Source organism: Schistocerca gregaria, chromosome 1, assembly GCF_023897955.1.
Source record: "Schistocerca gregaria isolate iqSchGreg1 chromosome 1, iqSchGreg1.2, whole genome shotgun sequence".
Classification (NCBI taxonomy): domain Eukaryota; kingdom Metazoa; phylum Arthropoda; class Insecta; order Orthoptera; family Acrididae; genus Schistocerca; species Schistocerca gregaria.
The window spans coordinates 38,563,510-39,716,942 of record NC_064920.1 but is presented as its reverse complement, the minus strand read 5'-3'; positions in this window follow the sequence as shown (position 1 = coordinate 39,716,942).

Below are 1,153,433 nucleotides of genomic sequence, written 5' to 3'. Positions count from 1 at the left end.
AGGAAAGTGCGCATGGTGACTGTTGTATTCAATCCCGATGCAATTTCTGTGTTATATCAACACTCTGATAGTCCACAAATTAGGGAAAGCCTCTAGATGTGCATCGGAATTTACTACTGGTCTTCCAGGGAACGATCAAAGCGTAGACTGTTAGAGACATTACTCCCATGGTTGAAAGTGCGCATGGTGACTGTTGTATTCAATCCCGATGTATTTTCTGTGTTTCATCAACACTCTGATAGTCCACAGATTACAGAATGCCGCCAGATGTGCATCGGAAACTACTACTGGTCTTCCAGTTAACGATTAAAGCGTAGACTGTTTCAGGGTTACTCCCATGGAGGAAAGTGCGCATGGTGTCTGTTGTATTCAATCCCAATGAAATTTCTTAGTTTAATCAACACTCTGATACTCCACAGATTGCAGAATTTCACCAGATGTGCATCGGAAACTACTACTGGTCTTCCAGGGAACGATCAAAGCGTAGACTGTTTGAAACATTACTCCCATGGAGGAAAGTGCGCATGGTGACTGTTGTATTTTATCCCGATGAAATTTCTGTGTTTCATCAACACTCTGATACTCCACAGATTACAGAATGCCTCCAGATGTGCATCGGATGTTACTACTGGTCTTCCAGGGAACGATCAAAGCGTAAACTCTTTGAGACATTACTCCCATGGAGGAAAGTGCGCATGGTGACTGTTGTATTCAATCCCGATGCAATTTCTGTGTTTCACCAACACTCTGATAGTCCACAGATTACAGAATGCCGCCAGATGTGCATCGGAAACTACTACTGGTCTTCCAGGAAACGATCAAAGCGTAGACTGTTTGAGACATTGCTTTTATGGAGGAATGTGCCCATGGTGACTGTTGTATTCAATCCCGATGCAATTTCTGTGTTTCATCAACACTCTGATAGTCCTGAGATTACAGAATGCCTCCAGATGTGCATCGGAAGTTACTACTGGTGTTCCAGGGAACGATCAAATCGTAGACTGTTTGAGACATACCTCCCGTGGAGGAAAGTGCGCATGGTGACTGTTGTAATCAATCCCGATGCAATTTCTCTGTTTCATGAATAGTCTGATAATCCACAGATTACAGAATGGCACCAGATGTGCATCGGAAACTACTACTGGTCTTCCAGGGAATGATCAAAGCGTAGACTGTTGGAGACATTACTCCTATGAAGGAAAGTGCGAATGCTGACTGATGTATTCAATCATGATGCAATTTCTGTGTTTCATCAACACTCTGATAGTCCACAGATTACAGAATGCCTCCAGATGTGCATCGATAACTACTACTGGTCTTCCAGGTTATGATCAAAGCGTAGACTGTTAGAGACATTACTCCCATGGAGGAAAGTGCGCATTTTGACTGTTGTATTCAATCCCGATGCATTTTCTGTGTTTCATCAACACTCTGATAGTCCACAGATTACAGAATGCCGCCAGATGTGCATCGGAAACTACTACTGGTCTGCCAGGGAACGATTAAAGCGTAATCTGATCAGGGTTACTCCCATGGAGGAAAGTGCGCATGGTGACTGTTGTATTCAATCCCGATGAAATTTCTTAGTTTCATCAACTCTCTGATACTCCACAGATTGCAGAATTTCACCAGATGTGCATCCGAAACTACTACTGGTCTTCCAGGGAACGATCAAAGCGTAGACTGTTTGAAACATTACTCCCATGGAGGAAAGTGCGCATGGTGACTGTTGTATTCAATCCCGATGAAATTTCTGTGTTTCATCAACACTCTGATTGTCCACAGATTACAGAAAGCCTCCAGACGTGTATCGGAAACTACTACTGGTCTTCCAGGGAACGATCAAAGCGTAGACTGTTTGAGACATTACTTTTATGGAGGAATGTGCGCATGGTGACTGTTGTATTCAATCCCGATGCAATTTCTGTGTTTCATAAACACTCTGATAGTCCACAGATTACAGAATGCCTCCAGATGTGCATCGGAAACTACTACTGGTCTTCCAGGGAACGATCAGAGCGTAAACTCTTTGAGACATTACTCCCATGGAGGAAAGTGCGCATGGTGACTGTTGTATTCAATCCCGATGCAATTTCTGTGTTTTATCAACACTCTGATAGTCCACAAATTAGGGAACGCCTCTAGATGTGCATCGGAATCTACTACTGGTCTTCCAGGAAACGATCAAAGCGTAGACTGTTAGAGACATTACTCCCATGGTTGAAAGTGCGCATGGTGACTGTTGTATTCAATTCCGATTAAATTTCTGTGTTCCATCAACACTCTGATAGTCCACAGATTACAGAATGCCGCCAGATGTGCATCGGAAACTACTACTGGTCTTCCAGGAAACGATCAAAGCGTAGACTGTTAGAGACATTACTCCCATGGTTGAAAGTGCGCATGGTGACTGTTGTATTCAATTCCGATTAAATTTCTGTGTTCCATCAACACTCTGATAGTCCACAGATTACAGAATGCCACCAGACGTGCATCGGAAACTACTACTGGTCTTCCAGGAACGATCAAAGCGTAGACTGTTTGAGACATTGCTCCCGTGGAGGAAAGTGCGCATGGTGACAGTTGTATTCAATCCCGATGCAATTTCTGTTTTTAATCAACACTCTGATACGCCACAGATTACAGAATGCCACCAGATGTGCATCGGAAACTACTACTGGTCTTCCAGGGGACGATCAATGCGTAGACTGTTTGAGACATTACTCCCGTGGAGGAAAGTGCGCATGGTGACTGTTGTATTCAATCCCGATACATTTTCTGTGTTTCATCAACACTCTGATAGTCCACAGATTAGAGAATGCCACCAGATGTGCATCGGAAACTACTACTGGTCTTCCAGGGAACGATCAAAGCGTAGACTGTTTCAGACCTTACTCCCATGGAGGAAAGTGCGGATGGTGACTGTTGTATTTAATCCCGATGCAATTTCTGTGTTTCATCAACACTCTGATAGTCCACAGATTACAGAATGCCACCACATGTGCATCGGAAACTACTACTGGTCTTCCAGGGAACGATCGAAGCTTAGACTGATTGAGACATTACTCCCATTTAGGAAACTGCTCATGGAGACTGTTGTATTCAATCCAGATGCAATTTCTGTGTTTCATCAACATTCTGATAGTCCACAGATTACAGAAAGCATCCAGATGTGCATCGGAAACTAGTACTGGTCTTTAAGGGAACGATGAAAGCGTAAGCTGTTAGATACATTACTCCCATGGAGGAATGTGCGCATGGTGACTTTTGTATTCATTCCCGATGCAATTTCTGTGTTTTATCTACACTCTGATAGTCCACAGATGACAGAATGCCTCCAAATGTTCATCGGAAACTACTACTGGTCTTCCAGGGAACGATCAAATCGTAAACTCTTTGAGACATTACTCCCATGGAGGAAAGTGCACATGGTGACTGTTGTATTCAATCCCGAGGCAATTTCTGTGTTTCATCAACACTCTGATAGTCCACAGATTAAAGAATACCACCAGATGTGCATCGGAAACTACTACTGGTCTTCCAGGGAACGATCAAAGCGTATAGTGTTTGAGACATTTCTTTTATGGAGGAAAGTGCGCATGGTGACTGTTGTATACAATCCCGACGCAATTTCTGTGTTTCACCAACACTCTGATAGTCCACACATTACAGAATGCCTCCAGATGTGCCTCGGAAACTACTACTGGTCTTCCAGGGAACGATCAAAGCGTAGACTGTTTGACACATTACTCCCATTTAGGAAACTGCTTATGGAGACTGTTGTATTCAATCCCGATGCAATTTCTGTGTTTCATCAACATTCTGATAGTCTACAGATTACAGAAAGCATCCAGATGTGCATCGGAAACTACTACTGGTCTTCCAGGGAACGATCAAAGCGTAAGCTGTTAGAGACATTACTCCCATGGAGGAATGTGCGCATGGTGACTTTTGTATACATTCCCGATGCAATTTCTGTGTTTTATCTACACTCTGATAGTCAACAGATTACAGAATGCCTCCAGATGTGCAACGGCAACTACTACTGGTCTTCCAGGGAACGATCAAAGAGTAGACTGTTTGAGACATTAGTCCCATGGAGGAAAGTGCGCATGGTGACTTGTGACTGTTGTATTCAATCCCGATACAATTAATGTGTTTCATCAACACTCTGATAGTCCACAGATTACAGAAAGCCTCCAGATGTGCATCGGAAACTACTACTGGTCTTCCAGGGAACGATCAAATCGTAAACTCTTTGAGACATTACTCCCATGGAGGAAAGTGCACATGGTGACTGTTGTATTTAATCCCGATGCAATTTCTATTTTTAATCAACACTCTGATACGCCACAGATTACAGAATGCCACCAGATGTGCATCGGAAACTACTACTGGTCTTCCAGGGGACGATCAATGCGTAGACTGTTTGAGACATTACTCCCGTGGAGGAAAGTGCGCATGGTGACTGTTGTATTCAATTCCGATTCAATTTCTGTGTTTCATCAACACTCTGATTGTCCACAGATTACAGAATGCCACCAGATGTGCATCGGAAACTACTACTGGTCTTCCAGTTACCGATCAAAGCGTAGACTGTTTGAGACATTACTCCCGTGGAGGAAAGTGCGCATGTTGACTGTTGTATTCAATCCCGATGCAATATCTGTGTTTCATCAACACTCTGATAGTCCAAAGATTACAGAATGCCTCCAGATGTTCATCGGAAACTACTGCTGGTCTTCCAGGGAACGATCAAAGCGTAGACTGTTTGAGACATTACTCCCAAGAAGGAAAGTGCGCATGGTGACTGTTGTATTCAATCGCGATGCAATTTCTGTATTTCATCAACACTCTCATAGTCCACAGATTACAGAATGCCTCCAGATGTACATCGGAAACCACTACTGGTCTTACAGGGAACGATCAAAGCGTAGACTCTTTGAGACATTACTCCCATGGAGGAAAGTGCGCATGGTGACTGTTGTATTCAATCCCGATGCAATTTCTGTGTTTCAACAACACTCTGATAGTCCACAAATTAAAGAAAGCCTCCAGATGTGCATCGGAAACTACTACTGGTCTTCCAGGGAACGATCAAAGCGTAGACTGTTAGAGACATTACTCCCATGGAGGAAAGTGCGCATGGTGACTGTTGTATTCAATCCCTATGCAATTTCTGTGTTTCATCAACACTCTGATAGTCTACAGATTACAGAATGCCACCAGATGTCCATCGGAAACCACTACTGGACTTTCAGGGAACGATCAAATCGTAGACTATTTGAGACATTACTCCCGTGGAGGGAAGTGCGCATGGTGACTGTTGTATTCAATCCCGATGCAATTTCTTAGTTTCATCAACACTCTCATACTCCACAGATTACAGAATGCCTCCAGATGTGCATCGGAAACTACTACTGGTCTTCCAGGGAACGATCAAATCGTAGACTGTTTGAGACATTACTCCCATGGAGGAAAGTGCGCATGGTGACTGGTTTATTCAATCCCGATGCAAATTCTATGTTTCATCAACACTCTGATAGTCTACAGATAACAGAAAGCCTCCAGATGTGCATCGGAAACTTCTACTGGTCTTCCGGGGAACGATCAAAGCGTAGACTGTTTGAGACATTACTCCCGTGGAGGAAAGTGCGCATGGTGAGTGTTGTATTCAATCCCGATGCAATTTCTGTGTTTCATCTACACTCTGATAGTCCACAGATTACAGAATGCCTCCAGATGTGCATCGGAAACCACTACTGGTCTTCCAGGGATCGATCAAAGCGTAGACTGTTTGAGACATTACTCCCATTCAGGAAAGTGCGCATGGTGACTGTTGTATTCAATCCCGATGCAATCTCTGTGTTTCGTCAACACTCTGAGAGTCCACAGATTACAGAATGCCACCAGATGTGCATCGGAAACTTCTACTGGTCTTCCAGGGAACGATCAAAGCGTAGACTGTTAGAGACATTACTCCGATGGAGGAAAGTGCGCATGGTGACTGTTGTAATCAATCCCGATGCAATTTCTGTGTTTCATCAACACTCTGATAGTCTACAGATTACAGAATGCCACCAGATGTCTATCGGAAACTACTACTGGTCTTCCAGGGACGATCAAAGCGTAGACTGTTTGAGACATTACTCCCGTGGAGGAAAGTGCGCATGGTGACTGTTGTATTCAATCCCGATGCAATTTCTTAGTTTCATCAACACTCTGATATTCCACAGATTACAGAAAGCCTCCAGATGTGCATCGGAAACTACTACTGGTCTTCCAGGCAACGATCAAATCGTAGACTGTTTGAGACATTACTTTTATGGAGGAATGTGCGCATGGTGACTGTTGTATACAATCCCGATGCAATTTCTGTGTTTCATCAACACTCTGATAGTCAACAGATTACAGAATGCCTCCAGATGTGCAACGGAAACTACTACTGGTCTTCCAGGGAACGATCAAAGAGTAGACTGTTTGAGACATTACTCCCATGGAGGAAAGTGCGCATGGTGACTTGTGACTGTTGTATTCAATACCGATACAATTTCTGTGTTTCATCAACACTCTGATAGTCCACAGATTACAGAAAGCCTCCAGATGTGCATCGGAAACTACTTCTGGTATTCCGGAGAACGATCAAAGCGTAGACTGTTTGAGACATTACTTTTATGGAGGAATGTGCGCATGGCGACTGTTGTATTCAATCCCGATGCAATTTCTGTGTTTCATCAACACTCTGATAGTCCACAGATTACAGAATGCCTCCAGATGTGCATCGGAAACTACTACTGGTCTTCCAGGAACGATCAAAGCGTAGACTGTTTGAGACATTACTACCGTGGAGGAAAGTGCGCATGGTGACTGTTGTATTCAATATCGATGCAATTTCTGGGTTTCATCAACACTCTAATCGTCCACAGTTTACAGAATGCCGCCTGATGTGCATCGGAAACTACTACTGGTCTTCCAGGGAACGATCAAAGCGTAGACTGTTTCAGAATTACTCCCATGGAGGAAAGTGCGCGTGGTGACTGTTGTATTCAATACCGATGCAATTTCTGTGTTTCATCAACACTCTGTTGTCCACAGATTACAGAATGCCACCAGATGTGCATCGGAAACTACTACTGGTCTTCCAGGGAACGATCAAAGCGTAGACTGTTTGAGACATTTCTTTTATGGAGGAAAGTGCGCATGGTGACTGTTGTATTCAATCCCGATGCAATTTCTGTGTATCACCAACACTCTGATAGTCCACAGATTACAGAATGCCTCCAGATGTGCATCGAAAACTACTACTGGTCTTCCAGGGAACGATCAAAGCGTAGACTCTTTGACACATTACTCCCATGTAGGAAACTGTTCATGGAGGCTGTTGTATTCAATCCCGATGCAATTTCTGTGTTTCATCAACATTCCGATAGTCCACAGATTACAGAATGCCACCAGATGTGCATCGGAAACTATTACTTTTCTTCCAGGGAACGATCAAATCGTAGACTGTTTGAGACATACCTCCCGTGGAGGAAAGTGCGCATGGTGACTGTTGTAATCAATCCCGATGCAATTTCTCTGTTTCATGAATAGTCTGATAATCCACAGATTACAGAATGGCACCAGATGTGCATCGGAAACTACTACTGGTCTTCCAGGGAATGATCAAAGCGTAGACTGTTGGAGACATTTCTCCTATGGAGGAAAGTGCGCATGGTGACTGATGTATTCAATCCCGATGCAATTTCTGTGTTTCATCAACACTCTGATAGTCCACAGATTACAGAATGCCTCCAGATGTGCATCGATAACTACTATTGGTCTTCCAGGTTATGATCAAAGCGTAGACCGTTAGAGACATTACTCCCGTGGAGGAAAGTGCGCATGGTGACTGTTGTATTCAATTCCGATTAAATTTCTGTGTTTCATCAACACTCTGATAGTCCACAGATTACAGAATGCCTCCAGATGTGCCTCGGTAACTACTAGTGGTCTTCCAGGGAACGATCAAAGCAATGACTGTTTGAGACATTACTCCCATGGAGGAAAGTGAGCATGGTGAATGTTGTATTCAATCCCGATGCAATTTCTGTGTTTCATCAACACTCAGATAGTCCACAAATTAGGGAAAGCCTCCAGATGTGCATCGGAACCTCTTACTGGTCTTCCTGGGAACGATCAAAGAGTAGACTGTTAGAGACATTACTCCCATGGAGGAAAGTGCGCATTGTGACTGTTGTATTCAATCCCGATGCAATTTCTGTGTTTCATCAACACTCTGATAGTCCACAGATTACAGAATGCCGCCAGATGTGCATCGGAAACTACTACTGGTCTTCCAGGGAACGATTAAAGCGTAATCTGTTTCAGGGTTACTCCCATGGAGGAAAGTGCGCATGGTGACTGTTGTATTCAATCCCGATGAAATTTCTGTGTTTCATCAACACTCTGATTGTCCACAGATTACAGAAAGCCTCCAGACGTGTATCGGAAACTACTACTGGTCTTCCAGGGAACGATCAAAGCGTAGACTGTTTGACACATTACTTTTATGGAGGAATGTGCGCATGGTGACTGTTGTATTCAATCCCGATGCAATTTCTGTGTTTCATAAACACTCTGATAGTCCACAGATTACAGAATGCCTCCAGATGTGCATCGGAAACTACTACTGGTCTTCCAGGGAACGATCAGATCGTAAACTCTTTGAGACATTACTCCCATGGAGGAAAGTGCGCATGGTGACTGTTGTATTCAATCCCGATGCAATTTCTGTGTTATATCAACACTCTGATAGTCCACAAATTAGGGAAAGCCTCTAGATGTGCATCGGAATTTACTACTGGTCTTCCAGGGAACGATCAAAGCGTAGACTGTTAGAGACATTACTCCCATGGTTGAAAGTGCGCATGGTGACTGTTGTATTCAATCCCGATGTATTTTCTGTGTTTCATCAACACTCTGATAGTCCACAGATTACAGAATGCCGCCAGATGTGCATCGGAAACTACTACTGGTCTTCCAGTTAACGATTAAAGCGTAGACTGTTTCAGGGTTACTCCCATGGAGGAAAGTGCGCATGGTGTCTGTTGTATTCAATCCCAATGAAATTTCTTAGTTTAATCAACACTCTGATACTCCACAGATTGCAGAATTTCACCAGATGTGCATCGGAAACTACTACTGGTCTTCCAGGGAACGATCAAAGCGTAGACTGTTTGAAACATTACTCCCATGGAGGAAAGTGCGCATGGTGACTGTTGTATTTTATCCCGATGAAATTTCTGTGTTTCATCAACACTCTGATACTCCACAGATTACAGAATGCCTCCAGATGTGCATCGGATGTTACTACTGGTCTTCCAGGGAACGATCAAAGCGTAAACTCTTTGAGACATTACTCCCATGGAGGAAAGTGCGCATGGTGACTGTTGTATTCAATCCCGATGCAATTTCTGTGTTTCACCAACACTCTGATAGTCCACAGATTACAGAATGCCGCCAGATGTGCATCGGAAACTACTACTGGTCTTCCAGGAAACGATCAAAGCGTAGACTGTTTGAGACATTGCTTTTATGGAGGAATGTGCCCATGGTGACTGTTGTATTCAATCCCGATGCAATTTCTGTGTTTCATCAACACTCTGATAGTCCTGAGATTACAGAATGCCTCCAGATGTGCATCGGAAGTTACTACTGGTGTTCCAGGGAACGATCAAATCGTAGACTGTTTGAGACATACCTCCCGTGGAGGAAAGTGCGCATGGTGACTGTTGTAATCAATCCCGATGCAATTTCTCTGTTTCATGAATAGTCTGATAATCCACAGATTACAGAATGGCACCAGATGTGCATCGGAAACTACTACTGGTCTTCCAGGGAATGATCAAAGCGTAGACTGTTGGAGACATTACTCCTATGAAGGAAAGTGCGAATGCTGACTGATGTATTCAATCATGATGCAATTTCTGTGTTTCATCAACACTCTGATAGTACACAGATTACAGAATGCCTCCAGATGTGCATCGATAAATACTACTGGTCTTCCAGGTTATGATCAAAGCGTAGACTGTTAGAGACATTACTCCCATGGAGGAAAGTGCGCATTTTGACTGTTGTATTCAATCCCGATGCATTTTCTGTGTTTCATCAACACTCTGATAGTCCACAGATTACAGAATGCCGCCAGATGTGCATCGGAAACTACTACTGGTCTGCCAGGGAACGATTAAAGCGTAATCTGATCAGGGTTACTCCCATGGAGGAAAGTGCGCATGGTGACTGTTGTATTCAATCCCGATGAAATTTCTTAGTTTCATCAACTCTCTGATACTCCACAGATTGCAGAATTTCACCAGATGTGCATCCGAAACTACTACTGGTCTTCCAGGGAACGATCAAAGCGTAGACTGTTTGAAACATTACTCCCATGGAGGAAAGTGCGCATGGTGACTGTTGTATTCAATCCCGATGAAATTTCTGTGTTTCATCAACACTCTGATTGTCCACAGATTACAGAAAGCCTCCAGACGTGTATCGGAAACTACTACTGGTCTTCCAGGGAACGATCAAAGCGTAGACTGTTTGAGACATTACTTTTATGGAGGAATGTGCGCATGGTGACTGTTGTATTCAATCCCGATGCAATTTCTGTGTTTCATAAACACTCTGATAGTCCACAGATTACAGAATGCCTCCAGATGTGCATCGGAAACTACTACTGGTCTTCCAGGGAACGATCAGAGCGTAAACTCTTTGAGACATTACTCCCATGGAGGAAAGTGCGCATGGTGACTGTTGTATTCAATCCCGATGCAATTTCTGTGTTTTATCAACACTCTGATAGTCCACAAATTAGGGAACGCCTCTAGATGTGCATCGGAATCTACTACTGGTCTTCCAGGAAACGATCAAAGCGTAGACTGTTAGAGACATTACTCCCATGGTTGAAAGTGCGCATGGTGACTGTTGTATTCAATTCCGATTAAATTTCTGTGTTCCATCAACACTCTGATAGTCCACAGATTACAGAATGCCGCCAGATGTGCATCGGAAACTACTACTGGTCTTCCAGGGAACGATTAAAGCGTAGACTGTTTCAGGGTTTCTCCCATGGAGGAAAGTTCTCATGGTGTCTGTTGTATTCAATCCCAATGAAATTTCTTAGTTTAATCAACACTCTGATACTCCACAGATTGCAGAATTTCACCAGATGTGCATCGGAAACTACTACTGGTCTTCCAGGGAACGATCAAAGCGTAGACTGTTTGAAACATTACTCCCATGGGGGAAAGTGCGCATGGTGACTGTTGTATTCAATCCCGATGAAATTTCTGTGTTTCATCAACACTCTGATAGTCCACAGATTACAGGAAGCCTCCAGATGTGCATCGGAAACTACTACTGGTCTTCCAGGGAAAGATCAAAGCGTAGACTGTTTGGGACATTACTTTTATGGAGGAATGTGCGCATGGTGACTGTTGTATTCAATCCCGATGCAATTTCTGTGTTTCATCAACACTCTGATAGTCCACAGATTACAGAATGCCTCCAGATGTGCATCGGAAGTTACTACTGGTGTTCCAGGGAACGATCAAATCGTAGACTGTTTGAGACATACCTCCCGTGGAGGAAAGTGCGCATGGGGACAGTTGTAATCAGTCCCGATGCAATTTCTCTGTTTCATGAATAGTCTGATAATCCACAGATTACAGAATGGCACCAGATGTGCATCGGAAACTACTACTGGTCTTCCAGGGAATGATCAAAGCGTAGACTGTTGGAGACATTACTCCTATGAAGGAAAGTGCGCATGCTGACTGATGTATTCAATCCCGATGCAATTTCTGTGTTTCATCAACACTCTGATAGTCCACAGATTACAGAATGCCTCCAGATGTGCATCGATAACTACTACTGGTCTTCCAGGTTATGATCAAAGCGTAGACTGTTAGAGACATTACTCCCATGGAGGAAAGTGCGCATGGTGACTGTTGTATTCAATTCCGATTAAATTTCTGTGTTTCATCAACACTCTGGTAGTCCACAGATTACATAATGCCGCCAGATGTGCATCGAAAACTACTACTGGTCTTCCAGGGAACGATTAAAGCGTAGACTGTTTCAGGGTTACTCCCATGGAGGAAAGTGCGCATGGTAACTGTTGTATTCAATCCCGGTGAAATTTCTTAGTTTAATCAACACTCTGATACTCCACAGATTGCAGAATTTCACCAGATGTGCACCGGAAACTACTACTGGTCTTCCAGGGAACGATTAAAGCGTAGACTGTTTGAAACATTACTCCTATGGAGGAAAGTGCGCATGGTGACTGTTGTATTCAATCCCGATGAAATTTCTGTGTTTCATCAACACTCTGATTGTCCACAGATTACAGAAAGCCTCCAGACGTGCATCGGAAACTACTACTGGTCTTCCAGGGAACGATCAAAGCGTAGACTGTTTGAGACATTACTCCCATGGAGGAAAGTGCGCATGGTGACTTGTGACTGTTGTATTCAATACCGATACAATTTCTGTGTTTCATCAACACTCTGATAGTCCACAGATTACAGAATGCCACCAGATGTGCATCGGAAACTTCTACTGGTCTTCCAGGGAACGATCAAAGCGTAGACTGTTAGAGACATTACTCCGATGGAGGAAAGTGCGCATGGTGACTGTTGTAATCAATCCCGATGCAATTTCTGTGTTTCATCAACACTCTGATAGTCTACAGATTACAGAATGCCACCAGATGTGCATCGGAAACTTCTACTGGTCTTCCAGGGAACGATCAAAGCGTAGACTGTTAGAGACATTACTCCGATGGAGGAAAGTGCGCATGGTGACTGTTGTAATCAATCCCGATGCAATTTCTGTGTTTCATCAACACTCTGATAGTCTACAGATTACAGAATGCCACCAGATGTCTATCGGAAACTACTACTGGTCTTCCAGGGACGATCAAAGCGTAGACTGTTTGAGACATTACTCCCGTGGAGGAAAGTGCGCATGGTGACTGTTGTATTCAATCCCGATGCAATTTCTTAGTTTCATCAACACTCTGATATTCCACAGATTACAGAAAGCCTCCAGATGTGCATCGGAAACTACTACTGGTCTTCCAGCAACGATCAAAGCGTAGACTGTTTGAGACATTACTTTTATGGAGGAATGTGCGCATGGTGACTGTTGTATTCAATCCCGATGCAATTTCTGTGTTTCATCAACACTCTGATAGTCAACAGGTTACAGAATGCCTCCAGATGTGCAACGGAAACTACTACTGGTCTTCCAGGGAACGATCAAAGAGTAGACTGTTTGAGACATTACTCCCATGGAGGAAAGTGCGCATGGTGACTTGTGACTGTTGTATTCAATACCGATACAATTTCTGTGTTTCATCAACACTCTGATAGTCCACAGATTACAGAAAGCCTCCAGATGTGCATCGGAAACTACTTCTGGTCTTCCAGAGAACGATCAAAGCGTAGACTGTTTGAGACATTACTTTTATGGAGGAATGTGCGCATGGCGACTGTTGTATTCAATCCCGATGCAATTTCTGTGTTTCATCAACACTCTGATAGTCCATAGATTACAGAATGCCTCCAGATGTGCATCGGAAACTACTACTGGTCTTCCAGGAACGATCAAAGCGTAGACTGTTTGAGACATTACTACCGTGGAGGAAAGTGCGCATGGTGACTGTTGTATTCAATATCGATGCAATTTCTGGGTTTCATCAACACTCTAATAGTCCACAGTTTACAGAATGCCGCCTGATGTGCATCGGAAACTACTACTGGTCTTCCAGGGAACGATCAAAGCGTAGACTGTTTCAGAATTACTCCCATGGAGGAAAGTGCGCGTGGTGACTGTTGTATTCAATACCGATGCAATTTCTGTGTTTCATCAACACTCTGATAGTCCACAGATTACAGAATGCCACCAGTTGTGCATCGGAAACTACTACTGGTCTTCCAGGGAACGATCAAATCGTAGACTGTTTGAGACATTTCTTTTATGGAGGAAAGTGCGCATGGTGACTGTTGTATTCAATCCCGATGCAATTTCTGTGTATCACCAACACTCTGATAGTCCACAGATTACAGAATGCCTCCAGATGTGCATCGGTAACTACTAGTGGTCTTCCAGGGAACGATCAAAGCATAGACTGTTTGAGACATTACTCCCATGGAGGAAAGTGAGCATGGTGAATGTTGTATTCAATCCCGATGCAATTTCTGTGTTTCATCAACACTCAGATAGTCCACAAATTAGGGAAAGCCTCCAGATGTGCATCGGAACCTCTTACTGGTCTTCCTGGGAACGATCAAAGAGTAGACTGTTAGAGACATTACTCCCATGGAGGAAAGTGCGCATTGTGACTGTTGTATTCAATCCCGATGCAATTTCTGTGTTTCATCAACACTCTGATAGTCCACAGATTACAGAATGCCGCCAGATGTGCATCGGAAACTACTACTGGTCTTCCAGGGAACGATTAAAGCGTAATCTGTTTCAGGGTTACTCCCATGGAGGAAAGTGCGCATGGTGACTGTTGTATTCAATCCCGATGAAATTTCTGTGTTTCATCAACACTCTGATTGTCCACAGATTACAGAAAGCCTCCAGACGTGTATCGGAAACTACTACTGGTCTTCCAGGGAACGATCAAAGCGTAGACTGTTTGACACATTACTTTTATGGAGGAATGTGCGCATGGTGACTGTTGTATTCAATCCCGATGCAATTTCTGTGTTTCATAAACACTCTGATAGTCCACAGATTACAGAATGCCTCCAGATGTGCATCGGAAACTACTACTGGTCTTCCAGGGAACGATCAGATCGTAAACTCTTTGAGACATTACTCCCATGGAGGAAAGTGCGCATGGTGACTGTTGTATTCAATCCCGATGCAATTTCTGTGTTTTATCAACACTCTGATAGTCCACAAATTAGGGAAAGCCTCTAGATGTGCATCGGAATTTACTACTGGTCTTCCAGGGAACGATCAAAGCGTAGACTGTTAGAGACATTACTCCCATGGTTGAAAGTGCGCATGGTGACTGTTGTATTCAATCCCGATGTATTTTCTGTGTTTCATCAACACTCTGATAGTCCACAGATTACAGAATGCCGCCAGATGTGCATCGGAAACTACTACTGGTCTTCCAGTTAACGATTAAAGCGTAGACTGTTTCAGGGTTACTCCCATGGAGGAAAGTGCGCATGGTGTCTGTTGTATTCAATCCCAATGAAATTTCTTAGTTTAATCAACACTCTGATACTCCACAGATTGCAGAATTTCACCAGATGTGCATCGGAAACTACTACTGGTCTTCCAGGGAACGATCAAAGCGTAGACTGTTTGAAACATTACTCCCATGGGGGAAAGTGCGCATGGTGACTGTTGTATTTTATCCCGATGAAATTTCTGCGTTTCATCAACACTCTGATAGTCCACAGATTACAGAATGCCTCCAGATGTGCATCGGATGTTACTACTGGTCTTCCAGGGAACGATCAAAGCGTAAACTCTTTGAGACATTACTCCCATGGAGGAAAGTGCGCATGGTGACTGTTGTATTCAATCCCGATGCAATTTCTGTGTTTCACCAACACTCTGATAGTCCACAGATTACAGAATGCCGCCAGATGTGCATCGGAAACTACTACTGGTCTTCCAGGAAACGATCAAAGCGTAGACTGTTTGAGACATTGCTTTTATGGAGGAATGTGCCCATGGTGACTGTTGTATTCAATCCCGATGCAATTTCTGTGTTTCATCAACACTCTGATAGTCCTGAGATTACAGAATGCCTCCAGATGTGCATCGGAAGTTACTACTGGTGTTCCAGGGAACGATCAAATCGTAGACTGTTTGAGACATACCTCCCGTGGAGGAAAGTGCGCATGGTGACTGTTGTAATCAATCCCGATGCAATTTCTCTGTTTCATGAATAGTCTGATAATCCACAGATTACAGAATGGCACCAGATGTGCATCGGAAACTACTACTGGTCTTCCAGGGAATGATCAAAGCGTAGACTGTTGGAGACATTACTCCTATGAAGGAAAGTGCGAATGCTGACTGATGTATTCAATCATGATGCAATTTCTGTGTTTCATCAACACTCTGATAGTCCACAGATTACAGAATGCCTCCAGATGTGCATCGATAACTACTACTGGTCTTCCAGGTTATGATCAAAGCGTAGACTGTTAGAGACATTACTCCCATGGAGGAAAGTGCGCATTTTGACTGTTGTATTCAATCCCGATGCATTTTCTGTGTTTCATCAACACTCTGATAGTCCACAGATTACAGAATGCCGCCAGATGTGCATCGGAAACTACTACTGGTCTTCCAGGGAACGATTAAAGCATAATCTGATCAGGGTTACTCCCATGGAGGAAAGTGCGCATGGTGACTGTTGTATTCAATCCCGATGAAATTTCTTAGTTTCATCAACTCTCTGATACTCCACAGATTGCAGAATTTCACCAGATGTGCATCCGAAACTACTACTGGTCTTCCAGGGAACGATCAAAGCGTAGACTGTTTGAGACATTACTCCCATGGAGGAAAGTGCGCATGGTGACTTGTGACTGTTGTATTCAATACCGATACAATTTCTGTGTTTCATCAACACTCTGATAGTCCACAGATTACAGAATGCCACCAGATGTGCATCGGAAACTTCTACTGGTCTTCCAGGGAACGATCAAAGCGTAGACTGTTAGAGACATTACTCCGATGGAGGAAAGTGCGCATGGTGACTGTTGTAATCAATCCCGATGCAATTTCTGTGTTTCATCAACACTCTGATAGTCTACAGATTACAGAATGCCACCAGATGTGCATCGGAAACTTCTACTGGTCTTCCAGGGAACGATCAAAGCGTAGACTGTTAGAGACATTACTCCGATGGAGGAAAGTGCGCATGGTGACTGTTGTAATCAATCCCGATGCAATTTCTGTGTTTCATCAACACTCTGATAGTCTACAGATTACAGAATGCCACCAGATGTCTATCGGAAACTACTACTGGTCTTCCAGGGACGATCAAAGCGTAGACTGTTTGAGACATTACTCCCGTGGAGGAAAGTGCGCATGGTGACTGTTGTATTCAATCCCGATGCAATTTCTTAGTTTCATCAACACTCTGATATTCCACAGATTACAGAAAGCCTCCAGATGTGCATCGGAAACTACTACTGGTCTTCCAGCAACGATCAAAGCGTAGACTGTTTGAGACATTACTTTTATGGAGGAATGTGCGCATGGTGACTGTTGTATTCAATCCCGATGCAATTTCTGTGTTTCATCAACACTCTGATAGTCAACAGGTTACAGAATGCCTCCAGATGTGCAACGGAAACTACTACTGGTCTTCCAGGGAACGATCAAAGAGTAGACTGTTTGAGACATTACTCCCATGGAGGAAAGTGCGCATGGTGACTTGTGACTGTTGTATTCAATACCGATACAATTTCTGTGTTTCATCAACACTCTGATAGTCCACAGATTACAGAAAGCCTCCAGATGTGCATCGGAAACTACTTCTGGTCTTCCAGAGAACGATCAAAGCGTAGACTGTTTGAGACATTACTTTTATGGAGGAATGTGCGCATGGCGACTGTTGTATTCAATCCCGATGCAATTTCTGTGTTTCATCAACACTCTGATAGTCCATAGATTACAGAATGCCTCCAGATGTGCATCGGAAACTACTACTGGTCTTCCAGGAACGATCAAAGCGTAGACTGTTTGAGACATTACTACCGTGGAGGAAAGTGCGCATGGTGACTGTTGTATTCAATATCGATGCAATTTCTGGGTTTCATCAACACTCTAATAGTCCACAGTTTACAGAATGCCGCCTGATGTGCATCGGAAACTACTACTGGTCTTCCAGGGAACGATCAAAGCGTAGACTGTTTCAGAATTACTCCCATGGAGGAAAGTGCGCGTGGTGACTGTTGTATTCAATACCGATGCAATTTCTGTGTTTCATCAACACTCTGATAGTCCACAGATTACAGAATGCCACCAGTTGTGCATCGGAAACTACTACTGGTCTTCCAGGGAACGATCAAATCGTAGACTGTTTGAGACATTTCTTTTATGGAGGAAAGTGCGCATGGTGACTGTTGTATTCAATCCCGATGCAATTTCTGTGTATCACCAACACTCTGATAGTCCACAGATTACAGAATGCCTCCAGATGTGCATCGGTAACTACTAGTGGTCTTCCAGGGAACGATCAAAGCATAGACTGTTTGAGACATTACTCCCATGGAGGAAAGTGAGCATGGTGAATGTTGTATTCAATCCCGATGCAATTTCTGTGTTTCATCAACACTCAGATAGTCCACAAATTAGGGAAAGCCTCCAGATGTGCATCGGAACCTCTTACTGGTCTTCCTGGGAACGATCAAAGAGTAGACTGTTAGAGACATTACTCCCATGGAGGAAAGTGCGCATTGTGACTGTTGTATTCAATCCCGATGCAATTTCTGTGTTTCATCAACACTCTGATAGTCCACAGATTACAGAATGCCGCCAGATGTGCATCGGAAACTACTACTGGTCTTCCAGGGAACGATTAAAGCGTAATCTGTTTCAGGGTTACTCCCATGGAGGAAAGTGCGCATGGTGACTGTTGTATTCAATCCCGATGAAATTTCTGTGTTTCATCAACACTCTGATTGTCCACAGATTACAGAAAGCCTCCAGACGTGTATCGGAAACTACTACTGGTCTTCCAGGGAACGATCAAAGCGTAGACTGTTTGACACATTACTTTTATGGAGGAATGTGCGCATGGTGACTGTTGTATTCAATCCCGATGCAATTTCTGTGTTTCATAAACACTCTGATAGTCCACAGATTACAGAATGCCTCCAGATGTGCATCGGAAACTACTACTGGTCTTCCAGGGAACGATCAGATCGTAAACTCTTTGAGACATTACTCCCATGGAGGAAAGTGCGCATGGTGACTGTTGTATTCAATCCCGATGCAATTTCTGTGTTTTATCAACACTCTGATAGTCCACAAATTAGGGAAAGCCTCTAGATGTGCATCGGAATTTACTACTGGTCTTCCAGGGAACGATCAAAGCGTAGACTGTTAGAGACATTACTCCCATGGTTGAAAGTGCGCATGGTGACTGTTGTATTCAATCCCGATGTATTTTCTGTGTTTCATCAACACTCTGATAGTCCACAGATTACAGAATGCCGCCAGATGTGCATCGGAAACTACTACTGGTCTTCCAGTTAACGATTAAAGCGTAGACTGTTTCAGGGTTACTCCCATGGAGGAAAGTGCGCATGGTGTCTGTTGTATTCAATCCCAATGAAATTTCTTAGTTTAATCAACACTCTGATACTCCACAGATTGCAGAATTTCACCAGATGTGCATCGGAAACTACTACTGGTCTTCCAGGGAACGATCAAAGCGTAGACTGTTTGAAACATTACTCCCATGGGGGAAAGTGCGCATGGTGACTGTTGTATTTTATCCCGATGAAATTTCTGCGTTTCATCAACACTCTGATAGTCCACAGATTACAGAATGCCTCCAGATGTGCATCGGATGTTACTACTGGTCTTCCAGGGAACGATCAAAGCGTAAACTCTTTGAGACATTACTCCCATGGAGGAAAGTGCGCATGGTGACTGTTGTATTCAATCCCGATGCAATTTCTGTGTTTCACCAACACTCTGATAGTCCACAGATTACAGAATGCCGCCAGATGTGCATCGGAAACTACTACTGGTCTTCCAGGAAACGATCAAAGCGTAGACTGTTTGAGACATTGCTTTTATGGAGGAATGTGCCCATGGTGACTGTTGTATTCAATCCCGATGCAATTTCTGTGTTTCATCAACACTCTGATAGTCCTGAGATTACAGAATGCCTCCAGATGTGCATCGGAAGTTACTACTGGTGTTCCAGGGAACGATCAAATCGTAGACTGTTTGAGACATACCTCCCGTGGAGGAAAGTGCGCATGGTGACTGTTGTAATCAATCCCGATGCAATTTCTCTGTTTCATGAATAGTCTGATAATCCACAGATTACAGAATGGCACCAGATGTGCATCGGAAACTACTACTGGTCTTCCAGGGAATGATCAAAGCGTAGACTGTTGGAGACATTACTCCTATGAAGGAAAGTGCGAATGCTGACTGATGTATTCAATCATGATGCAATTTCTGTGTTTCATCAACACTCTGATAGTCCACAGATTACAGAATGCCTCCAGATGTGCATCGATAACTACTACTGGTCTTCCAGGTTATGATCAAAGCGTAGACTGTTAGAGACATTACTCCCATGGAGGAAAGTGCGCATTTTGACTGTTGTATTCAATCCCGATGCATTTTCTGTGTTTCATCAACACTCTGATAGTCCACAGATTACAGAATGCCGCCAGATGTGCATCGGAAACTACTACTGGTCTTCCAGGGAACGATTAAAGCATAATCTGATCAGGGTTACTCCCATGGAGGAAAGTGCGCATGGTGACTGTTGTATTCAATCCCGATGAAATTTCTTAGTTTCATCAACTCTCTGATACTCCACAGATTGCAGAATTTCACCAGATGTGCATCCGAAACTACTACTGGTCTTCCAGGGAACGATCAAAGCGTAGACTGTTTGAAACATTACTCCCATGGAGGAAAGTGCGCATGGTGACTGTTGTATTCAATCCCGATGAAATTTCTGCGTTTCATCAACACTCTGATTGTCCACAGATTACAGAAAGCCTCCAGACGTGTATCGGAAACTACTACTGGTCTTCCAGGGAACGATCAAAGCGTAGACTGTTTGAGACATTACTTTTATGGAGGAATGTGCGCATGGTGACTGTTGTATTCAATCCCGATGCAATTTCTGTGTTTCATAAACACTCTGATAGTCCACAGATTACAGAATGCCTCCAGATGTGCATCGGAAACTACTACTGGTCTTCCAGCGGACAATCAGAGCGTAAACTCTTTGAGACATTACTCCCATGGAGGAAAGTGCGCATGGTGACTGTTGTATTCAATCCCGATGCAATTTCTGTGTTTTATCAACACTCTGATAGTCCACAAATTAGGGAAAGCCTCTAGATGTGCATCGGAATCTACTACTGGTCTTCCAGGAAACGATCAAAGCGTAGACTGTTAGAGACATTACTCCCATGGTTGAAAGTGCGCATGGTGACTGTTGTATTCAATCCCGATGCATTTTCTGTGTTCCATCAACACTCTGATAGTCCACAGATTACAGAATGCCGCCAGATGTGCATCGGAAACTACTACTGGTCTTCCAGGGAACGATTAAAGCGTAGACTGTTTCAGGGTTACTCCCATGGAGGAAAGTTCTCATGGTGTCTGTTGTATTCAATCCCAATGAAATTTCTTAGTTTAATCAACACTCTGATACTCCACAGATTGCAGAATTTCACCAGATGTGCATCGGAAACTACTACTGGTCTTCCAGGGAACGATCAAAGCGTAGACTGTTTGAAACATTACTCCCATGGGGGAAAGTGCGCATGGTGACTGTTGTATTCAATCCCGATGAAATTTCTGTGTTTCATCAACACTCTGATAGTCCACAGATTACAGGAAGCCTCCAGATGTGCATCGGAAACTACTACTGGTCTTCCAGGGAAAGATCAAAGCGTAGACTGTTTGGGACATTACTTTTATGGAGGAATGTGCGCATGGTGACTGTTGTATTCAATCCCGATGCAATTTCTGTGTTTCATCAACACTCTGATAGTCCACAGATTACAGAATGCCTCCAGATGTGCATCGGAAGTTACTACTGGTGTTCCAGGGAACGATCAAATCGTAGACTGTTTGAGACATACCTCCCGTGGAGGAAAGTGCGCATGGGGACAGTTGTAATCAATCCCGATGCAATTTCTCTGTTTCATGAATAGTCTGATAATCCACAGATTACAGAATGGCACCAGATGTGCATCGGAAACTACTACTGGTCTTCCAGGGAATGATCAAAGCGTAGACTGTTGGAGACATTACTCCTATGAAGGAAAGTGCGCATGCTGACTGATGTATTCAATCCCGATGCAATTTCTGTGTTTCATCAACACTCTGATAGTCCACAGATTACAGAATGCCTCCAGATGTGCATCGATAACTACTACTGGTCTTCCAGGTTATGATCAAAGCGTAGACTGTTAGAGACATTACTCCCATGGAGGAAAGTGCGCATGGTGACTGTTGTATTCAATTCCGATTAAATTTCTGTGTTTCATCAACACTCTGGTAGTCCACAGATTACATAATGCCGCCAGATGTGGATCGGAAACTACTACTGGTCTTCCAGGGAACGATCAAAGCGTAGACTGTTTGAGACATTACTTTTATGGAGGAATGTGCGCATGGTGACTGTTGTATTCAATCCCGATGCAATTTCTGTGTTTCATCAACACTCTGATTGTCCACAGATTACAGAAAGCCTCCAGACGTGCATCGGAAACTACTACTGGTCTTCCAGGGAACGATCAAAGCGTAGACTGTTTGAGACATTACTCCCATTCAGGAAAGTGCGCATGGTGACTGTTGTATTCAATCCCGATGCAATCTCTGTGTTTCGTCAACACTCTGAGAGTCCACAGATTACAGAATGCCACCAGATGTGCATCGGAAACTTCTACTGGTCTTCCAGGGAACGATCAAAGCGTAGACTGTTAGAGACATTACTCCGATGGAGGAAAGTGCGCATGGTGACTGTTGTAATCAATCCCGATGCAATTTCTGTGTTTCATCAACACTCTGATAGTCTACAGATTACAGAATGCCACCAGATGTCTATCGGAAACTACTACTGGTCTTCCAGGGACGATCAAAGCGTAGACTGTTTGAGACATTACTCCCGTGGAGGAAAATGCGCATGGTGACTGTTGTATTCAATCAAGATGCAATTTCTTAGTTTCATCAACACTCTGATATTCCACAGATTACAGAAAGCCTCCAGATGTGCATCGGAAACTACTACTGGTCTTCCAGGCAACGATCAAAGCGTAGACTGTTTGAGACATTACTTTTATGGAGGAATGTGCGCATGGTGACTGTTGTATTCAATCCCGATGCAATTTCTGTGTTTCATCAACACTCTGATAGTCAACAGATTACAGAATGCCTCCAGATGTGCAACGGAAACTACTACTGGTCTTCCAGGGAACGATCAAAGAGTAGACTGTTTGAGACATTACTCCCATGGAGGAAAGTGCGCATGGTGACTTGTGACTGTTGTATTCAATACCGATACAATTTCTGTGTTTCATCAACACTCTGATAGTCCACAGATTACAGAAAGCCTCCAGATGTGCATCGGAAACTACTTCTGGTCTTCCAGAGAACGATCAAAGCGTAGACTGTTTGAGACATTACTTTTATGGAGGAATGTGCGCATGGCGACTGTTGTATTCAATCCCGATGCAATTTCTGTGTTTCATCAACACTCTGATAGTCCACAGATTACAGAATGCCTCCAGATGTGCATCGGAAACTACTACTGGTCTTCCAGGAACGATCAAAGCGTAGACTGTTTGAGACATTACTACCGTGGAGGAAAGTGCGCATGGTGACTGTTGTATTCAATATCGATGCAATTTCTGGGTTTCATCAACACTATAATAGTCCACAGTTTACAGAATGCCGCCTGATGTGCATCGGAAACTACTACTGGTCTTCCAGGGAACGATCAAAGCGTAGACTGTTTCAGAATTACTCCCATGGAGGAAAGTGCGCGTGGTGACTGTTGTATTCAATACCGATGCAATTTCTGTGGTTCATCAACACTCTGATAGTCCACAGATTACAGAATGCCTCCAGATGTGCATCGGAAACTACTACTGGTCTTCCAGGGAACGATCAAAGCGTAGACTCTTTGACACATTACTCCCATGTAGGAAACTGTTCATGGAGGCTGTTGTATTCAATCCCGATGCAATTTCTGTGTTTCATCAACATTCCGATAGTCCACAGATTACAGAATGCCACCAGATGTGCATCGGAAACTACTACTTTTCTTCCAGGGAACGATCAAATCGTAGACTCTTTGAGACACACCTCCCGTGGAGGAAAGTGCGCATGGTGACTGTTGTAATCAATCCCGATGCAATTTCTCTGTTTCATGAATAGTCTGATAATCCACAGATTACAGAATGGCACCAGATGTGCATCGGAAACTACTACTGGTCTTCCAGGGAATGATCAAAGCGTAGACTGTTGGAGACATTTCTCCTATGGAGGAAAGTGCGCATGGTGACTGATGTATTCAATCCCGATGCAATTTCTGTGTTTCATCAACACTCTGATAGTCCACAGATTACAGAATGCCTCCAGATGTGCATCGATAACTACTACTGGTCTTCCAGGTTATGATCAAAGCGTAGACCGTTAGAGACATTACTCCCGTGGAGGAAAGTGCGCATTGTGACTGTTGTATTCAATTCCGATTAAATTTCTGTGTTTCATCAACACTATGATAGTCCACAGATTACAGAATGCCTCCAGATGTGCATCGGTAACTACTACTGGTCTTCCAGGGAACGATCAAAGCATAGACTGTTTGAGACATTACTCCCATGGAGGAAAGTGCGCATGGTGAATGTTGTATTCAATCCCGATGCAATTTCTGTGTTTCATCAACACTCAGATAGTCCACAAATTAGGGAAAGCCTCCAGATGTGCATCGGAAACTACTACTGGTCTTCCTGGGAACGATCTAAGAGTAGACTGTTAGAGACATTACTCCCATGGAGGAAAGTGCGCATCGTGGCTGTTGTATTCAATCCCGATGAAATTTCTGTGTTTCATCAACACTCTGAATGTCCACAGATTACAGAAAGCCTCCAGACGTGTATCGGAAACTACTACTGGTCTTCCAGGGAACGATCAAGGCGTAGACTGTTTGAGACATTACTTTTATGGAGGAATGTGCGAATGGTGACTGTTGTATTCAATCCCGATGCAATTTCTGTGTTTCATAAACACTCTGATAGTCCACAGATTACAGAATGCCTCCAGATGTGCATCGGAAACTACTACTGGTCTTCCAGGGAACGATCAGAGCGTAAACTCTTTGAGACATTACTCCCATGGAGGAAAGTGCGCATGGTGACTGTTGTATTCAATCCCGATGCAATTTCTGTGTTTTATCAACACTCTGATAGTCCACAAATTAGGGAAAGCCTCTAGATGTGCATCGGAATTTACTACTGGTCTTCCAGGGAACGATCAAAGCGTAGACTGTTAGAGACATTACTCCCATGGTTGAAAGTGCGCATGGTGACTGTTGTATTCAATCCCGATGCATTTTCTGTGTTTCATCAACACTCTGATAGTCCACAGATTACTGAATGCCGCCAGATGTGCATCGGAAACTACTACTGGTCTTCCAGGGATCGATTAAAGCGTAGACTGTTTCAGGGTTACTCCCATGGAGGAAAGTGCGCATGGTGTCTGTTGTATTCAATCCCAATGAAATTTCTTAGTTTAATCAAAACTCTGATACTCCACAGATTGCAGAATTTCACCAGATGTGCATCGGAAACTACTACTGGTCTTCCAGGGAACGATCAAAGCGTAGACTGTTTGAAACATTACTCCCATGGAGGAAAGTGCGCATGGTGACTGTTGTATTCAATCCCGATGAAATTTCTGTGTTTCATCAACACTCTGAAGGTCCACAGATTACAGGAAGCCTCCAGATGTGCATCGGAAACTACTACTGGTCTTCCAGGGAACGATCAAAGCGTAGACTGTTTGGGACATTACTTTTATGGAGGAATGTGCGTATGGTGACTGTTGTATTCAATCCCGATGCAATTTCTGTGTTTCATCAACACTCTGATAGTCCACAGATTACAGAATGCCTCCAGATGTGCATCGGAAGTTACTACTGGTGTTCCAGGGAACGATCAAAGCGTAAACTCTTTGAGACATTACTCCCATGGAGGAAAGTGCGCATGGTGACTGTTGTATTCAATCCCGATGCAATTTCTGTGTTTCACCAACACTCTGATAGTCCACAGATTACAGAATGCCGCCAGATGTGCATCGGAAACTACTACTGGTCTTCCAGGAAACGATCAAAGCGTAGACTGTTTGAGACATTGCTTATATGGAGGAATGTGCGCATGGTGACTGTTGTATTCAATCCCGATGCAATTTCTGTGTTTCATCAACACTCTGATAGTCCTGAGATTACAGAATGCCTCCATATGTGCATCGGAAGTTACTACTGGTGTTCCAGGGAACGATCAAATCGTAGACTGTTTGAGACATACCTCCCGTGGAGGAAAGTGCGCATGGTGACTGTTGTAATCAATCCCGATGCAATTTCTCTGTTTCATAAATAGTCTGATAATCCACAGATTACAGAATGGCACCAGATGTGCATCGGAAACTACTACTGGTCTTCCAGGGAATGATCAAAGCTTAGACTGTTGGAGACATTTCTCCTATGGAGGAGAGTGCGCATGGTGACTGATGTATTCAATCCCGATGCAATTTCTGTGTTTCATCAACACTCTGATAGTCCACAGATTGCAGAATGCCTCCAGATGTGCATCGATAACTACTATTGGTCTTCCAGGTTATGATCAAAGCGTAGACCGTTAGAGACATTACTCCCGTGGAGGAAAGTGCGCATGGTGACTGTTGTATTCAATTCCGATTAAATTTCTGTGTTTCATCAACACTCTGATAGTCCACAGATTACAGAATGCCTCCAGATGTGCATCGGTAACTACTACTGGTCTTCCAGGGAACGATTAAAGCGTAATCTGTTTCAGGGTTACTCCCATGGAGGAAAGTGCGCATGGTGACTGTTGTATTCAATCCCGATGAAATTTCTTAGTTTCATCAACTCTCTGATACTCCACAGATTGCAGAATTTCACCAGATGTGCATCCGAAACTACTACTGGTCTTCCAGGGATCGATCAAAGCGTAGACTGTTTGAAACATTACTTTTATGGAGGTATGTGCGCATGGTGACTGTTGTATTCAATCCCGATGCAATTTCTGTGTTTCATAAACACTCTGATAGTCCACAGATTACAGAAAGCCTCCAGACGTGTATCGGAAACTACTACTGGTCTTCCAGGGAACGATCAAAGCGTAGACTGTTTGACACATTACTTTTATGGAGGTATGTGCGCATGGTGACTGTTGTATTCAATCCCGATGCAATTTCTGTGTTTCATAAACACTCTGATAGTCCACAGATTACAGAATGCCTCCAGATGTGCATCGGAAACTACTACTGGTCTTCCAGGGAACGATCAGAGCGTAAACTCCTTGAGACATTACTCCCATGGAGGAAAGTGCACATGGTGACTGTTGTATTCAATCCCGATGCAATTTCTGTGTTTTATCAACACTCTGATAGTCCACAAATTAGGGAAAGCCTCTAGATGTGCATCGGAATTTACTACTGGTCTTCCAGGGAACGATCAAAGCGTAGACTGTTAGAGACATTACTCCCATGGTTGAAAGTGCGCATGGTGACTGTTGTATTCAATCCCGATGTATTTTCTGTGTTTCATCAACACTCTGATAGTCCACAGATTACAGAATGCCGCCAGATGTGCATCGGAAACTACTACTGGTCTTCCAGTTAACGATTAAAGCGTAGACTGTTTCAGGGTTACCCATATGGAGGAAAGTGCGCATGGTGTCTGTTGTATTCAATCCCAATGAAATTTCTTAGTTTAATCAACACTCTGATACTCCACAGATTGCAGAACTTCACCAGATGTGCATCGGAAACTACTACTGGTCTTCCAGGGAACGATCAAAGCGTAGACTGTTTAAAACATTACTCCCATGGAGGAAAGTGCGCATGGTGACTGTTGTATTTTATCCCGATGAAATTTCTGTGTTTCATCAACACTCTGATAGTCCACAGATTACAGAATGCCTCCAGATGTGCATCGGATGTTACTACTGGTCTTCCAGGGAACGATCAAAGCGTAAACTCTTTGAGACATTACTCCCATGGAGGAAAGTGCGCATGGTGACTGTTGTATTCAATCCCGATGCAATTTCTGTGTTTCATCAACACTCTGATAGTCCTGAGATTACAGAATGCCTCCAGATGTGCATCGGAAGTTACTACTGGTGTTCCAGGGAACGATCAAATCGTAGACTGTTTGAGACATACCTCCCGTGGAGGAAAGTGCGCATGGTGACTGTTGTAATCAATCCCGATGCAATTTCTCTGTTTCATGAATAGTCTGATAATCCACAGATTACAGAATGGCACCAGATGTGCATCGGAAACTACTACTGGTCTTCCAGGGAATGATCAAATCGTAGACTGTTGGAGACATTACTCCTATGAAGGAAAGTGCGAATGCTGACTGATGTATTCAATCATGATGCAATTTCTGTGTTTCATCAACACTCTGATAGTCCACAGATTACAGAATGCCTCCAGATGTGCATCGATAACTACTACTGGTCTTCCAGGTTATGATCAAAGCGTAGACTGTTAGAGACATTACTCCCATGGAGGAAAGTGCGCATTTTGACTGTTGTATTCAATCCCGATGCATTTTCTGTGTTTCATTAACACTCTGATAGTCCACAGATTACAGAATGCCGCCAGATGTGCATCGGAAACTACTACTGGTCTTCCAGGGAACGATTAAAGCGTAATCTGATCAGGGTTACTCCCATGGAGGAAAGTGCGCATGGTGACTGTTGTATTCAATCCCGATGAAATTTCTTAGTTTCATCAACTCTCTGATACTCCACAGATTGCAGAATTTCACCAGATGTGCATCCGAAACTACTACTGGTCTTCCAGGGAACGATCAAAGCGTAGACTGTTTGAAACATTACTCCCATGGAGGAAAGTGCGCATGGTGACTGTTGTATTCAATCCCGATGAAATTTCTGTGTTTCATCAACACTCTGATTGTCCACAGATTACAGAAAGCCTCCAGACGTGTATCGGAAACTACTACTGGTCTTCCAGGGAACGATCAAAGCGTAGACTGTTTGAGACATTACTTTTATGGAGGAATGTGCGCATGGTGACTGTTGTATTCAATCCCGATGCAATTTCTGTGTTTCATAAACACTCTGATAGTCCACAGATTACAGAATGCCGCCAGATGTGCATCGGAAACTACTACTGGTCTTCCAGGGAACGATCATAGCGTAAACTCTTTGAGACATTACTCCCATGGAGGAAAGTGCGCATGGTGACTGTTGTATTCAATCCCGATGCAATTTCTGTGTTTTATCAACACTCTGATAGTCCACAAATTAGGGAAAGCCTCCAGATGTGCACCGGAAACCAGTACTGGTCTTCCAGGGAACGATCAAAGCGTAGACTGTTTGAGACATTACTCAAATGGAAGAAAGTGCGCATGATGACAGTTGTATTAAATCCCGATGCAATTTCTGTGTTTCATCAACACTCTGATAGTCCACATATTACGGAAAGCCTCCAGATATGCATCGGAAACTACTCCTGGTCTTCCAGGCAACGATCAAAGCGTAGATTGTTAGAGACATTACTCCCATGGAGGAAACTGCGCATGGTGACTGTTGTATTCAATCCCGATGCAATTTCTGTGTTTCATCAACACTCTGATAGTCCACAGATTACAGAATGCCACCAGATGTGCATCGGAAACTACTACTGGTCTTCCAGTGAACGATCAAAGCGTAGACTGTTTGAAACATTACTCCCATGGGGGAAAGTGCGCATGGTGACTGTTGTATTCAATCCCGATGAAATTTCTGTGTTTCATCAACACTCTGATAGTCCACAGATTACAGGAAGCCTCCAGATGTGCATCGGAAACTACTACTGGTCTTCCAGGGAAAGATCAAAGCGTAGACTGTTTGGGACATTACTTTTATGGAGGAATGTGTGCATGGTGACTGTTGTATTCAATCCCGATGCAATTTCTGTGTTTCATCAACACTCTGATAGTCCACAGATTACAGAATGCCTCCAGATGTGCATCGGAAGTTACTACTGGTGTTCCAGGGAACGATCAAATCGTAGACTGTTTGAGACATACCTCCCGTGGAGGAAAGTGCGCATGGGGACAGTTGTAATCAATCCCGATGCAATTTCTCTGTTTCATGAATAGTCTGATAATCCACAGATTACAGAATGGCACCAGATGTGCATCGGAAACTACTACTGGTCTTCCAGGGAATGATCAAAGCGTAGACTGTTGGAGACATTACTCCTATGAAGGAAAGTGCGCATGCTGACTGATGTATTCAATCCCGATGCAATTTCTGTGTTTCATCAACACTCTGATAGTCCACAGATTACAGAATGCCTCCAGATGTGCATCGATAACTACTACTGGTCTTCCAGGTTATGATCAAAGCGTAGACTGTTAGAGACATTACTCCCATGGAGGAAAGTGCGCATGGTGACTGTTGTATTCAATTCCGATTAAATTTCAGTGTTTCATCAACACTCTGGTAGTCCACAGATTACATAATGCCGCCAGATGTGCATCGAAAACTACTACTGGTCTTCCAGGGAACGATTAAAGCGTAGACTGTTTCAGGGTTACTCCCATGGAGGAAAGTGCGCATGGTAACTGTTGTATTCAATCCCGGTGAAATTTCTTAGTTTAATCAACACTCTGATACTCCACAGATTGCAGAATTTCACCAGATGTGCACCGGAAACTACTACTGGTCTTCCAGGGAACGATTAAAGCGTAGACTGTTTGAAACATTACTCCTATGGAGGAAAGTGCGCATGGTGACTGTTGTATTCAATCCCGATGAAATTTCTGTGTTTCATCAACACTCTGATTGTCCACAGATTACAGAAAGCCTCCAGACGTGCATCGGAAACTACTACTGGTCTTCCAGGGAACGATCAAAGCGTAGACTGTTTGAGACATTACTCCCATTCAGGAAAGTGCGCATGGTGACTGTTGTATTCAATCCCGATGCAATCTCTGTGTTTCGTCAACACTCTGAGAGTCCACAGATTACAGAATGCCACCAGATGTGCATCGGAAACTTCTACTGGTCTTCCAGGGAACGATCAAAGCGTAGACTGTTTGAGACATACCTCCCGTGGAGGAAAGTGCGCATGGTGACTGTTGTAATCAATCCCGATGCAATTTCTCTGTTTCATGAATAGTCTGATAATCCACAGATTACAGAATGGCACCAGATGTGCATCGGAAACTACTACTGGTCTTCCAGAGAATGATCAAAGCGTAGACTGTTGGAGACATTACTCCTATGGAGGAAAGTGCGCATGGTGACTGTTGTATTCAATCCCGATGCAATTTCTGTGTTTCATCAACACTCTGATAGTCCACAGATTACAGAATGCCTAGAGATGTGCATTGGAAACTACTACTGGTCTTCCAGGGAACGATCAATTCGTTGACTGTTTTAGACATTACTCCCGAGGAGGAAAGTGCGCATGGTGACTGTTGTATTCAATCCCGATTCAATTTCTGTGTTTCATCAACACTCTGATAGTCCACAGATTACAGGATGCCTCCAGATGTTCATCGGAAACTACTACTTGTCTTCCAGGGAACGATCAAAGCGTAGAGTGTTTGATACATTACTCCCGTGGAGGAAAGTGCGCATGGTTACTTTTGTATGCAATCCCGATGGAATTTCTGTGTTTCATCAACACTCTGATATTCCACAAATTACAAAAGGCCTCCAGATGTGCATCGGAAACTACTACTGGTCTTCCAGTGAACGATCAAAGCGTAGACTGTTAGAGACATTACTCCCATGGAGGAAAGTGCGCATGGTGACTGTTGTATTCAATCCCGATGCCATTTCTGTGTTTCATCAACACTCTGATAGTCCACAGATTACAGAATGACACCAGATGTGCATCGGAAACTACTACTGGTGTTCCGGGGAACGATCTAGGCGTACACTGTTTGAGACATTACTCCCGTTGAGGAAAGTGCGCATGGTGACTGTTGTAATCCATTCCGATTCAATTTCTGTGTTTCATCAACACTCTGATAGACCACAGATTACAGAATGCCTCCAGATGTGCATCGGAATCTACTACTGGTCTTCCAGGGAACGATCAAAGCGTAGACTGTTAGAGACATTACTCGCATGGAGGAAAGTGCGAATGGTGACTGTTGTATTCAATCCCGATGCAATTTCTGTGTTTCATCAACACTCTGATAGTCCACAGATTACAGAATGCCTCCAGATGTGCATCGGTAACTACTACTGGTCTTCCAGGGAACGATCAAATCGTAGACTGTTTGAGACATACCTCCCGTGGAGGAAAGTGCGCATGGTGACTGTTGTAATCAATCCCGATGCAATTTCTCTGTTTCATAAATAGTCTGATAATCCACAGATTACAGAATGGCACCAGATGTGCATCGGAAACTACTACTGGTCTTCCAGGGAATGATCAAAGCGTAGACTGTTGGAGACATTACTCCTATGGAGGAAAGTGCGCATGGTGACTGATGTATTCAATCCCGATGCAATTTCTGTGTTTCATCAACACTCTGATAGTCCACAGATTACAGAATGCCTCCAGATGTGCATCGATAACTACTACTGGTCTTCCAGGTTATGATCAAAGCGTAGACCGTTAGAGACATTACTCCCGTGGAGGAAAGTGCGCATGGTGACTGTTGTATTCAATTCCGATTAAATTTCTGTGTTTCATCAACACTCTGATAGTCCACAGATTACAGAATGCCTCCAGATGTGCATTGGTAACTACTACTGGTCTTCCAGGGAACGATCAAAGCATAGACTGTTTGAGACATTACTCCCATGAAGGAAAGTGCGCATGGTGAATGTTGTATTCAATCCCGATGCAATTTCTGTGTTTCATCAACACTCAGATAGTCCACAAATTAGGGAAAGCCTCCAGATGTGCATGGGAAACTACTACTGGTCTTCCAGGGAACGATCAGAGCGTAAACTCCTTGAGACATTACTCCCATGGAGGAAAGTGCGCATGGTGACTGTTGTATTCAATCCCGATGCAATTTCTGTGTTTTATCAACACTCTGATAGTCCACAAATTAGGGAAAGCCTCCAGATGTGCATCGGAATCTACTACTGGTCTTCCAGGGAACGATCAAAGCGTAGACTGTTAGAGACATTACTCCCATGGAGGAAAGTGCGCATGGTGACTGTTGTATTCAATCCCGATGCAATTTCTGTGTTTCATAAACACTCTGATAGTCCACAGATTACAGAATGCCTCCAGATGTGCATCGGAAACTACTACTGGTCTTCCAGGGCACGATCAGAGCGTAAACTCTTTGAGACATTACTCCCATGGAGGAAAGTGCGCATGGTGACTGTTGTATTCAATCCCGATGAAATTTCTGTGTTTCATCAACACTCTTATAGTCCACAGATTACAGGAAGCCTCCAGATGTGCATCGGAAACTACTACTGGTCTTCCAGGGAACGATCAAACGTAGACTGTTTGGGACATTACTTTTATGGAGGAGTGTGCGCATGGTGACTGTTGTATTCAATCCCGATGCAATTTCTGTGTTTCATCAACACTCTGATAGTCCACAGATTACAGAATGCCACCAGATGTGCATCGGAAACTACTACTGGTGTTCCGGGGAACGATCTAAGCGTAGACTGTTTGAGACATTACTCCCGTTGAGGAAAGTGCGCATGGTGACTGTTGTATTCAATCCCGATTCAATTTCTGTGTTTCATCAACACTCAGATAGACCACAGATTACAGAATGCCTCCAGATGTGCATCGTAATCTACTACTGGTCTTCCAGGGAACGATCAAAGCGTAGACTGTTAGAGACATTACTTCCATGGAGGAAAGTGCGCATGGTGACTGTTGTATTCAATCCCGATGAAATATCTGTCTTTCATCAACACTCTTATAGTCCACAGATTACAGGAAGCCTCCAGATGTGCATCGGAAACTACTACTGGTCTTCCAGGGAACGATCAAACGTAGACTGTTTCGGACATTACATTTATGGAGGAGTGTGCGCATGGTGACTGTTGTATTCAATCCCGATGCAATTTCTGTGTTTCATCAACACTCTGATAGTCCACAGATTACAGAATGCCACCAGATGTGCATCGGAAACTACTACTGGTGTTCCGGGGAACGATCTAAGCGTAGACTGTTTGAGACATTACTCCCGTTGAGGAAAGTGCGCATGGTGACTGTTGTATTCAATCCCGATTCAATTTCTGTGTTTCATCAACACTCAGATAGACCACAGATTACAGAATGCCTCCAGATGTGCATCGTAATCTACTACTGGTCTTCCAGGGAATGATCAAAGCGTAGACTGTTGGAGACATTACTCCTATGGAGGAAAGTGCGCATGGTGACTGATGTATTCAATCCCGATGCAGTTTCTGTGTTTCATCAACACTCTGATAGTCCACAGATTACAGAATGCCTCCAGATGTGCATCGATAACTACTACTGGTCTTCCAGGTTATGATCAAAGCGTAGACCGTTAGAGACATTACTCCCGTGGAGGAAAGTGCGCATGGTGACTGTTGTATTCAATTCCGATCAAATTTCTGTGTTTCATCAACACTCTGATAGACCACAGATTACAGAATGCCTCCAGATGTGCATCGGTAACTACTACTGGTCTTCCAAGGAACGATCAAAGCATAGACTGTTTGAAACATTACTCCCATGGAGGTAAGTGCGCATGGTGACTGTTGTATTCAATCCCGATGAAATGTCTGTGTTTCATCAACACTCTGATTGTCCACAGATTACAGAAAGCCTCCAGACGCGTATCGGAAACTACTACTGGTCTTCCAGGGAACGATCAAAGCGTAGACTGTTTGAGACATTACTTTTATGGAGGAATGTGCGCATGGTGACTGTTGTATTCAATCCCGATGCAATTTCTGTGTTTCATAAACACTCTGATAGTCCACAGATTACAGAATGCCTCCAGATGTGCATCGGAAACTACTACTGGTCTTCCAGGGAACGATCAGAGCGTAAACTCTTTGAGACATTACTCCCATGGAGGAAAGTGCGCATGGTGACTGTTGTATTCAATCCCGATGCAATTTCTGTGTTTTATCAACACTCTGATAGTCCACAAATTAGGGAGAGCCTCCAGATGTGCATCGGAATCTACTACTGGTCTTCCAGGGAACGATCAAAGCGTAGACTGTTTGAGACATTACTTTTATGGAGGAATGTGCGCTTGGTGACTGTTGTATTAAATCCCGATGCAATTTCTGTGTTTCATCAACACTCTGATAGTCCACAGATTACAGGATGCCACCAGATGTTCATCGAAAACTACTACTGGTCTTCCAGGGAACGATCAAAGCGTAGACTGTTTGATACATTACTCCCATGGAGGAAAGTGCGCATGGTGACTTTTGTATTCAATCCCGATGCAATTTCTGTGTTTCATCAACACTCTGATGTTCCACAAATTACGAAAAGCCTCTAGATGTGCATCGGAAACTACTACTGGTCTTCCAGGGAACGATCAAAGCGTAGACTGTTAGAGACATTACTCCCATGGAGGAAAGTGCGCATGGTGACTGTTGTATTCAATCCCGATGCAATTTCTGTGTTTCATCAACACTCTGATAGTCCACAGATTACAGAATGCCACCAGATGTGCATCGGAAACTACTACTGGTGTTCCGGGGAACGATCTAAGCGTAGACTGTTTGAGACATTACTCCCGTTGAGGGAAGTGCGCATGGTGACTGTTGTATTCAATCCCGATGCAATTTCTGTGTTTCATCAACACTCTGATAGTCCACAGATTACAGAATGACACCAGATGTGCATCGGAAACCACTACTGGTCTTCCAGGGAACGATCAAAGCGTAGACTGGTTGAGAATTACTCCCATGGGGGAAAGTTCGAATGGTGACTGTTGTATTCAATCCCGATGCAATTTCTGGGTTTTATCAACACTCTGATACTCCACAGATTACAGAATGCCTCCAGATGTTCATCGGAAACTACTACTGGTCTTCAAGGGAACGATCAAAGCGTAGACTGTTTGAGACATTACTCCCATGGAAGAAACTGCGCATGGTGACTGTTGTATTCAATCCCGATGCAATTTTTGTGTTTCATCAACACTCTGATAGTCCACAGATTACAGATTCCCTCCAGATGTGCACCGGAAACCACTACTGGTCTTCCAGGGAACGAATAAAGCGTAGAGTGTTTGAGACATTACTCCCATGAAGGGAAGTGAGCATGGTGGCTGTTGTATTCAATCCCGATGCAATTTCTGTGTTTCATCAACACTCTGATAGTCCACAGATTACAGAATGCCTCCAGATGTGCATCGGAAACCACTACTGGTCTTCCAGGGAACGATCAACGCGTAGACTATTTGGGACATTACTCCCATGGACGAAAGTGCGCATGATGACAGTTGTATTAAATCCCGATGCAATTTCTGTGTTTCATCAACACTCTGATAGTCCACAAATTACGGAAAGCCTCCAGATATGCATCGGAAACTACTACTGGTCTTCCAGGGAACGATCAAAGCGTAGATTGTTAGAAACATTACTCCCATGGAGGAAAGTGCGCATGGTGACTGTTGTATTCAATCCCGATGCAATTTCTGTGTTTCATCAACACTCTGATAGTCCACAGATTACAGAATGCCACCAGATGTGCATCGGAAACTACTACTGGTCTTCCAGTGAACGATCAAAGCGTAGACTGTTTGAGACATTACTCCCATGGAGGAAAGTGCGCATGGTGACTGTTGTATTCAATCCCGATGCAATTTCTGTGTTTCATCAACACTCAGATAGACCACAGATTACAGAATGCCTCCAGATGTGCATCGGAATCTACTACTGGTCTTCCAGGGAACGATCAAAGCGTAGACTGTTAGAGACATTACTTCCATGGAGGAAAGTGCGCATGGTGACTGTTGTATTCAATCCCGATGAAATATCTGTCTTTCATCAACACTCTTATAGTCCACAGATTACAGGAAGCCTCCAGATGTGCATCGGAAACTACTACTGGTCTTCCAGGGAACGATCAAACGTAGACTGTTTGGGACATTACTTTTATGGAGGAGTGTGCGCATGGTGACTGTTGTATTCAATCCCGATGCAATTTCTGTGTTTCATCAACACTCTGATAGTCCACAGATTACAGAATGCCACCAGATGTGCATCGGAAACTACTACTGGTGTTCCGGGGAACGATCTAAGCGTAGACTGTTTGAGACATTACTCCCGTTGAGGAAAGTGCGCATGGTGACTGTTGTATTCAATCCCGATTCAATTTCTGTGTTTCATCAACACTCAGATAGACCACAGATTACAGAATGCCTCCAGATGTGCATCGTAATCTACTACTGGTCTTCCAGGGAACGATCAAAGCGTAGACTGTTAGAGACATTACTTCCATGGAGGAAAGTGCGCATGGTGACTGTTGTATTCAATCCCGATGAAATATCTGTCTTTCATCAACACTCTTATAGTCCACAGATTACAGGAAGCCTCCAGATGTGCATCGGAAACTACTACTGGTCTTCCAGGGAACGATCAAACGTAGACTGTTTCGGACATTACTTTTATGGAGGAGTGTGCGCATGGTGACTGTTGTATTCAATCCCGATGCAATTTCTGTGTTTCATCAACACTCTGATAGTCCACAGATTACAGAATGCCACCAGATGTGCATCGGAAACTACTACTGGTGTTCCGGGGAACGATCTAAGCGTAGACTGTTTGAGACATTACTCCCGTTGAGGAAAGTGCGCATGGTGACTGTTGTATTCAATCCCGATTCAATTTCTGTGTTTCATCAACACTCAGATAGACCACAGATTACAGAATGCCTCCAGATGTGCATCGTAATCTACTACTGGTCTTCCAGGGAATGATCAAAGCGTAGACTGTTGGAGACATTACTCCTATGGAGGAAAGTGCGCATGGTGACTGATGTATTCAATCCCGATGCAGTTTCTGTGTTTCATCAACACTCTGATAGTCCACAGATTACAGAATGCCTCCAGATGTGCATCGATAACTACTACTGGTCTTCCAGGTTATGATCAAAGCGTAGACCGTTAGAGACATTACTCCCGTGGAGGAAAGTGCGCATGGTGACTGTTGTATTCAATTCCGATCAAATTTCTGTGTTTCATCAACACTCTGATAGACCACAGATTACAGAATGCCTCCAGATGTGCATCGGTAACTACTACTGGTCTTCCAAGGAACGATCAAAGCATAGACTGTTTGAAACATTACTCCCATGGAGGTAAGTGCGCATGGTGACTGTTGTATTCAATCCCGATGAAATGTCTGTGTTTCATCAACACTCTGATTGTCCACAGATTACAGAAAGCCTCCAGACGCGTATCGGAAACTACTACTGGTCTTCCAGGGAACGATCAAAGCGTAGACTGTTTGAGACATTACTTTTATGGAGGAATGTGCGCATGGTGACTGTTGTATTCAATCCCGATGCAATTTCTGTGTTTCATAAACACTCTGATAGTCCACAGATTACAGAATGCCTCCAGATGTGCATCGGAAACTACTACTGGTCTTCCAGGGAACGATCAGAGCGTAAACTCTTTGAGACATTACTCCCATGGAGGAAAGTGCGCATGGTGACTGTTGTATTCAATCCCGATGCAATTTCTGTGTTTTATCAACACTCTGATAGTCCACAAATTAGGGAAAGCCTCCAGATGTGCATCGGAATCTACTACTGGTCTTCCAGGGAACGATCAAAGCGTAGACTGTTTGAGACATTACTTTTATGGAGGAATGTGCGCTTGGTGACTGTTGTATTAAATCCCGATGCAATTTCTGTGTTTCATCAACACTCTGATAGTCCACAGATTACAGGATGCCACCAGATGTTCATCGAAAACTACTACTGGTCTTCCAGGGAACGATCAAAGCGTAGACTGTTTGATACATTACTCCCATGGAGGAAAGTGCGCATGGTGACTTTTGTATTCAATCCCGATGCAATTTCTGTGTTTCATCAACACTCTGATGTTCCACAAATTACGAAAAGCCTCTAGATGTGCATCGGAAACTACTACTGGTCTTCCAGGGAACGATCAAAGCGTAGACTGTTAGAGACATTACTCCCATGGAGGAAAGTGCGCATGGTGACTGTTGTATTCAATCCCGATGCAATTTCTGTGTTTCATCAACACTCTGATAGTCCACAGATTACAGAATGCCACCAGATGTGCATCGGAAACTACTACTGGTGTTCCGGGGAACGATCTAAGCGTAGACTGTTTGAGACATTACTCCCGTTGAGGGAAGTGCGCATGGTGACTGTTGTATTCAATCCCGATGCAATTTCTGTGTTTCATCAACACTCTGATAGTCCACAGATTACAGAATGACACCAGATGTGCATCGGAAACCACTACTGGTCTTCCAGGGAACGATCAAAGCGTAGACTGGTTGAGAATTACTCCCATGGGGGAAAGTTCGAATGGTGACTGTTGTATTCAATCCCGATGCAATTTCTGGGTTTTATCAACACTCTGATACTCCACAGATTACAGAATGCCTCCAGATGTTCATCGGAAACTACTACTGGTCTTCAAGGGAACGATCAAAGCGTAGACTGTTTGAGACATTACTCCCATGGAAGAAACTGCGCATGGTGACTGTTGTATTCAATCCCGATGCAATTTTTGTGTTTCATCAACACTCTGATAGTCCACAGATTACAGATTCCCTCCAGATGTGCACCGGAAACCACTACTGGTCTTCCAGGGAACGAATAAAGCGTAGAGTGTTTGAGACATTACTCCCATGAAGGGAAGTGAGCATGGTGGCTGTTGTATTCAATCCCGATGCAATTTCTGTGTTTCATCAACACTCTGATAGTCCACAGATTACAGAATGCCTCCAGATGTGCATCGGAAACCACTACTGGTCTTCCAGGGAACGATCAACGCGTAGACTATTTGGGACATTACTCCCATGGACGAAAGTGCGCATGATGACAGTTGTATTAAATCCCGATGCAATTTCTGTGTTTCATCAACACTCTGATAGTCCACAAATTACGGAAAGCCTCCAGATATGCATCGGAAACTACTACTGGTCTTCCAGGGAACGATCAAAGCGTAGATTGTTAGAAACATTACTCCCATGGAGGAAAGTGCGCATGGTGACTGTTGTATTCAATCCCGATGCAATTTCTGTGTTTCATCAACACTCTGATAGTCCACAGATTACAGAATGCCACCAGATGTGCATCGGAAACTACTACTGGTCTTCCAGTGAACGATCAAAGCGTAGACTGTTTGAGACATTACTCCCATGGAGGAAAGTGCGCATGGTGACTGTTGTATTCAATCCCGATGCAATTTCTGTGTTTCATCAAGACTCTGATAGTCAACAGATTACAGAATGACTCCAGATGTGCATCGGAATCTACTACTGGTCTTCCAGGGAACGATCAAAGAGTAGACTGTTTGAGACATTACTCCCATGGCGGAAAGTGCGCATGGAGACTGTTGTATTCAATCCCGATGCAATTCTTGTGCTTGATCAACACTCTGATAGCCCACAGTTTACGAAAAGCCTCCAGATGTGCATCGGAAAGTGCTACTGGTCTTCCTGGGAACGATCAAAGCGTAGACTGTTAGAGACATTACTCCCATGGAGGATTGTGCGCATGGTGACTGTTGTATTCAATCCCGATGCAATTTCTGTGTTTCATCAACACTCTGATAGTCCACAGATTACAGAATGCCACCAGATGTGCATCGGAAACTACTACTGGTCTTCCAGGGAACGATCAAAGCGTAGGCTGTTAGAGATATTACTCCCATGGAGGAAAGTGCGCATGGTGACTGTTGTATTCAATCCCGATGCAATTTCTGTGTTTCATCAACACTCTGATAGTCCACACATTACAGAATGCCTCCAGATGTGCATCGGAAACCACTACTGGTCTTCCAGGGAACGATCAACGCGTAGACTATTTGGGACATTACTACCATGGACGAAAGTGCGCATGATGACAGTTGTATTAAATCCCGATGCAATTTCTGTGTTTCATCAACACTCTGATAGTCCACAAATTACGGAAAGCCTCCAGATTTGCATCGGAAACTACTACTGGTCTTCCAGGGAACGATCAAAGCGTAGATCGTTAGAAACATTACTCCCATGGAGGAAAGTGCGCATGGTGACTGTTGTATTCAATCCCGATGCAATTTCTGTGTTTCATCAACACTCTGATAGTCAACAGATTACAGAATGACTCCAGATGTGCATCGTAAACTACTACTGGTCTTCCAGGGAACGATCAAAGAGTAGACTGTTTGAGACATTACTCCCATGGAGGAAAGTGCGCATGGAGACTGTTGTATTCAATCCCGATGCAATTCTTGTGCTTGATCAACACTCTGATAGCCCACAGTTTACGGAAAGCCTCCAGATGTGCATCGGAAAGTGCTACTGGTCTTCCTGGGAACGATCAAAGCGTAGACTGTTAGAGATATTACTCCCATGGAGGATTGTGCGCATGGAGACTGTTGTATTCAATCCCGATGCAATTTCTGTGTTTCATCAACACTCTGATAGCCCACAGATTACAGAAAGCATCCAGATGTGCATCGGAAACTACTACTTGTCTTCCAGGGAACGATCAAAGCGTAGACTCTTAGAGACATTACCCCCATGGAGGAAAGTACTCATGGTGAATGTTGTATTCAATCCCGATGCAATTCCTGTGTTTCATCAACACTCTGATAGTGTACAGATTACAGAATGCCTAGAGATGTGCATTGGAAACTACTACTGGTCTTCCAGGGAACGATCAAATCGTTGACTGTTTGAGACATTACTCCCATGGAAGAAAGTGCGCATGGTGACTGTTGTATTCAATCCCGATGCAATTTTTGTGTTTCATCAACACTCTGATAGTCCACAGATTACAGATTGCCTCCAGATGTGCACCGGAAACCACTACTGGTCTTCCAGGGAACGATCAAAGCGTAGACTGTTTGAGACATTACTCAAATGGAAGAAAGTGCGCATGATGACAGTTGTATTAAATCCCGATGCAATTTCTGTGTTTCATCAACACTCTGATAGTGCACATATTACGGAAAGCCTCCAGATATGCATCGGAAACTACTACTGGTCTTCCAGGGAACGATCAAAGCGTAGATTGTTAGAGACATTACTCCCATGGAGGAAAGTGCGCATGGTGACTGTTGTATTCAATCCCGATGCAATTTCTGTATTTCATCAACACTCTGATAGTCCACAGATTACAGAATGCCACCAGATGTGCATCGGAAACTACTACTGGTCTTCCAGTGAACGATCAAAGCGTAGACTGTTTGAGACATTACTCCCATGGAGGAAAGTGCGCATGGTGACTGTTGTATTCAATCCCGATGCAATTTCTGTGTTTTATCAACACTCTGATAGTCAACAGATTACAGAATGCCTCCAGATGTGCATCGGTAACTACTACTGGTCTTCCAGGGAACAATCAACGCGTATACTATTTGGGACATTACTCCCATGGAGGAAAGTGCGCATGGTGACTGTTGTATTCAATCCCGATGCAATTTCTGTGTTTCATCAACACTCTGATAGTCCACAGATTACAGAATGCCGCCAGATGTGCATCGAAAACTACTACTGGTCTTCCAGGGAACGATTAAAGCGTAATCTGTTTCAGGGTTACTCCCATGGAGGAAAGTGCACATGGTGACTGTTGTATTCAATCCCGATGAAATTTCTTAGTTTCATCAACTCTCTGATACTCCACAGATTGCAGAATTTCACCAGATGTGCATCCGAAACTACTACTGGTCTTCCAGGGAACGATCAAAGCGTAGACTGTTTGAAACATTACTCTCATGGAGGTAAGTGCGCATGGTGACTGTTGTATTCAATCCCGATGAAATGTCTGTGTTTCATCAACACTCTGATTGTCCACAGATTACAGAAAGCCTCCAGACGCGTATCGGAAACTACTACTGGTCTTCCAGGGAACGATCAAAGCGTAGACTGTTTGAGACATTACTTTTATGGAGGAATGTGCGCATGGTGACTGTTGTATTCAATCCCGATGCAATTTCTGTGTTTCATAAACACTCTGATAGTCCACAGATTACAGAATGCCTCCAGATGTGCATCGGAAACTACTACTGGTCTTCCAGGGAACGATCAGAGCGTAAACTCTTTGAGACATTACTCCCATGGAGGAAAGTGCGCATGGTGACTGTTGTATTCAATCCCGATGCAATTTCTGTGTTTTATCAACACTCTGATAGTCCACAAATTAGGGAAAGCCTCCAGATGTGCATCGGAATCTACTACTGGTCTTCCAGGGAACGATAAAAGCGTAGACTGTTTGAGACATTACTTTTATGGAGGAATGTGCGCATGGTGACTGTTGTATTAAATCCCGATGCAATTTCTGTGTTTCATCAACACTCTGATAGTCCACAGATTACAGGATGCCACCAGATGTTCATCGAAAACTACTACTGGTCTTCCAGGGAACGATAAAAGCGTAGACTGTTTGAGACATTACTTTTATGGAGGAATGTGCGCATGGTGATTGTTGTATTAAATCCCGATGCAATTTCTGTGTTTCATCAACACTCTGATAGTCCACAGATTACAGAATGCCACCAGATGCGCATCGGAAACTACTACTGGTGTTCCGGGGAACGATCTAAGCGTAGACTGTTTGAGACATTACTCCCGTTGAGGGAAGTGCGCATGGTGACTGTTGTATTCAATCCCGATGCAATTTCTGTGTTTCATTAACACTCTGATAGTCCACAGATTACAGAATGACACCAGATGTGCATCGGAAACCACTACTGGTCTTCCAGGGAACGATCAAAGCGTAGACTGGTTGAGAATTACTCCCATGGGGGAAAGTTCGAATGGTGACTGTTGTATTCAATCCCGATGCAATTTCTGTGTTTTATCAACACTCTGATACTCCACAGTTTACAGAATGCCTCCAGATGTTCATCGGAAACTACTACTGGTCTTCAAGGGAACGATCAAAGCGTAGACTGTTTGAGACATTACTCCCATGGAAGAAACTGCGCATGGTGACTGTTGTATTCAATCCCGATGCAATTTTTGTGTTTCATCAACACTCTGATAGTCCACAGATTACAGATTCCCTCCAGATGTGCACCGGAAACCACTACTGGTCTTCAAGGGAACGAATAAAGCGTAGAGTGTTTGAGACATTACTCCCATGAAGGGAAGTGAGCATGGTGGCTGTTGTATTCAATCCCGATGCAATTTCTGTGTTTCATCAACACTCTGATAGTCCACAGATTACAGAATGCCTCCAGATGTGCATCGGAAACCACTACTGGTCTTCCAGGGAACGATCAACGCGTAGACTATTTGGGACATTACTCCCATGGACGAAAGTGCGCATGATGACAGTTGTATTAAATCCCGATGCAATTTCTGTGTTTCATCAACACTCTGATAGTCCACAAATTACGGAAAGCCTCCAGATATGCATCGGAAACTACTACTGGTCTTCCAGGGAACGATCAAAGCGTAGATTGTTAGAAACATTACTCCCATGGAGGAAAGTGCGCATGGTGACTGTTGTATTCAATCCCGATGCAATTTCTGTGTTTCATCAACACTCTGATAGTCCACAGATTACAGAATGCCACCAGATGTGCATCGGAAACTACTACTGGTCTTCCAGTGAACGATCAAAGCGTAGACTGTTTGAGACATTACTCCCATGGAGGAAAGTGCGCATGGTGACTGTTGTATTCAATCCCGATGCAATTTCTGTGTTTCATCAACACTCTGATAGTCAACAGATTACAGAATGACTCCAGATGTGCATCGGAATCTACTACTGGTCTTCCAGGGAACGATCAAAGAGTAGACTGTTTGAGACATTACTCCCATGGCGGAAAGTGCGCATGGAGACTGTTGTATTCAATCCCAATGCAATTCTTGTGCTTGATCAACACTCTGATATCCCACAGTTTACGGAAAGCCTCCAGATGTGCATCGGAAAGTGCTACTGGTCTTCCTGGGAACGATCAAAGCGTAGACTGTTAGAGACATTACTCCCATGGAGGATTGTGCGCATGGTGACTGTTGTATTCAATCCCGATGCAATTTCTGTGTTTCATCAACACTCTGATAGTCCACAGATTACAGAATGCCACCAGATGTGCATCGGAAACTACTACTGGTCTTCCAGGGAACGATCAAAGCGTAGGCTGTTAGAGATATTACTCCCATGGAGGAAAGTGCGCATGGTGACTGTTGTATTCAATCCCGATGCAATTTCTGTGTTTCATCAACACTCTGATAGCCCACACATTACAGAATGCCTCCAGATGTGCATCGGAAACCACTACTGGTCTTCCAGGGAACGATCAACGCGTAGACTATTTTGGACATTACTACCATGGACGAAAGTGCGCATGATGACAGTTGTATTAAATCCCGATGCAATTTCTGTGTTTCATCAACACTCTGATAGTCCACAAATTACGGAAAGCCTCCAGATATGCATCGGAAACTACTACTGGTCTTCCAGGGAACGATCAAAGCGTAGATTGTTAGAAACATTACTCCCATGGAGGAAAGTGCGCATGGTGACTGTTGTATTCAATCCCGATGCAATTTCTGTGTTTTATCAACACTCTGATAGTCAACAGATTACAGAATGACTCCAGATGTTCATCGGAAACTACTACTGGTCTTCCAGGGAACGATCAAAGAGTAGACTGTTTGAGACATTACTCCCATGGAGGAAAGTGCGCATGGAGACTGTTGTATTCAATCCCGATGCAATTCTTGTGCTTGATCAACACTCTGATAGTCAACAGATTACAGAATGACTCCAGATGTGCATCGGAATCTACTACTGGTCTTCCAGGGAACGATCAAAGAGTAGACTGTTTGAGACATTACTCCCATGGCGGAAAGTGCGCATGGAGACTGTTGTATTCAATCCCGATGCAATTCTTGTGCTTGATCAACACTCTGATAGCCCACAGTTTACGGAAAGCCTTCAGATGTGCATCGGAAAGCGCTACTGGTCTTCCTGGGAACGATCAAAGCGTAGACTGTTAGAGACATTACTCCCATGGAGGATTGTGCGCATGGTGACTGTTGTATTCAATCCCGATGCAATTTCTGTGTTTCATCAACACTCTGATAGTCCACAGATTACAGAATGCCACCAGATGTGCATCGGAAACTACTACTGGTCTTCCAGGGAACGATCAAAGCGTAGGCTGTTAGAGATATTACTCCCATGGAGGAAAGTGCGCATGGTGACTGTTGTATTCAATCCCGATGCAATTTCTGTGTTTCATCAACACTCTGATAGTCCACACATTACAGAATGCCTCCAGATGTGCATCGGAAACCACTACTGGTCTTCCAGGGAACGATCAACGCGTAGACTATTTGGGACATTACTACCATGGACGAAAGTGCGCATGATGACAGTTGTATTAAATCCCGATGCAATTTCTGTGTTTCATCAACACTCTGATAGTCCACAAATTACGGAAAGCCTCCAGATATGCATCGGAAACTACTACTGGTCTTCCAGGGAACGATCAAAGCGTAGATTGTTAGAAACATTACTCAATGGAGGAAAGTGCGCATGGTGACTGTTGTATTCAATCCCGATGCAATTTCTGTGTTTCATCAACACTCTGATAGACAACAGATTACAGAATGACTCCAGATGTGCATCGTAAACTACTACTGGTCTTCCAGGGAACGATCAAAGAGTAGACTGTTTGAGACATTACTCCCATGGAGGAAAGTGCGCATGGAGACTGTTGTATTCAATCCCGATGCAATTCTTGTGCTTGATCAACACTCTGATAGCCCACAGTTTACGGAAAGCCTCCAGATGTGCATCGGAAAGTGCTACTGGTCTTCCTGGGAACGATCAAAGCGTAGACTGTTAGAGACATTACTCCCATGGAGGATTGTGCGCATGGAGACTGTTGTATTCAATCCCGATGCAATTTCTGTGTTTCATCAACACTCTGATAGCCCACAGATTACAGAAAGCATCCAGATGTGCATCGGAAACTACTACTGGTCTTCCAGGGAACGATCAAAGCGTAGACTCTTAGAGACATTACCCCCATGGAGGAAAGTACTCATGGTGAATGTTGTATTCAATCCCGATGCAATTCCTGTGTTTCATCAACACTCTGATAGTGTACAGATTACAGAATGCCTAGAGATGTGCATTGGAAACTACTACTGGTCTTCCAGGGAACGATCAAATCGTTGACTGTTTGAGACATTACTCCCATGGAAGAATGTGCGCATGGTGACTGTTGTATTCAATCCCGATGCAAATTTGGTGTTTCATCAAAACTCTGATAGTCCACAGATTACAGAATTACACCAGATGTGCATCGCATACTACTACTGGTGTTCCAGGGAACGATCTAAGCGTAGACTGTTTGAGACATTACTCCCGTTGAGGAAAGTGCGCATGGTGACTGTTGTATTCAATCCCGATGCAACTTCTGTGCTTCATCAACACTCTGATAGTCCACAGATTACAGAATGACACCAGATGTGCATCGGAAACTACTACTGGTCTTCCAGGGAACGATCAAAGCGTAGACTGGTTGAGAATTACTCCCATTCTGGAAAGTTCGTATGGTGACTGTTGTATTCAATCCCGATGCAATTTCTGTGTTTTATCAACACTCTGATACTCCACAGATTACAGAATGCCTCCATATGTTCATCGGAAACTACTACTGGTCTTCAAGGGGACGATCAGAGCGTAGACTGTTTGAGACATTACTCAAATGGAAGAAAGTGCGCATGGTGACTGTTGTATTCAATCCCGATGCAATTTTTGTGTTTCATCAACACTCTGATAGTCCACAGATTACAGATTGCCTCCAGATGTGCACCGGAAACCACTACTGGTCTTCCAGGGAACGATCAAAGCGTAGACTGTTTGAGACATTACTCAAATGGAAGAAAGTGCGCATGATGACAGTTGTATTAAATCCCGATGCAATTTCTGTGTTTCATCAACACTCTGATAGTCCACATATTACGGAAAGCCTCCAGATATGCATCGGAAACTACTACTGGTCTTCCAGGGAACGATCAAAGCGTAGATTGTTAGAGACATTACTCCCATGGAGGAAAGTGCGCATGGTGACTGTTGTATTCAATCCCGATGCAATTTCTGTGTTTCATCAACACTCTGATAGTCCACAGATTACAGAATGCCACCAGATGTGCATCGGAAACTACTACTGGTCTTCCAGTGAACGATCAAAGCGTAGACTGTTTGAGACATTACTCCCATGGAGGAAAGTGCGCATGGTGACTGTTGTATTCAATCCCGATGCAATTTCTGTGTTTTATCAACACTCTGATAGTCAACAGATTACAGAATGCCTCCAGATGTGCATCGGTAACTACTACTGGTCTTCCAGGGAACAATCAACGCGTATACTATTTGGGACATTACTCCCATGGAGGAAAGTGCGCATGGTGACTGTTGTATTCAATCCCGATGCAATTTCTGTGTTTCATCAACACTCTGATAGTCCACAGATTACAGAATGCCGCCAGATGTGCATCGAAAACTACTACTGGTCTTCCAGGGAACGATTAAAGCGTAATCTGTTTCAGGGTTACTCCCATGGAGGAAAGTGCACATGGTGACTGTTGTATTCAATCCCGATGAAATTTCTTAGTTTCATCAACTCTCTGATACTCCACAGATTGCAGAATTTCACCAGATGTCAATCCGAAACTACTACTGGTCTTCCAGGGAACGATCAAAGCGTAGACTGTTTGAAACATTACTCTCATGGAGGTAAGTGCGCATGGTGACTGTTGTATTCAATCCCGATGAAATGTCTGTGTTTCATCAACACTCTGATTGTCCACAGATTACAGAAAGCCTCCAGACGCGTATCGGAAACTACTACTGGTCTTCCAGGGAACGATCAAAGCGTAGACTGTTTGAGACATTACTTTTATGGAGGAATGTGCGCATGGTGACTGTTGTATTCAATCCCGATGCAATTTCTGTGTTTCATAAACACTCTGATAGTCCACAGATTACAGAATGCCTCCAGATGTGCATCGGAAACTACTACTGGTCTTCCAGGGAACGATCAGAGCGTAAACTCTTTGAGACATTACTCCCATGGAGGAAAGTGCGCATGGTGACTGTTGTATTCAATCCCGATGCAATTTCTGTGTTTTATCAACACTCTGATAGTCCACAAATTAGGGAAAGCCTCCAGATGTGCATCGGAATCTACTACTGGTCTTCCAGGGAACGATCAAAGCGTAGACTGTTTGAGACATTACTTTTATGGAGGAATGTGCGCATGGTGACTGTTGTATTAAATCCCGATCCAATTTCTGTGTTTCATCAACACTCTGATAGTCCACAGATTACAGGTTGCCACCAGATGTTCATCGAAAACTACTACTGGTCTTCCAGGGAACGATCAAAGCGTAGACTGTTTGATACATTACTCCCATGGAGGAAAGTGCGCATGGTGACTTTTGTATTCAATCCCGATGCAATTTCTGTGTTTCATCAACACTCTGATGTTCCACAAATTACGAAAAGCCTCTAGATGTGCATCGGAAACTACTACTGGTCTTCCAGGGAACGATCAAAGCGTAGACTGTTAGAGACATTACTCCCATGGAGGAAAGTGCATATGGTGACTGTTGTATTCAATCCCGATGCAATTTCTGTGTTTCATCAACACTCTGATAGTCCACAGATTACAGAATGCCACCAGATGCGCATCGGAAACTACTACTGGTGTTCCGGGGAACGATCTAAGCGTAGACTGTTTGAGACATTACTCCCGTTGAGGGAAGTGCGCATGGTGACTTTTGTATTCAATCCCGATGCAATTTCTGTGTTTCATCAACACTCTGATAGTCCACAGATTACAGAATGACACCAGATGTGCATCGGAAACCACTACTGGTCTTCCAGGGAACGATCAAAGCGTAGACTGGTTGAGAATTACTCCCATGGGGGAAAGGTCGAATGGTGACTGTTGTATTCAATCCCGATGCAATTTCTGTGTTTTATCAACACTCTGATATTCCACAGATTACAGAATGCCTCCAGATGTTCATCGGAAACTACTACTGGTCTTCAAGGGAACGATCAAAGCGTAGACTGTTTGAGACATTACTCCCATGGAACAAACTGCGCATGGTGACTGTTGTATTCAATCCCGATGCAATTTTTGTGTTTCATCAACACTCTGATAGTCCACAGATTACAGATTCCCTCCAGATGTGCACCGGAAACCACTACTGGTCTTCCAGGGAACGAATAAAGCGTAGAGTGTTTGAGACATTACTCCCATGAAGGGAAGTGAGCATGGTGGCTGTTGTATTCAATCCCGATGCAATTTCTGTGTTTCATCAACACTCTGATAGTCCACAGATTACAGAATGCCTCCAGATGTGCATCGGAAACCACTACTGGTCTTCCAGGGAACGATCAACGCGTAGACTATTTGGGACATTACTCCCATGGACGAAAGTGCGCATGATGACAGTTGTATTAAATCCCGATGCAATTTCTGTGTTTCATCAACACTCTGATAGTCCACAAATTACGGAAAGCCTCCAGATATGCATCGGGAACTACTACTGGTCTTCCAGGGAACGATCAAAGCGTAGATTGTTAGAAACATTACTCCTATGGAGGAAAGTGCGCATGGTGACTGTTGTATTCAATCCCGATGCAATTTCTGTGTTTCATCAACACTCTGATAGTCCACAGATTACAGAATGCCACCAGATGTGCATCGGAAACTACTACTGGTCTTCCAGTGAACGATCAAAGCGTAGACTGTTTGAGACATTACTCCCATGGAGGAAAGTGCGCATGGTGACTGTTGTATTCAATCCCGATGCAATTTCTGTGTTTCATCAACACTCTGATAGTCAACAGATTACAGAATGACTCCAGATGTGCATCGGAATCTACTACTGGTCTTCCAGGGAACGATCAAAGAGTAGACTGTTTGAGACATTACTCCCATGGCGGAAAGTGCGCATGGAGACTGTTGTATTCAATCCCGATGCAATTCTTGTGCTTGAACAACACTCTGATAGCCCACAGTTTACGGAAAGCCTCCAAATGTGCTTCGGAAAGTGCTACTGGTCTTCCTGGGAACGATCAAAGCGTAGACTGTTAGAGACATTACTCCCATGGAGGATTGTGCGCATGGTGACTGTTGTATACAATCCCGATGCAATTTCTGTGTTTCATCAACACTCGGATAGTCCACAGATTACAGAATGCCACCAGATGTGCATCGGAAACTACTACTGGTCTTCCAGGGAACGATCAAAGCGTAGGCTGTTAGAGATATTACTCCCATGGAGGAAAGTGCGCATGGTGACTGTTGTATTCAATCCCGATGCAATTTCTGTGTTTCATCAACACTCTGATAGCCCACATATTACAGAATGCCTCCAGATGTGCATCGGAAACCACTACTGGTCTTCCAGGGAACGATCAACGCGTAGACTATTTTGGACATTACTACCATGGACGAAAGTGCGCATGATGACAGTTGTATTAAATCCCGATGCAATTTCTGTGTTTCATCAACACTCTGATAGTCCACAAATTACGGAAAGCCTCCAGATATGCATCGGAAACTACTACTGGTCTTCCAGGGAACGATCAAAGCGTAGATTGTTAGAAACATTACTCCCATGGAGGAAAGTGCGCATGGTGACTGTTGTATTCAATCCCGATGCAATTTCTGTGTTTCATCAACACTCTGATAGTCAACAGATTACAGAATGACTCCAGATGTGCATCGGAAACTACTACTGGTCTTCCAGGGAACGATCAAAGAGTAGACTGTTTGAGACATTACTCCCATGGAGGAAAGTGCGCATGGAGACTGTTGTATTCAATCCCGATGCAATTCTTGTGCTTGATCAACACTCTGATAGCCCACAGTTTACGGAAAGCCTCCAGATGTGCATCGGAAAGTGCTACTGGTCTTCCTGGGAACGATCAAAGCGTAGACTGTTAGAGACATTACTCCCATGGAGGATTGTGCGCATGGAGACTGTTGTATTCAATCCCGATGCAATTTCTGTGTTTCATCAACACTCTGATAGCCCACAGATTACAGAAAGCATCCAGATGTGCATCGGAAACTACTACTGGTCTTCCAGGGAACGATCAAAGCGTAGACTCTTAGAGACATTACCCCCATGGAGGAAAGTACTCATGGTGAATGTTGTATTCAATCCCGATGCAATTTCTGTGTTTCATCAACACTCTGATAGTGTACAGATTACAGAATGCCTAGAGATGTGCATTGGAAACTACTACTGGTCTTCCAGGGAACGATCAAATCGTTGACTGTTTGAGACATTACTCCCATGGAAGAAAGTGCGCATGGTGACTGTTGTATTCAATCCCGATGCAAATTTGGTGTTTCATCAAAACTCTGATAGTCCACAGATTACAGAATTACACCAGATGTGCATCGCAAACTACTACTGGTGTTCCAGGGAACGATCTAAGCGTAGACTGTTTGAGACATTACTCCCGTTGAGGAAAGTGCGCATGGTGACTGTTGTATTCAATCCCGATGCAATTTCTCTGCTTCATCAACACTCTGATAGTCCACAGATTACAGAATGACACCAGATGTGCATCGGAAACTACTACTGGTCTTCCAGGGAACGATCAAAGCGTAGACTGGTTGAGAATTACTCCCATTTGGGAAAGTTCGTATGGTGACTGTTGTATTCAATCCCGATGCAATTTCTGTGTTTTATCAACACTCTGATACTCCACAGATTACAGAATGCCTCCATATGTTCATCGGAAACTACTACTGGTCTTCAAGGGGACGATCAGAGCGTAGACTGTTTGAGACATTACTCAAATGGAAGAAAGTGCGCATGGTGACTGTTGTATTCAATCCCGATGCAATTTTTGTGTTTCATCAACACTCTGATAGTCCACAGATTACAGATTGCCTCCAGATGTGCACCGGAAACCAGTACTGGTCTTCCAGGGAACGATCAAAGCGTAGACTGTTTGAGACATTACTCAAATGGAAGAAAGTGCGCATGATGACAGTTGTATTAAATCCCGATGCAATTTCTGTGTTTCATCAACACTCTGATAGTCCACATATTACGGAAAGCCTCCAGATATGCATCGGAAACTACTCCTGGTCTTCCAGGCAACGATCAAAGCGTAGATTGTTAGAGACATTACTCCCATGGAGGAAACTGCGCATGGTGACTGTTGTATTCAATCCCGATGCAATTTCTGTGTTTCATCAACACTCTGATAGTCCACAGATTACAGAATGCCACCAGATGTGCATCGGAAACTACTACTGGTCTTCCAGTGAACGATCAAAGCGTAGACTGTTTGAGACATTACTCCCATGGAGGAAAGTGCGCATGGTGACTGTTGTATTCAATCCCGATGCAATTTCTGTGTTTTATCAACACTCTGATAGTCAACAGATTACAGAATGACTCCAGATGTGCATCGGAAACTACTACTGGTCTTCCAGGGAACGATCAACGCGTATACTATTTGGGACATTACTCCCATGGAGGAAAGTGCGCATGGTGACTGTTGTATTCAATCCCGATGCAATTTCTGTGTTTCATCAACACTCTGATAGTCCACAGATTACAGAATGCCTCCAGATGTGCATCGGTAACTACTACTGGTCTTCCAGGGAACGATCAAAGCATAGACTGTATGAGACATTACTCCCATGGAGGAAAGTGCGCATGGTGAATGATGTATTCAATCCCGTTGCAAATACTGTGTTTCATCAACACTCTGATAGTCCACAGATTACAGAATGCCTCCAGATGTGCATCGGTAACTACTACTGGTCTTCCAGGGAACAATCAACGCGTATACTATTTGGGACATTACTCCCATGGAGGAAAGTGCGCATGGTGACTGTTGTATTCAATCCCGATGCAATTTCTGTGTTTCATCAACACTCTGATAGTCCACAGATTACAGAATGCCTAGAGATGTGCATTGGAAACTACTTCAGGTCTTCCAGGGAACGATCAAATCGTTGACTGTTTGAGACATTACTCCCATGGAAGAAAGTGCGCATGGTGACTGTTGTATTCAATCCCGATGCAATTTTGGTGTATCATCAAAACTCTGATAGTCCACAGATTACAGAATTACACCAGATGTGCATCGCAAACTACTACTGGTGTTCCGGGGAACGATCAAAGCGTAGACTGTTTGAGACATTAATCCCATGGAAGAAAGTGCGCATGGTGACTGTTGTATTCAATCACGATGCAATTTCTGTGTTTCATCAACACTCTGATAGTCAACAGATTACAGAATGACTCCAGATGTGCATCGGAAACTACTACTGGTCTTCCAGGGAACGATCAAAGAGTAGACAGTTTGAGACATTACTCCCATGGAGGAAAGTGCGCATGGAGACTGTTGTATTCAATCCCGATGCAATTCTTGTGCTTGATCAACACTCTGATAGCCCACAGTTTACGGAAAGCCTCCAGATGTGCATCGGAAAGTGCTACTGGTCTTCCTGGGAACGATCAAAGCGTAGACTGTTAGAGACATTACTCCCATGGAGGATTGTGCGCATGGAGACTGTTGTATTCAATCCCGATGCAATTTCTGTGTTTCATCAACACTCTGATAGCCCACAGATTACAGAACGCATCCAGATGTGCATCGGAAACTACTACTGGTCTTCCAGGGAACGATCAAAGCGTAGACTCTTAGAGACATTACCCCCATGGAGGAAAGTACTCATGGTGAATGTTGTATTCAATCCCGATGCAATTTCTGTGTTTCATCAACACTCTGATAGTGTACAGATTACAGAATGCCTAGAGATGTGCATTGGAAACTACTACTGGTCTTCCAGGGAACGATCAAATCGTTGACTGTTTGAGACATTACTCCCATGGAAGAAAGTGCGCATGGTGACTGTTGTATTCAATCCCGATGCAAATTTGGTGTTTCATCAAAACTCTGATAGTCCACAGATTACAGAATTACACCAGATGTGCATCGCAAACTACTACTGGTGTTCCAGGGAACGATCTAAGCGTAGACTGTTTGAGACATTACCCCCGTTGAGGAAAGTGCGCATGGTGACTGTTGTATTCAATCCCGATGCAATTTCTGTGCTTCATCAACACTCTGATAGTCCACAGATTACAGAATGACACCAGATGTTCATCGGAAACTACTACTGGTCTTCAAGGGGACGATCAGAGCGTAGACTGTTTGAGACATTACTCAAATGGAAGAAAGTGCGCATGGTGACTGTTGTATTCAATCCCGATGCAATTTTTGTGTTTCATCAACACTCTGATAGTCCACAGATTACAGATTGCCTCCAGATGTGCACCGGAAACCACTACTGGTCTTCCAGGGAACGATCAAAGCGTAGACTGTTTGAGACATTACTCAAATGGAAGAAAGTGCGCATGATGACAGTTGTATTAAATCCCGATGCAATTTCTGTGTTTCATCAACACTCTGATAGTCAACAGATTACAGAATGACTCCAGATGTGCATCGGAAACTACTAGTGGTCTTCCAGGGAACGATCAAAGCGTAGACTGGTTGAGAATTACTCCCATTGGGGAAAGTTCGTATGGTGACTGTTGTATTCAATCCCGATGCAATTTCTGTGTTTTATCAACACTCTGATACTCCACAGATTACAGAATGCCTCCAGATGTGCATCGGAAACTACTACTGGTCTTCCAGGGAACGATCAAAGCGTAGACTGTTCGAGACATTACTTTTATGGAGGAAAGTGCGCATGGTGACTGTTGTATTCAATCCCGATGCAATTTTGGTGTATCATCAAAACTCTGATAGTCCACAGATTACAGAATTACACCAGATGTGCATCGCAAACTACTACTGGTGTTCCGGGGAACGATCAAAGCGTAGACTGTTTGAGACATTACTCCCATGGAAGAAAGTGCGCATGGTGACTGTTGTATTCAATCACGATGCAATTTCTGTGTTTCATCAACACTCTGATAGTCAACAGATTACAGAATGACTCCAGATGTGCATCGGAAACTATTACTGGTCTTCCAGGGAACGATCAAAGAGTAGACTGTTTGAGACATTACTCCCATGGAGGAAAGTGCGCATGGAGACTGTTGTATTCAATCCCGATGCAATTCTTGTGCTTGATCAACACTCTGATAGCCCACAGTTTACGGAAAGCCTCCAGATGTGCATCGGAAAGTGCTACTGGTCTTCCTGGGAACGATCAAAGCGTAGACTGTTAGAGACATTACTCCCATGGAGGATTGTGCGCATGGAGACTGTTGTATTCAATCCCGATGCAATTTCTGTGTTTCATCAACACTCTGATAGCCCACAGATTACAGAAAGCATCCAGATGTGCATCGGAAACTACTACTGGTCTTCCAGGGAACGATCAAAGCGTAGACTCTTAGAGACATTACCCCCATGGAGGAAAGTACTCATGGTGAATGTTGTATTCAATCCCGATGCAATTTCTGTGTTTCATCAACACTCTGATAGTGTACAGATTACAGAATGCCTAGAGATGTGCATTGGAAACTACTACTGGTCTTCCAGGGAACGATCAAATCGTTGACTGTTTGAGACATTACTCCCATGGAAGAAAGTGCGCATGGTGACTGTTGTATTCAATCCCAATGCAAATTTGGTGTTTCATCAAAACTCTGATAGTCCACAGATTACAGAATTACACCAGATGTGCATCGCAAACTACTACTGGTGTTCCAGGGAACGATCTAAGCGTAGACTGTTTGAGACATTACCCCCGTTGAGGAAAGTGCGCATGGTGACTGTTGTATTCAATCCCGATGCAATTTCTGTGCTTCATCAACACTCTAATAGTCCACAGATTACAGAATGACACCAGATGTGCATCGGAAACTACTACTGGTCTTCCAGGGAACGATCAAAGCGTAGACTGGTTGAGAATTACTCCCATTGGGGAAAGTTCGTATGGTGACTGTTGTATTCAATCCCGATGCAATTTCTGTGTTTTATCAACACTCTGATACTCCACAGATTACAGAATGCCTCCATATGTTCATCGGAAACTACTACTGGTCTTCAAGGGGACGATCAGAGCGTAGACTGTTTGAGACATTACTCAAATGGAAGAAAGTGCGCATGGTGACTGTTGTATTCAATCCCGATGCAGTTTTTGAGTTTCATCAACACTCTGATAGTCCACAGATTACAGATTGCCTCCAGATGTGCACCGGAAACCACTACTGGTCTTCCAGGGAACGATCAAAGCGTAGACTGTTTCAGACATTACTCAAATGGAAGAAAGTGCGCATGATGACAGTTGTATTAAATCCCGATGCAATTTCTGTGTTTCATCAACACTCTGATAGTCCACATATTACGGAAAGCCTCCAGATATGCATCGGAAACTACTACTGGTCTTCCAGGGAACGATCAAAGCGTAGATTGTTAGAGACATTACTCCCATGGAGGAAAGTGCGCATGGTGACCGTTGTATTCAATCCCGATGCAATTTCTGTGTTTCATCAACACTCTGATAGTCCACAGATTACAGAATGCCACCAGATGTGCATCGGAAACTACTACTGGTCTTCCAGTGAGCGATCAAAGCGTAGACTGTTTGAGACATTACTCCCATGGAGGAAAGTGCGCATGGTGACTGTTGTATTCAATCCCGATGCAATTTCTGTGTTTTATCAACACTCTGATAGTCAACAGATTACAGAATGACTCCAGATGTGCATCGGAAACTACTACTGGTCTTCCAGGGAATGATCAAAGACTAGACTGTTTGAGACATTACTCCCATGGAGGAAAGTGCGCATGGTGACTGTTGTATTCAATCCCGATGCAATTTCTGTGTTTCATCAACACTCTGATAGTCCACAGTTTACAGAATGCCTCCAGATGTGCATCGGTAACTACTACTGGTCTTCCAGGGAACGATCAACGCGTATACTATTTGGGACATTACTCCCATGGAGGAAAGTGCGCATGGTGACTGTTGTATTCAATCCCGATGCAATTTCTGTGTTTCATCAACACTCTGATAGTCCACAGATTACAGAATGCCTCCAGATGTGCATCGGTAACTACTACTGGTCTTCCAGGGAACGATCAAAGCATAGACTGTATGAGACATTACTCCCATGGAGGAAAGTGCGCATGGTGAATGATGTATTCAATCCCGTTGCAAATACTGTGTTTCATCTACACTCTGATAGTCCACAGATTACAGAATGCCTCCAGATGTGCATCGGTAACTACTACTGGTCTTCCAGGGAACAATCAACGCGTATACTATTTGGGACATTACTCCCATGGAGGAAAGTGCGCATGGTGACTGTTGTATTCAATCCCGATGCAATTTCTGTGTTTCATCAACACTCTGATAGTCCACAGATTACAGAATGCCTAGAGATGTGCATTGGAAACTACTACAGGTCTTCCAGGGAACGATCAAATCGTTGACTGTTTGAGACATTACTCCCATGGAAGAAAGTGCGCATGGTGACTGTTGTATTCAATCCCGATGCAATTTTGGTGTTTCATCAAAACTCTGATACTCCACAGATTACAGAATTACACCAGATGTGCATCGGAAACAACTACTGGTCTTCCAGGGAACGATCAAAGCGTAGGCTGTTAGAGATATTACTCCCATGGAGGAAAGTGCGCATGGTGACTGTTGTATTCAATCCCGATGCAATTTCTGTGTTTCATCAACACTCTGATAGTCCACACATTACAGAATGCCTCCAGATGTGCATCGGAAACCACTACTGGTCTTCCAGGGAACGATCAACGCGTAGACTATTTGGGACATTACTACCATGGACGAAAGTGCGCATGATGACAGTTGTATTAAATCCCGATGCAATTTCTGTGTTTCATCAACACTCTGATAGTCCACAAATTACGGAAAGCCTCCAGATATGCATCGGAAACTACTACTGGTCTTCCAGGGAACGATCAAAGCGTAGATTGTTAGAAACTTTACTCCCATGGAGGAAAGTGCGCATGGTGACTGTTGTATTCAATCCCGATGCAATTTCTGTGTTTCATCAACACTCTGATAGTCAACAGATTACAGAATGACTCCAGATGTGCATCGGAAACTACTACTGGTCTTCCAGGGAACGATCAAAGAGTAGACTGTTTGAGACATTACTCCCATGGAGGAAAGTGCGCATGGAGACTGTTGTATTCAATCCCGATGCAATTCTTGTGCTTGATCAACACTCTGTTAGCCCACAGTTTACGGAAAGCCTCCAGATGTGCATCGGAAAGTGCTACTGGTCTTCCTGGGAACGATCAAAGCGTAGACTGTTAGAGACATTACTCCCATGGAGGATTGTGCGCATGGAGACTGTTGTATTCAATCCCGATGCAATTTCTGTGTTTCATCAACACTCTGATAGCCCACAGATTACAGAAAGCATCCAGATGTGCATCGGAAACTACTACTGGTCTTCCAGGGAACGATCAAAGCGAAGACTCTTAGAGACATTACCCCCATGGAGGAAAGTACTCATGGTGAATGTTGTATTCAATCCCGATGCAATTTCTGTGTTTCATCAACACTCTGATAGTGTACAGATTACAGAATGCCTAGAGATGTGCATTGGAAACTACTACTGGTCTTCCAGGGAACGATCCAATCGTTGACTGTTTGAGACATTACTCCCATGGAAGAAAGTGCGCATGGTGACTGTTGTATTCAATCCCGATGCAAATTTGGTGTTTCATCAAAACTCTGATAGTCCACAGATTACAGAATTACACCAGATGTGCATCGCAAACTACTACTGATGTTCCAGGGAACGATCTAAGCGTAGACTGTTTGAGACATTACCCCCGTTGAGGAAAGTGCGCATGGTGACTGTTGTATTCAATCCCGATGCAATTTCTGTGCTTCATCAACACTCTGATAGTCCACAGATTACAGAATGACACCAGATGTGCATCGGAAACTACTACTGGTCTTCCAGGGAACGATCAAAGCGTAGACTGGTTGAGAATTACTCCCATTGGGGAAAGTTCGTATGGTGACTGTTGTATTCAATCCCGATGCAATTTCTGTGTTTTATCAACACTCTGATACTCCACAGATTACAGAATGCCTCCATATGTTCATCGGAAACTACTACTGGTCTTCAAGGGGACGATCAGAGCGTAGACTGTTTGAGACATTACTCAAATGGAAGAAAGTGCGCATGGTGACTGTTGTATTCAATCCCGATGCAATTTTTGTGTTTCATCAACACTCTGATAGTCCACAGATTACAGATTGCCTCCAGATGTGCACCGGAAACCACTACTGGTCTTCCAGGGAACGATCAAAGCGTAGACTGTTTGAGACATTACTCAAATGGAAGAAAGTGCGCATGATGACAGTTGTATTAAATCCCGATGCAATTTCTGTGTTTCATCAACACTCTGATAGTCCACATATTACGGAAAGCCTCCAGATATGCATCGGAAACTACTACTGGTCTTCCAGGGAACGATCAAAGCGTAGATTGTTAGAGACATTACTCCCATGGAGGAAAGTGCGCATGGTGACTGTTGTATTCAATCCCGATGCAATTTCTGTGTTTCATCAACACTCTGATAGTCCACAGATTACAGAATGCCACCAGATGTGCATCGGAAACTACTACTGGTCTTCCAGTGAGCGATCAAAGCGTAGACTGTTTGAGACATTACTCCCATGGAGGAAAGTGCGCATGGTGACTGTTGTATTCAATCCCGATGCAATTTCTGTGTTTTATCAACACTCTGATAGTCAACAGATTACAGAATGACTCCAGATGTGCATCGGAAACTACTACTGGTCTTCCAGGGAATGATCAAAGACTAGACTGTTTGAGACATTACTCCCATGGAGGAAAGTGCGCATGGTGACTGTTGTATTCAATCCCGATGCAATTTCTGTGTTTCATCAACACTCTGATAGTCCACAGTTTACAGAATGCCTCCAGATGTGCATCGGTAACTACTACTGGTCTCCCAGGGAACGATCAACGCGTATACTATTTGGGACATTACTCCCATGGATGAAAGTGCACATGGTGACTGTTGTATTCAATCCCGATGCAATTTCTGTGTTTCATCAACACTCTGATAGTCCACAGATTACAGAATGCCTCCAGATGTGCATCGGTAACTACTACTGGTCTTCCAGGGAACGATCAAAGCATAGACTGTATGAGACATTACTCCCATGGAGGAAAGTGCGCATGGTGAATGATGTATTCAATCCCGTTGCAAATACTGTGTTTCATCTACACTCTGATAGTCCACAGATTACAGAATGCCTCCAGATGTGCATCGGTAACTACTACTGGTCTTCCAGGGAACAATCAACGCGTATACTATTTGGGACATTACTCCCATGGAGGAAAGTGCGCATGGTGACTGTTGTATTCAATCCCGATGCAATTTCTGTGTTTCATCAACACTCTGATAGTCCACAGATTACAGAATGCCTAGAGATGTGCATTGGAAACTACTACAGGTCTTCCAGGGAACTATCAAATCGTTGACTGTTTGAGACATTACTCCCATGGAAGAAAGTGCGCATGGTGACTGTTGTATTCAATCCCGATGCAATTTTGGTGTATCATCAAAACTCTGATAGTCCACAGACTACAGAATTACACCAGATGTGCATCGCAAACTACTACTGGTGTTCCGGGGAACGATCAAAGCGTAGACTGTTTGAGACATTACTCCCATGGAAGAAAGTGCGCATGGTGACTGTTGTATTCAATCCCGATGCAATTTTGGTGTTTCATCAAAACTCTGATACTCCACAGATTACAGAATTACACCAGATGTGCATCGGAAACAACTACTGGTCTTCCAGGGAACGATCAAAGCGTAGGCTGTTAGAGATATTACTCCCATGGAGGAAAGTGCGCATGGTGACTGTTGTATTCAATCCCGATGCAATTTCTGTGTTTCATCAACACTCTGATAGTCCACACATTACAGAATGCCTCCAGATGTGCATCGGAAACCACTACTGGTCTTCCAGGGAACGATCAACGCGTAGACTATTTGGGACATTACTACCATGGACGAAAGTGCGCATGATGACAGTTGTATTAAATCCCGATGCAATTTCTGTGTTTCATCAACACTCTGATAGTCCACAAATTACGGAAAGCCTCCAGATATGCATCGGAAACTACTACTGGTCTTCCAGGGAACGATCAAAGCGTAGATTGTTAGAAACTTTACTCCCATGGAGGAAAGTGCGCATGGTGACTGTTGTATTCAATCCCGATGCAATTTCTGTGTTTCATCAACACTCTGATAGTCAACAGATTACAGAATGACTCCAGATGTGCATCGGAAACTACTACTGGTCTTCCAGGGAACGATCAAAGAGTAGACTGTTTGAGACATTACTCCCATGGAGGAAAGTGCGCATGGAGACTGTTGTATTCAATCCCGATGCAATTCTTGTGCTTGATCAACACTCTGATAGCCCACAGTTTACGGAAAGCCTCCAGATGTGCATCGGAAAGTGCTACTGGTCTTCCTGGGAACGATCAAAGCGTAGACTGTTAGAGACATTACTCCCATGGAGGATTGTGCGCATGGAGACTGTTGTATTCAATCCCGATGCAATTTCTGTGTTTCATCAACACTCTGATAGCCCACAGATTACAGAAAGCATCCAGATGTGCATCGGAAACTACTACTGGTCTTCCAGGGAACGATCAAAGCGAAGACTCTTAGAGACATTACCCCCATGGAGGAAAGTACTCATGGTGAATGTTGTATTCAATCCCGATGCAATTTCTGTGTTTCATCAACACTCTGATAGTGTACAGATTACAGAATGCCTAGAGATGTGCATTGGAAACTACTACTGGTCTTCCAGGGAACGATCCAATCGTTGACTGTTTGAGACATTACTCCCATGGAAGAAAGTGCGCATGGTGACTGTTGCATTCAATCCCGATGCAAATTTGGTGTTTCATCAAAACTCTGATAGTCCACAGATTACAGAATTACACGAGATGTGCATCGCAAACTACTACTGATGTTCCAGGGAACGATCTAAGCGTAGACTGTTTGAGACATTACCCCCGTTGAGGAAAGTGCGCATGGTGACTGTTGTATTCAATCCCGATGCAATTTCTGTGCTTCATCAACACTCTGATAGTCCACAGATTACAGAATGACACCAGATGTGCATCGGAAACTACTACTGGTCTTCCAGGGAACGATCAAAGCGTAGACTGGTTGAGAATTACTCCCATTGGGGAAAGTTCGTATGGTGACTGTTGTATTCAATCCCGATGCAATTTCTGTGTTTTATCAACACTCTGATACTCCACAGATTACAGAATGCCTCCATATGTTCATCGGAAACTACTACTGGTCTTCAAGGGGACGATCAGAGCGTAGACTGTTTGAGACATTACTCAAATGGAAGAAAGTGCGCATGGTGACTGTTGTATTCAATCCCGATGCAATTTTTGTGTTTCATCAACACTCTGATAGTCCACAGATTACAGATTGCCTCCAGATGTGCACCGGAAACCACTACTGGTCTTCCAGGGAACGATCAAAGCGTAGACTGTTTGAGACATTACTCAAATGGAAGAAAGTGCGCATGATGACAGTTGTATTAAATCCCGATGCATCTTCTGTGTTTCATCAACACTCTGATAGTCCACATATTACGGAAAGCCTCCAGATATGCATCGGAAACTACTACTGGTCTTCCAGGGTACGATCAAAGCGTAGATTGTTAGAGACATTACTCCCATGGAGGAAAGTGCGCATGGTGACTGTTGTATTCAATCCCGATGCAATTTCTGTGTTTCATCAACACTCTGATAGTCCACAGATTACAGAATGCCACCAGATGTGCATCGGAAACTACTACTGGTCTTCCAGTGAACGATCAAAGCGTAGACTCTTTGAGACATTACTCCCATGGAGGAAAGTGCGCATGGTGACTGTTGTATTCAATCCCGATGCAATTTCTGTGTTTCATCAACACTCTGATAGTCAACAGATTACAGAATGACTCCAGATGAGCATCGGAAACTACTACTGGTCTTCCAGGGAATGATCAAAGACTAGACTGTTTGAGACATTACTCCCATGGAGGAAAGTGCGCATGGTGACTGTTGTATTCAATCCCGATGCAATTTCTGTGTTTCATCAACACTCTGATAGTCCACAGATTACAGAATGCCTCCAGATGTGCATCGGTAACTACTACTGGTCTTCCAGGGAACGATCAACGCGTATACTATTTGGGACATTACTCCCATGGAGGAAAGTGCGCATGGTGACTGTTGTATTCAATCGCGATGCAATTTCTGTGTTTCATCAACACTCTGATAGTCCACAGATTACAGAATGCCTCCAGATGTGCATCGGTAACTACTACTGGTCTTCCAGGGAACGATCAAAGCATAGACTGTATGAGACATTACTCCCATGGAGGAAAGTGCGCATGGTGAATGATGTATTCAATCCCGTTGCAAATACTGTGTTTCATCAACACTCTGATAGTCCACAGATTACAGAATGCCTCCAGATGTGCATCGGTAACTACTACTGGTCTTCCAGGGAACAATCAACGCGTATACTATTTGGGACATTACTCCCATGGAGGAAAGTGCGCATGGTGACTGTTGTATTCAATCCCGATGCAATTTCTGTGTTTCATCAACACTCTGATAGTCCACAGATTACAGAATGCCTAGAGATGTGCATTGGAAACTACTACTGGTCTTCCAGGGAACGATCAAATCGTTGACTGTTTGAGACATTACTCCCATGGAAGAAAGTGCGCATGGTGACTGTTGTATTCAATCCCGATGCAATTTTGGTGTATCATCAAAACTCTGATAGTCCACAGATTACAGAATTACACCAGATGTGCATCGCAAACTACTACTGGTGTTCCGGGGAACGATCAAAGCGTAGACTGTTTGAGACATTACTCCCATGGAAGAAAGTGCGCATGGTGACTGTTGTATTCAATCCCGATGCAATTTCTGTGTTTCATCAACACTCTGTTAGTCCACAGATTACAGAATGCCTCCAGATGTGCATCGGTAACTACTACTGGTCTTCCAGGGAACGATCAAAGCATAGACTGTATGAGACATTACTCCCATGGAGGAAAGTGCGCATGGTGAATGTTGTATTCAATCCCGTTGCAATTTCTGTGTTTCATCAACACTCTGATAGTGTACAGATTACAGAATGCCTAGAGATGTGCATTGGAAACTACTACTGGTCTTCCAGGGAACGATCAAATCGTTGACTGTTTGAGACATTACTCCCATGGAATAAAGTGCGCATGGTGACAGTTGTATTCAATCCCGATGCAATTTTGGTGTTTCATCAAAACTCTGATAGTCCACAGATTACAGAATTACACCAGATGTGCATCGAAAACTACTACTGGTGTTCCAGCGAACGATCTAAAAGTAGACTGTTTGAGACATTACTCCCGTTGAGGAAAGTGCGCATGGTGACTGTTGTATTCAATCCCGATGAAATTTCTGTGTTTCATCAACACTCTGATAGTCCACAGATTACGGAATGACACCAGATGTGCATCGGAAACTACTACTGGTCTTCCAGGGAACGATCAAAGCGTAGACTGGTTGAGAATTACTCCCATGGAGGAAAGTGCGTATGGTGACTGTTGTATTCAATCCCGATGCAATTTCTGTGTTTTATCAACACTCTGCTACTCCACAGATTACAGAATGCCTCCAGATGTTCATCGGAAACTACTACTGGTCTTCAAGGGAACGATCAAAGCGTAGACTGTTTGAGATATTACTCAAATGGAAGATTGTGGGCATGGTGACTGTTGTATTCAATCCCGATGCAATTTTTGTGTTTCATCAACACTCTGATAGTCCACAGATTACAGATTGCCTCCAGATGTGCACCGGAAACCACTACTGGTCTTCTAGGGAACGATCAAAGCGTAGAGTGTTTGAGACATTACTCCCATGAAGGGAAGTGAGCATGGTGGCTGTTGTATTCAATCCCGATGCAATTTCTGTGTTTCATCAACACTCTGATAGTCCACAGATTACAGAATGCCTCCAGATGTGCATCGGAAACCACTACTGGTCTTCCAGGGAACGCTCAACGCGTAGACTATTTGGGACATTACTCCCATGGACCAAAGTGCGCATGATGACAGTTGTATTAAATCCCGATGCAATTTCTGTGTTTTATCAACACTCTGATAGTCCACAAATTACGGAAAGCCTCCAGATATGCATCGGAAACTACTACTGGTCTTCCAGGGAACGATCAAAGCGTAGATTGTTAGAGACATTACTCCCATGGTTGTAAGTGCGCATGGTGACTGTTGTATTCAATCCCATTGCAATTTCTGTGTTTCATCAACACTCTGATAGTCCACAGATTACAGAATGCCACCAGATGTGCATCGGAAACTACTACTGGTCTTCCAGTGAACGATCAAAGTGTAGACTGTTTGAGACATTACTCCCATGGAGGAAAGTGCGCATGGTGACTGTTGTATTCAATCCCGATGCAATTTCTGTGTTTCATCAACACTCTGATAGTCAACAGATCACAGAATGGCTCCAGATGTGCATCGGTAACTACTACTGGTCTTCCAGGGAACGATCAAAGAGTAGACTGTTTGAGACATTACTCCCATGGAGTAAAGTGCGCATGGTGACTGTTGTATTCAATCCCGATGCAATTTCTGTGTTTCATCAACACTCTGATAGTCCACAGATTACAGAATGCCTCCAGATGTGCATCGGTAACTACTACTGGTCTTCCAGGGAACGATCAACGCGTATACTATTTGGGACATTACTCCCATGGAGGAAAGTGCGCATGGTGACTGTTGTATTCAATCCCGATGCAATTTCTGTGTTTCATCAACACTCTGATAGTCCACAGATTACAGAATGCCTAGAGATGTGCATTGGAAACTACTAATGGTCTTCCAGGGTACGATCAAATCGTTGACTGTTTGAGACATTACTCCCATGGAAGAAAGTGCGCATGGTGACTGTTGTATTCAATCCCGATGCAATTTTGGTGTTTCATCAAAACTCTGATACTCCACAGATTACAGAATTACACCAGATGTGCATCGCAAACTACTACTGGTGTTCCAGGGAACGATCAAAGCGTAGACTGTTTGAGACATTACTCCCCTGGAGGAAAGTGCGCATGGTGACTGTTGTATTCAATCCCGATGCAATTTCTGTGTTTCATCAACACTCTGATAGTCCACAGATTACAGAATGACACCAGATGTGCATCGGAAACTACTACTGGTCTTCCAGGGAACGATCAACGCGTATACTATTTGGGACATTACTCCCATGGAGGAAAGTGCGCATGGTGACTGTTGTATTCAATCCCGATGCAATTTCTGTGTTTCATCAACACTCTGTTAGTCCACAGATTACAGAATGCCTCCAGATGTGCATCGGTAACTACTACTGGTCTTCCAGGGAACGATCAAAGCATAGACTGTATGAGACATTACTCCCATGGAGGAAAGTGCGCATGGTGAATGTTGTATTCAATCCCGTTGCAATTACTGTGTTTCATCAACACTCTGATAGTCCACAAAGTAGGGAAAGCCTCCAAATGTGCATCGGAAACTACTACTGGTCTTCCAGGGAACGATCAAAGCGTAAACTGTTAGAGACATTACTCCCATGGAGGAAAGTGCGCATTGTGACTGTTGTATTCAATCCCGATGCAATTTCTGTGTTTCATTAACACTCTGATAGTCCACAGATTACAGAATGCCGCCAGATGTGCATCGGAAACTACTACTGGTCTTCCAGGGAACGATTAAAGCGTAGTCTCTTTCAGGGTTACTCCCATGGAGGAAAGTGCGCATGGTGACGGTTGTATTCAATCCCGATGAAATTTCTTAGTTTCATCAACACTCTGATACTCCACAGATTACAGAATTTCACCAGATATGCATCGGAAACTACTACTGGTCTTCCAGCGGCTATCAAAGCGTAGACTGTTTGAAACATTACTCCCATGGAGGAAAGTGCGCATGGTGACTGTTGTGTTCAATCCCGATGCAATTTCTGTGTTTCATCAACACTCTGATAGTCCACAGATTACATAAAGCATCCAGATGTGCATCGGAAACTACTACTGGTCTTCCAGGGAACGATCAAAGCGTAGGCTGTTAGAGACATTACTCCAATGGTAGGAAAGTGCGCATGGTGATTGTTGTATTCAATCCCGATGCAATATCTTTGTTTCATCAACACTCTGATAGTCTACAGATTACAGAATGCCACCAGATGTGCATCGGAAACTACTACTGGTCTTCCAGGGAACGATCAAAGCGTAGACTGTTTGAGACATTACTCCCATGGAGGAAACTGCGCATGGAGACTGTTGTATTCAATCCCGATGCAATTTCTGTGTTTCATCAACACACTGATAGTCCACAGATTACAGAAAGCATCCAGATGTGCATCGGAAACTACTACTGGTCTTCCAGGGAACGATCAAAGCGTAGACTCTTAGAGACATTACCCCCATTGAGGAAAGTACTCATGGTGAATGTTGTATTCAATCCCGATGCAATTTCTGTGTTTCATCAACACTCTGATATTCCACAAATTACGAAAAGCCTCCAGATGTGCATCGGAAACTACTACTGGTCTTCCAGGGAACGATCAAAGCGTAGACTGTTAGAGACATTACTCCCATGGAGGAAAGTGCGCATGGTGACTGTTGTATTCAATCCCGATGCAATTTCTGTGTTTCATCAACACTCTGATAGTCAACAGATTAGAGAATGACTCCAGATGTGCATCGGTAACTACTACTGGTCTTCCAGGGAACGATCAAAGAGTAGACTGTTTGAGACATTACTCCCATGGAGGAAAGTGCGCATGGTGACTGTTGTATTCTATCCCGATGCAATTTCTGTGTTTCATCAACACTCTGATAGTTCACAGATTACAGAATGCCTCCAGATGTGCATCGGTAACTACTACTGGTCTTCCAGGGAACGATCAAAGCATAGACTGTATGAGACATTACTCCCATGGAGGAAAGTGCGCATGGTGAATGATGTATTCAATCCCGTTGCAATTTCTGTGTTTCATCAACACTCTGATAGTCCACAGATTACAGAATGACTCCAGATGTGCATCGGTAACTACTACTGGTCTTCCAGGGAACGATCAACGCGTATACTATTTGGGACATTACTCCCATGGAGGAAAGTGCGCATGGTGACTGTTGTATTCAATCCCGATGCAATTTCTGTGTTTCATCAACACTCTGATAGTCCACAGATTACAGAATGCCTAGAGATGTGCATTGGAAACTACTACTGGTCTTCCAGGGAACGATCAAATCGTTGACTGTTTGAGACATTACTCCCATGGAAGAAAGTGCGCATGGTGACTGTTGTATTAAATCCCGATGCAATTTTGGTGTTTCATCAAAACTCTGCTAGTCCACAGATTACAGAATTACACCAGATGTGCATCGCAAACTACTACTGGTGTTCCGGGGAACGATCAAAGCGTAGACTGTTTGAGACATTACTCCCATTTAAGAAAGTGCGCATGGTGACTGTTGTATTCAATCCCGATGCAATTTTGGTGTTTCATCAAAACTCTGATACTACACAGATTACAGAATTACACCAGATGTGCATCGCAAACTACTACTGGTGTTCCGGGGAACGATCAAAGCGTAGACTGTTTGAGACATTACTCCCCTGGAGGAAAGTGCGCATGGTGACAGTTGTATTCAATCCCGATGCAATTTCTGTGTTTCATCAACACTCTGATAGTCCACAGATTACAGAATGACACCAGATGTGCATCGGAAACTACTACTGGTCTTCCAGGGAACGATCAACGCGTATACTATTTCGGACATTACTCCCATGGAGGAAAGTGCGCATGGTGACTGTTGTATTCAATCCCGATGCAATTTCTGTGTTTCATCAACACTCTGTTAGTCCACAGATTACAGAATGCCTCTAGATGTGCATCGGTAACTACTACTGGTCTTCCAGGGAACGATCAAAGCATAGACTGTATGAGACATTACTCCCATGGAGGAAAGTGCGCATGGTGAATGTTGTATTCAATCCCGTTGCAATTTCTGTGTTTCATCAACACTCTGATAGTCCACAAATTAGGGAAAGCCTCCAAATGTGCATCGGAAACTACTACTGGTCTTCCAGGGGACTATCAAAGCGTAGACTGTTTGAAACATTACTCCCATGGAGGAAAGTGCGCATGGTGACTGTTGTGTTCAATCCCGATGCAATTTCTGTGTTTCATCAACACTCTGATAGTCCACAGATTACAGGAAGCCTCCAGACATGCATCGGAAACTACTACTGGTCTTCCAGGGAACGATCAAAGCGTAGACTGTTTGAGACATTACTTTTATGGAGGAACGTGCGCATGGTGACTGTTGTATTCAATCCCGATGCAATTTCTGTGTTTCATCAACACTCTGATAGTCCACAGATTACAGAATGCCTCCAGATGTGCATCGGAAATTACTACTGGTCTTCCAGGGAACGATCAAAGCGTAAACTCTTTGAGACATTACTCCCATGGATAAACTGCGCATGGTGACTGTTGTATTCAATCCCGATGCAATTTCTGTGTTTCACCAACACTCTGATAGTCCATAGATTACAGAATGCCTCCAGATGTGCATCGGAAACTACTACTGGTCTTCCAGGGAACGATCAAAGCGTAGACTGTTAGATACATTTCTCCCATGAAGGAAACTGCTCATGGAGACTGTTGTATTCAATCCCGATGCAATTTCTGTGTTTCATCAACACTCTGATAGTCCACAGATTACAGAAAGCATCCAGATGTGCATCGGAAACTACTACTGGTCTTCCAGGGAACGATCAAAGCGTAGGCTGTTAGAGACATTACTCCCATGGAGGAAAGTGCGCATGGTGATTGTTGTATTCAATCCCGATGCAATATCTTTGTTTCATCAACACTCTGATAGTCTACAGATTACAGAATGCCACCAGATGTGCATCGGAAACTACTACTGGTCTTCCAGGGAACGATTAAAGCGTAGACTGTTTGAGACATCACTCCAATGGAGGAAACTGCGCATGGAGACTGTTGTATTCAATCCCGATGCAATTTCTGTGTTTCATCAACACTCTGATAGTCCAAAGATTACAGAAAGCATCCAGATGTGCATCGGAAACTACTACTGGTCTTCCAGGGAACGATCAAAGCGTAGACTCTTAGAGACATTACCCCCATGGAGGAAAGTACTCATGGTGAATGTTGTATTCAATCCCGATGCAATTTCTCTGTTTCATCAATACTATGATAGTCCACAGATTACAGAATGCCTCCAGATGTTCATCGGAAACTACTACTGGTCTTCCAGGGAACGATCAAAGCATAGACTGTTTGAGACATTACTCCCGTGGAGGAAAGTGCGCATGGTGACTTTTGTATTCAATCCCGATGCAATTTCTGTGTTTCATCAACACTCTGATATTCCACAAATTACGAAAAGCCTCCAGATGTGCATCGGAAACTACTACTGGTCTTCCAGGGAACGATAAAAGCGTAGACTGTTTGAGACATTACTCCCATGGAGGAAAGTGCGCATGGTGACTGTTGTATTCAATCCCGATGCAATTTCTGTGTTTCATCAACACTCTGATAATCCACAGATTACAGAATGCCACCAGATGTGCATCGGAAACTACTACTGGTGTTCCGGGGAACGATCTAAGCGTAGACTGTTTGAGACATTACTCCGTGGAGGAAAGTGCGCATGGTGACTGTTGTATTCAATCCTGATGCAATTTTTGTGTTTCATCAACACTCTGATAGTCCACAGATTACAGATTGCCTCCAGATGTGCACCGGAAACCAATACTGGTCTTCTAGGGAACGATCAAAGCGTAGAGTGTTTGAGACATTACTCCCATGAAGGGAAGTGAGCATGGTGGCTGTTGTATTCAATCCCGATGCAATTTCTGTGTTTCATCAACACTCTGATAGTCCACAGATTACAGAATGCCTCCAGATGTGCATCGGAAACCACTACTGGTCTTCCAGGGAACGCTCAACGTGTAGACTATTTGGGACATTATTCCCATGGACGAAAGTGCGCATGATGACTGTTGTATTAAATCCCGATGCAATTTCTGTGTTTCATCAACACTCTGATAGTCCACAAATTACGGAAAGCCTCCAGATATGCATCGGAAACTACTACTGGTCTTCCAGGGAACGATCAAAGCGTAGATTGTTAGAGACATTACTCCCATGGAGGAAAGTGCGCATGGTGACTGTTGTATTCAATCCCGATGCAATTTCTGTGTTTCATCAACACTCTGATAGTCCACAGATTACAGAATGCCACCAGATGTGCATCGGAAACTACTACTGGTCTTCCAGTGAACGATCAAAGCGTAGACTGTTTGAGACATTACTCCCATGGAGGAAGGTGCGCATGGTGACTGTTGTATTCAATCCCGATGCAATTTCTGTGTTTCATCAACACTCTGATAGTCAACAGATTACAGAATGACTCCAGATGTGCATCGGAAACTACTACTGGTCTTCCAGGGAACAATCAAAGAGTAGACTGTTTGAGACATTACTCCCATGGAGGAAAGTGCGCATGGTGACTGTTGTATTCAATCCCGATGCAATTTCTGTGTTTCATCAACGCTCTGATAGTCCACAGATTACAGAATGCCTCCAGATGTGCATCGGTAACTACTACTGGTCTTCCAGGGAACGATCAACGCGTATACTATTTGGGACATTACTCCCATGGAGGAAAGTGCGCATGGTGACTGTTGTATTCAATCCCGATGCAATTTCTGTGTTTCATCAACACTCTGATAGTCCACAGATTACAGAATGCCTCCAGATGTGCATCGGTAACTACTACTGGTCTTCCAGGGAACGATCAAAGCATAGACTGTATGAGACATTACTCCCATGGAGGAAAGTGCGCATGGTGAATGATGTATCCAATCCCGTTGCAATGTCTGTGTTTCATCAACACTCTGATAGTCCACAGATTACAGAATGCCTCCAGATGTGCATCGGTAACTACTACTGGTCTTCCAGGGAACGATCAACGCGTATACTATTTGGGACAATCCTCCCATGGCGGAAAGTGCGCATGGTGACTGTTGTATTCAATCCCAATGCAATTTCTGTGTTTCATCAACACTCTGTTAGTCCACAGATTACAGAATGCCTAGAGATGTGCATTGGAAACTACTAATGGTCTTCCAGGGAACGATCAAATCGTTGACTGTTTGAGACATTACTCCCATGGAAGAAAGTGCGCATGGTGACTGTTGTATTCAATCCCGATGCAATTTTGGTGTTTCATCAAAACTCTGATAGTCCACAGATTACAGAATTACACCAGATGTGCATCGCAAACTACTACTGGTGTTCCGGGGAACGATGAAAGCGTAGACTGTTTGAGACATTACTCCCATGGAAGAAAGTGCGCATGGTGACTGTTGTATTCAATCCCTATGCAATTTTGGTGTTTCATCAAAACTCTGATACTCCACAGATTACAGAATTACACCAGATGTGCATCGCAAACTACTACTGGTGTTCCAGGGAACGATCAAAGCGTAGACTGTTTGAGACATTACTCCCCTGGAGGAAAGTGCGCATGGTGACTGTTGTATTCAATCCCGATGCAATTTCTGTGTTTCATCAACACTCTGATAGTCCACAGATTACAGAATGACACCAGATGTGCATCGGAAACTACTACTGGTCTTCCAGGGAACGATCAACGCGTATACTATTTGGGACATTACTCCCATGGAGGAAAGTGCGCATGGTGACTGTTGTATTCAATCCCGATGCAATTTCTGTGTTTCATCAACACTCTGTTAGTCTACAGATTACAGAATGCCTCCAGATGTGCGTCGGTAACTACTACTGGTCTTCCAAGGAACGATCAAAGCATAGACTGTATGAGACATTACTCCCATGGAGGAAAGTGCGCATGGTGAATGTTGTATTCAATCCCGTTGCAATTTCTGTGTTTCATCAACACTCCGATAGTCAACAGATTACAGAATGCCGCCAGATGTGCATCGGAAACTACTACTGGTCTTCCAGGGAACGATCAAAGCATAGACTGTTTGAGAATTACTCTCATGGAGGAAAGTCCGCATGGTGACTGTTGTATTCAATCCCGATGAAATTTCTTAGTTTCATCAAAACTCTGATACTCCACAGATTGCAGAATTTCACCAGATGTGCATCGGAAACTACTACTGGTCTTCCAGGGGCTATCAAAGCGTAGACTGTTTGAAACATTACTCCCATGGAGGAAAGTGCGCATGGTGACTGTTGTGTTCAATCCCGATGCAATTTCTGTGTTTCATCAACACTCTGATAGTCCACAGATTACAGAATTACACCAGATGTGCATCGCAAACTACTACTGGTGTTCCGGGAAACGATCAAAGCGTAGACTGTTTGAGACATTACTCCCATGGAAGAAAGTGCGCATGGTAACTGTTGTATTCAATCCCGATGCAATTTTGGTGTTTCATCAAAACTCTGATACTCCACAGATTACAGAATTACACCAGATGTGCATCGCAAACTACTACTGGTGTTCCGGGGAACGATCAAAGCGTAGACTGTTTGAGACATTACTCCCCTGGAGGAAAGTGCGCATGGTGACTGTTGTATTCAATCCCGATGCAATTTCTGTGTTTCATCAACACTCTGATAGTCCACAGATTACAGAATGACACCAGATGTGCATCGGAAACTACTACTGGTCTTCCAGGGAACGATCAACGCGTATACTATTTGGGACATTACTCCCATGGAGGAAAGTGCGCATGGTGACTGTTGTATTCAATCCCGATGCAATTTCTGTGTTTCATCAACACTCTGTTAGTCCACAGATTACAGAATGCCTCTAGATGTGCATCGGTAACTACTACTGGTCTTCCAGGGAACGATCAAAGCATACACTGTATGAGACATTACTCCCATGGAGGAAAGTGCGCATGGTGAATGTTGTATTCAATCCCGTTGCAATTTCTGTGTTTCATCAACACTCTGATAGTCCACAAATTAGGGAAAGCCTCCAAATGTGCATCGGAAACTACTACTGGTCTTCCAGGGAACGATCAAAGCGTAAACTGTTAGAGACATTACTCCCATGGAGGAAAGTGCGCATTGTGACTGTTGTATTCAATCCCGATGCATTATCTGTGTTTCATCAACACTCTGATAGTCCACAGATTACAGAATGCCGCCAGATGTGCATCGGAAACTACTACTGGTCTTCCAGGGAACGATTAAAGCGTAGTCTGTTTCAGGGTTACTCCCATGGAGGAAAGTGCGCATGGTGACTGTTGTATTCAATCCCGATGAAATTTCTTAGTTTCATCAACACTCTGATACTCCACAGATTGCAGAATTTCACCAGATGTGCATCGGAAACTACTACTGGTCTTCCAGGGGACTATCAAAGCGTAGAATGTTTGAAACATTACTCCCATGGAGGAAAGTGCGCATGGTGACTGTTGTGTTCAATCCCGATGCAATTTCTGTGTTTCATCAACACTCTGATAGTCCACAGATTACAGGAAGCCTCCAGACATGCATCAGAAACTACTACTGGTCTTCCAGGGAACGATCAAAGCGTAGACTGTTTGAGACATTACTTTTATGGAGGAATGTGCGCATGGTGACTGTTGTATTCAATCCCGATGCAATTTCTGTGTTTCATCAACACTCTGATAGTCCACAGATTACAGAATGCCTCCAGATGTGCATCGGAAATTACTACTGGTCTTCCAGGGAACGATCAAAGCGTAAACTCTTTGAGACATTACTCCCATGGATAAACTGCGCATGGTGACTGTTGTATTCAATCCCGATGCAATTTCTGTGTTTCACCAACATTCTGATAGTCCACAGATTACAGAATGCCTCCAGATGTGCATCGGAAACTACTACTGGTCTTCCAGGGAACGATCAAAGCGTAGACTGTTAGATACATTTCTCCCATGAAGGAAACTGCTCATGGAGACTGTTGTATTCAATCCCGATGCAATTTCTGTGTTTCATCAACACTCTGATAGTCCACAAATTACAGAAAGCATCCAGATGTGCATCGGAAACTACTACTGGTCTTCCAGGGAACGATCAAAGCGTAGGCTGTTAGAGACATTACTCCCATGTAGGAAAGTGCGCATGGTGATTGTTGTATTCAATCCCGATGCAATATCTTTGTTTCATCAACACTCTGATAGTCTACAGATTACAGAATGCCACCAGAAACGTGGATCGGAAACTACTACTGGTCTTCCAGGGAACGATCAAAGCGTAGACTGTTTGAGACATTACTCCAAGGGAGGAAACTGCGCATGGAGACTGTTGCATTCAATCCCGATGCAATTTCTGTGTTTCATCAACACTCTGATAGTCCACAGATTACAGAGAGCATCCAGATGTGCATCGGAAACTACTACTGGTCTTCCAGGGAACGATCAAAGCGTAGACTCTTAGAGACATTACCCCCATGGAGGAAAGTACTCATGGTGAATGTTGTATTCAATCTCGATGCAATTTCTGTGTTTCATCAACACTCTGATAGTCCACAGATTACAGAATGCCTCCAGATGTTCATCGGAAACTACTACTGGTCTTCCAGGGAACGATCAAAGCGTAGACTGTTTGAGACATTACTCCAATGGAAGAAAGTGCGCATGGTGACTGTTGTATTCAATCCCGATGCAATTTTTGTGTTTCATCAACACTCTGATAGTCCACAGATTCCAGATTGCCTCCAGATGTGCTCCGGAAACCACTACTGGTCTTCCAGGGAACGATCAAAGCGTAGACTGTTTGAGACATTACTCCCATGGAGGAAAGTGCGCATGGTGACTGTTGTATTCAATCCCGATGCAATTTCTGTGTTTCATCAACACTCTGATAGTCCACAGATTACAGAATGCCTCCAGATGTGCATCGGAAACTACTACTGGTCTTCCAGGGAAAGATCAAAGAGTAGACTGCTTGAGACATTACTCCCATGGAGGAAAGTGCGCATGGAGACTGTTGTATTCAATCCCGATGCAATTTCTGTGTTTCATCAACACTCTGATAGTGTACAGATTACAGATTGCCTAGAGATGTGCATTGGATACTACTACTGGTCTTCCAGGGAACGATCAAATCGTTGACTGTTTGAGACATTACTCCCATGGAAGAAAGTGCGCATGGTTACTGTTGTATTCAATCCCGATGCAATTTCTGTGTTTCATCAACACTCTGATAGTCCACAGATTACAGAGAGCATCCAGATGTGCATCGGAAACTACTACTGGTCTTCCAGGGAACGATCAAAGCGTAGACTCTTAGAGACATTACCCCCATGGAGGAAAGTACTCATGGTGAATGTTGTATTCAATCTCGATGCAATTTCTGTGTTTCATCAACACTCTGATAGTCCACAGATTACAGAATGCCTCCAGATGTTCATCGGAAACTACTACTGCTCTTCCAGGGAACGATCAAAGCGGAGACTGGTTGAGAATTACTCCCATGGGGGAAAGTAGGCATGGTGACTGTTGTATTCAATCCCGATGCAATTTCTGTGTTTCATCAACACTCTGATAGTCCACAGATTACAGAATGCCTCCAGATGTGCATCGGAAACCACTACTGGTCTTCCAGGGAACGATCAACGCGTATAGTATTTGGGACATTACTCCCATGAACGAAAATGCGCATGGTGACTGTTGTATTCAATCCCGATGCAATTTCTGTGTTTCATCAACACTCTGATAGTCCACAGATTACAGAATGACACCAGATGTGCATCGGAAACTACTACTGGTCTTCCAGGGAACGATCAACGCGTATACTATTTGGGACATTACTCCCATGGAGGAAAGTGCGCATGGTGACTGTTGTATTCAATCCCGATGCAATTTCTGTGTTTCATCAACACTCTGTTAGTCCACAGATAACAGAATGCCTCTAGATGTGCATCGGTAACTACTACTGGTCTTCCAGGGAACGATCAAAGCATAGACCGTATGAGACATTACTCCCATGGAGGAAAGTGCGCGTGGTGAATGTTGTATTCAATCCCGTTGCAATTTCTGTGTTTCATCAACACTCTGGTAGTCCACAAATTAGGGAAAGCCTCCAAATGTGCATCGGAAACTACTACTGGTCTTCCAGGGAACGATCAAAGCGTAAACTGTTAGAGACATTACTCCCATGGAGGAAAGTGCGCATTGTGAATGTTGTATTCAATCCCGATGCATTATCTGTGTTTAATCAACACTCTGATAGTCCACAGATTACAGAATGCCGCCAGATGTGCATCGGAAACTACTACTGGTCTTCCAGGGAACGATTAAAGCGTAGTCTGTTTCAGGGTTACTCCCATGGAGGAAAGTGCGCATGGTGACTGTTGTATTCAATCCCGATGAAATTTCTTAGTTTCATCAACACTCTGATACTCCACAGATTGCAGAATTTCACCAGATGTTCATCGGAAACTACTACTGGTCTTCCAGGGGACTATCAAAGCGTAGACTGTTTGAAACATTACTCCCATGGAGGAAAGTGCGCATGGTGACTGTTGTGTTCAATCCCGATGCAATTTCTGTGTTTCATCAACACTCTGATAGTCCACAGATTACAGAATGCCTCCAGATGTGCATCGGAAACTACTACTGGTCTTCCAGGGAACGATCAAAGCGTAGACTGTTTGAGACATTACTTTTATGGAGGAATGTGCGCATGGTGACTGTTGTATTCAATCCCGATGCAATTTCTGTGTTTCATCAACACTCTGATAGTCCACAGATTACAGAATGCCTCCAGATGTGCATCGGAAATTACTACTGGTCTTCCAGGGAACGATCAAAGCGTAAACTCTTTGAGACATTACTCCCATGGATAAACTGCGCATGGTGACTGTTGTATTCAATCCCGATGCAATTTCTGTGTCTCACCAACACTCTGATAGTCCACAGATTACAGAATGCCTCCAGATGTGCATCGGAAACTACTACTGGTCTTCCAGGGAGCGATCAAAGCGTAGACTGTTAGATACATTTCTCCCATGAAGGAAACTGCTCATGGAGACTGTTGTATTCAATCCCGATGCTATTTCTGTGTTTCATCAACACTCTGATAGTCCACAGATTACAGAAAGCATCCAGATGTGCATCGGAAACTACTACTGGTCTTCCAGGGAACGATCAAAGCGTAGACTGTTTGAGACATTACTCCAATGGAGGAAACTGCGCATGGAGACTGTTGTATTCAATCCCGATGCAATTTCTGTGTTTCATCAACACTCTGATAGTCCACAGATTACAGAAAGCATCCAGATGTGCATCGGAAACTACTACTGGTCTTCCAGGGAACGATCAAAGCGTAGACTCTTAGAGACATTACCCCCATGGAGGAAAGTACTCATGGTGAATGTTGTATTCAATCCCGATGCAATTTCTGTGTTTCATCAACACTCTGATAGTCCACAGATTACAGAATGCCTCCAGATGTTCATCGGAAACTACTACTGGTCTTCCAGGGAACGATCAAAGCGTAGACTGTTTGAGACATTACTCCCGTGGAGGAAAGTGCGCATGGTGACTGTTGTATTCAATCCCGATGCAATTTCTTTGTTTCATCAACACTCTGATAATCCACAGATTACAGAATGCCACCAGATGTGCATCGGAAACTACTACTGGTGTTCCGGGGAACGATCAAAGCGTAGACTGGTTGAGAATTACTCCCATGGGGGAAAGTTCGCATGGTGACTGTTGTATTCAATCCCGATGCAATTTCTGGGTTTTATCAACACTCTGATACTCCACAGATTACAGAATGCATCCAGATGTTCATCGGAAACTACTACTGGTCTTCAAAGGAACGATCAAAGCGTAGACTGTTTGAGACATTACTCCCATGGAAGAAAGTACGCATGGTGACTGTTGTATTCAATCCCGATGCAATTTTTGTGTTTCATCAACACTCTGATAGTCCACAGATTCCAGATTGCCTCCAGATGTGCACCGGAAACCACTACTGGTCTTCCAGGGAACGATCAAAGCGTAGACTGTTTGAGACATTACTCCCATGGAGGAAAGTGCGCATGGTGACTGTTGTATTCAATCCCGATGCAATTTCTGTGTTTCATCAACACTCTGATAGTCCACAGATTACAGAATGCCTCCAGATGTGCATCGGAAACTACTACTGGTCTTCCAGGGAACGATCAAAGAGTAGACTGTTTGAGACATTACTCCCATGGAGGAAAGTGCGCATGGAGACTGTTGTATTCAATCCCGATGCAATTTCTGTGTTTCATCAACACTCTGATAGTGTACAGATTACAGAATGCCTAGAGATGTGCATTGGAAACTACTACTGGTCTTCCAGGGAACGATCAAATCGTTGACTGTTTGAGACATTACTCCCATGGAAGAAAGTGCGCATGGTTACTGTTGTATTCAATCCCGATGCAATTTCTGTGTTTCATCAACACTCTGGTAGTCCACAGATTACAGAATGACACCAGATGTGCATCGGAAACTACTACTGGTATTCCAGGGAACGATCAAAGCGGAGACTGGTTGAGAATTACTCCCATGGGGGAAAGTACGCATGGTGACTGTTGTATTCAATCCCGATGCAATTTCTTTGTTTCATCAACACTCTGATAGTCCACAGATTACAGAATGCTTCCAGATGTGCATCGGAAACCACTACTGGTCCTCCAGGGAACGATCAACGCGTATAGTATTTGGGACATTACTCCCATGGACGAAAGTGCGCATGGTGACTGTTGTATTCAATCCCGATGCAATTTCTGTGTTTCATCAACACTCTGATAGTCCACAGATTACAGAATGCCTCCAGATGTGCATCGGAAACTACTACTGGTCTTCCAGGGAACGATCAGAGCGTAAACTCTTAGGACATTACTTCCATGGAGGAAAATGCGCATGGTGACTGTTGTATTCAATCCCGATGCTATTTCTGTGTTTCATCAACACTCTGATAGTCCACAAATTAGGGAAAGCCTCCAGATGTGCAACGGAATCTACTACTAGTCTTCCAGGGAACGATCAAAGCGTAGACTGTTAGAGACATTACTCCCATGGAGGAAAGTGCGCATGGTGACTGTTGTATTCAATCCCGATGAAATTTCTTGGTTTCATCAATACTCTGATACTCCACAGATTGCAGAATTTCACCAGATGTGCATCGGAAACTTCTACTGGTCTTCCAGGGGACGATCAAATCGTAGACTGTTTGAAACATTACTCCCATATAGGAAAGTGCGCATGGTGACTGTTGTGTTCAATCCCGATGCAATTTCTGTGATTCATCAACACTCTGATAGTCCACAGATTACAGGAAGCCTCCAGACGTGCATCGGAAACTACTACTGGTCTTCCAGGGAACGATCAAAGCGTAGACTGTTTGAGACATTACTTTTATGGAGGAATGTGCGCATGGTGACTGTTGTATTCAATCCCGATGCATTTTCTGTGTTTCATCAACACTCTGATAGTCCACAGATTACAGAATGCCACCAGATGTGCATCAGAAACTACTACTGGTCTTCCAGGGAACGATCAAAGCGTAGACTGTTTCAGACATTACTCCCATGGAGGAAAGTGCGGATGGTGACTGTTGTATTCAACCCCGATGCAATTTCTGTGTTTCATCAACACTCTGATAGTCCACAGACTGCAGAATGCTTTCAGATGTGCATGGGAAACCACTACTGGTCTTCCAGGGAACGATCAAAGCGTAGACTGTTTGAGACATTACTCCCATGGAGGAAAATGCGCATGGTGACTGTTGTATTCAATCCCAATGCAATATCTGTGTTTCATCAACACTCTGATATTCCACAAATTACGAAAAGCCTCCAGATGTGCATCGGAAACTACTACTGGTCTTCCAGGGAACGATCAAAGCGTCGACTGTTAGAGACATTACTCCCATGGAGGAAAGTGCGCATGGTGACTGTTGTATTCAATCCCGATGCAATTTCTGTGTTTCATCAACACTCTGATAGTCCACAGATTACAGAATGCCACCAGATGTGCATCGGAAACTACTACTGGTGTTCCGGGGAACGATCTAAGCGTAGACTGTTTGAGACATTACTCCCGTGGAAGAAAGTGCGCATGGTGACTGTTGTATTCAATCCCGATGCAGTTTCTGTGTTTCATCAACACTCTGATACTCCACAGATTACAGAAAGCATCCAGATGTGCATCGGAAACTACTACTGGTCTTCCAGGGAACGATCAAAGCGTAGGCTCTTAGAGACATTACTCCCATGGAGGAAAGTGCGCATGGTGATTGTTGTATTCAATCCCGATGCAATATCTTTGTTTCATCAACACTCTGATAGTCTACAGATTACAGAATGCCACCAGATGTGCATCGGAAACTACTACTGGTCTTCCAGGGAACGATCAAAGCGTAGACTTTTTGAGACATTACTCCCGTGGAGGAAAGTGCGCATGGTGACTTTTGTATTCAATCCCGATGCAATTTCTGTGTTTCATCAACACTGTGATATTCCACAAATTACGAAAAGCCTCCAGATGTGCATCGGAAACTACTACTGGTCTTCCAGGGAACGATCAAAGCGTAGACTGTTAGAGACATTACTCCCATGGAGGAAAGTGCGCATGGTGACTGTTGTATTCAATCCCGATGCAATTTCTTTGTTTCATCAACACTCTGATAATCCACAGATTACAGAATGCCACCAGATGTGCATCGGAAACTACTACTGGTGTTCCGGGGAACGATCAAAGCGTAGACTGGTTGAGAATTACTCCCGTGGAAGAAAGTGCGCATGGTGACTGTTGTATTCAATCCCGATGCAGTTTCTGTGTTTCATCAACACTCTGATAGTCCACAGATTACAGAATGCCTCCAGATGTGCATCGGAAACCACTACTGGTCTTCCAGGGAACGATCAACGCGTATAGTATTTGGGACATTACTCCCATGAACGAAAATGCGCATGGTGACTGTTGTATTCAATCCCGATGCAATTTCTGTGTTTCATCAACACTCTGATAGTCCACAGATTACAGAATGACACCAGATGTGCATCGGAAACTACTACTGGTCTTCCAGGGAACGATCAACGCGTATACTATTTGGGACATTACTCCCATGGAGGAAAGTGCGCATGGTGACTGTTGTATTCAATCCCGATGCTATTTCTGTGTTTCATCAACACTCTGATAGTCCACAGATTACAGAAAGCATCCAGATGTGCATCGGAAACTACTACTGGTCTTCCAGGGAACGATCAAAGCGTAGACTGTTTGAGACATTACTCCAATGGAGGAAACTGCGCATGGAGACTGTTGTATTCAATCCCGATGCAATTTCTGTGTTTCATCAACACTCTGATAGTCCACAGATTACAGAAAGCATCCAGATGTGCATCGGAAACTACTACTGGTCTTCCAGGGAACGATCAAAGCGTAGACTCTTAGAGACATTACCCCCATGGAGGAAAGTACTCATGGTGAATGTTGTATTCAATCCCGATGCAATTTCTGTGTTTCATCAACACTCTGATAGTCCACAGATTACAGAATGCCTCCAGATGTTCATCGGAAACTACTACTGGTCTTCCAGGGAACGATCAAAGCGTAGACTGTTTGAGACATTACTCCCGTGGAGGAAAGTGCGCATGGTGACTGTTGTATTCAATCCCGATGCAATTTCTTTGTTTCATCAACACTCTGATAATCCACAGATTACAGAATGCCACCAGATGTGCATCGGAAACTACTACTGGTGTTCCGGGGAACGATCAAAGCGTAGACTGGTTGAGAATTACTCCCATGGGGGAAAGTTCGCATGGTGACTGTTGTATTCAATCCCGATGCAATTTCTGGGTTTTATCAACACTCTGATACTCCACAGATTACAGAATGCATCCAGATGTTCATCGGAAACTACTACTGGTCTTCAAAGGAACGATCAAAGCGTAGACTGTTTGAGACATTACTCCCATGGAAGAAAGTACGCATGGTGACTGTTGTATTCAATCCCGATGCAATTTTTGTGTTTCATCAACACTCTGATAGTCCACAGATTCCAGATTGCCTCCAGATGTGCACCGGAAACCACTACTGGTCTTCCAGGGAACGATCAAAGCGTAGACTGTTTGAGACATTACTCCCATGGAGGAAAGTGCGCATGGTGACTGTTGTATTCAATCCCGATGCAATTTCTGTGTTTCATCAACACTCTGATAGTCCACAGATTACAGAATGCCTCCAGATGTGCATCGGAAACTACTACTGGTCTTCCAGGGAACGATCAAAGAGTAGACTGTTTGAGACATTACTCCCATGGAGGAAAGTGCGCATGGAGACTGTTGTATTCAATCCCGATGCAATTTCTGTGTTTCATCAACACTCTGATAGTGTACAGATTACATAATGCCTAGAGATGTGCATTGGAAACTACTACTGGTCTTCCAGGGAACGATCAAATCGTTGACTGTTTGAGACATTACTCCCATGGAAGAAAGTGCGCATGGTTACTGTTGTATTCAATCCCGATGCAATTTCTGTGTTTCATCAACACTCTGGTAGTCCACAGATTACAGAATGACACCAGATGTGCATCGGAAACTACTACTGGTATTCCAGGGAACGATCAAAGCGGAGACTGGTTGAGAATTACTCCCATGGGGGAAAGTACGCATGGTGACTGTTGTATTCAATCCCGATGCAATTTCTTTGTTTCATCAACACTCTGATAGTCCACAGATTACAGAATGCTTCCAGATGTGCATCGGAAACCACTACTGGTCCTCCAGGGAACGATCAACGCGTATAGTATTTGGGACATTACTCCCATGGACGAAAGTGCGCATGGTGACTGTTGTATTCAATCCCGATGCAATTTCTGTGTTTCATCAACACTCTGATAGTCCACAGATTACAGAATGCCTCCAGATGTGCATCGGAAACTACTACTGGTCTTCCAGGGAACGATCAGAGCGTAAACTCTTAGGACATTACTTCCATGGAGGAAAATGCGCATGGTGACTGTTGTATTCAATCCCGATGCTATTTCTGTGTTTCATCAACACTCTGATAGTCCACAAATTAGGGAAAGCCTCCAGATGTGCAACGGAATCTACTACTAGTCTTCCAGGGAACGATCAAAGCGTAGACTGTTAGAGACATTACTCCCATGGAAGAAAGTGCGCATGGTGACTGTTGTATTCAATCCCGATGAAATTTCTTGGTTTCATCAATACTCTGATACTCCACAGATTGCAGAATTTCACCAGATGTGCATCGGAAACTTCTACTGGTCTTCCAGGGGACGATCAAATCGTAGACTGTTTGAAACATTACTCCCATATAGGAAAGTGCGCATGGTGACTGTTGTGTTCAATCCCGATGCAATTTCTGTGATTCATCAACACTCTGATAGTCCACAGATTACAGGAAGCCTCCAGACGTGCATCGGAAACTACTACTGGTCTTCCAGGGAACGATCAAAGCGTAGACTGTTTGAGACATTACTTTTATGGAGGAATGTGCGCATGGTGACTGTTGTATTCAATCCCGATGCATTTTCTGTGTTTCATCAACACTCTGATAGTCCACAGATTACAGAATGCCACCAGATGTGCATCAGAAACTACTACTGGTCTTCCAGGGAACGATCAAAGCGTAGACTGTTTCAGACATTACTCCCATGGAGGAAAGTGCGGATGGTGACTGTTGTATTCAACCCCGATGCAATTTCTGTGTTTCATCAACACTCTGATAGTCCACAGACTGCAGAATGCTTTCAGATGTGCATGGGAAACCACTACTGGTCTTCCAGGGAACGATCAAAGCGTAGACTGTTTGAGACATTACTCCCATGGAGGAAAATGCGCATGGTGACTGTTGTATTCAATCCCAATGCAATATCTGTGTTTCATCAACACTCTGATATTCCACAAATTACGAAAAGCCTCCAGATGTGCATCGGAAACTACTACTGGTCTTCCAGGGAACGATCAAAGCGTCGACTGTTAGAGACATTACTCCCATGGAGGAAAGTGCGCATGGTGACTGTTGTATTCAATCCCGATGCAATTTCTGTGTTTCATCAACACTCTGATAGTCCACAGATTACAGAATGCCACCAGATGTGCATCGGAAACTACTACTGGTGTTCCGGGGAACGATCTAAGCGTAGACTGTTTGAGACATTACTCCCGTGGAAGAAAGTGCGCATGGTGACTGTTGTATTCAATCCCGATGCAGTTTCTGTGTTTCATCAACACTCTGATACTCCACAGATTACAGAAAGCATCCAGATGTGCATCGGAAACTACTACTGGTCTTCCAGGGAACGATCAAAGCGTAGGCTCTTAGAGACATTACTCCCATGGAGGAAAGTGCGCATGGTGATTGTTGTATTCAATCCCGATGCAATATCTTTGTTTCATCAACACTCTGATAGTCTACAGATTACAGAATGCCACCAGATGTGCATCGGAAACTACTACTGGTCTTCCAGGGAACGATCAAAGCGTAGACTTTTTGAGACATTACTCCCGTGGAGGAAAGTGCGCATGGTGACTTTTGTATTCAATCCCGATGCAATTTCTGTGTTTCATCAACACTGTGATATTCCACAAATTACGAAAAGCCTCCAGATGTGCATCGGAAACTACTACTGGTCTTCCAGGGAACGATCAAAGCGTAGACTGTTAGAGACATTACTCCCATGGAGGAAAGTGCGCATGGTGACTGTTGTATTCAATCCCGATGCAATTTCTTTGTTTCATCAACACTCTGATAATCCACAGATTACAGAATGCCACCAGATGTGCATCGGAAACTACTACTGGTGTTCCGGGGAACGATCAAAGCGTAGACTGGTTGAGAATTACTCCCATGGGGGAAAGTTCGCATGGTGACTGTTGTATTCAATCCCGATGCAATTTCTGGGTTTTATCAACACTCTGATACTCCACAGATTACAGAATGCATCCAGATGTTCATCGGAAACTACTACTGGTCTTCAAAGGAACGATCAAAGCGTAGACTGTTTGAGACATTACTCCCATTTAAGAAAGTACGCATGGTGACTGTTGTATTCAATCCCTATGCAATTTTTGTGTTTCATCAACACTCTGATAGTCCACAGATTCCAGATTGCCTCCAGATGTGCACCGGAAACCACTACTGGTCTTCCAGGGAACGATCAAAGCGTAGACTGTTTGAGACATTACTCCCATGGAGGAAAGTGCGCATGGTGACTGTTGTATTCAATCCCGATGCAATTTCTGTGTTTCATCAACACTCTGATAGTCCACAGATTACAGAATGCCTCCAGATGTGCATCGGAAACTACTACTGGTCTTCCAGGGAACGATCAAAGAGTAGACTGTTTGAGACATTACTCCCATGGAGGAAAGTGCGCATGGAGACTGTTGTATTCAATCCCGATGCAATTTCTGTGTTTCATCAACACTCTGATAGTGTACAGATTACAGAATGCCTAGAGATGTGCATTGGAAACTACTACTGGTCTTCCAGGGAACGATCAAATCGTTGACTGTTTGAGACATTACTCCCATGGAAGAAAGTGCGCATGGTTACTGTTGTATTCAATCCCGATGCAATTTCTGTGTTTCATCAACACTCTGATAGTCCACAGATTACAGAATGACACCAGATGTGCATCGGAAACTACTACTGGTCTTCCAGGGAACGATCAAAGCGGAGACTGGTTGAGAATTACTCCCATGGGGGAAAGTACGCATGGTGACTGTTGTATTCAATCCCGATGCAATTTCTTTGTTTCATCAACACTCTGATAGTCCACAGATTACAGAATGCTTCCAGATGTGCATCGGAAACCACTACTGGTCTTCCAGGGAACGATCAACGCGTATAGTATTTGGGACATTACTCCCATGGACGAAAGTGCGCATGGTGACTGTTGTATTCAATCCCGATGCAATTTCTGTGTTTCATCAACACTCTGATAGTCCACAGATTACAGAATGCCTCCAGATGTGCATCGGAAACTACTACTGGTCTTCCAGGGAACGATCAGAGCGTAAACTCTTTGAGACATTACTTCCATGGAGGAAAATGCGCATGGTGACTGTTGTATTCAATCCCGATGCTATTTCTGTGTTTCATCAACACTCTGATAGTCCACAAATTAGGGAAAGCCTCCAGATGTGCAACGGAATCTACTACTAGTCTTCCAGGGAACGATCAAAGCGTAGACTGTTAGAGACATTACTCCCATGGAGGAAAGTGCGCATGGTGACTGTTGTATTCAATCCCGATGAAATTTCTTAGTTTCATCAATACTCTGATACTCCACAGATTGCAGAATTTCACCAGATGTGCATCGGAAACTTCTACTGGTCTTCCAGGGGACGATCAAATCGTAGACTGTTTGAAACATTACTCCCATATAGGAAAGTGCGCATGGTGACTGTTGTGTTCAATCCCGATGCAATTTCTGTGATTCATCAACACTCTGATAGTCCACAGATTACAGGAAGCCTCGTGACGTGCATCGGAAACTACTACTGGTCTTCCAGGGAACGATCAAAGCGTAGACTGTTTGAGACATTACTTTTATGGAGGAATGTGCGCATGGTGACTGTTGTATTCAATCCCGATGCATTTTCTGTGTTTCATCAACACTCTGATAGTCCACAGATTACAGAATGCCACCAGATGTGCATCAGAAACTACTACTGGTCTTCCAGGGAACGATCAAAGCGTAGACTGTTTCAGACATTACTCCCATGGAGGAAAGTGCGGATGGTGACTGTTGTATTCAACCCCGATGCAATTTCTGTGTTTCATCAACACTCTGATAGTCCACAGACTGCAGAATGCTTTCAGATGTGCATGGGAAACCACTACTGGTCTTCCAGGGAACGATCAAAGCGTAGACTGTTTGAGACATTACTCCCATGGAGGAGAATGCGCATGGTGACTGTTGTATTCAATCCCAATGCAATTTCTGTGTTTCATCAACACTCAGATATTCCACAAATTACGAAAAGCCTCCAGATGTGCATCGGAAACTACTACTGGTCTTCCAGGGAACGATCAAAGCGTCGACTGTTAGAGACATTACTCCCATGGAGGAAAGTGCGCATGGTGACTTTTGTATTCAATCCCGATGCAATTTCTGTGTTTCATCAACACTCTGATATTCCACAAATTACGAAAAGCCTCCAGATGTGCATCGGAAACTACTACTGGTCTTCCAGGGAACGATCAAAGCGTAGACTGTTAGAGACATTACTCCCATGGAGGAAAGTGCGCATGGTGACTGTTGTATTCAATCCCGATGCAATTTCTGTGTTTCACCAACACTCTGATAATCCACAGATTACAGAATGCCACCAGATGTGCATCGGAAACTACTACTGGTGTTCCGGGGAACGATCTAAGCGTAGACTGTTTGAGACATTACTCCCGTGGAGGAAAGTGCGCATGGTGACTGTTGTATTCAATCCCGATGCAATTTCTGTGTTTCATCAACACTCTCATAGTCCACAGATTACAGAATGACACCAGATGTGCATCGGAAACTACTACTGGTCTTCGAGGGAACGATCAAAGCGTAGACTGGTTGAGAATTACTCCCATTTGGGAAAGTTCGCATGGTGACTGTTGTATTCAATCCCGATGCAATTTCTGGGTTCTATCAACACTCTGATACTCCACAGATTACAGAATGCCTCCAGATGTTCATCGGAAACTACTACTGGTCTTCAAAGGAACGATCAAAGCGTAGACTGTTTGAGACATTACTCCCATGGAAGAAAGTGCGCATGGTGACTGTTGTATTCAATCCCGATGCAATTTCTGTGTTTCACCAACACTCTGATAATCCACAGATTACAGAATGCCACCAGATGTGCATCGGAAACTACTACTGGTGTTCCGGGGAAAGATCTAAGCGTAGACTGTTTGAGACATTACTCCCGTGGAGGAAAGTGCGCATGGTGACTGTTGTATTCAATCCCGATGCAATTTCTGTGTTTCATCAACACTCTGATAGTCCACAGATTACAGAATGACACCAGATGTGCATCGGAAACTACTACTGGTCTTCCAGGGAACGATCAAAGCGTAGACTGGTTGAGAATTACTCCCATGGGGGAAAGTTCGCATGGTGACTGTTGTATTCAATCCCGATGCAATTTCTGGGTTTTATCAACACTCTGATACTCCACAGATTACAGAATGCCTCCAGATGTTCATCGGAAACTACTACTGGTCTTCAAAGGAACGATCAAAGCGTAGACTCTTTGAGACATTACTCCCATGGAAGAAAGTGCGCATGGAGACTGTTGTATTCAATCCCGATGCAATTTCTGTGTTTCATCAACACTCTGATAGTGTACAGATTACAGAATGCCTAGAGATGTGCATTGGAAACTACTACTGGTCTTCCAGGGAACGATCAAATCGTTGACTGTTTGAGACATTACTCCCATGGAAGAAAGTGCGCATGGTTACTGTTGTATTCAATCCCGATGCAATTTCTGTGTTTCATCAACACTCTGATAGTCCACAGATTACAGAATGACACCAGATGTGCATCGGAAACTACTACTGGTCTTCCAGGGAACGATCAAAGCGGAGACTGGTTGAGAATTACTCCCATGGGGGAAAGTACGCATGGTGACTGTTGTATTCAATCCCGATGCAATTTCTTTGGTTCATCAACACTCTGATAGTCCACAGATTACAGAATGCCTCCAGATGTGCATCGGAAACCACTACTGGTCTTCCAGGGAACGATCAACGCGTATAGTATTTGGGACATTACTCCCATGGACGAAAGTGCGCATGGTGACTGTTGTATTCAATCCCGATGCAATTTGTGTGTTTCATCAACACTCTGATAGTCCACAGATTACAGAATGCCTCCAGATGTGCATCGGAAACTACTACTGGTCTTCCAGGGAACGATCAGAGCGTAAACTCTTTGAGACATTGCTTCCATGGAGGAAAATGCGCATGGTGACTGTTGTATTCAATCCCGATGCAATTTCTGTGATTTATCAACACTCTGATAGTCCACAGATTACAGGAAGCCTCCAGACGTGCATCGGAAACTACTACTGGTCTTCCAGGGAACGATCAAAGCGTAGACTGTTTGAGACATTACTTTTATGGAGGAATGTGCGCATGGTGACTGTTGTATTCAATCCCGATGCATTTTCTGTGTTTCATCAACACTCTGATAGTCCACAGATTACAGAATGCCACCAGATGTGCATCAGAAACTACTACTGGTCTTCCAGGTAACGATCAAAGCGTAGACTGTTTCAGACATTACTCCCATGGAGGAATGTGCGGATGGTGACTGTTGTATTCAACCCCGATGCAATTTCTGTGTTTCATCAACACTCTGATAGTCCACAGATTGCAGAATGCTTTCAGATGTGCATGGGAAACCACTACTGGTCTTCCAGGGAACGATCAAACCGTAGACTGTTTGAGACATTACTCCCATGGAGGAAAGTGCGCATGGTGACTGTTGTATTCAATCCCAATGCAATTTCTGTGTTTCATCAACACTCTGATATTCCACAAATTACGAAAAGCCTCCAGATGTGCATCGGAAACTACTACTGGTCTTCCAGGGAACGATCAAAGCGTCGACTGTTAGAGACATTACTCCCATGGAGGAAAGTGCGCATGGTGACTGTTGTATTCAATCCCGATGCAATTTCTGTGTTTCATCAACACTCTGATAGTCCACAGATTACAGAATGACACCAGATGGGCATCGGAAACTACTACTGGTCTTCCAGGGAACGATCAAAGCGTAGACTGGTTGAGAATTACTCCCATTGGGGAAAGTTCGCATGGTGACTGTTGTATTCAATCCCGATGCAATTTCTGTGTTTCACCAACACTCTGATAGTCCACAGAATACAGAAAGCATCCAGATGTGCATCGGAAACTGCTACTGGTGTTCCAGGGAACGTTGAAAGCGTAGACTCTTAGAGACATTACCCCCATGGAGGAAAGTACTCATGGTGAATGTTGTATTCAATCCCCATGTAATTTCTGTGTTTCATCAACACTCTGATAGTCCACAGATTACAGAATGCTTTCAGATATGCATCGGAAACCACTACTGGTCTTCCAGGGAACGATCAAAGCGTAGACTGTTTGAGACATTACTCCCATGGAGGAAAGTGCGCATGGTGACTGTTGTATTCAATGCCAATGCAATTTCTGTTTTTCATCAACACTCTGATATTCCACAAATTACGAAAAGCCTCCAGATGTGCATCGGACACTACTATTGGTCTTCCAGGGAACGATGAAACCGTAGACTGTTTTAGACATTACTCCCATGGAGGAAAGTGCGGATGGTGACTGTTGTATTCAATCCCAATGCAATTTCTGTGTTTCATCAACACTCTGATAGTCCACAGATTACAGAATGCCACCAGATGTGCATCGGAAACTACTACTGGTCTTCCAGGGAACGATCAAAGCGTAGACTGTTTGAGACTTACTTCCCGTGGAGGAAAGTGCGCATGGTGACTGTTGTATTCAATCCCGATGCAATTTCTGTGTTTCATCAACACTCAGATAGTCCAAAGATTACAGAATGCCTCCAGATGTTCATCGGAAACTACTACAAGTCTTCCAGGGAACGATCAAAGCGTAGACTGTTTGAGACATTACTACCATGGAGGAAAGTGCGCATGGTGACTGATATATTCAATCCCGATGCAATTTATGTGTTTCATCAACAGTCTGATAGTCCACAGATTACAGAATGCCACCAGATGTGCATCGGAAACTACTACTGGTCTTCCAGTGAACGATCAAAGCGTAGACTGTTTGAGACATTACTGCCATGGAGGAAAGTGCGCATGGTGACTGTTGTATTCAATCCCGATGCAATTTCTATGTTTCATCAACACTCTGATAGTCCACAGATTACAGAATACTTTCAGATGTGCATCGGAAACCACTACTGGTCTTCCAGGGAACGATCAAAGCGTAGACTGTTAGAGACATTACTCCCATGGAGGAAAGTGCGCATGGTGACTGTACTATTCAATCCCGATGCAATTTCTGTGTTTCATCAACACTCTGATAGTCCACAGATTACAGAATATCACCAGATGTGCATCGGAAACTACTACTGGTGTTCCGGGGAACGATCTAAGCGTAGTCTGTATGAGATATTACTCCCGTGGAGGAAAATGCGCATGGTGACTGTTGTATTCAATCCCGATGCAATTTCTGTGTTTCATCAACACTCTGATAGTCCACAGATTACAGAATGACACCAGATGTGCATCGGAAACCACTACTGGTCTTCCAGGGAACGATCAAAGCGTAGACTGGTTGAGAATTACTCCCATGTGGGAAAGTTCGCATGGTGACTGTTGTATTCAATCCCGATGCAATTTCTGTGTTTTATCAACACTCTGATACTCCACAGATTACAGAACGCCTCCAGATGTGCATCGGTAACTACTACTGGTCTTCAAGGGAACGATCAAAGCGTAGACTGTTTGAGACATTACTCCCATGGAAGAAAGTGCGCATGGTGACTGATGTATTCAATCCCGATGCAATTTTTGTGTTTCATCAACACTCTGATAGTCAACAGATTTTAGATTGCCTACAGATGTGCACCGGAAACCACTACTGGTCTTTCAGGGAACGATCAAAGCGTAGAGTGTTTGAGACATTACTCCCATGGGGGAAAGTTCGCATGGTGACTGTTGTATTCAATCCCGATGCAATTTCTGTGTTTCATCAACACTCTGATAGTCCACAGATTACAGAATGCCACCAGATGTGCATCGGAAACTACTACTGGTCTTCCAGGGAACGATCAAAGCGTAGGCTGTTAGAGATATTACTCCCATGTAGGTAACTGCGCATGGAGACTGTTGTATTCAATCCCGATGCAATTTCTGTGTTTCATCAACACTCTGATACTCCACAGGTTACAGAATGCCTCCAGATGTGCATCGGTAACTACTACTGGTGTTCAAGGGAACGATCAAAGCGTAGACTGTTTGAGACATTACTCCCATGGAAGAAAGTGCGCATGGTGACTGATGTATTCAATCCCGATGCAATTTTTGTGTTTCATCAACACTCTGATAGTCAACAGATTTCAGATTGCCTACAGATGTGCACCGGAAACCACTACTGGTCTTCCAGGGAACGATCAAAGCGTAGAGTGTTTGAGACATTACTCCCATGAAGGAAAGTGCGCATGGTGACTGTTGTATTCAATCCCGATGCAATTTCTGTGTTTCATCAACAATCTGATAGTCCATAGATTACAGAAAGCATCCAGATGTGCATCGGAAACTACTACTGGTCTTCCAGGGAACGATCAAAGCGTAGACTCTTAGAGACATTACTCCCATGGAGGAAAGTGCTCATGGTGACTGTTGTATTCAATCCCGATGCAATTTCTGTGTTTCATCAACACTCTGACAGTCTACAGATTACAGATGGCCACCAGATGTGCATCGGAAACTACTACTGGTCTTTCGGGGAACGATCAAAGCGTAGACTGTTTGAGACATTACTGGCGTGGAGGAATGTGCGCATGGTGACTGTTGTATTCAATCCCGATGCAATTTCTGTGTTTCATCAACAATCTGATAGTCCATAGATTACAGAAAGCCTCCAGATGTGCATCGGAAACTACTACTGGCCTTCCAGGGAACGATCAAAGCGTAGAGTGTTTGAGACATTACTCCCATGACGGAAAGTGAGCATGGTGAATGTTGTATACAATCCCGATGCAATTTCTGTGTTTCATCAACACTCTGATAGTCCACAGATTACAGTATGCCTCCAGATGTGCATCGGAAAGTACTACTGGTCTTCCAGGGAACGATCAAAGCGTAGACTGCTAGAGACATTACTCCCATGGAGGGAAGTGCGCATGGTGACTGTTGTATTCAATCCCGATGCCATATCTGTGTTTCATCAACACTCTGATAGTCCACAGATTACAGAAAGCATCCAGATGTGCATCTGTAACTACTACTGGTCTTCCAGGGAACGATCAAAGCGTAGGCTGTTAGAGTCATTACTCCCATGGAGGAAAGTGCGCATGGTGACTGTTGTATTCAATCCCGATGCAATTTCTGTGTTTCATCAACACTCTGACAGTCTAGAGATTACGGAATGCCACCAGATGTGCATCGGAAACTACTACTGGTCTTTCAGGGAACGATCAAAGCGTAGACTGTTTGAGACATTACTCCCATGGGGGAAAGTGCGCATGGTGACTGTTGTATTCAATCCCGATGCAATTTCTGTGTTTCATCAACACTCTGATAGTCCACAGATTACAGAATGCCACCAGATGTGCATCGGAAACTACTACTGCTCTTCCGGGGAACGATCAAAGAGTAGACGGTTTGGGACATTACTCCCGTGGAGGTAGTTGCGCATGGTGACTGTTGTATTCAATCCCGATGGAATTTCTGTGTTTCATCAACACTCTGATAGTCCACAGATTACAGCATGCCACCAGATGTGCATTGGAAACTACTACTGGTCTTCCGGGGAACGATCAAAGCGTAGAGTGTTTGAGACATTACTTCCATGAAGGAAAGTGAGCATGGTGACTGTTGTATTCAATCCCGATGCCATTTCTGTGTTTCATCAACACTCTGATAGTCCAAAGTTACAGAATGCCTCCAGATGTGCATCGGAAAGTACTACTGGGCTTCCAGGGAACGATCAAAGCGTAGACTGTTAGAGACACTACTCCCATGGAGGAAAGTGCGCATGGTGACTGTTGTATTCAATCCCGATGCAATGTCTGTGTTTCGTCAACACTCTGATAGTCCATAGATTACAGAATGCCTCCAGATGTGCATCGGAAACTACTACTGGTCTTCCAGGGTACGATCAAAGAGTAAACTGTTTGAGACATTACCCCCATGGAGGAAAGTGCGCATGGTGACTGTTGTATTCAATCCCGATGCAATTTCTGTGCTTCATCAACACTCTGATTGTCCACAGTTTACGGAAAGTCTCCAGATGTGCATCGGAAAGTACGACTGGTCTTACAGGGAACGATCAAATCGTAGACTGTTTGAGACATTAATCCCGTGGAGGAAAGTGCGCATGGTGACTTTGTATTCAATCCCGATGCAATTTCTGTGTTTCATCAACACTCTGACAGTCTACAGATTACAGAATGCTACCAGATGTGCATCGGAAACTACTACTGGTCTTTCAGGGAACGATCAAAGCGTAGACTGTTTGAGACATTACTCCCGTGAAGATAAGTGAGCATGGTGACTGTTGTATTCAATCCCGATGCAATTTCTGTGTTTCACAACACTCTGATAGTCCACAGATTACAGAATGCCTCCAGATGTTCATCGGAAACTATTACTGGTCTCCCAGGGAACGATCAAAGTGTAGACTGTTTGAGACATTACTGCCGTGGAGGAAAGTTCGCATGGTGACTGTTTTATTCTATCCCGATGAATTTTTTGTGTTTCATCAACACTCTGATGGTCAACAAATTACGGAAAGCCTCCAGATGAGCATCGGAAACTACTACTGGCCTTCCAGGGAACGATCGAAGCGTAGACTGATAGAGACATTACTCCCATGGGGGAAAGTGCGCATGGTGACTGTTGTATTCAATCCCGATGCAATTTCTGTGTTTCATCAACACTCTGATAGTCCGCAGATTACAGAATGCCACCAGATGTGCATCGGAAACTACTACTGGTCTTCCATTGAACGATCAAAGCGGAGACTGTTTGAGAATTAATCCTATTTAGGAAAGTTCGCATGGTGACCGTTGTATTCAATCCCGATGCAATTTCTGTGTTTCATCAACACTCTGATACTCCACAGATTACAGAATGCCTCCAGATGTGCATCGGAAACTACTACTGGTCTTCCAGGGAACGATCAAATCGTAGACTGATTGAGACATTACTCCCACTGAAGAAAGTGCGCATGGTGACTGTTGTATTCAATCCCGATGCAATTTCTGTGTTTCATCAACACTCTGATAGTCCACAGATTACAGAATGTCTCCAGATGTGCATCGGAAACTAGTATAGGGCTTCCAGGGAACGATCAAAGCGTAGAGTGTTTGAGACATTACTCCCATGAAGGAAAGTGAGCATGGTGAATGTTGTATTCAATCCCGATGCAATTTCTGTGTTTCATCAACACTCTGATAGTCCACAGATTACAGAATGCTTTCAGATGTGCATCGGAAACTACTACTGGTCTTCCAGGGAACGATCAAAGCGTAGGCTGTTAGAGACATTACTCCCATGGAGGAAAGTGCGCATGGTGACAGTTGTATTCAATCCCGATGCATTATCTTTGTTTCATCAACACTCTGATAGTCTACAGATTACAGAATACCATCAGATGTGCATCGGAAACTACCACTGGTCTTCCAGGGAACGATCAAAGCGTAGACTCTTAGAGACATTACCCCCATGAAGGAAAGTACTCATGGTGATTGTTGTATTCAATCCCGATGCAATTTCTGTGTTTCATCAACACTCTGATAGTGTACAGATTACAGAATTCCTAGAGATGTGCATCGGAAACTACTACTGGTCTTCCAGCGAACGATCAAGGCGTAGGCTGTTTGAGACATTACTCCCATGGAGGAAACTGCTCATGGAGACTGTTGTATTCAATCCCGATGCAATTTCTGTGGTTCATCAACACTCTGATAGTCCACAGATTACAGAAAGCATCCAGATGTGCATCGGAAACTACTACTGGTCTTCCAGGGAACGATCAAAGCGTAGGCTGTTAGAGACATTACTCCCATGGAGGAAAGTGCGCATGGTGATTGTTGTATTCAATCCCGATGCAATATCTTTGTTTTATCAACACTCTGATAGTCTACAGATTACAGAATGCCACCAGACGTGCATCGGAAACTACTACTGGTCTTCCAGGGAACGATCAAAGCGTAGACTGTTTGAGACATTACTCCCATGGAGGAAACTGCGCATGGAGACTGTTGTACTCAGTCCCGATGCAATTTCTGTGTTTCATCAACACTCTGATTGTCCACAGATTACAGAATGCTTTCAGATGTGCATCGGAAACCACTACTGGTCTTCCAGGGAACGATCAAAGCGTAGACTGTTTGAGACATTACTCCCATGGAGGAAAGTGCGCATGGTGACTGTTGTATTCAATGCCAATGCAATTTCTGTGTTTCATCAACACTCTGATATTCCACAAATTACAAAAAGCCTCCAGATGTGCATCGGAAAATACTACTGGTCTTCCAGGGAACGATCAAAGCGTAGACTGTTAGAGACATTACTCCCATAGAGGAAAGTGCGCATGTTGACTGTTGTATTCAATCCCGATGCAATTTCTGTGTTTCATCAACACTCTGATAGTCCACAGATTACAGAATGCCACCAGATGTGCATCGGAAACTACTACTGGTGTTCTGGGGAACGATCGAAGCGTAGACTGTTTGAGACATTACTCCCGTGGAAGAAAGTGCGCATGGTGACTGTTGTATTCAATCCCGATGCAATTTCTGTGTTTCATCAACTCTCTGATAGTCCACAGATTACAGAATGTCACCAGATGGGCATCGGAAACTACTACTGGTCTTCCAGGGAACGATCAAAGCGTAGACTGGTTGAGAATTACTCCCATGGGGGAAAGTTCGCATGGTGACTGTTGTATTCAATTCCGATGCAATTTCTGTGTTTTATCAACACTTTGATACTCCACAGATTACAGAATGCCTCCATATGTGCATCGGAAACTACTACTGGTCTTCAAGGGAACGATCAAAGAGTGGACTGTTTGAGACATTACTCCCATGGAAGAAATTGCGCATGGTGACTGTTGTATTCAATCCCGATGCAATTTCTGTGTTTCATCAACACTCTGATAGTCCACAGATTACAGAATGCCTCCAGATGTGCATCAGAAACCACTACTGGTCTTGCAGGGAACGAGCAACGCGTAGACTATTTGGGACATTACACGCATTGACGAAAGTGCGCATGATGACAGTTGTATTAAATCCCGATGCAATTTCTGTGTTTCTTCAAAACTCTGATAGTCCACAAATTACGGAAAGCCTACAGATATTCATCTGAAACTACTACTGGTCTTCCAGGGAACGATCAAAGCGTAGATTGTTAGAGACATTACTCCCATGGAGGAAAGTGCGCGTTGTGTCTGTTGTATTCAATCCCGATGCAATTTCTGTGTTTCATCAACAGTCTGATAGTCCACAGATTACAGAATGCCACCAGATGTGCATCGGAAACTACTACTGGTCTTCCAGTGAACGATCAAAGCGTAGACTGTTTGAGACATTACTGCCATGGAGGAAAGTGCGCATGGTGACTGTTGTATTCAATCCCGATGCAATTTCTATGTTTCATCAACACTCTGATAGTCCACAGATTACAGAATACTTTCAGATGTGCATCGGAAACCACTACTGGTCTTCCAGGGAACGATCAAAGCGTAGACTGTTTGAGACATTACTCCCATGGAGGAAAGTGCGCATGGTGACTGTTGTATTCAATCCCAATGCAATTTCTGTGTTTCATCAACACTCTGTTATTCCACAAATTACCAAAAGCCTCCAGATGTGCGTCGGAAACTACTACTGGTGTTCCGGGGAACGATCTAAGCGTAGTCTGTATGAGACATTACTCCCGTGGAGGAAAATGCGCATGGTGACTGTTGTATTCAATCCCGATGCAATTTCTGTGTTTCATCACCAGTCTGATAATCCACAGATTACAGAATGACACCAGATGTGCATCGGAAACCACTACTGGTCTTCCAGGGAACGATCAAAGCGTAGACTGGTTGAGAATTACTCCCATGGGGGAAAGTTCGCATGGTGACTGTTGTATTCAATCCCGATGCAATTTCTGTGTTTTATCAACACTCTGATACTCCACAGATTACAGAATGCCTCCAGATGTGCATCGGTAACTACTACTGGTCTTCAAGGGAACTATCAAAGCGTAGACTGTTTGAGACATTACTCCCATGGAAGAAAGTGCGCATGGTGACTGTTGTATTCAATCCCGATGCAATTTTTGTGTTTCATCAACACTCTGATAGTCAACAGATTTCAGATTGCCTACAGATGTGCACCGGAAACCACTACTGGTCTTCCAGGGAACGATCAAAGCGTAGAGTGTTTGAGACATTACTCCCATGAAGGGAAGTGAGCATCGTGACTGTTGTATTCAATCCCGATGCAATTTCTGTGTTTCATCAACACTCTGATAGTCCACAGATTACAGAATGCCTTCAGATGTGCATCGGAAACCACTACAGGTCTTCCAGGGAACGATTAAAGCGTAGTCTGTTTGAGACATTACTCCCATGGGGGAAAGTTCGCATGGGGACTGTTGTATTCAATCCCGATGCAATTTCTGTGTTTCATCAACACTCAGATAGTGAACAGATTACAGAATGTCACCAGATGTGCATCGGAAACTACTACTGGTCTTCCAGGGAACGATCAAAGCGTAGGCTGTTAGAGATATTACTCCCATGGAGGAAAGTGCGCATGGTGACTGTTGTATTCAATAACGATGCAATATCTTTGTTTCATCAACACTCTGATAGTCTACAGATTACAGAATGCCACCAGATGTGCATCGGAAACTACTACTGGTCTTCCATTGAACGATCAAAGCGTAGACTGTTTGAGACATTCCTCCCATGGAGGAAACTGAGCATGGAGACTGTTGTATTCAATCCCGATGCAAATTCTGTGTTTCATCAACACTCTGATAGTCCACAGATTACAGAAAGCATCCAGATGTGCATCGGAAAGTACTACTGGTCTTAAAGGGAACGATCAAGGCGTAGACTCTTAGAGACATTACCCCCTTGGAGGAAAGTACTCATGGTGAATGTTTCATTCAATCCCGATGCAATTTCTGTGTTTCATCAACACTCTGATAGTCCACAGATTACAGAATGCCACCAGATGTGCATCGGAAACTACTACTGGTGTTCCGGGAAACGATCAAAGCGTAGACTGTTTGAGACAATACTCCCGTGGACGAAAGTGCGCATGGTGACTGTTGTATTCAATCCCGATGTAATTTCTGTGTTTCATCAACACTCTGATAGTCAACAGATTACAGAATGACACCAGATGTGCATCGGAAACTACTACTTGTCTCCCAGGGAACGATCAAATCGTAAACTCTTTGAGACATTACTCCCATGGGGGAAAGTTCGCATGGTGACTGTTGTATTTAATCCCGATGCAATTTCTGTGTTTCATCAACACTCTGATAGTCCACTGATTACAGAATGCCTCCAGATGTGCATCGGAAACCACTACTGGTCTTCCAGGGAACGATCACCGCGTAGACTATTTGGGACATTACTCCCATGGACGAAAGTGCGCATGATGACATTTGTATTAAATCCCGATGCAATTTTTGTGTTTCATCAACACTCTGATAGTCCACAGATTACAGAATGCCACCAGATGTGCATCGGAAACTACTACTGGTCTTCCTGGGAACGATCAAAGCGTAGACTGTTAGAGACATTACTCCCATGGAGGATTGTGCGCATGGTGATTGTTGAATTCAATCCCGATGCAATTTCTGTGTTTCATCAACACTCTGATAGTCCACAGATTACAGAAAGCCTCCAGATGTGCATCGGAAACTACTACTGGCCTTCCAGGGAACGATCAAAGCGTAGAGTGTTTGAGACATTACTCCCATGACGGAAAGTGAGCATGGTGAATGTTGTATTCAATCCCGATGCAATTTCTGTGTTTCATCAACACTCTGATAGTCCACAGATTACAGTATGCCTCCAGATGTGCATCGGAAAGTACTACTGGTCTTCCAGGGAACGATCAAAGCGTAGACTGCTAGAGACATTACTCCCATGGAGGGAAGTGCGCATGGTGACTGTTGTATTCAATCCCGATGAAATATCTGTGTTTCATCAACACTCTGATAGTCCACAGATTACAGAAAGCATCCAGATGTGCATCTGTAACTACTACTGGTCTTCCAGGGAACGATCAAAGCGTAGGCTGTTAGAGTCATTACTCCCATGGAGGAAAGTGCGCATGGTGACTGTTGTATTCAATCCCGATGCAATTTCTGTGTTTCATCAACACTCTGACTGTCTACAGATTACGGAATGCCACCAGATGTGCATCGGAAACTGCTACTGGTCTTTCAGGGAACGATCAAAGCGTAGACTGTTTGAGACATTACTCCCATGGAGGAAAGTGCGCATGGTGACTGTTGTATTCAATCCCGATGCAATTTCTGTGTTTCATCAACACTCTGATAGTCCACAGATTACAGAATGCCACCAGATGTGCATCGGAAACTACTACTGCTCTTCCGGGGAACGATCAAAGAGTAGACGGTTTGGGACATTACTCCCGTGGAGGTAGTTGCGCATGGTGACTGTTGTATTCAATCCCGATGGAATTTCTGTGTTTCATCAACACTCTGATAGTCCACAGATTACAGCATGCCACCAGATGTGCATTGGAAACTACTACTGGTCTTCCGGGGAACGATCAAATCGGAAACTGTTTGAGAATTACTCCCATGGAGGAAAGTTCGCATGGTGACTGTTGTATTCAATCCCGATGCAATTTCTGTGTTTCATCAACACTCTGATTCTCCACAGATTACAGAATGCCTCCAGATGTGCATCGGAAACTACTACTGGTCTTAAAGGGAACGATCAAATCGTAGACTGTTTGAGACATTACTCCCATGGAAGAAAGTGCGCATGGTGACTGTTGTATTCAGTCCCGATGCAATTTCTGTGTTTCATCAACACTCGGATAGTCCACAGATTACAGAATGCCTCCAGATGTGCATCGGAAAGTACTATTGGTCTTCCAGGGAACGATCAAAGCGTAGACTGTTAGAGACATTACTCCCATTGAGGAAAGTGCGCATGGTGAATGCTGTATTCAATCCCGATGCAATTTCTGTGTTTCATCAACACTCTGATAGTCCTCAGATTACATAATGCCTCCAGATGTGCATCGGAAACTACTACTGGGCTTCCAGGGAACGATCAAAGCGTAGAGTGTTTGAGACATTACTTCTATGAAGGAAAGTGAGCATGGTGACTGTTGTATTCAATCCCGATGCCATTTCTGTGTTTCATCACCACTCTGATAGTCCACAGTTACAGAATGCCTCCAGATGTGCATCGGAAAGTACTACTGGGCTTCCAGGGAACGATCAAAGCGTAGACTGTTAGAGACATTACTCCCATGGAGGAAAGTGCGCATGGTGACTGTTGTATTCAATCCCGATGCAATGTGTGTGTTTCGTCAACACTCTGATAGTCCACAGATTACAGAATGCCTCCAGATGTGCATCGGAAACTACTACTTGTCTTCCAGGGTACGATCAAAGAGTAAACTGTTTGAGACATTACTCCCATGGAGGAAAGTGCGCATGGTGACTGTTGTATTCAATCCCGATGCAATTTCAGTGCTTCATCAACACTCTGATTGTCCACAGTTTACGGAAAGTCTCCAGATGTGCATCGGAAAGTACTACTGGTCTTACAGGGAACGATCAAATCGTAGACTGTTTGAGACATTAATCCCGTGGAGGAAAGTGCGCATGGTGACTGTTGTATTCAATCCCGATGCAATTTCTGTGTTTCATTAACAATCTGACAGTCTACGGATTACAGAATGCTACCAGATGTGCATCGGAAACTACTACTGGTCTTTCAGGTAACGATCAAAGCGTAGACTGTTTGAGACATTACTCCCGTGGAGGAAAGTGCGCATGGTGACTGTTGTATTCAATCCCGATGCAATTTCTGTGTTTCACAACACTCTGATAGTCCACAGATTACAGAATGCCTCCAGATGTTCATCGGAAACTACTACTGGTCTCCCAGGGAACGATCAAGGTGTAGACTGTTTGAGACATTACTGCCGTGGAGGAAAGTTCGCATGGTGACTGTTTTATTCTATCCCGATGCAATTTTTGTGTTTCATCAACACTCTGATGGTCCACAAATTACGGAAAGCCTCCAGATGAGCATCGGAAACTACTACTGGTCTTCCAGGGAACGATCGAAGCGTAGACTGATAGAGACATTACTCCCATGGGGGAAAGTGCGCATGGTGACTGTTGTATTCAATCCCGATGCAATTTCTGTATTTCATCAACACTCTGATAGTCCACAGATTACAGAATGCCACCAGATGTGCATCAGAAACTACTACTGGTCTTCCAGGGAACGATCAAAGCGGAGACTGTTTGAGAATTAATCCCATTTAGGAAAGTTCGCATGGTGACTGTTGTATTCAATCCCGATGCAATTTCTGTGTTTCATCAACACTCTGATAGTCCACAGATTACAGAATGTCTCCAGATGTGCATCGGAAACTACTATAGGGCTTCCAGGGAACGATCAAAGCGTAGAGTGTTTGAGACATTACTCCCATGAAGGAAAGTGAGCATGGTGAATGTTGTATTCAATCCCGATGCAATTTCTGTGTTTCATCAACACTCTGATAGTCCACAGATTACAGAATGTCTCCAGATGTGCATCGGAAACTACTATAGGGCTTCCAGGGAACGATCAAAGCGTAGAGTGTTTGAGACATTACTCCCATGAAGGAAAGTGAGCATGGTGAATGTTGTATTCAATCCCGATGCAATTTCTGTGTTTCATCAACACTCTGATCGTCCACAGATTACAGAATGCTTTCAGATGTGCATCGGAAACTACTACTGGTCTTCCAGGGAACGATCAAAGCGTAGGCTGTTAGAGACATTACTCCCATGGAGGAAAGTGCGCATGGTGACAGTTGTATTCAATCCCGATGCATTATCTTTGTTTCATCAACACTCTGATAGTCTACGGATTACAGAATGCCATCAGATGTGCATCGGAAACTACTACTGGTCTTCCAGGGAACGATCAAAGCGTAGACTCTTAGAGACATTACCCCCATGAAGGAAAGTACTCATGGTGATTGTTGTATACAATCCCGATGCAATTTCTGTGTTTCATCAACACTCTGATAGTGTACAGATTACAGAATTCCTAGAGATGTGCATTGGAAACTACTACTGGTCTTCCAGGGAACGATCAAATCGTTGACTGTTGGAGACATTACTCCCATGGAAGAAAGTGCGCATGGTGACTGTTGTATTCAATCCCGATGCAATTTTTGTGTTTCATCAACACTCTGATAGTCCACAGATTACAGAATGACACCAGATGTGCATCGGAAACTACTACTGGTCTTCCAGGGAACGATCAAAGCGTAGATTGTTAGAGACTTTACTCCCATGGAGGAAAGTGCGCATGGTGACTGTTGTATTTAATCCAGATGCATTTTCTGTGCTTCATCAACACTCAGATAGCCCACAGTTTACGGAAAGCCTCCAGATGTGCATCGGGAACTACTACTGGTCTTCCAGGGAACGATCAAAGCGTAGATTGTTAGAGACATTACTCCCATGGAGGAAAGTGCGCATGGAGACTGTTGTATTCAATCCCGATGCAATTTCTGTGCTTCATCAACACTCTGATAGCCCACAGTTTACGGAAAGCCTCCAGATGTGCATCGGAAAGTACTACTGGTCTTCCTGGGAACGATCAAAGCGTAGACTGTTAGAGACATTACTCCCATGAAGATAAGTGAGCATGGTGAATGTTGTATTCAATCCCGATGCAATTTCTGTGTTTCATCAACACTCTGATAGTCCACAGATTACAGAATGACACCAGATGTGCATCGGAAACTACTACTGGTCTTCCAGGGAACGATCAAAGCGTAGACTGGTTGAGAATTACTCCCATGGGGGAATGTTCGCATGGTGACTGTTGTATTCAATCCCGATGCAATTTCTGTGTTTCATCAACACTCTGATACTCCACAGATTACAGAATGCCTCCAGATGTGCATCGGAAACTACTACTGGTCTTCAAGGGAACGATCAAAGCGTAGACTGTTTGAGACATTACTCCCATGGAAGAAAGTGCGCATGGTGACTTTTGTATTCAATCCCAATGCAATTTTTGTGTTTCATCAACACTCTGATAGTCCAAAGATTACAGATTGCCTCCAGATGTGCACCGGAAACTACTACTGGCCTTCCAGGGAACGATCAAAGCGTAGAGTGTTTGAGACATTACTCCCATGAAGGGAAGTGAGCATGGTGACTGTTGTATTCAATCCCGATGCTATTTCTGTGTTTCATCAACACTCTGATAGTCCACAGATTACAGAATGCCTCCAGATGTGCAGCGGAAACCACTACTGGTCTTCCAGGGAACGATCAACGCGTAGACTATTTGGGACATTACTCCCATGGATGAAAGTGCGCATGATGACAGTTGTATTAAATCCTGATAAAATTTCTGTGTTTCATAAACACTCTGATAGTCCACAAATTACGGAAAGCCTCCAGATATGCATCGGAAACTACTACTGGTCTTCCAGGGAACGATCAAAGCGTAGATTGTTAGAGACTTTACTCCCATGGAGGAAAGTGCGCATGGTGACTGTTGTATTTAATCCAGATGCATTTTCTGTGCTTCATCAACACTCAGATAGCCAACAGTTTACGGAAAGCCTCCAGATGTGCATCGGGAACTACTACAGGTCTTCCAGGGAACGATCAAAGCGTAGATTGTTAGAGACATTACTCCCATGGAGGAAAGTGCGCATGGAGACTGTTGTATTCAATCCCGATGCAATTTCTGTGCTTCATCAACACTCTGATAGCCCACAGTTTACGGAAAGCCTCCAGATGTGCATCGGAAAGTACTACTGGTCTTCCTGGGAACGATCAAAGCGTAGACTGTTAGAGACATTACTCCCATGAAGATAAGTGAGCATGGTGAATGTTGTATTCAATCCCGATGCAATTTCTGTGTTTCATCAACACTCTGATAGTCCACAGATTACAGAATGCCTCCAGATGTGCATCGGGAACTACTACTGGTCTTCCAGGGAACGATCAAAGCGTAGATTGTTAGAGACATTACTCCCATGGAGGAAAGTGCGCATGGTGAATGCTGTACTCAATCCCGATGCAATTTCTGTGTTTCATCAACACTCGGATCGTCCACACATTACAGAATGCCTCCAGATGTGTATCGGAAACTACTATTGGTCTTCCAGGGAACGATCAAAGCGTAGAGTGTTTGAGACAATACTCCCATGAAGATAAGTGAGCATGGTGAATGTTGTATTCAATCCCGACGCAATTTCTGTGTTTCATCAACACTCTGATAGTCCACAGATTACAGAATGCTCCAGATGTGCATCGGAAAGTACTACTGGTCTTCCAGGGAACGATCAAAGCGTAGACTGTTAGAGACATTACTCCCATGGAAGAAAGTGCGCATGGTGAATGCTGTATTCAATCCCGATGCAATTTCTGTGTTTCATCAACACTCTGATAGTCCTCAGATTACAGAATGCCTCCAGATGTGCATCGGAAACTACTACTGGGCTTCCAGGGAACGATCAAAGCGTAGAGTGTTTGATACATTACTTCCATGAAGGAAACTGGGCATGGTGAATGTTGTATTCAATCCCGATGCAATTTCTGTGTTTCATCAACACTCTGATAGTCCACAGATTACAGAATGTCTCCAGATGTGCATCGGAAACTACTATAGGGCTTCCAGGGAACGATCAAAGCGTAGAGTGTTTGAGACATTACTCCCATGAAGGAAAGTGAGCATGGTGAATGTTGTATTCAATCCCGATGCAATTTCTGTGTTTCATCAACACTCTGATAGTCCACAGATTACAGAATGCTTTCAGATGTGCATCGGAAACTACTACTGGTCTTCCAGGGAACGATCAAAGCGTAGGCTGTTAGAGACATTACTCCCATGGAGGAAAGTGCGCATGGTGACTGTTGTATTCAATCCCGATGCATTATCTTTGTTTCATCAACACTCTGATAGTCTACAGATTACAGAATGCCATCAGATGTGCATCGGAAACTACTACTGGTCTTCCAGGGAACGATCAAAGCGTAGACTCTTAGAGACATTACCCCCATGAAGGAAAGTACTCATGGTGATTGTTGTATACAATCCCGATGCAATTTCTGTGTTTCATCAACACTCTGATAGTGTACAGATTGCAGAATTCCTAGAGATGTGCATTGGAAACTACTACTGGTCTTCCAGGGAACGATCAAATCGTTGACTGTTGGAGACATTACTCCCATGGAAGAAAGTGCGCATGGTGACTGTTGTATTCAATCCCGATGCAATTTTTGTGTTTCATCAACACTCTGATAGTCCACAGATTACAGAATGCCACCAGATGTGCATCGGAAGCTACTACTGGTGTTCCGGGGAACGATCTAAGCGTAGACAGTTTGAGACATTACTCCCGTGGAGGAAAGTGCGCATGGTGACTGTTGTATTCAATCCCGATGCAATTTCTGTGTTTTATCAACACTCTGATAGTCCACAGATTACAGAATGACACCAGATGTGCATCGGAAACTACTACTGGTCTTCTAGGGAACGATCAAAGCGTAGACTGGTTGAGAATTACTCCCATGGGGGAAAGTTCGCATGGTGACTGTTGTATTCAATCCCGATGCAATTTCTGTGTTTCATCAACACTCTGATACTCCACAGATTACAGAATGCCTCCAGATGTGCATCGGAAACTACTACTGGTCTTCAAGGGAACGATCAAAGCGTAGACTGTTTGAGACATTACTCCCATGGAAGAAAGTGCGCATGGTGACGGTTGTATTCAATCCCAATGCAATTTTTGTGTTTCATCAACACTCTGATAGTCCAAAGATTACAGATTGCCTCCAGATGTGCACCGGAAACTACTACTGGCCTTCCAGGGAACGATCAAAGCGTAGAGTGTTTGAGACATTACTCCCATGAAGGGAAGTGAGCATGGTGACTGTTGTATTCAATCCCGATGCTATTTCTGTGTTTCATCAACACTCTGATAGTCCACAGATTACAGAATGCCTCCAGATGTGCAGCGGAAACCACTACTGGTCTTCCAGGGAACGATCAACGCGTAGACTATTTGGGACATTACTCCCATGGATGAAAGTGCGCATGATGACAGTTGTATTAAATCCTGATAAAATTTCTGTGTTTCATCAACACTCTGATAGTCCACAAATTACGGAAAGCCTCCAGATATGCATCGGAAACTACTACTGGTCTTCCAGGGAACGATCAAAGCGTAGATTGTTAGAGACTTTACTCCCATGGAGGAAAGTGCGCATGGTGACTGTTGTATTTAATCCAGATGCATTTTCTGTGCTTCATCAACACTCAGATAGCCCACAGTTTACGGAAAGCCTCCAGATGTGCATCGGGAACTACTACAGGTCTTCCAGGGAACGATCAAAGCGTAGATTGTTAGAGACATTACTCCCATGGAGGAAAGTGCGCATGGAGACTGTTGTATTCAATCCCGATGCAATTTCTGTGCTTCATCAACACTCTGATAGCCCACAGTTTACGGAAAGCCTCCAGATGTGCATCGGAAAGTACTACTGGTCTTCCTGGGAACGATCAAAGCGTAGACTGTTAGAGACATTACTCCCATGAAGATAAGTGAGCATGGTGAATGTTGTATTCAATCCCGATGCAATTTCTGTGTTTCATCAACACTCTGATAGTCCACAGATTACAGAATGCCTCCAGATGTGCATCGGGAACTACTACTGGTCTTCCAGGGAACGATCAAAGCGTAGATTGTTAGAGACATTACTCCCATGGAGGAAAGTGCGCATGGTGAATGCTGTACTCAATCCCGATGCAATTTCTGTGTTTCATCAACACTCGGATAGTCCACACATTACAGAATGCCTCCAGATGTGTATCGGAAACTAATATTGGTCTTCCAGGGAACGATCAAAGCGTAGAGTGTTTGAGACAATACTCCCATGAAGATAAGTGAGCATGGTGAATGTTGTATTCAATCCCGACGCAATTTCTGTGTTTCATCAACACTCTGATAGTCCACAGATTACAGAATGCCTCCAGATGTGCATCGGAAAGTACTACTGGTCTTCCAGGGAACGATCAAAGCGTAGACTGTTAGAGACATTACTCCCATGGAAGAAAGTGCGCATGGTGAATGCTGTATTCAATCCCGATGCAATTTCTGTGTTTCATCAACACTCTGATAGTCCTCAGATTACAGAATGCCTCCAGATGTGCATCGGAAACTACTACTGGGCTTCCAGGGAACGATCAAAGCGTAGAGTGTTTGATACATTACTTCCATGAAGGAAACTGGGCATGGTGAATGTTGTATTCAATCCCGATGCAATTTCTGTGTGTCATCAACACTCTGATAGTCCACAGATTACAGAATGTCTCCAGATGTGCATCGGAAACTACTATAGGGCTTCCAGGGAACGATCAAAGCGTAGAGTGTTTGAGACATTACTCCCATGAAGGAAAGTGAGCATGGTGAATGTTGTATTCAATCCCGATGCAATTTCTGTGTTTCATCAACACTCTGATAGTCCACAGATTACAGAATGCTTTCAGATGTGCATCGGAAACTACTACTGGTCTTCCAGGGAACGATCAAAGCGTAGGCTGTTAGAGACATTACTCCCATGGAGGAAAGTGCGCATGGTGACTGTTGTATTCAATCCCGATGCATTATCTTTGTTTCATCAACACTCTGATAGTCTACAGATTACAGAATGCCATCAGATGTGCATCGGAAACTACTACTGGTCTTCCAGGGAACGATCAAAGCGTAGACTCTTAGAGACATTACCCCCATGAAGGAAAGTACTCATGGTGATTGTTGTATACAATCCCGATGCAATTTCTGTGTTTCATCAACACTCTGATAGTGTACAGATTACAGAATTCCTAGAGATGTGCATTGGAAACTACTACTGGTCTTCCAGGGAACGATCAAATCGTTGACTGTTGGAGTCATTACTCCCATGGAAGAAAGTGCGCATGGTGACTGTTGTATTCAATCCCGAAGCAATTTTTGTGTTTCATCAACACTCTGATAGTCCACAGATTACAGAATGCCACCAGATGTGCATCGGAAGCTACTACTGGTGTTCCGGGGAACGATCTAAGCGTAGACAGTTTGAGACATTACTCCCGTGGAGGAAAGTGCGCATGGTGACTGTTGTATTCAATCCCGATGCAATTTCTGTGTTTTATCAACACTCTGATAGTCCACAGATTACAGAATGACACCAGATGTGCATCGGAAACTACTACTGGTCTTCTAGGGAACGATCAAAGCGTAGACTGGTTGAGAATTACTCCCATGGGGGAAAGTTCGCATGGTGACTGTTGTATTCAATCCCGATGCAATTTCTGTGTTTCATCAACACTCTGATACTCCACAGATTACAGAATGCCTCCAGATGTGCATCGGAAACTACTACTGGTCTTCAAGGGAACGATCAAAGCGTAGAGTGTTTGAGACATTACTCCCATGGAAGAAAGTGCGCATGGTGACGGTTGTATTCAATCCCAATGCAATTTTTGTGTTTCATCAACACTCTGATAGTCCAAAGATTACAGATTGCCTCCAGATGTGCACCGGAAACTACTACTGGTCTTTCAGGGAACGATCAAAGCGTAGAGTGTTTGAGACATTACTCCTATGGAAGAAAGTGCGCATGGTGACGGTTGTATTCAATCCCAATGCAATTTTTGTGTTTCATCAACACTCTGATAGTCCACAGATTACAGAATGCCTCCAGATGTGCAGCGGAAACCACTACTGGTCTTCCAGGGAACGATCAACGCGTAGACTATTTGGGACATTACTCCCATGGATGAAAGTGCGCATGATGACAGTTGTATTAAATCCTGATAAAATTTCTGTGTTTCATCAACACTCTGATAGTCCACAAATTACGGAAAGCCTCCAGATATGCATCGGAAACTACTACTGGTCTTCCAGGGAACGATCAAAGCGTAGATTGTTAGAGACTTTACTCCCATGGAGGAAAGTGCGCATGGTGACTGTTGTATTTAATCCAGATGCATTTTCTGTGCTTCATCAACACTCAGATAGCCCACAGTTTACGGAAAGCCTCCAGATGTGCATCGGGAACTACTACAGGTCTTCCAGGGAACGATCAAAGCGTAGATTGTTAGAGACATTACTCCCATGGAGGAAAGTGCGCATGGAGACTGTTGTATTCAATCCCGATGCAATTTCTGTGCTTCATCAACACTCTGATAGCCCACAGTTTACGGAAAGCCTCCAGATGTGCATCGGAAAGTACTACTGGTCTTCCTGGGAACGATCAAAGCGTAGACTGTTAGAGACATTACTCCCATGAAGATAAGTGAGCATGGTGAATGTTGTATTCAATCCCGATGCAATTTCTGTGTTTCATCAACACTCTGATAGTCCACAGATTACAGAATGCCTCCAGATGTGCATCGGGAACTACTACTGGTCTTCCAGGGAACGATCAAAGCGTAGATTGTTAGAGACATTACTCCCATGGAGGAAAGTGCGCATGGTGAATGCTGTACTCAATCCCGATGCAATTTCTGTGTTTCATCAACACTCGGATAGTCCACACATTACAGAATGCCTCCAGATGTGTATCGGAAACTACTATTGGTCTTCCAGGGAACGATCAAAGCGTAGAGTGTTTGAGACAATACTCCCATGAAGATAAGTGAGCATGGTGAATGTTGTATTCAATCCCGACGCAATTTCTGTGTTTCATCAACACTCTGATAGTCCACAGATTACAGAATGCCTCCAGATGTGCATCGGAAAGTACTACTGGTCTTCCAGGGAACGATCAAAGCGTAGACTGTTAGAGACATTACTCCCATGGAAGAAAGTGCGCATGGTGAATGCTGTATTCAATCCCGATGCAATTTCTGTGTTTCATCAACACTCTGATAGTCCTCAGATTACAGAATGCCTCCAGATGTGCATCGGAAACTACTACTGGGCTTCCAGGGAACGATCAAAGCGTAGAGTGTTTGATACATTACTTCCATGAAGGAAACTGGGCATGGTGAATGTTGTATTCAATCCCGATGCAATTTCTGTGTTTCATCAACACTCTGATAGTCCACAGATTACAGAATGTCTCCAGATGTGCATCGGAAACTACTATAGGGCTTCCAGGGAACGATCAAAGCGTAGAGTGTTTGAGACATTACTCCCATGAAGGAAAGTGAGCATGGTGATGTTGTATTCAATCCCGATGCAATTTCTGTGTTTCATCAACACTCTGATAGTCCACAGATTACAGAATGCTTTCAGATGTGCATCGGAAACTACTACTGGTCTTCCAGGGAACGATCAAAGCGTAGGCTGTTAGAGACATTACTCCCATGAAGGAAAGTGCGCATGGTGACTGTTGTATTCAATCCCGATGCAATTTCTGTGTTTCATCAACACTCTGATAGTCTACAGATTACAGAATGCCATCAGATGTGCATCGGAAACTACTACTGGTCTTCCAGGGAACGATCAAAGCGTAGACTCTTAGAGACATTACCCCCATGAAGGAAAGTACTCATGGTGATTGTTGTATACAATCCCGATGCAATTTCTGTGTTTCATCAACACTCTGATAGTGTACAGATTACAGAATTCCTAGAGATGTGCATTGGAAACTACTACTGGTCTTCCAGGGAACGATCAAATCGTTGACTGTTGGAGACATTACTCCCATGGAAGAAAGTGCGCATGGTGACTGTTGTATTCAATCCCGAAGCAATTTTTGTGTTTCATCAACACTCTGATAGTCCACAGATTACAGAATGCCACCAGATGTGCATCGGAAGCTACTACTGGTGTTCCGGGGAACGATCTAAGCGTAGACAGTTTGAGACATTACTCCCGTGGAAGAAAGTGCGCATGGTGACTGTTGTATTCAATCCCGATGCAATTTCTGTGTTTTATCAACACTCTGATAGTCCACAGATTACAGAATGACACCAGATGTGCATCGGAAACTACTACTGGTCTTCTAGGGAACGATCAAAGCGTAGACTGGTTGAGAATTACTCCCATGGGGGAAAGTTCGCATGGTGACTGTTGTATTCAATCCCGATGCAATTTCTGTGTTTCATCAACACTCTGATACTCCACAGATTACAGAATGCCTCCAGATGTGCATCGGAAACTACTACTGGTCTTCAAGGGAACGATCAAAGCGTAGACTGTTTGAGACATTACTCCCATGGAAGAAAGTGCGCATGGTGACGGTTGTATTCAATCCCAATGCCATTTTTGTGTTTCATCAACACTCTGATAGTCCAAAGATTACAGATTGCCTCCAGATGTGCACCGGAAACTACTACTGGTCTTTCAGGGAACGATCAAAGCGTAGAGTGTTTGAGACATTACTCCCATGAAGGGAAGTGAGCATGGTGACTGTTGTATTCAATCCCGATGCTATTTCTGTGTTTCATCAACACTCTGATAGTCCACAGATTACAGAATGCCTCCAGATGTGCAGCGGAAACCACTACTGGTCTTCCAGGGAACGATCAACGCGTAGACTATTTGGGACATTACTCCCATGGACGAAAGTGCGCATGATGACAGTTGTATTAAATCCTGATGAAATTTCTGTGTTTCATCAACACTCTGATAGTCCACAAATTACGGAAAGCCTCCAGATATGCATCGGAAACTACTACTGGTCTTCCAGGGAACGATCAAAGCGTAGATTGTTAGAGACTTTACTCCCATGGAGGAAACTGCGCATGGTGACTGTTGTATTTAATCCAGATGCATTTTCTGTGCTTCATCAACACTCAGATAGCCCACAGTTTACGGAAAGCCTCCAGATGTGCATCGGGAACTACTACTGGTCTTCCAGGGAACGATCAAAGCGTAGATTGTTAGAGACATTACTCCCATGGAGGAAAGTGCGCATGGAGACTGTTGTATTCAATCCCGATGCAATTTCTGTGCTTCATCAACACTCTGATAGCCCACAGTTTACGGAAAGCCTCCAGATGTGCATCGGAAAGTACTACTGGTCTTCCTGGGAACGATCAAAGCGTAGACTGTTAGAGACATTACTCCCATGAAGATAAGTGAGCATGGTGAATGTTGTATTCAATCCCGATGCAATTTCTGTGTTTCATCAACACTCTGATGGTCCACAGATTACAGAATGACACCAGATGTGCATCGGAAACTACTACTGGTCTTCCAGGGAACGATCAAAGCGTAGACTGGTTGAGAATTACTCCCATGGGGGAAAGTTCGCATGGTGACTGTTGTATTCAATCCCGATGCAATTTCTGTGTTTCATCAACACTCTGATACTCCACAGATTACAGAATGCCTCCAGATGTGCATCGGAAACTACTACTGGTCTTCAAGGGAACGATCAAAGCGTAGACTGTTTGAGACATTACTCCCATGGAAGAAAGTGCGCATGGTGACGGTTGTATTCAATCCCAATGCAATTTTTGTGTTTCATCAACACTCTGATAGTCCAAAGATTACAGATTGCCTCCAGATGTGCACCGGAAACTACTACTGGTCTTCCAGGGAACGATCAAAGCGTAGAGTGTTTGAGACATTACTCCCATGAAGGGAAGTGAGCATGGTGACTGTTGTATTCAATCCCGATGCTATTTCTGTGTTTCATCAACACTCTGATAGTCCACAGATTACAGAATGCCTCCAGATGTGCAGCGGAAACCACTACTGGTCTTCCAGGGAACGATCAACGCGTAGACTATTTGGGACATTACTCCCATGGACGAAAGTGCGCATGATGACAGTTGTATTAAATCCTGATAAAATTTCTGTGTTTCATCAACACTCTGATAGTCCACAAATTACGGAAAGCCTCCAGATATGCATCGGAAACTACTACTGGTCTTCCAGGGAACGATCAAAGCGTAGATTGTTAGAGACTTTACTCCCATGGAGGAAAGTGCGCATGGTGACTGTTGTATTTAATCCAGATGCATTTTCTGTGCTTCATCAACACTCAGATAGCCCACAATTTACGGAAAGCCTCCAGATGTGCATCGGGAACTACTACTGGTCTTCCAGGGAACGATCAAAGCGTAGATTGTTAGAGACATTACTCCCATGGAGGAAAGTGCGCATGGAGACTGTTGTATTCAATCCCGATGCAATTTCTGTGCTTCATCAACACTCTGATAGCCCACAGTTTACGGAAAGCCTCCAGATGTGCATCGGAAAGTACTACTGGTCTTCCTGGGAACGATCAAAGCGTAGACTGTTAGAGACATTACTCCCATGAAGATAAGTGAGCATGGTGAATGTTGTATTCAATCCCGATGCAATTTCTGTGTTTCATCAACACTCTGATAGTCCACAGATTACAGAATGCCTCCAGATGTGCATCGGGAACTACTACTGGTCTTCCAGGGAACGATCAAAGCGTAGATTGTTAGAGACATTACTCCCATGGAGGAAAGTGCGCATGGTGAATGCTGTACTCAATCCCGATGCAATATCTGTCTTTCATCAACACTCGGATAGTCCACACATTACAGAATGCCTCCAGATGTGTATCGGAAACTACTATTGGTCTTTCAGGGAACGATCAAAGCGTAGAGTGTTTGGGACAATACTCCCATGAAGATAAGTGAGCATGGTGAATGTTGTATTCAATCCCGACGCAATTTCTGTGTTTCATCAACACTCTGATAATCCACAGATTACAGAATGCCTCCAGATGTGCATCGGAAAGTACTACTGGTCTTCCAGGGTACGATCAAAGCGTAGACTGTTAGAGACATTACTCCCATGGAAGAAAGTGCGCATGGTGAATGCTGTATTCAATCCCGATGCAATTTCTGTGTTTCATCAACACTCTGATAGTCCTCAGATTACAGAATGCCTCCAGATGTGCATCGGAAACTACTACTGGGCTTCCAGGGAACGATCAAAGCGTAGAGTGTTTGATACATTACTTCCATGAAGGAAAGTGGGCATGGTGACTGTTGTATTCAATCCCGATGCCATTTCTGTGTTTCATCAACACTCTGATACTCCACAGTTACAGAATGCCTCCAGATGTGCATCGGAAAGTACTACCGGGCTTCCAGGGAACGATCAAAGCGTAGACTGTTAGAGACATTACTCCCATGGAGGAAAGTGCGCATGGTGACTGTTGTATTCAATCCCGATGCAATGTCTGTGTTTCGTCAACACTCTGATAGTCCACAGATTACAGAATGCCTCCAGACGTGCATCGGAAACTACTACTGGACTTCCAGGGTACGATCAAAGAGTAAACTGTTTGAGACATTACTCCCATGGAGGAAAGTGCGCATGGTGACTGTTGTATTCAATGCCGATGCAATTTCTGTGCTTCATCAACACTCTGATTGTCCACAGTTTACGGAAAGTCTCCAGATGTGCATCGGAAAGTACTACTGGTTTTACAGGGAACGATCAAATCGTAGACTGTTTGAGACATTAATCCCGTGGAGGAAAGTGCGCATGGTGACTGTTGTATTCAATCCCGATGCAATTTCTGTGTTTCATCAACACTCTGACAGTCTACAGATTACAGAATGCCACCTGATGTGCATCGGAAACTACTACTGGTCTTTCAGGGAACGATCAAAGCGTAGACTGTTTGAGACATTACTCCCGTGGAGGAAAGTGCGCATGGTGACTGTTGTATTCAATCCCGATGCAATTTCTGTGTTTCATCAACACTCTGATAGTCCACAGATTACAGAATGTCTCCAGATGTGCATCGGAAACTACTATAGGGCTTCCAGGGAACGATCAAAGCGTAGAGTGTTTGATACATTACTTCCATGAAGGAAAGTGGGCATGGTGACTGTTGTATTCAATCCCGATGCCATTTCTGTGTTTCATCAACACTCTGATACTCCACAGTTACAGAATGCCTCCAGATGTGCATCGGAAAGTACTACCGGGCTTCCAGGGAACGATCAAAGCGTAGACTGTTAGAGACATTACTCCCATGGAGGAAAGTGCGCATGGTGACTGTTGTATTCAATCCCGATGCAATTTCTGTGTTTCATCAACACTCTGACAGTCTACAGATTACAGAATGCCACCTGATGTGCATCGGAAACTACTACTGGTCTTTCAGGGAACGATCAAAGCGTAGACTGTTTCAGACATTACTCCCGTGGAGGAAAGTGCGCATGGTGACTGTTGTATTCAATCCCGATGCAATTTCTGTGTTTCATCAACACTCTGATAGTCCACAGATTACAGAATGTCTCCAGATGTGCATCGGAAACTACTATAGGGCTTCCAGGGAACGATCAAAGCGTAGAGTGTTTGAGACATTACTCCCATGAAGGAAAGTGAGCATGGTGAATGTTGTATTCAATCCCGATGCAATTTCTGTGTTTCATCAACACTCTGGTACTCCACAGATTACAGAATGCCTCCAGATGTGCATCGGAAACTACTACTGGTCTTCAAGGGAACGATCAAAGCGTAGACTGTTTGAGACATTACTCCCATGGAAGAAAGTGCGCATGGTGACTGTTGTATTCAATCCCGATGCAATTTTTTGTGTTTCATCAACACTCTGATAGTCCAAAGATTACAGATTGCCTCCAGATGTGCACCGGAAACTACTACTGGTCTTAAAGGGAACGATCAAATGGTAGAGTGTTTGAGACATTACTCCCATGAAGGGAAGTGAGCATGGTGACTGTTGTATTCAATCCCGATGCAATTTCTGTGTTTCATCAACACTCTGATAGTCCACAGTTTACGGAAAGCCTCCAGATGTGCATCGGGAACTACTACTGGTCTTCCAGAGAACGATCAAAGCGTAGATTGTTAGAGACATTACTCCCATGGAGGAAAGTGCGCATGGAGACTGTTGTATTCAATCCCGATGCAATTTCTGTGCTTCATCAACACTCTGATAGCCCACAGTTCACGGAAAGCCTCCAGATGTGCATCGGAAAGTACTACTGGTCTTCCTGGGAACGATCAAAGCGTAGACTGTTAGAGACATTACTCCCATGGAAGAAAGTGCGCATGGTGACTGTTGTATTCAATCCCGATGCAATTTTTTGTGTTTCATCAACACTCTGATAGTCCACAGATTACAGAATGCTTTCAGATGTGCATCGGAAACCACTACTGGTCTTCCAGGGAACGATCAACGCGTAGACTATTTGGGACATTACTCCCATGGACGAAAGTGCGCATGATGACAGTTGTATTAAATCCTGATGAAATTTCTGTGTTTCATCAACACTCTGATAGTCCACAAATTACGGAAAGCCTCCAGATATGCATCGGAAACTACTACTGGTCTTCCAGGGAACGATCAAAGCGTAGATTGTTAGAGACATTGCTCCCATGGAGGAAAATGCGCATGGTGTCTGTTGTATTCAATCCAGATGCAATTTCTGTGCTTCATCAACACTCAGATAGCCCACAGTTTACGGAAAGCCTCCAGATGTGCATCGGGAACTACTACTGGTCTTCCAGAGAACGATCAAAGCGTAGATTGTTAGAGACATTACTCCCATGGAGGAAAGTGCGCATGGAGACTGTTGTATTCAATCCCGATGCAATTTCTGTGCTTCATCAACACTCTGATAGCCCACAGTTCACGGAAAGCCTCCAGATGTGCATCGGAAAGTACTACTGGTCTTCCTGGGAACGATCAAAGCGTAGACTGTTAGAGACATTACTCCCATGGAGGATTGTGCGCATGGTGACTGTTGAATTCAATCCCGATGCAATTTCTGTGTTTCATCAACACTCTGACAGTCTACAGTTTACAGATGGCCACCAGATGTGCATCGGAAACTACTACTGGTCTTTCAGAGAACGATCAAAGCGTAGACTGTTAGAGACATTACTGCCGTGGAGGAAAGTGCTCATGGTGACTGTTGTATTCAATCCCGATGCAATTTCTGTGTTTCATCAACACTCTGATAGTCCACAAATTACGGAAAGCCTCCAGATGTGCATCGGAAACTACTACTGGTCTTCCAGGGAACGATCAAAGCGGAGACTGTTTGAGAATTATTCTCATGGAGGAACGTCCGCATGGTGACTGTTGTATTCAATCCCGATGCAATTTCTGTGTTTCATCAACACTCTGATACTCCACAGATTACAGAATGCCTCCAGATGTGCATCGGAAACTACTACTGGTCTTCCAATGAACGATCAAATCGTATTCTGTTTGAGACATTACTCCCATGGAAGAAAGTGCGCATTGTGACTGTTGTATTCAATCCCGATGCAATTTCTGTGTTTCATCAACACTCTGATAGTCCACAGATTACAGAATGTCTCCAGATGTGCGTCGGAAATTACTACTGGTCTTCCAGGGAACGTTCAAAGCGTAGAGTGTTTGAGACATTACTCCCATTAAGGAAAGTGAGCATGGTGGATGTTGTATTCAATCCCGATGCAATTTCTGTGATTCATCAACACTCTGATAGTCCACTGATTACAGTATGCCTCCAGATGTGCATCGGAAAGTACTACTGGTCTTCCAGGGAACAATCAAAGCGTAGACTGTTTGAGACATTACTGCCGTCGAGGAAAGTGCGCATGGTGACTGTTGTATTCTATCCCCATGCAGTTTCTGTGCTTCATCAACACTCTGATAGCCCACAGTTTACGGAAAGCCTCCAGATGTGCATCGGAAAGTACTACTTTTCTTCCAGGGGACGATCAAAGCGTAGACTCTTAGAGACATTACTCCCATGGAGGGAAGTGCGCATGGTGACTGTTGTATTCAATCCCGATGCAATTTCTGTGTTTCATCAACACTCTGACAGTCTACAGATTACAGATGGCCACCAGATGTGATTCGGAAACTACTACTGGTCTTTCAGAGAACGATCAAAGCGTAGACTGTTAGAGACATTACTGCTGTGGAGGAAAGTGCTCATGGTGACTGTTGTATTCAATCCCGATGCAATTTCTGTGTTTCATCAACACTCTGATAGTCCACAGATTACAGAATGTCTCCAGATGTGCGTCGGAAATTACTACTGGTCTTCCAGGGAACGTTCAAAGCGTAGAGTGTTTGAGACATTACTCCCATTAAGGAAAGTGAGCATGGTGGATGTTGTATTCAATCCCGATGCAATTTCTGTGTTTCATCAACACTCTGATAGTCCACTGATTACAGTATGCCACCAGATGTGCATCGGAAACTACTACTGGTCTTCCAGGGAACGATCAAAGCGGAGACTGTTTGAGAATTATTCTCATGGAGGAACGTCCTCATGGTGACTGTTGTATTCAATCCCGATGCAATTTCTGTGTTTCATCAACACTCTGAGACTCCACAGATTACAGAATGCCTCCAGATGTGCATCGGAAACTACTACTGGTCTTCCAATGAACGATCAAATCGTAGGCTGTTTCAGACATTACTCCCATGGAAGAAAGTGCGCATGGTGACAGTTGTATTCAATCCCGATGCAATTTCTGTGTTTCATCAACACTCTGATAGTCCACAGTTTATGGAAAGCCTCCAGATGTGCATCGGAAAGCTCTACTGGTCTTCCAGGGAATGATCAAAGCTTAGACTGTTGAGACATTACTCCCATGGAGGTAAGTGCGCATGGTAACTGTTGTATTCAATCCCGATGCAATTTCTGTGTTTCATCAACACTCTGATAGTCCACAGATTACAGAATGCCTCCATATGTGCATCGGAAACTACTACTGGTCTTCCAGGGAACGATCAAAGCGTAGAGTGTTTGAGACATTACTCCCATGGAGGAAAGTGAGCATGGTGAATGTTGTATTCAATCCCGATGCAATTTCTGTGTTACATCAACACTCTGATAGTCCACAGATTACAGTATGCCTCCAGATGTGCATCGGAAAGTACTACTGGTCTTCCAGGGAACGATCAAAGCGTAGACTGCTAGAGACATTACTCCCATGGAGGGAAGTGCGCATGGTGACTGTTGCTTTCAATCCCGATGCCATATCTGTGTTTCATCAACACTCTGATAGTCCACAGATTACAGAAAGCTTCCAGATGTGCATCTGTAAGTACTACTGGTCTTCCAGGGAACGATCAAAGCGTAGGCTGTTAGAGTCATTACTCCCATGGAGGAAAGTGCGCATGGTGACTGTTGTATTCAATCCCGATGCAATTTCTGTGTTTCATCAACACTCTGACAGTCTACAGATTACAGAATGCCACCAGATGTGCATCGGAAACTACTAGTGGTCTTTCAGGGAACGATCAAAGCGTAGACTGTTTGAGACATTACTCCAATGGAGGAAAGTGCGCATGGTGACTGTTGTATTCAATCCCGATGCAATTTCTGTGTTTCATCAACACTCTGACAGTCTACAGATTACAGATGGCCACCAGATGTGATTCGGAAACTACTACTGGTCTTTCAGAGAACGATCAAAGCGTAGACTGTTAGAGACATTACTGCTGTGGAGGAAAGTGCTCATGGTGACTGTTGTATTCAATCCCGATGCAATTTCTGTGTTTCATCAACACTCTGATAGTCCACAGATTACAGAATGTCTCCAGATTGCGTCGGAAATTACTACTGGTCTTCCAGGGAACGTTCAAAGCGTAGAGTGTTTGAGACATTACTCCCATTAAGGAAAGTGAGCATGGTGGATGTTGTATTCAATCCCGATGCAATTTCTGTGTTTCATCAACACTCTGATAGTCCACTGATTACAGTATGCCACCAGATGTGCATCGGAAACTACTACTGGTCTTCCAATGAACGATCAAATCGTAGGCTGTTTGAGACATTACTCCCATGGAAGAAAGTGCGCATGGTGACAGTTGTATTCAATCCCGATGCAATTTCTGTGTCTCATCAACACTCTGATAGTCCACAGTTTATGGAAAGCCTCCAGATGTGCATCGGAAAGCTCTACTGGTCTTCCAGGGAACGATCAAAGCTTAGACTGTTAGAGACATTACTCCCATGGAGGTAAGTGCGCATGGTAACTGTTGTATTCAATCCCGATGCAATTTCTGTGTTTCATCAACACTCTGATAGTCCACAGATTACAGAATGCCTCCAGATGTTCATCGGAAACTACTACTGGTCTCCCAGGCAACGATCAAACGTAGACTGTTTGAGACATTACTGCGGTGGAGAAAAGTGCGCATGGTAACTGGTTTATTCAATCCCGAAGCAATTTCTGTGTTTCATCAACACTCTGATAGTCCACATATTACGAAAAGCCTCCAGATGTGCATCGGAAACTACTATTGGTCTTCTAGGGAACGATCAAAGTGTAGACTGTTAGAGATATTAATCCCATGGTGGAAGTGCGCATGGTGACTGTTTTATTCAATCCCGATGCAATTTCTGTGTTTCATCAACACTCTGATAGTCCACAGATTACAGAATGCCACCAGATGTGCATCGGAAACTACTACTGGTCTTCCGGGGAACGATCAAAGAGTAGACTGTTTGAGAATTACTCCCATGGAGGAAAGTTCGCATGGTGACTGTTGTATTCAAGCCCGATGCAATTTCTGTGTTTCATCAACACTCTGATACTCCACAGATTACAGAATGCCTCCAGATGTGCATCGGAAACTACTACTGGTCTTCCAATGAACGATCAAATCGTATTCTGTTTGAGACATTACTCCCATGGAAGAAAGTGCGCATGGTGACTGTTGTATTCAATCCCGATGCAATTTCTGTGTTTCATCAACACTCTGATAGTCCACAGATTACAGAATGTCTCCAGATGTGCGTCGGAAATTACTACTGGTCTTCCAGGGAACGTTCAAAGCGTAGAGTGTTTGAGACATTACTCCCATTAAGGAAAGTGAGCATGGTGGATGTTGTATTCAATCCCGGTGCAATTTCTGAGTTTCATCAACACTCTGATAGTCCACTGATTACAGTATGCCTCCAGATGTGCATCGGAAAGTACTACTGGTCTTCCAGGGAACAATCAAAGCGTAGACTGTTTGAGACATTACTGCCGTCGAGGAAAGTGCGCATGGTGACTGTTGTATTCTATCCCCATGAAGTTTCTGTGCTTCATCAACACTCAGATAGCCCACAGTTTACGGAAAGCCTCCAGATGTGCATCGGAAAGTACTACTTTTCTTCCAGGGGACGATCAAAGCGTAGACTCTTAGAGACATTACTCCCATGGAGGAAAGTGCGCATGGTGACTGTTGTATTCAATCCCGATGCAATTTCTGTGTTTCATCAACACTCTGACAGTCTACAGATTACAGATGGCCACCAGATGTGATTCGGAAACTACTACTGGTCTTTCAGAGAACGATCAAAGCGTAGACTGTTAGAGACATTACTGCTGTGGAGGAAAGTGCTCATGGTGACTGTTGTATTCTATCCCGATGCAATTTCTGTGTTTCATCAACACTCTGATAGTCCACAGATTACAGAATGTCTCCAGATGTGCGTCGGAAATTACTACTGGTCTTCCAGCGAACGTTCAAAGCGTAGAGTGTTTGAGACATTACTCCCATTAAGGAAAGTGAGCATGGTGGATGTTGTATTCAATCCCGATGCAATTTCTGTGTTTCATCAACACTCTGATAGTCCACTGATTACAGTATGCCACCAGATGTGCATCGGAAACTACTACTGGTCTTCCAGGGAACGATCAAAGCGGAGACTGTTTGAGAATTATTCTCATGGAGGAACGTCCTCATGGTGACTGTTGTATTCAATCCCGATGCAATTTCTGTGTTTCATCAACACTCTGAGACTCCACAGATTACAGAATGCCTCCGGATGTGCATCGGAAACTACTACTGGTCTTCCAATGAACGATCAAATCGTAGGCTGTTTGAGACATTACTCCCATGGAAGAAAGTGCGCATGGTGACAGTTGTATTCAATCCCGATGCAATTTCTGTGTTTCATCAACACTCTGATAGTCCACAGTTTATGGAAAGCCTCCATATGTGCATCGGAAAGCTCTACTGGTCTTCCAGGGAACGATCAAAGCTTAGACTGTTAGAGACATTACTCCCATGGAGGTAAGTGCGCATGGTAACTGTTGTATTCAATCCCGATGCAATTTCTGTGTTTCATCAACACTCTGATAGTCCACAGATTACAGAATGCCTCCATATGTGCATCGGAAACTACTACTGGTCTTCCAGGGAACGATCAAAGCGTAGAGTGTTTGAAACATTACTCCCATGGAGGAAAGTGAGCATGGTGAATGTTGTATTCAATCCCGATGCAATTTCTGTGTTTCATCAACACTCTGATAGTCCACAGATTACAGTATGCCTCCAGATGTGCATCGGAAAGTACTACTGGTCTTCCAGGGAACGATCAAAGCGTAGACTGCTAGAGACATTACTCCCATGGAGGGAAGTGCGCATGGTGACTGTTGCTTTCAATCCCGATGCCATATCTGTGTTTCATCAACACTCTGATAGTCCACAGATTACAGAAAGCTTCCAGATGTGCATCTGTAAGTACTACTGGTCTTCCAGGGAACGATCAAAGCGTAGGCTGTTAGAGTCATTACTCCCATGGAGGAAAGTGCGCATGGTGACTGTTGTATTCAATCCCGATGCAATTTCTGTGTTTCATCAACACTCTCACAGTCTACAGATTACAGAATGCCACCAGATGTGCATCGGAAACTACTAGTGGTCTTTCAGGGAACGATCAAAGCGTAGACTGTTTGAGACATTACTCCAATGGAGGAAAGTGCGCATGGTGACTGTTGTATTCAATCCCGATGCAATTTCTGTGTTTCATCAACACTCTGATAGTCCACAGATTACAGAATGCCTCCAGATGTTCATCGGAAACTACTACTGGTCTCCCAGGCAACGATCAAACGTAGACTGTTTGAGACATTACTGCGGTGGAGAAAAGTGCGCATGGTAACTGGTTTATTCAATCCCGAAGCAATTTCTGTGTTTCATCAACACTCTGGTAGTCCACATATTACGAAAAGCCTCCAGATGTGCATCGGAAACTACTATTGGTCTTCTAGGGAACGATCAAAGTGTAGACTGTTAGAGATATTACTCCCATGGTGGAAGTGCGCATGGTGACTGTTTTATTCAATCCCGATGCAATTTCTGTGTTTCATCAACACTCTGATAGCCCACAGATTACAGAATGCCACCAGATGTGCATCGGAAACTACTACTGGTCTTCCGGGGAACGATCAAAGAGTAGACTGTTTGAGAATTACCCCCATGGAGGAAAGTTCGCATGGTGACTGTTGTATTCAATCCCGATGCAATTTCTGTGCTTCATCAACACTCAGATAGCCCACAGTTTACGGAAAGCCTCCAGATGTGCATCGGGAACTACTACTGGTCTTCCAGAGAACGATCAAAGCGTAGATTGTTAGAGACATTACTCCCATGGAGGAAAGTGCGCATGGAGACTGTTGTATTCAATCCCGATGCAATTTCTGTGCTTCATCAACACTCTGATAGCCCACAGTTCACGGAAAGCCTCCAGATGTGCATCGGAAAGTACTACTGGTCTTCCTGGGAACGACCAAAGCGTAGACTGTTAGAGACATTACTCCCATGGAGGATTGTGCGCATGGTGACTGTTGAATTCAATCCCGATGCAATTTCTGTGTTTCATCAACACTCTGACAGTCTACAGATTACAGATGGCCACCAGATGTGCATCGGAAACTACTACTGGTCTTTCAGAGAACGATCAAAGCGTAGACTGTTAGAGACATTACTGCCGTGGAGGAAAGTGCTCATGGTGACTGTTGTATTCAATCCCGATGCAATTTCTGTGTTTCATCAACACTCTGATAGTCCACAAATTACGGAAAGCCTCCAGATGTGCATCGGAAACTACTACTGGTCTTCCAGGGAACGATCAAAGCGGAGACTGTTTGAGAATTATTCTCATGGAGGAACGTCCGCATGGTGACTGTTGTATTCAATCCCGATGCAATTTCTGTGTTTCATCAACACTCTGATACTCCACAGATTACAGAATGCCTCCAGATGTGCATCGGAAACTACTACTGGTCTTCCAATGAACGATCAAATCGTATTCTGTTTGAGACATTACTCCCATGGAAGAAAGTGCGCATGGTGACTGTTGTATTCAATCCCGATGCAATTTCTGTGTTTCATCAACACTCTGAGAGTCCACAGATTACAGAATGTCTCCAGATGTGCGTCGGAAATTACTACTGGTCTTCCAGGGAACGTTCAAAGCGTAGAGTGTTTGAGACATTACTCCCATTAAGGAAAGTGAGCATGGTGGATGTTGTTTTCAATCCCGATGCAATTTCTGTGTTTCATCAACACTCTGATAGTCCACTGATTACAGTATGCCTCCAGATGTGCATCGGAATGTACTACTGGTCTTCCAGGGAACAATCAAAGCGTAGACTGTTTGAGACATTACTGCCGTCGAGGAAAGTGCGCATGGTGACTGTTGTATTCTATCCCCATGCAGTTTCTGTGCTTCATCAACACTCTGATAGCCCACAGTTTACGGAAAGCCTCCAGATGTGCATCGGAAAGTACTACTTTTCTTCCAGGGGACGATCAAAGCGTAGACTCTTAGAGACATTACTCCCATGGAGGAAAGTGCGCATGGTGACTGTTGTATTCAGTCCCGATGCAATTTCTGTGTTTCATCAACACTCTGACAGTCTACAGATTACAGATGGCCACCAGATGTGATTCGGAAACTACTACTGGTCTTTCAGAGAACGATCAAAGCGTAGACTGTTAGAGACATTACTGCTGTGGAGGAAAGTGCTCATGTAGACTGTTGTATTCAATCCCGATGCAATTTCTGTGTTTCATCAACACTCTGATAGTCCACAGATTACAGAATGTCTCCAGATGTGCGTCGGAAATTACTACTGGTCTTCCAGGGAACGTTCAAAGCGTAGAGTGTTTGAGACATTACTCCCATTAAGGAAAGTGAGCATGGTGGATGTTGTATTCAATCCCGATGCAATTTCTGTGTTTCATCAACACTCTGATAGTCCACTGATTACAGTATGCCACCAGATGTGCATCGGAAACTACTACTGGTCTTCCAGGGAACGATCAAAGCGGAGACTGTTTGAGAATTATTCTCATGGAGGAACGTCCTCATGGTGACTGTTGTATTCAATCCCGACGCAATTTCTGTGTTTCATCAACACTCTGAGACTCCACAGATTACAGAATGCCTCCAGATGTGCATCGGAAACTACTACTGGTCTTCCAATGAACGATCAAATCGTAGGCTGTTTGAGACATTACTCCCATGGAAGAAAGTGCGCATGGTGACAGTTGTATTCAATCCCGATGCAATTTCTGTGTTTCATCAACACTCTGATAGTCCACTGTTTATGGAAAGCCTCCAGATGTGCATCGGAAAGCTCTACTGGTCTTCCAGGGAACGATCAAAGCTTAGACTGTTAGAGACATTACTCCCACGGAGGTAAGTGCGCATGGTAACTGTTGTATTCAATCCCGATGCAATTTCTGTGTTTCATCAACACTCTGATAGTCCACAGATTACAGAATGCCTCCATATGTGCATCGGAAACTACTACTGGTCTTCCAGGGAACGATCAAAGCGTAGAGTGTTTGAGACATTACTCCCATGGAGGAAAGTAAGCATGGTGAATGTTGTATTCAATCCCGATGCAATTTCTGTGTTTCATCAACACTCTGATAGTCCACAGATTACAGTATGCCTCCAGATATGCATCGGAAAGTACTACTGGTCTTCCAGGGAACGATCAAAGCGTAGACTGCTAGAGACATTACTCCCATGGAGGGAAGTGCGCATGGTGACTGTTGCTTTCAATCCCGATGCCATATCTGTGTTTCATCAACACTCTGATAGTCCACAGATTACAGAAAGCTTCCAGATGTGCATCTGTAAGTACTACTGGTCTTCCAGGGAACGATCAAAGCGTAGGCTGTTAGAGTCATTACTCCCATGGAGGAAAGTGCGCATGGTGACTGTTGTATTCAATCCCGATGCAATTTCTGTGTTTCATCAACACTCTGACAGTCTACAGATTACAGAATGCCACCAGATGTGCATCGGAAACTACTAGTGGTCTTTCAGGGAACGATCAAAGCGTAGACTGTTTGAGACATTACTCCAATGGAGGAAAGTGCGCATGGTGACTGTTGTATTCAATCCCGATGCAATTTCTGTGTTTCATCAACACTCTGATAGTCCACAGATTACAGAATGCCTCCAGATGTTCATCGGAAACTACTACTGGTCTTCTAGGGAACGATCAAAGTGTAGACTGTTAGAGATATTACTCCCATGGTGGAAGTGCGCATGGTGACTGTTTTATTCAATCCCGATGCAATTTCTGTGTTTCATCAACACTCTGATAGTCCACAGATTACAGAATGCCACCAGATGTGCATCGGAAACTACTACTGGTCTTCCGGGGAACGATCAAAGAGTAGACTGTTTGAGAATTACTCCCATGGAGGAAAGTTCGCATGGTGACTGTTGTATTCAATCCCGATGCAATTTCTGTGTTTCATCAACACTCTGATAGTCCACAGATTACAGAATGTCTCCAGATGTGCATCGGAATCTACTATACGGCTTCCAGGGAACGATCAAAGCGTAGAGTGTTTGAGACATTACTCCCATGAAGGAAAGTGAGCATGGTGAATGTTGTATTCAATCCCGATGCAATTTCTGTGTTTCATCAACACTCTGATAGTCCACAGATTACAGAATGCTTTCAGATGTGCATCGGAAACTACTACTGGTCTTCCAGGGAACGATCAAACCGTAGGCTGTTAGAGACATTACTCCCATGGAGGAAAGTGCGCATGGTGACAGTTGTATTCAATCCCGATGCAATATCTTTGTTTCATCAACACTCTGATAGTCTACAGATTACAGAATGCCACCAGATGTGCATCGGAAACTACTACTGGTGTTCCGGGGAACGATCTATTCGTAGACAGTTTGAGACATTACTCCCGTGGAGGAAAGTGCGCATGGTGACTGTTGTATTCAATCCCGATGCAATTTCTGTGTTTCATCAACACTCTGATAGTCCACAGATTACAGAATGACACCAGATGTGCATCGGAAACTACTACTGGTCTTCCAGGGAACGATCAAATCGTAGACTGGTTGAGAATTACTCCCATGGGGGAAAGTTCGCTTGGTGACTGTTGTATTCCACCCCGATGCAATTTCTGTGTTTCATCAACACTCTGGTACTCCACAGATTACAGAATGCCTCCAGATGTGCATCGGAAACTACTACTGGTCTTCAAGGGAACGATCAAAGCGTAGACTGTTTGAGACATTACTCCCATGGAAGAAAGTGGGCATGGTGACTGTTGTATTCAATCCCGATGCAATTTTTTGTGTTTCATCAACACTCTGATAGTCCAAAGATTACAGATTGCCTCCAGATGTGCACCGGAAACTACTACTGGTCTTCCAGGGAACGATCAAATGGTAGAGTGTTTGAGACATTACTCCCATGAAGGGAAGTGAGCATTTTGACTGTTGTATTCAATCCCGATGCAATTTCTGTGTTTCATCAACACTCTGATAGTCCACAGATTACAGAATGCCTCCAGATGTGCATCGGAAACCACTACTGGTCTTCCAGGGAACGATCAACGGGTAGACTATTTGGGACATTACTCCCATGGACGAAAGTGCGCATGATGACAGTTGTATTAAATCCTGATGAAATTTCTGTGTTTCATCAACACTCTGATAGCCCACAGTTCACGGAAAGCCTCCAGATGTGCATCGGAAAGTACTACTGGTCTTCCTGGGAACGATCAAAGCGTAGACTGTTAGAGACATTACTCCCATGGAGGATTGTGCGCATGGTGACTGTTAAATTCAATCCCGATGCAATTTCTGTGTTTCATCAACACTCTGACAGTCTACAGATTACAGATGGCCACCAGATGTGCATCGGAAACTGCTACTGGTCTTTCAGAGAACGATCAAAGCGTAGACTGTTAGAGACATTACTGCCGTGGAGGAAAGTGCTCATGGTGACTGTTGTATTCAATCCCGATGCAATTTCTGTGTTTCATCAACACTCTGATAGTCCACAAATTACGGAAAGCCTCCAGATGTGCATCGGAAACTACTACTGGTCTTCCAGGGAACGATCAAAGCGGAGACTGTTTGAGAATTATTCTCATGGAGGAACGTCCGCATGGTGACTGTTGTATTCAATCCCGATGCAATTTCTGTGTTTCATCAACACTCTGATACTCCACAGATTACAGAATGCCTCCAGATGTGCATCGGAAACTACTACTGGTCTTCCAATGAACGATCAAATCGTATTCTGTTTGAGACATTACTCCCATGGAAGAAAGTGCGCATGGTGACTGTTGTATTCAATCCCGATGCAATTTCTGTGTTTCATCAACACTCTGATAGTCCACAGATTACAGAATGTCTCCAGATGTGCGTCGGAAATTACTACTGGTCTTCCAGGGAACGTTCAAAGCGTAGAGTGTTTGAGACATTACTCCCATTAAGGAAAGTGAGCATGGTGGATGTTGTATTCAATCCCGATGCAATTTCTGTGTTTCATCAACACTCTGATAGTCCACTGATTACAGTATGCCTCCAGATGTGCATCGGAAAGTACTACTGGTCTTCCAGGGAACAATCAAAGCGTAGACTGTTTGAGACACTACTGCCGTCGAGGAAAGTGCGCATGGTGACTGTTGTATTCTATCCCCATGCAGTTTCTGTGCTTCATCAACACTCTGATAGCCCACAGTTTACGGAAAGCCTCCAGATGTGCATCGGAAAGTACTACTGGTCTTCCAGGGGACGATCAAAGCGTAGACTCTTAGAGACATTACTCCCATGGAGGAAAGTGCGCATGGTGACTGTTGTATTCAATCCCGATGCAATTTCTGTGTTTCATCAACACTCTGACAGTCTACAGATTACAGATGGCCACCAGATGTGATTCGGAAACTACTACTGGTCTTTCAGAGGACGATCAAAGTGTAGACTGTTAGAGACATTACTGCCGTGGAGGAAAGTGCTCATGGTGACTGTTGTATTCAATCCCGATGCAATTTCTGTGTTTCATCAACACTCTGATAGTCCACAGTTTATGGAAAGCCTCCAGATGTGCATCGGAAAGCTCTACTGGTCTTCCAGGGAACGATCAAAGCTTAGACTGTTAGAGACATTACTCCCATGGAGGTAAGTGCGCATGGTAACTGTTGTATTCAATCCCGATGCAATTTCTGTGTTTCATCAACACTCTGATAGTCCACAGATTATAGAATGCCTCCATATGTGCATCGGAAACTACTACTGGTCTTCCAGGGAACGATCAAAGCGTAGAGTGTTTGAGACATTACTCCCATTAAGGAAAGTGAGCATGGTGGATGTTGTATTCAATCCCGATGCAATTTCTGTGTTTCATCAACACTCTGATAGTCCACTGATTACAGTATGCCTCCAGATGTGCATCGGAAAGTACTACTGGTCTTCCAGGGAACAATCAAAGCGTAGACTGTTTGAGACACTACTGCCGTCGAGGAAAGTGCGCATGGTGACTGTTGTATTCTATCCCCATGCAGTTTCTGTGCTTCATCAACACTCTGATAGCCCACAGTTTACGGAAAGCCTCCAGATGTGCATCGAAAAGTACTACTGGTCTTCCAGGGGACGATCAAAGCGTAGACTCTTAGAGACATTACTCCCATGGAGGAAAGTGCGCATGGTGACTGTTGTATTCAATCCCGATGCAATTTCTGTGTTTCATCAACACTCTGACAGTCTACAGATTACAGATGGCCACCAGATGTGATTCGGAAACTACTACTGGTCTTTCAGAGAACGATCAAAGCGTAGACTGTTAGAGACATTACTGCCGTGGAGGAAAGTGCTCATGGTGACTGTTGTATTCAATCCCGATGCAATTTCTGTGTTTCATCAACACTCTGATAGTCCACAGTTTATGGAAAGCCTCCAGATGTGCATCGGAAAGCTCTACTGGTCTTCCAGGGAACGATCAAAGCTTAGACTGTTAGAGACATTACTCCCATGGAGGTAAGTGCGCATGGTAACTGTTGTATTCAATCCCGATGCAATTTCTGTGTTTCATCAACACTCTGATAGTCCACAGATTATAGAATGCCTCCATATGTGCATCGGAAACTACTACTGGTCTTCCAGGGAACGATCAAAGCGTAGAGTGTTTGAGACATTACTCCCATGGAGGAAAGTGAGCATGGTGAATGTTGTATTCAATCCCGATGCAATTTCTGTGTTTCATCAACACTCTGATAGTCCACAGATTACAGTATGCCTCCAGATGTGCATCGGAAAGTACTACTGGTCTTCCAGGGAACGATCAAAGCGTAGACTGCTAGAGACATTACTCCCATGGAGGGAAGTGCGCATGGTGACTGTTGCATTCAATCCCGATGCAATTTCTGTGTTTCATCAACACTCTGATAGTCCACAAATTACGGAAAGCCTCCAGATGTGCATCTGAAACTACTACTGGCCTTCCAGGGATCGATCAAAGAGTAGACTGTTTGAGACATTACTCCCATGGAGGAAAGTGCGCATGGTGACTGTTGTATTCTATCCCCATGCAATTTCTGTGCTTCATCAACACTCTGATAGTCCACAGTTTACGGAAAGCCTCCAGATGTGCATCGGAAAGCTCTACTGGTCTTCCAGGGAACGATCAAAGCGTAGACTGTTAGAGACATTACTCCCATGGAGGGAAGTGCGCATGGTGACTGTTGCATTCAATCCCGATGCCATATCTGTGTTTCATCAACACTCTGATAGTCCACAGATTACAGAAAGCTTCCAGATGTGCATCTGTAAGTACTACTGGTCTTCCAGGGAACGATCAAAGCGTAGGCTGTTAGAGTCATTACTCCCATGGAGGAAAGTGCGCATGGTGACTGTTGTATTCAATCCCGATGCAATTTCTGTGTTTCATCAACACTCTGACAGTCTACAGATTACAGAATGCCACCAGATGTGCATCGGAAACTACTAGTGGTCTTTCAGGGAACGATCAAAGCGTAGACTGTTTGAGACATTACTCCAATGGAGGAAAGTGCGCATGGTGACTGTTGTATTCAATCCCGATGCAATTTCTGTGTTTCATCAACACTCTAATAGTCCACAGATTACAGAATGCCTCCAGATGTTCATCGGAAACTACTACTGGTCTCCCAGGCAACGATCAAACGTAGATTGTTTGAGACATTACTGCGGTGGAGAAAAGTGCGCATGGTAACTGGTTCATTAAATCCCGAAGCAATTTCTGTGTTTCATCAACACTCTGATAGTCCACATATTACGAAAAGCCTCCAGATGTGCATCGGAAACTACTATTGGTCTTCTAGGGAACGATCAAAGTGTAGACTGTTAGAGATATTACTCCCATGGAGGAAAGTTCGCATGGTGACTGTTGTATTCAATCCCGATGCAATTTCTGTGTTTCATCAACACTCTGATACTGCACACATTAGAGAATGCCTCCAGATGTGTATCGGAAACTACTACTGGTCTTCCAGGGAACGATCAAAGCGTAGAGTGTTTGAGACAATACTCCCATGAAGGAAAGTGAGCATGGTGAATGTTGTATTCAATCCCGATGCAATTTCAGTGTTTCATCAACACTCTGATACTCCACACATAAGAGAATGCCTCCAGATGTGTATCGGAAACTACTACTGGTCTTTCAGGGAACGATCAAAGCGTAGACTGTTTGAGACATTACTCCCGTGGAGGAAAGTGCACATGGTGACAGTTTTATTCAATACCGATGCAATTTCTGTGTTTCAAACCACTCTGAGAGTCCACAGATTACAGAATGCCTCCAGATGTTCATCGGAAACTACTACTGGTCTCCCAGGGAACGATCAAAGCGTAGAATGTTTGAGACATTACTGCCGTGGAGGAAAGTTCGCATGGTGACAGTTGTATTCTATCCCGATGCAATTTCAGTGTTTCATCAACACTCTGATAGTCCACAAATTACGGAAAGCCTCCAGATGAGCATCGGAAACTACTACTGGTCTTCCAGGGAACGATCGTAGCGTAGACTGATTGAGACATTACTCCCATGGAAGAAAGTGCGCATGGTGACTGTTGTATTCAAGCCCGATGTAATTTCTGTGTTTCACCAACACTCTGATAGTCCACAGATTACAGATTGCCTCCAGATGTGCATCGGAAACTACTACAGGGCTTCCAGGGAACGATCAAAGCGTAGAGTGTTTGAGACATTACTCCCATGAAGGAAAGTGAGCATGGTGATTGTTGTATTCAATCCCGATGCAATCTCTGTATTTCATCAACACTCTGATAGTCCACAGATTACAGTATGCCTCCAGATGTGCATCGGAAAGTACTACTGGTCTTCCAGGGAACGATCAAAGCGTAGACTGCTAGAGACATTACTCCCACGGAGGAAAGTGCGCATGGTGACTGTTGTATTCAATCCCGATGCAATATCTGTGTTTCATCAACACTCTGATAGTCCACAGATTACAGAAAGCATCCAGATGTGCATCTGTAACTACTACTGGTCTTCCAGGGAACGATCAAAGCATAGGCTGTTAGAGTCATTACGCCCATGGAGGGAAGTGCTCATGGTGACTGTTGTATTCAATCCCGATGCAATATCTGTGTTTCATCAACACTCCGATAGTCTACAGATTACAGAGTGCCACCAGATGTGCATTGTAAACTACAACTGGTCTTCCAGGGAACGATCAAAGCGTAGACTCTTAGAGACATTTCTCCCATGGAGGAAAGTGCGCATGATGAATGTTGTATTCAATCCCGAAGCAATTTCTGTGTTTCACCAACACTCTGATAGTCCACAGATTACAGAATGCCTCCAGATGTGCATCGGAAACTACTACTGGGCTTCCAGGGAACGATCAAAGCGTAGAGTGTTTGATACATTACTTCCATGAAGGAAAGTGAGATGGTGACTGTTGTATTCAATCCCGATGCAATTTCTGTGTTTCATCAACACTCTGATAGTCCACAGTTACAGAATGCCTCCAGATGTACATCGGAAAGTACTACTGGGCTTCCAGGGAACGATCATAGCGTAGACTGTTAGAGACATTACTCCCATGGAGGAAAGGGCGCATGGCGACTGTTGTATTCAATCCCGATGAAATTTCTGTGTTTCATCAACACTCTGATAGTCCACAGTTTACCGAAAGTCTCCAGATGTGCATCGGAAAGTACTACAGGTCTTACAGGGAACGATCAAAGCGTAGACTGTTTGAGACATTACTCCCGTGGAGGAAAGTGCCCATGGTAACTGTTGTATTCAATCCCGATGCAATTTCTGTGTTTCATCAACACTCTGACAGTCTACAGATTACAGAATGCCACCAGATGTGCATCGGAAACTACTACTGGTCTTTCAGGGAACGATCAAAGCGTAGACTGTTTGAGACATTACTCCCGTCGAGGAAAGTGCGCATGGTGACTGTTGTATTCAATCCCGATGCAATTTCTGTGTTTCACAAAACTCTGATAGTCTACAGATTACAGAATGCCTCCAGATGTTCATCGGAAACTACTACTGGTCTCCCAGGGAACGATCAAAGCCTAGACTGTTTGAGACATTACTGCTGTGGAGGAAAGTTCGCATGGTGACTGTTGTATTCTATCCCGATGCAATTTCTGTGTTTCATCAACACTCTGATTCTCCACAAATTACGGAAAGCCTCCAGATGAGCATCGGAAACTACTACTGGTCTTCCAGGGAACGATCGAAGCGTAGACTGTTAGAGACATTACTCCCATGGAGGAAAGTGCGCATGGTGACTCTTGTATACAATCCCGATGCAATTTCTGTGTTTCGTCAACACTCTGATTGTCCACAGATTACAGAATGCCACCAGACGTGCATCGGAAACTACTACTGGTCTTCCAGGGAACGATCAAAGCGGAGACTGTTTGAGAATTACTCCCATGGAGGAAAGTTCGCATGGTGACTGTTGTATTCAATCCCGATGCAATTTCTGTGTTTCATCAACACTCTGATACTCCACAGATTACAGAATGCCTCCAGATGTGCATCGGAAACTACTACTGGTCTTCCAGGGAACGATCAAATCGTAGACTGATTGAGACATTACTCCCATGGAAGAAAGTGCGCATGGTGACTGTTGTATTCAATCCCGATGCAATTTCTGTGTTTCATCAACACTCTGATAGTCCACAGATTACAGAACGCATCCATATGTGCATCGGAAACTACTATTGGTCTTCCAGGGAACGATCAAAGCGTAGACACTTAGAGACATTACTCGCATGGAGGAAAGTGCTCATGGTGACTGTTGTATTCAATCCCGATGCAATTTCTGTGTTTCATCAACACCCGGATAGTCCACACATTACAGAACGCCACCAGATGTGCATCGGAAACTACTACTGGTCTTCCAGGGAACGATCAAAGCGGAGACTGTCTGAGAATTACTCACATGGAGGAAAGTTCGCATGGTGACTGTTTATTCAATCCCGATGCAATTTCTGTGTTTCGTCAACACTCTGATTGTCCACAGATTACAGAATGCCACCAGACGTGCATCGGAAACTACTACTGGTCTTCCAGGGAACGATCAAAGCGGAGTCTGTTTGAGAATTACTCCCATGGAGTAAAGTTCGCATGGTGACTGTTGTATTCAATCCCGATGCAATTTCTGTGTTTCATCAACACTCTGATACTCCACAGATTACAGAATGCCTCCAGATGTGCATCGGAAACTACTACTGGTCTTCCAGGGAACGATCAAATCGTAGACTGATTGAGACATTACTCCCATGGAAGAAAGTGCGCATGGTGACTGTTGTATTCAATCCCGATGCAATTTCTGTGTTTCATCAACACTCTGATAGTCCACAGATTACAGAAAGCATCCATATGTGCATCGGAAACTACTATTGGTCTTCCAGGGAACGATCAAAGCGTAGACACTTAGACACATTACTCGCATGGAGGAAAGTGCTCATGGTGACTGTTGTATTCAATCCCGATGCAATTACTGTGTTTCATCAACACTCTGATAGTCCTCAGATTACAGAATGCCTCCAGATGTGCATTGGAAACTACTACTGGTCTTCCAGGGAACGATCAAATCGTAGACTGTTTGAGACATTACTCCCATGGAAGAAAGTGCGCATGGTGACTGTTGTATTCAATCCCGATGCAATTTCTGTGTTTCATCAACACTCGGATAGTCCACAGATTACAGAATGCCTCCAGATGTGCATCGGAAACTACTACTGGTCTTCCAGGGAACGATCAAAGCGGAGACTGTTTGAGAATTACTCCCATGGAGGAAAGTTCGCATGGTGACTGTTTATTCAATCCCGATGCAATTTCTGTGTTTCATCAACACTCTGATACTCCTTAGATTACAGAATGCCTCCAGATGTGCATTGGAAACTACTACTGGTCTTCCAGGGAACGATCAAATCGTAGACTGTTTGAGACATTACTCCCATGGAAGAAAGTGCGCATGGTGACTGTTGTATTCAATCCCGATGCAATTTCTGTGTTTCATCAACACTCGGATAGTCCACAGATTACAGAATGCCTCCAGATGTGCATCGGAAACTACTACTGGTCTTCCAGGGAACGATCAAAGCGTAGAGTGTTTGAGACATTACTCCCATGAAGGAAAGTGAGCATGGTGACTGTAGTATTCAATCCCGATGCAATTTCTGTGTTTCATCAACACTCTGATAGTCCACAGATTACAGAATGCCTCCAGATCTGCATCGGAAAGTACTACTGGTCTTCGAGGGAACGATCAAAGCGTAGACTGTTAGAGACATTACTCCCATGGAGGAAAGTGAGCATGGTGACTGTTGTATTCAATCCCGATGCAATTTCTGTGTTTCATCAACACTCTGATAGTCCTCAGATTACAGAATGCCTCCAGACGTGCATCGGAAAGTACTACTCGTCTTCCAGGGAACGATCAAAGCGTAGACTGTTAGAGACATTACTCCCATGGAGGAAACTGCGCATGGTGACTGCTGTATTCAATACCGATGCAATTTCTGTGTTTCATCAACACTCTGATAGTCCACAGATTACAGAATGCCTCCAGATGTGCATCGGAAACTACTACTCGTCTTCCAGGGAACGATCAAAGAGTAGACTTTTTGAGACATTACTGCCGTGGAGGAAAGTGCGCATGGTGACTGTTGTATTCAATCCCGATGCAACTTCTGTGTTTCATCAACACTCTGATAGTCCACAGATTACAGAATGGAACCAGATGTGCATCGGAAACTACTACTGGTCTTCCAGGAAAGGATCAAAGAGTAGACTTTTTGAGACATTACTGCCGTGGAGGAAAGTTAGCATGGTGACTGTTGTATTCAATCCCGATGCAATTTCTGTGTTTCATCAACACTCTGATAGTCTACAGATTACAGAGTGCCACCAGATGTGCATTGGAAACTACAACTGGTCTTCCAGGGAACGATCAAAGCGTAGACTCTTAGAGACATTACTCCCATGGAGGAAAGCGCGCATGGTGAATGTTGTATTCAATCAAGAAGCAATTTCTGTGTTTCACCAACACTCTGATAGTCCACAGATTACAGAATGCCTCCAGATGTGCATCGGAAACTACTACTGGGCTTCCAGGGAACGATCAAAGCGTAGAGTGTTTGATACATTACTTCCATGTAGGAAAGTGAGCATGGTGACTGTTGTATTCAATCCCGATGCAATTTCTGTGTTTCATCAACACTCTGATAGTCCACAGATTACAGAAAACATCCAGATGTGCATCTGTAACTACTACTGGTCTTCCAGGGAACGATCAAAGCGTAGGCTGTTAGAGTCATTACGCCCATGGAGGGAAGTGCGCATGGTGACTGTTGTATTCAATCCCGATGCAATATCTGTGTTTCATCAACACTCTGATAGTCTACAGATTGCAGAGTGCCACCAGATGTGCATTGGAAACTACAACTGGTCTTCCAGGGAACGATCAAAGCGTAGACTGTTAGAGACATTACTCCCATGGAGGAAAGTGCGCATGGTGACTGTTGTATTCAATCCCGATGCAATTTCTGTGTTTCATCAACACTCTGACACTCCACATATTACAGAATGCGTCCAGATGTGCATCGGAAACTACTACTGGTCTGCCAGGGAACGATCAAATCGTAGACTGTTTGAGACATTACTGCCGTGGAGGAAAGTGCGCATGGTGATTGTTGTATCAATCCCGATGCAATTTCTGTGTTTCATCAACACTCTGATAGTCCACAGATTACAGAATGCCTCCAGATGTGCATCGGAAAGTACTACTGGTCTTCCAGGTAACGATCAAAGCGTTGACTGTTAGAGACATTACTCCCATGGAGGAAAGTGCGCATGGTGACTGTTGTATTCTATCCCCATGCAATTTCTGTGCTTCATCAACACTCTGATAGTCATCAGTTTACGGAAAGCCTCCAGATGTGCATCGGAAAGCTCTACTGGTCTTCCAGGGAACGATCAAAGCGTAGACTGTTAGAGACATTACACCCATGGAGGTAAGTGCGCATGGTGACTGTTGTATTCAATCGGGATGCAATTTCTGTGTTTCATCATCACTCTGATAGTCCACAGATTACAGAATGCCTCCAGATGTGCATCGGAAACTACTACTGGTCTTCCAGGTAACGATCTAAGCGTAGAGTGTTTGAGACATTACTCCCATGAAGCAAAGTGAGCATGGCGACTGTTGTATTCAATCCCGATGCAATTTCTGTGTTTCATCAACACTCTGATAGTCCACAGATTACAGAATGCCTCCAGATGTGCATCGGAAAGTACTACTGGTCTTCCAGGGAACGATCAAAGCGCTGACTGTTAGAGACATTACTCCCATGGGGGAAAGTGCGCATGGTGACTGTTGTATTCAATCCGGATGCAATTTCTGTGTTTCATCAACACTCTGATAGTCCACAGATTACAGAATGCCACCAGATGTGCATCGGAAACTACTACTGGTCTTCCAGGGAACGATCAAAGCGTAGACTGTTTGAGACATTACTGCCATGGAGGAAAGTGCGCATGGTGACTGTTGTATTCAATCCCGATGCAATTTCTGTGTTTCATCAACACTCTGATAGTCCACAGATTACAGAATGCCTCCAGATGTGCATCGGAAAGCTCTACTGGTCTTCCAGGGAACGATCAAAGCGTAGACTGTTAGAGACATTACACCCATGGAGGTAAGTGCGCATGGTGACTGTTGTATTCAATCAGGATGCAATTTCTGTGTTTCATCATCACTCTGATAGTCCACAGATTACAGAATGCCTCCAGATGTGCATCGGAAACTACTACTGGTCTTCCAAGGAACGATCAAAGCGTAGAGTGTTTGAGACATTACTCCCATGGAGGAAAGTGCGCATGGTGACTGTTGTATTCAATCCCGATGCAATTTCTGTGTTTCATCAACACTCTGATAGTCCACAGATTACAGAATGCCTCCAGATGTGCATCGGAAAGTACTACTGGTCTTCCAGGGAACGATCAAAGCGTTGACTGTTAGAGACATTACTCCCATGGAGGAAAGTGCGCATGGTGACTGTTGTATTCAATCCCGATGCAATTTCTGTGTTTCTTCAACACTCTGATAGTCCACAGATTACAGAATGCCTCCAGATGTGCATCGGAAAGTACTACTGGTCTTCCAGGGAACGATCAAAACGTTGACTGTTAGAGACATTACTCCCATGGAGGAAAGTGCGCATGGTGACTGTTGTATTCAATCAGGATGCAATATCTGTGTTTCATCAACACTCTGATAGTCCACAGATTACAGAAAACATCCAGATGTGCATCGGAAAGTACTACTGGTCTTCCAGGGAACGATCAAAGCGTTGACTGTTAGAGACATTACTCCCATGGAGGAAAGTGCGCATGGTGACTGTTGTATTCAATCAGGATGCAATATCTGTGTTTCATCAACACTCTGATAGTCCACAGATTACAGAAAACATCCAGATGTGCATCTGTAACTACTACTGGTCTTCCAGGGAACGATCAAAGCGTAGGCTGTTAGAGTCATTACGCCCATGGAGGGAAGTGCGCATGGTGACTGTTGTATTCAATCCCGATGCAATATCTGTGTTTCATCAACACTCTGATATTCTACAGATTACAGAATGCCACCAGATGTGCATCGGAAACTACTACTGGTCTTCCAGGGAACGATCAAAGCGGTGACTGTTTGAATATTACTCCCATGGAGGAAAGTTCGCATGGTGACTGTTGTATTCAATCCCGATGCAATTTTTGTGTTTCATCAACGCTCTGATAGTCCACAGTTTACAGAATGCCTCCAGATGTGCATCGGAAACTACTACTGGTCTTCCAGGGAACGATCAAAGCGTAGACTGTTAGAGACATTACTCCCATGGAGGAAAGTGAGCATGGTGACTGTTGTATACTATCCCGATGCTATTTCTGTGTTTCATCAACACTCTGATAGTCCACAGATTACAGAATGCCTCCAGATGTGCATCGGAAACTACTACTGGTCTTCCATCGAACGATCAAAGCGTAAACTCTTTGAGACATTACTCCCATTGAGGGAAGTGCGCATGGTGACTGTTGTATTCAATCCCGATGCAATTTCTGTGTTTCATCAACACTCTGATACTCCACAGATTACAGAATGCGTCCAGATGTGCATCGGAAACTACTACTGGTCTTCCAGGGAACGATCAAATCGTAGACTGTTTGAGACATTACTGCCGTGGAGGAAAGTGCGCATGGTGACTGTTGTATTCAATCCCGATGCAATTTCTGTGTTTCATCAACACTCTGATAGTCCACAGATTGCAGAATGCTTCCAGATGTTCATCGGACACTACTACTGGTCTTCCAGGGAACGATCAAAGCGTAGACTGTTTGAGACATTACTGCCGTGGAGGAAAGTGCGCATGGTGACTGTTGTATTCAATCCCGATGCAATTTCTGTGTTTCATCAACACTCTGATAGTCCACAGATTACAGAATGCCTCCAGATGTGCATCGGAAACTACTACTGGTCTTCCAGGGAACGATCAAAGCGTTGACTGTTAGAGACATTACTCCCATGGAGGAAAGTGCGCATGGTGACTGTTGTATTCTATCCCCATGCAATTTCTGTGCTTTATCAACACTCTGATAGTCCACAGTTTACGGAAAGCCTCCAGATGTGCATCGGAAAGCTCTACTGGTCTTCCAGGGAACGATCAAAGCGTAGACTGTTAGAGACATTACTCCCATGGAGGTAAGTGCGCATGGTGACTGTTGTATTCAATCAGGATGCAATTTCTGTGTTTCATCATCACTCTGATAGTCCACAGATTCCAGAATGCCTCCAGATGTGCATCGGAAACTACTACTGGTCTTCCAGGGAGCGATCTAAGCGTAGAGTGTTTGAGACATTACTCCCATGAAGCAAAGTGAGCATGGCGACTGTTGTATTCAATCCCGATGCAATTTCTGTGTTTCATCAACACTCTGATAGTCCACAGATTACAGAATGCCTCCAGATGTGCATCGGAAAGTACTACTGGTCTTCCAGGGAACGATCAAAGCGTTGACTGTTAGAGACATTACTCCCATGGAGGAAAGTGCGCATGGTGACTGTTGTATTCAATCCCGATGCAATTTCTGTGTTTCATCAACACTCTGATAGTCCACAGATTACAGAATGCCTCCAGATGTGCATCGGAGAGTACTACTGGTCTTCCAGGGAGCGATCAAAGCGTTGACTGTTAGAGACATTACTCCCATGGAGGAAAGAGAGCATGGCGACTGTTGTATTCAATCCCGATGCAATTTCTGTGTTTCATCAACACTCTGATAGTCCACAGATTACAGAATGCCTCCAGATGAGCATCGGAAAGTACTACTGGTCTTCCAGGGAACGATCAAAGCGTAGACTGTTAGAGACATTACTCCCATGGAGGAAAGTGCGCATGGTGACTGTTGTATTCAATCCCGATGCAATTTCTGTGTTTCATCAACACTCTGATAGTCCACAGATTACAGAAAGCATCCATATGTACATCGGAAACTACTGCTGGTCTTCCAGGGAACGATAAAAGCGTAGACTCTTAGAGACATTACTCGCATGGAGAAAGTGCTCATGGTGACTGTTGTATTCAATCCCGATGCAATTTCTGTGTTTCATCAACACTCTGACAGTCTACAGATTGCAGAATGCCTCCAGATGAGCATCGGAAAGTACTACTGGTCTTCCAGGGAACGTTCAAAGCAGAGACTGTTTGAGAATTACTCCCATGGAGGAAAGTTTGCATGGTGACTGTTGTATTCAATCCCGATGCAATTTCTGTGTTTCATCAACACTCTGACAGTCTACAGATTACAGAATGCCACCAGATTTGCATCGGAAACTACTACTGGTCTTTCAGGGAACGATCAAAGCGTTGACTGTTTGAGACATTACTCCCGTGGAGGAAAGTGTGCATGGTGACTGTTGTATTCAATCCCGATGCAATATCTGTGTTTCATCAACACTCTGATAGTCTACAGATTACGGAATGCCACCAGATGTGCATCGGAAAGCTCTACTGGTCTTCCAGGGAACGATCAAAGCGTAGACTGTTTGAGACATTACTCCCGTGGAGGTAGTTGGGCATGGTGACTGTTATATTCAATGCCGATGCAATTTCTGTGCTTCATCAACACTCTGATAGTCCACAGATTACAGAATGCCTCCAGATGTGCATTGGAAACAGCTACTGGTCTTCCATCGAACGATCAAAGCGTAAACTCTTTGAGACATTACTGCCATTGAGGGAAGTGCGCATGGTGACGGTTGTATTCAATCCCGATGCAGTTTCTGTGTTTCATCAACACTCTGATAGTCCACAGATTACAGAATGCCTCCAGATGTGCATCGGAAACTTCTACTGGTCTTCCAGGGAACGATCAAACAGTAGACTGTTTGAGACATTACTCCCATGGAGGAAAGTGCGCATGGTGACTGTTGTATTCTATCCCTATGCAATATCTGTGCTTCATCAACACTCTGATAGTCCACAGTTTACGGAAAGCCTCCAGATGTGCATCGGAAAGCTCTACTGGTCTTCCAGGGAACGATCAAAGCGTAGACTGTTAGACACATTACTCCCATGGAGGTAAGTGCGCATGGTGACTGTTGTATTCAATCCCGATGCAATTTCTGTGTTTCATCAACACTCTGATAGTCCACAGATTACAGAATGCCTCCAGATGTGCATCGGAAACAACTACTGGTCTTCCAGGGAACGATCAAAGCGTAGAGTGTTTGAGACATTACTCCCATGAAGCAAAGTGAGCATGGCGAATGTTGTATTCAATCCCGATGCAATTTCTGTGTTTCATCAACACTCTGATAGTCCACAGATTTCAGAATGCCACCAGATGTGCATCGGAAACTACTACTGGTCTTCCAGGGAACGATCAAAGCGTAGACTGTTAGAGACATTACTCCCTTGGAGGAAAGTGCGCATGGTGACTGTTGTATTCAATCCCGATGCAATTTCTGTGTTTCATCAACACTCTGATAGTGCACAGATTACAGAATGCATCCAGAAGTGCTACGGAAACTACTACTGGTCTTCCAGGGAACGATCAAAGCGGAGACTGTTTGGGAATTACTCCCATGGAGGAAAGTTCGCATGGTGACTGTTGTATTCAATCCCGATGCAATTTCTGTGTTTCATCAACACTCTGATACTGCACAGATTACAGAATGCCTACAGATGTGCATCGGAAACTACTACTGGTCTTCCAGGGAACGATCAAATAGTAGACTGATTGAGACATTACTCCCATGGAAGAAAGTGTGCATGGTGACTGTTGTATTCAATCCCGATGCAAAATCTGTGTTTCATCAACGCTCTGATAGTCCACAAATTACAGAATGCCTCCAGATGTGCATCGGAAACTACTACTTGGCTTCCAGGGAACGATCAAAGCGTAGAGTGTTTGAGACATTGCTCCCATGAAGGTAAGTGAGCATGGTGAATGTTGTATTCAATCCCGATGCAATTTCTGTGTTTCATCAACACTCTGATAGTCCACGGATTACAGTATGCCTCCAGATGTGCATCGCAAAGTACTACTAGTCTTCCAGGGAACGATCAAAGCGTAGACTGCTAGAGACATTACTCCCATGGAGGAAAGTGCGCATGGTGACTGTTGTATTCAATCCCGATGCAATTTCTGTGTTTCATCAACACTCTGATAGTCCACAGATTACAGAAAGCATATAGATGTGCATCTGTAACTACTACTGGTCTTCCAGGGAACGATCAAAGCGTAGGCTGTTAGAGTTATTACTCCCATGGAGGGAAGTGCGCATGGTGACTGTTGTATTCAATCCCGATGCAATATCTGTGTTTCATCAACACTCTGATAGTCTACAGATTACAGAATGCCACCAGATGTGCATTGGAAACTACTACTGGTCTTCCAGGGAACGATCAAAGCGTAGATTGTTTGAGACATTACTCTCATGGAGGAAACTGCGCATGGAGACTGTTTTATTAAATACCGTTGCAATTTCTGTATTTCATCAACAATCTGATACTCCACAGATTACAGAAAGCATCCATATGTGCATTGGAAACTACTACCGGTCTTCCAGGGAACGATCAAAGCGTAGACTCTTAGAGACATTACTCGCATGGAGGAAAGTGCTCATGGTGACTGTTGTATTCAGTCCCGGTGCAATTTCTGTGTTTCATCAACACTCTGATAGTCCACAGATTACAGAATGCCACCAGATGTGCATCGGAAACTACTACTGGTCTTCCAGGGAACGATCAAAGCGGTGACTGTTTGAATATTACTCCCATGGAGGAAAGTTCGCATGGTGACTGTTGTATTCAATCCCGATGCAATTTTTGTGTTTCATCAACGCTCTGATAGTCCACAGATTACAGAATGCCTCCAGATGTGCATCGGAAACTACTACTGGTCTTCCAGGGAACGATCAAAGCGTAGACTGTTAGAGACATTACTCCCATGGAGGAAAGTGAGCATGGTGACTGTTGTATACTATCCCGATGCTATTTCGGTGTTTCATCAACACTCTGATAGTCCACATTACAGAATGCCTCCAGATGTGCATCGGAAACTACTACTGGTCTTCCATCGAACGATCAAAGCGTAAACTCTTTGAGACATTACTCCCATTGAGGGAAGTGCGCATGGTGACTGTTGTATTCAATCCCGATGCAATTTTTGTGTTTCATCAACACTCTGATACTCCACAGATTACAGAATGCGTCCAGATGTGCATCGGAAACTACTACTGGTCTTCCAGGGAACGATCAAATCGTAGACTGTTTGAGACATTACTACCGTGGAGGAAAGTGCGCATGGTGACTGTTGTATCCAATCCCGATGCAATTTCTGTGTTTCATCAACACTCTGATAGTCCACAGATTGCAGAATGCCTCCAGATGTTCATCGGAAACTACTACTGGTCTTCCAGGGAACGATCAAAGCGTAGACTGTTTGAGACATTACTGCCGTGGAGGAAAGTGCGCATGGTGACTGTTGTATTCAATCCCGATGCAATTTCTGTGTTTCATCAACACTCTGATAGTCCACAGATTACAGAATGCCTCCAGATGTGCATCGGAAACTACTACTGGTCTTCCAGGGAACGATCAAAGCGTTGACTGTTAGAGACATTACTCCCATGGAGGAAAGTGCGCATGGTGACTGTTGTATTCTATCCCCATGCAATTTCTGTGCTTCATCAACACTCTGATAGTCCACAGTTTACGGAAAGCCTCCAGATGTGCATCGGAAAGCTCTACTGGTCTTCCAGGGAACGATCAAAGCGTAGACTGTTAGAGACATTACTCCCATGGAGGTAAGTGCGCATGGTGACTGTTGTATTCAATCAGGATGCAATTTCTGTGTTTCATCATCACTCTGATAGTCCACAGATTCCAGAATGCCTCCAGATGTGCATCGGAAACTACTACTGGTCTTCCAGGGAGCGATCTAAGCGTAGAGTGTTTGAGACATTACTCCCATGAAGCAAAGTGAGCATGGCGACTGTTGTATTCAATCCCGATGCAATTTCTGTGTTTCATCAACACTCTGATAGTCCACAGATTACAGAATGCCTCCAGATGAGCATCGGAAAGTACTACTGGTCTTCCAGGGAACGATCAAAGCGTAGACTGTTAGAGACATTACTCCCATGGAGGAAAGTGCGCATGGTGACTGTTGTATTCAATCCCGATGCAATTTCTGTGTTTCATCAACACTCTGATAGTCCACAGATTACAGAAAGCATCCATATGTACATCGGAAACTACTGCTGGTCTTCCAGGGAACGATAAAAGCGTAGACTCTTAGAGACATTACTCGCATGGAGAAAGTGCTCATGGTGACTGTTGTATTCAATCCCGATGCAATTTCTGTGTTTCATCAACACTCTGACAGTCTACAGATTACAGAATGCCTCCAGATGAGCATCGGAAAGTACTACTGGTCTTCCAGGGAACGATCAAAGCGTTGACTGTTTGAGACATTACTCCCGTGGAGGAAAGTGCGCATGGTGACTGTTGTATTCAATCCCGATGCAATATCTGTGTTTCATCAACACTCTGATAGTCTACAGATTACGGAATGCCACCAGATGTGCATCGGAAAGCTCTACTGGTCTTCCAGGGAACGATCAAAGCGTAGACTGTTTGAGACATTACTCCCGTGGAGGTAGTTGCGCATGGTGACTGTTATATTCAATGCCGATGCAATTTCTGTGCTTCATCAACACTCTGATAGTCCACAGATTACAGAATGCCTCCAGATGTGCATTGGAAACAGCTATTGGTCTTCCATCGAACGATCAAAGCGTAAACTCTTTGAGACATTACTGCCATTGAGGGAAGTGCGCATGGTGACGGTTGTATTCAATCCCGATGCAGTTTCTGTGTTTCATCAACACTCTGATAGTCCACAGATTACAGAATGCCTCCAGATGTGCATCGGAAACTTCTACTGGTCTTCCAGGGAACGATCAAACAGTAGACTGTTTGAGACATTACTCCCATGGAGGAAAGTGCGCATGGTGACTGTTGTATTCTATCCCTATGCAATATCTGTGCTTCATCAACACTCTGATAGTCCACAGTTTACGGAAAGCCTCCAGATGTGCATCGGAAAGCTCTACTGGTCTTCCAGGGAACGATCAAAGCGTAGACTGTTAGACACATTACTCCCATGGAGGTAAGTGCGCATGGTGACTGTTGTATTCAATCCCGATGCAATTTCTGTGTTTCATCAACACTCTGATAGTCCACAGATTACAGAATGCCTCCAGATGTGCATCGGAAACAACTACTGGTCTTCCAGGGAACGATCAAAGCGTAGAGTGTTTGAGACATTACTCCTATGAAGCAAAGTGAGCATGGCGAATGTTGTATTCAATCCCGATGCAATTTCTGTGTTTCATCAACACTCTGATAGTCCACAGATTTCAGAATGCCACCAGATGTGCATCGGAAACTACTACTGGTCTTCCAGGGAACGATCAAAGCGTAGACTGTTAGAGACATTACTCCCTTGGAGGAAAGTGCGCATGGTGACTGTTGTATTCAATCCCGATGCAATTTCTGTGTTTCATCAACACTCTGATAGTGCACAGATTACAGAATGCATCCAGAAGTGCATCGGAAACTACTACTGGTCTTCCAGGGAACGATCAAAGCGGAGACTGTTTGGGAATTACTCCCATGGAGGAAAGTTCGCATGGTGACTGTTGTATTCAATCCCGATGCAATTTCTGTGTTTCATCAACACTCTGATACTGCACAGATTACAGAATGCCTACAGATGTGCATCGGAAACTACTACTGGTCTTCCAGGGAACGATCAAATAGTAGACTGATTGAGACATTACTCCCATGGAAGAAAGTGTGCATGGTGACTGTTGTATTCAATCCCGATGCAAAATCTGTGTTTCATCAACGCTCTGATAGTCCACAAATTACAGAATGCCTCCAGATGTGCATCGGAAACTACTACTTGGCATCCAGGGAACGATCAAAGCGTAGAGTGTTTGAGACATTGCTCCCATGAAGGTAAGTGAGCATGGTGAATGTTGTATTCAATCCCGATGCAATTTCTGTGTTTCATCAACACTCTGATAGTCCACGGATTACAGTATGCCTCCAGATGTGCATCGCAAAGTACTACTGGTCTTCCAGGGAACGATCAAAGCGTAGACTGCTAGAGACATTACTCCCATGGAGGAAAGTGCGCATGGTGACTGTTGTATTCAATCCCGATGCAATTTCTGTGTTTCATCAACACTCTGATAGTCCACAGATTACAGAAAGCATATAGATGTGCATCTGTAACTACTACTGGTCTTCCAGGGAACGATCAAAGCGTAGGCTGTTAGAGTTATTACTCCCATGGAGGGAAGTGCGCATGGTGACTGTTGTATTCAATCCCGATGCAATATCTGTGTTTCATCAACACTCTGATAGTCTACAGATTACAGAATGCCACCAGATGTGCATTGGAAACTACTACTGGTCTTCCAGGGAACGATCAAAGCGTAGACTGTTTGAGACATTACTCCCATGGAGGAAACTGCGCATGGAGACTGTTTTATTAAATACCGTTGCAATTTCTGTATTTCATCAACAATCTGATACTCCACAGATTACAGAAAGCGTCCATATGTGCATTGGAAACTACTACCGGTCTTCCAGGGAACGATCAAAGCGTAGACTCTTAGAGACATTACTCGCATGGAGGAAAGTGCTCATGGTGACTGTTGTATTCAGTCCCGGTGCAATTTCTGTGTTTCATCAACACTCTGATAGTCCACAGATTACAGAATGCCACCAGATGTGCATCGGAAACTACTACTGGTCTTCCAGGGAACGATCAAAGCGGTGACTGTTTGAATATTACTCCCATGGAGGAAAGTTCGCATGGTGACTGTTGTATTCAATCCCGATGCAATTTTTGTGTTTCATCAACGCTCTGATAGTCCACAGATTACAGAATGCCTCCAGATGTGCATCGGAAACTACTACTGGTCTTCCAGGGAACGATCAAAGCGTAGACTGTTAGAGACATTACTCCCATGGAGGAAAGTGAGCATGGTGACTGTTGTATACTATCCCGATGCTATTTCTGTGTTTCATCAACACTCTGATAGTCCACAGATTACAGAATGCCTCCAGATGTGCATCGGAAACTACTACTGGTCTTCCATCGAACGATCAAAGCGTAAACTCTTTGAGACATTACTCCCATTGAGGGAAGTGCGCATGGTGACTGTTGTATTCAATCCCGATGCAATTTCTGTGTTTCATTAACACCCTGATACTCCACAGATTACAGAATGCGTCCAGATGTGCATCTGTAACTACTACTGGTCTTCCAGGGAACGATCAAATCGTAGACTGTTTGAGACATTACTCCCATGGAAGAAAGTGCGCATGGTGACTGTTGTATTCAATCCCGATGCAATTTCTGTGTTTCATCAACACTCGGATAGTCCACAGATTACAGAATGCCTCCAGATGTTCATCGGAAACTACTACTGGTCTTCCAGGGAACGATCAAAGCGTAGACTGTTTGAGACATTACTGCCGTGGAGGAAAGTGCGCATGGTGTCTGTTGTATTCAATCCCGATGCAATGTCTGTGTTTCATCAACACTCTGATACTCCACAGATTACAGAATGCGTCCAGATGTGCATCGGAAACTACTACTGGTCTTCCAATGAACGATCAAATCGTAGACTGTTTGAGACATTACTCCCATAGTAGAAAGTGCGCATGGTGACTGTTGTATTCAATCCCGATGCAATTTCTGTGTTTCATCAACACTCTGATAGTCCACAGATTACAGAATGCCTCCAGATGTTCATCGGAAACTACTACTGGTCTTCCAGGGAACGATCAAAGCGTAGACTGTTTGATACATTACTGCCGTGGAGGAAAGTGCGCATGGTGACTGTTGCATTCAATCCCGATGCAATTTCTGTGTTTCATCAACAGTCTGATAGTCCACAGATTGCAGAATGCCTCCAGATGTGCATCGGAAAGTACTACTGGTCTTCCAGGGAACGATCAAAGCGTAGACTGTTAGAGACATTACTCCCATGGAGGAAAGTGCGCACGGTGGCTGTTGTATTCAACCCCGATGCAATTTCTGTGTTTCATCAACACTCTGATAGTCCACAGATTACAGAATGCCTCCAGATGTGCATCGAAAACTACTACTGGTCTTCCAGGGAACGATCAAAGAGTAGACTGTTTGAGACATTACTCCCATGGAGGAAAGTGCGCATGGTGACTGTTGTATTCTATCCCTATGCAATATCTGTGCTTCATCAACACTCTGATAGTCCACAGTTTACGGAAAGCCTCCAGATGTGCATCGGAAAGCTCTACTGGTCTTCCAGGGAACGATCAAAGCGTAGACTGTTAGAGACATTACTCCCATGGAGGTAAGTGCGCATGGTGACTGTTGTATTCAATCCCGATGCAATTTCTGTGTTTCATCAACACTCTGATAGTCCACAGATTACAGAATGCCTCCAGATGTGCATCGAAAACTACTACTGGTCTTCCAGGGAACGATCAAAGAGTAGACTGTTTGAGACATTAGTCCCATGGAGGAAAGTGCGCATGGTGACTGTTGTATTCAATCCGGATGCAATTTCTGTGTTTCATCAACACTCTGATAGTCCACAGATTACAGAATGCCTCCAGATGTGCACCGGAAACTACTACTGGTCTTCCAGGGAACGATCAAAGCGGAGACTGTTTGAGAATTACTCCCATGGAGGAACGTTCGCATGGTGACTGTTGTATTCAATCCCGATGCAATTTCTGTGTTTCATCAACACTCTGATACTGCACAGATTACACAATGCCTACAGATGTGCATCGGAAACTACTACTGGTCTTCCAGGGAACGATCAAATCGTAGACTGATTGAGACATTACTCCCATGGAAGAAAGTGCGCATGGTGACTGTTGTATTCAATCCCGATGCAATTTCTGTGTTTCATCAACACTCTGATAGTCCTCAAATTACAGAATGCCTCCAGATGTGCATCGGAAATTACTACTGGGCTTCCAGGGAACGATCAAAGCGTAGAGTGTTTGAGACATTGCTCCCACGAAGGTAAGTGAGCATGGCTAATGTTGTATTCAATCCCGATGCAATTTCTGTGTTTCATCAACACTCTGATAGTCCACAGATTACAGTATTCCTCCAGATGTGCATCGGAAAGTACTACTGGTCTTCCAGGGAACGATCAAAGCGTAGACTGCTAGTGACATTACTCCCATGGAGGAAAGTGCGCATGGTGACTGTTGTATTCAATCCCGATTCAATATATGTGTTTCATCAACACTCTGATAGTCCACAGATTACAGAAAGCATCCAGATGTGCATCTGTAACTACCACTGGTCTTCCAGGGAACGATCAAAGCGTAGGCTGTTAGAGTCATTACTCTCATGGAGGGAAGTGCGCATGGTGACTGTTGTATTCAATCCCTATGCAATTTCTGTGTTTCATTAACACTCTGATAGTCCACAGATTACAGAATGCCTCCAGATGTGCATCGGAAACTACTACTGGTCTTCCAGGGAACGATCAAAGCGGAGACTGTTTGAGAATTACTCCCATGGAGGAACGTTCGCATGGTGACTGTTGTATTCAATCCCGATGCAATTTCTGTGTTTCATCAACACTCTGATACTGCACAGATTACAGAATGCCTACAGATGTGCATCGGAAACTACTACTGGTCTTCCAGGGAACGATCAAATCGTAGACTGTTTGAGACATTACTCCCATGGGGGAAACTGCGCATGGAGACTGTTTTATTCAATACCGTTGCAATTTCTGTGTTTCTTCAACAATCTGATAGTCCACAGATTACAGAAAGCATCCATATGTGCATCGGAAACTACTACTGGTCTTCCAAGGAACGATCAAAGCGTAGACCCTTAGAGACATTACTCGCATGGAGGAAAGTGCTCATGGTGACTGTTATATTCAATCCCGATGCAATTTCTGTGTTTCATCAACACTCTGACAGTCTACAGATCACAGAATGCCACCAGATTTGCATCGGAAACTACTACTGGTCTTTCAGGGAACCATCAAAGCGTAGACTGTTTGAGACATTACTCCCGTGGAGGAAAGTGCGCATTGTGACTGTTGTATTCAATCCCGATGCAATACCTGTCTTTCATCAACACTCTGATAGTCTACAGATTACGGAATGCCACCAGATGTGCATCGGAAACTACTACTGGTCTTCCAGGGAACGATCAAAGCGTAGACTGTTTGAGACATTACTCTCGTGGAGGTAGTTGCGCATGGTGACTGTTGTATTCAATCCCGGTGCAATTTCTGTGTTTCATCAACACTCTGATAGTCCACAGATTACTGAATGCCACCAGATGTGCATCGGAAACTACTACCGGTCTTCCAGGGAACGATCAAAGCGGAGACTGTTTGAATATTACTCCCATGGAGGAAAGTTCGCATGGTGACTGTTGTATTCAATCCCGATGCAATTTCTGTGTTTCATCAACACTCTGATAGTCCACAGATTACAGAATGCCTCCAGATGTGTATCGGAAACTACTACTGGTCTTCCAGGGAACGATCAAATCGTAGACTGTTTGAGACATTACTCCCATGGAAGAAAGTGCGCATGGTGACTGTTGTATTCAATCCCGATGCAATTTCTGTGTTTCATCAACACTCGGATAGCCCACAGATTACAGAATGCCTCCAGATGTGCATCGAAAAGTACTACTGGTCTTCCAGGGAACGATCAAAGCGTAGACTGTTAGAGACATTTCTCCCATGGATGAAAGTGCACACGGTGGCTGTTGTATTCAATCCCGATGCAATTTCTGTGTTTCATCAACACTCTGATACTCCACAGATTACAGAATGCGTCCAGATGTGCATCGGAAACTACTACTGGTCTTCCAGGGAACGATCACATCGTAGACTGTTTGAGACATTACTCCCATGGAAGAAAGTGCGCATGGTGACTGTTGTATTCAATCCCGATGCAATTTCTCTGTTTCATCAACACTCGGATAGTCCACAGATTACAGAATGCCTCCAGATGTTCATCGGAAACTACTACTGGTCTTCCAGGGAATGATCAAAGCGTAGACTGTTTGAGACATTACTGCCGTGGAGGAAAGTGCGCATGGTGACTGTTGTATTCAATCCCGATGCAATGTCTGTGTTTCATCAACACTCTGATACTCCACACATTACAGAATGCGTCCAGATGTGCATCGGAAACTACTACTGGTCTTCCAATGAACGATCAAATCGTAGACTGTTTGAGACATTACTCCCATAGTAGAAAGTGCGCATGGTGACTGTTGTATTCAATCCCGATGCAATTTCTGTGTTTCATCAACACTCTGATAGTCCACAGATTACAGAATGCCTCCAGATGTTCATCGGAAACTACTACTGGTCTTCCAGGGAACGATCAAAGCGTAGACTGGTTGAGACATTACTGCCTTGGAGGAAAGTGCGCATGGTGACTGTTGTATTCAATCCCGATGCAATTTCTGTGTTTCATCAACACTCTGATAGTCCACAGATTACAGAATGCCTCCAGATGTGCATCGGAAAGTACTACTGGTCTTCCAGGAACGATCAAAGCGTAGACTGTTGGAGACATTACTCCCATGGAGGAAAGTGCGCACGGTGGCTGTTGTATTCAATCCCGATGCAATTTCTGTGTTTCATCAACACTCTGATAGTCCACAGATTACAGAATGCCTCCAGATGTGCATCGAAAACTACTACTGGTCTTCCAGGGAACGATCAAAGAGTAGACTGTTTGAGACATTACTCCCATGGAGGAAAGTGCGCATGGTGACTGTTGTATTCTATCCCCATGCAATATCTGTGCTTCATCAACACTCTGATAGTCCACAGTTTACGGGAAGCCTCCAGATGTGCATCGGAAAGCTCTACTGGTCTTCCAGGGAACGATCAAAGCGTAGACTTTTAGAGACATTACTCCCATGGAGGTAAGTGCTCATGGTGACTGTTGTATTCCATCCCGATGCAATTTCTGTGTCTCATCAACACTCTGATAGTCCACAGATTACAGAATGCCTCCAGATGTGCATCGGAAACTACTACTGGTCTTCCAGGGAACGATCAAAGCGTAGACTGTTTGAGACATTACTGCCTTGGAGGAAAGTGCGCATGGTGACTGTTGTATTCAATCCCGATGCAATGTCTGTGTTTCATCAACACTCTGATACTCCACACATTACAGAATGCGTCCAGATGTGCATCGGAAACTACTACTTGTCTTCCAATGAACGATCAAATCGTAGACTGTTTGAGACATTACTCCCATAGTAGAAAGTGCGCATGGTGACTGTTGTATTCAATCCCGATGCAATTTCTGTGTTTCATCAACACTCTGATAGTCCACAGATTACAGAATGCCTCCAGATGTTCATCGGAAACTACTACTGGTCTTCCAGGGAACGATCAAAGCGCAGACTGTTTGAGACATTACTGCCTTGGAGGAAAGTGCGCATGGTGACTGTTGTATTCAATCCCGATGCAATTTCCGTGTTTCATCAACACTCTGATAGTCCACAGATTACAGAATGCCTCCAGATGTGCATCGGAAAGTACTTCTGGTCTTCCAGGAACGATCAAAGCGTAGACTGTTGGAGACATTACTCCCATGGAGGAAAGTGCGCACGGTGGCTGTTGTATTCAATCCCGATGCAATTTCTGTGTTTCATCAACACTCTGATAGTCCACAGATTACAGAATGCCTCCAGATGTGCATCGAAAACTACTACTGGTCTTCCAGGGAACGATCAAAGAGTAGACTGTTTGAGACATTACTCCCATGGAGGAAAGTGCGCATGGTGACTGTTGTATTCTATCCCCATGCAATATCTGTGCTTCATCAACACTCTGATAGTCCACAGTTTACGGGAAGCCTCCAGATGTGCATCGGAAAGCTCTACTGGTCTTCCAGGGAACGATCAAAGCGGAGACTGTTTGAGAATTACTCCCATGGAGGAACGTTCGAATGGTGACTGTTGTATTCAATCCCGATGCAATTTCTGTGTTTCATCAACACTCTGATACTGCACAGATTTCAGAATGCCTACAGATGTGCATCGGAAACTACTACTGGTCTTCCAGGGAACGATCAAATCGTAGACTGATTGAGACATTACTCCCATGGAAGAAAGTGCGCATGGTGACTGTTGTATTCAATCCCGATGCAATTTCTGTGTTTCATCAACACTCTGATAGTCCACAAATTACAGAATGCCTCCAGATGTGCATCGGAAACTACTACTGGCCTTCCAGGGAACGATCAAAGCGTAGACTGTTTGAGACATTACTCCCGTGGAGGAAAGTGCGCATGGTTACTGTTGTATTCATTCCCGATGCAATACCTGTCTTTCAACAACACTCTGATAGTCTACAGATTACGGAATGCCACCAGATGTGCATCGGAAACTACTACTGGTCTTCCAGGGAACGGTCAAAGCGTAGCCTGTTTGAGACATTACTCTCGTGGAGGTAGTAGCGCATGGTGACTGTTGTATTCAATCCCGGTGCAATTTCTGTGTTTCATCAACACTCTGATAGTCCACAGATTACTGAATGCTACCAGATGTGCATCGGAAACTACTACCGGTCTTCCAGGGAACGATCAAAGCGGAGACTGTTTGAATATTACTCCCATGGAGGAAAGTTCGCATGGTGACTGTTGTATTCAATCCCGATGCAATTTCTGTGTTTCATCAACACTCTGATAGTCCACAGATTACAGAATGCCTCCAGATGTGTATCGGAAACTACTACTGGTCTTCCAGGGAACGATCAAATCGTAGACTGTTTGAGACATTACTCCCATGGATGAAAGTGCGCATGGTGACTGTTGTATTCAATCCCGATGCAATTTCTGTGTTTCATCAACACTCGGATAGTCTACAGATTACAGAATGCCTCCAGATGTGCATCGGAAAGTACTTCTGGTCTTCCAGGGAACGATCAAAGCGTAGACTGTTAGAGACATTACTCCCATGGAGGAAAGTGCGCATGGTGGCTGTTGTATTCAATCCCGATGCAATTTCTGTGTTTCATCAACACTCTGATAGTCCACAGATTACAGAATGCCTCCAGATGTGCATCGAAAACTACTACTGGTCTTCCAGGGAACGATCAAAGAGTAGACTGTTTGAGACATTACTCCCATGGAGGAAAGTGCGCATGGTGACTGTTGTATTCTATCCCCATGCAACTTCTGTGCTTCATCAACACTCTGATAGTCCACAGTTTACGGAAAGCCTCCAGATGTGCATCGGAAAGCTCTACTGGTCTTCCAGGGAACGATCAAAGCGTAGACTGTTAGAGACATTACTCCCATGGACGTAAGTGCGCATGGTGACTGTTGTATTCAATCCCGATGCAATTTCTGTGTTTCATCAACACTCTGATAGTCCACAGATTACAGAATGCCTCCAGATGTGCATCGGAAACTACTACTGGTCTTCCAGGGAACGATCAAATCGTAGAGTGTTTGAGACATTACCCCCACGAAGCAAAGTGAGCATGGCGACTGTTGTATTCAATCCCGATGCAATTTCTGTGTTTCATCAACACTCTGATAGTCCACAGATTACTGAATGCCTCCAGATGTGCATCGGAAAGTACTACTGGTCTTCCAGGGAACGATCAAAGCGTAGACTGTTAGAGACATTACTCCCATGGAGGAAAGTGCGCATGGTGACTGTTGTATTCAATCCCGATGCAATCTCTGTGTTTCATTAACACTCTGATAGTCCACAGATTACAGAATGCCTCCAGATGTGCATCGGAAACTACTACTGGTCTTCCAGGGAACAAATCAAAGCGGAGACTGTTTGAGAATTACTCCCATGGAGGAAAGTTCGCATGGTGTCTGTTGTATTCAATCCCGATGCAATTTCTGTGTTTCATCAACACTCTGATACTGCACAGATTACAGAATGCCTACAGATGTGCATCGGAAACTACTACTGGTCTTCCAGGGAACGATCAAATCGTAGACTGATTGAGACATTACTCCCATGGAAGAAAGTGCGCATGGTGACTGTTGTATTCAATCCCGATGCAATTTCTGTGTTTCATCAACACTCTGATAGTCCACAAATTACAGAATGCCTCCAGATGTGCATCGGAAACTACTACTGGCCTTCCAGGGAACGATCAAAGCGTAGACTGTTTGAGACATTACTCCCGTGGAGGAAAGTGCGCATGGTGACTGTTGTATTCAATCCCGATGCAATACCTGTCTTTCATCAACACACTGATAGTCTACAGATTACGGAATGCCACCAGATGTGCATCGGAAACTACTACTGGTCTTCCAGGGAACGGTCAAAGCGTAGACTGTTTGAGACATTACTCTCGTGGAGGTAGTTGCGCATGGTGACTGTTGTATTCAATCCCGGTGCAATTTCTGTGTTTCATCAACACTCTGATAGTCCACAGATTACTGAATGCCACCAGATGTGCATCGGAAACTACTACCGGTCTTCCAGGGAACGATCAAAGCGGAGACTGTTTGAATATTACTCCCATGGAGGAAAGTTCGCATGGTGACTGTTGTATTCAATCCCGATGCAATTTCTGTGTTTCATCAACACTCTGATAGTCCACAAATTACAGAATGCCTCCAGATGTGCATCGGAAACTACTACTGGCCTTCCAGGGAACGATCAAAGCGTAGACTGTTTGAGACATTACTCCCATGGAGGAAAGTGCGCATGGTGACTGTTGTATTCTATCCCCATGCAATTTCTGTGCTTCATCAACACTCTGATAGTCCACAGTTTACGGAAAGCCTCCAGATGTGCATCGGAAAGCTCTACTGGTCTTGCAGGGAACGATCAAAGCGTAGACTGTTAGAGACATTACTCCCATGGACGTAAGTGCGCATGGTGACTGTTGTATTCAATCCCGATGCAATTTCTGTGTTTCATCGACACTCTGATAGTCCACAGATTACAGAATGCCTCCAGATGTGCATCGGAAACTACTACTGGTCTTCCAGGGAACGATCAAAGCGTAGAGTGTTTGAGACATTACTCCCACGAAGCAAAGTGAGCATGGCGACTGTAGTATTCAATCCCGATGCAATTTCTGTGTTTCATCAACACTTTGATAGTCCACAGATTACAGAATGCCTCCAGATGTGCATCGGAAAGTACTACTGATCATCCAGGGAACGATCAAAGCGTAGACTGTTAGAGACATTACTCCCATGGAGGAAAGTGCGCATGGTGACTGTTGTATTCAATCCCGATGCAATCTCTGTGTATCATTAACACTCTGATAGTCCACAGATTACAGAATGCCTCCAGATGTGCATCGGAAACTACTACTGGTCTTCCAGGGAACAAATCAAAGCGGAGACTGTTTGAGAATTTTTCCCATGGAGGAAAGTTCGCATGGTGACTGTTGTATTCAATCCTGATGCAATTTCTGTGTTTCATCAACACTCTGATACTGCACAGATTACAGAATGCCTACAGATGTGCATCGGAAACTACTACTGGTCTTCCAGGGAACGATCAAATCGTAGACTGATTGAGACATTACTCCCATGGAAGTAAGTGCGCATGGTGACTGTTGTATTCAATCCCGATGCAATTTCTGTGTTTCATCAACACTCTGACAGTCTACAGATTACGGAATGCCACCAGATATGCATCGGAAACTACTACTGGTCTTCAAGGGAACGATCAAAGCGTAGACTGTTTGAGACATTACTCCCGTGGAGGTAGTTGCGCATGGTGACTGTTGTATTCAATCCCGGTGCAATTTCTGTGTTTCATCAACAATCTGATAGTCCACAGATTACTGAATGCCAACAGATGTGCATCGGAAACTACTACCGGTCTTCCAGGGAACGATCAAAGCGGAGACTGTTTGAATATTACTCCCATGGAGAAAAGTTCGAATGGTGACTGTTGTATTCAATCCCGATGCAATTTCTGAGTTTCATCAGCACTCGGATAGTCCACAGATTACAGAATGCCTCCAGATGTGCATCGGAAAGTACTACTGGTCTTCCAGGGAACGATCAAAGCGTAGACTGTTAGAGACATTACTCCCATGGAGGAAAGTGCGCATGGTGACTGTTGTATTCTATCCCGATGCAATTTCTGTGTTTCATCAACACTCTGATAGTCCACAGATTACAGAATGCCTCCAGATGTGCATCGGAAACTACTACTGGTCTTCCATCGAACGATCAAAGCGTAAACTCTTTGAGACATTACTCCCATTGAGGGAAGTGCGCATGGTGACTGTTGTATTCAATCCCGATGCAATTTCTGTATTTCATCAATACTCTGATAGTCCACAGATTACAGAATGCCTCCAGATGTTCATCGGAAACTACTACTGGTCTTCCAGGGAACGATCAAAGCGTAGACTGTTTGAGACATTACTGCCGTGGAGGAAAGTGCGCATGTTGACTGTTGTATTCAATCCCGATGCAATTTCTGTGTTTCATCAACACTCTGATAGTCCACAGTTTACAGTATGCCTCCTGATGTGCATCGGAAACTTCTACTGGTCTTCCATCGAACGATCAAAGCGTAAACTCTTTGAGACATTACTCCCATTGAGGGAAGTTCGCATGGTGACTGTTGTATTCAATCCCGATGCAATTTCTGTGTTTCATCAACACTCTGATACTCCACAGATTACAGAATGCGTCCAGATGTGCATCGGAAACTACTACTGGTCTTCCAATGAACGATCAAATCGTAGACTGTTTGAGACATTACTCCCTTAGTAGAAAGTGCGCATGGTGACTGTTGTATTCTATCCCGATGCAATTTCTGTGTTTCATCAACACTCTGATAGTCTACAGATTACAGAATGCCACCAGATGTGCATTGGGAACTACTACTGCTCTTCCAGGGAACGATCAAAGCGTAGACTGTTAGAGACATTACTCCCATGGAGGAAACTGCGCATGGAGACGGTTTATTCAATACCGTTGCAATTTCTGTGTTTCATCAACAATCTGATAGTCCACAGATTACAGAAAGCATCCATATGTGCATCGGAAACTACTACTGGTCTTTCAGGGAACGATCAAAGCGTAGACTGTTTGAGACATTACTCCCGTGTAGGAAAGTGCGCATGGTGACTGTTGTATTCAATCCCGATGCAATACCTGTCTTTCATCAACACTCTGATAGTCTACAGATTACGGAATGCCACCAGATGTGCATCGGAAACTACTACTGGTCTTCCAGGGAACGATCTAAGCGTAGACTGTTTGAGTTATTACTCCCATGGAGGAAAGTGCGCATGGTGACTGTTGTATTCAATCCCGATGCAATTTCTGTGTTTCATCAACACTCTGATAGTCCACAGATTACAGAATGCCTCCAGATGTGTATCGGAAACTACTACTGGTCTTCCAGGGAACGATCAAATCGTAGACTGTTTGAGACATTACTCCCATGGAAGAAAGTGCGCATGGTGACTGTTGTATTCAATCCCGATGCAATTTCTGTGTTTCATCAACACTCGGATAGTCCACAGATTACAGAATGCCTCCAGATGTGCATCGGAAAGTACTACTGGTCTTCCAGGGAACGATCAAAGCGTAGACTGTTAGAGACATTACTCCCATGCAGGAAAGTGCTCACGGTGGCTGTTGTATTCAATCCCGATGCAATTTCTGTGTTTCATCAACACTCTGATAGTCCACAGATTACAGAATGCCTCCATATGTGCATCGGAAACTACTACTGGTCTTCCCGGTAACGATCAAAACATAGAGTGTTTGAGACATTACTCCCATGAAGCAAAGTGAGCATGGCGACTGTTGTATTCAATCCCGATGCAATTTCTGTGTTTCATCAACACTCTGATAGTCCACAAATTACAGAATGCCTCCAGATGTGCATCGGAAAGTACTACTGGTCTTCCAGGGAACGATCAAAGCGTAGACTGTCAGAGACATTACTCCCATGGAGGAAAGTGCGCATGGTGACTGTTGTATTCAATCCCGATGCAATTTCTGTGTTTCATTAACACTCTGATAGTCCACAGATTACAGAATGCCTCCAGATGTGCATCGGAAACTACCACTGGTCTTCCAGGGAACGATCAAAGCGGAGACTGTTTGAGAATTACTCCCATGGAGGAAAGTTCGCATGGTGACTGTTGTATTCAATCCCGATGCAATTTCTGTGTTTCATCAACACTCTGATACTGCATAGCTTACGGAATGCCTACAGATGTGCATCGGAAACTACTACTGGTCTTCCAGGGAACGATCAAATCGTAGACTGATTGAGACATTACTCCCATGGAAGAAAGTGCGCATGGTGACTGTTGTATTCAATCCCGATGCAATTTCTGTGTTTCATCAACACTCTGACAGACTACAGATTACAGAATGCCACCAGATTTGCATCGGAAACTACTACTGGTCTTTCAGGGAACGATCAAAGCGTAGACTGTTTGAGACATTACTCCCGTGGAGGAAAGTGCGCATGGTGACTGTTGTATTCAATCCCGATGCAATATCTGTCTTTCATCAACACTCTGATAGTCTACAGATTACGGAGTGCCACCAGATGTGCATCGGAAACTACTACTGGTCTTCCAGGGAACGATCAAAGCGTAGACTGTTTGAGACATTACTCTCATGGAGGTAGTTGCGCATGGTGACTGTTGTATTCAATCCCGGTGCAATTTCTGTGTTTCATCAACACTCTGATACTCCACAGATTACAGAATGCGTCCAGATGTGCATCGGAAACTACTACTGGTCTTCCAGGGAACGATCAAATCGTAGACTGTTTGAGACATTACTCCCATGTGAGAAAGTGCGCATGGTGACTGTTGTATTCAATCCCGATGCACTTTCTGTGTTTCATCAACACTTTGATAGTCCACAGATTACAGAATGCCTCCAGATGTGCATCGGAAACTACTACTGGTCTTCCAGGGAACGATCAAAGCGTAGAGTGTTTGAGACATTACTCCCATGAAGCAAAGTGAGCATGGCGACTGTTGTATTCAATCACGATGCAATTTCTGTGTTTCATCAACACTCTGATAGTCCACAGATTACAGAATGCCTCCAGATGTGCATCGGAAAGTACTACTAGTCTTCCAGGGAACGATCAAAGCGTAGACTGTTAGAGACATTAGTCCCATGGAGAAATGTGCGCATGGTGACTGTTGTATTCAATCCCGAAGCAATTTCTGTGTTTCATCAACACTCTGATAGTCCACAGATTACAGAATGCCTCCAGATGTGCATCGGAAACTACTACTGGCCTTCCAGGGATCGATCAAAGAGTAGACTGTTTGAGACATTAATCCCATTTAGGAAAGTGCGCATGGTGACTGTTGTATTCTATCCCCATGCAATTTCAGTGCTTCATCAACACTCTGATAGTCCACAGTTTACGGAAAGCCTCCAGATGTGCATCGGAAAGCTCTACTGGTCTTCCAGGGAACGATCAAAGCGTAGACTGTTAGAGACATTACTCCCATGGAGGTAAGTGCGCATGGTGACTGTTGTATTCAATCCCGATGCAATTGCTGTGTTTCATCAACACTCTGATAGTCCACAGATTACAGAATGCCTCCAGAAGTGCATCGGAAACTACTACTGGTCTTCCAGGGAACGATCAAAGCGTAGAATGTTTGAGACATTACTCCCATGAAGCAAAGTGAGCATGGCGACCGTTGTATTCAATCCCGATGCAATTTCTGTGTTTCTTCAACTCTCTGATAGTACACAGATTACAGAATGCCTCCAGATGTTCATCGAAAACTACTACTGGTCTTCCAGGGAACGATCAAAGCGGAGACTGTTTGAGAATTACTCCCATGGAGGAAAGTTCGCATGGTGACTGTTGTATTCAATCCCGATGCAATTCCTGTGTTTCATCAACACTCTGATACTGCACAGATTACAGAATGCCTACAGATGTGCATCGGAAAGTACTACTGGTCTTCCAGGGAACGATCAAATCGTAGACTGATTGAGACATTACTCCCATGGAAGAAAGTGCGCATGGTGACTGTTGTATTCAATACCGATGCACTTTCTATGTTTCATCAACACTCTGATAGTCCACAGATTACAGAATGCCTCCAGATGTGCATCGGAAAGTACTACTGGTCTTCCAGGGAACGATCAAAGCGTAGACTGTTAGAGACATTACTCCCATGGAGGAAAGTGCGCATGGTGACTGTTGTATTCAATCCCGATGCAATTTCTGTGTTTCATTAACACTCTGATAGTCCACAGATTACAGAATGCCTCCAGATGTGCATCGAAAACTACTACTGGTCTTCCAGGGAACGATCAAAGCGGAGACTGTTTGAGAATTACTCCCATGGAGGAAAGTTCGCATGGGGACTGTTGTATTCAATCCCGATGCAATTTCTGTTTTTCATCAACACTCTGATACTGCACAGATTACAGAATGCCTACAGATGTGCATCGGAAACTACTACTGGTCTTCCAGGGAACGATCAAATCGTAGACTGATTGAGACATTACTCCCATGGAAGAAAGTGCGCATGGTGACTGTTGTATTCAATCCCGATGCAATTTCTGTGTTTCATCAACACTCTGACAGACTACAGATTACAGAATGCCACCAGATTTGCATCGGAAACTACTACTGGTCTTTCAGGGAACGATCAACGCGTAGACTGTTTGAGACATTACTCCCGTGGAGGAAAGTGCGCATGGTGACTGTTGTATTCAATCCCGATGCAATATCTGTCTTTCATCAACACTCTGATAGTCTACAGATTACGGAATGCCACCAGATGTGCATCGGAAACTACTACTGGTCTTCCAGGGAACGATCAAAGCGTAGACTGTTTGAGACATTACTCCCATGGAGGTAGTTGCGCATGGTGACTGTTGTATTCAATCCCGGTGCAATTTCTGTGTTTCATCAACACTCTGATAGTCCACAGATTACTGAATGCCACCAGATGTGCATCGGAAACTACTACCGGTCTTCCAGGGAACGATCAAAGCGGAGACTGTTTGAATATTACTCCCATGGAGGAAAGTTCGCATGGTGACTGTTGTATTCAATCCCGATGCAATTTCTGTGTTTCATCAACACTCTGATAGTCCACAGATTACAGAATGCCTCCAGATGTGTATCGGAAACTACTACTGGGCTTCCAGGGAACGATCAAATCGTAGACTGTTTGAGACATTACTCCCATGGAAGAAAGTGCGCATGGTGACTGTTGTATTCAATCCCGATGCAATTTTTGAGTTTCATCAACACTCGGATAGTCCACAGATTACAGAATGCCTCCAGATGTGCATCGGAAAGTACTACTGGTCTTCCAGGGAACGATCAAAGCGTAGACTGTTAGAGACATTACTCCCATGGAGGAAAGTGCGCATGGTGACTGTTGTATTCTATCCCGATGCAATTTCTGTGTTTCATTAACACTCTGATAGTCCACAGATTACAGAATGCATCCAGATGTGCATCGGAAACTACTACTGGTATTCCATCGAACGATCAAAGCGTAAACTCTTTGAGACATTACTCCCATTGAGGGAAGTGCGCATGGTGACTGTTGTATTCAATCCCGATGCAATTTCTGTGTTTCATCAACACTCTGATACTCCACAGATTACAGAATGCGTCCAGATGTGCATCGGAAACTACTACTGGTCTTCCAGGGAACGATCAAATCGTAGACTGTTTGAGACATTACTCCATGGAAGAAAGTGCGCTTGGTGACTGTTGTATTCAATCCCGATGCAATTTCTGTGTTTCATCAACACTCTGATAGTCCACAGATTACAGAATGCCTCCACATGTGCATCGGTAACCACTACTGGTGTTCCAGGGAACGATCAAAGCGTACACTGTTTGAGACGTTACTCCCATCGACGAACGTGCGCATGGTGACAGTTGTATTCAATCACGATGCTATTTCTGTGTTTCATCAACAATCTGATAGTCCACAAATTATGGAAAGCCTCCAGATGTGCATCGGAAGCTACTACTGGTCTACCAGGGAACGATCAAAGCATAGACTGTTTGAGACATTACTGCCGTGGAGGAAAGTGCGCATGGTGACAGTTGTATTCAATCCCGATGCAATTTCTGTGTTTCATCAACACTCTGATAGTCCACAGATTACAGTATGCCTCCTGATGTGCATCGGATACTACTACTGGTCTTCCATCGAACGATCAAAGCGTAAACTCTTTGAGACATTACTCCCATTGAGGGAAGTTCGCATGGTGACTGTTGTATTCAATCCCGATGCAATTTCTGTGTTTCATCAACACTCTGATACTCCACAGATTACAGAATGCCTCCAGATGTGCATCGGAAACTACTACTGGTCTTCCAATGAACGATCAAATCGTAGACTGTTTGAGACATTACTCCCTTAGTAGAAAGTGCGCATGCTGACTGTTGTATTCAATCCCGATGCAATTTCTGTGTTTCATCAACACCCTGATAGTCCACCGATTACAGAATGCCTCCAGATGTGCATCGGAAAGTACTACTGGTCTTCCAGGGAACGATCAAATCGTAGACTGATTGAGACATTACTCCCATGGAAGAAAGTGCGCATGGTGACTGTTGTATTCAATCCCGATGCACTTTCTGTGTTTCATCAACACTCTGATAGTCCACAGATTACAGAATGCCTCCAGATGTGCATCGGAAACTACTACTGGTCTTCCAGGGAACGATCAAAGCGTAGAGTGTTTGAGACATTACTCCCATGAAGCAAAGTGAGCATGGCGACTGTTGTATTCAATCCCGATGCAATTTCTGTGTTTCATCAACACTCTGATAGTCCACAGATTACAGAATGCCTCCAGATGTGCATCGGAAAGTACTACGGGTCTTCCAGGGAACGATCAAAGCGTAGACTGTTAGAGACATTACTCCCATAAAGGAAAGTGCGCATGGTGACTGTTGTATTCAATCCCGATGCAATTTCTGTGTTTCATCAACACTCTGATAGTCCACAGATTACAGAATGCCTCCAGATGTGCATCGGAACTACTACTGGCCTTCCAGGGATCGATCAAAGAGTAGACTGTTTGAGACATTACTCCCATGGAGGAAAGTGCGCATGGTGACGGTTGTATTCAATCCTGATGCAATTTCTGTGCTTCATCAACACTCTGATAGTCCACAGTTTACGTAAAGCCTCCAGATGTGCATCGGAAAGCTCTACTGTTCTTCCAGGGAGCGATCAAAGCGTAGACTGTTAGAGACATTACTCCCATGGAGGTAAGTGCGCATGGTGACTGTTGTATTCAATCCCGATGCAATTTCTGTGTTTCATCAACACTCTGATAGTCCACAGATTACAGAATGCCTCCAGAAGTGCATCGGAAACTACAACTGGTCTTCCAGGGAACGATCAAAGCGTAGAATGTTTGAGACATTACTCCCATGAAGCAAAGTGATCATGGCGACTGTTGTATTCAATCCCGATGCAATTTTCTGTGTTTCATCAACACTCTGATAGTCCACAGATTACAGAATGCCTCCAGATGTGCATCGGAAAGTACTACTGGTCTTCCAGGGAACGATCAAAGCGTAGACTGTTAGAGAATTACTCCCATGGAGGAAAGTTCGCATGGTGACTGTTGTATTCAATCCCGATGCAATTCCTGTGTTTCATCAACACTCTGATACTGCACAGATTACAGAATGCCTCCAGATGTGCATCGGAAAGTACTACTGGTCTTCCAGGGAACGATCAAATCGTAGACTGATTGAGACATTACTCCCATGGAAGATAGTGCGCATGGTGGCTGTTGTATTCAATCCCGATGCACTTTCTGTGTTTCATCAACACTCTGATAGTCCACAGATTACAGAATGCCTCCAGATGTGCATCGGAAAGTACTACTGGTCTTCCAGGGAACGATCAAAGCGTAGACTGTTAGAGACATTACTCCCATGGAGGAAAGTGCGCATGGTGACTGTTGTATTCAATCCCGATGCAATTTCTGTGTTTCTTCAACTCTCTGACAGTACACAGATTACAGAATGCCTCCAGATGTGAATCGGAAACTACTACTGGTCTTCCAGGGAACGATCAAAGCGGAGACTGTTTGAGAATTACTCCCATGGAGGAAAGTTCGCATGGTGACTGTTGTATTCAATCCCGATGCAATTCCTGTGTTTCATCAACACTCTGATACTGCACAGATTACAGAATGCCTACAGATGTGCATCGGAAAGTACTACTGGTCTTCCAGGGAACGATCAAATCGTAGACTGATTGAGACATTACTCCTATGGAAGAAAGTGCGCATGGTGACTGTTGTATTCAATACCGATGCACTTTCTGTGTTTCATCAACACTCTGATAGTCCACAGATTACAGAATGCCTCCAGATGTGCATCGGAAAGTACTACTGGTCTTCCAGGGAACGATCAAAGCGTAGACTGTTAGAGACATTACTCCCATGGAGGAAAGTGCGCATGGTGACTGTTGTATTCAATCCCGATGCAATTTCTGTGTTTCATTAACACTCTGATAGTCCACAGATTACAGAATGCCTCCAGATGTGCATCGAAAATTACTACTGGTCTTCCAGGGTACGATCAAGGCGGAGACTGTTTGAGAATTACTCCCATGGAGGAAAGTTCGCATGGGGACTGTTGTATTCAATCCCGATGCAATTTCTGTTTTTCATCAACACTCTGATACTGCACAGATTACAGAATGCCTACAGATGTGCATCGGAAACTACTACTGGTCTTCCAGGGAACGATCAAATCGTAGACTGATTGAGACATTACTCCCATGGAAGAAAGTGCGCACGGTGACTGTTGTATTCAATCCCGATGCAATTTCTGTGTTTCATCAACACTCTGACAGACTACAGATTACAGAATGCCACCAGATTTGCATCGGAAACTACTACTGGTCTTTCAGGGAACGATCAAAGCGTAGACTGTTTGAGACATTACTCCCGTGGAGGAAAGTGCGCATGGTTACTGTTGTATTCAATCCCGATGCAATATCTGTCTGTCATCAACACTCTGATAGTCTACAGATTACGGAATGCCACCAGATGTGCATCGGAAACTACTACTGGTCTTCCAGGGAACGATCAAAGCGTAGACTGTTTGAGACATTACTCCCATGGAGGTAGTTGCGCATGGTGACTGTTGTATTCAATCCCGGTGCAATTTCTGTGTTTCATCAACACTGTGATAGTCCACAGATTACTGAATGCCACCAGATGTGCATCGGAAACTACTACCGGTCTTCCAGGGAACGATCAAAGCGGAGACTGTTTGAATATTACTCCCATGGAGGAAAGTTCGCATGGTGACTGTTGTATTCAATCCCGATGCAATTTCTCTGTTTCATCAACACTCTGATAGTCCACAGATTACAGAATGCCTCCAGATGTGTATCGGAAACTACTACTGGGCTTCCAGGGAACGATCAAATCGTAGACTGTTTGAGACATTACTCCCATGGAAGAAAGTGCGCATGGTGACTGTTGTATTCAATCCCGATGCAATTTTTGAGTTTCATCAACACTGGGATAGTCCACAGATTACAGAATGCCTCCAGATGTGCATCGGAAAGTACTACTGGTCTTCCAGGGAACGATCAAAGCGTAGACTGTTAGGGACATTACTCCCATGGAGGAAAGTGCGCATGGTGACTGTTGTATTCTATCCCGATGCAATTTCTGTGTTTCATCAACACTCTGATAGTCCACAGATTACAGAATGCCTCCAGATGTGCATCGGAAACTACTACTGGTATTCCATCGAACGATCAAAGCGTAAACTCTTTGAGACATTACTCCCATTGAGGGAAGTGCGCATGGTGACTGTTGTATTCAATCCCGATGCAATTTCTGTGTTTCATCAACACTCTGATACTCCACAGATTACAGAATGCGTCCAGATGTGCATCGGAAACTACTACTGGTCTTCCAGGGAACGATCAAATCGTAGACTGTTTGAGACATTACTCCCATGGAAGAAAGTGCGCTTGGTGACTGTTGTATTCAATCCCGATGCAATTTCTGTGTTTCATCAACACTCTGATAGTCCACAGATTACAGAATGACTCCACATGTGCATCGGTAACCACTACTGGTGTTCCAGGGAACGATCAAAGCGTACACTGTTTGAGACGTTACTCCCATCGACGAAAGTACGCATGGTGACAGTTGTATTCAATCACGATGCTATTTCTGTGTTTCATCAACAATCTGATAGTCCACAAATTATGGAAAGCCTCCAGATGTGCATCGGAAACTACTACTGGTCTACCAGGGAACGATCAAAGCATAGACTGTTTGAGACATTACTGCCGTGGAGGAATGTGCGCATGGTGACAGTTGTATTCAATCCCGATGCAATTTCTGTGTTTCATCAACACTCTGATAGTCCACAGATTACAGTATGCCTCCTGATGTGCATCGGATAGTACTACTGGTCTTACATCGAACGATCAAAGCGTAAACTGTTTGAGACATTATTCCCATTGAGGGAAGTTCGCATGGTGACTGTTGTATTCAATCCCGATGCAATTTCTGTGTTTCATCAACACTCTGATACTCCACAGATTACAGAATGCCTCCAGATGTGCATCGGAAACTACTACTGGTCTTCCAATGAACGATCAAATCGTAGACTGTTTGAGACATTATTCCCTTAGTAGAAAGTGCGCATGCTGACTGTTGTATTCAATTCCGATGCAATTTCTGTGTTTCATCAACACCCTGATAGTCCACCGATTACAGAATGCCTCCAGATGTGCATCGGAAAGTACTACTGGTCTTCCAGGGAACGATCAAATCGTAGACTGATTGAGACATTACTCCCATGGAAGAAAGTGCGCATGGTGACTGTTGTATTCAATCCCGATGCACTTTCTGTGTTTCATCAACACTCTGATAGTCCACAGATTACAGAATGCCTCCAGATGTGCATCGGAAACTACTACTGGTCTTCCAGGGAACGATCAAAGCGTAGAGTGTTTGAGACATTACTATCATGAAGCAAAGTGAGCATGGCGACTGTTGTATTCAATCCCGATGCAATTTCTGTGTTTCATCAACACTCTGATAGTCCACAGATTACAGAATGCCTCCAGATGTGCATCGGAAAGTACTACTGGTCTTCCAGGGAACGATCAAAGCGTAGACTGTTAGAGACATTACTCCCATGGAGGAAAGTGCGCATGGTGACTGTTGTATTCAATCCCGATGCAATTTCTGTGTTTCATCAACACTCTGATAGTCCACAGATTACAGAATGCCTCCAGATGTGCATCGGAAACTACTACTGGCCTTCCAGGGATCTATCAAAGCGTAGACTGTTAGAGACATTACTCCCATGGAGGAAAGTGCGCATGGTGACTGTTGTATTCAATCCCGATGCAATTTCTGTGTTTCATTAACACTCTGATAGTCCACAGATTACAGAATGCCTCCAGATGTGCATCGAAAACTACTACTGGTCTTCCAGGGAACGATCAAAGCGGAGACTGTTTGAGAATTACTCCCATGGAGGAAAGTTCGCATGGGGACTGTTGTATTCAATCCCGATGCAATTTCTGTTTTTCATCAACACTCTGATACTGCACAGATTACAGAATGCCTACAGATGTGCATCGGAAACTACTACTGGTCTTCCAGGGAACGATCAAAGCGTAGATTGTTCGAGACATAACTCCCATGGAGGTAGTTGCGCATGGTGACTGTTGTATTCAATCCCGGTGCAATTTCTGTGTTTCATCAACACTCTGATAGTCCACAGATTACTGAATGCCACCAGATGTGCATCGGAAACTACTACCGGTCTTCCAGGGAACGATCAAAGCGGAGACTGTTTGAATATTACTCCCATGGAGGAAAGTTCGCATGGTGACTGTTGTATTCAATCCCGATGCAATTTCTGTGTTTCATCAACACTCTGATAGTCCACAGATTACAGAATGCCTCCAGATGTGCATCGGAAACTACTACTGGTATTCCATCGAACGATCAAAGCGTAAACTCTTTGAGACATTACTCCCATTGAGGGAAGTGCGCATGGTGACTGTTGTATTCAATCCCGATGCAATTTCTGTGTTTCATCAACACTCTGATACTCCACAGATTACAGAATGCGTCCAGATGTGCATCGGAAACTACTACTGGTCTTCCAGGGAACGATCAAATCGTAGACTGTTTGAGACATTACTCCCATGGAAGAAAGTGCGCTTGGTGACTGTTGTATTCAATCCCGATGCAATTTCTGTGTTTCATCAACACTCTGATAGTCCACAGATTACAGAATGCCTCCACATGTGCATCGGTAACCACTACTGGTGTTCCAGGGAACGATCAAAGCGTACACTGTTTGAGACGTTACTCCCATCGACGAAAGTGCGCATGGTGACAGTTGTATTCAATCACGATGCTATTTCTGTGTTTCATCAACAATCTGATAGTCCACAAATTATGGAAAGCCTCCAGATGTGCAACGGAAACTACTACTGGTCTACCAGGGAACGATCAAAGCATAGACTGTTTGAGACATTACTGCCGTGGAGGAAAGTGCGCATGGTGACAGTTGTATTCAATCCCGATGCAATTTCTGTGTTTCATCAACACTCTGATAGTCCACAGATTACAGTATGCCTCCTGATGTGCATCGGATACTACTACTGGTCTTACATCGAACGATCAAAGCGTAAACTCTTTGAGACATTATTCCCATTGAGGGAAGTTCGCATGGTGACTGTTGTATTCAATCCCGATGCAATTTCTGTGTTTCATCAACACTCTGATACTCCACAGATTACAGAATGCCTCCAGATGTGCATCGGAAACTACTACTGGTCTTCCAATGAACGATCAAATCGTAGACTGTTTGAGACATTACTCCCTTACTAGAAAGTGCGCATGCTGACTGTTGTATTCAATTCCGATGCAATTTCTGTGTTTCATCAACACCCTGATAGTCCACCGATTACAGAATGCCTCCAGATGTGCATCGGAAAGTACAACTGGTCTTCCAGGGAACGATCAAATCGTAGACTGATTGAGACATTACTCCCATGGAAGAAAGTGCGCATGGTGACTGTTGTATTCAATCCCGATGCACTTTCTGTGTTTCATCAACAATCTGATAGTCCACAGATTACAGAATGCCTCCAGATGTGCATCGGAAACTACTACTGGTCTTCCAGGGAACGATCAAAGCGTAGAGTGTTTGAGACATTACTATCATGAAGCAAAGTGAGCATGGCGACTGTTGTATTCAATCCCGATACAATTTCTGTGTTTCATCAACACTCTGATAGTCCACAGATTACAGAATGCCTCCAGATGTGCATCGGAAAGTACTACTGGTCTTCCAGGGAACGATCAAAGCGTAGACTGTTAGAGACATTACTCCCATGGAGGAAAGTGCGCATGGTGACTGTTGTATTCAATCCCGATGCAATTTCTGTGTTTCATCAACACTCTGATAGTCCACAGATTACAGAATGCCTCCAGATGTGCATCGGAAACTACTACTGGCCTTCCAGGGATCGATCAAAGAGTAGACTGTTTGAGACATTACTCCCATGGAGGAAAGTGCGCATGGTGACGGTTGTATTCAATCCTGATGCAATTTCTGTGCTTCATCAACACTCTGATAGTCCACAGATTACAGAATGCCTCCAGATGTGAATCGGAAACTGCTACCGGTCTTCCAGGGAACGATCAAAGCGGAGACTGTTTGAATATTACTCCCATGGAGGAAAGTTCGCATGGTGACTGTTGTATTCAATCCCGATGCAATTTCTGTGTTTCATCAACACTCTGATAGTCCACAGATTACAGAATGCCTCCAGATGTGTATCGGAAACTACTACTGGGCTTCCAGGGAACGATCAAATCGTAGACTGTTTGAGACATTACTCCCATGGAAGAAAGTGCGCATGGTGACTGTTGTATTCAATCCCGATGCAATTTTTGAGTTTCATCAACACTCGGATAGTCCACAGATTACAGAATGCCTCCAGATGTGCATCGGAAAGTACTACTGGTCTTCCAGGGAACGATCAAAGCGTAGACTGTTAGGGACATTACTCCCATGGAGGAAAGTGCGCATGGTGACTGTTGTATTCTATCCCGATGCAATTTCTGTGTTTCATCAACACTCTGATAGTCCACAGATTACAGAATGCCTCCAGATGTGCATCGGAATCTACTACTGGTATTCCATCGAACGATCAAAGCGTAAACTCTTTGAGACATTACTCCCATTGAGGGAAGTGCGCATGGTGACTGTTGTATTCAATCCCGATGCAATTTCTGTGTTTCATCAACACTCTGATACTCCACAGATTACAGAATGCGTCCAGATGTGCATCGGAAACTACTACTGGTCTTCCAGGGAACGATCAAATCGTAGACTGTTTGAGACATTACTCCCATGGAAGAAAGTGCGCTTGGTGACTGTTGTATTCAATCCCGATGCAATTTCTGTGTTTCATCAACACTCTGATAGTCCACAGATTACAGAATGCCTCCACATGTGCATCGGTAACCACTACTGGTGTTCCAGGGAACGATCAAAGCGTACACTGTTTGAGACGTTACTCCCATCGACGAAAGTGCGCATGGTGACAGTTGTATTCAATCACGATGCTATTTCTGTGTTTCATCAACAATCTGATAGTCCACAAATTATGGAAAGCCTCCAGATGTGCATCGGAAACTAATACTGGTCTACCAGGGAACGATCAAAGCATAGACTGTTTGAGACAATACTGCCGTGGAGGAAAGTGCGCATGGTGACAGTTGTATTCAATCCCGATGCAATTTCTGTGTTTCATCAACACTCTGATAGTCCACAGATTACAGTATGCCTCCTGATGTGCATCGGATACTACTACTGGTCTTACATCGAACGATCAAAGCGTAAACTCTTTGAGACATTATTCCCATTGAGGGAAGTTCGCATGGTGACTGTTGTATTCAATCCCGATGCAATTTCTGTGTTTCATCAACACTCTGATAGTCCACAGATTACTGAATGCCACCAGATGTGCATCGGAAACTACTACCGGTCTTCCAGGGAACGATCAAAGCGGAGACTGTTTGAATATTACTCCCATGGAGGAAAGTTCGCATGGTGACTGTTGTATTCAATCCCGATGCAATTTCTGTGTTTCATCAACACTCTGATAGTCCACAGATTACAGAATGCCTCCAGATGTGTATCGGAAACTACTACTGGGCTTCCAGGGAACGATCAAATCGTAGACTGTTTGAGACATTACTCCCATGGAAGAAAGTGCGCATGGTGACTGTTGTATTCAATCCCGATGCAATTTTTGAGTTTCATCAACACTCGGATAGTCCACAGATTACAGAATGCCTCCAGATGTGCATCGGAAAGTACTACTGGTCTTCCAGGGAACGATCAAAGCGTAGACTGTTAGGGACATTACTCCCATGGAGGGAAGTGCGCATGGTGACTGTTGTATTCTATCCCGATGCAATTTCTGTGTTTCATCAACACTCTGATAGTCCACAGATTACAGAATGCCTCCAGATGTGCATCGGAATCTACTACTGGTATTCCATCGAACGATCAAAGCGTAAACTCTTTGAGACATTACTCCCATTGAGGGAAGTGCGCATGGTGACTGTTGTATTCAATCCCGATGCAATTTCTGTGTTTCATCAACACTCTGATACTCCACAGATTACAGAATGCGTCCAGATGTGCATCGGAAACTACTACTGGTCTTCCAGGGAACGATCAAATCGTAGACTGTTTGAGACATTACTCCCATGGAAGAAAGTGCGCTTGGTGACTGTTGTATTCAATCCCGATGCAATTTCTGTGTTTCATCAACACTCTGATAGTCCACAGATTACAGAATGCCTCCAGATGTGCATCGGAAAGTACTACTGGTCTTCCAGGGAACGATCAAAGCGTAGACTGTTAGAGACATTACTCCCATGGAGGAAAGTGCGCATGGTGACTGTTGTATTCAATCCCGATGCAATTTCTGTGTTTCATCAACACTCTGATAGTCCACAGATTACAGAATGCCTCCAGATGTGCATCGGAAACTACTACTGGTCTTACATCGAACGATCAAAGCGTAAACTCTTTGAGACATTATTCCCATTGAGGGAAGTTCGCATGGTGACTGTTGTATTCAATCCCGATGCAATTTCTGTGTTTCATCAACACTCTGATACTCCACAGATTACAGAATGCCTCCAGATGTGCAACGGAAACTACTACTGGTCTTCCAATGAACGATCAAATCGTAGACTGTTTGAGACATTACTCCCTTAGTAGAAAGTGCGCATGCTGACTGTTGTATTCAATTCCGATGCAATTTCTGTGTTTCATCAACACCCTGATAGTCCACCGATTACAGAGTGCCTCCAGATGTGCATCGGAAACTACTACTGGTCTTCCAGGGAACGATCAAATCGTAGACTGATTGAGACATTACTCCCATGGAAGAAAGTGCGCATGGTGACTGTTGTATTCAATCCCTATGCACTTTCTGTGTTTCATCAACACTCTGATAGTCCACAGATTACAGAATGCCTCCAGATGTGCATCGGAAACTACTACTGGTCTTCCAGGGAACGATCAAAGCGTAGAGTGTTTGAGACATTACTATCATGAAGCAAAGTGAGCATGGCGACTGTTGTATTCAATCCCGATGCAATTTCTGTGTTTCATCAACACTCTGATAGTCCACAGATTACAGAATGCCTCCAGATGTGCATCGGAAAGTACTACTGGTCTTCCAGGGAACGATCAAAGCGTAGACTGTTAGAGACATTACTCCCATGGAGGAAAGTGCGCATGGTGACTGTTGTATTCAATCCCGATGCAATTTCTGTGTTTCATCAACACTCTGATAGTCCACAGATTACAGAATGCCTCCAGATGTGCATCGGAAACTACTACTGGCCTTCCAGGGATCGATCAAAGAGTAGACTGTTTGAGACATTTCTCCCATGGAGGAAAGTGCGCATGGTGACGGTTGTATTCAATCCTGATGCAATTTCTGTGCTTCATCAACACTCTGATAGTCCACAGATTACAGAATGCCTCCAGATGTGAATCGGAAACTACTACTGGTCTTCCAGGGAACGATCAAAGCGTAGAGTGTTTAAGACATTACTCCCATGAAGCAAAGTGAGCATGGCGACTGTTGTATCCAATCCCGATGCAATTTCTGTGTTTCATCAACACTCTGATAGTCCACAGATTACAGAATGCCTCCTGATGTGCATCGGAAAGTACTACTGGACTTCCAGGGAACGATCAAAGCGTAGACTGTTAGAGACATTACTCCCATGGAGGAAAGTGCGCATGGTGACTGTTGTATTCAATCCCGATGCAATTTCTGTGTTTCATCAACACTCTGATAGTCCACAGATTACAGAATGCCTCCAGATGTGCATCGGAAACTACTACTGGTCTTCCAGGGAACGATCAAAGCGGAGACTGTTTGAGAATTACTCCCATGGAGGAAAGTTCGCATGGTGACTGTTGTATTCAATCCCGATGCAATTCCTGTGTTTCATCAACACTCTGATACTGCACAGATTACAGAATGCCTAAAGATGTGCATCGGAAACTACTACTGGTCTTCCAGCGAACGATCAAATCGTAGACTGATTGAGACATTACTCCCATGGAAGAAAGTGCGCATGGTGACTGTTGTATTCAATCCCGATGCAATTTCTGTGTTTCATCAACACTCTGATAGTCAACAAATTACAGAATGACACCAGATGTGCATCGGAAACTACTACAGGGCTTCCAGGGAACGATCAAAGCGTAGAGGGTTTGAGACATTGCTCCCATGAAGGTAAGTGAGCATGGTGAATGTTGTATTCAATCCCGATGCAATTTCTGTGTTTCATCAAAACTCTGATAGTCCACAGATTACAGTATGCCTCCAGATGTGCATCGGAAAGTACTACTGGTCTTCCAGGGAACGATCAAAGCGTAGACTGCTAGAGACATTACTCCCATGGAGGAAAGTGCGCCTGGTGACTGTTGTATTCAATCCCGATTCAATATATGTGTTTCATCAACACTCTGATAGTCCACAGATTACAGAAAGCATCCAGATGTGCATCTGTAACTACTACTGGTCTTCCAGGGAACGATCAAAGCGTAGGCTGTTAGAGTCATTACTCCCATGGAGGAAAGTGCGCCTGGTGACTGTTGTATTCAATCCCGATTCAATATATGTGTTTCATCAACACTCTGATAGTCCACAGATTACAGAAAGCATCCATATGTGCATCGGTAACTACTACTGGTCTTCCAGGGAACGATCAAAGCGTAGACTCTTAGAGACATTACTCGCATGGAGGAAAGTGCTCTTGGTGACTGTTGTATTCAATCCCGGTGCAATTTCTGTGTTTCATCAACACTCTGATAGTCCACAGATTACAGTATGCCTCCTGATGTGCATCGGATACTACTACTGGTCTTCCATCGAACGATCAAAGCGTAAACTCTTTGAGACATTATTCCCATTGAGGGAAGTTCGCATGGTAACTGTTGTATTCAATCCCGATGCAATTTCTGTGTTTCATCAACACTCTGATACTCCACAGATTACAGAATGCGTCCAGATGTGTATCGGAAACTACTACTGGTCTTCCAGGGAACGATCAAAGCGTAGAGTGTTTAAGACATTACTCCCATGAAGCAAAGTGAGCATGGCGACTGTTGTATTCAATCCCGATGCAATTTCTGTGTTTCATCAACACTCTGATAGTCCACAGATTACAGAATGCCTCCAGATGTGCATCCGAAAGTACTACTGGTCTTCCAGGGAACGATCAAAGCGTAGACTGTTAGAGACATTACTCCCATGGATGAAAGTGCGCATGGTGACTGTTGTATTCAATCCCGATGCAATTTCTGTGTTTCATCAACACTCTGATAGTCCACAGATTACAGAATGCCTCCAGATGTGCATCGGAAACTACTACTGGCCTTCCAGGGATCGATCAAAGAGTAGACTGTTTGAGACATTACTCCCATGGAGGAAAGTGCGCATGGTGACTGTTGTATTCTATCCCCATGCAATTTCTGTGCTTCATCAACACTCTGATAGTCCACAGTTTACGGAAAGCCTCCAGATGTGCATCGGAAAGCTCTACTGGTCTTCCAGGGAACGATCAAAGCGTAGACTGTTAGAGACATTACTCCCATGGAGGTAAGTGCGCATGGTGACTGTTGAATTCAATCCCGATGCAATTTCTGTGTTTCATCAACACTCTGATAGTCCACAGATTACAGAATGCCTCCAGAAGTGCATCGGAAACTACTACTGGTCTTCCAGGGAACGATCAAAGCGTAGAATGTTTGAGACATTACTCCCATGAAGCACAGTGAGCATGGCGACTGTTGTATTCAATCCCGATGCAATTTCTGTGTTTCATCAACACTCTGATAGTCCACAGATTACAGAATGCCTCCAGATGTGCATCGGAAAGTACTACTGGTCTTCCAGGGAACGATCAAAGCGTAGACTGTTAGAGACATTACTCCCATGGAGGAAAGTGCGCATGGTGACTGTTGTATTCAATCCCGATGCAATTTCTGAGCTTCATCAACACTCGGATAGTCCATAGATTGCAGAATGCCTCCAGATGTGCATCGGAAAGTACTACTGGTCTTCCAGGGAACGATCAAAGCGTAGACTGTTAGAGACATTACTCCCATGGAGGAAAGTGCGCATGGTGACTGTCGTATTCTATCCCGATGCTATTTCTGTGTTTCATCAACACTCTGATTGTCCACAGATTACAGTATGCCTCCTGATGTGCATCGGATACTACTACGGGTCTTCCATCGAACGATCAAAGCGTAAACTCTTTGAGACATTACTCCCATTGAGGGAAGTTCGCATGGTGACTGTTGTATTCAATCCCGATGCAATTTCTGTGTTTCATCAACACTCTGATACTCCACAGATTACAGAATGCGACCAGATGTGCATCGGAAACTACTACTGGTCTTCCATCGAACGATGAAGGCGTAAACTCTTTGAGACATTACTCCCATTGAGGGAAGTTAGCATGGTGACTGTTGTATTCAATCCCGATGCAATATCTGTTTTTCATCAACACTCTGATACTGCACAGATTACAGAATGCCTACTGATGTGCATCGGAAACTACTACTGGTCTTCCAATGAACGATCAAATCGTAGACTGTTTGAGACATTACTCCCTTAGTAGAAAGTGCGCATGCTGACTGTTGTATTCAATACCGATGCACTTTCTGTGTTTCATCAACACTCTGATAGTCCACAGATTACAGAATGCCTCCAGATGTGCATCGGAAAGTACTACTGGTCTTCCAGGGAACGATCAAAGCGTAGACTGTTAGAGACATTACTCCCATGGAGGAAAGTGCGCATGGTGACTGTTGTATTCAATCCCGATGCAAATTCTGTGTTTCATCAACACTCTGATAGTCCACAGATTACAGAATGCCTCCAGATGTGAATCGGAAACTACTACTGGCCTTCCAGGGATCGATCAAAGAGTAGACTGTTAGAGACATTACTCCCATGGAGGAAAGTGCGCATGGTGACTGTTGTATTCTATCCCCATGCAATTTCTGTGCTACATCAACACTCTGATAGTCCACAGTTTACGGAAAGCCTCCAGATGTGCATCGGAAAGCTCTACTGGTCTTCCAGGGAACGATCAAAGCGTAGACTGTTAGAGACATTACTCCCATGGAGGTAAGTGCGCATGGTGACTGTTGTATTCAATCCCGATGCAATTTCTGTGTTTCATTAACACTCTGATAGTCCACAGATTACAGAATGCCTCAGAAGTGCATCGGAAACTACTACTGGTCTTCCAGGGAACGATCAAAGCGTAGAATGTTTGAGACATTACTCCCATGAAGCAAAGTGAGCATGGCGACTGTTGTATTCAATCCCGATGCAATTTCTGTGTTTCATCAACACTCTGATAGTCCACAGATTACAGAATGCCTCCAGATGTGCATCGGAAACTACTAATGGTCTTCCAGGGAACGATCAAAGCGTAGAGTGTTTGAGACATTACTCCCATGAAGCAAAGTGAGCATGGCGACTGTTGTATTCAATCCCGATGCAATTTCTGTGTTTCATCAACACTCTGATAGTCCACAGATTACAGAATGCCTCCAGATGTGCATCGGAAAGTACTACTGGTCTTCCAGGGAACGATCAAAGCGTAGACTGTTAGAGACATTACTCCCATGGAGGAAAGTGCGCATGGTGACTGTTGTACTCAATCCCGATGCAATTTCTGTGTTTCATCAACACTCTGATAGTCCACAGATTACAGAATGCCTCCAGATGTGCATCGGAAACTACTACTGGTCTTCCAGGGAACGATTAAAGCGGAGACCGTTTGAGAGTTACTCCCATGGAGCAAAGTTCGCATGGTGGCTGTTGTATTCAATCCCGATGCAATTTCTATGTTTCATCAACACTCTGATACTGCACAGATTACAGAATGCCTACAGATGTGCTTCGGAAACTACTACTGGTCTTCCAGGGAACGATCAAATCGTAGACTGATTGAGACATTACTCCCATGGAAGAAAGTGTGCATGGTGACTGTTGTATTCAATCCCGATGCAATTTCTGTGTTTCATCAACACTCTGATAGTCCACAAATTACAGAATGCCTCCAGATGTGCATCGGAAACTACAACTGGGCTTCCAGGGAACGATCAAAGCGTAGAGTGTTTGAGACATTGCTCCCATGAAGGTAAGTGAGCATGGTGAATGTTGTATTCAATCCCGATGCAATTTCTGTGTTTCATCAACACTCTGATAGTCCACAGATTACAGTATGCCTCCAGATAAGCATCGGAAAGTACTACTGGTCTTCCAGGGAACGATCAAAGCGTAGACTGCTAGAGACATTACTCCCATGGAGGAAAGTGCGCCTGGTGACTGTTGTATTCAATCCCGATTCAATATATGTGTTTCATCAACACTCTGATAGTCCACAGATAACAGAAAGCATCCAGATGTGCATCTGTAACTACTACTGGTCTTCCAGGGAACGATCAAAGCGTAGGCTGTTAGAGTCATTACTCCCATGGAGGGAAGTGCGCATGGTGACTGTTGTATTCAATCCCGATGCAATATCTGTGTTTCATCAACATTCTGATAGTCTACAGATTACAGAATGGACCAGATGTGCATTGGAAACTACTACTGGTCTTCCAGGGAACGATCAAAGCGTAGACTGTTTGAGACATTACTCCCATGGAGGAAACTGCGCATGGAGACTGTTTTATTCAATACCGTTGCAATTTCTGTGTTTCATCAACAATCTGATAGTCCACAGATTACAGAAAGCATCCATATGTTCATTGGAAACTACTACTGGTCTTCCAGGGAACGATCAAAGCGTAGACTCTTAGAGACATTACTCGCATGGAGGAAAGTGCTCATGGTGACTGTTGTATTCAATCCCGGTGCAATTTCTGTGTTTCATCAACACTCTGATAGTCTACAGATTACAGAATGCCACCAGATGTGCATCGGAAACTACTACTGGTCTTCCAGGGAACGATCAAAGCGTAGACTGTTTGAGACATTACTCCCGTGGAGGAAAGCGCGCATGGTGACTGTTGTATTCAATCCCGATGCAATATCTGTCTTTCATCAACACTCTGATAGTCTACAGATTACGGAATGCCACCAGATGTGCATCGGAAACTACTACTGGTCTTCCAGGGAACGATCAAAGCGTAGACTGTTTGAGACATTACTCCCATGGATGAAAGTGCGCATGGTGACTGTTGTATTCAATCCCGGTGCAATTTCTGTGTTTCATCAACACTCTGATAGTCTACAGATTACTGAATGCCACCAGATGTGCATCGGAAACTACTACCGGTCTTCCAGGGAACGATCAAAGCGGAGACTGTTTGAATATTACTCCCATGGAGGAAAGTGCGCATGGTGACTGTTGTATTCTATCCCGATGCAATTTCTGTGTTTCATCAACACTCTGATAGTCCACAGATTACAGAATGCCTCCAGATGTTCATCGGAAACTACTACTGGTCTTCCATCGAACGATCAAAGCGTAAACTCTTTGAGACATTACTCCAATTAAGGGAAGTGCGCATGGTGACTGTTGTATTCAATCCCGATGTAGTTTCTGTGTTTCATCAACACTCTGATACTCCACAGATTACAGAATGCGTCCAGATGTGCAGCGGAAACTACTATTGGTCTTCCAGGGAACGATCAAATCGTAGACTGTTTGAGACATTACTCCCATGGAAGAAAGTGGGCTTGGTGACTGTTGTATTCAATCCCGATGCAATTTCTGTGTTTCATCAACACTCTGATAGTCCACAGATTACAGAATGCCTCCAGATGTTCATCGGAAACTACTACTGGTCTTCCAGGGAACGATCAAAGCGTAGACTGTTTGAGACATTACTGCCGTGGAGGAAAGTGCGCATGGTGAGTGTTGTATTCAATCCCGATGCAATTTCTGTGTTTCATCAACACTCTGATAGTCCACAGATTACAGTATGCCTCCTGATGTGCATCGGAAACTACTACTGGTCTTCCATCGAACGATCAAAGCGTAAACTCTTTGAGACATTACTCCCATTGAGGGAAGTTCGCATGGTGACTGTTGTATTCAATCCCGATGCAATTTCTGTGTTTCATCAACACTCTGATACTCCACAGATTACAGAATGCGTCCAGATGTGCATCGGAAACTACTACTGGTCTTCCAGGGAACGATCAAATCGTAGACTGTTTGAGACATTACTCCCTTAGTAGAAAGTGCGCATGCTGACTGTTGTATTCGATCCCGATGCAATTTCTGTGTTTCATCAACACTCTGATAGTCCACAGATTACAGAATGCCTCCAGATGTGCATCGGAAAGTACCACTGGTCTTCCAGGGAACGATCAAAGCGTAGAATGTTAGAGACATTACTCCCATGCTGGAAAGTGCGCATGGTGACTGTTGTATTCAATCCCGATGCAATTTCTGTGTTTCTTCAACACTCTGATAGTCCACAGATTACAGAATGCCTCCAGATGTGCATCGGAAAGTACCACTGATCTTCCAGGGAACGATCAAAGCGTAGAATGTTTGAGACATTACTCCCATGAAGCAAAGTGAGCATGGCGACTGTTGTATTCAATCCCGATGCAATTTCTGTGTTTCATCAACACTCTGACAGTCTACAGATTACAGAATGCCTCCAGATGTGCATCGGAAAGTACTACTGGTCTTCCAGGGAACGATCAAAGCGTAGAATGTTTGAGACATTACTCCCATGAAGCAAAGTGAGCATGGCGACTGTTGTATTCAATCCCGATGCAATTTCTGTGTTTCATCAACACTCTGATAGTCCACAGATTACGGAATGCCTCCTGATGTGCATCGGAAACTACTAATGGTCTTCCAGGGAACGATCAAAGCGTAGAGTGTTTGAGACATTACTCCCATGAAGCAAAGTGAGCATGGCGACTGTTGTATTCAATCCCGATGCAATTTCTGTGTTTCATCAACACTCTGATAGTCCACAGATTACAGAATGCCTCCAGATGTGCATCGGAAAGTACTACTGGTCTTCCAGGGAACGATCAAAGCGTAGACTGTTAGAGACATTACTCCCATGGAGGAAAGTGCGCATGGTGACTGTTGTACTCAATCCCGATGCAATTTCTGTGTTTCATCAACACTCTGATAGTCCACAGATTACAGAATGCCTCCAGATGTGCATCGGAAACTACTACTGGTCTTCCAGGGAACGATTAAAGCGGAGACTGTTTGAGAGTTTCTCCCATGGAGCAAAGTTCGCATGGTGACTGTTGTATTCAATCCCGATGCAATTTCTATGTTTCATCAACACTCTGATACTGCACAGATTACAGAATGCCTACAGATGTGCATCGGAAACTACTACTGGTCTTCCAGGGAACGATCAAATCGTAGACTGATTGAGACATTACTCCCATGGAAGAAAGTGTGCATGGTGACTGTTGTATTCAATCCCGATGCAATTTCTGTGTTTCATCAACACTCTGATAGTCCACAAATTACAGAATGCCTCCAGATGTGCATCGGAAACTACAACTGGGCTTCCAGGGAACGATCAAAGCATAGAGTGTTTGAGACATTGCTCCCATGAAGGTAAGTGAGCATGGTGAATGTTGTATTCAATCCCGATGCAATTTCTGTGTTTCATCAACACTCTGATAGTCCACAGATTACAGTATGCCTCCAGATGTGCATCGGAAAGTACTACTGGTCTTCCAGGGAACGATCAAAGCGTAGACTGCTAGAGACATTACTCCCATGGAGGAAAGTGCGCCTGGTGACTGTTGTATTCAATCCCGATTCAATATATGTGTGTCATCAACACTCTGATAGTCCACAGATAACAGAAAGCATCCAGATGTGCATCTGTAACTACTACTGGTCTTCCAGGGAACGATCAAAGCGTAGGCTGTTAGAGTCATTACTCCCATGGAGGGAAGTGCGCATGGTGACTGTTGTATTCAATCCCGATGCAATATCTGTGTTTCATCAACATTCTGATAGTCTACAGATTACAGAATGGACCAGATGTGCATTGGAAACTACTACTGGTCTTCAAGGGAACGATCAAAGCGTAGACTGTTTGAGACATTACTCCCATGGAGGAAACTGCGCATGGAGACTGTTTTATTCAATACCGTTGCAATTTCTGTGTTTCATCAACAATCTGATAGTCCACAGATTACAGAAAGCATCCATATGTTCATTGGAAACTACTACTGGTCTTCCAGGGAACGATCAAAGCGTAGACTCTTAGAGACATTACTCGCATGGAGGAAAGTGCTCATGGTGACTGTTGTATTCAATCCCGGTGCAATTTCTGTGTTTCATCAACACTCTGATAGTCTACAGATTACAGAATGCCACCAGATGTGCATCGGAAACTACTACTGGTCTTCCAGGGAACGATCAAAGCGTAGACTGTTTGAGACATTACTCCCGTGGAGGAAAGTGCGCATGGTGACTGTTGTATTCAATCCCGATGCAATATCTGTCTTTCATCAACACTCTGATAGTCTACAGATTACGGAATGCCACCAGATGTGCATCGGAAACTACTACTGGTCTTCCAGGGAACGATCAAAGCGTAGACTGTTTGAGACATTACTCCCATGGATGAAAGTGCGCATGATGACTGTTGTATTCAATCCCGGTGCAATTTCTGTGTTTCATCAACACTCTGATAGTCTACAGATTACTGAATGCCACCAGATGTGCATCGGAAACTACTACCGGTCTTCCAGGGAACGATCAAAGCGGAGACTGTTTGAATATTACTCCCATGGAGGAAAGTGCGCATGGTGACTGTTGTATTCTATCCCGATGCAATTTCTGTGTTTCATCAACACTCTGATAGTCCACAGATTACAGAATGCCTCCAGATGTGCATCGGAAACTACTACTGGTCTTCCATCGAACGATCAAAGCGTAAACTCTTTGAGACATTACTCCAATTAAGGGAAGTGCGCATGGTGACTGTTGTATTCAATCCCGATGTAGTTTCTGTGTTTCATCAACACTCTGATACTCCACAGATTACAGAATGCGTCCAGATGTGCAGCGGAAACTACTATTGGTCTTCCAGGGAACGATCAAATCGTAGACTGTTTGAGACATTACTCCCATGGAAGAAAGTGGGCTTGGTGACTGTTGTATTCAATCCCGATGCAATTTCTGTGTTTCATCAACACTCTGATAGTCCACAGATTACAGAATGCCTCCAGATGTTCATCGGAAACTACTACTGGTCTTCCAGGGAACGATCAAAGCGTAGACTGTTTGAGACATTACTGCCGTGGAGGAAAGTGCGCATGGTGAGTGTTGTATTCAATCCCGATGCAATTTCTGTGTTTCATCAACACTCTGATAGTCCACAGATTACAGTATGCCTCCTGATGTGCATCGGAAACTACTACTGGTCTTCCATCGAACGATCAAACCGTAAACTCTTTGAGACATTACTCCCATTGAGGGAAGTTCGCATGGTGACTGTTGTATTCAATCCCGATGCAATTTCTGTGTTTCATCAACACTCTGATACTCCACAGATTACAGAATGCGTCCAGATGTGCATCGGAAACTACTACTGGTCTTCCAGGGAACGATCAAATCGTAGACTGTTTGAGACATTACTCCCTTAGTAGAAAGTGCGCATGCTGACTGTTGTATTCGATCCCGATGCAATTTCTGTGTTTCATCAACACTCTGATAGTCCACAGATTACAGAATGCCTCCAGATGTGCATCGGAAAGTACCACTGGTCTTCCAGGGAACGATCAAAGCGTAGAATGTTAGAGACATTACTCCCATGCTGGAAAGTGCGCATGGTGACTGTTGTATTCAATCCCGATGCAATTTCTGTGTTTCTTCAACACTCTGATAGTCCACAGATTACAGAATGCCTCCAGATGTGCATCGGAAAGTACCACTGATCTTCCAGGGAACGATCAAAGCGTAGAATGTTTGAGACATTACTCCCATGAAGCAAAGTGAGCATGGCGACTGTTGTATTCAATCCCGATGCAATTTCTGTGTTTCATCAACACTCTGACAGTCTACAGATTACAGAATGCCTCCAGATGTGCATCGGAAAGTACTACTGGTCTTCCAGGGAACGATCAAAGCGTAGACTGTTAGAGACATTACTCCCATGGAGGAAAGTGAGCATGGTGACTGTTGTATTCAATCCCGATGCAATTTCTGTGTTTCAACAACACTCTGATGGTCCACAGATTACAGAATGCCTCCAGATGTGCATCTGAAACTACTACTGGTCTTCCAGGGAACGATCAAAGCGGAGACTGTTTGAGAATTACTCCCATGGAGGAAAGTACGCATGGTGACTGTTGTATTCAATCCCGATGCAATTTCTGTGTTTCATCAACACTCTGATACTGCACAGATTACAGAATGCCTACAGATGTGCATCGGAAACTACTACTGGTCTTCCAGGGAACGATCAAATCGTAGACTGATTGAGACATTACTCCCATGGAAGAAAGTGCGCATGGTGACTGTTGTATTCAATCCCGATGCAATTTCTGTGTTTCATCAACACTCTGATAGTCCACAAATTACAGAATGCCTCCAGATGTGCATCGGAAACTACTACTGGGCTTCCAGGGAACGATCAAAGCGTAGAATGTTTGAGACATTACTCCCATGAAGCAAAGTGAGCATGGCGACTGTTGTATTCAATCCCGATGCAATTTCTGTGTTTTATCAACACTCTGACAGTCCACAGATTACAGAATGCCTCCAGATGTGCATCGGAAAGTACTACTGGTCTTCCAGGGAACGATCAAAGCGTAGACTGTTAGAGACATTACTCCCATGGAGGAAAGTGCGCATGGTGACTGTTGTATTCAATCCCGATGCAATTTCTGTGTTTCTTCAACTCTCTGATATTCCACAGATTACAGAATGACTCCAGATGTGCATCGGAAACTACTACTGGTCTTCCAGGGAACGATCAAAGCGGAGACTGTTTGAGAATTACTCCCATGGAGGAAAGTTCGCATGGTGACTGTTGTATTCAATCCCGATGCAATTCCTGTGTTTCATCAACACTCTGATACTGCACAGATTACAGGATGCCTACAGATGTGCATCGGAAACTACTACTGGTCTTCCATCGAACGATCAAAGCGTAAACTCTTTGAGACATTACTCCCATTAAGGGAAGTGCGCATGGTGACTGTTGTATTCAATCCCGATGCAATTTCTGTGCTTCATCAACGCTCTGATAGTCCACAGTGTACGGAAAACCTCCAGATGTGCATCGGAATGCTCTACTGGTCTTCCAGGGAACGATCAAATCGTAGACTGTTAGAGACATTACTCCCATGGAGATAAGTGCGCATGGCTACTGTTGTATTCAATCCCGATGCAATTTCTGTGTTTCATCAACACTCTGATAGTCCACAGATTACAGAATGCCTCCAGAAGTGCATCGGAACCTTCTACTGGTCTTCCAGGGAACGATCAAAGCGTAGAATGTTTGAGACATTACTCCCATGAAGCAAAGTGAGCATGGCGACTGTTGTATTCAATCCCGATGCAATTTCTGTGTTTCATCAACACTCTGATAGTCCACAGATTACAGAATGCCTCCAGATGTTCATCGGAAACTACTACTGGTCTTCCAGGGAACGATCAAAGCGTAGACTGTTTGAGACATTACTGCCGTGGAGGAAAGTGCGCATGGTGACTGTTGTATTCAATCCCGATGCAATTTCTGTGTTTCATCAACACTCTGATAGTCCACAGATTACAGTATGCCTCCTGATGTGCATCGGAAACTGCTACTGGTCTTCCATCGAACGATCAAAGCGTAAACTCTTTGAGACATTACTCCCATTGAGGGAAGTTCGCATGGTGACTGTTGTATTCAATCCCGATGCAATTTCTGTGTTTCATCAACACTCTGATAGTCCACAGATTACAGAATGCCTCCAGATGTGCATCGGAAAGTACTACTGGTCTTCCAGGGAACGATCAAAGCGTAGACTGTTAGAGACATTACTCCCATGGATGAAAGTGCGCATGGTGACTGTAGTATTCAATCCCGATGCAATTTCTGTGTTTCATCAACACTCTGATAGTCCACAGATTACAGAATGCCTCCAGATGTGCATCGGAAACTACTACTGGCCTTCCAGGGATCGATCAAAGAGTAGACTGTTTGAGACATTACTCCCATGGAGGAAAGTGCGCATGGTGACTGTTGTATTCTATCCCCATGCAATTTCTGTGCTTCATCAACACTCTGATGGTCCACAGATTACAGAATGCCTCCAGAAGTGCATCGGAAACTACTACTGGTCTTCCAGGGAACGATCAAAGCGTAGAATGTTTGAGACATTACTCCCATGAAGCAAAGTGAGCATGGCGACTGTTGTATTCAATCCCGATGCAATTTCTGTGTTTCATCAACACTCTGATAGTCCACAGATTACAGAATGCCTACAGATGTGCATCGGAAAGTACTACTGGTCCTCCAGGGAACGATCAAAGCGTAGACTGTTAGAGACATTACTCCCATGGAGGAAAGTGCGCATGGTGACTGTTGTATTCAATCCCGATGCAATTTCTGTGTTTCTTCACCTCTCTGATAGTCCACAGATTACAGAATGCCTCCAGATGTGCATCGGAAACTACTACTGGTCTTCCAGGGAACGATCAAAGCGTAGACTCTTAGAGACATTACTCGCATGGAGGAAAGTGCTCATGGTGACTGTTGTATTCAATCCCGGTGCAATTTCTGTGTTTCATCAACACTCTGATAGTCTACAGATTACAGAATGCCACCAGATGTGCATCGGAAACTACTACTGGTCTTCCAGGGAACGATCAAAGCGTAGACTGTTTGAGACATTACTCCCGTGGAGGAAAGTGCGCATGGTGACTGTTGTATTCAATCCCGATGCAATATCTGTCTTTCATCAACACTCTGATAGTCTACAGATTACGGAATGCCACCAGATGTGCATCGGAAACTACTACTGGTCTTCCAGGGAACGATCAAAGCGTAGACTGTTTGAGACATTACTCCCATGGATGAAAGTGCGCATGGTGACTGTTGTATTCAATCCCGGTGCAATTTCTGTGTTTCATCAACACTCTGATAGTCTACAGATTACTGAATGCCACCAGATGTGCATCGGAAACTACTACCGGTCTTCCAGGGAACGATCAAAGCGGAGACTGTTTGAATATTACTCCCATGGAGGAAAGTGCGCATGGTGACTGTTGTATTCTATCCCGATGCAATTTCTGTGTTTCATCAACACTCTGATAGTCCACAGATTACAGAATGCCTCCAGATGTGCATCGGAAACTACTACTGGTCTTCCATCGAACGATCAAAGCGTAAACTCTTTGAGACATTACTCCAATTAAGGGAAGTGCGCATGGTGACTGTTGTATTCAATCCCGATGTAGTTTCTGTGTTTCATCAACACTCTGATACTCCACAGATTACAGAATGCGTCCAGATGTGCAGCGGAAACTACAATTGGTCTTCCAGGGAACGATCAAATCGTAGACTGTTTGAGACATTACTCCCATGGAAGAAAGTGGGCTTTGTGACTGTTGTATTCAATCCCGATGCAATTTCTGTGTTTCATCAACACTCTGATAGTCCACAGATTACAGAATGCCTCCAGATGTTCATCGGAAACTACTACTGGTCTTCCAGGGAACGATCAAAGCGTAGACTGTTTGAGACATTACTGCCGTGGAGGAAAGTGCGCATGGTGAGTGTTGTATTCAATCCCGATGCAATTTCTGTGTTTCATCAACACTCTGATAGTCCACAGATTACAGTATGCCTCCTGATGTGCATCGGAAACTACTACTGGTCTTCCATCGAACGATCAAAGCGTAAACTCTTTGAGACATTACTCCCATTGAGGGAAGTTCGCATGGTGACTGTTGTATTCAATCCCGATGCAATTTCTGTGTTTCATCAACACTCTGATACTCCACAGATTACAGAATGCGTCCAGATGTGCATCGGAAACTACTACTGGTCTTCCAGGGAACGATCAAATCGTAGACTGTTTGAGACATTACTCCCTTAGTAGAAAGTGCGCATGCTGACTGTTGTATTCGATCCCGATGCAATTTCTGTGTTTCATCAACACTCTGATAGTCCACAGATTACAGAATGCCTCCAGATGTGCATCGGAAAGTACCACTGGTCTTCCAGGGAACGATCAAAGCGTAGAATGTTAGAGACATTACTCCCATGCTGGAAAGTGCGCATGGTGACTGTTGTATTCAATCCCGATGCAATTTCTGTGTTTCTTCAACACTCTGATAGTCCACAGATTACAGAATGCCTCCAGATGTGCATCGGAAAGTACCACTGATCTTCCAGGGAACGATCAAAGCGTAGAATGTTTGAGACATTACTCCCATGAAGCAAAGTGAGCATGGCGACTGTTGTATTCAATCCCGATGCAATTTCTGTGTTTCATCAACACTCTGACAGTCTACAGATTACAGAATGCCTCCAGATGTGCATCGGAAAGTACTACTGGTCTTCCAGGGAACGATCAAAGCGTAGACTGTTAGAGACAATACTCCCATGGAGGAAAGTGAGCATGGTGACTGTTGTATTCAATCCCGATGCAATTTCTGTGTTTCAACAACACTCTGATGGTCCACAGATTACAGAATGCCTCCAGATGTGCATCTGAAACTACTACTGGTCTTCCAGGGAACGATCAAAGCGGAGACTGTTTGAGAATTACTCCCATGGAGGAAAGTACGCATGGTGACTGTTGTATTCAATCCCGATGCAATTTCTGTGTTTCATCAACACTCTGATACTGCACAGATTACAGAATGCCTACAGATGTGCATCGGAAACTACTACTGGTCTTCCAGGGAACGATCAAATCGTAGACTGATTGAGACATTACTCCCATGGAAGAAAGTGCGCATGGTGACTGTTGTATTCAATCCCGATGCAATTTCTGTGTTTCATCAACACTCTGATAGTCCACAAATTACAGAATGCCTCCAGATGTGCATTGGAAACTACTACTGGGCTTCCAGGGAACGATCAAAGCGTAGAATGTTTGAGACATTACTCCCATGAAGCAAAGTGAGCATGGCGACTGTTGTATTCAATCCCGATGCAATTTCTGTGTTTCATCAACACTCTGACAGTCCACAGATTACAGAATGCCTCCAGATGTGCATCGGAAAGTACTACTGGTCTTCCAGGGAACGATCAAAGCGTAGACTGTTAGAGACATTACTCCCATGGAGGAAAGTGCGCATGGTGACTGTTGTATTCAATCCCGATGCAATTTCTGTGTTTCTTCAACTCTCTGATATTCCACAGATTACAGAATGACTCCAGATGTGCATCGGAAACTACTACTGGTCTTCCAGGGAACGATCAAAGCGGAGACTGTTTGAGAATTACTCCCATGGAGGAAAGTTCGCATGGTGACTGTTGTATTCAATCCCGATGCAATTCCTGTGTTTCATCAACACTCTGATACTGCACAGATTACAGGATGCCTACAGATGTGCATCGGAAACTACTACTGGTCTTCCATCGAACGATCAAAGCGTAAACTCTTTGAGACATTACTCCCATTAAGGGAAGTGCGCATGGTGACTGTTGTATTCAATCCCGATGCAATTTCTGTGCTTCATCAACGCTCTGATAGTCCACAGTGTACGGAAAACCTCCAGATGTGCATCGGAATGCTCTACTGGTCTTCCAGGGAACGATCAAATCGTAGACTGTTAGAGACATTACTCCCATGGAGATAAGTGCGCATGGCTACTGTTGTATTCAATCCCGATGCAATTTCTGTGTTTCATCAACACTCTGATAGTCCACAGATTACAGAATGCCTCCAGAAGTGCATCGGAACCTTCTACTGGTCTTCCAGGGAACGATCAAAGCGTAGAATGTTTGAGACATTACTCCCATGAAGCAAAGTGAGCATGGCGACTGTTGTATTCAATCCCGATGCAATTTCTGTGTTTCATCAACACTCTGATAGTCCACAGATTACAGAATGCCTCCAGATGTTCATCGGAAACTACTACTGGTCTTAGAGGGAACGATCAAAGCGTAGTCTGTTTGAGACATTACTGCCGTGGAGAAAAGTGCGCATGGTGACTGTTGTATTCAATCCCGATGCAATTTCTGTGTTTCATCAACACTCTGATAGTCCACAGATTACAGTATGCCTCCTGATGTGCATCGGAAACTGCTACTGGTCTTCCATCGAACGATCAAAGCGTAAACTCTTTGAGACATTACTCCCATTGAGGGAAGTTCGCATGGTGACTGTTGTATTCAATCCCGATGCAATTTCTGTGTTTCATCAACACTCTGATACTCCACAGATTACAGAATGCGTCCAGATGTGCATCGGAAACTACTACTGGTCTTCCAATGAACGATCAAATCGTAGACTGTTTGAGACATTACTCCCTTAGTAGAAAGTGCGCATGCTGACTGTTGTATTCAATCCCGATGCAATTTCTGTGTTTCATCAACACTCTGATAGTCCACAGATTACAGAATGCCTCCAGATGTGCATCGGAAAGTACTACTGGTCTTCCAGGGAACGATCAAAGCGTAGACTGTTAGAGACATTACTCCCATGGATGAAAGTGCGCATGGTGACTGTAGTATTCAATCCCGATGCAATTTCTGTGTTTCATCAACACTCTGATAGTCCACAGATTACAGAATGCCTCCAGATGTGCATCGGAAACTACTACTGGCCTTCCAGGGATCGATCAAAGAGTAGACTGTTTGAGACATTACTCCCATGGAGGAAAGTGCGCATGGTGACTGTTGTATTCTATCCCCATGCAATTTCTGTGCTTCATCAACACTCTGATGGTCCACAGATTACAGAATGCCTCCAGAAGTGCATCGGAAACTACTACTGGTCTTCCAGGGAACGATCAAAGCGTAGAATGTTTGAGACATTACTCCCATGAAGCAAAGTGAGCATGGCGACTGTTGTATTCAATCCCGATGCAATTTCTGTGTTTCATCAACACTCTGATAGTCCACAGATTACAGAATGCCTACAGATGTGCATCGGAAAGTACTACTGGTCCTCCAGGGAACGATCAAAGCGTAGACTGTTAGAGACATTACTCCCATGGAGGAAAGTGCGCATGGTGACTATTGTATTCAATCCCGATGCAATTTCTGTGTTTCTTCACCTCTCTGATAGTCCACAGATTACAGAATGCCTCCAGATGTGCATCGGAAACTACTACTGGTCTTCCAGGGAACGATCAAAGCGGAGACTGTTTGAGAATTACTCCGATGGAGGAAAGTTCGCATGGTGACTGTTGTATTCAATCCCGATGCAATTCCTGTGTTTCATCAACACTCCGATACTGCACAGATTACAGAATGCCTACAGATGTGCATCGGAAACTACTACTGGTCTTCCAGGGAACGATCAAATCGTAGACTGATTGAGACATTACTCCCATGGAAGAAAGTGCGCATGGTGACTGTTGTATTCAATCCCGAGGCACTTTCTGTGTTTCATCAACACTCTGATAGTCCACAGATTACAGAATGCCTCCAGATGTGCATCGGAAACTGCTACTGGTCTTCCAGGGAACGATCAAAGCGTAGACTGTTTGAGACATTACTCCCATGAAGCAAAGTGAGCATGGCGACTGTTGTATTCAATCCCGATGCAATTTCTGTGTTTCATCAACACTCTGATAGTCCACAGATTACAGAATGCCTCCAGATGTGCATCGGAAAGTACTACTGGTCTTCCAGGGAACGATCAAAGCGTAGACTGTTAGAGACATTACTCCCATGGAGGAAAGTGCGCATGGTGACTGTTGTATTCAATCCCGATGCAATTTCTGTGTTTCATCAACACTCTGATAGTCCACAGATTACAGAATGCCTCCAGATGTGCATCGGAAACTACTACTGGTCTTCCAGGGAACGATCAAAGCGGAGACTGTTTGAGAATTACTCCCATGGACGAAAGTTCGCATGGTGACTGTTGTATTCAATCCCGATGCAATTTCTGTGTTTCATCAACTCTCTGATACTGCACAGATTACAGAATGCCTACAGATGTGCATCGGAATCTACTACTGGTTTTCCAGGGAACGATCAAATCGTAGACTGATTGAGACATTACTCCCATGGAAGAAAGTGCGCATGGTGACTGTTGTATTCAATCCCGATGCAATTTCTGTGTTTCATCAACACTCTGATAGTCCACAAATTACAGAATGCCTCCAGATGTGCATCGGAAACTACTACTGGTCTTCCAGAGAACGATCAAAGCGTAGAGTGTTTGAGACATTGCTCCCATGAAGGTAAGTGAGCATGGTGAATGTTGTATTCAATCCCGATGCAATTTCTGTGTTTCATCAACACTCTGATAGTCCACAGATTACAGTATGCCTCCAGATGTGCATCGGAAAGTACTACTGGTCTTCCAGGGAACGATCAAAGCGTAGACTGCTAGAGGCATTACTCCCATGGAGGAAAGTGCGCCTGGTGACTGTTGTATTCAATCCCGATTCAATATATGTGTTTCTTCAACACTCTGATAGTCCACAGATTACAGAAAGCATCCAGATGTGCTTCTGTAACTACTACTGGTCTTCCAGGGAACGATCAAAGCGTAGGCTGTTAGAGTCATTACTCCCATGGAGGGAAGTGCGCATGGTGACTGTTGTATTCAATCCAGATGCAATATCTGTGTTTGATCAACACTCTGATGGTCTACAGATTACAGAATGGGAATAGATGTGCATTGGAAACCACTACTGGTCTTCCAGGGAACGATCAAAGCGTAGACTGTTTGAGACATTACTCCCATGGAGGAAACTGCGCATGGAGACTGTTTTATTCAATACCGTTGCAATTTCTGTGTTTCATCAACAATCTGATAGTCCACAGTTTACAGAAAGCATCCATATGTGCTTCGGAAACTACTACTGGTCTTCCAGGGAACGATCAAAGCGTAGACTCTTAGAGACATTACTCGCATGGAGGAAAGTGCTCATGGTGACTGTTGTATTCAATACCGGTGCAATTTCTGTGTTTCATCAACACTGTGATAGTCCACAGATTACAGAATGCCACCAGATTTGCATCGGAAACTACTACTGGTCTTCCAGGGAACGATCAAAGCGTAGACTGTTTGAGACATTACTCCCGTGGAGGAAAGTGCGCATGCTGACTGTTGTATTCAATCCCGATGCAATATCTGTCTTTCATCTACACTCTGATAGTCTACAGATTACGGAATGCCACCAGATGTGCATCGGAAAGTACTACTGGTCTTCCAGGGAACGATCAAAGCGTAGACTATTTGAGACATTACTCCCATGGAGGTAGTTGCGCATGGTGACTGTTGTATTCAATCCCGGTGCAATTTCTGTGTTTCATCAACTATCTGATAGTCCACAGGTTACTGAATGCCACCAGATGTGCATCGGAAACTACTACCGGTCTTCCAGGGAACGATCAAAGCGGAGACTGTTTGAATATTACTCCCATGGAGGAAAGTTCGCATGGTGACTGTTGTATTCAATCCCCATGCAATTTCTGTGTTTCATCAACACTCTGATAGTCCACAGATTACAGAATGCCTCCAGATGTGTATCGGAAACTACTACTGGGCTTCCAGGGAACGATCAAATCGTAGACTGTTTGAGACATTACTCCCATGGAAGAAAGTGCGCATGGTGACTGTTGTATTCAATCCCGATGCAATTTCTGAGTTTCATCAACACTCGGATAGTCCACAGATTACAGAATGCCTCCAGATGTGCATCGGAAAGTACTACTGGTCTTCCAGGGAACGATCAAAGCGTAGACTGTTAGAGACATTACTCCCATGGAGGAAAGTGCGCATGGTGACTGTTGTATTCTATCCCGTTGCAATTTCTGTGTTTCATCAACACTCTGATAGTCCACAGATTACAGAATGCCTCCAGATGTGCATCGGAAACTACTACTGGTCTTCCATCGAACGATCAAAGCGTAAACTCTTTGAGACATTACTCCCATTGAGGGAAGTGCGCATGGTGACTGTTGTATTCAATCCCGATGCAATTTCTGTGTTTCATCAACACTCTGATACTCCACAGATTACAGAATGCGTCCAGATGTGCATCGGAAACTACTACTGGTCTTCCAGGGAACGATCAAATCGTAGACTGTTTGAGACATTACTCCCATGGAAGAAAGTGCGCTTGGTGACTGTTGTATTCAATCCCGATGCAATTTCTGTGTTTCATCAACACTCTGATAGTCCACAGATTACAGAATGCTTCCAGATGTTCATCGGAAACTACTACTGGTCTTCCAGGGACCGATCAAAGCGTAGACTGTTTGAGACATTACTGCCGTGGAGGAAAGTGCGCATGGTGACTGTTGTATTCAATCCCGATGCAATTTCTGTGTTTCATCAACACTCTGATGGTCCACAGATTACAGTATGCCTCCTGATGTGCATCGGAAACTACTACTGGTCTTCCATCGAACGATCAAAGCGTAAACTCTTTGAGACATTACTCCCATTGAGGGAAGTTCGCATGGTGACTGTTGTATTCAATCCCGATGCAATTTCTGTGTTTCATCAACACTCTGATACTCCACAGATTACAGAATGCGTCCAGATGTGCATCGGAAACTACTACTGGTCTTCCAGGGAACGATCAAATCGTAGACTGTTTGAGACATTACTCCCTTAGTAGAAAGTGCGCATGCTGATTGTTGTATTCAATTACGATGCAATTTCTGTGTTTCATCAACACTCTGATAGTCCACAGATTACAGAATGCCTCCAGATGTGCATCGGAAAGTACCACTGGTCTTCCAGGGAACGATCAAAGCGTAGACTGTTAGAGACATTACTCCCATGGAGGAAAGTGCGCATGGTGACTGTTGTATTCAATCCCGATGCACTTTCTGTGTTTCATCAACACTCTGATAGTCGGCAGATTACAGAATGCCTCCAGATGTGCATCGGAAACTACTACTGGCCTTCCAGGGATCGATCAAAGAGTAGAATGTTTGAGACATCACTCCCATGGAGGAAAGTGCGCATGGTGACTGTTGTATTCTATCCCCATGCAATTTCTGTGCTTCATCAACACTCTGATAGTCCACAGTTTACGGAAAGCCTCCAGATGTGCATCGGAAAGCTCTACTAGACATCCAGAGAACGATCAAAGCGTAGACTGTTAGAGACATTACTCCCATGGAGGTAAGTGCGCATGGTGACTGTTGTATTTAATCCTGATGCAATTTCTGTGTTTCATCAACACTCTGATAGTCCACAGATTACAGAATGCCTCCAGAAGTGCATCGGAAACTACTACTGGTCTTCCAGGGAACGATCAAAGCGTAGAATGTTTGAGACATTACTCCCATGAAGCAAAGTGAGCATGGCGACTGTTGTATTCAATCCCGATGCAATATCTGTGTTTCATCAACACTCTGATAGTCCACAGATTACAGAATGCCTCCAGATGTGCATCGGAAAGTACTACTGGTCTTCCAGGGAACGATCAAAGCGTAGACTGTTAGAGACATTACTCCCATGGAGGAAAGTGCGCATGGTGACTGTTGTATTCAATCCCGATGCAATTTCTGTATTTCTTCAACTCTCTGATAGTCCACAGATTACAGAATGCCTCCAGATGTGCATCGGAAACTACTACTGGTCTTCCAGGGAACGATCAAAGCGGAGACTGTTTGAGAATTACTCCCATGGAGGAAAGTTCGCATGGTGACTGTTGTATTCAATCCCGATGCAATTCCTGTGTTTCATCAACACTCTGATACTGCACAGATTACAGAATGCCTACAGATGTGCATCGGAATCTACTACTGGTCTTCCAGGGAACGATCAAATCGTAGACTGATTGAGACATTACTCCCATGGAAGAAAGTGCGCATGGTGACTGTTGTATTCAATCCCGATGCAATTTCTGTGTTTCATCAACACTCTGATAGTCCACAAATTACAGAATGCCTCCAGATGTGCATCGGAAACTACTACTGGTCTTCCAGGGAACGATCAAAGCGTAGAGTATTTGAGACATTGCTCCCATGAAGGTAAGTGAGCATGGTGAATGTTGTATTCAATCCCGATGCAATTTCTGTGTTTCATCAACACTCTGATAGTCCACAGATAACAGTATGCCTCCAGATGTGCATCGGAAAGTACTACTGGTCTTCCAGGGAACGATCAAAGCGTAGACTGCTAGAGGCATTACTCCCATGGAGGAAAGTGCGCCTGGTGACTGTTGTATTCAATCCCGATTCAATATATGTGTTTCTTCAACACTCTGATAGTCCACAGATTACAGAAAGCATCCAGATGTGCTTCTGTAACTAGTACTGGTCTTCCAGGGAACGATCAAAGCGTAGGCTGTTAGAGTCATTACTCCCATGGAGGGAAGTGCGCATGGTGACTGTTGTATTCAATCCCGATGCAATATCTGTGTTTCATCAACACTCTGATGGTCTACAGATTACAGAATGGGAATAGATGTGCATTGGAAACCACTACTGGTCTTCCAGGGAACGATCAAAGCGTAGACTGTTTGAGACATTACTCCCATGGAGGAAACTGCGCATGGAGACTGTTTTATTCAATACCGTTGCAATTTCTGTGTTTCATCAACAATCTGATAGTCCACAGTTTACAGAAAGCATCCATATGTGCTTCGGAAACTACTACTGGTCTTCCAGGGAACGATCAAAGCGTAGACTCTTAGAGACATTACTCGCATGGAGGAAAGTGCTCATGGTGACTGTTGTATTCAATACCGGTGCAATTTCTGTCTTTCATCTACACTCTGATAGTCTACAGATTACGGAATGCCACCAGATGTGCATCGGAAAGTACTACTGGTCTTCCAGGGAACGATCAAAGCGTAGACTATTTGAGACATTACTCCCATGGAGGAAAGTGCGCATGGTGACTGTTGTATTCAATCCCGATGCAATTTCTGTATTTCTTCAACTCTCTGATAGTCCACAGATTACAGAATGCCTCCAGATGTGCATCGGAAACTACTACTGGTCTTCCAGGGAACGATCAAAGCGGAGACTGTTTGAGAATTACTCCCATGGACGAAAGTTCGCATGGTGACTGTTGTATTCAATCCCGATGCAATTTCTGTGTTTCATCAACTCTCTGATACTGCACAGATTACAGAATGCCTACAGATGTGCATCGGAATCTACTACTGGTCTTCCAGGGAACGATCAAATCGTAGACTGATTGAGACATTACTCCCATGGAAGAAAGTGCGCATGGTGACTGTTGTATTCAATCCCGATGCAATTTCTGTGTTTCATCAACACTCTGATAGTCCACAAATTACAGAATGCCTCCAGATGTGCATCGGAAACTACTACTGGTCTTCCAGGGAACGATCAAGGCGTAGAGTGTTTGAGACATTGCTCCCATGAAGGTAAGTGAGCATGGTGAATGTTGTATTCAATCCCGATGCAATTTCTGTGTTTCATCAACACTCTGATAGTCCACAGATTACAGTATGCCTCCAGATGTGCATCGGAAAGTACTACTGGTCTTCCAGGGAACGATCAAAGCGTAGACTGCTAGAGGCATTACTCCCATGGAGGAAAGTGCGCCTGGTGACTGTTGTATTCAATCCCGATTCAATATATGTGTTTCTTCAACACTCTGATAGTCCACAGATTACAGAAAGCATCCAGATGTGCTTCTGTAACTACTACTGGTCTTCCAGGAAACGATCAAAGCGTAGGCTGTTAGAGTCATTACTCCCATGGAGGGAAGTGCGCATGGTGACTGTTGTATTCAATCCCGATGCAATATCTGTGTTTCATCAACACTCTGATGGTCTACAGATTACAGAATGGGAATAGATGTGCATTGGAAACCACTACTGGTCTTCCAGGGAACGATCAAAGCGTAGACTGTTTGAGACATTACTCCCATGGAGGAAACTGCGCATGGAGACTGTTTTATTCAATACCGTTGCAATTTCTGTGTTTCATCAACAATCTGATAGTCCACAGTTTACAGAAAGCATCCATATGTGCTTCGGAAACTACTACTGGTCTTCCAGGGAACAATCAAAGCGTAGACTCTTAGAGACATTACTCGCATGGAGGAAAGTGCTCATGGTGACTGTTGTATTCAATACCGGTGCAATTTCTGTGTTTCATCAACACTGTGATAGTCCACAGATTACAGAATGCCACCAGATTTGCATCGGAAACTACTACTGGTCTTCCAGGGAACGATCAAAGCGTAGACTGTTTGAGACATTACTCCCGTGGAGGAAAGTGCGCATGGTGACTGTTGTATTCAATCCCGATGCAATATCTGTCTTTCATCTACACTCTGATAGTCTACAGATTACGGAATGCCACCAGATGTGCATCGGAAAGTACTACTGGTCTTCCAGGGAACGATCAAAGCGTAGACTATTTGAGACATTACTCCCATGGAGGTAGTTGCGCATGGTGACTGTTGTATTCAATCCCGGTGCAATTTCTGTGTTTCATTAACACTCTGATAGTCCACAGGTTACTGAATGCCACCAGATGTGCATCGGAAACTACTACCGGTCTTCCAGGGAACGATCAAAGCGGAGACTGTTTGAATATTACTCCCATGGAGGAAAGTTCGCATGGTGACTGTTGTATTCAATCCCGATGCAATTTCTGTGTTTCATCAACACTCTGATAGTCCACAGATTACAGAATGCCTCCAGATGTGTATCGGAAACTACTACTGGGCTTCCAGGGAACGATCAAATCGTAGACTGTTTGAGACATTACTCCCATGGAAGAAAGTGCGCATGGTGACTGTTGTATTCAATCCCGATGCAATTTCTGAGTTTCATCAACACTCGGATAGTCCACAGATTACAGAATGCCTCCAGATGTGCATCGGAAAGTACTACTGGTCTTCCAGGGAACGATCAAAGCGTAGACTGTTAGAGACATTACTCCCATGGAGGAAAGTGCGCATGGTGACTGTTGTATTCTATCCCGATGCAATTTCTGTGTTTCATCAACACTCTGATAGTCCACAGATTACAGAATGCCTCCAGATGTGCATCGGAAACTACTACTGGTCTTCCATCGAACGATCAAAGCGTAAACTCTTTGAGACATTACTCCCATTGAGGGAAGTGCGCATGGTGACTGTTGTATTCAATCCCGATGCAATTTCTGTGTTTCATCAACACTCTGATACTCCACAGATTACAGAATGCGTCCAGATGTGCATCGGAAACTACTACTGGTCTTCCAGGGAACGATCAAATCGTAGACTGTTTGAGACATTACTCCCATGGAAGAAAGTGCGCTTGGTGACTGTTGTATTCAATCCCGATGCAATTTCTGTGTTTCATCAACACTCTGATAGTCCACAGATTACAGAATTCTTCCAGATGTTCATCGGAAACTACTACTGGTCTTCCAGGGACCGATCAAAGCGTACACTGTTTGAGACATTACTGCCGTGGAGGAAAGTGCGCATGGTGACTGTTGTATTCAATCCCGATGCAATTTCTGTGTTTCATCAACACTCTGATAGTCCACAAATTACAGAATGCCTCCAGATGTGCATCGGAAACTACTACTGGTCTTCCAGGGAACGATCAAAGCGGAGACTGTTTGAGAATTACTCCCATGGACGAAAGTTCGCATGGTGACTGTTGTATTCAATCCCGATGCAATTTCTGTGTTTCATCAACTCTCTGATACTGCACAGATTACAGAATGCCTACAGATGTGCATCGGAATCTACTACTGGTCTTCCAGGGAACGATCAAATCGTAGACTGATTGAGACATTACTCCCATGGAAGAAAGTGCGCATGGTGACTGTTGTATTCAATCCCGATGCAATTTCTGTGTTTCATCAACACTCTGATAGTCCACAAATTACAGAATGCCTCCAGATGTGCATCGGAAACTACTACTGGTCTTCCAGGGAACGATCAAAGCGTAGAGTGTTTGAGACATTGCTCCCATGAAGGTAAGTGAGCATGGTGAATGTTGTATTCAATCCCGATGCAATTTCTGTGTTTCATCAACACTCTGATAGTCCACAGATTACAGTATGCCTCCAGATGTGCATCGGAAAGTACTACTGGTCTTCCAGGGAACGATCAAAGCGTAGACTGCTAGAGGCATTACTCCCATGGAGGAAAGTGCGCCTGGTGACTGTTGTATTCAATCCCGATTCAATATATGTGTTTCTTTAACACTCTGATAGTCCACAGATTACAGAAAGCATCCAGATGTGCTTCTGTAACTACTACTGGTCTTCCAGGAAACGATCAAAGCGTAGGCTGTTAGAGTCATTACTCCCATGGAGGGAAGTGCGCATGGTGACTGTTGTATTCAATCCCGATGCAATATCTGTGTTTCATCAACACTCTGATGGTCTACAGATTACAGAATGGGAATAGATGTGCATTGGAAACCACTACTGGTCTTCCAGGGAACGATCAAAGCGTAGACTGCTTGAGACATTACTCCCATGGAGGAAACTGCGCATGGAGACTGTTTTATTCAATACCGTTGCAATTTCTGTGTTTCATCAACAATCTGATAGTCCACAGTTTACAGAAAGCATCCATATGTGCTTCGGAAACTACTACTGGTCTTCCAGGGAACGATCAAAGCGTAGACTCTTAGAGACATTACTCGCATGGAGGAAAGTGCTCATGGTGACTGTTGTATTCAATACCGGTGCAATTTCTGTGTTTCATCAACACTGTGATAGTCCACAGATTACAGAATGCCACCAGATTTGCATCGGAAACTACTACTGGTCTTCCAGGGAACGATCAAAGCGTAGACTGTTTGAGACATTACTCCCGTGGAGGAAAGTGCGCATGGTGACTGTTGTATTCAATCCCGATGCAATATCTGTCTTTCATCTACACTCTGATAGTCTACAGATTACGGAATGCCACCAGATGTGCATCGGAAAGTACTACTGGTCTTCCAGGGAACGATCAAAGCGTAGACTATTTGAGACATTACTCCCATGGAGGTAGTTGCGCATGGTGACTGTTGTATTCAATCCCGGTGCAATTTCTGTGTTTCATCAACACTCTGATAGTCCACAGGTTACTGAATGCCACCAGATGTGCATCGGAAACTACTACCGGTCTTCCAGGGAACGATCAAAGCGGAGACTGTTTGAATATTACTCCCATGGAGGAAAGTTCGCATGGTGACTGTTGTATTCAATCCCGATGCAATTTCTGTGTTTCATCAACACTCTGATAGTCCACAGATTACAGAATGCCTCCAGATGTCTATCGGAAACTACTACTGGGCTTCCAGGGAACGATCAAATCGTAGACTGTTTGAGACATTACTCCCATGGAAGAAAGTGCGCATGGTGACTGTTGTATTCAATCCCGATGCAATTTCTGAGTTTCATCAACACTCGGATAGTCCACAGATTACAGAATGCCTCCAGATGTGCATCGGAAAGTACTACTGGTCTTCCAGGGAACGATCAAAGCGTAGACTGTTAGAGACATTACTCCCATGGAGGAAAGTGCGCATGGTGACTGTTGTATTCTATCCCGATGCAATTTCTGTGTTTCATCAACACTCTGATAGTCCACAGATTACAGAATGCCTCCAGATGTGCATCGGAAACTACTACTGGTCTTCCATCGAACGATCAAAGCGTAAACTCTTTGAGACATTACTCCCATTGAGGGAAGTGCGCATGGTGACTGTTGTATTCAGTCCCGATGCAATTTCTGTGTTTCATCAACACTCTGATACTCCACAGATTACAGAATGCGTCCAGATGTGCATCGGAAACTACTACTGGTCTTCCAGGGAACGATCAAATCGTAGACTGTTTGAGACATTACTCCCATGGAAGAAAGTGCGCTTGGTGACTGTTGTATTCAATCCCGATGCAATTTCTGTGTTTCATCAACACTCTGATAGTCCACAGATTACAGAATTCTTCCAGATGTTCTTCGGAAACTACTACTGGTCTTCCAGGGACCGATCAAAGCGTACACTGTTTGAGACATTACTGCCGTGGAGGAAAGTGCGCATGGTGACTGTTGTATTCAATCCCGATGCAATTTCTGTGTTTCATCAACACTCTGATGGTCCACAGATTACAGTATGCCTCCTGATGTGCATCGGAAACTACTACTGGTCTTCCATCGAACGATCAAAGCGTAAACTCTTTGAGATATTACTCCCATTGAGGGAAGTTCGCATGGTGACTGTTGTATTCAATCCCGTTGCAATTTCTGTGTTTCATGAACACTCTGATACTCCACAGATTACAGAATGCGTCCAGATGTGCATCGGAAACTACTACTGGTCTTCCAGGGAACGATCAAATCGTAGACTGTTTGAGACATTACTCCCTTAGTAGAAAGTGCGCATGCTGACTGTTGTATTCAATCCCGATGCAATTTCTGTGTTTCATCAACACTCTGATAGTCTACAGATTACAGAATGCCTCCAGATGTGCATCGGAAAGTACCACTGGTCTTCCAGGGAACGATCAAAGCGTAGACTGTTAGAGACATTACTCCCATGGAGGAAAGTGCGCATGGTGACTGTTGTATTCAATCCCGATGCAATTTCTGTGTTTCATCAACACTCTGATAGTCGGCAGATTACAGAATGCCTCCAGATGTGCATCGGAAACTACTACTGGCCTTCCAGGGATCGATCAAAGAGTAGAATGTTTGAGACATCACTCCCATGGAGGAAAGTCCGCATGGTGACTGTTGTATTCTATCCCCATGCAATCTCTGTGCTTCATCAACACTCTGATAGTCCACAGTTTACGGAAAGCCTCCAGATGTGCATCGGAAAGCTCTACTAGACATCCAGAGAACGATCAAAGCGTAGACTGTTAGAGACATTACTCCCATGGAGGTAAGTGCGCATGGTGACTGTTGTATTTAATCCTGATGCAATTTCTGTGTTTCATCAACACTCTGATAGTCCACAGATTACAGAATGCCTCCAGAAGTGCATCGGAAACTTCTACTGGTCTTCCAGGGAACGATCAAAGCGTAGAATGTTTGAGACATTACTCCCATGAAGCAAAGTGAGCATGGCGACTGTTGTATTCAATCCCGATGCAATTTCTGTGTTTCATCAACACTCTGATAGTCCACAGATTACAGAATGCCTCCAGATGTGCATCGGAAAGTACTACTGGTCTTCCAGCGAACGATCAAAGCGTAGACTGTTAGAGACATTACTCCCATGGAGGAAAGTGCGCATGGTGACTGTTGTATTCAATCCCAATGCAATTTCTGTATTTCTTCAACTCTCTGATAGTCCACAGATTACAGAATGCCTCCAGATGTGCATCGGAAACTACTACTGGTCTTCCAGGGAACGATCAAAGCGGAGACTGTTTGAGAATTACTCCCATGGAGGAAAGTTCGCATGGTGACTGTTGTATTCAATCCCGATGCAATTCCTGTGTTTCATCAACACTCTGATACTGCACAGATTACAGAATGCCTACAGATGTGCATCGGAAACTACTACTGGTCTTCCAGGGAACGATCAAATCGTAGACTGATTGAGACATTACTCCCATGGAAGAAAGTGCGCATGGTGACTGTTGTATTCAATACCGATGCACTTTCTGTGTTTCATCAACACTCTGATAGTCCACAGATTACAGAATGCCTCCAGATGTGCATCGGAAACTACTACTGGTCTTCCAGGGAACGATCAAAGCGTAGAGTGTTTGAGACATTTCTCCCATGAAGCAAAGTGAGCATGGCGACTGTCGTATTCAATCCCGATGCAATTTCTGTGTTTCATCAACACTCTGATAGTCCACAGATTACAGAATGACTCCAGATATGCATCGGAAAGTACTACTGGTCTTCCAGGGAACGATCAAAGCGTAGACTGTTAGAGATATTACTCCCATGGAGGAAAGTGCGCATGGTGACTGTTGTATTCAATCCCGATGCAATTTCTGTATTCCATCAACACTCTGATAGTCCACACATTACAGAATGCCTCCAGATGTGCATCGGAAACTACTACTGGTCTTCCAGGGAACGATCAAATCGGAGACTGTTTGAGAATTACTCCCATGGAGGAAAGTTCGCATGGTGACTGTTGTATTCAATCCCTATGCAATTTCTGTGTTTCATCAACACTCTGATACTGCACAGATTTAGAATGCCTACAGATGTGCATCGGAAACTACTACTGGTCTTCCAGGGAAAGATCAAATCGTAGACTGATTGAGACATTACTCCCATGGAAGAAAGTGCGCATGGTGACTGTTAAATTCAATCCCGATTCAATTTCTGTGTTTCATCAACACTCTGATAGTCCACAAATTACAGAATGCCTCCAGATGTGCATCGGAAACTACTACTGGGCTTCCAGGGAACGATCAAAGCGTAGAGTGTTTGAGACATTGCTCCCATGAAGGTAAGTGAGCATGGTGAATGTTGTGTTCAATCCCGATGCAATTTCTGTGTTTCATCATCACTCTGATAGTCCACAGATTACAGTATGCCTCCAGATGTGCATCGGAAAGTACTACTGGTCTTCCAGGGAACGATCAAAGCGTAGACTGCTAGAGACATTACTCCCATGGAGGAAAGTTCGCCTGGTGACTGTTGTATTCAATCCCGATTCAATATATGTGTTTCATCAACACTCTGATAGTCCACAGATTACAAAAAGCATCCAGATGTGCATCTGTAACTACTACTGGTCTTCCAGGGAACGATCAAAGCGTAGACTGTTAGAGTCATTACTCCCATGGAGGGAAGTGCGCATGGTGACTGTTGTATTCAATCCCGATGCAATATCTGTGTTTCATCAACACTCTGATAGTCTACAGATTACAGAATGGGACCAGATGTGCATCGGAAGCTACTACTGGTCTTCCAGGGAACGATCAAAGCGGAGACTGTTTGAATATTACTCCCATGGAGGAAAGTTCGCATGGTGACTGTTGTATTCAATCCCGATGCAATTTCTGTGTTTCATCAACACTCTGATACTCCACAGATTACAGAATGCCTCCTGATGTGCATCGGAAACTACTACTGGTCTTCCAGGGAACGATCAAATCGTAGACTGTTAGAGACATTACTCCCGTGGAGGAAAGTGCGCATGGTGACTGTTGTATTCTATCCCGATGCAATTTCTGTGTTTCATCAACACTCTGATAGTCCACAGATTACAGAATGCCTCCAGATGTGCATCGGAATCTACTACTGGTCTTCCAGGCAACGATCAAAGCGTAGACAGTTTGAGACATTACTGCCGTGGAGGAAAGTGCGCATGGTGACTGTTGTATTCAATCCCGATGCAATTTCTGTGTTTCATCAACACTCTGATAGTCCACAGATTACAGAATGCTTTCAGATGTGCATCCGAAACTACTACTGGTCTTCCAGGGAACGATCAAAGCGTAGACTGTTAGAGACATTACTCCCATGGAAGAAAGTGCGCATGGTGACTGTTGTATTCAATCCCGATGCAATTTCTGTGTTTCATCAACACTCTGATAGTCCACAGATTACAGAATGCCTCCAGATGTGCATCGGAAACTACTACTGGTCTTCCAGGGAACGATCAAAGCGGAGACTGTTTGAGAATTAATCCCATGGAGGAAAGTTCGCATGGTGACTGTTGTATTCAATCCCGATGCAATTCCTGTGTTTCATCAACTCTCTGATACTGCACAGATTACAGAATGCCTACAGATGTGCATCGGAATCTACTACTGGTCTTCCAGGGAACGATCAAATCGTAGACTGATTGAGACATTACTCCCATGGAAGAAAGTGCGCATGGTGACTGTTGTATTCAATCCCGATGCAATTTCTGTGTTTCATCAACACTCTGATAGTCCACAAATTACAGAATGCCTCCAGATGTGCATCGGAAACTACTACTGGTCTTCCAGGGAACGATCAAAGCGTAGAGTGTTTGAGACATTGCTCCCATGAAGGTAAGTGAGCATGGTGAATGTTTTATTCAATCCCGATGCAATTTCTGTGTTTCATCAACACTCTGATAGTCCACAGATTACAGTATGCCTCCAGATGTGCATCGGAAAGTACTACTGGTATTCCAGGGAACGATCAAAGCGTAGACTGCTAGAGACATTACTCCCATGGAGGAAAGTGCGCCTTGTGACTGTTGTATTCAATCCCGATTCAATATATGTGTTTCATCAACAATCTGATAGTCCACAGATTACAGAAAGCATCCAGATGTGCTTCTGTAACTACTACTGGTCTTCCAGGGAACGATCAAAGCGTAGGCTGTTAGAGTCATTACTCCCATGGAGGGAAGTGCGCATGGTGACTGTTGTATTCAATCCCGATGCAATATCTGTGTTTCATCAACACTCTGATGGTCTACAGATTACAGAATGGGAATAGATGTGCATTGGAAACTACTACTGGTCTTCCAGGGAACGATCAAAGCGTAGACTGTTTGAGACATTACTCCCATGGAGGAAACTGCGCATGGAGACTGTTTTATTCAATACCGTTGCAATTTCTGTGTTTCATCAACAATCTGATAGTCCACAGTTTACAGAAAGCATCCATATGTGCATCGGAAACTACTACTGGTCTTCCAGGGAACGATCAAAGCGTAGACTCTTAGAGACATTACTCGCATGGAGGAAAGTGCTCATGGTGACTGTTGTATTCAATACCGGTGCAATTTCTGTGTTTCATCAACACTGTGATAGTCCACAGATTACAGAATGCCACCAGATGTGCATCGGAAACTACTACTGGTCTTCCAGGGAACGATCAAAGCGTAGACAGTTTGAGACATTACTCCCATGGAGGAAAGTGCGCATGGTGACTGTTGTATTCATTCCCGATGCAATTTCTGTATTCCATCAACACTCTGATAGTCCACAGATTACAGAATGCCTTTAGATGTGCATCGGAAAATACTACTGGTCTTCCAGGGAACGATCAAAGCGGAGACTGTTTGAGAATTACTCCCATGGAGGAAAGTTCGCATGGTGACTGTTGTATTCAATCCCGATGCAATTTCTGTGTTTCATCAACACTCTGATACTGCACAGATTTAGAATGCCTACAGATGTGCATCGGAAACTACTACTGGTCTTCCAGGGAACGATCAAATCGTAGACTGATTGAGACATTACTCCCATGGAAGAAAGTGCGCATGGTGACTGTTGAATTCAATCCCGATTCAATTTCTGTGTTTCATCAACACTCTGATAGTCCACAAATTACAGAATGCCTCCAGATGTGCATCGGAAACTACTACTGGGCTTCCAGGGAACGATCAAAGCGTAGAGTGTTTGAGACATTGCTCCCATGAAGGTAAGTGAGCATGGTGAATGTTGTGTTCAATCCCGATGCAATTTCTGTGTTTCATCATCACTCTGATAGTCCACAGATTACAGTATGCCTCCAGATGTGCATCGGAAAGTACTACTGGTCTTCCAGGGAACGATCAAAGCGTAGACTGCTAGAGACATTACTCCCATGGAGGAAAGTTCGCCTGGTGACTGTTGTATTCAATCCCGATTCAATATATGTGTTTCATCAACACTCTGATAGTCCACAGATTACAAAAAGCATCCAGATGTGCATCTGTAACTACTACTGGTCTTCCAGGGAACGATCAAAGCGTAGACTGTTAGAGTCATTACTCCCATGGAGGGAAGTGCGCATGGTGACTGTTGTATTCAATCCCGATGCAATATCTGTGTTTCATCAACACTCTGATAGTCTACAGATTACAGAATGGGACCAGATGTGCATCGGAAGCTACTACTGGTCTTCCAGGGAACGATCAAAGCGGAGACTGTTTGAATATTACTCCCATGGAGGAAAGTTCGCATGGTGACTGTTGTATTCAATCCCGATGCAATTTCTGTGTTTCATCAACACTCTGATAGTCCACAGATTACAGAATGCCTCCAGATGTGCATCGGAAACTACTACTGGTCTTCCAGGTAACGATCAAATCGTAGACTGTTAGAGACATTACTCCCGTGGAGGAAAGTGCGCATGGTGACTGTTGTATTCTATCCCGATGCAATTTCTGTGTTTCATCAACACTCTGATAGTCCACAGATTACAGAATGCCTCCAGATGTGCATCGGAAACTACTACTGGTCTTCCATCGAACGATCAAAGCGTAAACTCTTTGAGACATACTCCCATTGAGGGAAGTGCGCATGGTGACTGTTGTATTCAATCCCGATGCAATTTCTGTGTTTCATCAACACTCTGATACTCCACAGATTACAGAATGCCTCCAGATGTGCATCGGAAACTACTACTGGTCTTCCAGGGAACGATCAAATCGTAGACTGTTAGAGACATTACTCCCGTGGAGGAAAGTGCGCATGGTGACTGTTGTATTCTATCCCGATGCAATTTCTGTGTTTCATCAACACTCGGATAGTCCACAAATTACAGAATGCCTCCAGATGTTCATCGGAATCTACTACTGGTCTTCCAGGCAACGATCAAAGCGTAGACAGTTTGAGACATTACTGCCGTGGAGGAAAGTGCGCATGGTGACTGTTGTATTCAATCCCGATGCAATTTCTGTGTTTCATCAACACTCTGATAGTCCACAGATTACAGAATGCTTTCAGATGTGCATCCGAAACTACTACTGGTCTTCCAGGGAACGATCAAATCGTAGACTGTTAGAGACATTACTCCCATGGAGGAAAGTGCGCATGGTGACTGTTGTATTCAATCCCGATGCAATTTCTGTGTTTCATCAACACTCTGATAGTCCACAGATTACAGAATGCCTCCAGATGTGCATCGGAAACTACTACTGGTCTTCCAGGGAACGATCAAAGCGGAGACTGATTGAGAATTACTCCCATGGAGGAAAGTTCGCATGGTGACTGTTGTATTCAATCCCGATGCAATTTCTGTGTTTCATCAACACTCTGATAGTCCACAAATTACAGAATGCCTCCAGATGTGCATCGGAAACTACTACTGGTCTTCCAGGGAACGATCAAAGCGTAGAGTGTTTGAGACATTGCTCCCATGAAGGTAAGTGTGCATGGTGAATGTTGTATTCAATCCCGATGCAATTTCTGTGTTTCATCAACACTCTGATAGTCCACAAATTACAGTATGCCTCCAGATGTGCATCGGAAACTACTACTGGTCTTCCAGGGAACGATCAAAGCGTAGACTGCTAGAGACATTACTCCCATGGAGGAAAGTGCGCCTGGTGACTGTTGTATTCAATCCCGATTCAATATATGTGTTTCATCAACAATCTGATATTCCACAGATTACAGAAAGCATCCAGATGTGCTTCTTTAACTACTACTGGTCTTCCAGGGAACGATCAAAGCGTAGGCTGTTAGAGTCATTACTCCCATGGAGGGAAGTGCGCATGGTGACTGTTGTATTCAATCCCGATGCAATATCTGTGTTTCATCAACACTCTGATGGTCTACAGATTACAGAATGGGAATAGATGTGCATTGGAAACTACTACTGGTCTTCCAGGGAACGATCAAAGCGTAGACTGTTTGAGACATTACTCCCATGGAGGAAACTGCGCATGGAGACTGTTTTATTCAATACCGTTGCAATTTCTGTGTTTCATCAACAATCTGATAGTCCACAGTTTACAGAAAGCATCCATATGTGCATCGGAAACTACTACTGGTCTTCCAGGGAACGATCAAAGCGTAGACTCTTAGAGACATTACTCGCATGGAGGAAAGTGCTCATGGTGACTGTTGTATTCAATACCGGTGCAATTTCTGTGTTTCATCAACACTGTGATAGTCCACAGATTACAGAATGCCACCAGATGTGCATCGGAAACTACTACTGGTCTTCCAGGGAACGATCAAAGCGTAGACAGTTTGAGACATTACTCCCGTGGAGGAAAGTGCGCATGGTGACTGTTGTATTCAATCCCGATGCAATATCTGTCTTTCATCTACACTCTGATAGTCTACAGATTACGGAATGCAACCAGATGTGCATCGGAAACTACTACTGGTCTTCCAGGGAACGATCATAGCGTAGACTGTTTGAGACATTACTCCCATGGAGGTAGTTGCGCATGGTGACTGTTGTATTCAATCCCGGTTCAATTTCTGTGTTTCATCAACACTCTGATAGTCCACAGGTTACTGAATGCCACCAGATGTGCATCGGAAACTACTACTGGTCTTCCAGGGAACGATCAAAGCGGAGACTGTTTGAATATTACTCCCATGGAGGAAAGTTCGCATGGTGACTGTTGTATTCAATCCCGATGCAATTTCTGTGTTTCATCAACACTCTGATAGTCCACAGATTACAGAATGCCTCCAGATGTGTATCGGAAACTACTACTGGGCTTCCAGGGAACGATCAAATCGTAGACTGTTTGAGACATTACTCCCATGGAAGAAAGTGCGCATGGTGACTGTTGTATTCAATCCCGATGCAATTTCTAAGTTTCATCAACACTCGGATAGTCCACAGATTACAGAATGCCTCCAGATGTGCATCGGAAAGTACTACTGGTCTTCCAGGGAACGATCAAAGCGTAGACTGTTAGAGACATTACTCCCATGGAGGAAAGTGCGCATGGTGACTGTTGTATTCTATCCCGATGCAATTTCTGTGTTTCATCAACACTCTGATAGTCCACAGATTACAGAATGCCTCCAGATGTGCATCGGAAACTACTACTGGTCTTCCAGGGAACGATCAAAGCGGAGACTGTTTGAGAATTAATCCCATGGAGGAAAGTTCGCATGGTGACTGTTGTATTCAATCCCGATGCAATTCCTGTGTTTCATCAACTCTCTGATACTGCACAGATTACAGAATGCCTACAGATGTGCATCGGAATCTACTACTGGTCTTCCAGGGAACGATCAAATCGTAGACTGATTGAGACATTACTCCCATGGAAGAAAGTGCGCATGGTGACTGTTGTATTCAATCCCGATGCAATTTCTGTGTTTCATCAACACTCTGATAGTCCACAAATTACAGAATGCCTCCAGATGTGCATCGGAAACTACTACTGGTCTTCCAGGGAACGATCAAAGCGTAGAGTGTTTGAGACATTGCTCCCATGAAGGTAAGTGAGCATGGTGAATGTTTTATTCAATCCCGATGCAATTTCTGTGTTTCATCAACACTCTGATAGTCCACAGATTACAGTATGCCTCCAGATGTGCATCGGAAAGTACTACTGGTATTCCAGGGAACGATCAAAGCGTAGACTGCTAGAGACATTACTCCCATGGAGGAAAGTGCGCCTTGTGACTGTTGTATTCAATCCCGATTCAATATATGTGTTTCATCAACAATCTGATAGTCCACAGATTACAGAAAGCATCCAGATGTGCTTCTGTAACTACTACTGGTCTTCCAGGGAACGATCAAAGCGTAGGCTGTTAGAGTCATTACTCCCATGGAGGGAAGTGCGCATGGTGACTGTTGTATTCAATCCCGATGCAATATCTGTGTTTCATCAACACTCTGATGGTCTACAGATTACAGAATGGGAATAGATGTGCATTGGAAACTACTACTGGTCTTCCAGGGAACGATCAAAGCGTAGACTGTTTGAGACATTACTCCCATGGAGGAAACTGCGCATGGAGACTGTTTTATTCAATACCGTTGCAATTTCTGTGTTTCATCAACAATCTGATAGTCCACAGTTTACAGAAAGCATCCATATGTGCATCGGAAACTACTACTGGTCTTCCAGGGAACGATCAAAGCGTAGACTCTTAGAGACATTACTCGCATGGAGGAAAGTGCTCATGGTGACTGTTGTATTCAATACCGGTGCAATTTCTGTGTTTCATCAACACTGTGATAGTCCACAGATTACAGAATGCCACCAGATGTGCATCGGAAACTACTACTGGTCTTCCAGGGAACGATCAAAGCGTAGACAGTTTGAGACATTACTCCCATGGAGGAAAGTGCGCATGGTGACTGTTGTATTCATTCCCGATGCAATTTCTGTATTCCATCAACACTCTGATAGTCCACAGATTACAGAATGCCTTTAGATGTGCATCGGAAAATACTACTGGTCTTCCAGGGAACGATCAAAGCGGAGACTGTTTGAGAATTACTCCCATGGAGGAAAGTTCGCATGGTGACTGTTGTATTCAATCCCGATGCAATTTCTGTGTTTCATCAACACTCTGATACTGCACAGATTTAGAATGCCTACAGATGTGCATCGGAAACTACTACTGGTCTTCCAGGGAACGATCAAATCGTAGACTGATTGAGACATTACTCCCATGGAAGAAAGTGCGCATGGTGACTGTTGAATTCAATCCCGATTCAATTTCTGTGTTTCATCAACACTCTGATAGTCCACAAATTACAGAATGCCTCCAGATGTGCATCGGAAACTACTACTGGGCTTCCAGGGAACGATCAAAGCGTAGAGTGTTTGAGACATTGCTCCCATGAAGGTAAGTGAGCATGGTGAATGTTGTGTTCAATCCCGATGCAATTTCTGTGTTTCATCATCACTCTGATAGTCCACAGATTACAGTATGCCTCCAGATGTGCATCGGAAAGTACTACTGGTCTTCCAGGGAACGATCAAAGCGTAGACTGCTAGAGACATTACTCCCATGGAGGAAAGTTCGCCTGGTGACTGTTGTATTCAATCCCGATTCAATATATGTGTTTCATCAACACTCTGATAGTCCACAGATTACAAAAAGCATCCAGATGTGCATCTGTAACTACTACTGGTCTTCCAGGGAACGATCAAAGCGTAGACTGTTAGAGTCATTACTCCCATGGAGGGAAGTGCGCATGGTGACTGTTGTATTCAATCCCGATGCAATATCTGTGTTTCATCAACACTCTGATAGTCTACAGATTACAGAATGGGACCAGATGTGCATCGGAAGCTACTACTGGTCTTCCAGGGAACGATCAAAGCGGAGACTGTTTGAATATTACTCCCATGGAGGAAAGTTCGCATGGTGACTGTTGTATTCAATCCCGATGCAATTTCTGTGTTTCATCAACACTCTGATAGTCCACAGATTACAGAATGCCTCCAGATGTGCATCGGAAACTACTACTGGTCTTCCAGGTAACGATCAAATCGTAGACTGTTAGAGACATTACTCCCGTGGAGGAAAGTGCGCATGATGACTGTTGTATTCTATCCCGATGCAATTTCTGTGTTTCATCAACACTCTGATAGTCCACAGATTACAGAATGCCTCCAGATGTGCATCGGAAACTACTACTGGTCTTCCATCGAACGATCAAAGCGTAAACTCTTTGAGACATACTCCCATTGAGGGAAGTGCGCATGGTGACTGTTGTATTCAATCCCGATGCAATTTCTGTGTTTCATCAACACTCTGATACTCCACAGATTACAGAATGCCTACAGATGTGCATCGGAAACTACTACTGGTCTTCCAGGGAACGATCAAATCGTAGACTGTTAGAGACATTACTCCCGTGGAGGAAAGTGCGCATGGTGACTGTTGTATTCTATCCCGATGCAATTTCTGTGTTTCATCAACACTCGGATAGTCCACAAATTACAGAATGCCTCCAGATGTTCATCGGAATCTACTACTGGTCTTCCAGGCAACGATCAAAGCGTAGACAGTTTGAGACATTACTGCTGTGGAGGAAAGTGCGCATGGTGACTGTTGTATTCAATCCCGATGCAATTTCTGTGTTTCATCAACACTCTGATAGTCCACAGATTACAGAATGCTTTCAGATGTGCATCCGAAACTACTACTGGTCTTCCAGGGAACGATCAAAGCGTAGACTGTTAGAGACATTACTCCCATGGAGGAAAGTGCGCATGGTGACTGTTGTATTCAATCCCGATGCAATTTCTGTGTTTCATCAACACTCTGATAGTCCACAGATTACAGAATGCCTCCAGATGTGCATCGGAAACTACTACTGGTCTTCCAGGGAACGATCAAAGCGGAGACTGATTGAGAATTACTCCCATGGAGGAAAGTTCGCATGGTGACTGTTGTATTCAATCCCGATGCAATTTCTGTGTTTCATCAACACTCTGATAGTCCACAAATTACAGAATGCCTCCAGATGTGCATCGGAAACTACTACTGGTCTTCCAGGGAACGATCAAAGCGTAGAGTGTTTGAGACATTGCTCCCATGAAGGTAAGTGTGCATGGTGAATGTTGTATTCAATCCCGATGCAATTTCTGTGTTTCATCAACACTCTGATAGTCCACAAATTACAGTATGCCTCCAGATGTGCATCGGAAACTACTACTGGTCTTCCAGGGAACGATCAAAGCGTAGACTGCTAGAGACATTACTCCCATGGAGGAAAGTGCGCCTGGTGACTGTTGTATTCAATCCCGATTCAATATATGTGTTTCATCAACAATCTGATATTCCACAGATTACAGAAAGCATCCAGATGTGCTTCTTTAACTACTACTGGTCTTCCAGGGAACGATCAAAGCGTAGGCTGTTAGAGTCATTACTCCCATGGAGGGAAGTGCGCATGGTGACTGTTGTATTCAATCCCGATGCAATATCTGTGTTTCATCAACACTCTGATGGTCTACAGATTACAGAATGGGAATAGATGTGCATTGGAAACTACTACTGGTCTTCCAGGGAACGATCAAAGCGTAGACTGTTTGAGACATTACTCCCATGGAGGAAACTGCGCATGGAGACTGTTTTATTCAATACCGTTGCAATTTCTGTGTTTCATCAACAATCTGATAGTCCACAGTTTACAGAAAGCATCCATATGTGCATCGGAAACTACTACTGGTCTTCCAGGGATTGATCAAAGCGTAGACTCTTAGAGACATTACTCGCATGGAGGAAAGTGCTCATGGTGACTGTTGTATTCAATACCGGTGCAATTTCTGTGTTTCATCAACACTGTGATAGTCCACAGATTACAGAATGCCACCAGATGTGCATCGGAAACTACTACTGGTCTTCCAGGGAACGATCAAAGCGTAGACAGTTTGAGACATTACTCCCGTGGAGGAAAGTGCGCATGCTGACTGTTGTATTCAATCCCGATGCAATATCTGTCTTTCATCTACACTCTGATAGTCTACAGATTACGGAATGCAACCAGATGTGCATCGGAAACTACTACTGGTCTTCCAGGGAACGATCATAGCGTAGACTGTTTGAGACATTACTCCCATGGAGGTAGTTGCGCATGGTGACTGTTGTATTCAATCCCGGTTCAATTTCTGTGTTTCATCAACACTCTGATAGTCCACAGGTTACTGAATGCCACCAGATGTGCATCGGAAACTACTACTGGTCTTCCAGGGAACGATCAAAGCGGAGACTGTTTGAATATTACTCCCATGGAGGAAAGTTCGCATGGTGACTGTTGTATTCAATCCCGATGCAATTTCTGTGTTTCATCAACACTCTGATAGTCCACAGATTACAGAATGCCTCCAGATGTGTATCGGAAACTACTACTGGGCTTCCAGGGAACGATCAAATCGTAGACTGTTTGAGACATTACTCCCATGGAAGAAAGTGCGCATGGTGACTGTTGTATTCAATCCCGATGCAATTTCTAAGTTTCATCAACACTCGGATAGTCCACAGATTACAGAATGCCTCCAGATGTGCATCGGAAAGTACTACTGGTCTTCCAGGGAACGATCAAAGCGTAGACTGTTAGAGACATTACTCCCATGGAGGAAAGTGCGCATGGTGACTGTTGTATTCTATCCCGATGCAATTTCTGTGTTTCATCAACACTCTGATAGTCCACAGATTACAGAATGCCTCCAGATGTGCATCGGAAACTACTACTGGTCTTCCATCGAACGATCAAAGCGTAAACTCTTTGAGACATTACTCCCATTGAGGGAAGTGCGCATGGTGACTGTTGTATTCAATCCCGATGCAATTTCTGTGTTTCATCAACACTCTGATACTCCACATATTACAGAATGCGTCCAGATGTGCATCGGAAACTACTACTGGTCTTCCAGGGAACGATCAAATCGTAGACTGTTTGTGACATTACTCCCATGGAAGAAAGAGCGCTTGGTGACTGTTGTATTCAATCCCGATGCAATTTCTGTGTTTCATCAACACTCTGATAGTCCACAGATTACAGAATGCCTCCAGATGTTCATCGGAAACTACTACTGGTCTTCCAGGGACCTTTCAAAGCGTAGACTGTTTGAGACATTACTGCCGTGGAGGAAAGTGCGCATGGTGACTGTTGTATTCAATCCCGATGCAATTTCTGTGTTTCATCAACACTCTGATAGTCCACAGATTACAGTATGCCTCCTGATGTGCATCGGAAACTACTACTGGTCTTGCATCGAACGATCAAAGCGTAAACTCTTTGAGACATTACTCCCATTGAGGGAAGTTCGCATGGTGACTGTTGTATTCAATCCCGATGCAATTTCTGTGTTTCATCAACACTCTGATACTCCACAGATTACAGAATGCGTCCAGATGTGCATCGGAAACTACTACTGGTCTTCCAGGGACCGATCAAATCGTAGACTGTTTGAGACATTACTCCCTTAGTAGAAAGTGCGCATGCTGACTGTTGTATTCAATCCCGATGCAATTTCTGTGTTTCATCAACACTCTGATAGTCCACAGATTACAGAATGCCTCCAGATGTGCATCGGAAAGTACCACTGGTCTTCCAGGGAACGATCAAAGCGTAGACTGTTAGAGACATTACTCCCATGGAGGAAAGTGCGCATGGTGACTGTTGTATTCAATCCCGATGCAATTTCTGTGTTTCATCAACACTCTGATAGTCGGCAGATTACAGAATGCCTCCAGATGTGCATCGGAAACTACTACTGGCCTTCCAGGGATCGATCAAAGAGTAGAATGTTTGAGACATCACTCTCATGGAGGAAAGTGCGCATGGTGACTGTTGTATTCTATCCCCATGCAATTTCTGTGCTTCATCAACACTCTGATAGTCCACAGTTTACGGAAAGCCTCCAGATGTGCATCGGAAAGCTCTACTGGTCATCCAGGGAACGATCAAAGCGTAGACTGTTAGAGACATTACTCCCATGGAGGTAAGTGCGCATGGTGACTGTTGTATTTAGTCCTGATGCAATTTCTGTGTTTCATCAACACTCTGATAGTCCACAGATTACAGAATGCCTCCAGAAGTGCATCGGAAACTACTACTGGTCTTCCAGGGAACGATCAAAGCGTAGAATGTTTGAGACATTACTCCCATGAAGCAAAGTGAGCATGGCGACTGTTGTATTCAATCCCGATGCAATTTCTGAGTTTCATCAACACTCTGATAGTCCACAGATTACAGAATGCCTCCAGATGTGCATCGGAAAGTACTACTGGCCTTCCAGGGAACGATCAAATTGTAGACTGTTAGAGACATTACTCCCATGGAGGAAAGTGCGCATGGTGACTGTTGTATTCAATCCCGATGCAATTTCTGTATTTCTTCAACTCTCTGATAGTCCACAGATTACAGAATGCCTCCAGATGTGCATCGGAAACTACTACTGGTCTTCCAGGGAACGATCAAAGCGGAGACTGTTTGAGAATTACTCCCATGGAGGAAAGTTCGCATGGTGAGTGTTGTATTCAATCCCGATGCAATTCCTGTGTTTCATCAACACTCTGATACTGCACAGATTACAGAATGCCTACAGATGTGCATCGGAAACTACTACTGGTCTTCCAGGGAACGATCAAATCGTAGACTGATTGAGACATTACTCCCATGGAAGAAAGTGCGCATGGTGACTGTTGTATTCAATCCCGATGCACTTTCTGTGTTTCATCAACACTCTGATAGTCCACAGATTACAGAATGCCTCCAGATGTGCATCGGAAACTACTACTGGTCTTCCAGGGAACGATCAAAGCGTAGAGTGTTTGAGACATTACTCCCATGAAGCAAAGTGAGCATGGCGACTGTTGTATTCAATCCCGATGCAATTTCTGTGTTTCATCAACACTCTGATAGTCCACAGATTACAGAATGACTCCAGATGTGCATCGGAAAGTACTACTGGTCTTCCAGGGAACGATCAAAGCGTAGACTGTTAGAAACATTACTCCCATGGAGGAAAGTGCGCATGGTGACTGTTGTATTCAATCCCGATGCAATTTCTGTATTCCATCAACACTCTGATAGTCCACAGATTACAGAATGCCTCCAGATGTGCATCGGAAACTACTACTGGTCTTCCAGGGAACGATCAAAGCGGAGACTGTTTGAGAATTACTCCCATGGAGGAAAGTTCGCATGGTGACTGTTGTATTCAATCCCGATGCAATTTCTGTGTTTCATCAACACTCTGATACTGCACAGATTACAGAATGCCTACAGATGTGCATCGGAAACTACTACTGGTCTTCCAGGGAACGATCAAATCGTAGACTGATTGAGACATTACTCCCATGGAAGAAAGTGCGCATGGTGACTGTTGAAATCAATCCCGATTCAATTTCTGTGTTTCATCAACACTCTGATAGTCCACAAATTACAGAATGCCTCCAGATGTGCATCGGAAACTACTACTGGGCTTCCAGTTAACGATCAAAGCGTAGAGTGTTTGAGACATTGCTCCCATGAAGGTAAGTGAGCATGGTGAATGTTGTATTCAATCCCGATGCAATTTCTGTGTTTCATCAACACTCTGATAGTCCACAGATTACAGTATGCCTCCAGATGTGCATCGGAAAGTACTACTGGTCTTCCAGGGAACGATCAAAGCGTAGACTGCTAGAGACATTACTCCCATGGAGGAAAGTGCGCCTGGTGACTGTTGTATTCAATCGCGATTCAATATATGTGTTTCATCAACACTCTGATAGTCCACAGATTACAGAAAGCATCCAGATGTGCATCGGAAACTACTACTGGTCTTCCAGGGAACGATCAAAACGTAGGCTGTTAGAGTCATTACTCCCATGGGGGGAAGTGCGCATGGTGACTGTTGTATTCAATCCCGATGCAATATCTGTGTTTCATCAACACTCTGATAGTCTACAGATTACAGAATGGGACCAGATGTGCATCGGAAACTACTGATGGTCTTCCAGGGAACGATCAAAGCGGAGACTGTTTGAATATTACTCCCATGGAGGAAAGTTCGCATGGTGACTGTTGTATTCAATCCCGATGCAATTTCTGTGTTTCATCAACACTCTGATAGTCCACAGATTACAGAATGCCTCCAGATGTGCATCGGAAACTACTACTGGTCTTCCAGGGAACGATCAAATCGTAGACTGTTAGAGACATTACTCCCGTGGAGGAAAGTGCGCATGGTGACTGTTGTATTCTATCCCGATGCAATATCTATGTTTCATCAACACTCTGATAGTCCACAGATTACAGAATGCCTCCAGATGTGCATCGGAAACTACTACTGGTCTTCCATCGAACGATCAAAGCGTAAACTCTTTGAGACATACTCCCATTGAGGGAAGTGCGCATGGTGACTGTTGTATTCAATCCCGATGCAATTTCTGTGTTTCATCAACACTCTGATACTCCACAGATTACAGAATGCGTCCAGATGTGCATCGGAAACTACTACTGGTCTTCCCGGGAACGATCAAATCGTAGACTGTTTGAGACATTACTCCCATGGAAAAAAGTGCGCATGGTGACTGTTGTATTCAATCCCGATGCAATTTCTGTGTTTCATCAACGCTCGGATAGTCCACAAATTACAGAATGCCTCCAGATGTTCATCGAAATCTACTACTGGTCTTCCAGGGAACGATCAAAGCGTAGACAGTTTGAGACATTACTGCCGTGGAGGAAAGTGCGCATGGTGACTGTTGTATTCAATCCCGATGCAATTTCTGTGTTTCATCAACACTCTGATAGTCCACAGATTACAGCATGCCTCCAGATATGCATCGGAAACTACTACTGGTCTTCCATCGAACGATCAAAGCGTAAACTCCTTGAGACATTACTCCTATTGAGGGAAGTTCGCATGGTGACTGTTGTATTCAATCGCGATGCAATTTCTGTGTTTCATCAACACTCTGATACTCCACAGATTATAGAATGCGTCCAGATGTGCATCGGAAACTACTACTGGTCTTCCAATGAACGATCAAATCGTAGACTGTTTGAGACATTACTCCCGTGGAGGAAAGTGCGCATGGTGACTGTTGTATTCAATCCCGATGCAATTTCTGTGTTTCATCAACACTCTGATAGTCCACAGATTACAGAATGCCTCCAGATGTTCATCGGAAACTACTACTGGTCTTCCAGGGAACGATCAAAGCGTAGACTGTTTGAGACATTACTGCCGTTGAGGAAAGTGCGCATGGTGACTGTTGTATTCAATCCCGATGCAATTTCTGTGTTTCATCAACACTCTGATAGTCCACAGATTACAGAATGCCTCCAGATGTGCATCGGAAAGTACTACTGGTCTTCCAGGGAACGATCAAAGCGTAGACTGTTTGAGACATTACTGCCGTGGAGGAAAGTGCGCATGGTGGCTGTTGTATTCAATCCCGATGCAATTTCTGTGTTTCATCAACACTCTGATAGTCCACAGATTACAGTATGCCTCCTGATGTGCATCGGAAACTACTACTGGTCTTCCATCGAACGATCAAAGCGTAAACTCTTTGAGACATTACTCCCATGGAAGAAAGTGCGCATGGTGACTGTTGTATTCAATCCCGATGCACTTTCTGTGTTTCATCAACACTCTGATAGTCCACAGATTACAGAATGCCTCCAGATATGCATCGGAAACTACTACTGGTCTTCCAGGGAACGATCAAAGCGTAGAGTGTTTGAGACATTACTCCCATGAAGCAAAGTGAGCATGGCGACTGTTGTATTCAATCCCGATGCAATTTCTGTGTTTCATCAACACTCTGATAGTCCACAGATTACAGAATGCCTCCAGATGTGCATCGGAAAGTACTACTGGTCTTCCAGGGAACGATCAAAGCGTAGACTGTTAGAGACATTACTCCCATGGATGAAAGTGCGCATGGTGACTGTTGTATTCAATCCCGATGCAATTTCTGTGTTTCTTCAACTCTCTGATAGTCCACTGATTACAGAATGCCTCCAGATGTGCATCGGAAACTACTACTGGTCTTCCAGGGAACGATCAAAGCGGAGACTGTTTGAGAATTACTCCCATGGAGGAAAGTTCGCATGGTGACTGTTGTATTCAATCCCGATGCAATTCCTGTGTTTCATCAACACTCTGATACTGCACAGATTACAGAATGCCTACAGATGTGCATCGGAAACTACTACTGGTCTTCCAGGGAACGACCAAATCGTAGACTGATAGAGACATTACTCCCATGGAAGAAAGTGCGCATGGTGACAGTTGTATTCAATCCCGATGCACTTTCTGTGTTTCATCAACACTCTGATAGTCCACAGATTACAGTATGCCTCCAGATGTGCATCGGAAACTACTACTGGTTTTCCAGGGAACGATCAGAGCGTAGAGTGTTTGAGACATTACTCCCATGAAGCAAAGTGAGCATGGCGACTGTTGTATTCAATCCCGATGCAATTTCTGTGTTTCATCAACACTCTGATAGTCCACAGATTACAGAATGACTCCAGATGTGCATCGGAAAGTACTACTGGTCTTCCAGGGAACGATCAAAGCGTAGACTGTTAGAGACATTACTCCCATGGAGGAAAGTGCGCATGGTGACTGTTGTATTCAATCCCGATGCAATTTCTGTGTTTCATCAACACTCTGATAGTCCACAGATTACAGAATGCCTCCAGATGTGCATCGGTAACTACTACTGGTCTTCCAGGGAACGATCAAAGCATAGACTGTATGAGACATTACTCCCATGGAGGAAAGTGCGCATGGTGAATGATGTATTCAATCCCGTTGCAAATACTGTGTTTCATCTACACTCTGATAGTCCACAGATTACAGAATGCCTCCAGATGTGCATCGGTAACTACTACTGGTCTTCCAGGGAACAATCAACGCGTATACTATTTGGGACATTACTCCCATGGAGGAAAGTGCGCATGGTGACTGTTGTATTCAATCCCGATGCAATTTCTGTGTTTCATCAACACTCTGATAGTCCACAGATTACAGAATCCAACCAGACGTGCATCGGAAACTACTACCGGTCTTCCAGGAACGATCAAAGCGTAGGCTGTTAGAGTCATTACTCCCATGGAGGGAAGTGCGCATGGTGACTGTTGTATTCAATCCCGATGCAATATCTGTGTTTCATCAACACTCTGATGGTCTACAGATTACAGAATGGGAATAGATGTGCATTGGAAACTACTACTGGTCTTCCAGGGAACGATCAAAGCGTAGACTGTTTGAGACATTACTCCCATGGAGGAAAGTTCGCATGGTGACTGTTGTATTCAATCCCGATGCAATTTCTGTGTTTCATCAACACTCTGATAGTCCACAGATTACAGAATGCCTCCAGATGTGTATCGGAAACTACTACTGGGCTTCCAGGGAACGATCAAATCGTAGACTGTTTGAGACATTACTCCCATGGAAGAAAGTGCGCATGGTGACTGTTGTATTCAATCCCGATGCAATTTCTAAGTTTCATCAACACTCGGATAGTCCACAGATTACAGAATGCCTCCAGATGTGCATCGGAAAGTACTACTGGTCTTGCAGGGAACGATCAAAGCGTAGACTGTTAGAGACATTACTCCCATGGAGGAAAGTGCGCATGGTGACTGTTGTATTCTATCCCGATGCAATTTCTGTGTTTCATCAACACTCTGATAGTCCACAGATTACAGAATGCCTCCAGATGTGCATCGGAAACTACTACTGGTCTTCCATCGAACGATCAAAGCGTAAACTCTTTGAGACATTACTCCCATTGAGGGAAGTGCGCATGGTGACTGTTGTATTCAATCCCGATGCAATTTCTGTGTTTCATCAACACTCTGATACTCCACATATTACAGAATGCGTCCAGATGTGCATCGGAAACTACTACTGGTCTTCCAGGGAACGATCAAATCGTAGACTGTTTGAGACATTACTCCCATGGAAGAAAGAGCGCTTGGTGACTGTTGTATTCAATCCCGATGCAATTTCTGTGTTTCATCAACACTCTGATAGTCCACAGATTACAGAATGCCTCCAGATGTTCATCGGAAACTACTACTGGTCTTCCAGGGACCTTTCAAAGCGTAGACTGTTTGAGACATTACTGCCGTGGAGGAAAGTGCGCATGGTGACTGTTGTATTCAATCCCGATGCAATTTCTGTGTTTCATCAACACTCTGATAGTCCACAGATTACAGTATGCCTCCAGATGTGCATCGGAAAGTACCACTGGTCTTCCAGGGAACGATCAAAGCGTAGACTGTTAGAGACATTACTCCCATGGAGGAAAGTGCGCATGGTGACTGTTGTATTCAATCCCGATGCAATTTCTGTGTTTCATCAACACTCTGATACTCCACAGATTACAGAATGCGTCCAGATGTGCATCGGAAACTACTACTGGTCTTCCAGGGAACGATCAAATCGTAGACTGTTTGAGACATTACTCCCTTAGTAGAAAGTGCGCATGCTGACTGTTGTATTCAATCCCGATGCAATTTCTGTGTTTCATCAACACTCTGATAGTCCACAGATTACAGAATGCCTCCAGATGTGCATCGGAAAGTACCACTGGTCTTCCAGGGAACGATCAAAGCGTAGACTGTTAGAGACATTACTCCCATGGAGGAAAGTGCGCATGGTGACTGTTGTATTCAATCCCGATGCAATTTCTGTGTTTCATCAACACTCTGATAGTCGGCAGATTACAGAATGCCTCCAGATGTGCATCGGAAACTACTACTGGCCTTCCAGGGATCGATCAAAGAGTAGAATGTTTGAGACATCACTCCCATGGAGGAAAGTGCGCATGGTGACTGTTGTATTCTATCCCAATGCAATTTCTGTGCTTCATCAACACTCTGATAGTCCACAGTTTACGGAAAGCCTCCAGATGTGCATCGGAAAGCTCTACTGGTCATCCAGGGAACGATCAAAGCGTAGACTGTTAGAGACATTACTCCCATGGAGGTAAGTGCGCATGGTGACTGTTGTATTTAGTCCTGATGCAATTTCTGTGTTTCATCAACACTCTGATAGTCCACAGATTACAGAATGCCTCCAGAAGTGCATCGGAAACTACTACTGGTCTTCCAGGGAACGATCAAAGCGTAGAATGTTTGAGACATTACTCCCATGAAGCAAAGTGGGCGTGGCGACTGTTGTATTCAATCCCGATGCAATTTCTGTGTTTCATCAACACTCTGATAGTCCACAGATTACAGAGTGCCTCCAGATGTGCATCGGAAAGTACTACTGGCCTTCCAGGGAACGATCAAATTGTAGACTGTTAGAGACATTACTCCCATGGAGGAAAGTGCGCATGGTGACTGTTGTATTCAATCCCGATGCAATTTCTGTATTTCTTCAACTCTCTGATAGTCCACAGATTACAGAATGCCTCCAGATGTGCATCGGAAACTACTACTGGTCTTCCAGGGAACGATCAAAGCGGAGACTCTTTGAGAATTACTCCCATGGAGGAAAGTTCGCATGGTGAGTGTTGTATTCAATCCCGATGCAATTCCTGTGTTTCATCAACACTCTGATACCGCACAGATTACAGAATGCCTACAGATGTGCATCGGAAACTACTACTGGTCTTCCAGGGAACGATCAAATCGTAGACTGATTGAGACATTACTCCCATGGAAGAAAGTGCGCATGGTGACTGTTGTATTCAATCCCGATGCACTTTCTGTGTTTCATCAACACTCTGATAGTCCACAGATTACAGAATGCCTCCAGATGTGCATCGGAAACTACTACTGGTCTTCCAGGGAACGATCAAAGCGTAGAGTGTTTGAGACATTACTCCCATGAAGCAAAGTGAGCATGGCGACTGTTGTATTCAATCCCGATGCAATTTCTGTGTTTCATCAACACTCTGATAGTCCACAGATTACAGAATGACTCCAGATGTGCATCGGAAAGTACTACTGGTCTTCCAGGGAACGATCAAAGCGTAGACTGTTAGAAACATTACTCCCATGGAGGAAAGTGCGCATGGTGACTGTTGTATTCAATCCCGATGCAATTTCTGTATTCCATCAACACTCTGATAGTCCACAGATTACAGAATGCCTCCAGATGTGCATCGGAAACTACTACTGGTCTTCCAGGGAACGATCAAAGCGGAGACTGTTTGAGAATTACTCCCATGGAGGAAAGTTCGCATGGTGACTGTTGTATTCAATCCCGATGCAATTTCTGTGTTTCATCAACACTCTGATACTGCACAGATTACAGAATGCCTACAGATGTGCATCGGAAACTACTACTGGTCTTCCAGGGAACGATCAAATCGTAGACTGATTGAGACATTACTCCCATGGAAGAAAGTGCGCATGGTGACTGTTGAAATCAATCCCGATTCAATTTCTGTGTTTCATCAACACTCTGATAGTCCACAAATTACAGAATGCCTCCAGATGTGCATCGGAAACTACTACTGGGCTTCCAGGGAACGATCAAAGCGTAGAGTGTTTGAGACATTGCTCCCATGAAGGTAAGTGAGCATGGTGAATGTTGTATTCAATCCCGATGCAATTTCTGTGTTTCATCAACACTCTGATAGTCCACAGATTACAGTATGCCTCCAGATGTGCATCGGAAAGTACTACTGGTCTTCCAGGGAACGATCAAAGCGTAGACTGCTAGAGACATTACTCCCATGGAGGAAAGTGCGCCTGGTGACTGTTGTATTCAATCGCGATTCAATATATGTGTTTCATCAACACTCTGATAGTCCACAGATTACAGAAAGCTCCAGATGTGCATCGGAAACTACTACTGGTCTTCCAGGGAACGATCAAAACGTAGGCTGTTAGAGTCATTACTCCCATGGAGGGAAGTGCGCATGGTGACTGTTGTATTCAATCCCGATGCAATATCTGTGTTTCATCAACACTCTGATAGTCTACAGATTACAGAATGGGACCAGATGTGCATCGGAAACTACTGATGGTCTTCCAGGGAACGATCAAAGCGGAGACTGTTTGAATATTACTCCCATGGAGGAAAGTTCGCATGGTGACTGTTGTATTCAATCCCGATGCAATTTCTGTGTTTCATCAACACTCTGATTGTCCACAGATTACAGAATGCCTCCAGATGTGCATCGGAAACTACTACTGGTCTTCCAGGGAACGATCAAATCGTAGACTGTTAGAGACATTACTCCCGTGGAGGAAAGTGCGCATGGTGACTGTTGTATTCTATCCCGATGCAATATCTGTGTTTCATCAACACTCTGATAGTCCACAGATTACAGAATGCCTCCAGATGTGCATCGGAAACTACTACTGGTCTTCCATCGAACGATCAAAGCGTAAACTCTTTGAGACATACTCCCATTGAGGGAAGTGCGCATGGTGACTGTTGTATTCAATCCCGATGCAATTTCTGTGTTTCATCAAAACTCTGATACTCCACAGATTACAGAATGCGTCCAGATGTGCATCGGAAACTACTACTGGTCTTCCCGGGAACGATCAAATCGTAGACTGTTTGAGACATTACTCCCATGGAAAAAAGTGCGCATGGTGACTGTTGTATTCAATCCCGATGCAATTTCTGTGTTTCATCAACGCTCGGATAGTCCACAAATTACAGAATGCCTCCAGATGTTCATCGAAATCTACTACTGGTCTTCCAGGGAACGATCAAAGCGTAGACAGTTTGAGACATTACTGCCGTGGAGGAAAGTGCGCATGGTGACTGTTGTATTCAATCCCGATTCAATTTCTGTGTTTCATCAACACTCTGATAGTCCACAGATTACAGCATGCCTCCAGATGTGCATCGGAAACTACTACTGGTCTTCCATCGAACGATCAAAGCGTAAACTCCTTGAGACATTACTCCTATTGAGGGAAGTTCGCATGGTGACTGTTGTATTCAATCCCGATGCAATTTCTGTGTTTCATCAACACTCTGATACTCCACAGATTATAGAATGCGTCCATATGTGCATCGGAAACTACTACTGGTCTTCCAATGAACGATCAAATCGTAGACTGTTTGAGACATTACTCCCGTGGAGGAAAGTGCGCATGGTGACTGTTGTATTCAATCCCGATGCAATTTCTGTGTTTCATCAACACTCTGATAGTCCACAGATTACAGAATGCCTCCAGATGTTCATCGGAAACTACTACTGGTCTTCCAGGGAACGATCAAAGCGTAGACTGTTTGAGACATTACTGCCGTGGAGGAAAGTGCGCATGGTGACTGTTGTATTCAATCCCGATGCAATTTCTGTGTTTCATCAACACTCTGATAGTCCACAGATTACAGAATGCCTCCAGATGTGCATCGGAAAGTACTACTGGTCTTCCAGGGAACGATCAAAGCGTAGACTGTTTGAGACATTACTGCCGTGGAGGAAAGTGCGCATGGTGGCTGTTGTATTCAATCCCGATGCAATATCTTTGTTTCATCAACACTCTGATAGTCTACAGATTACAGAATGCCACCAGATGTGCATCGGAAACTACTACTGGTCTTCCATCGAACGATCAAAGCGTAAACTCTTTGAGACATTACTCCCATGGAAGAAAGTGCGCATGGTGACTGTTGTATTCAATCCCGATGCACTTTCTGTGTTTCATCAACACTCTGATAGTCCACAGATTACAGAATGCCTCCAGATATGCATCGGAAACTACTACTGGTCTTCCAGGGAACGATCAAAGCGTAGAGTGTTTGAGACATTACTCCCATGAAGCAAAGTGAGCATGGCGACTGTTGTATTCAATCCCGATGCAATTTCTGTGTTTCATCAACACTCTGATAGTCCACAGATTACAGAATGCCTCCAGATGTGCATCGGAAAGTACTACTGGTCTTCCAGGGAACGATCAAAACGTAGACTGTTAGAGACATTACTCCCATGGAGGAAAGTGCGCATGGTGACTGTTGTATTCAATCCCGATGCAATTTCTGTGTTTCTTCAACTCTCTGATAGTCCACAGATTACAGAATGCCTCCAGATGTGCATCGGAAACTACTACTGGTCTTCCAGGGAACGATCAAAGCGGAGACTGTTTGAGAATTACTCCCATGGAGGAAAGTTCGCATGGTGACTGTTGTATTCAATCCCGATGCAATTCCTGTGTTTCATCAACACTCTGATACTGCACAGATTACAGAATGCCTACAGATGTGCATCGGAAACTACTACTGGTCTTCCAGGGAACGACCAAATCGTAGACTGATAGAGACATTACTCCCATGGAAGAAAGTGCGCATGGTGACAGTTGTATTAAATCCCGATGCAATTTCTGTGTTTCATCAACACTCTGATAGTCCACATATTACGGAAAGCCTCCAGATATGCATCGGAAACTACTACTGGTCTTCCAGGGTACGATCAAAGCGTAGATTGTTAGAGACATTACTCCCATGGAGGAAAGTGCGCATGGTGACTGTTGTATTCAATCCCGATGCAATTTCTGTGTTTCATCAACACTCTGATAGTCCACAGATTACAGAATGCCACCAGATGTGCATCGGAAACTACTACTGGTCTTCCAGTGAACGATCAAAGCGTAGACTGTTTGAGACATTACTCCCATGGAGGAAAGTGCGCATTGTGACTGTTGTATTCAATCCCGATGCAATTTCTGTGTTTCATCAACACTCTGATAGTCAACAGATTACAGAATGACTCCAGATGTGCATCGGAAACTACTACTGGTCTTCCAGGGAATGATCAAAGACTAGACTGTTTGAGACATTACTCCCATGGAGGAAAGTGCGCATGGTGACTGTTGTATTCAATCCCGATGCAATTTCTGTGTTTCATCAACACTCTGATAGTCCACAGATTACAGAATGCCTCCAGATGTGCATCGGTAACTACTACTGGTCTTCCAGGGAACGATCAACGCGTATACTATTTGGGACATTACTCCCATGGAGGAAAGTGCGCATGGTGACTGTTGTATTCAATCCCGATGCAATTTCTGTGTTTCATCAACACTCTGATAGTCCACAGATTACAGAATGCCTCCAGATGTGCATCGGTAACTACTACTGGTCTTCCAGGGAACGATCAAAGCATAGACTGTATGAGACATTACTCCCATGGAGGAAAGTGCGCATGGTGAATGATGTATTCAATCCCGTTGCAAATACTGTGTTTCATCAACACTCTGATAGTCCACAGTTTACAGATTGCCTCCATATGTGCATCGGTAACTACTACTGGTCTTCCAGGGAACAATCAACGCGTATACTATTTGGGACATTACTCCCATGGAGGAAAGTGCGCATGGTGACTGTTGTATTCAATCCCGATGCAATTTCTGTGTTTCATCAACACTCTGATAGTCCACAGATTACAGAATGCCTAGAGATGTGCATTGGAAACTACTACTGGTCTTCCAGGGAACGATCAAATCGTTGACTGTTTGAGACATTACTCCCATGGAAGAAAGTGCGCATGGTGACTGTTGTATTCAATCCCGATGCAATTTTGGTGTATCATCAAAACTCTGATAGTCCACAGATTACAGAATTACACCAGATGTGCATCGCAAACTACTACTGGTGTTCCGGGGAACGATCAAAGCGTAGACTGTTTGAGACATTACTCCCATGGAAGAAAGTGCGCATGGTGACTGTTGTATTCAATCCCGATGCAATTTTGGTGTTTCATCAAAACTCTGATACTCCACAGATTACAGAATTACACCAGATGTGCATCGCAAACTACTACTGGTGTTCCGGGGAACGTTCAAAGCGTAGACTGTTTGAGACATTACTCCCCTGGAGGAAAGTGCGCATGGTGAATGATGTATTCAATCCCGTTGCAATTTCTGTGTTTCATCAACACTCTGATAGTCCACAGATTACAGAATGACTCCAGATGTGCATCGGTAACTACTACTGGTCTTCCAGGGAACGATCAACGCGTATACTATTTGGGACATTACTCCCATGGAGGAAAGATCGCATGGTGACTGTTGTATTCAATCCCGATGCAATTTCTGTGTTTCATCAACACTCTGATAGTCCACAGATTACAGAATGCCTAGAGATGTGCATTGGAAACTACTACTGGTCTTCCAGGGAACGATCAAATCGTTGACTGTTTGAGACATTACTCCCATGGAAGAAAGTGCGCATGGCGACTGTTGTATTAAATCCCGATGCAATTTTGGTGTTTCATCAAAACTCTGCTAGTCCACAGATTACAGAATTACACCAGATGTGCATCGCAAACTACTACTGGTGTTCCGGGGAACGATCAAAGCGTAGACTGTTTGAGACATTACTCCCATTTAAGAAAGTGCGCATGGTGACTGTTGTATTCAATCCCGATGCAATTTTGGTGTTTCATCAAAACTCTGATACTACACAGATTACAGAATTACACCAGATGTGCATCGCAAACTACTACTGGTGTTCCGGGGAACGATCAAAGCGTAGACTGTTTGAGACATTACTCCCCTGGAGGAAAGTGCGCATGGTGACAGTTGTATTCAATCCCGATGCAATTTCTGTGTTTCATCAACACTCTGATAGTCCACAGATTACAGAATGACACCAGATGTGCATCGGAAACTACTACTGGTCTTCCAGGGAACGATCAACGCGTATACTATTTCGGACATTACTCCCATGGAGGAAAGTGCGCATGGTGACTGTTGTATTCAATCCCGATGCAATTTCTGTGTTTCATCAACACTCTGTTAGTCCACAGATTACAGAATGGACTCTAGATGTGCATCGGAAACTACTACTGGTCTTCCAGGGAACGATCAAAGCATAGACTGTATGAGACATTACTCCCATGGAGGAAAGTGCGCATGGTGAATGTTGTATTCAATCCCGTTGCAATTTCTGTGTTTCATCAACACTCTGATAGTCCACAAATTAGGGAAAGCCTCCAAACGTGCATCGGAAACTACTACTGGTCTTCCAGGGGACTATCAAAGCGTAGACTGTTTGAAACATTACTCCCATGGAGGAAAGTGCGCATGGTGACTGTTGTGTTCAATCCCGATGCAATTTCTGTGTTTCATCAACACTCTGATAGTCCACAGATTACAGGAAGCCTCCAGACATGCATCGGAAACTACTACTGGTCTTCCAGGGAACGATCAAAGCGTAGACTGTTTGAGACATTACTTTTATGGAGGAACGTGCGCATGGTGACTGTTGTATTCAATCCCGATGCAATTTCTGTGTTTCATCAACACTCTGATAGTCCACAGATTACAGAATGCCTCCAGATGTGCATCGGAAATTACTACTGGTCTTCCAGGGAACGATCAAAGCGTAAACTCTTTGAGACATTACTCCCATGGATAAACTGCGCATGGTGACTGTTGTATTCAATCCCGATGCAATTTCTGTGTTTCACCAACACTCTGATAGTCCATAGATTACAGAATGCCTCCAGATGTGCATCGGAAACTACTACTGGTCTTCCAGGGAACGATCAAAGCGTAGACTGTTAGATACATTTCTCCCATGAAGGAAACTGCTCATGGAGACTGTTGTATTCAATCCCGATGCAATTTCTGTGTTTCATCAACACTCTGATAGTCCACAGATTACAGAAAGCATCCAGATGTGCATCGGAAACTACTACTGGTCTTCCAGGGAACGATCAAAGCGTAGGCTGTTAGAGACATTACTCCCATGGAGGAAAGTGCGCATGGTGATTGTTGTATTCAATCCCGATGCAATATCTTTGTTTCATCAACACTCTGATAGTCTACAGATTACAGAATGCCACCAGATGTGCATCGGAAACTACTACTGGTCTTCCAGGGAACGATTAAAGCGTAGACTGTTTCAGACATCACTCCAATGGAGGAAACTGCGCATGGAGACTGTTGTATTCAATCCCGATGCAATTTCTGTGTTTCATCAACACTCTGATAGTCCAAAGATTACAGAAAGCATCCAGATGTGCATCGGAAACTACTACTGGTCTTCCAGGGAACGATCAAAGCGTAGCCTCTTAGAGACATTACCCCCATGGAGGAAAGTACTCATGGTGAATGTTGTTTTCAATCCCGATGCAATTTCTGTGTTTCATCAACACTCTGATAGTCCACAGATTACAGAATGCCTCCAGATGTTCATCGGAAACTACTACTGGTCTTCCAGGGAACGATCAAAGCATAGACTGTTTGAGACATTACTCCCGTGGAGGAAAGTGCGCATGGTGACTTTTGTATTCAATCCCGATGCAATTTCTGTGTTTCATCAACACTCTGATATTCCACAAATTACGAAAAGCCTCCAGATGTGCATCGGAAACTACTACTGGTCTTCCAGGGAACGATAAAAGCGTAGACTGTTAGAGACATTACTCCCATGGAGGAAAGTGCGCATGGTGACTGTTGTATTCAATCCCGATGCAATTTCTGTGTTTCATCAACACTCTGATAATCCACAGATTACAGAATGCCACCAGATGTGCATCGGAAACTACTACTGGTGTTCCGGGGAACGATCTAAGCGTAGACTGTTTGAGACATTACTCCGTGGAGGAAAGTGCGCATGGTGACTGTTGTATTCAATCCCGATGCAATTTTTGTGTTTCATCAACACTCTGATAGTCCACAGATTACAGATTGCCTCCAGATGTGCACCGGAAACCACTACTGGTCTTCTAGGGAACGATCAAAGCGTAGAGTGTTTGAGACATTACTCCCATGAAGGGAAGTGAGCATGGTGGCTGTTGTATTCAATCCCGATGCAATTTCTGTGTTTCATCAACACTCTGATAGTCCACAGATTACAGAATGCCTCCAGATGTGCATCGGAAACCACTACTGGTCTTCCAGGGAACGCTCAACGTGTAGACTATTTGGGACATTATTCCCATGGACGAAAGTGCGCATGATGACAGTTGTATTAAATCCCGAAGCAATTTCTGTGTTTCATCAACACTCTGATAGTCCACAAATTACGGAAAGCCTCCAGATATGCATCGGAAACTACTACTGGTCTTCCAGGGAACGATCAAAGCGTAGATTGTTAGAGACATTACTCCCATGGAGGAAAGTGCGCATGGTGACTGTTGTATTCAATCCCGATGCAATTTCTGTGTGTCATCAACACTCTGATAGTCCACAGATTACAGAATGCCACCAGATGTGCATCGGAAACTACTACTGGTCTTCCAGTGAACGATCAAAGCGTAGACTGTTTGAGACATTACTCCCATGGAGGAAAGTGCGCATGGTGACTGTTGTATTCAATCCCGATGCAATTTCTGTGTTTCATCAACACTCTGATAGTCAACAGATTACAGAATGACTCCAGATGTGCATCGGAAACTACTACTGGTCTTCCAGGGAACAATCAAAGAGTAGACTGTTTGAGACATTACTCCCATGGAGGAAAGTGCGCATGGTGACTGTTGTATTCAATCCCGATGCAATTTCTGTGTTTCATCAACACTCTGATAGTCCACAGATTACAGAATGCCTCCAGATGTGCATCGGTAACTACTACTGGTCTTCCAGGGAACGATCAACGCATATACTATTTGGGACATTACTCCCATGGAGGAAAGTGCGCATGGTGACTGTTGTATTCAATCCCGATGCAATTTCTGTGTTTCATCAACACTCTGATAGTCCACAGATTACAGAATGCCTCCAGATGTGCATCGGTAACTACTACTGGTCTTCCAGGGAACGATCAAAGCATAGACTGTATGAGACATTACTCCCATGGAGGAAAGTGCGCATGGTGAATGATGTATTCAATCCCGTTGCAATTTCTGTGTTTCATCAACACTCTGATAGTCCACAGATTACAGAATGCCTCCAGATGTGCATCGGTAACTACTACTGGTCTTCCAGGGAACGATCAACGCGTATACTATTTGGGACAATCCTCCCATGGCGGAAAGTGCGCATGGTGACTGTTGTATTCAATCCCGATGCAATTTCTGTGTTTCATCAACACTCTGTTAGTCCACAGATTACAGAATGCCTAGAGATGTGCATTGGAAACTACTAATGGTCTTCCAGGGAACGATCAAATCGTTGACTGTTTGAGACATTACTCCCATGGAAGAAAGTGCGCATGGTGACTGTTGTATTCAATCCCGATGCAATTTTGGTGTTTCATCAAAACTCTGATAGTCCACAGATTACAGAATTACACCAGATGTGCATCGCAAACTACTACTGGTGTTCCGGGGAACGATCAAAGCGTAGACTGTTTGAGACATTACTCCCATGGAAGAAAGTGCGCATGGTGACTGTTGTATTCAATCCCGATGCAATTTCTGTGTTTCATCAACACTCTGATAGTCCACAGATTACAGAATGACACCAGATGTGCATCGGATACTACCACTGGTCTTCCAGGGAACGATCAACGCGTATACTATTTGGGACATTACTCCCATGGAGGAAAGTGCGCATGGTGACTGTTGTATTCAATCCCGATGCAATTTCTGTGTTTCATCAACACTCTGTTAGTCTACAGATTACAGAATGCCTCCAGATGTGCGTCGGTAACTACTACTTGTCTTCCAGGGAACGATCAAAGCATAGACTGTATGAGACATTACTCCCATGGAGGAAAGTGCGCATGGTGAATGTTGTATTCAATCCCGTTGCAATTTCTGTGTTTCATCAACACTCTGATAGTCCGCAATGTAGGGAAAGCTTCCAAATGTGCATCGGAAACTACTACTGGTCTTCCAGGGAACGATCGAAGCGTTAACTGTTAGAGACATTACTCCCATGGAGGCAAGTGCGCATTGTGACTGTTGTATTCAATCCCGATGCATTTTCTGTGTTTCATCAACACTCTGATAGTCCACAGATTACAGAATGCCGCCAGATGTGCATCGGAAACTACTACTGGTCTTCCAGGGAACGATTAAAGCGTAGTCTCTTTCAGGGTTACTCCCATGGAGGAAAGTGCGCATGGTGACTGTTGTATTCAATCCCGATGAAATTTCTTAGTTTCATCAACACTCTGATACTCCACAGATTGCAGAATTTCACTAGATGTGCATCGGAAACTACTACTGGTCTTCCAGGGGCTATCAAAGCGTAGACTGTTTGAAACATTACTCCCATGGAGGAAAGTGCGCATGGTGACTGTTGTGTTCAATCCCGATGCAATTTCTGTGTTTCATCAACACTCTGATAGTCCACAGATTACATAAAGCATCCAGATGTGCATCGGAAACTACTACTGGTCTTCCAGGGAACGATCAAAGCGTAGGCTGTTAGAGACATTACTCCAATGGTAGGAAAGTGCGCATGGTGATTGTTGTATTCAATCCCGATGCAATATCTTTGTTTCATTAACACTCTGATAGTCTACAGATTACAGAATGCCACCAGATGTGCATCGGAAACTACTACTGGTCTTCCAGGGAACGATCAAAGCGTAGACTGTTTGAGACATTACTCCCATGGAGGAAACTGCGCATGGAGACTGTTGTAATCAATCCCGATGCAATTTCTGTGTTTCATCAACACTCTGATAGTCCACAGATTACAGAAAGCATCCAGATGTGCATCGGAAACTACTACTGGTATTCCAGGGAACGATCAAAGCGTAGACTCTTAGAGACATTACCCCCATTGAGGAATGTACTCATGGTGAATGTTGTATTCAATCCCGATGCAATTTCTGTGTTTCATCAACACTCTGATAGTCCACAGATTACAGAATGCCTCCAGATGTTCATCGGAAACTACTACTGGTCTTCCAGGGAACGATCAAAGCGTAGACTGTTTGAGACATTACTCCCGTGGAGGAAAGTGCGCATGGTGACTTTTGTATTCAATCCCGATGCAATATCTGTGTTTCATCAACACTCTGATATTCCACAAATTACGAAAAGCCTCCAGATGTGCATCGGAAAGTACTACTGGTCTTCCAGGGAACGATCAAAGCATAGACTGTATGAGACATTACTCCCATGGAGGAAAGTGCGCATGGTGAATGATGTATTCAATCCCGTTGCAATTTCTGTGTTTCATCAACACTCTGATAGTCCACAGATTACAGAATACCTCCAGATGTGCATCGGAAACTACTACTGGTCTTCCAGGGAACGATCAACGCGTATACTATTTGGGACATTACTCCCATGGAGGAAAGTGCGCATGGTGACTGTTGTATTCAATCCCGATGCAATTTCTGTGTTTCATCAACACTCTGATAGTCCACAGATTACAGAATGCCTAGAGATATGCATTGGAAACTACTAATGGTCTTCCAGGGAACGATCAAATCGTTGACTGTTTGAGACATTACTCCCATGGAAGAAAGTGCGCATGGTGACTGTTGTATTCAATCCCGATGCAATTTTGGTGTTTCATCAACACTCTGTTAGTCCACAGATTACAGAATGCCTCCAGATGTGCATCGGTAACTACTACTGGTCTTCCAGGGAACGATCAAAGCATAGACTGTATGAGACATTACTCCCATGGAGGAAAGTGCGCATGGTGAATGTTGTATTCAATCCCGTTGCAATTACTGTGTTTCATCAACACTCTGATAGTCCACAAAGTAGGGAAAGCCTCCAAATGTGCATCGGAAACTACTACTGGTCTTCCAGGGAACGATCAAAGCGTAAACTGTTAGAGACATTACTCCCATGGAGGAAAGTGCGCATTGTGACTGTTGTATTCAATCCCGATGCATTTTCTGTGTTTCATCAACACTCTGATAGTCCACAGATTACAGAATGCCGCCAGATGTGCATCGGAAACTACTACTGGTCTTCCAGGGAACGATTAAAGCGTAGTCTCTTTCAGGGTTACTCCCATGGAGGAAAGTGCGCATGGTGACTGTTGTATTCAATCCCGATGAAATTTCTTAGTTTCATCAACACTCTGATACTCCACAGATTACAGAATTTCACCAGATATGCATCGGAAACTACTACTGGTCTTCCAGCGGCTATCAAAGCGTAGACTGTTTGAAACATTACTCCCATGGAGGAAAGTGCGCATGGTGACTGTTGTGTTCAATCCCGATGCAATTTCTGTGTTTCATCAACACTCTGATAGTCCACAGATTACATAAAGCATCCAGATGTGCATCGGAAACTACTACTGGTCTTCCAGGGAACGATCAAAGCGTAGGCTGTTAGAGACATTACTCCAATGGTAGGAAAGTGCGCATGGTGATTGTTGTATTCAATCCCGATGCAATATCTTTGTTTCATCAACACTCTGATAGTCTACAGATTACAGAATGCCACCAGATGTGCATCGGAAACTACTACTGGTCTTCCAGGGAACGATCAAAGCGTAGACTGTTTGAGACATTACTCCCATGGAGGAAACTGCGCATGGAGACTGTTGTATTCAATCCCGATGCAATTTCTGTGTTTCATCAACACACTGATAGTCCACAGATTACAGAAAGCATCCAGATGTGCATCGGAAACTACTACTGGTCTTCCAGGGAACGATCAAAGCGTAGACTCTTAGAGACATTACCCCCATTGAGGAAAGTACTCATGGTGAATGTTGTATTCAATCCCGATGCAATTTCTGTGTTTCATCAACACTCTGATAGTCCACAGATTACAGAATGCCTCCAGATATACATCGGAAACTACTACTGGTCTTCCAGGGAACGAACAAAGCGTAGACTGTTTGAGACATTACTCCCGTGGAGGAAAGTGCGCATGGTGACCTTTGTATTCAATCCCGATGCAATTTCTGTGTTTCATCAACACTCTGATATTCCACAAATTACGAAAAGCCTCCAGATGTGCATCGGAAACTACTACTGGTCTTCCAGGGAACGATCAAAGCGTAGACTGTTAGAGACATTACTCCCATGGAGGAAAGTGCGCATGGTGACTGTTGTATTCAATCCCGATGCAATTTCTGTGTTTCATCAACACTCTGATAGTCAACAGATTAGAGAATGACTCCAGATGTGCATCGGTAACTACTACTGGTCTTCCAGGGAACGATCAAAGAGTAGACTGTTTGAGACATTACTCCCATGGAGGAAAGTGCGCATGGTGACTGTTGTATTCTATCCCGATGCAATTTCTGTGTTTCATCAACACTCTGATAGTTCACAGATTACAGAATGCCTCCAGATGTGCATCGGTAACTACTACTGGTTTTCCAGGGAACGAACAAAGCATAGACTGTATGAGACATTACTCCCATGGAGGAAAGTGCGCATGGTGAATGATGTATTCAATCCCGTTGCAATTTCTGTGTTTCATCAACACTCTGATAGTCCACAGATTACAGAATGACTCCAGATGTGCATCGGTAACTACTACTGGTCTTCCAGGGAACGATCAACGCGTATACTATTTGGGACATTACTCCCATGGAGGAAAGTGCGCATGGTGACTGTTGTATTAAATCCCGATGCAATTTCTGTGTTTCATCAACACTCTGATAGTCCACAGATTACAGAATGCCTAGAGATGTGCATTGGAAACTACTACTGGTCTTCCAGGGAACGATCAAATCGTTGACTGTTTGAGACATTACTCCCATGGAAGAAAGTGCGCATGGTGACTGTTGTATTAAATCCCGATGCAATTTTGGTGTTTCATCAAAACTCTGCTAGTCCACAGATTACAGAATTACACCAGATGTGCATCGCAAACTACTACTGGTGTTCCGGGGAACGATCAAAGCGTAGACTGTTTGAGACATTACTCCCATTTAAGAAAGTGCGCATGGTGACTGTTGTATTCAATCCCGATGCAATTTTGGTGTTTCATCAAAACTCTGATACTACACAGATTACAGAATTACACCAGATGTGCATCGCAAACTACTACTGGTGTTCCGGGGAACGATCAAAGCGTAGACTGTTTGAGACATTACTCCCCTGGAGGAAAGTGCGCATGGTGACAGTTGTATTCAATCCCGATGCAATTTCTGTGTTTCATCAACACTCTGATAGTCCACAGATTACAGAATGACACCAGATGTGCATCGGAAACTACTACTGGTCTTCCAGGGAACGATCAACGCGTATACTATTTCGGACATTACTCCCATGGAGGAAAGTGCGCATGGTGACTGTTGTATTCAATCCCGATGCAATTTCTGTGTTTCATCAACACTCTGTTAGTCCACAGATTACAGAATGGACTCTAGATGTGCATCGGAAACTACTACTGGTCTTCCAGGGAACGATCAAAGCATAGACTGTATGAGACATTACTCCCATGGAGGAAAGTGCGCATGGTGAATGTTGTATTCAATCCCGTTGCAATATCTGTGTTTCATCAACACTCTGATAGTCCACAAATTAGGGAAAGCCTCCAAATGTGCATCGGAAACTACTACTGGTCTTCCAGGGGACTATCAAAGCGTAGACTGTTTGAAACATTACTCCCATGGAGGAAAGTGCGCATGGTGACTGTTGTGTTCAATCTCGATGCAATTTCTGTGTTTCATCAACACTCTGATAGTCCAAAGATTACAGAAAGCATCCAGATGTGCATCGGAAACTACTACTGGTCTTCCAGGGAACGATCAAAGCGTAGCCTCTTAGAGACATTACCCCCATGGAGGAAAGTACTCATGGTGAATGTTGTATTCAATCCCGATGCAATTTCTGTGTTTCATCAACACTCTGATAGTCCACAGATTACAGAATGCCTCCAGATGTTCATCGGAAACTACTACTGGTCTTCCAGGGAACGATCAAAGCATAGACTGTTTGAGACATTACTCCCGTGGAGGAAAGTGCGCATGGTGACTTTTGTATTCAATCCCGATGCAATTTCTGTGTTTCATCAACACTCTGATATTCCACAAATTACGAAAAGCCTCCAGATGTGCATCGGAAACTACTACTGGTCTTCCAGGGAACGATAAAAGCGTAGACTGTTAGAGACATTACTCCCATGGAGGAAAGTGCGCATGGTGACTGTTGTATTCAATCCCGATGCAATTTCTGTGTTTCATCAACACTCTGATAATCCACAGATTACAGAATGCCACCAGATGTGCATCGGAAACTACTACTGGTGTTCCGGGGAACGATCTAAGCGTAGACTGTTTGAGACATTACTCCGTGGAGGAAAGTGCGCATGGTGACTGTTGTATTCAATCCCGATGCAATTTTTGTGTTTCATCAACACTCTGATAGTCCACAGATTACAGATTGCCTCCAGATGTGCACCGGAAACCACTACTGGTCTTCTAGGGAACGATCAAAGCGTAGAGTGTTTGAGACATTACTCCCATGAAGGGAAGTGAGCATGGTGGCTGTTGTATTCAATCCCGATGCAATTTCTGTGTTTCATCAACACTCTGATAGTCCACAGATTACAGAATGCCTCCAGATGTGCATCGGAAACCACTACTGGTCTTCCAGGGAACGCTCAACGTGTAGACTATTTGGGACATTATTCCCATGGACGAAAGTGCGCATGATGACAGTTGTATTAAATCCCGAAGCAATTTCTGTGTTTCATCAACACTCTGATAGTCCACAAATTACGGAAAGCCTCCAGATATGCATCGGAAACTACTACTGGTCTTCCAGGGAACGATCAAAGCGTAGATTGTTAGAGACATTACTCCCATGGAGGAAAGTGCGCATGGTGACTGTTGTATTCAATCCCGATGCAATTTCTGTGTGTCATCAACACTCTGATAGTCCACAGATTACAGAATGCCACCAGATGTGCATCGGAAACTACTACTGGTCTTCCAGTGAACGATCAAAGCGTAGACTGTTTGAGACATTACTCCCATGGAGGAAAGTGCGCATGGTGACTGTTGTATTCAATCCCGATGCAATTTCTGTGTTTCATCAACACTCTGATAGTCAACAGATTACAGAATGACTCCAGATGTGCATCGGAAACTACTACTGGTCTTCCAGGGAACAATCAAAGAGTAGACTGTTTGAGACATTACTCCCATGGAGGAAAGTGCGCATGGTGACTGTTGTATTCAATCCCGATGCAATTTCTGTGTTTCATCAACACTCTGATAGTCCACAGATTACAGAATGCCTCCAGATGTGCATCGGTAACTACTACTGGTCTTCCAGGGAACGATCAACGCATATACTATTTGGGACATTACTCCCATTGAGGAAAGTGCGCATGGTGACTGTTGTATTCAATCCCGATGCAATTTCTGTGTTTCATCAACACTCTGATAGTCCACAGATTACAGAATGCCTCCAGATGTGCATCGGTAACTACTACTGGTCTTCCAGGGAACGATCAAAGCATAGACTGTATGAGACATTACTCCCATGGAGGAAAGTGCGCATGGTGAATGATGTATTCAATCCCGTTGCAATTTCTGTGTTTCATCAACACTCTGATAGTCCACAGATTACAGAATGCCTCCAGATGTGCATCGGTAACTACTACTGGTCTTCCAGGGAACGATCAACGCGTATACTATTTGGGACAATCCTCCCATGGCGGAAAGTGCGCATGGTGACTGTTGTATTCAATCCCGATGCAATTTCTGTGTTTCATCAACACTCTGTTAGTCCACAGATTACAGAATGCCTAGAGATGTGCCTTGGAAACTACTAATGGTCTTCCAGGGAACGATCAAATCGTTGACTGTTTGAGACATTACTCCCATGGAAGAAAGTGCGCATGGTGACTGTTGTATTCAATCCCGATGCAATTTTGGTGTTTCATCAAAACTCTGATAGTCCACAGATTACAGAATTACACCAGATGTGCATCGCAAACTACTACTGGTGTTCCGGGGAACGATCAAAGCGTAGACTGTTTGAGACATTACTCCCATGGAAGAAAGTGCGCATGGTGACTGTTGTATTCAATCCCGATGCAATTTCTGTGTTTCATCAACACTCTGATAGTCCACAGATTACAGAATGACACCAGATGTGCATCGGATACTACCACTGGTCTTCCAGGGAACGATCAACGCGTATACTATTTGGGACATTACTCCCATGGAGGAAAGTGCGCATGGTGACTGTTGTATTCAATCCCGATGCAATTTCTGTGTTTCATCAACACTCTGTTAGTCTACAGATTACAGAATGCCTCCAGATGTGCGTCGGTAACTACTACTTGTCTTCCAGGGAACGATCAAAGCATAGACTGTATGAGACATTACTCCCATGGAAGAAAGTGCGCATGGTGAATGTTGTATTCAATCCCGTTGCAATTTCTGTGTTTCATCAACACTCTGATAGTCCGCAATGTAGGGAAAGCTTCCAAATGTGCATCGGAAACTACTACTGGTCTTCCAGGGAACGATCAAAGCGTTAACTGTTAGAGACATTACTCCCATGGAGGCAAGTGCGCATTGTGACTGTTGTATTCAATCCCGATGCATTTTCTGTGTTTCATCAACACTCTGATAGTCCACAGATTACAGAATGCCGCCAGATGTGCATCGGAAACTACTACTGGTCTTCCAGGGAACGATTAAAGCGTAGTCTCTTTCAGGGTTACTCCCATGGAGGAAAGTGCGCATGGTGACTGTTGTATTCAATCCCGATGAAATTTCTTAGTTTCATCAACACTCTGATACTCCACAGATTGCAGAATTTCACTAGATGTGCATCGGAAACTACTACTGGTCTTCCAGGGGCTATCAAAGCGTAGACTGTTTGAAACATTACTCCCATGGAGGAAAGTGCGCATGGTGACTGTTGTGTTCAATCCCGATGCAATTTCTGTGTTTCATCAACACTCTGATAGTCCACAGATTACATAAAGCATCCAGATGTGCATCGGAAACTACTACTGGTCTTCCAGGGAACGATCAAAGCGTAGGCTGTTAGAGACATTACTCCAATGGTAGGAAAGTGCGCATGGTGATTGTTGTATTCAATCCCGATGCAATATCTTTGTTTCATCAACACTCTGATAGTCTACAGATTACAGAATGCCACCAGATGTGCATCGGAAACTACTACTGGTCTTCCAGGGAACGATCAAAGCGTAGACTGTTTGAGACATTACTCCCATGGAGGAAACTGCGCATGGAGACTGTTGTAATCAATCCCGATGCAATTTCTGTGTTTCATCAACACTCTGATAGTCCACAGATTACAGAAAGCATCCAGATGTGCATCGGAAACTACTACTGGTATTCCAGGGAACGATCAAAGCGTAGACTCTTAGAGACATTACCCCCATTGAGGAATGTACTCATGGTGAATGTTGTATTCAATCCCGATGCAATTTCTGTGTTTCATCAACACTCTGATAGTCCACAGATTACAGAATGCCTCCAGATGTTCATCGGAAACTACTACTGGTCTTCCAGGGAACGATCAAAGCGTAGACTGTTTGAGACATTACTCCCGTGGAGGAAAGTGCGCATGGTGACTTTTGTATTCAATCCCGATGCAATATCTGTGTTTCATCAACACTCTGATATTCCACAAATTACGAAAAGCCTCCAGATGTGCATCGGAAAGTACTACTGGTCTTCCAGGGAACGATCAAAGCATAGACTGTATGAGACATTACTCCCATGGAGGAAAGTGCGCATGGTGAATGATGTATTCAATCCCGTTGCAATTTCTGTGTTTCATCAACACTCTGATAGTCCACAGATTACAGAATACCTCCAGATGTGCATCGGAAACTACTACTGGTCTTCCAGGGAACGATCAACGCGTATACTATTTGGGACATTACTCCCATGGAGGAAAGTGCGCATGGTGACTGTTGTATTCAATCCCGATGCAATTTCTGTGTTTCATCAACACTCTGATAGTCCACAGATTACAGAATGCCTAGAGATATGCATTGGAAACTACTAATGGTCTTCCAGGGAACGATCAAATCGTTGACTGTTTGAGACATTACTCCCATGGAAGAAAGTGCGCATGGTGACTGTTGTATTCAATCCCGATGCAATTTTGGTGTTTCATCAACACTCTGTTAGTCCACAGATTACAGAATGCCTCCAGATGTGCATCGGTAACTACTACTGGTCTTCCAGGGAACGATCAAAGCATAGACTGTATGAGACATTACTCCCATGGAGGAAAGTGCGCATGGTGAATGTTGTATTCAATCCCGTTGCAATTACTGTGTTTCATCAACACTCTGATAGTCCACAAAGTAGGGAAAGCCTCCAAATGTGCATCGGAAACTACTACTGGTCTTCCAGGGAACGATCAAAGCGTAAACTGTTAGAGACATTACTCCCATGGAGGAAAGTGCGCATTGTGACTGTTGTATTCAATCCCGATGCATTTTCTGTGTTTCATCAACACTCTGATAGTCCACAGATTACAGAATGCCGCCAGATGTGCATCGGAAACTACTACTGGTCTTCCAGGGAACGATTAAAGCGTAGTCTCTTTCAGGGTTACTCCCATGGAGGAAAGTGCGCATGGTGACTGTTGTATTCAATCCCGATGAAATTTCTTAGTTTCATCAACACTCTGATACTCCACAGATTACAGAATTTCACCAGATATGCATCGGAAACTACTACTGGTCTTCCAGCGGCTATCAAAGCGTAGACTGTTTGAAACATTACTCCCATGGAGGAAAGTGCGCATGGTGACTGTTGTGTTCAATCCCGATGCAATTTCTGTGTTTCATCAACACTCTGATAGTCCACAGATTACATAAAGCATCCAGATGTGCATCGGAAACTACTACTGGTCTTCCAGGGAACGATCAAAGCGTAGGCTGTTAGAGACATTACTCCAATGGTAGGAAAGTGCGCATGGTGATTGTTGTATTCAATCCCGATGCAATATCTTTGTTTCATCAACACTCTGATAGTCTACAGATTACAGAATGCCACCAGATGTGCATCGGAAACTACTACTGGTCTTCCAGGGAACGATCAAAGCGTAGACTGTTTGAGACATTACTCCCATGGAGGAAACTGCGCATGGAGACTGTTGTATTCAATCCCGATGCAATTTCTGTGTTTCATCAACACACTGATAGTCCACAGATTACAGAAAGCATCCAGATGTGCATCGGAAACTACTACTGGTCTTCCAGGGAACGATCAAAGCGTAGACTCTTAGAGACATTACCCCCATTGAGGAAAGTACTCATGGTGAATGTTGTATTCAATCCCGATGCAATTTCTGTGTTTCATCAACACTCTGATAGTCCACAGATTACAGAATGCCTCCAGATATACATCGGAAACTACTACTGGTCTTCCAGGGAACGAACAAAGCGTAGACTGTTTGAGACATTACTCCCGTGGAGGAAAGTGCGCATGGTGACCATTGTATTCAATCCCGATGCAATTTCTGTGTTTCATCAACACTCTGATATTCCACAAATTACGAAAAGCCTCCAGATGTGCATCGGAAACTACTACTGGTCTTCCAGGGAACGATCAAAGCGTAGACTGTTAGAGACATTACTCCCATGGAGGAAAGTGCGCATGGTGACTGTTGTATTCAATCCCGATGCAATTTCTGTGTTTCATCAACACTCTGATAGTCAACAGATTAGAGAATGACTCCAGATGTGCATCGGTAACTACTACTGGTCTTCCAGGGAACGATCAAAGAGTAGACTGTTTGAGACATTACTCCCATGGAGGAAAGTGCGCATGGTGACTGTTGTATTCTATCCCGATGCAATTTCTGTGTTTCATCAACACTCTGATAGTTCACAGATTACAGAATGCCTCCAGATGTGCATCGGTAACTACTACTGGTTTTCCAGGGAACGAACAAAGCATAGACTGTATGAGACATTACTCCCATGGAGGAAAGTGCGCATGGTGAATGATGTATTCAATCCCGTTGCAATTTCTGTGTTTCATCAACACTCTGATAGTCCACAGATTACAGAATGACTCCAGATGTGCATCGGTAACTACTACTGGTCTTCCAGGGAACGATCAACGCGTATACTATTTGGGACATTACTCCCATGGAGGAAAGTGCGCATGGTGACTGTTGTATTAAATCCCGATGCAATTTCTGTGTTTCATCAACACTCTGATAGTCCACAGATTACAGAATGCCTAGAGATGTGCATTGGAAACTACTACTGGTCTTCCAGGGAACGATCAAATCGTTGACTGTTTGAGACATTACTCCCATGGAAGAAAGTGCGCATGGTGACTGTTGTATTAAATCCCGATGCAATTTTGGTGTTTCATCAAAACTCTGCTAGTCCACAGATTACAGAATTACACCAGATGTGCATCGCAAACTACTACTGGTGTTCCGGGGAACGATCAAAGCGTAGACTGTTTGAGACATTACTCCCATTTAAGAAAGTGCGCATGGTGACTGTTGTATTCAATCCCGATGCAATTTTGGTGTTTCATCAAAACTCTGATACTACACAGATTACAGAATTACACCAGATGTGCATCGCAAACTACTACTGGTGTTCCGGGGAACGATCAAAGCGTAGACTGTTTGAGACATTACTCCCCTGGAGGAAAGTGCACATGGTGACAGTTGTATTCAATCCCGATGCAATTTCTGTGTTTCATCAACACTCTGATAGTCCACAGATTACAGAATGACACCAGATGTGCATCGGAAACTACTACTGGTCTTCCAGGGAACGATCAACGCGTATACTATTTCGGACATTACTCCCATGGAGGAAAGTGCGCATGGTGACTGTTGTATTCAATCCCGATGCAATTTCTGTGTTTCATCAACACTCTGTTAGTCCACAGATTACAGAATGGACTCTAGATGTGCATCGGAAACTACTACTGGTCTTCCAGGGAACGATCAAAGCATAGACTGTATGAGACATTACTCCCATGGAGGAAAGTGCGCATGGTGAATGTTGTATTCAATCCCGTTGCAATATCTGTGTTTCATCAACACTCTGATAGTCCACAAATTAGGGAAAGCCTCCAAATGTGCATCGGAAACTACTACTGGTCTTCCAGGGGACTATCAAAGCGTAGACTGTTTGAAACATTACTCCCATGGAGGAAAGTGCGCATGGTGACTGTTGTGTTCAATCTCGATGCAATTTCTGTGTTTCATCAACACTCTGATAGTCCACAGATTACAGGAAGCCTCCAGACATGCATCGGAAACTACTACTGGTCTTCCAGGGAACGATCAAAGCGTAGACTGTTTGAGACATTACTTTTATGGAGGAACGTGCGCATGGTGACTGTTGTATTCAATCCCGATGCAATTTCTGTGTTTCATCAACACTCTGATAGTCCACAGATTACAGAATGCCTCCAGATGTGCATCGGAAATTACTACTGGTCTTCCAGGGAACGATCAAAGCGTAAACTCTTTGAGACATTACTCCCATGGATAAACTGCGCATGGTGACTGTTGTATTCAATCCCGATGCAATTTCTGTGTTTCACCAACACTCTGATAGTCCATAGATTACAGAATGCCTCCAGATGTGCATCGGAAACTACTACTGGTCTTCCAGGGAACGATCAAAGCGTAGACTGTTAGATACATTTCTCCCATGAAGGAAACTGCTCATGGAGACTGTTGTATTCAATCCCGATGCAATTTCTGTGTTTCATCAACACTCTGATAGTCCACAGATTACAGAAAGCATCCAGATGTGCATCGGAAACTACTACTGGTCTTCCAGGGAACGATCAAAGCGTAGGCTGTTAGAGACATTACTCCCATGGAGGAAAGTGCGCATGGTGATTGTTGTATTCAATCCCGATGCAATATCTTTGTTTCATCAACACTCTGATAGTCTACAGATTACAGAATGCCACCAGATGTGCATCGGAAACTACTACTGGTCTTCCAGGGAACGATTAAAGCGTAGACTGTTTGAGACATCACTCCAATGGAGGAAACTACGCATGGAGACTGTTGTATTCAATCCCGATGCAATTACTGTGTTTCATCAACACTCTGATAGTCCAAAGATTACAGAAAGCATCCAGATGTGCATCGGAAACTACTACTGGTCTTCCAGGGAACGATCAAAGCGTAGACTCTTAGAGACATTACCCCCATGGAGGAAAGTACTCATGGTGAATGTTGTATTCAATCCCGATGCAATTTCTGTGTTTCATCAACACTCTGATAGTCCACAGATTACAGAATGCCTCCAGATGTTCATCGGAAACTACTACTGGTCTTCCAGGGAACGATCAAAGCATAGACTGTTTGAGACATTACTCCCGTGGAGGAAAGTGCGCATGGTGACTTTTGTATTCAATCCCGATGCAATTTCTGTGTTTCATCAACACTCTGATATTCCACAAATTACGAAAAGCCTCCAGATGTGCATCGGAAACTACTACTGGTCTTCCAGGGAACGATAAAAGCGTAGACTGTTAGAGACATTACTCCCATGGAGGAAAGTGCGCATGGTGACTGTTGTATTCAATCCCGATGCAATTTCTGTGTTTCATCAACACTCTGATAATCCACAGATTACAGAATGCCACCAGATGTGCATCGGAAACTACTACTGGTGTTCCGGGGAACGATCTAAGCGTAGACTGTTTGAGACATTACTCCGTGGAGGAAAGTGCGCATGGTGACTGTTGTATTCAATCCCGATGCAATTTTTGTGTTTCATCAACACTCTGATAGTCCACAGATTACAGATTGCCTCCAGATGTGCACCGGAAACCACTACTGGTCTTCTAGGGAACGATCAAAGCGTAGAGTGTTTGAGACATTACTCCCATGAAGGGAAGTGAGCATGGTGGCTGTTGTATTCAATCCCGATGCAATTTCTGTGTTTCATCAACACTCTGATAGTCCACAGATTACAGAATGCCTCCAGATGTGCATCGGAAATTACTACTGGTCTTCCAGGGAACGATCAAAGCGTAAACTCTTTGAGACATTACTCCCATGGATAAACTGCGCATGGTGACTGTTGTATTCAATCCCGATGCAATTTCTGTGTTTCACCAACACTCTGATAGTCCATAGATTACAGAATGCCTCCAGATGTGCATCGGAAACTACTACTGGTCTTCCAGGGAACGATCAAAGCGTAGACTGTTAGATACATTTCTCCCATGAAGGAAACTGCTCATGGAGACTGTTGTATTCAATCCCGATGCAATTTCTGTGTTTCATCAACACTCTGATAGTCCACAGATTACAGAAAGCATCCAGATGTGCATCGGAAACTACTACTGGTCTTCCAGGGAACGATCAAAGCGTAGGCTGTTAGAGACATTACTCCCATGGAGGAAAGTGCGCATGGTGATTGTTGTATTCAATCCCGATGCAATATCTTTGTTTCATCAACACTCTGATAGTCTACAGATTACAGAATGCCACCAGATGTGCATCGGAAACTACTACTGGTCTTCCAGGGAACGATTAAAGCGTAGACTGTTTGAGACATCACTCCAATGGAGGAAACTACGCATGGAGACTGTTGTATTCAATCCCGATGCAATTACTGTGTTTCATCAACACTCTGATAGTCCAAAGATTACAGAAAGCATCCAGATGTGCATCGGAAACTACTACTGGTCTTCCAGGGAACGATCAAAGCGTAGACTCTTAGAGACATTACCCCCATGGAGGAAAGTACTCATGGTGAATGTTGTATTCAATCCCGATGCAATTTCTGTGTTTCATCAACACTCTGATAGTCCACAGATTACAGAATGCCTCCAGATGTTCATCGGAAACTACTACTGGTCTTCCAGGGAACGATCAAAGCATAGACTGTTTGAGACATTACTCCCGTGGAGGAAAGTGCGCATGGTGACTTTTGTATTCAATCCCGATGCAATTTCTGTGTTTCATCAACACTCTGATATTCCACAAATTACGAAAAGCCTCCAGATGTGCATCGGAAACTACTACTGGTCTTCCAGGGAACGATAAAAGCGTAGACTGTTAGAGACATTACTCCCATGGAGGAAAGTGCGCATGGTGACTGTTGTATTCAATCCCGATGCAATTTCTGTGTTTCATCAACACTCTGATAATCCACAGATTACAGAATGCCACCAGATGTGCATCGGAAACTACTACTGGTGTTCCGGGGAACGATCTAAGCGTAGACTGTTTGAGACATTACTCCGTGGAGGAAAGTGCGCATGGTGACTGTTGTATTCAATCCCGATGCAATTTTTGTGTTTCATCAACACTCTGATAGTCCACAGATTACAGATTGCCTCCAGATGTGCACCGGAAACCACTACTGGTCTTCTAGGGAACGATCAAAGCGTAGAGTGTTTGAGACATTACTCCCATGAAGGGAAGTGAGCATGGTGGCTGTTGTATTCAATCCCGATGCAATTTCTGTGTTTCATCAACACTCTGATAGTCCACAGATTACAGAATGCCTCCAGATGTGCATCGGAAACCACTACTGGTCTTCCAGGGAACGCTCAACGTGTAGACTATTTGGGACATTATTCCCATGGACGAAAGTGCGCATGATGACAGTTGTATTAAATCCCGATGCAATTTCTGTGTTTCATCAACACTCTGATAGTCCACAAATTACGGAAAGCCTCCAGATATGCATCGGAAACTACTACTGGTCTTCCAGGGAACGATCAAAGCGTAGATTGTTAGAGACATTACTCCCATGGAGGAAAGTGCGCATGGTGACTGTTGTATTCAATCCCGATGCAATTTCTGTGTTTCATCAACACTCTGATAGTCCACAGATTACAGAATGCCACCAGATGTGCATCGGAAACTACTACTGGTCTTCCAGTGAACGATCAAAGCGTAGACTGTTTGAGACATTACTCCCATGGAGGAAAGTGCGCATGGTGACTGTTGTATTCAATCCCGATGCAATTTCTGTGTTTCATCAACACTCTGATAGTCAACAGATTACAGAATGACTCCAGATGTGCATCGGAAACTACTACTGGTCTTCCAGGGAACAATCAAAGAGTAGACTGTTTGAGACATTACTCCCATGGAGGAAAGTGCGCATGGTGACTGTTGTATTCAATCCCGATGCAATTTCTGTGTTCATCAACACTCTGATAGTCCACAGATTACAGAATGCCTCCAGATGTGCATCGGTAACTACTACTGGTCTTCCAGGGAACGATCAACGCGTATACTATTTGGGACATTACTCCCATGGAGGAAAGTGCGCATGGTGACTGTTGTATTCAATCCCGATGCAATTTCTGTGTTTCATTAACACTCTGATAGTCCACAGATTACAGAATGCCTCCAGATGTGCATCGGTAACTACTACTGGTCTTCCAGGGAACGATCAAAGCATAGACTGTATGAGACATTACTCCCATGGAGGAAAGTGCGCATGGTGAATGATGTATTCAATCCCGTTGCAATTTCTGTGTTTCATCAACACTCTGATAGTCCACAGATTACAGAATGCCTCCAGATGTGCATCGGTAACTACTACTGGTCTTCCAGGGAACGATCAACGCGTATACTATTTGGGACAATCCTCCCATGGCGGAAAGTGCGCATGGTGACTGTTGTATTCAATCCCGATGCAATTTCTGTGTTTCATCAACACTCTGTTAGTCCACAGATTACAGAATGCCTAGAGATGTGCATTGGAAACTACTAATGGTCTTCCAGGGAACGATCAAATCGTTGACTGTTTGAGACATTACTCCCATGGAAGAAAGTGCGCATGGTGACTGTTGTATTCAATCCCGATGCAATTTTGGTGTTTCATCAAAACTCTGATAGTCCACAGATTACAGAATTACACCAGATGTGCATCGCAAACTACTACTGGTGTTCCGGGGAACGATCAAAGCGTAGACTGTTTGAGACATTACTCCCATGGAAGAAAGTGCGCATGGTGACTGTTGTATTCAATCCCGATGCAATTTCTGTGTTTCATCAACACTCTGATAGTCCACAGATTACAGAATGACACCAGATGTGCATCGGATACTACCACTGGTCTTCCAGGGAACGATCAACGCGTATACTATTTGGGACATTACTCCCATGGAGGAAAGTGCGCATGGTGACTGTTGTATTCAATCCCGATGCAATTTCTGTGTTTCATCAACACTCTGTTAGTCTACAGATTACAGAATGCCTCCAGATGTGCGTCGGTAACTACTACTTGTCTTCCAGGGAACGATCAAAGCATAGACTGTATGAGACATTACTCCCATGGAGGAAAGTGCGCATGGTGAATGTTGTATTCAATCCCGTTGCAATTTCTGTGTTTCATCAACACTCTGATAGTCCGCAATGTAGGGAAAGCTTCCAAATGTGCATCGGAAACTACTACTGGTCTTCCAGGGAACGATCAAAGCGTTAACTGTTAGAGACATTACTCCCATGGAGGCAAGTGCGCATTGTGACTGTTGTATTCAATCCCGATGCATTTTCTGTGTTTCATCAACACTCTGATAGTCCACAGATTACAGAATGCCGCCAGATGTGCATCGGAAACTACTACTGGTCTTCCAGGGAACGATTAAAGCGTAGTCTCTTTCAGGGTTACTCCCATGGAGGAAAGTGCGCATGGTGACTGTTGTATTCAATCCCGATGAAATTTCTTAGTTTCATCAACACTCTGAAACTCCACAGATTGCAGAATTTCACTAGATGTGCAACGGAAACTACTACTGGTCTTCCAGGGGCTATCAAAGCGTAGACTGTTTGAAACATTACTCCCATGGAGGAAAGTGCGCATGGTGACTGTTGTGTTCAATCCCGATGCAATTTCTGTGTTTCATCAACACTCTGATAGTCCACAGATTACATAAAGCATCCAGATGTGCATCGGAAACTACTACTGGTCTTCCAGGGAACGATCAAAGCGTAGGCTGTTAGAGACATTACTCCAATGGTAGGAAAGTGCGCATGGTGATTGTTGTATTCAATCCCGATGCAATATCTTTGTTTCATCAACACTCTGATAGTCTACAGATTACAGAATGCCACCAGATGTGCATCGGAAACTACTACTGGTCTTCCAGGGAACGATCAAAGCGTAGACTGTTTGAGACATTACTCCCATGGAGGAAACTGCGCATGGAGACTGTTGTAATCAATCCCGATGCAATTTCTGTGTTTCATCAACACTCTGATAGTCCACAGATTACAGAATGCCTCCAGATGTTCATCGGAAACTACTACTGGTCTTCCAGGGAACGATCAAAGCGTAGACTGTTTGAGACATTACTCCCGTGGAGGAAAGTGCGCATGGTGACTTTTGTATTCAATCCCGATGCAATATCTGTGTTTCATCAACACTCTGATATTCCACAAATTACGAAAAGCCTCCAGATGTGCATCGGAAAGTACTACTGGTCTTCCAGGGAACGATCAAAGCATAGACTGTATGAGACATTACTCCCATGGAGGAAAGTGCGCATGGTGAATGATGTATTCAATCCCGTTGCAATTTCTGTGTTTCATCAACACTCTGATAGTCCACAGATTACAGAATACCTCCAGATGTGCATCGGAAACTACTACTGGTCTTCCAGGGAACGATCAACGCGTATACTATTTGGGACATTACTCCCATGGAGGAAAGTGCGCATGGTGACTGTTGTATTCAATCCCGATGCAATTTCTGTGTTTCATCAACACTCTGATAGTCCACAGATTACAGAATGCCTAGAGATATGCATTGGAAACTACTAATGGTCTTCCAGGGAACGATCAAATCGTTGACTGTTTGAGACATTACTCCCATGGAAGAAAGTGCGCATGGTGACTGTTGTATTCAATCCCGATGCAATTTCTGTGTTTCATCAACACTCTGATAGTCCACAGATTACAGAATTACACCAGATGTGCATCGCAAACTACTACTGGTGTTCCGGGGAACGATGAAAGCGTAGACTGTTTGAGACATTACTCCCATGGAAGAAAGTGCGCATGGTGACTGTTGTATTCAATCCCTATGCAATTTTGGTGTTTCATCAAAACTCTGATACTCCACAGATTACAGAATTACACCAGATGTGCATCGCAAACTACTACTGGTGTTCCAGGGAACGATCAAAGCGTAGACTGTTTGAGACATTACTCCCCTGGAGGAAAGTGCGCATGGTGACTGTTGTATTCAATCCCGATGCAATTTCTGTGTTTCATCAACACTCTGATAGTCCACAGATTACAGAATGACACCAGATGTGCATCGGAAACTACTACTGGTCTTCCAGGGAACGATCAACGCGTATACTATTTGGGACATTACTCCCATGGAGGAAAGTGCGCATGGTGACTGTTGTATTCAATCCCGATGCAATTTCTGTGTTTCATCAACACTCTGTTAGTCTACAGATTACAGAATGCCTCCAGATGTGCGTCGGTAACTACTACTGGTCTTCCAAGGAACGATCAAAGCATAGACTGTATGAGACATTACTCCCATGGAGGAAAGTGCGCATGGTGAATGTTGTATTCAATCCCGTTGCAATTTCTGTGTTTCATCAACACTCTGATAGTCAACAGATTACAGAATGCCGCCAGATGTGCATCGGAAACTACTACTGGTCTTCCAGGGAACGATCAAAGCATAGACTGTTTGAGAATTACTCTCATGGAGGAAAGTCCGCATGGTGACTGTTGTATTCAATCCCGATGAAATTTCTTAGTTTCATCAAAACTCTGATACTCCACAGATTGCAGAATTTCACCAGATGTGCATCGGAAACTACTACTGGTCTTCCAGGGGCTATCAAAGCGTAGACTGTTTGAAACATTACTCCCATGGAGGAAAGTGCGCATGGTGACTGTTGTGTTCAATCCCGATGCAATTTCTGTGTTTCATCAACACTCTGATAGTCAACAGATTAGAGAATGACTCCAGATGTGCATCGGTAACTACTACTGGTCTTCCAGGGAACGATCAAAGAGTAGACTGTTTGAGACATTACTCCCATGGAAGAAAGTGCGCATGGTGACTGTTGTATTCAATCCCGATGCAATTTTGGTTTTTCATCAAAACTCTGATAGTCCACAGATTACAGAATTACACCAGATGTGCATCGCAAACTACTACTGGTGTTCCGGGAAACGATCAAAGCGTAGACTGTTTGAGACATTACTCCCATGGAAGAAAGTGCGAATGGTGACTGTTGTATTCAATCCCGATGCAATTTTGGTGTTTCATCAAAACTCTGATACTCCACAGATTACAGAATTACACCAGATGTGCATCGCAAACTACTACTGGTGTTCCGGGGAACGATCAAAGCGTAGACTGTTTGAGACATTACTCCCCTGGAGGAAAGTGCGCATGGTGACTGTTGTATTCAATCCCGATGCAATTTCTGTGTTTCATCAACACTCTGATAGTCCACAGATTACAGAATGACACCAGATGTGCATCGGAAACTACTACTGGTCTTCCAGGGAACGATCAACGCGTATACTATTTGGGACATTACTCCCATGGAGGAAAGTGCGCATGGTGACTGTTGTATTCAATCCCGATGCAATTTCTGTGTTTCATCAACACTCTGTTAGTCCACAGATTACAGAATGCCTCTAGATGTGCATCGGTAACTACTACTGGTCTTCCAGGGAACGATCAAAGCATACACTGTATGAGACATTACTCCCATGGAGGAAAGTGCGCATGGTGAATGTTGTATTCAATCCCGTTGCAATTTCTGTGTTTCATCAACACTCTGATAGTCCACAAATTAGGGAAAGCCTCCAAATGTGCATCGGAAACTACTACTGGTCTTCCAGGGAACGATCAAAGCGTAAACTGTTAGAGACATTACTCCCATGGAGGAAAGTGCGCATTGTGACTGTTGTATTCAATCCCGATGCATTATCTGTGTTTCATCAACACTCTGATAGTCCACAGATTACAGAGAGCATCCAGATGTGCATCGGAAACTACTACTGGTCTTCCAGGGAACGATCAAAGCGTAGACTCTTAGAGACATTACCCCCATGGAGGAAAGTACTCATGGTGAATGTTGTATTCAATCTCGATTCAATTTCTGTGTTTCATCAACACTCTGATAGTCCACAGATTACAGAATGCCTCCAGATGTTCATCGGAAACTACTACTGGTCTTCCAGGGAACGATCAAAGCGTAGACTGTTTGAGACATTACTCCCGTGGAGGAAAGTGCGCATGATGACTTTTGTATTCAATCCCGATGCAATTTCTGGGTTTTATCAACACTCTGATACTCCACAGATTACAGAATGCCTCCAGATGTTCATCGGAAACTACTACTGGTCTTCAAAGGAACGATCAAAACGTAGACTGTTTGAGACATTACTCCAATGGAAGAAAGTGCGCATGGTGACTGTTGTATTCAATCCCGATGCAATTTTTGTGTTTCATCAACACTCTGATAGTCCACAGATTCCAGATTGCCTCCAGATGTGCTCCGGAAACCACTACTGGTCTTCCAGGGAACGATCAAAGCGTAGACTGTTTGAGACATTACTCCCATGGAGGAAAGTGCGCATGGTGACTGTTGTATTCAATCCCGATGCAATTTCTGTGTTTCATCAACACTCTGATAGTCCACAGATTACAGAATGCCTCCAGATGTGCATCGGAAACTACTACTGGTCTTCCAGGGAAAGATCAAAGAGTAGACTGTTTGAGACATTACTCCCATGGAGGAAAGTGCGCATGGAGACTGTTGTATTCAATCCCGGTGCAATTTCTGTGTTTCATCAACACTCTGATAGTGTACAGATTACAGATTGCCTAGAGATGTGCATTGGATACTACTACTGGTCTTCCAGGGAACGATCAAATCGTTGACTGTTTGAGACATTACTCCCATGGAAGAAAGTGCGCATGGTTACTGTTGTATTCAATCCCGATGCAATTTCTGTGTTTCATCAACACTCTGATAGTCCACAGATTACAGAATGACACCAGATGTGCATCGGAAACTACTACTGGTCTTCCAGGGAACGATCAAAGCGGAGACTGGTTGAGAAATACTCCCATGGGGGAAAGTACGCATGGTGACTGTTGTATTCAATCCCGATGCAATTTCTGTGTTTCATCAACACTCTGATAGTCCACAGATTACAGAATGCCTCCAGATGTGCATCGGAAACCACTACTGGTCTTCCAGGGAACGATCAACGCGTATAGTATTTGGGACATTACTCCCATGGACGAAAATGCGCATGGTGACTGTTGTATTCAATCCCGATGCAATTTCTGTGTTTCATCAACACTCTGATAGTCCACAGATTACAGAATGACACCAGATGTGCATCGGAAACTACTACTGGTCTTCCAGGGAACGATCAACGCGTATACTATTTGGGACATTACTCCCATGGAGGAAAGTGCGCATGGTGACTGTTGTATTCAATCCCGATGCAATTTCTGTGTTTCATCAACACTCTGTTAGTCCACAGATAACAGAATGCCTCTAGATGTGCATCGGTAACTACTACTGGTCTTCCAGGGAACGATCAAAGCATAGACCGTATGAGACATTACTCCCATGGAGGAAAGTGCGCGTGGTGAGTGTTGTATTCAATCCCGTTGCAATTTCTGTGTTTCATCAACACTCTGATAGTCCACAAATTAGGGAAAGCCTCCAAATGTGCATCGGAAACTACTACTGGTCTTCCAGGGAACGATCAAAGCGTAAACTGTTAGAGACATTACTCCCATGGAGGAAAGTGCGCATTGTGACTGTTGTATTCAATCCCGATGCATTATCTGTGTTTAATCAACACTCTGATAGTCCACAGATTACAGAATGCCGCCAGATGTGCATCGGAAACTACTACTGGTCTTCCAGGGAACGATTAAAGCGTAGTCTGTTTCAGGGTTACTCCCATGGAGGAAAGTGCGCATGGTGACTGTTGTATTCAATCCCGATGAAATTTCTTAGTTTCATCAACACTCTGATACTCCACAGATTGCAGAATTTCACCAGATGTTCATCGGAAACTACTACTGGTCTTCCAGGGGACTATCAAAGCGTAGACTGTTTGAAACATTACTCCCATGGAGGAAAGTGCGCATGGTGACTGTTGTGTTCAATCCCGATGCAATTTCTGTGTTTCATCAACACTCTGATAGTCCACAGATTACAGAATGCCTCCAGATGTGCATCGGAAACTACTACTGGTCTTCCAGGGAACGATCAAAGCGTAGACTGTTTGAGACATTACTTTTATGGAGGAATGTACGCATGGTGACTGTTGTATTCAATCCCGATGCAATTTCTGTGTTTCATCAACACTCTGATAGTCCACAGATTACAGAATGCCTCCAGATGTGCATCGGAAATTACTACTGGTCTTCCAGGGAACGATCAAAGCGTAAACTCTTTGAGACATTACTCCCATGGATAAACTGCGCATGGTGACTGTTGTATTCAATCCCGATGCAATTTCTGTGTTTCACCAACACTCTGATAGTCCACAGATTACAGAATGCCTCCAGATGTGCATCGGAAACTACTACTGGTCTTCCAGGGAGCGATCAAAGCGTAGACTGTTAGATACATTTCTCCCATGAAGGAAACTGCTCATGGAGACTGTTGTATTCAATCCCGATGCTATGTCTGTGTTTCATCAACACTCTGATAGTCCACAGATTACAGAAAGCATCCAGATGTGCATCGGAAACTACTACTGGTCTTCCAGGGAACGATCAAAGCGTAGACTGTTTGAGACATTACTCCAATGGAGGAAACTGCGCATGGAGACTGTTGTATTCAATCCCGATGCAATTTCTGTGTTTCATCAACACTCTGATAGTCCACAGATTACAGAAAGCATCCAGATGTGCATCGGAAACTACTACTGGTCTTCCAGGGAACGATCAAAGCGTAGACTCTTAGAGACATTACCCCCATGGAGGAAAGTACTCATGGTGAATGTTGTATTCAATCCCGATGCAATATCTTTGTTTCATCAACACTCTGATAGTCCACAGATTACAGAATGCCTCCAGATGTTCATCGGAAACTACTACTGGTCTTCCAGGGAACGATCAAAGCGTAGACTGTTTGAGACATTACTCCCGTGGAGGAAAGTGCGTATGGTGACTTTTGTATTCAATCCCGATGCAATTTCTGTGTTTCATCAACACTCTGATATTCCACAAATTACGAAAAGCCTCCAGATGTGCATCGGAAACTACTACTGGTCTTCCAGGGAACGATCAAAGCGTAGACTGTTAGAGACATTACTCCCATGGAGGAAAGTGCGCATGGTGACTGTTGTATTCAATCCCGATGCAATTTCTTTGTTTCATCAACACTCTGATAATCCACAGATTACAGAATGCCACCAGATGTGCATCGGAAACTACTACTGGTGTTCCGGGGAACGATCAAAGCGTAGACTGGTTGAGAATTACTCCCATGGGGGAAAGTTCGCATGGTGACTGTTGTATTCAATCCCGATGCAATTTCTGGGTTTTATCAACACTCTGATACTCCACAGATTACAGAATGCATCCAGATGTTCATCGGAAACTACTACTGGTCTTCAAAGGAACGATCAAAGCGTAGACTGTTTGAGACATTACTCCCATGGAAGAAAGTACGCATGGTGACTGTTGTATTCAATCCCGATGCAATTTTTGTGTTTCATCAACACTCTGATAGTCCACAGATTCCAGATTGCCTCCAGATGTGCACCGGAAACCACTACTGGTCTTCCAGGGAACGATCAAAGCGTAGACTGTTTGAGACATTACTCCCATGGAGGAAAGTGCGCATGGTGACTGTTGTATTCAATCCCGATGCAATTTCTGTGTTTCATCAACACTCTGATAGTCCACAGATTACAGAATGCCTCCAGATGTGCATCGGAAACTACTACTGGTCTTCCAGGGAACGATCAAAGAGTAGACTGTTTGAGACATTACTCCCATGGCGGAAAGTGCGCATGGAGACTGTTGTATTCAATCCCGATGCAATTTCTGTGTTTCATCAACACTCTGATAGTGTACAGATTACAGAATGCCTAGAGATGTGCATTGGAAACTACTACTGGTCTTCCAGGGAACGATCAAATCGTTGACTGTTTGAGACATTACTCCCATGGAAGAAAGTGCGCATGGTTACTGTTGTATTCAATCCCGATGCAATTTCTGTGTTTCATCAACACTCTGATAGTCCACAGATTACAGAATGCCTCCAGATGTGCATCGGAAACTACTACTGGTCTTCCAGGGAACGATCAGAGCGTAAACTCTTAGGACATTACTTCCATGGAGGAAAATGCGCATGGTGACTGTTGTATTCAATCCCGATGCTATTTCTGTGTTTCATCAACACTCTGATAGTCCACAAATTAGGGAAAGCCTCCAGATGTGCAACGGAATCTACTACTAGTCTTCCAGGGAACGATCAAAGCGTAGACTGTTTGAGACATTACTCCCATGGATAAACTGCGCATGGTGACTGTTGTATTCAATCCCGATGCAATTTCTGTGTTTCACCAACACTCTGATAGTCCACAGATTACAGAATGCCTCCAGATGTGCATCGGAAACTACTACTGGTCTTCCAGGGAGCGATCAAAGCGTAGACTGTTAGATACATTTCTCCCATGAAGGAAACTGCTCATGGAGACTGTTGTATTCAATCCCGATGCTATTTCTGTGTTTCATCAACACTCTGATAGTCCACAGATTACAGAAAGCATCCAGATGTGCATCGGAAACTACTACTGGTCTTCCAGGGAACGATCAAAGCGTAGACTGTTTGAGACATTACTCCAATGGAGGAAACTGCGCATGGAGACTGTTGTATTCAATCCCGATGCAATTTCTGTGTTTCATCAACACTCTGATAGTCCACAGATTACAGAAAGCATCCAGATGTGCATCGGAAACTACTACTGGTCTTCCAGGGAACGATCAAAGCGTAGACTGTTAGAGACATTACTCCCGTGGAGGAAAGTGCGTATGGTGACTTTTGTATTCAATCCCGATGCAATTTCTGTGTTTCATCAACACTCTGATATTCCACAAATTACGAAAAGCCTCCAGATGTGCATCGGAAACTACTACTGGTCTTCCAGGGAACGATCAAAGCGTAGACTGTTAGAGACATTACTCCCATGGAGGAAAGTGCGCATGGTGACTGTTGTATTCAATCCCGATGCAATTTCTTTGTTTCATCAACACTCTGATAATCCACAGATTACAGAATGCCACCAGATGTGCATCGGAAACTACTACTGGTGTTCCGGGGAACGATCAAAGCGTAGACTGGTTGAGAATTACTCCCATGGGGGAAAGTTCGCATGGTGACTGTTGTATTCAATCCCGATGCAATTTCTGGGTTTTATCAACACTCTGATACTCCACAGATTACAGAATGCATCCAGATGTTCATCGGAAACTACTACTGGTCTTCAAAGGAACGATCAAAGCGTAGACTGTTTGAGACATTACTCCCATGGAGGAAAGTGCGCATGGTGACTGTTGTATTCAATCCCGATGAAATTTCTTGGTTTCATCAATACTCTGATACTCCACAGATTGCAGAATTTCACCAGATGTGCATCGGAAACTTCTACTGGTCTTCCAGGGGACGATCAAATCGTAGACTGTTTGAAACATTACTCCCATATAGGAAAGTGCGCATGGTGACTGTTGTGTTCAATCCCGATGCAATTTCTGTGATTCATCAACACTCTGATAGTCCACAGATTACAGGAAGCCTCCAGACGTGCATCGGAAACTACTACTGGTCTTCCAGGGAACGATCAAAGCGTAGACTGTTTGAGACATTACTTTTATGGAGGAATGTGCGCATGGTGACTGTTGTATTCAATCCCGATGCATTTTCTGTGTTTCATCAACACTCTGATAGTCCACAGATTACAGAATGCCACCAGATGTGCATCAGAAACTACTACTGGTCTTCCAGGGAACGATCAAAGCGTAGACTGTTTCAGACATTACTCCCATGGAGGAAAGTGCGGATGGTGACTGTTGTATTCAACCCCGATGCAATTTCTGTGTTTCATCAACACTCTGATAGTCCACAGACTGCAGAATGCTTTCAGATGTGCATGGGAAACCACTACTGGTCTTCCAGGGAACGATCAAAGCGTAGACTGTTTGAGACATTACTCCCATGGAGGAAAATGCGCATGGTGACTGTTGTATTCAATCCCAATGCAATTTCTGTGTTTCATCAACACTCTGATATTCCACAAATTACGAAAAGCCTCCAGATGTGCATCGGAAACTACTACTGGTCTTCCAGGGAACGATCAAAGCGTCGACTGTTAGAGACATTACTCCCATGGAGGAAAGTGCGCATGGTGACTGTTGTATTCAATCCCGATGCAATTTCTGTGTTTCATCAACACTCTGATAGTCCACAGATTACAGAATGCCACCAGATGTGCATCGGAAACTACTACTGGTGTTCCGGGGAACGATCTAAGCGTAGACTGTTTGAGACATTACTCCCGTGGAAGAAAGTGCGCATGGTGACTGTTGTATTCAATCCCGATGCAATTTCTGTGTTTCATCAACACTCTGATACTCCACAGATTACAGAAAGCATCCAGATGTGCATCGGAAACTACTACTGGTCTTCCAGGGAACGATCAAAGCGTAGGCTCTTAGAGACATTACTCCCATGGAGGAAAGTGCGCATGGTGATTGTTGTATTCAATCCCGATGCAATATCTTTGTTTCATCAACACTCTGATAGTCTACAGATTACAGAATGCCACCAGATGTGCATCGGAAACTACTACTGGTCTTCCAGGGAACGATCAAAGCGTAGACTGTTTGAGACATTACTCCCGTGGAGGAAAGTGCGCATGGTGACTTTTGTATTCAATCCCGATGCAATTTCTGTGTTTCATCAACACTCTGATATTCCACAAATTACGAAAAGCCTCCAGATGTGCATCGGAAACTACTACTGGTCTTCCAGGGAACGATCAAAGCGTAGACTGTTAGAGACATTACTCCCATGGAGGAAAGTGCGCATGGTGACTGTTGTATTCAATCCCGATGCAATTTCTTTGTTTCATCAACACTCTGATAATCCACAGATTACAGAATGCCACCAGATGTGCATCGGAAACTACTACTGGTGTTCCGGGGAACGATCAAAGCGTAGACTGGTTGAGAATTACTCCCATGGGGGAAAGTTCGCATGGTGACTGTTGTATTCAATCCCGATGCAATTTCTGGGTTTTATCAACACTCTGATACTCCACAGATTATAGAATGCATCCAGATGTTCATCGGAAACTACTACTGGTCTTCAAAGGAACGATCAAAGCGTAGACTGTTTGAGACATTACTCCCATGGAAGAAAGTACGCATGGTGACTGTTGTATTCAATCCCGATGCAATTTTTGTGTTTCATCAACACTCTGATAGTCCACAGATTCCAGATTGCCTCCAGATGTGCACCGGAAACCACTACTGGTCTTCCAGGGAACGATCAAAGCGTAGACTGTTTGAGACATTACTCCCATGGAGGAAAGTGCGCATGGTGACTGTTGTATTCAATCCCGATGCAATTGCTGTGTTTCATCAACACTCTGATAGTCCACAGATTACAGAATGCCTCCAGATGTGCATCGGAAACTACTACTGGTCTTCCAGGGAACGATCAAAGAGTAGACTGTTTGAGACATTACTCCCATGGAGGAAAGTGCGCATGGAGACTGTTGTATTCAATCCCGATGCAATTTCTGTGTTTCATCAACACTCTGATAGTGTACAGATTACAGAATGCCTAGAGATGTGCATTGGAAACTACTACTGGTCTTCCAGGGAACGATCAAATCGTTGACTGTTTGAGACATTACTCCCATGGAAGAAAGTGCGCATGGTTACTGTTGTATTCAATCCCGATGCAATTTCTGTGTTTCATCAACACTCTGATAGTCCACAGATTACAGAATGACACCAGATGTGCATCGGAAACTACTACTGGTCTTCCAGGGAACGATCAAAGCGGAGACTGGTTGAGAATTACTCCCATGGGGGAAAGTACGCATGGTGACTGTTGTATTCAATCCCGATGCAATTTCTTTGTTTCATCAACACTCTGATAGTCCACAGATTACAGAATGCTTCCAGATGTGCATCGGAAACCACTACTGGTCTTCCAGGGAACGATCAACTCGTATAGTATTTGGGACATTACTCCCATGGACGAAAGTGCGCATGGTGACTGTTGTATTCAATCCCGATGCAATTTCTGTGTTTCATCAACACTCTGATAGTCCACAGATTACAGAATGCCTCCAGATGTGCATCGGAAACTACTACTGGTCTTCCAGGGAACGATCAGAGCGTAAACTCTTTGAGACATTACTTCCATGGAGGAAAATGCGCATGGTGACTGTTGTATTCAATCCCGATGCTATTTCTGTGTTTCATCAACACTCTGATAGTCCACAAATTAGGGAAAGCCTCCAGATGTGCAACGGAATCTACTACTAGTCTTCCAGGGAACGATCAAAGCGTAGACTGTTAGAGACATTACTCCCATGGAGGAAAGTGCGCATGGTGACTGTTGTATTCAATCCCGATGAAATTTCTTAGTTTCATCAATACTCTGATACTCCACAGATTGCAGAATTTCACCAGATGTGCATCGGAAACTTCTACTGGTCTTCCAGGGGACGATCAAATCGTAGACTGTTTGAAACATTACTCCCATATAGGAAAGTGCGCATGGTGACTGTTGTGTTCAATCCCGATGCAATTTCTGTGATTCATCAACACTCTGATAGTCCACAGATTACAGGAAGCCTCCAGACGTGCATCGGAAACTACTACTGGTCTTCCAGGGAACGATCAAAGCGTAGACTGTTTGAGACATTACTTTTATGGAGGAATGTGCGCATGGTGACTGTTGTATTCAATCCCGATGCATTTTCTGTGTTTCATCAACACTCTGATAGTCCACAGATTACAGAATGCCACCAGATGTGCATCAGAAACTACTACTGGTCTTCCAGGGAACGATCAAGGCGTAGACTGTTTCAGACATTACTCCCATGGAGGAAAGTGCGGATGGTGACTGTTGTATTCAACCCCGATGCAATTTCTGTGTTTCATCAACACTCTGATAGTCCACAGACTGCAGAATGCTTTCAGATGTGCATGGGAAACCACTATTGGTCTTCCAGGGAACGATCAAAGCGTAGACTGTTTGAGACATTACTCCCATGGAGGAGAATGCGCATGGTGACTGTTGTATTCAATCCCAATGCAATTTCTGTGTTTCATCAACACTCTGATATTCCACAAATTACGAAAAGCCTCCAGATGTGCATCGGAAACTACTACTGGTCTTCCAGGGAACGATCAAAGCGTCGACTGTTAGAGACATTACTCCCATGGAGGAAAGTGCGCATGGTGACTGTTGTATTCAATCCCGATGCAATTTCTGTGTTTCATCAACACTCTGATAGTCCACAGATTACAGAATGCCACCAGATGTGCATCGGAAACTACTACTGGTGTTCCGGGGAACGATCTAAGCGTAGACTGTTTGAGACATTACTCCCGTGGAAGAAAGTGCGCATGGTGACTGTTGTATTCAATCCCGATGCAATTTCTGTGTTTCATCAACACTCTGATAGTCCACAGATTACAGAAAGCATCCAGATGTGCATCGGAAACTACTACTGGTCTTCCAGGGAACGATCAAAGCGTATGCTGTTAGAGACATTACTCCCATGGAGGAAAGTGCGCATTGTGATTGTTGTATTCAATCCCGATGCAATATCTTTGTTTCATCAACACTCTGATAGTCTACAGATTACAGAATGCCACCAGATATGCATCGGAAACTACTACTGGTCTTCCAGGGAACGATCAAAGCGTAGACTGTTTGAGACATTACTCCAATGGAGGAAACTGCGCGTGGAGACTGTTGTATTCAATCCCGATGCAATTTCTGTGTTTCATCAACACTCTGATAGTCCACAGATTACAGAAAGCATCCAGATGTGCATCGGAAACTACTACTGGTCTTCCAGGGAACGATCAAAGCGTAGACTCTTAGAGACATTACCCCCATGGAGGAAAGTACTCATGGTGAATGTTGTATTCAATCCCGATGCAATTTCTGTGTTTCATCAACACTCTGATAGTCCACAGATTACAGAATGCCTCCAGATGTTCATCGGAAACTACTACTGGTCTTCCAGGGAACGATCAAAGCGTAGACTGTTTGAGACATTACTCCCGTGGAGGAAAGTGCGCATGGTGACTTTTGTATTCAATCCCGATGCAATTTCTGTGTTTCATCAACACTCTGATATTCCACAAATTACGAAAAGCCTCCAGATGTGCATCGGAAACTACTACTGGTCTTCCAGGGAACGATCAAAGCGTAGACTGTTAGAGACATTACTCCCATGGAGGAAAGTGCGCATGGTGACTGTTGTATTCAATCCCGATGCAATTTCTGGGTTTTATCAACACTCTGATACTCCACAGATTACAGAATGCCTCCAGATGTTCATCGGAAACTACTACTGGTCTTCAAAGGAACGATCAAAGCGTAGACTGTTTGAGACATTACTCCCATGGAAGAAAGTACGCATGGTGACTGTTGTATTCAATCCCGATGCAATTTTTGTGTTTCATCAACACTCTGATAGTCCACAGATTCCAGATTGCCTCCAGATGTGCACCGGAAACCACTACTGGTCTTCCAGGGAACGATCAAAGCGTAGACTGTTTGAGACATTACTCCCATGGAGGAAAGTGCGCATGGTGACTGTTGTATTCAATCCCGATGCAATTTCTGTGTTTCATCAACACTCTGATAGTCCACAGATTACAGAATGCCTCCAGATGTGCATCGGAAACTACTACTGGTCTTCCAGGGAACGATCAAAGAGTAGACTGTTTGAGACATTACTCCCATGGCGGAAAGTGCGCATGGAGACTGTTGTATTCAATCCCGATGCAATTTCTGTGTTTCATCAACACTCTGATAGTGTACAGATTACAGAATGCCTAGAGATGTGCATTGGAAACTACTACTGGTCTTCCAGGGAACGATCAAATCGTTGACTGGTTGAGACATTACTCCCATGGAGGAAAGTGCGCATGGTTACTGTTGTATTCAATCCCGATGCAATTTCTGTGTTTCATCAACACTCTGATAGTCCACAGATTACAGAATGCCTCCAGATGTGCATCGGAAACTACTACTGGTCTTCCAGGGAACGATCAGAGCGTAAACTCTTAGGACATTACTTCCATGGAGGAAAATGCGCATGGTGACTGTTGTATTCAATCCCGATGCTATTTCTGTGTTTCATCAACACTCTGATAGTCCACAAATTAGGGAAAGCCTCCAGATGTGCAACGGAATCTACTACTAGTCTTCCAGGGAACGATCAAAGCGTAGACTGTTTGAGACATTACTCCCATGGATAAACTGCGCATGGTGACTGTTGTATTCAATCCCGATGCAATTTCTGTGTTTCACCAACACTCTGATAGTCCACAGATTACAGAATGCCTCCAGATGTGCATCGGAAACTACTACTGGTCTTCCAGGGAGCGATCAAAGCGTAGACTGTTAGATACATTTCTCCCATGAAGGAAACTGCTCATGGAGACTGTTGTATTCAATCCCGATGCTATTTCTGTGTTTCATCAACACTCTGATAGTCCACAGATTACAGAAAGCATCCAGATGTGCATCGGAAACTACTACTGGTCTTCCAGGGAACGATCAAAGCGTAGACTGTTTGAGACATTACTCCAATGGAGGAAACTGCGCATGGAGACTGTTGTATTCAATCCCGATGCAATTTCTGTGTTTCATCAACACTCTGATAGTCCACAGATTACAGAAAGCATCCAGATGTGCATCGGAAACTACTACTGGTCTTCCAGGGAACGATCAAAGCGTAGACTCTTAGAGACATTACCCCCATGGAGGAAAGTACTCATGGTGAATGTTGTATTCAATCCCGATGCAATATCTTTGTTTCATCAACACTCTGATAGTCCACAGATTACAGAATGCCTCCAGATGTTCATCGGAAACTACTACTGGTCTTCCAGGGAACGATCAAAGCGTAGACTGTTTGAGACATTACTCCCGTGGAGGAAAGTGCGTATGGTGACTTTTGTATTCAATCCCGATGCAATTTCTGTGTTTCATCAACACTCTGATATTCCACAAATTACGAAAAGCCTCCAGATGTGCATCGGAAACTACTACTGGTCTTCCAGGGAACGATCAAAGCGTAGACTGTTAGAGACATTACTCCCATGGAGGAAAGTGCGCATGGTGACTGTTGTATTCAATCCCGATGCAATTTCTTTGTTTCATCAACACTCTGATAATCCACAGATTACAGAATGCCACCAGATGTGCATCGGAAACTACTACTGGTGTTCCGGGGAACGATCAAAGCGTAGACTGGTTGAGAATTACTCCCATGGGGGAAAGTTCGCATGGTGACTGTTGTATTCAATCCCGATGCAATTTCTGGGTTTTATCAACACTCTGATACTCCACAGATTACAGAATGCATCCAGATGTTCATCGGAAACTACTACTGGTCTTCAAAGGAACGATCAAAGCGTAGACTGTTTGAGACATTACTCCCATGGAGGAAAGTGCGCATGGTGACTGTTGTATTCAATCCCGATGAAATTTCTTGGTTTCATCAATACTCTGATACTCCACAGATTGCAGAATTTCACCAGATGTGCATCGGAAACTTCTACTGGTCTTCCAGGGGACGATCAAATCGTAGACTGTTTGAAACATTACTCCCATATAGGAAAGTGCGCATGGTGACTGTTGTGTTCAATCCCGATGCAATTTCTGTGATTCATCAACACTCTGATAGTCCACAGATTACAGGAAGCCTCCAGACGTGCATCGGAAACTACTACTGGTCTTCCAGGGAACGATCAAAGCGTAGACTGTTTGAGACATTACTTTTATGGAGGAATGTGCGCATGGTGACTGTTGTATTCAATCCCGATGCATTTTCTGTGTTTCATCAACACTCTGATAGTCCACAGATTACAGAATGCCACCAGATGTGCATCAGAAACTACTACTGGTCTTCCAGGGAACGATCAAAGCGTAGACTGTTTCAGACATTACTCCCATGGAGGAAAGTGCGGATGGTGACTGTTGTATTCAACCCCGATGCAATTTCTGTGTTTCATCAACACTCTGATAGTCCACAGACTGCAGAATGCTTTCAGATGTGCATGGGAAACCACTACTGGTCTTCCAGGGAACGATCAAAGCGTAGACTGTTTGAGACATTACTCCCATGGAGGAAAATGCGCATGGTGACTGTTGTATTCAATCCCAATGCAATTTCTGTGTTTCATCAACACTCTGATATTCCACAAATTACGAAAAGCCTCCAGATGTGCATCGGAAACTACTACTGGTCTTCCAGGGAACGATCAAAGCGTCGACTGTTAGAGACATTACTCCCATGGAGGAAAGTGCGCATGGTGACTGTTGTATTCAATCCCGATGCAATTTCTGTGTTTCATCAACACTCTGATAGTCCACAGATTACAGAATGCCACCAGATGTGCATCGGAAACTACTACTGGTGTTCCGGGGAACGATCTAAGCGTAGACTGTTTGAGACATTACTCTCGTGGAAGAAAGTGCGCATGGTGACTGTTGTATTCAATCCCGATGCAATTTCTGTGTTTCATCAACACTCTGATACTCCACAGATTACAGAAAGCATCCAGATGTGCATCGGAAACTACTACTGGTCTTCCAGGGAACGATCAAAGCGTAGGCTCTTAGAGACATTACTCCCATGGAGGAAAGTGCGCATGGTGATTGTTGTATTCAATCCCGATGCAATATCTTTGTTTCATCAACACTCTGATAGTCTACAGATTACAGAATGCCACCAGATGTGCATCGGAAACTACTACTGGTCTTCCAGGGAACGATCAAAGCGTAGACTGTTTGAGACATTACTCCCGTGGAGGAAAGTGCGCATGGTGACTTTTGTATTCAATCCCGATGCAATTTCTGTGTTTCATCAACACTCTGATATTCCACAAATTACGAAAAGCCTCCAGATGTGCATCGGAAACTACTACTGGTCTTCCAGGGAACGATCAAAGCGTAGACTGTTAGAGACATTACTCCCATGGAGGAAAGTGCGCATGGTGACTGTTGTATTCAATCCCGATGCAATTTCTTTGTTTCATCAACACTCTGATAATCCACAGATTACAGAATGCCACCAGATGTGCATCGGAAACTACTACTGGTGTTCCGGGGAACGATCAAAGCGTAGACTGGTTGAGAATTACTCCCATGGGGGAAAGTTCGCATGGTGACTGTTGTATTCAATCCCGATGCAATTTCTGGGTTTTATCAACACTCTGATACTCCACAGATTATAGAATGCATCCAGATGTTCATCGGAAACTACTACTGGTCTTCAAAGGAACGATCAAAGCGTAGACTGTTTGAGACATTACTCCCATGGAAGAAAGTACGCATGGTGACTGTTGTATTCAATCCCGATGCAATTTTTGTGTTTCATCAACACTCTGATAGTCCACAGATTCCAGATTGCCTCCAGATGTGCACCGGAAACCACTACTGGTCTTCCAGGGAACGATCAAATCGTAGACTGTTTGAGACATTACTCCCATGGAGGAAAGTGCGCATGGTGACTGTTGTATTCAATCCCGATGCAATTGCTGTGTTTCATCAACACTCTGATAGTCCACAGATTACAGAATGCCTCCAGATGTGCATCGGAAACTACTACTGGTCTTCCAGGGAACGATCAAAGAGTAGACTGTTTGAGACATTACTCCCATGGAGGAAAGTGCGCATGGAGACTGTTGTATTCAATCCCGATGCAATTTCTGTGTTTCATCAACACTCTGATAGTGTACAGATTACAGAATGCCTAGAGATGTGCATTGGAAACTACTACTGGTCTTCCAGGGAACGATCAAATCGTTGACTGTTTGAGACATTACTCCCATGGAAGAAAGTGCGCATGGTTACTGTTGTATTCAATCCCGATGCAATTTCTGTGTTTCATCAACACTCTGATAGTCCACAGATTACAGAATGACACCAGATGTGCATCGGAAACTACTACTGGTCTTCCAGGGAACGATCAAAGCGGAGACTGGTTGAGAATTACTCCCATGGGGGAAAGTACGCATGGTGACTGTTGTATTCAATCCCGATGCAATTTCTTTGTTTCATCAACACTCTGATAGTCCACAGATTACAGAATGCTTCCAGATGTGCATCGGAAACCACTACTGGTCTTCCAGGGAACGATCAACGCGTATAGTATTTGGGACATTACTCCCATGGACGAAAGTGCGCATGGTGACTGTTGTATTCAATCCCGATGCAATTTCTGTGTTTCATCAACACTCTGATAGTCCACAGATTACAGAATGCCTCCAGATGTGCATCGGAAACTACTACTGGTCTTCCAGGGAACGATCAGAGCGTAAACTCTTTGAGACATTACTTCCATGGAGGAAAATGCGCATGGTGACTGTTGTATTCAATCCCGATGCTATTTCTGTGTTTCATCAACACTCTGATAGTCCACAAATTAGGGAAAGCCTCCAGATGTGCAACGGAATCTACTACTAGTCTTCCAGGGAACGATCAAAGCGTAGACTGTTAGAGACATTACTCCCATGGAGGAAAGTGCGCATGGTGACTGTTGTATTCAATCCCGATGAAATTTCTTAGTTTCATCAATACTCTGATACTCCACAGATTGCAGAATTTCACCAGATGTGCATCGGAAACTTCTACTGGTCTTCCAGGGGACGATCAAATCGTAGACTGTTTGAAACATTACTCCCATATAGGAAAGTGCGCATGGTGACTGTTGTGTTCAATCCCGATGCAATTTCTGTGATTCATCAACACTCTGATAGTCCACAGATTACAGGAAGCCTCCAGACGTGCATCGGAAACTACTACTGGTCTTCCAGGGAACGATCAAAGCGTAGACTGTTTGAGACATTACTTTTATGGAGGAATGTGCGCATGGTGACTGTTGTATTCAATTCCGATGCATTTTCTGTGTTTCATCAACACTCTGATAGTCCACAGATTACAGAATGCCACCAGATGTGCATCAGAAACTACTACTGGTCTTCCAGGGAACGATCAAAGCGTAGACTGTTTCAGACATTACTCCCATGGAGGAAAGTGCGGATGGTGACTGTTGTATTCAACCCCGATGCAATTTCTGTGTTTCATCAACACTCTGATAGTCCACAGACTGCAGAATGCTTTCAGATGTGCATGGGAAACCACTACTGGTCTTCCAGGGAACGATCAAAGCGTAGACTGTTTGAGACATTACTCCCATGGAGGAGAATGCGCATGGTGACTGTTGTATTCAATCCCAATGCAATTTCTGTGTTTCATCAACACTCTGATATTCCACAAATTACGAAAAGCCTCCAGATGTGCATCGGAAACTACTACTGGTCTTCCAGGGAACGATCAAAGCGTCGACTGTTAGAGACATTACTCCCATGGAGGAAAGTGCGCATGGTGACTGTTGTATTCAATCCCGATGCAATTTCTGTGTTTCATCAACACTCTGATAGTCCACAGATTACAGAATGCCACCAGATGTGCATCGGAAACTACTACTGGTGTTCCGGGGAACGATCTAAGCGTAGACTGTTTGAGACATTACTCCCGTGGAAGAAAGTGCGCATGGTGACTGTTGTATTCAATCCCGATGCAATTTCTGTGTTTCATCAACACTCTGATAGTCCACAGATTACAGAAAGCATCCAGATGTGCATCGGAAACTACTACTGGTCTTCCAGGGAACGATCAAAGCGTATGCTGTTAGAGACATTACTCCCATGGAGGAAAGTGCGCATTGTGATTGTTGTATTCAATCCCGATGCAATATCTTTGTTTCATCAACACTCTGATAGTCTACAGATTACAGAATGCCACCAGATATGCATCGGAAACTACTACTGGTCTTCCAGGGAACGATCAAAGCGTAGACTGTTTGAGACATTACTCCAATGGAGGAAACTGCGCGTGGAGACTGTTGTATTCAATCCCGATGCAATTTCTGTGTTTCATCAACACTCTGATAGTCCACAGATTACAGAAAGCATCCAGATGTGCATCGGAAACTACTACTGGTCTTCCAGGGAACGATCAAAGCGTAGACTCTTAGAGACATTACCCCCATGGAGGAAAGTACTCATGGTGAATGTTGTATTCAATCCCGATGCAATTTCTGTGTTTCATCAACACTCTGATAGTCCACAGATTACAGAATGCCTCCAGATGTTCATCGGAAACTACTACTGGTCTTCCAGGGAACGATCAAAGCGTAGACTGTTTGAGACATTACTCCCGTGGAGGAAAGTGCGCATGGTGACTTTTGTATTCAATCCCGATGCAATTTCTGTGTTTCATCAACACTCTGATATTCCACAAATTACGAAAAGCCTCCAGATCTGCATCGGAAACTACTACTGGTCTTCCAGGGAACGATCAAAGCGTAGACTGTTAGGGACATTACTCCCATGGAGGAAAGTGCGCATGGTGACTGTTGTATTCAATCCAGATGCAATTTCTGTGTTTCACCAACACTCTGATAATCCACAGATTACAGAATGCCACCAGATGTGCATCGGAAACTACTACTGGTGTTCCGGGGAACGATCTAAGCGTAGACTGTTTGAGACATTACTCCCGTGGAGGAAAGTGCGCATGGTGACTGTTGTATTCAATCCCGATGCAATTTCTGTGTTTCATCAACACTCTCATAGTCCACAGATTACAGAATGACACCAGATGTGCATCGGAAACTACTACTGGTCTTCCAGGGAACGATCAAAGCGTAGACTGGTTGAGAATTACTCCCATTTGGGAAAGTTCGCATGGTGACTGTTGTATTCAATCCCGATGCAATTTCTGGGTTCTATCAACACTCTGATACTCCACAGATTACAGAATGCCTCCAGATGTTCATCGGAAACTACTACTGGTCTTCAAAGGAACGATCAAAGCGTAGACTGTTTGAGACATTACTCCCATGGAAGAAAGTGCGCATGGTGACTGTTGTATTCAATCCCGATGCAATTTCTGTGTTTCACCAACACTCTGATAATCCACAGATTACAGAATGCCACCAGATGTGCATCGGAAACTACTACTGGTGTTCCGGGGAACGATCTAAGCGTAGACTGTTTGAGACATTACTCCCGTGGAGGAAAGTGCGCATGGTGACTGTTGTATTCAATCCCGATGCAATTTCTGTGTTTCATCAACACTCTGATAGTCCACAGATTACAGAATGACACCAGATGTGCATCGGAAACTACTACTGGTCTTCCAGGGAACGATCAAAGCGTAGACTGGTTGAGAATTACTCCCATGGGGGAAAGTTCGCATGGTGACTGTTGTATTCAATCCCGATGCAATTTCTGGGTTTTATCAACACTCTGATACTCCACAGATTACAGAATGCCTCCAGATGTTCATCGGAAACTACTACTGGTCTTCAAAGGAACGATCAAAGCGTAGACTCTTTGAGACATTACTCCCATGGAAGAAAGTGCGCATGGAGACTGTTGTATTCAATCCCGATGCAATTTCTGTGTTTCATCAACACTCTGATAGTGTACAGATTACAGAATGCCTAGAGATGTGCATTGGAAACTACTACTGGTCTTCCAGGGAACGATCAAATCGTTGACTGTTTGAGACATTACTCCCATGGAAGAAAGTGCGCATGGTTACTGTTGTATTCAATCCCGATGCAATTTCTGTGTTTCATCAACACTCTGATAGTCCACAGATTACAGAATGACACCAGATGTGCATCGGAAACTACTACTGGTCTTCCAGGGAACGATCAAAGCGGAGACTGGTTGAGAATTACTCCCATGGGGGAAAGTACGCATGGTGACTGTTGTATTCAATCCCGATGCAATTTCTTTGTTTCATCAACACTCTGATAGTCCACAGATTACAGAATGCCTCCAGATGTGCATCGGAAACCACTACTGGTCTTCCAGGGAACGATCAACGCGTATAGTATTTGGGACATTACTCCCATGGACGAAAGTGCGCATGGTGACTGTTGTATTCAATCCCGATGCAATTTGTGTGTTTCATCAACACTCTGATAGTCCACAGATTACAGAATGCCTCCAGATGTGCATCGGAAACTACTACTGGTCTTCCAGGGAACGATCAGAGCGTAAACTCTTTGAGACATTACTTCCATGGAGGAAAATGCGCATGGTGACTGTTGTATTCAATCCCGATGCAATTTCTGTGATTTATCAACACTCTGATAGTCCACAGATTACAGGAAGCCTCCAGACGTGCATCGGAAACTACTACTGGTCTTCCAGGGAACGATCAAAGCGTAGACTGTTTGAGACATTACTTTTATGGAGGAATGTGCGCATGGTGACTGTTGTATTCAATCCCGATGCATTTTCTGTGTTTCATCAACACTCTGATAGTCCACAGATTACAGAATGCCACCAGATGTGCATCAGAAACTACTACTGGTCTTCCAGGTAACGATCAAAGCGTAGACTGTTTCAGACATTACTCCCATGGAGGAATGTGCGGATGGTGACTGTTGTATTCAACCCCGATGCAATTTCTGTGTTTCATCAACACTCTGATAGTCCACAGATTGCAGAATGCTTGCAGATGTGCATGGGAAACCACTACTGGTCTTCCAGGGAACGATCAAACCGTAGACTGTTTGAGACATTACTCCCATGGAGGAAAGTGCGCATGGTGACTGTTGTATTCAATCCCAATGCAATTTCTGTGTTTCATCAACACTCTGATATTCCACAAATTACGAAAAGCCTCCAGATGTGCATCGGAAACTACTACTGGTCTTCCAGGGAACGATCAAAGCGTCGACTGTTAGAGACATTACTCCCATGGAGGAAAGTGCGCATGGTGACTGTTGTATTCAATCCCGATGCAATTTCTGTGTTTCATCAACACTCTGATAGTCCACAGATTACAGAATGACACCAGATGGGCATCGGAAACTACTACTGGTCTTCCAGGGAACGATCAAAGCGTAGACTGGTTGAGAATTACTCCCATTGGGGAAAGTTCGCATGGTGACTGTTGTATTCAATCCCGATGCAATTTCTGTGTTTCACCAACACTCTGATAGTCCATAGAATACAGAAAGCATCCAGATGTGCATCGGAAACTGCTACTGGTGTTCCAGGGAACGTTGAAAGCGTAGACTCTTAGAGACATTACCCCCATGGAGGAAAGTACTCATGGTGAATGTTGTATTCAATCCCCATGTAATTTCTGTGTTTCATCAACACTCTGATAGTCCACAGATTACAGAATGCTTTCAGATATGCATCGGAAACCACTACTGGTCTTCCAGGGAACGATCAAAGCGTAGACTGTTTGAGACTTACTTCCCGTGGAGGAAAGTGCGCATGGTGACTGTTGTATTCAATCCCGATGCAATTTCTGTGTTTCATCAACACTCAGATAGTCCAAAGATTACAGAATGCCTCCAGATGTTCATCGGAAACTACTACGAGTCTTCCAGGGAACGATCAAAGCGTAGACTGTTTGAGACATTACTACCATGGAGGAAAGTGCGCATGGTGACTGATATATTCAATCCCGATGCAATTTATGTGTTTCATCATCACTCTGATAGTCCACAGATTACAGAATGCCTCCAGATGTGCATCAGAAACCACTACTGGTCTTGCAGGGAACGAGCAACGCGTAGACTATTTAAGACATTACACGCATTGACGAAAGTGCGCATGATGACAGTTGTATTAAATCCCGATGCAATTTCTGTGTTTCATCAACACTCTGATAGTCCACAAATTACGGAAAACCTACAGATATTCATCTGAAACTACTACTGGTCTTCCAGGGAACGATCAAAGCGTAGATTGTTAGAGACATTACTCCCATGGAGGAAAGTGCGCGTTGTGACTGTTGTATTCAATCTCGATGCAATTTCTGTGTTTCATCAACAGTCTGATAGTCCACAGATTACAGAATGCCACCAGATGTGCATCGGAAACTACTACTGGTCTTCCAGTGAACGATCAAAGAGTAGACTGTTTGAGACATTACTGCCATGGAGGAAAGTGCGCATGGTGACTGTTGTATTCAATCCCGATGCAATTTCTGTGTTTCATCAACACTCTGATAGTCCACAGATTACAGAATATCACCAGATGTGCATCGGAAACTACTACTGGTGTTCCGGGGAACGATCTAAGCGTAGTCTGTATGAGACATTACTCCCGTGGAGGAAAATGCGCATGGTGACTGTTGTATTCAATCCCGATGCAATTTCTGTGTTTCATCAACACTCTGATAGTCCACAGATTACAGAATGACACCAGATGTGCATCGGAAACCACTACTGGTCTTCCAGGGAACGATCAAAGCGTAGACTGGTTGAGAATTACTCCCATGTGGGAAAGTTCGCATGGTGACTGTTGTATTCAATCCCGATGCAATTTCTGTGTTTTATCAACACTCTGATACTCCACAGATTACAGAACGCCTCCAGATGTGCATCGGTAACTACTACTGGTCTTCAAGGGAACGATCAAAGCGTAGACTGTTTGAGACATTACTCCCATGGAAGAAAGTGCGCATGGGGACTGATGTATTCAATCCCGATGCAATTTTTGTGTTTCATCAACACTCTGATAGTCAACAGATTTTAGATTGCCTACAGATGTGCACCGGAAACCACTACTGGTCTTTCAGGGAACGATCAAAGCGTAGAGTGTTTGAGACATTACTCCCATGGGGGAAAGTTCGCATGGTGACTGTTGTATTCAATCCCGATGCAATTTCTGTGTTTTATCAACACTCTGATAGTCCACAGATTACAGAATGCCACCAGATGTGCATCGGAAACTACTACTGGTCTTCCAGGGAACGATCAAAGCGTAGGCTGTTAGAGATATTACTCCCATGGAGGAAAGTGCGCATGGTGACTGTTGTATTCAATAACGATGCAATATCTTTGTTTCATCAACACTCTGATAGTCTACAGATTACAGAATGCCACCAGATGTGCATCGGAAACTACTACTGGTCTTCCAGGGAACGATCAAAGCGTAGACTGTTTGAGACATTACTCCCATGGAGGTAACTGCGCATGGAGACTGTTGTATTCAATCCCGATGCAATTTCTGTGTTTCATCAACACTCTGATACTCCACAGGTTACAGAATGCCTCCAGATGTGCATCGGTAACTACTACTGGTGTTCAAGCAAACGATCAAAGCGTAGACTGTTTGAGACATTACTCCCATGGAAGAAAGTGCGCATGGTGACTGATGTATTCAATCCCGATGCAATTTTTGTGTTTCATCAACACTCTGATAGTCAACAGAGTTCAGATTGCCTACAGATGTGCACCGGAAACCACTACTGGTCTTCCAGGGAACGATCAAAGCGTAGAGTGTTTGAGACATTACTCCCATGAAGGAACGTGCGCATGGTGACTGTTGTATTCAATCCCGATGCAATTTCTGTGTTTCATCAACAATCTGATAGTCCATAGATTACAGAAAGCATCCAGATGTGCATCGGAAACTACTACTGGTCTTCCAGGGAACGATCAAAGCGTAGACTCTTAGAGACATTACTCCCATGGAGGAAAGTGCTCATGGTGACTGTTGTATTCAATCCCGATGCAATTTCTGTGTTTCATCAACACTCTGACAGTCTACAGATTACAGATGGCCACCAGATGTGCATCGGAAACTACTACTGGTCTTTCGGGGAACGATCAAAGCGTAGACTGTTTGAGACATTACTGCCGTGGAGGAATGTGCGCACGGTGACTGTTGTATTCAATCCCGATGCAATTTCTGTGTTTCATCAACAATCTGATAGTCCATAGATTACAGAAAGCCTCCAGATGTGCATCGGAAACTACTACTGGCCTTCCAGGGAACGATCAAAGCGTAGAGTGTTTGAGACATTACTCCCATGACGGAAAGTGAGCATGGTGAATGTTGTATACAATCCCGATGCAATTTCTGTGTTTCATCAACACTCTGATAGTCCACAGATTACAGTATGAATCCAGATGTGCATCGGAAAGTACTACTGGTCTTCCAGGGAACGATCAAAGCGTAGACTGCTAGAGACATTACTCCCATGGAGGGAAGTGCGCATGGTGACTGTTGTATTCAATCCCGATGCCATATCTGTGTTTCATCAACACTCTGATAGTCCACAGATTACAGAAAGCATCCAGACGTGCATCTGTAACTACTACTGGTCTTCCAGGGAACGATCAAAGCGTAGGCTGTTAGAGTCATTACTCCCATGGAGGAAAGTGCGCATGGTGACTGTTGTATTCAATCACGATGCAATTTCTGTGTTTCATCAACACTCTGACAGTCTAGAGATTACGGAATGCCACCAGATGTGCATCGGAAACTACTACTGGTCTTTCAGGGAACGATCAAAGCGTAGACTGTTTGAGACATTACTCCCATGGGGGAAAGTGCGCATGGTGACTGTTGTATTCAATCCCGATGCAATTTCTGTGTTTCATCAACACTCTGATAGTCCACAGATTACAGAATGCCACCAGATGTGCATCGGAAACTACTACTGCTCTTCCGGGGAACGATCAAAGAGTAGACGGTTTGGGACATTACTCCCGTGGAGGTAGTTGCGCATGGTGACTGTTGTATTCAATCCCGATGGAATTTCTGTGTTTCATCAACACTCTGATAGTCCACAGATTACAGCATGCCACCAGATGTGCATTGGAAACTACTACTGGTCTTCCGGGGAACGATCAAAGCGTAGAGTGTTTGAGACATTACTTCCATGAAGGAAAGTGAGCATGGTGACTGTTGTATTCAATCCCGATGCCATTTCTGTGTTTCATCAACACTCTGATAGTCCAAAGTTACAGAATGCCTCCAGATGTGCATCGGAAAGTACTACTGGGCTTCCAGGGAACGATCAAAGCGTAGACTGTTAGAGACACTACTCCCATGGAGGAAAGTGCGCATGGTGACTGTTGTATTCAATCCCGATGCAATGTCTGTGTTTCGTCAACACTCTGATAGTCCATAGATTACAGAATGCCTCCAGATGTGCATCGGAAACTACTACTGGTCTTCCAGGGTACGATCAAAGAGTAAACTCTTTGAGACATTACCCCCATGGAGGAAAGTGCGCATGGTGACTGTTGTATTCAATCCCGATGCAATTTCTGTGCTTCATCAACACTCTGATTGTCCACAGTTTACGGAAAGTCTCCAGATGTGCATCGGAAAGTACGACTGGTCTTACAGGGAACGATCAAATCGTAGACTGTTTGAGACATTAATCCCGTGGAGGAAAGTGCGCATGGTGACTTTGTATTCAATCCCGATGCAATTTCTGTGTTTCATCAACACTCTGACAGTCTACAGATTACAGAATGCTACCAGATGTGCATCGGAAACTACTACTGGTCTTTCAGGGAACGATCAAAGCGTAGACTGTTTGAGACATTACTCCCGTGAAGATAAGTGAGCATGGTGACTGTTGTATTCAATCCCGATGCAATTTCTGTGTTTCACAACACTCTGATAGTCCACAGATTACAGAATGCCTCCAGATGTTCATCGGAAACTATTACTGGTCTCCCAGGGAACGATCAAAGTGTAGACTGTTTGAGACATTACTGCCGTGGAGGAAAGTTCGCATGGTGACTGTTTTATTCTATCCCGATGAAATTTTTGTGTTTCATCAACACTCTGATGGTCAACAAATTACGGAAAGCCTCCAGATGAGCATCGGAAACTACTACTGGCCTTCCAGGGAACGATCGAAGCGTAGACTGATAGAGACATTACTCCCATGGGGGAAAGTGCGCATGGTGACTGTTGTATTCAATCCCGATGCAATTTCTGTGTTTCATCAACACTCTGATAGTCCGCAGATTACAGAATGCCACCAGATGTGCATCGGAAACTACTACTGGTCTTCCAGGGAACGATCAAAGCGGAGACTGTTTGAGAATTAATCCTATTTAGGAAAGTTCGCATGGTGACCGTTGTATTCAATCCCGATGCAATTTCTGTGTTTCATCAACACTCTGATACTCCACAGATTACAGAATGCCTCCAGATGTGCATCGGAAACTACTACTGGTCTTCCAGGGAACGATCAAATCGTAGACTGATTGAGACATTACTCCCACTGAAGAAAGTGCGCATGGTGACTGTTGTATTCAATCCCGATGCAATTTCTGTGTTTCATCAACACTCTGATAGTACACAGATTACAGAATGTCTCCAGATGTGCATCGGAAACTACTATAGGGCTTCCAGGGAACGATCAAAGCGTAGAGTGTTTGAGACATTACTCCCATGAAGGAAAGTGAGCATGGTGAATGTTGTATTCAATCCCGATGCAATTTCTGTGTTTCATCAACACTCTGATAGTCCACAGATTACAGAATGCTTTCAGATGTGCATCGGAAACTACTACTGGTCTTCCAGGGAACGATCAAAGCGTAGGCTGTTAGAGACATTACTCCCATGGGGGAAAGTGCGCATGGTGACAGTTGTATTCAATCCCGATGCATTATCTTTGTTTCATCAACACTCTGATAGTCTACAGATTACAGAATGCCATCAGATGTGCATCGGAAACTACTACTGGTCTTCCAGGGAACGATCAAAGCGTAGACTCTTAGAGACATTACCCCCATGAAGGAAAGTACTCATGGTGATTGTTGTATTCAATCCCGATGCAATTTCTGTGTTTCATCAACACTCTGATAGTGTACAGATTACAGAATTCCTAGAGATGTGCATCGGAAACTACTACTGGTCTTCCAGGGAACGATCAAAGCGTAGGCTGTTTGAGACATTACTCCCATGGAGGAAACTGCTCATGGAGACTGTTGTATTCAATCCCGATGCAATTTCTGTGGTTCATCAACACTCTGATAGTCCACAGATTACAGAAAGCATCCAGATGTGCATCGGAAACTACTACTGGTCTTCCAGGGAACGATCAAAGCGTAGGCTGTTAGAGACATTACTCCCATGGAGGAAAGTGCGCATGGTGATTGTTGTATTCAATCCCGATGCAATTTCTGTGTTTCATCAACACTCTGATAGTCCACAGATTACAGAATGCCTCCAGATGTGCATCGGAAACCACTACTGGTCTTCCAGGGAACGATCAAAGCGTAGACTGTTTGAGACATTACTCCCATGGAGGAAAGTGCGCATGGTGACTGTTGTATTCAATGCCAATGCAATTTCTGTGTTTCATCAACACTCTGATATTCCACAAATTACAAAAAGCCTCCAGATGTGCATCGGAAAATACTACTGGTCTTCCAGGGAACGATCAAAGCGTAGACTGTTAGAGACATTACTCCCATAGAGGAAAGTGCGCATGTTGACTGTTGTATTCAATCCCGATGCAATTTCTGTGTTTCATCAACACTCTGATAGTCCACAGATTACAGAATGCCTCCAGATGTGCATCAGAAACCACTACTGGTCTTGCAGGGAACGAGCAACGCGTAGACTATTTGGGACATTACACGCATTGACGAAAGTGCGCATGATGACAGTTGTATTAAATCCCGATGCAATTTCTGTGTTTCATCAAAACTCTGATAGTCCACAAATTACGGAAAGCCTACAGATATTCATCTGAAACTACTACTGGTCTTCCAGGGAACGATCAAAGCGTAGATTGTTAGAGACATTACTCCCATGGAGGAAAGTGCAAGTTGTGTCTGTTGTATTCAATCCCGATGCAATTTCTGTGTTTCATCAACAGTCTGATAGTCCACAGATTACAGAATGCCACCAGATGTGCATCGGAAACTACTACTGGTCTTCCAGTGAACGATCAAAGCGTAGACTGTTTGAGACATTACTGCCATGGAGGAAAGTGCGCATGGTGACTGTTGTATTCAATCCCGATGCAATTTCTATGTTTCATCAACACTCTGATAGTCCACAGATTACAGAATACTTTCAGATGTGCATCGGAAACCACTACTGGTCTTCCAGGGAACGATCAAAGCGTAGACTGTTTGAGACATTACTCCCATGGAGGAAAGTGCGCATGGTGACTGTTGTATTCAATCCCAATGCAATTTCTGTGTTTCATCAACACTCTGTTATTCCACAAATTACCAAAAGCCTCCAGATGTGCGTCGGAAACTACTACTGGTGTTCCGGGGAACGATCTAAGCGTAGTCTGTATGAGACATTACTCCCGTGGAGGAAAATGCGCATGGTGACTGTTGTATTCAATCCCGATGCAATTTCTGTGTTTCATCACCAGTCTGATAGTCCACAGATTACAGAATGACACCAGATGTGCATCGGAAACCACTACTGGTCTTCCAGGGAACGATCAAAGCGTAGACTGGTTGAGAATTACTCCCATGGGGGAAAGTTCGCATGGTGACTGTTGTATTCAATCCCGATGCAATTTCTGTGTTTTATCAACACTCTGATACTCCACAGATTACAGAATGCCTCCAGATGTGCATCGGTAACTACTACTGGTCTTCAAGGGAACGATCAAAGCGTAGACTGTTTGAGACATTACTCCCATGGAAGAAAGTGCGCATGGTGACTGTTGTATTCAATCCCGATGCAATTTTTGTGTTTCATCAACACTCTGATAGTCAACAGATTTCAGATTGCCTACAGATGTGCACCGGAAACCACTACTGGTCTTCCAGGGAACGATCAAAGCGTAGAGTGTTTGAGACATTACTCCCATGAAGGGAAGTGAGCATCGTGACTGTTGTATTCAATCCCGATGCAATTTCTGTGTTTCATCAACACTCTGATAGTCCACAGATTACAGAATGCCTTCAGATGTGCATCGGAAACCACTACAGGTCTTCCAGGGAACGATTAAAGCGTAGTCTGTTTGAGACATTACTCCCATGGGGGAAAGTTCGCATGGGGACTGTTGTATTCAATCCCGATGCAATTTCTGTGTTTCATCAACACTCAGATAGTGAACAGATTACAGAATGCCACCAGATGTGCATCGGAAACTACTACTGGTCTTCCAGGGAACGATCAAAGCGTAGGCTGTTAGAGATATTACTCCCATGGAGGAAAGTGCGCATGGTGACTGTTGTATTCAATAACGATGCAATATCTTTGTTTCATCAACACTCTGATAGTCTACAGATTACAGAATGCCACCAGATGTGCATCGGAAACTACTACTGGTCTTCCATTGAACGATCAAAGCGTAGACTGTTTGAGACATTCCTCCCATGGAGGAAACTGCGCATGGAGAATGTTGTATTCAATCCCGATGCAAATTCTGTGTTTCATCAACACTCTGATAGTCCACAGATTACAGAAAGCATCCAGATGTGCATCGGAAAGTACTACTGGTCTTAAAGGGAACGATCAAAGCGTAGACTCTTAGAGACATTACCCCCTTGGAGGAAAGTACTCATGGTGAATGTTTCATTCAATCCCGATGCAATTTCTGTGTTTCATCAACACTCTGATAGTCCACAGATTACAGAATGCCACCAGATGTGCATCGGAAACTACTACTGGTCTTCCTGGGAACGATCAAAGCGTAGACTGTTAGAGACATTACTCCCATGGAGGATTGTGCGCATGGTGATTGTTGAATTCAATCCCGATGCAATTTCTGTGTTTCATCAACACTCTGATAGTCCACAGATTACAGAAAGCCTCCAGATGTGCATCGGAAACTACTACTGGCCTTCCAGGGAACGATCAAAGCGTAGAGTGTTTGAGACATTACTCCCATGACGGAAAGTGAGCATGGTGAATGTTGTATTCAATCCCGATGCAATTTCTGTGTTTCATCAACACTCTGATAGTCCACAGATTACAGTATGCCTCCAGATGTGCATCGGAAAGTACTACTGGTCTTCCAGGGAACGATCAAAGCGTAGACTGCTAGAGACATTACTCCCATGGAGGGAAGTGCGCATGGTGACTGTTGTATTCAATCCCGATGAAATATCTGTGTTTCATCAACACTCTGATAGTCCACAGATTACAGAAAGCATCCAGATGTGCATCTGTAACTACTACTGGTCTTCCAGGGAACGATCAAAGCGTAGGCTGTTAGAGTCATTACTCCCATGGAGGAAAGTGCGCATGGTGACTGTTGTATTCAATCCCGATGCAATTTCTGTGTTTCATCAACACTCTGACTGTCTACAGATTACGGAATGCCACCAGATGTGCATCGGAAACTGCTACTGGTCTTTCAGGGAACGATCAAAGCGTAGACTGTTTGAGACATTACTCCCATGGAGGAAAGTGCGCATGGTGACTGTTGTATTCAATCCCGATGCAATTTCTGTGTTTCATCAACACTCTGATAGTCCACAGATTACAGAATGCCACCAGATGTGCATCGGAAACTACTACTGCTCTTCCGGGGAACGATCAAAGAGTAGACGGTTTGGGACATTACTCCCGTGGAGGTAGTTGCGCATGGTGACTGTTGTATTCAATCCCGATGGAATTTCTGTGTTTCATCAACACTCTGATAGTCCACAGATTACAGCATGCCACCAGATGTGCATTGGAAACTACTACTGGTCTTCCGGGGAACGATCAAATCGGAAACTGTTTGAGAATTACTCCCATGGAGGAAAGTTCGCATGGTGACTGTTGTATTCAATCCCGATGCAATTTCTGTGTTTCATCAACACTCTGATTCTCCACAGATTACAGAATGCCTCCAGATGTGCATCGGAAACTACTACTGGTCTTAAAGGGAACGATCAAATCGTAGACTGTTTGAGACATTACTCCCATGGAAGAAAGTGCGCATGGTGACTGTTGTATTCAGTCCCGATGCATATTCTGTGTTTCATCAACACTCGGATAGTCCACAGATTACAGAATGCCTCCAGATGTGCATCGGAAAGTACTATTGGTCTTCCAGGGAACGATCAAAGCGTAGACTGTTAGAGACATTACTCCCATTGAGGAAAGTGCGCATGGTGAATGCTGTATTCAATCCCGATGCAATTTCTGTGTTTCATCAACACTCTGATGGTCCTCAGATTACAGAATGCCTCCAGATGTGCATCGGAAACTACTACTGGGCTTCCAGGGAACGATCAAAGCGTAGAGTGTTTGAGACATTACTTCTATGAAGGAAAGTGAGCATGGTGACTGTTGTATTCAATCCCGATGCCATTTCTGTGTTTCATCACCACTCTGATAGTCCACAGTTACAGAATGCCTCCAGATGTGCATCGGAAAGTACTACTGGGCTTCCAGGGAACGATCAAAGCGTAGACTGTTAGAGACATTACTCCCATGGAGGAAAGTGCGCATGGTGACTGTTGTATTCAATCCCGATGCAATGTGTGTGTTTCGTCAACACTCTGATAGTCCACAGATTACAGAATGCCTCCAGATGTGCATCGGAAACTACTACTTGTCTTCCAGGGTACGATCAAAGAGTAAACTGTTTGAGACATTACTCCCATGGAGGAAAGTGCGCATGGTGACTGTTGTATTCAATCCCGATGCAATTTCAGTGCTTCATCAACACTCTGATTGTCCACAGGTTACGGAAAGTCTCCAGATGTGCATCGGAAAGTACTACTGGTCTTACAGGGAACGATCAAATCGTAGACTGTTTGAGACATTAATCCCGTGGAGGAAAGTGCGCATGGTGACTGTTGTATTCAATCCCGATGCAATTTCTGTGTTTCATTAACACTCTGACAGTCTACGGATTACAGAATGCTACCAGATGTGCATCGGAAACTACTACTGGTCTTTCAGGTAACGATCAAAGCGTAGACTGTTTGAGACATTACTCCCGTGGAGGAAAGTGCGCATGGTGACTGTTGTATTCAATCCCGATGCAATTTCTGTGTTTCACAACACTCTGATAGTCCACAGATTACAGAATGCCTCCAGATGTTCATCGGAAACTACTACTGGTCTCCCAGGGAACGATCAAGGTGTAGACTGTTTGAGACATTACTGCCGTGGAGGAAAGTTCGCATGGTGACTGTTTTATTCTATCCCGATGCAATTTTTGTGTTTCATCAACACTCTGATGGTCCACAAATTACGGAAAGCCTCCAGATGAGCATCGGAAACTACTACTGGTCTTCCAGGGAACGATCAAAGCGTAGGCTGTTAGAGACATTACTCCCATGGAGGAAAGTGCGCATGGTGACAGTTGTATTCAATCCCGATGCATTATCTTTGTTTCATCAACACTCTGATAGTCTACGGATTACAGAATGCCATCAGATGTGCATCGGAAACTACTACTGGTCTTCCAGGGAACGATCAAAGCATAGACTCTTAGAGACATTACCCCCATGAAGGAAAGTACTCATGGTGATTGTTGTATACAATCCCGATGCAATTTCTGTGTTTCATCAACACTCTGATAGTGTACAGATTACAGAATTCCTAGAGATGTGCATTGGAAACTACTACTGGTCTTCCAGGGAACGATCAAATCGTTGACTGTTGGAGACATTACTCCCATGGAAGAAAGTGCGCATGGTGACTGTTGTATTCAATCCCTATGCAATTTTTGTGTTTCATCAACACTCTGATAGTCCACAGATTACAGAATGCCACCAGATGTGCATCGGAAACTACTACTGGTGTTCCGGGGAACGATCTAAGCGTAGACAGTTTGAGACATTACTCCCGTGGAGGAAAGTGCGCATGGTGACTGTTGTATTCAATCCCGATGCAATTTCTGTGTTTTATCAACACTCTGATAGTCCACAGATTACAGAATGACACCAGATGTGCATCGGAAACTACTACTGGTCTTCCAGGGAACGATCAAAGCGTAGACTGGTTGAGAATTACTCCCATGGGGGAAAGTTCGCATGGTGACTGTTGTATTCAATCCCGATGCAATTTCTGTGTTTCATCAACACTCTGATACTCCACAGATTACAGAATGCCTCCAGATGTGCATCGGAAACTACTACTGGTCTTCAAGGGAACGATCAAAGCGTAGACTGTTTGAGACATTACTCCCATGGAAGAAAGTGCGCATGGTGACGGTTGTATTCAATCCCAATGCAATTTTTGTGTTTCATCAACACTCTGATAGTCCAAAGATTACAGATTGCCTCCAGATGTGCACCGGAAACTACTACTGGTCTTCCAGGGAACGATCAAAGCGTAGAGTGTTTGAGACATTACTCCCATGAAGGGAAGTGAGCATGGTGACTGTTGTATTCAATCCCGATGCTATTTCTGTGTTTCATCAACACTCTGATAGTCCACAGATTACAGAATGCCTCCAGATGTGCAGCGGAAACGACTACTGGTCTTCCAGGGAACGATCAACGCGTAGACTATTTGGGACATTACTCCCATGGACGAAAGTGCGCATGATGACAGTTGTATTAAATCCTGATGAAATTTCTGTGTTTCATCAACACTCTGATAGTCCACAAATTACGGAAAGCCTCCAGATATGCATCGGAAACTACTACTGGTCTTCCAGGGAACGATCAAAGCGTAGATTGTTAGAGACTTTACTCCCATGGAGGAAAGTGCGCATGGTGACTGTTGTATTTAATCCAGATGCATTTTCTGTGCTTCATCAACACTCAGATAGCCCACAGTTTACGGAAAGCCTCCAGATGTGCATCGGGAACTACTACTGGTCTTCCAGGGAACGATCAAAGCGTAGATTGTTAGAGACATTACTCCCATGGAGGAAAGTGCGCATGGAGACTGTTGTATTCAATCCCGATGCAATTTCTGTGCTTCATCAACACTCTGATAGCCCACAGTTTACAGAATGCCTCCAGATGTGCAGCGGAAACCACTACTGGTCTTCCAGGGAACGATCAACGCGTAGACTATTTGGGACATTACTCCCATGGACGAAAGTGCGCATGATGACAGTTGTATTAAATCCTGATGAAATTTCTGTGTTTCATCAACACTCTGATAGTACACAGATTACAGAATGTCTCCAGATGTGCATCGGAAACTACTATAGGGCTTCCAGGGAACGATCAAAGCGTAGAGTGTTTGAGACATTACTCCCATGAAGGAAAGTGAGCATGGTGAATGTTGTATTAAATACCGATGCAATTTCTGTGTTTCATCAACACTCTGATAGTCCACAGATTACAGAATGCTTTCAGATGTGCATCGGAAACTACTACTGGTCTTCCAGGGAACGATCAAAGCGTAGGCTGTTAGAGACATTACTCCCATGGAGGAAAGTGCGCATGGTGACAGTTGTATTCAATCCCGATGCATTATCTTTGTTTCATCAACACTCTGATAGTCTACAGATTACAGAATGCCATCAGATGTGCATCGGAAACTACTACTGGTCTTCCAGGGAACGATCAAAGCGTAGACTCTTAGAGACATTACCCCCATGAAGGAAAGTACTCATGGTGATTGTTGTATACAATCCCGATGCAATTTCTGTGTTTCATCAACACTCTGATAGTGTACAGATTACAGAATTCCTAGAGATGTGCATTGGAAACTACTACTGGTCTTCCAGGGAACGATCAAATCGTTGACTGTTGGAGACATTACTCCCATGGAAGAAAGTGCGCATGGTGACTGTTGTATTCAATCCCGATGCAATTTTTGTGTTTCATCAACACTCTGATAGTCCACAGATTACAGAATGCCACCAGATGTGCATCGGAAGCTACTACTGGTGTTCCGGGGAACGATCTAAGCGTAGACAGTTTGAGACATTACTCCCGTGGAGGAAAGTGCGCATGGTGACTGTTGTATTCAATCCCGATGCAATTTCTGTGTTTTATCAACACTCTGATAGTCCACAGATTACAGAATGACACCAGATGTGCATCGGAAACTACTACTGGTCTTCTAGGGAACGATCAAAGCGTAGACTGGTTGAGAATTACTCCCATGGGGGAAAGTTCGCATGGTGACTGTTGTATTCAATCCCGATGCAATTTCTGTGTTTCATCAACACTCTGATACTCCACAGATTACAGAATGCCTCCAGATGTGCATCGGAAACTACTACTGGTCTTCAAGGGAACGATCAAAGCGTAGACTGTTTGAGACATTACTCCCATGGAAGAAAGTGCGCATGGTGACGGTTGTATTCAATCCCAATGCAATTTTTGTGTTTCATCAACACTCTGATAGTACAAAGATTACAGATTGCCTCCAGATGTGAACCGGAAACTACTACTGGTCTTTCAGGGAACGATCAAAGCGTAGAGTGTTTGAGACATTACTCCCATGAAGGGAAGTGAGCATGGTGACTGTTGTATTCAATCCCGATGCTATTTCTGTGTTTCATCAACACTCTGATAGTCCACAGATTACAGAATGCCTCCAGATGTGCAGCGGAAACCACTACTGGTCTTCCAGGGAACGATCAACGCGTAGACTATTTGGGACATTACTCCCATGGACGAAAGTGCGCATGATGACAGTTGTATTAAATCCTGATGAAATTTCTGTGTTTCATCAACACTCTGAAAGTCCACAAATTACGGAAAGCCTCCAGATATGCATCGGAAACTACTACTGGTCTTCCAGGGAACGATCAAAGCGTAGATTGTTAGAGACTTTACTCCCATGGAGGAAAGTGCGCATGGTGACTGTTGTATTTAATCCAGATGCATTTTCTGTGCTTCATCAACACTCAGATAGCCCACAGTTTACGGAAAGCCTCCAGATGTGCATCGGGAACTACTACTGGTCTTCCAGGGAACGATCAAAGCGTAGATTGTTAGAGACATTACTCCCATGGAGGAAAGTGCGCATGGAGACTGTTGTATTCAATCCCGATGCAATTTCTGTGCTTCATCAACACTCTGATAGCCCACAGTTTACGGAAAGCCTCCAGATGTGCATCGGAAAGTACTACTGGTCTTCCTGGGAACGATCAAAGCGTAGACTGTTAGAGACATTACTCCCATGAAGATAAGTGAGCATGGTGAATGTTGTATTCAATCCCGATGCAATTTCTGTGTTTCATCAACACTCTGATGGTCCACAGATTACAGAATGACACCAGATGTGCATCGGAAACTACTACTGGTCTTCCAGGGAACGATCAAAGCGTAGACTGGTTGAGAATTACTCAAATGGGGGAAAGTTCGCATGGTGACTGTTGTATTCAATCCCGATGCAATTTCTGTGTTTCATCAACACTCTGATGCTCCACAGATTACAGAATGCCTCCAGATGTGCATCGGAAACTACTACTGGTCTTCAAGGGAACGATCAAAGCGTAGACTGTTTGAGACATTACTCCCATGGAAGAAAGTGCGCATGGTGACGGTTGTATTCAATCCCAATGCAATTTTTGTGTTTCATCAACACTCTGATAGTCCAAAGATTACAGATTGCCTCCAGATGTGCACCGGAAACTACTACTGGTCTTCCAGGGAACGATCAAAGCGTAGAGTGTTTGAGACATTACTCCCATGAAGGGAAGTGAGCATGGTGACTGTTGTATTCAATCCCGATGCTATTTCTGTGTTTCATCAACACTCTGATAGTCCACAGATTACAGAATGCCTCCAGATGTGCAGCGGAAACCACTACTGGTCTTCCAGGGAACGATCAACGCGTAGACTATTTGGGACATTACTCCCATGGACGAAAGTGCGCATGATGACAGTTGTCTTAAATCCTGATAAAATTTCTGTGTTTCATCAACACTCTGATAGTCCACAAATTACGGAAAGCCTCCAGATATGCATCGGAAACTACTACTGGTCTTCCAGGGAACGATCAAAGCGTAGATTGTTAGAGACTTTACTCCCATGGAGGAAAGTGCGCATGGTGACTGTTGTATTTAATCCAGATGCATTTTCTGTGCTTCATCAACACTCAGATAGCCCACAATTTACGGAAAGCCTCCAGATGTGCATCGGGAACTACTACTGGTCTTCCAGGGAACGATCAAAGCGTAGATTGTTAGAGACATTACTCCCATGGAGGAAAGTGCGCATGGAGACTGTTGTATTCAATCCCGATGCAATTTCTGTGCTTCATCAACACTCTGATAGCCCACAGTTTACGGAAAGCCTCCAGATGTGCATCGGAAAGTACTACTGGTCTTCCTGGGAACGATCAAAGCGTAGACTGTTAGAGACATTACTCCCATGAAGATAAGTGAGCATGGTGAATGTTGTATTCAATCCCGATGCAATTTCTGTGTTTCATCAACACTCTGATAGTCCACAGATTACAGAATGCCTCCAGATGTGCATCGGGAACTACTACTGGTCTTCCAGGGAACGATCAAAGCGTAGATTGTTAGAGACATTACTCCCATGGAGGAAAGTGCGCATCTTGAATGCTGTACTCAATCCCGATGCAATTTCTGTGTTTCATCAACACTCGGATAGTCTACACATTACAGAATGCCTCCAGATGTGTATCGGAAACTACTATTGGTCTTTCAGGGAACGATCAAAGCGTAGAGTGTTTGAGACAATACTCCCATGAAGATAAGTGAGCATGGTGAATGTTGTATTCAATCCCGACGCAATTTCTGTGTTTCATCAACACTCTGATAATCCACAGATTACAGAATGCCTCCAGATGTGCATCGGAAAGTACTACTGGTCTTCCAGGGAACGATCAAAGCGTAGACTGTTAGAGACATTACTCCCATGGAAGAAAGTGCGCATGGTGAATGCTGTATTCAATCCCGATGCAATTTCTGTGTTTCATCAACACTCTGATAGTCCTCAGATTACAGAATGCCTCCAGATGTGCATCGGAAACTACTACTGGGCTTCCAGGGAACGATCAAAGCGTAGAGTGTTTGATACATTACTTCCATGAAGGAAAGTGGGCATGGTGACTGTTGTATTCAATCCCGATGCCATTTCTGTGTTTCATCAACACTCTGATACTCCACAGTTACAGAATGCCTCCAGATGTGCATCGGAAAGTACTACCGGGCTTCCAGGGAACGATCAAAGCGTAGACTGTTAGAGACATTACTCCCATGGAGGAAAGTGCGCATGGTGACTGTTGTATTCAATCCCGATGCAATGTCTGTGTTTCGTCAACACTCTGATAGTCCACAGATTACAGAATGCCTCCAGACGTGCATCGGAAACTACTACTGGACTTCCAGGGTACGATCAAAGAGTAAACTGTTTGAGACATTACTCCCATGGAGGAAAGTGCGCATGGTGACTGTTGTATTCAATGCCGATGCAATTTCTGTGCTTCATCAACACTCTGATTGTCCACAGTTTACGGAAAGTCTCCAGATGTGCATCGGAAAGTTCTACTGGTCTTACAGGGAACGATCAAATCGTAGACTGTTTGAGACATTAATCCCGTGGAGGAAAGTGCGCATGGTGACTGTTGTATTCAATCCCGATGCAATTTCTGTGTTTCATCAACACTCTGACAGTCTACAGATTACAGAATGCCACCTGATGTGCATCGGAAACTACTACTGGTCTTTCAGGGAACGATCAAAGCGTAGACTGTTTGAGACATTACTCCCGTGGAGGAAAGTGCGCATGGTGACTGTTGTATTCAATCCCGATGCAATTTCTGTGTTTCATCAACACTCTGATAGTCCACAGATTACAGAATGTCTCCAGATGTGCATCGGAAACTACTATAGGGCTTCCAGGGAACGATCAAAGCGTAGAGTGTTTGAGACATTACTCCCATGAAGGAAAGTGAGCATGGTGAATGTTGTATTCAATCCCGATGCAATTTCTGTGTTTCATCAACACTCTGATAGTCCACAGATCACAGAATGCTTTCAGATGTGCATCGGAAACTACTACTGGTCTTCCAGGGAACGATCAAAGCGTAGGCTGTTAGAGACATTACTCCCATGGAGGAAAGTGCGCATGGTGACAGTTGTATTCAATCCCGATGCAATATCTTTGTTTCATCAACACTCTGATACTCTACAGATTCCAGAATGCCACCAGATGTGCATCGGAAACTACTACTGGTGTTCCGGGGAACGATCTAAGCGTAGACAGTTTGAGACATTACTCCCGTGGAGGAAAGTGCGCATGGTGACTGTTGTATTCGATCCCGATGCAATTTCTGTGTTTCATCAACACTCTGATAGTCCACAGATTACAGAATGACACCAGATGTGCACCGGAAACTACTACTGGTCTTCCAGGGAACGATCAAAGCGTAGACTGGTTGAGAATTACTCCCATGGGGGAAAGTTCGCATGGAGACTGTTGTATTCCACCCCGATGCAATTTCTGTGTTTCATCAACACTCTGGTACTCCACAGATTACAGAATGCCTCCAGATGTGCATCGGAAACTACTACTGGTCTTCAAGGGAACGATCAAAGCGTAGACTGTTTGAGACATTACTCCCATGGAAGAAAGTGCGCATGGTGACTGTTGTATTCAATCCCGATGCAATTTTTTGTGTTTCATCAACACTCTGATAGTCCAAAGATTACAGATTGCCTCCAGATGTGCACCGGAAACTACTACTGGTCTTCCAGGGAACGATCAAATGGTAGAGTGTTTGAGACATTACTCCCATGAAGGGAAGTGAGCATGGTGACTGTTGTATTCAATCCCGATGCAATTTCTGTGTTTCATCAACACTCTGATAGTCCACAGATTACAGAATGCTTTCAGATGTGCATCGGAAACCACTACTGGTCTTCCAGGGAACGATCAACGCGTAGACTATTTGGGACATTACTCCCATGGACGAAAGTGCGCATGATGACAGTTGTATTAAATCCTGATGAAATTTCTGTGTTTCATCAACACTCTGATAGTCCACAAATTACGGAAAGCCTCCAGATATGCATCGGAAACTACTACTGGTCTTCCAGGGAACGATCAAAGCGTAGATTGTTAGAGACATTACTCCCATGGAGGAAAATGCGCATGGTGTCTGTTGTATTCAATCCAGATGCAATTTCTGTGCTTCATCAACACTCAGATAGCCCACAGTTTACGGAAAGCCTCCAGATGTGCATCGGGAACTACTACTGGTCTTCCAGAGAACGATCAAAGCGTAGATTGTTAGAGACATTACTCCCATGGAGGAAAGTGCGCATGGAGACTGTTGTATTCAATCCCGATGCAATTTCTGTGCTTCATCAACACTCTGATAGCCCACAGTTCACGGAAAGCCTCCAGATGTGCATCGGAAAGTACTACTGGTCTTCCTGGGAACGATCAAAGCGTAGACTGTTAGAGACATTACTCCCATGGAGGATTGTGCGCATGGTGACTGTTGAATTCAATCCCGATGCAATTTCTGTGTTTCATCAACACTCTGACAGTCTACAGTTTACAGATGGCCACCAGATGTGCATCGGAAACTACTACTGGTCTTTCAGAGAACGATCAAAGCGTAGACTGTTAGAGACATTACTGCCGTGGAGGAAAGTGCTCATGGTGACTGTTGTATTCAATCCCGATGCAATTTCTCTGTTTCATCAACACTCTGATAGTCCACAAATTACGGAAAGCCTCCAGATGTGCATCGGAAACTACTACTGGTCTTCCAGGGAACGATCAAAGCGGAGACTGTTTGAGAATTATTCTCATGGAGGAACGTCCGCATGGTGACTGTTGTATTCAATCCCGATGCAATTTCTGTGTTTCATCAACACTCTGATACTCCACAGATTACAGAATGCCTCCAGATGTGCATCGGAAACTACTACTGGTCTTCCAATGAACGATCAAATCGTATTCTGTTTGAGACATTACTCCCATGGAAGAAAGTGCGCATTGTGACTGTTGTATTCAATCCCGATGCAATTTCTGTGTTTCATCAACACTCTGATAGTCCACAGATTACAGAATGTCTCCAGATGTGCGTCGGAAATTACTACTTTTCTTCCAGGGGACGATCAAAGCGTAGACTCTTAGAGACATTACTCCCATTAAGGAAAGTGCGCATGGTGACTGTTGTATTCAATCCCGATGCAATTTCTGTGTTTCATCAACACTCTGATAGTCCACTGATTACAGTATGCCTCCAGATGTGCATCGGAAAGTACTACTGGTCTTCCAGGGAACAATCAAAGCGTAGACTGTTTGAAACATTACTGCCGTCGAGGAAAGTGCGCATGGAGACTGTTGTATTCTATCCCCATGCAGTTTCTGTGCTTCATCAACACTCTGATAGCCCACAGTTTACGGAAAGCCTCCAGATGTGCATCGGAAAGTACTACTTTTCTTCCAGGGGACGATCAAAGCGTAGACTCTTAGAGACATTACTCCCATGGAGGGAAGTGCGCATGTTGACTGTTGTATTCAATCCCGATGCAATTTCTGTGTTTCATCAACACTCTGACAGTCTACAGATTACAGATGGCCACCAGATGTGATTCGGAAACTACTACTGGTCTTTCAGAGAACGATCAAAGCGTAGACTGTTAGAGACATTACTCCCGTGGAGGAAAGTGCGCATGGTGACTGTTGTATTCAATCCCGATGCAATTTCTGTGTTTCATCAACACTCTGATAGTCCACAGATTACAGAATGACACCAGATGTGCATCGGAAACTACTACTGGTCTTCCAGGGAACGATCAAAGCGTAGACTGGTTGAGAATTACTCCCATGGGGGAAAGTTCGCATGGTGACTGTTGTATTCCACCCCGATGCAATTTCTGTGTTTCATCAACACTCTGGTACTCCACAGATTACAGAATGCCTCCAGATGTGCATCGGAAACTACTACTGGTCTTCAAGGGAACGATCAAAGCGTAGACTGTTTGAGACATTACTCCCATGGAAGAAAGTGCGCATGGTGACTGTTGTATTCAATCCCGATGCAATTTTTTGTGTTTCATCAACACTCTGATAGTCCAAAGATTACAGATTGCCTCCAGATGTGCACCGGAAACTACTACTGGTCTTCCAGGGAACGATCAAATGGTAGAGTGTTTGAGACATTACTCCCATGAAGGGAAGTGAGCATGGTGACTGTTGTATTCAATCCCGATGCAATTTCTGTGTTTCATCAACACTCTGATAGTCCACAGATTACAGAATGCTTTCAGATGTGCATCGGAAACCACTACTGGTCTTCCAGGGAACGATCAACGCGTAGACTATTTGGGACATTACTCCCATGGACGAAAGTGCGCATGATGACAGTTGTATTAAATCCTGATGAAATTTCTGTGTTTCATCAACACTCTGATAGTCCACAAATTACGGAAAGCCTCCAGATATGCATCGGAAACTACTACTGGTCTTCCAGGGAACGATCAAAGCGTAGATTGTTAGAGACATTACTCCCATGGAGGAAATGCGCATGGCGTCTGTTGTATTCAATCCAGATGCAATTTCTGTGCTTCATCAACACTCAGATAGCCCACAGTTTACGGAAAGCCTCCAGATGTGCATCGGGAACTACTACTGGTCTTCCAGAGAACGATCAAAGCGTAGATTGTTAGAGACATTACTCCCATGGAGGAAAGTGCGCATGGAGACTGTTGTATTCAATCCCGATGCAATTTCTGTGCTTCATCAACACTCTGATAGCCCACAGTTCACGGAAAGCCTCCAGATGTGCATCGGAAAGTACTACTGGTCTTCCTGGGAACGATCAAAGCGTAGACTTTTAGAGACATTACTCCCATGGAGGATTGTGCCCATGGTGACTGTTGAATTCAATCCCGATGCAATTTCTGTGTTTCATCAACACTCTGACAGTCTACAGTTTACAGATGGCCACCAGATGTGCATCGGAAACTACTACTGGTCTTTCAGAGAACGATCAAAGCGTAGACTGTTAGAGACATTACTGCCGTGGAGGAAAGTGCTCATGGTGACTGTTGTATTCAATCCCGATGCAATTTCTGTGTTTCATCAACACTCTGATAGTCCACAAATTACGGAAAGCCTCCAGATGTGCATCGGAAACTACTACTGGTCTTCCAGGGAACGATCAAAGCGGAGACTGTTTGAGAATTATTCTCATGGAGGAACGTCCGCATGGTGACTGTTGTATTCAATCCCGATGCAATTTCTGTGTTTCATCAACACTCTGATACTCCACAGATTACAGAATGCCTCCAGATGTGCATCGGAAACTACTACTGGTCTTCCAATGAACGATCAAATCGTATTCTGTTTGAGACATTACTCCCATGGAAGAAAGTGCGCATTGTGACTGTTGTATTCAATCCCGATGCAATTTCTGTGTTTCATCAACACTCTGATAGTCCACAGATTACAGAATGTCTCCAGATGTGCGTCGGAAATTACTACTGGTCTTCCAGGGAACGTTCAAAGCGTAGAGTGTTTGAGACATTACTCCCATTAAGGAAAGTGAGCATGGTGGATGTTGTATTCAATCCCGATGCAATTTCTGTGTTTCATCAACACTCTGATAGTCCACTGATTACAGTATGCCTCCAGATGTGCATCGGAAAGTACTACTGGTCTTCCAGGGAACAATCAAAGCGTAGACTGTTTGAGACATTACTGCCGTCGAGGAAAGTGCGCATGGTGACTGTTGTATTCTATCCCCATGCAGTTTCTGTGCTTCATCAACACTCTGATAGCCCACAGTTTACGGAAAGCCTCCAGATGTGCATCGGAAAGTACTACTTTTCTTCCAGGGGACGATCAAAGCGTAGACTCTTAGAGACATTACTCCCATGGAGGAAAGTGCGCATGGTGACTGTTGTATTCAATCCCGATGCAATTTCTGTGTTTCATCAACACTCTGACAGTCTACAGATTACAGATGGCCACCAGATGTGATTCGGAAACTACTACTGGTCTTTCAGAGAACGATCAAAGCGTAGACTGTTAGAGACATTACTGCTGTGGAGGAAAGTGCTCATGGTGACTGTTGTATTCAATCCCGATGCAATTTCTGTGTTTCATCAACACTCTGATAGTCCACAGATTACAGAATGTCTCCAGATGTGCGTCGGAAATTACTACTGGTCTTATAGGGAACGTTCAAAGCGTAGAGTGTTTCAGACATTACTCCCATTAAGGAAAGTGAGCATGGTGGATGTTGTATTCAATCCCGATGCAATTTCTGTGTTTCATCAACACTCTGATAGTCCACTGATTACAGTATGCCACCAGATGTGCATCGGAAACTACTACTGGTCTTCCAGGGAACGATCAAAGCGGAGACTGTTTGAGAATTATTCTCATGGAGGAACGTCCTCATGGTGACTGTTGTATTCAATCCCGATGCAATTTCTGTGTTTCATCAACACTCTGAGACTCCACAGATTACAGAATGCCTCCAGATGTGCATCGGAAACTACTACTGGTCTTCCAATGAACGATCAAATCGTAGGCTGTTTGAGACATTACTCCCATGGAAGAAAGTGCGCATGGTGACAGTTGTATTCAATCCCGATGCAATTTCTGTGTTTCATCAACACTCTGATAGTCCACAGTTTATGGAAAGCCTCCAGATGTGCATCGGAAAGCTCTACTGGTCTTCCAGGGAACGATCAAAGCTTAGACTGTTAGAGACATTACTCCCATGGAGGTAAGTGCGCATGGTAACTGTTGTATTCAATCCCGATGCAATTTCTGTGTTTCATCAACACTCTGATAGTCCACAGATTACAGAATGCCTCCAGATGTTCATCGGAAACTACTACTGGTCTCCCAGGCAACGATCAAACGTAGACTGTTTGAGACATTACTGCGGTGGAGAAAAGTGCGCATGGTAACTGGTTTATTCAATCCCGAAGCAATTTCTGTGTTTCATCAACACTCTGATAGTCCACATATTACGAAAAGCCTCCAGATGTGCATCGGAAACTACTATTTGTCTTCTAGGGAACGATCAAAGTGTAGACTGTTAGAGATATTACTCCCATGGTGGAAGTGCGCATGGTGACTGTTTTATTCAATCCCGATGCAATTTCTGTGTTTCATCAACACTCTGATAGTCCACAGATTACAGAATGCCACCAGATGTGCATCGGAAACTACTACTGGTCTTCCGGGGAACGATCAAAGAGTAGACTGTTTGAGAATTACTCCCATGGAGGAAAGTTCGCATGGTGACTGTTGTATTCAATCCCGATGCAATTTCTGTGTTTCATCAACACTCTGATACTCCACAGATTACAGAATGCCTCCAGATGTGCATCGGAAACTACTACTGGTCTTCCAATGAACGATCAAATCGTATTCTGTTTGAGACATTACTCCCATGGAAGAAAGTGCGCATGGTGACTGTTGTATTCAATCCCGATGCAATTTCTGTGTTTCATCAACACTCTGATAGTCCACAGATTACAGAATGTCTCCAGATGTGCGTCGGAAATTACTACTGGTCTTCCAGGGAACGTTCAAAGCGTAGAGTGTTTGAGACATTACTCCCATTAAGGAATGTGAGCATGGTGGATGTTGTATTCAATCCCGATGCAATTTCTGAGTTTCATCAACACTCTGATAGTCCACTGGTTACAGTATGCCTCCAGATGTGCATCGGAAAGTACTACTGGTCTTCCAGGGAACAATCAAAGCGTAGACTGTTTGAGACATTACTGCCGTCGAGGAAAGTGCGCATGGTGACTGTTGTATTCTATCCCCATGCAGTTTCTGTGCTTCATCAACACTCTGATAGCCCACAGTTTACGGAAAGCCTCCAGATGTGCATCGGAAAGTACTACTTTTCTTCCAGGGGACGATCAAAGCGTAGACTCTTAGAGACATTACTCCCATGGAGGAAAGTGCGCATGGTGACTGTTGTATTTATCCCGATGCAATTTCTGTGTTTCATCAACACTCTGACAGTCTACAGATTACAGATGGCCACCAGATGTGATTCGGAAACTACTACTGGTCTTTCAGAGAACGATCAAAGCGTAGACTGTTAGAGACATTACTGCTGTGGAGGAAAGTGCTCATGGTGACTGTTGTATTCTATCCCGATGCAATTTCTGTGTTTCATCAACACTCTGATAGTCCACAGATTACAGAATGTCTCCAGATGTGCGTCGGAAATTACTACTGGTCTTCCAGCGAACGTTCAAAGCGTAGAGTGTTTGAGACATTACTCCCATTAAGGAAAGTGAGCATGGTGGATGTTGTATTCAATCCCGATGCAATTTCTGTGTTTCATCAACACTCTGATAGTCCACTGATTACAGTATGCCACCAGATGTGCATCGGAAACTACTACTGGTCTTCCAGGGAACGATCAAAGCGGAGACTGTTTGAGAATTATTCTCATGGAGGAACGTCCTCATGGTGACTGTTGTATTCAATCCCGATGCAATTTCTGTGTTTCATCAACACTCTGAGACTCCACAGATTACAGAATGCCTCCAGATGTGCATCGGAAACTACTACTGGTCTTCCAATGAACGATCAAATCGTAGGCTGTTTGAGACATTACTCCCATGGAAGAGAGTGCGCATGGTGACAGTTGTATTCAATCCCGATGCAATTTCTGTGTTTCATCAACACTCTGATAGTCCACAGTTTATGGAAAGCCTCCAGATGTGCATCGGAAAGCTCTACTGGTCTTCCAGGGAACGATCAAAGCTTAGACTGTTAGAGACATTACTCCCATGGAGGTAAGTGCGCATGGTAACTGTTGTATTCAATCCCGATGCAATTTCTGTGTTTCATCAACACTCTGATAGTCCACAGATTACAGAATGCCTCCATATGTGCATCGGAAACTACTACTGGTCTTCCAGGGAACGATCAAAGCGTAGAGTGTTTGAGACATTACTCCCATGGAGGAAAGTGAGCATGGTGAATGTTGTATTCAATCCCGATGCAATTTCTGTGTTTCATCAACACTCTGATAGTCCACAGATTACAGTATGCCTCCAGATGTGCATCGGAAAGTACTACTGGTCTTCCAGGGAACGATCAAAGCGTAGACTGCTAGAGACATTACTCCCATGGAGGGAAGTGCGCATGGTGACTGTTGCTTTCAATCCCGATGCCATATCTGTGTTTCATCAACACTCTGATAGTCCACAGATTACAGAAAGCTTCCAGATGTGCATCTGTAAGTACTACTGGTCTTCCAGGGAACGATCAAAGCGTAGGCTGTTAGAGTCATTACTCCCATGGATGAAAGTGCGCATGGTGACTGTTGTATTCAATCCCGATGCAATTTCTGTGTTTCATCAACACTCTGACAGTCTACAGATTACAGAATGCCACCAGATGTGCATCGGAAACTACTAGTGGTCTTTCAGGGAACGATCAAAGCGTAGACTGTTTGAGACATTACTCCAATGGAGGAAAGTGCGCATGGTGACTGTTGTATTCAATCCCGATGCAATTTCTGTGTTTCATCAACACTCTGATAGTCCACAGATTACAGAATGCCTCCAGATGTTCATCGGAAACTACTACTGGTCTCCCAGGCAACGATCAAACGTAGACTGTTTAAGACATTACTGCAGTGGAGAAAAGTGCGCATGGTAACTGGTTTATTCAATCCCGAAGCAATTTCTGTGTTTCATCAACACTCTGATAGTCCACATATTACGAAAAGCCTCCAGATGTGCATCGGAAACTACTATTGGTCTTCTAGGGAACGATCAAAGTGTAGACTGTTAGAGATATTACTCCCATGGTGGAAGTGCGCATGGTGACTGTTTTATTCAATCCCGATGCAATTTCTGTGTTTCATCAACACTCTGATAGCCCACAGATTACAGAATGCCACCAGATGTGCATCGGAAACTACTACTGGTCTTCCGGGGAACGATCAAAGAGTAGACTGTTTGAGAATTACCCCCATGGAGGAAAGTTCGCATGGTGACTGTTGTATTCAATCCCGATGCAATTTCTGTGCTTCATCAACACTCAGATAGCCCACAGTTTACGGAAAGCCTCCAGATGTGCATCGGGAACTACTACTGGTCTTCCAGAGAACGATCAAAGCGTAGATTGTTAGAGACATTACTCCCATGGAGGAAAGTGCGCATGGAGACTGTTGTATTCAATCCCGATGCAATTTCTGTGCTTCATCAACACTCTGATAGCCCACAGTTCACGGAAAGCCTCCAGATGTGCATCGGAAAGTACTACTGGTCTTCCTGGGAACGATCAAAGCGTAGACTGTTAGAGACATTACTCCCATGGAGGATTGTGCGCATGGTGACTGTTGAATTCAATCCCGATGCAATTTCTGTGTTTCATCAACACTCTGACAGTCTACAGATTACAGATGGCCACCAGATGTGCATCGGAAACTACTACTGGTCTTTCAGAGAACGATCAAAGCGTAGACTGTTAGAGACATTACTGCCGTGGAGGAAAGTGCTCATGGTGACTGTTGTATTCAATCCCGATGCAATTTCTGTGTTTCATCAACACTCTGATAGTCCACAAATTACGGAAAGCCTCCAGATGTGCATCGGAAACTACTACTGGTCTTCCAGGGAACGATCAAAGCGGAGACTGTTTGAGAATTATTCTCATGGAGGAACGTCCGCATGGTGACTGTTGTATTCAATCCCGATGCAATTTCTGTGTTTCATCAACACTCTGATACTCCACAGATTACAGAATGCCTCCAGATGTGCATCGGAAACTACTACTGGTCTTCCAATGAACGATCAAATCGTATTCTGTTTGAGACATTACTCCCATGGAAGAAAGTGCGCATGGTGACTGTTGTATTCAATCCCGATGCAATTTCTGTGTTTCATCAACACTCTGAGAGTCCACAGATTACAGAATGTCTCCAGATGTGCGTCGGAAATTACTACTGGTCTTCCAGGGAGCGTTCAAAGCGTAGAGTGTTTGAGACATTACTCCCATTAAGGAAAGTGAGCATGGTGGATGTTGTATTCAATCCCGATGCAATTTCTGTGTTTCATCAACACTCTGATAGTCCACTGATTACAGTATGCCTCCAGATGTACATCGGAAAGTACTACTGGTCTTCCAGGGAACAATCAAAGCGTAGACTGTTTGAGACATTACTGCCGTCGAGGAAAGTGCGCATGGTGACTGTTGTATTCTATCCCCATGCAGTTTCTGTGCTTCATCAACACTCTGATAGCCCACAGTTTACGGAAAGCCTCCAGATGTGCATCGGAAAGTACTACTTTTCTTCCAGGGGACGATCAAAGCGTAGACTCTTAGAGACATTACTCCCATGGAGGAAAGTGCGCATGGTGACTGTTGTATTCAATCCCGATGCAATTTCTGTGTTTCATCAACACTCTGACAGTCTACAGATTACAGATGGCCACCAGATGTGATTCGGAAACTACTACTGGTCTTTCAGAGAACGATCAAAGCGTAGACTGTTAGAGACATTACTGCTGTGGAGGAAAGTGCTCATGGTGACTGTTGTATTCAATCCCGATGCAATTTCTGTGTTTCATCAACACTCTGATAGTCCACAGATTACAGAATGTCTCCAGATGTGCGTCGGAAATTACTACTGGTCTTCCAGGGAACGTTCAAAGCGTAGAGTGTTTGAGACATTACTCCCATTAAGGAAAGTGAGCATGGTGACTGTTGTATTCAATCCCGATGCAATTTCTGTGTTTCATCAACACTCTGATAGTCCACTGATTACAGTATGCCACCAGATGTGCATCGGAAACTACTACTGGTCTTCCAGGGAACGATGAAAGCGGAGACTGTTTGAGAATTATTCTCATGGAGGAACGTCCTCATGGTGACTGTTGTATTCAATCCCGATGCAATTTCTGTGTTTCATCAACACTCTGAAACTCCACAGATTACAGAATGCCTCCAGATGTGCATCGGAAACTACTACTGGTCTTCCAATGAACGATCAAATCGTAGGCTGTTTGAGACATTACTCCCATGGAGGAAAGTGCGCATGGTGACTGTTGTATTCTATCCCGATGCAATTTCTGTGTTTCATCAACACTCTGATAGTCCACAGTTTATGGAAAGCCTCCAGATGTGCATCGGAAAGCTCTACTGGTCTTCCAGGGAACGATCAAAGCTTAGACTGTTAGAGACATTACTCCCATGGAGGTAAGTGCGCATGGTAACTGTTGTATTCAATCCCGATGCAATTTCTGTGTTTCATCAACACTCTGATAGTCCACAGATTACAGAATGCCTCCAGATGTGCATCGGAAACTACTACTGGTCTTCCAGGGAACGATCAAAGCGTAGAGTGTTTGAGACATTACTCCCATGGAGGAAAGTGAGCATGGTGAATGTTGTATTCAATCCCGATGCAATTTCTGTGTTTCATCAACACTCTGATAGTCCACAGATTACAGTATGCCTCCAGATGTGCATCGGAAAGTACTACTGGTCTTCCAGGGAACGATCAAAGCGTAGACTGCTAGAGACATTACTCCCATGGAGGGAAGTGCGCATGGTGACTGTTGCTTTCAATCCCGATGCCATATCTGTGTTTCATCAACACTCTGATAGTCCACAGATTACAGAAAGCATCCAGATGTGCATCTGTAAGTACTACTGGTCTTCCAGGGAACGATCAAAGCGTAGGCTGTTAGAGTCATTACTCCCATGGAGGAAAGTGCGCATGGTGACTGTTGTATTCAATCCCGATGCAATTTCTGTGTTTCATCAACACTCTGACAGTCCACAGATTACAGAATGCCTCCATATGTGCATCGGAAACTACTACTGGTCTTCCAGGGAACGATCAAAGCGTAGAGTGTTTGAGACATTACTCCCATGGAGGAAAGTGAGCATGGTGAATGTTGTATTCAATCCCGATGCAATTTCTGTGTTTCATCAACACTTTGATAGTCCACAGATTACAGTATGCCTCCAGATGTGCATCGGAAAGTACTACTGGTCTTCCAGGGAACGATCAAAGCGTAGACTGCTAGAGACATTACTCCCATGGAGGGAAGTGCGCATGGTGACTGTTGCTTTCAATCCCGATGCCATATCTGTGTTTCATCAACACTCTGATAGTCCACAGATTACAGAAAGCTTCCAGATGTGCATCTGTAAGTACTACTGGTCTTCCAGGGAACGATCAAAGCGTAGGCTGTTAGAGTCATTACTCCCATGGAGGAAAGTGCGCATGGTGACTGTTGTATTCAATCCCGATGCAATTTCTGTGTTTCATCAACACTCTGACAGTCTACAGATTACAGAATGCCACCAGATGTGCATCGGAAACTACTAGTGGTCTTTCAGGGAACGATCAAAGCGTAGACTGTTTGAGACATTACTCCAATGGAGGAAAGTGCGCATGGTGACTGTTGTATTCAATCCCGATGCAATTTCTGTGTTTCATCAACACTCTGATAGTCCACAGATTACAGAATGCCTCCAGATGTTCATCGGAAACTACTACTGGTCTCCCAGGCAACGATCAAACGTAGACTGTTTGAGACATTACTGCGGTGGAGAAAAGTGCGCATGGTAACTGGTTTATTCAATCCCGAAGCAATTTCTGTGTTTCATCAACACTCTGATAGTCCACATATTACGAAAAGCCTCCAGATGTGCATCGGAAACTACTATTGGTCTTCTAGGGAACGATCAAAGTGTAGACTGTTAGAGATATTACTCCCATGGTGGAAGTGCGCATGGTGACTGTTTTATTCAATCCCGATGCAATTTCTGTGTTTCATCAACACTCTGATAGTCCACAGATTACAGAATGCCACCAGATGTGCATCGGAAACTACTACTGGTCTTCCGGGGAACGATCAAAGAGTAGACTGTTTGAGAATTACTCCCATGGAGGAAAGTTCGCATGGTGACTGTTGTATTCAATCCCGATGCAATTTCTGTGTTTCATCAACACTCTGATAGTCCACAGATTACAGAATGTCTCCAGATGTGCGTCGGAAATTACTACTGGTCTTCCAGGGAACGTTCAAAGCGTAGAGTGTTTGAGACATTACTCCCATTAAGGAAAGTGAGCATGGTGGATGTTGTATTCAATCCCGATGCAATTTCTGTGTTTCATCAACACTCTGATAGTCCACTGATTACAGTATGCCACCAGATGTGCATCGGAAACTACTACTGGTCTTCCAGGGAACGATCAAAGCGGAGACTGTTTGAGAATTATTCTCATGGAGGAACGTCCTCATGGTGACTGTTGTATTCAATCCCGATGCAATTTCTGTGTTTCATCAACACTCTGAGACTCCACAGATTACAGAATGCCTCCAGATGTGCATCGGAAACTACTACTGGTCTTCCAATGAACGATCAAATCGTAGGCTGTTTGAGACATTACTCCCATGGAAGAAAGTGCGCATGGTGACAGTTGTATTCAATCCCGATGCAATTTCTGTGTTTCATCAACACTCTGATAGTCCACAGTTTATGGAAAGCCTCCAGATGTGCATCGGAAAGCTCTACTGGTCTTCCAGGGAACGATCAAAGCTTAGACTGTTAGAGACATTACTCCCATGGAGGTAAGTGCGCATGGTAACTGTTGTATTCAATCCCGATGCAATTTCTGTGTTTCATCAACACTCTGATAGTCCACAGATTACAGAATGCCTCCATATGTGCATCGGAAACTACTATTGGTCTTCCAGGGAACGATCAAAGCGTAGAGTGTTTGAGACATTACTCCCATGGAGGAAAGTGAGCATGGTGAATGTTGAATTCAATCCCGATGCAATTTCTGTGTTTCATCAACACTCTGATAGTCCACAGATTACAGTATGCCTCCAGATGTGCATCGGAAAGTACTACTGGTCTTCCAGGGAACGATCAAAGCGTAGACTGCTAGAGACATTACTCCCATGGAGGGAAGTGCGCATGGTGACTGTTGCTTTCAATCCCGATGCCATATCTGTGTTTCATCAACACTCTGATAGTCCACAGATTACAGAAAGCTTCCAGATGTGCATCTGTAAGTACTACTGGTCTTCCAGGGAACGATCAAAGCGTAGGCTGTTAGAGTCATTACTCCCATGGAGGAAAGTGCGCATGGTGACTGTTGTATTCAATCCCGATGCAATTTCTGTGTTTCATCAACACTCTGACAGTCTACAGATTACAGAATGCCACCAGATGTGCATCGGAAACTACTAGTGGTCTTTCAGGGAACGATCAAAGCGTAGACTGTTTGAGACATTACTCCAATGGAGGAAAGTGCGCATGGTGACTGTTGTATTCAATCCCGATGCAATTTCTGTGTTTCATCAACACTCTGATAGTCCACAGATTACAGAATGCCTCCAGATGTTCATCGGAAACTACTACTGGTCTCCCAGGCAACGATCAAACGTAGACTGTTTGAGACATTACTGCGGTGGAGAAAAGTGCGCATGGTAACTGGTTTATTCAATCCCGAAGCAATTTCTGTGTTTCATCAACACTCTGATAGTCCACATATTACGAAAAGCCTCCAGATGTGCATCGGAAACTACTATTGGTCTTCTAGGGAACGATCAAAGTGTAGACTGTTAGAGATATTACTCCCATGGTGGAAGTGCGCATGGTGACTGTTTTATTCAATCCCGATGCAATTTCTGTGTTTCATCAACACTCTGATAGTCCACACATTACAGAATGCCACCAGATGTGCATCGGAAACTACTACTGGTCTTCCGGGGAACGATCAAAGAGTAGACTGTTTGAGAATTACTCCCATGGAGGAAAGTTCGCATGGTGACTGTTGTATTCAATCCCGATGCAATTTCTGTGTTTCATCAACACTCTGATAGTCCACAGATTACAGAATGTCTCCAGATGTGCGTCGGAAATTACTACTGGTCTTCCAGGGAACGTTCAAAGCGTAGAGTGTTTGAGACATTACTCCCATTAAGGAAAGTGAGCATGGTGGATGTTGTATTCAATCCCGATGCAATTTCTGTGTTTCATCAACACTCTGATAGTCCACTGATTACAGTATGCCACCAGATGTGCATCGGAAACTACTACTGGTCTTCCAGGGAACGATCAAAGCGGAGACTGTTTGAGAATTATTCTCATGGAGGAACGTCCTCATGGTGACTGTTGTATTCAATCCCGATGCAATTTCTGTGTTTCATCAACACTCTGAGACTCCACAGATTACAGAATGCCTCCAGATGTGCATCGGAAACTACTACTGGTCTTCCAATGAACGATCAAATCGTAGGCTGTTTGAGACATTACTCCCATGGAAGAAAGTGCGCATGGTGACAGTTGTATTCAATCCCGATGCAATTTCTGTGTTTCATCAACACTCTGATAGTCCACAGTTTATGGAAAGCCTCCAGATGTGCATCGGAAAGCTCTACTGGTCTTCCAGGGAACGATCAAAGCTTAGACTGTTAGAGACATTACTCCCATGGAGGTAAGTGCGCATGGTAACTGTTGTATTCAATCCCGATGCAATTTCTGTGTTTCATCAACACTCTGATAGTCCACAGATTACAGAATGCCTCCATATGTGCATCGGAAACTACTACTGGTCTTCCAGGGAACGATCAAAGCGTAGAGTGTTTGAGACATTACTCCCATGGAGGAAAGTGAGCATGGTGAATGTTGTATTCAATCCCGATGCAATTTCTGTGTTTCATCAACACTCTGATAGTCCACAGATTACAGTATGCCTCCAGATGTGCATCGGAAAGTACTACTGGTCTTCCAGGGAACGATCAAAGCGTAGACTGCTAGAGACATTACTCCCATGGAGGGAAGTGCGCATGGTGACTGTTGCTTTCAATCCCGATGCCATATCTGTGTTTCATCAACACTCTGATAGTCCACAGATTACAGAAAGCTTCCAGATGTGCATCTGTAAGTACTACTGGTCTTCCAGGGAACGATCAAAGCGTAGGCTGTTAGAGTCATTACTCCCATGGAGGAAAGTGCGCATGGTGACTGTTGTATTCAATCCCGATGCAATTTCTGTGTTTCATCAACACTCTGACAGTCTACAGATTACAGAATGCCACCAGATGTGCATCGGAAACTACTAGTGGTCTTTCAGGGAACGATCAAAGCGTAGACTGTTTGAGACATTACTCCAATGGAGGAAAGTGCGCATGGTGACTGTTGTATTCAATCCCGATGCAATTTCTGTGTTTCATCAACACTCTGATAGTCCACAGATTACAGAATGCCTCCAGATGTTCATCGGAAACTACTACTGGTCTCCCAGGCAACGATCAAACGTAGACTGTTTGAGACATTACTGCGGTGGAGAAAAGTGCGCATGGTAACTGGTTTATTCAATCCCGAAGCAATTTCTGTGTTTCATCAACACTCTGATAGTCCACATATTACGAAAAGCCTCCAGATGTGCATCGGAAACTACTATTGGTCTTCTAGGGAACGATCAAAGTGTAGACTGTTAGAGATATTACTCCCATGGTGGAAGTGCGCATGGTGAATGTTTTATTCAATCCCGATGCAATTTCTGTGTTTCATCAACACTCTGATAGTCCACAGATTACAGAATGCCACCAGATGTGCATCGGAAACTACTACTGGTCTTCCGGGGAACGATCAAAGAGTAGACTGTTTGAGAATTACTCCCATGGAGGAAAGTTCGCATGGTGACTGTTGTATTCAATCCCGATGCAATTTCTGTGTTTCATCAACACTCTGATAGTCCACAGATTACAGAATGTCTCCAGATGTGCATCGGAATCTACTATAGGGCTTCCAGGGAACGATCAAAGCGTAGAGTGTTTGAGACATTACTCCCATGAAGGAAAGTGAGCATGGTGAATGTTGTATTCAATCCCGATGCAATTTCTGTGTTTCATCAACACTCTGATAGTCCACAGATTACAGAATGCTTTCAGATGTTCATCGGAAACTACTACTGGTCTTCCAGGGAACGATCAAACCGTAGGCTGTTAGAGACATTACTCCCATGGAGGAAAGTGCGCATGGTGACAGTTGTATTCAATCCCGATGCAATATCTTTGTTTCATCAACACTCTGATAGTCTACAGATTACAGAATGCCACCAGATGTGCATCGGAAACTACTACTGGTGTTCCGGGGAACGATCTATGCGTAGACAGTTTGAGACATTACTCCCGTGGAGGAAAGTGCGCATGGTGACTGTTGTATTCAATCCCGATGCAATTTCTGTGTTTCATCAACACTCTGATAGTCCACAGATTACAGAATGACACCAGATGTGCATCGGAAACTACTACTGGTCTTCCAGGGATCGATCAAATCGTAGACTGGTTGAGAATTACTCCCATGGGGGAAAGTTCGCTTGGTGACTGTTGTATTCCACCCCGATGCAATTTCTGTGTTTCATCAACACTCTGGTACTCCACAGATTACAGAATGCCTCCAGATGTGCATCGGAAACTACTACTGGTCTTCAAGGGAACGATCAAAGCGTAGACTGTTTGAGACATTACTCCCATGGAAGAAAGTGGGCATGGTGACTGTTGTATTCAATCCCGATGCAATTTTTTGTGTTTCATCAACACTCTGATAGTCCAAAGATTACAGATTGCTTCCAGATGTGCACCGGAAACTACTACTGGTCTTCCAGGGAACGATCAAATGGTAGAGTGTTTGAGACATTACTCCCATGAAGGGAAGTGAGCATGGTGACTGTTGTATTCAATCCCGATGCAATTTCTGTGTTTCATCAACACTCTGATAGTCCACAGATTACAGAATGCCTCCAGATGTGCATCGGAAACCACTACTGGTCTTCCAGGGAACGATCAACGGGTAGACTATTTGGGACATTACTCCCATGGACGAAAGTGCGCATGATGACAGTTGTATTAAATCCTGATGAAATTTCTGTGTTTCATCAACACTCTGAAAGTCCACAAATTACGGAAAGCCTCCAGATATGCATCGGAAACTACTACTGGTCTTCCAGGGAACGATCAAAGCGTAGATTTTCAGAGACATTACTCCCATGGAGGAAAATGCGCATGGTGTCTGTTGTATTCAATCCAGATGCAATTTCTGTGCTTCATCAACACTCAGATAGCCCACAGTTTACGGAAAGCCTCCAGATGTGCATCGGGAACTACTACTGGTCTTCCAGAGAACGATCAAAGCGTAGATTGTTAGAGACATTACTCCCATGGAGGAAAGTGCGCATGGAGACTGTTGTATTCAATCCCGATGCAATTTCTGTGCTTCATCAACACTCTGATAGCCCACAGTTCACGGAAAGCCTCCAGATGTGCATCGGAAAGTACTACTGGTCTTTCTGGGAACGATCAAAGCGTAGACTGTTAGAGACATTACTCCCATGGAGGATTGTGCGCATGGTGACTGTTAAATTCAATCCCGATGCAATTTCTGTGTTTCATCAACACTCTGACAGTCTACAGATTACAGATGGCCACCAGATGTGCATCGGAAACTGCTACTGGTCTTTCAGAGAACGATCAAAGCGTAGACTGTTAGAGACATTACTGCCGTGGAGGAAAGTGCTCATGGTGACTGTTGTATTCAATCCCGATGCAATTTCTGTGTTTCATCAACACTCTGATAGTCCACAAATTACGGAAAGCCTCCAGATGTGCATCGGAAACTACTACTGGTCTTCCAGGGAACGATCAAAGCGGAGACTGTTTGAGAATTATTCTCATGGAGGAACGTCCGCATGGTGACTGTTGTATTCAATCCCGATGCAATTTCTGTGTTTCATCAACACTCTGATACTCCACAGATTACAGAATGCCTCCAGATGTGCATCGGAAACTACTACTGGTCTTCCAATGAACGATCAAATCGTATTCTGTTTGAGACATTACTCCCATGGAAGAAAGTGCGCATGGTGACTGTTGTATTCAATCCCGATGCAATTTCTGTGTTTCATCACCACTCTGATAGTCCACAGATTACAGAATGTCTCCAGATGTGCGTCGGAAATTACTACTGGTCTTCCAGGGAACGTTCAAAGCGTAGAGTGTTTGAGACATTACTCCCATTAAGGAAAGTGAGCATGGTGGATGTTGTATTCAATCCCGATGCAATTTCTGTGTTTCATCAACACTCTGATAGTCCACTGACTACAGTATGCCTCCAGATGTGCATCGGAAAGTACTACTGGTCTTCCAGGGAACAATCAAAGCGTAGACTGTTTGAGACACTACTGCCGTCGAGGAAAGTGCGCATGGTGACTGTTGTATTCTATCCCCATGCAGTTTCTGTGCTTCATCAACACTCTGATAGCCCACAGTTTACGGAAAGCCTCCAGATGTGCATCGGAAAGTACTACTGGTCTTCCAGGGGACGATCAAAGCGTAGACTCTTAGAGACATTACTCCCATGGAGGAAAGTGCGCATGGTGACTGTTGTATTCAATCCCGATGCAATTTCTGTGTTTCATCAACACTCTGACAGTCTACAGATTACAGATGGCCACCAGATGTGATTCGGAAACTACTACTGGTCTTTCAGAGAACGATCAAAGCGTAGACTGTTAGAGACATTACTGCCGTGGAGGAAAGTGCTCATGGTGACTGTTGTATTCAATCCCGATGCAATTTCTGTGTTTCATCAACACTCTGATAGTCCACAAATTACGGAAAGCCTCCAGATGTGCATCGGAAACTACTACTGGTCTTCCAGGGAACGATCAAAGCGGAGACTGTTTGAGAATTATTCTCATGGAGGAACGTCCGCATGGTGACTGTTGTATTCAATCCCGATGCAATTTCTGTGTTTCATCAACACTCTGAGACTCCACAGATTACAGAATGCCTCCAGATGTGCATCGGAAACTACTACTGGTCTTCCAATGAACGATCAAATCGTAGGCTGTTTGAGACATTACTCCCATGGAAGAAAGTGCGCATGGTGACTGTTGTATTCAATCCCGATGCAATTTCTGTGTTTCATCAACACTCTGATAGTCCACAGTTTATGGAAAGCCTCCAGATGTGCATCGGAAAGCTCTACTGGTCTTCCAGGGAACGATCAAAGCTTAGACTGTTAGAGACATTACTCCCATGGAGGTAAGTGCGCATGGTAACTGTTGTATTCAATCCCGATGCAATTTCTGTGTTTCATCAACACTCTGATAGCCCACAGATTATAGAATGCCTCCATATGTGCATCGGAAACTACTACTGGTCTTCCAGGGAACGATCAAAGCGTAGAGTGTTTGAGACATTACTCCCATGGAGGAAAGTGAGCATGGTGAATGTTGTATTCAATCCCGATGCAATTTCTGTGTTTCATCAACACTCTGATAGTCCACAGATTACAGTATGCCTCCAGATGTGCATCGGAAAGTACTACTGGTCTTCCAGGGAACGATCAAAGCGTAGACTGCTAGAGACATTACTCCCATGGAGGGAAGTGCGCATGGTGACTGTTGCATTCAATCCCGATGCAATTTCTGTGTTTCATCAACACTCTGATAGTCCACAAATTACGGAAAGCCTCCAGATGTGCATCGGAAACTACTACTGGCCTTCCAGGGATCGATCAAAGAGTAGACTGTTTGAGACATTACTCCCATGGAGGAAAGTGCGCATGGAGACTGTTGTATTCAATCCCGATGCAATTTCTGTGCTTCATCAACACTCTGATAGCCCACAGTTCACGGAAAGCCTCCAGATGTGCATCGGAAAGTACTACTGGTCTTCCTGGGAACGATCAAAGCGTAGACTGTTAGAGACATTACTCCCATGGAGGATTGTGCGCATGGTGACTGTTAAATTCAATCCCGATGCAATTTCTGTGTTTCATCAACACTCTGACAGTCTACAGATTACAGATGGCCACCAGATGTGCATCGGAAACTGCTACTGGTCTTTCAGAGAACGATCAAAGCGTAGACTGTTAGAGACATTACTGCCGTGGAGGAAAGTGCTCATGGTGACTGTTGTATTCAATCCCGATGCAATTTCTGTGTTTCATCAACACTCTGATAGTCCACAAATTACGGAAAGCCTCCAGATGTGCATCGGAAACTACTACTGGTCTTCCAGGGAACGATCAAAGCGGAGACTGTTTGAGAATTATTCTCATGGAGGAACGTCCGCATGGTGACTGTTGTATTCAATCCCGATGCAATTTCTGTGTTTCATCAACACTCTGATACTCCACAGATTACAGAATGCCTCCAGATGTGCATCGGAAACTACTACTGGTCTTCCAATGAACGATCAAATCGTATTCTGTTTGAGACATTACTCCCATGGAAGAAAGTGCGCATGGTGACTGTTGTATTCAATCCCGATGCAATTTCTGTGTTTCATCACCACTCTGATAGTCCACAGATTACAGAATGTCTCCAGATGTGCGTCGGAAATTACTACTGGTCTTCCAGGGAACGTTCAAAGCGTAGAGTGTTTGAGACATTACTCCCATTAAGGAAAGTGAGCATGGTGGATGTTGTATTCAATCCCGATGCAATTTCTGTGTTTCATCAACACTCTGATAGTCCACTGATTACAGTATGCCTCCAGATGTGCATCGGAAAGTACTACTGGTCTTCCAGGGAACAATCAAAGCGTAGACTGTTTGAGACACTACTGCCGTCGAGGAAAGTGCGCATGGTGACTGTTGTATTCTATCCCCATGCAGTTTCTGTGCTTCATCAACACTCTGATAGCCCACAGTTTACGGAAAGCCTCCAGATGTGCATCGGAAAGTACTACTGGTCTTCCAGGGGACGATCAAAGCGTAGACTCTTAGAGACATTACTCCCATGGAGGAAAGTGCGCATGGTGACTGTTGTATTCAATCCCGATGCAATTTCTGTGTTTCATCAACACTCTGACAGTCTACAGATTACAGATGGCCACCAGATGTGATTCGGAAACTACTACTGGTCTTTCAGAGAACGATCAAAGCGTAGACTGTTAGAGACATTACTGCCGTGGAGGAAAGTGCTCATGGTGACTGTTGTATTCAATCCCGATGCAATTTCTGTGTTTCATCAACACTCTGATAGTCCACAAATTACGGAAAGCCTCCAGATGTGCATCGGAAACTACTACTGGTCTTCCAGGGAACGATCAAAGCGGAGACTGTTTGAGAATTATTCTCATGGAGGAACGTCCGCATGGTGACTGTTGTATTCAATCCCGATGCAATTTCTGTGTTTCATCAACACTCTGAGACTCCACAGATTACAGAATGCCTCCAGATGTGCATCGGAAACTACTACTGGTCTTCCAATGAACGATCAAATCGTAGGCTGTTTGAGACATTACTCCCATGGAAGAAAGTGCGCATGGTGACTGTTGTATTCAATCCCGATGCAATTTCTGTGTTTCATCAACACTCTGATAGTCCACAGTTTATGGAAAGCCTCCAGATGTGCATCGGAAAGCTCTACTGGTCTTCCAGGGAACGATCAAAGCTTAGACTGTTAGAGACATTACTCCCATGGAGGTAAGTGCGCATGGTAACTGTTGTATTCAATCCCGATGCAATTTCTGTGTTTCATCAACACTCTGATAGCCCACAGATTATAGAATGCCTCCATATGTGCATCGGAAACTACTACTGGTCTTCCAGGGAACGATCAAAGCGTAGAGTGTTTGAGACATTACTCCCATGGAGGAAAGTGAGCATGGTGAATGTTGTATTCAATCCCGATGCAATTTCTGTGTTTCATCAACACTCTGATAGTCCACAGATTACAGTATGCCTCCAGATGTGCATCGGAAAGTACTACTGGTCTTCCAGGGAACGATCAAAGCGTAGACTGCTAGAGACATTACTCCCATGGAGGGAAGTGCGCATGGTGACTGTTGCATTCAATCCCGATGCAATTTCTGTGTTTCATCAACACTCTGATAGTCCACAAATTACGGAAAGCCTCCAGATGTGCATCGGAAACTACTACTGGCCTTCCAGGGATCGATCAAAGAGTAGACTGTTTGAGACATTACTCCCATGGAGGAAAGTGCGCATGGAGACTGTTGTATTCAATCCCGATGCAATTTCTGTGCTTCATCAACACTCTGATAGCCCACAGTTCACGGAAAGCCTCCAGATGTGCATCGGAAAGTACTACTGGTCTTCCTGGGAACGATCAAAGCGTAGACTGTTAGAGAGATTACTCCCATGGAGGATTGTGCGCATGGTGACTGTTAAATTCAATCCCGATGCAATTTCTGTGTTTCATCAACACTCTGACAGTCTACAGATTACAGATGGCCACCAGATGTGCATCGGAAACTGCTACTGGTCTTTCAGAGAACGATCAAAGCGTAGACTGTTAGAGACATTACTGCCGTGGAGGAAAGTGCTCATGGTGACTGTTGTATTCAATCCCGATGCAATTTCTGTGTTTCATCAACACTCTGATAGTCCACAAATTACGGAAAGCCTCCAGATGTGCATCGGAAACTACTACTGGTCTTCCAGGGAACGATCAAAGCGGAGACTGTTTGAGAATTATTCTCATGGAGGAACGTCCGCATGGTGACTGTTGTATTCAATCCCGATGCAATTTCTGTGTTTCATCAACACTCTGATACTCCACAGATTACAGAATGCCTCCAGATGTGCATCGGAAACTACTACTGGTCTTCCAATGAACGATCAAATCGTATTCTGTTTGAGACATTACTCCCATGGAAGAAAGTGCGCATGGTGACTGTTGTATTCAATCCCGATGCAATTTCTGTGTTTCATCACCACTCTGATAGTCCACAGATTACAGAATGTCTCCAGATGTGCGTCGGAAATTACTACTGGTCTTCCAGGGAACGTTCAAAGCGTAGAGTGTTTGAGACATTACTCCCATTAAGGAAAGTGAGCATGGTGGATGTTGTATTCAATCCCGATGCAATTTCTGTGTTTCATCAACACTCTGATAGTCCACTGATTACAGTATGCCTCCAGATGTGCATCGGAAAGTACTACTGGTCTTCCAGGGAACAATCAAAGCGTAGACTGTTTGAGACACTACTGCCGTCGAGGAAAGTGCGCATGGTGACTGTTGTATTCTATCCCCATGCAGTTTCTGTGCTTCATCAACACTCTGATAGCCCACAGTTTACGGAAAGCCTCCAGATGTGCATCGGAAAGTACTACTGGTCTTCCAGGGGACGATCAAAGCGTAGACTCTTAGAGACATTACTCCCATGGAGGAAAGTGCGCATGGTGACTGTTGTATTCAATCCCGATGCAATTTCTGTGTTTCATCAACACTCTGACAGTCTACAGATTACAGATGGCCACCAGATGTGATTCGGAAACTACTACTGGTCTTTCAGAGAACGATCAAAGCGTAGACTGTTAGAGACATTACTGCCGTGGAGGAAAGTGCTCATGGTGACTGTTGTATTCAATCCCGATGCAATTTCTGTGTTTCATCAACACTCTGATAGTCCACAAATTACGGAAAGCCTCCAGATGTGCATCGGAAACTACTACTGGTCTTCCAGGGAACGATCAAAGCGGAGACTGTTTGAGAATTATTCTCATGGAGGAACGTCCGCATGGTGACTGTTGTATTCAATCCCGATGCAATTTCTGTGTTTCATCAACACTCTGAGACTCCACAGATTACAGAATGCCTCCAGATGTGCATCGGAAACTACTACTGGTCTTCCAATGAACGATCAAATCGTAGGCTGATTGAGACATTACTCCCATGGAATAAAGTGCGCATGGTGACTGTTGTATTCAATCCCGATGCAATTTCTGTGTTTCATCAACACTCTGATAGTCCACAGTTTATGGAAAGCCTCCAGATGTGCATCGGAAAGCTCTACTGGTCTTCCAGGGAACGATCAAAGCTTAGACTGTTAGAGACATTACTCCCATGGAGGTAAGTGCGCATGGTAACTGTTGTATTCAATCCCGATGCAATTTCTGTGTTTCATCAACACTCTGATAGTCCACAGATTATAGAATGCCTCCATATGTGCATCGGAAACTACTACTGGTCTTCCAGGGAACGATCAAAGCGTAGAGTGTTTGAGACATTACTCCCATGGAGGAAAGTGAGCATGGTGAATGTTGTATTCAATCCCGATGCAATTTCTGTGTTTCATCAACACTCTGATAGTCCACAGATTACAGTATGCCTCCAGATGTGCATCGGAAAGTACTACTGGTCTTCCAGGGAACGATCAAAGCGTAGACTGCTAGAGACATTACTCCCATGGAGGGAAGTGCGCATGGTGACTGTTGCATTCAATCCCGATGCCATATCTGTGTTTCATCAACACTCTGATAGTCCACAGATTACAGAAAGCTTCCAGATGTGCATCTGTAAGTACTACTGGTCTTCCAGGGAACGATCAAAGCGTAGGCTGTTAGAGTAATTACTCCCATGGAGGAAAGTGCGCATGGTGACTGTTGTATTCAATCCCGATGCAATTTCTGTGTTTCATCAACACTCTGACAGTCTACAGATTACAGAATGCCACCAGATGTGCATCGGAAACTACTAGTGGTCTTTCAGGGAACGATCAAAGCGTAGACTGTTTGAGACATTACTCCAATGGAGGAAAGTGCGCATGGTGACTGTTGTATTCAATCCCGATGCAATTTCTGTGTTTCATCAACACTCTAATAGTCCACAGATTACAGAATGCCTCCAGATGTTCATCGGAAACTACTACTGGTCTCCCAGGCAACGATCAAACGTAGATTGTTTGAGACATTACTGCGGTGGAGAAAAGTGCGCATGGTAACTGGTTCATTAAATCCCGAAGCAATTTCTGTGTTTCATCAACACTCTGATAGTCCACATATTACGAAAAGCCTCCAGATGTGCATCGGAAACTACTATTGGTCTTCTAGGGAACGATCAAAGTGTAGACTGTTAGAGATATTACTCCCATGGTGGAAGTGCGCATGGTGACTGTTGTATTCAATCCCGTTGCAATTTCTGTGTTTCATCAACACTCTGATAGTCCACAGATTACAGAATGCCACCAGATGTGCATCGGAAACTACTACTGGTCTTCCGGGGAACGATCAAAGAGTAGACTGTTTGAGAATTACTCCCATGGAGGAAAGTTCGCATGGTGACTGTTGTATTCAATCCCGATGCAATTTCTGTGTTTCATCAACACTCTGATACTCCACACATTAGAGAATGCCTCCAGATGTGTATCGGAAACTACTACTGGTCTTCCAGGGAACGATCAAAGCGTAGAGTGTTTGAGACAATACTCCCATGAAGGAAAGTGAGCATGGTGAATGTTGTATTCAATCCCGATGCAATTTCTGTGTTTCATCAACACTCTGATACTCCACACATAAGAGAATGCCTCCAGATGTGTATCGGAAACTACTACTGGTCTTTCAGGGAACGATCAAAGCGTAGACTGTTTGAGACATTACTCCCGTGGAGGAAAGTGCACATGGTGACAGTTTTATTCAATCCCGATGCAATTTCTGTGTTTCAAACCACTCTGATAGTCCACAGATTACAGAATGCCTCCAGATGTTCATCGGAAACTACTACTGGTCTCCCAGGGAACGATCAAAGCGTAGAATGTTTGAGACATTACTGCCGTGGAGGAAAGTTCGCATGGTGACAGTTGTATTCTATCCCGATGCAATTTCAGTGTTTCATCAACACTCTGATAGTCCACAAATTACGGAAAGCCTCCAGATGAGCATCGGAAACTACTACTGGTCTTCCAGGGAACGATCGTAGCGTAGACTGATTGAGACATTACTCCCATGGAAGAAAGTGCGCATGGTGACTGTTGTATTCAAGCCCGATGTAATTTCTGTGTTTCACCAACACTCTGATAGTCCACAGATTACAGATTGCCTCCAGATGTGCATCGGAAACTACTACAGGGCTTCCAGGGAACGATCAAAGCGTAGAGTGTTTGAGACATTACTCCCATGAAGGAAAGTGAGCATGGTGATTGTTGTATTCAATCCCGATGCAATCTCTGTATTTCATCAACACTCTGATAGTCCACAGATTACAGTATGCCTCAAGATGTGCATCGGAAAGTACTACTGGTCTTCCAGGGAACGATCAAAGCGTAGACTGCTAGAGACATTACTCCCACGGAGGAAAGTGCGCATGGTGACTGTTGTATTCAATCCCGATGCAATATCTGTGTTTCATCAACACTCTGATAGTCCACAGATTACAGAAAGCATCCAGATGTGCATCTGTAACTACTACTGGTCTTCCAGGGAACGATCAAAGCATAGGCTGTTAGAGTCATTACGCCCATGGAGGGAAGTGCTCATGGTGACTGTTGTATTCAATCCCGATGCAATATCTGTGTTTCATCAACACTCCGATAGTCTACAGATTACAGAGTGCCACCAGATGTGCATTGTAAACTACAACTGGTCTTCCAGGGAACGATCAAAGCGTAGACTCTTAGAGACATTTCTCCCATGGAGGAAAGTGCGCATGATGAATGTTGTATTCAATCCCGAAGCAATTTCTGTGTTTCACCAACACTCTGATAGTCCACAGATTACAGAATGCCTCCAGATGTGCATCGGAAACTACTACTGGGCTTCCAGGGAACGATCAAAGCGTAGAGTGTTTGATACATTACTTCCATGAAGGAAAGTGAGCATGGTGACTGTTGTATTCAATCCCGATGCAATTTCTGTGTTTCATCAACACTCTGATAGTCCACAGTTACAGAATGCCTCCAGATGTACATCGGAAAGTACTACTGGGCTTCCAGGGAACGATCAAAGCGTAGACTGTTAGAGACATTACTCCCATGGAGGAAAGTGCGCATGGCGACTGTTGTATTCAATCCCGATGAAATTTCTGTGTTTCATCAACACTCTGATAGTCCACAGTTTACCGAAAGTCTCCAGATGTGCATCGGAAAGTACTACAGGTCTTACAGGGAACGATCAAAGCGTAGACTGTTTGAGACATTACTCCCGTGGAGGAAAGTGCCCATGGTAACTGTTGTATTCAATCCCGATGCAATTTCTGTGTTTCATCAACACTCTGACAGTCTACAGATTACAGAATGCCACCAGATGTGCATCGGAAACTACTACTGGTCTTTCAGGGAACGATCAAAGCGTAGACTGTTTGAGACATTACTCCCGTCGAGGAAAGTGCGCATGGTGACTGTTGTATTCAATCCCGATGCAATTTCTGTGTTTCACAAAACTCTGATAGTCTACAGATTACAGAATGCCTTTAGATGTTCATCGGAAACTACTACTGGTCTCCCAGGGAACGATCAAAGCCTAGACTGTTTGAGCCATTACTGCTGTGGAGGAAAGTTCGCATGGTGACTGTTGTATTCTATCCCGATGCAATTTCTGTGTTTCATCAACACTCTGATTCTCCACAAATTACGGAAAGCCTCCAGATGAGCATCGGAAACTACTACTGGTCTTCCAGGGAACGATCGAAGCGTAGACTGTTAGAGACATTACTCCCATGGAGGAAAGTGCGCATGGTGACTCTTGTATACAATCCCGATGCAATTTCTGTGTTTCGTCAACACTCTGATTGTCCACAGATTACAGAATGCCACCAGACGTGCATCGGAAACTACTACTGGTCTTCCAGGGAACGATCAAAGCGGAGACTGTTTGAGAATTACTCCCATGGAGGAAAGTTCGCATGGTGACTGTTGTATTCAATCCCGATGCAATTTCTGTGTTTCATCAACACTCTGATACTCCACAGATTACAGAATGCCTCCAGATGTGCATCGGAAACTACTACTGGTCTTCCAGGGAACGATCAAATCGTAGACTGATTGAGACATTACTCCCATGGAAGAAAGTGCGCATGGTGACTGTTGTATTCAATCCCGATGCAATTTCTGTGTTTCATCAACACTCTGATAGTCCACAGATTACAGAACGCATCCATATGTGCATCGGAAACTACTATTGGTCTTCCAGGGAACGATCAAAGCGTAGACACTTAGAGACATTACTCGCATGGAGGAAATTGCTCATGGTGACTGTTGTATTCAATCCCGATGCAATTTCTGTGTTTCATCAACACCCGGATAGTCCACACATTACAGAATGCCACCAGATGTGCATCGGAAACTACTACTGGTCTTCCAGGGAACGATCAAAGCGGAGACTGTCTGAGAATTACTCCCATGGAGGAAAGTTCGCATGGTGACTGTTTATTCAATCCCGATGCAATTTCTGTGTTTCGTCAACACTCTGATTGTCCACAGATTACAGAATGCCACCAGACGTGCATCGGAAACTACTACTGGTCTTCCAGGGAACGATCAAAGCGGAGTCTGTTTGAGAATTACTCCCATGGAGGAAAGTTCGCATGGTGACTGTTGTATTCAATCCCGATGCAATTTCTGTGTTTCATCAACACTCTGATACTCCACAGATTACAGAATGCCTCCAGATGTGCATCGGAAACTACTACTGGTCTTCCAGGGAACGATCAAATCGTAGACTGATTGAGACATTACTCCCATGGAAGAAAGTGCGCATGGTGACTGTTGTATTCAATCCCGATGCAATTTCTGTGTTTCATCAACACTCTGATAGTCCACAGATTACAGAAAGCATCCATATGTGCATCGGAAACTACTATTGGTCTTCCAGGGAACGATCAAAGCGTAGACACTTAGAGACATTACTCGCATGGAGGAAAGTGCTCATGGTGACTGTTGTATTCAATCCCGATGCAATTTCTGTGTTTCATCAACACTCGGATAGTCCACACATTACAGAATGCCACCAGATGTGCATCGGAAACTACTACTGGTCTTCCAGGGAACGATCAAAGCGGAGACTGTTTGAGAATTACTCCCATGGAGGAAAGTTCGCATGGTGACTGTTTATTCAATCCCGATGCAATTTCTGTGTTTCATCAACACTCTGATACTCCTTAGATTACAGAATGCCTCCAGATGTGCATTGGAAACTACTACTGGTCTTCCAGGGAACGATCAAATCGTAGACTGTTTGAGACATTACTCCCATGGAAGAAAGTGCGCATGGTGACTGTTGTATTCAATCCCGATGCAATTTCTGTGTTTCATCAACACTCGGATAGTCCACAGATTACAGAATGCCTCCAGATGTGCATCGGAAACTATTACTGGTCTTCCAGGGAACGATCAAAGCGTAGAGTGTTTGAGACATTACTCCCATGAAGGAAAGTGAGCATGGTGACTGTAGTATTCAATCCCGATGCAATTTCTGTGTTTCATCAACACTCTGATAGTCCACAGATTACAGAATGCCTCCAGATCTGCATCGGAAAGTACTACTGGTCTTCGAGGGAACGATCAAAGCGTAGACTGTTAGAGACATTACTCCCATGGAGGAAAGTGAGCATGGTGACTGTTGTATTCAATCCCGATGCAATTTCTGTGTTTCATCAACACTCTGATAGTCCTCAGATTACAGAATGCCTCCAGACGTGCATCGGAAAGTACTACTGGTCTTCCAGGGAACGATCAAATCGTAGACTGTTAGAGACATTACTCCCATGGAGGAAACTGCGCATGGTGACTGCTGTATTCAATACCGATGCAATTTCTGTGTTTCATCAACACTCTGATAGTCCACAGATTACAGAATGCCTCCAGATGTGCATCGGGAACTACTACTCGTCTTCCAGGGAACGATCAAAGAGTAGACTTTTTGAGACATTACTGCCGTGGAGGAAAGTGCGCATGGTGACTGTTGTATTCAATCCCGATGCAACTTCTGTGTTTCATCAACACTCTGATAGTCCACAGATTACAGAATGGAACCAGATGTGCATCGGAAACTACTACTGGTCTTCCAGGAAAGGATCAAAGAGTAGACTTTTTGAGACATTACTGCCGTGGAGGAAAGTGAGCATGGTGACTGTTGTATTCAATCCCGATGCAATTTCTGTGTTTCATCAACACTCTGATAGTCTACAGATTACAGAGTGCCACCAGATGTGCATTGGAAACTACAACTGGTCTTCCAGGGAACGATCAAAGCGTAGACTCTTAGAGACATTACTCCCATGGAGGAAAGCGCGCATGGTGAATGTTGTATTCAATGAAGAAGCAATTTCTGTGTTTCACCAACACTCTGATAGTCCACAGATTACAGAATGCCTCCAGATGTGCATCGGAAACTACTACTGGGCTTCCAGGGAACGATCAAAGCGTAGAGTGTTTGATACATTACTTCCATGTAGGAAAGTGAGCATGGTGACTGTTGTATTCAATCCCGATGCAATTTCTGTGTTTCATCAACACTCTGATAGTCCACAGATTACAGAAAACCTCCAGATGTGCATCTGTAACTACTACTGGTCTTCCAGGGAACGATCAAAGCGTAGGCTGTTAGAGTCATTACGCCCATGGAGGGAAGTGCGCATGGTGACTGTTGTATTCAATCCCGATGCAATATCTGTGTTTCATCAACACTCTGATAGTCTACAGATTGCAGAGTGCCACCAGATGTGCATTGGAAACTACAACTGGTCTTCCAGGGAACGATCAAAGCGTAGACTGTTAGAGACATTACTCCCATGGAGGAAAGTGCGCATGGTGACTGTTGTATTCAATCCCGATGCAATTTCTGTGTTTCATCAACACTCTGATACTCCACATATTACAGAATGCGTCCAGATGTGCATCGGAAACTACTACTGGTCTGCCAGGGAACGATCAAATCGTAGACTGTTTGAGACATTACTGCCGTGGAGGAAAGTGCGCATGGTGATTGTTGTATCAATCCCGATGCAATTTCTGTGTTTCATCAACACTCTGATAGTCCACAGATTACAGAATGCCTCCAGATGTGCATCGGAAAGTACTACTGGTCTTCCAGGTAACGATCAAAGCGTTGACTGTTAGAGACATTACTCCCATGGAGGAAAGTGCGCATGGTGACTGTTGTATTCTATCCCCATGCAATTTCTGTGCTTCATCAACACTCTGATAGTCATCAGTTTACGGAAAGCCTCCAGATGTGCATCGGAAAGCTCTACTGGTCTTCCAGGGAACGATCAAAGCGTAGACTGTTAGAGACATTACACCCATGGAGGTAAGTGCGCATGGTGACTGTTGTATTCAATCGGGATGCAATTTCTGTGTTTCATCATCACTCTGATAGTCCACAGATTACAGAATGCCTCCAGATGTGCATCGGAAACTACTACTGGTCTTCCAGGTAACGATCTAAGCGTAGAGTGTTTGAGACATTACTCCCATGAAGCAAAGTGAGCATGGCGACTGTTGTATTCAATCCCGATGCAATTTCTGTGTTTCATCAACACTCTGATAGTCCACAGATTACAGAATGCCTCCAGATGTGCATCGGAAAGTACTACTGGTCTTCCAGGGAACGATCAAAGCGCTGACTGTTAGAGACATTACTCCCATGGGGGAAAGTGCGCATGGTGACTGTTGTATTCAATCCGGATGCAATTTCTGTGTTTCATCAACACTCTGATAGTCCACAGATTACAGAATGCCACCAGATGTGCATCGGAAACTACTACTGGTCTTCCAGGGAACGATCAAAGCGTAGACTGTTTGAGACATTACTGCCATGGAGGAAAGTGCGCATGGTGACTGTTGTATTCAATCCCGATGCAATTTCTGTGTTTCATCAACACTCTGATAGTCCACAGATTACAGAATGCCTCCAGATGTGCATCGGAAAGCTCTACTGGTCTTCCAGGGAACGATCAAAGCGTAGACTGTTAGAGACATTACACCCATGGAGGTAAGTGCGCATGGTGACTGTTGTATTCAATCAGGATGCAATTTCTGTGTTTCATCATCACTCTGATAGTCCACAGATTACAGAATGCCTCCAGATGTGCATCGGAAACTACTACTGGTCTTCCAAGGAACGATCAAAGCGTAGAGTGTTTGAGACATTACTCCCATGGAGGAAAGTGCGCATGGTGACTGTTGTATTTAATCCCGATGCAATTTCTGTGTTTCATCAACACTCTGATAGTCCACAGATTACAGAATGCCTCCAGATGTGCATCGGAAAGTACTACTGGTCTTCCAGGGAACGATCAAAGCGTTGACTGTTAGAGACATTACTCCCATGGAGGAAAGTGCGCATGGTGACTGTTGTATTCAATCCCGATGCAATTTCTGTGTTTCTTCAACACTCTGATAGTCCACAGATTACAGAATGCCTCCAGATGTGCATCGGAAAGTACTACTGGTCTTCCAGGGAACGATCAAAACGTTGAGTTTTAGAGACATTACTCCCATGGAGGAAAGTGCGCATGGTGACTGTTGTATTCAATCCCGATGAAATTTCTGTGTTTCAACAACACTCTGATAGTCCACAGATTACAGAATGCCACCAGATGTGCATCGGAAAGTACTACTGGTCTTCCAGGGAACGATCAAAGCGTTGACTGTTAGAGACATTACTCCCATGGAGGAAAGTGCGCATGGTGACTGTTGTATTCAATCAGGATGCAATATCTGTGTTTCATCAACACTCTGATAGTCCACAGATTACAGAAAACATCCAGATGTGCATCTGTAACTACTACTGGTCTTCCAGGGAACGATCAAAGCGTTGAGTGTTAGAGACATTACTCCCATGGAGGAAAGTGCGCATGGTGACTGTTGTATTCAATCCCGATGAAATTTCTGTGTTTCAACAACACTCTGATAGTCCACAGATTACAGAATGCCTCCAGATGTGCATCGGAAGGTACTACTGGTCTTCCAGGGAACGATCAAAGCGTTGACTGTTAGAGACATTACTCCCATGGAGGAAAGTGCGCATGGTGACTGTTGTATTCAATCAGGATGCAATATCTGTGTTTCATCAACACTCTGATAGTCCACAGATTACAGAAAACATCCAGATGTGCATCTGTAACTACTACTGGTCTTCCAGGGAACGATCAAAGCGTAGGCTGTTAGAGTCATTACGCCCATGGAGGGAAGTGCGCATGGTGACTGTTGTATTCAATCCCGATGCAATATCTGTGTTTCATCAACACTCTGATAGTCTACAGATTACAGAGTGCCACCAGATGTGCATCGGAAACCACTACTGGTCTTCCAAGGAACGATCAAAGCGTAGAGTGTTTGAGACATTACTCCCATGGAGGAAAGTGCGCATGGTGACTGTTGTATTCAATCCCGATGCAATTTCTGTGTTTCATCAACACTCTGATACTCCACAGATTACAGAATGCGTCCAGATGTGCATCGGAAACTACTACTGGTCTTCCAGGGAACGATCAAATCGTAGACTGTTTGAGACATTACTGCCATGGAGGAAAGTGCGCATGGTGACTGTTGTATTCAATCCCGATGCAATTTCTGTGTTTCATCAACACTCTGATAGTCCACAGATTACAGAATGCCTCCAGATGTTCATCGGAAACTACTACTGGTCTTCCAGGGAACGATCAAAGCGTAGACTGTTTGAGACATTACTGCCGTGGAGGAAAGTGCGCATGGTGACTGTTGTATTCAATCCCGATGCAATTTCTGTGTTTCATCAACACTCTGATAGTCCACAGATTACAGAATGCCTCCAGATGTGCATCGGAAACTACTACTGGTCTTCCAGGGAACGATCAAAGCGTTGACTGTTAGAGACATTACTCCCATGGAGGAAAGTGCGCATGGTGACTGTTGTATTCTATCCCCATGCAATTTCTGTGCTTCATCAACACTCTGATAGTCCACAGTTTACGGAAAGCCTCCAAATGTGCATCGGAAAGCTCTACTGGTCTTTCAGGGAACGATCAAAGCGTAGACTGTTAGAGACATTACTCCCATGGAGGTAAGTGCGCATGGTGACTGTTGTATTCAATCAGGATGCAATTTCTGTGTTTCATCATCACTCTGATAGTCCACAGATTACAGAATGCCTCCAGATGTGCATCGGAAACTACTACTGGTCTTCCAGGGAGCGATCTAAGCGTAGAGTGTTTGAGACATTACTCCCATGAAGCAAAGTGAGCATGGCGACTGTTGTATTCAATCCCGATGCAATTTCTGTGTTTCATCAACACTCTGATAGTCCACAGATTACAGAATCCCTCCAGATGAGCATCGGAAAGTACTACTGGTCTTCCAGGGAACGATCAAAGCGTAGACTGTTAGAGACATTACTCCCATGGAGGAAAGTGCGCATGGTGACTGTTGTATTCAATCCCGATGCAATTTCTGTGTTTCATCAACACTCTGATAGTCCACAGAATTCAGAAAGCATCCATATGTACATCGGAAACTACTGCTGGTCTTCCAGGGAACGATAAAAGCGTAGACTCTTAGAGACATTACTCGCATGGAGAAAGTGCTCATGGTGACTGTTGTATTCAATCCCGATGCAATTTCTGTGTTTCATCAACACTCTGACAGTCTACAGATTACGGAATGCCACCAGATGTGCATCGGAAAGCTCTACTGGTCTTCCAGGGAACGATCAAAGCGTAGACTGTTTGAGACATTACTCCCGTGGAGGTAGTTGCGCATGGTGACTGTTATATTCAATGCCGATGCAATTTCTGTGCTTCATCAACACTCTGATAGTCCACAGATTACAGAATGCCTCCAGATGTGCATTGGAAACAGCTACTGGTCTTCCATCGAACGATCAAAGCGTAAACTCTTTGAGACATTACTGCCATTGAGGGAAGTGCGCATGGTGACGGTTGTATTCAATCCCGATGCAGTTTCTGTGTTTCATCAACACTCTGATAGTCCACAGATTACAGAATGCCTCCAGATGTGCATCGGAAACTTCTACTGGTCTTCCAGGGAACGATCAAACAGTAGACTGTTTGAGACATTACTCCCATGGAGGAAAGTGCGCATGGTGACTGTTGTATTCTATCCCTATGCAATATCTGTGCTTCATCAACACTCTGATAGTCCACAGTTTACGGAAAGCCTCCAGATGTGCATCGGAAAGCTCTACTGGTCTTCCAGGGAACGATCAAAGCGTAGACTGTTAGACACATTACTCCCATGGAGGTAAGTGCGCATGGTGACTGTTGTATTCAATCCCGATGCAATTTCTGTGTTTCATCAACACTCTGATAGTCCACAGATTACAGAATGCCTCCAGATGTGCATCGGAAACAACTACTGGTCTTCCAGGGAACGATCAAAGCGTAGAGTGTTTGAGACATTACTCCCATGAAGCAAAGTGAGCATGGCGAATGTTGTATTCAATCCCGATGCAATTTCTGTGTTTCATCAACACTCTGATAGTCCACAGATTTCAGAATGCCACCAGATGTGCATCGGAAACTACTACTGGTCTTCCAGGGAACGATCAAAGCGTAGACTGTTAGAGACATTACTCCCTTGGAGGAAAGTGCGCTTGGTGACTGTTGTATTCAATCCCGATGCAATTTCTGTGTTTCATCAACACTCTGATAGTGCACAGATTACAGAATGCATCCAGAAGTGCATCGGAAACTACTACTGGTCTTCCAGGGAACGATCAAAGCGGAGACTGTTTGGGAATTACTCCCATGGAGGAAAGTTCGCATGGTGACTGTTGTATTCAATCCCGATGCAATTTCTGTGTTTCATCAACACTCTGATACTGCACAGATTACAGAATGCCTACAGATGTGCATCGGAAACTACTACTGGTCTTCCAGGGAACGATCAAATAGTAGACTGATTGAGACATTACTCCCATGGAAGAAAGTGTGCATGGTGACTGTTGTATTCAATCCCGATGCAAAATCTGTGTTTCATCAACACTCTGATAGTCCACAAATTACAGAATGCCTCCAGATGTGCATCGGAAACTACTACTTGGCTTCCAGGGAACGATCAAAGCGTAGAGTGTTTGAGACATTGCTCCCATGAAGGTAAGTGAGCATGGTGAATGTTGTATTCAATCCCGATGCAATTTCTGTGTTTCATCAACACTCTGATAGTCCACGGATTACAGTATGCCTCCAGATGTGCATCGCAAAGTACTACTGGTCTTCCAGGGAACGATCAAAGCGTAGACTGCTAGAGACATTACTCCCATGGAGAAAAGTGCGCATTGTGACTGTTGTATTCAATCCCGATGCAATTTCTGTGTTTCATCAACACTCTGATAGTCCACAGATTACAGAAAGCATATAGATGTGCATCTGTAACTACTACTGGTCTTCCAGGGAACGATCAAAGCGTAGGCTGTTAGAGTTATTACTCCCATGGAGGGAAGTGCGCATGGTGACTGTTGTATTCAATCCCGATGCAATATCTGTGTTTCATCAACACTCTGATAGTCTACAGATTACAGAATGCCACCAGATGTGCATTGGAAACTACTACTGGTCTTCCAGGGAACGATCAAAGCGTAGACTGTTTGAGACATTACTCCCATGGATGAAACTGCGCATGGAGACTGTTTTATTAAATACCGTTGCAATTTCTGTATTTCATCAACAATCTGATACTCCACAGATTACAGAAAGCATCCATATGTGCATTGGAAACTACTACCGGTCTTCCAGGGAACGATCAAAGCGTAGACTCTTAGAGACATTACTCGCATGGAGGAAAGTGCTCATGGTGACTGTTGTATTCAGTCCCGGTGCAATTTCTGTGTTTCATCAACACTCTGATAGTCCACAGATTACAGAATGCCACCAGATGTGCATCGGAAACTACTACTGGTCTTCCAGGGAACGATCAAAGCGGTGACTGTTTGAATATTACTCCCATGGAGGAAAGTTCGCATGGTGACTGTTGTATTCAATCCCGATGCAATTTTTGTGTTTCATCAACGCTCTGATAGTCCACAGATTACAGAATGCCTCCAGATGTGCATCGGAAACTACTACTGGTCTTCCAGGGAACGATCAAAGCGTAGACTGTTAGAGACATTACTCCCATGGAGGAAAGTGAGCATGGTGACTGTTGTATACTATCCCGATGCTATTTCTGTGTTTCATCAACACTCTGATAGTCCACAGATTACAGAATGCCTCCAGATGTGCATCGGAAACTACTACTGGTCTTCCATCGAACGATCAAAGCGTAAACTCTTTGAGACATTACTCCCATTGAGGGAAGTGCGCATGGGGACTGTTGTATTCAATCCCGATGCAATTTCTGTGTTTTATTAACACCCTGATACTCCACAGATTACAGAATGCGTCCAGATGTGCATCTGTAACTACTACTGGTCTTCCAGGGAACGATCAAATCGTAGACTGTTTGAGACATTACTCCCATGGAAGAAAGTGCGCATGGTGACTGTTGTATTCAATCCCGATGCAATTTCTGTGTTTCATCAACACTCGGATAGTCCACAGATTACAGAATGCCTCCAGATGTTCATCGGAAACTACTACTGGTCTTCCAGGGAACGATCAAAGCGTAGACTGTTTGAGACATTACTGCCGTGGAGGAAAGTGCGCATGGTGTCTGTTGTATTCAATCCCGATGCAATGTCTGTGTTTCATCAACACTCTGATACTCCACAGATTACAGAATGCGTCCAGATGTGCATCGGAAACTACTACTGGTCTTCCAATGAACGATCAAATCGTAGACTGTTTGAGACATTACTCCCATAGTAGAAAGTGCGCATGGTGACTGTTGTATTCAATCCCGATGCAATTTCTGTGTTTCATCAACACTCTGATAGTCCACAGATTACAGAATGACTCCAGATGTTCATCGGAAACTACTACTGGTCTTCCAGGGAACGATCAAAGCGTAGACTGTTTGATACATTACTGCCGTGGAGGAAAGTGCGCATGGTGACTGTTGCATTCAATCCCGATGCAATTTCTGTGTTTCATCAACAGTCTGATAGTCCACAGATTACAGAATGCCTCCAGATGTGCATCGGAAAGTACTACTGGTCTTCCAGGGAACGATCAAAGCGTAGACTGTTAGAGACATTACTCCCATGGAGGAAAGTGCGCACGGTGGCTGTTGTATTCAACCCCGATGCAATTTCTGTGTTTCATCAACACTCTGATAGTCCACAGATTACAGAATGCCTCCAGATGTGCATCGAAAACTACTACTGGTCTTCCAGGGAACGATCAAAGAGTAGACTGTTTGAGACATTAGTCCCATGGAGGAAAGTGCGCATGGTGACTGTTGTATTCAATCCCGATGCAATTTCTGTGTTTCATTAACACTCTGATAGTCCACAGATTACAGAATGCCTCCAGATGTGCACCGGAAACTACTACTGGTCTTCCAGGGAACGATCAAAGCGGAGACTGTTTGAGAATTACTCCCATGGAGGAACGTTCGCATGGTGACTGTTGTATTCAATCCCGATGCAATTTCTGTGTTTCATCAACACTCTGATACTGCACAGATTACACAATGCCTACAGATGTGCATCGGAAACTACTACTGGTCTTCCAGGGAACGATCAAATCGTAGACTGATTGAGACATTACTCCCATGGAAGAAAGTGCGCATGGTGACTGTTGTATTCAATCCCGATGCAATTTCTGTGTTTCATCAACACTCTGATAGTCCTCAAATTACAGAATGCCTCCAGATGTGCATCGGAAATTACTACTGGGCTTCCAGGGAACGATCAAAGCGTAGAGTGTTTGAGACATTGCTCCCACGAAGGTAAGTGAGCATGGCTAATGTTGTATTCAATCCCGATGCAATTTCTGTGTTTCATCAACACTCTGATAGTCCACAGATTACAGTATTCCTCCAGATGTGCATCGGAAAGTACTACTGGTCTTCCAGGGAACGATCAAAGCGTAGACTGCTAGTGACATTACTCCCATGGAGGAAAGTGCGCATGGTGACTGTTGTATTCAATCCCGATTCAATATATGTGTTTCATCAACACTCTGATAGTCCACAGATTACAGAAAGCATCCAGATGTGCATCTGTAACTACCACTGGTCTTCCAGGGAACGATCAAAGCGTAGGCTGTTAGAGTCATTACTCTCATGGAGGGAAGTGCGCATGGTGACTGTTGTATTCAATCCCTATGCAATTTCTGTGTTTCATTAACACTCTGATAGTCCACAGATTACAGAATGCCTCCAGATGTTCATCGGAAACTACTACTGGTCTTCCAGGGAACGATCAAAGCGGAGACTGTTTGAGAATTACTCCCATGGAGGAACGTTCGCATGGTGACTGGTGTATTCAATCCCGATGCAATTTCTGTGTTTCATCAACACTCTGATACTGCACAGATTACAGAATGCCTACAGATGTGCATCGGAAACTACTACTGGTCTTCCAGGGAACGATCAAATCGTAGACTGATTGAGACATTACTCCCATGGAAGAAAGTGCGCATGGTGACTGTTGTATTCAATCCCGATGCAATATCTGTGTTTCATCAACACTCTGATAGTCTACAGATTACAGAATGCCACCAGATGTGCATTGGAAACTACTACTGGTCATCCAGGGAACGATCAAAGCGTAGACTGTTTGAGACATTACTCCCATGGAGGAAACTGCGCATGGAGACTGTTTTATTCAATACCGTTGCAATTTCTGTGTTTCATCAACAATCTGATAGTCCACAGATTACAGAAAGCATCCATATGTGCATCGGAAACTACTACTGGTCTTCCAAGGAACGATCAAAGCGTAGACCCTTAGAGACATTACTCGCATGGAGGAAAGTGCTCATGGTGACTGTTATATTCAATCCCGATGCAATTTCTGTGTTTCATCAACACTCTGACAGTCTACAGATCACAGAATGCCACCAGATTTGCATCGGAAACTACTACTGGTCTTTCAGGGAACCATCAAAGCGTAGACTGTTTGAGACATTACTCCCGTGGAGGAAAGTGCGCATTGTGACTGTTGTATTCAATCCCGATGCAATACCTGTCTTTCATCAACACTCTGATAGTCTACAGATTACGGAATGCCACCAGATGTGCATCGGAAACTACTACTGGTCTTCCAGGGAACGATCAAAGCGTAGACTGTTTGAGACATTACTCTCGTGGAGGTAGTTGCGCATGGTGACTGTTGTATTCAATCCCGGTGCAATTTCTGTGTTTCATCAACACTCTGATAGTCCACAGATTACTGAATGCCACCAGATGTGCATCGGAAACTACTACCGGTCTTCCAGGGAACGATCAAAGCGGAGACTGTTTGAATATTACTCCCATGGAGGAAAGTTCGCATGGTGACTGTTGTATTCAATCCCGATGCAATTTCTGTGTTTCATCAACACTCTGATAGTCCACAGATTACAGAATGCCTCCAGATGTGTATCGGAAACTACTACTGGTCTTCCAGGGAACGATCAAATCGTAGACTGTTTGAGACATTACTCCCATGGAAGAAAGTGCGCATGGTGACTGTTGTATTCAATCCCGATGCAATTCTGTGTTTCATCAACACTCGGATAGCCCACAGATTACAGAATGCCTCCAGATGTGCATCGAAAAGTACTACTGGTCTTCCAGGGAACGATCAAAGCGTAGACTGTTAGAGACATTTCTCCCATGGATGAAAGTGCACACGGTGGCTGTTGTATTCAATCCCGATGCAATTTCTGTGTTTCATCAACACTCTGATACTCCACAGATTACAGAATGCGTCCAGATGTGCATCGGAAACTACTACTGGTCTTCCAGGGAACGATCACATCGTAGACTGTTTGAGACATTACTCCCATGGAAGAAAGTGCGCATGGTGACTGTTGTATTCAATCCCGATGCAAATTCTCTGTTTCATCAACACTCGGATAGTCCACAGATTACAGAATGCCTCCAGATGTTCATCGGAAACTACTACTGGTCTTCCAGGGAATGATCAAAGCGTAGACTGTTTGAGACATTACTGCCGTGGAGGAAAGTGCGCATGGTGACTGTTGTATTCAATCCCGATGCAATGTCTGTGTTTCATCAACACTCTGATACTCCACACATTACAGAATGCGTCCAGATGTGCATCGGAAACTACTACTGGTCTTCCAATGAACGATCAAATCGTAGACTGTTTGAGACATTACTCCCATAGTAGAAAGTGCGCATGGTGACGGTTGTATTCAATCCCGATGCAATTTCTGTGTTTCATCAACACTCTGATAGTCCACAGATTACAGAATGCCTCCAGATGTTCATCGGAAACTACTACTGGTCTTCCAGGGAACGATCAAAGCGTAGACTGTTTGAGACATTACTGCCTTGGAGGAAAGTGCGCATGGTGACTGTTGTATTCAATCCCGATGCAATTTCTGTGTTTCATCTACACTCTGATAGTCCACAGATTACAGAATGCCTCCAGATGTGCATCGGAAAGTACTACTGGTCTTCCAGGAACGATCAAAGCGTAGACTGTTGGAGACATTACTCCCATGGAGGAAAGTGCGCACGGTGGCTGTTGTATTCAATCCCGATGCAATTTCTGTGTTTCATCAACACTCTGATAGTCCACAGATTACAGAATGCCTCCAGATGTGCATCGAAAACTACTACTGGTCTTCCAGGGAACGATCAAAGAGTAGACTGTTTGAGACATTACTCCCATGGAGGAAAGTGTGCATGGTGACTGTTGTATTCTATCCCCATGCAATATCTGTGCTTCATCAACACTCTGATAGTCCACAGTTTACGGGAAGCCTCCAGATGTGCATCGGAAAGCTCTACTGGTCTTCCAGGGAACGATCAAAGCGTAGACTTTTAGAGACATTACTCCCATGGAGGTAAGTGCTCATGGTGACTGTTGTATTCCATCCCGATGCAATTTCTGTGTCTCATCAACACTCTGATAGTCCACAGATTACAGAATGCCTCCAGATGTGCATCGGAAACTACTACTGGTCTTCCAGGGAACGATCAAAGCGTAGACTGTTTGAGACATTACTGCCTTGGAGGAAAGTGCGCATGGTGACTGTTGTATTCAATCCCGATGCAATGTCTGTGTTTCATCAACACTCTGATACTCCACACATTACAGAATGCGTCCAGATGTGCATCGGAAACTACTACTGGTCTTCCAATGAACGATCAAATCGTAGACTGTTTGAGACATTACTCCCATAGTAGAAAGTGCGCATGGTGACGGTTGTATTCAATCCCGATGCAATTTCTGTGTTTCATCAACACTCTGATAGTCCACAGATTACAGAATGCCTCCAGATGTTCATCGGAAACTACTACTGGTCTTCCAGGGAACGATCAAAGCGTAGACTGTTTGAGACATTACTGCCTTGGAGGAAAGTGCGCATGGTGACTGTTGTATTCAATCCCGATGCAATTTCTGTGTTTCATCAACACTCTGATAGTCCACAGATTACAGAATGCCTCCAGATGTGCATCGGAAAGTACTACTGGTCTTCCAGGAACGATCAAAGCATAGACTGTTGGAGACATTACTCCCATGGAGGAAAGTGCGCACGGTGGCTGTTGTATTCAATCCCGATGCAATTTCTGTGTTTCATCAACACTCTGATAGTCCACAGATTACAGAATGCCTCCAGATGTGCATCGAAAACTACTACTGGTCTTCCAGGGAACGATCAAAGAGTAGACTGTTTGAGACATTACTCCCATGGAGGAAAGTGCGCATGGTGACTGTTGTATTCTATCCCCATGCAATATCTGTGCTTCATCAACACTCTGATAGTCCACAGTTTACGGGAAGCCTCCAGATGTGCATCGGAAAGCTCTACTGGTCTTCCAGGGAACGATCAAAGCGTAAACTTTTAGAGACATTACTCCCATGGAGGTAAGTGCTCATGGTGACTGTTGTATTCCATCCCGATGCAATTTCTGTGTCTCATCAACACTCTGATAGTCCACAGATTACAGAATGCCTCCAGATGTGCATCGGAAACTACTACTGGTCTTCCAGGGAACGATCAAAGCGTAGAGTGTTTGAGACATTACTCCCATGAAGCAAAGTGAGCTTGGCGACTGTTGTATTCAATCCCGATGCAATTTGTGTGTTTCATCAACACTCTGATACTCCACAGATTACAGAATGCCTCCAGATGTGCATCGGAAAGTACTACTGGTCTTCCAGGGAACGATCAAAGCGTAGACTGTTAGAGACGTTACTCCCATGGAGGAAAGTGCGCATGGTGACTGTTGTATTCAATCCCGATGCAATTTCTGTGTTTCATTAACACTCTGATAGTCCACAGATTACAGAATGCCTCCAGATGTGCATCGGAAACTACTACTGGTCTTCCAGGGAACGATCAAAGCGGAGACTGTTTGAGAATTACTCCCATGGAGGAACGTTCGCATGGTGACTGTTGTATTCAATCCCGATGCAATTTCTGTGTTTCATCAACACTCTGATACTGCACAGATTTCAGAATGCCTACAGATGTGCATCGGAAACTACTACTGGTCTTCCAGGGAACGATCAAATCGTAGACTGATTGAGACATTACTCCCATGGAAGAAAGTGCGCATGGTGACTGTTGTATTCAATCCCGATGCAATTTCTGTGTTTCATCAACACTCTGATAGTCCACAAATTACAGAATGCCTCCAGATGTGCATCGGAAACTACTACTGGCCTTCCAGGGAACGATCAAAGCGTAGACTGTTTGAGACATTACTCCCGTGGAGGAAAGTGCGCATGGTTACTGTTGTATTCATTCCCGATGCAATACCTGTCTTTCAACAACACTCTGATAGTCTACAGATTACGGAATGCCACCAGATGTGCATCGGAAACTACTACTGGTCTTCCAGGGAACGGTCAAAGCGTAGCCTGTTTGAGACATTACTCTCGTGGAGGTAGTAGCGCATGGTGACTGTTGTATTCAATCCCGGTGCAATTTCTGTGTTTCATCAACACTCTGATAGTCCACAGATTACTGAATGCCACCAGATGTGCATCGGAAACTACTACCGGTCTTCCAGGGAACGATCAAAGCGGAGACTGTTTGAATATTACTCCCATGGAGGAAAGTTCGCATGGTGACTGTTGTATTCAATCCCGATGCAATTTCTGTGTTTCATCAACACTCTGATAGTCCACAGATTACAGAATGCCTCCAGATGTGAATCGGAAACTACTACTGGTCTTCCAGGGAACGATCAAATCGTAGACTGTTTGAGACATTACTCCCATGGAAGAAAGTGCGCATGGTGACTGTTGTATTCAATCCCGATGCAATTTCTATGTTTCATCAACACTCGGATAGTCTACAGATTACAGAATGCCTCCAGATGTGCATCGGAAAGTACTTCTGGTCTTCCAGGGAACGATCAAAGCGTAGACTGTTAGAGACATTACTCCCATGGAGGAAAGTGCGCATGGTGGCTGTTGTATTCAATCCCGATGCAATTTCTGTGTTTCATCAACACTCTGATAGTCCACAGATTACAGAATGCCTCCAGATGTGCATCGAAAACTACTACTGGTCTTCCAGGGAACGATCAAAGTGTAGACTGTTTGAGACATTACTACCATGGAGGAAAGTGCGCATGGTGACTGTTGTATTCTATCCCCATGCAACTTCTGTGCTTCATCAACACTCTGATAGTCCACAGTTTACGGAAAGCATCCAGATGTGCATCGGAAAGCGCTACTGGTCTTCCAGGGAACGATCAAAGCGTAGACTGTTAGAGACATTACTCCCATGGACGTAAGTGCGCATGGTGACTGTTGTATTCAATCCCGATGCAATTTCTGTGTTTCATCAACACTCTGATAGTCCACAGATTACAGAATGCCTCCAGATGTGCATCGGAAACTACTACTGGTCTTCCAGGGAACGATCAAAGCGTAGAGTGTTTGAGACATTACTCCCACGAAGCAAAGTGAGCATGGCGACTGTTGTATTCAATCCCGATGCAATTTCTGTGTTTCATCAACACTCTGATAGTCCACAGATTACTGAATGCCTCCAGATGTGCATCGGAAAGTACTACTGGTCTTCCAGGGAACGATCAAAGCGTAGACTGTTAGAGACATTACTCCCATGGAGGAAAGTGCGCATGGTGACTGTTGTATTCAATCCCGATGCAATCTCTGTGTTTCATTAACACTCTGATAGTCCACAGATTACAGAATGCCTCCAGATGTGCATCGGAAACTACTACTGGTCTTCCAGGGAACAAATCAAAGCGGAGACTGTTTGAGAATTACTCCCATGGAGGAAAGTTCGCATGGTGACTGTTGTATTCAATCCCGATGCAATTTCTGTGTTTCATCAACACTCTGATACTGCACAGATTACAGAATGCCTACAGATGTGCATCGGAAACTACTACTGGTGTTCCAGGGAACGATCAAATCGTAGACTGATTGAGACATTACTCCCATGGAAGAAAGTGCGCATGGTGACTGTTGTATTCAATCCCGATGCAATTTCTGTGTTTCATCAACACTCTGATAGTCCACAAATTACAGAATGCCTCCAGATGTGCATCGGAAACTACTACTGGCCTTCCAGGGAACGATCAAAGCGTAGACTGTTTGAGACATTACTCCCGTGGAGGAAAGTGCGCATGGTGACTGTTGTATTCAATCCCGATGCAATACCTGTCTTTCATCAACACACTGATAGTCTACAGATTACGGAATGCCACCAGATGTGCATCGGAAACTACTACTGGTCTTCCAGGGAACGGTCAAAGCGTAGACTGTTTGAGACATTACTCTCGTGGAGGTAGTTGCGCATGGTGACTGTTGTATTCAATCCCGGTGCAATTTCTGTGTTTCATCAACACTCTGATAGTCCACAGATTACTGAATGCCACCAGATGTGCATCGGAAACTACTACCGGTCTTCCAGGGAACGATCAAAGCGGAGACTGTTTGAATATTACTCCCATGGAGGAAAGTTCGCATGGTGACTGTTGTATTCAATCCCGATGCAATTTCTGTGTTTCATCAACACTCTGATAGTCCACAAATTACAGAATGCCTCCAGATGTGCATCGGAAACTACTACTGGCCTTCCAGGGAACGATCAAAGCGTAGACTGTTTGAGACATTACTCCCATGGAGGAAAGTGCGCATGGTGACTGTTGTATTCTATCCCCATGCAATTTCTGTGCTTCATCAACACTCTGATAGTCCACAGTTTACGGAAAGCCTCCAGATGTGCATCGGAAAGCTCTACTGGTCTTGCAGGGAACGATCAAAGCGTAGACTGTTAGAGACATTACTCCCATGAACGTAAGTGCGCATGGTGACTGTTGTATTCAATCCCGATGCAATTTCTGTGTTTCATCAACACTCTGATAGTCCACAGATTACAGAATGCCTCCAGATGTGCATCGGAAACTACTACTGGTCTTCCAGGGAACGATCAAAGCGTAGAGTGTTTGAGACATTACTCCCACGAAGCAAAGTGAGCATGGCGACTGTTGTATTCAATCCCGATGCAATTTCTGTGTTTCATCAACACTTTGATAGTCCACAGATTACAGAATGCCTCCAGATGTGCATCGGAAAGTACTACTGGTCTTCCAGGGAACGATCAAAGCGTAGACTGTTAGAGACATTACTCCCATGGAGGAAAGTGCGCATGGTGACTGTTGTATTCAATCCCGATGCAATCTCTGTGTATCGTTTACACTCTGATAGTCCACAGATTACAGAATGCCTCCAGATGTGCATCGGAAACTACTACTGGTCTTCCAGGGAACAAATCAAAGCGGAGACTGTTTGAGAATTACTCCCATGGAGGAAAGTTCGCATGGTGACTGTTGTATTCAATCCCGATGCAATTTCTGTGTTTCATCAACACTCTGATACTGCACAGATTACAGAATGCCTACAGATGTGCATCGGAAACTACTACTGGTCTTCCAGGGAACGATCAAATCGTAGACTGATTGAGACATTACTCCCATGGAAGTAAGTGCGCATGGTGACTGTTGTATTCAATCCCGATGCAATTTCTGTGTTTCATCAACACTCTGACAGTCTACAGATTACGGAATGCCACCAGATATGCATCGGAAACTACTACTGGTCTTCCAGGGAACGATCAAAGCGTAGACTGTTTGAGACATTACTCCCGTGGAGGTAGTTGCGCATGGTGACTGTTGTATTCAATCCCGGTGCAATTTCTGTGTTTCATCAACAATCTGATAGTCCACAGATTACTGAATGCCAACAGATGTGCATCGGAAACTACTACCGGTCTTCCAGGGAACGATCAAAGCGGAGACTGTTAGAATATTACTCCCATGGAGAAAAGTTCGAATGGTGACTGTTGTATTCAATCCCGATGCAATTTCTGAGTTTCATCAGCACTCGGATAGTCCACAGATTACAGAATGCCTCCAGATGTGCATCGGAAAGTACTACTGGTCTTCCAGGGAACGATCAAAGCGTAGACTGTTAGAGACATTACTCCCATGGAGGAAAGTGCGCATGGTGACTGTTGTATTCTATCCCGATGCAATTTCTGTGTTTCATCAACACTCTGATAGTCCACAGATTACAGAATGCCTCCAGATGTGCATCGGAAACTACTACTGGTCTTCCATCGAACGATCAAAGCGTAAACTCTTTGAGACATTACTCCCATTGAGGGAAGTGCGCATGGTGACTGTTGTATTCAATCCCGATGCAATTTCTGTATTTCATCAATACTCTGATAGTCCACAGATTACAGAATGCCTCCAGATGTTCATCGGAAACTACTACTGGTCTTCCAGGGAACGATCAAAGCGTAGACTGTTTGAGACATTACTGCCGTGGAGGAAAGTGCGCATGTTGACTGTTGTATTCAATCCCGATGCAATTTCTGTGTTTCATCAACACTCTGATAGTCCACAGATTACAGGATGACTCCTGATGTGCATCGGAAACTACTACTGGTCTTCCATCGAACGATCAAAGCGTAAACTCTTTGAGACATTACTCCCATTGAGGGAAGTTCGCATGGTGACTGTTGTATTCAATCCCGATGCAATTTCTGTGTTTCATCAACACTCTGATACTCCACAGATTACAGAATGCGTCCAGATGTGCATCGGAAACTACTACTGGTCTTCCAATGAACGATCAAATCGTAGACTGTTTGAGACATTACTCCCTTAGTAGAAAGTGCGCATGGTGACTGTTGTATTCAATCCCGATGCAATTTCTGTGTTTCATCAACACTCTGATAGTCTACAGATTACAGAATGCCACCAGATGTGCATTGGGAACTACTACTGCTCTTCCAGGGAACGATCAAAGCGTAGACTGTTAGAGACATTACTCCCATGGAGGAAACTGCGCATGGAGACGGTTTATTCAATACCGTTGCAATTTCTGTGTTTCATCAACAATCTGATAGTCCACAGATTACAGAAAGCATCCATATGTGCATCGGAAACTACTACTGGTCTTTCAGGGAACGATCAAAGCGTAGACTGTTTGAGACATTACTCCCGTGTAGGAAAGTGCGCATGGTGACTGTTGTATTCAATCCCGATGCAATACCTGTCTTTCATCAACACTCTGATAGTCTACAGATTACGGAATGCCACCAGATGTGCATCGGAAACTACTACTGGTCTTCCAGGGAACGATCTAAGCGTAGACTGTTTGAGTTATTACTCCCATGGAGGAAAGTGCGCATGGTGATTGTTGTATTCAATCCCGATGCAATTTCTGTGTTTCATCAACACTCTGATAGTCCACAGATTACAGAATGCCTCCAGATGTGTATCGGAAACCACTACTGGTCTTCCAGGGAACGATCAAATCGTAGACTGTTTGAGACATTACTCCCATGGAAGAAAGTGCGCATGGTGACTGTTGTATTCAATCCCGATGCAATTTCTGTGTTTCATCAACACTCGGATAGTCCACAGATTACAGAATGCCTCCAGATGTGCATCGGAAGGTACTACTGGTCTTCCAGGGAACGATCAAAGCGTAGACTGTTAGAGACATTACTCCCATGGAGGAAAGTGCTCACGGTGGCTGTTGTATTCAATCCCGATGCAATTTCTGTGTTTCATCAACACTCTGATAGTCCACAGATTACAGAATGCCTCCATATGTGCATCGGAAACTACTACTGGTCTTCCCGGGAACGATCAAAACATAGAGTGTTTGAGACATTACTCCCATGAAGCAAAGTGAGCATGGCGACTGTTGTATTCAATCCCGATGCAATTTCTGTGTTTCATCAACACTCTGATAGTCCACAAATTACAGAATGCCTCCAGATGTGCATCGGAAAGTACTACTGGTCTTCCAGGGAACGATCAAAGCGTAGACTGTCAGAGACATTACTCCCATGGAGGAAAGTGCGCATGGTGACTGTTGTATTCAATCCCGATGCAATTTCTGTGTTTCATTAACACTCTGATAGTCCACAGATTACAGAATGCCTCCAGATGTGCATCGGAAACTACCACTGGTCTTCCAGGGAACGATCAAAGCGGAGACTGTTTGAGAATTACTCCCATGGAGGAAAGTTCGCATGGTGACTGTTGTATTCAATCCCGATGCAATTTCTGTGTTTCATCAACACTCTGATACTGCATAGCTTACGGAATGCCTACAGATGTGCATCGGAAACTACTACTGGTCTTCCAGGGAACGATCAAATCGTAGACTGATTGAGACATTACTCCCATGGAAGAAAGTGCGCATGGTGACTGTTGTATTCAATCCCGATGCAATTTCTGTGTTTCATCAACACTCTGACAGACTACAGATTACAGAATGCCACCAGATTTTCATCGGAAACTACTACTGGTCTTTCAGGGAACGATCAAAGCGTAGACTGTTTGAGACATTACTCCCGTGGAGGAAAGTGCGCATGGTGACTGTTGTATTCAATCCCGATGCAATATCTGTCTTTCATCAACACTCTGATAGTCTACAGATTACGGAGTGCCACCAGATGTGCATCGGAAACTACTACTGGTCTTCCAGGGAACGATCAAAGCGTAGACTGTTTGAGACATTACTCTCATGGAGGTAGTTGCGCATGGTGACTGTTGTATTCAATCCCGGTGCAATTTCTGTGTTTCATCAACACTCTGATAGTCCACAGATTACTGAATGCCACCAGATCTGCATCGGAAACTACTACCGGTCTTCCAGGGAACGATCAAAGCGGAGACTGTTTGAATATTTCTCCCATGGAGGAAAGTTCGCATGGTGACTGTTGTATACAATCCCGATGCAATTTCTGTGTTTCATCAACACTCTGATAGTCCACAGATTACAGAATGCCTCCAGATGTGTATCGGAAACTACTACTGGGCTTCCAGGGAACGATCAAATCGTAGACTGTTTGAGACATTACTCCCATGGAAGAAAGTGCGCATGGTGACTGTTGTATTCAATCCCGATGTAATTTTTGAGTTTCATCAACACTCGGATAGTCCACAGATTACAGAATGCCTCCAGATGTGCATCGGAAAGTACTACTGACCTTCCAGGGAACGATCAAAGAGTAGACTGTTAGAGACATTACTCCCATGGAGGAAAGTGCGCATGGTGACTGTTGTATTCTATCCCGATGCAATTTCTGTGTTTCATCAACACTATGATAGTCCACAGATTACAGAATGCCTAAAGATGTGCATCGGAAACTACTACTGGTCTTCCATCGAACGATCAAAGCGTAAACTCTTTGAGACATTACTCACATTGAGGGAAGTTCGCATGGTGACTGTTGTATTCAATCCCGATGCATTTTCTGTGTTTCATCAACACTCTGATACTCCACAGATTACAGAATGCGTCCAGATGTGCATCGGAAACTACTACTGGTCTTCCAGGGAACGATCAAATCGTAGACTGTTTGAGACATTACTCCCATGTGAGAAAGTGCGCTTGGTGACTGTTGTATTCAATCCCGATGCAATTTCTGTGTTTCAGCAACACTCTGATAGTCCACAGATTACAGAATGCCTCCACATGTGCATCGGTAACCACTACTGGTGTTCCAGGGAACGATCAAAGCGTACACTGTTTGAGACGTTACTCCCATCGACGAAAGAGCGCATGGTGACAGTTGTATTCTATCCCCATGCAATTTCTGTGTTTCATCAACACTCTGATACTCCACAGATTACAGAATGCGTCCAGATGTGCATCGGAAACTACTACTGGTCTTCCAATGAACGATCAAATCGTAGACTGTTTGAGACATTACTCCCTTAGTAGAAAGTGCGCATGCTGACTGTTGTATTCAATCCCGATGCATTTTCTGTGTTTCATCAACACCCTGATAGTCCACCGATTACAGAATGCCTCCAGATGTGCATCGGAAAGTACTACTGGTCTTCCAGGGAACGATCAAATCGTAGACTGATTGAGACATTACTCCCATGGAAGAAAGTGCGCATGGTGACTGTTGTATTCAATCCCGATGCACTTTCTGTGTTTCATCAACACTTTGATAGTCCACAGATTACAGAATGCCTCCAGATGTGCATCGGAAACTACTACTGGTCTTCCAGGGAACGATCAAAGCGTAGAGTGTTTGAGACATTACTCCCATGAAGCAAAGTGAGCATGGCGACTGTTGTATTCAATCACGATGCAATTTCTGTGTTTCATCAACACTCTGATAGTCCACAGATTACAGAATGCCTCCAGATGTGCATCGGAAAGTACTACTAGTTTTCCAGGGAACGATCAAAGCGTAGACTGTTAGAGACATTACTCCCATGGAGAAAAGTGCGCATGGTGACTGTTGTATTCAATCCCGATGCAATTTCTGTGTTTCATCAACACTCTGATAGTCCACAGATTACAGAATGCCTCCAGATGTGCATCGGAAACTACTACTGGCCTTCCAGGGATCGATCAAAGAGTAGACTGTTTGAGACATTACTCCCATTTAGGAAAGTGCGCATGGTGACTGTTGTATTCTATCCCCATGCAATTTCTGTGCTTCATCAACACTCTGATAGTCCACAGTTTACGGAAAGCCTCCAGATGTGCATCGGAAAGCTCTACTGGTCTTCCAGGGAACGATCAAAGCGTAGACTGTTAGAGACATTACTCCCATGGAGGTAAGTGCGCATGGTGACTGTTGTATTCAATCCCGATGCAATTGCTGTGTTTCATCAACACTCTGATAGTCCACAGATTACAGAATGCCTCCAGAAGTGCATCGGAAACTACTACTGGTCTTCCAGGGAACGATCAAAGCGTAGAATGTTTGAGACATTACTCCCATGAAGCAAAGTGAGCATGGCGACTGTTGTATTCAATCCCGATGCAATTTCTGTGTTTCATCAACACTCTGATAGTCCACAGATTACAGAATGCCTCCAGATGTGCATCGGAAAGTACTACTCGTCTTCCAGGGAACGATCAAAGCGTAGACTGTTAGAGACATTACTCCCATGGAGGAAAGTGCGCATGGTGACTGTTGTATTCAATCCCGATGCAATTTCTGTGTTTCTTCAACTCTCTGATAGTACACAGATTACAGAATGCCTCCAGATGTGCATCGAAACCTACTACTGGTCTTCCAGGGAACGATCAAAGCGGAGACTGTTTGAGAATTACTCCCATGGAGGAAAGTTCGCATGGTGACTGTTGTATTCAATCCCGATGCAATTCCTGTGTTTCATCAACACTCTGATACTGCACAGATTACAGAATGCCTACAGATGTGCATCGGAAAGTACTACTGGTCTTCCAGGGAACGATCAAATCGTAGACTGATTGAGACATTACTCCCATGGAAGAAAGTGCGCATGGTGACTGTTGTATTCAATACCGATGCACTTTCTATGTTTCATCAACACTCTGATAGTCCACAGATTACAGAATGCCTCCAGATGTGCATCGGAAAGTACTACTGGTCTTCCAGGGAACGATCAAAGCGTAGACTGTTAGAGACATTACTCCCATGGAGGAAAGTGCGCATGGTGACTGTTGTATTCAATCCCGATGCAATTTCTGTGTTTCATTAACACTCTGATAGTCCACAGATTACAGAATGCCTCCAGATGTGCATCGAAAACTACTACTGGTCTTCCAGGGAACGATCAAAGCGGAGACTGTTTGAGAATTACTCCCATGGAGGAAAGTTCGCATGGGGACTGTTGTATTCAATCCCGATGCAATTTCTGTTTTTCATCAACACTCTGATACTGCACAGATTAAAGAATGCCTACAGATGTGCATCGGAAACTACTACTGGTCTTCCAGGGAACGATCAAATCGTAGACTGATTGAGACATTACTCCCATGGAAGAAAGTGCGCATGGTGACTGTTGTATTCAATCCCGATGCAATTTCTGTGTTTCATCAACACTCTGACAGACTACAGATTACAGAATGCCACCAGATTTGCATCGGAAACTACTACTGGTCTTTCAGGGAACGATCAACGCGTAGACTGTTTGAGACATTACTCCCGTGGAGGAAAGTGCGCATGGTGACTGTTGTATTCAATCCCGATGCAATATCTGTCTTTCATCAACACTCTGATAGTCTACAGATTACGGAATGCCACCAGATGTGCATCGGAAACTACTACTGGTCTTCCAGGGAACGATCAAAGCGTAGACTGTTTGAGACATTACTCCCATGGAGGTAGTTGCGCATGGTGACTGTTGTATTCAATCCCGGTGCAATTTCTGTGTTTCATCAACACTCTGATAGTCCACAGATTACTGAATGCCACCAGATGTGCATCGGAAACTACTACCGGTCATCCAGGGAACGATCAAAGCGGAGACTGTTTGAATATTACTCCCATGGAGGAAAGTTCGCATGGTGACTGTTGTATTCAATCCCGATGCAATTTCTGTGTTTCATCAACACTCTGATAGTCCACAGATTACAGAATGCCTCCAGATGTGTATCGGAAACTACTACTGGGCTTCCAGGGAACGATCAAAGCGTAGACTGTTAGAGACATTACTCCCATGGAGGAAAGTGCGCATGGTGACTGTTGTATTCTATCCCGATGCAATTTCTGTGTTTCATTAACACTCTGATAGTCCACAGATTACAGAATGCATCCAGATGTGCATCGGAAACTACTACTGGTATTCCATCGAACGATCAAAGCGGAGACTGTTTGAGAATTACTCCCATGGAGGAAAGTTCGCATGGTGACTGTTGTATTCAATCCCGATGCAATTCCTGTGTTTCATCAACACTCTGATACTGCACAGATTACAGAATGCCTACAGATGTGCATCGGAAAGTACTACTGGTCTTCCAGGGAACGATCAAATCGTAGACTGATTGAGACATTACTCCCATGGAAGAAAGTGCGCATGGTGACTGTTGTATTCAATACCGATGCACTTTCTATGTTTCATCAACACTCTGATAGTCCACAGATTACAGAATGCCTCCAGATGTGCATCGGAAAGTACTACTGGTCTTCCAGGGAACGATCAAAGCGTAGACTGTTAGAGACATTACTCCCATGGAGGAAAGTGCGCATGGTGACTGTTGTATTCAATCCCGATGCAATTTCTGTGTTTCATTAACACTCTGATAGTCCACAGATTACAGAATGCCTCCAGATGTGCATCGAAAACTACTACTGGTCTTCCAGGGAACGATCAAAGCGGAGACTGTTTGAGAATTACTCCCATGGAGGAAAGTTCGCATGGGGACTGTTGTATTCAATCCCGATGCAATTTCTGTTTTTCATCAACACTCTGATACTGCACAGATTAAAGAATGCCTACAGATGTGCATCGGAAACTACTACTGGTCTTCCAGGGAACGATCAAATCGTAGACTGATTGAGACATTACTCCCATGGAAGAAAGTGCGCATGGTGACTGTTGTATTCAATCCCGATGCAATTTCTGTGTTTCATCAACACTCTGACAGACTACAGATTACAGAATGCCACCAGATTTGCATCGGAAACTACTACTGGTCTTTCAGGGAACGATCAACGCGTAGACTGTTTGAGACATTACTCCCGTGGAGGAAAGTGCGCATGGTGACTGTTGTATTCAATCCCGATGCAATATCTGTCTTTCATCAACACTCTGATAGTCTACAGATTACGGAATGCCACCAGATGTGCATCGGAAACTACTACTGGTCTTCCAGGGAACGATCAAAGCGTAGACTGTTTGAGACATTACTCCCATGGAGGTAGTTGCGCATGGTGACTGTTGTATTCAATCCCGGTGCAATTTCTGTGTTTCATCAACACTCTGATAGTCCACAGATTACTGAATGCCACCAGATGTGCATCGGAAACTACTACCGGTCATCCAGGGAACGATCAAAGCGGAGACTGTTTGAATATTACTCCCATGGAGGAAAGTTCGCATGGTGACTGTTGTATTCAATCCCGATGCAATTTCTGGGTTTCATCAACACTCTGATAGTCCACAGATTACAGAATGCCTCCAGATGTGTATCGGAAACTACTACTGGGCTTCCAGGGAACGATCAAATCGTAGACTGTTTGAGACATTACTCCCATGGAAGAAAGTGCGCATGGTGACTGTTGTATTCAATCCCGATGCAATTTTTGAGTTTCATCAACACTCGGATAGTCCACAGATTACAGAATGCCTCCAGATGTGCATCGGAAAGTACTACTGGTCTTCCAGGGAACGATCAAAGCGTAGACTGTTAGAGACATTACTCCCATGGAGGAAAGTGCGCATGGTGACTGTTGTATTCTATCCCGATGCAATTTCTGTGTTTCATTAACACTCTGATAGTCCACAGATTACAGAATGCATCCAGATGTGCATCGGAAACTACTACTGGTATTCCATCGAACGATCAAAGCGTAAACTCTTTGAGACATTACTCCCATTGAGGGAAGTGCGCATGGTGACTGTTGTATTCAATCCCGATGCAATTTCTGTGTTTCATCAACACTCTGATACTCCACAGATTACAGAATGCGTCCAGATGTGCATCGGAAACTACTACTGGTCTTCCAGGGAACGATCAAATCGTAGACTGTTTGAGACATTACTCCCATAAAGGAAAGTGCGCATGGTGACTGTTGTATTCAATCCCGATGCAATTTCTGTGTTTCATCAACACTCTGATAGTCCACAGATTACAGAATGCCTCCAGATGTGCATCGGAACTACTACTGGCCTTCCAGGGATCGATCAAAGAGTAGACTGTTTGAGACATTACTCCCATGGAGGAAAGTGCGCATGGTGACGGTTGTATTCAATCCTGATGCAATTTCTGTGCTTCATCAACACTCTGATAGTCCACAGTTTACGTAAAGCCTCCAGATGTGCATCGGAAAGCTCTACTGTTCTTCCAGGGAACGATCAAAGCGTAGACTGTTAGAGACATTACTCCCATGGAGGTAAGTGCGCATGGTGACTGTTGTATTCAATCCCGATGCAATTTCTGTGTTTCATCAACACTCTGATAGTCCACAGATTACAGAATGCCTCCAGAAGTGCATCGGAAACTACTACTGGTCTTCCAGGGAACGATCAAAGCGTAGAATGTTTGAGACATTACTCCCATGAAGCAAAGTGATCATGGCGACTGTTGTATTCAATCCCGATGCAATTTTCTGTGTTTCATCAACACTCTGATAGTCCACAGATTACAGAATGCCTCCAGATGTGCATCGGAAAGTACTACTGGTCTTCCAGGGAACGATCAAAGCGTAGACTGTTAGAGAATTACTCCCATGAAGGGAAGTGAGCATGGTGACTGTTGTATTCAATCCCGATGCAATTTCTGTGTTTCATCAACACTCTGATACTGCACAGATTACAGAATGCCTCCAGATGTGCATCGGAAAGTACTACTGGTCTTCCAGGGAACGATCAAATCGTAGACTGATTGAGACATTACTCCCATGGAAGATAGTGCGCATGGTGGCTGTTGTATTCAATCCCGATGCACTTTCTGTGTTTCATCAACACTCTGATAGTCCACAGATTACAGAATGCCTCCAGATGTGCATCGGAAACTACTACTGGTCTTCCAGGGAACGATCAAAGCGTAGAGTGTTTGAGACATTACTCCCATGAAGCAAAGTGGGCATGGCGACTGTTGTATCCAATCCCGATGCAATTTCTGTGTTTCATCAACACTCTGATAGTCCACAGATTACAGAATTCCTCCTGATGTGCATCGGAAAGTACTACTGGTCTTCCAGGGAACGATCAAAGCGTAGACTGTTAGAGACATTACTCCCATGGAGGAAAGTGCGAATGGTGACTGTTGTATTGAATCCCGATGCAATTTCTGTGTTTCATCAACACTCTGATAGTCCACAGATTACAGAATGCCTCCAGATGTGCATCGGAAACTACTACTGGTCTTCCAGGGAACGATCAAAGCGGAGACTGTTTGAGAATTACTCCCATGGAGGAAAGTTCGCATGGTGACTGTTGTATTCAATCCCGATGCAATTTCTGTGTTTCATCAACACTCTGATACTCCACAGATTACAGAATGCGTCCAGATGTGCATCGGAAACTACTACTGGTCTTCCAGGGAACGATCAAATCGTAGACTGTTTGAGACATTACTCCCATGGAAGAAAGTGCGCTTGGTGACTGTTGTATTCAATCCCGATGCAATTTCTGTGTTTCATCAACACTCTGATAGTCCACAGATTACAGAATGCCTCCACATGTGCATCGGTAACCACTACTGGTGTTCCAGGGAACGATCAAAACGTACACTGTTTGAGACATTACTCCCATGAAGCAAAGTGAGCATGGCGACTGTTGTATTCAATCCCGATGCAATTTCTGTGTTTCATCAACACTCTGATAGTCCACAGATTACAGAATGCCTCCAGATGTGCATCGGAAACTACTACTGGTCTTCCAGGGAACGATCAAAGCGTAGAATGTTTGAGACATTACTCCCATGAAGCAAAGTGAGCATGGCGACTGTTGTATTCAATCCCGATGCAATTTCTGTGTTTCATCAACACTCTGATAGTCCACAGATTACAGAATGCCTCCAGATGTGCATCGGAAAGTACTACTGGTCTTCCAGGGAACGATCAAAGCGTAGACTGTTAGAGACATTACTCCCATGGAGGAAAGTGCGCATGGTGACTGTTGTATTCAATCCCGATGCAATTTCTGTGTTTCTTCAACTCTCTGACAGTACACAGATTACAGAATGCCTCCAGATGTGAATCGGAAACTACTACTGGTCTTCCAGGGAACGATCAAAGCGGAGACTGTTTGAAAATTACTCCCATGGAGGAAAGTTCGCATGGTGACTGTTGTATTCAATCCCGATGCAATTCCTGTGTTTCATCAACACTCTGATACTGCACAGATTACAGAATGCCTACAGATGTGCATCGGAAAGTACTACTGGTCTTCCAGGGAACGATCAAATCGTAGACTGATTGAGACATTACTCCTATGGAAGAAAGTGCGCATGGTGACTGTTGTATTCAATACCGATGCCCTTTCTGTGTTTCATCAACACTCTGATAGTCCACAGATTACAGAATGCCTCCAGATGTGCATCGGAAAGTACTACTGGTCTTCCAGGGAACGATCAAAGCGTAGACTGTTAGAGACATTACTCCCATGGAGGAAAGTGCGCATGGTGACTGTTGTATTCAATCCCGATGCAATTTCTGTGTTTCATTAACACTCTGATAGTCCACAGATTACAGAATGCCTCCAGATGTGCATCGAAAACTACTACTGGTCTTCCAGGGAACGATCAAAGCGGAGACTGTTTGAGAATTACTCCCATGGAGGAAAGTTCGCATGGGGACTGTTGTATTCAATCCCGATGCAATTTCTGTTTTTCATCAACACTCTGATACTGCACAGATTACAGAATGCCTACAGATGTGCATCGGAAACTACTACTGGTCTTCCAGGGAACGATCAAATCGTAGACTGATTGAGACATTACTCCCATGGAAGAAAGTGCGCACGGTGACTGTTGTATTCAATCCCGATGCAATTTCTGTGTTTCATCAACACTCTGACAGACTACAGATTACAGAATGCCACCAGATTTGCATCGGAAACTACTACTGGTCTTTCAGGGAACGATCAAAGCGTAGACTGTTTGAGACATTACTCCCGTGGAGGAAAGTGCGCATGGTGACTGTTGTATTTAATCCCGATGCAATATCTGTCTGTCATCAACACTCTGATAGTCTACAGATTACGGAATGCCACCAGATGTGCATCGGAAACTACTACTGGTCTTCCAGGGAACGATCAAAGCGTAGACTGTTTGAGACATTACTCGCATGGAGGTAGTTGCGCATGGTGACTGTTGTATTCAATCCCGGTGCAATTTCTGTGTTTCATCAACACTCTGATAGTCCACAGATTACTGAATGCCACCAGATGTGCATCGGAAACTACTACCGGTCTTCCAGGGAACGATCAAAGCGGAGACTGTTTGAATATTACTCCCATGGAGGAAAGTTCGCATGGTGACTGTTGTATTCAATCCCGATGCAATTTCTCTGTTTCATCAACACTCTGATAGTCCACAGATTACAGAATGCCTCCAGATGTGTATCGGAAACTACTACTGGGCTTCCAGGGAACGATCAAATCGTAGACTATTTGAGACATTACTCCCATGGAAGAAAGTGCGCATGGTGACTGTTGTATTCAATCCCGATGCAATTTTTGAGTTTCATCAACACTGGGATAGTCCACAGATTACAGAATGCCTCCAGATGTGCATCGGAAAGTACTACTGGTCTTCCAGGGAACGATCAAAGCGTAGACTGTTAGGGACATTACTCCCAAGGAGGAAAGTGCGCATGGTGACTGTTGTATTCTATCCCGATGCAATTTCTGTGTTTCATCAACACTCTGATAGTCCACAGATTACAGAATGCCTCCAGATGTGCATCGGAAACTACTACTGGTATTCCATCGAACGATCAAAGCGTAAACTCTTTGAGACATTACTCCCATTGAGGGAAGTGCGCATGGTGACTGTTGTATTCAATCCCGATGCAATTTCTGTGTTTCATCAACACTCTGATACTCCACAGATTACAGAATGCGTCCAGATGTGCATCGGAAACTACTACTGGTCTTCCAGGGAACGATCAAATCGTAGACTGTTTGAGACATTACTCCCATGGAAGAAAGTGCGCTTGGTGACTGTTGTATTCAATCCCGATGCAATTTCTGTGTTTCATCAACACTCTGATAGTCCACAGATTACAGAATGACTCCACATGTGCATCGGTAACCACTACTGGTGTTCCAGGGAACGATCAAAGCTTACACTGTTTGAGACGTTACTCCCATCGACGAAAGTGCGCATGGTGACAGTTGTATTCAATCACGATGCTATTTCTGTGTTTCATCAACAATCTGATAGTCCACAAATTATGGAAAGCCTCCAGATGTGCATCGGAAACTACTACTGGTCTACCAGGGAACGATCAAAGCATAGACTGTTTGAGACATTACTGCCGTGGAGGAATGTGCGCATGGTGACAGTTGTATTCAATCCCGATGCAATTTCTGTGTTTCATCAACACTCTGATAGTCCACAGATTACAGTATGCCTCCTGATGTGCATCGGATACTACTACTGGTCTTACATCGAACGATCAAAGCGTAAACTCTTTGAGACATTATTCCCATTGAGGGAAGTTCGCATGGTGACTGTTGTATTCAATCCCGATGCAATTTCTGTGTTTCATCAACACTCTGATACTCCACAGATTACAGAATGCCTCCAGATGTGCATCGGAAACTACTACTGGTCTTCCAATGAACGATCAAATCGTAGACTCTTTGAGACATTATTCCCTTAGTAGAAAGTGCGCATGCTGACTGTTGTATTCAATTCCGATGCAATTTCTGTGTTTCATCAACACCCTGATAGTCCACCGATTACAGAATGCCTCCAGATGTGCATCGGAAAGTACTACTGGTCTTCCAGGGAACGATCAAATCGTAGACTGATTGAGACATTACTCCCATGGAAGAAAGTGCGCATGGTGACTGTTGTATTCAATCCCGATGCACTTTCTGTGTTTCATCAACACTCTGATAGTCCACAGATTACAGAATGCCTCCAGATGTGCATCGGAAACTACTACTGGTCTTCCAGAGAACGATCAAAGCGTAGAGTGTTTGAGACATTACTATCATGAAGCAAAGTGAGCATGGCGACTGTTGTATTCAATCCCGATGCAATTTCTGTGTTTCATCAACACTCTGATAGTCCACAGATTACAGAATGCCTCCAGATGTGCATCGGAAAGTACTACTGGTCTTCCAGGGAACGATCAAAGCGTAGACTGTTAGAGACATTACTCCCATGGAGGAAAGTGCGCATGGTGACTGTTGTATTCAATCCCGATGCAATTTCTGTGTTTCATCAACACTCTGATAGTCCACAGATTACAGAATGCCTCCAGATGTGCATCGGAAACTACTACTGGCCTTCCAGGGATCGATCAAAGCGTAGACTGTTAGAGACATTACTCCCATGGAGGAAAGTGCGCATGGTGACTGTTGTATTCAATCCCGATGCAATTTCTGTGTTTCATTAACACTCTGATAGTCCACAGATTACAGAATGCCTCCAGATGTGCATCGAAAACTACTACTGGTCTTCCAGGGAACGATCAAAGCGGAGACTGTTTGAGAATTACTCCCATGGAGGAAAGTTCGCATGGGGACTGTTGTATTCAATCCCGATGCAATTTCTGTTTTTCATCAACACTCTGATACTGCACAGATTACAGAATGCCTACAGATGTGCATCGGAAACTACTACTGGTCTTCCAGGGAACGATCAAAGCGTAGACTGTTCGAGACATTACTCCCATGGAGGTAGTTGCGCATGGTGACTGTTGTATTCAATCCCGGTGCAATTTCTGTGTTTCATCAACACTCTGATAGTCCACAGATTACTGAATGCCACCAGATGTGCATCGGAAACTACTACCGGTCTTCCAGGGAACGATCAAAGCGGAGACTGTTTGAATATTACTCCCATGGAGGAAAGTTCGCATGGTGACTGTTGTATTCAATCCCGATGCAATTTCTGTGTTTCATCAACACTCTGGTAGTCCACAGATTACAGAATGCCTCCAGATGTGCATCGGAAACTACTACTGGTATTCCATCGAACGATCAAAGCGTAAACTCTTTGAGACATTACTCCCATTGAGGGAAGTGCGCATGGTGACTGTTGTATTCAATCCCGATGCAATTTCTGTGTTTCATCAACACTCTGATACTCCACAGATTACAGAATGCGTCCAGATGTGCATCGGAAACTACTACTGGTCTTCCAGGGAACGATCAAATCGTAGACTGTTTGAGACATTACTCCCATGGAAGAAAGTGCGCTTGGTGACTGTTGTATTCAATCCCGATGCAATTTCTGTGTTTCATCAACACTCTGATAGTCCACAGATTACAGAATGCCTCCACATGTGCATCGGTAACCACTACTGGTGTTCCAGGGAACGATCAAAGCGTACACTGTTTGAGACGTTACTCCCATCGACGAAAGTGCGCATGGTGACAGTTGTATTCAATCACGATGCTATTTCTGTGTTTCATCAACACTCTGATACTCCACAGATTACAGAATGCCTCCAGATGTGCATCGGAAACTACTACTGGTCTTCCAATGAACGATCAAATCGTAGACTGTTTGAGACATTACTCCCTTAGTAGAAAGTGCGCATGCTGACTGTTGTATTCAATTCCGATGCAATTTCTGTGTTTCATCAACACCCTGATAGTCCACCGATTACAGAATGCCTCCAGATGTGCATCGGAAAGTACTACTGGTCTTCCAGGGAACGATCAAATCGTAGACTGATTGAGACATTACTCCCATGGAAGAAAGTGCGCATGGTGACTGTTGTATTCAATCCCGATGCACTTTCTGTGTTTCATCAACACTCTGATAGTCCACAGATTACAGAATGCCTCCAGATGTGCATCGGAAACTACTACTGGTCTTCCAGGGAACGATCAAAGCGTAGAGTGTTTGAGACATTACTATCATGAAGCAAAGTGAGCATGGCGACTGTTGTATTCAATCCCGATGCAATTTCTGTGTTTCATCAACACTCTGATAGTCCACAGATTACAGAATGCCTCCAGATGTGCATCGGAAAGTACTACTGGTCTTCCAGGGAACGATCAAAGCGTAGACTGTTAGAGACATTACTCCCATGGAGGAAAGTGCGCATGGTGACTGTTGTATTCAATCCCGATGCAATTTCTGTGTTTCATCAACACTCTGATAGTCCACAGATTACAGAATGCCTCCAGATGTGCATCGGAAACTACTACTGGCCTTCCAGGGATCGATCAAAGAGTAGACTGTTTGAGACATTACTCCCATGGAGGAAAGTGCGCATGGTGACGGTTGTATTCAATCCTGATGCAATTTCTGTGCTTCATCAACACTCTGATAGTCCACAGATTACAGAATGCCTCCAGATGTGAATCGGAAACTGCTACTGGTCTTCCAGGGAACGATCAAAGCGTAGAGTGTTTAAGACATTACTCCCATGAAGCAAAGTGAGCATTACGACTGTTGTATCCAATCCCGATGCAATTTCTGTGTTTCATCAACACTCTGATAGTCCACAGATTACAGAATGCCTCCTGATGTGCATCGGAAAGTACTACTGGTCTTCCAGGGAACGATCAAAGCGTAGACTGTTAGAGACATTACTCCCATGGAGGAAAGTGCGCATGGTGACTGTTGTATTCAATCCCGATGCAATTTCTGTGTTTCATCAACACTCTGATAGTCCACAGATTACTGAATGCCACCAGATGTGCATCGGAAACTACTACCGGTCTTCCAGGGAACGATCAAAGCGGAGACTGTTTGAATATTACTCCCATGGAGGAAAGTTCGCATGGTGACTGTTGTATTCAATCCCGATGCAATTTCTGTGTTTCATCAACACTCTGATAGTCCACAGATTACAGAATGCCTCCAGATGTGTATCGGAAACTACTACTGGGCTTCCAGGGAACGATCAAATCGTAGACTGTTTGAGACATTACTCCCATGGAAGAAAGTGCGCATGGTGACTGTTGTATTCAATCCCGATGCAATTTTTGAGTTTCATCAACACTCGGATAGTCCACAGATTACAGAATGCCTCCAGATGTGCATCGGAAAGTACTACTGGTCTTCCAGGGAACGATCAAAGCGTAGACTGTTAGAGACATTACTCCCATGGAGGAAAGTGCGCATGGTGACTGTTGTATTCTATCCCGATGCAATTTCTGTGTTTCATCAACACTCTGATAGTCCACAGATTACAGAATGCCTCCAGATGTGCATCGGAATCTACTACTGGTATTCCATCGAACGATCAAAGCGTAAACTCTTTGAGACATTACTCCCATTGAGGGAAGTGCGCATGGTGACTGTTGTATTCAATCCCGATGCAATTTCTGTGTTTCATCAACACTCTGATACTCCACAGATTACAGAATGCGTCCAGATGTGCATCGGAAACTACTACTGGTCTTCCAGGGAACGATCAAATCGTAGACTGTTTGAGACATTACTCCCATGGAAGAAAGTGCGCTTGGTGACTGTTGTATTCAATCCCGATGCAATTTCTGTGTTTCATCAACACTCTGATAGTCCACAGATTACAGAATGCCTCCACATGTGCATCGGTAACCACTACTGGTGTTCCAGGGAACGATCAAAGCGTACACTGTTTGAGACGTTACTCCCATCGACGAAAGTGCGCATGGTGACAGTTGTATTCAATCACGATGCTATTTCTGTGTTTCATCAACAATCTGATAGTCCACAAATTATGGAAAGCATCCAGATGTGCATCGGAAACTAATACTGGTCTACCAGGGAACGATCAAAGCATAGACTGTTTGAGACATTACTGCCGTGGAGGAAAGTGCGCATGGTGACAGTTGTATTCAATCCCGATGCAATTTCTGTGTTTCATCAACACTCTGATAGTCCACAGATTACAGTATGCCTCCTGATGTGCATCGGATACTACTACTGGTCTTACATCGAACGATCAAAGCGTAAACTCTTTGAGACATTATTCCCATTGAGGGAAGTTCGCATGGTGACTGTTGTATTCAATCCCGATGCAATTTCTGTGTTTCATCAACACTCTGATAGTCCACAGATTACTGAATGCCACCAGATGTGCATCGGAAACTACTACCGGTCTTCCAGGGAACGATCAAAGCGGAGACTGTTTGAATATTACTCCCATTGAGGGAAGTGCGCATGGTGACTGTTGTATTCAATCCCGATGCAATTTCTGTGTTTCATCAACACTCTGATACTCCACAGATTACAGAATGCGACCAGATGTGCATCGGAAACTACTACTGGTCTTCCAGGGAACGATCAAATCGTAGACTGTTTGAGACATTACTCCCATGGAAGAAAGTGCGCTTGGTGACTGTTGTATTCAATCCCGATGCTATTTCTGTGTTTCATCAACACTCTGATAGTCCACAGATTACAGAATGCCTCCAGATGTGCATCGGAAAGTACTACTGGTCTTCCAGGGAACGATCAAAGCGTAGACTGTTAGAGACATTACTCCCATGGAGGAAAGTGCGCATGGTGACTGTTGTATTCAATCCCGATGCAATTTCTGTGTTTCATCAACACTCTGATAGTACACAGATTACAGAATGCCTCCAGATGTGCATCGGAAACTACTACTGGTCTTACATCGAACGATCAAAGCGTAAACTCTTTGTGACATTATTCCCATTGAGGGAAGTTCGCATGGTGACTGTTGTATTCAATCCCGATGCAATTTCTGTGTTTCATCGACACTCTGATACTCCACAGATTACAGAATGCCTCCAGATGTGCATCGGAAACTACTACTGGTCTTCCAATGATCGATCAAATCGTAGACTGTTTGAGACATTACTCCCTTAGTAGAAGGTGCGCATGCTGACTGTTGTATTCAATTCCGATGCAATTTCTGTGTTTCATCAACACCCTGATAGTCCACCGATTACAGAGTGCCTCCAGATGTGCATCGGAAAGTACTACTGGTCTTCCAGGGAACGATCAAATCGTAGACTGATTGAGACATTACTCCCATGGAAGAAAGTGCGCATGGTGACTGTTGTATTCAATCCCTATGCACTTTCTGTGTTTCATCAACACTCTGATAGTCCACAGATTACAGAATGCCTCCAGATGTGCATCGGAAACTACTACTGGTCTTCCAGGGAACGATCAAAGCGTAGAGTGTTTGAGACATTACTATCATGAAGCAAAGTGAGCATGGCGACTGTTGTATTCAATCCCGATGCAATTTCTGTGTTTCATCAACACTCTGATAGTCCACAGATTACTGAATGCCTCCAGATGTGCATCGGAAAGTACTACTGGCCTCCCAGGGAACGATCAAAGCGTAGACTGTTAGAGACATTACTCCCATGGAGGAAAGTGCGCATGGTGACTGTTGTATTCAATCCCGATGCAATTTCTGTGTTTCATCAACACTCTGATAGTCCACAGATTACAGAATGCCTCCAGATGTGCATCGGAAACTACTACTGGCCTTCCAGGAATCGATCAAAGAGTAGACTGTTTGAGACATTTCTCCCATGGAGGAAAGTGCGCATGGTGACGGTTGTATTCAATCCTGATGCAATTTCTGTGCTTCATCAACACTCTGATAGTCCACAGATTACAGAATGCCTCCAGATGTGAATCGGAAACTACTACTGGTCTTCCAGGGAACGATCAAAGCGTAGAGTGTTTAAGACATTACTCCCATGAAGCAAAGTGAGCATGGCGACTGTTGTATCCAATCCCGATGCAATTTCTGTGTTTCATCAACACTCTGATAGTCCACAGATTACAGAATGCCTCCTGATGTGCATCGGAAAGTACTACTGGACTTCCAGGGAACGATCAAAGCGTAGACTGTTAGAGACATTACTCCCATGGAGGAAAGTGCTCATGGTGACTGTTGTATTCAATCCCGATGCAATTTCCGTGTTTCATCAACACTCTGATAGTCCACAGATTACAGAATGCCTCCAGATGTGCATCGGAAACTACTACTGGTCTTCCAGGGAACGATCAAAGCGGAGACTGTTTGAGAATTACTCCCATGGAGGAAAGTTCGCATGGTGACTGTTGTATTCAATCCCGATGCAATTCCTGTGTTTCATCAACACTCTGATACTGCACAGATTACAGAATGCCTAAAGATGTGCATCGGAAACTACTACTGGTCTTCCAGCGAACGATCAAATCGTAGACTGATTGAGACATTACTCCCATGGAAGAAAGTGCGCATGGTGACTGTTGTATTCAATCCCGATGCAATTTCTGTGTTTCATCAACACTCTGATAGTCAACAAATTACAGAATGACACCAGATGTGCATCGGAAACTACTACAGGGCTTCCAGGGAACGATCAAAGCGTAGAGGGTTTGAGACATTGCTCCCATGAAAGAAAGTGAGCATGGTGAATGTTGTATTCAATCCCGATGCAATTTCTGTGTTTCATCAAAACTCTGATAGTCCACAGATTACAGTATGCCTCCAGATGTGCATCGGAAAGTACTACTGGTCTTCCAGGGAACGATCAAAGCGTAGACTGCTAGAGACATTACTCCCATGGAGGAAAGTGCGCCTGGTGACTGTTGTATTCAATCCCGATTCAATATATGTGTTTCATCAACACTCTGATAGTCCACAGATTACAGAAAGCATCCAGATGTGCATCTGTAACTACTACTGGTCTTCCAGGGAACGATCAAAGCGTAGGCTGTTAGAGTCATTACTCCCATGGAGGGAAGTGCGCATGGTGACTGTTGTATTCAATTCCGATGCAATATCTGTGTTTCATCAACACTCTGATAGTCTAAAGATTACAGAATGGGACCAGATGTGCATTGGAAACTACTACTGGTCTTCCAGGGAACGATCAAAGCGTAGACTGTTTGAGACATTACTCCCATGGAGGAAACTGCGCATGGAGACTGTTTTATTCAATACCGTTGCAATTTCTGTGTTTCATCAACAATCTGATAGTCCACAGATTACAGAAAGCATCCATATGTGCATCGGTAACTACTACTGGTCTTCCAGGGAACGATCAAAGCGTAGACTCTTAGAGACATTACTCGCATGGAGGAAAGTGCTCTTGGTGACTGTTGTATTCAATCCCGGTGCAATTTCTGTGTTTCATCAACACTCTGATAGTCCACAGATTACAGTATGCCTCCTGATGTGCATCGGATACTACTACTGGTCTTCCATCGAACGATCAAAGCGTAAACTCTTTGAGACATTATTCCCATTGAGGGAAGTTCGCATGGTAACTGTTGTATTCAATCCCGATGCAATTTCTGTGTTTCATCAACACTCTGATACTCCACAGATTACAGAATGCGTCCAGATGTGTATCGGAAATTACTACTGGTCTTCCAGGGAACGATCAAAGCGTAGAGTGTTTAAGACATTACTCCCATGAAGCAAAGTGAGCATGGCGACTGTTGTATTCAATCCCGATGCAATTTCTGTGTTTCATCAACACTCTGATAGTCCACAGATTACAGAATGCCTCCAGATGTGCATCCGAAAGTACTACTGGTCTTCCAGGGAACGATCAAAGCGTAGACTGTTTGAGACATTACTCCCATGGATGAAAGTGCGCATGGTGACTGTTGTATTCAATCCCGATGCAATTTCTGTGTTTCATCAACACTCTGATAGTCCACAGATTACAGAATGCCTCCAGATGTGCATCGGAAACTACTACTGGCCTTCCAGGGATCGATCAAAGAGTAGACTGTTTGAGACATTACTCCCATGGAGGAAAGTGCGCATGGTGACTGTTGTATTCTATCCCCATGCAATTTCTGTGCTTCATCAACACTCTGATAGTCCACAGTTTACGGAAAGCCTCCAGATGTGCATCGGAAAGCTCTACTGGTCTTCCAGGGAACGATCAAAGCGTAGACTGTTAGAGACATTACTCCCATGGAGGAAAGTGCGCATGGTGACTGTCGTATTCTATCCCGATGCTATTTCTGTGTTTCATCAACACTCTGATTGTCCACAGATTACAGTATGCCTCCTGATGTGCATCGGATACTACTACTGGTCTTCCATCGAACGATCAAAGCGTAAACTCTTTGAGACAATACTCCCATTGAGGGAAGTTCGCATGGTGACTGTTGTATTCAATCCCGATGCAATTTCTGTGTTTCATCAACACTCTGATACTCCACAGATTACAGAATGCGACCAGATGTGCATCGGAAACTACTACTGGTCTTCCATCGAACGATCAAGGCGTAAACTCTTTGAGACATTACTCCCATTGAGGGAAGTTCGCATGGTGACTGTTGTATTCAATCCCGATGCAATATCTGTTTTTCATCAACACTCTGATACTGCACAGATTACAGAATGCCTACTGATGTGCATCGGAAACTACTACTGGTCTTCCAATGAACGATCAAATCGTAGACTGTTTGAGACATTACTCCCTTAGTAGAAAGTGCGCATGCTGACTGTTGTATTCAACACCGATGCACTTTCTGTGTTTCATCAACACTCTGATAGTCCACAGATTACAGAATGCCTCCAGATGTGCATCGGAAAGTACTACTGGTCTTCCAGGGAACGATCAAAGCGTAGACTGTTAGAGACATTACTCCCATGGAGGAATGTGCGCATGGTGACTGTTGTATTCAATCCCGATGCAAATTCTGTGTTTCATCAACACTCTGATAGTCCACAGATTACAGAATGCCTCCAGATGTGAATCGGAAACTACTACTGGCCTTCCAGGGATCGATCAAAGAGTAGACTGTTAGAGACATTACTCCCATGGAGGAAAGTGCGCATGGTGACTGTTGTATTCTATCCCCATGCAATTTCTGTGCTTCATCAACACTCTGATAGTCCACAGTTTACGGAAAGCCTCCAGATGTGCATCGGAAAGCTCTACTGGTCTTCCAGGGAACGATCAAAGCGTAGACTGTTAGAGACATTACTCCCATGGAGGTAAGTGCGCATGGTGACTGTTGTATTCAATCCCGATGCAATTTCTGTGTTTCATTAACACTCTGATAGTCCACAGATTACAGAATGCCTCAGAAGTGCATCGGAAACTACTACTGGTCTTCCAGGGAACGATCAAAGCGTAGAATGTTTGAGACATTACTCCCATGAAGCAAAGTGAGCATGGCGACTGTTGTATTCAATCCCGATGCAATTTCTGTGTTTCATCAACACTCTGATAGTCCACAGATTACAGAATGCCTCCAGATGTGCATCGGAAACTACTAATGGTCTTCCAGGGAACGATCAAATCGTAGACTGATTGAGACATTACTCCCATGGAAGAAAGTGTGCATGGTGACTGTTGTATTCAATCCCGATGCAATTTCTGTGTTTCATCAACACTCTGATAGTCCGCAAATTACAGAATGCCTCCAGATGTGCATCGGAAACTACAACTGGGCTTCCAGGGAACGATCAAAGCGTAGAGTGTTTGAGACATTGCTCCCATGAAGGTAAGTGAGCATGGTGAATGTTGTATTCAATCCCGATACAATTTCTGTGTTTCATCAACACTCTGATAGTCCACAGATTACAGTATGCCTCCAGATGTGCATCGGAAAGTACTACTGGTCTTCCAGGGAACGATCAAAGCGTAGACTGCTAGAGACATTACTCCCATGGAGGAAAGTGCGCCTGGTGACTGTTGTATTCAATCCCGATTCAATATATGTGTTTCATCAACACTCTGATAGTCCACAGATAACAGAAAGCATCCAGATGTGCATCTGTAACTACTACTGGTCTTCCAGGGAACGATCAAAGCGTAGGCTGTTAGAGTCATTACTCCCATGGAGGGAAGTGCGCATGGTGACTGTTGTATTCAATCCCGATGCAATATCTGTGTTTCATCAACATTCTGATAGTCTACAGATTACAGAATGGACCAGATGTGCATTGGAAACTACTACTGGTCTTCCAGGGAACGATCAAAGCGTAGACTGTTTGAGACATTACTCCCATGGAGGAAACTGCGCATGGAGACTGTTTTATTCAATACCGTTGCAATTTCTGTGTTTCATCAACAATCTGATAGTCCACAGATTACAGAAAGCATCCATATGTTCATTGGAAACTACTACTGGTCTTCCAGGGAACGATCAAAGCGTAGACTCTTAGAGACATTACTCGCATGGAGGAAAGTGCTCATGGTGACTGTTGTATTCAATCCCGGTGCAATTTCTGTGTTTCATCAACACTCTGATAGTCTACAGATTACAGAATGCCACCAGATGTGCATCGGAAACTACTACTGGTCTTCCAGGGAACGATCAAAGCGTAGACTGTTTGAGACATTACTCCCATGGAGGAAAGTGCGCATGGTGACTGTTGTATTCAATCCCGATGCAATATCTGTCTTTCATCAACACTCTGATAGTCTACAGATTACGGAATGCCACCAGATGTGCATCGGAAACTACTACTGGTCTTCCAGGGAACGATCAAAGCGTAGACTGTTTGAGACATTACTCCCATGAATGAAAGTGCGCATGGTGACTGTTGTATTCAATCCCGGTGCAATTTCTGTGTTTCATCAACACTCTGATAGTCTACAGATTACTGAATGCCACCAGATGTGCATCGGAAACTACTACCGGTCTTCCAGGGAACGATCAAAGCGGAGACTGTTTGAATATTACTCCCATGGAGGAAAGTGCGCATGGTGACTGTTGTATTCTATCCCGATGCAATTTCTGTGTTTCATCAACACTCTGATAGTCCACAGATTACAGAATGCCTCCAGATGTGCATCGGAAACTACTACTGGTCTTCCATCGAACGATCAAAGCGTAAAATCTTTGAGACATTACTCCAATTAAGGGAAGTGCGCATGGTGACTGTTGTATTCAATACCGATGTAGTTTCTGTGTTTCATCAACACTCTGATACTCCACAGATTACAGAATGCGTCCAGATGTGCAGCGGAAACTACTATTGGTCTTCCAGGGAACGATCAAATCGTAGACTGTTTGAGACATTACTCCCATGGAAGAAAGTGGGCTTGGTGACTGTTGTATTCAATCCCGATGCAATTTCTGTGTTTCATCAACACTCTGATAGTCCACAGATTACAGAATGCCTCCAGATGTTCATCGGAAACTACTACTGGTCTTCCAGGGTACGATCAAAGCGTAGACTGTTTGAGACATTACTGCCGTGGAGGAAAGTGCGCATGGTGAGTGTTGTATTCAATCCCGATGCAATTTCTGTGTTTCATCAACACTCTGATAGTCCACAGATTACAGTATGCCTCCTGATGTGCATCGGAAACTACTACTGGTCTTCCATCGAACGATCAAAGCGTAAACTCTTTGAGACATTACTCCCATTGAGGGAAGTTCGCATGGTGACTGTTGTATTCAATCCCGATGCAATTTCTGTGTTTCATCAACACTCTGATACTCCACAGATTACAGAATGCGTCCAGATGTGCATCGGAAACTACTACTGGTCTTCCAGGGAACGATCAAATCGTAGACTGTTTGAGACATTACTCCCTTAGTAGAAAGTGCGCATGCTGACTGTTGTATTCGATCCCGATGCAATTTCTGTGTTTCATCAACACTCTGATAGTCCACAGATTACAGAATGCCTCCAGATGTGCATCGGAAAGTACCACTGGTCTTCCAGGGAACGATCAAAGCGTAGAATGTTAGAGACATTACTCCCATGCTGGAAAGTGCGCATGGTGACTGTTGTATTCAATCCCGATGCAATTTCTGTGTTTCTTCAACACTCTGATAGTCCACAGATTACAGAATGCCTCCAGATGTGCATCGGAAAGTACCACTGGTCTTCCAGGGAACGATCAAAGCGTAGAATGTTAGAGACATTACTCCCATGCTGGAAAGTGCGCATGGTGACTGTTGTATTCAATCCCGATGCAATTTCTGTGTTTCTTCAACACTCTGATAGTCCACAGATTACAGAATGCCTCCAGAAGTGCATCGGAAACTACTACTGGTCTTCCAGGGAACGATCAAAGCGTAGAATGTTTGAGACATTACTCCCATGAAGCAAAGTGCGCATGCTGACTGTTGTATTCGATCCCGATGCAATTTCTGTGTTTCATCAACACTCTGATAGTCCACAGATTACAGAATGCCTCCAGATGTGCATCGGAAAGTACCACTGGCCTTCCAGGGATCGATGAAAGAGTAGACTGTTTGAGAAATTACTCCCATGGAGGAAAGTGCGCATGGTGACTGTTGTATTCTATCCCCATGCAATTTCTGTGCTTCATCAACACACTGATAGTCCACAGTTTACGGAAAGCCTCCAGATGTGCATCGGAAAGCTCTACTGGTCTTCCAGGGAACGATCAAAGTGTAGACTGTTAGAGACATTACTCCCATGGAGGTAAGTGCGCATGGTGACTGTTGTATTTAATCCCGATGCAATTTCCGTGTTTCATCAACACTCTGATAGTCCACAGATTACAGAATGCCTCCAGAAGTGAATCGGAAACTACTACTGGTCTTCCAGGGAACGATCAAAGCGTAGAATGTTTGAGACATTACTCCCATGAAGCAAAGTGAGCATGGCGACTGTTGTATTCAATCACGATGCAATTTCTGTGTTTCATCAACACTCTGACAGTCTACTGATTACAGAATGCCTCCAGATGTGCATCGGAAAGTACTACTGGTCTTCCAGGGAACGATCAAAGCGTAGACTGTTAGAGACATTACTCCCATGGAGGAAAGTGAGCATGGTGACTGTTGTATTCAATCCCGATGCAATTTCTGTGTTTCATCAACACTCTGATGGTCCACAGATTACAGAATGCCTCCAGATGTTCATCGGAAACTACTACTGGTCTTCCAGGGTACGATCAAAGCGTAGACTGTTTGAGACATTACTCCCATGGAGGAAAGTGCGCATGGTGACTGTTGTATTCAATCCCGATGCAATTTCTGTGTTTCTTCAACTCTCTGATATTCCACAGATTACAGAATGCCTCCAGATGTGCATCGGAAACTACTACTGGTCTTCCAGGGAACGATCAATGCGGAGACTGTTTGAGAATTACTCCCATGGAGGAAAGTTCGCATGGTGACTGTTGTATTCAATCCCGATGCAATTCCTGTGTTTCATCAACACTCTGATACTGCACAGATTACAGGATGCCTACAGATGTGCATCGGAAACTACTACTGGTCTTCCATCGAACGATCAAAGCGTAAACTCTTTGAGACATTACTCCCATTAAGGGAAGTGCGCATGGTGACTGTTGTATTCAATCCCGATGCAATTTCTGTGCTTCATCAACGCTCTGATAGTCCACAGTGTACGGAAAACCTCCAGATGTGCATCGGAATGCTCTACTGGTCTTCCAGGGAACGATCAAATCGTAGACTGTTAGAGACATTACTCCCATGGAGATAAGTGCGCATGGCTACTGTTGTATTCAATCCCGATGCAATTTCTGTGTTTCATCAACACTCTGATAGTCCACAGATTACAGAATGCCTCCAGAAGTGCATCGGAACCTTCTACTGGTCTTCCAGGGAACGATCAAAGCGTAGAATGTTTGAGACATTACTCCCATGAAGCAAAGTGAGCATGGCGACTGTTGTATTCAATCCCGATGCAATTTCTGTGTTTCATCAACACTCTGATAGTCCACAGATTACAGTCTGCCTCCTGATGTGCATCGGAAACTGCTACTGGTCTTCCATCGAACGATCAAAGCGTAAACTCTTTGAGACATTACTCCCATTGAGGGAAGTTCGCATGGTGACTGTTGTATTCAATCCCGATGCAATTTCTGTGTTTCATCAACACTCTGATACTCCACAGATTACAGAATGCGTCCAGATGTGCATCGGAAACTACTACTGGTCTTCCAATGAACGATCAAATCGTAGACTGTTTGAGACATTACTCCCTTAGTAGAAAGTGTGCATGCTGACTGTTGTATTCAATCCCGATGCAATTTCTGTGTTTCATCAACACTCTGATAGTCCACAGATTACAGAATGCCTCCAGATGTGCATCGGAAAGTACTACTGGTCTTCCAGGGAACGATCAAAGCGTAGACTGTTAGAGACATTACTCCCATGGATGAAAGTGCGCATGGTGACTGTTGTATTCAATCCCGATGCAATTTCTGTGTTTCATCAACACTCTGATAGTCCACAGATTACAGAATGCCTCCAGATGTGCATCGGAAACTACTACTGGCCTTCCAGGGATCGATCAAAGAGTAGACTGTTTGAGACATTACTCCCATGGAGGAAAGTGCGCATGGTGACTGTTGTATTCTATCCCCATGCAATTTCTGTGCTTCATCAACACTCTGATGGTCCACAGATTACAGAATGCCTCCAGAAGTGCATCGGAAACTACTACTGGTCTTCCAGGGAACGATCAAAGCGTAGAATGTTAGAGACATTACTCCCATGCTGGAAAGTGCGCATGGTGACTGTTGTATTCAATCCCGATGCAATTTCTGTGTTTCTTCAACACTCTGATAGTCCACAGATTACAGAATGCCTCCAGATGTGCATCGGAAAGTACCACTGGTCTTCCAGGGAACGATCAAAGCGTAGAATGTTAGAGACATTACTCCCATGCTGGAAAGTGCGCATGGTGACTGTTGTATTCAATCCCGATGCAATTTCTGTGTTTCTTCAACACTCTGATAGTCCACAGATTACAGAATGCCTCCAGAAGTGCATCGGAGACTACTACTGGTCTTCCAGGGAACGATCAAAGCGTAGAATGTTTGAGACATTACTCCCATGAAGCAAAGTGCGCATGCTGACTGTTGTATTCGATCCCGATGCAATTTCTGTGTTTTATCAACACTCTGATAGTCCACAGATTACAGAATGCCTCCAGATGTGCATCGGAAAGTACCACTGGCCTTCCAGGGATCGATGAAAGAGTAGACTGTTTGAGAAATTACTCCCATGGAGGAAAGTGCGCATGGTGACTGTTGTATTCTATCCCCATGCAATTTCTGTGCTTCATCAACACACTGATAGTCCACAGTTTACGGAAAGCCTCCAGATGTGCATCGGAAAGCTCTACTGGTCTTCCAGGGAAAGATCAAAGTGTAGACTGTTAGAGACATTACTCCCATGGAGGTAAGTGCGCATGGTGACTGTTGTATTTAATCCCGATGCAATTTCCGTGTTTCATCAACACTCTGATAGTCCACAGATTACAGAATGCCTCCAGAAGTGAATCGGAAACTACTACTGGTCTTCCAGGGAACGATCAAAGCGTAGAATGTTTGAGACATTACTCCCATGGAGGAAAGTGAGCATGGTGACTGTTGTATTCAATCCCGATGCAATTTCTGTGTTTCATCAACACTCTGATGGTCCACAGATTACAGAATGCCTCCAGATGTTCATCGGAAACTACTACTGGTCTTCCAGGGTACGATCAAAGCGTAGACTGTTTGAGACATTACTCCCATGGAGGAAAGTGCGCATGGTGACTGTTGTATTCAATCCCGATGCAATTTCTGTGTTTCTTCAACTCTCTGATATTCCACAGATTACAGAATGCCTCCAGATGTGCATCGGAAACTACTACTGGTCTTCCAGGGAACGATCAATGCGGAGACTGTTTGAGAATTACTCCCATGGAGGAAAGTTCGCATGGTGACTGTTGTATTCAATCCCGATGCAATTCCTGTGTTTCATCAACACTCTGATACTGCACAGATTACAGTCTGCCTCCTGATGTGCATCGGAAACTGCTACTGGTCTTCCATCGAACGATCAAAGCGTAAACTCTTTGAGACATTACTCCCATTGAGGGAAGTTCGCATGGTGGCTGTTGTATTCAATCCCGATGCAATTTCTGTGTTTCATCAACACTCTGATACTCCACAGATTACAGAATGCGTCCAGATGTGCATCGGAAACTACTACTGGTCTTCCAATGAACGATCAAATCGTAGACTGTTTGAGACATTACTCCCTTAGTAGAAAGTGCGCATGCTGACTGTTGTATTCAATCCCGATGCAATTTCTGTGTTTCATCAACACTCTGATAGTCCACAGATTACAGAATGCCTCCAGATGTGCATCGGAAAGTACTACTGGTCTTCCAGGGAACGATCAAAGCGTAGACTGTTAGAGACATTACTCCCATGGATGAAAGTGCGCATGGTGACTGTTGTATTCAATCCCGATGCAATTTCTGTGTTTCATCAACACTCTGATAGTCCACAGATTACAGAATGCCTCCAGATGTGCATCGGAAACTACTACTGGCCTTCCAGGGATCGATCAAAGAGTAGACTGTTTGAGACATTACTCCCATGGAGGAAAGTGCGCATGGTGACTGTTGTATTCTATCCCCATGCAATTTCTGTGCTTCATCAACACTCTGATGGTCCACAGATTACAGAATGCCTCCAGAAGTGCATCGGAAACTACTACTGGTCTTCCAGGGAACGATCAAAGCGTAGAATGTTTGAGACATTACTCCCATGAAGCAAAGTGAGCATGGCGACTGTTGTATTCAATCCCGATGCAATTTCTGTGTTTCATCAACACTCTGATAGTCCACAGATTACAGAATGCCTACAGATGTGCATCGGAAAGTACTACTGGTCCTCCAGGGAACGATCAAAGCGTAGACTGTTAGAGACATTACTCCCATGGAGGAAAGTGCGCATGGTGACTGTTGTATTCAATCCCGATGCAATTTCTGTGTTTCTTCACCTCTCTGATAGTCCACAGATTACAGAATGCCTCCAGATGTGCATCGGAAACTACTACTGGTCTTCCAGGGAACGATCAAAGCGGAGACTGTTTGAGAATTACTCCGATGGAGGAAAGTTCGCATGGTGACTGTTGTATTCAATCCCGATGCAATTCCTGTGTTTCATCAACACTCCGATACTGCACAGATTACAGAATGCCTACAGATGTGCATCGGAAACTACTACTGGTCTTCCAGGGAACGATCAAATCGTAGACTGATTGAGACATTACTCCCATGGAAGAAAGTGCGCATGGTGACTGTTGTATTCAATCCCGAGGCACTTTCTGTGTTTCATCAACACTCTGATAGTCCACAGATTACAGAATGCCTCCAGATGTGCATCGGAAACTGCTACTGGTCTTCCAGGGAACGATCAAAGCGTAGAGTGTTTGAGACATTACTCCCATGAAGCAAAGTGAGCATGGCGACTGTTGTATTCAATCCCGATGCAATTTCTGTGTTTCATCAACACTCTGATAGTCCACAGATTACAGAATGCCTCCAGATGTGCATCGGAAAGTACTACTGGTCTTCCAGGGAACGATCAAAGCGTAGACTGCTAGAGACATTACTCCCATGGAGGAAAGTGCGCCTGGTGACTGTTGTATTCAATCCCGATTCAATATATGTGTTTCATGAACACTCTGATAGTCCACAGATTACAGAAAGCATCCAGATGTGCTTCTGTAACTACTACTGGTCTTCCAGGGAACGATCAAAGCGGAGACTGTTTGAGAATTACTCCCATGCAGGAAAGTTCGCATGGTTACTGTTGTATTCAATCCCGATGCAATTCCTGTGTTTCATCAACACTCCGATACTGCACAGATTAGGGAATGCCTACAGATGTGCATCGGAAACTACTACTGGTCTTCCAGGGAACGATCAAATCGTAGACTGATTGAGACATTACTCCCATGGAAGAAAGTGCGCATGGTGACTGTTGTATTCAATCCCGAAGCACTTTCTGTGTTTCATCAACACTCTGATAGTCCACAGATTACAGAATGCCTCCAGATGTGCATCGGAAACTACTACTGGTCTTCCAGGGAACGATCAAAGCGTAGAGTGTTTGAGACATTACTCCCATGAAGCAAAGTGAGCATGGCGACTGTTGTATTCAATCCCGATGCAATTTCTGTGTTTCATCAACACTCTGATAGTCCACAGATTACAGAATGCCTCCAGATGTGCATCGGAAAGTACTACTGGTCTTCCAGGGAACGATCAAAGCGTAGACTGTTAGAGACATTACTCCCATGGAGGAAAGTGCGCATGGTGACTGTTGTATTCAATCCCGATGCAATTTCTGTGTTTCATCAACACTCTGATAGTCCACAGATTACAGAATGCCTCCAGATGTGCATCGGAAACTGCTACTGGTCTTCCAGGGAACTATCAAAGCGGAGACTGTTTGAGAATTACTCCCATGGACGAAAGTTCGCATGGTGACTGTTGTATTCAATCCCGATGCAATTTCTGTGTTTCATCAACTCTCTGATACTGCACAGATTACAGAATGCCTACAGATGTGCATCGGAATCTACTACTGGTCTTCCAGGGAACGATCAAATCGTAGACTGATTGAGACATTACTCCCATGGAAGAAAGTGCGCATGGTGACTGTTGTATTCAATCCCGATGCAATTTCTGTGTTTCATCAACACTCTGATAGTCCACAAATTACAGAATGCCTCCAGATGTGCATCGGAAACTACTACTGGTCTTCCAGGGAACGATCAAAGCGTAGAGTGTTTGAGACATTGCTCCCATGAAGGTAAGTGAGCATGGTGAATGTTGTATTCAATCCCGATGCAATTTCTGTGTTTCATCAACACTCTGATAGTCCACAGATTACAGTATGCCTCCAGATGTGCATCGGAAAGTACTACTGGTCTTCCAGGGAACGATCAAAGCGTAGACTGCTAGAGGCATTACTCCCATGGAGGAAAGTGCGCCTGGTGACTGTTGTATTCAATCCCGATTCAATATATGTGTTTCTTCAACACTCTGATAGTCCACAGATTACAGAAAGCATCCAGATGTGCTTCTGTAACTACTACTGGTCTTCCAGGGAACGATCAAAGCGTAGGCTGTTAGAGTCATTACTCCCATGGAGGGAAGTGCGCATGGTGACTGTTGTATTCAATCCCGATGCAATATCTGTGTTTGATCAACACTCTGATGGTCTACAGATTACAGAATGGGAATAGATGTGCATTGGAAACCACTACTGGTCTTCCAGGGAACGATGAAAGCGTAGACTATTTGAGACATTACTCCCATGGAGGAAACTGCGCATGGAGACTGTTTTATTCAATACCGTTGCAATTTCTGTGTTTCATCAACAATCTGATAGTCCACAGTTTACAGAAAGCATCCATATGTGCTTCGGAAACTACTACTGGTCTTCCAGGGAACGATCAAAGCGTAGACTCTTAGAGACATTACTCGCATGGAGGAAAGTGCTCATGGTGACTGATGTATTCAATACCGGTGCAATTTCTGTGTTTCATCAACACTGTGATAGTCCACAGATTACAGAATGCCACCAGATTTGCATCGGAAACTACTACTGGTCTTCCAGGGAACGATCAAAGCGTAGACTGTTTGAGACATTACTCCCGTGGAGGAAAGTGCGCATGGTGACTGTTGTATTCAATCCCGATGCAATATCTGTCTTTCATCTACACTCTGATAGTCTACAGATTACGGAATGCCACCAGATGTGCATCGGAAAGTACTACTGGTCTTCCAGGGAACGATCAAAGCGTAGACTATTTGAGACATTACTCCCATGGAGGTAGTTGCGCATGGTGACTGTTGTATTCAATCCCGGTCCAATTTCTGTGTTTCATCAACACTCTGATAGTCCACAGGTTACTGAATGCCACCAGATGTGCATCGGAAACTACTACAGGTCTTCCAGGGAACGATCAAATCGGAGACTGTTTGAATATTACTCCCATGGAGGAAAGTTCGCATGGTGACTGTTGTATTCAATCCCGATGCAATTTCTGTGTTTCATCAACACTCTGATAGTCCACAGATTACAGAATGAATCCAGATGTGTATCGGAAACTACTACTGGGCTTCCAGGGAACGATCAAATCGTAGACTGTTTGAGACATTACTCCCATGGAAGAAAGTGCGCATGGTGACTGTTGTATTCAATCCCGATGCAATTTCTGAGTTTCATCAACACTCGGATAGTCCACAGATTACAGAATGCCTCCAGATGTGCATCGGAAAGTACTACTGGTCTTCCAGGGAACGATCAAAGCGTAGACTGTTAGAGACATTACTCCCATGGAGGAAAGTGCGCATGGTGACTGTTGTATTCTATCCCGATGCAATTTCTGTGTTTCATCAACACTCTGATAGTCCACAGATTACAGAATGCCTCCAGATGTGCATCGGAAACTACTACTGGTCTTCCATCGAACGATCAAAGCGTAAACTCTTTGAGACATTACTCCCATTGAGGGAAGTGCGCATGGTGACTGTTGTATTCAATCCCGATGCAATTTCTGTGTTTCATCAACACTCTGATACTCCACAGATTACAGAATGCGTCCAGATGTGCATCGGAAACTACTACTGGTCTTCCAGGGAACGATCAAATCGTAGACTGTTTGAGACATTACTCCCATGGAAGAAAGTGCGCTTGGTGACTGTTGTATTCAATCCCGATGCAATTTCTGTGTTTCATCAACACTCTGATAGTCCACAGATTACAGAATGCTTCCAGATGTTCATCGGAAACTACTACTGGTCTTCCAGGACCGATCAAAGCGTAGACTGTTTGAGACATTACTGCCGTGGAGGAAAGTGCGCATGGTGACTGTTGTATTCAATCCCGATGCAATTTCTGTGTTTCATCAACACTCTGATAGTCCACAGATTACAGTATGCCTCCTGATGTGCATCGGAAACTACTACTGGTCTTCCATCGAACGATCAAAGCGTAAACTCTTTGAGACATTACTCCCATTGAGGGAAGTTCGCATGGTGACTGTTGTATTCAATCCCGATGCAATTTCTGTGTTTCATCAACACTCTGATACTCCACAGATTACAGAATGCGTCCAGATGTGCATCGGAAACTACTACTGGTCTTCCAGGGAACGATCAAATCGTAGACTCTTTGAGACATTACTCCCTTAGTAGAAAGTGCGCATGCTGACTGTTGTATTCAATCCCGATGCAATTTCTGTGTTTCATCAACACTCTGATAGTCCACAGATTACAGAATGCCTCCAGATGTGCATCGGAAAGTACCACTGGTCTTCCAGGGAACGATCAAAGCGTAGACTGTTAGAGACATTACTCCCATGGAGGAAAGTGCGGATGGTGACTGTTGTATTCAATCCCGATGCAATTTCTGTGTTTCATCAACACTCTGATAGTCGGCAGATTACAGAATGCCTCCAGATGTGCATCGGAAACTACTACTGGCCTTCCAGGGATCGATCAAAGAGTAGAATGTTTGAGACATCACTCCCATGGAGGAAAGTGCGCATGGTGACTGTTGTATTCTATCCCCATGCAATTTCTGTGCTTCATCAACACTCTGATAGTCCACAGTTTACGGAAAGCCTCCAGATGTGCATCGGAAAGCTCTACTAGACATCCAGAGAACGATCAAAGCGTAGACTGTTAGAGACATTACTCCCATGGAGGTAAGTGCGCATGGTGACTGTTGTATTTAATCCTGATGCAATTTCTGTGTTTCATCAACACTCTGATAGTCCACAGATTACAGAATGCCTCCAGAAGTGCATCGGAAACTACTACTGGTCTTCCAGGGAACGATCAAAGCGTAGAATGTTTGAGACATTACTCCCATGAAGCAAAGTGAGCATGGCGACTGTTGTATTCAATCCCGATGCAATATCTGTGTTTCATCAACACTCTGATAGTCCACAGATTACAGAATGCCTCCAGATGTGCATCGGAAAGTACTACTGGTCTTCCAGGGAACGATCAAAGCGTAGACTGTTAGAGACATTACTCCCATGGAGGAAAGTGCGCATGGTGACTGTTGTATTCAATCCCGATGCAATTTCTGTATTTCTTCAACTCTCTGATAGTCCACAGATTACAGAATGCCTCCAGATGTGCATCGGAAACTACTACTGGTCTTCCAGGGAACGATCAAAGCGGAGACTGTTTGAGAATTACTCCCATGGAGGAAAGTTCGCATGGTGACTGTTGTATTCAATCCCGATGCAATTCCTGTGTTTCATCAACACTCTGATACTGCACAGATTACAGAATGCCTACAGATGTGCATCGGAATCTACTACTGGTCTTCCAATGAACGATCAAATCGTAGACTGTTTGAGACATTACTCCCTTAGTAGAAAGTGCGCATGCTGACTGTTGTATTCAATCCCGATGCAATTTCTGTGTTTCATCAACACTCTGATAGTCCACAAATTACAGAATGCCTCCAGATGTGCATCGGAAACTACTACTGGTCTTCCAGGGAACGATCAAAGCGTAGAGTGTTTGAGACATTGCTCCCATGAAGGTAAGTGAGCATGGTGAATGTTGTATTCAATCCCGATGCAATTTCTGTGTTTCATCAACACTCTGATAGTCCACAGATTACAGTATGCCTCCAGATGTGCATCGGAAAGTACTACTGGTCTTCCAGGGAACGATCAAAGCGTAGACTGCTAGAGGCATTACTCCCATGGAGGAAAGTGCGCCTGGTGACTGTTGTATTCAATCCCGATTCAATATATGTGTTTCTTCAACACTCTGATAGTCCACAGATTACAGAAAGCATCCAGATGTGCTTCTGTAACTACTACTGGTCTTCCAGGGAACGATCAAAGCGTAGGCTGTTAGAGTCATTACTCCCATGGAGGGAAGTGCGCATGGTGACTGTTGTATTCAATCCCGATGCAATATCTGTGTTTCATCAACACTCTGATGGTCTACAGATTACAGAATGGGAATAGATGTGCATTGGAAACCACTACTGGTCTTCCAGGGAACGATCAAAGCGTAGACTGTTTGAGACATTACTCCCATGGAGGAAACTGCGCATGGAGACTGTTTTATTCAATACCGTTGCAATTTCTGTGTTTCATCAACAATCTGATAGTCCACAGTTTACAGAAAGCATCCATATGTGCTTCGGAAACTACTACTGGTCTTCCAGGGAACAATCAAAGCGTAGACTCTTAGAGACATTACTCGCATGGAGGAAAGTGCTCATGGTGACTGTTGTATTCAATACCGGTGCAATTTCTGTCTTTCATCTACACTCTGATAGTCTACAGATTACGGAATGCCACCAGATGTGCATCGGAAAGTACTACTGGTCTTCCAGGGAACGATCAAAGCGTAGACTATTTGAGACATTACTCCCATGGAGGAAAGTGCGCATGGTGACTGTTGTATTCAATCCCGATGCAATTTCTGTATTTCTTCAACTCTCTGATAGTCCACAGATTACAGAATGCCTCCAGATGTGCATCGGAAACTACTACTGGTCTTCCAGGGAACGATCAAAGCGGAGACTGTTTGAGAATTACTCCCATGGACGAAAGTTCGCATGGTGACTGTTGTATTCAATCCCGATGCAATTTCTGTGTTTCATCAACTCTCTGATACTGCACAGATTACAGAATGCCTACAGATGTGCATCGGAATCTACTACTGGTCTTCCAGGGAACGATCAAATCGTAGACTGATTGAGACATTACTCCCATGGAAGAAAGTGCGCATGGTGACTGTTGTATTCAATCCCGATGCAATTTCTGTGTTTCATCAACACTCTGATAGTCCACAAATTACAGAATGCCTCCAGATGTGCATCGGAAACTACTACTGGTCTTCCAGGGAACGATCAAAGCGTAGAGTGTTTGAGACATTGCTCCCATGAAGGTAAGTGAGCATGGTGAATGTTGTATTCAATCCCGACGCAATTTCTGTGTTTCATCAACACTCTGATAGTCCACAGATTACAGTATGCCTCCAGATGTGCATCGGAAAGTACTACTGGTCTTCCAGGGAACGATCAAAGCGTAGACTGCTAGAGGCATTACTCCCATGAAGGAAAGTGCGCCTGGTGACTGTTGTATTCAATCCCGATTCAATATATGTGTTTCTTCAACACTCTGATAGTCCACAGATTACAGAAAGCATCCAGATGTGCTTCTGTAACTACTACTGGTCTTCCAGGAAACGATCAAAGCGTAGGCTGTTAGAGTCATTACTCCCATGGAGGGAAGTGCGCATGGTGACTGTTGTATTCAATCCCGATGCAATATCTGTGTTTCATCAACACTCTGATGGTCTACAGATTACAGAATGGGAATAGATGTGCATTGGAAACCACTACTGGTCTTCCAGAGAACGATCAAAGCGTAGACTGTTTGAGACATTACTCCCATGGAGGAAACTGCGCATGGAGACTGTTTTATTCAATACCGTTGCAATTTCTGTGTTTCATCAACAATCTGATAGTCCACAGTTTACAGAAAGCATCCATATGTGCTTCGGAAACTACTACTGGTCTTCCAGGGAACGATCAAAGCGTAGACTCTTAGAGACATTACTCGCATGGAGGAAAGTGCTCATGGTGACTGTTGTATTCAATACCGGTGCAATTTCTGTGTTTCATCAACACTGTGATAGTCCACAGATTACAGAATGCCACCAGATTTGCATCGGAAACTACTACTGGTCTTCCAGGGAACGATCAAAGCGTAGACTGTTTGAGACATTACTCCCGTGGAGGAAAGTGCGCATGGTGACTGTTGTATTCAATCCCGATGCAATATCTGTCTTTCATCTACACTCTGATAGTCTACAGATTACGGAATGCCACCAGATGTGCATCGGAAAGTACTACTGGTCTTCCAGGGAACGATCAAAGCGTAGACTATTTGAGACATTACTCCCATGGAGGTAGTTGCGCATGGTGACTGTTGTATTCAATCCCGGTGCAATTTCTGTGTTTCATCAACACTCTGATAGTCCACAGATTACAGAATGTCTCCAGAAGTGCATCGGAACCTTCTACTGGTCTTCCAGGGAACGATCAAAGCGTAGAATGTTTGAGACATTACTCCCATGAAGCAAAGTGAGCATGGCGACTGTTGTATTCAATCCCGATGCAATTTCTGTGTTTCATCAACACTCTGATAGTCCACAGATTACAGAATGCCTCCAGATGTTCATCGGAAACTACTACTGGTCTTCCAGGGAACGATCAAAGCGTAGACTGTTTGAGACATTACTGCCGTGGAGGAAAGTGCGCATGGTGACTGTTGTATTCAATCTCGATGCAATTTCTGTGTTTCATCAACACTCTGATAGTCCACAGATTACAGTCTGCCTCCTGATGTGCATCGGAAACTGCTACTGGTCTTCCATCGAACGATCAAAGCGTAAACTCTTTGAGACATTACTCCCATTGAGGGAAGTTCGCATGGTGACTGTTGTATTCAATCCCGATGCAATTTCTGTGTTTCATCAACACTCTGATACTCCACAGATTACAGAATGCGTCCAGATGTGCATCGGAAACTACTACTGGTCTTCCAATGAACGATCAAATCGTAGACTGTTTGAGACATTACTCCCTTAGTAGAAAGTGCGCATGCTGACTGTTGTATTCAATCCCGATGCAATTTCTGTGTTTCATCAACACTCTGATAGTCCACAGATTACAGAATGCCTCCAGATGTGCATCGGAAAGTACTACTGGTCTTCCAGGGAACGATCAAAGCGTAGACTGTTAGAGACATTACTCCCATGGATGAAAGTGCGCATGGTGACTGTTGTATTCAATCCCGATGCAATTTCTGTGTTTCATCAACACTCTGATAGTCCACAGATTACAGAATGCCTCCAGATGTGCATCGGAAACTACTACTGGCCTTCCAGGGATCGATCAAAGAGTAGACTGTTTGAGACATTACTCCCATGGAGGAAAGTGCGCATGGTGACTGTTGTATTCTATCCCCATGCAATTTCTGTGCTTCATCAACACTCTGATGGTCCACAGATTACAGAATGCCTCCAGAAGTGCATCGGAAACTACTACTGGTCTTCCAGGGAACGATCAAAGCGTAGAATGTTTGAGACATTACTCCCATGAAGCAAAGTGAGCATGGCGACTGTTGTATTCAATCCCGATGCAATTTCTGTGTTTCATCAACACTCTGATAGTCCACAGATTACAGAATGCCTACAGATGTGCATCGGAAAGTACTACTGGTCCTCCAGGGAACGATCAAAGCGTAGACTGTTAGAGACATTACTCCCATGGAGGAAAGTGCGCATGGTGACTGTTGTATTCAATCCCGATGCAATTTCTGTGTTTCTTCACCTCTCTGATAGTCCACAGATTACAGAATGCCTCCAGATGTGCATCGGAAACTACTACTGGTTTTCCAGGGAACGATCAAAGCGGAGACTGTTTGAGAATTACTCCGATGGAGGAAAGTTCGCATGGTGACTGTTGTATTCAATCCCGATGCAATTCCTGTGTTTCATCAACACTCCGATACTGCACAGATTACAGAATGCCTACAGATGTGCATCGGAAACCACTACTGGTCTTCCAGGGAACGATCAAATCGTAGACTGATTGAGACATTACTCCCATGGAAGAAAGTGCGCATGGTGACTGTTGTATTCAATCCCGAGGCACTTTCTGTGTTTCATCAACACTCTGATAGTCCACAGATTACAGAATGCCTCCAGATGTGCATCGGAAACTGCTACTGGTCTTCCAGGGAACGATCCAAGCGTAGAGTGTTTGAGACATTACTCCCATGAAGCAAAGTGAGCATGGCGACTGTTGTATTCAATCCCGATGCAATTTCTGTGTTTCATCAACACTCTGATAGTCCACAGATTACAGAATGCTTCCAGATGTGCATCGGAAAGTACTACTGGTCTTCCAGGGAACGATCAAAGCGTAGACTGCTAGAGACATTACTCCCATGGAGGAAAGTGCGCCTGGTGACTGTTGTATTCAATCCCGATTCAATATATGTGTTTCATGAACACTCTGATAGTCCACAGATTACAGAAAGCATCCAGATGTGCTTCTGTAACTACTACTGGTCTTCCAGGGAACGATCAAAGCGGAGACTGTTTGAGAATTACTCCCATGCAGGAAAGTTCGCATGGTGACTGTTGTATTCAATCCCGATGCAATTCCTGTGTTTCATCAACACTCCGATACTGCACAGATTAGAGAATGCCTACAGATGTGCATCGGAAACTACTACTGGTCTTCCAGGGAACGATCAAATCGTAGACTGATTGAGACATTACTCCCATGGAAGAAAGTGCGCATGGTGACTGTTGTATTCAATCCCGAAGCACTTTCTGTGTTTCATCAACACTCTGATAGTCCACAGATTACAGAATGCCTCCAGATGTGCATCGGAAACTACTACTGGTCTTCCAGGGAACGATCAAAGCGTAGAGTGTTTGAGACATTACTCCCATGAAGCAAAGTGAGCATGTCGACTGTTGTATTCAATCCCGATGCAATTTCTGTGTTTCATCAACACTCTGATAGTCCACAGATTACAGAATGCCTCCAGATGTGCATCGGAAAGTACTACTGGTCTTCCAGGGAACGATCAAAGCGTAGACTGTTAGAGACATTACTCCCATGGAGGAAAGTGCGCATGGTGACTGTTGTATTCAATCCCGATGCAATTTCTGTGTTTCATCAACACTCTGATAGTCTACAGATTACAGAATGCCTCCAGATGTGCATCGGAAACTACTACTGGTCTTCCAGGGAACTATCAAAGCGGAGACTGTTTGAGAATTACTCCCATGGACGAAAGTTCGCATGGTGACTGTTGTATTCAATCCCGATGCAATTTCTGTGTTTCATCAACTCTCTGATACTGCACAGATTACAGAATGCCTACAGATGTGCATCGGAATCTACTACTGGTCTTCCAGGGAACGATCAAATCGTAGACTGATTGAGACATTACTCCCATGGAAGAAAGTGCGCATGGTGACTGTTGTATTCAATCCCGATGCAATTTCTGTGTTTCATCAACACTCTGATAGTCCACAAATTACAGAATGCCTCCAGATGTGCATCGGAAACTACTACTGGTCTTCCAGGGAACGATCAAAGCGTAGGCTGTTAGAGTCATTACTCCCATGGAGGGAAGTGCGCATGGTGACTGTTGTATTCAATCCCGATGCAATATCTGTGTTTGATCAACACTCTGATGGTCTACAGATTACAGAATGGGAATAGATGTGCATTGGAAACCACTACTGGTCTTCCAGGGAACGATCAAAGCGTAGACTATTTGAGACATTACTCCCATGGAGGAAACTGCGCATGGAGACTGTTTTATTCAATACCGTTGCAATTTCTGTGTTTCATCAACAATCTGATAGTCCACAGTTTACAGAAAGCATCCATATGTGCTTCGGAAACTACTACTGGTCTTCCAGGGAACGATCAAAGCGTAGACTCTTAGAGACATTACTCGCATGGAGGAAAATGCTCATGGTGACTGTTGTATTCAATACCGGTGCAATTTCTGTGTTTCATCAACACTGTGATAGTCCACAGATTACAGAATGCCACCAGATTTGCATCGGAAACTACTACTGGTCTTCCAGGGAACGATCAAAGCGTAGACTGTTTGAGACATTACTCCCGTGGAGGAAAGTGCGCATGGTGACTGTTGTATTCAATCCCGATGCAATATCTGTCTTTCATGTACACTCTGATAGTCTACAGATTACGGAATGCCACCAGATGTGCATCGGAAAGTACTACTGGTCTTCCAGGGAACGATCAAAGCGTAGACTATTTGAGACATTACTCCCATGGAGGTAGTTGCGCATGGTGACTGTTGTATTCAATCCCGGTCCAATTTCTGTGTTTCATCAACACTCTGATAGTCCACAGGTTACTGAATGCCACCAGATGTGCATCGGAAACTACTACAGGTCTTCCAGGGAACGATCAAAGCGGAGACTGTTTGAATATTACTCCCATGGAGGAAAGTTCGCATGGTGACTGTTGTATTCAATCCCGATGCAATTTCTGTGTTTCATCAACACTCTGATAGTCCACAGATTACAGAATGCCTCCAGATGTGTATCGGAAACTACTACTGGGCTTCCAGGGAACGATCAAATCGTAGACTGTTTGAGACATTACTCCCATGGAAGAAAGTGCGCATGGTGACTGTTGTATTCAATCCCGATGCAATTTCTGAGTTTCATCAACACTCGGATAGTCCACAGATTACAGAATGCCTCCAGATGTGCATCGGAAAGTACTACTGGTCTTCCAGGGAACGATCAAAGCGTAGACTGTTAGAGACATTACTCCCATGGAGGAAAGTGCGCATGGTGACTGTTGTATTCTATCCCGATGCAATTTCTGTGTTTCATCAACACTCTGATAGTCCACAGATTACAGAATGCCTCCAGATGTGCATCGGAAACTACTACTGGTCTTCCATCGAACGATCAAAGCGTAAACTCTTTGAGACATTACTCCCATTGAGGGAAGTGCGCATGGTGACTGTTGTATTCAATCCCGATGCAATTTCTGTGTTTCATCAACACTCTGATACTCCACAGATTACAGAATGCGTCCAGATGTGCATCGGAAACTACTACTGGTCTTCCAGGGAACGATCAAATCGTAGACTGTTTGAGACATTACTCCCATGGAAGAAAGTGCGCTTGGTGACTGTTGTATTCAATCCCGATGCAATTTCTGTGTTTCATCAACACTCTGATAGTCCACAGATTACAGAATGCTTCCAGATGTTCATCGGAAACTACTACTGGTCTTCCAGGGACCGATCAAAGCGTAGACTGTTTGAGACATTACTGCCGTGGAGGAAAGTGCGCATGGTGACTGTTGTATTCAATCCCGATGCAATTTCTGTGTTTCATCAACACTCTGATAGTCCACAGATTACAGTATGCCTCCTGATGTGCATCGGAAACTACTACTGGTCTTCCATCGAACGATCAAAGCGTAAACTCTTTGAGACATTACTCCCATTGAGGGAAGTTCGCATGGTGACTGTTGTATTCAATCCCGATGCAATTTCTGTGTTTCATCAACACTCTGATACTCCACAGATTACAGAATGCGTCCAGATGTGCATCGGAAACTACTACTGGTCTTCCAGGGAACGATCAAATCGTAGACTCTTTGAGACATTACTCCCTTAGTAGAAAGTGCGCATGCTGACTGTTGTATTCAATCCCGATGCAATTTCTGTGTTTCATCAACACTCTGATAGTCCACAGATTACAGAATGCCTCCAGATGTGCATCGGAAAGTACCACTGGTCTTCCAGGGAACGATCAAAGCGTAGACTGTTAGAAACATTACTCCCATGGAGGAAAGTGCGCATGGTGACTGTTGTATTCAATCCCGATGCAATTTCTGTGTTTCATCAACACTCTGATAGTCGGCAGATTACAGAATGCCTCCAGATGTGCATCGGAAACTACTACTGGCCTTCCAGGGATCGATCAAAGAGTAGAATGTTTGAGACATCACTCCCATGGAGGAAAGTGCGCATGGTGACTGTTGTATTCTATCCCCATGCAATTTCTGTGCTTCATCAACACTCTGATAGTCCACAGTTTACGGAAAGCCTCCAGATGTGCATCGGAAAGCTCTACTAGACATCCAGAGAACGATCAAAGCGTAGACTGTTAGAGACATTACTCCCATGGAGGTAAGTGCGCATGGTGACTGTTGTATTTAATCCTGATGCAATTTCTGTGTTTCATCAACACTCTGATAGTCCACAGATTACAGAATGCCTCCAGAAGTGCATCGGAAACTACTACTGGTCTTCCAGGGAACGATCAAAGCGTAGAATGTTTGAGACATTACTCCCATGAAGCAAAGTGAGCATGGCGACTGTTGTATTCAATCCCGATGCAATATCTGTGTTTCATCAACACTCTGATAGTCCACAGATTACAGAATGCCTCCAGATGTGCATCGGAAAGTACTACTGGTCTTCCAGGGAACGATCAAAGCGTAGACTGTTAGAGACATTACTCCCATGGAGGAAAGTGCGCATGGTGACTGTTGTATTCAATCCCGATGCAATTTCTGTATTTCTTCAACTCTCTGATAGTCCACAGATTACAGAATGCCTCCAGATGTGCATCGGAAACTACTACTGGTCTTCCAGGGAACGATCAAAGCGGAGACTGTTTGAGAATTACTCCCATGGAGGAAAGTTCGCATGGTGACTGTTGTATTCAATCCCGATGCAATTCCTGTGTTTCATCAACACTCTGATACTGCACAGATTACAGAATGCCTACAGATGTGCATCGGAATCTACTACTGGTCTTCCAGGGAACGATCAAATCGTAGACTGATTGAGACATTACTCCCATGGAAGAAAGTGCGCATGGTGACTGTTGTATTCAATCCCGATGCAATTTCTGTGTTTCATCAACACTCTGATAGTCCACAAATTACAGAATGCCTCCAGATGTGCATCGGAAACTACTACTGGTCTTCCAGGGAACGATCAAAGCGTAGAGTGTTTGAGACATTGCTCCCATGAAGGTAAGTGAGCATGGTGAATGTTGTATTCAATCCCGATGCAATTTCTGTGTTTCATCAACACTCTGATAGTCCACAGATTACAGTATGCCTCCAGATGTGCATCGGAAAGTACTACTGGTCTTCCAGGGAACGATCAAAGCGTAGACTGCTAGAGGCATTACTCCCATGGAGGAAAGTGCGCCTGGTGACTGTTGTATTCAATCCCGATTCAATATATGTGTTTCTTCAACACTCTGATAGTCCACAGATTACAGAAAGCATCCAGATGTGCTTCTGTAACTACTACTGGTCTTCCAGGGAACGATCAAAGCGTAGGCTGTTAGAGTCATTACTCCCATGGAGGGAAGTGCGCATGGTGACTGTTGTATTCAATCCCGATGCAATATCTGTGTTTCATCAACACTCTGATGGTCTACAGATTACAGAATGGGAATAGATGTGCATTGGAAACCACTACTGGTCTTCCAGGGAACGATCAAAGCGTAGACTGTTTGAGACATTACTCCCATGGAGGAAACTGCGCATGGAGACTGTTTTATTCAATACCGTTGCAATTTCTGTGTTTCATCAACAATCTGATAGTCCACAGTTTACAGAAAGCATCCATATGTGCTTCGGAAACTACTACTGGTCTTCCAGGGAACGATCAAAGCGTAGACTCTTAGAGACATTACTCGCATGGAGGAAAGTGCTCATGGTGACTGTTGTATTCAATACCGGTGCAATTTCTGTGTTTCATCAACACTGTGATAGTCCACAGATTACAGAATGCCACCAGATTTGCATCGGAAACTACTACTGGTCTTCCAGGGAACGATCAAAGCGTAGACTGTTTGAGACATTACTCCCGTGGAGGAAAGTGCGCATGGTGACTGTTGTATTCAATCCCGATGCAATATCTGTCTTTCATCTACACTCTGATAGTCTACAGATTACGGAAAGCCACCAGATGTGCATCGGAAAGTACTACTGGTCTTCCAGGGAACGATCAAAGCGTAGACTATTTGAGACATTACTCCCATGGAGGTAGTTGCGCATGGTGACTGTTGTATTCAATCCCGGTGCAATTTCTGTGTTTCATCAACACTCTGATAGTCCACAGGTTACTGAATGCCACCAGATGTGCATCGGAAACTACTACCGGTCTTCCAGGGAACGATCAAAGCGGAGACTGTTTGAATATTACTCCCATGGAGGAAAGTTCGCATGGTGACTGTTGTATTCAATCCCGATGCAATTTCTGTGTTTCATCAACACTCTGATAGTCCACAGATTACAGAATGCCTCCAGATGGGTATCGGAAACTACTACTGGGCTTCCAGGGAACGATCAAATCGTAGACTGTTTGAGACATTACTCCCATGGAAGAAAGTGCTCATGGTGACTCTTGTATTCAATCCCGATGCAATTTCTGAGTTTCATCAACACTCGGATAGTCCACAGATTACAGAATGCCTCCAGATGTGCATCGGAAAGTACTACTAGTCTTCCAGGGAACGATCAAAGCGTAGACTGTTAGAGACATTACTCCCATGGAGGAAAGTGCGCATGGTGACTGTTGTATTCTATCCCGATGCAATTTCTGTGTTTCATCAACACTCTGATAGTCCACAGATTACAGAATGCCTCCAGATGTGCATCGGAAACTACTACTGGTCTTCCATCGAACGATCAAAGCGTAAACTCTTTGAGACATTACTCCCATTGAGGGAAGTGCGCATGGTGACTGTTGTATTCAATCCCGATGCAATTTCTGTGTTTCATCAACACTCTGATACTCCACAGATTACAGAATGCGTCCAGATGTGCATCGGAAACTACTACTGGTCTTCCAGGGAACGATCAAATCGTAGACTGTTTGAGACATTACTCCCATGGAAGAAAGTGCGCTTGGTGACTGTTGTATTCAATCCCGATGCAATTTCTGTGTTTCATCAACACTCTGATAGTCCACAGATTACAGAATTCTTCCAGATGTTCATCGGAAACTACTACTGGTCTTCCAGGGACCGATCAAAGCGTACACTGTTTGAGACATTACTGCCGTGGAGGAAAGTGCGCATGGTGACTGTTGTATTCAATCCCGATGCAATTTCTGTGTTTCATCAACACTCTGATAGTCCACAGATTACAGTATGCCTCCTGATGTGCATCGGAAACTACTACTGGTCTTCCATCGAACGATCAAAGCGTAAACTCTTTGAGACATTACTCCCATTGAGGGAAGTTCGCATGGTGACTGTTGTATTCAATCCCGATGCAATTTCTGTGTTTCATCAACACTCTGATACTCCACAGATTACAGAATGCGTCCAGATGTGCATCGGAAACTACTACTGGTCTTCCAGGGAACGATCAAATCGTAGACTCTTTGAGACATTACTCCCTTAGTAGAAAGTGCGCATGCTGTCTGTTGTATTCAATCCCGATGCAATTTCTGTGTTTCATCAACACTCTGATAGTCCACAGATTACAGAATGCCTCCAGATGTGCATCGGAAAGTACCACTGGTCTTCCAGGGAACGATCAAAGCGTAGACTGTTAGAGACATTACTCCCATGGAGGAAAGTGCGCATGGTGACTGTTGTATTCAATCCCGATGCAATTTCTGTGTTTCTTCAACACTCTGATAGTCGGCAGATTACAGAATGCCTCCAGATGTGCATCGGAAACTACTACTGGCCTTCCAGGGATCGATCAAAGAGTAGAATGTTTGAGACATCACTCCCATGGAGGAAAGTGCGCATGGTGACTGTTGTATTCTATCCCCATGCAATCTCTGTGCTTCATCAACACTCTGATAGTCCACAGTTTACGGAAAGCCTCCAGATGTGCATCGGAAAGCTCTACTAGACATCCAGAGAACGATCAAAGCGTAGACTGTTAGAGACATTACTCCCATGGAGGAAAGTGCGCATGGTGACTGTTGTATTCAATCCCGACGCAATTTCTGTATTTCTTCAACTCTCTGATAGTCCACAGATTACAGAATGCCTCCAGATGTGCATCGGAAACTACTACTGGTCTTCCAGGGAACGATCAAAGCGGAGACTGTTTGAGAATTACTCCCATGGAGGAAAGTTCGCATGGTGACTGTTGTATTCAATCCCGATGCAATTCCTGTGTTTCATCAACACTCTGATACTGCACAGATTACAGAATGCCTACAGATGTGCATCGGAAACTACTACTGGTCTTCCAGGGAACGATCAAATCGTAGACTGATTGAGACATTACTCCCATGGAAGAAAGTGCGCATGGTGACTGTTGTATTCAATCCCGATGCACTTTCTGTGTTTCATCAACACTCTGATAGTCCACAGATTACAGAATGCCTCCAGATGTGCATCGGAAACTACTACTGGTCTTCCAGGGAACGATCAAAGCGTAGAGTGTTTGAGACATTTCTCCCATGAAGCAAAGTGAGCATGGCGACTGCTGTATTCAATCCCGATGCAATTTCTGTGCTTCATCAACACTCTGATAGTCCACAGATTACAGAATGACTCCAGATGTGCATCGGAAAGTACTACTGGTCTTCCAGGGAACGATCAAAGCGTAGACTGTTAGAGATATTACTCCCATGGAGGAAAGTGCGCATGATGACTGTTGTATTCAATCCCGATGCAATTTCTGTATTCCATCAACACTCTGATAGTCCACAGATTACAGAATGCCTCCAGATGTGCATCGGAAACTACTACTGGTCTTCCAGGGAACGATCAAATCGGAGACTGTTTGAGAATTACTCCCATGGAGGAAAGTTCGCATGGTGACTGTTGTATTCAATCCCTATGCAATTTCTGTGTTTCATCAACACTCTGATACTGCACAGATTTAGAATGCCTACAGATGTGCATCGGAAACTACTACTGGTCTTCCAGGGAACGATCAAATCGTAGACTGATTGAGACATTACTCCCATGGAAGAAAGTGCGCTTGGTGACTGTTAAATTCAATCCCGATTCAATTTCTGTGTTTCATCAACACTCTGATAGTCCACAGATTACAGAATGCCTCCAGATGTGCATCGGAAACTACTACTGGCCTTCCAGGGATCGATCAAAGCGTAGAGTGTTTGAGACATTGCTCCCATGAAGGTAAGTGAGCATGGTGAATGTTGTGTTCAATCCCGATGCAATTTCTGTGTTTCATCATCACTCTGATAGTCCACAGATTACAGTATGCCTCCAGATGTGCATCGGAAAGTACTACTGGTCTTCCAGGGAACGATCAAAGCGTAGACTGCTAGAGACATTACTCCCATGGAGGAAAGTTCGCCTGGTGACTGTTGTATTCAATCCCGATTCAATATAAGTGTTTCATCAACACTCTGATAGTCCACAGATTACAAAAAGCATCCAGATGTGCATCTGTAACTACTACTGGTCTTCCAGGGAACGATCAAAGCGTAGACTGTTAGAGTCATTACTCCCATGGAGGGAAGTGCGCAAGGTGACTGTTGTATTCAATCCCGATGCAATATCTGTGTTTCATCAACACTCTGATAGTCTACAGATTACAGAATGGGACCAGATGTGCATCGGAAGCTACTACTGGTCTTCCAGGGAACGATCAAAGCGGAGACTGTTTGAATATTACTCCCATGGAGGAAAGTTCGCATGGTGACTGTTGTATTCAATCCCGATGCAATTTCTGTGTTTCATCAACACTCTGATAGTCCACAGATTACAGAATGCCTCCAGATGTGCATCGGAAACTACTACTGGTCTTCCAGGGAACGATCAAATCGTAGACTGTTAGAGACATTACTCCCATGGAAGAAAGTGCGCATGGTGACTGTTGTATTCAATCCCGATGCACTTTCTGTGTTTCATCAACACTCTGATAGTCCACAGATTACAGAATGCCTCCAGATGTGCATCGGAAACTACTACTGGTCTTCCAGGGAACGATCAAAGCGTAGAGTGTTTGAGACATTTCTCCCATGAAGCAAAGTGAGCATGGCGACTGTTGTATTCAATCCCGATGCAATTTCTGTGTTTCATCAACACTCTGATAGTCCACAGATTACAGAATGACTCCAGATGTGCATCGGAAAGTACTACTGGTCTTCCAGGGAACGATCAAAGCGTAGACTGTTAGAGATATTACTCCCATGGAGGAAAGTGCGCATGGTGACTGTTGTATTCAATCCCGATGCAATTTCTGTATTCCATCAACACTCTGATAGTCCACAGATTACAGAATGCCTCCAGATGTGCATCGGAAACTACTACTGGTCTTCCAGGGAACGATCAAATCGTAGACTGATTGAGACATTTCTCCCATGGAAGAAAGTGCGCATGGTGACTGTTAAATTCAATCCCGATTCAATTTCTGTGTTTCATCAACACTCTGATAGTCCACAAATTACAGAATGCCTCCAGATGTGCATCGGAAACTACTACTGGGCTTCCAGGGAACGATCAAAGCGTAGAGTGTTTGAGACATTGCTCCCATGAAGGTAAGTGAGCATGGTGAATGTTGTGTTCAATCCCGATGCAATTTCTGTGTTTCATCATCACTCTGATAGTCCACAGATTACAGTATGCCTCCAGATGTGCATCGGAAGGTACTACTGGTCTTCCAGGGAACGATCAAAGCGTAGACTGCTAGAGACATTACTCCCATGGAGGAAAGTTCGCCTGGTGACTGTTGTATTCAATCCCGATTCAATATATGTGTTTCATCAACACTCTGATAGTCCACAGATTACAAAAAGCATCCAGATGTGCATCTGTAACTACTACTGGTCTTCCAGGGAACGATCAAAGCGTAGACTGTTAGAGTCATTACTCCCATGGAGGGAAGTGCGCATGGTGACTGTTGTATTCAATCCCGATGCAATATCTGTGTTTCATCAACACTCTGATAGTCTACAGATTACAGAATGGGACCAGATGTGCATCGGAAGCTACTACTGGTCTTCCAGGGAACGATCAAAGCGGAGACTGTTTGAATATTACTCCCATGGAGGAAAGTTCGCATGGTGACTGTTGTATTCAATCCCGATGCAATTTCTGTGTTTCATCAACACTCTGATAGTCCACAGATTACAGAATGCCTCCAGATGTGCATCGGAAACTACTACTGGTCTTCCAGGGAACGATCAAATCGTAGACTGTTAGAGACATTACTCCTGTGGAGGAAAGTGCGCATGGTGACTGTTGTATTCTATCCCGATGCAATTTCTGTGTTTCATCAACACTCTGATAGTCCACAGATTACAGAATGCCTCCAGATGTGCATCGGAATCTACTACTGGTCTTCCAGGCAACGATCAAAGCGTAGACAGTTTGAGACGTTACTGCCGTGGAGGAAAGTGCGCATGGTGACTGTTGTATTCAATCCCGATGCAATTTCTGTGTTTCATCAACACTCTGATAGTCCACAGATTACAGAATGCTTTCAGATGTGCATCCGAAACTACTACTGGTCTTCCAGGGAACGATCAAAGCGTAGACTGTTAGAGACATTACTCCCATGGAGGAAAGTGCGCATGGTGACTGTTGTATTCAATCCCGATGCAATTTCTGTGTTTCATCAACACTCTGATAGTCCACAGATTACAGAATGCCTCCAGATGTGCATCGGAAACTACTACTGGTCTTCCAGGGAACGATCAAAGCGGAGACTGTTTGAGAATTACTCCCATGGAGGAAAGTTCGCATGGTGACTGTTGTATTCAATCCCGATGCAATTCCTGTGTTTCATCAACTCTCTGATACTGCACAGATTACAGAATGCCTACAGATGTGCATCGGAATCTACTACTGGTCTTCCAGGTAACGATCAAATCGTAGACTGATTGAGACATTACTCCCATGGAAGAAAGTGCGCATGGTGACTGTTGTATTCAATCCCGATGCAATTTCTGTGTTTCATCAACACTCTGATAGTCCACAAATTACAGAATGCCTCCAGATGTGCATCGGAAACTACTACTGGTCTTCCAGGGAACGATCAAAGCGTAGAGTGTTTGAGACATTGCTCCCATGAAGGTAAGTGAGCGTGGTGAATGTTTTATTCAATCCCGATGCAATTTCTGTGTTTCATCAACACTCTGATAGTCCACAGATTACAGTATGCCTCCAGATGTGCATCGGAAAGTACTACTGGTATTCCAGGGAACGATCAAAGCGTAGACTGCTAGAGACATTACTCCCATGGAGGAAAGTGCGCCTTGTGACTGTTGTATTCAATCCCGATTCAATATATGTGTTTCATCAACAATCTGATAGTCCACAGATTACAGAAAGCATCCAGATATGCTTCTGTAACTACTACTGGTCTTCCAGGGAACGATCAAAGCGTAGGCTGTTAGAGTCATTACTCCCATGGAGGGAAGTGCGCATGGTGACTGTTGTATTCAATCCCGATGCAATATCTGTGTTTCATCAACACTCTGATGGTCTACAGATTACAGAATGGGAATAGATGTGCATTGGAAACTACTACTGGTCTTCCAGGGAACGATCAAAGCGTAGACTGTTTGAGACATTACTCCCATGGAGGAAACTGCGCATGGAGACTGTTTTATTCAATACCGTTGCAATTTCTGTGTTTCATCAACAATCTGATAGCCCACAGTTTACAGAAAGCATCCATATGTGCATCGGAAACTATTACTGGTCTTCCAGGGAACGATCAAAGCGTAGACTCTTAGAGACATTACTCGCATGGAGGAAAGTGCTCATGGTGACTGTTGTATTCAATACCGGTGCAATTTCTGTGTTTCATCAACACTGTGATAGTCCACAGATTACAGAATGCCACCAGATGTGCATCGGAAACTACTACTGGTCTTCCAGGGAACGATCAAAGCGTAGACAGTTTGAGACATTACTCCCATGGAGGAAAGTGCGCATGGTGACTGTTGTATTCAATCCCGATGCAATTTCTGTATTCCATCAACACTCTGATAGTCCACAGATTACAGAATGCCTCCAGATGTGCATCGGAAACTACTACTGGTCTTCCAGGGAACGATCAAAGCGGAGACTGTTTGAGAATTACTCCCATGGAGGAAAGTTCGCATGGTGACTGTTGTATTCAATCCCGATGCAATTTCTGTGTTTCATCAACACTCTGATACTGCACAGATTTAGAATGCCTACAGATGTGCATCGGAAACTACTACTGGTCTTCCAGGGAACGATCAAATCGTAGACTGATTGAGACATTACTCCCATGGAAGAAAGTGCGCATGGTGACTGTTGAATTCAATCCCGATTCAATTTCTGTGTTTCATCAACACTCTGATAGTCCACAAATTACAGAATGCCTCCAGATGTGCATCGGAAACTACTACTGGGCTTCCAGGGAACGATCAAAGCGTAGAGTGTTTGAGACATTGCTCCCATGAAGGTAAGTGAGCATGGTGAATGTTGTGTTCAATCCCGATGCAATTTCTGTGTTTCATCATCACTCTGATAGTCCACAGATTACAGTATGCCTCCAGATGTGCATCGGAAAGTACTACTGGTCTTCCAGGGAACGATCAAAGCGTAGACTGCTAGAGACATTACTCCCATGGAGGAAAGTTCGCCTGGTGACTGTTGTATTCAATCCCGATTCAATATATGTGTTTCATCAACACTCTGATAGTCCACAGATTACAAAAAGCATCCAGATGTGCATCTGTAACTACTACTGGTCTTCCAGGGAACGATCAAAGCGTAGACTGTTAGAGTCATTACTCCCATGGAGGGAAGTGCGCATGGTGACTGTTGTATTCAATCCCGATGCAATATCTGTGTTTCATCAACACTCTGATAGTCTACAGATTACAGAATGGGACCAGATGTGCATCGGAAGCTACTACTGGTCTTCCAGGGAACGATCAAAGCGGAGACTGTTTGAATATTACTCCCATGGAGGAAAGTTCGCATGGTGACTGTTGTATTCAATCCCGATGCAATTTCTGTGTTTCATCAACACTCTGATAGTCCACAGATTACAGAATGCCTCCAGATGTGCATCGGAAACTACTACTGGTCTTCCAGGGAACGATCAAATCGTAGACTGTTAGAGACATTACTCCCGTGGAGGAAAGTGCGCATGGTGACTGTTGTATTCTATCCCGATGCAATTTCTGTGTTTCATCAACACTCTGATAGTCCACAGATTACAGAATGCCTCCAGATGTGCATCGGAAACTACTACTGGTCTTCCATCGAACGATCAAAGCGTAAACTCTTTGAGACATACTCCCATTGAGGGAAGTGCGCATGGTGACTGTTGTATTCAATCCCGATGCAATTTCTGTGTTTCATCAACACTCTGATACTCCACAGATTACAGAATGCCTCCAGATGTGCATCGGAAACTACTACTGGTCTTCCAGGGAACGATCAAATCGTAGACTGTTAGAGACATTACTCCCGTGGAGGAAAGTGCGCATGGTGACTGTTGTATTCTATCCCGATGCAATTTCTGTGTTTCATCAACACTCGGATAGTCCACAAATTACAGAATGCCTCCAGATGTTCATCGGAATCTACTACTGGTCTTCCAGGCAACGATCAAAGCGTAGACAGTTTGAGACATTACTGCCGTGGAGGAAAGTGCGCATGGTGACTGTTGTATTCAATCCCGATGCAATTTCTGTGTTTCATCAACACTCTGATAGTCCACAGATTACAGAATGCTTTCAGATGTGCATCCGAAACTACTACTGGTCTTCCAGGGAACGATCAAAGCGTAGACTGTTAGAGACATTACTCCCATGGAGGAAAGTGCGCATGGTGACTGTTGTATTCAATCCCGATGCAATTTCTGTGTTTCATCAACACTCTGATAGTCCACAGATTACAGAATGCCTCCAGATGTGCATCGGAAACTACTACTGGTCTTCCAGGGAACGATCAAAGCGGAGACTGATTGAGAATTACTCCCATGGAGGAAAGTTCGCATGGTTACTGTTGTATTCAATCCCGATGCAATTTCTGTGTTTCATCAACTCTCTGATACTGCACAGATTACAGAATGCCTACAGATGTGCATCGGAATCTACTACTGGTCTTCCAGGGAACGATCAAATCGTAGACTGATTGAGACATTACTCCCATGGAAGAAAGTGCGCATGGTGACTGTTGTATTCAATCCCGATGCAATTTCTGTGTTTCATCAACACTCTGATAGTCCACAAATTACAGAATGCCTCCAGATGTGCATCGGAAACTACTACTGGTCTTCCAGGGAACGATCAAAGCGTAGAGTGTTTGAGACATTGCTCCCATGAAGGTAAGTGTGCATGGTGAATGTTGTATTCAATCCCGATGCAATTTCTGTGTTTCATCAACACTCTGATAGTCCACAGATTACAGTATGCCTCCAGATGTGCATCGGAAACTACTACTGGTCTTCCAGGGAACGATCAAAGCGTAGACTGCTAGAGACATTACTCCCATGGAGGAAAGTGCGCCTGGTGACTGTTGTATTCAATCCCGATTCAATATATGTGTTTCATCAACAATCTGATAGTCCACAGATTACAGAAAGCATCCAGATGTGCTTCTTTAACTACTACTGGTCTTCCAGGGAACGATCAAAGCGTAGGCTGTTAGAGTCATTACTCCCATGGAGGGAAGTGCGCATGGTGACTGTTGTATTCAATCCCGATGCAATATCTGTGTTTCATCAACACTCTGATGGTCTACAGATTACAGAATGGGAATAGATGTGCATTGGAAACTACTACTGGTCTTCCAGGGAACGATCAAAGCGTAGACTGTTTGAGACATTACTCCCATGGAGGAAACTGCGCATGGAGACTGTTTTATTCAATACCGTTGCAATTTCTGTGTTTCATCAACAATCTGATAGTCCACAGTTTACAGAAAGCATCCATATGTGCATCGGAAACTACTACTGGTCTTCCAGGGAACGATCAAAGCGTAGACTCTTAGAGACATTACTCGCATGGAGGAAAGTGCTCATGGTGACTGTTGTATTCAATACCGGTGCAATTTCTGTGTTTCATCAACACTGTGATAGTCCACAGATTACAGAATGCCACCAGATGTGCATCGGAAACTACTACTGGTCTTCCAGGGAACGATCAAAGCGTAGACAGTTTGAGACATTACTCCCGTGGAGGAAAGTGCGCATGGTGACTGTTGTATTCAATCCCGATGCAATATCTGTCTTTCATCTACACTCTGATAGTCTACAGATTACGGAATGCAACCAGATGTGCATCGGAAACTACTACTGGTCTTCCAGGGAACGATCATAGCGTAGACTGTTTGAGACATTACTCCCATGGAGGTAGTTGCGCATGGTGACTGTTGTATTCAATCCCGGTTCAATTTCTGTGTTTCATCAACACTCTGATAGTCCACAGGTTACTGAATGCCACCAGATGTGCATCGGAAACTACTACTGGTCTTCCAGGGAACGATCAAAGCGGAGACTGTTTGAATATTACTCCCATGGAGGAAAGTTCGCATGGTGACTGTTGTATTCAATCCCGATGCAATTTCTGTGTTTCATCAACACTCTGATAGTCCACAGATTACAGAATGCCTCCAGATGTGTATCGGAAACTACTACTGGGCTTCCAGGGAACGATCAAATCGTAGACTGTTTGAGACATTACTCCCATGGAAGAAAGTGCGCATGGTGACTGTTGTATTCAATCCCGATGCAATTTCTAAGTTTCATCAACACTCGGATAGTCCACAGATTACAGAATGCCTCCAGATGTGCATCGGAAAGTACTACTGGTCTTCCAGGGAACGATCAAAGCGTAGACTGTTAGAGACATTACTCCCATGGAGGAAAGTGCGCATGGTGACTGTTGTATTCTATCCCGATGCAATTTCTGTGTTTCATCAACACTCTGATAGTCCACAGATTACAGAATGCCTCCAGATGTGCATCGGAAACTACTACTGGTCTTCCATCGAACGATCAAAGCGTAAACTCTTTGAGACATTACTCCCATTGAGGGAAGTAAGCATGGTGACTGTTGTATTCAATCCCGATGCAATTTCTGTGTTTCATCAACACTCTGATACTCCACATATTACAGAATGCGTCCAGATGTGCATCGGAAACTACTACTGGTCTTCCAGGGAACGATCAAAGCGTAGACTGCTAGAGACATTACTCCCATGGAGGAAAGTTCGCCTGGTGACTGTTGTATTCAATCCCGATGCAATTTCTGTGTTTCATCAACACTCTGATAGTCCACAGATTACAGAATGCCTCCAGATGTTCATCGGAAACTACTACTGGTCTTCCAGGGACCTTTCAAAGCGTAGACTGTTTGAGACATTACTGCCGTGGAGGAAAGTGCGCATGGTGACTGTTGTATTCAATCCCGATGCAATGTCTGTGTTTCATCAACACTCTGATAGTCCACAGATTACAGTATGCCTCCTGATGTGCATCGGAAACTACTACTGGTCTTCCATCGAACGATCAAAGCGTAACCTCTTTGAGACATTACTCCCATTGAGGGAAGTTCGCATGGTGACTGTTGTATTCAATCCCGATGCAATTTCTGTGTTTCATCAACACTCTGATACTCCACAGATTACAGAATGCGTCCAGATGTGCATCGGAAACTACTACTGGTCTTCCAGGGAACGATCAAATCGTAGACTGTTTGAGACATTACTCCCTTAGTAGAAAGTGCGCATGCTGACTGTTGTATTCAATCCCGATGCAATTTCTGTGTTTCATCAACACTCTGATAGACCACAGATTACAGAATGCCTCCAGATGTGCATCGGAAAGTACCACTGGTCTTCCAGGGAACGATCAAAGCGTAGACTGTTAGAGACATTACTCCCATGGAGGAAAGTGCGCATGGTGACTGTTGTATTCAATCCCGAAGCAATTTCTGTGTTTCATCAACACTCTGATAGTCGGCAGATTACAGAATGCCTCCAGATGTGCATCGGAAACTACTACTGGCCTTCCAGGGATCGATCAAAGAGTAGAATGTTTGAGACATCACTCCCATGGAGGAAATTGCGCATGGTGACTGTTGTATTCTATCCCCATGCAATTTCTGTGCTTCATCAACACTCTGATAGTCCACAGTTTACGGAAAGCCTCCAGATGTGCATCGGAAAGCTCTACTGGTCATCCAGGGAACGATCAAAGCGTAGACTGTTAGAGACATTACTCCCATGGAGGTAAGTGCGCATGGTGACTGTTGTATTTAGTCCTGATGCAATTTCTGTGTTTCATCAACACTCTGATAGTCCACAGATTACAGAATGCCTCCAGAAGTGCATCGGAAACTACTACTGGTCTTCCAGGGAACGATCAAAGCGTAGAGTGTTTGAGACATTACTCCCATGGAGGAAAGTGCGCATGGTGACTGTTGTATTCAATCCCGATGCAATTTCTGTATTTCTTCAACTCTCTGATAGTCCACAGATTACAGAATGCCTCCAGATGTGCATCGGAAACTACTACTGGTCTTCCAGGGAACGATCAAAGCGGAGACTGTTTGAGAATTACTCCCATGGAGGAAAGTTCGCATGGTGACTGTTGTATTCAATCCCGATGCAATTCCTGTGTTTCATCAACACTCTGATACTGCACAGATTACAGAATGCCTACAGATGTGCATCGGAAACTACTACTGGTCTTCCAGGGAACGATCAAATCGTAGACTGATTGAGACATTACTCCCATGGAAGAAAGTGCGCATGGTGACTGTTGTATTCAATCCCGATGCACTTTCTGTGTTTCATCAACACTCTGATAGTCCACAGATTACAGAATGCCTCCAGATGTGCATCGGAAACTACTACTGGTCTTCCAGGGAACGATCAAAGCGTAGAGTGTTTGAGACATTACTCCCATGAAGCAAAGTGAGCATGGCGACTGTTGTATTCAATCCCGATGCAATTTCTGTGTTTCATCAACACTCTGATAGTCCACAGATTACAGAATGACTCCAGATGTGCATCGGAAAGTACTACTGGTCTTCCAGGGAACGATCAAAGCGTAGACTGTTAGAAACATTACTCCCATGGAGGAAAGTGCGCATGGTGACTGTTGTATTCAATCCCGATGCAATTTCTGTATTCCATCAACACTCTGATAGTCCACAGATTACAGAATGCCTCCAGATATGCATCGGAAACTACTACTGGTCTTCCAGGGAACGATCAAAGCGGAGACTGTTTGAGAATTACTCCCATGGAGGAAAGTTCGCATGGTGACTGTTGTATTTAATCCCGATGCAATTTCTGTGTTTCATCAACACTCTGATACTGCACAGATTACAGAATGCCTACAGATGTGCATCGGAAACTACTACTGGTCTTCCAGGGAACGATCAAATCGTAGACTGATTGAGACATTACTCCCATGGAAGAAAGTGCGCATGGTGACTGTTGAAATCAATCCCGATTCAATTTCTGTGTTTCATCAACACTCTGATAGTCCACAAATTACAGAATGCCTCCAGATGTGCATCGAAAACTACTACTGGGCTTCCAGGGAACGATCAAAGCGTAGATTGTTTGAGACATTGCTCCCATGAAGGTAAGTGAGCATGGTGAATGTTGTATTCAATCCCGATGCAATTTCTGTGTTTCATCAACACTCTGATAGTCCACAGATTACAGTATGCCTCCAGATGTGCATCGGAAAGTACTACGGGTCTTCCAGGGAACGATCAAAGCGTAGACTGCTAGAGACATTACTCCCATGGAGGAAAGTGCGCCTGGTGACTGTTGTATTCAATCGCGATTCAATATATGTGTTTCATCAACACTCTGATAGTCCACAGATTACAGAAAGCATCCAGATGTGCATCGGAAACTACTACTGGTCTTCCAGGGAACGATCAAAACGTAGGCTGTTAGAGTCATTACTCCCATGGAGGGAAGTGCGCATGGTGACTGTTGTATTCAATCCCGATGCAAAATCTGTGTTTCATCAACACTCTGATAGTCTACAGATTACAGAATGGGACCAGATGTGCATCGGAAACTACTGATGGTCTTCCAGGGAACGATCAAAGCGGAGACTGTTTGAATATTACTCCCATGGAGGAAAGTTCGCATGGTGACTGTTGTATTCAATCCCGATGCAATTTCTGTGTTTCATCAACACTCTGATAGTCCACAGATTACAGAATGCCTCCAGATGTGCATCGGAAACTACTACTGGTCTTCCAGGGAACGATCAAATCGTAGACTGTTAGAGACATTACTCCCGTGGAGGAAAGTGCGCATGGTGACTGTTGTATTCTATCCCGATGCAATATCTGTGTTTCATCAACACTCTGATAGTCCACAGATTACAGAATGCCTCCAGATGTGCATCGGAAACTACTACTGGTCTTCCATCGAACGATCAAAGCGTAAACTCTTTGAGACATACTCCCATTGAGGGAAGTGCGCATGGTGACTGTTGTATTCAATCCCGATGCAATTTCTGTGTTTCATCAACACTCTGATACTCCACAGATTACAGAATGCGTCCAGATGTGCATCGGAAACTACTACTGGTCTTCCCGGGAACGATCAAATCGTAGACTGTTTGAGACATTACTCCCATGGAAAAAAGTGCGCATGGTGACTGTTGTATTCAATCCCGATGCAATTTCTGTGTTTCATCAACGCTCGGATAGTCCACAAATTACAGAATGCCTCCAGATGTTCATCGAAATCTACTACTGGTCTTCCAGGGAACGATCAAAGCGTAGACAGTTTGAGACATTACTGCCGTGGAGGAAAGTGCGCATGGTGACTGTTGTATTCAATCCCGATGCAATTTCTGTGTTTCATCAACACTCTGATAGTCCACAGATTACAGCATGCCTCCAGATGTGCATCGGAAACTACTACTGGTCTTCCATCGAACGATCAAAGCGTAAACTCCTTGAGACATTACTCCTATTGAGGGAAGTTCGCATGGTGACTGTTGTATTCAATCGCGATGCAATTTCTGTGTTTCATCAACACTCTGATACTCCACAGATTATAGAATGCGTCCAGATGTGCATCGGAAACTACTACTGGTCTTCCAATGAACGATCAAATCGTAGACTGTTTGAGACATTACTCCCGTGGAGGAAAGTGCGCATGGTGACTGTTGTATTCAATCCCGATGCAATTTCTGTGTTTCATCAACACTCTGATAGTCCACAGATTACAGAATGCCTCCAGATGTTCATCGGAAACTACTACTGGTCTTCCAGGGAACGATCAAAGCGTAGACTGTTTGAGACATTACTGCCGTGGAGGAAAGTGCGCATGGTGACTGTTGTATTCAATCCCGATGCAATTTCTGTGTTTCATCAACACTCTGATAGTCCACAGATTACAGAATGCCTCCAGATGTGCATCGGAAAGTACTACTGGTCTTCCAGGGAACGATCAAAGCGTAGACTGTTTGAGACATTACTGCCGTGGAGGAAAGTGCGCATGGTGGCTGTTGTATTCAATCCCGATGCAATTTCTGTGTTTCATCAACACTCTGATAGTCCACAGATTACAGTATGCCTCCTGATGTGCATCGGAAACTACTACTGGTCTTCCATCGAACGATCAAAGCGTAAACTCTTTGAGACATTACTCCCATGGAAGAAAGTGCGCATGGTGACTGTTGTATTCAATCCCGATGCACTTTCTGTGTTTCATCAACACTCTGATAGTCCACAGATTACAGAATGCCTCCAGATATGCATCGGTAACTACTACTGGTCTTCCAGGGAACGATCAAAGCGTAGAGTGTTTGGGACATTACTCCCATGAAGCAAAGTGAGCATGGCGACTGTTGTATTCAATCCCGATGCAATTTCTGTGTTTCATCAACACTCTGATAGTCCACAGATTACAGAATGCCTCCAGATGTGCATCGGAAAGTACTACTGGTCTTCCAGGGAACGATCAAAGCGTAGACTGTTAGAGACATTACTCCCATGGAGGAAAGTGCGCATGGTGACTGTTGTATTCAATCCCGATGCAATTTCTGTGTTTCTTCAACTCTCTGATAGTCCACAGATTACAGAATGCCTCCAGATGTGCATCGGAAACTACTACTGGTCTTCCAGGGAACGATCAAAGCGGAGACTGTTTGAGAATTACTCCCATGGAGGAAAGTTCGCATGGCGACTGTTGTATTCAATCCCGATGCAATTCCTGTGTTTCATCAACACTCTGATACTGCACAGATTACAGAATGCCTACAGATGTGCATCGGAAACTACTACTGGTCTTCCAGGGAACGACCAAATCGTAGACTGATAGAGACATTACTCCCATGGAAGAAAGTGCGCATGGTGACAGTTGTATTCAATCCCGATGCACTTTCTGTGTTTCATCAACACTCTGATAGTCCACAGATTACAGAATGCCTCCAGATGTGCATCGGAAACTATTACTGGTTTTCCAGGGAACGATCAGAGCGTAGAGTGTTTGAGACATTACTCCCATGAAGCAAAGTGAGCATGGCGACTGTTGTATTCAATCCCGATGCAATTTCTGTGTTTCATCAACACTCTGATAGTCCACAGATTACAGAATGACTCCAGATGTGCATCGGAAAGTACTACTGGTCTTCCAGGGAACGATCAAAGCGTAGACTGTTAGAGACATTACTCCCATGGAGGAAAGTGCGCATGGTGACTGTTGTATTCAATCCCGATGCAATTTCTGTATTTCATCAACACTCTGATAGTCCACAGATTACAGAATGCCTCCAGATGTGCATCGGAAACTACTACTGGTCTTCCAGGGAACGATCAAAGCGGAGACTATTTGAGAATTACTCCCATGGAGGAAAGTTCGCATGGTGACTGTTGTATTCAATCCCGATGCAATTTCTGTGTTTCATCAACACTCTGATACTGCACAGATTACAGAATGCCTACAGATGTGCATCGGAAACTACTACTGGTCTTCCAGGGAACGATCAAATCGTAGACTGATTGAGACATTACTCCCATGAAAGAAAGTGCGCATGGTGACTGTTGTATTCAATCCCGATGCACTTTCTGTGTTTCATCAACACTCTGATAGTCCACAGATTACAGAATGCCTCCAGATATGCATCGGAAACTACTACTGGTCTTCCAGGGAACGATCAAAGCGTAGAGTGTTTGAGACATTACTCCCATGAAGCAAAGTGAGCATGGCGACTGTTGTATTCAATCCCGATGCAATTTCTGTGTTTCATCAACACTCTGATAGTCCACAGATTACAGAATGCCTCCAGATGTGCATCGGAAAGTACTACTGGTCTTCCAGGGAACGATCAAAGCGTAGACTGTTAGAGACATTACTCCCATGGAGGAAAGTGCGCATGGTGACTGTTGTATTCAATCCCGATGCAATTTCTGTGTTTCTTCAACTCTCTGATAGTCCACAGATTACAGAATGCCTCCAGATGTGCATCGGAAACTACTACTGGTCTTCCAGGGAACGATCAAAGCGGAGACTGTTTGAGAATTACTCCCATGGAGGAAAGTTCGCATGGTGACTGTTGTATTCAATCCCGATGCAATTCCTGTGTTTCATCAACACTCTGATACTGCACAGATTACAGAATGCCTACAGATGTGCATCGGAAACTACTACTGGTCTTCCAGGGAACGATCAAATCGTAGACTGATAGAGACATTACTCCCATGGAAGAAAGTGCGCATGGTGACAGTTGTATTCAATCCCGATGCACTTTCTGTGTTTCATCAACACTCTGATAGTCCACAGATTACAGAATGCCTCCAGATGTGCATCGGAAACTACTACTGGTTTTCCAGGGAACGATCAAAGCGTAGAGTGTTTGAGACATTACTCCCATGAAGCAAAGTGAGCATGGCGACTCTTGTATTCAATCCCGATGCAATTTCTGTGTTTCATCAACACTCTGATAGTCCACAGATTACAGAATGACTCCAGATGTGCATCGGAAAGTACTACTGGTCTTCCAGGGAACGATCAAAGCGTAGACTGCTAGAGACATTACTCCCATGGAGGAAAGTGCGTATGGTGACTGTTGTATTCAATCCCGATGCAATATCTGTGTTTCATCAACACTCTGATAGTCTACAGATTACAGAATGGGACCAGATGTGCATCGGAAACTACTACTGGTCTTCCAGGGAACGATCAAAGCGGAGACTGTTTGAATATTACTCCCATGGAGGAAAGTTCGCATGGTGACTGTTGTATTCAATCCCGATGCAATTTCTGTGTTTCATCAACACTCTGATAGTCCACAGATTACAGAATGCCTCCAGATGTGCATCGGAAACTACTACTGGTCTTCCAGGGAACGATCAAATCGTAGACTGTTAGAGACATTACTCCTGTGGAGGAAAGTGCGCATGGTGACTGTTGTATTCTATCCCGATGCAATTTCTGTGTTTCATCAACACTCTGATAGTCCACAGATTACAGAATGCTTCCAGATGTGCATCGGAAACTACTACTGGTCTTCCATCGAACGATCAAAGCGTAAACTCTTTGAGACATTACTCCCATTGAGGGAAGTGCGCATGGTGACTGTTGTATTCAATCCCGATGCAATTTCTGTGTTTCATCAACACTCTGATACTCCACAGATTACAGAATGCGTCCAGATGTGCATCGGAAACTACTACTGGTCTTCCAGGGAACGATCAATTCGTAGACTGTTTGAGACATTACTCCCATGGAAGAAAGTGCGCAGGGTGACTGTTGTATTCAATCCCGATGCAATTTCTGTGTTTCATCAACACTCTGATAGTCCACAGATTACAGAATGACTCCAGATGTGCATCGGAAAGTACTACTGGTCTTCCAGGGAACGATCAAAGCGTAGACTGTTAGAGACATTACTCCCATGGAGGAAAGTGCGCATGGTGACTGTTGTATTCAATCCCGATGCAATTTCTGTATTTCTTCAACACTCTGATAGTCCACAGATTACAGAATGCCTCCAGATGTGGATCGGAAACTACTACTGGTCTTCCAGGGAACGATCAAAGCGGAGACTGTTTGAGAATTACTCCCATGGAGGAAAGTTCGCATGGTGACTGTTGTATTCAATCCCGATGCAATTTCTGTGTTTCATCAACACTCTGATACTGCACAGATTACAGAATGCCTACAGATGTGCATCGGAAACTACTACTGGTCTTCCAGGGAACGATCAAATCGTAGACTGATTGAGACATTACTCCCATGGAAGAAAGTGCGCATGGTGACTGTTGTATTCAATCCCGATGCAGTTTCTGTGTTTCATCAACACTCTGATAGTCCACAGATTACAGAATGCCTCCAGATATGCATCGGAAACCACTACTGGTCTTCCAGGGAACGATCAAAGCGTAGACTGTTTGAGACATTACTCCCATGAAGCAAAGTGAGCATGGCGACTGTTGTATTCAATCCCGATGCAATTTCTGTGTTTCATCAACACTCTGATAGTCCACAGATTACAGAATGCCTCCAGATGTGCATCGGAAAGTACTACTGGTCTTCCAGGGAACGATCAAAGCGTAGACTGTTAGAGACATTACTCCCATGGAGGAAAGTGCGCATGGTGACTGTTGTATTCAATCCCGATGCAATTTCTGTGTTTCTTCAACTCTCTGATAGTCCACAGATTACAGAATGCCTCCAGATGTGCATCGGAAACTACTACTGGTCTTCCAGGGAACGATCAAAGCGGAGACTGTTTGAGAATTACTCCCATGGAGGAAAGTTCGCATGGTGACTGTTGTATTCAATCCCGATGCAATTCCTGTGTTTCATCAACACTCTGATACTGCACAGATTACAGAATGCCTACAGATGTGCATCGGAAACTACTACTGGTCTTCCAGGGAACGATCAAATCGTAGACTGATAGAGACATTACTCCCATGGAAGAAAGTGCGCATGGTGACAGTTGTATTCAATCCCGATGCACTTTCTGTGTTTCATCAACACTCTGATAGTCCACAGATTACAGAATGCCTCCAGATGTGCATCGGAAACTACTACTGGTTTTCCAGGGAACGATCAAAGCGTAGAGTGTTTGAGACATTAATCCCATGAAGCAAAGTGAGCATGGCGACTGTTGTATTCAATCCCGATGCAATTTCTGTGTTTCATCAACACTCTGATAGTCCACAGATTACAGAATGACTCCAGATGTGCATCGGAAAGTACTACTGGTCTTCCAGGGAACGATCAAAGCGTAGACTGTTAGAGACATTACTCCCATGGAGGAAAGTGCGCATGGTGACTGTTGTATTCAATCCCGATGCAATTTCTGTATTTCATCAACACTCTGATAGTCCACAGATTACAGAATGCCTCCAGATGTGCATCGGAAACTACTACTGGTCTTCCAGGGAACGATCAAAGCGGAGACTGTTTGAGAATTACTCCCATGGAGGAAAGTTCGCATGGTGACTGTTGTATTCAATCCCGATGCAATTTCTGTGTTTCATCAACACTCTGATACTTCACAGATTACAGAATGCCTACAGATGTGCATCGGAAACTACTACTGGTCTTCCAGGGAACGATCAAATCGTAGACTGATTGAGACATTACTCTCATGGAAGAAAGTGCGCATGGTGACTGTTGAATTCAATCCCGATTCAATTTCTGTCTTTCATCAACACTCTGATAGTCCACAAATTACAGAATGCCCCCAGATGTGCATCGGAAACTACTACTGGGCTTCCAGGGAACGATCAAAGCGTAGAGTGTTTGAGACATTGCTCCCATGAAGGTAAGTGAGCATGGTGAATGTTGTATTCAATCCCGATGCAATTTCTGTGTTTCATCAACACTCTGATAGACCACAGATTACAGTATGCCTCCAGATGTGCATCGGAAAATACTAGTGGACTTCCAGGGAACGATCAAACCGTAGACTGCTAGAGACATTACTCCCATGGAGGAAAGTGCGCCTGGTGACTGTTGTATTCAATCCCGATTCAATATATGTGTTTCATCAACACTCTGATAGTCCACAGATTACAGAAAGCATCCAGATGTGCATCTGTAACTACTACTGGTCTTCCATGGAACGATCAAAGCGTAGGCTGTTAGAGTCATTACTCCCATGGAGGGAAGTGCGCATGGTGACTGTTGTATTCAATCCCGATGCAATATCTGTGTTTCATCAACACTCTGATAGTCTACAGATTACAGAATGGGACCAGATGTGCATCGGAAACTACTACTGGTCTTCCCGGGAACGATCAAAGCGGAGACTGTTTGAATATTACTCCCATGGAGGAAAGTTCGCATGGTGACTGTTGTATTCAATCCCGATGCAATTTCTGTGTTTCATCAACACTCTGATAGTCCACAGATTACAGAATGCCTCCAGATGTGCATCGGAAACTACTACTGGTCTTCCATCGAACGATCAAAGCGTAAACTCTTTGAGACATTACTAGCATTGAGGGAAGTGCGCATGGTGACTGTTGTATTCAATCCCGATGCAATTTCTGTGTTTCATCAACACTCTGATACTCCACAGATTACAGAATGCGTCCAGATGTGCATCGGAAACTACTACTGGTCTTCCAGGGAACGATCAATTCGTAGACTGTTTGAGACATTACTCCCATGGAAGAAAGTGCGCATGGTGACTGTTGTATTCAATCCCGATGCAATTTCTGTGTTTCATCAACACTCGGATAGTCCACAAATTACAGAATGCCTCCAGATGTTCATCGGAATCTACTACTGGTCTTCCAGGGAACGATCAAAGCGTAGACAGTTTGAGACATTACTGCCGTGGAGGAAACTGCGCATGGTGACTGCTGTATTCAATCCCGATGCAATTTCTGTGTTTCATCAACACTCTGATAGTCCACAGATTACAGAATGCCTCCAGATGTGCATCGGAAAGTACTACTGGTCTTCCAGGGAACGATCAAAGCGTAGACTGTTTGAGACATTACTGCCGTGGAGGAAAGTGCGCATGGTGACTGTTGTATTCAATCCCGATGCAATTTCTGTGTTTCATCAACACTCTGATACTGCACAGATTACAGAATGCCTACAGATGTGCATCGGAAACTACTACTGGTCTTCCAGGGAACGATCAAATCGTAGACTGTTAGAGACATTACTCCCATGGAGGAAAGTGCGCATGGTGACTGTTGTATTCAATCCCGATGCAATTTCTATGTTTCTTCAACTCTCTGGTAGTCCACAGATTACAGAATGCCTCCAGATGTGCATCGGAAAGTACTACTGGTCTTCCAGGGAACGATCAAAGCGTAGACTGTTAGAGACATTACTCCCATGGAGGAAAGTGCGCATGGTGACTGTTGTATTCAATCCCGATGCAATTTCTGTGTTTCTTCAACTCTCTGATAGTCCACAGATTACAGAATGCCTCCAGATGTGCATCGGAAACTACTACTGGTCTTCCAGGGAACGATCAAAGCGGAGACTGTTTGAGAATTACTCCCATGGAGGAAAGTTCGCATGGTGACTGTTGTCTTCAGTCCCGATGCAATTCCTGTGTTTCATCAACACTCTGATACTGCACAGATTACAGAATGCCTACAGATGTGCATCGGAAACTACTACTGGTCTTCCAGGGAACGATCAAATCGTAGACTGATTGAGACATTACTCCCATGGAAGAAAGTGCGCATGGTGACTGTTGTATTCAATCCCGATGCACTTTCTGTGTTTCATCAACACTCTGATAGTCCACAGATTACAGAATGCCTCCAGATGTGCATCGGAAACTACTACTGGTCTTCCAGGGAACGATCAAAGCGTAGAGTGTTTGAGACATTACTCCCATGAAGCAAAGTGAGCATGGCGACTGTTGTATTCAATCCCGATGCAATTTCTGTGTTTCATCAACACTCTGATAGTCCACAGATTACAGAATGACTCCAGATGTGCATCGGAAAGTACTACTGGTCTTCCAGGGAACGATCAAAGCGTAGACTGTTAGAGACATCACTCCCATTGACGAAAGTGCGCATGGTGACTGTTGTATTCAATCCCGATGCAATTTCTGTATTTCATCAACACTCTGATAGTCCACAGATTACAGAACGCCTCCAGATGTGCATCGGAAACTACTACTGGTCTTCCAGGGAACGATCAAAGCGTAGACTGCTAGAGACATTACTCCCATGGAGGAAAGTGCGCCTGGTGACAGTTGTATTCAATCCCGATTCAATATATGTGTTTCATCAACACTCTGATAGTCCACAGATTACAGAAAGCATCCAGATGTGCATCTGTAACTACTACTGGTCTTCCAGGGAACGATCAAAGCGTAGGCTGTTAGAGTCATTACTCCCATGGAGGGAAGTGCGCATGGTGACTGTTGTATTCAATCCCGATGCAATATCTGTGTTTCATCAACACTCTGATAGTCTACAGATTACAGAATGGGACCAGATGTGCATCGGAAACTACTACTGGTCTTCCAGGGAACGATCAAAGCGGAGACTGTTTGAATATTACTCCCATGGAGGAAAGTTTGCATGGTGACTGTTGTATTCAATCCCGATGCAATTTCTGTGTTTCATCAACACTCTGATAGTCCACAGATTACAGAATGCCTCCAGATGTGCATCGGAAGCTACTACTGGTCTTCCAGGGAACGATCAAATCGTAGACTGTTAGAGACATTACTCCCGTGGAGGAAAGTGCGCATGGTGACTGTTGTATTCTATCCCGATGCAATTTCTGTGTTTCATCAACACTCTGATAGTCCACAGATTACAGAATGCCTCCAGATGTGCATCGGAAACTACTACTGGTCTTCCATCGAACGAACAAAGCGTAAATTTTTTGAGACATTACTCCCATTGAGGGAAGTGCGCATGGTGACTGTTGTATTCAATCCCGATGCAATTTCTGTGTTTCATCAACACTCTGATACTCCACAGATTACAGAATGCGTCCAGAAGTGCATCGGAAACTACTACTGGTCTTCCAGGGAACGATCAAATCGTAGACTGTTTGAGACATTACTCCCATGGAAGAAAGTGCGCATGGTGACTGTTGTATTCAATCCCGATGCAATTTCTGTGTTTCATCATCACTCGGATAGTCCACAAATTACAGAATGCCTCCAGATGTTCATCGGAATCTACTACTGGTCTTCCAGGGAACGATAAAAGCGTAGACAGTTTGAGACATTACTGCCGTGGAGGAAAGTGCGCATGGTGACTGTTGTATTCAATCCCGATGCAATTTCTGTGTTTCATCAACACTCTGATAGTCCACAGATTACAGCATGCCTCCAGATGTGCATCGGAAACTACTACTGGTCTTCCATCGAACGATCAAAGCGTAAACTCCTTGAGACATTACTCCCATTGAGGGAAGTTCGCATGGTGACTGTTGTATTCAATCGCGATGCACTTTCTGTGTTTCATCAACACTCTGATACTCCACAGATTATAGAATGCGTCCAGATGTGCATCGGAAACTACTACTCGTCTTCCAATGAACGATCAAATCGTAGACTGTTTGAGACATTACTCCCTTAGTAGAAAGTGCGCATGGTGACTGTTGTATTCAATCCCGATGCAATTTCTGTGTTTCATCAACACTCTGATAGTCCACAGATTACAGAATGCCTCCAGATGTGCATCGGAAACTACTACTGGCCTTCCAGGGATCGATCAAAGAGTAGACTGTTTGAGACATCACTCCAATGGAGGAAAGTGCGCATGGTGACTGTTGTATTCAATCCCGATGCAATTCCTGTGTTTCATCAACACTCTGATACTGCACAGATTACAGAATGCCTACAGATGTGCATCGGAAACTACTACTGGTCTTCCAGGGAACGATCAAATCGTAGACTGTTAGAGACATTATTCCCATGGAGGAAAGTGCGCATGGTGACTGTTGTATTCAATCCCGATGCAATTTCTATGTTTCTTCAACTCTCTGATAGTCCACAGATTACAGAATGCCTCCAGATGTGCATCGGAAAGTACTACTGGTCTTCCAGGGAACGATCAAAGCGTAGACTGTGAGAGACATTACTCCCATGGAGGAAAGTGCGCATGGTGACTGTTGTATTCAATCCCGATGCAATTTCTGTGTTTCTTCAACTCTCTGATAGTCCACAGATTAGAGAATGCCTCCAGATGTGCATCGGAAACTACTACTGGTCTTCCAGGGAACGATCAAAGCGGAGACGGTTTGAGAATTACTCCCATGGAGGAAAGTTCGCATGGTGACTGTTGTCTTCAATCCCGATGCAATTCCTGTGTTTCATCAACACTCTGATACTGCACAGATTACAGAATGCCTACAGATGTGCATCGGAAACTACTACTGGTCTTCCAGGGAACGATCAAATCGTAGACTGATTGAGACATTACTCCCATGGAAGAAAGTGCGCATGGTGACTGTTGTATTCAATCCCGATGCACTTTCTGTGTTTCATCAACACTCTGATAGTCCACAGATTACAGAATGCCTCCAGATGTGCATCGGAAACTACTACTGGTCTTCCAGGGAACGATCAAAGCGTAGAGTGTTTGAGACATTACTCCCATGAAGCAAAGTGAGCATGGCGACTGTTGTATTCAATCCCGATGCAATTTCTGTGTTTCATCAACACTCTGATAGTCCACAGATTACAGAATGACTCCAGATGTGCATCGGAAAGTACTACTGGTCTTCCAGGGAACGATCAAAGCGTAGACTGTTAGAGACATTACTCCCATGGAGGAAAGTGCGCATGGTGACTGTTGTATTCAATCCCGATGCAATTTCTGTATTTCATCAACACTCTGATAGTCCACAGATTACAGAATGCCTCCAGATGTGCATCGGAAACTACTACTGGTCTTCCAGGGAACGATCAAAGCGGGGACTGTTTGAGAATTACTCCCATGGAGGAAAGTTCACATGGTGACTGTTGTATTCAATCCCGATGCAATTTCTGTGTTTCATCAACACTCTGATACTGCACAGATTACAGAATGCCTACAGATGTGCATCGGAAACTACTACTGGTCTTCCAGGGAACGATCAAATCGTAGACTGATTGAGACATTACTCCCATGGAAGAAAGTGCGTATGGTGACTGTTGAATTCAATCCCGATTCAATTTCTGTGTTTCATCAACACTCTGATAGTCTACAGATTACAGAATGGGACCAGATGTGCATCGGAAACTACTACTGGTCTTCCAGGGAACGATCAAAGCGGAGACTGTTTGAATATTACTCCCATGGAGTAAAGTTTGCATGGTGACTGTTGTATTCAATCCCGATGCAATTTCTGTGTTTCATCAACACTCTGATAGTCCACAGATTACAGAATGCCTCCAGATGTGCATCAGAAACTACTACTGGTCTTCCAGGGAACGATCAAATCGTAGACTGTTAGAGACATTACTCCCGTGGAGGAAAGTGCGCATGGTGACTGTTGTATTCTATCCCGATGCAATTTCTGTGTTTCATCAACACTCTGATAGTCCACAGATTACAGAATGCCTCCAGATGTGCATCGGAAACTACTACTGGTCTTCCATCGAACGATCAAAGCGTAAATTTTTTTAGACATTACTCCCATTGAGGGAAGTGCGCATGGTGACTGTTGTATTCAATCCCGATGCAATTTCTGTGTTTCATCAACACTCTGATACTCCACAGATTACAGAATGCGTCCAGATGTGCATCGGAAACTACTACTGGTCTTCCAGGGAACGATCAAATCGTAGACTGTTTGAGACATTACTCCCATGGAAGAAAGTGCGCATTGTGACTGTTGTATTCAATCCCGATGCAATTTCTGTGTTTCATCAACACTCGGATAGTCCACAAATTACAGAATGCCTCCAGATGTTCATCGGAATCTACTACTGGTCTTCCAGGGAACGATAAAAGCGTAGACAGTTTGAGACATTACTGCCGTGGAGGAAAGTGCGCATGGTGACTGTTGTATTCAATCCCGATGCAATTTCTGTGTTTCATCAACACTCTGATAGTCCACAGATTACAGCATGCCTCCAGATGTGCATCGGAAACTACTACTGGTCTTCCATCGAACGATCAAAGCGTAAACTCCTTGAGACATTACTCCCATTGAGGGAAGTTCGCATGGTGACTGTTGTATTCAATCGCGATGCAATTTCTGTGTTTCATCAACACTCTGATACTCCACAGATTATAGAATGCGTCCAGATGTACATCGGAAACTACTACTGGTCTTCCAATGAACGATCAAATCGTAGACTGTTTGAGACATTACTCCCTTAGTAGAAAGTGCGCATGGTGACTGTTGTATTCAATCCCGATGCAATTTCTGTGTTTCATCAACACTCTGATAGTCCACAGTTTACAGAATGCCTCCAGATGTTCATCGGAAACTACTACTGGTCTTCCAGGGAACGATCAAAGCGTAGACTGTTTGAGACATTACTGCCGTGGAGGAAAGTGCGCATGGTGACTGTTGTATTCAATCCCGATGCAATTTCTGTGTTTCATCAACACTCTGATAGTCCACAGATTACAGAATGCCTCCAGATGTGCATCGGAAAGTACTACTGGTCTTCCAGGGAACGATCAAAGCGTAGACTGTTAGAGACATTACTCCCATGGAGGAAAGTGCGCATTGTGACTGTTGTATTCAATCCCGATGCAATTTCTGTGTTTCATCAACACTCTGATAGTCCACAGATTACAGAATGCCTCCAGATGTGCATCGGATACTACTACTGGTCTTCCAGGGAACGATCAAAGAGTAGACTGTTTGAGACATTACTCCCATGGAGGAAAGTGCGCATGGTGACTGTTGTATTCTATCCCCATGCAATTTCTGTGCTTCATCAACACTCTGATACTCCACAGTTTACGGAAAGCCTCTAGATGTTCATCGGAATGCTCTACTGGTCTTCCAGGGAACGATCAAAGCGTAGACTGTTAGAAACATTACTCCCATGGAGGAAACTGCGCATGGAGACTGTTTTATTCAATACCGTTGCAATTTCTGTGTTTCATCAACAATATGATAGTCCACAGATTACAGAAAGCATCCATATGTGCATCGGAAACTACTACTGGTCTTCCAGGGAACGATCAAAGCGTAGACTCTTAGAGATATTACTCGCATATAGGAAAGTGCTCATGGTGACTGTTGTATTCAATCCCGATGCAATTTCTGTGTTTCATCATCACTCTGACAGTGTACAGATTACAGAATGCCACCAGATTTGCATCGGAAACTACTACTGGTCTTTCAGGGAACGATCAAAGCGTAGACTGTTTGAGACATTACTCCCGTGGAGGAAAGTGCGCATTGTGACTGTTGTATTCAATCCCGATGCAATATCTGTGTTTCATCAACACTCTGATAGTCTACAGATTACGGAATGCCACCAGATGTGCATCGGAAACTACTACTGGTCTTCCAGGGAACGATCAAAGCGTAGACTGTTTGAGACATTACTCCTGTGGAGGTAGATGCGCATGGTGACTGTTGTATTCAATCCCGATGCAATTTCTGTGTTTCATCAACACTCTGATAGTCCACAGATTACAGAATGCCACCAGATGTGCATCGGAAACTACTACTGGTCTTCCAGGGGACGATCAAAGCGGAGACTGTATGAGAATTACCCCCATGGAAGAAAGTGCGCATGGTGAGTGTTGTATTCAATCCCGATGCAATTTCTGTGTTTCATCAACACTCGGATAGTCCACAAATTACAGAATGCCTCCAGATGTGCATCGGAAACTACTACTGGTCTTCCAGGGAACGATCAAAGCGTAGAGTGTTTGAGACATTGCTCCCATGAAGGAAAGTGAGCATGGTCATTGTTGTATTCAATCCCGATGCAATTTCTGTGTTTCATCAACACTCTGATAGTCCAAAGATTACAGAATGCCTCCAGATGTGCATCGGAAAGTACTATTGGTCTTCCAGGGAACGATCAAAGCGTAGACTGTTAGAGACATTACTCCCATGGAGGAAAGTGAGCATGGTGACTGTTGTATTCAATCCCGATGCAATTTCTGTGTTTCATCAACACTCTGATAGTCCCAAGTTACAGAATGCCTCCAGATGTGCATCGGAAAGTACTACTGGTCTTCCAGGGAACGATCAAAGCGTAGACTGTTAGAGACATTACTCCCATGGAGGAAACTGCGCATGGTGACTGCTGTATTCAATCCCGATGCAATTTCTGTGTTTCGTCACCACTCTGATAGTCCACAGATTACAGAATGCCTCCAGATGTGCATCGGAAACTACTACTCGTCTTCCAGGGAACGATCAAAGAGTAGACTTTTTGAGACATTACTCCCATGGAGGAAACTGCGCATGGTGACTGTTGTATTCAATCCCGATGCAATTTCTGTGTTTCATCAACACTCTGATAGTCCACAGATTACAGAATGCCACCAGATGTGCATCGGAAACTACTACTGGTCTTCCAGGGAACGATCAAAGCGGAGACTGTTTGAGCATTACTCCCATGGAGGAAAGTTCGCATGTTGACTGTTGTATTCAATCCCGATGCAATTTCTGTGTTTCATCAACACTCTGATACTCCTTAGATTACAGAATGCCTCCAGGTGTGCATCGGAAAGTACTACTGGTCTTACAGGGAACGATCAAAGAGAAGACTGTTTGAGACATTACTCCCATGGAAGAAAGTGCGCATGGTGACTGTTGTATTCAATCCCGATGCAATTTCTGTGTTTCATCAACACTTGGATAGTCCACAGATTACAGAATACCTCCAGATGTGCATCGGAAACTACTACTGGTCTTCCATCGAACGATCAAAGCGTAAACTCTTTGAGACATTACTCCCATTGAGGGATGTGCGCATGGTGACTGTTGTATTCAATCCCGATGCAATTTCTGTGTTTCATCAACACTCTGATACTCCACAGATTACAGAATGCGTCAAGATGTGCATCGGAAAGTACTACTGGTCTTCCAGGGAACGATCAAAGCGTAGACTGTTAGAGACATTACTCCCATGGAGGAAACTGCGCATGGTGAATGCTGTATTCAATCCCGATGCAATTTCTGTGTTTCATCAACACTCTGATAGTCCACAGATTACAGAATGCCTCCAGATGTGCATCGGAAACTACTACTCGTCTTCCAGGGAACGATCAAAGAGTAGACTTTTTGAGACATTACTCCCATGGAGGAAAGTGCGCATGGTGACTGTTGTATTCAATCCCGATGCAATTTCTGTGCTTCATCAACACTCTGATAGTCCAAAGTTTACGGAAAGTCTCCAGATGTGCATCAAAAAGTACTACTGGTCTTCCAGGGAACGATCAAATCGTAGACTGTTAGAGACATTACTCCCATGGAGGAAAGTGCGCATGGTGACTGTTGTATTCTATCCCGATGCAATTTCTGTGTTTCATCAACACTCTGATAGTCCACAGATTACAGAATGCCTCCAGATGTGGATCGGAAACTACTACTGGTCTTCCATCGAACGATCAAAGCGTAAACTCTTTGAGACATTACTCCCATGGAGGGAAGTGCGCATGGTGACTGTTGTATTCAATCCCGATGCAATTTCTGTGTTTCATCAACACTCTGATACTCCACAGATTACAGAATGCGTCAAGATGTGCATCTGTAACTACTACTGGTCTTCCAGGGAACGATCAAAGCGTAGACTGTTTGAGACATTACTCCCATGGAGGAAACTGCGCATGGAGACTGTTTTATTCAATACCGTTGCAATTTCTGTGTTTCATCAACAATATGATAGTCCACAGATTACAGAAAGCATCCATATGTGCATCGGAAACTACTACTGGTCTTCCAGGGAACGATCAAAGCGTAGACTCTTAGAGACATTACTCGCATGGAGGAAAGTCCTCATGGTGACTGTTGTATTCAATCCCGATGCAATTTCTGTGTTTCATCAACACTCTGACAGTCTACAGATTACAGAATGCCACCAGATTTGCATCGGAAACTACTACTGGTCTTTCAGGGAACGATCAAAGCGTAGACTGTTTGAGACATTACTCCCATGGAGGAAAGTGCGCATGGTGACTGTTGTATTGAATCCCGATGCAATATCTGTGTTTCATCAACACTCTGATTGTCTACAGATTACGGAATGCCACCAGATGTGCATCGGAAACTACTACTGGTCTTCCAGGGAACGATCAAAGCGTAGACTGTTTGAGACATTACTCCCGTGGAGGTAGATGCGCATGGTGACTGTTGTATTCAATCCCGATGCAATTTCTGTGTTTCATCAACACTCTGATAGTCCACAGATTACAGAATGCCACCAGATGTGCATCGGAAACTACTACTGGTCTTCCAGGGAACGATCAAAGCGGAGACTGTTTGAGAATTACTCCCATGGAGGAAAGTTCGCATGTTGACTGTTGTATTCAATCCCGATGCAATTTCTGTGTTTCATCAACACTCTGATACTCCTTAGATTACAGAATGCCTCCAGGTGTGCATCGGAAAGTACTACTGGTCTTACAGGGAACGATCAAAGAGAAGACTGTTTGAGACATTACTCCCATGGAAGAAAGTGCGCATGGTGACTGTTGTATTCAATCCCGATGCAATTTCTGTGTTTCATCAACACTTGGATAGTCCACAGATTACAGAATACCTCCAGATGTGCATCGGAAACTACTACTGGTCTTCCATCGAACGATCAAAGCGTAAACTCTTTGAGACATTACTCCCATTGAGGGATGTGCGCATGGTGACTGTTGTATTCAATCCCGATGCAATTTCTGTGTTTCATCAACACTCTGATACTCCACAGATTACAGAATGCGTCAAGATGTGCATCGGAAAGTACTACTGGTCTTCCAGGGAACGATCAAAGCGTAGACTGTTAGAGACATTACTCCCATGGAGGAAACTGCGCATGGTGAATGCTGTATTCAATCCCGATGCAATTTCTGTGTTTCATCAACACTCTGATAGTCCACAGATTACAGAATGCCTCCAGATGTGCATCGGAAACTACTACTCGTCTTCCAGGGAACGATCAAAGAGTAGACTTTTTGAGACATTACTCCCATTTAGGAAAGTGCGCATGGTGACTGTTGTATTCAATCCCGATGCAATTTCTGTGCTTCATCAACACTCTGATAGTCCAAAGTTTACGGAAAGTCTCAAGATGTGCATCAAAAAGTACTACTGGTCTTCCAGGGAACGATCAAATCGTAGACTGTTAGAGACATTACTCCCATGGAGGAAAGTGCGCATGGTGACTGTTGTATTCTATCCCGATGCAATTTCTGTGTTTCATCAACACTCTGATAGTCCACAGATTACAGAATGCCTCCAGATGTGGATCGGAAACTACTACTGGTCTTCCATCGAACGATCAAAGCGTAAACTCTTTGAGACATTACTCCCATTGAGGGAAGTGCGCATGGTGACTGTTGTATTCAATCCCGATGCAATTTCTGTGTTTCATCAACACTCTGATACTCCACAGATTACAGAATGCGTCAAGATGTGCATCTGTAACTACTACTGGTCTTCCAGGGAACGATCAAAGCGTAGACTGTTTGAGACATTACTCCCATGGAGGAAACTGCGCATGGAGTCTGTTTTATTCAATACCGTTGCAATTTCTGTGTTTCATCAACAATATGATAGTCCACAGGTTACTGAAAGCATCCATATGTGCATCGGAAACTACTACTGGTCTTCCAGGGAACGATCAAAGCGTAGACTCTTAGAGACATTACTCGCATGGAGGAAAGTGCTCATGGTGACTGTTGTATTCAATCCCGATGCAATTTCTGTGTTTCATCAACACTCTGACAGTCTACAGATTACAGAATGCCACCAGATTTGCATCGGAAACTACTACTGGTCTTTCAGGGAACGATCAAAGCGTAGACTGTTTGAGACATTACTCCCGTGGAGGAAAGTGCGCATGGTGACTGTTGTATTGAATCCCGATGCAATATCTGTGTTTCATCAACACTCTGATTGTCTACAGATTACGGAATGCCACCAGATGTGCATCGGAAACTACTACTGGTCTTCCAGGGAACGATCAAAGCGTAGACTGTTTGAGACATTACTCCCGTGGAGGTAGATGCGCATGGTGACTGTTGTATTCAATCCCGATGCAATTTCTGTGTTTCATCAACACTCTGATAGTCCACAGATTACAGAATGCCACCAGAAGTGCATCGGAAACTACTACTGGTCTTCCAGGGAACGATCAAAGCGGAGACTGTTTGAGAATTACTCCCATGGAGGAAAGTTCGCATGTTGACTGTTGTATTCAATCCCGATGCAATTTCTGTGTTTCATCAACACTCTGATACTCCTTAGATTACAGAATGACTCCAGGTGTGCATCGGAAAGTACTACTGGTCTTACAGGGAACGATCAAAGAGAAGACTGTTTGAGACATTACTCCCATGGAAGAAAGTGCGCATGGTGACTGTTGTATTCAATCCCGATGCAATTTCTGTGTTTCATCAACACTTGGAGAGTCCACAGATTACAGAATGCCTCCAGATGTGCATCGGAAACTACTACTGGTCTTCCAGGGAACGATCAAAGCGTAGAGTGTTTGAGACATTACTCCCATGAAGGATAGTGAGCATGGTGACTGTTGTATTCAATCCCGATGCAATTTCTGTGTTTCATCAACACTCTGATAGTCCACAGATTACAGAATGCCTCCAGATGTGCATCGGAAAGTACTACTGGTCTTCCAGGGAACGATCAAAGCGTAGACTGTTAGAGACATTACTCCCATGGAGGAAAGTGAGCATGGTGACTGTTGTATTCAATCCCCATGCAATTTCTGTGTTTCATCAACACTCTGATAGTCCATAGTTACAGAATGCCTCCAGATGTGCATCGGAAAGTACTACTGGTCTTCCAGGGAACGATCAAAGCGTAGACTGTTAGAGACATTACTCCCATGGAGGAAACTGCGCATGGTGACTGCTGTATTCAATCCCGATGCAATTTCTGTGTTTCATCAACACTCTGATAGTCCACAGATTACAGAATGCCTCCAGATGTGCATCGGAAACTACTACTCGTCTTCCAGAGAACGATCAAAGAGTAGACTTTTTGAGACACTACTCCCATGGAGGAAAGTGCTCATGGTGACTGTTGTATTCAATCCCGATGCAATTTCTGTGTTTCATCAACACTCAGATAGTCCACAGATTACAGAATGCCTCCAGATGTGCATCGGAAACTACTACTGGTCTTCCATCGAACGATCAAAGCGTAAACTCTTTGAGACATTACTCCCATTGAGGGAAGTGCGCATGGTGACTGTTGTAATCAATCCCGATGCAATTTCTGTGTTTCATCAACACTCTGATACTCCACAGATTACAGAATGCGTCAAGATGTGCATCGGAAACTACTACTGGTCTTCCAGGAGACGATCAAATCGTACACTGTTTGAGACATTACTCCCACGGAAGAAAGTGCGCATGGTGATTGTTGTATTCAATCCCGATGCAATTTCTGTGTTTCCTCAACACTCTGATATTCCACAGATTACAGAATGCCTCCAGATGTTCATCGGGAACTACTACTGGTCTTCCAGGGAACGATCAAAGCGTCCACTGTTTGAGACATTACTGCCGTGGAGGAAAGTGCGCATGGTGACTGTTGTATTCAATCCCGATGCAATTTCTGTGTTTCATCAACACTCTGATAGTCCACAGATTACAGTATGCCTCCAGATGTGCATCGGAAACTACTACTGGTCTTCCATCGAACGATCAAAGCGTAAACTCTTTGAGACATTACTCCCATTGAGGGAAGTTCGCATGGTGACTGTTGTATTCAATCCCGATGCTATATCTGTGTTTCATCAAAACTCTGATAGTCCACAGATTACAGAATGAATCCAGATGTGCATCGGAAACTACTACTCGTCTTCCAGGGAACGATCAAAGATTAGACTTTTTGAGACATTACTCCCATGGAGGAAAGTGCGCATGGTGACTGTTGTATTCTATCCCGATGCAATTTCTGTGTTTCATCAACACTCTGATAGTCCACAGATTACAGAATGCCTCCAGATGTGCATCGGAAACTACTACTGGTCTTCCATCGAACGATCAAAGCGTAAACTCTTTGAGACATTACTCCCATTGAGGGAAGTGCGCATGGTGACTGTTGTATTCAATCCCGATGCAATTTCTGTGTTTCATCAACACTCTGATAGTCCACAGATTACAGAATGCCTCCAGATGTGCATCGGAAAGTACTACTGGTCTTCCAGGGAACGATCAAAGCGTAGACTGTTAGAGACATTACTCCCATGGAGGAAAGTGCGCATTGTGACTGTTGTATTCAATCCCGATGCAATTTCTGTGTTTCATCAACACTCTGATAGTCCACAGATTACAGAATGCCTCCAGATGTGCATCGGATACTACTACTGGTCTTCCAGGGAACGATCAAAGAGTAGACTGTTTGAGACATTACTCCCATGGAGGAAAGTGCGCATGGTGACTGTTGTATTCTATCCCCATGCAATTTCTGTGCTTCATCAACACTCTGATAGTCCACACTTTACGGAAAGCCTCTAGATGTTCATCGGAATGCTCTACTGGTCTTCCAGGGAACGATCAAAGCGTAGACTGTTAGAGACATTACTCCCATGGAGGAAAGTGCGCATGGTGACTGTTGTATTCAATCCCGATGCAATATCTGTGTTTCATCAACACTCTGATAGTCTACAGATTACGGAATGCCACCAGATGTGCATCGGAAACTACTACTGGTCTTCCAGGGAACGATCAAAACGTAGACTGTTAGAGACATTACTCCCATGGGGGAAACTGCGCATGGTGACTGCTGTATTCAATCCCGATGCAATTTCTGTGTTTCGTCACCACTCTGATAGTCCACAGATTACAGAATGCCTCCAGATGTGCATCGGAAACTACTACTCGTCTTCCAGGGAACGATCAAAGGGTAGACTTTTTGAGACATTACTCCCATGGACGAAAGTGCGCATGGTGACTGTTGTATTCAATCCCGATGCAATTTCTGTGCTTCATCAACACTCTGATGTCCAAAGTTTACGGAAGGTCTCCAGATGTGCATCGGAAAGTACTACTGGTCTTCCAGGGAACGATCAAAGCGTAGACTGTTTGAGACATTACTCCCATGGAGGAAACTGCGCATGGAGACTGTTTTATTCAATACCGTTGCAATTTCTGTGTTTCATCAACAATATGATAGTCCACAGATTACAGAAAGCATCCATATGTGCATCGGAAACTACTACTGGTCTTCCAGGGAACGATCAAAGCGTAGACTGTTTGAGACATTACTCCTGTGGAGGTAGATGCGCATGGTGACTGTTGTATTCAATCCCGATGCAATTTCTGTGTTTCATCAACACTCTGATAGTCCACAGATTACAGAATGCCACCAGATGTGCATCGGAAACTACTACTGGTCTTCCAGGGGACGATCAAAGCGGAGACTGTTTGAGAATTACCCCCATTGAAGAAAGTGCGCATGGTGACTGTTGTATTCAATCCCGATGCAATTTCTGTGTTTCGTCACCACTCTGATAGTCCACAGATTACAGAATGCCTCCAGATGTGCATCGGAAACTACTACTCGTCTTCCAGGGAACGATCAAAGAGTAGACTCTTTGAGACATTACTCCCATGGAGGAAAGTGCGCATGGTGACTGTTGTATTCAATCCCGATGCAATTTCTGTGCTTCATCAACACTCTGATAGTCCAAAGTTTACGGAAAGTCTCCAGATGTGCATCGGAAAGTACTACTGGTCTTCCAGGGAACGATCAAAGCGGAGACTGTTTGAGAATTACTCTCATGGAGGAAAGTTCGCATGTTGACTGTTGTTTTCAATCCCGATGCAATTTCTGTGTTTCATCAACACTCCAATACTCCTTAGATTACAGAATGCCTCCAGGTGTGCATCGGAAACTACTACTGGTCTTACAGGGAACGATCAAAGAGAAGACTGTTCGAGACATTACTCCCATGGAAGAAAGTGCGCATGGTGACTGTTGTATTCAATCCCGATGCAATTTCTGTGTTTCATCAACACTCGGATGGTCCACAGATTACAGAATGCCTCCAGATGTGCATCGGAAACTACTACTGGTCTTCTAGGGAACGATCAAAGCGTAGAGTGTTTGAGACATTACCCCATGAAGGAAAGTGAGCATGGTGACTGTTGTATTCAATCCCGATGCAATTTCTGTGTTTCATCAACACTCTGATAGTCCACAGATTACAGAATGCCTCCAGATGTGCCTCGGAAAGTACTACTGGTCTTCCAGGGAACGATCAAAGCGTAGACTGTTAGAGACATTACTCCCATGGAGGAAAGTGAGCTTGGTGACTGTTGTATTCAATCCCGATGCAATTTCTGTGTTTCATCAACACTCTGATAGTCCATAGTTACAGAATGCCTCCAGATGTGCATCGGAAAGTACTACTGGTCTTCCAGGGAACGATCAAAACGTAGACTGTTAGAGACATTACTCCCATGGAGGAAACTGCGCATGGTGCCTGCTGTATTCAATCCCGATGCAATTTGTGTGTTTCATCACCACTCTGATAGTCCACAGATTACAGAATTCCTCCAGATGTGCATCGGAAACTACTACTCGTCTTCCATTGAACGATCAAAGAGTAGACTTTTTGAGACATTACTCCCATGGAGGAAAGTGCGCATGGTGACTGTTGTATTCAATCCCGATGCAATTTCTGTGTTTCATCAACACTCTGATAGTCCACAGATTACAGAATGCCTCCAGATGTGCATCGGAAAGTACTACTGGTCTTCCAGGGAACGATCAAATCGTAGACTGTTAGAGACATTACTCCCATGGAGGAAAGTGCGCATGGTGACTGTTGTATTCTATCCCGATGCAATTTCTGTGTTTCATCAACACTCTGATAGTCCACAGATTACAGAATGCCTCCAGATGTGCATCGGAAACTACTACTGGTCTTCCATCGAACGATCAAAGCGTAAACTCTTTGAGACATTACTCCCATTGAGGGAAGTGCGCATGGTGACTGTTGTATTCAGTCCCGATGCAATTTCTGTGTTTCATCAACACTCTGATACTCCACAGATTACAGAATGCGTCAAGATGTGCATCGGAAAGTACTACTGGTCTTCCAGGGAACGATCAAAGCGTAGACTGTTAGAGACATTACTCCCATGGAGGAAACTGCGCATGGTGAATGCTGTATTCAATCCCGATGCAATTTCTGTGTTTCATCAACACACTGATAGTCCACAGATTACAGAATGCCTCCAGATGTGCATCGGAAACTACTACTCGTCTTCCAGGGAACGATCAAAGAGTAGACTTTTTGAGACATTACTCCCATGGAGGAAAGTGCGCATGGTGACTGTTGTATTCAATCCCGATGCAATTTCTGTGCTTCATCAACACTCTGATAGTCCAAAGTTTACGGAAAGTCTCCAGATGTGCATCAAAAAGTACTACTGGTCTTCCAGGGAACGATCAAATCGTAGACTGTTAGAGACAATACTCCCATGGAGGAAAGTGCGCATGGTGACTGTTGTATTCTATCCCGATGCAATTTCTGAGTTTCATCAACACTCTGATAGTCCACAGATTACAGAATGCCTCCAGATGTGGATCGGAAACTACTACTGGTCTTCCATCGAACGATCAAAGCGTAAACTCTTTGAGACATTACTCCCATTGAGGGAAGTGCGCATGGTGACTGTTGTATTCAATCCCGATGCAATTTCTGTGTTTCATCAACACTCTGATACTCCACAGATTACAGAATGCGTCAAGATGTGCATCTGTAACTACTACTGGTCTTCCAGGGAACGATCAAAGCGTAGACTGTTTGAGACATTACTCCCATGGAGGAAACTGCGCATGGAGACTGTTTTATTCAATACCGTTGCAATTTCTGTGTTTCATCAACAATATGTTAGTCCACAGATTACAGAAAGCATCCATATGTGCATCGGAAACTACTACTGGTCTTCCAGGGAACGATCAAAGCGTAGACTGTTAGAGACATTACTCCCATGGAGGAAACTGCGCATGGTGAATGCTGTATTCAATCCCGATGCAATTTCTGTGTTTCATCAACACCCTGATAGTCACAGGTTACAGAATGCCTCCAGATGTTTATCGGAAACTACTACTGGTCTTCCAGGGAACGATCAAAGCGTAGACTATTTGAGACATTACTGCCGTGGAGGAAAGTTCGCATGGTGACTGTTGTATTGAATCCCGATGCAATTTCTGTGTTTCATCAACACTCTGATACTCCACAGATTACAGAATGCCTCCAGATGTGCATCGGAAAGTACTACTGGTCTTCCAGGGAACGATCAAAGCGTAGACTGTTAGAGTCATTACTCCCATGGAGGAAAGTGCGCATGGTGACTGTTGTATTCAATTCCGATGCAATTTCTGTGTTTCATCAACACTTTGATAGTCCACAGATTACAGAATGCCTCCAGATGTGCATCGGAAACTACTACTGGTCTTCCAGGGAACGATCAAAGCGTAGAGTGTTTGAGACATTACTCCCATGACGGAAAGTGAGCATGGCGGCTGTTGTATTCAATCCCGATGCAATTTCTGTGTTTCATCAACACTCTGATAGTCCACAGATTTCAGAATGCCTCCAGATGTGCATCGGAAACTACTACTGGTCTTCCAGGGAACGATCAAAGCGTAGACTGTTTGAGACATTACTCCCGTGGAGGTAGATGCGCATGGTGACTGTTGTATTCAATCCCGATGCAATTTCTGTGTTTCATCAACACTCTGATAGTCCACAGATTACAGAATGCCACCAGATGTGCATCGGAAACTACTACTGGTCTTCTAGGGAACGATCAAAGCGGAGACTGTTTGAGAATTACTCCCATGGAGGAAAGTTCGCATGTTGACTGTCGTATTCAATCCCGATGCAATTTCTGTGTTTCATCAACACTCTGATACTCCATAGATTACAGAATGCCTCCAGGTGTGCATCGGAAAGTACTACTGGTCTTACAGGGAACGATCAAAGAGAAGACTGTTTGAGACATTACTCCCATGGAAGAAAGTGCGCATGGTGACTGTTGTATTCAATCCCGATGCAATTTCTGTGTTTCATCAACACTTGGATAGTCCACAGATTACAGAATGCCTCCAGATGTGCATCGGAAACTACTACTGGTCTTCCAGGGAACGATCAAAGCGTAGAGCGTTTGAGACATTACTCCCATGAAGGAAAGTGAGCATGGTGACTGTTGTATTCAATCCCGATGCAATATCTGTGTTTCATCAACACTCTGATAGTCCACAGATTACAGAATGCCTCCAGATGTGCATCGGAAAGTACTACTGGTCTTCCAGGGAACGATCAAAGCGTAGACTGTTAGAGACATTACTCCCATGGAGGAAAGTGAGCATGGTGACTGTTGTATTCAATCCCCATGCAATTTCTGTGTTTCATCAACACTCTGATAGTCCATAGTTACAGAATGCCTCCAGATGTGCATCGGAAAGTACTACTGGTCTTCCAGGGAACGATCAAAGCGTAGACTGTTAGAGACATTACTCCCATGGAGGAAACTGCGCATGGTGACTGCTGTATTCAATCCCGATGCAATTTCTGTGTTTCATCAACACTCTGATAGTCCACAGATTACAGAATGCCTCCAGATGTGCATCGGAAACTACTACTGGTCTTCCAATGAACGATCAAATCGTAGACTGTTTGGGACATTACTCCCATAGTATAAAGTGCGCATGGTGACTGTTGTATTCAATCCCGATGCAATTTCTGTGTTTCATCAATACCCTGATAGTCACAGGTTACAGAATGCCTCCAGATGTTTATCGGAAACTACTACTGGTCTTCCAGGGAACGATCAAAGCGTAGACTATTTGAGACATTACTGCCGTGGAGGAAAGTTCGCATGGTGACTGTTGTATTGAATCCCGATGCAATTTCTGTGTTTCATCAACACTCTGATAGTCCACAGATTACAGAATGCCTCCAGATGTGCATCGGAAAGTACTACTGGTCTTCCAGGGAACGATCAAAGCGTAGACTGTTAGAGTCATTACTCCCATGAAGGAAAGTGCGCATGGTGACTGTTGTATTCAATTCCGATGCAATTTCTGTGTTTCATCAACACTCTGATAGTCCACAGATTACAGAATGCCTCCAGATGTGCATCGGAAACTACTACTGGTCTTCCAGGGAACGATCAAAGCGTAGAGTGTTTGAGACATTACTCCCATGACGGAAAGTGAGCATGGCGGCTGTTGTATTCAATCCCGATGCAATTTCTGTGTTTCATCAACACTCTGATAGTCCACAGATTACAGAATGCCTCCAGATGTGCATCGGAAAGTACTACTTTTCTTCCAGGGAACAATCAAAGCGTAGACTGTTAGAGACTTTACTCCCATGGAGGAAAGTGCGCATGGTGACTGTTGTATTCAATCCCGATGCAATTTCTGTGTTTCATCAACACTGTGATAGTCCACAAATTACGGAAAGCCTGCAGATGTGCATCAGAAACTACTACTGGTCTTCCAGGGAACAATCAAAGCGTAGACTGTTAGAGACATTACTCGCATGGAGGAAAGTGCGCATGGTGACTGTTGTATTCAATCCCTATGCAACTTCTGTGTTTCATCAACACTCTGATAGTCCTCAGATTACAGAATGCCTCCAGATGTGCATCGGAAACTACTACTGGTCTTCCAGGGAACGATCAAAGCGTAGACTGTTAGAGACATTACTCCCATGGAGGAAAGTGCGCATGGTGATTGTTGTATTCAATCCCGATGCAATTTCTGTGTTTCATCAACACTCTGATAGTCCTCAGATTACAGAATGCCTCCAGATGTGCATCGGAAACTACTATTGGTCTTCCAGGGAACGATCAAAGAGTAGACTGTTTGAGACATTACTCCCATAGAGGAAAGTGCGCATGGTGACTGTTGTATTCAATCCCCATGCAATTTCTGTGCTTCATCAACACTCTGAAAGTCCACAGTTTACGGAAAGCCTCCAGATGTGCATCGGAAAGCTCTACTGAACTTCCAGGGAACGATCAAAGCGTAGACGTTAGAGACATCACTCCCATGGAGGAAAGTGCGCATGGTGACTGTTGTATTCAATCCCGATGCAATTTCTGTGTTTCATCAACACTCTAATACTCCATAGATTACAGATTGCGTCCAGATGTGAATCGGAAACCACTACTGGTCTTCCTGGGAACGATCAAAGCGTAGACTGTTTGAGACATTACTCCCATGGAGGAAAGTGCACATGGTGACTGTTGTATTCAATCCCGATGCAATTTCTGTGTTTCATCAACACTCTGATAGTCCACAGATTACAGAAAGCCTCCAGATGTGAATCGGAAACTACTGCTGGTCTTCCATCGATGATCAAAGCGTTAACTCTTTGAGACATTACTCCCATTGAGGGAAGTGCGCATGGTGACTGTTGTATTCAACCCCGATGCTATTTCTGTGTTTCATCAAGACTCTGATAGTCCTCAGATTACAGAATGCTTTCAGATGTGAATCGGAAACTACTACTGGTCTTCCTGGGAACGATCAAAGCGTAGACTGTTTGAGACATTATTCCCATGAAGGAAAGTGCGAATGGAGACTGTTGTATTCAATCCCGATTCAATTTCTGTGTTTTATCAACACTCTGATAGTCCACGGATTACAGAATGCCACCAGACGTGCATCGGAAACTACTACTGGTCTTCCAGGAACGATCAAAGCGTAGACTGTTTGAGACATTACTCCCGTGGAGGAAAGTGCGCATGGTGACTGTTGTATTCAACCCCAATGCAATTTCTGTGTTTAATCAACACTCTGATACTCCACAGATTACAGAATGCCACCAGATGTGCATCGGAAACTAATACTGGTCTTCCAGGGAACCATCAAAGCGTAGACTCTTTGAGACATTACTCCCGTGGAAGAAAGTGCGCATGGTGACTGTTGTATTCAATTCAGATTCAATTTCTGTGTTTCATCAACACTCTGCTTGTCGACAGATTACAGAATGCCACCAGATGTGCATCGGAAACTGGTACTGGTCTTCCAGGGACCGATCAAAGCGTAGTCTGTTTGAGACATTACTCCCGTGGAGGAAAGTGCGCATGGTTACTGTTGTATTCATCCCTATGCAACTTCTGTGTTTCATCAACACTCTGATTGTCGACAGATTACAGAATGCCACCAGATGTGCATCGGAAACTGCTACTGGTCTTCCAGGGACCGATCAAAGCGTAGTCTGTTTGAGACATTACTCCCGTGGAGGAAAGTGCGCATGGTTACTGTTGTATTCATCCCTCTGCAACATCTGTGTTTCATCAACACTCTGATAGTCCACGGATTACAGAATGCCTCCAGATGTTCATAGGAAACTACTACTGGTCTTCCAGGGAACGATCAAAGCGTAGACTGTTTGAGACATTACTCCCGTGGAGGAAAGTGCGCATGGTGACTGTTGTATTCAATCCCGATGCAATTTCTGTGTTTCATCAACACTCTGAAAGTCCACAAATTACGGAAAGCCCCCAAATGTGCATCGGAAACTACTACTGGTCTTCCAGGGAACGATCAAAGTGTAGACCGTTAGAGACATTATTCCCATGGAGGAAAGTGCTCATGGTGACTGTTGTATTCAATCAAGATGCAATTTCTGTGTTTCATTAACACTCTGATAGTCCACAGATTACAGAATGCCACCAGTTGTGCATCGGAAACTACTACTGGTCTTCCGGGGAACGATCAAAGCGTAGACGGTTTGAGACATTACTCCCATGGAGGTAGTTGCGCATGGTGACTGTTGTATTCAATCCCGATGCAATATCTGTGGTTCATCACCACTCTGATAGTCCACAGATTACAGAATGCCACCAGATGTGCATCGGAAACTACTACTGGTCTTCCAGGGAACAATCAAAGCGTAGACTGTTTGAGACATTACTCCCATGGAGGAATGCGCGCATGGTGACTGTTGTATTCAATCATGATGCAATTTCTGTGTTTCATCAACACTCTGATAGTCCACAGATTACAGAATGCCTCCAGATGTGCATCGGAAACTACTACAGGTCTTCCAGGAAACGATCAAATCGTAGACTGTTTGAGACATTACTCCCATGGAAGAAAGTGCGCATGGTGACTGTTGTATTCAATCGAGAATCAATTTCTGTGTTTCATCAACACTCTGATAGTCCACAGATTAAAGAAAGCCTCCAGATGTGCATCGGAAACTACTACTGGTCTTCCAGGGAACGATCAAAGCGTAGAGTGTTTGAGACATTACTCCCATGAAGGAAAGTGAGCAAGGTGACTGTTGTATTCATTCCCGATGCAATTTCTGTGTTTCATCAACACTCTGATAGTCCACAGATTACAGAATGCCTCCAGATGTGCATCGGAAACCACTGCCGGTCTTCCAAGGAACGATCAAAGCGTAGACTGTTTCAGACATTACTCCCATGGACGAAAGTGCGCATGGTGACAGATGTATTCAATCCCGATGCAATTTCTGTGTTTCATCAACACTCTGATAGTGCACAAATTACGGAAAGCCTCCAGATGTGCATCGTAAACTACTACTGGTCTTCCAGGGAACGATCAAAGCGTAGACTGTTAGAGACATTACTCCCATGGAGGAAAGTGCGCATAGTGACTGTTGTATTCAATCATGATGCAATTTCTGTGTTTCATCAACACTCTGGTAGTCCACAGGTTACAGAATGCCTCCAGATGTGCATCGGAAACTACTACTGGTCTTCCAGGGAACGATCAAAGAGTAGACTGTTTGAGACATTACTCCCATGGTGGAAAGTGCGCATGGTGCCTGTTGTATTCTATCCCCATGCAATTTCTGTGCTTCATCAACACTCTGATAGTCCACAGTTTACGGAAAGCCACCAGACGTGCATCGGAAAGCTCTACTGGTCTCCCAGGGAACAATCAAAGCGTAGACTGTTAGAGACATAACTCCCATGGAGGTAAGTGCGCATGGTGACTGATGTATTCAATCCCGATGCAATTTCTGTGTTTCATCAACACTCTGATAGTCCACAGATTACAGAATGCCTCCAGATGTGCATCGGAAAGTACTACTTTTCTTCCAGGGAACAATCAAAGCGTAGACTGTTAGAGACTTTACTCCCATGGAGGAAAGTGCGCATGGTGACTGTTGTATTCAATCCCGATGCAATTTCTGTGTTTCATCAACACTGTGATAGTCCACAAATTACGGAAAGCCTGCAGATGTGCATCAGAAACTACTACTGGTCTTCCAGGGAACAATCCAAGCGTAGACTGTTAGAGACATTACTCGCATTGGAGGAAAGTGCGCATGGTGACTGTTGTATTCAATCCCTATGCAACTTCTGTGTTTCATCAACACTCTGATAGTCCTCAGATTACAGAATGCCTCCAGATGTGCATCGGAAACTACTACTGGTCTTCCAGGGAACGATCAAAGCGTAGACTGTTAGAGACATTACTCCCATGGAGGAAAGTGCGCATGGTGATTGTTGTATTCAATCCCGATGCAATTTCTGTGTTTCATCAACACTCTGATAGTCCTCAGATTACAGAATGCCTCCAGATGTGCATCGGAAACTACTATTGGTCTTCCAGGGAACGATCAAAGAGTAGACTGTTTGAGACATTACTCCCATAGAGGAAAGTGCGCATGGTGACTGTTGTATTCAATCCCCATGCAATTTCTGTGCTTCATCAACACTCTGAAAGTCCACAGTTTACGGAAAGCCTCCAGATGTGCATCGGAAAGCTCTACTGAACTTCCAGGGAACGATCAAAGCGTAGACGTTAGAGACATCACTCCCATGGAGGAAAGTGCGCATGGTGACTGTTGTATTCAATCCCGATGCAATTTCTGTGTTTCATCAACACTCTAATACTCCATAGATTACAGATTGCGTCCAGATGTGAATCGGAAACCACTACTGGTCTTCCTGGGAACGATCAAAGCGTAGACTCTTTGAGACATTACTCCCATGGAGGAAAGTGCACATGGTGACTGTTGTATTCAATCCCGATGCAATTTCTGTGTTTCATCAACACTCTGATAGTCCACAGATTACAGAAAGCCTCCAGATGTGAATCGGAAACTACTGCTGGTCTTCCATCGATGATCAAAGCGTAAACTCTTTGAGACATTACTCCCATTGAGGGAAGTGCGCATGGTGACTGTTGTATTCAACCCCGATGCTATTTCTGTGTTTCATCAAGACTCTGATAGTCCTCAGATTACAGAATGCTTTCAGATGTGAATCGGAAACTACTACTGGTCTTCCTGGGAACGATCAAAGCGTAGACTGTTTGAGACATTATTCCCATGAAGGAAAGTGCGAATGGAGACTGTTGTATTCAATCCCGATTCAATTTCTGTGTTTTATCAACACTCTGATAGTCCACGGATTACAGAATGCCACCAGACGTGCATCGGAAACTACTACTGGTCTTCCAGGAACGATCAAAGCGTAGACTGTTTGAGACATTACTCCCGTGGAGGAAAGTGCGCATGGTGACTGTTGTATTCAACCCCAATGCAATTTCTGTGTTTAATCAACACTCTGATACTCCACAGATTACAGAATGCCACCAGATGTGCATCGGAAACTAATACTGGTCTTCCAGGGAACCATCAAAGCGTAGACTCTTTGAGACATTACTCCCGTGGAAGAAAGTGCGCATGGTGACTGTTGTATTCAATTCAGATTCAATTTCTGTGTTTCATCAACACTCTGCTTGTCGACAGATTACAGAATGCCACCAGATGTGCATCGGAAACTGGTACTGGTCTTCCAGGGACCGATCAAAGCGTAGTCTGTTTGAGACATTACTCCCGTGGAGGAAAGTGCGCATGGTTACTGTTGTATTCATCCCTATGCAACTTCTGTGTTTCATCAACACTCTGATTGTCGACAGATTACAGAATGCCACCAGATGTGCATCGGAAACTGCTACTGGTCTTCTAGGGACCGATCAAAGCGTAGTCTGTTTGAGACATTACTCCCGTGGAGGAAAGTGCGCATGGTTACTGTTGTATTCATCCCTATGCAACTTCCGTGTTTCATCAACACTCTGATAGTCCACGGATTACAGAATGCCTCCAGATGTTCATAGGAAACTACTACTGGTCTTCCAGGGAACGATCAAAGCGTAGACTGTTTGAGACATTACTCCCGTGGAGGAAAGTGCGCATGGTGACTGTTGTATTCAATCCCGATGCAATTTCTGTGTTTCATCAACACTCTGAAAGTCCACAAATTACGGAAAGCCCCCAAATGTGCATCGGAAACTACTACTGGTCTTCCAGGGAACGATCAAAGTGTAGACCGTTAGAGACATTATTCCCATGGAGGAAAGTGCTCATGGTGACTGTTGTATTCAATCAAGATGCAATTTCTGTGTTTCATTAACACTCTGATAGTCCACAGATTACAGAATGCCACCAGTTGTGCATCGGAAACTACTACTGGTCTTCCGGGGAACGATCAAAGCGTAGACGGTTTGAGACATTACTCCCATGGAGGTAGTTGCGCATGGTGACTGTTGTATTCAATCCCGATGCAATTTCTGTGGTTCATTACCACTCTGATAGTCCACAGATTACAGAATGCCACCAGATGTGCATCGGAAACTACTACTGGTCTTCCAGGGAACAATCAAAGCGTAGACTGTTTGAGACATTACTCCCATGGAGGAATGCGCGCATGGTGACTGTTGTATTCAATCATGATGCAATTTCTGTGTTTCATCAACACTCTGATAGTCCACAGATTACAGAATGCCTCCAGATGTGCATCGGAAACTACTACAGGTCTTCCAGGAAACGATCAAATCGTAGACTGTTTGAGACATTACTCCCATGGAAGAAAGTGCGCATGGTGACTGTTGTATTCAATCGAGAATCAATTTCTGTGTTTCATCAACACTCTGATAGTCCACAGATTAAAGAAAGCCTCCAGATGTGCATCGGAAACTACTACTGGTCTTCCAGGGAACGATCAAAGCGTAGACTGTTAGAGACATTACTCCCATGGAGGAAAGTGCGCATAGTGACTGTTGTATTCAATCATGATGCAATTTCTGTGTTTCATCAACACTCTGGTAGTCCACAGGTTACAGAATGCCTCCAGATGTGCATCGGAAACTACTACTGGTCTTCCAGGGAACGATCAAAGAGTAGACTGTTTGAGACATTACTCCCATGGAGGAAAGTGCGCATGGTGCCTGTTGTATTCTATCCCCATGCAATTTCTGTGCTTCATCAACACTCTGATAGTCCACAGTTTACGGAAAGCCACCAGACGTGCATCGGAAAGCTCTACTGGTCTCCCAGGGAACAATCAAAGCGTAGACTGTTAGAGACATTACTCCCATGGAGGTAAGTGCGCATGGTGACTGATGTATTCAATCCCGATGCAATTTCTGTGTTTCATCAACACTCGGATAGTCCACAGATTACAGAATGCCTCCAGATGTGAATCGGAAACTACTACTGGTCTTCCAGGGAACGATCAATGCGTAGAGTGTTTGAGACATTACTCCCATGAAGGAAGGTGAGCATGGTGACTGTTGTATTCAATCCCGATGCAATTTCTGTGTTTCATCAACACTCTGATAGTCCACAGATTACAGAATGCCTCCAGATGTGTATCGGAAACTACTACTGGTCTTACAGGGAACGATCAAAGAGAAGACTGTTTGAGACATTACTCCCATGGAGGAAAGTGCGCATGGTGACTGTTGTATTCAATCCCGATGCAATTTCTGTGCTTCATCAACACTCGGATAGCCACAGATTACAGAATGCCTCCAGATGTTCATCGGAAACTACTACTGGTCTTCCAGGGAACGATCAAAGCGTAGACTGTTTGAGGCATTACTGCCGTGGAGGAAAGTGCACATGGTGACTGTTGTATTCAATCCCGAAGCAATTTCTGTGTTTCATCAACACTCTGATAGTCCACAGATTACAGAATGCCTCCAGATGTGCATCGGAAACTACTACTGGTCTTCCATCGAACGATCAAAGCGTAAACTCTTTGAGACATTACTCCCATTGAGGGAAGTGCGCATGGTGACTGTTGTATTCAATCCCGATGCAATTACTGTGTTTCATCAACACTCTGATACTCCACAGATTACAGAATGCGTCCAGATGTGCATCGGAAACTACTACTAGTCTTCCAGGGAACGATCAAATCGTAGACTGTTTGAGACATTACTCCCATGGAAGAAAGTGCGCATGGTGACTGTTGTATTCATTCCCGATGCTATTTCTCTGTTTCATCAACACTCTGATAGTCCACAGATTACAGATGGAATCCAGATGTTCATCGGAAACTACTACTGGTCTTCCAGGGAACGATCAAAGCGTAGACTGTTTGAGACATTACTCCCATAGAGGAAAGTGCGCATGGTGACTGTTGTATTCAATCCCGATGCAATTTCTGTGTTTCATCAACACTCTGATAGTCCACAGATTACAGAATGCCTCCAGATGTGCATCGGAGACTACTGCTGGTCTTCCATCGATGATCAAAGCGTAAACTCTTTGAGACATTACTCCCATTGAGGGAAGTGCGCATGGTGACTGTTGTATTCAACCCCGATGCAATTTCTGTGTCTCATCAACACTCTGATAGTCCTCAGATTACAGAATGCTTTCAGATGTGCATCGGAAACTACTACTGGTCTTCCTGGGAACGATCAAAGCGTAGACTGTTTGAGACATTATTCCCATGAAGGAAAGTGCGAATGGTGACTGTTGTATTCAATCCCGATTCAATTTCTGTGTTTCATCAACACTCTGATAGTCCACAGATTACAGAATGCCACCAGACGTGCATCGGAAACTACTACTGGTCTTCCAGGAACGATCATAGCGTAGACTCTTTGAGACATTACTCCCGTGGAGGAAAGTGCGCATTGTGACTGTTGTATTCAATCCCAATGCAATTTCTGTGTTTAATCAATACTCTGATACTCCACAGATTACAGAATGCCACCAGATGTGCATCGGAAACTAATACTGGTCTTCCAGGGAAAGATCAAAGCGTAGACTGTTTGAGACATTACTCCCGTGGAAGAAAGTGCGCATGGTGACTGTTGTATTTAATTCAGATTCAATTTCTGTGTTTCATCAACACTCTGATTGTCGACAGATTACAGAATGCCACCAGATGTGCATCGGAAACTACTACTGGTCTTCCGGGGAACGATCAAAGCGTAGACAGTTTGAGACATTACTCCCGTGGAGGTAGATGCGCATGGTGACTGTTGTATTCTATCCCGATGCAATTTCTGTGGTTCATCACCACTCTGATAGTCCACAGATTACAGAATGCCACCAGATGTGCATCGGAAACTACTACTGGTCTTCCAGGGAACGATCAAATCGTAGACTGTTAGAGACATTACTCCCATGGAGGAATGTGCGCATGGTGACTGTTGTATTCAATCATGATGCAATTTCTGTGTTTCATCAACACTCTGATAGTCCACAGATTACAGAATGCCTCCAGATGTGCATCGGAAACTACTACTGGACTTCCAGGAAACGATCAAATCGTAGACTGTTTGAGACAATACTCCCATGGAAGAAAGTGCGCATGGTGACTGTTGTATTCAATCCAGAATCAATTTCTGTGTTTCATCAACACTCTGATAGTCCACAGATTACAGAAAGCCTCCAGATGTGCATCGAAACTACTACTGGTCTTGCAGGGAACGATCAAATCGTAGAGTGTTTGAGACATTACTCCCATGAAGGAAAGTGAGCAAGGTGACTGTTGTATTCAATCCAGATGCAATTTCTGTGTTTCATCAACACTCTGATAGTCCACAGATTACAGAATGCCTCCAGATGTGCATCGGAAACCACTGCCGGTCTTCCAAGGAACGATCAAAGCGTAGACTGTTTCAGACATTACTCCAATGGACGAAAGTGCGCATGGTGACAGTTGTATTCAATCCCGATGCAATTTCTGTGTTTCATCAACACTCTGATAGTGCACAAATTACGGAAAGCCTCCAGATGTGCATCGGAAACTACTACTGGTCTTCCAGGGAACGATCAAAGCGTAGACTGTTAGAGACATTACTCCCATGGAGGAAAGTGCGCATGGTGACTGTTGTATTCAATCATGATGCAATTTCTGTGTTTCATCAACACTCTGATAGTCCACAGGTTACAGAATGCCTCCAGATGTGCATCGGAAACTACTACTGGTCTTCCAGGGAACGATCAAAGAGTAGACTGTTTGAGACATTACTCCCATGGAGGAAAGTGCGCATGGTGACTGTTGTATTCTATCCCCATGCAATTTCTGTGCTTCATCAACACTCTCATAGTCCACAGTTTACGGAAAGGCACCAGATGTGCATCGGAAAGCTCTACTGGTCTTCCAGGGAACGATCAAAGCGTAGACTGTTAGAGACATTACTCCCATGGAGGTAAGTGCTCATGGTGACTGTTGTATTCAATCCCGACGCAATTTCTGTGTTTCATCAACACTCTGATAGTCCACAGATTACAGAATGCCTCCAGATGTGCATCGGAAACTATTACTGGTCTTCCAGGGAACGATCAAAGCGTAGAGTGTTTGAGACATTACTCACATGAAGGAAAGTGAGCATGGTGACTGTTGTATTCAATCCCAATGCAATTTCTGTGTTTCATCAACACTCTGATAGTCCACAGATTACAGAATGCCTCCAGATGTGCATCGGAAACTACTACTGGTCTTACAGGGAACGATCAAAGAGAAGACTGTTTGAGACATTACTCCCATGGAGGAAAGTGCGCATGGTGACTGTTGTATTCAATCCCGATGCAATTTCTGTGCTTCATCAACACTCGGATAGTCCACAGTTTACGGAAAGCCTCCAGATGTGCATCGGAAAGTACTACTGGTCTTCCAGGGAACGATCAAAGCGTAGACTGTTAGAGATATTACTCCCATGGAGGAAAGTGCGCATGGTGACTTGTACTCAATCCCGATGCAATTGCTGTGTTTCATCAACACTCTGATAGTCCATAGACTACAGAATGCGTCCAGATGTGCATCGGAAACTACTACAGGTCTTCCAGGGAACGATCAAGTCGTAGACTGTTTGAGACATTACTCCCATGGAAGAAAGTGCGCATGGTGACTGTTGTATTCAATCCCGATGCAAATTCTGTGTTTCATCAACACTCTGATAGTCCACAGATTACAGAATGCCTCCAGATGTTCATCGGAAACTACTACTGGTCTTCCAGGGAACGATCAAAGCGTAGACTGTTTGAGACATTACTGCCGTGGAGGAAAGTGCGCATGGTGACTGTTGTATTCAATCCCGATGCAATTTTTGTGTTTCATCAACACTCTGATAGTCCACAGATTACAGAATGCCTCCAGATATGCATCGGAAACTACTACTGGTCTTCCATCGAACAATCAAAGCGTAAACTCTTTGAGACATTACTCCCATTGAGGGAAGTGCGCATGGTGACTGTTGTATTCAATCCCGATGCAATTTCTGTGTTTCATCAACACTCTGATACTCCACAGATTACAGAATGCGTCCAGATGTGCATCGGAAACTACTACTAGTCTCTCAGGGAACGATCAAATCGTAGACTGTTTGAGACATTACTCCCATGAAGGAAAGTGAGCAAGGTGACTGTTGTATTCAATCCCGATGCAATTTCTGTGTTTCATCAACACCCTGATAGTCCACAGATTACAGAATGCCTCCAGATGTTCATCGGAAACTACTACTGGTCTTCCAGGGAACGATCAAAGCGTAGACTGTTTGAGACATTACTGCCGTGGAGGAAAGTGCGCATGGTGACTGTTGTATTCAATCCCGATGCAATTTCTGTGTTTCATCAACACTCTGATAGTCCACAGATTACAGAAAGCCTCCAGATATGCATCGGAAACTACTACTGGTCTTCCATCGAACAATCAAAGCGTAAACTCTTTGAGACATTACTCCCATTGAGGGAAGTGCGCATGGTGACTGTTGTATTCAATCCCGATGCAATTTCTGTGTTTCATCAACACTCTGATACTCCACAGATTACAGAATGCGTCCAGATGTGCATCGGAAACTACTACTAGTCTCTCAGGGAACGATCAAATCGTAGACTGTTTGAGACATTACTCCCATGGAAGAAAGTGCGCATGGTGACTGTTGTATTCATTCCCGATGCAATTTCTGAGTTTCATCAACACTCTGATAGTCCACAGATTACAGATGGAATCCAGATGTTCATCGGAAACTACTACTGGTCTTCCAGGGAAAGATCAAAGCGTAGACTGTTTGAGACATTACTCCCATTGAGGTAAGTGCGCATGGTGACTGTTGTATTCAATCCCGAGGCAATTTCTGTGTTTCATCTACTCTCTGATAGTCCACAGATTACAGAATGCCACCAGACGTGCATCGGAAACTACTACTGGTCTTCCAGGAACGATCAAAGCGTAGACTGTTAGAGACATTACTCCCGTGGAGGAAAGTGCGCATGGTGACTGTTGAATTCAATCCCGATGCAATTTCTGTGTTTAATCAACACTCTGATACTCCACAGATTACAGAATGCCACCAGATGTGCATCGGAAACTACTACTGGTCTTCCAGGGAACGATCAAAGCGTAGACCGTTTGAGACATTACTCCCGTGGAGGAAAGTGCGCATGGTGACTGTTGTATTCAATTCCGATTCAATGTCTGTGTTTCATCAACACTCTGATTGTCCACAGATTGCAGAATGCCACCAGATGTGCATCGGAAACTACTACTGGTCTTCCAGGGACCGATCAAAGCGTAGACTGTTTGAGACATTACTCCCGTGGAGGAAAGTGCGCATGGTGACTCTTGTATTCATCCCTATGCAACTTCTGTGTTTCATCAACACTCTGATAGTCCACAGATTACAGAATGCGTCCAGATCTGCATCGTAAACTACTACTGGTCTTCCAGGGAACGATCAAATCGTAGACTGTTTGAGACATTACTCCCAAGGAAGAAAGTGCGCATGGTGACTGTTGTATTCAATCCCGATGCAAATTCTGTGTTTCATCAACACTCTGATAGTCCACAGATTACAGAATGCCTCCAGATGTTCATCGGAAACTACTAATGGTCTTCCAGGGAACGATCAAAGCGTAGACTGTTTGAGACATTACTCCCTTAGTAGAAAGTGCGCATGGTGACTGTTGTATTCAATCCCGATGCAATTTCTGTGTTTCATCAACACTCTGATAGTCCACAGATTACAGAATGCCTCCAGATGTGCATCGGAAACTACTACTGGTCTTCCATCGAACGATCAAACGTAAACTCTTTGAGACATTACTCTTATTGAGGGAAGTGCGCATGTTGACTGTTGTATTCAATCCCGATGCAATTTCTGTGTTTCATCAACAGTCTGATACTCCACAGATTACAGAATGCGTCCAGATGTGCATCGGAAACTACCACTGGTCTTCCAGGGAACGATCAAATCGTAGACTGTTTGAGACATTACTCCCATGGAAGAAAGTGCGCATGGTGACTGTTCTATTCATTATCGATGCAATTTCTGTGTTTCATCAACACTCTGATAGTCCACAGATTACAGATGGAATCCAGATGTTCATCGGAAACTAGTACTGGTCTTCCAGGGAACGATCAAAGCGTAGACTGTTTGAGACATTACTCCCATGGAGGAAAGTGCGCATAGTGACTGTTGTATTCAATCCCGATGCAATTTCTGTGTTTCATCAACACTCTGATAGTCCACAGATTACAGAATGCCTCCAGATGTGCATCGGAAACTACTGCTGGTCTTCCATCGATGATCAAAGCGTAAACTCTTTGAGACATTTCTCCCATTGAGGGAAGTACGCATGGTGACTGTTGTATTCAACCCCGATGCAATTTCTTTGTTTCATCAACACTCTGATAGTCCTCAGAATACATAATGCTTTCAGATGTGAATCGGAAACTACTACTGTTCTTCCTGGGAACGATCAAAGCGTAGACTGTTTCAGACATTTTTCCCATGAAGGAAAGTGCAAATGTTGACTGTTGTATTCAATCCCGAGGCAATTTCTGTGTTTCATCTACCCTCTGATAGTCCACAGATTACAGAATGCCACCAGACGTGCATCGGAAACTACTACTGGTCTTCCAGGAACGATCAAAGCGTAGACTGTTTGAGACATTACTCCCGTGCAGGAAAGTGCGCAAGGTGACTGTTGTATTCAATCCCGATGCAATTTCTGTGTTTCATCAACACTCTGATAGTCCACAAATTACGGAAAGCCTCCAGATGTGCATCGGAAACTACTACTGGTCTTCAAGGGAACGATCAAAGCGTAGACTGTTAGAGACATTATTCCCATGGAGGAAAGTGCACATGGTGACAGTTGTATTCAATCATGATGCAATTTCTAGTTTCATCAACACTCTGATAGTCCACAGATTACAGTATACCTCCAGATGTGCATCGGAAACTACGACTGGTCTTCCAGGGAACGATTAAAGCGTAGACTGTTTGAGAATTACTCCCATGGAGGAAAGTTCGCATGGTGACTGTTGTATTCAATCCCGATGCAATTTCTGTGTTTCATCAACACTCTGATTGTCCACAGATTACAGTATGCCACCAGATGTGCATCGGAAACTACTACTGGTCTTCCAGGGACCGATCAAAGCGTAGACTGTTTGAGACATTACTCCCGTGGAGGAAAGTGCGCATGGTGACTCTTGTATTCATCCCTATGCAACTTCTGTGTTTCATCAACACTCTGATAGTCCACAGATTACAGAATGCCACCAGATGTGCATCGGAAACTACTACTGGTCTTCCAGGGAATAATCAAATCGTAGACTGTTCGAGACATTACTCCCATGGAGGAAAGAGCGCATGGTGACTGTTGTATTCAATCCCGATGCAATTTCTGTGTTTCATCAACACTCTGATAGTCCACAAATTACGGAAAGCCTCCAGATGTGCATCGGAAACTACTACTGGTCTTCAAGGGAACGATCAAAGCGTAGACTGTTAGAGACATTATTCCCATGGAGGAAAGTGCGCATGGTGACAGTTGAATTCAATCATGATGCAATTTCTAGTTTCATCAACACTCTGATAGTCCACAGATTACAGTATACCTCCAGATGTGCATCGGAAACTACGACTGGTCTTCCAGGGAACGATTAAAGCGTAGACTGTTTGAGAATTACTCCCATGGAGGAAAGTTCGCATGGTGACTGTTGTATTCAATCCCGATGCAATTTCTGTGTTTCATCAACACTCTGATATTCCACAGATTACAGAATGCCTCCAGATGTGCATCGGAAACTACTACTGGTCTTCCATCGAACGATCAAAGCGTAAACTCTTTGAGACATTACTCCCATTGAGGGAAGTGCGCATGGTGACTGTTGTATTCAATCCCGATGCAATTACTGTGTTTCATCAACACTCTGATACTCCACAGATTACAGAATGCGTCCAGATGTGCATCGGAAACTTCTACTAGTCTTCCAGGGAACGATCAAATCGTAGACTGTTTGAGACATTACTCCCATGGAAGAAAGTGCGCATGGTGACTGTTGTATTCATTCCCGATGCTATTTCTCTGTTTCATCAACACTCTGATAGTCCACAGATTACAGATGGAATCCAGATGTTCATCGGAAACTACTACTGGTCTTCCAGGGAACGATCAAAGCGTAGACTGTTTGAGACATTACTCCCATGGAGGAAAGTGTCATGGTGACTGTTGTATTCAATCCCGATGCAATTTCTGTGTTTCATCAACACTCTGATAGTCCACAGATTACAGAATGCCTCCAGATGTGCATCGGAGACTACTGCTGGTCTTCCATCGATGATCAAAGCGTAAACTCTTTGAGACATTACTCCCATTGAGGGAAGTGCGCATGGTGACTGTTGTATTCATCCCTATGCAACTTCTGTGTTTCATCAACACTCTGATAGTCCACAGATTACAGAATGCCACCAGATGTGCATCGGAAACTACTACTGGTCTTCCAGGGAACGATCAAAGCGTAGACTGTTCGAGACATTACTCCCGTGGAGGAAAGTGCGCATGGTGACTGTTGTATTTAATCCCGATGCAATTGCTGTGTTTCATCAACACTCTTAAAGTCCACAAATTACTTAAAGGCTCCAGATGTGCATCGGAAACTACTACTGGTCTTCCAGGGAACGATCAAAGCGTAGACTGTTAGAGACATTATTTCCATGGAGGAAAGTGCGCATGGTGACTGTTGTATTCAATCATGATGCAATTTCTGTGTTTCATCAACACTCTGATAGTCCACAGATTACAGAATGCCACCAGATGTGGATCGGAAACTGTTACTGGTCTTCCGGGGAACGATCAAAGCGTAGACGGTTTGAGACATTACTCCCGTGGAGGTAGTTGCGCATGGTGCCTGTTGTATTCAATCCCGATGCAATTTCTGTGGTTCATCACCACTCTGATAGTCCACAGATTACAGAATGCCACCAGATGTGCATCGGAAAGTACTACTGGTCTTCCAGGGAACGATCAAAGCGTAGACTGTTAGAGAAATTACTCCCATGGAGGAATGTGCGCATGGTGACTGTTGTATTCAATCATGATGCAATTTCTGTGTTTCATCAACACTCTGATAGTCCACAGATTACAGAAAGCCTCCAGATGTCCATCGGAAACTACTACTGGTCTTCCAGGAAACGATCAAATAGTAGACTGTTTGAGACATTACTCCCATGGAAGAAAGTGCGCATGGTGACTGTTGTATTCAATCCAGAATCAATTTCTGTGTTTCATCAACACTCTGATAGTCCACAGATTACAGAATGCCTCCAGATGTGCTTCGGAAACTACTACTGGTCTTCCAGGGAACGATCAAAGCGTAGAGTGTTTGAGACATTACTCCCATGAAGGAAAGTGAGCAAGGTGACAGTTGTATTCAATCCCGATGCAATTTCTGTGTTTCATCAACACTCTGACTGTCGATAGATTACAGAATGCCACCAGATGTGCATCAGAAACTGCTACTGATCTTCCAGGGACCGATCAAAGCGTAGTCTGTTTGAGACATTACTCCCGTGGAGGAAAGTGCGCATGGTGACTGTTGTATTCATCCCTATGCAACTTCTGTGTTTCATCAACACTCTGATAGTCCACAGATTACAGAATGCCACCTGATGTGCATCGGAAACTACCACTGGTCTTCCAGGGAACGATCAAAGCGTAGACTGTTCGAGACATTACTCCCGTGGAGGAAAGTCCGCATGGTGACTGTTGTATTTAATCCCGATGCAATTGCTGTATTTCATCAACACTCTTAAAGTCCACAAATTACTTAAAGGCTCCAGATGTGCATCGGAAACTACTACTGGTCTTCCAGGGAACGATCAAAGCGTAGACTGTTAGAGACATTATTCCCATGGAGGAAAGTGCGCATGGTGACTGTTGTATTCAATCATGATGCAATTTCTGTGTTTCATCAACACTCTGATAGTCCACAGATTACAGAATGCGTCCAGATCTGCATCGTAAACTACTACTGGTCTTCCAGGGAACGATCAAATCGTAGACTGTTTGAGACATTACTCCCAAGGAAGAAAGTGCGCATGGTGACTGTTGTATTCAATCCCGATGCAAATTCTGTGTTTCATCAACACTCTGATAGTCCACAGATTACAGAATGCCTCCAGATGTTCATCGGAAACTACTAATGGTCTTCCAGGGAACGATCAAAGCGTAGACTGTTTGAGACAGTACTCCCTTAGTAGAAAGTGCGCATGGTGACTGTTGTATTCAATCCCGATGCAATTTCTGTGTTTCATCAACACTCTGATAGTCCACAGATTACAGAATGCCTCCAGATGTGCATCGGAAACTACTACTGGTCTTCCATCGAACGATCAAACGTAAACTCTTTGAGACATTACTCTTATTGAGGGAAGTGCGCATGGTGACTGTTGTATTCAATCCCGATGCAATTTCTGTGTTTCATCAACAGTCTGATACTCCACAGATTACAGAATGCGTCCAGATGTGCATCGGAAACTACCACTCGTCTTCCAGGGAACGATCAAATCGTAGACTGTTTGAGACATTACTCCCATGGAAGAAAGTGCGCATGGTGAATGTTCTATTCATTATCGATGCAATTTCTGTGTTTCATCAACACTCTGATAGTCCACAGATTACAGATGGAATCCAGATGTTCATTGGAAACTAGTACTGGTCTTAAAGGGAACGATCAAAGCGTAGACTGTTTGAGACATTACTCCCATGGAGGAAAGTGCGCATAGTGACTGATGTATTCAATCCCGATGCAATTTCTGTGTTTCATCAACACTCTGATAGTCCACAGATTACAGAAAGCCTCCAGATGTGCATCGGAAACTACTGCTGGTCTTCCATCGATGATCAAAGCGTAAACTCTTTGAGACATTTCTCCCATTGAGGGAAGTACGCATGGTGACTGTTGTATTCAACCCCGATGCAATTTCTTTGTTTCATCAACACTCTGATAGTCCTCAGAATACATAATGCTTTCAGATGTGAATCGGAAACTACTACTGTTCTTCCAGGGAACGATCAAAGCGTAGACTGTTTCAGACATTATTCCCATGAAGGAAAGTGCAAATGTTGACTGTTGTATTCAATCCCGAGGCAATTTCTGTGTTTCATCTACCCTCTGATAGTCCACAGATTACAGAATGCCACCAGACGTGCATCGGAAACTACTACTGGTCTTCCAGGAACGATCAAAGCGTAGACTGTTTGAGACATTACTCCCGTGCAGGAAAGTGCGCATGGTGACTGTTGTATTCAATCCCGATGCAATTTCTGTGTTTAATCAACACTCTGATACTCCACAGATTACAGAATGCCACCAGATGTGCATCGGCAACTACTACTGGTCTTCCAGGGAACGATCAAAGCGTAGCCTGTTTGAGACATTACTCCCGTGGAGGAAAGTGCGCATGGTGACTGTGGTATTCAATTCCGATTCAATTTCTGTGTTTCATCAACACTCTGATTGTCCACAGATTACAGAATGCCACCAGATGTGCATCGGAAACTACTACTGGTCTTCCAGGGACCGATCAAAGCGTAGACTGTTTGAGACATTACTCCCGTGGAGGAAAGTGCGCATGGTGACTCTTGTATTCATCCCTATGCAACTTCTGTGTTTCATCAACACTCTGATAGTCCACAGATTACAGACTGCCACCAGATGTGCATCGGAAACTACTACTGGTCTTCCAGGGAACGATCAAAGCGTAGACTGTTCGAGACATTACTCCCATGGAGGAAAGAGCGCATGGTGACTGTTGTATTCAATCCCGATGCAATTTCTGTGTTTCATCAACACTCTGATAGTCCACAAATTACGGAAAGCCTCCAGATGTGCATCGGAAACTACTACTGGTCTTCCAGGGAACGATCAAAGCGTAGACTGTTAGAGACATTATTCCCATGGAGGAAAGTGCGCATGGTGACAGTTGTATTCAATCATGATGCAATTTCTTGTTTCATCAACACTCTGATAGTCCACAGATTACAGTATACCTCCAGATGTGCATCGGAAACTACGACTGGTCTTCCAGGGAACGATTAAAGCGTAGACTGTTTGAGAATTACTCCCATGGAGGAAAGTTCGCATGGTGACTGTTGTATTCAATCCCGATGCAATTTCTGTGTTTCATCAACACTCTGATATTCCACAGATTACAGAATGCCGCCAGATGTGCATCGGAAACTACTACTGGTCTTCCATCGAACGATCAAAGCGTAAACTCTTTGAGACATTACTCCCATTGAGGGAAGTGCGCATGGTGACTGTTGTATTCAATCCCGATGCAATTACTGTGTTTCATCAACACTCTGATACTCCACAGATTACAGAATGCGTCCGGATGTGCATCGGAAACTTCTACTAGTCTTCCAGGGAACGATCAAATCGTAGACTGTTTGAGACATTACTCCCATGGAAGAAAGTGCGCATGGTGACTGTTGTATTCATTCCCGATGCTATTTCTCTGTTTCATCAACACTCTGATAGTCCACAGATTACAGATGGAATCCAGATGTTCATCGGAAACTACTACTGGTCTTCCAGGGAACGATCAAAGCGTAGACTGTTTGAGACATTACTCCCATGGAGGAAAGTGTCATGGTGACTGTTGTATTCAATCCCGATGCAATTTCTGTGTTTCATCAACACTCTGATAGTTCACAGATTGCAGAATGCCTCCAGATGTGCATCGGAAACTACTACTGGTCTTCCATCGAACGATCAAACGTAAACTCTTTGAGACATTACTCTTATTGAGGGAAGTGCGCATGGTGACTGTTGTATTCAATCCCGATGCAATTTCTGTGTTTCATCAACAGTCTGATACTCCACAGATTACAGAATGCGTCCAGATGTGCATCGGAAACTACCACTCGTCTTCCAGGGAACGATCAAATCGTAGACTGTTTGAGACATTACTCCCATGGAAGAAAGTGCGCATGGTGAATGTTCTATTCATTATCGATGCAATTTCTGTGTTTCATCAACACTCTGATAGTCCACAGATTACAGATGGAATCCAGATGTTCATTGGAAACTAGTACTGGTCTTAAAGGGAACGATCAAAGCGTAGACTGTTTGAGACATTACTCCCATGGAGGAAAGTGCGCATAGTGACTGATGTATTCAATCCCGATGCAATTTCTGTGTTTCATCAACACTCTGATAGTCCACAGATTACAGAAAGCCTCCAGATGTGCATCGGAAACTACTGCTGGTCTTCCATCGATGATCAAAGCGTAAACTCTTTGAGACATTTCTCCCATTGAGGGAAGTACGCATGGTGACTGTTGTATTCAACCCCGATGCAATTTCTTTGTTTCATCAACACTCTGATAGTCCTCAGAATACATAATGCTTTCAGATGTGAATCGGAAACTACTACTGTTCTTCCAGGGAACGATCAAAGCGTAGACTGTTTCAGACATTATTCCCATGAAGGAAAGTGCAAATGTTGACTGTTGTATTCAATCCCGAGGCAATTTCTGTGTTTCATCTACCCTCTGATAGTCCACAGATTACAGAATGCCACCAGACGTGCATCGGAAACTACTACTGGTCTTCCAGGAACGATCAAAGCGTAGACTGTTTGAGACATTACTCCCGTGCAGGAAAGTGCGCATGGTGACTGTTGTATTCAATCCCGATGCAATTTCTGTGTTTAATCAACACTCTGATACTCCACAGATTACAGAATGCCACCAGATGTGCATCGGCAACTACTACTGGTCTTCCAGGGAACGATCAAAGCGTAGCCTGTTTGAGACATTACTCCCGTGGAGGAAAGTGCGCATGGTGACTGTGGTATTCAATTCCGATTCAATTTCTGTGTTTCATCAACACTCTGATTGTCCACAGATTACAGAATGCCACCAGATGTGCATCGGAAACTACTACTGGTCTTCCAGGGACCGATCAAAGCGTAGACTGTTTGAGACATTACTCCCGTGGAGGAAAGTGCGCATGGTGACTCTTGTATTCATCCCTATGCAACTTCTGTGTTTCATCAACACTCTGATAGTCCACAGATTACAGACTGCCACCAGATGTGCATCGGAAACTACTACTGGTCTTCCAGGGAACGATCAAAGCGTAGACTGTTCGAGACATTACTCCCATGGAGGAAAGAGCGCATGGTGACTGTTGTATTCAATCCCGATGCAATTTCTGTGTTTCATCAACACTCTGATAGTCCACAAATTACGGAAAGCCTCCAGATGTGCATCGGAAACTACTACTGGTCTTCCAGGGAACGATCAAAGCGTAGACTGTTAGAGACATTATTCCCATGGAGGAAAGTGCGCATGGTGACAGTTGTATTCAATCATGATGCAATTTCTTGTTTCATCAACACTCTGATAGTCCACAGATTACAGTATACCTCCAGATGTGCATCGGAAACTACGACTGGTCTTCCAGGGAACGATTAAAGCGTAGACTGTTTGAGAATTACTCCCATGGAGGAAAGTTCGCATGGTGACTGTTGTATTCAATCCCGATGCAATTTCTGTGTTTCATCAACACTCTGATATTCCACAGATTACAGAATGCCGCCAGATGTGCATCGGAAACTACTACTGGTCTTCCATCGAACGATCAAAGCGTAAACTCTTTGAGACATTACTCCCATTGAGGGAAGTGCGCATGGTGACTGTTGTATTCAATCCCGATGCAATTACTGTGTTTCATCAACACTCTGATACTCCACAGATTACAGAATGCGTCCGGATGTGCATCGGAAACTTCTACTAGTCTTCCAGGGAACGATCAAATCGTAGACTGTTTGAGACATTACTCCCATGGAAGAAAGTGCGCATGGTGACTGTTGTATTCATTCCCGATGCTATTTCTCTGTTTCATCAACACTCTGATAGTCCACAGATTACAGATGGAATCCAGATGTTCATCGGAAACTACTACTGGTCTTCCAGGGAACGATCAAAGCGTAGACTGTTTGAGACATTACTCCCATGGAGGAAAGTGTCATGGTGACTGTTGTATTCAATCCCGATGCAATTTCTGTGTTTCATCAACACTCTGATAGTTCACAGATTGCAGAATGCCTCCAGATGTGCATCGGAGACTACTGCTGGTCTTCCATCGATGATCAAAGCGTAAACTCTTTGAGACATTACTCCCATTGAGGGAAGTGCGCATGGTGACTGTTGTATTCATCCCTATGCAACTTCTGTGTTTCATCAACACTCTGATAGTCCACAGATTACAGAATGCCACCAGATGTGCATCGGAAACTACTACTGGTCTTCCAGGGAACGATCAAAGCGTAGACTGTTCGAGACATTACTCCCGTGGAGGAAAGTGCGCATGGTGACTGTTGTATTTAATCCCGATGCAATTGCTGTGTTTCATCAACACTCTTAAAGTCCACAAATTACTTAAAGGCTCCAGATGTGCATCGGAAACTACTACTGGTCTTCCAGGGAACGATCAAAGCGTAGACTGTTAGAGACATTATTTCCATGGAGGAAAGTGCGCATGGTGACTGTTGTATTCAATCATGATGCAATTTCTGTGTTTCATCAACACTCTGATAGTCCACAGATTACAGAATGCCACCAGACGTGGATCGGAAACTACTACTGGTCTTCCGGGGAACGATCAAAGCGTAGACGGTTTGAGACATTACTCCCGTGGAGGTAGTTGCGCATGGTGCCTGTTGTATTCAATCCCGATGCAATTTCTGTGGTTCATCACCACTCTGATAGTCCACAGATTACACAATGCCACCAGATGTGCATCGGAAAGTACTACTGGTCTTCCAGGGAACGATCAAAGCGTAGACTGTTAGAGAAATTACTCCCATGGAGGAATGTGCGCATGGTGACTGTTGTATTCAATCATGATGCAATTTCTGTGTTTCATCAACACTCTGATAGTCCACAGATTACAGAAAGCCTCCAGATGTCCATCGGAAACTACTACTGGTCTTCCAGGAAACGATCAAATAGTAGACTGTTTGAGACATTACTCCCATGGAAGAAAGTGCGCATGGTGACTGTTGTATTCAATCCAGAATCAATTTCTGTGTTTCATCAACACTCTGATAGTCCACAGATTACAGAATGCCTCCAGATGTGCTTCGGAAACTACTACTGGTCTTCCAGGGAACGATCAAAGCGTAGAGTGTTTGAGACATTACTCCCATGAAGGAAAGTGAGCAAGGTGACAGTTGTATTCAATCCCGATGCAATTTCTGTGTTTCATCAACACTCTGACTGTCGATAGATTACAGAATGCCACCAGATGTGCATCAGAAACTGCTACTGGTCTTCCAGGGACCGATCAAAGCGTAGTCTGTTTGAGACATTACTCCCGTGGAGGAAAGTGCGCATGGTGACTGTTGTATTCATCCCTATGCAACTTCTGTGTTTCATCAACACTCTGATAGTCCACAGATTACAGAATGCCACCTGATGTGCATCGGAAACTACTACTGGTCTTCCAGGGAACGATCAAAGCGTAGACTGTTCGAGACATTACTCCCGTGGAGGAAAGTGCCCATGGTGACTGTTGTATTTAATCCCGATGCAATTGCTGTATTTCATCAACACTCTTAAAGTCCACAAATTACTTAAAGGCTCCAGATGTGCATCGGAAACTACTACTGGTCTTCCAGGGAACGATCAAAGCGTAGACTGTTAGAGACATTATTCCCATGGAGGAAAGTGCGCATGGTGACTGTTGTATTCAATCATGATGCAATTTCTGTGTTTCATCAACACTCTGATAGTCCACAGATTACAGAATGCCACCAGATGTGCATCGGAAACTACTACTGGTCTTCCGGGGAACGATCAAAGCGTAGACGGTTTGAGACATTACTCCCGTGGAGGTAGTTGCGCATGGTGACTGTTGTATTCAATCTCGATGCAATTTCTGTGGTTCATCACCACTCTGATAGTCCACACATTACAGAATGCCACCAGATGTGCATCGGAAACTACTAGTGGTCTTCCAGGGAACGATCAAAGCGTAGACTGTTAGAGACATTACTCCCATGGAGGAATGTGCGCATGGTGACTGTTGTATTCAATCATGATGCAATTTCTGTGTTTCATCAACACTCTGATAGTCCACAGATTACAGAATGCCTCCAGATGTGCATCGGAAACTACTACTGGTCTTCCAGGAAACGATCAAATCGTAGACTGTTTGAGACATTACTCCCATGGAAGAAAGTGCGCATGGTGACTGTTGTAGTCAATCCAGAATCAATTTCTGTGTTTCATCAACACTCTGATAGTCCACAGATTACAGAAAGCCTCCAGATGTGCATCGGAAACTACTACTGGGCTTCCAGGGAACGATCAAAGCGTAGAGTGTTTGAGACATTACTCCCATGAAGGAAAGTGAGCAAGGTGACTGTTGTATTCAATCCCGATGCAATTTCTGTGTTTCATCAACACTCTGATAGTCCACAGATTACAGAATGCCTCCAGATGTGCATCGGAAACCACTGCTGGTCATCCAAGGAACGATCAAAGCGTAGACTGCTTCAGACATTACTCCAATGGACGAAAGTGCGCATGGTGACTGTTGTATTCAATCCCGATGCAATTTCTGTGTTTCATCAACACTCTGATAGTGCACAAATTTCGGAAAGCCACCAGGTGTGCATCGGAAACTACTACTGGTCTTCCAGGGAACGATCAAAGCGTAGACTGTTAGAGACATTACTCCCATGGAGGAAAGTGCGCATGGTGACTGTTGTATTCAATCATGATGCAATTTCTGTGTTTCATCAACACTCTGATTGTCCACAGGTTACAGAATGCCTCCAGATGTGCATCGGAAACTACTACTGGTCTTCCAGGCAACGATCAAAGGGTAGACTGTTTGAGACATTACTCCCATGGAGGAAAGTGCGCATGGTGACTGTTGTATTCTATCCCCACGCAATTTCTGTGCTTCATCAACACTCTGATAGTCCACAGTTTACGGAAAAGCACCAGATGTGCATCGGAAAGCTCTACTGGTCTTCCAGGGAACGATCAAAGCGTAAACTGTTAGAGACATTACTCCCATGGAGGTAAGTGCTCATGGTGACTGTAGTATTCAATCCCGATGCAATTTCTGTGTTTCATCAACACTCTGATAGTCTACAGATTACAGAATGCCTCCAGATGTGCATCGGAAACTACTACTGGTCTTCCAGGGAACGATCAAAGCGTAGAGTGTTTGAGACATTACTCACATGAAGGAAAGTGCGCATGGTGACTGTTGTATTCAATTCAGATTCAATCTCTGTGTTTCATCAACACTCTGACTGTCGACAGATTACAGAATGCCACCAGATGTGCATCGGAAACTGCTACTGGTCTTCCAGGGACCGATCAAAGCGTAGTCTGTTTGAGACATTACTCCCGTGGAGGAAACTGCGCATGGTGACTGTTGTATTCATCCCTATGCAACTTCTGTGTTTCATCAACACTCTGATAGTCCACAGATTACAGAATGCCACCAGATGTGCATCGGAAACTACTACTGGTCTTCCAGGGAACGATCAAAGCGTAGACTGTTCGAGACATTACTCCCGTGGAGGAAAGTGCGCATGGTGACTGTTGTATTTAATCCGGATGCAATTGCTGTGTTTCATCAACACTCTTAAAGTCCACAAATTACTTAAAGGCTCCAGATGTGCATCGGAAACTACTACTGGTCTTCCAGGGAACGATCAAAGCGTAGACTGTTAGAGACATTATTCCCATGGAGGAAAGTGCGCATGGTGACTGTTGTATTCAATCATGATGCAATTTCGGTGTTTCATCAACACTCTGGTAGTCCACAGATTACAGAATGCCACCAGATGTGCATCGGAAACTACTACTGGTCTTCCGGGGAACGATCAAAGCGTAGACGGTTTGAGACATTACTCCCGTGGAGGTAGTTGCGCATGGTGACTGTTGTATTCAATCTCGATGCAATTTCTGTGGTTCATCACCACTCTGATAGTCCTCAGATTACAGAATGCCACCAGATGTGCATCGGAAACTACTACTGGTCTTCCAGGGAACGATCAAAGCGTAGACTGTTAGAGACATTACTCCCATGGAGGAATGTGCGCATGGTGACTGTTGTATTCAATCATGATGCAATTTCTGTGTTTCATCAACACTCTGATAGTCCACAGATTACAGAATGCCTCCAGATGTGCATCGGAAACTACTACTGGTCTTCCAGGAAACGATCAAATCGTAGACTGTTTGAGAAATTACTCCCATGGAAGAAAGTGCGCATGGTGACTGTTGTATTCAATCCAGAATCAATTTCTGTGTTTCATCAACACTCTGATAGTCCACAGATTACAGAATGCCACCAGATGTGCATCGGAAACTACTACTGGTCTTCCAGGGAACGATCAAAGCGTAGACTGTTCGAGACATTACTCCCGTGGAGGAAAGTGCGCATGGTGACTGTTGTATTTAATCCGGATGCAATTGCTGTGTTTCATCAACACTCTTAAAGTCCACAAATTACTTAAAGGCTCCAGATGTGCATCGGAAACTACTACTGGTCTTCCAGGGAACGATCAAAGCGTAGACTGTTAGAGACATTATTCCCATGGAGGAAAGTGCGCATGGTGACTGTTGTATTCAATCATGATGCAATTTCGGTGTTTCATCAACACTCTGATAGTCCACAGATTACAGAAAGCCTCCAGATGTGCATCGGAAACTACTACTGGGCTTTCAGGGAACGATCAAAGCGTAGAGTGTTTGAGACATTACTCCCATGAAGGAAAGTGAGCAAGGTGACTGTTGTATTCAATCCCGATGCAATTTCTGTGTTTCATCAACACTCTGATAGTCCACAGATTACAGAATGGCTCCAGATGTGCATCGGAAACCACTACCGGTCTTCCAAGGAACGATCAAAGCGTAGACTGTTTCCGACATTACTCCAATGGACGAAAGTGCGCATGGTGACAGTTGTATTCAATCCCGATGCAATTTCTATGTTTTATCAACACTCTGATAGTGCACAAATTACGGAAAGCCTCCAGGTGTGCATCGGAAACTACTACTGGTCTTCCAGGGAACGATCAAAACGTAGACTGTTAGAGTCATTACTCCCATGGAGGAATGTGCGCATGGTGACTGTTGTATTCAATCATGATGCAATTTCTGTGTTTCATCAACACTCTGATAGTCCACAGGTTACAGAATGCCTCCAGATGTGCATCGGAAACTACTACTGGTCTTCCAGGGAACGATCAAAGAGTAGACTGTTTGAGACATTACTCCCATGGAGGAAAGTGCGCATGGTGACTGTTGTATTCTATCCCCATGCAATTTCTGTGCTTCATCAACACTCTGATAGTCCACAGTTTACGGAAAGGCACCAGATGTGCATCGGAAAGCTCTACTGGTCTTCCAGGGAACGATCAAAGCGTAGACTGTTAGAGACATTACTCCCATGGAGGTAAGTGCTCATGGTGACTGTTGTATTCAATCCCGATGCAATTTCTGTGTTTCATCAACACTCTGATAGTCTACAGATTACAGAATGCCTCCAGATGTGCATCGGAAACTACTACTGGTCTTCCAGGGAACGATCAAAGCGTAGAGTGTTTGAGACATTACTCACATGAAGGAAAGTGCGCATGGTGACAGTTGTATTCAATTCAGATTCAATTTCTGTGTTTCATCAACACTCTGATTGTCGACAGATTACAGAATGCCACCAGATGTGCATCGGAAACTGCTACTGGTCTTCCAGGAACCGATCAAAGCGTAGTCTGTTTGAGACATTACTCCCGTGGAGGAAAGTGCGCATGGTGACTGTTGTATTTAATCCCGATGCAATTGCTGTGTTTCATCAACACTCTTAAAGTCCACAAATTACTTAAAGGCTCCAGATGTGCATCGGAAACTACTACTGGTCTTCCAGGGAACGATCAAAGCGTAGACTGTTAGAGACATTATTCCCATGGAGGAAAGTGCGCATGGTGACTGTTGTATTCAATCATGATGCAATTTCTGTGTTTCATCAACACTCTGATAGTCCGCAGATTACAGAATGCCACCAGATGTGCATCGGAAACTACTACTGGACTTCCGGGGAACGATCAAAGCGTAGACGGTTTGAGACATTACTCCCGTGGAGGTAGTTGCACATGGTGACTGTTGTATTCAATCTCGATGCAATTTCTGTGGTTCATCACCACTCTGATAGTCCACAGATTACAGAATGCCACCAGATGTGCATCGGAAACTACTACTGGTCTTCCAGGGAACGATCAAAGCGTAGACTGTTAGAGACATTACTCCCATGGAGGAATGTGCGCATGGTGACTGTTGTATTCAATCATGATGCAATTTCTGTGTTTCATCAACACTCTGATAGTCCACAGATTACAGAATGCCTCCAGATGTGCATCGGAAACTACTACTGGTCTTCCAGGAAACGATCAAATCGTAGACTGTTTGAGACATTACTCCCATGGAAGAAAGTGCGCATGGTGACTGTTGTATTCAATCCAGAATCAATTTCTGTGTTTCATCAACACTCTGATAGTCCACAGATTACAGAAAGCCTCCAGGTGTGCATCGGAAACTACTACTGGGCTTTCAGGGAACGATCAAAGCGTAGAGTGTTTGAGACATTACTCCCATGAAGGAAAGTGAGCAAGGTGACTGTTGTATTCAATCCCGATGCAATTTCTGTGTTTCATCAACACTCTGATAGTCCACAGATTACAGAATGGCTCCAGATGTGCATCGGAAACCACTACCGGTCTTCCAAGGAACGATCAAAGCGTAGACTGTTTCAGACAATACTCCAATGGACGAAAGTGCGCATGGTGACAGTTGTATTCAATCCCGATGCAATTTCTGTGTTTCATCAACACTCTGATAGTGCACAAATTACGGAAAGCCTCCAGGTGTGCATCGGAAACTACTACTGGTCTTCCAGGGAACGATCAAAACGTAGACTGTTAGAGACATTACTCCCATGAAGGAAAGTGAGCAAGGTGACTGTTGTATTCAGTCACGATGCAATTTCTGTGTTTCATCAACACTTTGATAGTGCACAAATTACGGAAAGCCTCCAGGTGTGCATCGGAAACTACTACTGGTCTTCCAGAGAACGATCAAAGTGTAGACTGTTAGAGACATTACTCCCATGGAGGAAAGTGCGCATGGTGACTGTTGTATTCAATCATGATGCAATTTCTGTGTTTCATCAACACTCTGATAGGCCACAGATTACAGAATGCCTCCAGATGTGCATCGGGAACTACTGCTGGTCTTCCATCGATGATCAAAGCGTAAACTCTTTGAGACATTACTCCCATTGAGGGAAGTGCGCATGGTGGCTGTTGTATTCAACCCCGATGCAATATCTGTGTTTCATCAACACTCTGATAGTCCTCAGATTACAGAATGCTTTCAGATGTGCATCGGAAACTACTACTGGTCTTCCTGGGAACTATTAAAGCGTAGACTGTTTGAGACATTACTCCCATGAAGGAAAGTGCGAATCGTGACTGTTGTATTCAATCCCGAGGCAATTTCTGTGTTTCATCTACACTCTGATAGTCCACAGATTACAGAATGCCACCAGACGTGCATCGGAAACTACTACTGGTCTTCCAGGAACGATCAAAGCGTAGACTGTTAGAGACATTACTCCCGTGGAGGAAAGTGCACATGGTGACTGTTGTATTCAATCCCGATGTAATTTCTGTGTTTAATCAACACTCTGATACTCCACAGATTACAGAATGCCACCAGATGTGCATCGGAAACTACTACTGGTCTTCCAGGGAACGATCAAAGCGTAGACTGTTTGAGACATTACTCCCGTGGAGGAAAGTGCGCATGGTGACTGTTGTATTTAATTCCGATTCAATGTCTGTGTTTCATCAACACTCTGATTGTCCACAGATTGCAGAATGCCACCAGATGTGCATCGGAAACTACTACTGGTCTTCCAGGGACCGATCAAATCGTAGACTGTGTGAGACATTACTCCCAAGGAAGAAAGTGCGCATGGTGACTGTTGAATTCAATCCCGATGCAAATTCTGTGTTTCATCAACACTCTGATAGTCCACAGATTACAGAATGTCTCCAGATGTTCATCGGAAACTACTGCTGGTCTTCCAGGGTACGATCAAAGCGTAGACTGTTTGAGACATTACTCCCAAGGAAGAAAGTGCGCATGGTGACTGTTGTATTTAATCCCGATGCAATTGCTGTGTTTCATCAACACTCTTAAAGACCACAAATTACTTAAAGGCTCCAGATGTGCATCGGAAACTACTACTGGTCTTCCAGGGAACGATCAAAGCGTAGACTGTTAGAGACATTATTTCCATGGAGGAAAGTGCGCATGGTGACTGTTGTATTCAATCATGATGGAATTTCTGTGTTTCATCAACACTCTGATAGTCCACAGATTACAGAATGCCACCAGATGTGCATCGGAAACTACTACTGGTCTTCCGGGGAACGATCAAAGCGTAGACGGTTTGAGACATTACTCCCGTGGAGGTAGTTGCGCATGGTGCCTGTTGTATTCAATCCCGATGCAATTTCTGTGTTTCATCAACACTCTGATAATCCACAGATTACAGAATGCGTCCAGATGTGCATCGGAAACTACTACTAGTCTTCCAGGGAACGATCAAATCGTAGACTGTTTGAGACATTACTCCCATGGAAGAAAGTGCGCATGGTGACTGTTCTATTCATTCCCGATGCTATTTCTCTGTTTCATCAACACTCTGATAGTCCACAGGTTACAGATGGAATCCAGATGTTCATCGGAAACTACTACTGGTCTTCCAGGGAACGATCAAAGCGTAGACTGTTTGAGACATTACTCCCATGGAGGAAAGTGTCATGGTGACTGTTGTATTCAATCCCGATGCAATTCCTGTGTTTCATCAACACTCTGATAGTCCACAGATTACAGAATGCCTCCAGATGTGCATCGGAGACTACTGCTGGTCTTCCATCGATGATCAAAGCGTAAACTCTTTGAGACATTACTCCCATTGAGGGAAGTGCGCATGGTGACTGTTGTATTCAACCCCGATGCAATTTCTGTGTTTCATCAACACTCTGATAGTCCTCAGATTACAGAATGCTTTCAGATGTGCATCGGAAACTACTACTGGTCTTCCTGGGAACGATCAAAGCGTAGACTCTTTGAGACATTATTCCCATGAAGGAAAGTGCGAATGGTGACTGTTGTATTCAATCCCGATTTAATTTCTGTGTTTCATCAACACTCTGATAGTCCACAGATTACAGAATGCCACCAGACGTGCATCGGAAACTACTACTGGTCCTCCAGGAACGATCATAGCGTAGACTGTTTGAGACATTACTCCCGTGGAGGAAAGTGCGCATGGTGACTGTTGTATTCAATCCCAATGCAATTTCTGTGTTTAATCAACACTCTGATACTCCACAGATTACAGAATGCCTCCAGATGTGCATCGGAAACTACTACTGGGCTTCCAGGGAACGATCAAAGCGTAGAGTGTTTGAGATATTACTCCCATGAAGGAAAGTGAGCAAGGTGACTGTTGTATTCAATCCCGATGCAATTTCTGTGTTTCATCAACACTCTGATAGTCCACAGATTACAGAATGCCACCAGATGTGCATCGGAAACTGCTACTGGTCTTCCAGGGACCGATCAAAGCGTAGTCTGTTTGAGACATTACTCCCGTGGAGGAAAGTGCGCATGGTGACTGTTGTATTCATCCCTATGCAACTTCTGTGTTTCATCAACACTCTGATAGTCCACAGATTACAGAATGCCACCAGATGTGCATCGTAAACTGCTACTGGTCTTCCAGGGAACGATCAAAGCGTAGACTGTTCGAGACATTACTCCCGTGGAGGAAAGTGCGCATGGTGACTGTTGTATTTAATCCCGATGCAATTGCTGTGTTTCATCAACACTCTTAAAGTCCACAAATTACTTAAAGGCTCCAGATGTGCATCGGAAGCTACTACTGGTCTTCCAGGGAACGATCAAAGCGTAGACTGTTGGAGACATTATTCCCATGGAGGAAAGTGCGCATGGTGACTGTTGTATTCAATCATGATGCAATTTCTGTGTTTCATCAACACTCTGATAGTCCACAGATTACAGAATGCCACCAGATGTGCATCGGAAACTACTACTGGTCTTCCGGGGAACGATCGAAGCGTAGACGGTTTGAGACATTACTCCCGTGGGGGTAGTTGCGCATGGTGTCTGTTGTATTCAATCTCGATGCAATTTCTGTGGTTCATCACCAATCTGATAGTCCACAGATTACAGAATGCCACCAGATGTGCATCGGAAGCTACTACTGGTCTTCCAGGGAACGATCAAAGCGTAGACTGTTAGAGACATTACTCCCATGGAGGAATGTGCGCATGGTGACTGTTGTATTCAATCATGATGCTATTTCTGTGTTTCATCAACACTCTGATAGTCCACAGATTACAGAATGCCTCCAGATGTGCATCGGAAACTACTACTGGGCTTCCAGGGAACGATCAAAGCGTAGAGTGTTTGAGATATTACTCCCATGAAGGAAAGTGAGCAAGGTGACTGTTGTATTCAATCCCGATGCAATTTCTGTGTTTCATCAACACTCTGATAGTCCACAGATTACAGAATGCCTCCAGATGTGCATCGGAAACCACTGCCGGTTTTCCAAGGAACGATCAAAGCGTAGACTGTTTCAGACATTACTCCAATGGACGAAAGTGCGCATGGTGACAGTTGTATTCAATCCCGATGCAATTTCTGTGTTTCATCAACACTCTGATAGTGCACAAATTACGGAAAGCCTCCAGGTGTGCATCGGAAACTACTACTGGTCTTCCAGGGAACGATCAAAGCGTAGACTGTTAGAGACATTACTCCCATGGAGGAAAGTGCGCATGGTGACTGTTGTATTCAATCATGATGCAATTTCTGTGTTTCATCAACACTCTGATAGTCCACAGGTTACAGAATGCCTCCAGATGAGCATCGGAAACTACTACTGGTCTTCCAGGGAACGATCAAAGAGTAGACTGTTTGAGACATTACTCCCATGGAAGAAAGTGCGCATGGTGACTGTTGTATTCTATCCCCATGCAATTTCTGTGCTTCATCAACACTCTGATAGTCCACAGTTTACGGAAAGGCACCAGATGTGCATCGGAAAGCTCTACTGGTCTTCCAGGGAACGATCAAAGCGTAGACTGTTAGAGACATTACTCCCATGGAGGTAAGTGCTCATGGTGACTGTTGTATTCAATCCCGATGCAATTTCTGTGTTTCATCAACACTCTGATAGTCTACAGATTACAGAATGCCTCCAGATGTGCATCGGAAACTACTACTGGTCTTCCAGGGAACGATCAAAGCGTAGAGTGTTTGAGACATTACTCACATGAAGGAAAGTGCGCATGGTGACTGTTGTATTCAATTCAGATTCAATTTCTGTGTTTCATCAACACTCTGATAGTCCACAGATTACAGAATGCCTCCAGATGTGCATCGGAAACCACTGCCGGTCTTCCAGGGAACGATCAAAGCGTAGACTGTTTCAAACATTACTCCAATGGACGAAAGTGCGCATGGTGACAGTTGTATTCAATCCCGATATAATTTCTGTGTTTCATCAACACTCTGATAGTCCACAGATTACAGAATGCCTCCAGATGTGCATCGGAAACTACTACTGGTCTTCCAGGAAACGATCAAATCGTAGACTGTTTGAGACATTACTCCCTTGGAAGAAAGTGCGCATGGTGACTGTTGTATTCAATCCAGAATCAATTTCTGTGTTTCATCAACTCTCTGATAGTCCACAGATTACAGAAAGCCTCCAGATGTGCATCGGAAACTACTACTGGGCTTCCAGGGAACGATCAAAGCGTAGAGTGTTTGAGACATTACTCCCATGAAGGAAAGTGAGCAAGGTGACTGTTGTATTCAATCCCGATGCAATTTCTGTGTTTCATCAACACTCTGATAGTCCACAGGTTACAGAAAAGCTCCAGATGTGCATCGGAAACCACTGCCGGTCTTCCAAGGAACGATCAAAGCGTAGACTGTTTCAGACATTACTCCAATGGACGAAAGTGAGCATGGTGACAGTTGTATTCAATCCCGATGCAATTTCTGTGTTTCATCAACACTCTGATAGTGCCCAAATTACGGAAAGCCTCCAGGTGTGCATCGGAAACTACTACTGGTCTTCCAGGGAACGATCAAAGCGTAGACTGTTCGAGACATTACTCCCGTGGAGGAAAGTGCGCATGGTGACTGTTGTATTTAATCCCGATGCAATTGCTGTGTTTCATCAACACTTTTAAAGTCCACAAATTACTTAAAGGCTGCAGATGTGCATCGGAAACTACTACTTTTCTTCCAGGGAACGATCAAAGCGTAGACTGTTGGAGACATTATTCCCATGGAGGAAAGTGCGCATGGTGACTGTTGTATTCAATCATGATGCAATTTCTGTGTTTCATCAACACTCTGATAGTCCACAGATTACAGAATGCCACCAGATGTGCATCGGAAACTACTACTGGTCTTCCGGGGAACGATCGAAGCGTAGACGGTTTGAGACATTACTCCCGTGGGGGTAGTTGCGCATGGTGACTGTTGTATTCAATCTCGATGCAATTTCTGTGGTTCATCACCAATCTGATAGTCCACAGATTACAGAATGCCACCAGATGTGCATCGGAAACTACTACTGGTCTTCCAGGGAACGATCAAAGCGTAGACTGTTAGAGACATTACTCCCATGGAGGAATGTGCGTATGGTGACTGTTGTATTCAATCATGATGCTATTTCTGTGTTTCATCAACACTCTGATAGTCCACAGATTACAGAATGCCTCCAGATGTGCATCGGAAACCACTGCCGGTTTTCCAAGGAACGATCAAAGCGTAGACTGTTTCAGACATTACTCCAATGGATGAAAGTGCGCATGGTGACAGTTGTATTCAATCCCGATGCAATTTCTGTGTTTCATCAACACTCTGATAGTGCACAAATTACGGAAAGCCTCCAGGTGTGCATCGGAAACTACTACTGGTATTCCAGGGAACGATCAAAGCGTAGACTGTTAGAGACATTACTCCCATGGAGGAAAGTGCGCATGGTGACTGTTGTATGCAATCATGATGCAATTTCTGTGTTTCATCAACACTCTGATAGTCCACAGGTTACAGAATGCCTCCAGATGAGCATCGGAAACTACTACTGGTCTTCCAGGGAACGATCAAAGAGTAGACTGTTTGAGACATTACTCCCATGGAGGAAAGTGCGCATGGTGACTGTTGTATTCTATCCCCATGCAATTTCTGTGCTTCATCAACACTCTGATAGTCCACAGTTTACGGAAAGGCACCAGATGTGCATCGGAAAGCTCTACTGGTCTTCCAGGGAACGATCAAAGCGTAGACTGTTAGAGACATTACTCCCATGGAGGTAAGTGCTCATGGTGACTGTTGTATTCAATCCCGATGCAATTTCTGTGTTTCATCAACACTCTGATAGTCTACAGATTACAGAATGCCTCCAGATGTGCATCGGAAACTACTACTGGTCTTCCAGGGAACGATCAAAGCGTAGAGTGTTTGAGACATTACTTACATGAAGGAAAGTGCGCATGGTGACTGTTGTATTCAATTCAGATTCAATTTCTGTGTTTCATCAACACTCTGATTGTCGACAGATTACAGAATGCCACCAGATGTGCATCGGAAACTACTACTGGTCTTCCAGGGAACGATTAAAGCGTAGACTGTTAGAGACATTATTCCCATGGAGGAAAGTGCGCATGGTGACTGTTGTATTCAATCATGATGCAATTTCTGTGTTTCATCAACACTCTGATAGTCCACAGATTACAGAATGCCACCAGATGTGCATCGGAAACTACTACTGGTCTTCCGGGGAACGTTCAAAGCGTAGACGGTTTGAGACATTACTCCCGTGGAGGTAGTTGCGCATGGTGACTGTTGTATTCAATCTCGATGCAATTTCTGTGGTTCATCACCACTCTGATAGTCCACAGATTACAGAATGCCACCAGATGTGCATCGGAAACCACTGCCGGTCTTGCAGGGAACGATCAAAGCGTAGACTGTTTCAAACATTACTGCAATGGACGAAAGTGCGCATGGTGACAGTTGTATTCAATCCCGATGCAATTTCTGTGTTTCATCAACACTCTGATAGTCCACAGATTACAGAATTCCTCCAGATGTGCATCGGAAAGTACTACTGGTCTTCCAGGAAACGATCAAATCGTAGACTGTTTGAGACATTACTCCCATGGAAGAAAGTGCGCATGGTGACTGTTGTATTCAATGCAGAATCAATTTCTGTGTTTCATCAACTCTCTGATAGTCCACAGATTACAGAAAGCCTCCAGATGTGCATCGGAAACTACTACTGGGCTTCCAGGGAACGATCAAAGCGTAGAGTGTTTGAGACATTACTCCCATGAAGGAAAGTGAGCAAGGTGACTGTTGTATTCAATCCCGATGCAATTTCTGTGTTTCATCAACACTCTGATAGTCCACAGGTTACAGAAAAGCTCCAGATGTGCATCGGAAACCACTGCCGGTCTTCCAAGGAACGATCAAAGCGTAGACTGTTTCAGACATTACTCCAATGAACGAAAGTGCGCATGGTGACAGTTGTATTCAATCCCGATGCAATTTCTGTGTTTCATCAAGACTCTGATAGTGCCCAAATTACGGAAAGCCTCCAGGTGTGCATCGGAAACTACTACTGGTCTTCCAGGGAACGCTCAAAGCGTAGACTGTTAGAGACATTACTCCCATGGAGGAATGTGCGCATGGTGACTGTTGTATTCAATCATGATGCAACTTCTGTGTTTCATCAACACTCTGATAGTCCACAGGTTACAGAATGCCTCCAGATGTGCATCGGAAACTACTACTGGTCTTCCAGGGAACGATCAAATATTAGACTGTTTGAGACATTACTCCCATGGAGGAAAGTGCGCATGGTGACTGTTGTATTCTATCCCCATGCAATTTCTGTGCTTTATCAACACTCTGATAGTCCACAGTTTACGGAAAGGCACCAGATGTGCATCGGAAAGCTCTACTGGTCTTCCAGGGAACGATCAAATCGTAGACTGCTAGAGACATTACTCCCATGGAGGTAAGTGCTCATGGTGACTGTTGTATTCAATCCCGATGCAATTTCTGTGTTTCATCAACACTCTGATAGTCTACAGATTACAGAATGCCTCCAGATGTGCATCGGAAACTACTACTGGTCTTCCAGGGAACGATCAAAGCGTAGAGTGTTTGAGACATTACTCACATGAAGGAAAGTGTGCATGGTGACTGTTGTATTCAATCATGATGCAATTTCTGTGTTTCATCAACACTCTGATAGTCCACAGGTTACAGAATGAATCCAGATGTGCATCGGACACTACTACTGGTCTTCCAGGGAACGATCAAAGAGTAGACTGTTTGAGACATTACTCCCATGGAGGAAAGTGCGCATGGTGACTGTTGTATTCTATCCCCATGCAATTTCTGTGCTTCATCAACACTCTGATAGTCCACAGTTTACGGAAATTCACCAGATGTGCATCGGAAAGCTCTACTGGTCTTCCAGGGAACGATCAAAGCGTAGACTGTTAGAGACATTACTCCCATGGAGGTAAGTGCTCATGGTGACTGTTGTATTCGATCCCGATGCAATTTCTGTGTTTCATCAACACTCTGATAGTCTACAGATTACAGAATGCCTGCAGATGTGCATCGGAAACTACTACTGGTCTTCCAGGGAACGATCAAAGCGTAGAGTGTTTGAGACATTACTCACATGAAGGAAAGTGCGCATGGTGACTGTTGTATTCAATTCAGATTCAATTTCTGTGTTTCATCAACACTCTGATTGTCGACAGATTACAGAATGCCACCAGATGTGCATCGGAAACTACTACTGGTCTTCCAGGGAACGATCAAAGCGTAGACTGCTAGAGACATTATTCCCATGGAGGAAAGTGCGCATGGTGACTGTTGTATTCAATCATGATGCAATTTCTGTGTTTCATCAACACTCTGATAGTCCACAGATTACAGAATGCCACCAGATGTGCATCGGAAACTACTACTGGTCTTCCGGGGAACGTTCAAAGCGTAGACGGTTTGAGACATTACTCCCGTGGAGGTAGTTGCGCATGGTGACTGTTGTATTCAATCTCGATGCAATTTCTGTGGTTCATCACCACTCTGATAGTCCACAGATTACAGAATGCCACCAGATGTGCATCGGAAACTACTATTGGTCTTCCAGGGAACGATCAAAGCGTAGACTGTTAGAGACATTACTCCCATTGAAGAAAGTGCGCATGGTGACTGTTGTATTCAATCCCGAAGCAATATCTTTGTTTCATCAACTCTCTGATAGTCTACAGATTACAGAATGCCACCAGATGTGCATCGGAAACCACTGCCGGTCTTCCAAGGAACGATCAAAGCGTAGACTGTTTCAGACATTACTCCAATGGACGAAAGTGCGCATGGTGACAGTTGTATTCAATCCCGATGCAATTTCTGTGTTTCATCAACACTCTGATAGTCCACAGATTACAGAATGCCTCCAGATGTGCATCGGAAACTACTACTGGTCTTCCAGGAAACGATCAAATCGTAGACTGTTTGAGACATTACTCAAATGGAAGAAAGTGCGGATGGTGACTGTTGTATTCAATCCAGAATCAATTTCTGTGTTTCATCAACACTCTGATAGTCCACAGATTACAGAAAGCCTCCAGATGTGCATCGGAAACTACTACTGGGCTTCCAGGGAACGATCAAAGCGTAGAGTGTTTGAGACATTAGTCCCATGAAGGAAAGTGAGCGAGGTGACTGTTGTATTCAATCCCGATGCAATTTCTGTGTTTCATCAACACTCTGATAGTCCACAGGTTACAGAAAGGCTCCAGATGTGCATCGGAAACCACTGCCGGTTTTCCAAGGAACGATCAAAGCGTAGACTGTTTCAGACATTACTCCAATGGACGAAAGTGCGCATGGTGACAGTTGTATTCAATCCCGATGCAATTTCTGTGTTTCATCAACACTCTGATAGTGCCCAAATTACGGAAAGCCTCCAGGTGTGCATCGGAAACTACTACTGGTCTTCCAGGGAACGATCAAAGCGTAGACTGTTAGAGACATTACTCCCATGGAGGAATGTGCGCATGGTGACTGTTGTATTCAATCATGATGCAATTTCTGTGTTTCATCAACACTCTGATAGTCCACAGGTTACAGAATGCCTCCAGATGTGCGTCGGAAACTACTACTGGTCTTCCAGGGAACGATCAAATATTAGACTGTTTGAGACATTACTCCAATGGAGGAAAGTGCGCATGGTGACTGTTGTATTCTATCCCCATGCAATTTCTGCGCTTCATTAACACTCTGATAGTCCACAGTTTACGGAAAGGCACCAGATGTGCATCGGAAAGCTCTACTGGTCTTCCAGGGAACGATCAAATCGTAGACTGTTAGAGACATTACTCCCATGGAGGTAAGTGCTCATGGTGACTGTTGTATTCAATCCCGATGCAATTTCTGTGTTTCATCAACACTCTGATAGTCTACAGATTACAGAATGCCTCCAGATGTGCATCGGAAACTACTACTGGTCTTCCAGGGAACGATCAAAGCGTAGAGTGTTTGAGACATTACTCACATGAAGGAAAGTGCGCATGGTGACTGTTGTATTCAATTCAGATTCAATTTCTGTGTTTCATCAACACTCTGATTGTCGACAGATTACAGAATGCCACCAGATGTGCATCGGAAACTGCTACTGGTCTTCCAGGGACCGATCAAAGCGTAGTCTGTTTGAGACATTACTCCCGTGGAGGAAAGTGCGCATGGTGACTGTTGTATTCATCCCTATGCAACTTCTGTGTTTCATCAACACTCTGATAGTCCACAGATTACAGAATGCCACCAGATGTGCATCGGAAACTACTACTGGTCTTCCAGGGAACGATCAAAGCGTAGACTGTTCGAGACATTACTCCCGTGGAGGAAAGTGCGCATGGTGACTGTTGTATTTGATCCCGATGCAATTGCTGTGTTTCATCAACACTCTTAAAGTCCACAAATTACTTAAAGGCTCCAGATGTGCATCGGAAACTACTACTGGTCTTCCAGGGAACGATCAAAGCGTAGACTGTTATAGACATTATTCCCATGGAGGAAAGTGCTCGTGGTGACTGTTGTATTCAATCATGATGCAATTTCTGTGTTTCATCAACACTCTGATAGTCCACAGATTACAGAATGCCACCAGATGTGCATCGGAAACTACTACTGGTCTTCCGGGGAACGATCAAAGCGTAGACGGTTTGAGACATTACTCCCGTGGAGGTAATTGCGCATGGTTACTGTTGTATTCAATCTCGATGCAATTTCTGTGGTACATCACAACTCTGATAGTCCACATATTACAGAATGCCACCAGATGTGCATCGGAAACTACTACTGGTCTTCCAGGGAACGATCAAAGCGTAGACTGTTAGAGACATTACTCCCATGGATGAATGTGCGCATGGTGACTGTTGTATTCAATCATGATGCAATTTCTGTGTTTCATCAACACTCTGATAGCCCACAGATTACAGAATGCCTCCAGATGTGCATCGGAAACTACTACTGGTCTTCCAGGAAACGATCAAATCGTAGACTGTTTGAGACATTACTCCCATGGAAGAAAGTGCGTATGGTGACGTATTCAATCCAGAATCAATTTCTGTGTTTCATCAACACTCTGATAGTCCACAGATTACAGAAAGCCTCCAGATGTGCATCGGAAACTACTACTGGGCTTCCAGGGAACGATCAAAGCGTAGAGTGTTTGAGACATTACTCCCATGAAGGAAAGTGAGCAAGGTGACTGTTGTATTCAATCCCGATGCAATTTCTGTGTTTCATCAACACTCTGATAGTCCACAGATTACAGAATGCCTCCAGATGTGCATCGGAAACCACTGCCGGTCTTCCAAGGAACGATCAAAGCGTAGACTATTTCAGACATTACTCCAATGGACGAAAGTGCGCATGGTGACAGTTGTATTCAATCCCGATGCAATTTCTGTGTTTCATCAACACTCTGATAGTGCACAAATTACGGAAAGCCTCCAGGTGTGCATCGGAAACTACTACCGGTCTTCCAGGGAACGATCAAAGCGTAGACTGTTAGAGACATTACTCCCATGGAGGAAAGTGCGCATGGTGACTGTTGTATTCAATCATGATGCAATTTCTGTGTTTCATCAACACTCTGATAGTCCACAGGTTACAGAATGCCTCCAGATGTGCATCGGAAACTACTACTGGTCTTCCAGGGAACGATCAAAGAGTAGACTGTTTGAGACATTACTCACATGGAGGAAAGTGCGCATGGTGACTGTTGTATTCTATCCCCATGCAATTTCTGTGCTTCATCAACACTCTGATAGTCCACAGTTTACGGAAAGGCACCAGATGTGCATCGGGAAGCTCTACTGGTCTTCCAGGGAACGATCGAAGCGTAGACTGTTAGAGACATTACTCCCATGGAGGTAAGTGCTCATGGTGACTGTTGTATTCAATCCCGATGCAATTTCTGTGTTTCATCAACACTCTGATAGTCTACAGATTACAGAATGCCTCCAGATGTGCATCGGAAACTACTACTGGTCTTCCAGGGAACGATCAAAGCGTAGAGTGTTTGAGACATTACTCACATGAAGGAAAGTGAGCATGGTGACTGTTGTATTCAATCCCGATGCAATTACTGTGTTTCATCAACACTCTGATAGTCCACAGATTACAGAATGCCTCCAGATGTGCATCGGAAACTACTACTGGTCTTACAGGGAACGATCAAAGAGAAGACTGTTTGAGACATTACTCCCATGGAGGAAAGTGCGCATGGTGACTGTTGTATTCAATCCCGATGCAATTTCTGTGCTTCATCAACACTCGGATAGTCCACAGTTTACGGAAAGCCTCCAGATGTGCATCGGAAACTACTACTGGTCTTCCAGGGAACGATCAAGTCGTAGACGATTTGAGACATTACTCCCATTTAAGAAAGTGCGCATGGTGACTGTTGTATTCAATCCCGATGCAAATTCTGTGTTTCATCAACACTCTGATAGTCCACAGATTACAGAATGCCTCCAGATGTTCATCGGAAACTACTACTGGTCTTCCAGGGAACGATCAAAGCGTAGACTGTTTGAGACATTACTGCCGTGGAGGAAAGTGCGCATGGTGACTGTTGTATTCAATCCCGATGCAATTTCTGTGTTTCATCAACACTCTGATAGTCCACAGATTACAGAATGCCTCCAGATATGCATCGGAAACTACTACTGGTCTTCCATCGAACAATCAAAGCGTAAACTCTTTGAGACATTACTCCCATTGAGGGAAGTGCGTATGGTGACTGTTGTATTCAATCCCGATGTAATTTCTGTGTTTCATCAACACTCTGATACTCCACAGATTACAGAATGCGTCCAGATGTGCATCGGAAACTACTACTATTCTTCCAGGGAACGATCAAATCGTAGACTGTTTGAGACATTACTCCCATGGAAGAAAGTGCGCATGGTGACTGTTGTATTCATTCCCGATGCAATTTCTGAGTTTCATCAACACTCTGATAGTCCACAGATTACAGATGGAATACAGATGTTCCTCGGAAACTACTACTGGTCTTCCAGGGAACGATCAAAGCGTAGACTGTTTGAGACATTACTCCCATGGAGGAAAGTGCGCATGGTGACTGTTGTATTCAATCCCGATGCAATTTCTGTGTTTCATCAACACTCTGATAGGCCACAGATTACAGAATGCCTCCAGATGTGCATCGGAAACTACTGCTGGTCTTCCATCGATGATCAAAGCGTAAACTCTTTGAGACATTACTCCCATTGAGGGAAGTGCGTATGGTGGCTGTTGTATTCAACCCCGATGCAATTTCTGTGTTTCATCAACACTCTGATAGTCCTCAGATTACAGAATGCTTTCAGATGTGCATCGGAAACTACTACTGGTCTTCCTGGGAACGATTAAAGCGTAGACTGTTTGAGACATTACTCCCATGAAGGAAAGTGCGAATGGTGACTGTTGTATTCAATCCCGAGGCAATTTCTGTGTTTCATCTACACTCTGATAGTCCACAGATTACAGAAAGCCACCAGACGTGCATCGGAAACTACTACTGGTCTTCCAGGAACGATCAAAGCGTAGACTGTTAGAGACATTACTCCCGTGGAGGAAAGTGCACATGGTGACTGTTGTATTCAATCCCGATGTAATTTCTGTGTTTAATCAACACTCTGATACTCCACAGATTACAGAATGCCACCAGATGTGCATCGGAAACTACTACTGGTCTTCCAGGGAAGGATCAAAGCGTAGACTGTTTGAGACATTACTCCCGTGGAGGAAAGTGCGCATGGTGACTGTTGTATTGAATTCCGATTCAATGTCTGTGTTTCATCAACACTCTGATTGTCCACAGATTGCAGAATGCCACCAGATGTGCATCGGAAACTACTACTGGTCTTCCAGGGACCGATCAAATCGTAGACTGTTTGAGACATTACTCCCAAGGAAGAAAGTGCGCATGGTGACTGTTGTATTCAATCCCGATGCAAATTCTGTGTTTCATCAACACTCTGATAGTCCACAGATTACAGAATGCCTCCAGATGTTCATCGGAAACTACTACTGGTCTTCCAGGGTACGATCAAAGCGTAGACTGTTTGAGACATTACTGCCGTGGAGGAAAGTGCGCATGGTGACTGTTGTATTCAATCCCGATGCAATTTCTGTGTTTCATCAACACTCTGATAGTCCACAGATTACAGAATGCCTCCAGATGTGCATCGGAAACTACTACTGGTCTTCCATCGAACGATCAAACGTAAACTCTTTGAGACATTACTCTTATTGAGGGAAGTGCGCATGGTGACTGTTGTATTCAATCCCGATGCAATTTCTGTGTTTCATCAACACTCTGATACTCCACAGATTACAGAATGCGTCCAGATGTGCATCGGAAACTACTACTGGTCTTCCAGGGAACGATCAAATCGTAGACTGTTTGAGACATTACTCCCATGGAAGAAAGTGCGCATGGTGACTGTTGTATTCATTCCCGATGCAATTCCTGTGTTTCATCAACACTCTGATAGTCCACAGATTACAGATGGAATCCAGATGTTCATCGGAAACTACTACTGGTCTTCCAGGGAACGATCAAAGCGTAGACTGTTTGAGACATTACTCCCATGGAGTGAAGTGCGCATAGTGACTGTTGTATTCAATCCCGATGCAATTTCTGTGTTTCATCAACACTCTGATAGTCCACAGATTACAGAATGCCTCCAGATGTGCATCGGAAACTACTGCTGGTCTTCCATCGATGATCAAAGCGTAAACTCTTTGAGACATTTCTCCCATTGAGGGAAGTACGCATGGTGACTGTTGTATTCAACCCCGATGCAATTTCTTTGTTTCATCAACAGTCTGATAGTCCACAGATTCCAGAATTCCTCCAGGTGTGCACCGCAACTACTACTGGTCTTCCAGGGAACGATGAAAGCGTAGACTGTTTGAGACATTACTCCCATGGTGGAAACTGCGCATGGTGACTCTTGTATTTAATCGCGATGCAATTTCTGTGATTCATCAATACTCTGATAGTCAACAGATTACAGAATGCCTCCAGATGTGCATCGGAAACTACTACTGGTCTTCCAGGGAGCGATCAAATGGTAGACTGTTTGAGACATTACTCCCATGGAGGAAAGTGCGCATGGTGACTGTTGTATTCAATTTCGATGCAATTTCTGTGTTTCATCAACACTCTGATAGTCAACAGATTACGGGAAGCCTCCAGATGTGGATCGGAAAGTACTACTGGTCTTCCAGGGAACGATCAAAGAGTAGACTGTTTGAGACATTACTCCCATGGAGGAAAGTGCGCATAGTGACTGTTGTATTCAATACCGATACAATTTCTGTGTTTCATCAGCACTCTGATAGTCAACAGATTACGGGAAGCCTCCAGATGTGGATCGGAAAGTACTACTGGTCTTCCAGGGAACGATCAAAGCGTAGACTGTTAGAGACATTACTCCCATGGAGGAAAGTGCGCATGGTGACTGTTGTATTCAATACCGATACAATTTCTGTGTTTCATCAGCACTCTGATAGTCCACAGATTACAGAATGCCTCCTGATGTGCATCGGAAACTACTACTGGTCTTCAAGGGAACGATCAAAGCGTAAACTCTTTGAGACATTACTCCAATGGAGGGAAGTGCGCATGGTGACTGTTGTATTCAATCCCGATGCAATTTCTGTGTTTCATCAACACTCCGATACTCCACAGAATACAGAATGCAACCAGATGTGCATCGGAAACTACTACTGGTCTTCCAGGGAACGATCAATGCGTAGACTGTTTGAGACATTACTCCCGTGGAGGAAAGTGCGCATGGTGACTGTTGTATTCAATTCCGATTCAATTTCTAAGTTTCATCAACACTCTGATAGTTCACAGATTACAGAATGCCACCAGATGATCATCGGAAACTACTGCTGGTCTTCCAGGGACTAATCGAAGCGTAGACTGTTTGAGACATTACTCCCATGGAGGAAAGTGCGCATGGTGACTGTTGTATTCAATCCCGATGCAATTTCTGTGTTTCATCAACACTCGGATAGTCCACAGATTACAGATTGCCACCAGATGTGCATCGGAAACTACTTCTGGCCTTCCAGGGAGCGATCAAAGAGTAGACTCTTTGATACATTACTCCCATGGAGGAAAGTGCGCATGGTGACTGTTGTATTCAATCCCGATGCAATTTCTATGTTTCATCACCACTCTGATAGTCCACGGATTACAGAATGCCTCCAGATGTGCATCGGAAAGTACTACTGGTCTTCCATCGAACGATCAAAGCGTAAACTCTTTGAGACATTACTCCCCATGAGGGAAGTGCGCATGGTGACTGTTGTATTCAATCCCAATGCAATTTCTGTGTTTCATCAACTCTCTGATAGTCCACAGATTACAGAATGCCTCCAGATGTGCATCGGAAACTACTACTGGTCCTCCATCGAACGATCAAAGCGTAAACTCTTTGAGACATTACTCCCTTTGAGGGAAGTGCGCATGGTGACTGTTGTATTCAATCCCAATGCAATTTCTGTGTTTCATCAACACTCTGATAGTCCACAGATTACAGAATGCTTTCAGATGTGCATCGGAAACTACTACTGGTCTACCAGGAACGATCAAAGCGTAGACTGTTTGAGACATTACTCCCATGGAGGAAAGTGCGCATGGTGACTGTTGCATTCAATTCCGATTCAATTTCTGTGTTTCATCAACTCTCTGATAGACCACAGATTACAGAATGCCAACAGATGTGCATCAGAAACTACTACTGGTCTTCCAGGGAATGATCAAAGCGTAGACTGTTTGAGACATTACTCCCTTTGAGGGAAGTGCGCATGGTGACTGTTGTATTCAATCCCAATGCAATTTCTGTGAGTCATCAACACTCTGATAGTCCACAGATTACAGAATGCTTTCAGATGTGCATCGGAAACTACTACTGGTCTACCAGGAACGATCAAAGCGTAGACTGTTTGAGACATTACTCCCATGCAGGAAAGTGCGCATGGTGACTGTTGCATTCAATTCCGATTCAATTTCTGTGTTTCATCAACTCTCTGATAGACCACAGATTACAGAATGCCAACAGATGTGCATCGGAAACTACTACTGGTCTTCAAGGGAATGATCAAAGCGTAGACAGTTTGAGACATTACTCCCATGGAGGAGAATGCGCATGGTGACTGTTGTATTCAATTCCGATTCAATTTCTGTGTTTCATCAACACTCTGAATGTACACAGATTACAGTATGCCACCAGATGTGAATCGGAAACTACTACTGGTATTCCAGGGACTGATGAAAGCGTAGACTGCTTGAGACATTACCTCCATGGGGGAAAGTGAGCATGGTGACTGTTGTATTCAATCCCGATGCAATTTCTGTGTTTCATCAACACTCTGATAGTCCACAGATTACAGAATGCCAACAAATGTGCATCGGAAACTACTGCTGGTCTTCCATCGATGATCAAAGCGTAAACTCTTTGAGACATTTCTCCCATTGAGGGAAGTACGCATGGTGACTGTTGTATTCAACCCCGATGCAATTTCTTTGTTTCATCAACAGTCTGATAGTCCACAGATTACAGAATTCCTCCAGGTGTGCACCGCAACTACTACTGGTCTTCCAGGGAACGATGAAAGCGTAGACTGTTTGAGACATTACTCCCATGGTGGAAACTGCGCATGGTGACTCTTGTATTTAATCGCGATGCAATTTCTGTGATTCATCAATACTCTGATAGTCAACAGATTACAGAATGCCTCCAGATGTGCATCGGAAACTACTACTGGTCTTCCAGGGAGCGATCAAATGGTAGACTGTTTGAGACATTACTCCCATGGAGGAAAGTGCGCATGGTGACTGTTGTATTCAATTTCGATGCAATTTCTGTGTTTCATCAACACTCTGATAGTCAACAGATTACGGGAAGCCTCCAGATGTGGATCGGAAAGTACTACTGGTCTTCCAGGGAACGATCAAAGAGTAGACTGTTTGAGACATTACTCCCATGGAGGAAAGTGCGCATAGTGACTGTTGTATTCAATACCGATACAATTTCTGTGTTTCATCAGCACTCTGATAGTCAACAGATTACGGGAAGCCTCCAGATGTGGATCGGAAAGTACTACTGGTCTTCCAGGGAACGATCAAAGCGTAGACTGTTAGAGACATTACTCCCATGGAGGAAAGTGCGCATGGTGACTGTTGTATTCAATACCGATACAATTTCTGTGTTTCATCAGCACTCTGATAGTCCACAGATTACAGAATGCCTCCTGATGTGCATCGGAAACTACTACTGGTCTTCAAGGGAACGATCAAAGCGTAAACTCTTTGAGACATTACTCCAATGGAGGGAAGTGCGCATGGTGACTGTTGTATTCAATCCCGATGCAATTTCTGTGTTTCATCAACACTCCGATACTCCACAGAATACAGAATGCAACCAGATGTGCATCGGAAACTACTACTGGTCTTCCAGGGAACGATCAATGCGTAGACTGTTTGAGACATTACTCCCGTGGAGGAAAGTGCGCATGGTGACTGTTGTATTCAATTCCGATTCAATTTCTAAGTTTCATCAACACTCTGATAGTTCACAGATTACAGAATGCCACCAGATGATCATCGGAAACTACTGCTGGTCTTCCAGGGACTAATCGAAGCGTAGACTGTTTGAGACATTACTCCCATGGAGGAAAGTGCGCATGGTGACTGTTGTATTCAATCCCGATGCAATTTCTGTGTTTCATCAACACTCGGATAGTCCACAGATTACAGATTGCCACCAGATGTGCATCGGAAACTACTTCTGGCCTTCCAGGGAGCGATCAAAGAGTAGACTCTTTGAGACATTACTCCCATGGAGGAAAGTGCGCATGGTGACTGTTGTATTCAATCCCGATGCAATTTCTATGTTTCATCACCACTCTGATAGTCCACGGATTACAGAATGCCTCCAGATGTGCATCGGAAAGTACTACTGGTCTTCCATCGAACGATCAAAGCGTAAACTCTTTGAGACATTACTCCCCATGAGGGAAGTGCGCATGGTGACTGTTGTATTCAATCCCAATGCAATTTCTGTGTTTCATCAACTCTCTGATAGTCCACAGATTACAGAATGCCTCCAGATGTGCATCGGAAACTACTACTGGTCCTCCATCGAACGATCAAAGCGTAAACTCTTTGAGACATTACTCCCTTTGAGGGAAGTGCGCATGGTGACTGTTGTATTCAATCCCAATGCAATTTCTGTGTTTCATCAACACTCTGATAGTCCACAGATTACAGAATGCTTTCAGATGTGCATCGGAAACTACTACTGGTCTACCAGGAACGATCAAAGCGTAGACTGTTTGAGACATTACTCCCATGGAGGAAAGTGCGCATGGTGACTGTTGCATTCAATTCCGATTCAATTTCTGTGTTTCATCAACTCTCTGATAGACCACAGATTACAGAATGCCAACAGATGTGCATCAGAAACTACTACTGGTCTTCCAGGGAATGATCAAAGCGTAGACTGTTTGAGACATTACTCCCTTTGAGGGAAGTGCGCATGGTGACTGTTGTATTCAATCCCAATGCAATTTCTGTGAGTCATCAACACTCTGATAGTCCACAGATTACAGAATGCTTTCAGATGTGCATCGGAAACTACTACTGGTCTACCAGGAACGATCAAAGCGTAGACTGTTTGAGACATTACTCCCATGCAGGAAAGTGCGCATGGTGACTGTTTCATTCAATTCCGATTCAATTTCTGTGTTTCATCAACTCTCTGATAGACCACAGATTACAGAATGCCAACAGATGTGCATCGGAAACTACTACTGGTCTTCAAGGGAATGATCAAAGCGTAGACAGTTTGAGACATTACTCCCATGGAGGAGAATGCGCATGGTGACTGTTGTATTCAATTCCGATTCAATTTCTGTGTTTCATCAACACTCTGAATGTACACAGATTACAGTATGCCACCAGATGTGAATCGGAAACTACTACTGGTTTTCCAGGGACTGATGAAAGCGTAGACTGCTTGAGACATTACCTCCATGGGGGAAAGTGAGCATGGTGACTGTTGTATTCAATCCCGATGCAATTTCTGTGTTTCATCAACACTCTGATAGTCCACAGATTACAGAATGCCAACAAATGTGCATCGGAAACTACTACTGGTCTTCCAGGGAACGATCAAAGCGTAGACTGTTTGAGACATTACTCCCACGGAGGAAAGTGCGCATGGTGACTGTTGCATTCAATTCCGATTCAATTTCTGTGTTTCATCAACTCTCTGATAGACCACAGATTACAGAATGCCAACAGATGTGCATCGGAAAGAACTACTGGTCTTCCAGGGAACGATCAAAGCGTAGACTGTTTCAGACATTACCCCCATGGAGGAAAGTGCGGATGGTGACTGTTGTATTCAATCCCGAAGCAATTTCTGTGTTTCATCAACATTCTGATTGTCCACAGATTACAGAATGCCACCAGATGTGCATCGGAAACTACTACTGGTCTTCCAGGGAACGATCAAAGCGTAGACTGTTTGAGACATTACTCCCATGGAGGAAACTGATCATGGAGACTGTTGTATTCAATCCCGATGCAATATCTGTATTTCATCAACACTCTGATAGTCCACAGATTACAGAAAGCATCCAGATGTGCATCGGTAACTACTAAAGGTCTTCCAGGGAACGATCAAAGCGTAGGCTGTTAGAGTCATTACTTCCGTGGAGGAAAGTGCGCATGGTGACTGTTGTATTGAATCCCGGTGCAATTTCTGAGTTTCATCAACACTCTGATAGTCCACAGATTACAGAATGCCACCAGATGTGCATCGGAAACTACTACTGGTCTTCCAGGGAACGATCAAAGCGTAGACTGTTTCAGACATTACCCCCATGGAGGAAAGTGCGGATGGTGACTGTTGTATTCAATCCCGAAGCAATTTCTGTGTTTCATCAACACTCTGATAGTCCACAAATTAAGGAAAGCCTCCAGATGTGCATCGGAAACTACTACTGGTCTTCCAGGGAACGATCAAAGCATAGACTGTTTGAGACATTATTCCCGTGGAGGAAAGTGCGCATGGTGACTGTTGTATTCAATTCCGATTCAATTTCTGTGTTTCATCAACACTCTGGTTGTACACAGATTACAGAATGCCACCAGATGTGCATCGGAAACTACTACTAGTCTTCCAGGGACCGATCAAAGCGTAGACTGTTTGAGACATTACTTCCGTGGAGGAAAGTGAGCATGCTGACTGTTGTATTCAATCCCGATGCAATTTCTGTGTTTCATCAACACTCTGATAGTCCACAGATTACAGAATGCCACCAGATGTGCATCGGAAACTACTACTGGTCTTCCAGGGAACGATCAAAGCGTAGACTGTTTGAGGCATTACTGCCATGGAGGAAAGTGCGCATGGTCACTGTTGTATTCAATTCCGATTCAATTCCTGTATTTCATCAACACTCTGATAGTCCACAGATTACAGAAAGCTTCCAGATGAGCATCTTTAACTACTACTGGTCTTCCAGGGAACGTTCAAAGCGTAGACTGTTTGAGACATTACTGCCATGGAGGAAACTGCTCATGGAGACTGTTGTATTCAATCCCGATGCAATATCTCTATTTCATCAACACTCTGATAGTCCACAGATTACAGAAAGCATCCAGATGTGCATCGGTAACTACTACTGGTCTTCCAGGGAACGATCAAAGCGTAGGCTGTTAGAGTCATTACTCCCATGGAGGAAAGTGCGCATGGTGACTGTTGTATTCAATTCCGATTCAATTTCTGTGTTTCATCAACACTCTGATTGTCCACAGATTACAGAATGCCACCAGATGTGCATCGGAAACTACTACTGGTCTTCCAGTGACCGATCAAATCGTAGACTGTTTGAGACATTACTTCCGTGGAGGAAAGTGCGTATGGTGACTGTTGTATTCAATCCCGATGCAATTTCTGTGTTTCATCAACACTCTGATAGTCCACAGATTATGGAATGCCACCAGATGTGTATCGGAAACTACTACTGGTCTTCCAGGGAACGATCAAAGCGTAGACTGTTAGAGACATTACTGCCATGGAGGGAAGTGCGCATGGTGACTGTCTGTGTTTCATCAACATTCTGATAGTCCACAGATTACAGAATGCCAGCAGATGTGCATCGGAAACTACTACTGCTCTTCCAGGAACGATCAAAGCGTAGACTGTTTGAGACATTACTCCCATGGAGGAAACTGCTCATGGAGATTGTTGTATTCAATCCCGATGCAATATCCGTATTTCATCAACACTTTGATAGTCCACAGATTACAGAAAGCATCCTGATGTGCATCGGAAACTAACACTGGTCTTCCAGGGAACGATCAAAGCGTAGACTGTTTGAGACATTACTAACATGGAGGAAAGTGCGGATGGTGATTGTTGTATTCAATCCCGATGCCAATTCTGTGTTTCATCAACACTCTGATAGTCCAGAGATTACAGAATGCCTCCTGATGTGGATCGGAAACTACTTTTGGTCTTCCAGGGAACGATCAAAGAGTAGACTCTTTAAGACATTACCCCCAATGAGGAAAGTGCGCATGGTGACTGTTGTATTCAATTCCGATTCAATTTCTGTGTTTCATCAACACGCGTAGACTGTTTGAGACATTACTCCCATGAAGGAAAGTGCGAATGGTGACTGTTGTATTCAATCCCGAGGCAATTTCTGTGTTTCATCTACACTCTGATAGTCCACAGATTACAGAGAGCCACCAGACGTGCATCGGAAACTACTACTGGTCTTCCAGGAACGATCAAAGCGTAGACTGTTAGAGACATTACTCCCGTGGAGGAAAGTGCACATGGTGACTGTTGTATTCAATCCCGATGTAATTTCTGTGTTTAATCAACACTCTGATACTCCACAGATTACAGAATGCCACCAGATGTGCATCGGAAACTACTACTGGTCTTCCAGGGAACGATCAAAGCGTAGACTGTTTGAGACATTACTCCCGTGGAGGAAAGTGCGCATGGTGACTGTTGTATTCAATTCCGATTCAATGTCTGTGTTTCATCAACACTCTGATTGTCCACAGATTGCAGAATGCCACCAGATGTGCATCGGAAACTACTACTGGTCTTCCAGGGACCGATCAAATCGTAGACTGTTTGAGACATTACTCCCAAGGAAGAAAGTGCGCATGGTGACTGTTGTATTCAATCCCGATGCAAATTCTGTGTTTCATCAACACTCTGATAGTCCACAGATTACTGAATGCCTCCAGATGTTCATCGGAAACTACTACTGGTCTTCCAGGGTACGATCAAAGCGTAGACTGTTTGAGACATTACTGCCGTGGAGGAAAGTGCGCATGGTGACTGTTGTATTCAATCCCGATGCAATTTCTGTGTTTCATCAACACTCTCATAGTCCACAGATTACAGAATGCCTCCACATGTGCATCGGAAACTACTACTGGTCTTCCATCGAACGATCAAACGTAAACTCTTTGAGACATTACTCTTATTGAGGGAAGTGCGCATGGTGACTGTTGTATTCAATCCCGATGCAATTTCTGTGTTTCATCAGCACTCTGATACTCCACAGATTACAGAATGCGTCCAGATGTGCATCGGAAACTACTACTGGTCTTCCAGGGAACGATCAAAGCGTAGACTGTTTGAGACATTACTAACATGGAGGAAAGTGCGGATGGTGATTGTTGTATTCAATCCCGATGCCAATTCTGTGTTTCATCAACACTCTGATAGTCCAGAGATTACAGAATGCCTCCTGATGTGGATCGGAAACTACTTCTGGTCTTCCAGGGAACGATCAAAGAGTAGACTCTTTAAGACATTACCCCCAATGAGGAAAGTGCGCATGGTGACTGTTGTATTCAATTCCGATTCAATTTCTGTGTTTCATCAACACGCGTAGACTGTTTGAGACATTACTCCCATGAAGGAAAGTGCGAATGGTGACTGTTGTATTCAATCCCGAGGCAATTTCTGTGTTTCATCTACACTCTGATAGTCCACAGATTACAGAGAGCCACCAGACGTGCATCGGAAACTACTACTGGTCTTCCAGGAACGATCAAAGCGTAGACTGTTAGAGACATTACTCCCGTGGAGGAAAGTGCACATGGTGACTGTTGTATTCAATCCCGATGTAATTTCTGTGTTTAATCAACACTCTGATACTCCACAGATTACAGAATGCCACCAGATGTGCATCGGAAACTACTACTGGTCTTCCAGGGAACGATCAAAGCGTAGACTGTTTGAGACATTACTCCCGTGGAGGAAAGTGCGCATGGTGACTGTTGTATTCAATTCCGATTCAATGTCTGTGTTTCATCAACACTCTGATTGTCCACAGATTGCAGAATGCCACCAGATGTGCATCGGAAACTACTACTGGTCTTCCAGGGACCGATCAAATCGTAGACTGTTTGAGACATTACTCCCAAGGAAGAAAGTGCGCATGGTGACTGTTGTATTCAATCCCGATGCAAATTCTGTGTTTCATCAACACTCTGATAGTCCACAGATTACAGAATGCCTCCAGATGTTCATCGGAAACTACTACTGGTCTTCCAGGGTACGATCAAAGCGTAGACTGTTTGAGACATTACTGCCGTGGAGGAAAGTGCGCATGGTGACTGTTGTATTCAATCCCGATGCAATTTCTGTGTTTCATCAACACTCTCATAGTCCACAGATTACAGAATGCCTCCACATGTGCATCGGAAACTACTACTGGTCTTCCATCGAACGATCAAACGTAAACTCTTTGAGACATTACTCTTATTGAGGGAAGTGCGCATGGTGACTGTTGTATTCAATCCCGATGCAATTTCTGTGTTTCATCAGCACTCTGATACTCCACAGATTACAGAATGCGTCCAGATGTGCATCGGAAACTACTACTGGTCTTCCAGGGAACGATCAAATCGTAGACTGTTTGAGACATTACTCCCATGGAAGAAAGTGCGCATGGTGACTGTTGTATTCATTCCCGATGCAATTTCTCTGTTTCATCAACACTCTGATAGTCCACAGATTACAGATGGAATCCAGAAGTTCATCGGAAACTACTACCGGTCTTCCAGGGAACGATCAAAGCGTAGACTGTTTGAGACATTACTCCCATGGAGGAAAGTGCGCATAGTGACTGTTGTATTCAATCCCGATGCAATTTCTGTGTTTCATCAATACTCGGATAGTCCACAGATTACAGAATGCCTCCAGATGTGCATCGGAAACTACTGCTGGTCTTCCATCGATGATCAAAGCGTAAACTCTTTGAGACATTTCTCCCATTGAGGGAAGTACGCATGGTGACTGTTGTATTCAACCCCGCTGCAATTTCTTTGTTTCATCAACAGTCTGATAGTCCACAGATTACAGAATGCCTCCAGGTGTGCATCGGAAACTAACACTGGTCTTCCAGGGAACGTTCAAAGCGTAGACTGTTTGAGAAATTACAAACATGGAGGAAAGTGCGGATGGTGACTGTTGTATTCAATTTCGATGCAATTTCTGTGTTTCATCAACACTCTGATAGTCAACAGATTACGGGAAGCCTCCAGATGTGCATCGGAAAGTACTACTGGTCTTCCAGGGAACGATTAAAGAGTAGACTGTTTGAGACATTACTCCCATGGAGGAAAGTGCGCATAGTGACTGTTGTATTCAATCCCGAAGCAATTTCTGTGTTTCATCAACACTCTGATAGTCCACAGATTACGGAAAGTCTCCAGATGTGCATCGGAAAATACTACTGGTCTTCCAGGGAACGATCAAAGCGTAGACTGTTAGAGACATTACTCCCATGGAGGAAAGTGCGCATGGTGACTGTTGTATTCAATACCGATACAATTTCTGTGGTTCATCAGCACTCTGATAGTCCACAGATTTCAGAATGCCTCCTGATGTGCATCGGAAACTACTACTGGTCTTCAAGGGAACGATCAAAGCGTAAACTCTTTGAGACATTACTCCAATGGAGGGAAGTGCGCATGGTGACTGTTGTATTCAATCCCGGTGCAATTTCTGTGTTTCATCAACACTCCGATACTCCACAGATTACAGAATGCAACCAGATGTGCATCGGAAACTACTTCTGGTCTTCCAGGGAACGATCAATGCGTAGACTGTTTGAGACATTACTCCCGTGGAGGAAAGTGCGGCTGGTGACTGTTGTATTCAATTCCGATTCAATTTCTAAGTTTCATCAACACTCTGATAGTTCACAGATTACAGAATGCCACCAGATGATCATCGGAAACTACTGCTGGTCATCCAGGGACTAATCGAAGCGTAGACTGTTTGAGACATTACTCCCATGGAGGAAAGTGCGCATGGTGACTGTTGTATTGAATCCCGATGCAATTTCTGTGTTTCATCAACACTCGGATAGTCCACAGATTACAGAGTGCCACCTGATGTGCATCGGAAACTAACACTGGTATTCCAGGGAACGTTCAAAGCGTAGACTGTTTGAGAAATTACTAACATGGAGGAAAGTGCGGATGGTGACTGTTGTATTCAATCCCGATGCAAGTTCCGTGTTTCATCAACACTCTGATAGTCCAGAGATTACAGAATGCCTCCAGATGTGCATCGGAAACGACTTCTGGCCTTCCAGGGAGCGATCAAAGAGTAGACTCTTTGAGACATTACTCCCATGGAGGAAAGTGCGCATGGTGACTGTTGTATTCAATCCCGATGCAATTTCTATGTTTCATCAACACTCTGATAGTCCACGGATTACAGAATGCCTCCAGATGTGCATCGGAAAGTACCACTGGTCTTCCATCGAACGATCAAAGCGTAAACTCTTTGAGACATTACTCCCCTTGAGGGAAGTGCGCATGGTGACTGTTGTATTCAATCCCAATGCAATTTCTGTGTTTCATCAACTCTCTGATAGTCCACAGATTACAGAATGCCTCCAGATGAGCATCGGAAACTACTACTGGTCTTCCATCGAACGATCAAAGCGTAAACTCTTTGAGACATTACTCCCTTTGAGGGAAGTGCGCATGGTGACTGTTGTATTCAATCCCAATGCAATTTCTGTGTTTCATCAACACTCTGATAGTCCACAGATTACAGATTGCTTTCAGATGTGCATCGGAAACTACTACTTGTCTACCAGGAACGATCAAAGCGTAGACTGTTTGAGACATTACTCTCATGGAGGAAAGTGCGCATGGTGACTGTTGCATTCAATTCCGATTCAATTTCTGTGTTTCATCAACTCTCTGATAGACCACAGATTACAGAATGCCAACAGATGTGCATCAGAAACTACTACTGGTCTTCCAGGGAATGATCAAAGCGTAGACTGTTTGAGACTTTACTCCCTTTGAGGGAAGTGCGCATGGTGACTGTTGTATTCAATCCCAATGCAATTTCTGTGAGTCATCAACACTCTGATAGTCCACAGATTACAGAATGCTTTCAGATGTGCATCGGAAACTACTACTGGTCTACCAGGAACGATCAAAGCGTAGACTGTTTGAGACATTACTCCCTTTGAGGGAAGTGCGCATGGTGACTGTTGTATTCAATCCCAATGCAATTTCTGTGATTCATCAATACTCTGATAGTCAACAGATTACAGAATGCCTCCAGATGTGCATCGGAAACTACTACTGGTCTTCCAGGGAGCGATCAAATGGTAGACTGTTTGAGACATTACTCCCATGGAGGAAAGTGCGCATGGTGACTGTTGTATTCAATTTCGATGCAATTTCTGTGTTTCATCAACACTCTGATAGTCAACAGATTACGGGAAGCCTCCAGATGTGCATCGGAAAGTACTACTGGTCTTCCAGGGAACGATCAAAGAGTAGACTGTTTGAGACATTACCTTCATGGAGGAAAGTGCGCATAGTGACTGTTGTATTCAATCCCGAAGCAATTTCTGTGTTTCATCAACACTCTGATAGTCCACAGATTACGGAAAGTCTCCAGATGTGCATCGGAAAGTACTACTGGCCTTCCAGGGAACGATCAAAGCGTAGACTGTTAGAGACATTACTCCCATGAAGGAAAGTGCGCATGGTGACTGTTGTAATCAATACCGATACAATTTCTGTGTTTCATCAGCACTCTGATAGTCCACAGATTTCAGAATGCCTCCTGATGTGCATCGGAAACTACTACTGGTCTTCAAGGGAACGATCAAAGCGTAAACTCTTTGAGACATTACTTCAATGGAGGGAAGTGCGCATGGTGACTGTTGTATTCAATCCCGATGCAATTTCTGTGTTTCATCAACACTCCGATACTCCACAGATTACAGAATGCAACCAGATGTGCATCGGAAACTACTACTGGTCTTCCAGGGAACGATCAATGCGTAGACTGTTTGAGACATTACTCCCGTGGAGGAAAGTGCGCATGGTGACTGTTGTATTCAATTCCGATTCAATTTCTAAGTTTCATCAACACTCTGATAGTTCACAGATTACAGAATGCCACCAGATGATCATCGGAAACTACTGCTGGTCTTCCAGGGACTAATCGAAGCGTAGACTGTTTGAGACATTACTCCCATGGAGGAAAGTGCGCATGGTGACTGTTGTATTGAATCCCGATGCAATTTCTGTGTTTCATCAACACTCGGATAGTCCACAGATTACAGAATGCCACCAGATGTGCATCGGAAACTAACACTGGTGTTCCAGGGAACGATCAAAGCGTAGACTGTTTGAGAAATTACTAACATGGAGGAAAGTGCGGATGGTGACTGTTGTATTCAATCCCGATGCAAGTTCCGTGTTTCATCAACACTCTGATAGTACAGAGATTACAGAATGCCTCCAGATGTGCATCGGAAACTACTTCTGGCCTTCCAGGGAGCGATCAAAGAGTAGACTCTTTGAGACATTACTCCCATGGAGGAAAGTGCGCATGGTGACTGTTGTATTCAATCCCGATGCAATTTCTATGTTTCATCAACACTCTGATAGTCCACGGATTACAGAATGCCTCCAGATGTGCATCGGAAAGTACTACTGGTCTTCCATCGAACGATCAAAGCGTAAACTCTTTGAGACATTACTCCCCTTGAGGGAAGTGCGCATGGTGACTGTTGTATTCAATCCCAATGCAATTTCTGTGTTTCCTCAACTCTCTGATAGTCCACAGATTACAGAATGCCTCCAGATGTGCATCGGAAACTACTACTGGTCTTCCATCGAACGATCAAAGCGTAAACTCTTTGAGACATTACTCCCTTTGAGGGAAGTGCGCATGGTGACTGTTGTATTCAATCCCAATGCAATTTCTGTGTTTCATCAACACTCTGATAGTCCACAGATTACTGAATGCTTTCAGATGTGCATCGGAAACTACTACTGGTCTACCAGGAACGATCAAAGCGTAGACTGTTTGAGACATTACTCCCATGGAGGAAAGTGCGCATGGTGACTGTTGCATTCAATTCCGATTCAATTTCTGTGTTTCATCAACTCTCTGATAGACCACAGATTACAGAATGCCAACAGATGTGCATCAGAAACTACTACTGGTCTTCCAGGGAATGATCAAAGCGTAGACTGTTTGAGACATTACTCCCTTTGAGGGAAGTGCGCATGGTGACTGTTGTATTCAATCCCAATGCAATTTCTGTGAGTCATCAACACTCTGATAGTCCACAGATTACAGAATGCTTTCAGATGTGCATCGGACACTACTACTGGTCTACCAGGAACGATCAAAGCGTAGACTGTTTGAGACATTACTCCCATGCAGGAAAGTGCGCATGGTGACTGTTGCATTCAATTCCGATTCAATTTCTGTGTTTCATCAACTCTCTGATAGACCACAGATTACAGAATGCCAACAGATGTGCATCGGAAACTACTACTGGTCTTCAAGGGAATGATCAAAGCGTAGACTGTTTGAGACATTACTCCTGTGGAGGAGAATGCGCATGGTGACTGTTGTATTCAATTCCGATTCAATTTCTGTGTTTCATCAACACTCTGATTGTACACAGATTACAGAATGCCACCAGATGTGAATCGGAAACTACTACTGGCTTTCCAGGGACTGATGAAAGCGTAGACTGCTTGAGACATTACCTCCATGTGGGAAAGTGAGCATGGTGACTGTTGTATTCAATCCCGATGCAATTTCTGTGTTTCATCAACACTCTGATAGTCCACAGATTACAGAATGCCACCAGATGTGCATCGGAAACTACTACTGGTCTTCCAGGGAACGATCATAGCGTAGACTGTTTCAGACATTACCCCCATGGAGGAAAGTGCGGATGGTGACTGTTGTATTCAATCCCGAAGCAATTTCTGTGTTTCATCAACATTCTGATTGTCCACAGATTACAGAAAGCATCCAGATGTGCATCGGTAACTACTAATGGTCTTCCAGGGAACGATCAAACCGTAGGCTGTTAGAGTCATTACTTCCGTGGAGGAAAGTGCGCATGGTGACTGTTGTATTGAATCCCGGTGCAATTTCTGAGTTTCATCAACACTCTGATAGTCCACAGATTACAGAATGCCACCAGATGTGCATCGGAAACTACTACTGGTCTTCCAGGGAACGATCAAAGCGTAGACTGTTTGAGACATTACTGCCATGGAGGGAAGTGCGCATGGTGACTGTTGTATTCAAATCTGATTCAATTCCTGTGTTTCATCAACAGTCTGATAGACCACAGATTACAGAATGCCACCAGATGTGCATCGGAAACTACTACTGGTCTTCCAGGGAACGATCAAAGCGTAGACTGTTTCAGACATTACCCCCATGGAGGAAAGTGCGGATGGTGACTGTTGTATTCAATCCCGAAGCAATTTCTGTGTTTCATCAACACTCTGATAGTCCACAAATTAAGGAAAGCCTCCAGATGTGCATCGGAAACTACTACTGGTCTTCCAGGGAACGATCAAAGCATAGACTGTTTGAGACATTATTCCCGTGGAGGAAAGTGCGCATGGTGACTGTTGTATTCAATTCCGATTCAATTTCTGTGTTTCATCAACACTCTGATTTTACACAGATTACAGAATGCCACCAGATGTGCATCGGAAACTTCTACTAGTCTTCCAGGGACCGATCAAAGCGTAGACTGTTTGAGACATTACTTCCGTGGAGGAACGTGAGCATGGTGACTGTTGTATTCAATCCCGATGCAATTTCTGTGTTTCATCAACACTCTGATAGTCCACAGATTACAGAATGCCACCAGATGTGCATCGGAAACTACTACTGGTCTTCCAGGGAACGATCAAAGCGTAGACTGTTTGAGACATTACTGCCATGGATGAAAGTGCGCATGGTCACTGTTGTATTCAATTCCGATTCAATTCCTGTATTTCATCATCACTCTGATAGTCCACAGATTACAGAAAGCTTCCAGATGAGCATCGGTAACTACTACTGGTCTTCCAGGGAACGTTCAAAGCGTAGAATGTTTGAGACATTACTGCCATGGAGGAAACTGCTCATGGAGACTGTTGTATTCAATCCCGATGCAATATCTGTATTTCATCAACACTCTGATAGTCCACAGATTACAGAAAGCATCCAGATGTGCATCGGTAACTACTGCTGGTCTTCCAGTGAACGATCAAAGCGTAGACTGTTTGAGACATTACTCCCGCGGAGGAAAGTGCGCATGGTGACTGTTGTATTCAATCCCGATGCAATTTCTGTGTTTAATCAACACTCTGATACTCCACAGATTACAGAGTGCCACCAGATGTGCATCGGAAACTACTACTAGTCTTCCAGGGACCGATCAAAGCATAGAATTTTTGAGACATTACTTCCGTGGAGGAAAGTGCGCATGGTGAGAAGTTGTATTCAATCCCGATGCAATTTCTGTGTTACATCAACACTCTGACAGTCCACAGAATACAGAATGCCTCCATATGTGCATCGGAAACTACTACTGGTCTTCCAGGGAACGATCAAAGCGTAGACTCTTTGAGACATTACTCCCAAGGAGGAAAGTGCGCATGGTGACTGTTGTATTCAATCCCGATGCAATTTCTGAGTTTCATCAACACTCTGATAGTCCACAGATTACAGAAAGAATCCAGATGTGCATCGGAACCTGCTTCTGGTCTTCCAGGGAACGATCAAAGCGTAGACTGTTTGAGACATTACTGCCATGGAGGAAAGTGCGCATGGTGACTGTTGTATTCAATTCCGATTCAATTTCTGTGTTTACTCAACACTCTGATAGACCACAGATTACAGAATGCCTCCAGATGTGTATCGGAAACTACTACTGGTCTTCCTGGGAACGATCAAAGCGTAGACTGTTTCAGACATTACCCCCATGGAGGAAAGTGCGGATGGTGACTGTTGTGTTCAATCCCGAAGCAATTTCTGTGTTTCATCAACATTCTGATAGTCCACAGATTAGAGAATGCCAGCAGATGTGCATCGGAAACTACTACTGCTCTTCCAGGAACGATCAAAGCGTAGACTGTTTGAGACATTACTCCCGCGGAGGAAAGTGCGCATGGTGACTGTTGTATTCAATCCCGATGCAATATCCGTATTTCATCAACACTTTGATAGTCCACAGATTACAGGAAGCATCCTGATGTGCATCGGAAACTAACACTGGTCTTCCAGGGAACGATCAAAGCGTAGACTGTTTGAGACATTACTAACATGGAGGAAAGTGCGGATGGTGATTGTTGTATTCAATCCCGATGCCAATTCTGTGTTTCATCAACACTCTGATAGTCCAGAGATTACAGAATGCCTCCTGATGTGGATCGGAAACTACTTCTGGTCTTCCAGGGAACGATCAAAGAGTAGACTCTTTGAGACATTACCCCCAATGAGGAAAGTGCGCATGGTGACTGTTGTATTCAATCCCGATGCAATTTCTGTGTTTCATCAACACTCTGATTGTCCACAGATTACAGAATGCCACCAGATGTGCATCGGAAACTACTACTGGTCTTCCAGTGACCTATCAAAGCGTAGACTGTTTGAGACATTACTTCCGTGGAGGAAAGTGCGCATGGTGACTGTTGTATTCAATCCCGATGCAATTTCTGTGTTTCATCAACATTCTGATAGTCCACAGATTATAGAATGCCACCAGATGTGCATCGGAAACTACTACTGGTCTTCCAGGGAACGATCAAAGCGTAGACTGTTAGAGACATTACTGCCATGGAGGGAAGTGCGCATGGTGACTGTTGTATTCAATTCCGCTTCAATTTCTGTGTTTAATCAACACTCTGATTGTCCACAGATTACAGAATGATACCAGATGTGCATCGGAAACTACTACTGGTCTTCCAGTGACCTATCAAAGCGTAGACTGTTTGAGACATTACTTCCGTGGAGGAAAGTGCGCATGGTGACTGTTGTATTCAATACCGAAGCAATTTCTGTGTTTCATCAACACTCAGATACTCCACAATTTACAGAAAGCATCCAGATGTGCATCGGAAACTACTATTGGTCTTCCAGGGAACGATCAATGCGTAGACTGTTTGAGACATTACTACCGTGGAGGAAAGTGCGCATGGTGACTGTTGTATTCAATTCCGATTCAATTTCTGTGATTCAACAACACACTGATTGTACACAGATTACAGAATGCCACCAGATGTGTATCGGAAACAACTACTGGTCTTCCAGGACCGATCAAAGCATAGACTGTTTGAGACATTACTTCCGTGGAGGAAAGTGAGCATGGTGACTGTTGTATTTAATCCCGATGCAATTTCTGTGTTTCATCAACACTCTGATAGTCCACAAATTACAGAATGCCACCAGATGTGCATAGGAAACTACTACTGGTCTTCCAGGGAACGATCAAAGCGTAGACTGTTTGAGACATTACTGCCATGGAGGAAAGTGCGCATGGTGACTGTTGTATTCAATTTCGATTCAATTTCTGTGTTTCCTCAACACTCTGATAGACCACAGATTACAGAATGCCACCAGATGTGCATCGGAAACTACTACTGGTCTTCCAGGGAACGATCAAAGAATAGACTGTTTCAGACATTACCCCCATGGAGGAAAGTGCGGATGGTGACTGTTGTATTCAATACCGAAGCAATTTCTGTGTTTCATCAACATTCCGATAGTCCACAGATTTCAGAATGCCACCAGATGTGCATCGGAAACTACTACTGGTCTTCCAGTGAACGATCAAATCGTAGACTGTTTGAGACATTACTCCCATGGAGGAAACTGCTCATGGAAACTGTTGTATTCAATCACGATGCAATATCTGTATTTCATCAACACTCTGATAGTCCACAGATTACAGAAAGCATCCAGATGTGCATCGGTAACTACTACTGGTCTTCCAGGGAACGATCAAAGCGTAGGCTGTTAGGGTCATTACTCCCATGGAGGAAAGTGCGCATGGTGACTGTTGTATTCAATCCCGATGCAATTTATGTGTTTCATCAACACTCGGATAGTCCACATATTACAGAATGCCTCCAGATGTGCATCGGAAACTAACACTGGCCTTCCAGGGAACGATCAAAGCGTAGACTGTTTGAGACATTACTAAAATGGAGGAAAGTGCGGATGGTGACTGTTGCATTCAATCCCGATGCAATTTCTGTGTTTCATCAACACTCTGATAGTCCAGAGATTACAGAATGCCTCCTGATGTGCATCGGAAACTACTTTTGGTCTTCCAGGGAACGATCAAATAATAGACTCTTTGAGACATTACTCCCATGGAGGAAAGTGCGCATGGTGACTGTTGTATTCAATCCCGATGCAATTTCTGTGCTTCATCAACACTCTGATAGTCCACAGTTTACGGAAAGCCTCCACATGTTCATCGGAAAGTACTACTGGTCGCCAGGGAACGATCAAAGCGTAGACAGTTAGAGACATTACTAAAATGGAGGAAAGTGCGCATGGTGAATGTTGTAATCAATCCCGATGCAATTTCTATGTTTCATCAACACTCTGATAGTCCACAGATTACAGAATGCCTCCAGATGTGCATCGGAAACTACTACTGGTCTTCCAGGGAACGATCAAAGCGTAGACTGTTTGAGACATTACTCCTGTGGAAGAAAGTGCGCATGGTGACTGTTGTATTCAATCCCGATGCAATTTCTGTGTTTCATCAACACTCTGATAGTCCACAGATTACAGAATGCCACCAGATGTGCATCGGAAACTACTACTAGTCTTCCAGGGACCGATCAAATCGTAGAATGTTTGAGACATTACTTCCGTGGAGGAAAGTGAGCATGGTAACTGTTGTATTCAATCCCGATGCAATTTCCGTGTTTCATCAACACTCTGATAGTCCACAGATCACAGAAAAACTCCAGATGTACATCGGAAACTAGTACTGGTCTTCCAGGGAACGATCAAAGCGTAGACTGTTAGAGACATACCTCCCGTGGGGGAAAGAGCGCATTTGGACTGTTGTATTCATTCCCGATGCAATTTCTGTGTTTCATCAACACTCTGATAGTCCACAGATTACAGAGTGTCATCAGATGTGCATCGGAAACTACTACTGGTCTTCCAGGGAACGATCAAAGCGTAGACTGTTAGGGACATTACTCCCATGGAGGAAAGTGAGCATGGTGACTGTTGTATTCAATCCCGATGTAATTTCTGTGTTTCATCAACACTCTGATAGTCCACAGATTACAGAATGCCACCAGATGTGCATCGGAAACTACTGCTGGTCTTTCAGGGAACGATCAAAGCGTAGATTGTTAGGGACATTACTCCCATGGAGAAAAGTGCGCATGGTGACTGTTGTATTCAATCCCGATGCAATTACTGTGTTTCATCAACACTCTGATAGTCTACACATTACAGAATGCCACCAGATGTGCATCACAAACTACTACTGGTCTTCCAGGGAACGATCAAAAGCGTAGATTGTTTGAGACATTACTCTCGTGGAGGAAAGTGCGCATGTTCACTGTTGTATTCAATCCCGATGCAATTTCTGTGCTTCTTCAACACTCTGATAGTCCACAGATTACAGAATGTTTCAAGATGTGCATCGGAAACTACTACTGGTCGTCCAGCTAACGATCAAAGGGTAGACTGTTAGAGACATTACTCCCATGGAGGAAAGTGCGCATGGTGACTGTTGTATTCAATCCCGATGCAATTTCTGTGCTTCATCAACACTCTGATAGTCCACAGATTACAGAATGTTTCAAGATGTGCATCGGAAACTACTACTGGTCTTCCAGCTAACGATCAAAGAGTAGACTGTTAGAGACATTACTCCCATATAGGAAAGTGCACATGGTGACTGTAGTATTCATTCCCGATGCAATTTCTTTGTTTCATCAACACTCTGATAGTCCACAGATGACGGAAAGCCTCCAGATGTGCATCGGAAACTACTACTGGTCTTCCAGGGAACGATCAAAGCGTAGACTGTTAGAGACATTACTCCCATGGAGGAAAGTGCGCATGGTGACTGTTGTATTCAATCCCGATGCAGTTTTTGTGTTTCATCAACCCTCTGATAGTCCACAGATTACAGAATGCCTCCAGATGTGCATCAGAAACTACTACTGGACTTCCAGGGATCGATCAAAGCGTAAACTCCTTGAGACAATACTCCCATGAAGGAAAGTGCGCATGGTGACTGTTGTATTCAAACCCGATGCATTTTCTGTGTTTCATCAACTCTGTGATAGTCCACAGATTACAGAATGAGACGAGATGTGCATCGGAAACTACTACTGGTCTTCCTGGGAGCGATCCAAGCGTAGACTGTTTCAGACATTACTCCCATGGAAGAAAGTGCGCATGGTGACTGTTGTATTCAATTTCGATGCAATTTCTGTGTTTCGCCAACACTCTGATAGTCCACGGATTACAGAATGCCTCCAGATGTGCATCGGAAACTACTACTGGTCTTCCAGGGAACGATCAAAGAGTAGACTGTTTGAGACATTACTCCCATGGAGGAAAGTGCGCATGGTGACTGTTGTATTCAATCCCATTGCATTTTCTGTGTTTCATCAACACTCTGATAGTCCACAGATTACAGAATGCCTCCAGATGTTCATCGGAAACTACTACTCGTCTTCCAGGGAACGATTAAAACGTAGACTGTTAGAGACATACCTCCCGTGGAGGAAAGTGCGCATGTTGTCTGTTGTATTCATTCCCGATGCAATTTCTTTGTTTCATCAACACTCTGATAGTCCACAGATGACGGAAAGCCTCCAGATGTGCATCGGAAACTACTACTGGTCTTCCAGGGAACGATCAAAGCGTAGACTGTTAGAGACATTACTCCCATGGAGGAAAGTGCGCATGGTGACTGTTGTATTCAATCCCGATGCATTTTCTGTGTTTCATCAACACTCTGATAGTCCACAGATTACAGAATGCCTCCAAATGTGCATCGGAAACTACTACTGGTGTTCCAGGGAACAATCAAAGCGTAGACTGTTTCAGACATTTCTCCCATGGAGGAAAGTGCGCATGGTGACGGTTGTATTCAATTTCGATGCAATTTCTGTGTTTCATCAACACTCCGATAGTCCACAGATTACAGAATGCCTCCAGATGTGCATCAGAAACTACTGCTGGACTTCCAGGGAACGATCAAAGCGTAAACTTCTTGAGACATTACTCCCATGAAGGAAAGTGCGCATGGTGACTGTTGTATTCAATCCCGATGCATTTTCTGTGTTTCATCAACACTCTGATAGACCACAGATTACAGAATGCCACGAGATGTGCATCGGAAACTACTACTGGCCTTCCTGGGAACGATCGAAGCGAAGACTGTTTCAGACATTACTCCCATGGAAGAAAGTGCGCATGGTGAATGTTGTATTCAATTTCGATCCAATTTCTGAGTTTCATCAACACTCTGATAGTCCACAGATTACAGAATGCCTCCAGATGTGCATCGGAAACTACTATGGTCTTCCAGGGAACGATCAAAGCGTAGACTGTTTCAGACATTACTCCCATGGAAAAAAGTGCGCATGGTGATTGTTGTCTTCAATTTCGATTCAGTTTTTGTGTTTCATCAACCCTCTGATAGTCCACAGGTTACAGAATGCCTCCAGATGTTCATCGGAAACTACTACTCGTCTTCCAGGGAACGATTAAAGCATAGACTGTTTGGGACATTACTCCCATGGAGGAAAGTGCGCATGGTGACTGTTGTATTCAATCCCGATGCAATTTCTGTGTATCATCAACACTCTGATAGTCCACAGTTGACAGAAAGCCTCCAGATGTGCATCGGAAACTACTACTGGTCTTCCAGGGAACGATCAAAGCGTAGACTGTTAGAGACATTACTCCCATGGAGGAAAGTGCTCATCGTGACAGTTGTAGTCAATCCCGATGCAATTTATGTGTTTCATCAACACTCTGATAGTCCACAGATTACAGAAACCATCCAGATGTGCATCGGAACCTACTACTGGTCATCCAGGGAACGATCAAAGCGTAGACTGTTTGAGACATTACTCCCATGGAGGAAAGTGCGCATGGTGACTGTCGTATAAAATCCCGATGCAATTTCTGTGTTTCATCAACACTCTGATAGTCCACAGATTACAGAAACCATCCAGATGTGCATCGGAACCTACTACTGGTCATCCAGGGAACGATCAAAGCGTAGACTGTTTGAGACATTACTCCCATGGAGGAAAGTGCGCATGGTGACTGTTGTATTCAATCCCGATGCAATTTCTATTTTTCATCAACACTCTGATAGTCCACAGATTACAGAAAGCCTCCAGATGTGCATCGGAAACAGCTACTGGTCTTCCAGGGAACGATCAAAGCGTAGACTGTTTGAGAATTACTCCCATGGAGGAAAGATCGCATGGGGACTGTTGTATTCAATCCCGATGCAATTTCTGTGTTTCATCAACACTGATAGTCCACAGATTACAGAATGCCTCCAGATGTGCATCGGAACTACTACTGGTCTTCCAGGGAACGATCAAATCGTAGACTGTTTGAGACATTACTCCAATGGAAGAAAGTGTGCATGGTGACTGTTGTATTCAATCACGATGCAATTTCTGTGTTTCATCAACACTCTGATAGTCCAAAGATTACAGAATGCCTCCAGATGTGCACCGGAAACTACTACTGGTCTTCCAGGGAACGATCAAAGCGTAAACTCTTTGAGACATTACTCCCATGGAGGAAAGTGCGCATGGTGCCAGTTGTATTCAATCCCGATGCAATTTCTGTGTTTCATTAACACTCTGATAGTCCACAAATTAAGGAAAGCCTCCAGATGTGCATCGGAAACTACTACTGGTCTTCAAGGGAACGATCAAAGCGTAAACTCTTTGAGACATTACTCCCATGGAGGAAAGTGCGCATGGTGCCTGTTGTATTCAATCCCGATGCAATTTCTGTGTTTCATCAACACTCTGATAGTCCACAAATTAAGGAAAGCCTCCAGATGTGCATCGGAAACTACTACTGGTCTTCCAGGGAACGATCAAAGCGTAAACTCTTTGAGACATTACTCCCATGGAGGAAAGTGCGCATGGTGACAGTTGTATTCAATCCCGATGCAATTTCTGTGTTTCATCAACAGTCTGATAGTCCACAGATTACAGAATGCCTCCAGATGTGCATCGGAAACTACTGCTGGTCTTCCAGGGAACGATCAAAGCGTAGACTGAGACATTACTCCCATGGAGGAAAGTGCGCATGGTGACTGCTGTATTCAATCCCGATGCAATCTCTGTGTTTCATCAACACTCTGATAGTCCACAGATTACCGAAAGCAACCAGATGTGCAACGGAACTACTACTGGTCTTCCAGGGAACGATCAAATCGGAGAGTGTTTGAGACATTACTCCCATGGAGGTAAGTGCGCATGGTGACTGTTGTATTCAATCCCGATGCAATTTCTGTGTTTCATCAACACTCTGATAGTCCACAGATTACAGAATGCCTCCAGATGTGCACCGGAAACTACTACTGGTCTTCCAGGGAACGATCAAAGCGTAAACTCTTTGAGACATTACTCCTATGGAGGAAAGTGCGCATGGGGACTGTTGTATTAAATCCCGATGCAATTTCTGTGTTTCATCAACACTCTGATAGTTCACAGATTACAGAATGCCTCCAGATTTGCATCGGAAACTGCTACTGGTCATCCAGGGAACGATCAAAGCGTAGACTGTAGGAGACATTACTTTTATGGAGGAATGTGCCCATGGTGACTGTTGTATTCAATCCCGATGCAATATCTGTGTTTCATCAACACTGTGATAGTCCACAGATTACAGAATGCCACGAGATGTGCATCGGAAACTACTACTGATCTTCCTGGGAACGATCAAAGCGTAGACTGTTTCAGACATTACTCCCATGGAAGAAAGTGCGCATGGTTACTGTTGTATTTAATTTCGATGCAACTTCTGTCTTTCGTCAACACTCTGATAGTCCACGGATTACACAATGCCTCCAGATATGCATCGGAAACTACTGTTGGTCTTTCAGGGAACGCTCAAAGCGTAGACTGTTTGAGAGATTACTACCATGGAGGAAAGTGCGCATGGTGAATGTTGTATTCAATCCCGATGCAGTTTTTGTGTTTCATCAACCCTCTGATAGTCCACAGATTACAGAATGCCTCCAGATGTGCATCGGAAACTACTACTGGTCTTCCAGGGAACGATCAAAGCGTAGACTGTTAGAGACATTACTCCCATGGAGGAAAGTGCGCATGGTGAATGTTGTATTCAATCCCGATGCAATTCCTGTGCTTCATCAACACTCTGATAGTCCACAGATTACAGAATGTTTCAAGATGTGCATCGGAAACTACTACTGGTCTTCCAGCTAACGATCAAAGAGTAGACTGTTAGAGACATTACTCCCATATAGGAAAGTGCGCATGGTGACTGTAGTATTCAATCCCGATGCAATTTCTGTGTTTCATCAACACTCTGATAGTATACATATTACAGAATGCCACCAGATGTGCATCGGAAACTACTGCTGGTCTTTCAGGGAACGATCAAAGCGTAGACTGTTTGAGAGATTACTCCCATTGAGGAAAGTGCGCATGGTGACTGTTGCAATCAATCCCGATGCAGTTTTTGTGTTTCATCAACCCTCTGATAGTCCACAGATTACAGAATGCCTCCAGATGTGCATCGGAAACTACTATGGTCTTCCAGGGAACGATCAAAGCGTAGACTGTTTCAGACATTACTCCCATGGAAGAAAGTGCGCATGGTGATTGTTGTATTCAATTTCGATTCAGTTTTTGTGTTTCATCAACCCTCTGATAGTCCACAGATTACAGAATGAGACGAGATGTGCATCGGAAACTACTACTGGTCTTCCTGGGAACGATCCAAACGTAGACTGTTTCAGACATTACTCCCATGGAAGAAAGTGCGCATGGTGACTTTTGTATTCAATTTCGATGCAATTTCTGTGTTTCATCAACACTCTGATAGTATACATATTACAGAATGCCACCAGATGTGCATCGGAAACTACTGCTGGTCTTTCAGGGAACGATCAAAGCGTAGACTGTTTGAGAGATTACTCCCATTGAGGAAAGTGCGCATGGTGACTGTTGCAATCAATCCCGATGCAGTTTTTTTGTTTCATCAACCCTCTGATAGTCCACAGGTTACAGAATGCCTCCAGATGTTCATCGGAAACTACTACTCGTCTTCCAGGGAACGATTAAAGCATAGACTGTTTGGGACATTACTCCCATGGAGGAAAGTGCGCATGGTGACTGTTGTATTCAATCCCGATGCAATTTCTGTGTATCATCAACACTCTGATAGTCCACAGTTGACGGAAAGCCTCCAGATGTGCATCGGAAACTACTACTGGTCTTCCAGGGAACGATCAAAGCGTAGACTGTTAGAGACATTACTCCCATGGAGGAAAGTGCTCATCGTGACAGTTGTAGTCAATCCCGATGCAATTTATGTGTTTCATCAACACTCTGATAGTCCACAGATTACAGAAACCATCCAGATGTGCATCGGAACCTACTACTGGTCATCCAGGGAACGATCAAAGCGTAGACTGTTTGAGACATTACTCCCACGGAGGAAAGTGCGCATGGTGACTGTTGTATTCAATCCCGATGCAATTTCTGTGTTTCATCAACACTCTGATAGTCCACAGATTACAGAAACCATCCAGATGTGCATCGGAACCTACTACTGGTCATCCAGGGACCGATCAAAGCGTAGACTGTTTGAGACATTACTCCCATGGAGGAAAGTGCGCATGGTGACTGTTGTATTCAATCCCGATGCAATTTCTATTTTTCATCAACACTCTGATAGTCCACAGATTACAGAAAGCCTCCAGATGTGCATCGGAAACTGCTACTGGTCTTCCAGGGAACGATCAAAGCGTAGACTGTTTGAGAATTACTCCCATGGAGGAAAGATCGCATGGGGACTGTTGTATTCAATCCCGATGCATTTTCTGTGTTTCATCAACACTGATAGTTCACAGATTACAGAATGCCTCCAGATGTGCATCGGAACTACTACTGGTCTTCCAGGGAACGATCAAATCGTAGACTGTTTGAGACATTACTCCAATGGAAGAAAGTGTGCATGGTGACTGTTGTATTCAATCACGATGCAATTTCTGTGTTTCATCAACACTCTGATAGTCCAAAGATTACAGAATGCCTCCAGATGTGCACCGGAAACTACTACTGGTCTTCCAGGGAACGATCAAAGCGTAAACTCTTTGAGACATTACTCCCATGGAGGAAAGTGCGCATGGTGCCAGTTGTATTCAATCCCGATGCAATTTCTGTGTTTCATTAACACTCTGATAGTCCACAAATTAAGGAAAGCCTCCAGATGTGCATCGGAAACTACTACTGGTCTTCCAGGGAACGATCAAAGCGTAAACTCTTTGAGACATTACTCCCATGGAGGAAAGTGCGCATGGTGCCAGTTGTATTCAATCCCGATGCAATTTCTGTGTTTCATCAACACTCTGATAGTCCACAAATTAAGGAAAGCCTCCAGATGTGCATCGGAAACTACTACTGGTCTTCCAGGGAACGATCAAAGCGTAAACACTTTGAGACATTACTCCCATGGAGGAAAGTGCGCATGGTGACAGTTGTATTCAATCCCGATGCAATTTCTGTGTTTCATCAACATTCTGATAGTCCACAGATTACAGAATGCCTCCAGATGTGCATCGGAAACTACTGCTGGTCTTCCTGGGAACGATCAAAGCGTAGACTGAGACATTACTCCCATGGAGGAAAGTGCGCATGGTGACTGCTGTATTCAATCCCGATGCAATCTCTGTGTTTCATCAACACTCTGATAGTCCACAGATTACCGAAAGCAACCAGATGTGCATCGGAAACTGCTAGTTGTCTTCCAGGGAACGATCAAAGCGTAAACTCTTTGAGACATTACTTCCGTGTAGGAAAGTGAGCATGGTGACTGTTGTATTCAATCCCGATGTAATTTATGTGTTTCATCAACACTCTGATACTCCACAGATTACAAAATGCCTCCAGATGTGCAACGGAACTACTACTGGTCTTCCAGGGAACGATCAAATCGTAGACTGTTTGAGACATTACTCCCATGGAAGAAAGTGCGCATGGTGACTGTTGTATTCAATCCCGATGCAATTTCTGTGTTTCATCAACACTCTGATAGTCCACAGATTACAGAATGCCTCCAGATGTGCACCGGAAACTACTACTGGTCTTCCAGGGAACGATCAAAGCGTAAACTCTTTGAGACATTACTCCTATGGACTAAAGTGCGCATGGGGACTGTTGTATTAAATCCCGATGCAATTTCTGTGTTTCATCAACACTCTGATAGTTCACAGATTACAGAATGCCTCCAGATTTGCATCGGAAACTACTACTGGTCATCCAGGGAACGATCAAAGCGTAGACTGTAGGAGACATTACTTTTATGGAGGAATGTGCCCATGGTGACTGTTGTATTCAATCCCGATGCAATTTCTGTGTTTCATCAACACTCTGATAGTCCACAGATTACAGAATGTTTCAAGATGTGCATCGGAAACTACTACTGGTCTTCCAGCTAACGATCAAAGAGTAGACTGTTAGAGACATTACTCCCATATAGGAAAGTGCGCATGGTGACTGTAGTATTCAATCCCGATGCAATTTCTGTGTTTCATCAACACTCTGATAGTATACATATTACAGAATGCCACCAGATGTGCATCGGAAACTACTGCTGGTCTTTCAGGGAACGATCAAAGCGTAGACTGTTTGAGAGATTAATCCCATTGAGGAAAGTGCGCATGGTGACTGTTGCAATCAATCCCGATGCAGTTTTTGTGTTTCATCAACCCTCTGATAGTCCACAGATTACAGAATGCCTCCAGATGTGCATCGGAAACTACTATGGTCTTCCAGGGAACGATCAAAGCGTAGACTGTTTCAGACATTACTCCCATGGAAGAAAGTGCGCATGGTGATTGTTGTATTCAATTTCGATTCAGTTTTTGTGTTTCATCAACCCTCTGATAGTCCACAGATTACAGAATGAGACGAGATGTGCATCGGAAACTACTACTGGTCTTCCTGGGAACGATCCAAGCGTAGACTGTTTCAGACATTACTCCCATGGAAGAAAGTGCGCATGGTGACTTTTGTATTCAATTTCGATGCAATTTCTGTGCTTCGTCAACACTCTGATAGTCCACGGGATACAGAATGCCTCCAAATGTGCATCGGAAACTACTGCTGGTCTTTCAGGGAACGATCAAAGCGTAGACTGTTTGAGAGATTACTCCCATGGAGGAAAGTGCGCATGGTGAATGTTGTATTCAATCCCGATGCAGTTTTTGTGTTTCATCAACCCTCTGATAGTCCACGGATTACAGAATGCCTCCAGATGTGCATCGGAAACTACTGCTGGTCTTTCAGGGAACGATCAAAGCATAGACTGTTTGGAACATTACTCCCATGGAGGAAAGTGCGCATGGTGACGTATTCAATCCCGAGGCAATTTCTGTGTTTCATCAACACTCTGATAGTCCACAGATGACGGAAAGCCTCCAGATGTGCATCGGAAACTACTACTGGTCTTCCAGGGAACGAACAAAGCGTAGACTGTTAGAGACATTACTCCCATGGAGGATAGTGCGCATGGTGACTGTTGTATTCAATGCCGATGCAATTTCTGTATTTCTTCAACTCTCTGATAGCCCACGGATTACAGAATGCCTCCAGATGTGCAATTGAAACTACTCCTGGTCTTCCAAGGAACGATCAAAGTGTAGATTGTTTGAGACATTACTCCCACGGAGGAAACTGCGAATGTTGACTGTTGTATTCAATCCCGATGCAATTTCTGTGCTTCATCTACACTCTGATAGTCCACAGATTACAGAATGTTTCAAGATATGCATCGGAAACTACTACTGGTCTTCCAGCTAACGATCAAAGAGAAGACTGTTAGAGACATTACTCCCATATGGGAAAGTGCGCATGGTGACTGTAGTATTCAATCCCGATGCAATTTCTGTGTTTCATCAACACTCTGATAGTATACAGATTACAGAATGCCACCAGATGTGCATCGGAAACTACTGCTGGTCTTTCAGGGAACGATCAAAGCGTAGACTGTTTGAGAGATTACTCCCATTGAGGAAAGTGCGCATGGTGACTGTTGCAATCAATCCCGATGCAGATTTTGTGTTTCATCAACCCTCTGATAGTCCACAGATTACAGAATGCCTCCAGATGTGCATCAGAAACTACTACTGGACTTCCAGGGATCGATCAAAGCGTAAACTCCTTGAGACAATACTCCCATGAAGGAAAGTGCGCATGGTGACTGTTGTATTCAAACCCGAAGCATTTTCTGTGTTTCATCAACACTGTGATAGTCCACAGATTACAGAATGAGACGAGATGTGCATCGGAAACTACTACTGGTCTTCCTGGGAACGATCCAAGCGTAGAGTGTTTCAGACATTACTCCCATGGAAGAAAGTGCGCATGGTGACTTTTGTATTCAATTTCGATGCAGTTTCTGTGCTTCGTCAACACTCTGATAGTCCACGGGATACAGAATGCCTCCAAATGTGCATCGGAAACTACTGCTGGTCTTTCAGGGAACAATCAAAGCGTAGACTGTTTGAGAGATTACTCCCGTGGAGGAAAGTGCGCATGGTGAATGTTGTATTCAATCCCGATGCAGTTTTTGTGTTTCATCAATCCTCTGATAGTCCACGGATTACAGAATGCCTCCAGATGTGCATCGGAAACTACTGCTGGTCTCTCAGGGAACGATCAAAGCATAGACTGTTTGGGACATTACTCCCATGGAGGAAAGTGCGCATGGTGACGTATTCAATCCCGATGCAATTTCTGTGTTTCATCAACACCCTGATAGTCCACAGATGACGGAAATCCTCCAGATGTGCATCGGAAACTACTACTGGTCTTCCAGGGAACGATCAAAGCGTAGACTGTTAGAGACATTACTCCCATGGAGGAAAGTGCGCATGGTGACTGTTGTATTCAATGCCGATGCAATTTCTGTATTTCTTCAACACTCTGATAGTCCACGGATTACAGAATGCCTCCAGATGTGCAATTGAAACTACTCCTGGTCTTCCAGGGAACGATCAAAGTGTAGATTGTTTGAGACATTACTCCCACGGAGGAAACTGCGCATGATGACTGTTGTATTCAATCCCGATGCAATTTCTGTGTTTCATCAACACTCTGATAGTCCACAGATTACAGAAAGCCTCCAGATGTGCATCGGAAACTACTACTGGTCTTCCTGGGAACGATCAAGGCGTAGACTGTTAGAGACATTACTCCCATGGAGAAAAGTGCGCATGGTGACTGTTGTATTCAATCCCGATGCAATTACTGTGTTTCATCAACATTCTCATAGTGTACACATTACAGAATGCCACCAGATGTGCATCCCAAACCACTATTGGTCTTCCAGGGAACGATCAAAGGCGTAGATTGATTGAGACATTACTCCCGTGGAGGAAAGTGCGAATGTTGACTGTTTTATTCAATCCCGAGGCAATTTCTGTGTTTCATCAACACTCTGATAGTCCACAGATTACAGAGTGTTTCAAGATATGCATCGGAAACTATTACTGGTCTTCCTGGGAACGATCCAAGCGTAGACTGTTTCAGACATTACTCCCATGGAAGAAAGTGCGCATGGTGACTGTTGTATACAATTTCGATGCAACTTCTGTGTTTCATCAACACTCTGATATTCCACAGATTACAGAATGCCTCAAGATGTGCATCGGAAACTACTACTGGTCTTCCAGGGAACGATCAAAGAGTAGACTGTTTGAGACATTACTCCCATGGAAGAAAGTGCGCATGGTGACTGTTGTATTCAATTTCGATGCAATTTCTGTGTTTCGCCAACACTCTGATAGTCCACGGATTACAGAAAGCCTCCAGATGTGCATCGGAAACTACTACTGGTCTTCCAGGGAACGATCAAAGAGTAGACTGACTGAGACATTACTCCCATGGAGGAAAGTGCGCATGGTGACTGTTGTATTCAACCCCATTGCATTTTCTGTGTTTCATCAACACTCTGATAGTCCACAGATTACAGAATGCCTCCAGATGTTCATCGGAAACTACTACTCGTCTTCCAGGGAACGATCAAAACGTAGACTGTTGGAGACATACCCCCCGTGGAGGAAAGTGCGCATGGTGACGGTTGTATTCAATTTCGATGCAATTTCTGTGTTTCATCAACACTCCGATAGTCCACAGATTACAGAATGCCTCCAGATGTGCATCAGAAACTACTACTGGACTTCCAGGGAACGATCAAAGAGTAAACTTCTTGAGACATTACTCCCATGAAGGAAAGTGCGCATGGTGACTGTTGTATTCAATCCCGATGCATTTTCTGTGTTTCATCAACACTCTGATAGTCCACAGATTACAGAATGCCACGAGATGTGCATCGGAAACTACTACTGGCCTTCCTGGGAACGATCGAAGCGAAGACTGTTTCAGACATTACTCCCATGGAAGAAAGTGCGCATGGTGACTGTTGTATTCAATTTCGATGCAATTTCTGTGTTTCATCAACACTCTGATAGTCCACAGATTACAGAATGCCTCCAGATGTGCATCGGAAACTACTATGGTCTTCCAGGGAACGATCAAAGCGTAGACAGTTTCAGACATTACTCCCATGTAAGAAAGTGCGCATGGTGATTGTTGTATTCAATTTCGATTCAGTTTTTGTGTTTCATCAACCCTCTGATAGTCCACAGATTACAGAATGCCTCCAGATGTTCATCGGAAACTACTACTCGTCTTCCAGGGAACGATTAATGCATAGACTGTTTGGGACGTTACTCCCATGGAGTAAAGTGCGCATGGTGACTGTTGTATTCAATCCCGATGCAACTTCTGTGTTTCATCAACACTCTGATAGTCCACAGCTGACGGAAAGCCTCCAGATGTGCATCGGAAACTACTACTGGTCTTCCAGGGAACGATCAAAGCGTAGACTGTTAGAGACATTACTCCCATGGAGGAAAGTGCTCATCGTGACAGTTGTAGTCAATCCCGATGCAATTTCTGTGTTTCATCAACACTCTGATAGTCCACAGATTACAGAAACCATCCAGATGTGCATCGGAACCTAATACTGGTCATCCAGGGAACGATCAAAGCGTAGACTGTTTGAGACATTACTCCCATGGAGGGAAGTGCGCATGGTGACTGTTGTATTCAATCCCGATGCAATTTCTATTTTTCATCAACACTCTGATAGTCCACAGATTACAGAAAGCCTCCAGATGTGCATCGGAAACTGCTACTGGTCTTCCAGGGAACGATCAAAGCGTAGACTGTTTGAGAATTACTCCCATGGAGGAAAGATCGCATGGGGACTGTTGTATTCAATCCCGGTGTAATTTCTGTGTTTCATCAACACTCTGATCCTCCACAGATTACAGAATGCCTCCAGATGTGCAACGGAACTACTACTGGTCTTCCAGGGAACGATCAAATCGTTGACCCTTTGAGACATTACTCCCATGGAGGAAAGATCGCATGGTGCCAGTTGTATTCAATCCCGATGCAATTTCTGTGTTTCATTAACACTCTGATAGTCCACAAATTAAGGAAAGCCTCCAGATGTGCATCGGAAACTACTACTGGTCTTCCAGGGAGCGATCAAAGCGTAAACTCCTTGAGACATTACTCCCATGGAGGAAAGTGCGCATGGTGCCAGTTGTATTCAATCCCGATGCAATTTCTGTGTTTCATCAACATTCTGATAGTCCACAGATTACAGAATGCCTCCAGATGTGCATCGGAAACTACTGCTGGTCTTCCAGGGAACGATCAAAGCGTAGACTGTTTGAGACATTACTCCCATGGAGGAAAGTGCGCATGGTGACTGCTGTATTCAACCCCGATGCAATCTCTGTGTTTCATCAACACTCTGATAGTCCACAGATTACCGAAAGCAACCAGATGTGCATCGGAAACTGCTACTGGTCATCCAGGGAACGATCAAAACGTAGACTGTTTGAGACATTACTCCCATGGAGGAAAGATCGCATGGTGACTGTTGTATTCAATCCCGGTGTAATTTCTGTGTTTCATCAACACTCTGATACTCCACAGATTACAGAATGCCTCCAGATGTGCAACGGAACTACTACTGGTCTTCCAGGGAACGATCAAATCGTTGACTGTTTGAGACATTACTCCCATGGAAGAAAGTGCGCATGGTGACTGTTGGATTCAATCCCGATGCAATTTCTGTGTTTCATCAACACTCTGATAGACCACAGATTACGGAATGCCTCCAGATGTGCACCGGTAACTACTACTGGTCTTCCAGGGAACGATCAAAGCGTAAACTCTTTGAGACATTACTCCTATGGAGGAAAGTGCGCATGGTGACTGTTGTATTAAATCCCGATGCAATTTCTGTGTTTCATCAACACTCTGATTGTCCACAGATTACAGAATGCCTCCAGATGTGCAACGGAAACTACTACTGGTCATCCAGGGAACGATCAAAGCGTAGACTGTAGGAGACATTACTTTTATGGAGGAATGTGCCCATGGTGACTGTTGTATTCAATCCCGATGCAATTTCTGTGTTTCATCAACACTCTGATAGTCCACAGATAACAGAATGATTCCAGATGTGCATCGGAAACTACTACTGGTCTTCCAGGTTACGATCATAGCGTAAACTGTTTGAGACATTACTCCCCTGGAGGAAAGTGCGCATGGTGAGAAGTTGTATTCAATCCCGATGAAATTTCTGTGTTTCATCAACACTCTGACAGTCCACAGATTACAGAATGCCTCCAGATGTGCATCGGAAACTACTACTTGTCTTCCAGGGAACGATCAAAGCGTAGACTCTTTGAGACTTTACTCCCATGGAGGAAAGTGCGCATGGTGACTGTTGTATTCAATCCCGATGCAATTTCTGTGTTTCATCAACACTCTGATAGTCCACAGATTACAGAAAGAATCCAGATGTGCATCGGAACCTGCTACTGGTCTTCCAGGGAACGATCAAAGCGTAGACTGTTAGAGACATTACTCCCATTGAGGAAAGTGCGCATGGTGACTGTTGTATTCAATCCCGATGCAATTTCTGTGTTTAACCAACACTCTGATAGTCCACAGATTACAGAATGCCACCAGATGTCCATCGGAAACTACTACTGGTGTTCCAGGGAACGCTCAAGCGTAGACTGTTTGAGACATTATTCCCGTGGAGGAAAGTGCGCATGGTGACTGTTGTATTCAATCCCGATGCAATTTCTTAGTTTCATCAATACTCTGATAGTCCAAAAATTACAGAAAGCATCCAGATGTGCATCGGAAACTACTACTTGTCATCCAGGGAACGATCAAAGCGTAGACTATTTGAGACATTACTCCCATGGAGGAAAGTGCGCATGGTGACTGTTGTATTCAATCCCGATGCAATTTCTATTTTTCATCAACACCCATATAGTCCACAGATTGCAGAAAGCCTCCAGATGTGTATCGGAAACTGCTACTGGTCTTCCAGGGAACGATCAAAGCGTAGACTGTTTGGGAATTACTCCCATGGAAAAAAGATCGCATGGTGACTGTTGTATTCAATCCCGATGCAATTTCTGTGTTTCATCAACACTCTGATACTCCACAGATTACAGAATGCCTCCAGATGTGCATCGGAACTACTACTGGTCTTCCAGGGAACGATCAAATCGTAGACTGTTTGAGACATTACTCCAATGGAAGAATGTGTGCATGGTGACTGTTGTATTCAATCCCCATGCAATTTCTGTGTTTCATCAACACTCTGATACTCCACAGATTACAGAATGCCTCCAGATGTGCATCGGAACTACTACTGGTCTTCCAGGGAACGATCAAATCGTAGACTGTTTGAGACATTACTCCAATGGAAGAAAGTGTGCATGGTGACTGTTGTATTCAATCCCGATGCAATTTCTGTGTTTCATCAACACTCTAAAAGTCCACAGATTACAGAATGCCTCCAGATGTGCACCGGCAACTACTACTGGTGTTCCAGGGAACGATCAAAGGGTAGAGTGTTTGAGACAATACTCCCATGAAGGAAAGGGAGCTTGGTGACTGTTGTATTCAATCCCGATGCAATTTCTGTGTTTCATCAACACTCTGATAGTCCACAGATTACAGAATGCTTCAAGATGTGCATCGGAAATTACTACTGGTCTTCCAGGGAACGATCAAAGCGTAGACTGTTTGAGACATTACTCCCACGGACGAAAGAGGGCATGGTGACAGTTGTATTCAATCCCGATGCAATTTCTGTCTTTCATCAACACTCTGATAGTCAACAAATTAGGGAAAGCCTCCAGATGTGCATCGGAAACTACTACTTGTCTTCCAGGGAACGATCAAAGCGTAAATTCTTTCAGACATTACTCCCATGGAGGAAAGTGCGCATGGTGACAGTTGTATTCAATCCCGATGCAATTTCTGTGTTTCATCCGAATTCTGATAGTCCACAGATTACAGAATGCTTCCAGATGTACATCGGAAACTACTACTGGTCTTCCAGGGAACGATCAAATCGTAAACTCTTTGCGACATTACTCCCATGGAGGAAAGTGCGCATGGTGACTGTTGTATTCAATCCCGATGCAATTTCTGTGTTTCATCAACATTCTGATAGTCCACAGATTACAGAATGCCTCCAGATGTGCATCGGAAACTACTGCTGGTCTTCCAGGGAACGATCAAAGCGTAGACTGTTTGAGACATTACTCCCATGGAAGAAAGTGCGCATGGTGACTGTTGTATTCAATCCCGATGCAATTTCTGTGTTTCATCAACACTCTGATAGTCCACAGATTACAGAATGCCTACAGATGTGCACCGGAAACTACTACTGGTCTTCCAGGGAACGATCAAATCGTAAACTCTTTGAGACATTACTCCAATGGAAGAAAGTGTGCATGGTGACTGTTGTATTCAATCCCGATGCAATTTCTGTGTTTCATCAACACTCTAAAAGTCCACAGATTACAGAATGCCTCCAGATGTGCACCGGCAACTACTACTGGTGTTCCAGGGAACGATCAAAGGGTAGAGTGTTTGAGACATTACTCCCATGAAGGAAAGGGAGCATGGTGACTGTTGTATTCAATCCCGATGCAATTTCTGTGTTTCATCAACACTCTGATAGTCCACAGATTACAGAATGCTTCAAGATGTGCATCGGAAATTACTACTGGTCTTCCAGGGAACGATCAAAGCGTAGACTGTTTGAGACATTACTCCCACGGACGAAAGAGGGCATGGTGACAGTTGTATTCAATCCCGATGCAATTTCTGTCTTTCATCAACACTCTGATAGTCAACAAATTAAGGAAAGCCTCCAGATGTGCATCGGAAACTACTACTTGTCTTCCAGGGAACGATCAAAGCGTAAATTCTTTCAGACATTACTCCCATGGAGGAAAGTGCGCATGGTGACAGTTGTACTCAATCCCGATGCAATTTCTGTGTTTCATCAACACTCTGTTAGTCCACAGATTACCGAATGCCTCCAGGTGTGCACCGGAAACTACTACTGGTCTTCCAGGGAACGATCAAATCGTAAACTCTTTGAGACATTACTCCTATGGAGGAAAGTGCGCATGGTGACTGTTGTATTAAATCCCGATGCAATTTCTGTGTTTCATCAACACTCTGATTGTCCACAGATTACAGAATGCCTCCAGATGTGCATCGGAAACTACTACTGGTCATCCTGGGAACGATCAAAGCGTAGACTGTAGGAGACATTACTTTTATGGAGGAATTTGCCCATGGTGACTGTTGTATTCAATCCCGATGCAATTTCTGTGTTTCATCAACACTCTGATAGTCCACAGATAACAGAATGATACCAGATGTGCATCGGAACCTGCTACTGGTCTTCCAGGGAACGATCAAATCGTAGACTGTTAGAGACATAACTCCCATTGAGGAAAGTGCGCATGGTGACTGTTGTATTCAATCCCGATGCAATTTCTGTGTTTCACCAACACTCTGATAGTCCACAGATTACAGAAAGAATCCAGATGTGCATCGGAACCTGCTACTGGTCTTCCAGGGAACGATCAAAGCGTAGACTGTTAGAGACATAACTCCCATTGAGGAAAGTGCGCATGGTGACTGTTGTATTCAATCCCGATGCAATTTCTGTGTTTCACCAACACTCTGATAGTCCACAGATTACAGAATGCCACCAGATGTCCATCGGAAACTACTACTGCTGTTCCACTGAACGATCAAGCGTAGACTGTTTGAGACATTACTCCCGTGGAGGAAAGTGCGCATGGTGACTGTTGTATTCAATCCCGATGCAATTTCTTAGTTTCATCAATACTCTGATACTCCACAAATTACAGAAAGCATCCAGATGTGCATCGGAACCTGCTACTGGTCTTCCAGGGAACGATCAAAGCGTAGACTGTTAGAGACATTACTCCCATTGAGGAAAGTGCGCATGGTGACTGTTGTATTCAATCCCGATGCAATTTCTGTGTTTTACCAACACTCTGATAGTCCACAGATTACAGAATGCCTCCAGATGTGCATCGGAACTACTACTGGTCTTCCAGGGAACGATCAAATCGTAGACTGTTTGAGACATTACTCCAATGGAAGAAAGTGTGCATGGTGACTGTTGTATTCAATCCCGATGCAATATCTGTGTTTCATCAACACTCTAAAAGCACACAGATTACAGAATGCCTCCAGATGTGCACCGGCAACTACTACTGGTGTACCAGGGAACGATCAAAGGGTAGAGTGTTTGAGACATTACTCCCATGAAGGAAAGGGAGCATGGTGACTGTTGTATTCAATCCCGATGCAATTTCTGTGTTTCATCAACACTCTGATAGTCCACAGATTACAGAATGCTTCAAGATGTGCATCGGAAATTACTACTGGTCTTCCAGGGAACGATCAAAGCGTAGACTGTTTGAGACATTACTCCCACGGACGAAAGAGGGCATGGTGACAGTTGTATTCAATCCCGATGCAATTTCTGTCTTTCATCAACACTCTGATAGTCAACAAATTAAGGAAAGCCTCCAGATGTGCATCGGAAACTACTACTTGTCTTCCAGGGAACGATCAAAGCGTAAATTCTTTCAGACATTACTCCCATGGAGGAAAGTGCGCATGGTGACAGTTGTATTCAATCCCGATGCAATTTCTGTGTTTCATCCGAATTCTGATAGTCCGCAGATTACAGAATGCTTCCAGATGTGCATCGGAAACTACTACTGGTCTTCCAGGGAACGATCAAAGCGTAAACTCTTTGAGACATTACTCCCATGGAGGAAAGTGCGCATGGTGCCAGTTGTATTCAATCCCGATGCAATTTCTGTGTTTCATCAACATTCTGATAGTCCACAGATTACAGAATGCCTCCAGATGTGCATCGGAAACTACTGCTGGTCTTCCAGGGAACGATCAAAGCGTAGACTGTTTGAGACATTACTCCCATGGAAGAAAGTGCGCATGGAGACTGTTGTACTCAATCCCGATGCAATTTCTGTGTTTCATCAACACTCTGTTAGTCCACAGATTACCGAATGCCTCCAGGTGTGCACCGGAAACTACTACTGGTCTTCCAGGGAACGATCAAATCGTAAACTCTTTGAGACATTACTCCTATGGAGGAAAGTGCGCATGGTGACTGTTGTATTAAATCCCGATGCAATTTCTGTGTTTCATCAACACTCTGATTGTCCACAGATTACAGAATGCCTCCAGATGTGCATCGGAAACTACTACTGGTCATCCTGGGAACGATCAAAGCGTAGACTGTAGGAGACATTACTTTTATGGAGGAATTTGCCCATGGTGACTGTTGTATTCAATCCCGATGCAATTTCTGTGTTTCATCAACACTCTGATAGTCCACAGATAACAGAATGATACCAGATGTGCATCGGAACCTGCTACTGGTCTTCCAGGGAACGATCAAATCGTAGACTGTTAGAGACATAACTCCCATTGAGGAAAGTGCGCATGGTGACTGTTGTATTCAATCCCGATGCAATTTCTGTGTTTCACCAACACTCTGATAGTCCACAGATTACAGAAAGAATCCAGATGTGCATCGGAACCTGCTACTGGTCTTCCAGGGAACGATCAAAGCGTAGACTGTTAGAGACATAACTCCCATTGAGGAAAGTGCGCATGGTGACTGTTGTATTCAATCCCGATGCAATTTCTGTGTTTCACCAACACTCTGATAGTCCACAGATTACAGAATGCCACCAGATGTCCATCGGAAACTACTACTGCTGTTCCACTGAACGATCAAGCGTAGACTGTTTGAGACATTACTCCCGTGGAGGAAAGTGCGCATGGTGACTGTTGTATTCAATCCCGATGCAATTTCTTAGTTTCATCAATACTCTGATACTCCACAAATTACAGAAAGCATCCAGATGTGCATCGGAACCTGCTACTGGTCTTCCAGGGAACGATCAAAGCGTAGACTGTTAGAGACATTACTCCCATTGAGGAAAGTGCGCATGGTGACTGTTGTATTCAATCCCGATGCAATTTCTGTGTTTTACCAACACTCTGATAGTCCACAGATTACAGAATGCCTCCAGATGTGCATCGGAACTACTACTGGTCTTCCAGGGAACGATCAAATCGTAGACTGTTTGAGACATTACTCCAATGGAAGAAAGTGTGCATGGTGACTGTTGTATTCAATCCCGATGCAATATCTGTGTTTCATCAACACTCTAAAAGCACACAGATTACAGAATGCCTCCAGATGTGCACCGGCAACTACTACTGGTGTACCAGGGAACGATCAAAGGGTAGAGTGTTTGAGACATTACTCCCATGAAGGAAAGGGAGCATGGTGACTGTTGTATTCAATCCCGATGCAATTTCTGTGTTTCATCAACACTCTGATAGTCCACAGATTACAGAATGCTTCAAGATGTGCATCGGAAATTACTACTGGTCTTCCAGGGAACGATCAAAGCGTAGACTGTTTGAGACATTACTCCCACGGACGAAAGAGGGCATGGTGACAGTTGTATTCAATCCCGATGCAATTTCTGTCTTTCATCAACACTCTGATAGTCCACAAATTAAGGAAAGCCTCCAGATGTGCATCGGAAACTACTACTGGTCTTCCAGGGAACGATCAAAGCGTAAATTCTTTCAGACATTACTCCCATGGAGGAAAGTGCGCATGGTAACAGTTGTATTCAATCCCGATGCAATTTCTGTGTTTCATCCGAATTCTGATAGTCCACAGATTACAGAATGCCTCCAGATGTGCATCGGAAACTACTGCTGGTCTTCCAGGGAACGATCAAAGCGTAGACTGTTTGAGACATTACTCCCATGGAAGAAAGTGCGCATGGTGACTGTTGTATTCAATCCCGATGCAATTTCTGTGTTTCATCAACACTCTGATAGTCCACAGATTACCGAATGCCTCCAGATGTGCACCGGAAACTACTACTGGTCTTCCAGGGAACGATCAAATCGTAAACTCTTTGAGACATTACTCCTATGGAGGAAAGTGCGCATGGTGACTGTTGTATTAAATCCCGATGCAATTTCTGTGTTTCATCAACACTCTGATTGTCCACAGATTACAGAATGCCTCCAGATGTGCATCGGAAACTACTACTGGTCATCCTGGGAACGATCAAAGCGTAGACTGTAGGAGGCATTACTTTTATGGAGGAATTTGCCCATGGTGACTGTTGTATTCAATCCCGATGCAATTTCTGTGTTTCACCAACACTCTGATAGTCCACAGATTACTGAAAGAATCCAGATGTGCATCGGAACCTGCTACTGGTCTTCCAGGGAACGATCAAAGCGTAGACTGTTAGAGACATAACTCCCATTGAGGAAAGTGCGCATGGTGACTGTTGTATTCAATCCCGATGCAATTTCTGTGTTTCACCAACACTCTGATAGTCCACAGATTACAGAATGCCACCAGATGTCCATCGGAAACTACTACTGCTGTTCCACTGAACGATCAAGCGTAGACTGTTTGAGACATTACTCCCGTGGAGGAAAGTGCGCATGGTGACTGTTGTATTCAATCCCGATGCAATTTCTGTGTTTTACCAACACTCAGATAGTCCACAGATTACAGAATGCCTCCAGATGTGCATCGGAACTACTACTGGTCTTCCAGGGAACGATCAAATCGTAGACTGTTTGAGACATTACTCCGATGGAAGAAAGTGTGCATGGTGACTGTTGTATTCAATCCCGATGCAATATCTGTGTTTCATCAACACTCTAAAAGCCCACAGATTACAGAATGCCTCCAGATGTGCACCGGCAACTACTACTGGTGTACCAGGGAACGATCAAAGGGTAGAGTGTTTGAGACATTACTCCCATGAAGGAAAGGGAGCATGGTGACTGTTGTATTCAATCCCGATGCAATTTCTGTGTTTCATCAACACTCTGATAGTCCACAGATTACAGAATGCTTCAAGATGTGCATCGGAAATTACTACTGGTCTTCCAGGGAACGATCAAAGCGTAGACAGTTTGAGACATTACTCCCACGGACGAAAGAGGGCATGGTGACAGTTGTATTCAATCCCGATGCAATTTCTGTCTTTCATCAACACTCTGATAGTCCACAAATTAAGGAAAGCCTCCAGATGTGCATCGGAAACTACTACTGGTCTTCCAGGGAACGATCAAAGCGTAAATTCTTTCAGACATTACTCTCATGGAGGAAAGTGCGCATGGTGACAGTTGTATTCAATCCCGATGCAATTTCTGTGTTTCATCCGAATTCTGATAGTCCACAGATTACAGAATGCTTCCAGATGTGCATCGGAAACTACTACTGGTCTTCCAGGGAACGATCAAACCGTAGACTGTTTGAGACATTACTCCCACGGAGGAAAGTGCGCATGGTGACTGTTGTTTTCAATCCCGATGCAATTTCTGTGTTAAATCAACATTCTAATAGTCCACAGATTACAGAATGCATCCAGATGTGCATCGGAAATTACTGCTGGTCTTCCAGGGAACGATCAAAGCGTAGACTGTTTGAGATATTACTCCCATGGAGGAAAGTGCGCATGGTGACTGCTGTATTCAATCCCGATGCAATCTCTGTGTTTCATCAACACTCTGATAGTCCACAGATTACCGAAAGCAGCCAGATGTGCATCGGAAACTGCTATTGGTCATCCAGGGAACGATCAAATCGTAGACTGTTTGAGACATTACTCCCATGGAGGAAAGATCGCATGGTGACTGTTGTATTCAATCCCGATGTAATTTCTGTGTTTCATCAACACTCTGATACTCCACAGATTACAGAATGCCTCCAGATGTGCAACGGAACTACTACTGGTCTTCCAGGGAACGATCAAATCGTAGACTGTTTGAGACATTACTCAAATGGAAGAAAGTGCGCATGGTGACTGTTGTATTCAATCCCGATGCAATTTCTGTGTTTCATCAACACTCTGATAGTCCACAGATTACAGAATGCCTCCAGATGTACACCGGAAACTACTACTGGTCTTCCAGGGAACGATCAAAGCGTAAACTCTTTGAGACATTACTCCTAGGGAGGAAAGTGCGCATGGTGACTGATTAAATAAATCCCGATGCAATTTCTGTGCTTCATCAACACTCTGATAGTCCACAGATTACAGAATGCCTCCAGATGTGCATCGGAAACTACTACTGGTCATCCAGGGAACGATCAAAGCGTAGACTGTAGGAGACATTACTTTTATGGAGGAATGTGCCCATTTTGACTGTTGTATTCAATCCCGATGAAATTTCTGTGTTTCATCAACACTCTGATAGTCCACAGATAACAGAATGATTCCAGATGTGCATCGGAAACTACTACTGGTCTTCCAGGGAACGATCAAAGCGTAAACTCTTTGAGACATTACTCCCCTGGAGGAAAGTGCGCATGGTGAGAAGTTGTTTTCAATCCCGATGCAATTTCTGTGTTACATCAACACTCTGACAGTCCACAGAATACAGAATGCCTCCATATGTGCATCGGAAACTACTACTAGTCTTCCAGGGAACGATCAAAGCGTAGACTCTTTGAGACATTACTCCAAAGGAGGAAAGTGCGCATGGTGACTGTTGTATTCAATCCCGATGCAATTTCTGAGTTTCATCAACACTCTGATAGTCCACAGATTACAGAAAGAATCCAGATGTGCATCGGAACCTGCTACTGGTCTTCCAGGGAATGATCAAAGCGTAGACTGTAAGAGACATTACTCCCATTGAGGAAAGTGCGCATGGTGACTGTTGTATTCAATCCCGATGCAATTTCTGTGTTTCACCAACACTCTGATAGTCCACAGATTACAGAATGCCACCAGATGTCCATCGGAAACTACTACTGGTGTTCCAGGGGACGATCAAGCGTAGACTGTTTGAGACATTACTCCCATGGAGGAAAGTGCGCATGGTGACTGTTGTATTCAATCCCGATGCAATTTCTTAGTTTCATCAATACTCTGATAGTCCACAGATTATAGAAAGCATCCAGATGTGCATCGGAAACTACTACTTGTCATCCAGGGAACGATCAAAGCGTAGACTATTTGAGATATTACTCCCATGGAGGAAAGTGCGCATGGTGACTGTTGTATTCAATCCCGATGCAATTTCTATTTTTCATCAACACTCTGATAGTCCACAGATTGCAGAAAGCCTCCAGATGTGCATCGGAAACTGCTACTGGTCTTCCAGGGAACGATCAAAGCGTAGACTGTTTGAGAATTACTCCCATGGAGGAAAGATCGCATGGTGACTGTTGTATTCAATCCCGATGCAATTTCTGTGTTTCATCAACACTCTGATACTCCACAGATTACAGAAAGCATCCAGATGTGCATCAGAAACTACTACTGGTCTTCTAGGGAACGATCAAAGCGTAAACTTTTTGAGACATTACTCCCATGGAGGAAAGTGTTCATGGTGACTGTTGCATTCAATCCCGATGCAATTTCTGTGTTTCACCAACACTCTGATAGTCCACAGATTACAGAATGCCACCAGATGTGCATCGGAAACTACTACTGGTCTTCCAGGGAACGATTAAAGCTTACACTGTTTGAGACATTACTCTCATGGAGGAAACTGCGCATGGAGACTGTTGTATTCAATCCCGATGCAATTTCTGTGTTTCATCAACACTCTGATGGTCCACAGATTACAGAAAGCATCCAGATGTGCATCGGAAACTACTACTGGTCTTCCAGGGAACGATCAAAGCGTAGACTGTTTGAGACATTACTCCCTTGGAGGGAAGTGCGCATGGTGACTGTTGTATTCAATCCCGATGCAATTTCTGTGTTTCATCAACACTCTGATAGTCCACAGATTACAGAATGGCTTCAGATGTGCATCGGAAACTACTACTGGTCTTCCTGGGAACGATCAAAGCGTAGACTGTATGAGACATTATTCCCATGAAGGAAAGTGCGCATGGTGACTGTTGTATTCAATCCCGAGGCAATTTCTGTGTTTCATCAACACTCAGATAGTCCACAGATTACAGAATCCAACCAGACGTTCATCGGAAACTACTACTGGTCTTCCAGGGAATGATCAAAGCGTAGACTGTTTGAGACATTACTCCCATGGAGGAAAGTGCGCATGGTGACTGTTGTATTCAATCCCGATGCAATTTCTGTGTTTCATCAACACACTGATATTCCACAGATAACAGAAAGAATCCAGATGTGCATCGGAAACTACTACTGGTCTTCCAGGGAACGATCAAAGCGTAGACTGTTTGAGAATTACTACCATGGAGGAAAGATCGCATGGTGACTGTTGTATTCAATCCAGATGCAATTTCTGTGTTTCATCAACACTCTGATACTCCACAGATTACAGAATGCCTCCAGATGTGCACCGGCAACTACTACTGGTGTTCCAGGGAACGATCAAAGGGTAGAGTGTTTGAGATATTACTCCCATGAAGGAAAGGGAGCATGGTGACTGTTGTATTCAATCCCGATGCAATTTCTGTGTTTCATCAACACTCTGATAGTCCACAGATTACAGAATGCTTCCAGATGTGCATCGGAAATTACTACTGGTCTTCCAGGGAACGATCAAAGCGTAGACTGTTTGAGACATTACTCCCACGGACGAAAGAGGGCATGGTGACAGTTGTATTCAATCCCGATGCAATTTCTGTCTTTCATCAACACTCTGATAGTCCACAAATTAAGGAAAGCCTCCAGATGTGCATCGGAAACTACTACTGGTCTTCCAGGGAACGATCAAAGCGTAAATTCTTTCAGACATTACTCCCATGGAGGAAAGTGCGCATGGTGACAGTTGTATTCAATCCCGATGCAATTTCTGTGTTTCATCCAAATTCTGATAGTCCACAGATTACAGAATGCTTCCAGATGTGCATCGGAACCTACTACTGGTCATCCAGGGAACGATCAAAGCGTAGACTGTTTGAGACATTACATGCATGGAGGAAAGTGCGCATGGTGACTGTTGTATTCAATCCCGATGCAATTTCAATGTTTCATCAACACTCTGATAGTCCACAGATTACAGAAAGCCTCCAGATGTGCTTCGGAAACTGCTACTGGTCTTCCAGGGAACGATCAGAGCGTAGACTGTTTGAGACATTACTCCCGTGGAGGAAAGTGCGCATGGTGACTGTTGTATTCAATCCCGATGCAATTTCTGTGTTTCATCAACATTCTGATAGTCCACAGATTACAGAATGCCACCAGATGTGCATCGGAAACTACTACTGGTCTTCCATGGAACGATCAAAGCGTAGACCATTTCAGACATTACTCACATGGAGGAAAGTGCGGATGGTGACTGTTGTATTCAATCCCGATGCAATTTCTGTGTTTCATCAACACTCTGATAGTCCACAGATTACAGAATGCCACCAGATGTGCATTGGAAACTACTACTGGTATTCCAGGGAACGATCAGAGCGTAGACTGTTTGAGACATTACTCCCGTGGAGGAAAGTGCGCATGGTGACTGTTGTATTCAATCCCGATGCAATTTCTGAGTTTCACCAACACTCTGATAGCAAACAGATTACAGAATGCCTCCAGATGAGCATCGGAAATTACTACTGGTTTTCCAGGGAACGATCAAAGCGTAAACTGTTTGAGACATTACTCCCATGGACGAAAGAGGGCATGGTGACAGTTGTATTCAATCAAGATGCAATTTCTGTGTTTCATCAACACTCTGATAGTCCACAAATTAAGGAAAGCCTCTAGATGCACATCGGAAACTACTACTGGTATTCCAGGGAACGATCAAAGCGTAAACTCTTTGAGACATTACTCCCCTGGAGGAAAGTGCGCATGGTGAGAAGTTGTATTCAATCCCGATGCAATTTCTGTGTTACATCAACACTCTGACAGTCCACAGAATACAGAATGCCTCCATACGTGCATCGGAAACTACTACTGGTCTTCCAGGGAACGATCAAAGCGTAGACTCTTTGAGACGTTACTCCCAAGGAGGAAAGTGCGCATGGTGACTGTTGTATTCAATCCCGATGCAATTTCTGAGTTTCATCAACACTCTGATAGTCCACAGATTACAGAAAGAATCCAGATGTGCATCGGAACCTGCTTCTGGTCTTCCAGGGAACGATCAAAGCGTAGACTGTTAAAGACATTACTCCCACTGAGGAAAGTGCGCATGGTGACTGTTGTATTCAATCCCGATGCAATTTCTGTGTTTCACCAACACTCTGATAGTCCACAGATTACAGAATGCCACCAGATGTCCATCGGAAACTACTACTGGTGTTCCAGGGAACGATCAAGCGTAGACTGTTTGAGACATTACTCCCATGGAGGAAAGTGCGCATGGTGACTGTTGTATTCAATCCCGATGCAATTTCTTAGTTTCATCAATACTCTGATAGTCCACAGATTACAGAAAGTATCCAGATGTGCATCGGAAACTACTACTTGTCATCCAGGGAACGATCAAAGCGTAGACTATTTGAGACATTACTCCCATGGAGGAAAGTGCGCATGGTGACTGTTGTATTCAATCCCGATGCAATTTCTTAGTTTCATCAATACTCTGATAGTCCACAGATTACAGAAAGTATCCAGATGTGCATCGGAAACTACTACTTGTCATCCAGGGAACGATCAAAGCGTAGACTATTTGAGACATTACTCCCATGGAGGAAAGTGCGCATGGTGACTGTTGTATTCAATCCCGATGCAATTTCTGTGTTTCATCAACACTCTGATACTCCACAGATTACAGAAAGCATCCAGATGTGCATCAGAAACTACTACTGGTCTTCCAGGGAACGATCAAAGCGTAAACTTTTTGAGCCATTACTCCCATGGAGGAAAGTGTTCATGGTGACTGTTGCATTCAATCCCGATGCAATTTCTGTGTTTCACCAACAGTCTGATAGTCCACAGATTACAGAATGCCACCAGATGTGCATCGGAAACTACTACTGGTCTTCCAGGGAACGATCAAAGCTTACACTGTTTGAGACATTACTCTCATGGAGGAAACTGCGCATGGAGACTGTTGTATTCAATCCCGATGCAATTTCTGTGTTTCATCAACACTCTGATAGTCCACAGATTACCGAAAGCATCCAGATGTGCATCGGAAACTACTACTGGTCTTCCAGGGAACGATCAAAGCGTAGACTGTTTGAGACATTACTCCCTTGGAGGGAAGTGCGCATGGTGACAGTTGTATTCAATCCCGATGCAATTTCTGTGTTTCATCCAAATTCTGATAGTCCACAGATTACAGAATGCTTCCAGATGTGCATCGGAAACTACTACTGGTCTTCCAGGGAAAGAACAAAGCGTAGACTGTTTGAGACATTACTCCCACGGAGGATAGTGCGCATGGTGACTGTTGTATTCAATCCCGATGCAATTTCTGTGTTTCATCAACACTCTGATAGTCCACAGATTACAGAAACCATCCAGATGTGCATCGGAACCTACTACTGGTCATCCAGGGAACGATCAAAGCGTAGACTCTTTGAGACATTACTCCCATGGAGGAAAGTGCGCATGGTGACTGTTGTATTCAATCCCGATGCAATTTCAATGTTTCATCAACACTCTGATAGTCCACAGATTACAGAAAGCCTCCAGATGTGCTTCGGAAACTGCTACTGGTCTTCCAGGGATCGATCAATGCGTAGACTGTTTGTGAATTACTCCCATGGAGGAAAGATCGCATGGTGACTGTTGTATTCAATCCCGATGCAATTTCTGTGTTTCATCAACACTCTGATACTCCACAGATTACAGAATGTCACCAGATGTGCATCGGAGACTACTACTGGTCTTCCATGGAACGATCAAAGCGTAGACCATTTCAGACATTACACACATGGAGGAAAGAGCGGATGGTCACTGTTGTATTCAATCCCGATGCAATTTCTGTGTTTCATCAACATTCTGATAGAGTACAGATTACAGAATGCCCCCAGATGTGCATCGGAAACTACTACTGGTCTTTCAGGGAACGATCAAAGCGTAGACAGTTTGAGACATTACTCCCATGGACTAAAGTTCGCATGGTGACTGTTGTATTCAATCCCGATGCAATTTCTGTGTTTCATCAACACTCTGATAGTCCACAGATTACAGAAAGAATATAATTGTGCATCGGAAACTACTACTGTTCTTCCAGGGAACGATCAAAGCGTAGACTGTTAGAGACATTACTCCCATTGAGGAAAGTGCGCATGGCGACTGTTGTATTCAATCCCGATGCAATTTCTGTGTTTCATCAACACTCTGATAGTCCACAGATTACAGAATGCCACCAGATGTGCATCGGAAACTACTACTGGTCTCCCAGGGAACGATCAAAGCGTAGACTGTTAGAGACATTACTCCCATGGAGGAAAGTGCGCATGGTGACTGTTGTGTTCAATCCCGATGCAATTTCTGTGTTTCATCAACACTCTGATAGTCCACAGATTACAGAATGCCACCAGATGTGCATCGGAAACTACTACTGGTCTTCCAGGGAACGATCAAAGCGTAGACTGTTTAAGACATTACTTTAATGGAGGAAAGTGCGCATGGTGACTGTTGTATTCAATCCCGATGCAATTTCTGTGTTTCACCAACACTTTGATACTCTACAGATTACAGAATGCCACCAGATGTGCATCGGAAACTACCACTGGTCTTCCATGGAACGATCAAAGCGTAGACCATTTCAGACATTACTCACATGGAGGAAAGTGCGGATGGTGACTGTTGTATTCAATCCCGATGCAATTTCTGTGTTTCATCAACACTCTGATAGTCCACAGATTACAGAATGCCACCAGATGTGCATTGGAAACTACTACTGGTATTCCAGGGAACGATCAGAGCGTAGACTGTTTGAGACATTACTCCCGTGGAGGAAAGTGCGCATGGTGACTGTTGTATTCAATCCCGATGCAATTTCTGTGTTTCACCAACACTCTGATAGCAAACAGATTACAGAATGCCTCCAGATGAGCATCGGAAATTACTACTGGTCTTCCAGGGAACGATCAAAGCGTAGACTGTTTGAGACATTACTCCCATGGACGAAAGAGGGCATGGTGACAGTTGTATTCAATCAAGATGCAATTTCTGTGTTTCATCAACACTCTGATAGTCCACAAATTAAGGAAAGCCTCTAGATGCGCATCGGAAACTACTACTGGTATTCCAGGGAACGATCAAAGCGTAGACTGTTTGAGACATTACATGCATGGAGGAAAGTGCGCATGGTGACTGTTGTATTCAATCCCGATGCAATTTCAATGTTTCATCAACACTCTGATAGTCCACAGATTACAGAAAGCCTCCAGATGTGCTTCGGAAACTGCTACTGGTCTTCCAGGGAACGATCAGAGCGTAGACTGTTTGAGACATTACTCCCGTGGAGGAAAGTGCGCATGGTGACTGTTGTATTCAATCCCGATGCAATTTCTGTGTTTCATCAACATTCTGATAGTCCACAGATTACAGAATGCCACCAGATGTGCATCGGAAACTACTACTGGTCTTCCATGGAACGATCAAAGCGTAGACCATTTCAGACATTACTCACATGGAGGAAAGTGCGGATGGTGACTGTTGTATTCAATCCCGATGCAATTTCTGTGTTTCATCAACACTCTGATAGTCCACAGATTACAGAATGCCACCAGATGTGCATTGGAAACTACTACTGGTATTCCAGGGAACGATCAGAGCGTAGACTGTTTGAGACATTACTCCCGTGGAGGAAAGTGCGCATGGTGACTGTTGTATTCAATCCCGATGCAATTTCTGTGTTTCACCAACACTCTGATAGCAAACAGATTACAGAATGCCTCCAGATGAGCATCGGAAATTACTACTGGTTTTCCAGGGAACGATCAAAGCGTAAACTGTTTGAGACATTACTCCCATGGACGAAAGAGGGCATGGTGACAGTTGTATTCAATCAAGATGCAATTTCTGTGTTTCATCAACACTCTGATAGTCCACAAATTAAGGAAAGCCTCTAGATGCGCATCGGAAACTACTACTGGTATTCCAGGGAACGATCAAAGCGTAAACTCTTTGAGACATTACTCCCCTGGAGGAAAGTGCGCATGGTGAGAAGTTGTATCCAATCCCGATGCAATTTCTGTGTTACATCAACACTCTGACAGTCCACAGAATACAGAATGCCTCCATATGTGCATCGGAAACTACTACTGGTGTTCCAGGGAACGATCAAGCGTAGACTGTTTGAGACATTACTCCCATGGAGGAAAGTGCGCATGGTGACTGTTGTATTCAATCCCGATGCAATTTCTGTGTTTCATCAACACACTGATATTCCACAGATAACAGAAAGAATCCAGATGTGCATCGGAAACTACTACTGGTCTTCCAAGGAACGATCAAAGCGTAGACTGTTTGAGAATTACTACCATGGAGGAAAGATCGCATGGTGACTGTTGTATTCAATCCAGATGCAATTTCTGTGTTTCATCAACACTCTGATAGTCCACAGATTACAGAATGCCACCAGATGTCCATCGGAAACTACTACTGGTGTTCCAGGGAACGATCAAGCGTAGACTGTTTGAGACATTACTCCCATGGAGGAAAGTGCGCATGGTGACTGTTGTATTCAATCCCGATGCAATTTCTTAGTTTCATCAATACTCTGATAGTCCACAGATTACAGAAAGTATCCAGATGTGCATCGGAAACTACTACTTGTCATCCAGGGAACGATCAAAGCGTAGACTATTTGAGACATTACTCCCATGGAGGAAAGTGCGCATGGTGACTGTTGTATTCAATCCCGATGCAATTTCTTAGTTTCATCAATACTCTGATAGTCCACAGATTACAGAAAGTATCCAGATGTGCATCGGAAACTACTACTTGTCATCCAGGGAACGATCAAAGCGTAGACTATTTGAGACATTACTCCCATGGAGGAAAGTGCGCATGGTGACTGTTGTATTCAATCCCGATGCAATTTCTGTGTTTCATCAACACACTGATATTCCACAGATAACAGAAAGAATCCAGATGTGCATCGGAAACTACTACTGGTCTTCCAGGGAACGATCAAAGCGTAGACTGTTTGAGAATTACTACCATGGAGGAAAGATCGCATGGTGACTGTTGTATTCAATCCAGATGCAATTTCTGTGTTTCATCAACACTCTGATACTCCACAGATTACAGAATGCCTCCAGATGTGCACCGGCAACTACTACTGGTGTTCCAGGGAACGATCAAAGGGTAGAGTGTTTGAGATATTACTCCCATGAAGGAAAGGGAGCATGGTGACTGTTGTATTCAATCCCGATGCAATTTCTGTGTTTCATCAACACTCTGATAGTCCACAGATTACAGAATGCTTCCAGATGTGCATCGGAAATTACTACTGGTCTTCCAGGGAACGATCAAAGCGTAGACTGTTTGAGACATTACTCCCACGGACGAAAGAGGGCATGGTGACAGTTGTATTCAATCCCGATGCAATTTCTGTCTTTCATCAACACTCTGATAGTCCACAAATTAAGGAAAGCCTCCAGATGTGCATCGGAAACTACTACTGGTCTTCCAGGGAACGATCAAAGCGTAAATTCTTTCAGACATTACTCCCATGGAGGAAAGTGCGCATGGTGACAGTTGTATTCAATCCCGATGCAATTTCTGTGTTTCATCCAAATTCTGATAGTCCACAGATTACAGAATGCTTCCAGATGTGCATCGGAACCTACTACTGGTCATCCAGGGAACGATCAAAGCGTAGACTGTTTGAGACATTACATGCATGGAGGAAAGTGCGCATGGTGACTGTTGTATTCAATCCCGATGCAATTTCAATGTTTCATCAACACTCTGATAGTCCACAGATTACAGAAAGCCTCCAGATGTGCTTCGGAAACTGCTACTGGTCTTCCAGGGAACGATCAGAGCGTAGACTGTTTGAGACATTACTCCCGTGGAGGAAAGTGCGCATGGTGACTGTTGTATTCAATCCCGATGCAATTTCTGTGTTTCATCAACATTCTGATAGTCCACAGATTACAGAATGCCACCAGATGTGCATCGGAAACTACTACTGGTCTTCCATGGAACGATCAAAGCGTAGACCATTTCAGACATTACTCACATGGAGGAAAGTGCGGATGGTGACTGTTGTATTCAATCCCGATGCAATTTCTGTGTTTCATCAACACTCTGATAGTCCACAGATTACAGAATGCCACCAGATGTGCATTGGAAACTACTACTGGTATTCCAGGGAACGATCAGAGCGTAGACTGTTTGAGACATTACTCCCGTGGAGGAAAGTGCGCATGGTGACTGTTGTATTCAATCCCGATGCAATTTCTGTGTTTCACCAACACTCTGATAGCAAACAGATTACAGAATGCCTCCAGATGAGCATCGGAAATTACTACTGGTTTTCCAGGGAACGATCAAAGCGTAAACTGTTTGAGACATTACTCCCATGGACGAAAGAGGGCATGGTGACAGTTGTATTCAATCAAGATGCAATTTCTGTGTTTCATCAACACTCTGATAGTCCACAAATTAAGGAAAGCCTCTAGATGCACATCGGAAACTACTACTGGTATTCCAGGGAACGATCAAAGCGTAAACTCTTTGAGACATTACTCCCCTGGAGGAAAGTGCGCATGGTGAGAAGTTGTATTCAATCCCGATGCAATTTCTGTGTTACATCAACACTCTGACAGTCCACAGAATACAGAATGCCTCCATACGTGCATCGGAAACTACTACTGGTCTTCCAGGGAACGATCAAAGCGTAGACTCTTTGAGACGTTACTCCCAAGGAGGAAAGTGCGCATGGTGACTGTTGTATTCAATCCCGATGCAATTTCTGAGTTTCATCAACACTCTGATAGTCCACAGATTACAGAAAGAATCCAGATGTGCATCGGAACCTGCTTCTGGTCTTCCAGGGAACGATCAAAGCGTAGACTGTTAAAGACATTACTCCCACTGAGGAAAGTGCGCATGGTGACTGTTGTATTCAATCCCGATGCAATTTCTGTGTTTCACCAACACTCTGATAGTCCACAGATTACAGAATGCCACCAGATGTCCATCGGAAACTACTACTGGTGTTCCAGGGAACGATCAAGCGTAGACTGTTTGAGACATTACTCCCATGGAGGAAAGTGCGCATGGTGACTGTTGTATTCAATCCCGATGCAATTTCTTAGTTTCATCAATACTCTGATAGTCCACAGATTACAGAAAGTATCCAGATGTGCATCGGAAACTACTACTTGTCATCCAGGGAACGATCAAAGCGTAGACTATTTGAGACATTACTCCCATGGAGGAAAGTGCGCATGGTGACTGTTGTATTCAATCCCGATGCAATTTCTTAGTTTCATCAATACTCTGATAGTCCACAGATTACAGAAAGTATCCAGATGTGCATCGGAAACTACTACTTGTCATCCAGGGAACGATCAAAGCGTAGACTATTTGAGACATTACTCCCATGGAGGAAAGTGCGCATGGTGACTGTTGTATTCAATCCCGATGCAATTTCTGTGTTTCATTAACACTCTGATACTCCACAGATTACAGAAAGCATCCAGATGTGCATCAGAAACTACTACTGGTCTTCCAGGGAACGATCAAAGCGTAAACTTTTTGAGACATTACTCCCATGGAGGAAAGTGTTCATGGTGACTGTTGCATTCAATCCCGATGCAATTTCTGTGTTTCACCAACAGTCTGATAGTCCACAGATTACAGAATGCCACCAGATGTGCATCGGAAACTACTACTGGTCTTCCAGGGAACGATCAAAGCTTACACTGTTTGAGACATTACTCTCATGGAGGAAACTGCGCATGGAGACTGTTGTATTCAATCCCGATGCAATTTCTGTGTTTCATCAACACTCTGATAGTCCACAGATTACCGAAAGCATCCAGATGTGCATCGGAAACTACTACTGGTCTTCCAGGGAACGATCAAAGCGTAGACTGTTTGAGACATTACTCCCTTGGAGGGAAGTGCGCATGGTGACAGTTGTATTCAATCCCGATGCAATTTCTGTGTTTCATCCAAATTCTGATAGTCCACAGATTACAGAATGCTTCCAGATGTGCATCGGAAACTACTACTGGTCTTCCAGGGAAAGAACAAAGCGTAGACTGTTTGAGACATTACTCCCACGGAGGATAGTGCGCATGGTGACTGTTGTATTCAATCCCGATGCAATTTCAATGTTTCATCAACACTCTGATAGTCCACAGATTACAGAAAGCCTCCAGATGTGCTTCGGAAACTGCTACTGGTCTTCCAGGGATCGATCAATGCGTAGACTGTTTGTGAATTACTCCCATGGAGGAAAGATCGCATGGTGACTGTTGTATTCAATCCCGATGCAATTTCTGTGTTTCATCAACACTCTGATACTCCACAGATTACAGAATGTCACCAGATGTGCATCGGAGACTACTACTGGTCTTCCATGGAACGATCAAAGCGTAGACCATTTCAGACATTACACACATGGAGGAAAGAGCGGATGGTCACTGTTGTATTCAATCCCGATGCAATTTCTGTGTTTCATCAACATTCTGATAGAGTACAGATTACAGAATGCCCCCAGATGTGCATCGGAAACTACTACTGGTCTTTCAGGGAACGATCAAAGCGTAGACAGTTTGAGACATTACTCCCATGGACTAAAGTTCGCATGGTGACTGTTGTATTCAATCCCGATGCAATTTCTGTGTTTCATCAACACTCTGATAGTCCACAGATTACAGAAAGAATATAATTGTGCATCGGAAACTACTACTGTTCTTCCAGGGAACGATCAAAGCGTAGACTGTTAGAGACATTACTCCCATTGAGGAAAGTGCGCATGGCGACTGTTGTATTCAATCCCGATGCAATTTCTGTGTTTCATCAACACTCTGATAGTCCACAGATTACAGAATGCCACCAGATGTGCATCGGAAACTACTACTGGTCTCCCAGGGAACGATCAAAGCGTAGACTGTTAGAGACATTACTCCCATGGAGGAAAGTGCGCATGGTGACTGTTGTGTTCAATCCCGATGCAATTTCTGTGTTTCATCAACACTCTGATAGTCCACAGATTACAGAATGCCACCAGATGTGCATCGGAAACTACTACTGGTCTTCCAGGGAACGATCAAAGCGTAGACTGTTTAAGACATTACTTTAATGGAGGAAAGTGCGCATGGTGACTGTTGTATTCAATCCCGATGCAATTTCTGTGTTTCACCAACACTTTGATACTCTACAGATTACAGAATGCCACCAGATGTGCATCGGAAACTACCACTGGTCTTCCATGGAACGATCAAAGCGTAGACCATTTCAGACATTACTCACATGGAGGAAAGTGCGGATGGTGACTGTTGTATTCAATCCCGATGCAATTTCTGTGTTTCATCAACACTCTGATAGTCCACAGATTACAGAATGCCACCAGATGTGCATTGGAAACTACTACTGGTATTCCAGGGAACGATCAGAGCGTAGACTGTTTGAGACATTACTCCCGTGGAGGAAAGTGCGCATGGTGACTGTTGTATTCAATCCCGATGCAATTTCTGTGTTTCACCAACACTCTGATAGCAAACAGATTACAGAATGCCTCCAGATGAGCATCGGAAATTACTACTGGTCTTCCAGGGAACGATCAAAGCGTAGACTGTTTGAGACATTACTCCCATGGACGAAAGAGGGCATGGTGACAGTTGTATTCAATCAAGATGCAATTTCTGTGTTTCATCAACACTCTGATAGTCCACAAATTAAGGAAAGCCTCTAGATGCGCATCGGAAACTACTACTGGTATTCCAGGGAACGATCAAAGCGTAGACTGTTTGAGACATTACATGCATGGAGGAAAGTGCGCATGGTGACTGTTGTATTCAATCCCGATGCAATTTCAATGTTTCATCAACACTCTGATAGTCCACAGATTACAGAAAGCCTCCAGATGTGCTTCGGAAACTGCTACTGGTCTTCCAGGGAACGATCAGAGCGTAGACTGTTTGAGACATTACTCCCGTGGAGGAAAGTGCGCATGGTGACTGTTGTATTCAATCCCGATGCAATTTCTGTGTTTCATCAACATTCTGATAGTCCACAGATTACAGAATGCCACCAGATGTGCATCGGAAACTACTACTGGTCTTCCATGGAACGATCAAAGCGTAGACCATTTCAGACATTACTCACATGGAGGAAAGTGCGGATGGTGACTGTTGTATTCAATCCCGATGCAATTTCTGTGTTTCATCAACACTCTGATAGTCCACAGATTACAGAATGCCACCAGATGTGCATTGGAAACTACTACTGGTATTCCAGGGAACGATCAGAGCGTAGACTGTTTGAGACATTACTCCCGTGGAGGAAAGTGCGCATGGTGACTGTTGTATTCAATCCCGATGCAATTTCTGTGTTTCACCAACACTCTGATAGCAAACAGATTACAGAATGCCTCCAGATGAGCATCGGAAATTACTACTGGTTTTCCAGGGAACGATCAAAGCGTAAACTGTTTGAGACATTACTCCCATGGACGAAAGAGGGCATGGTGACAGTTGTATTCAATCAAGATGCAATTTCTGTGTTTCATCAACACTCTGATAGTCCACAAATTAAGGAAAGCCTCTAGATGCGCATCGGAAACTACTACTGGTATTCCAGGGAACGATCAAAGCGTAAACTCTTTGAGACATTACTCCCCTGGAGGAAAGTGCGCATGGTGAGAAGTTGTATCCAATCCCGATGCAATTTCTGTGTTACATCAACACTCTGACAGTCCACAGAATGCAGAATGCCTCCATATGTGCATCGGAAACTACTACTGGTGTTCCAGGGAACGATCAAGCGTAGACTGTTTGAGACATTACTCCCATGGAGGAAAGTGCGCATGGTGACTGTTGTATTCAATCCCGATGCAATTTCTTAGTTTCATCAATACTCTGATAGTCCACAGATTACAGAAAGTATCCAGATGTGCATCGGAAACTACTACTTGTCATCCAGGGAACGATCAAAGCGTAGACTATTTGAGACATTACTCCCATGGAGGAAAGTGCGCATGGTGACTGTTGTATTCAATCCCGATGCAATTTCTTAGTTTCATCAATACTCTGATAGTCCACAGATTACAGAAAGTATCCAGATGTGCATCGGAAACTACTACTTGTCATCCAGGGAACGATAAAAGCGTAGACTATTTGAGACATTACTCCCATGGAGGAAAGTGCGCATGGTGACTGTTGTATTCAATCCCGATGCAATTTCTGTGTTTCATCAACACTCTGATACTCCACAGATTACAGAAAGCATCCAGATGTGCATCAGAAACTACTACTGGTCTTCCAGGGAACGATCAAAGCGTAAACTTTTTGAGACATTACTCCCATGGAGGAAAGTGTTCATGGTGACTGTTGCATTCAATCCCGATGCAATTTCTGTGTTTCACCAACAGTCTGATAGTCCACAGATTACAGAATGCCACCAGATGTGCATCGGAAACTACTACTGGTCTTCCAGGGAACGATCAAAGCTTACACTGTTTGAGACATTACTCTCATGGAGGAAACTGCGCATGGAGACTGTTGTATTCAATCCCGATGCAATTTCTGTGTTTCATCAACACTCTGATAGTCCACAGATTACAGAAAGCATCCAGATGTGCATCGGAAACTACTACTGGTCTTCCAGGGAACGATCAAAGCGTAGACTGTTTGAGACATTACTCCCTTGGAGGGAAGTGCGCATGGTGACAGTTGTATTCAATCCCGATGCAATTTCTGTGTTTCATCCAAATTCTGATAGTCCACAGATTACAGAATGCTTCCAGATGTGCATCGGAAACTACTACTGGTCTTCCAGGGAAAGAACAAAGCGTAGACTGTTTGAGACATTACTCCCACGGAGGAAAGTGCGCATGGTGACTGTTGTATTCAATCCCGATGCAATTTCTGTGTTTCATCAACACTCTGATAGTCCACAGATTACAGAAACCATCCAGATGTGCATCGGAACCTACTACTGGTCATCCAGGGAACGATCAAAGCGTAGACTGTTTGAGACATTACTCCCATGGAGGAAAGTGCGCATGGTGACTGTTGTATTCAATCCCGATGCAATTTCAATGTTTCATCAACACTCTGATAGTCCACAGATTACAGAAAGCCTCCAGATGTGCTTCGGAAACTGCTACTGGTCTTCCAGGGATCGATCAATGCGTAGACTGTTTGTGAATTACTCCCATGGAGGAAAGATCGCATGGTGACTGTTGTATTCAATCCCGATGCAATTTCTGTGTTTCATCAACACTCTGATACTCCACAGATTACAGAATGTCACCAGATGTGCATCGGAGACTACTACTGGTCTTCCATGGAACGATCAAAGCGTAGACCATTTCAGACATTACACACATGGAGGAAAGAGCGGATGGTCACTGTTGTATTCAATCCCGATGCAATTTCTGTGTTTCATCAACATTCTGATAGAGTACAGATTACAGAATGCCCCCAGATGTGCATCGGAAACTACTACTGGTCTTCCCGGGAACGATCAAAGCGTAGACAGTTTGAGACATTACTCCCATGGACTAAAGTTCGCATGGTGACTGTTGTATTCAATCCCGATGCAATTTCTGTGTTTCATCAACACTCTGATAGTCCACAGATTACAGAAAGAATATAATTGTGCATCGGAAACTACTACTGTTCTTCCAGGGAACGTTCAAAGCGTAGACTGTTAGAGACATTACTCCCATTGAGGAAAGTGCGCATGGCGACTGTTGTATTCAATCCCGATGCAATTTCTGTGTTTCATCAACACTCTGATAGTCCACAGATTACAGAATGCCACCAGATGTGCATCGGAAACTACTACTGGTCTTCCAGGGAACGATCAAAGCGTAGACTGTTAGAGACATTACTCCCATGGAGGAAAGTGCGCATGGTGACTGTTGTGTTCAATCCCGATGCAATTTCTGTGTTTCATCAACACTCTGATAGTCCACAGATTACAGAATGCCACCAGATGTGCATCGGAAACTACTACTGGTCTTCCAGGGAACGATCAAAGCGTAGACTGTTTAAGACATTACTTTAATGGAGGAAAGTGCGCATGGTGACTGTTGTATTCAATCCCGATGCAATTTCTGTGTTTCACCAACACTTTGATACTCTACAGATTACAGAATGCCACCAGATGTGCATCGGAAACTACCACTGGTCTTCCATGGAACGATCAAAGCGTAGACCATTTCAGACATTACTCACATGGAGGAAAGTGCGGATGGTGACTGTTGTATTCAATCCCGATGCAATTTCTGTGTTTCATCAACACTCTGATAGTCCACAGATTACAGAATGCCACCAGATGTGCATTGGAAACTACTACTGGTATTCCAGGGAAAGATCAGAGCGTAGACTGTTTGAGACATTACTCCCGTGGAGGAAAGTGCGCATGGTGACTGTTGTATTCAATCCCGATGCAATTTCTGTGTTTCACCAACACTCTGATAGCAAACAGATTACAGAATGCCTCCAGATGAGCATCGGAAATTACTACTGGTCTTCCAGGGAACGATCAAAGCGTAGACTGTTTGAGACATTACTCCGATGGACGAAAGAGGGCATGGTGACAGTTGTATTCAATCAAGATGCAATTTCTGTGTTTCATCAACACTCTGATAGTCCACAAATTAAGGAAAGCCTCTAGATTCGCATCGGAAACTACTACTGGTATTCCAGGGAACGATCAAAGCGTAAACTCTTTGAGACATTACTCCCCTGGAGGAAAGTGCGCATGGTGAGAAATTGTATTCAATCCCGATGCAATTTCTGTGTTACATCAACACTCTGACAGTCCACAGAATACAGAATGCCTCCATATGTGCATCGGAAACTACTACTGGTCTTCCAGGGAACGATCAAAGCGTAGACTCTTTGAGACATTACTCCCAAGGAGGAAAGTGCGCATGGTGACTGTCGTATTCAATCCCGATGCAATTTCTGAGTTTCATCAACACTCTGATAGTCCACAGATTACAGAAAGAATCCAGATGTGCATCGGAACCTGCTTCTGGTCTTCCAGGGAACGATCAAAGCGTAGACTGTTAGAGACATTACTCCCATTGAGGAAAGTGCGCATGGTGACTTTTGTATTCAATCCCGATGCAATTTCTGTGTTTCACCAACACTCTGATAGATCACAGATTACAGAATGCCACCAGATGTCCATCGGAAACTACTACTGGTGTTCCAGGGAACGATCAAGCGTAGACTGTTTGAGACATTACTCCCATGGAGGAAAGTGCGCATGGTGACTGTTGTATTCAATCCCGATGCAATTTCTTAGTTTCATCAATACACTGATAGTCCACAGATTACAGAAAGTATCCAGATGTGCATCGGAAACTACTACTTGTCATCCAGGGAACGATCAAAGCGTAGACAATTTGAGACATTACTCCCATGGAGGAAAGTGCGCATGGTGACTGTTGTATTCAATCCCGATGCAATTTCTATTTTTCATCAACACTCTGATAGTCCACAGATTGCAGAAAGCCTCCAGATGTGCATCGGAAACTGCTACTGGTCATCCAGGGAACGATCAAAGCGTAGACTGTTTGAGAATTACTCCCATGGAGGAAAGATCGCATGGTGACTGTTGTATTCAATCCCGATGCAATTTCTGTGTTTCATCAACACTCTGATACTCCACAGATTACAGAAAGCATCCAGATGTGCATCAGAAACTACTACTGGTCTTCCAGGGAACGATCAAAACGTAAACTTTTTGAGACATTACTCCCATGGAGGAAAGTGTTCATGGTGACTGTTGCATTCAATCCCGATGCAATTTCTGTGTTTCACCAACACTCTGATAGTCCACAGATTACAGAATGCCACCAGATGTGCATCGGAAACTACTACTGGTCTTCCAGGGAACGATCAAAGCGTAGACTGTTTGAGACATTACTCCCACGGACGAAAGAGGGCATGGTTACAGTTGTATTCAATCCCGATGCAATTTCTGTCTTTCATCAACACTCTGATAGTCCACAAATTATGGAAAGCCTCCAGATGTGCATCGGAAACTACTACTGGTCTTCCAGGGAACGATCAAAGCGTAAATTCTTTCAGACATTACTCCCATGGAGGAAAGTGCCCATGGTGACAGTTGTATTCAATCCCGATGCAATTTCTGTGTTTCATCCAAATTCTGATAGTCCACAGATTACAGAATGCTTCCAGATGTGCATCGGAAACTACTACTGGTCTTCCAGGGAAAGAACAAAGCGTAGACTGTTTGAGACATTACTCCCACGGAGGAAAGTGCGCATGGTGACTGTTGTATTCAATCCCTATGCAATTTCTGTGTTTCATCAACACTCTGATAGTCCACAGATTACAGAAACCATCCAGATGTGCATCGGAACCTACTACTGGTCATCCAGGGTACGATCAAAGCGTAGACTGATTGAGACATTACTCGCATGGAGGAAAGTGCGCATGGTGACTGTTGTATTCAATCCCGATGCAATTTCAATGTTTCATCAACACTCTGATAGTCCACAGATTACAGAAAGCCTCCAGATGTGCATCGGAAACTGCTACTGGTCTTCCAGGGAACGATCAATGCGTAGACTGTTTGTGAATTACTCCCATGGAGGAAAGATAGCATGGTGACTGTTGTATTCAATCCCGATGCAATTTCTGTGTTTCATCAACACTCTGATACTCCACAGATTACAGAATGTCACCAGATGTGCATCGGAGACTACTACTGGTCTTCCATGGAACGATCAAAGCGTAGACCATTTCAGACATTACTCACATGGAGGAAAGAGAGGATGGTCACTGTTGTATTCAATTCCGATGCAATTTCTGTGTTTCATCAACATTCTGATAGAGTACAGATTACAGAATGCCTCCAGATGTGCATCGGAAACTACTACTGGTCTTCCAGGGAACGATCAAAGCGTAGACAGTTTGAGACATTACTCCCATGGACTAAAGTGCGCATGGTGACTGTTGTATTCAATCCCGATGCAATTTCTGTGTTTCATCAACACTCTGATAGTCCACAGATTACAGAAAGAATATAGATGTGCATCGGAAACTACTACTGTTCTTCCAGGGAACGATCAAAGCGTAGACTGTTAGAGACATTACTCCCATTGAGGAAAGTGCGCATGGCGACTGTTGTATTCAATCCCGATGCAATTTCTGTGTTTCATCAACACTCTGATAGTCCACAGATTACAGAATGCCACCAGATGTGCATCGGAAACTACTACTGGTCTTCCAGGGAACGATCAAAGCGTAGACTGTTAGAGACATTACTCCCATGGAGGAAAGTGCGCATGGTGACTGTTGTGTTCAATCCCGATGCAATTTCTGTGTTTCATCAACACTCTGATAGTCCACAGATTACAGAATGCCACCAGATGTGCATCGGAAACTACTACTGGTCTTCCAGGGAACGATCAAAGCGTAGACTGTTTAAGACATTACTTTAATGGAGGAAAGTGCGCATGGTGACTGTTGTATTCAATCCCGAAGCAATTTCTGTGTTTCACCAACACTTTGATACTCTACAGATTACAGAATGCCACCAGATGTGCATCGGAAACTACTACTGGTCTTCCATGGAACGATCAAAGCGTAGACCATTTCAGACATTACTCACATGGAGGAAAGTGCGGATGGTGACTGTTGTATTCAATCCCGATGCAATTTCTGTGTTTCATCAACACTCTGATAGTCCACAGATTACAGAATGCCACCAGATGTGCATTGGAAACTACTACTGGTATTCCAGGGAACGATCAGAGCGTAGACTGTTTGAGACATTACTCCCGTGGAGGAAAGTGCGCATGGTGACTGTTGTATTCAATCCCGATGCAATTTCTGTGTTTCACCAACACTCTGATAGCAAACAGACTACAGAATGCCTCCAGATGTGCATCGGAAATTACTACTGGTCTTCCAGGGAACGATCAAAGCGTAGACTGTTTGAGACATTACTACCGTGGACGAAAGAGGGCATGGTGACAGTTGTATTCAATCAAGATGCAATTTCTGTGTTTCATCAACACTCTGATAGTCCACAAATTAAGGAAAGCCTCTAGATGCGCATCGGAAACTACTACTGGTATTCCAGGGAACGATCAAAGCGTAAACTCTTTGAGACATTACTCCCATTGAGGAAAGTGCGCATGGTGACTGTTGTATTCAATCCCGATGCAATTTCTGTGTTTCATCAACATTCTGATAGTCCACTGATTACAGAATGCCTCCAGATGTGCATCGGAAACTACTACTGGTCTTCCAGGGAACGATCAAAGCGTAGACAGTTTGAGACATTACTCCCATGTAGGAAAGTGCGCATGGTGACTGTTGTATTCAATCCCGATGCAATATCTGTGTTTCATCAACACTCTGATAGTCCACAGATTACAGAAAGAATATAGATGTGCATCGGAAACTACTACTGTTCTTCCAGGGAACGATCAAAGCGTAGACTGTTAGAGACATTACTCCCATTGAGGAAAGTGCGCATGGCGACTGTTGTATTCAATCCCGATGCAATTTCTGTGTTTCATCAACACTCTGATAGTCCACAGATTACAGAATGCCACCAGATGTGCATCGGAAACTACTACTGGTCTTCCAGGGAACGATCAAAGCGTAGACTGTTAGAGACATTACTCCCATGGAGGAAAGTGCGCATAGTGACTGTTGTGTTCAATCCCGATGCAATTTCTGTGTTTCATCAACACTCTGATAGTCCACAGATTACAGAATGCCACCAGATGTGCATCGGAAACTACTACTGGTCTTCAAGGGAACGATCAAAGCGTAGACTGTTTAAGACATTACTTTAATGGAGGAAAGTGCGCATGGTGACTGTTGTATTCAATCCCGATGCAATTTCTGTGTTTCACCAACACTTTGATACTCCACAGATTACAGAATGCCACCAGATGTGCATCGGAAACTACTACTGGTCTTCCATTGAACGATCAAAACGTAGACCATTTCAGACATTACTCACATGGAGGAAAGTGCGGATGGTGACTGTTGTATTCAATCCCGATGCAATTTCTGTGTTTCATCAACACTCTGATAGTCCACAGATTACAGAATGCCACCAGATGTGCATCGGAAACTACTACTGGTCTTCCAGGGAACGATCAAAGCGTAGACTGTTTGAGACATTACTCCCGTGGAGGAAAGTGCGCATGGTGACTGTTGTATTCAATCCCGATGCAATTTCTGTGTTTCACCAACACTCTGATAGTAAACAGATTACAGAATGCCTCCAGATGTGCATCGGAAATTACTACTGGCCTTCCAGGGAACGATCAAAGCGTAGACTGTTTGAGACATTTCTCCCATGGTCGAAAGAGGGCATGGTGACAGTTGTATTCAATCAAGATGCAATTTCTGTGTTTCATCAACACTCTGATAGTCCACAAATTAAGGAAAGCCTCTAGATGTGCATCGGAAACTACTACTGGTATTCCAGGGAACGATCAAAGCGTAAACTCTTTGAGACATTACTCCCATTGAGGAAAGTGCGCATGGTGACTGTTGTATTCAATCCCGATGCAATTTCTGTGTTTCATCAACATTCTGATAGTCCACTGATTACAGAATGCCTTTAGATGTGCATCGGAAACTACTACTGGTCTTCCAGGGAACGATCAAAGCGTAGACAGTTTGAGACATTACTCCCATGTAGGAAAGTGCGCATGGTGACTGTTGTATTCAATCCCGATGCAATTTCTGTGTTTCATCAACATTCTGATAGTCCACAGATTACAGAATGCCTCCAGATGTGCATCGGAAACTACTACTGGTCCTCCAGGGAACGATCAAAGCGTAGACTGTTAGAGACATTACTCCCATGGAGGAAAGTGCGCATGGTGACTGTTGTATTCAATCCCGATGCAATTTCAATGTTTCATCAACACTCTGATAGTCCACAGATTACAGAAAGCATCCAGATGTGCATCAGAAACTACTACTGGTCTTCCAGGGAACGATCAAAGCGTAAACTTTTTGAGACATTACTCCCATGGAGGAAAGTGTTCATGGTGACTGTTGCATTCAATCCCGATGCAATTTCTGTGTTTCACCAACAGTCTGATAGTCCACAGATTACAGAATGCCACCAGATGTGCATCGGAAACTACTACTGGTCTTCCAGGGAACGATCAAAGCTTACACTGTTTGAGACATTACTCTCATGGAGGAAACTGCGCATGGAGACTGTTGTATTCAATCCCGATGCAATTTCTGTGTTTCATCAACACTCTGATAGTCCACAGATTACAGAAAGCATCCAGATGTGCATCGGAAACTACTACTGGTCTTCCAGGGAACGATCAAAGCGTAGACTGTTTGAGACATTACTCCCTTGGAGGGAAGTGCGCATGGTGACAGTTGTATTCAATCCCGATGCAATTTCTGTGTTTCATCCAAATTCTGATAGTCCACAGATTACAGAATGCTTCCAGATGTGCATCGGAAACTACTACTGGTCTTCCAGGGAAAGAACAAAGCGTAGACTGTTTGAGACATTACTCCCACGGAGGAAAGTGCGCATGGTGACTGTTGTATTCAATCCCGATGCAATTTCTGTGTTTCATCAACACTCTGATAGTCCACAGATTACAGAAACCATCCAGATGTGCATCGGAACCTACTACTGGTCATCCAGGGAACGATCAAAGCGTAGACTGTTTGAGACATTACTCCCATGGAGGAAAGTGCGCATGGTGACTGTTGTATTCAATCCCGATGCAATTTCAATGTTTCATCAACACTCTGATAGTCCACAGATTACAGAAAGCCTCCAGATGTGCTTCGGAAACTGCTACTGGTCTTCCAGGGATCGATCAATGCGTAGACTGTTTGTGAATTACTCCCATGGAGGAAAGATCGCATGGTGACTGTTGTATTCAATCCCGATGCAATTTCTGTGTTTCATCAACACTCTGATACTCCACAGATTACAGAATGTCACCAGATGTGCATCGGAGACTACTACTGGTCTTCCATGGAACGATCAAAGCGTAGACCATTTCAGACATTACACACATGGAGGAAAGAGCGGATGGTCACTGTTGTATTCAATCCCGATGCAATTTCTGTGTTTCATCAACATTCTGATAGAGTACAGATTACAGAATGCCTCCAGATGTGCATCGGAAACTACTACTGGTCTTCCAGGGAACGATCAAAGCGTAGACAGTTTGAGACATTACTCCCATGGACTAAAGTTCGCATGGTGACTGTTGTATTCAATCCCGATGCAATTTCTGTGTTTCATCAACACTCTGATAGTCCACAGATTACAGAAAGAATATAATTGTGCATCGGAAACTACTACTGTTCTTCCAGGGAACGATCAAAGCGTAGACTGTTAGAGACATTACACCCATTGAGGAAAGTGCGCATGGCGACTGTTGTATTCAATCCCGATGCAATTTCTGTGTTTCATCAACACTCTGATAGTCCACAGATTACAGAATGCCACCAGATGTGCATCGGAAACTACTACTGGTCTTCCAGGGAACGATCAAAGCGTAGACTGTTAGAGACATTACTCCCATGGAGGAAAGTGCGCATGGTGACTGTTGTGTTCAATCCCGATGCAATTTCTATGTTTCATCAACACTCTGATAGTCCACAGATTACAGAATGCCACCAGATGTGCATCGGAAACTACCACTGGTCTTCCATGGAACGATCAAAGCGTAGACCATTTCAGACATTACTCACATGGAGGAAAGTGCGGATGGTGACTGTTGTATTCAATCCCGATGCAATTTCTGTGTTTCATCAACACTCTGATAGTCCACAGATTACAGAATGCCACCAGATGTGCATTGGAAACTACTACTGGTATTCCAGGGAACGATCAGAGCGTAGACTGTTTGAGACATTACTCCCGTGGAGGAAAGTGCGCATGGTGACTGTTGTATTCAATCCCGATGCAATTTCTGTGTTGCACCAACACTCTGATAGCAAACAGATTACAGAATGCCTCCAGATGAGCATCGGAAATTACTACTGGTCTTCCAGGGAACGATCAAAGCGTAGACTGTTTGAGACATTACTCCCATGGACGAAAGAGGGCATGGTGACAGTTGTATTCAATCAAGATGCAATTTCTGTGTTTCATCAACACTCTGATAGTCCACAAATTAAGGAAAGCCTCTAGATGCGCATCGGAAACTACTACTGGTATTCCAGGGAACGATCAAAGAGTAAACTCTTTGAGACATTACTCCCCTGGAGGAAAGTGCGCATGGTGAGAAATTGTATTCAATCCCGATGCAATTTCTGTGTTTCATCAACACTCTGATAGTCCACAGATTACAGAATGCCACCAGATGTGCATTGGAAACTACTACTGGTATTCCAGGGAACGATCAGAGCGTAGACTGTTTGAGACATTACTCCCGTGGAGGAAAGTGCGCATGGTGACTGTTGTATTCAATCCCGATGCAATTTCTGTGTTGCACCAACACTCTGATAGCAAACAGATTACAGAATGCCTCCAGATGAGCATCGGAAATTACTACTGGTCTTCCAGGGAACGATCAAAGCTTACACTGTTTGAGACATTACTCTCATGGAGGAAACTGCGCATGGAGACTGTTGTATTCAATCCCGATGCAATTTCTGTGTTACATCAACACTCTGACAGTCCACAGAATACAGAATGCCTCCATATGTGCATCGGAAACTACTACTGGTCTTCCAGGGAACGATCAAAGCGTAGACTCTTTGAGACATTACTCCCAAGGAGGAAAGTGCGCATGGTGACTGTTGTATTCAATCCCGATGCAATTTCTGAGTTTCATCAACACTCTGATAGTCCACAGATTACAGAAAGAATCCAGATGTGCATCGGAACCTGCTTCTGGTCTTCCAGGGAACGATCAAAACGTAGACTGTTAGAGACATTACTCCCATTGAGGAAAGTGCGGATGGTGACTGTTGTATTCAATCCCGATGCAATTTCTGTGTTTCACCAACACTCTGATAGATCACAGATTACAGAATGCCACCAGATGTCCATCGGAAACTACTACTGGTGTTCCAGGGAACGATCAAGCGTAGACTGTTTGAGACATTACTCCCATGGAGGAAAGTGCGCATGGTGACTGTTGTATTCAATCCCGATGCAATTTCTTAGTTTCATCAATACTCTGATAGTCCACAGATTACAGAAAGTATCCAGATGTGCATCGGAAACTACTACTTGTCATCCAGGGAACGATCAAAGCGTAGACTATTTGAGACATTACTCCCATGGAGGAAAGTGCGCATGGTGACTGTTGTATTCAATCCCGATGCAATTTCTATTTTTCATCAACACTCTGATAGTCCGCAGATTGCAGAAAGCCTCCAGATGTGCATCGGAAACTGCTACTGGTCTTCCAGGGAACGATCAAAGCGTAGACTGTTTGAGAATTACTCCCATGGAGGAAAGATCGCATGGTGACTGTTGTATTCAATCCCGATGCAATTTCTGTGTTTCATCAACACTCTGATACTCCACAGATTACAGAAAGCATCCAGATGTGCATCAGAAACTACTACTGGTCTTCCAGGGAACGATCAAAGCGTAAACTTTTTGAGACATTACTCCCATGGAGGAAAGTGTTCATGGTGACTGTTGCATTCAATCCCGATGCAATTTCTGTGTTTCACCAACACTCTGATAGTCCACAGATTACAGAATGCCACCAGATGTGCATCGGAAACTACTACTGGTCTTCCAGGGAACGATCAAAGCTTACACTGTTTGAGACATTACTCTCATGGAGGAAACTGCGCATGGAGACTGTTGTATTCAATCCCGATGCAATTTCTGTGTTTCATCAACACTCTGATAGTCCACAGATTACAGAAAGCATCCAGATGTGCATCGGAAACTACTACTGGTCTTCCAGGGAACGATCAAAGCGTAGACTGTTTGAGACATTACTCCCTTGGAGGGAAGTGCGCATGGTGACTGTTGTATTCAATCCCGATGCAATTTCTGTGTTTCATCAACACTCTGATAGTCCACAGATTACAGAATGCCACCAGATGTGCATCGGAAACTACTACTGGTCTTCCAGGGAACGATCAAAGCTTACACTGTTTGAGACATTACTCTCATGGAGGAAACTGCGCATGGAGACTGTTGTATTCAATCCCGATGCAATTTCTGTGTTTCATCAACACTCTGATAGTCCACAGATTACAGAAAGCATCCAGATGTGCATCGGAAACTACTACTGGTCTTCCAGGGAACGATCAAAGCGTAGACTGTTTGAGACATTACTCCCTTGGAGGGAAGTGCGCATGGTGACTGTTGTATTCAATCCCGATGCAATTTCTGTGTTTCATCAACACTCTGATAGTCCACAGATTACAGAATGCCTTCAGATGTGCATCGGAAACTACTACTGGTCTTCCTGGGAACGATCAAAGCGTAGACTGTATGAGACATTATTCCCATGAAGGAAAGTGCGCATGGTGACTGTTGTATTCAATCCCGAGGCAATTTCTGTGTTTCATCAACACTCAGATAGTCCACAGATTACAGAATCCAACCAGACGTTCATCGGAAACTACTACTGGTCCTCCAGGGAATGATCAAAGCGTAGACTGTTTGAGACATTACTCCCATGGAGGAAAGTGCGCATGGTGACTGTTGTATTCAATCCCGATGCAATTTCTGTGTTTCATCAACACACTGATAGTCCACAGATAACAGAAAGAATCCAGATGTGCATCGGAAACTACTACTGGTCTTCCAGGGAACGATCGAAGCGTAGACTGTTTGAGAATTACTCCCATGGAGGAAAGATCGCATGGTGACTGTTGTATTCAATCCAGATGCAATTTCTGTGTTTCATCAACACTCTGATACTCCACAGATTACAGAATGCCTCCAGATGTGCACCGGCAACTACTACTGGTTTTCCAGGGAACGATCAAAGGGTAGAGTGTTTGAGATATTACTCCCATGAAGGAAAGGGAGCATGGTGACTGTTGTATTCAATCCCGATGCAATTTCTGTGTTTCATCAACACTCTGATAGTCCACAGATTACAGAATGCTTCCAGATGTGCATCGGAAATTACTACTGGTCTTCCAGGGAACGATCAAAGCGTAGACTGTTTGAGACATTACTCCCACGGACGAAAGAGGGCATGGTTACAGTTGTATTCAATCCCGATGCAATTTCTGTCTTTCATCAACACTCTGATAGTCCACAAGTTAAGGAAAGCCTCCAGATGTGCATCGGAAACTACTACTGGTCTTCCAGGGAACGATCAAAGCGTAAATTCTTTCAGACATTACTCCCATGGAGGAAAGTGCCCATGGTGACAGTTGTATTCAATCCCGATGCAATTTCTGTGTTTCATCCAAATTCTGATAGTCCACAGATTACAGAATGCTTCCAGATGTGCATCGGAAACTACTACTGGTCTTCCAGGGAAAGAACAAAGCGTAGACTGTTTGAGACATTACTCCCACGGAGGAAAGTGCGCATGGTGACTGTTGTATTCAATCCCGATGCAATTTCTGTGTTTCATCAACACTCTGATAGTCCACAGATTACAGAAACCATCCAGATGTGCATCGGAACCTACTACTGGTCATCCAGGGTACGATCAAAGCGTAGACTGTTTGAGACATTACTCGCATGGAGGAAAGTGCGCATGGTGACTGTTGTATTCAATCCCGATGCAATTTCAATGTTTCATCAACACTCTGATAGTCCACAGATTACAGAAAGCCTCCAGATGTGCATCGGAAACTGCTACTGGTCTTCCAGGGAACGATCAATGCGTAGACTGTTTGTGAATTACTCCCATGGAGGAAAGATCGCATGGTGACTGTTGTATTCAATCCCGATGCAATTTCTGTGTTTCATCAACACTCTGATACTCCACAGATTACAGAATGTCACCAGATGTGCATCGGAGACTACTACTGGTCTTCCATGGAACGATCAAAGCGTAGACCATTTCAGACATTACTCACATGGAGGAAAGAGCGGATGGTCACTGTTGTATTCAATTCCGATGCAATTTCTGTGTTTCATCAACATTCTGATAGAGTACAGATTACAGAATGCCTCCAGATGTGCATCGGAAACTACTACTGGTCTTCCAGGGAACGATCAAAGCGTAGACAGTTTGAGACATTACTCCCATGGACTAAAGTGCGCATGGTGACTGTTGTATTCAATCCCGATGCAATTTCTGTGTTTCATCAACACTCTGATAGTCCACAGATTACAGAACGAATATAGATGTGTATCGGAAACTACTACTGTTCTTCCAGGGAACGATCAAAGCGTAGACTGTTAGAGACATTACTCCCATTGAGGAAAGTGCGCATGGCGACTGTTGTATTCAATCCCGAAGCAATTTCTGTGTTTCATCAAGACTCTGATAGTCCACAGATTACAGAATGCCACCAGATGTGCATCGGAAACTACTACTGGTCTTCCAGGGAACGATCAAAGCGTAGACTGTTAGAGACATTACTCCCATGGAGGAAAGTGCGCATGGTGACTGTTGTGTTCAATCCCGATGCAATTTCTGTGTTTCATCAACACTCTGATAGTCCACAGATTACAGAATGCCACCAGATGTGCATCGGAAACTACTACTGGTCTTCCAGGGAACGATCAAAGCGTAGACTGTTTAAGACATTACTTTAATGGAGGAAAGTGCGCATGGTGACTGTTGTATTCAATCCCGATGCAATTTCTGTGTTTCACCAACACTTTGATACTCTACAGATTACAGAATGCCACCAGATGTGCATCGGAAACTACTACTGGTCTTCCATGGAACGATCAAAGCGTAGACCATTTCAGACATTACTCACATGGAGGAAAGTGCGGATGGTGACTGTTGTATTCAATCCCGATGCAATTTCTGTGTTTCATCAACACTCTGATAGTCCACAGATTACAGAATGCCACCAGATGTGCATTGGAAACTACTACTGGTATTCCAGGGAACGATCAGAGCGTAGACTGTTTGAGACATTACTCCCGTGGAAGAAAGTGCGCATGGTGACTGTTGTATTCAATCCCGATGCAATTTCTGTGTTTCACCAACACTCTGATAGCAAACAGATTACAGAATGCCTCCAGATGTGCATCGGAAATTACTACTGGTCTTCCAGGGAACGATCAAAGCGTAGACTGTTTGAGACATTAGTACCATGGACGAAAGAGGGCATGGTGACAGTTGTATTCAATCAAGATGCAATTTCTGTGTTTCATCAACACTCTGATAGTCCACAAATTAAGGAAAGCCTCTAGATGCGCATCGGAAACTACTACTGGTATTCCAGGGAACGATCAAAGCGTAAACTCTTTGAGACATTACTCCCATTGAGGAAAGTGCGCATGGTGACTGTTGTATTCAATCCCGATGCAATTTCTGTGTTTCATCAACATTCTGATAGTCCACTGATTACAGAATGCCTCCAGATGTGCATCGGAAACTACTACTGGTCTTCCAGGGAACGATCAAAGCGTAGACAGTTTGAGACATTACTCCCATGTAGGAAAGTGCGCATGGTGACTGTTGTATTCAATCCCGATGCAATATCTGTGTTTCATCAACACTCTGATAGTCCACAGATTACAGAAAGAATATAGATGTGCATCGGAAACTACTACTGTTCTTCCAGGGAACGATCAAAGCGTAGACTGTTAGAGACATTACTCCCATTGAGGAAAGTGCGCATGGCGACTGTTGTATTCAATCCCGATGCAATTTCTGTGTTTCATCAACACTCTGATAGTCCACAGATTACAGAATGCCACCAGATGTGCATCGGAAACTACTACTGGTCTTCCAGGGAACGATCAAAGCGTAGACTGTTAGTGACATTACTCCCATGGAGGAAAGTGCGCATGGTGACTGTTGTGTTCAATCCCGATGCAATTTCTGTGTTTCATCAACACTCTGATAGTCCACAGATTACTGAATGCCACCAGATGTGCATCGGAAACTACTACTGGTCTTCAAGGGAACGATCAAAGCGTAGACTGTTTAAGACATTACTTTAATGGAGGAAAGTGCGCATGGTGACTGTTGTATTCAATCCCGATGCAATTTCTGTGTTTCACCAACACTTTGATACTCCACAGATTACAGAATGCCACCAGATGTGCATCGGAAACTACTACTGGTCTTCCATTGAACGATCAAAACGTAGACCATTTCAGACATTACTCACATGGAGGAAAGTGCGGATGGTGACTGTTGTATTCAATCCCGATGCAATTTCTGTGTTTCATCAACACTCTGATAGTCCACAGATTACAGAATGCCACCAGATGTGCATCGGAAACTAATACTGGTCTTCCAGGGAACGATCAAAGCGTAGACTGTTTGAGACATTACTCCCGTATAGGAAAGTGCGCATGGTGACTGTTGTATTCAATCCCGATGCAATTTCTGTGTTTCACCAACACTCTGATAGTAAACAGATTACAGAATGCCTCCAGATGTGCATCGGAAATTACTACTGGCTTTCCAGGGAACGATCAAAGCGTAGACTGTTTGAGACATTTCTCCCATGGTCGAAAGAGGGCATGGTGACAGTTGTATTCAATCAAGATGCAATTTCTGTGTTTCATCAACACTCTGATAGTCCACAAATTAAGGAAAGCCTCTAGATGTGCATCGGAAACTACTACTGGTATTCCAGGGAACGATCAAAGCGTAAACTCTTTGAGACATTACTCCCATTGAGGAAAGTGCGCATGGTGACTCTTGTATTCAATCCCGATGCAATTTCTGTGTTTCATCAACATTCTGATAGTCCACTGATTACAGAATGCCTCCAGATGTGCATCGGAAACTACTACTGGTCTTCCAGGGAACGATCAAAGCGTAGACAGTTTGAGACATTACTCCCATGTAGGAAAGTGCGCATGGTGACTGTTGTATTCAATCCCGATGCAATTTCTGTGTTTCATCAACATTCTGATAGTCCACAGATTACAGAATGCCTCCAGATGTGCATCGGAAACTACTACTGGTCCTCCAGGGAACGATCAAAGCGTAGACTGTTAGAGACATTACTCCCATGGAGGAAAGTGCGCATGGTGACTGTTGTGTTCAATCCCGATGCAATTTCTGTGTTTCATCAACACTCTGATAGTCTACAGATTACAGAATGCCACCAGATGTCCATGGGAAACTACTACTGGTCTTCCAGGGAACGATCACAGCGTAGACTGTTTGAGACATTACCCCCATGGAGGAAAGTGCGCATGGTGACTGTTGTATTCAATCCCGATGCAATTTCTATGTTTCATCAACACTCTGATAGTCCACAGATTACAGAAAGCCTCCAGATGTGCATAGGAAACTGCTACTGGTCTTCCAGGGAACGATCAAAGCGTAGAGTGTTTGAGACATTACTCCCATGAAGGAAAGGGAGCATGGTGACTGTTGTATTCAATCCTGATGCTATTTCTGTGTTTCATCAACACTCTGATAGTCCACATATTACAGAATGATTCCAGATGTGTATCGGAAATTACTACTGGTCTTCCAGGGAACGATCTAAGCGTAAATTGTTTGAGACATTACTCCCATGGACGAAAGAGGGCATGGTGACAGTTGTATTCAATCCCGATTCAATTTCTGTGTTTCATCAACACTCTGATAGTCCACAAATTAAGGAAAGCCTCCAGATGTGCATCGGAAACTACTACTGGTCTTCCAGGGAACGATCAAAACGTAGACGGTTTGAGAATTAGACACATGGAGGAAAGTGCGCATGGTGACTGTTGTATTCAATCCCGATGCAATTTCTGTGTTTCTTCAACACTCTGATAGTCCACAGATTACAGAATGCCTCCAGATGTGCATCCGAAACTACTACTGGTCTTCCAGGGAACGATCAAAGCGTAGACTGTTAGAGACATTACTCCCATGGAGGAAAGTGCGCATGGTGACTGTTGTGTTCAATCCCGATGCAATTTCTGTGTTTCATCAACACTCTGATAGTCCACAGATTACAGAATGCCACCAGATGTGCATCGGAAACTACTACTGGTCTTCCAGGGAACGATCAAAGCGTAGACAGTTTGAGACATTACTCCCATGTAGGAAAGTGCGCATGGTGACTGTTGTATTCAATCCCGATGCAATATCTGTGTTTCATCAACACTCTGATAGTCCACAGATTACAGAAAGAATATAGATGTGCATCGGAAACTACTACTGTTCTTCCAGGGAACGATCAAAGCGTAGACTGTTAGAGACATTACTCCCATTGAGGAAAGTGCGCATGGCGACTGTTGTATTCAATCCCGATGCAATTTCTGTGTTTCATCAACACTCTGATAGTCCACAGATTACAGAATGCCACCAGATGTGCATCGGAAACTACTACTGGTCTTCCAGGGAACGATCAAAGCGTAGACTGTTAGAGACATTACTCCCATGGAGGAAAGTGCGCATGGTGACTGTTGTGTTCAATCCCGATGCAATTTCTGTGTTTCATCAACACTCTGATAGTCCACAGATTACAGAATGCCACCAGATGTGCATCGGAAACTACTACTGGTCTTCAAGGGAACGATCAAAGCGTAGACTGTTTAAGACATTACTTTAATGGAGGAAAGTGCGCATGGTGACTGTTGTATTCAATCCCGATGCAATTTCTGTGTTTCACCAACACTTTGATACTCCACAGATTACAGAATGCCACCAGATGTGCATCGGAAACTACTACTGGTCTTCCATTGAACGATCAAAACGTAGACCATTTCAGACATTACTCACATGGAGGAAAGTGCGGATGGTGACTGTTGTATTCAATCCCGATGCAATTTCTGTGTTTCATCAACACTCTGATAGTCCACAGATTACAGAATGCCACCAGATGTGCATCGGAAACTAATACTGGTCTTCCAGGGAACGATCAAAGCGTAGACTGTTTGAGACATTACTCCCGTGGAGGAAAGTGCGCATGGTGACTGTTGTATTCAATCCCGATGCAATTTCTGTGTTTCACCAACACTCTGATAGTAAACAGATTACAGAATGCCTCCAGATGTGCATCGGAAATTACTACTGGCCTTCCAGGGAACGATCAAAGCGTAGACTGTTTGAGACATTTCTCCCATGGTCGAAAGAGGTCATGGTGACAGTTGTATTCAATCAAGATGCAATTTCTGTGTTTCATCAACACTCTGATAGTCCACAAATTAAGGAAATTCTCTAGATGTGCATCGGAAACTACTACTGGTATTCCAGGGAACGATCAAAGCGTAAACTCTTTGAGACATTACTCCCATTGAGGAAAGTGCGCATGGTGACTGTTATACTCAATCCCGATGCAATTTCTGTGTTTCATCAACATTCTGATAGTCCACTGATTACAGAATGCCTCCAGATGTGCATCGGAAACTACTACTGGTCTTCCAGGGAACGATCAAAGCGTAGACAGTTTGAGACATTACTCCCATGTAGGAAAGTGCGCATGGTGACTGTTGTATTCAATCCCGATGCAATTTCTGTGTTTCATCAACATTCTGATAGTCCACAGATTACAGAATGCCTCCAGATGTGCATCGGAAACTACTACTGGTCTTCCAGGGAACGATCAAAGCGTAGACTGTTAGAGACATTACTCCCATGGAGGAAAGTGCGCATGGTGACTGTTGTGTTCAATCCCGATGCAATTTCTGTGTTTCATCAACACTCTGATAGTCTACAGATTACAGAATGCCACCAGATGTCCATGGGAAACTACTACTGGTCTTCCAGGGAACGATCACAGCGTAGACTGTTTGAGACATTACCCCCATGGAGGAAAGTGCGCATGGTGACTGTTGTATTCAATCCCGATGCAATTTCTATGTTTCATCAACACTCTGATAGTCCACAGATTACAGAAAGCCTCCAGATGTGCGTAGGAAACTGCTACTGGTCTTCCAGGGAACGATCAAAGCGTAGAGTGTTTGAGACATTACTCCCATGAAGGAAAGGGAGCATGGTGACTGTTGTATTCAATCCTCATGCAATTTCTGTGTTTCATCAACACTCTGATAGTCCACATATTACAGAATGATTCCAGATGTGTATCGGAAATTACTACTGGTCTTCCACGGAACGATCTAAGCGTAAATTGTTTGAGACATTACTCCCATGGACGAAAGAGGGCATGGTGACAGTTGTATTCAATCCCGATTCAACTTCTGTGTTTCATCAACACTCTGATAGTCCACAAATTAAGGAAAGCCTCCAGATGTGCATCGGAAACTACTACTGGTCTTCCAGGGAACGATCAAAACGTAGACGGTTTGAGAATTAGACCCATGGAGGAAAGTGCGCATGGTGACTGTTGTATTCAATCCCGATGCAATTTCTGTGTTTCTTCAACACTCTGATAGTCCACAGATTACAGAATGCCTCCAGATGTGCATCCGAAACTACTACTGGTCTTCCAGGGAACGATCAAAGCGTAGACTGTTAGAGACATTACTCCCATGGAGGAAAGTGCGCATGGTGACTGTTGTGTTCAATCCCGATGCAATATCTGTGTTTCATCAACACTCTGATAGTCCACAGATTACAGAATGCCACCAGATGTGCATCGGAAACTACTACTGGTCTTCCAGGGAACGATCAAAGCGTAGACTGTTTAAGACATTACTTTTATGGAGGAAAGTGCGCATGGTGACTGTTGTATTCAATCCCGATGCAATTTCTGTGTTTCACCAACACTTTGATACTCCACAGATTACAGAATGCCACCAGATGTGCATCGGAAACTACTACTGGTCTTCCATGGAACGATCAAAGCGTAGACCATTTCAGACATTACTCACATGGAGGAAAGTGCGGATGGTGACTGTTGTATTCAATCCCGATGCAATTTCTGTGTTTCATTAACACTCTGATAGTCCACAGATTACAGAATGCCACCAGATGTGCATCGGAAACTACTACTGGTCTTCCAGGGAACGATCAAAGCGTAGACTCTTTGAGACATTACTCCCTTGGAGGAAAGTGCGCATGGTGACTGTTGTATTCAATCCCGATGCAATTTCTGTGTTTCACCAACACTCTGATAGTAAACAGATTACAGAATGCCTCCAGATGTGAATCGGAAATTACTACTGGTCTTCCAAGCAACGATCAAAGCGTAGACTGTTTGAGTCATTACTCCCATGGACGAAAGAGGGCATGGTGACAGTTGTATTAAATCAAGATGCAATTTCTGTGTTTCATCAACACTCTGATAGTCCACAAATTAAGGAAAGCCTCTAGATGTGCATCGGAAACTACTACTGGTATTCCAGGGAACGATCAAAGCGTAAACTCTTTGAGACATTACTCCCATTGAGGAAAGTGCGCATGGTGACTGTTGTATTCAATCCCGATGCAATTTCTGTGTTTCATCAACATTCTGATAGTCCACTGATTACAGAATGCCTCCAGTTGTGCATCGGAAACTACTACTGGTCTTCCAGGGAACGATCAAAGCGTAGACAGTTTGAGACATTACTCCCATGGAGGAAAGTTTGCATGGTGACTGTTGTATTCAAACCCGATGCAATTTCTGTGTTTCATCAACATTCTGATAGTCCACAGATTACAGAATGCCTCCAGATGTGCATCGGAAACTACTACTGGTCTTCAAGGGAACGATCAAAGCGTAGACTGTTAGAGACATTACTCCCATGGAGGGAAGTGCGCATGGTGACTGTTGTGTTCAATCCCGATGCAATTTCTGTGTTTCATCAACACTCTGATAGTCTACAGATTACAGAATGCCACCAGATGTCCATCGGAAACTACTACTGGTCTTCCAGGGAACGATCACAGCGTAGACTGTTTGAGACATTACTCCCATGGAGGAATGTGCGCATGGTGACTGTTGTATTCAATCCCGATGCAATTTCTTTGTTTCATCAACACTCTGATAGTCCACAGATTACAGAAAGCCTCCAGATGTGCATAGGAAACTGCTACTGGTCTTCCAGGGAACGATCAAAGCGTAGAGTGTTTGAGACATTACTCCCATGAAGGAAAGGGTGCATGGTGACTGTTGTATTCAATCCTGATGCAATTTCTGTGTTTCATCAACACTCTGATAGTCCACATATTACAGAATGATTCCAGATGTGCATCGGAAATTCCTACTGGTCTTCCAGGGAACGATCTAAGCGTAAATTGTTTGAGACATTACTCCCATGGACGAAAGAGGGCATGGTGACAATTGTATTCAATCCCGATTCAAATTCTGTGTTTCATCAACACTCTGATAGTCCACAAATTAAGGAAAGCCTCCAGATGTGCATCGGAAACTACTACTGGTCTTCCAGGGAACGATCAAAGCGTAGACGGTTTGAGAATTAGACCCATGGAGGAAAGTGCGCATGGTGACTGTTGTATTCAATCCCGATGCAATTTCTGTGTTTCGTCAACACTCAGTTAGTCCACAGATATCAGAATGCCGCCAGATGTGCATCGGAAACTACTACTGGTCTTCCAGGGAACGATCAAAGCGTAGACTGTTTGAGACATTACTCCCATGGAGGAAAGTGCGCATGGTGACTGTTGTATTCAATCCCGATGCAATTTCTGTGTTTCATCAACATTCTGATAGTCCACAGATTACAGAATGCCTCCAGATGTGCATCGGAAACTACTACTGGTCTTCCAGGGAACGATCAAAGCGTAGACTGTTAGAGACATTACTCCCATGGAGGAAAGTGCGCATGGTGACTGTTGTGTTCAATCCCGATGCCATTTCTGTGCTTCATCAACACTCTGATAGTCCACAGTTTACGGAAAGCCTCCAGATGTGCATCGGGAAGTACTCCTGGTCTTCCAGGAAACGATCAAAGCGTAGACTGTTAGAGACATTACTGCCATGGAGGAAAGTGCGCATGTTGACTGTTGTATTCAATCCCGATGCAATTTCTGTGTTTCTTCAACACTCTGATAGTCCACAGATTACAGAATGCCTCCAGATGTGCATCCGAAACTACTACTGGTCTTCCAGGGAACGATCAAAGCGTAAACTCTTTGAGACATTACTCCCATGGAGGGAAGTGCGCATGGTGACTGTTCTATTCAATCCCGATGCAATTTCTGTGTTTCATCAACACTCTGATAGTCCACAGATTACGGAATGCTTTCAGATGTGCTTCCGAAACTACTACTGGTCTTCCTAGGAACGATCAAAGCGTAGACTGTTTGTGACATTATTCCCATGAAGGAAAGTGCGCATGGTGACTGTTGTATTCAATCCCGATGCAATTTCTGTGTTTCATCAACACTCTGATAGTCCGCAGATTACAGAAATAATCCAGATATGCATCGGAAATTACTATTGGTCTTCCAGGGAACGATCAAATTGTAGACTGTTAGAGACATTACTCCCATGGAGGAAAGTGCGCATGGTGACTGTTGTATTCAATCCCGATTCAATTTCTGTGTTTCATCAACACTCTGATAGTCCACAGATTACAGAATGCCACCAGATGTGCATCGGAAACTACTACTGGTCTTCCAGGGAACGATCAAAGCGTAGACTGTTAGAGACAGTACTCCCATGGAGAAAAGTGCGCATGGTGACTGTTGTATTCAATCCCGATGCAATTTCTGTGTTTCATCAACACTGATAGTCTACAGATTTACGAATGCCACCAGATGTTCTTCGGAAACTACTACTGGTCTTCCAGGGAACGATCAAAGCGTAGACTGTTAGAGACATTCCTCCCATGTAGGAAAATGCGCATGGTGACTGTTGTATTCAATCCCGAAGCAATATCTTTGTTTCATCAACACTCTGATAGTCTACAGATTACAGAATGCCACCAGATGTGCATCGGAAAGTACTACTGGTCTTCCAGGGAACGATCAAAGCGTAGACTCTTTGAGACATTATTCACATGGAGGAAACTGCGCATGGATACTGTTGTATTCAATCCCGATGCAATTTCTGTGTTTCATCAACATTCTGATAGTCCACAGATTACAGAATGCCTCCAGATGTGCATCGGAAACTACTACTGGTCTTCCAGGGAACGATCAAAGCGTAGACTGTTAGAGACATTACTCCCATGGAGGGAAGTGCGCATGGTGACTGTTGTGTTCAATCCCGATGCAATTTCTGTGTTTCATCAACACTCTGATAGTCTACAGATTACAGAATGCCACCAGATGTCCATCGGAAACTACTACTGGTCTTCCAGGGAACGATCACAGCGTAGACTGTTTGAGACATTACTCCCATGGAGGAAAGTGCGCATGGTGACTGTTGTATTCAATCCCGATGCAATTTCTATGTTTCATCAACACTCTGATAGTCCACAGATTACAGAAAGCCTACAGATGTGCATAGGAAACTGCTACTGGTCTTCCAGGGAACGATCAAAGCGTAGAGTGTTTGAGACATTACTCCCATGAAGGAAAGGGTGCATGGTGACTGTTGTATTCAATCCTGATGCAATTTCTGTGTTTCATCAACACTCTGATAGTCCACATATTACAGAATGATTCCAGATGTGCATCGGAAATTACTACTGGTCTTCCAGGGAACGATCTAAGCGTAAATTATTTGAGACATTACTCCCATGGACGAAAGAGGGCATGGTGACAGTTGTATTCAATCCCGATTCAATTTCTGTGTTTCATCAACACTCTGATAGTCCACAAATTAAGGAAAGCCTCCAGATGTGCATCGGAAACTACTACTGGTCTTCCAGGGAACGATCAAAGCGTAGACGGTTTGAGAATTAGACCCATGGAGGAAAGTGCGCATGGTGACTGTTGTATTCAATCCCGATGCAATTTCTGTGTTTCGTCAACACTCAGTTAGTCCACAGATATCAGAATGCCGCCAGATGTGCATCGGAAACTACTACTGGTCTTCCAGGGAACGATCAAAGCGTAGACTGTTTGAGACATTACTCCCATGGAGGAAAGTGCGCATGGTGACTGTTGTATTCAATCCCGATGCAATTTCTGTGTTTCATCAACATTCTGATAGTCCACAGATTACAGAATGCCTCCAGATGTGCATCGGAAACTACTACTGGTCTTCCAGGGAACGATCAAAGCGTAGACTGTTAGAGACATTACTCCCATGGAGGAAAGTGCGCATGGTGACTGTTGTGTTCAATCCCGATGCCATTTCTGTGCTTCATCAACACTCTGATAGTCCACAGTTTACGGAAAGCCTCCAGATGTGCATCGGGAAGTACTCCTGGTCTTCCAGGGAACGATCAAAGCGTAGACTGTTAGAGACATTACTCCCATGGAGGAAAGTGCGCATGTTGACTGTTGTATTCAATCCCGATGCAATTTCTGTGTTTCTTCAACACTCTGATAGTCCACAGATTACAGAATGCCTCCAGATGTGCATCCGAAACTACTACTGGTCTTCCAGGGAACGATCAAAGCGTAAACTCTTTGAGACATTACTCCCATGGAGGGAAGTGCGCATGGTGACTGTTCTATTCAATCCCGATGCAATTTCTGTGTTTCATCAACACTCTGATAGTCCACAGATTACGGAATGCTTTCAGATGTGCATCCGAAACTACTACTGGTCTTCCTAGGAACGATCAAAGCGTAGACTGTTTGTGACATTATTCCCATGAAGGAAAGTGCGCATGGTGACTGTTGTATTCAATCCCGATGCAATTTCTGTGTTTTATCAACACTCTGGTAGTCCGCAGATTACAGAAGTAATCCAGATATGCATCGGAAATTACTATTTGTCTTCCAGGGAACGATCAAATTGTAGACTGTTAGAGACATTACTCCCATGGAGGAAAGTGCGCATGGTGACTGTTGTATTCAATCCCGATTCAATTTCTGTGTTTCATCAACACTCTGATAGTCCACAGATTACAGAATGCCACCAGATGTGCATCGGAAACTACTACTGGTCTTCCAGGGAACGATCAAAGCGTAGACTGTTAGAGACAGTACACCCATGGAGAAAAGTGCGCATGGTGACTGTTGTATTCAATCGCGATGCAATTTCTGTGTTTCATCAACACTGATAGTCTACAGATTTATGAATGCCACCAGATGTTCTTCGGAAACTACTACTGGTCTTCCAGGGAACGATCAAAGCGTAGACTGTTAGAGACATTCCTCCCATGTAGGAAAATGCGCATGGTGACTGTTGTATTCAATCCCGAAGCAATATCTTTGTTTCATCAACACTCTGATAGTCTACAGATTACAGAATGCCACCAGATGTGCATCGGAAACTACTACTGGTCTTCCAGGGAACGATCAAAGCGTAGACTCTTTGAGACATTATTCACATGGAGGAAACTGCGCATGGATACTGTTGTATTCAATCCCGATGCAATTTCTGTGTTTCATCAACACTCTGATAGTCTACAGATTACAGAATGCCACCAGATGTGCATCGGAAACTACTACTGGTTTTCCAGGGAAAGATCAAAGCGTAGACTGTTTGAGACGTTACTACCATTGAGGAAAGTGCGCATGGTGGCTGTTGTGTTCAATCCCGATGCAATTTCTGTGTTTCATCAACACTCTGATAGTCTACAGATTACAGAATGCCACCAGATGTCCATCGGAAACTACTACTGGTCTTCCAGGGAACGATCAAATCGTAGACTGTTTGAGACATTACTCCCGTGGAGGAAAGTGCGCATGGTGACTGTTGTATTCAATCCCGATGCAATTTCTTAGCTTCATCAACACTCTGATAGTCCACAGATTACAGAAAGCATCCAGATGTGCATCGGAAACTACTACTGGTCATCCAGGGAACGATCAAAGCGTAGACTGTTTGAGACAATACTCCCACGGAGGAAAGTGCGCATGGTGACTGTTGTATTCAATCCCTATGCAACTTCTATGTTTCATCAACACTCTGATAGTCCACAGATTACAGAAAGCCTCCAGATGTGCATAGGAAACTGCTACAGGTCTTCCAGGGAACGATCAAAGCGTAGATTGTTTGAGACATTACTCCCATGAAGGAAAGGGAGCATGGTGACTGTTGTATTCAATCCTGATGCAATTTCTGTGTTTCATCAACACTCTGATAGTCCACATATTACAGAATGATTCCAGATGTGCATCGGAAATTACTACTGGTCTTCCAGGGAACGATCTAAGCGTATACTGTTTGAGACATTACTCCCATGGACGAAAGAGGGCATGGTGACAGTTCTATTCAATCCCGATGCAATTTCTGTGTTTCATCAACACTCTGATAGTCCACAAATTAAGAAAAGCCTCCAGATGTGCATCAGAAACTACTACTGGTCTTCCAGGGAACGATCAAAGAGTAGACTGTTTCAGACATTACTCCCATGGAGGAAAGTGCGCATGGTGACTGTTGTATTCAATCCCGATGCAATTTCTGTGTTTCATCAACACTCTGATAGTCCGCAGATTACAGAAAGAATCCAGATGTGCATCGGAAACTACTACTGGTCTTCCAGGGAACGATCAAGTTGTAGACTGTTAGAGACATTACTCCCATGGAGGAAAGGGCGCATGGTGACTGTTGTATTCAATCCCTATGCAATTTCTGTGTTTCATCAACACTCTGATAGTCCACAGATTACAGAATGCCACCAGATGTGCATCGGAAACTATTACTGGTCTTCCAGAGAACGATCAAACCGTAGACTGTTAGAGACATTACTCCCATGGAGGAAAGTGCGCATGGTGACTGTTGTATTCAATCCCGATGCAATATCTGTGTTTCATCAACACTCTGACAGTCCACAGATTACAGAATGCCACCAGATGTGCATCGGAAACTACTACTGGTCTTCCAGGGAACGATCAAAGCGTAGACGGTTTGAGAATTAGACCCATGGAGGAAAGTGCGCATGGTGACTGTTGTATTCAATACCGATGCAATTTCTGTGTTTCGTCAACACTCAGTTAGTCCACAGATATCAGAATGCCGCCAGATGTGCATCGGAAACTACTACTGGTCTTCCAGGGAACGATCAAAGCGTAGACTGTTTGAGACATTACTCCCGTGGAGGAAAGTGCGCATGGTGACTGTGGTATTCAATCCCGATGCAATTTCTGTGTTTCATCAACACTCTGATAGTCCGCAGATTACAGAAAGAATCCAGATGTGCATCGGAAACTACGACTGGTCTTCCAGGGAACGATCAAATTGTAGACTGTTTGAGACATTACTCCCATGTAGGAAAGTGCGCATGGTGACTGTTGTATTCAATCACGAAGCAATATCTTTGTTTCATCAACAGTCTGATAGTCTACAGATTTCAGAATGCCACCAGATGTGCATCGGAAACTACTACTGGCCTTCCAGGGAACGATCAAAGCGTAGACTGTTTGAGACATTATTCACATGGAGGAAACTGCGCATGGATACTGTTGTATTCAATCCCGATGCAATTTCTGTGTTTCATCAACACTCTGATAGTCAACAGATTACAGAATTCCTCCAGATGTGCATCGGAAAGTACTACTGGTCTTCCAGGGAACGATCAAAAAGTAGACTGTTAGAGACATTACTCCCATGGAGGAAAGTGTGCATGGTGACTTTTGTATTCAATACCGATGCAATTTCTGTGCTTCATCAACACTCTGATAGTCCACAGTTTACGGAAAGCCTCCAGATGTGCATCGGGAAGTACTCCTGGTCTCCAGGGAACGATCAAAGCGTAGACTGTTAGAGACATTACTCCCATGGAGGAAAGTGCGCATGGTGACTGTTGTATTCAATCCCGATGCAATTTCTGTGTTTCATCAACACTCTGATAGTCCACAGATTACAGAATGCCTCCAGATGTGCATCGGAAACCAATACTGGTCTTCCAGGGAAAGATCAAAGCGAATACTCTTTGAGACATTACTCCCATGGAGGGAAGTGCGTATGGTGACTGTTGTATTCAATCCCGATGCGATTTCTGTGTTTCATCAACACTCTGATAGTCCACAGATTACAGAATGCTTTCAGATGTGCATCCGAAACTACTATTGGTCTTCCTAGGAACGATCAAAGCGTAGACTGTTTGAGACATTATTCCCATGGAGGAAAGTGCGCATGGTGACCGTTGTATTCAATCCCGATGCAATTTCTGTGTTTCATCAACACTCTGATAGTGTACAGATTAACGAATGCCACCAGATGTTCATCGGAAACTACTACTGGTCTTCCAGGGAACGATCAAAGCGTAGACGGTTTGAGAATTACACCCATGGAGGAAAGTGCGCATGGTGACTGTTGTATTCAATCCCACTGAAATTTCTGTGTTTCATCAACACTCTGATAGTTTGCAGATTACAGAAAGAATCCAGATATGCATCGGAAACTACTATTGGTCTTCCAGGGAACGATCAAATTGTAGACTGTTTGAGACATTACTCCCATGGAGGAAAGTGCGCATGGTGACTGTTGTATTCAATCCCGATGCAATTTCTGTGTTTCATCAACACTCTGATAGACCACAGTTAACAGAATGCCACCAGATGTGCATCGGAAACTACTACTGGTCTTCCAGGGAACGATCAAAGCCTAGACTCTTTGTGACATTATTCATATTTAGGAAACTGCGCATAGATACTGTTGTATTCAATCCCGATGAAATTTCTGTGTTTCATCAACACTCTGATAGTCTACAGATTACAGAATGCCACCAGATGTGAATCGGAAACTACTACTGGTCTTCCAGGGAAAGAGCAAAGCGTAGAGTGTTTGAGACATTACTCCCATTTAGGAAAGTGCGCATTGTGACTGTTGTATTCAATCCCGATGCAATTTCTGTGTTTCATCAACACTCTGATAGTCAACAGATTACAGAATGCCTCCACATGTGCATCGGAAACTACTACTGGTCTTCCAGGTAACGATCAAAGCGTAGACTGTTAGAGACATTACTCCCATGGAGGAAAGTGCGCATGGTGCCTGTTGTATCCAATCCCGATGCAATTTCTGTGTTTCATCAACACTCTGATAGTCCACAGATTACAGAATGCCTCCAGATGTGCATCGGAAACTACTACTGGTCTTCCAGGGAACGATCAAAGCGTAAACTCTTTGACACATTACTCCCATGGAGGGAAGTGGCATGGTGACTGTTGTATTCAATCGCGATGCAATTTCTGTGTTTCATCAACACTCTGATAGTCCACAGATTACACAATCCAACCAGACGTGCATCGGAAACTACTACTGGCCTTCCAGGAACGATCAAGGCGTAGACTTTTTTAGACATTACTCCCGTGGAGGCAAGTGCCATTGGTTACTGTTGTATTCAATCCCGATGCAATTTCTGTGTTTCATCAACACTCTGATACTCCACAGATTACAGAATGACACCAGATGTTTATCGGAAACTACTACTGGTCTTCCAGGGAACTATCAAAGCTTAGACTGTTTGAGACATTACTACCATGGAGGAAAGTGCGCATGCAGACTGTTGTATTCCATTCCGATTCAATTTCTGTGTTTCATCAACACTCTGATAGACCACAGATTACAGAATGCCCCCAGATGTGCATCGGAAACTACTACTGGTCTTCCAGGGAACGATCAAAGCGTAGACTGTTTGAGTCATTACTCCCATAGAGGAATGTGCGCATGGTGACTGTTGTATTCCATTCCGATTCAATTTCTGTGTTTCATCAACACTCTGATAGACCACAGATTACAGAATGCCCCCAGATGTGCATCGGAAACTACTACTGGTCTTCCAGGGAACGATCAAAGCGTAGACTGTTTGAGTCATTACTACCATGGAGGAAAGTGCGCATGCAGACTGTTGTATTCCATTCCGATTCAATTTCTGTGTTTCATCAACACTCTGATAGACCACAGATTACACAATCCAACCAGACGTGCATCGGAAACTACTACTGGCCTTCCAGGAACGATCAAGGCGTAGACTTTTTTAGACATTACTCCCGTGGAGGCAAGTGCCATTGGTGACTGTTGTATTCAATCCCGATGCAATTTCTGTGTTTCATCAACACTCTGATAGACCACAGATAACAGAATGCCACCAGATGTGCATCGGAAACTATTACTGGTCTTCCAGGGAACGATCAAAGCCTAGACTCTTTGTGACATTATTCATATTTAGGAAACTGCGCATAGATACTGTTGTATTCAATCCCGATGAAATTTCTGTGTTTCATCAACACTCTGATAGTCTACAGATTACAGAATGCCACCAGATGTGAATCGGAAACTACTACTGGTCTTCCAGGGAAAGAGCAAAGCGTAGAGTGTTTGAGACATTACTCCCATTTAGGAAAGTGCGCATTGTGACTGTTGTATTCAATCCCGATGCAATTTCTGTGTTTCATCAACACTCTGATAGTCAACAGATTACAGAATGCCTCCACATGTGCATCGGAAACTACTAGTGGTCTTCCAGGTAACGATCAAAGAGTAGACTGTTTGAGACATTACTCCCATGGAGGAAAGTGCGCATGGTGACTGTTGTATTCAATACCGATGCAATTTCTGTGCTTCATCAACACTCTGATAGTCCACAGTTTACGGAAAGCCTCCAGATGTGCATCGGGAAGTACTCCTGGTCTTCCAGGGAACGATCAAAGCGTAGACTGTTAGAGACATTACTCCCATGGAGGAAAGTGCGCATGGTGCCTGTTGTATCCAATCCCGATGCAATTTCTGTGTTTCATCAACACTCTGATAGTCCACAGATTACAGAATGCCTCCATATGTGCATCGGAAACTACTACTGGTCTTCCAGGGAACGATCAAAGCGTAGACTCTTTGAGACATTACTCCCAAGGAGGAAAGTGCGCATGGTGACTGTTGTATTCAATCCCGATGCAATTTCTGAGTTTCATCAACACTCTGATAGTCCACAGATTACAGAAAGAATCCAGATGTGCATCGGAACCTGCTTCTGGTCTTCCAGGGAACGATCAAAGCGTAGACTGTTAGAGACATTACTCCCATTGAGGAAAGTGCGCATGGTGACTGTTGTATTCAATCCCGATGCAATTTCTGTGTTGCATCAACACTCTGATACTCCACAGATTACAGAATGACACCAGATGTTTATCGGAAACTACTACTGGTCTTCCAGGGAACGATCAAAGCTTAGACTGTTTGAGACATTACTACCATGGAGGAAAGTGCGCATGCAGGCTGTTGTATTCCATTCCGATTCAATTTCTGTGTTTCATCAACACCCTGATAGACCACAGATTACAGAATGCCCCCAGATGTGCATCGGAAACTACTACTGGTCTTCCAGGGAACGATCAAAGCGTAGACTGTTTGAGTCATTACTCCCATAGAGGAATGTGCGCATGGTGACTGTTGTATTCCATTCCGATTCAATTTCTGTGTTTCATCAACACTCTGATAGACCACAGATTACAGAATGCCCCCAGATGTGCATCGGAAACTACTACTGGTCTTCCAGGGAACGATCAAAGCGTAGACTGTTTGAGTCATTACTACCATGGAGGAAAGTGCGCATGCAGACTGTTGTATTCCATTCCGATTCAATTTCTGTGTTTCATCAACACTCTGATAGACCACAGATTACACAATCCAACCAGACGTGCATCGGAAACTACTACTGGCCTTCCAGGAACGATCAAGGCGTAGACTTTTTTAGACATTACTCCCGTGGAGGCAAGTGCCATTGGTGACTGTTGTATTCAATCCCGATGCAATTTCTGTGTTTCATCAACACTCTGATACTCCACAGATTACAGAATGACACCAGATGTTTATCGGAAACTACTACTGGTCTTCCAGGGAACGATCAAAGCTTAGACTGTTTGAGACATTACTACCATGGAGGAAAGTGCGCATGCAGACTGTTGTATTCCATTCCGATTCAATTTCTGTGTTTCATCAACACTCTGATAGACCACAGATTACAGAATGCCCCCAGATATGCATCGGAAACTACTACTGGTCTTCCAGGGAACGATCAAAGCATAGACTGTTTGAGTCATTACTCCCATAGAGGAATGTGCGCATGGTGACTGTTTTATTCCATTCCGATTCAATTTCTGTGTTTCATCAACACCCTGATAGACCACAGATTACAGAATGCCACCACATGTGCATCGGAAACTACTACTGGTCTTCCAGGGAACGATCAAAGCGTAGACTGTTTGAGACATTATTCCCATGAAGGAAAGTGCGCATGGTTACTGTTGTATTCAATCCCGAGGCAATTTCTGTGTTTCATCAACACTCTGATAGTCCACAAATTACAGAATGCCACCAGATGTGCATCGGAAACTACTACTGGTCTTCCAGTGAACGATCAAAGCGTAGACGGTTTGAGAATTACAATCATGGAGGAAAGTGCGCATGGTGACTGCTGTATTCAATCCCGATGCAATTTCTGTGTTTCGTCAACACTCAGTTAGTCCACAGATATCAGAATGCTTCCAGATGTGCATCGGAAACTACTACTGGTCTTCCAGGGAACGATCAATGCGTAGACTGTTTGAGATATTACTCCCATGGATGAAAGTGCGCATGGTAACTGTTGTATTCAATCCCGATGCAAAATCTGTGTTTCATCAACACTCTTATAGTCCACAGATTACAGAAAGAATCCAGATGTGCATCGGAAACTACTACTGGTCTTCTAGGGAACGATCAAAGCCTAGACTGTTAGAGACATTACTATCATGGAGGAAAGTGCGCATGGTGACTGTTGTATTCTATACCGATGCATTTTCTGTGTTTCATCAACACTCTGATAATCCACAGATTACAGAATGCCACCAGTTGTGCATCGGAAACTACTACTGGTCTTCCAGGGAACGATCAAATCGTAGACTGTTAGAGACATTACTCCCATGGAGGAAAGTGCGCATGGTGACTGTTGTATTCAATCCCGATGCAATTTCTGTGTTTCATCAACACTCTAACAGTCTACAGATTACAGAATGCCACCAGATGTGCATCGGAAACTACTACTGGTCTTCCAGGGAACGATCAAAGCGTAGAGTGTTTGAGACATTACTCCCATGGAGGTAAGTGCGCATGGTGACTGTTGTATTCAATCCCGATGCAATTTCTGTGTTTCATCAACACTCTGATAGTCAACTGATTACAGAAAGAATCCAGATGTGCATCGGAAACTACTACTGGTCTTCCAGGGAACAATCAAAGCGTAGACTGTTTGAGACATTACTCCCATGGAGGAAAGTGCGCAAGGTGACTGTTGTATTCAATTCCGATTCAATTTCTGTGTTTCATCAACACTCTGATTGTCAACAGATTACAGAATGGCACCAGATGTGCATCGGAAACTACTACTGGTCTTCCTAGGAACGATCAAACCGTAGACTGTTTGAGACATTATTCCCATAAAGAAAAGTACGCATGGTTACTGTCGTATTCAATCCTGAGGCAATTTCTGTGTTTCATCAACACTCTGATAGTCCACAGATTACAGAATCCAACCAGACCTGCATCGGAAACTTCTACTGGTCTTCCAGTAACGATCAAAGTATAGACTGTTTGAGACATTACTCCCGTGGAGGAAAGTGCGCAAGGTGACTGTTGTATTCAATTCCGATTCAATTTCTGTGTTTCATCAACACTCTGATTGTCAACAGATTACAGAATGGCACCAGATGTGCTTCGGAAACTACTGCTGGTCTTCCAGGGACCGATCAAAGCGTAGACTGTTTGAGACATTACTCCCATGGAGGAAAGTGCGCATGGTGACTGTTGTATTCAATCCCGATGCAATTTCTGTGTTTCGTCAACAGTCTGATAGTCCACAGATATCAGAATGCCTCCAGATGTGCATCGGAAACTACTACTGGTCTTCCAGGGAACGATCAAAGCGTAGACTGTTTGAGATATTACTCCCATGGAGTAAAATGCGCATGGTGACTGTTGTATTCAATCCCGATGCAATTTCTGTGCTTCATCAACACCCTGATAGTCCACAGATTACAGAAAGAATCCGGATGTGCATCGGAAACTACTACTGGTCTTCCAGGGAACGATCAAAGCGTAGACTGTTAGAGTCATTACTCCCATGGAGGAAAGACCGCATGGTGACTGTTGTATTCAATCCCGATGCAATTTCTGTGTTTCATCAACACTCTGATAGTCCACAAATTACAGAATGCCACCAGATGTGCATCGGAAACTACTACTGGTCTTCCAGTGAACGATCAAAGCGTAGACGGTTTGAGAATTACAATCATGGAGGAAAGTGCGCATGGTGACTGATGTATTCAATCCCGATGCAATTTCTGTGTTTCGTCAACACTCAGTTAGTCCACAGATATCAGAATGCTTCCAGATGTGCATCGGAAACTACTACTGGTCTTCCAGGGAACGATCAAAGCGTAGACTGTTTGAGACATTACTCCCATTCATGAAAGTGCGCATGGTAACTGTTGTATTCAATCCCGATGCAAAATCTGTGTTTCATCAACACTCTTATAGTCCACAGATTACAGAAACAATCCAGATGTGCATCGGAAACTACTACTGGTCTTCTAGGGAACGATCAAAGCCTAGACTGTTAGAGACATTACTCCCATGGAGGAAAGTGCGCATGGTGACTGTTGTATTCTATACCGATGCATTTTCTGTGTTTCATCAACACTCTGATAATCCACAGATTACAGAATGCCACCAGTTGTGCATCGGAAACTACTACTGGTCTTCCAGGGAACGATCAAATCGTAGACTGTTAGAGACATTACTCCCATGGAGGAAAGTGCGCATGGTGACTGTTGTATTCAATCCCGATGCAATTTCTGTGTTTCATCAACACTCTAATAGTCTACAGATTACAGAATGCCACCAGATGTCCATCGGAAACTACTAGTGGTCTTCCAGGGAACGATCAAAGCGTAGACTGTTAGAGACATTACTCCCATTGAGGAAAGTGCGCATGGTGACTGTTGTATTCAATCCCGAAGCAATATCTTTGTTTCATCAACTCTCTGATAGTCTACAGATTAAAGAATACCACCAGATGTGCATCGGAAACTACTACTGGTCTTCCAGGGAACGATCAAAGCGTAGAGTGTTTGAGACATTACTCCCATGGAGGAAAGTGCGCATGGTGACTGTTGTATCCAATCCCGATGCAATATCTGTGTTTCATCAACACTCTGATAGTCCACAGATTACAGAATGCCTCCACATGTGCATCGGAAACTACTACTGGTCGTCCATTGAACGATCAAAGCGTAAACTCTTTGACACATTACTCCCATGGAGGGAAGTGGCATGGTGACTGTTGTATTCAATCCCGATGCAATTTCTGTGTTTCATCAACACTCTGATAGTCCACAGATTACAGAATGCTTTCAGATGTGCATCCGAAACTACTACTGGTCTTCCAGGGAACGATCAAAGCGTAGAGTGTTTGAGACATTATTCCCATGAAGGAAAGTGCGCATGGTTACTGTTGTATTCAATCCCGAGGCAATTTCTGTGTTTCATCAACACTCTGATAGTCCACAAATTACAGAATGCCACCAGATGTGCATCGGAAACTACTACTGGTCTTCCAGTGAACGATCAAAGCGTAGACGGTTTGAGAATTACAATCATGGAGGAAAGTGCGCATGGTGACTGCTGTATTCAATCCCGATGCAATTTCTGTGTTTCGTCAACACTCAGTTAGTCCACAGATATCAGAATGCTTCCAGATGTGCATCGGAAACTACTACTGGTCTTCCAGGGAACGATCAATGCGTAGACTGTTTGAGATATTACTCCCATGGATGAAAGTGCGCATGGTAACTGTTGTATTCAATCCCGATGCAAAATCTGTGTTTCATCAACACTCTTATAGTCCACAGATTACAGAAAGAATCCAGATGTGCATCGGAAACTACTACTGGTCTTCTAGGGAACGATCAAAGCCTAGACTGTTAGAGACATTACTCCCATGGAGGAAAGTGCGCATGGTGACTGTTGTATTCTATACCGATGCATTTTCTGTGTTTCATCAACACTCTGATAATCCACAGATTACAGAATGCCACCAGTTGTGCATCGGAAACTACTACTGGTCTTCCAGGGAACGATCAAATCGTAGACTGTTAGAGACATTACTCCCATGGAGGAAAGTGCGCATGGTGACTGTTGTATTCAATCCCGATGCAATTTCTGTGTTTCATCAACACTCTAACAGTCTACAGATTACAGAATGCCACCAGATGTGCATCGGAAACTACTACTGGTCTTCCAGGGAACGATCAAAGCGTAGAGTGTTTGAGACATTACTCCCATGGAGGTAAGTGCGCATGGTGACTGTTGTATTCAATCCCGATGCAATTTCTGTGTTTCATCAACACTCTGATAGTCAACTGATTACAGAAAGAATCCAGATGTGCATCGGAAACTACTACTGGTCTTCCAGGGAACAATCAAAGCGTAGACTGTTTGAGACATTACTCCCATGGAGGAAAGTGCGCAAGGTGACTGTTGTATTCAATTCCGATTCAATTTCTGTGTTTCATCAACACTCTGATTGTCAACAGATTACAGAATGGCACCAGATGTGCATCGGAAACTACTACTGGTCTTCCTAGGAACGATCAAACCGTAGACTGTTTGAGACATTATTCCCATAAAGAAAAGTACGCATGGTTACTGTCGTATTCAATCCTGAGGCAATTTCTGTGTTTCATCAACACTCTGATAGTCCACAGATTACAGAATCCAACCAGACCTGCATCGGAAACTTCTACTGGTCTTCCAGTAACGATCAAAGTATAGACTGTTTGAGACATTACTCCCGTGGAGGAAAGTGCGCAAGGTGACTGTTGTATTCAATTCCGATTCAATTTCTGTGTTTCATCAACACTCTGATTGTCAACAGATTACAGAATGGCACCAGATGTGCATCGGAAACTACTGCTGGTCTTCCAGGGACCGATCAAAGCGTAGACTGTTTGAGACATTACTCCCATGGAGGAAAGTGCGCATGGTGACTGTTGTATTCAATCCCGATGCAATTTCTGTGTTTCGTCAACAGTCTGATAGTCCACAGATATCAGAATGCCTCCAGATGTGCATCGGAAACTACTACTGGTCTTCCAGGGAACGATCAAAGCGTAGACTGTTTGAGATATTACTCCCATGGAGTAAAGTGCGCATGGTGACTGTTGTATTCAATCCCGATGCAATTTCTGTGCTTCATCAACACCCTGATAGTCCACAGATTACAGAAAGAATCCGGATGTGCATCGGAAACTACTACTGGTCTTCCAGGGAGCGATCAAAGCGTAGACTGTTAGAGTCATTACTCCCATGGAGGAAAGACCGCATGGTGACTGTTGTATTCAATCCCGATGCAATTTCTGTGTTTCATCACCACTCTGATAGTCCACAGATTATAGAAGCCAATCAGACGTGCATCGGAAACTACTACTGGTCTTCCAGGAACGATCAAGGCGTAGACTGTTTGAGACATCACTCCCGTGGAGGAAAGTGCGCATGGTGACTGTTGTATTCAATCCCGAAGCAATATCTTTGGTTCATCAACTCTCTGATAGTCTACAGATTACAGAATGCCACCAGATGTGCATCGTAAGCTACTACTGGTCTTCCACTGATGGATCAAAGCTTAGAGGGTTTGAGACATTACTCCCATGGAGGAAAGTGCGCATGGTGACTGTTGTATTCAATCCCGATGCAATTTCTGTGTTTCATCACCACTCTGATAGTCCACAGATTACAGAATGCCTCCAGATGTTCATCGGAAACTACTACTGGTCTTCAAGGGAACGATCAAAGCGTAAACTCTTTGAGACATTGCTCCCATGGGGTGAAGTGCGCATGGTGACTGTTGTATTCAATCCCGATGCAATTTCTGTGTTTCATCAACACTCTGATAGTCCACAGATTACAGAATGCTTTCAGACGTGCATCCGAAACTACTACTGGTCTTCCTAGGAACGATCAAATCGTAGACTGTTTGAGACATTATTCCCATGAAGGAAAGTGCGCATGGTGACTGTTGTATTCAATCCCGAGGCAATATCTGTGTTTCATCAACACTCTGATAGTCCACAGATTATAGAAGCCAATCAGACGTGCATCGGAAACTACTACTGGTCTTCCAGGAACGATCAAGGCGTAGACTGTTTGAGACATTACTCCCGTGGAGGAAAGTGCGCATGGTGACTGTTGTATTCAATCCCGATGCAGTTTCTGTGTTTAATCAACACTCCGATAATCCACAGATTACAGAATGACACCAGATGTGCATCGGAAACTACTACTGGTCTTCCAGGGAACGATCAAAGCCTATACTGTTTGAGACATTACTCCCGTGGAGGAAAGTGCACATGGTGACTTTTGTATTCAATTCCGATTCAATTTCTCTGTTTCATCAACACTCTGATTGTCAACAGATTACACAATGACACCAGATGTGCATCGGAAACAACTACTGGTCTTCCAGGGACCGATCAAAGCGTAGACTGTTTGAGACATTACTCCCATGGAGGAAAGTTCGCATGGTGAATGTTGTATTCAATTCCGATTCAATTTCTGTGTTTCATCAACACTCTGATAGGCCACAGATTACAGAAACTATCCAGATGTGCATCGGAAACTACTATTGGTCTTCCAGGGAACGATCAAAGCGTAGACGGTTTGAGAATTACACCCATGGAGGAAAGTGCGCATGGTGATTGTTGTATTCAATCCCGATGCAATTTCTGTGTTTCGTCAACACTCGTTAGTCCACAGATATCAGAATGCCCCCAGATGTGCATCGGAAACTACTACTGGTCTTCCAGGGAACGATCAAAGCGTAGACTGTTTGAGATATTACTCCCATGGAAGATAGTGCGCATGGTGACTTGTATTATCCCGATGCAATTTCTGTGTTTCATGAACACCCTGATTGTCCACAGATTACAGAAAGAATCCGGATGTGCATCGGAAACTACTACTGGTCTTCCAGGGAACGATCAAAGCGTAGACTGTTAGAGACATTACTCCCATGGAGGAAAGTGCGCATGGTGACTGTTGTATTCAATCCCGATGCAATTTCTGTGTTTCATCAACACTCTGATAGTCCACAGATTACAGAATGCCACCAGATGTGCATCGGAAACTACTACTGGTCTTCCAGGGAACAATCAAAGCGTAGACTGTTAGGGAATTTACTCATATGGAGGAAAGTGCGCATGGTGACTGTTGTATTCAATCCCGATGCAATTTCTGTGTTTCATCAACACTCTAACAGTCTACAGATTACAGAATGCCACCAGATGTGCATCGGAAACTACTACTGGTCTTCTAGGGAACGATCAAAGCCTAGACTGTTAGAGACATTACTCCCATGGAGGAAAGTGCGCATGGTGACTGTTGTATTCCATACCGATGCATTTTCTGTGTTTCATCAACACTCTGATAATCCACAGATTACAGAATGCCACCAGTTGTGCATCGGAAACTACTACTGGTCTTCCAGGGAACGATCAAATCGTAGACTGTTAGAGACATTACTCCCATGGAGGAAAGTGCGCATGGTGACTGTTGTATTCAATCCCGATGCAATTTCTGTGTTTCATCAACACTCTAACAGTCTACAGATTACAGAATGCCACCAGATGTGCATCGGAAACTACTACTGGTCTTCCAGGGAACGATCAAAGCGTAGAGTGTTTGAGACATTACTCCCATGGAGGTAAGTGCGCATGGTGACTGTTGTATTCAATCCCGATGCAATTTCTGTGTTTCATCAACACTCTGATAGTAAACTGATTACAGAAAGAATCCAGATGTGCATCGGAAACTACTACTGGTCTTCCAGGGAACAATCAAAGCGTAGACTGTTTGAGACATTACTCCCATGGAGGAAAGTGCGCAAGGTGACTGTTGTATTCAATTCCGATTCAATTTCTGTGTTTCATCAACACTCTGATTGTCAACAGATTACAGAATGGCACCAGATGTGCATCGGAAACTACTACTGGTCTTCCTAGGAACGATCAAACCGTAGACTGTTTGAGACATTATTCCCATAAAGAAAAGTACGCATGGTTACTGTCGTATTCAATCCTGAGGCAATTTCTGTGTTTCATCAACACTCTGATAGTCCACAGATTACAGAATCCAACCAGACCTGCATCGGAAACTTCTACTGGTCTTCCAGTAACGATCAAAGTATAGACTGTTTGAGACATTACTCCCGTGGAGGAAAGTGCGCAAGGTGACTGTTGTATTCAATTCCGATTCAATTTCTGTGTTTCATCAACACTCTGATTGTCAACAGATTACAGAATGGCACCAGATGTGCATCGGAAACTACTGCTGGTCTTCCAGGGACCGATCAAAGCGTAGACTGTTTGAGACATTACTCCCATGGAGGAAAGTGCGCATGGTGACTGTTGTATTCAATCCCGATGCAATTTCTGTGTTTCGTCAACAGTCTGATAGTCCACAGATATCAGAATGCCTCCAGATGTGCATCGGAAACTACTACTGGTCTTCCAGGGAACGATCAAAGCGTAGACTGTTTGAGATATTACTCCCATGGAGTAAAGTGCGCATGGTGACTGTTGTATTCAATCCCGATGCAATTTCTGTGCTTCATCAACACCCTGATAGTCCACAGATTACAGAAAGAATCCGGATGTGCATCGGAAACTACTACTGGTCTTCCAGGGAACGATCAAAGCGTAGACTGTTAGAGTCATTACTCCCATGGAGGAAAGACCGCATGGTGACTGTTGTATTCAATCCCGATGCAATTTCTGTGTTTCATCACCACTCTGATAGTCCACAGATTATAGAAGCCAATCAGACGTGCATCGGAAACTACTACTGGTCTTCCAGGAACGATCAAGGCGTAGACTGTTTGAGACATCACTCCCGTGGAGGAAAGTGCGCATGGTGACTGTTGTATTCAATCCCGAAGCAATATCTTTGTTTCATCAACTCTCTGATAGTCTACAGATTACAGAATGCCACCAGATGTGCATCGTAAGCTACTACTGGTCTTCCACTGATGGATCAAAGCTTAGAGGGTTTGAGACATTACTCCCATGGAGGAAAGTGCGCATGGTGACTGTTGTATTCAATCCCGATGCAATTTCTGTGTTTCATCACCACTCTGATAGTCCACAGATTACAGAATGCCTCCAGATGTTCATCGGAAACTACTACTGGTCTTCAAGGGAACGATCAAAGCGTAAACTCTTTGAGACATTGCTCTCATGGGGTGAAGTGCGCATGGTGACTGTTGTATTCAATCCCGATGCAATTTCTGTGTTTCATCAACACTCTGATAGTCCACAGATTACAGAATGCTTTCAGACGTGCATCCGAAACTACTACTGGTCTTCCTAGGAACGATCAAATCGTAGACTGTTTGAGACATTATTCCCATGAAGGAAAGTGCGCATGGTGACTGTTGTATTCAATCCCGAGGCAATTTCTGTGTTTCATCAACACTCTGATAGTCCACAGATTATAGAAGCCAATCAGACGTGCATCGGAAACTACTACTGGTCTTCCAGGAACGATCAAGGCGTAGACTGTTTGAGACATTACTCCCGTGGAGTTAAGTGCGCATGGTGACTGTTGTATTCAATCCCGATGCAGTTTCTGTGTTTAATCAACACTCCGATAATCCACAGATTACAGAATGACACCAGATGTGCATCGGAAACTACTACTGGTCTTCCAGGGAACGATCAAAGCCTATACTGTTTGAGACATTACTCCCGTGGAGGAAAGTGCACATGGTGACTTTTGTATTCAATTCCGATTCAATTTCTGTGTTTCATCAACACTCTGATTGTCAACAGATTACACAATGACACCAGATGTGCATCGGAAACAACTACTGGTCTTCCAGGGACCGATCAAAGCGTAGACTGTTTGAGACATTACTCCCATGGAGGAAAGTTCGCATGGTGAAGGTTGTATTCAATTCCGATTCAATTTCTGTGTTTCATCAACACTCTGATAGGCCACAGATTACAGAAACTATCCAGATGTGCATCGGAAACTACTATTGGTCTTCCAGGGAACGATCAAAGCGTAGACGGTTTGAGAATTACACCCAAGGAGGAAAGTGCGCATGGTGATTGTTGTATTCAATCCCGATGCAATTTCTGTGTTTCGTCAACACTCGTTAGTCCACAGATATCAGAATGCCCCCAGATGTGCATCGGAAACTACTACTGGTCTTCCAGGGAACGATCAAAGCGTAGACTGTTTGAGATATTACTCCCATGGAAGATAGTGCGCATGGTGACTTGTATTATCCCGATGCAATTTCTGTGTTTCATGAACACCCTGATTGTCCACAGATTACAGAAAGAATCCGGATGTGCATCGGAAACTACTACTGGTCTTCCAGGGAACGATCAAAGCGTAGACTGTTAGAGACATTACTCCCATGGAGGAAAGTGCGCATGGTGACTGTTGTATTCAATCCCGATGCAATTTCTGTGTTTCATCAACACTCTGATAGTCCACAGATTACAGAATGCCACCAGATGTGCATCGGAAACTACTACTGGTCTTCCAGGGAACGATCAAAGCGTAGACTGTTAGGGAATTTACTCATATGGAGGAAAGTGCGCATGGTGACTGTTGTATTCAATCCCGATGCAATTTCTGTGTTTCATCAACACTCTGATAGTCTACAGATTACAGAATGCCACCAGATGTCCATCGGAAACTACTACTGGTATCCAGGGAACTATCAAAGCGTAGACTGTTAGAGACATTACTCCCATGGAGGAAAGTGCGCATGGTGACTGTTGTATTCAATTCCGAAGCAATATCATTGTTTCATCAACACTATGATAGTCTACAGATTACAGAATGCCACCAGATGTGCATCGGAAACTACTACTTGTCTTCCAGGGAACGATCAAAGTGTAGACTGTTTGAGACATTACTCACATGGAGGAAACTGCGCATGGATACTGTTGTATTCAATCCCGATGCAATTTCTGTGTTTCATCAACACTCTGGTAGTCCACAGATTACAGAAAGCATCCAGATGTGCATCGGAAACTACTACTCGTCTTCCAGGGAACGATCAAAGCGCAGACTGTTTGAGAATTACTCCCATGGAGGAAAGTGCGCATGGTGACTGTTGTATTCAATCCCGATGCACCTTTTGTGCTTCATCAACACTCTTATAGGCCACAGTTTACGGAAAGCCTCCAGATGTGCATCGGGAAGTACTACTGGTCTTCCAGGGAACGATCAAAGCGTAGACTGTTTGAGACATTACTCCCATGGAGGAATGTGCGCATGGTGACTGTTGTATTCCATTCCGATTCAATTTCTGTGTTTCATCAACACCCAGATAGACCACAGATTACAGAATGCCACCACATGTGCATCGGAAACTACTACTGGTCTTCCAGGGAACGATCAAAGCGTAGACTGTTTGAGACATTATTCCCATGAAGGAAAGTGCGCATGGTTACTGTTGTATTCAATCCCGAGGCAATTTCTGTGTTTCATCAACACTCTGATAGTCCACAGATTGCAGAATGCCACCAGATGTGCATCGGGAACTACTACTGGTCTTCCAGTGAACGATCAAAGCGTAGACGGTTTGAGAATTACAATCATGGAGGAAAGTGCGCATGGTGACTGTTGTATTCAATCCCGATGCCATTTCTGTGTTTCTTTAACACTCTGATAGACCACAGATTACAGAATGCCACCAGATGTGCATCGGAAACTACTACTGGTCTTCCAGGGAACGATCAAAGCGTAGACTGTTTGAGACATTACTCCCATGGAGGAATGTGTGCATGGTGACTGTTGTATTCCATTCCGATTCAATTTCTGTGTTTCATCAACACCCAGATAGACCACAGATTACAGAATGCCACCACATGTGCATCGGAAACTACTACTGGTCTTCCAGGGAACGATCAAAGCGTAGACTGTTTGAGACATTATTCCCATGAAGGAAAGTGCGCATGGTTACTGTTGTATTCAATCCCGAGGCAATTTCTGTGTTTCATCAACACTCTGATAGTCCACAGATTGCAGAATGCCACCAGATGTGCATCGGGAACTACTACTGGTCTTCCAGTGAACGATCAAAGCGTAGACGGTTTGAGAATTACAATCATGGAGGAAAGTGCGCTTGGTGACTGTTGTATTCAATCCCGATGCCATTTCTGTGTTTCGTCAACACTCAGTTAGTCCACAGATATCAGAATGCCTCCAGATGTGCATCGGAAACTACTACTGGTCTTCCAGGGAACGATCAAAGCGTAGACTGTTTGAGACATTATTCCCATGAAGGAAAGTGCGCATGGTTACTGTTGTATTCAATCCCGAGGCAATTTCTGTGTTTCATCAACACTCTGATAGTCCACAAATTACAGAATGCCACCAGATGTGCATCGGAAACTACTACTGGTCTTCCAGTGAACGATCAAAGCGTAGACGGTTTGAGAATTACAATCATGGAGGAAAGTGCGCATGGTGACTGCTGTATTCAATCCCGATGCAATTTCTGTGTTTCGTCAACACTCAGTTAGTCCACAGATATCAGAATGCTTCCAGATGTGCATCGGAAACTACTACTGGTCTTCCAGGGAACGATCAATGCGTAGACTGTTTGAGATATTACTCCCATGGATGAAAGTGCGCATGGTAACTGTTGTATTCAATCCCGATGCAAAATCTGTGTTTCATCAACACTCTTATAGTCCACAGATTACAGAAAGAATCCAGATGTGCATCGGAAACTACTACTGGTCTTCTAGGGAACGATCAAAGCCTAGACTGTTAGAGACATTACTCCCATGGAGGAAAGTGCGCATGGTGACTGTTGTATTCTATACCGATGCATTTTCTGTGTTTCATCAACACTCTGATAATCCACAGATTACAGAATGCCACCAGTTGTGCATCGGAAACTACTACTGGTCTTCCAGGGAACGATCAAATCGTAGACTGTTAGAGACATTACTCCCATGGAGGAAAGTGCTCATGGTGACTGTTGTATTCAATCCCGATGCAATTTCTGTGTTTCATCAACACTCTAATAGTCTACAGATTACAGAATGCCACCAGATGTGCATCGGAAACTACTACTGGTCTTCCAGGGAACGATCAAAGCGTAGAGTGTTTGAGACGTTACTCCCATGGAGGTAAGTGCGCATGGTGACTGTTGTATTCAATCCCGATGCAATTTCTGTGTTTCATCAACACTCTGATAGTCAACTGATTACAGAAAGAATCCAGATGTGCATCGGAAACTACTACTGGTCTTCCAGGGAACAATCAAAGCGTAGACTGTTTGAGACATTACTCCCATGGAGGAAAGTGCGCATGGTGACTGTCGTATTCAATCCCGATGCAATTTCTGTGCTTCATCAACAATCTGATACTCCACAGATTACAGAATGCCTCCAGATATGCATCGGAGACTACTACTGGTCTTCCAGGGAACGATCAAATCGTAAACTCTTTGTGACATTACTCCCATGGAGGGAAGTGCGCATGGTGACAGTTGTATTCAATCCCGATGCAATTTCTGTGTTTCATCAACACTCTGCTAGTCCACAGAATACAGAATGCCTTCAGATGTGCATCGGAAACTACTACTGGTCTTCCTAGGAACGATCAAACCGTAGACTGTTTGAGACATTATTCCCATAAAGAAAAGTGCGCATGGTTACTGTCGTATTCAATCCTGAGGCAATTTCTGTGTTTCATCAACACTCTGATAGTCCACAGATTACAGAATCCAACCAGACCTGCATCGGAAACTTCTACTGGTCTTCCAGTAACGATCAAAGTATAGACTGTTTGAGACATTACTCCCGTGGAGGAAAGTGCGCAAGGTGACTGTTGTATTCAATTCCGATTCAATTTCTGTGTTTCATCAACACTCTGATTGTCAACAGATTACAGAATGGCACCAGATGTGCATCGGAAACTACTGCTGGTCTTCCAGGGACCGATCAAAGCGTAGACTGTTTGAGACATTACTACCATGGAGGAAAGTGCGCATGGTGACTGTTGTATTCAATCCCGATGCAATTTCTGTGTTTCGTCAACAGTCTGATAGTCCACAGATATCAGAATGCCTCCAGATGTGCATCGGAAACTACTACTGGTCTTCCAGGGAACGATCAAAGCGTAGACTGTTAGAGTCATTACTCCCATGGAGGAAAGACCGCATGGTGACTGTTGTATTCAATCCCGATGCAATTTCTGTGTTTCATCAACACTCTGATAGTCCATAGATTATAGAAGCCAATCAGACGTGCATCGGAAACTACTACTGGTCTTCCAGGAACGATCAAGGCGTAGACTGTTTGAGACATTACTCCCGTGGAGGAAAGTGCGCATGGTGACTGTTGTATTCAATCCCGAAGCAATATCTTTGTTTCATCAACTCTCTGATAGTCTACAGATTACAGAATGCCACCAGATGTGCATCGTAAGCTACTACTGGTCTTCCACTGATGGATCAAAGCGTAGAGGGTTTGAGACATTACTCCCATGGAGGAAAGTGCGCATGGTGACTGTTGTATTCAATCCCGATGCAATTTCTGTGTTTCATCACCACTCTGATAGTCCACAGATTGCAGAATGCCACCAGATGTGCATCGGGAACTACTACTGGTCTTCCAGTGAACGATCAAATCGTAGACGGTTTGAGAATTACAATCATGGAGGAAAGTGCGCATGGTGACTGTTGTATTCCATTCCGATTCAATTTCTGTGTTTCATCAACACCCAGATAGACCACAGATTACAGAATGCCACCACATGTGCATCGGAAACTACTACTGGTCTTCCAGGGAACGATCAAAGCGTAGACTGTTTGAGACATTATTCCCATGAAGGAAAGTGCGCATGGTTACTGTTGTATTCAATCCCGAGGCAATTTCTGTGTTTCATCAACACTCTGATAGTCCACAGATTGCAGAATGCCACCAGATGTGCATCGGGAACTACTACTGGTCTTCCAGTGAACGATCAAAGCGTAGACTGTTTGAGAATTACAATCATGGAGGAAAGTGCGCATGGTGACTGTTGTATTCAATCCCGATGCCATTTCTGTGTTTCGTCAACACTCTGATAGACCACAGATTACAGAATGCCACCAGATGTGCATCGGAAACTACTACTGGTCTTCCAGGGAACGATCAAAGCGTAGACTGTTTGAGACATTACTCCCATGGAGGAATGTGCGCATGGTGACTGTTGTATTCCATTCCGATTCAATTTCTGTGTTTCATCAACACCCAGATAGACCACAGATTACAGAATGCCACCACATGTGCATCGGAAACTACTACTGGTCTTCCAGGGAACGATCAAAGCGTAGACTGTTTGAGACATTATTCCCATGAAGGAAAGTGCGCATGGTTACTGTTGTATTCAATCCCGAGGCAATTTCTGTGTTTCATCAACACTCTGATAGTCCACAGATTGCAGAATGCCACCAGATGTGCATCGGGAACTACTACTGGTCTTCCAGTGAACGATCAAAGCGTAGACGGTTTGAGAATTACAATCATGGAGGAAAGTGCGCATGGTGACTGTTGTATTCAATCCCGATGCCATTTCTGTGTTTCGTCAACACTCAGTTAGTCCACAGATATCAGAATGCCTCCAGATGTGCATCGGAAACTACTACTGGTCTTCCAGGGAACGATCAAAGCGTAGACTGTTTGAGACATTATTCCCATGAAGGAAAGTGCGCATGGTTACTGTTGTATTCAATCCCGAGGCAATTTCTGTGTTTCATCAACACTCTGATAGTCCACAAATTACAGAATGCCACCAGATGTGCATCGGAAACTACTACTGGTCTTCCAGTGAACGATCAAAGCGTAGACGGTTTGAGAATTACAATCATGGAGGAAAGTGCGCATGGTGACTGCTGTATTCAATCCCGATGCAATTTCTGTGTTTCGTCAACACTCAGTTAGTCCACAGATATCAGAATGCTTCCAGATGTGCATCGGAAACTACTACTGGTCTTCCAGGGAACGATCAATGCGTAGACTGTTTGAGATATTACTCCCATGGATGAAAGTGCGCATGGTAACTGTTGTATTCAATCCCGATGCAAAATCTGTGTTTCATCAACACTCTTATAGTCCACAGATTACAGAAAGAATCCAGATGTGCATCGGAAACTACTACTGGTCTTCTAGGGAACGATCAAAGCCTAGACTGTTAGAGACATTACTCCCATGGAGGAAAGTGCGCATGGTGACTGTTGTATTCTATACCGATGCATTTTCTGTGTTTCATCAACACTCTGATAATCCACAGATTACAGAATGCCACCAGTTGTGCATCGGAAACTACTACTGGTCTTCCAGGGAACGATCAAATCGTAGACTGTTAGAGACATTACTCCCATGGAGGAAAGTGCGCATGGTGACTGTTGTATTCAATCCCGATGCAATTTCTGTGTTTCATCAACACTCTAATAGTCTACAGATTACAGAATGCCACCAGATGTGCATCGGAAACTACTACTGGTCTTCCAGGGAACGATCAAAGCGTAGAGTGTTTGAGACGTTACTCCCATGGAGGTAAGTGCGCATGGTGACTGTTGTATTCAATCCCGATGCAATTTCTGTGTTTCATCAACACTCTGATAGTCAACTGATTACAGAAAGAATCCAGATGTGCATCGGAAACTACTACTGGTCTTCCAGGGAACAATCAAAGCGTAGACTGTTTGAGACATTACTCCCATGGAGGAAAGTGCGCAATGGTGACTGTCGTATTCAATCCCGATGCAATTTCTGTGCTTCATCAACAATCTGATACTCCACAGATTACAGAATGCCTCCAGATATGCATCGGAGACTACTACTGGTCTTCCAGGGAACGATCAAATCGTAAACTCTTTGTGACATTACTCCCATGGAGGGAAGTGCGCATGGTGACAGTTGTATTCAATCCCGATGCAATTTCTGTGTTTCATCAACACTCTGCTAGTCCACAGATTACAGAATGCCTTCAGATGTGCATCGGAAACTACTACTGGTCTTCCTAGGAACGATCAAACCGTAGACTGTTTGAGACATTATTCCCATAAAGAAAAGTACGCATGGTTACTGTCGTATTCAATCCTGAGGCAATTTCTGTGTTTCATCAACACTCTGATAGTCCACAGATTACAGAATCCAACCAGACCTGCATCGGAAACTTCTACTGGTCTTCCAGTAACGATCAAAGTATAGACTGTTTGAGACATTACTCCCGTGGAGGAAAGTGCGCAAGGTGACTGTTGTATTCAATTCCGATTCAATTTCTGTGTTTCATCAACACTCTGATTGTCAACAGATTACAGAATGGCACCAGATGTGCATCGGAAACTACTGCTGGTCTACCAGGGACCGATCAAAGCGTAGACTGTTTGAGACATTACTACCATGGAGGAAAGTGCGCATGGTGACTGTTGTATTCAATCCCGATGCAATTTCTGTGTTTCGTCAACAGTCTGATAGTCCACAGATATCAGAATGCCTCCAGACGTGCATCGGAAACTACTACTGGTCTTCCAGGGAACGATCAAAGCGTAGACTGTTAGAGTCATTACTCCCATGGAGGAAAGACCGCATGGTGACTGTTGTATTCAATCCCGATGCAATTTCTGTGTTTCATCACCACTCTGATAGTCCACAGATTATAGAAGCCAATCAGACGTGCATCGGAAACTACTACTGGTCTTCCAGGAACGATCAAGGCATAGACTGTTTGAGACATTACTCCCGTGGAGGAAAGTGCGCATGGTGACTGTTGTATTCAATCCCGAAGCAATATCTTTGTTTCATCAACTCTCTGATAGTCTACAGATTACAGAATGCCACCAGATGTGCATCGTAAGCTACTACTGGTCTTCCACTGATGGATCAAAGCGTAGAGGGTTTGAGACATTACTCCCATGGAGGAAAGTGCGCATGGTGACTGTTGTATTCAATCCCGATGCAATTTCTGTGTTTCATCACCACTCTGATAGTCCACAGATTACAGAATGCCTCCAGATGTTCATCGGAAACTACTACTGGTCTTCAAGGGAACGATCAAAGCGTAAACTCTTTGAGACATTGCTCCCATGGGGGGAAGTGCGCATGGTGACTGTTGTATTCAATCCCGATGCAATTTCTGTGTTTCATCAACACTCTGATGGTCCACAGATTACAGAATGCTTTCAGACGTGCATCCGAAACTACTACTGGTCTTCCTAGGAACGATCAAATCGTAGACTGTTTGAGACATTATTCCCATGAAGGAAAGTGCGCATGGTGACTGTTGTATTCAATCCCGAGGCAATTTCTGTGTTTCATCAACACTCTGATAGTCCACAGATTATAGAAGCCAATCAGACGTGCATCGGGAACTACTACTGGTCTTCCAGGAACGATCAAGGCGTAGACTGTTTGAGACATTACTCCCGTGGAGGAAAGTGCGCATGGTGACTGTTGTATTCAATCCCGATGCAGTTTCTGTGTTTAATCAACACTCTGATAATCCACAGATTACAGAATGACACCAGATGTGCATCGGAAACTACTACTGGTCTTCCAGGGAACGATCAAAGCCTATACTGTTTGAGACATTACTCCCGTGGAGGAAAGTGCACATGGTGACTTTTGTATTCAATTCCGATTCAATTTCTGTGTTTCATCAACACTCTGATTGTCAACAGATTACACAATGACACCAGATGTGCATCGGAAACAACAACTGGTCTTCCAGGGACCGATCAAAGCGTAGACTGTTTGAGACATTACTCCCATGGAGGAAAGTTCGCATGGTGAATGTTGTATTCAATTCCGATTCAATTTCTGTGTTTCATCAACACTCTGATAGGCCACAGATTACAGAAACTATCCAGATGTGCATCGGAAACTACTATTGGTCTTCCAGGGAACGATCAAAGCGTAGACGGTTTGAGAATTACACCCATGGAGGAAAGTGCGCATGGTGATTGTTGTATTCAATCCCGATGCAATTTCTGTGTTTCGTCAACACTCGTTAGTCCACAGATATCAGAATGCCTCCAGATGTGCATCGGAAACTACTACTGGTCTTCCAGGGAACGATCAAAGCGTAGACTGTTTGAGATATTACTCCCATGGAAGATAGTGCGCATGGTGACTTGTATTATCCCGATGCAATTTCTGTGTTTCATGAACACCCTGATTGTCCACAGATTACAGAAAGAATCCGGATGTGCATCGGAAACTACTACTGGTCTTCCAGCGAACGATCAAAGCGTAGACTGTTAGAGACATTACTCCCATGGAGGAAAGTGCGCATGGTGACTGTTGTATTCAATTCCGAAGCAATATCATTGTTTCATCAACACTATGATAGTCTACAGATTACAGAATGCCACCAGATGTGCATCGGAAACTACTACTTGTCTTCCAGGGAACGATCAAAGTGTAGACTGTTTGAGACATTACTCACATGGAGGAAACTGCGCATGGATACTGTTGTATTTAATCCCGATGCAATTTCTGTGTTTCATCAACACTCTGATAGTCCACAGATTACAGAAAGCATCCAGATGTGCATCGGAAACTACTACTCGTCTTCCAGGGAACGATCAAAGCGCAGACTGTTTGAGAATTACTCCCATGGAGGAAAGTGCGCATGGTGACTGTTGTATTCAATCCCGATGCACCTTTTGTGCTTCATCAACACTCTTATAGGCCACAGTTTACGGAAAGCCTCCAGATGTGCATCGGGAAGTACTACTGGTCTTCCATGGTACGATCAAAGGGTAGACTGTTAGAGACATTACTCCCATGGAGGTAAGTGCGCATGGTGACTGTTGTATTCATTCCCGATGCAATTTCTGTGTTTCATCAACAATCTGCTAGTCCACAGATTACAGAATGCCTTCAGATGTGCATCGGAAACTATAACTGGTCTTCCTAGGAACGATCAAAGCGTAGACTGTTTGAGACATTATTCCCATGAAGAAAAGTGCGCATTGTGACTGTTGTATTCAATCCCGAGGCTATTTCATTGTTTCATCAACACTCTGATAGTCCACAGATTACAGAATCCAACCAGACGTGCATCGGAAACTACTATTGGTCTTCCAGGAACGATCAAAGCATAGAATGTTTGAGACATTACTCCTGTGGAGGGAAGTGCGCATTGTGACTGTTGTATTCAGTTCCGATTCAATTTCTGTGTTTCATCAACACTCTGATTGTCAACTGATTACAGAATGCCACCAGATGTGCATCGGAAACTACTACTGGTCTTCCAGGGACCGATAAAAGCGTAGAGTGTTTGAGACATTACTCCCATGGAGGTAAGTGCGCATGGTGACTGTTGTATTCAATCCCGATGCAATTTCTGTGTTTCATCAACACTCTGATAGTCAACTGATTACAGAAAGAATCCAGATGTGCATCGGAAACTACTACTGGTCTTCCAGGGAACAATTAAAGAGTAGACTGTTTGAGACATTACTCCCATGGAGGAAAGTGCGCATGGAGACTGTCGTATTCAATCCCGATGCAATTTCTGTGCTTCATCGACAATCTGATACTCCACAGATTACAGAATGCCTCCAGATATGCATCGGAGACTACTACTGGTCTTCCAGGGAACGATCAAATCGTAAACTCTTTGTGACATTACTCCCATGGAGGGAAGTGCGCATGGTGCCAGTTGTATTCAATCCCGATGCAATTTCTGTGTTTCATCAACACTCTGCTAGTCCACAGATTACAGAATGCCTTCAGATGTGCATCGGAAACTACTACTGGTCTTCCTAGGAACGATCAAAGCGTAGGCTGTTTGAGACATTATTCCCATTAAGAAAAGTACGCATGGTTACTGTTGTATTCCATCCCGAGGCAATTTCTGTGTTTCATCAACACTCTGATAGTCCACAGATTACAGAATCCAACCAGACCTGCATCGGAAACTTCTACTGGTCTTCCAGTAACGATCAAAGTATAGACTGTTTGAGACATTACTCCCGTGGAGGAAAGTGCGCATGGTGACTGTTGTATTCAATTCCGATTCAATTTCTGTGTTTCATCAACACTCTGATAGTCCACAGATTGCAGAATGCCACCAGACGTGCATCGGGAACTACTACTGGTCTTCCAGTGAACGATCAAAGCGTAGACGGTTTGAGAATTACAATCATGGAGGAAAGTGCGCATGGTGACTGTTGTATTCAATCCCGATGCCATTTCTGTGTTTCGTCAACACTCAGTTAGTCCACAGATATCAGAATGCCTCCAGATGTGCATCGGAAACTACTACTGGTCTTCCAGGGAACGATCAAAGCGTAGACTGTTTGAGACATTATTCCCATGAAGGAAAGTGCGCATGGTTACTGTTGTATTCAATCCCGAGGCAATTTCTGTGTTTCATCAACACTCTGATAGTCCACAAATTACAGAATGCCACCAGATGTGCATCGGAAACTACTACTGGTCTTCCAGTGAACGATCAAAGCGTAGACGGTTTGAGAATTACAATCATGGAGGAAAGTGCGCATGGTGACTGCTGTATTCAATCCCGATGCAATTTCTGTGTTTCGTCAACACTCAGTTAGTCCACAGATATCAGAATGCTTCCAGATGTGCATCGGAAACTACTACTGGTCTTCCAGGGAACGATCAATGCGTAGACTGTTTGAGACATTACTCCCATGGATGAAAGTGCGCATGGTAACTGTTGTATTCAATCCCGATGCAAAATCTGTGTTTCATCATCACTCTTATAGTCCACAGATTACAGAAAGAATCCAGATGTGCATCGGAAACTACTACTGGTCTTCTAGGGAACGATCAAAGCTTAGACTGTTAGAGACATTACTCCCATGAAGGAAAGTGCGCATGGTGACTGTTGTATTCTATACCGATGCATTTTCTGTGTTTCATCAACACTCTGATAATCCACAGATTACAGAATGCCACCAGTTGTGCATCGGAAACTACTACTGGTCTTCCAGGGAACGATCAAATCGTAGACTGTTAGAGACATTACTCCCATGGAGGAAAGTGCGCATGGTGACTGTTGTATTCAATCCCGATGCAATTTCTGTGTTTCATCAACACTCTAATAGTCTACAGATTACAGAATGCCACCAGATGTGCATCGGAAACTACTACTGGTCTTCCAGGGAACGATCAAAGCGTAGAGTGTTTGAGACATTACTCCCATGGAGGTAAGTGCGCATGGTGACTGTTGTATTCAATCCCGATGCAATTTCTGTGTTTCATCAACACTCTGATAGTCAACTGATTACAGAAAGAATCCAGATGTGCATCGGAAACTACTATTGGTCTTCCAGGGAACAATCAAAGCGTAGACTGTTTGAGACATTACTCCCATGGAGGAAAGTGCGCAAGGTGACTGTTGTATTCAATTCCGATTCAATTTCTGTGTTTCATCAACACTCTGATTGTCAACAGATTACAGAATGGCACCAGATGTGCATCGGAAACTACTACTGGTCTTCCTAGGAACGATCAAACCGTAGACTGTTTGAGACATTATTCCCATAAAGAAAAGTACGCATGGTTACTGTCGTATTCAATCCTGAGGCAATTTCTGTGTTTCATCAACACTCTGATAGTCCACAGATTACAGAATCCAACCAGACCTGCATCGGAAACTTCTACTGGTCTTCCAGTAACGATCAAAGTATAGACTGTTTGAGACATTACTCCCATGGAGGAAAGTGCGCATGGTGACTGTTGTATTCAATCCCGATGCAATTTCTGTGTTTCGTCAACAGTCTGATAGTCCACAGATATCAGAATGCCTCCAGATGTGCATCGGAAACTACTACTGGTCTTCCAGGGAACGATCAAAGCGTAGACTGTTTGATATATTACTCCCATGGAGTAAAGTGCGCATGGTGACTGTTGTATTCAATCCCGATGCAATTTCTGTGCTTCATCAACACCCTGATAGTCCACAGATTACAGAAAGAATCCGGATGTGCATCGGAAACTACTACTGGTCTTCCAGGAACGATCAAGGCGTAGACTGTTTGAGACATCACTCCCGTGGAGGAAAGTGCGCATGGTGACTGTTGTATTCAATCCCGAAGCAATATCTTTGTTTCATCAACTCTCTGATAGTCTACAGATTACAGAATGCCACCAGATGTGCATCGTAAGCTACTACTGGTCTTCCACTGATGGATCAAAGCGTAGAGGGTTTGAGACATTACTCCCATGGAGGAAAGTGCGCATGGTGACTGTTGTATTCAATCCCGATGCAATTTCTGTGTTTCATCACCACTCTGATAGTCCACAGATTACAGAATGCCTCCAGATGTTCATCGGAAACTACTACTGGTCTTCAAGGGAACGATCAAAGCGTAAACTCTTTGAGACATTGCTCCCATGGGGGGAAGTGCGCATGGTGACTGTTGTATTCAATCCCGATGCAATTTCTGTGTTTCATCAACACTCTGATAGTCCACAGATTACAGAATGCTTTCAGACGTGCATCCGAAACTACTACTGGTCTTCCTAGGAACGATCAAATCGTAGACTGTTTGAGACATTATTCCCATGAAGGAAAGTGCGCATGGTGACTGTTGTATTCAATCCCGAGGCAATTTCTGTGTTTCATCAACACTCTGATAGTCCACAGATTATAGAAGCCAATCAGACGTGCATCGGAAACTACTACTGGTCTTCCAGGAACGATCAAGGCGTAGACTGTTTGAGACATTACTCCCGTGGAGGAAAGTGCGCATGGTGACTGTTGTATTCAATCCCGATGCAGTTTCTGTGTTTAATCAACACTCCGATAATCCACAGATTACAGAATGACACCAGATGTGCATCGGAAACTACTACTGGTCTTCCAGGGAACGATCAAAGCCTATACTGTTTGAGACATTACTCCCGTGGAGGAAAGTGCACATGGTGACTTTTGTATTCAATTCCGATTCAATTTCTGTGTTTCATCAACACTCTGATTGTCAACAGATTACACAATGACACCAGATGTGCATCGGAAACAACTACTGGTCTTCCAGGGACCGATCAAAGCGTAGGCTGTTTGAGACATTACTCCCATGGAGGAAAGTTCGCATGGTGAATGTTGTATTCAATTCCGATTCAATTTCTGTGTTTCATCAACACTCTGATAGGCCACAGATTACAGAAACTATCCAGATGTGCATCGGAAACTACTATTGGTCTTCCAGGGAACGATCAAAGCGTAGACGGTTTGAGAATTACACCCATGGAGGAAAGTGCGCATGGTGATTGTTGTATTCAATCCCGATGCAATTTCTGTGTTTCGTCAACACTCGTTAGTCCACAGATATCAGAATGCCTCCAGATGTGCATCGGAAACTACTACTGGTCTTCCAGGGAACGATCAAAGCGTAGACTGTTTGAGATATTACTCCCATGGAAGATAGTGCGCATGGTGACTTGTATTATCCCGATGCAATTTCTGTGTTTCATGAACACCCTGATTGTCCACAGATTACAGAAAGAATCCGGATGTGCATCGGAAACTACTACTGGTCTTCCAGGGAACGATCAAAGCGTAGACTGTTAGAGACATTACTCCCATGGAGGAAAGTGCGCATGGTGACTGTTGTATTCAATCCCGATGCAATTTCTGTGTTTCATCAACACTCTGATAGTCCACAGATTACAGAATGCCACCAGATGTGCATCGGAAACTACTACTGGTCTTCCAGGGAACGATCAAAGCGTAGACTGTTAGGGAATTTACTCATATGGAGGAAAGTGCGCATGGTGACTGTTGTATTCAATCCCGATGCAATTTCTGTGTTTCATCAACACTCTGATAGTCTACAGATTACAGAATGCCACCAGATGTCCATCGGAAACTACTACTGGTATCCAGGGAACTATCAAAGCGTAGACTGTTAGAGACATTACTCCCATGGAGGAAAGTGCGCATGGTGACTGTTGTATTCAATTCCGAAGCAATATCATTGTTTCATCAACACTATGATAGTCTACAGATTACAGAATGCCACCAGATGTGCATCGGAAACTACTACTTGTCTTCCAGGGAACGATCAAAGTGTAGACTGTTTGAGACATTACTCACATGGAGGAAACTGCGCATGGATACTGTTGTATTCAATCCCGATGCAATTTCTGTGTTTCATCAACACTCTGATAGTCCACAGATTACAGAAAGCATCCAGATGTGCATCGGAAACTACTACTCGTCTTCCAGGGAACGATCAAAGCGCAGACTGTTTGAGAATTACTCCCATGGAGGAAAGTGCGCATGGTGACTGTTGTATTCAATCCCGATGCACCTTTTGTGCTTCATCAACACTCTTATAGGCCACAGTTTACGGAAAGCCTCCAGATGTGCATCGGGAAGTACTACTGGTCTTCCATGGTACGATCAAAGGGTAGACTGTTAGAGACATTACTCCCATGGAGGTAAGTGCGCATGGTGACTGTTGTATTCATTCCCGATGCAATTTCTGTGTTTCATCAACAATCTGCTAGTCCACAGATTACAGAATGCCTTCAGATGTGCATCGGAAACTATAACTGGTCTTCCTAGGAACGATCAAAGCGTAGACTGTTTGAGACATTATTCCCATGAAGAAAAGTGCGCATTGTGTCTGTTGTATTCAATCCCGAGGCTATTTCTGTGTTTCATCAACACTCTGATAGTCCACAGATTACAGAATCCAACCAGACGTGCATCGGAAACTACTATTGGTCTTCCAGGAACGATCAAAGCATAGAATGTTAGAGACATTACTCCTGTGGAGGGAAGTGCGCATTGTCACTGTTGTATTCAGTTCCGATTCAATTTCTGTGTTTCATCAACACTCTGATTGTCAACTGATTACAGAATGCCACCAGATGTGCATCGGAAACTACTACTGGTCTTCCAGGGACCGATAAAAGCGTAGAGTGTTTGAGACATTACTCCCATGGAGGTAAGTGCGCATGGTGACTGTTGTATTCAATCCCGATGCAATTTCTGTGTTTCATCAACACTCTGATAGTCAACTGATTACAGAAAGAATCCAGATGTGCATCGGAAACTACTACTGGTCTTCCAGGGAACAATCAAAGAGTAGACTGTTTGAGACATTACTCCCATGGAGGAAAGTGCGCATGGAGATTGTCGTATTCAATCCCGATGCAATTTCTGTGCTTCATCGACAATCTGATACTCCACAGATTACAGAATGCCTCCAGATATGCATCGGAGACTACTACTGGTCTTCCAGGGAACGATCAAATCGTAAACTCTTTGTGACATTACTCCCATGGAGGGAAGTGCGCATGGTGACAGTTGTATTCAATCCCGATGCAATTTCTGTGTTTCATCAACACTCTGCTAGTCCACAGATTACAGAATGCCTTCAGATGTGCATCGGAAACTACTACTGGTCTTCCTAGGAACGATCAAAGCGTAGACTGTTTGAGACATTATTCCCATTAAGAAAAGTACGCATGGTTACTGTTGTATTCCATCCCGAGGCAATTTCTGTGTTTCATCAACACTCTGATAGTCCACAGATTACAGAATCCAACCAGACCTGCATCGGAAACTTCTACTGGTCTTCCAGTAACGATCAAAGTATAGACTGTTTGAGACATTACTCCCGTGGAGGAAAGTGCGCATGGTGACTGTTGTATTCAATTCCGATTCAATTTCTGTGTTTCATCAACACTCTGATTGTCAACAGGTTACAGAATGGCACCAGATGTGCATCGGAAACTACTACTGGTCTTCCAGGTTCCGATCAAAGCGTAGACTGTTTGAGACATTACTCCCATGGAGGAAAGTGCGCATGGTGACTGTTGTATTCAATCTCGATGCAATTTCTGTGTTTCATCAACACTTTGATAGTCCACAGATTACAGAATGCCACCAGATGTGCATCGGAAACTACTACTGGTCTTCCAGGGAACGATCAAAGCGTAAAGTATTTGAGACATTACTCCCATGGAGGAAAATGCGCATCGTGATTGTTGTATTCCTTTCCGATTCAATTTCTGTGTTTCATCAACACTCTGATACACCACAGATTACAGAATGCCACCAGATGCGCATCGGAAACTACTACTGGTCTTCCAGGGAACGATCAAAGCGTAGCCTGTTTGAGACATTATTCCCATGAAGGAAAGTGCGCATGCAGACCGTTGTATTCAAACCCGAGGCAATTTCTGTGTTTCATCAACAGTCTGATAGTCCACAGATTACAGAATGCCACCAGATGTGCATCGGAAACTACTACTGGTCTTCCAGGGAACGATCAAATCGTAGTCGGTTTGAGAATTACACCCATGGAGGAAAGTGCGCATGGTGACTGTTGTATTCAATCCCGATGCAATTTCTGTGTTTCGTCAACACTCAGTTAGTCCACAGATATCAGAATGCCTCCAGATGTGCTTCGGAAACTACTACTGGTCTTCCAGGGAACGATCAAAGCGTAGACTGTTTGAGATGTTACTCCTATGGAGTAAAGTGCGCATGGTGACTGTTGTATTCAATCCCGATGCAATTTCTGTGCTTCATCAACACCCTGATAGTCCACAGATTACGGAAAGAATCCGGATGTGCATCGGAAACTACTACTGGTCTTCCAGGGAACGATCAAAGCGTAGACTGTTAGTGTCATTACTCCCATGGAGGAAAGTGCGCATGGTGACTGTTGTATTCAATCCCGATGCAATTTCTGTGTTTCCTCAACACTATGATATTCCACAGATTACAGAATGCCTCCAGATGTGCATCGGAAACTACTACTGGTCTTCAAGGGAACGATCAAAGCGTAAACTCTTTGAGACATTGCTCCCATGGGGGGAAGTGCGCATGGAGACTGTTGTATTCAATCCCGATGCAATTTCTGTGTTTCATCAACACTCTGATAGTCCACAGATTACAGAATGCTTTCAGATGTGCATCAGAAACTACTACTGGTCTTCCTAGGAACGATCAAATCATAGACTGTTTGAGACATTATTCCCATGAAGGAAAGTGCGCATGGTGACTGTTGTATTCAATCCCGAGGCAATTTCTTTGTTTCATCAACACTCTGATAGTCCACAGATTATAGAAGCCAATCAGACGTGCATCGGAAACTAGTACTGGTCTTCCAGGAACGGTCAAGGCGTAGACTGTTTGAGACATTACTCCCGTGGAGGAAAGTGCGCATGGTGACTGTTGTATTCAATCCCGATGCAGTTTCTGTGTTTAATCAACACTCCGATAATCCACAGAGTACAGAATGACACCAGATGTGCATCGGAAACTACTACTGGTCTTCCAGGGAACGATCAAAGCCTATACTGTTTGAGACATTACTCCCGTGGAGGAAACTGCACATGGTGACTGTTGTATTCAATTCCGATTCAATTTCTGTGTTTCATCAACACTCTGATTGTCAACAGATTACACAATGACACCAGATGTGCATCGGAAACAACTACTGGTCTTCCAGGGATCGATCAAAGCGTAGACTGTTTGAGACATTACTCCCATGGAGGAAAGTTCGCATGGTGAATGTTGTATTCCATTCCGATTCAATTTCTGTGTTTCATCAACACTCTGATAGGCCACAGATTACAGAAACTATCCAGATGTGCATCGGAAACTACTATTGGTCTTCCAGGGAACGATCAAAGCGTAGACGGTTTGAGAATTACACCCATGGAGGAAAGTGCGCATGGTGATTGTTGTATTCAATCCCGATGCAATTTCTGTGTTTCGTCAACACTCGTTAGTCCACAGATATCAGAATGCCTCCAGATGTGCATCGGAAACTACTACTGGTCTTCCAGGGAACGATCAAAGCGTAGACTGTTTGAGATATTACTCCCATGGAAGATAGTGCGCATGGTGACTGTTGTATTCAATCCCGATGCAATTTCGGTGTTTCATGAACACCCTGATTGTCCACAGATTACAGAAAGAATCCGGATGTGCATCGGAAACTACTACTGGTCTTCCAGGGAACGATCAAAGCGTAGACTGTTAGAGACATTACTCCCATGGGGGAAAGTGCGCATGGTGACTGTTGTATTCAATCCCGATGCAATTTCTGTGTTTCATCAACACTCTGATAGTCCACAGATTACAGAATGCCACCAGATGTGCATCGGAAACTACTACTGGTCTTCCAGGGAACGATCAAAGCGTAGACTGTTAGGGAATTTACTCCCATGGAGGAAAGTGCGCATGGTGACTGTTGTATTCAATCCCGATGCAATTTCTGTGTTTCATCAACACTCTTATAGTCTACAGATTACAGAATGCCACCAGATGTCCATCGGAAACTAGTACTGGTATCCAGGGAACTATCAAAGAGTAGACTGTTAGAGACATTACTCCCATGGAGGAAAGTGCGCATGGTGACTGTTGTATTCAATTCCGAAGCAATATCATTGTTTCATCAACACTATGATAGTCTACAGATTACAGAATGCCACCAGATGTGCATCGGAAACTACTACTTGTCTTCCAGGGAACGATCAAAGTGTAGACTGTTTGAGACATTACTCACATGGAGGAAACTGCGCATGGATACTGTTGTATTCAATCCCGATGCAATTTCTGTGTTTCATCAACACTCTGATAGTCCACAGATTACAGAAAGCATCCAGATGTGCATCGGAAACTACTACTCGTCTTCCAGGGAACGATCAAAGCGAAGACTGTTTGAGAATTACTCCCATGGAGGAAAGTGCGCATGGTGACTGTTGTATTCAATCCCGATGCATCTTTTGTGCTTCATCAACACTCTTATAGTCCACAGTTTACGGAAAGCCTCCAGATGTGCATCGGGAAGTACTACTGGTCTTCCAGGGAACGATCAAAGCGTAGGCTGTTAGAGACATTACTCCCATGGAGGTAAGTGCGCATGGTGACTGTTGTATTCATTCCCGATGCAATTTCTGTGTTTCATCAACAATCTGATACTCCACAGATTACAGAATGCCTCCAGATGTGCATCGGAAACTACTACTGGCCTTCCAGGGAACGATCAAAGCGTAAACTCTTTGATACATTACTCCCATGGAGGAAAGTGCGCATGGTGACTGTTGTATTCAATCCCGATGCAATTTCTGTGCTTCATCAACACTCTGATAGTCCACAGTTTACGGAAAGCCTCCAGATGTGCATCGAGAAGTACTACTGGTCTTCCAGGGAACGATCAAAGCGTAGACTGTTAGAGACATTACTCCCATGGACGTAAGTGCGCATGGTGACTGTTGTATTCAATCCCGATGCAATTTCTGTGTTTCATCAACAATCTGCTAGTCCACAGATTACAGAATGCCTTCAGATGTGCATCGGAAACTATTACTGGTCTTCCTAGGAACGATCAAAGCGTAGACTGTTTGAGACATTATTCCCATGAAGAAAAGTGCGCATTGTGACTGTTGTATTCAATCCCGAGGCTATTTCTGTGTTTCATCAACACTCCGATAGTCCACAGATTACAGAATCCAACCAGACGTGCATCGGAAACTACTATTGGTCTTCCAGGAACGATCAAAGCATAGAATGTTTGAGACATTACTCCTGTGGAGGGAAGTGCGCACGGTGACTGTTGTATTCAATTCCGATTCAATTTCTGTGTTTCATCAACACTCTGATTGTCAACTGATTACAGAATGCCAACAGATGTGCATCGGAAACTACTACTGGTCTTCCAGGGACCGATCAAAGCGTAGACTGTTTGAGACATTAATCCCATGGAGGAAAGTGCGCATGGTGACTGTTGTATTCATTCCCGATGCAATTTCTGTGTTTCGTCAACAGTCTGATAGTCCACAGATATCAGAATGCCTCCAGATGTGCATCGGAAACTACTACTGGTCTTCCAGGGAACGATCAAAGCGTAGACTGTTTGAGATATTACTCCCATGGAGTAAAGTGCGCATGGTGACTGTTGTATTCAATCCCGATGCAATTTCTGTGCTTCATCAACACCCTGATAGTCCACAGATTACAGAAAGAATCCGGATGTGCATCGGAAACTACTACTGGTCTTCCAGGGAACAATCAAAGCGTAGACTGTTTGCGACATTACTCCCATGGAGGAAAGTGCGCATGGTGACTGTCGTATTCAATCCCGATGCAATTTCTGTGCTTCATCAACAATCTGATACTCCACAGATTACAGAATGCCTCCAGATATGCATCGGAGACTACTACTGGTCTTCCAGGGAACGATCAAATCGTAAACTCTTTGTGACATTACTCCCATGGAGGGAAGTGCGCATGGTGACAGTTGTATTCAATCCCGATGCAATTTCTGTGTTTCATCAACACTCTGCTAGTCCATAGATTACAGAATGCCTTCAGATGTGCATCGAAAACTACTACTGGTCTTCCTAGGAACGATCAAACCGTAGACTGTTTGAGACATTATTCCCATAAAGAAAAGTACGCATGGTTACTGTCGTATTCAATCCAGAGGCAATTTCTGTGTTTCATCAACACTCTGATAGTCCACAGATTACAGAATCCAACCAGACCTGCATCGGAAACTTCTACTGGTCTTCCAGTAACGATCAAAGTATAGACTGTTTGAGACATTACTCCCGTGGAGGAAAGTGCGCAAGGTGACTGTTGTATTCAATTCCGATTCAATTTCTGTGTTTCATCAACACTCTGATTGTCAACAGATTACAGAATGGCACCAGATGTGCATCGGAAACTACTGCTGGTCTTCCAGGGACCGATCAAAGCGTAGACTGTTTGAGACATTACTCCCATGGAGGAAAGTGCGCATGGTGACTGCTGTATTCAATCCCGATGCAATTTCTGTGTTTCGTCAACAGTCTGATAGTCCACAGATATCAGAATGCCTCCAGATGTGCATCGGAAACTACTACTGGTCTTCCAGGGAACGATCAAAGCGTAGACTGTTTGAGATATTACTCCCATGGAGTAAAGTGCGCATGGTGACTGTTGTATTCAATCCCGATGCAATTTCTGTGCTTCATCAACACCCTGATAGTCCACAGATTACAGAAAGAATCCGGATGTGCATCGGAAACTACTACTGGTCTTCCAGGGAACGATCAAAGCGTAGACTGTTAGAGTCATTACTCCCATGGAGGAAAGACCGCATGGTGACTGTTGTATTCAATCCCGATGCAATTTCTGTGTTTCCTCAACACTATGATACTCCACAGATTACAGAATGCCTCCAGATGTGCATCGGAACTACTACTGGTCTTCCAGGGAACGATCAAAGCCTATACTGTTTGAGACATTACTCCCGTGAAGGAAAGTGCACATGGTGACTGTTGTATTCAATCCCGAAGCAATTTCTGTGTTTCATCAACACTCTGATAGTCCACAGATTATAGAAGCCAATCAGACGTGCATCGGAAACTACTACTGGTCTTCCAGGAACGATCAAGGCGTAGACTGTTTGAGACATTACTCCCGTGGAGGAAAGTGCGCATGGTGACTGTTGTATTCAATCCCGATGCAGTTTCTGTGTTTAATCAACACTCCGATAATCCACAGATTACAGAATGACACCAGATGTGCATCGGAAACTACTACTGGTCTTCCAGGGAACGATCAAAGCCTATACTGTTTGAGACATTACTCCCGTGGAGGAAAGTGCACATGGTGACTTTTGTATTCAATTCCGATTCAATTTCTGTGTTTCATCAACACTCTGATTGTCAACAGATTACACAATGACACCAGATGTGCATCGGAAACAACTACTGGTCTTCCAGGGACCGATCAAAGCGTAGACTGTTTGAGACATTACTCCCATGGAGGAAAGTTCGCATGGTGAATGTTGTATTCAATTCCGATTCAATTTCTGTGTTTCATCAATACTCTGATAGGCCACAGATTACAGAATGCCACCAGATGTGCATCGGAAACTACTATTGGTCTTCCAGGGAACGATCAAAGCGTAGACGGTTTGAGAATTACACCCATGGAGGAAAGTGCGCATGGTGATTGTTGTATTCAATCCCGATGCAATTTCTGTGTTTCGTCAACACTCGTTAGTCCACAGATATCAGAATGCCTCCAGATGTGCATCGGAAACTACTACTGGTCTTCCAGGGAACGATCAAAGCGTAGACTGTTTGAGATATTACTCCCATGGAAGATAGTGCGCATGGTGACTTGTATTATCCCGATGCAATTTCTGTGTTTCATGAACACCCTGATTGTCCACAGATTACAGAAAGAATCCGGATGTGCATCGGAAACTACTACTGGTCTTCCAGGGAACGATCAAAGCGTAGACTGTTAGAGACATTACTCCCATGGAGGAAAGTGCGCATGGTGACTGTTGTATTCAATCCCGATGCAATTTCTGTGTTTCATCAACACTCTGATAGTCCACAGATTACAGAATGCCACCAGATGTGCATCGGAAACTACTACTGGTCTTCCAGGGAACGATCAAAGCGTAGACTGTTAGGGAATTTACTCATATCGAGGAAAGTGCGCATGGTGACTGTTGTATTCAATCCCGATGCAATTTCTGTGTTTCATCAACACTCTGATAGTCTACAGATTACAGAATGCCACCAGATGTCCATCGGAAACTACTACTGGTATCCAGGGAACTATCAAAGCGTAGACTGTTAGAGACATTACTCCCATGGAGGAAAGTGCGCATGGTGACTGTTGTATTCAATTCCGAAGCAATATCATTGTTTCATCAACACTATGATAGTCTACAGATTACAGAATGCCACCAGATGTGCATCGGAAACTACTACTTGTCTTCCAGGGAACGATCAAAGTGTAGACTGTTTGAGACATTACTCACATGGAGGAAACTGCGCATGGATACTGTTGTATTCAATCCCGATGCAATTTCTGTGTTTCATCAACACTCTGATAGTCCACAGACTACAGAAAGCATCCAGATGTGCATCGGAAACTACTACTCGTCTTCCAGGGAACGATCAAAGCGCAGACTGTTTGAGAATTACTCCCATGGAGGAAAGTGCGCATGGTGACTGTTGTATTCAATCCCGATGCACCTTTTGTGCTTCATCAACACTCTTATAGGCCACAGTTTACGGAAAGCCTCCAGATGTGCATCGGGAAGTACTACTGGTCTTCCATGGTACGATCAAAGGGTAGACTGTTAGAGACATTACTCCCATGGAGGTAAGTGCGCATGGTGACTGTTGTATTCATTCCCGATGCAATTTCTGTGTTTCATCAACAATCTGCTAGTCCACAGATTACAGAATGCCTTCAGATGTGCATCGGAAACTATAACTGGTCTTCCTAGGAACGATCAAAGCGTAGACTGTTTGAGACATTATTCCCATGAAGAAAAGTGCGCATTGTGACTGTTGTATTCAATCCCGAGGCTATTTCTGTGTTTCATCAACACTCTGATAGTCCACAGATTACAGAATCCAACCAGACGTGCATCGGAAACTACTATTGGTCTTCCAGGAACGATCAAAGCATAGAATGTTTGAGACATTACTCCTGTGGAGGGAAGTGCGCATTGTGACTGTTGTATTCAGTTCCGATTCAATTTCTGTGTTTCATCAACACTCTGATTGTCAACTGATTACAGAATGCCACCAGATGTGCATCGGAAACTACTACTGGTCTTCCAGGGACCGATAAAAGCGTAGAGTGTTTGAGACATTACTCCCATGGAGGTAAGTGCGCATGGAGACTGTCGTATTCAATCCCGATGCAATTTCTGTGCTTCATCGACAATCTGATACTCCACAGATTACAGAATGCCTCCAGATATGCATCGGAGACTACTACTGGTCTTCCAGGGAACGATCAAATCGTAAACTCTTTGTGACATTACTCCCATGGAGGGAAGTGCGCATGGTGACAGTTGTATTCAATCCCGATGCAATTTCTGTGTTTCATCAACTCTCTGCTAGTCCACAGATTACAGAATGCCTTCAGATGTGCATCGGAAACTACTACTGGTCTTCCTAGGAACGATCAAAGCGTAGACTGTTTGAGACATTATTCCCATTAAGAAAAGTACGCATGGTTACTGTTGTATTCCATCCCGAGGCAATTTCTGTGTTTCATCAACACTCTGATAGTCCACAGATTACAGAATCCAACCAGACCTGCATCGGAAACTTCTACTGGTCTTCCAGTAACGATCAAAGTATAGACTGTTTGAGACATTACTCCCGTGGAGGAAAGTGCGCATGGTGACTGTTGTATTCAATTCCGATTCAATTTCTGTGTTTCATCAACACTCTGATTGTCAACAGGTTACAGAATGGCACCAGATGTGCATCGGAAACTACTACTGGTCTTCCAGGTTCCGATCAAAGCGTAGACTGTTTGAGACATTACTCCCATGGAGGAAAGTGCGCATGGTGACTGTTGTATTCAATCTCGATGCAATTTCTGTGTTTCATCAACACTTTGATAGTCCACAGATTACAGAATGCCACCAGATGTGCATCGGAAACTACTACTGGTCTTCCAGGGAACGATCAAAGCGTAAAGTATTTGAGACATTACTCCCATGGAGGAAAATGCGCATCGTGATTGTTGTATTCCTTTCCGATTCAATTTCTGTGTTTCATCAACACTCTGATAGACCACAGATTACAGAATGCCACCAGATGCGCATCGGAAACTACTACTGGTCTTCCAGGGAACGATCAAAGCGTAGACTGTTAGAGACATTACTCCCATGGAGGAAAGTGCGCATGGTGACTGTTGTATTCAATTCCGAAGCAATATCATTGTTTCATCAACACTATGATAGTCTACAGATTACAGAATGCCACCAGATGTGCATCGGAAACTACTACTTGTCTTCCAGAGAACGATCAAAGTGTAGACTGTTTGAGACATTACTCACATGGAGGAAACTGCGCATGGATACTGTTGTATTCAATCCCGATGCAATTTCTGTGTTTCATCAACACTCTGATAGTCCACAGATTACAGAAAGCATCCAGATGTGCATCGGAAACTACTACTCGTCTTCCAGGGAACGATCAAAGCGCAGACTGTTTGAGAATTACTCCCATGGAGGAAAGTGCGCATGGTGACTGTTGTATTCAATCCCGATGCACCTTTTGTGCTTCATCAACACTCTTATAGGCCACAGTTTACGGAAAGCCTCCAGATGTGCATCGGGAAGTACTACTGGTCTTCCAAGGTACGATCAAAGGGTAGACTGTTAGAGACATTACTCCCATGGAGGTAAGTGCGCATGGTGACTGTTGTATTCATTCCCGATGCAATTTCTGTGTTTCATCAACAATCTGCTAGTCCACAGATTACAGACTGCCTTCAGATGTGCATCGGAAACTATAACTGGTCTTCCTAGGAACGATCAAAGCGTAGACTGTTTGAGACATTATTCCCATGAAGAAAAGTGCGCATTGTGACTGTTGTATTCAATCCCGAGGCTATTTCTGTGTTTCATCAACACTCTGATAGTCCACAGATTACAGAATCCAACCAGACGTGCATCGGAAACTACTATTGGTCTTCCAGGAACGATCAAAGCATAGAATGTTTGAGACATTACTCCTGTGGAGGAAAGTGCGCATTGTGTCTGTTGTATTCAGTTCCGATTCAATTTCTGTGTTTCATCAACACTCTGATTGTCAACTGATTACAGAATGCCACCAGATGTGCATCGGAAACTACTACTGGTCTTCCAGGGACCGATAAAAGCGTAGAGTGTTTGAGACATTACTCCCATGGAGGTAAGTGCGCATGGTGACTGTTGTATTCAATCCCGATGCAATTTCTGTGTTTCATCAACACTCTGATAGTCAACTGATTACAGAAAGAATCCAGATGTGCATAGGAAACTACTACTGGTCTTCCAGGGAACAATCAAAGAGTAGACTGTTTGAGACATTACTCCCATTAAGAAAAGTACGCGTGGTTACTGTTGTATTCCATCCCGAGGCAATTTCTGTGTTTCATCAACACTCTGATAGTCCACAGATTACAGAATCCAACCAGACCTGCATCGGAAACTTCTACTGGTCTTCCAGTAACGATCAAAGTATAGACTGTTTGAGACATTACTCCCGTGGAGGAAAGTGCGCATGGTGACTGTTGTATTCAATTCCGATTCAATTTCTGTGTTTCATCAACACTCTGATTGTCAACAGGTTACAGAATGGCACCAGATGTGCATCGGAAACTACTACTGGTCTTCCAGGTTCCGATCAAAGCGCAGACTGTTTGAGACATTACTCCCATGGAGGAAAGTGCGCATGGTGACTGTTGTATTCAATCCCGATGCAATTTCTGTGTTTCGTCAACACTCAGTTAGTCCACAGATATCCGAATGCCTCCAGATGTGCATCGGAAACTACTACTGGTCTTCCAGGGAACGATCAAAGCGTAGACTGTTTGAGACATTACTCCCTTAGTAGAAAGTGCGCATGCTGACTGTTGTATTCAATCTCGATGCAATTTCTGTGTTTCATCAACACTTTGATAGTCCACAGATTACAGAATGCCACCAGATGTGCATCGGAAACTACTACTGGTCTTCCAGGGAACGATCAAAGCGTAAAGTATTTGAGACATTACTCCCATGGAGGAAAATGCGCATCGTGATTGTTGTATTCCTTTCCGATTCAATTTCTGTGTTTCATCAACACTCTGATAGACCACAGATTACAGAATGCCACCAGATGCGCATCGGAAACTACTACTGGTCTTCCAGGGAACGATCAAAGCGTAGCCTGTTTGAGACATTATTCCCATGAAGGAAAGTGCGCATGCAGACCGTTGTATTCAATCCCGAGGCAATTTCTGTGTTTCATCAACAGTCTGATAGTCCACAGGTTACAGAATGCCACCAGATGTGCATCGGAAACTACTACTGGTCTTCCAGGGAACGATCAAATCGTAGTCGGTTTGAGAATTACACCCATGGAGGAAAGTGCGCATGGTGACTGTTGTATTCAATCCCGATGCAATTTCTGTGTTTCGTCAACACTCAGTTAGTCCACAGATATCAGAATGCCTCCAGATGTGCATCGGAAACTACTACTGGTCTTCCAGGGAACGATCATAGCGTAGACTGTTTGAGATGTTACTCCTATGGAGTAAAGTGCGCATGGTGACTGTTGTATTCAATCCCGATGTAATTTCTGTGCTTCGTCAACACCCTGATAGTCCACAGATTACAGAAAGAATCCGGATGTGCATCGGAAACTACTACTGGTCTTCCAGGGAGCGATTAAAGCGTAGACTGTTAGAGTCATTACTCCCATGGAGGAAAGTGTGCATGGTGACTGTTGTATTCAATCCTGTGCAATTTCTGTGTTTCCTCAACACTATGATATTCCACAGATTACAGAATGCCTCCAGATGTGCATCGGAACTACTACTGGTCTTCCAGGGAACGATCAAATCGTAGACTGTTAGTGACATTACTCCAATGGAGGAAAGTACGCATGGTGACTGTTGTATTCAATCCCGAAGCAATATCTTTGTTTCATCAACTCTCTGATAGTCTACAGATTTTAGAATGCCACCAGATGTGCATCGTAAGCTACTACTGGTCTTCCACTGATGGATCAAAGCGTAGAGGGTTTAAGACATTACTCCCATGGAGGAAAGTGCGCAAGGTGACTGTTGTATTCAATCCCGATGCAATTTCTGTGTTTCATCTCCACTCTGATAGTCCACAGATTACAGAATGCCTCCAGATGTGCATCGGAAACTACTACTGGTCCTCAAGGGAACGATCAAAGCGTAGACTGTTTGAGACATTATTCCCATTAAGAAAAGTACGCATGGTTACTGTTGTATTCCATCCCGAGGCAATTTCTGTGTTTCATCAACACTCTGATAGTCCACAGATTACAGAATCCAACCAGACCTGCATCGGAAACTTCTACTGGTCTTCCAGTAACGATCAAAGTATAGACTGTTTGAGACATTACTCCCGTGGAGGAAAGTGCGCATGGTGACTGTTGTATTCAATTCCGATTCAATTTCTGTGTTTCATCAACACTCTGATTGTCAACAGGTTACAGAATGGCACCAGATGTGCATCGGAAACTACTACTGGTCTTCCAGGTTCCGATCAAAGCGTAGACTGTTTGAGACATTACTCCCATGGAGGAAAGTGCGCATGGTGACTGTTGTATTCAATCCCGATGCAATTTCTGTGTTTCGTCAACACTCAGTTAGTCCACAGATATCAGAATGCCTCCAGATGTGCATCGGAAACTACTACTGGTCTTCCAGGGAACGATCAAAGCGTAGACTGTTTGAGACATTACTCCCTTAGTAGAAAGTGCGCATGCTGACTGTTGTATTCAATCTCGATTCAATTTCTGTGTTTCATCAACACTTTGATAGTCCACAGATTACAGAATGCCACCAGATGTGCATCGGAAACTACTACTGGTCTTCCAGGGAACGATCAAAGCGTAAAGTATTTGAGACATTACTCCCATGGAGGAAAATGCGCATCGTGATTGTTGTATTCCTTTCCGATTCAATTTCTGTGTTTCATCAACACTCTGATAGACCACAGATTACAGAATGCCACCAGATGCGCATCGGAAACTACTACTGGTCTTCCAGGGAACGATCAAATCGTAGTCGGTTTGAGAATTACACCCATGGAGGAAAGTGCGCATGGTGACTGTTGTATTCAATCCCGATGCAATTTCTGTGTTTCGTCAACACTCAGTTAGTCCACAGATATCAGAATGCCTCCAGATGTGCATCGGAAACTACTACTGGTCTTCCAGGGAACGATCAAAGCGTAGACTGTTAGTGACATTACTCCCATGGAGGAAAGTACGCATGGTGACTGTTGTATTCAATCCCGAAGCAATATCTTTGTTTCATCAACTCTCTGATAGTCTACAGATTTTAGAATGCCACCAGATGTGCATCGTAAGCTACTACTGGTCTTCCACTGATGGATCAAAGCGTAGAGGGTTTAAGACATTACTCCCATGGAGGAAAGTGCGCATGGTGACTGTTGTATTCAATCCCGATGCAATTTCTGTGTTTCATCACCACTCTGATAGTCCACAGATTACAGAATGCCTCCAGATGTGCATCGGAAACTACTACTGGTCTTCAAGGGAACGATCAAAGCGTAAACTCTTTGAGACATTGCTCCCATGGGGGGAAGTGCGCATGGAGACTGTTGTATTCAATCCCGATGCAATTTCTGTGTTTCATCAACACTCTGATAGTCCACAGATTACAGAATGCTTTCAGATGTGCATCAGAAACTACTACTGGTCTTCCTAGGAACGATCAAATCGTAGACTGTTTGAGACATTATTCCCATGAAGGAAAGTGCGCATGGTGACTGTTGTATTCAATTCCGATTCAATTTCTGTGTTTCATCAACACTCTGATTGTCAACAGATTACACAATGACACCAGATGTGCATCGGAAACAACTACTGGTCTTCCAGGGATCGATCAAAGCGTAGACTGTTTGAGACATTACTCCCATGGAGGAAAGTTCGCATGGTGAATGTTGTATTCCATTCCGATTCAATTTCTGTGTTTCATCAACACTCTGATAGGCCACAGATTACAGAAACTATCCAGATGTGCATCGGAAACTACTATTGGTCTTCCAGGGAACGATCAAAGCGTAGACGGTTTAAGAATTACACCCATGGAGGAAAGTGCGCATGGTGATTGTTGTATTCAATCCCGATGCAATTTCTGTGTTTCGTCAACACTCGTTAGTCCACAGATATCAGAATGCCTCCAGATGTGCATCGGAAACTACTACTGGTCTTCCAGGGAACGATCAAAGCGTAGACTGTTTGAGATATTACTCCCATGGAAGATAGTGCGCATGGTGACTGTTGAATTCAATCCCGATGCAATTTCGGTGTTTCATGAACACCCTGATTGTCCACAGATTACAGAAAGAATCCGGATGTGCATCGGAAACTACTACTGGTCTTCCAGGGAACGATCAAAGCGTAGACTGTTAGAGACATTACTCCCATGGGGGAAAGTGCGCATGGTGACTGTTGTATTCAATCCCGATGCAATTTCTGTGTTTCATCAACACTCCGATAGTCCACAGATTACAGAATGCCACCAGATGTGCATCGGAAACTACTACTGGTCTTCCAGGGAACGATCAAAGCGTAGACTGTTAGGGAATTTACTCCCATGGAGGAAAGTGCGCATGGTGACTGTTGTATTCAATCCCGATGCAATTTCTGTGTTTCATCAACACTCTGATAGTCTACAGATTACAGAATGCCACCAGATGTCCATCGGAAACTACTACTGGTATCCAGGGAACTATCAAAGCGTAGACTGTTAGAGACATTACTCCCATGGAGGAAAGTGCGCATGGTGACTGTTGTATTCAATTCCGAAGCAATATCATTGTTTCATCAACACTATGATAGTCTACAGATTACAGAATGCCACCAGATGTGCATCGGAAACTACTACTTGTCTTCCAGGGAACGATCAAAGTGTAGACTGTTTGAGACATTACTCACATGGAGGAAACTGCGCATGGATACTGTTGTATTCAATCCCGATGCAATTTCTGTGTTTCATCAACACTCTGATAGTCCACAGATTACAGAAAGCATCCAGATGTGCATCGGAAACTGCTACTCGTCTTCCAGGGAACGATCAAAGCGAAGACTGTTTGAGAATTACTCCCATGGAGGAAAGTGCGCATGGTGACTGTTGTATTCAATCCCGATGCATCTTTTGTGCTTCATCAACACTCTTATAGTCCACAGTTTACGGAAAGCCTCCAGATGTGCATCGGGAAGTACTACTGGTCTTCCAGGGAACGATCAAAGCGTAGGCTGTTAGAGACATTACTCCCATGGAGGTAAGTGCGCATGGTGACTGTTGTATTCATTCCCGATGCAATTTCTGTGTTTCATCAACAATCTGATACTCCACAGATTACAGAATGCCTCCAGATGTGCATCGGAAACTACTACTGGCCTTCCAGGGAACGATCAAAGCGTAAACTCTTTGATACATTACTCCCATGGAGGAAAGTGCGCATGGTGACTGTTGTATTCAATCCCGATGCAATTTCTGTGCTTCATCAACACTCTGATAGTCCACAGTTTACGGAAAGCCTCCAGATGTGCATCGAGAAGTACTACTGGTCTTCCAGGGAACGATCAAAGCGTAGTCTGTTAGAGACATTACTCCCATGGACGTAAGTGCGCATGGTGACTGTTGTATTCAATCCCGAGGCTATTTCTGTGTTTCATCAACACTCTGATAGTCCACAGATTACAGAATCCAACCAGACGTGCATCGGAAACTACTATTGGTCTTCCAGGAACGATCAAAGCATAGAATGTTTGAGACATTACTCCTGTGGAGGGAAGTGCGCACGGTGACTGTTGTATTCAATTCCGATTCAATTTCTGTGTTTCATCAACACTCTGATTGTCAACTGATTACAGAATGCCAACAGATGTGCATCGGAAACTACTACTGGTCTTCCAGGGACCGATCAAAGCGTAGACTGTTTGAGACATTAATCCCATGGAGGAAAGTGCGCATGGTGACTGTTGTATTCATTCCCGATGCAATTTCTGTGTTTCATCAACACTCTGATAGTCCACAGATTACAGAATGCCACCAGATGTGCATCGGAAACTACTACTGGTCTTCCAGGGACCGATCAAAGCGTAGACTGTTTGAGACATTACTCCCATGGAGGAAAGTGCGCATGGTGACTGTTGTATTCATTCCCGATGCAATTTCTGTGTTTCATCAACACTCTGATAGTCCACAGATTACATAATGCCACCAGATGTGCATCGGAAACTACTACTGGTCTTCCAGGGAACGATCAAAACGTAGACTGTTTGAGACATTACTCCTGTGGCGGAAAGTGCGCATGGTGACTGTTGTATTCCATTCCGATTCAATTTCTGTGTTTCATCAACAATCTGATACACCACAGATTACAGAATGCCACCAGATGTGCATCGGAAACTACTACTGGTCGTTCAGGGAATGATCAAATCGTAGACGGTTTGAGAATTACACCCATAGAGGAAAGTGCGCATGGTGAATGTTGTATTCAATCCCGATGCAATTTCGGTGTTTCATCAACACTCTGATAGTCCACAGATTACAGAGTGCCACCAGATGTGCATCGGAAACTACTACTGGTCTTCCAGGGAACGATCAAATCGTAGACTGTTAGAGACATTACTCCCATGGAGGAAAGTGCGCATGGTGACTGTTGTATTCAATCACGATGCAATTTCTGTGTTTTGTCAACACTCAGTTAGTCCACAGATTACAGAATGCCTTCAGATGTGCATCGGAAACTATTACTGGTCTTCCTAGGAACGATCAAAGCGTAGACTGTTTGAGACATTACTCACATGGAGGAAACTGCGCATGGATACTGTTGTATTCAATCCCGATGCAATTTCTGTGTTTCATCAACACTCTTATAGTCCACAGTTTACGGAAAGCCTCCAGATGTGCTTCGGGAAGTACTACTGGTCTTCCAGGGAACGATCAAAGCGTAGACTGTTAGAGACATTACTCCCATGGAGGTAAGTGCGCATGGTGACTGTTGTATTCATTCCCGATGCAATTTCTGTGTTTCATCAACAATCTGATACTCCACAGATTACAGAATGCCTCCAGATGTGTATCGTAAACTACTACTGGTCTTCCAGGGAACGATCAAAGCGTAAACTCTTTGATATATTACTCCCATGGAGGAAACTGCGCATGGTGACTGTTGTATTCAATCCCGATGCAATTTCTGTGCTTCATCAACACTCTTATAGTCCACATTTTTCGGAAAACCTCCAGATGTGCATCGAGAAGTACTACTGGTCTTCCAGGGAACGATCAAAGCGTAGACTGTTAGAGACATTACTCCCATGGACGTAAGTGCGCATGGTGACTGTTGTATTCAATCCCGATGCAATTTCTGTGTTTCATCAACAATCTGATACTCCACAGATTACAGAATCCAACCAGACGTGCATCGGAAACTACTATTGGTCTTCCAGGAACGATCAAAGCATAGAATGTTTGAGACATTACTCCTGTGGAGGGAAGTGCGCATGGTGACTGTTGTATTCAATTCCGATTCAATTTCAGTGTGTCATCAACACTCTGATTGTCAACAGATTACAGAATGCCACCAGATGTGCATCGGAAACTACTACTGGTCTTCCAGGGACCGATCAAAGCGTAGACTGTTTGAGACATTCCTCCCATGGAGGAAAGTGCGCATTGTGACAGTTGTATTCATTCCCGATGCAATATCTGTGTTTCATCAACACTCTGATAATCCACAGATTACAGAATGCCACCAGATGTGCATCGGAAACTACTACTGGTGTTCCAGGGAACGATCAAAGCGTAGACTGTTTGAGACTTTACTCCCGTGGCGGAAAGTGCGCATGGTGACTGTTGTATTACATTCCGATTCAATTTCTGTGTTTCATCAACACTCTGATAGACCACAGATTACAGACTGCCACCAGATGTGCATCGGAAGCTACTACTGGTCTTCCAGGGAACGATCAAAGCATAGACAGTTTGAGACATTACTCCCATGGAGAAAAGTGCGCATGGTGACTGTTGTATTCAATCCCGAGGAAATTTTTGTGTTTCATCAACACTCTGATAGTCCACAGATTACAGATTGCCACCAGATGGGCATCGGAAATCACTACTGGTCGTTCAGGGAACGATCAAATCGTAGACGGTTTGAGAATTACACCCATGGAGGAAAGTGCGCATGGTGACTGTTGTATTCAATCCCGATGCAATGTCTGTGTTTCATCAACACTCTGATAGTCCACAGATTACAGAGTGCCACCAGATGTGCATCGGAAACTACTACTGGCCTTCCAGGGAACGATCAAAGCGTAGACTGATAGAGACATTACTCCCATGGAGGAAAGAGCGCATGGTGACTGTTGTATTCAATCCCGATGCAATTTCTGTGTTTCATCAACACTCTGATTGTCTACAGATTACAGAATGCCACCAGATGTCCATCGGAAACTACTACTGGTATCCAGGGAACGATCAAACCGTAGACTGTTAGAGACATTACTCCCATGGAGGAAAGTGTGCATGGTGACTGTTGTATTCAATCACGATGCAATTTCTGTGTTTTGTCAACACTCAGTTAGTCCACAGATATCAGAATGCCTCCAGATGTGCATCGGAAACTACTATTGGTCTTCCAGGGAACAATCAAAGCGTAGACTGTTTGAGATATTACTCCCATGGAGGAAAGTGCGCATGGTGACTGTTGTATTCAATCCAGATGCAATTTCCGGGATTCATCAACACCCTGATGGTCCACAGATTACAGAAAGAATCAAAATGTGCATCGGAAACTACTACTGGTCTTCCAGGGAACGATCAAAGCGTAGACTGTTAGAGACATTACTCCCATGGAGGAAAGTGCGCATGGTGACTGTTGTATTCAATCCCGATGCAACTTCTGTGTTTCATCACCACTCTGATAGTCCACAGATTACAGAATGCCTCCAGATGTGCATCGGAAACTACTACTGGTCTTCAAGGGAACGATCAAAGCGTAAACTCTTAGAGACATTGCTCCCATGGGGGGAAGTGCGCATGGTGACTGTTGTATTCAATCCCGATGCAATTTCTGTGCTTCATCAACACCCTGATAGTCCACAGATTACAGATAGAATCCGGATGTGCATCGGAAACTACTACTGGTCTTCCAGGGAACGATCAAAGCGTACACTGTTAGAGTCATTACTCCCATGGAGGAAAGTCTGCATGGTGACTGTTGTATTCAATCCCGATGAAATTTCTGTGTTTCCTCAACACTATGATATTCCACAGATTACAGAATGCCTCCAGATGTGCATCGGAACTACTACTGGTCTTCCAGGGAACGATCAAATCGTAGACTGTTAGTGACATTACTCCCATGGAGGAAAGTACGCATGGTGACTGTTGTATTCAATCCCGAAGCAATATCTTTGTTTCATCAACTCTCTGATAGTCTACAGATTACAGAATGCCACCAGATGTGCATACGTAAGCTACTACTGGTCTTCCACTGATGGATCAAAGCGTAGAGGGTTTGAGACATTACTCCCATGGAGGAAAGTGCGCATGGTGACTGTTGTATTCAATCCCGATGCAATTTCTGTGTTTCATCACCTCTCTGATAGTCCACAGATTACAGAATGCCTCCAGATGTGCATCGGAAAATACTACTGGTCTTCAAGGGAACGATCAAAGCGTAAACTCTTTGAGTCATTGCTCCCATGGGGGGAAGTGCACATGGTGACTGTTGTATTCAATCCCGATGCAATTTCTCTGTTTCATCAACACTCTGATAGTCCACAGATTACAGAATGCTTTCAGATGTGCATCCGAAACTACTACTGGTCTTCCTAGGAACGATCAAATCGTAGACTGTTTGAGACATTATTCCCATGAAGGAAAGTGCGCATGGTGACTGTTGTATTCAATCTCGAGGCAATTTCTGTGTTTCATCAACACTCTGATAGTCCACAGATTATAGAAGCCAATCAGACGTGCATCGGAAACTACTACTGGTCTTCCAGGAACGACCAAGGCGTAGACTGTTTGAGACATTACTCCCGTGGAGGAAAGTGCGCATGGTGACTGTTGTAATCAATCCCGATGCAGTTTCTGTGTTTAATCAACACTCCGATAATCCACAGAGTACAGAATGACACCAGATGTGCATCGGAAACTACTACTGGTCTTCCAGGGAACGATCAAAGCCTATACTGTTTGAGACATTACTCCCGTGGAGGAAAGTGCACATGGTGACTGTTGTATTCAATCCCGATGCAATTTCTGTGCTTCATCAACACTCTTATAGTCCACAGTTTACGGAAAGCCTCCAGATGTGCATAGAGAAGTACTACTGGTCTTCCAGGGAACGATCAAAGCGTAGACTGTTAGAGACATTACTCCCATGGACGTAAGTGCGCATGGTGACTGTTGTATTCAATCCCGATGAAATTTCTGTGTTTCATCAAAAATCTGCTAGTCCACAGATTACAGAATGCCTTCAGATGTGCATCGGAAACTATTACTGGTCTTCCTAGGAACGATCAAAACGTAGACTGTTTGAGACATTATTCCCATGAAGAAAAGTGCGCATTATGACTGTTGTATTCAATCCCGAGGCTATTTCTGTGTTTCATCAACACTCTGATAGTCCACAGATTACAGAATCCAACCAGACGTGCATCGGAAACTACTATCGGTCTTCCAGGAACGATCAAAGCATAGAATGTTTGAGAAATTACTCCTGTGGAGGGAAGTGCGCACGGTGACTGTTGTATTCAATTCCGATTCAATTTCTGTGTTTCATTAACACTCTGATTGTCAACTGATTACAGAATGCCACCAGATGTGCATCGGAAACTAGTACTGGTCTTCCAGGGACCGATCAAAGCGTAGACTGTTTGAGACATTAATCCCATGGAGGAAAGTGCGCATGGTGACTGTTGTATTCATTCCCGATGCAATTTCTGTGTTTCATCAACACACTGATAGTCCACAGATTACAGAATGCCACCAGATGTGCATCGGAAACTACTACTGGTCTTCCAGGGACCGATCAAAGCGTAGACTGTTTGAGACATTACTCCCATGGAGGAAAGTGCGCATGGTGACTGTTGTATTCATTCCCGATGCAATTTCTGTGTTTCATCAACACTCTGATAGTCCACAGATTACATAATGCCACCAGATGTGCATCGAAAACTACTACTGGTCTTCCAGGGAACGATCAAAACGTAGACTGTTTGAGACATTACTCCCATGGAGGAAACTGCGCATGGATACTGTTGTATTCAATCCCGATGCAATTTCTGTGTTTCATCAACACTCTGATAGTCCACAGATTACAGAAAGCATCCAGATGTGCATCGGAAACTACTACTCGTCTTCCAGGGAACGATCAAAGCGAAGACTGTTTGAGAATTACTCCCATGGAGGAAAGTGCGCATGGTGACTGTTGTATTCAATCCCGATGCATCTTTTGTGCTTCATCAACACTCTTATAGTCCACAGTTTACAGAAAGCCTCCAGATGTGCATCGGGAAGTACTACTGGTCTTCCAGGGAACGATCAAAGCTTAGGCTGTTAGAGACATTACTCCCATGGAGGTAAGTGCGCATGGTGACTGTTGTATTCATTCCCGATGCAATTTCTGTGTTTCATCAACAATCTGATACTCCACAGATTACAGAATGCCTCCAGATGTGCATCGGAAACTACTACTGGCCTTCCAGGGAACGATCAAAGCGTAAACTCTTTGATACATTACTCCCATGGAGGAAAGTGCGCACGGTGACTGTTGTATTCAATTCCGATTCAATTTCTGTGTTTCATCAACACTCTGATTGTCAACTGATTACAGAATGCCAACAGATGTGCATCGGAAACTACTACTGGTCTTCCAGGGACCGATCAAAGCGTAGACTGTTTGAGACATTAATCCCATGGAGGAAAGTGCGCATGGTGACTGTTGTATTCATTCCCGATGCAATTTCTGTGTTTCATCAACACTCTGATAGTCCACAGATTACAGAATGCCACCAGATGTTCATCGGAAACTACTACTGGTCTTCCAGGGACCGATCAAAGCGTAGACTGTTTGAGACATTACTCCCATGGAGGAAAGTGCGCATGGTGACTGTTGTATTCATTCCCGATGCAATTTCTGTGTTTCATCAACACTCTGATAGTCCACAGATTACATAATGCCACCAGATGTGCATCGGAAACTACTACTGGTCTTCCAGGGAACGATCAAAACGTAGACTGTTTGAGACATTACTCCTGTGGCGGAAAGTGCGCATGGTGACTGTTGTATTCCATTCCGATTCAATTTCTGTGTTTCATCAACACTCTGATAGACCACAGATTACAGAATGCCACCAGATGTGCATCGGAAACTACTACTGGTCGTTCAGGGAACGATCAAATCGTAGACGGTTTGAGAATTACACCCATAGAGGAAAGTGCGCATGGTGAATGTTGTATTCAATCCCGATGCAATTTCGGTGTTTCATCAACACTCTGATAGTCCACAGATTACAGAGTGCCACCAGATGTGCATCTGAAACTACTACTGGTCTTCCAGGGAACGATCAAATCGTAGAATGTTAGAGACATTACTCCCATGGAGGAAAGTGCTCATGGTGACTGTTGTATTCAATCACGATGCAATTTCTGTGTTTTGTCAACACTCAGTTAGTCCACAGATTACAGAATGCCTTCAGATGTGCATCGGAAACTATTACTGGTCTTCCTAGGAACGATCAAAGCGTAGACTGTTTGAGACATTACTCACATGGAGGAAACTGCGCATGGATACTGTTGTATTCAATCCCGATGCAATTTCTGTGTTTCATCAACACTCTTATAGTCCACAGTTTACGGAAAGCCTCCAGATGTGCTTCGGGAAGTACTACTGGTCTTCCAGGGAACGATCAAAGCGTAGACTGTTAGAGACATTACTCCCATGGAGGTAAGTGCGCATGGTGACTGTTGTATTCATTCCCGATGCAATTTCTGTGTTTCATCAACAATCTGATACTCCACAGATTACAGAATGCCTCCAGATGTGCATCGTAAACTACTACTGGTCTTCCAGGGAACGATCAAAGCGTAAACTCTTTGATATATTACTCCCATGGAGGAAACTGCGCATGGTGACTGTTGTATTCAATCCCGATGCAATTTCTGTGCTTCATCAACACTCTTATAGTCCACATTTTTCGGAAAACCTCCAGATGTGCATCGAGAAGTACTACTGGTCTTCCAGGGAACGATCAAAGCGTAGACTGTTAGAGACATTACTCCCATGGACGTAAGTGCGCATGGTGACTGTTGTATTCAATCCCGATGCAATTTCTGTGTTTCATCAACAATCTGATACTCCACAGATTACAGAATCCAACCAGACGTGCATCGGAAACTACTATTGGTCTTCCAGGAACGATCAAAGCATAGAATGTTTGAGACGTTACTCCTGTGGAGGGAAGTGCGCATGGTGACTGTTGTATTCAATTCCGATTCAATTTCAGTGTGTCATCAACACTCTGATTGTCAACAGATTACAGAATGCCACCAGATGTGCATCGGAAACTACTACTGGTCTTCCAGGGACCGATCAAAGCGTAGACTGTTTGAGACATTCCTCCCATGGAGGGAAGTGCGCATTGTGACAGTTGTATTCATTCCCGATGCAATATCTGTGTTTCATCAACACTCTGATAATCCACAGATTACAGAATGCCACCAGATGTGCATCGGAAACTACTACTGGTGTTCCAGGGAACGATCAAAGCGTAGACTGTTTGAGACTTTACTCCCGTGGAGGAAAGTGCGCATGGTGACTGTTGTATTCCATTCCGATTCAATTTCTGTGTTTCATCAACACTCTGATAGACCACAGATTACAGACTGCCACCAGATGTGCATCGGAAGCTACTACTGGTCTTCCAGGGAACGATCAAAGCATAGACAGTTTGAGACATTACTCCCATGGAGAAAAGTGCGCATGGTGACTGTTGTATTCAATCCCGAGGAAATTTTTGTGTTTCATCAACACTCTGATAGTCCACAGATTACAGATTGCCACCAGATGGGCATCGGAAATCACTACTGGTCGTTCAGGGAACGATCAAATCGTAGACGGTTTGAGAATTACACCCATGGAGGAAAGTGCGCATGGTGACTGTTGTATTCAATCCCGATGCAATTACTGTGTTTCATCAACACTCTGATAGTCCACAGATTACAGAGTGCCACCAGATGTGCATCGGAAACTACTACTGGCCTTCCAGGGAACGATCAAAGCGTAGACTGATAGAGACATTACTCCCATGGAGGAAAGAGCGCATGGTGTCTGTTGTATTCAATCCCGATGCAATTTCTGTGTTTCATCAACACTCTGATTGTCTACAGATTACAGAATGCCACCAGATGTCCATCGGAAACTACTACTGGTATCCAGGGAACGATCAAACCGTAGACTGTTAGAGACATTACTCCCATGGAGGAAAGTGTGCATGGTGACTGTTGTATTCAATCACGATGCAATTTCTGTGTTTTGTCAACACTCAGTTAGTCCACAGATATCAGAATGCCTCCAGATGTGCATCGGAAACTACTATTGGTCTTCCAGGGAACAATCAAAGCGTAGACTGTTTGAGATATTACTCCCATGGAGGAAAGTGCGCATGGTGACTGTTGTATTCAATCCAGATGCAATTTCCGGGTTTCATCAACACCCTGTTGGTCCACAGATTACAGAAAGAATCAAAATGTGCATCGGAAACTACTACTGGTCTTCCAGGGAACGATCAAAGCGTAGACTGTTAGAGACATTACTCCCATGGAGGAAAGTGCGCATGGTGACTGTTGTATTCAATCCCGATGCAACTTCTGTGTTTCATCACCACTCTGATAGTCCACAGATTACAGAATGCCTCCAGATGTGCATCGGAAACTACTACTGGTCTTCAAGGGAACGATCAAAGCGTAAACTCTTAGAGACATTGCTCCCATGGGGGGAAGTGCGCATGGTGACTGTTGTATTCAATCCCGATGCAATTTCTGTGCTTCATCAACACCCTGATAGTCCACAGATTACAGATAGAATCCGGATGTGCATCGGAAACTACTACTGGTCTTCCAGGGAACGATCAAAGCGTACACTGTTAGAGTCATTACTCCCATGGAGGAAAGTCTGCATGGTGACTGTTGTATTCAATCCCGATGCAATTTCTGTGTTTCCTCAACACTATGATATTCCACAGATTACAGAATGCCTCCAGATGTGCATCGGAACTACTACTGGTCTTCCAGGGAACGATCAAATCGTAGACTGTTAGTGACATTACTCCCATGGAGGAAAGTACGCATGGTGACTGTTGTATTCAATCCCGAAGCAATATCTTTGTTTCATCAACTCTCTGATAGTCTACAGATTACAGAATGCCACCAGATGTGCATACGTAAGCTACTACTGGTCTTCCACTGATGGATCAAAGCGTAGAGGGTTTGAGACATTACTCCCATGGAGGAAAGTGCGCATGGTGACTGTTGTATTCAATCCCGATGCAATTTCTGTGTTTCATCACCTCTCTGATAGTCCACAGATTACAGAATGCCTCCAGATGTGCATCGGAAACTACTACTGGTCTTCAAGGGAACGATCAAAGCGTAAACTCTTTGAGTCATTGCTCCCATGGGGGGAAGTGCGCATGGTGACTGTTGTATTCAATCCCGATGCAATTTCTGTGTTTCATCAACACTCTGATAGTCCACAGATTACAGAATGCTTTCAGATGTGCATCCGAAACTACTACTGGTCTTCCTAGGAACGATCAAATCGTAGACTGTTTGAGACATTATTCCCATGAAGGAAAGTGCGCATGGTGACTGTTGTATTCAATCCCGAGGCAATTTCTGTGTTTCATCAACACTCTGATAGTCCACAGATTATAGAAGCCAATCAGACGTGCATCGGAAACTACTACTGGTCTTCCAGGAACGACCAAGGCGTAGACTGTTTGAGACATTACTCCCGTGGAGGAAAGTGCGCATGGTGACTGTTGTAATCAATCCCGATGCAGTTTCTGTGTTTAATCAACACTCCGATAATCCACAGAGTACAGAATGACACCAGATGTGCATCGGAAACTACTACTGGTCTTCCAGGGAACGATCAAAGCCTATACTGTTTGAGACATTACTCCCGTGGAGGAAAGTGCACATGGTGACTGTTGTATTCAATTCCGATTCAATTTCTGTGTTTCATCAACACTCTGATTGTCAACAGGTTACACAATGACACCAGATGTGCATCGGAAACAACTACTGGTCTCCCAGGGACCGATCAAAGCGTAGACTGTTTGAGACATTACTCCCATGGAGGAAAGTTCGCATGGTGAATGTTGTATTCCATTCCGATTCAATTTCTGTGTTTCATTAACACTCTGATAGGCCACAGATTACAGAAACTATCCAGATGTGCATCGGAAACTACTACTGGTCTTCCAGGGAACGATTAAAGCGTAGACTGTTAGAGACATTACTCCCATGGAGGAAAGTGCGCATGGTGACTGTTGTATTCAATCCCGATGCAATTTCTGTGTTTCATCAACACTCTGATAGTCCACAGATTACAGAATGCCACCAGATGTGCATCGGAAACTACTACTGGTCTTCCAGGGAACGATCAAAGCGTAGACTGTTAGGGAATTTACTCCCATGGAGGAAAGTGCGCATGGTGACTGTTGTATTCAATCCCGATGCAATTTCTGTGTTTCATCAACACTCTGATAGTCTACAGATTACAGAATGCCACCAGATGTCCATCGGAAACTACTACTGGTATCCAGGGAACGATCAAAGCGTAGACTGTTAGAGACATTACTCCCATGGAGGAAAGTGCGCATGGTGACTGTTGTATTCAATCCCGATGCAATTTCTGTGTTTCATCAACACTCTGATAGTCCACAGATTACAGAATGCCACCAGATGTGCATCGGAAACTACTACTGGTCTTCCAGGGAACGATCAAAGCGTAGACTGTTAGGGAATTTACTCCCATGGAGGAAAGTGCGCATGGATACTGTTGTATTCAATCCCGATGCAATTTCTGTGTTTCATCAACACTCTGATAGTCCACAGATTACAGAAAGCATCCAGATGTGCATCGGAAACTACTACTCGTCTTCCAGGGAACGATCAAAGCGAAGACTGTTTGAGAATTACTCCCATGGAGGAAAGTGCGCATGGTGACTGTTGTATTCAATCCCGATGCATCTTTTGTGCTTCATCAACACTCTTATAGTCCACAGTTTACGGAAAGCCTCCAGATGTGCATCGGGAAGTACTACTGGTCTTCCAGGGAACGATCAAAGCGTAGACTGTTAGAGACATTACTCCCATGGAGGTAAGTGCGCATGGTGACTGTTGTATTCATTCCCGATGCAATTTCTGTGTTTCATCAACAATCTGATACTCCACAGATTACAGAATGCCTCCAGATGTGCATCGGAAACTACTACTGGCCTTCCAGGGAACGATCAAAGCGTAAACTCTTTGATACATTACTCCCATGGAGGAAAGTGCGCATGGTGACTGTCGTATTCAATCCCGATGCAATTTCTGTGCTTCATCAACACTCTTATAGTCCACAGTTTACGGAAAGCCTCCAGATGTGCATAGAGAAGTCCTACTGGTCTTCCAAGGAACGATCAAAGCGTAGACTGTTAGAGACATTACTCCCATGGACGTAAGTGCGCATGGTGACTGTTGTATTCAATCCCGATGAAATTTCTGTGTTTCATCAAAAATCTGCTAGTCCACTGATTACAGAATGCCTTCAGATGTGCATCGGAAACTATTACTGGTCTTCCTAGGAACGATCAAAACGTAGACTGTTTGAGACATTATTCCCATGAAGAAAAGTGCGCATTATGACTGTTGTATTCAATCCCGAGGCTATTTCTGTGTTTCATCAACACTCTGATAGTCCACAGATTACAGAATCCAACCAGACGTGCATCGGAAACTACTATCGGTCTTCCAGGAACGATCAAAGCATAGAATGTTTGAGACATTACTCCTGTGGAGGGAAGTGCGCACGGTGACTGTTGTATTCAATTCCGATTCAATTTCTGTGTTTCATTAACACTCTGATTGTCAACTGATTACAGAATGCCACCAGATGTGCATCGGAAACTAGTACTGGTCTTCCAGGGACCGATCAAAGCGTAGACTGTTTGAGACATTAATCCCATGGAGGAAAGTGCGCATGGTGACTGTTGTATTCATTCCCGATGCAATTTCTGTGTTTCATCAACACACTGATAGTCCACAGATTACAGAATGCCACCAGATGTGCATCGGAAACTACTACTGGTCTTCCAGGGACCGATCAAAGCGTAGACTGTTTGAGACATTACTCCCATGGAGGAAGTGCGCATGGTGACTGTTGTATTCATTCCCGATGCAATTTCTGTGTTTCATCAACACTCTGATAGTCCACAGATTACATAATGCCACCAGATGTGCATCGGAAACTACTACTGGTCTTCCAGGGAACGATCAAAACGTAGACTGTTTGAGACATTACTCCCATGGAGGAAAGTGCGCATGGTGACTGTTGTATTCAATCACGATGCAATTTCTGTGTTTTGTCAACACTCAGTTAGTCCACAGATATCAGAATGCCTCCAGATGTGCATCGGAAAGTACTATTGGTCTTACAGGGAACGATCAAAGCGTAGACTGTTTGAGATATTACTCCCATGGAAGAAAGTGCGCATGGTGACTGTTGTATTCAATCCCGATGCAATTTCTGTGTTTCATCAACACCCTGATTGTCCACAGATTACAGAAAGAATCCGGATGCGCATCGGAAACTACTACTGGTCTTCCAGGGAACGATCAAAGCGTACACTGTTAGAGACATTACTCCCAAGGAGGAAAGTGCGCATGGTGACTGTTGTATTCAATTCCGAAGCAATATCTTTGTTTCATCAACACTATGATAGTCTACAGATTACAGAATGCCACCAGATGTGCATCGGAAACTACTACTGGTCTTCCAGGGAACGATCAAAGCGTAGACTGTTTGAGACATTAGTCACATGGAGGAAACTGCGCATGGATACTGTTGTATTCAATCCCGATTCAATTTCTGTGTTTCATCAAAACTCTGATAGTCCACAGATTACAGAAAGCATCCAGATGTGCATCGGAAACTACTACTGGTCTTCCAGGGAACGATCAAATCGTAGACTGTTAGAGACATTACTCCCATGGAGGTAAGTGCGCATGGTGACTGTTGTATTCAATCCCGATGCAATTTCTTAGTTTCATCAACACTCTGATACTCCACAGATTACAAAATGCCTCCAGATGTGCATCGGAACTACTACTGTTCTTCCAGGGAACGATCAAATCGTAGACTGTTAGAGACATTACTCCCATGGAGGAAAGTACGCATGGTGACTGTTGTATTCAATCCCGAAGCAATATCTTTGTTTCATCAACTCTCTGATAGTCTACAGATTACAGAATGCCACCAGATGTGCATCGGAAACTACTACTGGTCTTCCAGGGAACGATCAAAGCGTAGAGTGTTTGAGACATTACTCCCATGGAGGAAAGTGCGCATGGTGACTGTTGTATTCAATCCCGATGCAATTTCTGTGTTTCATCAACACTCTGATAGTCAACTGATTACAGAATGCCTCCAGATGTGCATCGGAAACTACTACTGTTCTTCCAGGGAACGATCAAAGAGTAGACTGTTTGAGACATTACTCCCATGGAGGAAAGTGCGCATGGTGACTGTTGTATTCAATCCCGATGCAATTTCTGTGTTTCATCAACACTCTGATAGTCCACAGATTACAGAATGCCTCCAGATGTGCATCGGAAACTACTACTGGTCTTCCAGGGAACGATCAAGGCGTAAACTCTTTGAGACATTACTCCCATGGAGGGAAGTGCGCATGCTGACTGTTGTATTCAATCCCGATGCATTTTCTGTCTTACATCAACACTCTGCTAGTCCACAGATTACAGAATGCCTTCAGATGTGCATCGGAAACTATTACTGGTCTTCCTAGGAACGATCAAAGCGTAGACTGTTTGAGACATTACTCACATGGAGGAAACTGCGCATGGATACTGTTGTATTCAATCCCGATGCAATTTCTGTGTTTCATCAACACTCTTATAGTCCACAGTTTACGGAAAGCCTCCAGATGTGCTTCGGGAAGTACTACTGGTCTTCCAGGGAACGATCAAAGCGTAGACTGTTAGAGACATTACTCCCATGGAGGTAAGTGCGCATGGTGACTGTTGTATTCATTCCCGATGCAATTTCTGTGTTTCATCAACAATCTGATACTCCACAGATTACAGAATGCCTCCAGATGTGCATCGGAAACTACTACTGGTCTTCCAGGGAACGATCAAAGCGTAAACTCTTTGATATATTACTCCCATGGAGGAAAGTGCGCATGGTGACTGTTGTATTCAATCCCGAGGCTATTTATGTGTTTCATCAACACTGTGATAGTCCACAGATTACAGAATCCAACCAGACGTGCATCGGAAACTACTATTGGTCTTCCAGGAACGATCAAAGCATAGAATGTTTGAGACATTACTCCTGTGGAGGGAAGTGCGCATGGTGACTGTTGTATTCAATTCCGATTCAATTTCTGTGTTTCATCAACACTCTGATTGTCAACAGATTACAGAATGCCACCAGATGTGCATCGGAAACTACTACTGGTCTTCCAGGGACCGATCAAAGCGTAGACTGTTTGAGACATTACTCCCATGGAGGAAAGTGCGCATTGTGACAGTTGTATTCATTCCCGATGCAATATCTGTGTTTCATCAACACTCTGATAATCCACAGATTACATAATGCCACCAGATGTGCATCGGAAACTACTACTGGTGTTCCAGGGAACGATCAAAGCGTAGACGGTTTGAGACATTACTCCTGTGGCGGAAAGTGCGCATGGTGACTGTTGTATTCTATTCCGATTCAATTTCTGTGTTTCATCAACACTCTGATAGTCCACAGATTACAGAGTGCCACCAGATGTGCATCGGAAACTACTACTGGTCTTCCAGGGAACGATTAAAGCGTAGACTGTTAGAGACATTACTCCCATGGAGGAAAGAGCGCATGGTGACTGTTGTATTCAATCCCGATGCAATTTCTGTGTTTCATCAAGACTCTGATAGTCTACAGATTACAGAATGCCACCAGATGTCCATCGGAAACTACTACTGGTATCCAGGGAACGATCAAAGCGTAGACTGTTAGAGACATTACTCCCATGGAGGAAAGTGCGCATGGTGACTGTTGTATTCAATCCCGAAGCAATATCTTTGTTTCATCAACAGTCTGATAGTCTACAGATTACAGAATGCCACCAGATGTGTATCGGAAACTACTACTGGTCTTAAAGGGAACGATCAAAACGTAGACTGTTTGAGACATTACTCACATGGAGGAAACTGCGCATGGATACTGTTGTATTCAATCCCGATGCAATTTCTGTGTTTCATCAACACTCTGATAGTCCACAGATTACAGAAAGCATCCAGATGAGCATCGGAAACTACTACTGGTCTTCCAGGGAACGATCAAAGCGTAGACTCTTAGAGACATTACTACCATGCAGGAAAGTGCTCATGGTGACTGTTGTATTCAATTCCGATGCAATTTCTGTGTTTCATCAACACTCTGATACTCCACAGATTACAGAATGCCTCCAGATGTGCATCGGAACTACTACTGGTCTTCCAGCTAACGATCAAATCGTAGACTGTTTGAGACAATACTCCCATGGAAGAAAGTGCGCATGGTGACTGTTGTATTCAATCCCGATGCAATGTCTGTGTTTCATCAACACACTGATTGTCCACAGATTACAGAATTTCTCCAGATGTGCACCGGAAACTACTACTAGTCTTCCAGGGAACGATCAAAGCGTAGAGTGTTTGAGACATTACTCCCATGAAGGAAAGCTAGCATGGTGACTGTTGTATTCAATCCCGATGCAATTTCTGTGTTTCATCAACACTCTGATAGTCCACAGATTACAGAATGCATCCAGATGTGCACCGGAAACTACTAGTGGTCTTCCAGGAAACGATCAAAGCGTAGAGTGTTTGAGACATTACTAACATGAAGGAAAGGGAGCATGGTGAGTGTTGTATTCAATCCCGATGCAATAACTGTGTTTCATCAACACTCTGATAGTCCACAGATTACATAATGCTGCCAGATGTGCATCGGAAACCACTACTGGACTTCCAGGGAACGATCAAAGCGTAGACTGTTTGAGACATTATCATATGGACGAAAGAGGGCATGGTGACAGTTCTATTCAATTCCGCTGCAATTTCTGTGTTTCATCAACACTCTGATAGTCCACAAATTAAGCAAAGCCTCCATATGTGCATCAAAACTACTACTGGTCTACCAGGGAACGATCAAAGCGTAGACTGTAAGAGACATTACTCCCATATAGGAAAGTAAGAATGGTGACTGTTGTATTCAATCCCGATGCAATTTCTGTGTTTCATCAACACTCTGATAGTCAACTGATTACAGAATGCCTCCAGATGTGCATCGGAAACTACTACTGGTCTTCCAGGGAACGATCAAAGCGTAAACTCTTTGAGACATTACTCCCATTGAGGAAAGTGCGCATGGTGACTGTTATATTCAATCCCGATGCAATTTCTGTGCTTCATCAACACTCTTATAGTCCACAGTTTACGGAAAGCCTCCAGATGTGCATCGAGAAGTACTACTGGTCTTCCAGGGAACGATCAAAGCGTAGACTGTTAGAGACATTACTCCCATGGACGTAAGTGCGCATGGTGACTGTTGTATTCAATCCCGATGCACTTTCTGTGTTTCATCAACAATCTGATACTCCACAGATTACAGAATGCCTCCAGATGTGCATCGGAAACTACTACTGGTCTTCCAGGGAACGATCAAAGCGTAAACTCTTTGAGACATTACTCCCATGGAGGGAAGTGCGCATGGTGACTGTTGTATTCAATCCCGATGCAATTTCTGTCTTTCATCAACACTCTGCTAGTCCACAAATTACAGAATGCCTTCAGATGTGCATCGGAAACTATTACTGGTCTTCCTAGGAACGATCAAAGCGTAGACTGTTTGAGACACTATTCCCATGAAGAAAAGTGCGCATTGTGACTGTGTATTCAATCCCGAGGCTATTTCTGTGTTTCATCAACACTCTGATAGTCCACAGATTACAGAATCCAACCAGACGTGCATCGGAAACTACTATTGGTCTTCCAGGAACGATCAAAGCATAGAATGTTTGAGACATTACTCCTGTGGAGGGAAGTGCGCATGGTGACTGTTGTATTCAATTCCGATTCATTTCTGTGTTTCATCAACACTATGATTGTCAAAAGATTACAGAATGCCACCAGATGTGCATCGGAAACTACTACTGGTCTTCCAGGGACCGATCAAAGCGTAGACTGTTTGAGACATTACTCCCATGGAGGAAAGTGCGCATGGTGACTGTTGTATTCATTCCCGATGCAATTTCTGTGTTTCATCAACACTCTGATAGTCCACAGATTACAGAATGCCACCAGATGGGCATCGGAAACTACTACTGGTCTTCCAGGGAACGATCAAAGCGTAGACTGTTTGAGACATTACTCCCGTGGCGGAAAGTGCGCATGGTGACTGTTGCATTCCATTCCGATTCAATTTCTGTGTTTCATCAACACTCTGATAGACCACAGATTACAGAATGCCACCAGATGTGCATCGGAAACTACTACTGATCTTCCAGGGAACGATCAAAGCATAGAAAGTTTGAGACATTACTCCCATGGAGAAAAGTGCGCATGGTGACTGTTGTATTCAATCCCGAGGCAATTTTTGTGTTTCATCAACACTCTGATAGTCTACAGATTACAGAATGCCACCAGATGGGCATCGGAAATCACAACTGGTCGTTCTGGGAACGATCAAATCGTAGACGGTTTGAGAATTACACCCATGGAGGAAAGTGCGCATGGTGACAGTTGTATTCAATCCCGATGCAATTTCTGTGTTTCATCAACACTCTGCTAGTCCACAGATTACAGAATGCCTTCAGATGTGCATCGGAAACTATTACTGGTCTTCCTAGGAACGATCAAAGCGTAGACTGTTTGAGACATTATTCCCATGAAGAAAAGTGCGCATTGTGACTGTTGTATTCAATCCCGAGGCTATTTATGTGTTTCATCAACACTGTGATAGTCCACAGATTACAGAATCCAACCAGACGTGCATCGGAAACTACTATTGGTCTTCCAGGAACGATCAAAGCATAGAATGTTTGAGACATTACTCCTGTGGAGGGAAGTGCGCATGGTGACTGTTGTATTCAATTCCGATTCAATTTCTGTGTTTCATCAACACTCTGATTGTCAACAGATTACAGAATGCCACCAGATGTGCATCGGAAACTACTACTGGTCTTCCAGGGACCGATCAAAGCGTAGACTGTTTGAGACATTACTCCCATGGAGGAAAGTGCGCATTGTGACAGTTGTATTCATTCCCGATGCAATATCTGTGTTTCATCAACACTCTGATAATCCACAGATTACATAATGCCACCAGATGTGCATCGGAAACTACTACTGGTGTTCCAGGGAACGATCAAAGCGTAGACGGTTTGAGACATTACTTCTGTGGCGGAAAGTGCGCATGGTGACTGTTGTATTCTATTCCGATTCAATTTCTGTGTTTCATCAACACTCTGATAGTCCACAGATTACAGAGTGCCACCAGATGTGCATCGGAAACTACTACTGGTCTTCCAGGGAACGATTAAAGCGTAGAGTGTTTGAGACATTACTCCCATGGAGGAAAGAGCGCATGGTGACTGTTGTATTCAATCCCGATGCAATTTCTGTGTTTCATCAACACTCTGATAGTCTACAGATTACAGAATGCCACCAGATGTCCATCGGAAACTACTACTGGTATCCAGGGAACGATCAAAGCGTAGACTGTTAGAGACATTACTCCCATGGAGGAAAGTGCGCATGGTGACTGTTGTATTCAATCCCGAAGCAATATCTTTGTTTCATCAACAGTCTGATAGTCTACAGATTACAGAATGCCACCAGATGTGTATCGGAAACTACTACTGGTCTTAAAGGGAACGATCAAAACGTAGACTGTTTGAGACATTACTCACATGGAGGAAACTGCGCATGGATACTGTTGTATTCAATCCCGATGCAATTTCTGTGTTTCATCAACACTCTGATAGTCCACAGATTACAGAAAGCATCCAGATGAGCATCGGAAACTACTACTGGTCTTCCAGGGAACGATCAAATCGTAGACTCTTAGAGACATTACTACCATGCAGAAAAGTGCTCATGGTGACTGTTGTATTCAATTCCGATGCAATTTCTGTGTTTCATCAACACTCTGACACTCCACAGATTACAGAATGCCTCCAGATGTGCATCGGAACTACTACTGGTCTTCCAGGGAACGATCAATTCGTAGACTGTTTGAGACAATACTCCCATGGAAGAAAGTGCGCATGGTGACTGTTGTATTCAATCCCGATGCAATGTCTGTGTTTCATCAACACACTGATAGTCCACAGATTACAGAATGCCTCCAGATGTGCACCGGAAACTACTACTAGTCTTCCAGGGAACGATCAAAGCGTAGAGTGTTTGAGACATTACTCCCATGAAGGAAAGCTAGCATGGTGACTGTTGTATTCAATCCCGATGCAATTTCTGTGTTTCATCAACACTCTGATAGTCCACAGATTACAGAATGCATCCAGATGTGCACCGGAAACTACTAGTGGTCTTCCAGGAAACGATCAAAGCGTAGAGTGTTTGAGACATTACTAACATGAAGGAAAGGGAGCATGGTGAGTGTTGTATTCAATCCCGATGCAATAACTGTGTTTCATCAACACTCTGATAGTCCACAGATTACATAATGCTTCCAGATGTGCATCGGAAACCACTACTGGACTTCCAGGGAACGATCAAAGCGTAGACTGTTTGAGACATTATCATATGGACGAAAGAGGGCATGGTGACAGTTGTATTCAATTCCGATGCAATTTCTGTGTTTCATCAACACTCTGATAGTCCACAAATTAAGCAAAGCCTCCATATGTGCATCAAAACTACTACTGGTCTACCAGGGAACGATCAAAGCGTAGACTGTAAGAGACATTACTCCCATATAGGAAAGTGCGAATGGTGACTGTTGTATTCAATCCCGATGCAATTTCTGTGTTTCATCAACACTCTGATAGTCAACTGATTACAGAATGCCTCCAGATGTGCATCGGAAACTACTACTGGTCTTCCAGGGAACGATCAAAGCGTAAACTCTTTGATATATTACTCCCATTGAGGAAAGTGCGCATGGTGACTGTTATATTCAATCCCGATGCAATTTCTGTGCTTCATCAACACTCTTATAGTCCACAGTTTACGGAAAGCCTCCAGATGTGCATCGAGAAGTACTACTGGTCTTCCAGGGAACGATCAAAGCGTAGACTGTTAGAGACATTACTCCCATGGACGTAAGTGCGCATGGTGACTGTTGTATTCAATCCCGATGCAATTTCTGTGTTTCATCAACAATCTGATACTCCACAGATTACAGAATGCCTCCAGATGTGCATCGGAAACTACTACTGGTCTTCCAGGGAACGATCAAAGCGTAAACTCTTTGAGACATTACTCCCATGGAGGGAAGTGCGCATGGTGACTGTTGTATTCAATCCCGATGCAATTTCTGTCTTTCATCAACACTCTGCTAGTCCACAAATTACAGAATGCCTTCAGATGTGCATCGGAAACTATTACTGGTCTTCCTAGGAACGATCAAAGCGTAGACTGTTTGAGACATTATTCCCATGAAGAAAAGTGCGCATTGTGACTGTGTATTCAATCCCGAGGCTATTTCTGTGTTTCATCAACACTCTGATAGTCCACAGATTACAGAATCCAACCAGACGTGCATCGGAAACTACTATTGGTCTTCCAGGAACGATCAAAGCATAGAATGTTTGAGACATTACTCCTGTGGAGGGAAGTGCGCATGGTGACTGTTGTATTCAATTCCGATTAGTTTCTGTGTTTCATCAACACTATGATTGTCAAAAGATTACAGAATGCCACCAGATGTGCATCGGAAACTACTACTGGTCTTCCAGGGACCGATCAAAGCGTAGACTGTTTGAGACATTACTCCCATGGAGGAAAGTGCGCATGGTGACTGTTGTATTCATTCCCGATGCAATTTCTGTGTTTCATCAACACTCTGATAGTCCACAGATTACAGAATGCCACCAGATGTGCATCGGAAACTACTACTGGTCTTCCAGGGAACGATCAAAGCGTAGACTGCTTGAGACATTACTCCCGTGGCGGAAAGTGCGCATGGTGACTGTTGCATTCCATTCCGATTCAATTTCTGTGTTTCATCAACACTCTGATAGACCACAGATTACAGAATGCCACCAGATGTGCATCGGAAACTACTACTGATCTTCCAGGGAACGATCAAAGCATAGAAAGTTTGAGACATTACTCCCATGGAGAAAAGTGCGCATGGTGACTGTTGTATTCAATCCCGAGGCAATTTTTGTGTTTCATCAACACTCTGATAGTCCACAGATTACAGAATGCCACCAGATGGGCATCGGAAATCACCACTGGTCGTTCAGGGAACGATCAAATCGTAGACGGTTTGAGAATTACACCCATGGAGGAAAGTGCGCATGGTGACTGTTGTATTCAATCCCGATGCAATTTCTGTGTTTCATCAACACTTTGATAGTCTACAGATTACAGAATGCCACCAGATGTCCATCGGAAACTACTACTGGTATCCCGGGAACGATCAAAGCGTAGACTGTTAGAGACATTACTCCCATGGAGGAAAGTGTGCATGGTGACTGTTGTATTCAATCACGATGCAATTTCTGTATTTTGTCAACACTCAGTTAGTCCACAGATATCAGAATGCCTCCAGATTTGCGTCGGAAACTACTATTGGTCTTCCAGGGAACAATCGAAGCGTAGACTGTTTGAGAAATTACTCCCCTGGAGGAAAGTGCGCATGGTGACTGTTGTATTCAATCCAGATTCAATTTCCGGGTTTCATCAACACCCTGATAGTCCACAGATTACAGAAAGAATCAAAATGTGCATCGGAAACTGCTACTGGTCTTCCAGGGAACGATCAAATCGTAGACTGTTAGAGACATTACTCCCATGGAGGAAAGTGCGCATGGTGACTGTTGTATTCAATCCCGAAGCAATATCTTTGTTTCATCAACACTCTGATAGTCTACAGATTACAGAATGCCACCAGATGTGCATCGGAAACTACTACTGGTCTTCCAGGGAACGATCAAAGCGTAGACTGTTTGAGAATTACTCCCATGGAGGAAAGTCGGCATGGTGACTGTTGTATTCAATCCCGATGCAATTTCAGTGTTTCATCAACACCCTGATACTCCACAGATTACAGAATGCCTCCAGATGTGCATCGGAACTACTACTGGTCTTCCAGGGAACGATCAAATCGTAGACTGTTTGAGACAATACTCCCATGGAAGAAAGTGCGCATGGTGATTGTAGTATTCAATCCCGATGCAATTTCTGTGTTTCATCAACACACTGATAGTCCACAGATTACAGAATGCCTCCAAATGTGCACCGGAAACTACTACTGGTCTTCCAGGGAACGATCAAAGCGTAGAGTGTTTGAGACATTACTCCCATGAAGGAAAGCTAGCATGGTGACTGTTGTATTCAATCCCGATGCAATAACTGTGTTTCATCAACACTCTGATAGTCCACAGATTACAGAATGCTTCCAGATGTGCATCGGAAACCACTACTGGTCTTCCAGGGAACGATCAAATCGTAGACTGTTTGAGACATTATCATATGGACGAAAGAGGGCATGGTGACAGTTGTATTCAATCCCGATGCAATTTCTGTGTTTCATCAACACTCTGATAGTCCACAAATTAAGCAAAGCCTCCATATGTGCATCGAAACTACTACTAGTCTTCCAGGGAACGATCAATGCGTAGACTGTTAGAGACATTACTCCCATATAGGAAAGTGCGCATGGTGACTGTTGTATTCAATCCCGATGCAATTTCTGTGTTTCATCAAGACTCTGATAGTCCACAGATTACAGAATGACACCAGATGTGCATCGGAAACTACTATTGGTCTTCCAGGGAACGATCAAATCGTAGACTCTTTGAGACATTACTCCCATGGAAGAAAGTGCGGATGGTGACTGTTGTATTCAGTCCCGATGCAATTTCTGTGTTTCATCAACACTCTGATAGTCCACAGATTACAGAATGCATCCAGTTGTGCACCGGAAACTACTAGTGGTCTTCCAGGGAACGATCAAAGCGTAGAGTGTTTGAGACATTACTATCATGAAGGAAAGGGAGCATGGTGACTGTTGTATTCAATCCCGATGCAATAACTGTGTTTCATCATAACTCGGATAGTGCACAGATTACAGATTGCTTCCAGATGTGCATCGGAAACCACTACTGGTCTTCCAGGGAACGATCAAAGCGTAGACTGTTTGAGACATTATCATATGGACGAAAGAGGGCATGGTGACAGTTGTATTCAATCCCGATGCAATTTCTGTGTTTCATCAACACTCTGATAGTCCACAAATTAAGCAAAGCCTCCATATGTGCATCAAAACTACTACTGGTCTACCAGGGAACGATCAAAGCGTAGACTGTAAGAGACATTACTCCCATATAGGAAAGTGCGAATGGTGACTGTTGTATTCAATCCCGATGCAATTTCTGTGTTTCATCAACACTCTGATAGTCCACAGGTTAAAAAATGCCACCAGATGTGCATCGGAAACTACTACTGGTCTTCCAGGGAATGATCATAGCGTAGAGTGTTTGAGACATTACTCCCATGGAGGAAAGTGCGCATGGTGACTGTTGTATTCAATCCCGATGCAATTTCTGTCCTTCATCAACACTCTTATAGTCCACAGTTTACGGAAAGCCTCCAGATGTGCATCGTGAAGTACTACTGGTCTTCCAGGGAACGATGAAAGCGTAGACAGTTAGAGACATTACTCCCATGGAGGTAAATGCGCATGGTGACTGTTGTATTCAATCCCGATGCAATTTCTGTGTTTCAACAACAATCTGATACTCCACAGATTACAGAATACCTCCAGATGTGCAACGGAAACTACTACTGGTCTTCCAGGGAACGATCAAAGCGTAAACTCTTTGAGACATTACTCCCATGGAGGAAAGTGCGCATGGTGACTGTTGTATTCAATCCCGATGCAATTTCTGTGCTTCATCAACACTCTTCTAGTCCACAGTTTACGGAAAGCCTCCAGATGTGCATCGGGAAGTACTAGTGGTCTTCCAGGGAACGATCAAAGCGTAGACTGTTAGAGACATTACTCCCATGGAGGTAAGTGCGCTTGGTGTTTGTTGTATTCAATCCCGATGCAATTTCTGTGTTTCATCAACAATCTGATACTCCACAGATTACAGAATGCCTCCAGATGTGCATCGGAAATTACTACTGGTCTTCCAGGGACCGATCAAAGCGTAAACTCTATGAGACATTGCTCCCATGGAGGGAAGTGAGCATGATGACTGTTGTATTCAATCCCGATGCAATTTCTGTGTTTCATCAACACTCTGCTAGTCCACAGATTACAGAATGCCTTCAGATGTGCATCGGAAACTACTACTGGTCTTCCTAGGAACGTTCAAAGCGTAGACTGTTTGAGACATTATTCCCATGAAGAAAAGTGCGCATGGTGACTGTTGTATTCAATCCCAAGGCAATTTCTGTGTTTCATCAACACTCTGATAGTCCACAGATTACAGAATCCAACCAGACGTGCATCGGAAACTACCACTGGTCTTCCAGGAACGATCAAAGCGTAGACTGTTAGAGACATTACTCCCATAGAGGTAAGTGCGCATGGTGACTGTTGTATTCAATCCCGATGCAATTACTGTGTTTCATCAACAATCTGATACCCCACAGATTGCAGAATGCCTCCAGATGTGCATCGGAAACTACTACTGGTCTTCCAGGGAACGATCAAAGCATAACCTCTTTGAGACGTTACTCCCATGGAGGAAAGTGCGCATGGTGACTGTTGTATTCAATCCCGTTGCAATTTCTGTGCTTCATCAAAAGTCTTACAGTCCACAGTTTACGGAAAGCCTCCAGATGTGCATCGGGAAGTACTACTGGTCTTCCAGGGAACGATCAAAGCGTAAACTGTTAGAGACATTTTTCCCATGGAGGTAAGTGCGCATGGCGACTGTTGTATTCAATCCCGATGCAATTTCTGTGTTAGATCAACAATCTGATACTCCACAGAATACAGAATGCCTCCAGATGTGCATCGGAAACTACTACTGGTCTTCCAATGAACGATCAAAGCGTAAACTCTTTGAGACATTACTCCCATGGAGGGAAGTGAGCATGGTGACTGTTGTATTCAATCGCGATGCAATTTCTGTGTTTCATCAACACTCTGCTGGTCCACAGATTACAGAATGCCTTCAGATGTGCATCGGAAACTACCACTGGTCTTCCTAGGAACGTTCAAAGCGTAGACTATTTGAGACATTATTCCCATGAAGAAAAGTGCGCATTGTGACTGTTGTATTCAATCGCGAGGCAATTTTTGTGTTTCATCAACACTCTGATAGTCCACAGATTACAGAATGCCACCAGATGTGCTTCAGAAAGTACTACTGGTCGTTCAGGGAACGATCAAATCTTAGACGGTTTGAGATTTACACCCATGGTGGAAAGTGCGCATGGTGACTGTTGTATTCAATCCCGATGCAATTTCTGTGTTTTGTCAACACTCAGTTAGTCCACAGATATCAGAATGCCTCCAGATGTGAATCGGAAATTACTATTGGTCTTCCAGGGAACGATCAATGCGTAGACTGTTTGAGATATTACTCCCATGGAGGTAAGTGCGCATGGTGACTGTTGTATTCAATCCCGATGCAATTTCTGTGTTTCATCAACACCCTGATAGTACACAGATCACAGAAAGAATCCAAATGTGCATCGGAAACTACTACTGGTCTTCCAGGGAACGATCAAAGCGTAGACTGTTAGAGACATTACTCCCATGGAGGGAAGTGCGCATGGTGACTGTTGTATTCAATCCCGATGCGATTTCTGTATTTCATCAACACTCTGATAGTCCACAGATTACAGAATGCCAGCAGATGTGCATCGGAAACTACTACTGGTCTTCCAGGGAACGATCAAATCGTAGACTGTTAGAGACATTACTCCCATGGAGGACAGTGCGCATGGTGACTGTTGTATTCAATCCCGATGCAATTTCTGTGTTTCATCAACACTCTGATAGACTACAGATTACAGAATGCCACCAGATGTCCATCGGAAACTACTACTGGTATCCAGGGAACGATCAAAGCGTAGACTGTTAGAGACATTACTCCCATGGAGGAAAGTGCGCATGGTGACTGTTGTATTCAATCCCGAAGCAATATCTTTGTTTCATCAACACTCTGATAGTCTACAGATTACAGAATGCCACCAGATGTGCATCGGAAGCTACTACTGGTCTTCCAGGGAACGATCAAAGCGTAGACTGTTTGAGACATTACCCACATGGAGGAAACTGCGCATGGATACTGTTGTATTCAATCCCGATGCAATTACTGTGTTTCATCAACACTCTGATAGTCCACAGATTACGGAATGCCACCAGATGTGCATCGGAAACTACTACTGGTCTTCCAGGGAACGATCAAAGCATAGACTGTTTGAGAATTACTCTCATGGAGGAAAGTCCGCATGGTGACTGTTGTATTCAATCCCGATTCAATTTCTGTGTTTCATCAACACTCAGATAGACCACAGATTACAGAATGCCACCAGATGTGCGTCGGAAACTACTACTGGTCTTCCAGGGAACGATCAAAGCGTAGACTGTTTGAGACATTACTCCCGTGGCGGAAAGTGCGCATGGTGACTGTTGTATTCCATTCCGATTCAATTTCTGTGTTTCATCAACACTCTGATAGACCACAGATTACAGAATGCCACCAGATGTGCATCGGAAACTACTACTGGTCTTCCAGGGAACGATCAAGGCATAGACAGTTTGAGACATTACTCCCATGGAGAAAAGTGCGCATGGTGGCTGTTGTATTCAATCCCGAGGCAATTTTTGTATTTCATCAACACTCTGATAGTCCACAGATTACAGAATGCCACCAGATGGGCATCGGAAATCACTACTGGTCGTTCAGGGAACGAACAAATCGTAGACGGTTTGAGAATTACACCCATAGAGGAAAGTGCGCATGGTGACTGTTGTATTCAATCCCGATGCAATTTCTGTGTTTCATCAACACTCTGATAGTCCACAGATTACAGAGTGCCACCAGATGTGCATCGGAAACTACTACTGGTCTTCCAGGGAACGATCAAAACGTAGACTGATAGAGACATTACTCCCATGGAGGAAAGAGCGCATGGTGACTGTTGTATTCAATCCCGATGCAATTTCTGTGTTTCATCAACACTCTGATAGTCTACAGATTACAGAATGCCACCAGATGTCCATCGGAAACTACTACTGGTATCCAGGGAACGATCAAAGCGTAGACTGTTAGAGACATTACTCCCATGGAGGAAAGTGCGCATGGTGACTGTTGTATTCAATCCCGATGCAATATCTTTTTTCATCAACACTCTGATAGTCTACAGATTACAGAATGCCAGCAGATGTGCATCGGAAGCTACTACTGGTCTTCCAGGGAACGATCAAAGCGTAGACTGTTTGAGACATTACTCACATGGAGGAAACTGCGCATGGATACTGTTGTATTCAATCCCGATGCAATTTCTGTGTTTCATCAACACTCTGATAGTCTACAGATTACAGAATGCCACCAGATGTGCATCGGAAACTACTACTGGTCTTCCAGGGAACGATCAAATCTTAGACGGTTTGGGAATTACACCCATGGAGGAAAGTGCGCATGGTGACTGTTGTATTCAATCCCGATGCAATTTCTGTGTTTTGTCAACACTCAGTTAGTCCACAGATATCAGAATGCCTCCAGATGTGCATCGAAAATTACTATTGGTCTTCCAGGGAACGATCAATGCGTAGACTGTTTGAGATATTACTCCCATGGAGGTAAGTGCGCATGGTGACTGTTGTATTCAATCCCGATGCAATTTCTGTGTTTCATCAACACCCTGATAGTACACAGATCACAGAAAGAATCCAAATGTGCATCGGAAACTACTACTGGTCTTCCAGGGAACGATCAAAGCGTAGACTGTTAGAGACATTACTCCCATGGAGGGAAGTGCGCATGGTGACTGTTGTATTCAATCCCGATGCGATTTCTGTATTTCATCAACACTCTGATAGTCCACAGATTACAGAATGCCACCAGATGTGCATCGGAAACTACTACTGGTCTTCCAGGGAACGATCAAATCGTAGACTGTTAGAGACATTACTCCCATGGAGGACAGTGCGCATGGTGACTGTTGTATTCAATCCCGATGCAATTTCTGTGTTTCATCAACACTCTGATAGACTACAGATTACAGAATGCCACCAGATGTCCATCGGAAACTACTACTGGTATCCAGGGAACGATCAAGGCGTAGACTGTTAGAGACATTACTCCCATGGAGGAAAGTGCGCATGGGTACTGTTGTATTCAATCCCGAAGCAATATCTTTGTTTCATCAACACTCTGATAGTCTACAGATTACAGAATGCCACCAGATGTGCATCGGAAGCTACTACTGGTCTTCCAGGGAACGATCAAAGCGTAGACTGTTTGAGACATTACTCACATGGAGGAAACTGCGCATGGATACTGTTGTATTCAATCCCGATGCAATTACTGTGTTTCATCAACACTATGATAGTCCACAGATTACAGAATGCCACCAGATGTGCATCGGAAACTACTACTGGTCTTCCAGGGAACGATCAAAGCATAGACTGTTTGAGAATTACTCTCATGGAGGAAAGTCCGCATGGTGACTGTTGTATTCAATCCCGATTCAATTGCTGTGTTTCATCAACACTCTGATAGACCACCGATTACAGAATGCCACCAGATGTGCGTCGGAAACTACTACTGGTCTTCCAGGGAACGATCAAAGCGTAGACTGTTTGAGACATTACTCCCGTGGCGGAAAGTGCGCATGGTGACTGTTGTATTCCATTCCGATTCAATTTCTGTGTTTCATCAACACTCTGATAGACCACAGATTACAGAATGCCACCAGATGTGCATCGGAAACTACTACTGGTCTTCCAGGGAACGATCAAGGCACAGACAGTTTGAGACATTACTCCCATGGAGAAAAGTGCGCATGGTGGCTGTTGTATTCAATCCCGAGGCAATTTTTGTATTTCATCAACACTCTGATAGTCCACAGATTACAGAATGCCACCAGATGTCCATCGGAAACTACTACTGGTATCCAGGGAACGATCAAAGCGTAGACTGTTAGAGACATTACTCCCATGGAGGAAAGTGCGCATGGTGACTGTTGTATTCAATCCCGAAGCAATATCTTTTTTCATCAACACTCTGATAGTCTACAGATTATAGAATGCCACCAGATGTGCATCGGAAGCTACTACTGGTCTTCCAGGGAACGATCAAAGCGTAGACTGTTTGAGACATTACTCACATGGAGGAAACTGCGCATGGATACTGTTGTATTCAATCCCGATGCAATTTCTGTGTTTCATCAACACTCTGATAGTCTACAGATTACAGAATGCCACCAGATGTGCATCGGAAACTACTACTGGTCTTCCAGGGAACGATCAAAGCATAGACTGTTTGAGAATTACTCACATGGAGGAAAGTCCGCATGGTGACTGTTGTATTCAATCCCGATTCAATTTCTGTGTTTCATCAACACTCTGATAGACCACAGATTACAGAATGCCACCAGATGTGCATCGAAAACTACTACTGGTCTTCCAGGGAACGATCAAAGCGTAGACTGTTTGAGACATTACTCCCGTGGCGAAAAGTGCGCATGGTGACTGTTGTATTCCATTACGATTCAATTTCTGTGTTTCATCAACACTCTGATAGACCGCAGATTACAGAATGCCACCAGATGTGCATCGGAAACTACTACTGGTCTTCCAGGGAACGATCAAGGCATAGACAGTTTGAGACATTACTCCCTTGGAGAAAAGTGCGCATGGTGGCTGTTGTATTCAATCCCGAGGCAATTTTTGTATTTCATCAACACTCTGATAGTCCACAGGTTACAGAATGCCACCAGATGGGCATCGGAAATCGCTACTGGTCGTTCAGGGAACGATCAAATCGTAGACGGTTTGAGAATTACACCCATAGGGGAAAGTGCGCATGGTGACTGTTGTATTCAATCCCGATGCAATTTCTGTGTTTCATCAACACTCTGATAGTCCGCAGATTACAGAGTGCCACCAGATGTGCATCGGAAACTACTACTGGTCTTCCAGGGAACGATCAAAACGTAGACTGATAGAGACATTACTCCCATGGAGGAAAGAGCGCATGGTGACTGTTGTATTCAATCCCGATGCAATTTCTGTGTTTCATCAACACTCTGATAGTCTACAGATTACAGAATGCCACCAGATGTCCATCGGAAACTACTACTGGTATCCAGGGAACGATCAATGCCTAGACTGTTAGAGACATTACTCCCATGGAGGAAAGTGTGCATGGTGACTGTTGTATTCAATCACGATGCAATTTCTGTGTTTTGTCAACACTCAGTTAGTCCACAGATATCAGAATGCCTCCAGATGTGCGTCGGAAACTACTATTCGTCTTCCAGAGAACAATCAAAGCGTAGACTGTTTGAGAAATTACTCCCATGCAGGAAAGTGCGCATGGTGACTGTTGTATTCAATCCAGATGCAATTTCCGGGTTTCATCAACACCCTGATAGTCCACAGATTACTGAAAGAATCAAAATGTGCATCGGAAACTGCTATTGGTCCTCCAGGGAACGATCAAAGCGTAGACTGTTAGAGACATTACTCCCATGGAGGAAAGTGCGCATGGTGACTGTTGTATTCAATCCCGTAGCAATATATTTGTTTCATCAACACTCTGATAGTCTACAGATTACAGAATGTCACCAGATGTGCATCGGAAACTACTACTGGTCTTCCAGGGAACGATCAAAACGTAGACTGTTTGAGACATTACTCACATGGAGGAAACTGCGCATGGATACTGTTGTATTCAATCCCGATGCAATTTCTGTGTTTCATCAACACTCTGCTAGTCCACAGATTACAGAAAGCATCCAGATGAGCATCGGAAACTACTACTGGTCTTCCAGGGAACGACCAAAACGTAGACTCTTAGAGACATGACTACCATGGAGGAAAGTGCTCATGGTGACTGTTGTATTCAATTCCGATGCAATTTCTGTGTTTCATCAACACTCTGATAGTCTACAGATTACAGAATGCCACCAGATGTGCATCGGAAACTACTACTGGTCTTCCAGGGAACGATCAAAGCGTAGACTGTTTGAGAATTACTCCCATGGAGGAAAGTCCGCATGGTGACTGTTGTATTCAATCCCGATGCAATTTCTGTGTTTCATCAACACTCTGATACTCCACAGATTACAGAATGCCTCCAGATATGCACCATAACTACTACTGGTCTTCCAGGGAACGATCAAATCGTAGACTGTTTGAGACAATACTCCCATGGAAGAAAGTGCGCATGGTGACTGTTGTATTCAATCACGATGCAATTTCTGTGTTTCATCAACACACTGATAGTCCACAGATTACAGAATGCCTCCAGATGTGCACCGGAAACTACTACTGGTCTTCCAGGGAACGATCAAAGCGTAGACTGTTTGAGACATTACTCCCATGAAGGAAAGCTAGCATGGTGACTGTTGTATTCAATCCCGATGCAATAACTATGTTTCATCAACACTCTGATAGTCCACAGATTACAGAATGCTTCCAGATGTGCATCGGAAACCACTACTGGTCTTCCAGGGAACGATCAAAGCGTAGACTGTTTGAGACATTATCATATGGACGAAAGAGGGCATGGTGACAGTTGTATTCAATCCCGATGCAATTTCTGTGTTTCATCAACACTCTGATAGTCCACAAATTAAGCAAAGCCTCCATATGTGCATCGAAACTACTACTAGTCTTCCAGGGAACGATCAAAGCGTAGACTGTTAGAGACATTACTCCCATATAGGAAAGTGCGCATGGTGACTGTTGTATTCAATCCCGATGCAATTTCTGTGTTTCATCAACACTCTGATAGTCCACAGATTACAGAATGCCACCAGATGTGCATCGGAAACTACTATTGGTCTTCCAGGGAACGATCGAAGCGTAGAGTGTTTGAGACATTACTCCCATGAAGGAAAGTGCGCATGGTGACTGTTGTATTCAATCCCGATGCAATTTCTGTGTTTCATCAATACTCTGATAGTCAACAGATTATAGAATGCCTCCAGATGTGCATCGGAACTACTACTGGTCTTCCAGGGAACGATCAAATCGTAGACTCTTTGAGACATTACTCCCATGGAAGAAAGTGCGGATGGTGACTGTTGTATTCAGTCCCGATGCAATTTCTGTGTTTCATCAACACTCTGATAGTCCACAGATTACAGAATGCATCCAGATGTGCACCGGAAACTGCTAGTGGTCTTCCAGGGAACGATCAAAGCGTAGAGTGTTTGAGACATTACTCCCATGAAGGAAAGGGAGCATGGTGACTGTTGTATTCAATCCCGATGCAATAACTGTGTTTCATCATCACTCTGATAGTCCACAGATTACAGAATGCTTCCAGATGTGCATCGGAAACCACTACTGGTCTTCCAGGGAACGATCAAAGCGTAGACTGTTTGAGACATTATCGTATGGACGAAAGAGGGCATGGTGACAGTTGTATTCAATCCCGATGCAATGTCTGTGTTTCATCAACACTCTGATAGTCCACAAATTAAGCAAAGCCTCCATATGTGCATCAAAACTACTACTGGTCTACCAGGGAACGATCAAAGCGTAGACTGTAAGAGACATTACTCCCATATAGGAAAGTGCGAATGTTGACTGTTGTATTCAATCCCGATGCAATTTCTGTGTTTCATCAACACTCTGATAGTCCACAGGTTGAAAAATGCCACCAGATGTGCATCGGAAACTACGACTGGTCTTCCAGGGAACGATCATAGCGTAGAGTGTTTGAGACATTACTCTGATGGAGGAAAGTGCGCATGGTGACTGTTGTATTCAATCCCGATGCAATTTCTGTGTTTCAACAACAATCTAATACTCCACAGATTACAGAATACCTCCAGATGTGCAACGGAAACTACTACTGGTCTTCCAGGGAACGATCAAAGCGTAAACTCTTTGAGACATTACTCCCATGGAGGAAAGTGCGCATGGTGACTGTTGTATTCAATCCCGATGCAATTTCTGTGCTTCATCAACACTCTTCTAGTCCACAGTTTACGGAAAGCCTCCAGATGTGCATCGGGAAGTACTACTGGTCTTCCAGGGAACGATGAAAGCGTAGACAGTTAGAGACATTACTCCCATGGAGGTAAATGCGCATGGTGACTGTTGTATTCAATCCCGATGCAATTTCTGTGTTTCAACAACAATCTAATACTCCACAGATTACAGAATACCTCCAGATGTGCAACGGAAACTACTACTGGTCTTCCAGGGAACGATCAAAGCGTAAACTCTTTGAGACATTACTCCCATGGAGGAAAGTGCGCATGGTGACTGTTGTATTCAATCCCGATGCAATTTCTGTGCTTCATCAACACTCTTCTAGTCCACAGTTTACGGAAAGCCTCCAGATGTGCATCGGGAAGTACTACTGGTCTTCCAGGGAACGATCAAAGCGTAGACTGTTAGAGACATTACTCCCATGGAGGTAAGTGCGCATGGTGTTTGTTGTATTCAATCCCGATGCAATATCTGTGTTTCATCAACAATCTGATACTGCACAGATTACAGAATGCCTCCAGATGTGCATCGGAAATTACTACTGGTCTTCCAGGGAACGATCAAAGCGTAAACTCTATGAGACATTACTCCCATGGAGGGAAGTGAGCATGATGACTGTTGTATTCAATCCCGATGCAATTTCTGTGTTTCATCAACACTCTGCTAGTCCACAGATTACAGAATGCCTTCAGATGTGCATCGGAAACTACTACTGGTCTTCCTAGGAACGTTCAAAGCGTAGACTGTTTGAGACATTATTCCCATGAAGAAAAGTGCGCATGGTGACTGTTGTATTAAATCCCAAGGCAATTTCTGTGTTTCATCAACACTCTGATAGTCCACAGATAACAGAATCCAACCAGACGTGCATCGGAAACTACCACTGGTCTTCCAGGAACGATCAAATCGTAGACTGTTAGAGACATTACTCCCATGGAGGTAAGTGCGCATGGTGACTGTTGTATTCATTCCCGATGCAATTTCTGTGTTTCATCAACAATCTGATACCCCACAGATTGCAGAATGCCTCCAGATGTGCATCGGAAACTACTACTGGTCTTCCAGGGAACGATCAAAGCGTAGACTGTTAGAGACATTTTTCCCATGGAGGTAAGTGCGCATGGTGACCGTTGTATTCAATCCCGATGCAATTTCTGTGCTTCATCAATACTCTTACAGTCCACTGTTTACGGAAAGCCTCCAGATGTGCATCGGGAAGTACTACTGTTCTTCCAGGGAACGATCAAAGCGTAGACTGTTAGAGACATTTTTCCCATGGAGGTAAGTGCGCATGGTGACTGTTGTATTCAATCGCGATGCAATTTCTGTGTTTCATCAACACTCTGCTGGTCCACAGATTACAGAATGCCTTCAGATGTGCATCGGAAACTACTACTGGTCTTCCTAGGAACGTTCAAAGCGTAGACTATTTGAGACATTATTCCATTGAAGAAAAGTGCGCATTGTGACTGTTGTATTCAATCTCGAGGCAATTTCTGTGTTTCATCAACACTCTGATAGTCCACAGATTACAGAATCCAACCAGACGTGCATCGGAAACTACTACTGGACTTCCAGGAACGATCAAAGCATAGACTGTTTAAACACTACTCCCGTGGAGGAAAGTGCTCATGGTGACTGTTGTATTCAATCCCGATGCAATTTCTGTGTTTCATCAACACTCTGATAGTCCACAGATTACAGAATGCCACCAGATGTGCATCGGTTACTACTACTGGTCTTCCAGGGAACGATCAAAGCATAGACAGTTTGAGACATTACTCCCATGGAGAAAAGTGCGCATGGTGACTGTTGTATTCAATCGCGAGGCACTTTTTGTGTTTCATCAACACCCTGATAGTCCACAGATTACAGAATGCCACCAGATGTGCATCAGAAACTACTACTGGTCGTTCAGGGAACGATCAAATCGTAGACGGTTTGAGAATTACACCCATGGAGGAAAGTGCGCATGGCGACTGTTGTATTCAATCCCGATGCAATTTCTGTGTTTCATCAACACTCTGATAGTCCACAGATTACAGAAAGCATCCAGATGAGCATCGGAAACTACTACTGGTCTTCCAGGGAACGATCAAAGCGTAGACTCTTAGAGACATTACTACCATGGAGGAAAGTGCTCATGGTGACTGTTGTATTCAATTCCGATGCAATTTCTGTGTTTCATCAACACTCTGATAGTCTACAGATTACAGAATGCCACCAGATGTGCATCGGAAACTACTATTGGTCTTCCAGGGAACGATCAAAACGTAGACTGTTTGAGACATTACTCACATGGAGGAAACTGCGCATGGATACTGTTGTATTCAATCCCGATGCAATTTCTGTGTTTCATCAACACTCTGATAGTCCACAGATAACAGAAAGCATCCAGATGAGCATCGGAAACTACTACTGGTCTTCCAGGGAACGATCAAAGCGTAGACTCTTAGAGACATTACTACCATGGAGGAAAGTGCTCATGGTGACTGTTGTATTCAATTCCGATGCAATTTCTGTGTTTCATCAACACTCTGATAGTCTACAGATTACAGAATGCCACCAGATGTGCATCGGATACTACTACTAGTCTTCCAGGGAACGATCAAAGCGTAGACTGTTTGAGAATTACTCCCATGGAGGAAAGTCGGCATGGTGACCGTTGTATTCAATCCCGATGCAATTTCTGTGTTTCATCAACACCCTGATAGTCCACAGATTACAGAATGCCTCCAGATGTGCATCGGAACTACTACTGGCCTTCCAGGGAACAATCAAATCGTAGACTGTTTGAGACAATACTCCCATGGAAGAAAGTGCGCATGGTGACTGTTGTATTCAGTCCCGATGCAATTTCTGTGTTTCATCAACACTCTGATAGTCCACAGATTACAGAATGCATCCAGATGTGCACCGGAAACTACTACTGGTCTTCCAGGGAACGATCAAAGCATAGACAGTTTGAGACATTACTCCCATGGAGAAAAGTGCGCATGGTGACTGTTGTATTCAATCGCGAGGCAATTTTTGTGTTTCATCAACACTCTGATAGTCCACAGATTACAGAATGCCACCAGATGTGCATCAGAAACTACTACTGGTCGTTCAGGGAACGATCAAATCGTAGACGGTTTGAGAATTACACCCATGGAGGAAAGTGCGCATGGCGACTGTTGTATTCAATCCCGATGCAATTTCTGTGTTTCATCAACACTCTGATAGTCCACAGATTACAGAATGCCTCCAAATGTGCACCGGAAACTACTACTGGTCTTCCAGGGAACGATCAAAGCGTAGAGTGTTTGAGACATTACTCCCATGAAGGAAAGCTAGCATGGTGACTGTTGTATTCAATCCCGATGCAATAACTGTGTTTCATCAACACTCTGATAGTCCACAGATTACAGAATGCTTCCAGATGTGCATCGGAAACCACTACTGGTCTTCCAGGGAACGATCAAAGCGTAGACTGTTTGAGACATTATCATATGGACGAAAGAGGGCATGGTGACAGTTGTATTCAATCCCGATGCAATTTCTGTGTTTCATCACCACTCTGATAGTCCACAAATTAAGCAAAGCCTCCATATGTGCATCGAAACTACTACTAGTCTTCCAGGGAACGATCAAAGCGTAGACTGTTAGAGACATTACTCCCATATAGGAAAGTGCGCATGGTGACTGTTGTATTCAATCCCGATGCAATTTCTGTGTTTCATCAACACTCTGATAGTCCACAGTTTACAGAATGCCACCAGATGTGCATCGGAAACTACTATTGGTCTTCCAGGGAACGATCGAAGCGTAGAGTGTTTGAGACATTACTCCCATGAAGGAAAGTGCGCATGGTGACTGTTGTATTCAATCCCGATGCAATTTCTGTGTTTCATCAATACTCTGATAGTCAACAGATTATAGAATGCCTCCAGATGTGCATCGGAACTACTACTGGTCTTCCAGGGAACGATCAAATCGTAGACTCTTTGAGACATTACTCCCATGGAAGAAAGTGCGGATGGTGACTGTTGTATTCAGTCCCGATGCAATTTCTGTGTTTCATCAACACTCTGATAGTCCACAGATTACAGAATGCATCCAGATGTGCACCGGAAACTACTAGTGGTCTTCCAGGGAACGATCAAAGCGTAGGGTGTTTGAGACATTACTCCCATGAAGGAAAGGGAGCATGGTGACTGTTGTATTCAATCCCGATGCAATAACTGTGTTTCATCATCACTCTGATAGTGCACAGATTACAGAATGCTTCCAGATGTGCATCGGAAACCACTACTGGTCTTCCAGGGAACGATCAAAGCGTAGACTGTTTGAGACATTATCATATGGACGAAAGAGGGCATGGTGACAGTTGTATTCAATCCCGATGCAATTTCTGTGTTTCATCAACACTCTGATAGTCCACAAATTAAGCAAAGCCTCCATATGTGCATCAAAACTACTACTGGTCTACCAGGGAACGATCAAAGCGTAGACTGCAAGAGACATTACTCCCATATAGGAAAGTGCGAATGGTGGCTGTTGTATTCAATCCCGATGCAATTTCTGTGTTTCATCAACACTCTGATAGACCACAGGTTAAAAAATGCCACCAGATGTGCATCGGAAACTACTACTGGTCCTCCAGGGAATGATCATAGCGTAGAGTGTTTGAGACATTACTCCCATGGAGGAAAGTGCGCATGGTGACTGTTGTATTCAATCCCAAGGCAATTTCTGTGTTTCATCAACACTCTGATAGTCCACAGATTACAGAATCCAACCAGACGTGCATCGGAAACTACCACTGGTCTTCCAGGAACGATCAAAGCGTAGACTGTTAGAGACATTACTCCCATGGAGGTAAGTGCGCATGGTGACTGTTGTATTCAATCCCGATGCAATTTCTGTGTTTCATCAACAATCTGATACCCCACAGATTGCAGAATGCCTCCAGATGTGCATCGGAAACTACTACTGGTCTTCCAGGGAACGATCAAAGCGTAAACTCTTAGAGACGTTACTCCCATGGAGGAAAGTGCGCATGGTGACTGTTGTATTAAATCCCGTTGCAATTTCTGTGCTTCATCAACACTCTTACAGTCCACAGTTTACGGAAAGCCTCCAGATGTGCATCGGGAAATACTACTGGTCTTCCAGGGAACGATCAAAGCGTAGACTGTTAGAGACATTTTTCCCATGGAGGTAAGTGCGCATGGTGACTGTTGTATTCAATCCCGATGCAATTTCTGTGTTTCATCAACAATCTGATACTCCACAGAATACAGAATGCCTCCAGATGTGCATCGGAAACTACTACTGGTCTTCCTATGAACGATCAAAGCGTAAACTCTTTGAGACATTACTCCCATGGAGGGAAGTGAGCATGGTGACTGTTGTATTCAATCGCGATGCAATTTCTGTGTTTCATCAACACTCTGCTGGTCCACAGATTACAGAATGCCTTCAGATGTGCATCGGAAACTACCACTGGTCTTCCTAGGAACGTTCAAAGCGTAGACTATTTGAGACATTATTCCCATGAAGAAAAGTGCGCATTGTGACTGTTGTATTCAATCCCGAGGCAATTTCTGTGTTTCATCAACACTCTGATAGTCCACAGATTACAGAATCCAACCAGACGTGCATCGGAAACTACTACTGGTCTCCCAGGAACGATCAAAGCATAGACTGTTTGAGACATTACTCCCGTGGAGGAAAGTGCTCATGGTGACTGTTGTATTCAATCCCGATGCAATTTCTGGGTTTAATCAACACTCTGATACTCCACAGATTACAGAATGACACCAGATGAGCATCAGAAACTACTACTGGTCTTCCAGGGAACGATCAATGCGTAGAATGTTTGATACATTACTCCCGTGGAGGAAAGTGCGCATGGTGACTGTTGTACTCAATTTCGATTCAATTTCTGTGTTTCATCAACACTCTGATTGTCAACAGATTACAGAATGAAACCAGATGTGCATCGGACACTTCTACTGGTCTTCCAGAAACGGATAAAAGCGTAGACTGTTTGAGACATTACTCCCATGGAGGAAAGTGCGCATGGTGACTGTTGTATTCATTCCCGATGCAATTTCTGTGTTTCATCAACACTCTGATAGTCCACAGATTACAGAATGCCACCAGATGTGCATTGGAAACTACTACTGGTCTTCCAGGGAACGATCAGAGCATAGACAGTTTGAGACATTACTCCCATGGAGAAAAGTGCGCATGGTGACTGTTGTATTCAATCGCGAGGCAATTTTTGTGTTTCATCAACACTCTGATAGTCCACAGATTACAGAATGCCACCAGATGTGCATCAGAAAGTACTACTGGTCGTTCAGGGAACGATCAAATCGTAGACGGTTTGAGAATTACACCCATGGAGGAAAGTGCGCATGGTGACTGTTGTATTCAATCCCGATGCAATTTCTGTGTTTTGTCAACACTCAGTTAGTCCACAGATATCAGAATGCCTCCAGATGTGCATCGGAAACTACTATTGGTCTTCCAGGGAACGATCAATGCGAAGACTGTTTGAGATATTACTCCCATGGAGGTAAGTGCGCATGGTGACTGTTGTATTCAATCCCGATGCAATTTCTGTGTTTCATCAACACCCTGATAGTACACAGATCACAGAAAGAATCCAAATGTGCATCGGAAACTACTACTGGTCTTCCAGGGAACGATCAAAGCGTAGACTGTTAGAGACTTTACTCCCATGGAGGGAAGTGCGCATGTTGACTGTTGTATTCAATCCCGATGCGATTTCTGTATTTCATCAACACTCTGATAGTCCAAAGATTACAGAATGCCACCAGATGTGCATCGGAAACTACTACTGGTCTTCCAGGGAACGATCAAATCGTAGACTGTTAGAGACATTACTCCCATGGAGGACAGTGCGCATGGTGACTGTTGTAATCAATCCCGATGCAATTTCTGTGTTTCATCAACACTCTGATAGTCTACAGATTACAGAATGCCACCAGATGTCCATCGGAAACTACTACTGGTATCCAGGGAACGATCAAAGCGTAGACTGTTAGAGACATTACTCCCATGGAGGAAAGTGCGCATGGTGACCGTTGTATTCAATCCCGAAGCAATATCTTTGTTTCATGAACACTCTGATAGTCTACAGATTACAGAATGCCACCAGATGTGCATCGGAAGCTACTACTGGTCTTCCAGGGAACGATCAAAGCGTAGACTGTTTGAGACATTACTCACATGGAGAAAACTGCGCATGGATACTGTTGTATTCAATCCCGATGCAATTTCTGTGTTTCATCAACACTCTGATAGTCTACAGATTACAGAATGCCACCAGATGTGCATCGGAAACTACTACTGGTCTTCCAGGGAACGATCAAAGCATAGACTGTTTGAGAATTACTCTCATGGAGGAAAGTCCGCATGGTGACTGTTGTATTCCATTCCGATTCAATTTCTGTGTTTCATCAACACTCTGATAGACCACAGATTACAGAATGCCACCAGATGTGCATCGGAAACTACTACTGGTCTTCCAGGGAACGATCAAGTCATAGACAGTTTGAGACATTACTCCCATGGAGAAAAGTGCGCATGGTGACTGTTGTATTCAATCCCGAGGCAATTTTTGTGTTTCATCAACACTCTGATAGTCCACAGATTACAGAATGCCACCAGATGGGCATCGGAAATCACTACTGGTCTTCCAGGGAACGATCAAAACGTAGACTGTTTGAGACATTACTCACATGGAGGAAACTGCGCATGGATACTGTTGTATTCAATCCCGATGCAATTTCTGTGTTTCATCAACACTCTGATAGTCCACAGATTACAGAAAGCATCCAGATGAGCATCGGAAACTACTACGGGTCTTCCAGGGAACGATCAAAACGTAGACTCTTAGAGACATTACTACCATGGAGGAAAGTGCTCATGGTGACTGTTGTATTCAATTCCGATGCAATTTCTGTGTTTCATCAACACTCTGATAGTCTACAGATTACAGAGTGCCACCAGATGTGCATCGGAAACTACTACTGGTCTTCCAGGGAACGATCAAAGCGTAGACTGTTTGAGAATTACTCCCATGGAGGAAAGTCCGCATGGTGACTGTTGTATTCAATCCCGATGCAATTTCTGTGTTTCATCAACACTCTGATACTCCACAGATTACAGAATGCCTCCAGATGTGCATCGGAACTACTACTGGTCTTCCAGGGAACGATCAAATCGTAGACTGTTTGAGACAATACTCCCATGGAAGAAAGTGCGCATGGTGACTGTTGTATTCAATCCCGATGCAATTTCTGTGTTTCATCAACACACTGATAGTCCACAGATTACAGAATGCCTCCAGATGTGCACCGGAAACTACTACTGGTCTTCCAGGGAACGATCAAAGCGTAGACTGTTTGAGACATTACTCCCATGAAGGAAAGCTAGCATGGTGACTGTTGTATTCAATCCCGATGCAATAACTGTGTTTCATCAACACTCTGATAGTCCACAGATTACAGAATGCTTCCAGATGTGCATCGGAAACCACTACTGGTCTTCCAGGGAACGATCAAAGCGTAGACTGTTTGAGACATTATCATATGGACGAAAGAGGGCATGGTGACAGTTGTATTCAATCCCGATGCAATTTCTGTGTTTCATCAACACTCTGATAGTCCACAAATTAAGCAAAGCCTCCATATGTGCATCGAAACTACTACTAGTCTTCCAGGGAACGATCAAAGCGTAGACTGTTTGAGACATTACTCCCATATAGGAAAGTGCGCATGGTGACTGTTGTATTCAATCCCGATGCAATTTTTGTGTTTCATCAACACTCTGATAGTCCACAGATTACAGAATGCCACCAGATGTGCATCGGAAACTACTATTGGTCTTCCAGGGAACGATCGAAGCGTAGAGTGTTTGAGACATTACTCCCATGAAGGAAAGTGCGCATGGTGACTGTTGTATTCAATCCCGATGCAATTTCTGTGTTTCATCAACACTTTGATAGTCTACAGATTACAGAATGCCACCAGATGTCCATCGGAAACTACTACTGGTATCCCGGGAACGATCAAAGCGTAGACTGTTAGAGACATTACTCCCATGGAGGAAAGTGTGCATGGTGACTGTTGTATTCAATCACGATGCAATTTCTGTGTTTTGTCAACACTCAGTTAGTCCACAGATATCAGAATGCCTCCAGATGTGCGTCGGAAACTACTATTGGTCTTCCAGGGAACAATCAAAGCGTAGACTGTTTGAGAAATTACTCCCCTGGAGGAAAGTGCGCATGGTGACTGTTGTATTCAATCCAGATGCAATTTCCGGGTTTCATCAACACCCTGATAGTCCACAGATTACAGAAAGAATCAAAATGTGCATCGGAAACTGCTACTGGTCTTCCAGGGAACGATCAAAACGTAGACTGTTAGAGACATTACTCCCATGGAGGAAAGTGCGCATGGTGACTGTTGTATTCAATCCCGAAGCAATATGTTTGTTTCATCAACACTCTGATAGTCTACAGATTACAGAATGCCACCAGATGTGCATCGGAAACTACTACTGGTCTTCCAGGGAACGATCAAAACGTAGACTGTTTGAGACATTACTCACATGGAGGAAACTGTGCATGGATACTGTTGTATTCAATCCCGATGCAATTTCTGTGTTTCATCAACACTCTGATAGTCCACAGATTACAGAAAGCATCCAGATGAGCATCGGAAACTACTACTGGTCTTCCAGGGAACGATCAAAGCGTAGACTCTTAGAGACATTACTACCATGGAGGAAAGTGCTCATGGTGACTGTTGTATTCAATTCCGATGCAATTTCTGTGTTTCATCAACACTCTGATAGTCTACAGATTACAGAATGCCACCAGATGTGCATCGGAAACTACTACTGGTCTTCCAGGGAACAATCAAAGCGTAGACTGTTTGAGAATTACTCCCATGGAGGAAAGTGCGGATGGTGACTGTTGTATTCAGTCCCGATGCAATTTCTGTGTTTCATCAACACTCTGATAGTTCACAGATTACAGAATGCATCCAGATGTGCACCGGAAACCACTACTGGTCTTCCAGGGAACGATCAAAGCGTAGACTGTTTGAGACATTATCATATGGACGAAAGAGGGCATGGTGACAGTTGTATTCAATCATGATGCAATTTCTGTGTTTCATCAACACTCTGATAGTCCACAAATGAAGCAAAGCCTCCATATGTGCATCAAAACTACTACTGGTCTACCAGGGAACGATCAAAGCGTAGACTGTAAGAGACATTACTCCCATATAGGAAAGTGCGAATGGTGACTGTTGTATTCAATCCCGATGCAATTTCTGTGTTTCATCAACACTCTGATAGTCCACAGGTTAAAAAATGCCACCAGATGTGCATCGGAAACTACTACTGGTCTTCCAGGGATTGATCATAGCGTAGAGTGTTTGAGACATTACTCCCATGGAGGAAAGTGCGCATGGTGACTGTTGTATTCAATCGCGATGCAATTTCTGTCCTTCATCAACACTCTTATAGTCCACAGTTTACGGAAAGCCTCCAGATGTGCATCGTGAAGTACTACTGGTCTTCCAGGGAACGATGAAAGCGTAGACAGTTAGAGACATTACTCCCATGGAGGTAAATGCGCATGGTGACTGTTGTATTCAATCCCGATGCAATTTCTGTGTTTCAAAAACAATCTGATACTCCACAGATTACAGAATACCTCCAGATGTGCAACGGAAACTACTACTGGTCTTCCAGGGAACGATCAAAGCGTAAACTCTTTGAGACATTACTCCCATGGAGGAAAGTGCGCATGGTGAGTGTTGTATTCAATCCCGATGCAATTTCTGTGCTTCATCAACACCCTTCTAGTCCACAGTTTACGGAAAGCCTCCAGATGTGCATCGGGAAGTACTACTGGTCTTCCAGGGAACGATCAAAGCGTAGACAGTTAGAGACATTACTCCCATGGAGGTAAGTGCGCATGGTGTTTGTTGTATTCAATCCCGATGCAATTTCTGTGTTTCATCAACAATCTGATACTCCACAGATTACAGAATGCCTCCAGATGTGCATCGGAAATTACTACTGGTCTTCCAGGGAACGATCAAAGCGTAAACTCTATGAGACATTGCTCCCATGGAGGGAAGTGAGCATGATGACTGTTGTATTCAATCCCGATGCAATTTCTGTGTTTCATCAACACTCTGCTAGTCCACAGATTACAGAATGCCTTCAGATGTGCATCGGAAACTACTACTGGTCTTCCTAGGAACGTTCAAAGCGTAGACTGTTTGAGACATTATTCCCATGAAGAAAAGTGCGCATGGTGACTGTTGTATTCAATCCCAAGGCAATTTCTGTGTTTCATCAACACTCTGATAGTCCACAGATTACAGAATCCAACCAGACGTGCATCGGAAACTACCACTGGTCTTCCAGGAACGATCAAAGCGTAGACTGTTAGAGACATTACTCCCATGAAGGTAAGTGCGCATGGTGACTGTTGTATTCAATCCCGATGCAATTTCTGTGTTTCATCAACAATCTGATACCCCACAGTTTGCAGAATGCCTCCAGATGTGCATCGGAAACTACTACTGGTCTTCCAGGGAACGATCAAAGCGTAAACTCTTTGAGATGTTACTCCCATGGAGGAAAGTACGCATGGTGACTGTTGTATTCAATCCCGTTGCAATTTCTGTGCTTCATCAACACTCTTACAGTCCACAGTTTACGGAAAGCCTCCAGATGTGCATCGGGAAGTACTTCTGGTCTTCCAGGGAACGATCAAAGCGTAGACTGTTAGAGACATTTTTCCCATGGAGGTAAGTGCGCATGGTGACTGTTGTATTCAATCCCGATGCAATTTCTGTGTTTCATCAACAATCTGATACTCCACAGAATACAGAATGCCTCCAGATGTGCATCGGAAACTACTACTGGTCTTCCAATGAACGATCAATGCGTAAACTCTTTGAGACATTACTCCCATGGAGGGAAGTGAGCATGGTGACTGTTGTATTCAATCGCGATGCAATTTCTGTGTTTCGTCAACACTCTGCTGGTCCACAGATTACAGAATGCCTTCAGATGTGCATCGGAAACTACCACTGGTCTTCCTAGGAACGTTCAAAGCGTAGACTATTTGAGACATTATTCCCATGAAGAAAAGTGCGCATTGTGACTGTTGTATTCAATCGCGAGGCAATTTTTGTGTTTCATCAACACTCTGATAGTCCACAGATTACAGAATGCCACCAGATGTGCATCAGAAAGTACTACTGGTCGTTCAGGGAACGATCAAATCTTAGACGGTTTGAGAATTACACCCATGGAGGAAAGTGCGCATGGTGACTGTTGTATTCAATCCCGATGCAATTTCTGTGTTTTGTCAACACTCAGTTAGTCCACAGATATCAGAATGCCTCCAGATGTGCATCGGAAATTACTATTGGTCTTCCAGGGAACGATCAATGCGTAGACTGTTTGAGATATTACTCCCATGGAGGTAAGTGCGCATGGTGACTGTTGTATTCAATCCCGATGCAATTTCTGTGTTTCATCAACACCCTGATAGTACACAGATCACAGAAAGAATCCAAATGTGCATCGGAAACTACTACTGGTCTTCCAGGGAACGATCAAAGCGTAGACTGTTAGAGACATTACTCCCATGGAGGGAAGTGCGCATGGTGACTGTTGTATTCAATCCCGATGCGATTTCTGTATTTCATCAACACTCTGATAGTCCACAGATTACAGAATGCCACCAGATGTGCATCGGAAACTACTACTGGTCTTCCAGGGAACGATCAAATCGTAGACTGTTAGAGACATTACTCCCATGGAGGACAGTGTGCATGGTGACTGTTGTATTCAATCCCGATGCAATTTCTGTGTTTCATCAACACTCTGATAGACTACAGATTACAGAATGCCACCAGATGTCCATCGGAAACTACTACTGGTATCCAGGGAACGATCAAAGCGTAGACTGTTAGAGACATTACTCCCATGGAGGAAAGTGCGCATGGTGACTGTTGTATTCAATCCCGAAGCAATATCTTTGTTTCATCAACACTCTGATAGTCTACAGATTACAGAATGCCACCAGATGTGCATCGGAAGCTACTACTGGTCTTCCAGGGAACGATCAAAGCGTAGACTGTTTGAGACATTACTCACATGGAGGAAACTGCGCATGGATACTGTTGTATTCAATCCCGATGCAATTACTGTGTTTCATCAACACTCTGATAGTCCACAGATTACAGAATGCCACCAGATGTGCATCGGAAACTACTACTGGTCTTCCAGGGAACGATCAAAGCATAGACTGTTTGAGAATTACTCTCATGGAGGAAAGTCCGCATGGTGACTGTTGTATTCAATCCCGATTCAATTTCTGTGTTTCATCAACACTCTGATAGACCACAGATTACAGAATGCCACCAGATGTGCGTCGGAAACTACTACTGGTCCTCCAGGGAACGATCAAAGCGTAGACTGTTTGAGACATTACTCCCGTCGCGGAAAGTGCGCATGGTGACTGTTGTATTCCATTCCGATTCAATTTCTGTGTTTCATCAACACTCTGATAGACCACAGATTACAGAATGCCACCAGATGTGCATCGGAAACTACTACTGGTCTTCCAGGGAACGATCAAGGCATAGACAGTTTGAGACATTACTCCCATGGAGAAAAGTGCGCATGGTGGCTGTTGTATTCAATCCCGAGGCAATTTTTGTATTTCATCAACACTCTGATAGTCCACAGATTACAGAATGCCACCAGATGTGCATCGGAAACTACTACTGGTATCCAGGGAACGATCAAAGCGTAGACTGTTAGAGACATTACTCCCATGGAGGAAAGTGCGCATGGTGACTGTTGTATTCAATCCCGATGCAATTTCTGTGTTTCATCAACACTCTGATAGTCCACAGATTACAGAGTGCCACCAGATGTGCATCGGAAACTACTACTGGTCTTCCAGGGAACGATCAAAAAGTAGACTGATAGAGACATTACTCCCATGGAGGAAAGAGCGCATGGTGACTGTTGTATTCAATCCCGATGCAATTTCTGTGTTTCATCAACACTCTGATAGTCTACAGATCACAGAATGCCACCAGATGTCCATCGGAAACTACTACTGGTATCCAGGGAACGATCAAAGCGTAGACTGTTAGAGACATTACTCCCATGGAGGAAAGTGCGCATGGTGACTGTTGTATTCAATCCCGATGCAATATCTTTTTTCATCAACACTCTGATAGTCTACAGATTACAGAATGCCACCAGATGTGCATCGGAAGCTACTACTTGTCTTCCAGGGAACGATCAAAGCGTAGACTGTTTGAGACATTACTCCCATGGAGGAAAGTGTGCATGGTGACTGTTGTATTCAATCACGATGCAATTTCTGTGTTTTGTCAACACTCAGTTAGTCCACAGATATCAGAATGCCTCCAGATGTGCGTCGGAAACTACTATTGGTCTTCCAGGGAACAATCAAAGCGTAGACTGTTTGAGAAATTACTCCCCTGGAGGAAAGTGCGCATGGTGACTGTTGTATTCAATCCAGATGCAATTTCCGGGTTTCATAAACACCCTGATAGTCCACAGATTACAGAAAGAATCAAAATGTGCATCGGAAACTGCTACTGGTCTTCCAGGGAACGATCAAAACGTAGACTGTTAGAGACATTACTCCCATGGAGGAAAGTGCGCATGGTGACTGTTGTATTCAATCCCGAAGCAATATGTTTGTTTCATCAACACTCTGATAGTCTACAGATTACAGAATGCCACCAGATGTGCATCGGAAACTACTACTGGTCTTCCAGGGAACGATCAAAACGTAGACTGTTTGAGACATTACTCACATGGAGGAAACTGTGCATGGATACTGTTGTATTCAATCCCGATGCAATTTCTGTGTTTCATCAACACTCTGATAGTCCACAGATTACAGAAAGCATCCAGATGAGCATCGGAAACTACTACTGGTCTTCCAGGGAACGATCAAAGCGTAGACTCTTAGAGACATTACTACCATGGAGGAAAGTGCTCATGGTGACTGTTGTATTCAATTCCGATGCAATTTCTGTGTTTCATCAACACTCTGATAGTCTACAGATTACAGAATGCCACCAGATGTGCATCGGAAACTACTACTGGTCTTCCAGGGAACAATCAAAGCGTAGACTGTTTGAGAATTACTCCCATGGAGGAAAGTGCGGATGGTGACTGTTGTATTCAGTCCCGATGCAATTTCTGTGTTTCATCAACACTCTGATAGTTCACAGATTACAGAATGCATCCAGATGTGCACCGGAAACTACTAGTGGTCTTCCAGGGAACGATCAAAGCGTAGAGTGTTTGAGACATTACTCCCATGAAGGAAAGGGAGCATGGTGACTGTTGTATTCAATCCCGATGCAATAACTGTGTTTCATCTTCACTCTGATAGTGCACAGATTACAGAATGCTTCCAGATGTGCATCGGAAACCACTACTGGTCTTCCAGGGAACGATCAAAGCGTAGACTGTTTGAGACATTATCATATGGACGAAAGAGGGCATGGTGACAGTTGTATTCAATCATGATGCAATTTCTGTGTTTCATCAACACTCTGATAGTCCACAAATGAAGCAAAGCCTCCATATGTGCATCAAAACTACTACTGGTCTACCAGGGAACGATCAAAGCGTAGACTGTAAGAGACATTACTCCCATATAGGAAAGTGCGAATGGTGACTGTTGTATTCAATCCCGATGCAATTTCTGTGTTTCATCAACACTCTGATAGTCCACAGGTTAAAAAATGCCACCAGATGTGCATCGGAAACTACTACTGGTCTTCCAGGGATTGATCATAGCGTAGAGTGTTTGAGACATTACTCCCATGGAGGAAAGTGCGCATGGTGACTGTTGTATTCAATCCCGATGCAATTTCTGTCCTTCATCAACACTCTTATAGTCCACAGTTTACGGAAAGCCTCCAGATGTGCATCGTGAAGTACTACTGGTCTTCCAGGGAACGATGAAAGCGTAGACAGTTAGAGACATTACTCCCATGGAGGTAAATGCGCATGGTGACTGTTGTATTCAATCCCGATGCAATTTCTGTGTTTCAAAAACAATCTGATACTCCACAGATTACAGAATACCTCCAGATGTGCAACGGAAACTACTACTGGTCTTCCAGGGAACGATCAAAGCGTAAACTCTTTGAGACATTACTCCCATGGAGGAAAGTGCGCATGGTGACTGTTGTATTCAATCCCGATGCAATTTCTGTGCTTCATCAACACCCTTCTAGTCCACAGTTTACGGAAAGCCTCCAGATGTGCATCGGGAAGTACTACTGCTCTTCCAGGGAACGATCAAAGCGTAGACAGTTAGAGACATTACTCCCATGGAGGTAAGTGCGCATGGTGTTTGTTGTATTCAATCCCGATGCAATTTCTGTGTTTCATCAACAATCTGATACTCCACAGATTACAGAATGCCTCCAGATGTGCATCGGAAATTACTACTGGTCTTCCAGGGAACGATCAAAGCGTAAACTCTATGAGACATTGCTCCCATGGAGGGAAGTGAGCATGATGACTGTTGTATTCAATCCCGATGCAATTTCTGTGTTTCATCAACACTCTGCTAGTCCACAGATTACAGAATGCCTTCAGATGTGCATCGGAAACTACTACTGGTCTTCCTAGGAACGTTCAAAGCGTAGACTGTTTGAGACATTATTCCCATGAAGAAAAGTGCGCATGGTGACTGTTGTATTCAATCCCAAGGCAATTTCTGTGTTTCATCAACACTCTGATAGTCCACAGATTACAGAATCCAACCAGACGTGCATCGGAAACTACCACTGGTCTTCCAGGAACGATCAAAGCGTAGACTGTTAGAGACATTACTCCCATGAAGGTAAGTGCGCATGGTGACTGTTGTATTCAATCCCGATGCAATTTCTGTGTTTCATCAACAATCTGATACCCCACAGTTTGCAGAATGCCTCCAGATGTGCATCGGAAACTACTACTGGTCTTCCAGGGAACGATCAAAGCGTAAACTCTTTGAGATGTTACTCCCATGGAGGAAAGTGCGCATGGTGACTGTTGTATTCAATCCCGTTGCAATTTCTGTGCTTCATCAACACTCTTACAGTCCACAGTTTACGGAAAGCCTCCAGATGTGCATCGGGAAGTACTTCTGGTCTTCCAGGGAACGATCAAAGCGTAGACTGTTAGAGACATTTTTCCCATGGAGGTAAGTGCGCATGGTGACTGTTGTATTCAATCCCGATGCAATTTCTGTGTTTCATCAACAATCTGATACTCCACAGAATACAGAATGCCTCCAGATGTGCATCGGAAACTACTACTGGTCTTCCAATGAACGATCAATACGTAAACTCTTTGAGACATTACTCCCATGGAGGGAAGTGAGCATGGTGACTGTTGTATTCAATCGCGATGCAATTTCTGTGTTTCGTCAACACTCTGCTGGTCCACAGATTACAGAATGCCTTCAGATGTGCATCGGAAACTACCACTGGTCTTCCTAGGAACGTTCAAAGCGTAGACTATTTGAGACATTATTCCCATGAAGAAAAGTGCGCATTGTGACTGTTGTATTCAATCGCGAGGCAATTTTTGTGTTTCATCAACACTCTGATAGTCCACAGATTACAGAATGCCACCAGATGTGCATCAGAAAGTACTACTGGTCGTTCAGGGAACGATCAAATCTTAGACGGTTTGAGAATTACACCCATGGAGGAAAGTGCGCATGGTGACTGTTGTATTCAATCCCGATGCAATTTCTGTGTTTTGTCAACACTCAGTTAGTCCACAGATATCAGAATGCCTCCAGATGTGCATCGGAAATTACTATTGGTCTTCCAGGGAACGATCAATGCGTAGACTGTTTGAGATATTACTCCCATGGAGGTAAGTGCGCATGGTGACTGTTGTATTCAATCCCGATGCAATTTCTGTGTTTCATCAACACCCTGATAGTACACAGATCACAGAAAGAATCCAAATGTGCATCGGAAACTACTACTGGTCTTCCAGGGAACGATCAAAGCGTAGACTGTTAGAGACATTACTCCCATGGAGGGAAGTGCGCATGGTGACTGTTGTATTCAATCCCGATGCGATTTCTGTATTTCATCAACACTCTGATAGTCCACAGATTACAGAATGCCACCAGATGTGCATCGGAAACTACTACTGGTCTTCCAGGGAACGATCAAATCGTAGACTGCTAGAGACATTACTCCCATGGAGGACAGTGTGCATGGTGACTGTTGTATTCAATCCCGATGCAATTTCTGTGTTTCATCAACACTCTGACAGACTACAGATTACAGAATGCCACCAGATGTCCATCGGAAACTACTACTGGTATCCAGGGAACGATCAAAGCGTAGACTGTTTGAGACATTACTCACATGGAGGAAACTGCGCATGGATACTGTTGTATTCAATCCCGATGCAATTACTGTGTTTCATCAACACTCTGATAGTCCACAGATTACAGAATGCCACCAGATGTGCATCGGAAACTACTACTGGTCTTCCAGGGAACGATCAAAGCATAGACTGTTTGAGAATTACTCTCATGGAGGAAAGTCCGCATGGTGACTGTTGTATTCAATCCCGATTCAATTTCTGTGTTTCATCAACACTCTGATAGACCACAGATTACAGAATGCCACCAGATGTGCGTCGGAAACTACTACTGGTCTTCCAGGGAACGATCAAAGCGTAGACTGTTTGAGACATTACTCCCGTCGCGGAAAGTGCGCATGGTGACTGTTGTATTCCATTCCGATTCAATTTCTGTGTTTTATCAACACTCTGATAGACCACAGATTACAGAATGCCACCAGATGTGCATCGGAAACTACTACTGGTCTTCCAGGGAACGATCAAGGCATAGACAGTTTGAGACATTACTCCCATGGAGAAAAGTGCGCATGGTGGCTGTTGTATTCAATCCCGAGGCAATTTTTGTATTTCATCAACACTCTGATAGTCCACAGATTACAGAATGCCACCAGATGGGCATCGGAAATCACTACTGGTCGTTCAGGGAACGAACAAATCGTAGACGGTTTGAGAATTACACCCATAGAGGAAAGTGCGCATGGTGACTGTTGTATTCAATCCCGATGCAATATCTGTGTTTCATCAACACTCTGATAGTCCACAGATTACAGAGTGCCACCAGATGTGCATCGGAAACTACTACTGGTCTTCCAGGGAACGATCAAAAAGTAGACTGATAGAGACATTACTCCCATGGAGGAAAGAGCGCATGGTGACTGTTGTATTCAATCCCGATGCAATTTCTGTGTTTCATCAACACTCTGATAGTCTACAGATCACAGAATGCCACCAGATGTCCATCGGAAACTACTACTGGTATCCAGGGAACGATCAAAGCGTAGACTGTTTGAGACATTACTTACATGGAGGAAACTGCGCATGGATACTGTTGTATTCAATCCCGATGCAATTTCTGTGTTTCATCAACACTCTGATAGTCTACAGATTACAGAATGCCACCAGATGTGCATCGGAAACTACTACTGGTCTTCCAGGGAACGATCAAAGCATAGACTGTTTGAGAATTACTCTCATGGAGGAAAGTCCGCATGGTGACTGTTGTATTCAATCCCGATGCAATTTCTGTGTTTCATCAACAATCTGATACTCCACAGAATACAGAATGCCTCCAGATGTGCATCGGAAACTACTACTGGTCTTCCAATGAACGATCAAAACGTAAACTCTTTGAGACATTACTCCCATGGAGGGAAGTGAGCATGGTGACTGTTGTATTCAATCGCGATGCAATTTCTGTGTTTCATCAACACTCTGCTGGTCCACAGATTACAGAATGCCTTCAGATGTGCATCGGAAACTACCACTGGTCTTCCTAGGAACGTTCAAAGCGTAGACTATTTGAGACATTATTCCCATGAAGAAAAGTGCGCATTGTGACTGTTGTATTCAATCGCGAGGCAATTTTTGTGTTTCATCAACACTCTGATGGTCCACAGATTACAGAATGCCAGTAGATGTGCATCAGAAAGTACTACTGGTCGTTCAGGGAACGATCAAATCTTAGACGGTTTGAGAATTACACCCATGGAGGAAAGTGCGCATGGTGACTGTTGTATTCAATCCCGATGCAATTTCTGTGTTTTGTCAACACTCAGTTAGTCCACAGATATCAGAATGCCTCCAGATGTGCATCGGAAATTACTATTGGTCTTCCAGGGAACGATCAATGCGTAGACTGTTTGAGATATTACTCCCATGGAGGTAAGTGCGAATGGTGACTGTTGTATTCAATCCCGATGCAATTTCTGTGTTTCATCAACACCCTGATAGTACACAGATCACAGAAAGAATCCAAATGTGCATCGGAAACTACTACTGGTCTTCCAGGGAACGATCAAAGCGTAGACTGTTAGAGACATTACTCCCATGGAGGGAAGTGCGCATGGTGACTGTTGTATTCAATCCCGATGCAATTTCTGTGTTTCATCAACACTCTGATAGACTACAGATTACAGAATGCCACCAGATGTCCATCGGAAACTACTACTGGTATCCAGGGAACGATCAAAGCGTAGACTGTTAGAGACATTACTCCTATGGAGGAAAGTGCGCATGGTGACTGTTGTATTCAATCCCGAAGCAATATCTTTGTTTCATCAACACTCTGATAGTCTACAGATTACAGAATGCCACCAGATGTGCATCGGAAGCTACTACTGGTCTTCCAGGGAACGATCAAAGCGTAGACTGTTTGAGACATTACTCACATGGAGGAAACTGCGCATGGATACTGTTGTATTCAATCCCGATGTAATTACTGTGTTTCATCAACACTCTGATAGTCCACAGATTACAGAATGCCACCAGATGTGCATCGGAAACTACTACTGGTCTTCCAGGGAACGATCAAAGCATAGACTGTTTGAGAATTACTCTCATGGAGGAAAGTCCGCATGGTGACTGTTGTATTCAATCCCGATTCAATTTCTGTGTTTCATCAACACTCTGATAGACCACAGATTACAGAATGCCACCAGATGTGCGTCGGAAACTACTACTGGTCTTCCAGGGAACGATCAAAGCGTAGACTGTTTGAGACATTACTCCCGTGGCGGAAAGTGCGCATGGTGACTGTTGTATTCCATTCCGATTCAATTTCTGTGTTTCATCAACACTCTGATAGACCACAGATTACAGAATGCCACCAGATGTGCATCGGAAACTACTACTGGTCTTCCAGGGAACGATCAAGGCATAGACAGTTTGAGACATTACTCCCATGGAGAAAAGTGCGCATGGTGGCTGTTGTATTCAATCCCGAGGCAATTTTTGTATTTCATCAACACTCTGATAGTCCACAGATTACAGAATGCCACCAGATGGGCATCGGAAATCACTACTGGTCGTTCAGGGAACGAACAAATCGTAGACGGTTTGAGAATTACACCCGTAGAGGAAAGTGCGCATGGTGACTGTTGTATTCAATCCCGATGCAATTTCTGTGTTTCATCAACACTCTGATACTCCACAGATTACAGAATGCCTCCAGATGTGCACCGGAACTACTACTGGTCTTCCAGGGAACGATCAAATCGTAGACTGTTTGAGACAATACTCCCATGGAAGAAAGTGCGCATGGTGACTGTTGTATTCAATCACGATGCAATATCTTTGTTTCATCAACACTCTGATAGTCCACAGATTACAGAATGCCACCAGATGGGCATCGGAAATCACTACTGGTCGTTCAGGGAACGAACAAATCGTAGACGGTTTGAGAATTACACCCGTAGAGGAAAGTGTGCATGGTGACTGTTGTATTCAATCACGATGCAATTTCTGTGTTTTGTCAACACTCAGTTAGTCCACAGATATCAGAATGCCTCCAGATGTGCGTCGGAAACTACTATTGGTCTTCCAGGGAACAATCAAAGCGTAGACTGTTTGAGAAATTAGTCCCATGCAGGAAAGTGCGCATGGTGACTGTTGTATTCAATCCAGATGCAATTTCCGGGTTTCATCAACACCCTGATAGTCCACAGATTACTGAAAGAATCAAAATGTGCATCGGAAACTGCTATTGGTCTTCCAGGGAACGATCGAAGCGTAGACTGTTAGAGACATTACTCCCATGGAGGAAAGTGCGCATGGTGACTGTTGTATTCAATCCCGTAGCAATATATTTGTTTCATCAACACTCTGATAGTCTACAGATTACAGAATGCCACCAGATGTGCATCGGAAACTACTACTGGTCTTCCAGGGAACGATCAAATCGTAGACTGTTTGAGACATTACTCACATGGAGGGAACTGCGCATGGATACTGTTGTATTCAATCCCGATGCAATTTCTGTGTTTCATCAACACTCTGCTAGTCCACAGATTACAGAAAGCATCCAGATGAGCATCGGAAACTACTACTGGTCTTCCAGGGAACGATCAAAACGTAGACTCTTAGAGACATGACTACCATGGAGGAAAGTGCTCATGGTGACTGTTGTATTCAATTCCGATGCAATTTCTGTGTTTCATCAACACTCTGATAGTCTACAGATTACAGAATGCCACCAGATGTGCATCGGAAACTACTACTGGTCTTCCAGGGAACGATCAAAGCGTAGACTGTTTGAGAATTACTCCCATGGAGGAAAGTCCGCATGGTGACTGTTGTATTCAATCCCGATGCAATTTCTGTGTTTCATCAACACTCTGATACTCCACAGATTACAGAATGCCTCCAGATGTGCACCGGAACTACTACTGGTCTTCCAGGGAACGATCAAATCGTAGACTGTTTGAGACAATACTCCCATGGAAGAAAGTGCGCATGGTGACTGTTGTATTCAATCACGATGCAATTTCTGTGTTTCATCAACACACTGATAGTCCACAGATTACAGAATGCCTCCAGATGTGCACCGGAAACTACTACTGGTCTTCCAGGGAACGATCAAAGCGTAGACTGTTTGAGACATTACTCCCATGAAGGAAAGCTAGCATGGTGACTGTTGTATTCAATCCCGATGCAATAACTATGTTTCATCAACACTCTGATAGTCCACAGATTACAGAATGCTTCCAGATGTGCATCGGAAACCACTACTGGTCTTCCAGGGAACGATCAAAGCGTAGACTGTTTGAGACATTATCATATGGACGAAAGAGGGCATGGTGACAGTTGTATTCAATCCCGATGCAATTTCTGTGTTTCATCAACACTCTGATAGTCCACAGATTACAGAATGCCACCAGATGGGCATCGGAAATCACTACTGGTCGTTCAGGGAACGAACAAATCGTAGACGGTTTGAGAATTACACCCGTAGAGGAAAGTGCGCATGGTGACTGTTGTATTCAATCCCGATGCAATTTCTGTGTTTCATCAACACTCTGATACTCCACAGATTACAGAATGCCTCCAGATGTGCACGGGAACTACTACTGGTCTTCCAGGGAACGATCAAATCGTAGACTGTTTGAGACAATACTCCCATGGAAGAAAGTGCGCATGGTGACTGTTGTATTCAATCACGATGCAATATCTTTGTTTCATCAACACTCTGATAGTCCACAGATTACAGAATGCCACCAGATGGGCATCGGAAATCACTACTGGTCGTTCAGGGAACGAACAAATCGTAGACGGTTTGAGAATTACACCCGTAGAGGAAAGTGTGCATGGTGACTGTTGTATTCAATCACGATGCAATTTCTGTGTTTTGTCAACACTCAGTTAGTCCACAGATATCAGAATGCCTCCAGATGTGCGTCGGAAACTACTATTGGTCTTCCAGGGAACAATCAAAGCGTAGACTGTTTGAGAAATTAGTCCCATGCAGGAAAGTGCGCATGGTGACTGTTGTATTCAATCCAGATGCAATTTCCGGGTTTCATCAACACCCTGATAGTCCACAGATTACTGAAAGAATCAAAATGTGCATCGGAAACTGCTATTGGTCTTCCAGGGAACGATCGAAGCGTAGACTGTTAGAGACATTACTCCCATGGAGGAAAGTGCGCATGGTGACTGTTGTATTCAATCCCGTAGCAATATATTTGTTTCATCAACACTCTGATAGTCTACAGATTACAGAATGCCACCAGATGTGCATCGGAAACTACTACTGGTCTTCCAGGGAACGATCAAATCGTAGACTGTTTGAGACATTACTCACATGGAGGGAACTGCGCATGGATACTGTTGTATTCAATCCCGATGCAATTTCTGTGTTTCATCAACACTCTGCTAGTCCACAGATTACAGAAAGCATCCAGATGAGCATCGGAAACTACTACTGGTCTTCCAGGGAACGATCAAAACGTAGACTCTTAGAGACATGACTACCATGGAGGAAAGTGCTCATGGTGACTGTTGTATTCAATTCCGATGCAATTTCTGTGTTTCATCAACACTCTGATAGTCTACAGATTACAGAATGCCACCAGATGTGCATCGGAAACTACTACTGGTCTTCCAGGGAACGATCAAAGCGTAGACTGTTTGAGAATTACTCCCATGGAGGAAAGTCCGCATGGTGACTGTTGTATTCAATCCCGATGCAATTTCTGTGTTTCATCAACACTCTGATACTCCACAGATTACAGAATGCCTCCAGATGTGCACCGGAACTACTACTGGTCTTTCAGGGAACGATCAAATCGTAGACTGTTTGAGACAATACTCCCATGGAAGAAAGTGCGCATGGTGACTGTTGTATTCAATCACGATGCAATTTCTGTGTTTCATCAACACACTGATAGTCCACAGATTACAGAATGCCTCCAGATGTGCACCGGAAACTACTACTGGTCTTCCAGGGAACGATCAAAGCGTAGACTGTTTGAGACATTACTCCCATGAAGGAAAGCTAGCATGGTGACTGTTGTATTCAATCCCGATGCAATAACTATGTTTCATCAACACTCTGATAGTCCACAGATTACAGAATGCTTCCAGATGTGCATCGGAAACCACTACTGGTCTTCCAGGGAACGATCAAAGCGTAGACTGTTTGAGACATTATCATATGGACGAAAGAGGGCATGGTGACAGTTGTATTCAATCCCGATGCAATTTCTGTGTTTCATCAACACTCTGATAGTCCACAAATTAAGCAAAGCCTCCATATGTGCATCGAAACTACTACTAGTCTTCCAGGGAACGATGAAAGCGTAGACTGTTAGAGACATTACTCCCATATAGGAAAGTGCGCATGGTGACTGTTGTATTCAATCCCGATGCAATTTCTGTGTTTCATCAACACTCTGATAGTCCACAGATTACAGAATGCCACCAGATGTGCATCGGAAACTACTATTGGTCTTCCAGCGAACGATCGAAGCGTAGAGTGTTTGAGACATTACTCCCATGAAGGAAAGTGCGCATGGTGACTGTTGTATTCAATCCCGATGCAATTTCTGTGTTTCATCAATACTCTGATAGTCAACAGATTATAGAATGCCTCCAGATGTGCATCGGAACTACTACTGGTCTTCCAGGGAACGATGAAATCGTAGACTCTTTGAGACATTACTCCCATGGAAGAAAGTGCGGATGGTGACTGTTGTATTCAGTCCCGATGCAATTTCTGTCTTTCATCAACACTCTGATAGTCCACAGATTACAGAATGCATCCAGATGTGCACCGGAAACTGCTAGTGGTCTTCCAGGGAACGATCAAAGCGTAGAGTGTTTGAGACATTACTCCCATGAAGGAAAGGGAGCATGGTGACTGTTGTATTCAATCCCGATGCAATAACTGTGTTTCATCATCACTCTGATAGTCCACAGATTACAGAATGCTTCCAGATGTGCATCGGAAACCACTACTGGTCTTCCAGGGAACGATCAAAGCGTAGACTGTTTGAGACATTATCGTATGGACGAAAGAGGGCATGGTGACAGTTGTATTCAATCCCGATGCAATGTCTGTGTTTCATCAACACTCTGATAGTCCACAAATTAAGCAAAGCCTCCATATGTGCATCAAAACTACTACTGGTCTACCAGGGAACGATCAAAGCGTAGACTGTAAGAGACATTACTCCCATATAGGAAAGTGCGAATGGTGACTGTTGTATTCAATCCCGATGCAATTTCTGTGTTTCATCAACACTCTGATAGTCCACAGGTTAAAAAATGCCACCAGATGTGCATCGGAAACTACTACTGGTCTTCCAGGGAACGATCATAGCGTAGAGTGATTGAGACATTACTCCCATGGAGGAAAGTGCGCATGGTGTCTGTTGTATTCAATCCCGATGCAATTTCTGTGCTTCATCAACACTCTTCTAGTCCACAGTTTACAGAAAGCCTCCAGATGTGCATCGTGAAGTACTACTGGTCTTCCAGGGAACGATGAAAGCGTAGACAGTTAGAGACATTACCCCCATGGAGGTAAATGCGCATGGCGACTGTTGTATTCAATCCCGATGCAATTTCTGTGTTTCAACAACAATCTGATACTCCACAGATTACAGAATACCTCCAGATGTGCAACGAAAACTACTACTGGTCTTCCAGGGAACGATCAAAGCGTAAACTCTTTGAGATATTACTCCCATGGAGGAAAGAGCGCATGGTGACTGTTGTATTCAATCCCGAAGCAATATCTTTGTTTCATCAACACTCTGATAGTCTACAGATTACAGAATGCCACCAGATGTGCATCGGAAGCTACTACTGGTCTTCCAGGGAACGATCAAAGCGTAGACTGTTTGAGACATTACTCACATGGAGGAAACTGCGCATGGATACTGTTGTATTCAATCCCGATGTAATTACTGTGTTTCATCAACACTCTGATAGTCCACAGATTACAGAATGCCACCAGATGTGCATCGGAAACTACTACTGGTCTTCCAGGGAACGATCAAAGCATAGACTGTTTGAGAATTACTCTCATGGAGGAAAGTCCGCATGGTGACTGTTGCATTCAATCCCGATTCAATTTCTGTGTTTCATCAACACTCTGATAGTTAACAGATTACAGAATGCTACCAGATGTGCGTCGGAAACTACTACTGGTCTTCCAGGGAACGATCAAAGCGTAGACTGTTTGAGACATTACTCCCGTGGCGGAAAGTGCGAATGGTGACTGTTGTATTCCATTCCGATTCAATTTCTGTGTTTCATCAACACTCTGATAGACCACAGATTACAGAATGCCACCAGATGTGCATCGGAAACTACTACTGGTCTTCCAGGGAACGATCAAGGCATAGACAGTTTGAGACATTACTCCCATGGAGAAAAGTGCGCATGGTGGCTGTTGTATTCAATCCCGAGGCAATTTTTGTATTTCATCAACACTCTGATAGTCCACAGATTACAGAATGCCACCAGATGGGCATCGGAAATCACTACTGGTCGTTCAGGGAACGAACAAATCGTAGACGGTTTGAGAATTACACCCATAGAGGAAAGTGCGCATGGTGACTGTTGTATTCAATCCCGATGCAATTTCTGTGTTTCATCAACACTCTGATACTCTACAGATTACAGAATGCCACCAGATGTCCATCGGAAACTACTACTGGTATGCAGGGAACGATCAAAGCGTAGACTGTTAGAGACATTACTCCCATGGAGGAAAGTGCGCATGGTGACTGTTGTATTCAATCCCGAAGCAATATCTTTTTTCATTAACACTCTGATAGTCTACAGATTACAGAATGCCACCAGATGTGCATCGGAAGCTACTACTGGTCTTCCAGGGAACGATCAAAGCGTAGACTGTTTGAGACATTACTCACATGGAGGAAACTGCGCATGGATACTGTTGTATTCAATCCCGATGCAATTTCTGTGTTTCATCAACACTCTGATAGTCTACAGATTACAGAATGTCACCAGATGTGCATCGGAAACTACTACTGGTCTTCCAGGGAACGATCAAAGCATAGACTGTTTGCGAATTACTCCCATGGAGGAAAGTGCGCATGGTGACTGTTGTATTCAATCCCGATTCAATTTCTGTGTTTCATCAACACTCTGATAGACCACAGATTACAGAATGCCACCAGATGTGCATCGAAAACTACTACTGGTCTTCCAGGGAACGATCAAAGCGTAGACTGTTTGAGACATTACTCCCGTGGCGGAAAGTGCGCATGGTGACTGTTGTATTCCATTCCGATTCAATTTCTGTGTTTCATCAACACTCTGATAGACCACAGATTACAGAATGCCACCAGATGTGCATCGGAAACTACTACTGGTCTTCCAGGGAACGATCAAGGCATAGACAGTTTGAGACATTACTCCCTTGGAGAAAAGTGCGCATGGTGGCTGTTGTATTCAATCCCGAGGCAATTTTTGTATTTCATCAACACTCTGATAGTCTACAGATTACAGAATGCCACCAGATGGGCATCGGAAATCGCTACTGGTCGTTCAGGGAACGATCAAATCGTAGACGGTTTGAGAATTACACCCATAGAGGAAAGTGCGCATGGTGACTGTTGTATTCAATCCCGATGCAATTTCTGTGTTTCATCAACACTCTGATAGTCCACAGATTACAGACTGCCACCAGATGTGCATCGGAAACTACTACTGGTCTTCCAGGGAACGATCAAAACGTAGACTGATAGAGACATTACTCCCATGGAGGAAAGAGCGCATGGTGACTGTTGTATTCAATCCCGATGCAATTTCTGTGTTTCATCAACACTCTGATAGTCTACAGATTACAGAATGCCACCAGATGTCCATCGGAAACTACTACTGGTATCCAGGGAACGATCAAAGCCTAGACTGTTAGAGACATTACTCCCATGGAGGAAAGTGTGCATGGTGACTGTTGTATTCAATCACGATGCAATTTCTGTGTTTTGTCAACACTCAGTTAGTCCACAGATATCAGAATGCCTCCAGATGTGCGTCGTAAACTACTATTGGTCTTCCAGGGAACAATCAAAGCGTAGACTGTTTGAGAAATTACTCCCATGCAGGAAAGTGCGCATGGTGACTGTTGTATTCAATCCAGATGCAATTTCCGGGTTTCATCAACACCCTGATAGTCCACAGATTACTGAAAGAATCAAAATGTGCATCGGAAACTGCTATTGGTCTTCCAGGGAACGATCAAAGCGTAGACTGTTAGAGACATTACTCCCATGGAGGAAAGTGCGCATGGTGACTGTTGTATTCAATCCCGTAGCAATATATTTGTTTCATCAACACTCTGATAGTCTACAGATTACAGAATGCCACCAGATGTGCATCGGAAACTACTACTGGTCTTCCAGGGAACGATCAAATCGTAGACTGTTTGAGACATTACTCACATGGAGGAAACTGCGCATGGATACTGTTGTATTCAATCCCGATGCAATTTCTGTGTTTCATCAACACTCTGCTAGTCCACAGATTACAGAAAGCATCCAGATGAGCATCGGAAACTACTACTGGTCTTCCAGGGAACGATCAAAACGTAGACTCTTAGAGACATGACTACCATGGAGGAAAGTGCTCATGGTGACTGTTGTATTCAATTCCGATGCAATTTCTGTGTTTCATCAACACTCTGATAGTCTACAGATTACAGAATGCCACCAGATGTGCATCGGAAACTACTACTGGTCTTCCAGGGAACGATCAAAGCGTAGACTGTTTGAGAATTACTCCCATGGAGGAAAGTCCGCATGGTGACTGTTGTATTCAATCCCGATGCAATTTCTGTGTTTCATCAACACTCTGATACTCCACAGATTACAGAATGCCTCCAGATGTGCACCGGAACTACTACTGGTCTTCCAGGGAACGATCAAATCGTAGACTGTTTGAGACAATACTCCCATGGAAGAAAGTGCGCATGGTGACTGTTGTAATCAATCACGATGCAATTTCTGTGTTTCATCAACACACTGATAGTCCACAGATTACAGAATGCCTCCAGATGTGCACCGGAAACTACTACTGGTCTTCCAGGGAACGATCAAAGCGTAGACTGTTTGAGACATTACTCCCATGAAGGAAAGCTAGCATGGTGACTGTTGTATTCAATCCCGATGCAATAACTATGTTTCATCAACACTCTGATAGTCCACAGATTACAGAATGCTTCCAGATGTGCATCGGAAACCACTACTGGTCTTCCAGGGAACGATCAAAGCGTAGACTGTTTGAGACATTATCATATGGACGAAAGAGGGCATGGTGACAGTTGTATTCAATCCCGATGCAATTTCTGTGTTTCATCAATACTCTGATAGTCAACAGATTATAGAATGCCTCCAGATGTGCATCGGAACTACTACTGGTCTTCCAGGGAACGATGAAATCGTAGACTCTTTGAGACATTACTCCCATGGAAGAAAGTGCGGATGGTGACTGTTGTATTCAGTCCCGATGCAATTTCTGTGTTTCATCAACACTCTGATAGTCCACAGATTACAGAATGCATCCAGATGTGCACCGGAAACTGCTAGTGGTCTTCCAGGGAACGATCAAAGCGTAGAGTGTTTGAGACATTACTCCCATGAAGGAAAGGGAGCATGGTGACTGTTGTATTCAATCCCGATGCAATAACTGTGTTTCATCATCACTCTGATAGTCCACAGATTACAGAATGCTTCCAGATGTGCATCGGAAACCACTACTGGTCTTCCAGGGAACGATCAAAGCGTAGACTGTTTGAGACATTATCGTATGGACGAAAGAGGGCATGGTGACAGTTGTATTCAATCCCGATGCAATGTCTGTGTTTCATCAACACTCTGATAGTCCACAAATTAAGCAAAGCCTCCATATGTGCATCAAAACTACTACTGGTCTACCAGGGAACGATCAAAGCGTAGACTGTAAGAGACATTACTCCCATATAGGAAAGTGCGAATGGTGACTGTTGTATTCAATCCCGATGCAATTTCTGTGTTTCATCAACACTCTGATAGTCCACAGGTTAAAAAATGCCACCAGATGTGCATCGGAAACTACTACTGGTCTTCCAGGGAACGATCATAGCGTAGAGTGATTGAGACATTACTCCCATGGAGGAAAGTGCGCATGGTGACTGTTGTATTCAATCCCGATGCAATTTCTGTGCTTCATCAACACTCTTCTAGTCCACAGTTTACAGAAAGCCTCCAGATGTGCATCGTGAAGTACTACTGGTCTTCCAGGGAACGATGAAAGCGTAGACAGTTAGAGACATTACTCCCATGGAGGTAAATGCGCATGGCGACTGTTGTATTCAATCCCGATGCAATTTCTGTGTTTCAACAACAATCTGATACTCCACAGATTACAGAATACCTCCAGATGTGCAACGAAAACTACTACTGGTCTTCCAGGGAACGATCAAAGCGTAAACTCTTTGAGATATTACTCCCATGGAGGAAAGAGCGCATGGTGACTGTTGTATTCAATCCCGATGCAATTTCTGTGCTTCATCAACACTCTTCTAGTCCACAGTTTACGGAAAGCCTCCAGATGTGCATCGGGAAGTACTACTGGTCTTCCAGGGAACGATCAAAGCGTAGACTGTTAGAGACATTACTCCCATGGAGGTAAGTGCGCATGGTGTTTGTTGTATTCAATCCCGATGCAATATCTGTGTCTCATCAACAATCTGATACTCCACAGATTACAGAATGCCTCCAGATGTGCATCGGAAATTACTACTGGTCTTCCAGGGAACGATCAAAGCGTAAACTCTATGAGACATTTTTCCCATGGAGGGAAGTGAGCATGATGACTGTTGTATTCAATCCCGATGCAATTTCTGTGTTTCATCAACACTCTGCTAGTCCACAGATTACAGAATGCCTTCAGATGTGCATCGGAAACTACTACTGGTCTTCCTAGGAACGATCAAACCATAGACTGTTTAAGACATTACTCCCGTGGAGGAAAGTGCTCATGGTGACTGTTGTATTCAATCCCGATGCAATTTCTGTGTTTCATCAACACTCTGATAGTCCACAGATTACAGAATGCCACCAGATGTGCATCGGAAACTACTACGGGTCTTCCAGGGAACGATCAAAGCATAGACAGTTTGAGACATTACTCCCATGGAGAAAAGTGCGCATGGTGACTGTTGTATTCAATCCCGATGCAATTTCTGTGTTTTGTCAACACTCAGTTAGTCCACAGATATCAGAATGCCTCCAGATGTGCATCGGAAACTACTATTGGTCTTCCAGGGAACGATCAAAGCGTAGACTGTTTGAGATATTACTCCCATGGAGGTAAGTGCGCATGGTGACTGTTGTATTCAATCGCGAGGCCATTTTTGTGTTTCATCAACACTCTGATAGTCTACAGATTACAGAATGCCACCAGATGTGCATCGGAAACTACTATTGGTCTTCCAGGGAACGATCAAAACGTAGACTGTTTGAGACATTACTCACATGGAGGAAACTGCGCATGGATACTGTTGTATTCAATCCTGATGCAATTTCTGTGTTTCATCAACACTCTGATAGTCCACAGATTACAGAAAGCATCCAGATGAGCATCGGAAACTACTACTGGTCTTCCAGGGAACGATCAAAGCGTAGACTCTTAGAGACATTACTACCATGGAGGAAAGTGCTCATGGTGACTGTTGTATTCAATTCCGATGCAATTTCTGTGTTTCATCAACACTCTGATAGTCTACAGATTACAGAATGCCACCAGATGTGCATCGGATACTACTACTGGTCTTCCAGGGAACGATCAAAGCGTAGACTGTTTGAGAATTACTCCCATGGAGGAAAGTCGGCATGGTGACCGTTGTATTCAATCCCGATGCAATTTCTGTGTTTCATCAACACCCTGATAGTCCACAGATTACAGAATGCCTCCAGATGTGCATCGGAACTACTACTGGTCTTCCATAGAACGATCAAATCGTAGACTGTTTGAGACAATACTCCCATGGAAGAAAGTGCGCATGGTGACTGTGGTATTCAATCCCGATGCAATTTCTGTGTTTCATCAACACACTGATAGTCCACAGATTACAGAATGCCTCCAAATGTGCACCGGAAACTACTACTGGTCTTCCAATGAACGATCAAAGCGTAGAGTGTTTGAGACATTACTCCCATGAAGGAAAGCTAGCATGGTGACTGTTGTATTCAATCCCGATGCAATAACTGTGTTTCATCAACACTCTGATAGTCCACAGATTACAGAATGCTTCCAGATGTGCATCGGAAATTACTACTGGTCTTCCAGGGAACGATCAAAGCGTAGACTGTTTGAGACATTATCATATGGACGAAAGAGGGCATGGTGACAGTTGTATTCAATCCCGATGCAATTTCTGTGTTTCATCAACACTCTGATAGTCCACAAATTATGCAAAGCCTCCATATGTGCATCAAAACTACTACTGGTCTACCAGGGAACGATCAAAGCGTAGACTGTAAGAGACATTACTCCCATATAGGAAAGTGCGAATGGTGGCTGTTGTATTCAATCCCGATGCAATTTCTGTGTTTCATCAACACTCTGATAGTCCACAGGTTAAAAAATGCCACCAGATGTGCATCGGAAACTACTACTGGTCTTCCAGGGAATGATCATAGCGTAGAGTGTTTGAGACATTACTCCCATGGAGGAAAGTGCGCATGGTGACTGTTGTATTCAATCCCGATGCAATTTCTGTCCTTCATCAACCCTCTTATAGTCCACAGTTTACGGAAAGCCTCCAGATGTGCATTGTGAAGTACTACTGGTCTTCCAGGGAACGATGAAAGCGTAGACAGTTAGAGACGTTACTCCCATGGAGGTAAATGCGCATGGTGACTCTTGTATTCAATCCCGATGCAATTTCTGTGTTTCAACAACAATCTGATACTCCACAGATTACAGAGTACCTCCAGATGTGCAACGGAAACTACTACTGGTCTTCCAGGGAACGATCAAAGCGTAAACTCTTTGAGACATTACTCCCATGGAGGAAAGTGCGAATGGTGACTGTTGTATTCAATCCCGATGCAATTTCTGTGCTTCATCAACACTCTTCTAGTCCACAGTTTACGGAAAGCCTCCAGATGTGCATAGGGAAGTACTACTGGTCTTCCAGGGAAAGATCAAAGCGTAGACTGTTAGAGACATTACTCCCATGGAGGTAAGTGCGCATGGTGTTTGTTGTATTCAATCCCGATGCAATTTCTGTGTTTCATCAACAATCTGATACTCCACAGATTACAAAATGCCTCCAGATGTGCATCGGAAATTACTACTGGTCTTCCAGGGAACAATCAAAGCGAAAACTCTATGAGACATTACTAGCATGGAGGGAAGTGAGCATGATGACTGTTGTATTCAATCCCGATGCAATTTCTGTGTTTCATCAACACTCTGCTAGTCCACAGATTACAGAATGCCTTCAGATGTGCATCGGAAACTACTACTGACCTTCCTAGGAACGTTCAAAGCGTAGACTGTTTGAGACATTATTCCCATGAAGAAAAGTGCTCATGGTGACTGTTGTATTCAATCCCAAGGCAATTTCTGTGTTACATCAACACTCTGATAGTCCACAGATTACAGAATCCAACCAGACGTGCATCGGAAACTACCACTGGTCTTCCAGGAACGATCAAAGCGTAGACTGTTAGAGACATTACTCCCATGGAGGTAAGTGCGCATGGTGACTGTTGTATTCAATCCCGATGCAATTTCTGTGTTTCATCAACAATCTGATACCCCACAGATTGCAGAATGCCTCCAGATGTGCATCGGAAACTACTACTGGTCTTCCAGGGAACGATCAAAACGTAAACTCTTTGAGACGTTACTCCCATGGAGGAAAGTGCGCATGGTGACTGTTGTATTAAATCCCGTTGCAATTTCTGTGCTTCATCAACACTCTTACAGTCCACAGTTTACGGAAAGCCTCCAGATGTGCATCGGGAAGTACTACTGGTCTTCCAGCGAACGATCAAAGCGTAGACTGTTAGAGACATTTTTCCCATGGAGGTAAGTGCGCATGGTGACTGTTGTATTCAATCCCGATGCAATTTCTGTGTTTCATCAACAATCTGATACTCCACAGAATACAGAATGCCTCCAGATGTGCATCGGAAACTACTACTGGTCTTCCTATGAACGATCAAAGCGTAAACTCTTTGAGACATTACTCCCATGGAGGGAAGTGAGCATGGTGACTGTTGTATTCAATCGCGATGCAATTTCTGTGTTTCATCAACACTCTGCTGGTCCACAGATTACAGAATGCCTTCAGATGTGCATCGGAAACTACCACTGGTCTTCCTAGGAACGTTCAAAGCGTAGACTATTTGAGACATTATTCCCATGAAGAAAAGTGCGCATTGTGACTGTTGTATTCAATCCCGAGGCAATTTCTGTGTTTCATCAACACTCTGATAGTCCACAGATTACAGAATGCCACCAGATGTGCATCAGAAAGTACTACTGGTCGTTCAGGGAACGATCAAATCGTAGACGGTTTGAGAATTACACCCATGGAGGAAAGTGCGCATGGTGACTGTTGTATTCAATCCCGATGCAATTTCTGTGTTTTGTCAACACTCAGTTAGTCCACAGATATCAGAATGCCTCCAGATGTGCATCGGAAACTACTATTGGTCTTCCAGGGAACGATCAATGCGTAGACTGTTTGAGATATTACTCCCATGGAGGTAAGTGCGCATGGTGCCTGTTGTATTCAATCCCGATGCAATTTCTGTGTTTCATCAACACCCTGCTAGTACACAGATCACAGAAAGAATCCAAATGTGCATCGGAAACTACGACTGGTCTTCCAGGGAACGATCAAAGCGTAGACTGTTAGAGACTTTACTCCCATGGAGGGAAGTGCGCATGTTGACCGTTGTATTCAATCCCGATGCGATTTCTGTATTTCATCAACACTCTGATAGTCCACAGATTACAGAATGCCACCAGATGTGCATCGGAAACTACTACTGGTCTTCCAGGGAACGATCAAATCGTAGACTGTTAGAGACATTACTCCCATGGAGGACAGTGCGCATGGTGACTGTTGTAATCAATCCCGATGCAATTTCTGTGTTTTATCAACACTCTGATAGTCTACAGATTACAGAATGCCACCAGATGTCCATCGGAAACTACTACTGGTATCGAGGGAACGATCAAAGCGTAGACTGTTTGAGACATTACTCACATGGTGGAAACTGCGCATGGATACTGTTGTATTCAATCCCGATGCAATTTCTGTGTTTCATCAACACTCTGATAGTCTACAGATTACAGAATGCCCCAGATGTGCATCGGAAACTACTACTGGTCTTCCAGGGAACGATCAAAGCATAGACTGTTTGAGAATTACTCTCATGGAGGAAAGTCCGCATGGTGACTGTTGTATTCCATTCCGATTCAATTTCTGTGTTTCATCAACACTCTGATAGACCACAGATTACAGAATGCCACAAGATGTGCATCGGAAACTACTACTGGTCTTCCAGGGAACGATCAAGGCATAGACAGTTTGAGACATTACTCCCATGGAGAAAAGTGCGCATGGTGACTGTTGTATTCAATCCCGAGGCAATTTTTGTGTTTCATCAACACTCTGATAGTCCACAGATTACAGAATGCCACCAGATGGGCATCGGAAATCACTACTGGTCGTTCAGGGAACGATCAAATCGTAGACGGTTTGAGAATTACACCCATAGAGGAAAGTGCGCATGGTGACTGTCGTATTCAATCCCGATGCAATTTCTGTGTTTCATCAACACTCTGATAGTCCACAGATTACAGAGTGCCACCAGATGTGCATCGGAAACTACTACTGGTCTTCCAGGGAACGATCAAAACGTAGACTGATAGAGACATTACTCCCATGGAGGAAAGAGCGCATGGTGACTGTTGTATTCAATCCCGATGCAATTTCTGTGTTTCATCAACACTCTGATAGTCTACAGATTACAGAATGCCACCAGATGTCCATCGGAAACTACTACTGGTATCCAGGGAACGATCAAAGCGTAGACTGTTAGAGACATTACTCCCATGGAGGAAAGTGTGCATGGTGACGGTTGTATTCAATCACGATGCAATTTCTGTGTTTTGTCAACACTCAGTTAGTCCACAGATATCAGAATGCCTCCAGATGTGCGTCGGAAACTACTATTGGTCTTCCAGGGAACAATCAAAGCGTAGACTGTTTGAGAAATTACTCCCATGGAGGAAAGTGCGCATGGTGACTGTTGTATTCAATCCAGATGCAATTTCCGGGTTTCATCAACACCCTGATAGTCCACAGATTACTGAAAGAATCAAAATGTGCATCGGAAACTGCTATTGGTCTTCCAGGGAACGATCAAAGCGTAGACTGTTAGAGACATTACTCCCATGGAGGAAAGTGCGCATGGTGACTGTTGTATTCAATCCCGAAGCAATATCTTTGTTTCATCAACACTCTGATAGTCTACAGATTACAGAATGCCACCAGATGTACATCGGAAACTACTACTGGTCTTCCAGGGAACGATCAAAACGTAGACTGTTTGAGACATTACTCACATGGAGGAAACTGCGCATGGATACTGTTGTATTCAATCCCGATGCAATTTCTGTGTTTCATCAACACTCTGATAGTCCACAGATTACAGAAAGCATCCAGATGAGCATCGGAAACTACTACTGGTCTTCCAGGGAACGATCAAAACGTAGACTCTTAGAGACATTACTACCATTGAGGAAAGTGCTCATGGTGACTGTTGTATTCAATTCCGATGCAATTTCTGTGTTTCATCAATACTCTGATAGTCTACAGATTACAGAATGCCACCAGATGTGCATCGGAAACTACTACTGGTCTTCCAGGGAACGATCAAAGCGTAGACTGTTTGAGAATTACTCCCATGGAGGAAAGTCCGCATGGTGACTGTTGTATTCAATCCCGATGCAATTTCTGTGTTTCATCAACACTCTGATACTCCACAGATTACAGAATGCCTCCAGATGTGCATCGGAACTACTACTGGTCTTCCAGGGAACGATCAAATCGTAGACTGTTTGAGACAATACTCCCATGGAAGAAAGTGCGCATGGTGACTGTTGTATTCAATCCCGATGCAATTTCTGTGTTTCATCAACACACTGATAGTCCACAGATTACAGAATGCCTCCAGATGTGCACCGGAAACTACTACTGGTCTTCCAGGGAACGATCAAAGCGTAGACTGTTTGAGACATTACTCCCATGAAGGAAAGCTAGCATGGTGACTGTTGTATTCAATCCCGATGCAATTTCTGTGTTTCATCAACACTCTGATAGTCCACAAATTAAGCAAAGACTCCATATGTGCATCGAAACTACTACTAGTCTTCCAGGGAACGATGAAAGCGTAGACTGTTTGAGACCTTACTCCCATATAGGAAAGTGCGCATGGTGACTGTTGTATTCAATCCCGATGCAATTTTTGTGTTTCATCAACACTCTGATAGTCCACAGATTACAGAATGCCACCAGATGTGCATCGGAAACTACTATTGGTCTTCCAGGGAACGATCGAAGCGTAGAGTGTTTGAGACATTACTCCCATGAAGGAGAGTGCGCATGGTGACTGTTGTATTCAATCCCGATGCAATTTCTGTGTTTCATCAATACTCTGATAGTCAACAGATTATAGAATGCCTCCAGATGTGCATCGGAACTACTACTGGTCTTGCAGGGAACGATCAAATCGTAGACACTTTGAGCTATTACTCCCATGGAAGAAAGTGCGGATGGTGACTGTTGTATTCAGTCCCGATGCAATTTCTGTGTTTCATCAACACTCTGATAGTCCACAGATTACAGAATGCATCCAGATGTGCACCGGATACTACTAGTGGTCTTCCAGGGAACGATCAAAGCGTAGAGTGTTTGAAACATTACCCCCATGAAGGAAAGGGAGCGTGGTGACTGTTGTATTCAATCCCGATGCAATAACTGTGTTTCATCATCACTCTGATAGTCCACAGATTACAGAATGCTTCCAGATGTGCATCGGAAACCACTACTGGTCTTCCAGGGAACGATCAAAGCGTAGACTGTTTGAGACATTATCATATGGACGAAAGAGGGCATGGTGACAGTTGTATTCAATCCCGATGCAATTTCTGTGTTTCATCAACACTCTGATAGTCCACAAATTAAGCAAAGCCTCCATATGTGTATCAAAACTACTACTGGTCTACCAGGGAACGATCAAAGCGTAGACTGTAAGAGACATTACTCCCATATAGGAAAGTGCGAATGGTGACTGTTGTATTCAATCCCGATGCAATTTCTGTGTTTCATCAACACTCTGATCGTCCACAGGTTAAAAAATGCCACCATATGTGCATCGGAAACTACTACTGGTCTTCCAGGGAACGATCATAGCGTAGAGTGTTTGAGACATTACTCCCATGGAGGAAAGTGCGCATGGTGACTGTTGTATTCAATCCCGATGCAATTTCTGTGCTTCATCAACACTCTTATAGTCCACAGTTTACGGAAAGCCTCCAGATGTGCATCGTGAAGTACTACTGGTCTTCCAGGGAACGATGAAAGCGTAGACAGTTAGAGACATTACTCCCATGGAGGTAAATGCACATGGTGACTGTTGTATTCAATCCCGATGCAATTTCTGTGTTTCAACAACAATCTGATACTCCACAGATTACAGAATACCTCCAGATGTGCAACGGAAACTACTACTGGTCTTCCAGGGAAAGATCAAAGCGTAAACTCTTTGAGACATTACTCCCATGGAGGAAAGTGCGCATGGTGACTGTTGTATTCAATCCCGATGCAATTTCTGTGCTTCATCAACACTCTTCTAGTCCACAGTTTACGGAAAGCCTCCAGATGTGCATCGGGAAGTACTACAGGTCTTCCAGGGAACGATCAAAGCGTAGACTGTTAGAGACATTACTCCTATTGAGGTAAGTGCGCATGGTGTTTGTTGTATTCAATCCCAATGCAATTTCTGTGTTTCATCAACAATCTGATACTCCACAGATTACAGAATGCCTCCAGATGTGCATCGGAAATTACTACTGGTCTTCCAGGGAACGATCAAAGCGTAAACTCTATGAGACATTACTCCCATGGAGGGAAGTGAGCATGATGACTGTTGTATTCAATCCCGATGCAATTTCTGTGTTTCATCAACACTCTGCTAGTCCACAGATTACACAATGACATCAGATGTGCATCGGAAACTACTACTGGTCTTCCTACGAACGTTCAAAGCGTAGACTGTTTGAGACATTATTCCCATGAAGAAAAGTGCGCATGGTGACTGTTGTATTAAATCCCAAGGCAATTTCTGTGTTTCATCAACACTCTGATAGTCCACAGATACAGAATCCAACCAGACGTGCATCGGAAACTACCATTGGTCTTCCAGGAACGATCAAAGCGTAGACTGTTGGAGACATTACTCCCATGGAGGTAAGTGCGCATGGTGACAGTTGTATTCAATCGCGATGCAATTTCTGTGTTTCATCAACACTCTGCTGGTCCACAGATTACAGAATGCCTTCAGATGTGCATCGGAAACTACTACTGGTCTTCCTAGGAACGTTCAAAGCGTAGACTATTTGAGACATTATTCCCATGAAGAAAAGTGCGCATTGTGACTGTTGTATTCAATCCCGAGGCAATTTCTGTGTTTCATCAACACTCTGATAGTCCACAGATTACAGAATCCAACCAGACGTGCATCGGAAACAACTACTGGTCTTCCAGGAACGATCAAAGCATAGACTGTTTAAGACATTACTCCCGTGGAGGAAAGTGCTCATGGTGACTGTTGTATTCAATCCCGATGCAATTTCTGTGTTTCATCAACACTCTGATAGTCCACAGATTACAGAATGCCACCAGATGTGCATCGGAAACTACTACTGGTCTTCCAGGGAACGATCAAAGCATAGACAGTTTGAGACATTACTCCCATGGAGAAAAGTGCGCATGGTGACTGTTGTATTCAATCGCGAGACAATTTTTGTGTTTCATCAACACTCTGATAGTCCACAGATTACAGAATGCCACCAGATGTGCATCAGAAACTACTACTGGTCGTTCAGGGAACGAACAAATCGTAGACGGTTATAGAATTACACCCATGGAGGAAAGTGCGCATGGTGACTGTTGTATTCAATCCCGATGCAATTTCTGTGTTTTGTCAACACTCAGTTAGTCCACGGATATCAGAATGCCTCCAGATGTGCATCGGAAACTACTATTGGTCTTCCAGGGAACGATCAAAGCGTAGACTGTTTGAGATATTACTCCCATGGAGGTAAGTGCGCATGGTGACTGTTGTATTCAATCCCGATGCAATTTCTGTGTTTCATCAACACTCTGATAGTCTACAGATTACAGAATGCCACCAGATGTCCATCGGAAACTACTACTGGTATCCAGGGAACGATCAAAGCGTAGACTGTTAGAGACATTACTCCCATGGAGGAAAGTGCGCATGGTGACTGTTGTATTCAATCCCGATGCAATTTCTGTGTTTCATCAACAATCTGATACCCCACAGATTGCAGAATGCCTCCAGATGTGCATCGGAAACTACTACAGGTCTTCCAGGGAACGATCAAAACGTAGACTGTTAGAGACATTTTTCCCATGGAGGTAAGTGCGCATGGTGACAGTTGTATTCAATCGCGATGCAATTTCTGTGTTTCATCAACACTCTGCTGGTCCACAGATTACAGAATGCCTTCAGATGTGCATCGGAAACTACTACTGGTCTTCCTAGGAAAGTTCAAAGCGTAGACTATTTGAGACATTATTCCCATGAAGAAAAGTGCGCATTGTGACTGTTGTATTCAATCCCGAGGCAATTTCTGTGTTTCATCAACACTCTGATAGTCCACAGATTACAGAATCCAACCAGACGTGCATCGGAAACTACTACTGGTCTTCCAGGAACGATCAAAGCATAGACTGTTTAAGACATTACTCCCGTGGAGGAAAGTGCTCATGGTGACTGTTGTATTCAATCCCGATGCAATTTCTGTGTTTCATCAACACTCTGATAGTCCACAGATTACAGAATGCCACCAGATGTGCATCGGAAACTACTACTGGTCTTCCAGGGAACGATCAAAGCATAGACAGTTTGAGACATTACTCCCATGGAGAAAAGTGCGCATGGTGACTGTTGTATTCAATCGCGAGACAATTTTTGTGTTTCATCAACACTCTGATAGTCCACAGATTACAGAATGCCACCAGATGTGCATCAGAAACTACTACTGGTCGTTCAGGGAACGAACAAATCGTAGACGGTGTGAGAATTACACCCATGGAGGAAAGTGCGCATGGTGACTGTTGTATTCAATCCCGATGCAATTTCTGTGTTTCATCAACACCCTGATAGTACACAGATCACAGAAAGAATCCAAATGTGCATCGGAAACTACTACTGGTCTTCCAGGGAACGATCAAAGCGTAGACTGTTAGAGACATTACTCCCATGGAGGGAAGTGCGCATGGTGACTGTTTTATTCAATCCCGATGCGATTTCTGTATTTCATCAACACTCTGATAGTCCACAGATTACAGAATGCCACCAGATGTGCATCGGAAACTACTACTGGTCTTCCAGGGAACGATCAAATCGTAGACTGTTAGAGACATACTCCCATGGAGGACAGTGCGCATGGTGACTGTTGTATTCAATCCCGATGCAATTTCGTTGTTTCATCAACACTCTGATAGTCTACAGATTACAGAATGCCACCAGATGTCCATCGGAAACTACTACTGGTATCCAGGGAACGATCAAAGCGTACACTGTTAGAGACATTACTCCCATGGAGGAAAGTGCGCATGGTGACTGTTGTATTCAATCCCGAAGCAATATCTTTGTTTCATCAACACTCTGATAGTCTACAGATTACAGAATGCCACCAGATGTGCATCGCAAAATACTACTGGTCTTCCAGGGAACGATCAAAGCGTAGACTGTTTGAGACATTACTCACATGGAGGAAACTGCGCATGGATACTGTTGTATTCAATCCCGATGCAATTTCTGTGTTTCATCAACACTCTGATAGTCTACAGATTACAGAATGCCACCAGATGTGCATCGGAAACTACTACTGGTCTTCCAGGGAACGATCAAAGCATAGACTGTTTGAGAATTACTCTCATGGCGGAAAGTCCGCATGGTGACTGTTGTATTCAATCTCAATGCAATAACTGTGTTTCATCAACACTCTGATAGTCCACAGATTACAGAATGCCACCAGATGTGCATCGGAAACTACTACTGGTCTTCCAGTTAACGATCAAAGCGTAGACTGTTTAAGACATTACTCCCGTGGCGGAAAGTGCGCATGGTGACTGTTGTATTCCATTCGCGATTCAATTTCTGTGTTTCATCAACACTCTGATAGACCACAGATTACAGAATGCCACCAGATGTGCATCGGAAACTACTACTGGTCTTCCAGGGAACGATCAAGGCATAGACAGTTTGAGCCATTACTCCCATGGAGAAAAGTGCGCATGGTGACTGTTGTATTCAATCCCGAGGCAATTTTTGTGTTTCACCAACACTCTGATAGTCCACAGATTACAGAATGCCACCAGATGGGCATCGGAAATCACTACTGGTCGTTCAGTGAACGATCAAATCGTAGACGGTTTGAGAATTACACCCATGGAGGAAAGTGCGCATGGTGACTGTTGTATTCAATCCCGATGCAATTTCTATGTTTCATCAACACTCTGATAGTCCACAAATTAAGCAAAGCCTCCATATGTGCATCAAAACTACTACTGGTCTACCAGGGAACGATCAAAGCGTAGAGTGTTTGAGACATTACTCCCATGGGGGAAAGTGCGCATGGTGACTGTTGTATTCAATCCCGATGCAATTTCTGTGCTTCATCAACACTCTTATAGTCCACAGTTTACGGAAAGCCTCCAGATGTGCATCGTGAAGTACTACTGGTCTTCCAGGGAACGATGAAAGCGTAGACAGTTAGAGACATTACTCCCATGGAGGTAAATGCGCATGGTGACTGTTGTATTCAATCCCGACGCAATTTCTGTGTTTCAACAACTATCTGATACTCCACAGATTACAGAATACCTCCAGATGTGCAACGGAAACTACTACTGGTCTTCCAGGGAACGATCAAAGCGTAAACTCTTTGAGACATTACTCCCATGGAGGAAAGTGCGCATGGTAACTGTTGTATTCAATCCCGATGCAATTTCTGTGCTTCATCAACACTCTTCTAGTCCACAGTTTACGGAAAGCCTCCAGATGTGCATCGGAAAGTACTACTGGTCTTCCAGGGAACGATCAAAGCGTAGACTGTTAGAGACATTACTCCCATGGATGTAAGTGCGCATGGTGTTTGTTGTATTCAATCCCGATGCAATTTCTGTGTTTCATCAACAATCTGATACTCCACAGATTACAGAATGCCTCCAGATGTGCATCGGAAATTACTACTGGTCTTCCAGGGAACGATCAAAGCGTAAACTCTATGAGACATTACTCCCATGGAGGGAAGTGAGCATGATGACTGTTGTATTCAATCCCGATGCAATTTCTGTGTTTCATCAACACTCTGCTAGTCCACAGATTACAGAATGCCTTCAGATGTGCATCGGAATCTACTACTGGTCTTCCTAGGAACGTTCAAAGCGTAGACTGTTTGAGACATTATTCCCATGAAGAAATGTGCGCATGGCGACTGTTGTATTAAATCCCAAGGCAGTTTCTGTGTTTCATCAACACTCTGATAGTCCACAGATTACAGAATCCAACCAGACGTGCATCGGAATCTACCACTGGTCTTCCAGGAACGATCAAAGCGTAGACAGTTAGAGACATTACTCCCATGGAGGTAAGTGCGCATGGTGACTGTTGTATTCAATCCCGATGCAATTTCTGTGTTTCATCAACTCTCTGATAGTCCACAGATTACAGAATGCCACCAGATGTGCATCGGAAACTACTACTGGTCTTCGAGGGAACGATCAAAGCATAGACAGTTTGAGACATTACTCCCATGGAGAAAAGTGCGCATGGTGACTGTTGTATTCAATATCGATGCAATTTCTGTGTTTCATCAACATTCTGATAGTAAACTCATTACAGAATGCCCCCAGATGTGCATCGGAAACTACTACTGGTCTTCCAGGGAACGATCAAAGCGTAAACTGTTTGAGATATTACTCCCATGGAGGTAAATGCGCATGGTGACTGTTGTATTCAATCCCGATGCAATTTCTGTGTTTCATCAACAACCTGATAGTACACAGATCACAGAAAGAATCCAAATGTGCATCGGAAACTACTACTGGTCTTCCAGGAAACGGTCAAAGCGTACACTGTTAGAGACATTACTCCCATGGAGGGAAGTGCGCATGGTGACTGTTGTATTCAATCCCGATGCGATTTCTGTATTTCATCAACACTCTGATAGTCCACAGATTACAGAATGCCACCACATGTGCATCGGAAACTACTACTGTTCTTCCAGGGAACGATCAAATCGTAGACTGTTAGAGACATTACTCCCATGGAGGACAGTGCGCATGGTGACTGTTGTATTCAATCCCGATGCAATTTCTGTGTTTCATCAACACTCTGATAGTCTACAGATTACAGAATGCCACCACATGTCCATCGGAAACTACTACTGGTATCCAGGGAACGATCAAAGCGTACACTGTTAGAGACATTACTCCCATGGAGGAAAGTGCGCATGGTGACTGTTGTATTCAATCCCGAAGCAATATCTTTGTTTCATCAACACTCTAATCGTCTACAGATTACAGAATGCCACCAGATGTGCATCGGAAACTACTACTGGTCTTCCAGGGAACGATCAAAGCGTAGACTGTTTGAGACATTACTCACATGGAGGAAACTGCGCATGGATACTGTTGTATTCAATCCCGATGCAATAACTGTGTTTCATCAACACTCTGATAGTCCACAGATTACAGAATGCCACCAGATGTGCATCGGAAACTACTACTGGTCTTCCAGGGAACGATCAAAGCGTAGACTGTTTGAGACATTACTCCCGTGGCGGAAAGTGCGCATGGTGACTGTTGTATTCCATTCCGATTCAATTTCTGTGTTTCATCAACACTCTGATAGACCACAGATTACAGAATGCCACCAGATGTGCATCGGAAACTACTACTGGTCTTCCAGGGAACGATCAAGGCATAGACAGTTTGAGACATTACTCCCATGGAGAAAAGTGCGCATGGTGACTGTTGTATTCAATCCCGAGGCAATTTTTGTGTTTCATCAACAACCTGATAGTACACAGATCACAGAAAGAATCCAAATGTGCATCGGAAACTACTACTGGTCTTCCAGGAAACGGTCAAAGCGTAGACTGTTAGAGACATTACTCCCATGGAGGGAAGTGCGCATGGTGACTGTTGTATTCAATCCCGATGCGATTTCTGTATTTCATCAACACTCTGATAGTCCACAGATTACAGAATGCCACCAGATGTGCATCGGAAACTACTACTGTTCTTCCAGGGAACGATCAAATCGTAGACTGTTAGAGACATTACTCCCATGGAGGACAGTGCGCATGGTGACTGTTGTATTCAATCCCGATGCAATTTCTGTGTTTCATCAACACTCTGATAGTCTACGGATTACAGAATGCCACCACATGTCCATCGGAAACTACTACTGGTATCCAGGGAACGATCAAAGCGTACACTGTTAGAGACATTACTCCCATGGAGGAAAGTGCGCATGGTGACTGTTGTATTCAATCCCGAAGCAATATCTTTGTTTCATCAACACTCTGATCGTCTACAGATTACAGAATGCCACCAGATGTGCATCGGAAACTACTACTGGTCTTCCAGGGAACGATCAAAGCGTAGACTGTTTGAGACATTACTCACATGGAGGAAACTGCGCATGGATACTGTTGTATTCAATCCCGATGCAATTTCTGTGTTTCATCAACACTCTGATAGTCTACAGATTACAGAATGCCACCAGATGTGCATCGGAAACTACTACTGGTCTTCCAGGGAACGATCAAAGCATAGACTGTTTGAGAATTACTCTCATGGCGGAAAGTCCGCATGGTGACTGTTGTATTCAATCTCAATGCAATAACTGTGTTTCATCAACACTCTGATAGTCCACAGATTACAGAATGCCACCAGATGTGCATCGGAAACTACTACTGGTCTTCCAGGGAACGATCAAAGCGTAGACTGTTTATGACATTACTCCCGTGGCGGAAAGTGCGCATGGTGACTGTTGTATTCCATTCGCGATTCAATTTCTGTGTTTCATCAACACTCTGATAGACCACAGATTACAGAATGCCACCAGATGTGCATCGGAAACTACTACTGGTCTTCCAGGGAACGATCAAGGCATAGACAGTTTGAGCCATTACTCCCATGGAGAAAAGTGCGCATGGTGACTGTTGTATTCAATCCCGAGGCAATTTTTGTGTTTCATCAACACTCTGATAGTCCACAGATTACAGAATGCCACCAGATGGGCATCGGAAATCACTACTGGTCGTTCAGTGAACGATCAAATCGTAGACGGTTTGAGAATTACACCCATGGAGGAAAGTGCGCATGGTGACTGTTGTATTCAATCCCGATGCAATTTCTGTGTTTCATCAACACTCTGATAGTCCACAAATTAAGCAAAGCCTCCATATGTGCATCAAAACTACTACTGGTCTACCAGGGAACGATCAAAGCGTAGAGTGTTTGAGACATTACTCCCATGGAGGAAAGTGCGCATGGTGACTGTTGTATTCAATCCCGATGCAATTTCTGTGCTTCATCAACACTCTTATAGTCCACAGTTTACGGAAAGCCTCCAGATGTGCATCGTGAAGTACTACTGGTCTTCCAGGGAACGATGAAAGCGTAGACAGTTAGAGACATTACTCCCATGGAGGTAAATGCGCATGGTGACTGTTGTATTCAATCCCGACGCAATTTCTGTGTTTCAACAACTATCTGATACTCCACAGATTACAGAATACCTCCAGATGTGCAACGGAAACTACTACTGGTCTTCCAGGGAACGATCAAAGCGTAAACGCTTTGAGACATTACTCCCATGGAGGAAAGTGCGCATGGTAACTGTTGTATTCAATCCCGATGCAATTTCTGTGCTTCATCAACACTCTTCTAGTCCACAGTTTACGGAAAGCCTCCAGATGTGCATCGGGAAGTACTACTGGTCTTCCAGGGAACGATCAAAGCGTAGACTGTTAGAGACATTACTCCCATGGATGTAAGTGCGCATGGTGTTTGTTGTATTCAATCCCGATGCAATTTCTGTGTTTCATCAACAATCTGATACTCCACAGATTACAGAATGCCTCCAGATGTGCATCGGAAATTACTACTGGTCTTCCAGGGAACGATCAAAGCGTAAACTCTATGAGACATTACTCCCATGGAGGGAAGTGAGCATGATGACTGTTGTATTCAATCCCGATGCAATTTCTGTGTTTCATCAACACTCTGCTAGTCCACAGATTACAGAATGCCTTCAGATGTGCATCGGAATCTACTACTGGTCTTCCTAGGAACGTTCAAAGCGTAGACTGTTTGAGACATTATTCCCATGAAGAAATGTGCGCATGGCGACTGTTGTATTAAATCCCAAGGCAGTTTCTGTGTTTCATCAACACTCTGATAGTCCACAGATTACAGAATCCAACCAGACGTGCATCGGAATCTACCACTGGTCTTCCAGGAACGATCAAAGTGTAGACTGTTAGAGACATTACTCCCATGGAGGTAAGTGCGCATGGTGACTGTTGTATTCAATCCCGATGCAATTTCTGTGTTTCATCAACACTCTGATAGTCCACAGATTACAGAATGCCACCAGATGTGCATCGGAAACTACTACTGGTCTTCAAGGGAACGATCAAAGCATAGACAGTTTGAGACATTACTCCCATGGAGAAAAGTGCGCATGGTGACTGTTGTATTCAATTGCGAGGCAATTTTTGTGTTTCATCAACACTCTGATAGTCCACAGGTTACAGAATGCCACCAGATGTGCATCAGAAACTACTACTGGTCGTTCAGGGAACGATCAAATCGTAGACGGTTTGAGAATTACACCCATGGAGGAAAGTGCGCATGGTGAATGTTGTATTCAATCCCGATGCAATTTCTGTGTTTTGTCAACACTCAGTTAGTCCACAGATATCAGAATGCCTCCAGATGTGCATCGGAAACTACTATTGGTCTTCCAGGGAACGATCAAAGCGTAGACTGTTTGAGATATTACTCCCATGGAGGTAAGTGCGCATGGTGACTGTTGTATTCAATCCCGATGCAATTTCTGTGTTTCATCAACAACCTGATAGTACACAGATCACAGAAAGAATCCAAATGTGCATCGGAAACTACTACTGGTCTTCCAGGAAACGGTCAAAGCGTAGACTGTTAGAGACATTACTCCCATGGAGGGAAGTGCGCATGGTGACTGTTGTATTCAATCCCGATGCGATTTCTGTATTTCATCAACACTCTGATAGTCCACAGATTACAGAATGCCACCACATGTGCATCGGAAACTACTACTGTTCTTCCAGGGAACGATCAAATCGTAGACTGTTAGAGACATTACTCCCATGGAGGACAGTGCGCATGGTGACTGTTGTATTCAATCCCGATGCAATTTCTGTGTTTCATCAACACTCTGATAGTCTACAGATTACAGAATGCCACCACATGTCCATCGGAAACTACTACTGGTATCCAGGGAACGATCAAAGCGTACACTGTTAGAGACATTACTCCCATGGAGGAAAGTGCGCATGGTGACTGTTGTATTCAATCCCGAAGCAATATCTTTGTTTCATCAACACTCTGATCGTCTACAGATTACAGAATGCCACCAGATGTGCATCGGAAACTACTACTGGTCTTCCAGGGAACGATCAAAGCGTAGACTGTTTGAGACATTACTCACATGGAGGAAACTGCGCATGGATACTGTTGTATTCAATCCCGATGCAATTTCTGTGTTTCATCAACACTCTGATAGTCTACAGATTACAGAATGCCACCAGATGTGCATCGGAAACTACTACAGGTCTTCCAGAGAACGATCAAAGCATAGACTGTTTGAGAATTACTCTCATGGAGGAAAGTCCGCATGGTGACTGTTGTATTCAATCCCGATGCAATAACTGTGTTTCATCAACACTCTGATAGTCCACAGATTACAGAATGCCACCAGATGTGCATCGGAAACTACTACTGGTCTTCCAGGGAACGATCAAAGCGTAGACTGTTTGAGACATTACTCCCGTGGCGGAAAGTGCGCATGGTGACTGTTGTATTCCATTCCGATTCAATTTCTGTGTTTCATCAACACTCTGATAGACCACAGATTACAGAATGCCACCAGATGTGCATCGGAAACTACTACTGGTCTTCCAGGGAACGATCAAGTCATAGACAGTTTGAGACATTACTCCCATGGAGAAAAGTGCGCATGGTGACTGTTGTATTCAATCCCGAGGCAATTTTTGTGTTTCATCAACAACCTGATAGTACACAGATCACAGAAAGAATCCAAATGTGCATCGGAAACTACTACTGGTCTTCCAGGAAACGGTCAAAGCGTAGACTGTTAGAGACATTACTCCCATGGAGGGAAGTGCGCATGGTGACTGTTGTATTCAATCCCGATGCGATTTCTGTATTTCATCAACACTCTGATAGTCCACAGATTACAGAATGCCACCAGATGTGCATCGGAAACTACTACTGTTCTTCCAGGGAACGATCAAATCGTAGACTGTTAGAGACATTACTCCCATGGAGGACAGTGCGCATGGTGACTGTTGTATTCAATCCCGATGCAATTTCTGTGTTTCATCAACACTCTGATAGTCTACAGATTACAGAATGCCACCACATGTCCATCGGAAACTACTACTGGTATCCAGGGAACGATCAAAGCGTACACTGTTAGAGACATTACTCCCATGGAGGAAAGTGCGCATGGTGACTGTTGTATTCAATCCCGAAGCAATATCTTTGTTTCATCAACACTCTGATCGTCTACAGATTACAGAATGCCACCAGATGTGCATCGGAAACTACTACTGGTCTTCCAGGGAACGATCAAAGCGTAGACTGTTTGAGACATTACTCCCGTGGCGGAAAGTGCGCATGGTGACTGTTGTATTCCATTCCGATTCAATTTCTGTGTTTCATCAACACTCTGATAGTCCACAGATTACAGAATGCCACCAGATGTGCATCGGAAACTACTACTGGTCTTCTAGGGAACGATCAAAGCGTAGACTGTTTGAGACATTACTCCCGTGGCGGAAAGTGCGCATGGTGACTGTTGTATTCCATTCCGATTCAATTTCTGTGTTTCATCAACACTCTGATAGACCACAGATTACAGAATGCCACCAGATGTGCATCGGAAACTACTACTGGTCTTCCAGGGAACGATCAAGGCATAGACAGTTTGAGACATTACTCCCATGGAGAAAAGTGCGCATGGTGACTGTTGTATTCAATCCCGAGGCAATTTTTGTGTTTCATCAACAACCTGATAGTACACAGATCACAGGAAGAATCCAAATGTGCATCGGAAACTACTACTGGTCTTCCAGGAAACGGTCAAAGCGTAGACTGTTAGAGACATTACTCCCATGGAGGGAAGTGCGCATGGTGACTGTTGTATTCAATCCCGATGCGATTTCTGTATTTCATCAACACTCTGATAGTCCACAGATTACAGAATGCCACCAGATGTGCATCGGAAACTACTACTGTTCTTCCAGGGAACGATCAAATCGTAGACTGTTAGAGACATTACTCCCATGGAGGACAGTGCGCATGGTGACTGTTGTATTCAATCCCGATGCAATTTCTGTGTTTCATCAACACTCTGATAGTCTACAGATTACAGAATGCCACCACATGTCCATCGGAAACTACTACTGGTATCCAGGGAACGATCAAAGCGTACACTGTTAGAGACATTACTCCCATGGAGGAAAGTGCGCATGGTGACTGTTGTATTCAATCCCGAAGCGATATCTTTGTTTCATCAACACTCTGATCGTCTACAGATTACAGAATGCCACCAGATGTGCATCGGAAACTACTACTGGTCTTCCAGGGAACGATCAAAGCGTAGACTGTTTGAGACATTACTCACATGGAGGAAACTGCGCATGGATACTGTTATATTCAATCCCGATGCAATTTCTGTGTTTCATCAACACTCTGATAGTCCACAGATTACAGAATGCCACCAGATGGGCATCGGAAATCACTACTGGTCGTTCAGGGAACGATCAAATCGTAGTGGGTTTGAGAATTACACCCATGGAGGAAAGTGCGCATGGTGACTGTTGTATTCAATCCCGATGCAATTTCTGTGTTTCATCAACACTCTGATAGTCCACAGATTACAGAGTGCCACCAGATGTGCATCGGAAACTACTACTGGTCTTCCAGGGAACGATCAAAACGTAGACTGATAGAGACATTACTCCCATGGCGGAAAGAGCGCATGGTGACTGTTGTATTCAATCCCGATGCAATTTCTGTGTTTCATCAATACTCTGATAGTCTACAGATTACAGAATGCCACCAGATGTGCATCGGAAACTACTACTGGTATCCAGGGACCGATCAAAGCGTAGACTGTTAGAGACATTACTCCCATGGAGGAAAGTGCGCATGGTGACTGTTGTATTCAATCCCGAAGCAATATCTTTGTTTCATCAACACTCTGATAGTCTACAGATTACAGAATGCCACCAGATGTGCATCGGAAACTACTACTGGTCTTCCAGGGAACGATCAAAAACGTTGACTGTTTGAGACATTACTCACATGGAGGAAACTGCGCATGGATACTGTTGTATTCAATCCCGATGCAATTTCTGTGTTTCATCAACACTCTGATAGTCCACAGATTACAGAAAGCATCCAGATGAGCATCGGAAACTACTACTGGTCTTCCAGGGAACGATCAAAGCGTAGACTCTTAGAGACATTACTACCATGGAGGAAAGTGCTCATGGTGACTGTTGTATTCAATTCCGATGCAATTTCTGTGTTTCATCAACACTCTGATAGTCTACAGATTACAGAATGCCACCAGATGTGCATCGGAAACTACTACTGGTCTTCCAGGGAACGATCAAAGCGTAGACTGTTTGAGAATTACTCCCATGGAGGAAAGTCCGCATGGTGACTGTTGTATTCAATCCCGATGCAATTTCTGTGTTTCATCAACACTCTGATACTCCCCAGATTACAGAATGCCTCCAGATGTGCATCGGAACTATCACTGGTCTGCCAGGGAACGATCAAATCGTAGACTGTTTGAGACAATACTCCCATGGAAGAAAGTGCGCATGGTGACTGTTGTATTCAATCCCGATGCAATTTCTGTGTTTCATCAACACACTGATGGTCCACAGATTACAGAATGCCTCCAGATGTGCACCGGAAACTACTACTGGTCTTCCAGGGAACGATCAAAGCATAGACTGTTTGAGACATTACTCCCATGAAGGAAAGCTGGCATGGTGACTGTTGTATTCAATCCCGATGCAATAACTGTGTTTCATCAACACTCTGATAGTCCACAGATTACAGAATGCTTCCAGATGTGCATCGGAAACCACTACTGGTCTTCCAGGGAACGATCAAAGCGTAGTCTGTTTGAGACATTATCATATGGACGAAAGAGGGCATGGTGACAGTTGTATTCAATCCCGATGCAATTTCTGTGTTTCATCAACACTCTGATAGTCCACAAATTAAGCAAAGCCTCCATATGTGCATCGAAACTACTACTAGTCTTCCAGGGAACGATCAAAGCGTAGACTGTTAGAGACATTACTCCCATATAGGAAAGTGCGCATGGTGACTGTTGTATTCAATCCCGATGCAATTTCTGTGTTTCATCAACACTCTGATAGTCCACAGATTACAGAATGCCACCAGATGTGCATCGGAAACTACTATTGGTCTTCCAGGGAACGATCGAAGCGTAGAGTCTTTGAGACATTACTCCCATGAAGGAAAGTACGCATGGTGACTGTTGTATTCAATCCCGATGCAATTTCTGTGTTTCATCAATACTCTGATAGTCAAAAGATTATAGAATGCCTCCAGATGTGCATCGGAACTACTACTGGTCTTCCAGGGAACGATCAAATCGTAGACTCTTTGAGACATTACTCCCATGGAAGAAAGTGCGGATGGTGACTGTTGTATTCAGTCCCGATGCAATTTCTGTGTTTCATCAACACTCTGATAGTCCACAGATTACAGAATGCATCCAGATGTGCACCGGAAACTACTAGTGGTCTTCCAGGGAACGATCAAAGCGTAGAGTGTTTGAGACATTACTCCCATGAAGGAAAGGGAGCATGGTGACTGTTGTATTCAATCCCGATGCAATAACTGTGTTTCATCATCACTCTGATAGTCCACAGATTACAGAATGCTTCCAGATGTGCATCGGAAACCACTACTGGTCTTCCAGGGAACTATCAAAGCGTAGACTGTTTGAGACATTATTCCCATGAAGAAAAGTGCGCATGGTGACTGTTGTATTAAATCCCAAGGCAATTTCTGTGTTTCATCAACACTCTGATAGTCCACAGATTACAGAATCCAACCAGACGTGCATCGGAAACTACCACTGGTCTTCCAGGAACGATCAAAGCGTAGACTGTTAGAGACATTACTCCCATGGAGGTAAGTGCGCATGGTGACTTTTGTATTCAATCCCGATGCAATTTCTGTGTTTCATCAACAATCTGATACCCCACAGATTGCAGAATGCCTCCAGATGTGCATCGGAAACTACTACTGGTCTTCCAGGGAACGATCAAAGCGTAATCTCATTGAGACGTTACTCCCATGGAGGAAAGTGCGCATGGATACTGTTGTATTCAATCCCGATGCAATTTCTGTGCTTCATCAACACTCTTACAGTCCACAGTTTACGGAAAGCCTCCAGATGTGCATCGGGAAGTACTACTGGTCTTCCAGGGAACGATCAAACCGTAGACTGTTAGAGACATTTTTCCCATGGAGGTAAGTGCGCATGGTGACTGTTGTATTCAATCCCGATGCAATTTCTGTGTTTCATCAACAATCTGATACTCCACAGAATACAGAATGCCTCCAGATGTGCATCGGAAACTACTACTGGTCTTCCAATGAACGATCAAAGCGTAAACTCTTTGAGACATTACTCCCATGGAGGGAAGTGAGCATGGTGACTGTTGTATTCAATCGCGATGCAATTTCTGTGTTTCATCAACACTCTGCTGGTCCACAGATTACAGAATGCCTTCAGATGTGCATCGGAAACTACTACTGGTCTTCCTAGGAACGTTCAAAGCGTAGACTATTTGAGACATTATTCCCATGAAGAAAAGTGCGCATTGTGACTGTTGTATTCAATCCCGAGGCAATTTCTGTGTTTCATCAACACTCTGATAGTCCACAGATTACAGAATCCAACCAGACGTGCATCGGAAACTACTACTGGTCTTCCAGGAACGATCAAAGCATAGACTATTTAAGACATTACTCCCGTGGAGGAAAGTGCTCATGGTGACTGTTGTATTCAATCCCGATGCAATTTCTGTGTTTAATCAACACTCTGATACTCCACAGATTACAGAATGACACCAGATGTGCATCAGAAACTTCTACTGGTATTCCAGGGAACGATCAAAGCGTAGACTGTTTTATACATTACTCCCGTGGAGGAAAGTGCGCATGGTGACTGTTGTACTCAATTTCGATTCAATTTCTGTGTTTCATCAACACTCTGATTGTCAACAGATTACAGAATGAAACCAGATGTGCATCGGAAACTTCTACTGGTCTTGCAGAAACGGATGAAAGCGTAGACTGTTTGAGACATTACTCCCATGGAGGAAAGTGCGCATGGTGACTGTTGTATTCATTCCCGATGCAATTTCTGTGTTTCATCAACACTCTGATAGTCCACAGATTACAGAATGCCACCAGATGTGCATCGGAAACTACTACTGGTCTTCCAGGGAACGATCAAAGCATAGACAGTTTGAGACATTACTCCCATGGAGAAAAGTGCGCATGGTGACTGTTGTATTCAATCCCAATGCAATTTCTGTGTTTTGTCAACACTCAGTTAGTCCACAGATATCAGAATGCCTCCAGATGTGCATCGGAAACTACTATTGGTCTTCCAGGGAACGATCAAAGCGTAGACTGTTTGAGATATTACTCCCATGGAGGTAAGTGCACATGGTGACAGTTGTATTCAATCCCGATGCAATTTCTGTGTTTCATCAACACCCTGATAGTACACAGATCACAGAAAGAATCCAAATGTGCATCGGAAACTACTACTGGTCTTCCAGGGAACGATCAAAGCGTAGACTGTTAGAGACATTACTCCCATGGAGGGAAGTGCTCATGGTGACTGTTGTATTCAATCCCGATGCGATTTCTGTATTTCATCAACACTCTGATAGTCCACAGATTACAGAATGCCACCAGATGTGCATCGGAAACTACTACTGGTCTTCCAGGGAACGATCAAATCGTAGACTGTTAGAGACATTACTAACATGGAGGACAGTGCGCATGGTGACTGTTGTATTCAATCCCGATGCAATTTCTGTGTTTCATCAACACTCTGATAGTCTACAGATTACAGAATGACACCAGATGTCCATCGGAAACTACTACTGGTATCCAGGGAACGATCAAAGCGTAGACTGTTAGAGACATTACTCCCATGGATGAAAGTGCGCATGGTGACTGTTGTATTCAATCCCGAAGCAATATCTTTGTTTCATCAACACTCTGATAGTCTACAGATTACAGAATGCCACCAGATGTGCATCGGAAACTACTACTGGTCTTCCAGGGAACGATCAAAGCGTAGACTGTTTGAGACATTACTCACATGGAGGAAACTGCGCATGGATACTGTTGTATTCAATCCCGATGCAATTCTGTGTTTCATCAACACTCTGATAGTCTACAGATTACAGAATGCCACCAGATGTGCATCGGAAACTACTACTGGTCTTCCAGGGAACGATCAAAGCATAGACTGTTTGAGAATTACTCTCATGGAGGAAAGTCCGCATGGTGACTGTTGTATTCAATCCCGATGCAATAACTGTGTTTCATCAACACTCTGATAGTCCACAGATTACAGAATGCTTCCAGATGTGCATCGGAAACCACTACTGGTCTTCCAGGGAACGATCAAAGCGTAGACTGTTTGAGACATTATCATATGGACGAAAGAGGGCATGGTGACAGTTGTATTCAATTCCGATGCAATTTCTGTGTTTCATCAACACTCTGATAGTCCACAGATTACAGAATGCCTCCAGATGTGCACCGGAAACTACTACTGGTCTTCCAGGGAACGATCAAAGCGTTGAGTGTTTGAGACATTACTCCCATGAAGGAAAGGGAGCATGGTGACTGTTGTATTCAATCCCGATGCAATAACTGTGTTTCATCAACACTCTGATAGTCCACAGATTACAGAATGCTTCGAGATATGCATCGGAAACCACTACTGGTCTTCCAGGGAACGATCAAAGCCCAGACTGTTTGAGACATTATCATATGGAGGAAAGAGGGCATGGTGACAGTTGTATTCAATCCCGATGCAATTTCTGTGTTTCATCAACACTCTGCTGGTCCACAGATTACAGAATGCCTTCAGATGTGCATCGGAAACTACTACTGGTCTTCCTAGGAACGTTCAAAGCGTAGACTATTTGAGACATTATTCCCATGAAGAAAATTGCGCATTGTGACTGTTGTATTCAATCCCGAGGCAATTTCTGTGTTTCATCAACACTCTGATAGTCCACAGATTACAGAATCCAACCAGACGTGCATCGGAAACTACTACTGGTCTTCCAGGGAACGATCATAGCGTAGAGTGTTTGAGACATTACTCCCATGGAGGAAAGTGCGCATGGTGACTGTTGTATTCAATCCCTATGCAATTTCTGTGCTTCATCAACACTCTTATTGTCCACAGTTTACGGAAAGCCTCCAGATGTGCATCGTGAAGTACTACTGGTCTTCCAGGGAACGATGAAAGCGTAGACAGTTAGAGACATTACTCCCATGGAGGTAAATGCGCATGGTGACTGTTGTATTCAATCCCGATGCAATTTCTGTGTTTCAACAACAATCTGATACTCCACAGATTACAGAATACCTCCAGATGTGCAACGGAAACTACTACTGGTCTTCCAGGGAACGATCAAAGCGTAAACTCTTTGAGACATTACTCCCATGGAGGAAAGTGCGCATGGTGACTGTTGTATTCAATCCCGATGCAATTTCTGTGTTTCATCAACACTCTTCTAGTCCACAGTTTACGGAAAGCCTCCAGATGTGCATCGGGAAGTACTACTGGTCTTCCAGGGAACGATCAAAGCGTAGACTGTTAGAGACATTACTCCCATGGAGGTAAGTTCGCATGGTGTTTGTTGTATTCAATCCCGATGCAATTTCTGTGTTTCATCAACAATCTGATACTCCACAGATTAGAGAATGCCTCCAGATGTGCATCGGAAATTACTACTGGTCTTCCAGGGAACGATCAAAGCGTAAACTCTATGAGACATTACTCCCATGGAGGGAAGTGAGCATGATGACTGTTGTATTCAATCCCGATGCAATTTCTGTGTTTCATCAACCCTCTGATAGTCCACAGATTACAGAATGCCTTCAGATGTGCATCGGAAACTACTACTGGTCTTCCTAGGAACGTTCAAAGCGTAGACTGTTTGGGACATTATTCCCATGAAGAAAAGTGCGCATGGTGACTGTTGTATTAAATCGCAAGGCAATCTCTGTGTTTCATCAACACTCTGATAGTCCACAGATTACAGAATCCAACCAGACGTGCATCGGAAACTACCACTGATCTTCCATGAACGATCAAAGCGTAGACTGTTAGAGACATTACTCCCATGGAGGTAAGTGCGCATGGTGACTTTTGTATTCAATCCCGATGCAATTTCTGTGTTTCATCAACAATCTGATACCCCACAGATTGCAGAATGCCTCCAGATGTGCATCGGAAACTACTACTGGTCTTCCAGGGAACGATCAAAGCGTAAACTCTTTGAGACGTTACTCCCATGGAGGAAAGTGCGCATGGTGACTGTTGTATTCAATCCCGATGCAATTTCTGTGCTTCATCAACACTCTTACAGTCCACAGTTTACGGAAAGCCTACAGATGTGCATCGGGAAGTACTACTGGTCTTCCAGGGAACGATCAAAGCGTAGACTGTTAGAGACATTTTTTCCCATGGAGGTAAGTGCGCATGGTGACTGTTGTATTCAATCCCGATGCAATTTCTGTGTTTCATCAACAATCTGATACTCCACAGAATACAGAATGCCTCCAGATGTGCATCGGAAACTACTACTGGTCTTCCAATGAACGATCAAAGCGTAAACTCTTTGAGACATTACTCCCATGGAGGGAAGTGAGCATGGTGACTGTTGTATTCAATCGCGATGCAATTTCTGTGTTTCATCAACACTCTGCTGGTCCACAGATTACAAAATGCCTTCAGATGTGCATCGGAAACTACTACTGGTCTTCCTAGGAACGTTCAAAGCGTAGACTATTTGAGACATTATTCCCATGAAGAAAAGTGCGCATTGTGACTGTTGTATTCAATCCCGAGGCAATTTCTGTGTTTCATCAACACTCTGATAGTCCACAGATTACAGAATCCAACCAGACGTCCATCGGAAACTACTACTGGTCTTCCAGGAACGATCAAAGCATAGACTGTTTAAGACATTACTCCCGTGGAGGAAAGTGCTCATGGTGACTGTTGTATTCAATCCCGATGCAATTTCTGTGTTTAATCAACACTCTGATACTCCACAGATTACAGAATGACACCAGATGTGCATCAGAAACTTCTACTGGTATTCCAGGGAACGATCAAAGCGTAGACTGTTTTATACATTACTCCCGTGGAGGAAAGTGCGCATGGTGACTGTTGTACTCAATTTCGATTCAATTTCTGTGTTTCATCAACACTCTGATTGTCAACAGATTACAGAATGAAACCAGATGTGCATCGGTGACTTCTACTGGTCTTGCAGAAACGGATCAAAGCGTAGACTGTTTGAGACATTACTCCCATGGAGGAAAGTGCGCATGGTGACTGTTGTATTCATTCCCGATGCAATTTCTGTGTTTCATCAACACTCTGATAGTCCACAGATTACAGAATGCCACCAGATGTGCATCGGAAACTACTACTGGTCTTCCAGGGAACGATCAAAACATAGACAGTTTGAGACATTACTCCCATGGAGAAAAGTGCGCATGGTGACTGTTGTATTCAATCCCAATGCAATTTTGGTGTTTCATCATCACTCTGATAGTCTACAGATTACAGAATGCCACCAGATGTCCATCGGAAACTACTACTGGTATCCAGGGAACGATCAAAGCGTAGACTGTTAGAGACATTACTCCCATGGAGGAAAGTGCGCATGGTGACTGTTGTATTCAATCCCGAAGCAATATCTTTGTTTCATCAACACTCTGATAGTCTACAGATTACAGAATGCCACCAGATGTGCATCGGAAACTACTACTGGTCTTCCAGGGAACGATCAAAGCGTAGACTGTTTGAGACATTACTCACATGGAGGAAACTGCGCATGGATACTGTTGTATTCAATCCCGATGCAATTCTGTGTTTCATCAACACTCTGATAGTCTACAGATTACAGAATGCCACCAGATGTGCATCGGAAACTACTACTGGTCTTCCAGGGAACGATCAAAGCATAGACTGTTTGAGAATTACTCTCATGGAGGAAAGTCCGCATGGTGACTGTTGTATTCAATCCCGATGCAATAACTGTGTTTCATCAACACTCTGATAGTCCACAGATTACAGAATGCTTCCAGATGTGCATCGGAAACCACTACTGGTCTTCCAGGGAACGATCAAAGCGTAGACTGTTTGAGACATTATCATATGGACGAAAGAGGGCATGGTGACAGTTGTATTCAATCCCGATGCAATTTCTGTGTTTCATCAACACTCTGATAGTCCACAGATTACAGAATGCCTCCAGATGTGCACCGGAAAGTACTACTGGTCTTCCAGGGAACGATCAAAGCGTTGAGTGTTTGAGACATTACTCCCATGAAGGAAAGGGAGCATGGTGACTGTTGTATTCAATCCCGATGCAATAACTGTGTTTCATCAACACTCTGATAGTCCACAGATTACAGAATGCTTCGAGATATGCATCGGAAACCACTACTGGTCTTCCAGGGAACAATCAAAGCCCAGACTGTTTGAGACATTATCATATGGAGGAAAGAGGGCATGGTGACAGTTGTATTCAATCCCGATGCAATTTCTGTGTTTCATCAACACTCTGCTGGTCCACAGATTACAGAATGCCTTCAGATGTGCATCGGAAACTACTACTGGTCTTCCTAGGAACGTTCAAAGCGTAGACTATTTGAGACATTATTCCCATGAAGAAAAGTGCGCATTGTGACTGTTGTATTCAATCCCGAGGCAATTTCTGTGTTTCATCAACACTCTGATAGTCCACAGATTACAGAATCCAACCGGACGTGCATCGGAAACTACTACTGGTCTTCCAGGGAACGATCATAGCGTAGAGTGTTTGAGACATTACTCCCATGGAGGAAAGTGCGCATGGTGACTGTTGTATTCAATCCCGATGCAATTTCTGTGCTTCATCAACACTCTTATAGTCCACAGTTTACGGAAAGCCTCCAGATGTGCATCGTGAAGTACTACTGGTCTTCCAGGGAACGATGAAAGCGTAGACAGTTAGAGACATTACTCCCATGGAGGTAAATGCGCATGGTGACTGTTGTATTCAATCCCGATGCAATTTCTGTGTTTCAACAACAATCTGATACTCCACAGATTACAGAATACCTCCAGATGTGCAACGGAAACTACTACTTGTCTTCCAGGGAACGATCAAAGCGTAAACTCTTTGAGACATTACTCCCATGGAGGAAAGTGCGCATGGTGACTGTTGTATTCAATCCCGATGCAATTTCTGTGCTTCATCAACACTCTTCTAGTCCACAGTTTACGGAAAGCCTCCAGATGTGTATCGGGAAGTACTACTGGTCTTCCAGGGAACGATCAAAGCGTAGACTGTTAGAGACATTACTCCCATGGAGGTAAGTGCGCATGGTGTTTGTTGTATTCAATCCCGATGCAATTTCTGTGTTTCATCAACAATCTGATACTCCACAGATTAGAGAATGCCTCCAGATGTGCATCGGAAATTACTACTGGTCTTCCAGGGAACGATCAAAGCGTAAACTCTATGAGACATTACTCCCATGGAGGGAAGTGAGCATGATGACTGTTGTATTCAATCCCGATGCAATTTCTGTGTTTCATCAACACTCTGCTAGTCCACAGATTACAGAATGCCTTCAGATGTGCATCGGAAACTACTACTGGTCTTCCTAGGAACGTTCAAATTGTAGACTGTTTGAGACATTATTCCCATGAAGAAAAGTGCGCATGGTGACTGTTGTATTAAATCCCAAGGCAATTTCTGTGTTTCATCAACACTCTGATAGTCCACAGATTACAGAATCCAACCAGACGTGCATCGGAAACTACCACTGGTCTTCCATGAACGATCAAAGCGTAGACTGTTAGAGACATTACTCCCATGGAGGTAAGTGCGCATGGTGACTTTTGTATTCAATCCCGATGCAATTTCTGTGTTTCATCAACAATCTGATACCCCACAGATTGCAGAATGCCTCCAGATGTGCATCGGAAACTACTACTGGTCTTCCAGGGAACGATCAAAGCGTAAACTCTTTGAGACGTTACTCCCATGGAGGAAAGTGCGCATGGTGACTGTTGTATTAAATCCCGATGCAATTTCTGTGCTTCATCAACACTCTTACTGTCCAAAGTTTACGGAAAGCCTACAGATGTGCATCGGGAAGTACTACTGGTCTTCCAGGGAACGATCAAAGCGTAGACTGTTAGAGACATTTTTCCCATGGAGGTAAGTGCGCATGGTGACTGTTGTATTCAATCCCGATGCAATTTCTGTGTTTCATCAACAATCTGATACTCCACAGAATACAGAATGCCTCCAGATGTGCATCGGAAACTACTACTGGTCTTCCAATGAACGATCAAAGCGTAAACTCTTTGAGACATTACTCCCATGGAGGGAAGTGAGCATGGTGACTGTTGTATTCAATCGCGATGCAATTTCTGTGTTTCATCAACACTCTGCTGGTCCACAGATTACAGAATGCCTTCAGATGTGCATCGGAAACTACTACTGGTCTTCCTAGGAACGTTCAAAGCGTAGACTATTTGAGACATTATTCCCATGAAGAAAAGTGCGCATTGTAACTGTTGTATTCAATCCCGAGGCAATTTCTGTGTTTCATCAACACTCTGATAGTCCACAGATTACAGAATCCAACCAGACGTGCATCGGAAACTACTACTGGTCTTCCAGGAACGATCAAAGCATAGACTGTTTAAGACATTACTCCCGTGGAGGAAAGTGCTCATGGTGGCTGTTGTATTCAATCCCGATGCAATTTCTGTGTTTAATCAACACTCTGATACTCCACAGATTACAGAATGACACCAGATGTGCATCAGAAACTTCTACTGGTATTCCAGGGAACGATCAAAGCGTAGACTGTTTTATACATTACTCCCGTGGAGGAAAGTGCGCATGGTGACTGTTGTACTCAATTTCGATTCAATTTCTGTGTTTCATCAACACTCTGATTGTCAACAGATTACAGAATGGAACCAGATGTGCATCGGAAACTTCTACTGGTCTTGCAGAAACGGATCAAAGCGTAGACTGTTTGAGACATTACTCCCATGGAGGAAAGTGCGCGTGGTGACTGTTGTATTCATTCCCGATGCAATTTCTGTGTTTCACCAACACTCTGATAGTCCACAGATTACAGAATGCCACCAGATGTGCATCGGAAACTACTACTGGTCTTCCAGGGAACGATCAAAGCATAGACAGTTTGAGACATTACTCCCATGGAGAAAAGTGCGCATGGTGACTGTTGTATTCAATCCCAATGCAATTTATGTTTTTTGTCAACACTCAGTTAGTCCACAGATATCAGAATGCCTCCAGATGTGCATCGGAAACTACTATTGGTCTTCCAGGGAACGATCAAAGCGTAGACTGTTTGAGATATTACTCCCATGGAGGTAAGTGCGCATGGTGACAGTTGTATTCAACCCCGATGCAATTTCTGTGTTTCATCAACACCCTGATAGTACACAGATCACAGAAAGAATCCAAATGTGCATCGGAAACTACTACTGGTCTTCCAGGGAACGATCAAAGCGTAGACTGTTAGAGACATTACTCCCATTGAGGGAAGTGCGCATGGTGACTGTTGTATTCAATCCCGATGCGATTTCTGTATTTCATCAACACTCTGATAGTCCACAGATTACAGAATGCCACCAGATGTGCATCGGAAACTACTACTGGTCTTCCAGGGAACGATCAAATCGTAGACTGTTAGAGACATTACTCCCATGGAGGACAGTGCGCATGGTGACTGTTGTATTCAATCCCGATGCAATTTCTGTGTTTCATCATCACTCTGATAGTCTACAGATTACAGAATGCCACCAGATGTCCATCGGAAACTACTACTGGTATCCAGGGAACGATCAAAGCGTAGACTGTTAGAGACATTACTCCCATGGAGGAAAGTGCGCATGGTGACTGTTGTATTCAATCCCGAAGCAATATCTTTGTTTCATCAACACTCTGATAGTCTACAGATTACAGAATGCCACCAGATGTGCATCGGAAACTACTACTGGTCTTCCAGGGAACGATCAAAGCGTAGACTGTTTGAGACATTACTCACATGGAGGAAACTGCGCATGGATACCGTTGTATTCAATCCCGATGCAATTCTGTGTTTCATCAACACTCTGATAGTCTACAGATTACAGAATGCCACCAGATGTGCATCGGAAACTACTACTGGTCTTCCAGGGAACGATCAAAGCATAGATTGTTTGAGAATTACTCTCATGGAGGAAAGTCCGCATGGTGACTGTTGTATTCAATCCCGATGCAATAACTGTGTTTCATCAACACTCTGATAGTCCACAGATTACAGAATGCTTCCAGATGTGCATCGGAAACCACTACTGGTCTTCCAGGGAACGATCAAAGCGTAGACTGTTTGCGACATTATCATATGGACGAAAGAGGGCATGGTGACAATTGTATTCAATCCCGATGCAATTTCTGTGTTTCATCAACACTCTGATAGTCCACAGATTACAGAATGCCTCCAGATGTGCACCGGAAACTACTACTGGTCTTCCAGGGAACGATCAAAGCGTTGAGTGTTTGAGACATTACTCCCATGAAGGAAAGGGAGCATGGTGACTGTTGTATTCAATCCCGATGCAATAACTGTGTTTCATCAACACTCTGATAGTCCACAGATTACAGAATGCTTCGAGATATGCATCGGAAACCACTACTGGTCTTCCAGGGAACGATCAAAGCCCAGACTGTTTGAGACATTATCATATGGACGAAAGAGGGCATGGTGACAGTTGTATTCAATCCCGATGCAATTTCTGTGTTTCATCAACACTCTGATACTCCACAAATTAAGCAAAGTCTCCAGATGTGCACCGGAAACTACTACTGGTCTTCCAGGGAACGATCAAACCGTAGACTCTTTGAGACATTACTCCCATGGAAGAAAGTGCACATGGTGACTGTTGTATTCAATCCCGATGCATTTTCTGTGTTGCATCAACACACTGATAGTCCACAGTTTACAGAATGCCTCCAGATGTGCAACGGAAACTACTACTGGTCTTCCAGGGAACGATCAAAGCGTAGAGTGTTTGAGACATTACTCCCATGAAGGAAAGGGAGCATGGTGACTGTTGTATTCAATCCCGATGCAATTTCTGTGTTTCATCAACACTCTGATACTCCACAGATTACAGAATGCCTCCAGGTGTGAATCGGAAACTACTACTGGTCTTCCAGGGAACGATCAAAGCGTAAACTCTTTGAGACATTACTCCCATGGAGGGAAGTGCGCATGGTGACTGTTGTATTCAATCCCGATGCAATTTCTGTGTTTCATCAACACTCTGATACTCCACAGTTTACAGAATGCCTCCAGACGTGCATCGGAAACTACTACTGGTCTTCCAGGGAACGATCAAAGCGTAGACTGTTTGAGACATTACTCCCATGGAGGAAAGTGCGCATGGTGACTGTTGTATTCAACCCCGATGCAATTTCTGTGTTTCATCAACACACTGATAGTCCACAGATTACAGAAAGAATCCAGATGTGCATCGGAAACTACTACTGGTCTTCCAGGGAACGATCAAAACGTAGACTGTTTGAGACATTACTCCCATGGAGGAAAGTGCGCATGGTGACAGTTGTATTCAATCCCGATGCAATTTCTGTGTTTCATCAACATTCTGATAGTCCACAGATTACAGAATGCCACTAGATTTGCATCGGAAACTACTACTGGTCTTCCAGGGAACGATCAAAGCGTAGACTGTTAGAGACATTACTCCCTTGGAGAAAAATGCGCATGGTGACTGTTGTATTCAATCCTGATGCAATTTCTGTGTTTCATCAACACTGCGATAGTCTACAGATTACAGAATGCCACCAGATGTCCATCGGGAACTACTACTGGTTTTCAAGGGAACGATCAAAGCGTAGTTTGTTTGAGACATAACTCACGTGGAGGAAAGTGCGCATGGTGACTGTTGTATTCAATCCTGATGCAATTTCTTAGTTTCATCAACACTCTGATACTCCACAGATTACAGAATGCCTCCAGATGTGCATCGGAAACTACTACTGGTCTTCCAGGGAACGATCAAAGCGTAGACTGTTTGAGACATTACTCGCATGGAGGAAAGTGCGCATGGTGACTGTTGTATTCAATCCCGATGCAATATCTATGTTTCATCAACACTCTGATAGTCCACGGATTACAGAAAGCATCCAGATGTGCATCGGAAACTACTACTGGACTTCCAGGGAACGATCAAAGCGTAAACTCTTTGAGACATTACTCCCATGGAGGAAAGTGTTCATGGTGACTGTTGCATTCAATCCCGATGCAGATTCTGTGCTTCATCAACACTCTGATAGTCCACAGATTACAGAATGCCACCAGGTGTGCATCGGAAACTACTACTGGTCTTCCAGGGAATGATCAAAGCATAGACTATTTCAGACATTACTCCCATGGAGGAAAGTGCGGATGGTGACTATTGTATTCACCCCGATGCAATTTCTGTGTTTCATCAACACTCTGATAGTACACAGATTACAGAAAGCATCCAGATGTGCATCGGAAACTACTACTGGTCTTCCAGGGAACGATCAAAACGTAGACTGTTTGAGACATTACTCGCATGGAGGAAAGTGCGCATGGTGACAGTTGTATTCAATCCCGATGCAATTTCTGTGTTTCATCAACACTCTGATAGTCCACAGATTACAGAATGCCTCCAGATGTGCACCGGAAACTACTACTGGTCTTCCAGGGAAAGATCAAAGCGTAGAGTGTTTGAGACATTACTCCCATGAAGGAAAGGGAGCATGGTGACTGTTGTATTCAATCCCGATGCAATAACGGTGTTTCATCAACACTGTGATAGTCCACAGATTACAGAATGCTTCGAGATGTGCATCGGAAACCACTACTGGTCTTCCAGGGAACGATCAAAGCGTAGACTGTTTGAGACATTATCATATGGACGAAAGAGGGCATGGTGACAGTTGTATTCAATCCCGATGCAATTTCTGTATTTCATCAACACTCTGATAGTCCACAAATTAAGCAAAGCCCCCAGATGTGCACCGGAAACTACTACTGGTCTTCCAGGGAACGATCAAACTGTAGACTGTTTGAGACATTACTCCCATGGAAGAAAGTGCGCATGGTGACTGTTGTATTCAATCCCGATGCAATTTCTGTGTTGCATCAACACACTGATAGTCCACAGATTACAGAATGCCTCCAGATGTGCACCGGAAACTACTACTGGTCTTCCAGGGAACGATCAAAGCGTAGAGTGTTTGAGACATTACTCCCATGAAGGAAAGGGAGCATGGTGACTGTTGTATTCAATCCCGATGCAATTTCTGTGTTTCATCAACACTCTGATACTCCACAGATTACAGAATGCCTCCAGGTGTGAATCGGAAACTACTACTGGTCTTCCAGGGAACGATCAAAGCGTAAACTCTTTGAGACATTACTCCCATGGTGGGAAGTGCGCATGGTGACTGTTGTATTCAATCCCGATGCAATTTCTGTGTTTCATCAACACTCTGATACTCCACAGTTTACAGAATGCCTCCAGACGTGCATCGGAAACTACTACTGGTCTTCCAGGGAACGATCAAAGCGTAGACTGTTTGAGACATTACTCCCATGGAGGAAAGTGCGCATGATGACTGTTGTATTCAACCCCGATGCAATTTCTGTGTTTCATCAACACACTGATAGTCCACAGATTACAGAAAGAATCCAGATGTGCATCGGAAACTACTACTGGTCTTCCAGGGAACGATCAAAACGTAGACTGTTAGAGACATTACTCCCATGGAGGAAAGTGCACATGGTGACTTTTGTATTCAATCCCGATGCAATTTCTGTGTTTCATCAACATTCTGATAGTCCACAGATTACAGAATGCCACTAGATGTGCATCGGAAACTACTACTGGTCATCCAGGGAACGATCAAAGCTTAGACTGTTAGAGACATTACTCCCTTGGAGGAAAGTGCGCATGGTGACTGTTGTATTCAATCCTGATGCAATTTCTGTGTTTCATCAACACTGCGATAGTCTACAGATTTCAGAATGCCTCCAGATGTCCATCGGGAACTACTACTGGTTTTCCAGGGAACGATCAAAGCGTAGTTTGTTTGAGACATAACTCACGTGGAGGAAAGTGCGCATGGTGACTGTTGTATTCAATCCCGATGCAATTTCTTAGTTTCATCAACACTCTGATACTCCACAGATTACAGAATGCCTCCAGATGTGCATCGGAAACTACTACTGGTCTTCCAGGGAACGATCAAAGCGTAGACTGTTTGAGACATTACTCGCATGGAGGAAAGTGCGCATGGTGACTGTTGTAATCAATCCCGATGCAATATCTGTGTTTCATCAACACTATGATAGTCCACGGATTACAGAAAGCATCCAGATGTGCATCGGAAACTACTACTGGTCTTCCAGGGAACGATCAGAGCGTAAACTCTTTGAGACATTACTCCCATGGAGGAAAGTGTTCATGGTAACTGTTGCATTTAATCCCGATGCATTTTCTGTGCTTCATCAACACTCTGATAGTCCACAGATTACAGAATGTCACCAGATGTACATCGGAAACTACTACTGGTCTTCCAGGGAATGATCAAAGCATAGACTATTTCAGACATCACTCCCTCGGAGGAAAGTGCGGATGGTGACTATTGTATTAAATCCCGATGCAATTTCTGTGTTTCATCAACACTCTGATAGTCCACAGATTACAGAGAGCATCCTGATGTGCATCGGAAACTACTACTGGTTTTCCAGGGAACGATCAAAGCGTAGACTGTTTGAGACATTACTCGCATGGAGGAAAGTGCGCATGGTGACTGTTGTATTCAATCCCGATGCAATTTCTGTGTTTCATCAAGACTCTGATAGTCCACGGATTACAGAAAGAATCCAGATCTGCATCGGAAACTACTACTGGTCTTCCAGGGAACGATCAAAGCGTAGACTGTTTGAGACATTACTCGCATGGAAGAAAGTGCGCATGGTGACTGTTGTATTCAAACCCGATGCAATTTCTGTTTCATCAACACTCTGATAGTCCACAGATCACAGAATGCCACCAGATGTGCATCGTTAACTACTACTGGTATTCCAGGGAACGATCAAAACGTAGACTGTTTGAGACATTACTTTTATGGAGGGAAGTGCGCATGGTGACTGTTGCATGTAATCCCGATGCAATTTCTGTGTTTCACCAACACCCTGATAGTCCACAGATTGCAGAATGCATCCAGATGTGCATCGGAAACTACTACTGGTCTTCCAGGGAACGATCAAAGCGTAGACTGTTTCACACATTACTCCCATGGAGGAAACTGCTCATGGAGACTGTTGAATTCAATCCAAATGCAATTTCTGTGTTTCATCAACACTCTGATAGTCCACAGATTAGAGAAAGCATCCAGATGTGCATCGGAAACTACTACTTGTCTTCCAGGGAACGATCAAAGCGTAGGCTGTTTGAGACATTACTCCCATGGAGGAAAGTGCGCATGGTGACTGTTGTATTCAATCCCCATGCAATTTCTGTGTTTCATCAACACTCTGATAGTGCACAGACTACAGAATGCCACCAGATGTGCATCGGAAACTACTACTGGTCTTCCAGGGAACGATCAAAGCGTAGACTGTTAGAGACATTACTCCCTTGGAGGAAAGTGTGCATGGTGACTGTTGTATTCAATCCTGATGCAATTTCTGTATTTCATCAACACTGCGATAGTCTACAAATTACAGAATGCCACCAGATGACCATCGGGAACTACTACTGGTTTTCCAGGGAACGATCACAGCGTAGACTGTTTGAGACATTACTCACGTGGAGGAAAGTGCGCATGGTGACTGTTGTATTCAATCCCGATGCAATTTCTTAGTTTCATCAACACTCTGATAGTCCACAGATTACAGAATGACTTCAGATGTGCATCGGAAACTACTACTAGTCTTCCTGGGAACGATCAAAGCGTTGACTGTTTGAGGCATTATTCCCATGAAGGAAAGTGCGCACGGTGACTGTTGTATTCAATCCCGAGGCAATTTCTGTGTTTCATCAACACTCAGATAGTCCACAGATTACAGAATCCAACCAGACGTTCATCGGAAACTACTACTGGTCTTCCAGGGAACGATCAAAGCGTAGACTGTTTGAGACATTACTCGCATGGAGGAAAGTGCGCATGGTGACTGTTGTATTCAATCCCGATGCAATTTCTGTGTTTCATCTACACTCTGATAGTCCACGGATTACAGAAAGCATCCAGATGTGCATCGGAAACTACTACTGGTCTTCCAGGGAACGATCAAAGCGTAAACTCTTTGAGACATTACTCCCATGGAGGAAAGTGTTCATGGTGACTGTTGCATTCAATCTCGATGCATTTTCTGTGTTTCATCAACACTCTGATAGTCCACAGATTACAGAATGCTTCGAGATGTGCATCGGAAACCACTACTGGTCTTCCAGGGAACGATCAAAGCGTAGACTGCTTGAGATATTATCATATGGACGAAAGAGGGCATGGTGACAGTTGTATTCAATCCCGATGCAATTTCTGTGTTTCATCAACACTCTGATAGTCCACAAATTAAGCAAAGCCTCCAGATGTGCACCGGAAACTACTACTGGTCTTCCAGGGAACGATCAAACCGTAGACTGTTTCAGACATTACTCCCATGGAAGAAAGTGCGCATGGTGACTGTTGTATTCAATCCCGATGCAATTTCTGTGTTTCATCAACACTCTGATAGTCCACAGATTACAGAATGCCTCCAGATGTGCACCGGAAACTACTACTGGTCTTCCACGGAACGATCAAAGCGTAGAGTGTTTGAGACATTACTCCCATGAAGGAAAGGGAGCATGGTGACTGTTGTATTCAATCCCGATGCAATAACTATGTCTCATCAACACTCTGATAGTCCACAGATTACAGATTGCTTCCAGATGTGCATCGGAAACCACTACTGGTCTTCCAGGGAACGATCAAAGCGTAGACTGTTTGAGACATTATCATATGGACGAAAGAGGGCATGGTGACAGTTGTATTCAATCCCGATGCAATTTCTGTGTTTCATCAACACTCTGATAGTCCACAAATTAAGCAAGGCCTCCACATGTGCATCGAAACTACTACTGGTCTATCAAGGAACGATCAAAGCGTAGACTGTTGGAGACATTACTTCCATGGAGGAAAGAGCGCATGGTGACTGTTGTATTCAATCCCGATGCAATTTCTGTGCTTCATCAACAGTCTGATAGTACACAGTTTACGGAAAGCCTCCAGATGTGCATCGGAAAGTACTACTTGTCTTCCAGGGAACGATGAAAGCGTAGACAGTTAGAGACATTACTCCCATGGAGGAAAGTGCGCATGGTGACTGTTGTATTCAATCCCGATGCAATTTCTGTGTTTCATCAACACTCTGATACTCCACAGATTACAGAATGCCTCCAGGTGTGAATCGGAAACTACTACTGGTCTTCCAGGGAACGATCAAAGCGTAAACTCTTGGAGACATTACTCCCATGGAGGGAAGTGCGCATGGTGACTGTTGTATTCAATCCCGATGCAATTTCTGTGTTTCATCAACACTCTGATACTCCACAGTTTACAGAATGCCTCCAGACGTGCATCGGAAACTACTACTGGTCTTCCAGGGAACGATCAAAGCGTAGACTGTTTGAGACAATACTCCCATGGAGGAAAGTGCGCATGGTGACTGTTGTATTCAATCCCGATGCAATTTCTGTGTTTCATCAACATTCTGATAGTCCGCAGATTACAGAACGCCACTAGATGTGCATCGGAAACTACTACTGCTCTTCCAGGGAACGATCAAAGCGTAGACTGTTAGAGACATTACTCCATTGGAGGAAAGTGCGCATGGTGACTGTTGTATTCAATCCTGATGCAATTTCTGTGTTTCACCAACACTGCGATAGTCTACAGATTACAGAATGCCACCAGATGTCCATCGGGAACTACTACTGGTTTTCTAGGGAACGATCAAAGCGTAGTTTGTTTGAGATATAACTCACGTGGAGGAAAGTGCGCATGGTGACTGTTGTTTTCAATCCCGATGCAATTTCTGTGTTTCATCAACACTCTGATAGTCCACGGATTACAGAAAGCATCCAGATGTGCATCGGAAACTACTACTGGTCTTCCAGGGAACGATCAAAGCGTAAACTCTTTGAGATATTACTCCCATGGAGGAAAGTGATCATGGTGACTGTTGCATTCAATCTCGATGCATTTTCTGTGTTTCATCAACACTCTAATAGTCCACAGATTACAGAATGCCACCATATGTGCATCGGTAGCTACTACTGGTCTTCCAGGGAACGATCAAAGCGTAGACTGTTAGAGACATTACTCCCTTGGAGGAAAGTGCGCATGGTGACTGTTGTATTCAATCCCGATGCAATTTCTGTGTTTCATCAACTCTGTGATAGTCTACAGATTACAGTATGCCACCAGATGTCCATCGGAAACTACTACCGGTTTTCCAGGGAACGATCAAAGCGTAGACTGTTTGAGACATTACTCAAGTTGAGGAAAGTGCGCATGGTGACTGTTGTATTCAATCCCGATGCAATTTCTGTGTTTAAGCAACACTCTGATAGTCCACAGATTACAGAATGCATCCAGATGTGCATCGGAAACTACAACTGGTCTTCCATGAAACGATCAAAGCGTAGACTGTTTCAGACATTACTCCCATGGAGGAAACTGCTCATGGAGACTGTTGTATTCAATCCCGATGCAATTTCTGTGTTTCATCAACACTCTGATAGTCCACATATTACAGAATGCCTCCAGATGTGCATCGGAAAGTACTACTGGTCTTCCAGTGAACGATCAAAGCGTAGCCAGTTAGAGACATTACTCCCATGGAGGAAAGTGCGCATGGTGACTGTTGTATTCAATCCCGATGCAATTTCTGTGTTTCATCAACACTCTGATGGTCCACAGACTACAGAACGCCACCAAATGTGCATCGGAAACTACTACTGGTCTTCCAGGGAACGATCAAAACGTAGACTGTTAGAGACATTACTCCCTTGGAGGAAAGTGCGCATGGTGACTGTTGTATTCAATCCTGATGCAATTTCTGTGTTTCATCAACACTGCGATAGTCTACAGATTACAGAATGCCACCAGATGTCCATCGGGAACTACTACTGGTTTTCCAGGGAACGATCAAAGCGTAGTTTGTTTGAGATATAACTCACGTGGAGGAAAGTGCGCATGGTGACTGTTGTATTCAATCCCGATGCAATTTCTTAGTTTCATCAACACTCTGATTCTCCACAGATTACAGAATGCCTCCAGATGTGCATCGGAAACTACTACTGGTCTTCCAGGGAACGATCAAAGCGTAGACTGTTTGAGACATTACTCGCATGGAGGAAAGTGCGCATGGTGACTGTTGTATTCAATCCCGATGCAATTTCTGGGTTTCATCAACACTCTGATAGTCCACGGATTACAGAAAGCATCCAGATGTGCATCGGAAACTACTACTGGTCTTCCAGGGAACGATCAAAGCTTAAACTCTTTCAGACATTACTCCCATGGAGGAAAGTGATCATGGTGACTGTTGCATTCAATCTCGATGCATTTTCTGTGTTTCATCAACACTCTAATAGTCCACAGATTACAGAATGCCACCAGATGTGCATCGGAAGCTACTACTGGTCTTCCAGGGAACGATCAAAGCGTAGACTGTTTGAGACATTACTCCCATGGAAGAAAGTGCGCATGGTGACTGTTGTATTCAATCCCGATGCAATTTCTGTGTGTCATCAACACACTGATAGTCCACAGATTACAGAAAGAATCCAGATGTGCATCGGAAACTACTACTGGTCTTCCAGGGAACGATCAAAGCGAAGACTGTTTGAGACACTACTCCCATGGAGGAAAGGGCGCATGGTGACTGTTATATTCAATCCCGATGCAATTTCTGTGTTTCATCAACACTCTGATAGTCCACAGATTACAGAATGCCTCCAGATGTGCATCGGAAAGTACTACTGGTCTTCCAGGGAACGATCAAAGCGTAGACAGTTAGAGACATTACTCGCATGGAGGAAAGTGCGCATGGTGACTGTTGTATTCAATCCCGATGCAATATCTATGTTTCATCAACACTCTGATAGTCCACGGATTACAGAAAGCATCCAGATGTGCATCGGAAACTACTACTGGACTTCCAGGGAACGATCAAAGCGTAAACTCTTTGAGACATTACTCCCATGGAGGAAAGTGTTCATGGTGACTGTTGCATTCAATCCCGATGCAGATTCTGTGCTTCATCAACACTCTGATAGTCCACAGATTACAGAATGCCACCAGGTGTGCATCGGAAACTACTACTGGTCTTCCAGGGAATGATCAAAGCATAGACTATTTCAGACATTACTCCCATGGAGGAAAGTGCGGATGGTGACTATTGTATTCACCCCGATGCAATTTCTGTGTTTCATCAACACTCTGATAGTACACAGATTACAGAAAGCATCCAGATGTGCATCGGAAACTACTACTGGTCTTCCAGGGAACGATCAAAACGTAGACTGTTTGAGACATTACTCGCATGGAGGAAAGTGCGCATGGTGACAGTTGTATTCAATCCCGATGCAATTTCTGTGTTTCATCAACACTCTGATAGTCCACAGATTACAGAATGCCTCCAGATGTGCACCGGAAACTACTACTGGTCTTCCAGGGAAAGATCAAAGCGTAGAGTGTTTGAGACATTACTCCCATGAAGGAAAGGGAGCATGGTGACTGTTGTATTCAATCCCGATGCAATAACGGTGTTTCATCAACACTGTGATAGTCCACAGATTACAGAATGCTTCGAGATGTGCATCGGAAACCACTACTGGTCTTCCAGGGAACGATCAAAGCGTAGACTGTTTGAGACATTATCATATGGACGAAAGAGGGCATGGTGACAGTTGTATTCAATCCCGATGCAATTTCTGTATTTCATCAACACTCTGATAGTCCACAAATTAAGCAAAGCCCCCAGATGTGCACCGGAAACTACTACTGGTCTTCCAGGGAACGATCAAACTGTAGACTGTTTGAGACATTACTCCCATGGAAGAAAGTGCGCATGGTGACTGTTGTATTCAATCCCGATGCAATTTCTGTGTTGCATCAACACACTGATAGTCCACAGATTACAGAATGCCTCCAGATGTGCACCGGAAACTACTACTGGTCTTCCAGGGAACGATCAAAGCGTAGAGTGTTTGAGACATTACTCCCATGAAGGAAAGGGAGCATGGTGACTGTTGTATTCAATCCCGATGCAATTTCTGTGTTTCATCAACACTCTGATACTCCACAGATTACAGAATGCCTCCAGGTGTGAATCGGAAACTACTACTGGTCTTCCAGGGAACGATCAAAGCGTAAACTCTTTGAGACATTACTCCCATGGTGGGAAGTGCGCATGGTGACTGTTGTATTCAATCCCGATGCAATTTCTGTGTTTCATCAACACTCTGATACTCCACAGTTTACAGAATGCCTCCAGACGTGCATCGGAAACTACTACTGGTCTTCCAGGGAACGATCAAAGCGTAGACTGTTTGAGACATTACTCCCATGGAGGAAAGTGCGCATGGTGACTGTTGTATTCAACCCCGATGCAATTTCTGTGTTTCATCAACACACTGATAGTCCACAGATTACAGAAAGAATCCAGATGTGCATCGGAAACTACTACTGGTCTTCCAGGGAACGATCAAAACGTAGACTGTTAGAGACATTACTCCCATGGAGGAAAGTGCACATGGTGACTTTTGTATTCAATCCCGATGCAATTTCTGTGTTTCATCAACATTCTGATAGTCCACAGATTACAGAATGCCACTAGATGTGCATCGGAAACTACTACTGGTCATCCAGGGAACGATCAAAGCGTAGACTGTTAGAGACATTACTCCCTTGGAGGAAAGTGCGCATGGTGACTGTTGTATTCAATCCTGATGCAATTTCTGTGTTTCATCAACACTGCGATAGTCTACAGATTTCAGAATGCCTCCAGATGTCCATCGGGAACTACTACTGGTTTTCCAGGGAACGATCAAAGCGTAGTTTGTTTGAGACATAACTCACGTGGAGGAAAGTGCGCATGGTGACTGTTGTATTCAATCCCGATGCAATTTCTTAGTTTCATCAACACTCTGATACTCCACAGATTACAGAATGCCTCCAGATGTGCATCGGAAACTACTACTGGTCTTCCAGGGAACGATCAAAGCGTAGACTGTTTGAGACATTACTCGCATGGAGGAAAGTGCGCATGGTGACTGTTGTAATCAATCCCGATGCAATATCTGTGTTTCATCAACACTATGATAGTCCACGGATTACAGAAAGCATCCAGATGTGCATCGGAAACTACTACTGGTCTTCCAGGGAACGATCAGAGCGTAAACTCTTTGAGACATTACTCCCATGGAGGAAAGTGTTCATGGTAACTGTTGCATTTAATCCCGATGCATTTTCTGTGCTTCATCAACACTCTGATAGTCCACAGATTACAGAATGTCACCAGATGTACATCGGAAACTACTACTGGTCTTCCAGGGAATGATCAAAGCATAGACTATTTCAGACATCACTCCCTCGGAGGAAAGTGCGGATGGTGACTATTGTATTAAATCCCGATGCAATTTCTGTGTTTCATCAACACTCTGATAGTCCACAGATTACAGAGAGCATCCTGATGTGCATCGGAAACTACTACTGGTTTTCCAGGGAACGATCAAAGCGTAGACTGTTTGAGACATTACTCGCATGGAGGAAAGTGCGCATGGTGACTGTTGTATTCAATCCCGATGCAATTTCTGTGTTTCATCAAGACTCTGATAGTCCACGGATTACAGAAAGAATCCAGATCTGCATCGGAAACTACTACTGGTCTTCCAGGGAACGATCAAAGCGTAGACTGTTTGAGACATTACTCGCATGGAAGAAAGTGCGCATGGTGACTGTTGTATTCAAACCCGATGCAATTTCTGTTTCATCAACACTCTGATAGTCCACAGATCACAGAATGCCACCAGATGTGCATCGTTAACTACTACTGGTATTCCAGGGAACGATCAAAACGTAGACTGTTTGAGACATTACTTTTATGGAGGGAAGTGCGCATGGTGACTGTTGCATGTAATCCCGATGCAATTTCTGTGTTTCACCAACACCCTGATAGTCCACAGATTGCAGAATGCATCCAGATGTGCATCGGAAACTACTACTGGTCTTCCAGGGAACGATCAAAGCGTAGACTGTTTCACACATTACTCCCATGGAGGAAACTGCTCATGGAGACTGTTGAATTCAATCCAAATGCAATTTCTGTGTTTCATCAACACTCTGATAGTCCACAGATTAGAGAAAGCATCCAGATGTGCATCGGAAACTACTACTTGTCTTCCAGGGAACGATCAAAGCGTAGGCTGTTTGAGACATTACTCCCATGGAGGAAAGTGCGCATGGTGACTGTTGTATTCAATCCCCATGCAATTTCTGTGTTTCATCAACACTCTGATAGTGCACAGACTACAGAATGCCACCAGATGTGCATCGGAAACTACTACTGGTCTTCCAGGGAACGATCAAAGCGTAGACTGTTAGAGACATTACTCCCTTGGAGGAAAGTGTGCATGGTGACTGTTGTATTCAATCCTGATGCAATTTCTGTATTTCATCAACACTGCGATAGTCTACAAATTACAGAATGCCACCAGATGACCATCGGGAACTACTACTGGTTTTCCAGGGAACGATCACAGCGTAGACTGTTTGAGACATTACTCACGTGGAGGAAAGTGCGCATGGTGACTGTTGTATTCAATCCCGATGCAATTTCTTAGTTTCATCAACACTCTGATAGTCCACAGATTACAGAATGACTTCAGATGTGCATCGGAAACTACTACTAGTCTTCCTGGGAACGATCAAAGCGTTGACTGTTTGAGGCATTATTCCCATGAAGGAAAGTGCGCACGGTGACTGTTGTATTCAATCCCGAGGCAATTTCTGTGTTTCATCAACACTCAGATAGTCCACAGATTACAGAATCCAACCAGACGTTCATCGGAAACTACTACTGGTCTTCCAGGGAACGATCAAAGCGTAGACTGTTTGAGACATTACTCGCATGGAGGAAAGTGCGCATGGTGACTGTTGTATTCAATCCCGATGCAATTTCTGTGTTTCATCTACACTCTGATAGTCCACGGATTACAGAAAGCATCCAGATGTGCATCGGAAACTACTACTGGTCTTCCAGGGAACGATCAAAGCGTAAACTCTTTGAGACATTACTCCCATGGAGGAAAGTGTTCATGGTGACTGTTGCATTCAATCTCGATGCATTTTCTGTGTTTCATCAACACTCTGATAGTCCACAGATTACAGAATGCTTCGAGATGTGCATCGGAAACCACTACTGGTCTTCCAGGGAACGATCAAAGCGTAGACTGCTTGAGATATTATCATATGGACGAAAGAGGGCATGGTGACAGTTGTATTCAATCCCGATGCAATTTCTGTGTTTCATCAACACTCTGATAGTCCACAAATTAAGCAAAGCCTCCAGATGTGCACCGGAAACTACTACTGGTCTTCCAGGGAACGATCAAACCGTAGACTGTTTCAGACATTACTCCCATGGAAGAAAGTGCGCATGGTGACTGTTGTATTCAATCCCGATGCAATTTCTGTGTTTCATCAACACTCTGATAGTCCACAGATTACAGAATGCCTCCAGATGTGCACCGGAAACTACTACTGGTCTTCCACGGAACGATCAAAGCGTAGAGTGTTTGAGACATTACTCCCATGAAGGAAAGGGAGCATGGTGACTGTTGTATTCAATCCCGATGCAATAACTATGTCTCATCAACACTCTGATAGTCCACAGATTACAGATTGCTTCCAGATGTGCATCGGAAACCACTACTGGTCTTCCAGGGAACGATCAAAGCGTAGACTGTTTGAGACATTATCATATGGACGAAAGAGGGCATGGTGACAGTTGTATTCAATCCCGATGCAATTTCTGTGTTTCATCAACACTCTGATAGTCCACAAATTAAGCAAGGCCTCCACATGTGCATCGAAACTACTACTGGTCTATCAAGGAACGATCAAAGCGTAGACTGTTGGAGACATTACTTCCATGGAGGAAAGAGCGCATGGTGACTGTTGTATTCAATCCCGATGCAATTTCTGTGCTTCATCAACAGTCTGATAGTACACAGTTTACGGAAAGCCTCCAGATGTGCATCGGAAAGTACTACTTGTCTTCCAGGGAACGATGAAAGCGTAGACAGTTAGAGACATTACTCCCATGGAGGAAAGTGCGCATGGTGACTGTTGTATTCAATCCCGATGCAATTTCTGTGTTTCATCAACACTCTGATACTCCACAGATTACAGAATGCCTCCAGGTGTGAATCGGAAACTACTACTGGTCTTCCAGGGAACGATCAAAGCGTAAACTCTTGGAGACATTACTCCCATGGAGGGAAGTGCGCATGGTGACTGTTGTATTCAATCCCGATGCAATTTCTGTGTTTCATCAACACTCTGATACTCCACAGTTTACAGAATGCCTCCAGACGTGCATCGGAAACTACTACTGGTCTTCCAGGGAACGATCAAAGCGTAGACTGTTTGAGACAATACTCCCATGGAGGAAAGTGCGCATGGTGACTGTTGTATTCAATCCCGATGCAATTTCTGTGTTTCATCAACATTCTGATAGTCCGCAGATTACAGAACGCCACTAGATGTGCATCGGAAACTACTACTGCTCTTCCAGGGAACGATCAAAGCGTAGACTGTTAGAGACATTACTCCATTGGAGGAAAGTGCGCATGGTGACTGTTGTATTCAATCCTGATGCAATTTCTGTGTTTCACCAACACTGCGATAGTCTACAGATTACAGAATGCCACCAGATGTCCATCGGGAACTACTACTGGTTTTCTAGGGAACGATCAAAGCGTAGTTTGTTTGAGATATAACTCACGTGGAGGAAAGTGCGCATGGTGACTGTTGTTTTCAATCCCGATGCAATTTCTGTGTTTCATCAACACTCTGATAGTCCACGGATTACAGAAAGCATCCAGATGTGCATCGGAAACTACTACTGGTCTTCCAGGGAACGATCAAAGCGTAAACTCTTTGAGATATTACTCCCATGGAGGAAAGTGATCATGGTGACTGTTGCATTCAATCTCGATGCATTTTCTGTGTTTCATCAACACTCTAATAGTCCACAGATTACAGAATGCCACCATATGTGCATCGGTAGCTACTACTGGTCTTCCAGGGAACGATCAAAGCGTAGACTGTTAGAGACATTACTCCCTTGGAGGAAAGTGCGCATGGTGACTGTTGTATTCAATCCCGATGCAATTTCTGTGTTTCATCAACTCTGTGATAGTCTACAGATTACAGTATGCCACCAGATGTCCATCGGAAACTACTACCGGTTTTCCAGGGAACGATCAAAGCGTAGACTGTTTGAGACATTACTCAAGTTGAGGAAAGTGCGCATGGTGACTGTTGTATTCAATCCCGATGCAATTTCTCAGTTTCATCAACACTCTGATACTCCACAGATTACAGAATGCATCCAGATGTGCATCGGATTCTACTACTGGTCTTCCAGGGAACGATCATGTCGTAGACTGTTTGAGACATTACTCCCATGGAAGAAAGTGCGCATGGTGACTGTTGTATTCAATCCCGATGCAAATTCTGTGTTTCATCAACACACTGATAGTCCACAGATTACAGAAAGAATCCAGATGTGCATCGGAGACTACTACTGTTCTTCCAGGGAACGATCAAAGCGAAGACTGTTAGAGACATTACTCCCATGGAGGAAAGTGCGCATGGTGACTGTTATATTCAATCCCGAGGCAATTTCTGTGTTCCATCAACACTCTGATAGTCCACAGATTACAGAATGCCACCAGATGTGCATCGGAAACTACTACTGGTCTTCCAGGGAACGATCATAGCATAGACTATTTCAGACATTACTCCCATGGAGGAAAGTGCGGATGGTGACTATTGTATTCAATCCCGATGGAATTTCTGTTTCATCAACACTCTGATAGTCCACAGATCACAGAATGCCACCAGATGTGCATCGGAAACTACTACTGGTATTCCAGGGAACGATCAAACCGTAGACTGTTTGAGACATTACTTTTATGGAGGAAAGTGCGCATGGTGACTGTTGTATTCAATCCCGATGCAATTTCTGTGTTTAAGCAACACTCTGATAGTCCACAGATTACAGAATGCATCCAGATGTGCATCGGAAACTACAACTGGTCTTCCATGGAACGATCAAAGCGTAGACTGTTTCAGACATTACTCCCATGGAGGAAACTGCTCATGGAGACTGTTGTATTCAATCCCGATGCAATTTCTGTGTTTCATCAACACTCTGATAGTCCACATATTACAGAATGCCTCCAGATGTGCATCGGAAAGTACTACTGGTCTTCCAGTGAACGATCAAAGCGTAGCCAGTTAGAGACATTACTCCCATGGAGGAAAGTGCGCATGGTGACTGTTGTATTCAATCCCGATGCAATTTCTGTGTTTCATCAACACTCTGATGGTCCACAGACTACAGAACGCCACCAAATGTGCATCGGAAACTACTACTGGTCTTCCAGGGAACGATCAAAACGTAGACTGTTAGAGACATTACTCCCTTGGAGGAAAGTGCGCATGGTGACTGTTGTATTCAATCCTGATGCAATTTCTGTGTTTCATCAACACTGCGATAGTCTACAGATTACAGAATGCCACCAGATGTCCATCGGGAACTACTACTGGTTTTCCAGGGAACGATCAAAGCGTAGTTTGTTTGAGATATAACTCACGTGGAGGAAAGTGCGCATGGTGACTGTTGTATTCAATCCCGATGCAATTTCTTAGTTTCATCAACACTCTGATTCTCCACAGATTACAGAATGCCTCCAGATGTGCATCGGAAACTACTACTGGTCTTCCAGGGAACGATCAAAGCGTAGACTGTTTGAGACATTACTCGCATGGAGGAAAGTGCGCATGGTGACTGTTGTATTCAATCCCGATGCAATTTCTGGGTTTCATCAACACTCTGATAGTCCACGGATTACAGAAAGCATCCAGATGTGCATCGGAAACTACTACTGGTCTTCCAGGGAACGATCAAAGCTTAAACTCTTTCAGACATTACTCCCATGGAGGAAAGTGATCATGGTGACTGTTGCATTCAATCTCGATGCATTTTCTGTGTTTCATCAACACTCTAATAGTCCACAGATTACAGAATGCCACCAGATGTGCATCGGAAGCTACTACTGGTCTTCCAGGGAACGATCAAAGCGTAGACTGTTTGAGACATTACTCCCATGGAAGAAAGTGCGCATGGTGACTGTTGTATTCAATCCCGATGCAATTTCTGTGTGTCATCAACACACTGATAGTCCACAGATTACAGAAAGAATCCAGATGTGCATCGGAAACTACTACTGGTCTTCCAGGGAACGATCAAAGCGAAGACTGTTTGAGACACTACTCCCATGGAGGAAAGGGCGCATGGTGACTGTTATATTCAATCCCGATGCAATTTCTGTGTTTCATCAACACTCTGATAGTCCACAGATTACAGAATGCCTCCAGATGTGCATCGGAAAGTACTACTGGTCTTCCAGGGAACGATCAAAGCGTAGACAGTTAGAGACATTACTCCCATGGAGGAAAGTGCGCATGGTGACTGTTGTATTCAATCCCGATGCAATTTCTGTGTTTCATCAACACTCTGATGGTCCACAGACTACAGAACGCCACCAAATGTGCATCGGAAACTACTACTGGTATTCCAGGGAACGATCAAACCGTAGACTGTTTGAGACAGTACTTTTATGGAGGAAAGTGCGCATGGTGACTGTTGTATTCAATCCCGATGCAATTTCTGTGTTTCACCAACACTCTGATAGTCCACAGATTACAGAATGCATCCAGATGTGCATCGGAAACTACTACTGGTCTTCCATGGAACGATCAAAGCGTAGACTGTTTCAGACATTACTCCCATGGAGGAAACTGCTCATGGAGAATGTTGTATTCAATCCCGATGCAATTTCTGTGTTTCATCAACACTCTGATAGTCCACAGATTACAGAATGCCTCCAGATGTGCATCGGAAAGTACTACTGGTCTTCCAGGGAACGATCAAAGCGTAGACAGTTAGAGACATTACTCCCATGGAGGAAAGTGCGCATGGTGACTGTTGTATTCAATCCCGATGCAATTTCTGTGTTTCATCAACACTCTGATGGTCCACAGACTACAGAACGCCACTAAATGTGCATCGGAAACTACTACTGGTCTTCCAGGGAACGATCAAAGCGTAGACTGTTAGAGACATTACTCCCTTGGAGGAAAGTGCGCATGGTGACTGTTGTATTCAATCCTGATGCAATTTCTGTGTTTCATCAACACTGCGATAGTCTACAGATTACAGAATGCCACCAGATGTCCATCGGGAACTACTACTGGTTTTCCAGGGAACGATCAAAGCGTAGTTTGTTAGAGATATAACTCACGTGGAGGAAAGTGCGCATGGTGACTGCTGTATTAAATCCCGATGCAATTTCTTAGTTTCATCAACACTCTGATACTCCACAGATTACAGAATGCCTCCAGATGTGCATCGGAAACTACTACTGGTCTTCCAGGGAACGATCAAAGCGTAGACTGTTTGAGACATTACTCGCATGGAGGAAAGTGCGCATGGTGACTGTTGTATTCAATCCCGATGCAATTTCTGTGTTTCATCAACACTCTGATAGTCCACGGATTACAGAAAGCATCCAGATGTCCATCGGAAACTACTACTGGTCTTCCAGGGAACGATCAAAGCTTAAACTCTTTGAGGCATTACTCCCATGGAGGAAAGTGATCATGGTGATTGTTGCATTCAATCTCGATGCATTTTCTGTGTTTCATCAACACTCTAATAGTCCACAGATTACAGAATGCCACCAGATGTGCATCGGAAGCTACTACTGGTCTTCCAGGGAACGATCAAAGCGTAGACTGTTTGAGACATTACTCCCTTGGAGGAAAGTGCGCATGGTGACTGTTGTATTCAATCCCGATGCAATTTCTGTGTTTCATCAACTCTGTGATAGTCTACAGATTACAGAATGCCACCAGATGTCCCTCGGAAACTACTACTGGCTTTCCAGGGAACGATCAAAGCGTAGTCTGTTTGAGACATTACTCACGTTGAGGAAAGTGCGCATGGTGACTGTTGTATTCAATCCCGATGCAATTTCTCAGTTTCATCAACACTCTGATACTCCACAGATTACAGAATGCATCCAGATGTGCATCGGATTCTACTACTGGTCTTCCAGGGAACGATCATGGCGTAGACTGTTTGAGACATTACTCCCATGGAAGAAAGTGCGCATGGTGACTGTTGTATTCAATCCCGATGCAAATTCTGTGTTTCATCAACACACTGATAGTCCACAGATTACAGAAAGAATCCAGATGTGCATCGGAGACTACTACTGTTCTTCCAGGGAACGATCAAAGCGAAGACTGTTAGAGACATTACTCCCATGGAGGAAAGTGCGCATGGTGACTGTTATATTCAATCCCGAGGCAATTTCTGTGTTCCATCAACACTCTGATAGTCCACAGATTACAGAATGAAACCAGATGTGCATCGGAAACTACTACTGGTCTTCCAGGGAACGATCATAGCATAGACTATTTCAGACATTACTCCCATGGAGGAAAGTGCGGATGGTGACTATTGTATTCAATCCCGATGGAATTTCTGTTTCATCAACACTCTGATAGTCCACAGATCACAGAATGCCACCAGATGTGCATCGGAAACTACTACTGGTATTCCAGGGAACGATCAAACCGTAGACTGTTTGAGACATTACTTTTATGGAGGAAAATGCGCATGGTGACTGTTGTATTCAATCCCGATGCAATTTCTGTGTTTAAGCAACACTCTGATAGTCCACAGATTACAGAATGCATCCAGATGTGCATCGGAAACTACTACTGGTCTTCCATGGAACGATCAAAGCGTAGACTGTTTCAGACATTACTCCCATGGAGGAAACTGCTCATGGAGACTGTTGTATTCAATCCCGATGCAATTTCTGTGTTTCATCAACACTCTGATAGTCCACAGATTACAGAATGCCTCCAGATGTGCATCGGAAAGTACTACTGGTCTTCCAGTGAACGATCAAAGCGTAGCCAGTTAGAGACATTACTCCCATGGAGGAAAGTGCGCATGGTGACTGTTGTATTCAATCCCGATGCAATTTCTGTGTTTCATCAACACTCTGATGGTCCACAGACTACAGAACGCCACCAAATGTGCATCGCAAACTACTACTGGTCTTCCAGGGAACGATCAAAACGTAGACTGTTAGAGACATTACTCCCTTGGAGGAAAGTGCGCATGGTGACTGTTGTATTCAATCATGATGCAATTTCTGTGTTTCATCAACACTGCGATAGTCTACAGATTACAGAATGCCACCAGATGTCCATCGGGAACTACTACTGGTTTTCCAGGGAACGATCAAAGCGTAGTTTGTTTGAGATATAACTCACGTGGAGGAAAGTGCGCATGGTGACTGTTGTATTCAATCCCGATGCAATTTCTTAGTTTCATCAACACTCTGATTCTCCACAGATTACAGAATGCCTCCAGATGTGCATCGGAAACTACTACTGGTCTTCCAGGGAACGATCAAAGCGTAGACTGTTTGAGACATTACTCGCATGGAGGAAAGTGCGCATGGTGACTGTTGTATTCAATCCCGATGCAATTTCTGGGTTTCATCAACACTCTGATAGTCCACGGATTACAGAAAGCATCCAGATGTGCATCGGAAACTACTACTGGTCTTCCAGGGAACGATCAAAGCTTAAACTCTTTCAGACATTACTCCCATGGAGGAAAGTGATCATGGTGACTGTTGCATTCAATCTCGATGCATTTTCTGCGTTTCATCAACACTCTAATAGTCCACAGATTACAGAATGCCACCAGATGTGCATCGGAAGCTACTACTGGTCTTCCAGGGAACGATCAAAGCGTAGACTGTTTGAGACATTACTCCCATGGAAGAAAGTGCGCATGGTGACTGTTGTATTCAATCCCGATGCAATTTCTGTGTGTCATCAACACACTGATAGTCCACAGATTACAGAAAGAATCCAGATGTGCATCGGAAACTACTACTGGTCTTCCAGGGAACGATCAAAGCGAAGACTGTTTGAGACACTACTCCCATGGAGGAAAGGGCGCATGGTGACTGTTATATTCAATCCCGATGCAATTTCTGTGTTTCATCAACACTCTGATAGTCCACAGATTACAGAATGCCTCCAGATGTGCATCGGAAAGTACTACTGGTCTTCCAGGAAACGATCAAAGCGTAGACAGTTAGAGACATTACTCCCATGGAGGAAAGTGCGCATGGTGACTGTTGTATTCAATCCCGATGCAATTTCTGTGTTTCATCAACACTCTGATGGTCCACAGACTACAGAACGCCACCAAATGTGCATCGGAAACTACTACTGGTATTCCAGGGAACGATCAAACCGTAGACTGTTTGAGACAGTACTTTTATGGAGGAAAGTGCGCATGGTGACTGTTGTATTCAATCCCGATGCAATTTCTGTGTTTCACCAACACTCTGATAGTCCACAGATTACAGAATGCATCCAGATGTGCATCGGAAACTACTACTGGTCTTCCATGGAACGATCAAAGCGTAGACTGTTTCAGACATTACTCCCATGGAGGAAACTGCTCATGGAGAATGTTGTATTCAATCCCGATGCAATTTCTGTGTTTCATCAACACTCTGATAGTCCACAGATTACAGAATGCCTCCAGATGTGCATCGGAAAGTACTACTGGTCTTCCAGGGAACGATCAAAGCGTAGACAGTTAGAGACATTACTCCCATGGAGGAAAGTGCGCATGGTGACTGTTGTATTCAATCCCGATGCAATTTCTGTGTTTCATCAACACTCTGATGGTCCACAGACTACATAACGCCACTAAATGTGCATCGGAAACTACTACTGGTCTTCCAGGGAACGATCAAAGCGTAGACTGTTAGAGACATTACTCCCTTGGAGGAAAGTGCGCATGGTGACTGTTGTATTCAATCCTGATGCAATTTCTGTGTTTCATCAACACTGCGATAGTCTACAGATTACAGAATGCCACCAGATGTCCATCGGGAACTACTACTGGTTTTCCAGGGAACGATCAAAGCGTAGTTTGTTTGAGATATAACTCACGTGGAGGAAAGTGCGCATGGTGACTGTTGTATTAAATCCCGATGCAATTTCTTAGTTTCATCAACACTCTGATACTCCACAGATTACAGAATGCCTCCAGATGTGCATCGGAAACTACTACTGGTCTTCCAGGGAACGATCAAAGCGTAGACTGTTTGAGACATTACTCGCATGGAGGAAAGTGCGCATGGTGACTGTTGTATTCAATCCCGATGCAATTTCTGTGTTTCATCAACACTCTGATAGTCCACGGATTACTGAAAGCATCCAGATGTCCATCGGAAACTACTACTGGTCTTCCAGGGAACGATCAAAGCTTAAACTCTTTGAGGCATTACTCCCATGGAGGAAAGTGATCATGGTGATTGTTGCATTCAATCTCGATGCATTTTCTGTGTTTCATCAACACTCTAATAGTCCACAGATTACAGAATGCCACCAGATGTGCATCGGAAGCTACTACTGGTCTTCCAGGGAACGATCAAAGCGTAGACTGTTTGAGACATTACTCCCTTGGAGGAAAGTGCGCATGGTGACTGTTGTATTCAATCCCGATGCAATTTCTGTGTTTCATCAACTCTGTGATAGTCTACAGATTACAGAATGCCACCAGATGTCCCTCGGAAACTACTACTGGTTTTCCAGGGAACGATCAAAGCGTAGTCTGTTTGAGACATTACTCACGTTGAGGAAAGTGCGCATGGTGACTGTTGTATTCAATCCCGATGCAATTTCTCAGTTTCATCAACACTCTGATACTCCACAGATTACAGAATGCCTCCAGATGTGCATCGGATTCTACTACTGGTCTTCCAGGGAGCGATCAAAGCGTAGACTGTTTGAGACATTACTCGCATGGAGGATAGTGCGCATGATGACTGTTGTATTCAATCCCGATGCAATATCTGTGTTTCATCAACACTCTGATAGTCCACGGATTACAGAAAGCATCCAGATGTGCATCGGAAACTACTACTGGTCTTCCAGGGAACGATCAAAGCGTAAACTCTTTGAGACATTACTCCCATGGAGGAAAGTGTTCATGGTGACTGTTGCATTCAATCCCGATGCATTTTCTGTGTTTCATCAACATTCTGATAGTCCACAGATTACAGAATGCCACCAGATGTGCATCGGAAACTACTACTGGTCTTCCAGGGAATGATCAAAGCATAGACTATTTCAGACATTACTCCCATGGAGGAAAGTGCGGATGGTGACTATTGTATTCAATCCCGATGCAATTTCTGTTTCATCAACACACTGATAGTCCACAGATACCGAACGAATCCAGATGTGCATCGGAAACTACTACTGGTCTTCCAGGGAACGATCAAAGCGAAGACTGTTAGAAACATTACTCCCATGGAGGAAAGTGCGCATGGTCACTGTTATATTCAATCCCGAGGCAATTTCTGTGTTTCATCAACACTCTGATTGTCCACAGATTACAGAATGCCACCAGATGTGCATCGGAAACTACTACTGGTCTTCCAGGGAACGATCATAGCATAGACTATTTCAGACATTACTCCCATGGAGGAAAGTTGCGGATGGTGACTATTGTATTCAATCCCGATGGAATTTCTGTTTCATCAACACTGTGATAGTCCACAGATCACAGAATGCCACCAGATGTGCATCGGAAACTACTACTGGTATTCCAGGGAACGATCAAAACGTAGACTGTTTGAGACATTACTTTTATGGAGGAAAGTGCGCATGGTGACTGTTGTATTCAATCCCGATGCAATTTCTGTGTTTCACCAACACTCTGATAGTCCACAGATTACAGAATGCATCCAGATGTGCATCGGAAACTACTACTGGTCTTCCATGGAACGATCAAAGCGTAGACTGTTTCAGACATTACTCCCATGGAGGAAACTGCTCATGGAGACTGTTGTATTCAATCCCGATGCAATTTCTGTGTTTCATCAACACTCTGATAGTCCAAAGATTAGAGAAAGCATCCAGATGTGCATCGGAAACTACTACTTGTCTTCCAGGGAACGATCAAAGCGTAGGCCGTTTGAGACATTACTCCCATGGAGGAAAGTGCGCATGGTGACTGTTGTATTCAATCCCGATGCAATTTCTGTGTTTCATCAACACTCTGATAGTCCTCAGATTACAGAATGCCTCCAGATGTGCATCGGAAAGTACTACTGGTCTTCCAGGGAACGATCAAAGCGTAGACAGTTAGAGACATTACTCCCATGGAGGAAAGTGCGCATGGTGACTGTTGTATTCAATCCCGATGCAATTTCTGTGTTTCATCAACACTCTGATAGTCCACAGACTACACAACGCCACCAAATGTGCATCGGAAACTACTACTGGTCTTCCAGGGAACGATTAAAGCGTAGACTGTTTGAGACATTACTCCCATGGAAGAAAGTGCGCATGGTGACTGTTGTATTCAATTCCGATTCAATTTCTGTGTTTCATCAACACTCTGATTGTCAACAGATTACAGAATGCCACCAGATGTGCATCGGAAACAACTACTGGTCTTCCAGGGACCGATCAAATCGTAGACTGTTTGAGACATTACTCCCATGGAGGAAAGTGCGCATGGTGACTGTTGTATTCCATTCCGATTCAATTTCTGTGTTTCATCAACACTCTGATAGTCCACAGATTACAGAATGCCACCAGATGTGCATCGGAAACTACTACTGGTCTTCCAGGGAACGATCAAAGCGTAGACTGTTAGAGACATTACTCCCTTGGAGGAAAGTGCGCATGGTGACTGTTGTATTCAATCCCGAAGCAATGTCTGTGTTTCATCAACACTGTGATAGTATACAGATTACAGAATGCCACCACACGTCCATCGGAAACTACTACTGGTTTTCCAGGGAACGATCAAAGCGTACACTGTTTGAGACGTTACTCACGTTGAGGAAAGTGCGCATGGTGACTGTTGTATTCAATCCCGATGCAATTTCTTAGTTTCATCATCACTCTGATACTCCACAGATTACAGAATGCCACCAGATGTGCATCGGAAACTACTACTTGTCTTCCAGGGAACGATCAAAGCGTAGACTATTTCAGACATAACTCCCATGGAGGAAAGTGTGGATGGTGACTATTGTATTCAATCCCGATGGAGTTTCTGTTTCATCAACACTCTGATAGTCCACAGATCACAGAATGCCACTAGATGTGCATCGGAAACTACTACTGGTATTCCAGGGAACGATCAAAGAGTAGACTCTTTGAGACATTACTCCCATGGAGGAAAGTGCGCATGGTGACTGTTGTATTCAATCCCGATGCAATTTCTGTGCTTCATCAACACTCTGATAGTCCACAGTTTACGGAAAGCCTCCAGATGTGCATCGGAAAGTACTACTGGTCTTCCAGGGAACGATCAAAGCGTAGACAGTTGGAGACATTACTCCCATGGAGGAAAGTGCGCATGGTGACTGTTGTATTCAATCCCGATGCAATTTCTGTGTTTCATCAACACTCTGATAGTCCACAGATTACAGAATGACTTCAGATGTGCATCGGAAACTACTACTGGTCTTCCTGGGAACGATCAAAGCGTAGACTGTTTGAGACATTATTCCCATGAAGGAAAGTGCGCATGGTGACTGTTGTATTCAATCCCGAGGCAATTTCTGTGTTTCATCGACACTCAGATAGTCCACAGATTACAGAATCCAACCAGACGTTCATCGGAAACTACTACTGGTCTTCCAGGGAACGATCAAAGCGTAGACTGTTTGAGACATTACTCCCATGGAAGAAAGTGCGCATGGTGACTGTTGTATTCAATTCCGATTCAATTTCTGTGTTTCATCAACACTCTGATTGTCAACAGATTACAGAATGCCACCAGATGTGCATCGGAAACAACTACTGGTCTTCCAGGGACCGATCAAAGCGTAGACTGTTTGAGACATTACTCCCATGGAGGAAAGTGCGCATGGTGACTGTTGTATTCCATTCCGATTCAATTTCTGTGTTTCATCAACACTCTGATAGTCCACAGATTACAGAATGCCACCAGATGTGCATCGGAAACTACTACTGGTCTTCCAGGGAACGATCAAAGCGTAGACTGTTAGAGACATTACTGCCTTGGAGGAAAGTGCGCATGGTGACTGTTGTATTCAATCCCGAAGCAATGTCTGTGTTTCATCAACACTGTGATAGTATACAGATTACAGAATGCCACCAGATGTCCATCGGAAACTACTACTGGTTTTCCAGGGAACGATCAAAGCGTAGACTGTTTGAGACATTACTCACGTTGAGGAAAGTGCGCATGGTGAATGTTGTATTCAATCCCGATGCAATTTCTTAGTTTCATCAACACTCTGATACTCCACAGATTACAGAATGCCACCAGATGTGCATCGGAAACTACTACTTGTCTTCCAGGGAACGATCATAGCATAGACTATTTCAGACATTACTCCCATGGAGGAAAGTGCGGATGGTGACTATTGTATTCAATTCCGATGGAGTTTCTGTTTCATCAACACTCTGATAGTCCACAGATCACAGAATGCCACTAGATGTGCATCGCAAACTACTACTGGTATTCCAGGGAACGATCAAAACGTAGACTGTTTGAGACATTACTTTTATGGAGTAAAGTGCGCATGGTGACTGTTGTATTCAATCCCGATGCAATTTCTGTGTTTCACCAACACTCTGATAGTCAACAGAATACAGAATGCATCCAGATGTGCATCGGAAACTACTACTGGTCTTCCAGGGAACGATCAAAGCGTAGACTGTTTCAAACATTACTCCCATGGAGGGAACTGCTCATGGAGACTGTTGTATTCAATCCCGATGCAATTTCTGTGTTTCATCAACACTCTGATAGTCCACAGATTAGAGAAAGCATCCAGATGTGCATCGGAAACTACTACTTGTCTTCCAGGGAACGATCAAAGCGTAGGCTGTTTGAGACATTACTCCCATGGAGGAAAGTGCGCATGGTGACTGTTGTATTCAATCCCGATGCAATTTCTGTGTTTCATCAACACACTGATAGTCCACAGATTACACAAAGAATCCAGATGTGCATCGGAAACTACTACTGGTCTTCCAGGGAACGATCAAAGTGTAGACTTTTAGAACCATTACTCCCATGGAGGAAAGTGCGCATGGTGACTGTTGTATTCAATCCCGATGCAATTTCTGTGTTTCATCAACACTCTGATAGTGCACAGACTACAGAATGCCACCAGATGTGCATCGGAAACTACTACTGGTCTTCCAGGGAACGATCAAAGCGTAGACTGTTAGAGACATTACTCCCTTGGAGGAAAGTGCGCATGGTGACTGTTGTATTCAATCCTGATGCAATTTCTGTGTTTCATCAACACTGCGATAGTCTACAAATTACAGAATGCCACCAGATGACCATCGGGAACTACTACTGGTTTTCCAGGGAACGATCACAGCGTAGACTGTTTGAGACATTACTCACGTGGAGGAAAGTGCGCATGGTGACTGTTGTATTCAATCCCGATGCAATATCTTAGTTTCATCAACACTCTGATACTCCACAGATTACAGAATGCCTCCAGATGTGCATCGGAAACTACTACTGGTCTTCCAGGGAACGATCAAAGCGTAGACTCTTTGAGACATTACTCGCATGGAGGAAAGTGCGCATGGTGACTGTTGTATTCAATCCCGATGCAATTTCTGTGTTTCATCTACACTCTGATAGTCCACGGATTACAGAAAGCATCCAGATGTGCATCGGAAACTACTACTGGTTTTCCAGGGAACGATCAAAGCGTAGACTGTTTGAGACATTACTCACGTTGAGGAAAGTGCGCATGGTGACTGTTGTATTCATTCCCGATGCAATTTCTTAGTTTCATCAACACTCTGATACTCCACAGATTACAGAATGCCACCAGATGTGCATCGGAAACTTCTACTTGTCTTCCAGGGAACGATCATAGCATAGACTATTTCAGACATTACTCCCATGGAGGAAAGTGCGGATGGTGACTATTGTATTCAATCCCGATGGAGTTTCTGTTTCATCAACACTCTGATAGTCCACAGATCACAGAATGCCACTAGATGTGCATCGCAAACTACTACTGGTATTCCAGGGAACGATCAAAACGTAGACTGTTTGAGACATTACTTTTATGGAGGAAAGTGCGCATGGTGACTGTTGTATTCAATCCCGATGCAATTTCTGTGTTTCACCAACACTCTGATAGTCCACAGAATACAGAATGCATCCAGATGTGCATCGGAAACTACTACTGGTCTTCCAGGGAACGATCAAAACGTAGACTGTTTCAGACATTACTCCCATGGAGGGAACTGCTCATGGAGACTGTTGTATTCAATCCCGATGCAATTTCTGTGTTTCATCAACACTCTGATAGTCCACAGATTAGAGAAAGCATCCAGATGTGCATCGGAAACTACTACTTGTCTTCCAGGGAACGATCAAAGCGTAGGCTGTTTGAGACATTACTCCCATGGAGGAAAGTGCGCATGGTGACTGTTGTATTCAAACCCGATGCAATTTCTGTGTTTCATCAACACACTGATAGTCCACAGATTACACAAAGAATCCAGATGTGCATCGGAAACTACTACTGGTCTTCCAGGGAACGATCAAAGTGTAGACTTTTAGAACCATTACTCCCATGGAGGAAAGTGCGCATGGTGACTGTTGTATTCAATCCCGATGCAATTTCTGTGTTTCATCAACACTCTGATAGTGCACAGACTACAGAATGCCACCAGATGTGCATCGGAAACTACTACTGGTCTTCCAGGGAACGATCAAAGCGTAGACTGTTAGAGACATTACTCCCTTGGAGGAAAGTGCGCATGGTGACTGTTGTATTCAATCCCGATGCAATTTCTGTGCTTCATCAACACTCTGATAGTCCACAGTTTACGGAAAGCCTCCAGATGTGCATCGGAAAGTACTACTGGTCTTCCAGGGAACGATCAAATCGTAGACAGTTGGAGACATTACTCCCATGGAGGAAAGTGCGCATGGTGACTGTTGTATTCAATCCCGATGCAATTTCTGTGTTTCATCAACACTCTGATAGTCCACAGATTACAGAATGACTTCAGATGTGCATCGGAAACTACTACTGGTCTTCCTGGGAACGATCAAAGCGTAGACTGTTTGAGACATTATTCCCATGAAGGAAAGTGCGCATGGTGACTGTTGTATTCAATCCCGAGGCAATTTCTGTGTTTCATCGACACTCAGATAGTCCACAGATTACAGAATCCAACCAGACGTTCATCGGAAACTACTACTGGTCTTCCAGGGAACGATCAAAGCGTAGACTGTTTGAGACATTACTCCCATGGAAGAAAGTGCGCATGGTGACTGTTGTATTCAATTCCGATTCAATTTCTGTGTTTCATCAACACTCTGATTGTCAACAGATTACAGAATGCCACCAGATGTGCATCGGAAACAACTACTGGTCTTCCAGGGACCGATCACAGCGTAGACTGTTTGAGACATTACTCCCATGGAGGAAAGTGCGCATGGTGACTGTTGTATTCCATTCCGATTCAATTTCTGTGTTTCATCAACACTCTGATAGTCCACAGATTACAGAATGCCACCAGATGTGCATCGGAAACTACTACTGGTCTTCCAGGGAACGATCAAAGCGTAGACTGTTAGAGACATTACTGCCTTGGAGGAAAGTGCGCATGGTGACTGTTGTATTCAATCCCGAAGCAATGTCTGTGTTTCATCAACACTGTGATAGTATACAGATTACAGAATGCCACCAGATGTCCATCGGAAACTACTACTGGTTTTCCAGGGAACGATCAAAGCGTAGACTGTTTCAGACATTACTCACGTTGAGGAAAGTGCGCATGGTGACTGTTGTATTCAATCCCGATGCATTTTCTGTGTTTCATCAACACTCTGATAGTCCACAGATTACAGAATGCCACCAGATGTGCATCGGAAACTACTACTTGTCTTCCAGGGAACGATCATAGCATAGACTATTTCAGACATTACTCTCATGGAGGAAAGTGCGGATGGTGACTATTGTATTCAATCCCGATGGAGTTTCTGTTTCATCAACACTCTGATAGTCCACAGATCACAGAATGCCACTAGATGTGCATCGCAAACTACTACTGGTATTCCAGGGAACGATCAAAACGTAGACTGTTTGAGACATTACTTTTATGGAGGAAAGTGCGCATGGTGACCGTTGTATTCAATCCCGATGCAATTTCTGTGTTTCACCAAAACTCTGATAGTCCACAGAATACAGAATGCATCCAGATGTGCATCGGAAACTACTACTGGTCTTCCAGGGAACGATCAAAGCGTAGACTGTTTCAGACATTACTCCCATGGAGGGAACTGCTCATGGAGACTGTTGTATTCAATCCCGATGCAATTTCTGTGTTTCATCAACACTCTGATAGTCCACAGATTAGAGAAAGCATCCAGATGTGCATCGGAAACTACTACTTGTCTTCCAGGGAACGATCAAGGCGTAGGCTGTTTGAGACATTACTCCCATGGAGGGAACTGCTCATGGAGACTGTTGTATTCAATCCCGATGCAATTTCTGTGTTTCATCAACACACTGATAGTCCACAGATTACACAAAGAATCCAGATGTGCATCGGAAACTACTACTGGTCTTCCAGGGAACGATCAAAGTGTAGACTTTTAGAACCATTACTCCCATGGAGGAAAGTGCGCATGGTGACTGTTGTATTCAATCCCGATGCAATTTCTGTGTTTCATCAACACTCTGATAGTGCACAGACTACAGAATGCCACCAGATGTGCATCGGAAACTACTACTGGTCTTCCAGGGAACGATCAAAGCGTAGACTGTTAGAGACATTACTCCCTTGGAGGAAAGTGCGCATGGTGACTGTTGTATTCAATCCTGATGCAATTTCTGTGTTTCATCAACACTGCGATAGCCTACAAATTACAGAATGCCACCAGATGACCATCGGGAACTACTACTGGTTTTCCAGGGAACGATCACAGCGTAGACTGTTTGAGACATTACTCACGTGGAGGAAAGTGCGCATGGTGACTGTTGTATTCAATCCCGATGCAATTTCTTAGTTTCATCAACACTCTGATACTCCACAGATTACAGAATGCCTCCAGATGTGCATCGGAAACTACTACTGGTCTTCCAGGGAACGATCAAAGCGTAGACTGTTTGAGACATTACTCGCATTTAGGAAAGTGTGCATGGTGACTGTTGTATTCAATCCCGATGCAATTTCTGTGTTTCATCTACACTCTGATAGTCCACGGATTACAGAAAGCATCCAGATGTGCATCGGAAACTACTACTGGTCTTCCAGGGAACGATCAAAGCGTAGACTGTTAGAGACATTACTGCCTTGGAGGAAAGTGCGCATGGTGACTGTTGTATTTAATCCCGAAGCAATGTCTGTGTTTCATCAACACTGTGATAGTATACAGATTACAGAATGCCACCAGATGTCCATCGGAAACTACTACTGGTTTTCCAGGGAACGATCAAAGCGTAGACTGTTTGAGACATTACTCACGTTGCGGAAAGTGCGCATGGTGACTGTTGTATTCAATCCCGATGCAATTTCTTAGTTTCATCAACACTCTGATACTCCACAGATTACAGAATGCCACCAGATGTGCATCGGAAACTACTACTTGTCTTCCAGGGAACGATCATAGCATAGACTATTTCAGACATTACTCCCATGGAGGAAAGTGCGGATGGTGACTATTGTATTCAATCCCGATGGAGTTTCTGTTTCATCAACACTCTGATAGTCCACAGATCACAGAATGCCACTAGATGTGCATCGCAAACTACTACTGGTATTCCAGGGAACGATCAAAACGTAGACTGTTTGAGACATTACTTTTATGGAGGAAGGTGCGCATGGTGACTGTTGTATTCAATCCCGATGCAATTTCTGTGTTTCACCAAAACTCTGATAGTCCACAGAATACAGAATGCATCCAGATGTGCATCGGAAACTACTACTGGTCTTCCAGGGAACGATCAAAGCGTAGACTGTTTCAGACATTACTCCCATGGAGGGAACTGCTCATGGAGACTGTTGTATTCAATCCCGATGCAATTTCTGTGTTTCATCAACACTCTGATAGTCCACAGATTAGAGAAAGCATCCAGATGTGCATCGGAAACTACTACTTGTCTTCCAGGGAACGATCAAAGCGTAGGCTGTTTGAGACATTACTCCCATGGAGGATAGTGCGCATGGTGACTGTTGTATTCAATCCCGATGCAATTTCTGTGTTTCATCAACACACTGATAGTCCATAGATTACACAAAGAATCCAGATGTGCATCGGAAACTACTACTGGTCTTCCAGGGAACGATCAAAGTGTAGACTTTTAGAACCATTACTCCCATGGAGGAAAGTGCGCATGGTGACTGTTGTATTCAATCCCGATGCAATTTCTGTGTTTCATCAACACTCTGATAGTGCACAGACTACAGAATGCCACCAGATGTGCATCGGAAACTACTACTGGTCTTCCAGGGAACGATCAAAGCGTAGACTGTTAGAGACATTACTCCCTTGGAGGAAAGTGCGCATGGTGACTGTTGTATTCAATCCTGATGCAATTTCTGTGTTTCATCAACACTGCGATAGCCTACAAATTACAGAATGCCACCAGATGACCATCGGGAACTACTACTGGTTTTCCAGGGAACGATCACAGCGTAGACTGTTTGAGACATTACTCACGTGGAGGAAAGTGCGCATGGTGACTGTTGTATTCAATCCCAATGCAATTTCTTAGTTTCATCAACACTCTGATACTCCACAGATTACAGAATGCCTCCAGATGTGCATCGGAAACTACTACTGGTCTTCCAGGGAACGATCAAAGCGTAGACTGTTTGAGACATTACTCGCATTGAGGAAAGTGCGCATGGTGACTGTTGTATTCAATCCCGATGCAATTTCTGTGTTTCATCTACACTCTGATAGTCCACGGATTACAGAAAGCATCCAGATGTGCATCGGAAACTACTACTGGTCTTCCAGGGAACGATCAAAGCGTAGACTGTTAGAGACATTACTGCCTTGGAGGAAAGTGCGCATGGTGACTGTTGTATTCAATCCCGAAGCAATGTCTGTGTTTCATCAACACTGTGATAGTATACAGATTACAGAATGCCACCAGATGTCCATCGGAAACTACTACTGGTTTTCCAGGGAACGATCAAAGCGTAGACTGTTTGAGACATTACTCACGTTGAGGAAAGTGCGCATGGTGACTGTTGTATTCAATCCCGATGCAATTTCTTAGTTTCATCAACACTCTGATACTCCACAGATTACAGAATGCATCCAGATGTGCATCGGAAACTACTACTTGTCTTCCAGGGAACGATCATAGCATAGACTATTTCAGACATTACTCCCATGGAGGAAAGTGCGGATGGTGACTATTTTATTCAATCCCGATGGAGTTTCTGTTTCATCAACACTCTGATAGTCCACAGATCACAGAATGCCACTAGATGTGCATCGCAAACTACTACTGGTATTCCAGGGAACGATCAAAACGTAGACTGTTTGAGACATTACTTTTATGGAGGAAAGTGCGCATGGTGACTGTTGTATTCAATCCCGATGCAATTTCTGTGTTTCACCAACACTCTGATAGTCCACAGAATACAGAATGCATCCAGATGTGCATCGGAAACTACTACCGGTCTTCCAGGGAACGATCAAAGCGTAGACTGTTTCAGACATTACTCCCATGGAGGGAACTGCTCATGGAGACTGTTGTATTCAATCCCGATGCAATTTCTGTGTTTCATCAACACTCTGATAGTCCACAGATTAGAGAAAGCATCCAGATGTGCATCGGAAACTACTACTTGTCTTCCAGGGAACGATCAAAGCGTAGGCTGTTTGAGACATTACTCCCATGGAGGAAAGTGCGCATGGTGACTGTTGTATTCAATCCTGATGCAATTTCTGTGTTTCATCAACACTGCGATAGTCTACAAATTACAGAATGCCACCAGATGACCATCGGGAACTACTACTGGTTTTCCAGGGAACGATCACAGCGTAGACTGTTTGAGACATTACTCACGTGGAGGAAAGTGCGCATGGTGACTGTTGTATTCAATCACGATGCAATTTCTTAGTTTCATCAACACTCTGATACTCCACAGATTACAGAATGCCTCCAGATGTGCGTCGGAAACTACTACTGGTCTTCCAGGGAACGATCAAAGCGTATTCTGTTTGAGACATTACTCGCATGGAGGAAAGTGCGCATGGTGACTGTTGTATTCAATCCCGATGCAATTTCTGTGTTTCATCTACACTCTGATAGTCCACGGATTACAGAAAGCATCCAGATGTGCATCGGAAACTACTACTGGTCTTCCAGGGAACGATCAAAGCGTAAACTCTTTGAGACATTACTCCCATGGAGGAAAGTGTTCATGGTGACTGTTGCATTCAATCTCGATGCATTTTCTGTGTTTCATCAACACTCTGATAGTCCACAGATAACAGAATGCCACCAAATGTGCATCGGAAACTACTACTCGTCTTCCAGGGAACAATCAAAGCGTAGACTGTTTGAGACATTACTCCCATGGAAGAAAGTGCGCATGGTGACTGTTGTATTCCATTCCGATTCAATTTCTGTGTTTCATCAACACTCAGATTGTCAACAGATTACAGAATGCCACCAGATGTGCATCGGAAACAACTACTGGTCTTCCAGGGACCGATCAAAGCGTAGACTGTTTGTGACATTACTCCCATGGAGGAAAGTGCGCATGGTGACTGTTGTATTCCATTCCGATTCAATTTCTGTGTTTCATCAACACTCTGATAGTCCACAGATTACAGAATGGCACCAGATGTGCATCGGAAACTACTACTGGTCTTCCAGGGAACGATCAAAGCGTAGACTGTTAGAGACATTACTCCCTTGGAGGAAAGTGCACATGGTGACTGTTGTATTCAATCCCGAAGCAATGTCTGTGTTTCATCAACACTGTGATAGTATACAGATTACAGAATGCCACCAGATGTCCATCGGAAACTACTACTGGTTTTCCAGGGAACGATCAAAGCGTAGACTGTTTGAGACATTACTCACGTAGAGGAAAGTGCGCATGGTGACTGTTGTATTCAATCCCGATGCAATTTCTTAGTTTCATCAACACTCTGATACTCCACAGATTACAGAATGCCACCAGATGTGCATCGGAAACTACTACTTGTCTTCCAGGGAACGATCATAGCATAGACTATTTCAGACATTACTCCCATGGAGGAAAGTGCGGATGGTGACTATTGTATTCAATCCCGATGGAGTTTCTGTTTCATCAACACTCTGATAGTCCACAGATCACAGAATGCCACTAGATGTGCATCGGAAACTACTACTGGTATTCCAGGGAACGATCAAAACGTAGACTGTTTGAGACATTACTTTTATGTAGGAAAGTGCGCATGGTGACTGTTGTATTCAATCCCGATGCAATTTCTGTGTTCACCAACACTCTGATAGTCCACAGATTACAGAATGCATCCAGATGTGCATCGGAAACTACTACTGGTCTTCCAGGGAACGATCAAAGCGTAGACTGTTTCAGACATTACTCCCATGAAGGAAAGTCCGCATGGTGACTGTTGTATTCAATCCCGATGCAATTTCTGTGTTTCATCAATACTCTGATAGTCAACAGATTATAGAATGCCTCCAGATGTGCATCGGAAAATACTACTGGTCTTCCAGGGAACGATCAAAGAGTAGACTCTTTGAGACATTACTCCCATGGCGGAAAGTGCGCATGGTGACAGTTGTATTCAATCCCGATGCAATTTCTGTGCTTCATCAACACTCTGATAGTCCACAGTTTACGGAAAGCCTCCAGATGTGCATCGGAAAGTACTACTGGTCTTCCAGGGAACGATCAAAGCGTAGACAGTTGGAGACATCACTCCCATGGAGGAAAGTGCGCATGGTGACTGTTGTATTCAATCCCGATGCAATTTCTGTGTTTCATCAACACTCTGATAGTTTAGAGATTACAGAATGACTTCAGATGTGCATCGGAAACTACTACTGGTCTTCCTGGGAACGATCAAACCGTAGACTGTTTGAGACATTACTTTTATGGAGGAAAGTGCGCATGGTGACTGTTGTATTCAATCCCGATGCAATTTCTGTGTTTCACCAACACTCTGATAGTCCACAGATTACAGAATGCATCCAGATGTGCATCGGAAACTACTACTGGTCTTCCATGGAACGATCAAAGCGTAGACTGTTTGAGACATTACTCCCATGGAGGAAACTGCTCATGGAGACTGTTGTATTCAATCCCGATGCAATTTCTGTGTTTCATCAAAACTCTGATAGTCCACAGATTACAGAATGCCTCCAGATGTGCATCGGAAAGTACTACTGGTCTTCCAGGGAACGATCAAAGCGTAGCCAGTTAGAGACATTACTCCCATGGAGGAAAGTGCGCATGGTGACTGTTGTATTCAATCCCGATGCAATTTCTGTGTTTCATCAACACTCTGATGGTCCACAGACTACAGAACGCCACCAAATGTGCATCGGAAACTACTACTGGTCTTCCAGGGAACGATCAAAGCGTAGACTGTTAGAGACATTACTCCCTTGGAGGAAAGTGCGCATGGTGACTGTTGTATTCAATCCTGATGCAATTTCTGTGTTTCATCAACACTGCGATAGTCTACAGATTACAGAATGCCACCAGATGTCCATCGGGAACTACTACTGGTTTTCCAGGGAACGATCAAAGCGTAGTTTGTTTGAGATATAACTCACGTGGAGGAAAGTGCGCATGGTGACTGTTGTATTCAATCCCGATGCAATTTCTTAGTTTCATCAACACTCTGATTCTCCACAGATTACAGAATGCCTCCAGATGTGCATCGGAAACTACTACTGGTCTTCCAGGGAACGATCAAAGCGTAGACTGTTTGAGACATTACTCGCATGGAGGAAAGTGCGCATGGTGACTGTTGTATTCAATCCCGATGCAATTTCTGTGTTTCATCAACACTCTGATAGTCCACGGATTACAGAAAGAATCCAGATGTGCATCGGAAACTACTACTGGTCTTCCAGGGAACGATCAAAGCTTAAACTCTTTCAGACATTACTCCCATGGAGGAAAGTGATCATGGTGACTGTTGCATTCAATCTCGATGCATTTTCTGTGTTTCATCAACACTCTAATAGTCCACAGATTACAGAATGCCACCAGATGTGCATCGGGAGCTACTACTGGTCTTCCAGGGAACGATCAAAGCGTAGACTGTTTGAGACATTACTCCCATGGAAGAAAGTGCGCATGGTGACTGTTGTATTCAATCCCGATGCAATTTCTGTGTGTCATCAACACACTGATAGTCCACAGATTACAGAAAGAATCCAGATGTGCATCGGAAACTACTACTGGTCTTCCAGGGAACGATCAAAGCGAAGACTGTTTGAGACACTACTCCCATGGAGGAAAGGGCGCATGGTGACTGTTATATTCAATCCCGATGCAATTTCTGTGTTTCATCAACACTCTGATAGTCCACAGATTACAGAATGCCTCCAGATGTGCATCGGAAAGTACTACTGGTCATCCTTGGAACGATCAAAGCGTAGACAGTTAGAGACATTACTCCCATGGAGGAAAGTGCGCATGGTGACTGTTGTATTCAATCCCGATGCAATTTCTGTGTTTCATCAACACTCTGATGGTCCACAGACTACAGAACGCCACCAAATGTGCATCGGAAACTACTACTGGTATTCCAGGTAACGATCAAACCGTAGACTGTTTGAGACGTTACTTTTATGGAGGAAAGTGCGCATGGTGACTGTTGTATTCAATCCCGATGCAATTTCTGTGTTTCACCAACACTCTGATAGTCCACAGATTACAGAATGCATCCAGATGTGCATCGGAAACTACTACTGGTCTTCCATGGAACGATCAAAGCGTAGACTGTTTCAGACATTACTCCCATGGAGGAAACTGCTCATTGAGACTGTTGTATTCAATCCCGATGCAATTTCTGTGTTTCATCAACACTCTGATAGTCCACAGATTACAGAATGCCTCCAGATGTGCATCGGAAAGTACTACTGGTCTTCCAGGGAACGATCAAAACGTAGAGAGTTAGAGACATTACTCCCATGGAGGAAAGTGCGCATGGTGACTGTTGTATTCAATCCCGATGCAATTTCTGTGCTTCATCAACTCTGTGATAGTCTACAGATTACAGAATGCCACCAGATGTCCATCGGGAACTACTACTGGTTTTCCAGGGAACGATCAAAACGTAGTTTGTTTGAGATATAACTCACGTGGAGGAAAGTGCGCATGGTGACTGTTGTATTAAATCCCGATGCAATTTCTTAGTTTCATCAACACTCTGATACTCCACAGATTACAGAATGCCTCCAGATGTGCATCGGAAACTACTACTGGTCTTCCAGGGAACGATCAAAGCGTAGACTGTTTCAGACATTACTCACGTTGAGGAAAGTGCGCATGGTGACTGTTGTATTCAATCCCGATGCAATTTCTCAGTTTCATCAACACTCTGATACTCCACAGATTACAGAATGCCTCCAGATGTGCATCGGATTCTACTACTGGTCTTCCAGGGAGCGATCAAAGGGTAGACTGTTTGAGACATTACTCGCATGGAGGATAGTGCGCATGATGACTGTTGTATTCAATCCCGATGCAATTTCTGTGTGTCATCAACACACTGATAGTCCACAGATTACAGAAAGAATCCAGATGTGCATCGGAAACTACTACTGGTCTTCCAGGGAACGATCAAAGCGAAGACTGTTTGAGACACTACTCCCATGGAGGAAAGGGCGCATGGTGACTGTTATATTCAATCCCGATGCAATTTCTGTGTTTCATCAACACTCTGATAGTCCGCAGATTACAGAATGCCACCAGATGTGCATCGGAAACTACTACTGGTCTTCCAGGGAACGATCAAAGCGTAGACTGTAAGAGACAATACTCCCTTGGAGGAAAGTGCGCATGGTGACTGTTGTATTCAATCCCGATGCAATTTCTGTGTTTCATCAACTCTGTGATACTCCACAGATTACAGAATGCCTCCAGATGTGCATCGGATTCTACTACTGGTCTTCCAGGGAGCGATCAAAGCGTAGACTGTTTGAGACATTACTCGCATGGAGGATAGTGCGCATGATGACTGTGGTATTCAATCCCGATGCAATATCTGTGTTTCATCAACACTCTGATAGTCCACGGATTACAGAAAGCATCCAGATGTGCATCGGAAACTACTACTGGTCTTCCAGGGAACGATCAAAGCGTAAACTCTTTGAGACATTACTCCCATGGAGGAAAGTGTTCATGGTGACTGTTGCATTCAATCCCGATGCATTTTCTGTGTTTCATCAACACTCTGATAGTCCACAGATTACAGAATGCCACCAGATGTGCATCGGAAACTACTACTGGTCTTCCAGGGAATGATCAAAGCATAGACTATTTCAGACATTACTCCCATGGAGGAAAGTGCGGATGGTGACTATTGTATTCAATCCCGATGCAATTTCTGTTTCATCAACACACTGATAGTCCACAGATACAGAACGAATCCAGATGTGCATCGGAAACTACTACTGGTCTTCCAGGGAACGATCAAAGCGAAGACTGTTAGAGACATTACTCCCATGGAGGAAAGTGCGCATGGTCACTGTTATATTCAATCCCGAGGCAATTTCTGTGTTTCATCAACACTCTGATTGTCCACAGATTACAGAATGCCACCAGATGTGCATCAGAAACTACTACTGGTCTTCCAGGGAACGATCATAGCATAGACTATTTCAGACATTACTCCCATGGAGGAAAGTTGCGGATGGTGACTATTGTATTCAATCCCGATGGAATTTCTGTTTCATCAACACTGTGATAGTCCACAGATCACAGAATGCCACCAGATGTGCATCGGAAACTACTACTGGTATTCCAGGGAACGATCAAAACGTAGACTGTTTGAGACATTACTTTTATGGAGGAAAGTGCGCATGGTGACTGTTGTATTAAATCCCGATGCAATTTCTGTGTTTCACCAACACTCTGATAGTCCACAGATTACAGAATGCATCCAGATGTGCATCGGAAACTACTACTGGTCTTCCATGGAACGATCAAAGCGTAGACTGTTTCAGACATTACTCCCATGGAGGAAACTGCTCATGGAGACTGTTGTATTCAATCCCGATGCAATTTCTGTGTTTCATCAACACTCTGATAGTCCAAAGATTAGAGAAAGCATCCAGAAGTGCATCGGAAACTACTACTTGTTTTCCAGGGAACGATCAAAGCGTAGACTGTTTGAGACACTACTCCCATGGAGGAAAGGGCGCATGGTGACTGTTATATTCAATCCCGATGCAATTTCTGTGTTTCATCAACACTCTGATAGTCCGCAGATTACAGAATGCCACCAGATGTGCATCGGAAACTACTACTGGTCTTCCAGGGAACGATCAAAGCGTAGACTGTAAGAGACAATACTCCCTTGGAGGAAAGTGCGCATGGTGACTGTTGTATTCAATCCCGATGCAATTTCTGTGTTTCATCAACTCTGTGATAGTCTACAGATTACAGAATGCCACCAGATGTCCCTCGGAAACTACTACTGGTTTTCCAGGGAACGATCAAAGCGTAGACTGTTTGAGACATTACTCACGTTGAGGAAAGTGCGCATGGTGACTGTTGTATTCAATCCCGATGCAATTTCTCAGTTTCATCAACACTCTGATACTCCACAGATTACAGAATGCCTCCAGATGTGCATCGGATTCTACTACTGGTCTTCCAGGGAGCGATCAAAGCGTAGACTGTTTGAGACATTACTCGCATGGAGGATAGTGCGCATGATGACTGTTGTATTCAATCCCGATGCAATATCTGTGTTTCATCAACACTCTGATAGTCCACGGATTACAGAAAGCATCCAGATGTGCATCGGAAACTACTACTGGTCTTCCAGGGAACGATCAAAGCGTAAACTCTTTGAGACATTACTCCCATGGAGGAAAGTGTTCATGGTGACTGTTGCATTCAATCCCGATGCATTTTCTGTGTTTCATCAACACTCTGATAGTCCACAGATTACAGAATGCCACCAGATGTGCATCGGAAACTACTACTGGTCTTTCAGGGAATGATCAAAGCATAGACTATTTCAGACATTACTCCCATGGAGGAAAGTGCGGATGGTGACTATTGTATTCAATCCCGATGCAATTTCTGTTTCATCAACACACTGATAGTCCACAGATACAGAACGAATCCAGATGTGCATCGGAAACTACTACTGGTCTTCCAGGGAACGATCAAAGCGAAGACTGTTAGAGACATTACTCCCATGGAGGAAAGTACGCATGGTCACTGTTATATTCAATCCCGAGGCAATTTCTGTGTTTCATCAACACTCTGATTGTCCACAGATTACAGAATGCCACCAGATGTGCATCGGAAACTACTACTGGTCTTCCAGGGAACGATCATAGCATAGACTATTTCAGACATTACTCCCATGGAGGAAAGTTGCGGATGGTGACTATTGTATTCAATCCCGATGGAATTTCTGTTTCATCAACACTGTGATAGTCCACAGATCACAGAATGCCACCAGATGTGCATCGGAAACTACTACTGGTATTCCAGGGAACGATCAAAACGTAGACTGTTTGAGACATTACTTTTATGGAGGAAAGTGCGCATGGTGACTGTTGTATTCAATCCCGATGCAATTTCTGTGTTTCACCAACACTCTGATAGTCCACAGATTACAGAATGCATCCAGATGTGCATCGGAAACTACTACTGGTCTTCCATGGAACGATCAAAGCGTAGACTGTTTCAGACATTACTCCCATGGAGGAAACTGCTCATGGAGACTGTTGTATTCAATCCCGATGCAATTTCTGTGTTTCATCAACACTCTGATAGTCCAAAGATTAGAGAAAGCATCCAGATGTGCATCGGAAACTACTACTTGTTTTCCAGGGAACGATCAAAGCGTAGGCCGTTTGAGACATTACTCCCATGGAGGAAAGTGCGCATGGTGACTGTTGTATTCAATCCCGATGCAATTTCTGTGTTTCATCAACACTCTGATAGTCCTCAGATTACAGAATGCCTCCAGATGTGCATCGGAAAGTACTACTGGTCTTCCAGGGAACGATCAAAGCGTAGACAGTTAGAGACTTTACTCCCATGGAGGAAAGTGCGCATGGTGACTGTTGTATTCAATCCCGATGCAATTTCTGTGTTTCATCAACACTCCGATAGTCCACAGACTACAGAACGCCACCAAATGTGCATCGGAAACTACTACTGGTCTTCCAGGGAACTATCAAAGCGTAGACTGTTTGAGACATTACTCCCATGGAAGAAAGTGCGCATGGTGACAGTTGTATTCAATTCCGATTCTATTTCTGTGTTTCATCAACACTCTGATTGTCAACAGATTACAGAATGCCACCAGATGTGCATCGGAAACAACTACTGGTCTTCCAGGGACCGATCAAATCGTAGACTGTTTGAGACATTACTCCCATGGAGGAAAGTGCGCATGGTGACTGTTGAATTCCATTCCGATTCAATTTCTGTGTTTCATCAACACTCTGATAGTCCACAGATTACAGAATGCCACCAGATGTGCATCGGAAACTACTACTGGTCTTCCAGGGAACGATCAAAGCGTAGACTGTTAGAGACATTACTCCCTTGGAGGAAAGTGCGCATGGTGACTGTTGTATTCAATCCCGAAGCAATGTCTGTGTTTCATCAACACTGTGATAGTATACAGATTACAGAATGCCACCAGATGTCCATCGGAAACTACTACTGGTTTTCCAGGGAACGATCAAAGCGTAGACTGTTTGAGACATTACTCACGTTGAGGAAAGTGCGCATGGTGACTGTTGTATTCAATCCCGATGCAATTTCTTAGTTTCATCAACACTCTGATACTCCACAGATTACAGAATGCCACCAGATGTGCATCGGAAACTACTACTTGTCTTCCAGGGAACGATCAAAGCGTAGACTATTTCAGACATTACTCCCATGGAGGAAAGTGCGGATGGTGACTATTGTATTCAATCCCGATGGAGTTTCTGTTTCATCAACACTCTGATAGTCCACAGATCACAGAATGCCACTAGATGTGCATCGGAAACTACTACTGGTATTCCAGGGAACGATCAAAGAGTAGACTCTTTGAGACATTACTCCCATGGAGGAAAGTGCGCATGGTGACTGTTGTATTCAATCCCGATGCAATTTCTGTGCTTCATCAACACTCTGATAGTCCACAGTTTACGGAAAGCCTCCAGATGTGCATCGGAAAGTACTACTGGTCTTCCTGGGAACGATCAAAGCGTAGACAGTTGGAGACATTACTCCCATGGAGGAAAGTGCGCATGGTGACTGTTGTATTCAATCCCGATGCAATTTCTGTGTTTCATCAACACTCTGATAGTCCACAGATTACAGAATGACTTCAGATGTGCATCGGAAACTACTACTGGTCTTCCTGGGAACGATCAAAGCGTAGACTGTTTGAGACATTATTCCCATGAAGGAAAGTGCGCATGGTGACTGTTGTATTCAATCCCGAGGCAATTTCTGTGTTTCATCGACACTCAGATAGTCCACAGATTACAGAATCCAACCAGACGTTCATCGGAAACTACTACTGGTCTTCCAGGGAACGATCAAAGCGTAGACTGTTTGAGACATTACTCCCATGGAAGAAAGTGCGCATGGTGACTGTTGTATTCAATTCCGATTCAATTTCTGTGTTTCATCTACACTCTGATTGTCAACAGATTACAGAATGCCACCAGATGTGCATCGGAAACAACTACTGGTCTTCCAGGGACCGATCAAAGCGTAGACTGTTTGAGACATTACTCCCATGGAGGAAAGTGCGCATGGTGACTGTTGTATTCCATTCCGATTCAATTTCTGTGTTTCATCAACACTCTGATACTCCACAGATTACAGAATGCCACCATATGTGCATCGGAAACTACTACTGGTCTTCCAGGGAACGATCAAAGCGTAGACTGTTAGAGACATTACTGCCTTGGAGGAAAGTGCGCATGGTGACTGTTGTATTCAATCCCGAAGCAATGTCTGTGTTTCATCAACACTGTAATAGTATACAGATTACAGAATGCCACCAGATGTCCATCGGAAACTACTACTGGTTTTCCAGGGAACGATCAAAGCGTAGACTGTTTGAGACATTACTCACGTTGAGGAAAGTGCGCATGGTGACTGTTGTATTCAATCCCGATGCAATTTCTTAGTTTCATCAACACTCTGATACTCCACAGATTACAGAATGCCACCAGATGTGCATCGGAAACTACTACTTGTCTTCCAGGGAACGATCATAGCACAGACTATTTCAGACATTACTCCCATGGAGGAAAGTGCGGATGGTGACTATTGTATTCAATCCCGATGGAGTTTCTGTTTCATCAACACTCTGATAGTCCACGGATCACAGAATGCCACTAGATGTGCATCGCAAACTACTACTGGTATTCCAGGGAACGATCAAAACCTAGACTGTTTGAGACATTACTTTTATGGAGGAAAGTGCGCATGGTGACTGTTGTATTCAATCCCGATGCAATTTCTGTGTTTCACCAACACTCTGATAGTCCACAGAATACAGAATGCATCCAGATGTGCATCGGAAACTACTACTGGTCTTCCAGGGAACGATCAAAGCGTAGACTGTTTCAGACATTACTCCCATGGAGGGAACTGCTCATGGAGACTGTTGTATTCAATCCCGATGCAATTTCTGTGTTTCATCAACACACTGATAGTCCACAGATTACACAAAGAATCCAGATGTGCATCGGAAACTACTACTGGTCTTCCAGGGAACGATCAAAGTGTAGACTTTTAGAACCATTACTCCCATGGAGGAAAGTGCGCATGGTGACTGTTGTATTCAATCCCGATGCAATTTCTGTGTTTCATCAACACTCTGATAGTGCACAGACTACAGAATGCCACCAGATGTGCATCGGAAACTACTACTGGTCTTCCAGGGAACGATCAAAGCGTAGACTGTTTGAGACATTACTCGCATGGAGGAAAGTGCGCATGGTGACTGTTGTATTCAATCCCGATGCAATTTCTGTGTTTCATCTACACTCTGATAGTCCACGGATTACAGAAAGCATCCAGATGTGCATCGGAAACTACTACTGGTCTTCCAGGGAACGATCAAAGCGTAAACTCTTTGAGACATTACTCCCATGGAGGAAAGTGTTCATGGTGACTGTTGCATTCAATCTCGATGCATTTTCTGTGTTTCATCAACACTCTGATAGTCCACAGATAACAGAATGCCACCAAATGTGCATCGGAAACTACTACTCGTCTTCCAGGGAACGATCAAAGCGTAGACTGTTTGAGACATTACTCCCATGGAAGAAAGTGCGCATGGTGACTGTTGTATTCAATTCCGATTCAATTTCTGTGTTTCATCAACACTCTGATTGTCAACAGATTACAGAATGCCACCAGATGTGCATCGGAAACAACTACTGGTCTTCCAGGGACCGATCAAAGCGTAGACTGTTTGAGACATTACTCCCATGGAGGAAAGTGCGCATGGTGACTGTTGTATTCCATTCCGATTCAATTTCTGTGTTTCATCAACACTCTGATAGTCCACAGATTACAGAATGGCACCAGATGTGCATCGGAAACTACTACTGGTCTTCCAGGGAACGATCAAAGCGTAGACTGTTAGAGACATTACTCCCTTGGAGGAAAGTGCGCATGGTGACTGTTGTATTCAATCCCGAAGCAATGTCTGTGTTTCATCAACTCTGTGATAGTATACAGATTACAGAATGCCACCAGATGTCCATCGGAAACTACTACTGGTTTTCCAGGGAACGATCAAAGCGTAGACTGTTTGAGACATTACTCACGTAGGGGAAAGTGCGCATGGTGACTGTTGTATTCAATCCCGATGCAATTTCTTAGTTTCATCAACACTCTGATACTCCACAGATTACAGAATGCCACCAGATGTGCATCGGAAACTACTACTTGTCTTCCAGGGAACGATCATAGTATTGACTATTTCAGACATTACTCCCATGGAGGAAAGTGCGGATGGTGACTATTGTATTCAATCCCGATGGAGTTTCTGTTTCATCAACACTCTGATAGTCCACAGATCACAGAATGCCACTAGATGTGCATCGGAAACTACTACTGGTATTCCAGGGAACGATCAAAACGTAGACTGTTTGAGACATTACTTTTATGTAGGAAAGTGCGCATGGTGACTGTTGTATTCAATCCCGATGCAATTTCTGTGTTCACCAACACTCTGATAGTCCACAGATTACAGAATGCATCCAGATGTGCATCGGAAACTACTACTGGTCTTCCAGGGAACGATCAAAGCGTAGACTGTTTCAGACATTACTCCCATGGAGGAAACTGCTCATGGAGACTGTTGTATTCAATCCCGATGCAATTTCTGTGTTTCATCAACACTCTGATAGTCCACAGATTAGAGAAAGCATCCAGATGTGCATCGGAAACTACTACTTGTCTTCCAGGGAACGATCAAAGCGTAGGCTGTTTGAGACATTACTCCCATGGAGGAAAGTGCGCATGGTGACTGTTGTATTCAATCCCGATGCAATTTCTGTGTTTCATCAACACTCTGATAGTCCACAGATTACAGAATGCCACCAGATGTGCATCGGAAACTACTACTGGTCTTCCAGGGAACGATCGAAACGTAGAGTGTTTGAGACATTACTCCCATGAAGGAAAGTCCGCATGGTGACTGTTGTATTCAATCCCGATGCAATTTCTGTGCTTCATCAACACTCTGATAGTCCACAGTTTACGGAAAGCCTCCAGATGTGCATCGGAAAGTACTACTGGTCTTCCAGGGAACGATCAAAGCGTAGACAGTTGGAGACATCACTCCCATGGAGGAAAGTGCGCATGGTGACTGTTGTATTCAATCCCGATGCAATTTCTGTGTTTCATCAACACTCTGATAGTCCACAGATTACAGAATGACTTCAGATGTGCATCGGAAACTACTACTGGTCTTCCTGGGAACGATCAAAGCGTAGACTGTTTGAAACATTATTCCCATGAAGGAAAGTGCGCATGGTGACTGTTGTATTCAATCCCGAGGCAATTTCTGTGTATCATCAACACTCAGATAGTCCACAGATTACAGAATCCAACCAGACGTTCATCGGAAACTACTACTGGTCTTCCAGGGAATGATCAAAGCGTAGACTGTTTGAGACATTACTCCCATAGAGGAAAGTGCGCATGGTGACTGTTGTATTCAATCCCGATGCAATTTCTGTGTTTCATCAACACACTGATAGTCCACAGATTACACAAAGAATCCAGATGTGCATCGGAAACTACTACTGGTCTTCCAGGGAACGATCAAAGTGTAGACTTTTAGAGACATTACTCCCACGGAGGAAAGTGCGCATGGTGACTGTTGTATTCAATCCCGATTCAATTTCAGTGTTTCATCAACACTCTGATAGTCCACAGATTACAGAATGACTTCAGATGTGCATCGGAAACTACCACTGGTCTTAAAGGGAACGATCAAAGCGTAGACTGTTAGAGACATTACTCCCTTGGAGGAAAGTGCGCATGGTGACTGTTGTATTCAATCCTGAAGCAATTTCTGTGTTTCATCAACACTGTGATAGTCTACAGATTACAGAATGCCACCAGATGTCCATCGGAAACTACTACTGGTTTTCCAGGGAACGATCAAAGCGTAGACTGTTTGAGACATTACTCACGTAGAGGAAAGTGCGCATGGTGACTGTTGTATTCAATCCCAATGCAATTTCTTAGTTTCATCAACACTCTGATACTCCACAGATTACAGAATGCCTCCAGATGTGCATCGGAAACTACTACTGATCTTCCAGGGAACGATCAAAGCGTAGACTGTTAGAGACATTACTCCCTTGGAGTAAAGTGCATATGGTGGCTGTTGTATTCAATCCCGATGCAATTTCTGTGTTACATCAACACTCTGATAGTCCACGGATTACAGAAACCATCCAGATGTGCATCTTAAACTACTACTGGTCTTCCAGGGAACGATCAAAGCGTAAACTCCTTGAGACGTTACTCCCATGGAGGAAAGTGTTAATGGTGACTGTTGCATTCAATCCCGATGCATTTTCTGTGTTTCATCATCACTCTGATAGTCCACAGATTACAGAATGCCACCAGATGTGCATCGGAAACTACTAATGGTCTTCCAGGGAACGATCACAGCATAGACTATTTCAGAAATTACTCCCATGGAGGAAAGTGCGGATGGTGACTATTGTATTTAATCCCGATGCAATTTCTGTTTCATCAACACTCTGATAGTCCACAGATCACAGAATGCTACCAGATGTGCATCGGAAACTACTACTGGCCTTCCAGGGAACGATCAAAACGTAGACTGTTTGAGACATAACTCCCTTGGAGGAATGTGCGCATGGTGACTGTTGTATTCAATCCTGATGCAATTTCTGTGTTTCATCAACACTGCGATAGTCTACAGATTACAGAATGCCACCAGATGTCCATCGGAAACTACTACTGGTTTTCCAGGGAACGATCACAGCGTAGACTGTTTGAGACATTACTCACGTGGAGGAAAGTGCGCATGGTGACTGTTGTATTCAATCCCGATGCAATTTCTTAGTTTCATCAACACTCTGATACTCCACAGATTACAGAATGCCTCCAGATGTGCATCGGAAACTACTACTGGTCTTCCAGGGAACGATCAAAGCGTAGACTGATTGAGACATTACTCGCATGGAGGAAAGTGCGCATGGTGACTGTTGTATTCAATCCCGATGCAATTTCTGTGTTTCATCTACACTCTGATAGTCCACGGATTACAGAAAGCATCCAGATGTGCATCGGAAACTACTACTGGTCTTCCAGGGAACGATCAAAGCGTAAACTCTTTGAGACATTACTCCCATGGAGGAAAGTGTTCATGGTGACTGTTGCATTCAATCTCGATGCATTTTCTGTGTTTCATCAACACTCTGATAGTCCACAGATTACAGAATGCCACCAAATGTGCATCGGAAACTACTACTGGTCTTCCAGGGAACGATCAAAGCCTAGACTGTTTGAGACATTACTCCCATGGAAGAAAGTGCACATGGTGACTGTTGTATTCAATTCCGATTCAATTTCTGTGTTTCATCAACGCTCTGATTGTCAACAGATTACAGAATGCCACCAGATGTGCATCGGAAACAACTACTGGTCTTCCAGGGACCGATCAAAGCGTAGACTGTTTGAGACATTACTCCCATGGAGGAAAGTGCGCATGGTGACTGTTGTATTCCATTCCGATTCAATTTCAGTGTTTCATCAACACTCTGATAGTCCACAGATTACAGAATGACTTCAGATGTGCATCGGAAACTACCACTGGTTTTCCAGGGAACGATCAAAGCGTAGACTGTTAGAGACATTACTCCCATGGAGGAAAGTGCGGATGGTGACTATTGTATTCAATCCCGATGCAATTTCTGTTTCATCAACACTCTGATAGTCCACAGATCACAGAATGCTACCAGATGTGCATCGGAAACTACTACTGGCCTTCCAGGGAACGATCAAAACGTAGACTGTTTCAGACATTACTTTTATGGAGGAAAGTGCGCATGGTGATTGTTGTATTCAATCCCGATGCAACTTCTGTGTTTCACCAACACTCTAATAGTCCACAGATTACAGAATGCCTCCAGATGTGCATCGGTAACTACTACTGTTCTTCCATGGAACGATCAAAGCGTAGACTGTTTCAGACATTACTCCCATGGAGGAAACTGCTCATGGAGAGGGTTGTATTCAATCCCGATGCAATTTCTGTGTTTCATCAACACTCTGATAGTCCACAGATTACAGAGAGCATCCAGATGTGCATCGGAAACTACTACTTGTCTTCCAGGGAACGATCAAAGCGTAGGCTGTTTGAGACATTACTCCCATGGAGGAAAGTGCGCATGGTGACTGTTGTATTCAATCCCGATGCAATATCTTTGTTTCATCAACACTCTGATAGTCTACAGATTACAGAATACCACCAGATGTGCATCGGAAACTACTACTGGTCTTCCAGGGAACGATCAAAGCGTAGACTGTTTGAGACATTACTCTCATTGAGGAAACTGCGCATGGAGACTGTTGTATTCAATCCCGATGCAATTTCTGTGTTTCATCAACACTCTGATTGTCAACAGATTACAGAATGCCACCAGATGTGCATCGGAAACAACTACTGGTCTTCCAGGGACCGATCAAAGGGTAGACTGTTTGAGACATTACTCCCATGGAGGAAAGTGCGCATGGTGACTGTTGTATTCCATTCCGATTCAATTTCTGTGTTTCATCAACACACTGATAGTCCACAGATTACAGAATGCCACCAGATGTGCATCGGAAACTACTACTGGTCTTCCAGGGAACGATCAAAGTGTAGACTTTTAGAGACATTACTCCCATGGAGGAAAGTGCGCATGGTGACTGTTGTATTCAATCCCGATGCAATTTCTGTGTTTCATCATCACTCTGATAGTCCACAGACTACAGAATGCCACCAGATGTGCATTGGAAACTACTACTGGTCTTCCAGGGAACGATCAAAGCGTAGACTGTTAGAGACATTACTCCCTTGGAGGAAAGTGCGCATGGTGACTGTTGTATTCAATGCTGATGCAATTTCTGTGTTTCATCAACACTGCGATAGTCTACAGATTACAGAATGCCACCAGATGTCCATCGGAAACTACTACTGGTTTTCCAGGGAACGATCAAAGCGTAGACTCTTTGAGACATTACTCACGTTGAGGAAAGTGCGCATGGTGACTGTTGTATTCAATCCCAATGCAATTTCTTAGTTTCATCAACACTCTGATACTCCACAGATTACAGAATGCCTCCAGATGTGCATCGGAAACTACTACTGATCTTCCAGGGAACGATCAAAGCGTAGACTGTTAGAGACATTACTCCCTTGGAGGAAATTGCGCATGGTGGCTGTTGTATTCAATCCCGATGCAATTTCTGTGTTTCATCAACACTCTGAAAGTCCACGGATTACAGAAACCATCCAGATGTGCATCTTAAACTACTACTGGTCTTCCAGGGAACGATCAAAGCGTAAACTCTTTGAGACATTACTCCCATGGAGGAAAGTGTTCATGGTGACTGTTGCATTCAATCCCGATGCATTTTCTGTGTTTCATCAACACTCTGATAGTCCACAGATTACAGAATGCCACCAGATGTGCATCGGAAACTACTAATGGTCTTCCAGGGAACGATCAAAGCATAGACTATTTCAGACATTACTCCCATGGAGGAAAGTGCGGATGGTGACTATTGTATTCAATCCCGAGGCAATTTCTGTTTCATCAACACTCTGATAGTCCACAGATCACAGAATGCCACCAGATGTGCATCGGAAACTACTACTGGTCTTCCAGGGAACGATCAAAACGTAGACTGTTTGAGACATTACTTTTATGGAGGAAAGTGCGCATGGTGACTCTTGTATTCAATCCCAATGCAACTTCTGTGTTTCACCAACACTCTGATAGTCCACAGATTACAGAATGCCTCCAGATGTGCATCGGACACTACTACTGTTCTTCCATGGAACGATCAAAGCGTAGACTGTTTCAGACATTACTCCCATGGAGGAAACTGCTCATGGAGACGGTTGTATTCAATCCCGATGCAATTTCTGTGTTTCATCAACACTCTGATAGTCCACAGATTACAGAAAGCATCCAGATGTGCATCGGAAACTACTACTTGTCTTCCAGGGAACGATCAAAGCGTAGGCTGTTTGAGACATTACTCCCATGGAGAAAAGTGCGGATGGTGACTATTGTATTCAATCCCGATGCAATTTCTGTTTCATCAACACTCTGATAGTCCACAGATCACAGAATGCCACCAGATGTGCATCGGAAAGTACTACTGGTCTTCCAGGGAACGATCAAAACGTAGACTGTTTGAGACATTACTTTTATGGAGGAAAGTGCGTATGGTGACTGTTGTATTCAATCCCGATGCAACTTCTGTGTTTCACCAACACTCTGATAGTCCACAGATTACAGAATGCCTCCAGATGTGCATCGGAAACTACTACTGTTCTTCCATGGAACGATCAAAGCGTAGACTGCTTCAGACATTACTCCCATGGAGGAAACTTCTCATGGAGACGGTTGTATTCAATCCCGATGCAATATCTGTGTTTCATCAACACTCTGATAGTCCACAGATTACAGAAAGCATCCAGATGTGCATCGGAAACTACTACTTGTCTTCCAGGGAACGATCAAAGCGTAGGCTGTTTGAGACATTACTCCCATGGAGGAAAGTGCGCATGGTGACTGTTGTATTCAATCCCGATGCAATATCTTTGTTTCATCAACACTCTGATAGTCTACAGATTACAGAATACCACCAGATGTGCATCGGAAACTACTACAGGTCTTCCAGGGAACGATCAAAGCGTAGACTGTTTGAGACATTACTCTCATGGAGGAAACTGCGCATGGAGACTGTTGTATTCAATCCCGATGCAATTTCTGTGTTTCATCAACACTCTGATTGTCAACAGATTACAGAATGCCACCAGATGTGCATCGGAAACAACTACTGGTCTTCCAGGGACCGATCAAAGCGTAGACTGTTTGACACATTACTCCCATGGAGGAAAGTGCGCATGGTGACTGTTGTTCTTCCATTCCGATTCAATTTCTGTGTTTCATAAACACTCTGATAGTCCACAGATTACAGAATGCCACCAGATGTGCATCGGAAACTACTACTGGTCTTCCAGGGAACGATCAAAATGTAGACTTTTAAAGACATTACTCCCATGGAGGAAAGTGCGCATGGTGACTGTTGTATTCAATCCCGATGCAATTTCTGTGTTTCATTAACATTCTGATAGTCCACAGACTACAGAATGCCACCAGATGTGCATCGGAAACTACTACTGGTCTTCCAGGGAACGATCAAAGCGTAGACTGTTAGAGACATTACTCCCTTGGAGGAAAGTGCGCATGGTGACTATTGTATTCAATCCCGAGGCAATTTCTGTTTCATCAACACTCTGATAGTCCACAGATCACAGAATGCCACCAGATGTGCATCGGAAACTACTACTGGTCTTCCAGGGAACGATCAAAACGTAGACTGTTTGAGACATTACTTTTATGGAGGAAAGTGCGCATGGTGACTGTTGTATTCAATCCCAATGCAACTTCTGTGTTTCACCAACACTCTGATAGTCCACAGATTACAGAATGCCTCCAGATGTGCATCGGACACTACTACTGTTCTTCCATGGAACGATCAAAGCGTAGACTGTTTCAGACATTACTCCCATGGAGGAAACTGCTCATGGAGACGGTTGTATTCAATCCCGATGCAATTTCTGTGTTTCATCAACACTCTGATAGTCCACAGATTACAGAAAGCATCCAGATGTGCATCGGAAACTACTACTTGTCTTCCAGGGAACGATCAAAGCGTAGGCTGTTTGAGACATTACTCCCATGGAGGAAAGTGCGCATGGTGACTGTTGTATTCAATCCCGATGCAATATCTTTGTTTCATCGACACTCTGATAGTCTACAGATTACAGAATACCACCAGATGTGCATCGGAAACTACTACAGGTCTTCCAGGGAACGATCAAAGCGTAGACTGTTTGAGACATTACTCTCATGGAGGAAACTGCGCATGGAGACTGTTGTATTCAATCCCGATGCAATTTCTGTGTTTCATCAACACTCTGATTGTCAACAGATTACAGAATGCCACCAGATGTGCATCGGAAACAACTACTGGTCTTCCAGGGACCGATCAAAGCGTAGACTGTTTGAGACATTACTCCCATGGAGGAAAGTGCGCATGGTGACTGTTGTTCTTCCATTCCGATTCAATTTCTGTGTTTCATCAACACTCTGATAGTCCACAGATTACAGAATGCCACCAGATGTGCATCGGAAACTACTACTGGTCTTCCAGGGAACGATCAAAATGTAGACTTTTAAAGACATTACTCCCATGGAGGAAAGTGCGCATGGTGACTGTTGTATTCAATCCCGATGCAATTTCTGTGTTTCATTAACACTCTGATAGTCCACAGACTACAGAATGCCACCAGATGTGCATCGGAAACTACTACTGGTCTTCCAGGGAACGATCAAAGCGTAGACTGTTAGAGACATTACTCCCTTGGAGGAAAGTGCGCATGGTGACTGTTGTATTCAATCCTGATGCAATTTCTGTGTTTCATCAACACTGCGATAGTCTACAGATTACAGAATGCCACCAGATGTCCATCGGGAACTACTACTGGTTTTCCAGGGAACGATCACAGCGTAGACTGTTTGAGACATAACTCACGTGGAGGAAAGTGCGCATGGTGACTGTTGTATTCAATCCCGAAGCAATTTCTGTGTTTCATCAACACTGTGATAGTCTACAGATTACAGAATGCCACCAGATGTCCATCGGAAACTACTACTGGTGTTCCAGGGAACGATCAAAGCGTAGACTGTTTGAGACATTACTCACGTTGAGGAAAGAGCGCATGGTGACTGTTGTATTCAATCCCAATGAAATATCTTAGTTTCATCAACACTCTGATACTCCACAGATTACAGAATGCCTCCAGATGTGCATCGGAAACTACTACTGGTCTTCCTGGGAACGATCAAAGCGTAGACTGTTTGAGACATTATTCCCATGAAGGAAAGTGCGCATGGTGACTGTTGTATTCAATCCCGAGGTAATTTCTGTGTATCATCAACACTCAGATAGTCCACAGATTACAGAATCCTACCAGACGTTCATCGGAAACTACTACTGGTCTTCCAGGGAATGATCAAAGCGTAGACTGTTTGAGACATTACTCCCATGGAGGAAAGTGCGCATGGTGACTGTTGTATTCAATCCCGATGCAATTTCTGTGTTTCATCAACACACTGATAGTCCACAGATTACACAAAGAATCCAGATGTGCATCGGAAACTACTACTGGTCTTCCAGGGAACGATCAAATTGTAGACTTTTAGAGACATTACTCCCACGGAGGAAAGTGCGCATGGTGACTGTTGTATTCAATCCCGATGCAATTTCTGTGTTTCATCAACACTCTGATAGTGCACAGACTACAGAATGCCACCAGATGTGCATCGGAAACTACTACTGGTCTTCCAGGGAACGATCAAAGCGTAGACTGTTAGAGACATAACTCCCTTGGAGGAAAGTGCGCATGGTGACTGTTGTATTCAATCCTGATGCAATTTCTGTGTTTCATCAACACTGCGATAGTCTACAGATTACAGAATGCCACCAGATGTCCATCGGGAACTACTACTGGTTTTCCAGGGAACGATCACAGCGTAGACTGTTTGAGACATTACTCACGTGGAGGAAAGTGCGCATGGTGACTGTTGTATTCAATCCCGGTGCAATTTCTTAGTTTCATCAACACTCTGATACTCCACAGATTACAGAATGCCTCCAGATGTGCATCGGAAACTACTACTGGTCTTCCAGGGAACGATCAAAGCGTAGACTGTTTGAGACATTACTCGCATGGAGGAAAGTGCGCATGGTGACTGTTGTATTCAATCCCGATGCAATTTCTGTGTTTCATCTACACTCTGATAGTCCACGGATTACAGAAAGCATCCAGATGTGCATCGGAAACTACTACTGGTCTTCCACTGAACGATCAAAGCGTAAACTCTTTGAGACATTACTCCCATGGCGGAAAGTGTTCATGGTGACTGTTGCATTCAATCTCGATGCATTTTCTGTGTTTCATCAACACTCTGATAGTCCACAGATTACAGAATGCCACCAAATGTGCATCGGAAACTACTACTGGTCTTCCAGGGAACGATCAAAGCCTAGACTGTTTGAGACATTACTCCCATGGAAGAAAGTGCACATGGTGACTGTTGTATTCAATTCCGATTCAATTTCTGTGTTTCATCAACGCTCTGATTGTCAACAGATTACAGAATGCCACCAGATGTGCATCGGAAACAACTACTGGTCTTCCAGGGACCGATCAAAGCGTAGACTGTTTGAGACATTACTCCCATGGAGGAAAGTGCGCATGGTGACTGTTGTATTCCATTCCGATTCAATTTCAGTGTTTCATCAACACTCTGATAGTCCACAGATTACAGAATGACTTCAGATGTGCATCGGAAACTACCACTGGTCTTCCAGGGAACGATCAAAGCGTAGACTGTTAGAGACATTACTCCCTTGGAGGAAAGTGCGCATGGTGACTGTTGTATTCAATCCTGAAGCAATTTCTGTGTTTCATCAACACTGTGATAGTCTACAGATTACAGAATGCCACCAGATGTCCATCGGAAACTACTACTGGTTTTCCAGGGAAAGATCAAAGCGTAGACTGTTTGAGACATTACTCACGTTGAGGAAAGTGCGCATGGTGACTGTTGTATTCAATCCCAATGCAATTTCTTAGTTTCATGAACACTCTGATACTCCACAGATTACAGAATGCCTCCAGATGTGCATCGGAAACTACTACTGATCTTCCAGGGAACGATCAAAGCGTAGACTGTTAGAGACATTACTCCCTTGGAGTAAAGTGCATATGGTGGCTGTTGTATTCAATCCCGATGCAATTTCTGTGTTTCATCAACACTCTGATAGTCCACGGATTACAGAAACCATCCAGATGTGCATCTTAAACTACTACTGGTCTTCCAGGGAACGATCAAAGCGTAAACTCTTTGAGACATTACTCCCATGGAGGAAAGGGTTAATGGTGACTGTTGCATTCAATCCCGATGCATTTTCTGTGTTTCATCAACACTCTGATAGTCCACAGATTACAGAATGCCACCAGATGTGCATCGGAAACTACTAATGGTCTTCCAGGGAACGATCAAAGCATAGACTATTTCAGAAATTACTCCCATGGAGGAAAGTGCGGATGGTGACTATTGTATTCAATCCCGATGCAATTTCTGTTTCATCAACACTCTGATAGTCCACAGATCACAGAATGCTACCAGATGTGCATCGGAAACTACTACTGGCCTTCCAGGGAACGATCAAAACGTAGACTGTTTGAGACATTACTTTTATGGAGGAAAGTGCGCATGGTGATTGTTGTATTCAATCCCGATGCAACTTCTGTGTTTCACCAACACTCTAATAGTCCACAGATTACAGAATGCCTCCAGATGTGCATCGGTAACTACTACTGTTCTTCCATGGAACGATCAAAGCGTAGACTGTTTCAGACATTACTCCCATGGAGGAAAATGCTCATGGAGAGGGTTGTATTCAATCCCGATGCAATTTCTGTGTTTCATCAACACTCTGATAGTCCACAGATTAGAGAGAGCATCCAGATGTGCATCGGAAACTACTACTTGTCTTCCAGGGAACGATCAAAGCGTAGGCTGTTTGAGACATTACTCCCATGGAGGAAAGTGCGCATGGTGACTGTTGTATTCAATCCCGATGCAATATCTTTGTTTCATCAACACTCTGATAGTCTACAGATTACAGAATACCACCAGATGTGCATCGGAAACTACTACTGGTCTTCCAGGGAACGATCAAAGCGTAGACTGTTTGAGACATTACTCTCATGGAGGAAACTGCGCATGGAGACTGTTGTATTCAATCCCGATGCAATTTCTGTGTTTCATCAACACTCTGATTGTCAACAGATTACAGAATGCCACCAGATGTGCATCGGAAACAGCTACTGGTCTTCCAGGGACCGATCAAAGGGTAGACTGTTTGAGACATTACTCCCATGGAGGAAAGTGCGCATGGTGACTTTTGTATTCCATTCCGATTCAATTTCTGTGTTTCATCAACACTCTGATAGTCCACAGATTACAGAATGCCACCAGATGTGCATCGGAAACTACTACTGGTCTTCCAGGGAACGATCAAAGTGTAGACTTTTAGAGACATTACTCCCATGGAGGAAAGTGCGCATGGTGACTGTTGTATTCAATCCCGATGCAATTTCTGTGTTTCATCATCACTCTGATAGTCCACAGACTACAGAATGCCACCAGATGTGCATTGGAAACTACTACTGGTCTTCCAGGGAACGATCAAAGCGTAGACTGTTAGAGACATTACTCCCTTGGAGGAAAGTGCGCATGGTGACTGTTGTATTCAATGCTGATGCAATTTCTGTGTTTCATCAACACTGCGATAGTCTACAGATTACAGAATGCCACCAGATGTCCATCGGAAACTACTACTGGTTTTCCAGGGAACGATCAAAGCGTAGACTCTTTGAGACATTACTCACGTTGAGGAAAGTGCGCATGGTGACTGTTGTATTCAATCCCAATGCAATTTCTTAGTTTCATCAAAACTCTGATACTCCACAGATTACAGAATGCCTCCAGATGTGCATCGGAAACTACTACTGATCTTCCAGGGAACGATCAAAGCGTAGACTGTTAGAGACATTACTCCCTTGGAGGAAATTGCGCATGGTGGCTGTTGTATTCAATCCCGATGCAATTTCTGTGTTTCATCAACACTCTGAAAGTCCACGGATTACAGAAACCATCCAGATGTGCATCTTAAACTACTACTGGTCTTCCAGGGAACGATCAAAGCGTAAACTCTTTGAGACATTACTCCCATGGAGGAAAGTGTTCGTGGTGACTGTTGCATTCAATCCCGATGCATTTTCTGTGTTTCATCAACACTCTGATAGTCCACAGATTACAGAATGCCACCAGATGTGCATCGGAAACTACTAATGCTCTTCCAGGGAACGATCAAATCATAGACTATTTCAGACATTACTCCCATGGAGGAAAGTGCGGATGGTGACTATTGTATTCAATCCCGAGGCAATTTCTGTTTCATCAACACTCTGATAGTCCACAGATCACAGAATGCCACCAGATGTGCATCGGAAACTACTACTGGTCTTCCAGGGAACGATCAAAACGTAGACTGTTTGAGACATTACTTTTATGGAGGAAAGTGCGCATGGTGACTGTTGTATTCAATCCCAATGCAACTTCTGTGTTTCACCAACACTCTGATAGTCCACAGATTACAGAATGCCTCCAGATGTGCATCGGACACTACTACTGTTCTTCCATGGAACGATCAAAGCGTAGACTGTTTCAGACATTACTCCCATGGAGGAAACTGCTCATGGAGACGGTTGTATTCAATCCCGATGCAATTTCTGTGTTTCATCAACACTCTGATAGTCCACAGATTACAGAAAGCATCCAGATGTGCATCGGAAACTACTACTTGTCTTCCAGGGAACGATCAAAGCGTAGGCTGTTTGAGACATTACTCCCATGGAGGAAAGTGCGGATGGTGACTATTGTATTCAATCCCGATGCAATTTCTGTTTCATCAACACTCTGATAGTCCACAGATCACAGAATGCCACCAGATGTGCATCGGAAAGTACTACTGGTCTTCCAGTGAACGATCAAAACGTAGACTGTTTGAGACATTACTTTTATGGAGGAAAGTGCGTATGGAGACTGTTGTATTCAATCCCGATGCAACTTCTGTGTTTCACCAACACTCTGATAGTCCACAGATTACAGAATGCCTCCAGATGTGCATCGGAAACTACTACTGTTCTTCCATGGAACGATCAAAGCGAAGACTGCTTCAGACATTACTCCCATGGAGGAAACTTCTCATGGAGACGGTTGTATTCAATCCCGATGCAATTTCTGTGTTTCATCAACACTCTGATAGTCCACAGATTACAGAAAGCATCCAGATGTGCATCGGAAACTACTACTTATCTTCCAGGGAACGATCAAAGGTAGGCTGTTTGAGACATTACTCCCATGGAGGAAAGTGCGCATGGTGACTGTTGTATTCAATCCCGTTGCAATATCTTTGTTTCATCAACACTCTGATAGTCTACAGATTACAGAACACCACCAGATGTGCATCGGAAACTACTACTGGTCTTCCAGGGAACGATCAAAGCGTAGACTGTTTGAGACATTACTCTCATGGAGGAAACTGCGCATGGAGACTGTTGTATTCAATCCCGATGCAATTTCTGTGTTTCATCAACACTCTGATTGTCAACAGATTACAGAATGCCACCAGATGTGCATCGGAAAAAACTACTGGTCTTCCAGGGACCGATCAAAGCGTAGACTGTTTGAGACATTACTCCCATGGAGGAAAGTGCGCATGGTGACTGTTGTTCTTCCATTCCGATTCAATTTCTGTGTTTCATCAACACTCTGATAGTCCACAGATTACAGAATGCCACCAGATGTGCATCGGAAACTACTACTGGTCTTCCAGGGAACGATCAAAATGTAGACTTTTAAAGACATTACTCCCATGGAGGAAAGTGCGCATGGTGGCTGTTGTATTCAATCCCGATGCAATTTCTGTGTTTCATTAACACTCTGATAGTCCACAGACTACAGAATGCCACCAGATGTGCATCGGAAACTACTACTGGTCTTCCAGGGAACGATCAAAGCGTAGACTGTTAGAGACATTACTCCCTTGGAGGAAAGTGCGCATGGTGACTGTTGTATTCAATCCTGATGCAATTTCTGTGTTTCATCAACACTGCGATAGTCTACAGATTACAGAATGCCACCAGATGTGCATCGGAAACTACTACTGATCTTCCAGGGAACGATCAAAGCGTAGACTGTTAGAGACATTACTCCCTTGGAGGAAATTGCGCATGGTGGCTGTTGTATTCAATCCCGATGCAATTTCTGTGTTTCATCAACACTCTGATAGTCCACGGATTACAGAAACCATCCAGATGTGCATCTTAAACTACTACTGGTCTTCCAGGGAACGATCAAAGCGTAAACTCTTTGAGACATTACTCCCATGGAGGAAAGTGTTCATGGTGACTGTTGCATTCAATCCCGATGCATTTTCTGTGTTTCATCAACACTCTGATAGTCCACAGATTACAGTAAGCATCCAGATGTGCATCGGAAACTACTACTTGTCTTCCAGGGAGCGATCAAAGCGTAAGCTGTTTGAGACATTACTCCCATGGAGGAAAGTGGGCATGGTGACTTTTGTATTCAATCCCGATGCAATATCTTTGTTTCATCAACACTCTGATAGTCTACAGATTACAGAATACCACCAGATGTGCATCGGAAACTACTACTGATCTTCCAGGGAACGACCAAAGCGTAGACTGTTAGAGACATTACTCCCTTGGAGGAAAGTGCGCATGGTGACTGTTGTATTCAATCCCGAAGCAATTTCTGTGTTTCATCAACACTGTGATAGTATACAGATTACAGAATGCCACCAGATGTCCATCGGAAACTACTACTGGTTTTCCAGGGAACGATCAAAGCGTAGACTGTTTGAGACATTACTCACGTTGAGGATAGTGCGCATGGTGACTGTTGTATTCAATCCCGATGCAATTACATAGTTTCATCAACACTCTGATACTCCACAGTTTACGGAAAGCCTACAGATGTGCATCGGAAAGTACTACTGGTCTTCCAGGTAACGATCAAAGCGTAGACAGTTAGAGACATTACTCCCATGGAGGAAAGTGCGCATGGTGACTGTTGTATTCAATCCCGATGCAATTTCTGTGTTTCATCAACACTCTGATAGTCCACAGATTACACAAAGAATCCAGATGTGCATCGGAAACTACTACTGGTCTTCCAGGGAACGATCAAAAGCGTAGACTGTTAGAGACATTAATCCCTTGGAGGAAAGTGCGCATGGTGACTGTTGTATTCAATCCAGAAGCAATTTCTGTGTTTCATCAACACTGTGATAGTCTACAGATTACAGAATGCCACCAGATGTCCATCGGAAACTACTACTGGTTTTCCAGGGAACGATCAAAGCGTAGACTGTTTGAGACATTACTCACGTTGAGGAAAGTGCGCAGTGTGACTGTTGTATTCAATCCCAATGCAATATCTTAGTTTCATTAACACTCTGATACTCCACAGATTACAGAATGCCTCCAGATGTGCATCAGAAACTACTACTGGTCTTCCAGGGAACGATCAAAGCGTAGACTGTTTGAGACATTAGTCCCATGGAGGGAAGTGCGCATGGTGACTGTTGTATTCAATCCCGATGCAATTTCTGTGTTTCATTAACACTCTGATAGTCCACAGATTACAGAATGCCTTCAGATGTGCACCGGAAACTACTACTGGTCTTCCTGGGAACGATCAAAGCGTAGACTGTTTGAGACATTATTCCCATGAAGGAAAGTGCGCATGGTGACTGTTGTATTTAATCCCGAGGCAATTTCTGTGTTTCATCAACACTCACATAGTCCACAGATTACAGAATCTAACCAGACGTTCATCGGAAACTACTACTGGTATTCCAGGGAATGATCAAAGCGTAGACTGTTTGAGACATTACTCCCATGGAGGAAAGTGCGCATGGTGACTGTTGTATTCAATCCCGATGCAATTTCTGAGTTTCATCAACACACTGATAGTAAACAGATTACAGAAAGAATCCCGATGTGCATCGGAAACTACTACTGGTCTTCCAGGGAACGATCAAAGCGTAGACTGTTAGAGACATTACTCCCATGGAGGAAAGTGCGCATGGTGACTGTTGGATTCAATCCCGATGCAATTTCTGTGTTTCATCAACACTCTGATAGTCCACAGATTACAGAATGCCACCAGATGTGCATCGGAAACTACTACTGGTCTTCCAGGGAACGATCAAAGCGTAGACTGTTAGAGACATTACTTCCTTGGAGGAAAGTGCGCATGGTGACTGTTGTATTCAATCCTGATGCAATTTCTGTGTTTCATCAACACTGCGATAGTCTACAGATTACAGAATGCCACCAGATGTCCATCGGGAACTACTACTGGTTTTCCAGGGAACGATCACAGCGTAGACTGTTTGAGACATTACTCACGTGGAGGAAAGTGCGCATGGTGACTGTTGTATTCAATCCCGATGCAATTTCTTAGTTTCATCAACACTCTGATACTCCACAGATTACAGAATGCCTCCAGATGTGCATCGGAAACTACTACTGGTCTTCCAGGGAACGATCAAAGCGTAGACTGTTTGAGACATTACTCGCATGGAGGAAAGTGCGCATGGTGACTGTTGTATTCAATCCCGATGCAATTTCTGTGTTTCATCTACACTCTGATAGTCCACGGATTACAGAAAGCATCCAGATGTGCATCGGAAACTACTACTGGTCTTCCAGGGAACGATCAAAGCGTAAACTCTTTGAGACATTACTCCCATGGAGGAAAGTGTTCATGGAGACTGTTGCATTCAATCTCGATGCATTTTCTGTGATTCATCAACACTCTGATAGTCCACAGATTACAGAATGCCACCAAATGTGCATCAGAAACTACTACTGGTCTTCCAGGGAACGATCAAAGCGTAGACTGTTTGAGACATTACTCCCATGGAAGAAAGTGCGCATGGTGACTGTTGTATTCAATCCCGATGCAATTTCTGAGTTTCATCAACACACTGATAGTCCACAGATTACAGAAAGAATCCAGATGTGCATCGGAAACTACTACTGGTCTTCCAGGGAACGATCAAAGCGTAGACTGTTAGAGACATTACTCCCATGGAGGAAAGTGCGCATGGTGACTGTTGTATTCAATCCCGATGCAATTTCTGTGTTTCATCAACACACTGATAGTCCACAGATTACAGAATGCCACCAGATGTGCATCGGAAACTACTACTGGTCTTCCAGGGAACGATCAAAGCGTAGACTGTTAGAGACATTACTCCCATGGAGGAAAGTGCGCATGGTGACTGTTGTATTCAATCAAGAAGCAATTTCTGTGTTTCATCAACACTGTGATAGTCTACAGATTACAGAATGCCACCAGATGTCCATCGGAAACTACTACTGGTTTTCCACTGAACGATCAAAGCGTAGACTGTTTGAGACATTACTCACGTTGAGGAAAGTGCGCATGGTGACTGTTGTATTCAATCCCGATGCAATTTCTTAGTTTCATCAACACTCTGATACTCCACAGATTACAGAAAGCATCCAGATGTGCAACGGAAACTACTACTGGTCTTCCAGGGAACGATCAAAGCGTAAACTCTTTGAGACATTACTCCCATGGAGGAAAGTGTTCATGGTGACTGTTGCATTCAATCCCGATGCATTTTCTGTGTTTCATCAACACTCTGATAGTCCACAGATTACAGAATGCCACGAGATGTCCATCGAAAACTACTACTGGTCTTCCTGGGAACGATCTAAGCGTAGACTGTTTCAGACATTACTCCAATGGAAGAAAGTGCGCATAGTGACTGTTGTATTCAATCCCGATGCAATTTCTGTGTTTCATCTACACTCTGATAGTCCACGGATTACAGAAAGCATCCAGATGTGCATCGGAAACTACTACTGGTCTTCCAGGGAACGATCAAAGCGTAAACTCTTTGAGACATTACTCCCATGGAGGAAAGTGTTCATGGTGACTGTTGCATTCAATCTCGATGCATTTTCTGTGTTTCATCAACACTCTGATAGTCCACAGATTACAGAATGCCACCAAATGTGCATCGGAAACTACTACTGGTCTTCCAGGGAACGATCAAAGCGTAGACTGTTTGAGACAGTACTCCCATGGAAGAAAGTGCACATGGTGACTGTTGTATTCAATTCCGATTCAATTTCTGTGTTTCATCAACACTCTGATTGTCAACAGATTACAGAGTGCCACCAGATGTCCATCGGAAACTACTACTGGTTTTCCACTGAACGATCAAAGCGTAGACTGTTTGAGACATTACTCACGTTGAGGGAAGTGCGCATGGTGACTGTTGTATTCAATCCCGATGCAATTTCTTAGTTTCATCAACACTCTGATACTACACAGATTACAGAATGACTTCAGATGTGCATCGGAAACTACTACTGGTCTTCCAGGGAACGATCAAAGCGTAGACTGTTAGCGACATTACTCCCTTGGAGGAAAGTGCGCATGGTGACTGTTGTATTCAATCAAGAAGCAATATCTGTGTTTCATCAACACTGTGATAGTCTACAGATTAAAGAATGCCACCAGATGTGCATCGGAAACTACTACTGGTTTTCCAGGGAACGATCAAAGCGTAGACTGTTTGAGACATTACTCACGTTGAGGAAAGTGCGCATGGTGACTGTTGTATTCAATCCCAATGCAATTTCTTAGTTTCATCAACACTCTGTACTCCACAGATTACAGAATGACTCCAGATGTGCATCGGAATCTACTACTGGTCTTCCAGGGAACGATCAAAGCGTAGACTGTTAGAGACATTACTCCCTTGGAGGAAAGTGCGCATGGTGGCTGTTGTATTCAATCCCGATGCAATTTCTGTGTTTCATCAACACTCTGATAGTCCACGGATTACAGAAACCATTCAGATGTGCATCTTAAACTACTACTGGTCTTCCAGGGAACGATCAAAGCGTAAACTCTTTGAGACATTACTCCCATGGAGGAAAGTGTTCATGGTGACTGTTGCATTCAATCCCGATGCATTTTCTGTGTTTCATCAAAACTCTGATAGTCCACAGATTACAGAATGCCACGAGATGTGCATCGGAAACTACTACTGGTCTTCGTGGGAACGATCAAAGCGTAGACTGTTTCAGACATTACTCCATTGGAAGAAAGTGCGCATAGTGACTGTTGTATTCAATCCCGATGCAATTTCTGTGTTTCATCTACACTCTGATAGTCCACGGATTACAGAAAGCATCCAGATGTGCATCGGAAACTACTACTGGTCTTCCAGGGAACGATCAAAGCGTAAACTCTTTGAGACATTACTCCCATGGAGGAAAGTGTTCATGGTGACTGTTGCATTCAATCTCGATGCATTTTCTGTGTTTCATCAACACTCTGATAGTCCACAGATTACAGAATGCCACCAAATGTGCATCGGAAACTACTACTGGTCTTCCAGGGAACGATCAAAGCGTAGACTGTTTGAGACATTACTCCCATGGAAGAAAGTGCACATGGTGACTGTTGTATTCAATTCCGATTCAATTTCTGTGTTTCATCAACACTGTGATTGTCAACAGATTACAGAATGCCACCAGATGTCCATCGGAACCTACTACTGGTTTTCCACTGAACGATCAAAGCGTAGACTGTTTGAGACATTACTCACGTTGAGGGAAGTGCGCATGGTGACTGTTGTATTCAATCCCGATGCAATTTCTTAGTTTCATCAACACTCTGATACTACACAGATTACAGAATGACTTCAGATGTGCATCGGAAACTACTACTGGTCTTCCAGGGAACGATCAAAGCGTAGACTGTTAGAGACATTACTCCCTTGGAGGAAAGTGCGCATGGTGACTGTTGTATTCAATCAAGAAGCAATATCTGTGTTTCATCAACACCGTGATAGTCTACAGATTACAGAATGCCACCAGATGTCCATCGGAAACTACTACTGGTTTTCCAGGGAACGATCAAAGCGTAGACTGTTTGAGACATTACTCACGTTGAGGAAAGTGCGCATGGTGACTGTTGTATTCAATCCCAATGCAATTTCTTAGTTTCATCAATACTCTGATACTCCACAGATTACAGAATGACTCCAGATGTGCATCGGAAACTACTACTGGTCTTCCAGGGAACGATCAAAGCGTAGACTGTTAGAGACATTACTCCCTTGGAGGAAAGTGCGCATGGTGGCTGTTGTATTCAATCCCGATGCAATTTCTGTGTTTCATCAACACTCTGAAAGTCCACGGATTACAGAAACCATTCAGATGTGCATCTTAAACTACTACTGGTCTTCCAGGGAACGATCAAAGCGTAAACTCTTTGAGACATTACTCCCATGGAGGAAAGTGTTCATGGTGACTGTTGCATTCAATCCCGATGCATTTTCTGTGTTTCATCAAAACTCTGATAGTCCAGAGATTACAGAATGCCACGAGATGTGCATCGGAAACTACTACTGGTCTTCCTGGGAACGATCAAAGCGTAGACTGTTTCAGACATTACTCCCATGGAAGAAAGTGCGCATGGTGACTGTTGTATTCAATCCCGATGCAATTTCTTAGTTTCATCAACACTCTGATACTCCACAGATTACAGAATGCCTCCAGATGTGCATCGGAAACTACTACTGGTCTTCCAGGGAACGATTAAAGCGTAAACTCTTTGAGACATCACTCCCATGGAGGAAAGTGTTCATGGTGACTGTTGCATTCAATCCCGATGCATTTTCTGTGTTTCATCAACACTCTGATAGTCCACAGATTACAGAATGCCACCAGATGTGCATCGGAAACTACTAATGGTCTTCCAGGGAACGATCAAAGCATAGACTATTTCAGACATTACTCCCATGGAGGAAAATGCGGATGGTGACTATTGTATTCAATCCCGATGCACTTTCTGTTTCATCAACACTCTGATAGTCCACAGATCACAGAATGCCACCAGATGTGCATCGGAAACTACTACTGGTCTTCCAGGGAACGATCAAAACTTAGACTGTTTGAGACATTACTGTTATGGAGGAAAGTGCGCATGGTGACTGTTGTATTCAATCCCGATGCAACTTCTGTGTTTCACCAACACTCTGATAGTCCACAGATTTCAGAATGCCTCCAGATGTGCATCGGAAACTACTACTGTTCTTCCATGGAACGATCGAAGCGTAGACTGTTTCAGACATTACTCCCATGGAGGAAACTGCTCATGGAGACGGTTGTATTCAATCCCGATGCAATTTCAGTGTTTCATCAACACTCTGATAGTCCACAGATTACAGAAAGCATCCAGATGTGCATCAGAAACTACTACTTGTCTTCCAGGAAACGATCAAAGCGTAGGCTGTTTGAGACATTACTCCCATGGAGGAAAGTGCGCATGGTGACTGTTGTATTCAATCCCGATGCAATATCTTTGTTTCATCAACACTCTGATAGTCTACAGATTACAGAATAACACCAGATGTGCATCGGAAACTACTACTGGTCTTCCAGGGAACGATCAAAGCGTAGACTGTTTGAGACATTACTCTCATGGAGGAAACTGCGCATGGAGACTGTTGTATTCAATCCCGATGCAATTTCTGTGTTTCATCAACACTCTGATAGTCCACGGATTACAGAAAGCATCCAGATGTGCATCGGAAACTACTATTGGTCTTCCAGGGAACGATCAAAGCGTAAACTCTTTGAGACATTACTCCCATGGAGGGAAGTGTTCATGGTGACTGTTGCATTCAATCTCGATGCATTTTCTGTGATTCATCAACACTCTGATAGTCCACAGATTACAGAATGCCACCAAATGTGCATCAGAAACTACTACTGGTCTTCCAGGGAACGATCAAAGCGTAGACTCTTTGAGACATTACTCCCATGGAAGAAAGTGCGCATGGTGACTGTTGTATTCAATCCCGATGCAATTTGTGAGTTTCATCAACACACTGATAGTCCACAGATTACAGAGAGAATCCAGATGTGCATCGGAAACTACTACTGGTCTTCCAGGGAACGATCAAAGCGTAGACTGTTAGAGACATTACTCCCTTGGAGGAAAGTGCGCATGGTGACTGTTGTATTCAATCAAGAAGCAATATCTGTGTTTCATCAACACTGTGATAGTCTACAGATTACAGAATGCCACCAGATGTCCATCGGAAACTACTACTGGTTTTCCAGGGAACGATCAAAGCGTAGACTGTTTGAGACATTACTCACGTTGAGGGAAGTGCGCATGGTGACTGTTGTATTCAATCCCAATGCAATTTCTTAGTTTCATCAACACTCTGATACTCCACAGATTACAGAATGACTTCAGATGTGCACCGGAAACTACTACTGGTCTTCCAGGGAACGATCAAAGCGTAGACTGTTAGAGACATTACTCCCTTGGAGGAAAGTGCGCATGGTGGCTGTTGTATTCAATCCCGATGCAATTTCTGTGTTTCATCTACACTCTGATAGTCCACGGATTACAGAAACCATTCAGATGTGCATCTTAAACTACTACTGGTCTTCCAGGGAACGATCAAAGCGTAAACTCTTTGAGACATTACTCCCATGGAGGAAAGTGTTCATGGTGACTGTTGCATTCAATCCCGATGCATTTTCTGTGTTTCATCAAAACTCTGATAGTCCACAGATTACAGAATGCCACGAGATGTGCATCGGAAACTACTACTGGTCTTCGTGGGAACGATCAAAGCGTAGACTGTTTCAGACATTACTCCCATGGAAGAAAGTGCGCATGGTGACTGTTGTATTCAATCCCGATGCAATTTCTTAGTTTCATCAACACTCTGATACTCCACAGATTACAGAATGCCTCCAGATATGCATCGGAAACTACTACTGGTCTTCCAGGGAACGATTAAAGCGTAAACTCTTTGAGACATCACTCCCATGGAGGAAAGTGTTCATGGTGACTGTTGCATTCAATCCCGATGCATTTTCTGTGTTTCATGAACACTCTGATAGTCCACAGATTACAGAATGCCACCAGATGTGCATCGGAAACTACTAATGGTCTTCCAGGGAACGATCAAAGCATAGACTATTTCAGACATTACTCCCATGGAGGAAAATGCGGATGGTGACTATTGTATTCAATCCCGATGCAATTTCTGTTTCATCAACACTCTGATAGTCCACAGATCACAGAATGCCACCAGATGTGCATCGGAAACTACTACTGGTCTTCCAGGGAACGATCAAAACTTAGACTGTTTGAGACATTACTGTTATGGAGGAAAGTGCGCATGGTGACTGTTGTATTCATTCCCGATGCAACTTCTGTGTTTCACCAACACTCTGATAGTCCACAGATTACAGAATGCCTCCAGATGTGCATCGGAAACTACTACTGTTCTTCCATGGAACGATCAAAGCGTAGACTGTTTCAGACATTACTCCCATGGAGGAAACTGCTCATGGAGACGGTTGTATTCAATTCCGATGCAATTTCAGTGTTTCATCAACACTCTGATAGTCCACAGATTACAGAAAGCATCCAGATGTGCATCAGAAACTACTACTTGTCTTCCAGTAAACGATCAAAGCGTAGGCTGTTTGAGACATTACTCCCATGGAGGAAAGTGCGCATGGTGACTGTTGTATTCAATCCCGATGCAATATCTTTGTTTCATCAACACTCTGATAGTCTACAGATTACAGAATAACACCAGATGTGCATCGGAAACTACTACTGGTCTTCCAGGGAACGATCAAAGCGTAGACTGTTTGAGACATTACTCTCATGGAGGAAACTGCGCATGGAGACTGTTGTATTCAATCCCGATGCAATTTCTGTGTTTCATCAACACTCTGATAGTCCACGGATTACAGAAAGCATCCAGATGTGCATCGGAAACTACTATTGGTCTTCCAGGGAACGATCAAAGCGTAAACTCTTTGAGACATTACTCCCATGGAGGGAAGTGTTCATGGTGACTGTTGCATTCAATCTCGATGCATTTTCTGTGATTCGTCAACACTCTGATAGTCCACAGATTACACAATGCCACCAAATGTGCATCAGAAACTACTACTGGTCTTCCAGGGAACGATCAAAGCGTAGACTCTTTGAGACATTACTCCCATGGAAGAAAGTGCGCATGGTGACTGTTGTATTCAATCCCGATGCAATTTGTGAGTTTCATCAACACACTGATAGTCCACAGATTACAGAGAGAATCCAGATGTGCATCAGGAACTACTACTGGTCTTCCAGGGAACGATCAAAGCGTAGACTGTTAGAGACATTACTCCCTTGGAGGAAAGTGCGCATGGTGACTGTTGTATTCAATCAAGAAGCAATATCTGTGTTTCATCAACACTGTGATAGTCTACAGATTACAGAATGCCACCAGATGTCCATCGGAAACTACTACTGGTTTTCCAGGGAACGATCAAAGCGTAGACTGTTTGAGACATTACTCACGTTGAGGGAAGTGCGCATGGTGACTGTTGTATTCAATCCCGATGCAATTTCTTAGTTTCATCAACACTCTGATACTCCACATATTACAGAATGACTTCAGATGTGCACCGGAAACTACTACTGGTCTTCCAGGGAACGATCAAAGTGTAGACTGTTAGAGACATTACTCCCTTGGAGGAAAGTGCGCATGGTGACTGTTGTATTCAATCAAGAAGCAATATCTGTGTTTCATCAACACTGTGATAGTCTACAGATTACAGAATGCCACCAGATGTCCATCGGAAACTACTACTGGTTTTCCAGGGAACGATCAAAGCGTAGACAGTTTGAGACATTACTCACGTTGAGGAAAGTGCGCATGGTGACTGTTGTATTCAATCCCAATGCAATTTCTTAGTTTCATCAACACTCTGATACTCCACAGATTACAGAATGACGCAAGTGGTGCATCGGAAACTACTACTGGTCTTCCAGGGAACGATCAAAGCGTAGACTGTTAGAGACATCACTCCCTTGGAGGAAAGTGCGCATGGTGGCTGTTGTATTCAATCCCGATGCAATTTCTGTGTTTCATCAACACTCTGATAGTCCACGGATTACAGAAACCATCCAGATGTGCATCTTAAACTACTACTGTTCTTCCATGGAACGATCAAAGCGTAGACTGTTTCAGACATTACTTCCATGGAGGAAACTGCTCATGGTGACTGTTGTATTCAATCCCGATGCAATATCTTTGCTTCATCAACACTCTGATAGTCTACAGATTACAGAATAACACCAGATGTGCATCGGACTCTACTACTTGTCTTCCATTGAACGATCAAAGCGTAGGCTGTTTGAGACATTACTCCCATGGAGGAAAGTGGGCATGGTGACTGTTGTATTCAATCCCGATGCAATATCTTTGTTTCATCAACACTCTGATAGTCTACAGATTATAGAATACCACTAGATGTGCATCGAAAACTACTACTGGTCTTCCAGGGAACGATTAAAGCGTAGACTGTTTGAGACATTACTCTCATGGAGGAAACTGCTCATGGAGACTGTTGTATTCAATCCCGATGCAATTTCTGTGTTTCATCAACACTCTGATAGTATACAGTTTACAGAAAGCATCCAGATGTGCAGCGGAGACTACTACTGGTCTTCCAGTGAACGATCAAAGCGTAGACTGTTTGAGACATTACTCCCATGGAGGAAAGTGGGCATGGTGACTGTTGTATTCAATCCCGATGCAATATCTTTGTTTCATCAACACTCTGATAGTCTACAGATTATAGAATACCACTAGATGTGCATCGAAAACTACTACTGGTCTTCCAGGGAACGATTAAAGCGTAGACTGTTTGAGACATTACTCTCATGGAGGAAACTGCTCATGGAGACTGTTGTATTCAATCCCGATGCAATTTCTGTGTTTCATCAACACTCTGATAGTATACAGTTTACAGAAAGCATCCAGATGTGCAGCGGAGACTACTACTGGTCTTCCAGTGAACGATCAAAGCGTAGACTGTTTGAGACATTACTCCCATGGAGGGAAGTGCGCATGGTGACTGTTGTATTCAATCCCGATGCAATTTCTGTGTTTCATTAACACTCTGATAGTCCACAGATTACAGAATGCCTTCAGATGTGCATCGGAAACTACTACTGGTCTTCCTGGGAACGATCAAAGCGTAGACTGTTTGAGACATTATTCCCAAGAAGGAAAGTGCGCATGGTGACTGTTGTATTCAATCCCGAGGCAATTTCTGTGTTTCATCAACACTCAGATAGTCCACAGTTTACGGAATCCAACCAGACGTTCATCGGAAACTACTACTGGTCTTCCAGGGAATGATCAAAGCGTAGACTGTTTGAGACATTACTCCCATGGCGGAAAGTGCGCATGGTGACTGTTGTATTCAATCCCGATGCAATTTCTTTGTTTCATCAACACACTGATAGTCCACAGATACAGAAAGAATCCATATGTGCATCGGAAACTACTACTGGTCTTCCAGGGAACGATCACAGCGTAGACTGTTATAGACATTACTCCCATGGAGGAAAGTGCGCATGGTGACTGTTGCATTCAATCCCGATGCAATTTCTGTGTTTCATCAACACTCTGATAGTCCACAGATTACAAAATGCCACCATATGTGCATCGGAAACTACTACTGGTCTTCCAGGGAACGATCAAAGCGTAGACTGTTAGAGACATTACTTCCTTGGAGGAAAGTGCGCATGGTGACTGTTGTATTCAATCCTGATGCAATTTCTGTGTTTCATCAACACTGCGATAGTCTACAGATTACAGAATGCCACCAGATGTACATCGGGAACTACTACTGGTTTTCCAGGGAACGATCACAGCGTAGACTGCTTGAGACATTACTCACGTGGAGGAAAGTGCGCATGGTGACAGTTGTATTCAATCCCGATGCAATTTCTTAGTTTCATCAACACTCTGATACTCCACAGATTACAGAATGCCTCCAGATGTGCATCGGAAACTACTACTGGTCTTCCAGGGAACGATCAAAGCGTAGACTGTTTGAGACATTACTCGCATGGAGGAAAGTGCTCATGGTGACTGTTGTATTCAATCCCGATGCAATATCTGTGTTTCATCTACACTCTGATAGTCCACGGACTACTGAAAGCATCCAGATGTGCATCGGAAACTACTACTGGTCTTCCAGGGAACGATCAAAGCGTAAACTCTTTGAGACATTACTCCCATGGAGGAAAGTGTTCATGGTGACTGTTGCATTCAATCTCGATGCATTTTCTGTGATTCATCAACACTCTGATAGTCCACAGATTACAGAATGCCACCAAATGTGCATCAGAAACTACTACTGGTCTTCCAGGAAACGATCAAAGCGTAGACTGTTGGAGACATTACTCCCTTAGAGGAAAGTGCGCATGGTGACTGTTGTATTCAATCCCGATGCAATTTCTGAGTTTCATCAACACACTGATAGTCCACAGATTACATAAAGAATCCAGATGTGCATCGGAAACTACTACTGGTCTTCCAGGGGACGATCAAAGCGTAGACTGTTAGAGACAATACTCCCATGGAGGAAAGTGCGCATGGTGACTGTTGTATTCAATCCCGAGGCAATTTCTGTGTTTCATCAACACTCAGATAGTCCACAGTTTACGGAATCCAACCAGACGTTCATCGGAAACTACTACTGGTCTTCCAGGGAATGATCAAAGCGTAGACTGTTTGAGACATTACTCCCATGGAAGAAAGTGCGCATGGTGACTGTTGTATTCAATCCCGATGCAATTTCTTTGTTTCATCAACACACTGATAGTCCACAGATACAGAAAGAATCCATATGTGCATCGGAAACTACTACTGGTCTTCCAGGGAACGATCACAGCGTAGACTGTTATAGACATTACTCCCATGGAGGAAAGTGCGCATGGTGACTGTTGCATTCAATCCCGATGCAATTTCTGTGTTTCATCAACACTCTGATAGTCCACAGATTACAAAATGCCACCAGATGTGCATCGGAAACTACTACTGGTCTTCCAGGGAACAATCAGAGCGTAGACTGTTAGAGACATTACTTCCTTGGAGGAAAGTGCGCATGGTGACTGTTGTATTCAATCCTGATGCAATTTCTGTGTTTCATCAACACTGCGATAGTCTACAGATTACAGAATGCCACCAGATGTCCATCGGGAACTACTACTGGTTTTCCAGGGAACGATCACAGCGTAGACTGCTTGAGACATTACTCACGTGGAGGAAAGTGCGCATGGTGACAGTTGTATTCAATCCCGATGCAATTTCTTAGTTTCATCAACACTCTGATACTCCACAGATTACAGAATGCCTCCAGATGTGCATCGGAAACTACTACTGGTCTTCCAGGGAACGATCAAAGCGTAGACTGTTTGAGACATTACTCGCATGGAGGAAAGTGCTCATGGTGACTGTTGTATTCAATCCCGATGCAATATCTGTGTTTCATCTACACTCTGATAGTCCACGGACTACTGAAAGCATCCAGATGTGCATCGGAAACTACTACTGGTCTTCCAGGGAACGATCAAAGCGTAAACTCTTTGAGACATTACTCCCATGGAGGAAAGTGTTCATGGTGACTGTTGCATTCAATCTCGATGCATTTTCTGTGATTCATCAACACTCTGATAGTCCACAGATTACAGAATGCCACCAAATGTGCATCAGAAACTACTACTGGTCTTCCAGAAAACGATCAAAGCGTAGACTGTTGGAGACATTACTCCCTTAGAGGAAAGTGCGCATGGTGACTGTTGTATTCAATCCCGATGCAATTTCTGAGTTTCATCAACACACTGATAGTCCACAGATTACATAAAGAATCCAGATGTGCATCGGAAACTACTACTGGTCTTCCAGGGGACGATCAAAGCGTAGACTGTTAGAGACATTACTCCCATGGAGGAAAGTGCGCATGGTGACTGTTGTATTCCATTAAGATTTAATTTCAGTGTTTCATCAACACTCTGATAGTCCACAGATTACAGAATGACTTCAGATGTGCATCGGAAACTACTACTGGTCTTCCAGGGAACGATCAAAGCGTAGACTGTTAGAGACATTACTCCCTTGGAGGAAAGTGCGCATGGTGACTGTTGTATTCAATCCCGAAGCAATTTCTGTCTTTCATCAACACTGTGAGAGTCTACAGATTACAGAATGCCACCAGATGTCCATCGGAAACTACTACTGATTTTAAAGGGAACGATCAAAGCGTAGACTGTTTGAGACATTACTCACGTTGAGGAAAGTGCGCATGGTGACTGTTGTATTCAATCCCAATGCAATTTCATAGTTTCATCAACACTCTGATACTCCACAGATTACAGAATGCCTCCAGATGTGCATCGGAAACTACTACTGGTCTTCCAGGGAACGATCAAAGCGTAGACTGTTAGAGACATTACTCCCTTGGAGGAAAGTGCGTTTGGTGGCTGTTGTATTCTATCCCGATGCAATTTCTGTGTTTCATCAACACTGCGATAGTCTACAAATTACAGAATGCCACCAGATGTCCATCGGGAACTACTACTGGTTTTCCAGGGAACGATCACAGCGTAGACTGTTTGAGACATTACTCACGTGGAGGAAAGTGCGCATGGTGACTGTTGCATTCAATCCCGATGCATTTTCTGTGTTTCATCAACGCTCTGATGGTCCACAGATTACAGAATGCCACGAGATGTGCATCGGAAACTACTACTGGTCTTCCTGGGAACGATCCAAGCGTAGACTGTTTCAGACATTACTCCCATGGAAGAAAGTGCGCATGGTGACTGTTGTATTCAATCCCGATGCAATTTCTGTTTCATCAACACTCTGATAGTCCACAGATCACAGAATGGCACCAGATGTGCATCGGAAACTACTACTGGTCTTCCAGGGAACGATCAAAACGTAGACTGTTTGAGACATTACTTTTATGGAGGAAAGTGCGCATGGTGACTGTTGTATTCAATCCCGATGCAACTTCTGTGTTTCACCAACACTCTGATAGTCCACAGATTACAGAATGCCTCCAGATGTGCATCGGAAACTACTACTGTTCTTCCATGGAACGATCATAGCGTAGACTGTTTCAGACATTACTCCCATGGAGGAAACTGCTCATGGAGACGGTTGTATTCAATCCCGATGCAATTTCTGTGTTTCATCAACACTCTGATAGTCCACAGATTACAGAATCCAACCAGACGTTCATCTGAAACTACTACTGGTCTTCCAGGGAATGATAAAAGCGTAGACTGTTTGAGACATTACTCCTATGGAGGAAAGTGCGCATGGTGACTGTTGTATTCAATCCCGATGCAGTTTCTGTGTTTCATCAACACACTGATAGTCCACAGATTACAGAAAGAATCCAGATGTGCATCGGAAACTACTACTGGTCTTCCAGGGAACGATCAAAGCGTAGACTGTTTGAGACATTACTCCCATGGCGGAAAGTGCGCATGGTGACTGTTGTATTCAATCCCGATGCAATTTCTGTGTTTCATCAACACTCTGATAGTCCACAGATTACAGAATGCCACCAGATGTGCATCGGAAACTACTAATGGTCTTCCAGGGAACGATCAAAGCATAGACAATTTCAGACATTACTCCCATGGAGGAAAGTGCGGATGGTGACTATTGTATTCAATCCCGATGCAATTTCTGTTTCATCAACACTCTGATAGTCCACAGATCACAGAATGCCACCAGATGTGCATTGGAAAGTACTACTGGTCCTCCAGGGAACGATCAAAACGTAGACTGTTTGAGACATTACTTTAATGGAGGAAAGTGCGCATGGTGACTGTTGTATTCAATCCCGATGCAACTTCTGTGTTTCACCAACACTCTGATAGTCCACAGATTACAGAATGCCTCCAGATGTGCATCAGAAACTACTACTGTTCTTCCATGGAACGATCAAAGCGTAGACTGTTTCAGACATTACTCCCATGGAGGAAACTGCTCATGGAGACGGTTGTATTCAATCCCGATGCAATTTCTGTGTTTCATCAACACTCTCATAGTCCACAGATTACAGAAAGCATCCAGATGTGCATCGGAAACTACTACTTGTCTTCCATTGAACGATCAAAGCGTAGGCTGTTTGAGACATTACTCCCATGGAGGAAAGTGGGCGTGGTGACTGTTGTATTCAATCCCGATGCAATATCTTTGTTTCATCAACACTCTGATAGTCTACAGATTATAGAATACCACCAGATGTGCATCGAAAACTACTACTGGTCTTCCAGGGAACGATCAAAGCGTAGACTGTTTGAGACATTACTCTCATGGAGGAAACTGCGCATGGAGACTGTTGTATTCAATCCCGATGCAATTTCTGTGTTTCATCAACACTCTGATAGTATACAGTTTACAGAAAGCATCCAGATGTGCAGCGGAGACTACTACTGGTCTTCCAGTGAACGATCAAAGCGTAGACTGTTTGAGACATTACTCCCATGGAGGGAAGTGCGCATGGTGACTGTTGTATTCAATCCCAATGCAATTTCTGTGTTTCATTAACACTCTGATAGTCCACAGATTACAGAATGCCTTCAGATGTGCATCGGAAACTACTACTGGTCTTCCTGGGAACGATCAAAGCGTAGACTGTTTGAGACATTATTCCCATGAAGGAAAGTGCGCATGGTGACTGTTGTATTCAATCCCGAGGCAATTTCTGTGTTTCATCAACACTCAGATAGTCCACAGTTTACGGAATCCAACCAGACGTTCATCGGAAACTACTACTGGTCTTCCAGCGAATGATCAAAGCGTAGACTGTTTGAGACATTACTCCCATGGAGGAAAGTGCGCATGGTGACTGTTGTATTCAATCCCGATGCAATTTCTTTGTTTCATCAACACACTGATAGTCCACAGATACAGAAAGAATCCATATGTGCATCGGAAACTACTACTGGTCTTCCAGGGAACGATCACAGCGTAGACTGTTATAGACATTACTCCCATGGAGGAAAGTGCGCATGGTGACTGTTGCATTCAATCCCGATGCAATTTCTGTGTTTCATCAACACTCTGATAGTCCACAGATTACGAAATGCCACCAGATGTGCATCGGAAACTACTACTGGTCTTCCAGGGAACGATCAGAGCGTAGACTGTTAGAGACATTACTTCCTTGGAGGAAAGTGCGCATGGTGACTGTTGTATTCAATCCTGATGCAATTTCTGTGTTTCATCAACACTGCGATAGTCTACAGATTACAGAATGCCACCAGATGTCCATCCGGAACTTCTACTGGTTTTCCAGGGAACGATCACAGCGTAGACTGTTTGAGACATTACTCGCATGGAGGAAAGTGCTCATGGTGACAGTTGTATTCAATCCCGATGCAATTTCTTAGTTTCATCAACACTCTGATACTCCACAGATTACAGAATGCCTCCAGATGTGCATCGGAAACTACTACTGGTCTTCCAGGGAACGATCAAAGCGTAGACTGTTTGAGACATTACTCGCATGGAGGAAAGTGCTCATGGTGACTGTTGTATTCAATACCGATGCAATATCTGTGTTTCATCTACACTCTGATAGTCCACGGACTACTGAAAGGATCCAGATGTGCATCGGAAACTACTACTGGTCTTCCAGGGAACGATCAAAGCGTAAACTCTTTGAGACATTACTCCCATGGAGGAAAGTGTTCATGGTGACTGTTGCATTCAATCTCGATGCATTTTCTGTGATTCATCAACACTCTGATAGTCCACAGATTACAGAATGCCACCAAATGTGCATCAGAAACTACTACTGGTCTTCCAGGAAACGATCAAAGCGTAGACTGTTGGAGACATTACTCCCTTAGAGGAAAGTGCGCATGGTGACTGTTGTATTCAATCCCGATGCAATTTCTGAGTTTCATCAACACACTGATAGTCCACAGATTACATAAAGAATCCAGATGTGCATCGGAAACTACTACTAGTCTTCCAGGGGACGATCAAAGCGTAGACTGTTAGAGACATTACTCCCATGGAGGAAAGTGCGCATGGTGACTGTTGTATTCCATTAAGATTCAATTTCAGTGTTTCATCAACACTCTGATAGTCCACAGATTACAGAATGACTTCAGATGTGCATCAAAAACTACTACTGGTCTTCCAGGGAACGATCAAAGCGTAGACTGTTAGAGACATCCCGATGCATTTTCTGTGTTTCATCAACACTCTGATAGTCCACAGACTACAGAATGCCACGAGATGTCCATCGGAAACTACTACTGGTCTTCCTGGGAACGATCCAAGCGTAGACTGTTTCAGACATTACTCCAATGGAAGAAAGTGCGCATGGTGACTGTTGTATTCAATCCCGATGCAATTTCTTAGTTTCATCAACACTCTGATACTCCACAGATTACAGAATGCCTCCAGATGTGCATCGGAAACTACTACTGGTCTTCCAGGGAACGATTAAAGCGTAAACTCTTTGAGACATTACTCCCATGGAGGAAAGTGTTCATGGTGACTGTTGCATTCAATCCCGATGCATTTTCTGTGTTTCATCAACACTCTGATAGTCCACAGATTACAGAATGCCACCAGATGTGCATCAGAAACTACTACTGGTCTTCCAGGGAACGATCAAAGCGTAGACTGTTTGAGACATTACTCCCGTGGAGGAAAGTGCGCATGGTGACTTTTGTATTCAATCCCGATGCAATTTCTGTGTTTCATCAACACTCTGATATTCCACAAATTACGAAAAGCCTCCAGATGTGCATCGGAAACTACTACTGGTCTTCCAGGGAACGATCAAAGCGTAGACTCTTAGAGACATTACTCCCATGGAGGAAAGTGATCATGGTGACTGTTGCATTCAATCCCGATGCAATATCTTTGTTTCATCAACACTGATAGTCTACAGATTACAGAATGCCACCAGATGTGCATCGGAAACTACTACTGGTCTTCCAGGGAACGATCAAAGCGTAGACTGTTTGAGACATTACTCCAATGGACGAAACTGCGCATGGAGACTGTTGTATTCAATCCCGATGCAATTTCTGTGTTTCATCAACACTCTGATAGTCCACAGATTACAGAAAGCATCCATATGTGCATCGGAAACTACTACTGGTCTTCCAGGGAACGATCAAAGCGTAGACTCTTGGAGACATTACCCCCATGGAGGAAAGTACTCATGGTGAATGTAGTATTCAATCCCGATGCAATTTCTGTGTTTCATCAACACTCTGATAGTCCACAGATTACAGAATGCCTCCAGATGTTCATCGGAAACTACTACTGGTCTTCCAGGGAACGATCAAAGCGTAGACTGTTTGAGACATTACTCCCGTGGAGGAAAGTGCGCATGGTGACTTTTGTATTCAATCCCGATGCAATTTCTGTGTTTCATCAACACTCTGATATTCCACAAATTACGAAAAGCCTCCAGATGTGCATCGGAAACTACTACTGGTCTTCCAGGGAACGATCAAAGCGTAGACCCTTAGAGACATTACTCCCATGGAGGAAAGTGATCATGGTGACTGTTGCATTCAATCCCGATGCATTTTCTGTGTTTCATCAACACTCTGATAGTCCACAGATTACAGAATACCACCTGATGTGCATCGGAAACTACTACTGGTCTTCCAGGGAACGGTCAAAGCATAGACTATTTCAGACATTACTCCCATGGAGGAAAGTGCGGATGGTGAATATTGTATTCAATCACGATGCAATTTCTATTTCATCAACACCCTGATAGTCCACAGTTCACTGAATGCCACCAGATGTGCATCGGAAACTACTACTGGTCTTCCAGGGAACGATCAAAACGTAGACTGTTTGAGACATTACTTTCATGGAGGAAAGTGTGCATGGTGACTGTTGTATTCAATCCCGATGCAATTTCTGTGTCTCACCAACACTCTGATAGTCCACAGAATACAGAATGCCTCCAGATGTGCATCGGAAACTACTACTGGTTTTCCAGGGAACGATCAAAGTGTAGACTGTTTCAGACATTACTCCCATGGAGGAAACTGCTCATGGAGACGGTTGTATTCAATCCCGATTCAATTTCTGTGTTTCATCAACACTCTGATAGTCCACAGATTACAGAAAGCATCCAGATGTGCATCGGAAACCACTACTTGTCTTCCAGGGAACGATCAAAGCGTAGACTGTTAGAGACAATACTCCCATGGAGGAAAGTGCGCATGGTGACTGTTGTATTCAATCCCGATGCAATTTCTGTGTTTCATCAACACACTGATAGTCCACAGATTACAGAATGCCACCAGATGTGCATCGGAAACTACTACTGGTCTTTCAGGGAACGATCAAAGCGTAGACTGTTAGAGACATTACTCCCTTGGAGGAAAGTGCGCATGGTGACTGTTGTATTCAATCCCGATGCAATTTCTGTGTTTCATCAACACTCTGATAGTCCACAGATTACAGAAAGCATCCAGATGTGCATCGGAAACTACTACTGGTCTTCCAGGGAACGATCAAAGCGTAAACTCTTTGAGACATTACTCCGATGGAGAAAAGTGTTCATGGTGACTGTTGCATTCAATCCCGATGCATTTTCTGTGTTTCATCAACACTCTGATAGTCCACAGATTACAGAATGCCTCCAGATGTGCATCGGAAACTACTACTGGTCTTCCAGGGAACGATCAAAGCGTAGACTGTTAGAGACATTACTCTCATGGAGGAAAGTGCGCATGGTGGCTGTTGTATTCAATCCCGATGCAATTTCTGTGTTTCATCAACACTCTGATAGTCCACAGATTACAGAAAGCATCCAGATGTGCATCGGAAACTACTACTGGTCTTCCAGGGAACGATCAAAGCGTAAACTCTTTGAGACATTACTCCGATGGAGAAAAGTGTTCATGGTGACTGTTGCATTCAATCCCGATGCATTTTCTGTGTTTCATCAACACTCTGATAGTCCACAGATTACAGAATGCCACGAGATGTCCATCGGAAACTACTACTGGTCTTCCTGGGAACGATCCAAGCGTAGACTGTTTCAGACACTACTCCAATGGAAGAAAGTGCGCATGGTGACTGTTGTATTCAATCCCGATGCAATTTCTTAGTTTCATCAACACTCTGATACTCCATAGATTACAGAATGCCTCCAGATGTGCATCGGAAACTACTACTGGTCTTCCAGGGAACGATTAAAGCGTAAACGCTTTGAGACATTACTCCCATGGAGGAAAGTGTTCATGGTGACTGTTGCATTCCATCCCGATGCATTTTCTGTGTTTCATCAACACTCTGATAGTCCACAGATTACAGAATGCCACCAGATGTGCATCAGAAACTACTACTGGTCTTCCAGGGAACGATTAAAGCATAGACTATTTCAGACATTACTCCCATGGAGGAAAGTGCGAATGGTGACTATTGTTTTCAATCCCGATGCAATTTCTGTTTCATTAACACTCTGATAGTCCACAGATCACAGAATGCCACCAGATGTGCATCGGAAACTACTACTGGTCTTCCAGGGAACGATCAAAACGTAGACTGTTTCAGACATTACTCCCATGGAGGAAACTGCTCATGGAGACGGTTGTATTCAATCCCGATGCAATTTCTGTGTTTCATCAACACTCTGATAGTCCACAGATTACAGAAAGCATCCAGATGTGCATCGGAAACTACTACTTGTCTTCCAGGGAACGATCAAAGCGTAGGCTGTTTGGGACATTACTCCCATGGAGGAAAGTGCGCATGGTGACTGTTGTATTCAATCCCGATGCAATATCTTTGTTTCATCAACACTCTGATAGTCTACAGATTACAGAATGTCACCTGAAGTGCTTCGGAAACTACTACTGGTCTTCCAGGGAACGATCAAAGCGTACACTGTTTGAGACATTACTCTCATGGAGGAAAGTGCGCATGGAGACTGTTGTATTCAATCCCGATGCAATTTCTGTGTTTCATCAACACTCTGATAGTCCACAGATTACAGAATGCCACCAGATGTGCATCGGAAACTACTACTGGTCCTCCAGGGAACGATCAAAGCGTAGACTGTTAGAGACATTACTCCCTTGGAGGAATTGCGCATGGTGACTGTTGTATTCAATCCCGATGCAATTTCTGTGTTTCATCAACACTCTGATAGTCCACGGATTACAGAAAGCATCCAGATGTGCATCGGAAACTACTACTGGTCTTCCAGGGAACGATCAAAGCGTAAACTCTTTGAGACATTACTCCCATGGAGGAAAGTGTTCATGGTGACTGTTGCATTCAATCCCGATGCATTTTCTGTGTTTCATCAACACTCTGATAGTCCACAGTTCACAGAATGCCACCAGATGTGCATCGGAAACTACTACTGGTCTTCCAGGGAACGATCAAAACGTAGACTGTTTGAGACATTACTTTTATGGAGGAAAGTGTGCATGGTGACTGTTGTATTCAATCCCGATGCAATTTCTGTGTCTCACCAACACTCTGATAGTCCACAGAAAACAGAATGCCTCCAGATGTGCATCGGAAACTACTACTGGTTTTCCAGGGAACGATCAAAGCGTAGACTGTTTCAGACATTACTCCCATGGAAGAAACTGCTCATGGAGACGGTTGTATTCAATCCCGATGCAATTTCTGTGTTTCATCAACACTCTGATAGTCCACAGATTACAGAAAGCATCCAGATGTGCATCGGAAACTACTACTGGTCTTCCAGGGAACGATCAAAACGTAGACTGTTTGAGACATTACTTTTATGGAGGAAAGTGCGCATGGTGACTGTTGTATTCAATGCCGATGCAATCTCTGTGTTTCACCAACACTCTGATAGTCCACAGATTACAGAATGCCTCCAGATGTGCATCGTAAACTACTACTGGTCTTCCAGGGAACGATCAAAGCGTAGACTGTTTCAGACATTACTCCCATGGAGGAAACTGCTCATGAAGACGGTTGTATTCAATCCCGATGCAATTTCTGTGTTTCATCAACACTCTGATAGTCCACAGATTACAGAAAGCATCCAGATGTGCATCGGAAACTACTACTTGTCTTCCAGGGAACGATCAAAGCGTAGGCTGTTTGAGACATTACTCCCATGAAGGAAAGCTAGCATGGTGACTGTTGTATTCAATCCCGATGCAATATCTTTGTTTCATCAACACTCTGATAGTCTACAGATTACAGAATGCCACCAGATGTGCATCGGAAACTACTACTGGTCTTCCAGGGAACGATCAAAGCGTACACTGTTTGAGACATTACTCTCATGGAGGAAAGTGCGCATGGAGACAGTTGTATTCAATCCCGATGCAATTTCTGTGTCTCATTAACACTCTGATAGTCCACAGATTACAGAATGCCACCAGATGTGCATCGGAAACTACTACTTGTCTTCCAGGGAACGATCAAAGCGTAGACTGTTAGAGACATTACTCCCTTGGAGGAATTGCGCATGGTGACTGTTGTATTCAATCCCGATGCAATTTCTGTGTTTCAACAACACTCTGATAGTCCAAGGATTACAGAAAGCATCCAGATGTGCATCGTAAACTACTACTGGTCTCCCAGGGAACGATCAAAGCGTAAACTCTTTGAGACATTGCTCCCATGGAGGAAAGTGTTCATGGTGACTGTTGCATTCAATCCCGATGCATTTTCTGTGTTTCATCAACACTCTGATACTCCACAGATTACAGAAAGAATCCAGATGTGCATCGGAAACAACTACTGGTCTTCCAGGGAACGATCAAAGCATAGACTATTTCAGACATTACTCCCATGGAGGAAAGTGCGGATGGTGACTATTGTATTCAATCCCGATGCAATTTCTCTTTCATCAACACTCTGTAGTCCACAGTTCACAGAATGCCACCAGATGTGCATCGGAAACTACTACTGGTCTTCGAGGGAAGGATCAAAACGTAGACTGTTTGAGACATTACTTTTATGGAGGAAAGTGTGCATGGTGACTGTTGTATTCAATCCCGATGCAATTTCTGTGTCTCACCAACACTCTGATAGTCCACAGAAAACAGAATGCCTCCAGATGTGCATCGGAAACTACTACTGGTTTTCCAGGGAACGATCAAAGCGTAGACTGTTTCAGACATTACTCCCATGGAAGAAACTGCTCATGGAGACGGTTGTATTCAATCCCGATGCAATTTCTGTGTTTCATCAACATTCTGATAGTCCACAGATTACAGAAAGCATCCAGATGTGCATCGGAAACTACTACTGGTCTTCCAGGGAACGATCAAAACGTAGACTGTTTGAGACATTACTTTTATGGAGGAAAGTGCGCATGGTGACTGTTGTATTCAATGCCCGTGCAATCTCTGTGTTTCACCAACACTCTGATAGTCCACAGATTACAGAATGCCTCCAGATGTGCATCGTAAACTACTACTGGTCTTCCAGGGAACGATCAAAGCGTAGACTGTTTCAGACATTACTCCCATGGAGGAAACTGCTCATGAAGACGGTTGTATTCAATCCCGATGCAATTTCTGTGTTTCATCAACACTCTGATAGTCCACAGATTACAGAAAGCATCCAGATGTGCATCGGAAACTACTACTTGTCTTCCAGGGAACGATCAAAGCGTAGGCTGTTTGAGACATTACTCCCATGGAGGAAAGCTAGCATGGTGACTGTTGTATTCAATCCCGATGCAATATCTTTGTTTCATCAACACTCTGATAGTCTACAGATTACAGAATGCCACCAGATGTGCATCGGAAACTACTACTGGTCTTCCAGGGAACGATCAAAGCGTACACTGTTTGAGACATTACTCTCATGGAGGAAAGTGCGCATGGAGACTGTTGTATTCAATCCCGATGCAATTTCTGTGTCTCATTAACACTCTGATAGTCCACAGATTACAGAATGCCACCAGATGTGCATCGGAAACTACTACTGGTCTTTCAGGGAACGATCAAAGCGTAGACTGTTAGAGACATTACTCCCTTGGAGGAATTGCGCATGGTGACTGTTGTATTCAATCCCGATGCAATTTCTGTGTTTCAACAACACTCTGATAGTCCAAGGATTACAGAAAGCATCCAGATGTGCATCGTAAACTACTACTGGTCTCCCAGGGAACGATCAAAGCGTAAACTCTTTGAGACATTGCTCCCATGGAGGAAAGTGTTCATGGTGACTGTTGCATTCAATCCCGATGCATTTTCTGTGTTTCATCAACACTCTGATACTCCACAGATTACAGAAAGAATCCAGATGTGCATCGGAAACAACTACTGGTCTTCCAGGGAACGATCAAAGCATAGACTATTTCAGACATTACTCCCATGGAGGAAAGTGCGGATGGTGACTATTGTATTCAATCCCGATGCAATTTCTCTTTCATCAACACTCTGATAGTCCACAGTTCACAGAATGCCACCAGATGTGCATCGGAAACTACTACTGGTCTTCGAGGGAACGATCAAAACGTAGACTGTTTGAGACATTACTTTTATGGAGGAAAGTGTGCATGGTGACTGTTGTACTCAATCCCGATGCAATTTCTGTGTCTCACCAACACTCTGATAGTCCACAGAATACAGAATGCCTCCAGATGTGCATCGGAAACTACTACTGGTTTTCCAGGGAACGATCAAAGCGTAGACTGTTTCAGACATTACTCCCATGGAGGAAACTGCTCATGGAGACGCTTGTATTCAATCCCGATGCAATTTCTGTGTTTCATCAACACTCTGATAGTCCACAGATTACAGAAAGCATCCAGATGTGCATCGGAAACTACTACTGGTCTTCCAGGGAACGAACAAAACGTAGACTGTTTGAGACATTACTTTTATGGAGGAAAGTGCGCATGGTGACTGTTGTATTCAATCCCGATGCAATTTCTGTGTTTCACCAACACTCTGATAGACCACAGGTTACAGAATGCCTCCAGATGTGCATCGCAAACTACTACTGGTCTTCCAGGGAACGATCAAAGCGTAGACTGTTAGAGACATTACTCCCTTGGAGGAAAGTGCGCATGGTGACTGTTGTATTCAATCCCGAAGCAATTTCTGTCTTTCATCAACACTGTGATACTCCACAGATTACAGAATGCCTCCAGATGTGCATCGGAAACTACTACTGGTCTTCCAGGGAACGATCAAAGCGTAGACTGTTAGAGACATTACTCTCATGGAGGAAAGTGCGCATGGTGGCTGTTGTATTCAATCCCGATGCAATTTCTGTGTTTCTTCAACACTCTGATAGTCCACAGATTACCGAAAGCATCCAGATGTGCATGGGAAACTACTACTGGTCTTCCAGGGAACGATCAAAGCGTAAACTCTTTGAGACATTACTCCAATGGAGGAAAGTGTTCATGGTGACTGTTGCATTCAATCCCGATGCATTTTCTGTGTTTCATCAACACTCTGATAGTCCACAGATTACAGATTGCCACGAGATGTCCATCGGAAACTACTACTGGTCTTCCAGGGAACGATCAAAACGTAGACTGTTTGAGACATTACTTTTAAGGAGGAAAGTGCGCATGGTGACTGTTGTATTCAATCCCGATGCAATTTCTGTGTTTCACCAACACTCTGATAGTCCACAGATTACAGAATGCCTCCAGATGTGTATCGGAAACTACTACTTGTCTTCCAGGGAACGATCAAAGCGTAGGCTGTTTGAGACATTACTCCCAAAGAGGAATGTGCGCATGGTGACTGTTGTATTCAATCCCGATGCAATATCTTTGTTTCATCAACACTCTGATAGTCTACAGATTACAGAATGCCACCAGATGTGCATCGGAAACTACTACTGGTCTTCCAGGGAACGATCAAAGCGTACACTGTTTGAGACACTACTCTCATGGAGGAAAGTGCGCATGGAGACTGTTGTATTCAATCCCGATGCAATTTCTGTGTTTCATCAACACTCTGATAGTCCACAGATTACAGAATGCCACCAGATGTGCATCGGAAACTACTACTGGTCTTCCAGGGAACGATCAAAGCGTAGACTGTTAGAGACATTACTCCCTTGGAGGAATTGCGCATGGTGACTGTTGTATTCAATCCCGATGCAATTTCTGTGTTTCATCAACACTCTGATAGTCCACGGATTACAGAAAGCATCCAGATGTGCATCGGAAACTACTACTGGTCTTCCAGGAAACGATCAAAGCGTAAATTCTTTGAGACATTACTCCCATGGAGGAAAGTGTTCATGGTGACTGTTGCATTCAATCCCGATGCATTTTCTGTGTTTCATCAACACTCTGATAGTCCACAGATTACAGAATGCCACCAGATGTGCATCGGAAACTACTACTGGTCTTCCAGGGAACGATCAAAACGTAGACTGTTTGAGACATTACTTTTATGGAGGAAAGTGTGCATGGTGACTGTTGTATTCAATCCCGATGCAATTTCTGTGTTTCATCAACACTCTGATAGTCCACAGATTACAGAAAGCATCCAGATGTGCATCGGAAACTACTACTTGTCTTCCAGGGAACGATCAAAGCGTAGGCTGTTTGAGACATTACTCCCATGGAGGAGAGTGCGCATGGTGACAGTTGTATTCAATCCCGATGCAATATCTTTGATTCATCAACACTCTGATAGTCTACAGATTACAGAATGCCACCAGATGTGCATCGGAAACTACTACTGGTCTTCCAGGGAACGATCAAAGCGTACACTGTTTGAGACATTACTCTCATGGAGGAAACTGCGCATGGAGACTGTTGTATTCAATCCCGATGCAATTTCTGTGTTTCATCAACACTCTGATAGTCCACAGATTACAGAAAGCATCCAGATGTGCATCGGAAACTACTACTGGTCTTCCAGGGAACGATCAAAGCGTAGACTGTTTGAGACATTACTCCCATGGACTGAAGTGCGCATGGTGACTGTTGTATTCAATCCCGATGCAATTTCTGTGTTTCATCAACACTCTGATAGTCCACAGATTACAGAATGCCTTCAGATGTGCATCGGAAACTACTACTGGTCTTCCTGGGAACGATCAAAGCGTAGACTGTATGAGACATTATTCCCATGAAGGAAAGTGCGCATGGTGACTGTTGTATTCAATCCCGAGGCAATTTCTGTGTTTCATCAACACTCAGATAGTCCACAGTTTACGGAATCCAACCAGACGTTCATCGGAAACTACTACTGGTCTTCCAGGGAACGAACAAAACGTAGACTGTTTGAGACATTACTTTTATGGAGGAAAGTGCGCATGGTGACTGTTGTATTCAATCCCGATGCAATTTCTGTGTTTCACCAACACTCTGATAGACCACAGGTTACAGAATGCCTCCAGATGTGCATCGTAAACTACTACTGGTCTTCCAGGGTACGATCAAAGCGTAGACTGTTTCAGACATTACTCCCATGGAGGAAACTGCTCATGGAGACGGTTTTATTCAATCCCGATGCAATTTCTGTGATTCATCTACACTCTGATTGTCCACAGATTACAGAAAGCATCCAGATGTGCATCGGAAACTACTACTTGTCTTCCATGGAACGATCAAAGCGTAGGCTGTTTGAGACATTACTCCCATGGAGGAAAGTGCGCATGGTGACTGTTGTATTCAATCCCGATGCAATATCTTTGTTTCATCAACATTCTGAAAGTCTACAGATTACAGAATGCCACCAGATGTGCATCGCAAACTACTACTGGTCTTCCAGGGAACGATCAAAGCGTAGACTGTTAGAGACATTACTCCCTTGGAGGAAAGTGCGCATGGTGACTGTTGTATTCAATCCCGAAGCAATTTCTGTCTTTCATCAACACTGTGATACTCCACAGATTACAGAATGCCTCCAGATGTGCATCGGAAACTACTACTGGTCTTCCAGGGAACGATCAAAGCGTAGACTGTTAGAGACATTACTCTCATGGAGGAAAGTGCGCATGGTGGCTGTTGTATTCAATCCCGATGCAATTTCTGTGTTTCTTCAACACTCTGATAGTCCACAGATTACCGAAAGCATCCAGATGTGCATGGGAAACTACTACTGGTCTTCCAGGGAACGATCAAAGCGTAAACTCTTTGAGACATTACTCCAATGGAGGAAAGTGTTCATGGTGACTGTTGCATTCAATCCCGATGCATTTTCTGTGTTTCATCAACACTCTGATAGTCCACAGATTACAGATTGCCACGAGATGTCCATCGGAAACTACTACTGGTCTTCCAGGGAACGATCAAAACGTAGACTGTTTGAGACATTACTTTTATGGAGGAAAGTGCGCATGGTGACTGTTGTATTCAATCCCGATGCAATTTCTGTGTTTCACCAACACTCTGATAGTCCACAGATTACAGAATGCCTCCAGATGTGCATCGGAAACTACTACTGGTCTTCCAGGGAACGATCAAAGCGTAGACTGTTTCAGACATTACTCCCATGGAGGAAACTGCTCATGGAGACGGTTGTATTCAATCCCTATGCAATTTCTGTGTTTCATCAACACTCTGATATTCCACAGATTACAGAAAGCATCCAGATGTGTATCGGAAACTACTACTTGTCTTCCAGGGAACGATCAAAGCGTAGGCTGTTTGAGACATTACTCCCAAAGAGGAATGTGCGCATGGTGACTGTTGTATTCAATCCCGATGCAATATCTTTGTTTCATCAACACTCTGATAGTCTACAGATTACAGAATGCCACCAGATGTGCATCGGAAACTACTACTGGTCTTCCAGGGAACGATCAAAGCGTACACTGTTTGAGACACTACTCTCATGGAGGAAAGTGCCCATGGAGACTGTTGTATTCAATCCCGATGCAATTTCTGTGTTTCATCAACACTCTGATAGTCCACAGATTACAGAATGCCACCAGATGTGCATCGGAAACTACTACTGGTCTTCCAGGGAACGATCAAAGCGTAGACTGTTAGAGACATTACTCCCTTGGAGGAATTGCGCATGGTGACTGTTGTATTCAATCCCGATGCAATTTCTGTGTTTCATCAACACTCTGATAGTCCACGGATTACAGAAAGCATCCAGATGTGCATCGGAAACTACTACTTGTCTTCCAGGGAACGATCAAAGCGTAGGCTGTTTGAGACATTACTCCCATGGAGGAGAGTGCGCATGGTGACAGTTGTATTCAATCCCGATGCAATATCTTTGATTCATCAACACTCTGATAGTCTACAGATTACAGAATGCCACCAGATGTGCATCGGAAACTACTACTGGTTTTCCAGGGAACGATCAAAACGTAGACTGTTTGAGACATTACTTTTATGGAGGAAAGTGTGCATGGTGACTGTTGTATTCAATCCCGATGCAATTTCTGTGTTTCATCAACACTCTGATAGTCCACAGATTACAGAAAGCATCCAGATGTGCATCGGAAACTACTACTTGTCTTCCAGGGAACGATCAAAGCGTAGGCTGTTTGAGACATTACTCCCATGGAGGAGAGTGCGCATGGTGACAGTTGTATTCAATCCCGATGGAATATCTTTGATTCATCAACACTCTGATAGTCTACAGATTACAGAATGCCACCAGATGTGCATCGGAAACTACTACTGGTCTTCCAGGAAACGATCAAAGCGTAAATTCTTTGAGACATTACTCCCATGGAGGAAAGTGTTCATGGTGACTGTTGCATTCAATCCCGATGCATTTTCTGTGTTTCATCAACACTCTGATAGTCCACAGATTACAGAATGCCACCAGATGTGCATCGGAAACTACTACTGGTCTTCCAGGGAACGATCAAAACGTAGACTGTTTGAGACATTACTTTTATGGAGGAAAGTGTGCATGGTGACTGTTGTATTCAATCCCGATGCAATTTCTGTGTTTCATCAACACTCTGATAGTCCACAGATTACAGAAAGCATCCAGATGTGCATCGGAAACTACTACTTGTCTTCCAGGGAACGATCAAAGCGTAGGCTGTTTGAGACATTACTCCCATGGAGGAGAGTGCGCATGGTGACAGTTGTATTCAATCCCGATGCAATATCTTTGATTCATCAACACTCTGATAGTCTACAGATTACAGAATGCCACCAGATGTGCATCGGAAACTACTACTGGTCTTCCAGGGAACGATCAAAACGTAGACTGTTTGAGACATTACTTTTATGGAGGAAAGTGTGCATGGTGACTGTTGTATTCAATCCCGATGCAATTTCTGTGTTTCATCAACACTCTGATAGTCCACAGATTACAGAAAGCATCCAGATGTGCATCGGAAACTACTACTTGTCTTCCAGGGAACGATCAAAGCGTAGGCTGTTTGAGACATTACTCCCATGGAGGAGAGTGCGCATGGTGACAGTTGTATTCAATCCCGATGCAATATCTTTGATTCATCAACACTCTGATAGTCTACAGATTACAGAATGCCACCAGATGTGCATCGGAAACTACTACTGGTCTTCCAGGAAACGATCAAAGCGTAAATTCTTTGAGACATTACTCCCATGGAGGAAAGTGTTCATGGTGACTGTTGCATTCAATCCCGATGCATTTTCTGTGTTTCATCAACACTCTGATAGTCCACAGATTACAGAATGCCACCAGATGTGCATCGGAAACTACTACTGGTCTTCCAGGGAACGATCAAAACGTAGACTGTTTGAGACATTACTTTTATGGAGGAAAGTGTGCATGGTGACTGTTGTATTCAATCCCGATGCAATTTCTGTGTTTCATCAACACTCTGATAGTCCACAGATTACAGAAAGCATCCAGATGTGCATCGGAAACTACTACTTGTCTTCCAGGGAACGATCAAAGCGTAGGCTGTTTGAGACATTACTCCCATGGAGGAGAGTGCGCATGGTGACAGTTGTATTCAATCCCGATGCAATATCTTTGATTCATCAACACTCTGATAGTCTACAGATTACAGAATGCCACCAGATGTGCATCGGAAACTACTACTGGTCTTCCAGGGAACGATCAAAGCGTACACTGTTTGAGACATTACTCTCATGGAGGAAACTGCGCATGGAGACTGTTGTATTCAATCCCGATGCAATTTCTGTGTTTCATCAACACTCTGATAGTCCACAGATTACAGAAAGCATCCAGATGTGCATCGGAAACTACTACTGGTCTTCCAGGGAACGATCAAAGCGTAGACTGTTTGAGACATTACTCCAATGGACTGAAGTGCGCATGGTGACTGTTGTATTCAATCCCGATGCAATTTCTGTGTTTCATCAACACTCTGATAGTCCACAGATTACAGAATGCCTTCAGATGTGCATCGGAAACTACTACTGGTCTTCCTGGGAACGATCAAAGCGTAGACTGTATGAGACATTATTCCCATGAAGGAAAGTGCGCATGGTGACTGTTGTATTCAATCCCGAGGCAATTTCTGTGTTTCATCAACACTCAGATAGTCCACAGATTACAGAATCCAACCAGACGTTCATCGGAAACTACTACTGGTCTTCCAGGGAACGATCAAAGCGTAGACTGTTAGAGACATTACTCCCATGGAGGAAAGTGCGCATGGTGACTGTTGTATTCCATCCCGATGCAATTTCTGCGTTTCATCAACACTCTGATAGTCCAAAGATTACAGAATGCCACCAGATGTGCATCGGAAACTACTACTGGTCTTCCAGGGAACGATCAAAGCGTAGACTGTTAGAGACATTACTCCCTTGGAGGAAAGTGCGCATGGTGACTGTTGTATTCAATCCTGATGCAATTTCTGTGTTTCATCAACACTGCGATAGTCTACAGATTACAGAATGCCACCAGATGTCCATCGGGAACTACTACTGGTTTTCCAGGGAACGATCACACCGTAGACTGTTTGAGACATTACTCACGTGGAGGAAAGTGCGCATGGAGACTGTTGTATTCAATCCCGATGCAATTTCTGTGTTTCATCAACACTCTGATAGTCCACAGATTACAGAAAGCATCAAGATGTGCATCGGAAACTACTACTGGTCTTCCAACTAACGATCAAAGCGTAGACTGTTTGAGACATTACTCCCATGGAGGGAAGTGCGCATGGTGACTGTTGTATTCAATCCCGATGCAATTTCTGTGTTTCATCAACACTCTGATAGTCCACAGATTACAGAATAACTTCAGATGTGCATCGGAAACTACTACTGGTCTTCCAGGGAACGATCAAAGCGTAGACTGTTAGAGACATTACTCCCTTGGAGGAAAGAGCGCATGGTGACTGTTGTATTCAATTCTGATGCAATTTCTGTGTTTCATCAACACTGCGATAGTCTACAGATTACAGAATGCCACCAGATGTCCATCGGGAACTACTACTGGTTTTCCAGGGAACGATCAAAGCGTAGACTGTTTGAGACATTACTCACGTGGAGGAAAGTGCGCATGGTGACTGTTGTATTCAATCCCGATGCAATTTCTTAGTTTCATCAACACTCTGATACTCCACAGATTACAGAATGCCTCCAGATGTGCATCGGAAACTACTACTGGTCTTCCAGGGAACGATCAAAGTGTAGACTGTTTGAGACATCACTCGCATGGAGGAAAGTGCACATGGTGACTGTTGTATTCAATCCCGATGCAATTTCTGTGTTTCATCTACACTCTGATAGTCCACGGATTACAGAAAGCATCCAGATGTGCATCGGAAACCACTACTGGTCTTCCAGGGAACGATCAAAGTGTAAACTCTTTGAGACATTACTCCCATGGAGGAAAGTGTTCATGGTGACTGTTGCATTCAATCTCGATGCATTTTCTGTGTTTCATCATCACCCTGATAGTCCACAGATTACAGAATGCCACCAAATGTGCATCAGAAACTACTACTGGTCTTCCAGGGAACGATCAAATTGTAGACTGTTTGAGACATTACTCCCATGGAAGAAAGTGCGCATGGTGACTGTTGTATTCAATCCCGATGCAATTTCTGTGTTTCATCAACACACTGATAGTCCACAGATTACAGAAAGAATCCAGATGTGCATCGGAAACTACTACTGGTCTTCCAGGGAACGATCAAAGCGTAGACTGTTAGAGACATTACGCCCATGGAGGAAAGTGCGCATGGTGACTCTTGTATTCAATCCCGATGCAATTTCTATGTTTCATCAACACTCTGATTGTCCACAGATTACAGAATGCCACCAGATGTGCATCGGAAACTACTACTGGTCTTCCAGGGAACGATCAAAGCGTAAACTCTTAGAGACATTACTCCCTAGGAGGAAAGTGCGCATGGTGACTGTTGTATTCAATCCCGAAGCAATTTCTGTGTTTCATCAACACTGTGATAGTCTACAGATTACAGAATGCCACCAGATGTCCATCGGAAACTACTACTGGTTTTCCAGGGAACGATCAAAGCGTAGACTGTTTGAGACATTACTCACGTTGAGGAAAGTGCTCATGGAGACTGTTGTATTCAATCCCGATGCATTTTCTTAGTTTCATCAACACTCTGATACTCCACAGATTACAGAATGCCTCCAGATGTACATCGGAAACTACTACTGGTCTTCCAGGGAACGATCAAAGCGTAGACTGTTAGAGACATTACTCCCATGGAGGAAAGTGCGCATGGTGGCTGTTGTATTCAATCCCGATGCAATTTCTGTGTTTCATCAACACTCTGATAGTCCACGGATTACAGAAAGCATCCAGATGTGCATCAGAAACTACTACTGGTCTTCCAGGGAACGATCAAAGCGTAAACTTTTTGAGACATTACTCCCATGGAGGAAAGTGTTCATGGTGACTGTTGCATTCAATCCCGATGCATTTTCTGTGTTTCATCAAAACTCGGATAGTCCACAGATTACAGAATGCCTCCAGATGTGCATCGGAAACTACTACTGGTCTTCCAGGAAACGATTAAAGCGTAAACTCTTTGAGACATTACTCAGATGGAGGAAAGTGTTCATGGTGACTGTTGCATTCAATCCCGATGCAATTTCTGTGTTTCACCAACACTCTGATAGTCCACAGTTTACAGAATGCCACCAGATGTGCATCGGAAACTACTACTGGTTTTCCAGGGAACGATAAAAGCTTACACTGTTTGAGACATTACTCTCATGGAGGAAACTGCGCATGGAGACTGTTGTATTCAATCCCGATGCAATTTCTGTGCTTCATCAACACTCTGATAGTCCACAGATTACAGAAAGCATCCAGATGTGCATCGGAAACTACTACTGGTCTTCCAGGGAACGATCAAAGCGTAGACTGTTTGAGACATTACTCCCATGGAGGGAAGTGCGCATGGTGACTGTTGTATTCAATCCCGATGCTATTTCTGTGTTTCATCAACACTCTGATAGTCCACAGATTACAGAATGCCTTCAGATGTGCATCGGAAACTACTACTGGTCTTCCTGGGGACGATCAAAGCGTAGACTGTATGAGACATTATTCCCATGAAGGAAAGTGCGCATGGTGACTGTTGTATTCAATCCCGAGGCAATTTCTGTGTTTCATCAACACTCAGATAGTCCACAGATTACAGAATCCAACCAGACGTTCATCGGAAACTACTACTGGTCTTCCAGCGAATGATCAAAGCGTAGACTGTTTGAGACATTACTCCCATGGAGGAAAGTGCGCATGGTGACTGTTGTATTCAATCACGATGCAATTTCTGTGTTTCATCAACACACTGATAGTCCACAGATAACAGAAAGAATCCAGATGTGCATCGGAAACTACTACTGGTCTTCCAGGGAACGATCAAAGCGTAGACTGTTAGAGACATTACTCCCATGGAGGAAAGTGCGCATGGTGACTGTTGTATTCAATCCCGATGCAATTTCTGTGTTTCATCAACACTCTGATACTCCACAGATTACAGAATGCCACCAGATGTGCATCGGAAACTACTAGTGGTCTTCCAAGGAACGATCAAAGCGTAGACAGTTAGAGACATTACTCCCTTGGAGGAAAGTGCGCATGGAGACTGTTGTATTCAATCCTGATGCAATTTCTGTGTTTCATCAACACTGCGATAGTCTACAGATTACAGAATGCCACCAGATGTCCATCAGGAACGTCTACTGGTTTTCCAGGGAACGATCACAGCGTAGACTGTTTGAGACATTACTCACGTAGAGGAAAGTGCGCATGGTGACTGTTGTATTCAATCCCGATGCAATTTCTTTGTTTCATCAACACTCTGACACTCCACAGATTACAGAATGCCTCCAGATGTGCATCGGAAACTACTACTGGTCTTCCAGGGAACGATCAAAGCGTAGACTCTTTGAGACATTACTCCCATGGAGGAAAGTGCGCATGGTGGATGTTGTATTCAATCACGATTCAATTTCTGTGTTTCATCAACACACTGATAGTCCACAGATTACAGAAAGAATCCAGATGTGCATCGGAAATTACTACTGGTCTTCCAGGGAACGATCAAAGCGTAAACTCTTTGAGACATTACTCCCATACAGGAAAGTGTTCATGGTGACTGTTGCATTCAATCCCGATGCATTTTCTGTGTTTCATCAACACTCTGATAGTCCAAAGAATACAGAATGCCAAAAAATGTGCATCAGAAACTACTACTGGTCTTCCAGGGAACGATCAAATCGTAGACTGTTAGAGACATTACTCCCATGGAGGAAAGTGCGCATGGTGACTGTTGTATTCAATCCCGATGCAATTTCTGTGTTTCATCAACACTCTGATAGTCCACAGATTACAGAATGCCACTAGATGTGCATCGGAAACTACTATTGGTCTTCCAGGGAACGATCAAAGCGTAGACTGTTAGACACATTACTCCCTTAGAGGAAAGTGCGCATGGTGACTGTTGTATTCAATCCCGATGCCATTTCTTAGTTTCATCAACACTCCGATACTCCACAGATTACAGAATGCCTCCAGATGTGCATCGGAAACTACTACTGGTCTTCCAGGGAACGATCAAAGAGTAGACTGTTAGAGACATTACTCCCATGGAGGAAAGTGCGCATGGTGGCTGTTGTATTCAATCCCGATGCAATTTCTGTGTTTCATCAACACTCTGATAGTCCACGGATTACAGAAAGCATCCAGATGTGCATTGGAAACTACTACTGGTCTTCCAGGGAACGATCAAAGCGTAAACTCTTTGAGACATTACTCCCATGGAGGAAAGTGTTCATGGTGACTGTTGCATTGAATCCCGATGCATTTTCTATGTTTCATCAAAATTCTGATAGTCCACAGATTACAGAATGCCACGAGATGTCCATCGGAAACTACTACTGGTCTTCCTGGGAACGATCCAAGCGTAGACTGTTTCAGACATTACTCCCATGGAAGAAAGTGCGCATGGTGACTGTTGTATTCAATCCCGATGCAATTTCTTAGTTTCATCAACACTCTGATACTCCACAGAGAACAGAATGCCTCCAGATGTGCATCGGAAACTACTACTTGTCTTCCAGGAAACGATTAAAGCGTAAACTCTTTGAGACACTACTCCCATGGAGGAAAGTGTTCATGGTGACTGTTGCATTCAATCCCGATGCATTTTCTGTGTTTCATCAACACTCTGATAGTCCAGAGAATACAGAATGCCACCAGATGTGCATCGGAAACTACTACTGGTCTTCCAGGGAACGATCAAAGCGTAGACTGTTTCAGACATTACTCCCGTGGAGGAAACTGCTCATGGAGACGGTTGTATTCAATCCCGATGCAATTTCTGTGTTTCATCAACACTCTCATAGCCCACAGATTACAGAAAGCATCCAGATGTGCATCGGAAACTACTACTTGTCTTCCAGGGAACGATCAAAGCGTAGGCTGTTTGAGACATTACTCCCATGGAGGATAGTGCGCATGGTGACTGTTGTATTCAATCCCGATGCAATTTCTGTGCTTCATCAGCACTCTGATAGTCCACACTTAACCGAAAGAATCCAGATGTGCATCGGGAAGTACTACTGGTCTTCCATTGAACGATCAAAGCGTAGACTGTCAGAGACATTACTCCCATGGACGAAAGTGCGCATGGTGACTGTTGTATTCAATCCCGATGCAATTTCTGTGTTTCATCAACATTCTGATAGTCCACAGATTACAGAATGCCACAGGATGTGCATAGAAAACTACTACTTGTCTTCCAGGGAACGATCAAAGCGTAGACTGTTTGAGACATTAATCCCATGGTGGGAAGTGCGCATGGTGACTGTTGTATTCAATCCCGATGCAATTTCTGTGTTTCATCAACATTCTGATAGTCCATAGATTACAGAATGCCACCAGATGTGCATCGGAAACTACTACTGGTCTTCCAGGGAACGATCAAAGAGTAGATTGTTTGAGACATTACTCCCATGGAGGAAAGTGCGCATGGTGACTGTTGTATTCAATCCCGATGCAATTTCTGTGCTTCATCACCACTCTGATAGTCCACAGTTTACGGAAAGCCTCCAGATGAGCATCGGGAAGTACTACTGGTCTTCCAGGGACCGATCAAATCGTAGACTGTTAGATACAATACGCCCATGGAGGAAAGTGCGCATGGTGACTGTTGTATTCAATCCCGATGCAATTTCTATGTTTCATCAACACTCTGATAGTCCAAAGATTACAGAATGCCTCCAGATGAGCATAGGAAACTACTACTGGTCTTCCAGGGAACGATCAAATCGTAGACTGAGACATTACTCGCATGGAGGAAAGTGGGGATGGTGACTGTTGTATTCAATTCCGATTAAATTTCTGTGTTTCATCAACACTCTGATAGACCACAGATTACCGAATGGCACCAGATGTGCATCGGAAACTGCTACTGGTCTTCCAGGGAATGATCAAAGCGTAGACCGTTAGAGACATTACTCCTATGGAGGAAAGTGCGCATGGTGACAGTTGTATTCAATCCCGATACAATTTCTGTGTTTCATCAACACTCTGATAGTCCACAGGTTACAGAATGCGTCCAGATGTGCATCGGTAACTACTACTGGTCTTCCAGGGAACGATCAAAGCATAGACTCTTTGAGACATTACTCCCATGGAGGGAAGTGCACATCGTGACTGTTGTATTCATTCCCGATGCAATTTTTGTGCTTCACCAACACTCGGATAGTCCACAGATTACAGAATGCCTTCATATGTGCTCCGGAAACTACTACTGGTCTTCCAGGGAACGATCAAAGCGTAGACTGTTTGAGACATTATTTCCATGAAGGAAAGTGCTCATGGCGACTGTTGTATTCAATCCCGAGGCAATTTCTGTGTTTCATCAACACTCTGATAGTCCACAGATTACAGAATCCAACCAGACGTGCATCGGAAACTACTACTGGTCTTCCAGGAACGATCAAACCGTTGACTGTTTGAGACATTACTCCCGTGGAGGAAAGTTCGCATGGTGACTGTTGTACTCAATCCCGATGAAATTTCTGTGTTTCATCAACACTCTGATAGTCCACAGATTACAGAATGCCACCAGATGTGCATCGGAAACTACTACTGGTCTTCCAGGGAACGATCAAAGCATATACTGTTTGAGACATTAATCCCATGGAGGGAAGTGCGCATGGTGACTGTTGTATTCAATCCCGATGCAATTTCTGTGTTTCATCAACATTCTGATAGTCCACAGATTACAGAATGCCACCAGATGTGCATCGGAAACTACTACTGGTCTTCCAGGGAACGATCAAAGAGTAGATTGTTTGAGACATTACTCCCATGGAGGAAAGTGCGCATGGTGACTGTTTTATTCAATCCCGATGCAATTTCTGTGCTTCATCACCACTCTGATAGTCCACAGTTTACGGAAAGCCTCCAGATGTGCATCGGGAAGTACTACTGGTCTTCCAGGGAACGATCAAAGCGTAGACTGTTAGAGACATTACTCCCATGGAGAAAAGTGCGCATGATGACAGTTGTATTCAATCCCGATGCAATTTCAGTGTTTCATCAACACTCTGATAGTCCACAAATTACAGAGTGCCTTCAGATGTGGATCGGAAACTACTACTGGTCTTCCAGGGAACGATCAAAGCGTAGACTGTTAGAGACATTACTCCCATGGAGAAAAGTGCGCATGATGACAGTTGTATTCATACCCGATTCAATTTCTGTGTTTCATCAACACTCTGATAGACCACAGATTACCGAGTGGCACCAGATGTGCATCGGAAACTGCTACTGGTCTTCCAGGGAATGATCAAAGCGTAGACTGTTAGAGACATTCCTCCTATGGAGGACAGTGCGCATGGTGACTGTTGTATTCAATCCCGATACAATTTCTGTGTTTCATCAACACTCTGCTAGTCCACAGGTTACAGAATGCGTCCAGATGTGCATCGGTAACTACTACTGGTCTTCCAGGGAACGATCAAAGCATAGACTCTTTGAGACATTACTCCCATGGAGGGAAGTGCACATGGTGACTGTTGTATTCAATCCCGATGCAATTTCTGTGTTTCATCAACACTCTGATAGTCCACAGATTACAGAGTGCCTTCAGATGTGGATCGGAAACTACTACTGGTCTTCCAGGGAACGATCAAAGCGTAGACTGTTTGAGACATTACTCCCATGGAGAAAAGTGCGCATGATGACAGTTGTATTCAATCCCGATTCAATTTCTGTGTTTCATCAACACTCTGATAGACCACAGATTACCGAATGGCACCAGATGTGCATCGGAAACTGCTACTGGTCTTCCAGGGAATGATCAAAGCGTAGACTGTTAGAGACATTCCTCCTATGGAGGACAGTGCGCATGGTGACTGTTGTATTCAATCCCGATACAATTTCTGTGTTTCATCAACACTCTGCTAGTCCACAGGTTACAGAATGCGTCCAGATGTGCATCGGTAACTACTACTGGTCTTCCAGGGGACGATCAAAGCATAGACTCTTTGAGACATTACTCCCATGGAGGGAAGTGCACATGGTGACTGTTGTATTCATTCCCGATGCAATTTCTGTGTTTCACCAACACTCGGATAGTCCACAGATTACAGAATGCCTTCAGATGTGCATCGGAAACTACTACTGGTCTTCCAGGGAACGATCAAAGCGTAGACTGTTTGAGACATTATTTCCATGAAGGAAAGTGCTCATGGCGACTGTTGTATTCAATCCCGAGGCAATTTCTGTGTTTCATCAACACTCTGATAGTCCACAGATTACAGAATCCAACCAGACGTGCATCGGAAACTACTACTGGTCTTCCAGGAACGATCAAAGCGTAGACTGTTTGAGACATTACTCCCATGGAGGAAAGTGCGCATGGTGGATGTTGTATTCAATCCCGATACAATTTCTGTGTTTCATCAACACTCAGATAGTCCACAGATTACAGATTGCCTCCAGATGTTCATCGGAAACTAGTACTGGTCTTCCAGGGAACAATCAAAGCGTAGACTGTTTGAGACCATACTCCCGTGGAGGAAAGTGCGCATGGTGACTCTTGTATTCACCCCGATGCATTTTCTGTGTTTCATCAACACTCTGATAGTCCACAGATTACAGAATGCCACCAGATGAGCATCGGAACCTGCTACTGGTCTTCTGTTGACCGATCAAAGCGTAGACTGTTTGAGAAATTACTCCAGTGGAGGTAAGTGCGCATGGTGACTGTTGTATTCAATCAGGATACAATTTCTGTGTTTTAAAAACACTCTGATAGTCCACAGATTACAGAATGCCACCAGATGAGCATCAGAAACTACTACTGATCTTCCAGGGAAAGATCAAAGCGGAGACTGTTTGAGATTTACTCCCATGGAGGAAAGTTCGCATGGTGACTGTTGTATTCAATCCCGATGCAATTTCTGTGTTTCATCAACACTCTGATACTCCACAGATTACAGAATGCCTCCAGATGTTCATCGGAAACTAGTACTGGTCTTCCAGGGAACGATCAAAGCGTAGACTGTTTGAGACATTACTCCCGTGGAGGAAAGTGCGCATGGTGACTCTTGTATTCAATCCTGTTGCATTTTCTGTGTTTCATCAACACTCTGATAGTCACAGATTACAGAATGCCACGAGATGTGCATCGGAAACTACTACTGGTCTTCCAGGGAAAGATCAAAGCATAGACTCTTTGAGACATTACTCCCATGGAGGGAAGTGCACATGGTGACTGTTGTATTCATTCCCGATGCAATTTCTGTGTTTCACCAACACTCGGATAGTCCATAGATTACAGAATGCCTTCATATGTGCTCCGGAAACTACTATTGGTCTTCCAGGGAACGATCAAAGCGTAGACTGTTTGAGACATTATTTCCATGAAGGAAAGTGCTCATGGCGACTGTTGTATTCAATCCCGAGGCAATTTCTGTGTTTCATCAACACTCTGATTGTCCACAGATTACAGAATCCAACCAGACGTGCATCGGAAACTACTACTGGTATTCAAGGAACGATCAAAGCGTTGACTGTTTGAGACATTACTCCTGTGGAGGAAAGTGCGCATGGTGACTGTTGTACTCAATCCCGATGAAATTTCTGTGTTTCATCAACACTCTGATAGACCACAGATTACAGAATGCCACCAGATGTGCATCGGAAACTACTACTGGTCTTCCAGGGAACGATCAAAGCGTATACTGTTTGAGACATTAATCCCATGGAGGGAAGTGCGCATGGTGACTGTTGTATTCAATCCCGATGCAATTTCTGTGTTTCATCAACATTCAGATAGTCTACAGATTACAGAATGCCACCAGATGTGCATCGGAAACTACTACTGGTCTTCCAGGGAACGATCAATGAGTAGATTGTTTGAGAGATTACTCCCATGGAGGAAAGTGCGCATGGTGACTGTTTTATTCAATCCCGATGCAATTTCTGTGCTTCATCACCACTCTGATAGTCCACAGTTTACGGAAAGCCTCCAGATGTGCATCGGGAAGTACTACTAGTCTTCCAGGGAACGATCAAACCGTAGACTGTTAGAGACATTACTCCCATAGAGAAAAGTGCGCATGGTAACTGTTGTATTCAATCCCGATGCAATTTCTGTGTTTCATCAACACTCTGATAGTCCACAGATTACAGAATGCCTCCAGATGTGCATCGGAAACTACTACTGGTCTTCCAGGGAACGATCAAAGCGTAAACTCTTTGAGACATAACTCCCATGGAGGGAAGTGCGCATGGTGACTGTTGTATTCAATCCCGATGCAATTTAAGTGTTTCACTAACACTCTGATAGTCCACAGATTACAGAATGCCTCCAGATGTGCATCGGAAAGTACTACTGGTCTTCCAGGGAACGATCAAAGCGTAGACTGTTAGAGACATTACTCCCATGGAGGAAAGTGCGCATGGTGACTGTTGTATTCAATCCCGATGCAATATCTCTGTTTCATCAACGCTCTGATAGTCTACAGATAACAGAATGCCACCAGATGTGCATCGGAAACTACTACTGGTCTTCCAGGGAACGATCAAAGCGTAGACTGTTTGAGACATTACTCCCATGGAGGAAAGTGCGCATGGTGGATGTTGTATATAATCCCGATGCAATTTCTGTGTTTCATCAACACTCAGATAGTCCACAGATTACAGATTGCCTCCAGATGTTCATCGGAAACTAGTACTGGTCTTCCAGGGAACAATCAAAGCGTAGACTGTTTGAGACCATACTCCCGTGGAGGAAAGTGCGCATGGTGACTCTTGTATTCACCCCGATGCATTTTCTGTGTTTCATCAACACTCTGATAGTCCACAGATTACAGAATGCCACCAGATGAGCATCGGAACCTGCTACTGGTCTTCCGTTGACCGATCAAAGCGTAGACTGTTTGAGAAATTACTCCAGTGGAGGTAAGTGCGCATGGTGACTGTTGTATTCAATCAGTATACAATTTCTGTGTTTTAAAAACACTCTGATAGTCCACAGATTACAGAATGCCACCAGATGAGCATCAGAAACTACTACTGATCTTCCAGGGAAAGATCAAAGCGGAGACTGTTTGAGATTTACTCCCATGGAGGAAAGTTCGCATGGTGACTGTTGTATTCAATCCCGATGCAATTTCTGTGTTTCATCAACACTCTGATACTCCACAGATTACAGAATGCCTCCAGATGTTCATCGGAAACTAGTACTGGTCTTCCAGGGAACGATCAAAGCGTAGACTGTTTGAGACATTACTCCCGTGGAGGAAAGTGCGCATGGTGACTCTTGTATTCAATCCTGTTGCATTTTCTGTGTTTCATCAACACTCTGATAGTCACAGATTACAGAATGCCACGAGATGTGCATCGGAAACTACTACTGGTCTTCCAGGGAAAGATCAAAGCATAGACTCTTTGAGACATTACTCCCATGGAGGGAAGTGCACATGGTGACTGTTGTATTCATTCCCGATGCAATTTCTGTGTTTCACCAACACTCGGATAGTCCATAGATTACAGAATGCCTTCATATGTGCTCCGGAAACTACTATTGGTCTTCCAGGGAACGATCAAAGCGTAGACTGTTTGAGACATTATTTCCATGAAGGAAAGTGCTCATGGCGACTGTTGTATTCAATCCCGAGGCAATTTCTGTGTTTCATCAACACTCTGATAGTCCACAGATTACAGAATCCAACCAGACGTGCATCGGAAACAACTACTGGTATTCAAGGAACGATCAAAGCGTTGACTGTTTGAGACATTACTCCCGTGGAGGAAAGTGCGCATGGTGACTGTTGTACTCAATCCCGATGAAATTTCTGTGTTTCATCAACACTCTGATAGACCACAGATTACAGAATGCCACCAGATGTGCATCGGAAACTACTACTGGTCTTCCAGGGAACGATCAAAGCGTATACTGTTTGAGACATTAATCCCATGGAGGGAAGTGCGCATGGTGACTGTTGTATTCAATCCCGATGCAATTTCTGTGTTTCATCAACATTCAGATAGTCTACAGATTACAGAATGCCACCAGATGTGCATCGGAAACTACTACTGGTCTTCCAGGGAACGATCAATGAGTAGATTGTTTGAGAGATTACTCCCATGGAGGAAAGTGCGCATGGTGACTGTTTTATTCAATCCCGATGCAATTTCTGTGCTTCATCACCACTCTGATAGTCCACAGTTTACGGAAAGCCTCCAGATGTGCATCGGGAAGTACTACTAGTCTTCCAGGGAACGATCAAAGCGTAGACTGTTAGAGACATTACTCCCATAGAGAAAAGTGCGCATGGTAACTGTTGTATTCAATCCCGATGCAATTTCTGTGTTTCATCAAAACTCTGATAGTCCACAGATTACAGAATGCCTCCAGATGTGCATCGGAAACTACTACTGGTCTTCCATGGAACGATCAAAGCGTAAACTCTTTGAGACATAACTCCCATGGAGGGAAGTGCGCATGGTGACTGTTGTATTCAATCCCGATGCAATTTCTGTGTTTCATCAACACTCTGATAGTCCACAGATTACAGAGTGCCTTCAGATGTGGATCGGAAACTACTACTGGTCTTCCAGGGAACGATCAAAGCGTAGACTGTTCGAGACATTACTCCCATGGAGGAAAGTGCGCATGGTGACTGTTGTATTCAATCCCGATTCAATTTCTGTGTTTCATCAACACTCTGATAGACCACAGATTACCTAATGGCACCAGATGTGCATCGGAAACTGCTACTGGTCTTCCAGGGAATGATCAAAGCGTAGACTGTTAGAGACATTCCTCCTATGGAGGACAGTGCGCATGGTGACTGTTGTATTCAATCCCGATACTATTTCTGTGTTTCATCAACACTCTGCTAGTCCACAGGTTACAGAATGTGTCCAGATGTGCATCGGTAACTACTACTGGTCTTCCAGGGAACGATCAAAGCATAGACTCTTTGAGACATTACTCCCATGGAGGGAAGTGCACATGGTGACTGTTGTATTCATTCCCGATGCAATTTCTGTGTTTCACCAACACTCGGATTGTCCACAGATTACAGAATGCCTTCAGATGTGCATCGGAAACTGCTACTGGTCTTCCAGGGAACGATGAAAGCGTAGACTGTTTGAGACATTATTTCCATGAAGGAAAGTGATCATGGCGACTGTTGTAATCAATCCCGAGGCAATTTCTGTGTTTCATCAACACTCTGATAGTCCACAGATTACAGAATCCAACCAGACGTGCATCGGAAACTACTACTGGTCTTCCAGGAACGATCAAAGCGTAGACTGTTTGAGACATTACTCCCGTAGAGGAAAGTGCGCATGGTGACTGTTGTATTCAATCCCGATGCAATTTCTGTGTTTAATCAACACTATGATACTCCACAGATTACAGAATGACACCAGATGTGCATCGGGAACTACTACTGGTCTTCCAGGGAACGATCAAAGCATAGACTCTTTGAGACATTATTCCCATGGTGGAAAGTGCGCATGGTAAATGTTGTATTCAATCCCGATGCAATTTAAGTGTTTCACCAACACTCTGATAGTCCACAGATTACAGAATGCCTCCAGATGTGCATCGGAAAGTACTACTGGTCTTCCAGGGAACGATCAAAGCGTAGACTGTTAGAGACATTTCTCCCATGGAGGAAAGTGCGCATGGTGACTGTTGTATTCAATCCCGATGCAATATCTCTGTTTCATCAACGCTCTGATAGTCTACAGATAACAGAATGCCACCAAATGTGCATCGGAAACTACTACTGGTCTTCCAGGGAACGATCAAAGCGTAGACTGTTTGAGACATTACTCCCATGGAGGAAAGTGCGCATGGTGGATGTTGTATATAATCCCGATGCAATTTCTGTGTTTCATCAACACTCAGATAGTCCACAGATTACAGGATGCCTCCAGATGTTCATCGGAAACTAGTACTGGTCTTCCAGGGAACGATCAAAGCGTAGACTGTTTGAGACATTACTCCCGTGGAGGAAAGTGCGCATGGTGACTCTTGTATTCAATCCCGATGCATTTTCTGTGTTTCATCAACAATCTGATAGACAACAGATTACAGAATGCCACCAGATGTGCATTGGAACCTGCTACTGGTCTTCCGTTGACCGATCAAAGCGTAGACTGTTTGAGACGTTACTCCCGTGGAGGTAAGTGCGCATGGTGACTGTTATATTCAATCAGGATGCAATTTCTGTGTTTTATCAACACTCTGATAGTCCACAGATTACAGAATGCCACCAGATGAGCATCGGAAACTACTACTGATCTTCCAGGGAAAGATCAAAGCGGTGACTGTTTGAGAATTTCTCCCATGGAGGAAAGATCGCATGGTGACTGTTGTATTCAATCCCGATGAAATTTCTGTGTTTCATCAACAATCTGATACTCCACAGATTACAGAATGCCTCCAGATGTTCATCGGAAACTACTACTGGTCTTCCAGGGAACGATCAAAGCGTAGACTGTTTGAGACATTACTCCCATGGAGGAAAGTGCGCATGGTGGATGTTGTATATAATCCCGATGCAATTTCTGTGTTTCATCAACACTCAGATAGTCCACAGATTACAGGATGCCTCCAGATGTTCATCGGACACTAGTACTGTTCGTCCAGGGAACGATCAAAGCGTAGACTGTTTGAGACATTACTCCCGTGGAGGAAAGTGCGCATGGTGACTCTTGTATTCAATCCCGATACATTTTCTGTGTTTCATCAACACTCTGATAGTCCACAGATTACAGAATGCCACCAGATGTGCATCGGAACCTGCTACTGGTCTTCCGTTGACCGATCAAAGCGTAGACTGTTTGAGACGTTACTCCTGTGGAGGTAAGTGCGCATGGTGACTGTTGTATTCAATCAGGATGCAATTTCTGTGTTTTATCAACACTCTGATAGTCCACAGATTACAGAATGCCACGAGATGTGCATCGGAAACTACTACTGGTCTTCCAGGGAACGATCAAAGCATAGACTCTTTGAGACATTACTCCCATGGAGGGAAGTGCACATGGTGACTGTTGTATTCATTCCCGATGCAATTTCTGTGTTTCACCAACACTCGGATAGTCCACAGGTTACAGAATGCCTTCAGATGTGCATCGGAAACTACTACTGGTCTTCCAGGGAACGATCAAAGCGTAGACTGTTTGAGACATTATTTCCATGAATGAAAGTGCTAATGGCGACTGTTGTATTCAATCCAGAGGCAATTTCTGTGTTTCATCAACACTCTGATAGTCCACAGATTACAGAATCCAACCAGACGTGCATCGGAAACTACTACTGGTCTTCCAGGAACGATCAAAGCGTAGACTGTTTGAGACATTACTCCCGTGGAGGAAAGTGCGCATGGTGACTGTTGTATTCAATCCCGATGCAATTTCTGTGTTTAATCAACACACTGATACTCCACAGATTACAGAATGACACCAGATGTGCATCGGGAACTACTACTGGTCTTCCAGGGAACGATCAAAGCATAGACTCTTTGAGACATTATTCCCATGGAGGAAAGTGCGCATGGTAAATGTTGTATTCAATCCCGATGCAATTAAAGTGTTTCACCAACACTCTGATAGTCCACAGATTTCAGAATGCCTCCAGATGTGCATCGTAAACTACTACTGGTCTTCCAGGGAACGATCAATGCGTAGACTGTTAGAGACATTACTCCCATGGAGGAAAGTGCGCATGGTGACTGTTGTATTCAATCCCGATGCAATATCTGTGTTTCATCAACACTCTGATAGTCTACAGATTACAGAATGCCACCAGATGTGCATCGGAAACTACTTCTGGTCTTCCAGGGAACGATCAAAGCGTAGCCTGTTTGAGACATTACTCCCATGGAGAAAAGTGCGCATGGTGGATGTTGTATTCAATCCCGATGCAATTTCTGTGTTTCATCAACACTCAGATAGTCCACAGATTACAGATTGCCTCCAGATGTTCATTGGAAACTAGTACTGTTCTTCCAGGGAACGATCAAAGTGTAGACTGTTTGAGACATTACTCCCTTGGAGGAAAGTGCGCATGGTGACTCTTGTATTCAATCTCGATGCATTGTCTGTGTTTCATCAACACTCTGATAGTCCACAGATTACAGAATGCCACCAGATGTGCATCGGAACCTGCTACTGGTCTTCCGTTGACCGATCAAAGCGTAGACTGTTTGAGACATTACTCCCGTGGAGGTAAGTGCGCATGGTGACTGTTGTATTCAATCAGGATGCAATTTCTGTGTTTTATCAACACTCTGATAGTCCACAGTTTACAGAATGCCACCAGATGAGCATAGGAAACTACTACTGATCTTCCAGGGAAAGATCAAAGCGGAGACTGTTTGAGAATTACTCCCATGGAGGAAAGTTCGCATGGTGACTGTTGTATTCAATCCCGATGCAATTTCTGTGTTTCATCAACACTCTGATACTCCACAGATCACAGAATGCCTCCAGAAGTTCATCGGAAACTAGTACTGGTCTTCCCGGGAACGATCGAAGCGTAGACTGTTTGAGACATTACTCCCGTGGAGGAAAGTGCGCATGGTGACTCTTGTATTCAATCCCGATGCATTTTCTGTGTTTCATCAACACTCTGATGGTCCACAGATTACAGAATGCCACGAGATGTGCATCGGAAACTACTACTGGTCTTAGTGGGAGCGATCCAAGCGTAGACTGTTTCAGACATTACTCCCATGGAAGAAAGTGTGCATGGTGACTGTTGCAATCAATCCCGATGCAATTTCTTAGCTTCATCAACACTCTGATACTCCACAGATTACAGAATGCCTCCAGATGTGCATGGAAAACTACTACTGGTCTTCCAGGGAACGATCAAATCGTAGACCGTTTGAGACATAACTCAAATTTAAGAAAGTGCGCATGGTGACTGTTGTATTCAATCCCAATGCAATATTTGTGTTTCATCAACACTCTGATAGTCCACAGATTACAGAATGCCACCAGATGTGCATCGGAAACTACTACTGGTCTTCCAGGGAACGATCAAAGCGTAGACTGTTAGAGACATTCCTCCTATGGAGGACAGTGCGCATGGTGACTGATGTATTCAATCCCGATACAATTTCTGTGTTTCATCAACACTCTGATAGTCCACAGGTTACAGAATGCGTCCAGATGTGCATCGGTAACTACTACTGGTCTTCCAGGGAACGATCAAAGCATAGACTCTTTGAGACATTACTCCCATGGAGGGAAGTGCACATGGTGACTGTTGTATTCATTCCCGATGCAATTTCTGTGTTTCACCAACACTCGGATAGTCCACAGATTACAGAATGCCTTCAAGTGTGCATCGGAAACTGCTACTGGTCTTCCAGGGAACGATCAAAGCGTAGACTGTTTGAGACATTATTTCCATGAAGGAAAGTGCTCATGGCGACGGTTGTATTCAATCCCGAGGCAATTTCTGTGTTTCATCAACACTCTGATAGTCCACAGATTACAGAATCCAACCAGACGTGCATCGGAAACTACTACTGGTCTTCCAGGAACGATCAAAGCGTAGACTGTTTGAGACACTACTCCCGTGGAGGAAAGTGCGCATGGTGACTGTTGTATTCAATCCCGATGCAATTTCTGTGTTTAATCAACACTCTGATACTCCACAGATTACAGAATGACACCAGATGTGCATCGGGAACTACTACTGGTCTTCCAGGGAAGGATCAAAGCATAGACTCTTTGAGACATTATTCCCATGGTGGAAAGAGCGCATGGTAAATGTTGTATTCAATCCCGATGCAATTTTAGTGTTTCACCAACACTCTGATGGTCCACAGATTACAGAATGCCTCCAGATGTGCATCGGAAAGTACTACTGGTCTTCCAGGGAACGATCAAAGCGTAGACTCTTAGAGACATTACTCCCATGGAGGAAAGTGCGCATGGTGACTGTTGTATTCAATCCCGATGCAATATCTGTGTTTCATCAACACTCTGATAGTCTACAGATAACAGAATGCCACCAGATGTGCATCGGAAACTACTACTGGTCTTCCAGGGAACGATCAAAGCGTAGACTGTTTGAGACATTACTCCCATGGAGGAAAGTGCGCATGGTGGATGTTGTATATAATCCCGATGCAATTTCTGTGTTTCATCAACACTCAGATAGTCCACAGATTACAGGATGCCTCCAGATGTTCATCGGAAACTAGTACTGGTCGTCCAGGGAACGATCAAAGCGTAGACTGTTTGAGACATTACTCCCGTGGAGGAAAGTGCGCATGGTGACTCTTGTATTCAATCCCGATGCATTTTCTGTGTTTCATCAACACTCTGATAGTCCACAGATTACAGAATGCCACCAGATGTGCATCGGAACCTGCTACTGGTCTTCCGTTGACCGATCAAAGCGTAGACTGTTTGAGACGTTACTCCCGTGGAGGTAAGTGCGCATGGAACTGTTGTATTCAATCCCGATGCAATTTCTGTGTTTAATCAACACTCTGATACTCCACAGATTACAGAATGACACCAGATGTGCATCGGGAACTACTACTGGTCTTCCAGGGAAGGATCAAAGCATAGACTCTTTGAGACATTATTCCCATGGTGGAAAGAGCGCATGGTAAATGTTGTATTCAATCCCGATGCAATTTTAGTGTTTCACCAACACTCTGATGGTCCACAGATTACAGAATGCCTCCAGATGTGCATCGGAAAGTACTACTGGTCTTCCAGGGAACGATCAAAGCGTAGACTCTTAGAGACATTACTCCCATGGAGGAAAGTGCGCATGGTGACTGTTGTATTCAATCCCGATGCAATATCTGTGTTTCATCAAAACTCTGATAGTCTACAGATAACAGAATGCCACCAGATGTGCATCGGAAACTACTACTGGTCTTCCAGGGAACGATCAAAGCGTAGACTGTTTGAGACATTACTCCCATGGAGGAAAGTGCGCATGGTGGATGTTGTATATAATCCCGATGCAATTTCTGTGTTTCATCAACACTCAGATAGTCCACAGATTACAGGATGCCTCCAGATGTTCATCGGAAACTAGTACTGGTCGTCCAGGGAACGATCAAAGCGTAGACTGTTTGAGACATTACTCCCGTGGAGGAAAGTGCGCATGGTGACTCTTGTATTCAATCCCGATGCATTTTCTGTGTTTCATCAACACTCTGATAGTCCACAGATTACAGAATGACACCAGATGTGCATCGGAACCTGCTACTGGTCTTCCGTTGACCGATCAAAGCGTAGACTGTTTGAGACGTTACTCCCGTAGAGGTAAGTGCGCATGGTGACTGTTGTATTCAATCAGGATGCAATTTCTGTGTCTTATCAACACTCTGATAGTCCACAGATTACAGAATGCCACCAGATGAGCATCGGAAACTACTACTGATCTTCCAGGGAAAGATCAAAGCGGAGACTGTTTGAGAATTACTCCCATGGAGGAAAGTTCGCATGGTGACTGTTGTACTCAATCCCGATGCAATTTCTGTGTTTCATCAACACTCTGATACTCCACAGATTACAGAATGCCTCCAGATGTTCATCGGAAACTAGTACTGATCTTCCAGGGAACGATCAAAGCTTAGACTGTTTGAGACATTACTCCCGTGGAGGAAAGTGCGCATGGTGACTCTTGTATTCAATCCGGATGCATTTTCTGTGTTTCATCAACACTATGATAGTCCACGTATTACAGAATGCCACGAGATGTGCATCGGAAACTACTACTGGTCTTCCAGGGATAGATCAAAGCATAGACTCTTTGAGACATTACTCCCATGGAGGGAAGTGCACATGGTGACTGTTGTATTCATTCCCGATGCAATTTCTGTGTTTCACCAACACTCGGATAGTCCACAGATTACAGAATGCCTTCAGATGTGCATCGGAAACTACTACTGGTCTTCCAGGGAACGATCAAAGCGTAGACTGTTTGAGACATTATTTCCATGAAGGAAAGTGCTCATGGCGACTGTTGTATTCAATCCCGAGGCAATTTCTGTGTTTCATCAACACTCTGATAGTCCACAGATTACAGAATCCAACCAGACGTGCATCGGAAACTACTACTGGTCTTCCAGGAACGATCAAAGCGTAGACTGTTTGAGACATTACTCCCGTGGAGGAAAGTGCGCATGGTGACTGTTGTATTCAATCCCGATGCAATTTCTGTGTTTAATCAACACTCTGATACCCCACAGATTACAGAATGACACCAGATGTGCATCGGGAACTACTACTGGTCTTCCAGGGAACGATCAAAGCATAGACTCTTTGAGACATTATTCCCATGGAGGAAAGTGCGCATGGTAAATGTTGTATTCAGTCCCGATGCAATTTAAGTGTTTCACCAACACTCTGATAGTCCACAGATTACAGAATGCCTCCAGATGTGCATCGTAAACTACAACTGGTCTTCCAGGGAACGATCAAAGCGTAGACTGTTAGAGACATTACTCCCATGGAGGAAAGTGCGCATGGTGACTGTTGTATTCAATCCCGATGCAATATCTGTGTTTCATCAACACTCTGATAGTCTACAGATTACAGAATGCCACCAGATGTGCATCGGAAACTACTCCTGGTCTTCCAGGGAACGATCAAAGCGTAGACTGTGTGAGACATTACTCCCATGGAGGAAAGTGCGCATGGTGGATGTTGTATTCAATCCCGATGCAATTTCTGTGTTTCATCAACACTCAGATAGTCCACAGATTACAGAATGCCTCCAGATGTTCATTGGAAACTAGTACTGTTCTTCCAGGGAACGATCAAAGTGTAGACTGTTTGAGACATTACTCCCATGGACGAAAGTGCGCATTGTGGATGTTGTATATAATCCCGATGCAATTTCTGTGTTTCATCAACACTCAGATAGTCCACAGATTACAGGATGCCTCCAGATGTTCATCGGAAACTAGTACTGGTCGTCCAGGGAACGATCAAAGCGTAGACTGTTTGAGACATTACTCCCGTGGAGGAAAGTGCGCATGGTGACTCTTGCATTCAATCCCGATGCATTTTCTGTGTTTCATCAACACTCAGATAGTCCACAGATTACAGAATGCCTCCAGATGTTCATTGGAAACTAGTACTGTTCTTCCAGGGAACGATCAAAGTGTAGACTGTTTGAGACATTACTCCCATGGACGAAAGTGCGCATTGTGGATGTTGTATATAATCCCGATGCAATTTCTGTGTTTCATCAACACTCAGATAGTCCACAGATTACAGGATGCCACCAGATGTGCATCGGAAACTACTCCTGGTCTTCCAGGGAACGATCAAAGCGTAGACTGTGTGAGACATTACTCCCATGGAGGAAAGTGCGCATGGTGGATGTTGTATTCAATCCCGATGCAATTTCTGTGTTTCATCAACACTCAGATAGTCCACAGATTACAGAATGCCTCCAGATGTTCATTGGAAACTAGTACTGTTCTTCCAGGGAACGATCAAAGTGTGGACTGTTTGAGACATTACTCCCTTGGAGGAAAGTGCGCATGGTGACTCTTGTATTCAATCTCGATGCATTGTCTGTGTTTCATCAACCTTCTGATAGTCCACAGATTACAGAATGCCACCAGATGTGCATCGGAACCTGCTACTGGTCTTCCGTTGACCGATCAAAGCGTAGACTGTTTGAGACATTACTCCTGTGGAGGTAAGTGCGCATGGTGACTGTTGTATTCAATCAGGATGCAATTTCTGTGTTTTATCAACACTCTGATAGTCCACAGTTTACAGAATGCCACCAGATGAGCATAGGAAACTACTACTGATCTTCCAGGGAAAGATCAAAGCGGAGACTGTTTGAGAATTACTCCCATGGAGGAAAGTTCGCATGGTGACTGTTGTATTCAATCCCGATGCAATTTCTGTGTTTCATCAACACACTGATACTCCACAGATTACAGAATGCCTCCAGAAGTTCATCGGAAGCTAGTACTGGTCTTCCCGGGAACGATCGAAGCGTAGACTGTTTGAGACATTACTCCCGTGGAGGAAAGTGCGCATGGTGACTCTTGTATTCAATCCCGATGCATTTTCTGTGTTTCATCAACACTCTGGTGGTCCACAGATTACAGAATGCTACGAGATGTGCATCGGAAACTACTACTGGTCTTAGTGGGAGCGATCCAAGCGTAGACTGTTTCAGACATTACTAACACGGAAGAAAGTGCGCATGGTGACTGTTGCAGTCAATCCCGATGCAATTTCTTAGTTTCATCAACACTCTGATAGTCCACAGATTACAGAATGCCTCCAGATGTGCATCGGAAAGTACTACTGGTCTTCCAGGGAACGATCAAAGCGTAGACTCTTAGAGACATTACTCCCATGGAGGAAAGTGCGCATGGTGACTGTTGTATTCAATCCCGATGCAATATCTGTGTTTCATCAACACTCTGATAGTCTACAGATAACAGAATGCCACCAGATGTGCATCGGAAACTACTACTGGTCTTCCAGGGAACGATCAAAGCGTAGACTGTTTGAGACATTACTCCCATGGACGAAAGTGCGCATTGTGGATGTTGTATATAATCCCGATGCAATTTCTGTGTTTCATCAACACTCAGATAGTCCACAGATTACAGGATGCCTCCAGATGTTCATCGGAAACTAGTACTGGTCGTCCAGGGAACGATCAAAGCGTAGACTGTTTGAGACATTACTCCCGTGGAGGAAAGTGCGCATGGTGACTCTTGCATTCAATCCCGATGCATTTTCTGTGTTTCTCAACTCTCTGATAGTCCACAGATTACAGAATGCCACCAGATGTGCATCGGAACCTGCTACTGGTCTTCCGTTGACCGATCAAAGCGTAGACTGTTTGAGACATTACTCCCATGGAGGAAAGTGCGCATGGTGGATGTTGTATTCAATCCCGATGCAATTTCTGTGTTTCATCAACACTCAGATAGTCCACAGATTACAGAATGCCTCCAGATGTTCATTGGAAACTAGTACTGTTCTTCCAGGGAACGATCAAAGTGTGGACTGTTTGAGACATTACTCCCTTGGAGGAAAGTGCGCATGGTGACCCTTGTATTCAATCTCGATGCATTGTCTGTGTTTCATCTACCTTCTGATAGTCCACAGATTACAGAATGCCACCAGATGTGCATCGGAACCTGCTACTGGTCTTCCGTTGACCGATCAAAGCGTAGACTGTTTGAGACATTACTCCCGTGGAGGTAAGTGCGCATGGTGACTGTTGTATTCAATCAGGATGCAATTTCTGTGTTTTATCAACACTCTGATAGTCCACAGTTTACAGAATGCCACCAGATGAGCATAGGAAACTACTACTGATCTTCCAGGGAAAGATCAAAGCGGAGACTGTTTGAGAATTACTCCCATGGAGGAAAGTTCGCATGGTGACTGTTCTTTTCAATCCCGATGCAATTTCTGTGTTTCATCAACACTTTGATACTCCACAGATTACAGAATGCCTCTAGAAGTTCATCGGAAACTAGTACTGGTCTTCCCGGGAACGATCGAAGCGTAGACTGTTTGAGACATTACTCCCGTGGAGGAAAGTGCGCATGGTGACTCTTGAATTCAATCCCGATGCATTTTCTGTGTTTCATCAACACTCTGATGGTCCACAGATTACAGAATGCCACGAGATGTGCATCGGAAACTACTACTGGTCTTAGTGGGAGCGATCCAAGCGTAGACTGTTTCAGACATTACTCCCATGGAAGAAAGTGCGCATGATGACTGTAGCATTCAATCCCGATGCAATTTCTTAGTTTCATCAACACTCTGATACTCCACAGATTACAGAATGCCTCCAGATGAGCATGGGAAACTACTACTGGTCTTCCAGGGAACGATCAAATCGTAGACTGTTTGAGACATTACTCAAATTTAAGAAAGTGCGCATGGTGACTGTTGTATTCAATCCCAATGCAATTTCTGTGTTTCATCAACACTCTGATAGTCCACAGATTACAGAATGCCACCAGATGTGCGTCGGAAACTACTACTGGTCTTACAGGGAACGATCAAAGCGTAGACTGTTTGAGACATTACTCCCATGGAGGAAAGTGCGCATGGTGACTGTTGTATTCAATCCCGATTCAATTTCTGTGTTTCATCAACACTCTGATAGGCCACAGATTACCGAATGGCACCAGATGTGCATCGGAAACTGATACTGGTCTTCCAGGGAATGATCAAAGCGTAGACTGTTAGAGACATTCCTCCTATGGAGGACAGTGCGCATGGTGACTGTTGTATTCAATCCCGATACAATTTCTGTGTTTCATCAACACTCTGATAGTCCACAGGTTACAGAATGCGTCCAGATGTGCATCGGTAACTACTACAGGTCTTCCAGGGAACGATCAAAGCATAGACTCTTTGAGACATTACTCCCATGGAGGGAAGTGCACATGGTGACTGTTGTATTCATTCCCGATGCACTTTCTGTGTTTCACCAACACTCGGATAGTCCACAGATTACAGAATGCCTTCAGATGTGCATCGGAAACTACTACTGGTCTTCCAGGGAACGATCAAAGCGTAGACTGTTTGAGACATTAATTCCATGAAGGAAAGTGCTCATGGCGACTGTTGTATTCAATCCCGATACAATTTCTGTGTTTCATCAACACTCTGATGGTCCACAGATTACAGAATCCAACCAGACCTGCATCGGAAACTACTACTGGTCTTCCAGGAACGACAAAGCGTAGACTGTTTGAGACATTACTCCCGTGGAGGAAAGTGCGCATGGTGACTGTTGTATTCAATCCCGATGCAATTTCTGTGTTTAATCAACACTCTGATACTCCACAGATTACAGAATGACACCAGATGTGCATCGGGAACTACTACTGGTCTTCCAGGGAACGATCAAAGCATAGACTCTTTGAGACATTATTCCCATGGTGGAAAGTGCGCATGGTAAATGTTGTATTCAATCCCGATGCAATTTCTGTGTTTCATCAACACTCTGATACTCCACAGATCACAGAATGCCTCCAGAAGTTCATCGGAAACTAGTACTGGTCTTCCCGGGAACGATCGAAGCGTAGACTGTTTGAGACATTACTCCCGTGGAGGAAAGTGCGCAAGGTGACTCTTGTATTCAATCCCTATGCATTTTCTGTGTTTCATCAACAGTCTGATGGTCCACAGATTACAGAATGCCACGAGATGTGCATCGGAAACTACTACTGGTCTTAGTGGGAGCGATCCAAGCGTAGACTGTTTCAGACATTATTCCCATGGAAGAAAGTGCGCATGGTGACTGTTGCATTCAATCCCGATGCAATTTCTTAGTTTCATCAACGCTCTGATACTCCACAGATTACAGAATGCCTCCAGATGTGCATGGGAAACTACTACTGGTCTTCCAGGGAACGATCAAATCGTTGACTGTTTGAGACATTACTCAAATTTAAGAAAGTGCGCATGGTGACTGTTGTATTCAATCCCAATGCAATTTCTGTGTTTTATCTACACTCTGATAGTCCACAGATTACAGAATGCCACCAGATGTGCATCGGAAACTACTACTGGTCTTCCAGGGAACGATCAAAGCGTAGACTGTTAGAGACATTCCTCCTATGGAGGACAGTGCGCATGGTGACTGATGTATTCAATCCCGATACAATTTCTGTGTTTCATCAACACTCTGATAGTCCACAGGTTACAGAATGCGTCCAGATGTGCATCGGTAACTACTACTGGTCTTCCAGGGAACGATCAAAGCATAGATTCTTTGAGACATTACTCCCATGGAGGGAAGTGCACATGGTGACTGTTGTATTCATTCCCGATGCAATTTCTGTGTTTCACCAACACTCGGATAGTCCACAGATTACAGAATGCCTTCAGATGTGCATCGGAAACTACTACTGGTCTTACAGGGAACGATCAAAGCGTAGACTGTTTGAGACATTATTTCCATGAAGGAAAGTGCTCATGGCGACTGTTGTATTCAATCCCGAGGCAATTTCTGTGTTTCATCAACACTCTGATAGTCCACAGATTACAGAATGCCTCCAGATGTTCATCGGAAACTAGTACTGATCTTCCAGGGAACGATCAAAGCGTAGACTGTTTGAGACATTACTCCCGTGGAGGAAAGTGCGCATGGTGACTCTTGTATTCAATCCCGATGCATTTTCTGTGTTTCATCAACACTCAGATAGTCCACACATTACAGGATGCCTCCAGATGTTCATCGGAAACTAGTACTGGTCGTCCAGGGAACGATCAAAGCGTAGACTGTTTGAGACATTACTCCCGTGGAGGAAAGTGCGCATGGTGGCTCTTGTATTCAATCCCGATGCATTTTCTGTGTTTCATCAACACTCTGATAGTCCACAGATTACAGAATGCCACCAGATGTGCATCGGAACCTGCTACTGGTCTTCCGTTGACCGATCAAAGCGTAGACTGTTTGAGACGTTACTCCCGTGGAGGTAAGTGCGCATGGTGACTGTTGTATTCAATCAGGATGCAATTTCTGTGTTTTATCAACACTCTGATAGTCCACAGATTACAGAATGCCACCAGATGAGCATCGGAAACTACTACTGATCTTCCAGGGAAAGATCAAAGCGGAGACTGTTTGAGACATTACTCAAATTTAAGAAAGTGCGCATGGTGACTGTTGTATTCAATCCCGATGCAATTTCTGTGTTTCATCAACACTCTGATACTCCACAGATTACAGAATGCCTCCAGATGTTCATCGGAAACTAGTACTGATCTTCCAGGGAACGATCAAAGCGTAGACTGTTTGAGACATTACTCCCGTGGAGGAAAGTGTGCATGGTGACTCTTGTATTCAATCCCGATGCATTTTCTGTGTTTCATCAACACTCTGATAGTCCACAGATTACAGAATGCCACGAGATGTGCATCGGAAACTACTACTGGTCTTCCAGGGAACGATCAAAGCATAGACTCTTTGAGACATTACTCCCATGGAGGGAAGTGCACATGGTGACTGTTGTATTCATTCCCGATGCAATTTCTGTGTTTCACCAACACTCGGATAGTCCACAGATTACAGAATGCCTTCAGATGTGCATCGGAAACTACTACTGGTCTTCCAGGGAACGATCAAAGCGTAGACTGTTTGAGACATTATTTCCATGAAGGAAAGTGCGCATGGCGACTGTTGTATTCAATCCCGAGGCAATTTCTGTGTTTCATCAACACTCTGATAGTCCACAGATTACAGAATCCAACCAGACGTGCATCGGAAACTACTACTGGTCTTCCAGGAACGATCAAAGCGTAGACTGTTTGAGACATTACTCCCATGGAGGAAAGTGCGCATGGTGACTGTTGTATTCAATCCCGATTCAATTTCTGTGTTTCATCAACACTCTGATAGGCCACAGATTACCGAATGGCACCAGATGTGCATCGGAAACTGATACTGGTCTTCCAGGGAATGATCAAAGCGTAGACTGTTAGAGACATTCCTCCTATGGAGGACAGTGCGCATGGTGACTGTTGTATTCAATCCCGATACAATTTCTGTGTTTCATCAACACTCTGATAGTCCACAGGTTACAGAATGCGTCCAGATGTGCATCGGTAACTGCTACTGGTCTTCCAGGGAACGATCAAAGCATAGACTCTTTGACACATTACTCCCATGGAGGGAAGTGCACATGGTGACTGTTGTATTCATTCCCGATGCACTTTCTGTGTTTCACCAACACTCGGATAGTCCACAGATTACAGAATGCCTTCAGATGTGCATCGGAAACTACTACTGGTCTTCCAGGGAACGATCAAAGCGTAGACTGTTTGAGACATTAATTCCATGAAGGAAAGTGCTCATGGCGACTGTTGTATTCAATCCCGATACAATTTCTGTGTTTCATCAACACTCTGATGGTCCACAGATTACAGAATCCAACCAGACGTGCATCGGAAACTACTACTGGTCTTCCAGGAACGACAAAGCGTAGACTGTTTGAGACATTACTCCCGTGGAGGAAAGTGCGCATGGTGACTGTTGTATTCAATCCCGATGCAATTTCTGTGTTTAATCAACACTCTGATACTCCACAGATTACAGAATGACACCAGATGTGCATCGGGAACTACTACTGGTCTTCCAGGGAACGATCAAAGCATAGACTCTTTGAGACATTATTCCCATGGTGGAAAGTGCGCATGGTAAATGTTGTATTCAATCCCGATGCAATTTCTGTGTTTCATCAACACTCTGATACTCCACAGATCACAGAATGCCTTCAGAAGTTCATCGGAAACTAGTACTGGTCTTCCCGGGAACGATCGAAGCGTAGACTGTTTGAGACATTACTCCCGTAGAGGAAAGTGCGCAAGGTGACTCTTGTATTCAATCCCTATGCATTTTCTGTGTTTCATCAACAGTCTGATGGTCCACAGATTACAGAATGCCACGAGATGTGCATCGGAAACTACTACTGGTCTTAGTGGGAGCGATCCAAGCGTAGACTGTTTCAGACATTATTCCCATGGAAGAAAGTGCGCATGGTAACTGTTGCATTCAATCCCGATGCAATTTCTTAGTTTCATCAACGCTCTGATACTCCACAGATTACAGAATGCCTCCAGACGTGCATGGGAAACTACTACTGGTCTTCCAGGGAACGATCAAATCGTTGACTGTTTGAGACATTACTCAAATTTAAGAAAGTGCGCATGGTGACTGTTGTATTCAATCCCAATGCAATTTCTGTGTTTTATCTACACTCTGATAGTCCACAGATTACAGAATGCCACCAGATGTGCATCGGAAACTACTACTGGTCTTCCAGGGAACGATCAAAGCGTAGACTGTTAGGGACATTCCTCCTATGGAGGACAGTGCGCATGGTGACTGATGTATTCAATCCCGATACAATTTCTGTGTTTCATGAACACTCTGATAGTCCACAGGTTACAGAATGCGTCCAGATGTGCATCGGTAACTACTACTGGTCTTCCAGGGAACGATCAAAGCATAGATTCTTTGAGACATTACTCCCATGGAGGGAAGTGCACATGGTGACTGTTGTATTCATTCCCGATGCAATTTCTGTGTTTCACCAACACTCGGATAGTCCACAGATTACAGAATGCCTTCAGATGTGCATCGGAAACTACTACTGATCTTCCAGGGAACGATCAAAGCGTAGACTGTTTGAGACATTATTTCCATGAAGGAAAGTGCTCATGGCGACTGTTGTATTCAATCCCGAGGCAATTTCTGTGTTTCATCAACACTCTGATAGTCCACAGATTACAGAATGCCTCCAGATGTTCATCGGAAACTAGTACTGATCTTCCAGGGAACGATCAAAGCGTAGACTGTTTGAGACATTACTCCCGTGGAGGAAAGTGCGCATGGTGACTCTTGTATTCAATCCCGATGCATTTTCTGTGTTTCATCAACACTCAGATAGTCCACAGATTACAGGATGCCTCCAGATGTTCATCGGAAACTAGTACTGGTCGTCCAGGGAACGATCAAAGCGTAGACTGTTTGAGACATTACTCCCGTGGAGGTAAGTGCGCATGGTGACTGTTGTATTCAATCAGGATGCAATTTCTGTGTTTTATCAACACTCTGATAGTCCACAGATTACAGAATGCCACCAGATGAGCATCGGAAACTACTACTGATCTTCCAGGGAAAGATCAAAGCGGAGACTGTTTGAGACATTACTCAAATTTAAGAAAGTGCGCATGGTGACTGTTGTATTCAATCCCGATGCAATTTCTGTGTTTCATCAACACTCTGATACTCCACAGATTACAGAATCCAACCAGACGTGCATCGGAAACTACTACTGGTCTTCCAGGAACGATCAAAGTGTAGACTGTTTGAGACATTATTTCCATGAAGGAAAGTGCGCACGGCGACTGTTGTATTCAATCCCGAGGCAATTTCTGTGTTTCATCAACACTCTGATAGTCCACAGATTACAGAATCCAACCAGACGTGCATCGGAAACTACTACTGGTCTTCCAGGAACGATCAAAGCGTAGACTGTTTGAGACATTACTCCCGTGGAGGAAAGTGCGCATGGTGACTGTTGTATTCAATCCCGATGCAATTTCTGTGTTTAATCAACACTCTGATTCTCCACAGATTACAGAATGACACCAGATGTGCATCGGGAACTACTACTGGTCTTCAAGGGAACGATCAAAGCATAGACTCTTTGAGACATTATTCCCATGGAGGAAAGTGCGCATGGTAAATGTTGTATTCAATCCCGATGCAATTTAAGTGTTTCACCAACACTCTGATAGTCCACAGATTACAGAATGCCTCCAGATGTGCATCGTAAACTACTACTGGTCTTCCAGGGAACGATCAAAGCGTAGACTGTTAGAGACATTACTCCCATGGAGGAAAGTGCGCATGGTGACTGTTGTATTCAATCCCGATGCAATATCTGTGTTTCATCAACACTCTGATAGTCTACAGATTACAGAATGCCACCAGATGTGCATCGGAAACTACTCCTGGTCTTCCAGGGAACGATCAAAGCGTAGACTGTTTGAGACATTACTCCCATGGAGGAAAGTCTGCATGGTGGATGTTGTATTCAATCCCGATGCAATTTCTGTGTTTCATCAACACTCAGATAGTCCACAGATTACAGAATGCCTCCAGATGTTCATTGGAAACTAGTAATGTTCTTCCAGGGAACGATCAAAGTGTAGACTGTTTGAGACATTACTCCCTTGGAGGAAAGTGCGCATGGTGACTCTTGTATTCAATCTCGATGCTTTGTCTGTGTTTCATCAACACTCAGATAGTCCACAGATTACAGGATGCCTCCAGATGTTCATCGGAAACTAGTACTGGTCGTCCAGGGAACGATCAAAGCGTAGACTGTTTGAGACATTACTCCCGTGGAGGAAAGTGCGCATGGTGACTCTTGCATTCAATCCCGATGCATTTTCTGTGTTTCATCAACACTCTGATAGTCCACAGATTACAGAATGCCACCAGATGTGCATCGGAACCTGCTACTGGTCTTCCGTTGACCGATCAAAGCGTAGACTGTTTGAGACGTTACTCCCGTGGAGGTAAGTACGCATGGTGACTGTTGTATTCAATCCCGATGCAATTTCTGTGTTTAATCAACACTCTGATACTCCACAGATTACAGAATGACACCAGATGTGCATCGGGAACTGCTACTGGTCTTCCAGGGAACGATCAAAGCATAGACTCTTTGAGACATTATTCCCATGGAGGAAACTGCGCATGGTAAATGTTGTATTCAATCCCGATGCAATTTAAGTGTTTCACCAACTCTCTGATAGTCCACAGATTACAGAATGCCTCCAGATGTGCATCGTAAACTACTACTGGTCTTCCAGGGAACGATCAAAGCGTAGACTGTTAGAGACATTACTCTCATGGAGGAAAGTGCACATGGTGACTGTTGTATTCAATCCCGATGCAAAATCTGTGTTTCATCAACACTCTGATAGTCTACAGATTACAGAATGCCACCAGATGTGCATCGGAAACTACTCCTGGTCTTCCAGGGAACGATCAAAGCGTAGACTGTTTGAGACATTACTCCCATGGAGGAAAGTGCGCATGGTGGATGTTGTATTCAATCCCGATGCAATTTCTGTGTTTCATCAACACTCAGATAGTCCACAGATTACAGAATGCCTCCAGATGTTCATTCGAAACTAGTACTGTTCTTCCAGGGAACGATCAAAGTGTAGACTGTTTGAGACATTACTCCCTTGGAGGAAAGTGCGCATGGTGACTCTTGTATTCAATCTCGATGCATTGTCTGTGTTTCATCAACCTTCTGAGAGTCCACAGATTACAGAATGCCACCAGATGTGCATCGGAACCTACTACTGGTCTTCCGTTGACCGATCAAAGCGTAGACTGTTTGAGACATTACTCCCGTGGAGGAAAGTGCGCATGGTGACTGTTGTATTCAATCAGGATGCAATTTCTGTGTTTTATCAACACTTTGATACTCCACAGAATACAGAATGCCACCAGATGAGCATAGGAAACTACTACTGATCTTCCAGGGAAAGATCAAAGCGGAGACTGTTTGAGAATTACTCCCATGGAGGAAAGTTCGCATGGTGACTGTTGTATTCAATCCCGATGCAATTTCTGTGTTTCATCAACGCTCTGATACTCCACAGATTACAGAATGCCACGAGATGTTCATTGGAAACTAGTACTGTTCTTCCAGGGAACGATCAAAGCGTAGACTGTTTGAGACATTACTCCCTTGGAGGAAAGTGCGCATGGTGACTGTTGTATTCAATCCCGATGCATTTTCTGTGTTTCATCAACACTCTGATGGTCCACAGATTACAGAATGCCACGAGATGTGCATCGGAAACTACTACTGGTCTTAGTGGGAGCGATCCAAGCGTAGACTGTTTCAGACATTACTCCCTTGGAAGAAAGTGCGCATGGTGACTGTAGCATTCAATCCCGATGCAATTTCTTAGTTTCATCAACACTCTGATACTCCACAGATTACAGAATGCCTCCAGATGAGCATGGGAAACTACTACTGGTCTTCCAGGGAACGATCAAATCGTAGACTGTTTGAGACATTACTCAAATTTAAGAAAGTGCGCATGGTGACTGTTGTATTCAATCCCAATGCAATTTCTGTGTTTCATCAACACTCTGATAGTCCACAGATTACAGAATGCCACCAGGTGAGCATAGGAAACTACTACTGATCTTCCAGGGAAAGATCAAAGCGGAGACTGTTCGAGACATTATTTCCATGAAGGAAAGTGCTCATGGCGACTGTTGTATTCAATCCCGAGGCAATTTCTGTGTTTCATCAACACTCGGATGGTCCACAGATTACAGAATCCAAGCAGACGTGCATCGGAAACTACTACTGGTCTTCCAGGGAACGATCAAAGCATAGACTCTTTGAGACATTATTCCCATGGTGGAAAGTGCGCATGGTAAATGTTGTATTCAATCCCGATGCAATTTAAGTGTTTCACCAACACTCTGATAGTCCACAGATTACAGAATGCCTCCAGATGTTCATTGGAAACTAGTACTGTTCTTCCAGGGAACGATCAAAGCGTAGACTGTTTGAGACATTACTCCCTTGGAGGAAAGTGCGCATGGTGACTGTTGTACTCAATCAGGATGCAATTTCTGTGTTTTATCAACACTCTGATAGTCCACAGTTTACAGAATGCCACCAGATGAGCATAGGAAACTACTACTGATCTTCCAGGGAAAGTTCAAAGCGGAGACTGTTTGAGAATTACTCCCATGTAGGAAAGTTCGCATGGTGACTGTTGTATTCCATCCCGATGCAATTTCTGTGTTTCATCAACACTTTGATACTCCACAGATTACAGATTGCCTCCAGAAGTTCATCGGAAACTAGTACTGGTCTTCCTTGGAACGATCGAAGCGTAGACTGTTTGAGACGTTACTCCCGTGGAGGTAAGTGCGCATGGTGACTGTTGTATTCAATCAGGATGCAATTTCTGTGTTTTATCAACACTCTGATAGTCCACAGACTACAGAATGCCACCAGATGAGCATCGGAAACTACTACTGATCTTCCAGGGAAAGATCAAAGCGGAGACTGTTTGAGAATTACTCCCATGGAGGAAAGTTCGCATGGTGACTGTTGTATTCAATCCCGATGCAATTTCTGTGCTTAATCAACACTCTGATACTCCACAGATTACAGAATGACACCAAATGTGCATCGGGAACTACTACTGGTCTTCCAGGGAACGATCAAAGCGTAGACTCTTTGAGACATTATTCCCATGGAGGAAAGTGCGCACGGTAAATGTTGTATTCAATCACGATGCAATTTAAGTGTTTCACCAACACTCTGATAGTCCACAGATTACAGAATGCCTTCAGGAGTTCATTGGAAACTAGTACTGTTCTTCCAGGGAACGATCAAAGTGTAGACTGTTTGAGACATTACTCCCTTGGAGGAAAGTGCGCATGGTGACTCTTGTATTCAATCCCGATGCATTGTCTGTGTTTCATCAACACTCCGATAGTCCACAGATTACAGAATGCCACCAGATGTGCATCGGAACCTGCTACTGGTCTTCCGTTGACCGATCAAAGCGTAGACTGTTTGAGACATTACTCCCGTGGAGGTAAGTGCGCATGGTGACTGTTGTATTCAATCAGGATGCAATTTCTGTGTTTTATCAACACTCTGATAGTCCACAGATTACAGAATGCCACCAGGTGAGCATAGGAAACTACTACTGATCTTCCAGGGAAAGATCAAAGCGGAGACTGTTTGAGAATTACTCCCATGGAGGAAAGTTCGCATGGTGACTGTTGTATTCAATCCCGATGCAATTTCTGTGTTTCATCAACGCTCTGATACTCCACAGATTACAGAATGCCTCCAGAAGTTCATCGGAAACTAGTACTGGTCTTCCCGGGAACGATCGAAGCGTAGACTGTTTGAGACATTACTCCCGTGGAGGAAAGTGCGCATGGTGACTCTTGTATTCAATCCCGATGCATTTTCTGTGTTTCATCAACACTCTGATGGTCCACAGATTACAGAATGCCACGAGATGTGCATCGGAAACTACTACTGGTCTTAGTGGGAGCGATCCAATCGTAGACTGTTTCAGACATTACTCCCATGTAAGAAAGTGGCATGGTGACTGTTGCATTCAATCCCGATGCAATTTCTTAGTTTCATCAACACTCTGATACTCCACAGATTACAGAATGCCTCCAGATGTGCATCGGAAACTACTACTGGTCTTCCAGGGAACGATCAAAGCGTAGACTGTTTGAGACATTACTCGCATGGAGGAAAGTGCGCATGGTGACTGTTGTATTCAATCCCGATGCAATTTCTGTGTTTCATCAACACTCTGATAGTCCACGGATTACAGAAAGCATCCAGATGTGCATCGGGAACTACTACTGGTCTTCCAGGGAACGATGGAAGCGTAGACTGTTTGAGACGTTACTCCCGTGGAGGTAAGTGCGCATGGTGACTGTTGTATTCAATCCCGATGCAATTTCTATGTTTCATCAACACTCTGATAGTCCAAAGATTACAGAATGCCTCCAGATGAGCATAGGAAACTACTACTGGTCTTCCAGGGAACGATCAAATCGTAGACTGAGACATTACTCGCATGGAGGAAAGTGGGGATGGTGACTGTTGTATTCAATTCCGATTAAATTTCTGTGTTTCATCAACACTCTGATAGACCACAGATTACCGAATGGCACCAGATGTGCATCGGAAACTGCTACTGGTCTTCCAGGGAATGATCAAAGCGTAGACCGTTAGAGACATTACTCCTATGGAGGAAAGTGCGCATGGTGACAGTTGTATTCAATCCCGATACAATTTCTGTGTTTCATCAACACTCTGATAGTCCACAGGTTACAGAATGCGTCCAGATGTGCATCGGTAACTACTACTGGTCTTCCAGGGAACGATCAAAGCATAGACTCTTTGAGACATTACTCCCATGGAGGGAAGTGCACATCGTGACTGTTGTATTCATTCCCGATGCAATTTTTGTGCTTCACCAACACTCGGATAGTCCACAGATTACAGAATGCCTTCATATGTGCTCCGGAAACTACTACTGGTCTTCCAGGGAACGATCAAAGCGTAGACTGTTTGAGACATTATTTCCATGAAGGAATGTGCTCATGGCGACTGTTGTATTCAATCCCGAGGCAATTTCTGTGTTTCATCAACACTCTGATAGTCCACAGATTACAGAATCCAACCAGACGTGCATCGGAAACTACTACTGGTCTTCCAGGAACGATCAAAGCGTAGACTGTTTGAGACATTACTCCCGTGGAGGAAAGTGCGCATGGTGACTGTTGTATTCAATCCCGATGCAATTTCTGTGTTTAATCAACACTCTGATACTCCACAGATTACAGAATGACACCAAATGTGCATCGTAAACTACTACTGGTCTTCCAGCGAACGATCAAAGCGTAGACTGTTAGAGACATTACTCCCATGGAGGAAAGTGCGCATGGTGACTGTTGTATTCAATCCCGATGCAATATCTGTGTTTCATCAACACTCTGATAGTCTACAGATTACAGAATGCCACCAGTGGTGCATCGGAAACTACTCCTGGTCTTCCAGGGAACGATCAAAGCGTAGACTGTTTGAGACATTACTCCCATGAGGAAAGTGCGCATGGTGGATGTTGTATTCAATCCCGATGCAATTTCTGTTTTTCGTCAACACTCAGATAGTCCACAGATTACAGAATGCCTCCAGGAGTTCATTGGAAACTAGTACTGTTCTTCCAGGGAACGATCAAAGTGTAGACTGTTTGAGACATTACTCCCTTGGAGGAAAGGGCGCATGGTGACTCTTGTATTCAATCCCGATGCATTGTCTGTGTTTCATCAACACTCTGATAGTCCACAGATTACAGAATGCCACCAGATGTGCATCGGAACCTGCTACTGGTCTTCCGTTGACCGATCAAAGCGTAGACTGTTTGTGACATTACTCCCGTGGAGGTAAGTGCGCATGGTGACTGTTGTATTCAATCAGGATGCAATTTCATGTTTTTTATCAACACTCTGATAGTCCACAGATTACAGAATGCCACCAGGTGAGCATAGGAATCTACTACTGATCTTCCAGGGAAAGATCAAAGCGGAGACTGTTTGAGAATTACTCCCATGGAGGAAAGTTCGCATGGTGATTGTTGTATTCAATCCCGATGCAATTTCTGTGTTTCATCAACACTCTGATACTCCACAGATTACAGAATGCCTCCAGAAGTTCATCGGAAACTAGTACTGGTCTTCCCGGGAACGATCGAAGCGTAGACTGTCTGAGACATTACTCCCGTGGAGGAAAGTGCGCATGGTGACTCTTGTATTCAATCCCGATGCATTTTCTGTGTTTCATCAACACTCTGATGGTCCACAGATTACAGAATGCCACGAGATGTGCATCGGAAACTACTACTGGTCTTAGTGGGAGCGATCCAAGCGTAGACTCTTTCAGACATTACTCCCATGGAAGAAAGTGCGCATGGTGACTGTTGCATTCAATCCCGATGCAATTTCTTAGTTTCATCAACACTCTGATACTCCACAGATTACAGAATGCCTCCAGATGTCCATCGGAAACTACTACTGGTCTTAAAGGGAACGATCAAAGCGCAGACTCTTTGAGACATTACTCCCATGGAGGGAAGTGGGCATGGTGACTGTTGTATTCAATCCCGATGCAATTTCTGTGCTTCATCACCACTCTGATAGTCCACAGTTTACGGAAAGCCTCCAGATGTGCATCGGGAAGTACTACTGGTCTTCCAGGGAACGATCAAAGCGTAGACTGTCTGAGTCATTACTCCGATGGAGGAAAGTGCGCATGGTGACTGTTGTATTCAATCCCGATGCAATTTCTGTGTTTCATCAACACTCTGATAGTCCACAGATTACAGAATGCCACCAGATGTGCATCGGAAACTACTACTGGTCTCCCAGGGAACGATCAAAGCGTAGACTGTTAGAGACATTACTCCCATGGAGGAAAGTGCGCATGGTGACTGTTGTATTCAATCCCGATGCAATGTCTGTGCTTCATCACCACTCTGATAGTCCGCAGTTTACGGAAAGCCTCCAGATGTGCATCGGGAAGTACTACTGGTCTTCCAGGGAACGATCAAAGCGTAGACTGTCTAAGACATTACTCGCATGGAGGAAAGTGCGCATGGTGACTGATGTACTCAATCCCGATGCAATTTCTGTGTTTCATCAACACTGTGATAGTCTACAGATTACAGAATGCCACCAGATGTCCATCGGAAACTACTATTGATTTTCCAGGGAACCATCAAAGCGTAGACTGTTTGAGACATTACTCACGTGGAGGAAAGTGCGCATGGTGAATGTTGTATTCAATCCCGATGCAATTTCTTAGTTTCATCTACACTCTGATACGCCACAGATTACAGAATGCCTCCAGATGTGCATCGGGAACTACTACTGGTCTTCCAGGGAACGATCAAAGCGTAGACTGTTTGAGACATTACTCGCATGGAGGAAAATGCACATGGTGACTGTTGTATTCAATCCCGATGCAATTTCTGTGTTTCATCAACACTCTGATAGTCCACGGATTACAGCAAGCATCCAGATGTGCATCGGAAACTACTACTGGTCTTCCAGGGAAAGATCAAAGCGTAAACTCTTTGAGACATTACTCGCACGGAGGAAAGTGTTCATGGTGACTGTTGCATTCAATCCCGATACATTTTCTGTGTTACATCAACACTCTGATAGTCCACAGATTACAGAATTTCACCAGATGTGCATCGGAAACTACTACTGGTCTTCCAGGGAACGATCAAAGCATAGACTATTTCAGACATTACTCCCATGGAGGAAAGTGCGGTTGGTGACTATTCTATTCAATCCCGATGCAATTTCTGTTTCATCAACACTCTGATAGTCCAAAGATCACATAATCCCACCAGATGTGCATCGGAAACTACTACTGGTCTTCCAGGGAAGTATCAAAACGTAGACTGTTTGAGACATTACTTTTATGGAGGAAACTGCGCATGGTGACTGTTGTATTCAATCCCGATGCAATTTCTGTGTCTCACCAACACACTGATAGTCCACAGAATACAGAATGCCTCCAGATGTCCATCGGATACTACTACTGGTCTGCCAGGGAACGATCAAAGCGTAGACTATTTCATACATTACTCCCATGGAGGAAACTGCTCATGGAGACGGTTGTATTCAATCCCGATGCAATTTCTGTGTCTCATCAACACTCTGATAGTCCACAGATTACAGAAAGCATACAGATGTGCATCGGAAACTACTACCTGTCTTCCAGGGAACGATCAAAGCGTAGGCTGTTTGAGACATTACTCCCATTGAGGAAAGTGCGCATGGTGACTGTTGTACTACTGGTCTTCCAGGGAACGATCAAAGCGTAGACTGTTTGAGACATTACTCCCATGGAAGGAAGTGCGCATGGTGACTGTTGTATTCAATCCCGATGCAATTTCTGTGTTTCATCAACACTCTGATTGTCCACAGATTACAGAATGCCTCCAGATGTGCACCGGAAACTACTACTGGTCTTCCAGAGAACGTTCAAAGCGAAGAGTGTTTGAGACATTACTCCCATGAAGGAAAGTGAGCATGGTGACTGTTGTATTCAATCCCGATGCAATTTCTGTGTTTCATCAACACTCTGCTAGTCCACAGATTACAGAATGCCTCCACATGTGCATCGGTAACCACTCCTCGTGTTCCAGCGAACGATCAAAGCGTACACTGTTTGAGACATTACTCCCATCAACGAATGTGCGCATGGTGACAGTTGTATTCAATCCCGATGCTATTTCTGTGTTTCATCAACAATCTGATAGTCCACAAATTATGGAAATCATCCAGATGTGCATCGGAAACTACTACTGGTCTTCCAGGGAACGATCAAAGCGTAGACTGTTAGAGACATTACTCTCATATAGGAAAATGTGCCTGGTGACTGTTGTATTCAATCCCGATGCAATTTCTGTGTTTCATCAACACTCTGATAGTCCACAGATTACAGAATGCCACCAGATGTGCATCGGAAACTACTACTGGTCTTCCAAGGAACGATCAAAGCGTAGACTGGTTGAGACATTAATCCCATGGAGGGAAGTGCGCATGGTGACTGTTGTATTCAATCCCGATGCAATTTCTGTGTTTCATCAACACACTGATAGTCAACAGATTACAGAATGCCTCCAGATGTGCATCGGAAACTACTACTGGTCTTCCAGGGAACGATCAAAGTGTAGATTGTTTGGGACATTACTCCCATGGAGGAAAGTGCGCATGGTGACTGTTGTATTCAATCCCGATGCTATTTCTGTGCTTCATCACCACTCTGATAGTCCACAGTTTACGGAAAGCCTCCAGATGTGCATCGGGAAGTACTACTGGTCTTCCAGGGAACGATCAAAGCGTAGACTGTTCGAGACATTACTCCCATGGAGGAAAGTGCGCATGGTGACTGTTGTATTCAATCCCGATGCAATTTCTGTGTTTCATCAACACTCTGATAGTCCACATATTACAGAGTGCCTTCAGATGTGGATCGGAAACTACTACTGGTCTTCCAGGGAACGATCAAAGCGTAGACTGTTTGAGACATTACTCCCATGGAGGAAAGTGCGCATGGTGACTGTTGTATTCAATCCCGATGCTATTTCTGTGCTTCATCACCACTCTGATAGTCCACAGTTTACGGAAAGCCTCCAGATGTGCATCGGGAAGTACTACTGGTCTTCCAGGGAACGATCAAAGCGTAGACTGTTCGAGACATTACTCCCATGGAGGAAAGTGCGCATGGTGACTGTTGTATTCAATTCCGATTCAATTTCTGTGTTTCATCAACACTCTGATAGTCCACAGATTACAGAATTTCACCAGATGTGCATCGGAAACTACTACTGGTCTTCCAGGGAACGATCAAAGCATAGACTATTTCAGACATTACTCCCATGGAGGAAAGTGCGGTTGGTGACTATTCTATTCAATCCCGATGCAATTTCTGTTTCATCAACACTCTGATAGTCCAAAGATCACATAATCCCACCAGATGTGCATCGGAAACTACTACTGGTCTTCCAGGGAACGATCAAAACGTAGACTGTTTGAGACATTACTTTTATATAGGAAACTGCGCATGGTGACTGTTGTATTCAATCCCGATGCAATTTCTGTGTCTCACCAACACACTGATAGTCCACAGAATACAGAATGCCTCCAGATGTCCATCGGATACTACTACTGGTCTGCCAGGGAACGATCAAAGCGTAGACTATTTCATACATTACTCCCATGGAGGAAACTGCTCATGGAGACGGTTGTATTCAATCCCGATTCAATTTCTGTGTCTCATCAACACTCTGATAGTCCACAGATTACAGAAAGCATACAGATGTGCATCGGAAACTACTACCTGTCTTCCAGGGAACGATCAAAGCGTAGGCTGTTTGAGACATTACTCCCATTGAGGAAAGTGCGCATGGTGACTGTTGTACTACTGGTCTTCCAGGGAACGATCAAAGCGTAGACTGTTTGAGACATTACTCCCATGGAAGGAAGTGCGCATGGTGACTGTTGTATTCAATCCCGATGCAATTTCTGTGTTTCATCAACACTCTGATTGTCCACAGATTACAGAATGCCTCCAGATGTGCACCGGAAACTACTACTGGTCTTCCAGGGAACGTTCAAAGCGTAGAGTGTTTGAGACATTACTCCCATGAAGGAAAGTGAGCATGGTGACTGTTGTATTCAATCCCGATGCAATTTCTGTGTTTCATCAACACTCTGCTAGTCCACAGATTACAGAATGCCTCCACATGTGCATCGGTAACCGCTCCTGGTGTTCCAGGGAACGATCAAAGCGTACACTGTTTGAGACATTACTCCCATCAACGAATGTGCGCATGGTGACAGTTGTATTCAATCCCGATGCTATTTCTGTGTTTCATCAACAATCTGATAGTCCACAAATTATGGAAATCCTCCAGATGTGCATCGGAAACTACTACTGGTCTTCCAGGGAACGATCAAAGCGTAGACTGTTAGAGACATTACTCTCATATAGGAAAATGTGCCTGGTGACTGTTGTATTCAATCCCGATGCAATTTCTGTGTTTGATCAACACTCTGATAGTCCACAGATTACAGAATGCCACCAGATGTGCATCGGAAACTACTACTGGTCTTCCAAGGAACGATCAAAGCGTAGACTGGTTGAGACATTAATCCCATGGAGGGAAGTGCGCATGGTGACTGTTGTATTCAATCCCGATGCAATTTCTGTGTTTCATCAACACACTGATAGTCAAAAGATTACAGAATGCCTCCAGATGTGCATCGGAAACTACTACTGGTCTTCCAGGGAACGATCAAAGTGTAGATTGTTTGGGACATTACTCCCATGGAGGAAAGTGCGCATGGTGACTGTTGTATTCAATCCCGATGCTATTTCTGTGCTTCATCACCACTCTGATAGTCCACAGTTTACGGAAAGCCTCCAGATGTGCATCGGGAAGTACTACTGGTCTTCCAGGGAACGATCAAAGCGTAGACTGTTCGAGACATTACTCCCATGGAGGAAAGTGCGCATGGTGACTGTTGTATTCAATCCCGATGCAATTTCTGTGTTTCATCAACACTCTGATAGTCCACATATTACAGAGTGCCTTCAGATGTGGATCGGAAACTACTACTGGTCTTCCAGGGAACGATCAAAGCGTAGACTGTTTGAGACATTACTCCCACGGAGGAAAGTGCGCATGGTGACTGTTGTATTCAATTCCGATTCAATTTCTGTGTTTCATCAACACTCTGATAGCCCGCAGATTACCGAATGGCATCAGATGTGCATCGGAAACTGCTACTGGTCTTCCAGGGAATGATCAAAGCGTAGACTGTTAGAGACATTACGCCTATGGAGGAAAGTGCGCATGGTGTCTGTTGTATTCAATCCCAATGCAATTTCTGTGTTTCATCAACTCTCTGATAGTCCACAGATTACAGAATGCCACCAGATGTGCATCGGAAACTACTACTGGTCTTCCAGGGAACGATCAAAGCGTAGACTGTTTGAGACATTACTCCCATGGAGGAAAGTGCGCATAGTGACTGTTGTATTCAATCCCGATTCAGTTTCTGTGTTTCATCAACACACTGATATGCCACAGAATACCGAATGGCACCAGATGTGCATCGGAAACTGCTACTGGTCTTCCAGGTAATGATCATAGCGTAGACTGTCAGAGACATTCCCCCTATGGAGGACAGTGGGCATGGTGACTGTTGTATTCAATCCCGATACAATTTCTGTGTTTCATTAACACTCCGATAGTCCACAGGTTACAGAATGCGTCCAGATGTGCATCGGTAACTACTACTGGTCTTCCAGGGAACGATCAAATCATAGACTCTTTGAGACATTACTCCCATGGAGGGAAGTGCACATGGTGACTGTTGTATTCATTCCCGATGCAATTTCTGTGTTTCACCAAAACTCGGATAGTCCACAGATTACAGAATGCCTTCAGATGTGCATCGGAAACTACTACTGGTCTTCCAGGGAACGATCAAAGCGTAGACTGTTTGAGAAATTATTTCCATGAAGGAAAGTGCTCATGGCGACTGTTGTATTCAATCCCGAGGCAATTTCTGTGTTTCATCAACACTCTGATAGTCCACAGATTACAGAATCCAACCAGACGTGCATCGGAAACTACTACTGGTCTTCCAGGAACGATCAAAGCGTAGACTGTTTGAGACATTACTCCCGTATAGGAAAGTGCGCATGGTGACTGTTGTATTCAATCCCGATGCAATTACTGTGTTTAATCAACACTCTGATACTCTACAGATTACAGAATGACACCAGATGTGCATCGGGAACTACTACTGGTCTTCCAGGGAACGATCAAAGCATAGACTCTTTGAGACATTATTCCCATGGTGGAAAGTGCGCATGGTAAATGTTGTATTCAATCCCGATGCAATTTAAGTGTTTCACCAACACTCTGATAGTCCACAGATTACAGAATGCCTCCAGATGTGCATCGGAAAGTACTACTGGTCTTCCAGGGAACGATCAAAGCGTAGACTGTTAGAGACATTACTCTCATATAGGAAAATGTGCCTGGTGACTGTTGTATTCAATCCCGATGCAATTTCTGTGTTTCATCAACACTCAGATAGTCCACAGATTACAGAATGCCTCCACATGTGCATCGGTAACCACTCCTGGTGTTCCAGGGAACGATCAAAGCGTACACTGTTTGAGACATTACTCCCATCAACGAATGTGCGCATGGTGACAGTTGTATTCAATCCCGATGCTATTTCTGTGTTTCATCAACAATCCGATAGTCCACAAATTATGGAAATCATCCAGATGTGCATCGGAAACTACTACTGGTCTTCCAGGGAACGATCAAAGCGTAGACTGTTAGAGACATTACTCTCATATAGGAAAATGTGCCTGGTGACTGTTGTATTCAATCCCGATGCAATTTCTGTGTTTCATCAACACTCTGATAGTCCACAGATTACAGAATGCCACCAGATGTGCATCGGAAACTACTACTGGTCTTCCAAGGAACGATCAAAGCGTAGACTGGTTGAGACATTAATCCCATGGTGGGAAGTGCGCATGGTGACTGTTGTATTCAATCCCGATGCAATTTCTGTGTTTCATCAACACACTGATAGTCAACAGATTACAGAATGCCTCCAGATGTGCATCGGAAACTACTACTGGTCTTCCAGGGAACGATCAAAGTGTAGATTGTTTGGGACATTACTCCCATGGAGGAAAGTGCGCATGGTGACTGTTGTATTCAATCCCGATGCTATTTCTGTGCTTCATCACCACTCTGATAGTCCACAGTTTACGGAAAGCCTCCAGATGTGCATCGGGAAGTACTACTGGTCTTCCAGGGAACGATCAAAACGTAGACTGTTCGAGACATTACTCCCATGGAGGAAAGTGCGCATGGTGACTGTTGTATTCAATCCCGATGCAATTTCTGTGTTTCATCAACACTCTGATAGTCCACATATTACAGAGTGCCTTCAGATGTGGATCGGAAACTACTACTGGTCTTCCAGGAACGATCAAAGCGTAGACTGTTTGAGACATTACTCCCATGGAGGAAAGTGCGCATGGTGACTGTTGTATTCAATCCCGATGCTATTTCTGTGCTTCAACACCACTCTGATAGTCCACAGTTTACGGAAAGCCTCCAGATGTGCATCGGGAAGTACTACTGGTCTTCCAGGGAACGATCAAAGCGTAGACTGTTCGAGACATTACTCCCATGGAGGAAAGTGCGCATGGTGACTGTTGTATTCAATTCCGATTCAATTTCTGTGTTTCATCAACACTCTGATAGTCCACAGATTACAGAATTTCACCAGATGTGCATCGGAAACTACTACTGGTCTTCCAGGGAACGATCAAAGCATAGACTATTTCAGACATTACTCCCATGGAGGAAAGTGCGGTTGGTGACTATTCTATTCAATCCCGATGCAATTTCTGTTTCATCAACACTCTGATAGTCCAAAGATCACATAATCCCACCAGATGTGCATCGGAAACTACTACTGGTCTTCCAGGGAACGATCAAAACGTAGACTGTTTGAGACATTACTTTTATGGAGGAAACTGCGCATGGTGACTGTTGTATTCAATCCCGATGCAATTTCTGTGTCTCACCAACACACTGATAGTCCACAGAATACAGAATGCCTCCAGATGTCCATCGGATACTACTACTGGTCTGCCAGGGAACGATCAAAGCGTAGACTATTTCATACATTACTCCCATGGAGGAAACTGCTCATGGAGACGGTTGTATTCAATCCCGATGCAATTTCTGTGTCTCATCAACACTCTGATAGTCCACAGATTACAGAAAGCATACAGATGTGCATCGGAAACTACTACCTGTCTTCCAGGGAACGATCAAAGCGTAGGCTGTTTGAGACATTACTCCCATTGAGGAAAGTGCGCATGGTGACTGTTGTACTACTGGTCTTCCAGGGAACGATCAAAGCGTAGACTGTTTGAGACATTACTCCCATGGAAGGAAGTGCGCATGGTGACTGTTGTATTCAATCCCGATGCAATTTCTGTGTTTCATCAACACTCTGATTGTCCACAGATTACAGAATGCCTCCAGATGTGCACCGGAAACTACTACTGGTCTTCCAGGGAACGTTCAAAGCGTAGAGTGTTTGAGACATTACTCCCATGAAGGAAAGTGAGCATGGTGACTGTTGTATTCAATCCCGATGCAATTTCTGTGTTTCATCAACACTCTGCTAGTCCACAGATTACAGAATGCCTCCACATGTGCATCGGTAACCACTCCTGGTGTTCCAGGGAACGATCAAAGCGTACACTGTTTGAGACATTACTCCCATCAACGAATGTGCGCATGGTGACAGTTGTATTCAATCCCGATGCTATTTCTGTGTTTCATCAACAATCTGATAGTCCACAAATTATGGAAATCCTCCAGATGTGCATCGGAAACTACTACTGGTCTTCCAGGGAACGATCAAAGCGTAGACTGTTAGAGACATTACTCTCATATAGGAAAATGTGCCTGGTGACTGTTGTATTCAATCCCGATGCAATTTCTGTGTTTGATCAACACTCTGATAGTCCACAGATTACAGAATGCCACCAGATGTGCATCGGAAACTACTACTGGTCTTCCAAGGAACGATCAAAGCGTAGACTGGTTGAGACATTAATCCCATGGTGGGAAGTGCGCATGGTGACTGTTGTATTCAATCCCGATGCAATTTCTGTGTTTCATCAACACACTGATAGTCAACAGATTACAGAATGCCTCCAGATGTGCATCGGAAACTACTACTGGTCTTCCAGGGAACGATCAAAGTGTAGATTGTTTGGGACATTACTCCCATGGAGGAAAGTGCGCATGGTGACTGTTGTATTCAATCCCGATGCTATTTCTGTGCTTCATCACCACTCTGATAGTCCACAGTTTACGGAAAGCCTACCAGATGTGCATCGGGAAGTACTACTGGTCTTCCAGGGAACGATCAAAGCGTAGACTGTTCGAGACATTACTCCCATGGAGGAAAGTGCGCATGGTGACTGTTGTATTCAATCCCGATGCAATTTCTGTGTTTCATCAACACTCTGATAGTCCACATATTACAGAGTGCCTTCAGATGTGGATCGGAAACTACTACTGGTCTTCCAGGAACGATCAAAGCGTAGACTGTTTGAGACATTACTCCCATGGAGGAAAGTGCGCATGGTGACTGTTGTATTCAATCCCGATGCTATTTCTGTGCTTCATCACCACTCTGATAGTCCACAGTTTACGGAAAGCCTCCAGATGTGCATCGGGAAGTACTACTGGTCTTCCAGGGAACGATCAAAGCGTAGACTGTTCGAGACATTACTCCCATGGAGGAAAGTGCGCATGGTGACTGTTGTATTCAATTCCGATTCAATTTCTGTGTTTCATCAACACTCTGATAGTCCACAGATTACAGAATTTCACCAGATGTGCATCGGAAACTACTACTGGTCTTCCAGGGAACGATCAAAGCATAGACTATTTCAGACATTACTCCCATGGAGGAAAGTGCGGTTGGTGACTATTCTATTCAATCCCGATGCAATTTCTGTTTCATCAACACTCTGATAGTCCAAAGATCACATAATCCCACCAGATGTGCATCGGAAACTACTACTGGTCTTCCAGGGAACGATCAAAACGTAGACTGTTTGAGACATTACTTTTATGGAGGAAACTGCGCATGGTGACTGTTGTATTCAATCCCGATGCAATTTCTGTGTCTCACCAACACACTGATAGTCCACAGAATACAGAATGCCTCCAGATGTCCATCGGATACTACTACTGGTCTGCCAGGGAACGATCAAAGCGTAGACTATTTCATACATTACTCCCATGGAGGAAACTGCTCATGGAGACGGTTGTATTCAATCCCGATGCAATTTCTGTGTCTCATCAACACTCTGATAGTCCACAGATTACAGAAAGCATACAGATGTGCATCGGAAACTACTACCTGTCTTCCAAGGAACGATCAAAGCGTAGGCTGTTTGAGACATTACTCCCATTGAGGAAAGTGCGCATGGTGACTGTTGTACTACTGGTCTTCCAGGGAACGATCAAAGCGTAGACTGTTTGAGACATTACTCCCATGGAAGGAAGTGCGCATGGTGACTGTTGTATTCAATCCCGATGCAATTTCTGTGTTTCATCAACACTCTGATTGTCCACAGATTACAGAATGCCTCCAGATGTGCACCGGAAACTACTACTGGTCTTCCAGGGAACGTTCAAAGCGTAGAGTGTTTGAGACATTACTCCCATGAAGGAAAGTGAGCATGGTGACTGTTGTATTCAATCCCGATGCAATTTCTGTGTTTCATCAACACTCTGCTAGTCCACAGATTACAGAATGCCTCCACATGTGCATCGTTAACCACTCCTGGTGTTCCAGGGAACGATCAAAGCGTACACTGTTTGAGACATTACTCCCATCAACGAATGTGCGCATGGTGACAGTTGTATTCAATCCCGATGCTATTTCTGTGTTTCATCAACAATCTGATAGTCCACAAATTATGGAAATCCTCCAGATATGCATCGGAAACTACTACTGGTCTTCCAGGGAACGATCAAAGCGTAGACTGTTAGAGACATTACTCTCATATAGGAAAATGTGCCTGGTGACTGTTGTATTCAATCCCGATGCAATTTCTGTGTTTGATCAACACTCTGATAGTCCACAGATTACAGAATGCCACCAGATGTGCATCGGAAACTACTACTGGTCTTCCAAGGAACGATCAAAGCGGAGACTGGTTGAGACATTAATCCCATGGAGGGAAGTGCGCATGGTGACTGTTGTATTCAATCCCGATGCAATTTCTGTGTTTCATCAACACACTGATAGTCAACAGATTACAGAATGCCTCCAGATGTGCATCGGAAACTACTACTGGTCTTCCAGGGAACGATCAAAGTGTAGATTGTTTGGGACATTACTCCCATGGAGGAAAGTGCGCATGGTGACTGTTGTATTCAATCCCGATGCTATTTCTGTGCTTCATCACCACTCTGATAGTCCACAGTTTACGGAAAGCCTCCAGATGTGCATCGGGAAGTACTACTGGTCTTCCAGGGAACGATCAAAGCGTAGACTGTTCGAGACATTACTCCCATGGAGGAAAGTGCGCATGGTGACTGTTGTATTCAATTCCGATTCAATTTCTGTGTTTCATCAACACTCTGATAGTCCACATATTACAGAGTGCCTTCAGATGTGGATCGGAAACTACTACTGGTCTTCCAGGGAACGATCAAAGCGTAGACTGTTTGAGACATTACTCCCATGGAGGAAAGTGCGCATGGTGACTGTTGTATTCAATTCCGATTCAATTTCTGTGTTTCATCAACACTCTGATAGACCGCAGATTACCGAATGGCATCAGATGTGCATCGGAAACTGCTACTGGTCTTCCAGGGAATGATCAAAGCGTAGACTGTTAGAGACATTACGCCTATGGAGGAAAGTGCGCATGGTGTCTGTTGTATTCAATCCCAATGCAATTTCTGTGTTTCATCAACACTCTGATAGTCCACAGATTACAGAATGCCACCAGATGTGCATCGGAAACTACTACTGGTCTTCCAGGGAACGATCAAAGCGTAGACTGTTTGAGACATTACTCAAATTTAAGAAAGTGCGCATGGTGACTGTTGTATTCAATCCCAATGCAATTTCTGTGTTTCATCAACACTCTGATAGTCCACAGATTACAGAATGCCACCAGATGTGCATCGGAGACTACTACTGGTCTTCCAGGGAACGATCAAAGCGCAGACTCTTTGAGACATTACTCCCATTGAGGGAAGTGGGCATGGTGACTGTTGCATTCAATCCCGATGCAATTTCTGTGTTTCATCAACACTCTGATAGATAACAGATTACAGAATGCCTCTAGATGTGCGTCGGAAACTACTACTGGTCTCCCAGGGAACGATCAAAGAGTAGACTGTTTGAGACATTACTCAAATTTAAGAAAGTGCGCATGGTGACTGTTGTATTCAATCCCAATGCAATTTCTGTGTTTCATCAACACTCTGATAGTCCACAGATTACAGAATGCCACCAGATGTGCATCGGAGACTACTACTGGTCTTCCAGGGAACGATCAAAGCGCAGACTCTTTGAGACATTACTCCCATTGAGGGAAGTGGGCATGGTGACTGTTGTATTCAATCCCGATGCAATTTCTGTGTTTCATCAACACTCTGATAGATAACAGATTACAGAATGCCTCTAGATGTGCGTCGGAAACTACTACTGGTCTCCCAGGGAACGATCAAAGAGTAGACTGCTTAAGACATTACTCCCATGGAGGAAAGTGCGCATGGTGACTGTTGTATTCAATCCCGATGCAATTTCTGTGCTTCATCACCACTCTGATAGTCCACAGTTTACGGAAAGCCTCCAGATGTGCATCGGAAAGTACTACTGGTCTTCCAGGGAACGATCAAAGCGTACACTGTCTGAGTCATTACTCCCATGGAGGAAAGAGCGCATGGTGACTGTTGTATTCAATCCCGATGCAATTTCTGTGTTTCATCAACACTCTGATAGTCCACAGATTACAGAATGCCACCAGATGTGCATCGGAAACTACTACTGGTCCCCCAGGGAACGATCAAAGCGTAGACTGTTAGAGACATTACTCCCATGGAGGAAAGTGCGCATGGTGACTGTTGTATTCAATCCCGATGCAATTTCTGTGCTTCATCACCACTCTGATAGTCCACAGTTTACGGAAAGCCTCCCGATGTGCATCGGGAAGTACTACTGGTCTTCCAGGAACGATCAAAGCGTACACTGTCTAAGACATTACTCCCATGGAGGAAAGTGCGCATGGTGACTGATGTATTCAATCCCGATGCAATTTCTGTGTTTCATCAACACTGTGATAGTCTACAGATTACAGAATGCCACCAGATGTCCATCGGAAACTACTACTGATTTTCCAGGGAACCATCAAAGCGTAGACTGATTGAGACATTACTCACGTGGAGGAAAGTGCGCATGGTGAATGTTGTATTCAATCCCGATGCAATTTTTTAGTTTCATCTACACTCTGATACGCCACAGATTACAGAATGCCTCCAGATGTGCATCGGGAACTACTACTGGTCTTCCAGGGAACGATCAAAGCGTAGACTGTTTGAGACATTACTCGCATGGAGGAAAGTGCGCATGGTGACTGATGTATTCAATCCCGATGCAATTTCTGTGTTTCATCAACACTCTGATAGTCCACGGATTACAGAAAGCATCCAGATGTGCATCGGAAACTACTACTGGTCTTCCAGGGAACGATCAAAGCGTAAACTCTTTGAGACATTACTCCCATGGAGGAAAGTGTTCATGGTGACTGTTGCATTCAATCCCGATACATTTTCTGTGTTACATCAACACTCTGATAGTCCACAGATTACAGAATGCCACCAGATGTGCATCGGAAACTACTACTGGTCTTCCAGGGAACGATCAAAGCATAGACTATTTCAGACATTACTCCCATGGAGGAAAGTGCGGTTGGTGACTATTGTATTCAATCCCGATGCAATTTCAGTTTCATCAACACTCTGATAGTCCAAAGATCACATAATGCCACCAGATGTGCATCGGAAACTACTACTGGTCTTCCAGGGAACGATCAAAACGTAGACTGTTTGAGACATTACTTTTATGGAGGAAAGTGCGCATGGTGACTGTTGTATTCAATCCCGATGCAATTTCTGTGTCTCACCAACACACTGATAGTCCACAGAATACAGAATGCCTCCAGATGTGCATCGGAAACTACTACTGGTCTGCCAGGGAACGATCAAAGCGTAGACTGTTTCATACATTACTCCCATGGAGGAAACTGCTCATGGAGATGGTTGTATTCAATCCCGATGCAATTTCTGTGTTTCATCAACACTCTGATAGTCCACAGATTACAGAAAGCATCCAGATGTGCATCGGAAACTACTACTTGTCTTCCAGGGAACGATCAAAGCGTAGGCTGTTTGCGACATTACTCCCATTGAGGAAAGTGCGCATGGTGACTGTTGTACTACTGGTCTTCCAGGGAACGATCAAAGCGTAGACTGTTAGAGACATTACTCTCATATAGGAAATTGCGCCTGGTGACTGTTGTATTCACTCCCGATGCAATTTCTGTGTTTCATCAACACTCTGATAGTCCACAGATTACAGAATGCCACCAGATGTGCATCGGAAACTACTACTGGTCTTCCAAGGAACGATCAAAGCGTAGACTGTTTGAGACATTAATCCCATGGAGGGAAGTGCGCATGGTGACTGTTGTACTCAATCCCGATGCAATTTCTTTGTTTCATCAACACACTGATAGTCAACAGATTACAGAATGCCTCCAGATGTGCATCGGACACTACTACTGGTCTTCCAAGGAACGATCAAAGCGTAGACTGTTTGAGACATTAATCCCATGGAGGGAAGTGCGCATGGTGACTGTTGTATTCAATCCCGATGCAATTTCTGTGTTTCATCAACACTCTGATAGTCCACAGATTACAGAATAACCTCCAGATGTGCATCGGAAACTACTACTGGTCTTCCAGGGAACGATCAAAGCGTAAACTCTTTGAGACATTACTCCCATGGATGGAAGAGCGCATTGTGACTGTTGTATTCAATCCCGATGCAATTTCTGTGTTTCATCAACACTCTGATAGTCCACATATTACAGAGTGCCTTCAGATGTGGATCGGAAACTACTACTGGTCTTCCAGGGAACGATCAAAGCGTAGACTGTTTGAGACAATACTCCCATGGAGGAAAGTGCGCATGGTGACTGTTGTATTCAATTCCGATTCAATTTCTGTGTTTCATCAACACTCTGATAGACCATAGATTACCGAATGGCATCAGATGTGCATCGGAAACTGCTACTGGTCTTCCAGGGAATGATCAAAGCGTAGACTGTTAGAGACATTACTCCTATGGAGGAAAGTGCGCATGGTGACTGTTGTATTCAATCCCGATGCAATTTCTGTGTTTCATCAACACACTGATAGTCAACAGATTACAGAATGCCTCCAGATGTGCATCGGAAACTACTACTGGTCTTCCAAGGAACGATCAAAGCGTAGACTGTTTGAGACATTACTCCCATGGAGGGAAGTGCACATGGTGACTGCTGTATTCAATCCCGATGCAATTTCTGTGTTTCACCAACACTCGGATAGTCCACAGATTACAGAATGCCTTCAGATGTGCATCGGAAACCACTACTGGTCTTCCAGGGAACGATCAAAGCGTAGACTGTTTGAGACATTATTTCAATGAAGGAAAGTGCTCATGGCGACTGTTGTATTCAATCCCGAGGCAATTTCTGTGTTTCATCAACACTCTGATAGTCCACAGATTACAGAATCCTACCAGACGTGCATCGGAAACTACTACTGGTCTTCCAGGAACGATCAAAGCGTAGACTGTTTGCGACATTACTCCCGTGGAGGAAAGTGCGCATGGTGACTGTTGTATTCAATCCCGATGCAATTTCTGTGTTTAATCAACATTCTGATACTCCACAGATTACAGAATGACACCAGATGTGCATCGTGAACTACTACTGGTCTTCCAGGGAACAATCAAAGCATAGACTCTTTGAGACATTATTCCCATGGAGGAAAGTGCGCATGGTAAATGTTGTATTCAATCCCGATGAAATTTAAGTGTTTCACCAACACTCTGATAGCCCACAGATTACAGAATGCCTCCAGATGTGCATCGGAAACTACTACTGGTCTTCCAGGGAACGATCAAAGCGTAGACTGTTAGAGACATTACTCCCATGGAGGAAAGTGCGCATGGTGACTGTTGTATTCAATCCCGATGCAATATCTGTGTTTCATCAACACTCTGATAGTCTACAGATTACAGAATGCCACCAGATGTGCATCGGAAATTAATACTGGTCTTCCAGGGAACGATCAAATCGTAGACTGTTTGAGACATTACTCCCGTGGAGGTAAGTGCGCATGGTGACTGTTGTATTCAATCAGGATGCAATTTCTGTGTTTTATCAACACTCTGATAGTCCACAGATTACAGAATGCCACCAGATGTGCATCGGAAACTACTACTGATATTCCAGGGAAAGATCAAAGCGGACACTGTTTGAGAATTACTCCCATGGAGGAAAGTTCGCATGGTGACTGTTGTATTCAATCCCGATGCAATTTCTGTGTTTCATCAACACTCTGATACTCCACAGATTACAGAATGCCTCCAGATGTGCATCGGAAACTACTACTGGTCTTCCAGGGAACGATCAAACCGTAGACTGTTTGAGACATTACTCAAATGGAAGAAAGTGCGCATGGTGACTGTTGTATTCAATCCCGATGCAATTTCTGTGTTTCATCAACACTCTGATAGTCCACAGATTATAGAATGCCACCAGATGTGCATCGGAAACTACTACTGGTCTTCCAGGGAACGATCAAAACGTAGACTGTTTGAGACATTACTCCCATGGAGGGAAGTGGGCATGGTGGCTGTTGTATTCAATCCCGATGCAATTTCTGTGTTTCATCAACACTCTGATAGACAACAGATTACAGAATGCCTCAAGTTGTGCATCGGAAACTAATACTGGTCTTCCAGGGAACGATCAAAGCGTAAACTCTTTGAGACATTACTCCCATGGAGGAAAGTGCGCATTGTGACTGTTGTATTCAATCCCGATGCTATTTCCGTGTTCCATCAACACTCTGATAGTCCACAGATTACAGAATGCCAACAGATGTGCATCGGAAACTACTACTGGTCTTCCAGGGAACGATCAAAGCGTAGACTGTTAGAGACATTACTCCCTTGGAGGAAAGTGCGCATGGTGACTGATGTATTCAATCCCGATGCAATTTCTGTGTTTCATCAACACTGTGATAGTCTACAGTTTTCAGAATGCCACCAGATGTCCATCGGAAACTACTACTGGTCTTCCAGGGAAAGATCAAAACGTGTACTGTTTGAGACATTACTTTTATGGAGGAAAGTGCGCATGGTGACTGTTGTATTTAATCGCGATGCAATTTCTGTGTTTCATCAACACTCTGATAGTCCACGGATTACAGAAAGCAACCAGATGTGCATCGGAAACTACTACTTGTCTTCCAGGGAACGATCAAAGCGTAGGCAGTTTGAGACATTACTCCCATGGAGGAAAGTGCGCATGGTGACTGTTGTATTTAATCCCGATGCAATATCTTTGTTTCATCAACACTCTGATAGTCTACAGATTACAGAATTCCACCAGATGTGCATCGGAACTACTACTGGTCTTCCAGGGAACGATCAAAGCTTACACTGTTTGAGACATTACTCTCATGGAGGAAACTGCGCATAGAGACTGTTGTATTCAATCCCGATGCAATTTCTGTGTTTCATCAACACTCTGATAGTCCACAGATTACAGAAAGCATCCAGATTTGCATCGGAAGCTACTACTGGTTTTCCAGGGAACGATCAAAGCGTAAACTCTTTGAGACATTACTCCCATGGAGGAAAGTGCGCATGGTGACAGTTGTATTCAATCCCGATGCAATTTCAGTGCTTCATCACCACTCTGATAGTCCACAGTTTACCGAAAGTATCCAGATGTGCATCGGGAAGTACTACTGGTCTTCCATTGAACGATCAAAGAATAGACTGTCAGAGACATTACTCCCATGGAGGAAAGTGCGCATGGTGACTGTTGTATTCAATCCCGATGCAATTTCTGTGTTTCATCAACACTCTGATAGTCCACAGATTACAGAATGCCTGGAGATGTGCATCGGAAACTACTACTGGTCTTCCAGGGAACGATCAAAGCGTAGACTCTTTGAGACATTACTCCCATGGAGGAAAGTTCGCATGGTGACTGTTGTATTCAATCCCGATGCAATTTCTGTGTTTCATCAACACTCTGATACTCCACAGATTACAGAATGCCTCCAGATGTGCATCGGAAACTACTACTGGTCTTCCAGGGAACGATCAAACCGTAGACTGTTTGAGACATTACTCAAACGGAAGAAAGTGCGCATGGTGACTGTTGTATTCAATCCCGATGCAATTTCTGTGTTTCATCAACACTCTGATAGTCCACAGATTACAGAATGCCACCAGATGTGCATCGGAAACTACTACTGGTCTTCCAGGGAACGATCAAAACGTAGACTGTTTGAGACATTACTCCCATGGAGGGAAGTGGGCATGGTGGCTGTTGTATTCAATCCCGATGCAATTTCTGTGTTTCATCAACACTCTGATAGACAACAGATTACAGAATGCCTCAAGTTGTGCATCGGAAACTAATATTGGTCTTCCAGGGAACGATCAAAGCGTAAACTCTTTGAGACATTACTCCCATGGAGGAAAGTGCGCATTGTGACTGTTGTATTCAATCCCGATGCTATTTCCGTGTTTCATCAACACTCTGATAGTCCACAGATTACAGAATGCCAACAGATGTGCATCGGAAACTACTACTGGTCTTCCAGGGAACGATCAAAGCGTAGACTGTTAGAGACATTACTCCCTTGGAGGAAAGTGCGCATGGTGACTGATGTATTCAATCCCGATGCAATTTCTGTGTTTCATCAACACTATGATAGTCTACAGTTTTCAGAATGCCACCAGATGTCCATCGGAAACTACTACTGGTCTTCCAGGGAAAGATCAAAACGTGTACTGTTTGAGACATTACTTTTATGGAGGAAAGTGCGCATGGTGACTGTTGTATTTAATCGCGATGCAATTTCTGTGTTTCATCAACACTCTGATAGTCCACGGATTACAGAAAGCAACCAGATGTGCATCGGAAACTGCTACTGGTCTTCCAGGGAATGATCAAAGCGTAGACTGTTAGAGACATTACTCCTATGGAGGAAAGTGCGCATGGTGACTGTTGTATTCAATCCCGATGCAATTTCTGTGTTTCATCAACACACTGATAGTCAACAGATTACAGAATGCCTCCAGATGTGCATCGGAAACTACTACTGGTCTTCCAAGGAACGATCAAAGCGTAGACTGTTTGAGACATTACTCCCATGGAGGAAAGTGCACATGGTGACTGTTGTATTCAATCCCGATGCAATTTCTGTGTTTCACCAACACTCGGATAGTCCACAGATTACAGAATGCCTTCAGATGTGCATCGGAAACCACTACTGGTCTTCCAGGGAACGATCAAAGCGTAGACTGTTTGAGACATTATTTCAATGAAGGAAAGTGCTCATGGCGACTGTTGTATTCAATCCCGAGGCAATTTCTGTGTTTCATCAACACTCTGATAGTCCACAGATTACAGAATCCTACCAGACGTGCATCGGAAACTACTACTGGTCTTCCAGGAACGATCAAAGCGTAGACTGTTTGCGACATTACTCCCATGGAGGAAAGTGCGCATAGTGACTGTTGTATTCAATCCCGATGCAATTTCTGTGTTTAATCAACATTCTGATACTCCACAGATTACAGAATGACACCAGATGTGCATCGTGAACTACTACTGGTCTTCCAGGGAACAATCAAAGCATAGACTCTTTGAGACATTATTCCCATGGAGGAAAGTGCGCATGGTAAATGTTGTATTCAATCCCGATGAAATTTAAGTGTTTCACCAACACTCTGATAGCCCACAGATTACAGAATGCCTCCAGATGTGCATCGGAAACTACTACTGGTCTTCCAGGGAACGATCAAAGCGTAGACTGTTAGAGACATTACTCCCATGGAGGAAAGTGCGCATGGTGACTGTTGTATTCAATCCCGATGCAATATCTGTGTTTCATCAACACTCTGATAGTCTACAGATTACAGAATGCCTCCAGATGTGCATCGGAAATTAATACTGGTCTTCCAGGGAACGATCAAATCGTAGACTGTTTGAGACATTACTCCCGTGGAGGTAAGTGCGCATGGTGACTGTTGTATTCAATCAGGATGCAATTTCTGTGTTTTATCAACACTCTGATAGTCCACAGATTACAGAATGCCACCAGATGTGCATCGGAAACTACTACTGATATTCCAGGGAAAGATCAAAGCGGACACTGTTTGAGAATTACTCCCATGGAGGAAAGTTCGCATGGTGACTGTTGTATTCAATCCCGATGCAATTTCTGTGTTTCATCAACACTCTGATACTCCACAGATTACAGAATGCCTCCAGATGTGCATCGGAAACTACTACTGGTCTTCCAGGGAACGATCAAACCGTAGACTGTTTGAGACATTACTCAAATGGAAGAAAGTGCGCATGGTGACTGTTGTATTCAATCCCGATGCAATTTCTGTGTTTCATCAACACTCTGATAGTCCACAGATTACAGAATGCCACCAGATGTGCATCGGAAACTACTACTGGTCTTCCAGGGAACGATCAAAACGTAGACTGTTTGAGACATTACTCCCATGGAGGGAAGTGGGCATGGTGGCTGTTGTATTCAATCCCGATGCAATTTCTGTGTTTCATCAACACTCTGATAGACAACAGATTACAGAATGCCTCAAGTTGTGCATCGGAAACTAATACTGGTCTTCCAGGGAACGATCAAAGCGTAAACTCTTTGAGACATTACTCCCATGGAGGAAAGTGCGCATTGTGACTGTTGTATTCAATCCCGATGCTATTTCCGTGTTTCATCAACACTCTGATAGTCCACAGATTACAGAATGCCAACAGATGTGCATCGGAAACTACTACTGGTCTTCCAGGGAACGATCAAAGCGTAGACTGTTGGAGACATTACTCCCTTGGAGGAAAGTGCGCATGGTGACTGATGTATTCAATCCCGATGCAATTTCTGTGTTTCATCAACACTGTGATAGTCTACAGTTTTCAGAATGCCACCAGATGTCCATCGGAAACTACTACTGGTCTTCCAGGGAAAGATCAAAACGTGTACTGTTTGAGACATTACTTTTATGGAGGAAAGTGCGCATGGTGACTGTTGTATTTAATCGCGATGCAATTTCTGTGTTTCATCAACACTCTGATAGTCCACGGATTACAGAAAGCAACCAGATGTGCATCGGAAACTACTACTTGTCTTCCAGGGAACGATCAAAGCGTAGGCAGTTTGAGACATTACTCCCATGGAGGAAAGTGCGCATGGTGACTGTTGTATTTAATCCCGATGCAATATCTTTGTTTCATCAACACTCTGATAGTCTACAGATTACAGAATGCCACCAGATGTGCATCGGAACTACTACTGGTCTTCCAGGGAACGATCAAAGCTTACACTGTTTGAGACATTACTCTCATGGAGGAAACTGCGCATAGAGACTGTTGTATTCAATCCCGATGCAATTTCTGTGTTTCATCAACACTCTGATAGTCCACAGATTACAGAAAGCATCCAGATTTGCATCGGAAACTACTACTGGTTTTCCAGGGAACGATCAAAGCGTAAACTCTTTGAGACATTACTCCCATGGAGGAAAGTGCGCATGGTGACAGTTGTATTCAATCCCGATGCAATTTCTGTGCTTCATCACCACTCTGATAGTCCACAGTTTACCGAAAGAATCCAGATGTGCATCGGGAAGTACTACTGGTCTTCCATTGAACGATCAAAGAATAGACTGTCAGAGACATTACTCCCATGGAGGAAAGTGCGCATGGTGACTGTTGTATTCAATCCCGATGCAATTTCTGTGTTTCATCAACACTCTGATAGTCCACAGATTACAGAATGCCTCGAGATGTGCATCGGAAACTACTACTGGTATTCCAGGGAACGATCAAAGCGTAGACTCTTTGAGACATTACTCCCATGGAGGAAAGTTCGCATGGTGACTGTTGTATTCAATCCCGATGCAATTTCTGTGTTTCATCAACACTCTGATACTCCACAGATTACAGAATGCCTCCAGATGTGCATCGGAAACTACTACTGGTCTTCCAGGGAACGATCAAACCGTAGACTGTTTGAGACATTACTCAAATGGAAGAAAGTGCGCAAGGTGACTGTTGTATTCAATCCCGATGCAATTTCTGTGTTTCATCAACACTCTGATAGTCCACAGATTACAGAATGCCACCAGATGTGCATCGGAAACTACTACTGGTCTTCCAGGGAACGATCAAAACGTAGACTGTTTGAGACATTACTCCCATGGAGGGAAGTGGGCATGGTGGCTGTTGTATTCAATCCCGATGCAATTTCTGTGTTTCATCAACACTCTGATAGACAACAGATTACAGAATGCCTCAAGTTGTGCATCGGAAACTAATATTGGTCTTCCAGGGAACGATCAAAGCGTAAACTCTTTGAGACATTACTCCCATGGAGGAAAGTGCGCATTGTGACTGTTGTATTCAATCCCGATGCTATTTCCGTGTTTCATCAACACTCTGATAGTCCACAGATTACAGAATGCCAACAGATGTGCATCGGAAACTACTACTGGTCTTCCAGGGAACGATCAAAGCGTAGACTGTTAGAGACATTACTCCCTTGGAGGAAAGTGCGCATGGTGACTGATGTATTCAATCCCGATGCAATTTCTGTGTTTCATCAACACTATGATAGTCTACAGTTTTCAGAATGCCACCAGATGTCCATCGGAAACTACTACTGGTCTTCCAGGGAAAGATCAAAACGTGTACTGTTTGAGACATTACTTTTATGGAGGAAAGTGCGCATGGTGACTGTTGTATTTAATCGCGATGCAATTTCTATGTTTCATCAACACTCTGATAGTCCACGGATTACAGAAAGCAACCAGATGTGCATCGGAAACTACTACTTGTCTTCCAGGGAACGATCAAAGCGTAGGCAGTTTGAGACATTACTCCCATGGAGGAAAGTGCGCATGGTGACTGTTGTATTCAATCCCGATGCAATATCTTTGTTTCATCAACACTCTGATAGTCTACAGATTACAGAATGCCACCAGATGTGCATCGGAACTACTACTGGTCTTCCAGGGAACGATCAAAGCGTACACTGTTTGAGACATTACTCTCATGGAGGAAACTGCGCATAGAGACTGTTGTATTCAATCCCGATGCAATTTCTGTGTTTCATCAACATTCTGATAGTCCACAGATTACAGAAAGCATCCAGATTTGCATCGGAAACTACTACTGGTTTTCCAGGGAACGATCAAAGCGTAAACTCTTTTAGACATTACTCCCATGGAGGAAAGTGCGCATGGTGACAGTTGTATTCAATCCCGATTCAATTTCTGTGCTTCATCACCACTCTGATAGTCCACAGTTTACCGAAAGAATCCAGATGTGCATCGGGAAGTACTACTGGTCTTCCATTGAACGATCAAAGAATAGACTGTCAGAGACATTACTCCCATGGAGGAAAGTGCGCATGGTGACTGTTGTATTCAATCCCGATGCAATTTCTGTGTTTCATCAACACTCTGATAGTCCACAGATTACAGAATGCCTCGAGATGTGCATCGGAAACTACTACTGGTCTTCCAGGGAACGATCAAAGCGTAGACTCTTTGAGACATTACTCCCATGGAGGAAAGTGTTCATGGTGACTGTTGCATTCAATCCCGATGCAATTTCTGTGTTTCATCAACACTCTGATACTCCACAGATTACAGAATGCCTCCAGAAGTGCATCGGAAACTACTACTGGTCTTCCAGGGAACGATCAAACCGTAGACTGTTTGAGACATTACTCAAATGGAAGAAAGTGCGCATGGTGACTGTTGTATTCAATCCCGATGCAATTTCCGTGTTTCATCAACACTCTGATAGTCCACAGATTACAGAATGCCACCAGATGTGCATCGGAAACTACTACTGGTCTTCCAGGGAACGATCAAAACGTAGACTGTTTGAGACATTAGTCCCATGGAGGGAAGTGGGCATGGTGGCTGTTGTATTCAATCCCGATGCAATTTCTGTGTTTCATCAACACTCTGATAGTCCACAGATTACAGAAAGCATCCAGATTTGCATCGGAAACTACTACTGGTTTTCCAGGGAACGATCAAAGCGTAAACTCTTTGAGACATTACTCCCATGGAGGAAAGTGCGCATGGTGACAGTTGTATTCAATCCCGATGCAATTTCTGTGCTTCATCACCACTCTGATAGTCCACAGTTTACCGAAAGAATCCAGATGTGCATCGGGAAGTACTACTGGTCTTCCATTGAACGATCAAAGAATAGACTGTCAGAGACATTACTCCCATGGAGGAAAGTGCGCATGGTGACTGTTGTATTCAATCCCGATGCAATTTCTGTGTTTCATCACCACTCTGATAGTCCACAGTTTACCGAAAGAATCCAGATGTGCATCGGGAAGTACTACTGGTCTTCCATTGAACGATCAAAGAATAGACTGTCAGAGACATTACTCCCATGGAGGAAAGTGCGCATGGTGACTGTTGTATTCAATCCCGATGCAATTTCTGTGTTTCATCAACACTCTGATAGTCCACAGATTACAGAATGCCTCGAGATGTGCATCGGAAACTACTACTGGTCTTCCAGGGAACGATCAAAGCGTAGACTCTTTGAGACATTACTCCCATGGAGGAAAGTTCGCATGGTGACTGTTGTATTCAATCCCGATGCAATTTCTGTGTTTCATCAACACTCTGATACTCCACAGATTACAGAATGCCTCCAGATGTGCATCGGAAACTACTACTGGTCTTCCAGGGAACGATCAAACCGTAGACTGTTTGAGACATTACTCAAATGGAAGAAAGTGCGCATGGTGACTGTTGTATTCAATCCCGATGCAATTTCTGTGTTTCATCAACACTCTGATAGTCCACAGATTACAGAATGCCACCAGATGTGCATCGGAAACTACTACTGGTCTTCCAGGGAACGATCAAAACGTAGACTGTTTGAGACATTACTCCCATGGAGGGAAGTGGGCATGGTGGCTGTTGTATTCAATCCCGATGCAATTTCTGTGTTTCATCAACACTCTGATAGACAACAGATTACAGAATGCCTCAAGTTGTGCATCGGAAACTAATATTGGTCTTCCAGGGAACGATCAAAGCGTAAACTCTTTGAGACATTACTCCCATGGAGGAAAGTGCGCATTGTGACTGTTGTATTCAATCCCGATGCTATTTCCGTGTTTCATCAACACTCTGATAGTCCACAGATTACAGAATGCCAACAGATGTGCATCGGAAACTACTACTGGTCTTCCAGGGAACGATCAAAGCGTAGACTGTTAGAGACATTACTCCCTTGGAGGAAAGTGCGCATGGTGACTGATGTATTCAATCCCGATGCAATTTCTGTGTTTCATCAACACTATGATAGTCTACAGTTTTCAGAATGCCACCAGATGTCCATCGGAAACTACTACTGGTCTTCCAGGGAAAGATCAAAACGTGTACTGTTTGAGACATTACTTTTATGGAGGAAAGTGCGCATGGTGACTGTTGTATTTAATCGCGATGCAATTTCTGTGTTTCATCAACACTCTGATAGTCCACGGATTACAGAAAGCAACCAGATGTGCATCGGAAACTACTACTTGTCTTCCAGGGAACGATCAAAGCGTAGGCAGTTTGAGACATTACTCCCATGGAGGAAAGTGCGCATGGTGACTGTTGTATTCAATCCCGATGCAATATCTTTGTTTCATCAACACTCTGATAGTCTACAGATTACAGAATGCCACCAGATGTGCATCGGAACTACTACTGGTCTTCCAGGGAACGATCAAAGCGTACACTGTTTGAGACATTACTCTCATGGAGGAAACTGCGCATAGAGACTGTTGTATTCAATCCCGATGCAATTTCTGTGTTTCATCAACACTCTGATAGTCCACAGATTACAGAAAGCATCCAGATTTGCATCGGAAACTACTACTGGTTTTCCAGGGAACGATCAAAGCGTAAACTCTTTTAGACATTACTCCCATGGAGGAAAGTGCGCATGGTGACAGTTGTATTCAATCCCGATTCAATTTCTGTGCTTCATCACCACTCTGATAGTCCACAGTTTACCGAAAGAATCCAGATGTGCATCGGGAAGTACTACTGGTCTTCCATTGAACGATCAAAGAATAGACTGTCAGAGACATTACTCCCATGGAGGAAAGTGCGCATGGTGACTGTTGTATTCAATCCCGATGCAATTTCTGTGTTTCATCAACACTCTGATAGTCCACAGATTACAGAATGCCTCGAGATGTGCATCGGAAACTACTACTGGTCTTCCAGGGAACGATCAAAGCGTAGACTCTTTGAGACATTACTCCCATGGAGGAAAGTGTTCATGGTGACTGTTGCATTCAATCCCGATGAATTTTCTGTGTTTCATCAACACTCTGATAGTCCACAGATTACAGAATGCCACCAGATGTGCATCGGAAACTACTACTGGTCTTCCAGGGAAAGATCAAAAAGTGTACTGTTTGAGACATTACTTTTATGGAGGAAAGTGCGCATGGTGACTGTTGTATTCAATCCCGATGCAATATCTTTGTTTCATCAACACTCTGATAGTCTACAGATTACAGAATGCCACCAGATGTGCATCGGAACTACTACTGGTCTTCCAGGGAACGATCAAAGCGTACACTGTTTGAGACATTACTCTCATGGAGGAAACTGCGCATAGAGACTGTTGTATTCAATCCCGATGCAATTTCTGTGTTTCATCAACACTCTGATAGTCCACAGATTACAGAAAGCATCCAGATTTGCACCGGAAACTACTTCTGGTCTTCCAGGGAACGATCAAAGCGTAAACTCTTTGAGACATTACTCCCATGGAGGAAAGTGCGCATGGTGACAGTTGTATTCAATCCCGATGCAATTTCTGTGCTTCATCACCACTCTGATAGTCCACAGTTTACCGAAAGAATCCAGATGTGCATCGGGAAGTACTACTGGTCTTCCATTGAACGATCAAAGAATAGACTGTCAGAGACATTACTCCCATGGAGGAAAGTGCGCATGGTGACTGTTGTATTCAATCCCGATGCAATTTCTGTGTTTCATCAACACTCTGATAGTCCACAGATTACAGAATGCCACCAGATGTGCATCGGAAACTACTACTGGTCTTCCAGGGAACGATCAAAGCGTAGACTTTTAGAGACATTACTCCCTTGGAGGAATAGCGCATGGTGACTGTTGTATTCAATCCCGATGCAATTTCTGTGTTTCATCAACACTCTGATAGTCCACGGATTACAGAAAGCATCCAGATGTGCATCGGAAACTACTACTGGTCTTCCAGGGAACGATCAAAGCGTAAACTCTTTGAGACATTACTCCCATGGAGGAAAGTGTTCATGGTGACTGTTGCATTCAATCCCGATGCATTTTCTTTTGTTTTATCAACACTCTGATAGTCCACGGATTACAGAAAGCATCCAGATGTGCATCGGAAACTACTACTTGTCTTCCAGGGAACGATCAAAGCGTAGGCTGTTAGAGACATTACTCCCATGGAGGAAAGTGCGCATGGTGACTGTTGTATTCAATCCCGATGCAATATCTTTGTTTCATCAACACTCTGATAGTCTACAGATTACAGAATGCCACCAGATGTGCATCGGAAACTACTACTGGTCTTCCAGGGAACGATCAAAGCGTAGACTGTCTGAGACATTACTCTCATGGAGGAAACTGCGCATGGAGACTGTTGTATTCAATCCCGATGCAATTTCTGTGTTTCATCAACTCTCTGATAGTCCACAGATTACAGAAAGCATCCAGATGTGCCTTCGAAAGTACTACTGGTCTTCCAGGGAACGATCAAAGCGTAGACTGTTTGAGACATTACTCCCATGGAAGGAAGTGCGCATGGTGACTGTTGTATTCAATCCCGATGCAATTTCTGTGTTTCATCAACACTCTGATAGTCCACAGATTACAGAATGCCTCCAGATGTGCACCGGAAACTACTACTGGTCTTCCAGGGAACGTTCAAAGCGTAGAGTGTTTGAGACATTACTCCCATGAAGGAAAGTGAGCATGGTGACTGTTGTATTCAATCCCGATGCAATTTCTGTGTTTCATCAACACTCTGCTAGTCCACAGATTACAGAATGCCTCCACATGTGCATCGGTAACCACTACTGGTGTTCCAGGGAACGATCAAAGCGTACACTGTTTGAGACATTACTCCCATCAACGAATGTGCGCATGGTGACAGTTGTATTCAATCCCGATGTTATTTCTGGGTTTCATCAACAATCTGATATTCCACAAATTATTTAAATCCTCCACATGTGCATCGGAAACTACTACTGGTCTTCCAGGTAACGATCAAAGCGTAGACTGTTAGAGACATTACTCTCATATAGGAAAATGCGCCTGGTGACTGTTGTATTCAATCCCGATGCAATTTCTGTGTTTCATCAACACTCTGGTAGTCCACAGATTACAGAGTGCCACCAGATGTGCATCGGAAACTACTACTGGTCTTCCAAGGAACGATCAAAGCGTAGACTGATTGAGACATTAATCCCATGGAGGGAAGTGCGCATGGTGACTGTTGTATTCAATCCCGATGCAATTTCTGTGTTTCATCAACACACTGATAGCCAACAGATTACAGAATGCCTCCAGATGTGCATCGGAAACTACTACTGGTCTTCCAGGGAACGATCAAAGTGTAGATTGTTTGAGACATTACTCCCATGGAGGAAGGTGCGCATGGTGACTGTTGTATTCAATCCCGATGCTATTTCTGTGCTTCATCACCACTCTGATAGTCCACAGTTTACGGAAAGCCTCGAGATGTGCATCGGGAAGTACTACTGGTCTTCCAGGGAACGATCAAAGCGTAGACTGTTAGAGACATTACTCCCATGGAGGAAAGTGCGCATGGTGACTGTTGTATTCCATCCCGATGCAAATTCTGTGTTTCATCAACACTCTGATAGTCCACAGATTACAGAATAACCTCCAGATGTGCATCGGAAACTACTACTGGTCTTCCAGGGAACGATCAAAGCGTAAACTCTTTGAGACATTACTCCCATGGAGGGAAGTGCGCATGGTGACTGTTGTATTCAATCCCGATGCAATTTCTGTGTTTCATCAACACTCTGATAGTCCACATATTTCAGAGTGCCTTCAGATGTGGATCGGAAACTACTACTGGTGTTCCAGGGAACGATCAAAACGTAGACTGTTTGAGACATTACTCCCATGGAGGAAAGTGCGCATGGTGACTGTTGTATTCAATTCCGATTCATATTCTGTGTTTCATCAACACTCTGATAGACCACATGTGGGGCGGCGAAGAAGTTGTCGAATGGGTTGTTTGAATGTTCATTTCACGTAACAGACTATTGCCGATGCAACATATGTGGGACGGCGAAGAAGTCGTTGTTTAATGTTGAATGAAAGTTGAACATTGCCACCTTAAATCACGCGAGCCTGGCAACTAATTTGGTGGCCAGTCAGAAAGCGAAGGGAAACTTACTGACCTTAGTTCCCAGTCTGCACGGCCACATTCCTGTACAGCCCAGCTAAACGAAAAATATCCATAGTTCTTCACGGGATTAGGGCTGCTTCAATAAAATTTAAAGTTCCAAACAAGATTTTATTATCTTAAAGGGTCACACAAATTACTCGAAACTTCTGGAAATGCTAAAGACATTAAATATTGTTAATTCAGCCAATCGTTTAATAGTTCAGAGGCGACTTCTACAGCAAGTTCCTCCCGAATAGTTCATTACTCTAACTAACGGTGCTCTATTAATAGTTCGCAATAATGTTAAAAAAAAAGATTAATGCTCGCCTTAAAAGTGGAGTTAGTCACCACTTGCCACGCGGAATTATACTTCACACGGACGGCACAATAACAGTTTGTTACCGAAGTCTAAACGATCCAGGACGGTGTACAGTTCTCGCGATTTTCAATGTCCGTTTACATTGCTAAGTACGCGCATGTCACAGCCCGCTATGACGTCACCCGAGGCGAGGCGCGATCGGACGTTAAGCTCGCGTGGACTAGGCGTTGGTCTAATGCGGAGTGAGCTTCCTACTGCCTCTGCCGCTCTTTTTATATAGCTCCGGCGCGTACCGCCAAGAGAGCATCTGTTCTTTCCGTTCCTATGCAGATGCTTGCAGCCTCCAAATGATCGCTATCTCAGGCACATAATCTTAAATATCACATTTAATAATAGCTTTACAAACTTCTCAATTTTTTATACATACATCTGAGCAGTACAGAAGCACGTAGAAAATCTCAGCCCGCTAAAATTAAAACTTTACTCTCTAGAATTTTTACAATGGAACTAACGGTAGATTGTTACCTCTGAACCATAGCTTTATCAAGACTTGTATCAGCTGTTAATTATGCTACAAGACTAAAACTTGGTGTAGCTTTGTTAATTGTCCTATCTGATCATTGGTCTTAAAGAATTTGTTTTATCATTAAAATTTAAAGTACTTAATCTATAATGCTTATGTACATTTTACTCACAAAAGTAGTTTTTACTAAATTACTAAAAAAACTAGAAGAGGTAACTGATTGTGGTATTTCCATTATTATTATTAGGGTGAACTGAAGCATCCTACCAATTTTCAATATTGTAGCTCTATTATTTCGCGCCTCTGATTTTTCCGAAAAACGCGGATTCTGGAGTCAATTTTAGTTTTATGGTTTTGGAAACCAGCACCACTCATTAATGACTTCTTACTGCACCTTCTCACCAAATTTTGGCTTCCTAGCGTCATTATTTAGCGCCTCCTATTTTTCTTTCAAAACGTGAATTTTACATAAACTACTAATTTTATAACATTAAGATTTGTTACCTGAAACATTCTTACATAGAACTATACTTTAACAAAGTTTTACACACAAATCTTAATTTTTACTTTTATGTTAAATGTGGTGCAATACTATATGCAGGCGCGTTACGATGACGTGACGCTACTAGCAGTGAACTAGGGTAAGTCCCGTGTACTCGCTCGCCTCTGTATCTTGTACATGATACAGCGCTTGCTTTGCTTCATCACCCCCTTTTTAATTTTCGTGAAAATCTATTTTTGAACAAAATTAAATTTCTAAAAGAACAAACAAGCGATGGATTACTTTAGTATACCTCTTTCAACTTAAGTTGCTTCTTCTTAGGAAATTCCTTATTACTACATACACAAAATAACCATACTCATATACACATAGAAAACCTAGTACAGAAGACATTCACAAATTATTTACATACATTTACATGGAAATATAAATTTTTCAATGGTTACAAAATAGCTATTTTTTTTTTTAAATCAGTCTCTTCCTGAAAAAGAAAATACACACGACTTTTATCACTGCAACGCACTCACATTTTTCTTTTACTATAATACTCGGCACTGTGGTGGGTGTCCTATTGTAACACTCATTTAATTTCACTGATTGACAAAATTGTGGGAGGAAATTGTATTCACTGTGGTTTGCGTCTCTACTTCCAATCTCCATACCGCTTGTTGTCAGTCATTCATGCAGCCTGCATGTCCCTGAGAAACAGACAATACAGTCTAAGTTTCTGTTTTCAACTTATATCTAAGGTAGGACAAAGTACATTTTATAGTTTATATTCTGGCACTATTTTACTAATTGTGAAGTTGTCAGAAAGACATTTAGCACTAAGTCGTATCTGATACAATAGCTCCTACTTTCTTCTTTCATAAATAATCTTTTAGGTTCCTAAATAGTGAAAATTCTTTTAGCAAATTAATATATTAAGATCTTGCTTCAACTTAGAAAATTGAGTAACCTTTTAGTTTTAATGTACTCTGGCTTAATTATCGTATGGATTAGTTCATCAAAGAAGTCATTTGCTGACCAGCACTTTGCTTTATTGTATGAATTACTAAAGAAATTAGTTATTTTCAGTATACCGATTCCAAATTTCTGCATTTTCCAATTTTTGTGTGTTTCTGTTGTCTGTTTAACTATTTATTTGCCTCAAGCAAGATTTAGCGTTTTTCACCATTTCACGAGACGTGAGGGAATTATTCTTTAATCCTACATCATTTACTTCAATTTACTTACTTCACTTCTTCACCTCATTCATTTTCTCCCTTTTCTTCCAGATTCAAAATACTTCATTTCTCTACTTCTTTCTCCCTTTTCCTTTTGTCAGCCTATTGACGTCCTGTTTCTATATATTTGGTGCGATCCTCACACCACTTCCACACATCTCCATTTATTTAATTCTAAAACGCCATTGCTTGCCTCTATGAGCATTACCTTCTTACGCTGTTTTCCTTCAGACAACCTTATTTCTAGCAACATACTACCTTCTGCAAAATCTCATGGATTATTCATATTCATACCGTACTTCGTATACTGCAAAGTGTCTCTCTTAGTTGTAGTTTCTAACCCTTTACAATTACATGAAATATTTTAATTTATTTATTTTAGCCATGTTTGCCTCTTATTGGTACTCAGACTTTTGTTTTGCCATTCACTAGGTAGATCCTTACTAAGAATACTTAAAACCTAATAGCATATATACAACATGAAGACATATGTGATTCTTACCTGTTATGATAGACCAGAAGAAGGGAATGAAACTTGAAAAGGAAATAAAGTTTCACCCAGCTGGGACTGCACGGTACGCCAAACCGTGTATCCGCCAAAGAGTGGCAGACTCCCTACAGTATTTAATTACTGTTAATTTTAAATTCCTTTAGATCCACAATATTTCGTAGACCTAGTTCTCTCTTACTCTTTGGATATTCCAAACGATAGGCATTTGCATGAGGTTTACTTACTATTCTAAATGGTCCATGATATACATGCATAAACTTTTTAGTTTCTGCAGAAATTTTCTTTGATTTTTCTTTTGTTTTGACCAGCACTAGCTCACCAATTTTAAAACTAGTGGGGGAAGCCCTTGCATCATGCCTCTTTTTCCTATCTAAAGCTCTTTTGCGTATATTTGCCCTGGCCTGTGCTTTGTTCTCATCCAATGTACTCTGACTTAGAACTGGAAAGTCAATCATACTCGGAATGATATTATGTGGTTCCTGATTGAACATCAGCTCACATGGAGCAAAACCTGTGGCATCGTGTTTCAGATTATTAATTATCTCTTCAAAATACTTAATATGATCAGCCCATGTTGAATGCTTCCTAGCACAGTAGGTTCTACATAGTCTATTCAGTTCTCGCATAACCCTTTCACTAATATTTCCTTGCGGAAAGTATGCTGAAATCCTTATATGCCGAGTTCCGCTCCTTTCAAGACACAACTTAAATTTTTCTGATACAAATTGAGGACCATTATCTGACAATAGGTTCTTTGGCTTGCCAATTTTCACAAAATAATCTTTCTCCAATTTATCTACAAGTGTTTTGGCATTGGCTCTCTTAATCGGATACAGTTTAACATATTTACTAAACCCATCAATCACCACAAAAACATGCGTACATCCTCCTTTAGATGTCGGGAGAGGTCCAAAAAGATCAACTGCACATAACTCTAAGGGTTCACTTGGGTCTACGTGATGCATATCCCCTTGCACTATTTTATTTACTGCTCTTACCTTTTGACAAATAACACAGGATGCTAACCTTTCTGCAACTCTACGATGCATGCTATCAAAGATGACTTTCTAATTTAGTTTAGCAATGCACTTTTTTGTACCATAATGACCATACCTTAGATGTACATAATCTATTAGCAGATCTACGTGCTGTGAAGGAAAACACACTTTCCATTCTGCTAAAGTTACCTTCCTCCTACGGAACAAAATTCCTTTGTGTAGACAGTAATATTGTGCTACCTTTGGATAATTAGGGTCCCCTAAATAGCTTTTAACTAGCTTCAATTGATCATCCTCATTCTGTTCTCGTCTTAAATTCTTAAATACTTTCTATAAGGCACTCTCCTCTCTGAGCTCATGTACTGTCAACATACTTACCTCATTCCTTTCTGCCAAAGGAAGTTCTGATTCATTCCATAATTCAGCACTTCTTGATAGCCCATCTGCTACCAAATTGTTCTTTCCCTGTATATAAAAATTTCAAGATCAAACTGCTGAAGGTACATGGCCCACCTTGTCAACCTTGGATGCCTTAGTTTACAAGTCTTCAAAAATGTAAGTGCTTTGTGATCACTATAGATAATTACCTTCTGTCCTAACAAATAGTGCTCAAACTTCTGCATACCAAATACTATGGCTAGTGCCTCTAATTCTGAGATAGCATAATTTCGCTCAGCAAATTGTAATGAACGACTTGGAAAAGCAATAGTTTTATGAACCTCCTGGTCGCCTTCTGTTTCTAGCTGAAACAATTCTACAGCAATCCCATAACCACTTGCATCCACTGACATGCAAAAGGGTCTTGTAAAATCGGGATGGTGCAAGAGCGGACTATTAATCAAACAATCTTTTAATCCCTCAAAAGCAGACTGGCATTCTGGAGTCCAAACCCATGGGGTATTCTTTTTTAGCAGGTTGAGTAAACATGGATCATTAAATAAATGATCTTTAACAAAACGTCGGTAGAATCCAAACAAACCGAACATTGACCTGAGTTGCTTTTTATTTCGGGGCGCTTCAAACTTTTCAATACATGATAATTTGGATGGATCAGGTAATATACCCTCTCTTCCTATTTCATGGCCCAGGAATTTTATTCTGTCCTTTACACGTTCAGTCTTTTCTAACTTTAATTTCATACCTCCATTTTCAAGAGCTTCTAGTACCCTGTCCGACAGACTGATATGTTCTTCCCATGTGGGAGTTGCCAACAGAATATCGTCTACGTAAATGGTTACTTGATCTAATAATTCCTGTCCTAATACATGAGCCATAACTCTTACAAAGGCACACACTGAAATATTCAATCCGAACGGAACTACTTTATACTGGTAGCATACTCCTTCATACAAAAATGCTGTATACTTACGTGATTCCTTAGCCAGCGGCAAATTCCAGTAACCACATGTTATGTACATGGAAGTAAAGTACTTAACCCCTCGGAACTTTTGAATTAACTCATCTATATTTTGAGGACGATCACTTTCTCTGATGACAATTTCATTTAACCAGCGTGCATCCAATACTAATCTAACACTTCCATCACGCTTAGGCACTACAAGAAGAGGACTATTGTATTCACTAATTGCTTGCTCTATGACACCCCATACCAACATACGTTTAATTTCATTTCGCACTGCTTGTTTCCTTGCAACATGTATTGGATAAGGCTTCTTAAAAAATACCTTCCCAGGCTTGATATTCAAATGGCATTCATAACCTTTAACTTCACCAGGTGCGTTTGAGAATACATTACTATGCTTAGTTAACACACACTTTAACTCTGATCTTTGTTCGTCAGCAATTTGCTTTGTTGATTGTACCTTTTCCTCTATTTCCTTTAGGATGTGTCTCTCTTCAACCTTAGCACTTTCCTCATTCTCACTGAAAACCAAATTTTCCTGCAAGTATCCTTTATTCTTTATTACTCTAATAGGCAGTTCCCAAGTTTCATTACTACCGCCTATATGACTTCCTATAAAAGACTCTCTTATCACATTAGAGGCAGGTAAAGTTAAAATTAAGTTATTCTGATCAAAATTGATATTTCCCTGGTACTTTGATAAGAAATCAGTACCAATCAACATATCAACACTTAAGCCTAGCACAATCAAACAAGGATGATCTATTACTACGTCATTTATACCAATGGGTATCAAAGCTTCGTGTTGAACTGGTCTAGAGACTTTTCCAGTAGCACCTATAATCTTTAAGCCACTTACTTTCATAACTGTTAACTTCTCTTTATTGGGTATGGTGTCAAAAAATGTTTGTGATAAAGCACTTGCTTCACTGCCACTGTCAAGCAGACAACGCACAGTGACTCCTGATATGTTTACTTTGATAACAGGGTGAGTTATTTTACATTGAACAGGTTGCTCACACACCTCGTCTAATAAATCTCGTTCTATGTTCTTCCAGCTAAAGTAATTCTGATCAGTTGCAATTACATTTACATTTACATCCTGGGGCTCATCATGCTCTATAATCTTAGCTGCTTTCTCTAATCTGTCCACTAACTTTAAATCGAAGCATCTGACGACTTTTTCTACTTTTGTTTGCTGCACATCAGCCAAACTATCCTCTACCTCTGAGCAACTGCGTCCCTGCGCAATATTGCTGTTCATAAGAATGTCGTCACCTTCAACCATTTGTGGCACGTTTACACAGCTACTAGATTCTTTCACCTCGTTACTATTTCTACCCCCTTCATTCATCATTTCCTCCTCTCTAAAGTTTTGCAGTACTGATTCTACTTCTGCTACTTCTACTTCAGCTTTTAGATTGCCATTTTCATCGAAGATGTAAGCTTTTACTTCATCATTATTCCCATCAGACTCAAACCCATTATCTATTTCTTCCCCATTATCTACCTTGAGTTCCTGTTCTTCCTTGACCCATTTTTCTAGTGTATCCAAAATACTATCCACTATTTTGTGAGAGTGGCTTAACACATCACTGGTATTATCTGTATTTATTTCATCATCCATGTTGTCTGTCTGTGTATGTTGGCTGATTGTCTGTGTTTCCGTTACTGGCTGTGTTACTGTTACCGCCTAGTGAGCGCCAGTTTCCTCATAGACGGGATTTAGTTTCCCACACGCGGCCTGTTGTGTTCATCTGTGACACCACTAGATATAGTAGCATCATGACTCCCTTCTTGTCTTAATGGCATAGTATTTACTTCTCCACTTTCGTCATAGTAGTTGTTACGAAAGCGTGGTGAGTATCTACCCCCTCTTCCTCTGCCACGGCTTTGGTTTCGATAGTTTGTTTTGGTGTGCCTAACTTCCATATTTCTAACGTTCACGTTTCCATTATTTTGTACGTGATTGTTAGAAGATTTGTTATTCTGCTGCACCTGCTCCTCAGCAGCAGCTACTCTTTCCACTCTTTCCAGATATTCAATAAATTTCTCTATATTATCTCTAGGGGCGGAAATGATCCTCTTCTGCCAGTACCACGGCAGCTTACCTTCTAAACCCATAATGATCATATCTGGCTTCATCTTTTCTGTCAAATGTGACAGTCTTGAAACCCACTTCCTAGCGAAATCCTTTACTGATTCACGCCCTGGGAAAAACTTCTTACCACTCCAGAATTCCCTTAACACATCATTTTGTTTGTTATGTGACCAGTATTCGTTGAGAAATGCAGACTTAAATTCAGATAAAGTTTTACATTTTTTACAATCCTTCTTTCCACGTACAATACGAGACTGGAATAGAAGGGAGAACCGATAGAGGTACTCAGGGTACCCTCCGCCACACACCGTCAGGTGGCTTGCGGAGTACGGATGTAGATGTAGATGTAGATTACATCCGCTGACCATCGCAAAGCATCACCTGACAAATGACTTCTTATAAATGAAATTTTTTCTCTTTCTGACCAAGTGTTGGGGAGAACATCCTCAAAGTCATTCCAAAATTCAAGAGGGTGAATGTACTTATCAGGATCAAAGCGCAAAAACTGTCGACACCCTATAAAAGCGGCGTCAACTGAAGTCACATGCTGTACAGTAGAATGACTAGAATTAACAGAGGTTACTCTATTTTCTAGGTTAGCAATGTTAGTATTTAATTCCTCTACTTGTGACTCTACTGCTTCTATCCTGGCAGAACATCTTTGTTCCACTGCACCACGAATTTCGGTACAGGTTTCTTTTACTTTCTCAATGTTTTTCTGACAAGTATCTACTTTAATTTGTACCTCTTTAACTTTGTCAGAGCAAAGTTTGGACTCGTTGCTCAATCTTTCGGACAACCTCACTTCCAAAAGTTCATCTGCCTCTTGATAATTTTTTTGAATTTGATCTATTTCACATTTGAAAGTACTATGCATTTTAGTTAACTGTTGCCCTACTTTTACTTGAATGTCATGATGAATAGCATCTATCTTATAATTCAAACTATTCCATTTTGATTGCAGTTCTTCTTTTAGTTCTTTATTACTATCCTCAATTTTAGCCTCAATTTTATTTTCCAACCCTTTATTACTAACCTCAATTTTATTCTCCAACTCTTTATTACTATTTTCAATTTTAGCCTCAATTTTATTTTGGTTTGATTCGAGTTTGGCAAACAGTATTTGCATCCAATCCGGAGCTTCTACCTTGATACTTTGTATCTCTTGACTTGACTGAGCTGGAGATATATTGAGCTCAGTTTCACTACCTGACAAAGTTAACAACTCTACTGGCTCCCTTTTGACTTCTATTTCACTTATTGATTTCATCCCTGCACTCTCATTTAAATTAAAGTCATAATTTACTGGTGACAAATTACGTTCTAGTTCAATATTTGAGGGATTAATGGAACCATCCTCATTAAACTCAATTCCTGATCCTGAGGATTCCTGGTCAGAGACCGGTTCCCTTCTGAAATGTACACTACTTTCCATATCTTTTAGTTTGTTAGCAGCAGTTAATAAATATTTTAAAAGTCTTTGACTTAACTTAAATGCTTGATTTCGACGAATGATGTCGTCGCGGTGTACCAGCAATCGTGATGCGACGCGTCGCGACGTATTGAAGGCAGCAGCAGCAGCTGTAGCGTCGAGTACCGCCACAGGAATCGCCTACTGCAATAGCTCCAGGGGGGGGGGGGGGGGGGGGGGGCAGCAAGGCACCGTTGACCGCTCGGCGCAGCAGGCAGCTGTCTCGCAGATCAGCGCAGCTCCGCGATGACGCACCGTCTTCCTTTAGTCTCAGCGCCGTCGGCAGCCGCGATCCAGCATCGTCGCCTTCCTCACCATCGTCACTAACCAACGTACAGCGGTAGACACTTATTGTTTATACACTACACCCGCCTTTACTGGTAACACTGTTCCCACACTAGTTCAATTCAGTGTCCTGTTATTGCCTACCGAGTTCGTTAATTTATACCAATCGCTTTCACACATCGAGCACTTTTATTTGCTTTTAATTCAGTTTTCCCGGCCGATAAGCACCATATGTGGGGCGGCGAAGAAGTTGTCGAATGAGTTGTTTGAATGTTCATTTCACGTAACAGACTATTGCCGATGCAACATATGTGGGACGGCGAAGAAGTCGTTGTTTAATGTTGAATGAAAGTTGAACATTGCCACCTTAAATCACGCGAGCCTGGCAACTAATTTGGTGGCCAGTCAGAAAGCGAAGGGAAACTTACTGACCTTAGTTCCCAGTCTGCACGGCCACATTCCTGTACAGCCCAGCTAAACGAAAAATATCCATAGTTCTTCACGGGATTAGGGCTGCTTCAATAAAATTTAAAGTTCCAAACAAGATTTTATTATCTTAAAGGCTCACACAAATTACTCGAAACTTCTGGAAATGCTAAAGACATTAAATATTGTTAATTCAGCCAATCGTTTAATAGTTCAGAGGCGACTTCTACAGCAAGTTCCTCCCGAATAGTTCATTACTCTAACTAACGGTGCTCTATTAATAGTTCGCAATAATGTTAAAAAAAAAGATTAATGCTCGCCTTAAAAGTGGAGTTAGTCACCACTTGCCACGCGGAATTATACTTCACACGGACGGCACAATAACAGTTTGTTACCGAAGTCTAAACGATCCAGGACGGTGTACAGTCCTCGCGATTTTCAATGTCCGTTTACATTGCTAAGTACGCGCATGTCACAGCCCGCTATGACGTCACCCGAGGCGAGGCGCGATCGGACGTTAAGCTCGCGTGGACTAGGCGTTGGTCTAATGCGGAGTGAGCTTCCTACTGCCTCTGCCGCTCTTTTTATATAGCTCCGGCGCGTACCGCCAAGAGAGCATCTGTTCTTTCCGTTCCTATGCAGATGCTTGCAGCCTCCAAATGATCGCTATCTCAGGCACATAATCTTAAATATCACATTTAATAATAGCTTTACAAACTTCTCAATTTTTTATACATACATCTGAGCAGTACAGAAGCACGTAGAAAATCTCAGCCCGCTAAAATTAAAACTTTACTCTCTAGAATTTTTACAATGGAACTAACGGTAGATTGTTACCTCTGAACCATAGCTTTATCAAGACTTGTATCAGCTGTTAATTATGCTACAAGACTAAAACTTGGTGTAGATTTGTTAATTGTCCTATCTGATCATTGGTCTTAAAGAATTTGTTTTATCATTAAAATTTAAAGTACTTAATCTATAATGCTTATGTACATTTTACTCACAAAAGTAGTTTTTACTAAATTACTAAAAAAACTAGAAGAGGTAACTGATTGTGGTATTTCCATTATTATTATTAGGGTGAACTGAAGCATCCTACCAATTTTCAATATTGTAGCTCTATTATTTCGCGCCTCTGATTTTTCCGAAAAACGCGGATTCTGGAGTCAATTTTAGTTTTATGGTTTTGGAAACCAGCACCACTCATTAATGACTTCTTACTGCACCTTCTCACCAAATTTTGGCTTCCTAGCGTCATTATTTAGCGCCTCCTATTTTTCTTTCAAAACGTGAATTTTACGTAAACTACTAATTTTATAACATTAAGACTTGTTACCTGAAACATTATTACATAGAACTATACTTTAACAAAGTTTTACACACAAATCTTAATTTTTACTTTTATGTTAAATGTGGTGCAATACTATATGCAGGCGCGTTACGATGACGTGACGCTACTAGCAGTGAACTAGGGTAAGTCCCGTGTACTCGCTCGCCTCTGTATCTTATACATGATACAGCGCTTGCTTTGCTTCACACAGATTACCGAATGGCATCAGATGTGCATCGGAAACTGCTACTGGTCTTCCAGGGAATGATCAAAGCGTAGACTGTTAGAGACATTACTCCTATGGAGGAAAGTGCGCATGGTGACTGTTGTATTCAATCCCGATACAATTTCTGTGTTTCATCAACACTCTGATAGTCCACAGGTTACTGAATGCGTCCAGATGTGCATCGGTAACTACTACTGGTCTTCCAGGGAACGATCAAAGCATAGACTCTTTGAGACATTACTCCCATGGAGGGAAGTGCACATGGTGACTGTTGCATTCAATACCGATGCAATTTCTGTGTTTCACCAACACTCGGATAGTCCACAGATTACAGAATGCCTTCAGATGTGCATCGGAAACCACTACTGGTCTTCCAGGGAACGATCAAAGCGTAGACTGTTTGAGACATTATTCCCATGAAGGAAAGTGCTCATGGCGACTGTTGTATTCAATCCCGATGCAATTTCTGTGTTTCAGCAACACTGTGATGGTCTACAGTTTACAGAATGCCACCAGATGTCCATCGGAAACTACTACTGGTTTTCCAGGGAACGATCAAAGCGTAAACTGTTTGAGGCATTACTCACGTGGAGGAAAGTGCGCATGGTGACTGTTGTATTCAATCCCGATGCAATTTCTGTGTTTCATCAACACTCTGATAGTCCACGGATTACAGAAAGCATCCAGATGTGCATCGGAAACTATTACTGGTCTTCCAGGGAACGATCAAAGCATAGACTCTTTGAGACATTATTCCCATGGAGGAAAGTGCGCATGGTAAATGTTGTATTCAATCCCGATGAAATTTAAGTGTTTCACCAACACTCTGATAGCCCACAGATTACAGAATGCCTCCAGATGTGCATCGGAAACTACTACTGGTCTTCCAGGGAACGATCAAAGCGTAGACTGTTTGAGACATTACTCCCGTGGAGGAAAGTGCGCATGGTGACTCTTGTATTCAATCCCGATGCATTTTCTGTGTTTCATCAACACTCTGATAGTCCACAGATTACGGAAAGCATCCAGATAAGCATCGGAAACAACTACTGGTCTTCCAGGGAAGGATCAAAGCGTAGACTTTTTGAGACAGTACTCCCATGGAGGAAAGTGCGCATGGTGACTGTTGTATTCAATCCCTATGCAATTTCTGTGTTTCATCAACACTCTGATAGTCCACAGATTACGGAAAGCATCCAGATGTGCATCGGAAACTACGACTGGTCTTCCAGTGAACGATCAAACCGTTGACTGTTTGAGACATTACTCCCATGGAGGAAACTGCGCATGGAGACTGTTGTATTCAATCCCGATGGAATTTCTGTGTTTCATCAACACTCTGATAGTCCACAGATTACAGAAAGCCTCCAGATGTGCATCGGAAAATTCTACTGGTCTTCCAGGGAACCATCAAAGCGTAGACTTTTAGAGACATTACTCCCATGGTGGAAAGTGCGCATGGTGACTGTTGTATTCAATCCCGATGCAATTACTGTGTTTCATCAACACTCTGATAGTCTACGCATTACAGAATGCCACCATATGTGCATCGCAAACTACGACTAGTCTTCCAGGGAACGATGAAAGGCGTAGATTGTTTGAGACATTACTCCCGTGGAGGAAAGTGCGCATGGTGACTGTTGTATTCAATCCCGATGCAATTTCTGTGTTTCATCAACACTCTGATAGTCCACAGATTACAGAATGCTACCAGATTTGCATCGGAAACTACTACTGGTCTTCCAGGGAACGATCAAAGCGTAGATTGTTTGAGACTTACTCCCATGGAGGAAAGTGCGCATGGTGACTGTTGTATTCAATCCCGATGCAAATTCTGTGTTTCATCAACACTCTCATTGTCTACAGATTACAGAATACCTCCAGATGTGCATCGGAAACTACTACTGGTCTTCCAGGGAACGATCAAAGCGTAGACTGTTTGAGACATACCTCCCATGGAGGAATGTGCGCATGGTGACTGTTGTATTCAATCCGGATGAAATTTCTGTGTTTCATCAACACTCTGATAGTCCACAGATTACAGAATGCTACCAGATGTGCATCGGAAACTACTACTGGTCTTCCAGGGAACTATCTAAGCGTAGACTGTTTGAGAGTTACTCCCATGGAGGAAAGTGCGCATGGTGACTGTTGTATTAAATCCCGATGCATTTTCTGTGTTTCATCAACACTCTGATAGTCTACAGATTACGGAAAGCATCCAGATGTGCATCGGAAACTACTACTGGTCTTCCAGGGAACGATCAAAGCGTTGACTGTTTAAGACATTACTCCCATGGAGGAAACTGCGCATGGAGACTGTTGTATTCAATCCCGATGGAATTTCTGTGTTTCATCAACACTCTGATAGTCCACAGATTACAGAAAGCCTCCACATATGCATCGGAAAATTCTACTGGTCTTCCAGGGAACCATCAAAGCGTAGACTTTTAGAGACATTACTCCCATGGAGGAAAGTGCGCATGGTGACTGTCGTATTCAATCCCGATGCAATTACTGTGTTTCATCAACACTCTGATAGTCTACGCATTACAGAATGCCACCATATGTGCATCGCAAACTACTACTAGTCTTCCAGGGAACGATGAAATTCGTAGATTGTTTGAGACATTACTCCCGTGGAGGAAAGTGCGCATGGTGACTGTTGTATTAAGTCCCGATGCATTTTCTGTGTTTCATCAACACTCTGATAGTCCACAGATTACAGAATGCCACGAGATGTGCATCGGGAACTACTACATCTACATCTACATCCATATTCCGCAAGCCACCTGACGGTGTGTGGCGGAGGGTACCCTGAGTACCTCTATCGGTTCTCCCTTCTATTCCAGTCTCGTATTGTACGTGGAAAGAAGGATTGTCGGTATGCTTCTGTGTGGGCTCTAATCTCTCTGATTATATCCTCATGGTCTCTTCGCGAGATATACGTAGGAGGGAGCAATATACTGCTTGACTCTTCGGTGAAGGTATGTTCTCGAAACTTTAACAAAAGCCCGTACCGAGCTACTGAGCGTCTCTCCTGCAGAGTCTTCCACTGGAGTTTACCTATCATCTCCGTAACGCTTTCGCAATTACTAAATGATCCTGTAACGAACAGCGCTGCTCTCCGTTGGATCTTCTCTATCTCTTCTATCATCCCTACGTGGTGCGGATCCCACACTGCTGAGCAGTATTCAAGCATTGGGCGAAAAAGCGTACTGTAACCTACTTCCTTTGTTGTCGGATTGCATTTCCTTAAGATTCTTCCAATGAATCTCAGTCTGGCATCTGCTTTACAGACGATCAACTTTATATGATCATTCCATTTTAAATCACTCCTAATGAGTACTCCCAGATAATTTATGGAATTAACTACTTCCAGTTGCTGACCTGCTATTTTGTAGCTAAATGATAAGGGAACGATCCAAGCGTAGACTATTTCAGACATTACTCCCATGGAGGAAAGTGCGGATGGTGACTGTTGTATTCAATCAAGATGCAATTTCTGTGTTTCATCAACACTCTGATAGTCCACAGATTACATAATGCCATCAGATGTGCATCGGAAACTACTACTGGCCTTCCAGGGAACGATCAAAGCGTAGACTGTTTGAGACATACCTCCCGTGGAGGAAAGTGCACATGGTGATTGTTATATTCAATCCCGATGCAGTTTCTGTGTTTCATCAACACTCTGATAGTCCACAGATTACAGAATGCCACCAGATGTGCATCGGAACCTACTACTGGTCTTCCAGGGAACGATCAAAGCGTAGACTGATTGAGAATTACTCCCATGGAGGAAAGTGCGCATGGTGAATGTTGTATTCAATCCCGATGCAATTTCTGTGTTTCATCAACACTCTGATACTCCACAGATTACAGAATGCCTCCAGATGTGCATCGGAAACTACTAAAGGTCTTCCAGGGAACGATCAAAGCGTAGACTGTTTGAGACATTACTCCCAAGGAGGAAAGTGCGCATGGTGAATGTAGTATTCAATCCCGATGCAATTTCTGTGTTTCATCAACACTCTGATAGTCCACAGATTACAGAATACCTCCAGATGTTAATCTGAAGCTACTACTGGTCTTCCAGGGAACGATCAAAGCGTAGACTGTTTGAGACATTACTCCCATGGAGGAAAGTGCGAATGGTGACTGTTGTATTCAATCCCGATGCAATTTCTGTGTTTCATCAACACTCTGATAGTCCACAGATTACGGAAAGCATCCAGACGTGCATCGGAAACTACTACTGGTCTTCCAGGGAACGATCGAAGCGTAGACTCTTTGAGACATTTCTCTCATGGAGGAAAGTGCGCATGGAGACTGTTGTATTCATTGCGATGTAATTTCTGTGTTTCATTTACACTCTGATAGTCCACAGATTACAGAATGAATCCAGATGTGCATCGGAAACTGCTACTGGTCTTCCAGGGAACGATCAAAGCGTAAACTCTTTGAAACATTACTCCCATGGACAAAAGTGCGCATGGTGACTGTTGTATTCAATCCCGATGCAATTTCTGTGTTTCATCAACACTCTGATAGTCCACAGATTACAGAATGCCACGAGATGTGCATCGGAAACTACTACTGGTCTTCCAGGGAATGATCAAAACGTAGACTGTTTCAGACATTACTCCCATGGAGGAAAGTGCGGATGGTGACTGTTGTGTTCAATCCCGATGAAATTTCTGTGTTTCATAAACACTCTGATAGTCCACAGATTACAGAATGCTACCAGATGTGCATCGGAAAATACTACTGGTCTTCCAGGGAACGATCAAAACGTAGACTGTTTCAGACATTACTCCCATGGAGGAAAGTGCGGATGGTGACTGTTGTGTTCAATCCCGATGCAATTTCTGTGTTTCATCAACTCTTTGATAGTCCAGAGATTACAGAATGCCACCAGATGTGCATCGGAAACTACTACTGGTCTTCCAGGGAACGATCAAAGCGTAGACTGTTAGAGACATACCTCCCGTGGAGGAAAGTGCGCATGTTGACTGTTGTATTCAATCCCGATGCAATTTCTGTGTTTCATCAACACTCTGATAGTCCACAGATCACAGAAAGCCTCCAGATGTGCGTCGGAAACTACTACTGGTCTTCCAGGGAACGATCAAAGCGACAACTGTTAGAGACATTACTAGCATGGAGGAAAGTGCGCATGGTGACTGTTGTATTCAACCCCGATGCAATTTCTGTGTTTCATCAACACTCTGATAGTCTACAGATTACAGAATGCCACCAGATGTGCATCGGAAACTACTACTTGTCTTCCAGGGAACGATCAAATCGTAGATTGTTTAAGACATTACTCCCGTGGAGGAATGTGCGCATGGTGACTGTTGTATTCAATCCCGATGCAATTTCTGTGTTTCATTAACACTCTGATAGTCCACAGATTACAGAATGCCTCCCGATGTGCATCGGAAACTACTACTGGTCTTCCAGGGAACGATCAAATCGTAGACTGTTTGGGACATTACTGCCATGGTGGAAAGTGCGCATGGTGTATGTAGTCTTCAATCCCGATGCAATTTCTGTGTTTCATCAACACTCTGATAGTCCACAGATTACAGAATGCCTCCCGATGTGCATCGGAAACTACCACTGGTCTTCCAGGGAACGATCAAAGCGTAGACTGTTTGAGAATTACTCCCATGGAGGAAAGTGAGCATGGTGACTGTTGTATTCAATCCCGATGCAATTTCTGTGTTTCATCAACACTCTGATACTCCACAGATTACAGAATGCCACGAGATGTGCATCGGAAACTGCTACTGGTCTTCCTGGGAACGATCCAAGCGTAGACTATTTCAGACATTACTCCCATGGAGGAAAGTGCGGATGGTGGCTGTTGTATTCAATCCCGATGCAATTTCTGTGTTTCATCAACACTCTGATAGTCCACGGATTAGTGAATACCACCAGATGTGCATCGGAAACTACTACTGGTCTTCCAGGGAACGATCAAAGCGTAGACTGTTTGAGACATACCTACCGTGGAGGAAAGTGCGCATGGTGATTGTTGTATTCAATCCCGATGCAATTTCTGTATTTCATCAACACTCTGATAGTCCACAGATTACAGAATGCCACCAGATGTGCATCGGAAACTACTACTGGTCTTCCAGGGAACGATCAAAGCGTAGACTGTTTGAGAAATACACCCATGGAGGAAAGAGCGCATGGTGACTGTTGTATTCAATCCCGATGCAATTTCTGTGTTTCATCAACACTTTGATACTCCACAGATTACAGAATGCCTCCAGATGTGCATCGGAAACCTCTAATGGTCTTCCAGTGAACGATCAAAGCGTAGACTGTTTGAGACATTACTCCCGTGGAGGAAAGTGCGCATGGTGAATGTAGTATTCCATCATGATGCAATTTCTGTGTTTCATCAACACTCTGATAGTCCACAGATTACAGATTGCCTCCCGATGTGCATCGGAAACAACTACTGGTCTTCCAGGGAACGATCAAAGCGTAGACCGTTTGGGACATTACTCCCATGGTGGAAAGTGCGCATGGTGACTGTTGCCTTCAATCCCGATGCAATTTCTGTGTTTCATCAACACTCTGATAGTCCACAGATTACAGAATGCCTCAAGATGTTAATCGGAAGCTACTACTGGCCTTCCAGGGAACGATCAAAGCGTAGACTGTTTGAGACATTACTCCCATGGAGGAAAGTGCGCATGGTGACTGTTGTATTCAATCCCGATTGAATTTCTGTGTCTCATCAACACTCTGATAGTCCACAGATTACAGAAAGCATCCAGATGTGCATCGAAAAATACTACTAGTCTTCCAGGGAACGATCAAAACGTAGACTGTTAGAGGCATTACTCCCATGGAGGAAAGTGCGCATGGTGACTGTTGTATTCAATCCCGATGCAATTACTGTGTTTCATCAACACTCTGATAGTCTACGCATTACAGAATGCCACCATATGTGCATCGCAAACTAATACTGGTCGTCTATTGAACGATCAAAGGCGTAGATTGTTTGAGACATTACTCCCGTGGAGGAAGTTGCGCATGGTGACTGTTGTATCAATCCCGATGCAATTTCTGTGTTTCATATAACACTCTGATAGTCCACAGATTACAGAATGTTTCAAGATGTGCATCGGAAACTACTACTGGTCTTCCAGCTAACGATCAAAGCGTAGACTGTTAGAGACATTACTCAAATATAGGAAAGTGCGCATGGTGACTGTAGTATTCAATCCAATTACAATTTCTGTGTTTCATCAACAGTCTGATAGTCCTCATATTACAGAATGCATCAAGGTGTTCATCGGAAAATATTACTGGTCTTGCAGGGAACGATCAAACGTAGACTCTTTGAGACATACCTCCCGTGGAGGAAAGTGCGCATGGTGATTGTTGTATTCATTCCTGATGCAATTTCTGTGTTTCATCAACCCTCTGATAGTCCACAGATTACAGAATGCAACCAGATGTGCATCGGAAACTACTACTGGTCTTAGAGGGAACGATCAAAGCGTAGACTGTTTGAGACATACCTCCAGTGGAGGAAAGTGCGCATGGTGACTGTTGTATTCAATCCCGATGCAATTTCTGTGTTTCATCAACACTCTGATAGTCCACAGATTACAGAATGCCACGAGATGTGCATCGGAAACTACTACTGGTCTTAAAGGGAACGATCAAAACGTAGAATGTTTCAGACATTACTCCCATGGAGGAAAGTGCGGATAGTGACTGTTGTGTTCAATCCCGATGCAATTTCTGTGTTTCATCAACGCTTTGATAGTCCAGAGATTACAGAATGCCACAAGATGTGCATCGGAAACTACTACTGGTCTTCCAGGGAATGATCAAATCATAGACTGTTTGAGAATTACTCCCATGGAGGAAAGTGCGCATGGTGACTGTTGTATTCAATCCCGATGCAATTTCTGTGTTTCATCAACACTCTGATAGTCCACAGATCACAGAAAGCCTCCAGATGTGCGTCGGAAACTACTACTGGTCTTCCAGGGAACGATCAAAGCGACAACTGTTAGAGACATTACTACCATAGAGGAAATTGCGCATGGTGACTGTTGTATTCAACCCCGATGCAATTTCTGTGTTTCATCAACACTCTGATAGTCTACAGATTACAGAATGCCACCAGATGTGCATCGGAAACTACTACTTGTCTTCCAGGGAACGATCAAAGCGTAGATTGTTTGAGACATTACTCCCATGGAGGAATGTGCGCATGGTGACTGTTGTATTCAATCCCGATGCAATTTCTGTGTTTCATCAACACTCTGATAGTCCACAGATTACAGAATGCCTCCCGATGTGCATCGGAAACTACTACTGGTCTTCCAGGGAACGATCAAAGCGTAGACTGTTGGGACATTACTCCCATGGTGGAAAGTGCGCATGGTGAATGTAGTATTCAATCCCGATGCAATTTCTGTGTTTCATCAACACTCTGATAGTCCACAGATTACAGAATGCCTCCCGATGTGCATCGGAAACTACCACTGGTCTTCCAGGGAACGATCAAAGCGTAGACTGTTTGAGAATTACTCCCATGGAGGAAAGTGCGCATGGTGACTGTTGTATTCAATCCCGATGCAATCTCTGTGTTTCATCAACACTCTGATACACCACAGATTACAGAATGCCACGAGATGTGCATCGGAAACTGCTACTGGTCTTCCTGGGAATGATCCAAGCGTAGACTGTTTCAGACATTCCTCCCATGGAGGAAAGTGCGGATGGTGGCTGTTGTATTCAATCCCGATGCAATTTCTGTGTTTCATCAACACTCTGATAGTCCACAGATTAGTGAATACCACCAGATGTGCATCGGAAACTACTACTGGTCTTCCAAGGAACGATCAAAGCGTAGATTGTTTGAGACAAACCTCCCGTGGAGGAAAGTGCGCATGGTGATTGTTGTATTCAATCCCGATGCAGTTTCTGTGTTTCATCAACACTCTGATAGTCCACAGATTACAGAATGCCACCAGATGTGCATCGGAAACTACTACTGGTCTTCCAGGGAACGATCAAAGCGTAGACTGTTAGAGAATTACACCCATGGAGGAAAGTGCGCATGGTGACTGTTGTATTCAATCCCGATGCAATTTCTGTGTTTCATCAACACTTTGATACTACACAGATTACAGAATGCCTCCAGATGTGCATCGGAAACTACTAATGGTCTTCCAGTGAACGATCAAAGCGTAGACTGTATGAGACATTACTCCCGTGGAGGAAAGTGCCCATGGTGAATGTAGTATTCAATCCCGATGCAATTTCTGTGTTTCATCAACACTCTGATAGTCCACAGATTACAGATTGCCTCCCGATGTGCATCGGAAACAACTACTGGTCTTCCAGGGAACGATCAAAGCGTAGACTGTTTGAGAATTACACCCATGGAGGAAAGTGCGCATGGTGACTGTTGTATTCAATCCCGATGCAATTTCTGTGTTTCATCAACACTTTGATACTCCACAGATTACAGAATGCCTCCAGATGTGCATCGGAAACTACTAATGGTCTTCCAGTGAACGATCAAAGGCGTAGATTGTTTGAGACATTACTCCCGTGGAGGAAAGTGCGCATGGTGACTGTTGTATTCAATCCCGATGCAATTTCTGTGTTTCATCAACACTCTGATAGTCCACAGACTACAGAATGCCACCAGATGTGCATCGGAAACTACTACCCGTCTTCCAGGGAACGATCAAAGCATAGACTGTTTGAGAATGACTCCCATGGAGGAAAGTGCGCATGGTGACTGTTGTATTCAATCCCGATGCAATTACTGTGCTTCATCAACACTCTAATAGTCCACAGATTATAGAATGCCTCCAGATGTGCATCGTAAACTACTACTGGTCTTCCAGAAAACGAACAAAGCGTAAACTCTTTGAGACATTACTCCCATGGAGGAAAGTGCGCATGGTGACTGTTGTATTCAATCCCGATGCATTTTCTGTGTTTCATCAACACTCTGATAGTCCACAGATTGCAGAATGCCACGAGATGTGCATCGGAAACTATTACTGGTCTTCCAGGGAACGATCAAAACGTAGACTGCTTCGAACATTACTCCCATGGAGGAATGTGCGGATGGTGACTGTTGTGTTCAATCCCGAGGCAATTTCTGTGTTTCATCAACACTCTGATAGTCCACAGATCACAGAAAGCCTCCAGATGTGCGTCGGAAACTACTACTGGTCTTACAGGGAACGATCAAACCGAAAACTGTTAGAGACATTACTCCCATGGAGGAAAGTGCGCATGGTGACTGTTGTATTCAATCCCGATGCAATTTCTGTGTTTCATCAACACTCTGATAGTCTACAGATTACAGAATGCCAACAGATGTGCATCGGAAACTACTACATGTCTTCCAGGGAACGATCAAAGCGTAGACTGTTTGAGACATTACTCCCGTAGAGGAATGTGCGCATGGTGACTGTTGTATTCAATCCCGATGCAATTTCTGTGTTTCATCAACACTCTGATAGTCCACAGATTACAGAATGACTCCAGATGTGCATCGGAAACTACTAATGGTCTTCCAGGGAACGATCAGAGCGTAGACTGTTTGAGACAATACTCCCATGGAGGAAAGTGCGCATGGTGAATGTAGTATTCAATCCCGATGCAATTTCTGTGTTTCATCAACACTCTGATAGTCCACAGATTACAGAATGTCTCCCGATGTGCATCGGAAACAACTACTGGTCTTCCAGGGAACGATCAAAGTGTAGACTGTTTGGGACATTAGTCCCATGGTGGAAAGTGCGCATGGTGACTGTTGTCTTCAATCCCTATGCAATTTCTGTGTTTCATCAACACTCAGATAGTCCACAGATTACAGAATGCCTCCAGATGTTAATCGGAAGCTAATACTGGTCTTCCAGGGAACGATCAAAGCGTAGACTGTTTGAGACAGTACTCCCATGGAGGAAAGTGCGCATGGTGACTGTTGTATTCAATCCCTATGCAATTTCTGTGTTTCATCAACACTCTGATATTCCACAGATTACGGAAAGCATCCAGATGTGCATCGGAAACTACTACTGGTCTTCCAGGGAACGATCAAAGCGTTGACTGTTTGAGACATTACTCCCATGGAGGAAACTGCGCATGGAGACTGTTGTATTCAATCGCGATGGAATTTCTGTGTTTCATCAACACTCTGATAGTCCACAGATTACAGAAAGCCTCCTGATGTGCATCGGAAAATACTACTGGTCTTCCAGGGAACCATCAAAGCGTAGACTGTTAGAGATATTACTCCCATGGAGGAAAGTGCGCATGGTGACTGTTGTATTCAATCCCGATTCAAATTCTAAGTTTCATCAACACTCTCATAGTCTACAGATTACAGAATACCTCCAGATGTGCATCGGAAACTACTACTGGTCTTCCAGGGAACGATCAAAGCGTAGACTGTTTGAGACATTACTCCCATGGAGGAAAGTGCGCATGGTGAATGTAATATTCAATCCCGATGCAATTTCTGTGTTTCATCAACACTCTGATAGTCCACAGATTACAGAATGCCTCCCGATGTGCATCGGAAACTACTACTGGTCTTCCAGGGAACGATCAAAGCGTAGACTGTTTGAGACATTACTCCCATGGAGGAAAGTGCGCATGGTGAATGTAATATTCAATCCCGATGCAATTTCTGTGTTTCATCAACACTCTGATAGTCCACAGATTACAGAATGCCTCCCGATGTGCATCGGAAACAACTACTGGTCTTCCAGGGAACTATCAAAAGCGTAGATTGTTTGAGACATTACTCCCAGGAGGAAAGTGCGCATGGTGACTGTTGTATTCAATCCGGATGAAATTTCTGTGTTTCATCAACACTCTGATAGTCCACAGATTACAGAATGCTACCAGATGTGCATCGGAAACTACTACTGGTCTTCCAGGGAACGATCAAAGCGTAGATTGTTTGAGAGTTACTCCCATGGAGGAAAGTGCGCATGGTGACTGTTGTATTCAATCCCGATTCAAATTCTAAGTTTCATCAACACTCTCATAGTCTACAGATTACAGAATACCTCCAGATGTGCATCGGAAACTACTACTGGTCTTCCAGGGAACGATCAAAGCGTAGACTGTTTGAGACATTACTCCCATGGAGGAAAGTGCGCATGGTGAATGTAGAATTCAATCCCGATGCAATTTCTGTGTTTCATCAACACTCTGATAGTCCACAGATTACAGAATGCCTCCCGATGTGCATCGGAAACATCTACTGGTCTTCCAGGGAACGATCAAATCGTAGACTGTTTGGGACATTACTCCCATGGTGGAAAGTGCGCATGGTGACTGTTGTCTTCAATCCCAATGCAATTTCTGTGTTTCATCAACACTCTGATAGTCCACAGATTACAGAATACCTCCAGATGTTAATCGTAAGCTACTACTGGTCTTCCAGGGAACGATCAAAGCGTAGACTGTTTGAGACATTACTCCCATGGAGGAAAGTGCGCATCGTGTCTGTTGTATTCAATCCCGATGCAATTTCTGTGTTTCATCAACACTCTGATAGTCCACAGATTACAGAGTGCCACGAGATGTGCATCGGAAACTACTACTGGTCTTCCAGGGAACGATCAAAACGTAGACTGTTTCAGACATTACTCCCATGGAGGAAAGTGCGGATGGTGACTGTTGTGTTCAATCCCGATGCAATTTCTGTGTTTCATCAACACTCTCATAGTCCAGAGATTACAGAATGATACCAGATGTGCATCGGAAACTACTACTGGTCTTCCAGGGAACGATCAGAGCGTAGACTGTTAGAGACATACCTACCGTGGAGGAAAGTGCGCATGTTGACTGTTGTATTCATTCCCGATGCAATTTCTGTGTTTCATCAACACTCTGATAGTCCACAGATTTCAGAATGCCACCAGATGTGCATCGGAAACTACTACTGGTCTTCCAGGGAACGATCAAAGCATAGACTGTTTGAGAATTACTCCCATGGAGGAAAGTGCTGATGGTGACTGTTGTATTCAATCCCGATGCAATTTCTGTGTTTCATCAACACTCTGATAGTCCACAGATCACAGAAAGCCTCCAGATGTGCATCGGGAACTACTACTGGTCTTCCAGGGAACGATCAAAGCGACAACTGTTAGAGACATTTCTAGCATGGAAGAAAGTGCGCATGGTGACAGTTGTATTCAACCCCGATGCAATTTCTGTGTTTCATCAACACTCTGATAGTCTACAGATTACAGAATGCCACCAGATGTGCATCGGAAACTACTACTTGTCTTCCAGGGAACGATCAAAGCGTAGATTGTTTGAGAGTTACTCCCATGGAGGAAAGTGATCATGGTGACTGTTGTATTCAATCCCGATTCAAATTCTATGTTTCATCAACACTCTCATAGTCTACAGAATACAGAATAACTCCAGATGTGCATCGGAAACTACTACTGGTATTCTAGGGAACGATCAAAGCGTAGACTGTTTGAGACATTACTCCCATGGAGGAAAGTGCGCATGGTGAATGTAGTATTCAATCCCGATACAATTTCTGTGTTTCATCAACACTCTGATAGTCCACAGATTACAGAATGTCTCCCGATGTGCATCGGAAACAACTACTGGTCTTCCAGGGAACGATCAAAGTGTAGACTGTTTGGGACATTAGTCCCATGGTGGAAAGTGCGCATGGTGACTGTTGTCTTCAATCCCGATGCAATTTCTGTGTTTCATCAACACTCAGATAGTCCACAGATTACAGAATGCCTCCAGATGTTAATCGGAAGCTAATACTGGTCTTCCAGGGAACGATCAAAGCGTTGACTGTTTGAGACATAACTCCCATGGAGGAAACTGCGCATGGAGACTGTTGTATTCAATCGCGATGGAATTTCTGTGTTTCATCAACACTCTGATAGTCCACAGATTACAGAAAGCCTCCTGATGTGCATCGGAAAATACTACTGGTCTTCCAGGGAACCATCAAAGCGTAGACTGTTAGAGACATTACTCCCATGGAGGAAAGTGCGCATGGTGACTGTTGTATTCAATCCGGATGAAATTTCTGTGTTTCATCAACACTTTAATAGTCCACAGATTACAGAATGCTACCAGATGTGCATCGGAAACTACTACTGGTCTTCCAGGGAACGATCAAAGCGTAGATTGTTTGAGAGTTACTCCCATGGAGGAAAGTGCGCATGGTGACTGTTGTATTCAATCCCGATTCAAATTCTAAGTTTCATCAACACTCTCATAGTCTACAGATTACAGAATACCTCCAGATGTGCATCGGAAACTACTACTGGTCTTCCAGGGAACGATCAAAGCGTAGACTGTTTGAGACATTACTCCCATGGAGGAAAGTGCGCATGGTGAATGTAGTATTCAATCCCGATGCAATTTCTGTGTTTCATCAACACTCTGATAGTCCACAGATTACAGAATGCCTCCCGATGTGCATCGGAAACATCTACTGGTCTTCCAGGGAACGATCAAATCGTGGACTGTTTGGGACATTACTCCCATGGTGGAAAGTGCGCATGGTGACTGTTGTCTTCAATCCCAATGCAATTTCTGTGTTTCATCAACACTCTGATAGTCCACAGATTACAGAATACCTCCAGATGTTAATCGTAAGCTTCTACTGGTCTTCCAGGGAACGATCAAAGCGTAGACTGTTTGAGACATTACTCCCATGGAGGAAAGTGCGCATCGTGTCTGTTGTATTCAATCCCGATGCAATTTCTGTGTTTCATCAACACTCTGATAGTCCACAGATTACAGAGTGCCACGAGATGTGCATCGGAAACTACTACTGGTCTTCCAGGGAACGATCAAAACGTAGACTGTTTCAGACATTACTCCCATGGAGGAAAGTGCGGATGGTGACTGTTGTGTTCAATCCCGATGCAATTTCTGTGTTTCATCAACACTCTGATAGTCCAGAGATTACAGAATGACACCAGATGTGCATCGGAAACTACTACTGGTCTTCCAGGGAACGATCAGAGCGTAGACTGTTAGAGACATACCTACCGTGGAGGAAAGTGCGCATGTTGACTGTTGTATTCATTCCCGATGCAATTTCTGTGTTTCATCAACACTCTGATAGTCCACAGATTACAGAATGCCACCAGATGTGCATCGGAAACTACTACTGGTCTTCCAGGGAACTATCAAAAGCGTAGATTGTTTGAGACATTACTCCCGTGGAGGAAAGTGCGCATGGTGACTGTTGTATTCAATCCGGAAGAAATTTCTGTGTTTCATCAACACTCTGATAGTCCACAGATTACAGAATGCTACCAGATGTGCATCGGAAACTACTACTGGTCTTCCAGGGAACGATCAAAGCGTAGATTGTTTGAGAGTTACTCCCATGGAGGAAAGTGCGCATGGTGACTGTTGTATTCAATCCCGATTCAAATTCTAAGTTTCATCAACACTCTCATAGTCTACAGATTACAGAATACCTCCAGATGTGCATCGGAAACTACTACTGGTCTTCCAGGGAACGATCAAACGTAGACTGTTTGAGACATTACTCCCATGGAGGAAAGTGCGCATGGTGAATGTAGTATTCAATCCCGATGAAATTTCTGTGTTTCATAAACACTCTGATAGTCCACAGATTACAGAATGCCTCCCGATGTGCATCAGAAACATCTACTGGTCTTCCAGGGAACGATCAAATCGTGGACTGTTTGGGACATTACTCCCATGGTGGAAAGTGCGCATGGTGACTGTTGTCTTCAATCCCAATGCAATTTCTGTGTTTCATCAACACTCTGATAGTCCACAGATTACAGAATACCTCCAGATGTTAATCGTAAGCTTCTACTGGTCTTCCAGGGAACGATCAAAGCGTAGACAGTTTGAGACATTACTCCCATGGAGGAAAGTGCGCATCGTGTCTGTTGTATTCAATCCCGATGCAATTTCTGTGTTTCATCAACACTCTGATAGTCCACAGATTACAGAGTGCCACGAGATGTGCATCGGAAACTACTACTGGTCTTCCAGGGAACGATCAAAACGTAGACTGTTTCAGACATTACTCCCATGGAGGAAAGTGCGGATGGTGACTGTTGTGTTCAATCCCGATGCAATTTCTGTGTTTCATCAACACTCTGATAGTCCAGAGATTACAGAATGACACCAGATGTGCATCGGAAAATACTACTGGTCTTCCAGGGAACGATCAGAGCGTAGACTGTTAGAGACATACCTACCGTGGAGGAAAGTGCGCATGTTGACAGTTGTATTCATTCCCGATGCAATTTCTGTGTTTCATCAACACTCTGATAGTCCACAGATTACAGAATGCCACCAGATGTGCATCGGAAACTACTACTGGTCTTCCAGGGAACGATCAAAGCATAGACTGTTTGAGAATTACTCCCATGGAGGAAAGTGCGGATGGTGACTGTTGTATTCAATCCCGATGCAATTTCTGTGTTTCATCAACACTCTGATAGTCCACAGATCACAGAAAGCCTCCAGATGTGCATCGGGAACTACTACTGGTCTTCCAGGGAACGATCAAAGCGACAACTGTTAGAGACATTACTAGCATGGAAGAAAGTGCGCATGGTGACAGTTGTATTCAACCCCGATGCAATTTCTGTGTTTCATCAACACTCTGATAGTCTACAGATTACAGAATGCCACCAGATGTGCATCGGAAACTACTACTTGTCTTCCAGGGAACGATCAAAGCGTAGATTGTTTGAGAGTTACTCCCATGGAGGAAAGTGATCATGGTGACTGTTGTATTCAATCCCGATTCAAATTCTATGTTTCATCAACACTCTCATAGTCTACAGAATACAGAATACCTCCAGATGTGCATCGGAAACTACTACTGGTATTCTAGGGAACGATCAAAGCGTAGACTGTTTGAGACATTACTCCCATGGAGGAAAGTGCGCATGGTGAATGTAGTATTCAATCCCGATGCAATTTCTGTGTTTCATCAACACTCTGATAGTCCACAGATTACAGAATGCCTCCCGATGTGCATCGGAAACTACTACTGGTCTTCCAGGGAACGATGAAAGCGTAGACTGTTTGAGACATTACTCCCATGGAGGAAAGTGCGCATGGTGAATGTAGTATTCAATCCCGATGCAATTTCTGTGTTTCATCAACACTCTGATAGTCCACAGATTACAGAATGTTTCAAGATGTGCATCGGAAACTACTACTGGTCTTCCAGCTAACGATCAAAGCGTAGACTGTTACAGACATTACTCCCATATAGGAAAGTGCGCATGGTGACTGTAGTATTAAATCCAATTGCAATTTCTGTGTTTCATCAACACTCTGATAGTCCACATATTACAGAATGCATCAAGGTGTTCATCGGAAACTATTACTGGTCTTCCAGGGAACGATAAAAGCGTAGACTGTTTCAGACATTACTCCCATGGAGAAAAGTGCGCATGGTGACTGTTGTATTCAATCCCGATGCAATTTCTGTGTTTCATCAACACTCTGATAGTCCACAGATTACGGAAAGCATCCAGATGTGCATCGAAAAATACTACTGGTCTTCCAGCTAACGATCAAACGTAGACTGTTAGAGGCATTACTCCCATGGAGGAAAGTGCGCATGGTGACTGTTGTATTCAATCCCGATGCAATTTCTGTGTTTCATCAACACTCTGATAGTCCACAGATTACAGAATGTTTCAAGATGTGCATCGGAAACTACTACTGGTCTTCCAGCTAACGATCAAAGCGTAGACTGTTAGAGACATTACTCCCACATAGGAAAGTGCGCATGGTGACTGTCGTATTCAATCCAATTGCAATTTCTGTGTTTCATCAACACTCTGATAGTCCACATATTACAGAATGCATCAAGGTGTTCATCGGAAGCTATTACTGGTCTTGCAGGGAACGATCAAAGCGTAGACTCTTTGAGACATACCTCCCGTGGAGGAAAGTGCGCATGGTGACTGTTGTATTCAATCCCGATGCAATTTCTGTGTTTCATCAACACTCGAATAGTCCACTGATTACAGAATGCCTCCAGATGTGCATCGTAAACTACTACTGGTCTTCCAGATAACGATCAAAGAGTAAACTCTTTGAGACATTACTCCCATGGAGGAAAGTGCGCATGGTGACTGTTGTATTCAATCCCGATGCATTTTCTGTGTTACATCAACACTCTGATAGTCCACAGATTGCAGAATGCCACGAGATGTGCATCGGAAACTACTACTGGTCTTCCAGGGAACGATCAAAACGTAGTCTGTTTCAGACATTACTCCCATGGAGGAAAGTGCGGATGGTGACTGTTGTGTTCAATCCCGATGCAATTTCTGTGTTTCATCAACACTCTGATAGTCCACAGATCACAGAAAGCCTCCAGATGTGCGTCGGAAACTACTACTGGTCTTACAGGGAACGATCAAACCGAAAACTGTTAGAGACATTACTCCCATGGAGGAAAGTGCGCATAGTGACTATTGTATTCAATCCCGATGCAGTTTCTGTGTTTCATGAACACTCTGATAGTCTACAGATTACAGAATGCCACCAGATGTGCATCGGAAACTACTACTTGTCTTCCAGGGAACGATCAAAGCGTAGACTGTTTGAGACATTACTCCCGTAGAGGAATGTGCGCATGGTGACTGTTGTCTTCAATTCCGATGCAATTTATGTGTTTCATCAACACTCTGATAGTCCACAGATTACAGAATGCCTCCAGATGTTAATCGGAAGCTACTACTGGTCTTCCAGGGAACGATCAAAGCGTAGACTGTTTGAGACAGTACTCCCAAGGTGGAAACTGCGCATGGAGACTGTTGTATTCAATCCCGATGGAATTTCTGAGTTTCATCAACACTCTGATAGTCCACAGATTACAGAAAGCCTCCAGATGTGCATCGGAAAATACTACTGGTCTTCCAGGGAACCATCAAAGCGTAGACTGTTAGAGACATTACACCCATGGAGGAAAGTGCGAATGGTGACTGTTGTATACAATCTAGATGCAATTACTGTGTTTCATCAACACTCTGATAGTCTACGCATTACAGAATAACACCATATGTGCATCGCAAAGTACTACTGGTCTTCCAGGGAACGATCAAAAGCGTAGATTGTTTGAGACATTACTCCCGTGTAGGAAAGTGCGCATGGTGACTGTTGTAATCAATCCGGATGAAATTTCTGTGTTTCATCAACACTCTGATAGTCCACAGATTACAGAATGCTACCAGATGTGCATCGGAAACTACTACTGGTCTTCCAGGGAACTATCAAAGCGTAGACTGTTTGAGAGTTACTCCCATGGAGGAAAGTGCGCATGGTGACTGTTGTATTCAATCCCGATGCATATTCTGTGTTTCATGAACACTCTGATAGTCCACAGATTACAGAATGCCACGAGATGTGCATCGGAAACTACCACTGGACTTCCTGGGAACGATCCAAGCGTAGACTGTTTCAGACATTACTCCCATGGAGTAAAGTGCGGATGGTGACTGTTGTATTCAATCCCGATGCAATTTCTGTGTTTCATCAACACTCTGATGGTCCACAGATTACGGAATGCCACCAGATGTGCATCGGAAACTACTACTGGTCTTCCAGGGAACGATCAAAGCGTAGACTGTTTGAGACATACCTCCCGTGGAGGAAAGTATGCATGGTGATTGTTGTATTCAATCCCGATGCAATTTCTGTGTTTCTTCAACACTCTGATAGTCCACAGATTACAGAATGCCACCAGATGTGCATCGGAAACTACTACTGGTCTTCCAGGGAACGATCACAGCGTAGACTGTTTGAGAATTACTCCCATGGAGGAAAGTGCGCATGGTGACTGTTGTATTCAATCCGGATGAAATTTCTGTGTTTCATCAACACTCTGATAGTCCACAGATTACGGAAAGCATCCAGATGTGCATCGGAAACTACTACTGGTCTTCCAGGGAACGATCAAAGTGATGACTGTTTGAGACATTACTCCCAAGGTGGAAACTGCGCATGGAGACTGTTGTATTCAATCCCGATGGAATTTCTGAGTTTCATCAACACTCTGATAGTCCACAGATTACAGAAAGCCTCCAGATGTGCATCGGAAAATACTACTGGTCTTCCAGGGAACCATCAAAGCGTAGACTGTTAGAGACATTACACCCATGGAGGAAAGTGCGAATGGTGACTGTTGTATACAATCTAGATGCAATTACTGTGTTTCATCAACACTCTGATAGTCTACGCATTACAGAATAACACCATATGTGCATCGCAAAGTACTACTGGTCTTCCAGGGAACGATCAAAAGCGTAGATTGTTTGAGACATTACTCCCGTGTAGGAAAGTGCGCATGGTGACTGTTGTAATCAATCCGGATGAAATTTCTGTGTTTCATCAACACTCTGATAGTCCACAGATTACAGAAAGCTACCAGATGTGCATCGGAAACTACTACTGGTCTTCCAGGGAACTATCAAAGCGTAGACTGTTTGAGAGTTACTCCCATGGAGGAAAGTGCGCATGGTGACTGTTGTATTCAATCCCGATTCATTTTCTGTGTTTCATAAACACTCTGATAGTCCACAGATTACAGAATGCCACGAGATGTGCATCGGAAACTACCACTGGACTTCCTGGGAACGATCCAAGCGTAGACTGTTTCAGACATTACTCCCATGGAGTAAAGTGCGGATGGTGACTGTTGTATTCAATCCCGATGCAATTTCTGTGTTTCATCAACACTCTGATAGTCCACAGATTACAGAATGCCACCAGATGTGCATCGGAAACTACTACTGGTCTTCCAGGGAACGATCAAAGCGTAGACTGTTTGAGAATTACTCCCATGGAGGAAAGTGCGCATGGTGACTGTTGTATTCAATCCGGATGAAATTTCTGTGTTTCATCAACACTCTGATAGTCCACAGATTACGGAAAGCATCCAGATGTGCATCGTAAACTACTACTGGTCTTCCAGGGAACGATCAAAGTGTTGACTGTTTGAGACATTACTCCCAAGGTGGAAACTGCGCATGGAGACTGTTGTATTCAATCCCGATGGAATTTCTGAGTTTCATCAACACTCTGATAGTCCACAGATTACAGAAAGCCTCCAGATGTGCATCGGAAAATACTACTGGTCTTCCAGGGAACCATCAAAGCGTAGACTGTTAGAGACATTACACCCATGGAGGAAAGTGCGAATGGTGACTGTTGTATACAATCTAGATGCAATTACTGTGTTTCATCAACACTCTGATAGTCTACGCATTACAGAATAACACCATATGTGCATCGCAAAGTACTACTGGTCTTCCAGGGAACGATCAAAAGCGTAGATTGTTTGAGACATTACTCCCGTGTAGGAAAGTGCGCATGGTGACTGTTGTAATCAATCCGGATGAAATTTCTGTGTTTCATCAACACTCTGATAGTCCACAGATTACAGAAAGCTACCAGATGTGCATCGGAAACTACTACTGGTCTTCCAGGGAACTATCAAAGCGTAGACTGTTTGAGAGTTACTCCCATGGAGGAAAGTGCGCATGGTGACTGTTGTATTCAATCCCGATGCATTTTCTGTGTTTCATGAACACTCTGATAGTCCACAGATTACAGAATGCCACGAGATGTGCATCGGAAACTACCACTGGACTTCCTGGGAACGATCCAAGCGTAGACTGTTTCAGACATTACTCCCATGGAGTAAAGTGCGGATGGTGACTGTTGTATTCAATCCCGATGCAATTTCTGTGTTTCATCAACACTCTGATGGTCCACAGATTACAGAATGCCACCAGATGTGCATCGGAAACTACTACTGGTCTTCCAGGGAACGATCAAAGCGTAGACTGTTTGAGACATACCTCCCGTGGAGGAAAGTCTGCATGGTGATTGTTGTATTCAATCCCGATGCAATTTCTGTGTTTCTTCAACACTCTGATAGTCCACAGATTACAGAATGCCACCAGATGTGCATCGGAAACTACTACTGGTCTTCCAGGGAACGATCAAAGCGTAGACTGTTTGAGAATTACTCCCATGGAGGAAAGTGCGCATGGTGACTGTTGTATTCAATCCGGATGAAATTTCTGTGTTTCATCAACACTCTGATAGTCCACAGATTCTACCAGAACTGATTCGGAAACTACTACTGGTCTTCCAGTGAACGATCAAAGCGTAGACTGTTTGAGAGTTACTCCCATGGAGGAAAGTGCGCATGGTGACTGTTGTATTCAATCCCGATGCATTTTCTGTGTTTCATCAACACACTGATAGTCCACAGATTACAGAATGCCACGAGATGTGCATCGGAAACTACTACATCTACATCTACATCCATATTCCGCAAGCCACCTGACGGTGTGTGGCGGAGGGTACCCTGAGTACCTCTATCGGTTCTCCCTTCTATTCCAGTCTCGTATTGTACGTGGAAAGAAGGATTGTCGGTATGCTTCTGAGTGGGCTCTAATCTCTCTGATTTTATCCTCATGGTCTCTTCGCGAGATATACGAAGGAGGGAGCAATATACTGCTTGACTCTTCGGTGAAGGTATGTTCTCGAAACTTTAACAAAAACCCGTACCGAGCTACTGAGCGTCTCTCCTGCAGAGTCTTCCACTGGAGTTTATCTATCATCTCCGTAACGCTTTCGCAATTACTAAATGATCCACTAAGGAAGCGCGCTGCTCTCCGTTGGATCTTCTCTATCTCATCTATCAACCCTACCTGGTGCGGATCCCACACTGCTGAGCAGTATTCAAGCATTGGGCGAAAAAGCGTACTGTAACCTACTTCCTTTGTTGTTGCATTGCATTTCCTTAAGATTCTTCCAATGAATCTCAGTCTGGCATCTGCTTTACCGACGATCAACTTTATATGATCATTCCATTTTAAATCACTCCTAATGAGTACTCCCAGATAATTAATGGAATTAACTACTTCCAGTTGCTGACCTGCTATTTTGTAGCTAAATGATAAGGGAACGATCCAAGCGTAGTCTATCTCAGACATTACTCCCATGGAGGAAAGTGCGGATGGTGACTGTTGTATTCAATCCCGATGCAATTTCTGTGTTTCATCAACACTCTGATAGTCCACAGATTACAGAATGCCACCAGATGTGCATCGGAAACTCTTACTGGTCTTCCAGGGAACGATCAAAGCGTAGACTGTTTGAGACATACCTCCCGTGGAGGAAAGTGCGCATGGTGAATGTAGTATTAAATCCCGATGCAATTTCTGTGTTTCATCAACACTCTGATAGTCCACAGATTACAGAATGCCTCCCGATGTGCATCGGAAACAACTACTGGTCTTCCAGGGAACGATCAAAGCGTAGACTGTTTGGGACATTACTCCCATGGTGGAAAGTGCGCATGGTGACTGTTGTCTTCAATCCCAATGCAATTTCGGTGTTTCATCAACACTCTGATAGTCCACAGATTACAGAATACCTCCAGATGTTAATCGGAAGCTACTACTGGCCTTCCAGGGAACGATCAAAGCGTAGACTGTTTGAGACATTACTCCCATGGAGGAAAGTGCGCATGGTGACTGTTGTATTCAATCCCGATGCAATTTCTGTGTTTCATCAACACTCTGATAGTCCACAGATTACGGAAAGCATCCAGATGTGCATCGGAAACTACTACTGGTCTTCCAGGGAACGATCAAAGCGTAGACTGTTTGAGACATTACTCCCATGGAGGAAAGTGCGGATGGTGACTGTTGTGTTCAATCCCGATGCTATTTCTGTGTTTCATCAACACCCTGATAGTCCACAGATTACGGAATGCCTCCAGATGTGCATCGGAAACTACTACTGGTCTTCCAGGGAACGATCAAAGCGTAGACTGTTTGGGACATTACTCCCATTGTGGAAAGTGCGCATGGTGACTGTTGTCTTCAATCCCGATGCAATTTCTGTGTTTCATCAACACTCTGATAGTCCACAGATTACAGAATGCCTCCAGTTGTTAATCGGAAGCTACCACTGGTCTTCCAGGGAACGATCAAAGCGAAGAATGTTTGAGACATTACTCCCATGGAGAAAAGTTCGCATGGTGACTATTGTATTCAATCCCGATGCAATTTCTGTGTTACATCAACACTCTTATAGTCCACAGATTATGGAAAGCATCCAGATGTGCATCGGAAACTACTACTGGTCTTCCAGGGAACGATCAAAGCGTAGCCTGTTTGAGACATTACTCCCATGGAGGAAACTGCGCATTGAGACTTTTGTATTCAATCCCGATGGAATTTCTGTGTTTCATCAACACTCTGATAGTCCACAGATTACAGAAAGGCTCCACATGTGCATCGGAAAATACTACTGGTCTTCCAGGGAACGATCAAAGCGTAGACTGTTAGAGACATTACTCCCATGGAGGAAAGTGCGCATGGTGACTGTTGTATTCAATCCCGATGCAATTACTGTGTTTCATCAACACTCTGATAGTCTACGCATTACAGAATGCCACCATAAGTGCATCGCAAACTACTACTGGTCTTCCAGGGAACGATCAAAGGCGTAGATTGTTTGAGACATTACTCCCGTGGAGGAAAGTGGGCATGGTGACTGTTGTATTCAATCCGAATGAAATATCTATGTTTCATCAACAGTCTGATAGTCCACAGATTACAGAATGCTACCAGATGTGCATCGGAAACTACTACTGGTCTTCCAGGGAACGATCAAAGCGTAGATTGTTTGAGAGTTACTCCCATGGAGGAAAGTGCGCATGGTGACTGTTGTATTCAATCCCGATTCAAATTCTATGTTTCATCAACATTCTCATAGTCTACAGATTACAGAATACCTCCAGATGTGCATCGGAAACTACTACTAGTCTTCCACGGAACGATCAAAGCGTAGACTGTTTGAGAAATTACTCCTATGGAGGAAATTGCGCATGGTGAATGTAGCATTCAATCCCGATGCAATTTCTGTGTTCATCAACACCCTGATAGTCCACAGATTACAGAATACCTCCAGATGTTAATCGGAAGCTACTACTGGTCTTCCAGGGAACGATCAAAGCGTAGACTGTTTGAGACATTACTCCCATGGAGGAAAGTGCGCATGGTGACTGTTGTATTCAATCCCGATGCAATTTCTGTGTTTCATCAACACTCTGATAGTCCAGAGATTACGGAAAGCATCCAGATGTGCATCGGAAACTACTACTGGTCTTCCAGGGAACGATCAAAGCGTAGACTGTTTGACACATTACTCCCATGGAGGAAACTGCGCATGGAGACTGTTGTATTCAATCCCGAAGCAATTTCTGTGTTTCATCAACACTCTGATAGTCCACAGATTACAGAAAGCCTCCAGATGTGCAACGGAAAATACTACTGGTCTTCCAGGGAACGATCTAAGCGCAGACTGTTAGAGACATTACTCCCATGGAGGAAAGTGCGCATGGTGACTGTTGTATTCAATCGCGATGCATTTTCTGTGTTTCATCAAAACTCTGATAGTCTACACATTACAGAATGCCACGAGATGTGCATCGGAAACTGCTACTGGTCTTCCAGGGAACGATCAAAGCATAGACTGTTTCAGACATTACTCCCATGGAGGAAAGTGCGGATGGTGACTGTTGTGTTCAATCCCGATGCAATTTCTGTGTTTCATCAACACTCTGATAGTCCAGAGATTACAGAATGCCACCAGATGTGCATCGGAAACTACTACTGGTCTTCCAGGGAACGATCAAAGCGTAGACTGTTAGGGACATACCTCCCGTAGAGGAAAGTGCGCATGTTGACTGTTGTATTCATTCCCGATGCAATTTCTGTGTTTCATCAACACTCTGATAGTCCACAGATTACAGAATGCCACCAGATGTGCATCGGAAACTACTACTGGTCTTCCAGGGAACGATCAAAGTATAGACTGTGTGAGAATTACTCCCATGGAGGGAAATGCGCATGGTGACAGTTGTATTGAATCCCGATGCAATTTCTGTGTTTCATCAACACTCTGATAGTCCACAGATCACAGAAAGCCTCCAGATGTGCATCGGAAACTACTACTGGTCTTCCAGGGAACGATCAAAGCGACAACTGTTAGAGACATTACTGGCATGGAAGAAAGTGCGCATGGTGACTGTTGTATTCAACCCCGATGCAATTTCTGTGTTTCATCAACACTCTGATAGTCTACAGATTACAGAATGCCACGAGATGTGCATCGGAAACTGCTACTGGTCTTCCTGGGAACGATCCAAGCGTAGACTGTTTCAGACATTACTCCCATGGAGGAAAGTGCGGATGGTGGCTGTTGTATTCAATCCCGACGCAATTTCTGTGTTTCATCAACACTCTGATAGTCCACAGATTAGAGAATACCACCAGATGTGCATCGGTAACTACTACTGGTCTTCCAGGGAACGATCAAAGCGTAGACTGTTTGAGAATTACACCCATGGAGGAAAGTGCGCATGGTGACTGTTGTATTCAATCCCGATGCAATTTCTGTGTTTCATCAACACTTTGATACTCCACAGATTACAGAATGCCTCCAGATGTGCAGCGGAAACTACTAATGATCTTCCAGTGAACGATCAAAGCGTAGACTGTTTGAGACATTACTCCCGTGGTGGAAAGTGCGCATGGTGAATGTAGTATTCAATCCCGATGCAATTTCTGTGTTTCATCAACACTCTGAGAGTCCACAGATTACAGAATGCCTCCCGATGTGCAGCGGAAACAACTACAGGTCTTCCAGGGAACGATCAAAGCGTTGACTGTTTGGGACATTACTCCCATGGTGGATTGTGCGCATGGTGACTGTTGTCTTCAATCCCGATGCAATTTCTGTGTTTCATCAACACTCTGATAGTCCACAGATTACAGAATGACTCCAGATGTTAATCGGAAGCTACTACTGGTCTTCCAGGGAACGATAAAAGCGTAGACTGTTTGAGACATTACTCCCATGGAAGAAAGTGCGCATGGTGACTGTTGTATTCAATCCCGATGCAATTTCTGTGTTTCATCAACACTCTGATAGTCCACAGATTACGGAAAGCATCCAGATGCGCATCGGAAACTACTACTGGTCTTCCAGGGAACGATCAAAGCGTAGACTGTTTGAGACATTACTGCCATGGAGGAAACTGCGCATGGAGACTGTTGTATTCAATCCCGATTGAATTTATGTGTCTCATCAACACTCTGGTAGTCCACAGATTACAGAAAGCATCCAGATGTGCATCGAAAAATACTACTGGTCTTCCAGCTAACGATCAAAACGTAGACTGTTAGAGGCATTACTCCCATGGAGGAAAGTGCGCATGGTGATTGTTGTATTCAATCCCGATGCAATTACTGTGTTTCATCAACACTCTGATAGTCTACGCATTACAGAATGCCACCATATGTGCATCGAAAACTGATACTGGTCGTCCAGGGAACGATCAAAGACGTAGATTGTTTGAGGCATTACTCCGGTGGAGGAGAGTGCGCATGGTGACTGTTGTATTCAATCCCGATGCAATTTCTGTGTTTCATCAACACTCTGATAGTCCACAGATTACAGAATGTTTCAAGATGTGCATCGGAAACTACTACTGGTCTTCCAGCTAACGATCAAAGCGTAGACTGTTAGAGACATTACTCCCATATAGGAAAGTGCGCATGGTGACTGTAGTATTCAATCCAATTGCAATTTCTATGTTTCATCAACACTCTGATAGTCCACATATTACAGAATGCATCAAGGTGTTCATCGGAAACTATTACTGGTCTTGCAGGGAACGATCAAAGCGTAGACTCTTTGAGACATACCTCCCGTGGAGGAAAGTGCGCATGGTGACTGTTGTATTCAATCCCGATGCAATTTCTGTGTTTCATCAACACTCTGATAGTAAACTGATTGCAGAATGCCACGAGATGTGCATCGGAAACTACTACTGGTCTTCCAGGGAACGATCAAAACGTAGACTGTTTCAGACATTACTCCCATGGAGGAAAGTGCGGATGGTGACTGTTGTGTTCAATCCCGATGCAATTTCTGTGTTTCATCAACACTCTGATAGTCCACAGATCACAGAAAGCCTCCAGATGTGCGTCGGTAACTACTACTGGTCTTACAGGGAACGATCAAAGCATAGACTGTTTCAGACATTACTCCCATGGAGGAAAGTGCGGATGGTGACTGTTGTGTTCAATCCCGATGCAATTTCTGTGTTTCATCAACACTCTGATAGTCCAGAGATTACAGAATGCCACCAGATGTGCATCGGAAACTACTACTGGTCTTCCAGGGAACGATCAAAGCGTAGACTGTTAGGGACATACCTAACGTGGAGGAAAGTGCGCATGTTGACTGTTGTATTCATTCCCGATGCAATTTCTGTGTTTCATCAACACTCTGATAGTCCACAGATTACAGAATGCCACCAGATGTGCATCGGAAACTACTACTGGTCTTCCAGGGAACGATCAAAATATAGACTGTGTGAGAATTACTCCCATGGAGGGAAATGCGCATGGTGACAGTTGTATTGAATCCCGATGCAATTTCTGTGTTTCATCAACACTCTGATAGTCCACAGATCACAGAAAGCCTCCAGATGTGCATCGGAAACTACTACTGGTCTTCCAGGGAACGATCAAAGCGACAACTGTTAGAGACATTACTGGCATGGAAGAAATTGCGCATGGTGACTGTTGTATTCAACCCCGATGCAATTTCTGTGTTTCATCAACACTCTGATAGTCTACAGATTACAGAATGCCACCAGATGTGCATTGGAAACTACTACTTGTCTTCCAGGGAACGATCAAAGCGTAGACTGTTTGAGACATTACTCCCATGGAGGAAAGTGCGCATGGTGAATGTAGTATTCAATCCCGATGCAATTTCTGTGTTTCATCAAGACTCTGATAGTCCACAGATTACAGAATGTCTCCCAATGTGCATCGGAAACTACCACTGGTCTTCCAGGGAACGATCAAGGCGTAGACTGTTTGAGAATTACTCCCATGGAGGAAAGTGCGCATGGAGATTGTTGTATTCTATCCCGATGCAATTTCTATGTTTCATCAACACTCTGATACTCCACAGATTACAGAATGCCACGAGATGTGCATCGGAAACTGCTACTGGTCTTAATGGGAACGATCCAAGCGTAGACTGTTTCAGACATTACTCCCATGGAGGAAAGTGCTGATGGTGGCTGTTGTATTCAATCCCGATGCAATTTCTGTGTTTCATCAACACTCTGATACTCCACAGATTACAGAATGCCACGAGATGTGCATCGGAAACTGCTACTGGTCTTCCTGGGAACGATCCAAGCGTAGACTGTTTCAGACATTACTCCCATGGAGGAAAGTGCGGATGGTGGCTGTTGTATTCAATCCCGACGCAATTTCTGTGTTTCATCAACACTCTGATAGTCCACAGATTAGAGAATACCACCAGATGTGCATCGGTAACTACTACTGGTCTTCCAGGGAACGATCAAAGCGTAGACTGTTTGAGAATTACACCCATGGAGGAAAGTGCGCATGGTGACTGTTGTATTCAATCCCGATGCAATTTCTGTGTTTCATCAACACTTTGATACTCCACAGATTACAGAATGCCTCCAGATGTGCAGCGGAAACTACTAATGATCTTCCAGTGAACGATCAAAGCGTAGACTGTTTGAGACATTACTCCCGTGGTGGAAAGTGCGCATGGTGAATGTAGTATTCAATCCCGATGCAATTTCTGTGTTTCATCAACACTCTGAGAGTCCACAGATTACAGAATGCCTCCCGATGTGCAGCGGAAACAACTACAGGTCTTCCAGGGAACGATCAAAGCGTTGACTGTTTGGGACATTACTCCCATGGTGGAATGTGCGCATGGTGACTGTTGTCTTCAATCCCGATGCAATTTCTGTGTTTCATCAACACTCTGATAGTCCACAGATTACAGAATGACTCCAGATGTTAATCGGAAGCTACTACTGGTCTTCCAGGGAACGATAAAAGCGTAGACTGTTTGAGACATTACTCCCATGGAGGAAAGTGCGCATGGTGACTGTTGTATTCAATCCCGATGCAATTTCTGTGTTTCATCAACACTCTGATAGTCCACAGATTACGGAAAGCATCCAGATGCGCATCGGAAACTACTACTGGTCTTCCAGGGAATGATCAAAGCGTAGGCTGTTTGAGACATTACTGCCATGGAGGAAACTGCGCATGGAGACTGTTGTATTCAATCCCGATTGAATTTATGTGTCTCATCAACACTCTGGTAGTCCACAGATTACAGAAAGCATCCAGATGTGCATCGAAAAATACTACTGGTCTTCAAGCTAACGATCAAAGCGTAGACTGTTAGAGGCATTACTCCCATGGAGGAAAGTGCGCATGGTGATTGTTGTATTCAATCCCGATGCAATTACTGTGTTTCATCAACACTCTGATAGTCTACGCATTACAGAATGCCACCATATGTGCATCGAAAACTGATACTGGTCGTCCAGGGAACGATCAAAGACGTAGATTGTTTGAGGCATTACTCCGGTGGAGGAGAGTGGGCATGGTGACTGTTGTATTCAATCCCGATGCAATTTCTGTGTTTCATCAACACTCTGATAGTCCACAGATTGCAGAATGTTTCAAGATGTGCATCGGAAACTACTACTGGTCTTCCAGCTAACGATCAAAGCGTAGACTGTTAGAGACATTACTCCCATATAGGAAAGTGCGCATGGTGACTGTAGTATTCAATCCAATTGCAATTTCTATACTTCATCAACACTCTGATAGTCCACATATTACAGAATGCATCAAGGTGTTCATCGGAAACTATTACTGGTCTTGCAGGCAACGATCAAAGCGTAGACTCTTTGAGACATACCTCCCGTGGAGGAAAGTGCGCATGGTGACTGTTGTATTCAATCCCGATGCAATTTCTGTGTTTCATCAACACTCTGATAGTAAACTGATTGCAGAATGCCACGAGATGTGCATCGGAAACTACTACTGGTCTTCCAGGGAACGATCAAAGCGTAGACTGTTTCAGACATTACTCCCATGGAGGAAAGTGCGGATGGTGACTGTTGTGTTCAATCCCGATGCAATTTCTGTGTTTCATCAACACTCTGATAGTCCACAGATCACAGAAAGCCTCCAGATGTGCTTCGGTAACTACTACTGGTCTTACAGGGAACGATCAAACCGAAAACAGTTAGAGACATTACTCCCATGGAGGAAAGTGCGCATAGTGACTATTTTATTCAATCCCGATGCAATTTCTGTGTTTCATCAACACTCTGATAGTCTACAGATTACAGAATGCCACCAGATGTGCATCGGAAACTAATACTTGTCTTCCAATGAACGATCAAAGCGTAGACTGTTTGAGACATTACTCCCGTAGAGGAATGTGCGCATGGTGACTGTTGTATTCAATCCCGATGCAATTTCTGTGTTTCATCAACACTCTGATAGTCCACAGATTACAGAATGACTACAGATGTGCATCGGAAACTACTAATGGTCTTCCAGGGAACGACAAAGCGTAGACTGTTTGAGACATTACTCCCATGGAGGAAAGTGCGCATGGTGAATGTAGTATTCAATCCCGATGCAATTTCTGTGTTCCATCAACACTCTGATAGTCCACAGATTACAGAATGCCTCCCGATGTGCATCGGAAACAACTACTGGTCTTCCAGGGAACGATCAAAGCGTAGACTGTTTGGGACATTACTCCCATGGTGGAAAGTGCGCATGGTGACTGTTGTCTTCAGTTCCGATGCAATTTATGTGTTTCATCAACACTCTGATAGTCCACAGATTACAGAATGCCTCCAGATGTTAATCGGAAGCTACTACTGGTCTTTCAGGGAACGATCAAAACGTAGACTGTTTGAGACAGTACTCCCATGGAGGAAAGTGCGCATGGTGACTGTTGTATTCAATCCCTATGCAATTTCTGTGTTTCATCAACACTCTGATAGTCCACAGATTACGGAAAGCATACAGATGTGCATCGGAAACTACTACTGGTCTTCCAGGGAACGATCAAAGCGTTGACTGTTTGAGACATTACTCCCAAGGAGGAAACTGCGCATGGAGACTGTTGTATTCAATCCCGATGGAATTTCTGTGTTTCATCAACACTCTGATAGTCCACAGATTACAGAAAGCCTCCAGATGTGCATCGGAAAATACTACTGGTCTTCCAGGGAACCATCAAGGCGTAGACTGTTAGAGACATTACTCCCACGGAGGAAAGTGCGCATGGTGACTGTTGTATTCAATCCCGATGCAATTACTGTGTTTCATCAACACTCTGATAGTCTACGCATTACTGAATGTCACCATATGTGCATCGCAAACTACTACTGGTCTTCCAGGGAACGATCAAAAGCGTAGATTGTTTGAGACATTACTCCCGTGGAGGAAAGTGCGCATGGTGACTGTTGTATTCAATCCGGATGAAATTTCTGTGTTTCATCAACACTCTGATAGTCCACAGATTACAGAATGCTACCAGATGTGCATCGGAAACTACTACTGGTCTTCCAGGGAACTATCAAAGCGTAGACTGTTTGAGAGTTACTCCCATGGAGGAAAGTGCGCATGGTGACTGTTGTATTCAATCCCGATGCATTTTCTGTGTTTCATGAACACTCTGATAGTCCACAGATTACAGAATGCCACGAGATGTGCATCGGAAACTACTACTGGTCTTCCAGGGAACGATCCAAGCGTAGACTGTTTCAGACATTACTCCCATGGAGTTAAGTGCGGATGGTGACTGTTGTATTCAATCCCGATGCTATTTCTGTGTTTCATCAACACTCTGATGGTCCACAGATTACAGAATGCCACTAGATGTGCATCGGAAACTACTACTGGTCTTCCAGGGAACGATCAAAGCGTAGACTGTTTGAGACATACCTCCCGTGGAGGAAAGTGCGCATGGTGATTGTTGTATTCAATCCCGATGCAATTTCTGTGTTTCTTCAACACTCTGATAGTCCACAGATTACAGAATGCCACCAGATGTGCATCGGAAACTACTACTGGTCTTCCAGGGAACGATCAAAGCGTAGACTGTTTGAGAATTACTCCCATGGAGGAAAGTGCGCATGGTGACTGTTGTATTCAATCCCGATGCATTTTCTGTGTTTCATCAACACTCTGATAGTCCACAGATTACAGAATGCCACCAGATGTGCATCGGAAACTACTACTGGTCTTCCAGGGAACGATCAAAGCGTAGACTGTTTGAGACATACCTCCCGTGGAGGAAAGTGCACATGGTGATTGTTGTATTCAATCCCGATGCAGTTTCTGTGTTTCATCAACACTCTGATAGTCCACAGATTACAGAATGCCACCAGATGTGCATCGGAACCTACTACTGGTCTTCCAGGGAACGATCAAAGCGTAGACTGTTTGAGAATTACTACCATGGAGGAAAGTGCGCATGGTGAATGTAGTATTCAATCCCGATGCAATTTCTGTGTTTCATCAACACTCTGATAGTCCACAGATTACAGAATGCCTCCCGATGTGCATCGGAAACAACTACTGGTCTTCCAGGGAACGATCAAAGGGTAGACTGTTTGAGACATTACTCCCATGGAGGGAAATGCGCATGGTGACAGTTGTATTGAATCCCGATGCAATTTCTGTGTTTCATCAACACTCTGATAGTCCACAGATCACAGAAAGCCTCCAGATGTGCATCGGAAACTACTACTGGTCTTCCAGGGAACGATCAAAGCGACAACTGTTAGAGACATTACTGGCATGGAAGAAAGTGCGCATGGTGACTGTTGTATTCAACCCCGATGCAATTTCTGTGTTTCATCAACACTCTGATAGTCTACAGATTACAGAATGCCACCAGATGTGCATCGGAAACTACTACTTGTCTTCCAGGGAACGATCAAAGCGTAGACTGTTTGAGACATTACTCCCATGGAGGAAAGTGCGCATGGTGAATGTAGTATTCAATCCCGATGCAATTTCTGTGTTTCATCAACACTCTGATAGTCCACAGATTACAGAATGTCTCCCGATGTGCATCGGAAACTACCACTGGTCTTCCAGGGAACGATCAAGGCGTAGACTGTTTGAGAATTACTCCCATGGAGGAAAGTGCGCATGGAGACTGTTGTATTCTATCCCGATGCAATTTCTGTGTTTCATCAACACTCTGATACTCCACAGATTACAGAATGCCACGAGATGTGCATCGGAAACTGCTACTGGTCTTAATGGGAACGATCCAAGCGTAGACTGTTTCAGACATTACTCCCATGGAGGAAAGTGCGGATGGTGGCTGTTGTATTCAATCCCGATGCAATTTCTGTGTTTCATCAACACTCTGATACTCCACAGATTACAGAATGCCACGAGATGTGCATCGGAAACTACTACTGGTCTTCCTGGGAACGATCCTAGCGTAGACTGTTTCAGACATTACTCCCATGGAGGAAAGTGCGGATGGTGGCTGTTGTATTCAATCCCGACGCAATTTCTGTGTTTCATCAACACTCTGATAGTCCACAGATTAGAGAATACCACCAGATGTGCATCGGAAACTACTACTGGTCTTCCAGGGAACGATAAAAGCGTAGACTGTTTGAGACATACCTCCTGTGGAGGATAGTGCGCATGGTGATTGTTGTTTTCAATCCCGATGCAATTTCTGTGTTTCATCAACACTCTGATAGTCCACAGGTTACAGAATGCCACCAGATGTGCATCGGAAACTACTACTGGTCTTCCAGGGAACGATCAAAGCGTAGACTGTTTGAGACATTACTCCCGTGGTGGAAAGTGCGCATGGTGAATGTAGTATTCAATCCCGATGCAATTTCTGTGTTTCATCAACACTCTGAGAGTCCACAGATTACAGAATGCCTCCCGATGTGCATCGGAAACAACTACTGGCCTTCCAGGGAACGATCAAAGCGTAGACTGTTTGGGCCATTACTCCCATGGTGGAATTTGCGCATGGTGATTGTTGTATTCAATCCCGATGCAATTTCTGTGTTTCATCAACACTCTGATAGTCCACAGATTACAGAATGACTCCAGATGTTAATCGGAAGCTACTACTGGTCTTCCAGGGAACGATAAAAGCGTAGACTGTTTGAGACATTACTCCCATGGAGGAAAGTGCGCATGGTGACTGTTGTATTCAATCCCGATGCAATTTCTGTGTTTCGTCAACACTCTGATAGTCCACAGATTACGGAAAGCATCCAGATGCGCATCGGAAACTACTACTGGTCTTCCAGGGAACGATCAAAGCGTAGACTGTTTGAGACATTACTGCCATGGAGGAAACTGCGCATGGAGACTGTTGTATTCAATCCCGATTGAATTTATGTGTCTCATCAACACTCTGGTAGTCCACAGATTACAGAAAGCATCCAGATGTGCATCGAAAAATACTACTGGTCTTCCAACTAACGATCAAAACGTAGACTGTTAGAGGCATTACTCCCATGGAGGAAAGTGCGCATGGTGACTGTTGTATTCAATCCCGATGCAATTACTGTGTTTCATCAACACTCTGATAGTCTACGCATTACAGAATGCCACCATATGTGCATCGCAAACTGATACTGGTCGTCCAGGGAACGATCAAAGACGTAGATTGTTTGAGGCATTACTCCGGTGGAGGAGAGTGCGCATGGTGACTGTTGTATTCAATCCCGATGCAATTTCTGTGTTTCATCAACACTCTGATAGTCCACAGATTACAGAATGTTTCAAGATGTGCATCGGAAACTACTACTGGTCTTCCAGCTAACGATCAAAGCGTAGACTGTTAGAGACATTACTCCCATATAGGAAAGTGCGCATGGTGACTGTAGTATTCAATCCAATTGCAATTTCTATGTTTCATCAACACTCGGATAGTCCACATATTACAGAATGCATCAAGGTGTTCATCGGAAACTATTAGTGGTCTTGCAGGGAACGATCAAAGCGTAGACTCTTTGAGACATACCTCCCGTGGAGGAAAGTGCGCATGGTGACTGTTGTATTCAATCCCGATGCAATTTCTGTGTTTCATCAACACTCTAATAGTCCACTGATTACAGAAATCCTCCAGATGTGCATCGTAAACTACTACTGGTCTTCCAGAAAACGATCAAAGAGTAAACTCTTTGAGACAATACTCCAATGGAGGAAAGTGCGCATGGTGACTGTTGTATTCAATCCCGATGCAATTTCTGTGTTTCGTCAACACTCTGATAGTCCACAGATTACGGAAAGCATCCAGATGCGCATCGGAAACTACTACTGGTCTTCCAGGGAACGATCAAAGCGTAGACTGTTTGAGACATTACTGCCATGGAGGAAACTGCGCATGGAGACTGTTGTATTCAATCCCGATTGAATTTATGTGTCTCATCAACACTCTGGTAGTCCACAGATTACAGAAAGCATCCAGATGTGCATCGAAAAATACTACTGGTCTTCCAACTAACGATCAAAACGTAGACTGTTAGAGGCATTACTCCCATGGAGGAAAGTGCGCATGGTGACTGTTGTATTCAATCCCGATGCAATTACTGTGTTTCATCAACACTCTGATAGTCTACGCATTACAGAATGCCACCATATGTGCATCGCAAACTGATACTGGTCGTCCAGGGAACGATCAAAGACGTAGATTGTTTGAGGCATTACTCCGGTGGAGGAGAGTGCGCATGGTGACTGTTGTGTTCAATCCCGATGCAATTTCTGTGTTTCATCAACACTCTGATAGTCCACAGATCACAGAAAGCCTCCAGATGTGCGTCGGTAACTACTACTGGTCTTACAGGGAACGATCAAACCGAAAACAGTTAGAGACATTACTCCCATGGAGGAAAGTGCGCATAGTGACTATTGTATTCAATCCCGATGCAATTTCTGTGTTTCATCAACACTCTGATAGTCTACAGATTACAGAATGCCACCAGATGTGCATCGGAAACTAATACTTGTCTTCCAATAAACGATCAAAGCGTAGACTGTTTGAGACATTACTCCCGTAGAGGAATGTGCGCATGGTGACTGTTGTATTCAATCCCGATGCAATTTCTGTGTTTCATCAACACTCTGATAGTCCACAGATTACAGAATGACTACAGATGTGCATCGGAAACTACTAATGGTCTTCCAGGGAACGACAAAGCGTAGACTGTTTGAGACATTACTCCCATGGAGGAAAGTGCGCATGGTGAATGTAGTATTCAATCCCGATGCAATTTCTGTGTTTCATCAACACTCTGATAGTCCACAGATTACAGAATGCCTCCCGATGTGCATCGGAAACAACTACTGGTCTTCCAGGGAACGATCAAAGCGTAGACTGTTTGGGACATTACTCCCATGGTGGAAAGTGCGCATGGTGACTGTTGTCTTCAGTTCCGATGCAATTTATGTGTTTCATCAACACTCTGATAGTCCACAGATTACAGAATGCCTCCAGATGTTAATCGGAAGCTACTACTGGTCTTTTAGGGAACGATCAAAGCGTAGACTGTTTGAGACAGTACTCCCATGGAGGAAAGTGCGCATGGTGACTGTTGTGTTCAATCCCGATGCAATTTCTGTGTTTCATCAACACTCTGATAGTCCACAGATCACAGAATGCCTCCCGATGTGCATCGGAAACAACTACTGGTCTTCCAGGGAACGATCAAAGGGTAGACTGTTTGAGACATTACTCCCATGGAGGAAAGTGCGCATGGTGACTGTTGTATTCAATCCCGATGCAATTACTGTGTTTCATCAACACTCTGATAGTCCACAGATTACGGAAAGCATCCAGATGTGCATCGGAAACTACTACTGGTCTTCCAGGGAACGATCAACGCGTAGACTGTTTGAGACATTACTCCCATGGAGGAAACTGCGCATGGAGACTGTTGTATTCAATCCCGAAGCAATTTCTGTGTTTCATCAACACTCTGATAGTCCACAGATTACAGAAAGAATCCAGATGTGCAACGGAAAATACTACTGGTCTTCCTGGGAACGATCAAAGCGCAGACTGTTAGAGACATTACTCCCATGGTGGAAAGTGCGCATGGTGACTGTTGTATTCAATCGCGATACATTTTCTGTGTTTCATCAACACTCTGATAGTCCACAGATTACAGAATGCCACGAGATGTGCATCGGAAAATACTACTGGTCTTCCAGGGAACCATCAAGGCGTAGACTGTTAGAGACATTACTCCCACGGAGGAAAGTGCGCATGGTGACTGTTGTATTCAATCCCGATGCAATTACTGTGTTTCATCAACACTCTGATAGTCTACGCGTTACAGAATGTCACCATATGTGCATCGCAAACTACTACTGGTCTTCCAGGGAACGATCAAAAGCGTAGATTGTTTGAGACATTACTCCCGTGGAGGAAAGTGCGCATGGTGGCTGTTGTATTCAATCCGGATGAAATTTCTGTGTTTCATCAACACTCTGATAGTCCACAGATTACAGAATGCTACCAGATGTGCATCGGAAACTACTACTGGTCTTCCAGGGAACTATCAAGCGTAGACTGTTTGAGAGTTACTCCCATGGAGGAAAGTGCGCATGGTGACTGTTGTATTCAATCCCGATGCATTTTCTGTGTTTCATGTACACTCTGATAGTCCACAGATTACAGAATGCCACGAGATGTGCATCGGAAACTACTACTGGTCTTCCAGGGAACGATCCAAGCGTAGACTGTTTCAGACATTACTCCCATGAAGTTAAGTGCGGATGGTGACTGTTGTATTCAATCCCGATGCTATTTCTGTGTTTCATCAACACTCTGATGGTCCACAGATTACAGAATGCCACCAGATGTGCATCGGAAACTACTACTGGTCTTCCAGGGAACGATCAAAGCGTAGACTGTTTGAGACATACCTCCCGTGGAGGAAAGTGCGCATGGTGATTGTTGTATTCAATCCCGATGCAATTTCTGTATTTCTTCAACACTCTGATAGTCCGCAGATTACAGAATGCCACCAGATGTGCATCGGAAACTACTACTGGTCTTCCAGGGAACGATCAAAGCGTAGACTGTTTGAGAATTACTCCCATGGAGGAAAGTGCGCATGGTGACTGTTGTATTCAATCCCGATGCATTTTCTGTGTTTCATCAACACTCTGATAGTCCACAGATTACAGAATGCCACCAGATGTGCATCGGAAACTACTACTGGTCTTCCAGGGAACGATCAAAGCGTAGACTGTTTGAGACATACCTCCCGTGGAGGAAAGTGCACATGGTGATTGTTGTATTCAATCCCGATGCAGTTTCTGTGTTTCATCAACACTCTGATAGTCCACAGATTACAGAATGCCACCAGATGTGCATCGGAACCTACAACTGGTCTTCCAGGGAACGATCAAAGCGTAGACTGTTTGAGAATTACTACCATAGAGGAAAGTGCGCATGGTGAATGTAGTATTCAATCCCGATGCAATTTCTGTGTTTCATCAACACTCTGATAGTCCACAGATTACAGAATGCCTCCCGATGTGCATCGGAAACAACTACTGGTCTTCCAGGGAACGATCAAAGGGTAGACTGTTTGAGACATTACTCCCATGGAGGAAAGTGCGCATGGTGACTGTTGTATTCAATCGCGATGCAATTTCTGTGTTTCATCAACACTCTGATAGTCCACAGATTACGGAAAGCATCCAGATGTGCATCGGAAACTACTACTGGTCTTCCAGGGAACGATCAACGCGTAGACTGTTTGAGACATTACTCCCATGGAGGAAACTGCGCATGGAGACTGTTGTATTCAATCCCGAAACAATTTCTGTGTTTCATCAACACTCTGATAGTCCACAGATTACAGAAAGCCTCCAGATGTGCAACGGAAAATACTACTGGTCTTCCAGGGAACGATCAAAGCGCAGACTGTTAGAGACATTACTCCCATGGTGGAAAGTGCGCATGGTGACTGTTGTATTCAATACCGATGCAATTACTGTGTTTCATCAACACTCTGATAGTCTACGCATTACTGAATGCCACCATATGTGCATCGCAAACTACTACTGGTCTTCCAGGGAACGATCAAAGGCGTAGATTGTTTGAGACATTTTTCACGTGGAGGAAAGTGCGCATGGTGACTGTTGTATTCAATCCCGAAGCAATTTCTGTGTTTCATCAACACTCTAATAGTCCACAGATTACATAATGCTTCCAGATGTGCATCGGAAACTACTACTGGTCTTCCAGAAAATGATCAAAGCGTAAACTCTTTGAGACATTACTCCCATTGAGGAAAGTGCGCATGGTGACTGTTGTATTCAATCGCGATACATTTTCTGTGTTTCATCAACACTCTGATAGTCCACAGATTACAGAATGCCACGAGATGTGCATCGGAAACTACTACTGGTCTTCCAGGGAACGATCAAAACGTAGACTGTTTCAGACATTACTCCCATGGAGGAAAGTGCGGATGGTGACTGTTGTGTTCAATTCCGATGCTATTTCTGTGTTTCATCAACACCCTGATAGTCCACCGATTACGGAATGCCTCCAGATGTGCATCGGAAACTACTACTGGTCTTCCAGGGAACGATCAAAGCGTAGACTGTTTGGGACATTACTCCCATTGTGGAAAGTGCGCCTGGTGACTGTTGTCTTCAATCCCGATGCAATTTCTGTGTTTCATCAACACTCTGATAGTCCACAGATTACAGAATACCTTCAGATGTTAATCGGAAGCTACCACTGGCCTTCCAGGGAACGATCAAAGCGAAGACTGTTTGAGACATTACTCCCATGGAGGAAAGTGCGCATGGTGACTGTTGTATTCAATCCCGATGCAATTTCTGTGTTACATCAACACTCTGATAGTCCACAGATTATGGAAAGCATCCAGATGTGCATCGGAAACTACTACTGGTCTTCCAGCGAACGATCAAAGCGTAGACTGTTTGAGACATTACTCCCATGGAGGAAACTGCGCATGGAGACTGTTGTATTCAATCCCGATGGAATTTCTGTGTTTCATCAACACTCTGATAGTCCACAGATTACAGAAAGGCTCCAGATGTGCATCGGAAAATACTACTGGTCTTCCAGGGAACGATCAAAGCGTAGACTGTTAGAGACATTACTCCCATGGAGGAAAGTGCGCATGGTGACTGTTGTATTCAATGCCGATGCAATTACTGTGTTTCATCAACACTCTGATAGTCTACGCATTACAGAATGCCACCATATGTGCATCGCAAACTACTACTGGTCTTCCAGGGAACGATCAAAGCGTTGACTGTTTGAGACATTACTTCCAAGGAGGAAACTGCGCATGGAGACTGTTGTATTCAATCCCGATGGAATTTCTGTGTATCATCAACACTCTGATAGTCCACAGATTGCAGAAAGCCTCCAGATGTGCATCGGAAAATACTACTGGTCTTCCAGGGAACCATCAAAGCGTAGACTGTTAGAGACATTACTCCCATGGAGGAAAGTGCGCATGGTGACTGTTGTATTCAATCCCGATGCAATTACTGTGTTTCATCAACACTCTGATAGTCTACGCATTACAGAATGTCACCATATGTGCATCGCAAACTACTACTGGTCTTCCAGGGAACGATCAAAAGCGTAGATTGTTTGAGACATTACTCCCGTGGAGGAAAGTGCGCATGGTGACTGTTGTATTCAATCCGGATGAAATTTCTGTGTTTCATCAACACTCTGATAGTCCACAGATTACAGAATGCTACCAGATGTGCATCGGAAACTACTACTGGTCTTCCAGGGAACTATCAAAGCGTTGACTGTTTCAGAGTTACTCCCATGGAGGAAAGTGCGCATGGTGACTGTTGTATTCAAACCCGATGCATTTTCTGTGTTTCATGAACACTCTGATAGTCCACAGATTACAGAATGCCACGAGATGTGCATCGGAAACTACTACTGGTCTTCCAGGGAACGATCCAAGCGTAGACTGTTTCAGACATTACTCCCATGGAGTTAAGTGCGGATGGTGACTGTTGTATTAAATCCCGATGCTATTTCAACACTCTGATGGTCCACAGATTACAGAATGCCACCAGATGTGCATCGGAAACTGCTACTGGTCTTCCAGGGAACGATCAAAGCGTAGACTGTTTGAGACATACCTCCCGTGGAGGAAAGTGCGCATGGTGATTGTTGTATTCAATCCCGATGCAATTTCTGTGTTTCTTCAACACTCTGATAGTCCACAGATTACAGAATGCCACCAGATGTGCATCGGAAACTACTACTGGTCTTCCAGGGAACGATCAAAGCGTAGACTGTTTGAGAATTACTCCCATGGAGGAAAGTGCGCATGGTGACTGTTGTATTCAATCCCGATGCATTTTCTGTGTTTCATCAACACTCTGATAGTCCACAGATTACAGAATGCCACGAGATGTGCATCGGAAACTACTACATCTACATCTACATCCATATTCCGCAAGCCACCTGACCTTGTGTGGCGGCGGGTACCCTGAGTACCTCTATCGGTTCTCCCTTCTATTCCAGTCTCGTATTGTACGTGGAAAGAAGGATTGTCGGTATGCTTCTGTGTGGGCTCTAATCTCTCTGATTTTATCCTCATGGTCTCTTCGCGAGATATACGAAGGAGGGAGCAATATACTGCTTGACTCGTCGGTGAAGGTATGTTCTCGAAACTTTAACAAAAGCCCGTACCGAGCTACTGAGCGTCTCTCCTGCAGAGTCTTCCACTGGAGTTTATCTATCATCTCCGTAACGCTTTCGCAATTACTAAATGATCCTGTAACGAAGCGCGCTTCTCTCCGTTGGATGTTCTCTATCTCTTCTATCAACCCTACCTGGTGCGGATCCCACACTGCTGAGCAGTATTCAAGCATTGGGCGAAAAAGCGTACTGTAACCTACTTCCTTTGTTGTCGCATTGCATTTCCTTAAGATTCTTCCAATGAATCTCAGTCTGGCATCTGCTTTACCGACGATCAACTTTATATGATCATTCCATTTTAAATCACTCCTAATGAGTACTCCCAGATAATTAATGGAATTAACTACTTCCAGTTGCTGACCTGCTATTTTGTAGCTAAATGATAAGGGAACGATCCAAGCGTAGACTATTTCAGACATTACTCCCATGGAGGAAAGTGCGGATGGTGACTGTTGTATTCAATCCCGATGCAATTTCTGTGTTTCATCAACACTCTGATAGTCCACAGATTACAGAATGCCACCAGATGTGCATCGGAAACTACTACTGGTCTTCCAGGGAACGATCAAAGCGTAGACTGTTTGAGACATACCTCCCGTGGAGGAATGTGCACATGGTGATTGTTGTATTCAATTCCGATGCAGTTTCTGTGTTTCATCAACACTCTGATAGTCCACAGATTACAGAATGCCACCAGATGTGCATCGGAACCTACTACTGGTCTTCCAGGGAACGATCAAAGCGTAGACTGTTTGACAATTACTACCATGGAGGAAAGTGCGCATGGTGAATGTAGTATTCAATCCCGATGCAATTTTTGTGTTTCATCAACACTCTGATAGTCCACAGATTACAGAATGCCTCCCGATGTGCATCGGAAAATACTACTGGTCTTCCAGGGAACGATCAAAGGGTAGACTGTTTGAGACATTACTCCCATGGTGGAAAGTGCGCATGGAGACTGTTGTATTCAATCCCGAAGCAATTTCTGTGTTTCATCAACACTCTGATAGTCCACAGATTACAGAAAGCCTCCAGATGTGCAACGGAAAACGCTACTGGTCTTCCAGGGAACGATCAAAGCGCAGACTGTTAGAGACATTACTCCCATGGTGGAAAGTGCGCATGGTGACTGTTGTATTCAATCCCGATGCAATTACTGTGTTTCATCAACACTCTGATAGTCCACCGATTACGGAATGCCTCCAGATGTGCATCGGAAACTACTACTGGTCTTCCAGGGAACGATCAAAGCGTAGACTGTTTGGGACATTACTCCCATTGTGGAAAGTGCGCATGGTGACTGTTGTCTTCAATCCCGATGCAATTTCTGTGTTTCATCAACACTCTGATAGTCCACAGATTACAGAATGCCTTCAGATGTTAATCGGAAGCTACCACTGGCCTTCCAGGGAACGATCAAAGCGAAGACTGTTTGAGACATACCTCCCGTGGAGGAATGTGCGCATGGTGACTGTTGTATTTAATCCGGATGAAAGTTCTGTGTTTCATCAACACTCTGATAGTCCACAGATTACAGAATGCCACCAGATGTGTATCGGAAAATACTACTGGTCTTCCAGGGAACGATCAAAGCGTAGACTGTTTGAGACATACCTCCCGTGGAGGAAAGTGCTCATAGTGATTGTTGTATTCAATCCCGATGCAATTTCTGTGTTTCATCAACACTCTGATAGTCCACAGATTACAGAATGCCACCATATGTGCATCGCAAACTACTACTGGTCTTCCAGGGAACGATCAAAGCGTAGATTGTTTGAGGGTTACTCCCATGGAGGAAAGTGCGTATGGTGACTGTTGTATTCAATCCCGATGCAAATTCTGTGTTTCATCAACACACTCATAGTCTACAGATTACAGAATACCTCCAGATGTGCATCGGAAACTACTACTGGTCTTCCAGGGAACGATCAAAGCGTAGTTTGTTTGAGACATACCTCCCGTGGAGGAATGTGCGCATGGTGACTGTTGTATTTAATCCGGATGAAAGTTCTGTGTTTCATCAACACTCTGATAGTCCACAGATTACAGAATGCCACCAGATGTGTATCGGAAAATACTACTGGTCTTCCAGGGAACGATCAAAGCGTAGACTGTTTGAGACATACCTCCCGTGGAGGAAAGTGCTCATAGTGATTGTTGTATTCAATCCCGATGCAATTTCTGTGTTTCATCAACACTCTGATAGTCCACAGATTACAGAATGCCACCAGATGTGCATCGGAAACTACTACTGGTCTTCCAGGGAACGATCAAAGCGTAGACTGTTTGAGAATTACTCCCATGGAGGAAAGTGCGGATGGTGACTGTTGTATTCAATCCCGATGCAATTTCCGTGTTTCATCAACACTCTGATACTCCACAGATTACAGATTGCCACGAGATGTGCATCGGAAACTGCTACTGGTCTTCCTGGGAACGATCCAAGCGTAGACTGTTTCAGACATTACTCCCATGGAGGAAAGTGCGGATGGTGACTGTTGTATTCAATCCCGATGCAAATTCTGTGTTTCATCAACACTCTGATAGTCCACAGATTACAGAATGACACGAAATGTGCATCGGAAACTACTACTGGTATTCCTGGGAACGATCCAAGCGTAGACTGTTTCAGACATTACTCCCATGGAGTAAAGTGCGGATGGTGACTGTTGTATTCAATCCCGATGCAATTTCTGTGTTTCATCAACACTCTGATAGTCCACAGATTACAGAATGCCACCAGATGTGCATTGGAAACTACTACTGGTATTCCAGGGAACGATGAAAGCGTAGACTGTTTGAGACATACCTCCCGTGGAGGAAAGTGCGCATGGTGATTGTTGTATTCAATCCCGATGCAATTTCTGTGTTTCATCAACACTCCGATAGTCCACAGATTACAGAATGCCACCAGATGTGCATCGGAAACTACTACTGGTCTTCCAGGGAACGATCAAATCGTAGATTGTTTGAGGGTTACTCCCATGGAGGAAAGTGCGCATGGTGACTGTTGTACTCAATCCCGATGCAAATTCTGTGTTTCATCAACACTCTCATAGTCTACAGATTACAGAATACCTCCAGATGTGCATCGGAAACTACTACTGGTCTTCCAGGGAACGATCAAAGCGTAGTTTGTTTGAGACATACCTCCCGTGGAGGAATGTGCGCATGGTGACTGTTGTATTTAATCCGGATGAAAGTTCTGTGTTTCATCAACACTCTGATAGTCCACAGATTACAGAATGCCACCAGATGTGCATCGGAATCTACTACTGGTCTTCCAGGGAACGATCAAAGCGTAGACTGTTTGAGACATACCTCCCGTGGAGGAAAGTGCTCATGGTGATTGTTGCATTCAATCCCGATGCAATTTATGTGTTTCATCAACACTCTGATAGTCCACAGATTACAGAATGCCACCAGATGTGCATCGGAAACTACTACTGGTCTTCCAGGGAACGATCAAAGCGTAGACTGTTTGAGAATTACTCCCATGGAGGAAAGTGCGCATGGTGACTGTTGTATTCAATCCCGATGCAATTTCCGTGTTTCATCAACACTCTGATACACCACAGATTACAGAATGCCACGGGATGTGCATCCGAAACTACTACTGGTATTCCAGGGAACGATCAAAGCGTAGACTGTTTGAGACATACATCCCGTGGAGGAAAGTGCGCATGGTGATTGTTGTATTCAATCCCGATGCAATTTCTGTGTTTCATCAACACTCTGATAGTCCACAGATTACAGAATGCCACCAGATGTGCATCGGAAACTACTACTGGTCTTCCAGGGAACGATCAAAGCGTAGACTGTTTGAGAATTACTTCCATGGAGGAAAGTGCGCATGGTGACTGTTGTATTCAATCCCGATGCAATTTCCGTGTTTCATCAACACTCTGATACTCCACAGATTACAGAAAGCCACGAGATGTGCATCCGAAATTGCTACTGGTCTTCCTGGGAACGATCCAAGCGTAGACTGTTTCAGACATTACTCCCATGGAGTAAAGTGCGGATGGTGACTGTTGTATTCAATCCCGATGCAATTTCTGTCTTTCATCAACACTCTGATAGTCCACAGATTACAGAATGCTACCAGATGTGATTCGGAAACTATTACTGGTCTTCCAGGGAACGATCAAAGCGTAGACTGTTGAGAGTTACTCCCATGGAGGAAAGTGCGCATGGTGACTGTTGTATTCAATCCCGATGCATTTTCTGTGTTTCATCAACACTCTGATAATCCACAGATTACAGAATGCCACGAGATGTGCATCGGAAACTACTACATCTACATCTACATCTACATCCATACTCCGCAAGCCACCTGACTGTGTGTGGGGGAGGGTACCCTTAGTACCTCTATCGGTTCTCCCTTCTATTCATGTCTCGTATTGTAAGTTGAAAGAAGGATTGTCGGTATGCTTCTGTGTGGGCTCTAATCTCTCTGATTTTATCCTCATGGTCTCTTCACGAGATATAAGTAGGAGGGAGCAATATACTGCTTGACTCTTCGGTGAAGGTATGTTCTCGAAACTTTAACAAAAGCCCGTACCGAGCTACTGAGCGTCTCTCCTGCAGAGTCTTCCACTGGAGTTTATCTATCATCTCCGTAACGCTTTCGCAATTACTAAATGATCCACTAACGAAGCGCGCTGCTCTCCGTTGGATCTTCTCTATCTCTTCTATCAACCCTACCTGGTGCGGATCCCACACTGCTGAGCAGTATTCAAGCATTGGGCGAACAAGCGTACTGTAACCTACTTCCGTTGTTGTCGGATTGCATTTCCTTAAGATTCTTCCAATGAATCTCAGTCTGGCAACTGCTTTACCGACGATCAACTTTATATGATCATTCCATTTTAAATCACTCCTAATGAGTACTCCCAGATAATTTATGAAATTCACTACTTCCAGTTGCTGACCTGCTATTTTGTAGCTAAATGATAAGGGAACGATCCAAGCGTAGACTGTTTCAGACTTTACTCCCATGGAGGAAAGTGCATATGGTGACTGTTGTATTCAATCCCGATGCAATTTCTGTGTTTCATCAACACTCTGATAGTCCACAGAACACAGAATGCCACCAGATGTGCATCGGAAACTACTACTGGTCTTCCAGGGAACGATCAGACCGTAGACTGTTTGAGACATACCTCCCGTGGAGGAATGTGCGCATGGTGACTGTTGTATTTAATCAGGATGAAAGTTCTGTGTTTCATCAACACTCTGATAGTCCACAGATTACAGAATGCCTCCAGATGTTAATCGGAAGCTACTACTGGTCTTCCAGGGAACGATCAAAGCGTAGACTGTTTGAGACATTACTCCCATGGAGGAAATTGCGCATGGTGACTGTTGTATTCAATCCCGATGCAAATTCTGTGTTTCATCAACACTCTCATAGTCTACAGATTACAGAATACCTCCAGATGTGCATCGGAAACTACTACTGGTCTTCCAGGGAACGATCAAAGCGTAGACTGTTTGAGACATTACTCCCATGGAGGAAACTGCGCATGGAGACTGTTGTATTCAATCCCGATGGAATTTCTGTGTTTCATCAACACTCTGATAGTCCACAGATTACAGAAAGCCTCCAGATGTGCATCGGAAAATACTACCGGTCTTCCAGGGAACGATCAAAGCGTAGACTGTTAGAGACATTACTCCTATGGAGGAAAGTGCGCATGGTGACTGTTGTATTCAATCCCGATGCAATTACTGTGTTTCATCAACACTCTGATAGTCTACGCATTACAGAATGCCACCATATGTGCATCGCAAACTACTACTGGTCGTCCAGGGAACGATCAAAGACGTAGATTGTTTGAGGGTTACTCCCATGGAGGAAAGTGCGCATGGTGACTGTTGTATTCAATCCCGATGCAAATTCTGTGTTTCATCAACACTCTCATAGTCTACAGATTACAGAATACCTCCAGATGTGCATCGGAAACTACTACTGGTCTTCCAGGGAACGATCAAAGCGTAGTTTGTTTGAGACATACCTCCCGTGGAGGAATGTGCGCATGGTGACTGTTGTATTTAATGCGGATGAAGGTTCTGTGTTTCATCAACACTCTGATAGTCCACAGATTACAGAATGCCACCAGAAGTGCATCGGAAACTACTACTGGTCTTCCAGGGAACGATCAAAGCGTAGACTGTTTGAGACATACCTCCTGTGGAGGAAAGTGCTCATGGTGATTGTTGTATTCAATCCCGATGCAATTTCTGTGTTTCATCAACACTCTGATAGTCCACAGATTACAGAATGCTACCAGATGTGCATCGGAAACTACTACTGGTCTTCCAGGGAACGATCAAACCGTAGACTGTTTGAGAATTACTCCCATGGAGGAAAGTGCGCATGGTGACTGTTGTATTCAATCCCGATGCAATTTCCGTGTTTCATCAACACTCTGATACACCACAGATTACAGAATGCCACGAGATGTGCATCCGAAACTACTACTGGTTTTCCAGGGAACGATCAAAGCGTAGACTGTTTGAGACATACATCCCATGGAGGAAAGTGCGCATGGTGATTGTTGTATTCAATCCCGATGCAACTTCTGTGTTTCATCAACACTCTGATGGTCCACAGATTACAGAATGCCACCAGATGTGCATCGGAAACTACTACTGGTCTTCCAGGGAACGATCAAAGCGTAGACTGTTTGAGAATTACTTCCATGGAGGAAAGTGCGCATGGTGACTGTTGTATTCAATCCCGATGCAATTTCCGTGTTTCATCAACACTCTGATACTCCACAGATTACAGAAAGCCACGAGATGTGCATCCGAAATTGCTACTGGTCTTCCTGGGAACGATCCAAGCGTAGACTGTTTCAGACATTACTCCCATGGAGTAAAGTGCGGATGGTGACTGTTGTATTCAATCCCGATGCAATTTCTGTCTTTCATCAACACTCTGATAGTCCACAGATTACAGAATGCTACCAGATGTGATTCGGAAACTATTACTGGTCTTCCAGGGAACGATCAAAGAGTAGACTGTTGAGAGTTACTCCCATGGAGGAAAGTGCGCATGGTGACTGTTGTATTCAATCCCGATGCATTTTCTGTGTTTCATCAACACTCTGATAATCCACAGATTACATAATGCCACGAGATGTGCATCGGAAACTACTACATCTACATCTACATCTACATCCATACTCCGCAAGGCACCTGACTGTGTGTGGGGGAGGGTACCCTTAGTACCTCTATCGGTTCTCCCTTCTATTCATGTCTCGTATTGTACGTTGAAAGAAGGATTGTCGGTATGCTTCTGTGTGGGCTCTAATCTCTCTGATTTTATCCTCATGGTCTCTTCACGAGATATAAGTAGGAGGGAGCAATATACTGCTTGACTCTTCGGTGAAGGTATGTTCTCGAAACTTTAACAAAAGCCCGTACCGAGCTACTGAGCGTCTTTCCTGCAGAGTCTTCCACTGGAGTTTATCTATCATCTCCATAACGCTTTCGCAATTACTAAATGATCCACTAACGAAGCGCGCTGCTCTCCGTTGGATCTTCTCTATCTCTTCTATCAACCCTACCTGGTGCGGATCCCACACTGCTGAGCAGTATTCAAGCATTGGGCGAACAAGCGTACTGTAACCTACTTCCGTTGTTGTCGGATTGCATTTCCTTAAGATTCTTCCAATGAATCTCAGTCTGGCATCTGCTTTACCGACGATCAACTTTATATGATCATTCCATTTTAAATCACTCCTAATGAGTACTCCCAGATAATTTATGAAATTCACTACTTCCAGTTGCTGACCTGCTATTTTGTAGCTAAATGATAAGGGAACGATCCAAGCGTAGACTGTTTCAGACATTACTCCCATGGAGGAAAGTGCATATGGTGACTGTTGTATTCAATCCCGATGCAATTTCTGTGTTTCATCAACACTCTGATAGTCCACAGAACACAGAATGCCACCAGATGTGCATCGGAAACTACTACTGGTCTTCCAGGGAACGATCAGACCGTAGACTGTTTGAGACATACCTCCCGTGGAGGAATGTGCGCATGGTGACTGTTGTATTTAATCCGGATGAAAGTTCTGTGTTTCATCAACACTCTGATAGTCCACAGATTACAGAATGCCTCCAGATGTTAATCGGAAGCTACTACTGGTCTTCCAGGGAACGATCAAAGCGTAGACTGTTTGAGACATTACTCCCATGGAGGAAATTGCGCATGGTGACTGTTGTATTCAATCCCGATGCAATTTCTGTGTTACATCAACACTCTGATAGTCCACAGATTACAGAAAGCATCCAGATGTGCATCGGAAACTACTACTGGTCTTCCAGGGAACGATCAAAGCGTAGACTGTTTGAGACATTACTCCCATGGAGGAAACTGCGCATGGAGACTGTTGTATTCAATCCCGATGGAATTTCTGTGTTTCATCAACACTCTGATAGTCCACAGATTACAGAAAGCCTCCAGATGTGCATCGGAAAATACTACCGGTCTTCCAGGGAACGATCAAAGCGTAGACTGTTAGAGACATTACTCCTATGGAGGAAAGTGCGCATGGTGACTGTTGTTTTCAATCCCGATGCAATAACTGTGTTTCATCAACACTCTGATAGTCTACGCATTACAGAATGCCACCAAATGTGCATCGCAAACAACTACTGGTCTTCCAGGGAACGATCAAAGGCGTAGATTGTTTGAGGGTTACTCCCATGGAGGAAAGTGCGCATGGTGACTGTTGTATTCAATCCCGATGCAAATTCTGTGCTTCATCAACACTCTCATAGTCAACAGATTACAGAATACCTCCAGATGTGCATCGGAAACTACTACTGGTCTTCCAGGGAACGATCATAGCGTAGTTTGTTTGAGACATACCTCCCGTGGAGGAATGTGCGCATGGTGACTGTTGTATTTAATGCGGATGAAAGTTCTGTGTTTCATCAACACTCTGATAGTCCACAGATCACAGAATGCCACCAGATGTGCATCGGAAACTACTACTGGTCTTCCAGGGAACGATCTAAGCGTAGACTGTTTGAGACCTACCTCCCGTGGAGGAAAGTGCTCATGGTGATTGTTGTATTCAATCCCGATGCAATTTCTGTGTTTCATCAACACTCTGCTAGTCCACAGATTACAGAATGCCACCAGATGTGCATCGGAAACTATACTGGTCTTCCAGGGAACGATCAAAGCGTAGACTGTTTGAGAATTACTCCCATGGAGGAAAGTGCGCATGGTGACTGTTGTATTAAATCCCGATGCAATTTCCGTGTTTCATCAACACTCTGATACTCCACAGATTACAGAATGCCACGAGATGTGCATCGGAAACTGCTACTGGTCTTCCTGGGAACGATCCAAGCGTAGACTGTTTCAGACATTACTCCCATGGAGGAAAGTGCGGATGGTGACTGTTGTATCCAATCCCGATGCAAATTCTGTGTTTCATCAACACTCTGATAGTCCACAGATTACAGAATGCCACGAGATGTGCATCTTAAACTACTACTGGTCTTCCTGGGAACGATCCAAGCGTAGACTGTTTCAGACATTACTCCCATTGAGTAAAGTGCGGATGGTGACTGTTGTATTCAATCCCGATGCAATTTCTGTGTTTCATCAACACTCTGATAGTCCACAGATTACAGAATGCCACCAGATGTGCATCGGAAACTATTACTGGTCCTCCAGGGAACGATCAAAGCGTGGACTGTTTGAGACATACCTCCTGTGGAGGAAAGTGCGCATGGTGATTGTTGTATTGAATCCCGATGCAATTTCTGTGTTTCATCAACACTCTGATAGTCCACAGATTACAGAATGCCACGAGATGTGCATCGGAAACTACTACTGGTCTTCCAGGGAACGATCAAAGCGTAGACTCTTTGAGAATTACTTCCATGGAGGAAAGTGCGCATGGTGACTGTTGTATTCAATCCCGATGCAATTTCCGTGTTTCATCAACACTCTGATACTCCACAGATTACAGAAAGCCACGAGAAGTGCATCCGAAACTGCTACTGGTCTTCCTAGGAACGATCAAAGCGTAGCCTGTTTGAGACATACCTCCCTTGGAGGAAAGTGCGCATGGTGATTGTTGTATTCAATCCCGATGCAGTTTCTGTGTTTCATCAACACTCTGATAGTCCACAGATTACAGAATGCCACCAGATGTGCATCGGAAACTACTACTGGTCTTACAGGGAACGATCAAAGCGTAGACTGTTTGAGAATTACTCCCATGGAGGAAAGTGCGCATGGTGAATGTAGTATTCAATCCCGATGCAATTTCTGTGTTTCATCAACACTCTGATAGTCCACAGATTACAGAATGCCTCCCGATGTGCATCGGAAACAACTACTGGTCTTCCAGGGAACGATCAAAGCGTAGACTGTTTGGGACATTACTCACATGGTGGAAAGTGCGCATGGTGACTGTTGTATTCAATCCCGATGCAATTACTGTGTTTCATCAACACTCTGATAGTCTACGCATTACAGAATGCCACCATATGTGCATCGAAAACTAATAATGGTCGTCCAGGGAACGATCAAAGGCGTAGATTGTTTGAGACATTACTCCCGTGGAGGAAAGTGCGCATGGTGACTGTTGTATTCAATCCCGATGCAATTTCTGTGTTTCATCAACACTCTGATAGTCCACAGATTACAGAATGTTTCAAGATGTGCATCGGAAACTACTACTGGTCTTCCAGCTAACGATCAAAGTGTAGACTGTTAGAGACTTTACTCCCATATAGGAAAGTGCGCATGGTGACTGTAGTATTCAATCCAATTGCAATTTCTGTGTTTCATCAACACTCTGATAGTCCACATATTACAGAATGCATCAAGGTGTTCATCGGAAACTATTACTGGTCTTGCAGGGAACGATCAAAGAGTAGACTCTTTGAGACATACCTCCTGTGGAGGAAAGTGCGCATGTTGACTCTTGTATTCATTCCTGATGCAATTTCTGTGTTTCATCAACACTCTGATAGTCCACAGATTACAGAATGCCACCAGATGTGCATCGGAAACTACTACCCGTCTTCCAGGGAACTATCAAAGCATAGACTGTTTGAGAATTACTCCCATGGAGGAAAGTGCGCATGGTGACTGTTGTATTCAATCCCGATGCAATTTCTGTGTTTCATCAACACTCTGATAGTCCACAGATTACAGAATGACACCAGATGTGCATCGGAAACTACTAATGGTCTTCCAGGGAACGATCAAAGCGTAGACTGTTTGAGACATTACTCCCATGGAGGAAAGTGCGCATGGCGAATGTAGTATTCAATCCCGATGCAATTTCTGTGTTTCATCAACCCTCTGATAGTCCACAGATTACAGAATGCCTCCCGATGTGCATCGGAAACAACTACTGGTCTTCCAGGGAACGATCAAAGCGTAGACTGTTTGGGACATTACTCCCATGGTGGAAAGTGCGCATGGTGACTGTTGTCTTCAATCCCGATGCAATTTATGTGTTTCATCAACACTCTGATAGTCCACAGATTACAGAATGCCTCCAGATGTGATTCGGAAACTATTACTGGTCTTCCAGGGAACGATCAAAGCGTAGACTGTTGGGAGTTACTCCCATGGAGGAAAGTGTGCATGGTGACTGTTGTATTCAATCCCGATGCATTTTCTGTGTTTCATCAACACTCTGATAATCCACAGATTACAGAATGCCACGAGATGTGCATCGGAAACTACTACATCTACATCTACATCTACATCCATACTCCGCAAGCCACCTGACGGTGTGTGGGGGAGGGTACCCTTAGTACCTCTATCGGTTCTCCCTTCTATTCATGTCTCGTATTGTACGTTGAAAGAAGGATTGTCGGTATGCTTCTGTGTGGGCTCTAATCTCTCTGATTTTATCCTCATGGTCTCTTCACGAGATATACGTAGGAGGGAGCAATATACTGCTTGACTCTTCGGTGAAGGTATGTTCTCGAAACTTTAACAAAAGCCCGTACCGAGCTACTGAGCGTCTCTCCTGCAGAGTCTTCCACTGGAGTTTATCTATCATCTCCGTAACGCTTTCGCAATTACTAAATGATCCACTAACGAAGCGCGCTGCTCTCCGTTGGATCTTCTCTATCTCTTCTATCAACCCTACCTGGTGCGGATCCCACACTGCTGAGCAGTATTCAAGCATTGGGCGAACAAGCGTACTGTAACCTACTTCCTTTGTTGTCGGATTGCATTTCCTTAAGATTCTTCCAATGAATCTCAGTCTGGCATCTGCTTTACCGACGATCAACTTTATATGATCATTCCATTTTAAATCACTCCTAATGAGTACTCCCAGGTAATTTACGAAATTCACTACTTCCAGTTGCTGACCTGCTATTTTGTAGCTAAATGATAAGGGAACGATCCAAGCGTAGACTGTTTCAGACATTACTCCCATGGAGGAAAGTGCGGATGGTGACTGTTGTATTCAATCCCGATGCAATTTCTGTGTTTCATCAACACTCTGATAGTCCACAGAACACAGAATGCCACCAGATGTGCATCGGAAACTACTACTGGTCTTCCAGGGAACGATCAGACCATAGACTGTTTGAGACATACCTCCCGTGGAGGAATGTGCGCATGGTGACTGTTGTATTTAATCCGGATGAAAGTTCTGTGTTTCATCAACACTCTGATAGTCCACAGATTACAGAATGCCTCCAGATGTTAATCGGAAGCTACTACTGGTCTTCCAGGGAACGATCAAAGCGTAGACTGTTTGAGACATTACTCCCATGGAGGAAATTGCGCATGGTGACTGTTGTATTCAATCCCGATGCAATTTCTGTGTTACATCAACACTCTGATAGTCCACAGATTACAGAAAGCATCCAGATGTGCATCGGAAACTACTACTGGTCTTCCAGGGAACGATCAAAGCGTAGACTGTTTGAGACATTACTCCCATGGAGGAAACTGCGCATGGAGACTGTTGTATTCAATCCCGATGGAATTTCTGTGTTTCATCAACACTCTGATAGTCCACAGATTACAGAAAGCCTCCAGATGTGCATCGGAAAATACTACCGGTCTTCCAGGGAACGATCAAAGCGTAGACTGTTAGAGACATTACTCCTATGGAGGAAAGTCCGCATGGTGACTGTTGTATTCAATCCCGATGCAATTACTGTGTTTCATCAACACTCTGATAGTCTACGCATTACAGAATGCCACCATATGTGCATCGCAAACTACTACTGGTCTTCCAGGGAACGATCAAAGGCGTAGATTGTTTGAGGGTTACTCCCATGGAGGAAAGTGCGCATGGTGACTGTTGTATTCAATCCCGATGCAATTTCTGTGTTTCACAAACACTCTGATAGTCCACAGATTACAGAATGCCTCCCGATGTCCATCGGAAACTACTACTGGTCTTCCAGGGAACGATCAAAGCGTAGACTGTTTGAGAATTACTTCCATGGAGGAAAGTGCGCATGGTGACTGTTGTATTCAATCCCGATGCAATTTCCGTGTTTCATCAACACTCTGATACTCCACAGATTACAGAAAGCCACGAGAAGTGCATCCGAAACTGCTACTGGTCTTCCTGGGAACGATCAAAGCGTAGACTGTTTGAGACATACCTCCCGTGGAGGAAAGTGCGCATGGTGATTGTTGTATTCAATCCCGATGCAGTTTCTGTGTTTCATCAACACTCTGATAGTCCACAGATTACAGAATGCCACCAGATGTGCATCGGAAACTACTACTGGTCTTACAGGGAACGATCAAAGCGTAGACTGTTTGAGAATTACTCCCATGGAGGAAAGTGCGCATGGTGACTGTTGCATTCAATCCCGATGCAATTTCTGTGTTTCATCAACACTCTGATGCTCCACAGATTACAGAATGCCTCCAGGTGTGCATCGGAAACTACTAATGGTCTTCCAGGGAACGATGAAAGCGTAGACTGTTTGAGACATTACTCCCATGGAGGAAAGTGCGCATGGTGAATGTAGTATTCAATCCCGATGCAATTTCTGTGTTTCATCAACACTCTGATAGTCCACAGATTACAGAATGACTCCAGATGTGCATCGGAAACTACTACCCATCTTCCAGGGAACTATCAAAGCATAGACTGTTTGAGAATTACTCCCATGGAGGAATGTGCGCATGGTGACTGTTGTATTCAATCCCGATGCAATTTCTGTGTTTCATCAACACTCTGATAGTCCACAGATTACAGAATGACTCCAGATGTGCATCGGAAACTACTAATGGTCTTCCAGGGAACGATCAAAGCGTAGACTGTTTGAGACATTACTCCCATGGAGGAAAGTGCGCATGGCGAATGTAGTATTCAATCCCGATGCAATTTCTGTGTTTCATCAACCCTCTGATAGTCCACAGATTACAGAATGCCTCCCGATGTGCATCGGAAACAACTACTGGTCTTCCAGGGAACGATCAAAGCGTAGACAGTTTGGGACATTACTCCCATGGTGGAAAGTGCGCATGGTGACTGTTGTCTTCAATCCCGATGCAATTTATGTGTTTCATCAACACTCTGATAGTCCACAGATTACAGAATGCCTCCAGATGTGATTCGGAAACTATTACTGGTCTTCTAGGGAACGATCAAAGCGTAGACTGTTGAGAGTTACTCCCATGGAGGAAAGTGTGCATGGTGACTGTTGTATTCAATCCCGATGCATTTTCTGTGTTTCATCAACACTCTGATAATCCACAGATTACAGAATGCCACGAGATGTGCATCGGAAACTACTACATCTACATCTACATCTACATCCATACTCCGCAAGCCACCTGACGGTGTGTGGGGGAGGGTACCCTTAGTACCTCTATCGATTCTCCCTTCTATTCATGTCTCGTATTGTACGTTGAAAAAAGGATTGTCGGTATGCTTCTGTGTGGGCTCTAATCTCTCTGATTTTATCCTCATGGTCTCTTCACGAGATATACGTAGGAGGGAGCAATATACTGCTTGACTCTTCGGTGAAGGTATGTTCTCGAAACTTTAACAAAAGCCCGTACCGAGCTACTGAGCGTCTCTCCTGCAGAGTCTTCCACTGGAGTTTATCTATCATCTCCGTAACGCTTTCGCAATTACTAAATGATCCACTAACGAAGCGCGCTGCTCTCCGTTGGATCTTCTCTATCTCTTCTATCAACCCTACCTGGTGCGGATCCCACACTGCTGAGCAGTATTCAAGCATTGGGCGAACAAGCGTACTGTAACCTACTTCCTTTGTTGTCGGATTGCATTTCCTTAAGATTCTTCCAATGAATCTCAGTCTGGCATCTGCTTTACCGACGATCAACTTTATATGATCATTCCATTTTAAATCACTCCTAATGAGTACTCCCAGGTAATTTATGAAATTCACTACTTCCAGTTGCTGACCTGCTATTTTGTAGCTAAATGATAAGGGAACGATCCAAGCGTAGACTGTTTCAGACATTACTTTCACGGAGGAAAGTGCGGATGGTGACTGTTGTATTCAATCCCGATGCAATTTCTGTGTTTCATCAACACTCTGATAGTCCACAGAACACAGAATGCCACCAGATGTGCATCGGAAACTACTACTGGTCTTCCAGGGAACGATCAGACCATAGACTGTTTGAGACATACCTCCCGTGGAGGAATGTGCGCATGGTGACTGTTGTATGTAATGCGGATGAAAGTTCTGTGTTTCATCAACACTCTGATAGTCCACAGATTACAGAATGCCACCAGATGTGCATCGGAAACTACTACTGGTCTTCCAGGGAACGATCTAAGCGTAGACTGTTTGAGACCTACCTCCCGTGGAGGAAAGTGCTCATGGTGATTGTTGTATTCAATCCCGATGAAATTTCTGTGTTTCACAAACACTCTGATAGTCCACAGATTACAGAATGCCACCAGATGTGCATCGGAAACTATACTGGTCTTCCAGGGAACGATCAAAGCGTAGACTGTTAGAGAATTACTCCCATGGAGGAAAGTGAGCATGGTGACTGTTGTATTAAATCCCGATGCAATTTCCGTGTTTCATCAACACTATGATACTCCACAGATTACAGAATGCCACGAGATGTGCATCGGAAACTGCTACTGGTCTTCCTGGGAACGATCCAAGCGTAGACTGTTTCAGACATTACTCCCATGGAAGAAAGTGCGGATGGTGACTGTTGTATTCAATCCCGATGCAAATTCTGTGTTTCATCAACACTCTGATAGTCCACAGATTACAGAATGCCACAAGATGTGCATCTTAAACTACTACTGGTCTTCCTGGGAACGATCCAAGCGTAGACTGTTTCAGACATTACTCCCATGGAGTAAAGTGCGGATGGTGACTGTTGTATTCAATCCCGATGCAATTTCTGTGTTTCATCAACACTCTGATAGTCCACAGATTACAGAATGCCACCAGATGTGCATCGGAAACTATTACGGTTCCTCCAGGGAACGATCAAAGCGTAGATTGTTTGGGACATACCTCCTGTGGAGGAAAGTGCGCATGGTGATTGTTGTATTCAATCCCGATGCAATTTCTGTGTTTCATCAACACTCTGATAGTCCACAGATTACAGAATGCCACCAGATGTGCATCGGAAACTACTACTGGTCTTCCAGGGAACGATCAAAGCGTAGACTGTTTGAGAATTACTTCCATGGAGGAAAGTGCGCATGGTGGCTGTTGTATTCAATCCCGATGCAATTTCCGTGTTTCATCAACACTCTGATACTCCACAGATTACAGAAAGCCACGAGAAGTGCATCCGAAACTGCTACTGGTCTTCCTGGGAACGATCCAAGCGTAGACTGTTTCAGACATTACTCCCATGGAGTAAAGTGCTGATGGTGACTGTTGTATTCAATCCCGATGCAATTTCAGTGTTTCATCAACACTCTGATATTCCACAGATTACAGAATGCTACCAGATGTGATTCGGAAACTACTACTGGTCTTCCAGGGAACGATCAAAGCGTAGGCTGTTGAGAGTTACTCCCATGGAGGAAAGTGCGCATGGTGACTGTTGTATTCACTCCCGATGCATTTTCTGTGTTTCATCAACACTCTGATAGTCCACAGATTACAGAATGCCTCCCGATGTGCATCGGAAACAACTACTGGTCTTCCAGGGAACGATCAAAGCGTAGACTGTTTGGGACATTACTCCCATGGTGGAAAGTGCGCATGGTGACTGTTGTCTTCAATCCCAATGCAATATCTGTGTTTCATCAACACTCTGATAGTCCACCGAACACAGAATGCCACCAGATGTGCATCGGAAACTACTACAGGCCTTCCAGGGAACGATCAAAGCGTAGACTGTTTGAGACATACCTCCCGTGGAAGTAAGTGCGCATGGTGATTGTTGTATTCAACCCCGATGCAATTTCTGTGTTTCATCAACACTCTGATAGTCCACAGATTACAGAATGCCACCAGATGTGCATCGGAAACTACTACTGGTCTTACAGGGAACGATCAAAGCGTAGACTGTTTGAGAATTACTCCCATGGAGGAAAGTGCGCATGGTGACTGTTGCATTCAATCCCGATGCAATTTCTGTGTTTCATCAACACTCTGATGCTCCACAGATTACAGAATGCCCCCAGATGTGCATCGGAAACTACTAATGGTCTTCCAGGGAACGATCAAAGCGTAGACTGTTTGAGACATTACTCCCATGGAGGAAAGTGCGCATGGTGAATGTAGTATTCAATCCCGATGCAATTTCTGTGTTTCATCAACACTCTGATAGTCCACAGATTACAGAATGCCTCCCGATGTGCATCGGAAACAACTACTGGTCTTCCAGGGAACGATCAAAGCGTACACTGTTTGGGACATTACTCCCATGGTGGAAAGTGCGCATGGTGACTGTTGTATTCAATCCCGATGCAATTACTGTGTTTCATCAACACTCTGATAGTCTACGCATTACAGAATGCCACCATATGTGCATCGCAAACTAATACTGGTCGTCCAGGGAACGATCAAAGGCGTAGATTGTTTGAGACATTACTCCCGTGGAGGAAAGTGCGCATGGTGACTGTTGTATTCAATCCCGATGCAATTTCTGTGTTTCATCAACACTCTGATAGTCCACAGATTACAGAATGTTTCAAGATGTGCATCGGAAACTACTACTGGTCTTCCAGCTAACGATCAAAGTGTAGACTGTTAGAGACATTACTCCCATATAGGAAAGTGCGCATGGTGACTGTAGTATTCAATCCAATTGCAATTTCTGTGTTTCATCAACACTCTGATAGTCCACATATTACAGAATGCATCAAGGTGTTCATCGGAAACTATTACTGGTCTTGCAGGGAACGATCAAAGAGTAGACTCTTTGAGACATACCTCCCGTGGAGGAAAGTGCGCATGTTGACTCTTGTATTCATTCCTGATGCAATTTCTGTGTTTCATCAACACTCTGATAGTCCACAGATTACAGAATGCCACCAGATGTGCATCGGAAACTACTACCCGTCTTCCAGGGAACTATCAAAGCATAGACTGTTTGAGAATTACTCCCATGGAGGAAAGTGCGCATGGTGACTGTTGTATTCAATCCCGATGCAATTTCTGTGTTTCATCAACACTCTGATAGTCCACAGATTACAGAATGACTCCAGATGTTCATCGGAAACTACTAATGGTCTTCCAGGGAACGATCAAAGCGTAGACTGTTTGGGACATTACTCCCATGGTGGAAAGTTCGCATGGTGACTGTTGTCTTCAATCCCGATGCAATTTATGTGTTTCATCAACACTCTGATAGTCCACAGATTACAGAATGCCTCCAGATGTTAATCGGAAGCTACTACTGGTCTTCCAGGGAACGATCAAAGCGTAGACTGTTTGAGAATTACTCCCATGGAGGAAAGTGCGCATGGTGACTGTTTTATTCAATCCCTATGCAATTTCTGTGTTTCATCAACACTCTGATAGTCCACAGATTACGGAAAGCATCCAGATGTGCATCGGAAACTACTACTGGTCTTCCAGGGAACGATCAAAGCGTTGACTGTTTGAGATATTACTCCCATGGAGGAAACTGCATGGAGACTGTTGTATTCAATCCCGATGGAATTTCTGTGTTTCATCAACACTCTGATAGTCCACAGATTACAGAAAGCCTCCAGATGTGCATCGGAAAATAATACTGGTCTTGCAGGGAACCATCAAAGCGTAGACTGTTAGAGATATTACTCCCATGGAGGAAAGTGCGCATGGTGACTGTTGTATTCAATCCCGATGCAATTACTGTGTTTCATCAACCCTCTGATAGTCCACAGATTACAGAATGCTACCAGATGTGCATCGGAAAGTACTACTGGTCTTCCAGGGAACGATCAAAGCGTAGATTGTTTGAGACATACCTCCCGTGGAGGAAAGTGCGCATGGTGATTGTTGTATTCAATCCCGATGCAATTTCTGTGTTTCATCAACACTCTGATAGTCCACAGATTACAGAATTCTACCAGATGTGCATCGGAAACAACTACTGGTCTTCCAGGGAACGATCAAAGCGTATACCGTTTGGGACATTACTCCCATGGTGGAAAGTGCGCATGGTGACTGTTGTCTTCAATCCCAATGCAATTTCTGTGTTTCATCAACACTCTGATAGTCCACAGATTACAGAAAGGCTCCAGATGTGCATCGGAAAATACTACTGGTCTTCCAGGGAACGATCAAAGCGTAGACTGTTAGAGACATTACTCCCATGGAGGAAAGTGCGCATGGTGACTGATGTATTCAATCACGATGCAGTTTCAGTGTTTCATCAACACTCTAATAATCCACAGATTACAGAATGCCTCCAGATGTGCATCGGAAACTACTACTGGTCTTCCAGAAAACGATCAAAGCGTAAACTCCATGAGACATTACTCCCATGGAGGAAAGTGCGCATGGTGACTGTTGTATTCAATCGCGATGCATTTTCTGTGTTTCATCAACACTCTGATAGTCCACAGATTACAGAATGCCACGAGATGTGCATCGGAAACTACTACTGGTCTTCCAGGGAACGATTAAGAACGTAGACTGTTTCAGACATTACTCCCATGGAGGAAAGTGCGCATGTTGACTGTTGTATTCATTCCCGATGCAATTTATGTGTTTCATCAACACTCTGATAGTCCACAGATCACAAAAAGCCTCCAGATGTGCGTCGGAATCTACTACTGGTCTTCCAGGGAACTATCAAAGCGACAACTGTTAGAGACATTACTAGCATGGAGGAAAGTGCGCATGGTGACTGTTGTATTCAACCCCGATGCAATTTATGTGTTTCATCAACACTCTGATAGTCCACAAATTACAGAATGCCACCAGATGTGCATCGGAAACTACTACTGGTCTTCCAGGGAACGATCAAAGCATAGACTGTTTGAGAATTACTCCCATGGAGGAATGTGCGCATGGTGACTGTTGTATTCAATCCCGATCCAATTTCTGTGTTTCATCAACACTCTGATAGTCCACAGATTACGGAATGCCTCCAGATGTGCATCGGAAACTACTAATGGTCTTCCAGGGAACGATCAAAGCGTAGACTGTTTGAGACATTACTCCCATGGAGGAAAGTGCGCATGGTGAATGTAGTATTCAATCCCGATGCAATTTCTGTGTTGCATCAACACTCTGATAGTCCACAGATTACAGAATGCCTCCCGATGTCCATCGGAAACTACTACTGGTCTTCCAGGGAACGATCAAAGCGTAGACTGTTTGGGACATTACTCCCATGGTGGAAAGTGCGCATGGTGACTGGTGTCTTCAATCCCGATGCAATTTCTGTGTTTCATCAACACTCTGATAGTCCACAGATTACAGAATGCCTCCAGATGTTGATCGGAAGCTACTACTGGTCTTCCAGGGACCGATCAAAGCGTAGACTGTTTAAGACATTACTCCCATGGAGGAAAGTGCGCATGGTGACTGTTGTATTCAATCCCGATGCAATTTCTGTGTTACATCAACACTCTGATAGTCCACAGATTACGGAAAGCATCCAGATGTGCATCGGAAACTACTACTGGTCTTCCAGGGAACAATCAAAGCGTAGACTGTTTGAGACATTACTCCCATGGACGAAACTGCGCATGGAGACTGTTGTATTCAATCCCGATGGTATTTCTGTGTTTCATCAACACTCTGATAGTCCACAGATTACAGAAAGCCTCCAGATGTGCATCGGAAAATACTACTGGTCTTCCAGGGAACGATCAAAGCGTAGACTGTTAGAGACATTACTCCCATGGAGGAAAGTGCGCATGGTGACTGTTATATTCAATCCCGATGCAATTTCTATGTTTCATCAACACTCTGATAGTCTACGAATTACAGAATGCCACCAGATGTGCATCGGAAACAACTACTGGTCTTCCAGGGAACGATCAAAGGCGTAGATTGTTTGAGACATTACTCCTGTGGAGGAAAGTGCGCATGGTGACTGTTGTATTCAATCCGGATGAAATATCTATGTTTCATCAACACTCTGATAGTCCACAGATTACAGAATGCTACCTGATGTGCATCGGAAACTACTACTGGTCTTCCAGGGAACTATCAAAGCGTAGACTGTTTGAGAGTTACTCCCATGGAGGAAAGTGCGCATCGTGACTGTTGTATTCAATCCCGATGCATTTTCTGTGTTTCATCAACACTCTGATAGTCCACAGATTACAGAATGCCACGAGATGTGCATCGGAAACTACTACTGGTCTTCCTGGGAACGATCAAAGCGTAGACTGTTTGGGAGATTACTCCCATGGTGGAAAGTGCGCATGGTGACTGTTGTCTTCAATCCCGATGCAATTTCTGTGTTTCATCAACACTCTGATAGTCCACAGATTACGGAAAGCATCCAGATGTGCATCGGAAACTACTACTGGTCTTCCAGGGAACAATCAAAGCGTAAACTGTTTGAGACATTACTCCCATGGAGGAAACTGCGCATGGAGACTGTTGTATTCAATCCCGATCTAATTTCTGTGTTTCATCAACACTCTGATAGTCCACAGATTACAGAAAGCCTCCAGATGTGCATCGGAAAATACTACTGGTCTTCCAGGGAACGATCAAACCGTAGACTGTTAGAGACATTACTCCCATGGAGGAAAGTGCGCATGGTGACTGTTGTATTCAATCCCGATGCAATTTCTGTGTTTCATCAACACTCTGATAGTCTACGAATTACAGAATGCCACAAGATGTGCATCGGAAACAACTACTGGTCTTCCAGGGAACGATCAAAGGCGTAGATTGTTTGAGACATTACTCCCGTGGAGGAAAGTGCGCATGGTGACTGTTGTATTCAGTCCGGATGAAATATCTATGTTTCATCAACACTCTGATAGTCCACAGAATACAGAATGCTACCTGATGTGCATCGGAAACTACTACTGGTCTTCCAGGGAACTATCAAAGCGTAGAAAGTTTGAGAGTTACTCCCATGGAGGAAAGTGCGCATGGTGACTGTTGTATTCAATCCCGATTCATTTTCTGTGTTTCATCAACACTCTAATAGTCCACAGATCACAGAAAGCCTCCAGATGTGCGTCGGAATCTACTACTGGTCTTCCAGGGAACTATCAAAGCGACAACTCTTAGAGACATTACTAGCATGGACGAAAGTGCGCATGGTGACTGTTGTATTCAACCCCGATGCAATTTATGTGTTTCATCAACACTCTGATAGTCCACAGATTACAGAATGCCACCAGATGTGCATCGGAAACTACTACTGGTCTTCCAGGGAACGATCAAAGCATAGACTGTTTGAGAATTACTCCCATGGAGGAATGTGCGCATGGTGACTGTTGTATTCAATCCCGATCCAATTTCTGTGTTTCATCAACACTCTGATAGTCCACAGATTACGGAATGCCTCCAGATGTGCATCGGAAACTACTAATGGTCTTCCAGGGAACGATCAAAGCGTAGACTGTTTGAGACATACCTCCCGTGGAGGAATGTGCGAATGATGACTGTTGTATTTAATCCGGATGAAAGTTCTGTGTTTCATCAACACTCTGATAGTCCACAGATTACAGAATGCCTCCCGATGTCCATCGGAAACTACTACTGGTCTTCCAGGGAACGATCAAAGCGTAGACTGTTTGGGACATTACTCCCATGGTGGAAAGTGTGCATGGTGACTGTTGTCTTCAATCCCGATGCAATTTCTGTGTTTCATCAACACTCTGATAGTCCACAGATTACGGAAAGCATCCAGATGTGCATCGGAAACTACTACTGGTCTTCCAGGGAACAATCAAAGCGTAGACTGTTTGAGACATTACTCCCATGGAGGAAACTGCGCATGGAGACTGTTGTATTCAATCCCGATGGAATTTCTGTGTTTCATCAACACTCTGATAGTCCACAGATTACAGAAAGCCTCCAGATGTGCATCGGAAACTACTACTGGTCTTCCAGGGAACGATCAAAGCATAGACTGTTTGAGAATTACTCCCATGGAGGAATGTGCGCATGGTGACTGTAGTATTCAATCCCGATGCAATTTCTGTGTTGCATCAACACTCTGATAGTCCACAGATTACAGAATGCCTCCCGATGTCCATCGGAAACTACTACTGGTCTTCCAGGGAACGATCAAAGCGTAGACTGTTTGGGACATTACTCCCATGGTGGAAAGTGCGCATGGTGACTGGTGTCTTCAATCCCGATGCAATTTCTGTGTTTCATCAACACTCTGATAGTCCACAGATTACAGAATTTCTCCAGATGTTGATCGGAAGCTACTACTGGTCTTCCAGGGACCGATCAAAGCGTAGACTGTTTAAGACATTACTCCCATGGAGGAAAGTGCGCATGGTGACTGTTGTATTCAATCCCGATGCAATTTCTGTGTTACATCAACACTCTGATAGTCCACAGATTACGGAAAGCATCCAGATGTGCATCGGAAACTACTACTGGTCTTCCAGGGAACAATCAAAGCGTAGACTGTTTGAGACATTCTTCCCATGGACGAAACTGCGCATGGAGACTGTTGTATTCAATCCCGATGGTATTTCTGTGTTTCATCAACACTCTGATAGTCCACAGATTACAGAAAGCCTCCAGATGTGCATCGGAAAATACTACTGGTCTTCCAGGGAACGATCAAAGCGTAGACTGTTAGAGACATTACTCCCATGGAGGAAAGTGCGCATGGTGACTGTTATATTCAATCCCGATGCAATTTCTATGTTTCATCAACACTCTGATAGTCTACGAATTACAGAATGCCACCAGATGTGCATCGGAAACAACTACTGGTCTTCCAGGGAACGATCAAAGGCGTAGATTGTTTGAGACATTACTCCTGTGGAGGAAAGTGCGCATGGTGACTGTTGTATTCAATCCGGATGAAATATCTATGTTTCATCAACACTCTGATAGTCCACAGATTACAGAATGCTACCTGATGTGCATCGGAAACTACTACTGGTCTTCCAGGGAACTATCAAAGCGTAGACTGTTTGAGAGTTACTCCCATGGAGGAAAGTGCGCATCGTGACTGTTGTATTCAATCCCGATGCATTTTCTGTGTTTCATCAACACTCTGATAGTCCACAGATTACAGAATGCCACGAGATGTGCATCGGAAACTACTACTGGTCTTCCTGGGAACGATCAAAGCGTAGACTGTTTGGGACATTACTCCCATGGTGGAAAGTGCGCATGGTGACTGTTGTCTTCAATCCCGATGCAATTTCTGTGTTTCATCAACACTCTGATAGTCCACAGATTACGGAAAGCATCCAGATGTGCATCGGAAACTACTACTGGTCTTCCAGGGAACAATCAAAGCGTAAACTGTTTGAGACATTACTCCCATGGAGGAAACTGCGCATGGAGACTGTTGTATTCAATCCCGATCTAATTTCTGTGTTTCATCAACACTCTGATAGTCCACAGATTACAGAAAGCCTCCAGATGTGCATCGGAAAATACTACTGGTCTTCCAGGGAACGATCAAACCGTAGACTGTTAGAGACATTACTCCCATGGAGGAAAGTGCGCATGGTGACTGTTGTATTCAATCCCGATGCAATTTCTGTGTTTCATCAACACTCTGATAGTCTACGAATTACAGAATGCCACAAGATGTGCATCGGAAACAACTACTGGTCTTCCAGGGAACGATCAAAGGCGTAGATTGTTTGAGACATTACTCCCGTGGAGGAAAGTGCGCATGGTGACTGTTGTATTCAGTCCGGATGAAATATCTATGTTTCATCAACACTCTGATAGTCCACAGAATACAGAATGCTACCTGATGTGCATCGGAAACTACTACTGGTCTTCCAGGGAACTATCAAAGCGTAGAAAGTTTGAGAGTTACTCCCATGGAGGAAAGTGCGCATGGTGACTGTTGTATTCAATCCCGATTCATTTTCTGCGTTTCATCAACACTCTAATAGTCCACAGATCACAGAAAGCCTCCAGATGTGCGTCGGAATCTACTACTGGTCTTCCAGGGAACTATCAAAGCGACAACTCTTAGAGACATTACTAGCATGGAGGAAAGTGCGCATGGTGACTGTTGTATTCAACCCCGATGCAATTTCTGTGTTTCATCAACACTCTGATAGTCCACAGATTACGGAAAGCATCCAGATGTGCATCGGAAACTACTACTGGTCTTCCAGGGAACAATCAAAGCGTAGACTGTTTGAGACATTACTCCCATGGAGGAAACTGCGCATGGAGACTGTTGTATTCAATCCCGATGGAATTTCTGTGTTTCATCAACACTCTGATAGTCCACAGATTACAGAAAGCCTCCAGATGTGCATCGGAAAATACTACTGGTCTTCCAGGGAACGATCAAAGCGTAGACTGTTAGAGACATTACTCCCATGGAGGAAAGTGCGCATGGTGACTGTTGTATTCAATCCCGATGCAATTTCTGTGTTTCATCAACACTCTGATAGTCTACGAATTACAGAATGCCACCAGATGTGCATCGGAAACAACTACTGGTCTTCCAGGGAACGATCAAAGGCGTAGATTGTTTGAGACATTACTCCCGTGGAGGAAAGTGCGCATGGTGACTGTTGTATTCAATCCGGATGAAATATCTATGTTTCATCAACACTCTGATAGTCCACAGATTACAGAATGCTACCTGATGTGCATCGGAAACTATTACTGGTCTTCCAGGGAACTATCAAATCGTAGACTGTTTGAGAGTTACTCCCATGGAGGAAAGTGCGCATGGTGACTGTTGTATTCAATCCCGATGCATTTTCTGTGTTTCATCAACACTCTGATAGTCCACAGATTACAGAATGCCACGAGATGTGCATCGGAAACTACTACTGGTCTTCCTGGGAACGATCAAAGCGTACTTTGTTTGAGACATACCTCCCGTGGAGGAATGTGCGAATGATGACTGTTGTATTTAATCCGGATGAAAGTTCTGTGTTTCATCAACACTCTGATAGTCCACAGATTACAGAATGACACCAGATGTGCATCGGAAACTACTACTGGTCTTCCAGGGAACGATCAAAGCGTAGACTGTTTGAGACATACCTCCTGTGGAGGAAAGTGCGCATGGTGATTGTTGTATTCAATCCCGATGCAATTTCTGTGTTTCATCAACACTCTGATAGTCCACAGATTACAGAATGATACCAGATGTGTATCGGAAACTACTACTGGTCTTCCAGGGAGCGATCAAAGCGTAGACTGTTTGAGACATACCTCCCGTGGAGGAAAGTGCACATGGTGATTGCTATATTTAATCCCGATGCAGTTACTGTGTTTCATCAACACTCTGATAGTCCACAGATTACAGAATGTCACCAGATGTGCATCGGAACCTAGTACTGGTCTACCAGGGAACGATCAAAGCGTAGACTGTTTGAGAATTACTCCCATTGAGGAAAGTGCGCATGGTGACTGTTGTATTCAATCCCGATGCAATATCTATGTTTCATCAACACTCTGATACTCCACAGATTACAGAATGCCTCCAGATGTGCATCGGAAACTACTAATGGTCTTCCAGGGAACGATCAAAGCGTAGATTGTTGAGATTATTACTCCCATGGAGGAAAATGCGCATGGTGAATGTAGTATTCAATCCCGATGCAATTTCTGTGTTTCATCAACACTCTGATCGTCCACAGATTACAGAATGCCTCCCGATGTGCATCGGAAACAACTACTGGTCTTCCTGGGAACGATCAAAGCGTAGACCGTTTGGGACATTACTCCCATGGTTTAAAGTGCGCATGGTGACTGTTGTCTTCAATCCCAATGCTATTTCTGCGTTTCATCAACACTCTGATAGTCCACAGATTACAGAAAGGCTCCAGATGTGCATCGGAAAATACTACTGGTCTTCCAGGGAACGATCAAAGCGTAGACTATTAGAGACATTACTCCCATGGAGGAAAGTGCGCATGGTGACTGTTGTATTCAATCACGATGCAGTTTCAGTGTTTCATCAACACTCTAATAGTCCACAGATTACAGAATGCCTCCAGATGTGCATCGGAAACTACTACTGGTCTTCCAGAAAACGATCAAAGCGTAAACTCTTTGAGACATTACTCCCATGGAGGAAAGTGCGCATGGTGACTGTTGTATTCAATCGCGATGGATTTTCTGTGTTTCATCAACACTCTGATAGTCCACAGATTACAGAATGCCACGAGATGTGCATCGGAAACTACTACTGGTCTTCCAGGGAACGATTAAGAACGTAGACTGTTTCAGACATTACTCCCATGGAGGAAAGTGCGCATGTTGACTGTTGTATTCATTCCCGATGCAATTTATGTGTTTCATCAACACTCTGATAGTCCACAGATCACAGAAAGCCTCCAGATGTGCGTCGGAATCTACTACTGGTCTTCCAGGGAACTATCAAAGCGACAACTGTTAGAGACATTACTAGCATGGAGGAAAGTGCGCATGGTGACTGTTGTATTCAACCCCGATGCAATTTATGTGTTTCATCAACACTCTGATAGTCCACAGATTACAGAATGCCACCAGATGTGCATCGGAAACTACTACTGGTCTTCCAGGGAACGATCAAAGCATAGACTGTTTGAGAATTACTCCCATGGAGGAATGTGCGCATGGTGACTGTTGTATTCAATCCCGATCCAATTTCTGTGTTTCATCAACACTCTGATAGTCCACAGATTACGGAATGCCTCCAGATGTGCATCGGAAACTACTAATGGTCTTCCAGGGAACGATCAAAGCGTAGACTGTTTGAGACATTACTCCCATGGAGGAAAGTGCGCATGGTGAATGTAGTATTCAATCCCGATGCAATTTCTGTGTTTCATCAACACTCTGATAGTCCACAGATTACAGAATGCCTCCCGATGTCCATCGGAAACTACTACTGGTCTTCCAGGGAACGATCAAAGCGTAGACTGTTTGGGACATTACTCCCATGGTGGAAAGTGCGCATGGTGACTGTTGTCTTCAATCCCGATGCAATTTCTGTGTTTCATCAACACTCTGATAGTCCACAGATTACAGAATGGCTCCTGATGTTGATCGGAAGCTACTACTGGTCTTCCAGGGACCGATCAAAGCGTAGACTGATTAAGACATTACTCCCATAGAGGAAAGTGCGCATGGTGACTGTTGTATTCAATCCCGATGCAATTTCTGTGTTACATCAACACTCTGATAGTCCACAGATTACGGAAAGAATCCAGATGTGCATCGGAAACTACTACTGGTCTTCCAGGGAACAATCAAAGCGTAGACTGTTTGGGACATTACTCCCATGGAGGAAAGTGCGCAGGTGACTGTTGTATTCAATCCCGATGCAATTTCTGTGTTTCATCAACACTCTGATAGTCTACGAATTACGGAATGCCACCAGATGTGCATCGGAAACAACTACTGGTCTTCCAGGGAACGATCAAAGGCGTAGATTGTTTGAGACATTACTCCCGTGGAGGAAAGTGTGCATGGTGACTGTTGTATTCAATCCGGATGAAATATCTATGTTTCATCAACACTCTGATAGTCCACAGATTACAGAATGCTACCTGATGTGCATCGGAAACTACTACTGGTCTTCCAGGGAACTATCAAAGCGTAGACTGTTTGAGAGTTACCCCCATGGAGGAAAGTGCACATGGTGACTGTTGTATTCAATCCCGATGCAATTTCTATGTTTCATCAACACTCTGATACTCCACAGATTACAGAATGCCTCCAGATGTGCATCGGAAACTACTAATGGTCTTCCAGGGAACGATCAAAGCGTAGACTGTTGAGATTATTACTCCCATGGAGGAAAATGCGCATGGTGAATGTAGTATTCAATCCCGATGCAATTTCTGTGTTTCATCAACACTCTGATCGTCCACAGATTACAGAATGCCTCCCGATGTGCATCGGAAACAACTACTGGTCTTCCAGGGAACGATCAAAGCGTAGACCGTTTGGGACATTACTCCCATGGTGGAAAGTGCGCATGGTGACTGTTGTCTTCAATCCCAATGCAATTTCTGTGTTTCATCAACACTCTGATAGTCCACAGATTACAGAAAGGCTCCAGATGTGCATCGGAAAATACTACTGGTCTTCCAGGGAACGATCAAAGCGTAGACTGTTAGAGACATTACTCCCATGGAGGAAAGTGCGCATGGTGACTGTTGTATTCAATCACGATGCAGTTTCAGTGTTTCATCAACACTCTAATAGTCCACAGATTACAGAATGCCTCCAGATGTGCATCGGAAACTACTACTGGTCTTCCAGAAAACGATCAAAGCGTAAACTCTTTGAGACATTACTCCCATGGAGGAAAGTGCGCATGGTGACTGTTGTATTCAATCGCGATGCATTTTCTGTGTTTCATCAACACTCTGATAGTCCACAGATTACAGAATGCCACGAGATGTGCATCGGAAACTACTACTTGTCTTCCAGGGAACGATCAAAACGTAGACTGTTTCAGACATTACTCCCATGGAGGAAAGTGCGCATGTTGACTGTTGTATTCATTCCCAATGCAATTTATGTGTTTCATCAACACTCTGATAGTCCACAGATTACAGAATGCCACCAGATGTGCATCGGAAACTACTACTGGTCTTCCAGGGAACGATCAAAGCATAGACTGTTTGAGAATTACTCCCATGGAGGAAAGTGCGCATGGTGACTGTTGTATTCAATCCCGATGCATTTTCTGTGTTTCATCAACACTCTGATAGTCCACAGATCACAGAAAGCCTCCAGATGTGCGTCGGAATCTACTACTGGTCTTCCAGGCAAATATCAAAGCGACAACTCTTAGAGACATACTAGCATGGAGGAAAGTGCGCATGGTGACTGTTGTATTCAACCCCGATGCAATTTATGTGTTTCATCAACACTCTGATAGTCCACAGATTACAGAATGCCACCAGATGTGCATCGGAAACTACTACTGGTCTTCCAGGGAACGATCAAAGCATAGACTGTTTGAGAATTACTCCCATGGAGGAATGTGCGCATGGTGACTGTTGTATTCAATCCCGATGCAATTTCTGTGTTTCATCAACACTCTGATAGTCCACAGATTACGGAATGCCTCCAGATGTGCATCGGAAACTACTAATGGTCTTCCAGGGAACGATCACAGCGTAGACTGATTGAGACATTACTCCCATGGAGGAAAGTGCGCATGGTGAATGTAGTATTCAATCCCGATGCAATTTCTGTGTTTCATCAACACTCTGATAGTCCACAGATTACAGAATGCCTCCCGATGTCCATGGGAAACTACTACTGGTCTTCCAGGGAACGATCAAAGCGTAGACTGTTTGGGACATTACTCCCATGGTGGAAAGTGCGCATGGTGACTGTTGTCTTCAATCCCGATGCAATTTCTGTGTTTCATCAACACTCTGATAGTCCACAGATTACAGAATGCCTCCTGATGTTGATCGGAAGATACTACTGGTCTTCCAGGGACCGATCAAAGCGTAGACTGTTTAAGACATTACTCCCATGGAGGAAAGTGCGCATGGTGACTGTTGTATTCAATCCCGATGCAATTTCTGTGTTACATCAACACTCTGATAGTCCACAGATTACGGAAAGCATCCAGATGTGCATCGGAAACTACTACTGGTCTTCCAGGGAACAATCAAAGCGTAGACTGTTTGAGACATTACTCCCATGGAGGAAACTGCGCATGGAGACTGTTGTATTCAATCCCGATGGAATTTCTGTGTTTCATCAACACTCTGATAGTCCACAGATTACAGAAAGCCTCCAGATGTGCATCGGAAAATACTACTGGTCTTCCAGGGAACGATCAAAGCGTAGACTGTTAGAGACATTACTCCCATGGAGGAAAGTGCGCATGGTGACTGTTGTATTCAATCCAGATGCAATTACTGTGTTTCATCAACACTCTGATAGTCTACGCATTACAGAATGCCGCCATATGTGCATCGCAAACTACTACTGGTCTTCCAGGGAACGATCAAAGGCGTAGATTGTTTGAGACATTATTCCCGTGGAGGAAAGTGCGCATGGTGACTGTTGTATTCAATCCGGATGAAATATCTATGTTTCATCAACACTCTGATAGTCCACAGATTACAGAATGCTACCTGATGTGCATCGGAAACTACTACTGGTCTTCCAGGGAACGATCAAAGCGTAGATTGTTTGAGAGTTACTCCCAAGGAGGAAAGTGCGCATGGTGACTGTTGTATTCAATCCCGATGCAAATTCTGTGTTTCATCAACACTCTCATAGTCTACAGATTACAGAATACCTCCAGATGTGCATCGGAAACTACTACTGGTCTTCCAGGGAACGATCAAAGCGTAGTTTGTTTGAGACATACCTCCCGTGGAGGAATGTGCGCATGGTGACTGTTGTATTTAATCCGGATGAAAGTTCTGTGTTTCATCAACACTCTGATAGTCCACAGATTACAGAATGCCACCAGATGTGCATCGGAAACTACTAATGATCTTCCAGGGAACGAACAAAGCGTAGACTGTTTGAGAATTACTCCCATGGAGGAGAGTGCGCATGGTGACTGTTGCATTCAATCCCGATGCAATTTCTGTGTTTCATCAACACTCTGATAGTCCACAGATTACGGAATGCCTCCAGATGTGCATCGGAAACTACTAATGGTCTTCCAGGGGACGATCAAAGCTTAGACTGTTTGAGACATTACTCCCATGGAGGAAAGTGCGCATGGTGAATGTACTATTCAATCCCGATGCAATTTCTGTGTTTCATCAATACTCTGATAGTCCACAGATTACAGAATGCCTCCCGATGTGCATCGGAAACAACTACTGGTCTTCCAGGGAACGATCAAAGCGTAGACTGTTTGGGACAATACTCCCATGGTGGAAAGTGCGCATGGTGACTGTTGTCTTCAATCCCTATCCAATTTCTGTGTTTCATCAACACTCTGATAGTCCACAGATTACAGAATACCACCAGATGTTAATCGGAAGCTACTACTGGTCTTCCAGGGAACGATCAAATCGTAGACTGTTTGAGACATTAGTCCCATGGAGGAAAGTGCGCATGGTGACTGTTGTATTCAATCCCGATGCAATTTCTGTGTTTCATCAACACTCTGATAGTCCACAGATTACGGAAAGCATCCAGATGTGCATCGGAAAATACTACTGGTCTTCCAGGGAACGATCCAAGCGTAGACTGTTTGACACATTACTCCCATGTAGGAAACTGCTCATGGAGACTGTTGTATTCAATCGCAATGCAATTTCCGTGTTTCATCAACACTCTGATAGTTCACAGATTACAGAATGCCACCAGACGTGCACCGATAACTACTACTGGTCTTCCAGGAACGATCAAAGCATAGACGGTTTGAGACATTACTCCCGCGGAGGAAAGTGCGCATGGTGACTGTTGTATTCAATCCCGATGCAATTTCTGTGTTTCATCAACACTCTGATAGTCTACAGATTAGAGAATGCAACCAGATGTCCATAGGAAACTACTACTGGTCTTCGAGGGACCGATCAAAGCGTAGACTGTTTGAGACATTACTCCCATGGAGGAAAGTGCGCATGGTGACTGTTGTATTCAATTCTGATTCAGTTTCTGTGTTTCATCAACCCCCTGATAGTCTACAGATTACAAAATGCCACCAGATGTGCATCGTAAACTACTACTGGTCTTAAAGGGAACGATCAAAGCGTAGACTGTTTGAGACATTACTCCCATGGAGGAAAGTGCGTATGGTGAGTGTTGTATTCAATCCCGATGCAATTTCTGTGTTTCATCAACACTCTGATAGTCAACAGATTTCAGAATGCCTCCAGATGTGCATCGGAAACTACTACTGGTCTTCCAGGGAACGATCAAAGCGTAGACTGTTTGAGACATTTCTTTTATGGAGGAAAGTGCGCATGGTGACTGTTGTATTCAATCCCGATGCAATTTCTGTGTTTCACCAACACTCTGATTGTCCACAGATTACAGAATGCCTCCAGATGTGCATCGGAAACTACTACTGGTCTTCCAGGGAACGACAAAAGCGTAGACTGTTTGACACCTTACTCCCATGTAGGAAACTGCTCATGGAGACTGTTGTATTCAATCGCGATGCAATTTCCGTGTTTCATCAACACTCTGATAGTCCACAGATTACAGAATGCCACCAGACGTACATCGGAAACTACTACTGGTCTTCCAGGAACGATCAAAGCATAGACTGTTTGAGACATTACTCCCGTGGAGGAAAGTGCGCATGGTGACTGTTGTATTCAATCCCGATGCAATTTATGTGTTTAATCAACACTCTGATACTCCACAGATTACAGAATGCAACCAGATGTGCATCGGAAACTACTACTGCTCTTCCAGGGAACGATCAAAGCGTAGACTGTTTGAGACATTACTCCCGTGGAGGAAAGTGCGCATGGTGACTGTTGTATTCAATTCCGATTCAATATCTGTGTTTCATGAATACTCTGATAGTCTACAGATTACAGAATGCAACCAGATGTCCATCGGAAACTACTACTGGTCTTCCAGGGACCGATCAAAGCGTAGACCAATTGAGACATTACTCCCATGGAGGAAAGTGCGAATGGTGACTGTTGTATTCAATCCCGATGCAATTTCTGTGCTTCATCAATACTCTGATAGTCCACAGTTTACGGAAAGCCTCCAGATGTGCATCGGAAACTACTACTGGTCTTCCAGGGAACGATCAAAGCGTAGTCTCTTTGAGAAATTACACCCATGGAGGAAAGGGCGCATGGTGACTGTTGAAATCAATCCAGATGATATTTCTGTGTTTCATCAACACTCTGATAGTCCACAGTTTACAGAATGGCTCCAGATATGCATCGGAAATTACTACTGGTCTTCCAGGGAGCGATCAAAGCGTAGGCTGTTTGAGATATTACTCGCATGGAGGAAAGTGCGCATGGTGACTGTTGTCTTCAATCCCGATGCCATTTCTGTCTTTCATCAACACTCTGATAGTCAACAGATTACAGAATGCCTCCAGATGTGCATCGGAAACTACTGCTGGTCTTCCAGGGAACGATCAAACAGTAGACTGTTTGAGACATTACTCCCATGGAGGAAAGTGCGCATGGTGACTGTTGTATTCAATCCCGATGCTATTTCTGTGCTTCATCAACACTCTGATAGTCCACAGTTAACGGAAAGCCTCCAGATGTGCATCGGAATGTACTACTGGTCTTCCAGGGAACGATCAAAGCGTAGACTGTTAGAGGCATTACTCCCATGGAGGAAAGTGCGCATGGTGAGTGTTGTATTCAATCCCGATGCAATTTCTGTGTTTCATCAACACTCTGATAGTCAACAGATTACAGAATGCCTCCAGATGTGCATCGGAAACTACTACTTTTCTTCCAGGGAACGATCAAATAGTAGAATGTTTGAGACATTACTCCCACGGAGGAAAGTGCGCATGGTGACTGTTGTATTCAATCCCGATGCAATTTCTGTGCTTCATCAACACTCTGATAGTCCACAGTTTACGGAAAGTCTCCAGAGGTGCATCGGAAACTACTACTGGTCTTCCAGGGAACGATCAAAGCGTAGACTATTTCAGACATTACTCCCATGGAGGAAAGTGCGCATGGTGACTGTTGTATTCAATCCCGATGCAATGTCTGTGTTTCATCAACACTCTGATGGTCCAAAGATTACAGAATGCCTTCAGATGTGCTTCGGAAACTACTACTGGTCTTCCAGGGAACGATCAAAGCGTAGTCTCTTTGAGATATTACTCCCATGGAGGAAATGGCGCATGGTGACTGTTGAATTCAATCCAGATGCAATTTCTGTGTTTCATCAACACTCTGATAGTCCTCAGATTACAGAATGGCTCCAGATGTGCATCGGAAATTACTACTGGACTTCCAGGGAGAGACCAAAGCGTAGACTGTTTGAGATATTACTCGCTTGGAGGAAAGTGCGCAGGTGACTGTTGTATTCAATCCCGATGTAATTTTTGTGTTTCATCAACACTCTGATAGTCAACAGATTTCAGAATGCCTCCAGATGTGCATCGGAAACTACTACTGGTCTTCCACGGACGATCAAAGCGTAGACTGTTTGAGACATTACTCCCGTGGAGGAAAGTGCGCATGGTGACAGTTGTATTCAATTCCGATTCAATTTCTGTGTTTCATCAACACTCTGATGGACCACAGATTACAGAATGCCACCAGATGTGCATCGGAAAATACTACTGCTCTTAAAGGGAACGATCCAAGCGTAGACTTTTTGAGACATTACTCCTATGGAGGAAAGTGCGCATGGTGACTGTTGTATTCAATTCCGATTCTGTTTCTGTGTTTCATCAACCCTCTGATAGTCCACAGATTACAGAATGCCACCAGATGTGCATCGTAAACTACTACTGGTGTTCCAGGGACCGATCAAAGCGTAGACTGTTTGAGACATTTCTTTTATGGAGGAAAGTGTGCATGGTGACTGTTGTATTCAATCCCGACGCAATTTTTGTGTTTCACCAACACTCTGATTGTCCACAGATTACAGAATGCCTCCAGATGTGCATCGGAAACTACTACTGGTCTTCCAGGGAACGACAAAAGCGTTGACTGTTTGACACATTACTCCCATGTAGGAAACTGCTCATGGAGACTGTTGTATTCAATCGCAATGCAATTTCCGTGTTTCATCAACACTCTGATAGTCCACAGATTACAGAATGCCACCAGACGTACATCGGAAACTACTAGTGGTCTTCCAGGAACGATCAAAGCATAGACTGTTTGAGACATTACTCCCGTGGAGGAAAGTGCGCATGGTGACTATTGTATTCAATCCCGATGCAATTTCTGTGTTTCATCAACACTCTGATAGTCAACAGATTACAGAATGCCTCCAGATGTGCATCGGAAACTACTACTTTTCTTCCAGGGAACGATCAAATAGTAGAATGTTTGAGACATTACTCCCACGGAGGAAAGTGCGCATGGTGACTGTTGTATTCAATCCCGATGCAATTTCTGTGCTTCATCAACACTCTGATAGTCCACAGTTTACGGAAAGTCTCCAGAGGTGCATCGGAAACTACTACTGGTCTTCCAGGGAACGATCAAAGCGTAGACTATTTCAGACATTACTCCCATGGAGGAAAGTGCGCATGGTGACTGTTGTATTCAATCCCGATGCAATGTCTGTGTTTCATCAACACTCTGATGATCCAAAGATTACAGAATGCCTTCAGATGTGCATCGGAAACTACTACTGGTCTTCCAGGGAACGATCAAAGCGTAGTCTCTTTGAGATATTACTCCCATGGAGGAAATGGCGCATGGTGACTGTTGAATTCAATCCAGATGCAATTTCTGTGTTTCATCAACACTCTGATAGTCCTCAGATTACAGAATGGCTCCAGATGTGCATCGGAAATTACTACTGGACTTCCAGGGAGAGACCAAAGCGTAGACTGTTTGAGATATTACTCGCTTGGAGGAAAGTGCGCAGGTGACTGTTGTATTCAATCCCGATGGAATTTCTGTGTTTCATCAACACTCTGATAGTCAACAGATTTCAGAATGCCTCCAGATGTGCATCGGAAACTACTACTGGTCTTCCACGGAACGATCAAAGCGTAGACTGTTTGAGACATTACTCCCGTGGAGGAAAGTGCGCATGGTGACAGTTGTATTCAATTCCGATTCAATTTCTGTGTTTCATCAACACTCTGATGGACCACAGATTACAGAATGCCACCAGATGTGCATCGGAAACTACTACTGCTCTTAAAGGGAACGATCCAAGCGTAGACTTTTTGAGACATTACTCCTATGGAGGAAAGTGCGCATGGTGACTGTTGTATTCAATTCCGATTCTGTTTCTGTGTTTCATCAACCCTCTGATAGTCCACAGATTACAGAGTGCCACCAGATGTGCATCGTAAACTACTACTGGTTTTCCAGGGACCGATCAAATCGTAGACTGTTTGAGACATTTCTTTTATGGAGGAAAGTGCGCATGGTGACTGTTGTATTCAATCCCGACGCAATTTTTGTGTTTCACCAACACTCTGATTGTCCACAGATTACAGAATGCCTCCAGATGTGCATCGGAAACTACTACTGGTCTTCCAGGGAACGACAAAAGCGTTGACTGTTTGACACATTACTCCCATGTAGGAAACTGCTCATGGAGACTGTTGTATTCAATCGCAATGCAAATTTCCGTGTTTCATCAACACTCTGATAGTCCACAGATTACAGAATGCCACCAGACGTACATCGGAAACTACTACTGGTCTTCCAGGAACGATCAAAGCATAGACTGTTTGAGACATTACTCCCGTGGAGGAAAGTGCGCATGGTGACTATTGTATTCAATCCCGATGCAATTTCTGTGTTTCATCAACACTCTGATAGTCTACAGATTACAGAATGCAACCAGATGTCCATCGCAAACTACTACTGGTCTTCGAGGGACCGATCAAAGCGTAGACTGTTTGAGACATTACTCCCGTGGAGGAAAGTGCGCATGGTGAATGTTGTATTCAATCGCGATGCAATTTTTGTGTTTCACCAACACTCTGATTGTCCACAGATTACAGAATGCCTCCAGATGTGCATCGGTAACTACTACTGGTCTTCCAGGGAACGACAAAAGCGTAGACTGTTTGACACCTTACTCCCATGTAGGAAACTGCTCATGGAGACTGTTGTATTCAATCGCAATGCAATTTCCGTGTTTCATCAACACTCTGATAGTCCACAGATTACAGAATGCCACCAGACGTACATCGGAAACTACTACTGGTCTTCCAGGAACGATCAAAGCATAGACTGTTTGAGACATTACTCCCGTGGAGGAAAGTGCGCATGGTGACTGTTGTATTCAATCCCGTTGCAATTTCTGTGTTTCATCATCACTCTGATAGTCTACAGATTACAGAATGCAACCAGATGTCCATCGAAAACTGCTACTGGTCTTCGAGGGACCGATCAAAGCGTAGACTGTTTGAGACATTCCTCCCGTGGAGGAAAGTGCGCATGGTGAATGTTGTATTCAATCCCGATGCAATTTCTGTGTTTCATCAACACTCTGATAGTCTACAGAATACAGAATGCCACCAGATGTGCATCGTAAACTACTACTGGTCTTCCAGGGAACGATCAAAGCGTAGACTGTTTGAGACATTACTCCCATGGAGGAAAGTGCGCATGGTGAGAGTTGTATTCAATTTCCATTCAATTTCTGTGTTTCATCTACACTCTGATGGACCACAGATTACAGAATGCCACCAGATGTGCATCGGAAACCACTACTGGTCTTCCAGGGAACGATCAAAGCGTAGACTGTTTGAGGCATTACTCCCATGGAGGAAAGTGCGCATGGTGACTGTTGTATTCAATTCTGATTCAGTTTCTGAGTTTCATCAACCCCCTGATAGTCTGCAGATTACAGAATGCCACCAGATGTGCATCGTAAACTACTACTGGTCTTAAAGGGAACGATCAAAGCGTAGAGTGTTTGAGACATTACTCCCATGGAGGAAAGTGCGTATGGTGAGTGTTGTATTCAATCCCGATGCAATTTCTATGTTTCATCAACACTCTGATAGTCAACAGATTTCAGAATGCCTCCAGATGTGCATCGGAAACTACTACTGGTCTTCCAGGGAACGATCAAAGCGTAGACTGTTTGAGACATTTCTTTTATGGAGGAAAGTGCGCATGGTAAATGTTGTATTCAATCCCGATGCAATTTCTGTGTTTCACCAACACTCTGACTGTCCACAGATTACAGTATGCCTCCAGATGTGCATCGGAATCTACTACTGGTCTTCCATGGAACGACAAAAGCGTAGACTGTTTGACACATTACTCCCATGTAGGAAACTGCTCATGGAGACTGTTGTATTCAATCGCGATGCAATTTCCGTGTTTCATCAACACTCTGAGAGTCCACAGATTACAGAATGCCACCAGACGTACATCGGAAACTACTACTGGTCTTCCAGGAACGATCAAAGCATAGACTGTTTGAGACATTACTCCCGTGGAGGAAAGTGCGCATGGTGACTGTTGTATTCAATCCCGATGCAATTTATGTGTTTAATCAACACTCTGATACTCCACAGATTACAGAATGCAACCAGATGTGCATCGGAAACTACTACTGCTCTTCCAGGGAACGATCAAAGCGTAGACTGTTTGAGACATTACTCCCGTGGAGGAAAGTGCGCATGGTGACTGTTGTATTCAATTCCGATTCAATATCTGTGTTTCATGAATACTCTGATAGTCTACAGATTACAGAATGCAACCAGATGTCCATCGGAAACTACTACTGGTCTTCCAGGGACCGATCAAAGCGTAGACTGTTTGAGACATTACTCCCGTGGAGGAAAGTGCGCATGGTGACTGTTGTATTCAATCCCGATGCAATTTCTGTGTTTCATCAACAATCTGATAGTCTACAGATTACAGAATGCCACCAGATGTGCATCGTAAACTACTACTGGTCTTCCAGGGACCGATCAAAGCGTAGTCTGTTTGAGACATTTCTTTTATGGAGAAAAGTGCGCATGGTGACTGTTGTATTCAATCCCGACGCAATTTTTGTGTTTCACCAACACTCTGATTGTCCACAGATTACAGAATGCCTCCAGATGTGCATCGGAAACTACTACTGGTCTTCCAGGGAACGACAAAAGCGTAGACTGTTTGACACATTACTCCCATGTAGGAAACTGCTCATGGAGACTGTTGTATTCAATCGCAATGCAATTTCCGTGTTTCATCAACACTCTGATAGTCCACAGATTACAGAATGCCACCAGACGTACATCGGAAACTACTACTGGTCTTCCAGGAACGATCAAAGCATAGACTGTTTGAGACATTACTCCCGTGGAGGAAAGTGCGCATGGTGACTATTGTATTCAATCCCGATGCAATTTCTGTGTTTCATCAACACTCTGATAGTCTACAGATTACAGAATGCAACCAGATGTCCATCGGAAACTACTACTGGTCTTCGAGGAACCGATCAAAGCGTAGACTGTTTGAGACATTACTCCCGTGGAGGAAAGTGCGCATGGTGAATGTTGTATTCAATCCCGATGCAATTTCTGTGTTTCATCAACACTCTGATAGTCTGCAGATTACAGAATGCCACCAGATGTGCATCGTAAACTACTACTGGTCTTCCAGGGAACGATCAAAGCGTAGACTGTTTGAGACATTACTCCCATGGAGGAAAGTGCGCATGGTGACAGTTGTATTCAATTCCCATTCAATTTCTGTGTTTCATCAACACTCTGATGGACCACAGATTACAGAATGCCACCAGATGTGCATCGGAAACCACTACTGGTCTTCCAGGGAACGATCAAAGCGTAGACTGTTTGAGACATTACTCCCATGGAGGAAAGTGCACATGGTGACTGTTGTATTCAAGTCTGATTCAGTTTCTGTGTTTCATCAACCTCCTGATAGTCTACAGATTACAGAATGCCACCAGATGTGCATCGTAAACTACTACTGGTCTTAAAGGGAACGATCAAAGCGTACACTGTTTGAGACATTACTCCCATGGAGGAAAGTGCGTATGGTGAGTGTTGTATTCAATCCCGATGCAATTTCTGTGTTTCATCAACACTCTGATAGTCAACAGATTTCAGAATGCCTCCAGATGTGCATCGGAAACTACTACTGAACTTCCAGGGAACGATCAAAGGGTAGACTGTTTGAGACATTTCTTTTATGGAGGAAAGTGCGCATGGTGACTGTTGTATTCAATCCCGATGCAATTTCTGTGTTTCACCATCACTCTGATTGTCCACAGATTACAGAATGCCTCCAGATGTGCATCGGAAACTACTACTGGTCTCCCAGAGAACGACAAAAGCGTAGACTGTTTGACACATTACTCCCATGTAGGAAACTGCTCGTGGAGACTGTTGTATTCAATCGCGATGCAATTTCCGTGTTTCATCAACACTCTGATAGTCCACAGATTACAGAATGCCACCAGACGTACATCGGAAACTACTACTGGTCTTCCAGGAACGATCAAAGCATAGACTGTTTGAGACATTACTCCCGTGGAGGAAAGTGCGCATGGTGACTGTTGTATTCAATCCCGATGCAATTTATGTGTTTAATCAACACTCTGATACTCCACAGATTACAGAATGCAACCAGATGTGCATCGGAAACTACTACTGCTCTTCCAGGGAACGATCAAAGCGTAGACTGTTTGAGACATTACTCCCGTGGAGGAAAGTGCGCATGGTGACTGTTGTATTCAATTCCGATTCAATATCTGTGTTTCATGAATACTCTGATAGTCTACAGATTACAGAATGCAACCAGATGTCCATCGGAAACTACTACTGGTCTTCCAGGGACCGATCAAAGCGTAGACTGTTTTAGACATTACTCCCGTGGAGGAAAGTGCGCATGGTGAATGTTGTATTCAATCCCGATGCAATTTCTGTGTTTCATTAAGACTCTGATAGTCTACAGATTACAGAATGCCACCAGATGTGCATCGGAAACTACTATTGGTCTTGTAGGGAACGATCAAAGCGTAGACTGTTTGAGACATTACTCCAATGGAGGAAAGTGCGCATGGTGACTGTTGTATTCAATTCCCAATCAATTTCTGTGTTTCATCAACACTCAGATGGACCACAGATTACAGAATGCCACATGATGTGCATCGGAAACCACTACTGGTCTTCCAGGGAACGATCAAAGCGTAGACTGTTTGAGACATTACTCCCATGTAGGAAAGTGCGCATGGTGACTGTTGTATTCAATTCCGATTCAGTTTCAGTGTTTCATAACCCTCTGATAGTCCACAGATTACAGAATGCCACCAGATGTGCATCGTAAACTACTACTGGTCTTCCAGGGACCGATCAAAGCGTAGACTGTTTGAGACATTACTCCCGTGAAGGGAAGTGCGCATGGTGACTGTTGTATTCAATCCCGACAGAATTTCTGTGTTTCTTCAACACTCAGATAGTCCACAGACTACAGAATGCCACCAGATGTGCATCGGAAACTACTACTGGTCTTCCAGGGAACGATCAAAGCGTAGACTGTTTGAGAAATTACTCCCATGGAGGAAAGTGCGTATGGTGAGTGTTGTATTCAATCCCGATGCAATTTCTGTGTTTCATCAACACTCTGATAGTCCAAAGATTACAGAATGCGACCAGATGTGCAACGATAAGTACTACTGGTCTTCCAGGTTATGATCAAAGCGTAGACTGTTAGAGACATCACTCCCATGGAGGAAAGTGCGCATGGTGGCTGTTGTATTCAATTCCGATTAAATTTCCGTGTTTCATCAACACTCTGATAGTCCACAGATTACAGAATGCCTCCAGATGTGCATCGGTAACTACTACTGGTCTTCCAGGGAACGATCAAAGCATAGACTGTTTGAGACATTACTAACGTGCAGGAAAGTGCGGATGGTAACTGTTTTATTCAATCCCGATGCAATTTCTGTGTTTCATTAACACTCTGATAGTCCACAGAATACAGAATGCCACCAGATGTGCATCGGAAACTACTACTGGTCTTCCAGGGAACGATCAAAGCGTAGACTGTTTGAGAATTACTCCTATGGAGGAAAGTGCGCACGGTAACTGTTGTATTTAATCCCAATGCAATTTCTGTGTTTCATCAACACTCTGATAGTCCACAGATTACAGAAAACCTCCAGATGTGCATCGGAAACTACTACTGGTCTTCCAGGAAACGATCAATGCGTAGACTGTTTGAGACATTTCTTTTATGGAGGAAAGTGCGCATGGTGACTGTTGTATTCAATCCCGATGCAATTTCTGTGTTTCACCAACACTCTGATAGTCCACAGTTCGCAGAATACCTCCAGATGTGCATCGGAAACTACTACTGGTCTTCCAGGGAACGATCAAAGCGTAGACTGTTTGACACATTACTCCCGTGTAGGAAACTGCTCATGGAGACTGTTGTATTCAATCCCGATGCAATTTCTGTGTTTCATCAACACTCTGATAGTCCACAGATTACAGAATGCTTTCAGATGTCCATGGGAAACTACTACTGGTCTTACTGGGAACGATCAAAGCGTAGACTGTTTGAGACATTATTCCCGTGAAGGAAAGTGCGCATGGTGACTGTTGTATTCAATCCCGAGGCAATTTCTGTGTTTCATCAACCCTCTGATAGTCCACAGATTACAGAATGCCACCAGACGTACTTCGGAAACTACTACTGGTCTTTCAGGAACGATCAAAGCATAGACTGTTTGAGACATTACTCCCGTGGAGGAAAGTGCGCATGGTGACTGTTGTATTCAATCCCGATGCAATTTATGTGTTTAATCAACACTCTGATACTCCACAGATTACAGAATGCAACCAGATGTGCATCGGAAACTACTACTGCTCTTCCAGCTAACGATCAAAGCGTAGACTGTTTGAGACATTACTCCCGTGGAGGAAAGTACGCATGGTGACTGTTGTATCCAATTCCGATTCAATTTCTGTGTATCATGAATACTCTGATAGTCTACAGATTACAGAATGCAACCAGATGTCCATCGGAAACTACTACTGGTCTTCCAGGGACCGATCAAAGCGTAGACTGTTTGAGACATTACTCCCGTGAAGGAAAGTGCGCATTGTAAATGTTGTATTCAATCCCGATGCAATTTCTGTGTTTCATCAACACTCTGACAGTCTACAGAATACAGCATGCCACCAGATGTGCATCAGAAACTACTACTGGTCTTCCAGGGAACGATCAAAGCGTAGATTGTTTGAGACATTACTCCCATGGAGGAAAGTGCGCATGGTGACTGTCGTATTCAATTCCCATTCAATTTCTGTGTTTCATCATCCCTCTGATGGACCACAGATTACAGATTGCCACCAGATGTGCATCGGAAACCACTACTGGTCTTCCAGGGAACGATCAAAGCGTAGATTGTTTGAGACATTACTCCCATGGAGGAAAGTGCGCATGGTGACTGTTGTATTCAATTCCGATTCAGTTTCTGTGTTTCATCAACCCTCTGATAGTCCACAGATTACAGAATGCCACCAGATGTGCATCGGAAACTACTACTGGTCTTCCAGGGACCGATCAAATCGTAGACACTTTGAGACATTACTCCCGTGGAGGAATGTGCGCATGGTGACTGTTGTATTCAATCCCGATGCAATTTCTGTGTTTCATCAACACTCTGATAGTCCACAGACTAATGAATGCCACGAGATGTGCATCGGAAACTACTACTGGTCTTCCAGGGAACGATCAAAGCGTAGACTGTTTCAGACATTACTCCCATGGAGGAAAGTGCGGATGGTGACTGTTGTATTCAATCTAGATGCAATTTCTGTGTTTCATCAACATTCTGATAGTCCACAGATTACAGAATGCTACCAGATGTGCATCGGAAACTACTACTGGTCTTCCAGGGAACGATCAAATCTTAGACTGTTTGACACATACCTCCCATGGAGGAAAGTGCGCATGGTGACTGTTGTAATCAATCCCGATGCAATTTCTCTGTTTCATGAATAGTCTGATAGTCCACAGATTACAGAGAGGCACCAGATGTGCATCGGAAACTACTACTGGCCTTTCAGGGAATGATCAAAGCGTAGACTGTTGGAGACATTACTCCTATGGAAGAAAGTGCGCATGGTGACTGTTGTATTTTATTCCGATTAAATTTCTGTGTTTCATCAACACTCTGATAGTCCACAGATTACAGAATACCTCCAGATGTGCATCGGTAACTACTACTGGTCTTCCAGGGATCGATCAAAGCATAGACTGTTTGAGACATTACTAACATGCAGGAAAGTGCGGATGGTGAATGTTTTATTCAATCCCGATGCAATTTCTGTGTTTCATTAACACTCTGATAGTCCACAGATTATAGAATGCCACCAGATGTGCATCGGAAACTACTACTGGTCTTCCAGGGAACGATCAAAGCGTCGAGTGTTAGAGACATACCCCCCGTGGAGGAAAGTGCGCATGGTGACTGTTGTATTCAATCCCGATGCAATTTATGTGTTTAATCAACACTCTGATACTCCGCAGATTACAGAATGCAACCAGATGTGCATCGGAAACTACTACTGCTCTTCCAGGGAACGATCAAAGCGTAGACTGTTTGAGACATTACTCCCGTGGAGGAAAGTGCGCATGGTGACTGTTGTATTCAATTCCGATTCAGTTTCTGTGTATCATGAATACTCTGATAGTCTACAGATTACCGAATGCAACCAGATGTCCATCGGAAACTACTACTGGTCTTCCAGGGACCGATCAAAGCGTAGACTGTTTGAGACATTACTCCCGTGGAGGAAAGTGCGCATTGTGAATGTTGTATTCAATCCCGATGCAATTTCTGTGTTTCATCAACACTGTGATAGTCCACAGATTACAGAATGCTTTCAGATGTGCATCGGAAACTACTACTGGTCTTACTGGGAACGATCAAAGCGTAGACTGTTTGAGACATTATTCCCGTGAAGGAAAGTGCGCATGGTGACTGTTGTATTCAATCCCGAGGCAATTTCTGTGTTTCATCAACACTCTGATAGTCCACAGATTACAGAATGCCACCAGATGTGCATCGGAAACTACTACTGGTCTTCCAGGAACGATCAAAGCGTAGACTGTTTGAGACATTACTCCCGTGGAGGAAAGTGCGCATGGTGACTGTTGTATTCAATCCCGATGCAATTTCTATGTTTCATCAACACTCTGATAGTCTACAGATTACAGAATGCCACCAGATGTGCATCGGAAACTACAACTGGTCTTCCATTGAACGATCAAAGCGTAGACTGTTAGAGACATTACTCCCATTAAGGAAAGTGCGCATGGTGACTGTTGTTTTCAATTCCGATTCAATTTCTGTGTTTCATCAACACTCTGATGGACCACAGATTACAGAATGCCATCAGATGTGCATCGGAAACTACTACTGGTCTTCCAGGGAACGATCAAAGCTTAGACTGTTTGAGGCATTACTCCCATGGAGGAAAGTGCGCATGGTGACTGTTGTATTCAATTCCGATTCAGTTTCTGTGTTTCATCAACGCTCTGATAGTCCACAGATTACAGAATGCCACCAGATGTGCATCGGAAACTACTACTGGTCTTCCAGGGACCGATCAAAGCGTAGACTGTTTCAGACATTACTCCCATGGAGGAAAGTGCGGATGGTGACTGTTGTATTCAATCTAGATGCAATATCTGTGTTTCATCAACACTCCGATAGTCTACAGATTACAGAATGCCACCAGATGTGCATCAGAAACTACTACTGGTCTTCCAGGGAACGATCAAAGCGTAGACTGTTTGAGACATTACTCCCATGGAGGAAAGTGCGCATGGTGACTGTTGTATTCAATTTCCATTCAATTTCTGTGTTTCATCAACACTCTGATGGACCACAGATTACAGAATGCCACCAGATGTGCATCGGAAACCACTACTGGTCTTCCAGGGAACGATCAAAGCGTACATTGTTTGAGACATTACTCCCATGGAGGAAAGTGCGCATGGTGACTGTTGTATTCAATTCCGATTCAGTTTCTGTGTTTCATCAACCCTCTGATAGTCCACATATTACAGATTGCCACCAGATGTGCATCGGAAACTACTACTGGTCTTCCAGGGACCGATCAAAGCGTAGACTCTTTGAGACATTACTCCCGTGGAGGAATGTGCGCATGGTGACTGTTGCATTCATTCCCGATGCAATTTCTGTGTTTCATCAACACTCTGATAGTCCACAGACTAAAGAATGCCACGAGATGTGCATCGGAAACTACTACTGGTCTTCCAGGGATCGATCAAAGCGTAGACTGTTTCAGACATTACTCCCATGGAGGAAAGTGCGGATGGTGACTGTTGTATTCAATCTAGATGCAATATCTGTGTTTCATCAACATTCTGATAGTTCACAGATTACAGAATGCCACCAGATGTGCATCGGAAACTACTACTGGTCTTCCAGGAACGATCAAAGCGTAGACTGTTTGAGACATTATTACCGTGAAGGAAAGTGCGCATGGTGACTGTTGTATTCAATCCCGATGCAATTTCTGTGTTTCATTAACCCTCTGATAGTCCACAGATTACAGAATGCCACCAGACGTACATCGGAAACTACTACTGGTCTTCCAGGAACGATCAAAGCGTAGACTGTTTGAGACATTACTCCCGTGTAGGAAAGTGCGCATGGTGACTGTTGTATTCAATCCCGAGGCAATTTCTGTGTTTCATCAACACTCTGATAGTCCACAGATTACAGAATGCCACCAGATGTGCATCGGAAACTACTACTGGTCTTCCAGGAACGATCAAAGCGTAGACTGTTTGAGACATTATTGCCGTGAAGGAAAGTGCGCATGGTGACTGTTGTATTCAATCCCGATGCAATTTCTGTGTTTCATCAACCCTCTGATAGTCCACAGATTACAGAATGCCACCAGACGTACATCGGAAACTACTACTGGTCTTCCAGGAACGATCAAAGCGTGGACTGTTTGAGACATTACTCCCGTGGAGGAAAGTGCCGTGGTGACTGTTGTATTCAATCCCGATGCAATTTATGTGTTTAATCAACCCTCTGATACTCCACAGATTACAGAATGCAACCAGATGTGCATCGGAAACTACTACTGCTCTTCCAGGGAACGATCAAAGCGTAGACTGTTTGAGACATTACTCCCGTGGAGGAAAGTGCGCATGGTGACTGTTGTATTCAATTCCGATTCAATTTCTGTGTATCATGAATACTCTGATAGTCTACAGATTACAGAATGCAACCAGATGTCCATCGGAAACTACTACTGGTCTTCCAGGGACCGATCAAAGCGTAGACTGTTTGAGACATTACTCCCGTGGAGGAAAGTGCGCATTGTGAATGTTGTATTCAATCCCGATGCAATTTCTGTGTTTCATCAACACTCCGATAGTCTACAGATTACAGAATGCCACCAGATGTGCATCAGAAACTACTACTGGTCTTCCAGGGAACGATCAAAGCGTAGACTGTTTGAGACATTACTCCCATGGAGGAAAGTGCGCATGGTGACTGTTGTATTCAATTCCCATTCAATTTCTGTGTTTCATCAACACTCTGATGGACCACAGATTACTGAATGCCACCAGATGTGCATCGGAAACCACTACTGGTCTTCCAGGGAACGATCAAAGCGTAGATTGTTTGAGACATTACTCCCATGGAGGAAAGTGCGCATGGTGACTGTTGTATTCAATTCCGATTCAGTTTCTGTGTTTCATCAACCCTCTGATAGTCCACAGATTACAGATTGCCACCAGATGTGCATCGGAAACTACTACTGGTCTTCCAGGGGCCGATCAAAGCGTAGACTCTTTGAGACATTACTCCCGTGGAGGAATGTGCGCATGGTGACTGTTGTATTCATTCCCAAACAATTTCTGTGTTTCATCAACACTCTGATAGTCCACAGACTAAAGAATGCCACGAGATGTGCATCGGAAACTACTACTGGTCTTCCAGGGAACGATCAAAGCGTAGACTGTTTCAGACATTACTCCCATGGAGGAAAGTGCGGATGGTGACTGTTGTATTCAATCTAGATGCAATATCTGTGTTTCATCAACATTCTGATAGTCCACAGATTACAGAATGCCACCAGATGTGCATCGGAAACTACTACTGGTCTTCCAGGAACGATCAAAGCGTAGACTGTTTGAGACATTATTGCCGTGAATTAAAGTGTGCATGGTGACTGTTGTATTCAATCCCGAGGCAATTTCTGTGTTTCATCAACCCTCTGATAGTCCACAGATTACAGAATGCCACCAGACGTACATCGGGAACTACTACTGGTCTTCCAGGAACGATCAAAGCATGTACTGTTTGAGACATTAATCCCGTGGAGGAAAGTGCGCATGGTGACTGTTGTATTCAATCCCGATGCAATTTATGTGTTTAATCAACACTCTGATACTCCACAGATTACAGAATGCAACCAGATGTGCATCGGAAACTACTACTGCTCTTCCAGGGAACGATCAAAGCGTAGACTGTTTGAGACATTACTCCCGTGGAGGAAAGTGCGCATGGTGACTGTTGTATTCAATTCCGATTCAATTTCTGTGTATCATGAATACTCTGATAGTCTACAGATTACAGAATGCAACCAGATGTCCATCGGAAACTACTACTGGTCTTCCAGGGACCGATCAAAGCGTAGACTGTTTGAGACATTACTCCCGTGGAGGAAAGTGCGCATTGTGAATGTTGTATTCAATCCCGATGCAACTTCTGTGTTTCATCAACACTCCGATAGTCTACAGATTACAGAATGCCACCAGATGTGCATCAGAAACTACTACTGGTCTTCCAGGAAACGATCAAAGCGTAGACTGTTTGAGACATTACTCCCATGGAGGAAAGTGCGCATGGTGACTGTTGTATTCAATTCCCATTCAATTTCTGTGTTTCATCAACACTCTGATGGACCACAGATTACAGAATGCCACCAGATGTGCATCGGAAACTACAACTGGTCTTCCAATGAACGATCAAAGCGTAGACTGTTAGAGACATTACTCCCATTAAGGAAAGTGCGCATGGTGACTGTTGTTTTCAATTCCGATTCAATTTCTGTGTTTCATCAACACTCTGATGGACCACAGATTACAGAATGCCATCAGATGTGCATCGGAAACTACTACTGGTCTTCCAGGGAACGATCAAAGCTTAGACTGTTTGAGGCATTACTCCCATGGAGGAAAGTGCGCATGGTGACTGTTGTATTCAATTCCCATTCCGTTTCTGTGTTTCATCAACGCTCTGATAGTCCAAAGATTACAGAATGCCACCAGATGTGCATCGGAAACTACTACTGGTCTTCCAGGGACCGATCAAAGCGTAGACTGTTTCAGACATTACTCCCATGGAGGAAAGTGCGGATGGTGACTGTTGTATTCAATCTAGATGCAATATCTGTGTTTCATCAACATTCTGATAGTCCACAGATTACAGAATGCCACCAGATGTGCATCGGAAACTACTACTGGTCTTCCAGGAACGATCAAAGCGTAGACTGTTTGAGACATTATTGCCGTGAAGGAAAGTGTGCATGGTGACTATTGTATTCAATCCCGAGGCAATTTCTGTGTTTCATCAACCCTCTGATAGTCCACAGATTACAGAATGCCACCAGACGTACATCGGAAACTACTACTGGTCTTCCAGGAACGATCAAAGCGTGGGCTGTTTGAGACATTACTCCCGTGGAGGAAAGTGCGCATGGTGACTGTTGTATTCAATCCCGATGCAATTTATGTGTTTAATCAACACTCTGATACTCCACAGATTACAGAATGCAACCAGATGTGCATCGGAAACTACTACTGCTCTTCCAGGGAACGATCAAAGCGTAGACTGTTTGAGACATTACTCCCGTGGAGGAAAGTGCGCATAGTGACTGTTGTATTCAATTCCGATTCAATTTCTGTGTATCATGAATACTCTGATAGTCTACAGATTACAGAATGCAACCAGATGTCCATCGGAAACTACTACTGGTCTTCCAGGGACCGATCAAAGCGTAGACTGTTTGAGACATTACTCCCGTGGAGGAAAGTGCGCATTGTGAATGTTGTATTCAATCCCGATGCAACTTCTGTGTTTCATCAACACTCCGATAGTCTACAGATTACAGAATGCCACCTTATGTGCATCAGAAACTACTACTGGTCTTCCAGGGAACGATCAAAGCGTAGACTGTTTGAGACATTACTCCCATGGAGGAAAGTGCGCATGGTGACTGTTGTATTCAATTCCCATTCAATTTCTGTGTTTCATCAACACTCTGATGGACCACAGATTACAGAATGCCACCAGATGTGCATCGGAAACCACTACTGGTCTTCCAGGGAACGATCAAAGCGTAGATTGTTTGAGACATTACTCCCATGGAGGAAAGTGCGCATGGTGACTGTTGTATTCAATTCCGATTCAGTTTCTGTGTTTCATCAACCCTCTGATAGTCCACAGATTACAGATTGCCACCAGATGTGCATCGGAAACTACTACTGGTCTTCCAGGGACCGATCAAAGCATAGACTCTTTGAGACACTACTCCCGTGGAGGAATGTGCGCATGGTGACTGTTGTATTCATTCCCGATGCAATTTCTGTGTTTCATCAACACTCTGATAGTCCACAGACTAAAGAATGCCACGAGATGTGCATCGGAAACTACTACTGGTCTTCCAGGGAACGATCAAAGCGTAGACTGTTTCAGACATTACTCCCATGGAGGAAAGTGCGGATGGTGACTGTTGTATTCAATCTAGATGCAATATCTGTGTTTCATCAACATTCTGATAGTCCACAGATTACAGAATGCCACCAGATGTGCATCGGAAACTACTACTGGTCTTCCAGGAACGATCAAAGCGTAGACTGTTTGAGACATTATTGCCGTGAAGGAAAGTGCGCATGGTGACTGTTGTATTCAATCCCGATGCAATTTCTGTGTTTCATCAACCCTCTGATAGTCCACAGATTACAGAATGCCACCAGACGTACATCGGAAACTACTACTGGTCATCCAGGAACGATCAAAGCGTAGACTGTTTGAGACATTACTCCCGTGGAGGAAAGTGCGCATGGTGACTGTTGTATTCAATCCCGAGGAAATTTCTGTGTTTCATCAACACTCTGATAGTCCACAGATTACATAATGCCACCAGATGTGCATAGGAAACTACTACTGGTCTTCCAGGAACGATCAAAGCGTAGACTGTTTGAGACATTACTCCCGTGGAGCAAAGTGCGCATGGTGACTGTTGTATTCAATCCCGATGCAATTTCTATGTTTCATCAACAATCTGATAGTCTACAGATTACAGAATGCCACCAGATGTGCATCGGAAACTACAACTGGTCTTCCATTGAACGATCAAAGCGTAGACTGTTAGAGACATTACTCCCATTAAGGAAAGTGTGCATGGTGACTGTTGTTTTCAATTCCGATTCAATTTCTGTGTTTCATCAACACTCTGATGGACCACAGATTACAGAATGCCATCAGATGTGCATCGGAAACTACTACTGGTCTTCCAGGGAACGATCAAAGCGTAGACTGTTTGAGACATTACTCCCATGGAGGAAAGTGCGCATGGTGACTGTTGTATTCAATTCCGATTCAGTTTCTGTGTTTCATCAACGCTCTGATAGTCCACAGATCACAGAATGCCACCAGATGTGCATCGGAAACTACTACTGGTCTTCCAGGGACCGATCAAAGCGTAGACTGTTTCAGACATTACTCCCATGGAGGAAAGTGCGGATGGTGACTGTTGTATTCAATCTAGATGCAATATCTGTGTTTCATCAACATTCTGATAGTCCACAGATTACAGAATGCCACCAGATGTGCATCGGAAACTACTACTGGTCTTCCAGGAACGATCAAAGCGTAGACTGTTTGAGACATTATTGCCGTGAAGGAAAGTGTGCATGGTGACTGTTGTATTCAATCCCAAGGCAATTTCTGTGTTTCATCAACCCTCTGATAGTCCACAGATTACAGAATGCCACCAGACGTACATCGGAAACTACTACTGGTCTTCCAGGAACGATCAAAGCGTGGACTGTTTGAGACATTACTCCCGTGGAGGAAAGTGCGCATGGTGACTGTTGTATTCAATCCCGATGCAATTTATGTGTTTAATCAACACTCTGATACTCCACAGATTACAGAATGCAACCAGATGTGCATCGGAAACTACTACTGCTCTTCCAGGGAACGATCAAAGCGTAGACTGTTTGAGACATTACTCCCGTGGAGGAAAGTGCGCATGGTGACTGTTGTATTCAATTCCGATTCAATTTCTGTGTTTCATCAACACTCTGATGGACCACAGATTACAGAATGCCACCAGATGTGCATCGGAAACCACTACTGGTCTTCCAGGGAACGATCAAAGCGTAGATTGTTTGAGACATTACTCCCATGGAGGAAAGTGCGCATGGTGACTGTTGTATTCAATTCCGATTCAGTTTCTGTGTTTCATCAACCCTCTGATAGTCCACATATTACAGATTGCCACCAGATGTGCATCAGAAACTACTACTGGTCTTCCAGGGACCGATCAAAGCGTAGACTCTTTGAGACATTACTCCCGTGGAGGAATGTGCGCATGGTGACTGTTGTATTCATTCCCGATGCAATTTCTGTGTTTCATCAACACTCTGATAGTCCACAGACTAAAGAATGCCACGAGATGTGCATCGGAAACTACTACTGGTCTTCCAGGGAACGATCAAAGCGTAGACTGTTTCAGACATTACTCCCATGGAGGAAAGTGCGGATGGTGACTGTTGTATTCAATCCCGATGCAATTTCTGTGTTTCATCAACACTCTGATAGCTCAAAGATTACAGAATGCGACCAGATGTGCATCGATAACTACTACTGGTCTTCCAGGTTATGATCAAAGCGTAGACTGTTAGAGACATTACTCCCATGGAGGAAAGTGCGCATGGTGACTGTTGTATTCAATTCCGATTAAATTTCTGTGTTTCATCAACACTCTGATAGTCCACAGATTACAGTGTGCCTCCAGATGTGCATCGGTAACTACTACTGGTCTTCCAGGGAACGATCAAATCATAGACTGTTTGAGACATTACTAACATGCAGGAAAGTGGGGATGGTGACTGTTTTATTCAATCCCGATGCAATTTCTGTGTTTCATCAACACTCTGATAGCTCAAAGATTACAGAATGCGACCAGATGTGCATCGATAACTACTACTGGTCTTCCAGGTTATGATCAAAGCGTAGACTGTTAGAGACATTACTCCCATGGAGGAAAGTGCGCATAGAGACTGTTGTATTCAATCCCGATGCAAATTCTGTGTTTCATCAACACTCTGATAGTCCACAGATTAGAGAATGCCTCCAAATGTGCATCGGAAACTACTACTGGTCTTCCAGGGAACGATCCAAGCGTAGACTGTTTGAGACATTACTTTTATGAAGGAATGTGCTCAAGGTGACTGTTGTATTCATTCCCGATGCAATTTCTGTGTTTCATCAACACACTGATAGTCCTCAGATTACAGAATGCCTCCAGATGTGCATCGGAAATTGCTACTGGTCTTCCAGGGAACGATCAAAGCGTAAACTCTTTGAAACATTACTGCCATTGAGGAAAGTGCGCATGGTGACTGTTGTATTCAATCCCGATGCAATTTCTGTGTTTCATCAACACTCTGATAGTCCACAGATTACAGAATGCCTCCAGATGTGCAATTGAAACTTCTACTGGTCTTCCAGGGAACGATCAAAGCGTAGACTGTTTGAGACATTACTCCCATGGAGGAAACTGCTCATGGAGACTGTTGTATTCAATCGCGATGCAATTTCTGTGTTTCATCAACACTCTGATAGTCCACAGATTACAGAATGCCTCCAGATGTGCATCGGAAACTGCTACTGGTCTTCCAGGGAACGATCAAAGCGTAAACTCTTTGAAACATTACTGCCATTGAGGAAAGTGCGCATGGTGACTGTTGTATTCAATCCCGATGCAATTTCTGTGTTTCATCAACACTCTGATAGTCCACAGATTACAGAATGCCTCCAGATGTGCAATTGAAACTACTACTGGTCTTCCAGGGAACGATCAAAGCGTAGACTGTTTCAGACATTACTCCCATGGAGGAAAGTGCGGATGGTGACTGTTGTATTCAATCTAGATGCAATTTCTGTGTTTCATCAACATTCTGATAGTCCACAGATTACAGAATGCCACCAGATGTGCATCGGAAACTACTACTGGTCTTCCAGGGAACGATTAAATCGTCGACTGTTTGAGACATACCTCCTGTGGAGGAAAGTGCGCATGGTGACTGTTGTAATCAATCCCGATGCAATTTCTCTGTTTCATGAATACTCTGATAGTCCACAGTTTACAGAAAGGCACCAGATGTGCGGCGGAAACTACTACTTGTCTTGCAGGGAATGATCAAAGCGTAGACTGTTGGAGACATTACTCCTATGGAAGAAAGTGCGCATGGTGACTGATGTATTCAATCCCGATGCAATGTCTGTGATTCATCAACACTCTGATAGCTCAAAGATTACAGAATGCGACCAGATGTGCATCGATAACTACTACTGGTCTTCCAGGTTATGATCAAAGCGTAGACTGTTAGAGACATTACTCCCATGGAGGAAAGTGCGCATGGTGACTGTTGTATTCAATTCCGATTAAATTTCTGTGTTTCATCAACACTCTGATAGTCCACAGAGTACAGTGTGCCTCCAGATTGGCATCGGTAACTACTACTGGTCTTCCAGGGAACGATCAAAGCATAGACTGTTTGAGACATTACTAACATGCAGGAAAGTGGGGATGGTGACTGTTTTATTCAATCCCGATGCAATTTCTGTGTTTCATCAACACTCTGATAGTCCACAGATTACAGAATGCCACCAGATGTGCATCGGATACTACTACTGGTATTCCAGGGAACGATCGAAGCGTAGACTGTTTGAGAATCACTCCCATGGAGGAAAGTGCGCACGGTAACTGTTGTATTCAATCCCGATGCAATTTCTGTGTTTCATCAACACTCTGATAGTCCACAGATTACAGAAAGCCTCCAGATGTGCATCGGAAACTACTACTGGTCTTCCAGGGAACGATCAATGCGTAGACTGTTAGAGACATTACTCCCAAGGACGAAAGTGCGCATGGTAACTGTTGTATTCAATCCCGATGCAATTTCTGTGTTTCATCAACACTCTGATAGTCCACAGATTACAGAATGCCTCCAGATGTGCAATTGAAATTTCTACTGGTCTTCCAGGGAACGATCAAAGCGTAGACTGTTTGAGACATTACTCCCATGGAGGAAACTGCTCATGGAGACTGTTGTATTCAATCGCGATGCAATTTCTGTGTTTCATCAACACTCTGATAGTCCACAGATTACAGAATGCCTCCAGATGTGCATCGGAAACTTCTACTGGTCTTCCAGGGAACGATCAAAGCGTAAACTCTTTGAAACATTACTGCCATTGAGGAAAGTGCGCATGGTGACTGTTGTATTCAATCCCGATGCAATTTCTGTGTTTCATCAACACTCTGATAGTCCACAGATTACAGAATGCCTCCAGATGTGCAATTGAAACTACTACTGGTCTTCCAGGGAACGATCAAAGCGTAGACTGTTTCAGACATTACTCCCATGGAGGAAAGTGCGGATGGTGACTGTTGTATTCAATCTAGATGCAATTTCTGTGTTTCATCAACATTCTGATAGTCCACAGATTACAGAATGCCACCAGATGTGCATCGGAAACTACTACTGGTCTTCCAGGGAACGATTAAATCGTAGACTGTTTGAGACATATCTCCTGTCTAGGAAAGTGCGCATGGTTACTGTTGTAATCAATCCCGATGCAATTTCTCTGTTTCATGAATAGTCTGATAGTCCACAGATTACAGAATGGCACCAGATGTGCGGCGGAAACTACTACTTGTCTTGCAGGGAATGATCAAAGCGTAGACTGTTGGAGACATTACTCCTATGGAAGTAAGTGCGCATGGTGACTGATGTATTCAATCCCGATGCAATGTCTGTGATTCATCAACACTCTGATAGCTCAAAGATTACAGAATGCGACCAGATGTGCATCGATAACTACTACTGGTCTTCCAGGTTATGATCAAAGCGTAGACTGTTAGAGACATTACTCCCATGGAGGAAAGTGCGCATGGTGACTGTTGTATTCAATTCCGATTAAATTTCTGTGTTTCATCAACACTCTGATAGTCCACAGATTACAGTGTGCCTCCAGATGTGCATCGGAAACTTCTACTGGTCTTCCAGGGAACGATCAAAGCGTAAACTCTTTGAAACATTACTGCCATTGAGGAAAGTGCGCATGGTGACTGTTGTATTCAATCCCGATGCAATTTCTGTGTTTCATCAACACTCTGATAGTCCACAGATTACAGAATGCCTCCAGATGTGCAATTGAAACTACTACTGGTCTTCCAGGGAACGATCAAAGCGTAGACTGTTTCAGACATTACTCCCATGGAGGAAAGTGCGGATGGTGACTGTTGTATTCAATCTAGATGCAATTTCTGTGTTTCATCAACATTCTGATAGTCCACAGATTACAGAATGCCACCAGATGTGCATCGGAAACTACTACTGGTCTTCCAGGGAACGATTAAATCGTAGACTGTTTGAGACATATCTCCTGTGGAGGAAAGTGCGCATGGTTACTGTTGTAATCAATCCCGATGCAATTTCTCTGTTTCATGAATAGTCTGATAGTCCACAGATTACAGAATGGCACCAGATGTGCGGTGGAAACTACTACTTGTCTTGCAGGGAATGATCAAAGCGTAGACTGTTGGAGACATTACTCCTATGGAAGAAAGTGCGCATGGTGACTGATGTATTCAATCCCGATGCAATGTCTGTGATTCATCAACACTCTGATAGCTCAAAGATTACAGAATGCGACCAGATGTGCATCGATAACTACTACTGGTCTTCCAGGTTATGATCAAAGCGTAGACTGTTAGAGACATTACTCCCATGGAGGAAAGTGCGCATGGTGACTGTTGTATTCAATTCCGATTAAATTTCTGTGTTTCATCAACACTCTGATAGTCCACAGATTACAGTGTGCCTCCAGATGTGCATCGGTAACTACTACTGGTCTTCCAGGGAACGATCAAATCATAGACTGTTTGAGACATTACTAACATGCAGGAAAGTGGGGATGGTGACTGTTTTATTCAATCCCGATGCAATTTCTGTGTTTCATCAACACTCTGATAGTCCACAGATTACAGAATGAAACCAGATGTGCATCGGATACTACTACTGGTCTTCCAGGGAACGATCAAAGCGTAGACTGTTTGAGAATCACTCCCATGGAGGAAAGTGCGCACGGTAACTGTTGTATTCAATCCCGATGCAATTTCTGTGTTTCATCAACACTCTGATAGTCCACAGATTACAGAAAGCCTCCAGATATGCATCGGAAACTATTACTGGTCTTCCAGGGAACGATCAATGCGTAGACTGTTAGAGACATTACTCCCAAGGACGAAAGTGCGCATGGTAACTGTTGTATTCAATCCCGATGCAATTTCTGTGTTTCATCAACACTCTGATACTCCACAGATTACAGAATGCCTCCAGATGTGCATCGGAAACTACTACTGATGTTCCGTGGAACGATCAAAGCGTAGACTCTTTCAGACATCACTCCCGTGGAGGAAAGTGCGCACGGTGACTGTTGTATTCAATCCCGATGCAATTTCTGTGTTTCATCAACACTCTGATAGTCCACAGATTACAGAATGCCACCAGATGTGCATCGGAAACTACTACTGGTCTTCCAGGGAACGATCAAAGCGTCGACTGTTTGAGACATACCTCCCGTAGAGGAAAGTGCGCATGGTGACTGTTGTATTCAATCCCGATGCAATTTCTGTGTTTCATCAACACTCTGATACTCCACAGATTACAGAATGCTTCCAGATGTGCATCGCAAACTACTACTGGTCTTCCGGGGAACGATCAAAGCGTAGACTGTTAGAGACATTACTTCCATAGAGGAAAGCGGGCATGGTGACTGTTGTATTCAATCCCGATGCAATTTCTGTGTTTCATCAACACTCTGATAGTCCACAGATTACAGAATGCCTCCAGATGTGCATCGAAAACTACTACTGGTCTTCCAGGGAACGATCAAAGCGTAGACTGTTTGAGATATTACTTTTATGGAGGAATGTGCGCATGGTGACTGTTGTATTCAATCCCGATGCAATTTCTGTGTTTCATCAACACTCTGATAGTCCACAGATTACAGAATGCCTCCAGATGTGCATCGGAAACTACTACTGGTCTTTCAGGGAACGATCAAAACGTAAACTCTTTGAGACATTACTCCCATGGAGGAAAGTGCGCATGGTAACTGTTGTATTCAATCCAGATGCAATTTCTGTGTTTCATCAACACTCTGATACTCCACAGATTACAGAATGCCTCCAGATGTGCATCGGAAACTGCTACTGGTCTTCCAGGGAACGATCAAAGCGTAGACTGTTTGAGACATTACTCCCATGGAGGAAAGTACGCATGGTGACTGTTGTATTCAATCCCGATGATATTTCTGTGTTTCATCAACACTCTGATAGTCCACAGATACAGAATGCCTCCAGATGTGCATCGGAAACTACTACTGGTCTTCCAGGGAACGATCAAAGCGTAGACTGTTTCAGATATTACTTTTATGGAGGAATGTGCGCATGGTGACTGTTGTATTCAATCCCGATGCAATTTCTGTGTTTCATCAACACTCTGATAGTCCACAGATTACAGAATGCCTTCCAGATGTGCATCGGAAACTACTACTTGTCTTCCAGGGGACGATCCAAGCGTAGACTGTTTGAGACATTACTTTCATGAAGGAATGTGCTCATGGTGACTGTTGTATTCAATCCCGATGCAATTTCTTTGTTTCATCAACACACTGATTGTCCACAGATTACAGAATGCCTCCAGATGTGCATCGGAAACTGCTACTGGTCTTCCAGGGAAAGATCAAAGCGTAGACTGTTTGAGACATTACTCCCATGGCGGTAACTGCTCATGGAGACTGTTGTATTCAACGCGATGCAATTCCTGTGTTTCATTAACACTCTGATAGTCCACAGATTACGTAAAGCCTCCAGATGTGCATCGGAAACTACTACTGGTCTTCCAGTGCGTAGACTGTTAGAGACATAACTCCCAAGGAGGAAAGTGCGCATGGTAACTGTTGTATTATATCCCGATGCAATTTCTGTGTTTCATCAACACTCCGATAGTCCACAGATTACAGAATGCCTCCAGATGTGCATCGGAAACTACTACTGGTCTTCCAGGGAACGATCCAAGCGTAGACTGTTTGAGACATTACTTTTATGAAGGAATGTGCTCATGGTGACTGTTGTATTCAATCCCGATGCAATTTCTGTGTTACATCAACACACTGATAGTCCACAGATTACAGAATGCCACGAGAAAAGCATTGGAAACTACTACTGGTCTTTCCGGGAACGATCAAAGCGTAGACTGTTTGAGACATTACTCCCAATCAGGAAAGTGTGGATGGTGACTGTTGTATTCAATCCCGATGCAATTTCTGTGTTTCATCAACACTCTGATAGTCCACAGATTACAGAATGCCACCAGATGTGCATCGGAAACTACTACTGGTCTTCCAGGGAACGATCAAAGCTTAGATTGTTTGAGACATTACTCCCATGGATGAAAGTGCTCATGGTGACTGTTGTATTCAATCCCGATGCAATTTCTGTGTTTCATCAACACTCTGATAGTCCACAGATTACAGAAAGCCTCCAGATGTGCATCGGAAACTACTACTGGTCTTCCAGGGAACGATCAATGCGTAGACTGTTAGAGACATTACTCCCATGGAGGAAAGTGCGCATGGTAACTGTTGTATCCAATCCCGATGCAATTTCTGTGTTTCATCAACACTCTGATAGTCCACAGATTACAGAATGCCTCCAGATGTGCATCGGAAACTACTACCGGTCTTCCAGGGAACGATCAAAGCGTAGACTGTTTGAGATATTACTTTTATGGAGAAATGTGCGCATGGTGACTGTTGTATTCAATCCCGATGCAATTTCTGTGTTTCATCAACACTGTGATACTCCTCAGATTACAAAATGCCTCCAGATGTGCATCGGAAACTACTACTGGTCTTCCAGGGAACGATCAAAGCGTAGACTGTTTGAGACATTACTCCCATGGAGGAAAGTGCGCATGGTGACTGTTGTATTCAATCCCGATGCAATTTCTGTGTTTCATCAACACTCCGATAGTCCACAGATTACAGAATGCCTCCAGATGTGCATCGGAAACTGCTACTGGTCTTCCAGGGAGCGATTAAAGCGTAAACTCTTTGAAACATTACTGCCATGGAGGAAAGTGCGCATGGTGACTGTTGTATTCAATCCCGATGCAATTTCTGTGTTTCATCAACACTCTGATAGTCCACAGATTACAGAATGCCTCCAGATGTGCATCGGAAACTACTACTGGTCTTCCAGGGAACGATCCAAGCGTAGACTGTTTGAGACATTACTTTTATGAAGGAATGTGCTCATGGTGACTGTTGTATTCAATCCCGATGCAATTTCTGTGTTACATCAACACACTGATAGTCCACAGATTACAGAATGCCTCCAGATGTGCATCGGAAACTGCTACTGGTCTTCCCGGGAACGATTAAAGCGTAAACTCTTTGAAACATTACTGCCATGGAGGAAAGTGCGCATGGTGACTGTTGTATTCAATCCCGATGCAATTTCTGTGTTTCATCAACTCTCTCTTAGTCCACAGATTACAGAATGCCTCCAGATGTTCATCGGAAACTACTACTGGTCTTCTAGGGAACGATCAAAGCGTACACTGTTTGGGACATTACTCCTATGGAGGAAAGTGCGCATGGTGACTGTTGTATTCAATCCCGATGCAAATTCTGTGTTTCATCAACACTCTGATAGTCCACAGATTACGGAAAGCCTCCAGATGTGCATCGGAAACTACTACTGGTCTTCCAGGGATCGATCAAAGCGTAGACTGTTAGAGACATTACTCCCATGGAGGAAAGTGCACATGGTGACTGTTGTATTCAATCCCGATGCAATTTCTGTGTTTCATCAACACTCTGATAGTCCACAGACTACAGAATGCCTCCAGATGTGCAATTGAAACTACTACTGGTCTTCCAGGGAACGATCAAAACCTAGACTGTTTGAGACATTACTCCCATGGAGGAAAGTGAGCATGGAGACTGTTGTATTCAATCGCGATGGAAATTCTGTGTTTCATCAACACTCTGATAGTCCACAGATTACGTAAAGCCTCCAGATGTGCATCGGAAACTACTATTGGCCTTCCAGAGAACGTTCAAGTCGTAGACTGTTAGAGACATTACTCCCATGGAGTAAAGTGCGCATGGTGACTGTTGTATTCAATCCCGATTCATTTTCTGTGTTTCATCAACACTCTGATAGTCCACAGATTACAGAATGCCACGAGATGTGCATCGGAAACTACTACTGGTCTTCCCGGGAACGATCAAAACGTAGACTGTTACAGACATTACTCCCATGCAGGAAAGTGCGCATGGTGACTGTTGTATTCAATCCCGATGCAATCTCTTGGTTTCATCAACACTCTGATAGTCCACAGATTACAGAATGGCACCAGATGTGCATCTGAAACTACTACTGGTCTTCCAGGGAACGATCAAAGCGTCGACTGTTGAGACATACCTCCTATGGAGGAAAGTGCGCATGGTGACTGTTGTATTCAATCCCAAAGCAATTTCTGTGTTTCATCAACACTCTGATAGTCCACAGATTACAGAATGCCACCAGATGTGCATCGGAAACTACTACTGGTCTTCCAGGGAACGATCAAAGCTTAGACTGTTTGAGATTTACTCCCATGGAGGAAAGTGCGCATGGTGACTGTTGTATTCAATCCCGATGCAATTTCTGTGTTTCATCAACACTCTGATAGTCCACAGATTACAGAAAGCCTCCAGATGTGCATCGGAAACTACTACTGGTCCTCCAGGGAACGATCAATGCGTAGACTGTTGGAGACATTACTCCCATGGAGGAAAGTGCGAATGGTAACTGTTGTATAAAATCCCGATGCAATTTCTGTGTTTCATCAACACTCTGATACTCCACAGATTACAGAATGCCACCAGATGTGCATCGGAAACTACTACTCGTCTTCCAGGGAACGATCAAAGCGTAGACTGTTTGAGACATTACTCCCATGGATGAAAGTGCGCATGGTGACTGTTGTATTCAATCCCGATGCAATTTCTGTGTTTCATCAACACTCTGATAGTCCACAGATTACAGAATGCCTCAAGATGTGCATCGGAAACTACTACTGGTCTTCCAGGGAACGATCAAAGCGTAGACTGTTTGAGATATTACTTTTATGGAGAAATGTGCGCATGGTGACTGTTGTATTCAATCCCGATGCAATTTCTGTGTTTCATCAACACTGTGATACTCCTCAGATTACAGAATGCCTCCAGATGTTCATCGGAAACTACTACTGGTCTTCTAGGGAACGATCAAAGCGTACACTGTTTGGGACATTACTCCTATGGAGGAAAGTGCGCATGGTGACTGCTGTATTCAATCCCGATGCAAATTCTGTGCTTCATCAACACTCTGATAGTCCACAGATTACGGAAAGCCTCCAGATGTGCATCGGAAACTACTACTGGTCTTCCAGGGATCGATCAAAGCGTAGACTGTTAGAGACATTACTCCCATGGAGGAAAGTGCACATGGTGACTGTTGTATTCAATCCCGATGCAATTTCTGTGTTTCATCAACACTCTGATAGTCCACAGACTACAGAATGCCTCCAGATGTGCAATTGAAACTACTACTGGTCTTCCAGGGAACGATCAAAGCGTAGACTGTTTGAGACATTACTCCCATGGACGAAAGTGCGCATGGTGACTGTTGTATTCAATCCAGATGCAATTTCTGTGTTTCATCAACACTCTGATAGTCCACAGATTACAGAATGCCTCCAGATGTGCATCGGAAACTACTACCGGTCTTCCAGGGAACGATCAAAGCGTAGACTGTTTGAGATATTACTTTTATGGAGAAATGTGCGCATGGTGACTGTTGTATTCAATCCCGATGCAATTTCTGTGTTTCATCAACACTGTGATACTCCTCAGATTACAAAATGCCTCCAGATGTGCATCGGAAACTACTACTGGTCTTCCAGGGAACGATCAAAGCGTAGACTGTTTGAGACATTACTCCCATGGAGGAAAGTGCGCATGGTGACTGTTGTATTCAATCCCGATGCAATTTCTGTGTTTCATCAACACTCCGATAGTCCACAGATTACAGAATGCCTCCAGATGTGCATCGGAAACTGCTACTGGTCTTCCATTGAGCGATTAAAGCGTAAACTCTTTGAAACATTACTGCCATGGAGGAAAGTGCGCATGGTGACTGTTGTATTCAATCCCGATGCAATTTCTGTGTTTCATCAACACTCTGATAGTCCACAGATTACAGAATGCCTCCAGAATTGCATCGGAAACTACTACTGGTCTTAAAGGGAACGATCCAAGCGTAGACTGTTTGAGACATTACTTTTATGAAGGAATGTGCTCATGGTGACTGTTGTATTCAATCCCGATGCAATTTCTGTGTTACATCAACACACTGATAGTCCACAGATTCCAGAATGCCTCCAGATGTGCATCGGAAACTGCTACTGGTCTTCCCGGGAACGATTAAAGCGTAAACTCTTTGAAACATTACTGCCATGGAGGAAAGTGCGCATGGTGACTGTTGTATTCAATCCCGATGCAATTTCTGTGTTTCATCAACTCTCTCTTAGTCCACAGATTACAGAATGCCTCCAGATGTTCATCGGAAACTACTACTGGTCTTCTAGGGAACGATCAAAGCGTACACTGTTTGGGACATTACTCCTATGGAGGAAAGTGCGCATGGTGACTGTTGTATTCAATCCCGATGCAAATTCTGTGTTTCATCAACACTCTGATAGTCCACAGATTACGGAAAGCCTCCAGATGTGCATCGGAAACTACTACTGGTCTTCCAGGGATCGATCAAAGCGTAGACTGTTAGAGACATTACTCCCATGGAGGAAAGTGCACATGGTGACTGTTGTATTCAATCCCGATGCAATTTCTGTGTTTCATCAACACTCTGATAGTCCACAGACTACAGAATGCCTCCAGATGTGCAATTGAAACTACTACTGGTCTTCCAGGGAACGATCAAAGCCTAGACTGTTTGAGACATTACTCCCACGGAGGAAAGTGAGCATGGAGACTGTTGAATTCAATCGCGATGGAAATTCTGTGTTTCATCAACACTCTGATAGTCCACAGATTACGTAAAGCCTCCAGATGTGCATCGGAAACTACTATTGGCCTTCCAGGGAACGTTCAAGTCGTAGACTGTTAGAGACATTACTCCCATGGAGTAAAGTGCGCATGGTGACTGTTGTATTCAATCCCGATTCATTTTCTGTGTTTCATCAACACTCTGATAGTCCACAGATTACAGAATGCCACGAGATGTGCATCGGAAACTACTACTGGTCTTCCCGGGAACGATCAAAACGTAGACTGTTACAGACATTACTCCCATGCAGGAAAGTGCGCATGGTGACTGTTGTATTCAATCCCGATGCAATCTCTTGGTTTCATCAACACTCTGATAGTCCACAGATTACAGAATGGCACCAGATGTGCATCTGAAACTACTACTGGTCTTCCAGGGAACGATCAAAGCGTCGACTGTTGAGACATACCTCCTATGGAGGAAAGTGCGCATGGTGACTGTTGTATTCAATCCCGATGCAATTTCTGTGTTTCATCAACACTCTGATAGTCCACAGATTACAGAAAGCCTCCAGATGTGCATCGGAAACTACTACTGGTCCTCCAGGGAACGATCAATGCGTAGACTGTTGGAGACATTACTCCCATGGAGGAAAGTGCGAATGGTAACTGTTGTATAAAATCCCGATGCAATTTCTGTGTTTCATCAACACTCTGATACTCCACAGATTACAGAATGCCACCAGATGTGCATCGGAAACTACTACTCGTCTTCCAGGGAACGATCAAAGCGTAGACTGTTTGAGACATTACTCCCATGGATGAAAGTGCGCATGGTGACTGTTGTATTCAATCCCGATGCAATTTCAGTGTTTCATCAACACTCTGATAGTCCACAGATTACAGAATGCCTCAAGATGTGCATCGGAAACTACTACCGGTCTTCCAGGGAACGATCAAAGCGTAGACTGTTTGAGATATTACTTTTATGGAGAAATGTGCGCATGGTGACTGTTGTATTCAATCCCGATGCAATTTCTGTGTTTCATCAACACTCTGATAGTCCACAGATTACAGAAAGCCTCCAGATGTGCATCGGAAACTACTACTGGTCCTCCAGGGAACGATCAATGCGTAGACTGTTGGAGACATTACTCCCATGGAGGAAAGTGCGAATGGTAACTGTTGTATCCAATCCCGATGCAATTTCTGTGTTTCATCAACACTCTGATACTCCACAGATTACAGAATGCCACCAGATGTGCATCGGAAACTACTACTCGTCTTCCAGGGAACGATCAAAGCGTAGACTGTTTGAGACATTACTCCCATGGATGAAAGTGCGCATGGTGACTGTTGTATTCAATCCCGATGCAATTTCTGTGTTACATCAACACACTGATAGTCCACAGATTACAGAATGCCTCCAGATGTGCATCGGAAACTGCTACTGGTCTTCCCGGGAACGATTAAAGCGTAAACTCTTTGAAACATTACTGCCATGGAGGAAAGTGCGCATGGTGACTGTTGTATTCAATCCCGATGCAATTTCTGTGTTTCATCAACTCTCTCTTAGTCCACAGATTACAGAATGCCTCCAGATGTTCATCGGAAACTACTACTGGTCTTCTAGGGAACGATCAAAGCGTACACTGTTTGGGACATTACTCCTATGGAGGAAAGTGCGCATGGTGACTGTTGTATTCAATCCCGATGCAAATTCTGTGTTTCATCAACACTCTGATAGTCCACAGATTACGGAAAGCCTCCAGATGTGCATCGGAAACTACTACTGGTCTTCCAGGGATCGATCAAAGCGTAGACTGTTAGAGACATTACTCCCATGGAGGAAAGTGCGCATGGTGACTGTTGTATTCAATCCCGATGCAATTTCTGTGTTTCATCAACACTCTGATAGTCCACAGACTACAGAATGCCTCCAGATGTGCAATTGAAACTACTACTGGTCTTCCAGGGAACGATCAAAGCCTAGACTGTTTGAGACATTACTCCCATGGAGGAAAGTGAGCATGGAGACTGTTGTATTCAATCGCGATGGAAATTCTGTGTTTCATCAACACTCTGATAGTCCACAGATTACGTAAAGCCTCCAGATGTGCATCGGAAACTACTATTGGTCTTCCAGGGAACGTTCAAGTCGTAGACTGTTAGAGACATTACTCCCATGGAGTAAAGTGCGCATGGTGACTGTTGTATTCAATCCCGATTCATTTTCTGTGTTTCATCAACACTCTGATAGTCCACAGATTACAGAATGCCACGAGATGTGCATCGGAAACTACTACTGGTCTTCCCGGGAACGATCAAAACGTAGACTGTTACAGACATTACTCCCATGCAGGAAAGTGCGCATGGTGACTGTTGTATTCAATCCCGATGCAATCTCTTGGTTTCATCAACACTCTGATAGTCCACAGATTACAGAATGGCACCAGATGTGCATCTGAAACTACTACTGGTCTTCCAGGGAACGATCAAAGCGTCGACTGTTGAGACATACCTCCTATGGAGGAAAGTGCGCATGGTGACTGTTGTATTCAATCCCAAAGCAATTTCTGTGTTTCATCAACACTCTGATAGTCCACAGATTACAGAATGCCACCAGATGTGCATCGGAAACTACTACTGGTCTTCCAGGGAACGATCAAAGCTTAGACTGTTTGAGATTTACTCCCATGGAGGAAAGTGCGCATGGTGACTGTTGTATTCAATCCCGATGCAATTTCTGTGTTTCATCAACACTCTGATAGTCCACAGATTACAGAAAGCCTCCAGATGTGCATCGGAAACTACTACTGGTCCTCCAGGGAACGATCAATGCGTAGACTGTTGGAGACATTACTCCCATGGAGGAAAGTGCGAATGGTAACTGTTGTATAAAATCCCGATGCAATTTCTGTGTTTCATCAACACTCTGATACTCCACAGATTACAGAATGCCACCAGATGTGCATCGGAAACTACTACTCGTCTTCCAGGGAACGATCAAAGCGTAGACTGTTTGAGACATTACTCCCATGGATGAAAGTGCGCATGGTGACTGTTGTATTCAATCCCGATGCAATTTCTGTGTTTCATCAACACTCTGATAGTCCACAGATTACAGAATGCCTCAAGATGTGCATCGGAAACTACTACTGGTCTTCCAGGGAACGATCAAAGCGTAGACTGTTTGAGATATTACTTTTATGGAGAAATGTGCGCATGGTGACTGTTGTATTCAATCCCGATGCAATTTCTGTGTTTCATCAACACTGTGATACTCCTCAGATTACAGAATGCCTCCAGATGTTCATCGGGAACTACTACTGGTCTTCTAGGGAACGATCAAAGCGTACACTGTTTGGGACATTACTCCTATGGAGGAAAGTGCGCATGGTGACTGTTGTATTCAATCCCGATGCAAATTCTGTGTTTCATCAACACTCTGATAGTCCACAGATTACGGAAAGCCTCCAGATGTGCATCGGAAACTACTACTGGTCTTCCAGGGATCGATCAAAGCGTAGACTGTTAGAGACATTACTCCCATGGAGGAAAGTGCACATGGTGACTGTTGTATTCAATCCCGATGCAATTTCTGTGTTTCATCAACACTCTGATAGTCCACAGACTACAGAATGCCTCCAGATGTGCAATTGAAACTACTACTGGTCTTCCAGGGAACGATCAAAGCCTAGACTGTTTGAGACATTACTCCCATGGAGGAAAGTGAGCATGGAGACTGTTGTATTCAATCGCGATGGAAATTCTGTGTTTCATCAACACTCTGATAGTCCACAGATTACGTAAAGCCTCCAGATGTGCATCGGAAACTACTATTGGCCTTCCAGGGAACGTTCAAGTCGTAGACTGTTAGAGACATTACTCCCATGGAGTAAAGTGCGCATGGTGACTGTTGTATTCAATCCCGATTCATTTTCTGTGTTTCATCAACACTCTGATAGTCCACAGATTACAGAATGCCACGAGATGTGCATCGGAAACTACTACTGGTCTTCCCGGGAACGATCAAAACGTAGACTGTTACAGACATTACTCCCATGCAGGAAAGTGCGCATGGTGACTGTTGTATTCAATCCCGATGCAATCTCGTGGTTTCATCAACACTCTGATAGTCCACAGATTACAGAATGGCACCAGATGTGCATCTGAAACTACTACTGGTCTTCCAGGGAACGATCAAAGCGTCGACTGTTGAGACATACCTCCTATGGAGGAAAGTGCGCATGGTGACTGTTGTATTCAATCCCGATGCAATTTCTGTGTTTCATCAACACTCTGATAGTCCACAGATTACAGAAAGCCTCCAGATGTGCATCGGAAACTACTACTGGTCCTCCAGGGAACGATCAATGCGTAGACTGTTGGAGACATTACTCCCATGGAGGAAAGTGCGAATGGTAACTGTTGTATCCAATCCCGATGCAATTTCTGTGTTTCATCAACACTCTGATACTCCACAGATTACAGAATGCCACCAGATGTGCATCGGAAACTACTACTCGTCTTCCAGGGAACGATCAAAGCGTAGACTGTTTGAGACATTACTCCCATGGATGAAAGTGCGCATGGTGACTGTTGTATTCAATCCCGATGCAATTTCTGTGTTTCATCAACACTCTGATAGTCCACAGATTACAGAATGCCTCAAGATGTGCATCGGAAACTACTACTGGTCTTCCAGGGAACGATCAAAGCGTAGACTGTTTGAGATATTACTTTTATGGAGAAATGTGCGCATGGTGACCGTTGTATTCAATCCCGATGCAATTTCTGTGTTTCATCAACACTGTGATACTCCTCAGTTTACAGAATGCCTCCAGATGTGCATCGGAAACTACTACTGGTCTTCCAGGGAACGATCAAAGCGTAGACTGTTTAAGACATTACTCCCATGGAGGAAAGTGCGCATGGTGACTGTTGTATTCAATCCCGATGCAATTTCTGTGTTTCATCAACACTCTGATAGTCCCCAGATTAGGGAAAGCCTCCAGATGTGCATCGGAAACTACTACTGGTCTTCCAGGGATCGATCAAAGCGTAGACTGTTATAGACATTACTCCCATGGAGTAAAGTGCGCATGGTGACTATTGTATTCAATCCCGATGCAATTTCTGTGTTTCATCAACAGTCTGATAGTCCACAGAGTACAGAATGCCTCCAGATGTGCAATTGAAACTACTACTGGTCTTCCAGGGAACGATCAAAGCGTAAACTGTTTGAGACATTACTCCCATGGAGGTAACTGCTCATGGAGACTGTTGTATTCAATCGCGATGCAATTTCTGTGTTTCATCAACACTCTGATAGTCCACAGATTACTGAAAGCCTCCAGATGTGCATCGGAAACTACTACTGGTCTTCCAGGGATCGATCAAAGCGTAGACTGTTAGAGACATTACTCCCATGGAGTAAAGTGCGCATGGTGACTGTTGTATTCAATCCCGATGCAATTTCTGTGTTTCATCAACACTCTGATAGTCCACAGAGTACAGAATGCCTCCAGATGTGCAATTGAAACTACTACTGGTCTTCCAGGGAACGATCAAAGCGTAGACTGTTTGAGACGTTACTCCCATGGAGGTAACTGCTCATGGAGACTGTTGTATTCAATCGCGATGCAATTTCTGTGTTTCATCAACACTCTGATAGTCCACAGATTACGTAAAGCCTCCAGATGTGCATCGGAAACTACTATTGGCCTTCCAGGGAACGTTCAAGTCGTAGACTGTTAGAGACATTACTCCCATGGAGTAAAGTGCGCATGGTGACTGTTGTATTCAATCCCGATTCATTTTCTGTGTTTCATCAACACTCTGATAGTCCACAGATTACAGAATGGCACCAGATGTGCATCTGAAACTACTACTGGTCTTCCAGGGAACGATCAAAGCGTCGACTGTTGAGACATACCTCCTATGGAGGAAAGTGCGCATGGTGACTGTTGTATTCAATCCCAAAGCAATTTCTGTGTTTCATCAACACTCTGATAGTCCACAGATTACAGAATGCCACCAGATGTGCATCGGAAACTACTACTGGTCTTCCAGGGAACGATCAAAACTTAGACTGTTTGAGATTTACTCCCATGGAGGAAAGTGCGCATTGTGACTGTTGTATTCAATCCCGATGCAATTTCTGTGTTTCATCAACACTCTGATAGTCCACAGATTACAGAAAGCCTCCAGATGTGCATCGGAAACTACTACTGGTCCTCCAGGGAACGATCAATGCGTAGACTGTTGGAGACATTACTCCCATGGAGGAAAGTGCGAATGGTAACTGTTGTATCCAATCCCGATGCAATTTCTGTGTTTCATCAACACTCTGATACTCCACAGATTACAGAATGCCACCAGATGTGCATCGGAAACTACTACTCGTCTTCCAGGGAACGATCAAAGCGTAGACTGTTTGAGACATTACTCCCATGGATGAAAGTGCGCATGGTGACTGTTGTATTCAATCCCGATGCAATTTCTGTGTTTCATCAACACTCTGATAGTCCACAGATTACAGAATGCCTCAAGATGTGCATCGGAAACTACTACTGGTCTTCCAGGGAACGATCAAAGCGTAGACTGTTTGAGATATTACTTTTATGGAGAAATGTGCGCATGGTGACTGTTGTATTCAATCCCGATGCAATTTCTGTGTTTCATCAACACTGTGATACTCCTCAGATTACAGAATGCCTCCAGATGTTCATCGGGAACTACTACTGGTCTTCTAGGGAACGATCAAAGCGTACACTGTTTGGGACATTACTCCTATGGAGGAAAGTGCGCATGGTGACTGTTGTATTCAATCCCGATGCAAATTCTGTGTTTCATCAACACTCTGATAGTCCACAGATTACGGAAAGCCTCCAGATGTGCATCGGAAACTACTACTGGTCTTCCAGGGATCGATCAAAGCGTAGACTGTTAGAGACATTACTCCCATGGAGGAAAGTGCACATGGTGACTGTTGTATTCAATCCCGATGCAATTTCTGTGTTTCATCAACACTCTGATAGTCCACAGACTACAGAATGCCTCCAGATGTGCAATTGAAACTACTACTGGTCTTCCAGGGAACGATCAAAGCCTAGACTGTTTGAGACATTACTCCCATGGAGGAAATTGAGCATGGAGACTGTTGTATTCAATCGCGATGGAAATTCTGTGTTTCATCAACACTCTGATAGTCCACAGATTACGTAAAGCCTCCAGATGTGCATCGGAAACTACTATTGGCCTTCCAGGGAACGTTCAAGTCGTAGACTGTTAGAGACATTACTCCCATGGAGTAAAGTGCGCATGGTGACTGTTGTATTCAATCCCGATTCATTTTCTGTGTTTCATCAACACTCTGATAGTCCACAGATTACAGAATGCCACGAGATGTGCATCGGAAACTACTACTGGTCTTCCCGGGAACGATCAAAACGTAGACTGTTACAGACATTACTCCCATGCAGGAAAGTGCGCATGGTGACTGTTGTATTCAATCCCGATGCAATCTCGTGGTTTCATCAACACTCTGATAGTCCACAGATTACAGAATGGCACCAGATGTGCATCTGAAACTACTACTGGTCTTCCAGGGAACGATCAAAGCGTCGACTGTTGAGACATACCTCCTATGGAGGAAAGTGCGCATGGTGACTGTTGTATTCAATCCCGATGCAATTTCTGTGTTTCATCAACACTCTGATAGTCCACAGATTACAGAAAGCCTCCAGATGTGCATCGGAAACTACTACTGGTCCTCCAGGGAACGATCAATGCGTAGACTGTTGGAGACATTACTCCCATGGAGGAAAGTGCGAATGGTAACTGTTGTATCCAATCCCGATGCAATTTCTGTGTTTCATCAACACTCTGATACTCCACAGATTACAGAATGCCACCAGATGTGCATCGGAAACTACTACTCGTCTTCCAGGGAACGATCAAAGCGTAGACTGTTTGAGACATTACTCCCATGGATGAAAGTGCGCATGGTGACTGTTGTATTCAATCCCGATGCAATTTCTGTGTTTCATCAACACTCTGATAGTCCACAGATTACAGAATGCCTCAAGATGTGCATCGGAAACTACTACTGGTCTTCCAGGGAACGATCAAAGCGTAGACTGTTTGAGATATTACTTTTATGGAGAAATGTGCGCATGGTGACTGTTGTATTCAATCCCGATGCAATTTCTGTGTTTCATCAACACTGTGATACTCCTCAGTTTACAGAATGCCTCCAGATGTGCATCGGAAACTACTACTGGTCTTCCAGGGAACGATCAAAGCGTAGACTGTTTAAGACATTACTCCCATGGAGGAAAGTGCGCATGGTGACTGTTGTATTCAATCCCGATGCAATTTCTGTGTTTCATCAACACTCTGATAGTCCCCAGATTAGGGAAAGCCTCCAGATGTGCATCGGAAACTACTACTGGTCTTCCAGGGATCGATCAAAGCGTAGACTGTTATAGACATTACTCCCATGGAGTAAAGTGCGCATGGTGACTATTGTATTCAATCCCGATGCAATTTCTGTGTTTCATCAACAGTCTGATAGTCCACAGAGTACAGAATGCCTCCAGATGTGCAATTGAAACTACTACTGGTCTTCCAGGGAACGATCAAAGCGTAAACTGTTTGAGACATTACTCCCATGGAGGTAACTGCTCATGGAGACTGTTGTATTCAATCGCGATGCAATTTCTGTGTTTCATCAACACTCTGATAGTCCACAGATTACTGAAAGCCTCCAGATGTGCATCGGAAACTACTACTGGTCTTCCAGGGATCGATCAAAGCGTAGACTGTTAGAGACATTACTCCCATGGAGTAAAGTGCGCATGGTGACTGTTGTATTCAATCCCGATGCAATTTCTGTGTTTCATCAACACTCTGATAGTCCACAGAGTACAGAATGCCTCCAGATGTGCAATTGAAACTACTACTGGTCTTCCAGGGAACGATCAAAGCGTAGACTGTTTGAGACGTTACTCCCATGGAGGTAACTGCTCATGGAGACTGTTGTATTCAATCGCGATGCAATTTCTGTGTTTCATCAACACTCTGATAGTCCACAGATTACGTAAAGCCTCCAGATGTGCATCGGAAACTACTATTGGCCTTCCAGGGAACGTTCAAGTCGTAGACTGTTAGAGACATTACTCCCATGGAGTAAAGTGCGCATGGTGACTGTTGTATTCAATCCCGATTCATTTTCTGTGTTTCATCAACACTCTGATAGTCCACAGATTACAGAATGGCACCAGATGTGCATCTGAAACTACTACTGGTCTTCCAGGGAACGATCAAAGCGTCGACTGTTGAGACATACCTCCTATGGAGGAAAGTGCGCATGGTGACTGTTGTATTCAATCCCAAAGCAATTTCTGTGTTTCATCAACACTCTGATAGTCCACAGATTACAGAATGCCACCAGATGTGCATCGGAAACTACTACTGGTCTTCCAGGGAACGATCAAAACTTAGACTGTTTGAGATTTACTCCCATGGAGGAAAGTGCGCATTGTGACTGTTGTATTCAATCCCGATGCAATTTCTGTGTTTCATCAACACTCTGATAGTCCACAGATTACAGAAAGCCTCCAGATGTGCATCGGAAACTACTACTGGTCCTCCAGGGAACGATCAATGCGTAGACTGTTGGAGACATTACTCCCATGGAGGAAAGTGCGAATGGTAACTGTTGTATCCAATCCCGATGCAATTTCTGTGTTTCATCAACACTCTGATACTCCACAGATTACAGAATGCCACCAGATGTGCATCGGAAACTACTACTCGTCTTCCAGGGAACGATCAAAGCGTAGACTGTTTGAGACATTACTCCCATGGATGAAAGTGCGCATGGTGACTGTTGTATTCAATCCCGATGCAATTTCTGTGTTTCATCAACACTCTGATAGTCCACAGATTACAGAATGCCTCCAGATGTGCATCGGAAACTACTACTGGTCTTCCAGGGAACGATCAAAGCGTAGACTGTTTGAGATATTACTTTTATGGAGAAATGTGCGCATGGTGACTGTTGTATTCAATCCCGATGCAATTTCTGTGTTTCATCAACACTGTGATACTCCTCAGATTACAGAATGCCTCCAGATGTGCATCGGAAACTACTACTGGTCTTCCAGGGAACGATCAAAGCGTAGACTGTTTAAGACATTACTCCCATGGAGGAAAGTGCGCATGGTGACTGTTGTATTCAATCCCGATGCAATTTCTGTGTTTCATCAACACTGTGATACTCCTCAGATTACAGAATGCCTCCAGATGTGCATCGGAAACTACTACTGGTCTTCCAGGGAACGATCAAAGCGTAGACTGTTTGAGACATTACTCCCATGGAGGAAAGTGCGCATGGTGACTGTTGTATTCAATCCCGATGCAATTTCTGTGTTTCATCAACACTCCGATAGTCCACAGATTACAGAATGCCTCCAGATGTGCATCGGAAACGGCTACTGGTCTTCCAGGGAGCGATTAAAGCGTAAACTCTTTGAAACATTACTGCCATGGAGGAAAGTGCGCATGGTGACTGTTGTATTCAATCCCGATGCAATTTCTGTGTTTCATCAACACTCTGATAGTCCACAGATTACAGAATGCCTCCAGATGTTAATCGGAAACTACTACTGGTCTTCTAGGGAACGATCAAAGCGTAGACTGTTTGGGACATTACTCCCATGGAGGAAAGTGAGCATGGAGACTGTTGTATTCAATCGCGATGCAAATTCTGTGTTTCATCAACACTCTGATAGTCCACAGATTACAGAATGCCACGAGAAAAGCATCGGAAACTACTACTGGTCTTCCCAGGAACGATCACAGCGTACTCTGTTTCAGACATTACTCCCATGCAGGAAAGTGTGGATGGTGACTGTTGCATTCAATCCCGATGCAATTTCTGTGTTTCATCAACACTCTGATAGTCCCCAGATTACGGAAAGCCTCCAGATGTGCATCGGAAACTACTACTGGTCTTCCAGGGATCGATCAAAGCGTAGACTGTTAGAGACATTACTCCCATGGAGTAAAGTGCGCATGGTGACTGTTGTATTCAATCCCGATGCAATTTCTGTGTTTCATCAACAGTCTGATAGTCCACAGAGTACAGAATGCCTCCAGATGTGCAATTGAAACTACTACTGGTCTTCCAGGGAACGATCAAAGCGTAGACTGTTTGAGACATTACTCCCATGGAGGTAACTGCTCATGGAGACTGTTGTATTCAATCGCGATGCAATTTCTGTGTTTCATCAACACTCTGATAGTCCACAGATTACTGAAAGCCTCCAGATGTGCATCGGAAACTACTACTGGTCTTCCAGGGAACGATCAAAGCGTAGACTGTTTGAGACATTACTGCCATGGACGAAAGTGCGCATGGTGACTGTTGTATTCAATCCCGATGCAATTTCTGTGTTTCATCAACACTCTGATAGTCCACAGATTACAGAATGCCTCCAGATGTGCATCGGAAACTACTACCGGTCTTCCAGGGAACGATCAAAGCGTAGACTGTTTGAGATATTACTTTTATGGAGAAATGTGCGCATGGTGACTGTTGTATTCAATCCCGATGCAATTTCTGTGTTTCATCAACACTGTGATACTCCTCAGATTACAAAATGCCACCAGATGTGCATCGGAAACTACTACTGGTCTTCCAGGGAACGATCAAAGCGTAGACTGTTTGAGACATTACTCCCATGGAGGAAAGTGCGCATGGTGACTGTTGTATTCAATCCCGATGCAATTTCTGTGTTTCATCAACACTCCGATAGTCCACAGATTACAGAATGCCTCCAGATGTGCATCGGAAACTGCTACTGGTCTTCCAGGGAGCGATTAAAGCGTAAACTCTTTGAAACATTACTGCCATGGAGGAAAGTGCGCATGGTGACTGTTGTATTCAATCCCGATGCAATTTCTGTGTTTCATCAACACTCTGATAGTCCACAGATTACAGAATGCCTCCAGATGTGCATCGGAAACTACTACTGGTCTTCCAGGGAACGATCCAAGCGTAGACTGTTTGAGACATTACTTTTATGAAGGAGTGTGCTCATGGTGACTGTTGTATTCAATCCCGATGCAATTTCTGTGTTACATCAACACACTGATAGTCCACAGATTACAGAATGCCTCCAGATGTGCATCGGAAACTGCTACTGGTCTTCCCGGGAACGATTAAAGCGTAAACTCTTTGAAACATTACTGCCATGGAGGAAAGTGCGCATGGTGACTGTTGTATTCAATCCCGATGCAATATCTGTGTTTCATCAACACTCTGGTAGTCCACAGATTACAGAATGCCTCCAGATGTTCATCGGAAACTACTACTGGTCTTCTAGGGAACGATCAAAGCGTACACTGTTTGGGACATTACTCCTATGGAGGAAAGTGAGCATGGTGACTGTTGTATTCAATCCCAAAGCAATTTCTGTGTTTCATCAACACTCTGATAGTCCACAGACTACAGAATGCCTCCAGATGTGCAATTGAAACTACTACTGGTCTTCCAGGGAACGATCAAAGCCTAGACTGTTTGAGACATTACTCCCATGGAGGAAAGTGAGCATGGAGACTGTTGTATTCAATCGCGATGGAAATTCTGTGTTTCATCACCACTCTGATAGTCCACAGATTACGTAAAGCCTCCAGATGTGCATCGGAAACTACTATTGGCCTTCCAGGGAACGTTCAAGTCGTAGACTGTTAGAGACATTACTCCCATGGAGTAAAGTGCGCATGGTGACTGTTGTATTCAATCCCGATTCATTTTCTGTGTTTCATCAACACTCTGATAGTCCACAGATTACAGAATGCCACGAGATGTGCATCGGAAACTACTACTGGTCTTCCCGGGAACGATCAAAACGTAGACTGTTACAGACATTACTCCCATGCAGGAAAGTGCGCATGGTGACTGTTGTATTCAATCCCGATGCAATCTCTTGGTTTCATCAACACTCTGATAGTCCACAGATTACAGAATGGCACCAGATGTGCATCTCAAACTACTACTGGTCTTCCAGGGAACGATCAAAGCGTCGACTGTTGAGACATACCTCCTATGGAGGAAAGTGCGCATGGTGACTGTTGTATTCAATCCCAAAGCAATTTCTGTGTTTCATCAACACTCTGATAGTCCACAGATTACAGAATGCCACCAGATGTGCATCGGAAACTACTACTGGTCTTCCAGGGAACGATCAAAGCTTAGACTGTTTGAGATTTACTCCCATGGAGGAAAGTGCGCATGGTGACTGTTGTATTCAATCCCGATGCAATTTCTGTGTTTCATCAACACTCTGATAGTCCACAGATTACAGAAAGCCTCCAGATGTGCATCGGAAACTACTACTGGTCCTCCAGGGAACGATCAATGCGTAGACTGTTGGAGACATTACTCCCATGGAGGAAAGTGCGAATGGTAACTGTTGTATCCAATCCCGATGCAATTTCTGTGTTTCATCAACACTCTGATACTCCACAGATTACAGAATGCCACCAGATGTGCATCGGAAACTACTACTCGTCTTCCAGGGAACGATCAAAGCGTAGACTGTTTGAGACATTACTCCCATGGATGAAAGTGCGCATGGTGACTGTTGTATTCAATCCCGATGCAATTTCTGTGTTTCATCAACACTCTGATAGTCCACAGATTACAGAATGCCTCAAGATGTGCATCGGAAACTACTACTGGTCTTCCAGGGAACGATCAAAGCGTAGACTGTTTGAGATATTACTTTTATGGAGAAATGTGCGCATGGTGACTGTTGTATTCAATCCCGATGCAATTTCTGTGTTTCATCAACACTGTGATACTCCTCAGATTACAGAATGCCTCCAGATGTTCATCGGAAACTACTACTGGTCTTCTAGGGAACGATCAAAGCGTACACTGTTTGGGACATTACTCCTATGGAGGAAAGTGCGCATGGTGACTGTTGTATTCAATCCCCATGCAAATTCTGTGTTTCATCAACACTCTGATAGTCCACAGATTACGGAAAGCCTCCAGATGTGCATCGGAAACTACTACTGGTCTTCCAGGGATCGATCAAAGCGTAGACTGTTAGAGACATTACTCCCATGGAGGAAAGTGCACATGGTGACTGTTGTATTCAATCCCGATGCAATTTCTGTGTTTCATCAACACTCTGATAGTCCACAGACTACAGAATGCCTCCAGATGTGCAATTGAAACTACTACTGGTCTTCCAGGGAACGATCAAAGCCTAGACTGTTTGAGACATTACTCCCATGGAGGAAAGTGAGCATGGAGACTGTTGTATTCAATCGCGATGGAAATTCTGTGTTTCATCAACACTCTGATAGTCCACAGATTACGTAAAGCCTCCAGATGTGCATCGGAAACTACTATTGGCCTTCCAGGGAACGTTCAAGTCGTAGACTGTTAGAGACATTACTCCCATGGAGTAAAGTGCGCATGGTGACTGTTGTATTCAATCCCGATTCATTTTCTGTGTTTCATCAACACTCTGATAGTCCACAGATTACAGAATGCCACGAGATGTGCATCGGAAACTACTACTGGTCTTCCCGGGAACGATCAAAACGTAGACTGTTACAGACATTACTCCCATGCAGGAAAGTGCGCATGGTGACTGTTGTATTCAATCCCGATGCAATCTCTTGGTTTCATCAACACTCTGATAGTCCACAGATTACAGAATGGCACCAGATGTGCATCTGAAACTACTACTGGTCTTCCAGGGAACGATCAAAGCGTCGACTGTTGAGACATACCTCCTATGGAGGAAAGTGCGCATGGTGACTGTTGTATTCAATCCCAAAGCAATTTCTGTGTTTCATCAACACTCTGATAGTCCACAGATTACAGAATGCCACCAGATGTGCATCGGAAACAACTACTGGTCTTCCAGGGAACGATCAAAGCTTAGACTGTTTGATATTTACTCCCATGGAGGAAAGTGCGCATGGTGACTGTTGTATTCAATCCCGATGCAATTTCTGTGTTTCATCAACACTCTGATAGTCCACAGATTACAGAAAGCCTCCAGATGTGCATCGGAAACTACTACTGGTCCTCCAGGGAACGATCAATGCGTAGACTGTTGGAGACATTACTCCCATGGTGGAAAGTGCGAATGGTAACTGTTGTATCCAATCCCGATGCAATTTCTGTGTTTCATCAACACTCTGATACTCCACAGATTACAGAATGCCACCAGATGTGCATCGGAAACTACTACTCGTCTTCCAGGGAACGATCAAAGCGTAGACTGTTTGAGACATTACTCCCATGGATGAAAGTGCGCATGGTGACTGTTCTATTCAATCCCGATGCAATTTCTGTGTTTCATCAACACTCTGATAGTCCACAGATTACAGAATGCCTCAAGATGTGCATCGGAAACTACTACTGGTCTTCCAGGGAACGATCAAAGCGTAGACTGTTTGAGATATTACTTTTATGGAGAAATGTGCGCATGGTGACTGTTGTATTCAATCCCGATGCAATTTCTGTGTTTCATCAACACTGTGATACTCCTCAGATTACAGAATGCCTCCAGATGTGCATCGGAAACTACTACTGGTCTTCCAGGGAACGATCAAAGCGTAGACTGTTTAAGACATTACTCCCATGGAGGAAAGTGCGCATGGTGACTGTTGTATTCAATCCCGATGCAATTTCTGTGTTTCATCAACACTGTGATACTCCTCAGATTACAGAATGCCTCCAGATGTGCATCGGAAACTACTACTGGTCTTCCAGGGAACGATCAAAGCGTAGACTGTTTGAGACATTACTCCCATGGAGGAAAGTGCGCATGGTGACTGTTGTATTCAATCCCGATGCAATTTCTGTGTTTCATCAACACTCTGATAGTCCACAGAGTACAGAATGCCTCCAGATGTGCATCGGAAACTGCTACTGGTCTTCCAGGGAGCGATTAAAGCGTAAACTCTTTGAAACATTACTGCCATGGAGGAAAGTGCGCATGGTGACTGTTGTATTCAATCCCGATGCAATTTCTGTGTTTCATCAATATCTGATAGTCCACAGATTACAGAATGCCTCCAGATGTTAATCGGAAACTACTACTGGTCTTCTAGGGAACGATCAAAGCGTAGACTGTTTGGGACATTACTCCCATGGAGGAAAGTGAGCATGCAGACTGTTGTATTCAATCGCGATGCAAATTCTGTGTTTCATCAACACTCTGATAGTCCACAGATTACAGAATGCCACGAGAAAAGCATCGGAAACTACTACTGGTCTTCCCAGGAACGATCACAGCGTACACTGTTTCAGACATTACTCCCATGCAGGAAAGTGTGGATGGTGACTGTTGCATTCAATCCCGATGCAATTTCTGTGTTTCATCAACACTCTGATAGTCCCCAGATTACGGAAAGCCTCCAGATGTGCATCGGAAACTACTACTGGTCTTCCAGGGATCGATCAAAGCGTAGACTGTTAGAGACATTACTCCCATGGAGTAAAGTGCGCATGGTGACAATTGTATTCAATCCCGATGCAATTTCTGTGTTTCATCAACAGTCTGATAGTCCACAGAGTACAGAATGCCTCCAGATGTGCAATTGAAACTACTACTGGTCTTCCAGGGAACGATCAAAGCGTAGACTGTTTGAGATATTACTCCCATGGAGGTAACTGCTCATGGAGACTGTTGTATTCAATCGCGATGCAATTTCTGTGTTTCATCAACACTCTGATAGTCCACAGATTACTGAAAGCCTCCAGATGTGCATCGGAAACTACTACTGGTCTTCCAGGGATGGATCAAAGCGTAGACTGTTAGAGACATTACTCCCATGGAGTAAAGTGCGCATGGTGACTGTTGTATTCAATCCCGATGCAATTTCTGTGTTTCATCAACACTCTGATAGTCCACAGAGTACAGAATGCCTCCAGATGTGCAATTGAAACTACTACTGGTCTTCCAGGGCACGATCAAAGCGTAGACTGTTTGAGACGTTACTCCCATGGAGGTAACTGCTCATGGAGACTGTTGTATTCAATCGCGATGCAATTTCTGTGTTTCATCAACACTCTGATAGTCCACAGATTACGTAAAGCCTCCAGATGTGCATCGGAAACTACTATTGGCCTTCCAGGGAACGTTCAAGTCGTAGACTGTTAGAGACATTACTCCCATGGAGTAAAGTGCGCATGGTGACTGTTGTATTCAATCCCGATTCATTTTCTGTGTTTCATCAACACTCTGATAGTCCACAGATTACAGAATGCCACGAGATGTGCATCGGAAACTACTACTGGTCTTCCCGGGAACGATCAAAACGTAGACTGTTACAGACATTACTCCCATGCAGGAAAGTGCGCATGGTGACTGTTGTATTCAATCCCGATGGAATCTCTTGGTTTCATCAACACTCTGATAGTCCACAGATTACAGAATGCCACCAGATGTGCATCGGAAACTACTACTGGTCTTCCAGGGAACGATCAAAGCGTCGACTGTTGAGACATACCTCCTATGGAGGAAAGTGCGCATGGTGACTGTTGTATTCAATCCCAAAGCAATTTCTGTGTTTCATCAACACTCTGATAGCCCACAGATTACAGAATGCCACCAGATGTGCATCGGAAACTACTACTGGTCTTCCAGGGAACGATCAAAGCTTAGACTGTTTGAGATTTACTCCCATGGAATAAAGTGCGCATTGTGACTGTTGTATTCAATCCCGATGCAATTTCTGTGTTTCATCAACACTCTGATAGTCCACAGATTACAGAAAGCCTCCAGATGTGCATCGGAAACTACTACTGGTCCTCCAGGGAACGATCAATGCGTAGACTGTTGGAGACATTACTCCCATGGAGGAAAGTGCGAATGGTAACTGTTGTATTCAATCCCGATGCAATTTCTGTGTTTCATCAACACTCTGATAGTCCACAGATTACAGAATGCCTCCAGATGTGCATCGGAAACTACTACTGGTCTTCCAGGGAACGATCAAAGCGTAGACTGTTTGAGATATTACTTTTATGGAGAAATGTGCGCATGGTGACTGTTGTATTCAATCCCGATGCAATTTCTGTGTTTCATCAACACTGTGATACTCCTCAGATTACAGAATGCCTCCAGATGTGCATCGGAAACTACTACTGGTCTTCCAGGGAACGATCAAAGCGTAGACTGTTTAAGACATTACTCCCATGGAGGAAAGTGCGCATGGTGACTGTTGTATTCAATCCCGATGCAATTTCTGTGTTTCATCAACACTGTGATACTCCTCAGATTACAGAATGCCTCCAGATGTGCATCGGAAACTACTACTGGTCTTCCAGGGAACGATCAAAGCGTAGACTGTTTGAGACATTACTCCCATGGAGGAAAGTGCGCATGGTGACTGTTGTATTCAATCCCGATGCAATTTCTGTGTTTCATCAACACTCCGATAGTCCACAGATTACAGAATGCCTCCAGATGTGCATCGGAAACGGCTACTGGTCTTCCAGGGTGCGATTAAAGCGTAAACTCTTTGAAACATTACTGCCATGGAGGAAAGTGCGCATGGTGACTGTTGTATTCAATCCCGATGCAATTTCTGTGTTTCATCAACACTCTGATAGTCCACAGATTACAGAATGCCTCCAGATGTTAATCGGAAACTACTACTGGTCTTCTAGGGAACGATCAAAGCGTAGACTGTTTGGGACATTACTCCCATGGAGGAAAGTGAGCATGGAGACTGTTGTATTCAATCGCGATGCAAATTCTGTGTTTCATCAACACTCTGATAGTCCACAGATTACAGAATGCCACGAGAAAAGCATCGGAAACTACTACTGGTCTTCCCAGGAACGATCACAGCGTACTCTGTTTCAGACATTACTCCCATGCAGGAAAGTGTGGATGGTGACTGTTGCATTCAATCCCGATGCAATTTCTGTGTTTCATCAACACTCTGATAGTCCCCAGATTACGGAAAGCCTCCAGATGTGCATCGGAAACTACTACTGGTCTTCCAGGGATCGATCAAAGCGTAGACTGTTAGAGACATTACTCCCATGGAGTAAAGTGCGCATGGTGACTGTTGTATTCAATCCCGATGCAATTTCTGTGTTTCATCAACAGTCTGATAGTCCACAGAGTACAGAATGCCTCCAGATGTGCAATTGAAACTACTACTGGTCTTCCAGGGAACGATCAAAGCGTAGACTGTTTGAGACATTACTCCCATGGAGGTAACTGCTCATGGAGACTGTTGTATTCAATCGCGACGCAATTTCTGTGTTTCATCAACACTCTGATAGTCCACAGATTACTGAAAGCCTCCAGATGTGCATCGGAAACTACTACTGGTCTTCCAGGGATCGATCAAAGCGTAGACTGTTAGAGACATTACTCCCATGGAGTAAAGTGCGCATGGTGACTGTTGTATTCAATCCCGATGCAATTTCTGTGTTTCATCAACACTCTGATAGTCCACAGAGTACAGAATGCCTCCAGATGTGCAATTGAAACTACTACTGGTCTTCCAGGGAACGATCAAAGCGTAGACTGTTTGAGACGTTACTCCCATGGAGGTAACTGCTCATGGAGACTGTGGTATTCAATCGCGATGCAATTTCTGTGTTTCATCAACACTCTGATAGTCCACAGATTACGTAAAGCCTCCAGATGTGCATCGGAAACTACTATTGGCCTTCCAGGGAACGTTCAAGTCGTAGACTGTTAGAGACATTACTCCCATGGAGTAAAGTGCGCATGGTGACTGTTGTATTCAATCCCGATTCATTTTCTGTGTTTCATCAACACTCTGATAGTCCACAGATTACAGAATGCCACGAGATGTGCATCGGAAACTACTACTGGTCTTCCCGGGAACGATCAAAACGTAGACTGTTACAGACATTACTCCCATGCAGGAAAGTGCGCATGGTGACTGTTGTATTCAATCCCGATGCAATCTCTTGGTTTCATCAACACTCTGATAGTCCACAGATTACAGAATGGCACCAGATGTGCATCTGAAACTACTACTGGTCTTCCAGGGAACGATCAAAGCGTCGACTGTTGAGACATACCTCCTATGGAGGAAAGTGCGCATGGTGACTGTTGTATTCAATCCCAAAGCAATTTCTGTGTTTCATCAACACTCTGATAGTCCACAGATTACAGAATGCCACCAGATGTGCATCGGAAACTACTACTGGTCTTCCAAGGAACGATCAAAGCTTAGACTGTTTGAGATTTACTCCCATGGAGGAAAGTGCGCATGGTGACTGTTGTATTCAATCCCGATGCAATTTCTGTGTTTCATCAACACTCTGATAGTCCACAGATTACAGAAAGCCTCCAGATGTGCATCGGAAACTACTACTGGTCCTCCAGGGAACGATCAATGCGTAGACTGTTGGAGACATTACTCCCATGGAGGAAAGTGCGAATGGTAACTGTTGTATCCAATCCCGATGCAATTTCTGTGTTTCATCAACACTCTGATACTCCACAGATTACAGAATGCCACCAGATGTGCATCGGAAACTACTACTCGTCTTCCAGGGAACGATCAAAGCGTAGACTGTTTGAGACATTACTCCCATGGATGAAAGTGCGCATGGTGACTGTTGTATTCAATCCCGATGCAATTTCTGTGTTTCATCAACACTCTGATAGTCCACAGATTACAGAATGCCTCCAGATGTGCATCGGAAACTACTACTGGTCTTCCAGGGAACGATCAAAGCGTAGACTGTTTGAGATATTACTTTTATGGAGAAATGTGCGCATGGTGACTGTTGTATTCAATCCCGATGCAATTTCTGTGTTTCATCAACACTGTGATACTCCTCAGATTACAGAATGCCTACAGATGTGCATCGGAAACTACTACTGGTCTTCCAGGGAACGATCAAAGCGTAGACTGTTTAAGACATTACTCCCATGGAGGAAAGTGCGCATGGTGACTGTTGTATTCAATCCCGATGCAATTTCTGTGTTTCATCAACACTGTGATACTCCTCAGATTACAGAATGCCTCCAGATGTGCATCGGAAACTACTACTGGTCTTCCAGGGAACGATCAAAGCGTAGACTGTTTGAGACATTACTCCCATGGAGGAAAGTGCGCATGGTGACTGTTGTATTCAATCCCGATGCAATTTCTGTGTTTCATCAACACTCCGATAGTCCACAGATTACAGAATGCCTCCAGATGTGCATCGGAAACTGCTACTGGTCTTCCAGGGAGCGATTAAAGCGTAAACTCTTTGAAACATTACTGCCATGGAGGAAAGTGCGCATGGTGACTGTTGTATTCAATCCCGATGCAATTTCTGTGTTTCATCAACACTCTGATAGTCCACAGATTACAGAATGCCTCCAGATGTTAATCGGAAACTACTACTGGTCTTCTAGGGAACGATCAAAGCGTAGACTGTTTGGGACATTACTCCCATGGAGGAAAGTGAGCATGGAGACTGTTGTATTCAATCGCGATGCAAATTCTGTGTTTCATCAACACTCTGATAGTCCACAGATTACAGAATGCCACGAGAAAAGCATCGGAAACTACTACTGGTCTTCCCAGGAACGATCACAGCGTACACTGTTTCAGACATTACTCCCATGCAGGAAAGTGTGGATGGGGACTGTTGCATTCAATCCCGATGCAATTTCTGTGTTTCATCAACAGTCTGATAGTCCACAGAGTACAGAATGCCTCCAGATGTGCAATTGAAACTACTACTGGTCTTCCAGGGAACGATCAAAGCGTAGACTGTTTGAGACATTACTCCCATGGAGGTAACTGCTCATGGAGACTGTTGTATTCAATCGCGATGCAATTTCTGTGTTCCATCAACACTCTGATAGTCCACAGATTACTGAAAGCCTCCAGATGTGCATCGGAAACTACTACTGGTCTTCCAGGGATCGATCAACGCGTAGACTGTTAGAGACATTACTCCCACGGAGTAAAGTGCGCAAGGTGACTGTTGTATTCAATCCCGATGCAATTTCTGTGTTTCATCAACACTCTGATAGTCCACAGAGTACAGAATGCCTCCAGATGTGCAATTGAAACTACTACTGGTCTTCCAGGGAAAGATCAAAGCGTAGACTGTTTGAGACGTTACTCCCATGGAGGTAACTGCTCATGGAGACTGTTGTATTCAATCGCGATGCAATTTCTGTGTTTCATCAACACTCTGATAGTCCACAGATTACTGAAAGCCTCCAGATGTGCATCGGAAACTACTACTGGTCTTCCAGGGATCGATCAATGCGTAGACTGTTAGAGACATAACTCCCAAGGAGGAAAGTGCGAATGGTAACTGTTGTATTCAATCCCGATGCAATTTCTGTGTTTCATCAACACTCCGATACTCCACAGATTACAGAATGCCTCCAGATGTGCTTCGGAAACTACTACTGGTCTTCCAGGGAACGATCAAAGCGTAGACTGTTTCAGACACTACTCCCATGGAGGAAAGAGCGCATGGTGACTGTTGTTTTCAATGCCGATGCACTTTCTGTGTTTAATCAACACTCTGATAGTCCACAGATTACAGAATGCCACGAGAAAAGCATCGGAAACTACTACTGGTCTTCCCGGGAACGATCAAAGCGTAGACTGTTTCAGACATTACTACCATGCAGGAAAGTGTGGATGGTGACTGTTGTATTCAATCCCGATGCAATTTCTGTGTTTCATCAACACTCTGATAGTCCACAGAATACAGAATGCCACCAGATGTGCATCGGAAACTACTACTGGTCTTTCAGGGAACGATCAAAGCGTAAACTCTTTGAGACATTACTCCCATGGAGGAAAGTGAGCATGGTATCTGTTGTATTCAATCCCGATGCAATTTCTGTGTTTCATCAACACTCTGATACTCCACAGATTACAGAATGCCTCCAGATGTGCATCGGAAACTACTACTGGTCTTCCAGGGAACCATCAAAGCGTAGACTGTTTGAGACATTACTCCCATGGAGGAAAGTGCGCATGGGGACAGTTGTCTTCAATCCCGATGCAATGTCTGTGTTTCATCAACACTCTGATAGTCCACAGATTACAGAATGCCTCCAGATGTGCATCGGAAACTACTACTGGTCTTCCAGGGAACGATCCAAGCGTAGACTGTTTGAGACATTACTTTTATGAAGGAATGTGCTCATGGTGACTGTTGTATTCAATCCCGATTCAATTTCTGTGTTTCATCAACACACTGATAGTCCACAGATTACAGAATGCCTCCAGATGTGCATCGGAAACTACTACTGGTCTACCAGGGAACGATTAAAGCGTAAACTCTTTGAAACATTACTGCCATGGAGGAAAGGGCGCATGGTGACTGTTGTATTCAATCCCGATGTAATTTCTGTGTTTCATCAACACTCTGATAGTCCACAGACTACAGAATGCCTCCAGATGTGCAATTGAAACTACTACTGGTCTTCCAGGGAACGATCAAAGCCTAGACTGTTTGAGACATTACTCCCATGGAGGAAAGTGAGCATGGAGACTGTTGTATTCAATCGCGATGCAAATTCTGTGTTTCATCAACACTCTGATAGTCCACAGATTACGGAAAGCCTCCAGATGTGCATCGGAAACTACTATTGGTCTTCCAGGGAACGTTCAAGTCGTAGACTGTTAGAGACATTACTCCCATGGAGTAAAGTGCGCATGGTGACTGTTGTATTCAATCCCGATTCATTTTCTGTGTTTCATCAACACTCTGATAGGCCACAGATTACAGAATGCCACGAGATGTGCATCGGAAACTACTACTGGTCTTCCCGGGAACGATAAAAACGTTGACTGTTACAGACATTACTCCCATGCAGGAAAGTGCGCATGGTGACCGTTGTATTCAATCCCGATGCAATTTCTTTGTTTCATCAACACTCTGATAGTCCACAGATAACAGAATGCCACCAGATGTGCATCTGAAACTACTACTGGTCTTCCAGGGAACGATCAAAGCGTCGACTGTTGAGACATACCTCCTGTGGATGAAAGTGAGCATGGTGACTGTTGTATTCAATCCCAAAGCAATTTCTGTGTTTCATCAACACTCTGATAGTCCACAGATTACAGAATGCCTCGAGATGTGCATCGGAAACTACTACTGGTCTTCCAGGGAACGATCAATGCGTTGACTGTTTGAGAAATTACTCCCATGGAGGAAAGTGCGCACGGTAACTGTTGTATTCAATACCGATGCAATTTCTGTGTTTCATCAACACTCTGATAGTCCACAGATTACAGAAAGCCTCCAGATGTGCATCGGAAACTACTACTGGTCTTCCAGGGAACGATCAATGCGTAGACTGTTAGAGACATTACTCCCAAGGTGGAAAGTGGGCATGGTAACTGTTGTATTCAATCCCGATGCAATTTCTGTGTTTCATCAACACTCTGATACTCCACAGAATACAGAATGCCTCCAGATGTGCATCGGAAACTACTACTGGTCCTCCAGGGAACGATCAAAGCGTAGACTGTTTCAGACATTACTCCCATGCAGGAAAGTGTGGATGGTGACTGTTGTATTCAATCCCGATGCAATTTCTGTGTTTCATCAACACTCTGATAGCCCACAGATTACAGAATGCCACCAGATGTGGATCGGAAACTACTACTGGTCTTCCAGGGAACGATCAAAGCGTCGACTGTTTGAGACATACCTCCCGTAGAGGAATGTGAGCATGGTGACTGTTGTATTCAATTCCGAAGCAATTTCTGTGTTTCATCAACACTCTGATAGTCCACAGATTACAGAATGCCTTCCGATGTGCATCGGAAACTACTACTGGTCTTTTAGGGAACGATCAAAGCGTAAACTCTTTGAGACATTACTCCCATGGAGGAAAGTGCGCATGGTGACTGTTGTATTCAATCCCGATGCAATTTCTGTGTTTCATCAACACTCTGATAGTCCACAGATTACAGAAAGCCTCCAGATGTGCATCGGAAACTACTACTGGTCTTCCAGGGAACGATCAATGCGTAGACTGTTAGAGACATTACTCCCATGGAGGAAAGTGCGCATGGTAACTGTTGTATCCAATCCCGATGCAATTTCTGTGTTTCATCAACACTCTGATACTCCACAGATTACAGAATGCCACCAGATGTGCATCGGAAACTACTACTGGTCTTCCAGGGAACGATCAAAGCGTAGACTGTTTGAGACATTACTCCCATGGACGAAAGTGCGCATGGTGACTGTTGTATTCAATCCCGATGCAATTTCTGTGTTTCATCAACACTCTGATAGTCCACAGATTACAGAATGCCTCTAGATGTGCATCGGAAACTACTACCGGTCTTCCAGGGAACGATCAAAGCGTAGACTGTTTGAGATATTACTTTTATGGAGAAATGTGCGCATGGTGACTGTTGTATTCAATCCCGATGCAATTTCTGTGTTTCATCAACACTGTGATACTCCTCAGATTACAAAATGCCTCCAGATGTGCATCGGAAACTACTACTGGTCTTCCAGGGAACGATCAAAGCGTAGATTGTTTGAGACATTACTCCCATGGAGGAAAGTGCGCATGGTGACTGTTGTATTCAATCCCGATGCAATTACTGTGTTTCATCAACACTCCGATAGTCCACAGATTACAGAATGCCTCCAGATGTGCATCGGAAACTACTACTGGTCTTCCAGGGAACGATCCAAGCGTAGACTGTTTGAGACATTACTTTTATGAAGGAATGTGCTCTTGGTGACTGTTGTATTCAATCCCGATGCAATTTCTGTGTTACATCAACACACTGATAGTCCACAGATTACAGAATGCCTCCAGATGTGCATCGGAAACTGCTACTGGTCTTCCCGGGAACGATTAAAGCGTAAACTCTTTGAAACATTACTGCCATGGAGGAAAGTGCGCATGGTGACTGTTGTATTCAATCCCGATGCAATTTCTGTGTTTCATCAACACTCTGGTAGTCCACAGATTACATAATGCCTCCAGATGTTCATCGGAAACTACTACTGGTCTTCTAGGGAACGATCAAAGCGTACACTGTTTGGGACATTACTCCTATGGTGGAAAGTGCGCATGGTGACTGTTGTATTCAATCCCGATGCTAATTCTGTGTTTCATCAACACTCTGATAGTCCACAGATTACGGAAAGCCTCCAGATGTGCATCGGAAACTACTACTGGTCTTCCAGGGATCGATCAAAGCGTAGACTGTTAGAGACATTACTCCCATGGAGGAAAGTGCGCATGGTGACTGTTGTATTCAATCCCGATGCAATTTCTGTGTTTCATCAACACTCTGATAGTCCACAGACTACAGAATGCCTCCAGATGTGCAATTGAAACTACTACTGGTCTTCCAGGGAACGATCAAAGCCTACACTGTTTGAGACATTACTCCCATGGAGGAAAGTGAGCATGGAGACTGTTGTATTCAATCGCGATGGAAATTCTGTGTTTCATCAACACTCTGATAGTCCACAGATTACGTAAAGCCTCCAGATGTGCATCGGAAACTACTATTGGTCTTCCAGGGAACGTTCAAGTCGTAGACTGTTAGAGACATTACTCCCATGGAGTAAAGTGCGCATGGTGACTGTTGTATTCAATCCCGATTCATTTTCTGTGTTTCATCAACACTCTGATAGTCCACAGATTACAGAATGCCACGAGATGTGCATCGGAAACTACTACTGGTCTTCCCGGGAACGATCAAAACGTAGACTGTTACAGACATTACTCCCATGCAGGAAAGTGCGCATGGTGACTGTTGTATTCAATCCCGATGCAATCTCTTGGTTTCATCAACACTCTGATAGTCCACAGATTACAGAATGCCACCAGATGTGCATCTGAAACTACTACTGGTCTTCCAGGGAACGATCAAAGCGTCGACTGTTGAGACATACCTCCTGTGGATGAAAGTGAGCATGGTGACTGTTGTATTCAATCCCAAAGCAATTTCTGTGTTTCATCAACACTCTGATAGTCCACAGATTACAGAATGCCTCGAGATGTGCATCGGAAACTACTACTGGTCTTCCAGGGAACGATCAAAGCGTTGACTGTTTGAGAAATTACTCCCATGGAGGAAAGTGGGCATGGTAACTGTTGTATTCAATCCCGATGCAATTTCTGTGTTTCATCAACACTCTGATACTCCACAGAATACAGAATGCCTCCAGATGTGCATCGGAAACTACTACTGGTCCTCCAGGGAACGATCAAAGCGTAGACTGTTTCAGACATTACTCCCATGCAGGAAAGTGTGGATGGTGACTGTTGTATTCAATCCCGATGCAATTTCTGTGTTTCATCAACACTCTGATAGCCCACAGATTACAGAATGCCACCAGATGTGGATCGGAAACTACTACTGGTCTTCCAGGGAACGATCAAAGCGTCGACTGTTTGAGACATACCTCCCGTAGAGGAATGTGAGCATGGTGACTGTTGTATTCAATTCCGAAGCAATTTCTGTGTTTCATCAACACTCTGATAGTCCACAGATTACAGAATGCCTTCCGATGTGCATCGGAAACTACTACTGGTCTTTTAGGGAACGATCAAAGCGAAACTCTTTGAGACATTACTCCCATGGAGGAAAGTGCGCATGGTGACTGTTGTATTCAATCCCGATGCAATTTCTGTGTTTCATCAACACTCTGATAGTCCACAGATTACAGAAAGCCTCCAGATGTGCATCGGAAACTACTACTGGTCTTCCAGGGAACGATCAATGCGTAGACTGTTAGAGACATTACTCCCATGGAGGAAAGTGCGCATGGTAACTGTTGTATCCAATCCCGATGCAATTTCTGTGTTTCATCAACACTCTGATACTCCACAGAATACAGAATGCCTCCAGATGTGCATCGGAAACTACTACTGGTCCTCCAGGGAACGATCAAAGCGTAGACTGTTTCAGACATTACTCCCATGCAGGAAAGTGTGGATGGTGACTGTTGTATTCAATCCCGATGCAATTTCTGTGTTTCATCAACACTCTGATAGCCCACAGATTACAGAATGCCACCAGATGTGGATCGGAAACTACTACTGGTCTTCCAGGGAACGATCAAAGCGTCGACTGTTTGAGACATACCTCCCGTAGAGGAATGTGAGCATGGTGACTGTTGTATTCAATTCCGAAGCAATTTCTGTGTTTCATCAACACTCTGATAGTCCACAGATTACAGAATGCCTTCCGATGTGCATCGGAAACTACTACTGGTCTTTTAGGGAACGATCAAAGCGAAACTCTTTGAGACATTACTCCCATGGAGGAAAGTGCGCATGGTGACTGTTGTATTCAATCCCGATGCAATTTCTGTGTTTCATCAACACTCTGATAGTCCACAGATTACAGAAAGCCTCCAGATGTGCATCGGAAACTACTACTGGTCTTCCAGGGAACGATCAATGCGTAGACTGTTAGAGACATTACTCCCATGGAGGAAAGTGCGCATGGTAACTGTTGTATCCAATCCCGATGCAATTTCTGTGTTTCATCAACACTCTGATACTCCACAGATTACAGAATGCCACCAGATGTGCATCGGAAACTACTACTGGTCTTCCAGGGAACGATCAAAGCGTAGACTGTTTGAGACATTACTCCCATGGACGAAAGTGCGCATGGTGACTGTTGTATTCAATCCCGATGCAATTTCTGTGTTTCATCAACACTCTGATAGTCCACAGATTACAGAATGCCTCTAGATGTGCATCGGAAACTACTACCGGTCTTCCAGGGAACGATCAAAGCGTAGACTGTTTGAGATATTACTTTTATGGAGAAATGTGCGCATGGTGACTGTTGTATTCAATCCCGATGCAATTTCTGTGTTTCATCAACACTGTGATACTCCTCAGATTACAAAATGCCTCCAGATGTGCATCGGAAACTACTACTGGTCTTCCAGGGAACGATCAAAGCGTAGACTGTTTGAGACATTACTCCCATGGAGGAAAGTGCGCATGGTGACTGTTGTATTCAATCCCGATGCAATTACTGTGTTTCATCAACACTCCGATAGTCCACAGATTACAGAATGCCTCCAGATGTGCATCGGAAACTACTACTGGTCTTCCAGGGAACGATCCAAGCGTAGACTGTTTGAGACATTACTTTTATGAAGGAATGTGCTCTTGGTGACTGTTGTATTCAATCCCGATGCAATTTCTGTGTTACATCAACACACTGATAGTCCACAGATTACAGAATGCCTCCAGATGTGCATCGGAAACTGCTACTGGTCTTCCCGGGAACGATTAAAGCGTAAACTCTTTGAAACATTACTGCCATGGAGGAAAGTGCGCATGGTGACTGTTGTATTCAATCCCGATGCAATTTCTGTGTTTCATCAACACTCTGGTAGTCCACAGATTACATAATGCCTCCAGATGTTCATCGGAAACTACTACTGGTCTTCTAGGGAACGATCAAAGCGTACACTGTTTGGGACATTACTCCTATGGAGGAAAGTGCGCATGGTGACTGTTGTATTCAATCCCGATGCAAATTCTGTGTTTCATCAACACTCTGATAGTCCACAGATTACGGAAAGCCTCCAGATGTGCATCGGAAACTACTACTGGTCTTCCAGGGATCGATCAAAGCGTAGACTGTTAGAGACATTACTCCCATGGAGGAAAGTGCGCATGGTGACTGTTGTATTCAATCCCGATGCAATTTCTGTGTTTCATCAACACTCTGATAGTCCACAGACTACAGAATGCCTCCAGATGTGCAATTGAAACTACTACTGGTCTTCCAGGGAACGATCAAAGCCTAGACTGTTTGAGACATTACTCCCATGGAGGAAACTGCTCATGGAGACTGTTGTATTCAATCGCGATGCAATTTCTGTGTTTCATCAACACTCTGATAGTCCACAGATTACAGAATGCCTCCAGATGTGCATCGGAAACTGCTACTGGTCTTCCAGGGAACGATCAAAGCGTAAACTCTTTGAAACATTACTGCCATTGAGGAAAGTGCGCATGGTGACTGTTGTATTCAATCCCGATGCAATTTCTGTGTTTCATCAACACTCTGATAGTCCACAGATTACAGAATGCCACGAGATGTGCATCGGAAACTACTACTGGTCTTCCCGGGAACGATCAAAACGTAGACTGTTACAGACATTACTCCCATGCAGGAAAGTGCGCATGGTGACTGTTGTATTCAATCCCGATGCAATCTCTTGGTTTCATCAACACTCTGATAGTCCACAGATTACAGAATGCCACCAGATGTGCATCTGAAACTACTACTGGTCTTCCAGGGAACGATCAAAGCGTCGACTGTTGAGACATACCTCCTATGGAGGAAAGTGCGCATGGTGACTGTTGTATTCAATCCCAAAGCAATTTCTGTGTTTCATCAACACTCTGATAGTCCACAGTTTACAGAATGCCACCAGATGTGCATCGGAAACTACTACTGGTCTTCCAGGGAACGATCAAAGCTTAGACTGTTTGAGATTTACTCCCATGGAGGAAAGTGCGCATGGTGACTGTTGTATTCAATCCCGATGCAATTTCTGTGTTTCATCAACACTCTGATAGTCCACAGATTACAGAAAGCCTCCAGATGTGCATCGGAAACTACTACTGGTCTTCCAGGGAACGATCAATGCGTAGACTGTTGGAGACATTACTCCCATGGATGAAAGTGCGCATGGTGACTGTTGTATTCAATCCCGATGCAATTTCTGTGTTTCATCAACACTCTGATAGTCCACAGATTACAGAATGCCTCCAGATGTGCATCGGAAACTGCTACTGGTCTTCCCGGGAACGATTAAAGCGTAAACTCTTTGAAACATTACTGCCATGGAGGAAAGTGCGCATGGTGACTGTTGTATTCAATCCCGATGCAATTTCTGTGTTTCATCAACACTCTGGTAGTCCACAGATTACATAATGCCTCCAGATGTTCATCGGAAACTACTACTGGTCTTCTAGGGAACGATCAAAGCGTACACTGTTTGGGACATTACTCCTATGGAGGAAAGTGCGCATGGTGACTGTTGTATTCAATCCCGATGCAAATTCTGTGTTTCATCAACACACTGATAGTCCACAGATTACGGAAAGCCTCCAGATGTGCATCGGAAACTACTACTGGTCTTCCAGGGATCGATCAAAGCGTAGACTGTTAGAGACATTACTCCCATGGAGGAAAGTGCGCATGGTGACTGTTGTATTCAATCCCGATGCAATTTCTGTGTTTCATCAACACTCTGATAGTCCACAGACTACAGAATGCCTCCAGATGTGCAATTGAAACTACTACTGGTCTTCCAGGGAACGATCAAAGCCTACACTGTTTGAGACATTACTCCCATGGAGGAAAGTGAGCATGGAGACTGTTGTATTCAATCGCGATGGAAATTCTGTGTTTCATCAACACTCTGATAGTCCACAGATTACGTAAAGCCTCCAGATGTGCATCGGAAACTACTATTGGTCTTCCAGGGGACGTTCAAGTCGTAGACTGTTAGAGACATTACTCCCATGGAGTAAAGTGCGCATGGTGACTGTTGTATTCAATCCCGATTCATTTTCTGTGTTTCATCAACACTCTGATAGTCCACAGATTACAGAATGCCACGAGATGTGCATCGGAAACTACTACTGGTCTTCCCGGGAACGATCAAAACGTAGACTGTTACAGACATTACTCCCATGCAGGAAAGTGCGCATGGTGACTGTTGTATTCAATCCCGATGCAATCTCTTGGTTTCATCAACACTCTGATAGTCCACAGATTACAGAATGCCACCAGATGTGCATCTGAAACTACTACTGGTCTTCCAGGGAACGATCAAAGCGTCGACTGTTGAGACATACCTCCTGTGGATGAAAGTGAGCATGGTGACTGTTGTATTCAATCCCAAAGCAATTTCTGTGTTTCATCAACACTCTGATAGTCCACAGATTACAGAATGCCTCGAGATGTGCATCGGAAACTACTACTGGTCTTCCAGGGAACGATCAAAGCGTTGACTGTTTGAGAAATTACTCCCATGGAGGAAAGTGCGCACGGTAACTGTTGTATTCAATACCGATGCAATTTCTGTGTTTCATCAACACTCTGATAGTCCACAGATTACAGAAAGCCTCCAGATGTGCATCGGAAACTACTACTGGTCTTCCAGGGAACGATCAATGCGTAGACTGTTAGAGACATTACTCCCAAGGTGGAAAGTGGGCATGGTAACTGTTGTATTCAATCCCGATGCAATTTCTGTGTTTCATCAACACTCTGATACTCCACAGAATACAGAATGCCTCCAGATGTGCATCGGAAACTACTACTGGTCCTCCAGGGAACGATCAAAGCGTAGACTGTTTCAGACATTACTCCCATGGACGAAAGTGCGCATGGTGACTGTTGTATTCAATCCCGATGCAATTTCTGTGTTTCATCAACACTCTGATAGTCCACAGATTACAGAATGCCTCTAGATGTGCATCGGAAACTACTACCGGTCTTCCAGGGAACGATCAATGCGTAGACTGTTCGAGACAATACTCCCATGGAGGAAAGTGCGCATGGTAACTGTTGTATCCAATCCCGATGCAATTTCTGTGTTTCATCAACACTCTGATAGTCCACAGATTACAGAATGCCTTCCGATGTGCATCGGAAACTACTACTGGTCTTTTAGGGAACGATCAAAGCGAAACTCTTTGAGACATTACTCCCATGGAGGAAAGTGCGCATGGTGACTGTTGTATTCAATCCCGATGCAATTTCTGTGTTTCATCAACACTCTGATAGTCCACAGATTACAGAAAGCCTCCAGATGTGCATCGGAAACTACTACTGGTCTTCCAGGGAACGATCAATGCGTAGACTGTTAGAGACATTACTCCCATGGAGGAAAGTGCGCATGGTAACTGTTGTATCCAATCCCGATGCAATTTCTGTGTTTCATCAACACTCTGATACTCCACAGATTACAGAATGCCACCAGATGTGCATCGGAAACTACTACTGGTCTTCCAGGGAACGATCAAAGCGTAGACTGTTTGAGACATTACTCCCATGGACGAAAGTGCGCATGGTGACTGTTGTATTCAATCCCGATGCAATTTCTGTGTTTCATCAACACTCTGATAGTCCACAGATTACAGAATGCCTCTAGATGTGCATCGGAAACTACTACCGGTCTTCCAGGGAACGATCAAAGCGTAGACTGTTTGAGATATTACTTTTATGGAGAAATGTGCGCATGGTGACTGTTGTATTCAATCCCGATGCAATTTCTGTGTTTCATCAACACTGCGATACTCCTCAGATTACAAAATGCCTCCAGATGTGCATCGGAAACTACTACTGGTCTTCCAGGGAACGATCAAAGCGTAGACTGTTTGAGACATTACTCCCATGGAGGAAAGTGCGCATGGTGACTGTTGTATTCAATCCCGATGCAATTACTGTGTTTCATCAACACTCCGATAGTCCACAGATTACAGAATGCCTCCAGATGTGCATCGGAAACTACTACTGGTCTTCCAGGGAACGATCCAAGCGTAGACTGTTTGAGACATTACTTTTATGAAGGAATGTGCTCTTGGTGACTGTTGTATTCAATCCCGATGCAATTTCTGTGTTACATCAACACACTGATAGTCCACAGATTACAGAATGCCTCCAGATGTGCATCGGAAACTGCTACTGGTCTTCCCGGGAACGATTAAAGCGTAAACTCTTTGAAACATTACTGCCATGGAGGAAAGTGCGCATGGTGACTGTTGTATTCAATCCCGATGCAATTTCTGTGTTTCATCAACACTCTGGTAGTCCACAGATTACGTAATGCCTCCAGATGTTCATCGGAAACTACTACTGGTCTTCTAGGGAACGATCAAAGCGTACACTGTTTGGGACATTACTCCTATGGAGGAAAGTGCGCATGGTGACTGTTGTATTCAATCCCGATGCAAATTCTGTGTTTCATCAACACTCTGATAGTCCACAGATTACGGAAAGCCTCCAGATGTGCATCGGAAACTACTACTGGTCTTCCAGGGATCGATCAAAGCGTAGACTGTTAGAGACATTACTCCCATGGAGGAAAGTGCGCATGGTGACTGTTGTATTCAATCCCGATGCAATTTCTGTGTTTCATCAACACTCTGATAGTCCACAGACTACAGAATGCCTCCAGATGTGCAATTGAAACTACTACTGGTCTTCCAGGGAACGATCAAAGCCTAGACTGTTTGAGACATTACTCCCATGGAGGAAACTGCTCATGGAGACTGTTTTATTCAATCGCGATGCAATTTCTGTGTTTCATCAACACTCTGATAGTCCACAGATTACAGAATGCCTCCAGATGTGCATCGGAAACTGCTACTGGTCTTCCAGGGAACGATCAAAGCGTAAACTCTTTGAAACATTACTGCCATTGAGGAAAGTGCGCATGGTGACTGTTGTATTCAATCCCGATGCAATTTCTGTGTTTCATCAACACTCTGATAGTCCACAGATTACAGAATGCCACGAGATGTGCATCGGAAACTACTACTGGTCTTCCCGGGAACGATCAAAACGTAGACTGTTACAGACATTACTCCCATGCAGGAAAGTGCGCATGGTGACTGTTGTATTCAATCCCGATGCAATCTCTTGGTTTCATCAACACTCTGATAGTCCACAGATTACAGAATGCCACCAGATGTGCATCTGAAACTACTACTGGTCTTCCAGGGAACGATCAAAGCGTCGACTGTTGAGACATACCTCCTATGGAGGAAAGTGCGCATGGTGACTGTTGTATTCAATCCCAAAGCAATTTCTGTGTTTCATCAACACTCTGATAGTCCACAGTTTACAGAATGCCACCAGATGTGCATCGGAAACTACTACTGGTCTTCCAGGGAACGATCAAAGCTTAGACTGTTTGAGATTTACTCCCATGGAGGAAAGTGCGCATGGTGACTGTTGTATTCAATCCCGATGCAATTTCTGTGTTTCATCAACACTCTGATAGTCCACAGATTACAGAAAGCCTCCAGATGTGCATCGGAAACTACTACTGGTCTTCCAGGGAACGATCAATGCGTAGACTGTTGGAGACATTACTCCCATGGATGAAAGTGCGCATGGTGACTGTTGTATTCAATCCCGATGCAATTTCTGTGTTTCATCAACACTCTGATAGTCCACAGATTACAGAATGCCTCCAGATGTGCATCGGAAACTACTACTCGTCTTCCAGGGAACGATCAAAGCGTAGACTGTTTGAGATATTACTTTTATGGAGAAATGTGCGCATGGTGACTGTTGTATTCAATCCCGATGCAATTTCTGTGTTTCATCAACACTGTGATACTCCTCAGATTACAGAATGCCTCCAGATGTGCATCGGAAACTACTACTGGTCTTCCAGGGAACGATCAAAGCGTAGACTGTTTAAGACATTACTCCCATGGAGGAAAGTGCGCATGGTGACTGTTGTATTCAATCCCGATGCAATTTCTGTGTTTCATCAACACTGTGATACTCCTCAGATTACAGAATGCCTCCAGATGTGCATCGGAAACTACTACTGGTCTTCCAGGGAACGATCAAAGCGTAGACTGTTTGAGACATTACTCCCATGGAGGAAAGTGCGCATGGTGACTGTTGTATTCAATCCCGATGCAATTTCTGTGTTTCATCAACACTCCGATAGTCCACAGATTACAGAATGCCTCCAGATGTGCATCGGAAACTGCTACTGGTCTTCCAGGGAGCGATTAAAGCGTAAACTCTTTGAAACATTACTGCCATGGAGGAAAGTGCGCATGGTGACTGTTGTATTCAATCCCGATGCAATTTCTGTGTTTCATCAACACTCTGATAGTCCACAGATTACAGAATGCCTCCAGATGTTAATCGGAAACTACAACTGGTCTTCTAGGGAACGATCAAAGCGTAGACTGTTTGGGACATTACTCCCATGGAGGAAAGTGAGCATGGAGACTGTTGTATTCAATCGCGATGCAAATTCTGTGTTTCATCAACACTCTGATAGTCCACAGATTACAGAATGCCACGAGAAAAGCATCGGAAACTACTACTGGTCTTCCCAGGAACGATCACAGCGTACACTGTTTCAGACATTACTCCCATGCAGGAAAGTGTGGATGGTGACTGTTGCATTCAATCCCGATGCAATTTCTGTGTTTCATCAACACTCTGATAGTCCCCAGATTACGGAAAGCCTCCAGATGTGCATCGGAAACTACTACTGGTCTTCCAGGGATCGATCAAAGCGTAGACTGTTAGAGACATTACTCCCATGGAGTAAAGTGCGCATGGTGACTGTTGTATTCAATCCCGATGCAATTTCTGTGTTTCATCAACAGTCTGATAGTCCACAGAGTACAGAATGCCTCCAGATGTGCAATTGAAACTACTACTGGTCTTCCAGGGAACGATCAAAGCGTAGACTGTTTGAGACGTTACTCCCATGGAGGTAACTGCTCATGGAGACTGTTGTATTCAATCGCGATGCAATTTCTGTGTTTCATCAACACTCTGATAGTCCACAGATTACTGAAAGCCTCCAGATGTGCATCGGAAACTACTACTGGTCTTCCAGGGATCGATCAATGCGTAGACTGTTAGAGACATAACTCCCAAGGAGGAAAGTGCGAATGGTAACTGTTGTATTCAATCCCGATGCAATTTCTGTGTTTCATCAACACTCCGATACTCCACAGATTACAGAATGCCTCCAGATGTGCATCGGAAACTACTACTGGTCTTCCAGGGAACGATCAAAGCGTAGACTGTTTCAGACATTACTCCCATGGAGGAAAGTGCCCATGGTGACTGTTGTATTCAATGCCGATGCACGTTCTGTGTTTAATCAACACTCTGATAGTCCACAGATTACAGAATGCCACGAGAAAAGCATCGGAAACTACTACTGGTCTTCCCGGGAACAATCAAAGCGTAGACTGTTTCAGACATTACTCCCATGCAGGAAAGTGTGGATGGTGACTGTTGTATTCAATCCCGATGCAATTTCTGTGTTTCATCAACACTCTGATACTCCACAGATTACAGAATGCCACCAGATGTGCATCGCAAACTACTACTGGTCTTTCAGGGAACGATCAAAGCGTAAACTCTTTGAGACATTACTCCCATGGAGGAAAGTGAGCATGGTATCTGTTGTATTCAATCCCGATGCAATTTCTGTGTTTCATCAACACTCTGATACTCCACAGATTACAGAATGCCTCCAGATGTGCATCGGAAACTACTACTGGTCTTCCTGGGAACGATCAAAGCGTTCTCTGTTTGAGACATTACTCCCATGGAGGAAAGTGCGCATGGTGACTGTTGTATTCAATCCCGATGCAATTTCTGTGTTTCATCAACACTCTGATAGTCCACAGATTACAGAATGCCTCCAGATGTGCATCGGAAACTACTACTAGTCTTCCAGGGAACGATCAAAGCGTAGACTGTTTAAGATATTACTTTTATGGAGAAATGTGCGCAGGGTGACTGTTGTATTCAATCCCGATGCAATTTCTGTGTTTCATCAACACTCTGATAGTCCACAGATTACAGAATGCCTCCAGATGTGCATCGGAAACTACTACTGGTCTTCCAGGGAACGATCAAACCGTAGACTGTTTGAGACATTACTCCCATGGAGGAAAGTGCGCATGGGGACTGTTGTCTTCAATCCCGATGCAATGTCTGTGTTTCATCAACACTCTGATAGTCCACAGATTACAGAATGCCTCCAGATGTGCATCGGAAACTACTACTGGTCTTCCAGGGAACGATCCAAGCGTAGACTGTTTGAGACATTACTCCCATGGAGGAAAGTGCGCATGGGGACTGTTGTCTTCAATCCCGATGCAATGTCTGTGTTTCATCAACACTCTGATAGTCCACAGATTACAGAATGCCTCCAGATGTGCATCGGAAACTACTACTGGTCTTCCAGGGAACGATCCAAGCGTAGACTGTTTGAGACATTACTTTTATGAAGGAATGTGCTCATGGTGACTGTTGTATTCAATCCCGATGCAATTTCTGTGTTTCATCAACACACTGATAGTCCACAGATTACAGAATGCCTCCAGATGTGCATCGGAAACTACTACTGGTCTACCAGGGAACGATTAAAGCGTAAACTCTTTGAAACATTACTGCCATGGAGAAAGGGCGCATGGTGACTGTTGTATTCAATCCCGATGTAATTTCTGTGTTTCATCAACACTCTGATAGTCCACAGATTACAGAATGCCTCCAGATGTTAATCGAAAACTACTACTGGTCTTCTAGGGAACGATGAAAGCGTAGACTGTTTGGGACATTACTCCCATGGACGAAAATGCGCATGGTGACTGTTGTATTCAATCCCGATGCAATTTCTGTGTTTCATCAACACTCTGATAGTCCACAGATTACGGAAAGCCTCCAGATGTGCATCGGAAACTACTACTGGTCTTCCAGGGATCGATCAAAGCGTAGACTGTTAGAGACATTACTCCCATGGAGTAAAGTGCGCATGGTGACTGTTGTATTCAATCCCGATGCAATTTCTGTGTTTCATCAACACTCTGATAGTCCACAGACTACAGAATGCCTCCAGATGTGCAATTGAAACTACTACTGGTCTTCCAGGGAACGATCAAAGCCTAGACAGTTTGAGACATTACTCCCATGGAGGAAAGTGAGCATGGAGACTGTTGTATTCAATCGCGATGCAAATTCTGTTTTTCATCAACACTCTGATAGTCCACAGATTACGGAAAGCCTCCAGATGTGCATCGGAAACTACTATTGGTCTTCCAGGGAACGTTCAAGTCGTAGACTGTTAGAGACATTACTCCCATGGAGTAAAGTGCGCATGGTGACTGTTGTATTCAATCCCGATTCATTTTCTGTGTTTCATCAACACTCTGATAGTCCACAGATTACAGAATGCCACGAGATGTCCATCGGAAACTACTACTGGTCTTCCCGGGAACGATGAAAACGTTGACTGTTACAGACATTACTCCCATGCAGGAAAGTGCGCATGGTGACTGTTGTATTCAATCCCGATGCAATTTCTTTGTTTCATCAACACTCTGATAGTCCACAGATAACAGAATGCCACCAGATGTGCATCTGAAACTACTACTGGTCTTCCAGGGAACGATCAAAGCGTCGACTGTTGAGACATACCTCCTGTGGATGATAGTGAGCATGGTGACTGTTGTATTCAGTCCCAAAGCAATTTCTGTGTTTCATCAACACTCTGATAGTCCACAGATTACAGAATGCCTCGAGATGTGCATCGGAAACTACTACTGGTCTTCCAGGGAACGATCAAAGCGTTGACTGTTTGAGAAATTACTCCCATGGAGGAAAGTGCGCATGGTGACTGTTGTATTCAATCCCGATGCAATTTCTGTGTTTCTTCAACACTCTGATAGTCCACAGATTACAGAATGCCTCCAGATGTGCATCGGAAACTACTACTGGTCTTCCAGGGAACGATCCAAGCGTAGACTGTTTGAGACATTACTCCCATGGAGGAAAGTGCACATGGAGACTGTTGTATTCAATCGCGATGCAAATTCTGTGTTTCACCAACACTCTGATAGTCCACTGATTGCAGAATGCTTCCAGATGTGCATCGGAAACTACTACTGGTCTTCCAGTTAACGATCAAAACGTAGACTGTTTGAGACATTAGTTTTATGGAGGAATGTGCTCATGGTGACTGTTGTATTAAGTCCCGATGCTATTTCTGTGTTTCATCAACACTCTGATAGTTCAAAGATTACAGAATGCGACCAGATGTGCATCGATAACTACTACTGGTCTTCCAGGTTATGATCAAAGCGTAGACTGTTAGAGACATTACTCCCATGGAGGAAAGTGCGCATGGTGACTGTTGTATTCAATTCCGATTAAATTTCTGTGTTTAACCAACACTCTGATAGTCCACAGATTACAGAAAGCCTCCAGATGTGCATCGGTAACTACTACTGGTCTTCCAGGGAACGATCAAAGCATAGACTGTTTGAGACATTACTAACATGCAGGAAAGTGCGGATGGTGACTGTTTTATTCAATCCCGATGCAATTGCTGTGTTTCATCAACACTCTGATGGTCCACAGATTACAGAATGCCACCAGATGTGCATCGGAAACTACTACTGGTCTTCCAGGGAACGATCAAAGCGTCGACTGTTTGAGACATACCCTCCGTGGAGGAAAGTGCGCATAGTGACTGTTGTATTCAATCCCGAAGCAATTTCTGTGTTTCATCAACACTCTGATAGTCCACAGATAACAGAATGCCATCCGATGTGCATCGGAAACTACTACTGGTCTTTTAGGGAACGATAAAAGCGTAAACTCTTTGAGACATTATTCCCATGGAGGAAAGTGCGCACGGTAACTGTTGTATTCAATACCGATGCAATTTCTGTGTTTCATCAACACTCTGATAGTCCACAGATTACAGAAAGCCTCCAGATGTGCATCGGAAACTACTACTGGTCTTCCAGGGAACGATCAATGCGTAGACTGTTAGAGACATTACTCCCAAGGTGAAAGTGGGCATGGTAACTGTTGTATTCAATCCCGATGCAATTTCTGTGTTTCATCAACACTCTGATACTCCACAGAATACAGAATGCCTCCAGATGTGCATCGGAAACTACTACTGGTCTTCCAGGGAACGATCAAAGCGTAGACTGTTTCAGACATTACTCCCATGCAGGAAAGTGTGGATGGTGACTGTTGTATTCAATCCCGATGCAATTTCTGTGTTTCATCAACACTCTGATAGTCCACAGATTACAGATTGCCTCCAGATGTGCATCGAAAACTGCTACTGGTCTTCCAGGGAACGATCAAAGCGTAAACTGTTTGAGATATTACTTTTATTGAGGCATGTGCGCATGGTGACTGTTGTATTCAATCCCGATGCAATTTCTGTGTTTCATCAACACTCTGATAGTCCACAGATAACAGAATGCCTCCAGATGTGCATCGGAAACTACTACTGGTCTTTCAGGGAACGATCAAAGCGTAAACCCTTTGAGACATTTTTCCCATGGAGGAAAGTGCGCATGGTAACTGTTGTATTCAATCCCGATGCAATTTCTGTGTTTCATCAACACTCTGATAGTCCACAGATTATAGAATGCCTCCAGATGTGCATCGGAATCTACTACTGGTCTTCCAGGGAACGATCAAAGCGTAGACTGTTTGAGACATTACTCCCATGGAGGAAAGTGCGCATGGTGACTGTTGTATTCAATTCCGATTCAGTTTCTGTGTTTCATCAACCCTCTGATAGTCCGCAGATTACAGAATGCCACCCGATGTGCATCGGAAACTACTACTGGTCTTTCAGGGAACGATCAAAGCGTAAACTCTTTGAGACATTACTCCCATGGAGGAAAGTGAGCATGGTGACTGTTGTATTCAATCCCGAAGCAATTTCTGTGTTTCATCAACACTCTGATAGTCCACAGATTACAGAATTCCACCCGATGTGCATCGGAAACTACTACTGGTCTTTCAGGGAACGTTTAAAGCGTAAACTCTTTGAGACATTACTCCCATGGAGGAAAGTGCGCATGGTAACTGTTGTATACAATCCCAATGCAATTTCTGTGTTTCATCAACATTCTGATACTCCACAGATTACAGAATGCCTCCAGATGTGCATCGGAAACTACTACTGGTCTTCCAGGGAACGATCCAAGCGTAGACTGTTTGAGACATTACTCCCATGGAGGAAAGTGAGCATGGAGACTGTTGTATTCAATCGCGATGCAAATTCTGTGTTTCACCAACACTCTGATAGTCCACAGATTGCAGAATGCTTCCAAATGTGCATCGGAAACTACTACTGGTCTTCCAGTTAACGATCAAAGCGTAGACTGTTTGAGACATTAGTTTTATGGAGGAATGTGCTCATGGTGACTGTTGTATTAAGTCCCGATGCAATTTCTGTGTTTCATCAACACTCTGATAGTTCAAAGATTACAGAATGCGACCAGATGTGCATCGATAACTACTACTGGTCTTCCAGGTTATGATCAAAGCGTAGACTGTTAGAGACATTACTCCCATGGAGGAAAGTGCGCATGGTGACTGTTGTATTCAATTCCGATTAAATTTCTGTGTTTCATCAACACTGTGATAGTCCACAGATTACAGAATGCCTCCAGATGTGCATCGGTAACTACTACTGGTCTTCCAGGGAACGATCAAAGCATAGACTGTTTGAGACATTACTAACATGCAGGAAAGTGCGGATGGTGACTGTTTTATTCAATCCCGATGCAATTGCTGTGTTTCATCAACACTCTGATAGTCCACAGATTACAGAATGCTACCAGATGTGCATCGGAAACTACTACTGGTCTTCCAGGGAACGATCAAAGCGTCGACTGTTTGAGACCTACCCTCCGTGGAGGTAAGTGCGCATAGTAACTGTTGTATTCAATCCCGAAGCAATTTCTGTGTTTCATCAACACTCTGATAGTCCACAGATTACAGAATGCCACCAGATGTGCATCGGAAACTACTACTGTCTTCCAGGGAACGATCAAAGTGTAGACTGTTTGAGAATTACTCCCATGGAGGAAAGTGCGCACGGTAACTGTTGTATTCAATCCCGATGCAATTTCTGTGTTTCGTCAACACTCTGATAGTCCACAGAAAACAGAAAGCCTCCAGATGTGCATCGGAAGCTACTACTGGTTTTCCAGGGAACGATCAATGCGTAGACTGTTAGAGACATTACTCCCAAGGTCGAAAGTGGGCATGATAACTGTTGTATTCAATCCCGATGCAATTTCTGTGTTTCATCGACACTCTGATACTCCACAGATTACAGAATGCCTCCAGATGTGCATCGGAAACTACTACTTGTCTTCCAGGGAACGATCAAAGCGTAGACTGTTTCAGACATACCTCCCGTAGAGGAAAGTGAGCATGGTGACTGTTGTATTCAATCCCGAAGCAATTTCTGTGTTTCATCAACACTCTGATAGTCCACAAATTACAGAATGCCATCCGATGTGCATCGGAAACTACTACTGGTCATTTAGGGAACGATCAAAGCGTAAACTCTTTGAGACATTACTCCCATGGAGGAAAGTGCTCATGGTAACTGCTGTATTCAATCCCGATGCAATTTCTGTGTTTCATCAACATTCTGATACTCCACAGATTACAGAATGCCTCCAGATGTGCATCGAAAACTACTACTGGTCTTTCAGGGAACGATCAAAGCGTAAACTCTTTGAGACATTTTTTCCATTGAGGAAAGTATGCATGGTAACTGTTGTATTCAATCCCGATGCAATTTCTGTGTTCCATCAACACTCTGATAGTCCACAGATTACAGAATGCCTCCAAATGTGCATCGGGAACTACTACTGGTCTTCCAGGGAACGATCAAAGCGTAAACTGTTTGAGACATTACTCCCATGGAGGAAAGTGCGCTTGGTGACTGTTGCATTCAATCCCGATGCAATTTCTGTGTTTCATCAACACTCTGATAGTCCACAGATTATAGAATGCCTCCAGATGTGCATCGGAATCTACTACTGGTCTTCCAGGGAACCATCAAAGCGTAGACTGTTTGAGACATTACTTTTATGAAGGAATGTGCTCATGGTGACTGTTGTATTCAATCCCGAAGCAATTTCTGTGTTTCATCGACACTCTGATAGTCCACAGATTACAGAATGCCACCCGATGTGCATCGGAAACTACTACTGGTCTTCCAGGGAACGATCAAAGCGTAAACTCTTTGAGACATTACTCCCATGGAGGAAAGTGAGCATGGTGACTGTTGTATTCAATCCCGAAGCAATTTCTGTGTTTCATCAACTCTCTGATAGTCCACAGATTACAGAATGCCACGCGATGTGCATCGGAAACTACTACTGGTCTTTCAGGGAACGATCAAAGCGTAAACTCTTTGAGACATTACTCCCATGGAGGAAAGTGCACATGGTAACTGTTGTATACAATCCCAATGCAATTTCTGTGTTTCATCAACACTCTGATACTCCACAGATTACAGAATGCCTCCAGATGTGCATCGGAAACTACTACTGGTCTTCCAGGGAACGATCAAAGCGTAGACTGTTTCAGACATTACTCCCATGCAGGAAAGTGTGGATGGGGACTGTTGTATTCAATGCCGATGCAATTTCTGTGTTTCATCAACACTCTGATAGCCCACAGATTACAGAATGCCACCAGATGTGGATCGGAAACTGCTACTGATCTTCCAGGGAACGATCAAAGCGTCGACTGTTTGAGACATACCTCCCGTAGAGGAAAGTGAGCATGGTGACTGTTGTATTCAATCCCGAAGCAATTTCTGTGTTTCATCAACACTCTGATAGTCCACAGATTACAGAATGCCATCCGATGTGCATCGGAAACTACTACTGGTCATTTAGGGAACGATCAAAGCGTAAACTCTTTGAGACATTACTCCCATGGAGGAAAGTGCGCATGGTAACTGTTGTATTCAATCCCGATGCAATTTCTGTGTTTCATCAACATTCTGATACTCCACAGGTTACAGAATGCCTCCAGATGTGCATCGGAAACTACTACTGGTCTTCCAGGGAACGATCAAAGCGTAGACTGTTTGAGACATTACTCCCATGGAGGAAAGTGCGCATCGTGACTGTTGTATTCAATCCCGATGCAATTTCTGTGTTTCATCAACACTCTGATAGTCCACAGGTTACAGATTGCCTCCAGATGTGCATCGAAAACTGCTACTCTTCTTCCAGAGAAGGTCAAAGCGTAGACTGTTTGAGATATAACTTTTATTGAGGCATGTGCGCATGGTGACTGTTGTATTCAATCCTGATGCAATTTCTGTGTTTCATCAACACTCTGATAGTCCACAGATAACAGAATGCCTCCAGATGTGCATCGGAAACTACTACTGGTCTTCCAGGGAACGATCAAATCGTCGACTGTTTGAGACAAACCTCCCGTGGAGGAAAGTGCGCATGGTGACTGTTGTATTCAATCCCGATGCAATTTCTTTGTTTCATCAACACTCTGATAGTCCACAGATTACAGAATGCCACCAGATGTGCATCTGAAACTACTACTGGTCTTCCAGGGAACGATCAAAGCGTCGACTGTCGAGACATACCTCCTGTGGAGGAAAGTGCGCATGGTGACTGTTGTATTCAATCCCAAAGCAATTTCTGTGTTTCATCAACACTCTGATAGTCCACAGATTACAGAATGCCACCAGATGTGCATCGAAAACTACTACTGGTCTTCCAGGGAACGATCAAAGCATTGACTGTTTGAGAATTACTCCCATGGAGGAAAGCGCGCATGGTGACTGTTGTATTCAATCCCGATGCAATTTCTGTGTTTCATCAACACTCTGATACTCCACAAATTACAGAGTGCCACCAAATGTGCATCGGAAACTACTACTGGTCTTCCAGGGAACGATCAAAGCGTAGACTGTTTGAGACATTACTCCCATGGAGGAAAGTGCTCATCGTGACTGTTGTATTCAATCCCGATGCTATTTCTGTGTCTCATCAACACTCTGATAGTCCACAGACTTCAGAATGCCTCCAGATGTGCAATTGAAACTACTACTGGTCTTCCAGGGAACGATCCAAGCGTAGACTGTTTGAGACATTACTCCCATTGAGGAAAGTGCGCATGGAGACTGTTGTATTCAATTGCGATGCTAATTCTGTGTTTCTTCAACACTCTGACAGTCCACAGATTACGGAAAGCCTCCAGATGTGCATCGGAAACTACTATTGGTCTTCCAGGGAACGATCAAAGCGTCGACTGTTTGAGACATACCCCCCGGGGAGGAAAGTGCGCATAGTGACTGTTGTATTCAATCCCGAAGCAATTTCTGTGTTTCATCAACACTCTGATAGTCCACAGATTGCAGAATGCTTCCAGATGTGCATCGGAAACTACTACTGGTCTTCCAGTTAACGATCAAAGCGTAGACTGTTTGAGACATTAGTTTTATGGACGAATGTGCTCATGGTGACTGTTGTATTCAGTCCCGATGCAATTTCTGTGTTTCATCAACACTCTGATAGTTCAAAGATTACAGAATGCGACCAGATGTGCATCGATAACTACTACTGGTCTTCCACTTTATGATCAAAGCGTAGACTGTTATAGACATTACTCCCATGGAGGAAAGTGCGCATGGTGACTGTTGTACTCAATTCCGATGAAATTTCTGTGTTTCATCAACACTCTGATAGTCCACAAATTACAGAATGCCTCCAGATGTGCATCGGTAACTACTACTGGTCTTCCAGGGAACGATCAAAGCATAGACTGTTTGAGACATTTCTAACATACAGGAAAGTGCGGATGGTGACTGTTTTATTCAATCCCGATGCAATTTTGTGTTTCATCAACACTCTGATAGTCCACAGATTACAGAATGCCACCAGATGTGCATGGGAAACTTCTACTGGTCTTCCAGGGAACGATCAAAGCGTCGACTGTTTGAGACATACCCCCCGTGGAGGAAAGTGCGCATAGTGACTGTTGTATTCAATCCCGAAGCAATTTCTGTGTTTCATCAACACTCTGATAGTCCACAGATTACGGAAAACCTCCAGATGTGCATCGGAAACTACTATTGGTCTTCCAGGTAACGTTCAAGGCGTAGACTGTTAGAGACATTACTCCCATGGAGTAAAGTGCGCATGGTGACTGTTGTATTCAATCCCGATTCATTTCCTGTGTTTCATCAACACTCTGATAGTCCACAGATTACAGAATGCCACGAGATGTGCATCGGAAACTACTACTGGTCTTCCCGGGAACGGTCAAAACGTAGACTGTTACAGACATTACTGCCATGCAGGAAAGTGCGCATGGTGACTGTTGTATTCAATCCCGATGCAATTTCTTTGTTTCATCAACACTCTGATAGTCCACAGATTACAGAATGCCACCAGATGTGCATCTGAAACTACTACTGGTCTTCCAGGGAACGATCAAAGCGTCGACTGTTGAGACATACCTCTTGTGGAGGAAAGTGCGCATGGTGACTGTTGTATTCAATCCCAAAGCAATTTCTGTGTTTCATCAACACTCTGATAGTCCACAGATTACAGAATGCCACCAGATGTGCATCGGAAACTACTACTGGTCTTCCAGGGAACGATCAAAGCTTAGACTGTTTAAGAATTACTCCCATGGAGGAAAGTGCGCATGGTGACTGTTGTATTCAATCCCGATGCAATTTCTGTGTTTCATCAACACTCTGATAGTCCACAGATTACAGAAAGCCTCCAGATGTGCATCGGAAATTACTACTGGTCTTCCAGGGAACGATCAATGCGTAGACTGTTAGAGACAACACTCCCATACAGGAAAGTGCGCATGGTGACTGTTGTATTCAATTCCGATTAAATTTCTGTGTTTCATCAACACTCTGATAGTCCACAGATTACAGAATGCCTCCAGATGTGCATCGGTAACTACTACTGGTCTTCCAGGGAACGATCAAAGCATAGACTGTTTGAGACATTACTAACATGCAGGAAAGTGCGCATGGTGACTGTTGTATTCAATCCCGATGCAATTTCTGTGTTTCATCAACACTCTGATAGTCCACAGATTACAGAAAGCCTACAGATGTGCATCGGAAATTACTACTGGCCTTCTAGGGAACGATCAAAGCGTAGACTGTTTGAGACATTACTCCCATGGAGGAAAGTGCGCATGGTGACTGTTGTATTCAATCCCGATTCATTTCCTGTGTTTCATCAACACTCTGATAGTCCACAGATTACAGAATGCCACGAGATGTGCATCGGAAACTACTACTGGTCTTCCTGGGACCGATCAAAACGTACACTGTTACAGACATTACTCCCATGCAGGAAAGTGCGCATGGTGACTGTTGTATTCAATCCCGATGCAATTTCTTTGTTTCATCAACACTCTGATAGTCCACAGATTACAGAATGCCACCAGATGTGCATCTGAAACTACTACTGGTCTTCCAGGAAACGATCAAAGCGTCGACTGTTGAGACATACCTCCTGTGGAGGAAAGTGCGCATGGTGACTGTTGTATTCAATCCCAAAGCAATTTCTGTGTTTCATCAACACTCTGATAGTCCACAGATTACAGAATGCCACCAAATGTGCATCGGAAACTACTACCGGTCTTCCAGGGAACGATCAAAGCTTAGACTGTTTAAGAATTACTCCCATGGAGGAAAGTGCGCATGGTGACTGTTGTATTCACCCCGATGCAATTTCTGTGTTTCATCAACACTCTGATAGTCCACAGATTACAGAAGGCCTCGAGATGTGCATCGGAAATTACTACTGGTCTTCCAGGGAACGATCAATGCGTAGACTGTTAGAGACATTACTCCCATGGAGGAAAGTGCGCATGGTGACTGTTGTATTCAATCCCGATGCAATTTCTGTGTTTCATCAACACTCTGATAGTCCACAGATAACAGAATGCCTCCAGATGTGCATCGGAAACTACTACTTGTCTTCCAGGGAAACATTTTTCCCATGGAGGAAAGTGCGCATGGTAACTGTTGTATTCAATCCCGATGCAATTTCTGTGTTTCATCAACACTCTGATAGTCCACAGATTGCAGAATGCCTCCAAATGTGCATCGGGAACTACTACTGGTCTCCCAGGGAACGATCAAAGCGTAAACTGTTTGAGACATTACTTCCATGGAGGAAAGTGCGCATGGTGACTTTTGTATTCAATCCCGATGCAATTTCTGTGTTTCATCAACACTCTGATAGTCCACAGATTACAGAATGCCTCCAGATGTGCATCGGAATCTACTACTGGTTTTCCAGGGAACGATCAAAGCGTAGACTGTTTGAGACATTACTTTTATGAAGGAATGTGCTCATGGTGACTGTTGTATTCAATCCCGATGCAATTTCTGTGTTTCATCAACACACTGACAGTCCACAGATTACAGAATGCAACCAGATGTGCATCGGAAACTGCTACTGGTCTTCCAGGGAACGATCAAAGCATAACTCTTTGAAACATAACTACCATGGAGGAAAGTGCGCATGCTGACTGTTGTATTCAATCCCGATGCAATTTCTGTGTTTCATCAACACTCTGATAGCCCACAGATTACAGAATGCGTCCAGATGTTAATCGGAAACTTCTACTGGTCTTCCAGTGAACGATCAAAGCGTAGACTGTTTGGGACATTACTCCCTTGGAGGAAAGTGCGCATGGTGACTGTTGTATTCAATCCCGATGCAATTTCTGTCATTCATCAACACTCTGATAGTCCACAGATTACAGAATGCCACCTGATGTGCATCGGAAACTACAACTGGTCTTCCAGGGAACGATCAAAGCGTCGACTGTTTGAGACATACCTCCAGTGGACGAAAGTGCGCATGGTGACTGTTGTATTCAATCCCGAAGCAATTTCTGTGTTTCATCAACACTCTGATAGTCCACAGATTACAGAATGCCACGAGATGTGCATCGGAAAGTACTACTGGTCTTCTAGGGAACGATCAAAGCGTTGACTGTTTGAGAATTACTCCCAAGGAGGAAAATGCGAACGGTAAATGTTGTATTCAATCCCGATGCAATTTCTGTGTTTCATCAACACTCTGATAGTCCACAGATTACAGAAAGCCTCCAGATGTGCATCGGAAACTACTACTGGCCTTCCAGTGAACGATCAATGCGTAGACTGTTAGAGACATTACTCCCAAGGAGGAAAGTGCGCATGGTAACTGTTGTAATCAATCATGAAGCAATTTCTGTGTTTCATCAACACTGTGATACTCCTCAGATTACAGAATGCCTCCAGATGTGCATCGGAAACTACTACTGGTCTTTCAGGGAACGATCAAAGCGCAAACTCTTTGAGACATTACTCCAATGGAGGAAAGTGCGCATGGTAACTGTTGTATTCAATCCCGATGCAATTTCTGTGTTTCATCAACACTGTGATACTCCACAGATTACAAAATGCCTCCAGATGTGCATCGGAAACTACTACTGGTCTTCCAGGGAACGATCAAAGAGTAGACTGTTTGAGACATTACTGCCATGGAGGAAAGTGCGCATGGTGACTGTTGTATTCAATCCCGATGCAACTTCTGTGTTTCATCAACACTCTGATAGTCCACAGATTACAGAGTGCCTCCAGATGTGCATCGGAAACTACTACTGGTCTTCCAGGGAACGGTCAAAGCGTAGACTGTTTGAGACTTTACTTTTATGAAGGAATGTACTCATGGTAACTGTTGTATTCAATCCCGATGCAATTTCTGTGTTTCATCAACACACTGATAGTCCACAGATTACAGAATGCCTCCAGATGTGCATCGGAAACTGCTACTGGTCTTCCAGGGAACGATCAAAGCGTAGACTGTTTGGGACATTACTCCCATGGAGGAAAGTGCGCATGGTGACTGTTGTATTCAATCCCGATGAATTTCTAAGTTTCATCAACACTCTGATAGTCCACAGATTACAGAATGCCACCAGATGTGCATCGGAAACTACTACTGGTCTTCCAGGGAACGATCAAAGCTTAGACTGTCTAAGAATCACTCCCATGGAGGAAAGTGCGCATGGTGACTGTTGTATTCAATCCCGATGCAATTTCTGTGTTTCATCAACACTCTGATAGTACACAGATTTCAGAAAGCCTCCAGATGTGCATCGGAAATTACTACTGGTCTTCCAGGGAACGATCAATGCGTAGACTTTTAGAGACATTACTCCCATGGAGGAAAGTGCGCATGGTAACTGTTGTATCCAATCCCGATGCAATTTCTGTTTTTCATCAACACTCTGATACTCCACAGATTACAGAATGCCACCAGATGTGCATCGGAAACTACTACTGGTCTTCCAGGGAACGATCAAAGCGTAGACTGTTTGAGACATTACTCCCATGGAGGAAACTGCGCATGGTGACTGTTGTATTCAATCCCGATGCAATTTCTGTGTTTCATCAACACTCTGATAGTCCACAGATTACAGAATGCCACCCGATGTGCATCGGAAACTACTACTGGTCTTTCAGGGAACGATTAAAGCGTAAACTCTTTGAGACATTACTCCCATGGAGGAAAGTGCGCATGGTAACTGTTGTATTCAATCCCGATGCAATTTCTGTGTTTCATCAACATTCTGATACTCCACAGATTACAGAATGCCTCCAGATGTGCATCGGAAACTACTACTGGTCTTCTAGGGAACGATCAAAGCGTAGACTGTTTGAGACATTACTCCCATGGAGGAAAGTGCGTATGGTGACTGTTGTATTCAATTCCGATTAAATTTCTGTGTTTCATCAACACTCTGATAGTCCACAGATTACAGAATGCCTCCAGATGTGCATCGGTAACTACTACTGGTCTTCCAGGGAACGATCAAAGCGTAATCTCTTTTTAAACATTACTACCATGGAGAATAGTGCGCATGGTGACCGTTGTATTCAATCCCGATGCAATTTCTGTGTTTCATCAACACTCTGATAGTCCACAGATTACAGAATGCCTCCAGATGTTAATCGGAAACTACTACTGGACTTCCAGGGAACGATCAAAGCGTAGACTGTTTGGGACATTACTCCCATGGAGGCAAATGCGCCTGGTCACTGTTGTATTCAATCCCGATGCAATTTCTGTGTTTCATCAACACTCTGATAGTCCACAGACTACAGAATGCCTCCAGATGTTCAATTGAAACTACTACAGGTCTTCCAGGGAACGATCAAATCGTAGACTGTTTGAGACATTACTCTCATGGAGGAAAGAGCGCATGGAGACTGTTGTATTCAATCAGGATGCAATTTCTGCGTTTCATCAACACTCTGATAGTCCACAGATTACGGAAAGCCTCCAGATGTGCATCGGAAACTACTATTGGTCTTCCTGGGACCGATCAAAGCGTAGACTGTTGAGACATACCTCCTGTGGAGGAAAGTGCGCATGGTGACTGTTGTATTCAATCCCGAAGCAATTTCTGTGTTTCATCAACACTCTGATAGTCCACAGATTACACAATGAGACGAGATGTCCATCGGAAACTACTACTGGTCTTCCCGGGATCGATCAAAACGTAGACTGTTACAGACATTACTCACATGCAGGAAAGTGCGCATGGTGACTGTTGTATTCAATCCCGATGCAATTTCTTTGTTTCATCAACACTCTGATAGTCCACAGATTACAGAATGCCACCAGATGTGCATCGGAAACTACTACTGGTCTTCCAGGGAACGATCAAAGCTTACACTGTTTGAGAATTACTCCCATGGAGGAAAGTGCGCATGGTGACTGTTGTATTCAATCCCGATGCAATTTCTGTGTTTCATTAACACTCAAATAGTCCACAGATTACAGAATGCCTCCAGATGTGCATCGGAAACTACTACTGGTCTTCCAGGGAACGATCAAAGCGTAGACTCTTTGATACATTACTCCCATGGAGGAAAGTGCGCATGGTGACTGTTGTATTCCATCCCGATGCAATTTCTGTGTTTCATCAACACTCTGATACTCCACAGCTTACAGAATGCCTCCAGATGTGCATCGGAAACTACTACTGGTCTTCCAGGGAACGATCAAAGCGTAGACTCTTTGATACATTACTAACATGGAGGAAAGTGCGCATGGTGACTGTTGTATTCAATTCCGATGCAATTTCTGTGTTTCATCAACAGTCTGATAGTCCACAGATAACGGAAAGCCTCCAGATGTGCATCGGAAACTACTACTGGTCTTCCAGGGAACGATCAAAGCGTAGACTGTTTGAGACATTACTTTTATGGAGGAATGTGCTCATGGTGACTGTTGTATTCAATCCCGATGCAATTTCTGTGTTTCATCAACACTCTGATAGTCCACAGATTACGGAAAGCCTCCAGATGAGGATCGGAAACTACTATTGGTCTTCCAGGGAACGATCAAAGCGTAGACTGTTAGAGACATTACTCCCATGGAGTAAAGTGCGCCTGGTGACTGTTGTATTCAATCCCGATTATTTTCTGCGTTTCATCATCACTCTGATGGTCCACAGATTACAGAATGCCACGAGATGTGCATCGGAAACTACTACTGGTCTTCCCGGGAACGATCAAAGCGTAGACTGTTTCAGACATTACTCCCATGCAGGAAAGTGCGCATGGTGACTGTTGTATTCCATCCCGATGCAATTTCTGTGTTTCATCAACACTCTGATAGTCCACAGATTACAGAATGCCACCAGATGTGCATCGGAAACTACTACTAGTCTTCCAGGGAACGATCAAAGCGACGACTGTTTGAGACATACCTCCTGTGGAGGAAAGTGTGCATGGTGACTGTTGTATTCAATCCCGAAGCAATTTCTGTGTTTCATCAACTCTCTGATAGTCCACAGATTACAGAATGCTACCAGATGTGCATCGGAAACTACTACTAGTCTTCCAGAGAACGATCAAAGCTTAGACTCTTTGAGAATTACTCCCATGGGGGAAAGTGCGCATGGTGACTGTTGTATTCAATCCCGATGCAGTTTCTCTGTTTCATCAACACTCTGATAGTCCACAGATTACAGACTGCCACCAGATGTGCATCGGAAACTACTACTGGACTTTCAGGGAACGATCAAAGCGTAGACTGTTTGAGACATTATTTTTATGAAGGAATGTGCCCATGGTGACTGTTGTATTCAATCCCGATGCAATTTCTGTGTTTCATCAACACACTGATAGTCCACAGATTACAGAATGCCTCCAGATGTGCATCGGAAACTACTACTGGTCTTCCAGGGAACGATCAAAGCGTAGACTGTTTGAGACATTACTCCCATGGAGGAAAGTGCGCATGGTGACTATTGTATTCAATCCCTATGCAATTTCTGTGTTTCGTCAACACTCCGATAGTCCACAGATTACAGAATGCCTCCAGATGTGCATCGGAAACTACTACTGGTCTTCCAGGGAACGATCAAAGCGTAGACTGTTTCAGACATACCTCCCGTGGAGGAAAGTGTGCATGGTGACTGTAGTATTCAATCCCGAAGCAATTTCTGTGTTTCATCAACACTCTGATAGTCAACAGATTACTGAATGCCTCCAGATGTGCATCGGAAACTACTACTGGTCTTCCAGGGAACGATCAATGCGTAGACTGTTAGAGACATTACTCCCAAGGAGGAAAGTGCGCATGGTAACTGTTGTATTCCATCCCGATGCAATTTCTGTGTTTCATCAACACTCTGATACTCCACAGCTTACAGAATGCCTCCAGATGTGCATCGGAAACTACTACTGGTCTTCCAGATAACGATCAAACCGTAGACTGTTTGAGACATTACTCCCATGGAGAAACGTGCGCATGGTGACTGTTGTATTCAATCCCGATGCAATTTCTGGGTTTCATCAACACTCTGATAGTCCACAGATTACAGAATGCTACGAGAAAATCATCGGAAACTACTACTGGTCTTCCCGGGAACGATCAAAGCGTAGACTCTTACAGACATTACTGACATGCAGGAAAGTGTGGATGGTGACTGTTGTATTCAACCCCGATGCAATTTCCGTGTTTCATTAACACTCTGATAGTCCACAGATTACAGAATGCCACCAGATGTGCATCGGAAACTACTACTGGTCTTCCAGGGAACGATCAAAGCTTACACTGTTTGAGAATTACTCCCATGGAGGAAAGTGCGCATGGTGACTGTTGTATTCAATCCCGATGCAATTTCTGTGTTTCATCAACACTCTGATAGTCCACAGATTACAGAAAGCCCCCAGATGTGCATCGGAAATTACTACTGGTCTTCCAGGGAACGATCAAAGCGTAGACTGTTAGAAACATTACTCCCATGGAGGAAAGTGCGCATGGTAACGGTTGTATTCAATCCCGATGCAATTTCTGTGTTTCATCAACACTCCGATAGTCCACAGATTACAGAATGCCTCCAGATGTGCATCGGAAACTACTACTGGTCTTCCAGGGAACGATCAAAGCGTAGACTCTTTGATGCATTACTAACATGGAGGAAAGTGCGCATGGTGACTGTTGTATTCAATTCCGATGCAATTTCTGTGCTTCATCAACACTCTGATAGTCCACAGATTGCAGAATGCTTCGAGAAGTGCATCGGAAACTACTACTGGTCTTCCAGTTAACGATCAAAGCGTAGACTGTTTGAGACATTACTTTTATGGAGGAATGTGCTCATGGTGACTGTTGTATTCAGTCCCGATGCAATTTCTGTGTTTCATCAACAGTCTGATAGTCCACAGATTACAGAATGCCTCCAGATGTGCATCTGAAACTACTACTGGTCTTCCAGGGAACGATCAAAGCGTAGACTGTTAGAGACATTACTCCCATGGAGGAAAGTGTGCATGGTAACTGTTGTATTCAATCCCGATGCAATATCTGTGTTTCATCAACAGTCTGATACTCCACAGAATGCCTCCAGATGTGCATCGGAAACTACTCCTGGTTTTCCAGGGAACGATCAAAGCGTAGACTGTTTGGGACATTACTCCCAGGGAGGAAAGTGCGCATGGTGACCGTTGTATTCAATCCCGATGCAATTTCTGTGTTTCATCAACACTCTGATAGTCCACAGATAACGGAAAGCGTCCAGATGTGCATCGGAAACTACTACTGGTCTTCCAGGGAACGATCAAAGCGTAGACTGTTTGAGACATTACTTTTATGGAGGAATGTGCTCATGGTGACTGTTGTATTCAATCCCGATGAAATTTCTGTGTTTCATCAACAGTCTGATAGTCCAAAGATTACGGAAAGCCTCCCGATGTGGATCGGAAACTACTATTGGTCTTCCAGGGAACGATCAAAGCGTAGACTGTTAGAGACATTACTCCCATGGAGTAAAGTGCGCCTGGTGACTGTTGTATTCAATCCCGATTATTTTCTGTGTTTCATCATCACTCTGATGGTCCACAGATTACAGAATGCCACGAGATGTGCATCGGAAACTACTACTGGTCTTCCCGGGAACGATCAAAGCGTAGACTGTTTCAGACATTACTCCCATGGAGGAAAGTGCGCATGGTGACTATTGTATTCAATCCCTATGCAATTTCTGTGTTTCGTCAACACTCCGATAGTCCACAGATTACAGAATGCCTCCAGATGTGCATCGGAAACTACTACTGGTCTTCCAGGGAACGATCAAAGCGTAGACTCTTTGATACATTACTCCCATGGAGGAAAGTGCGCATGGTGACTGTTGTATTCAATCCCGATGCAATTTCTGTGTTTCATCAACACTCCGATAGTCCACAGATTACAGAATGCCTCCAGATGTGCATCGGAAACTACTACTGGTCTTCCAGGGAACGATCAAAGCGTAGAGTCTTTGATACATTACTCCCATGGAGGAAAGTCCGCATGGTGACTGTTGTACTCTATTCCGATGCAATATCTGTGTAACATCAACACTCTGATAGTCCACAGATTGCAGAATGCTTCCAGATGTGCATCGGAAACTACTACTGGTCTTCCAGTTAACGATCAAAGCGTAGACTGTTTGAGACATTACTTTTATGGAGGAATGTGCTCATGGTGACTGTTGTATTCAGTCCCGATGCAATTTCTGTGTTTCATCAACATTCTGATAGTCCACAGATTACAGAATGCTTCCAGATATGCATCGGAAACCACTACTGGTCTTCGAGGGAACGATCAAAGCGTAGACTGTTAGAGACATTACTCCCATGGAGGAAAGTGCGCATGGTAACTGTTGTATTCAATCCCGATGACATTTCTGTGTTTCATCAACACTCTGATACTCCACAGATTACAGAATGCCTCCAGATGTAAATCGGAAACTACTACTGGTTTTCCAGTGAACGATCAAAGCGTAGACTGTTTGGGACATTACTCCCAGGGAGGAAAGTGCGCATGGTGACTGTTGTATTCAATCCCGATGCAATTTCTGTGTTTCATCAATACTCTGATAGTCCACAGATTACGGAAAGCCTCCAGATGTGCATCGGAAACTACTACTGGTCTTCCAGGGAACGATCAAACCGTAGACTGTTTGAGACATTACTTTTATGGAGGAATGTGCTCATGGTGACTGTTGTATTCAATCCCGATGCTATTTCTGTGTTTCATCAACACTCTGATAGTCCACAGATTACGGAAAGCCGCCAGATGAGGATCGGAAACTACTATTGGTCTTCCAGGGAACGATCAAAGCGTAGACTGTTAGAGACATTACTCCCATGGAGTAAAGTGCGCCTGGTGACTGTTGTATTCAATCCCGATTCAATTTCTGTGTTTCATCAACACTCTGATAGTCCACAGATTACAGAATGCCACGAGATGTGCATCGGAAACTACTACTGGTCTTCCCGGGAACGATCAAAGCGTAGACTGTTTCAGACATACCTCCCGTGGAGGAAAGTGTGCATGGTGACTGTAGTATTCAATCCCGAAGCAATTTCTGTGTTTCATCAACACTCTGATAGTCAACAGATTACTGAATGCCTCCAGATGTGCATCGGAAACTACTACTGGTCTTCCAGGGAACGATCAATGCGTAGACTGTTAGAGACATTACTCCCAAGGAGGAAAGTGCGCATGGTAACTGTTGTATTCCATCCCGATGCAATTTCTGTGTTTCATCAACACTCTGATACTCCACAGCTTACAGAATGCCTCCAGATGTGCATCGGAAACTACTACTGGTCTTCCAGATAACGATCAAACCGTAGACTGTTTGAGACATTACTCCCATGGAGAAACGTGCGCATGGTGACTGTTGTATTCAATCCCGATGCAATTTCTGGGTTTCATCAACACTCTGATAGTCCACAGATTACAGAATGCTACGAGAAAATCATCGGAAACTACTACTGGTCTTCCCGGGAACGATCAAAGCGTAGACTCTTTCAGACATTACTGACATGCAGGAAAGTGTGGATGGTGACTGTTGTATTCAACCCCGATGCAATTTCTGTGTTTCATTAACACTCTGATAGTCCACAGATTACAGAATGCCACCAGATGTGCATCGGAAACTACTACTGGTCTTCCAGGGAACGATCAAAGCTTACACTGTTTGAGAATTACTCCCATGGAGGAAAGTGCGCATGGTGACTGTTGTATTCAATCCCGATGCAATTTCTGTGTTTCATCAACACTCTGATAGTCCACAGATTACAGAAAGCCCCCAGATGTGCATCGGAAATTACTACTGGTCTTCCAGGGAACGATCAAAGCGTAGACTGTTAGAAACATTACTCCCATGGAGGAAAGTGCGCATGGTAACGGTTGTATACAATCCCGATGCAATTTCTGTGTTTCATCAACACTCCGATAGTCCACAGATTACAGAATGCCTCCAGATGTGCATCGGAAACTACTACTGGTCTTCCAGGGAACGATCAAAGCGTAGACTCTTTGATGCATTACTAACATGGAGGAAAGTGCGCATGGTGACTGTTGTATTCAATTCCGATGCAATTTCTGTGCTTCATCAACACTCTGATAGTCCACAGATTGCAGAATGCTTCCAGAAGTGCATCGGAAACTACTACTGGTCTTCCAGTTAACGATCAAAGCGTAGACTGTTTGAGACATTACTTTTATGGAGGAATGTGCTCATGGTGACTGTTGTAATCAGTCCCGATGCAATTTCTGTGTTTCATCAACAGTCTGATAGTCCACAGATTACAGAATGCCTCCAGATGTGCATCGGAAACTACTACTGGTCTTCCAGGGAACGATCAAAGCGTAGACTGTTAGAGACATTACTCCCATGGAGGAAAGTGTGCATGGTAACTGTTGTATTCAATCCCGATGCAATATCTGTGTTTCATCAACAGTCTGATACTCCACAGAATGCCTCCAGATGTGCATCGGAAACTACTACTGGTTTTCCAGGGAACGATCAAAGCGTAGACTGTTTGAGACATTACTTTTATGGAGGAATGTGCTCATGGTGACTGTTGTATTCAATCCCGATGCAATTTCTGTGTTTCATCAACAGTCTGATAGTCCAAAGATTACGGAAAGCCTCCCGATGTGGATCGGAAACTACTATTGGTCTTCCAGGGAACGATCAAATCGTAGACTGTTAGAGACATTACTCCCATGGAGTAAAGTGCGCCTGGTGACTGTTGTATTCAATCCCGATTATTTTCTGTGTTTCATCATCACTCTGATGGTCCACAGATTACAGAATGCCACGAGATGTGCATCGGAAACTACTACTGGTCTTCCCGGGAACGATCAAAGCGTAGACTGTTTCAGACATTACTCCCATGCAGGAAAGTGCGCATGGTGACTGTTGTATTCAATCCCGATGCAATTTCTGTGTTTCATCAACACTCTGATAGTCCACAGATTACAGAATGCCACCAGATGTGCATCGGAAACTACTACTAGTCTTCCACGGAACGATCAAAGCGACGACTGTTTGAGACATACCTCCTGTGGAGGAAAGTGTGCATGGTGACTGTTGTATTCAATCCCGAAGCAATTTCTGTGTTTCATCAACTCTCTGATAGTCCACAGATTACAGAATGCCACCAGATGAGCATCGGAAACTACTACTGGTCTTCCAGAGAACGATCAAAGCTTAGACTCTTTGAGAATTACTCCCATGCGGGAAAGTGCGCATGGTGACTGTTGTATTCAATCCCGATGCAATTTCTCTGTTTCATCAACACTCTGATAGTCCACAGATTACAGAATGCCACCAGATGTGCATCGGAAACTACTACTGGACTTTCAGGGAACGATCAAAGCGTAGACTGTTTGAGACATTATTTTTATGAAGGAATGTGCTCATGGTGACTGTTGTATTCAATCTCGATGCAATTTCTGTGTTTCATCAACACACTGATAGTCCACAGATTACAGAATGCCTCCAGATGTGCATCGGAAACTACTACTGGCCTTCCAGGGAACGATCAAAGCGTAGACTGTTTGAGACATTACTCCCATGGAGGAAAGTGCGCATGGTGACTATTGTATTCAATCCCTTAGCAATTTCTGTGTTTCGTCAACACTCTGATAGTCCACAGATTACAGAATGCCTCCAGATGTTAATCGGAAACTACTACTGGTCTTCCAGGGAACGATCAAAGCGTAGACTGTTTGAGACATTACTCCCATGGAGGAGACTGCGCATGGTGAATGTTGTATTCAATCCCGATGCAATTTCTGTGTTTCATCAACACTCTGATAGTCCACAGATTCCGGAAAGCCTCCTGATGTGCATCGGAAACTACTATTGGTCTTCCAGGAAACGATGAAAGCGTAGACTGTTTGAGACTTTACTTTTATGGAGGAATGTGCTCATGGTGACTGTTGTATTCAATCCCGATGCAATTTCTGTGTTTTATCAACACTCTGATAGTCCACAGATTACGGAAAGCCTCCCGATGTGGATCGGAAACTACTATTGGTCTTCCAGGGAACGATCAAAGCGTAGACTGTTAGAGACATTACTCCCATGGAGGAAAGTGTGCATGGTAACTGTTGTATTCAATCCCGATGCAATTTCTGTGTTTCATCAACACTCTGATACTCCACAGATTACAGAATGCCTCCAGATGTAAATCGGAAACTACTACTGGTTTTCCAGGGAACGATCAAAGCGTAGACTGTTTGGGACATTACTCCCAGGGAGGAAAGTGCGCATGGTGACTGTTGTATTCAATCCCGATGCAATTTCTGTGTTTCATCAACACTCTGATAGTCCACAGATTACGGAAAGCCTCCAGATGTGCATCGGAAACTACTACTGGTCTTCCAGGGAACGATCAAAGCGTAGACTGTTTGAGACATTACTTTTATGGAGGAATGTGCTCATGGTGACTGTTGTATTCAATCCCGATGCAATTTCTGTGTTTCATCAACACTCTGATAGTCCACAGATTACGGAAAGCCTCCCGATGTGGATCGGAAACTACTATTGGTCTTCCAGGGAACGATCAAAGCGTAGACTGTTAGAGACATTACTCCCATGGAGTAAAGTGCGCCTGGTGACTGTTGTATTCAATCCCGATTCATTTTCTGTGTTTCATCATCACTCTGATGGCCCACAGATTACAGAATGCCACGAGATGTGCATCGGAAACTACTACTGGTCTTCCCGGGAACGATCAAAGCGTAGATTGTTTCAGACATTACTCCCATGCAGGAAAGTGCGCATGGTGACTGTTGTATTCAATCCCGATGCAATTTCTGTGTTTCATCAACACTCTGATAATCCACAGATTACAGAATGCCACCAGATGTGCATCGGAAACTACTACTAGTCTTTCAGGGAACGATCAAAGCGACGACTGTTTGAGACATACCTCCTGTTGAGGAAAGTGTGCATGGTGACTGCTGTATTAAATCCCGAAGCAATTTCTGTGTTTCATCAACTCTCTGATAGTCCACAGATTACAGAATGCTACCAGATGTGCATAGGAACCTACTACTGGTCTTCCAGAGAACGATCAAAGCTTAGACTCTTTGAGAATTACTCCCATGGGGGAAAGTGCGCATGGTGACTGTTGTATTCCATCCCGATGCAATTTCTCTGTTTCATCAACACTCTGATAGTCCTCAGATTACAGAAAACCTCCAGATGTGCATCGGAAATTACTACTGGTCTTCCAGGGAACGATCAATGCGTAGACTGTTAGAGACATTATTCCCAAGGAGGAAAGTGCGCATGGTATCTGTTGTATTCAATCCCGATGCAATTTCTGTGTTTCATCAACACTCTGATACTCCACAGATTACAGAATGCCTCCAGATGTGCATCGGAAACTACTACTGGTCTTCCAGGGAACGATCAAAGCGTAGACTCTTTCAGACATTACTCCCATGCAGGAAAGTGTGGATGGTGACTGTTGTATTCAATCCCGATGCAATTTCTGTGTTTCATCAACACTCTGATAGTCCACAGATTACAGAATGCCACCAGATGTGCATCGGAAACTACTACTGGACTTCCAGGGAACGATCAAAGCGTAGACTGTTTGAGACATTATTTTTATGAAGGAATGTGCTCATGGTGACTGTTGTATTCAATCCCGATGCAATTTCTGTGTTTCATCAACACACTGATAGTCCACAGATTACAGAATGCCTCCAGATGTGCATCGGAAACTACTACTGGCCTTCCAGGGAACGATCAAAGCGTAGACTGTTTGAGACATTACTCCCATGGAGGAAAGTGCGCATGGTGACTATTGTATTCAATCCCTATGCAATTTCTGTGTTTCGTCAACACTCTGATAGTCCACAGATTACAGAATGCCTCCAGATGTTAATCGGAAACTACTACTGGTCTTCCAGGGAACGATCAAAGCGTAGACTGTTTGAGACATTACTCCCATGGAGGAGACTGCGCATGGTGAATGTTGTATTCAATCCCGATGCAATTTCTGTGTTTCATCAACACTCTGATAGTCCACAGATTCCGGAAAGCCTCCTGATGTGCATCGGAAACTACTATTGGTCTTCCAGGAAACGATGAAAGCGTAGACTGTTTGAGACTTTACTTTTATGGAGGAATGTGCTCATGGTGACTGTTGTATTCAATCCCGATGCAATTTCTGTGTTTCATCAACACTCTGATAGTCCACAGATTACGGAAAGCCTCCCGATGTGGATCGGAAACTACTATTGGTCTTCCTTGGAACGATCAAAACGTAGACTGTTACAGACATTGCTCCCATGGAGGAGAGTGTGCATGGTAACTGTTGTATTCAATCCCGATGCAATTTCTGTGTTTCATCAACACTCTGATACTCCACAGATTACAGAATGCCTCCAGATGTAAATCGGAAACTACTACTGGTTTTCCAGGGAACGATCAAAGCGTAGACTGTTTGGGACATTACTCCCAGGGAGGAAAGTGCGCATGGTGACTGTTGTATTCAATCCCGACGCAATTTCTGTGTTTCATCAACACTCTGATAGTCCACAGATTACGGAAAGCCTCCAGATGTGCATCGGAAACTACTACTGGTCTTCCAGGGAACGATCAAAGCGTAGACTGTTTGAGACATTACTTTTATGGAGGAATGTGCTAATGGTGACTGTTGTATTCAATCCCGATGCAATTTCTGTGTTTCATCAACACTCTGATAGTCCACAGATTACGGAAAGCCTCCCGATGTGGATCGGAAACTACTATTGGTCTTCCAGGGAACGATCAAAGCGTAGACTGTTAGAGACATTACTCCCATGGAGTAAAGTGCGCCTGGTGACTGTTGTATTCAATCCCGATTCATTTTCTGTGTTTCATCATCACTCTGATGGTCCACAGATTACAGAATGCCACGAGATGTGCATCGGAAACTACTACTGGTCTTCCCGGGAACGATCAAAGCGTAGACTGTTTCAGACATTACTCCCATGCAGGAAAGTGCGCATGGTGACTGTTGTATTCAATCCCGATGCAATTTCTGTGTTTCATCAACACTCTGATAGTCCACAGATTACAGAATGCCACCAGATGTGCATCGGAAACTACTACTAGTCTTTCAGGGAACGATCAAAGCGACGACTGTTTGAGACATACCTCCTGTGGAGGAAAGTGTGCATGGTGACTGCTGTATTAAATCCCGAAGCAATTTCTGTGTTTCATCAACTCTCTGATAGTCCACAGATTACAGAATGCTACCAGATGTGCATAGGAACCTACTACTGGTCTTCCAGAGAACGATCAAAGCTTAGACTCTTTGAGAATTACTCCCATGGGGGAAAGTGCGCATGGTGACTGTTGTATTCCATCCCGATGCAATTTCTCTGTTTCATCAACACTCTGATAGTCCTCAGATTACAGAAAACCTCTAGATGTGCATCGGAAATTACTACTGGTCTTCCAGGGAACGATCAATGCGTAGACTGTTAGAGACATTATTCCCAAGGAGGAAAGTGCGCATGGTAACTGTTGTATTCAATCCCGATGCAATTTCTGTGTTTCATCAACACTCTGATACTCCACAGATTACAGAATGCCTCCAGATGTGCATCGGAAACTACTACTGGTCTTCCAGGGAACGATCAAAGCGTAGACTCTTTCAGACATTACTCCCATGCAGGAAAGTGTGGATGGTGACTGTTGTATTCAATCCCGATGCAATTTCTGTGTTTCATCAACACTCTGATAGTCCACAGACTACAGAATGCCACCAGATGTGCATCGGAAACTACTACTGGACTTCCAGGGAACGATCAAAGTGTAAACTGTTTGAGACATACCTCCCGTAGAGGAAAGTGCGCATGGTGGCTGTTGTATTCAATCCCGAAGCAATTTCTGTGTTCCATCAACACTCTGATAGTCCACAGATTACAGAATGCCACCAGATGTGCATCGGAAACCACTACTGGAATTCCAGGGAACGATCCAAGCGTAGACTGTTTGAGACATTACTTTTATGAAGGAATGTGCTCATGGTGACTGTTGTATTCAATCCTGATGCAATTTCTGTGTTTCATCAACACTCTGATAGTCCACAGATTACGGAAAGCCTCCAGATGTGCATCGGAAACTACTACTGGTCTTCCAGGGAACGATCAAAGCGTAGACTGTTTGAGACATTACTTTTATGGAGGAATGTGCTCATGGTGACTGTTGTATTCAATCCCGATGCAATTTCTGTGTTTCATCAACACTCTGATAGTCCACAGATTACGGAAAGCCTCCCGATGTGCATCGGAAACTACTATTGGTCTTCCAGGGAACGATCAAAGCGTAGACTGTTTGAGACATTACTTTTATGGAGGAATGTGCTCATGGTGACTGTTGTATTCAATCCCGATGCAATTTCTGTGTTTCATCAACACTCTGATAGTCCACAGATTACGGAAAGCCTCCCGATGTGGATCGGAAACTACCATTGGTCTTCCAGGGAACGATCAAAGCGTAGACTGTTTGGGACATTACTCCCAGGGAGAAAAGTGCGCATGGTGACTGTTGTATTCAATCCCGATGCAATTTCTGTGTTTCATCAACACTCTGATAGTCCACAGATTACGGAAAGCCTCCAGATGTGCATCGGAAACTACTACTGGTCTTCCAGGGAACGATCAAAGCGTAGACTGTTTGAGACATTACTTTTATGGAGGAATGTGCTCATGGTGACTGTTGTATTCAATCCCGATGCAATTTCTGTGTTTCATCAACACTCTGATAGTCCACAGATTAAGGAAAGCCTCCCGATGTGGATCGGAAACTACTATTGGTCTTCCAGGGAACGATCAAAGCGTAGACTGTTAGAGACATTACTCCCATGGAGTAAAGTGCGCCTGGTGACTGTTGTATTCAATCCCGATTCATTTTCTGTGTTTCATCATCACTCTGATGGTCCACAGATTACAGAATGCCACGAGATGTGCATCCGAAACTACTACTGGTCTTCCCGGGAACGATCAAAGCGTAGACTGTTTCAGACATTACTCCCATGCAGGAAAGTGCGCATGGTGACTGTTGTATTCAATCCCGATGCAATTTCTGTGTTTCATCAACACTCTGATAGTCCACAGATTACAGAATGCCACCAGATGTGCATCGGAAACTACTACTGGTCTTCCAGGGAACGATCAAAGCGACAACTGTTTGGAACATACCTCCCGTGGAGGAAAGTGTGCATGGTGACTGTTGTATTCAATCCCGAAGCAATTTCTGTGTTTCATCAACTTTCTGATAGTCCACAGATTACAGAATGCCACCAGGTGTGCATCGGAAACTACTACTGGTCTTCCAGAGAACGATCAAAGCTTAGACTCTTTGAGAATTACTCCCAATGGGGGAAAGTGCGCATGGTGACTGTTGTATTCAATCCCGATGCAATTTCTGTGTTTCATCAACACTCTGATAGTCCACAGATTACAGAAAACCTCCAGATGTGCATCGGAAATTACTACTGGTCTTCCAGGGAACGATCAAAGCGTAGACTGTTAGAGACATTACTCCCATGGAGGAAATGAGCATGGTAACTGTTGTATTCAATCTCGATGCAATTTCTCTGTTTCATCAACACTCCGATAGTCCACAGATTACAGAATGCCTCCAGATGTGCATCGGAAACTACTACTGGTCTACCAGGGAACGATCAAAGCGTAGATTGTTTGAGATATTACTTTTATGGAGGAATGTGCGCATGGAGACTGTTGTATTCAATCGCGAAGCAATTTCTGTGTTTCATCAACACTCTGATAGTCCACAGATTACTGAATGCCTAAAGATGTGCATCGGAAACTACTACTGGTCTTCCAGAGAACGATCAATGCGTAGACTGTTAGAGACATTACTCTCAAGGAGGAAAGTGCGCATGGTAACTTTTGTATTCAATCCCGATGCAATTTCTGTGTTTCATCAACACTCTGATAGTCCACAGATTACAGAATGCCTGCAGATGAGCATCGCAAACTACTACTGGTCTTCCAGGGAACGATCAAAGTGTAAACTGTTTGAGACATACCTCCCATAGAGAAAAGTGCGCATGGTGACTGTTGTATTCAATCCCGAAGTAATTTCTGTGTTCCATCAACACTCTGATAGTCCACAGATTACAGAATGCCACCAGATGTGCATCGGAAACCACTACTGGACTTTCAGGGAACGATCAAAGCGTAGACTGTTTGAGACATTATTTTTATGAAGGAATGTGCTCATGGTGACAGTTGTATTCAATCCCAATGCAATTTCTGTGTTTCATCAACACACTGATAGTCCACAGATTACAGAATGCTTCCAGATGTGCATCGGAAACTACTACTGGTCTTCCAGGGAACGATCAAAGCGTAGACTGTTTGAGACATTACTCCCATAGAGGAAAGTGCGTATGGTGACTGCTGTATTCAATCCCGATGCAAATTCTGTGTTTCGTCAACACTCTGATAGTCCACAGATTACAGAATGCCTCCAGATGTGCATCGGAAACCACTACTGGAATTCCAGGGAACGATCCAAGCGTAGACTGTTTGAGACATTACTTTTATGAAGGAATGTTCCCATGGTGACTGTTGTATTCAATCCCGATACAATTTCTGTGTTTCATCAACACACTGATAGTCCACAGGTTACAGAATGCCTCCAGATGTGCATCGGAAACTACTACTGGTCTTCCAGGGTACGATCAAAGCGTAATCTCTTTTTAAACATTACTACCATGGAGGAAAGTGCGCATGGTGACTGTTGTATTCAATCCCGATGCAATTTCTGTGTTTCATCAACACTCTGATAGTCCACAGATTACAGAATGCCTCCAGATGTTAATCGGAAACTACTACTGGTCTTCAAGGGAACGATCAAAGCGTAGACTGTTTGGGACATTACTCCCATGGAGGCAAGTGCGCAAGGTGATTGTTGTATTCAATCCCGATGCAATTTCTGTGTTCCATTAACACTCTGATAGTCCACAGGTTACGGAAAGCCTTCAGATGTGCATCGGAAACTACTACTGGTCTTCCAGGGATCGATCAATGTGTAGACTGTTAGAGACAATACTCCCATGGAGTAAAGTGCGCATGGTGACTGTTGTATTCAATCCCGATGCAATTACTGTGTTTCATCAACACTCTGACAGTCCACAGACTACAGAATACCTCCAGATGTGCAATTGAAACTACTACTGGTCTTCCAGGGATCGATCAAAGCGTAGACTGCTAGAGACATTACTCCCATGGAGTAAAGTGCGCATGGTGACTGTTGTATTCAATCCCGATGCAATTTCTGTGTTTGATCAACACTCTGATAGTCCACAGATTACGGAAAGCCTCCAGATGTGCATCGGAAACTACTATTGGTCTTCAAGGGAACGATCAAAGCGTAGACTGTTGAGACATACCTCCTGTGGAGGAAAGTGCGCATGGTGACTGTTGTATTCAATCCCGAAGCAATTTCTGTGTTTCATCAACACTCTGATAGTCCACAGATTACAGAATGCCACGAGATGTGCACCGGAAACTACTACTGGTCTTCCCGGGAACGATCAAAACGTAGACTGTTACAGATATTACTCCCATGCAGGAAAGTGCGCATGGTGACTGTTGTATTCAATCCCGATGCAATTTCTTTGTTTCATCAACACTCTGATAGTCCACAGATTACAGAATGCCACCAGATGTGCATCTGAAACTACTACTGGTCTTCCAGGGAACGATCAAAGCGTAGACTGTTGAGACATACCTCCTGTGGAGGAAAGTGCGCAAGGTGACTGTTGTATTCAATCCCGAAGCAATTTCTGTGTTTCATCAACACTCTGATAGTCCACAGATTACAGAAAGCCTCCAGATGTGCATCGGAAACTACTACTGGTCTTCCAGGGAACGATCAAAGCGTTGACTCTTTGATACATTACTTTTATGGAGGATTGTGCTCATAGTGACTGTTGTATTCAGTCCCGATGCAATTTCTGTGTTTCATCAACACTCTGATAGTCCACAGATTACAGAATGCCCCCAGATGTGCATCGGAAACTACTACTGGTCTTCCAGGGAACGATCAAAGCGTAGACTGCTAGAGACATTACTCCCATGGAGGAAAGTGCTCATGGTAACTGTTGTATTCAATCCCGATGCAATTTCTGTGTTTCATCAACACTCTGATACTCCACAGATTACAGAATGCCTCCAGATGTAAATCGGAAACTACTACTGATTTTACAGGGAACGATCAAAGCGTAGACTGTTTGGGACATTACTCCCAGGGAGGAAAGTGCGTATGGTGACTGTTGTATTCAAACCCGATGCAATTTCTGTGTTTCATCAACACTCTGATAGTCCACAGATTACGGAATGCCTCCAGATGTGCATCGGAAACTACTACTGGTCTTCCAGGGAACGATTAAAGCGTAGGCTGTTCGAGACATTACTTTTGTGAAGGAATGTGCTCATGGTGACTGTTGTATTCAATCCCGATGCAATTTCTGTGTTTCATCAACACTCTGATAGTCCACAGATTACAGAAAGCCTCCACATGTACATCGGAAATTACTACTGGTCTTCCAGGGAAAGATCAAAGCGTAGACTGTTAGAGACATTACTCCAATGGAGGAAAGTGCGCATGGTAACTGTTGTATTCAATCCCTATGCAATTTCTGTGTTTCATCAACAATCCGATAGCCCACAGATTACAGAATGCCTCCAGATGTGCATCGTAAACTACTACTGGTCTTCCAGGGAACGATCAAAGCGTAGACTGTTTGAGACATACCTCCAGTGGAGGAAAGTCGCATTGTGACTGTTGTCTTCAATCCCGAAGCAATTTCTGTGTTTCATCAACACTCTGATAGTCCACAGATTACAGAATGCCTCCAGATGTGCATCGGAAACTACTATTGGTCTTCCAGTTAACGATCAAAGCGTAGACTGTTTGAGACATTACTTTTATGGAGGAATGTGCTCATGGTGACTGTTGTATTCAATCCCGATGCAATTTCTGTGTTTCATCAACACTCTCATAGTCCACAGATTACAGAATGCCTCCAGTTTAGCGTCGGAAACTGCTACTGGTCTTCCAGGGAACGATCAAAGCGTAAACTCTTTGAAACATTACTCCCATGGAGGAAAGTGCGCATGGTGACTGTTGTATTCATTCCCGATTTAATTTCTGTGTTTCATCAATACTCTGATAGTCCACAGATTACAGAATGCTTCCAGATGTTAATCGGAAACTGCTACTGGTTTTCCAGGGAACGATCAAAGCGTAGACTGTTATGGACATTACTCAAATGGAGGAAAGTGCGCATGGTGACTGTTGTATTCAATCCCGATGCAATTTCTGTGTTTCATCAACACTCTGATAGTCCACAGATAACGGAAAGCCTCCAGATGTGCATCGGAAACTACTACCGGTCTTCCAGGGAACGATCAAAGCGTAGACTGTTAGAGACATTACTCCCATGGTGGAAAGTGCGCATGGGGACTGTTGTATTCAATCCCGTAGCAATTTCTGTGTTTCATCCACACTCTGATAGTCCACAGATTACTGAATGCATCCAGATGTGCATCGGAAACTACTACTGGTCTTCCAGGGAGCGATCAAAGCGTAGACTGTTAGAGGCATTACTCCCATGCAGGAAAGTGCGCATGGTGACTGTTGTATTCAATCCCGAAGCAATTTCTGTGTTACATCAACACTATGATAGTCCACAGATTACAGAATGCCACGAGATGTGCATCGGATACTACTACTGGTCCTCCCGGGAACGATAAAAACATAGACTGTTACAGACATTACTCCCATGGCGGAAAGTGCGGATGGTGACTGTTGTATTCAATCCCTCTGAAATTTCTGTGTTTCATCAACACTCTGATAGTCCACAGATTACAGAATGCTTCCAGATGTTAATCGGACACTGCTCCTGGTTTTCCAGGGAACGATCAAAGCGTAGACTGTTAAGGACATTACTCAAATGGAGGAAAGTGCGCATGGTGACTGTTGTATTCAATCCCGATGCAATTTCTCTGTTTCATCCACACTCTGATAGTCCACAGATTACAGAATGCATCCAGATGTGCATCGGAAACTACTACTGGTCTTCCAGGGAACGATCAAAGCGTAGACTGTTTGAGACATTACTTTTATGGAGGAAAGTGCGCATGGTGACTGTTGTATTCAATCCCGATGCAATTTCTGTGTTTCATCAACACTCTGATAATCCACAGAATACAGAATGCCTCCAGATGTGCATCGGAAACTACTACTGGTCTTCCAGGGAACGATCAAATCGTAGACTGTTTGAGACATATCTCCCGTGGAGGAAAGTGCGCATGGTGACTGTTGTATTCAATCCCTCTGAAATTTCTGTGTTTCATCAACACTCTGATAGTCCACAGATTACAGAATGCCACCAGATGTGCATCGGAAACTACTACTGGTCTTCCAGGGAACGATCAAAGCGTAGACTGTTTGAGAATTACTCCCATGGAGGAAAGTGCGCATGGTGACTGTTCTATTCAATCCCGATGCAATTTCTGTGTTTCATCAACACTCTGATACTCCACAGATTACAGAATGCCTCCAGATGTGCATCCGAAACTACTACTGGTCTTCCAGGGAACGATCAAAGCGTAGTCTGCTTGAGACATTACTGCCATGGAGGAAAGTGCGGATGGTGACTGTTGTATTCAATCCTGATGCAATTTCTGTGTTTCATCAAAACTCTGATAGTCCACAGATTACAGAATGCCTGCAGATGTGCATCGGAAACTACTACTGGTTTTCCAGGGAACGATTAAATCGTAGACTGTTTGGGACATTACTCCCATGGAGGAACTTGCGCATGGTGATTGTTGTATTCAATCCCGTTGCAATTTCTGTGTTTCATCAACACTCTGATAGTCCACAGATTACAGAATGCCTCCAGATGTGTATCGGAAACTAGTACTGGTCTTCCAGGGAACGATCAAAGCGTAGACGGTTTGAGACATCACTTTTATGGAGGAATGTGCGCATGGTGACTGTTGTATTCAATCCCGATGCAATTTCTGTGTTTCATCAACACTCTGATAGTCCAGAGATTACAGAATGCCTCCAGATGTGCATCGGAAACTGCTACTGGTCTTCCAGGGAACGATCAAAGGGTAAACTCTTTGAAACATTACTCCCATTGAAGAAAGTGCGCATGGTGACTGTAGAGTTCAATCCCGATGCAATTTCTGTGTTTCATCAACACTCTGATAGTCCACAGATTACAGAATGCCTCCAGATGTGCATCGGAAACTACTACTGGACTTCCAGGGAACGATCAAAGCGTAGACTGTTTATGACATTACTCGCATGGCGGAACGTGCAGATGGTGACAGTTGTATTCAATCCCGATGCAATTTCTGTATTTCATCAACACTCTGATAGTCCACAGAATACAGAATGCCTCCAGATGTTTTTCGGAAACTACTACTTGTCTTCCAGGGAACGATTAAATCGTAGACTGTTTGAGACATTACTTTTACGGAGGAATGTGCGCATGGTGACTGTTGTATTCAATCCCGATGCAATTTATGTGTTTCATCAACACTCTGATAGTCCACAGATTACAGAATGCCTCCAGATGTGTATCGGAAACTACTACTGGTCTTCCAGGGAACGATCAAAGCGTAGACTGTTTGAGACATTACTCCCATGGAGGAAAGTGCGCATGGTGACTGTAGTGTTCAATCCCGACGCAATTTCTGTGTTTCATCAACACTCTGATAGTCCACAGATTACAGAATGCCTCCAGATGTGCATCGGAAACTACTACTGGACTTCCAGGGAACGATCAAAGCGTAGACTGTTCGGGACATTACTCCCATGGCGGAAAGTGCGGATGGTGACTGTTGTATTCAATCCTGATGCAATTTCTGTGTTTCATCAACACTCTGATAGTCTACAGATTGCAGAATGAATCCAGATGTGCATCGGAAACTGCTACTGGTCTTCCAGGGAACGATCAAAGCGTAGACTGTTTGGGACATTACTCCCATGAAGGAAAGTGCGCCTGGTGATTGTTGTATTCAATCCCGATGCAATTTCTGTGTTTCATCAACACTCTGATAGTCCACAGATTACAGAATGCCTCCAGATGTGTATCGGAAACTACTACTGGTCCTCCAGGGAACGATCAAATCGTAGACTGTTTGAGACATTACTTTTATGGTGGAATGTGCGCATTGTGACTGTTGTATTCAATCCCGATGCCATTTCTGTGTTTCATCAACACTCTGATAGTCTACAGATTACAGAATGCCTCCAGATGTGCTTCGGAAACTGCTACTGGTCTTCCAGGGAACGATCAAAGCGTAAACTCTTTGAAACATTACTCCTATGGAGGAGAGTGCGCATGGTGAGTGTAGTGTTCAATCCCGATGGAATTTCTGTGTTTCATTAACAATCTGATACCCACAGATTACTGAATGCCTCCAGATGTGCAATTGAAACTACTACTGGTCTTCCAGGGAGTGATCAAAGCGTATACTTTTTGAGACATTACTTTTACGGAAGAATGTGCGCATGGTGACTGTTGTATTCAATCCCGATGCAATTTCTGTGTTTCATCAGCACTCTAATAGCCCACAGATTACAGAATGCCTCCAGATGTGCATCGGAAACTAATACTGGTCTTCCAGGGAACGATCAAAGCGTAGACTGTTCGGGACATTACTCCCATGGCGGAAAGTGCGGATGGTGACTGTTGTATTCAATCCTGATGCAATTTCTGTGTTTCATCAACACTCTAATAGACCACAGATTACAGAATGCCTCCAGATGTGCAATTGAAACTACTACTGGTCTTCCATGGAACGATCAAAGCGTAGACTGTTAGAGACATTACTCCCATGGAGGAAAGTGCGCATGGCGACTGTTGTAATCAATCCCGATGCAATTACTGTGTTTCATCAACACTCTGATAGTCTACACATTACAGAATGCCACCAGATGTGCATCGGAAACTACTACTGGTCTTCCAGGGAACGATCGAAGCGTAGATTGTTAGAGACATTACTCCCGTGGAGGAAAGTGCGCATGGTGACTGTTGTATTCAATCCCGATGCAATTTCTGTGTTTCATCAACACTCTGATAGTCCACAGATTTCAGAATGCCTCCAGATGTGCATCGGAAACTGCTACTGGTCTTCCAGGGAACGATCGAAGCGTAGACTGTTTGAGACTTTACTCCGATGGAGGAAAGTGCGCATGGTGACTGTTGTATTCAATCCTGAAGCAATTTCTGTGTTTCATCAACACTCTGATAGTCCACAGACTACAGAATGCCACCAGATGTGCATCGGAAACTGCTACTGGTCTTCCTGGGAACGATCAAAGCGTACACTGTTTGGGACATTACTCCCATGAAGGAAAGTGCGCCTGGTGATTGTTGTATTGAATCCCGATGCAATTTCTGTGTTTCATCAACACTCTGATAATCCACAGATTACAGAATGCCTCCAGATGTGTATCGTAAACTACTACTGGTCTTCCAGGGAACGATCAAATCGTAGACTGTTTGAGACATTACTTTTATGGTGGAATGTGCGCATGGTGACTGTTGTATTCAATCCCGATGCCATTTCTGTGTTTCAACAAAACTGTGATAGTCCACAGATTACAGAATGCCTCCAGATGTGCATCGGAAACTGCTACTGGTCTTCCAGGGAACGATCAAAGCGTAAACTCTTTGAAACATTACTCCCATGGAGGAAAGTGCGCATGGTGACTGTAGTGTTCAATCCCGATTCAATTTCTGTGTTTCATCAACATTCTGATAGTCCATAGATTACAGAATGCTTCCAGATGTGCAATTGAAACTACTACTGGTCTTCCAGGGAACGATCAAAGCGTAGACTGTTTGAGACATTACTTTTACGGAGGAATGTGCGCATGGTGACTGTTGTATTCAATCCCGATGCCATTTCTGTGTTTCATCAACACTCTGATAGTCTACAGATTACAGAATGCCTCCAGATGTGCATCGGAAACTACTACTGGTCTTCCAGGGAACGATCAAAGCGTAGACTGTTTGAGAATTACTCCCATGGAGGAAAGTGCGCATGGTGACTGTTCTATTCAATCCCGATGCAATTTCTGTGTTTCATCAACACTCTGATACTCCACAGATTACAGAATGCCTCCAGATGTGCAATTGAAACTTCTACTGGTCTTCCAGGGAACGATCAAAGCGTAGACTGTTAGAGACATTACTCCCATGGAGGAAAGTGCGCATGGCGACTGTTGTATTCAATCCCGATGCAATTACTGTGTTTCATCAACACTCTGATAGTCTACACATTACAGAATGCCACCAGATGTGCATCGGAAACTACTACTGGTCTTCCAGGGAACGATAAAAGCGTTGACACTTTGATACATTACTCCCATGGAGGAAAGTGCGCATGGTGACTGTTGTATTCAATTCCGATGGAATTTCTGTGTTTCATCAACACTCTGATAGTCCACAGATTGCAGAATGCTTCCAGATGTGCATCGGAAACTACTACTGGTCTTCCAGTTAACGATCAAAGCGTAGACTGTTTGAGACATTACTTTTATGGAGGATTGTGCTCATAGTGACTGTTGTATTCAGTCCCGCTGCAATTTCTGTGTTTCATCAACACTCTGATAGTCCACAGATTACAGAATGCCTCCAGATGTGCATCGGAAACTACTACTGGTCTTCCAGGGAACGATCAAAGCGTAGACTGTTAGAGACATTACTCCCATGGAAGAAAGTGCGCATGGTTACTGTTGTATTCAATCCCGATGCAATTTCTGTGTTTCATCAACACTCTGATACTCCACAGATTACAGAATGCCTCCAGATGTAAATCGGAAACTACTACTGGTTTTACAGGGAACGATCAAAGCGTAGACTGTTTGGGACATTACTCGCAGGGAGGAAAGTGCGCATGGTGACTGTTGTATTCAAACCTGATGCAATTTCTGTGTTTCATCAACACTCTGATAGTCCACAGATTACGGAATGCCTCCAGATGTGCATCGGAAACTACTACTGGTCTTTCAGGGAACGATTAAAGCGTAGACTGTTCGAGACATTACTTTTGTGAAGGAATGTGCTCATGGTGACTGTTGTATTCAATCCCGATGCAATTTCTGTGTTTCATCAACACTCTGATAGTCCACAGATTACAGAATGCCTACAGATTGTCATCGGAAACTGCTACTGGTCTTCCAGGGAACGATCAAAGAGTAGACTGTTAGAGACATTACTCCCATGGAGTAAAGTGAGCCTAGTGACTGTTGTATTTAATCCCGATTCATTTTCTGTGTTTCATCAACACTCTGATAGTCCATAGATTACAGAATGAATCCAGATGTTCATCGGAAGCTACTACTCGTATTCCAGGGAACGATCAAAGCGTAGACTATAAGAGACATTACTCCCATGGAGGAAAGTGTGCATAATAACTGTTGTATTCAATCCCGATGCAATTTCTGTGTTTCATCAACACTCTGATAGTCCACAGATTACGGAAAGCCTCCAGATGTGCATCGGAAGCTACTATTGGTCTTCCAGGGAACGATCAAAGCGTAGACAGTTAGAGACATTACTCCCATGGAGTAGAGTGCGCATGGTGACTGTTGTATTCAATCCCGATTCATTTTCTGTGTTTCGTCAACACTCTGATAGTCCACAGATTACAGAATGCCACCAGATGTCCATCGGAAACTACTACTGGTCTTCCAGGGAACGATCAAAGATTCGACAGTTTGAGACATACCTCCCGTGGAGGAAAGTGCTCATTGTGACTTTTGTATTCAATCCCGAAGTAATTTCTGTGTTTCATCAACTCTCTGATAGTCCACAGATTACAGAATGCCACCAGACGTGCATCGGAAACTACTACAGGTCTTCCAGGGAACGATCAAGGCATAGACTGTTTGGGAATTACTGCCATGGAGGAAAGTGCGCATGGTGATTGTTGTATTCAATCCCGATGCAATTTCTGTGTTTCATCAACACTCTGATAGTCCACAGACTACAGAAAGCCTCCACATGTACATCGGAAATTACTACTGGTCTTCCAGGGAAAGATCAAAGCGTAGACTGTTAGAGACATTACTCCCATGGAGGAAAGTGCGCATGGTGACTGTTGTATTCAATCCCGATGCAATTTCTGTGTTTCATCCACACTCTGATAGTCCACAGATTACAGAATGCATCCAGATGTGCATCGGAAACTACTACTGGTCTTCCAGGGAGCGATCAAAGCGTAGACTGTTAGAGGCATTACTCCCATGCAGGAAAGTGCGCATGGTGACTGTTGTATTCAATCCCGATGCAATTTCTGTGTTTCATCAACACTCTGATAGTCCACAGATTACGGAAAGCCTCCAGATGTGCATCGGAAACTACTATTGGTCTTCAAGGGAACGATCAAAGCGTAGACTGTTGAGACATACCTCCTGTGGAGGAAAGTGCGCATGGTGACTGTTGTATTCAATCCCGAAGCAATTTCTGTGTTTCATCAACACTCTGATAGTCCACAGATTACAGAATGCCACGAGATGTGCATCGGATACTACTACTGGTCCTCCCGGGAACGATAAAAACATAGACTGTTACAGACATTACTCCCATGGCGGAAAGTGCGGATGGTGACTGTTGTATTCAATCCCGATGCAATTTCTTTGTTTCTTCAACACTCTGATAATCCACAGATTACAGAATGCCACCAGATGTGCATCTGAAACTACTACTGGTCTTCCAGGGAACGATCAAAGCGTCGACTGTTGAGACATACCTCCTGTGGAGGAAAGTGCGCAAGGTGACTGTTGTATTCAATCCCGAAGCAATTTCTGTGTTTCATCAACACTCAGATAGTCCACAGATTACAGAATGCCACCAGATGTGCATCGGAAACTACTACTGGTCTTCCAGGGAACGATCAAAGCTTACACTCTTTGAGATTTACTCCCATGGAGGAAAGTGCGCATGGTGACTGTTGTATTCAATCCCGATGCAATTTCTGTGTTTCATCAACACTCTGATAGTCCACAGATTACAGAAAGCCTCCAGATGTGCATCGGAAATTACTACTGGTCTTCCAGGGAACGATCAAAGCGTAGACTGTTAGAGACATTACTCCCATGGAGGAAAGTGCGCATGGTGACTGTTGTATTCAATCCCGATGCAATTTCTGTGTTTCATCAACACTCTGATAGTCCACAGATTACAGAATGCTTCCAGATGTTAATCGGAAACTACTCCTGGTTTTCCACTGAACGATCAAAGCGTAGACTGTTAAGGACATTACTCAAATGGAGGAAAGTGCGCATGGTGACTGTTGTATTCAATCCCGATGCAATTTCTGTGTTTCATCAACACTCTGATAGTCCACAGATTACGGAAAGCCTCCAGATTTGCATCGGAAACTACTACTGGTCTTCCAGGGAACGATCAAAGCGTAGACTGTTTGAGACATATCTCCCGTGGAGGAAAGTGCGCATGGTGACTGTTGTATTCAATCCCTCTTAAATTTCTGTGTTTCATCAACACTCTGAGAGTCCACAGATTACAGAATGCCACCAGATGTGCATCGGAAACTACTACTGGTCTTCCAGGGAACGATCAAAGCGTAGACTGTTTGAGAATTACTCCCATGGAGGAAAGTGCGCATGGTGACTGTTCTATTCAATCCCGATGCAATTTCTGTGTTTCATCAACAATCTGATACTCCACAGATTACAGAATGCCTCCAGATGTGCATCGGAAACTACTACTGGTCTTCCAGGGAATGATCAAAGCGTAGTCTGCTTGAGACATTACTGCCATGGAGGAAAGTGCGGATGGTGACTGTTGTATTCAATCCTGATGCAATTTCTGTGTTTCATCAAAACTGTGATAGTCCACAGATTACAGAATGCCTGCAGATGTGCATCGGAAACTACTACTGGTCTTCCAGGTAACGATTAAAGCGTAGACTGTTTGGGACATTACTCCCATGGAGGAACTTGCGCATGGTGATTGTTGTATTCAATCCCGTTGCAATTTCTGTGTTTCATCAACACTCTGATAGTCCACAGATTACAGAATGCCTCCAGATGTGTATCGGAAACTAGTACTGGTCTTCCAGGGAACGATCAAAGCGTAGACTGTTTGAGACATTACTCCCATGGAGGAAAGTGTGCATGGTGACTGTTGTATTCAATCCCGATGCAATTTCTGTGTTTCATCAACACTCTGATAGTCCACAGATTACAGAATGCCTCCAGATGTGCATCGGAAACTGCTACTGGTCTTCCAGGGAACGATCAAAGCGTAAACTCTTTGAAACATTACTCCCATGGAAGAAAGTGCGCATGGTGACTGTAGTGTTCAATCCCGATGCAATTTCTGTGTTTCATCAACACTCTGATAGTCCACAGATTACAGAATGCCTCCAGATGTGCATCGGAAACTACTACTGGACTTCCAGGGAACGATCAAAGCGTAGACTGTTTATGACATTACTCGCAAGGCGGAAAGTGCAGATGGTGACTGTTGTATTCAATCCCGATGCAATTTCTGTATTTCATCAACACTCTGATAGTCCACAGAATACAGAATGCCTCCAGATGTTTATCGGAAACTACTACTTGTCTTCCAGGGAACGATCAAAGCGTAGACTGTTTGAGACATTACTTTTACGGAGGAATGTGCGCATGGTGACTGTTGTATTCAATCCCGATGCAATTTCTGTGTTTCATCAACACTCTGATAGTCCACAGATTACAGAATGCCTTCAGATGTGTATCGGAAACTACTTCTGGTCTTCCAGGGAACGATCAAAGCGTAGACTGTTTGAGACATTACTCCCATGGAGGAAAGTGCGCATGGTGACTGTAGTGTTCAATCCCGATGCAATTTCTGTGTTTCATCAACACTCTGATAGTCCACAGATTACAGAATGCCTCCAGATGTGCATCGGAAACTACTACTGGACTTCCAGGGAACGATCAAAGCGTAGACTGTTCGTGACATTACTCCCATGGCGGAAAGTGCGGATGGTGACTGTTGTATTCAATCCTGATGCAATTTCTGTGTTTCATCAACACTCTGATAGTCTACAGATTACAGAATGAATCCAGATGTGCATCGGAAACTGCTACTGGGCTTCCAGGGAACGATCAAAGCGTAGACTGTTTGGGACATTACTCCCATGAAGGAAAGTGCGCCTGGTGATTGTTGTATTCAATCCCGATGCAATTTCTGTGTTTCATCAACACTCTGATAGTCCACAGATTACAGAATGCCTCCAGATGTGTATCGGAAACTACTACTGGTCTTCCAGGGAACGATCAAATCGTAGACTGTTTGAGACATTACTTTTATGGTGGAATGTGCGCATGGTGACTGTTGTATTCAATCCCGATGCCATTTCTGTGTTTCATCAACACTCTGATAGTCTACAGATTACAGAATGCCTCCAGATGTGCTTCGGAAACTGCTACTGGTCTTCCAGGGAACGATCAAAGCGTAAACTCTTTGAAACATTACTCCCATGGAGAAAAGTGCGCATGGTGACTGTAGTGTTCAATCCCGATGCAATTTCTGTGTTTCATCAACATTCTGATACCCACAGATTACTGAATGCCTCCAGATGTGCAATTGAAACTACTACTGGTCTTCCAGGGAACGATCAAAGCGTATACTTTTTGAGACATTACTTTTACGGAGGAATGTGTGCATGGTGACTGTTGTATTCAATCCCGATGCAATTTCTGTGTTTCATCAACACTCTGATAGTCCACAGATTACAGAATGCCACCAGATGTGCATCGGAAACTACTACTGGTCTTCCAGGGAACGATCAAAGCTTACACTCTTTGAGATTTACTCCCATGGAGGAAAGTGCGCATGGTGACTGTTGTATTCAATCCCGATGCAATTTCTGTGTTTCATCAACACTCTGATAGTCCACAGATTACAGAAAGCCTCCAGATGTGCATCGGAAATTACTACTGGTCTTCCAGGGAACGATCAAAGCGTAGACTGTTAGAGACATTACTCCCATGGAGGAAAGTGCGCATGGTGACTGTTGTATTCAATCCCGATGCAATTTCTGTGTTTCATCAACACTCTGATAGTCCACAGATTACAGAATGCTTCCAGATGTTAATCGGAAACTACTCCTGGTTTTCCAGGGAACGATCAAAGCGTAGACTGTTTGAGACATACCTCCCGTGGAGGAAAGTGCGCATTGTGACTGTTGTCTTCAATCCCAAAGCAGTTTCTGTGTTTCATCAACACTCTGATAGTCCACAGATTACAGAATGCCTCCAGATGTGCATCGGAAACTACTATTGGTCTTCCAGTTAACGATCAAAGCGTAGACTGTTTGAGACATTACTTTTATGGAGGAATGTGCTCATGGAGACTGTTGTATTCAATCGCGATGCAATTTCTGTGTTTCATCAACACTCTCATAGTCCACAGATTACAGATTGCCTCCAGTTTAGCGTTGGAAACTGCTACTGGTCTTCCAGGGAACGATCAAAGCGTAAACTCTTTGAAACATTACTCCCATGGAGGAAAGTGCGCATGGTGACTGTTGTATTCATTCCCGATTTAATTTCTGTGTTTCATCAATACTCTGATAGTCCACAGATTACAGAATGCTTCCAGATGTTAATCGGAAACTACTACTGGTTTTCCAGGGAACGATCAAAGCGTAGACTGTTATGGACATTACTCAAATGGAGGAAAGTGCGCATGGTGACTGTTGTATTCAATCCCGATGCAATTTCTGTGATTCATCAACACTCTGATAGTCCACAGATAACGGAAAGCCTCCAGATGTGCATCGGAAACTACTACTGGTCTTCCAGGGAACGATCAAAGCGTAGACTGTTAGAGACATTACTCCCATGGAGGAAAGTGCGCATGGTGACTGTTGTATTCAATCCCGATGCAATTTCTGTGTTTCATCCACACTCTGATAGTCCACAGATTACAGAATGCATCCAGATGTGCATCGGAAACTACTACTGGTCTTCCAGGGAGCGATCAAAGCGTAGACTGTTAGAGGCATTACTCCCATGCAGGAAAGTGCGCATGGTGACTGTTGTATTCAATCCCGATGCAATTTCTGTGTTTCATCAACACTCTGATAGTCCACAGATTACGGAAAGCCTCCAGATGTGCATCGGAAACTACTATTGGTCTTCAAGGGAACGATCAAAGCGTAGACTGTTGAGACATACCTCCTGTGGAGGAAAGTGCGCATGGTGACTGTTGTATTCAATCCCGAAGCAATTTCTGTGTTTCATCAACACTCTGATAGTCCACAGATTACAGAATGCCACGAGATGTGCATCGGATACTACTACTTTTCCTCCCGGGAACGATAAAAACATAGACTGTTACAGACATTACTCCCATGGCGGAAAGTGCGGATGGTGACTGTTGTATTCAATCCCGATGCAATTTCTTTGTTTCTTCAACACTCTGATAATCCACAGATTACAGAATGCCACCAGATGTGCATCTGAAACTACTACTGGTCTTCCAGGGCACGATCAAAGCGTCAACTGTTGAGACATACCTCCTGTGGAGGAAAGTGCGCAAGGTGACTGTTGTATTCAATCCCGAAGCAATTTCTGTGTTTCATCAACACTCTGATAGTCCACAGATTACAGAATGCCACCAGATGTGCATCGGAAACTACTACTGGTCTTCCAGGGAACGATCAAAGCTTACACTCTTTGAGATTTACTCCCATGGAGGAAAGTGCGCATGGTGACTGTTGTATTCAATCCCGATGCAATTTCTGTGTTTCATCAACACTCTGATAGTCCACAGATTACAGAAAGCCTCCAGATGTGCATCGGAAATTACTACTGGTCTTCCAGGGAACGATCAAAGCGTAGACTGTTAGAGACATTACTCCCATGGAGGAAAGTGCGCATGGTGACTGTTGTATTCAATCCCGATGCAATTTCTGTGTTTCATCAACACTCTGATAGTCCACAGATTACAGAATGCTTCCAGATGTTAATCGGAAACTACTCCTGGTTTTCCACTGAACGATCAAAGCGTAGACTGTTGAGACATACCTCCTGTGGAGGAAAGTGCGCAAGGTGACTGTTGTATTCAATCCCGAAGCAATTTCTGTGTTTCATCAACACTCTGATAGTCCACAGATTACAGAAAGCCTCCAGATGTGCATCGGAAATTACTACTGGTCTTCCAGGGAACGATCAAAGCGTAGACTGTTAGAGACATTACTCCCATGGAGGAAAGTGCGCATGGTGACTGTTGTATTCAATCCCGATGCAATTTCTGTGTTTCATCAACACTCTGATAGTCCACAGATTACAGAATGCTTCCAGATGTTAATCGGAAACTACTCCTGGTTTTCCAGGGAACGATCAAAGCGTAGACTGTTTGAGACATTACTTTTATGGAGGAATGTGCTCATGGAGACTGTTGTATTCAATCGCGATGCAATTTCTGTGTTTCATCAACACTCTCATAGTCCACAGATTACAGATTGCCTCCAGTTTAGCGTTGGAAACTGCTACTGGTCTTCCAGGGAACGATCAAAGCGTAAACTCTTTGAAACATTACTCCCATGGAGGAAAGTGCGCATGGTGACTGTTGTATTCATTCCCGATTTAATTTCTGTGTTTCATCAATACTCTGATAGTCCACAGATTACAGAATGCTTCCAGATGTTAATCGGAAACTACTACTGGTTTTCCAGGGAACGATCAAAGCGTAGACTGTTATGGACATTACTCAAATGGAGGAAAGTGCGCATGGTGACTGTTGTATTCAATCCCGATGCAATTTCTGTGATTCATCAACACTCTGATAGTCCACAGATAACGGAAAGCCTCCAGATGTGCATCGGAAACTACTACTGGTCTTCCAGGGAACGATCAAAGCGTAGACTGTTAGAGACATTACTCCCATGGAGGAAAGTGCGCATGGTGACTGTTGTATTCAATCCCGATGCAATTTCTGTGTTTCATCCACACTCTGATAGTCCACAGATTACAGAATGCATCCAGATGTGCATCGGAAACTACTATTGGTCTTCCAGGGAGCGATCAAAGCGTAGACTGTTAGAGGCATTACTCCCATGCAGGAAAGTGCGCATGGTGACTGTTGTATTCAATCCCGATGCAATTTCTGTGTTTCATCAACACTCTGATAGTCCACAGATTACGGAAAGCCTCCAGATGTGCATCGGAAACTACTATTGGTCTTCAAGGGAACGATCAAAGCGTAGACTGTTGAGACATACCTCCTGTGGAGGAAAGTGCGCATGGTGACTGTTGTATTCAATCCCGAAGCAATTTCTGTGTTTCATCAACACTCTGATAGTCCACAGATTACAGAATGCCACGAGATGTGCATCGGATACTACTACTTTTCCTCCCGGGAACGATAAAAACATAGACTGTTACAGACATTACTCCCATGGCGGAAAGTGCGGATGGTGACTGTTGTATTCAATCCCGATGCAATTTCTTTGTTTCTTCAACACTCTGATAATCCACAGATTACAGAATGCCACCAGATGTGCATCTGAAACTACTACTGGTCTTCCAGGGAACAATCAAAGCGTCAACTGTTGAGACATACCTCCTGTGGAGGAAAGTGCGCAAGGTGACTGTTGTATTCAATCCCGAAGCAATTTCTGTGTTTCATCAACACTCTGATAGTCCACAGATTACAGAATGCCACCAGATGTGCATCGGAAACTACTACTGGTCTTCCAGGGAACGATCAAAGCTTACACTCTTTGAGATTTACTCCCATGGAGGAAAGTGCGCATGGTGACTGTTGTATTCAATCCCGATGCAATTTCTGTGTTTCATCAACACTCTGATAGTCCACAGATTACAGAAAGCCTCCAGATGTGCATCGGAAATTACTACTGGTCTTCCAGGGAACGATCAAAGCGTAGACTGTTAGAGACATTACTCCCATGGAGGAAAGTGCGCATGGTGACTGTTGTATTCAATCCCGATGCAATTTCTGTGTTTCATCAACACTCTGATAGTCCACAGATTACAGAATGCTTCCAGATGTTAATCGGAAACTACTCCTGGTTTACCACTGAACGATCAAAGCGTAGACTGTTAAGGACATTACTCAAATGGAGGAAAGTGCGCATGGTGACTGTTGTATTCAATCCCGATGCAATTTCTGTGTTTCATCAACACTCTGATAGTCCACAGATTACGGAAAGCCTCCAGATTTGCATCGGAAACTACTACTGGTCTTCCAGGGAACGATCAAAGCGTAGACTGTTTGAGACATATCTCCCGTGGAGGAAAGTGCGCATGGTGACTGTTGTATACAATCCCTCTTAAATTTCTGTGTTTCATCAACACTCTGAGAGTCCACAGATTACAGAATGCCACCAGATGTGCATCGGAAACTACTACTGGTCTTCCAGGGAACGATCAAAGCGTAGACTGTTTGAGAATTACTCCCATGGAGGAAAGTGCGCATGGTGACTGTTCTATTCAATCCCGATGCAATTTCTGTGTTTCATCAACAATCTGATACTCCACAGATTACAGAATGCCTCCAGATGTGCATCGGAAACTACTACTGGTCTTCCAGGGAATGATCAAAGCGTAGTCTGCTTGAGACATTACTGCCATGGAGGAAAGTGCGGATGGTGACTGTTGTATTCAATCCTGATGCAATTTCTTTGTTTCATCAAAACTGTGATAGTCCACAGATTACAGAATGCCTGCAGATGTGCATCGGAAACTACTACTGGTCTTCCAGGTAACGATTAAAGCGTAGACTGTTTGGGACATTACTCCCATGGAGGAACTTGCGCATGGTGATTGTTGTATTCAATCTCGTTGCAATTTCGGTGTTTCATCAACACTCTGATAGTCCACAGATTACAGAATGCCTCCAGATGTGTATCGGAAACTAGTACTGGTCTTCCAGGGAACGATCAAAGCGTAGACTGTTTGAGACATTACTCCCATGGAGGAAAGTGTGCATGGTGACTGTTGTATTCAATCCCGATGCAATTTCTGTGTTTCATCAACACTCTGATAGTCCACAGATTACAGAATGCCTCCAGATGTGCATCGGAAACTGCTACTGGTCTTCCAGGGAACGATCAAAGCGTAAACTCTTTGAAACATTACTCCCATGGAAGAAAGTGCGCATGGTGACTGTAGTGTTCAATCCCGATGCAATTTCTGTGTTTCATCAACACTCTGATAGTCCACAGATTACAGAATGCCTCCAGATGTGCATCGGAAACTACTACTGGACTTCCAGGGAACGATCAAAGCGTAGACTGTTTATGACATTACTCGCAAGGCGGAAAGTGCAGATGGTGACTGTTGTATTCAATCCCGATGCAATTTCTGTATTTCATCAACACTCTGATAGTCCACAGAATACAGAATGCCTCCAGATGTTTATCGGAAACTACTACTTGTCTTCCAGGGAACGATCAAAGCGTAGACTGTTTGAGACATTACTTTTACGGAGGAATGTGCGCATGGTGACTGTTGTATTCAATCCCGATGCAATTTCTGTGTTTCATCAACACTCTGATAGTCCACAGATTACAGAATGCCTTCAGATGTGTATCGGAAACTACTTCTGGTCTTCCAGGGAACGATCAAAGCGTAGACTGTTTGAGACATTACTCCCATGGAGGAAAGTGCGCATGGTGACTGTAGTGTTCAATCCCGATGCAATTTCTGTGTTTCATCAACACTCTGATAGTCCACAGATTACAGAATGCCTCCAGATGTGCATCGGAAACTACTACTGGACTTCCAGGGAACGATCAAAGCGTAGACTGTTCGTGACATTACTCCCATGGCGGAAAGTGCGGATGGTGACTGTTGTATTCAATCCTGATGCAATTTCTGTGTTTCATCAACACTCTGATAGTCTACAGATTACAGAATGAATCCAGATGTGCATCGGAAACTGCTAATGGTCTTCCAGGGAACGATCAAAGCGTAGACTGTTTGGGACATTACTCCCATGAAGGAAAGTGCGCCTGGTGATTGTTGTATTCAATCCCGATGCAATTTCTGTGTTTCATCAACACTCTGATAGTCCACAGATTACAGAATGCCTCCAGATGTGTATCGGAAACTACTACTGGTCTTCCAGGGAACGATCAAATCGTAGACTGTTTGAGACATTACTTTTATGGTGGAATGTGCGCATGGTGACTGTTGTATTCAATCCCGATGCCATTTCTGTGTTTCATCAACACTCTGATAGTCTACAGATTACAGAATGCCTCCAGATGTGCTTCGGAAACTGCTACTGGTCTTCCAGGGAACGATCAAAGCGTAAACTCTTTGAAACATTACTCCCATGGAGGAAAGTGCGCATGGTGACTGTAGTGTTCAATCCCGATGCAATTTCTGTGTTTCATCAACATTCTGATACCCACAGATTACTGAATGCCTCCAGATGTGCAATTGAAACTACTACTGGTCTTCCAGGGAACGATCAAAGCGTATACTTTTTGAGACATTACTTTTACGGAGGAATGTGTGCATGGTGACTGTTGTATTCAATCCCGATGCAATTTCTGTGTTTCATCATCACTCTAATAGCCCACAGATTACAGAATGCCTCCAGATGTGCATCGGAAACTAATACTGGTCTTCCAGGGAACGGTCAAAGCGTAGACTGTTCGGGACATTACTCCCATGGCGGAAAGTGCGGATGGTGACTGTTGTATTCAATCCTGAAGCAATTTCTGTGTTTCATCAACACTCTGATAGACCACAGATTACAGAATGCCTCCAGATGTGCAATTGAAACTACTACTGGTCTTCCATGGAACGATCAAAGCGTAGACTGTTAGAGACATTACTCCCATGGAGGAAAGTGCGCATGGCGACTGTTGTAATCAATCCCGATGCAATTACTGTGTTTCATCAACACTCTGATAGTCCACAGAATACAGAATGCCTCCAGATGTTTATCGGAAACTACTACTTGTCTTCCAGGGAACGATCAAAGCGTAGACTGTTTGAGACATTACTTTTACGGAGGAATGTGCGCATGGTGACTGTTGTATTCAATCCCGAAGCAATTTCTGTGTTTCATCAACACTCTGATAGTCCACAGATTACAGAATGCCACCAGATGTGCATCGGAAACTACTACAGGTCTTCCAGGGAACGATCAAAGCTTACACTCTTTGAGATTTACTCCCATGGAGGAAAGTGCGCATGGTGACTGTTGTATTCAATCCCGATGCAATTTCTGTGTTTCATCAACACTCTGATAGTCCACAGATTACAGAAAGCCTCCAGATGTGCATCGGAAATTACTACTGGTCTTCCAGGGAACGATCAAAGCGTAGACTGTTAGAGACATTACTCCCATGGAGGAATGTGCGCATGGTGACTGTTGTATTCAATCCCGATGCAATTTCTGTGTTTCATCAACACTCTGATAGTCCACAGATTACAGAATGCTTCCAGATGTTAATCGGAAACTACTCCTGGTTTTCCACTGAACGATCAAAGCGTAGACTGTTAAGGACATTACTCAAATGGAGGAAAGTGCGCATGGTGACTGTTGTATTCAATCCCGATGCAATTTCTGTGTTTCATCAACACTCTGATAGTCCACAGATTACGGAAAGCCTCCAGATTTGCATCGGAAACTACTACTGGTCTTCCAGGGAACGATCAAAGCGTAGACTGTTTGAGACATATCTCCCGTGGAGGAAAGTGCGCATGGTGACTGTTGTATTCAATCCCTCTTAAATTTCTGTGTTTCATCAACACTCTGAGAGTCCACAGATTACAGAATGCCACCAGATGTGCATCGGAAACTACTACTGGTCTTCCAGGGAACGATCAAAGCGTAGACTGTTTGAGAATTACTCCCATGGAGGAAAGTGCGCATGGTGACTGTTCTATTCAATCCCGATGCAATTTCTGTGTTTCATCAACAATCTGATACTCCACAGATTACAGAATGCCTCCAGATGTGCATCGGAAACTACTACTGGTCTTCCAGGGAATGATCAAAGCGTAGTCTGCTTGAGACATTACTGCCATGGAGGAAAGTGCGGATGGTGACTGTTGTATTCAATCCTGATGCAATTTCTGTGTTTCATCAAAACTGTGATAGTCCACAGATTACAGAATGCCTGCAGATGTGCATCGGAAACTACTACTGGTCTTCCAGGTAACGATTAAAGCGTAGACTGTTTGGGACATTACTCCCATGGAGGAACTTGCGCATGGTGATTGTTGTATTCAATCCCGTTGCAATTTCTGTGTTTCATCAACACTCTGATAGTCCACAGATTACAGAATGCCTCCAGATGTGTATCGGAAACTAGTACTGGTCTTCCAGGGAACGATCAAATCGTAGACTGTTTGAGACATTACTCCCATGGAGGAAAGTGTGCATGGTGACTGTTGTATTCAATCCCGATGCAATTTCTGTGTTTCATCAACACTCTGATAGTCCACAGATTACAGAATGCCTCCAGATGTGCATCGGAAACTGCTACTGGTCTTCCAGGGAACGATCAAAGCGTAAACTCTTTGAAACATTACTCCCATGGAAGAAAGTGCGCATGGTGACTGTAGTGTTCAATCCCGATGCAATTTCTGTGTTTCATCAACACTCTGATAGTCCACAGATTACAGAATGCCTCCAGATGTGCATCGGAAACTACTACTGGACTTCCAGGGTACGATCAAAGCGTAGACTGTTTATGACATTACTCGCAAGGCGGAAAGTGCAGATGGTGACTGTTGTATTCAATCCCGATGCAATTTCTGTATTTCATCAACACTCTGATAGTCCACAGAATACAGAATGCCTCCAGATGTTTATCGGAAACTACTACTTGTCTTCCAGGGAACGATCAAAGCGTAGACTGTTTGAGACATTACTTTTACGGAGGAATGTGCGCATGGTGACTGTTGTATTCAATCCCGATGCAATTTCTGTGTTTCATCAACACTCTGATAGTCCACAGATTACAGAATGCCTTCAGATGTGTATCGGAAACTACTTCTGGTCTTCCAGGGAACGATCAAAGCGTAGACTGTTTGAGACATTACTCCCATGGAGGAAAGTGCGCATGGTGACTGTAGTGTTCAATCCCGATGCAATTTCTGTGTTTCATCAACACTCTGATAGTCCACAGATTACAGAATGCCTCCAGATGTGCATCGGAAACTACTACTGGACTTCCAGGGAACGATCAAAGCGTAGACTGTTCGTGACATTACTCCCATGGCGGAAAGTGCGGATGGTGACTGTTGTATTCAATCCTGATGCAATTTCTGTGTTTCATCAACACTCTGATAGTCTACAGATTACAGAATGAATCCAGATGTGCATCGGAAACTGCTACTGGTCTTCCAGGGAACGATCAAAGCGTAGACTGTTTGGGACATTACTCCCATGAAGGAAAGTGCGCCTGGTGATTGTTGTATTCAATCCCGATGCAATTTCTGTGTTTCATCAACACTCTGATAGTCCACAGATTACAGAATGCCTCCAGATGTGTATCGGAAACTACTACTGGTCTTCCAGGGAACGATCAAATCGTAGACTGTTTGAGACATTACTTTTATGGTGGAATGTGCGCATGGTGACTGTTGTATTCAATCCCGATGCCATTTCTGTGTTTCATCAACACTCTGATAGTCTACAGATTACAGAATGCCTCCAGATGTGCTTCGGAAACTGCTACTGGTCTTCCAGGGAACGATCAAAGCGTAAACTCTTTGAAACATTACTCCCATGGAGGAAAGTGCGCATGGTGACTGTAGTGTTCAATCCCGATGCAATTTCTGTGTTTCATCAACATTCTGATACCCACAGATTACTGAATGCCTCCAGATGTGCAATTGAAACTACTACTGGTCTTCCAGGGAACGATCAAAGCGTATACTTTTTGAGACATTACTTTTACGGAGGAATGTGTGCATGGTGACTGTTGTATTCAATCCCGATGCAATTTCTGTGTTTCATCATCACTCTAATAGCCCACAGATTACAGAATGCCTCCAGATGTGCATCGGAAACTAATACTGGTCTTCCAGGGAACGGTCAAAGCGTAGACTGTTCGGGACATTACTCCCATGGCGGAAAGTGCGGATGGTGACTGTTGTATTCAATCCTGAAGCAATTTCTGTGTTTCATCAACACTCTGATAGACCACAGATTACAGAATGCCTCCAGATGTGCAATTGAAACTACTACTGGTCTTCCATGGAACGATCAAAGCGTAGACTGTTAGAGACATTACTCCCATGGAGGAAAGTGCGCATGGCGACTGTTGTAATCAATCCCGATGCAATTACTGTGTTTCATCAAGACTCTGATAGTCTACACATTACAGAATGCCACCAGATGTGCATCGGAAACTACTACTGGTCTTCCAGGGAACGATCAAATCGTAGACTGTTTGAGACATTACTTTTATGGTGGAATGTGCGCATGGTGACTGTTGTATTCAATCCCGATGCCATTATTGTGTTTCATCAACACTCTGATAGTCTACAGATTACAGAATGCCTCCAGATGTGCTTCGGAAACTGCTACTGGTCTTCCAGGGAACGATCAAAGCGTAAACTCTTTGAAACATTACTCCCATGGAGGAAAGTGCGCATGGTGACTGTAGTGTTCAATCCCGATGCAATTTCTGTGTTTCATCAACATTCTGATACCCACAGATTACTGAATGCCTCCAGATGTGCAATTGAAACTACTACTGGTCTTCCAGGGAACGATCAAAGCGTATACCTTTTGAGACATTACTTTTACGGAGGAATGTGTGCATGGTGACTGTTGTATTCAATCCCGATGCAATTTCTGTGTTTCATCATCACTCTAATAGCCCACAGATTACAGAATGCCTCCAGATGTGCATCGGAAACTAATACTGGTCTTCCAGGGAACGGTCAAAGCGTAGACTGTTCGGGACATTACTCCCATGGCGGAAAGTGCGGATGGTGACTGTTGTATTCAATCCTGAAGCAATTTCTGTGTTTCATCAACACTCTGATAGACCACAGATTACAGAATGCCTCCAGATGTGCAATTGAAACTACTACTGGTCTTCCATGGAACGATCAAAGCGTAGACTGTTAGAGACATTACTCCCATGGAGGAAAGTGCGCATGGCGACTGTTGTAATCAATCCCGATGCAATTACTGTGTTTCATCAACACTCTGATAGTCTACACATTACAGAATGCCACCAGATGTGCATCGGAAACTACTACTGGTCTTCCAGGGAACGATCAAAGCGTAGATTGTTAGAGACATTACTCCCGTGGAAGAAAGTGCGCATGGTGACTGTTGTATTCAATCCCGATGCAAATTCTGTGTTTCAACAACACTCTGATAGTCCACAGATTTCAGAATGCCTCCAGATGTGCATCGGAAACTGCTACTGGTCTTCCAGGGAACGATCAAAGCGTAGACTGTTTGAGACTTTACTCCGATGGAGGAAAGTGCGCATGGTGACTGTTGTATTCAATCCTGAAGCAATTTCTGTGTTTCATCAACACTCTGATAGTCCACAGATTACAGAATGAATCCAGATGTGCATCGGAAACTGCTACTGGTCTTCCTGGGAACGATCAAAACGTACACTGTTTGGGACATTACTCCCATGAAGGAAAGTGCGCCTGGTGATTGTTGTATTCACTCCCGATGCAATTTCTGTGTTTCATCAACACTCTGATAGTCCACAGATTACAGAATGCCTCCAGATGTGTATCGGAAACTAGTACTGGTCTTCCAGGGAACGATCAAAGCGTAGACTGTTTGGGACATTACTCCCATGGAGGAACTTGCGCATGGTGATTGTTGTATTCAATCCCGTTGCAATTTCTGTGTTTCATCAACACTCTGATAGTCCACAGATTACAGAATGCCTCCAGATGTGTATCGGAAACTAGTACTGGTCTTCCAGGGAACGATCAAAGCGTAGACTGTTTGAGACATTACTCCCATGAAGGAAAGTGTGCATGGTGACTGTTGTATTCAATCCCGATGCAATTTCTGTGTTTCATCAACACTCTGATAGTCCACAGATTACAGAATGCCTCCAGATGTGCATCGGAAACTGCTACTGGTCTTTCAGGGAACGATCAAAGCGTAAACTCTTTGAAACATTACTCCCATGGAAGAAAGTGCGCATGGTGACTGTAGTGTTCAATCCCGATGCAATTTCTGTGTTTCATCAACACTCTGATAGTCCACAGATTACAGAATGCCTCCAGATGTGCATCGGAAACTACTACTGGACTTCCAGGGAACGATCAAAGCGTAGACTGTTTATGACATTACTCGCAAGGCGGAAAGTGCAGATGGTGACTGTTGTATTCAATCCCGATGCAATTTCTGTATTTCATCAACACTCTGATAGTCCACAGAATACAGAATGCCTCCAGATGTTTATCGGAAACTACTACTTGTCTTCCAGGGAACGATCAAAGCGTAGACTGTTTGAGACATTACTTTTACGGAGGAATGTGCGCATGGTGACTGTTGTATTCAATCCCGATGCAATTTCTGTGTTTCATCAACACTCTGATAGTCCACAGATTACAGAATGCCTTCAGATGTGTATCGGAAACTACTTCTGGTCTTCCAGGGAACGATCAAAGCGTAGACTGTTTGAGACATTACTCCCATGGAGGAAAGTGCGCATGGTGACTGTAGTGTTCAATCCCGATGCAATTTCTGTGTTTCATCAACACTCTGATAGTCCACAGATTACAGAATGCCTCCAGATGTGCATCGGAAACTACTACTGGACTTCCAGGGAACGATCAAAGCGTAGACTGTTCGTGACATTACTCCCATGGCGGAAAGTGCGGATGGTGACTGTTGTATTCAATCCTGATGCAATTTCTGTGTTTCATCAACACTCTGATAGTCTACAGATTACAGAATGAATCCAGATGTGCATCGGAAACTGCTACTGGTCTTCCAGGGAACGATCAAAGCGTAGACTGTTTGGGACATTACTCCCATGAAGGAAAGTGCGCCTGGTGATTGTTGTATTCAATCCCGATGCAATTTCTGTGTTTCATCAACACTCTGATAGTCCACAGATTACAGAATGCCTCCAGATGTGTATCGGAAACTACTACTGGTCTTCCAGGGAACGATCAAATCGTAGACTGTTTGAGACATTACTTTTATGGTGGAATGTGCGCATGGTGACTGTTGTATTCAATCCCGATGCCATTTCTGTGTTTCATCAACACTCTGATAGTCTACAGATTACAGAATGCCTCCAGATGTGCTTCGGAAACTGCTACTGGTCTTCCAGGGAACGATCAAAGCGTAAACTCATTGAAACATTACTCCCATGGAGGAAAGTGCGCATGGTGACTGTAGTGTTCAATCCCGATGCAATTTCTGTGTTTCATCAACATTCTGATACCCACAGATTACTGAATGCCTCCAGATGTGCAATTGAAACTACTACTGGTCTTCCAGGGAACGATCAAAGCGTATACTTTTTGAGACATTACTTTTACGGAGGAATGTGTGCATGGTGACTGTTGTATTCAATCCCGATGCAATTTCTGTGTTTCATCATCACTCTAATAGCCCACAGATTACAGAATGCCTCCAGATGTGCATCGGAAACTAATACTGGTCTTCCAGGGAACGGTCAAAGCGTAGACTGTTCGGGACATTACTCCCATGGCGGAAAGTGCGGATGGTGACTGTTGTATTCAATCCTGAAGCAATTTCTGTGTTTCATCAACACTCTGATAGACCACAGATTACAGAATGCCTCCAGATGTGCAATTGAAACTACTACTGGTCTTCCATGGAACGATCAAAGCGTAGACTGTTAGAGACATTACTCCCATGGAGGAAAGTGCGCATGGCGACTGTTGTAATCAATCCCGATGCAATTACTGTGTTTCATCAACACTCTGATAGTCCACAGAATACAGAATGCCTCCAGATGTTTATCGGAAACTACTACTTGTCTTCCAGGGAACGATCAAAGCGTAGACTGTTTGAGACATTACTTTTACGGAGGAATGTGCGCATGGTGACTGTTGTATTCAATCCCGAAGCAATTTCTGTGTTTCATCAACACTCTGATAGTCCACAGATTACAGAATGCCACCAGATGTGCATCGGAAACTACTACAGGTCTTCCAGGGAACGATCAAAGCTTACACTCTTTGAGATTTACTCCCATGGAGGAAAGTGCGCATGGTGACTGTTGTATTCAATCCCGATTCAATTTCTGTGTTTCATCAACACTCTGATAGTCCACAGATTACAGAAAGCCTCCAGATGTGCATCGGAAATTACTACTGGTCTTCCAGGGAACGATCAAAGCGTAGACTGTTAGAGACATTACTCCCATGGAGGAATGTGCGCATGGTGACTGTTGTATTCAATCCCGATGCAATTTCTGTGTTTCATCAACACTCTGATAGTCCACAGATTACAGAATGCTTCCAGATGTTAATCGGAAACTACTCCTGGTTTTCCACTGAACGATCAAAGCGTAGACTGTTAAGGACATTACTCAAATGGAGGAAAGTGCGCATGGTGACTGTTGTATTCAATCCCGATGCAATTTCTGTGTTTCATCAACACTCTGATAGTCCACAGATTACGGAAAGCCTCCAGATTTGCATCGGAAACTACTACTGGTCTTCCAGGGAACGATCAAAGCGTAGACTGTTTGAGACATATCTCCCGTGGAGGAAAGTGCGCATGGTGACTGTTGTATTCAATCCCTCTTAAATTTCTGTGTTTCATCAACACTCTGAGAGTCCACAGATTACAGAATGCCACCAGATGTGCATCGGAAACTACTACTGGTCTTCCAGGGAACGATCAAAGCGTAGACTGTTTGAGAATTACTCCCATGGAGGAAAGTGCGCATGGTGACTGTTCTATTCAATCCCGATGCAATTTCTGTGTTTCATCAACAATCTGATACTCCACAGATTACAGAATGCCTCCAGATGTGCATCGGAAACTACTACTGGTCTTCCAGGGAATGATCAAAGCGTAGTCTGCTTGAGACATTACTGCCATGGAGGAAAGTGCGGATGGTGACTGTTGTATTCAATCCTGATGCAATTTCTGTGTTTCATCAAAACTGTGATAGTCCACAGATTACAGAATGCCTGCAGATGTGCATCGGAAACTACTACTGGTCTTCCAGGTAACGATTAAAGCGTAGACTGTTTGGGACATTACTCCCATGGAGGAACTTGCGCATGGTGATTGTTGTATTCAATCCCGTTGCAATTTCTGTGTTTCATCAACACTCTGATAGTCCACAGATTACAGAATGCCTCCAGATGTGTATCGGAAACTAGTACTGGTCTTCCAGGGAACGATCAAATCGTAGACTGTTTGAGACATTACTCCCATGGAGGAAAGTGTGCATGGTGACTGTTGTATTCAATCCCGATGCAATTTCTGTGTTTCATCAACACTCTGATAGTCCACAGATTACAGAATGCCTCCAGATGTGCATCGGAAGCTGCTACTGGTCTTCCAGGGAACGATCAAAGCGTAAACTCTTTGAAACATTACTCCCATGGAAGAAAGTGCGCATGGTGACTGTAGTGTTCAATCCCGATGCAATTTCTGTGTTTCATCAACACTCTGATAGTCCACAGATTACAGAATGCCTCCAGATGTGCATCGGAAACTACTACTGGACTTCCAGGGTACGATCAAAGCGTAGACTGTTTATGACATTACTCGCAAGGCGGAAAGTGCAGATGGTGACTGTTGTATTCAATCCCGATGCAATTTCTGTATTTCATCAACACTCTGATAGTCCACAGAATACAGAATGCCTCCAGATGTTTATCGGAAACTACTACTTGTCTTCCAGGGAACGATCAAAGCGTAGACTGTTTGAGACATTACTTTTACGGAGGAATGTGCGCATGGTGACTGTTGTATTCAATCCCGATGCAATTTCTGTGTTTCATCAACACTCTGATAGTCCACAGATTACAGAATGCCTTCAGATGTGTATCGGAAACTACTTCTGGTCTTCCAGGGAACGATCAAAGCGTAGACTGTTTGAGACATTACTCCCATGGAGGAAAGTGCGCATGGTGACTGTAGTGTTCAATCCCGATGCAATTTCTGTGTTTCATCAACACTCTGATAGTCCACAGATTACAGAATGCCTCCAGATGTGCATCGGAAACTACTACTGGACTTCCAGGGAACGATCAAAGCGTAGACTGTTCGTGACATTACTCCCATGGCGGAAAGTGCGGATGGTGACTGTTGTATTCAATCCTGATGCAATTTCTGTGTTTCATCAACACTCTGATAGTCTACAGATTACAGAATGAATCCAGATGTGCATCGGAAACTGCTACTGGTCTTCCAGGGAACGATCAAAGCGTAGACTGTTTGGGACATAACTCCCATGAAGGAAAGTGCGCCTGGTGATTGTTGTATTCAATCCCGATGCAATTTCTGTGTTTCATCAACACTCTGATAGTCCACAGATTACAGAATGCCTCCAGATGTGTATCGGAAACTACTACTGGTCTTCCAGGGAACGATCAAATCGTAGACTGTTTGAGACATTACTTTTATGGTGGAATGTGCGCATGGTGACTGTTGTATTCAATCCCGATGCCATTTCTGTGTTTCATCAACACTCTGATAGTCTACAGATTACAGAATGCCTCCAGATGTGCTTCGGAAACTGCTACTGGTCTTCCAGGGAACGATCAAAGCGTAAACTCTTTGAAACATTACTCCCATGGAGGAAAGTGCGCATGGTGACTGTAGTGTTCAATCCCGATGCAATTTCTGTGTTTCATCAACATTCTGATACCCACAGATTACTGAATGCCTCCAGATGTGCAATTGAAACTACTACTGGTCTTCCAGGGAACGATCAAAGCGTATACTTTTTGAGACATTACTTTTACGGAGGAATGTGTGCATGGTGACTGTTGTATTCAATCCCGATGCAATTTCTGTGTTTCATCATCACTCTAATAGCCCACAGATTACAGAATGCCTCCAGATGTGCATCGGAAACTAATACTGGTCTTCCAGGGAACGGTCAAAGCGTAGACTGTTCGGGACATTACTCCCATGGCGGAAAGTGCGGATGGTGACTGTTGTATTCAATCCTGAAGCAATTTCTGTGTTTCATCAACACTCTGATAGACCACAGATTACAGAATGCCTCCAGATGTGCAATTGAAACTACTACTGGTCTTCCATGGAACGATCAAAGCGTAGACTGTTAGAGACATTACTCCCATGGAGGAAAGTGCGCATGGCGACTGTTGTAATCAATCCCGATGCAATTACTGTCTTTCATCAACACTCTGATAGTCTACACATTACAGAATGCCACCAGATGTGCATCGGAAACTACTACTGGTCTTCCAGGGAACGATCAAATCGTAGACTGTTTGAGACATTACTTTTATGGTGGAATGTGCGCATGGTGACTGTTGTATTCAATCCCGATGCCATTTCTGTGTTTCATCAACACTCTGATAGTCTACAGATTACAGAATGCCTCCAGATGTGCTTCGGAAACTGCTACTGGTCTTCCAGGGAACGATCAAAGCGTAAACTCTTTGAAACATTACTCCCATGGAGGAAAGTGCGCATGGTGACTGTAGTGTTCAATCCCGATGCAATTTCTGTGTTTCATCAACATTCTGATACCCACAGATTACTGAATGCCTCCAGATGTGCAATTGAAACTACTACAGGTCTTCCAGGGAACGATCAAAGCGTATACTTTTTGAGACATTACTTTTACGGAGGAATGTGTGCATGGTGACTGTTGTATTCAATCCCGATGCAATTTCTGTGTTTCATCATCACTCTAATAGCCCACAGATTACAGAATGCCTCCAGATGTGCATCGGAAACTAATACTGGTCTTCCAGGGAACGGTCAAAGCGTAGACAGTTCGGGACATTACTCCCATGGCGGAAAGTGCGGATGGTGACTGTTGTATTCAATCCTGAAGCAATTTCTGTGTTTCATCAACACTCTGATAGACCACAGATTACAGAATGCCTCCAGATGTGCAATTGAAACTACTACTGGTCTTCCATGGAACGATCAAAGCGTAGACTGTTAGAGACATTACTCCCATGGAGGAAAGTGCGCATGGCGACTGTTGTAATCAATCCCGATGCAATTACTGTGTTTCATCAACACTCTGATAGTCTACACATTACAGAATGCCACCAGATGTGCATCGGAAACTACTACTGGTCTTCCAGGGAACGATCAAAGCGTAGATTGTTAGAGACATTACTCCCGTGGAAGAAAGTGCGCATGGTGACTGTTGTACTCAATCCCGATGCAAATTCTGTGTTTCAACAACACTCTGATAGTCCACAGATTTCAGAATGCCTCCAGATGTGCATCGGAAACTGCTACTGGTCTTCCAGGGAACGATCAAAGCGTAGACTGTTTGAGACTTTACTCCGATGGAGGAAAGTGCGCATGGTGACTGTTGTATTCAATCCTGAAGCAATTTCTGTGTTTCATCAACACTCTGATAGTCCACAGATTACAGAATGAATCCAGATGTGCATCGAAAACTGCTACTGGTCTTCCTGGGAACGATCAAAGCGTACACTGTTTGGGACATTACTCCCATGAAGGAAAGTGCGCCTGGTGATTGTTGTATTCACTCCCGATGCAATTTCTGTGTTTCATCAACACTCTGATAGTCCACAGATTACAGAATGCCTCCAGATGTGTATCGTAAACTACTACTGGTCTTCCAGGGAACGATCAAATCGTAGACTGTTTGAGACATTACTTTTATGTTGGAATGTGCGCATGGTGACTGTTGTATTCACTCCCGATGCCATTTCTGTGTTTCATCAACACTCTGATAGTCTACAGATCACAGAATGCCTCCAGATGTGCATCGGAAACTGCTACTGGTCTTCCAGGGAACGATCAAAACGTAAACTCTTTGAAACATTACTCCCATGGAGGAAAGTGCGCATGGTGACTGTAGTGTTCAATCCCGATGCAATTTCTGTGTTTCATCAACATTCTGATAGTCCACAGATTACAGAAAGCCTCCAGATGTGCAATTGAATCTACTACTGGTCTTCCAGGGAACGATCAAAGCGTAGACTGTTTGAGACATTACTTTTACGGAGGAATGTGTGCATGGTGACTGTTGTATTCAATCCCGATGCAATTTCTGTGTTTCATCAACACTCTAATAGCCCACAGATTACAGAATGCCTCCAGATGTGCATCGGAAACTACTACTGGTCTTACAGGGAACGATCAAAGCGTATACTGTTTGAGAATTACTCCCATGGAGGAAAGTGCGCATGGTGACTGTTGTAATCAATCCCGATGCAATTTCTGTGTTTCATCAACACTCTGATAGGCCAACAGATTACAGAATGCCACCAGATGTGAATCGGAAACTACTACTGGTCTTCCAGGGAACGATGAAAGCGTAGACTGTTTGAGACATACCTCCCGTGGAGGAAAGTGCGCATGGTGACTGTTGTATTCATTCCCGATTTAATATCTGTGTTTCATCAACACTCTGATAGTCCACAGACTACAGAATGCCACCAGATGTGCATTGGAAACTACTACTGGTCTTCCAGGGAACGATCAAAGCGTAGATTGCTTGAGACATTACTCCCATGGAGAAAAGTGCGGATGGTGACTGTTGTATTCAATCCTGATGCAATTTCTGTGTTTCATCAACACCCTGATAGTCCACAGATTACAGAATTAATCCAGATGTGCATCGGAAACTGCTACTGGTCTTCCAGGGAACGATCAAAGCGTAGACTGTTTGGGACACTACTCCCATGAAGGAAAGTGCGCCTGGTGATTGTTGTTTTCAATCCCGATGCAATTTCTGTGTTTCATCAACACTCTGATAGTCCACAATTTACAGAATGCCTCCAGATGTGTATCGGAAACTACTACTGGTCTTCCAGGGAACGATCAAATCGTAGACTGTTTGAGACATTACTTTTATGGTGGAATGTGCGCATGGTGACTGTTGTATTCAATCCCGATGCCATTTCTGTGTTTCATCAACACTCTGATAGTCTACAGATTACAGAATGCCTCCAGATGTGCATCGGAAACTGCTACTGGTCCTCCAGGTAACGATCAAAGCGTAAACTCTTTGAAACATTACTCCCATGGAGGAAAGTGCGCATGGTGACTGTAGTGTTCAATCCCGATGCAATTTCTGTGTTTCATCAACATTCTGATAGTCCACGGATTACAGAATGCCTCCAGATGTGCAATTGAAACTACTACTGGTCTTCCAGGGAACGATCAAATCGCAGACTGTTTGAGACATTACTTTTACGGAGGAATGTGCGTATGGTGACTGTTGTATTCATTCCCGATTTAATATCTGTGTTTCATCAACACTCTGATAGTCCACAGATTACAGAATGCCTCCAGATGTTTATCGGAAACTACTATTGGTCTTCCAGGTATCGATCAAAGCGTAGACTGTTTGAGACATTACTTTTACGGAGGAATGTGCGCATGGTGACTGTTAATTCAATCCCGTTGCAATTTCTGTGTTTCATCAACACTCTAATAGCCCACAGATAACTGAATGCCTCCAGATGTCCATCGGAAACTACTACTGGTCTTACAGGGAACGATCAAAGCGTATACTGTTTGAGAATTACTAACATGGAGGAAAGTGCGCATGGCGACTGTTGTATTCAATCCCGATGCAATTACTGTGTTTCATCAACACTCCGATAGACTACACATTACAGAATGACACCAGATGTGCATCTGAAACTACTACTGGTCCTCCAGGGAACGATCAAAGCGTAGATTGTTTGAGACATTACTCCCGTGGAGGAAAGAGCGCATGGTGACTATTGAATTCAATCCTGATGCAATTTCTGTGTTTCATCAACACTCTGATAGTCCACAGATTGCAGAATGCCACGAGATGAGCATCGGAAACTACTACTGGTCTTCCAGGGAACGATCAAAGCGTAGACTGTTTGAGACATACCTAGCGTTTAGGAAAGTGATCATGGTGACTGTCGTATTCAATCCGGATGCAATTTCTGTGTTTCATCAACACCCTGATAGCCCACATATTACAGTATGCCTCCCGATGTGCATCGGAAACTACTAGTGGTTTTCCAGGGAACGATCAAAGCGTAGACTGTTTGAGACATTACTCACATGGAGGAAAGTGCGCATGGTGACTGTTGTATTCAATCCCGATGCAATTACTGTGTTTCATCAACACTCTGATAGTCTACACATTACAGAATGCCACCAGATGTGCATCGGAAACTACTACTGGTCATCCAGGGAACGATCAAATCGTAGACTGTTTGAGACATTACTTTTATGTTGGAATGTGCGCATGGTGACTGTTGTATTCAATCCCGATGCCATTTCTGTGTTTCATCAACACTCTGATAGTCTACAGATCACAGAATGCCTCCAGATGTGCATCGGAAACTGCTACTGGTCTTCCAGGGAACGATCAAAACGTAAACTCTTTGAAACATTACTCCCATGGAGGAAAGTGCGCATGGTGACTGTAGTGTTCAATCATGATTCAATTTCTGTGTTTCATCAACATTCTGATAGTCCATAGATTACAGAATGCTTCCAGATGTGCAATTGAAACTACTACTGGTCTTCCAGGGAACGATCAAAGCGTAGACTGTTTGAGACATTACTTTTACGGAGGAATGTGCGCATGGTGACTGTTGTATTCAATCCCGATGCAATTTCTGTGTTTCATCAACACTCTGATAGTCCACAGATTTCAGAATGCCTCGAGATGTACATCGGAAACTGCTACTGGTCTTCCAGGGAACGATCAAAGCGTAGACTGTTTGAGACATTACTCCGATGGAGGAAAGTGCGCATGGTGACTGTTGTATTCAATCCTGATGCAATTTCTGTGTTTCATCAACACTCTGATAGTCCACACACTACAGAATGCCACCAGATGTGCATTGGAAACTACTACTGGTCTTCCAGGGAACGATCAAAGCGTAGATTTCTTGAGACATTACTCCCATGGAGAAAAGTGCGGATGGTGACTGTTGTATTCAATCCTGATGCAATTTCTGTGTTTCATCAACACTCTGATAGTCCACAGATTACAGAATGAATCCAGATGTGCATCGGAAACTGCTACTGGTCTTCCTGGGAACGATCAAAGCGTACACTGTTTGGGACATTACTCCCATGAAGGAAAGTGCGCCTGGTGATTGTTGTATTCAATCCCGATGCAATTTCTGTGTTTCATCAACACTCTGATAGTCCACAGATTACAGAATGCCTCCAGATGTGTATCGGAAACTACTACTGGTCTTCCAGGGAACGATCAAATCGTAGACCGTTTGAGACATTACTTTTATGGTAGAATGTGCGCATGGTGACTGTTGTATTCAATCCCGATGCCATTTCTGTGTTTCATCAACACTCTGATAGTCTACAGATTACAGAATGCCTCCAGATGTGCATCGGAAACTGCTACTGGACTTCCAGGGAACGATCAAAGCGTAAACTCTTTGAAACATTACTCCCATGGAGGAAAGTGCGCATGGTGACTGTAGTGTTCAATCCCGATGCAATTTCTGTGTTTCATCAACATTCTGATAGTCCACAGATTACAGAAAGCCTCCAGATGTGCAATTGAATCTACTACTGGTCTTCCAGGGAACGATCAAAGCGTAGACTGTTTGAGACATTACTTTTACGGAGGAATGTGCGAATGGTGACTGTTGTATTCAATCCCGATGCAATTTCTGTGTTTCATCAACACTCTAATAGCCCACAGATTACAGAATGCCTCCAGATGTGCATCGGAAACTACTACTGGTCTTACAGGGAACGATCAAATCGTATACTGTTTGAGAATTACTCCCGTGGAGGAAAGTGCGCATGGTGACTGTTGTAATCAATCCCGATGCAATTTCTGTGTTTCATCAACACTCTGATAGGCCAACAGATTACAGAATGCCACCAGATGTGAATCGGAAACTACTACTGGTCTTCCAGGGAACGATGAAAGCGTAGATTGTTTGAGACATACCTCCCGTGGAGGAAAGTGCGCATGGTGACTGTTGTATTCATTCCCGATTTAATATCTGTGTTTCATCAACACTCTGATAGTCCACAGATTACAGTATGCCTCCAGATGTTTATCGGAAACTACTATTGGTCTTCCAGGTATCGATCAAAGCGTAGACTGTTTGAGACATTACTTTTACGGAGGAATGTGCGCATGGTGACTGTTGTATTCAATCCTGATGCAATTTCTGTGTTTCATCAACACTCTAATAGCCCACAGATAACTGAATGCTTCCAGATGTCCATCGGAAACTACTACTGGTCTTACAGGGAACGGTCAAAGCGTATACTGTTTGAGAATTACTCCCATGGAGGAAAGTGCGCATGGTGACTGTTGTATTCCATCCCGATGCAATTTCTGTGTTTCATCAACACTCTGATAGTCCACAGATTTCAGAATGCCTCCAGATGTGCATCGGAAACTGCTACTGGTCTTCCAGGGAACGATCAAAGCGTAGACTGTTTGGGACACTACTCCCATGAAGGAAAGTGCGCCTGGTGATTGTTGTTTTCAATCCCGATGCAATTTCTGTGTTTCATCAACACTCTGATAGTCCACAGATTACAGAATGCCTCCAGATGTGTATCGGAAACTACTACTGGTCTTCCAGGGAACGATCAAATCGTAGACTGTTTGAGACATTACTTTTATGGTGGAATGTGCGCATGGTGACTGTTGTATTCAATCCCGATGCCATTTCTGTGTTTCATCAACACTCTGATAGTCTACAGATTACAGAATGCCTCCAGATGTGCATCGGAAACTGCTACTGGTCCTCCAGGTAACGATCAAAGCGTAAACTCTTTGAAACATTACTCCCATGGAGGAAAGTGCGCATGGTGACTGTAGTGTTCAATCCCGATGCAATTTCTGTGTTTCATCAACATTCTGATAGTCCACGGATTACAGAATGCCTCCAGATGTGCAATTGAAACTACTACTGGTCTTCCAGGGAACGATCAAATCGCAGACTGTTTGAGACATTACTTTTACGGAGGAATGTGCGTATGGTGACTGTTGTATTCATTCCCGATTTAATATCTGTGTTTCATCAACACTCTGATAGTCCACAGATTACAGAATGCCTCCAGATGTTTATCGGAAACTACTATTGGTCTTCCAGGTATCGATCAAAGCGTAGACTGTTTGAGACATTACTTTTACGGAGGAATGTGCGCATGGTGACTGTTAATTCAATCCCGTTGCAATTTCTGTGTTTCATCAACACTCTAATAGCCCACAGATAACTGAATGCCTCCAGATGTCCATCGGAAACTACTACTGGTCTTACAGGGAACGATCAAAGCGTATACTGTTTGAGAATTACTAACATGGAGGAAAGTGCGCATGGCGACTGTTGTATTCAATCCCGATGCAATTACTGTGTTTCATCAACACTCCGATAGACTACACATTACAGAATGACACCAGATGTGCATCTGAAACTACTACTGGTCCTCCAGGGAACGATCAAAGCGTAGATTGTTTGAGACATTACTCCCGTGGAGGAAAGAGCGCATGGTGACTATTGAATTCAATCCTGATGCAATTTCTGTGTTTCATCAACACTCTGATAGTCCACAGATTGCAGAATGCCACGAGATGAGCATCGGAAACTACTACTGGTCTTCCAGGGAACGATCAAAGCGTAGACTGTTTGAGACATACCTAGCGTTTAGGAAAGTGATCATGGTGACTGTCGTATTCAATCCGGATGCAATTTCTGTGTTTCATCAACACCCTGATAGCCCACATATTACAGTATGCCTCCCGATGTGCATCGGAAACTACTAGTGGTTTTCCAGGGAACGATCAAAGCGTAGACTGTTTGAGACATTACTCACATGGAGGAAAGTGCGCATGGTGACTGTTGTATTCAATCCCGATGCAATTACTGTGTTTCATCAACACTCTGATAGTCTACACATTACAGAATGCCACCAGATGTGCATCGGAAACTACTACTGGTCATCCAGGGAACGATCAAATCGTAGACTGTTTGAGACATTACTTTTATGTTGGAATGTGCGCATGGTGACTGTTGTATTCAATCCCGATGCCATTTCTGTGTTTCATCAACACTCTGATAGTCTACAGATCACAGAATGCCTCCAGATGTGCATCGGAAACTGCTACTGGTCTTCCAGGGAACGATCAAAACGTAAACTCTTTGAAACATTACTCCCATGGAGGAAAGTGCGCATGGTGACTGTAGTGTTCAATCATGATTCAATTTCTGTGTTTCATCAACATTCTGATAGTCCATAGATTACAGAATGCTTCCAGATGTGCAATTGAAACTACTACTGGTCTTCCAGGGAACGATCAAAGCGTAGACTGTTTGAGACATTACTTTTACGGAGGAATGTGCGCATGGTGACTGTTGTATTCAATCCCGATGCAATTTCTGTGTTTCATCAACACTCTGATAGTCCACAGATTTCAGAATGCCTCGAGATGTACATCGGAAACTGCTACTGGTCTTCCAGGGAACGATCAAAGCGTAGACTGTTTGAGACATTACTCCGATGGAGGAAAGTGCGCATGGTGACTGTTGTATTCAATCCTGATGCAATTTCTGTGTTTCATCAACACTCTGATAGTCCACACACTACAGAATGCCACCAGATGTGCATTGGAAACTACTACTGGTCTTCCAGGGAACGATCAAAGCGTAGATTTCTTGAGACATTACTCCCATGGAGAAAAGTGCGGATGGTGACTGTTGTATTCAATCCTGATGCAATTTCTGTGTTTCATCAACACTCTGATAGTCCACAGATTACAGAATGAATCCAGATGTGCATCGGAAACTGCTACTGGTCTTCCTGGGAACGATCAAAGCGTACACTGTTTGGGACATTACTCCCATGAAGGAAAGTGCGCCTGGTGATTGTTGTATTCAATCCCGATGCAATTTCTGTGTTTCATCAACACTCTGATAGTCCACAGATTACAGAATGCCTCCAGATGTGTATCGGAAACTACTACTGGTCTTCCAGGGAACGATCAAATCGTAGACCGTTTGAGACATTACTTTTATGGTAGAATGTGCGCATGGTGACTGTTGTATTCAATCCCGATGCCATTTCTGTGTTTCATCAACACTCTGATAGTCTACAGATTACAGAATGCCTCCAGATGTGCATCGGAAACTGCTACTGGTCTTCCAGGGAACGATCAAAGCGTAAACTCTTTGAAACATTACTCCCATGGAGGAAAGTGCGCATGGTGACTGTAGTGTTCAATCCCGATGCAATTTCTGTGTTTCATCAACATTCTGATAGTCCACAGATTACAGAAAGCCTCCAGATGTGCAATTGAATCTACTACTGGTCTTCCAGGGAACGATCAAAGCGTAGACTGTTTGAGACATTACTTTTACGGAGGAATGTGCGAATGGTGACTGTTGTATTCAATCCCGATGCAATTTCTGTGTTTCATCAACACTCTAATAGCCCACAGATTACAGAATGCCTCCAGATGTGCATCGGAAACTACTACTGGTCTTACAGGGAACGATCAAATCGTATACTGTTTGAGAATTACTCCCGTGGAGGAAAGTGCGCATGGTGACTGTTGTAATCAATCCCGATGCAATTTCTGTGTTTCATCAACACTCTGATAGGCCAACAGATTACAGAATGCCACCAGATGTGAATCGGAAACTACTACTGGTCTTCCAGGGAACGATGAAAGCGTAGATTGTTTGAGACATACCTCCCGTGGAGGAAAGTGCGCATGGTGACTGTTGTATTCATTCCCGATTTAATATCTGTGTTTCATCAACACTCTGATAGTCCACAGATTACAGTATGCCTCCAGATGTTTATCGGAAACTACTATTGGTCTTCCAGGTATCGATCAAAGCGTAGACTGTTTGAGACATTACTTTTACGGAGGAATGTGCGCATGGTGACTGTTGTATTCAATCCTGATGCAATTTCTGTGTTTCATCAACACTCTAATAGCCCACAGATAACTGAATGCTTCCAGATGTCCATCGGAAACTACTACTGGTCTTACAGGGAACGGTCAAAGCGTATACTGTTTGAGAATTACTCCCATGGAGGAAAGTGCGCATGGTGACTGTTGTATTCCATCCCGATGCAATTTCTGTGTTTCATCAACACTCTGATAGTCCACAGATTTCAGAATGCCTCCAGATGTGCATCGGAAACTGCTACTGGTCTTCCAGGGAACGATCAAAGCGTAGACTGTTTGAGACATTACTCCGATGGAGGAAAGTGGGCATGGTGACTGTTGTATTAAATCCTGATGCAATTTCTGTGTTTCATCAACACTCTGATAGTCCACAGACTACAGAATGCCACCAGATGTGCATTGGAAACTACTACTGGTCTTCCAGGGAACGATCAAAGCGTAGATTGCTTGAGACATTACTCCCATGGAGAAAAGTGCGGATGGTGACTGTTGTATTCAATCCTGATGCAATTTCTGTGTTTCATCAACACTCTGATAGTCCACAGATTACAGAATTAATCCAGATGTGCATCGGAAACTGCTACTGGTCTTCCAGGGAACGATCAAAGCGTAGACTGTTTGGGACACTACTCCCATGAAGGAAAGTGCGCCTGGTGATTGTTGTTTTCAATCCCGATGCAATTTCTGTGTTTCATCAACACTCTGATAGTCCACAGATTACAGAATGCCTCCAGATGTGTATCGGAAACTACTACTGGTCTTCCAGGGAACGATCAAATCGTAGACTGTTTGAGACATTACTTTTATGGTGGAATGTGCGCATGGTGACTGTTGTATTCAATCCCGATGCCATTTCTTTGTTTCATCAACACTCTGATAGTCTACAGATTACTGAATGCCTCCAGATGTGCATCGGAAACTGATACTGGTCTTCCAGGTAACGATCAAAGCGTAAACTCTTTGAAACATTACTCCCATGGAGGAAAGTGCGCATGGTGACTGTAGTGTTCAATCCCGATGCAATTTCTGTGTTTCATCAACATTCTGATAGTCCACGGATTACAGAATGCCTCCAGATGTGCAATTGAAACTACTACTGGTCTTCCAGGGAACGATCAAATCGCAGACTGTTTGAGACATTACTTTTACGGAGGAATGTGCGTATGGTGACTGTTGTATTCATTCCCGATTTAATATCTGTGTTTCATCAACACTCTGATAGTCCACAGATTACAGAATGCCTCCAGATGTTTATCGGAAACTACTATTGGTCTTCCAGGTATCGATCAAAGCGTAGACTGTTTGAGACATTACTTTTACGGAGGAATGTGCTCATGGTGACTGTTAATTCCATCCCGATGCAATTTCTGTGTTTCATCAACACTCTAATAGCCCACAGATAACTGAATGCCTCCAGATGTCCATCGGAAACTACTACTGGTCTTACAGGGAACGATCAAAGCGTATACTGTTTGAGAATTACTCCCATGGAGGAAAGTGCGCATGGTGACTGTTGTATTCAATCCCGATGCAATTACTGTGTTTCATCAACACTCTGATAGTCTACACATTACAGAATGCCACCAGATGTGCATCGGAAACTACTACTGGTCATCCAGGGAACATTCAAAGCGTAGATTGTTTGTGACATTACTCCCGTGGAGGAAAGTGGGCATGGTGACTGTTGCATTCAATCCCGATGCAATTTCTGTGTTTCATCAACACACAGATAGTCCACAGATTTCAGAATGCCTCCAGATGTGCATCGGAAAATGCTACTGGTCTTCCAGGGAACGATCAAAGCGTGGACTGTTTGAGACATTACTCCCATGGATGAAAGTGCGCATGGTGACTGTTGTATTCAATCCCGATGCAACTTCTGTGTTTCATCAACACTCTAATAGCCCACAGATTACAGAATGCCTCCAGGTGTGCATCGGAAACTACTACTGGCCTTACAGGGAACGATCAAAGCGTATACTGTTTGAGAATTACTCCCATGGAGGATAGTGCGCATGATGACTGTTGTATTCAATCCCGATGCAATTTCTGTGTTTCATCAACAATCTGATAGGCCACAGATTACAGAATGCCTCCAGATGTTTATCGGAAACTACTACTGGTCTTCCAGGGAACGATCAAAGCGTAGACTGATTGAGACATTACTTTTACGGAGGATTGTGCGCATGGTGACTGTTGCATTCAATCCCTATGCAATTTCTGTGTTTCATCAACACTGTGATAGTGTACATATTACAGAATGCCACCAGATGTCCATCGGAAACTACTACTGGTTTTCCATGGAACGATCAAAGCGTAGACTGTTTTAGACATTACTCACGTGGAGGAAAGTGCGCATGGTGACTGTTGTATTCAATACCGATGCAATTTCTGTGTTTCATCAACACACAGATAGTCCACAGATTTCAGAATGCCTCCAGATGTGCATCGGAAACTGCTACTGGTCTTCCAGGGAACGATCAAAGGTGGACTGTTTGAGACATTACTCCCATGGAGGAAAGTGCGCATGGCGACTGTTGTATTCAATCCCGATGCTATTACTATGTTTCATCAACACTCTGATAGGCCACAGATTACAGAATGCCACCAGATGTATATCGGAAACCAATACTGGTCTTACAGGGAGTGATCAAAGCATAGACTGTTTGAGAATTACTCCCATGGAGAAAACTGCGCATGGAGACTGTTGTATTCAACCCCGATGCAATTTCTGTGTTTCATCAACACTCTGATAGTCCACAGATTACAGAATGCTTCCAGATGTGCATCGGAAACTACTACTGGTCTTCCAATGAACGATCAAAGCGTAGACTGTTTGAGACATATCTCCCGTGGAGGAAAGTGCGCATGGTGGCTGTTGTATACAATCCCGATGCAATTTCTGTGTTTCATCAACACTCTAATTGCCCACAGATTACAGAATGCCTCCAGATGTGCATCGGAAACTTCTACTGGTCTTACAGGGAACGATCAAAACATATACTGTTTGTGAATTACTCCCATGGAGAAAAGTGCGCATGGTGACTGTTGTATTCAATCCCGATGCAATATCTGTGTTTCATCAACACTCTGATGGGCCACAGATTACAGAATGCCACCAGATGTGCATCGGAAACTACTACTGGTCTTCCAGGGAACGATGAAAGCGTAGACTGTTTTAGACATACCTCCCGTGGAGGAAAGTGCGCATGGTGACTGTTGTATTCATTCCCGATTTAATTTCTGTGTTTCATCAACACTCTGATAGTCCACAGATTACAGAATGCCACCAGATGTATATCGGAAACTACTACTGGTCTTACAGGGAGCGATCAGAGCATAGACTGTTTGAGAATTACTCCCATCGGGATAACTGCGCATGGAGACTGTTGTATTCAACCCCGATGCAATTTCTGTGTTTCACCAACACTCTGATAGTCCACAGTATACAGAAAGCCTCTAGATGTGCATAGGAAACTACTACTGGTCTTCTGGGGAACGATCAAAGCGTAGACTGTTAGAGACATTACTCCCATGGAGGAAAGTGCGCATGGTAACTGTTGTATTCAATCCCGTTGCAATTTCTGTGTTTCATCATCACTCTGATACTCCGGCGATTACAGAATGCCTCCAGATGTTAATCGGAAACTACTACTGGTTTTCCAGGGAACGATCAAAGCGTAGACTGTTTGGGACATTACTCCAAGGGAGGAAAGTGCGCAAGGTGACTGTTGTATTCAATCCCGATGCAATTTCTGTGTTTCATCAACACTCTGATAGTCCACAGATTACAGAAAGCCTCCAGATGTGCATCGTTAACTACTACTGGTCTTCCAGGGAACGATCAAAGCGTAGACTGTTTGAGACATTACTATTATGGAGGACTGTGCTCATGGTGACTGTTGTATTCAATCCCGATGCATTTTCTGTGTTTCATCAACACTCTGATAGTCCACAGATTACAGAATGCCTCCAGATGTTAATCGGAAACTACTACTGGTTTTCCAGGGAACCATCAAAGCGTAGACTATTTGGGACATTACTCCCATGGAGGAAAGTGCGCATGGTGACTGTTGTATTCAATCCCAATGAAATTTCTGTGTTTCATCAACACTCTGATAGTCCACAGATTACAGAATGCCTCCATATGTGCAATTGAAACTAATACTGGTCTTCCAGGGAACGATCAAAGCGTAGGCTGTTTGAGACATTAGTCCCATGGAGGTAACTGCGCATGGAGACTGTTGTATTCAATCCCGATGCAATTTCTGTGTTTCATCAACACTCTGATAGTCCACAGATTTCAGAATGCCTCCAGATATTGCATCGGAAACTACTACTGGCCTTCCAGGGAACGATCAAAGCGTAGACTGTTAGAGACATTACTCTCAAGGAGTAAAGTGCGCATGGTGACTGTTGTATTCAATCCCAATGCAATTTCTGTGTTTCATCAACACTCTGATACTCCACAGATTACAGAATGCCTCCAGATGTGCAATTGAAACTAATATTGGTCTTCCAGGGAACGATCAAATCGTAGACTGTTTGAGACATTAGTCCCATGGAGGTAAATGCGCATGGACACTGTTGTATTCAATCCCGATGCAATTTCTGTGTTTCATCAACACTCTGATAATCCACAGAGTACAGAAAGCCTCCAGATGTGCATCGGAAACTACTACTGGTCTTCCAGGGAGCGATCAAAGCGTAGACTGATAGAAACATTACTCCCATGGAGAAAAGTGCGCATGGTGACTGTTGTATTCAATCCCGATGCAATTTCTGTGTTTCATCAACACTCTGATAGTCCACAGATCACAGAATGCCTCCAGATGTTCATCGGAAACTACTACTGGTCTTCCAGGGAACGATCAAAGCGTAGACTGTTTGAGAATTACTCCCATGGAAGAAAGTGCGCATGGTGACTGTTGTATTCAATCCCGATGTAATTTCTGTGTTTCATCAACACTCTGATAGTCCACAGATTACAGAATGCCACCAGATGTGCATCGGAAACTACTACTGGTCTTCCAGGGAACGATCAAAGCGTGGACTGTTTGAGAATTACTATCATGGAGGAAAGTGCGCATGGTGACTGTTGTATTCAATCCCGATGCAATTTCTGTGTTCATCAACACCCTGATACTCCACAAAATACAGAATGCCTCCAGATGTGCATCGGAAACTACTACTGCTCTTCCAGGGAACGATCGAAGCGTAGACTCTTTCAGATATTACTCCCATGGAGGAAAGTGCGCATGGTGACTGTTGTATTCATCCCGATTTAATTTCTGTGTTTCATTTACACTCTGATAGTCCACAGATTACAGAATGCCTCCAGATGTGCATCGGAAACTGCTACTGGTCTTCCAGGGAACAATCAAAGCGTAAACTCTTTGAAACATTACTCCCATGGAGGAAAGTACGCATGGTGACTGTTGTATTCAATCCCGATGCAATTTCTGTGTTTCATCAACACTCTGATAGTAGACAGATTACAGAATGCCACCAGATGTGCGACGGAAACTACTACTGGTCATCCAGGGAACGATCAAAGCGTAGACTGTTTGAGACATTCCTCCCGTGATGGAAAGTGTGCATGGTGACTGTTGTATTCAATCCCGATGCAATTTCTGTGTTTCATTAACACTCTGATAGTCCACAGATTACAGAATGCCACCAGATGTGCATCGGAAACTACTACTGGTCTTCCAGGGAACGATCAAAGCGTGGACTGTTTGAGAATTACTCCCATGGAGGAAAGTGCGCATGGTGACTGTTGTATTCAATCCCGATGCAATTTCTGTGTTCATCAACACCCTGATACCCCACAAAATACAGAATGCCTCCAGATGTGCATCGGAAACTACTACTGGTCTTCTAGGGAACGATCAAATCGTAGACTGTTTGAGACATATCTCCCGTGGAGGAAAGTGCGCATGGTGACTGTTGTATTCAATCCTGATGCATTTTCTGTGTTTCATCAACACTCTGATAGTCCACAGATTACAGAATGCCACGAGATGTGCATCGGAAACCACTACTGGTCTTCCAGGGAACGATCAAAGCGTAGACTGCTTGAGACATTACTCCCATGGAGGAAAGTGCGGTTAGTGACTGTTGTATTCAATCCTGGTGCAATTTCTGTGTTTCATCAACACTCTGATAGTCCACAGATTACAGAATGCCTCCAGATGTGCATCGGAAACTACTACAGGTCTTCCAGGGAACGATCAAATCGTAGACTTTTTGGGACATTACTCCCATGTAGGAAAGTGCTCATGGTGATTGTTGTATTCAATCCTGGTGCAATTTCTGTGTTTCATCAACACTCTGATAGTCCACAGATTACAGAATGCCTCCAGATGTGCATCGGAAACTACTACTGGACTTCCAGGGAACGATCAAAGCGTAAACTCCTTGAGACATTACTCCCATGGAGGAAAGTGCGCATGGTGACTGTTGTATTCAATCCCGAAGCATTTTCTGTGTTTCATCAACACTCTGATAGTCCACAGATTTCAGAATGCCTCCAGATGTGCATCGGAAACTGCTACTGGTCTTCCAGGGAACGATCAAAGCGTAGATTGTTTGAGACATTACTCCCGTGGAGGAAAGTGCGCATGGTGACTGTTGTATTCAATCCCGATGCAATTTCTGTGTTTCATCAACACTCTGATAGTCCACAGATTTCAGAATGCCACGAGATGTGCATCGGAAACCACTACTGGACTTCCAGGGAACGATCAAAGCGTAGACTGCTTGAGACATTACTCCCATGGAGGAAAGTGCGCATGGTGACTGTTGTATTCAATCCCGATGTAATTTCTGTGTTCATCAACACCCTGATACTCCACAGAATACAGAATGCCTCCAGATGTGCATCGGAAACTACTACTGGTCTACTAGGGAACGATCAAATCGTAGACTGTTTGAGACAAATCTCCCGTGGAGGAAAGTGCGCATGGTGACTGTTGTATTCAATCCTGATGCATTTTCTGTGTTTCATCAACACTCTGATAGTCCACAGATTACAGAATGCCACGAGATGTGCATCGGAAACCACTACTGGTCTTCCAGGGAACGATCAAAGCGTAGACTGCTTGAGACATTACTCCCATGGAGGAAGGTGCGCATGGTGACTGTTGTATTCAATCCGGATGCAATTACTGTGTTTCATCAACACTCTGATAGTCTACACATTACAGAATGCCACCAGATGTGCATCGGAAACTACCACTGGTCCTCCAGGGAACGATCAAAGCGTAGATTGTTTGAGACATTACTCCCGTGGAGGAAAGTGCGCATGGTGACTGTTGTATTCAATCCCGTTGCAATTTCTGTGTTTCATCAACACTCTGATAGTCCACAGATTTCAGAAAGCCTCCAGATGGGCATCGGAAACTGCTACTGGTCTTCCAGGGAACGATCAAAGCGTAGACTGTTTGAGACATTACTCCCATGGAGGAAAGTGCGCATGGTGACTGTTGTATTCAATCCCCATGCAATTTCTGTGTTTCATCAACACTCTGACAGTCCACAGATTACAGAATGCATCCAGATGTTTATCGGAAACTACTACTGGTCTTCCACGGAACGATCAAAGCGTAGACTGTTTGAGACATTACTTATACGTAGGAATGTGCGCATGGTGACTGTTGTATTCAATCCCGATGCAATTTCTGTGTTTCATCAACACTATTATAGTCCACAGTGAACAGTAGGCCTCCAGATGTGCATAGGAAACTACTACTGGTCTTCTGGGGAACGATCAAAGCGTAGACTGTTAGAAACATTACTCCCATGGTGGAAAGTGCGCATGGTGACTGTTGTATTCAATCCCCATGCAATTTCTGTGTTTCATCAACACTCCGATAGTCCACAGATTACAGAATGCCGCCAGATGTTCATCGGAAACTACTACTGGTCTTCCAGGGAACGATCAAAGCGTAGACTGTTAGAGACATTACTCCCATGGGGGAAAGTGCGCATGGTGACTGTTGTATACAATCACGATGCAATTACTGTGTTTCTTCTACACTCTGATAGTCGACACATTTCAGAATGCCACCAGATGTGCATCGGAAACTACTACTGGTCTTCCAGGGAACGATCAAAGCGTAGATTGTTTGAGGCATTACTCCCGTGCAGGAAAGTGCGCATGGTGACTGTTGTATTCAATCCGGATGCAATTTCTGTGTTTCATCAACACTCTGATAGTCCACATATTACAGAATGCCTCCAGATGGGCATCGGAAACTACTACTGGTCTTCCAGGGAACGATCAAAGCGTAGACTGTTTAAGACAATTCTCCCATGGAGGAATGTGCGCATGGTGACTGTTGTATTCTATCCCGATGCAACTTCTGTGTGTTTCATCAACACTCTGAGAGTCCACACATTACAGAAAGCCTCAAGATGTGCATCGGAAACTACTACTGGTCTTCCAGGGAACGATCAAAGCGTAGACTTTTTGGGACTTTACTCCCATGTAGGAAAGTGCGCATGGTGATTGTTGTATTCAATCCCGGTGCAGTTTCTGTGTTTCATCAACACTCTGATAGTCTACAGATTACAGAATGCCTCCAGATGTGCATCGGAAACTACTACTGGTCTTCCAGGGAACGATCAAAGCGTAAACTCCTTGAGACATTACTCCCATGGAGGAAAGTGCGCATGGTGACTGTTGTATTCAATCCCTATGCAATTTCCTTGTTTCATCAACACTCTGATAGTCCACAGACTACAGAATGCCTCCAGATGTGCATCAGAAACTACTACTGGACTTCCAGGGAACGATCAAATCGTAAACTCCTTGAGACATTACTCCCATGGAGGAAGGTGCGCATGGTGACTGTTGTATTCAATCCCGATGCATTTTCTGTGTTTCATCAACACTCTGATAGTCCACAGATTACAGAATGCCACGAGATGTGCATCGGAAACTACTACTGGTCTTCCAGGGAACGATGGAGGCGTAGACTGAGACATTACTCCCATTGAGATAAGTGCGCATGGTGACTGTATTGTCAATCCCGATGCAATTTCTGCGTTTCATCAACACTCTGATAGTCCACAGATTACAGAATGCCTCCAGATGTGCAATTGAAACTACTACTGGTCTTCCAGGGAACGATCAAAGCGTAGACTGTTAGAGACATTACTAGCATGGAGGAAAGTGCGCATGGCGACTGTTGTATACAATCCGGATGCAATTACTGTGTTCCATCAACACTCTGATAGTCTACACATTACAGAATGCCACCAGATGTGCATCGGAAACTACTACTGGTCTTCCAGGGAACGATCAAAGCGTAGATTGTTTGAGACATTACTCCCGTGGAGGAAAGTGCGCATGGTGACTGTTGTATTCAATCCCGATGCAATTTCTCTGTTTCATCAACACTATGATAGTCCACAGATTTCAGAATGCCTCCAGATGGGCATCGGAAACTGCTACTGGTCTTCCAGGGAACTATCAAAGCGGAGACTGTTTGAGACATTACTCCCATGGACGAAAGTGCGCATGGTGACTGTTGTATTTAGTCCCCATGCAATTTCTGTGTTTCATCAACATTCTGATAGTCCACACATTACAGAATGCCTCCAGATGTTTATCGGAAACTACTACTGGTCTTCCAGGGAACGATCATATCGTAGACTGTTTGGGACATTACTTATACGTAGGAATGTGCGCATGGTGACTGTTGTATTCAATCCCGATGCAATTTCTGTGTTCCATCAACACTGTGTTAGTCCACAGTGTACAGTAGGCCTCCAGATGTGCATAGGAAACTACTACTGGTCTTCTGGGGAACGATCAAAGCGTAGACTTTTTGAGACATTACTCCCATGGTGGAACGTGCGCATGGTGACTGTTGTATTCAATCCCGATGCAATTTCTGTGTTTCATCAACACTCTGATAGTCCACAGATTACAGAATGCCACGATTTGTGCATCGGAAACCACTACTGGTCTTCCAGGGAACGATCAAAGCGTAGACTGCTTGAGACATTACTCCCATGGAGGAAGGTGCGCATGGTGACTGTTGTATTCAATCCGGATGCAATTACTGTGTTTCATCAACACTCTGATAGTCTACACATTACAGAATGCCACCAGATGTGCATCGGAAACTACCACTGGTCCTCCAGGGAACGATCAAAGCGTAGATTGTTTGAGACATTACTCCCGTGGAGGAAAGTGCGCATGGTGACTGTTGTATTCAATCCCGATGCAATTTCTGTGTTTCATCAACACTCTGATAGTCCAAAGATTTCAGAAAGCCTCCAAATGGGCATCGGAAACTGCTACTGGTCTTCCAGGGAACGATCAAAGCGTAGACTGTTTGAGACATTACTCCCATGGAGGAAAGTGCGCATGGTGACTGTTGTATTCAATCCCCATGCAATTTCTGTGTTTCATCAACACTCTGACAGTCCACAGATTACAGAATGCATCCAGATGTTTATCGGAAACTACTACTGGTCTTCCACGGAACGATCAAAGCGTAGACTGTTTGAGACATTACTTATACGTAGGAATGTGCGCATGGTGACTGTTGTATTCAATCCCGATGAAATTTCTGTGTTTCATCAACACTATTATAGTCCACAGTGTACAGTAGGCCTCCAGATGTGCATAGGAAACTACTACTGGTCTTCTGGGGAACGATCAAAGCGTAGACTGTTAGAAACATTACTCCCATGGTGGAAAGTGCGCATGGTGACTGTTGTATTCAATCCTGATGCAATTTCTGTGTTTCATCAACACTCCGATAGTCCACAGATTACAGAATGCCGCCAGATGTTCATCGGAAACTACTACTGGTCTTCCAGGGAACGATCAAAGCGTAGACCGTTTGAGACATTACACCCATGGAGGGAACTGCGGATGGAGACTGTTGTATTCAACCCCGATGCAATTTCTGTGTTTCATCAACACTCTGATAGTCCACAGTGTACAGAAAGCCTCCAGATGTGCATAGGAAACTACTACTGGTCTTCTGGGGAACTATCAAAGCGTAGACTGTTAGAGACATAACTCCCATGGTGGAAAGTGCGCATGGCGACTGTTGTATACAATCACGATGCAATTACTGTGTTTCATCAACACTCTGATAGTCGACACATTTCAGAATGCCACCAGATGTGCATCGGAAACTACTACTGGTCTTCCAGGGAACGATCAAAGCGTAGATTGTTTGAGGCATTACTCCCGTGGAGGAAAGTGCGCATGGTGACTGTTGTATTCAATCCGGATGCAATTTCTGTGCTTCATCAACACTCTGATAGTCCACAGATTACAGAAAGCCTCCAGATGTGCATCGGAAACTACTACTGGTCTTCCAGGGAACGATCAAAGCGTAGACTTTTTGGGACTTTACTCCCATGTAGGAAAGTGCGCATGGTGATTGTTGTATTCAATCCCGGTGCAGTTTCTGTGTTTCATCAACACTCTGATAGTCTACAGATTACAGAATGCCTCCAGATGTGCACCGGAAACTACTACTGGACTTCCAGGGAACGATCAAAGCGTAAACTCCTTGAGACATTACTCCCATGGAGGAAAGTGCGCATGGTGACTGTTGTATTCAATCCCGATGCAATTTCTGTGTTTCATCAACACTCTGATAGTCCACAGATTACAGAATGCCTCCAGATGTGCATCAGAAACTACTACTGGACTTCCAGGGAACGATCAAATCGTAAACTCCTTGAGACATTACTCCCATGGAGGAAGGTGCGCATGGTGACTGTTGTATTCAATCCCGATGCATTTTCTGTGTTTCATCAACACTCTGATAGTCCACAGATTACAGAATGCCACGAGATGTGCATCGGAAACTACTACTGGTCTTCCAGGGAACGATCGAGGCGTAGACTGAGACATTACTCCCATTGAGAAAAGTGCGCATGGTGACTGTTTTGTCAATCCCGATGCAATTTCTGCGTTTCATCAACACTCTGATAGTCCACAGATTACAGAATGCCTCCAGATGTGCAATTGAAACTACTACTGGTCTTCCAGGGAACGATCAAAGCGTAGACTGTTAGAGACATTACTAGCATGGAGGAAAGTGCGCATGGCGACTGTTGTATACAATCCGGATGCAATTACTGTGTTTCATCAACACTCTGATACTCTACACATTACAGAATGCCACCAGATGTGCATCGGAAACTACTACTGGTCCTCCAGGGAACGATCAAAGCGTAGATTGTTTGAGACATTACTCCCGTGGAGGAAAGTGCGCATGGTGACTGTTGTATTCAATCCCGATGTAATTTCTGTGTTTCATCAAAACTATAATAGTCCACAGATTTCAGAATGCCTCCAGATGGGCATCGGAAACTGCTACTGGTCTTCCAGGGAACGATCAAAGGGGAGACTGTTTGAGACATTACTCCCATGGACGAAAGTGCGCATGGTGACTGTTGTATTTAATCCCCATGCAATTTCTGTGTTTCATCAACCTTCTGATAGTCCACAGATTACAGAATGCCTCCAGATGTTTATCGGAAACTACTACTGGTCTTCCAGGGAACGATCAAAGCGTAGACTGTTTGAGACATTACTTATACGTAGGAATGTGCGCATGGTGACTGTTGTATTCAATCCCGATGCAATTTCTGTGTTCCATCAACACTGTGTTAGTCCACAGGGTACAGTAGGCCTCCAGATGTGCATAGGAAACTACTACTGGTCTTCTGGGGAACGATCAAAGCGTAGACTGTTTGAGACATTACTCCCATGGTGGAATGTGCGCATGGTGACTGTTGTATTCAATCCCGATGCAGCTTCTGTGTTTCATCAACACTCTGATAGTCCACAGATTACAGAATGCCACGAGATGTGCATCGGAAACCACTACTGGTCTTCCAGGGAACGATCAAAGCGTAGACTGCTTGAGACATTACTCCCATGGAGGAAGGTGCGCATGGTGACTGTTGTATTCAATCCGGATGCAATTACTGTGTTTCATCAACACTCTGATAGTCTACACATTACAGAATGCCACCAGATGTGCATCGGAAACTACCACTGGACCTCCAGGGAACGATCAAAGCGTAGATTGTTTGAGACATTACTCCCGTGGAGGAAAGTGCGCATGGTGACTGTTGTATTCAATCCCGATGCAATTTCTGTGTTTCATCAACACTCTGATAGTCCACAGATTTCAGAAAGCCTCCAGATGGGCATCGGAAACTGCTACTGGTCTTCCAGGGAACGATCAAAGCGTAGACTGTTTGAGACATTACTCCCATGGGGGAAAGTGCGCATGGTGACTGTTGTATACAATCACGATGCAACTTCTGTGTGATTCATCAACACTCTGAGAGTCCACAGATTACAGAAAGCCTCCAGATGTGCATCGGAAACTACTACTGGTCTTCCAGGGAAAGATCAAAGCGTAGACTTTTTGGGACTTTACTCCCATGTAGGAAAGTGCGCATGGTGATTGTTGTATTCAATCCCGGTGCAGTTTCTGTGTTTCATCAACACTCTGATAGTCTACAGATTACAGAATGCCTCCAGATGTGCATCGGAAACTACTACTGGACTTCCAGGGAACGATCAAAGCGTAAACTCCTTGAGACATTACTCCCATGGAAAAAAGTGCGCATGGTGACTGTTGTATTCAATCCCGATGCAATTTCTGTGTTTCATCAACACTCTGATAGTCCACAGATTACAGAATGCCTCCAGATGTGCATCAGAAACTACTACTGGACTTCCAGGGAACGATCAAATCGTAAACTCCTTGAGACATTACTCCCATGGAGGAAGGTGAGCATGGTGACTGTTGTATTCAATCCCGATGCACTTTCTGTGTTTCATGAACACTCTGATAGTCCACAGATTACAGAATGCCACGAGATGTGCATCGGAAACTACTGCCGGTCTTCCAGGGAACGATCGAGGCGTAGACTGAGACATTACTCCCATTGAGAAATGTGCGCATGGTGACTGTATTGTCAATCCCGATGCAATTTCTGCGTTTCATCAACACTCTGATAGTCCACAGATTACAGAATGCCTCCAGATGTGCAATTGAAACTACTACTGGTCTTCCAGGGAACGATCAAAGCGTAGACTGTTAGAGACATTACTAGCATGGAGGAAAGTGCGCATGGCGACTGTTGTATACAATCCGGATGCAATTACTGTGTTTCATCAACACTCTGATAGTCTACACATTACAGAATGCCACCAGATGTGCATCGGAAACTACTACTGGTCCTCCAGGGAACGATCAAAGCGTAGATTGTTTGAGACATTACTCCCGTGGAGGAAAGTGCGCATGGTGACTGTTGTATTCAATCCCGATGCAATTTCTGCGTTTCATCAACACTCTGATAGTCCACAGATTACAGAATGCCTCCAGATGTGCAATTGAAACCACTACTGGTCTTCCAGGGAACGATCAAAGCGTAGACTTTTTGGGACTTTACTCCCATGTAGGAAAGTGCGCATGGTGACTGTTGTATTCAATCCCGATGCATTTTCTGTGTTTCATCAACACTCTGATAGTCCACAGATTACAGAATGCCACGAGATGTGCATCGGAAACTACTACTGGTCTTCCAGGGAACGATCGAGGCGTAGACTGAGACATTACTCCCATTGAGAAAAGTGCGCATGGTGACTGTATTATCAATCCCGATGCAATTTCTGCGTTTCATCAACACTCTGATAGTCCACAGATTACAGAATGCCTCCAGATGTGCAATTGAAACTACTACTGGTCTTCCAGGGAACGATCAAAGCGTAGACTGTTAGAGACATTACTAGCATGGAGGAAAGTGCGCATGGCGACTGTTGTATACAATCCGGATGCAATTTCTGTGTTTCATCAACATTCTGATAGTCCACAGATTACAGAATGCCTCCAGATGTTTATCGGAAACTACTACTGGTCTTCCAGGGAACGATCAAAGCGTAGACTGTTTGAGACATTACTTATACGTAGGAATGTGCGCATGGTGACTGTTGTATTCAATCCCGATGCAATTTCTGTGTTCCATCAACACTGTGTTAGTCCACAGTGTACAGTAGGCCTCCAGATGTGCATAGGAAACTACTACTGGTCTTCTGGGGAACGATCAAAGCGTAGACTGTTTGAGACATTACTCCCATGGTGGAATGTGCGCATGGTGACTGTTGTATTCAATCCCGATGCAATTTCTGTGTTTCATCAACACTCCGATAGTCCACAGATTACAGAATGCCGCCAGATGCTCATCGGAAATTACTGCTGGTCTTCCAGGGAACGATCAAAGCATAGACTGTTTGAGACATTACTCCCGTGGAGGGAACTGCGGATGGAGACTGTTGTATTCAACCCCGATGCAATTTCTGTGTTTCATCAACACTCTGATAGTCCACAGTGTACAGAAAGCCTCCAGATGTGCATAGGAAACTACTACTGGTCTTCTGGGGAGCTATCAAAGCGTAGACTGTTAGAGACATTACTCCCACGGAGGAAAGAGCGCATGGTGACTGTTGTATTCAATCACGATGCAATTACTGTGTTTCATCAACACTCTGATAGTCTACACATTTCAGAATGCCACCAGATGTGCATCGGAAACTACTACTGGTCTTCCAGGGAACGATCAAAGCGTAGATTGTTTGAGGCATTACTCCCGTGGAGGAAAGTGCGCATGGTGACTGTTGTATTCAATCTGGATGCACTTTCTGTGTTTCATCAACACTCTGATAGTCCACATATTACAGAATGCATCCAGATGGGCATCGGAAACTACTACTGGTCTTCCAGGGAACGATCAAAGCGTAGACTGTTTGAGACATACCTCCCGTGGAGGAAAGTGCGCATGGTGACTGTTGTATTCAATCCCGATGCAACTTCTGTGTGTTTCATCAACACTCTGAGAGTCCACAGATTACAGAATGCCTCCAGATGTGCATCGAAAACTGCTACTGGTCTTCCAGGGAACGATCAAAGCGTAAACTCTTAGAAACATTACTCCCATGGAGGAAAGTGCACATGGTGACTGCTGTGTTCAATCCCGATGCAATTTCTGTGTTTCATCAACACTCTGATAGTCCACAGATTACGGAAAGCCTCCAGATGTGCAGCGGAAACTACTACTGGTCTTCCAGGGCACGATCAAAGAAGAGACTGTTAGAGACATTACTCCCATGGAGTAAAGTGCGCATGGTGACTGTTGTATTCAATCCCGATGCTATTTCTGTGCTTCATCAACACTCTAATAGCCCACAGATTACAGAATGCCTCCAGATGTGCATCGGAAACTCTTACTGGTCTTACAGGGAGCGATGAAAGCATATACTGTTTGAGAATTACTCCCATGGAGGAAAGTGCGCATGGTGACTGTTGTATTCAATCCCGATGCAATTTCTGTGTTTCATCAACACTCTGATAGGCCGCAGATTACAGAATGCCACCAGATGTGCATCGGAAACTACTACTGGTCTTCCAAGGAACGATCAAAGCCTAGACTGTTTGAGACATACCTCCCGATGAGGAAAGTGCGCATGGTGACTGTTGTATTCATTCCCGATGCATTTTCTGTGTTTCATCAACACTCTGATAGTCCTTAGATTACAGAATGCCACCAGATGTATACCGAAAACTATTACTGGTCTTACAGGGAGCGATCAAAGCATACACTGTTTGAGAATTACTCCCATGGAGGAAACTGCGCATGGAGACTGTTGTATTCAACCCCGAAGCAATTTCTGTGTTACATCAACACTCTGATACTCCACAGTGTACAGAAAGCCTCCAGATGTGCATAGGTAACTACTACTGGTCTTCTGGGGAACGATCACAGCGTAGACTGTTAGAGACATTACTCCCATGGTGGTATGTGCGCATGGTGACTGTTGTATTCAATCCCGATGCAATTTCTGTGTTTCATCAACACTCTGATAGTCCACAGATACAGAAAGCCTCCAGATGTGCATAGGAAACTACTACTGGTCTTCTGGGGAGCTATCAAAGCGTAGACTGTTAGAGACATTACTCCCACGGAGGAAAGAGCGCATGGTGACTGTTGTATTCAATCACGATGCAATTACTGTGTTTCATCAACACTCTGATAGTCTACACATTACAGAATGCCACCAGATGTGCATCGGAAACTACTACTGGTCTTCCAGGGAACGATCAAAGGGTATACAGTTTGAGACATTACTCCCATGGAGATAAGTGCGCATGGTGACTGTTGTATTCAATCCCGATGCAATTTCTGTGTTTCATCAACACTCTGATAGTCCACAGATTACAGAATACCTCCAGATGTGCATCGGAAACTGCTACTGGTCTTCCAGGGAACGATCAAAGCGTAAACTCTTTGTAAGATTACTCCCATGGAGGAAAGTGCGCATGGTCACTGTTGTGTTCAATCCCGATGCAATTTCTGTGTTTCATCAACACTCTGATAGTCCATATATTACGGAAAGCCTCCAGATGTGCATCGGAAATTACTACTGGTCTCCCAAGGAACGATCAAAGCGTAGACTGTTAGAGACATTACTCCCATGGAGTAAAGTGCGGATGGTGACTGTTGTATTCAATCCCGATGCAATATCTGTGTTTCATCAACACTCTGATAGTCCACAGATTACAGAATGCCTCCAGATGTGCATCGGAAACTACTACTGGTCTTTCAGGGTACGATCAAATCATAGACTGTTTGAGACATTACTCCCATGGAGGAAACTGCGCATGGAGACTGTTGTATTCAACCCCGATGCAATTTCTGTGTTTCATCAACTCTCTGATAGTCCACAGAGTTCAGAAAGCCTCCAGATGTGCATCGGAAACTTCTACTGGTCTTCCAGGGAGCGATCAAAGCGTAGACTGTTAGAGACATTACTCCCATGGAGGAAAGTGCGCATGGCGACTGTTGTATTCAATCCCGATGCAATTACTGTGTTTCATCAAAACTCTGATAGTCTACACATTACAGAATGCCACCAAATGTGAATCGGAAACTACTACTGGTCTTCCAGGGAACGATCAAGCGTAGATTGTTTGAGACATTACTAACGTGGAGGAAAGTGCGCATGGTGATTGTTGTATTCAATCTGGATGCTATTTCTGTGTTTCATCAATACTCTGATAGCCCACATATTACAGAATGCCTCCAGATATGCATCGGAAACTACTACTGGTCTTCCAGGGAACGATCAAAGGGTATACACTTTGAGACATTACTCCCATGGAGGAAAGTGCGCATGGTGACTGTTGTATTCAATCCCGATGCAATTTCTGTGTTTCATCAACACTCTGATAGTCCACAGATTACAGAATGCCTCCAGATGTGCATCGGAAACTGCTACTGGTCTTCCAGGGAGCGATCAAAGCGTAAACTCTTTGAAACATTACTCCCATGGAGGAAATTGCGCATGGTGACTGTTGTATTCAATACCGATGCAATTTCTGTGTTTCATCAACTCTGTGATAGCCCACATATTACAGAATGCCTCCAGATGTGCATCGGAAACTACTAGTGGTCTTCCAGGGAACGATCAAAGGGTAGACTGTTTGAGACATTACTCAGATGGAGTAAAGTGCGGATGGTGACTGTTGTATTCAATCCCGATGCTATAACTGTGTTTCATCAACACTCTGATAGTCCACAGATTACAGAATGCCTCCAGATGTGCATCGGAAGCTACTACTGGTCTTCCAGGGTACGATCAAAGCATAGACTGTTTGAGACATTACTCCCATGGAGGAAACTGCGCATGGAGACTGTTGTATTCAATCCCGATGCAATTTCTGTGTTTCATCAACTTTCTGATAGTCCACAGAGTACAGAAAGCCTCCAGATGTGCATCGGAAACTTCTACTGATCCTCCAGGGAGCGATCAAAGCGTAGACTGTTAGAGACATTACTCCCATGGAGGAAAGTGCGCATGGCGATTGTTGTATTCAATCCCGATGCAATTACTGTGTTTCATCAAAACTCTGATAGTCTACACATTACAGAATGCCACCAGATGTGCATCGGAAACTACTACTGGTCCTCCATGGAACGATCAAAGCGTAGACTGTTTGAGACATTACTCTCATGGAGGAAACTGCGCATGGAGATTGTGGTATTCATTCCCGATGCAATTTCTGTGTTTCATCAACACTCTGATAGTCCACAGATTACAGAATGCCTCCAGATGTTCATCGGAAACTACTACTGGTCGTCCAGGGAATGATCAAAGCGTATACTGTTTGAGACTTTACTCCGATGGAGGAATGTGCGCATGGTGACTGTTGTATTCAATGCCTATGCAATTTCTGTGTTTCATCAACTCTCTGATAGTCCACAGATTACAGAATGCCGCAAGATGTTCATCGGAAACTACTACTGGTCTTCCAGGGAACGATCAAAGCGTAGACTGTTTGAGACATTACTACCGTGGAGGAAAGTGCGCATGGTGACTGTTGTATTCAATCCCGATGCAATTTCTGTGTTTCATCTACACTCTGATAGTCCACAGATTACAGAATGCCTCCAGATGTTCATCGGAAACTACTACTGGTCTTCCAGGGAACGATCAAAGCGTAGACTGTTTCAGAAATTACTCCCATGGAGGAAAGTGCGCATGGAGACTGTTGTATTCAACGCCGATGCAATTTCTGTGTTTCATCAACACTCAGATAGTCCACAGTGTACAGAAATTCTCCAGATGTGCATAGGAAACTACTACTGGTCTTCCAGGGAACGATCAAAGCGTAGACTGTTAGAGACATTACTCCCATGGAGGAAAGTGCGCATGGCGACTGTTGTATTCAATCCCGATGCAATTACTGTGTTTCATCAAAACTCTGATAGTCTACACATTACAGAATGCCACCAGATGTGCATCGGAAACTACTACTGGTCCTCCAGGGAACGATCAAAGCGTAGATTGTTTGAGACATTACTCCTGTGGAGGAAAGTGCGCATGGTGACTGTTGTATTCAATCCCGATGCAATTTCTGTGTTTCATCAACACTCTGATAGTCCACAGTTTACAGAATGCCCCCCAGATGTTCATCGGAAACTACTACTGGTCTTCCAGGGAACGATCAAAGCGAAGACTGATTGAGACATACCTAACGTGGAGGAAAGTGCGCATGGTGACTTTTGTATTCATTCCCGATGCAATTTCTGTGTTTCATCAACACTTTAATAGTCCACAGATTACAGAATGCCACCAGATGTGCATCGGAAACTACTACTGGTCTTACAGGGAACGATCAAAGTATAGACTGTTTGAGAATTACTCCCATTGAGGAAAATGCGAATGTTAATTGTTGTATTCAATCCCGAGGCAATTTCTGTGTTTCATCAACACTCTAATAGTCCGCAGACTACAGAAAGCTCCCAGCTGTGCATCGGAAACTACTACTGGTCTTCCAGGGAACGATCAAAGCGTAGACTGTTTGAGACATTACTCCCATGGAGGAAACTGCGCATGGCGATTGTTGTATTCAATCCCTATGCAATTTCTGTGTTTCATCAACACTCTGATAGTCCACAGATTACAGAATGCCTCCAGATGTTCATCGGAAACTACTACTGGTCGTCGAGGGAACGATCAAAGCGTATACTGTTTGAGACTTTACTCCGATGGAGGAATGTGCGCATGGTGACTGTTGTATTCAATGCCGATGCAATTTCTGTGTTTCATCAACTCTCAGATAGTCCACAGATTACAGAATGCCGCCAGATGTTCATCGGAAACTACTACTGGTCTTCCAGGGAACGATCAAAACGTAGACTGTTTGAGACATTACTACCGTGGAGGATAGTGCGCATGGTGACTGTTGTATTCAATCCCGATGCAATTTCTGTGTTTCATCTACACTCTGATAGTCCACAGATTACAGAATGCCTCCAGATGTTCATCGGAAACTACTACTGGTCTTCCAGGGAACGATCAAAGCGTAGACTGTTTGAGAAATTACTCCCATGGAGGAAAGTGCGCATGGAGACTCTTGTATTCAACCCCGATGCAATTTCTGTGTTTCATCAACACTCTGATAGTCGACAGTGTACAGAAATTCTCCAGATGTGCATAGGAAACTACTACTGGTCTTCCAGGGAACGATCAAAGCGTAGACTGTTTGAGACATTACTCCCATGGAGGAAAGTGCGCATGGTGATTGTTGTATTCAATCCGGATGCAATTTCTGAGGTTCATCAACACTCTGATAGCCCACATATTACAGAATGCCTCTAGATGTGCATCGGAAACTACTACTGGTCTTCCAGGGAACGATCAAAGGGTATACAGTTTGAGACATTACTCCCATGGAGGAAAGTGCGCATGGTGACCGTTGTATTCAATCCCGATGCAATTTCTGTGTTTCATCAACACCCTGATAGTCCACAGATTCCAGAATGCCTCCAGATGTGCATCGGAAACTGCTACTGGTCTTCCAGGGAACGATCAAAGCGTAAACTCTTTGAAACATTACTCCCATGGAGGAAAGTGCGCATGGTGACTGTTGTGTTCAATCCCGATGCAATTTCTGTGTTTCATCAACACTCTGATAGTCCACATATTACGGAATGCCTCCAGATGTGCATCGGAAACTACTACTGGTCTTCCAGGGTACGATCAAAGCATAGACTGTTTGAGACATTACTCCCATGGAGTAAAGTGCGGATGGAGACTGTTGTATTCAACGCCGATGCAATTTCTGTGTTTCATCAACACTCAGATAGTCCACAGTGTACAGAAATTCTCCAGATGTGCATAGGAAACTACTACTGGTCTTCCAGGGAACGATCAAAGCGTAGACTGTTTGAGACATTACTCCCATGGAGGAAACTGCGCAAGAAGTCTGTTGTATTAAATCCCGATGCAATTACTGTGTTTCATCAACACTCTGATAGTCTACACATTACAGAATGCCACCAGATTTGCATCGAAAACTACTACTGGCCTTCCAGGGAACGATCAAGCGTAGATTGTTTGAGACATTACTAACGTGGAGGAAATTGCGCATGGTGATTGTTGTATTCAATCCGGATGCAATTTCTGTGTTTCATCAACACTCTGGTAGCCCACATATTACATAATGCCTCCAGATATGCATCGGAAACTACTACTGGTCTTCCAGGGAACGATCAAAGGGTATACAGTTTGAGACATTACTCCCATGGAGGAAAGTGCGCATGGTGACTGTTGTATTCAATCCCGATGCAATTTCTGTGTTTCATCAACACTCAGATAGTCCACAGATTACAGAATGCCTCCAGATGTGCATCGGAAACTGCTACTGGTCTTCCAGGGAGCGATCAAAGCGTAAACTCTTTGAAACATTACTCCCATGGAGGAAAGTGCGCATGGTGACTGTTGTGTTCAATCCCGATGCAATTTCTGTGTTTCATCAACACTCTGATAGTCCACATATTACGGAAAGCCTCCAGATGTGCATCTGAAACTACTACTGGTCTTCCAGGGAACGATCAAAGCGTAGACTGTTAAAGACTTTACTCCCATGGAGTAAAGTGCGGATGGTGACTGTTGTATTCAATCCCGATGCAATATCTGTGTTTCATCAACACTCTGATAGTCCACAGATTACAGAATGCCTCCAGATGTGCATCGGAAGCTACTACTGGTCTTCCAGGGTACGATCAAAGCATAGACTGTTTGAGACATTACTCCCATGGAGGAATCTGCGCATGGAGACTGTTGTATTCAATCCCGATGCAATTTCTGTGATTCATTAACTCTCTGATAGTCCACAGAGTACAGAAAGCCTCCAGATGTGCATCGGAAACTTCTACTGGTCTTCCAGGGAGCGACCAAAGCGTAGACTGTTAGAGACATTACTCCCATGGATGAAAGTGCGCATGGCGACTGTTGTATTCAATCCCGATGCAATTACTGTGTTTCATCAAAACTCTGATAGTCTACACATTACAGAATGCCACCAGATGTGCATCGGAAACTACTACTGGTCCTCCAGGGAACGCTCAAAGCGTAGATTGTTTGAGACATTACTCCTGTGGAGGAAAGTGCGCATGGTGACTGTTGTATTCAATCCCGATGCAATTTCTGTGTTTCATCAACACTCTGATAGTCCACAGTTTACAGAATGCCCCCCAGATGTTCATCGGAAACTACTACTGGTCTTACAGGGAACGATCAAAGTATAGACTGTTTGAGAATTACTCCCATTGGGGAAAATGCGAATGTTAATTGTTGTATTCAATCCCGAGGCAATTTCTGTGTTTCATCAACACTCTAATAGTCCACAGACTACAGAAAGCTCCCAGCTGTGCATCGGAAACTACTACTGGTCTTCCACGGAACGATCAAAGCGTAGACTGTTAGAGACATTACTCCCATGGATGAAAGTGCGCATGGCGACTGTTGTATTCAATCCCGATGCAATTACTGTGTTTCATCAAAACTCTGATAGTCTACACATTACAGAATGCCACCAGATGTGCATCGGAAACTACTACTGGTCCTCCAGGGAACGCTCAAAGCGTAGATTGTTTGAGACATTACTCCTGTGGAGGAAAGTGCGCATGGTGACTGTTGTATTCAATCCCGATGCAATTTCTGTGTTTCATCAACACTCTGATAGTCCACAGTTTACAGAATGCCCCCCAGATGTTCATCGGAAACTACTACTGGTCTTCCAGGGAACGATCAAAGCGAAGACTGATTGAGACATACCTAACGTGGAGGAAAGTGCGCATGGTGACTTTTGTATTCATTCCCGATGCAATTTCTGTGTTTCATCAACACTTTAATAGTCCACAGATTACAGAATGCCACCAGATGTGCATCGGAAACTACTACTGGTCTTACAGGGAACGATCAAAGTATAGACTGTTTGAGAATTACTCCCATTGGGGAAAATGCGAATGTTAATTGTTGTATTCAATCCCGAGGCAATTTCTGTGTTTCATCAACACTCTAATAGTCCACAGACTACAGAAAGCTCCCAGCTGTGCATCGGAAACTACTACTGGTCTTCCAGGGAACGATCAAAGCGTAGACTGTTTGAGACATTACTCCCATGGAGGAAACTGCGCATGGCGATTGTTGTATTCAATCCCTATGCAATTTCTGTGCATCATCAACACTCTGATAGTCCACAGATTACAGAATGCCTCCAGATGTTCATCGGAAACTACTACTGGTCGTCGAGGGAACGATCAAAGCGTATACTGTTTGAGACTTTACTCCGATGGAGGAATGTGCGCATGGTGACTGTTGTATTCAATGCCGATGCAATTTCTGTGTTTCATCAACTCTCAGATAGTCCACAGATTACAGAATGCCGCCAGATGTTCATCGGAAATTACTACTGGTCTTCCAGGGAACGATCAAAACGTAGACTGTTTGAGACATTACTACCGTGGAGGATAGTGCGCATGGTGACTGTTGTATTCAATCCCGATGCAATTTCTGTGTTTCATCTAAACTCTGATAGTCCACAGATTACAGAATGCCTCCAGATGTTCATCGGAAACTACTACTGGTCTTCCAGGGAACGATCAAAGCGTAGACTGTTTGAGAAATTACTCCCATGGAGGAAAGTGCGCATGGAGACTCTTGTATTCAACCCCGATGCAATTTCTGTGTTTCATCAACACTCTGATAGTCGACAGTGTACAGAAATTCTCCAGATGTGCATAGGAAACTACTACTGGTCTTCCAGGGAACGATCAAAGCGTAGACTGTTTGAGACATTACTCCCATGGAGGAAACTGCGCAAGAAGACTGTTGTATTCAATCCCGATGCAATTTCTGTGTTTCATCAACACTCTGATAGTCCACAGTTTGCAGAATGCCCCCCAGATGTGCATCGGAAACTACTACTGGTCTTCCAGGGAACGATGAAAGCGTAGACTGTTTCAGACATTACCCCCATGGAGGAAAGTGCGGATGGTGACTGCTCTATTCAATCCCAATGCAATTTCTGTGTTTCATCCACACTCTGATTGGCCACAGATTTCAGAATGCCACCAGATGTGCATCGGAAACTACTAGTGGTCTTCCAGGGAACGATCAAAGCGTAGACTGTTTGAGACATACCTCCCGTGGAGGAAAGTGATCATGGTGACTGTTGTATTCAATCCGGATGCAATTTCTGTGTTTCATAAACACTCTGATAGCCCACATATTACAGAATGCCTCCAGATGTGCATAGGAAACTACTACTGGTCTTCCAGGGAACGATCAAAGCGTAGACTGTTTGAGACATTACTCCCATGGAGGAAACTGCGCATGGCGATTGTTGTATTCAATCCCTATGCAATTTCTGTGCATCATCAACACTCTGATAGTCCACAGATTACAGAATGCCTCCAGATGTTCATCGGAAACTACTACTGGTCGTCGAGGGAACGATCAAAGCGTATACTGTTTGAGACTTTACTCCGATGGAGGAATGTGCGCATGGTGACTGTTGTATTCAATGCCGATGCAATTTCTGTGTTTCATCAACTCTCAGATAGTCCACAGATTACAGAATGCCGCCAGATGTTCATCGGAAACTACTACTGGTCTTCCAGGGAACGATCAAAACGTAGACTGTTTGAGACATTACTACCGTGGAGGATAGTGCGCATGGTGACTGTTGTATTCAATCCCGATGCAATTTCTGTGTTTCATCTAAACTCTGATAGTCCACAGATTACAGAATGCCTCCAGATGTTCATCGGAAACTACTACTGGTCTTCCAGGGAACGATCAAAGCGTAGACTGTTTGAGAAATTACTCCCATGGAGGAAAGTGCGCATGGAGACTCTTGTATTCAACCCCGATGCAATTTCTGTGTTTCATCAACACTCTGATAGTCGAGAGTGTACAGAAATTCTCCAGATGTGCATAGGAAACTACTACTGGTCTTCCAGGGAACGATCAAAGCGTAGACTGTTTGAGACATTACTCCCATGGAGGAAACTGCGCAAGAAGACTGTTGTATTCAATCCCGATGCAATTTCTGTGTTTCATCAACACTCTGATAGTCCACAGTTTGCAGAATGCCCCCCAGATGTGCATCGGAAACTACTACTGGTCTTCCAGGGAACGATGAAAGCGTAGACTGTTTCAGACATTACCCCCATGGAGGAAAGTGCGGATGGTGACTGCTCTATTCAATCCCAATGCAATTTCTGTGTTTCATCCACACTCTGATTGGCCACAGATTTCAGAATGCCACCAGATGTGCATCGGAAACTACTAGTGGTCTTCCAGGGAACGATCAAAGCGTAGACTGTTTGAGACATACCTCCCGTGGAGGAAAGTGATCATGGTGACTGTTGTATTCAATCCGGATGCAATTTCTGTGTTTCATAAACACTCTGATAGCCCACATATTACAGAATGCCTCCAGATGTGCATAGGAAACTACTACTGGTCTTCCAGGGAACGATCAAAGCGTAGACTGTTTGAGACATTACTCCCATGGAGGAAAGTGCGCATGGTGATTGTTGTATTCAATCCGGATGCAATTTCTGTGGTTCATCAACACTCTGATAGCCCACATATTACAGAATGCCTCTAGATGTGCATCGGAAACTACTACTGGTCCTCCAGGGAACGATCAAAGGGTATACAGTTTGAGACATTACTCCCATGGAGGAAAGTGCGCATGGTGACCGTTGTATTCAATCCCGATGCAATTTCTGTGTTTCATCAACACCCTGATAGTCCACAGATTCCAGAATGCCTCCAGATGTGCATCGGAAACTGCTACTGGTCTTCCAGGGAACGATCAAAGCGTAATCTCTTTGAAACATTACTCCCATGGAGGAAAGTGCGCATGGTGACTGTTGTGTTCAATCCCGATGCAATTTCTGTGTTTCATCAACACTCTGATAGTCCACATATTACGGAATGCCTCCAGATGTGCATCGGAAACTACTACTGGTCTTCCAGGGTACGATCAAAGCATAGACTGTTTGAGACATTACTCCCATGGAGTAAAGTGCGGATGGAGACTGTTGTATTCAATCCCGATGCAATATCTGTGTTTCATCAACACTCTGATAGTCCACAGATTACAGAATGCCTCCAGATGTGCATCGGAAACTACTACTGGTCTTCCAGGGTACGATCAAAGCATAGACTGTTTGAGACATTACTCCCATGGAGTAAAGTGCGGATGGAGACTGTTGTATTCAATCCCGATGCAATTACTGTGATTCATCAACTCTCTGATAGTCCACAGAGTACAGAAAGCCTCCAGATGTGCATCGGAAACTTCTACTGGTCTTCCAGGGAGCGACCAAAGCGTAGACTGTTAGAGACATTACTCCCATGGAGGAAAGTGCGCATGGCGACTGTTGTATTCAATCCCGATGCAATTACTGTGTTTCATCAAAACTCTGATAGTCTACACATTACAGAATGCCACCAGATGTGCATCGGAAACTACTACTGGTCCTCCAGGGAACGATCAAAGCGTAGATTGTTTGAGACATTACTCCTGTGGAGGAAAGTGCGCATGGTGACTGTTGTATTCAATCCCGATGCAATTTCTGTGTTTCATCAACACTCTGATAGTCCACAGTTTACAGAATGCCCCCCAGATGTTCATCGGAAACTACTACTGGTCTTCCAGGGAACGATCAAAGCGAAGACTGATTGAGACATACCTAACGTGGAGGAAAGTGCGCATGGTGACCTTTGTATTCATTCCCGATGCAATTTCTGTGTTTCATCAACACTTTAATAGTCCACAGATTACAGAATGCCACCAGATGTGCATCGGAAACTACTACTGGTCTTACAGGGAACGATCAAAGCATAGACTGTTTGAGAATTACTCCCATTGAGGAAAATGCGAATGTTAATTGTTGTATTCAATCCCGAGGCAATTTCTGTGTTTCATCAACACTCTAATAGTCCACAGACTACAGAAAGCCCCCAGCTGTGCATCGGAAACTACTACTGGTCTTCCAGGGATCGATCAAAGCGTAGACTGTTTGAGACATTACTCCCATGGAGGAAACTGCGCATGGAGATTGTTGTATTCAATCCCTATGCAATTTCTGTGTTTCATCAACACTCTGATAGTCCACAGATTACAGAATGCCTCCAGATGTTCATCGGAAACTACTACTGGTCGTCGAGGGAACGATCAAAGCGTATACTGTTTGAGACTTTACTCCGATGGAGGAATGTGCGCATGGTGACTGTTGTATTCAATGCCGATGCAATTTCTGTGTTTCATCAACTCTCTGATAGTCCACAGATTACAGAATGCCGCCAGATGTTCATCGGAAACTACTACTGGTCTTCCAGGGAACGATCAAAGCGTAGATTGTTTGAGACATTACTACCGTGGAGGATAGTGCGCATGGTGACTGTTGTATTCAATCCCGATGCAATTTCTGTGTTTCATCTACACTCTGATAGTCCACAGATTACAGAATGCCTCCAGATGTTCATCGGAAACTACTACTGGTCTTCCAGGGAACGATCAAAGCGTAGACCGTTTGAGAAATTACTCCCATGGAGGAAAGTGCGCATGGAGACTCTTGTATTCAACCCCGATGCAATTTCTGTGTTTCATCAACACTCTGATGGTCGACAGTGTACAGAAATTCTCCAGATGTGCATAGGAAACTACTACTGGTCTTCCAGGGAACGATCAAAGCGTAGACTGTTTGAGACATTACTCCCATGGAGGAAACTGCGCAAGAAGACTGTTGTATTCAATCCCGATGCAATTTCTGTGTTTCATCAACACTCTGATAGTCCACAGTTTACAGAATGCCCCCCAGATGAGCATCGGAAACTACTACTGGTCTTCCAGGGAACGATGAAAGCGTAGACTGTTTCAGACATTACCCCCATGGAGGAAAGTGCGGATGGTGACTGCTCTATTCAATCCCAATGCAATTTCTGTGTTTCATCAACACTCTGATTGCCCACAGATTTCAGAATGCCACCAGATGTGCATCGGAAACTACTAGTGGTCTTCCAGGGAACGATCAAAGCGTAGACTGTTTGAAACATACCTCACGTGGAGGAAAGTGATCATGGTGACTGTTGTATTCAATCCGGATGCAATTTCTGTGTTTCATAAACACACTGATAGCCCACATATTACATAATGCCTCCAGATGTGCATAGGAAACTACTACTGGTCTTCCAGGGAACGATCAAAGCGTAGACTGTTTGAGACATTACTCCCATGGAGGAAAGTGCGCATGGTGATTGTTGTATTCAATCCGGATGCAATTTCTGTGGTTCATCAACACTCTGATAGCCCACATATTACAGAATGCCTCTAGATGTGCATCGGAAACTGCTACTGGTCTTCCAGGGAACGATCAAAGCGTAAACTCTTTGAAACATTACTCCCATGGAGGAAAGTGCGCATGGTGACTGTTGTGTTCAATCCCGATGCAATTTCTGTGTTTCATCAACACTCTGATAGTCCACATATTACGGAATGCCTCCAGATGTGCATCGGAAACTACTACTGGTCTTCCAGGGTACGATCAAAGCATAGACTGTTTGAGACATTACTCCCATGGAGTAAAGTGCGGATGGAGACTGTTGTATTCAATCCCGATGCAATATCTGTGTTTCATCAACACTCTGATAGTCCACAGATTACAGAATGCCTCCAGATGTGCATCGGAAACTACTACTGGTCTTCCAGGGTACGATCAAAGCATAGACTGTTTGAGACATTACTCCCATGGAGTAAAGTGCGGATGGAGACTGTTGTATTCAATCCCGATGCAATTTCTGTGTTTCATCAACTCTCTGATAATCCACAGAGTACAGAAAGCCTCCAGATGTGCATCGGAAACTTCTACTGGTCTTCCAGGGAGCGATCAAAGCGTAGACTGTTAGAGAAATTACTCCCTAGAAGGAAAGTGCGCATGGCGACTGTTGTATTCAATCCCGATGCAATTTCTGTGTTTCATCAACACTCTGATAGTCCACAGATTACAGAATGCCCCCCAGATGTTCATCGGAAACTACTACTGGTCTTCCAGGGAACGATCAAAGCGAAGACTGTTTGAGACATACCTAACGTGGAGGAAAGTGCGCATGGTGACTTTTGTATTCATTCCCGATGCAATTTCTGTGCTTCATCAACACTCTGATAGTCCACAGTGTACAGAAATTCTCCAGATGTGCATAGGAAACTATTACTGGTCTTCTGGGGAACGATCAAAGCGTAGACTTTTAGAGACGGTACTCCCATGAAGGTAAGTGCGCATTGTGACTGTTGTATTCAATCCCGATGCAATTACTGTGTTTCATCAACACCCTGATAGTCTACACACTGAAGAATGCCACCAGATGTGCATAGGAAACTACTACTGGTCTTCAAGGGAACGATCAAAGCGTAAACTCTTTGAAACATTACTCCCATGGAGGAAAGTGCGCATGGAGACTGTTGTATACAACCGCGATGCAATTTCTGTGTTTCATCAACACTCTGATAGTCCACAGATTACAGAATGCCTCCAGACGTGCATCGGAAACTGCTACTGGTCTTCCAGGGAACGATCAAAGCGTAAACTCTTTGAAAAATTACTCCCATGGAGGAAAGTGCGCATGGTGACTGTTGTGTTCAATCCCGATGCAATTTCTGTGTTTCATCAACTCTCTGATAGTCCACATATTACGGAAGCCCCCAGATGTGCATCGGAAACTATTACTGGTCTTCCAGGGAACGATCAAAGCGTAGACTGTTACAGACATTACACCCATGGAGGAAAGTGCGGATGGTGACTGTTGTATTCAATCCCGATGCAATATCTGTGTTTCATCAACACTCTGATAGTCCACAGATTACAGAATGCCTCCAGATGTGCATCGGAATCTACTACTGGTCTTCCAGGGAACGATCAAAGCATAGACTGTTTGAGACATTACTCCCATGGAGGAAACTGCGCATGGAGACTGTTGTATTCAATCCCGATGCAATTTCTGTGTTTCATCAACTCTCTGATAGTCCACAGAGTACGGAAAGCATCCAGATGTTCATCGGAAACTACTACTGGTCTTCCAGGGAACGATCAAAGCGTAGACTGTTAGAGACATTACTCCCATGGAGGTAAGTGCGCATGGTTACTGTTGTATTCAATCCCGAGGAAATTTCTGTGTTTCATCAACACTCTGATAGTCCACAGATTACAGAATGCCTCCAGATGTTCATCAGAAACTACTACTGGTCTTCCAGGGAACGATCAAAGCGTAGACTGTTAGAGACATTACTCCCATGGAGGAATGTGCGCATGGTGACTGTTGTATTCAACACCGATGCAATTTCTGTGTTTCATCATCTCTCTGATAGTCCACAGATTACAGAATGCCGCCAGATGTTCATCGGAAACTACTACTGGTCTACCAATGAACGATCAAAGCGTAGACTGTTTGAGACAATACTACCGTGGAGGGAAGTGCGCATGGTGACTGTTGTATTCAATCCCGATGCAATTTCTGTGTTTCATCAACACTCTGATAGTCAACAGATTACAGAATGCCTCCAGATGTTCATCGGAAACTACTACTGGTCTTCCAGGGAACGATCAAAGCGTAGACTGTTTCAGACATTACTCCCATGGAGGAAACTGCGCATGGAGACTGTTGTATTCAATCCCGAGGCAATATCTGTGTTTCATCAACACTCTGATAGTCCACAGATTACAGAATGCCTCCAGATGTGCATCGGAATCTACTACTGGTCTTCCAGGGAACGATCAAAGCGTAGACTGTTAGAGACATTACTCCCATGGAGGTAAGTGCGCATGGTTACTGTTGTATTCAATCCCGAGGAAATTTCTGTGTTTCATCAACACTCTGATAGTCCACAGATTACAGAATGCCTCCAGATGTTCATCAGAAACTACTACTGGTCTTCCAGGGAACGATCAAAGCGTAGACTGTTAGAGACATTACTCCCATGGAGGAATGTGCGCATGGTGACTGTTGTATTCAACACCGATGCAATTTCTGTGTTTCATCATCTCTCTGATAGTCCACAGATTACAGAATGCCGCCAGATGTTCATCGGAAACTACTACTGGTCTACCAATGAACGATCAAAGCGTAGACTGTTTGAGACAATACTACCGTGGAGGGAAGTGCGCATGGTGACTGTTGTATTCAATCCCGATGCAATTTCTGTGTTTCATCAACACTCTGATAGTCAACAGATTACAGAATGCCTCCAGATGTTCATCGGAAACTACTACTGGTCTTCCAGGGAACGATCAAAGCGTAGACTGTTTCAGACATTACTCCCATGGAGGAAAGTGCGCATTGAGACTGTTGTATTCAACCCCGATGCTATTTCTGTGTTTCATCAACACTCTGATAGTCCACAGTGTACAGAAATTCTCCAGATAAGCATAGGAAACTATTACTGGTCTTGCAGGGAATGATCAAAGGGTAGTCAGTTTCAGACATTACTCCCATGGAGGAAAGTGCGCATGGTGACTGTTGTATTCAATCACGATGCAATTTCTGTGTTTCATCAACACTCTGATAGTCCACAGTTTACAGAATGCCCCCCAGATGAGCATCGGAAACTACTACTGGTCTTCCAGCGAACGATGAAAGCGTAGACTGTTTCAGACATTACCCCCATGGAGGAAAGTGCGGATGGTGACTGCTCTATTCAATCCCAATGCAATTTCTGTGTTTCATCAACACTCTGATTGGCCACAGATTTCAGAATGCCACCAGATGTGCATCGGAAACTACTAGTGGTCTTCCAGGGAACGATCAAAGCGTAGACTGTTTGAGACATACCTCACGTGGAGGAAAGTGATCATGGTGACTGTTGTATTCAATCCGGATGCAATTTCTGTGTTTCATAAACACACTGATAGCCCACATATTACATAATGCCTCCAGATGTGCATAGGAAACTACTACTGGTCTTCCAGGGAACGATCAAAGCGTAGACTGTTTGAGACATTACTCCCATGGAGGAAAGTGCGCATGGTGATTGTTGTATTCAATCCGGATGCAATTTCTGTGGTTCATCAACACTCTGATAGCCCACATATTACAGAATGCCTCTAGATGTGCATCGGAAACTACTACTGGTCTTCCAGGGAACGATCAAAGCGTAGACTGTTTGAGACATACCTCACGTGGAGGAAAGTGATCATGGTGACTGTTGTATTCAATCCGGATGCAATTTCTGTGTTTCATAAACACACTGATAGCCCACATATTACATAATGCCTCCAGATGTGCATAGGAAACTACTACTGGTCTTCCAGGGAACGATCAAAGCGTAGACTGTTTGAGACATTACTCCCATGGAGGAAAGTGCGCATGGTGATTGTTGTATTCAATCCGGATGCAATTTCTGTGGTTCATCAACACTCTGATAGCCCACATATTACAGAATGCCTCTAGATGTGCATCGGAAACTACTACTGGTCTTCCAGCGAACGATCAAAGGGTATACAGTTTGAGACATTACTCCCATGGAGGAAAGTGCGCATGGTGACCGTTGTATTCAATCCCGATGCAATTTTTGTGTTTCATCAACACCCTGATAGTCCACAGATTCCAGAATGCCTCCAGATGTGCATCGGAAACTGCTACTGGTCTTCCAGGGAACGATCAAAGCGTAAACTCTTTGAAACATTACTCCCATGGAGGAAAGTGCGCATGGTGACTGTTGTGTTCAATCCCGATGCAATTTCTGTGTTTCATCAACACTCTGATAGTCCACATATTACGGAATGCCTCCAGATGTGCATCGGAAACTACTACTGGTCTTCCAGGGTACGATCAAAGCATAGACTGTTTGAGACATTACTCCCATGGAGTAAAGTGCGGATGGAGACTGTTGTATTCAATCCCGATGCAATATCTGTGTTTCATCAACACTCTGATAGTCCACAGATTACAGAATGCCTCCAGATGTGCATCGGAAACTACTACTGGTCTTCCAGGGTACGATCAAAGCATAGACTGTTTGAGACATTACTCCCATGGAGTAAAGTGCGGATGGAGTCTGTTGTATTCAATCCCGATGCAATTTCTGTGTTTCATCAACTCTCTGATAATCCACAGAGTACAGAAAGCCTCCAGATGTGCATCGGAAACTTCTACTGGTCTTCCAGGGAGCGATCAAAGCGTAGACTGTTAGAGAAATTACTCCCTAGAAGGAAAGTGCGCATGGCGACTGTTGTATTCAATCCCGATGCAATTTCTGTGTTTCATCAACACTCTGATAGTCCACAGATTACAGAATGCCCCCCAGATGTTCATCGGAAACTACTACTGGTCTTCCAGGGAACGATCAAAGCGAAGACTGTTTGAGACATACCTAACGTGGAGGAAAGTGCGCATAGTGACTTTTGTATTCATTCCCGATGCAATTTCTGTGCTTCATCAACACTCTGATAGTCCACAGTGTACAGAAATTCTCCAGATGTGCATAGGAAACTATTACTGGTCTTCTGGGGAACGATCAAAGCGTAGACTTTTAGAGACGGTACTCCCATGAAGGTAAGTGCGCATTGTGACTGTTGTATTCAATCCCGATGCAATTACTGTGTTTCATCAACACCCTGATAGTCTACACACTAGAGAATGCCACCAGATGTGCATAGGAAACTACTACTGGTCTTCAAGGGAACGATCAAAGCGTAAACTCTTTGAAACATTACTCCCATGGAGGAAAGTGCGCATGGAGACTGTTGTATACAACCGCGATGCAATTTCTGTGTTTCATCAACACTCTGATAGTCCACAGATTACAGAATGCCTCCAGACGTGCATCGGAAACTGCTACTGGTCTTCCAGGGAACGATCAAAGCGTAAACTCTTTGAAAAATTACTCCCATGGAGGAAAGTGCGCATGGTGACTGTTGTGTTCAATCCCGATGCAATTTCTGTGTTTCATCAACACTCTGATAGTCCACATATTACGGAAGCCCCCAGATGTGCATCGGAAACTATTACTGGTCTTCCAGGGAACGATCAAAGCGTAGACTGTTACAGACATTACACCCATGGAGGAAAGTGCGGATGGTGACTGTTGTATTCAATCCCGATGCAATATCTGTGTTTCATCAACACTCTGATAGTCCACAGATTACAGAATGCCTCCAGATGTGCATCGGAATCTACTACTGGTCTTCCAGGGAACGATCAAAGCATAGACTGTTTGAGACATTACTCCCATGGAGGAAACTGCGCATGGAGACTGTTGTATTCAATCCCGATGCAATTTCTGTGTTTCATCAACTCTCTGATAGTCCACAGAGTACGGAAAGCATCCAGATGTTCATCGGAAACTACTACTGGTCTTCCAGGGAACGATCAAAGCGTAGACTGTTAGAGACATTACTCCCATGGAGGAAAGTGCGCATGGTTACTGTTGTATTCAATCCCGAGGAAATTTCTGTGTTTCATCAACACTCTGATAGTCCACAGATTACAGAATGCCTCCAGATGTTCATCAGAAACTACTACTGGTCTTCCAGGGAACGATCAAAGCGTAGACTGTTAGAGACATTACTCCCATGGAGGAATGTGCGCATGGTGACTGTTGTATTCAACACCGATGCAATTTCTGTGTTTCATCATCTCTCTGATAGTCCACAGATTACAGAATGCCGCCAGATGTTCATCGGAAACTACTACTGGTCTACCAATGAACGATCAAAGCGTAGACTGTTTGAGACAATACTACCGTGGAGGGAAGTGCGCATGGTGACTGTTGTATTCAATCCCGATGCAATTTCTGTGTTTCATCAACACTCTGATAGTCAACAGATTACAGAATGCCTCCAGATGTTCATCGGAAACTACTACTGGTCTTCCAGGGAACGATCAAAGCGTAGACTGTTTCAGACATTACTCCCATGGAGGAAAGTGCGCATTGAGACTGTTGTATTCAACCCCGATGCTATTTCTGTGTTTCATCAACACTCTGATAGTCCACAGTGTACAGAAATTCTCCAGATAAGCATAGGAAACTATTACTGGTCTTGCAGGGAATGATCAAAGGGTAGTCAGTTTCAGACATTACTCCCATGGAGGAAAGTGCGCATGGTGACTGTTGTATTCAATCACGATGCAATTTCTGTGTTTCATCAACACTCTGATAGTCCACAGATTACAGAATGCCGCTAGATGTGCATCGGAAACTACTACTGGTCTTCCAGGGAACGATCAAAGCGTAAACTCTTTGAAACTTTACTCCTATGGAGGAAAGTGCGCATGGTGACTGTTGTGTTCAATCCCGATGCAATTTCTGTGTTTCATCAACACTCTGATAGTCCACATATTACGGAAGCCCCCAGATGTGCATCGGAAACTATTACTGGTCTTCCAGGGAACGATCAAAGCGTAGACTGTTACAGACATTACACCCATGGAGGAAAGTGCGGATGGTGACTGTTGTATTCAATCCCGATGCAATATCTGTGTTTCAACAACACTCTGATAGTCCACAGATTACAGAATGCCTCCAGATGTGCATCGGAATCTACTACTGGTCTTCCAGGGAACGATCAAAGCATAGACTGTTTGAGACATTACTCCCATGGAGGAAACTGCGCATGGAGACTGTTGTATTCAATCCCGATGCAATTTCTGTGTTTCATCAACTCTCTGATAGTCCACAGAGTACGGAAAGCCTCCAGATGTTCATCGGAAACTACTACTGGTCTTCCAGGGAACGATCAAAGCGTAGACTGTTAGAGACATTACTCCCATGGAGGAAAGTGCGCATGGTTACTGTTGTATTCAATCCCGAGGAAATTTCTGTGTTTCATCAACACTCTGATAGTCCACAGATTACAGAATGCCTCCAGATGTTCATCAGAAACTACTACTGGTCTTCCAGGGAACGATCAAAGCGTAGACTGTTTGAGACTTTACTCCGATGGAGGAATGTGCGCATGGTGACTGTTGTATTCAACACCGATGCAATTTCTGTGTTTCATCATCTCTCTGATAGTCCACAGATTACAGAATGCCGCCAGATGTTCATCGGAAACTACTACTGGTCTACCAATGAACGATCAAAGCGTAGACTGTTTGAGACAATACTACCGTGGAGGAAAGTGCGCATGGTGACTGTTGTATTCAATCCCGATGCAATTTCTGTGTTTCATCAACACTCTGATAGTCAACAGATTACAGAATGCCTCCAGATGTTCATCGGAAACTACTACTTGTCTTCCAGGGAACGATGAAAGCGTAGACTGTTTCAGACATTACTCTTATGGAGGAAAGTGCGCATTGAGACTGTTGTATTCAACCCCGATGCTATTTCTGTGTTTCATCAACACTCTGATAGTCCACAGTGTACAGAAATTCTCCAGATAAGCATAGGAAACTATTACTGGTCTTGCAGGGAATGATCAAAGGGTAGTCAGTTTCAGACATTACTCCCATGGAGGAAAGTGCGCATGGTGACTGTTGTATTCAATCACGATGCAATTTCTGTGTTTCATCAACACTCTGATAGTCCACAGATTACAGAATGCCGCCAGATGTGCATCGGAAACTACTACTGGTCTTCCAGGGAACGATCAAAGCGTAAACTCTTTGAAACATTACTCCTATGGAGGAAAGTGCGCATGGTGACTGTTGTGTTCAATCCCGATGCAATTTCTGTGTTTCATCAACACTCTGATAGTCCACATATTACGGAAGCCCCCAGATGTGCATCGGAAACTATTACTGGTCTTCCAGGGAACGATCAAAGCGTAGACTGTTACAGACATTACACCCATGGAGGAAAGTGCGGATGGTGACTGTTGTATTCAATCCCGATGCAATATCTGTGTTTCAACAACACTCTGATAGTCCACAGATTACAGAATGCCTCCAGATGTGCATCGGAATCTACTACTGGTCTTCCAGGGAACGATCAAAGCATAGACTGTTTGAGACATTACTCCCATGGAGGAAACTGCGCATGGAGACTGTTGTATTCAATACCGATGCAATTTCTGTGTTTCATCAACTCTCTGATAGTCCACAGAGTACGGAAAGCCTCCAGATGTTCATCGGAAACTACTACTGGTCTTCCAGGGAACGATCAAAGCGTAGACTGTTAGAGACATTACTCCCATGGAGGAAAGTGCGCATGGTTACTGTTGTATTCAATCCCGTGGAAATTTCTGTGTTTCATCAACACTCTGATAGTCCACAGATTACAGAATGCCTCCAGATGTTCATCAGAAACTACTACTGGTCTTCCAGGGAACGATCAAAGCGTAGACTGTTTGAGACTTTACTCCGATGGAGGAATGTGCGCATGGTGACTGTTGTATTCAACACCGATGCAATTTCTGTGTTTCATCATCTCTCTGATAGTCCACAGATTACAGAATGCCGCCAGATGTTCATCGGAAACTACTACTGGTCTACCAATGAACGATCAAAGCGTAGACTGTTTGAGACAATACTACCGTGGAGGAAAGTGCGCATGGTGACTGTTGTATTCAATCCCGATGCAATTTCTGTGTTTCATCAACACTCTGATAGTCAACAGATTACAGAATGCCTTCAGATGTTCATCGGAAACTACTACTGGTCTTCCAGGGAACGATCAAAGCGTAGACTGTTTCAGACATTACTCCCATGGAGGAAAGTGCGCATTGAGACCGTTGTATTCAACCCCGATGCTATTTCTGTGTTTCATCAACACTCTGATAGTCCACAGTGTACAGAAATTCTCCAGATAAGCATAGGAAACTATTACTGGTCTTGCAGGGAATGATCAAAGGGTAGTCAGTTTCAGACATTACTCCCATGGAGGAAAGTGCGCATGGTGACTGTTGTATTCAATCACGATGCAATTTCTGTGTTTCATCAACACTCTGATAGTCCACAGATTACAGAATGCCGCCAGATGTGCATCGGAAACTGCTACTGGTCTTCCAGGGAACGATCAAAGCGTAAACTCTTTGAAACATTACTCCTATGGAGGAAAGTGCGCATGGTGACTGTTGTGTTCAATCCCGATGCAATTTCTGTGTTTCATCAACACTCTGGAAGTCCACATATTACGGAAAGCCCCCAGATATGCATCGGAAACTATAACTGGTCTTCCAGGGAACGATCAAAGCGTAGACTGTTAGAGACATTACTCCCACGGAGGAAAGTGCGGATGGTGACTGTTGTATTCAATCCCGATGCAAAATCTGTGTTTCATCAACACTCTGATAGTCCACAGATTACAGAATGCGCCAGATGTGCTTCGGAATCTACTACTGGTCTTCCAGGGAACGATCAAAGCATAGACTGTTTGAGACATTACTCCCATGGAGGAAACTGCGCATGGAGTCTGTTGTATTTAATCCCGATGCAATTTCTGTGTTTCATCAACTCTCTGATAGTCCACAGAGTACGGAAAGCCTCCAGATGTTCATGGGAAACTACTACTGGTCTTCCAGGGAGCGATCAAAGCGTAGACTGTTTGAGACATACCTAACGTGGAGGAAAGTGCGCATGGTGACTTTTGTATTCATTCCCGATGCAATTTCTGTGTTTCATCAACACTCTGATAGTCCGCAGATTACAGAATGCCGCCAGATGTGCATCGGAAACTGCTACTGGTCTTCCAGGGAACGATCAAAGCGTAAACTCTTTGAAACATTACTCCAATGGAGGAAAGTGCCCATGGTGACTGTTGTGTTCAATCCCGATGCAATTTCTGTGTTTCATCAACACTCTGATAGTCCACATATTACGGAAAGCCTCCAGATGTGCATCGGAAACTACTACTGGTCTTCCAGGGAACGATCAAAACGTAGACTGTAAGAGACATTACTCCCATGGAGTAAAGTGCGGATGGTGACTGTTGTATTCAATCCCGATGCAATATCTGTGTTTCATCAACACTCTGATAGTCCACAGATTACAGAATGCCTCCAGATGTGCATCGGAAACTACTACTGGTCTTCCAGGGTACGATCAAAGCATAGACTGTTTGAGACATTACTCCCATGGAGGAAAGTGCGGATGGTGACTGTTGTATTCAACCCCGATGCAATATCTGTGTTTCATCAACACTCTGATAGTCCACAGATTACAGAATGCCTCCAGATGTGCATCGGAATCTACTACTGGTCTTCCAGGGAACGATCAAAGCATAGACTGTTTGAGACATTACTCCCATGGAGGAAACTGCGCTTGGAGACTGTTGTATTCAATCCCGATGCAATTTCTGTGTTTCATCAACTCTCTGATAGTCCACAGAGTACGGAAAGCCTCCAGATGTTCATCGGAAACTACTACTGGTCTTCCAGGGAACGATCAAAGCGTAGACTGTTAGAGACATTACTCCCATGGAGGAAAGTGCGCATGGTTACTGTTGTATTCAATCCCGAGGCAATTTCTGTGTTTCATCAACACTCTGATAGTCCACAGATTACAGAATGCCCCCAGATGTTCATCAGAATCTACTACTGGTCTTCCAGGGAACGATCAAAGCGTAGACTGTTTCAGACATTACTCCCATGGAGGAAAGTGCGCATTGAGACTGTTGTATTCAACCCCGATGCAATTTCTGTGTTTCATCAACACTCTGATAGTCCACAGTGTACAGAAATTCTCCAGATAAGCATAGGAAACTATTACTGGTCTTGCAGGGAATGATCAAAGGGTAGACAGTTTGAGACATTACTCCCATGGAGGAAAGTGCGCATGGTGACTGTTGTATTCAATCCCGATGCAATTTCTGTGTTTCATCAACACTCTGATAGTCCACAGATTACAGAATGCCGCCAGATGTGCATCGGAAACTACTACTTGTCTTCCAGGGAACGATCAAAGCATAGACTGTTAGAGACATTACTCCCATGGAGGAAAGTGCGGATGGTGACTGTTGTATTCAATCCCGATGCAAAATCTGTGTTTCATCAACACTCTGATAGTCCACAGATTACAGAATGCCTCCAGATGTGCATCGGAATCTACTACTGGTCTTCCAGGGAGCGATCAAAGCATAGACTGTTTGAGACATTACTCCCATGGAGGAAACTGCGCATGGAGTCTGTTGTATTCAATCCCGATGCAATTTCTGTGTTTCATCAACTCTCTGATAGTCCACAGAGTACGGAAAGCCCCCAGATGTTCATCGGAAACTACTACTGGTCTTCCAGGGAGCGATCAAAGCGTAAACTCTTTGAAACATTACTCCTATGGAGGAGAGTGCCCATGGTGACTGTTGTGTTACATCCCGATGCAATTTCTGTGTTTCGTCAACATTCTGATAGTCCACATATTACGGAAATCCTCCAGATGTGCATCGGAAACTACTACTGGTCTTCCAGGGAACGATCAAAACGTAGACTGTTAGAGACTTTACTCCCATGGAGTAAAGTGCGGATGGTGACTGTTGTATTCAATCCCGATGCAATATCTGTGTTTCATCAACACTCTGATAGTCCACAGATTACAGAATGCCTCTAGATGTGCATCGGAAACTGCTACTGGTCTTCCAGGGAACGATCAAAGCGTAGACTGTTTCAGACATTACTCCCATGGAGGAAAGTGCGCATTGAGACCGTTGTATTCAACCCCGATGCTATTTCTGTGTTTCATCAACACTCTGATAGTCCACAGTGTACAGAAATTCTCCAGATAAGCATAGGAAACTATTACTGGTCTTGCAGGGAATGATCAAAGGGTAGTCAGTTTCAGACATTACTCCCATGGAGGAAAGTGCGCATGGTGACTGTTGTATTCAATCACGATGCAATTTCTGTGTTTCATCAACACTCTGATAGTCCACAGATTACAGAATGCCGCCAGATGTGCATCGGAAACTGCTACTGGTCTTCCAGGGAACGATCAAAGCGTAAACTCTTTGAAACATTACTCCTATGGAGGAAAGTGCGCATGGTGACTGTTGTGTTCAATCCCGATGCAATTTCTGTGTTTCATCAACACTCTGGAAGTCCACATACTACGGAAAGCCCCCAGATATGCATCGGAAACTATAACTGGTCTTCCAGGGAACGATCAAAGCGTAGACTGTTAGAGACATTACTCCCATGGAGGAAAGTGCGGATGGTGACTGTTGTATTCAATCCCGATGCAAAATCTGTGTTTCATCAACACTCTGATAGTCCACAGATTACAGAATGCGCCAGATGTGCTTCGGAATCTACTACTGGTCTTCCAGGGAACGATCAAAGCATAGACTGTTTGAGACATTACTCCCATGGAGGAAACGGCGCATGGAGTCTGTTGTATTTAATCCCGATGCAATTTCTGTGTTTCATCAACTCTCTGATAGTCCACAGAGTACGGAAAGCCTCCAGATGTTCATGGGAAACTACTACTGGTCTTCCAGGGAGCGATCAAAGCGTAGACTGTTTGAGACATACCTAACGTGGAGGAAAGTGCGCATGGTGACTTTTGTATTCATTCCCGATGCAATTTCTGTGTTTCATCAACACTCTGATAGTCCGCAGATTACAGAATGCCGCCAGATGTGCATCGGAAACTGCTACTGGTCTTCCAGGGAACGATCAAAGCGTAAACTCTTTGAAACATTACTCCAATGGAGGAAAGTGCCCATGGTGACTGTTGTGTTCAATCCCGATGCAATTTCTGTGTTTCATCAACACTCTGATAGTCCACATATTACGGAAAGCCTCCAGATGTGCATCGGAAACTACTACTGGTCTTCCAGGGAACGATCAAAACGTAGACTGTTAGAGACATTACTCCCATGGAGTAAAGTGCGGATGGTGACTGTTGTATTCAATCCCGATGCAATATCTGTGTTTCATCAACACTCTGATAGTCCACAGATTACAGAATGCCTCCAGATGTGCATCGGAAACTACTACTGGTCTTCCAGGGTACGATCAAAGCATAGACTGTTTGAGACATTACTCCCATGGAGGAAAGTGCGGATGGTGACTGTTGTATTCAACCCCGATGCAATATCTGTGTTTCATCAACACTCTGATAGTCCACAGATTACAGAATGCCTCCAGATGTGCATCGGAATCTACTACTGGTCTTCCAGGGAACGATCAAAGCATAGACTGTTTGAGACATTACTCCCATGGAGGAAACTGCGCTTGGAGACTGTTGTATTCAATCCCGATGCAATTTCTGTGTTTCATCAACTCTCTGATAGTCCACAGAGTACGGAAAGCCTCCAGATGTTCATCGGAAACTACTACTGGTCTTCCAGGGAACGATCAAAGCGTAGACTGTTAGAGACATTACTCCCATGGAGGAAAGTGCGCATGGTTACTGTTGTATTCAATCCCGAGGCAATTTCTGTGTTTCATCAACACTCTGATAGTCCACAGATTACAGAATGCCCCCAGATGTTCATCAGAATCTACTACTGGTCTTCCAGGGAACGATCAAAGCGTAGACTGTTTCAGACATTACTCCCATGGAGGAAAGTGCGCATTGAGACTGTTGTATTCAACCCCGATGCAATTTCTGTGTTTCATCAACACTCTGATAGTCCACAGTGTACAGAAATTCTCCAGATAAGCATAGGAAACTATTACTGGTCTTGCAGGGAATGATCAAAGGGTAGACAGTTTGAGACATTACTCCCATGGAGGAAAGTGCGCATGGTGACTGTTGTATTCAATCCCGATGCAATTTCTGTGTTTCATCAACACTCTGATAGTCCACAGATTACAGAATGCCGCCAGATGTGCATCGGAAACTACTACTTGTCTTCCAGGGAACGATCAAAGCATAGACTGTTAGAGACATTACTCCCATGGAGGAAAGTGCGGATGGTGACTGTTGTATTCAATCCCGATGCAAAATCTGTGTTTCATCAACACTCTGATAGTCCACAGATTACAGAATGCCTCCAGATGTGCATCGGAATCTACTACTGGTCTTCCAGGGAGCGATCAAAGCATAGACTGTTTGAGACATTACTCCCATGGAGGAAACTGCGCATGGAGTCTGTTGTATTCAATCCCGATGCAATTTCTGTGTTTCATCAACTCTCTGATAGTCCACAGAGTACGGAAAGCCCCCAGATGTTCATCGGAAACTACTACTGGTCTTCCAGGGAGCGATCAAAGCGTAAACTCTTTGAAACATTACTCCTATGGAGGAAAGTGCCCATGGTGACTGTTGTGTTACATCCCGATGCAATTTCTGTGTTTCGTCAACATTCTGATAGTCCACATATTACGGAAATCCTCCAGATGTGCATCGGAAACTACTACTGGTCTTCCAGGGAACGATCAAAACGTAGACTGTTAGAGACTTTACTCCCATGGAGTAAAGTGCGGATGGTGACTGTTGTATTCAATCCCGATGCAATATCTGTGTTTCATCAACACTCTGATAGTCCACAGATTACAGAATGCCTCTAGATGTGCATCGGAAACTACTACTGGTCTTCCAGGGAACGATCAAAGCGTAGACTGTTTCAGACATTACTCCCATGGAGGAAAGTGCGCATTGAGACCGTTGTATTCAACCCCGATGCTATTTCTGTGTTTCATCAACACTCTGATAGTCCACAGTGTACAGAAATTCTCCAGATAAGCATAGGAAACTATTACTGGTCTTGCAGGGAATGATCAAAGGGTAGTCAGTTTCAGACATTACTCCCATGGAGGAAAGTGCACATGGTGACTGTTGTATTCAATCACGATGCAATTTCTGTGTTTCATCAACACTCTGATAGTCCACAGATTACAGAATGCCGCCAGATGTGCATCGGAAACTGCTACTGGTCTTCCAGGGAACGATCAAAGCGTAAACTCTTTGAAACATTACTCCTATGGAGGAAAGTGCGCATGGTGACTGTTGTGTTCAATCCCGATGCAATTTCTGTGTTTCATCAACACTCTGGAAGTCCACATATTACGGAAAGCCCCCAGATATGCATCGGAAACTATAACTGGTCTTCCAGGGAACGATCAAAGCGTAGACTGTTAGAGACATTACTCCCATGGAGGAAAGTGCGGATGGTGACTGTTGTATTCAATCCCGATGCAAAATCTGTGTTTCATCAACACTCTGATAGTCCACAGATTACAGAATGCGCCAGATGTGCTTCGGAATCTACTACTGGTCTTCCAGGGAACGATCAAAGCATAGACTGTTTGAGACATTACTCCCATGGAGGAAACTGCGCATGGAGTCTGTTGTATTTAATCCCGATGCAATTTCTGTGTTTCATCAACTCTCTGATAGTCCACAGAGTACGGAAAGCCTCCAGATGTTCATGGGAAACTACTACTGGTCTTCCAGGGAGCGATCAAAGCGTAGACTGTTTGAGACATACCTAACGTGGAGGAAAGTGCGCATGGTGACTTTTGTATTCATTCCCGATGCAATTTCTGTGTTTCATCAACACTCTGATAGTCCGCAGATTACAGAATGCCGCCAGATGTGCATCGGAAACTGCTACTGGTCTTCCAGGGAACGATCAAAGCGTAAACTCTTTGAAACATTACTCCAATGGAGGAAAGTGCCCATGGTGACTGTTGTGTTCAATCCCGATGCAATTTCTGTGTTTCATCAACACTCTGATAGTCCACATATTACGGAAAGCCTCCAGATGTGCATCGGAAACTACTACTGGTCTTCCAGGGAACGATCAAAACGTAGACTGTTAGAGACATTACTCCCATGGAGTAAAGTGCGGATGGTGACTGTTGTATTCAATCCCGATGCAATATCTGTGTTTCATCAACACTCTGATAGTCCACAGATTACAGAATGCCTCCAGATGTGCATCGGAAACTACTACTGGTCTTCCAGGGTACGATCAAAGCATAGACTGTTTGAGACATTACTCCCATGGAGGAAAGTGCGCATGGTTACTGTTGTATTCAATCCCGAGGCAATTTCTGTGTTTCATCAACACTCTGATAGTCCACAGATTACAGAATGCCCCCAGATGTTCATCAGAATCTACTACTGGTCTTCCAGGGAACGATCAAAGCGTAGACTGTTTCAGACATTACTCCCATGGAGGAAAGTGCGCATTGAGACTGTTGTATTCAACCCCGATGCAATTTCTGTGTTTCATCAACACTCTGATAGTCCACAGTGTACAGAAATTCTCCAGATAAGCATAGGAAACTATTACTGGTCTTGCAGGGAATGATCAAAGGGTAGACAGTTTGAGACATTACTCCCATGGAGGAAAGTGCGCATGGTGACTGTTGTATTCAATCCCGATGCAATTTCTGTGTTTCATCAACACTCTGATAGTCCACAGATTACAGAATGCCGCCAGATGTGCATCGGAAACTACTACTTGTCTTCCAGGGAACGATCAAAGCATAGACTGTTAGAGACATTACTCCCATGGAGGAAAGTGCGGATGGTGACTGTTGTATTCAATCCCGATGCAAAATCTGTGTTTCATCAACACTCTGATAGTCCACAGATTACAGAATGCCTCCAGATGTGCATCGGAATCTACTACTGGTCTTCCAGGGAGCGATCAAAGCATAGACTGTTTGAGACATTACTCCCATGGAGGAAACTGCGCATGGAGTCTGTTGTATTCAATCCCGATGCAATTTCTGTGTTTCATCAACTCTCTGATAGTCCACAGAGTACGGAAAGCCTCCAGATGTTCATCGGAAACTACTACTGGTCTTCCAGGGAGCGATCAAAGCGTAAACTCTTTGAAACATTACTCCTATGGAGGAAAGTGCCCATGGTGACTGTTGTGTTACATCCCGATGCAATTTCTGTGTTTCGTCAACATTCTGATAGTCCACATATTACGGAAATCCTCCAGATGTGCATCGGAAACTACTACTGGTCTTCCAGGGAACGATCAAAACGTAGACTGTTAGAGACTTTACTCCCATGGAGTAAAGTGCGGATGGTGACTGTTGTATTCAATCCCGATGCAATATCTGTGTTTCATCAACACTCTGATAGTCCACAGATTACAGAATGCCTCTAGATGTGCATCGGAAACTTCTACTGGTCTTCCAGGGTACGATCAAAGCATAGACTGTTTGAGACATTACTCCCATGGGGGAAACTGCGCATAGAGACTGTTGTATTCAATCCCGTTGCAATTTCTGTGTTTCATCAACCCTCTGATAGTCCACAGAGTACAGAAAGTCTCTAGATGTGCATCGGAAACTGCTACTGGTCTTCCAGGGAACGATCAAAGCGTAAACTCTTTGAAACATTACTCCCATGGAGGAAAGTGCGCATGGTGACTGTTGTGTTCAATCCCGATGCAATTTCTGTATTTCATCAACACTCTGATAGTCCACAGATTACAGAATGCCTCCAGATGTGCATCGGAATCAACTACTGGTCTTCCAGGGAACGATCAAAGCATAGACTCTTTGAGACATTACTCCCATGGAGGAAACTGCGCATGGAGACTGTTGTATTCAATCCCGATGCAATTTCTGTGTTTCATCAACTCTCTGATAGTCCACAGAGTACGGAAAGCCTCCAGATGTTCATCGGAAACTACTACTGGTCTTCCAGGGAACGATCAAAGCGTAGACTGTTAGAGACATTACTCCCATGGAGGAAAGTGCGGATGGTGACTGTTGTATTCAATCCCGAGGCAATTTCTGTGTTTCATCAACACTCTAATAGTCCACAGATTACAGAAAGCTCCCCGCTTTGCATCTGAAACTACTACTGGTCTTCCAGGGAACGATCAAAGCGTAGACTGTTTGAGACATTACTCCCATGGAGGAAACTGCGCATGGAGATTGTTGTATTCAATCCCGAGGCAATTTCTGTGTTTCATCAACACTCTGATAGTCCACAGATTACAGAATGCCTCCAGATGTTCATCGGAAACTACTACTGGTCTTCCAGGGAACGATCAAAGCGTAGACTGTTTGACACTTTACTCCGATGGAGGAATGTGCGCATGGTGACTGTTGTATTCAACACCGATGCAATTTCTGTGTTTCATCATCTCTCTGATAGTCCACAGATTACAGAATGCCGCCAGATGTTCATCGGAAACTACTACTGGTCTACCAGGGAACGATCAAAGCGTAGACTGTTTGAGACATTACTCCCATGGAGGAAACTGCGCATGGAGATTGTTGTATTCAATCCCGATGCAATTTCTGTTTTTCATCAACACTCTGATAGTCAACAGATTACAGAATGCCGCCAGATGTGCATCGGAAACTGCTACTGGTCTTCCAGGGAACGATCAAAGCGTAAACTCTTTGAAACATTACTCCTATGGAGGAAAGTGCGCATGGTGACTGTTGTGTTCAATCCCGAAGCAATTTCTGTGTTTCATCAACACTCTGATAGTCCACAGTGTACAGAAATTCTCCAGATAAGCATAGGAAACTATTACTGGTCTTGCAGGGAATGATCAAAGGGTAGGCAGTTTGAGACATTACTCCCATGGAGGAAAGTGCGCAAGGTGACTGTTGTATTCAATCCCGATGCAATTTCTGTGTTTCATCAACACTCTGATAGTCAACAGATTACAGAATGCTGCCAGATGTGCATCGGAAACTGCTACTGGTCTTCCAGGGAACGATCAAAGCGTAAACTCTTTGAAACATTACTCCTATGGAGGAAAGTGCGCATGGTGACTGTTGTGTTAAATCCCGAAGCAATTTCTGTGTTTCATCAACACTCTGATAGTCCACATATTACGGAAAGCCCCCAGATGTTCATCGGAAACTATTACTGGTCTTCCAGGGAACGATCAAAGCATAGACTGTTTGAGACATTACTCCCATGGAGGAAACTGCGCATGGAGACTGTTGTATTCAATCCCGATGCAATTTCTGTGTTTCATCAACTCTCTGATAGTCCACAGAGTACGGAAAGCCTCCAGATGTTCATCGGAAACTACTACTGGTCTTCCAGGGAACGATCAAAGCGTAGACTGTTTGAGACATACCTAACGTGGAGGAAAGTGCGCATGGTGACTTTTGTATTCATTCCCGATGCAATGTCTGTGTTTCATCAACACTCTGATAGTCCACAGATTACAGAATGCCGCCAGATGTGCATCGGAAACTATTACTGGTCTTCCAGGGAACGATCAAAGCGTAAACTCTTTGAAACATTACTCCTATGGAGGAAAGTGCGCATGGTGACTGTTGTGTTCAATCCCGATGCAATTTCTGTGTTCCATCAACACTCTGATAGTCCACATATTACGGAGAGCCTCCAGATGTGCATCGGAAACTACTACTGGTCCTCCAGGGAACGATCAAAGCGTAGATTGTTTGAGACATTACTCCCATGTAGGAAAGTGCGCATGGTGACTGTTGTATTCAATCCCGATGCAATTTCTGTGTTTCATCAACACTCTGATAGTCCACAGATTACAGAATGCCCCCCAGATGTTCATCGGAAACTACAACTGGTCTTCCAGGGAACGATCAAAGCGAAGACTGTTTGAGACATACCTAACGTAGAGGAAAGTGCGCATGGTGACTTTTGTATTCATTCCCGATGCAATTTCTGTGCTTCATCAACACTCTAATAGTCCACAGACTACAGAAAGCTCCCAGCTGTTCATCGGAAACTACTACTGGTCTTCCAGGGAACGATCAAAGCGTAGACTGTTTGAGACATTACTCCCATGGAGGAAACTGCGCATGGAGACTGTTGTATTCAATCCCGATGCAATTTCTGCGTTTCATCAACTCTCTGATAGTCCACAGATTACAGAATGCCGCCACATGTTCATCGGAAACTACTACTGGACTTCCAGGGAACGATCAAAGCGTAGACTGTTTCAGACATTACTCCCATGGAGGAAAGTGCGCATGGTGACTGTTGTATTCAATCCCGATGCAATTTCTGTGTTTCATCAACACTCTGATAGTCCACAGATTACAGAATGCCTCCAGATGTGCATCGGAAACTGCTACTGGTCTTCCAATGAACGATCAAAGCGTAAAAGCTTTGAAACATTACTCCCATGGAGGAAAGTGCGCATGTTGACTGTTGTGTTCAATCCCGATGCAATTTCTGTGTTTCATCAACACTCTGATAGTCCACATATTACGGAAAGCCCCCAGATGTGCGTCGGAAACAATTACTGGTCTTCCAGGGAACGATCAAATCGTAGACTGTTAGAGACATTACTCCCATGGGGGAAAGTGCGGATGGTGACTGTTGTATTCAATCCCGATGCAATATCTGTGTTTCATCAACACTCTGATAGTCCACAGATTACAGAATGCCTCCAGATGTGCATCGGAATCTACTACTGGTCTTCCAGGGAACGATCAAAGCATAGACTGTTTGAGACATTACTCCCATGGAGGAAACTGCGCATGGAGACTGTTGTATTCAATCCCGATGCAATTTCTGTGTTTCATCAACTCTCTGATAGTCCACAGAGTACGGAAAGCCTCCAGATGTTCATCGGAAACTACTACTGGTCATCCAGGG